Genomic DNA, 953,000 nt, shown 5'->3' with positions numbered 1-953,000 from the left:
GGGATTCCATCCATGAATGGACTCGTGCAGAGTTTGGCCAGGACACCTTAAGCATGTAGTGCATGAAAGTTAGCATGCCCCTCTGGAGGCTGCTGCTGCCTCAGCATATGCCTTGGAAGAACACTGGGTGGCGGAAGTGTTCTTGGGGCCCTGCGCCTCTGTCCACTCTAAAAGTGCCCCGGTTCATCTCTGTGAATGCAGAGTGAGCCGCAACAGCCTGTTCTCTTTGCCGGATAACTTCCTGACCAAAACATTCAAAAGTGCCCCTGAGCAGAGCTGTAACAGTTCGTACGTGGATCGTCAGGGCTCTCAGTGCTGAGGCTGAGGAGCAATAGGAAACAAGGTGCGCAGTGTCCCTTCTGGGTGTTCTTCACCTGTCGGCACTTTCTGGCAAGCCGTGACTCGACTTTAGAGGCAGGCTTGCAAACCCACAGTTTGCCCCTGAACACTGCTAGGCTTCTGGCAGGTTCAGGGCACCGCACACTGATCACGAAGTACAAAGAACCAAGGTCCGGGGAGAGCATCCACAATGCTTGGCGCCAGGCAGCCTTTGCCCAGAAGCCTCAGGCAAAGCAGTGGCTTGACGCGAGTGTGCTGTTCAGGACTCCTAGGACTCCTGGGGGCTCACCACGTCGCATGGAAAAACACTGTGTTCCCAATGTGTCTTCTTGGGCGACCTCACCAAAAAGAGATACCTTAGGCAATTGGGACTGGTTCCCTGCATGAAGGAGGAAAGGCAACACTCTGCTCTCTTCGCTGCCCACCTATTTGGCCAAGCGTTCCAAAGTCCTCCCGGACTCCGGCCTAGCAGCTCCTAGGTGGAATGCAGACGGTCCGCACTGCTGAACCACTGCTGCGATGAGGAAACACTGTGTTTACGGTTCCTACTGGGAACCCTTACCTGCCGTGTCTCTGTGGGAGCAGAAGGTCGACTTCAGAGGCAGCCAGACAAACGTACAGTTTGCCCTTTCAACGCTACCTGGGGTTTTGTAAGACACGCGGACACTGTTGCCTATCCCCAGAAATTATATCCTCGAAGCCCTTCAGCCCATGCAGGAGCACCTGGGTGCCCAAATTTTCTCCGGGAAGCGCCAGGGTGCTGGTTGCGTCTCTTTCTCGTGGTCCAAAACTACAGAGACATGTGCTGGGTTCCATGTTGATATTGGTTCCCTAAAGCCAGGAGCATTACCTTCCCAGTGGGAGAGCTGAAAGTGCGGCCTCAAAGTGTGCTGAGAACCAGTGCGGTTGCTCGTGCTCTCTTCACCGTTAGAACGGCTTGGCGAAGGGCAAGGCAGTGTGACTGGAGAAACCCTCTCTCTTCTCCTCCGTGCAGGAGGCTTTCCTGGCGCCCCATGTCCCTAAAGGGAACACTCTACTGTTCCACAAGGACCAAAGTAAGGTTAGGGATTCCGTCCATGAATGGACTCGTGCAGAGTTTGGCCAGGACACCTTAAGCATGTAGTGCATGAAAGTTAGCATGCCCCTCTGGAGGCTGCTGCTGCCTCAGCATATGCCTTGGAAGAACACTGGGTGGCGGAAGTGTTCTTGGGGCCCTGCGCCTCTGTCCACTCTAAAAGTGCCCCGGTTCATCTCTGTGAATGCAGAGTGAGCCGCAACAGCCTGTTCTCTTTGCCGGATAACTTCCTGACCAAAACATTCAAAAGTGCCCCTGAGCAGAGCTGTAACAGTTCGTACGTGGATCGTCAGGGCTCTCAGTGCTGAGGCTGAGGAGCAATAGGAAACAAGGTGCGCAGTGTCCCTTCTGGGTGTTCTTCACCTGTCGGCACTTTCTGGCAAGCCGTGACTCGACTTTAGAGGCAGGCTTGCAAACCCACAGTTTGCCCCTGAACACTGCTAGGCTTCTGGCAGGTTCAGGGCACCGCACACTGATCACGAAGTACAAAGAATCAAGGTCCGGGGAGAGCATCCACAATGCTTGGCGCCAGGCAGCCTTTGCCCAGAAGCCTCAGGCAAAGCAGTGGCTTGACGCGAGTGTGCTGTTCAGGACTCCTAGGACTCCTGGGGGCTCACCACGTCGCATGGAAAAACACTGTGTTCCCAATGTGTCTTCTTGGGCGACCTCACCAAAAAGAGATACCTTAGGCAATTGGGACTGGTTCCCTGCATGAAGGAGGAAAGGCAACACTCTGCTCTCTTCGCTGCCCACCTATTTGGCCAAGCGTTCCAAAGTCCTCCCGGACTCCGGCCTAGCAGCTCCTAGGTGGAATGCAGACGGTCCGCACTGCTGAACCACTGCTGCGATGAGGAAACACTGTGTTTACGGTTCCTACTGGGAACCCTTACCTGCCGTGTCTCTGTGGGAGCAGAAGGTCGACTTCAGAGGCAGCCAGACAAACGTACAGTTTGCCCTTTCAACGCTACCTGGGGTTTTGTAAGACACGCGGACACTGTTGCCTATCCCCAGAAATTATATCCTCGAAGCCCTTCAGCCCATGCAGGAGCACCTGGGTGCCCAAATTTTCTCCGGGAAGCGCCAGGGTGCTGGTTGCGTCTCTTTCTCGTGGTCCAAAACTACAGACACATGTGCTGGGATCCATGTTGATATTGGTTCCCTAAAGCCAGGAGCATTACTTTCCCAGTGGGAGAGCTGAAAGGGCGGCCTCAAAGTGTGCTGAGAACCAGTGCGATTGCTCGTGCTCTCTTCACCGTTAGAACGGCTTGGCGAAGGGCAAGGCAGTGTGACTGGAGAAACCCTCTCTCTTCTCCTCCGTGCAGGAGGCTTTCCTGGCGCCCCATGTCCCTAAAGGGAACACTCTACTGTTCCACAAGGACCAAAGTAAGGTTAGGGATTCCGTCCATGAATGGACTCGTGCAGAGTTTGGCCAGGACACCTTAAGCATGTAGTGCATGAAAGTTAGCATGCCCCTCTGGAGGCTGCTGCTGCCTCAGCATATGCCTTGGAAGAACACTGGGTGGCGGAAGTGTTCTTGGGGCCCTGCGCCTCTGTCCACTATAAAAGTGCCCGGGTTCATCTCAGTGAATGCAGAGTGAGCCACAACAGCCAGTTCTCTTTGCCGGAAAACTTCCTGACCAAAACATTCAAAAGTGCCCCTGAGCAGAGCTGTAAAATTTCGTACGTGGACCGTCAGGGCTCTCAGTGCTGAGGCTGAGGAGCAATAGGAAACAAGGTGCGCAGTGTCCCTTCTGGGTGTTCTTCACCTGTCGGCACTTTCTGGCAAGCCGTGACTCGACTTTAGAGGCAGGCTTGCAAACCCACAGTTTGCCCCTGAACACTGCTAGGCTTCTGGCAGGTTCAGGGCACCGCACACTGATCACGAAGTACAAAGAACCAAGGTCCGGGGAGAGCATCCACAATGCTTGGCGCCAGGCAGCCTTTGCCCAGAAGCCTCAGGCAAAGCAGTGGCTTGACGCGAGTGTGCTGTTCAGGACTCCTAGGACTCCTGGGGGCTCACCACGTCGCATGGAAAAACACTGTGTTCCCAATGTGTCTTCTTGGGCGACCTCACCAAAAAGAGATACCTTAGGCAATTGGGACTGGTTCCCTGCATGAAGGAGGAAAGGCAACACTCTGCTCTCTTCGCTGCCCACCTATTTGGCCAAGCGTTCCAAAGTCCTCCCGGACTCCGGCCTAGCAGCTCCTAGGTGGAATGCAGACGGTCCGCACTGCTGAACCACTGCTGCGATGAGGAAACACTGTGTTTACGGTTCCTACTGGGAACCCTTACCTGCCGTGTCTCTGTGGGAGCAGAAGGTCGACTTCAGAGGCAGCCAGACAAACGTACAGTTTGCCCTTTCAACGCTACCTGGGGTTTTGTAAGACACGCGGACACTGTTGCCTATCCCCAGAAATTATATCCTCGAAGCCCTTCAGCCCATGCAGGAGCACCTGGGTGCCCAAATTTTCTCCGGGAAGCGCCAGGGTGCTGGTTGCGTCTCTTTCTCGTGGTCCAAAACTACAGACACATGTGCTGGGTTCCATGTTGATATTGGTTCCCTAAAGCCAGGAGCATTACCTTCCCAGTGGGAGAGCTGAAAGGGCGGCCTCAAAGTGTGCTGAGAACCAGTGCGGTTGCTCGTGCTCTCTTCACCGTTAGAACGGCTTGGCGAAGGGCAAGGCAGTGTGACTGGAGAAACCCTTTCTCTTCTCCTCCGTGCAGGAGGCTTTCCTGGCGCGCCATGTCCCTAAAGGGAACACTCTACTGTTCCACAAGGACCAAAGTAAGGTTAGGGATTCCATCCATGAATGGACTCGTGCAGAGTTTGGCCAGGACACCTTAAGCATGTAGTGCATGAAAGTTAGCATGCCCCTCTGGAGGCTGCTGCTGCCTCAGCATATGCCTTGGAAGAACACTGGGTGGCGGAAGTGTTCTTGGGGCCCTGCGCCTCTGTCCACTCTAAAAGTGCCCCGGTTCATCTCTGTGAATGCAGAGTGAGCCGCAACAGCCTGTTCTCTTTGCCGGATAACTTCCTGACCAAAACATTCAAAAGTGCCCCTGAGCAGAGCTGTAACAGTTCGTACGTGGATCGTCAGGGCTCTCAGTGCTGAGGCTGAGGAGCAATAGGAAACAAGGTGCGCAGTGTCCCTTCTGGGTGTTCTTCACCTGTCGGCACTTTCTGGCAAGCCGTGACTCGACTTTAGAGGCAGGCTTGCAAACCCACAGTTTGCCCCTGAACACTGCTAGGCTTCTGGCAGGTTCAGGGCACCGCACACTGATCACGAAGTACAAAGAATCAAGGTCCGGGGAGAGCATCCACAATGCTTGGCGCCAGGCAGCCTTTGCCCAGAAGCCTCAGGCAAAGCAGTGGCTTGACGCGAGTGTGCTGTTCAGGACTCCTAGGACTCCTGGGGGCTCACCACGTCGCATGGAAAAACACTGTGTTCCCAATGTGTCTTCTTGGGCGACCTCACCAAAAAGAGATACCTTAGGCAATTGGGACTGGTTCCCTGCATGAAGGAGGAAAGGCAACACTCTGCTCTCTTCGCTGCCCACCTATTTGGCCAAGCGTTCCAAAGTCCTCCCGGACTCCGGCCTAGCAGCTCCTAGGTGGAATGCAGACGGTCCGCACTGCTGAACCACTGCTGCGATGAGGAAACACTGTGTTTACGGTTCCTACTGGGAACCCTTACCTGCCGTGTCTCTGTGGGAGCAGAAGGTCGACTTCAGAGGCAGCCAGACAAACGTACAGTTTGCCCTTTCAACGCTACCTGGGGTTTTGTAAGACACGCGGACACTGTTGCCTATCCCCAGAAATTATATCCTCGAAGCCCTTCAGCCCATGCAGGAGCACCTGGGTGCCCAAATTTTCTCCGGGAAGCGCCAGGGTGCTGGTTGCGTCTCTTTCTCGTGGTCCAAAACTACAGACACATGTGCTGGGTTCCATGTTGATATTGGTTCCCTAAAGCCAGGAGCATTACCTTCCCAGTGGGAGAGCTGAAAGTGCGGCCTCAAAGTGTGCTGAGAACCAGTGCGGTTGCTCGTGCTCTCTTCACCGTTAGAACGGCTTGGCGAAGGGCAAGGCAGTGTGACTGGAGAAACCCTCTCTCTTCTCCTCCGTGCAGGAGGCTTTCCTGGCGCCCCATGTCCCTAAAGGGAACACTCTACTGTTCCACAAGGACCAAAGTAAGGTTAGGGATTCCGTCCATGAATGGACTCGTGCAGAGTTTGGCCAGGACACCTTAAGCATGTAGTGCATGAAAGTTAGCATGCCCCTCTGGAGGCTGCTGCTGCCTCAGCATATGCCTTGGAAGAACACTGGGTGGCGGAAGTGTTCTTGGGGCCCTGCGCCTCTGTCCACTCTAAAAGTGCCCGGGTTCATCTCTGTGAATGCAGAGTGAGCCGCAACAGCCAGTTCTCTTTGCCGGAAAACTTCCTGACCAAAACATTCAAAAGTGCCCCTGAGCAGAGCTGTAAAAGTTCGTACGTGGACCGTCAGGGCTCTCAGTGCGGAAGCTGAGGAGCAATAGGAAACAAGGTGCGCAGTGTCCCTTCTGAGTGTTCTTCACCTGTCGGCACTTTCTGGCAAGCCGTGACTCGACTTTAGAGGCAGTCTTGCAAACCGACAGTTTGCCCCTGAACCCTGCTAGGCTTCTGGCAGGTTCAGGGCACCGCACACTGATCACGAAGTACAAAGAACCAAGGTCCGGGGAGAGCATCCACAATGCTTGGCGCCAGGCAGCCTTTGCCCAGAAGCCTCAGGCAAAGCAGTGGCTTGACGCGAGTGTGCTGTTCAGGACTCCTAGGACTCCTGGGGGCTCACCACGTCGCATGGAAAAACACTGTGTTCCCAATGTGTCTTCCTGGGCGACCTCACCAAAAAGAGATACCTTAGGCAATTGGGACTGGTTCCCTGCATGAAGGAGGAAAGGCAACACTCTGCTCTCTTCGCTGCCCACCTATTTGGCCAAGCGTTCCAAAGTCCTCCCGGACTCCGGCCTAGCAGCTCCTAGGTGGAATGCAGACGGTCCGCACTGCTGAACCACTGCTGCGATGAGGAAACACTGTGTTTACGGTTCCTACTGGGAACCCTTACCTGCCGTGTCTCTGTGGGAGCAGAAGGTCGACTTCAGAGGCAGCCAGACAAACGTACAGTTTGCCCTTTCAACGCTACCTGGGGTTTTGTAAGACACGCGGACACTGTTGCCTATCCCCAGAAATTATATCCTCGAAGCCCTTCAGCCCATGCAGGGGCACCTGGGTGCCCAAATTTTCTCCGGGAAGCGCCAGGGTGCTGGTTGCGTCTCTTTCTCGTGGTCCAAAACTACAGAGACATGTGCTGGGTTCCAGGTTGATATTGGTTCCCTAAAGCCAGGAGCATTACTTTCCCAGTGGGCGAGCTGAAAGGGCGGCCTCAAAGTGTGCTGGGAACCAGTGCGGTTGCTCGTGCTCTCTTCGCCGTTAGAACGGCTTTGCGAAGGGCAAGGCAGTGTGACTGGAGAAACCCTCTCTCTTCTCCTCCGTGCAGGAGGCTTTCCTGGCGCCCCATGTCCCTAAAGGGCACACTCTACTGTTCCACAGGGACCAAAGTAAGGGTCCGGGATGCCATCCATGAATGGACTCGTGCAGAGTTTGGCCAGGACACCTTAAGCATGTAGTGCATGAAAGTTAGCATGCCCCTCTGGAGGCTGCTGCTGCTTCAGCATATGCCTTGGAAGAACACTGGGTGGCGGAAGTGTTCTTGGGGCCCTGTGCCTCTGTCCACTCTAAAAGTGCCCCGGTTCATCTCTGTGAATGCAGAGTGAGCCGCAACAGCCTGTTCTCTTTGCCGGATAACTTCCTGACCAAAACATTCAAAAGTGCCCCTGAGCAGAGCTGTAACAGTTCGTACGTGGATCGTCAGGGCTCTCAGTGCTGAGGCTGAGGAGCAATAGGAAACAAGGTGCGCAGTGTCCCTTCTGGGTGTTCTTCACCTGTCGGCACTTTCTGGCAAGCCGTGACTCGACTTTAGAGGCAGGCTTGCAAACCCACAGTTTGCCCCTGAACACTGCTAGGCTTCTGGCAGGTTCAGGGCACCGCACACTGATCACGAAGTACAAAGAATCAAGGTCCGGGGAGAGCATCCACAATGCTTGGCGCCAGGCAGCCTTTGCCCAGAAGCCTCAGGCAAAGCAGTGGCTTGACGCGAGTGTGCTGTTCAGGACTCCTAGGACTCCTGGGGGCTCACCACGTCGCATGGAAAAACACTGTGTTCCCAATGTGTCTTCTTGGGCGACCTCACCAAAAAGAGATACCTTAGGCAATTGGGACTGGTTCCCTGCATGAAGGAGGAAAGGCAACACTCTGCTCTCTTCGCTGCCCACCTATTTGGCCAAGCGTTCCAAAGTCCTCCCGGACTCCGGCCTAGCAGCTCCTAGGTGGAATGCAGACGGTCCGCACTGCTGAACCACTGCTGCGATGAGGAAACACTGTGTTTACGGTTCCTACTGGGAACCCTTACCTGCCGTGTCTCTGTGGGAGCAGAAGGTCGACTTCAGAGGCAGCCAGACAAACGTACAGTTTGCCCTTTCAACGCTACCTGGGGTTTTGTAAGACACGCGGACACTGTTGCCTATCCCCAGAAATTATATCCTCGAAGCCCTTCAGCCCATGCAGGAGCACCTGGGTGCCCAAATTTTCTCCGGGAAGCGCCAGGGTGCTGGTTGCGTCTCTTTCTCGTGGTCCAAAACTACAGACACATGTGCTGGGATCCATGTTGATATTGGTTCCCTAAAGCCAGGAGCATTACTTTCCCAGTGGGAGAGCTGAAAGGGCGGCCTCAAAGTGTGCTGAGAACCAGTGCGGTTGCTCGTGCTCTCTTCACCGTTAGAACGGCTTGGCGAAGGGCAAGGCAGTGTGACTGGAGAAACCCTCTCTCTTCTCCTCCGTGCAGGAGGCTTTCCTGGCGCCCCATGTCCCTAAAGGGAACACTCTACTGTTCCACAAGGACCAAAGTAAGGTTAGGGATTCCGTCCATGAATGGACTCGTGCAGAGTTTGGCCAGGACACCTTAAGCATGTAGTGCATGAAAGTTAGCATGCCCCTCTGGAGGCTGCTGCTGCCTCAGCATATGCCTTGGAAGAACACTGGGTGGCGGAAGTGTTCTTGGGGCCCTGCGCCTCTGTCCACTCTAAAAGTGCCCGGGTTCATCTCTGTGAATGCAGAGTGAGCCGCAACAGCCAGTTCTCTTTGCCGGAAAACTTCCTGACCAAAACATTCAAAAGTGCCCCTGAGCAGAGCTGTAAAAGTTCGTACGTGGACCGTCAGGGCTCTCAGTGCGGAAGCTGAGGAGCAATAGGAAACAAGGTGCGCAGTGTCCCTTCTGAGTGTTCTTCACCTGTCGGCACTTTCTGGCAAGCCGTGACTCGACTTTAGAGGCAGTCTTGCAAACCGACAGTTTGCCCCTGAACACTGCTAGGCTTCTGGCAGGTTCAGGGCACCGCACACTGATCACGAAGTACAAAGAACCAAGGTCCGGGGAGAGCATCCACAATGCTTGGCGCCAGGCAGCCTTTGCCCAGAAGCCTCAGGCAAAGCAGTGGCTTGACGCGAGTGTGCTGTTCAGGACTCCTAGGACTCCTGGGGGCTCACCACGTCGCATGGAAAAACACTGTGTTCCCAATGTGTCTTCTTGGGCGACCTCATCAAAAAGAGATACCTTAGGCAATTGGGACTGGTTCCCTGCATGAAGGAGGAAAGGCAACACTCTGCTCTCTTCGCTGCCCACCTATTTGGCCAAGCGTTCCAAAGTCCTCCCGGACTCCGGCCTAGCAGCTCCTAGGTGGAATGCAGACGGTCCGCACTGCTGAACCACTGCTGCGATGAGGAAACACTGTGTTTACGGTTCCTACTGGGAACCCTTACCTGCCGTGTCTCTGTGGGAGCAGAAGGTCGACTTCAGAGGCAGCCAGACAAACGTACAGTTTGCCCTTTCAACGCTACCTGGGGTTTTGTAAGACACGCGGACACTGTTGCCTATCCCCAGAAATTATATCCTCGAAGCCCTTCAGCCCATGCAGGAGCACCTGGGTGCCCAAATTTTCTCCGGGAAGCGCCAGGGTGCTGGTTGCGTCTCTTTCTCGTGGTCCAAAACTACAGACACATGTGCTGGGTTCCAGGTTGATATTGGTTCCCTAAAGCCAGGAGCATTACTTTCCCAGTGGGCGAGCTGAAAGGGCGGCCTCAAAGTGTGCTGGGAACCAGTGCGGTTGCTCGTGCTCTCTTCGCCGTTAGAACGGCTTTGCGAAGGGCAAGGCAGTGTGACTGGAGAAACCCTCTCTCTTCTCCTCCGTGCAGGAGGCTTTCCTGGCGCCCCATGTCCCTAAAGGGCACACTCTACTGTTCCACAGGGACCAAAGTAAGGGTCCGGGATGCCATCCATGAATGGACTCGTGCAGAGTTTGGCCAGGACACCTTAAGCATGTAGTGCATGAAAGTTAGCATGCCCCTCTGGAGGCTGCTGCTGCTTCAGCATATGCCTTGGAAGAACACTGGGTGGCGGAAGTGTTCTTGGGGCCCTGTGCCTCTGTCCACTCTAAAAGTGCCCCGGTTCATCTCTGTGAATGCAGAGTGAGCCGCAACAGCCTGTTCTCTTTGCCGGATAACTTCCTGACCAAAACATTCAAAAGTGCCCCTGAGCAGAGCTGTAACAGTTCGTACGTGGATCGTCAGGGCTCTCAGTGCTGAGGCTGAGGAGCAATAGGAAACAAGGTGCGCAGTGTCCCTTCTGGGTGTTCTTCACCTGTCGGCACTTTCTGGCAAGCCGTGACTCGACTTTAGAGGCAGGCTTGCAAACCCACAGTTTGCCCCTGAACACTGCTAGGCTTCTGGCAGGTTCAGGGCACCGCACACTGATCACGAAGTACAAAGAATCAAGGTCCGGGGAGAGCATCCACAATGCTTGGCGCCAGGCAGCCTTTGCCCAGAAGCCTCAGGCAAAGCAGTGGCTTGACGCGAGTGTGCTGTTCAGGACTCCTAGGACTCCTGGGGGCTCACCACGTCGCATGGAAAAACACTGTGTTCCCAATGTGTCTTCTTGGGCGACCTCACCAAAAAGAGATACCTTAGGCAATTGGGACTGGTTCCCTGCATGAAGGAGGAAAGGCAACACTCTGCTCTCTTCGCTGCCCACCTATTTGGCCAAGCGTTCCAAAGTCCTCCCGGACTCCGGCCTAGCAGCTCCTAGGTGGAATGCAGACGGTCCGCACTGCTGAACCACTGCTGCGATGAGGAAACACTGTGTTTACGGTTCCTACTGGGAACCCTTACCTGCCGTGTCTCTGTGGGAGCAGAAGGTCGACTTCAGAGGCAGCCAGACAAACGTACAGTTTGCCCTTTCAACGCTACCTGGGGTTCTGTAAGACACGCGGACACTGTTGCCTATCCCCAGAAATTATATCCTCGAAGCCCTTCAGCCCATGCAGGAGCACCTGGGTGCCCAAATTTTCTCCGGGAAGCGCCAGGGTGCTGGTTGCGTCTCTTTCTCGTGGTCCAAAACTACAGACACATGTGCTGGGATCCATGTTGATATTGGTTCCCTAAAGCCAGGAGCATTACTTTCCCAGTGGGAGAGCTGAAAGGGCGGCCTCAAAGTGTGCTGAGAACCAGTGCGGTTGCTCGTGCTCTCTTCACCGTTAGAACGGCTTGGCGAAGGGCAAGGCAGTGTGACTGGAGAAACCCTCTCTCTTCTCCTCCGTGCAGGAGGCTTTCCTGGCGCCCCATGTCCCTAAAGGGAACACTCTACTGTTCCACAAGGACCAAAGTAAGGTTAGGGATTCCATCCATGAATGGACTCGTGCAGAGTTTGGCCAGGACACCTTAAGCATGTAGTGCATGAAAGTTAGCATGCCCCTCTGGAGGCTGCTGCTGCCTCAGCATATGCCTTGGAAGAACACTGGGTGGCGGAAGTGTTCTTGGGGCCCTGCGCCTCTGTCCACTCTAAAAGTGCCCCGGTTCATCTCTGTGAATGCAGAGTGAGCCGCAACAGCCTGTTCTCTTTGCCGGATAACTTCCTGACCAAAACATTCAAAAGTGCCCCTGAGCAGAGCTGTAACAGTTCGTACGTGGATCGTCAGGGCTCTCAGTGCTGAGGCTGAGGAGCAATAGGAAACAAGGTGCGCAGTGTCCCTTCTGGGTGTTCTTCACCTGTCGGCACTTTCTGGCAAGCCGTGACTCGACTTTAGAGGCAGGCTTGCAAACCCACAGTTTGCCCCTGAACACTGCTAGGCTTCTGGCAGGTTCAGGGCACCGCACACTGATCACGAAGTACAAAGAATCAAGGTCCGGGGAGAGCATCCACAATGCTTGGCGCCAGGCAGCCTTTGCCCAGAAGCCTCAGGCAAAGCAGTGGCTTGACGCGAGTGTGCTGTTCAGGACTCCTAGGACTCCTGGGGGCTCACCACGTCGCATGGAAAAACACTGTGTTCCCAAAGTGTCTTCTTGGGCGACCTCACCAAAAAGAGATACCTTAGGCAATTGGGACTGGTTCCCTGCATGAAGGAGGAAAGGCAACACTCTGCTCTCTTCGCTGCCCACCTATTTGGCCAAGCGTTCCAAAGTCCTCCCGGACTCCGGCCTAGCAGCTCCTAGGTGGAATGCAGACGGTCCGCACTGCTGAACCACTGCTGCGATGAGGAAACACTGTGTTTACGGTTCCTACTGGGAACCCTTACCTGCCGTGTCTCTGTGGGAGCAGAAGGTCGACTTCAGAGGCAGCCAGACAAACGTACAGTTTGCCCTTTCAACGCTACCTGGGGTTCTGTAAGACACGCGGACACTGTTGCCTATCCCCAGAAATTATATCCTCGAAGCCCTTCAGCCCATGCAGGAGCACCTGGGTGCCCAAATTTTCTCCGGGAAGCGCCAGGGTGCTGGTTGCGTCTCTTTCTCGTGGTCCAAAACTACAGACACATGTGCTGGGATCCATGTTGATATTGGTTCCCTAAAGCCAGGAGCATTACTTTCCCAGTGGGAGAGCTCAAAGGGCGGCCTCAAAGTGTGCTGAGAACCAGTGCGGTTGCTCGTGCTCTCTTCACCGTTAGAACGGCTTGGCGAAGGGCAAGGCAGTGTGACTGGAGAAACCCTCTCTCTTCTCCTCCGTGCAGGAGGCTTTCCTGGCGCCCCATGTCCCTAAAGGGAACACTCTACTGTTCCACAAGGACCAAAGTAAGGTTAGGGATTCCGTCCATGAATGGACTCGTGCAGAGTTTGGCCAGGACACCTTAAGCATGTAGTGCATGAAAGTTAGCATGCCCCTCTGGAGGCTGCTGCTGCCTCAGCATATGCCTTGGAAGAACACTGGGTGGCGGAAGTGTTCTTGGGGCCCTGCGCCTCTGTCCACTCTAAAAGTGCCCCGGTTCATCTCTGTGAATGCAGAGTGAGCCGCAACAGCCAGTTCTCTTTGCCGGAAAACTTCCTGACCAAAACATTCAAAAGTGCCCCTGAGCAGAGCTGTAAAAGTTCGTACGTGGACCGTCAGGGCTCTCAGTGCGGAAGCTGAGGAGCAATAGGAAACAAGGTGCGCAGTGTCCCTTCTGAGTGTTCTTCACCTGTCGGCACTATCTGGCAAGCCGTGACTCGACTTTAGAGGCAGGCTTGCAAACCGACAGTTTGCCCCTGAACACTGCTAGGCTTCTGGCAGGTTCAGGGCACCGCACACTGATCACGAAGTACAAAGAACCAAGGTCCGGGGAGAGCATCCACAATGCTTGGCGCCAGGCAGCCTTTGCCCAGAAGCCTCAGGCAAAGCAGTGGCTTGACGCGAGTGTGCTGTTCAGGACTCCTAGGACTCCTGGGGGCTCACCACGTCGCATGGAAAAACACTGTGTTCCCAATGTGTCTTCTTGGGCGACCTCACCAAAAAGAGATACCTTAGGCAATTGGGACTGGCTCCCTGCATGAAGGAGGAAAGGCAACACTCTGCTCTCTTCGCTGCCCACCTATTTGGCCAAGCGTTCCAAAGTCCTCCCGGACTCCGGCCTAGCAGCTCCTAGGTGGAATGCAGACGGTCCGCACTGCTGAACCACTGCTGCGATGAGGAAACACTGTGTTTACGGTTCCTACTGGGAACCCTTACCTGCCGTGTCTCTGTGGGAGCAGAAGGTCGACTTCAGAGGCAGCCAGACAAACGTACAGTTTGCCCTTTCAACGCTACCTGGGGTTTTGTAAGACACGCGGACACTGTTGCCTATCCCCAGAAATTATATCCTCGAAGCCCTTCAGCCCATGCAGGAGCACCTGGGTGCCCAAATTTTCTCCGGGAAGCGCCAGGGTGCTGGTTGCGTCTCTTTCTCGTGGTCCAAAACTACAGACACATGTGCTGGGTTCCATGTTGATATTGGTTCCCTAAAGCCAGGAGCATTACTTTCCCAGTGGGAGAGCTGAAAGGGCGGCCTCAAAGTGTGCTGAGAACCAGTGCGGTTGCTCGTGCTCTCTTCACCGTTAGAACGGCTTGGCGAAGGGCAAGGCAGTGTGACTGGAGAAACCCTCTCTCTTCTCCTCCGTGCAGGAGGCTTTCCTGGCGCCCCATGTCCCTAAAGGGAACACTCTACTGTTCCACAAGGACCAAAGTAAGGTTAGGGATTCCGTCCATGAATGGACTCGTGCAGAGTTTGGCCAGGACACCTTAAGCATGTAGTGCATGAAAGTTAGCATGCCCCTCTGGAGGCTGCTGCTGCCTCAGCATATGCCTTGGAAGAACACTGGGTGGCGGAAGTGTTCTTGGGGCCCTGCGCCTCTGTCCACTCTAAAAGTGCCCCGGTTCATCTCTGTGAATGCAGAGTGAGCCGCAACAGCCTGTTCTCTTTGCCGGATAACTTCCTGACCAAAACATTCAAAAGTGCCCCTGAGCAGAGCTGTAACAGTTCGTACGTGGATCGTCAGGGCTCTCAGTGCTGAGGCTGAGGAGCAATAGGAAACAAGGTGCGCAGTGTCCCTTCTGGGTGTTCTTCACCTGTCGGCACTTTCTGGCAAGCCGTGACTCGACTTTAGAGGCAGGCTTGCAAACCCACAGTTTGCCCCTGAACACTGCTAGGCTTCTGGCAGGTTCAGGGCACCGCACACTGATCACGAAGTACAAAGAATCAAGGTCCGGGGAGAGCATCCACAATGCTTGGCGCCAGGCAGCCTTTGCCCAGAAGCCTCAGGCAAAGCAGTGGCTTGACGCGAGTGTGCTGTTCAGGACTCCTAGGACTCCTGGGGGCTCACCACGTCGCATGGAAAAACACTGTGTTCCCAATGTGTCTTCTTGGGCGACCTCACCAAAAAGAGATACCTTAGGCAATTGGGACTGGTTCCCTGCATGAAGGAGGAAAGGCAACACTCTGCTCTCTTCGCTGCCCACCTATTTGGCCAAGCGTTCCAAAGTCCTCCCGGACTCCGGCCTAGCAGCTCCTAGGTGGAATGCAGACGGTCCGCACTGCTGAACCACTGCTGCGATGAGGAAACACTGTGTTTACGGTTCCTACTGGGAACCCTTACCTGCCGTGTCTCTGTGGGAGCAGAAGGTCGACTTCAGAGGCAGCCAGACAAACGTACAGTTTGCCCTTTCAACGCTACCTGGGGTTTTGTAAGACACGCGGACACTGTTGCCTATCCCCAGAAATTATATCCTCGAAGCCCTTCAGCCCATGCAGGAGCACCTGGGTGCCCAAATTTTCTCCGGGAAGCGCCAGGGTGCTGGTTGCGTCTCTTTCTCGTGGTCCAAAACTACAGAGACATGTGCTGGGTTCCATGTTGATATTGGTTCCCTAAAGCCAGGAGCATTACCTTCCCAGTGGGAGAGCTGAAAGTGCGGCCTCAAAGTGTGCTGAGAACCAGTGCGGTTGCTCGTGCTCTCTTCACCGTTAGAACGGCTTGGCGAAGGGCAAGGCAGTGTGACTGGAGAAACCCTCTCTCTTCTCCTCCGTGCAGGAGGCTTTCCTGGCGCCCCATGTCCCTAAAGGGAACACTCTACTGTTCCACAAGGACCAAAGTAAGGTTAGGGATTCCATCCATGAATGGACTCGTGCAGAGTTTGGCCAGGACACCTTAAGCATGTAGTGCATGAAAGTTAGCATGCCCCTCTGGAGGCTGCTGCTGCCTCAGCATATGCCTTGGAAGAACACTGGGTGGCGGAAGTGTTCTTGGGGCCCTGCGCCTCTGTCCACTCTAAAAGTGCCCCGGTTCATCTCTGTGAATGCAGAGTGAGCCGCAACAGCCTGTTCTCTTTGCCGGAAAACTTCCTGACCAAAACATTCAAAAGTGCCCCTGAGCAGAGCTGTAACAGTTCGTACGTGGATCGTCAGGGCTCTCAGTGCTGAGGCTGAGGAGCAATAGGAAACAAGGTGCGCAGTGTCCCTTCTGGGTGTTCTTCACCTGTCGGCACTTTCTGGCAAGCCGTGACTCGACTTTAGAGGCAGGCTTGCAAACCCACAGTTTGCCCCTGAACACTGCTAGGCTTCTGGCAGGTTCAGGGCACCGCACACTGATCACGAAGTACAAAGAATCAAGGTCCGGGGAGAGCATCCACAATGCTTGGCGCCAGGCAGCCTTTGCCCAGAAGCCTCAGGCAAAGCAGTGGCTTGACGCGAGTGTGCTGTTCAGGACTCCTAGGACTCCTGGGGGCTCACCACGTCGCATGGAAAAACACTGTGTTCCCAATGTGTCTTCTTGGGCGACCTCACCAAAAAGAGATACCTTAGGCAATTGGGACTGGTTCCCTGCATGAAGGAGGAAAGGCAACACTCTGCTCTCTTCGCTGCCCACCTATTTGGCCAAGCGTTCCAAAGTCCTCCCGGACTCCGGCCTAGCAGCTCCTAGGTGGAATGCAGACGGTCCGCACTGCTGAACCACTGCTGCGATGAGGAAACACTGTGTTTACGGTTCCTACTGGGAACCCTTACCTGCCGTGTCTCTGTGGGAGCAGAAGGTCGACTTCAGAGGCAGCCAGACAAACGTACAGTTTGCCCTTTCAACGCTACCTGGGGTTTTGTAAGACACGCGGACACTGTTGCCTATCCCCAGAAATTATATCCTCGAAGCCCTTCAGCCCATGCAGGAGCACCTGGGTGCCCAAATTTTCTCCGGGAAGCGCCAGGGTGCTGGTTGCGTCTCTTTCTCGTGGTCCAAAACTACAGAGACATGTGCTGGGTTCCATGTTGATATTGGTTCCCTAAAGCCAGGAGCATTACCTTCCCAGTGGGAGAGCTGAAAGTGCGGCCTCAAAGTGTGCTGAGAACCAGTGCGGTTGCTCGTGCTCTCTTCACCGTTAGAACGGCTTGGCGAAGGGCAAGGCAGTGTGACTGGAGAAACCCTCTCTCTTCTCCTCCGTGCAGGAGGCTTTCCTGGCGCCCCATGTCCCTAAAGGGAACACTCTACTGTTCCACAAGGACCAAAGTAAGGTTAGGGATTCCATCCATGAATGGACTCGTGCAGAGTTTGGCCAGGACACCTTAAGCATGTAGTGCATGAAAGTTAGCATGCCCCTCTGGAGGCTGCTGCTGCCTCAGCATATGCCTTGGAAGAACACTGGGTGGCGGAAGTGTTCTTGGGGCCCTGCGCCTCTGTCCACTCTAAAAGTGCCCCGGTTCATCTCTGTGAATGCAGAGTGAGCCGCAACAGCCTGTTCTCTTTGCCGGATAACTTCCTGACCAAAACATTCAAAAGTGCCCCTGAGCAGAGCTGTAACAGTTCGTACGTGGATCGTCAGGGCTCTCAGTGCTGAGGCTGAGGAGCAATAGGAAACAAGGTGCGCAGTGTCCCTTCTGGGTGTTCTTCACCTGTCGGCACTTTCTGGCAAGCCGTGACTCGACTTTAGAGGCAGGCTTGCAAACCCACAGTTTGCCCCTGAACACTGCTAGGCTTCTGGCAGGTTCAGGGCACCGCACACTGATCACGAAGTACAAAGAATCAAGGTCCGGGGAGAGCATCCACAATGCTTGGCGCCAGGCAGCCTTTGCCCAGAAGCCTCAGGCAAAGCAGTGGCTTGACGCGAGTGTGCTGTTCAGGACTCCTAGGACTCCTGGGGGCTCACCACGTCGCATGGAAAAACACTGTGTTCCCAATGTGTCTTCTTGGGCGACCTCACCAAAAAGAGATACCTTAGGCAATTGGGACTGGTTCCCTGCATGAAGGAGGAAAGGCAACACTCTGCTCTCTTCGCTGCCCACCTATTTGGCCAAGCGTTCCAAAGTCCTCCCGGACTCCGGCCTAGCAGCTCCTAGGTGGAATGCAGACGGTCCGCACTGCTGAACCACTGCTGCGATGAGGAAACACTGTGTTTACGGTTCCTACTGGGAACCCTTACCTGCCGTGTCTCTGTGGGAGCAGAAGGTCGACTTCAGAGGCAGCCAGACAAACGTACAGTTTGCCCTTTCAACGCTACCTGGGGTTTTGTAAGACACGCGGACACTGTTGCCTATCCCCAGAAATTATATCCTCGAAGCCCTTCAGCCCATGCAGGAGCACCTGGGTGCCCAAATTTTCTCCGGGAAGCGCCAGGGTGCTGGTTGCGTCTCTTTCTCGTGGTCCAAAACTACAGACACATGTGCTGGGATCCATGTTGATATTGGTTCCCTAAAGCCAGGAGCATTACTTTCCCAGTGGGAGAGCTCAAAGGGCGGCCTCAAAGTGTGCTGAGAACCAGTGCGGTTGCTCGTGCTCTCTTCACCGTTAGAACGGCTTGGCGAAGGGCAAGGCAGTGTGACTAGAGAAACCCTCTCTCTTCTCCTCCGTGCAGGAGGCTTTCCTGGCGCCCCATGTCCCTAAAGGGAACACTCTACTGTTCCACAAGGACCAAAGTAAGGTTAGGGATTCCGTCCATGAATGGACTCGTGCAGAGTTTGGCCAGGACACCTTAAGCATGTAGTGCATGAAAGTTAGCATGCCCCTGTGGAGGCTGCTGCTGCCTCAGCATATGCCTTGGAAGAACACTGGGTGGCGGAAGTGTTCTTGGGGCCCTGCGCCTCTGTCCACTATAAAAGTGCCCGGGTTCATCTCAGTGAATGCAGAGTGAGCCACAAAAGCCAGTTCTCTTTGCCGGAAAACTTCCTGACCAAAACATTCAAAAGTGCCCCTGAGCAGAGCTGTAAAAGTTCGTACGTGGACCGTCAGGGCTCTCAGTGCTGAGGCTGAGGAGCAATAGGAAACAAGGTGCGCAGTGTCCCTTCTGGGTGTTCTTCACCTGTCGGCACTTTCTGGCAAGCCGTGACTCGACTTTAGAGGCAGGCTTGCAAACCCACAGTTTGCCCCTGAACACTGCTAGGCTTCTGGCAGGTTCAGGGCACCGCACACTGATCACGAAGTACAAAGAATCAAGGTCCGGGGAGAGCATCCACAATGCTTGGCGCCAGGCAGCCTTTGCCCAGAAGCCTCAGGCAAAGCAGTGGCTTGACGCGAGTGTGCTGTTCAGGACTCCTAGGACTCCTGGGGGCTCACCACGTCGCATGGAAAAACACTGTGTTCCCAAAGTGTCTTCTTGGGCGACCTCACCAAAAAGAGATACCTTAGGCAATTGGGACTGGTTCCCTGCATGAAGGAGGAAAGGCAACACTCTGCTCTCTTCGCTGCCCACCTATTTGGCCAAGCGTTCCAAAGCCCTCCCGGACTCCGGCCTAGCAGCTCCTAGGTGGAATGCAGACGGTCCGCACTGCTGAACCACTGCTGCGATGAGGAAACACTGTGTTTACGGTTCCTACTGGGAACCCTTACCTGCCGTGTCTGTGTGGGAGCAGAGGTCGACTTCAGAGGCAGCCAGACAAACGTACAGTTTGCCCTTTCAACGCTACCTGTGGTTTTGTAAGACACGCGGACACTGTTGCCTATCCCCAGAAATTAAATCCTCGAAGCCCTTCAGCCCATGCAGGAGCACCTGGGTGCCCAAATTTTCTCCGGGAAGCGCCAGGGTGCTGGTTGCGTCTCTTTCTCGTGGTCCAAAACTACAGAGACATGTGCTGGGTTCCATGTTGATATTGGTTTCCTAAAGCCAGGAGCATTACTTTCCCAGTGGGAGAGCTGAAAGGGCGGCCTCAAAGTGTGCTGAGAACCAGTGCGGTTGCTCGTGCTCTCTTCACCATTAGAACGGCTTGGCGAAGGGCAAGGCAGTGTGACTGGAGAAACCCTCTCTCTTCTCCTCCGTGCAGGAGGCTTTCCTGGCGCCCCATGTCCCTAAAGGGAACACTCTACTGTTCCACAAGGACCAAAGTAAGGGTCAGGGATTCCATCCATGAATGGACTCGTGCAGAGTTTGGCCAGGACACCTTAAGCATGTAGTGCATGAAAGTTAGCATGCCCCTCTGGAGGCTGCTGCTGCCTCAGCATATGCCTTGGAAGAACACTGGGTGGCGGAAGTGTTCTTGGGGCCCTGCGCCTCTGTCCACTCTAAAAGTGCCCCGGTTCATCTCTGTGAATGCAGAGTGAGCCGCAACAGCCTGTTCTCTTTGCCGGATAACTTCCTGACCAAAACATTCAAAAGTGCCCCTGAGCAGAGCTGTAAAAGTTCGTACGTGGACTGTCAGGGCTCTCAGTGCTGAAGCTGAGGAGCAATAGGAAACAAGGTGCGCAGTGTCCCTTCTGAGTGTTCTTCACCTGTCGGCACTTTCTGGCAAGCCGTGACTCGACTTTAGAGGCAGTCTTGCAAACCGACAGTTTGCCCCTGAACACTGCTAGGGTTCTGGCAGGTTCAGGGCACCGCACACTGATCACGAAGTACAAACAACCAAGGTCCGTGGAGCGCATCCACAATGCTTGGCGCCAGGCAGCCTTTGCCCAGAAGCCTCAGGCAAAGCAGTGGCTTGACGCGAGTGTGCTGTTCAGGACTCCTAGGACTCCTGGGGGCTCACCACGTCGCATGGCAAAACACTGTGTACCCAATGTGTCTTCTTGGGCGACCTCACCAAAAAGAGATACCTTAGGCAATTGGGACTGGTTCCCTGCATGAAGGAAGAAAGGCAACACTCTGCTCTCTTCGCTGCCCACCTATTTGGCCAAGCGTTCCAAAGTCCTCCCGGACTCCGGCCTAGCAGCTCCTAGGTGGAATGCAGACGGTCCCCACTGCTGAACCACTGCTGCGATGAGGAAACACTGTGTTTACGGTTCATACTGGGAACCGTTACCTGCCGTGTCTGTGTGGGAGCAGAAGGTCGACTTCAGAGGCAGCCAGACAAACGTACAGTTTGCCCTTTCAACGCTACCTGTGGTTTTGTAAGACACGCGGACACTGTTGCCTATCCCCAGAAATTATATCCTCGAAGCCCTTCAGCCCATGCAGGAGCACCTGGGTGCCCAAATTTTCTCCAGGAAACGCCAGGGTGCTGGTTGCGTCTCTTTCTCGTGGTCCAAAACTACAGAGACATGTGCTGGGTTCCATGTTGATACTGGTTCCCTAAAGCCAGGAGCATTACTTTCCCAGTGGGAGAGCTGAAAGGGCGGCCTCAAAGTGTGCTGAGAACCAGTGCGGTTGCTCGTGCTCTCTTCACCATTAGAACGGCTTGGCGAAGGGCAAGGCAGTGTGACTGGAGAAACCCTCTCTCTTCTCCTCCGTGCAGGAGGCTTTCCTGGCGCCCCATGTCCCTAAAGGGAACACTCTACTGTTCCACAAGGACCAAAGTAAGGGTCAGGGATTCCATCCATGAATGGACTCGTGCAGAGTTTGGCCAGGACACCTTAAGCATGTAGTGCATGAAAGTTAGCATGCCCCTCTGGAGGCTGCTGCTGCCTCAGCATATGCCTTGGAAGAACACTGGGTGGCGGAAGTGTTCTTGGGGCCCTGCGCCTCTGTCCACTCTAAAAGTGCCCCGGTTCATCTCTGTGAATGCAGAGTGAGCCGCAACAGCCTGTTCTCTTTGCCGGATAACTTCCTGACCAAAACATTCAAAAGTGCCCCTGAGCAGAGCTGTAAAAGTTCGTACGTGGACCGTCAGGGCTCTCAGTGCTGAAGCTGAGGAGCAATAGGAAACAAGGTGCGCAGTGTCCCTTCTGAGTGTTCTTCACCTGTCGGCACTTTCTGGCAAGCCGTGACTCGACTTTAGAGGCAGTCTTGCAAACCGACAGTTTGCCCCTGAACACTGCTAGGCTTCTGGCAGGTTCAGGGCACCGCACACTGATCACGAAGTACAAAGAACCAAGGTCCGGGGAGCGCATCCACAATGCTTGGCGCCAGGCAGCCTTTGCCCAGAAGCCTCAGGCAAAGCAGTGGCTTGACGCGAGTGTGCTGTTCAGGACTCCTAGGACTCCTGGGGGCTCACCACGTCGCATGGAAAAACACTGTGTTCCCAATGTGTCTTCTTGGGCGACCTCACCAAAAAGAGATACCTTAGGCAATTGGGACCTGTTCCCTGCATGAAGGAGGAAAGGCAACACTCTGCTCTCTTCGCTGCCCACCTATTTGGCCAAGCGTTCCAAAGTCCTCCCGGACTCTGGCCTAGCAGCTCCTAGGTGGAATGCAGACGGTCCCCACTGCTGAACCACTGCTGCGATGAGGAAACACTGTGTTTACGGTTCCTACTGGGAACCCTTACCTGCCGTGTCTCTGTGGGAGCAGAAGGTCGACTTCAGAGGCAGCCAGACAAACGTACAGTTTGCCCTTTCAACGCTACCTGGGGTTTTGTAAGACACGCGGACACTGTTGCCTATCCCCAGAAATTATATCCTCGAAGCCCTTCAGCCCATGCAGGAGCACCTGGGTGCCCAAATTTTCTCCGGGAAGCGCCAGGGTGCTGGTTGCGTCTCTTTCTCGTGGTCCAAAACTACAGAGACATGTGCTGGGTTCCATGTTTATATTGGTTCCCTAAAGCCAGGAGCATTACTTTCCCAGTGGGAGAGCTGAAAGGGCGGCCTCAAAGTGTGCTGAGAACCAGTGCGGTTGCTCGTGCTCTCTTCGCCATTAGAACGGCTTTGCGAAGGGCAAGGCAGTGTGACTAGAGAAACACTCTCTTTTCTCCTCCGTGCAGGAGGCCTCCCGGCGCCCAATGTCCATAAAGGGAACACTCTACTGTTCCACAAGGACCAAAGTAAGGGTCAGGGATTCCATCCACGAATGGACTCGTGCAGAGTTTGGCCAGGACAGCTTAAGCATATAGTGCATGAAAGTTAGCAGGCCTTTCTGGAGGCTGCTGCTGCCTCAGCATGTGTCTTGGAAAAACGCTAGGTGGCGATCATCTTCTTGGGCCCCTGTGCACTTTTCCGCTATGAAAGTCCCCCGGATCAACTCTGTGAATGCAGAGTGAGCCGCAACACCTCTTCTCTTTACCAGATAACTAGATGGCCAAGACATTCAAAAGCGCCCCTGAGCCGAGTTGTAAAAGTCCTTACATGGACCGTCAGGGCTCTCAGTGCTGAAGCTGAGGAGCAATAGGAAACACGGTGTGCAGTGTCCCTTCTGGGTGTGCTTAACCTATCGGCACTTTCTGGCAAGCCATGACTCGACTTTAGAGGCAGTCTTGAAAATGGACAGTTTCCCCCTGAACACTGCTAGGCTTCTGGCAGGTTCAGGGCACCGCACACTGATCACGAAGTACAAACATCCAAGGTCCAAGAATAGCATCCACAATGCTTGGCGCCAGGCAGCCTTTGCCCAGAAGCCTCAGGCAAAGCAGTGGCTTGTCGTGAGTGTGCTCTTCAGGACTCCTAGGACTCCTGGGGGCTCACCACGTCGCATGGCCAAACACTGTGTACCCAATGTGTCTTCTTGGGCGACCTCACCAAAAAGAGATACCTTAGGCGCTTGGGACTGGTTCCCTGCAAGAAGATTGAAAGCCAACACTCTGCTCTCTTCACTGCCCACTTATTTGGCCAAGCGTTCCAAAGTGCTCCTGGACACAGGCCTAGCAGCTCCTAGGTGTGATGCGTACGGTCCCCACTGCTGAACCACTGCTGGGATGAGAAAACACTGTGTTAACTGTTCATACTGGAAGACCCCAGGATTCCTAGGTGTCCTGAACATCACACTCGCGTCAATCCGCTGCTTTGACTGAGACTTCTGGGCAAAGGCTGCCTGCCGTCAAGCATTGTGGATGCTATTCCTGGACCTTGGTTGTTTGTACTTCGTGATCAGTGTGGTGTGCCCTGTACCTGCCAGAAGCCTAGCAGTGTTCAGGGGGAAACTGTCCATTTTAAAGACTGCCTCTAAAGTCGATTCATGTCTTCCCATATAGTGCCGATATGTTAAGAACACCCAGAAGGCACACTGCCCACCGTGTTTCCTATTGCTCCTTAGCTTCAGCACTGAGAGCCCTGATGTTCCACGTACGAACTTTTACACTTCTGTTCAGGCGCACTTTTGAATGTCTTGCCGTCTAGTTATCCGGCATAGTGAAGAGGTTGTTGCGGCTCACTCTGCATGCACAGAGATGATCCGGGGGACTTTCGTAGCGGGCTGGTTCGCAGGGGCCCAAGAAGAGTTTCGCCACCCAGTGGTCTTCCAAGGCACATGCTGAGGCAGCGGCAGCCTCACGAAAATCATCGTAACTTTCATGCACTACTTGCCTAAGTTGTCCTCGTCAACCTCGACACGAGTCCATTCGTGCATGAAATCCCTGACCCTTACTTTGGTCCTTGTGGAACACTAGAGTGTTCCCTTTATGGAAATGGGGCGCCGGGAGGCCTCCTGCACGGAGGAGAATAGAGAATGTTTCTCTAGTCACACTGCCTTTCCCTTTGCATAGCCGTTCTACTGGCGAAGAGAGCACGAGCAACCGCACTGTTTCTCAGCACACTTTGTGGCTGCACTTTCAGCTCTCCTAATGGGAAAATAATGCTCTTGACTTTTTGTAACCAATATCAAAATGGACCACAGCACATGTCCCTGTAGTTTTTGACCAAGAGAAAAAACCAAGCAGCACCCTTGCGCTTCCCTTAGAAAACTTTGGCACCCTGGTGCTCCTGCGTAGGCTGAATGACTTCAATGATATAATTCTCGGGGATAGGCCGAATTGTCCTTGTGTCTTACAAAACAGCCTTAGGGTTTAGGGGCAAATTCTACGTTTGTCATGCTGCCTCTGAATTCGACCTTCTGCTCGGCAGAGAGAGACGGCAGGTAAGTGTTCCCAGTACGAGCCGTAAACACAGTGTTTCCTCATCGCAGCAGTGGTTCAGCAGTGCGGACCGTCTGCATTCCACCTAGGAGCTGCTAGGCCGGTGTCCGGGAGGACTTTGGAACTCTTGGCCATCTAGGTGGTCATCGAAAAGAGTGGTTGAGAGTCCACTTGCCCATGCAGGGGACACGGGTTCGTCCCCTGTTCCAAGAAGAGCCCACCTGTGCTCTGCAACGGGAGAGGGCACAAAAGTGAGAGGCCCGCATACTACAAAAAAAAAAAAAAAAAAAAAAAAAAACATAAACACACTTCTCTCCTTCACCTGAACTCTATGAGGAACCAGAGGCTTGGTACCAGTAGAGGACTCTTAAGCCCATCCACCTCCTCAGAGATTTCAGAGGAATTTGGGTTAGTTTCTCCTGGTTCTCAAATCTCCTGTATTGGCTGATGACCCTGAGTATTATTTGGTGGTGTGTAACAGCCCCCCGCCCCCCCACCCCGCAGTTGAAAGATACTGGGGAGGGTGGGCTGGTTGAAAGATATCAGGGAAATACCCACCCAAGTGAAAGATACTAGTTGAGAGCTTGTTGAAAGGTACTGGGGTCGGCTCAGTTGAAAAAGGCTGCATAGTCTGGGCTGAGTGATTAGGTAAGAGGTTTATCTGATGCTTTCCCTCAATTCAGCTGTCTTAATAGGGTTTATGGGGATAAAAGTGAGGATATTACATGAGAGCATTTGCTCAAAAGAAAAGGAACAACCCTTCCTGGTCGGTTGCAGCTTTCTCAGGCAACTGAGAAATTTATGGAAGTAGTGGAGGCAGAGTCCTCATACAGTGCAATGGTCTCATAGGGAATCCCACTAATTAATTAAAAGGCTTACTCACATAAGAACTGACCATTCAGTGATCTGAGCACCCACGGTGATCTTAGACCACCGAAGAGAGAAACCAAGCTATGTAGAAAGAGTTGAAACAACTCTGGCCCACCACACAAATTCACTAGTAAATTTTATCCCTGACAAATTCAACTTTAAAATGGGAAACCGAGCCTCTCAAACACAGAAACAATGGGCATTGGGAAGCTAGCCTCCAACTAACACCCCTGCCAGGTATATAAACATCTAATACTTATACTTGCAAGTACCTACTTAATTGCAAATTAAAGGAAATTTTGCTCTAAAAAATAGCCAAAAATGGACTCTTTTATTGTGTATGCAGTTGTTAGAGAAAGCTAGCCTGAGAGAGAGAAACAATATTTTCAGAATTCTGACCCTGAGGGAATAAGTCATACTAGGAAAATTTGATTTTCTCCCTGTGCCTTGAGACCAGGCTCTCAGGGCCACTTATCTTATTTAGGTCATCTCTAATTCCCGAATTTGAGGGGGAGAAAAATCGAGGAAAGAAGCCATTTTAAATTTAACTTCTTACAATGGTTATTCATAAATTACTGAGTTTTATATTGTAATACCTGATTCATGACTAAGTTTAGAAAACAGAGCTATGAGATCTCTGTTTGTGTCCATCTATATGTATTCACATCTTTACATTTGGATGGTATTATAAAAATTAATTTGTAAGTGATTTCTACTTAATTGGTTTAAAGGAAATTAAGCACTTATATAAGTTCTCAGAAATACAGAAGGTAACTGGCCAGAATTAATTTCAGGTTCATGTGAACTAGAAATATTCAGTATTAAATTAATACCTGGTGTCAATGTTTGTTTGTCAATCTAATTAATATAGATATGACTTGGCATGGGTTCAAGAAGGTGGAGTAGAAGGACGTTCCCTCACTCCCTCTTGTGAGAGCACCAGAATCACAACTAACTGCTGAACAATCATTGACAGGAAGACACTGGAACTCACCAAAAAACATACCCCACATCCAAAGACAAAGGAGAAGCCACAATGAGATGGTAGGAGGGGTGTCATCACAATAAAATCAAATCCCATAACAGCTGGGTGGGTGACTCACAGACTGGAGAACAATTATACCACAGAAGTCCACCCACTGGAGTGAAGGTTCTGATCCCCACATCAGGCTTCCCATCCTGGGGGTCCAGCAATGGGAGGAGGAATTCCTAGAGAATCAGACTTTGAAGGCTAGTGGGATTTGATTACAGGACTGGGGGAAACAGAGACTCCACTCTTGGAGGGCACACAGAAACTAGTGTGTACATCGGGATCCAGGGGAAGGAGCAGTGACCCCATAGGAGACTGAATCAGACCTACCAGCTAGTGTTGGAGGGTCTCCTGCAGAGGCAGGGGGTGGCTGTGTCTCACCGTGAGGACAAGGACACTGGCAGCAGAAGTTCTGGGAAGCACTCTTTGGCATGAGCCCTCCCAGAGTCTGTCATTAGCCTCACCAATGAGGCCATGTAGGCTCCAGTGTTGGGTCACCTCAGGCCAAACAACCAACAGGGAGGGAACACAACCCTACAGATCAGCAGACAAGTGGATTAAAGTTTCACTGAGCTCTGCCCACCAGAGCAACAGTCATCTCTACCCACCACCAGTCCCTCTCATCAGGAAACTTACACCAAGCCTCTTAGATAGCCTCATCCACCAGAGTGCAGACAGCAGAAGCAAGAAGAACTACAATCCTACAGCCAGTGGAACTAAAACCACATTCACAGAAAGATAAACGTGATGAAAAGGCAGAGGGCTATGCATCAGATAAAGGAACAAGATAAAAGCCCAGAAAAACAACTAAATGAAGTGGAGATAGGCAAACTTTCAGAAAAAGAATTCAGAATAATGATAGTGAAGATGATCCAGGACCTCGGAAAAAGAATGGAGGCAAAGATTGAGAAGATGCAAGAAATTTTTAACAAAGACCTAGAAGAGTTAAAGAACAAAGAAACAGAGATGGACAATACAATATCTGAAATGAAAACTACACTAGAATGAATCAATAGCAGAATAACTGAGGCAGAAGAACGGATACCTTACCTGGAAGAAAGAATGGTGGAATTCACTGCTGTGGAACAGAATGAAGAAAAAAGAATGGAAAGAAATGAAGACATCCTAAGAGACCAGTGGGACAACATTAAATGCAAGAACATTCACATTATAGGGGTCCCAGATGGAGAAGAGAGAGAGAAAAGACCTGAGAAAATATTTGAAGAGATTATAGTTAAAAACTTCCCTAACATGGGAAAGGAAATAGCCACCCAAGTCCAGGAAGCACAGAGAGTCCAATACAGGATAAACCCATGAAGAAACATGCTGAGACACATAGTAATCAAACTGCCAAAAAATAAAGACAAAGAAAAATTATTGAAAGCAGCAAGGGAAAAACGACAAATAACATACAAGGGAAATCCCATAATGTTAACAGCTGACTTCTCAGCAGAAACTCTACAAGCCAGAAGGGAGTGGCAAGACATATTTAAAGTGATGAAAGGGAAGAACCTACACCCAAGGTTACCCTACACAGCAAAGATCTCATTCAGATTTGATGGAGAAATCAAAAGCTTTACAGACAAGCAAAAGCTAAGAGAACTCAGCACCACCAAACCAGCTCTACAACAAATGCTAAAGGAACTTCTCTAAGTGGGAAACACAAGAGAAGAAAACGACCTACAAAAAACGAACCCAAGGGCTTCCCTGGTGGCGCAGTGGTTGGGAGTCTGCCTGCTAATGCAGGGGGCACAGGTTCGAGCCCTGGTCTGGGAGGATGCCACGTGCCGTGGAGCAGCTGGGCCCGTGAGCCACGGCTACTGAGCCTGCGCGTCTAGAGCCTGTGCTCTGCAACGGGAGAGGCCGCCATAGTGGGAGGCCCGCACACCGTGATGAAGAGTGGCCCCCACTTGCCACAACTGGAGAAAGCCCTCGCACAGAAACGAAGACACAACACAGCAAAAATAAATTAATTAATTAATAAACTCCTACCCCCAACATCTAAAAAAAAAAAAAAAAAAAAAACCCAAAACAATTAAGAAGATGGTAATAGGAACATAAATATCAATAATTATCTTAAATGTGAATGGATTAAATGCTCCAACCAAAAGGCACAGGCTCGCTGTATGGACACAAAAACAAGACCTGTATATAGGCTGTCTACAAGAGACCCACTTCAGACCTGGGGACACATACAAACTAAGGGTGAGAGGATGGAAAAAGATATTCTATGCAAAAGGAAATCAAAATAAAGTTGGAGTAGCAATACTTATATCAGATAAAATAGACTTTAAAATAAAGAATGTTACAAGAGACAAGGAAGGACACTACATAATGAACATGGGATCAATCCAAGAAGAAGATATAACAATTATAAATATATCTGCACCCAACATAGGAGCACCTCAATACATAAGGCAACTGCTAACAGCTATAAAAGAGGAATTTGACAGTAATACAATAATAGTGTGGGACTTTAACACCTCACTGACACCAAGGAACAGATCATCCAAACAGAAAATTAATAAGGAAACACAGTCTTTAAATGACACAATAGACCAGATAGATTTAACTTATAGGACATTCCAACCAAAAACAGCAGATTACACTTTCTTCTCAAGTGTGCAAGGAACATTCTCCAGGATAGATCACACGTTGGGTAACAAATGAAGCCTAAGTAAATTTAAGAAAATTGAAATCAAAACAAGCATCTTTTCTGACCACATGCTATGAGATTAGAAATGAATTACAGGGGAAAAAACGTTAAAAACACAAACACATGGAGACTAAACAATATGTTGCTAAATAACCAAGAGATCACTGAAGATATTCAAAGAGGAAATCAAAAAATACCTAGAGACAAATGACAATGAAAACACGATAATCCAAAGCCTATGGGATGCAGCAAAAGCAGTTCTAAGAGGGAAGTTTATAGCTATAAAATAGTACCTCAAGAAACAAGCAAAATCTCAAATAAACAATCTAACCTTACACCTAAAGGAACTAGAGAAAGAAGAACAAACAGAAATCAAAGTTAGCAGAAGGAAAGATCATAACGATCAGAGCAGAAATAAATGAAATAGAAACAAAGAAAACAATAGCAAAGATCAATAAAACTAAAAGCCGATTTTTTGAGAAGATAAACAAAATTGATAAACCATTAGCCAGACTCATCAAGAAAAAGAGGGAGGGGACTCAAATCAACAAAATTAGAAATGAAAAACGAGAAGTTACAACAGACAATGCAGAAATACAAATCATCCTAAGAGACTACTACAAGCAACTCTTGCCAATAAAATGGACAACCTGGAAGAAATGGACAAATTCTCAGAAAGGTATAACCTTCCACAAATGAACCAAGAGAAATAGAAAGTATGAACAGACCAATCACAAGTAATGAAATTGAAACTGTGATTAAAAATCTTCCAACAAACAAAAGTCCAGGACCAGATGGTTCCACAGTTGAATTCTATCAAACATTTAGAGAAGAGCTAACACCCATCCTTCTCAAACTCTTCCCAAAAATTGCAGAGGGAGTAACACTCCCAAACTCATTCTATGAGGCCACCATCACCCTGATACCAAAACCAGACAAAGATACTACAAAAAAAAAAATTACAGACCAATATCACTCGTGAATATAGATGCAAAAATCCTCAACAAAACACTAGCAAGCAGAATCCAACGACATATTAAAAGGATCTTACACCATGATCAAGTGGGGTTTATCCCACAGATGTAAGGATTCTTTAATATATGCAAATCAATCAATGTGATACACCACATTAATAAATTGAAGAGTAAAAACAATATGATCATCTCTATAGATGCAGAAAAAGCTTTTGACAAACTTCAACACCAATTTATGATAAAAACTCTCCAGAAATTGGACATAGAGTGAACCTACCTCAACATAATAAAGGCCATATATGACAAACCCACAGCAAATATCATTCTCAATGGTGAAAAACTGAATGCATTTCCTCTAAGATCAGGAAAAAGACAAGGATGTCCACTCTCACCACTATTATGCAACATAGTTTGGGAAGTCTTAACCATGGCAATCAGAGAACAAAAAGAAATAAAAGGAATACAAATTGGAAAGGAAGAAGGAAAACTATCACTGTTTGCAGATGACATGATACTATACATAGAGTACCCTAAAGATACCACCAGAAAACTACTAGAGCTAATCAACGAATTTGGTAAATTTGCAGCAAACAAAGTTAATGCACAGAAATCTCTTGCATTCCTATACACTAATGATGAAAAATCTGAAAGAGAAATTAAGGAAACACTCCCATTTACCACTGCAACAAAAATAATAAAATACCTAGGAATAAACCTACCTAGGGAGACAAAAACCTGTATGCAGAAAACTATAAAACACTCCTGAAAGAAATGAAAGATTATACAAAAAGATGGAGAGATATACCATGTTCTTGGATTGGAAGAATCAACATTGTGAAAATGACTCTACTACCCAGAGCAATCTACAGATTCAATGCAATCACAATCAAATTACCAATAGCATTTTTTACAGAACTAGAACAAAAAATCTTAAAATTTGTATGGAGACACAAAGACCCCAAATAGCCAAAGTGATCTTCGGGGAAAAAAACGGAGCTGGAGGAATCAGACTCCCTGACTTTAGACTATACTGCAAAGTTACAGTAATCAATATAATATGGTACAGGAACAAAAACAGAAATATAAATCAATGGAACAGAATAGAAAGCCCAGAGATAAACCTACTCACCTATGGTCAACTAGTCTATGACAAAGGAGGCAAGGATATACAATGGAGAAAGACAGTCTCTTCGATACGTGGTGCTGGGAAAACTGGACAGCTACATGTAAAAGAATGAAATTAGAACACTCCCTAACACCATACACAAAAATAAACTCAAAATGGATTAAAGACCTAAATGTAAGACCGGACAGTATAAAACTCTTAGAGGAAAACATAGGATGAACACTCTTTGACCTAAATCACAGCAAGATCTTTTTTAGATCTACCTCCTAGAGTAATGGAAATAAAAACAAAAATAAATGAGTGGGACCTAATGAAACTTAAAAGCTTTTGCACAGCAAAGGAAACAAGATGAAAAGACAACACTCAAAATGGGAGAAAATCTTTGCAGATGAATCAATGGACAATGGGCAAAATATATAAACAGCTCATGCAGCTCAATATTAAAAAAACAAACAACCCAATCCAAAAATGGGCAGAAGACTTAAATAGACATTTCTGCAAAGAAGACATACAGATGGCCAAGAAGCACACGAAAAACTTAACATCACTAATCATTAGAGAAATGCAAATCAAAACTACAATGAAGTATCACCTCACACTAGTTAGATTGAGCATCATCAGAAAATCTACAAACAACAAATGCTGGAGAGGGTGTGGAGAAAAGGGAACCCTCTTGTACTGGTCGTGAGAATGTAAATTGTTACAGCCACTATGGAGAACACTATGGAGTTTCCTTTAAAAACTAAAAATAAGGGCTTCCCTTGTGGCGCAGTGGTTGAGAGGCCGCCTGCCGATGCAGGGGACATGGGTTTGTGCTCCAGTCTGGGAAGATCCCACGTGCCATGGAGTGGCTGGGCAAATGAGCCATGGCCGCTGAGCTTGCGCGTCCGGAGCCTGTGCTCCACAATGGAAGAGGCCACAACAGTGAGAGGCCGGCGTAGCAAAAAAAAAAAAAAAAAAAAATCTAAAAATAGAATTACCATATGACCCCACAATTCCACTGCTAGGCCTATACCCAGAGAAAACCATAATTCAAAAAGACACATGCACCCCAATGTTCATTGCAGCACTATTTACAATAGCAACCTAATGCCTACTGACAGATGAATGGATAAAGAAGAAGTGGTACATATATACAATGGAATATTGCTCAGCCATAAAAAGGAACTAAATTGGGTCATTTGTAGAGATGTGGATGGATCTAGAGACTGTCATACAGAGGGAAGTAAGTCAGAAAGGGAAAAACCAATATTGTATATTAATGCATATATGTAGAACCTAGAAAAATGGTACAGATGAACTGGTTTGCTGGGCAGAAATTGAGACACAGATGTAGAGAACGAACATATGGACACCAAGGGGGGAAAGTGGTGGTGGGTGGTGGTGGTGGTGTGATGAATTGGGAGATTGGGGTTGACCTATATACACTAATATATATAACATGGATAACTAATGAGAACCTGCTGTATAAAAGAATAAATAAAATAAAATTAAAAAGAAACATATAGATATATCTTAGAGTCATCAACATTAAGTATAATACCTTTATTGTAGCTGGGTTTAATTGAAGTCAAATAAGATCTTATGTAACTTTAAGTCATCTGTTCTGTGTTAGCCTTTGAAATCTTTTACAGTATAGTTACTTTGGCTAAGTGAATAACTTGTTTCACAGTGACCTATGATCCTCTTCTATCTGTTGCAAATTTGTCAGCAAATAAATGAATAAATAAATACCATGGTATGATGAAACTTTTTATAAGTAAGTTAAATGTAAATGAGATGAGAGCTTTGGGTGAACACTTTAGGAATAATTGTTTTAGGAATACCTACTTAAAAATAATCTGTCTATATATTTGGTAACTTGAAATTTTAGAGTTTTGTTAAATGAAGTTACATGATGAAGATTTATTGAATATCTAGGTCATTTCCAAATAAAATAAGCTACTGAAACATTAATTACTGACATTGGCTTCCTTTCTTTTTTTCTTTTTTTTTTTGCAGTACGCAGGCCTCTCACTGCCACGGCCTCTCATGCCATGGAGCACAGGCTCCGGATGTGCAGGCCCAGCAGCCACAGCCCACGGGCCCAGCTGCTCTGTGGCACACAGGATCCCCCCGGACCGGGGCACGAACCCGTGCCTCCCGCATTGGCAGGCGGGCTCCCAACCGCTGTGCCACCAGGGAAGCCCTGACATTGGCTTCCTTTTACAGAGAAAGTAAAGATTTAGAACTATTAATATATATGTTTGGTGCCACACTGAGATATTTTCTATAAAAAAGCCCATTTTAAAAGAAATTATTACTGGTATTTATGTTCACCAATCTACAGAATGCTAATGTAAAAGACAGTTCATAATTGCTTACTTCTTAGTTTTCACTAGAAATTAAGGTTTTTAAGAATTGAGGATTCTAATTTAAATATGTAATTAAAGCTACTTGAAATAATAAGGGAAATATTTCAGTATCCAGTAGGAAAGTAAGATGTTTGTTTTCAGTAAAGAAGGTATGAGGAATGGAATTGCATCTTATTAAGGGAAAAGAAAGTAAGTTGTCTTAGAGCTGGTTGTTTCTGGATGGAAAAAAAATAAGGGAGAAACTCACATGGATACAGAAAGTGATGGAAGTCTTGCAGGAAGTGGACACTGAGAAAAGAGATTGTGCATGGTCAGGACTGACTAAGTTTAGAATAAATTTAATTGAGTAAATAAAATTTAAAAGTAAGCTGGTGCAAAAATTGAATTGGACTTTTCTCTCTGTTAAAGAGGACAAGTTTTCTTAAAATGTTGAACTGCCTTTGTTAACAGTTTTTAAGTTTATTTACATTTTAAGTGATCTGTTCTGTATTTGTCTTTGAAATTTTTTATTGTCACTTTGGCTAAGTGAATAACTACTGTTTCACGTGACCTGTGATCCTATCTGACTGTTTTAAATGCTTTTTGATATTTTGTTGACAAAATTTCCCAAATCAAATTAAATTGTAATGATATTTCTTTGACCTCTAGCTAACTTTGGGGTGCTTCAAAGGGCCCCTGATACACCCCAAAGAGAGATATTAGACTAACTAGGTTCATTTGGTATGTTAAATTACATGGGAAGTATTGTCAAATGAGTAATAAATCTTCTTAGGTTATATTGTATGGTAAATGTTATTAATTAGATATTCTAGAAATTATATGGAATTCCTAAAATTCTGATATATCCTGGGAAAATGTTATCAGTCATAATTCTAGTTATTATCTTAAAGTGTTGTATGTCACAGCAGTAATGAAGTTTCTTTGTCAATTGTGTTTAATCAGGTTTTTTAAACCATGCCTTCTTAAGTTTTTTGTCATAATAGACGGTTATGGTTTTACTCTGATGCCTTTGCAAAGATGCTTCCTCTTCAAGAAGACTTATACAAAGAACTTTTGGATAAATATGTTTCTGACTTTCAGATCATAATGCTGAACTGGGTAAGAAATTAAAGAATTCTAATGGGAAATCTGATGGCTTCATAAACTGTTACCAAAATGGATTAGTTACATAGGACTGAGTGAACTGGTGAATATGATTATAATTTTCTGGCTTCTATCTGAAATATTACTGTCTTTTAATCTGTGTTTTCCAGGTATAAAGTAACCCTTCTTCTCAAGATAATTATGACTTACAGTAATTTGCTAAATTATACATTTGTAAACAGAATTGAAACATTTATCTTTTTTCTTTATCTGATCCCTTCAGAGATTGGAAACCCTTAGGTTCCCAGAAAGTTTATCAGATAATTTAGGAAGGCCAACTCTTAACAGATAAAGGAATCTCAAGGTACTTGGGGGACTTTGAAAAGGGAGAAATTCACTTAAATCTGTTAGGCCAAATCTGTGACAAGCCATTGGTGTGACTTTCCTAGCCCTGAGAGGTCTTTTAAAAGTTCAGCCTGAGACTCATAAAAGTTTTAGCAAAACCAAAAAGAAAATCGTATATTATCAATTACACTTATATAAGCCATCAGGCCAAGTTTATTGAGACCAGACTTATTTTGCAAACAAATTAGTTTTAATTTGGCTATATTTGGTAGACATGAGGGTAATTTTAGAGAGAAAAAGATTATGTTTCAATGAATATTAAATTTCAGTTTTGTTAGCTGAGTTCTGTATTTACTAAGACTCACTTCCCAGATAGTTCCTTGTTGTTATGTTATATTAATGTAAAGTTTAATTGAATTATTAAAAGAACACTTGAAGTTTGTTTCTTAAGCTTATCTCAGTAAGCTGTCTTAGGATGGAGATCAGCTGCCCCATGACCTGCAACCAGGGGATTATGCATACTGGAAAAAATGTAATTTAAAGGACTATCTCCAACCTAGGTGAAAGGACCCTTGTCAGGTACTCTTAACTAGCTTATGCACAGTGAAACTGAAGGGAATTGACTCTTGGATTAATCTCCACTTACAAAGGGCCCCTGCACCAGACTGGTCTATAGGGAGTACTGCTGACCTCAAACTCACCTTAAAACAACACTCAAACAAAGGAGAAACTACACTCATACCAGGACAAGAAGACAACATCAGAAGCAGACAGCTGGACCAAGATCCTTGACCTGATCCGCACAATCATTTATAATGTTTTCTTTACTTCCAGGACCTTTGCATATGAACCAAATGTTTTTCTATCATAGGCACAATCCTATGCTAGTTTTAAAAATCAATCCAATTGTTGAGTTTGTGGCCACCTACCTGTGTTTAGTACTTCTAGGTTACCTTGGTGGATTTCTCCACTCCAAGGCCCTTAGGAAATTTTTTCTAGAAGAAAGATATTATAGTCCTGTTCAGGCCACTATTGATATTACTAGGTGGGATCCCCTCACCTAACCAATTAATAATACATGTTCTGACCCTGGCCATAAATATAAATTTTCCTCTAAATTTACTCAAGCTCAATCTGAGCAACAGCAAAATTTCAGCCAAGGAATAAAACGTCCCACAATTATGGGATGGATTTATGTGGTTAACACTAAGCTATGATCATTTAAGTTTTAAGACACCCCTTATGTTGGAAACAAATTATACTAACATAACCAGCTTAGTAACACTAGAAAATTGGGCTGGGAGACTTATGGATAGTGCCAATATATAATTTCCCTTAAAGATAAGGACTGGTACAGAACAGACTAAGTCAGATGACCTGGGGATACACTGGGCTGCACCTAATGGAAGTTCTTAGCTTAAATTCTTACTTATGACTTTACTAATACAGCTAGCTATGTTATTTGTATTTTGCTTATTTTATAAGATTGCTGTTTCTTGCATTACTAAATGTGTTACTGAGCCTCTGACAAAAATATATAGTTCTATATGAGATCAATGATTGTAATAGTATAACTCTAGATATGGGAAGAAGCAACGAAAGAATTTTTCCTGGACCATAACAGACTAGTAACACAGGTGGTCCAGAGGCTTTTGGCTACTCTTAATAAGGCCTAGTCCAGTAATAGCACATTGAGTGACCTATCAATAAAATCTTTGCCAAACCTGGGAATAAGCATTCCTAACACCATGAGATGAAACAGTCATGAAATGCCTCCCAAACAATGGTCAAATTTATGACCATGAGGGGACCCTGCCAACTACAAAATTGGCACTTATGATCTACCTCTACAAAGATTAAACCAGGAGCCACAGCAGCTGCTGACCTTCAACACTCCCTGAAAGGAGTTCAGGGTGGAGATCAGGAATGAGGCACTCTGTGCTCTGGGAAAAACTGGCAGAACAGGTCTTCAGATAGTTAGATATTTTGAGAAGATTTTATGAGCCCAGCTCTTGCCTCTCCCCATATCTAGAAAAGCACTAAAATCATTAACTGTGACATTTGCTCCTCGTGACTAGCAGCAAGCCTCTGCCAAAAAGTGTGCTTGACTGCACGTACCTGCCTTACATAAAATCATATATAACACTGACCTCTCCTCTTACCTCTTTGGAGCAGTTTCTCAGAGTTATCTGAAATGCTGTCTCCTGGGCTACAGTCCTCATTTTGCCCCAAATAAAACTCAACTCACAACTCTCACGTTGTGCCTTTTTTTTTTCAGTCCACAAAACGAATAACTAACACGTGGTGTGTATGAAGTGCTCAGAAAAGAGAGGAATTAACTCCCTGTGTGTGCAACAATTTTCCCTTATTCTCTAAAAATCCATGGTCATTCTTAAGCAAACCTACCCCAGAACTTGGAGTTGCCTTCTTCCAGTGGCCACAAGGTTTTGTATGGCCCCAGCTATGTGCTTCTTATATTCACTTGGATGATTGTTTGCTACCCATTCCCTCTGTTCTCAATACCAACTACTTTCCTGCTGTGTGTCTTTGAACAGGAACAGAACAGGTGGTTTGGAGTAGAGGACATTTCTTGTGTTCCCAAAAGGACCTTTATAAGGTCAATCTGTGCTGGTTCCAATAGTACAGTTAAAGAACACTGTCCTTTGTAGAATATGTTCTTTGCTTCTCCCACTACTTGACTTACTTGAGTTACATATCCAGTTCCTACTGAGAGGGATGGACACATTTACTTCCTGGTAGTTAAATGTTTTACTTTTTGACAACACTGTATAGACTTCTGAGTGTTTTCCCATTGTCACAGACTTGGGACTGAATTTAAAGGTCCATTAATCTAATCACTTGTCCACTCTCCAACTCTCCAGAGAGCCATGAGGTGTAGGAATTAAAGACATAGGTGTAGATTTGACTCCACAAGCAATCTGTGTGTCTCCTCAAGCTCCTTGAGCTTGTTAAAACTTAGTTTCTTCCCCTACAAAATGGGGATAATAATAATAGTGCTTAACTAATAGAATTCGGGGGGACCTGACAATAAATAATATAAATAGTATGTAGTATTATCTTAGCAACAGATCTTTTGACATTCAGTTAACAAATATTTATTTAGCATCTGCTATGTGCCCAGATACGTTTTTTAAATTTATTTTATTGAAGTATATAGCTGATTTACAATGTTGTGTTAATTTCTGCTGTACAGCAAAGTGATTCAGTTATACATATATATACATTCTTTTTCATATTTTGTTCTATTATGGCTTATCACACGATATTGAATATAGTTATCTGTGCTACACAATAGGATCTTGTTGTTTATCTTTTCTATATATAATAGTTTGCATCTGCTAATTGCAAACTCCCAATCCACCCCTCTCCCACTCCCATCCCCCTTGGCAACCACAAGTCTGTTCTCTATGTCTGTGAGTCTGTTTCTGTTTCATAGATAAGTTCATTTGTGTCATGTTTTAGATTCCACATATAAACGATGTCTTATGGTATTTGTTTTTCTCTGACTTACTTCACTTAGTTGGATAATCTCTAGGTCCATCCATGTTGCTGCAAATCAGATAAGTTTTAAGTGCTAGGGATACAGCAGTGAATTATAATAACAAGGAGAGAAAGACCTGGTCTTCCTCGAGCTTACATGGGAGTGGAAGAAGCAGATAGTACTCAGATAAACATTAACCTATGACATGACTTCAGATAGTAATAAGTTCTATGAAAAAAAATTAAGCAGGATAAAGGGAAAGAAACAGTTGATGCTACCAGATGAAAACATGAGGGAGGTCTCTTTGAAGAGGTGACACTGAGCAGAGACTGAATAAAGTAAGGGAGTGAACATGTGGCTTCTGAGAGCAGAAGCTGAGTTCCTGAGTGTGGCTTGTGAGTAGTTGTGGAGGGGACATGATCAAGAGAAGAGAGGGAAATATTCGATTCTTCCATTTTATGTTTCTTGCTGAACTTTATTTCTTTGAGTACAGCTGCAGTTTTAGATTGTGTGTCAGGTGGACTTGTTTCACATGACTTGTTGATGAGCTGACTGGTTTGAGTGACCACAGAAGAGGGGAAATTTGATCTCAACTCTCCTGGTGTTAGTGTAGCTGTCACTCACTACAGAGGTCTCTGACAAGCTTGGGAGCCCAGAACTTGTGTAATAAATCAGCTGAGCTATGTGGTGGATGACAGAGATCTCCATTTTACATGGCAAGTAGTTGCCAAGACTGAACCACATCTTAGAGGTGATAAAAATGTGCTGCATAAAAACAACTTCCAAACAGTAGGTAATGATGTATAATAGGCAGACATTTTTTATTTCTTTTTATCATGGGTCTTTCAGATTTTAAGTTAATATTGTTAAGTTCCTTTCATGTTTTAGGTACTTTGTTTATGTGTCTCATTGAATCCTGACAGTAATCCCAGGAGATAGGGTTTATATCCTCATTTTACAAATGAGGAAAGAAGGCTCAGAGAGGTTAAGTAGTTTGTTCAAGATCACAAGGATAGTAAGCAGCAGAACCAGAACTTGAAACCCAGGTCATTGTTATTCCAAAGCCTATGAATTTCCACTCACAAATTGGCAGAGAGTTTCAGTCATATTAGCCAGGAGGACATTTTCCTCTGAAATTTAAATAAAGTTCTCCCAGAAGAGTTTCCGCAAATCTTCATATTGTGTTGTGGATTGAAGCAGAGGGAATTAAGAATGATAGGCATTTTAACACACCAACTTTTAAAATATATTATCCTTTTTATTATTGAAAAATCATTTGAATGTTTATTGCCAGAAGGACTTTATTCAGAATAAAGACTCAACTAAAAATAAACATAAAATTCTGCCTTTAGAAAGGTATTCAGTTAAGTCATTTGGAAGGCAAGCCAACAGCCAATTACACTTTGAACTAAGGGTATAGGTTTCTCCTTCTCCCCCCTCCCCTCCCCTTCCCTTCTCTCCCCCCTCCCCTCCCTCCCTTCCTTCCTCAAATATTTATTGAACACTTACATTTTGACAGGTCCTGTTTTAGGCATAGGGGATACAAAGCCACAGCCCCTACCCCCAGTGCTTTTCTTTCTAGAAGAAATTTGTAAAAATTATAATGTGTAATTTGTAAAAATCAGTTGAGGGGAAGAGTTGGCAGCTGGTGATTAGTTTTGTGCCTGTTGAAAGGAAAGTATTTAGAATGGTGAAAGTTCCCCTCAGGTAGTAAATTCATTATTTAATTTCCATAAATGCAGATTGTATTAATTCATCCTTACTATCTTCATATTGTATCAAATGAATATACAGTATTGAGATAGGCTGGGACCTGGGACCCTTTACTGTGGTGCTTGCACCTGGACAAATGCCTCCTTAAGCAACAGAAACAAAGAAGCTATAAGGGATTAAAAATAACTGTGTGATGCACAGGTAGGGGCAAAGTATGAACAAGAAGATACAAAAAGGCAAAAACCCAACTGCTACTTCTCAGGTGCCAGAGCAAAAGCAGGATACCACGCATGATCGCTGCACACAGCACCACCAAGTGTTGGGCAGATCACGTAAGCCACCTGAGGCCCAACCCACTGACTTGCCCACCTTCACCCCATTTAAGGAACCAGCTTGCTCCTTGGGGAGCGAGCAAGGGCACCTGTTACTTGTTCTTGCTCGCTAATGCTGCAGCACAAGTCTTCATAAAGCTTTGCCTGAATTTCTGTTTGCCTCTTATCAATTTCTAATGATTAAAGAGTCCAAGAACCCAGATAGTTAAAAATTTCATATGTGTTTCTGATTGAAGACACCTTATTTAATATACATTGTTGATTAACATTGAATTCGTGGCCAATAACATTATAATTGTTTCCCGAAGGAAACTTATCTAACACAGTATTTTCTCTTTAAGGCACATCACTGCCTCTGCACTTAGGAGCCCTAGATAGCACTTCAGCACTTGGGGCCATTTTAAAGAGTGGAGACACCAACAAAAAGCATTTAAAAATGCAAAAGATGTGCCACTAAATAAACTGTGAAAAGGACAGTTTATAGTATGAGAGCTGAAATAAGAAGGTAGAGCATGATTTTGGTCAACATCAGCAGGTAATCCACATGCCCAGAAGGTTGTATTTCCACGACTTTGCACACATCCACCAATAACTGCTAAAGCACCATGAGTATTGATGTGGGGTTACAAATATACTTTAGCAAGTAAACATATTAACAAATGTAGACTCTTTGAACAGTGACGTTTGAGTGTATCTAACAACTGGTAAGGTAGGAGCACTAACAAATCAGAAGAGATTCAAATCACATCATTTAAGGCCCTGGGAGCTCTGGATGTGCCAGGAAGGAATACTTGGATTGTTGGGTGCTGGATCATGGAGTGTAGGGAGAGCCCAAAGGAAGAGCTGGGAGGCCAGGGATGACATGGGGACAACAGCCACTTACTAACCTTTTACAGAAGAATTCCAGTATCTTACTAATGTTTGGCTGTTCTGGCCCTTCCTGATACCAGGGTAATACCAGGCTGAGAAATCCCAAATTTTCCCCATTACTCACTATTTTTTAAGTCAGTTTGACCCACCTACACTGGAAATTTTATTACCCTTGCTTCAGATAAAAGAACTTAATTGTATTGATATTTGAAGAAGGGGGAAATCTCCTGCCAAACAATTTTAATAACAATCTGTTGGCTACTGGAAAAATGATTATGTTTAAAGTGGCACCACCCTCAATCTTTGTGGCCAGGAGCTGAGCCTGCTTTGCAAGGAATCTTAGTACTGTTCAATTTGCAAAATGCCAGTTCATAAGAGTATCACACAAGTGCATAGGGCAGTGGAAAGGAGCAGCCCTTCAGGGTGCTTCAGAGATTTGTTGTCAGAGATAAAAGGAGTCATAGCCTGGCCCTGGCTCCAAGCCCTCCAAGGTACAATCTGTCTTGACAGTGCTTCACAAATGTTATTTGCATGCAGATCACCTGAGAATCTTGCTAAATTGTCAATCCAGATTCAATAGGTCTTAAGTGGAGCCCAACACTCTACATGTCAAATAAGTCCCAAGGGACGCTGATGCTGCTGGTCCATGAAGCACACTGAATATCAAGGGTCTGTCCTGGAGCAGTGATTCTCAATCACACCTGAGCATGCATCAGAATAACATAAAGAGTCTGTTAAAACTTGTATTGGTGCCCCACCCTCACCCTCAGAGTTTCAGACTCAGCAGCCTGGGATGAGGGCTTAAATTTTTGCCTTTTTAACAAGTTCCTAAATGACAATAATGTTGCTAATCTGGAGATCACACTTCGAGAATTACTGGTCTAGATTAAGCAAGTCAGACTCTTGAATCTTTTTTCCTCCAGCTTTTTTATAGACATAATATTACTAGCCTTTCATCATGCTGGCAAAGAGCTTAAGATTCCCATGAAAGATATCACTCTAAAGATAAAGTTCCTGGGGTCAGGGCCCATATTGTTACCAATCTGGGTTCTTGGACTCTTTAATCGATAGAAATTGATGAGGACAAATTCAGGCAAGGCTTTATTGTGGCTAATGCTGCGGCATGAGGGAGCAAGAACAAGTAACAGGTACCCTGGCTTGCTCCCCAAGGGTGGGGAGCAAGCTGGTTCCTTAAATGGGGTGAAGGTGGGCAGATCAGTGGGTTGGGCCTGAGGTGGCTTAGGTGATCTGCTCAACTCTTGCTGGTGCTGTGCAGGGATCATGCGTGGTATCCTGCTTTTGCTCTGGCACCTGAGAAGTAGCAGTTGGGTTTTTGCCCTTTTTGTATCATACGTTGCCTTAACTGTGCATGCGCAGTTATTTTTAGTCCCTTATAGCTTCTTTGTATCTGTTGCTCAAGAAGACACTTGTCCAGCTGCAAGCACTGCAGCAAAGGGTCCTAGGTCCTAGGTCTCAGCCTGTCTCAAAACAAGGTTATGTATTGACCAGGTGATGAAAATGTTGTGATCATCAGCTCCCAGGAACCTAACCCTATGTTTCTCCTAGAAGCAGTGGTTCAGGATTCAGTAATTCAGTGTTTGTGGTAAATGTATACAACATGACTGCTGTGAGCATGAGAATCAACTGGATTTAGAATATCACCTCAGGAGTGTGGCTTATGTTTAATCTAACTCTTGACTCTTGCTAGCTTTTCTGAACATGTAAAGAGTGCCATCACTTTACCTTCTCTCTGGATTGTGAGTTTCAAAGTATTATACTAGCTGGGTGGGAATGGAGGATGGAATAGTAAGTGCTGCAGAGGGAAATTTTCTGAAAGGCGGTGCGTATGTCTGCATCTTTGCATATGATTCCTGCACACAGCACCACCAAGGGGTGGGCAGACACCCTAAGCCCTCCCTCTGGCCTGATCCAAGGCAGCATTTACTGTTTCCTGCATAGGGTGAATCGATTGTGAGTATTAAGGGGAAACCCCATGAGCCAGTGAAGGAACTGTCAGGAGGGATAGAGAGACAGACTTCGGGCCAATGGTCCTTGCAAAACTCAAAGTTCCTTCAGCAACAGCATGGATGTGAGAAGCCATGGTCTCTGCCCTTGAGAGCACTAACACATGAGCAAGACAGACAGGTAAACAATTCCCACCCTGTAATCATGGCAGACAAGGGAGGATAGAATGTTGGGAATGGGGAGGACTGGTGAGTGGACCCCATAATCAGGGGTTTGGACCTTGCACTGTAGGCCATAGTGTAACAGGGAAGAGCCAATTTTGACTCCATGCTGGATCTGTTTCTTTGACTTTAACCTTTGCTTTTTGGAACTTTTGTTATAATCATACATAATGGTCTGCCTCAGGGAAACCTGCCCCTCTGCCAAAATGTTAAACTAAAGTGCCTTTGTTCAGCTCACTGGGAGAAAATCTAACCCTGCCCACCTGTGAGTGGCTGCAGAAAAGAAGAAATTAACACATCCCCTCCCCAACGCTGGCCAAGCCAGGCAAAACTAATGGCCTTTTTACTTTATTTCCTCAAATCCTCCCCCTCTTTGTTCTATAAAAGAAACTGGCATCCAGCCCCCGATAAGATGCTTCCTTTGAGACACTAGTCTGCCATCTTCTCGGTCTGCCAGCTTTCCAAATAAAGTCGCTATCTTGACTCAAAATGTCATATCCTGATTTATTGGCCTATTGTGCGGTGAGCAGGACTCAGTAACAACGGGAGAGCAGTATGAGATCTGAGCTTAGGAAAGGTCACTCTGGCAGCCATGGGAACGGTAGAGGGGAGGAGGGAGGTTTTGTGCTATGGTTGGTGCTGGTGATTTACACCCAGCTCACTCTGCCCCTCCAGAGACATCTCCATGTCCTGGGAAATTCACAGGGGTTTCTTCCTGTGGTCTGTATCTCTAATTTTAACCTTTTCAGGCTTGAATGGGCATGCAAAGCGCATTGAAATGCTAATTCTGATTCAGTGGTTCTGAGTGGAGTCCAAGTTTCTGCAGTTCTAAAGAGTTCCCCAGTGATTCCAATGCCACCAGTCCATAGACACACTTTGGGGAGAAAACTCCAACTTGCCTCCACACTGGAACAACCTGGGTTTAAAAAAAAAACACAAAAACTTATGTCTGGCACCACCCATGAGATTCTGGTTTAATAGATGTAGGGTGTAGCCTGAGCAATGAGAATTTTAAAAGTGTCCCAGGTGAAGGACCAGGTTTGTTTGTTTACTAGAGGATTCAGAAATCTGGAACCGGGCTTCCCTGGTGGCGCAGTGGTTGAGAGTCCGCCTGCCGATGCAGGGGACATGGGTTCGTGCCCCGGTCTGGGAGGATCCCACATGCCGTGGAGCGGCTGGTCCCGTGAGTCATGGCCGCTGAGCCTGCGCGTCCGGAGCCTGTGCTCCGCAACGGGAGAGGCCACAACAGTGAGAGGCCCGTGTACCGCAAAAAAAAAAAAAAAAAAAAAAAAAGAAATCTGGAACCACTGACCATGCGGGATTGGCAGTGAGTGGATTCAGTGTCCTGGGAGGGAAGGAGTGATTGCTTCACCTGGGCTTGTGCTGGCTGCTGTAGGCTGGAGTGGGCTGTAACGGGACGCTACTTCCCTGCTCATTGTGCTTCCCGAAACCGTGGTCCCTGGGAGGGTAGGGAGATCCCAGGGATCCATAATCATTGCCTGGTAGTGGTGGTTTCACTGGTCAGCTAAATTGTTTCGTAAGAGCAAGGGGGGAAACTGTTTTCCTAGCTTCTTGGCTCTTCCCTTTAACTCTTCTCTCCCCATCTTCATGGCTTGTTGTGATAGATACCGACTTTAAACCTCCTCCTCGAGAGCCACACCAGCTACCTACTCCCACGCTCTGTACCACAACAAGCCTTGTTATTCCACGCAGGTTAGTTCTTTCCCATGCCTTAAAGTGCTAGCAAGGAGTCCCAGTACAATGTTGCATAGAAGTGGTAAAAATGATTGATCACCCTTGAGTTTTTCCTGACTTTATAAGAAATTATTTCAATGTGTTACCACATTTCCTCTTATTTCTGGTGGGGAGGAGGAAATTTCTTTATTAGGTTAAAGAAATTTCCTTCTATTCTTGATGAGTTAGGAATTTTTCTTTTCTTAAAATTATGAATATTATTGACGTTCATCAAAAGTTCTTTTTTATCTATTGAGAGGTGACACACTTTTCTCATTAAGTTTATTAAGGTGGAAAATTACATTAAAGGATTTTCTAATGTTAAACTACTCTTGCATTCCTGGGAAAAATCAATTTTGTATATATTATCTTTATTATACATCACTGGATTTGCTTTGCTAGAATTTTGTTTACCATTTTTACAAAAATAATATTTTTATATAGTAATTAGTGAGATTGTCCTATGACTTCTTATTTGTACTTTGTCAGTTGGACATCCAGATTTTTTTTTTTTTTTTTTTTTTTTTTGCGGTATGCGGACCTCTCACTGTTGTGGCCTCTCCCGTTGCGGAGCACAGGCTCCGGACGCACAGGCTCAGGCGGCCATGGCTCACGGGCCTCTTCCCAGACCGGGGCACGAACCCGCGTCCCCTGCATCGGCAGGCGGACTCTCAACCACTGCGCCACAAGGGAAGCCCTGGACATCCAGATTTTGCTAAATTCATTAAATAATTCTCTATTCCCTAAAAGAGTTTCTATAAGACTAGAATTATTTGTTTCTTGAGTGTTTGATAAGCTCGATGGCTAAGCCATTGAAGCCTGGGTTTTTGGTTTTTGGTTTTTGGTTTTTGTAGATTTTTAATTAATGACTTAAATTATCTAACAATTATAATGTTCACTGATTTTGGCTGTGTAAATTCTCCCACTGTGGCTGTTATCAAGTTATCAACAGTTAACAATCACCTCACAAAATTCCTTAATACTTATTAATTGGCTCCTGGATTTTTTTTTTTCTTGCGGTACGCGGGCCCCCCACCGCTGTGGCCTCTCCCGCTGCGGAGCACAGGCTCTGGACGCGCAGGCCCAGCGGCCATGGCCCACGGGCCCAGCCGCCCCGCGGCATGTGGGATCCTCCCGGACCGGGGCACGAACCCGTGCCCCCCGCACCGGCAGGCGGACCCCCAACCACTGCGCCACCAGGGAAGCCCCGGCTCCTGGATTTAAGTGTGAGATGACTCCAGGACACTCATTTATAGGGCTATTATCTTTGGGGATTTTTGTTGGAATTGCATTATATTTTTTCTAGAAATTTGTCCATTTCATCTATTTTCAAGTATCTTGGCTTAAAATTGCTCATAATATTCTCTGGGTATCTTTTAAATCTCTACCTTATATTTAACTATGTATTTTTTATTCTTAATGGTATGTTGGGGGCTTTTTTTCTTGATCAATCATGCTAATGTTTGTCAACTTTTGTTTTTGTCCTCTATATTTGCTTTATGTTATATTAATTTCTAACTTATCTTTATTTTTCCTTCCATCTACTTTCTTTGGATTTATTCTGTTACTTTTTTGTTAACTTCTTGTTGGATGCTCTGTCAGCCAGGGTCCTGACAGGGAATAGATGGCATACTCAAAGAAAGAGGTAATTGAAGAAAGTTCAGTGGAGAGAGTACATAGATTTGACAATGACAAGGAAACCAACTAGAGATGAAGCAGCCAGAATTCACAGCAGTAGGAAGCCAGTATTACTCCTCAGCCTGAGGGGAAGATGGAGTGCTTTCAGACCCCCTGATGAAACCTGTAGTCTTGGGAGAGGGGCTGCCCAAAGAGAGCTATGACCTTAGGCAGAGCAATGTAGCTTCTGCCAAAACCATGGTTCAGTAAGGAGGGAGCAGAGAATAAATAACCTGATCTCTCTCGTCCTTAAGGATGAGCCTCTTGGGGGCACAGGATAAGGAAGAGAAGGGCAACCGATGGATCTGTAACAGGGAAGAGCAAATTTTGACTCCATGTTTGATCTTCTTCTTTGATTTTAGCCTTTGCTTTTCATTGCTTTTGTTATTATAATCATACATAATGACCTGCCTCAGGGAACCCTACACTCCTGTGAATGGCTACAAGAAAGAAGAAATTAACACATCCCCTCCCCAAGGCTGACCATTCCAGATGTTTTGCAAGACTGATGGCCCTTTTTTACTTTATTTCCTCCTCACCTCTCCTTCTCTATTCTGCCTTTTTACTTTACTTCCCTCTCTGATTCTATAAAAGAAACTGGCATCCAGACCCCAATAAGATGGGTTTTGGGGGACCCTAGTGTGCCTTCTTCTCAGTCTGCTGGTTTTCCAAATAGTCATTATTCCTTGCCTCAATACCTCATCTCCTGATTTATTGGCCTGCTGTGTGGCGAGCAGAGTGGGCTTGGACTCGATAACACATTCATAGATTTTGGTATGCTTGAGGGTCCTGGAACCAATCCCCCACAGATACCAAGGGACAACTGTATGCCTATTAGTCCTCATTAGATCAAGTGTCTTTTTTATTGAAATCTTTTATGTCCTTACTGATTTTTGTCTCCTTGGTCTATCAATTACTGAGAGCAGTGTATTAAAATCTGTCATTATTATGGTAGATTTTTTCCTATTTCTCTTTTCTTTCTGTCAGTTTTAATACATTTGAAAAACATTATATTAGAAAGATAGAATTTAGACTCATTATTTCTTCCTGGAGAATCCCACTCTTTGTAATATGTACTGACCATCTTCAGCATCTGTTGTTCCTTTTTGTCTAAAAGTCTTGTTTTGTATGTGTTGCTCCCTCTGGTGGGAACAGCTTTTATATCCTCCTTTCACCTTTCCTGCGCATCCTTCAAGTCTCAGCTTCTCTGTCATTTCCTCAAGAAAACTTTCTCCACACCCCAGACTAGGTCAGCCTTCTGTTTATGTGAAGAATTTAGCATCTTCTTTGTCTCTGTTCAGTTATTTTCATGGTTTGTAATTCTATATTTGACTATTTGATTTCACACCTGTGTCCCTCAGTAGACTGTAAGGTCTATGATGGCAGGGATGGTGTCTGCCTTTGTTCACCAGGTGTTTCCAGCACCTACAACAGTTTTGGAACTCAGTAAGTTCTCACTAAGAATGTGATGAATAAGTATGTGGAGTGAAAGCTGATTGTAAAAGTAGTGTAATTGTTTGTTAAGGCTGCTGTAACAAAGTACCACAAACCAGGTGGCTTAAACAATAGACATTTATTCCCTCACAGTTCTGGAGGCTGTAAGTCCAAGGTCATGGTGTCAGCAGGGTTGGTTCCTTTGAGGGCTGTGAGGGAAGGTTCTGTTTCAGGCCTCACTCCTTGGCTTGTAGATGGTCATCTTCTCTGTATGTCTCTTCACATGGTCTTTCCTCCATGCATATATCTATGTCCCAATTTCCCCTTTTTATAAGAACATTGGTCATGGGCTCCCCTAATGACTTCATTTCAACTTGATTACCTCTGAAAGACCCTATCTCCAAATAAAGCCACATTCTGAGGTGTTTGGGATTAGGATTCCAACACGTGAACTTGGTGTGGAGTGGGGACGCAATTCAACCCATAACACATGCTTATAGGCTACTTCCTTTCCTGGACAATGGAGTTTGAGGCTGAGAGGTATAGCAAGTTCGTGATGTATGTATGTATATATATATAGGGAATATGTTTTAAAGGAACAGAGTAGGGAGAGACCCAGTGAGCAAGAGGTAGGTCCAGAATACAAACTCTTCCACCTAAAAGTGGTGTGCTTCTTTTTATATCTGGATATTTATTTATTTTTGCGGTACGCAGGCCTCTCACTGCTGTGGCCTCTCCCATTGCGGAGCACAGGCTCCGTACGCGCAGACTCAGCGGCCATGGCTCACGGGCCCAGCCGCTCTGCGGCATGTGGGATCCTCCCGGACCAGGGCACGAACCTGTGTCCCCTGCATCGGCAGGCGGACTCTCAACCACTGCGCCACCAGGGAAGCCCTGGATATTTATTTTTGCTTTTGTGGGATAACACTTGGAACACATGGGATTTAAAAATGAAATATAAGGACTTCCCTGGTGGTCCAATGGTTAAGACTTTGCCTTACAATGCAGTGGGTGCAGATTCAAACCCTGGTCAGGGAGCTAGGATCCCACGTTCCTCGCAGCCAAAATAAACAAAACATAAAACAGAAGCAATATTGTAACAATATTGCAATATTGTAATAATAAAGACTTCAAAAACGGTCCACATCAAAAAAAATCTTTAAAAAATAAAATAAAATAAAAATGAAATATAGATCTAGGGAAGTTTTTCCCAATTTCTTATATAATGTATGAACAAAAGATTTCATGGTAAAATACGTTTGGGAAATGCTGTAGACACTCTTCACCCTCTTAGAGTTACAAGCCACAGGGACATGTTAAAGACCCTGAGAAATCTTGGGGTGATGTGACCAATCATTTTATTGAATTCAGTATTTCTTGAAATTATTTTAACCAAGGAATCCCTTAATTTTGCATAATAATTTACTAATGTACTGTATCATTTGATCAGATAGGTTTGGTAAATTCTGGCCTGGGTTGATTCCGTGTGTGGGAGAGAGATGCTCTCCCTGGTGACTTCCTTTCTGTCTTTCTTCTCCTTATAATAGGGCTCCCTCTTCCCATTTACATTTCATCAGTGCTTAGACCTGTCACATTTAAGTTTTCTATGAATGGCAAACACCTGGCTGTGGTTCATAGTTTCGGCTGCTGTCATTAGAGATGGTGTTTGTATTTATTGGTATAAGTTTGTTTACAAGGAACATCACAGGAAATTTGTAAAGAAAGCCTCCTTCACTCCACTTTTCTTAGAAAGTGTGAGCCCAACACACAAGATCTTTTCTGGGTCTTTATGTGTCTCAGCGATGATGTGCATGGTAGTCATGCATCTTTTGCAGGCTTTTCTTTGTTAAGATCCCAATTTTAAGAGCAACAACAGTATAAAATTTTACTCCTGAGTGGGTGGTTGATTTTAAAATGACAGATGAGAGAATAAAGTTTGATTGCTATTACTTCCCTTTAGGCTAATGTCACAGGTTTTGTGAGAAATGAGAGCAGACATTCTATAGCATCTGCTACTTCTTACATTCCTCCCACTTAAGCGTAATGAGATGAGTTGCTTGGGGAAACCCCCAGTCAGGCAACTATAGTCTTCTTGGAGATGGAAGATCAACATTTTGGTGAGTACAATTAGGGAACAAGGGAATCATTGCATATTGACATCAACTCATCACCATCTGTGACACACCAGAAATACTCACTCCCCTTAAGCAATACCTGGACATGATTGCTTGAGATGATCCATGGGATAAAAAGAAGGCTGAGGAAAAAAATGTGAATTCCCTGGCCTTCAGCCTGGGAGCTCAGTTTTCTTTTGTTTTAGGTCCAGAATTATGGTTCTGACCGTATATCCCTCTGAGGAGATGAGGCTTGGTCTAAAGGACCCTGGGAAAGCCAGGATTCAAGGGGCCAGCTGAGAGGTTTAGGGAATCTCTGGGGTGAATTTGGTCCAGGAAAGAGATGTAAGCTTGTGTGGACACCCCTAAATGTTTCTTTTAGGAAGGATTCTCTGGAGGCCACTTGGTTTCTGCAATTCTAGGGTCCTTCAGCTTAGAAATGAAGTGATAAGTGTAGGAAAACTGCCATAGATTGACTGCCTACTATGTGTCAAGCACCCAGCTAAGTGCTTTACACTCACTGCCTTTTAAGCTGTTAAATCACCTTATGATGTGGGTTCTGTAATTATCTTTATTTTGTAGATGTTGAAACTGAGGATCAGAAAGGTAAAGCCGCCTGCTCTAAGTCACACATAACTCGGACTCACACCCAGATCTGTCTGACACCAGAACCCCTGCTCTGAACCACTATGCATGCTGCCTAACTGCGTGTGCATACAGTGTTTTGTGAGTGGAAATACTTTTTCCCTTTCATCTCCTAATTGCTGCTGTGATGGTGAGGGGCAGGGTACAAGGTCCTATGACTCTCCTGCTACAGAGGAGGAAACTGAGGCACAGAGAGGCTGAGTGACTTGCTCAAGGTCCCAAGGACAAGTGACAAGATCAAGGCTGGGACCCATGTGTCTCCAAGTCTGGATTCTCTCCACCACTGCTTCTCTTAGAAATCTGCTGTTTTCCAGCCTCTGCTGCTTCTCTAGGCTGAAGGTGTGGTCAGGGGGAGCATGAAATTGAGTCAGAACCCAATTAATTAGGAAGAGTACATGGTAAGTCCCTTAGAATGTAAAACTTCCCATAAACAAAAGCTAGAGTTTTAGTCTGAAATGCAACTGTATTACTGACCTGCTCCTTAGTGCTCCTCCTTCTGTTAACAAACTTGATGTGATAAAACTGTAACAAAACCGAAAGAAGCCTAACAGAAGCAGTCAGTTTTTACTTTATGGTCAGAGAGTGAACACATATGTAGAAGTGAGAGAAAAGGGGGGGAGGGCAGCGTGCAGTGAGGAAGAGAAAGCAATGAGCTGCGAGTCTCTGAAATGGAGCAGTAGTCTGAATGACTGCATTAAAAAAAAAAAAACTCTTTGTGAATTAAACTTTAGAGGTTTAAAAAACAAAAACAAAATCCTGATAGATTGCAGTCAAGGTGCTCATCTCACCTTTACCTTTTATTGATACATACTAAAACATTTATAGATGAAATTATATGTCTGAGATTTCATTCTGAATCATCCAGTAGGTGGGGTAAATGGATGAGGTAGGTAAATAAGATTGGCCACTTGTTGAATTGTTGACATTGGGTGATGGGTACATGGGAGTTCATTATATCATCTCTACTTTTGTGTGTGTTTAACAAATTCCATGGTAAAAAGTTTTTAATTTTTAAGAAACTGTTTCACCATAGCCAGCTAGTGCCATCTATGGGTGATCCATGGAAACTGTCCTATAGGGAAGGAAAACCGGAAAGGCTAAAATCTACAGAGTGACTTAAGAAATGAAACACTTGACCACTCAGTTACTTCAAAGAACTAAGCAGTGGGCAGCTGATTAGCCTGCTTCTAATTTTGTAGTCAGAGCGTTGGGAAGAGAATGAAATATAAACTTTCCATGCCTAAATCACAGGTACAGAACTTAACACAAGAACTGGTCAGCTGTTAGTACTCACTGAATGTTCATGGATAAATGAATGTGTGATTCATTTATTGACAACAAAGCAATTTTTGAAGAAATGGAATGGGTCATATTGAGAAATTCATGGGATTGGGGGTCCAGACTGTTGATTCAGACACACCAGTTAATTTGAAAGTTATGATTTCTTCATCTGCAGGAAAAAAAATAGCATATTTGCACATTTTCTTTTCTTGTCTTTCTTTCTTCCCTCCCTTCCTCCTTCCCTCCTTCCTTCTTTCCTTTTTTGACAGACCGTAGCAAATCAACAGATTGGAGGGTCACACAAATTCTATTATAAATAATTTTGACATTAGAAAGTAATTTTTCTGAAATCATCTCCACACTACTTTTTCTTAATCTTTCTTAGGTTATTCAAGATTTGTAACAGCAATATTTTTCCATAGTTCAGTGTGTATACTTTCCTCTCATTGAATTGATTCTCTTCTGCCCAAATAGCCTACTTGCAGGTTAAGCATCATTTCTAATCAGGAAAGGAATGGGAAGACAACCATTTAGATATCTATTTTTTCCTGTCTCTTTACTTTTCTCATTCAGTCCTCACAAACACACTGTCATGTTGGTATTTGTATTAGTTTGCCAGACCAATACCACAGACTGGGTGGCTTAACCAACAGACATTTATTTCCTCACAGGCCTGGAGGCTGGAAGTCCAAGATCAACTTGTCTGCAGAGTTAGTTTCTTCTGAGGCCTCTCTCATTGGGGTGCAGATGGCTGCCTCCATGCTGTGTCCTCACATAAGGAGTCAGATCAACTATAACCACAATAAGTAGTTAAGAGATACACAAAATTAAAAGTTTTAAAATATGATGTCAAAAAAGTGAAACAGGGAGTGAGGTGGCATGGTAAAAATGTAGTGTTTTTCGAATGCATTCAAATTTAACTGACCATAAACTTAAAATAGAATGCTATATGAATAGGTTGTTATAAATGAACCTCATGGTAACCACAAATCAAAACATATAATAGATACAAAAAAAATAAAGAGAAAGGAACCTAAAAATAGCACTAAAGAAAATCATCAGACCACATGGGGAGAAACCAAGAGATGAAGAAAGGAACAGGGAAGAACTACGAAAGCATCCAGAAAGTAATTAACAAGATGGTAATAAGTACATACCTATCTTGTAGTTCATACCCTACAAGATGTACCCAATACTTGAAGGCTAGGAATATGCTGACATTTAAAAACAATGATTTTTCTTATTTAGTGTGTGATTTTTGTGTAAAATTTATTTGCTTAAAGTTCTTATAGAATTGGTGAATAACACTACCTGTGATTTTACATATGGACATAATCACTGCTACTTATTTTTTTTGTGTGTGTGGTACTGTGGCCTCTCCTGTTGTGGAGCACAGGTCCTGGATGCGCAGGCTCAGTGTCCATGGCTCACAGGCCCAGCCGCTCTGTGGCATGTAGGATCTTCCCAGACCGGGGCACAAACCCATGTCTCCTGCATCAGCAGGTGGACTCTCAACCACTGCGCCACCAGAGAAGCCCACTGCTACTTTCTAATCACTTTCTGTACCATTCTATTTCTCTTCTTTTCAATGTGTATAGACATACACATACTTACAAACATGTACTGTGTGTATGACATGTGCATACACACACATGCAAGCACACACACTGTAGCTAGTGGCTGTGTCATTAAACTCAAGTTCATGCGCCCAAAGCACAGTGAGGCCAAACAAACCAAAACATTGGAGTTTGGATCAGAGAAAGGTCTATGGAAGGACCAAGCAAAGCAAACAGGAGGCTCATGCTCAAAATACCTGAAGTCCCTGATGATTTTCAGGGAATTATATTTTTTGAATTTTTGAATTTTATTTTATTTATTTTTTTATACAGCAGGTTCTTATTAGCCAAAGCAATCTTGGGAAATAAAATTGGAGCTGGAGGAATCAGATTCCCTGACTTCAGACTATACTACAAAGCTACAGTAATCAAGACAGTATAGTACTGGTGCAAAAACAGAAATATAGATCAATGGAACAGAATAGAAAGCCCAGAGGTAAACCCACACACATATGGTCACCTTAATTTTGATAAAGGAGGCAAGAATATAAAATGGAAAAAAGACAGTCTCTTCAATAAGTGGTGTTGGGAAAACTGGACAGGTACATGTAAAAGAATGAAATTAGAACACTCCCTAACACCATACACAAAAATAAACTCAAAATGGATTAGAGACCTAAACGTAAGACTGGACATTATAAAACTCTTAGGGGAAAACATAGGAAGAACACTCAACATAAATCACAGCAAGATCTTTTTTGATCCACCTCCTAGAGTAATGGAAATAAAAACAAAAATAAACAAATGGGACCTAATGAAACTTAAAAGCTTTTGCACGGCAAAGGAAACCATAAACAAGACGAAAAGACAACCATCAGAATGGGAGAAAATATTTGCAAACGAATCAATGGACAAAGGATTAATCTCCAAAATATATAAACAGTTCATGCAGCTCAATATTAAAAAAACAAACAACCCAATCCAAAAATGAGCAGAAGACCTAAATAGACATTTCTCCAAAGAAGACATACAGATGGCCAAGAAGCACATGAAAAGCTGCTCAACGTCACTAATTATTAGAGAAATGCAAGTCAAAACTACAATGAGGTATCACCTCGCACCAGTTAGAATGGGCATCATCAGAAAATCTACAAACAACAAATGCTGGAGAGGGTGTGGAAAAAAGGGAACCCTCTTGCACTGTTGGTGAGAATGTAAATTGATACAGCCACTATGGAGAACAGTATGGAGGTTCCTTAAAAAACTAAAAATAGAACTACCACATGACCCAAATCCCACTACTGGGTATATACCCAGAGAAAACCATAATTCAAAAAGACACATGCACCCCAGTGTTCATTGCAGCACTATTTACAATAGCCAGGTCATGGAAGCAACCCACATGCACGTCGACAGATGACTGGATGAAGAAGGTGTGGTACATATATACAATGGATTATTACTCAGCCATAAAAAGGAATGAAACTGAGTTGTTTGTAGAGATGTGGATGGATGTAGAGACTGTCATACAGAGTGAAGTAAGTCAGAAAGAGAAAAACAAATATTGTATATTAACGCATATATGTGGAACCTAGAAAAATGGTACAGATGAACTGGTTTACAGGGCAGAAATTTAGACACAGATGTAGAGAACAAACATATGGACACCAAGGGGGGAAAGCGGTGGGGGGTGAGGGTGGGGGTGTGTTGAATTGGGAGATTGGGACTCAAATGTGTACACTAATCAGGGAAGAATTTTTAAAAGCAACTTTTACAGTGAGGGCTACAGGGTGTGTGACTTTCTTCTGATTGGTTGGTAGTGAGGCAACAGGGTAGTGTTCTAGGAATCTGGAATCCAGGACAATATAGACATAGAATATTTCCATCATTATAGAAACTCCTACTAGACAGTTTTGCTCTAGACTCCAGCAGCTGTCTGACCAAATGAAAACAGAAATTAACTGCATACTATTCATACATATTATATATATATATATATATATATATAATATTTCTGAAATGAACTGTGGCATAACAAATCAGCATTTTATGGGGAAGCATTAAATGAGATATGTCTCTACCTATAAAAGTTTGAGACTAGTTGAGTTCCATGTAAACATTACTGAGTGCCCACTATGTGTCAGAACTGTGTTAAGCACTAGAGATAGAAAAGTCATGAATCAGATTCCTGCCCAGGACTTCATCTTCTAAAAGGGGAAACATACAGGTAAACAAATATTATATTGCAGTATGATATGTGTTACCATTGAAGTGTGTTTGAAGTATAGAGTCAGCACAAAGGAAGGTTTAATAAACTATCTGTACCTTGAAGGTGGGAGAAAATTGGTATTTGAAGTACGTGAGGGAACAGGCAATATGTTAATCTAATTGGAGAAATAAAGATCTAGGATGATTTTCAGATCATCCCAGGCCATTGTAAAAAGGAATAAACAAACTGGTTTCTGGTCTAAAGGGCAAATGGTGAGCTGTGTCCCTAAGTATCAATAATTCAAGCTTTGCTATTGCTAAACTGGAAGATGGGTTAGGTTGGTGGGATTAGGAACATCAGCTGAGTTAATGTCACAGACTCTGTGTATTAACTGGGAAGGAATCGTTTAGAGAAGATGTAAGTTTGGTAACAAGAAAATAGTAACATGACTACTGAATCCAGGCGTGAAAGAGAATGAGATGTTGAATGAATTGGGGATAATGGCACACTAAGCTAGGGAAGTGGGGAAGAGGGAGGACAGGGTAAACTGTATTGGGAAAATACAAAAGGGTCTTCTCTGACCCATCGTTGAATCCAATCTAGATAAAGTTGTGCTTTTCACCATAATTACACCAGCAGAGGAAGTGGAGCCCCAGAGGTCGGGTAGTTTTGTCACACATCCCCTGCCCCCCAGCTGCCGTCCATGTACATTGGTGCCTATTAAATACCTGCAGGATAAATATAATCTGTACCTATTGTGGTGGATCTCAAAATTCAGCAAGCAGAAGAATCTTCTAAGAAGCTTATTAGAAATAAAGATTCCCTGGGCAAGTCCCTTCCCCATCCCTGTAGGTTTGGCATGAGGTAAAGAGTTTGCATTTTTACTGAAAGTCCCAGTTATTATTATTTTTTTCATCCCACTTATTTCTGATGCAGGTGATCCCATTGACCACAGTTTGAGAAATATGTACTAGTTTATCAGAACAGTGAAATAGAGGAAGAAGAGGTCAGCTCACAAAGTATTTCCCTTTCAAAAGAAGAAAAAGGATATGCAAAGATAATATTAGTTTTGATTTTCTATATCCAGAGAAAATTACATCTAAAGTGAATGGCAAAAGGATTCCAGAAATTAGTCATTACATGTGGAAATGGGCTGACCTCATGAAGAATACTGGCTGAGAGGAAAATAACTGCTTGCACTTTAAGATTTTTTTTTTATTGCAACACATATTTATTAGCAATTTTTTTTTAGTTCTATAATTGGGCACAAGTATAGGGTTTGTCTAGCCACAGCTTTGGGCAAAACGCCAAGCAGAGACTGAGTGGAAAATTAAGACCTCTGTGGAAGCTGCTCTCCATGGCTCTCAAAGACCCCTTTTAGGTTCCCCTGAGGAATGTTCCCACTTGAGATAAGAAGGAAGCTCACTGTCACTGTAGTTCACCATTATTGGTCTGCTCTAGGCTTCCTTTCTGATCAAAATGAAGGGCTCTGCATCAAGTGATTTTCATGGAAGACTGGCTCCTCTAGACAAGGGAAGGGCATGACATGGCTGGTGTGGTTTGATGTTCTGTGTCCCTGGGGATTAAAAGATCAGAGAGGGTACCTTTGTTCCTTGGAACAGAACAGGAACAAAGACTGGGAGAGTGTGGTGAGGTGTTTTGAACCTCTGTGTCTTCTTTTTGTTTGATCCTGGACATCCCTTATAACTCCATTTAATTTAGTTATTAAGTTCTTAAATGAAAAGTGCTTGTTCCTTTTGGGAGGAAGGGCAAGGGGGACCTGGGTAGACAGGACATCTTGGAGAGAGTTCTGAGGGGATGAAGTTGCTGGAGAAGAATGGAGCATAGGCTGGCCTCCCAGAAGCCTGCTGGGTGGATGTGGATAAGCTGATGGAGAAAAAGGTATATCCTCAGGAGAGGTTAGAAAATGGAAATGCCTTTTTTCAGTGCTGAAGAATCTCACCCAGCCTTACTGTTATTGCCCTTATGCAGAGTTCCATCTTCCTCAATTGTCTGGGGTGGATATGAGTGATGCTCTTTCCTTCTGGACAGGAATGTAACTACTTAGCCCAGGGAACAGAAGATATCACTACCAAGTGGGTCTCCCCACCACCATGCTCAGGAAAGAGCATGAAAGGCTTCCTACATCTGAATGTGAATTTTTGGATGCCAATTATTTAGAGGAAGGCTAGGGAAAATACCCCTTCTGTGACACAGACTAGGATTGGGTGTAAGCTGAGGCAGAGGGACAGATTAGGGAATTTAAGGGCTGATTAGAAGGAAGCACAATGGATGATGGAGAGTGGAAGGGGCAGTATTGAAGCAAGAAGTGACAAATGTCTAGCTCGGGATATCTGTTCTCAAAGAATGACCTTTGAGACACTTCCTCCTCCAACCTCCAGAGCTCCAAATAAACTATCTGACTCATGATGTGAAAACACACATCATTCAATAGTACCATTAACAGAGGCCACTGGCTCTGTAGGACCACTGCTGATGCAGTTTATATTCTCTGGGTTTCCAATTTGAGGAAACTGTAACTATAGAACAGAATAAAAAGTCTCAACAGGGGCTGTTTAAATCTCCATGGGAACTCTCTCATTGTCTAAGGCAGTGGTTCTCAAAGTGTGGTCTCTGGACCAGCAGTGTTAGCATCACCTGGGAAATGGTTAAAAATGCAGATTCTCAAGTCCCACCCTGACCTACTGTATCAGACACGCTGGATCTTACCTTTGAGCCTTACAGCTCTCCAACACGTAGCCAACTGAAAAGACATCTCCCCCAAAGTTCTGTAATCCCCATGTCCCTTAGTTTTAACCAGGTTACTGCTTTGGAAGTGTTAGGAATTTTAAAAATTGGGGGGCACGTTTCATTCTTCTCACTTGGAACACACAAAGGAATATCGAATAAATTGAAAAAAACTCAATGCTTCTCTCTCCTCACCCATTGTGAGTACTCTTAGCACATAAAATAAAAAGACAACTTTATTAGTAAAGGAAATCCATAGCAAATTGGAAAGCTGCAGATGCCACATTAAGATCAAGATCTTGCAAAATGCTTATTCTTATGGGATATACAGATATTTTGTAAAATTCATGGAAAGGGGAGAAGAAAGCAGGGTGGAGAGGAGTGGGCTGCAGAGACATCGGTGACCCCTGCTGCTCAGCCTGTGCACCTTCCTGCAGGTGCCCTCATTACCCATCCTTGAAAAGGGTGTTTCTCATCCTGAAAGCAATGATCCCCCAGCAGGCCTGCTCTGACTACCTGGGGCATCTTCACCTTCTGCTGCCTCAAGTACCAGCCATATTTTCTCCCTGTGCCTCCATTTCCTCCTTCTTTCTTTTGTGAGATTGCCAGTACATTCCTGTCTATGCTGGGCCAAGGTAGAACACATCTTGGCCCTTCCTACTTCTACTGGCCACCTGATGACATATGCCCCTTCTATTACCTTAATTGTGGCCTTGATGGGAGAGAGCTATGTTTTTTCAACACGTACATACTCCCTTTTAGCTAAAGAAGGACTCAATTCTAATAATGCTTTACAGGTTGCTAGATTTACCAAATAGAAATGCAGATAAGTATGTCCTATGCCCTGCTGTATAGCATGGGGAAATCTACTCTGTGGTGACCTGGATGGGAGGTCAATGCAAATGGGAGGGGATATGTGTATACATATGGCTGGTTCACTTCGCTGTGCAGCAGGAGCTAGTACAACATTGTAAAGCAACTATACCACAATTTAAAAAAAAAGTATGTCCTATGCAATATTTGGGATGCAGTTATACTAAAAAATTAGTTGTTGTTTATCTGAAATTCAAATTTAACTAAGTGTCTTGTATTTTACCTGGCAAGCTCACTTCCAGGGAACTTCCATTTTCAGTTCCCGTTTCAGCAGCCTAACCCAGGACAGGCAATTTCTCTTAGAAAGGAGCATATTTAGTCATAAAAATAAGGACAAGCTTATCTGTATACCAGCCACGTGTTGCTACATACTGAGTACACATTGAAATGATAATATCTTCATATATCAGATTAAAATGTATTATGAAAATTAATTTCACCTGTTTCTTTTTACTTTTTAAATGTGGCTACTAGAAATTAAAAATTTTGCTTGCATTTGCAGCCTGAATTACATTTCCAATGGACAACTCTGGCTTAGAGTGGAAGCCAAGTCAGGGAGACCTGATGACCATCAGGCCAGGTGCCAGCCTGCACAGAAGGAGTTAGATTCTCCTCATTAGAAGCTTGTGTGGCTGAAATGGTTGGGGGTGTACAGAATCCTTGAGTGTAGTGTGTGTTCACAAAGTTTTCATTGTTTTTCTTTTCTATACTGACCAAACCTCTGTGGTTTTTGAGTGATTACAGAACAAATAGGATTGGGACTGATGTTTCCTATTAAGTATATTTGCAGTTTAATTATGACATTAGATTGAGACACAGTGGGAGGAGGCAGGATGGGGCTGATGCAAGACGGTTAGTTGGGAAAGGTTCTGGTTCCTGGAAGCTGTGCTGAGTTGTTCTTGTTTACTCCTTCCTTTTCTTTCTTTGGTTTTATGATTGCACATTGTTGGTGGCAGGACAGCTCTGACTATATTTGCTAGAAGCAGATGTCCACATTAATTTAGAATTTTACAGATTGGAAACCATAGAGGGTGGCACTATGAAATATGGAAGAGGCAAGTGAAACTTTTGTCAGCCAAGTTCAATCTCTGTGAGTCTCCTAACTTCTGAAAACTATTTACAGAACTGGGTTCTTGGAAGTGGGACATCTTTTTATAACGGACAATATTTTAGGGTTTCAAAGTTTAGATCTAGGACTTAAATTCTCCTTGATCTCCCACTCTCTTCCTCCCCCAACTGCCTAAGCTTCTTTTGAAGTTCTTGGGAAGTAAGGGAACATTAGTGAGAGCAAAGAAACGAAAACCCAAGACCGTGTGGAGGCCAAGGGCTCAGTCTATGGTCAAATAACCTGGCCTTTACCAAGTTTCATTTAAAATCTCTATGCCAACCATGTCAACCTGAAGAGTCAGCTCTCGGCTGCAGGATCCACTATCTTGCCATTTCCACTTTTCCCCCCCTGGTCTCATTACTCTCTGTCTGGGTTGCCACATTGCCTGCCACAGATGCCTTCTAGTATACGATGTCCAAGATGTCAGGCCAGCGGGAAGGAGTTGCGCCACATGCCTTATCAGCTGGCAATCTAGTGAATCTAGTGGTTATTTCATTAATCCACAGCTTTCCCCCAACCTTAGGTCTTCTGTTTGGCATTGTTGTTATTAATTTGAGGACTACCGTAGTACACGTGTGACACATGGTTTTTCAGTAAGAAGAGCTGATTCAGTAATAGACTAGCATAATGAGACACAGGGCTGTGTGCCAGATTCCATTTTGGGAGAAGGAGAACATCTCACTTTCCTTGAAGCCTTGAGATCTCAGACCCAAAGGAGACTGAGACTGAGTGTGTAGAAGGGGTGGTGGGGGCTGACCAGGAAATTTGAAAGTGTGAGAAAGTATTGCTACTAGCTGCACTCTTTCCCTCATGGGGAATCCCGGCTTGTCTAGAGGAGTCTGAGGCAATGGTATCTGGCATGGAATTCTGCCAAGTGAAGCTGGAGATTTGCCAGAAGCTCATCATCTACTGGCCACTGGTCCTTGTCCTGGATGAAATGGAAACTGGAGATGTAGTGTAACTTTCTAGATATAGGTGCCATGGCAAATGAAAACAAAACAAAAAATTCAGAAGTCTCAGGCTCAGCCCATCATACCGTATTGCCAAATGTCAACTATTAGACTCTGTCTCCCTTTGCCTTATTTACTGCCTACTCATAATCATGTTACTCACCACTGTGTTTGTGCTATCTTGGGTTTCATCCATAAGGCAGTGCAGTTTAACATGTCAAATCAGAGCCAGTAAGGGGAGGGACAGGGTCTGGATCTTAGCTTATGTTGTGATGGTGGTTGGAGATAGTAAGTAAGACAGGAAAGGAACAAGACCCAAGGGCACTGCAAACTCCAGTCCTGGTTGAAGCATGAAGTGGTGGAATGCCCCAGCAGCTACAACAGTGATGGTGAATATAGATAGGTGGTTCCAGTTATGTACTACAGAAAAATAAACCATCCCAAAGTTAATGGTGTAAAACAAAAGCTATTATTATGCTCATGAATTCTGTGTGAGATGGCTTGTCTCTGGTCCACATTGTCTGGGGTCTCAGCTGAGAGGATTTGAAGGCTGAAGATGACTTGACAGCTAGGGCTAGAATGACATAAGTATTTGTTCACTCACCTATCTTGTTGGACTTTAGCTCCGGCTGCTGGCCTGAATTCCTACACATGACCTTTCAATATGGCAGCTTGGGCTTCCTCCTTGCATGGTGGCTGGGATCCAAGTGCAAGAATCCCAAGAGAAGCAGGTGGAAACTACATATCTCTTTCTGACCTAACCTTGGGTGTAACACAGCATTACCTCTGCCATACTCTCCTAGTTGTAGAAGTCCAAGCCCCTGATTAGAATCAAGTGAAGGGGACATAGACACCACTTTTCAATGGGAGAAGTGATAAAGAAATTTGGGGTCATGTTTTGAAACAAAATCTATCCTCTGACCACAATTGTTTGCATTCCTCCCATATGCAAAAAACATTTAATCCTTGCCAGCCCCTACAAAAGTCTCACTCCATTATGAAATCAGGTTCAGTCTCAATGTCTAGGTGCAAATGAGGCTCCCTGAGTTCCTCAAATCCGGGTCCTTGGGTACCATTTTTCTCAATCTGAAGACCTGTGAACAGAAGAGATTATCTGTCCCACTGTGGTGGGACAGGCATGGGGTAACTGCAACAGACAGTCCCATTCAAAAAAGATGGAAAACAGGATGAACACAGCAGCCACTGAGCCTTCACAATTCTGAAATCCAGCAAGGCACATGTGACTAATTTTTTATTAGGGCTCAGTGCTACTATCTGGGAATATTAATTCCATGGCTCTTGACTCTGCTCTCCAGGATCTTAGTTTTATGCTCAGAGTTACTCTTCCGTGTCCACAAGAAATAGACTCACAGGTAATGCAAGGAGTTTGGGGAAGGGAGGCAGGCAACAACTGGGCTACCTGTCCATAAGGAGCAGAGCTTTGACCCCTGGGTTTGGTTTTGGAGCAGAGATCTGGCCGTTCCCGGGCATAGAGACTGGTGATACAGTGAGACATACGGCCCTGGTCCTTGTTGAGGGGACTAGACAGAAATTAGTGTCCAATATCCCTCACACAAAGTGAGGTAGAGTGGAGGATCCAGATAGATGAGGGAATTTTATTATATACAAAGAGTGAAGCTATTTCACTCCCTGTGAAGTTGGTCAAATCAGCAAAAACTTCATACTTGTTTTTTTCCCCAAGCTTAATTCACTTCCTGGAAATTAATCAGAGCCATTTGAGAGCTGTATTCTTCACAGCAATTATTAAAATATGTACTAACGTGCTGTTTCCAGGTGGCACAGTAAAGTAATTTAACCTGAATTAGTTTTCCTTCAGAGCTACTAGGACATTTTAATTATCTCCTTACAGTTTATATGTCACGTACTTCCAAATTGGATTGAGGCAGTATACGTTAAAAAAAAAAAAAGACTATCAACATAAAAATAAATGATCAAAAACTGTGTAAATAGTATGCTAAAAATGAGGTTACTTTAGTAACAGTAATTGGTATTAAATTTGCTCTGAACTTCATTCCACAAAAAGCTTTCATGCAGCTTTGTGTGTTCGACATATCTTTGACAGTGTACAAAAGTCTAAGTATTTGCTTCTGGAAATATTTACTTCCAGCTTCTTTAAAGATGAAGCTTCTCTTCGTGTATTTAGAGCATTGTTTAGAAGTTTATTTTGAATGGAATGTTTGAAGTTGGAGGGGTCTTGAGAGGTCATTAATTCCAGTTCTTTTTTTATGCAGATGAAGGTTGGAGGATTTAAAGAGATTCAGGGGTTTGCTCAAAGGTCAGACGGATTGAGCAGAGCTAGGGTTGACTGCTAGCCCCATATTCTGCTTATACCATAAAGGAGAGATTCTCAGGTCTTAAGTTTTCAGAGTTATTGCTAACTAAATCTTAGTGAAAATAAAAAACTATAAATATTTGAAGTAAGGAATTATGATTTGATATACACTGGTCTTATTTCAGATATAAAGGGACTCTAAAAAGACATGAACCAGCATGGCTGGACAGTGGTGAGTACCAGGGGACTGAGGAAGCAGAATAGAGAGAGAGAGATAAGGGTGAGATTGTAGACAGAGACGCCAATGAAGCCAGAAGTCGTTCTTCCGGTCGCTGCCTTACAGGGAGGCTCCAGAGAAAATGAGAGATTAAGTCTGGATGTCACTACCCTCCATTGAGGTGAAGGGCTTTACAAAGCAGGATTTGAGCAGATCAAAGAATTTCAGCCTCCACATGTTGTTTGCTGGCTTACCTCCTCCAGTAACTAGTTAAGATTCAAGCAGAAAAGTAGGACCATGTAAGCGGTATAAAGGATTTATTACAGGGATGAGACGTCATGCAATTTTGGGAGCTGGTTGAGCAGTGTATGTGAGTTTGCTACCCTGTGTCTGTGCTGGGCCTGAGGTCACTTAGGTCAGCAGTCCAGAAGGGAAGATGAATGTGAAGCAGGGGCAAGACAGGACAAAATAGAACCACAAGGACAGACTGGAACCTACAACACTCTCTCAATGCCTCCAAACTTCCAACCTCAACGATATGGATGACCTGCTGGCACACTTCACTCCAACGCTGCTCATGAACCTGGCTGAGGATTCAGAGAGCTAAGGAGGAGGTCCAGTGGGAAGTGGACAGAGCTGTGAGCCTGAAGCTGCCCAAAGCCAAGGTGGGCCATGAGATTGGTGAGTGTGAATGGACTGCAGCTGCACCTTCCCTGAAACACATCACTTCCACACTCATGTCTCCTGCACACTTTCCTGTGGGTGCAGCCCTAACCCAGAACCATTCAGGGAAAGGAATTCTGGGAAATGTAGTTCCATTTTAGCTAAAGACACTTCATACCCACTGCCACATCTATGAATTAAATTATTCTCCTTTTCCTCCCAATAACCACATATTCAGTGTGCTAGCCAAGGGGTTGGCGGGTTAGATGTTTTTTTGGAGATTTTTAGGAAAGCTTAGAAAGGAGGTGTGTATGTCAGGAAGGACAATATTTTATGAAGCAAATTAGCAGAGGCATTCATGGAAGGGCACACTGATGAGGGCGTTACACAGTAACTTTTAAGGAACAAACTTTTCCATAAATGAGGCACATCTTTACCTGAAATTATAACTTCTAAACTAGAACAGTGCAGTCAGAATAGCTTGAATGCACTTTGTAAAAGAGCTTTTGTTTCATTTAGAGAACAAATTGAACCCTGGGAGAACCTTGATTTATTTGAGAGACAGAAAGAGGAAAGAGAAGAGAGACAGAGAGAAAGAGAGAGTGAGTTTGAGATTAAAAAACAGCAGTCATGGGGCTTCCCTGGTGACGCAGTGGTTGAGAGTCCACCTGCCGATGCAGGGGACGCGGGTTCATGCCCCGGTCCGGGAAGATCCTACATGCCGCGGAGCGGCTGGGCCCGTGAGCCATGGCTGCTGAGCCTGCGTGCTTGGAGCCTGTGCTCCGCAGAGGGAGAGGCCACAACAGTGAGAGGCCCGCGTACCGAAAAAAAAAAAAAAAAAACAGCAGTCATCATGACCTCAGGGCAAAATAAAGCAGATGGTTTTCCCTTGAAGTTTCTTTGTTATGGAATGCAAGTTCATGTGCCCAATGCACAATGAGGCCAAACAAACCGAAACATTGGGGTTTGGAGCAGAGAAATGTTTATTGCCGGGCCATGCAAGAAGAACAGGTGGCTTGTGCCCCCAAAACCCCAAACTCCCTGAAGGGCTTCAGCAAAACATTTTTTTTATTGAAGTATAATTTGCTTACAATGTTGTGTTAATTACTGCCGTAAAACAAAGTGATTCAGTTATACATTTTTAAAAATATTCTCTCCCATTATGGTTTATCATAGGATATTGAATATAGTTCCCTGTGCTATACCATAGGACCTTGTTGTGTATCGATTTTATATATGAAAGCTTACATCTGCTAACACCAACCTCCCACTCCATGCCTCCCGCAATGCCCTCCCTCTTGGCAACCACCATCAATGTCTGTGATTCTGTTTCTGTTTCATAGATATGTTCATTTGTGTCCTATTTCAGATTCCACATATAAGTGATATCATATGGTATTTGTCTTTCTCGTTCTGACTTAACTTCACTTAGTGTGATAATCTCTAGTTGCATTCATGTTGCTGCAAATGGCATTATTTCATTCCTTTTTATGGCTGAGTAGTATCCCATTGTATATTTGTACCACATCTTCTTTATCCATTCATCTGTCAATGGACATTTAGGTTGTTTCCATGTCTTGGCTATTGTGAATACTATTGTTTTGAACATAGGGGTACATGTATCTTTTTTTATTGGAGTATAATTGCTTTACAATGTTGTGTTAGTTTCTGCTGTACAATGAAGTGAATCAGCTATATGTATACCTATATCCCCACCCTCTTGGACTTCCCTCCCACCCTAACCCCCATCCCACCCATCTAGGTCATCACAGAGCACCGAGCTGAGCTTCCTGTTCTTTATAGCATGTTCCCGCTAGCCATCTATTTTACACAAGTAGTATATATATGTCAATCCTAATCTCCCAATTTGTCCCATCCTCTCCTTCACCTTCTGTGTCCACATGTCCATTCTCTATAGCTACATCTCTATTCCTGTCCTGTTAATAGGTTTGTCTGTACCATTTTTCTAGATTCCACATATATGTGTTAATATATGCTGTTTTTCTGGCTTACTTCACTGTGCATGACAGACACTAGGTCCATCCACATCTCTACAAATGACCAAATTTCGTTCCTTTTTATGGCTGAGTTACATTTCATTGTATATATGTACCTCATCTTGTTTGTCCATTCATCTGTCTTTGGACATTTAGGTTGTTTCCATGTCCTGGTTATTGTAAATAGTGCTGCAATGAATATAGGGGTTCATGTGTCCTTTTGAATTATGGTTTTCTCTGGCTATATGCCCAGTAGTGGGATCGCTGGGTCATATGGCAGTTCTATTTTTAGTTTTTTAAGGAACCTCCATACTGTTCTCCACAGTGGCTGTATCAATTTACATTCCTACCAACAGTGTAAGTAAGAGAGTTCCCTTTTCTCCACATCCTCTCCAGCATTTATTGTTTGTAAATTTTTTGATGATGGCTATTCTTACCAGTGTGAGGTGATACCTCATTGTAGATTTGATTTGCATTTCTCTAATAATTAGTGATGTTGAGCATCCTTTCATGTGCCCCTTGGCCATCTGTATGTCCTCCTTGGAGAAATGTCTATTTAGGTCTTCTGCCCATTTATTGATTGGCTTGTTTGCTTTTTTGATATTGAGCTCCATGTGCTGTTTGTATATTTTTGCAGGTTAATCCTTTGTCTGTTGCTTCATTTGCAAATATTTTCTCCCATTCTGAGGGTTGTCTTTTACGTTTGTTTATGGTTTCCTTTGCTGTGCAAAAGCTTGTACGTTTAATTAGGTCCCATTTGTTTATTTTTATTTTCATTACTCTAGAAGGTGGGTCAAAAAAGATCTTGCTGTGGTTTATGTCAAAGAGTGCTTTTCCTATGTTTTCCTCTAAGAGTTTTATAGTGTCCAGTCTTACATTTAGGTATTTAGTCCATTTTGAGTTTATTTTGTGTATGGTGTTAGGGAGTGTTATAATTTCATTGCATCTGGATATATGCCCAGCAGTGGGATTGCTGGATCATATGGTAGTTTTATTTTTATTTTTTTGAGGAACCTCCATACTGTTTTCCACAGTGGCTGCACCAACTTACATTCTCACCAACAGAGTAGGAGGATTCCCTTTTCTCCACACCTTCTCCATCATTTGTTAGTTGTAGACAGAAAACCATTTTTAAAGGCAAGGTGAGGGAGGGATGTGTTTGGTTGTTGCAAACTTTTTGGTGTAGGAATCCTTTGTTCTTGCAGCTGTCCACATAGGTCAGGTCACCATGTTCCTGTAAATCTCCAATAAGACAAATGTTATTCTCTATTCTGCAACTTTTTACCTCTATATGAGTAGAAAAGTGTTATACCCTTAAATGTCAGAGCCTTGAGAATGGGCTATCCTGTATATTTCAGGCTATAGGCAACATTCTTAACTTGAAGCAAAAGTAATAGAATACCAAGGTTAAAGTAAAAGAAACACATCTAATATCAAGTCAAATTTGTTCTTCCTTATTACATCTTGAGATATAAACTACAAGGCAATTATTAAACATATCTTTTGGCCAATCTTCCCCTTGACAATTCATTTGGGTGCACTTTGATTGGGACGTTCTTTCTCCCTCCCCTTTAATAAAACTACATGCACACTCCCCAACCTTCTTATCTGTCTGCAGGCTTAACAGAACTTGCAAGGCTTTCCTGGGCCACATGCCAACAGAAGAGGAAACCTGGACACAGGACAGATGTATTTTCAGGTTTGCACACAGGGCTCAATCCAGAGCCTGCATCTCCAAGAGCAGAAAAATAGAGGATAATATTAGCTTTATTTTGCTTTGTTGTTAAGTGAGTACAACAAAAAGGGGCTAAAATCAATGACACAGCGACCATGTAGGGAATGACTAGCGTCACATGGTGCTGTGCCCTGTTGGGAGCAGTGAGAGGCATTGGATTTGCTATAAATTTTGAGGAAGAGTTTGTCTCGGTCTGTGAATCAGTCAAAGTCTGTTCGCTAACAGACTAGGAGCTTACAATCCAGTGAGACAAGTGCTTACATATTCCTGCCGTTTCTGCAGTGCACATGTGTTTGGTTTTTTGAGGTGAGGTGCTTTATTACTCTAGTTCTTTCTAATACGAGAGCATAGATTTTTTTTTTTTGGTAAAAAGTACATAACATTATATTTATCATGGTAATCATTTTTAAGTATACAGTTCATTAGTGTTAAGTATAATCATATTGTTGTGTAACGGATGTGTAGAACTTTTTTCTTGCAATGTAAATCTTTGGAACTCAAGCCAGATTATTTGGCTCCTGTAACTTATAGTTTAAAAACATATGAACTTTTACTTTTGTTTATGTTTTGACAATGAGAGCAAATTCACATGTGTGTGAGGGGAGCAGGTAGTTAGGAATACAACAGCAGGTCAGCTTAACCATCGTTACTGTACCCCCATCTAGTGGCAGGTGCTGCTCTGGGCCTCATGAAATCTCAACAATATGGACAGGAACCTCAAGGCCAGTACAGGCCCAACAATTCTTCCCAGAGCATGTCCTGTGTATTAGGGGTCTCCTGAGAAAAAGAACCAATAAGATGTATATATGTATATAAAAATACCTATGATAAGTAATTGACTCACATGATTATGGAGGATGAAAAGTCCCAAGATCTGTAGTCAGCAAGCTGGAGATCCAGATGAGCTGATGTTTCAGTTTGATTCTAAAGGCAGGAAAAGAGTGATGTCTCAGCTCAAAGTAGTCAGGCAGGAGGAGGTCCCTCTTGTTCTTTTTTATTTATTATTATTGAAGTATAGTTGATTTACAATGTTACATTTTTTTCTGGTGTACAACATAGTGATTCAAAATTTTTATAGATTATATTCCATTTAAAGTTATTATAAAATATTGTCTATATTCCTTGTGCTGTACATTATATCTTTGTAGCTTATTTAGTAGTAGTAATTTGTGCCTCTTTATCCTCTTCCTCTCTCTTGCCCCTCCCCCTTCCCTCTCCCCACTGGTAACCACTGGTTTGTTCTCTGTATCTGAGTCAGTTTCTGTTTTGTTATATTCCTTCATTTGTTTTACTTTTTAGATTCCACTTATAAGTGATAACTTATAGCTTTTGTCTTTGTCTGACTTATTTTACTTAGCATAATACCTTCCAGGTCATCCATGTTATTACAAATGGCATAATTTCATTCTTTTTTATGGCTGAGTAGTATTCCATTGTGCACACGCACATGTGTGTGTGTGTATCATATCTTCTTTATCCATTCATCTGTTGATTGACACTTAGGTTGTTTCCATGTCTTGGCTATTGTGAATAGTGCTGCTATGAACATAGGGGTGCATGTATCTTTTTGAATTATAGTTTTGTCCAGATATATGCCCAGGAGTGGGATTGCAGGATCATGTGGTAGTTCTATTTTTAGTTTTTTGAGGAACCTCCATACTCTTCCACAAATTTACATCACCACCAACGGTGCATAAGGGTTCCCTTTCCTCCACATCATTTCTAACACTTGTTATTTGCGGTCTTTTTTTTTTTTACTTGATCTTTCTATTCAGTTCTTTAGTGGATTGGAAGAGGTCCACCTAAAAAGAGAGGATCCATCTGCTTTACTCCTTTACCAATTCACATGTTGATCTCATCCAGTAACACCCACATAGACACATCCTGAATAATGATGCCACATGTCTGGACACCTTGTGGCTCATTCAGATGGACACATAAAATTAATCATCACACTGTGGTTATCACTGAGTGTTTCCAAGATGACTTTGGGGACCGTGGACAAATTTAACAGCTGTGTGACCTTAGACAAGTTATTTAACCTCTCTGTGCCTCAGTTTCCTCATCATAAAGTAAAGATGATAATTATTCCTCTCTCATTGAGTTGTCTTAAGGATTAAATGAATCAGTATTTGTAAAACACTTAGAAGGGTGCATGGCAAGTTGTAAGTGTAACATGTGCTAAATGCAATTTTAACAGATACCCAAAGCTCTGTATTTGCTTTGATGTGCAGTACAATTATAACTACAGTTTGGTATTTATCCCACAAACATTTATTGAGCACCTGCATCGTTCCAGGCACTGGGGGCTTCCAAAGAGCCTCTAAGGAGTTGGCAGTGGAATGGACCCTTGGTTCTGCTCTTGCTACTATTATGTCTAACTTTAAGCAGAGCTCTTCATTTTTACTCCATCTGTTTCTTAGTCTGCAAAGGAAGTGGTTGGAATAAATGATCTCTAAATCCCTTCCAACACTGGGGTTCTTCAATATGAAGCACACAGGACATCTGTTACTGCTAAAATCTCTACTCCCACTAATGTCCAGGGTGAGAAAAGAACAATGAGCAAATAATGCATGTGATTCTTTTCTTAGCTCTCAATTCCAGCCTGAGGTAGGGGAGAAAATGAATGTAATTGAGACTCTCCCCTCTCCTGGGGTCCCAACCAACCACCACCATGACACACTAGGATCCTTTGAAAAGATCTCAGTAATGCACGTTGTCAGGAAATTGGCAGAAGAGAGCCTTCCTTACAGGTTTAAGCAAGTAACTTTGCATGAGAAGCACCTGAAGAGTTCATCGGGGGAGAAGAGATGTTTATGATGCTCAGAGATACAGGGTGCTCCAACAGTGGTTGTCTTTGGAAGTGAAAAGGAATCTTTGGTGGTAGGAATAGGATAGGTGATTTAATCAGTTAAGAGGCTCTTGTTTGGAGCCTTACTTCTCTTCATCAAATGACCTTTTGGAGTTGGCAGTATTCCAAGTTTCAGGCAAGTTATGTTTCATAAGAGTGTATCTCCTTGACCATCTGACTTTGTATAAAATCATCTTACAGTTATGTCTTGGAAAAGCTATCTCACACAAATCATTATTTATACAAATTTTTTCCAGAATCAGTTTAATGTAACAAATGTCTATTGAGTGCCAGTTATGAGCTCAGTTCTGTGAAGTCAGGAGAGCAATGAGGATCTCAGTTGCTGGGAGCCGTGGCTAAGGAACCATGACAGGGATCCAATCATCACATTATACTGATGATGCTATTTGTGGAAAACCTGAGGATTTTTATCTGGAACCAAGGTTCACTTTGTATGAGATATGGCAGACAGCAGAGGCTTTGGGTATGGAAAGTCTAAGTTTCTAGGCTCAGAGAACTTAATTCTTAGGAGTCAGGTCTTTTTCATAATGAAATTCTAAGACTTGTTATGCCCAGACTTCTTCCAGGCAGCATTGTCTCTAATTATAGTTCCCCTGAGTTACTGCAGGTGTTTAGAACCATAATGTTGAGAGAGAGAGAGATTATGAAAACAAGTCCTTGTCAGTGGGGGTATAGCTCAGGGGTAGAGCATTTGACTGCAGATCAAGAGGTCCCTGGTTCAAATCCAGGTGCCCCCTGCATATTCTTCATGCTTTAGAAAAATACGTATTGATTTTGACTTTTATCTTCTGTGGCTCATGGCTCTTTGAATAATCACTAATTTTCCTTTTGTATATGCCAGGTGGCAGACTATGTTCTTTATGTTAATTACCTCCTTCATTTCTCATCAAAATTTTACAAGACACATTATCTCCATTTTGCATGAGGAGTCTGAGACTTGGAGATGCTACAAAGCTCAGGTCCAGGATTTGAACTTAGAGCATGGTTCTCAATGACTTCATTATACTACTCATTCTGTTTTCCTTCTGTTAAAATCTTTGTCACAAAATTCCACTTAGCAATGCTCCCAAGGTGCTAGAACTGTCCATAGAGTTTTAGAACATTTGGCTGCAGGGCAAACCCAGTAACTTAGTGATGGTGCCCACACTTTATAGTGTCCTGGGGGAAGTCAGGGAATAGAGTCCTTGTTCACAGAACACTGCTGTGGATAAACATGAACTGGCCTAAAGTTTAGGGAACTGCACTCCTTTACTGCTCTAAAGCTTGAGGACTTTCTATTACCTTTCCACCCCCAGTTCATTGCCTGTAGCGAGAACCCCACCTTGGGTGCCTGCATTCTGAACCCAGGCTGGGGCCAGAGGTCAGACCTTAGTCTAGGCTTAACTCCTGCCTGCAGCTCAGGCACTGCTGCATTTTAAAATCAGCTTGAATGACATACACTGAGCCCCTACTACATGCCAGAATTGTGCAAAGTGTGAACCCAGAAGTGAATAAGACACAGCCCTTGGACTCAGTGTGCTCTCAGCCAAGAAGCAGGGCCTGTAAAATAAGAAGTCAGACAGCTGTGATCTGGACCGAGCTGGGCCAGCTTCAGGAATGCCTCTGAGGAGGCAGCTATTACCTCTGTCGAGAGGAGGGAGGTTACAGGAGGCTTCCAAGGGGAGCTGATGGCAAGTCAGGGTCTCACAGAAGAACAGTATCGCACCAGAGGGAGGGTGGAGGAGAGGCAGGGGTGTGGTGAGTGAGGGTTGGGTCCCAGGCAGAGAGAACTGCATGGACAGAGGCTGGAGCCAGATGGATGCAGTTGGAAGCAGCTGGAGCACAAAATGTGCTATGGGGAGTGTCAGCAGCGGAGGCTGAAGCTGAGGAGACAGACAGGGATCAAAACGTAAGAACTCTTGTTGTGCTGAGAGACTTGCAGTTTATCATGATGGCTTTTTTTTTTTTTTACAAACTATTATGTATATATATATATATATATTTTACATCTTTATTGGAGTATAATTGCTTTACAATGGTGTGTTTGTTAGTTTCTGCTTTATAACAAAGTGAATCAGTTATTCATATACATACGTGCCCATATCTCTTCCCTCTTGCATCTCCCTCCCTCCCACCCTCCCTATCCCACCCCTCTAGGTGGTCACAAAGCACCGAGCTGATCTCCCTGTGCTATGCAGCTGCTTCCCACTAGCTATCTATTTTATGTTTGGTAGTGTATATATGTTCATGCCACTCTCTCACTTTGTCACAGCTTACACTTCCCCCTCCCCATATCCTCAAGTCCATTCTCTAGTAGGTCTGTGTCTTTATTCCTGTCTTACCCCTAGGTTCTTCGTGACATTTTTTTTCTTAAATTCCATATATATGTGTTAGCATATGGTATTTGTCTTTCTCTTTCTGACTTACTTCACTCTGTATGACAGACTCTAGGTCCATCCACCTCATTACAAATAGCTCAATTTCATTTCTTTTTATGGCTGAGTAATATTCCATTGAATATATGTGCCACATCTTCTTTAACCATTCATCCAATGATGAACATTTTGGTTGTTTCCATCTCCCGGCTATTGTAAATAAAGCTGCAATGAACATTTTGGTACATGACTCTTTTTGAATTATGGTTTTCTCAGGGTATATGCCCAGTAGTGGGATTGCTGGGTCATATGGTAGTTCTATTTGTAGTTTTTTAAGGAACCTCCATACTGGTCTCCTTAGTGGCTGTACCAATTCACATTCCCACCAGCAGTGCAAGAGTGTTCCCTTTTTTTTTCCCACACCCTCTCCAGCATTTATTGTTTCTAGATTTTTTGATGATGGCCATTCTGACTAGCGTGAGATGATATCTCATTGTATTTTTGATTTGCATTTCTCTAATGATTAATGATGTTGAGCATTCTTTCATGTGTTTGTTGGCAGTCTGTATATCTTCTTTGTAGAAATGTCTATTTAGGTCTTCTGCCCATTTTTGGATTGGGTTGTTTGTTTTTTTGCTATTGAGCTGCATGAGCTGCTTATAAATTTTGGAGATTATTCCTTTGTCAGTTGATTCATTTGCCAATATTTTCTCTCATTCTGAGGGTTGTCTTTTGATCTTGTTTATGGTTTCCTTTGCTGTGCAAAAGCTTTGAAGTTTCATTAGGTCCCATTTGTTTATCTTTGTTTTTATTTCCATTTCTCTAGGAGGTGAGTCCAAAAGGATCTTGCTGTGATTTATGTCATAGAGAGTTCTGCCTATGTTTTCCTCTAAGAGTTTGATAGTTTCTGGCCTTACATTTAGGTCTTTAATCCATTTTGAGTTTATTTTTGTGTATGGTGTTAGGGAGTGATCTAATCTCATACTTTTACATATACCTGTCCAGTTTTCCCAGCACCACTTATTGAAGGGGCTGTTCTTTCTCCACTGTACATTCCTGCCTCCTTTATCAAAGGTAAGGTGACCATATGTGCGTGGGTTTATCTTTGGGCTTTCTATCCTGTTCCATTGGTCTATCTTTCTGTTTATGTGCCAGTACCATACCGTCTTGATTACTGTAGGTTTGTAGTATAGTCTGAAGTCAGGGAGCCTGATTCCTCCACCTCTGTTTGTCCACTCTCACCACTCTTATTCAACATAGTTTTGGAAGTTTTAGCCACAGCAATCAGAGAAGAAAAGGAAATAAAAGGAATCCAAATTGGAAAAGAAGAAGTCACTGTCACTGTTTGCAGATGACATGATACTATACATAGAGAATCCTAAAGATGTTACCAGAAAACTACTAGAGCTAATCAATGAATTTGGTAAAGTAGCAGGATACAAAATTAATGCACAGAAATCTCTGGCATTCCTCTACACTAATGATGAAAAATCTGAAAGTGAAATCAAGAAAACACTCCCATTTACCATTGCAACAAAAAGAATAAAATATCTAGGAATAAACCTACCTCAGGAGACAAAAGACCTGTATGCAGAAAATTATAAGACACTGATGAAAGAAATTAAAGATGATACAAATAGATGGAGAGATATACCATGTTCTTGGATTGGAAGAATCAACATTGTGAAAATGACTCTATACCCAAAGCAATCTACAGATTCAATGCAATCCCTTTCAAACTACAACTGGCATCTTTCACAGAACTAGCACAAAAAATTTCACAATTTGTATGGAAACACAAAAGACCCCGAATAGCCAAAGTAATCATGAAGGCTTTTAAGAGGAGTGACCTAGATGCACTTGGTTTTAAAATGACTGCTGTGGGAGCAGTAAGGGATGGATGTCAGGAGTGGAGGCTGGGAGGCCATTTAGGAGGTGGTGGCACTGTGGTGCAGGGGTGGGAGTGGGCTTAAATGATGTCAAAGCTAAAATCAGCAGTACCCAGTGATTAACTTGCACTGGGGAGGAGAGGTTGGAAGAAGCCCAGAGTTATGTTACATGCTTTGGCCAAATGACTGAGTACACAGTGGTGTCACCAACCAGGACAGGGACAAGGCTGATCAGATGGTTAAATAGGCAGGCCTGGCACCCAGCTCTGAGCCCACAATGAAATCCTGGTCCCACCACCTCCCAGCTGCATGGCCACTCTGTGCCTCAGTTTGCTTACTTGCAAAATCAGTATGCTAACTATAATACCTGTCCTGTGGGATTTTTTGGTGATGATTCAGCAGGAAGTTATGGCTAGAACTTTTAGTACTGAGCCTGGCACATCGCAAATGTTTAGTAAATATGGACTATTATTATTAGAACAAAGCAAAATAAGAGGAGATGCTGGTTTGAGCAGGAAGACAGCAAGTGTAGTTTGGGGCACACTGGGTTTGCAATCTGAAGTTTCTGTAGAACCTCAGAGTGGAGCGGCTGGGAAGGGTCATCTACAGCCATCAGAGAGCTGTGAGCTGGAGCTCTGGGGACTGTGGGCTCCTTAGCTTCACAGCAGCTGCCAGGCTTCATCAGGGAGAACTTACTGCAGTGACAGAGATTTCCTTGACCTTTCTTCTCCATCTTGGAGATACATAAGATTGAAAGTTCTCAGACTGGAACTCAAGGAACTAGGAATCTGTGGTGTTCAAAGGTGAATTTTGGCCTTCTTAACTGTTTTTTTTTCCCCAGCTTTAAAATGAGACAGTTCACCTGGATGAGATCCCCTTGAAAATCTGATGAAATCATGTACAATAAACAATCCATGCACACATACAGTATTTGCCTGTAATTCAGAGTTGAACATGAACCTCTGTAGTCCAGTTGTGGATTCCCAGTTAAGACCCCCTCCATGTCCAATACTTGATGGCAGCCCATGATATTTACAACATTCACTTCTGTGCCTGGAGATTTATGGGCAGTTGGTGAGTATTTTAAACACTGGAGAGTTAGACTGAGAATAGAGCACTGAGCTTTAAGTTCTGAGAAGAGAATGAACATACATGCTCTGGGAAAAGTAGGAGGTAATGTGGCTAGAAGGGAATCAGGGATGAAATTAAATCTAGGAAGAATCTCAGCCACACAGATATTTATGAAGTATGATGAAACTCATAAAATGGAATAAGTGATTATAGGGGGCATAATAACATCAGGGGGTATAGCTCAGTAGTAGAACATTTGACTGCAGATCAAGAGGTCCCTGATTCAAATCCAAGTGCCCCCTGTTTTTTTTCTTTTGTTCTTCCTGGCAGCTTCATTAAAAGATTGGATCTACGGTGAGGTAAGCAAGGTGCCTAGGGCTCAGAATTTAAGGAGGCACTCACTCTCAGGTTCATGGAGGTGCCTTGGCTTATTAATTCCCTCACAGTAGAACTATGTGCTCATGTAAACCCACCCTGCCTGCACCAGACACACACAAACACAGCCACACACAAACACAGCTACACACCCAGAGACACCCAAAGACACCCCCACACCAGATGTCCCCCAACCACACACACACACAGATCCATACACAGTCACACACAGACACACCAATAGACAAAAATACACACACACATGCACTTTCTCACATGTACCTTTATTTCTCTGGTCCTGTATATTCAGGTCTATCAACCAGAAATTTCCAGCTTCCTTTCTACAGACTTTTTATCTTTTAGTAATTTTAGAGTTACAGAAGAGTTGTAATGGTAGTACAGAGAGGTCCCCTATAACTTTCACTCAGCTTCCCCTAATGTTGACAAGCTTACATAACTGTGGCATATTTCTCAAAACTATGAAACATCAGTGCAGCACTATTAACCAAACCAAAGACTTCATTCAGATTTCACCAGTTTTTCCACCAGTGTCTTTTTTCTGTTCCAGGATTCAATACAGGGTACCATGTTGCATTTAGTCATAATGTCTTCTTAGTGTCCATCAACTTCTGACAGTTGCTCAGCCTTTCCTTGTGGGTTTTAAAAAATTGAAATGCAGTTGATTTACAATGTTGTGTTAATTTCTGATGTATATCAAAGTGATTCAGTTATACATATATGTATAATTATTTTTCATATTCTTTTTTTTTTTTTTTTTTGCTGTATGCGGGCCTCTCACTGTTGTGGCCTCTCCCGTTGTGGAGCACAGGCTCTGGACGTGCAGGCTCAGCTGCCATGGCTCACGGGCCTAGCCGCTCCGTGGCACGTGTGATCTTTCCGGACTGGGGCACGAACCTGTGTCCCCTGCATTGGCAGGCGGACTCTCAACCATGTGCCACCAGGGAAGCCCATATATTCTTTTCTATTATGGTTTATCTCAGGATATTGAATATAGTTCCCTGTGCTATATAGTAGGACCTTGTTGTTTATCCATTCTCTCTCTCTATATATATCTATTCTATATATCTATTCTATATAATAGTTTGCATTTGCTAACCCCAAACTCCCAGTGCATCATTCTCCTAACCCAAGGGGGCTTGGCAACCACAAGTCTGTTCTCTATATCTGTAAATCTGTTTCTGTTTTGTAGATAAGTTCATTTGTGTCATATTTTAGATTCCACATATAAATGATATCATACGATATTTGTCTTTGGCTTACTTCACTTATGTCTAGTTCCATCCATGTTGCTGCATTATTTTGTTCTTTTTATTCCATTATATATATGTACTACATCCTCTTTATCCATTCATCTGTCGATGGATATTTAGGTTGTTTCCATGTCTTGGCTATTGTGAATAGTGCTGCTGTGAACAGAGGGGTGCATGTACCTTTTTGAATTAGAGTTTTGTCTGGATATATGTCCAGGAGTGAGATTGCTGGATCATAGGTAATTCTTTTTTTTTATTGCACATATATTTTAATGCTCAATTTTAAAATTAAAAATATAAGAAATAAACTTTTGAAAACCTGTTTTTGGTAACTTTTAACAGATTGTACAATCAATTAAATTCCCATAAAATTATATCTGAATTACAAATTTGTTCATAATTTGGTTTTTGATCACTTCAGACACATTAAAGAATAGACAAAACATCTAAATACAATTTTTTAAACAAAATTCACTGTTACCTGCCTACTTAACATACTCTGAAACTCATCATCATGAATTTAATTCACTTTCTTGTTCTCTTGACATCTACTTAGATTTAGAGTTACCCCTGCTTTTTATATTCCCTAATGGTTTCCTAATGTTATTTTGATAACTTCCCAGGGTTTCAGTAGACTTACAAGAATGTGGGGCTCTAAATAATGGGTCTGGATTTCTACCTGACTAATTTTTAAAAATGTTTGAAATATATATAATATGCATACATAAGCACAAACAAAACCTACCCATCTAATCAGTCCCCAGAGCAAGAATGATAACATTACTAGTGAGCAGAGGGAGTTGATGAAGCAGATATGTTTTACTCAGTTCTTGTTTAAATCTATAGCCATCGTAATGACCCTTGGTCAACTCTGAGAACTAAACTACTGGAATGTTCACATAGTGGCTGGGTAAAGGTATTAGTCTATATGCCCAAAGTAGTGAGTCAAGATGAGCAAGCATGTTAAAGTAAACATCAAGTTTCATGATGTGTACCCAGGGCCTGGTTTGGGGTTCACACCCACGGCTAGGAAGTGATCAATTCCATTTAGGAACTTAGGACCCCAAGACTCAAGCCAACTTCCCTGAGCATGGTCATCTCACACATATTCTTGTACTTCCCAGCTGGAGAAGAAGATGCATTCCCTGCATAGGGAGGACAAGAAAGCCTGCTTTTGACCCCTCTAACATTTGCCTGTATATATATATTTTCTATTATTTCTGCCCTGTATCCTTTGCAGTAATAAATCTTAGCCATGACTAAAACTACGTTGGGCCATGTTAGACCTTCCAGTGAATCCCAAATCTAGCGGGTGATCATGGGATGGCTGAGACAACTAGCACCTCAGAAGATCCTTTCTTCCTCCTTTAAAATCAGTATGTCTCCTAAGAATAATTACTGTCTTGACTTCTAACAGCATAGAGTAGTTCTGCTCATTTTTGAATAATATATATTTGGAATCATACAGTCTGACAGTCTGTGCTCTTTTGTACCTAGCTTCTTTCACTCAAAATTTTTTGTGTGAGTCAATATGTTATGTGTGTAGTTGTAGTTTTTTCATTTTCATAGCTGAATTGAGTATTTTCATTGCCTATATTACAATTTATGTTTCCATGCTTCTGTAGATGAACATCAGGGTTGTTCTAAGTTTTGGATGATTATCAGTGTTTTTGCTGTGTATATTTTGATTCATGTATTTTGGTGAACATGTGTATACTCTTTACAATAATTCTATTTTTAGCTTTTTGAGGAACATCTCTAGTGTTTTCCATAGTGGCTGCACCAGCTTACATTCTCACCAACAATATAAGAGTGTTCCCTTTTCTCTCTTTGTGGTTTTTTTTTTTTTTTTTTTGTATACTTAACACTTTTTAAAACTCTGGGTCAGGTATTTTGTAGAGCACTCCTCACTTTGGGTTTGTCTGGTGTTTTCTCATGATTAGCCTGGGATTATGTACTTTGTGGAAGAAGATCACAAATGTGCTGTGTCCTTTTTAGTCACATCTTATTAGGGGCAGAAGAAAAACACAGTAGCAATTTACTGCTACATTGGTAAAATGTTTAGGTGTCCAGTGTCTGAGGCACATCAGGATATGCTTTCTACAGTGAGAGACACAATACAGAACAAGGCGCATCACTCAGTGAGCCTCTTTGGGTTTTGGTGGTAATGTGTTTCTCTGGTATGTTTACTAGATAACAATAACCCATAAGATTGTCAGTTTTTTTGTGTGTGGATCCCAAGGCAAGAAAAGGGTCTGCACACAGGCTGTGGTGAACAGTAAAGATTGGTATCCTTTTCCTGCAAGGTCTGATGCAGGTATGGTGGCTTCTGTCCCTCTTGTAGCTATGTCATCTAGCAAAATGTGGCCCTAGGGTCACCATTCCAGTTCATAGCTACCTTAGCCCAGGAGTGACATACATCACTTCTGCTTACAGTTTGCAGGAAAGAACTAGTCATATGGCCCCAACTTCATGCACTGGAGGTTAAGAAAGGTAAGAAAGCATTTGGGTACTTTGTGAGTATGAATTTTCTTTGCCATAACCCATCTTACCCATTCCAATATGGATACTTAGTTGGTGACAATTCTTTCTGATACTTCTTGTCAAGTGACTGGCAAGGTCCTTGCACACAGTAGGGGCTCAGAAAGTAATTGGTGAATAAGAGCTACTGGCTAATTCAGTGAATGAATAAATAAATGAAGCAAGATATACAAAGAAATTATATTTCTAAATTATTCAGAAACTAATTTTATTATAAGGCAAGAGTTATACTTCTCACATTAAAAAACTACTTATTGCTGCTTTTCTAAACAATTTCTTAAAAGAGTCAACATTTTATTGAAGAAGACAATGTTGTCTGTGCCCATTATGTAAAATACAGAATAATAATTGTTTTTAACAGTTTGTTTTACTCTGAGAAATGTTTCCTATTCGGCCTCCCTTTCTAAAAGTGTCCACATGACCTTCAGCCATTGTAAAATCAAAGCACCTTTATTATATAAAATTTTAAACATATATCAAAGAATATAGGAGGGAATAAAAATTGGTTGGCTCTTCACCACCGTCTTTAAAACTGTTGTCTTTTTTTTTTTTTTTTTTTTTTTTTTTTTTGCGGTATGCGGGCCTCTCACTGTTGTGGCCTTCCCCGTTGCGGAGCACAGGCTCCGGATGCGCAGGCCCAGCGGCCATGGCTCACGGGCCCAGCCGCTCCGCGGCATATGGGATCCTCCCAGACCGGGGCACGAACCCGTATCCCCTGCATCGGCAGGCGGACTCTCAACCACTGCGCCACCAGGGAGGCCCAACTGTTGTCTTTTTTATATGTGATTGTGTTTGTACATGTGTGTGTTTTTTTGTGTGAATGTATGTAAATATTTATTAAGCAAAAATGTATCAGGCATATCTTAGGCAGCATCTCAGATCCTCTTGGCCTTGACCATTTCTGAGGCCCTTGACCACCTTTTCTGCCCTGGCTGCCACAGGGGTAACTGAGTATGTAAGGACCTGTCAGCTCCACCCAGGCATGCCCTGCAGCCTTCCCTCCTGTCCACGCTGTATGCCCCAGCCTCCAACTCTTGGCTTCCTTCATGCTTTTGAGGTGTGAGAGGTCACGAGCCCAGTTGGTGCCCCCAAATACAGAACCTGGAAGTGTTAAGGAGCTCATGCACCACGGGGAAACCTTTCACCAATGAGATGCAGAAACTGAGGCTAAAATCTTCTCCTCATTTCTTAGGACAGATTGTTTGGGGATGCAGTTGCTCACACATCCTCTCAAGAGAGAGTTTTATAAGAACAAACAACTAGTGCATTTGTTACCACGTGGAGGCCAGCTTGGAAATTCACCTTTGAACTTATTGAAGCTTCTTTCTCTTCCTCCCTTCCTTTTCCCTCACTCCTGCTCCCTGGGATGACACTTTCTGAAAAACTAATAGAACACAAGCTTTTCTCAAGCTCAAGGTTCTGGGGTACACGGGTACAGCAGACACTCTGGATGCTTTGCCAATTTTCCCTTCAGCCCTTCCCATACAGTTCACCCTGGCCTGATTCCAACTGCCAGCATCTGCATCTCTTCTCCTGGTTTTTTTTTTTTTTTTTTTTTTTTTTTACCAAGAGCCTACTTTGCATATGTTCATGGTAAGTTAGAAGTGCCAGAGAATTAATGGCCCTTGGGAACGGCCCTCAAACAATGACTGACAGAAGCTGTTGTTTAAATAACCCTGATTTCTTACACCTTCCACAAGATCACTCTGAGCCATGACACCTTCCGCCTGGGCTCCAGAGTTCCCAGTGGAATTGAGTTGGGTTGTCCACGGTGGTAACTTGCATGATGGTACAGTCTTTACAGGCTTTCCCTTTCCTGTCCCACTCCCCCTCTCCTCACCAGTGTGCCCTGTGGTCATCTCTCAAATAAGTTACTAGAACTTGAATTCTTGACTCAAGAGTCTGCTGCTGTGGGAGCCCAAACCAAAATATCAGCCTAAGATATATTTTTTAATTAATTAATTAATTTGGCTGCATCAGGTCTTAGTTTCAGCATGTGGGATCTTTGTTGTGGTATGTGGAATCTTCCTCTTAGTTGTGTCATGCAGGCTTCTCTAGTTGCTGTGTGCAGGCTTCTCTCAAGTTGTGGCACATGGGCTCCAGAGCATGTGGGCTCTGTAGTTGCAGCATGGCACACAGGCTTAGTTGTCCTGCAGCATGTGGGATCTTAGTTCCCCAACCAGGGACAGAACCTGAATCCCCTGCATTGGAAGGCAGATTCTTAACCACTGGACCACCAGGGAAGTCCCTAAGACATATTTTGTTAAGTTGATATAACTGATTTTTTCCATTTAATAATATATCCTGTACATGATGTTAGATATTCTAAAACTTTTCTAAAATATATGAGTTTTAAGTGTCACATGGTGTTTAACATATGGATTACACAAATAATATGTTGGGCATTTCAGTTGTTTCCAAGTTTCCTATACAACTGTAATTAACCAGCACTAAATGGAGCTGGACAGGCTTTGTCTCTAGGGCAGAGTTACAAATACACAAGCCACAGACAGGTCATTTGTGCATGTGATGGGAAAGAAATAATCAACGTAGAGATTTCCCTTGACTTCTATTTGTCGCTTTGTGAAGGTTGCCATATAACAGGGGTTCTTTAGAGAAAAATCAAAGGAACCTCAATTATATTCTATAATACCTTAAAAGGAAATGAGTTGCATCCAAACTTTCATCAAACAAGGTACCATCTCTCTCTCATTTCTCTCTGAAAAGAAATGACAGCTAAAAGCTGATCATGTGGTACTTTGCTACCTGAGGGATTTTGTTTTTCTGTGGGGAAACTTTGGCTCCCTTCTTCCAAAGGGACATATATCTCTGTCACTGTTTTACAGATAGGATAACTTCTAATGGTTTATTCTGGTTTCCTGAATGATTTGGGGCCAGTTAACCACCCACTGTAAGCTCTGGATTCTTTTCCTTTGTACATTGGGGATAATAATAATATTCCCCTTACTAAGTTTGATGTCAGAATTGTATAATATAATGTCAATAGAGTACATAGTAACTGCTCAATAAATGAGAGTAATTATTTTCCAGTTACTTCCTTTTCAATGGTGAAGGGAATAGTGTAGAACAGAGGTTGGGGCTTAAGAAATATGAAGGGGCCTAAGGGTGGGACAGACATGCAGATGTCTAATTAGATTCAGGGAACATGAACGGTTCTCTGCTCAAAGCGATCTTCTGTACAGATTCTTCCTGCTGTGACAGACCAGGTCCCATAGCCCTGCATAATCCCAGCCTTCTTACCTTGCTCAGTGCTTCTCAAAGTGCCCCAGGAGCATCAGCAACACCTGGGAACTGATTAGAAATGCAGATTGCCAGGCTCCCCTTTGATTTTTAGGCTCAGAATCTCTGGGGGAGGACAGCAATCTCTGTTTAAAAACCTGCTGATGAACGTTAAGGGCTTGGACCTTTGTATCTGGCCTGCCCTGGGGTTCCTGCCTGATTCAGGTCCCCCCTCTTACAGCCTTCATCCTGAGATGTTACTATTTTCTCTGTCTCAATTATGTATTCCTTTCCAGCTCTAATTTTGACTCCTCAACTTTTGAGTTGTACTAAGACCTTTGATCTGCCATAGGATGTGATTTCTACTTGTTTGTTGGTCCCTGTATCTGGTGGCTCCAGACAATTCATCCTTTGGCCATTTAGCCACTGGGACCTCAGTCTGCCTGGAGCCAGACCAGGAAGCCAATATTTCTACCAGGTTTTGGCCCCTGTGGGAGGACTGGTCCATTACTAGCCCAACTTCCAAGCTCAGTCCTGTCCGAGGCTCTGCAGCAAGGGGACACCACATCAGGGAAATAAAAGAACCTCTGGATTCATAGCCCTGTCTCCAGGGCTCAGTCCAACATGTGGCTCCTGTTGCTTTGACTGCCCCCAATTTCCACCTGAGTCCCTGTCTTCGTTCCCAGCTCAGTGTCCCCTTTCCTTTTGGGCTGGGGCCCTGCTTCCCTCTCATTAGTCTTAGTGGCTGGAGTCTTATTGCTCTCAGTATATTAGTTACCTACTGCTGCATAAAAATTTACCCCATCACTTACTGACTTAAAACAATGATGAACATTTGTTACCTTACACAGTTTCTGTCGGGCAAGAATTCAGAGGCAGTGTTACTAGGTGATTGTGGCTCAGGGTCGTTTATGAGGTTGCCATCAATCTATTCATGAAGGAAGTCTTGGCTGTCACTGGCCGTGCTGCTTTCTAAGGGGCTCACTCACTCACACAGTCAGCAAACTAGTGCTGGCTGTTGGCAAGAGGCCTAAGCTCTTTGCCATCCAGACTTCTCCACAGGAGTGCCTGAATATTCTTAGGATGTGTCAGCTACCTTCCCCTGCATAAACCAACATGTCTGTCATATTTTATTTGTTAGAAGCCAGTCATTAAGGGCACTCCACACTCAGGGGAGGAGAATGAGTCTGTACTTTCTGAAAAGAGAAGTGTCAAAAAATCTGTGGGCTTATTTTAAAACCACTGGAGTCAGTCTTTGGGGAAAAACTTCCTTCCACATACCACCCAATTTTTAAGATGCTCTGCTCTGCTGGCCTATTCTGGCAGATTCTAGACACTGACTTTTATTTTGGGCCAGGTAACTGCACCTCCCACCAGACGGAGAGCCCCTCTTACCTATTTTCGGTATTCAACCCAGGTTGGTATTGATATCCAAGGGGTCTTATCTCTTTATAATAAGATTCAGTCATAATTGAGCACCTGTGTGTGAATTGATAACTGGTTTATTGTTGTCTTTTTCTAGCTTGGTGCATCAGACATGGCCTAACACAATCAAAGCCTTTGTCAATAAGAGATTGAGTTAATAATTATTTTGTATGTTAACCAGGCTCAGGGCTGCCACATAAATATATGCAGTTAGAACATCATGCAAAGCTGCCCATCTGAGCAGGGGAGTAGTAGCTGAAATCCAGGCCACACTCCATTAGCTGAGCTAGTCTGGGCTGCATGTGCCTACAGGGAAGGGAGACATTTTCTTTGTTTTTATTTATTTAGTTTTAAATGTATTTTATTGAAGTATAGTTGATTTACAATGTTGTGTTAATTTCTGCTGTATAGCAAAATGATTCACTTATATATAAATATACATTCTTTTACATATTATTTTCCATTATGTTTTATCAAAGGATTTTGAATATATTTCCCTGTGCTATACAGTAAGACTTTGTTGTTTATCCATTTTATATATAAAAGCTTACATCAGCTAACCCCAACCTCCCACTCCATCCCTCTCCCGTCCCCCTCCCCCTTGGCAACCACAAGTCTGTTCTCTATGCCTGTGAGTCTATTTTGTAGATAAGTTCATTTGTGTCCTATTTTAGATACCACATATAAGTGATATCATATGGTATTTGTCTTTTTCTGACTTACTTCACTTAGTATGATCATATCTAGGTCCATCCATGTTTCTGCAAGTGGCATTATTTTTCTTTTTTATGGCTGAGTAATATTCCATCTATATATATTTATCTTACATCTTCTTTATCCATTCATCTGTCAATGGACAATTACCTTGTTTCCATGTCTTGGGTATTGTAAATAGTGCCACTGTGAACATAGAGATGCATGTATCTTTTTGAATTATAGTTTCATCTGGATATATGCCCACCGTGGGATTGCTGGATCATATGGTAATTATATTTTTAGTTTTTTGAGGAACCTCCATACTGTTTTCCATAGTAGCTGCACCAATTTACATTCCCACCAATAGTGTAGAACAGTTTGAAGGGAGTCTTCTTCTAATGTGCATGAATGTGCCATTAATTTGCTGAGCATTAAACCCTCAGGGCTGTGCCCATCCAGTGTGGATATCTTTTCTAATTCTCACAAAGGTGTGTATGAGCTAGGAGTGGCCCTGGTTGGGTCTCTTTTTGTTGCACACAACAGAAGCCCAACTCAAATTGGTGTTTGCAAAACAGGAATTTAAGTGAAAAATCTAGGTTTCATATTTGGCTTCAAACATGGCTGTACTCAAGTCATGTTACCAGGAATCTGTTTCTCTCCCTTTCTTGGATCTGCTTTTCTCTGTGTTTACATTATTCTCAGGAAGATTCTCTCCAAGTTGTGGCCAGTTGACCAAGTTGAACTCCTTTCCTCTTAGCCATCCAAGGACAAAAGGAAATTTGTCTTCTGGATACTTCCAGCACAAGTCCTGTGATTAAGTCTCACTGGCCTGTTTCTGAACCAGTCATGTAGTGATGGCCATGGAATTTTGTGATTTCACTGTGTCTTCATTCTTTGCCTATTTCTAGAGCTGGGGAGTTTGTTCTGCCCATTCAGACCACATTAAGATTGGGAGTGGGTGGTTATCTAAAGAAAAAGTTAGATGCCTTTATCAGAAAAGGGAGGGTAGATTGAGAACAGGGCATTGCAGCTGCATCTATTCACCAAAGTGTCATCACGGGGTGGAGCAGCAGAAGGCGGCTGAGAAGGTGATGAAGCTTGGGTTTTGCCAATTACCCTGTGGTGGCCACAGGTTCCCTGCAGGCTCCCTCTCACAGCTCAGTGTGGCCTCCTCGTGTCAGCAGTGTAAATGGCTCTCTCACATAGCTTCTGCATCTTATCTCATTCCATTTCATTTCCCATTCAGTTCTTGCACCGGGTTCCTTGATGTCACCAGCCTTTTCCTTTCTTGCTCTCATGCTGTCTCACTTCTGAGCTTGTACTCTGAGGAGCAGGAGCTGATATTCACAAACCTGCAGCTGCAAAAAGGAGACCCCAAACACAGTAAGTTAAGCCAAATTAGAAGACAGAAAAACACACAGCAGATAAAGGAGCAGGTAAACACCCACCAGACCAAAGAAATGAAGAGGAAATAGGCAGTCTCCCTGAAAAAAATTCAGAGTACTGTTAGTAAAGATGATCCAAGATCTTAGAAATAGAAAGGAGAAAATACAAGAAATATTTAACAAGGACCTAGAAGAAATACAAACCAATCAAACAATGATGAACAACACAATAAATGAAATTAAGAATTCTCTAGAAGGAATCAATAGCAGAATAACTGAGGCAAAAGAACAGATAAGTGACCTGGAAGATAAAATAGTGGAAATAACTACTGCAGAGCAGAATAACAAAAAAGAATGAAAAGAATTAAGGACAGTCAGAGACCTCTGGGACAATATTAAATGCACCAACATTACAGTTATAGGGGTCCCAGAAGAAGAAGAAAAAAAGAAAGGGATTGAGAAAAAATTTGAAGAGACTATAGTTTAAAAATTCCCTAACATGGGAAAGGAAGTAGTCCTCCAAGTCTAAGAAGTGCAGAGAGTCCCATACAGGATAAATCCAAGGAGAAACATGCCAAGACACATATTAATCAAACTATCAAAAATTAAATACAAAGAAAAAATATGAAAAGCAGCAAGGGAAAAACAACAAATAACATATAAGGGAATCCCCATAAGGTTAAGAGCTGATCTTTCAGCAGAAACTCTGTAAGCCAGAAGGGAGGGGCAGGACATATTTAAAGTGATGAAAGGGAAGAACCTACAATCAACATTATTCTACCCAGCAAGAATCTCATTCAGATCTGATGGAGAAATTAAAACATTTACAGACAAGCAAAAGCTAAGAAAATTCAGCACCACCAAATCAGCTTTACAACAAATGCTAAAGGAACTTCTCTAGGTAAGAAACACAAGAGAAGGAAAAGACCTACAGTAACAAACCCAAAACAATTAAGAAAATGGTAATAGGAACATACATAATGATAACTACCTTAAATGTAAATGGATTAAATGCTCCCACCAAAAGACATAGACTGACTGAATGGATAAAAAAAACAAGACCCATATATATGCTGTCTACAACAGACCCACTTCAGACTTAGGGACACATACCGACTGAAAGTGAGGGAATGGAAAAAGATATTCCATGCAAGTGGAAATCAAAAGAAAGCTGGAGTAGCAATTCTCATATCACACAAAATAAACTTTAAAATAAAGACTATTACAAGAGACAAAGAAGGACACCACATAATGATCAAGGGATCAATCCAAGAAGTTATTAACAATTGTAAATATTTTTGCACTCAATATAGGAGCACCTCAATACATAAGGCAAATGCTAACAGCCATAAAAGGGGGAATCAACAGTAACACAATCATAGTAAGGGAGTTTAACACCCCACTTTTACCAATGGACAGAGCATCCAAAATGCAAATAAATAAGGAAATACGAGCTTTAAATGATACATTAAAAAAGACGGACTTAATTGATATTTATAGGACATTCCATCCAAAAACAACAGAATACACGTTCTTCTCCAGTGCTCATGGAACATTCTCCAGGATAGATCATATATCTTGGGTAACAAATCAAGCCTTGGTAAATTTAAGAAAATTGAAATCATATCAACTATCTTTTCTGACCACAACGCTATGAGACTAGATATCAATTACAGGAAAAAATCTGTAAAAAATATAAACACATGGAGGCTAAATAATACACTACTAAATAACCAAAGAATCACTGAAGAAATCAGAGGAAATCGAAAAATACCTAGAAACAAATGACAATGAAAACATGATGACCCAAAACCTATGGGATGCAGCAAAAGCAGCTCTAAGTGGGAAGTTTATAGCAATACAATCCTACCTCAAGAAACAAGAAACATTTCAAATAAACAACCTAACCTTACACCTAAAGCAATTAGAGAAAGAAGATAAAAAAAACCCTCCAAAGTTAGCAGAAGGAAAGAAATCATAAAGATCAGGTCAGAAAGAAATGAAGGAAATGATAGCAAAGATCAATAAAACTAAAACCTGGTTCTTTGGGAAGATAAACAAAATTGGCAAACGATTAGCCAGACTCATCAAGAAAAAAAGGGAGAAGACTCTAATCAACAGAATTAGAAATGAAAAAGGAGAAGTAACAACTGACACTGCAGAAATACAAGGGATCATGAGAGATTACTACAAGCAACTATATGTCAATCAAATGGATAACCTGGAAGAAATGGACAAGTTCTTAGAAAAGCACAATCTTTTGAGACTGAACCAGGAAGAAATAGAAAATATAAACAGACCAATCACAAGCACTGAAATTAAGACTGTGATTTAAAATCTTCCAACATACAAAAGCCCAGGACAAGATGGCTTCACAGGAGAATTCTATCAAACATTTAGAGAAGAGCTAACACCTATCCTTCTCAAACTCTTCCAAAACATAGCAGAGAAAGGAACACTCCCAAACTCATTCTACGAGGCCACCATCACCCTGATACCAAAACAGGCAAAGATGTCACAAAGAAAGAAAACTACAGGCCAATATAACTGATGAGCACAGATGCAAAAATCCTCAACAAAATACTAGCAAACAGAATTCAACAGCACATTAAAAGGATCATACACCATGATCAAGTGGGGTTTATCCCAGCAATGCAAGGATTCTTCAATATATGCAAATCATTCAATTTGATAAACCATATTAACAAACTGGAGGATAAAAACCATATGATCGTCTCAATAGATGCAGAAAAAGCTTTCCACAAAATTCAACACCTGTTTATGATAAAAGCTCTCCAGAAAGTGGCATAGCAGGAAACTACCTCAACATAATAAATAATATAATAAATAAAAACAAACCCACAGCCAACATTATTCTCAATGGTGAAAAAATGAACCCATCTCCACTAAGATGAGGAAAAAGACAAGTTTGTCCACTCTCACCACTATTATTCAACATAGTTTTGGAAGTTTTAGCCACAGAAATCAGAGAAGAAATAGAAATAAAAGGAATCCAAATCAGAAAAGAAGAAGTAAAGCTGTCACCGTTTGCAGATGACATGATACTATATATAGAGAATCCTAAAGATGCTACCAGAAAAGTACTAGAGCTAATCAATGAATTTGGTAAAGTAGCAGGATACAAAATTAATGCACAGAAATCTCTTGCATTCCTATACACTAATGATCGAAAATCTAAAAGAGAAATTAAGGAAACACTCCCTTTTACCATTGCAACAGAAAGAATAAAATACCTAGGAATTAACCTACCCAAGGAGACAAAAGACCTGTATGCACAAAACTATAAGACACTGATGAAATAAATAAAAGATGATATGAACCGATGGAGAGATATACCATGTTCTTGGATTGGAAGAATGAACATTGTGAAAATGACTCTATTACCCAAAGCAATTTACAGATTCAATGCAATCCCTATTAAACTACCAATGCAATTCTTCACAGAACTAGAACAAAAGATTTCACAATTTGTATGGAAACACAAAGGCCCCGAATAACCAAAGCAATCTTGAGAAAGAAAAATGGGGCTGGAGGAATCAGCCTCCCTGTTTCAGACTATACTACAAAGCTACAGTAATCAAGACAGCATGGTACAGGCAGAAAAACAGAAATAAAGGTCAATAGAACAGGATAGAAAGTCCAGAGATAAACCCACACACACATGGACACTTTAGTTTTGACAGAGGAGGCAAGAATATACAATGGAGAAAAGACAGCCTGTTCAATAAGTGGTGCTCAGAAAACTGGACAGCTACATGTAAAAGAATGAAATTAGAACACTCCCTAATACCATATACAAAAATAAACTCAAAATGGATTAAAGACATAAATGTAAGGCCAGACACTATCAAACTCTTAGAGGAAAACATAGGCAGAACATTCTATGACGTAAATCACAGCAAGATCCTTTTTGACCTATCTCCTAGAGAAATGGAAAAAGAAACAAACAAACAAAATGTGACCTAATGAAACTTAAAAGCTTTTGCACAGCAAAGGAAACCATAAACAAGACAAAAATACAACCCTCAGAATGGGAGAAAATACTTGCAAACGAAGCTACTGACAAAAGATTAATCTTCAAAATATACGAGCAGCTCATGCAGCTCAATATCAAAAAAAACATATAACCCAATCCAAAAATGGGCAGAAAACCTAAGTAGACATTTCTCCAAAGAAGATATACAGATTGCCAAAACACATGAAAGCATGCTCAACATCACTAATCATTGGAGAAAATCACATCAAAACTACAATGAGGTATCACCTCACACTGGTCAGAATGGCTATCATCAGAAAAATCTGCATGGTTTCCCTGGTGGTGCTGTGGTTAAGAATCTGCCTGCCATTGCAGGGGACACGGGTTTGAGCCCTGGTCCCAGAAGATCCCACATGCCGTGGAGAAACTAAGCCCATGCACAACAACTACTGAGCCTGCACACTAGAGCTCACAAGCCACAGCTACTGAAGCCTTCTTGCCTAGAACCCATGCTCAGCACAAGAGAATCCTCCACAATGAGAGACCTGCACACTGTAATGAAGGGTAGCTCCTGCTCGCTGCAACTAGAGAAAACTCGTGCACAGCAATGAATACCCAACGCAACCAAAAATTAAATAAATAAATAAATAGATGATAGATAGATAGATAGATAGATAAATAAATCTACAAACTGTAAATGCTGCAGAGGGTGTGGAGAAACGGGAGCCCTGTTGCACTGTTGGTGGGAATGTAAATTGATACAGCCACTATGGAGAACAGTATGGAGGTTCCTTAAAAAACTACAAATAGAACTACCATATGACCCAGCAATCCCACTACTGGGCACATACTCTGAGAAAACCATAATTCAAAAAGAGTCATGTACCACAATGTTCATTGCAGCTCTATTGACAATAGCCAGGACATGGAAGCAACCTAAATGTCCATTGACAGATGAATGGTAAAGAAGATGTGGCAAATATATACAATGGAATATTAGCCATAAAAAGAAACAAAATTGAGTTATTTTTAGTGAGGTGGATGGACCTAGATACTGTCTTACAGAGTGAATTAAGTCAGAAAGAGAAAAACAAATACCTTATGCTAATGCAGATATATGGAATAAAAAACAAATGGTTCTGAAGAACCTAGGGGCAGGACAGGAATAAAGAATCAGACATAGAGAATGGACTTGAGGACACGGGGTGGGGGGAGGGTAAGCTGGGACGAAGTGAGAGAGGGGCATGGACATATATACGCTACCAAATGTAAAATAGATAACTAGTGGGAAGCAACCACATAGCACAGGAAGATCAGCTTGGTGCTTTGCGACCACCTAGAGGGGAGGGATAGAGAGGGTGGGAGGTAGACGAAAGAGGGAGGAGATATGGGTATATAGGTATACCTATATACCTTATAGGTATAGCTGATTCACTTTGTTATAAAGCAGAAACTCACACACCATTGTAAAGCAATTATACTCCAATAAAGATGTTAAAAAAAAAGGTAGGAAATAGTCACTTGAGGAGGTTATCCTGTTTCAGGTCATATGTTTGGGGTGGCCCATTCTTGGTTTGGGGTCCTAAGACTATCAGACAATTACATTTCTCTCTCTAGAGTAACAGGTTAAGGAATGGAGTCATAATCCAGGCACAGCCAATGAGATTTTAACTTGACTTTGTTTTAAATCTAGGTTTATCTTCAACTGGTCTCATTTTGCATTGATTTGTGTTAGTAAAATAGATTTAATAAGGAGGAAATTAACCACATGATACAGACTGGGAAAGAGAAGGCACCTGAAAAATATTGGGAAGGAGGAGGAAAGACAGAGGATGAGCAGAAAGCAGAGGAAGGCAACATGGATTGAGGTAGAAAATATACTTGGATCAAACTTTGATCATGGTGTCAAATTTTGGTTAGATAGTAGAATATTGGTAGGTTTGCCAGATTTAGCAAATAGAAATATAGGACACTTGGTTGAATTTGAATTTTAGATAAGTAAGATTTTTTTAGTATAATTATGTCACATTTAAATATTGCGTGGTCATCCTTAAATGTAAGAATATGGAGATTTTTCTTTTCTAAGGTGAATGTGTTATCTTGTGGTATCTGGGTCCTACAGGTGACACTGACTCTAGCTCATACCTTGAGACGAAACTATGGAGGAGCTGTACTTTAAGTTCCTGGAACTTCTGGCCTCTTCCTTGTTTCAACAGATGCTTCAGCAGCCTGAAATATTCACATATTCTTTCATACCTCTCCTCTGAGCACTATGACAAAACCTTTTTATTTTGGAAATTCTTCCAATACAAACGTGGAGAGAATCGTCATGAACTTCCATGTCCCTATTTGAAGACTTATTGATACTGTCAATCTTCTTTCATCTATTCTCTTCCACTCCTTGTATTTTGCCTGAGTGTTTTTTAAGACATCCCAATCTGGGACTTCCCTGGTGGTCCAGTGGCTAAGACTCTGCGCTCCCAATGCAGGGGGCCTGGGTTTGATCTGTAGTCAGGGAACTAGATTCCCTATGCTGCAACTAAAGATCCCACATGCCACAACTAAAAAAGGATCCCACAGCAACAATGCAGCCAAATAGATAAATAAATATTAAATGTCATCCTTAAATACTACATTTTTTTAAAAAATGTTTCCTTTCCTGTCCTTAAGTATGTCTAATTGGTTTAATATGGCCAAGATCCCACTTTTCACCTGTCTCCCTTCATATAAAATGGCAAATATGAAATAATGTCTCTCCCTTCACAAGGTGATATTCCTTTGTTTTCTCCCTCAAAGCACCCTTATAGTTCATGACTTTCCCTTAACTCTGTAGCCTGTTCAAGACTCAAGGGATCTGTTCCACTCTGTGCTGAGGGGTCCTTGGACTGTGGGGAGTGGGAGGAGGGGTGGGGTGAGGGTGGGATTGGAATGATCATCTTTCTCTCAAACATCCTTCCTGTGAGAAATACTAATCTTTTCTCTCTTTACTCCTAGCTTTATGCACCATGCAAGTCTATAATTTTAAGCATAACTGTTGGATCCTCTGATTTAACATTTAAATATTCCTAGGAGTGGGTTTTCTTTTTTTTAATGTGTCTAGGATAGGAGTGGGTTGGAAGATGCTGAGGGCAGCATGGCAGAGGACAATTGTTCTCAAACTTCCATGTGCACAGACCTCCCCCCACCCTGAGGGCTTGTTCAAGCACAGGTCCTGGGCCCCACCTATGCTTCAGTAGGTCTGGGGTGGGGCCTGAGAATGTGTATTTATTCAAGTTCCCAGAGAATGAGCTGCTGGTAGCCCTGTGAGCATGGTGAGAACCACTTGTATAGTAAAACCTGAAATTATACTATATCTGAAGTTTGGTTAAATAAACCTGAAGAAGAATCCTTACCCTGTGACCTTGGGCAAGTTACTTAGCCTCTCAGGTTTACTTTCCTCATCTGTAATCAACAAATGTTCATTTCTTTTCTTTTTCCAATAGTGACTTGCTGCTTTTTAAGAGCAAGAGCTCACTTTCCTTCATGTTGTTTTGTCAGTTGCAGATTGGAGGAGACTTGGCCTGTATTCACCTCTCAGAATCCAAGTGCATCTCAAGTGGAGAGCTGTGGGTAAACAAGAATGATGCTGAGCTCAGGGGATTGTACCCAGGCTCCTGCAGAGAGACAGTGATGAGGCGATGGCCATAACACATTCATTCATTCAGGAAATATTTATCGAGCACCCACCGTGTGCCAGTCACTGTTCTAGTTGCTAGAGATACAGTTAGATGGGATCATGTCCTTAGGGAATGTGCATTCTAGTGGGATGAGTGAAAGGGAACAATCTTGGTGGGGCCCTAATGAAATAGGAAAAATACAGTGATGAGTCAACCCCAAACTAATTTGTATTATTCTCTCACAGTTCTGAAGGCCAGAAGTTCAGATTCGGTTTCACTGGGCGAAAGGTAAGTTGCTGGCAGGGCCGTGCCCTCTCTGAAGGCTCTAGGGGAGAAATCTGCCTCCTTGGAATTTCCAACTTCTAGACCTGCTTTTATTGGCTCATGGCCCCTTCCCAATTTCAAATCCAGCAGCGTAGTGTTTTCAAACCGCTCTGCTCCGACACATCATCTTCTTGTTTTCCTTGTGGATCAACTGAATATAGTATGAGGTTGACAGGAAGACTGCAGGGTGAAGGATGATCCAGGAAGGATGGGAACAAGGTCTGAAAGCTGTGATTACAACCTGCCACAGGTGTTGCATGAAGTTGCCTGGTCCTGCGGTGATGATGATAAACATTTCTTGGAAGGTTTCCATGTGCCAGGTGTTAACAGGTATTCCCGCTTTAATTCATACTAAACCTTTGTCCTGTTTTACACATGAAAAAACTAGACTCCAAGTTCAACTTGCCCAGAGATGCACAGTTAGTGAGTGGTAACACCAGGATTACTAGGCAGGCAGCCTGCCTTCAGAAAAGAACCCTAACGAAAGCCTTGCTACTCTGTGTGGTCTGAGGACCAGTAGCATTAGAATAACCCAGGAACTTTTTTAAAATGCAGAATTTCAGGCTCTACCCTAGACCTGCTGAATCAGCATCTGCATTTTAACAAGAGCCCAAGTGATTCCAATGCAGGGTATGGTCTGTGAGAAACTACTACCAACCATGGAACTTAAAATGCAGTAAAACTACATTTTCAGCTGCTGTGGAAGCTGGAAGAGATATCTTTCTCTTTGGTGTTTGTTTTCACAGTATGAGGAAGCCCAGTTAGTCTGATGAGCCTTCATCTGAGTAATCAAATAACAATTAAAAAAAACTCTCTCAAGTTCGTGTCTCCAAGCCTAAGGAAGGACACCACAATGCATTCTAAATAGCAGTCACTTGTGTCCTGGAGGCTAAAATATTTGCTGACTTAGTTATTTACCATCTCTGCATGCTTCAGGTCCAGGGTGATAAATTATGGAAGAGAGTTATTAAATTACAACACTTTTTTTAAACATCTTCATTGGAGTATAATTGCTTTACAATGGTGTGTTAGTTTCTGCTTTATAACCAAGTGAATCAGTTATACATATACATATATCCCCATATATCTTCCCTCTTGCATCTCCCTTCCTCCCACCCTCCCTATCCCACCCCTCTAGGTGGTCACAAAACACTGAACTCTCCATGTGCTATGCGGCTGCTTCCCACTAGCTATCTATTTTACATTTGGTAGTGTATATATGTCCATGCCGCTCTCACTTCGTCCCAGCTTACCCTTACCCCTCCCCGTATCCTCAAGTCCATTCTGTAGTAAGTCTGCGTCTTTATTCCAGTCTTGCTCCTAGGTTCTTCATGACCATTTTTTGTTTGTTTGTTTTATAGGTTCCATGTATATGTGTTAGCATAAGGTATTTGTTTTTCTCTTTCTGACTTACTTCACTCTGTATAACAGACTCTAGGTCCATCCACCTCACTACAAATAACTCAGTTTCATTTCTTTTTATGGCTGAGTAGTATTCCATTGTGTATATGTGCCACAACTTATTTATCCATTCATCTGTTGATGAACACTTAGGTTGCTCCCATGTCCTGGCTATTGTAAATAGAGCTGCAATGAACATTGTGGTACATGACTCTTTTTGAATTATGGTTTTCTCAGGGTATATGCCTACTACTGGGATTGCTGGGTCGTATGGTAGTTGTATTTTTAGTTTTTTTAAGGAACCTCTATGCTGTTCTCCATATTGGCTGTATCAATTTAAATTCCCACCAGTGGTGCAAGAGTGTTCCCTTTTCTCCACACCATCTCCAGCATTTATTGTTTCTAGATTTTTTAATGATGGCCATTCTGACTAGCGTGAGATGATATCTCATTGTAGTTTTGATTTGCATTTCTCTAATGATTAATGATGTTGAACATTCTTTCATGTGTTTTTGGCAATCTGTATATCTTCTTTGGAGAAATGTCTATTTAGGTCTTCTGCCCATTTTTGGATTGGGTTGTTTGTTTTTTTAATATTGAGCTGCATGAGCTGCTTGTATAATTTGGAGATTAATCCTTTGTCAGTTGCTTCATTTGCAAATATTTTCTCCCATTCTGAGGGTTGTCTTTTGATCTTGTTTATGGTTTCCTTTGTTGTGCAAAAGCTTTTAAGTTTCATTAGGTTCCATTTGTTTATCTTTGTTTTCATTTCCTTTTCTCTAGGAGATGAGTCAAAAAGGATCTTGCTGTGATTTATGTCATAGAGTGTTCTGCCTATGTTTTCCTCTAAGAGTTTGATAGTGTCTGGCCTTACATTAAGGTCTTTAATTGACTTTGAGTTTATTTTTGTGTATGGTGTTAGGGAGTGTTCTAATTTCATTATTTTACATGTAGCTGTCCAGTTTTCCCAGCACCACTTGTTGAAGAGCCTGTCTTTTCTCCACTGTATATTCTTGCCTCCTTTATCAAAGATAAGGTGACCATATGTGCATGGGTTTATCTCTGGACTTTCCATCCTGTTCCATTGATCTCTATTTCTGTTTTTGTGCCAGTACCATACTGTGTTGATTACTGTAGGTTTGTAGTATAGTCTGAAATCAGGGAGCCTGTTTCCTCCAGCTCCATTTTTCTTTTTTGGGGATTGCTTTGGCTATTCGGGGTCTTTTATGTTTCCATACAAATTGTGAAATTTTTTGTTCTAGTTCTGTGAAAAATGCCAGTGGTACTTTGATAGGGATTGCATTGAATCTCTAGAATGCTTTGGGGAGAAGAGTCCTTTTCACAATGTTGATTCTTCCAATCTAAGAACATGGTATATCTCTCCATCTGTTTGTATCATCTTTAATTTCTTTCATCAGTGTCTTATAATTTCCTGCATACAGGTCTTTGTCTCCTTAGGTAGGCTCATTCCTAGATATTTTATTCTTTTTTTTTTGCAATTGTAAAAGGGAGGGTTTTCTTAATAACACTTACAAATTTTTCATCATTAGTGTATAGGAATCCTAGAGATTTCTGTGCATTTATTTTGTATCCTGCTCCTTTACCAAATTCATTGATTAGCTCTAGTAGTTTTCTGGTAGCATCTTTAGGGTTCTATGTATAGTATCATATCATTTGCAAATAGTAACAGGTTTACTTCTTCTTTTCTGATTTGGATTCCTTTTATTTCTTTTTCTTTTCTGATTGCTGTGGATAAAACTTCCAAAACCATTTTGAATAATAATGGTGAGAGTGGGCCACCTTGTTTTGTTCCTGATTTTAGTGGAAATTGTTTCAGTTTTTCACCATTGAGGATGATGTTGGCTGTGGGTTTGTCATATATGGCCTTCATTAAGTTGAGGTTAGTTCCCTCTATGCCTACTTTCTGGAGGGACTTTATCATAAATGTGTGTTGAATTTCATTGAAAGCTTTCTCTTCATCTATTGAGATGATCATTTGGTTTTTATCATCCAATTGGTTAATATGGTGTATCACATTGATTGATTTGCGTATATTGAAGAAGCCTTGCATTGCTGGGATAAACCCCACTGGATCATGGTGTATGATCCTTTTAATGTGCTGCTGGATTCTGTTTACTAGTTTTGTTGAGGATTTTTGCATCTATGTTCATTAGTGGTATTGGCCTGTAATTTTCTTTCTTTGTGACATCTTTGTCTGGTTTTGGTATCAGGGTGATGGTGGCCTCATAGAATGAGTTTGGGAGTGTTCCTCCCTCTGCTATATTTTGGAAGAGTTTGAGAAGGATAGGTTTTAGCTCTTCTTTAAATGTTTGTTAGAATTTGCCTGTGAAGCCACATGGTCCTGGGCTTTTGTTTGTTGGAAGATTTTTAATCACAGTTTCAATTTCATTGCTTGTGATTGGTCTGTTCATATTTTCTATTTCTCCCTGGTTCAGTCTCAGAACATTGTGCATTTCCAAGAATTTGTCCATTTCTTCCAGGTTGTTCAATTTATTGGCGTATAGTTGCTTGTAGTAATCTCTCATGATCGTTTGTATTTCTGCAGTGTCAGTTGTTACTTCTCCGTTTTCATTTCTAATTATATTGATTTGAGTCTTCTCCCATTTTTCCTTGATGAGTCTGGCTAATGGTTTATCAATTTTGTTTATCTTCTCAAAGAAAGAGCTTTTAGTTTTATTGATCTTTGCTATCGTTTCCTTCATTTCTTTTTCATTTATTTCTGATCTGATTTTTATGATTTCTTTCCTTCTGGTAACTTTGGAGATTTTTTGCTCTTCTTTCTGTAATTGCTTTAGGTGTAAGGTTAGGTTGTTTATTTGAGATGTTTCTTGTTTCTTAAGATAAGATTGTATTGCTATAGACTTCCCACTTACAACTGCTTTTGCTGCATCCCATAGGTTTTGGGTTGTCATGTTTTCATTGCCATTTGTTTCTACGTATTTTTTTTTATTTAATCTTTGACTTCTTCAGTGAACTCTTGGTTGTTAAGTAGTGTATTGTTTAGTCTCCATGTGTTTGTATTTTTTACAGATTTTTTCCTGTAACTGATATCTAGTCTCATAGTGTTGTGGTCGGAAAAGATAATTGATAAGATTTCAATTTTCTTAAATTTACCAAAGCTTGATTTGTGACCCAAGATACGATCTATCCTGGAGAATGTTCCATGAACGATTGAGAAGAAAGTGTATTCTGTTGTTTTTGGAAGGAATGTCCTATAAATATCAATTAAGTCCATCTTGTTTAATGTATCATTTAAAACTTGTGTTTCCTTATTTATTTTCATTTTGGATGATCTGTCCTTTGGAGAAAGTGGGGTGTTAAAATCCCCTACTATGACTGTGTTATTTTTGATTTCCCCTTTATGGCTGTTAGTATTTGCCTTATGTATTGAGGTGCTCCTATGTTGGGTGCATAAATATTTATAATTGTTATATCTTCTTCTTGGATCGATCCCTTGATCATCATGTAATGTCCTTCTTTGTCTCTTGTAATAGTCTTTGTTTTAAAGTTTATTTTGTCTAATATGAGAATTGCTACTCTAGCTTTCTTTTGATTTCCAAAAGATGGAATATCTTTTTCCATCCCCTCACTTTCAGTCTGTATGTGTCCCTAGGTCTGAAGCGGGTCTCTTGTAGACAGCATATATACAGATTTTGTTTTTGTATCCATTCAGCCAGTCTATGTCCTTTGGTTGGAGCATTTAATCCATTTACATTTAAGGTAGTTATCATTATGTATGTTCCTATTACCATTCTCTTAATTGTTTTGTGTGTGTTATTGTAGGTCTTTTCCTTCTCTTGTGTTTCCTGCCTAGAGTAGTTCCTTTAGCATTTGTTGTAAAGCTGGTTTGGTGGTGCTGAATATTCTTAGCTTTTGCTTGTCTCTAGAGGTTTTAATTTCTCCATCAAATCTGAATGAGATCCATGCTGAGTAAAGTAATCTTTGTTGTAGGTTTTTCTGCTTCATCACTTTAAATATGCCCTGCCCCTCCCTTCTGGCTTGCAGAGTTTCTGCTGAAAGATCAGCTCTTAACCTTATGGGGATTCCCTTGTGTGTTATTTGTTATTTTTCCCTTGCTGCTTTTAATATTTTTTCTTTGTATTTAATTTTTGATAGTTTGATTAATATGTGTCCTGGCTTGTTTCTTCTTGGATTTAACCTGTATGGCACTCTCTGTGCTTCCTGGACTTGATTAGTTATTTCCTTTCCCATATTAGGGAAGTTTTCAACTGTAATCTCTTAAAATATTTTTTCAGTCTCTTTCTTTTTCTCTTCTTCTTCTGGGACCCTTATAATTCAAATATAGGTGTGTTTAATGTTGTCTCAGAGGTCTCTGAGACTGTTCTCAATTCTTTTCATTCTTTTTTCTTTATTCTGCTCTGCAGTAGTTATTTCCACTATTTTATCTTCCAGATCACTTATCCGTTCTTCTGCCTCAGTTATTCTGCTATTTATCTCTTCTGGAGAATTTTCGATTTCATTTATTGTGTTGTTCATCACTGTTTTGTTTGCTCTTTAGTTCTTCTAGGTCCTTGTTAAGTGTTTCTTGTATTTTCTCCATTGTATTTCTAATATTTTGGATGATCTTACTGTCATTATTCTGAATTGATTTTCAAGTAGACTGCCTTTTTCCTCTTCATTTGTTAGGCTTGGTGGGTTTTTACCTTGCTCCCTCATCTTCTGTGTTTTTCCCTGTCTTCTCATTTAGCTGAACTTACTGTGTTTGGCTTCTCCTTTTTGCAGGCTACATGTTCATAGTTCTCGTTGTTTTTGGTGTCTACCCCCAGTGACTAAGGTTGGTTCAGTGGGTTGTGTAGGCTTCCTGTTGGAGGGGACTAGTACCTGTGTTCTGGTGGATGTGGCTGGATCTTGTCTTTCTGGTGGGCAGGTCCACATCTGGTGGTGTGTTTTGGGGTGTCTGTGGCCTTATTATGATTTTAGGCAGCCTCTCTGCTAATGGGTGGTGTTTTGTTACTGTCTTGCTAGTTGTTAGGCATAGGGTGTCTAGCACTGTGGCTTGCTGGTTGTTGAGTGGAGCTGGGTCTTGGTGTTGAGATGGAGATCTCCGGGCGATTTTTGTCATTTGATATTATGTGGAGCTGGGAGGTCTCTTCTGGACCAATGTCCTGAACTTGGCTGTTCCACCTCAGAGGCACAGTTCTGACACCTGCCTGTAGTACCAAGAGCCTGTCACCACATGGCTAAGAATAAAAGGGAGAAAAAAGAAATAAAGAAGAAGATAAAATAAAATAAGATACTAAAATAAAAAATAATTATTAAAACATTTTAAAGTAATAAAATAAAGAAAGAAAAAAAGAAGAGAGCAACAAAGCCAAAAAACAAATCCACCAAAATAACAAGTGTGAAAAATTATATGAAAAAACAAACTAACAAACAACAACAAAAGAAAAACAGACAGACAGAACCCTAGGACAAATGGTAAAAGCAAAGCTATACTGACAAAATCTCACATAGAAGCATTCACATACACACTCACAAAAAGAGAAAAAAGGGAAAAAATATATATATTGTTGCTCCCAAAGTCTACCTCCTCAATTTGGGATGACACGTTGTCTATTCAGGTATTCCACAGATGCAGGGTACATCAAGTTGATTGTGGAAATTTGATCCACTGCTCCTGAGGCTGCTGGGAGAAATTTCCCTTTCTCTTCTTTATTCACACAACCCCTGGGGTTCAGCTTTGGATTTGGCCCTGCCTCTGCATGTAGGCCACCTGAGGGCGTCTGTTGTTTGCTCAGACAGGACGGGGTTAAAGGATCAGCTCATTCAGGGGCTCTGGCTCCCTCAGGCCTTGGGGAGGGAGGGGTACGGAGTGTGGGGTGAGCCTGTGGTGGCAGAGGCCAGTGTGACGTTGCACCAGCCTGGAGCGCACCATGTGTTCTCCCGGGGAAGTTGTCCCTGGATCACAGGACCCTGGCAGTGATGGGCTGCACCAGCTCCTGGGAGGGCAGGTGTGGATAGTGACCTGTGCTTGCACACAGGCTTCTTGGTGGCTGCTGCAGTAGCCTCAGTGTCTCATGCCCTGCTCTGGGGTATCCGCTGATAGCCACGGCTCTTGCCAGTCTCTGGAGCTCCCTTAAACGGCACTCTTAATCCCCTCTCCTTGTGCACCAGGAAACAAAGAGCAAGAAAAAGCCTCTTGCCTCTTTGGCAGTTTCAGGCTTTTTCGCGGACTCCCTCATGGCTACCTGTGGTGCACTAACTCCCTTCAGGCTATGTTCACACACCCAACACCAGTCCTCTCTCTGGGATCCAAATGAAGCCCGAGCCTCAGTTCCCAGCCCCAACCTGCCCTGGCGGGTGAGCAGACAAGCCTCTCGGGCTGATGAATGCTGGTCGGCACTGATCCTCTGTGTGGAAATCTCTCCACTTTGCCCTCCGCACCCCTGTTGCTGTGCTCTCCTCCATGGCTCTGATGCTTCCCCCCTCCCCCACCCACAGTCTCTGCCCGTGAAGGGTCTTCCTAGTGTGTGGAAACATTTCCTCTTTCACAGCTCTCTCCCACTGGTGCAGGTCCTGTCCCTATTCTTTTGTCTTGGTTTTTTTCTTTAGGCCTACCCAGGTATGTGGGGTTTTTTGCCTTTTGGGAGGTCTGAGGTCTTCTACCAGTGTTCAGTAGGTGTTCTGTAGGAGTTGTTCCACATGTAGCTACATTTCTGATGTGTTTGTGGGGAGGAAGGTGATCTCCACGTCTTACTCTTCTGACAACTAGAAGCTCCCCCTCAATACTGTGCTGATTACTGTCGCTCTGTAGTATAGTTTGAATCTAGGAGACTTATTCCTCCAGCTCCATTTTTCTTTTTCTTTTTTTTTTTTACATCTTTATTGGAGTATAATTGCTTTACAGTGGTGTGTTAGTTTCTGCTTTATAACAAAGTAAATCAGTTATACATATACATATGTGCCCATATCTCTTCCCTCTTGCATCTCCCTCCCTCCCACCCTCCCTATCCCACTCCTCTAGGTGGTCAAAAAGCACCGAGCTGATCTCCCTGTGTTATGCGGTTGCTTCCCACTAGCTATCTATTTTGCGTTTGGTAGTGTATATATGTCCATGCCACTCGCTCACTTTGTCAAAGCTTACCCTTCCCTCTCCCCATATCCTCAAGTCCATTCTCTAGTAGGTTTGTGTCTTTATTCCTGTCTTACCCCTAGGTTCTTCATGACATTTTTTTCTTAAATTCCATATATATGTGTTAGCATACAGTATTTGTCTTTCTCTTTCTGACTTACTTCACTCTGTATGACAGACTCTAGGTCCATCCACCTCATTACAAATAGCTCAATTTCATTTCTTTTTATGGCTGAGTAATATTCCATTGTATATATGTGCCACATCTTCTTTAGCCATTCATCCAATGATGGACACTTAGGTTGTTTCCATCTCCTGGCTATTGTAAATAGAACTGCAATGAACATTTTGGTACATGACTCTTTTTGAATTATGGTTTTCTCAGGATATATGCCCAGTAGTGGGATTGCTGGGTCATATGGTAGTTCTATTTGTAGTTTTTTAAGGAACCTCCATAGTGTTCTCCATAGTGGTTGTACCAATTCACATTCCCACCAGCAGTGCAAGAGTGTTCCCTTTTCTCCAGCATTTATTGTTTCTAGATTTCTTGATGATGGCCATTCTGACTGGTGTGAGATGATATCTCATTGTAGTTTTGATTTGCATTTCTCTAATGATTAATGATGTTGAGCATTCTTTCATGTGTTTGTTGGCAGTCTGTATATCTTCTTTGTAGAAATGTCTATTTAGGTCTTCTGCCCATTTTTGGATTGGGTTGTTTGCTTTATTGTTATTGAGCTGCATGAGCTGCTTGTAAATTTTGGAGATTAATCCTTTGTCAGTTGCTTCATTTGCAAATATTTTCTCTCATGCTGAGGGTTGTCTTTTGGTCTTGTTTATGGTTTCCTTTGCTGTGCAAAAGCTTTGAAGTTTCATTAGGTCCCATGTGTTTATTTTTGTTTTTATTTCCATTTCTCTAGGAGGTGGGTCCAAAAGGATCTTGCTGTGATTTATGTCATAGAGTGTTCTGCCTATGTTTTCCTCTAAGAGTTTGATAGTTTCTGGCCTTACATTTAGGTCTTTACTCCATTTTGAGCTTATTTTTGTGTATGGTGTTAGGGAGTGATCTAATCTCATACTTTTACATGTATCTGTCCAGTTTTCCCAGCACCACTTATTGAAGAGGCTGTCCTTTCTCCACTGTACATTCCTGCCTCCTTTATCAAAGATGAGGTGATCATATGTGTGTGGGTTTATCTCTGGGCTTTCTATCCTGTTCCATTGATCTATACTTCTGTATTTGTGCCAGTACCATACTGTCTTGTTTAATGCAGCTTTGTAGTATAGTCAGGGAGCCTGATTCTTCCAGCTCTGTTTTTTGTTCTCAAGATTGCTTTGGCTATTCAGGGTCTTTTGTGTCTCCACACGAATTGTGAAATGTTTTGTTCTAGTTCTGTGAAAAATGCCAGTGGCAGTTTGATAGGGATTGCACTGAATCTGTAGATTGCTTTGAGTAGTAGAGTCATTTTCACAATATTGATTCTTCCAACCCAAGAACATGGTATATCTCTCCATCTATTTGTATCATCTTTAATTTCTTTCATCAGTGTCATATTTTTCTGAATACAGGCCTTTGGTTTCCTAAGGTAGGTTTATTCCTAGGTATTTTATTCTTTTTGTTGCAATGGTAAATGGGAGTGTTCCTAAGTTTCTCTTTCAGATTTTTCATTATTAGTATATAGGAATGCAAGAGACTTCTGTGCATTAATTTTGTATCCTGCTACTTTACCAAATTCATTGATTAGCTCTAGTACTTTTCTGGTAGCATCTTTAGGATTCTCTATGTATAGTATCATGCCATCTTCAAACAGTGACCACTTTACTTCTTTTCTGATTTGGATTCCTTTTGTTTCTTTTTCTTCTCTGATTGCTGTGGCTAAAACTTCCAAAACAATGTTGAATAATAGTGCTGAGAGTGTGAAACCTTGTCTTCTTCCTGATCTTGGTGGAAATGGTTTCAGTTTTTCACTATTGAGGACGATGTTGGCTGTGAGTTTGTCATATATGGTCTTCATTATGTTGAGGTAAGTTCCCTCTATGCTTACTTTCTGGAGGGTTTTTATCATAAATCGGTGTTTAATTTTGTCAAAAGCTTTTTCTGCATCTATTGAGATGATCATATGGATTTTATTCTTCAATTTGTTAATATGGTGTATCACATTGATTGATTTGCATATATTGAAGAATCCTTGCATTCTGGGATAAACCCCAGTTGATCATGGTTTATGATCCTTTTAATATACTGTTGGATTCTGTTTGCTAGTATTTTGTTGAGGATTTTTGCATCTATGTTCATCAGTGATATTGGCCTGTAGTTTTCTTTCTTTGTGACATCTTTGTCTGGTTTTGGTATCAGGGTGATGGTGGCCAAATTACAACACTCTTATATCAGATGCTGGTGTTAGGCATATTCTGGGCACTGCAATTATCACACAGCATGATGTATCATGATTTTTGTGTTTATAAAAATGCTTATTCATAGAAGCCTGATTTTACCTTAGGTCCTTGTTGGTCTGGTACTCTATCTAAGCCTCAGAATGTGTAGTTTTTCCTAAATAAGGAATAAATAGAAAATAGAAATAGAAATAGAAAATGACTTGTAGAGTAGTGTTTCTCATGGACCACTTGCATTAAAATTATTGGGTGCTATTTAAAAATACAGGTCTTCAGGCACCTCCTGGAAAATTAGAGTCTCCAGGGGTGATATTCAGGTATTTAAATTTATAACAAGCTGGACAGGCAATTCTTACATAAACTAATAGTTGAGAATTACCATTGTTTCCCATCAGACTAACCCTGTTATTGTATGGAGAGGGGTCAGAAAAAGAGAGCAATATAATAATTTGCCTAAAATTTCACTGTCCCACATAATAACATTTTTCATTTCCATGTATATATATGATTATTTTTACAATGGAAATGAATATATATGAATATATATAAATATACAAAAATATATATATTTATGAATATATATATATTTTTTTTTCAGAAGAAAACCTGATAACTGGCTTTTTAGGATAGACTTTTAGATCCATAGTATCTAATAACAGCTGGGCTAGCTGATTTTGAGTGGCTGCATAAGAGGTAGGCAACTAAGTGCTAGGAAACAGTAGTTAAATTAAGAACATCTCTCATGTGATGTGACCGTTTGTAATCAGGCCTGCCCAATCCGTAGGATTTTACTAGAATTTAAAAAGTTAAGCACCTGGCTGAGTTCCTTGAAAGACCTGACATAATGCCACTAACTGCCGGAAGGGAGCAGCAGAGAGCTGCTGGAGGGCCTGTAGAGGCCATGTGAACCAATGTTAACCAGAGGAAGTTGTTAGCACAGCAGCCCAAAGCTGGCTCCTCCAGCAGAGTCTGCCGAGGATGCATCTAGTCTGGACAGGCTGAAGCTTCGCTCCTAACAAAGAGATCCGAGTCCAAGCGGAGCAGTTACGTCTCATGAAAAGAGACAATGCCCAGGCTACTGGGTGGAGGAGCGGAGATGAAGTCAGAAAGGCAAGTGGGGCTGAGTCAGGAGTGGGGTGAGTGGTGGGTGTGTCACAGTGAGATGGTCAGGAAGCCCCAGCTTGTCCTGAGGTAGTTATCCGGATTCCCAGTATATTAGGGGCCACTGCCCTAGTAAGATCCGGAAACAAAAGGGCTCCCGATGGAAAACATCTCCTAACCAGATTGCTAAAAAAACCTGGAACCTAATCCCTTCTTCAGGAAACCCTTTGGTAGTGAGATCATCAAATTCTTTTTTGGAAAATGCCCTATATTTGAAAAGACTTAAGGAATATAAGACAGTGCATGATTAAATACTGCAAGTATGGTACAATCAATTCTTGCTCAAGAAGCTTCAGTGAAAGGGGAAATCAGTGAAGGTTTGAGTGGCCAAGGAAGCTTCATTAAGGAAGTAAAAGTTGATCTGAGCCTTAATGTATTTAGAAGGTAAGCCAAGGGAGAAAACTTCAGTCTGTTCGCAGACCTGGGGGAGGCCACCCATCTGTATCAGGGTCCCTGGAGCTCGCAGTGTGCTGGGGCATAAAGATGCCTGTTTGATCTTTGTTAAACTTCGTTTTGTTTAATGGTGTCCAGTATGTTCCGAAAGAATAGGGTCCAGCTTCTTTAAGCAATGGGAGTGTATCATTTACCAAGAGGAAATAAACATTGATGTCACGGGTATCTGAAACAGGGAGCTCATGATGAGAGTTTGCTCAGGAGGACATGCTGCCTGATTTCTCCCAGTTGGGGCACCACGATCACGACTCTGTGAATAGGTAGGATATGCTCAGTACATGTCTGGATATAGAAGATTATGCCCAGAATTTTATAAAGATGATAAAAGGTTTTACTGAGAATTCCATATTCTGTGCTGAGAACCAGGTACAGTTAACTATACACTTACACAGTAAGGGACGCAGAGGTCCATCTTTCACCCGCTAACAGGCTGGGAATTACACCTTACAATTGTAGTCCAGACAGTAATTACAATGTAATTGGGTATGCATCCCACCACTGCCAGGGTCCCGTGATCCAGGGACAACTTCCCCGGGAGTTGTGGTGCACTTCAGGCTGGTGCAACATCACACCAGCCTCTGCCACCGCAGGCTCGCCCCGCACTCTGTACCCCTCCCTCCCCAGGGCCTGAGGGAGCCAGAGCCCCCGAATGAGCTGCTCCTTTAACCCCGTCCTGTCTGAGCAAACAACAGACGCCCTCAGGCGACCTACATGCAGAGGCGGGGCCCAGTCCAAAGCTGAACCCCAGGAGCTGTGGGAACAAAGAAAAGAAAGTTAAATTTCTCCCAGCAGCCTCAGGAGCAGCGGATTAAATCTCCACAATCAACTTGATGTACCCTGCATCTGTGGAATACATGAATAGACAACGAATCATCCCAAATTCAGGAGGTGGACTTTGGGAGCAACGATCTATACATATTTCTCCTTTTTTCTCTCTGTGTGAGTGTGTATGTGTATGCTTCTGTGTGTGATTTTGTCTGTATAGCTTTACTTTTACCATTTGTCCTAGGGTTTTGTCTGTTCACTTTTGTTTTTGTTTTTAGTATAGTTTTTAGCACTTATCATTGGTAGATTTGTTTTTTGGTTTGGTTGCGTTCTTCTTTTTTATTTTATTACTTAAAATTTTTTTTTAATAATTATTTTTTATTTTAATAACTTTATTTTATTTTGTTTTATTTTATCTTCTTTTTTCTTTCTTTCTTTTTCTTCTTCCTTTTATCCTGAGCCGTGTGGATGATAGGCTCTTGGTGCTCCAGCCAGGCATCAGGGCTGTGCCTCTGAAGTGGGAGAGCCAAGTTCAGGACACTGGTCCATGGGAGACCACCCAGCTCCACATAATATCAAAGAGTGAAAATCTCCCAGAGATCTCCATCTCAACGCCAAGACCCAGCTCCACTCAACGACCAGAAAGCTACAGTGCTGGACACCCTATGCCAAACAACTAGCAAGACAGGAACACAACCCCATCCATTAGCAGAGAGGGTGCCTAAAATCATAATAGGGCCACAGACCCCCCAAAACACACCATCAGATGTGGACCTGCCCACCAGAAAGACAAGATCCAGCCTCCTCCACCAGAACTCAGGCACTAGTCCCCTACCAGTGTAATTGGGTACACTTTCTTTGTATGTCCCCTCTCTCCTGGGATGTTAGTGTCTTTCTTTTTATTACTAATCACTGACAGGTCTTTATGTCTTTGCTTATACACATTTAAAATACTCTCTCCTTTTCAATTAATTTTTCTACAGGGCTTCTTGTCCCTCCAACACATTCTGGAAAGGACTACTCTGTATTTGAACTGTTGACACAGCAGCTCTTGTTTCTCTGATACAGATTGTTGTTTCTCAACTTCTTTTTATTTATATATCTGAGCAAGTTGGAAGATAAAACACTTTCCCATCAGTTACAGTAACTTGCTTGGGCAGCGATTCTTATGGGAATGGAGATGGGTTAGGGGTGAAATAGAAAACATGTCCCCCATCACCAAGAGGGACATCACAGAGATCCAGAGAAATCCTCTTCTTCACCCCTTGCAGGGCTTTTAACTAAGGGGCATTGTTATAGCTTCAAGATCGGGGCACTGTGGGTTGTGTGTGTATGTGTGCAGAAATCAGTGTTCTCCATCTGCTGTTGGTTTGGGAGGGGCACTTAAGTTCTTTGGGTGAATCCCTTTGGTGGGTCAAATCACTCCCTACTCAGGATCTGAAGGAAAGCACATCCTCATTGGGCAGCACCAAGGATGCTGGAACGGTTCTTGGACAGCACCTCTGCATTTCTCCCTGGCAGTGTAAGTTTAGAGGGAGCTCAGAGACAGTACTATTTAATCATTTACTGCCCAATGTCAGGATAAGCATTCTTTCAAGAAGGCATTTCCCTTTAGGACATCCCTCAAGGTGTCAAGCAATTCATAAAAAAATTATTTGAGGAAAAGAGATAAAGTTGAAGTCATTTGTTTGACGTTCCACATAACAAGAAGGATGATTTTTTTTTTCAGATTCTTTATAGGTTGTTACAGAATATTAAGTAGAGTTCCCTGTGCTATACAGTAGGTCCTTGTCGGTTATCTATTTTATATATAGTTGTGTATACGTGTTAATCCCAAACTCCTAATTTATCCCTCCTCCCCTTTCCCCTTTGGTAATGATAAGTTTGTTTTCTATGTCTGTGGGTCTATTTCTGTTTTGTAAATAAGTTCATTTGTATCATTTTTTTTAGATTCTACATATAAGCAATATCATATGATATTTGTCTTTTACTGCCTGGCTTACTTCGCTTAGGATGATAATCTCTAGGTCTATCCATGTTGCTGCAAATGGCATTTTTCATTCTTTTTTATGGCTGAGCAATATTCCATTGTGTATATATGTACCATATCTTCTTTATCTATTCATCTGTCGATAGACACAAGTTGCTTCCATGCCTTGGCTATTGTGAATAGTGCTGCTATGAACAATGGGGTGCATGTGCCTTTTCGAATTATGGTTTTCTCCAGATATATGCCCAGGAGTGAGATTGCAGGATCATATGGTAGTTCTAGTTTTAGTTTCTTAAGGAGTCTCTATACTGTTCCCCATAGTGGCTACACAAATTTACATTCCCACCAACAGTGTAGAAGCATTCCTTTTTAAGAAAGATGTTTTAGATGAGAGAAAATTAGCCACTTGGAGGCACTTAATACCTCTCAGTGATTAAGAGTTTTTAGAAATAACTAACAAATCTGAAATCACAGTTGAACTCAGATTTAGTGTATCCAGGCCATATGAAAACAGACTAGAGTTGCCTATGTCTATAGCTGGGACTATATGTGCGGAGAATGTGTACTTTATTTCCTAATTCACTGATCTGATCCACCCTTCTGGATCCTAAAGTTTAGTCCAATGGAATTATTTTAGTCCAACCGAGTAATGTAAGCCAGCTCTATGAGTTTATGCTTATTTTCTTTCCATAAACACCCTCTTCCTATCTCTACTCTTTGTGCCTCTTCAAAGTCATAATGGGGACGTTAGGGTTTTGGCTTATGTAACTGGGTGGTGGGGTTGGCATGGGCTTCTTTTTTTTTTCTTCTTTTTTTAATTGAAGTACAGTTGATTTACAATGTTGTGTTAATTGTTGCTGTACAGCAAAGTGATTCAGTTATACATCCTTTTTCGTATTCTTTTCCATTATGGTTTATCTCAGGATATTGAATATTGTTCCCTGTGCTATACAGTAGGACCTTGTTTTTTATCCATTGTATATATAATAGTTTGCATTTGCTAATCCCAAACTCCCAATCCATCCCTCCCGTTTGGCAACCACAAGTCTGTTCTCTCGGTCTGTGAGTCTGTTTCTGTTTTGAAGATAAACTGATTTGTGTCCTATTTTAGAGTCCACATGTAAGTGATGTCATATGGTATTTGTATTTCTCTTTCTGACTTACTTCACTTAGTATGATAATCTCTAGGTCCATCCATGTTGCTGCAAACGGCATTATTTCATTCTTTTTTATGGCTGAATAATATTCCATTGTGATATATCTATATCTATATCTATCTATCTATCTATCTATCTATCTATCTATCTATCTATCTACCTATATATATATCACATTGTATCTATTCTTGTGTGGACATTTAGGTTGCTTCCATGTCCTGCCTATTGTGAACATAGGGATGCATGTATATTTCTGAATTAGAGTTTTGTCCAGATTATAGGGCATGGGATTCTTGACCATATTGTTTTCTGGCTCTGCTCTGATCTCTGTGGTAAAGGCTGAATTGGGCTTCTCCCGGGCTTGGAAAACCCCATGGTCAGCCAGCATCATCAGAGGGGTGTTCAGTTGATGTCTGCTGAGGAATCCCAATGGTCTGGCCTCTCTCATTGCACCTGGTTTCCCTGTTAACTTAGCCCTTGCTCTGTTTTTTACTGTGCTGTGGGTACCCCAGAAGTCTGGCTGGGACTCCCTATTGTGATTACCTCTGTGAAACTCCCCAGACTAATTCTCAGGGGCTTTGGGGAGTTTAGGGTACCATCCATGGGACCAGAAGGCAGCTTTGAAGAGTTAACTGAGGTCTTTCCTCTGTTTAGTCATTTCTCATCATGAAATTTTGCTTGAGACAGGGGGCCCACACTTGGATATTTTCATGTCAGAATTGGAAACTACAAGATGGAAAGGAATCTTTTCCTTTTGGGAAATTACCTTAACCCCTTCCTAATATACCTCTGTTCTCTGGGACTCGGGTACAAATAGGGTAGATTAAGGTACATCTTACCTTCCTCTGCCTCCTGTGTTCCTTCCACCATCCCTCAGGTTGGAAAGGAGATCTTTGGGCTTCCTACTTCCTCTACACCTTGTCTTCTTTCTCCCTGAGGGCAGAAAGCCTCATGGTGGCCATCAGACATGCACAGAGTCTCCACCCTGTGGTGGAGAGTGTGTTGTAGTCCATGGAACTGCAGCAGCATCACAAGGAGCTTATTAAAATGCAGAATCTTACACCCCACTCAGACCTAATAGCTCAGATTCTGCATTTTTAACAAGATTCCCTGGTGACTTATGTGCACAGTAAGGTTTGAGAAGCACAAGTGTATACTGATCACTAACCTACTCAAGGGAAATAGATGTTTCTGATATGGGAACTTCAGTATGAGGAAATGCAGAAGAGAAAGCTATTTAATCAAATTAAAATATTAGCCCTTATAGATTTTGAAAAAAGAAAAGAAAATCATGAGAGATGAGGTGAGTAAAGCAGTTAAGTTGGTGACAATATAATTTGTTATACTTAAGTTTTTCTCTTATAACCTTACTCTGGTAGTATGCGGTTTGTAAGTAGAACACAAATTTAATTCATCACTATATCCATGTTTCCTAAAGTGTGTTTTGACAAAATACTCTAAAAAGGTGGGTTTCATAATCAATCAGTTTGCCAAATACTATGAACTATATATATATATTCTTCTTGAGACTTCCGATAAACATTATTATTATAAAGGTGCTGCAAAGTCTTGCCAAGAAATCCCTCTGACTTTATCTAATGGAGATTTCTAAAACACAGTTGTCCACAGAACTCTGTTTCATGTAATATCCATTAGCAAACCACAAAATTTGTGTTCTCTGCACCACGTTTTAGACTCTTCTAATCTAAAACAAACCCTTTATATTAAATATGCAATGATTGCTAAATCTAATTTTTGGTGTCCCAAAGCTCCACCTGGTGACTCATAATGGGTCCAAACTGAGGCAGATTCTTTTCACTCACCAGCAAGGTCAAGGGTCCCAGAATCTACAGGATTCTCTCAGCAGTGCCCCTGTCCCCTCTTTCCTGGACCCAGCTGCTCTGCTCCAGATGCCTGTTTTTTTTCTAGTCCTTGTTTTCAGCCTTTCTAATCAGCCAATTCAGTTGGCACCACGGATTGTCTACTTGCCTCTCAATTCAGTTTTCCCTCAGATGTTATACCCCTTAGATCTTCCTGAAATTGAGAACAAAGCAGATGCTAAAGAAGCTGACATTGACCTCTCACATCCCAGCTCAGACTCCTGGGCCAGATTCCCAAGACTCTTGCTGATGTGGAGGAGAGCTAGACAATTACTGCAGCAATTACTGCAGTAAATCTACTCAAAGAGTCAGCACTGATCACCTGACAACAGCTGCAAGAGGCAAATACATGGCTTTGCGAACCCAAAGGGAAGACACATAATTTGTAAAGGATTTTTGTGTCATTTCCTTGCATAGTCTTAGAAAATTTTAAAATTCTGTGTGAGGCTAGCCTTGAAGTTTCAGATTCTTTCTAGTAACTTTGTGTAGATACAGCACATGCGTGTTTATAAAGAATGGGGTTTCCAAGAGCCTCTCCTCTCACTGGTGTGCACTGTGCTTGAAAATCAAGCCACGTTCTGTGGTCATGCATCTAGTCAACTGTGTATAGATTAGCATTAAATGTCCTCCATGGAACTAATTTTGGTAGATATGAGTCTGAAGAGAGTTCTGTGCTCAAAACAAAGTTGGGAACTTCTGGGATGGTAGCAGAAAGGTTGGTGGGGTGAGAACAGGGTGGAAGGAACTCCAGAAAGCTAATGGAGTGTAGGAAGGAGTAGAATTGCACGCCCATGCTCAAGCTGTGGCCTTATAGTTGGCGCCCCTTGACTTGCATTTGTCCATGTGTCTTGCTTTGGCCAATGGGATGTTTGCAGACCTGATATGAGCAGAAGCTTGAAATATGCTTGTGCAAGAGTGTCCCCTAGGCAGCTACTGCTCCTTCAGTCTGGGTCTCAGAGTGAGCACTCCAGAGGCTGGTCTGAACCCAACAGTATTGCCCAGAGCCACACCAGCCAATCTTCAGCCTGAAGCAGAGGTACCCAACTGAGCCCAACATAGATCAGCCAAGTTATTGTCAACCTGCCGACTTGTGAGTGTCAGAATAATTGTTTGCTGTAAGCCAGGGTTTTGGGGGTTTTTGTTATGCAGGACTATTGTGGCACTATTATGTTTTTAAGTCAGCCATAGAATGAGTGGCATTTTCCACTGGACCTTTATTTTTCAGAACAACTTATGATGCCAAGGCAGGTAGAGACCAGAGCTGACCTCTAGGGAGAGGATAATGAACCCTCCTCTTCTCTACCCCCTGGCGCAACACACACACAGAAGTCCACGCCCATAAGAAGGATTGCTAATATGATGAGTTACAGACACATAGTTATTGGTTCATGGTTTATGAAGAACAGTTTTGGGTGTGCAGAGGGCAAAGGAGAAATTTTTGAGATTGCTCCATACCTTATCTTTAGGTACACAGCTGCTAATATATCTATAGCAAATATTCATGCTTTGGGAGATGGATACAAAAGAGAATATGAAAAGGGGAAAATACGTCCTCTGTTTGAGGGAAGGAAGATACCCAGCTATGAGGAATTAAGAAGGGAAATATGAGGTGTGACAGTAAAAGAATCCAACTAGTTACCTACACCCACTAGTTCACTGGGAGTAGGTTTCCTTCCCAAGTTTACCTAGTGCATCCTATTCTCTTGTGAGGGCTGATTGCAGCTGTGCCTTCATTGGGAGGAGCCTCCTGCCTTGAGAAAGCCTAGGCTGGGAAAAAAGCTCAACAGCAAAATAAATTACAGCAAATTAAATTTTACAACTTGATTATTTGCAAAGAGGCAAGTGAAATTTACAAGATAGCCATCATGAGACATAAGGCTCTTGTGTATTTCTTGTGGGTTAGAAGGGTGGTTGGCACATTTAGCATTGTGGTAAGTCAGTAGAGATAACTGTGAATTCAGCTCCACACTAATGAGGACCCATACTATCTGTACGGTAGCTTTCCTGCATTTCTGTGTACTTGAAACTTTAGTGACACACATGACCTAGATTTCTTCCCTTTTATGAATTGCCTAAGTTTTGTACCATCACTATGTCTTACAGAATACCTGCAGGTAGTTCATTTAAGCAAGCTGGAATAGAGTTCCATAAGCAGTGTTTCTTGCTGTTTGTGATCCATTTAATTACTAGATCACCCATCATGTCACCCCAAAACTTTTCCAAAGAAACAGAGCCAAAATCAAGGAGAGAGATTTAATGGTTGCCAGCATGTAGCTGCATTTGGAGGCCAATGAATTCATCTTCAGGCTGCAAAGGCAAATGGGTCTTACCTTCCCTTAGTTTCATAGAGGGCAGATTCATTAGACACTCTGGGAGTACAGAGAATGCAAGCAGAGAATTCTAGCTGTTAATTTATAAATCTCTATCTTAAATTCTGTCCTATTGGCTGTCCTGAACTCTGTAAAATCTAATTAGACTATTTTCCATCTGATATTCTCCCCAAACCTTATGTGCCTTTGTATCTTCTCATTTTGATGCCTAATGAGTGGGATTGGGCTCATGCTTATCAGCTGGTATTCTTGAGGTCTACAAAGCCATCACCAGGGTGAAAAATCGCAGGTAATAGTTCCAGTTAGGAGAATGTGAGTAACTTTCTTCTAAAAGAACCAAAAACAGTACCTAGGGGCAGCACAGGAATAAAGATGCAGATGTAGAGAATGGACTTGAGGACACAGGGAGGGGGAAGGGGAAGGTGGGATGAAGTGAAAGAGTAGAATGGACTTATATATACTACCAAATGTAAAATAGATAGCTAGTGGGAAGAAGCCACACAGCACAGGGAGATAAGCTCGGTGCTTTATAACCACCTAGAGGGGTAGGAGGGAGACAAAAGAAGGAGGAGATATGGGGATATATGTATATGTATCCATATCCATATGTATATGTATAGCTGATTCACTTTGTTATAAAGCAGAAACTAACACACCATTGTAAAGCAATTATACTCCAATAAAGATGTTTTAAAAACAAAAACAAAACAAAAAAACAGTAGCCTGGGTTACATTTGCTTTGGACTAGTTCTTGCTTTCAGTACCTAAGACAGGGATGCCTTCTGATAAACAACAAAAACAACAGCAATTAAAAAAAAATCTGAAAAACCAAGATGTAGTCTGGTAGTCTGTCCAGCATGCTAAAAGCTTTGGAAATGACCAAAACACCAGCACAAAGTAGATTATTATAATTACTTCTTCTCTTGCATTTTTATGAGCATGACCCAATGAGCCTATTAGAAGGGATGCATTTGAAAAGACAGTTTGAGTAACGCAGATGACATGTAATGAAATCACAAGGTCAGATTACGTTTGCCTTTGTTTTGACATCCATAGTCTGTCTATCTCAGTTTTACTACCGACTCCTTGGAGGGGGGGGCCCACCTTCCTCTTTTCACTGGTAAAATTCCACTCTCCAACTCCAAAGTTACCCAATTCCATGTTACCTAAGCCAATCAAATCATTGCATGCCTTCTGGCAATGAAGATGAGTTTTACCTGGGTCAGAGTTTCATTATTAAGCCCATGAGACATCTTTAGATGCTTGCTGAGGCATATAGGATAGGGGCAAATGTTCTTTCCACTGGATTAGAACAAAAAAACAATGTAGTTTTCTGTGCTGTTGTAGCCATGTTACTCTCATGTGAGTGCTAATCATGGGTTCAACATCTAGACAATAGAGCCAAGAAATAAAGAGGAAGAAAGACTTCTGGGAACATCATTGGAGCCCTGATCAATTCACGTCTGATTTCCCTATGGATTTTTCAATTGTATAAGATAATAAACCTTTTCTTGCTTAAGCCTCTTTGGGTTATGTTTTCTGTTACTTGTAAGCCAACAAGGCCTAAATATTTAGATCGAGATGACCACCATTTATGCTGAAAGGGACTGAGGGATGATGCTCTCCACACCTTATTTCTAGAACACATAAACCAGGGAGGTGGGGCACTGACTTGGCACCGAGTCCACTGGTGGTAGAATTATGTCTAGCATCTGGGTCTCTTTCCTTTCCTGCCTTTAAATTAAGAACTATATCCAAGATAAGACACATTCAAGAAACTTGCTTAATCTTTTGAATTTATTCTCATTCAAATATGCCAGTTCTGATGTCAGTTCTTTTGTCTTCTAAAATAAAACCACAACTGGCTTTCCAACTAAAACAAACAAACAAAGAAAACTAAGAGTTGTTGTAACATGTTCTTGGCTTCTCAATCTGAGTTGAAACTATAACATCCCCTGTGGCTTTGTGGTGGGCCTGGGCCTCTGTTACCTGGTAAGTGGGTGCATCCTACCCATCATCATGAGATAACTTGACTTTGACCCCAATTCCTGCATGAGTTCTAACCTGCCCAACCTCTGTGATCTGGGGACAGAGCCCCATCCTGTCTCTCCTGGAGCCAGACTCTGTTCAGGCAGGCTTCTTCCCCACATGGCCGAGCCACTGCTCCTCCCCGGGGTTGATGCTAAGTGTACCTCCAGTCGCCCATCCCATCTGCCCCTCACTGAACTCTCTTCCTGGGACTTTTTACATGTGGCCTGGACTCTGTGTATCTCATAACCTCAACTTCTGGTCCCTTCTGCCTCATTAAAGAACATCTGTGGTGTTTTTCTACTCAGATGGTCCCTGGGACTCCTCTGACTATGCTCCTTGGGAACATAGGAATATTTCTTTTTCAGAAATAGAGCAAACACCCTATTTGTTACTCTGAGAAGATTTCAGCTAGTACTGAGGTCCTGAGGGCCTAACTGAATTTACAGACAAGAAAAAGTCATTATGAGCCTGTATTTAAAAACCTGTAGGTTTTATGTCAGCAGTATGTAGTTCTAGACTATTCTTAAAAAAATTAGATGATCTGGCAACAACATTTCCCCATTTTCACATTTCACAACTATTGGAGAGGGTATGCCACAGTCCCTAGCATCCCTATTATACTGCTTCCAGCTCTATCATGACCTTAGCTTTCCTGCCTGTCCAGTATTCCTATTTGAGTTTGGAACCTCTTCCCAAGTTCAACCCTTCTAACTCTGCTCTCATCTCAATTATATATAATGAGTGTCTCTTATTCTCAAGGAAGATATGCTTTTTTAACGAAGTATAGTTGATTTACAATGTTGTGTTAGTTTCAGGTGTACAGCACAGTGAATCAGTTATACATATACACACACATATATATAAATATATATTCTTTTTATTATTTTTCAGATTCTTTTCCCTTATAAGGTTATTATAAAATATTAAGTATAATTCCCTGTACTATACAGTATAGGTCCTTCTTGGTTATCTATTTTATATATAGTAGTGTATATTTGTTAATACTAAACTCCTAATTTATCCCTCCCCCCCCTTTCCTCTTTGGTGACCATAAGTTTGTTTTCTATGTCTGTGGGTCTATTTCTGTTTTGTAAATAAATTCATTTGTATCTTTTTTGTTTGTTTTTGCTAGATTCCATATATAAACAATATCATATGTTATTTGTCTTTTTCTGTCCGGCTTATAAGGAAGATATGCTTTTGAAGTTCTATATGCAATTCTGATTGTGAATATATTCATTTGGTTGTTCTTAGCCTGTTGTTTGCATATCCTGTACATATGTACAATATGTCTTGGATTATAACTCTCAGCACAGGAGGTGCTTAGAAATGTGTCTTGAATCAATATTTGTGAAGCAGCTACTATGCACAAGTATAGTATAGTTTTAGTGAATGGTTCATAAACCACAAAGTTTAGAATCACCTTGGTGCTTTGTTTATGCTGGTTAAGTATATCAATTCCTAAGCTCCACCTCAGATCTACTGTAACATTATCCAGGTGTGGGGATCTGTAATTTGCATTCTACAAGGCACAGTTTGAGACTCACTTGTGAGCAGCTGTCCTGAGTGGGTGGCGGTGGTGGTGGCCTGAGCAGAGGGATGAGATGTGTTCCCAAAGTTCTCTTGGTCAACGGTGTGCACAGGAGCGCAGTCAGCATGATGTGGTCAGTCAGGAGGTACGTAAGCCCACCAGTGTGGGCTAGGGATGGAGAGTGAGGACAGAAGGAGAGGCCCAGTGCTTGTATCCAGTTGGGTTTTCTGGGAGGCTGACTCTGCTTTGGAGATTTGAGAGCATAAAGTTTATTGGGTGGTGCTCTCAGGGCTGACTCCTATTGGGAGTGAGGTAAACAAGATTGGGGAGAGACAGAAGCTGAACTGCGATGCATTCACACAAAGGGCCTCAGTCAATGCTACAGGCACTCTGGAGCTGGGAGGGCCTTTCAGAGCTGTGACTTGGATTGGGCCACGTGGATGCCACCTCTGCATTCCCCATCACCAACCATGGGATGTGGGCCGCTCCTGAGGAGACAGACTGTACATTTTGTAAGGTGAGAACAGGTCCCATGCAGGGACTCAGCTGGGGACTTTCAGCTGCTACAATTCCCAACATCTAGAACTGTGAGTACTTTAGTCCTGGAGGGGGCAATGCAGGCAGCACACGACAGCATCTACTACATCTGGGCTTGGCAATCTGTGGCCCATGGGCCAAATGCAGCCTGCCACGTGTTTTAGTAAATAAGCTTTTATAGGAACACAGCTGTGCTCATTCACCTACATATTGTCTATGGCTGGTTCCCTGCTGCAATGGCAGAGTTGAAGAGTTCTGCCTAAAATATTTTCTATCTGGCCCTTTCAGAAGGAGTTTGATGCAAATACTGAGGTGGAAGCAGCCCAGTTCAAAGTGTCTTCTTCAACAGAAGGTCTTTGTGACACTTTCCAAGTACTGGGATAGTAGGGGGCAGGGTGGAAGGAGGGGAAGACAGCAGAGGGGGAACCTTCTGGCTTAGGCAGGAGGCCTCATTTAAAAATTTGCCTAAGGCCATTTAGGTACAAGGAGGTAACCTCCCTAGGATCCCACTGAGCTGACCTGCAGCCTGGTTCAAGGTTTTCTCTCTCCTTTACACGATGGGGTCAAAGAAGGAGGTCCACAATTGTTTTCACCAAGGTGATGATGAAATTCACCAGAGAATTATATATTTTATATTTTAAAACTCATTTGCTACAGGAAAAGAGGGTGGTCAAATCAATCTCTCTTGTGTTTAAGTAGGGTCTGTGATTTAAAAAAATCTGGGGTATTCTGGAGCCCTATGGCCTTTGTTTGAAGGGAGGGGAGAACTCCAGAGGAACCACGAACACATCTGAATATCCGGTCAGTCAGCCAAGATGTGCATTTAGAACAAATAAGGCCTCCCAAGCTCTAGTAGGAGCTTGTTCATTTCAATGGAGTGTGTTCTTTATCATTCACTTAAAATAGGTAGTTTCTATAACAACGGTCCTAATTTAAATAGATGCATGTTCATCTCTTTGTTATGGAGGAAAACAATGTTTCAAAAACTCTGTTCTGCTTTGCTAATCACTTTCAAGACAGAAAAGGATGTTCTGACTCATAACTTCCTAGGGGACTGAGCCTGTCTAAGTAAGTCGTAGCCATGAGCTCTGAATTACTGTTTGGAGGCAGAACCCAGCTACCTGCAGAGGACAGATACCCATTTCTCTCTGTGTGGCAGAGAGTTAGATGCATTTGAAGTCTTGGGTCTGAGCTGAGAGGGTTAAAAATGCAAGGCCCTCAGTGTGTGGATGACATCCTTCAGCAGGGCAGGTATGAGGGAAGGTTCAGGATGAAATGTAAGCTTTTGAAGGGTGAGGGCAGTGTTTCTCAAATTGTGACTAAAGACCATTGGCATCAGGATCACTTGGAGAGCTTGATTTTAAAAAAAGTCTCCTAATAAAGAGAGAGACACAGAGAATTGACTTGATGACATGAGGTGGGAGGGCAAAGCTGGGGCAAAGTGAGAGTAACATCGACATATATCCACTACCAAATGTAAAATAGTTGGCTGGTGGGAAGCAACAGCATAGCACAGGGTGATTGGCTTGGTGCTTTGTGATGACCTAGAGGGGTGGGAGAGGGAGGGTGGGAGGGAGGCTCAAGAGGGAGGGGATATGGGGACATATGTATGCATATGGCTGATTTGCTTTGCTGTGCAACAGAAACTGACACAGTATTGTGAAGCAATTATACTCCAATAAAGATCTATTTAAAAAAGTCTCCTGGGCCCCAACTAATATTTCCAAATCAGATTCTATGAGCATGGAACCCTGGAATATGGACTTTGAAAAATAAGCTTTTCAGGTGACTCTGACTTTGGTTCATTGTTTGCACCGTTGCTGTCTCCCACATTCAGGGGGAATCAAGACCAGATAAGATAAGATCAAGGTAAGATCACAATAGGGGACTTGTATGCTGGCAGTTTGGGCATTTAGGGATGTGGTGATGATATCATTAGAGTTTATAATTTTATGTATATAAACTACAGGTCTTTCATTCTTTCTTTCAAAATTCAGTCAGTAAACATTTAAACATGTATTGACCATCTACTATGTTGCAGGCATTGTGCTAGGCTCTGTGGGTACCAAGAAGTATAAAAAGAATCCTTACCCTCAAGGAGTGCACGATCTGATAATATAGATGTCATTCAAAGATATTAAGCAACTTACAAAGATGGACTTATGCTAAGTGCAGAACTGAGACTCATTTCTGAACCCCTGAATCCTAGTTTAGTGTTCTTTTGATTCTACCTTCTATCCTTTTAGATGTAATCATGCCCTTTAAAAAATTAGACTTGGCTTGAAACATGCTAAGAACATGAAGAGTCACACAGCATGTCTTTACCACCCTTTAAATTATTTATTTATTTTTTAAAAATTTATTTTAACAAAGTATAGCTGATTTACAGTGTTGCATTAATTTCTGCTGTACAGCAAAGTGATTCAGTTATACATATACATATATATACTTTTTCATATTGTTTTCCATTATGGTTTATCACAGGATATTGACTATAGTTCCCTGTGCTATATAATAGGAACTTGTTGTTTACCCATTCTACAAATAAGAGTTTGCATCTGCTAATCCCAAACTCCCAATCCGTCCCTCCTCCAGCCCCCTCCACCTTGGCAACTACAAGTCTGTTATTTATACCTATACCACCTTTTTAATGTCACAGTCTTCCCTTTGGAGTCAGAAATACTGCTATCATTTGGAAAGGATTCTGACTAGGCGAGTCTCTCACTATAATCATGTTCAAGCCTTAAGCCTTTCTTGAATGAAAGGATTCTTTAACACAATGTTTTTGGAAACTATCCTAAGTCAGCTCTCTTGAAAGGAGGCCACAGAAAACAAGGTCAATTACTGCAGTGATGTTGAATAAGAAGGAAATGGAGACAAAGCCATTAGGAGGCCATTAATGACATTGGGATGAGCAGTTCCTGTCTAGTGGTGTGGACAGAAGCCAGAAATTGTGAATGAGGGAGGAGCAGAAGAATCATACTGAGCTCAATCAGGTTATCAGGATAAATGGGAGAAGGTGGGTGGTGGGGACTGAGGTAGGGAGAAAAATTTGGTCAAAGAAAGAGGGAAATTGAGCACAAGGAGTGGTGGGTCACAGCTGGAGCTGGGCTATTTCGGGACATGCAGAGCAGCACCCAGAGGCTGGTGCTTACACACACCCAGGTGGGTAGACCAAGCCTTGTGACAGGGAGTGGGGCTCCATAGATGGCTCAGATGTGGAATCTCATTCTAGAACTGACACTTGACTAGCATTTGCACCTGTCTCTCAGAAACCATCTGCTTTTGTTTCTCTGGCATCATCTTGCCCAGAGCAATTGCCACCAGGATGGGCTATGTATGGAATACATTTCACTATGGAGCTTTTATTGTACAGCAAACTACCCTGAAATTTTGTGTTTAAAAGAGCCACTATTTATTTAGCTTGCAATTCTATGGGTTGGATGGGTACAGTCAGGCTCACGTGTGTGCCTGTGATCAGTTGCTGGTCAACTAGGATGCTCTGCTTCTGGGGTTTGCTGGCTGTTGGCTGGGCCATGGGTCTCTCATTATCCAGAAGGCTGGCCTGAGTTTGTTCACTTGGTGGCTTGGCAGGGTTCCACAAAAACGTGTGTAAGGTCAACTGAGACGTAAGCTCAAAACTGGCACAATGTCAATTCTTCTGTGTATCCTTGGCCGAAACAAGTACAAGTCCAGCTCAGACTCAAAAGGTTACGAAATAGATAATTGATGGGAAGAACTGCAAAATCACCTTGCAAACAGATGTGGATGCAGGGAGGGGAATAACTGGGGACGCATTGCAAACAATCTACCCAATATCCTTCTGTGAGCAGGCAGAGCCTACCATATTTGAATTTAAGTCACACTTTATAGTTTGCACAGAAAACCAGCTCCTCTTCTTGAGAGCAAGGTCTGTCCAGGCTCCCACTGAGTGAATCAGTGACAGCACAGCGATGACACCCCCATGGCTTGGTCTTTGGTCTACAGAGCAGGCTTCTTGGTCCTGATTACCTTCAACATACTCTGTATTTCTTTGAATTTGAAATGCTTTTGGTAATGGCTTTCTACCCAAGGGAACCAGTTCTGCGAGGAATGCATAACATTAGCAGAAATGAACAATACAAAAGTGGCAATCGAGACCCATGACTTCTGGGAATGTCCAACACAAAAATGTCATCTTAACACAATCCCTGATCTCCATCTCAGGAGATGACCAACAGTACCACAAAACTGATATAATTAAGCAGTAAACTCCCTAGGTGATGACCTTGGCCAACCTTACTCTGTAAAGAAACGTTCGTTCCTTCTCCACCCTCACTGTGCCAATGGGAGCTGCCTTTAGGACTTTGTAGTTGAACAAAGCTGGTGACAGTTCCAATGTATGCAGTGAACCGCTTCCATGGAATGGCTCTTGAATATCAAATATGCTGCACCATCTCCACACAGCACCCACCCACCATTAACATTCCTCATGTGCCTTTTGTAAGAATTACAAACTAATACAGAATGCATAATTAAATGCTTCATCTTTCAAATGCTGAAAAAAATTACCAAGCAATTCGCCCTTTGAATTTGATTTTACTATTTGTGATTAGTAACATGGTTCATTCTGAAATGGGAGGGGTATGCTTTGAAGCATACTTTTAAAAAAATTTTTAAATTAAATTAAATTTATTTATTTATACAGCAGGTTCTTATTAGTTATCAATTTTATACACATCAGTGTATACATGTCAATCCCAATTGCCTAATTCATCACAAGACCATCCACACCCGTTTGCTGCTTTAACCCCTTGGTGTCCATATGTTTGTTCTCTACATCAGTGTCTCAACTTCTGCCCTGCAAACTGGTTCATCTGTACCATTTTTCTAGGTTCCACATACATGCATTAATATACGGTATTTGTTTTTCTCTTTCTGACTTACTTCACTCTGTATGACAGTCTCTAGATCCATCCATGTCTCAACAAATGACCCAATTTCGTTCCTTTTTATGGCTGAGTAATATTCCATTGTATATATGTACCACAACTTCTTTATCCATTCATCTGTCGAGGGGCATTTAGGTTGCTTCCATGACCGGGATATTCTAAACAGTTCTGTAATGAACACTGGGGTGCATGTGTCTTCTTGAATTATGGTTTTCTCTGGGTATATGCCCAGTAGTGGGATTGCTGGATCATATGGTAATTCAATTTTTAGTTTTTTAATGAACCTCCATACTGTTCTCCATAGTGGCTGTATCAATTTACATTCCCACCAACAGTGCAAGTGAATTCTCTTTTCTCCACACCCTCTCCAGCATTTGTTGTTCGTAGATTTTCTGATGATGCCCATTCTAACTGGTGTGAGGTGATACCTCATTGTAGTTTTGATTTGCATTTATCTAATAATTAGTGATGTTGGGCAGCTTTTCATGTGCTTCTTGCCCATCTGTATGTCTTCTTTGGAGAAATGTCTATTTAGCTGTTCTCCCCATTTTTGGATTGGGTTGTTTGTTTTGTTAATGTTGAGCTGCATGAGCTATTATATATTTTGGAGATTAATCCTTTGTCCGTTGATTTGTTTGCAAATATTTTCTCCCATTCTGAGGGTTGTCTTTTCATCTTGTTTATGGTTTCCTTTGCTGTGCAAAAGCTTTGAAGTTTCATTAGGTCCCATTTGTTTATTTATGTTTTTTATTTCCATTACTCTAGAAGGTGGATCAAAAAGGATTTGCTGTGATTTATATCAAAGAGTGTTCTTCCTATATTTTCCTCTAAGAGCTTTATAGTGTCTGGTCTTACATTTAGGTCTCCAATGCATTTTGAGTTTATTTTGTGTATGGTATTAGGGAGTGTTCTAATTTCATTCTTTTACATATAGCTGTCCAGTTTTCCCAGCATCACCTATTGAAGAGGCTGTCTTTTCTCCATTGTATATCCTTGCCTCCTTTGTCATAGATTAGTTGACCATAGGTGCATGGGTTTATCTCTGGGCTTTCTATCTTGTTCCATTGATCTATGTTTCTGTTTTTGTGCCAGTACCATATTGTCTTGATTACTGTGGCTTTGTAGTATAGTCTGAAGTCAAGGAGACTGATTCCTCCAGCTCCATTTTTTTTTCCCTCAAGACTGCTTTGGCTATTCAGGGTCTTTTGTGTCTCCATACAAATTTTAAGATTTTTTGTTCTAGTTCTGTAAAAAATGCCATTGTTTATTTGATAGGGATTGCATTAAATCTGTAGATTGCTTTGGGTAGTATAGTCATTTTCACATTATTGATTTTTCCAATCCAAGAACATGGTATATCTCTCCATTTGTTGGTATCATTTTTAATTTCTTTCATCAGTGTCTTATACTTTTCTGCATACAGGTCTTTTGTCTCCCTAGGTAGGTTTATTCCTAGGTATTTTGTTCTTTTTGTTGTAATGGTAAATGGGAGTGTTTCCTTAATTTCTCTTTCAGGATTTTCATCATTAGTGTACAGAAATGCAAGAGATGTCTGTGCATTAATTTTGTATCCTGCAACTTTACCAAATTCATTGTTTAGCTCTAGTAGTTTTCTGGTAGCATCTTTAGGATTCTCTATGTATAGTATCATGTCATCTGCAGTGACAGTTTTACTTCTTCTTTTCCAATTTGTATTCCTCTTATTTCATTTTCTTCTCTGATTGCCATGGGTAAGACTTCCAAAATTATGTTGAATGATAGTGGTGAGAGTGGACATCCTTGTCTTGTTCCTGATTTTAGAGGAAATGCTTTCAGTTTTTCACCATTGAGAATGATGTTTGCTGTGTGTTTGTGGTGTATGGCCTTTATTTTGTTGAGGTAGGTACCCTCTATGCCCACTTTCTGGAGAGTTTTTGTCATAAATCGGTGCTGAATTTTGTCAAAATCTTTTTCTGCATCTATTGAGATGATATATGGTTTTTCTTCTTCATTTTGTCAATATGGTGTATTACACTGATTGATTTGCATATACTGAAGAATCCTTGCATTGCTGGGATAAATCCCACTTGATCATAGTGTATGATCCTTTTAATGTATTGTTGGATTCTGTTTGTTAGTATTTTGTTGAGGATTTTTGCATCTATATACATCACTGATATTGGTTTGTAATTTTCTTATTTTGTAGTATCATTGTCTGGTTTCAGTATCAGGGTGATGGTGGCCTCATAGAATGAGTTTGGGATTGTTCTTTCCTCTGCAATTTTTTGGAAGAGTTTGAGAAGGATGAGTGTTAACTCTACTCTAAATGTTTGATAGAATTCACCTGTGAAGGCATTTGGTCCTGGACTTCTGTTTGTTGGAAGATTTTTAATCACAGTTTCAATTTCATTACTTGTGATTGGTCTGTTCATATTTTCTATTTCTTCCTGGTTCAGTCTTGGAAGGTTTTATCTTTCTAAGAATTTGTTCATTTCTTCCAGGTTGTCCATTTTATTGGCATAGAGTTGCTTGTAGTAGTCTCTTAGGATGATTTGTATTTCTGTGTTGTCTGTTGTAACTTCTCGTTTTTCATTTCAATTTTATTGATTTGAGTCCTCTCCCTTTTTTTCTTGATGAGTCTGGCTAACGGTTTATCAATTTTATTCATCTTCTCAAAGAACCAGCTTTTAGTTTTATTGACCTTTGTTATTGTTTTCTTTGTTTGTATTTCATTTATTTCTGCTCTGATCTTTATGATTTCTTTTCTTCTACTAACTTTGGGTTTTGTTTGTTCTTATTTCTTTATTCCCTTTAGATGTAAGGTTAGATTGTTTATTTGAGATTTTTCTTGTTTCTTGAGGTAGGCTTGTATAGCTATCAACTTCCCTCTTACAACTGCTTTTGCTGCATCTCATAGGTTTTGGATCATTGTGTTTCACTGTCGTTTGTCTCTAGGTATTTTTTGATTTCCTCTTTTATTTCTTCAGTGATCTCTTTGTTATTTAGTAACGTATTGTTTAGCCTCCACGTGTTTGTGTTTTTTACCTTTTTCCCCCTGTAATTCATTTCTAATCTCATAACATTGTGGTCAGGAAAGTTGCTTGATATGATTTCAATTTTCTTAAATTTAATGAGGCTTGATTTGTGACCTAAGGTGTGATCTATCCTAGAGAGTGTTCTGTGCACACTTGAGAAGAAAGTGTAATCCGCTCTTTGGGGATGCAATGTCCTATAAATATCAATTAAATCTATCTGGTCTATTGTGTCATTTAAAGCTTGTTTTTCCTTATTAATTTTCTGTTTGGATTTTCTGTCCATTGGTGTAAGTGAGATGTTATAGTCCCCCACTATTTTTGTGTTGCTGTCGATTTCCTCTTTTGTAGCTGTTAGCAGTTGCCTTATGTATTGAGGTGCTCCTATGTTGGGTGCAGATATATTTATAAATGTTATATCTTCTTGGATTGATCCCTTGATCATTATGTAGTGTTCTTCCTTGTCTCTTGTAACATTCTTTATTTTAAAGTCTATTTTATCTGATATGAGTATTGTTACTCCAGCTTTCTTTTGATTTCCATTTGCATGGAATATCTTTTTCCATCCCCTCACTTTCAGTCTGTATTTGTCTCTAGGTCTGACGTGAGTCTCTTGTAGACAGCATATATATGGGTCTTGTTCTTGTATCCATTCAGCAAGGCTGTGTCTTTTGGTTGGAGCATTTTATCCATTCACGTTTAAGGTAATTATCGATATGTATGTTCCTATGTCAATTTTCTTAATTGTTTTGAGTTTGTTTTTGTAGGTTCTTTTCTTCTCTTGTGTTTCCCACTTACAGAAGTTCTTTTAGCACTTGTTGTTGAGCTGGTTTGGTGGTGCTGAATTCTCTTAGCTTTTGCTTGTCTGTAAAGCTTTCGATTTCTCCATCAAATCTGAATGAGATCCTTGCCGGGTAGAGTAATCTTGGCTGTAGGTTCTTCCCTTTCATCACTTTAAGTATATCATGCCACTCCCTTCTGGCTTGTAGAATTTCTGCTGAGAAATCAGCTCTTAACCTTTTGGGAGTTCCCTTGTATATTATTTGTCATTTTTCCCTTGCTGCTTTCAATAATTTTTCTTTTTCTTTAATTTTGCCAATTTGATTACTATGTGTCTCAGCATGTTTGTCCTTGGGTTTATCCTGTATGGGCCTCGCTGCGCTTCCTGGACTTGGGTGGCTAGTTCCTGTCCCATGCTAGGGAAGTTTTCAACTATAATCTCTTCAAATATTTTCTGCGGTCTTTTCTCTCTCTCTTCTCCTTCTGGGACCTCTGTAATGCTAATGTTATTGTGTTTAATGTTGTCCTAGTGGTCTCTTAGGCTGTTTTCATTTCTTTTCATTTTTTTTTCTTTATTCTGTTCTGCAACAGTGAATTCCACCATTCTGTCTTCCAGGTCAGTTATCCATTCTTCTGACTCAGTTTTTCTGCTATTGATTCCTTCTAGTGTAGTTTTCATTTCAGTTATTGTATTGTTCATCTCTGTTTGTTTGTTCTTTAATTCTTCTAGGTCTTTGTTAAACATTTCTTGCATCTTCTCGGTCTTTACCTCCATTCTTTTTCCAAGGTCCTGGATCATCTTCACTATCATTATTCTCAATTCTCTTTCTGGAAGGTTGCCATCTCCACTTCATTTGGTTGTTTTTTTGGGGTTTTATCTTGTTTTTTTCATCTGGTACATAGCTCTCTGCCTTTTCATCCTATCTATCTTTCTGTGAATGTGATTTTTGTTCTACAGGCTGCAGGATTGTAGTTATTCTTGTTTCTGCTGTCTGCCCTCTGGTGTATGAGGCTATCTAAGAGGCTTGTGCAAGTTTCCTGATGGCAGGTACTGGTGGAGGGCAGAGCTGACTGTTGCTCTGGTGGGCAGGGCTCAGTAAAACTTTAATCTTCTTGACTGCTGCTGGGTGGGGCTGGGTTACCTCTCTGTTGGTTGTTTGGCCTTAGGCAACCCAACACTGCAGCCTACCTGTGCTCTTTGGTGGAGGTAATGGCAGACTCTGGGAAGGCTCACACCAAGGAGTACTTCCCAGAAGTTCTGCTGCCAGTTTCCTTGTCCCCACAGTGAGCCACAGCCACCCCCTGCCTCTGCAGGAGACCCTCCAACACTAGCAGGTACGTCTGGTTCAATCTCCTTTGGGGTCACTGCTCTTTCCCGTGGGTCCCGATGCACACAGTACTTTGTGTGTGTCCTCCAAGGGTGGAGTCTCTGTTTCCCCCAGTCCTGTCTAAGTCCTGCAGTCAAATCTCGCTAGCCTTCATAGTCTGATTCTCTAGGAATTTCTCCTCCCATTGCCGGGTCCCCAGGTTGGGAAGCCTGATGTGGGGCTCAGAACCTTCACTCCAGTTGGTGGACTTCTGTGGTATAAGTGTTCTCCAGTTTGTGAGTCACCCTCCCAGTAGTTATGGGATTTGATTTTATTGTGATGATGCCCCTCCTACCATCTCATTGTGGCTTCTCCTTTGCCTTTGGATGTGGGGTATCTTTTTTGTGAGTTCCAATGTCTTCCTGTCAATGATTGTCCAGAGCTAGTTGTGATTCTGGTGTTCTCACAAGAGGGAGTGAGAGCACGTCCTTCTACTCCGCCATCTTGGTTCAGGGCCTTCTGAAGCATACTTTTTACTTTTCGAACATGATAAGAAGTTAGAATCTTGGGACAGGTTTGATTTATTTTTTTTCCCCATAGAAGTAGAGTTGATTGGAAAACCTTTTCTTCTCACTCTTTGTGAATTATTGTTTAGTCTCAAGTGGAGTGTAGGCTCTCCTCACTGGCTGAGGTCAAGGTAGGAGATCTGTGAGGCATAAGACAACAGCTATTAACATTAACACATCATTTTACTGTTATCGAAGCTTGTTTGTACCCATATCTCATTCAGTGCTCACAACAAGCCTATAATGAAGGTGTTTTTATCTCCATTTTACAGTTGAGCATCATGAAATTCCAGGAGTTAATGTGGTTGAAAGTCATACTATCAATACAATTAAAGGATGATTGGGGTCTTTGGCCGGGGTCAGCAGGATTCTAGAATTCCATGAATTTCCTCCTATGATGTTATGGAAGGGATGGGGGTCAGCTGGATAAATGCTGTTTGGAGTCTGCCTTGGGGTACCCCATTTCATCCCTAGAACTCCCTTGTGTCTGATATAACCCAGCCCTGCTCTTGTGGTATTTGGTGGTTGTCAGGTGGGATTGGAGTGGGAATAGTTATGGCAGCATAAAGTAAATAGACAAATTCATCCATTGAATGATGTAGATGTACCACTGTTACTGTAGATGTAACACTCGAGATTTGATTTGGGGGTTGAATCTTTTTATAACATGATTTCCCCTGAATGTAGCTTAGAAAGTGTGGACATGAGGATGCTTCCAAGTAATTACATATATGGAAAGGGAAAAACTCTTCTGTTATTTTTCCACCCACACTCACAACACTTCTGATACCAGATGTGTGGGGTTTTCCCACACTGACCAATCCTCTGAGTGTCCTATAATTCAATTCAGTTCTGACACTCTTCCTGAAGTTAGTATTAGATTTCACAAGTTAAGGGTGAAGTCCCACAAGATTGCCCCCACCTCAGATGCAAATTACAAGTCCCAAGTTGCCACCTGTTCTTCTGACCAAGCAGCATATATCAGTGTTCCCCCAACCCTTTGCTAGATCAGTTCCCAGGACTCAAGAAAACACTTACATATCTTGGTTTATTATATAGTAAATGATACAATAAGGGATACAGATCAATAACCCAATGAGGAGATACACAGGTCAAGGTCTGGAAGGGTCCTGAGCACAAATACTTCTGTGGCAATAGGGTGAGTCACCCTCCTGGCATGTGAATGTATTCTCCAACCCAGAAGTTCTCCAAACCATACAGTCTAGAGATTTTTACAAAGACTTTGTCATATAGGGCATGACTGATTATTAATTCAATTTCCAATTCTTCTCTTCCTGGAAAATGGCAGGTAGGGCTGAAAGTTCCAAGCTGCTAATTATGGCTTGGTCTTTCTGGTGACCAGCCCCTACTCAGGAACCCATCAAGAGTTGCCTTATTAGAATGCAAGATGTTCCTACCACCCAGGAAAGTACAAGGGATTCAGGAGCTCTGTGTCAGGAACTGGGGTAAAAGACTAAATATTAGCAGGAACCCATATCTATTTATCTATCTATCTATCTATCTATCTATCTATCTATCTAATTTACAAAGGAAGACCTACAATGACACATCATAATCCCCCAAAGTCCATAGATTACCTTAGAATTCACTCTTGGTGTTGTACATTCTGTGGGTTTGGACAAATATATAATGACCTGTATCCATCATTTTAGCATCATGCAGACTATTTTCACTGCCCTAAAAATCCTCTGAGCTTTGCCTATTCATCTGGATTTTGGCCATTCTAATAGGTATATAGTGGTATCTCATTGTCATTTTAAGTTGCATTTCCCTGATGACATTTGAAGTGAAACATCTTTTCATATGCTTATTTGCCATCTGTATATCTTCTGTGGTGAGGTGTCTGTTATGGTCTTTGACCCCTTTTATAGTTGGGTTGTTTGTTTTCTTATTGTTGAATTTTAAGTATTCTTTGTACATTTTGGATAACAGTCTTTTATCAGATATGTCTTTTGCAAATATTTTATCCCGGTCTGTGGGATAAAATTCCAATTCTCTTGATATTGTCTTTCACAGAGCAGAAGTTTTTAATTTTAATGAAGTCCAGATTAACAATGATTTCTTTCAGGGATTGTCTCTTTGGTATTGTATCTAAAAATGGTTTTACCATACCCAAGAACATCTAGATTTTCTCCTATGTTATTTTCTAGGAGTTTTATATTTTTGAATTTTACATTCAGGTTTGAGATCCACTTTTAGTTGCTTTTTATGAAGGATCTAAGATCTTGTGTAAATCCATTTTTTTGTATGTAGATGTCCAGCTGTTTCAGCACCATTTATAAAGAGACTACCTTTACTCATTGTATTGCATTTGCTCCATTGTCAAAGATCAGTTGACTGTATTTATGGGAGTCTATCTCTGGGCTCTTTATTCTGTTCATTAATCTATTTGTCTATTCTTTTGCCAATACCACACTGACTTGATTGCTGTATCTTTATAGTAAGTTTTGAAGTTGGATAGTGTCAGTCATCCAACTTTGTTCTCTCCTTCAATATTATGTTGGCTATTCTGAGTCTTTGCCTCTCTATATAAACTTTGAAATTAGTTTGTTGATGTGCATAAAATAACTTGGTAGGATTTTGATCAGGATTGCATTGAATCTACAGATCAAGTTGGGAAAACTGACATGTTGATAATGTTATCTTTCTACTCATGAACATAGAACACATCCCCAGTTATAGCTTTTCTTTGATTCTGTTCATCAGAGTTTTGTAGTTTTCTTCATATGGATCTTGTACATGTTAGACTTATACCTACTTCATTTTGGGGGGTGCTAATGATATTGTGTTTTTAATTTCAAATTCCTCTTGTTCATTATTGATATATAGGAAAGCAGTCAACTTTTGTAAAATACAAAATTAAAATTAATTTTGTACAAAATATGTTCTTGATCACAATGGAATTAAATTGGAAATAATAACAGAAAGAAGTATGGGAAGCTCACAAACATGTGGAAATTGAGCAGTGTACCTAAGTAACCAATGAGTCAAAGAAGAAGTCACAGGGAAAATTTTTTAAAAGTTTGAGATGAATGAAAATGAAGATGTAAATACCAAAAATTGAGATGCAGCTAAAGTAGTACTTAGAGGGAAATGTATAGCTGTAAAAATGCCTGTATTAGAAAAGAATAAAGATCTAAATTCAACAGTTTAACTTTTCATTTTAAGGCACTGAGAAAAAAAGAGCAAACTAAACCTAAACAAGCAGAAGAAAGAGAGTAATAATTATTAGAGTGGAAATTAATGAAATGAAAAACTGAAATACAGTAGAGAAAAATAGACAAAACCAAAAGCTATTTTTTTGAAAATATCAACAAAATTGACAACCCATTAACTAGATTGACCAAGAAAAAAAGGGGAAGACTCAAATTAATACTAATATCAGAAATGAAAGAGGGGACATTATTACTGACTTTCTTAGTCCACTTAGGCTGCTATAATAACAAAATTCCATGCACTGGATGGCTTATCAAAAATCATAATTTATTTTTCACTGTTCTAGAGGCTGGAAAGTCTGAGGTCAGGGACCAGTGTAACAGGTTCTCCTGAGAGCTCTCTTCTGGTCTGCAGACAGCTGACTTCTTATATCCTCACATGATGGAAAGAGAGTGTGCTAGAGCTCTGGCCTTTCTTATAAGGACACTAATCCTATTCATGAGAGTGCTACCCTCCTCACCTAATTACCAAAGACCCTACTTCCAAATACCATCACACTGAGGATTGGATTTCAACACGAATTTTGGTGGGACACAACATTCATCTTTTACTACCAACCTTACAGAAATTTTTTTAGAAAATGTTAATGGATGGGCTTCCCTGGTGGTGCAGTGGTTGAGAGTCTGCCTATCGATGCAAGGGACATGGGTTCGTGCCCCAGTGTGGGAAGATCCCACATGCCATGTAGCGGCTGGGCCCGTGAGCCATGGCCGCTGAGCCTGCGCGTCTGGAGCCTGTGCTCCGCAACAGGAGAGGCCACAACAGTGAGAGGCCCGCATACCGCAGAAAACTCTAGAAAGACACAAATTATCAAAACTAAGTCAAGAAGTAGAATGTCTGAATAGGCCTATAATAAGTAAAGAGATGGAATTAGTAGTTTAAAAAAATACAAAGAAAAATCTCAGGTCCATATGGCTTTACTGGTGAATTCTACTGAACATTTAAATTAATACTAATTTTTTGTAAACTATTCAAAGAAATAGAAGAGGAGGGAACATGATTAGTACAATCTGCGTTTTCTGTTCCCAGCCCCACACTTCAGTCCCTGGTTTACAAGACATCCCTTTCATCCTGGCTTGCTACCTCACTTCAGTTTTGCCTTGGAATGTGTGTGTGAACTGCCCCTGGAGAAGCCTAATGAGATGAAGCCCAAAATTCTAGAGCTACTCCTGCCTCTTCTTGGCTTGGGCCTCAGGGGACAGACCTGGTCCAACTTGGATGCTGTCTCTCTTTATCACTTCTATGGGTTAAGAAATGATTTAGCCACCCAAGAGACATGGGGGCTAGGTTCTACTCCATCATGCCTCTGGTTATATTTAAGTCAATCAACAGCCATACAGACTCCATTAGAACATGTGACAACTGGTTCTGGGTCAGTTTCCAGCCAAGATCTGTCTAGTCGCACCAGGTCAAGGGATGGGGTACCAGAGGGCTGTGCAACACGTGGCTAAGTTTAGCCTTTTCCAGGAAAATGCCCCATCTTTAAGAGTTTCTCAACCCAATAAGCAGGATACCTCAGTGGCTATGTCTGGCTTTACAGTGTTTATAGGAAGTTTCTTCAAGTAAATTAATTCATAGGAAAAGCTTATATCAATGTCTGGGATGTAAAAACCCTCAGCAAATGTTAACCATTATTATTCGTTGCTTTTATGATGCCTGACACTTAATGGAGACTCAGTCAATGATAATTTACCACTACTACTAATTCATGTTACCCTGCACAAACCCACAGAATTTGTATGAAATCAAAACAGATAATAATTCTGTGGGCTCTTGGTAATCTGCAAGGCATGAAACAAATGCAAGGGGAAAAATTCCTGGGAATAGCTGCATGCATGATTTTCAAAGAAGTATGAGAAAAAATAGAAGACATGCATGAAACTATTTTGACTAAATGATTGCTACAAAATGTTATGAAATTCTTAGCAGGGTTAGATAACAGAATCCCCTTAGTGGAAGCTGACCTTAACCCTGCTGTGATATTAAGGATTTTTAATGACAAGGAAAACTTAACATGTCTATATAAGCACAGATTTATCGTATGTTGATAGACATTCTAGGATGTACGTTTTGAGACAATTCACACTCATTATTCCTTACGTTTTCTTTCTCATTATCTTGTTAGAATTTAGAAGACTATGTTTGAACTTGAAAGCCATATAAAAAGAGTGAGGTTCCCATTGTTTGTAATGTACCCTAATTACTCCAGGGAGAATCAGCCAGGGGTGAAGAATATTTTATAAAAATAACCCCAAATCAGTTTGTTCTCTCTCACCTCTGCCCCCACCTGTCTGGTGGGATGTTGGTTTCCTCTCAAGTGTTCTTGAAATCTCTGGCTCAAGTCTCACACGTGATCTCAGGCCCCCCACCAAATCTGCCTTTAGTCTTTCCCTCTCCTGCTCTGATCTGGTGTGGTGATTGCCTCCAAGCCCTGCCCTTCTCCCCAGGAGCTATTGCTGCCTCAGTGGTGCCAATCCCCATCCAAAGCCACTGACACTAACTCAGTGTGTCCTGTCACCACAGAAACTGCTGCTACTCATGTCCTCTTAATGACCCAAGGAGACCACAAACAAAAAAATCTGCACTTACTTGTTTATTGCAGCCCTCCCTCCCATTATTCAGATATGAGTCTACAGAGGTTCTGGAACAATCCCAGGAATGACTTGCTCTTCTCAGGAGTGGGACTCCTCCACTGCTCACAGCCTGAGCCCTGCCCTTGAACAACACTACCCCTCCTCCTGGCCTCTCTCCCCTAGGTCATAGCACACTTCAGATGCCCCAGCAGCCCAAATCCCATGGCAAACACAGCTTGGGACAATTCTTAGACTGGCTACCACTAATGAAATCCAATAATTAAAAAAATCAAGCAGATCTTTTTATTTGAAGTGGGAAGCACCTTACAAAGAAGGCGATTTAGATCCTATTTCCAGAAGATCCTTACAGTTTGCTAACAGAAAGGCTGTCAAACTACTCCGTGGGTTGGTGTTACACCAGACATGGGTCCTGAAGTCACCTGTGGGTTTGAATCATATCTCTGACATTTGATTAGCTGTATGACCTGGACAAGATGCTTAAGTTTTATGAAATTTTATTTATTCATCTTTAAAAATAAGGATAAAAATAACTTCCTTTAGAGTTAATTTCCTTATTTAAAAAAATTAAAGTATAGTTAATCTACAATGTTTTGTTAGTTTCAGGTATACAGCAAAATGATTCAGTTACATACATACATACATACACACACACACACACACACACACACACACACACATATATATATATATATATTTTTTTTTTTTGGTGTTTTGTTTTGTTTGTTTTTCAGATTCTTCCCCTTACAGGTTATTACAAAATATTGAGTATAGTTCTCTGTGCTATATATTTTATATATAGTAGTGTTTTATGTTAATCCAAACTCCTAATTTATCCCTACACCCCTTTCCCCCTTGGTAACCATAAGTTTGTTTTCTATGTCCGTGGGTCCATTTCTGTTTTATAAGTAAGTTCATTTGTATCTTTTTTTTTTTTAGATTCCACATATAAGTGATATCATAAGACATTTGTCTTTCTCTATCTGGCTTACTTCACTTACTCACTTACTGTGATAATCTCTAAGTGTACCCATGTTGCTGGAAATAGCATTATTTCATTCTTTTTTATGGCTGAGTAATATTCCACGATATATATATATACATATATATATATATATATATATATGTATATATATATATCTCACATCTTCTTTATCCATTCATCTGTCGATGGACATTTAGGTTGCTTCCATGCCTTGGCTATTGTAAATTGTGCTGCAATGAACATAGGAGTGCATGTATCTTTTAGAATTAAGTTTTTTTCCAGATATATGCCCAGGAGTGGGGTTGCAGGATCATATGGTAGCTCTGCTTTTAGTTTTTTATGGAACCTCCATACTGTTCTCCACAGTGGCTGTACCAATTTACATTCCCACAAACAGTGTAGGAGGGTTCCTTTTTCTTCACATCCTCTCCAACACTTATTATTTTTTATGAGCTGCTTATGAGCATAAATTGGTATTTATAAGGTTTTTAATAGAGAATGTGGCCCATAGTGAACATTATAGTGCCAAGACCAATCTGTAGTCATCATGGACCTTGGGTCTTGAAATAACTTGAAAGAAGACAAAGATTATTTTGACTTATAGTAACAAGGGAGATTTTTAATATTTTTGTGAATTCAAAGGAAAGACAAAATGAGATACCTCAGGCTTGTCTCAAAGTGTAAAATTTTGCCCTGAAATTAACATTCAATAATAAGAATATTAATATTTATAACAAGAAATCTCTCTTCCTTGTGCAAAGGATGACAGAAGGGAGACATCACTAGTTGAGGTGGGACAAATTAGCTAACTTCTGCCCCTTTTCTCTGGGAGGTGCTCTTAGGGTTGCCAGATGTAGAAATGAAAAATACAGGACACCAAGTGAAGTTTACATTTCAATTAAACAACAAATAATTTGTTAATGTAAGTAGTCCCCAAATGTTGCACGGGCATCCTGTATTGTGTCTGCCAATCCTAACCCTTCTACCTCTTCTCTTGAGATCCTGGCACCATAGGGCTTTCTGCCCTTGACGTTTTACCAGATATCTTGGTGATGTGATTGTCTCCCATGTCTGTGTCAGAAGATCAGCAGTTACCCTGAATTACAGAGTTCATACATCAAGACAAGAAAGCAAAATCTCCTAATACTAAAGTCTGGAGTGTGGGTTATAACAGGGCTGCTCTGTTTAATCAGCAAGGAGATGCTGGATGGAGGGTTTCTGCCTGGCTCAGACCTTGAACATTATCCTAATCCATCATCCTTAAATAGGCAGCTCAGGATATACCTGCCTTTGTGGCTGAAGCTAGCCCCCCAAAATATTTGATAAATAATGGTGGTTATTGATATTTGTCCCCATATCACTGGATTTGCTGATCACCTGGAACCATCTGCTCTAGCTCCACTGTGTGAGGAGTCTTGATGGAAATGCCTGTCAATAACAGCTGGGGCTTTGGGGAGTAGGATTGATGGCAATTTGTTGACAATATTTATTTGAGAAGCTGCATTACTCTGTGATAATTACAGAACCATGAGTAAATCATGCTTCCTCCCCTCCTTTGCATTAGTAATTAGAGCCACAAGGACATGTAGAAATTGCAATGGTAATTTTTAATGATCTCTCTAGGAAGCTCCTTTTCCCAGGCAGCTGGAATGTGTTTGGGGACTCTGCAGGCTCAGTGATGGCAGCTGCTCCTCATTTTTCCAGAATGAACACAATGGTCTGGAGCTTCCTTAGGGCCTTTTAGTGGCCACCTGCCTTCCTTCCCTTAGTAACAGTCTCTCCTGACTTAGTGGGGAAGCTAGAATTATTAATAAAAACTCATTGAAGTTTGCAAAATCAATAATAAAACTTGACATTTGTAGGGATTCTTGAAAGACTCCTTCATGCATTTTATCCCTTTGTTCTTTCATAGCAATCGTTGTAATCCCCATTTCACAGATGAACAAGTACTAGGGCTTCCTTAAGGTAGTTAAATTTCTAGGATTAGAATCCAGGTCACCTGACCATTGATGAGGGCACATTCTATCTGACTTCCTTTTGTGGTCACCTTCTAGGAGAGGAAAGTTTATTTCATTAGCACTTGAAGAAAAAATTCATGGTCCCAGAAGAAGGTATCATTCCCATTTGGCCCAAAATTTCATTTAAAACACCATGGAACTCAGAAAATATTACAAATTGTCCACCTCTCCCTAATCAGTTATTAAACAATTACCAGTATACCATTGCTAACCCTACAAGACACGGCTTCTCTCCTCTGTCAATTCATATAGTCATTATTTTCTAAAATAACTGTTTTCTCTACTACACCTGCATTGTCTAGCATGGAAGCACTAGGCATGTGTGTTTACTGAGCACCTGAAGTGTGGCTAGTTTTTTTTTTAATATTTTTATTTATTTATTTGGCTGTGCTGGGTCTTAGTTGCCATATGCAGGATCTTCATTGCCATGTGCAGGATCTTTACTTGCAGTGTACGGGATCTTTAGTTGTGGCATGCGGTATTTTTTAGTTGTGGTATGTGAGCTCTTAGCTGTGGCATGCAGGATCTAGTTCCCTGACCAGGGATCGAACCCAGGCCCCCTGCATTGGGAGCACGGGGTCTTAACCCCTGGACCACCAGGGAAGTCCCGAAGTGTGACTAGTTTGAAGTGAGATGTCCTGTAAGTGTAAAATATACACTAGACTTTCAAGATTTAATATGAAAAATATATAAGATATCTCATTAGTAATTTTAAAAATATTGACTACATGTTGAAATGTTTGGTTTAATAGAATATATTATCAACATGAGGTTCACCCTTTATGTTTTGCTTCTGTTACTGTGGCTACTAGAAAATGTAACAGGACATGCATGGCTCACAATATACATCTGCTGGGCAGCATTGCCAGACTGTAAGCCCCTTGAGGATGGAAGCCATGTTTCCTCATAAATAGTAGTGTCTGCTATACAGCAGGTGCTTAATAAATGTATGTTGACTGAATGTGTGGAAGAAGGTAAGCAAAGAGGATAGCTCTACAGGATGATCGAGGGGGATCTTATCATCTATAGACCTGCACAACCGTTAGAGCTGGAAGGGATGAGAAGTCATATACATAGACCCAGTTCTCTGCTAGGGACAGAACACCCTCTTGGGATTCCTGGTGGAGGGCTCCTCCATCTTTAGGAAACTGTTTGGTGACTGAGAACCTAGTGCCTCAAGAGGGTGTCTGCCCCTTGCGGGGTCTTTATTTGCTCCAAGGATCCCTACTGCATAGCCTTGGACACACACACCCACAAGTTCCAGCAACTGCCTCATTGGTGAGAGTGACTCCACGTTCTAATTCTCTCCCTCTTCCTTGTTGGCTCCACTGTTGGCCTCTTTCTGGGGTCCTTCCTCTTTGTCAAGCTCTGGTTGGTTTGGTGATGTATTTGCATGTCTTCTGGGATTTTGAATAAATACTTTCCCAGGCAGCACTGCCTCCTTAGTTTCTCCCTCAGCTTCACACATCCCAGCTCTCAAACAAAGAAAAGGCTCAGCTTCACCCTCGAATGACTTTTGTAGGTAAAGATCACTGGCTTAAGGCACAATCCAGATCTCGTCCTGCTGGGACAGGGGAACTAGGACAGTAGCCGTTCCATTGCTGGAGACGTTTTTCCAGGGGAAATCTTCCCTCTTAGGGAATTGACTCTGTCTCCTAGAAGTTTCCACCCATTAGTCTATCTTTCTCTTCCTCCTCTTCCACCTCTTCATCATTTAATAAAAATAGCTAATATTTATAGAAAAATTCCATAAGCCATTGGCTCTGCTAAGTGTTTTACACCCCTTATCTTTAATTCTCACAATTGCCCTATGAGACAGGTGGTATTTTTTTTTTTTTTTTTGCTGATTTACAATGTTGTGTTAATTTCTGCTGTACAGCAAAGTGATTCAGTTATGCATGCATATATATATATATATATATATATATATATATATATATATATATATATACAGTGCTATACAGTAGGACCTTGTTGTTCAGGTAGTATTATTAATTCCATCTATACTGATGAAAGAACTAAACCTTAGAGAAGTTAAATAACCTGCCAAAGGTCATCCATAAAGAATGGCAGGACTGGAATTTGACTCAAGTTTAGTCAAATTCCAAAGCCTAAACTACTAAGCACATTGCTATGGTGTTTTGCAATTAGGTAATTCTGCATTCTGAACTTCACATTCTCTTCCTGCTTTCCTTCACAAACCTCTTCCTGCTTTCATCGGGTAGTCTTTCAAGAGTCTGAAGAAAGCAGTTGCCTCATCCATGGCCTAATTCAATTATTTTTCAGAGTGATCACTTTTATTTTCTTCTACTTTTCCTCCTCTGTTTTTGGCTGTTGAACTAGTCCTGTCCCTCACACCTTAGCCAGGTGTTGGTCATGCTTACATTTTAGAATTAGAAGAAGGATATATGATAAAATAACAACATATAGCTCTTTAAAAAAGAATATTTAATGTACTCATCTTGAGTTTCACAACAACCTTGAGAGGTAGCTTTAATGTTTTCAGATATTGCGACAATTGCAGACAAGAAATTAAGCGACTTATCCAAGGTTGTATGTATGATGAATAAAATAATTAGAACTTTAAACCTAGACCGTCCTGCAAAGTCCATCTTTTCCCCACTTTAAGTGCACTAATACATGATGTTGGGGTCTTTATATTTATTGGCACATTAGCCCTGGGGGCTTGGTTTCATGAGTTTCTGTACCAGAGCTCCTTGGAAAGTCTGACACAACTTTGACAGCCAGATTCACTCTTTCAGAAATATTACGAAAAGATTGCCATTTATTTATAAAGATGCAAAGTTTTGAGAGAGTAACTGCATCTTTCTAAAAAGCCTTAACTTTGGTTGAGAAACCTACTTGGATAGATGAGAAGAGAGACAAGAGACTGAAGGAAACCATTGCAAACACCTTGGAGAACCAAAACTCACAGCCCTATGGACCCCTGATAGAGCATTTAGTAAAGTCCCTGGCATGCAGTAGGCCTTCAGTAAGTGTTCATTTCAATGAGTGAGCTCACATAGCCTTACAAAGGTGGAATAGAGCAGACTAACCTTCGTTCTCTGTGTGCAGAGCAATCAGAACCTGAAAAACTGAGGTCACTTCTCAATGTTTAGGAATATTGAATATTTAATGACATAGCTGAGGCCAGAGCTCAGATTTACGTATCTGGGCCAGCCCTGGCTTTGGTAACCACCTCATATCCCAGCAGAGTCCCTTAGAACAGGGGTCCCCAACCCCCAGGCTTCGGACCAGTACCTGTCCAGGGCCTGTTAGGAACCGGGCAGCACAGCAGGAGGTGAGCAGCGGGCGAGCGAGCGAAGCTTCATCTGCCGCTCCCCATCATTCCCCATTGCTCGCATTACTGCCTAAACCATCCCCCTCCTCCCGTCTGTAGAAAATTTGTCTTCCATGAAACTGGTCCCTGGTGCCAAAAAGGTTGGGGATCGCTGCCTTAGAAGGGTCCTTCTGGAGGATGTGTGAACAGTTGCCATGGTAACTAGGTTCCATGGTAACCAGACACAATTACGATGGTGGTGAAGCTGTAGCCATTATATTTCATCATTGCTTCCAATAACAAGTCTGCCCCGCTGTTCCCGGGGAGAGGACTAGGGCATGCCCAGCAGCAAACAGGTTTCCAATGGAAATGAAATAGCTTCATGAAGTTTCCTATAAGATCACCACTGAATTACATTGATTAGCCCACTAATAAGTGTTCAGTGCTCTGTTTAACAGCTCTCAGCCATATAGTCACAGTGCAGTTAAATGAAGTAGCATTATTCTGGCTCTCAGGTGAGTTTTCACAACTTAAGCTAGTTTACTTCACCTTTTGCCTCCACTCATTCGCTGGGAAACAGTAGCACCATTTTTTTTCTGGATGGCATATAAATGCAGGTTGCTCTGTGTTTATATCCAGCTTAATAATAATACGTGCATAATGGTAAAAATAATCATGGATGTCAGTGTACTGCTTTGCAGTTCACTGAGTACTTATTATAATCATTATATTTCCTCCACACATGAATCCTGGGATGTATTTATTATCCCATTTTACAGATAAGGAAGAGAAGGAGCCTCCGAATATGGAAACATCTTATTCAAATCAGGAAACTGGTGGTGAAGGGGCTGGGAAAAAAGACAGGTCTTTTCAGCCTCAAAACTGTATGCTTGCTACTCCACTCCTAGCCTTTTTTCTTGCTACTCCTCCAGAGTCATCCTAACCTGCTCTGTTACATTTGTGGGGAACTGTGTGCCTAGTCTCTGAAGACCATTCTGCTTCTCCAATCGCTGCCTTTGTTTCTCCTTCAGGAATCTTCTTTAGCTTCTGACCCCCCTGGAAATTGTCTACTCATCTTTAGAACTCAGATAAAGCATCACCTCCTCCGTGAGGTACTCCTTGAACTTCTCTTCTTTGTTGAAAAAGACCTGTTATTCTAAGGAACAGCCTTTATCACTTTTCCCATTTGTCTCCACTATGCTCTCAACTGACTGAAGGTAGAGCCTGGTGCTCTTTGTTTCTGTATTGCCAGGACTTACCTCAGTGTCCAAAACTGGATACAAACGTAATAAATCCCTTTTGAAATGATAGGCCCACATGTATTCCTTCTTTTTAAATTTTAAATTTTTTATTTTTTTATTTTACTGAAGTATAGTTGATTTATAATGTGTTAACCTCTGCTGTACAGAAAAGTGATTCATATATATATATATATATATATATATTCTTTTTCATATCTCTTCTATTAAAGTTTATCTTTGTCTTAACAGTTACTGAGGTCCAATTTACAACCCTCATTACTTGGGGAAATTTGAAAAATGACTTGTTCTAAGGAAGGCTGGACACTTTGCAGTTTTCTCATCTCTTTAGAGCAGTGCTAAAAACAATTAATTTTCTCAGTAAGCACAATTTCTCAGTTGTTGTGAAGCCCATACTTGTCCTTCTCACTGAAGATAATGGTCTGAGATGGCGCTACTTTTCCTAAATGAGAATAAGGGAATTGTAGGCAGGTTCCCATCGGGTTCTGACAGCTTTGTTTTGCCCGGAGCTTTCATAGCTCTATCCCCTCACATACGGTGATAAAAATTTCCTGTGTTTTCAATTAAAGGAGTATCTTTTAGAAAATTAGCTGCTAAGAATTAGACTATGGGGTACTTACATATCATCAGACAAGTATCATTATTGGTATATGTGGGAGACACTATGAGTTACTTTCCCTTAGTCCCGGCTAATAGAACCCCAATTTTTTAAATATATACATTCTTTTTCATATTCTTTTCCATTATGGTTTATCACAGGATATTGAATAGTCCCTCTGTGCTATACAGTAGGACCTTGTTGTTTATCCATTCTGTATATAATACTTAGCATCTGCTAATCCCAAACTCACAATCCATACCTTTCTTAATCCCCCTCCCCCTTGGCAACCACAAGTCTGTCCTCTATGTCTGTGAGTCTGTTTATGTTTTGTAGATAAGTTCATTTGTGTCCTATTTTAGATTCCACATATAAGTGATATCATATGGTATTTGCCTTTCTGACTTACTTCTCTTAGTATGATCATCTCTAGGTCCAGCCATGTTGCTGCAAATGGCATTATTTCTTTCTTTTTTATGGCTGAGTAGTATTCCATAGTAGACATATACCACATCTTTATCCATTCATCTGTTGGTGGACAATTAGGTTGTTTCCATGTCTTGACTATTGTAAATAGTGTTGCCATGAACACAAGGGTGTATCTGTCTTTTCCTATTATTGTTTTGCCCAGATATATGCCCAGGAGTGGGATTGCTGGATCATATGGTAGCTCTATTTTTAGTTTTTTGAGGAACTTCCATACTGTTTTCCATAGAGGCTGCACCAATCTACATTCCCACCAACAGTGTAGGAGGGTTAACAGAACGTCAATTTAATTTCTGGCCTCGACAGGACCCTTGTGATTAGTGTAAGTGTATCATGGCTTTCTGGCTCTCCTTTGCCAGATAATTCCTTTCTCTGCCTCCTTGGAATCTAAGGGTAGGATTTTAAGTGTCAGTAAGCTAAAGGGAAGGTTATTTAATGAGGCTGCTTCCATTCCCATCACTTGTTGCCTTGAGACCTTGAGGTGACAAGCCTAAGGTTAAGAACCAAATACCTAGGGGGATGGAGGAAAGCATAGCAGTTGCTGAATCTTTGAGGACACTTTCGAGCTTCTGAACCAACCATGCGCTCCTCACCGCTGGGTGTATAAAGTAAACTGCAAATATCTTGAAAGTTTAAGCCACTGTGAGACTTTTCATTACTTGCAATCTAATGCCAATGACAGATGGAGTACAGTGAGTATTGTATTTCCACATCTGTAGCAGTCAGGGACTCTACCCCCTTGCAGGGACCTTGTCTCTGCCCAGATTATAAGGTGCTCCTCTAAAACATGTTGCTTTATTTCCCCTCTGTCTAAGTATGTGCCACACGTTTCTTTATAAATTCAGCTTGCATTAATTTGCATTTAATCTGTATTCTTTTCTCTGCCATCTAGGATCTTCTCAGCATTTTTCTTAATATTTCCAGGCAACGGCAGGTAGTAAGTAAACCTATCCCAGCAATATAATGAATACTTTGCTTTATTTTTCTGATTGTATAACACTTTTTCATCTCAGCCAAGTACTACCCAATAGAAATATAACAAGAGCCCCATTTGCAATTCAAAATTTTCTGAAAGGAGAAAGCACATGCAGATTACAGTACAATAATATCCTATAAATTGCAATGGTTAGAGTGAAATGTAATCCTACCAAAACAATACAGTGTGTTGAACAGAAAAAAATATTTTGCATTGCTTCAGTTTTAAAATTGAAATTAGTTAAAATTAGTTTATTGCACTGGCCACATTTCAAGTGCTCAAGTAGCCATGTGTGATTACTCTATTGGATAGCTCAGGACCAGGCTTAAAACTTCTTGAAGGCAGGAACTGTGCTCTATGCAGATCACCCCTTAGTTGTTGTTTTTTCCTGGAACCCTTCTCAGGTCCCCCAAGACTGGGTTAAATGCCTCTCTTATGTGCTCCTACAGCCCTCTGCACTAACTTCTCAGGCAGTGCTTGCCTCCTGCATTGCAATTACTTATTTAACTGTCTGTAGGTTCCTTATAGGCAAGGACTGTTTCTTTCTTTTTTTCTTTCCTTCCTCCTTTCTTTTTTTCCTTTTTCTTTCTCTCTCTCTCTCTCTTTCTTTCTTCCTTCCTATCTTTCCTTTAATATTCAAGACTCCTTTTAAAAATTCTTTTCCATCATGGTTTACTACAGGATATTGAATACTGTGCTATACAATAGAACCTTGTTGCTTACCCATTGTGTATACAATAGTTTGCATCTGCTAGTCCCAAACTCCCAATCCATCCCTCTCCCACCCCCTCCCCCTTTGCAACCACAAGTCTATTCTCTATGTCTGTGAGTCTGTTTATATTTCATAGGTAAGTACATTTGTGTCATACTTTAGATTCCATATATAAGTGTTATCATACAGTATTTGTCTTTCTGACTTACTTCTCTTAGTATGATCATCTCTAGGCCCATGCATGTTGCTGTAAATGGCATTATTTCTTTTTTCTTTTAGACTAAGTAATATTCCATTGTATATTTGTACCACATCTTCTTTATCCATTCATCTGTTGGTGGACATTTAGGTTGCTTCCATGACCTGGCTATTGTAAATAGTGCTGCTATGAATATAAGGGTGCATGTATCTATCTGAATTACAGTTTCATCCAGATATACGCCCAGGAGTGGGATTGCTGGATCATATGGTAGCTCTATTTTTAGTTTTTTGAGGGACCTCCACACTGTTCTCCATAGTGGCTGCAGCAATTTACATTCCCACCAACAGTGTAGGAAGGTTCCCTTTTCTCCACACTCTCTAGGCAAGGACTGTTTCTAGGTTACAGTTATATGTCCTGTGCTTAGTACAGGGCCAGGCATATCATAGACACTCATCATATATTTACTGCTTTTATTGATGAATTGTTAAATTCACTAAAAATTTGTTTTGGGAGCTCTTTAAAGATAGGAATCATGACATTCATCTCTGTAGTCTCTTTACCTAGCATAAAACTTAGCACATAGTAGGCACTCAATAAATGTTTGTTGAATGACTACTGAACCCTGCCACAACCCCAGGCTTTGCAGCCCTTCTGTCCTTACAGCTGTGGCTGGCTGGTTCTGCCTGCAGCCTCAGCTTCTCCCTCAGGCTTTGAGACTTTGAATCACGTTATGAAGACTTGTGTCTGACCCTCTGAGTTGGAGTCTGCCCTGCTTCCTCAGTCTGGTTGGTGCTGGGACCTGTCTTGGGCTTGTCAGGCTCCCTCTGCCTCCATCATCCTCTGCATGATTAAAGTCAACGGCCCTCCTGGCTTTCTAAGCCCAGTCTCCCTTTGGAGTGCTTTGTCTTGGATTATGCTTTCCTTTGGTTTACATGCTGTGGTGTCTTGGTGTAGACTGATTTCTGGCCCATAACCATGCTTACATGTCTTGAGATTTCCTGTTCCACTACCAGACTAGATTTCCTCCAAAGTCCACCTCACTTTAGTTGTTTGGGTTGTGCAGTGGCAGGGCACACCTCCAGGGGGCAACATTCATTCACCCTAGATATAAAGTTATTTTGACAACATTCCAGCAGATGGCAGTAAAGCGTTTTGAGCAAGGGGGTGCCTTTTTTCTAGTTTGTACAAGGCCCTCAAACAAGCCAGGATCTGGGCTGTCAGTGGGGTCTGTCTGCACGTCTAGCAGGAGCTTCTAGTTGTGGTTTCCTGTCTCTCTCCTCTTCCTCTTATACTGGTAATTAATTGTACTTGGCCAGGTATAAAGAAGATGTAATAAATAGGAAAAGCCTCATGCTTGGAGAATGAGACATTTCCTTAGGACGATTTCCTGTTACCATGTGTCACAGGGTAGCACAGCACGGACCCTGCCTAGCCCTGCCTTGATCCTGGCACTCTTGTCTCATTCCCTCACCTCCTATAATTCATTTGTAGATAACACGTGTTCTATCACAAGTCTGATTAAGGGTCCTTATATGGAACATCAGTATGGGTACCAGTGGAACATGGCCCTGGAGATGTCGGAACATTCTATGCAGAATTGTTTTTAAGAGAAAGCTTTTTAAAACCATCAATAAGAAAGAATGTCATTTGCAGCAACATGGATGGACCTAGAGATTATCATACTAAGAAAGACAAATATTGTATGATATCACTTATATGTGGAAATATAATGATACAAATGAACTTATATATAAAACAGAAATAGACTTACAGACATAGAAAACAAACTTATAATTACCAAAGGGGAAAGAGGGGGTTGGGATAAATTAGGAGTTTGGGATTAACACACACACACTACCATATATAAAATAGATAACCAACAAGGACCTACTGTATAGCACAGGGAGCTCTACTCAATATTTTGTAATAATTTATAATAGAAAAAAATCTGAAAAAGAATATAGATAGATGATAGATAGATAGATAGATAGATAGATACACACATACATATAACTGAATCCCTTCATTGTACACCTGAAACTAACACAACATTGTAAATCACCTATACTTCAATTAAAAAAATAAATAAAACCATCAAAAAGAAAATACAAAGAAATGAAAGGGAAATATTTAATGGTTCCAAGAGAAGGAAGGTGTCCAAATGCTTGTGATGCTACTTTTCCTTTTAGGTCCAATCCTCGGGACTGTGGAGTCACATTTAACTGTAAGCGATCCATAAAGCTGTGAGCATCTCTCTGTGTGAGTCCATCAGGAGGAACTCAGCCCTCCGATTATTGACTCTCATGATGCATTTCAGAGTGCATTCAGGGAGGAGAATCTAGCCCCTGCAAGGGTAGACTCCATGTCTCCACCCAATGAGCTCCAGGGAGGAGAACACATCACAACATGAAGCATGTGATCAGTTCTGTCCTGTTTCAGGAGCCAACTTCATCCCTTTGAATCGCTTTGTCCCCAACTCCCCTGGGAATGTATTCCTGCTTAGGAGAGCAGAACCAGTCATTATCTGGTTTGGTTCTTCTAGGGTTGGACTATTCCTGATTATTTCTTGGTGGTTTGTAGGCCAATTTGATATTGGTGACAAAAGGTCAACACCCACTGCTTGGGACAACTGCCCACTGACCTGACGTAGTGGAGATTTTCTCAGCTTTCTTTCTAGAAGCCATGTAACAGATATGGCTAAGATTAAAGACGTTTCATTGTGAAACATCGTTGAGGGTAATAAAGAGAATTAGATGGGCAGAAAAGAAAACTGAGGTCTAACTTTGGTCCTGTCTCAAGTAGATATTTAGCTTCAGGACATTCATCCTTTCTGAATACTGATTCTCTTACATTAAATGCAAATTTGAAAGAGGAGAAGTTTCCAGAATTCTCTGACTTTGGGTATTGTAAACCTGGCAGGCATTTACAGTGGAAATATTGAATCATTAAAGGCAAGAATGGCAAGTGCCTGGCACGGTTGCCACATTGCCCCAAATCAATTACACTATCCTTTCCTCTTGAGCCAGAGTGTGGTCTCAGAATCTCTCACTACACAGTGCCCAGGAGACCACTACCAATTAACTGAAGTTGGCTTTCAAGATAGAATCTTCTTGCCATCCCAGACTGTGAGAGTTCAAGGTTCTGCCTCTCTCATCACGCTGGAATTTCCATTTCCCTAACAGCTCCTAAAGCTGGTTAGTTGCTCATGACAACAGGGGTCTCAACTGACTCACCAAGATAAACTCACATTCCCAATCTTTGGCATACATCAAGGAAAGAATGTCTGAATGTGAAAATAAATGAAATGAACAGCAACAGTAAAGACAGAGGCTATATATATCAATATAAGTGAATAACATTTGATTTGTGCTATATTAAGTAGGAGCAATAGAGAATTAAAAAAAAAAAGATTCCAAATCTGGTTTGGCAAAGTATACTCACATCTCCAAATGGGGGGAAATCCCTTTGGCTGATGATATTTAACAATTCTGTGCTGCTGACTTGAACACTGAAGGCTTTTTCTCTGCCTTAGTATAAACTAATGGACAGTAGAGCCTATTGTGTATGTTCTCCAGGGACAAGAACCACCACATCCAAGGCCTTACATCCTCTGTTCTTTAATGTTAATCCTTTGCATCTCATTTAGATGCAGTATTGTACAGCTGGAACAGAATTTATTTCATGATATCAGTTTTTACTAGTGGTTCTCAGACTTTATGGTTAACAGAATTTCATAGGGAGTTTGCACACAATGCAATTTCTTGGGCCCCATCTCCAGAGTCTGGCTTAACAGGTCTGAAGAATATGGTTTTTATCAAGTCACAGATAGTCCTTAGATCACAGTTTGCTAAAAAGTTGTCTATTGTATAGTGAAGGAGTTCTTTCCTGAGTTTAAAACTGGATATTGATGTTTCCCATTTTTCATGTCAATGAGCCACATGGTACCATCATTTAAGTCTGTGGTGCCCAGTTTACATCATATCTTGAAGAATAAATTCCAGAAGCTATATGGAGAACAGAGTAGTTCTTGAGTATGAAAACCCTGAATGACAAAAATACTCATATATCCATGTGATAATATTGTACTTTTAGTATCTACTGATGGAAAACATATGCAATAATAAGAAGATGCTATGAGCTCATTAACATTTTTAATGGCATTTATATTTCATCACCTGCATCTATGCACATCCAATGGCATTTTTTACGGACTAGAATAAAAAATCTTAAAATTTGTATGGAGACAAAAAAGACCCCGAATAGACAAAGTGCTCTGGAGGGAAAAAAACGGAGCTGGAGGAATCAGACTCCCTGACTTCAGACTATACTACAAAGCTACAGTAATCAAGATAATATGGTACTGACACAAAAACAGAAACATAGATCAATGGAACAAGATAGAAAACCCAGAGATAAACCCACACACCTATGGTCAACTAATCTATGACAGAGGCAAGGATATACAATGAAGGAAAGACAGCCTCTTCAATAAGTGGTGCTGGGCAAACTGGACAGGTACATGTAAAAGAATAAAATTAGAACACTCCCTAACACCATACACAAAAATAAACTCAAAATGGATTACAGACCTAAATGTAAGACCGGACACTATAAAACTCTTAGAGGAAAACATAGGAAGAACACACTTTGACACAAATCACAGCAAGATCTTTTTTGATCCACTTCATAGAGTAATGGAAATAAAAACAAAAATAAACAGATGGGACCTAATGAAACTTAAAAGCTTTTGCACAACAAAGGAAACCATAAACAAGACAAAAAGACAACCCTCAGAAGGGGAGAAAATATTTGCAAACAAATCAATGGACAAAGGTTTAATCTTTAAAATATATAAACAGCTCATGCAGCTCAATATTAAAAAAGCAAACAACCCAATCCAAAAATGGACAGAAGACCTAAATAGACATTTCTCCAAAGAAGACATACAGATGACCAAGAAGCACATGAAAATCTGCTCAAAATCACTGATTATTAGAAACATTCAAGCCAAAACTACAGTGAGGTATCACCTCATAACAGTTAGAATGGGCATCCTCAGAATATCTACAAACAACAAATGCTGGAGAGGGTGTGGAGGAAAGGGAACCCTCTTGCACTACTGGTGGGAATGTAAATTGATACAGCCACTATGGAGAACAGTATGGAGATTCCTTAAAAAACTAAAAATTGAATTACCATATGATCCAGCAATCCCACTACTGGGCATATACCCAGAGAAAACCACAATTCAAAAAGACACATGCACCCCAATGTTCATTGCAGCACTATTTACAATAGCCAGGTCATGGAAGCAACCTACATGCCCATCGACAGATGAATGGATAAAGAAGTTGTGGTACATATATACAATGGAATAATACTCAGCCATAAAAAGGAACAAAATTGGGTCATTTATTGAGACATGGATGGATCTAGAGACTGTCATACAGAGTGAAGTAAGTCAGAAAGAGAAAAATATTGTATATTAACGCATATATGTAGAATCTAGAAAAATGGACAGATGAACTGGTTTGCAGGGCAGAAATTGAGACACAGATGTAGAGAACAAACGTATTGACACCAAAGGGGGAAAGCCACGGGGTGGTGGTGGTGGTGGTGTGATGAATTGGGCGATTGGGATTGACATGTATACACTGATGTGTATAAAATTGATGACTAATAAGAACCTGCTGTATATTAAAAAAAAAACAAAAAAAACAGCCAAGACAATTTTGAAGAGGAAGAAGAAGATGTGAGAGTGATAAGGTGTGGAGACTTATTTATGCAATAACAAGACTTTTAAAATAAAACTAGTGTAATGTTGGCATGGGAGTGGGCAAGTACTGTATTTCAATATAACAGTTCAGAGTACTCAAGAAATGACCCACATATAATGAGAACTTGGTGTTATTATAAATTGGCATTATATTGATTAATCAATATACTGTGCTAGATAATTTTGTATGAAAAAAATCAACTTAATTCTATATCTGGGACTCTTCTTGGAGTTTCAGACTCATACTCAAACAATGTATCCCAAACTGAACTGATTGTAACTTGTCAAACTATTCCTTTTGTATTCTGTGTATCACTAACAAAGAAATTTGAGAGCCAGTATTTATACTTCTGCCTCTTAAATTTATCTCTCACATCCAAGCAATAAAATATTTTGTAGAGTTTATCTTCTAAAAAAAAAAGTATCAGTTGCATATGTGTGAAAGATATGGTTTATTTATTTATTTTATTTTATTGAAGTATAGTTGCTTTATCGTGTTGTGATAATTTCTTCTGTACAGCAACGTGATTCAGTTATACATATATATATATATACATATATATACTTTTTCATATTATTTTCCATTATGGTTTATCACAGGATATTGAATATAGTTACCTGTGCTATACAGTAGGACTTTGTTGTTTATCCATTCTGTATATAGTAGTTTGCATTTGCTAATCCCAAACTCACAGTCCATCTCTCCCCACTCCCCTCCCCCTTGGCAACCACGAATTTGTTCTCTATGTCAGTGAGTCTGTCTCTTTTGTACACATGTTCATTTGTGTCATACTTTGTCTTCCACATATAAGTGATACCATGGTATTTGTCTTTCTCTGTCTGCCTTACTTCACTTAGTATGATCATCTCTAGCTTTGTCCATTTTTCTGCAAATGGCATTATTTCCTTCTTTTTATATGGCTGAGTAATATTCCACCATATATATAATATATATACATTATATATATACTATATATATATATATATATATATATATATATATATATATACACCAGATCTTCTTTATCCATTTCATCTGTAGATCGTTATTTAGGTTGCTTCCATGTCTTGGCTACTGTGAATAGTGCTCCTATGAAAATTGGGGTGCATGAAGATACTGTTTATTTAATCTACATACAACAGATTAGGAAACCCTGTGAAAGAATTCCATCGCTAACCCATATGTCCCCCATTCTGTGTTCCTTGACACAGAAGCTTGAGTCATTTGGGATATGGAGAAGACCAGGGTACTTGAGTTTGAACTCCACAAAGGACACACACTGCCTTAGTTATGTAGAGACTTTACCCATAAGCCTTAGTTTCCTCATCTGTAAAATAATGATGGTTAATATATTCCTAATGGGTTTAATGTAAAGATTGAACTATGTAATGTATGTACACTTCTTGGCCTGAAATGGACAATTAACATTGGTTTTCTTTCTCTCTTCATAAGAATTAATGAAGTGACTCTTTAGGACATAGCCACAGGAGAATCTGAGGCTTTATGCTTTTCCCTTAGACTCAGCTTGAATGACCCAGAAGCTGTCCTTCTCTACAGGAGACAGTTTAAGGGACTTTCCACTTGGTGCTATACTGATGCTGTATTGTCCTGTGCTTATTTTGTGCCTGTCAGTTGACCACAAGTCTATAAACCACAGTAATCCTGGGAAAATAAGGAGCAGAATTGAAGTGGGCTCCTGCAAGTTACATGTATCTGACACTATTGTTTTTCATTAAAAATATTCTCGCCACTTGAGGAATGATACAGAACAAACAACTACTCCATCTCCTTTCACTTGGAGAGGAACACAGGAGCATCACCCATAATTAGTGTGTTTTTGTCTTAATGTTCCCAAGTCAAGCCTACAGATGGAGCCAAGGTTATTACATCCACTTGGAACCTCCTTTTCTGCCCCTCCTCAGGAGATAACAGGAAGAAGCTTGTGTTTCTCTATTCCTCTGTGACTATTCTACAATTTGACACTAAAAACACTCAGGCTCGAGGTTTAATTTGAATATCTATGGTATAAAATTACCAGTGTTCACATTCCCTAGCATTTTCCTGCCAAATTAATTGCCAATACAATTTTCTACAGTGGGGGTGTGTGGAGGGTGATGGGGTTGCTGGTTCAGTTTATGGAGGTAATTATGGGTGCCTTTGGCCAGGAAAGAGCAGAGATGATACTAAGGGGGCCAATTTTGAGGGTAAGCAGGACGTGCTCCTTTGTCGGCTCCATAGATCCATGGGAAACATGTGTAATGTGTAGGATTTAGTACCTTTGGTGCATGTAATTCAATCTGTTCAACATGTTATGATCTGTGGCTGTCACGAGCTCTCTGAAATTACACCCTGTGTCACCATTACCTGGTTCTTAGGTCTTTGCTCTATTTTCTCAGCATTCAGAGTCCTGAAAACTTCAGGATAAGGGTGTAAACAGTGAAACCGGCTAAAGCACAGGGTAAATAAGGCTAAAAAGAAATTCTTCATTTTGCCTGGGTCCGAGGGAAGGAGCACTTTTGTTGACATATCTATAAGTAACTGGTCTCCTCTGAAAGACATGAGAAAACATTCTGTTCAGATAAAGCATCTGACCTTTTAAGAAATAATCTCTGCTAATTTCAAAGCCTGCGTTGAAAAACCATCTCCCTGAAAGATACACCTTTGGAGGAGATGCATACATTCCTTTTTCAGCCTAAGCTTCTCACAGCAGTCATAATTCTCTTGTGTCAGAGGGATTTCCTGCTGGAGTTTTAATTTTTATCATGCCTAATTGTAAAAACAAAAAAAACAAAAAAGAACAAGCAGAGAAATTTTAAAAAGCCAATAAAAATCTCAAACTCGGGTGAGGAAGGCGTGGAGGTAGTGAATACCAGAATAGATAGAAACCTTTAAGCATCTTCCTTACATTTTTTTCAAGTGTTTCAAATACTAGTACTTTTAGAGATTTCTTTTCATCTCAAAGATATTTTTAGAAATAAAGTGTTATAACATTATTGTGTGACAAGAAAAAAAAAAAAACCCAAAAGCAGAGAAGTGCATACATATGACTTCATTAAATCTAGTTCTAGAGTCTTCCCTGTGATGTCAGTTGCTTTCAAAAATATTAAAGATATAATGAAGATGAGATAACACTTCTGGCACTTTAGTTCCTGGAATAATGGGATTGGAGAAAAAAGAGTGAGGTTCTTTGTTGGCCAAGGATAATGAACAAGGGTTTCACTTGTCTTTTTGATTAATTTGGGTCCCATCACCCAAACATCTCAGCTCCAAGGCTTTGGCCAAACATGCCTTGGGAGGCAAGGTCACTCCCTCAGAACTTTCACCAGGGTAATTGATCAGAATATGACAGAGTAGGGGGAACATCTGCTTCAGTCTTACATTTCACAGAGGCCCACGGATGGTCAAGGGATTTCCCAAAGATCATCAGGTAAGTTAGTAATAGAATGCACACCTGATTCTCTTCAAAGCAGCAATAAGCAAATGTTATGGGACCATAATCAGTTACTTTACATGGGTGTGGGCCTTGAGTACTAAATTTGTAAATCAGCTTTGCTCTACAAAATTTGCTTTGATACAAATACCATGGTATTGACTTTCAAGTGGAGTTGGGGAAGAAGAGAATGAATGTGTATTGAGCATGTACTATCACAAGGCATTCCCAATTTACTATTGCTAGTAAATTTCGTGTCTCTCCAGTGAAATGGATATTATTCCTAGTTTACAAATGAGAAAATCTGGGCTCAGAGAAGTTGAGCATTTTTCCCAAGATCTTTCAGCTGTTAGTGTAGGAGTTGAACACATAAATATACAATTCCAAGTCCATTTATAATTTTTCTATTCACTATCATTGTTTCACCCATTCCAACATTATTTTTGTTACTCTTTCTAGCACCAGGTAAAAAGCCAGGTCAAGATAATCAGCCTTATCATTTAACACAGGCATTTATAGGACATCTACCAAATACCAGATTTGTGTTGGGTGGGAGGAAAATACCAAGGGATATGAGACTTTTGTGTAGCTTAGTGTTTCATCCCCAGCAACTGGAACATTGCCTGGGTCACATTAGGTATTCGAGAAGTATTTTACAAATTAATAAGTGAATGAACAATGGAAGGTATTTCATTGCTATTGTAATTTCAACATTTTGATATTAAAAGCTAATATAACTTGCAAAAGCTTATCTAACCAAACTACCAATCTATATGACAACAGCACTTTTTGTGTATTTGATGGTTTGAGATAAAGTTCTTTGGGGCTGCAATTCATGAATCAAGGAAAGGAATGGTGTGGTAGGACAAAAATCTTTCTTTTAACATTTGTCAGTTTCATATAAATTGATTGAGTTAGGGTGGCATTTGGGGATTTTTGACTTAACTGCATAGGTTAGTTTTTCTCTAAATATTTCTTCAGCAATTCCCTAGAGAAATGCAGATATGTACCTTTGACACATGCAAAAATGTGATTAGAAAGCTTCCCTTTTAATTTATGGGCACCTATCGTGAAGCAGTTTATTTCTTGGTTAAAAACACCCATTTGGAGAGAGTTCATGCATACTTTATGAGCTGACTCTGCAAGAATCCACTGCAGATCTTCTTGGAATGAAAAGGAAAGGTAGCTGCTCTGAATTCTGATGAGACATCCTGGAAAGAGCTCTCACAACTACAATCTACAAAGGCCCTATAAAAAGGAAAATAAGAAAGAAAAATCATTTGATAATATATGTCAGGCAACTTAGAAAACATGATCTCATTTTAATTCTCATTGCAGTTTTATGAAGTAGTATAGCCCCATGTTACAGAGTGAGAAGCCAAGATTGAGGTTAAGATTTAATCCAAGTCATCCAGCTGGTAAACAAGGAATTCAAATCCAAGTTCCTTCTACTGTATTACTGTCCCATTATTCTTATTGAAACTCATCCTCCACCATCTACTGTCCTTGCTAGGGTGACTCTATTGCTGCCCTTTTATATGAAAACTTTTTTTATTGGAGCCAAATTGTCTACTTACTACAGAAGAACACCCCAGGGATCAATCACATTATAAAGGTTTTATGAGGAAAACAGAAGTGATAGTGCAAACTCTTAGGTACCACACAGACAGAAGATGCTCTCGTTCTGGAAACCCAGAGATGGAATTTTGTTTATTTCACAGGACTGTGGCGTGTTTAGTCAGCAGATCCAAACAGAATGTAATTGATTAAGAATTTGAGAGTTCAGCCATTGTGGGTTCCCATACACACGTGTGTATTATTTTATTAGCCAGACAGTGATAGTCATTGGCAAGTGAAGGACCTAATTCAGACTTCATATTCTGATCCTGTATTGTCAACAGAGGAGAAAAGAATTTCAAGGGCAATCTGATATTCAGAGGACTGAATTTTTCTTTCTAGACACCTGAGGGCAGTGAGAGGTGGGGTTGGGTTGCTTGGCCAGTTTCCCCTCCCTGTTAGATTCTAGCTCTAAACACTAGCCCCCTTATAGAGATGTTCTGGGGCCTTTATTTCCTAAGGGCTCATTTTGCATCTTCCCCCTCCCCGGGAATTAACCCCTCACTCTATCCCACAGCATAGGCAAAGGTCCAACACAAGATTTCCAAGTGAACCCAGAAGGCCGTCTGGGTTCCCACGAGTTTTCTTTTATATGCCAAGAGGGTCTTGTGCAAAGTGAGTCCTGAAAGTGCATTGAAATTTTTTCACAACAGTTTGGAAAATTCCCAGTAGATTGCACTCATCAGCAACTTTCCAGCAAAGGCACAGTGAACTTTTTACAAAAGTACTGCAAAAAGGTTTTATCTAAGTTTAGAATCTTTTGCAGGACTAGAGCTTTGTAAAAGATACATTTTCCCTCATTTCCTGATTCATAGTCTGTTCTTTCAGATATCAGAATTCAAAGGGCAGTAGGGAATGTTGCCCTTAGTTTATTAAGTTAATTTCTTTAGTTTATGAAATTTTTGTTAACTTCAATATCTTCCATGGCTCAGAGGAAAAAATAAATATAAAAACTATTAGAGAATGATACTTCTCCATCTATTCCCATTTTGTCTTCTTTCCCGCTTAGAGGATCTGAATGTTCCTGCTCCCCTCTCTGAACACATTGTGCCCCAGAGATTTGGTTTTTTGTTTTTTGTTTTTTTAATTTATTTTATTGAAGTAGAGTTGATTTACCGTGCTGTGTTAATTTAGGCTGTACAGCAAAGCGACTCAATAATCTATCTATCTATCTATCTATCTATCTATCTATTGTTTTTCTTATTCTTTTCCATTACGTTTTATCACAGGATGTTGAATATAGTTCCCTGTGCTATACAATAAGACCTTGTTGTTTATCTATCCTATATGTACTAGTTTGCATCTGCTAACCCCAAACTCCCTATCTATCCCTCCCCCACGTCTCCCCTCCCCCTTGGCAACCACATGTCTGTTCTCTATGCCTGTGAGTCTGTTTTGTAGATAAGTTCATTTGTGTCATACTTTAGGTTCCACATATAAGTGGTATCATATGGTATTTGCCTTTCTCTTTCTTAGTATGATAATCTCAAGATCCAGCCCCAGAGCATTTTTTGTTTGTTTGTTTTTTGTTTTGTTTGTTTGTTTTTTGGTACCACCATGCAGCTTGTGGGATCTTAGTTCCCTAACCAGGGGTTGAACCCCAAGCCACAGCAGTGAAAGCATCAAGTCCTAATCACTGGACTGCCAGAGAACTCACCCCAGAGGTTTTTATTTAGAGATCATTTGCTTACAACTCAAAGTGTCCTTCTTCTTGAAACAGGTATTTTTAGAAATGGTGGTGAGGTGCTTATAAATGCCTTCTCAACTTTCTTGTGCCTGGAGGTCAGAGTCTCATTATGATTTCAATAAAATCTAGGCAGTGTGTGTCCCATTGTTTTTGAAAATGGATTCTGAAATACTTTCCATTGAGTGGAGCCTCAGGGGCTGAAAGAGTTCTTCTGGCACCAGTAGTTTGCTGATTTTTTATCTGAGATTACAGAGGGGAACCTTAGGAGCTCTTACATTGTTCTGTTAATCTTAAATGGGCAAAGATGGGCAGTTCCCCTTTTAGGGGCAGACCTGAGCTTCTTCAGCATCCGGGGCTGTGGGAATCTATTATTCTTCCAACCAGAAGATGCTTTTCCCTCAAAATCAAGTCTCCAATCGTTTTCAGTAACTGAATAATTCTGTCTTTGGCAGGTACTTCCCCACAATACATTAATCCATTATAAAGGATAGCTGAGGAAAAAATTGAAGTAGAAAATGCTTAAAATGCAGCTCAGGGTGTAGCAGAATCAAAGGAAAACTTTGATGTTGAGTAATTCACTAAAAATCTCCTTTTAGAAACTGTGGTCACTTTTATCATTGCTAATGGGACACCACTTCCTTCTATATTCAGGCCCTGTCTGGTCTGAGAAGAGATGGGGTCCATAGGTTGAGTATTAAGTGTTTCACAAGATTTTATGGTCCAGCTGATCAGTCTGCTCTTAATACAAAGTATATTCTCAGCTCTTTGCTAAGTCTCAGAGGGACAGAAATATTAAATTTTAGTGTTAAGTACATGAGACAATAAGGCTCTGTTAATAATATGCTATTGTATGCTCAACATTGTTAATTATTTGAGAAATGCAAATCAAAACTACAATGAGGTATCATCTCACTCCGGTCAGAATGGCCATCATCAAAAAGTCTACAAATAATAAATTCTGGAGAGGGTGTGGAGAAAAGGGAACACTCCTGCACTGTTGGTGGGAATGTAAATTGGTGCAGCCACTATGGAGAACAGTGTGGAGGTTCCTCAAAAAACTAAACATAGAGCCACCATATGATCCAACAATCCCACTCCTGGGACAAAACTATAATTCAAAAAGAGACATGCACCCCAGTGTTCATTGCAGCACTATTTACAATAGCCAAGACATGAAAACAACCTAAATGTCCATCAACAGATGAATGGATAAGGAAGATATGGTACATATATACAGTGGAATATTAGCCATAAAACAAATGAAATAATGTTATTTGCAGCAACATAGATGGGCCTAGAGATTATCATACTAAGTGAAGTAGACCAGACAAAGACAAATATCACATGGTATGGCTTATAAAGTAAGTCTTCCACATACAAACCTTCAAGGTGCAAACGTTCAAAGATGCGAAGGTGTGTTCCATCAAAATCAGGTGTGAGTGAAATTGCACCTTGCCCTCTGTCTCCTATTGCTGATGACACTTCAGCTCTACCATCTCCCACCTCCTCTCCCTCCTCCAGTCAGTAACTATTCTTACCTCATCACTCAATGCCAGCCCCTGTATGCCAGCTGTTGTACTGTACTACTGTACTTTTCAAAGTACTGTACTGTAAGATTTTAAATGTTTTCTTCATTTTTTTGGTGTTTTTTAATGTATTATTTGTATGAAAAGTATTATAAACCTATTACAGTACAGTACTATATAGCCGAATCTGTTAGTTGGGTACCTAAGATAATATTGTTAGACTTATGAACAAATTGGACTTATGAAGGTGCTCTTGGAACTGAACTTATTCATATGTAGGAGACTTACTGTATGTGGAATCTAAAAAAAAAAAAAAAGGTACAAATGAACTTATATACAAAACAGAAATAGACCCATAGACATAGAAAACAAATTTATGTTTACCAAAGAGGAAGCAGGGGGGAATTAGAAGTTTGGGATTGACATATACACACTACTATATGTAAAAGAGATAACCAATAAGGACCTAATATATAGCACAGGGAGATACACCATATATATATATATATATATATATATATATATGCGGTACACGGGCCTCCCACTGTTGTGGCCTCTCCTGCTGAAGAGCACAGGCTCCAGACGCGCAGACCCAGTGGCCATGGCTCATGGGACCAGCCGCTCCATGGCATGTGGGATCCTCCCGGACTGGGCCATGAACCCATGTCCCCTGCATCGGCAGGCCGACCCTCAACCACTGTGCCACCAGGGAAGCCCCCACTCAATATTTTATAATAACCTATAAGGGAAAAAAAACCTGAAAAAGAACATATATGTATAACTGAATCACTGTGCTGTACACCTGAAACTAACACAACAGTGTAAATCAACTATACTTCAATAAAATTAAAAAAAATAATAGTACTTAATATGTTATTGCCAGATGTATACAGAATCATCCTGCTTAGTGTTATTTTCTCTTTGTTTAGCGTTTCCTCCCAGAGAGTGTTCCGTTTAGATCTCTCATTCATTTATGTATCTGATAAATATTGACTGAACATCATCTACATGCCAAGTGCTCACTACTTAAGAAGTCGGCACACTACGGTCCTTGGGCGAAATCCAGTCCACCACCAGTTTTTGTAAATGAAGTTTTACTGGAACACAGCCATGCTTGTCTGTTAACATTATCATCTCCGGCTGCTTTTGTGCTACTATGGCAGATCTGAGTAGTTGCAACAGAGACTCTTTGACCTGCAAAGCCTTTTGAAGGAAGAGGATGGGGCCTGTTCTCAATGATGATACAGGGCTCATGAGCTTAAAGAGTTAACATTGTGGGGAGGAGCGTGGTACTGGAAAGAGACCCTAAGCAAGTGAAAAGATAAAAAATATACTGCTGTTACCAAGCAGATAAAGTAGAGAGATGTGTTGGAGAACAGGCAGGGGAGGCCTTCCTGAGGGGGATCCACATGATCAGATGTGAGTGATGGAGGGGGAATAAGGAGATCTGAGGAAGAGTCCTGAGTGAGGGAAAGGCACAAGCAAAGGCCTTATCTGGAACTAGGTTGGCATGTTCAAGGTGCAAGAGAAAAGGAGTAATAGGAGGTGAAGTCAAATAGCAGTCAGGGGCTGGGTTAGTGGGGCCTCCTAGGCTGTGCTTAGTCATTGGATTTGTTCAAAAACCCTGGGGTACTTTTGGACGCTTTGAATCAGAGTGGGGACCTGAACTGACATGTGTGTTCAGAGATCATTCTGGGTGTTAGGAAATGGATTGGAGGGGACAAGAGTGGAAGCCAGGAGACTGATTGGGGGAAATCTAAGCAAGAGAGGATGGAGGCAATAGTGATGAGAAGTGGATTGATCTGGGACACCTTCTGGAATTATGGCCAGTGGGACACACTAATAGATGATTGGATGTGGGTATGAGGGAAAATGAGGATTCGAGGTAAGTTAAGTGTTTGGATAGAGTAACTAAGGGAAGGGTGGTATTTTTATCTACCTGGAGAAGACTAAAAAGGTGGAACAAATTTGGGTAGAGATGTGGATGAAAAGTTTTGTTTTGGGAAAATTAAGATGCCTGTTAGGTATCCAAATGGAGATGTCAGATCAGCTATTAGATGTATACTCTTGATATGCTATCAAAATTTCAGTGATATCAGAATTGGAAATAAGAATTTTAGAGTCGTGTCATATGGATGCTTGCCATAGCCATGGGAATGAAAGAGATCTCTTAGGGGTAAAATACTGATAGAAAAGAGATGGCTACCAATTAGGTATAAACATTGCAAAGATATGCTCACAGAATGGGAAACATATGAATTAGATCCAGATTCTAATTCTTCTCAGCCATGTAGCCTTGGCCCTTTTACATCTTTGGTCCTCAGTTTTCTTGTGTTAAATTTTTAAAATCTATGACTTTTAGCTTCTGATTTAAATGATGATCACTTACCAAATCATGCTTCTTATCAAATCATGAGTCAGTTCTACTCAGAGGAACAAAGTTCCTTGATCTTCATGGGTTCTCACTTGAAATCATTTCCCAGATTGGTGTATCAAGGGGCAAAAATATTGGGGATCCAATGTTTGGAAACTCTTGTTTGATCAAATATGATCACAAAGCACTGTTAGAGGCTTTAACTTCCTCACACCCTACCCACCTTGTGCTGACCACATTGAAACAGCGATAAAACTCACTTTGTATAGCCATCTGAGTTGGTATTGTAAGGGCAGCCATATCTCCATGCAGGGGAAAGATATCTGCAGTCTTGAGTCCAGACTTTCAAGACCCCAGGACTCTGAACTTGGCTGAAATCTGTCCAGGAGGCTTAGAACTTTGTAGTTCTCCAGTAACTCCTGCCAGCATTTTCAAAGATGCTCAGACAATGGACCTCTGTCCCAACACCATTACCCTAAATTGCAGAAATGGAGATTGCTGGCCTCACTGACTATTCCCCAACCGAGCCAGCCAAGGAGGGTTTGATCTCGGAGAGACAGCATTGAGCGGTGGCTTGAAGTGAGATCTTAGTTCCCTGCCCAGGAATTGAACCAGGGTAGCCTGGATAAAAACCAGGAATCCTAGCCACTGGTCCACCAGGGGCTAGAGGTTAAAAGTGAAATCCCCCTGGCCCTTGCCCCTGTTGAAAAATGCATTTCTCAAGAGGCAAAAACTGTAAAAACAGGTACAAAGTTTATTATTAGAGACACAGCACAACAAGCGGAGAGCACACAGAGAAACTATTAAGATAGAAGGAAGGCAGAAATACACACCCGGAGAGAGAAAGGGTGTGGGCATCCTCCCTAATGAGGAGGAACACAGTAAAGAGGTTGTTGAATCATTTATATAGGTCTATTCTTCCGGGTCTTTGTTTACCTTTGGTCAATTATCTGTTTTCTTTTTCTGCAGGCGACCTGCCTTAGGACCCTACACAACATGCTTGTGCAACTTTTTTCCAAGATGGATTCCAGCCCAGAGGCCTATGGGGGTGCTTGGAATTACCTATTCTGGGGTGGTGCCCCCTCCTTTTTGACCCCCATGGAGACTTTCTGCACATGTGTAGTGTCTCTCTTCCCCAAGGATGGGAAATATGTGACCTCTTGATCCTTTACTCCAGCAGGGTTTAGCCCCTCTCTGTTCCTGCCGTGACAGTTATCTTAAAGTGCCCTCAGGAAACAAAGCCTGGTTATTTACCCTGTTTTTATTGTTATTTCTATTTCAAAGTGCAAACACGAGTTTGTAAATGCCTAACCTGGAGCCCATCTATCTCCTGCCTCAGGTTGATCTCAGGCCACCTTAGACTCTGTGACCAAAGGTTCTGTGTTTATAGAGTCACTGAAGCAAGTTACTTACCTTCTTTGAGCTTAGTTTCCCCTCTCTGTGAAATGCATGTAATATCAGCTTTACTGGGTAGAATTTAGGTTAATAGAGATCACCTCTGTGAGAATTCTAGGAGAGTCAGTGTTGATTCTCTTCTCCTGTGGAGTACACTCCTGGGCTGTCCTTAGCATGCTCTGCCCTGACCATTTCATGCAGTGATGGTGAGATTTGAGAACTAGGGCCAGACTTGGGATGGACATCTCGGAGGATGAAAGGGGACACTAGAGCTGGGAGAAAGGAAGATTCACCTGAACACTGCAGCACTGCTTCCTGCATGCCACTCAATATCCTCTGTTTTCTAAATTTTCTACAAGTATAATGTACTACAGTTGACCTTGAGCAACGCAGGGGTTGGGGTGCCAATCCCCGAATAGTTGAAAGTCTGCATATAACTTTACAGTCAGCCTTCAGTAAACATGGTTCCACACCCACAAATTCAACCAGCCAAGGATTGTAGTACTGTATTTAGTGAAAAGTATCCTTGTATAAGTGAAGCCGTGTAGTTCAAACCCATGCTGTTCAAGGGTCAACTGTGGTTGTATCATTTGTGATACTGTGATTTATAATAAATATATGTTTGGGTTTTGTTCATTTCTTTCACAGAACTCCTAAAACCCTTGGAATTTTTCCTGTGAGGAGGGCAATAAATGTGTCTTTTATTATGTTAATGAAGCTGCATTTGGAAGACATCTGAAGAGGGGGACTGGTTGCCTTGGGAACCAACCCCTTAAAGGGTTGAAACTTTCAGTCCCTGCCCCTCCCCAACCTCCAGAAGGAGAGAGGGTTGGAGACTGAGTTCAGTCACCAATGGCCAATGATTTGATCAATCATGACTATGTAATGAAACCCCTGTAAAAACTCAAGAGGGGGTGTGGAGAGCTCCCAGGTTGGTGAACCAGAACTCATCCACATGCTGCTGTGCTGGGCTCCAAACTCCAGGGGCATAAAACTCCTTTGTTCAGGATCTTGCCCCATGTATCTCTTCATCTGGCTGTTGCTTGGTGTCCTTTAATATCCTTTGTAATAAACTGGCAATCTAGTGAGTAGTTTCCCAAGTACTATGAGCTGCTCTAGCAATTAACCAAACCCAAGGAGGGGGTCATGGGAACCTCTGATTTGTAGCCAGTCAGTCAGAAGCACAGGTAACAACCTGGACTTGAGATTGGCATGTGAAGTGGGGGCAGTCTTGTGGGACTGAGACCTTACCTGTGATATCTGATGCATCTCTGTGTAGACGGTTCCAGAATTGAGTTGGATTGTAGGACACCCAGCCAATGTTGGAGAATTGCTTGGTGAGGGGGGAAAAAATCCACATATTGGAACTGGTGTTAGAATCATATTATTAGGGGGTGGCGTCAAGATGGTGGTGTGGGAAAAGGCAGAGTTCGTGTCTCCCCACAACCAGGGTGCCTGCTGGATGCTGGTAGGGGACCTCGACACACAAGGAGACAAGAGGAACCCCCAAGTGATGGAGTAGGATGTGGGGGGACTGAGGGATGTGGAGAAGTGGAGGCCACAAAGGACCTGATGGGTGGCTGGGTGGGGAGGGGGGAGGGGTTACCATGTTTGGAGGGACCCTTGGGGGCTCTGATCAGGGTGAGAGTGAGCATGCCTAGTGTTTCCCCTGCCCAATCAGCTTGGGAAGCCTGCCCAGCTCTCAGACCAGGTCCTACGCCCTCAGAGTCCCCCTCTGGGCTGTGTGGGTCCTAGGGGCTTAGGAGTGAGGTTGGGGGAGAACAGAGCAGGCAGGAAGGAGGGTCCCTCCAGGACCAGAGGAGCAGGAGAGGAGCAGTTGGCATTTTCCCAACCCACTTGGGCCCAGAAAGCCTGCTGAGCTCCCAGGCCAGATCCCCCACCCTCCAAGACCAGAGGCATGCCTGGGCCCTTTCTGTTATGTTGAGCCTAAGCACCACCCCCAAACCCCCCCAGGGGATTTTCCAGTCCTAAGCATAGGCCCCACTCACAGCCTAAGCCCTGCCTTTGCCTAAGCTCCGCTCCCACAGCCAAGGCCTTTACCACTTTTTTTTTTCCACCTCTTTTTTGCAATTGTGGTTCTGTTTTACCTTCTGGTTCTTGTTTCATCTATGTTTTTATTTTTGTATTCTTTCTAACATATCTCTTAGTTTCCTAGTCTAATTTTATTTAATTTATTAATTTATTTATTTTTTGTGGTACGTGGGCCTCTCACTGTTGTGGCCTCTCCCTCTGTGGAGCAGAGGCTCTGGACATGCAGGCTCAGTGGCCATGGCTCACAGGCCCAGCCACTCCATGGCATGTGGGATCCTCCCAGACTGAGGCACAAACCTGTGTCCCCTGCATCAGCAGGTGGACTCTCAACCACTGTGCCACCAGGGAAGCCCTAATTTTATTTTTTAATCTTTGTTAATGTTCTCCTTTCTTTTCTTTTTTTCTTCTTTTTCTTTTTCTTTTACTTTTTTTTTTTTTTTTTGCCACCCTGCATGGCTTGTGGGATTTTGGTTCACAAGCCAGGGGTTGGGCTAAAGCTCCTGTGGTGGGAGCTCTGAGTCCGAACCACTGGACTAACAGAGAACCTCAGACCCCTGGGAATATTCATCGGAGTGAGGTCTCCCAGAGGTCTTCATCTCTGCACCAAGACACAGCTCTACCCCACAGCCTACAAACTCCAGTGTTGGAAGCCTCAGATGAAACAACCAGTAGGACAGGAACACAATCCCATTCATAAAAAAAAAGAGATGGCAAAAAAATATGTCACACACGAAGGAGAAAGGCAAAAAACCTGCAAGACCAAATAAATGAAGAGGAAACAGGCAATCTACCTGAAAAATAATTCAGAGTAATGATACTAAATATGATCCAGACTCTTGGAAATAGAATGGAGGCACAGATTGAGAAAATACAAGAAATGCTTAACAAAGATCTAGAAGAATTAAAGAAAAAACAGAGATAACAACACAATAACTGAAATGAAAAATACACCAGAAGGAATCAATAACAGAATAACAGACACAGAAGAACAAATAAGTGAGCTGGAAGACAGAATCATGGAAATAATTGCTGAGGAGCAGAATAAAGAAAAAGAATGAAAAGAATTGAAGACAGTCTCACAGACCTCTGGGACACTAAATGCACCAACATTTGAATTATGGGGTCCCAGAAGAAGAAGAGGTAAAAAAAGGGTCTGAGAAAGTATTTGAAAAGATTATAGTGGAAAACTTCCCTAACATGGGAAAGGAAGTAGTCATCCAAGTCTAGGAAGAGCAGAGAGTCCCATACAGGATAAACCCAAGGAGAAACACACCAAGCCATATATTAATCAAACTATGAAAAATTAAATACAAAGAAAAGAAAATTAAAAGCAGCAAGGGAAAAGCAAAAATTAACATACAAAGGAATCTCCATAAGGTTATCAGCTGATTTTTTTAGCAGAAACTCTGCAGGCCAGAAGGGAGTGGCAGGATATACTTAAGGTGATGAAAGAGAAAAACCTACAACTAAGATGACTCTATTCAGCAAGGATCTCATTCAGATTTGATGGAGAAATTAAAAACTTTACAGACAAGCAAAAGTTAAGAGAATTCACCACCACCAAACCAGCTTTATAACAAATGCTAAAGAAAATTCTCTAGGCAGGAAACACGAGAGAAGGAAAACACCTACAATAACAAACCCAAGACAATTAAGGAAATGGTAATAGGACATACATATCGATAATTACCTTAAATGTACAGCCACGAATAAATGGACAAGTTCTTGGAAAGGTACAATTTTCCAAGATTGAGCCAAGAAGAAATAGAAAGTATAAACAGACCAATCACAAGTAATGAAATTGAAACTGTAATTAAAAATCTTCCAACAGGGCTTTCCTGGTGGCACAGTGGTTGAGAGTCTGCCTGCCAATGCAGGGGACACGGGTTCTAGCCCTGGTCTGGGAAAATCTCACATACCGCGGAGCAACTAGGCCTGTGAGCCACAACTACTTAGCCTGCGCATCTGGAGCCTGTGCTCCACAACAAGAGAGGCTGTGACAGTGAGAGGCCCGTGCACTGCGATGAAGAGTGGCCCCCGCTCGCCGCAACTAGAGAAAACCCTCGCACAGAAACGAAGACCCAACACAACCATAAATAAATAAATAAATTGATTAATTAAAAAAAAAAATCTTCCAACAAACAAAAGTCCAGGACCAGATGACCTCACAGGTGAATTCTATCAAATATTTAGAGAAGAGGTAATAAAAATCCTTCGCAAACTCTTCCAAAAAATTGCAAGAGAAGAACACTCTCAAATTTGTTCCACAAAGCCACCATCACCCTGATACCAAAACCAGAAAAAGATATCACAAAATAGAGAATTATAGACCAATATCAAGAATGAACATAGATGTAAAAATCCTGAACAAAATACTAGCAAACAGAATCCAACAACATATTAAAAGTATCGTACACCATGGTGAAGTGGGATTTATGCCAGGAATACAAGGATTCTTCAATATATGCAAATCAATCAGTGTGATACACCATATTAAAAAATTAAGGAATAAAACCCATATGATCATCTCAATAGATGCAGAAAAAGCTTTTGACAAAATTCAACACCCATTTATGAAAAAAACTCTCCAGAAAATGGGCAGAGGGAACCTACCTCAATATAATAAAGACCATATATGACAAACCCACGGCAAACATCATACTCAATGGTGAAAAACTGAAAGCATTTCACTAAGATCAGAAACAAGGATGTCCAATCTTGCTACTCTTACTCAACATAGTTTTGGAAGTGTTAGCCATGGCAATCAGGAAGAAAAAGAAATAAAAGGAATACAAACTGGAAAAGTTGTAAAACTGTCACTGTTTGCAGATGACATGATACTATACATACAAAATCCTACAGATGCCAACAGAAAACTACTAGAGCAGGGTACAAAATTAATGCATAGAAATATCTGGCATTCCTATACACTAACAATGAAAAATCAGAATGAGAAATTAAGGAAACAATCCCACTTACCATCACAACAAAAAGAATAAAATACCTAGGAATAAACCTACCTAAAGAGACAAAAGAATTGTACTCAGAAAAGTGTAAAACACTGATGAAAGAAATCAAATATGACATAAACAGATGGAGAACTATACCATGTTCTTGGATTGGAAAACTCAATATTGTGAAAATGACTATGCTACCCAAAGCAATCTACAGCTTCAGTGAAATCCCTATCAAACTACCAATGACATTCTTCACAGAATTAGAACAAAAAATTTTACAATTGGTATGGAAACACAAAAGACCCCGAATAGCCAAAACAATCTTGAGAAAGAAAAACAGAGCTGGAGAAATCAGGCTCCCCAACTTCAGACTATCCTACAAAGCTACAGCAATCAAGACAGTATGGTACTGGCACAAAAACAGAAATATAGATCAATTGTAGAGCATAGAGAGCCTAGGGATAAACCCATGCAACTATGGTTACTTAATCTATGATGAAGGAGGCAAGAATATACAATTGAGAAAAAGTCTCTTCAATAAGTGGTGCTGGGAACACTGGACAGCTACATGTAAAAGAATGAAATCAGAACACTACTAAACACCATACAGAAAAATAAAGTCCAAATGTATTAAAGACCTCAATGTAAGACCTCAATGTAAGACCAGACACTATGAAACTCTTAGAGGAAAACATAGGAAAAACACTCTTTGACATAAACCACAGCAAGATCTTTTTTACACACGTCCTAGAGTAATGGAAATAAAAACAAAAATAAACAAATGGGAACTAATGAAACTTAAAAGCTTTTGCACAGCAAGGGAAACCATAAACAAAATGAAAAGACAGCCCTCAAAATGGGAGAAAATATTTGCAAATGAAACAACAGACAAAGAATTAATCTCTAAAATATACAAACAGCTCATGGAGCTCAATTTCAAAAAAACAAACAACCCCATTAAAAACTGGGCAGAAGACTTAAATAGGCATTTCACAAAAGAAGACATGCAGATGGCCAAGGGGCACATGAAATGATGCTCAACATCACTAATTATTAGGGAAATGCAAATCAAAAGTACAATGAGGTTATCACCTCACACTGATCAGAATGGCCATTACCAAAAACTCTAGAAATAATAAATGCCGGAGAGGGTGTTGTCAAAATGGAACCCTCCTGCAATGTTGGTGGGAATGTATATTGATACAGCCACTATGGAGAACAGTATGGAGGTTCCTTAAAAAACTAAAAATAGAACTACCCTATTACCCAGAAATCCTACTACTGGGCCTATACCCTGAGAAAACCATAATTCAAAAAGAGACATGTACCCCAATGTTCACTGCAACACTATTTACAATAGCCTGGACATGGAAACAACCTAAATGTGCATCGACAGATGAATAGATAAAGAAGATGTGGTACATATATACAATGGAATATTCCTCAGGCATAAAAAGAAACGAAATTGCATTATTTGTAATGAGATGGATGGACCTAGAGCCTGTTATACAGAATGAAGTAAGTCAGAAAGAGAAAAACAAATACCATATGCTAACACATATATATATGGAATCTAAAAAAAAAAAAAAGATAGTTCTGGAGAACCTAGGGGCAGGACAGGAGTAAAGACACAGACATAGAAAATGGACTTGAGGACACGGGGTGGGGGGGTAAGGGGAAGGGTAAGCTGGGAGGATGTGAGACTAGCACTTACATACGTAAAATAGATAGCCAGTGGGAAGCAGCCGCATAGCACAGGGAGATTATCTCAGTGCTTTGTGATGACCTAGAGGGGTGGGATAGCGAGGGAGGGAGGGAGGGATTCTCAAGAGGGAGGGGATATGGGGATATATGTATGCATATGGCTGATTGACTTTGTTGTACAACAGAAACTAACACAGCACTGTGAAGCAATTATACTCCAATAAAGATGTATAAGAAAAAAATAATCATATTATTAAAGATCACCTTACCTCCGGCAACCCCGCCTAGGCACTAAATGTATTGAATTTAAACAAACCCTGTTTATCGTGCATTTATTTTGAGAAGAGTGTATAGTGTTAAAAGCATCAAATCAATGAGGTCAGAGGGGTGAGACTGTACTTCCAGCTTGGCTTTATGCCTGAGGTTTGGGGACCTGCAGAATTTCTCTATCTAAACAACAGAAATGCTTACTCAAGTCCAGTGCATTTGAGTTAACTCAAACTTTGTTTTTTTGTTTGTTTATTTCAATTTATTTTATTGAAGTAGAGTTGATTGACCATGTTGTGTCAGTTTCTGCTGTACAGCAAAATGATTCAGTTATACATATATATACATTGTTTTTCATATTCTTTTCCATTATGGCTTATCCCAGGATATTGAATATAGTTCCCTGAGCTTGTTGTTTATCCATTCTATATATAATAGTTTGCATCTGCTAACCCCAAACTCCCAAACTTTCCCTCCCCCACCAGTCCTCCCCCTTGGCAAGAACAAGTTTGAGTTAACTCAAACTTTAAAGTATTTATGATTCATCTTGAGATGTTGTTAACATGAAAGTTCTGTTTCAGTACATCTGGAGTGGGGTCTCAGATTCCTTGTTTCTAACAAGTTCCCAGCATCCTGATGTTGCTGTTTCAGGGACTGCATTTGAGGAACCAGGGTCTAGATTTCTTCAAGGTTGAAAATGCTATGATTTTATGGTAGGGGATATAGAAGGTGTATCTTTGTCACCATTCATTCATTCCTTCAATAAATATTTGTCTGGTGCTCATGATGCATCAAGACCTGTGCCAGACATTGTGATTGTAGAGGTGGATGTGGCCCAATCCCATTTAGAAAGTCACACTCTAGTCAAGGAGATAGATGTGCAAACAAAGATTTTTCAGAATCACTCTGACCCAGATTCCTGAAACAGCTATTTCTTTCATTTCCTTAGAATCCTTATTTGTTCTCTGGCTAAGTTTCTTTTATTCATCCATCCTGAGGCCATCTTAAAAGAGATGATGTAGGGCGGACGCTGATTGTCATGTCTCTAATGAAAGGATGAACTCACAGAGTTCATCCTTTCATTACAGCCACGAGACCTTGGTCAACATTCTCGAGGTCTCAATTTTCCTCTTGGAAAATGAGGGGCATTGTACCTCACTCTCTTATCATGTGGGGTTTTCATGTAAGTTAGACTGAGATAATGGATGTGAAATGTGTTTGAAACTGTAAAGTGATGTCTAAGTTGAAAGGGATTTTCAGCTTATCACATGCACATGGAGGATGGTGTTATCTATCCATAACGATAAAAATAATATAAATTCAAAAGTCTCAAAAGTGGGACTGCAGTAAGGTTAAGGCCATATGACTACTTCCAGCCAATGAAACTAGTTGTCAGTTCTAGGCCATGGTGGTTAAGAGCCAGTGTGCCTCCCTGCTCCCTCCCTTCCCCTGGTACAGACACCCTGAAGGCCACATGTACAAGATTATGTAACTACATGATGGAAGCAGCTCTGATTTCCAAGTCACCATTTGGAGGAGAACCACATAGGAGGGCCACTTTAATCTTGGAGTTATTTATTATCACAGACTAGCCTATCTTATCCTGACTAAGAGTACAGTTAACTCCTTCAGGCTTTCTATGCATTTTGATATATAGGCAATTACAAATATATAGTATTTACCTTGCATATTTTTGTCATAAATGTTGTCTTACTGTATATGTTGTAGTGCAACTTATTTTTCACTCAATAATATATTGGAGATATGTTTTAAGTTGTTTCGTAATGTTCTACCTTATTCTTTCAGCAGATACAAAATATTTGTATTAGACATATAGCCTTTCCTACATTGATGGATATTCTATTTTTCACTCATTTTGTTCTCAAACAATATTGAAATAACTATATTTGTTCCTTGCAGTACATGTGGGTGATTTTTTAGAATAGATCCTGAGTTATAGTGCCTGTGTTAATAAATGTTAATAAATATTGCCAAATTGCCCTCCAAATTAACTGTTTTTGTGTAAAGTATTTGTGTACTTTTTTTGCTTTTGCATTCAGTATAAACTGAATTCATATTCCCACCAGCAGTTATGTGAGAGTGTCCATTCCTCATATCTTCCTATTATTTCTTAAGTAAGAATATCTAAAAATCATTGTTTAATTTATCTATTGCTATGTAACAAACCACCCCCAAACTTAGTAGCTTGAAACAACAGCCATTTTATTATTTCTCATGACTCTGTACCTTTACTGGATTCCTTTGGGCAGTTCTGCTGCTGCCTATGTCACAGGCAGGGGCTGCAGTTATCTGGGGACTCAGCTGCCCTAGAATGTCTGAGATGGCTCATTCTTATGGCTGCTGTTTTTTGTCTTCTCCGTGTGGCTTGGACATCTCATAGAAAAGCAGCTGGATTTCTGGAAAGGAAGCAGAAGCTGCCAGTTCTCTTAAGGCCTGGGCTCTGAAGTCCTGAGCATCATTTCCCTTACATTGATCAAAGCACTCATGGGCCAGCCCAGGTTCAAGGGCAAAAGAACTCAGAAATTTTTGGTGGCCATATTTAGAGGCTATTTACATAGTTATTGTACTATCAAAACAATATTTGTTTCTTTGAGCTTGAACAAAGTTGAAGAAATGGTATCTGCAAAACTTCCAATAAACTAGTGGAAATTAAAGTGTTGGATTCTTGATTACGAAGTGAATGTGCTTTGTGCTGATCAAGCTGGAGAAATATGTAGTTTTGCTAGGAATTCTCTCAGCTTGAAGGTCAGTCACCTGACCAGTGACTCTGTAAGCCAAAGTGTGAACAAGCAGTAATTTCTTCACCTTCTAACACTGTCTAAATATACCAGTAGAAAATAAAATGAAGACACAGGTTCAGGCTCTTTTCCAGCTATCTATCATGTATTTGGGAGCTTCAAGGTTAGATATGATGGAAAGAATTCAAAATAAGTGATTCAGATGTGTGCAAGTCTACATCATTCAGAGTGACAGCTCATTAATTAATGTCCTGCTCCAGAGATGGATTAGGAGGTGAGACAGATGAAGGGGCTGTTGACAGTAGGGTGGTGCAGAGGCTTAGAGGCAAGTCCACTGATGCCCCAAGTATAACACATTGATCAGGAAGGCTTTCCTGACTTGTGGCATTGATTTAGCTCCACCATTGCAGTGTGGTCCCTGGAAGGATGGGAAGAAATAGGAACCAGAATCAAGGAATCAGAGTTTGGTCTAAAGGGAGAAGAAGGAGGTATTTATCATCTCCATCTGCTCATGGTTCTGAGAAAGGACCCTTTCTTTCTGCCTATTCTAGAGAAGATGTCTATGAAAATATTCATGTCTTGGTTGTATTACCTTAAATTTGCTGGAGGAAGGCCATTAAGCACCAAATTGATGGCTTCCTAAAATGTGAGACACTGAGTTTAGAAATACAGAAAGTTTATTAAGGAGTAACATCTTTGAAAGGGAAAAGGAGAGAGTGGGATTGGGCAAAGAGAGTTTAGACTGTGATGCTGAATTGGCAGTGTCTGCTAGCCCAATGGGGAGTTTGGGGTGTGGTGGAAATAGTCCACTAGAGAAGTCCTGCATTGGTTGGAAATGGCTAGTTCTTATACCACGTGTCTTGCTTAGTTACTAGCTGGGGGCTACCCCCAGGATAGCAAGACCTCCACTACCATTGCTTTAGTCAGTCATTGGCTGGGGACTGTCCCCAGAATAGTATGTCCTTGGCTTGAAAGTGTAGGTAGCCCATGAGAGTACTTATAGCTGGAAGGTGTCAGCCAATCATAATCCTTCCAGATGGGCCGTGAGTTCTATCTTGAAGGAGAATCTGAGTAGTGCTTCTCTGTGTCTGACACAAGTAACTTATCTTTCTCCATTAAAAAAAAAAATTCTTCAAAGCGGCGTTGCAAAATCAAGATGTTCTCTGCTGTTGATTTTATCATCAGGCTCTTGGTTGCAAGTGTTTAAGAGCAACTTGAACTTGCATAGGTGAAAAGGGAGTTTATTGCTCATGTCATCAAACCATGGCAAAGCCACAAATGCCTGAAACCAGAAACTCAGATGCTCCCAAGGTGGTCACTGCCTCTTATTTCAACTTCTCTTAGTATAGTGAATTTTTCTTTGAAAGTGCTAGAAAATATATCTGCCTGCCATTCTCCATTCTCATTCCTGCCAACAGAGAGGAAGGGTCTATTCCTCTTGGTTCTAGTTTTAAAAATCTCAATAAAGGGGACTTCCCTGTGGTCCAGTGGGTAAGACTCCGTGTTCCCAATGCAGGGGGCCCAGGTTTGATCTCTGGTCAGGGAACTAGATCCCGTATGCATGCCGCAACTGAGAGTCTGCATGCCACAACAAAGAGCCAACATGCCGCAACTAAAGATCCCACAGGCCACAACTAAGACCCGACAGAGCCAAAATAAATAAATAAACAAATAATTTTTAAAAATTTCAAGAAAGTATTCTATGGGGCCTGCTGGGGTTGTGTGTCTATTTCTGGATCAACCAGTGATGCCAAGGAGGCAAGGTAGAAAGCTGGCAACTACCTGATCCAAAGGAACACATCCTAGAAGTAGGAATGGGGTTGAGAAGGTGATGCAAATAGTTGCCTACATTAACCCCTCCACACACTTTTCCCTAGTCCCAGCTTCATTTTCTAATTATTTCCAACAGACAGTCAGCTTAAAGGTGGATGAATGTTCAGTGTTAATCAGGCTCTTTGAACAGCGTTTAGGCCGCATGAGGCTTCATATCTTGAGATCAGTGTTTCTCAGCCTGTTTTAGTTGGTGTCCCCTTGGAAAGAAAATAGAATGTCAAAACCTCATTCCTCCAGCCAGAAGAGATGCAGACACTCTTACCTCATCCACTGCTTTGAGAAACTCCACGGCTAAGATTTGCTCAGTTTTATTTTCTGTAGTTTTTGTATCAGGGGCATTGTAGCAAAACAAACACCTCAATACTCAGTGGCTTCAAGTAACAGCATTTATTTTTGCTCACAGGTCTATGGGCTGGTTGGTGTTTCAGCAGGACTCACACATGCATCTGTGTTCAGCTGTGGGTGGCCACTTTGATCAAAACTAGGTTTGCTCAGATGTCTGGGTGGTGGCTGGTTATGGGCTGGTCTATGTTGGCCTCATCTGAGACAGCTAAGCCCTGCTCCTCTGGGTGGGCTCTTGTCCTCCAGCAGGGTAGCCCAGGCTCGTTCATATGGTGGTGACAACATTCCAAGAGAATGGAAAGAAGTGTGCAAAGCCTCTTGACCTGGACCTGGAACTGGAAAAACATCAAAACAGTCCAGATTCAAGGAGTGAGAAAATAAACTCCACCTCTTGATGGAAGGAGCTGCAAAGCCACGTTGCAAAAGATGCAGATGCAGGGAAACATGAAGAATTATGGCCAATTTTGCAAGAAATGTACCACAGGAATAAAAACAACAACAACAACAACTAAACACACCTTACATTTTTTCCAAAATATTGTCTTTTATTATAAAATTTAAAAATTACACTATACCTGCATTCTCCCTTTATTTATAACTGCTTCACCTCCTACTACCCTCCCTCCCTTGACGCATCATCCACCTATACATCCCACATGAGAAGGGCTCAGAAGTTGGAGAGATTTCAGAGAAGAGAAATTCTCCACTTGACTAAAAAAGCAACACAGATGCTGGATTTACTGTGAGTGGGAGGAGGACTCTTAGATATATCAATGAAAGGGAAAAGGAGATGAAGTTATCTTTGCAAAATGAGGGGGTATGGCTGGATGACTCTTCACATGTTGCCAGAATGGCAACTCTACCATTTCTCCTTTTCACAGATTCCCTCCAAATAAGAGAGGGGGGCAGTCACAGGAATGGGGTCTAAAAAGCACTCAAATTGTAAAACAAAATAGATTTGTGAAATAGTAGCATAGAGTTAGAGAGAGCAGAAGAGAAAAACAGCATTTATTAAGTTCTTCTGATATGCTAGACTTTGAACTCTGCATCTGCTGATGTATTTCACCTTTCCCACAACCCGTGTACCAAGCTGTATCACCCCTATTTTGCAGATGAAATGGAGACTCGGGATTATTAAGAAATATGCCCAAGTCTCACAGTTAGTTAGTGGCAACTCTGCTGTTATTTACTGAAGGGTGTGGAATAGCATGGGGTTGGCAACAGAGTTTTGCAGGCACTGGTCAGGGAGGAGTTGCCAAGTTCTGTGGTGATGATTGTGAGCTTCTTGAAGACCTTCCCTGCATCACCTTCACCTTCGTATCCCACTGCTCAACACAGTTCCTAGAGGTATAATCATGTATTGTTCTGCAAATAATAACATGAGGGCTCCGTTGATGTGTAATGGTCAGAGCACAATTGAAGTGTTGGGGAACAGACATGAATGTGAGGCATGGTGAGGACCACGGGAAAATAGAAATGAAAGCCAGAGCCAGGAGCCCACAGCTGCAGAAGGGGGCCAGGCCTCAGTGAGGAGGGAAGCTACTGGAGTCCAACTCTCTCCACCCAATGGAATTGGACACTAAAGCCCCCTGTAGTTGTTAGAACCAGTACCAAAGCTTCTCTCATGGCCCAAGAGAAGGAAACATCAGCTTTGCCACAGCTGAGGGGGAACAGTCAGTAATAATAGAAAAAAGGATATTCTAAGAGTAGAATGAAATACAGGAAATCGAGACTAGCTTTGGACTGCTTCTGTGGGTCATGAGGGAATCCTGTCTTGCCACAAACCGACAGGCACCCAGCACTAATCAGTTACTGCAGCAGGGGATGGAGCAAGTGTCCACAGACTCCAGACTTGGGTTTAATTTGTGTGTCTTATTTTTAAATTAAGCAACCAGTAGTAGCACAATGGAAAACTTTCTTCTAAAAATGATGGAAAGTATAAAAATACCCAGGAAAAATTGTCTGTAAGACCTGAAGTTTTGCTAGTAGATGATTTACCAGTGTGATTCCAGTTATCATAACAAACCAGCCCAAGACTCAATGGCATAAAATAACTTTCTTCTCATACTCACAGATTCTGTGGGTCAGGAATACAAACAGGGCACAGCATTTTCTGATGCTCCTTGAGGTCTGGGTCCTCAGATTCAAACTCTGGGGTCTCTCAATGGCTTGGGGGGCTTGAATCACCTGGAGGCTTCTTGACTCCATGGTGACAGTCGATCCTGGCTGTTAGCTGGAACTTCAGCTGGGCTCTCAGCTTGAACACCTACATGTGGCCTCTCCATGTGGTCTAGTTTGGGCTTCCCTATATATGGTGCCTAGATTCCAAGAGAAGTGTCCCCGAAGAGCATGGTAAATGTGAATGTCATTTTTATAATGTAGCCTCAGGAGCTGCATAGCATCCTCCTGCCCTATTGGTTGAGGAAGCCATAAGGATTTGCCAGAGTTTAAGCCAAGGGAACACAGACCTCACCACTCACTGGAGGAGTATCAAGGCCAGCGTAAGAAAGGCATGAAGGTTAAGGGAGAATGTTGTGGTCATTTTTGGAAAACACAGTCCTTCTCAAATGCCCATTCCCTTTTTATGATTTAATGGCAGTGTTTGTCATAACCAACATCCTTCCTGGCACTTAATACATCAGCACCATCCTGGACATGAGGAGAGCTTCTGAAAGAACTAATCCTAAAAGAGCACCTTCGGTTGGAAATCAAGTGGTCAGAATTCCAGATCCAGCTCTGCCATGACTAGCTGGATCTTGGCCCCTCATCTGTAAAGTTCAAGAGGTCTAAGAAATTAAGAACTCTGTTCTTATTAGGGAAGGAAACTTGATCCCTGGGCATTAAGTTGAATTCTCAAACCTCATCAAAGGTGGTTTTTATACCAATTATCTCATACCTCCTTTTAAAAGAACCTTGCCCTATCCCAAAGACATGACCCAGGTCCACACCCCCAACCAGGTCAGCAGTTTGTACCTGGGTACCACCTCCCTTAAGTTGGCTCCACTGGAGTTCCCCTCTTGGAAATCTGGAATTCCCAAGACTAGTTAGGTGGTGCTGGGCATTGGAGTAAGAAGTCATGCTGAACTGTTATTAACCATTTCCCACCATAGGCCACTGAAGCACAGAATATTGTTTTGCAGAAAGCAATATTTTGTGGAGGTAGAGTCAGAAGAGAGAGAGAGTGAGTGATGGGGTGAGTAACACTGTTTGTGGTTTTATGGGCCCTGGTTTCAATCTCTCATAATATCTAGCTGTGCTTTATCCATTTCAGTTCTAAGAAATCACTGCAGTTTCTAGGAAATTACCCATTTGCTTGAGAAGTACAAATGGGATTCTATTCTTTTCAACAAACTGTGCCTGACCAAGATGCATATTCCAACTTCAGTGTAACGAACTTGACAGTATAACCCAGATGAGATCCATCCATTTCAGACACTCTTCCTTCCCAGCTCTCACCATTCACATCTAGGGTGGGTCTCACCCTGCAGTTTATTATTCAGTGAAGATATAGAACAGAGAAGGAGAACATTTGTAAGTATCAGTCCTGGAAGAGACCTTGGAGACAGTCTAGACACCAAACCTCTCACATTGGAGGGAACCGAGTGCAGAGAGGGGAAGTGACTTGCCCAAGGTTGTGGATTATTATCAGTGGTAGTGGCATTGAAAAACCACGTCTGATTGTTATTTCAGCACCTGTCTGACTTTAAATCAGACAGAGCTACCTAGGAGAGAGAGAGAGCCGCAGACTGAATATTCTGCATCGCTTTTCTCTGCTCCTCTGTTTCCTGGGAGTCAGGCTCTGTAGGGAAATCTTTACTGCTCGAAATGACAGATGTTTCGTTATTACCCTGATGGAGGGGCAGTGAGGGTAGGGGGGAATAAATGAGGCTCATTTAGGGGTCAAACTAAATTTGTGCAAGCCCAGCATGTTTCTGAAAACTCTAGCCACATAACTGAGGCTATAACATGCATAAGCACTGAAAGCGCTTGTTGACCTCCCAGAGGGGGAGGGGAATCGATATGCTGTCATTTCAAGGCCACTTCTAGTTCTGTGACTCTCACTATGTTGTACCAAAAAGACAAAGGTGCTTCTTTTAAAATTTTTATTCTGGACTATTTTAAACATATACAAATAGTGAAATGGATCTCCAGACAACAAAGGTTTTTTAAAAAAGCTTTATTGATGTAATTAGCATAAAATAACTTGCATATATTTTAGGTGTACAATTTGAAAAGTTTTGATATAATACACAGAGTTGTGAACCCATCAACACAATCCAAGGTAATGAACATATTTTTAACATCCCCCCCCCAAGTTTTCTCAAGTCTCTTTGTAATCTCTCCCTGTGGCAACTCCCCACGATTTCTTCCCTATCTCTCTTTTCCCTGTCCACAGGCAGCCACTGTCTGCTTTCCATCACTATAAATTTGCTTACGTTTTCTAGAGGTTTATATAAATACATTCATTATGTACTCTTTTTAGCATCTAATTTCTTTGACTCAGCATAATTATTTTGAGATTCATCTATGCTGTGTGTCTCAATGGTTCATTCCTTTTTCATTGATGAGTAGTATTCCCTGTATGGTTATGTTCCTGGTGAATTTAAGGTTCTTTCTTCATCACGAAAGAATTCGGAAATGAAGCAAGGAGGCTAAGAAAGTAAAGTAAGAATTTAAGCAAGAATATGCTCTCAGAGGGAGAGCAGGCAGACAGGTGAGGAGCTGCTGCCCTGGGTTTCTTTGGCAAGCCAGTTATGAGGGACATATAAATGAAGGGGCAGAATATTCACTGGGGAAGGAGGAGTTTGGGGGTCGTATTCCCTGATTTTCATCCCAGCTCCATCTTCCCAAGGGGAGGAAGGATTTTTGTCTTATTTAGCTTAAATCAGAAGTGTCATGGCATCAGTGCATGATGGGAACTTCTTATCTGTAAGGTTAATTTTATTGTAATGAGAGCATAATGAGCAATAGGTTACATTTGGATGGAGGAGATTCCCACCTTCCCCCACATTTCTTTGTCTGCTTCCAGGACACATATCACCCAAAATGTGTGGTTTCCTGTCAGTCTGGAGGTTCCTGCTTTTCTTTGTCTGCTCATGGACCCCCGCTGTTTACAAGATACATGATTTCTTGCCACCTGGCCCCTGGCCCATTTCTCTGCTTGTACCTAGCTATCTGCCTGCTGTAACATATACACCAAAGTTTGTTTATCTATTCACCTGTTGACGAACATTTGCATTATTTCTACCTTTTGGCTATTACAAATAATGGTGAACATTTGTGTACAAACCTCGGTGGGGACATAGGTTTTCTTTTCTTTTGAGTAAATCCTGGAGAAAAATGACTAGATCATATCTTAGGTGCATGTTTAACCTGTTAAGAAATTGCCAAACTATCTTCCAAAATATTTGTTGCATTTTGCATTCCCACTTGCACTACAAAAGTATTCCTCTATTTCCTTTCCAACATTTGCTATGGGCAGTTTTAAAAGTTTCAGCCACTCTAATAGATATTAGTGGTATCTGATTGAGATTTTTTTTTTTTTTTTTCTTTTTGCTGTATGCGGGCCTCTCACTGCTGTGGCCTCTCCCGTTGCGGAGCACAGGCTCCGGATGCGCAGGCCCAGCGGCCATGGCTCACGGGCCCAGCCGCTCCGCGGCATATGGGATCCTCCCAGACCGGGGCACGAACCCGTATCCCCTGCATCGGCAGGCGGACTCTCAACCACTGCGCCACCAGGGAGGCCCGAGATTTTATTTTTTAATTTTCTAATTGAAATGTAATTATGTTGAGCATCTTTTTATGTGTTTATTTGACATCTACATATCTTCCTTGATGAGTTGTATATTCAAACCTCACCCTCAAGTTGGGTGGTTTTTCTTCTTGGTATTTAATTTTTGTAAGTCTTTATATACTTGGATTTATGTTCTTTATCACATATATACTTTGCAAATGTTTCTCCCAATCTGTGGTTTGTCTTTTCATTCTCTTAACAGTGGTTTTAGAAGAGCAAACATTTTTAATTTTAGTAAAATCTAATTTATCAATTGTTTTTTTTATGGATCATGCTTTCAGTATCCTAAGACATCTTTGCCTAATTCAAGATCACAACGATTTTCTCCTATGTCTTCTTTTAGAATTTTTAGCTTCAAGTTTTATATTTAAGTCTGTGATCCATTTCAATTAATTTTTATGTATGATGCAAGATTGGATCAAAGTTTATTTTCTTTGCATATCCAATAATTCTGGTACCATTTGTTGGCAAGACTATCATTTCTCCAGTAAATTGCCTTTGCACTTGTTAAAATGATCCTGGAAGAGTCAAGGAGGAGATGGCATTTGATCTGGATTTTGAAGGATAGATAGCTTTGAGGAAGACAGTCCTTTCAACTCCCACTCAGACCCATAAGAATGGGCCTTGGGCTTTTGCAAGGGTTAAAAGAGCCCACACAGCCTTTGCTGGGCTTATCCCCTTATCTTTCCTGGTTTCAGGTGCAATGAATAGTCTTGTCTCTGCCTAAAATGTGAGTCACATGACACCTGGCCAGACCTACTGTTATATCTGTCCTCCATGAGGAAGGATAGGTTTCCTTCCAATGCAGCACAAGAGGGGCAAACTGTCCTGTACTGGCTGCTAGGAGAGACCCGTTGGCCATGAAGAAATGACACCCACTACTGAGGCTGATCTTGCTTTGTCTCTTATCTATGTAAGGAAGGTGTTGTTCCACCCAGTGCTTGACTGTGTTGTGTTTTCCTTGGCAACTCTAATACCAAAATGCCATAGCTTAGAGTCCTCCCCTGGGACTGGTAACTAGTGCCTCGCATTCTGTTCCCTTGGGATTGAGAACTGGTACATGGTACTGTGCTTGACAACTAGGACTGTAATGTTTGGGTGAAAGGAAAGTCAATGCCAGGAGGTTACACAGTGTAGAACTCACAGGGGAACAACAGCACAGTGCTCTGTGCATCAGACCCTTAGAATCAAACGTGGTCCTAAAGATCTTTCTAAATGAATCTCCTCTTGTAACACTGTTTAAGGACCCTCCATTGGCTTCCCATCACCTACATACCAGCACCCTCATCATCTGGCCTGATTCACTTCTTGCCAGATCTTGCAAACTTACTGTCCCAACTCAAGATTCAGATAAACCAAATGGTTTCCAGTTTTCTGCAGAAGCCAAGCTCTCTCTACACTATAGGACTTAGTACATCCTATTCCTTCTGCCTGGAACCTCTTCCTCCTTTTCCCTCAACTCTCTTTCCCCAACTATTTCCAATAGTCTTTGAGGATTCAGCTTTTGAGCTTTACTCAAACCCCAACTCTTTGCACCTATAAGTGATGTTGCTAATCAGTGCTGGTTACATGATTTGCAGAGCCTAGTAGAAAACAAAAATATGGGGTCCCTTGTTAAAAATGTAGAGGCCATTAAAAGTACGACAATATAAAGCTTTTTCTTTTCTTTCACAGTCTCTTTCTATTTGTTTGCTATTTGCTATTGATGTGCTATTTAATGTCATTCTAAGTAAAGGAAATTTAAATTTTACAGTGTTAATTAACATGAATTTTATCATTCATCTCTATAGTGTGCAATGCCAGTAAGAACTTTTACATCATATGTAGGATCACCAAAATCACAGAATACATGTTTCAGCGTGTACATGCATACATATTTTGTTCCTATCAGACAGTGGAAAATATGCACAAAACTAACTCAACACTTTAAATTTCATTTATTGATAAACACACATTTATCGATAAACACACATTTATCAGCACTCTCTACTTTCAGCTACTGATGTATAAGAAAGGACTAAGGATAAATGGTTGGCTGATACACGGAAGTAATATGGATAAAAAAGAATATAATAGTGTTTCTTGGCCATACATGTTTGTTAGAATGCCACTGCCTTCTTTCTGTTGTTTGCTGTGACTTTTGGTTAGAAGTGTAAGTGTGGCCTCTTGGAGCTGTCAGCTGTCCTTCCTCACCTAATCATGTAATCAAAGACGTAACAACCTTATCCTGCACTCATTCTGAGTCTCACTGAACTCCCATACATTGTGAGTCCACTGGGATTAGTGGGTCAGAGTATATGCTGTATATGAATGAGTACATATACAGAGTGGATGCTGTATGTGAATGAGGCGGCAAGGAGCAGTGAACATGCATATTACACGTCTCCTTCTGCTTATACATGCTCTATTGTTCCACAAAATTTCACTTACAAAATACAAATTTGAAGATAAATCTACCAAGATTTTCAAGATGGTGTTAGTAGAGCTTAATTCTTCTGAGTGTGAGGCCCTGTGTGGCTGCACAAGTCATCCGCTTGTGAAGACAGCTCTAATGCTAATGATCATTAATCATTGTATCATAAATGCCTGATATTGTAGTAGAGTTCCAGGAAGGGTTCTCCAGAGAAACAGAATTTATCTATCTATCTATCTATGTATCTATGTATGTATGTATGTATGTATCTATCTATCTATCTATCTATCATCTACCTACCTACCTATCTGTCTATCTATCTGCTAGGGACCCAGGAAGAGTTGATGTTGCAACTTGAGTCTTAAGGCAGTCTGGAAGCAGAATTCCTTCTTCCTTGAGGGACCTCAGTCTTAAGGTCTTCAAATGATTAGATGAGGCCAACCCATATTATGGAAGACTCAAAGTCTACTGATTTTGTTAAGCACATCTCAAAAATACCTTCATAGCAACATTTCATCTGTGTTTGAGCAAAAGCTGGTGCCATTAACCTAGCCAAGTTGACACAGACAACCAATTGCCACAGAAGTAGAGCCTGATCAATCAGAGTGCAGGAGGTTTTATTAAGGAACTCTCTGGGATCAATACTTGTGGAAAGGAAGGGAAGGAAGCAGGATTGGTCAGAGGAAGGAGGTGAGCTGTAATACAGTCCAAATGTCAGCCAACCCATGGGAAAATCCGAAGAGGAGCGACCCTTCGGAAGTGACACAGTTTGGAGCGAGGGGACTGCGACTTTAGATATTTAAGCTGATCATATTGGTTGTGAACTCTCAGGAAGAGGGCATGACATTGGACGAGGGGATTCTCTTTGGTCTTGGCGTTCCCTCTAAGGGACTGCCCGTACTTCTGGCAGCTGGGGGATAGGTCTTTTGACACCAAAGGGGGATCTGGGTGCCACATCACAAATCTACTATGCTTAACCTCCTTTTCCTGTTGTCTCCTCACCCCCACGCTCCCCACCCCACCCCACAGACTATATAGTCTTTGAGAATCAGGATCTCCTTCTATTTCTTCTGTATTTCCAACACAGAGCCCATTGTCTGGTACATATCAGGCACTCAACAAATATTTATTAAATGAATCAACAAAGATCTTGAGCAAAAAATAATTTCCTCTAATAAAGAGTATATAGCTAGGAGAGAATGACTGAACATCTATACTGCTTTTCCCAATTTCCACAGCTCTTTCACATTTGTCTCATTTAAACTTCACCTCAACTTGGTGATGTAGGGATTGATTGTTCTCATTTTCTAGATGAAGAAACTGAAGCTCAGAGAAACAAAATGGTTTGCCTATGATCACAGAGTTAATGAGTGGCTTTTGCAAGATTTCTTTTGCTGCAGCTTGTAGGGATTGTGTTATGTGAACTAAATGCATGCCAACTTTCTTATCTCCTGAGACCTGGCTCTCATAGTCATGCTCTAAGAACTGAGTGAACAATCAATGCGCTACTTTCTTTTAGCTGCTCAAAAGATGCTACTGACATGTGTTTCCAGAAGCAGCAGGAGTTAAGGGAGCTCTACCTTTCTGGACTTTACTGTGACTACTGGTGTCAACAGTGATTTAGGTGGCCTCCTCAGGGATGGAACTAGTACCTCGTCCTCTTTATATCACCACACTCTAACTACCAAGGTAACTGGCTACTGATAAGACAAGGTCAGGCTTGAGGCTATTAGGAGGAGAGAGGTTTGTGAGAGCTCTTTCAAAACAGTTTCTCCTTTTACTTCCATAGTGCTGACCTTTAAAAATCCTGCAGACCATCAGATGAAAATAAAAATATCCTTTCTTGGCATTGAATAATCTGATTTCTCTTGACAAAGAGGTCATAGATTTCCCTCTTTGGTATCTTCTTTTTTTATTAACTAGCTAAATCTGTTGAGGAAAAAGCATTCAACTCTTTGAAGGAAGAAAAATGGAAGTATTTAGGAAAGGACATCCTTTTTTTAAAGCTCTTAAAAGGTGACTTCCATTTGATCTTATAGAACTCATAAAGTATAGATCTGTGAGTTGGAATGATATCAACAGAACTAAACTTTATTTTTTGAAAGCAAATAACTTGTACCAAATATGTCTTCTAGTCCTTGCTAACAAGGAAATTAAAACCAAAAGTCAAGAGCCCATTACTCATGCTCTTAAAGCCATCTGTGATGTAATGGGAAAACAATAGATCCAGATACAAGTGGATTTTAGTCCATTTACTAGCTCTGTGACTCTAAACCTTAGTTCCTCTACTGTAAATGATGAATAAAAATATATGCTTTATTGAACTATTACTCAGGTCAGATAAAATGTAAGTGAAAGTTCTCTTCAAAGAGTAAAGTGATCTTTACTAAAGAAATCCATTGATTTTAATATAAGGATGAAAACAGACTTCTAAAGGCCTGTACTAATTGGAATTATTGAGTACCAGGTCTTATGTTTAATTGTACACCATGTTTAATCTAATCATGAGTAGCATGAGAGCCTCCTGGATTATTTTACCAATCATTTGGATTCTAGAAAGTATTTTGATATTATTTGAGTCTTAAAAATTTCAGTAATAAAGGTGTGATATTCCAAAATTAACTTACTCATTTTGAATGTACAGTTCCATAAGTTTTGACAAATGTAGATGCCCATGTAACCACCACCATGAACAAGCTATAGAATATTTCCATCATCCCCTGAAATTCCCTTGTGCCCCTTGGTGGTCAGTCTTCTCTAGATCCCAGACACCACTGGTATATATATATAAATATATATATATATATATATATATTTATATATATATTTGTCATTAAGAACAGAATTATATAGAATTTTACATAAACAGAATAATACAGTATATATATATATTTTTGTTTTGTTTTTGAAATTTATTTTTACATCTGTATTGGAGTATAATTGCTTTACAATGGTGTGTTAGTTTCTGCTTTATAACAAAGTGAATCAGTTATACATATACATATGTTCCCATATCTCTAACCTCTTGCATATCCCTCCCTCCCACCCTCCCTATCCCGCCCCTCTAATTGGTCACAAAGCACCGAGCTGATCTCCTTGTGCTAAGCGGCTGCTTTCCACTAGCTATCTATTTTACATTTGGTAGTGTATATATGTCCATGCCACTCTCTCACTTTGTCACAGCTTACAATTCCCCCTCCCCATATCCTCAAGTCCATTCTCCAGTAGGTCTGTGTCTTTATTCCTGTCTTACCCCTAGGTTCTTCATGACATTTATTTCTTCTTGGATTCCATAAAAATGTGTTAGCATAAGGTATTTGTCTTTCACTTTCTGACTTACATCACTCTGTATGACAGACTCTAGGTCCATCCACCTCACTACAAATAACTCAATTTCGTTTCTTTTTATGGCTGAGTAATATTCCATTGTATATATGTGCTTCATCTTCTTTATCCATTCATCCGATGATGGACACTTAGGTTGCTTCCATCTCCTGGCTATTGTAAATAGAGCTGAAATGAATATTTTGGTACATGACTCTTTTTGAATTATGATTTTTTCAGGGTATATGCCCAGTAGTGGGATTGCTGGGTCGTATGATAGCTCTATTTGTACTTTTCTAAGGAACCTCCATACTGTTCTCCATAATGGCTCTACCAATTCACATTCCCACCAGCAGTGCAAGAGGGTTCCCTTTTCTCCACACCCTCTCCAGCATTTATTGTTTCTAGATTTTTTGATGAGGACCATTCTGAGCAGTGTGAGATGATATCTCATTGTAGTTTTGATTTGCATTTCTCTAATGATTAATGATGTTGAGCATTCTTTCATGTGTTTGTTGCCCAACTGTATATCTTCTTTGGATAAATGTCTATTTACGACTTCTGTCCATTTTTGGATTGGGTTGTTTGTTTTTTTTGTTATTGAGCTGCATGAGCTGCTTGTAAATTTTGGAGATTAATCATTTGTCAGTTGCTTCATTTGCAAATATTTTCTCCCAATCTGAGGGTTGTCTTTTAGTCTTGTTTATGGTTTCCTTTGCTGTACAAAACCTTTGAAGTTTCATTAGGTCCCATTTGTTTATTTTTGTTTTTATTTCCATTTCTCTAGGAGGTGAGTCAAAAAGGATCTTGCCGTGATTTATGTCATAGAGTGTTCTGTCTATGTTTTCCTCTAAGAGTTTGATAGTTTCTGGCCTTACATTTAGGTCTTTAATCCATTTTGAGCCTATTTTTATGTATGGTGTTAGGGAGTGATCTATTCTCATACTTTTACATGTACCTGTTCAGTTTCCCCAGAACCACTTATTGAAGAGGCTGTCCTTTCTCCACTGTACATTCCTGCCTCCTTCATCAAAGATAAGGTGACCATATGTTTGTGGGTTTATATCTAGGCGTTCTATCCTTTGCCATTTATCTATATTTCTGCATTTGTGCCAGTACCATACTGTCTTGATTACTGTAGCTTTGTAGTATAGTCTGAAGTCAGGGAGCCTGATTTCTCCAGCTCCATGTTTCGTTCTCAAGACTGATTTGGCTATTCAGGGTCTTTTGTGTTTCCATACAAATTGTGAAATTTTTTGTTCTAGTTCTGTGAAAAATGCCAGTTGTAGTTTGATATGGATTGCATTGAATCTGTAGATTGCTTTGGGTAGTAGAGTCATTTTCAAAATGTTGATTCTTCCAATCCAAGAACATGGTATATCTCTCCATCTATTTATATTATTTTTAATTTCTTTCATCAGTGTCCTAATTTTTCTGCATACAGGTCTTTTGTCTCCTTAGGTAGGTTTATTCCTAGATATTTTATTCTTTTTGTTGCAGTGGTAAATGGGAGTGTTTTCTTTATTTCACTTTCAGATTTTCCATCAGTAGTGTATAGTAATGCCAGAGATTTCTGTGCATTAAATTTGCATCCTGATACTTTACCAAATTCATTGATTAGCTCTAGTAGTTTTCTGGTAGCATCTTTAGGATTCTCTATGTATAGTATTATGTCATCTGCAAACAGTGACAGCTTTACTTCTTCTTTTCCAATTTGGATTCCTTTTATTTCCTTTTCTTCTCTGATTGCTGTGGCTAAAACTTCCAAAATTATGTTGAATAAGAGTGGTGAGAGTGGGCAGCCTTGTCTTATTCCTGATCTTAGTGGAAATGGTTTCAGTTTTTCACCATTGAGGATGATGTTGGCTGTGGGTTTGTCGTATATGGCCTTTATTATGTTGAGGAAAGTTCCCTCTATGCCTACTTTCTGCAGGGTTTTTATCATAAATGGGTGTTGAATTTTGTCAAAAGATTTCTCTGCATGTATTGAAATGATCATATGATTTTTTTCCTTCAGTTTGTTAATATGGTGTATCACATACATTGTTTTGCGTATATTGAAATATCCTTGCATTCCTGGAATAAACCCCACTTGATCATGGTGTATGATCCTTTTAATGTGCTGTTGGATTCTGTTTGCTAGTATTTTGTTGAGGATTTTTGCATCTAGATTCATCAGTGATATTGGCCTGTACATTTCTTTCTTTGTGACATCCTTGTCTGGTTTTGGTATCAGGGTGATGGTGGCCTCGTAGAATGAGTTTGGGAGTGTTCCTCCCTCTGCTATATTTTGGAAGAGTTTGAGAAGGATAGGTGTTAGCTCTTCTTTAAATGTTTGATAGAATTTGCCTGTGAAGCCGTCTGGTCCTGAGCTTTTGTTTGTTGGAAGATTTTTAATCCCAGTTTCAATTTCAGTGCTTGTGATTGGCCTATTCATATTTTCTATTTCTTTCTGGTTCAGTCTTGGCAGGTTGTGCGTTTCCAAGAATTTGCCCATTTCTTCCAGGTTGTCCATTTTATTGGCATAGAGTTGCTTGTAGTTATCTCTCATGATCGTTTGTATTTCTGCAGTGTCAGTTGTTACTTCTCCTTTTTCATTTCTAATTCTACTGATTTGAGTCTTCTCCCCTTTTTCCTTGATGGGTCTGGCTAATGGTTTATCAATTTTGTTTAACTTCTCAAAGAACCAGCTTTTAGTTTTATTGATCTTTGCTATCATTTCCTCCATTTCTTTTTCATTATTTCTGAACTGATCTTTATGATTTCTTTATTTCTGCTAACATTGGGGTTTTTTTTTTCTTCTTCTTTCTCTAATTGCTTTAGGTGCAATATTAGGTTGTTTATTCGAGATGTTTCCTGTTTCTTAAGGTAGGATTGTATTGCTATAAACTTCCCTTTTAGAACTGCTTTTGCTACATCCCATAGGTTTTGGGAGGTCATGCCTCCAGTGTCATTTGTTTGTAGGTATTTTTTGATTTCCTCTTTGATTTCTTCAGTGATCACTTCGTTATTAAGTAGTGTATTGTTTAGCCTCCATGTGTTTGTATTTTTTTTGTTTTTGTTTGTTTTTGTTTTTCTTTTGCTGTACGCGGGCCTGTCACTGTTGTGGTCTCTCTCGTTGCGGAGCATAGGCTCCAGATGTGCAGGCTCAGTGGCCATGGCTCACGGGCCCAGCCGCTCAGCGGCATGTGGGATCTTCCCGGACCGGGGCACGAACCCGTGTCCCCTGCATCGGCAGGCAGACTCTCAACCACTGCGCCACCAGGGAAGCCTGTGTTTGTATTTTTTACAGATCTTTTCCTGTAATAGTTATCTAGTCCCATAGTGATGTGGTCGGAAAAGATACTTGATACAATTTCAATTTTCTTAAATTTACCAAAGCTTGATTTTTGACCCAAGATATGACCTATCCTGGAGAATGTTCCATGAGCATTTGAGAAAAATGTGTATTCTGTTATTTTGGGATGGAATGTCCTATAAATATCAATTAAGTCCATCTTATTTAATGTATCATTTAAAGCTTGTGTTTCCTTATTTATTTTCATTTTGGATGATCTGTCCATTAGTGAAAGTGGGGTGTTAAAGTCCCCTACTATGAATGTGTTAATGTCGATTTCCCCTTTTATGGCTGTTAGTATTTGCCTTATGTATTGAGGTGCTCCTACATTGGGTGCATAAATATTTACAATTGTTATATCATCTTCTTGGATCAATCTCTTGATCGTTCTGTAGTGTCCTTTTTTTTCTCTTGTAATAGTCTTCATTTTAAAGTCTATTTTGTCTGATATGAGAATTGCTACTCCAGCTTTCTTTTGATTTCCATTTGCATGGAATATCTTTTTCCATCCCCTCTCTTTCAGTCTGTATGTGTCCCTAGGTCTGAAGTGGGTCTCTTGTAGACAGCATATATATGGGTCTTGTTTTTGTATCCATTCAGCCAGTCTGTGTCTTTTCGTGAGAGCATTTAATCCATTTACATTTAAGGTAATTATCAATATGTATGTTCCTATTCCCATTTTCTTAATTGTTTTGGGTTTGTTATCGTAGGCCTTTCTCTTCTCTTGTGTTTCTTCCCTAGAGAAGTTCCTTTAGCATTTGTTGTAAAGCTGGTTTGGTGGTGCTGAACTCTCTCAGCTTTTGCTTGTCTGTAAAGCTTTTAATTTCTCCATCAAATCTGAATGAGATCCTTGTTGGGTAGAGTAATCTTGGTTGCAGGTTTTTCACTTTCATCACTTTAAATATGTCCTGCCAGTCCCTTCTGGCTTGCAGAGTTTCTGCTGAAAGATCAGCTATTAATCTTATGAGGATTCCCTTGTGTGTTATTTGTTGTTTTTCCCTTGCTGCTTTTAATATGTTTTCTTTGTATTTAATTTTTGACAGTTTGATTAATATGTGTCTTGGCGTGTTTCTCCTTGGATTTATCCTGTATGGGACTCTGTGCTTCCTGGACTTGATTCACTATTTCCTTTCCCATATTAGGGAAGTTTTCAACTATAGTATCTTCAAATATTTTCTCAGTCCCTTTCTTTTTCTCTTCTTTTCTGGAACCCCTATAATTTGAATGTTGGTACGTTTAGTGTTGTCCCAGATGTCTCTGAGACTGTCCTCAATTCTTTTCATTCTTTTTTCTTTATTCTGCTCTGCAGTAGTTATTTCCTCTATTTTATCTTCCAGGTCACTTATCCGTTCTTCTGCCTCAGTTATTCTTCTTTTGATCCCTTCTAGAGTATTTTTAATTTCATTTATTGTGTTGTTCATCATTGCTTGTTTCCTCTTTAGTTCTTCTAAGTCCTTGTTAAATGCTTTTTGCATTTTCTCTATTCTATTTCCAAGATTTTGGATCATCTTTACTATTATTATTCTGAATTCTTTTTCAGGTAGACTGCCTATTTCCTCTTCATTTGTTAGGTCTGGCAGGTTTTTATCTTGCTCCTTCATCTTCTGTGTGTCTTTCTGTCTTCTCATTTAGCTTATCTTACTGCGTTTGGAGTCTCCTTTTCGCAGGCTTCAGGTTCATAGTTACCGTTGTTTTTGGTGTCTGTCCCCAGTGGCCAATGTTGGTTCAGTGGGTTGTGTAGGCTTCCTGGTGGAGGGGACTAGTGCCTGTGTTCTGGTGGATGAGGCTGGATCTTGTCTTTCTGGCATGCAGGTCCACGTCTGGTGGTGAGTTTTGGGGTGTCTGTGGCCTTATTATGATATTAGGCAGCCTCTCTGCTAATGGGTGGGTTTGTGTTCCTGTCTTGCTAGTTTTTTGGCATAGGGTGTCCAGCACTGTAGCTTGCTGGTCGTTGAGTGAAGCTGGGTGTTGGTGTTGTGATAGAGATCTCTGGGAGATTTTCACCATTTGATATTACATGGAACTGGGAGGTCTCTTGTGGACCAGTGTCCTGAATTTGGCTCTCCCACCTCAGAGGCACAGCACTGACCTGTGGCTGAAGCACCAAGAGCCTTTCATCCACACGGCTCAGAATAAAAGGGAGAAAAGTAGAAAGAAAGAAAGAAAGAGGATAAATAAAGTAAAATAAAATAAAGTAAGATAAAGTTATTAAAATAAAAGATAATTATTAAGAAAAAAAATTTTTTTAAGTAAAAAAAAAATATGGGCAGACAGAACCCTTGGACAAATGGTGAAAGCAAAGCTATACAGACAAAATCTCACACAGAAGCATACACATACACACTCACAAAAAGAGGAAAAGGGGAAAAAATAATAAATCTTGCCCTCAAAGTCCACCTCCTAAATTTGGGGTGATTCATTGTCTATTTGGGTTTTCCACCAATGCAGGGTACATTAAGTTGATTGTGGAGATTTAGTCCGCTGCTCCGGAGGCTGCTGGGAGAGATTTCCCTTTCTCTTCTTCGTTCGCACAGCTCCCGGGGCTCAGCTTTGGATTTGGCCCCGCCTCTGCGTGTAGGTCGCCGGAGGGCATCTGATTCTCGCTCAGACAGGACGGGATTAAAGGAGCAGCTGGTTCTGGGGCTCTGTCTCACTCAGGCCTGGGGGAGGGAGGGGCACGGAATGTGGGGCGAGCCTGCGGTGGCAGAGGCCAGCAGGACGTTGCACCAGCCTGAGTCACGCCATGTGTTCTCATGGGGAAATTGTTCCTGGATCACGGGACCCTGGCAGTGGCTGGCTGCACAGGCTCCCGGGAGGGTAGGTGTGGACAGTGACCTGTGCTCGCACACAGACTTCTTGGTGGCAGCAGCAGCCTTAACGTCTCATGCCCGTCTCTGTGGTCTGCACTGATAGCCTCGGCTCGCCCCCTACTCTGGAGCTCCTTTAAGCAGCGCTCTTAATCCCCTCTCCTCGCGCACCAGGAAACAAATTGGGAAGAAAACGTCTCTTGCCTCTTCGGCAGGTCCAGACATTTTTCTGGACTCTCTCCCGCCCAGGCGTGGTGCACTAACCCCCTGTAGGCTGTGTTCAAACCGCCAGTCCTCTCCCTGTGATCCCACAGAAGCCCGAGCCTCAGCTCCCAGCCCCGACCTGCCCTAGTGGGTGAGCAGACAAGCCCCTCGTGTTGGTGAGTGCTGATCGGCACCGATCTTCTGTGCTGGAATCTCTCCGCTTTGCCCTCCGCACCCCTGTTGCTGCACTCTCCTCCATGGCTCCGAAGCTTCCCCCGCTCCACCACCCGCAGTCTCCGCCCGCTAAGGGGCATCCTAGTGTGTGGAAACCTTTCCTCCTTCACAGGTCCCTCCCACTGGTACAGGTCCCGTCCCTATTCTTTTGTCTCTGTTTTTTCTTTTTTCTTTTGCCCTACCCAGGTACGTGGGGAGTTTCTTGCCTTTTGGGAGGTCTGAGGTCTTCTGCCAGCCTTCAGTGGGTGTTCTGTAGGAGTTGTTCCACGTGTAGATGTATTTCTGGTGTGTCTGTGGGGAGGAAGGTGATCTCCACGTCTTACTCTTCCGCCATCTTCCCCCTCTCCTCATACAATATATATTATTTCCTTCACTCAGAATAGTCTGTGAGGTTCATCCACATTGTGTGTATCAACTGTTCTTTTTGTTGTGGAGTAGTATTCCTTTGTCAGGATATACCACAATTTGTTTACCCATTCATTTGTTGCTGGTGATTATTGTTTCCTTTTTTGAGGGGCATTATGAATAAAGTTGCTATAAATATTCATGTGCAAGTATTTGTGAGAAAATGTGTTTTTATTTCTCTTTGATGTATGCTATGAATTGTTGGGTCTTATTGTAAGTGATTATTTAACTTAAGGAAAAGCTGAAAAACTGTTTTCCAAAGTGTACTATTTTACATCCTCATTAGCAACATGATCATGAGTCCCAATTACTTCACCTTTTCTCCAACTCTTAACATTGTCAGTCTTTTAAATTTTAGGCATTCTGGTGTGTGTTCGTGGTGTCTTACTGCTGATTTTATTTGCATTTCTCTGATGACTATCTTCTGAAGAGTATCTTTTCATGTGCTTATTGGCCATCTGTGTATCTTCTGTTGTAAAGTGTCTGTTCAAATATTTCGCCTATTTTTTAAATTGAGTTGTTTGTCATGATAGCTTTGTGACAAGCTATCAGTGACAAACAACTAAATAAAACTAAATAAAACAGAATAGAAGGTATCAGAGTACATTGCATGTATGTTTTATTTCATTAAAATTTTACTTCAGAATATATACACATAACCACATGCATGTGTGTATATACACACATACATATACACAGTATTGCAATGTTAAATGCATCTATTATCACTTAATACAAGATTTCTAATCAAGTGACAAAAATATCCTCCTTGATATTTTCAGCCCATTGAAAGTTGCGTTTTCTGTTTCTTGCAGTTGATAGCATGTCTGTCTGGCTTATACTTCAACAGTTCTCCCCTAGGATAACCCCTTTACAACCCATTTCTTACATTATGCATGGATTTGGAGTTGTGCATTTGAATAAATATACAGGAGATTGTTCATTTTGCTTGGTTGATTGCTAAATGTGTGATTGCTGAAAAGTGTAAGTCATTGCTAGCTATTGACTTTTGGATTCATACGCTTAGATGGAAAAGTTTGGTAAGAAAAACTGAGGATGCACGTGACATAAAATACCTTAGGGCAGGAATGTAGGTGATTTTATGCACTTTTCAAATAATGTTTTGTGCCCTTCAATTGATTTGTAACCAGTTAATGTTCAATTTGGTAGTAGTGGTGGTAGTTTTCCAGAAGTTTTGGAGTTTCTTAACTATACCACATTCGTTTTTAGAAATCTTTGTTGTTCTGGGATTTTCTTCTTTGATTGGTTACAGTGTTAAAATGTTCACAAAATAAATTCTCTACATGATATTTTGAAAAGAGAGAGAGCTTTCCTGCTCATTTTCAGTATATTCTCCACATCAAAAGTTTAAGGCTAAAACTATCCCTTTTATGATTCTGAGTTGTCCAGGAGTTTGCTGTTCCCTGAATATTCCACAGCTGCCTAATCAGGCTGGAGAATGTTTTACTTTTTTGCACTATATGGTTGGCCAGGGGAAATGTGTCTTCTCTATTGAGAGACAGCTGTTTCCCAATATGTTGCTTCTATTTTTTAGGATAATGCAAACTTCTGTAACATACTTCCAAATTTCAGGGCTTAACACAATAGAAGTTTACTTGTGTGCTCTGTAACAGTCCATTGTGGCTGTTCCTGACAGGAAGGCTGGTGGGTGAATGGCTGTCTGCTTCATGCAGTTCCTGCAAACACTGAAGGACTTAGACCAATAGAGGAGCTGCCGTCTTCAGTATGTTCTTCCCATAATCACCCTTGACACTGACAACTCACCCAGAGGAGAGAGATAGGCAAGGAAGATCATGCATGGTGGTATCTTATAGGCAGGACTTAGAAGTAGCACCCACCACTTCTGCTCACATCCCATTGGCCAGAGCTCAGCTGTATGGGCATACCTACTGCTGGGGAGGCTGGCTGCTATGGTCTGAATGTTTGTGTACCCCCAAAACTCATGTTGAAATCCTAACCTCCAAGGTGATGGTATTAGGAGGTGGGGTCTTTGGGATTAGTTCCCTCATAAAAGAAGCCCCAAAGAGCTCTTTCACCTCTCCTGCCATGTGAGGTTACAAGAAAAAGAGAGCCATCTCTGTGAAAAGGACACAACCTCTCACCAGATACGTGGTATGCTAGGGCCTTGATCTTGGACTTCCAGCCTCCAAAAGTGAGAGACAAAAATTTCTGTTGTTTATAAGCCACCCAGTCTATGGTATTTTGTTATAGCAGCTCAAATCGACTAGGACACAGGTACGTTTAGTTTGGCTGTTTGCTCAGGAAGAAGAGGACTTGGATGTGGATGTGGACACTGCCCCTTCAGCTTCATACTCTGTAATTCCTTGCTGTTGAGATGGTGAAGAACAGAGGCTAAGCAAAGACAAGAATGGATGTTTGCAGATGGCAAGTGAGTGGAGCCACAGCAGAACCCAAGGTGCCTTTTTTTTCCTTTAACATCTTTATTAGAGTATAATTGCTTTACAATGTTGTGTTAGTTCCTGCTGTATAACAAAGTGAATCAGCTATATGCATACGTATATCCCCATAGCACCTTCCTCTTGTGTCTCCCTCCCACCCTCCTTATCCCACCCCTCTAGGTAGCAAAGCACCGAGCTAATCTCCCTGTGCTGTGCAGCTTCTTCCCACTAGCTATCTATTTTACATTTGGTAGTGTATATATGTCAGTGTTACTCCCTCACTTCGTCCCAGCTTACCCTTCCCCCTCCCCATGTCCTCAAGTTCGTTCTCTACGTCTGTGTCTTCTTTATTCCTGTCTTGCCCTTAGGTTCATCAGAACTTTTTTTTTTTTTTTTTTTTAGATTCCATATATACGCGTTACATATGGTATTTATTTTTCTCTTTCTGACTTGCTTCACTCTGTATGACAGACTCTAGGTCCATACACCTCACTACAAATAACTCAATTTCATTTCTTTTTATGGCTGAGTAATATTCCGTTGTATATATGGGTCACATCTTCTTTATCCATTCATCTGTAGATGGACACTTAGGTTGCTTCCATGTCCTGGCTATTGTAAATAGAGCTGCAATGAACATTGTGATACATGACTCTTTTTGAATTATGGTTTTCTCAGGGTATATGCCCAGTAGTGGGATTGCTTGGTCATATGGTAGTTCTATTTTTAATTTTTTGAAGAACCGCTATACTGTTCTCCATAGTGGCTGTATCAATTTACATTACCACCAAGAGTGCAAGAGGGTTCCCTTTTCACCACATCCTCTCCAGCATTTATTTTTTGTAGAATTTTTTATTAGTTTCTGCTTTATAACAAAGTGAATCAGTCATACATATACATCTGTTCCCACATCCCTTCCCTCATGCATCTCCCTCCCTCCCACCCTCCCCATCCCACCCCTCCAGGTGGTCACAAAGCACCGAGCTGATCTCCCTGTGCTCTGCGGCTGCTTCCCACTATCTATCTACCTTACGTTTGGTAGTGTATATATGTCCATGCCTCTCTTTTGCTTTTTCACAGCTTACCCTTCCCATTCCCCATATCCTCAAGTCCATTCTCAAGTAGGTCTGTGTCTTTATTCCCGTTTTACCCCTCGGTTCTTCATGACATTTTTTTTTAATTCCATATATATGTGTTAGCATACGGTATTTGTTTGTCTCTTTCTGACTTACTTCACTCTGTATGACAGACTCTAGGTCTATCCACCTCATTACAAATAGCTCAGTTTCGTTTCTTTTTATGGCTGAGTAATATTCCATTGCATATATGTGCCACATCTTCTTTATCCATTCATCCGATGATGGACACTTAGGTTGTTTCCAGCTCCTGGCTATTGTGAATAGAGCTGCAATGAACATTTTGGCACATGACTCTTTTTGAATTATGGTTTTCTCAGGGTATATGCCTAGTAGTGGGATTGCTGGGTCATATGGTAGTTCTATTTGTAGTTTTTTAAGAAACCTCCATACTGTTCTCCATAGTGGCTGTACCAATTCACATTCCCACCAGCAGTGCAAGAGTGTTCCCTTTTCTCCACACCCTCTCCAGCATTTATTGTTTCTAGATTTCTTGATGATGGCCATTCTGACTGGTGTGAGATGATATCTCATTGTAGTTTTGATTTGCATTTCTCTAATGATTAATGATGTTGAGCATTCTTTCATGTGTTTGTTGGCAGTCTGTATATCTTCTTTGGAGAAATGCCTATTTAAGTCTTCTGCCCATTTTTGGATTGGGTTGTTTGTTTTTTTGCTATTGAGCTGCATGAGTTGTTTATAAATTTTGGCAATTAATCCTTTGTCAGTCGCTTCATTTGCAAATATTTTCTCCCATTCTGAGGGTTGTCTTTTGGTCTTGTTTATGGTTTCCTTTGCTGTACAAAACCTTTGAAGTTTCATTAGGTCCAATTTGTTTATCTTTGTTTTTATTTCCATTTCTCTAGGAGGTGGGTCCAAAAGGATCTTGATGTGATTTATGTCATAGAGTGTTCTACCTATGTTTTCCTCTAAGAGTTTGATAGTTTCTGGCCTTACATTTAGGTCTTTGATCCATTTTGAGCTTATTTTTGTGTATGCTGTTAGGGAATGATCTAATCTCATACTTTTACATGTATCTGTCCAGTTTTCCCAGCACCACTTATTGAAGAGACTGTCCTTTCTCCACTGTACATTCCTGCCTCCTTTATCAAAGATAAGTTGACCATATGTGCGTGGGTTTATCTCTGGGCTTTCTATCCTGTTGCATTGATCTATCTTTCTGTTTTTGTGCCAGTACCACACTGTCTTAATTACTGTAGCTTTGTAGTATAGTCTGAAGTCAGGGAGCCTGATTCCTCCAGCTCCGTTTTTCGTTCTCAAGATTGCTTTGGCTATTCGGGGTCTTTTGTTTTTCCACACAAATTTTGAAATTTTTTGTTCTAGTTCTGTGAAAAATGCCAGTGGTAGTTTGATAGGGATTCATTGAATCTGTAGATTGCTTTGGGTAGTAGAGTCATTTTCACAATATTGATTCTTCCAATCCAGGAGCATGGTATATCTCTCCATCTATTTGTATCATCTTTAATTTCTTTCATCAGTGTCTTATAATTTTCTGCATACAGGTCTTTTGTCTCCTTAGGTAGGTTTATTCCTAGATATTTTATTCTTTTTGTTCCAATGGTAAATGAGAGTGTTTTCTTGATTTCACTTTCAGATTTTTCATCATTAGTGTAGAGGAATGCCAGAGATTTCTGTGCATTAATTTTGTATCCTGCTACTTTACCAAATTCATTGATTAGCTCTAGTAGTTTTCTGGTAGCATCTTTAGGATTCTCTATGTATAGTATCATGTCATCTGCAAACAGTGACAGCTTTACTTCTTCTTTTCCAATTTGGATTCCTTTTATTTCTTTTTCTTCTCTGATTGCTGTGGCTAAAACTTCCAAAACTAGGTTGAATGTGAGTTGTAGATTTTTTTGATGATGGTCATTCTGACTGGTGTGAGGTGATACCTCATTGTAGTTTTGATTTGCATTTCTCCAATGATTAGTGATGTTGAGTATCTTTTCAGGTGTTTGTTGGCAATCTGTATATCTTCTTTGGAGAAATGTCTATTTAGGTCTTCTGCCCATTTTTGTATTGTTTTTTTTGTTTGTTTGTTTTTGATTTTGAGCTGCATGAGCTGTTGTATATTTTGGAAATTACTCCTTTGTCTGTTGCTTCATGTGCAAGTGTTTTCTCCCATTCTGAGGGTTGCCTTTTTGTCTTGTTTATGTTTTCCTTTGCTGTGCAAAAGTACGTTTCCTTAGGTCACATTTGGGTTTTGTTTTTTGTTTGGTTTTGTTTTGTTTTCCATTTCTCTAGGAGGTGGGTCAAAAAGGACCTTGTTGTGGTTTATGTCACAGAGTAGAACCCAGGTGTCTTAACAGTTCTCCTATTTTACAGACCCTAGGAATGGCCTTTCTTCTCCCACCTCATTCCTACACTGTGCTCCAGCCACACTGGACTTCTGTTTCCTATTAACTCCAAGCTCAGGGCTATTACACGGGCTCTGACTGGCCTTAACATGCCTCCTCCCTTATTGCCAAGGTACATCCTGACCACTTTGGGGTCTCAGGTTCAGGACTCTCTCCCCAAACAGGCTTTTTCTTAATTTGTGACCAAAATTTTTTCCCCTTATCCAGCTGTCTCAGAGAATCCTATTCTTTGTTTTCCTTTTCCTTTATAGCAGAGGCTTTCAATGTGGAGTGGAGAGGGGGAATTCCACCCCCCCGGAGACATTTGGCAATGTCTAGAGATGTCTTTGGTTGTCACAGCTTAAGCGGATGGGGTGCTCCTGGCTTCTAGTGGGTAGAGGCAAGAGATGCTGCTAAACATCCTCCAATGCCCAAGACGGTTCCTTAAAAAATTATCCCATTATAAAGGTCAATGTTGCCAACATTTGGAAACCCTCCTCCATCAATTATCACTACTTGTAAATATAGTTTATTTTGTATGTTTGTTTAATATCTATCTCCTTCACTAGACTGAAAAGGATGGTAGCTGGTTTATCACTATGCTCTCGGGTTGTAAAATACGGCATGCCATGTAGAAACTGCTCACAAAGTTTTGTTCAGTGAATAAAATAATTCCAAATGTAATTTGCTCACATTTATTCATTTAAAAATAGTTTTTAGATGTTTACTAAGTGTCAGGCATGGAAAATCAAGAAGAATAAACTTTAGACCTAGCTTCTATATGTCTTTTTTTGCCATATTCATTGTATTTACTATGCACAGGTATTTAACTGTTTCTTACATAATTCTCTCATTTATGCTTCACAAGGACCCTCTGAGGTGGGTATACTATATGATCATTGTTTTCCTATAGATAACACTCAGAGAGTTTAGTCAATTTGCCCATATCACACAGTAAGCACATGGAAGAGCCAGAATGCTACTTCAGCTGCACTGAATTAGATCTTTCCAAGCTACATCTCACTGTTCATTGTTTTTGAATTTGCTTTCAACCAAACTTGGCGTTTTTGTTTTATCAGTTGCTGTTATTGGCACCAAAATGCAAAAACCCTGAGAGGTAAGAGGTATAGGGTTTATTGTAACCATTTTAAAAATGAGGAAAAGTGTGTGCAATAAAGGCAATTGACCTGCCCCAGGACACATGTCCAGTAAGTGGCAGAACCAAGAGAGGAAATGAGATGTTGATGTTCACAAGCCAAAAAGCAGAAGGAATAAACGTGTGTGTGATGGAACAAGTTGGGCTTACTGGTATTCGTTTCAGCAAGGGAGAGCATACACCCTGGGGAACAAGGAGCATTTCTGTATGAGAAGCTTGTTATAGAATTAAGCTTGGATTAGGAGCATTGGTGGAGGCTTCAAGGAAGCATGGCTTTATTCTGGACTGAGTGTTGTTAGGAAGAAATTTTTGATAGCTACAACTGGATATCCTAATAACTTTTGTTCAGGAGGTGAGAGTAGTGGAGTAGGGATAAAACTGTAATTGATAAAGAGGCAGCAGTCACTCATTTTAGCCACTATATCAGGATATCTTTGTGGTTTGCACACTATTCTAGAGACATTTTATTTTTGTCTTTGACAAGAGTCATCTTGTAGAGTGTTAATGTCTTGTGAAATTGTTAACTGGAGAATACCAGGCTCTTCTTGTGAGTGCCGGCCAGCTAGCACGTGGCAGCTGTGAGCAGCTGCTTTTTTTCTTTCTGAAAAGTCTTGGTACTTCTAATTCAGTGATTTCAGTACACTACACTACCTGCTTATAAGCAGTCTTCTCAATACTGTGTCCAGGTTTACAGGTTTCTGAGAAGGAGCAATATGAGTGAGGGCAGGAAGTGATGTGTTATGATTCCCCCCACACACACTTCACTTCACTTCACTTCAGGCCAACTCCTACTTTCCTCCCTACACTCAACACTCAGTGCTGTAAGTCTTCCCTCCTCCCAGTCAACACTTGCTCCCCTAGAAGATTTGAAACTGACAGTCCTTGGAGTATAATGATTGATGACATTCCCAGAGACCCTATGCAAAAACAAGATATCAAAGTTCTATCTTCTCTAGAAGATTGCAGAATTTTCACCAGTTTGTTTTTTAAAGTCTTTATTTTCATCAGAAAAGTAACATATGCTCACTAAATGAGAAATAGAACTGTAGAAATTAAAAAAGAGTCGCCTAGAATCTCACCACCTGAAGGAAAACACTGTCAATATTTTTGAGCCTTTTCTATCAGAATTTTCTCTATGCATAATATAGTGTGTGATGTGTGTGATGTGTATTGTTTTGATCAGACTCACTCTAATTTTTGTCTTGTTATTTTTATTAACTGTTAGTAAATACATTGCAATCATGATTTTTAATGTTTTCTTGATACCCTATCATATGGCTATGCCAAATTTGTTTCATATTTTAATTTGAAGGCATTTGCTTTGGTTTCATTTTTTTTTAAATATACAGTTGTTCTTCAGTAACCATGGGGAATTGGCTCCAGGAAACCCCCCCCCAAATCTGCAGATACTCAAGTCCCTTATATAAAGTAGTGTAGTATTTGCATATACATCCTCCCACGCACTTTTAATCATCTCTAGATAACTTATGATACCTAGTGTAATGTAAATGTTATGTAAATAGTTGTAAATACAATGTAAATATTATGTAAATTGTTGCCAGCATGGCAGATTCAAGTTTTGCTTTTTGGAAATTTCTGGATTTTTCTCCACAAATTTTTTTTTTAATTTCGTTTATTTGTTTTTTTGGCTGCATTGGATCTTCGTTGCTGTGCACGGGCTTTCTGTAGTTGTGACGAGTGGGGGTTACTCTTTGTTGGGGTGCACGGGCTTCTCATTACAGAGGCTTCTCATTGCAGAGTGTGGGCTCTAGCCATGAGGGTTCAGTAGTTGTGGCTCTCAGGCTCTAGAGTTCAGGGTCAGTAGTTGTGGAGCTTAGTTGTTCCATGGTATGTGAGATCTTCCTGGACCAGGGATCAAACTCATGTCCCCTGCATTGGCAGGCAGATTCCCAACAACTGCACCACAAGGGAAATCCCTTTCCACATATTTTTGATCTGCTGTTGGTTGAATCCCTGAATGCAGATACAGAGAGCTGTCTGTATTAAGCAATCCCGTGATAAACATCCCTTGCAGAAATCTTGCTTCATGTCTCTGTTTTGTTTGACTAAATTCCTATACTGGGGTTGATAAATTGAAGGATATAAACATTTAAAAGACTATTAACATATATTATTAAATGTGGACACTAATATTTTGAGAATGAAAGCCTTGGCTAAAGGAATGACAATTTTCAGTGGAATTCCGGGTGTTAGTAGCTGGTTGGTGGGGGGATAATTGATGTGAGATGTGAGTTTTTCTGAAAAGCACATCATTCTTTCTCTTGCACATGAGGTTGACCCAGGTGTTCGGAAGTTCGCTGGAAGAAACCTAACAGACCAAGAGGGCAAGGGGACTGCAGACCTAGAAGGTAAAACAGAAGAAACCCGAAATTTATCCTGAAAGTAGTGGCCTTGCCTTAATTTAACCCCCCTCCCCCGCCCCCAGGGAGCGTGGCTTTGAGCTGCTCACAGAGCTGAGGGCTGCAGAGAGGATCCCAGGCCTTCACCAAATGCTGTAGAGATGAAGAGAGTGACTGGTACTCATTAGCATTTGCCCCAAATGAGTCATGGGAGAAGAGAAACACACATTGGCATGTCAGATCTAAGCTGCAAGTGGCATCAGGGCCAAAGCTTCCCATTCTCAGCTGCTTCTCATTCAAGATGTCTTAATTCCCCCTTGTTCCCTGGTGAGGCATTAACTATGCAGCCCAAGGGAGCCGGTGAACTCTGCGTGCCAGCAGAGGAGTAGCACATTAACTGATTCTTTCTTTTCTGGGTGGCAATTCTCTCTCTCTCGTGACCTCACTGTTAAGAATCCTGGAAGCTCTTTTGAAAGCCTGCTGTTGCTTGGTATAAGCTTTAGTATCTTAAATGAAAGGTGCAAACCAAGAAGTTATCACTTTCAGAAGGCCACTGGCAAGGGGGAAAGCTGGCAAGACTTGGCACTTCCCCAGAGTTGGGAGCCAAAGGGTAGGCAGGTTATAGACTGGAGAGGTGGAGGCATGCATTCTGAAGAAACTGTGGGGAAAAGTCACTGCTGTGGAATCCTAATAGCTTCTTCGGCAGGGATACAAATCCCCTGGTAGAAGGGGTGTCAGAGTTGCAATGTGCAAATTAGTTACCAAGTGTTATACTTCAAGAAAGAGAAGGAAGAAAACTAATATTTATGAAGCTTCTATTAATTATTAGAACACTGATTGGCACTGATCTTGTAATTTCTCATTTATTCCCCATCATGTTCTATGAGACAGGTGTGTAAATAATACTAAAATTCACACTTAATGTGAGAAAATTGAGTTCCAGAGGGGTTTACTGCTTGCTGAGTTCACAGAGCTGGTTCAGGTGGGAACCAGGATGCAGAAGTAAGGCTGATGCTGTTATAACATAAATAATGCATGTAGAAATTCATAAAAAATGCATTGAAAGATGCATTAATTAATATATAAGTTCTAAAAGTTTGACATTTAGGGGGCTTTACTGAGTTATAACTTACACTCTTTAAAAATTACTGATTGTAAGGGTAAATACAATGGTTTTAGTAAATTTATGGAATTGTGCAACTACCATCACAACTCAGGTTTTGAATATTTCTATCCAGGTGTACTTCTTTTTATGCAATAAGGCTATGTCAAAGATGTGGGTAGAGAAAAATACTATAATTTCTATTGATTGCCTACATTATCTTTTCTAGATTCCAGAAGGGAAAAGAGGATGTTGACCCAGGGTTCAAGGAACCACAACAGCTTCTTAGAGCAAACCAAAGATGGGTAAGATTTCCAGAATGATGACTCTAAAAATCAGTGATGCCCCACATGGCATCACTTGATGTGTTATAAAATAAACTGTGTAGAGCTATCCTGGTATTAGTTAAATAGACATTCAACATTAGCACTTTTAAGTTATTGGCCTGTTGTTATAAAGTTCCATTTATATTCCATGTTGATCTTAAACATCCTAAGCTATTAAAGCATGTGGAAATAGAAAGCTGAGATGATGACTCAGTCTGTATTGTTCTTTCCTCACCCCTCTGATCTGTTTTGCTGGTTTTTGCTTGGTCATCACATCCTCTGGGCATCTAGCTCTGATCTTCTTTTTCCCCTTCCCAAGTACGGTTTATATTCCCCCATAAAATCCTGTAATTATTGCTACCATATTATTTATCACACTGTATGCTTTTATCCCTCTACTTTTATATCTTCCCCATTAGTTTCTAAGCTACCTGAAGATACAGGAATGATTTTTTTCCCTTTCAGTAGTAAAAAATTCACTTAGATTTCATTTTAATTCTAGTTCACCTTGAGAATTGAAAAGATATAAGGACCATATATGGTTTGAAATTTTTCTAGAAGGGGGCTAGAGAAGACTGATTGAAAAGTGTTAGGGGGGAATTCCCTGGCAGTCCAGTGTTTAGGACTTGGCTTTCACTGCCAGGACTGGGGTTCAATTCCTGGTTGGGGAACTAAGATCTGGCAAGCCCCTCGGTGTGGCCAAAGAAAAAGTGTTAGGGACCATTGCTATCTGAAGGATGAAAGTTCATTGGAAAAGAATATAAAATACCTCTAAATTTTTATTTTTATTTTATTTTATTTTTAAATAAATAAATAAATTTATTTATTTATTTATTTTTGGCTGTGTTGGGTCATGGGCTTTCTCTAGTTGCTGCGAGCAGGGGCTACTCTTCGTTGCAGTGCATGGTCTTCTCATTGTGGCACGGGCTTCAGTAGTTGTGGCTCGCAGGCTCCAGAGCATGGGCTCAGTAGTTGTGGCGCACGGGCTTAGTTGCTCCGTGGCATGTGTGATCTTCCCGGACCAGGACTCGGACTTGTGTCCCCTGCATTGGCAGGTGGATTCTCAGCCACTGCGCCACCAGGGAAGCCTCCCTAAATTTTCTTTTTTTTCTTGCGGTACACGGGCCTCTCACTGTTGTGACCTCTCCCATTGCGGAGCACAGGCTCCGGACGCGCCGGCCCAGCGGCCATGGCTCACGGGCCCAGCCGCTCCGCGGCATGTGGGATCCTCCCGGACCAGGGCACGAACCCGTGTCCCCTGCATCAGCAGGCGGACTCTGAACCACTGTGCCACCAGGGAAGCCCCCCCCCAAATTTTAATGTGATTAAATGGGATCAGATGACGGTGTTTGGGAATAAGAATTGTTTAAGAACAAGATTTCCAGTTATTAAAAAATGTATTTCATGAAGTCACATATGGAATAAAGTGTCCCCTAAACTTCTAAATTATTTAGAAATTATTTCTTTCCCCATCCCCTTAATCCCATAAATCTCGAAATTTCCCTAGAATTGTTTAACATTTGACAACTTTAAAAACAGATCTGAATTTTCGTTTGATTCAGTTTTGTGTAACTCCAGTCCTCACTTTTAAAAAATATTTAAGAATGTATAATATGTTTCCTGAAAAATGACTTTTCACGTGATATTTGCAAATGTTCTATCCACAGCAATTTGATTTTCTTTTCGTTAACATATGACTGTATGCATTAACTAGATGAATGTCTGGGACTTTATCTTAAGCATAAACTTGGATGCTAGTAATTATTCAATCTGTGAAGTTGTTGTTGGAATGTGTTTTTTTGTTTGTTTGTTCGTTTTTGCGGTACGCGGGCCTCTCACTGTTGTGGCCTCTCCCGTTGCGGAGCACAGGCTCCGGATGCGCAGGCTCAGCGGCCATGGCTCACGGGCCCAGCCGCTCTGCGGCATGTGGGATCTTCCCAGACCGGGGCACGAAACCGTGTCCCCTGCATTGGCAGGCAGACTCTCAACCACTGCGCCACCAGGGAAGCCCCCAGAATATATTTTTTAACTTCCTTGTACTCTCTATACTCGATATGACAGACTCTTCCACTGATTCATATTTAACCAACTGTTTGCTCACCTCAACAGAGTTCCTCCCATTTTTGTTTTGCCTTGTGCTGCATGCTCTAGAAAATATTGCTTACTTGTTGAGGCTATTTTTTCCTTATTGCTCCCTGGCAGCAAATGTAACAGCTTATTTGCTTTATTTGCTTGCTTATTTGCTTGTTTATTAAGAGCAAGGGAGCCTGCAGTCTAGATGGCAATTTAGGAAGTTAATTGTCTCCAATTATCTTTCTGAGGACTGCCAACTATCTTTTCCTGATTTGGCATTTCCTGGAATTTCTTCACCTAATGAGGGATAACTGGGAAGTCACAGCAGAGCCATTGCTAAACAGGTTTCAACTTTGGTAACAAAGGTAGAAGAATGGGTTAGCATTGGTGGCCAATGAGAGATGCTGTGTTTTTCTCCCAAGCTACTGTTTACCTTTCTCCTTTCTGTCTATGGCAAAGCCGTTTATGTTATACTAAGCTAGCTCAGATGTACCCACAACAGATATTTGTGTTGATCTTTCCTCCTGGGAGCTAGAGATGGGGCTGGGCTTTTACTGGACAGCTTGTGTGCCTTAGAGCTCTTCGGAATCACAGAGGAATAATTGGAACTGAATGATAGAAACTGTCAATCTTCCCTGTGATCCTGAGGATTTCATCCAATGATTAATGGCAGAATCTCGACTGAAAAAGCCTGACAATCATTATCAATCTCAGTGTTTTCCCATTACCCTATTTACTATGCTCACTGCCCCTCTTCATGCAGTCCATACTTTGTTTGGACCTCAGATGCATGGACTTAAGATTGGCATTCTTTTCAGTTCATGGCACACTATTACCAGAGTTCCCGCTCTCCTTTTATTTTCTCTTTTATGCCTTAGCTTCCCTCCATTCTTTATTCATGGCCTGCTGTTCACTAGGCACCTTCTTTAATGTGTCAGATGCATATCCTTAAGTATATGTGGATTCTTAGAAAATATAATGTGTGTGTGCTTTTGGATGGTATTACGCTGTAGACTTTGTTCTGAGTTTTACTTTTGTCACTTGACACTAAGTTTCTGAGACTTAGTCATTTTTTTGTTTGCTTTGCAGTTGGTTTTAATATTTATTTATTTATGTATGTATTTTGGCATGCTGCCTCTTAGTTGCAGCATGTGGGCTCTTCGTTGTGGTATGTTTAGTTGTGGACTTCTTAGTGGCGGCTTGCAGACTTCTTAGTTGCAGCATGCGAATTTCTAGTTGCAGCATGCATGCGGGATCTAGTTCCCCTACCAGGGATTGAACCTGGGCCCCCAGCCTTGGGAACATGAAGTCTTACCCACTGGACCACCAGGGAAGTCCCAAGTCATGTTGTTTTATCATGTTGAGCATCTAGTTAGTTTCTTCTAATTCCAACAGAGTACTCCACAGTTTGGGTCTTCATTTCCCTAATGAATAAACCAAGCAACCTCCAATTTCCTGCTTCCACAAACAGGACTCAAATGAACATCCTTGACTCCTTGTGGACTTAGACAAGGATTTCTTTAGGGAATATGCCTTGAATTGGGGGTGCTGGGATTTCAAGGACACACATACTTATCTTCACAATCTACAACCAGATTATTAATATTTCCAAAATGGCTGCACAGGCTTATAATTCCAGTAGCAGTGTATGAAGTTTCCCATTTCTTCATGTTCTTGCCAACAGTTGGCATCATCTAACTTTTTTTTTTTTTTTGGCTGCGTTGAGTCTTCTTTGCTGCGCACAGGCTTTCTCTAATTGTGAGGGAGTGGGGGCTACTCTTCGTTGCGGCACGTGGGCCTCTCATTGCAGTGGTTCTCTCTTGTTGTGGAGCAGGGGCTCTGGGCATGCAGGCCTCAGCAGTTGCAGCATGCAGGCTCAGCAGTTGCACCACATGGGCCCTACAGTGTGCGGGCTTCAGCAGTTGTGGCACACAGGCTCAGTAGTTGTGGCACACAGGCTTAGTTGCTCCGTGACATGTGGGATCCTCCCAGACCGGGGATTGAACCCGTGTCCTCTGCACTGGCAGGCAAATTCCTAACCACTGAGCCATGAGGGAAGTCCCTAACTTTCTTACTTTTACTAATGTGATGAGCAAAAAGTAGCATCTTATTTTGATTTGCATTTCTTTGATGATTAGTAATGTTAGCTTTAGGGGTTTCTCTTTCTGTGAATTATCTACTCTTATTTTTTTTGCTCAAGTTTTGTTTTTATTAGTAGTTATCTTTTATTTCAAACTGTATTTTGTTGGAAATTTTATAGTTGTTGGAAATTAATGAGTAATAATGAATCATTCTCCGATTTCATTGTGCTTACATCTCTACCTATCTTTTCATCTGCTGACCATGACTTCCTACCAGCACTTTTAATCAATGAATTGATATAATTCCAGCTAAAATAAGCCTGGTTTATCTGTTGGTCTATAAGGCCATATGCTAGTATAAACAAAGCATTTCCACTAACCTTTTTGAATGCTTGTGGATAGAACGTTGATGACACACCTCTGAGAACTCCTAGGAATCTCCTAGAAACCCATCTGGTAATCCTGGATCTAACTCCTTAAAAGGAATTAAAACAAAATCTTCCTAAATCCTAGAGTATTTTTTTTTCTGGGTTTAGGGATCTTTAGGGCTGACCATTTGACTAATCAGTGAAGTGGTATTGCTCCATAAAGGAAAGCCATTATAAATCCACACTGGGTGCCTATAAAGTAAGTGATGCTGTTAGAATCAGATGTGTAAGCCCTGGTTTGAGTTTCTTTCAAGAAGCATTCATTTAAGAATATTTATTAAGAGTCAGATGTGAATTCTGCCCTCATGTACAGTCTAGTTATCATTCAAGTTTCCACCTTTGGAGGTAGCATCTTTTTTTCCAGTGATGCTATACTTGTTCAAATATTGTGGGATTCTTACTATTTTATAATTATTGAAAAAACCAAGTGATTACAAACAGGCCACCACTGTTTGTACCTAGGAGTTCTGAACTACTCTTCAAGAGAGCTGAGTTGACATGAAGATTTATTGCTCTTAGTTGTGAGGCACTGTGCATGGTATGTACGTAACATGAGTGGATCTCAGTTTTCTCAGGCAATAGAGTTTCCTCACTCACAGGGCTGGTGAGGAAGATAGACAAAACAACCCAGGTGAAAGTCCTAGCACAGTGATGGGCACATAATTAATACTTGCAAATATTACTTACATTGGAATCTGAATTTGTGTCAAAATCATAATGAGCTTCATAGCTTGGCCCTTGTCTAAGTTCTGAAATGTACCGAGGCAGATGAATATCTCAAAATGTTGTTCTTGGTGTTCAGATGTGTCTTGGTGAGACTCTCCATTTGCCATCCTTTTTCTGTGATGGAAGCGGTTCTGTCCTGTTTACCCTCAAAGTATCCTGACAGTGCCATCTGCTATGAGGTAGAAATAGTACTAAGTTTGGGTTGTTATAGAGTGATCTTAGGGTGTCCAGAAACCTACCAGAGAGAGGACTCTCTGTGTCTACCTGAAGTGAGTTCATCTAATACAACATTCTCTGACAATGGCTGATGGAGACTGAAAGTCCTGCTTGGATTCTAGGGGCAGATATCTATCCTGTCATTCAGATAAGGCAGTTGTAGACTTTCAAAAAATACTTGTTATTGGTAGTTTTCTTATTGAAGTTCTTCTGTGGCCACATTTATCATTTGGGTTCTAAGAACACAGTGGAATAGAGCCAGGTTCCAATTTCCATTCTCATTTTTACCAGCCACATGACTTGAATGAGCCTAATCTCTTTGAGCCCCAATTTTTTCATGTACAAAAGGAAAAAACAGACCTTTCAGGGTTGTTATGAGGATTAAATAAGATAATGCATGCAAAGCCTAAGCACTTTACCAGGCCTATTGTAGGTCTTTAGTAAATTTTACTTCCTTTCTGATTTACTTAGTCACAAGAAAAAGTCGGTTGCTTTGTGAGTGGAAAGGCACGCGCCCTGCTACCTCATGTCTGATTCCATATTGGGCCTCTTTCTCAGATCCCTACCAGGTGCTCTAAACGCCATTCTTATTCTGACAGAGGCTGGATTTAGTCTCATTCTGCGACCTGCTGAGTATGCAAATGAAGCCTCCTCATGAGCTGCTGAATGTCAGGAAGACAACACTTCTGCCAAAGACTATTGATGTGCTCTCTTTTGCCTTCACTGATCAAGCTCTCAGGAGTGCCTTTTAAAAGTTTAAAACCAATGAACTTCAAGGGCTTGCCAAGACAGGACTCACTCTTTCTCGCTGCATCTTGAGAGGAATGGCTGGAGATAAGGACTGGTGAGAGGCTCAGGGACATACAGGCTCTGGGATGGAGACCTGAGCTGGGGTTCCAGTACCATGTGATCAGAGCACATAGTTTTGATTGCTAATAAATAGCAATCTGGGGTGAGGAAGGTGCTAACTCTCTCATTAGGCATGATGGGGAAAAGTGGCCTCCTTTGCTAGTAGGGAAGGGCTTTTGCCAAGCCAGAGCATCCACAGCAAGGACATGACTCAAAGGTGAAGATGAGGAATGTGAAGCCCATTTCAAGTAATATGGTCCATAAGGCTTCACTAGACAGTAGAAGTCTTTACTCAGGACAGCAGAAGGCAGAAATTTGTAAATAGACCACAAAGCCAGAAGCTAAGAAAGTCAGGAACTCTATGGTCTATTTACAAATTGCTTTTTCATCTCTTACCTGACATCCAACACTGTTCTCTAGCTTTGACCTGGGCTTGCCCTTGGCTACTCTAAAACTGTAAAATATGAATGAATGTCAGAAGCCTGACATCATCATCATCATCATTATCACCACTACCACAACAACAATAATGATAACATTTCAAGATTTGGTACAGGCTATGTTGTGTGTGAGTAGGTCTTATGGCTTCAAGGAATCAGACAGAATTTTACAACATGCTTCAATCACATATTTCTGGCTCTTGGCTAGTATAGTGGTTAGCTACTGCTGTGTAACAAACAACTACAAATATCTCAGTTGCTTATGATAAGCATTTACTTAGCTCACATGTCTGCTGGTTTGTTGGGCTGCTGCAAGTTGAGGCTCCAGCTATCTCAGGTTTGATGCATGTGTTTCATTCTGAGGTTCAGGATAGAGGGACAGCAATTTTTCAAGGCAATGGCAGAGACACAAAAGAGGAAATAGAAATACATGAGGCCTCTGAAGGTTGAGCATTGGAACTGGTACTCCTGCCCATTTATAATTGACTAAAGAAAATCACATGATCAAACCCAAAGGCAAAGGTTAAAGAAATGTACACCATCAATGGAGACAGGAGGAAATTTCTTTTTTCAAAAGCTCATAACATAGTGCATGGATACAGGGAAGAGTGATGAATGGGGCCAGCAATCCCAACCAGGAATTAACAGGAAGAGCTTCTATTTACTTTGCAGATCACTTTGTGATTTGTGGTACTGCATTGAGGGCTAATGTTTCCCTCAAACACACACATGCCAGCTACAGTGGTATATGCAGTATATGTGTTATTTCTCTGTTCCAACTTACATTCATGAAGATAAATCAAGAACTGAAATTAAAGTGTGAGGTTCCTAGAGTTTTTCTTTTTAAAATGTTTTGTTGTTCAAGATTAATATACATTCCTGGGACTTCACTGGTAGTACAGTGGTAAAGAATCTGACTATCAATGCAGGGGACAGGAGTTCAATCACTGGTCTGGGAAAATCCCACGTGCCACAGAGCAACAAAGCCCATGTGCCAAAACTACTAAAGCCCATGTGCCCTAGAGCCTGCGTGCTGCAACTACTGAAGTACATGTGATCTGCAACAAGAGAAGCCACCGCAATGAGAAGCCCGCACACCACAACGAAGAGTAACCCCAGCACATCACAACTAGACAAAGCCCACACTCAGCAACAGAGACCAACACAGCCAAAAATAAATAAAATTAAGACCTAAATATAAGGCCAGACACTATAAAACTCTTAGAGGAAAACATAGGAAGAACTCTCTTTGACATAAATCACAGCAAGCTCTTTTTTGACCTACCTCCTAAAGTAATGGAAATAAAAACAAAAATTAACTAATGGGACCTAATGAAACCTAAAAGCTTTTGCACAGCAAAGGAAACTACAAACAAGACAAAAAGACAACCCTCAGAATGGGAGAAAATATTTGCAAATGAATCAATAGACAAAGGATTAATCTCCAAAATTTATAAACAGCTCATGTAGCTCAAAAAACAAACAATCCAATCAAAAACTCGGCAGAAGACCTAAATAGACATCTCTCCAAAGAAGATATATAGATGGCCAAGAAGCACATGAAAAGCTGCTCAATATCACTAATTATTAGAGCAATGCAAATCAAAACTACAATGAGTTATCACCTCACACTGGTTAGAATGGGCATCATCAGAAAATCTACAAACAACAAATGCTGGAGAGGGTGTGGAGAAAAGAGAACCCACTTGCACTGTTGGTGGGAATATAAATTGATATAGACACTATGGAGCTTCCTTAGAAAACTAAAAATAGAATCACCATATGACCCAGCAATCCCACTACTGGGCATATACCCAGAGAAAACCATAATTCAAAAACACACATGCACCCCAATGTTCATTGCAGCTCTATTTACAATAGCCAGGTCATGGAAGCACCCTAAATGCCCATCGACAGATGACTGGACAAAGAAGATGTGGTACTTATATACAATGGAATATTACTCAGCCATAAAAAGAAACGAAATTGGGTCATTTGTAGAGACATGGATGGATCTAGAGACTGTCATACAGAGCGAAGTAAGTCAGAAAGAGAAAAACAAATATCGTATATTAATGGATATGTGTGGAATCTAGGAAAAATGGTACAGGTGAACTGGTTTACAAGGCAGAAATAGAGACAGAGATGTAGAGAGCAAGCATATGGACACCAAGGGGGGAATGTGGTGGAGGGGGTGGTGGTGATGGGATGAATTGGGAGATAGGGATTCACATATATACACTAATATGTATAAAATAGATAACTAATAAGAACCTGCTCTATAAAAAATAAATAAATTAAATTAAATTAAAAAATATTTAACAAAACTAAAAAAAAAAGATGAATAGCGTACATATCATGAGGGTATAGCTTAAGGAGGTTTTACAAATTAAACACAGCAGTGTAACCAGCTTGTAGATCAATTGACAAAATCTAATGAGTATCTTGGGAGTCCACTTTATATCATCCTCCAGTTACTATGTCCCAAGAGTAACCATTATCTTGACTTCTAACATCATGGAGGAAATTTAGCACTATACATAAATGGATTGAATCATAGCCACATTCTGTCTTTTGAGCTTCCAGGCACTCCTTTATGTGGCTTTTCATAAGTTCCCCCTTTATATGCCTTTTCAAGTTTCAAGAGCCCTTTGCTTTTCATATCCTCCTTGTTAAGGGATTCTATAGTTCATTGGCACTTAGCTTTATTGACAGTATCACCAGAGTGCTAATATTTAAAATTATTATATTTTATCTCTAAATACCAATAAAAGATGTGTCCCCTGATACAGATATTGTTGGTAATGGTGTGAAGACAGGGGCAATTGTTCAGATTTTCTACGTTTTTATTGATATTTTATCTAGTTATCCTACCATTTTTGAGAGAGGTATGTTAAAATCTTTGGTTAGAATGGGCTTTGTCTATATATCTCTTTAGTTTTGTCAATTTTTTATTTCATACAGTTTGAACTTTTGCTATTAGATGTGTAACGTTTATAATTGCTGTATCTTCCTGACATATTGACCCTTTTATTATTTAAAAAAACTCTCTTTGTCTATTAACCTATTTTGAAAAACTGAGATGATCCTAGGGATATGGAGCCAAGTGTCACACAAGTGCATACCATCCCGAGACCAAGAAGGGGCCTCTGTCATAGGAAACTTTGTATAGGTCAGGTCATGGAGTAAAATGGATGACATGATTGAAAATTTTAGTTGAAGAGAGGTTAACAAATGTGGACAGAGATAAGGCAAACCCGGAAAGATGGGGAAACACCCAGAGATTGGCAACAAAGAAGGGCTGTGAACTACCCCGGGTCTAGAGAGGGGAGGGAGTGGACATAATGACCAGAGTTGCTGCCCAGCAGGAGCTGCTGAGGAAGTAGCCTTGGCTGACACTGTGAAGAGGAAGAGGGAAGGAGTGGAATGGGGAATAAATATCCTCTTCCCTTCCTCGCATCTCCTGTCAGCCCTTCATACTGGCCAAATACAAGTGGAAGGCAGAGGCCGAGGGAGCCTGGGTAATGCAGGCAGGGTTCAGTTTGCAGGACACAGAGGAAGGCAGAGAAGGGTGCAAACTGGATCAGAGGTTGAGGGGAGATAGAGGATAACCAGTAAAGTCCTCAATCTGAGGTCCAACAGGGTTCCTACCATGCCCTGGGAGGGAGAGTGTAGAGCAAAGCATTTAGGAGCCCAGATTCTGGAGCCAGACTGCCTATGTTCAATCCATGCCTCTGCCACTTGTCCTATACTATAACATACTTATCCTATCACTTCCTTATCCTATACTATCATGTACTATACTATAGTATAGTATCCTATATTATAACATATTTTATTTGTCCTCTACCATAATGTCCTTGTCATGTCTTAGAATGTACTATATTCTAGAGAGACCTTCAAGATGGTGAAGAAGTAAGACATAAAGATCACCTTTCTCCCCACAAATACATCAGAAATACATCCACATGTGGAATAACTCCTGCAGAACCCCTACTGAACACTGGCAAAAGACCACAGACTTCCTCAAAGGCAAGAAGCTCCCCACATACATGGAAAGGGCAAAAGAAAAAAAACAAACAAAAAAACAGAGACAAAAGAATAGGGACAGGAACTGCACCTCTGGGAGGGAGCTGTGAAGGAGGAAAAGTTTCCACACACTAGGAAACTCCTTCACTGGCGGAGACTGCAGGTGGCGGAGGGGGGAAGATTCAGGGCCACGGAGGAAAGTGCAGCAACAGGGGTGCGGAGGGCAAAGCAGAGAGATTCCCGCACAAAGGATCGGTGCCGACCAGCACTCACCAGCCTGCGAGGTTTTTCTGCTCACCCTCCATGACTGGAGGGGCCTGGGAGCTGAGGCTGGGGCTTCGGAGGTCAGATCCCAGGGAGAGGACTGGGGTTGGCTGTGTGAACATAGCCTGAAGGGGGCTAGTGTGCTACAGCTAGCCGGGAGAGAGTCCAGGAAAAATTCTGGAACTGCCTAAGAGGTAAGAGACCATTGTTTCGGGGTGCACGAGGGGAGGGGATTCAGAGAAATGCCTAAACGAGCTCCAGAGACAGTCATGAGCCACGGCTATCAGTGCAGACCCCAGAGACAGGCATGAAATGCTAAGGCTGCTGCTGTAGCTACCAAGAAGCCTGTGTGCAATCACAGGTCAGTAACCATACCTCCCCTCTAGGGAGCCTGTGCAGTCCGCCACTGCCAGTGTCCCTTGATCCAGGGACAACTTCCCTGGGAGAACACACGGCATGCCTCAGGCTGTTGCAATGTCACGCTAGCCTCCACCACCGCAGGCTCGCCCCGCATTTGGTACGCCCCCTCCCCCCGGCCTGAGTAAACCAGACCCCCCTAATCAGCAGCTATATTAACCCTGTCCTTTATGGGGGGAGGAAGAGATGACCTCAGGTGACCTACACACAGAAGCTGGCCAAATACAAAGCTGAAGCCCAGAAGCTGAGCGAACAAAGAGGAGAAAGGGAAATTTCTCCCAGCAGCCTCAGGAACAGTGGATTAAATCTCCACAATCAACTTGATGCACACTGCATCTCTGGAATACCTGAATAGACAGTGAATCATCCCAAAATTGAGGCAGTGGACTTTGGGAGCAACTGTAGGCTTGGGGTTTACCTTCTGCATCTAATTTGTTTCTGGTTTTATGTTTACCTTAGTCTAGTATTTAGAGTTTATTATCATTAGTAGATTTGTTTATTGATTTGGTTGCTCTCTTCTTTTTTTTGTTATATATATATATATATATATATATATATATATATATATATATATATATATATATCCTTTTTCTCTTTCTGTGAGTGTGTATATGTATGCTTCTTTGTGTGATTTTGTCTGTATAGCTTTGCTTTTACCTTTTGTCCTAGGGTTTGGTCTGTCTGTTTTTTTTGTTGTTTGTTTTTTTGTATAGTTTTTAGCACTTGTTATCTTTGGTGGATTTGGTTTTTGGTTGGTTGCTCTCCTCTTTCTTTCTTTTAAAATTATTTTAAATTTATTTTTATATAATTTTTTTATTTTAATAACTTTTAAATTTTATTTTGTTTCTTCTTTCTTTCTTTCTTTCTTTTTTTCTCCCTTTCCTTCTGACCCATGAGGATGACAGGGTCTTGGTGCTCTGGCGGAGTGTCAGGCCTGTGTTGTTGAGGTGGGAGAACCAAGTTCAGGACATTGGTCCACAAGAGACCTCCCGGCTCCACATAATCTCAAACGGTGAAAGGTCTCCAAGAGATTGCCATTTCAATGTGAAGATCCAGCTCCACTCAATGACCAGCAAGCTACAGTGCTGGACACCCTATGCCAAACAACTAGCAAGACACAACACCACCCATTAGAAGAGAGGCTGCCTAAAATCATAATAAGGTCACAGACACACCAAAACACACCACTGGACGTGGTCCTGCTGACCAAAAAGACAATATCCAGCCTCATACACCAGAACACAGGCACCAGTCCCCTCCAATAGGAAGACTACACAACCCACTGAAGCAACCTTAGCCACTGTGGGCAGACACCAAAAACAACAGGAACTATGAAACTGCAGTCTGCAGAAAGGAGACCCCAAAGACAGTAAGATAAGCAAAATGAGAAGACAGAGAAACACACTGCAGTTGAAGGACCAAGGCAAAAACCCACCAGACCAAACAAATGAAGAGGAAATAGGAAGCCTACCTGAAAAAGAATTCAGAGTAATGACAGTAAAAATGATCCAAAATTTTGGAAATAGAATGCAGAAAATACAAGAAACGTTTATCAAAAACCTAGAAGAACTAAAGTGCAAACAACCAATGATGAACAACAAAATAAATGAAATTTAAAATTCTATAGAAAGGAGGCTTCCCTGGTGGTGCAGTGGTTGAGAGTCTGCCTGCCGATGCAGGGGACACGGGTTCGTGTCCCAGTCTGGGAAGATCCCACATGCCGTGGAGCGGCTAGGCCCGTGAGCCATGGCCACTGAGCCTGTGCATCCAGAGCCTATGCTCTGCAACGGAAGAGGCCCATGTACCGTAAAAAAAAAAAAAAAAAAAAAAAAAATTCTATAGAAGGAATCAATAGCAGAATAACTGAGACAGAAGAATGGATAAATGGAAGATAAAAGAGTGGAAATAACTACCGCAGAGCAGAATAAAGAAAAAACAATGAAAATGATTGAGGACAGCCTCAGAGACCTCTGGGACAACATTAAATGCACTAACATACGAATTATAGGGGTCACAGAAGAGGAGGAGATACAGAAAGGGACAGATAAAATATTTTAAGAGATTATAGTTGAAAACTTCCCTAATATAGAAAAGGAAATAGTTAATCAAATCCAGGAAGTGCAGAGTCCCATATAGGAAAAATCCAAGGACAAACACGCCAAGACACATATTAATCAAACTATCAAAAATTAAATACAAAGAAAAAACATTAAAAGCAGCAAGGGAAAAACAACAAATAACATACAAGGCAATCCCCATAAGATTAACAGCTGATCTTTTAGCAGAAACTCTGCAAGCCGGAAGGGAGTGGCAGGACATATTTAAAGTGTGGAAAAGGAAAAACCTACAACCAAGGTTACTCTACCCAGCAAGGATCTCATTCAGATATGACAGAGAAAATAAAGACTTTACAGACAAGCAAAAGTTAAGAGAATTCAGCACCACCAAACCAGCTTTACAACAAATGCTAAAGGAACTTCTCTAGGCATGAAACACAACAGAAGGAAAAGACCTACAATAACAACCCCAAACAATTAAGAAAATGGTAATAGGAACATACATAATGATAACTACCTTAAATATAAATGGATTAAATGCTCCAACCAAAAGACTCAGACTGGCTGAATGGATACAAAAACAAGACCTGTATATATGCTGTTTACAAGAGACCCACTTCAGACTTAGGGACACATACAGACTGAAAGTGAGGGGATGGAAAAAAGATAGTCCATGCAAATGAAAATCAAAAGACAGCTGGAGTAGCAATTCTTATATCAGACAAAATAGATTTTAAAATAAAGACTATTACAAGAGAAAAAGACACTACATAATGAGCAAGGGATCAACCCAAGAAGAAGATACAACAATTGTAAATATTTATGCACCCAACATAGGAGCACATCAATACATAAGGCAAATGCTACAAACCATAAAATGGGATATCGACAGTAACACAATTATAGTAGGGAACTTTAACACCCCACTTTCACCAATGGACAGATCATCCAAAAGGAAAACAAATATGGAAACACAAGCTTTAGATGATACAGTAAACAAGATGGACTTAATTGATATTTATAGGACATTCCATTAAAAACAACAAAATACCCATTCTTCTCAGGTGCTCATGGAACATTGTCCAGGATAGATGATATCATGGGTCACAAATCAAGCCTTGGTAAATTTAAGAAAATTGAAATCATATCAAGTATCTTTTCCAACCACAACCCAGTAGACTAGATATCAATTAGAGGGAAAAATACAAACACATGGAGGCTAAACAATACACTACTAAATAACAAATAGATCACTGAAGAAATCAAAGAGGAAATAAAACAGTACCTGGAAACAAATGACAATGAAAAGACGACAATCCAAAACCTACAGGATGCAGCAAAAGCAGTTCTAAGAGGGAAGTTTATAGCAATGCAATCCTTCCTCAAGAAACAAGAAAAACCTCAAATAAAAAACTAAACTTATACCTAAAGTTATTAGAGAAAGAAGGACAAAAAAAACCAAAGTTAGCAGAAGGAAAGAAATCATAAAGATCAGATCAGAAATAAATGAAAAAGAAATGAAGGAAACAATAGTAAAGATCAATAAAACTAAAAGCTGGTTCTTTGAGAAGATAAACAAAATTGATAAAACATTAGCCAGCCTCATCATCAAGAAAAAAAGGGTGAAGACTCAAATCAATAGAACTAGAAATGAAAAAGGAGAAGTAATAACTGACACTGCAGAAATACAAAGGATCATGAGAGATTACTACAAGCAACTGTATGCCAGTAAAATGGACAACCTGGAAGAAATGGACAAATTCTTAGAAAAGCACAGCCTTCTGAAACCGAACCAGGAAGAAATAGAAAATATGAACAGACCAATCACAAGCACTGAAATTGAAACTGTGATTAAAAATCTTCCAACAAAACAAAAGCCAGGACCAGATGGCTTCACAGGCGAATTCTATCAAACATTTAGAGAAGAGCTAACACCTATCCTTCTCAAGCTCTTCCAAAATATAGCAGAGGGAGGAACACTTCCAAACTCATTCTACGAGGCCACAGTCACCCTGATACCAAAACCAGAAAAAAAGATGTCACAAAAAAAAAAAACTACCAGCCAATATCACTGATGAACATAGATGCAAAAATCCTCAGCAAAATACTAGCAAACAGAATCCAACAGCACATTAAAAGGACCACACACCATGATCAAGTGGGGTTTACCCCAAGAATGCAAGGATTCTTCAATATATGCAAATCAATCAATGTGATACACCATATTAACAAATTGAAGGATAAAAACCATGATCATCTCAATAGATGCAGAGAAAGCTTTCAACAAAATTCAACACCAATTTACGATAAAAACCCTCCATAATGTAGGCATAGAAAGAACTTAACCTCAACATAATAAAAGCCATATATGACAAATCCACAGCCAACATCATTCTCAATGGTGAAAAACTGAAATCATTTCCTCTAAGATCAGGAAGAAGACAAGGGTGTCCACTCTCACCACTATTATTTAACATAGTTTTGGAAGTCTTGGCCACAGCAATCAGAGAAGAAAAAGAAATGAAAGGAATCCAAACTAGAAAAGAAGAAGTAAAGATGTCACTGTTTGCAGATAAGATGGTACTATACATAGAGAATCCTAAAGATGCTACCAGAAAACTACTAGAGCTAATCAATGAATTTGGTAATGTAGCAGGATACAAAATTAATGCACAGAAATCTCTTGCATTCCTTTACATTAATGATGAAAAATCTGAAAGAGAAATTAAGGAAACACTCCTATTTACCATTGCAACAAAAAGGATAAAATACTTAGGAATAAACCTACCTAGGGACACAAAAGACCTGTATGCAGAAAACTATAAGACACTGATGAAAGAAATTAAAGATGATACAAATAGATGGAGAGATATACCATGTTCTTGGATTGGAAGAGTCAGCATTGTGGAAATGACTATACTACTCAAGCAATTTACAGATTCAATGCAATCCTTATCAAACTACCAATGGCATTTTTCACAGAACTAGAACAAATAATTATCACAATTTGTATGGAAACACAGATGCCCCTGAATAGCTAAAGCAATCTTGAGAAAGAAAAATGGAGTTTAAGGGATCAGGCTCCCAGACTTCAGACTATACTACAAAGCTACATTAATCAAGACAATATGGTACTGTTACAAAATCAGAAACATAGATTAATGGAACAGGATAGAAAGCCCAGAGATAAACCCACACACATATGGTCACCTTATTTTTGATAAATGAGGTAAGAATATACAATGAAAAAATGACAGCCTCTTCAATAAGTGGTGCTGGGAATACTGGACAGCTACATGTAAAAGAATGAAATTAAAACACTCCCGTACACCATACAAAAAAAAAAAAACTCAAAATGGATTAAAGACCTAAACGTAAGACCAGACACTATAAAACTCTTAGAGGAAAACATAGGCAGAACACTGTAAGACATAAATCACAGTAAGATCTTTTTTGACCCACTCCTAGAGAAATGGAAATAAAAACAAAAATAAACAAATGGGACCTAAGGAAACTTATAAGCTTTTGCACAGAAAAGGAAAACATAAATAAGACAAAAAGACAACTCTCAGAATGGGAGAAAATATTTGCAAATAAAGTAACTGACAAAAGATTAATCTCCAAAACTTACAAGCAGTTCATGCAGCTCATTAACAAAAAAACAAACAAACCAATCCAAAAATGGGCAGAAGAACTAAAGAGATATTTCTCCAAAGAACATATACAGATTGCCAACAAACAAATGAAAGGATGCTCAACATCATTAATCATTAGAGAAATGCACATCAAAACTACAATGAGGTATCACCTCACATCATTCAGAATGGCCATCATCAAAAGTCTACAAACAGTAAATGCTGGAGCGGGTGTGGAGAAAAGGGATCCCTCTTTCACTGTTGGTGTGAATGTAAATTGATACAACCACTATGGAGAACAGTATGGTGGTTCCTTAAAAAACTGAAAATAGAACTACCATACGACCCAGCAATTTCACTACTGGGCATGTACCCTGAGAAAACCATAATTCAAAAAGAGTCATGTACCACGATGTTCATTGCAGCTCTATTTACAATAGCCAGGACTTGAAATCAACATAAATGTCCATCAGCAGATGAATGGATAAGAAGATGTGGCACATATATACAATGGAATATTACTCAGCCATACAAAGAAATGCAAATGACTTATTTGTATGGAGGTGGATGGACCTAGAGTCTGTCATACACAGTGAAGTAAGGCAGAAAGCAAAAAACAAATACTGTATTCTAACACATATGTATGGAATCTTAAAAAAAAATGGTTCTGAAAAACCTAGGGGCAACAGAGGAATAAAGATGCAGATGTAGACAGTGGACTTGAGGACATGGGGAGGGGGAAGTGTATGCTGGGATGAAGTGAGAGAGTGTCATGGACATATATACACTACCAAATGTAAAATAGATAGCTAGTGGGAAGCAGCCGCATAGCACAGGGAGATCAGCTCAGTGCTTTGTGACCACCTAGAGGCGTGGGATAGGCAGTGTGGGAGGAAGACGCAAGAGGGAGGAGATATGGGGATATATGTTTATGTATAGCTGATTCACTTTGTCATAAAGCAGAAACTAACACACCTTTGTAAACAATTATACTCCATTAAAGATGGTTAAAAAAAAAAGAAAAAAGAGGGTGTGCAGGTATATGAACATCATGTAGAGTTTTCAGGAATTCCTCACCAAAATTCAAATCGTAGATTTTTGTAAAAGTGGTATGTTTAATTAAAAAATGCATTTCAAAATAAAAGTTTTCATAAACAATATGTCACTGTGGAAGAAAAAGAAAAGTATGTATTACATTCTATACTATAATGTCCTTATCCTATACTATAATACATTATGTTATACTATAACATACTTGTCCTATACTATAATGTCCTTTTCCTATACTATAATGTACTATATGTTATACTATAATGTCCTTATTCTATACTATAATGTACTTGTCCTATACTATCACATACTATATCCTAACGTACTTAACCTCTCTTCACTTCCCTTCCACTACTCCTCCCCTGTAAGATGAGTATAATAATAGTATCTGCCTCATGGCATTGTTTTGTGAATATTAAATGAGGGAATGTATTAAAGCACTTAGAAGAGTCCTGGACACATAACATTACAGAGACAGTGCTTTTATTTTTATAGCCCAATGGCTGGGATGTCTTGCTTGTTTAAGTTTCCTTGCCTCTGGGACATAGTGCTTTGGTTTGTCAGTAATTTTGAAGTGAGGATAGAGGGGAGCATGGTTTGATAGGATTCTCCTGAAGAAGATGTTGTATGCAGAACAGAGATCAGTAAATTTTCATAGGTTAATAGATTGAGTAACACTGCAAGAGCCATGTCCACAGTTTGCTGCCTTTAAAATGCTGTTATTTTTTTCTACTTATGTCAAAATGATGATGTATCAGTAAACCCTGTTCCCTGTGTGTCATCTCTCCAGAATTTCCTTATCATTCTTACTTGCCTTCACTATCTTCCCATTAAATGTCTCAGATGAAGTGATGTGGCACATAGTCCCAATATCCCTCAGAAATCTTCTCTTTTTAATTAGGAATATGTTCATCTGAAAATAAAAGAAAGACCAGCTGAGAGAAGTTTAAACAAAGGATTTGTTTTTCTCACTTAATAAAAAGCACCAAGGCAGTGGTACAGCTGCCCAGTCCCAGAGATGGCCCTGGGGATTCACGCTATGTCTCCACCCTTCCTGGGTCAGCCTCCATCCTCCTGCTTGTCACCTCCTGGTTGAAGATGGCGAGGCAGCTATGTCTCCAGGCCTCACGACTGAAGGAAGTAAAGTGAATGGTGGAGGGGTGTCTTTTTAGCAAGGCTTAGCTATTTTATCCAGAGATGTTTGCCTGTATTTCATTGGCCAGACACATGCCATAGGATTACTATTACCTACAAAGAAGGCTGGGAAGTTACAAATTTTAGATGGCCACATTGCTACCCTGAACAAATCAGGTTAGTGAGGAGGAAGCATGTGTGTGAGTTGAGGGGGAAGATGGAAGGAGTGGGTGATGTGAGGGGGGAATGGCCATTGGATAGATAATTAGCAGTGTCTGTGCCAATAATTCACCGGTCACATGGTTTTGGTGATAGGTTCTCTATTCTGGCTTATGCAAACCCTGGAGACTGCCCTACTTTGTGCTCATACAGACATGGGTAAGGCAGTGGATAGGTTCAGCAGAGGGTCCTGGAGGTAAGCTGGACTCTCTGGATTGCTTTTATATGTATTAAAGAATAACAGAGTCCCTGAGTATGAGATAGTCACTCATTTTGTAGTAAGTTTCAGAGACAGTAATTGGAGTGCACACTACACCTGGCAAGTGAAAAAATCAACCCTCCTATTATTGCAGTGGGAAACAATAAAGAGAAGCACTAGTCTAACAGCTGGGGGGTTTTTTAAATGGGAGTGTAAATCCCCACCAGATAAAGGAACTTCCACTGCACTGTTTGCTTGGACTTACCTTCTGTCTTAAGAGTATCATTCTTGAGTTTTTCTCCCTGCAGCCTAACAGCTCACAAACAGACCACCCCTCTCTCTGAACCAAGAAGCCAGAGTCCCTTAGAGAAATGATGACATCATTTGCATTTAAAGAGCCCCTTGCATTTCATAGCCTTTTCTGTATACATCACTTTTAATTAGATTTTCACAATCACTTGGTATGAGTTGGGGTATGGTAGTAGGAAAGGAAAAACTCTCAATCATTCTCTTTGTAGATAAGCAGACTGAGGCTGAAAGAGAACTTAGTTAAATCCACCTAACTGGTACTTGCCCAACTTCTGACCCTCACCCCACTGAACCAGGAGCTCACTTATGGAACCAGCCCTTGCTTAATTTAAAAAGCCAAAAATGCTAGCTGACATTTTTGATGATTTGATCCTCACCTTCTGCTTTATTATCCTTTCTTCCTGAATCTCTATTTTTGACTCTGTACATCTTCTTAACTTGATTTCTGTACATCTTCAATTCTCTTCTTGATCTTGAACCTGGGTTCCAACACAGTTGCTGGTTTGATGTGCCCCCAGTCCTTGTCTTAGTGAGCCAAGGCCTCCTTGGGCCCCCCCTTATGGGGGAGCAAACCATGCTGGGTCCTTTGTATCAACTTGCAAACTCATCTTTATACCATCTTACAAGTCACAATGAAGCTGTGTGGAATAAAACCATAACCAGAATAATACTACTCTTCAAACTTTTAATTATCTATAACAAACACTAGCTTTTCAGACTGGCATTGCATTTTTTTTTAAAGTTTTCTTTATTATTTATTTATTTATGGCTGCATTGGGTCTTCGTTGCTGTGCAAGGGCTTCTCATTGCAGTGGCTTCTCTTGTTGTGGAGCATGGGCTTTAGACGTGCGGGTTTCAGTAGTTGTGTCTCATGGGCTCTATAGTGCAGGCTCAGTAGTTGTGGCGCATGGGCTTAGCTGCTCCGTGGCATGCGGGATCCTCCTGGACCTGGGCTTGAACCCGTGTCCCCTGCATTGGCAGGCGGATTCTCAACCACTGCGCCCCAGACTGGCATTGCATTCTACGTTCTGCTTATCACTGGTCCCCCTGCAGCACCTCTCTCAACCCCAGATCAGGAAGTCTAATCATTCTCTTACTTTTACTTGGCAGCGGCCCAAACAGTTTTCTCCCCTTTTCACATCCACCTTGTAGTTCTCAGGATTTGCATGGGTTCTGTTCCCTGTTCTCCATATCTTTCTTATCTGGAAAACCTGTGTAGCAATTTGAATTCTGTTCTTCCACCCTCCTCTGCCAGGGGCTTACCCAACCAGGGTTTTAGTAAATTCTTTCCTGCTACCTTGAACCTATTTTCTATCCCTGACCTCTATTTTCTTGTCACTGGCAGCAGTGTTCCTGGTGCTTCATATCTAATCTTCAATTTCCCCATCGTGCATCTTCCAACAAAGCGCACTTACAGCGCAGTGGGAAACCTAGGAAGGAAACAAGATCTAGATGACAGCAGGCATTTGCTGTGTCTTCATTCTTGATTACATCTCTGCTTTCCAGCTGTCCCCACAATTTCCTTGCCAACTGCAGCTTCCTTAGCAGGGGGCCCTGTGCCCCATTTCTGGATGAAGTTACTGCTGGCATTTCTCCCTCAGTTATTCTCCAGCTGATAAAAATGGATTAAGAACTGGTGGCCAGCTTCCTTGGCCCAGAGCTAGGAAGTAGAAGGGTTGAACAAAAAATTGAAATTCTTTTCAGAATCTGGAAGTTAAAATCATCTCAGATTCCTCATCTTGGCTTGGAAGAAGACAGCAGTTCTATATCTAATGGTTCATGTGAAGTGCAGAAAAGGAATTCGAGGCCAATAGAATGAGCAAAACTAGATATTGGGGAACCTGTTAATTGCAGGCTCTGTGCTAACCAACTAGTTGTGTGACTTGGAGGAAATCGGTTCACCTTTCTGAGTCTTATAAATGGACTACTTATCAGTACGTTTCCAGCTTTAAAATGCTAACAAAGGAAGAGCTAAATGAGTTTATCTCCCTTTATGGCGTTAGCTATTCCTGCTTATTCCTCTAAGTTTCATGATCAAAATGTATATATCAATAGAAGTAGGAACCGGGGTCTGAGCTAGAGGCCATCCAGGATCTGCACTCTTTTTATGAAGAGTCTGCCCCACTCAACACCTTTTTCATTTTACACAGTAGGCCTGTGTCCTCCCTTGTTGTGAATCAGTCTGGCACAGGGCAGGGGTTCTCAAATTTGAGTATGCATCAGATTTACCCAGAAACCTATTAAAATATAAATTGTATGTCCCACTCCCAGAGTTGCTTTTCAGAAGGTCTGGGATGAGGCCTCCAAATTTGCATTTGTGACAAGTTCCCAGGTAATGCTGATACTGATGGTGTGAGGCTCACACTTCCAGAACTTGACAGTGGAGTGAGCCGAGGTTTTGCACACAGATAGGAGTTCAAATGTTGACTCTGTCATTTACTGTTTATGTGACTTTGGGCAAGTTATTTCATCTGTCTAAGCCTTGGTTTCCTCACCCATAAGTAGGACAAAAAGTATTTTCTAGGTTGCTGTAAGAGTTAACTGTTGCTGTATTCTAGTGTCTGGTATTTTTCCAAAATTCATTTCCTATTCCCTTGTTCTTTTTCTCTTCCATTTGAAATCTTCTAGGAAAATAATCAAATCATGGATTATTTTTGTAGTGACCATAATCTCACAAGCAGAATTAAGGGAAATAAACTTCTGTTCTAAAAGTCTTCTGAAAGGACATAATTTTAGCTAGTTTAATAAAAAAAACTTTTGGACACTCAAGAAAGTATTTCACGGGAATCTTCCCATCTAAAACTCTCAAATATTTTTCAGTTACAGCATATACAACCAATACATTAGCCTTTGTTATCCATCCAGAGTCTTAAGAGATCCAGACCAGGACATAAAATCTTGAAGAAATAGGTAATTGTCATTCATTTTCATTTTCTCTTAACCTAAACATGTGGGACTTATGTATCTGAGTGGAAGACTAAGAATGTTTGGTACTTATTAGATAAATTACCTGTTGTCTTACCCCAGTCATAAAATGAGTCATAGTAGGGATGAGAGAGCAGGGAGTTCTGGATTAGGCAAATACAGAAATCATTAGTAAAGAGAGTTGAAAATTATTATAGATATAATAATAGGGGAAAGTGTTCAAATATTCCTTTAATCCAGAGTCACAAACTCAAATATCTGAAGTTGTTCAGATATGAATCCTTGTTATGATTTGTTTCATTAGACCACCTTAACTTACATTTATTTAACTCAGATTCACTTTTATTATTTTTAAAATATTGAACCCAGAGGGAGAGAAACGACTCTAACACAGAAATAAGTTTTCTCTTAATCTCTTAAAAGGCATGGCCTTCTAGGTTTTTTTTGTTTTTGTTTTGTTTTGTTTTTTTCTCTTCCAACTTATTTTAGACATGTGAAGACAAATTTGATCTTACATTTAACTTCTCTAATAAAAATGGCAGCACAGGTATGGTGATAAATGGAAACTGTTGCTCAGTCTCTGGGTAAAGGAGATGAAAGGAAAGGGGAGGAATGGCGAGTAACTAAAATCTCATGCCCTGCCTTTAGGGGCAGCTGCTACATGCCCAGAGTAGATCTCTGCCAGATGAGAAGTTAGGCCCAGTGTTGTCATATTTTGATATTTTTAAAGAGATGTAGGAAATGAAGGTTTTTATGTGAAGATGATTAATTTTTAATGTTAATAACAAATTAAGAGAAAAATACCAGGCATGTTCTTACTGTTTATGAAACAGAATCTGCGGGCTGGCTCTGCTGCATGCTGCCAGGTATCACCCTCTACTTAACCCACTTGTTGGTCTTCTGAAAAGGCAAGTGATCCTCCAGGACCACCATAGTTCAGGAGGCTAGAAGCGGGCCTAGGCTGAGAGGATATGCGTTTCAGTCTTGGCTTTAGTAGTTAGACCTCCTGCAGCTACTCCCAGGCTGGGAAGTAATGTTGAAATATTTCCAATGAAAGGAAAACCATGTGGATGAAATGAATTGATGTCACCTTTTAACATCTTGAGCTCACATGATGTAATAAAGAGACTTTTGTGACAGGGGATGACGTGACATTCCTCTCCTTCCCTTTAAAAAAGTTAAATAAAAACATTAACATGTAATTACAAAACTAAAAATAAAGTGGTACATAAAATTATTAGGGAGAGTCGACCTCCACCTTGTCCCACTCCCTAAACTTAGCTACTCTGAATACTATAATAGATCCTTCCAAACTTCCTCTATGCTTTTCTCTGTTAACTATATAAATGTAAATATTTATTGTATATGTTAAATGTAGGACTATGCTATATGTAATTGTCTGTCCCTTGTTTTGCTTTTGTCGGCTACAAATTGGCACTTTCCATTGGGACTTGCCATCTACCTCTACAAGGATTAAATCATATGCCGCTGCCGCTGCTGACTTTCAACATCCCCTGAAAGGAGTTCAGGGTGGAGAGCTGAAATGAGGCACTCTGTGCTCTGGGAAAAACTGGCAGAACAAGTCTTCAAATAGTTATATATTTTCAAGAACCAATTTTATGAGCCCAATTCTTAGATCTCCTCATATCTAGAAAAGCACTAAAATCCTTCATGGTGACGTCTGCTCCCCGTGACTAGCAGTAACCTGCACGAGACTAACAAAAACCTTCTGTAAAAAATATGTGCTTGATTGCATGTGTTCCCCCATCACCAAAATTACATATATACTGACCTTCCCCCCTGCCTCTTTGGAGCAGTTTCTCAGAGCTATCAAAAATGCTGTCTCCTGGGCTGCAGTCCTCATTTTGTCCCCAAATAAAATTTAACTTGCAACTCTCACATTGTGCATTTTTTAAATTCGACAGTTATGGAGACCAGGAATAAGGGACCCAGAGTGGACTTCTCTCTTTCTCCCAAACTCTGTGAGGAACTGGAGCTTTGGTACCAGCAGAGGCCCCTTGCACCCATCCATCTCCTCGGAGAGTCCAGACAAATTTGGATAAGTCTCTCCTGGTTCTCAGATCTCCCGTATTTGTTGATGATCCTGAGTTTTATTTCGTGGTGTAGCAAGTACCTGCCTCCTTCCAGTTGAAAGATACTGGGGGTGGGGGGAGCACCCGGTTGAAAGATACCAGAGAAATACCCACCCAGTGGAAAGACACTGGGTGGGGCTCGGTTGAAAGATACCAGGGTTTGCTCAGTTGAGGAGACTGAGTGGTCTGCATTGAGTGGTTAGGAAAGAGCCTGATAGGACGCTTTTCTTCAATTCAGCTGCATTAGTAGAATTTGTGAATAAAAGTGAAGATATTACATGAGAGCTTTGCTCTGAAGAAAAGGGACAAGACTGCTTCTGGCTGGTTAACAGCTTTCTCAGGCGACTGAGAAATTTACAGGAGTGGTGGAGGCAGAGTCCTCATACTGCGCAGTGGTCCCATAGGGAAGCCCACTCATTAATTAAAACACTTGCTTATCCAGGGGTCACGGATAAGAATTGGCCATTCAGAGATCCAAGCACCAGCGGTGGTCTTAGACTGCCGAAGGGAGAAAACGAGACAAGTAAGAGGGCTGAAAGGACTCCAGGGTGATTCCTAGAGGAGTTAAGCTCACAGGCAGCACACTGGCCACCATACAATTTCATTAGTGTTTTATATCCCTGAAAAATTCAACTTTAAAATGGGAAATAGAGCCTCTCACACACAGAAACAAGGGGCGTCAGAAAGCTAACCTCTGACTAATACTCCAGCCAGATTTATGTATGTACAAAAACTCATACTTGCAACTATCTACTTAATTGGGGAACTCATACTAAAGGAGATCTCAACCTAAAATGACCAAATTGGGGTCCTTTTGATATTCCAAAATTAATATTTTTGCAAGCACAGTTAGAAAAAAGACAGACTGAATAGAATGCTTACTTTGATTGGTATCTAGAAGCTTCTAAAAGAAGAAATGATAGAGTAACTTATTTGCAGGAAACCAACAATTAACTACTTGAAACTCTATCAGACCAACTTTTCAAAACAATTAAAAAGAAAGAAAAGACGGTATCTATAAAAATTATAAAACTTCAATTGCACCAATTAAGTACACAATGCCAGTCGAAGGTTAACCAACTGCCATTCAATTCCCAACCAGTAGAGAAACCTAGCTTGAAGGGAAAAAAATTCTCTTCAGAATTCTGGCCCTAAAGGAATAAGTCCTACTAGGAGAACCTGATTTTTCTCTCCTTGAGAAAAGAGTTTGAGATCAGAGCTCTCAGTAACACTTATCTTATCTAGACCACCTCTAATTCCTGAGATTAAGAATTTAAAAAAACTGGAAAAAGACTTTTAAAATTGCTTCTTATTCCAACTGTTATTTATAAACTAGTGAGTTTATATTATGATATCTGATTCATGACTAAGTTTAGAAAATGCAGCTAGATCTCTTGTTGTGTCTCTGGATATATGTATGTCTCAGTATGTGTCTTTGTCTTTCGATAATATTGCTGTGGTTAATTTATAAATGAGCTCTATTTAATTGGCTTAAAGAAAAGTAAGCACTTACAAATTAAACAATTCTAAATACAAGAGCAATTAAGCTAAATAAAGTTCAAGTTCATGTGAACTGGGAAATATTCAATATTAAATTAATATCTGGTGTTAATGTTTAAGTTTGTTGATCTTATTAATATAGACATGTCTTTAGAGTCATCAACATTAAGTATAATACTTTATTGTTCCTAGGTTTAATATAAGCTACATAAAATCTTTTTATATCTGCTACAAATTTGTCAACAAGGAAAGTAACTTGACGTGAAGAAACTTTTAAGGAGAGAAAATGTAAATGAGATAAGAGCTTTCAGATAAATTCTATTAAGAAAAAGTATGCTCTAGGAATGTCTATCTAAAATAGTCTCTCCAGATTCTGGTAACTTGAGATTCTAGAGTGGTGCTAAATTAAGCTAAGTAATGGAAGCTTGTTGAATAGCTAAGTCATTCCCAAATAAAATAAGATACTGAAACGTTAATTACTGAACATTGGCTTCCTTTTACAGAGAAACAAAAGGTATTTAGGCTATTAATGAATATGTTTGGTGCCACATTCTCTAAACAAAGCAAATGTTTTAAAAAAATATATCTGATATTTATGGTCACCAATCTACAGAATGCTAATATGAAGGGCAGTTCATAATTGCTTATTTCTTAGTTTCCACAGAAAAAAAATAAGGTTTTAAGAGCTGAGGATTTTAACAAACACGTAACTAAAGCTAATAGAAATAGTAAAGGAAACATTTCAGTATACAGTAGGAAAATAGGATGTATGTTTTCAGTAAAAAAGCATGAGGAATGGAATTACATTTTATTAAGAGAAAAGGAAGTAGGTCTGACTTATAGCTGGCTGCTTCTGGATGGGAAAATAAAGTAATGGATAAAGAAAGTGATAAAAAGCTGTGTGGAAAGTGGACCCTGAGAAAAGAGTTTTGTGCATGGTTAGGATTGACTAAGTTTAGAATAAATTTAGTTGAGTAAATAAATTTCAAAAGTAAGCTGGTGCAAAATTTGAATTTGGCTTCTCTCTCTCAAGAGGACAAGATTTCTTAAAACGTTGAATTGCCTTTGATAACAGATTTCAAGTTTCTTTACCTTTTAAGTGATCTGTTCTGTATTCACCTTTGAAATCTTTTACTGTTACTTTGGCTAAATGAATAACTGTTGTTTCACAGTAACCTGTGATCCTATCTGACTGACTGTTCTAAACCCTTTTGATATTTTTTGACAAAACTTCCTAAATCAAATTCTAATGAAGTCCTTTTGACCTCTAGCTAACTTTGGGATGCTTCATCCTTCAAAGGGTCCCTGAAATATCCCAAAGAGAGATATAAACTAGGTTCATTTGGTACATTAAGTTACATGGGAAGTATTGTCAAATGAGTAATAAATCTTCTTAGGTTTTAGTGTATGGTAAATGTTATTAGTATAAATATTCTAGAAATTATATGGAGTTCCTAAAATTCTGATATGTCCTGGTAAAATGTTATCAGTCATAATTCTAGTTATTATCTTAAAGTGTTGTATGTCACAGCAGTAACCAAACTTCTTTGTTGATTGCACTGTAATAAGACTTTGAATGTGCCTTCTTAAGTTTTTGTCATTATAGACACGGTTTCATTCTAATGTCTTTGCAAAAATGCTTCCTCTTCAAGAAGATTTATAAAAAGCATTTTTGGATAAAGGCAGGTTTCTGACTTTCAGACCATAATGCTGAATTGGGTAAGAAATTAAAGAATCCTAATGAGAAAGCTGATGGCTTCATAAACTGTTAACAAAAAGAGTTAGTTACATAAGACTGAGTGAACTGGTGAATATGGTTATACATTTTATGGTTTCTACCTGAAAAATTACTGGTTTAAATCTGTGTTTTCCAGGTTTAAGGAAAACCTTCCCCTCAAACTAATTATGACTTACAGTAATTTGGTAAATTATACCTTTGTAAGCAGGATTGAAACATTTGTCTTTTCTCTCTATCTGCTCCCCCAAGAGACTGGAAACTCTTTGATTCCCAAAAGATTTATCAGATAAATTAGGAAGGCCACTCACTAACAGGTACAGAAATCTCAAGGTATTTTGGGAACCCTGAAAATGGAAGAATTCACTTAGATCTGTTAAGTGAAATCTGTGATAAGCCCTTTGTTTGACTTTCCTAGCCCTGAGAGGTCTTTTAAAAGTCCAGTCTGAGGCTCCTTATAAAAGTTTCAGCAAGCAAGAAGCCTATATGATCAATTATAGTTATATAAATAATCAGGCCAAGTTTATTGAGGCCAGACTTATTTTGCAAACAAATTAGTCTTAATTTGGTTATACTTGGTAGAAATCAGGGTAAATTTAGAGAGAAAAAGATGCTTCAATGAATGTTTTGTTAATGGAGGTCTGTATTTACTAATTTCCTAGGTAGTTCCTTGCTGCTACATTATATTAATGTCAAGTTAAGTTGAATTATTAAAGGGACACTCTAAGTTTGTTCTCGAAGCTTATCTCAATAATCTATCTTTGGATGAAGATCAGATGCCCCACGACCTGTAACCAGGGGACTATGTATATTGGAAAAGATATCATTTAAAGGATTCACTACAACCCAGATGGGAAGGCCCACAGCAGGTACTCTTAACTAGCTCATGTGTAGCAAAACTAAAGGGAATTCACCCTTGGATTCATATTTCCCAATTAAAAAGGTCCCCTGCACCATACTGGTCTATAGAGAGGACTGCTGAGCTCAAACTCACCTTAAAATGACACTCAAACAGAGGAAACTACACTCACACCAGGATGAGAAGAAGATGACATCACAAGTAGACAGCTGACCCAAGATGCTGGACCTGACTTGTATGATCCTTTCTAATGTTTTCTTGACTTCTTGGACCTTTTCATATCAGTCAAATGTTTTCCTATTATGGACATGATCCTACGCTAGTTTAAAAAATCAATCCAATTGTTGGGTTTGTGGCCAGTTACCTGTGTCTAGTACTTCTGGATTACCTTGGTGGATTTCTCCACTCCAAGGCTTTAATTAGATAGCCCTTAAGAAATTTATTTTAGAAGAAAGAAATTATAGTCCTGTTCAGGGGATCCCCTCACCTAGCCAATTAATAATACCTGCTCTGGCCTTAGCCATAAAAAATGAATTTTCCTCTAAAGTGGAGCAGGCTCCTGAAAGGCAGTGGAGGGTACACTGGAACAAGCACAGAATCTGGGCAGAAGGTCTGGGTTACAGTTCTGGTTCTACCATTTTCTGTCCAAATGACCTTAAGCAAGGTACACAACCTCTCAGTTTCCTCATCTATTCAACGAAATGCTATTGCCTAACTATTTCATAATAACTATCTCATATCTCTGGCATAAGAATGAAATGACATATAAACATAAAAGAAATAAAGTTACTCAAGCTTAATCAGAGCAACAAGCAAAATTTCAGCCAAGGAATAAAACCTCCCACAACACCAGGCTATGGTCATTTAAGTTTTAAGGCACCCCTTTATCTTAGGAACAATTAAATTATACTAAGGATAACCAACCTAGTAACTAGGAAGTTGGGCTGGGAGCCTTATGGACAATGCCAATATACCCTTTCCCTGAAAGATAAGGATTGGTACAGAACAGACTAAGATAACATGGGGATATATGGGATGGTACCTAATGGAAGTTTTGGCTTAAATATTTACTTATAACTCTATTGATGTTATTAGCTATATTATTTATATTTTGCCTGTTTTACAAGATTATTGTTTCTTGTATTACCAGATGTGTGACTGAGCTGCCAACAAAAATAGTGATGACTAGGCAACTTGAAGCAATTGATCAAATACATAGTTTTATATGAGATCTATGATTGTAATAGTGTAACTCTGGATATGGGAAGATACAACAAGAGGGAATTTTTCCTGGACCATAACAGATTAGTAAGACAGGTGATCCACAGCTACCTTTAATTGTTGTTTTTAAGACCTAGTCCAGTAATAACACATTGAATGGCCTATCAGTGAAATCTTTGCCAGACCTAGGAGTAAGACTTCCTAGAACCATGGGACGGAGTTGTTATGAAATGCCTCCCAAAGCATGGTCGAGTTTATGACCATGAGGGGGCCCTGTCAACTACAAATTGGAGTTTTCAATTGACACTTGCCATCTACCTCTACAAGGACTAAATCACATGCTGCTGCCGCTGCTGACTTTCAACATCCCCTGAAAGGAGTTCAGGGTGGAGAGCTGAAATGAGGCACTCTGTGCTCTGAGAAAAACTGGCAGAACAAGTCTCAAATAGTTATATATTTTCAAGAACCAATTTTATGAGCCCAATTCTTAGATCTCCTCATATCTAGAAAAGCACTAAAATCCTTCATGGTGACGTCTGCTCCCCGTGACTAGCAGTAACCTGCACGAGACTAGCAGAAACCTTCTGTGAAAAATATGAGCTTGATTTCATGTATGCCCCCTTCACTGAAATCACATATATACTGACCTTCCCCCCTGCCTCTTTGGAGCAGTTTCTCAGAGCTATCAAAAATGCTGTCTCCTGGGCTGCAGTCCTCATTTTGTCCCCAAATAAAACTTAACTCACAACTCTCACATTGTGCATTTTTTTAAGCCTACACTTTTATATACTATTCCTTACAGATATTTTCATATCAGATATATAGAATCTATCTAATTAAGATATTTACATAATATTTGATAAATAAAAACATGGAACATATATGTAATTAGTGAGCATAGTAAAAAATTTGGTGAATCTACCACCAAAGTTGAGAAATAAAATATTACCAGTACCATGAAGTGTCCTGTGTGGCCCTCCTTCATTGCATCCCCCTGTATTTATCCTAAATAGAGAGAATTACTATCCTATCTTTTATGATTTCCCTCCCTTTTCACAAAATAGTTTTCTAATATACATGTATGTTTTTATAAATGATACATAGTTTAGCTTTGTGCTTCATAAAAATGGGTTCTGCTCTATGTAGGTTTTGTGAATTGCTTTTTTTCACTCAACAATGTGTATATGTGTGTGTATGTGCATAAACATAGTTCATTTGGTTTTAATACTGTATAATGTTCTATTAGGCAGTTCCACCTGAAAATTTATCCATTTTCCTAGTCAAGAATATTTTGTTTGTTTCTAGTGTTTGCTATTATGACCAATGCAATTCTGAAGAAAAGAGGTATTCCTGGCTCCCCACCCACCCCCTACACAAAATCAGGTGCTGTGGAGAAGGGGAGCTGGATCCCTGCTGACCATCATTGCTCTATATTAAGCAAATGACAGCAAAGAGGTGACACTCCTTTTCTTCTCAATTAGAGTGGGGGAAAGAGTAAAGACAGGAGGAAGCAGGAGAAAGGGACTCTTTAAATCTGTTATGAAGTCCTGGGCACACTGCTGAGTGACCCATGTGTGGAACTGACCACAGTCTACTCAGCAAGAACATTGAGAATCTGAACTGTGGCATAGAGTACTCTCAGGTTTCAAATTGACCTCTGGGTATCACACAAAAAGGACAGGCCAGATTACCACTGCGAAGGCTTTAAATCTAAATGGATACACAAGTTACAGCTCACAAAAAAAGGCTAGAATTGCATTCTAAATTCAACTGCTAAATAGAAGATGTAAACATGGACAAGAGTTTTCTAACGTAATACTCAAAGGTTCAGGATATGGTCCAAAATTAGTAGTCAAACAACATGCAAGAAAATATCAACTTGGATTAGAAAAAACAGTCAACAGGTGCCAACACTGAGTTGACATAGCTGTTAGAATAATTGGATAAGAAGTTAAAGCACTTATCAAAAAATTACATTTGAAAGTACAAGTGTTCTTGAAACACATGGAAAAATTGAAAGTCTGAGAACAGAAATAGAAGATGTAAAGAAGAACCAAACTGAAATTTAGAAATGAAAAATATAATAACTGGAATTTTTAAGAAGCTAGATGGGCTCACTAACAGAAAAGAGGTGATGAGGAAAGAATCAGTGGACTTAAAGATAGATCAGCAGAGGGGGAATTTAACACCCCACTTTCATCAATGGACAGATCATCCAGACACAAAATCAATAAGGAAATACAGGCCTTAAATGGCACATTAGACCAGATGGACATAATTGATATTTACAGAACATTCCATCCAAAAGCAGCAGGATACACATTCTTCTCATGTGCACGTGGAACATTCTCCAGGATTGATCACAAGCTGGGCCACAAAGTGAGCCACAGTAAATTTAAGATAATTGAAATCATATCAAGCTTTTTTTTCTGACCACAACACTATGAGATTAGAAATAAACCACAAGAAAAAAATGTAAAAATCACAAACACATGGAGGATAAACAACATGCTATTAAACAATCAATGGATCACTGAGGAAATCAATGAGGAAATGAAAAAATACCTAGAAATATACTATACATAGAAAATCCTAAAGGTACCACCAAAAAACTACAAGAGCTAATCAATGGATTTGGTAAATTTGCAGATTACAAAATTAATTCACAGAAATCTCTTCCATTCCTATACACTAAAAATAAAAGATCAGAAAGAGAACTTCAGGAAACACTCCCATTTACCATGACAACAAAAAGAATAAAATACCAAGGAATAAGCCTACCTAAGGAGGCAAAAGACCTGGACTCAGAAAACTATAAGATACGGATGGAAGAAATCAAAGCCAACACAAAGAGATGGAAACATATACCATGTTCTTGGATTGGAAGAATCAATATTGTCAAAATGATTATACTACCCAAAGCAATTTACAGATTCATTGCAATCCCTATCAAACTACCAAAGGCATATTTTACAGAATTAAAAGAAAAAAATTTACAATTTGTATAGAAACAACAAAAGACCCTGAATAGCCAATCTTAAGAAAGAAAAATGGAGTTGGAGAAATCAGGCTCCCTGACTTCATACTATACTAGGAAGCTACAGTAATCAAGACAGTATGGTACTGGCACAAAACCAGAAAAATAGATCAATGGAACACGATATAAAGCCCAGAGGTAAACCCACGCACATATGGTCACCTTATTTTTGATAAAAGAGGCAAGAATATACAATGGAGAAAAGAGAGTCTATTCAATAAGTGGTGCTGGGAAAACAGGACAGGTACATTTAAAAGAATGAAACTAGAACACTCCCTAACACCATACACAAAAATAAACTCAAAATGGATTAAAGACCTGAATGTAAAACGAGACACTATAAAACTCTTAGAGGAAAACTTAGGCAGAACACTCTCTGACATAAATTGCAGCAATATCTTTTTCAATCTATCTCCCACAGTAATAGAAATAAAAACAAAAATAAACAGTGGGACCTAACTAAACTCAAAAGTTTTGCACAGCAAAGGAAACCATAAACAAAATGAAAAGACAACCCACAGAATGGGAGAAAATATTTGCAAATGATGTGACCAACAAGGGATTAGTCTCCAAAATTTACAAACAACTCACACGGCTTAATATCATCAAAACAAACAACCCAATCAAAAAATGGGCAGAAGACTAAATAGGCATTTCTCTAAAGAAGACATACGGATGGCCAAAAGACACATGAAAAGATGTTCAACATCACTAATTATTAGATAAATGCAAATCAAAACTACAATGAGATATCACTTCACACCAGTCAGAATGGCTATCTTTTAAAAAATCCACGAAAAATAAATGCTGGAGAGGCTGTGGGGAGAAGGGAACTCTTTTACACTGTTAGTGGGAAGGTAAAATGGTACAGCCACTATGGAGAACAGTATGGAGTTTTGTTAAAAAACTTAAAAAAAGAACTACCATATGATCCAGCAACCCCACTGCTGTGCATATATCAGGAGAAAAACATGGTCTGAAAGCATACATGCTCCCCAATGTTCATTGCAGCACTGTTTACAATAGCCAAGACATAGAAGCATTCCATCAACAGAGGAATGGATGAGGATGGTACATATATGCAATGGAATATTACTCGGCCATTAAAAAGAATGAAATAATGCCATTTGCAGCAACATGAATGGGCCTAGAAATTTTCACACTGAGTGAAGTAAGTCAGACAGAGAAAGAGAAATATCATATGTCATTGCTTATATGCAGAATCTTAAAAAAACATACAAATGAACTTATTTACAAAACAGAAACAGACTCACAGACTTACGGAATGAACTCATGGTTCCCAAGGCAGGAGGTGGGGGAAGGGATAGTTAAAGAGTCTGGCATTGACTTGTACACACTGCTATATTTAAAATGACTAACCAACAGGGAACTACTGTATAGCAGAGGGAACTCTGCTCAATATTATGTAACAACCTAAATGGGAAAAGAATTTGTAAAAGAACAGATACATGTATATGTATAAGTGAATCACTTTGCTGTACACATGAAATTAACACAACTTTGTTAATCATCTATACTCTAATATAAAATTAAATTTTTTTAAAGACAGATCAACATAAAGGTTCAAATATGGACATCAGATAGAAATTGAATTGAAAAAAATTAAACAGAGCCTTGAGGACCTCTGAGACAATAACAAAAGATACTCGACTTTTGTCATAAGTGTTCCAAAGGGAAAGGTAAAAGAGTTCAGGGCTGAAAAGTTATTTGAAGAAATAATGCTGAAATCTTCCAAAATTTTGCAGAAGATGTAAACCCAGAGATTAAAAAAGGTAAGCTAACTCCAAACAAAATGAACCTAAAGAAATCCATGTCCAGACACATCATAATCAAATTTCTCAAAACTAAAGACAAGGAAAAAATTCTTAAAAGCAGTCAGAGAAAATGATACAACAGTTATAAGGAATCAATGATTTAACTGATAATAGATTTCTCTTCAGAAACTATGGAGGCCAGTCAAAAGCGAACCAGCATTTTTCAAGAACTGAAAGAAAAGAAATGTAAACCCAGAATACTTTATCTAGTGTTAAGTATCCTCCAGGAATGAAGGTAATTGATGAGATTAAGCGAATCTGTCTGTAGCAGGACTGCTCTGAAAGAATTGCTAAAGGGAGTTCTTCAGGTAAAAAGTAGTGCTAACAGAAGGAAACCTGGAACATCAGGATGAAGTAAGAGCAATGTAAAGCGTGAATATAATGGATTATTCTTCTCTTCTTGACGTATAAAAACAATGTTTGATGGCTGAAAGTAAAATGAAAACATTTTCTGAAGCAGTTTTCAATGTATATAGAAGTAATACTTAAGGCAGCTGCATCATAATGGAAGGAGGATAAAGGGACATAAAGGTGTAAAGTTTCTAGATTCCACAGGGAGTGATAAAATGTCCATATTAGTAGACTGATAAATTAAGAATAGATATTGTATAGAGAAATGCAAATGCAAATCAAAACATTCTAACCACCTAACACTGGTCAGAATGGCCATCATTAAAAAATCTACAAATAATAAATGCTGGAGAGAGTGCAGAAAAAAAGGAACCATCCTACACTGTTGGTAGGAATGTAAATTGGTGCAGCCACTATGAAGAACAGTATAGAAGTTTCTCAAAAAACTAAAAATAGAGCTGCCATATGATCCAGCAATCCCACTCCTGGGCATATATCTAGACAAAACTTTAATTCAAAAAGGTACATGCACCCCTATGTTCATGGCAGCACTATTTACAATAGCCAAGACAAGGAAACAACCTAAATGTCCATCGACAGATGAATGAAAGAAGATATGGTACATATATACAATAGGATAGTATTCAGCCATAAAAAAGAATGAAATAATGCCATTTGCAGCAACATGGATGGACCTAGAGATTATCATACTAAGTCAGAACATGAAAGACAAATACCATATGACATCACTTATATGTGGAATCTAAAGTATGACACAAATGAACTTATCTACCAAACAGAAACGGACTCACAGACATAGAGAACAGACTTGTAGTTGCCAAGAAGGAGGGAAGGACTGGGAGTTTGGGATTAGCAGATGCAAACTATTATATACAGAATGGATAAACAACAAGGTCCTACTATATAGCACAAGGAATTATGTTCAATATCCTGTGATAAACCATAATGGAAAAGAATATGAAAAAGTACATATGTATATACCTGAATCACTTTGTTGTACAGTAGAAATTAACACAACATTGTAAATCCACTATACTTGAATAAACTAAATTTTTAAAAAATGTAATGCAAATCTACCAGGAAAAAAGATAGATATTGTAATCCCTATAGCAATCAGTAAATTTAATACACCAGACACACATACATATACCCCAAATTACAAAAATACATTACAAGTGGAATATTAAAAATGTTCCTCCTGCCACAGGAAGACAGGAAAGGGGAAACATTAATGGAAAACAGAGACAAACAGAAAACAACAAAATGTCAGACAAATCCTAACATAACAATAATTACATTAAATGTAATTATAGCTTATGGGTCAAATCTGGACCTCAGACCATTTTTGTATGGCCCAGGAGTAAAAATTTTTTAAAATATATTTTAAAACCTTTTTCTTTTGAGATAATTGTAGATTTACATGCAGTTGTAAAGAATAATACAGCAAGATCCCACCACATTCCCTTAGGTACATTCTCCCAATGGTGATCATGCAAAGGTAGAGTATATCACAAGCAGGATATTGGCATTAATATAACCCGCTGACCTTAATTAGATGTACGAATTTCACAAGCCCTCGTGTGTGTGTGTGTGTGTGTGTGTGTGTGTTGTGTGTGTGGGGGGGATATTTAGCTCATGTTACCACCACAATGAAGCTAAGATTCCATCAAAGCTACCCTTTTATGACGGTAACTACCTTCCTTCTTGCCTTCCCCTCCCCACCCCACCAGTTACCACTAATCTGTTTCCTAGGTCTATAACTTTGTTGTTTCAATAATGTTGTATACAAATGGTTTACAAATATCTTCTCCCAACCTAGAGCTTGTATTTTCATCTTCACAGTATTTCACAAAGCCAAAGTTTTTAATATTGATGAGTTACAGTTTATCAAATTTCCATTTCATGGACTATGCTTGTGATGTCCTGTCTAAAATACTTCACTTAGCCCTTAGACCTGAATATTTTCCCCTATTTCTAAAAAAGTTGTATAGTTTTACATTTCACAGTTAAGTCCATGATCCATTTGAGTTAATTTTTTGTAGGAGGTGTGGTTTAGGTCAAGGTTCATTTTTTGCTTACTCATGTCCAATTGCTCCAGGACCATTAGTTGAAAAGCTATTCTTCCTCCATTGAATTGCTTCCCTTCCATTGTTATTGAGATATAATTGACATATAATTGTATTAGTTTAAGGTGTATGGAATGATGATTTAATATTTGTATATATTGTGAAATGATTATCCCAATGTTTAGTTGACACCCATCACCTAAAATGTTTACAATTTTTTGTGTCATGAGAACTATTAAGGGGCTTCCCTGGTGGCGCAGTGGTTGAGAGTCCGCCTGCCGATGCAGGGGACACGGGTTCGTGCCCCGGTCTGGGAAGATCCCACATGCCATGGAGCGGCTGGGCCCGTGAGCCATGGCCACTGAGCCTGCGCGTCCGGAGCCTGTGCTCCGCAATGGGAGAGGCCACAACAGTGAGAGGCCCACGTACTGCAAAAAAAAGAACTATTAAGTTACTCTTTTAGCAACTTTCATATATATGATAAAATATTGTTAACTATAATCACCATGCTGTATACTATATCCTCACAACTTATAACTGAAAATTTGTAACTTTTGAACAATTTACCCATTTTTCCCATCCCCACTTGCCCCATCTCTGGTAACCACCAATTTGTTCTGTTTCTATGAGTTTAGAGTTTTAGATTTCACATACAAGTGAGATCATACAACGTTTGTCTTTGTCTGACTTATTTCACTTAGACTAATTCCCTCAAGTTTCATTCATGTTATTGCAGATGGTAGAATTTCCTTATTTTTTATGGCTGAATAATATTACATTATATATATAATGTAATTATATATAATTACATTATATATAATTTCTTTATCCATTAATTGATGGACGTTAGGTTGTTTCCATATCTTGGCAATAAAAAACATGGCAGTGAGGATGTCTCTTCAAGATCCTATTTCAATTTCCTTTGGATAAATACCCAGAAGTGGGATTGCAGGATCATATGGTAACACTATTTTTAATTTTTTGAGGAACTTCCATACTGTTTTCCTTAGTGGCTGTACCAATTTACATTCTCATCAACAGAGGATTCCTTTTTCTCCTCATCCTTACCATTACTTCTTGCCTCTTGTCTTTTTGGTGATAGCCATTCTAATAGGTGTGAGGTGATATCTCATTGTGTTTTTAATTTTCATTTCCCTGATGATTAGTGATGTTGAGCTCATTTTATGTACCTGATGGCCATTTGTATGCCTTCTTTGTAAAACTGTCTATTCAGTTCCTCTGCTCATTTTTAAATTGGATTGTTTGCTTTTTTGCTATTTGGTTCTGTGTTCCTTGTATATTTTTTATATTAGCTGTTTATCAATATATGATTTGCAAATACTTTCTCTCTTACATAGGTGGCCTTTTCATTTTGTTGATGATTTCCTTTGCTATGCAGATGCTTTTAAGTTTGGTGTAGTCCCACTTGTTTATTTTTGTTTTTGTTGCCTTTGTTTTTGGTGTTAAATCCAAAATATCATTGCCAAAACCAATGTCAAGTTGCTTACTCCCTATGTTTTCTTCTGTGAATTTTATGGTTTCAGGTCTTACATTTAGGTCTTTAGTCATTTTGAGTTGATTTTTGTGTATGGTGTAAGATAGGGGTCCAGTTTCATTCTTTTACATGTGTTTATCCAATTTTCCCAACACCATTTATCAAAGAGACTATCCTTTCTCTACTGTGTATTCTTGTCTCTTCTGTGGCAAATTAATCTATATGCATAGATTTATTTCTAGGCTCTCTATTCTGTTTATTTGGTTTTTGTGTGTTTTGCTGCCAATACCATAATGTTTTTTGTTTTTTGTTTTTTTTTATTAGTTTCTGCTTTATAACAAAGTGAATCAGTCATACATATACATCTGTTCCCACATCCCTTCCCTCATGCATCTCCCTCCCTCCCACCCTCCCCATCCCACCCCTCCAGGCGGTCACAAAGCACCAAGCTGATCTCCCTGTGCTCTGCGGCTGCTTCCCACTATCTATCTACCTTACGTTTGGTAGTGTATATATGTCCATGCCTCTCTTTCGCTTTGTCACAGCTTACCCTTCCCCCTCCCCATATCCTCAAGTCCATTCTCAAGTAGGTCTGTGTCTTTATTCCCGTTTTACCCCTAGGTTCTTCATGACTTTTTTTTTTTTTTAATTCCGTATATATGTGTTAGCATACGATATTTGTCTTTCTCTTTCTGACTTACTTCACTCTGTATGACAGACTCTAGGTCTATCCACCTCATTACAAATAGCTCAGTTTCGTTTCTTTTTATGGCTGAGTAATATTCCATTGCATATATGTGCCACATCTTCTTTATCCATTCATCCGATGATGGACACTTAGGTTGTTTCCAGCTCCTGGCTATTGTGAATAGAGCTGCAATGAACATTTTGGCACATGACTCTTTTTGAATTATGGTTTTCTCAGGGTATATGCCTAGTAGTGGGATTGCTGGGTCATATGGTAGTTCTATTTGTAGTTTTTTAAGAAACCTCCATACTGTTCTCCATAGTGGCTGTACCAATTCACATTCCCACCAGCAGTGCAAGAGTGTTCCCTTTTCTCCACACCCTCTCCAGCATTTTTTGTTTCTAGATTTCTTGATGATGGCCATTCTGACTGGTGTGAGATGATATCTCATTGTAGTTTTGATTTGCATTTCTCTAATGATTAATGATGTTGAGCATTCTTTCATGTGTTTGTTGGCAGTCTGTATATCTGCTTTGGAGAAATGCCTATTTAAGTCTTCTGCCCATTTTTGGATTGGGTTGTTTGTTTTTTTGCTATTGAGCTGCATGAGTTGTTTATAAATTTTGGCGATTAATCCTTTGTCAGTCGCTTCATTAGCAAATATTTTCTCCTATTCTGAGGGTTGTCTTTTGGTCTTGTTTATGGTTTCCTTTGCTGTGCAAAAGCTTTGAAGTTTCATTAGGTCCCATTTGTTTATCTTTGTTTTTCTTTCCATTTCTCTAGGAGGTGGGTCCAAAAGGATCTTGCTGTGATTTATGTCATAGAGTGTTCTACCTATGTTTTCCTCTAAGAGTTTGATAGTTTCTGGCCTTACATTTAAGTCTTTAATCCATTTTGAGCTTATTTTTGTGTATGGTGTTAGGGAATGATCTAATCTCAAACTTTTACATGTCCCTGTCCAGTTTTCCCAGCACCACTTATTGAAGAGGCTGTCCTTTCTCCACTGTACATTCCTGCCTCCTTTATCAAAGATAAGTTGGCCATATGTGCGTGGGTTTATCCCTGGGCTTTCTATCCTGTTGCATTGATCTATCTTTATGTTTTTGTGCCAGTACCACACTGTCTTAATTACTGTAGCTTTGTAGTATAGTCTGAAGTCAGGGAGCCTGATTCCTCCAGCTCCGTTTTTCGTTCTCAAGATTGCTTTGGCTATTCAGGGTCTTTTGTTTTTCCAAACAAATTTTGAAATGTTTTGTTCTAGTTCTGTGAAAGATGCCAGTGGTAGTTTGATAGGGATTGCATTGAATCTGTAGATTGCTTTGGGTAGTAGAGTCATTTTCACAATATTGATTCTTCCAATCCAGGAGCATGGTATATCTCTCCATCTATTTGTATCATCTTTAATTTCTTTCATCAGTGTCTTATAATTTTCTGCATACAGGTCTTTTGTCTCCTTAGGTAGGTTTATTCCTAGATATTTTATTCTTTTTGTTGCAATGGTAAATGGGAGTGTTTTCTTGATTTCATTTTCAGATTTTTCATCATTGGTGTAGAGGAATGCCAGAGATTTCTGTGCATTAATTTTGTATCCTGCTACTTTACCAAATTCATTGATTAGCTCTAGTAGTTTTTCGGTAGCATCTTTAGGATTCTCTATGTATAGTATCATGTCATCTGCAAACAGTGACAGCTTTACTTCTTCTTTTCCAATTACCATATTGTTTTGATCACTATAGCTTTGATATATAGTTGAAATCAGGAAGTGTGATGTCTCCAGCTTAGTTCTTCTTTCTCAAGATTGGTTTGGCTATTCAGGGTCTTTGTGAATCCATACACATTTTAGGATTATTTGTTCAGTTTCTGTGAAAGAAGTCATTTGAATTTTGATAGAGATTGCATTAAACCTGCAGATTGCTTTGGGTTGTATGGGCATTTTAACTATTAATTCTTCCAATCCATGAGCATGGAATATCTTTTTTTTTTAATTTTTTTTTTAATATATTTTTTTAAATATTTTTTTTTTGCCTTATAACAAATTTAATCAGTTATACATATACATATGTTTCCATATCCCCTCCCTTTTGCGTCTCCCTCCCACCCTCCCTATCCCACCCCTCCAGGCGGTCACAAAGCACCGAGCTGATCTCCCTGTGCTATGCGGCTGCTTCCCACTAGCTATCTACCTTACGTTTGGTAGTGTATATATGTCCATGCCGCTCTTTCACTTTGTCACAGCTTACCCTTCCCCCTCCCCATATCCTCAAGTCCATTCTCTTGTAGGTCTGTGTCTTTATTCCTGTCTTACCCCTATGTTCTTCATGACATTTTTTTTTCTTAAATTCCATATATATGTGTTAGCATACAGTATCTTTCCATTTATTTGTGTCTTCTTCAACTGATTTCATCAAAGTCTTAAACTTTTCAGTGTACATTCGCCTTCTTGGTTAAATTTATTCCTAGGTATTTTATTCTTTTTGATGTAATTGTATATGTGATTATTTTCTTAATTGTTCTTTCTGATAGTTTGTTATTAATGTAGAGAAATGTAACTAATTTTTGTATATAGATTTTGTATCCTGCAACTTTACTGAATTTATTAGTTCTAACAGTTTTTATATATATTATATATATATATGTCATCTGCAAATAGAAGTTTTCTTCTTCTTTTCAGAAAATTTGTTTTTCTTGCCTAATAGCTCTGGCTAGAACTTCCAGTACTATGTTGAATAAAAGCTGTGAGAGTGGACATTCTTTTCTTTCCTGATGTTAGAGGAAAAGCTTTCAGCTTTTCACTGTTATGATATTACCTGTGGGTCTGTCATATGTGGCCTTTATTATGTTGAGGTAAATTCCCTCTAGTTGCAGTTTGTGGAGAGATTTTATAATTAAAAGACACTGAATTCTGTCAGATGCTTTTTCTGCATCTAATGCCATGATTATATAATTTTTATTCTTCATTTTGTTAATGTGGTGTGTCACATTGATTGATTTGCAGATGTTGAACCACTCTTGCACCCCTGGAATAAATACAACTTGATTATGGTTTATGACTATTTCTACATACTGTTGAATTTTTTGGCTAATATTTCATTGAGGATTTTTGCATCTATGTTCTTCAGTGATACTGGCCTGCAATTTTCTTTTTTGATAGTATCCTTATTTGGTTTTGGTATCAGGATAATGCTGGTCTCATAAAATGAATTTGGAAGTGTTCTGTCTGCTTCTGTGTTTTGGAAGATTTGAGGATTCGTATTAATTCTTCTTTAAATGTTTGGTAGAATTCACCAGTGAAGCCATCTGGTCCCTGACTTTTGTGTTTTGGGAAGTTTTTGATTCAGTCTCCTTACTAGTAATTGGTCTATTGTTTATTTCTTCATGATTCAATCTTGGTAGGTTGTGTTACTAGAAATTTATAAGTTTCTTTTAGGTTGTCCAATTTGTCAGTATATAATTGTTCATAGAAGTCTCTTATGATCCTTTGTATTTGTGTGGTATCGGTTGTAATGTCTCTTCTTTCACTTGTAATTTTATTTGACTCCTCTCTCTCTCTCTCTTTCTCTCTCTCTCTCAGTAAGTCTAGCTAGAGGTTTGTCTTGTTTGTTTTCAAAAAAACAGCTCTTAGTTTCATTGATCTTTACTATTAATTTTTTAGTCTCTATTTCATTTATTTCCCCTGTGATCTTGTTTTTTCTTTCCTTCAGTTAACTTGGGCTTAGTTTGTTCTTGCTTTCTAGTTCCTTGAGGTGTAAAATTAGGCTGTTTATTGGAGATCTTTCTTGTTTCTTAATGTAAGCATTTATCACATAAACTTCCACTTCAGAATTGCTTTTGCTGCATCTCATCAGTTTTGATATGTTGTATTTCCATTTTCTTTTGTCTCAAAAATGTTTCTTCTTTGATTCATTGGTTTTTCAGTAGCATGTTGGTTAATCCCCACATATTTGTGAATTTTCCATTTTTTTTCTTGTAATTCATTTATAGTTTCATAGCATTGTGGTCAGAAAAGATGCCTGATATGATTTTAATCCTCTTAAATTTATTAAAGCTTGTTTTATGGCCCAACATATGACCTATCCTGAAGAATGTTCCATGTGTGCTTCAGAAAAATGTGTATTCTGCTGCTGTTTGAAAGGGATGGTCTGTAAGTCTGCTAAAGTCCATCTGGTTTATCACGTAAAGTTTGATGTTTCCATAAGTCTTTCTGTCTGGATGCTGGGCCAATTTATTTTTGACAAAGGTGCGAGAAAATTTCAATGGAGAAAGTATAGTCTTTTAAATAAATGGTGCATAATGCATTTGGAATCCATCCACACTGTTGTGTACTCACTAGTTCTTTCTTTTATATTTTTGACTATTATTCCATTGAATGGATGTACCACATTTTATTTATTCAGTTATCACCTGAAGGACATCTGGGTTGTTTTTGATGGTAATAAATAGATCTGTATAAACAGTTATGTTTTGGCTTTGTGTAAATGTAAATTTTCATTTCTTTAGGTAAATACCTAGGAGTGGGGTTGTTGGATCATGTGGTAAGTGTATGTTTAGCTTTGTAAGAGACTGCTAAACAGTTTCCCAAAATGGTTGTATCATGTTGAATTCCCATAAGCAATGTCTGATTCTTCTAATTGCTCTGCATTATCATCCGCACTTGGTATTGCTAATATTTTTTATTTTATCCATTTTACTGTGTGTAAAGTAGTATTTCATTGTACTTTTGTCTATTTTATAATGGCTAACAACTTAGACTAATGATTTCTAATGACTATCTATATCTTCTTTGGTGAAGTATGTTCAGGTCTTTTGATCATTTTGGGGGGAGAAGGTTGTTTGTGTTCTTATTATTGTGTTTTGAGAATTATTTATGTATTTGAAATATAATTCTTATATCAGAAATGTAAATTGCAAACATTTTTTCCAAATGTATGGCTTATCTTTTCATTCTTTTAACAGAGTCTTTCAAAAGATAGAGCAGAAGCTATAAATGTTGATGAAGTCCAATTTGTCATTTTTTCTCTTATCTTTTGGTGTTGTATTTAAGAAACCTTTGCCTAACTCAATGCCACAAAATTGTTTCTTTTATATTTTTTTCTAGAAGTTTTGTAAGGTTAGGTTTTACCTTTAGGAATTATCCATTTTGAGTTCATTTTTGTAAGATATGTGAGATATGGGTCAAGTTCTTTTCTTTTTTAATATGAATATCCAATTTTTCCAACATCATCTATTGTTCAGTTCACTAATATCTCTTCAGTTATAGTAAGCAATTTTCTCTTTAACACCTCCATTGAGTTTCCATTTTCAGCTATTATATTTTTCATTCCTAAAACTTCTATTTGCTTATTTTAAATTCCACTAGGTCGTTTTGATATGCTCTTTTTTTAAAACTCATTTTTAGTTTTAACTTTCTTTTAAACATTTCATTCATATTTTATATTCTACATCTGATAATGCAGTGTTTTTTTCTGTAACTTTTATTCATGGTGATTTGTTTCCCTGTGTATTGATAATTTTGTTTGTGAAATCATATTTAATTGCTCTTATTCTATGAGATTACTAAGAGCCTAAGTTGGAGTTGCTGTCACCAAAGAAGATTTGTTTGTTTCTACTGGGAGCCTGTTGGGCTACTAGTCTGGGACCACTTTAACTTCCTCCAAAGGAATTTAAGCCACATACAGAGGATTTAGCTTAGGTTCCCACTTTGCCCTATGTCTAGTATCCCTTTTCTAATGCTGGTTTTAGTGTTTGCGTTCAAGGAAACTCTGAGTTTTGCACTTCCTCATTGTTCATTTTTTTATTATAATTATTGTCTCTTTTGCCACCCTCCCTCCACCTAACATGACTTATTTCTTACTTTCTTGCAAGCTCAGAACTACTTTGAAAAGATTGATTTTGTAATTCATGCAAAATCTAGTTATATGTTAATGAGTGTATTTTTCAGAATATTTATTATCCATACTCCAGGAGGCATGGATCTATTTTATTCCTTTTTTTTTTAATACTGTGCCTGAAAATGGTCACATAAACCACTCTGAATATTTTTGTTATGGTTAAGACAAGAAACTCACTATTTCAGGATCACAATCCAAGTAGGTTCTAGAGCAGCCTTTCCCCCCTCTTTTTCAAAGCCATCTTGTTTTGACAACTGAGTGTAGACACACATTTAGCCATTCATCTTCAGAAAACCTGTAAGAGAAACATCTTAGAAAGCAAGCCAATTCAGAGTATCACTGGTTCTTTAGACTCCCTTGGGATGGAGAAAAATATTTTTTTTTCTTTTTCTTTTTTTTTTTTTTGCGGTATGCAGGCCTCTCACTGTTGTGGCCTCTCCCGTTGTGGAGCACAGGCTCTGGACGTGAAGGCTCAGCCGCCATGGCTCACGGGCCTAGCTGCTCCATGGCATGTGGGATCTTCCCAGACCGGGGCACGAACCCGTGTCCCCTGCATCGGCAGGCAGACTCTCAACCACTGCGCCACCAGGGAAGCCGGAGAACAATAATTTTTGCTCAGTCATCTTGAGAAAAAGAAAAACATGCTGTAAAGCACCAACTTCACTGACCCATGCTGTCCCATAGTTAGAAGCACTTATGACGTCCATGGTCATAGCTTCACTAAGAGATGAGCATGGGTGTCAGCCTGAAAATGGATGGGATATTTCATATGCCTCCCAGACTTTAATCTCATCCCTCTTATACTAAAATAACTCTGCCTCATCTTAAATAAGCCACAGAAGTCTATCAAGAACTGGATTCAAATGTGGACTCAATGCAAAATTTCAAGGAAATTGCAATCAGGAGATATAGCTATATTTCATTCCCTGAGGCTACTTTTCTAATAAGACCTTTTCTTCTCAGTTTACTTGCTCTTTTCCAAAATCCATTTTGTTTAACACAGAGTTGGCCTTTCCCTCCTCTTTCTATATCTAAAATAAAGTTTCTGTTTCTGAGAAAAGAAATAAGTTAATTACATGCCCACTGCAAGACATGTTCTTATTTTTCCTAAACTGACACCATGAAGAGACAGAAGGTCACATGTTTTCAATAAAGATAATTTCTAAAATGTATTGCAAGTGTACGCTGTGCCAGATTAGACTTGCCAGATAAAATACAGATGGCCTCTATATTTATTTGCTAAATCTAGCAAGCCTAGTCAGAAACCATTTTAAAGACTTTACATAGTTATCTTGAATATTTATCACAATTCTACAAAGTAGGACGAAAAATGGCCAAGCTGGGCTTGAATTCATCTGTGTCTTTTTCCTGTGTCTAGACTTCTGTTCTGCTTATTCCTGTTCCACAAAATAAAGGCTGATGAGAAGACACAGTGGGATTGATGCCTATGCTTAGCTGATTTTCTCTTCTAGGAAGAAGGTGACTCATCTCACCTGGGAATTAAGTCTCTATTCAGAAGTCAAAGGGGACTTGTGAGTAAATTGTGTCAAAAGGCTTCACTATCAGAAGAGAAGTGAGAAAAATCTTACATTCTTTGTCCTTTTAATTTTTATTCTCTATAGTTTGAGACATATAATGTTCTGAAACATGATTTTCATAGGAGCTAAAAATATAAACAAAAAGCTATTCCTGAATCCCCACCCCATCCCCACAAATCCCTCAGTAGATTACATAATAATCTCTGATTTCCCTTTCAGCAAAGGTTCTTTTATTAATAAAGTGAATAATTTTTTCTTTTCAAATTACAAAAAAAGAATGAATGTCTATTTTTCTTTAACTTTAAAAACGTCAAAAATTTATTCCAAAGAAAATTATAGGTATGGTCATACAATAGTTGAAAGACTTTAAGACAAACCATAATTCACCTCTGTGAACAAATCTGTGAGTAGTATTCATTTCCCAGAGGAGAAATCCAGTCCAGAAGTCTGAAGTGGCCTCTTAGGGGACCTTCCATGGACCCATTATAATAATAATAGTGATCATACAGATGAAGTGAGATCATAGTGTCCCAGTGGGGAGGTGAAGCTTAAAGCAGTGTTTGAAGGCTTTGGCCATTCATAGATCACCTCCAAGATTTTTTCAATTTCAGTATCCTCCTGTTACTAACGTATTATTTTTTTTAATTAACTTTTTTTTTTGAGAAGCATACCATTTTAATAGATGAAATAAATCTTCCAGTACATGCAAGGTAAAAACTTTACATTGGTGGTGGTGGTGGTGGAATCACTCTATAGTGTAAATTAAAAAATAAAACATACCCTCACAGTAGCTTTTCCCCCTATTTGCAAATCACATGGCAAAGTCATACTCTTTCCAAACCAAGTATATGCCTAATCTATCATGACTGCTTAAAAAAATAACAACATACAAAAAAGGTAGCTACATCTGATCTTGGGTGGCCTAAGCCTGCAGTGGCTTGAAGCAGAGTTTCGGTTCCCGGCCAGAGATTGAGATCAGGCCGCAGCAGTGAGAGTGCTGAATCCTAGCCACTAGACCATCAGGGACCAGTGGCCAGTGACAAGGCCTTGGCCCATCAGCTGTGTAGAAGTGAATTTCCACATAGAGATGGAAAGTAGTGAAGAAAGTAAAGTGTTTATTAGGAGGGAAAAAGTACTTGTGTGTAGACACACAGGCCGACTCAGAGAGAGAGTCGTGCCCTTTTGGTAGTTTGAATCACTTTTATGGGACATTTCTTCCAGGTTTCCTTTGACCAATCATCTTGCTTTGCCTGGTTCTGAGTCCGTATTTGGTATACCTGGTATATCTAAGGGTCCTCCCCTGTGTGCGTGCGCATCTCTTAGCCAAGATGGATTCTAGTGAAGAGGCCTAAGGGTAGTTGATATCACTTACTGTGGGGTGGTGCCCCCTCCCTTTTTGACCTCCAAGGAGCCTTTCTATGTAGTCGGGAGGGTCTCCTTGACTTCGAGTGTGAGGAATATGTGGTTTTTTATCTCTTATGTGGGCAGGGCCCAGCCTCCTCTCTCACTCCTGTTGTTATGGAGTTTCTGTCCACAGGGAAGAAACTTCAGCTGTTCAGCCTGGGTCCCATCTACCTTCTGCCTCACAACCATGTCTAAGGAGTGGAAAGTGAGGTAACCTTTCTTTTAATTGGAAAAATAAAGACCAAAAAAGAAATGAACCCATGACCTCCTTCCTGCCCAAGTAATAATAAAATTTAGTTGAGGAATTCCAAAAAAGGAGCTGGGGTCAACCAGCAGATGACACATCTTCTATCTCCTGTCCCTACTGTGTATGGGCTGGTGGGCACCGGGGGCCCTCTGAGTGTGTGTGTAAATGGTATGCATTGTCCTGCCTTCTGGAAGATTTCTCTCGAGCACTTAACATGGGTTGGGGGGTGGGGGGGAGTTTCACCTTTGATTTCTTTGGTATAAATGGAGAGGGAAAGATAATAAGTATCTTCTTTTAGCCTGAGAGTGGAAGAAGGAGATGGAGGGGGAGGTGGAGAATGCTAATTCACAGAATTGGAATTCACTGGTAGTAAGGTCCTGGTGAGGACCTCTCCCTTAAGGTCTGATATAGCAGGGTGCAGGCTTCAGACATTGCACAGCCCAAGTTCCTCAGCATCTCCCTGTGGTCCCACATCTTGGAGTCCTCAGCAGGGTGCTGAGCCAGATCCCTGAGGCACTGGGTTAGGAGTACGCAGGCCAACACCACACTCATGACACTGCCCAGGATGGCAGTCTGAACCTCCTTGCCCTCAGTGCTCACAGCCGCTGTGTGACCCAGGAACTGCGGCTCAGTGGCTAAACCCACCAGGACGCTGACCTCTTGTACTAGAGGCCCACTGAAGAGTGCTCGCTGGGTGCCCGCCACCTTCACCTCGAGCACGCAGGCCAGCAGCGCCAGGGTGCTCCTGCTCATGCACTTGACGTCGAGCTTGAACTGCTCCCATGAAAAGTGGTCCTGGGACTTTTCACTAATCAACTGTTTTTTTAAACTTAAAAATACATTTAACCTTATCCTAAGCAATAATATCCTTGAAATTGAGAGTTTGATAATTATGTATATGTTTCTAGTAAACCGTAAATCACAAACATAATGTAAAATTTAAAATATTTCTTTGAGAGCTACCTAAAATCACTCAGTATACCCATGTTCCACAGTGGTATGTATACAATACTTTGGGAAATACTGGTCTAGAGCAGGGGTCAAAAACCTTTGGCTAGTTGCCTGCTTGTGAAAATAAAATTTTATTGGAACACAGTTTTGTATTTTCTATGGCGGCTGTTGTGCTACAATGGCAGAGTTGAGTACTTGCTACAGAGAACACATGTCTTGAAAAACTGAAAATATTTAGTATACGGCTCTTGGCAGAAGAGTTTGCTAGCCCTTGGCTGAGAGGAACACTCCCCAGTTGGGTTTTGCCCATTCCCATGGTTGCCCTGGGTCCCAGTCATAATCCAATTCCCTTATCTGTAGACGTGTCTTTCATGACAGTGTTACCAAAGTTGTGTGTCCAATGCACAATGAGGCCAAATAAATTGTAAGGTCAGAGTTTGGAGCAAAGAAAAGTTTACTGAAGGACCAAGAAAGGAGAATGTGTGGTTCATGCTAAAACACTTCGAACTCCCTGATGGTTTGGGGGGAAAACTTTTCATAGGCAAAATTTGGGGTGAGGGTTGCAGGGTGTGTCACTTTCTTCTGATTGGTTGGTGGTGAGGTACCAGGGTGGTTTTCCAGGGATCTTGTGCTCAGCCTGAAGTTGCCATCTTCCACCTGGGTGGGGGTTTTATTTCCTGCAGAAGAATTCAAAGTTATTGTTATGTATATTCCTTGAGGGGGAACCAGGACACTGACCCAAGGCTGCATTATTGTTTCTTGACTGCTCCTCCCCTGTTTCTGCATCCCCCTCCCTTCCCTGATTAGCAACTGTTTGAATCTGCCCTTTGGAACTCAGAAAAGGTCAAGGAGGTTGAATGAAGCCTATGTCCTGCAAAGGAGAAATGGGAGACACAGAAAGGATTTGTACCCAGGAGCCCCACAGGGTCCTGCTCGGTTTCAAGAGGAGTCTGTTCCACATTCTGGGAGGATCAGGCTAGAGAAAATTCACTTAAGCATAGGCTGAACCCATAGTGTCTAATGAAGGTCTATTGATAGATCTCCACAAAATGTCAATTTGCTACAGGAACTAGCTGTCTCATTATCCGCCAACCAGCTGGGATGAACCTTCCTGCACTTTTTTTCTCTCCAATCTTCAAAATGGCAGCGACATAAGATGGGATTTCAAGCTGGAAAACTGACTTTGAATAAGAATTCACCATGGATGGAACTGTCATCTCTAGCTCTGATACCTACATTCCTAGCAAGTGTGGGCAGCTTCTGTTTGAGGTTAAGCAGGAAAGTAATCTTCATCAGGTAAAATAGAAAGAAGATTGTGAGGCTGTGTCACTTTACATTACACTGCATTTTTTTTCTTGGTTGTTTCTTGGGGAAGGGACCAAAAATTCTTACATGAAAGAAAAAGAGAATTGCTGATTTTGAGGATCAAAGAGAAATGGTCATGTGTATGTATATTAGCTATTGCTTGCTCTGAAATATGTTTTTATTACTCTTATTACTATAGTTCATCATTGGATAATAGCATTAAAATATATAATATATATCCAATTAATGAAATGAGAGGGTGTCACAATTAAGCATTTTTGGTATAGGCTTATTTCTTCAAGGTGTTTGTGGATTGGCTAACCAAATTATAAACAAAGTGTTGAGATACTACAGAGAAGACAGTGATTTATTGTGTGTGTGTGCGTGTGTGTGTGTATGTGTGTGTGTGTGTTTGGGATGGGGAAGAATTGGCAAAGTTTTCAGGAGGACATATCATTTGCATCTGGAAGGATGAGTAGGCGTTTTCTAGATGGAGAAGCAGGTGGAAGACATTTCAGGGAGAAGGATCAGCCCACCTCTTATAGGAGTTAGTGGTGGTGACTTTATAAGAAGATGCATTATCGCATCTTCATTGTCCACTGCAAGTTTGACCATTGACAAGCCTTTAGGAACAGGCCATTTTCTGGGTTGGCTTCATGGGTCTTTTGTGAATAAGCCACTTGTTCTCAGGAAAAAGATGCTTCCTTGTCTTTGGGTAGAGAATCCCTGAGTTCTTGATGCTCTGGCCTGGCTTGGCAAACCACATGGACTCTGGGGGTTCAGGTTTGAGAAGAGAGCTGAGACCCAACCCCCAGCCTTACTGTTGGTGAAAGATTTCTTTCTCAGGGTGACTCTGGAGTGACACTAAGAAGCCTCCCTAATCCATCTGGCCCTCACACCATGACCCAGTATCTTGCTGACTTCTCCTTGGAGTGGGCTCTCCCTGCCAGTTCTCCACTGACCCCTGCAGTGGGAATGGAATCAGACAGCAGTTGCTGATCTTGTCTTTCTGCATCAGCCAGTGTCCCTCAGGGCCAGGATCCCATGTTTCCTACAGCTCAGGCTTTATCCTTCTGTTAGGAAACAACATTTATCCTGTGGGTGAAAAGCAAGTGTGGCAGCTTCTATTCCAGGAGCTCTGTGCTCTAGAGCAGGAGGATTCATAGGGCCCTTTGCTGATGGAGGCCCTGGAGCAGTCTATGGTCCATGGAGAGGGCAGGGACTTTGCTCACAGCATCTCTGACGTGCTGCTACAAACCAAGGGGTAACAGGGACCAGTCAAAGGCAGAAGTGTAGCTTTCACAATCTTGATGTCTAATCTAACATCAAGTGATAATTTCTGGTGACTGAAATTTGACAGAGACATGTTGGGATCTCATAAAGAAGGCTTTGGTTGTATAGCCTGTACACCAGGGGTGGCGTGGGTTAGACATCCCAGCTTCTCCAGAATCAGTATCATCTGGAGGAAGGCTGAAGTGACTCAGCCAGGGAAGCCTCGTGGCAGCCTGGGAATAAGAGGAAAGGAGGCTCAGCCCAGTCCTCCTGCTTGTCCTGAGATTCTGCATCATAACAAGGTCTAAATGCTCTTTATATCTTTTGTGAAACCCCTTGGATTCACAAAGATCATAGAATTATTGGCTCGTTGGATATAGAAATGGAAGGTGTCTTATAGTTCACCTGCTTCAGCTCCTTTGTTTTATTTCAAGATGAAAGCTGAAGGCTATAGAGGGCAGCTGAACTGAATTGCCCAGGAAAGGCCCAAATCCTGCTCTCTCCTTCCCTCCTTCCCTTCCTCCCTTTCTACCTTCCTTTCTTAAATATGTATTAAACACACACTATGTTCCAGGTCCTCTTCTAGGCAGTTTTGACATGTCAGTGAACAAAACAGTAAAGAATCTCCTTTTTCTTTCTTTCTTTCTTTTTTTTTTTTTTTTGAGGTACGCAGGCCTCTCATTGTTGTGGCCTCTCCCGTTGCGGAGCACAGGCTCTGGACGTGCAGGCCCAGCAGCCATGGCCCACGGGACCAGCCGCTCCATGGCACGCAGGATCCTCCCGGACCAGGGCACGAACCCGCCCCCCCCCACATTGGCAGGCGGACCCCCAACCACTGCGCCACCAGGGAAGCCCATGAATCTCCTTTTTCATATGTCCTACTTGCTATTGAGGAGACAGACATTTAATAACATACATAATAAGTAAGTTACACAATATAAGAACAATGAAAAAAAAAACTACGGCAGGATTACTGGGGGTGGGAAGAGGGGAAATGCAGTTTCAAATAGAATGGTCAGAACAGAATTTGTTGAGAAGGTGATGAGCAAAGGCTTAAAGACAGTGAGAGTCTGCTGTGTGGATATTGGGGGGCGGGCGAGTATTCTAGAGTATCCTCTAGAATATTCTCTACCTGCAAATCCCCAATGCAGGACTATGTCTGGTGTGCTCAAGGAATGACACAGGGTCCAGAGAGACTGGAGTGGAGTAAATGAAGACTCGATAGTAGGAAATGAGATCAGAAGAGCTGGCAGGTTTCTAATTATTTTGTAAATGATTATAAAGGACTTTGGCTTTTAATTCTGAATAGGAGAAGAAATCGTTGGAAGATTTTAAAACAGAGAAGTCACATTATTTGATTTCTATTTACAAAGGATAATTCTGTCTGTTGTTTAGTATAGACTGGAAGAAGGCCAGGGGAGAAGCAGGGAACCCAGTTAGGGCTCTTTGTTCAGACAAAGAGATGATGAGATATTATGGGTATATTTTTCAGGTAGAGCTAACAGTGTTTGCTGTTGGATTGAAAAGTGGTGTGAGAGAAAGAAAGTCATGGTTAACTCCAGAGTTTTTACCTGAATGATGAGAAAGATGCAGAAGCCATCAATTGAGATGATTAAGTCTCAGGTGGAGCAAGTTTGAGAAGGAAAGTCAGGAGTTTAGTTTTGGACATGTTGAATCTGAAAAGCCTATTAGAATCCAAGCGTTGTTGTTAGATGGTGGCTAGACATTAGAATTTAGATGAAAGCTCTGGACTGAAGATGAGCATTTGGAAGTAGCCATTGTATATGTGGTATTAAACAATTAGATGAAATTGTCAGGATAGTGTGTATATAGAGAGAAGAAGAGATGACCAAGGACTCAACCTCGAGGCACCTCAACATTAAGAAGTCAGAGAAAAGAGAAACCAGGAGACTAAGAAGGTGCAGCCAGGGAGGTAGAATGAAAACCAGGAGCATGTGGTGTCCTGGGATCCTAGTGAAGAAAGTGTAATTAAGAAGGAGGGAGTGAGGAACCATGTTAAATGCTGCTGATAGATCAAGAAAGATGAGGACTGGACACTGCCAGTTGGACTTGGACACAGAGGACACCTTCATGAGAGCAGTCCTGGTGGAGTAGCCATAGAAACAGTGAAGTTGGAGTGGATTTAAGTGAAAATAGAAGAATTTTGGATACTGTGTATGAACAACACTTTCAAAGTGTTTTGGTGCAAGGAAAGGCAGCTAGAGGGAAAGTGGGAACTAGTGGACAGGATTTTTTTATTGAAGTATAGTTGATGTACAGTGTTGTGTTAATTTCTGCTTTCTGCTGTACAGCAAAGTGATTCATATATATATATTCTTTTTCATATACTTTTTCATCATGTTTTATCACAGGATATTGAATATAGTTCTCAGTGCTATATAGGACCTTGTTGTCTATCCATTCTATATATAATTGTTTGCATCTGCTAATTCCAAACTCCCAATCCATCCCCTACCCTTTGGCAACCACAAGTCTTTTCTCTGTGTCTGTGAGTCTGTTTCTCTTTTGTAGATAAGTTCATTTGTGTCCTATTTTATATTCCACATATACGTGATATCATATGGTATTTGTCTTTCTCTTTCTGACTTACTTCACTTTTTTTTTGTTTGTTTTGTTTTGCGGTACGCGGACCTCTCACTGTTGCGGCCTCTCCCGTTGTGGAGCACAGGCTCCGGACGCGCAGGCTCAGCGGCCATGGCTCACAGGACCGGCCGCTCCGCGGCATGTGGGATTTTCCCGGATCGGGGCATGAACCCGTATCCCCTGCATCGGCAGGCGTACTCTCAACCAGTGCGCCACCAGGGAAGCCCATTACTTCACTTTTGATAATCTCTAGGTCTATCCAGAGAGCATTTTGTAAGATGGAAGAAATAAAATGTTTGTAAGCTGACATAGATGATTTCATAGAAGGTGAAAATTTGCTGATGTAGGAGAGATGATGGAGAATTGCTAGGAAAATATCTTTCAGTATAAGAGGGGATGTGACCAAGTGCAGAGAGGAGGGTTTGTTTTTTTTTAAAATAAATAAATAAATAAACAAATAAATAAATAAATAAATAACTTTATTTATTTATTTTTGGCTGTGTTGGGTCTTCGTCGCTGCTCACAGGATTTCTCTGGTTGCGGAGAGCGGGAGCTACTCTTCGTTTTGGTGCGTGGGCTTCTCATTGCGGTGGCTTCTCTTGTTGTGGAACATGGGCTCTAGGTACATGGGCTTCAGTAGCTGTGGCATGCAGGCTCAGTAGTTGTGACATGTGGGCTCTAGAGTGCAGGCTCAGTAGTTGTGGTGCACGGGCTTAATTGCTCCACAGCATGTGGCATCTTCCAGGACCAGGGATCAAACCCACCTCCCCTGCACTGGCAGGGGGGTTCCCAACCACTGCACCACCAGGGAAGTCCTGAGGAGGGTTTTTAGACGGGAGTGTGGTTAGTTCACATGTTAGCAGATGAGAAGATGGGTAATGTGGCCTTGGAGATGGTAGATGGGTAGAAATGGTGGCAGAGTTTGCCCAACTTCTATTTTTTCAAATTTCTCCAGGAAGAAGCAAGTGAGAATTGGTTAAGAGTAAGAATGTGGGAGGGGTCTTGGGGGTTTGAGGAGATGATGTGTGATAAAGTCCTTTCAAAGAGTAGGAAGTGAATGGACTAGAAAAGTAGAGCACAATCTCTTTCTCCTTCCCTCCTTTCTCCCCCTTCCTGCTTTCTCCCCTTCCTCCCTCCCTTCCTTCCTTGTTTCCTTCCTTCCTTTAAGCCAGCTTTCTCTTTTGTGTCTATAACACACCAAACACTGGATATTCTGGATATTTGTAAGCGGAGAGACAAACATTTTTCTCAGTGAATTCTAGACGGAGAGGCAGCCCTGTTCCAAGTCAGTATCGTAAATGAAATAGCCAGGTGTCAGGCCCATCCTACAGTCTTCAGAGCTGTTCCTGGCAGGCAACAATGGATGGTTAGAAATGGGCAGTCAAAATGCCAGCTGAGTTTTACAAGAGAGTGGAAATCCAAACTCCAGCAGTGAAACTAAGTTTGCCTCCCTCCCACACACAGGTTTTCAAATTTCATTTTTGAAGGAGGCTGTTCTCATAAGTCAGTTGACTAGAAATTTGATTTGGGTTATTTCTCAGAGCTAAATGAAAAACATTTTGTTATAATGTAGTGTCTTCAGAATATATCCAAGCCAAGGAAATCCATCATTTGAATCAGCTAAGATTATTGGTCAATATTTCTTTTTCAAGGACCATAAGGATTCTCAACATCTGATGGGTGCTTGGAGCCTGTAAGGGATTGGACATTGTCTTTATTCATTGGGACCTATGACAGAACAATATAGTATTTATAGATTGTTTGAATTTCAAGTAGGAAGTTAAAGTCTTCATAGGAAAACAGAAGGCTAGGCATTCCATTCTAAATAGCTTTTCTCCTTTCTCAAAATTCTGAAAGTTATTTCCAACAATACGAGCTTGGTTGTTTTTAAGCTTTCCCGGCACATCAGTTTGACTCTTATTTTCATTCTGTTGGCCTCCGCCTTGTCTCTTCTGTTAGTGTGTTAACATACTTCCAATGACTGAGTGGTCTGAAGTTGGTCAGGATAGTTAAGTTTGACTGACATGATTCATGGTTCTAACTAGAAATGCATTTTAGAGGTTCAATTAGGAAGTGATTGTATTTCTTTCTTTTTTCCCCCCACATTTCAATTACAATGTATTTTTTTAAATTGAAGTATAGTTTATTTACAATGTTGTGTTAGTTTCAGGTGTACAGAAAAGTGATTCAGTTATATATACATATATATATATATTCTTATATAAGAATATACATAATTCTTTTTCAGATTATTTTCCCTTATAGGTTATTACAGAATATTGAGCATAGTAGGTCCTTGTTGGTTATCTATTTTATATATAGTAGTGTGTATATGTTAATCCCCCAAATCCTAATTTATCCATCCCTCCCTTTCCTCTTTGGTAACCATAACTTTGTTTTCTATGTCTGTGGGTCTATTTCTGTTTCGTGTATAAGTTCATTTATATCATTTTTTTTAGATTTCACTTGTAAGCAATATATGATATTGGTCTTTCTTTGTCTGGCTTACTTCACTTAGTAGGATCATCTCTAGGTCCATCTGTTTTGCTGCAAATGGCATTATTTCATTCTTTTTTATGGCTGAGTAGTATTCCATGTTATATATTTACCACATCTTCTTTATCCATTCATCTGTCAATGGACATTTAGGTTGCTTCCATGTCTTGGCTATTGTGAATATTGCTGCTATGAACATTGGGGTGCATGTATATTTTGAATTAGAATTTTCTCCAGATGTATGCCCAGAAGTGGGACTGTTGGATCATATGGTAGCTCTACTTTTAGTTTTTCAAGGAACCTCCACACTTTTCTCCATATTGTCTGGGAAGTACTTGTATTTCTAGGGGAGATAATTTTTTATTTTAATGAGCTAAGATCATATCTACAATAGAGATGATGCCATGGCATCATCACCCCATTTGACAGCAAATCATAGAGCGGCTTGTGGTTATGTTCACTGTTAAATCTGTACTGATTTCAAGTCTGGGTTCCTCCACATTCTAGCCACCCATCTGACACAGCATCATGATTAACTGGTGAGTCCTCTCTTGCTTTGCTGTTGGTCACTTGTAGTACTCCCTGGGACAGTCCTCTTGGAGGGACAAGGCTTCCTCACTGTGGGTCCATCCGAAGGGTGGATGTGGGACAGGCAACATATCATTCCTGCCCATCCCCAATTATGCTATCCCCAACATATTCTACTCCAAGTGGCATGAGGATGCTGCCCTTTACTGAAAAGTTCAGAGAGGGAGATTTTTAAAATATTATTTTAATGAAGTATAGTTGATTTACAAAGTTGTGTTAATTTCTGCTGTACAGCAAAGTGATTCAGTTATACATATATATACATTCTTTTTCATATTCTTTTCCATTATGGTTTATCATAGGATATTGAATAGAGTTCCCTGTTCTATACAGTAGGACCTTGTTGTTTATCCATTCTGTATATAGTAGTTTGCATTTGCTAATCCTAAACTTCCAATCCACCCCTCCCTCAGCCCCTCCGACTGGGCAACCACAAGTCTGTCCTCTATGTCTGTGAGTTTGTTTTTGTTTTGTAGGTAAGCTCATTTGTGTCCTATTTTAGATTCTATATATAAGTGATGTCATATGGTATTTGTCTTTCTCTTTCTGACTTACTCCACTTAGAATGATAATCTCTAGATCCATCCATGTTGCTGCAAATGGCATTATTTCATTCTTTTTTACAGCTGAGTAATAGTCTATTGTATATATATATATATGTATATATATATATATGTATATATATATGTATATATATATATATATATATATATATATATATACATATATATATATATATATACACCACATCTTTTTCATCGGTAGATGAGCATTTAGGTTGCTTCCATGTCTTAGCTATTGTAAATAGTGCTGCAATGAACTGGGTGCATGTACCTTTTTGAATTAGAGTTTTGTCCAGATATATGCCCAGGATTAGCATTGCAGGATCATATGGTAGCTCTATTTTTGTTTTTTAAAGAACCTTCATACTATTTTCCATAGTGGCTGCACCAATTTACATTCCTACCCACAGTGTAAGAAGGTTCCCTTTTCAAAGAGGGAATGTTAAACTGTAGGTTAATTTTGACTTTTGGCAATGTTCAAGAGAAAAACACAGGAGAATCAGATCTTTCTAGGGGTTCTCTGGCAGAGCCACCTCTCGTTACTGATCCAACTCTGGCAGATGCTTGCCTCTCCCTGGCACAGCTGATCCCTCAAGGCCTTCCCTGAGAATAGTTCTAGTGTCCTGCATTTTGGGGTCTTGACATCCTCCACCCCCTTCTCACCTGAGACAAACTCTTTCTTTCAGGGCCTTCAAGGGGATTCTCTCTCTTCTTTCTTCCTTCTCCTCTGAGACATATAACTTAACTTCAAGGAGTTTGGGCTTTCACAGTGACAGGAATATGGGTCATAATATGCATCACCAGAAACTTCAGCTTTCTGCCCTATAAACCCTCTACCCCCCCCCCCACCATTTACAAGGAATTACAAAGAGCTTGGCTACTTTCTTGAAATAGAAATAGGAGAGGAGGTAAAAATTCAGAGACAACAGTAAAATAATATGCTAATCATTGTGCCATGTGTATTTTTGTTAACATCTGTATGTGTAACTTCTCTTTACACTTGAAGAAAATAATGACCACTATTATGGTGTGAAATTTCCTTAAAGGCTTCTTTTGAAAAACCTCCAAAATATCTTAAGATGGAGTGGTATGTGTCTTACGTAGGCTTTTCCTAGGGTCTTCCAAGAAGGAGATTCTGGGATGAGGATTTATGTGGAAGTATTTTGAGGAAGAGTCATTGGAGTAGTGGGGAACTGGGATCAGGTAGGAAGTGTCCAAGAAAGAGGTTTGTGTTGAGGAAAGTCTCCCAAAGAGATCTTTGGCTTTACCCATAGAGGAAATCCAGAGACAGTGGAGTTCAAAGTTCCCCCAATTAGGAGGCAAGCCAGGTGGAATATATGTGCCCCTGCACCTGTCAGTAATTGGTTAAGGGCTATGGGGGAATGTCGTTTCCAGGCACTGGGAGGTCTCTCCAGGAACATAGGCGAAATTATTTCCTGCAGCCTGAGGGGAGCTCTCTGACAAATGGACAAATGTATGAGATCTTGTGAGTGTGCCAGATTGAATTTTCCAGAAATGGCACAACACTCTCTTCCATTCCACATGCTCTCCTCACAGTATAACTGTGACAGTGTTCCCATTGAGAGATGGGACTACAGTTCTTTCCCTTGAACGTGCACACGTCCCTGCTACTGCCGCTGCAGGTAAAATGCAGCAGGAATAATGTTGGGAAGGCTAGCTGACAAGGAAAGACAATGCATATTCTGCCTTGTTCTCTTGTGTGATTGCCTTTGGAGTCTTGAATGGCCATGTAAAACCTCTGAGACCAGAGTGCTGTGAGGAAGCCTATTTTCCCCATTAAAAGGTCAATGTGGAGAGGAACTGGCAGCCAGTATCCAACTGACAGCCATGTGAGTGAGCCAGCTTGGAAGTGGATCCTCCAACCCAGCCTCGCCTCCCCGTCTGATGCCATTCCTCTTGGAGTCAAGGTGTGTTGTTCCATTGAACCCTGTTCACATTGTAGATGCATGTGCAAAATGATTAGTTTTGTTTTAAACTAGTGAGGTGTGTGTGTGTGTTTACATATAGAAGGCGTGTCACCTTTACAAGCTGGCTTTGGAAGTCATACAGAAACACTTTCACTAAACTTACAGACCCACCTGAGAAGGGAACACAGACCCAAACTCCTATGGCAGGAATGTCAATGTCGTGTTGTAAGAAGAGCTTGTAGGATGAGAGAGCTTCTTGTGGTCATCTTGGCAAAAATAAACTGCCCCACTTGGAAACTTAAAAACCATGGACAATGTTAGAAAGGGATGCTTCTGAATGCTGGTGTAGGTCATGACTAACCTCCACCAGAGCTGAGCCTCTGAACATCATAGACCATGGCTATCTGTTTTTGGATATTTTGCACAGAGAAGAGTGTTGGATTCATATTAGTTGCTCAATAAATATTTATTGTATAAAAAAATGGTGTCATTTAAATTCCATCTGACCCAACCCTCAAGAACAGTTTTTCCAAGTTCATGAAGACAGGGGACCAAAAAAACTAAGAAGCATGTGACTTTACAAGAAGCATTATAAAACTGCTGGTGACTGTGGTTACAGACCCTGACCGCAGCTGGCAGAAATGACATGCATAACCCTGATGGCCTCAGCAAGGTCAGAGTTCATGGAGAAGGAACCAAAGGAAGCAGCAGCTGCTGTGTAAAGTCACTGTGCAGTGGATTGGATATAACACCATTGGCAACAGCAGCAGTAATAATAATGGTTATTATTGTTATAATTATAACAGTGACAATAATTATACATTAGCTAAATTTACTAGAGAACCATCTATGTGTCAAGGGTTTTAGAAAAATAATCTCTGTGATCTTGAAAACCATCGAGCAAAGTAGGCACTCTTATTCTTGTATTTTTAGATGTCAAAGCTGTGATTAAGAAAGATTAAGTGATTGTACCAAGAACACACTTATTAAGAGCAGAAGTGAGATTCAAACCAAAGTAGAGCTGATCCAAAAGTCTGTGCTCACTCTGCTGCAACGTGTGTCCTTCTTAAGAAACTTTCAGTGGCCACCGGGGAATCTCAGACACCTCCTTGAGAAAATAAAGGATTTCTGGGTTTGGAGTGCCAGGAATTCTCAGGGTTGAGATAACTGAAATAATTACCAAGTTCTTGATGGTTCTCCTTCTGATTGGCCTGACCTAGAAAGCAAGGGTTATATTAAAATACAGAAAGTGAGTGAATATCTCACTGGGAAGAACTTTCTTCTCGAGCAATTTAATTTCCCTGTACTTCAGTGCTCTGGATCTTGAAGACACATCCCTTATAAAATATTTACTTGAATGGAATGACATGAGTTGACTGCCATTTCATTTCATCCCTGGAGCATCTCAGAGCACTCATTACTTATTTGCAAGTGGTCATTCAGGAAAATTTGCATTCGATCTGGGTTTATAAACATGCCAACCTATTTCCTATTCATTTTCCTTCAAGCACTGCTTACAGATTCATCTGCATCATAAGTAACTCTTTTTAGATCAGTTTTTAAATTATTCATTTTCATCAAAGGTTTACATGCACATGATTTAATGAGTCAAACTGGGTTATAAGGTTTGATATGAAAAACAGTAACATTTATGTACCCCCATTTCTCCCTCTTAAGAGGGAGCCATTTCATTACTTTAGTGAATTGTTTTGATATTTACCGCCATATTTTAAAATAACATTTTTCTATTAGGTATTATCTATTGACTTCTGAATGAGGATTTAACTCTCTCTCAATCCCTGTAAACCCCACCCTTACACTTCCCATTCTCCTGTCATACTATAGTTATATCATAATATAAATTAGATCAATACTCAGGGTTTACACTATGGCAGTATAAAGTGTTTACGTCTGAATAATGGTAGTGTACTATTTTGCACTGCTTTTTGTTTTCCAATGTGAAATTGTCCTTTGCTTGCTTGCTTTCTATGTACCTTTCCCTAAATTCAGTTCAAAGTTTCACAGGCTATCCAATTCACCTCTCAATATATATTCATATAATCAGGCATTGTATTGATTTCATTTTATTGAAGAAATTCATTCAGGAACTGTCTTACTTGCTCCAATATGGACCAATTGCTTTCTAACCTGGGCAGCAGCTGCTCTTCTGAGATTACCCTTCCCTATCATCTTGGGGATTCTGGTGTTGTTTTCCCTGTTTCCTGAACCCAGATTTTTTTCTTTTTGGTTTACTCTTTTAAAAAATAGCACATATCCACCAGAAAATACTGAGAAATGTTGCATGAAAACTCAACTATAACTTTAGAGATACATGTTTAGGTAGTAAAACTATAAGGTAGGACAAGAAAGTTTAGGATAATTGTTACCTTGGGGGGAAAGCAGTGGTAGAGATTGAGAAGAGGTCCAATGAAAGCTTCTAAATATGGTAATCTTCTTCTTTTTTTCCTAACCTGGCTGGATATTTCCTATTTGTTAAACTATTATACTATACATTTTTGTTTTGTGCACTACTATGTGTGGATAATATATTTGACCATAAAAAGTATGAAAATAAGAGTTTAAACCAATACTTAATCTGCAGTACACCTTCAGTAAATGTTAGCCATTAGTATTACTGTTAAATCAGCAGTTTTCAACTAGTGGAAACCTCCCTATTCAGGGGACATTTGGCAATGTCTAGAGATATTTTTGGTTGTTTCAGCTGGGAAAGAGGAATGGTGCTACTGCATCTATTGGGTCGAGGCCAGGGATCCTGTTAACATCCTACAGTGTACAGGACAGCTCCCTATAGCAAAGAATTATCTGACCCAAAATGTCAATAAATAATGCTGAGATTCCATAAAAAGAAACAAAATTGAGTTATTTGTAATGAGGTGGGTGGACCTAGAGTCTGTCATACAGAGTGAAGTAAGGCAGAAAGAGAAAAACAAATAACTTATGCTAACATATATATATATAGAGAGAGAGAATCTAAAAAAAAAAAAAAAAGGGTTCTGAAGAACCTAGGGGCAGGACAAGAATAAAGATGCAGACCTACTAGAGGATGGACTTGAGGACACCGGGAGGGGGAAGGGTAAGCTGGGACCAAGTGAGAGAGTAGAATGGACATATATACACTACCAAATATAAAATAGATAGCTAGTGGGAAGTAGCCACATAGCAAAGGGAGATCAGCTCAGTGCTTTGTGTCCACCTAGAGGGGTGGGATAGGGAGGGTGGGAGGGAGATGCAAGAGGGAGGAGATATGGGGATATATGTATACGTATAGCTGATTCACTTTGTTTTACAGCAGAAACTAACAGACCATTGTAAAGCAATTATACTCCAATAAAGATGTTTTTTAAAAAAATAATAATGATGCTGAGGTTGAGGAACTCTGTTGTAAAGCCTCTTACGTGATATGCGTTACCCAGAAGGCCTCAATTAGTGGTCATCCCCTCCCCCACCACAAATTATTTTCTTTACTTATATCTGTTTACAGCTTTCTTGTAAATTACATCACAGTTTCAATATGATAACAATGCATGGCTTCTGATTCCTTCAAGTTCAAACATTGGATAAACACTAAATAGGTGAAAATATGGAATGGCCAGGATTTCCTCTTACATCACTTAGCTAGGATAATGTCCTGTTTGCTAGCAATAAACTCTGCACTCCTGAGAGTTATCAGATTTACTAGGCATATGCTACATCTGTCTTTTCTTCTGAATGACAAGGGTCATCTTTTGTTTTGTTGAAGCCTTCTTCTTGTAAATTCAGTCTGTAGCATTGCAGGCCTGACTTCTGAGGCAGTAGTGTCAGAGGGTCCGTGGATGTACTTACATTATCCTTGCTTAAGCTCCAGAGACTTGGGCCAACGGGTACAACTGAAAGGCCATTGGCACACTGAGCATTTCTTTCTCTGGACACCTTTCTTTCAATAGATCTAAAGATCTATTGGGCCACAGTAGCTGGCTTTTTCTAGCCACAATGATCAGATTATTAGATCAAGATAATCTTAAATTGTAATAATTTTTAAAAACTAACTTAGAGAAGATTACAGATAATCAAAAATTAGCATGGCAATGTTCTTCCTGTTATAGGAAAAACCTCAAAAAGGGAAGAAAGAAGCTGAATCAATAATTATCTATATTAATTTGATGGAACAATTGTGAGGCAATGATTAATTTGATTGTTCTCTAAGGTTTTATCTACCTTCATAATAATAAGTAAAATAGTACATTTGAACCTTATTAAGTCAAATACTTTTCTTATAAATTATTTCATCCCTTCTCTAAACCACTCTGTCCCTCAAAAACTAATGCTTTGTAAGCTTAGGAATTCCACAAGCTGAGCTAGTTATGATTTAACAAGCCTCACTAACAGTTTGGACCAGTTTCTGATATCACACCCATGATTTTATATTTTCTCCTTGTGTGCTTCAGGATCTGCAGTCATCCTGTCTGAAGCTATCCCTATATACAAAGTTTAAACACCTATTAACAAGGGATTCTGGTTATTTTGGCTTGGCTCTTTTGTGCCAGGATAAATGAAATTTCTCTCAAATATTAGCCTTTCACCACAGTTTGAGACAATTTTTCATGGTACAATTAAAATAGCAAAGATCTTGGCTTAGTTGGATCCCACTTTTGCCACTTACTGACTGTGTGGAAACATTCATCTAACCTCTCTGTGTCTAAATTTCCTCATCTGTAAAAGGAACAGATACTAATATTCTGAACAGATATGAAAATGGGGAGGGCGATGTCATGGGCGTTTAGAAGGGCAGTTTTAAAAAGTGGTGTGGGAGAAATTATACAGGCAGTTATAAACAACACTAAATAGCTAGGGAATTATGCTCTGAGGAAAATTCAAAGACTTAAAATTTAATTTGGCTGACTATAGAAATAGGAAAAGGGAATATATAGCATCTTTTTGAGTGTCTATATGCCCAACGTGTGTGTGTGTGTGTGTGTGTGTGTGTGTATGCTAGGTACATTTATTCATTTTCACCTTGTTTAAATCCTTACAATTATCCTATAAAGTAGATACTAGTTTGTTCCTTTTTCAGTTGAACCATAGGTTTGCCAGAAACCTGTATGTAATATGGCCTTGACTTCAAAGATGAGCTGGACCCATCCTTGTTCCTAGGAATCAGGAAAGAGAGAGGGAGAGGGAAAGTGAAATAGGGAGAGAAAGGGAAGGAACAGAGAGAGAGAGAGAGAGAAAGTGAGAGAGGAAGAGGGAGGGGAGAGGGAGAATACAGCTCATGAGAATTGGAGGGTACATACCCAGTCTCCATAGCTGCCCAAAGTCCTGTCAATCCTGCATTTTCAAGTCAAATGTATCTTCACCTAATCCTCAACCTTGTGTACACTCATTCAAAGATGAATCATTTGGGCTGTTCTCCGAGTTCCTAGTTAACATCATCATATCATGAAAACACACACAATCCCCAGCAAGCCTCTCCTGAGTGTTGCCCATGAGCCAGGCATTGTGCACACAAACCAAGGAAGCCATCGTGGCCACAGAGATAAACTTGGGTCATTCTTCAGAGTTTCTATCTGCATATTTTCTCACTTCTTCGCAGCTGGCTCTTCACTTCAGGGCTTTGCCTGGCCAATGAGAATGAATGAATGAATGAAGGAAGGAAGGAATGGGGTTCCTAATCACATGGAACTATACACTGTATCCAGGACCACAGCAGGGAGTTATTAGGACCTGATCACCTCCTCCCCCATTGTGTATGGTTCTCTCTGCCTCTTGCCCTTTACACCAGGCCAGTTTCCCCAAATACTTAAAAAGCAGAATAAAACAACTGTGTGTGCTTGTAGCCACCACCTGGAACTTCTTCCCACTCCTTCCCCTGACCATTTGTCTATTCCTGGTCTTGTCTAATCTCTGATCCTCATCCTCTGATCTCCCAGTTCATCTCCAACCATGAACTTGTCCTCATTTCTGGTCTTCAGATCTAGGGCTCCATAGCAGGGCTATCTAGGGTTTAAAACTTAACTTTCCCCTTCAGAATTTGTTGTAATACCCCTACTGTTCATCATGCTGGCTGAAGGTCCCTGGCTAGCATCTGGGCCATTCATTGTCCCTTGCAAGAAGAAGTGGGAGCATTCAGGCATCCTCCCAAAGTACATTTTTCAACATGTGCTCTGGTGGGTTTAAGTCACCCACTGAGTAGTCTGTATGTGAGTCCATGTCTGAAAGGGCTGGGATGGAAGGCAGGGGGCAGAATTGAGATGAAGTCAGGATCCTGAGGTTCTTGATGGCTGGTGTATTCTCGTCTGTCACTGGAGACTTCAACAGGATAAAGGAGAGGAATCTGGCAAGTGTCAGGTTATTCCTGGTGCCCTGAATAACTGAAGTATATGGGAAGAATCCAGCATTGTTGATAAATTGATTGATGGCTTGGTTTGGCCATTCATTCTCTTGTTTATCACACATTTATTAAGTATCTGCCATGTACCCGGAACCCAGCCTAACAACAAATCTCTTCTGCTTCCATGAAATACTTTGGCCACTGGATTTCCAAAAATTAGCATTGTAAACTTGGCCAGATGTGAGACCAAGGGTGTGAACAGGAGGGCTCCATTTTCAAGCTGTGCTGTGACTAGGAAATTACCAGGACAATTGCATTTGCTTTCTTTTCACAACAGCCAGCTGTATGGTGCAATCTGAGCTCCTATGAAAGGAGCAAAAACCCTTTGCTGTAGAGTCCGTGTGGAAGGAGTGCCCTGCTGAATGGACAAGACAGTTACGGAGCATGGACTCTAATTCTGGACTTGGCCAGTGCATGAGTCGCTCTCTGGATACAGAAAACAGAGAAATGTCTACATAAGAATTTTTATTGTCTATAACCTTAACCTTCCAGACACAATCTTGTGTACAAATAAGATTACAAGATATATGCTGCTTCTATCAGGCTTTTACCACTAACATTATGTCTTGAAAAATTCCCACATCATTAAATATTTTTAGGATATAAATTTTAAAATTTATTTTATTGAAGTATTGTTGTATTGTAGTATTGAAGTATTGAACATTTACAATGTTGTGTTAATTTCTACTGTACAAAAAAGTGCTTCAATTACAAATATATATATACATTCTTCTTTATATTCTTTTTCATTATAGTTTTTTACAGGATATTGAATATAGTTCCCTGTGCTGTACATTAGGACCATGTTGTTTATCCATTCTATATATAGTAATTTGCATTTGCTAATCCCAAACTCCCAATTCACCACTCCTTCAGCCCCTCTCTCTGGGCAACTACAAGTCTGTTCTCTATGTCTGTGAGTCTGTTTTTGTTTTGTAGATAAGTTCATTTTTGTCCTATTTTAGATTCCACATATAAGTGATATCATATGGTATTTGTCTTTCTCTTTCTGACTAACTTCACTTAGTATGATAATTTCTAGGTCTATCCATTTTGCTGCAAATTGCATTATTTCATTCTTTTTTATGGCTGAGTAATACTCAGTTCCCTGAGTAATATTCCATTGTCTATACATACCACATCTTCTTTATCCATTCATCTGTCTATGGACATTTAAGTTGCTTCCATGTCCTGGCTATTAAATAGTGCTGCTGTGAACATTGGAATGCACATATCTTTTTGAATTATGGTTCTGTCCAGGTATGTGCCTATGGGTGGGATTGCAGGATCATATGGTAGTTTTATTTTTAGTTTTTAAAGGAACCTCCATACTGTTCTCCATAGTGGCTGCCACAATTTACATTAGGATATAATGGCAACATACATCCATTATTTGAGTGTGTCTTAATTTATTTAACCATATTATTGATTTTTCTTTATTATAAATAGTGCTTTTATGAATGTTTTTTGTCTGCATCTCTAATTATTCTTTTAGATAGATTCTTAGAAGTACTGAGTTTAGGGATTTTAACTTCTAAAGGCTTTTGAGCCTTTAGAAAGGCTCAAAAGTAAGGCTTTCTTTTCTTCAGACTGAAAGTCCCCATATGCATCCCATCAGCAATGTATGAGTGATTGAAACACTACACTCTCTCTAATATTGTGTATTATTTAAAAATTTCTTCTATGATGGAATTCGTTGTTGAATTGTCTGTTGAAGGCTAAAAAGGGTCTTTTGTTATATTCAGTGTTTATTACCCTTTTCTGACTCTTTCCCTGAGAAGGATGAAGAAAGTGAACAGAAGTCCAGAAAGCCATCATTAATTTCTGCGTTCTCTGATGTGCCTTCATCCTGCTGCCAAGATACATTGTAAATGGTTCATGTTCTTCTTCACCCCCTCCCCCTCAGAAAACTTGTCTCAATGATATGATGATGTCTCTCATTCTGGCTGATAAAGAAGCCAGAATGTACTTGGGGTATGATATAACTTGGAGCTGCTGATTGGGATCTGAGAAAGGAAAGGTTATTAAGACCTTTTTACCCACTCAGCATTTTGACCCTGACTTAAAATTTTACTTCAAGGACACAGTCTTAGTTTTGGTTTTGTAATACCTCCAAATGTTTTCAGTTTTACCCAGGATTGCCCCCAAGATCTCTTTTTCCCAAAGGTAATTAAATATATTTAATCTGAAAATTAACTCAAAAAAAAACTTTTTAGGAGGAAAAGAAAATATAGTAAAACCAAACCAATAACGTAGGGTTTCTCAGCTCCCTGAAGATTGGCAAACACTTTCCTAACAGCAAAGGACCTTCTTATGTGTGAGATATTTTTACACAGGCAGGCATGTGGTGTTTTTTGTTTGTTTGTTTTTGAGGGGTTTTTTGTCATTGTAGTTTTTTTCCTGAAAACAATGAGGTAAGTTTGACTGGGATGAGACCATAGTTGTGATTACCAGCTTACTGGGATCAACTAACAGTTTAGGGAACAGAGCTAACTGTGGAAGCTGGAAAAAAATGTAGCCTAGGTATATAAAATGGTATCTAAATAATATGGTAACAAACACTAGATAATATGGTAATGGGTGATACAAGAGGTGGGTTTCAACAGGAAGTAATGAGAATGTCCCAAGAGGTGGGTGCAACACAGTGTGAAAATAGATGGCTGTTGATTCAGCCACTGTGGTCAGCATTTCCAGGAAGACTTTCAGAAGATTGTCTGTGTCTGGACATTATGAATATAGGGCCTGGACAGTAGTTCCCATCTACCAGGAAGAGTAAGATGGTTGAAGGACCTGCAGAGATTGGGACCCCAGGCAGAAGGTCAGGTAACCAGACTAGGGCATAATGTTATCAACTTGATTTAGAAAAGAAGGAGTTCTAAACCCTGAACAGAGTTTAAGGCCAGAGCTACTTCACAATCCAGGTGCAAAGCTGAATGGTGGAGTGTTGGGCAAGAGCTTTCGATAACCTCTCAGCCTGAAACTGGCTTGGCCTTAGTACAGGCTGCCAATGGAGGACTATGGGGGCCCTGTTGCCAGGGTGAAGCAGTTGTGCTGGGATTGAGAGCCAGGCGGGCCTGACTCTAGACCAGAATACAGCACGGATAATGCATTTCATACCAAACACACCTGCTTGGCATCTGCACAGTGTCCTCTTTTGAATGTATAGATGGATTATGAAGACAGTTTTACATCCATCCCTCTTATCTTCCCTTTTCTCATTTATCTGCCAGAAGCCAATCATCGATGTCCTGTTGAAGAGGATGAAAAGAGAGGCCTGAGAAGAAAGTGCATCAAAAGCCCCTTGCCAATATTGCACCTGTCAGAAGGTAGATGAGAGCTGCGGGGATAGCACATCCATCTTCTCTCACTGGAGTGTTCTTAAAATAGTGATTCATGGGGCCAGAGCAGTCCTCCATCATAGGACACTTAGCCCTTACCACGACTGTGACAAAGTTAGAAAAGTTTTGTACAAGCAGAATTTGGAGGAAAATGCTCTGAGTTTAAGGGGAACATGGATACTGTTATTTTTCTCCCCACCTGAGTCAAACCATCTGTCTACTCTTCAAAGCACCTGCAGTGTCATACGGTGGATAGAGCATGAACTTAGGGGTCAAATAAACTTTAAAACACCACTTATTAGCTGAAACTGATCCTCAGTTTCCTCATTTATAAACCATTCTCTTCTTTGACTGCCTTCTAGGATTATTTTGCATTTCAGTTGGAAGAAATGCTCTGCATAGTGAAAAGTGCTATACAAATAAAAATTACAGTTACTAAGTGAAAAGAACAATTGAAATAATGAATAATCTGTCCTCCAAGTTGTCTCTTCACCTCCCATTCTAACCCTGACCAGAACCTGGAGACAAGTAGGGCAGTGTTTTCAGCTTCCAAATCAGCAGAGCTAAGGTCAGCCTGCAGGACCACACAGGGCCATCCTACACACAGTCCTATCCCAGGAAGGGAAGGGCCAGCAGGAGGAGGCCTGCTGTCCACTCTCTCTTTATTGGGGGTGATATTCTTGGAAAAGAAAGAAGGCAAGAGATGCAGTCAAATTTTCCAATCAACAAGCTAGTGACAGACTTCCTAGAAAATAATATCAGTCCTTGTCTATAGAATGCTTTTGGAGGGATTCGAGGATCTTATCCTAAACCAACCTGAATCTATGGGTTTATAGGTCATGGCTCCTGGAGAAATGGGAGGTAAGCTGTGTTCCTCACTGTTCTAAGTGATGTAAATTGTACACGTCACTCAGAGACTCATAGGTTAGTCTACGCCAAGAGTGAGGTGGATGGGAGGTGAGTGTTAGAAGTCCCCAGGCCTCTCCTTGCTTTGTATGTACCTTGTGGTTACCTGTATCTTTGAAATTATTAGAAAAGTTTGATTGTTTTGCACTGAAATGCCAAAAAAATCCTAGAAGGCAGGCAAAGAAGAGAATGGTTTATAAATGAGGAAACTGAGGATCAGTTTCAGCTAATAACTGGTGATTTAAGGTATATTTCATCCCTAAGTTCATGCTCTATCCACTGCACAACACTGCAGGTGCTTTTGTTGACAATCTGACCTTTTGTGTTGTCTCAAATACCTTCCATAAAAATGAGCTGAAGCCCTCCAACAGGAATTACCTGCTCGTTATTCCATTCAGAATGTTTGTTTTCATGGACACAAAGATAGGTGTAACCTGTTCATGACTCAGTGACCCAGTAGGGAATTTTGTGTCCAAAAAAACTGATATTGATCAATTTGGTCATGCTGATTCCTTTTTCCCTTGGCCTTTCTCTGCTTTTGTCTCCTCCCCGACATCTCCCTCCCAGAACCACAACTCTCAGGTCCTGATCTGTCTCAGTTTACTATTACTTCTATGGGCCTCATTAGCACTGAGGTTATTAGGGTCCTCTAGCTATCCTGAGAGAGACTTGAGGCACTGTCTAATCAACCATATTGCAGTTTCCATCTGGGTCTATTGAATATGTGACCCTCATGTAGATTCTTCATTTTCTTCTGGGAATGGCCGCTCAAAGGCCACAGGAATTCTGAGGCTCCTGTCTCTCCCTCCTTTCACTACATGGGTTGAGAACCGTACAGCTGAAGTTCATTCACAGACACTATAGACCCAATAATACACTCTACACATCCACACAGTTTCCCGAACTTCATTGCTCACATGAAAGTGTCAGAATAAAATTTCGGCCAGCATCCTGCGCTAGCCTCACAGGCTTCCTCCCTGCATAACCTGTGAGCAGCAGCACTTCCCTTGCACCTGACTAGGCCTCTAGGGTGAGGAGGTGCTGCACGAAAGTAAATCTGAGGCACAGAGAAGTTAACTACCTGGTCCAAGATCAGAGAACTACTGTTTGGCTGACAGGGTCTTGGTAATCCGGCCAGGTGTCAGACCGGAACATTTCAGACAGAGAGCCAAGTTCAGGACATTGGTCCACAAGAGACCTCCTGGCTCCACATAATATCAAATGGTGAAAGGTCTCACAGAGATCTCCATCTCAAAGCTAAGACCCAGCTCCACTCAACGACCAGCAAGCAACAGTGCTGGACACCCTATGCCAAACAACTAGCAAGACAGGAACACAACCTGACCCATTAGCAGAGAGGCTGCCTAAAATCATACTAAGGCCACGGACACACTAAATCATATCACTGGATGTGGTCCTGCAGCCAGAAAGAAAAGACCCAAGCTTATCCACCAGAACACAAGCACCAGTCACCTCCACCACGAAGCCTACACAACCCACTGAACCAACCTTACCCCATGGAACTATGGGAAATAGGAACCTGCAGCCTGTGAAAAGGAGACTCCAAACACAGTAAGTTAACCAAAATGACAAGACAGAGAAATACACAGCAGATGAAGGCGCAAGGTAAAAACCCACCAGACCAAACAAATGAAGAGGAAGTGGGCAGTATACCTGAAAAATAATTCAAAGTAATGATAGTAAAGATGATCCAAAATCTCAGAAATAGAATGGAGAAAATACAAGAAATGTTTAACAAGGACATAGAAGAACTAAAGAGCAAACAAACAATGATGAACAAAACAATAAATGAAATTTAAAATTCTCTAGAAGGAATCAATAACAGAATAACTGAGGCAGAAGAACAGATAAGTGACCTGGAAGATAAAATAGAGGAAATGACTACTGCAGAGCAGAATAAAGAAAAAAGATGAAAAGAATTGAAGACATTCTCAGAGACCTCTGGGACAACATTAAATGCACCCACATTCGAATTATAGGTGTCCAAGAAGAAGAAGAGAAAAAAAAAGGGACTGAGAAAATATTTGAAGAGATTATAGTTGAAAACTTCCTTAATATGGGAAAGGAAATACTCAAGCAAGTGCAGGGAGAACAGAGTCCCATACAGGATAAATCCAAAGAGAAACAGGCCAAGACACATATTAATCAAACTATCAAAAAATTAAATACAAAGAAAAAATATTAGAAGCAAGGGAAAAGCAACAAGTAACATACAAGGGAATCCCCATCAGGTTAACAGCAGATCTTCCAGCAGAAATTCTGCAAACCAGAAGGGAGTGGTAGGACATATTTAAAGTGATGAAAAGGAAAAACCTACAACCAAGATTACTCTACCCAGCAAGGATATAATTCAGATTCAATGGAGAACTTAAAACCTTTACAGACAAGCAAAGCTAAGAGAATCCAGCACCATCAAACCAGATTTACAACAAATGCTAAATGAACGCCTCTAGGCAGGAAACACAAGAGAAGGAAAAGACTTACAATAACAAACACAAACCAATTAAGAAATGGTGATAGGAACATACATATCGATAACTACCTTAAATGTAAATGAATTAAATGCTCCAACCAAAAGACATAGACTGGCTGAATGGATACAAAAACAAGACCCATATATATGTTGTCTACAAGAGACCCACTTCACACCTGAAAGTGAGGGGATGGAAAAAGATATTCCATGCAAATGGAAATCATAAGAAAGCTGGAGTAGCAATTCTCATATCAGAGAAAATAGACTTTAAAATAAATACTATTACAAGAGACAAAGAATGACACTACATAATGATCAAGGGATCAATCCAAGGAGAAGATATAACAATTGTAAATATTTATGCACCCAACAAATTAGCAACTCAATCATAAGGCAAATGCTAACAGCTAAAAAAGGGGAGTTCAACAGTAATAAAAAAAATAGTAGGGGACTTTAACACCCCACTTTCACCAAAGGACAGATCATCCAAAATGAAAGTAAATAAGGAAATGCAAGCATTAAATGATACATAAAATGATGCACTTAATTGATATTTATAGAACATTCCATTCAAAAACAACAGAATATACTTTCTTCTCAAGTGCTCATGGAACATCCTCCAGGATAGATCCTATCATGGGTTACAAATCAAGCCTTGGTAAATTTAAGAAAATTGAAATCATATCAAGTATCTTTTCCGACCACAACACTATTTGACTAGATATCAATTACAAGAAAAAATCTGTAGAATATACAAACACATGGAGGCTAAACAACACACTACTAAGTAACCAAGAGATCACTGAAGAAATCAAAGAGGAAATCAATAAAATACCTAGAAAAAAATGACAATGAAAACACAATGACCCAAAACCTACAGAATGCAGCAAAAGCAGTTCTAAGAGGGAAGTTTATAGCAATATAATACTCCCTCAAGAAACAAGAAAAATCTCAAATAAACAACCTAATCTTACACCTAAAGCAATTAGAGAAAGAAGAAAAACCCAAAGTTAGCAGAAGAAAAGAAATTATAAAGATAAGAAATAAATGAAAAAGAAATGAAGGAAACAATAGCAAGATCAATAAAACTAAAAGCTTTTTCTTTGAGAAGATAAATAAAATTGTAAATCATTAGTCAGACTCATCAAGAAAAAAAGGGAGAAGACTCAAATCAACAGAATTAGAAATGAAAGAGAAGTGAGAACTGACACTGCAGAAATACAAAGGATCATGAGAGATTACTACAAGCAACTGTATGCCAAAAAAATGGGCAATGTGGAAGAAATGGACAAATTCTTAGAAAAGCACAACCTTCCGAGGCTGAACCAGGAAAAACAGAAAATATAAACTGACCAATGACAAGCACTGAAATTAAGACTGTGATTAAAAATCTTCCAACAAACAAAAGCCCAGGACCAGATGGCTTCACAGGTGAATTCTAACAAACATTTACAGAAGAGCTAACACCTATCCTTCTCAAACTCTTCCAAAATATAGCAGAGGGAATCACACTCCCAAACTCATTCTATGAGGCCACCATCACCCTGACACCAAAACCAGACAAAGATGTCACAAAAAAAGAAATCTTCAGGCCAATATCACTGATGAACATAGATGCAAAAATCATCAACATAATACTAGCAAACAGAATCCAATGGCACATTACAAGGACCATACACCATGATCAAGTGGAGTTTATCCCAGGAATGCAAAGATTCTTCAATATATGCAAATCAATCCATGTGATACATGACATTAGCAAACTGAAGGATAAAAACTATATGATCATCTCAATAGGTGCAGAAAAAGTTTTGACAAATTCAACACTGATTTATGATAAAAACTCTCCAGAAGGTAGGCATAGAGGAAACCTACCTCAACATAATAAAGGTCATATATGGCATACCCACAGCCAACATCATTCTCAATGGTGAAAAACTGAAACCACTTCCTCTAAGATCAGGAAGAAGACAAGGTTGCCTACTCTCACCACTATTATGCAACATAGTTTTGGAAGTTTTAGCCAGAGCAATCAGAGAAGAAAAGAAAGAAAAGGAATGCAAATTGGAAAAGAAGTAAAACTGTCACTGTTTGCTGATGAAATGATACTACACAGAGTTCCTAAAGATGTTGCCAGAAAACTACTAGAGCTAATCAATGAATCTGGTAAAGTAGCAGGATACAAAATTAATGCACAAAAATCTTTTGCATTCCTATGCACTAATGATGAAAACTCTGAAGGAGAAATTAAAGAAACACTCCCATTTACCATTGCAACCAAAAAAAAAAAAAAAAAAAAAAACCCACGGGTAAACCTACCTAAGTAGAAAGTAGACAAAACCCTGTATGCAGAAAACTATAAAACACTGATAAAAGAAATTAAATGATACAAACAGATGGAGAGATATACCATGTTATTGGATTGGAAGAATTAATATTGTGAAAATGATTATACTACCCAAAGCAATCTACAGATTCAATGCAATCCCTATCAAACTACCAATGGCATTTTTCACAGAAGTAGAGCAAAAAATTTCACAATTTGTATGGAAACACAAAGGACCCCAAATAGCCAAAGAAATCTTGAGAAAGAAAAATGGAGCTGGAGGAATCAGACTCCCTGACTTCGGACCATATTACAAAGCTACAGTAATCAAGACAGTATGGTACTGGCACAAAAACAGAAATACAGATCAATGGAACAGGATAGAAAGCCCAGAGATAAACCCACACACATATGGTCACCTTATCTTTGATAAACGAGGCAAGTATATACAATGGAGAAAGCACAGCCTCTTCAATAAGTGGTACTGGGAAAACTGGACAGCTCCATGTAAAAGAATGAAATTAGAACACTCCCTAACACCATACACAAAAATAAACTCAAAATGGATTAACGACCTAAGTGTAAGGCCAGACACTATAAAATTCTTAGAGGAGAACATAGGCAGAACACTCTAAAACACATAAATCACAGCAAGATCCTTTTTGACCCACTTCCTAGACAAATGGAAATAAAAACAAAAATAAACAAATGGGACATAAGGAAACTTAAAAGCTTTTACACAACAAAGGAAAAGAGAAACAAGACCAAAAGACAACCCTCAGAATGGGAGAAAATATTTGCAAATGAAGCAACTGACAACAGATTAATCTTCAAAATTTATAAGCAGTTCATGCAGCTCAATATCAAAAAAACAAAAAACCCAATCCACAAATGGGCAGAAGAACTAAAGAGACATTTATCCAAAGAAGATATACAGATAGGCAGCAAACACATGAAAGAATGCTGAACATCGCTAATCATTCGAGAAATGCAAATCAAAACTACAAGGAGGTATCACCTCACACCCGTCAGAATGGCCACCATCAAAAAATCTACAAACAATAAATGCTGGAGAGGGTGAGGAGGAAAAGGAACCCTCTTGCACTGCTGGTGGGAATGTGAATTGGTACAGCCACTATGGAGAACAGTATGGTGGTTCCTTAAGAAACTAAAAATAGAACTACTGTATGACCCTGCAACCCCACTGCTGGGCATATACCCTGAGAAAACCATAATTCAAAAAGAGTCATGTATCACAATGTTCATTGCAGCTCTATTTACAATAGCCAGGACATGGAAGCAACCTAAGTGTCCATTGACAGATGAATGGATAAAGAAGATGTGGCACATGTATACAATGGAATATTACTCAGCCATAAAAAGAAACAAAATTGAGTTTTTTGTAGTGAGGTGGATGGACCTAGAGACTGTCATACAGAGTGAAGTAAGGCAGAAAGAGAAAAATAAATACCGTATGCTAGCACATATATATAGAATCTAAAAAAAAGAAAAAATGGTTCTGAATAACATAGGGGTAGGATAGGAATAAAGACACAGATGTAGAGAATGGACTTGAGGACACGGGAAGGGGAAGGGTAAGCTGGCACGAAGTGAGAGAGTGGCATGGACACATATACACTACCTAATGTAAAATAGTTAGCTAGTGAGAAGCAGCCACATAATACAGGGAGATCAGCTTGGTGCTTTGTGTCCACCTAGAGGGATGGGATAGGGAGGGTGGGAGGGAGAAGCAACAGGGAGGAGATGTGGGGATATATGTATATGTATATGTATATGTATATGTATATGTATATGTATATGTATAGCTGATTCACTTTGTTATACAGTAGAAAGTAACACACCATTTTAAAGCAATTATATTCCAATAAAAATGTTAAAAAAAATAAAGTTTCATGCATTGGTAGAAGAACTGCCTTAGAGCTTCTCACCCACAAATAATTAACTTCCTGCTGTACCCTGATTGGGGAGAGATGGTTTTCCTATAATCTTTGACAAATGAGCATGTTCTGTACTTTTCTGCCTCTATGGATTCGTCCTATTAGACTAGGAGTCCTTTGTATTTAAAAATCAGTTTGAGAGGGGAAAAAATGTTGCTTCATGGGAAGAACACCATCTGATTCTAATTTTTTTAAGTGTGTATTGAAAGCTTTGGAGGATGAGGAGTCCTATCTGGGATGACTCTGTGTCCTTTTCATCTTTCTCCTTGTGCCTCTTGGAGGATGGGGCTAGGCAGTGTAGTGAGATGGTAAAAGGATAGGGAGCATAAAGCCACCAGGTTGTGAAGTGAACCTGTGAAGTTACTGTGTGGCCTCGGACCCATCCTTTCTCCTTTCTGAGTCTCATTTGCCTTATGTATAAAAATTGAAATCAACATATACATCAAAGGGTGGTTGAGATGGTCAAATGTGATGGTGAGTGTGAAGGCATTTTGTAAACTACAAAGAAATATTCTGATTTGGTATTTTAAATAAAAGGGCTTGATTGTTTTCTGGGGCTTCCTGAGTTATCTTTATTACCCCTCCTCCCACCCCTGATCGGCAATTCCATAAACATTTAACGTGGGAGGTTAGGCTCTATCAGCCTCTGGGCAGACCATCTGCTAAATGAATCCAGAGATCTGTTCAAAAGGGAGCAGAAATTCAAGGGACTAAAGTACACATACACATAGATGAGCACGCACCCCCCCCCACACACACACACACATACACACAGACACCACTTCCCCCCGAATCTCAGAGCTATAATTTCTTTAAATCATGTGATGAAAAAAAATCTGATTGTTTCTCCCACAGCTATTTATAATGCCAGCAGGGAAAGCAGCATCAGTGCGTTTTGAGCTGGAGCCTCCATGCCGGGTTGGGAATTCATGGTGACTGTGAGGTCTGGAGTGGGGGAGAAACAGGACACCCCCACAGGAAGGGTCACCTTGGGATCAGAAACCAGGGTTATAACTCAAAATGCCAAGGCTCTGTTGTCATCCTGGCATAGACTTTCTAGGGATTTGGCCCTTAGCTCCATCTGCACCTCTGGGACCTCCTGCTGTTATCTCATGGGGATGGTTGGGAAGAGAGTGAGGCCTGCCCCATCCACTGAGATCTTAGGATGGAACCAGAGAGCAGGACAGGCTCTGGTGATCAAGGATATTGGAGTCAGGTTACTCTGAGTTACAAAGTCATGACCAGGATATTTATTCGTTATTCTAGATCTTTGTAGTTTAAACCAGGTATGTGCATCTGGAGTAGCTGCATAATTCTTTCAATTTTCATCAGGCAAATCTTCCTTCTTTGTCCAAAATAGTACTTTGAAAAACTAGCTGTTGAATTATGGTTGCCCTTCGGCTTTTCCTAGTTATTTGGTACAATGGAATTAAACAGACTTGGGTTCAAATCCCACTAACTAGCTTTGAGACCATGGGAAGAAGGTTAAGCTCTCTGCAGGCAGTTTTGTAAAATGTGGATAATAATAGAATCACACAACTGTTGCCGGATTTGGAGTAGATACTCACTAAATGTTAGTCTTCCTCCAGGACCCCCTTCCTACTTCAGGACCCCTTGTTGGGTTTCCCGTGGACAACTCCCTCCACCCACAACAGCTCTTTAGATTTAGATTGTTTAAAACTCATTTGGTTATTTGTCCAATTGTTTTCAAGCTAATAGAGATAATAAAAGGACCTAAGAGTACCTATCTCATAGGTCCGTTTAAAGGATAAATGATATATTACAAATAAAAGCACTGAGCTTGGCAAATAGTAGGTAGATACAGATTAGCAAAATGTATTATCCTTCTGATGAGGGGGGAAGAGGGGAAAAGACAGTCCTTGAGCCCCCAGTCAACCCCCTCTTTAATTGTTCCCTTAGTGACATCTCCACACGTCAATAATCCTGAGTTTGAATTGGGAAGTCCTCAAAATATTGTACCTATTTCCAGTGACCTGACACTAAAGAAAATTCTCAAATTAACTACAGCCTTGTCTCTGTTCTATTTTTACTGTACACCTTCATTGTTTGGTTATTGCAACTGGAGTTTTTGAGATCATTCCCAAAGAGTGGACAATGAAATGTTCCCAAAAATTCTGTGCAGGGCTTTTTTCTGTTTTGCCAGACTTACAGAGTGAGGGTGAGATGGCAGGGTCTGGAAATCTTCCATTTTACAATGGAGGAAACACTTCTTAATTTTATCATTTTCTGGTTCTAGCTTCAGATCGCCATGCAAAGCCAAATCCACCTCCCCCAACATACATACAACAATCTAGGGATGGCACCTAGTTCCAAATTTTAGCTTCTGGGTGCCAATTTCTCAAAAACCCTGCTTTCTTTAGATACTGACATTATTGGGATTCAGTTTTTTCTAATCTTAATAGAATACATAACAACACTGATAAAGAAAGGTATAGGGCTTCCCTGGTGGAGCAGTGGTTGAGAGTCCGCCTGCCGATGCAGGGGACATGGGTTCGTGCCCCGGTCCGGGAAGATCCCACATGCCGCGGAGCAGCTGGGCCCGTGAGCCATGGCTGCTGAGCCTGCGCGTCCGCAACGGGAGAGGCCACAACAGTGAGAGGCCCGCATACCGCAAAAAAAAAAAAAAAGAAAGGTATAAAAAGATTCCTACCTAGAAATGCATATTTGTGGCGTCAGAAAAGTGCAGCTATTTTCAGGTATGTATAGAACTGGTCCACTGGACTACAGGATTTAAAAAAAAAAATGCTTCTCTAAATCTCAATGTGTAGAGAATGGCAGGTACCCTATTAACCATGAAACAAAAAGAAAAATTACCATTTTAAACAGCAGAAAAATTGAAAGTAGCCACTTCTGCTGAGGAGGGTTTTATTTTACATCAAAAGAGGTGGAGAATTAAGAATCTACCTTGATTGTTTCTTTGAGGGCGACACTTGAGAGCACTTCCTCTAAAGGCATCAACTTAAGGGAGAGGGGGATAGCAGGATTGCTCTGCACAACAAACCTAATAAATCTGGAGTGGGGGATTTTGGATTTGTAAGGGCCACCCAGGAATGGATAAGCTATGTGAGAGGCAAGGGAACTAGGAGAGGCGGGGACAGGCAAAAGAACGTTCAGGCAACCAGAGGTCCCTAAGTTGGCAGGAAGCCTAAAGGAAGAAACACAGCCAGGAAGAGATTGTGAGAGGGAAGGATGCATTTTGCAGTAAAATGCTGTACTTTTCAATTTTAAGACAATGTTTTAAATTATTGTAGTCCCCATTCCGTTACTTTAGATCTTGAATGATGCTTGGTTATACCGACCTGCACTAGGTCTTCAGTGCTTTATGTGGAATGAAGGACCAGCATGGATTCCCAAGAGGCTTATGATGTACAGGAAGGACAGAGCAGTTGCAGGAGGAGGGATGCAGAAGCAAGACACTGGCTATAAGATGAGAAGACCAAGGGACAGGTTAAGCCCTATGGGAATCCACAGAAACATTGAAGGGGGTGGGGGCGGTGAGAAGGGAAGAGTGTGGGTGCTGGACTTTCTAAAGGTAGCAGAGGCACTCTAGCAGTTCTCTTGGAAAATTAAAGGGCAGGTGATTCCCTGAAACCTTGAAGATGGGGGTCCCCCAGAGGCAGCTGATTTGTGTGTATGTGGTGGGGATGGGGAAATCCTTGGGTAAGGCAATGAACAAATGCTGATATCTTTTACAGACATCACTTTGTACCTAGAAAGCTACTTTGTGTAAATCATGGGGCTAAAAAAAGGAGCCTGAAAGCCTTGATATGTGGTTCTTGTTCTTGGCAGCAAACTATCCCACCTTGGCGCACCACAGGCAATCTAGGTGAGCTACACAGATAGGTCAGATCAGGGGTAAACTCATTTTATAGATAAACTTAGTATCCTTTTAATAAAAGAGGGTAAATTACATCATGCTTTTTCATCCTACAACTGTGCTATAGTTCCCTTGGCAGGGCTGCTGTGTAGACAGGTGCTTTTTGTGTATGACAAAAATGCACCTGGCCTAAGTGGGAGGGGGAAGCTAACACCAGCCTTCACTCATCTTGAGTTGTGTGTCTATCAGCTAGTGGGGCCCAGAGGCTTGAAGGTAAAAAACATGAGCTCATTGTCATCATCCTTTTTATTTTTCGTCTTTTGTGTCTTTTTGTAATTCTTAGTTCAATAGTTCTTTGTACAATGTGCCTTAAGACTATTCTTATTGATGGGCCAAATCTTTAAACTCAATCATTTTGTCCTCTCTGAGGTGACATGTTTCAATCTTCTCAACTTCTAAAAAAAGAGACCATGAAATATTACACAATGTATCCACTTGACAAATTCTTGTGTTTTCTTAAGAGAAATAAAACCATTGTTTCATGGGAGACTTGGAAAATGAAAATTTCCAATAAGGACTCATCATATCTTTGGCTTGCATGGCTTATCATAGTCAGACGTTAGAATTTTATATATTGCAACTTGACCTTCCCAGCTGGGGTATGAGTTTTGGTGGAAAGAAGCCATGCTTGCACTCTAAGTTTGGGATAACAAGGAGATTGCATTTTGGTATGATTGGTAGTAACTGCCTTGAGCAGTGTGTTGAAAAGATGATGGGGCTGTATTCAAGCTGGTTCAGGATGGGACAGCTACAAGCCATTAGTGGTGACTGCTGTGGATATGAAAGAGTGGGGCTCTAGGTCTTTCTTATAACATTGAACAGAATAGGTACTCAATAAAACTTTGCTTTATTTCATAAATTAAAACAAAATGTATTACTATGAAAGGAATGCTGGAATTCTCACACTACCCAACTTCTCTCTGTATAAGACAAGAAGGTGTATATCCACAACCATATGGTTCATTATTCAAATGGGTACACTCTTATAAAAATTTCTTTTAACATCTTTATTGAAGTATAATTGCTTTACAATGGAGTGTTAGTTTCTGCTTTATAACAAAGTGAATCAGCTATACATATACATATATCCCCACATCTCCTCCCTCGTGTGTCTCCCCCCCACCCTCCCTATCCCACCCCTCTAGGTGGTCACAAAGCACCGAGCTGATCTCCCTGTGTGGCTGCTTCCCACTAACTATCTATTTTACATTTGGTAGTGTATATATGTCCATGCCACTCTCTCACTTCGTCCCAGCTTACCCTTCTCCCTCCCCGTGTCCTCAAGTGCATTTCTACGTCTGCATCTTTATTCCTGTCCTGCCCCTAGGTTCTTCAGAACCGTTTTTTATTTTATTTTATTTTATTTTTTTAGATTCCATATATACATGTTAGCATACGGGATTTGTTTTTATCATTCTGACTTACTTCCCTCTAAAAGACAGACTCTAGGTCCATCCACCTCACTACAAATAACTCAGTTTCATTTCTTTTTATGGCTGAGTAATAGTCATATATGTGCCACTTCTTCTTTACCCATTCATCTGTCGATGGACACTTAAGTTGCTTCCATGTCCTGGCTATTGTAAATAGTGCTGCAATTAACATTATGGCACATGACTTTTTTGAATTATGGTTTTCTCAGAGTATATGCTCAGCAGTGGGATTGTTGGGTCATATGGTAGTTCTATTTTTAGATTTTAAGGAACTACCATACTGTTCTCCATAGTGGCTGTATCAATTTACATTCCCACCAACAGTGCAAGATGGTTCCCTTTTCTCCACACCCTTTGCAGCATTTACTGATTATAGATTTATTTATTATTTTACTTTATTTTTAAAAAAAAAATTTGGCTGCATTGGGTCTTTGTTGTTGTGTGCAGGTTTTCCCTAGTTGCAGTGAGCAGGAGCTACTCTTCATTGAAGTGTGTGGGCCTCTCATTGTGGTGGCTTCTCTTGTGCAGAGCATGGGCTCTAGGCAAGAGGGCTTCAGTAGTTGTAGCTTGCAAGCTCTAGAGCACAGGCTCAGTCATTGTGGCGCACGGGCTTAGTTGGGATCTTCCAGGACTAGGCTTAACCCGTGTCCCCTGCATTGGCAGGAGGATTCTTAACCACTGCGGCACCAGGGAAGACCTGTAGATTCTTTTGATGATGGCCATTCTGACTGCTGTGAGGTGATACCTCATTGTAGTTTTGTTTTGTATTTCTCCAATGATTAGTGATGTTGAGCATCCTCTCATGGGTTTCTTGGCAATCTGTATATCTTCTATGGAGAAATGTCTATTTAGGTGTTCTGCCCATTTTTGGATTGGGTTGTTTGCTTTTTTAGATATTGAGCTGCATGAGCTGCATGTAAATTTTGGAGATTAATTCTTTGTCAGTAGCTTCATTTGCAAATATTTTTGCCCATTCTGAGGGTTGTATTTTCGTCTTGTTTATGGTTTCCTTTGCTGTGCAAAACATTTTAAGTTTCATTAGGTACTATTTGTTTATTTTTCTTTTAATTTCCATTCCTCTAGGAGGTGGGTAAAAAAGAATCTTGCCGTGATTTATGTCATAGAGTGTTCTGCCTATGTTTTCCTCTAAGAGTTTGATAGTTTCTGGTCTTACATTTAGGTCTTTACTCCATTTTCAGTTTATTTTTGTGTATGATGTTAGGGAATGTTCTAATTTCATTCTTTTACATGGATCTGTCCAGTTTTCCCAGTACCACTTATTGAAGAGGCTGTCTTTTCTCCATTGTATATTCTTGCCTCCTTTATCAAAGATAAGGTGACCATATGTGTGTGGGTTTATCTCTGGGCTTTGGATCCTGTTCCATTGATCTATATTTCTGTTTTTGTGCCAGTACCATACTATTTTGATTACTGTAGCTTTGTGGTATAGTGTGAAGTCAGGGAGCCTGATTCCTCCAGCTCCGATTTTCTTTCTGAAGATTGCTTTGGCTATTCAGGGTCTTTTCTGTTTCCAAAGAAATTGTGAAATTTTTTGTTCTACTTCTGTGAAAAATGCCAGTGGTAGTTTGATAGAGATTGCATTGAATCTGTAGATTGCTTTGGGTAGTATAGTAATTTTCACAATATTGATTTTTCCATTTCAAGAACATGGTATATCTCTCCATCTGTTTGTGTCATCTTTAATTTCTTTCATCACTGTCTTATAGTTTTCTGAATGCAGGTCTTTGGTCTCCTAAGGCAGGTTTATTCCTAGGTATTTTATTCTTTTTGTTGCATTGGTAAATGGGAGTGTTTGAAAGTTTCTCTTTCAGATTTTTCATCATTAATGTATAGGAATGCAAGAGATTTCTGTGCATTAATTTTGTATCCTGGTACTTTACCAAATTCATTGATTAGCTGTAGCAGTTTTTGGTAACATCTGTAGGATTCTCTATGTATTGTATCATGTCATCTGCAAACAGTGACAGTTTTACTTCTTCTTTTCCAATTTGGATTCCTTTTATTTCTTCTTCTTCTCTGATTGCTGTGGCTAAAACTTCCAAAACTATGTTGAATAATAGTGGTGAGAGTGGGCAACCTTGTCTTTTTCCTTATCTTAGAGGAAATGCTTTCAGTTTTTCATCATTGAGAATGACATTGGCTGTGGGTTGGTCTCACAAACCCACAGCCAACATGGCCTTTATTATGTTGAGTTAGGTTCCCTCTATGCCTACTTTCTGGAGAGTTTTTATCATAAATCAGTGTTGAATTTTGTTGAAAGCTTTTTCTGCATCTATTGAGAAGATCATATGGTTTTTATCTTTCAGTTTGTTAATATGGTGTATCCATGGATTGATTTGCATATATTGAAGAATCTTTGCATTCCTGGGATAAACCCCATTTAATCATGGTGTATGGTCCTTTTAATATGCTGTTGGATTCTGTTTGCTAGTATTTTGTTGAGGATTTTTGCAACTATGCTCATCAGTGTTATTGGCCTTAGTTTTCTTTTTTTCTGACATCTTTTTCTGGTTTTGGTATCAGGGTGATGGTGGTCTCATAGAATGAGTTTGTGAGTTTGCCTCCCTCTGCTATATTTTGGAAGAGTTTGAGAAGGATAGGTTTTAACTCTTCTCTAAATAGTATAGAATTCTCCTGTGAAGCCATCTGGTCCTGGGCTTTTGTTTGTTGGAAGATTTTTAATCACAGTTTCCATTTCAGTGCTTGTGATTGGTCTGTTTATATTTTCTATTTCTTCCTGGTTCAGTCTTGGAAGGTTGTGCTTTTCTAAGAATTTGTCCATTTCTTCCAGGTTGTCCATTTTAGTGTCATGTAATAGCTTGTAGTAATCTCTCATGATCCTTTCTATTTCTGAAGTGTCAGTTGTTACTTCTTTTTCATTTCTGTTTATTTGAGTCTTCACCCTTTTTTCTTGATGATGAGGCTGGCTAATGGTTTATCAATTTTGTTTATCTTCTCAAAGAACCAGCTTTAATTTTATTGATCTTTGCTGTTGTTTCCTTTGTTTCTATTTCATTATTTCTGCTCTTATCTTTATGATTTCTTTCCTTCTGTTAACTCTGGGGTGTTTTTGTTTTGCTTTCTCTAATTGCTTTAGGTGTAAGATTAGGTTGTTTATTTGAGATTTTTCCTGTTTCTTGAGATAGTGTTCTATTGCTATAAACTTCCCTCTTAGAACTGCTTTTGCTGCATCCCATAGGTTTTGGGTTGTCATGTTTTCATTTCCTTTTTCTCTAGCTATTTTTTTATTTCCTCTTTGATGTATTCAGTGATCTCTTGGTTATTTAGTAGTGTATTTTTTACCCTCCATGTGCTTGTATCTTTTACATATTTTTTCCTCTAATTGATATCTAGTCTCATAGTGTTGTTGTCAGAAAAGATACTTGTTACTATTTCAATTTTCTTAAATTTACCAAGGCTTGATTTGTGACCCAAGATATGATCTATCCTGGATAATGTTCCATGAGCATTTAAGAAAGTATATTCTATTGTTTTTGGATGGAATGACCTATATATATCAGTTAATTCCATCTTGTCTGATGTGTCATTTGAAGCTTGTGGTTCCTCATTTATTTTCATTTTGGATGATTTGTCCACTGGTGAAAGTGGGGTGTTAAAGCCCCTACTCTTTTTGTGCTACTGTCAATTTCCCTTTTTATGGCTGTTAACATTTGCCTTATATATTGAACTGCTCCTATGTTTGGTGCATAAATATTTACAATGGTTATATCTTCTTCTTGGATTGATCCCTTGATCATTATGTAGTGTCCTTCTTTATATCCTGTTATCTGATATGAGTATTGCTACTCCAACTTTCTTTTGATTTCCTTTTGCATGGAATATCTTTTTCCATTCCCTCATTTTCAGTCTGTATGTGTCCCTAGATCTGAAGTGGGTCTCTTATAGTCAGCATATATACGGGTCTCATTTTTGTATCCTTTCAGCCAGTCTGTGTCTTTTGGTTGGAGCATTTAATCCATTTACATTTAAGGTAATTATTGATATGTATGTTACTATTACCATTTTCTTAATTTTTTTTTTTTTTTTTTTTGTGGCACGTGGACCTCTCACTGTTGTGGCCTCTCCCATTGCGGAACACAGGCTCCGGACACACAGGCTCAGTGGCCATGGCTCACAGGCCCAGCCACTCCGCGGCATGTGGGATCCTCCAGTACCGGGGCACGAACCCATGTCCGCTGCATCGGCAGGCGGACTCTCAACCACTGTGCCTCCAGGGAAGCCCGGGTTTTTTCTTTTTTTTTTTTTATTGTAGGTCTTTTCCTTCTCTTGTGTTTCCTGCATAAAGAAATTCTTTTAGCATTTGTTGTAAAACTAGTTTGGTGGTGCTGAATTCTCTTAACTTTTGCCTTTAAAGTTTTTATTTTCTCTCTAGAATCTGAATGAGATTCTTGCTGGGTAGAGTAACTTTGGTTGTAGGTTTTTCCTTTTTATCACTTTAAATATGTCCTGCCACTCCCTTCTGGCTTGCAGAGGTCCTGCTGAAAGATCAGCTGTTAACCTTATGGGGATTCCCTTGTACCGTATTTGTTGCTTTTCCCTTCTGCTTTTAATATTTTTTCTTTGTATTTAATTTTTATTAGTTTGATTAATATGTGTCTTGGCATATTTCTCCTTGGATTTATCCTGTGTTGGACTCTGTGCAGTTCCTGGACTTGATTGACTATTTGCTTTCCCATATAGGGAAATTTTCAACTATAATCTTTTCAAATATTTTCTCAGTCCCTTTCTTTTTCTCTTCTTCTTCTGGGACCCCTAGAATTTGCATGTTGGTGCATTTAATGTTGTCCCAGAAGTCCCTGAGACTTTCCTCAGTTGTTTTCATTCTTTTTTCTTTATTGTGTTCTGTGGTACTTATTTCCTCTATTTTATCTTCCAGGTCTCTTATCTATTCTTCTGCCTCAGTTATTCTGCTATTGATTCCTTCTAGAGAATTTTAAATTTCATTTATTGTATTGTTCATCACTGTTTCTTTGCTCTTTAGTTCGTCTAGGCCTTTGTTGTCCCTGGATCACGGGACCCTGACAATGGTCCTCAGGGCAGGGGGTTTGTGGATAGTGACCTGCACTTGCTCACAGTATTTTTGGTGGCTGCAGCCACAGTGTTAGTGTTTCATGCCTGTCTCTGTGTTCTGAGCTGATAGCCATGTCTCATTCCCATCTCTGGAGCTCGTCTCGGTAGACCTCTGCCTTCTGTGGGCAGATAGGGAAGGAATCCCCTCTCCTCACACACCACAAAACAATAGACTCTTGCCTCTTCAGCAGGTCTAGACTTTTTCCCAGACTCCCTCCCTGCTAGCTGTGGCACACTAGCCCCTTCAGGCTGTGTTCATGCAGCAAACCCCAGTCCTCTCCCTGGGGTCTGACCTCTGAGGCCCAATCTTCATGTCCCAGCCCCCACCCACCCCAGCATGTGAGCAGACAAGCCTCTCGGGCTGATTATTGCTGGTCAGTACCAATCCTCTTTGTCTGAATTTCTCCACTTTGCCCTCTTCACCCCTTTTGCTGCACTCTCCTCCTTGCCTCTGAAACTCCCCCCACCCACACCCAGCCCCCTGTCCCCATCTGTGAGGGGCTTCATAGTGTGTGGAAACTTTTCCTCCTTCACAGCTCCCTCCCAGAGGGGCAGATCCCATCCCTATTCTTTTGTCTCTGTTTTTTTCTTTTTTCTTTTGCCCTACCCAGGTACATGGGGATTTTCTTGCTTTTTGGGAAGTCTGAGGTCTTCTTCCAGCATTCAGTAGGTGTTCTGTAGGAGTTGTTCCACATGTAGATGTATTTTTGATGTGTTTGTGGGAAGGAAGTTGATCTCCACATCTTACTCCTCCGTAATCTTGAAAGTTGCCTTTAAAAAAATATTTTTTTAATTCTTTTTTTTCATGATTTATCACAGGATATTTATTGAATATAGTGCCCCATGCTATAGAGTAGGATCTTGTTGTTTATCCATTCTATGAATAATAGTTTGCATCTGCTAATGCCAAACTCTGAATCCATCTCTTCCCCACACCCCCCAAACTTGGCAATCAGAAGTATGTTCTGTATATCTGTGAGTCTGTCAAACTGGTGCTCTCTTGACCGTGAAATAATTAGTATTAATAATTATGCTGGGACAGTAGATGTATATTGGGATTGCTGCTGATAAACAAGACATATGGGTCACTCTCTATATATGTCTAAATAACCCTGTAGAATAGATGAATATTTCCTCTAATCCAAGGATTAGCAACCTATGACCCATAGGCCAAATACAACCAGCCATCTGTCTTTGTAAATAAAGTTTTATTGGAACATAGCAGTGCCTATGTATTTATGTTTTGTGTCTCTGGCTGCTTTTGCTATGACAGAGTTGAGTAGTCATGACATAGACCATATGGCCTACAAAGCCAAAAATATTTACTACATATCTGGCTCTTTACAGGAAAAGTGCTGACTGTTGCTAGTCAATAGAGCCCTTCTTGTCAGAAGGGTCTATGCTCTGGCTTCTTGAAGAAGAAAATGAACGTACCAGGACCTACTATGTGCTGAGCCTCATGCTACACATTTCGTGTATGTGATCTCAGTTAATCTCAGATGGCATTGCAATACAGGCATAATCTCCAATGAACCTAGAATTTTCCAGGCTGCCAAGGACAGAAGAAATGCTGCCAAGGACAGCAGTGCTCAGAATATTTTCCTGTAAACCCTCTGACAACCTATGAGGCATTCATATCATCCCACATTCAACTGGCAGCAAATCCCATGGGTTCCACCTTCAAATTATATCTAAAATTTGACCACTTCTCATCATCTCCACTACTGCCTACCCCCTCACCCCCCAATCTGGAGTCTCATGCAGAGTCCACTGTCACCTCTCACCTGGATTAAGTCAGCTTTCTCCAAGCTTACTCTTGACCCTATGTCTGTTTTCACTGGATTATCTAGAGCAATCCTTTAAAACCCAAGTCACATCAAGTCACTCATCTGCTCTGACCCAGTTTCTTATCCTCTTATTCAGAGTAAAAGCCAAAATCTTGACAAAGGCTCACCTTCACTGTCCAATATGGCGGCCACATGTGGTTCTTTAAATTTATGATAATTAAATAAAATTAAGAATTGAGTTTTTCAGTCACACTAGCCCCATCTCAAGTGCTCAGTAGCCACACATGACTGGTGGCTATCATACTGGACAGCCCAGATATGGAACACTTTTATCATCACAGAAAGTTCTGTTGAATGGCACTGGGATCTGCTCCCTCCTTGTCTCTCACTGCTTTCCCTGCTGCCTGCTCCATCCCAGACACAAGCTCTCCTAGCTGTCTCAAACATCTGTGCCTCAGGGCCCTCAAACACATTTTATCCTCTGCTGGGAATGCTCCACCCCTAGGCTATGACATGTCTGGATTGCATAAAAACTTCAGGCCTTTGTTCAAATGGCACTTCTTTGACACCCTGTTTAATCTCCAACTCCCTCCCCTCCATCTCCCCTGCATATCATTCACCACCACCTGACATATATATATGTGAGTATGTGTATATACATTCCCCCCATTTCCAATCACTAGAACATGACTTCCAATGAGGCAATTTTTAAGATTTTTGGTTTTGATTGTCTTTTACTTCATGATTTTCCCCAGTCACAGCAATGCCAGACCCAGTGAGCTGAAAGTATCTGATGAATGAATGAATGTTAATATCAACTTAGAAACTTACCTAACTTTCTCCACACTGCGCCACACTTTTTTTCACCCACAAGTCTATTGCTGTGTCCTGTAGTTAACTGTTGCCCTGTCTCCCTCCCACCACAGGTGCTCATATTCAGGAGTCCACAGTCCCTGTCTGTAATTCTTCTGCCTCCTCTTTCAGTGCTCAGAGTGACTTCAGCTCTATGTTTGCTGACTCACTAGTGTCCATCAAACCAGGAACCTTTAAGTTCTCTCCTAACCCAAAGTAGTAGGAATATATTAAGTTGCCAATATTTCTTCTTCATTGCTGCTTCTAAAATTTATTTTCCCATTGCCTTGATAAAACTGATGTGCATTCGTGGCATTATGCAAGTGATGGAGTGTTTTTATTATTTTAATTAATCAAATTTCCATATGTACAGAAAAGAAAATATCCAAAAAGAGATCATTTCCATTTCAATATGTAATTGTAGTATGCCGGTGGAGGAAGCTTTGCTCATCAGAAGTTATGTCTTCCTTGAGAATGGACTTGAGGATATGGGGAGGAGGAAGGGTAAGCTGTGACAAAGCGAGAGAGAGGCATGGACATATATACACTACCAAACTTAAGGCAGATAGCTAGTGGGAAGCAGCCACATAGCAGAGGGAGATCAGCTCGGTGCCTTGTGACCGCCTGGAGGGGTGGGATAGGGAGGGTGGGAGGGAGGGAGACGCAAGGGGGAAGGGATATGGGAACAGATGTATATCTATAACTGATTCACTTGGTTATAAAGCAGAAACTAATACACCATTGTGAAGCAATTATACTCCAATAAAGTTGTAAAAAAAAAAGTTATGTCTTCCTGTCTTTTGACAGGAATTTGAGTCAAATGGAGCTGTGTCTCAACTACTGTTACTGTGGAAAATTGTGAGGAGTTTTTACCTGGTTTGATGATACGTTCTAGAGAATAAAGTATGACTGAGACTAGGATAAAAAATAGCCCATGTAAGTAAATTCAGCATCTGGAAAGGTGCAGGCTGTGTTTCAAGTACTGAGTTGGACAATTTGGGGCCCTGTGAGCTTTTGCATCTTCTAACCTTTGGAGAGACATAAAACAGCAGAGTGCAGCAAAATAAATACAGATATTTGGGGGAAGCCAAACCAATACTGAAATCTCTGACTACTGGCTCTGTGAGTCAAGGTAAGTTAATTTCTCTGAGCTACGGATTCTCAGTTAGGATGGGATAACTTGTGGGAATCAGAAATGAAGGGTCTGGCACAGACCAGGCACTCAGTAAAAATGGTGGCTTTATTTGTTGATGCTTCCAACTCTGCTACTAACTAAATGTGAGACTGTGGACAGGTCACTTCATATTTTTAAAATGTATTTTATTGAATTATAGTTGATTTACAATGTTGTGTTAGTTTCTGCTGTACAGCAAAGTGATTCAGTTATACATATATATATTCTTTTTCATATTCTTTTCCATTATGGTTTATTACAGGATATTGAATATAGTTCCCTGTGCTATATAGTAGGACCTTGTTGTTTATCCATTCTTTTTTTTATTAAATTTTTTAATTGAAGTATAGCTGACTTACAATATTGTGTTAATTTCTGCTGTACAGCAAAGTGATTCAGTTATACACAAATATACATTTTTACATTCTTTTCCATTAGGGTTTATCATAGGATATATATATATGTATGTATATATTTAGATTTCTTTAAAACATCTTTATTGGAGCATAGTTTCTTTACAATGTTGTGTTTGTTTCTGCTGTATAACAAAGTGAGTCAGCTATATGTATAAATATATCCCCATATCCCCTCTCTCTTGCATATCCTTCCCACCCTCCCTGTCCCACCCCTCTAGGTGGTCACAAAGCACTGAGCAATCATAAGATACTGAATATAGTTCTCTGTGCTATACAGTAGGACCTTGTTGTTTATTCATTCTATATATAATAGCTTAAATCTGCTAAACCCAAACTCTCATTCCATCCCTCCCCCAACCTCCTCTCCCTTGGCAACCATAAGTCTGTTCTCTATTGGACAGGTCACTTCAGATTTCCATTTTGTTTTCTCATCTATAAAATACAGAGTTGGGCAACTTGAATGCACTTTTTACATCCCTTCCATCCTTAACATTTGATAATTCAACTGTATTTACACTCTATAATGCTGTGTCTTCAACTTAGGCTCCTGTGGGTTTTGTTCATCTTCCTCTGGGTGTTCATGTTATCATCCATGCAAACAGATTTTATAAACAAACTTTTTCTTTCTGCTTCCCCAGGATCTGCTTCTTGACATCCCCAAGAAAGCCCATATGGAGTCAGCCTGACAGTGAATGCTTCATTCTTGCTTCTCTCCCTCCACATCATAACACCCTTCAGACAAGCTTACATCCTTCAGAACCTTCCTTGGCTTTTCACCTTTATGCATTTGGAGTTTATGGTTTGCTCCTGGGCTGCCTACATTTTAGGTGACTCACTGGATGCTCATTTGGATGGCCACTGAGCATTGCTGCTAGTATTTACCCACTTGGATGATGCTTTGCCAGCCTAGATTTAAGACACAGAGCCTAGTGCTCAGCTCAGGCTGTAACTAGGCTGTACCTGTATTCCTAAGGTTATACAACTAGTTAGAGTTGGAAAACAGTACTGGGGTCCAGGCCTTCCAGTTACAAACACAGTATGTATCTTGCTGCTTTGACTTAGAACATCTGGGTATACCATATAGAAACACTCTTTATACATCTTTTCATTCATCAAGGTTGGCAGATTTTGTAGAAAATGGACTTAGAAAGGAAAACTACAAAATGGTGACATTACCAAGATTTCAAAGAAGAGAGTTGGGAATTACAGGCTGCATTTACTCAGGCCTCCATTTGTAACTTGTCTGAGGGTAGCAGACCAAACTTGACCCAGGTATCAGATAAACAGATCAGATAGGAAAAGCCATGGTGAAGCTTCCAGAATCAAACAAGAATAGGAGGAAGGGTCAATGGGTGAGGCTGAGATGCTGGAGGTACATGCAAAAACAAAGTCAACTCTTCCTGCTCAGAGTAGCATAAGGAAAAGTTAAAGATGATTTTGGAAGATTGGCTGCCTTGTGAAGTTCAGAAAGTCCAGGGCTGGGAGAAAACTGAATATAAGAAATACCATATCACCTTTCAGTAAAACGTACTACAAAAGCATTCTTCATTCTCAGATATAGTTGTCTTCTCTTCCCGTTCCTTGGCTGGAACTTGTGCCCAGGAGAGAGCAGCTTGAGGTGAGGAGGCTGGGTGATGGACGTGGCCAAGCAGACTAGTTGCAGCTCCTGGTACAGAATGTCCTCTGACACCCTGTTTTCCAGGGAGAGGGAGGGAGTGTTTGTAGAATCAAACACTCAGAAAACATCCGACTTGGGAAGATCCACAAAATATGGATTGGTATCATGGATATTGATGATGGGGTCACAGCCAATTCGGATTCACACCTGAGGGGTCAAACTGGAACCATCTCATGATCAAATTATAAGTCATTTTTTAGCTTCTCTAATGGGGCATTGGCTTTATTAATCCTTACTTAATAACGCCAGTGGCTCATCCATTCACTTATCCATTTCTCTCTCTTTTTTTCCCTCACACATACTCAAAGGAGTTCCATCCCAGTCCTCAGACTCTATTGTAATCTTTAACCACTGAGGCTGGACTCACGGCAGTAGATGCTTTTCCTTACTCTCACTTCAGTGGTGGATATATCACCTGTGTTTCCTTCACTGATGGGAAGTTATTCTGAAGTTGAGATATAATTTGGCAGCTCATAATTGGTAATATTTTTGTTTCTTTCTCATTTCCAACTCTGGAACTCATCAACCAAGTGGGAAAAGACTTCTCTTTATTTAACAGCTAAGTGTGCCCAACAATATAAGTTAGGTGTTTGTAAAACATATCTAAAGAAGGTGAGTTAATATGGGTCAGGGAGAATTTGTGGTCTCAGGACAAGGAGTGAAAAAAAAACATGAATCATCTTTTGTGACACTGGATCAGGATGAGAAGGGAGATTGTAAAATATCAAAGGTTATGGAAAGTCTTAACGTGAGTTTGTTCAAAAAAATCCCTAAGAAATTGGAAGAGCCAGTTCTAGGATCCCTAAAGAAAGGTATGATTTAATGCAGCAGACATCAGACATATAAGATTTGTAACAAAACGTAGCAGAGCTGAAAATGCTGTTTCTCTGCAAGGATATAGATATATGCAGGGTGAAAGCTCCATTCAAAGTAATTAGTGGAAATGAGAGGTGTTTGTCTGAGCAGAATCGTTAACCTCATATGGCTGATACCATTGGAGACCATCATGACCTTCAAAACACATTTCTTGGGGTCACTCTGAAAAACTGAATTCTAGGTCAAATGAATTGTGCTTCTAAACATGAAGTTTATTGCCATTATTAATGACCTTACTATGTTGTAAAAATGTTTCATAGGCTCAACTGAAGAGATTCAAAGAATATAAAAAGTACAAATAACTACCATTAACATCAAGTGAACATTATTCTAAACATCCCTCTCTCCTCTTCTTCCCTCTTTCTCTCCAGATATATACAAAAATAGAAAAGTGAACAGGAATAAAGACTCAGATGTAGAAAATGGACTTTAGGACACTAGGAGAGGGAAGGGTAAGCTGGGACAAAGTGAGAGAGTGACATGGACATATATACACTACCAAATGTAAAATAGCTAGCTAGTGGGAAGCAGCCGCACAGCACAAGGAGATCAGCTTGGTGATTTGTGACCATCTAGAGGAGTGGGATAGGAAGTATGGGAGGGAGACACAAGAGGGAGGAGATAAGGGAATCTATGTATATGTATAGCTGATTCACTTTTTTATAAAGCAGAAACTAACACATCATTGTAAAGCAATTATACGCCAATAAAGATGTTAAAAAATAAAAATAAAAAAAAGAAAAGTGGGTGGTTTAGATGGAAATAATGATTACATTAAAAGATCACACTATATATATGTCAGTTTAAAAAATTATTAAATCCCCTTAAATTTAAACTAAAATAATGATTTCCCCAGAGAATCTATTTCCTAAAGTCTCCTACTGAAAGCAGTGGTCTCTGGAATGGCAGCATCAGCAATCCCCTGAGAACTTGTTAGAAATATAGCTTCTTAGGCTTCAGCTGACACCTGCTGAACCGGAAGATCATGTGTGTGGGCCCAGTAAGCTGTATTGTAACAAACCCTCCAGGTGATTTTGTGCATGGTTAAGATTTGAGACCACTGTTCTACTGATGAGAAAACAGTTGGTAGAAACATTAACAAGCACAAGTCCTACAAATATATTTTTAACATCTTTATTGGAGTATAATTGCTTTACAATGGTGTGTTAGTTTTGCTTTTTAACAAAGTGAATCAGCTATACATATACATATATCCCCATATCTCTTCCCTCTTGCATCTCCCTCCCTCCCACACTCTCCATCCCATTGCTCTAGGTGGTCACAAAGCACCGAGCTGATCTCCCTGTGCTATGCAGCTGCTTCTTACTAGCTAGCTATTTTACATTTTGTAGTGTATATATGTCCATGCCACTCTCTCACTTCATCCCAGCTTACCCTTCCCCCTCCCCGTATCCTCAAGTCCATTCTCTAGGAGGTCTGCGTCTTTATTACCGTCCTGCCCCTAGGTTCTTCATAACTTTTTTTTTTTTAAGATTCCATATATATATGTGTTAGCATACGGAATTTGTTTTTCTCTTTCTGACTGACTTCACTCTGTATGAAAGACTCTAGGTCCATCCACCTCATTACAAATAACTCAAATTCGTTTCTTTTTATACTGAATAATATTCCATTGTATATATGTGCCACATCTTTTGTATCCATTCATCTGTCGATGGACACTTAGGTTGCTTCCATGTCCTTGCTATTGCAAACAGAGCTGCAGTGAACATTGCGGTACATGACTCTTTTTAAATTATCTTTTTCTTAGGGTATATGCCCAGCAGTGGGATTGCTGGGTTGTATGGTAGTTCTATTTTTAGTTTTTTAAGGAACCTCCATACTGTTCTCCATAGTGGCTTTATCAATTTACATTCCACCAACAGGCCAAGAGGGTTCCCTTTTCTCTACACCTCTCCAGCATTTACTGTTTGTGGATTTTTTGATGATGGCCATTCTGACCAGTCGGATGTGATATCTCATTTTAATTTTGATTTGCAGTTCTCTAATGATTAGTGATGTTCAGCATTCTTTCATGTGTTTGTTGGCAATCTGTATATCTTCTTTGGAGAAATGTCTATTTAGGTCTTCTGCCCATATTTGGATTGGGTTGTTTGTTTTGTTTTGATATTGAGCTGCATGTAAATTTTGGAGATTAATCCTTTGTCAGTTGCTTCATTTGCAAATATTTTCCTCCATTCTGAGGGTTGTTTTTTCATCTTGTTTATGGTTTCCTTTGCTTTGCAAAAGATTTTAAGTTTCATTAGGTCCCATTTGTTAATTTTTGGTTTTATTTCCATTCCTCTAGGAGGTGGGTCAAAAAGGATTTTGCTGTAATTTATGTCATAGAGTGTTCTGCCTATGTTTTCCTCTAAGATTTTTATAGTGTCTGACCTTACATTTAGGTCTTTAATCCATTTTGAGTTTATTTTTGTGTATGGTGTTAGGGAGTGTTCTAATTTCATTCTTTTACATGTAGCTGTCCAGTTTTCCCAGCACCACTTATTGATGAGGCTGTCATTTCTCTATTGTATATTCTTGCCTCCTTTATCAAAAATAAGTTGACCATAGGTTCATGGGTTTATCTCTGGGCTTTCTATCCTCTTCCATTGATCTATATTCCTGTTTTATGTGCCAGTACCATACTGTCTTGTTTACTGTAGCTCTGTAGTATAATTTGAAGTCTGGGAGCCTGATTCCTCCAGCTCCGTTTTTATTTCTCAAGATTGCTTTGGCTATTTGGGGTCCTTTGTGTTTCCATACAAATTATGAAATTTTTGTTGTATTTCTGTGAAAAATGCCAGTGGTAGTTTGATAGTGATTGCATTGAATCTGTAGATTGCTTTGGGTAATATAGTCATTTTCACAATGTTGATTCTTCCAATCCAAGAACATGGTATATCTCTCCATCTGTTTGTATCATCATTAATTTCTTGCATCAGTGTCTTAGAGTTTTCTGCATATAGGTCTTTGTCTCCTTAGGTAAGTTTATTCCTAGGTAGTTTATTCTTTTTGTTGCAATGGTAAATGGGACTGTTTCCTTAACTTCTCTTTCAGATTTTTCATCATTAGTGTAGGGGAATGTAAGAGATTTCTGTGCATTAATTTTGTATCCTGCTACTTTAACAAATTCATTGATTAGCTCTAGCAGTTTTCTGGTAACATCTTTAGGACTCTCTATGTATAGTATCATGTCATCTGCAAGCAGTGACAGCTTTAATTCTCCTTCCCCATTTGGATTCCTTTTATTTCTTTTTCTTCTCTAATTGATGTGGCTAAATTTACAAAACTATGTTGAATAATAATGGTGAGAGTGGGCAACCTTGTCTTGTTCCTGATTTTAGTGGAAATGGTTTCAGTTTTTCACCATTGAGTATGATATTGGCTGTGGATTTGTCATTTATGGCCTTTATTACATTGAGGTAAGTTCCCTCTATGCCTACTTTCTGCAGGGTTTTTATCATAAATGGTGTTGAATATTCTTGAAAGCTTTTTCTGCATCTATTGAGATGATCATATGCTTTTTCTCCTTCAGGTTGTTAATATATGGTGTATCACATTGACTGATTTCCGTATATTGAAGAATCCTTGAATTCCTGGGATAAAACCCACTTAATCATGGTGTATGATCTTTTTAATGTGCTGTTGCATTCTGTTTGCTAATATTTAGTTGAGGATTTTTGCATCTAGGTTCATCAGTGATATTGGCCTGTAGTTCTCTTTTTTTCATGACATCTTTGTCTGGTTTTGCTATCAGGGTGATGGGGGTCTCTTACAATGAGTTTGGGAGTGTTCCTCCCTCTGCTACATTTTGGAAGAGTTTGAGAAGGAGAGGTGTTAGCTCTTCTCTAAATGTTTGATAGACTTTACCTGTGAGGCCATCTGGTCCTTGGCTTTTGTTTGTTGGAAGATTTTTAATCACAGTTTCAATTTCAGTGCTTGTGATTGGTCTGTTTATATTTTCTATTTCTTCCTTGTTCACTCTCACAAGGTTGTGCTTTTCTAAGAATTTGTCCATTTCTTCCAGTTTGTCCATTTTATTGGCATACGGTTGCTTGTAGTAATCTCTCATGATCCTTGTTTTTCTGTAGTGTCAGTTGTTAATTCTCCTTTTTCATTTCTAATTCTATTGTTTGGAGTCTTCTCCATTTTTTTCTTGATGAGTCTGGCTAATGGTTTATCAGTTTTGTTTATCTGCTCAGAGAACCAGCTTTTAGTTTTATTGACCTTTAATATTGTTTTCTTCATTTGTTTTTCATTTATTCCTAATCTGATTTCTTTCCTTCAGTGAATTTTGGGTTTTTTTATTCTTCTTTCTCTAATTGCTTTAGGTGTGAGATTAGGTTGTTTGTTTCAGATGTTCCTTGTTTCTTAAGGTAGGATTGTATTGCTGTAAACTTCCGTCTTAGAACTGCATTTGCTGCATCCCATAGGTTTTGGGTCATTGTGTTTTCATTGTCATTTGTTTCTAGGTATTTTTCAATTTCCTTTTTGATTTCTTCAGTGATCTCTTGGTTATTAAGTAGTGTATTGTTTAGCCTCCATTTATTGTATTTTTTTACAGATTTTTCCTGTAATTTATATCTAGTCTCACAGCATTGTGGTCAGAAAGGATACTTGATATGACTTCAATTTTCTTAAATTTACCAAGGCTTGATTTGTGACCCAAGATAAGATCTATCCTGGCGAATGTTCCATGAGCATTTGAGAAGAAAGTGTATTCTTTTGTTTTTGGATGGAATGTCCTATAAATGTCAATTAATTCCATCTTACTTAATGTATCATTTGAAGCTTGTGTCTCCTTATTTATTTTCATTTTGGATGATCTGTCCATTGGTGAAAGTGGAGTGCCAAAATCCACTACTATGATTGTATTACTGTCAATTTCCCCTTTTATGGCTCTTAGCATTTGCCTTACGTATTGTGTTGCTCCTATGTTGGGTGCATAAATATTTACAATTGCTATATCTTCTTCTTGGATTGATCCCTTGATCATTATGTAGTGTCCTTCTTTATCACTTGTAATAGTTTATTTTAAAGTCTATTTTATCTGATAAGGTCATTGTTATTCCAACTTTCTTTTGATTTCCATTTGCATGGACTATCTTTTTCCATCCCCTTACTTTCAGTATGTATGTGTCCCTAGGTCTGAAGTGCATCTCTTGTAGACAGTGTATATATGGGTCTTGTTTCTCTATCCATTCAGCCTGTCTATGTCTTTTGGTTGAAGCATTTAATCCATTTACATTTAAGGTAATTATCAATATGTATGTTCCTATTACCATTTTTTTAATTGTTCTGAGTTTGTTATGGTAGGTCTTTTCCTTTTCTTGTGTTTCATGCCTAGAGAAATTCCTTTAGCATTTGTTGTAATGCTGGTTTGGTGGTACTGAATTCTCTTAGCTCTTGCTTTTCTGTAAAGGTTTTAATTTCTCTGTTGAATCTGAATGTGATCTTTGGTGGGTAGAGTAATCTTCATTGTAGGTTTTTCCCTTTCATCACTTTAAATATGTCCTGCCAGTCCCTTCTGGCTTGCAGAGTTTCTGCTGAGAGATCAGCTGTTAACCTTATGGGGATTTGCTTGTATGTTATTTGTTGTTTTCCCCTTGCTGCTTTTAATATTTTTTCTTTGTATTTAATTTTGATAGTTTGATTATGTGTCTTGGTGTGTTTCTCCTTGGATTTATCCTGTATGGGACTCTCTGCACTTCCTGGAGTTGATTGACTATTTTCTTTACCATATTAAGGAACTTTTCAACTATAATCTCCTCAAATATTTTTTTCAGTCCCTTTCTTTTTCTCTTCTTCTTCGGGACCCCTATAATTCGAATGTTGGTGTGTTTAATGTTGTCCCAGAGGTCTCCGAGGCTGTCCTAAATTCTCTTCATTCTTTTTTCCCTATTCTGCTCTACAGTCATTATTTCCACTATTTTATTTTCCAGGTCACTTCTCTGTTTTTCTTCAGTTATTCTGCTATTGATTCCTTCTAGAGAATTTTTAACTTCATTTATTCTGTTGCTCATCATTGTTTCTTTGCTCTTTAGTTCTTCTAGGTCCTTGTTAAACGTTTCTTGTATTTTCTCCATTCTATTTCCAAGGTTTTTGATCATCTTTACTATCATTACTCTGAATTCTTTTTCAGTAGACTGCCTATTTCCTTTTCATTTGTTTGGTCTGGTGGGGTTTTGCCTTGCTCCTTCATCTGCTGTGTGTTTCTCTGTCTTCTCATTTTGCTTAACTTACTGTGTTTGTGTTCTCCGTTTTGCAGGCTGCAGGTTCATAGTTCCTGTTGTTTTTGATGCATGCCCCCTTGGCTAACGTTGGTTTATTTGGTTGTGTAGGCTTCCTGGTGGAGGGGAGTAGTGCCTGTTTTCTGGTGGATGAGGCTGGATCTTGTCTTTATGGTGGGCAGGTCTGCATCTGGTGGTGTGTTTTGGGGTGTCTGCTGATCTTTTTATGATTTCAGGAAGCCTTTCTGCCAGTGGGTGGGCTTGTGTTTCTGTTTTGCTAGCTGTTTGGTTTGGGGTGTCCAGAACTGTAGCTTGCTGGTCATTGAGTGGAGCTGCATCTTGGCATTGAGATAGAGATCTCTGGGAGATTTTTGCCATTTAATATTACTTGGAGCTGGGAGGTCTCTGGTGGACCAATATCCTGAACTTGGCTCTCTCACATCAGAGGCATAGGCCTGACACCTGGCCGGAGCACCAAGACCCTTTGGGGAAGTCTGAGGTCTTTTGCCATCGTTCAGCAAGTCTTCTGTAGGAGTTGTTCCACATGTAGATGTATTTCTGATGTATTAGTGGGGAGGAAGGTGATCTCCATGTCTTACTCTTCTGTCATCTTGAAGGTCTCCCCTCCCCATATGTTTTTAAACTTTGTTCCATGTTTGTGAAATACTGATTGTTTCTCTATTATGAAAAATGAAAAACTTGCACATTTACATTTTATCCCATTTTCCTTTCCCTTATATCCTAATTTCCTTTAGCTATATTTTACTTTTAGCTTGTCAAGATCTATAACCTTTACTTCTACTTTGTACAATTCCCATAATTGTTTAATCCTATTTTATTGAAAAAAATAGTCACTTTTATACAGTTTCTATATTCTTGGATTTTGTATTTCAGTTTAACTCTTTGTTGGTTTGATTTAACCATCTGGGAGTTTTCTTTTTTCCCCAAGTTTTCTCAGGCATTTTAATCCCTTAACTCTTTCACGGTAAAAGCAATTTTTTGTTTCCTCTATATTAGAAAGATATCTTGATTTTTCAAGATAGTTTTGGGTCAGAATTTCTTGAACTCAGAACTTTGTAGCCATTGGTCATTGACTTCTGTCATTAAATTTTGCTGTGGAGATTCTAATGTCAGACTCTACATTTTCTCCTTGTGACTTGTTTTTTTTTTCCTACTAAATACCTGAAGAATTTTCTTTTAGACTTAGAGTTCAATAACTTAATGAGGATTTCAGTAATCCTCTCACAATCATTAATTTTTCCTGGAACATTTTGTGTCCTTTCAGTCTATAGATTAATTTTAACCTAATTTCAAGGAAAATCTGTTCAATAACTTTTAAATATATTTTTGTCCCTTTTATTTGAACTTTCTATTTCTGGAACAGTATTATGTCTTTTGGGAGGCAATGTTTTTTTTTTCCCCCTTCTCTGTTTTCTGCATCTATTATCTTTTTTCTTATTGTCTTAGGTTCTTGGGTTTTCTGCTTTGTTTTCTTTTCTTTTCTTTTATTTATTTTTTTATACAGCAGGTCCTTATTAGTCATCAATTTTATACACGTCAGTGTATGCATGTCAATCCCAATTGCCCAGTTCATCAACCCCCCACACACACACCCCTTTCCCACTTGGATGTCCATACATTTGTTCCCTATATCTGTGTCTCAATTTCTGCCCTGCAAACCGGTTCATCTGTACCATTTTTCTAGGTTTCACATATATGCGTTAATATATGATATTTGATTTTCTCTTTCTGACTTCTCTCTGTGTGACAGTGCCTGGATCCATCCACATCTCAACAAATGACCCAATTTCATTCCTTTTTATGGCTGAGTAATATTCCATTGTATATATGTACCACATCTTCTTTATCCATTCATCTGTTGATGGGCATGTAGGTTGCGTCCATGACTTGGCTATTGTAAATAGTGCTACGATGAACATTGGGGTACATGTGTCTTTTTGACTTATGGTTTTCTCTGGGTATATGCCCAGTGGGATTGCTAGATCATATGGTAATTCAATTTTTAGTTTTTTAAGGAACCTCTATACTGTTCTCCATAGTGGCTGTATCAATTTACATTCCTACCAGTAGTGCAAGAGGGTTCCCTTTTCTCTACACCCTCTCCAGCATTTGTTGTTTGTAGATTTTCTGATGATGTTCACTCTAACTGGTGTGAGGTGATATCTCATTGTAGTTTTGATTTGCATTTCTCTAATAATTAGTGATGTTGAGCAGCTTTTCATGTGTTTCTTGGCCATCTGTATGTCTTCTTTGAGAAATGTCTATTTAGGTCTCTGCCCATTTTTGGATTGGGTTGTATGTTTTTTTAATATTGAGCTACATGAGCTGTTTATATATTTTGGAGATTAATCCTTTGTCCATTGATTCATTTGCAAATATTTTCTCCCTTTCTGAGGGTTGTTTTTTCGTCTTGTTTATGGTTTCCTTTGCTGTGCAAAAGCTTTGAAGTTTCATTAGGTCTGATTTGTTTATTTTCGTTTTTATTTCCATTACTCTAGGAGGTGGATCAAAAAAAGATCTTTCTGTAATTTATGTCAAAGAGTTTCTTCCTATGTTTTCCTGTAAGAGATTTATAGTGTTCAGTCTTAAATTTAGGTCTCTAATCCATTTTGAGTTTATTTTAGTGTATGGTGTTAGGGAGGGTTCTAAATTCATTCTTGTACATGTAGCTGTCCATTTTTCCTTATTGAAGAGACTGCCTTTTCTCCATTGCATATCCTTGCCTCCTTTGTCATAGATTAGTTGACCATAGGTGCATGGGTTTATCTCTGGGCTTTCTATCTTGTTCCATTGACCTATGTTTCTGTTTTTGTGCCAGTACCATATTGTCTTGACTACTGTAGCTTTGTAGTATAGTCTGAAGTCAGGGAGTCTGATTCCTCCAGCTCCAGTTTTTTTCCCTCAAGACTGCTTTGGCTATTCGGAGTCTTTTGTGTCTCCATACAAATTTTAAGAATTTTTGTTCTAGTTCCACAAAAAATGCCATTGGTAATTTGATAGGGATTGCATTGAATCTGTAGATTGCTTTGGGTAGTATAGTCATTTTCACATTATTGATTTTTCCAATCCAAGAACATGGTATATCTCTCTATCTGTTGGTATCATCTTTAATTTCTTTCATTAGTGTCTTATAGTTTTGTGCATACAGGTCTTTTGTCTCCTTAGGTAAGTTTATTCCTAGGTATTTTATTCTTTTTGTTGCAGTGGTAAATGGGAGTGTTTCCTTAATTTCTCTTTCAGATTTTTCATGATTAGTGTATAGGAATGCAAGAGATTTCTGTGCATTAATTTTGTATCCTGCAACTTTACCAAATTCATTGATTAGTCCTAGTAGTTTTCTGGTTGCATCTTTAGGACTCTCTATGTATAGTATCATGTAATCTTCAAACAGTGACAGTTTTACTTCTTCTTTTCCAATTTGGATTCCTTTTCTTTCTTTTTCTTCTCTGATTGCCATGGATAGGACTTCCACAACTATGTTGAATAATAGTGGTGAGAGTGGACATCCTTGTCTTGTTCCTGATTTAGAGGAAATGCTTTCAGATTTTCACCATTGAGAATGATGTTTGCTGTGGGTTTTTCATATATGGCCTTTATTATTTTGAGTTAGGTTCCCTCTATGCCCATTTTTTGGAGAGTTTTTTTTATCATAAATGGGTGTTGAATTTTGTCAAAAGCTTTTTCTGCATCTATTGAGATGATCATAGGTTTTTTATTCTTCAGTTTGTTAATATGGTGTATCACATTGATTGATTTGTGTATATTGAAGAATCCTTGCATCCCTGGGATAAACCCCACTTAATCATGGTGTATGATCCTTTTAATGTGTTGTTGGATTCTGTTTGCCAGTATTCTGTTGAGGACTTTTGCATTTATATTCATCAGTGGTATTGGTCCATCATTTTCTTTTTTTTGTAGTATCTTTTTCTGTTTTTGGTATCAGGGTGATGATGGCCTCATAGAATGAGTTTGTGAGTGTTCCTTCTTCTGCAATATTTTGGAAGAGTTTGAGAAGGATGGGTGTTAGCTCTTCTCTAAATGTTTGATAGAATTCACCTGTGAAGCCATCAGGTCTTGGACTTTTATTTGTTGGAAGATTTTTAATGACAGTTTCGATTTCATTACTTGTGATTGGTCTGTTCATACTTTTTATTTCTTCCTGTTTCAGTCTTAGAAGGTTATATCATTCTAAGAATTTGTCCATTTCTTCCAGGTTGTCCATTTTATTGGCATAGAGTTGCTTGTAGTAGTCTCTTAGGATGCTTTGTTTTTCTGCAGTGTCTGTTGTAAGTTCTTTTTCATTTCTAATTTTATTGATTTGAGTCCTCACCCTCTTTTTCTTGATGAGTCTGGCTAATAGTTTATCCATTTTGTTTATCTTCTCAAAGACCCAGTTTTTAGTTTTATTGATCCTTGCTATTGTTTTCCTTGTTTCTATTTAATTTATTTCTGCTCTGATCTTTATGATTTCTTTACTTCTGCTAACTTTGGGTTTTGTTTGTTCTTCCTTCTCTAGTTCCTTTAGGTGTAAGGTTAGATTGTTTACTTGGGACTTTTCTTGTTTCTTGAAGTAGGCTTGTATAGCTATAAACTTCCCTCTTAGAACTGCTTTTGCTGCATCCCATAGGTTTTGGATCATCATGTTTTCATTGTCACTTTTCTCTTGGTATTTTTTTATTTCCTCCTTCATTTCTTCAGTGATCTCTTGGTTATTTAGTAACATATTTTTTAGCCTTCATGTGTTTGTGTTTTTTACCTTTTTTTCCCCATAATTCATTTCTAATCTCATAGCGTTGTGGTCAGAAAAGATGCTTGATATGATTTCAGTTTTCTTAAATTTACCAAGGCTTGATTTGTGACCCAAGATATGATCTATCCTGGAGAAAGTTCCATGTGCACTTGAGAAGAAAGTGTAATCTGCTGTCTCTATATGGAATGTCCTATAAATATCAGGTAAATCTGTCTGGTCTATTGTGTCATTTAAAGCTTCTGTTTCCTTATTTATTTTCATTTTGGATGATTTGTCCATTGTTGTAAGTGAGATGTTAATGTCCCCCACAATTATTGTGTTACTATCGATTTCCTGTTTTATAGCTGTTAGCAGTTGCCTTATTTGTTGAGGTGCTCTTATGTTGGGTGCATATATATTTATAATTGTTATATCTTCTTCTTGGATTGATCCCTTGATCATTATGCAGTGTCTTTCCTTGTCTCTTGTAACATTCTTTATTTTAACATCTATTTTATCTGATATAAGTATTGCTACTCCAGCTTTCTTTTGATTTCCATTGGCATGGAATATCTTTTTCCATCTCCCACTTTCAGTCTGTATGTTTCCCTAGGTCTGACGTGGGTCTCTTATAGACAGCATATAGATGGGTCTTGTTTTTGTATCCATTCAGCAAGCCTGTGTCTTTTAGTTGGAGCATTTAATCTATTCACGTTTAAGGTAATTATCAATACTTATGTTCCTATGACCATTTTCTTAATTGTTTTGGGTTTGTTTTTGTAGGTCCTTTTCTTCTCTTGTGTTTCCCACTTAGAGAAGTTCCTTTAGCATTTGTTGTAGAGCTGGTTTTGTTGTGCTGAATTCTCTTAGCTCTTGCTTGTCTGTAAAGCTTTTGATTTCTCCATTGAATCTGAATGAGATCCTTGCTGGGTAGAGTAATCTTGGTGTAGGATCTTCCCTTTCATCACTTTAGATATATCATGCCACTCCCTTCTGGCTTGTAGAGTTTCTGCTAAGAAATCAGCTGTTTTCCTTATGGGAGTTCCCTTGTATGTTATTTGTCATTTTTCCTTTGCTGTTTTCAATAATTTTTCTTTGTCTTTAATTTTTGCCAATTTGATTACTATGTGTCTTGGCTTGTTTCTCTTTGGGTTTATCCTGTGTGGGACTCTCTGCACTTCCTTGACTTGGGTGGCTATTTCCTTTCCCATGTTAAGGAAGTTTTCAACTATAATCTCTTTAAATATTTTCTCAGGCCCTTTCTCTCTCTCTTCTCCTTCTGGGACCCCTATAATGCGAATGTTATTGCATTTAATGTTGTTCCAGAGTTCTCTTAGGCTGTCTTCATTTCGTTTCATTTTCTTTTCTTTAGTCTGTTCTGCAGCAGTGAATTGTACCATTCTGTCTTCCAGGTCACTTATCCATTCTTCTGCCTCATTATTGTGCTATTGATTCCTTCTAGTGTAGTTTTCATTTCAGTTATTTTATTGTTCATCTCTGTTTGTTCGTTCTTTAATTCTTCTAGGTCTTTGTTAAACATTTCTTCCATCTTCTTGATCTTTGCCTCCATTTTTTTTTCTGAGGTCCTGGATCATCTTCACTATCATTATTCTGAATTCTTTTTCTGGAATGTTGCCTATCTCCACTTCATTTCGTTGTTTTTCTCGGGTTTTATCTTGTTCCTTCATCTGGTACATAGCCCTCTGCCTTTTCATCTTGTCTATCTTTCTGTGAATGTGGTTTTTGTTCCACAGACTGCAGGATTGTAGTTCTTCTAGCTTCTGCTGTCTGCCCTCTGGTGGATGAGGCTATCTATGAGGCTTGTCACTTTGTTTTGTTTTTTGTTGTTCTTGTTATTTCCTCTCTATGTTCACTGTGATTAAGTCTTCCTTACATGTTAGTAATTGTTTTCAGCTGCGTCTATTATATTCCTTGTTCCATAATGTTTTGTTTTGGTTTTGCCTTGTTTCCTTGTCTTTACAGTCTCAATTTTCATGTCATCCTGTTGTTTTATTATCTTTGGTTTGTGGTCTTATTTTATTGATTTCATTTTCTATAAAACCCACAGAAAGAGTGTAGTAGCACGAAGTACTGCTAAAGAATTTCTCCCATGTTAGCTTTGGGAACAGTTTTGGCATATTCTGTCTCGTCTCTCTCTCTCTCTCTCTCTCTCTCTCTCTCTCCTTCTCCCTCCCCCTCCCCCCTTGCTCTGTCATCTGCCTGTAGTGCAGTCTCTTAAGGCCACACCATTTCTTTTCCCCTTCAGTTCTTGATGTTGACAACCTTACCTAGACTTTCTATTGGTTCTAATAATGTGGATATATTCTCCTTGACCCTTTTCTCACTCTATCAGTGGCTTGTTTGTCTTCCTCTTCTGAGCTACTTTGAAGTCTGCACCTTGTGAGTGCTTCCCATTTTCAAAAATAACCTGGAGCATTGAGCGGGATATTGGAGAAAGAAGCTTGTGTGCAGCCTTCAGAGGATCTGGGACTTTTCTTCCTTCCAAAACTTTGTCAATTGTCCTGTTTCATGACTCTTTGCACCTGGTTGGGGTTAGTGTCTATTTGTGTGGAGGGGAGAGAGGACATGTATGGCATCCTTCTTTGGTCTTTCCTCCAAGTCTATTTGGACCACTGCTTACATCAGAGAGATCATCTTGGTTGTTTCACATCTCTATTTCCACTCACCTTCTTTTCTCAATATTTATTTCCATTCCTGCCAATAGAAGAAGAAATACAAAACGTCAAGTTTCTTGATGAATACCAGATGATATCACTTTTATGTGGAATCTGAAATATGATACAAGTGAACTTATGTACAAAGCAGCAAGAGTCTAACAGACATAGAGAGCAGACCTGTGGTTGCCAAGGGGCAGGAGGGGTGGGGGAGGAAGGATTGGGAGTTTGAGATTGGCAGAAGGAAACTAGTATATATAGGATGGATAAACAACAAGGTCCTACTGCATATATAGCACAAGGAACTATATTCAATATCCTATGATAAACCGTAATGGAAAAGAATATGAAAAAAGAGTATGTATATATGTAACTGAATCACTTTGCTGTACAGCAGAAATTAACACAACATTGTAAATCAATTATACATCAATAAAATAAATTTATAATAAAAAACAAATCTTCTTGAGATTTGGGTCCTCCTTCATAGTTCTGAGCAGAGAATTGAGTCTTCATCAGGGGCTCTCAGAGCACCCTTTCTGCATCCTAAGAGCACACTTTTTGTCTTCTGTTAATTCTCTGTTGTTGGTGGAGATGGTTACATCTGGGTAATCCTTACCATTTTCCCTTCCTTCTTATTTCTCTCAGCCAGGGGATGCCCAAATGAATTGCTAGGAATTCCTCCATTCCTGGGAGTTCCTGTGGTGATAATCATAAGGGTTGGGAGAGTTTTTACAACCTCCCCCAACTGCTGACTGTACCAATTTGTTAGTGATTATTCCCAGATCCACTGATTCATTTTCTTTATCCAGCTCTGGTTCTGCCAAGCTGCACCAGAATCTTCTCCCTGATACCTCTGTCTCAGCTGCCTTTTTTATAAGTTCATATCATAATGTTGGTTGTGGTGGTTCTTTTTACTTTTTGAATAATGTGTCATTGTTGTTATAATTATTGTTATGTATTGGGGGGAGGGAGATTCTATTACCTGCTATCTTCATCTGCCAGAGCACTTTTTAATTATAGATTATTAGGATTTTATTAAACTTAGAGGTGCACCGAGCTGGCTGTTTACAGCAACAGTGATCATTTATTGATACATTGCATAAGTCTGAGGTTGGAGAAATTCAAGGGATTAACACTAGTGCACTTGAAATAGTCCCATGTGGCATTGCCAAGATGCTAGGAAATACTCTTACTGAAGGTTCCACCAGGAAAACTTTCTCTGCCTTTGGGGAATATCCACATGAAACAGTAAAAATGGCTTGAAGTCAAATGGTGTAGTGAAGAAATATGAGCTCTGAAGCCAAACAAGCTTAGGTTAAATCCAGCTTTACCACACACACGTATGTGACATTTAACTACCTTAACTTCAGATTCTTCATTTTTAAATGGGAATAATGTCCCTTGTTGTGTAGACTTATGGGGAGGATTCAAGGGGATGGCACTTTCAAAGCATTGGGTCTGCACCTGACACAACCCTGGTACTGGGAAATGTGGTTCCCGCTTCTCCCCTGTCCCTGCTGCCCTCTTCTATTCTTTCTGATCTGCAGACACGGCCAACAGGAAATGAGGAGGGAAGACAGGGAGCCTGACAGGGAGATGATTTTCTTGCCTTATATCATGATCTCATTTAACATAAAGAGTATGAGGTGAGATCAAGTTGTGTGCAGGTGGGAAGGTATTTGCTTTCCGATCTATCCTTAGATAGTATGTATATTTTCCTTTAAAATTCAATTTGTGTAAAATCTAGAAAGTCATTAAAAATGTGATTATATAATAAACTACTTGTTCTCCCAGCTCTTGACAAGGCTCCATCACTGTTTAATACATATTAATATAACATAGGTGCAAAAGGCCGAGGTATTTGATTTTAGATGATTTGCAGTGGGCATAATCCTCTCTGCTTGCCCCTAGTCACTGGTTTAGAAAAGGGAATCTCAGGCAGAGAACTGGCTGATAGAGGTCCTGGCAAGGAAGGGAGGAATGTGACTTGATTAGAATCTAATATTCTACTCATCTGCCCTCCAGAGGAGTCATCCTGAGTGGGATCTGGCCATTTTCCTCTGTTGCGTGAGAAGGATGATTTGAAAGGCTCGAAGAAGTACAGATGAGCTTTTTAAAAGTCTCTTTCAGTTAATAAATCTAACAGCAATGTAACACTTAATTTGAGTTTCCCCAGGAGCTAGCCCTGAGACAAGGATTTTGGTGCATGCAGTTTATTTGGGAGGTGATCCTAGGAAGCAGAAGTGAGGGCAGTAGATTTAGAGAGTCAGAAAGCCGATAAAGATGCATTTATGAAGGGTCACCACTGTGGGCCACTGGGGCTCAGTTTCAGTGAGGTCCCCTAAGAGACAATGGAGAAGATACCAAGAATCATCTCACACAAAGATAAGGAAACTGTGATATTTATCTACAAATTTCCATCCCTCTTTGGTAGAGAGTCACTCTTGGAGCATTGACTTACTTATATTCTGGCCACCCCATGCCAGTGGCTGGAGTATCCCAGACATAAATGCAGGCAGCCCTCTGTGTGTATGAACTGTCTGCAGATGATCTCAGATGTGAGCAGAGGTATTGTGGATCCACACTAAATTGACCCAAGTCACATGAATTTTTGTCTTATGGATATCTCTGGAATCACACAGCCCTTCCATCCTCACTGTCACCACCTGTGTTTAGATCACCATCATCTTTCACCGAGATCACTGCCACCATTGTAAGTAAATAGTCTCCCTACTTCCTGTCTCCTCACCTTTAATCAGTTCTTGGCCCAACTCCTAGAAGGAGCTTTCTAAGATAGAAATAAAATCATGCTAGTCCTCTTTTAAAATTTTCAATGATTCCTTACAGTCCACTCTTCAATGGCCTTATAAGATCTTCCATTATCAGCCCCTTCCCCCTCTTGATTCTCACTGAACCCTATGCCATCTCTCTTTTCCACCTCTTGCCCCTCCCTCACCCTGCCCTCTGTCTCTCTCTTCCAACTCTCCCAGTCACTTTTATCTCCTGATATTTCCTCCTCCCTCACTTCCATTTTCCTGGCCAACGTGTACTGACCCTTCAAGTCTGAGCCTAAATATTACCTCTTCAGGAAACTTTTCCATTTCTGTTTCTTTAGACCATGTTAACTCCTCCAGCCTGATGCTTTCATACAACCCTGCAAATTCTCTTTCATAATCTCACCATGCTTTATTAGAGCAATCTGACCTTGACCATCACACCCTTACCATATCAAGCCTATTTTCTTCCCCCCTTATCTCTCCAGTGACAGGAAGAGTACCTGGCATATAGCAAGTGCTCAGCAAATATTGAATGAATGAATGACGATTAACACTTGCCTTTGATTCTGTGCTTCTGTATTCCCTGAAGGAAGGATTCAGAAAAAAAAAAATGAATCATGAATAGATCGCCATGCTCTTGTGGTGACTCTAATAAGAGGCTGTGAAACGTAGTGTCTGTGCCATCTTTGTTCTCATTTCTGATGGGTGGAAAAATATTTACAAAATAAAGGTGGGTTTGAAGTCTAGTTGACTTGATATCTATAAAAAGCAGAGATATGATGATGGGTTGAATCACTTTCTACAAATTTGATGGCCTGAATCACCCCCTTAAATGATCTGACTGACATCTTTCTTTATCCTACTTGCACTGATTTTCATTGTAAAACTGGTTAATATTGGCAGAACAGAGCTGAACAGTAAAATCTCTGACATGCTAAATCCAGAAAGAATGTTTTGTTTCAGTACAGAAAAAATGATGTTTCTGCTTGAGGTTTTCAGTTTGGGCCTCATTTGAAAGCTACTCTTTTTGTCCCCAAAGAGCAGAATATCAAATGCTTTTCCACTGATGCAGAATAAGTGAAATACAGAGGTTTCCAGTGAGAATAATACAGAAGCGAAAAACAAGACCAAAGAGAGAGAAGCCATCCCCAAGGCCAGGAGCAACCAGCAGCTGGAACTGGTAGAACACGTTTGAAGAACTGCTCTTTAGAAATAGTTGATGAAGCCTCTGCATTTAAAATGTTAACTTTGAGTGATTATTCATCAAAAGGCTGCAAAGTTTCTGTCAGTCATGTTAAAGTAACCCTACTCTGAGGGCTGTTCCATCACAGAATGATGTTGAGAAGAGGCTCATCAGAATCTGTATAATGTGAGAAGACTACATATTGAGAGCAGACCACACAGAGAACGTATGTCCTCCTGTGAATCATCATGAATTCCATCATGGAAAATGATGTGGTGACAAATGCAGAGTCATTGTTAGCTGTAGCTGGTACCCATAACTCTCTCTTTTTTTTAAGACTTGTTCTAAGTGAAGACTTTCTTTTTTAAACAATTTATTTTATTGAGTATACTTGATTTACAGTGTTGTGTTAATTTCTGCTGTACAGCAAAGTGATTCAGTTATACATGTATATAAATTTATTTTCATATTCTTTTCCATCATGGTTTATCACAGGATATTGAATACAGTTCCTTGCACTATACAGTAGGACCTTGTTGTTTATCCATTCTATATATAATAGTTTGCACCTGCAGATCTCCAATTCCCAATCCATCTGCCCCCTACACCGCTCCCCCTTTTTACCACAAGTCTGTTCTCTATGTCTGTGAGCACATGACTCTCTTCTCAATGGTACCCCGATGTTCATTTAATTGGCCACTACTTCCCCACACAACCCACTTATTTGGGGAGTGGGAAGCTTAAGCCATCATCATGTCACATTACCCTGGCCCCAGTATTGACTCTTTGATGGCCATATGGCCTAAGTGATCCAATCAGAACAAACCTTGTAAATTTTGCTTAGGGTTTCTGGACAAAAGTGTTTTCTCCCATCCTCCGGATCTGTGAATGTGTAGTCTGAGCAGCTACAACTACCTTACTGTGTCTTACAGCAGTAAGACATAGCCAGAATTTCTGGATAAAACCCACCTGATTATTATCCTGCTTCTGGAGTCTTCCAAATACATGAGCCAATCAATTCATGACTATTTACCCTAGTTTATGTTCATTTTTCTGTTACTTATTACCAAAAATATTCCAACTTTGTTTCCTTGTATACTGAGTCTTAAAAACTATGAAAATTCTTTTGAGGCTAAACCATACATAAGAAAGAATAACAACATATGATTCGTGTATTCAGTAAATATTTACTGAGAGTCTACTATGTAAAAAGCTCCATGACAGTCTTGAGTATACAACGGCAGATGATTAGACAGTATGTTAAGGGATACAGGTAGTTAAACCAGCAAATACAGTATTGAGTGGTAAATGTTATAGTAGGGTAAGTACAGGCTACTTGTGGGCACATAATAAGACCATGTTATCTGGTTTAGGACATTCAGGGCAGGATTCTCAGGAGGAGGGAAATTTTTTCTAAAACGTGTGTGTGTGTATGTGTGCGCTTGTACATGTGTGCATGCATATGTGCTCATGCACCTCAAGGGCATTCCAAGCAGAGAAAATAGCATGTGGGAGGGCTCAGAAATAGGAGCGAAAAGTGAAAGAAATTCAGTTTGGCTAAAGCACAACGCCAGGAGCTGGACAGGGTCATAGTGTGAGACAAGCCAGAAAAGTAGAAAAAACTGGGCCATGTAGGAACTACTTGGCCATGTTAAGGAGTTCAGACTCTCCTGAGAGCAATAGAAAAGGGCTGCAGGGTGTTAAACAGAGGAATGTCATGATCTAATTCACTGTCTTGTGGATCCAAAGAAAGAAATAATGAACTAGAGGAGTGACACATTCAAGGCCAGACAAGGAAGTTGTCAAAAATGCAGGAGTTAGGGGAATGGGGCTATTAAGGATTAATTAAACCACTTTTATACAGGTTGTGACAGAGAAAGTTAGAGGATATGAACAGGAGACAAAAGGAGAAAGGTTTGGAGAGAGACATGGCACTGTTGCCAAAGTATTGGCCCTCTGTGCAATGATGTCAAAAAGAAATACAGAGACAGAGTTTTGGAGGAAAGAGAAAGAGTAACTTTATTTCTTTGCCAGGCAAAGAGGGAACTCAGCAGGCTAGTACCTCAGAAACTGTGCCCATCCTTGAGGGGGTAGTGAGGAGTTTTATAGTGCTTAAGGAGCAGGGCATGATCAGTTCGTGGACAATTCTTGGATTGGTTGACACTAAGGTGAAGTTTTAAGCATAATTAACCTTCTGGTTTCAATCAGTCTAGGGTCTATGTTCTTGTGGTCAGCAGTTTTCATCTGGTGGGGGTCTACTTCTTGAAAAAACAACTTAGAAATGTGTGTCGGGCATTTATCTGTATCTTTCAGAGAACTGAGAATTCAGTGCTTCTGTGATGTGGCAGAATTACAGTCTAAATTGTTACTAGTTTCCCAACCAAACAGTTATTCTGTTTCTCCATCTTCATGTTTCCCAATCATTAATTCTTGAGTCAGCATTTTACTTCAAAACACAAGGACACAGGGGCTTGTACATGGTTTCAGCACAAGGAGGGATGGAAGAGCGGGCAGAGCCCCACAGGGAGGAAGAAAAGGAGTGCTGAATGGTTATGCCCAGAGTGGCCTTGCTTTTAAGGGAGGAACAAGTCAGTTTGTCAAAAGCAAGTCGTTTGTCAACCTGAGGTGATTACACATTTACACCAAGGTGAATGCATTTGTTTTAGACTATGTCATTGAAGTTAAAAAATAGCTGTTTCTCACCATTCTCTCCACTGAATAGGTCATTTTCTACAAAGGTACATACATGCACCCATGCTGCTCACTACCTGGGAGACAGCTAGGAAAGGAACTCTAGTTTTACCACATTTAAGTAACTGTGACACTCGGTTATGTTGGTTTTATTCTTTTTTTCATTCTATGGGCAGGGGTTCAGTGGAAGCAGTAGAGGCCTTGGATTTATTTAGTCTTCGGGTTGACTCCTGACTCTCTCCACTTACTAACCGTGTGACCTTGGGACCTTATTTAATCTCTCTATGCCTCAGTTTTCTTATATCTTAAAAAGAAATATGACTATCTACTTGTATCAATTCGCTTTTGATATATAACGAACCACCTCCAAAACTCAGCAGCTTAAAGTGTGAAGCATTTATGAGCGCATACTTTTGTGCAGGCTTGGCTGTTTTGGGCATAGCTCATTCACGTGTCTATGGCCAATAGAGGGCTGGCTGGGGGCTGGTATGCTAATCTTGCCCAGGTTGTCTCACATATCTGGGTTTCAACTGCAGCAGCTCATCTCCACTCATCTCTTACTCACCTTCCAACAGGATGGCCTGGACTTCTCCTGGTGACTGGGTGAAAATGTGCCAGTCCTCTTAGAAGTCTAGGCTTAGAGCTGGCACAAACTTTTGCTGCTTTCTATTGGCCAAAGCAAGCCACAAGGCTGGCCTAGACTTAAGAGGATGGACAAACAGATTCCTCTACTCCATGGGAGGAGTTGTAGAGGCACACAGCAAGGGATACATCCACATATATCCATATATATATTTTCATATATATATGAAGGAGAAGAATAGTGATCAATTTTTTGGAATTTCCCACACTCTTACCTTACACTGTTGGGAAAAATCAATGAGAACACACCTGAAGAGGCCTAGTACAGCGCCTGGTACACAGATGCTCAGTACCTGTTAATGTCTTCCTTCCTATAAATACCAACAGCAAGATCAGACAAAATGGAGATCACCCCCTGCACGGTGCTGCAGGAGGAGGTGACAGAAGCAAAACAGATAAACTTTTTATACATGCCTCAGCATTACTTATGCCTTTGACAATAGGCAAGTGTTTTTTTGTTTTTTTTTGTTTTTTTTTTTTAACATAAACGTGTCACATTTTATTTATTTATTTATTATCTTTGGCTGTGTTGGGTCTTCATTTCTGCGCGAGGACTTTCTCTAGTTGCGGCGAGTGGGGTCCACTCTTCATCATGGTGCGCAGGCCTCTCACTGTTGCAGCCTCTTTTGTTGTGGAGCACAGGCTCCAGACGCGCAGGCTCAGTAGTTGTGGCTCACGGGTCCAGTTGATCCGTGGCATGTGGGATCTTCCCAGACCAGGGCTCAAACCCGTGTCCCCTGCATTGGCAGGCAGATTCTCAACCACTGCGCCACCAGGGAAGCCCCTAGGCAAGTGTTTTTAAAAAAGATTTTTAAAAGCAAAATTACAGGTTTTACTTTTAGAAAAAGGAGGCAATGTGGTCTTTCTCTGGCTCATCTTTCCTTTTCCCCTCAAGAATACCCACAGAATGATAGGACTTTATCTTCTCTTCTCTGGAGGAACAATGTGTTATTTTGGTCTGCCTTTGATCACCGGTGATTCACTTTAAAAGCAGCACTGATGGAAAAATGCAGAAAGCAGCCTTGCAATCAGAAAAATGACTATGTACAAACGGCATCCTCTGACTTTCTGTCCTTGTTTCACAGGAGTTTTTTGGTTTTTTCTTAATTCCTTTGCCCTATGATAACCAATCAGGCTGGGAAATGTGGGCTGGGTCCTAATTCTTTGGCTGTTCACATCAATATTGTCTCTGACTTCTGTGGAGTTAACTGGGGAATGTCTTCCTGTGGAATTTGCCCAGGAGACATTTGATTTAAAGATGTCAAGCACATAAAATGAGGCTTTTGCTGACAAAATAGTCAAAAATGATGCGTTAAGTTAAATTACTATTAATTTCACGAAATGTACCCAGAGCCTGAAAATTTTGCAGAGGCTTCATTTCAACTAGTATTACTTTATCTTAAGGAAACAAGTGGAAAAGTTGTGTGTTATTTATTTTTTTTATTTTATTATTTTTTAAACATCTTTATTGGAGTATAATTACTTTATAATGGTGTGTTAGTTTCTGCTTTATAACAAAGTGAATCAGTTATACATATACATATATCTCCATATCTCTTCCCTCTTGCATCTCCCTCCCTCCCACACTCTCCATCCCATTGCTCTAGGTGGTCACAAAGCACCGAGCTGATCTCCCTGTGCTATGCAGCTGCTTCCCACTAGCTATCTACTTTACGTTTGGTAGTGTATATATGTCCATGCCACTCTCTCACTTTGTGCCACCTTACACTTCCCCCTCCCCATATCCTCAAGTCCATTCTCTAGTGGTCTGTGTCTTTATTCCCGTCTTTCCCCTAGGTTCTTCATGATCATTTTGTTTTGTTTTGTTTTAGATTCCATATATATGTGTCAGCATACAGTATTTGTTTTTCTCTTTCTGACTTACTTCACTCTGTGTGACAGTCTCTTGGTCCATCCACCTCACTACAAATAACTCGTTTTCGTTTCTTTTTATGGCTGAGTAATATTCCATTGTATATATGTGCCACATCTTCTTTATCCATTCATCTGTCAATGGACACTTAGGTTGCTTCCAGACCTGGCTATTATAAATAGAGCTGCAATGAACATTGTGGTACATGACTCTTTATGAATTATGGTTTTCTCAGGGTATATGCCCAGTAGTGGGATTGCTGGGTCGTATGGTAGTTCTATTTTTAGTTTTTTAAGGAACCTCCATACTGTTCTCCATAGTGGCTGTATCAATTTACATGACCACCAACAGTACAGGAGGGTTCCCTTTTCTCCACACCCTCTCCAGCATTTATTGTTTCTAGATTTTTTAATGATGGCCATTCTGACCAGTGTGAGATGATATCTCATTGTAGTTTTGATTTGCATTTCTCCAATGATTAATGATGTTGGGCATTCTTTCATGTGTTTGTTGGCAATCTGTATATCTGCTTTGGAGAAATGTCTATTTAGGTCTTCTACCCATTTTTGGATTGGGTTGTTTGTTTTTATGATATTGAGTTGCATGAGCTGCTTGTAAATTTTGGAGACTTATCCTTTGTCAGTTGCTTCATTTGCAAATATTTTCTCCCATTCTGAGGGTTGTCTTTTGGTCTTGTTTATGGTTTCCTTTGCTGTGCAAAAGCTTTGAAGTTCAGAGAATTTCCATATACTTCTCATCCATTTTCCCCTAATGTTAAGAGATTACGTATATTCCCATGGGACATTTGTCATAAGTAAGCAATCAACATTGGTGTATTACTATTAAGTAGACTCCAGGTTTATTTGGATTTCACCAGCTTTTCCATTAGTGTCCTCTTTCTGTCCCAGGTTCCAGTCTAGGATTCCATATTGCACTTATTGTTGTCTCAATATCTTCTGGTCTGTGACAGTTTCTCAGTCTTTCCTTTTTTTCCCTTTTTTTATGATATTGATAGTTTTGAGCTGTACTGGTGAAATATTTTATAGAACTTCCCTCCATTGTGTTGGTTTAATGTTTTTCTCATGATTAGACTGGGGTTATAAATTTTTGGAAAGAATACCACAGAGGTGACCGTCTTGGTATTCCTGTCACATCATCTCAGGGGTATGTGATATAAAAGCATGCTGTGGAAGCATTGTGTACAATAGTGAGAAACTGGAAAAAAAATGCTCAAAACAGGGAATTCAGTTATTATCTTTTGTCATGTCCATATATAAGGATATCTCATAGTTCTTATAAATTATGATGTAGGTTAATATTTTTAGACATAAAAAGCAGGTTGCAAAGCAGGAGATACAGTAAGATTTCATTTAGTAATTAAAAAATATCTTTATATATATGTGTTTTAAAAACTCTGCACACTGCCTCACAACAACCTTACAGGGAAGACACTGTCAAACCAGAATATGCCCTTGAGGGCCCTGAGGTCTGCCCATGACTATAATAGCAGTGTACTTTCCTCCCCAGGAGCCAGTGTCCCTGGCCACATGGAGGTTGATCCTGTGACCTGGGAAGCAGAAAGACATCTTCCACCAGAAGGAGTAGGTGTTTTTCAAAGGTATGAACTACATGATGGGGCTAATGATGTCTCCTAGATTTATTGCAAAGAGTAAACAACGTAACATGTATGAAAGTATTTGACCCAAAAGGTAATTATGGATGTTGGCCATGGGAAGAGCGGGTCGTATGGGGGAGGGAATTCTGCCAAGGCAATTCCTGTTCTTCCTTTAAATCTCTTTTGGGGACACATGGACTCATTTTTTCAGAAAGAACCCTCTGTATGTTGGTTGCCTGAGCCCACAGCCCAGAGGCCTTCCTTTCCACTGGTGTCAATGGGGGTTGATGATGTCATTAGTCCAGGAGGTGGAAGTAAACTCCTGACCAGGGGGTCCTGTGGATGACCCTTCTGGGGTTCCTTTTCTGTTCTATGCTTTGCACTTTACTATACAGTTCTGAAGAACAAGGGCAATGTTTTGTCAACCCCAGTGCCTCAGATGGTGTTTGGTACAGACTAGATGCTCAAAATGTGTTTAATTAATAAAACTAGCAAGACAAGTCTTCTGTAATATTGAAGCCTCCTCACATCTTTTTCACCTTCTTTCCTCTTTTCCCCTTTAGGAAGTTTAGTGTGATCTAACTGCCTCATCCTCTCTTGTGAAAACTCTTTAAACTGACCATTAGGAACTCAAAGAACTTTTCCCACCTCTGGGCCTTCATACTTGCTGTTCCCCATGCCTGGAATGCTTTTCCCCCTGGTCGCGGCATTCCAGCTCCTTCTGACCTTCAGTCCTCAGCTCATAAGCTTCTTCCCTAGAGAGGCCTTGTTGGCCATGCCTGCACTTGACTTGGAGCCTTTTTTTATGTTGTTTTCTTGTTTGGAAAGCTTTTTGCTCTAAACTGCCTGGTCAATTTCTACAGCTTATGAAGATGAAGATAAATGTTATCATCTTTTCTATGGTAGAAAAGAATCAAGGCCATCAAAAAAGTGGTCCAGAGGATGGAAGGAGAGTCTTGAAGTAAGCATGTATGGAGAAGAATCTGATGGCACTCACTCACTAGGGGAATTTCATTATGCAGTTGTGTCAAGCCAAGCAGACCTGGATTCAAAACTCATTCTATAATTAACTAGCTATGTGGATTTTGACAAGATACTTAATATCTCTCAGCCTCAATTTGTTATCCACAAAAAATGGAGAGCTATACATATTACTTTATTGGATTGTCATGAGACTTAATTATGATTATGTTGTAAAATCATTCAGCCAAGTTTCTAGCAGATAGAATAGGCTCAAATATTATTTTCCTTTTCTCTCCCTACACACCAACGTTTCCTCTAGGATAATGCAAAGGTACTCTTCAGCCAAACTATAAAATAAGGGATAATTATTTGGGGCACCATTAATGCCCCATCTCCCCCATTTTGGCCCATTTGTCATATTGAAAGGAATGATTAATAATTATCTCTTTGTGGGTATATACATTGTTTTGTTTCTTTTAGCCAGGATCTTGTTCTCAACTCTGTCTGAAGTAAAGAAAACTGGAAAGAAGCTTACTTATCCAAAGCTATTAATAGAAAATTGTCCAGGTAACTTTCTGAGGGTATATCAGTTTATCAGTATATCAGTATATACTATTTGGTTGTTAGTAATAAAAAGCTGAAAATAGTGGCTTGTATCAACCAGTGGTTTTATTTTTCTCATAATAAAATTGGTGACAATGTGGTTGCCTTCATGATATCCAAGACCCAGTTTCCTTTTATCTTTCTGCTTAGCCTGCCTTGGCAAATGCTTGCTTCTTTCTAGTCACATGATGGCTGATTCACCTTCAACTTCAGGTAGAAAAAGTGATGGCTATAGGGGTTAGGAGATAAAGGTACAGGCTAGTACCCAAAGGTATCTCCCTCCTTTCTAAGACTATCACAGAAACTGCTCTGTAACTTCCACTGACATCTCAACAGCTAGACTAGCATTGCAAAGCAAAACTATCTGCAATGATGGAAATGTTCTGTATCTGAACTGCCCAAGATGGTAGCTACTAGCTACTGTGACTATTAGCATTTAAAATGTGGCTCCTGTAACTGAGGAAATGAATTTATTTATTTATTTATTTATTTATTTATTTATTTTTGCGGTACGCAGGCCTCTCACTGTTGTGGCCTCTCCCGTTGCGGAGCACAGGCTCCTGACGCGCAGGCTCAGGGTCCAGCCACTCTGTGGCATGTGGGATCTTCCTGGACTGGGGCATGAACCCGTGTCCCCTGCATGGGCAGGCGGACTCTCAACCACTGCGCCACCAGGGAAGCCCCTGAATTTTTAATTTTACTTAATTTTAATAAATTTGAATTTAAGCAGCTAAATGTGCTAGTGGCTATCATATTTGACAGTGCAGGGCTAGACCTTTGGCACATGACTATTCCATCTGTAAGAAAGGCTGGGAAATGTGGGTTTGGGGCTGACACATGGCCACCTCCCTCAAATTGTGCTTTTCTTAATAAGGAAAAACAAACAAATAAAAACAATTACAGGCTAGGCAAATAGCTGTCTCTACAACAGTGATAGTTGCATGCTGACACTCCTTAAACCCAAAGGAATGGAGTCTTGATTGGTTCATCACAAACATGAGGAATGGTGTAGCAGAGCAGACATGATGTATCTGAAAAACAGAATCCCAGACCTGAAGTTCAATTCAAAGATCTTCTTTTCACAATGAAGAAACTGAGGGGTGACTGAGAGGCCTAATTAAGAGGTAAATGGCAAATGCAAAGTATCATATATAGAATGGATAAACAACAAGGTCTTACTGTATAGCACAGGGAACTAAAGTCAATATCCTGTGATAAACCAAATGGAAGAGAATATGAAAAAGAACATATATATATGAATCACTTTGCTGTACAGCAGAAACTAACATAACATTGTAAATCAACTAAACTTCAATAAAATAAATTTTTTAAAAAGAGGTAAATGGGATAATCTGCTCTGAAATAATAGAGAGATGATTTAGTGTTTTTTAAAGCATCACCCATGGTAAAATATAAAATCTCAGAAAGAAAATGTTCTCTGCCAATGGTTTTTTAAATGCGATGAAGAGCTAAAGAGATTTTGATGCCACCTATTGGTAGACAAAAGAATAGGGCACCCCTTCATGGCTGGCTTGTGACGTTAGAGGTGCCAGAGGTCACACAGGGTCTTCACATAGAAGAATGACAGACAGTAGAAGATGACATCCCTACATCAGGTTAGAATGTGTGTATCAGCTCTCTCTTGACTCTTAGCATCTTAGAAGGGCTTTCTCAGAGCATTCCTCTCTGCTTTCCAGTAATACAACTCATCTCAGGCATATATAGAAACAGCAGAGGAGATGTATCAGTCAATTCTCAAAATCACATGAAACAGATAAAAAAAAAGAACACATTTTAATCTATAAATAAGTGTGTTGGGGGGGAGGGAAATGCAAGGTTCTTTTTACATCTGAAGCCTCAAAAATAAGTTCTGTTATTTACAGCAGTCCCCTCGAGTAGTTGAGGATGTAACCATCCTACAGCCCAAAAGGAAAAAAAAAAAAAAAAAAAGCCCAAAAGGAGAAAAAAAAAAAAAAAGGAAAACAGAAATTCAATTACAAAACAAAATGCTCACCCTGACTCATTCAGGGAAGGATCCAAGGTTTTCAATGCAGGGCACTGATTCTCTGCCTGTTTTTCCCCTTCATCATCTGTCACCCTTAAAAAATGGTATCAACTGCATTGGTAAGAATCCACATTTCTTCCCTTTCGTTCCCTGGCTCCACTCCAGTATTGCACTTGTCACACTGATGGGAGGGGTGCCTTTCATATTGGCATAGGACAGTGAGCGGATGCCTCCCCTTATGTTATCAAACAGACACCCGGCAAGTGGATCTGCCCAGAGCTGGAGGCTCCTTTGCGGCTTGGGAATGCCAGTGGTGCCGTGACCCTGTAGCTTGGCTTTAGATCATTTTGACCATGGCTGTAGAGCCCAGCGGCTCAGAATCCATGAAGAGGAGAGTTGGAAGGAGGTAAGTGATACAGATCAGGGGGTTCTGAGGTCACAGTTGTTAAAAGGACTCTGGCTGGTGAGCAACTTGCTGTGGGGGCAGCATCTGCTACCAGAGTTCATGAGCTGGTTATAGATCTTCATTTGTAGAGATGGGCTGTTGGTTCCATGGGAGAGGTGGGAGGAAATTCTGCTTTCTGTGCCTGGCGGAGAGCATCTTTGAATTTACCTTCAGTGTCATACCTTGAAGAAAAAATTCCAAGTTTCTGGCATAAGGCTGCACGTGTGTTCTGCACACTGGCTTGCAGGCGACTGTTTGTTTCTAATTAGGGAGCGGAAGCCTGCTGACAGAGGAAACCATATTTGTCACAAGTTGTGGTGCTCTCTTCAGTTTGTGTGTCTGTGTCTTTTTTTTTTTTTTTTTTTTGCGGTACGCGGGCCTCTCACTGTTGTGGCCTCTCCCGTTGTGGAGCACAGGCTCCGGACGCGCAGGCTCAGCGGCCATGGCTTACGGGCCCAGCCGCTCCACGGCACGTGTGATCCTCCCGGACCGGGGCATGAACCCGTGTCCCCTGCATCGGCAGGCGGACTCTCAACCACTACGCCACCAGGGAAGCCCTGTGTGTCTGTGTCTTTAACACAGGGAGCTAACGATGGTTGTATTGGACTCTCCCTGTGGTTCTGACTCCATTATCTGCTCTGTGGTTCCTGGTTATGTCATTTTAATTGTGCTTTCAGAGCCTGCTTCCATCAACACTCCTGTCCTCCCATTAACTATGTTCCCTGGTCTGGGTATTCTGACGACCCAAACCCTGGGCTTTTTGTAGAGATAATAAAACCTATGTTGGCAGTTGTTGGTGGTCAATAGAATAGCTTACAGATTGTCTGGAAATAGTACATGATCAGCATACCTTAATTCTTTTTCTCTCACCCATAAAATAAGAGGCTTGCGTTCAATAAGCTCTAAGGTATTTTTGAAAATTTAATAAATGTTTATTGACTGCCTGCTAAGTGACACTGCAATGGCATAAGGGTTAAAATCACAAGACAAAAAAACAGACTACCACGTGCCTTCATGGGACCTACATTTCAGAGGACACAATCAACATGCAAAGAAATTCATGATCATTTTCCTTTTTCTTCCCTTCATCTTTGCAAGTTCCATCCAGCTCAAACTTCAAGTTCATCTCCAAGGCTACTTCTTAATTAAACTGGAAAGGAACATTTTCTGACTTAATATGTCCATATTCAGTAAACATATGCTGACTTCGCCTGCCCAGCATCTATCTCCTCTTTTCTTGTAGGAAGACACTGAATTTCCTTTGGGGGAACATCCTGTGTCTCACGCTCAGTTGCTCTGGATCAGGTGGGCCTCCACTTGGGCTCCAAAAGTGCTGCAGAGCACAGTGAATGCTCCCAAACTCTGTGGAAGGCCTGGAGCATTAGGGGAATCCTGCATCCTAAGGCTACAATGATTGGCTTGTGCTTAACCACGTGACCCAAATTTCTCCAATCAAAGTGAACCAAAGGAGCTTCACTGCCTAAGCTGCCTAAGATTCTCTCTAGGGTCCACATTTCATGTTATCCTACTTCAGAAGGTCTTGAGAGGAAAGCTGGGGGAAGAAAAGTGTTAGTAAGTATTTTTTTTTCTTTCTGAAGGCTCTTCCTCTGCCTCTCAAAGATCTTCCTAATTGCCTCTACAGAACCATTAGTGGTGTACCTGTTCCTCATCCTATTACTTCTTCTCTGGCCTTTGAAATTGAGAACTCTGGTTGGAGAAAAGCCCTTGGCTGATAACCTCTTTACACGAAGAGAGGTCTTGTTAGATGTGCCTTAAGAAGATGGGGAGGAAGACCCGCCTATGTCCCTGTCTCCCTGTCCACACTGTAGGTAATATCCTCCATGTCATTCCAATGTCAGAGACTGTCTTTTCTGAACCTTATGAATTCTGAAGTCCAATTTGTGGTTCTGACAAATGTGTGGTTCTATGCTGAGAGAATGCAGCTGCCTAGTTTATCTACTGTTGGAGAAGCAATCAGGAGCAATTCACAGTACACACCTACAGCGCTCATTTGTTTGAATTCGACTTTTAATAAGTTTGGTAGAGTAAAGCCACACTTCCTTTCTAAAGTGCTTCATAACATGGGGCCGTGGTTACCCCTTACATAAGACAGTGTGTTTGTATTTATTTTTAAACATTGATGCTCCCCAAGCATTTCTTTATCTTATATTTATTTGTGAAGTGGATGTATTCGGGAAGATATTATGGGATGAAAAAAGCCACAGTGTCCATTCATTTATTCATGCACTTATTTACTAAAAAAATAATTACCAGGCTCCTTATGACAGGCTCTTTTGTAGACACAGAGGATGCAGATATGAGCAATCTCGTCACCGTTTTTTGGTGGCAGTTGAGCACAGATCCAATAAGTTTCCTGGAATGTGTGCAAAAAGTAGCATCACTCCCACCCCTTTCCAGATATTCTCGCTTTCCCCTGAAGAGGAGGTCCCCAGGTGACGTATCCCCAGGAGCCCGGGGTGAGCGACCGGGCCGGGCGGGGAGCCTGGGCTGAGGCCGCCGCCCGCGGGACCCCGCATCCGGGACTCACCCCTGTCCAGGACTCCCTCCCGGCGGGGCGGGGCGGCGCGCTCCGCTCCCCGCCGCCTCCTCCACCGGGGCCCCCAGGGGGCGCTCGCGCCCAAGCCTCGGAGCCGGCAGCGCGCGGTCGGCAGGGCGCGCGGGTTTCGTCAGAAGGTGGAGGCTCTCGGCGGAGCCGCGGTCTTCAGCTGCCCGGTCGCGCCCCGTTTCCTCCCTCCCGCTCCGCCCCTCTCTCCGGCGCCCCCACTTCTCTCCCCGAGTGACTGAGGGACGAGCGGCCCCGCCCTCACCATCCGGCATGGAGTCCGGGTCTCCGCGCAGCCCTCACTCCCCGCTCGGCGTCTCTTCCCTCCACGGTCGCTGAGCTGCCCCGGAGCCCGTGCGGAGGTCGGCACGACCCCCTAGGCCGACCGCGGCCCCGCCCACGGCCGCACCGCCGCTGCGCTCTGGTTGGACCCCGACGGCCGAAGCCCAGTCCGCCCTCAGGTCCCCGCGCCAGGTAAGTTGGTCCAGACCCTGCTCCGCGTTCCCGGGCTGCGGCCGAAGACCAACTTTTGAGGTGCAGGGGCTCGCTCCCACCCGGCGCTGCTGTTTAGGAAGAGCTGCGCGTAGCGTCTTAGTCCAGGGGAACTTTGTTCCCTCCTCTCGCCCCTGCCCTCCGCCCGGCTAGCTCGGGCTGGCGGGGGTGGAGAGGGGGCCGACCTGCCAGTCCTGAGCTGAATGGGGAGGGGAGGCGCAGAGTCCCGGCTGGGGTCGCAGCATCCCTCCTCCTGACGGCGGGGAAGCGAGGAGGGAGCGGGAGCTGTGCGGGGTCCCGGGGCTGGACCGCCGCGGTGAGACTCAACCTCTAAGCTTCCTAACCTCCCCTCCCCCCCTCCCCCCCCAATAGGTTCCAATACTATTTAACTGCATCTTGGGCTGTCTAGCTTAAAACTCATCCATAGGCTCGTAGGTTCCTTGATTCAGCCAAGTCCCTCTGCGCTCCTTCCTCTATTAGATAAAGTACCACGGGGAGGGGACGGGGATGGGACTGGAGGGACCCCTGAAGCGCTGGCCACAGCCGACTAAAGTGGTCAGGACCGCGCTATCACAGATGCCCAAGGACCCTTAGGGTGGAATTGAGGGGGACAGTTAGGAGGTGGTCCTTGCGGCGTCTAGTGAGTATTGACCACCGTCGGGTGGGGAGCAAGCTGACCCCTGAGAGGTACTGTTAGGAAGATCCGTTTATCCTTCGCCTTGAAGGACGTGGGTGGGCTTTAAGGCTCCGGTCCCCCCTGCCCTCCCCCCCCCCCCGCAGGTCCCACCGCGCCTCCGGCGGCCTTGCAATCCTGGCTTCCAGTCCCAGAACTTGCCAGGCTCTGGGAAGAATCCTGGCTGCAGAGATGGTCCCTGGGGGCTCGAGCTTAAGACGAGCTGCCCCTGGGGCTCCGGAGGTGGAGAGAGGAAGGGTGAATGGAGTAGTGGGGTGGGGTAGGGAGATTTTGAGTGAGAAACACCCTCCATCCCCACTCCCTGCCCCCTGCAACTGACCCACTGATGCCATAGGATTTCAGTGCCTTTGGGAGGAGCTGCCTCTGCTTCTTTACTCCTGTGTTCAAAACTATGCAAAACCAACTCTTCCTCTGGCTGCTTTGCCAGGATTTTTAAAGCACTACTGTGGTTGTTCTTGGCTCACTTGGTTTTAGGTTCCCTAAACAGCAGTTTTGAGCTGTCCAAGTATTTAAAAGTGCTCTCCTTAAACTGCTACTGAACACTACTCTTTTGGAAAAGCTGCTTTCACTTCAGAGGAGATATTCTCTTCTCCCCATTCCTTCCTTCTACTGCCCTCTTAACAATCCCTGTTCTCAAAGACGTTTGTGTTTTATTTTTTGCTTTATGTCAAAATGCACTCCCCCCCAAAAAAACTTTCCTAGTACACAGGTGTTTCAAATCCATGCCAATGTTTTGTAGTTAGTATACACTGGTTAAGCTGCATAGCAATCCCCCCAAAAGCCAGAGACAAGCAACAACTTCACTTACTTCATTTGATGCCCTTCAAGTTTAGGAAGGTCCCATTTTTATTACCCAGCAGATAAGACAGAGCTCTGGATGGCTGTGGCTGTGATTAGATAACTTCTGATGTTTTCATTTCCCTTACTGAGCTCCTGCTTCTAGGTTAAATTCATTTTATTGCCGGTCCATTTTTAAAGAAAGACTGACAAAGTCACTCTAACAGATCAGGGGTCTGAGCTCAGAGTAGGTCAAAAGTACTCACATGTAGGGAGGTGGATAAAAATAGAAGGAGGGTTGGCGAGTACAGCCAGGACACCTGTGTTAATCCTGTGTACTAATGAAGGCCAGAATCTTCTCATTTATCTCTGGTGGGAAGTTCTGATAGTTTCACAGGATCAAACTCAAACCACATCAAAACTAGGTGATTTCCCCTGAGTGTTACATAAAAGGAAGTATCCCTCCATAGTAGGAGTGGCTGTTGAATCCTGGGCTGTTTTTAATGGTTCAGTGAGAAGAGCTTGCCTATGATAGAACCAAAGGTCTCCTAACATGTTACCGTGTGAAAATGCTCATGGACATCAAACCTATACCATTCCTGTGAGTGCTCATCCCAGCATAATTTATTGGGAGCAGTGACCTTCCCAGCATGAGACAAGCACTTTGCTACAGCTTCTGAATATTTCTTTAAAAATAGCTGCTCTGAGATTTGTGAGTTGTTTTTTTAATTGTACTTAGAAGACTTCTGTTTATCTTCAGGTCTCTGGTAGCAGCATGGCATTTTGCTTGAATCCATGGTTTGTCTTAAGGAGACCCTGCTTGTGGAGGTTTTGATTAAAAAGTGCCTTGTACTACAGGGTTTCTTGATCTGCACGTGGACTTCTGATTTTAAAATACTGCATTTCAGTTAGTAGGAAGCAAAGATGTTATCTGTTTCCAGAGAAGTTTTATGTAGTATTCCAGAAAATAAAGGCTTTGATTCTTCGCTTCATCAGATGATTTGAGTCCACCATCATGACTGAAAACCTTTAGATTATACTAACCAGAAGGAATAATCCCAAAGGGAAAAAATGGGTTAATGGTGGAATCTTTATTCTCATCTGCATTTGAATCTTTTGGAACCCAGCTGAATGTATTTATATGGTTTGTACCATGCATTTATCTGTCTTCTCTTTACAAATTTTCTGAAATATGATAAAGGCCTGGACCTCTATGGCCACCCTTATTCACGTAAAGAAAGGATTTTTCCATGGAGGGTAAACATGTTGGAGGTGAGTAGTTAGTATTGTGTATAATCAACGGCTCCCACTGTCAGAGGGGTCTCAACCCAGAACAAAGAAGGAGAAGAGTACTCTGATGGTACCAGACCCAGTGATTGGGAGAAAGTCTATACCAGTTGGGAAAGTCACTTCATGAATCTTTGTATTTTTTCATCAGAGATGTGACCAGAGAATCTGTATTTCATGCATTTTGAAGGGGCTGAATTTATTCTCTATATTTACTTTTTTTGGTCATGTTAATATTTTAAAAAACAAGCAAACAAAAGCCCCTTTGGATCCCTGCAGTAACTGAAAGTCATATTTCCTTGGCAACAGGAGCTAGTACACTGGAATCACAAAATATCAAGCCAGAAAATTTTAAATGCACTTAAAATAAAATGTCAAATGGTTCAAGACCATCCTATAGTGCATTAGAACTGACCTGCCAGCATATGATAATAAAGTTCCCTTTAACTTTTCCTTTCTCTTGATTGAATGTAGATGGTAAAGGCAGATTACAGAACTTTAGTTTTAGGATGTCCTAAAAATTCTAGAATGGTTTTTCTTTTGAGGGAAGCATGTTATTAAAATCAAGGGTGTTGGAGTGACACATCCTTTCTTTGAGTGAGGTGTTCTTGTGGAGGTTGGCGATAAGTCCAAAATCAAGCTCAATCAATGAGTCAGGCAAGATGTGCTGTCTTTTCTATGCTATTTGAAATGGACAATATAGAGTAGAACCTCAATCGGCATTAAATGCAGCAGCCAGTCTACTAAAACTTGTGACTGCAGTGTAAAAACATAGTAATGCCTACATATACTTTCAGTCTTTTCTGTACTAGAAATCTCATTTATGTGGGAGCTTTCTGTTTAGTCTATGAACTACTAAATAGTCAATATATATGACATATAGTATATGTTTTCCCTAAGTTAGCAAATGCTGGGAAGTCCTTTCTTTGGCTGCTGTATTCTTGGGAAAGCATCTTGAGAACCACTAGCTTTTAACTCAGTAAACATTGAAGGCCTGAAGGCAAGTCTTGGAAAGTGGAAGGCGATAAGGATGACTTATTTGGGAAGGTTTATCCTTGTCCTATGATTTTGGTGCACTCCTAGGTGTGGGGGAACCCATCTAAGCTGGGCTGTGGTGGGCTCATGTCTAAACTGTGAACAACAATTTTATCACTTTGACTCTTAGACGCTCAGAACCACAGCCCTCTTGATTACTCCTCTCACTAAGAAACTCAGGTTCCATGGAGATAATTACTGTGGTGGCACCATGGGCACTGATGATCTTGAGTGAGTTGGGGATGATGGTGAGGAGGGGGGCTCCCACCTTCACTGGGAGGAGCAGGCTTGAGTCTTATTATTTTGCTCTCTCGGAGCCAGTGCAATATTTACCCGATAGATGTGATTAAATTTGTACAAAGTCATTGTCTGCAGCCATCCCTGTTAATGTGCATGTTTTGTGAAGAAGAACTCATGCACAGTCCTAGCTTTCTATTTTAAATGTCACAATTGAGTCAATAAAGTAAACAGATTTTATGTGTATCCAGTTAAGGAATCCACAGGGGAATTCCTTTATTCTGTCTTAAATTAAGGGTCCATTCAAAAAGCACAAACTTTCTAAAATGTTTCTTTTCCATCTCTGGCTCAAAATATCATATTGATAACTTTCTTCTGACTTTGAAAACTAGAACTGCTTCTCCTTGGAAACATCAGGAGAGAAATACAGTATTTCAGGTTAATTCTAGAAGCAGCCTTATCAGGTTTAAGGTGTATTGACTAAAAGACGTTCCTTATGCAGGAGATCCTAAACCTCTGTAGGGCACTTAAAGGAGGAACAAAATCAGGCTGGCGGGTGCCCAAGGCAAGTGCAGCCCCCCGCCCCACCTCCCCGAACTGGGTAGGGAGGCAGGAAGGGCTGAGAGTTGGCGTTAGAGCGGACAGCCGCTAGAGGGCGCCGGAGCACCAGCGGAGTCCTCGTGCAGCTCCCAGGCCAGTCCTCCAGGCTTGGAGCTGGGGTTGGCAGAACCCCAAGGAGGTGCCCAGAGAGGAGGGGCTGGTTACCGAGCGCCTCTGACTCAAACTGCCTTGCTTCAGAGAGGGGACAGAGATCCGCCTTCAGCATCGGATGGGGCACTTCCAACCTTGTCGGGTGGCCCCGTGACTGGACACCTGACATGCTGTCTGCAGTCTCACAGCCCTTTGATTCTCCGGAGGCAGGACTCTGGACCCAGAAATACCTGGCTTGAATCTTGGGCTTGCAGTTTGAAAGGTGCAGGCCTGTGTGAGTGTTGGCCTCTGGAAGACGAGGCTTGAGGTGGTGAATGGGGGGAGTGTAAAAGTGGTATTTTGGTGGGCAGGCTGTGCTTATCCCTGTGCCCCTTCTCTCAAGAGTTCTACCTAAACTTCCTTCTTCCCTTCCCATTTGAGCCTCTTCCTCCTGGCCCCACACCCTTCCCCTCAGCAGAAGGGCCTCACTTATCCATTTGTTGAACAATCACTGATCACAGCCTTTATGCCCAAAGCTGAGTTAGGCACTGGGATCAGTGTGGAGTTCTCATGTTTCAAAGTTGCAGCTTGAGGGGCAGATGGAGAATATGAGAGAGAGATGAACAAACCATGTGGGTTGAGAGATACCGAGATACTGGCTTTGTCTAAGAGACCCTGGGAAATGATCTCTCAAGTTTTTTAGACTCAATTTTTTCATCACCCTGTATTTCAAGGAATCGGGTCTGTGGAGGGAGGAAAAAGGGGAGGGGTCTCACTCAGCATGTACTTTGGCTTATATGTATATTTAACTGTGCTATTGGAGGTTCTGAAGTCCAATCAACTTGTACTACTGCCCTCTGTGTTAATTTCATCAATATCATAAGATAAATGCCTATATAGTTGACTTAATTCCATTTTAACAGGAAAATGATTTTTAAAGGAAATATAATAGAAATATAACAACAAAACCCTTACCTCTAAAGGTTGGGTCTGGAAGAACCTAAGTCAAGAGTCTGTTTTTAAAATATTGAAAGATGTAGTCAATACAAATATCAACAAAAATGAAAAATAATAAGGGCAGCAGAATGGTTAAAAGAAATGCTTTATCTTTATCAATAAAGTGGCAAAAAAGTGCTTAATTTATTTATTTTTATTTATTTTTTTATTAGTTTCTGCTTTATAACAAAGTGAATCAGTCATACATATACATCTGTTCCCACATCCCTCCCCTCTTGCGTCTCCCACCCTCCCTATCCCACCCCTCCAGGCGGTCACAAAGCACTGAGCTGATCTCGCTGTGCTATGCAGCTGCTTCCCACTATCTATCTACCTTACATTTGGTAGTGTATATATGTCCATGCCTCTCTTTCGCTTTGTCACAGCTTACCCTTCCCCCTCCCCATATCCTCAAGTCCATTCTCAAGTAGGTCTGTGTCTTTATTCCCGTTTTACCCCTAGGTTCTTCATGACATTTTTTTTTTAATTCCATATATATGTGTTAGCATACGGTATTTGTCTTTCTCTTTCTGACTTACTTCACTCTGTATGACAGACTCTAGGTCTATCCACCTCATTACAAATAGCTCAGTTTCGTTTCTTTTTATGGCTGAGTAATATTCCATTGTATATATGTGCCACATCTTCTTTATCCATTCATCCGATGATGGGCACTTAGGTTGTTTCCAGCTCCGGGCTATTGTGAATAGAGCTGCAATGAACATTTTGGTACATGTCTCTTTTTGAATTATGGTTTTCTCAGGATATATGCCTAGTAGTGGGATTGCTGGGTCATATGGTAGTTCTATTTGTAGTTTTTTAAGGAACCTCCATACTGTTCTCCATAGTGGCTGTACCAATTCACATTCCCACCAGCAGTGCAAGAGTGTTCCCTTTTCTCCACACCCTCTCCAGCATTTATTGTTTCTAGATTTCTTGATGATGGCCATTCTGACTGGTGTGAGATGATATCTCATTGTAGTTTTGATTTGCATTTCTCTAATGATTAATGATGTTGAGCATTCTTTCATGTGTTTGTTGGCAGTCTGTATATCTTCTTTGGAGAAATGCCTATTTAAGTCTTCTGCCCATTTTTGGATTGGGTTGTTTGTTTTTTTGCTATTGAGCTGCATGAGCTGTTTATAAATTTTGGAGATTAATCCTTTGTCAGTTGCTTCATTGGCAAATATTTTCTCCCATTCTGAGGGTTGTCTTTTGGTCTTGTTTATGGTTTCCTTTGCTGTGCAAAAGCTTTGAAGTTTCATTAGGTCCCATTTGTTTATCTTTGTTTTTCTTTCCATTCCTCTAGGAGGTGGGTCCAAAAGGATCTTGCTGTGGTTTATGTCATAGAGTGTTCTGCCTTTGTTTTCCTCCAAGAGTTTGATAGTTTCTGGCCTTACATTTAGGTCTTTAATCCATTTTGAGCTTATTTTTGTGTATGGTGTTAGGGAATGATCTAATCTCATACTTTTACATGTCCCTGTCCAGTTTTCCCAGCACCACTTATTGAAGAGGCTGTCCTTTCTCCACTGTACATTCCTGCCTCCTTTATCAAAGATAAGTTGGCCATATGTGCGTGGGTTTATCTCTGGGCTTTCTATCCTGTTGCATTGATCTATCTTTCTGTTTTTGTGCCAGTACCACACTGTCTTGATTACTGTAGCTTTGTAGTATAGTCTGAAGTCAGGGAGCCTGTTTCCTACAGCTCCGTTTTTCGTTCTCAAGATTGCTTTGGCTATTCGGGGTCTTCTGTTTTTCCAAACAAATGTTGAAATGTTTTGTTCTAGTTCTGTGAAAAATGCCAGTGGTAGTTTGATAGGGATTGCATTGAATCTGTAGATTGCTTTGGGTAGTAGAGTCATTTTCACAATGTTGATTCTTCCAATCCAAGAACATGGTATATCTCTCCATCTATTTGTATCATCTTTAATTTCTTTCATCAGTGTCTTATAATTTTCTGCATACAGGTCTTTTGTGTCCTTAGGTAGGTTTATTCCTAGATATTTTATTCTTTTTGTTGCAATGGTAAATGGGAGTGTTTTCTTGATTTCACTTTCAGATTTTTCATCATTAGTGTAGAGGAATGCCAGAGATTTCTGTGCATTAATTTTGTATCCTGCTACTTTACCAAATTCATTGATTAGCTCTAGTAGTTTTCTGGTAGCATCTTTAGGATTCTCTATGTATAGTATTATGTCATCTGCAAACAGTGACAGCTTTACTTCTTCTTTTCCAATTTGGATTCCTTTTATTTCCTTTTCTTCTCTGATTGCTGTGGCTAAAACTTCCAAAACTAAGTTGAATAAGAGTGGTGAGAGTGGGCAGCCTTGTCTTGTTCCTGATCTTAGTGGAAATGGTTTCAGTTTTTCACCATTGAGGACGATGTTGGCTGTGGGTTTGTCATATATGGCCTTTATTATGTTGAGGAAAGTTCCCTCTATGCCTACTTTCTGCAGGGTTTTTATCATAAATGGGTGTTGAATTTTGTCGAAAGCTTTCTCTGCATCTATTGAGATGATCATATGGTTTTTCTCCTTCAATTTGTTAATATGGTGTATCACATTGATTGATTTGCATATATTGAAGAATGCTTGCATTCCTGGCATAAACCCCACTTGATCATGGTGCATGATCCTTTTAATGTGCTGTTGGATTCTGTTTGCTAGTTTTTTGTTGAGGATTTTTGCATCTATGTTCATCAGTGATATTGGCCTGTAGTTTTCTTTCTTTGTGACATCCTTGCCTGGTTTTGGTATCAAGGTGATGGTGGCCTCGTAGAATGAGTTTGGGAGTGCTCCTCTCTCTGCTATATTTTGGCAGAGTTTGAGAAGGATTGGTGTTAGCTCTTCTCTAAATGTTTGATAGAATTCGCCTGTGAAGCCATCTGGTCCTGGGCTTTTGTTTGTTGGAAGATTTTTAATCACAGTTTCCATTTCAGTGCTTGTGATTGGTCTATTCATATTTTCTATTTCTTCCTGATTCAGTCTTGGCAGGTTGTGCATTTCTAAGAATTTGTCCATTTCTTCCAGGTTGTCCATTTTATTGGCATAGAGTTGCTTGTAGTAATCTCTCATGATCTTTTGTATTTCTGCAGTGTCAGTTGTTACTTCTCCTTTTTCATCTCTAATTCTATTGATTTGAGTCTTCTCCCTTTTTTTCTTGATGAGTCTGGCTAATGGTTTATCAATTTTGTTTATCTTCTCAAAGAACCAGCTTTTAGTTTCGTTGATCTTTGCTATCGTTTCCTTCATTTCTTTTTCATTTATTTCTGATCTGATCTTTATGATTTCTTTCCTTCTGCTAACTTTGGGGGTTTTTTGTTCTTCTTTCTCTAATTGCTTTAGGTGCAGGGTCAAGTTGTTTACTCGAGATGTTTCCTGTTTCCTAAGGTGGGATTGTATTGCTATAAACCTCCCCCTTAGAACTGCTTTTGCTGCATCCCATAGGTTGTGGGTCGTCGTGTCTCCATTGTCATTTGTTTCTAGGTAAGTTTTTATTTCCTCTTTGATTTCTTCAGTGATCACTTCGTTATTGAGTAGTGTATTATTTAGCCTCCATGTGTTTGTATTTTTTACAGATCTTTTCCTGTAATTGATATCTAGTCTCATAGCATTGTGGTCGGAAAAGATACTTGTTACAATTTCAATTTTCTTAAATTTACCAAGGCTTGATTTGTGACCCAAGATATGATCTATCCTGGAGAATGTTCCATGAGCACTTGAGAAAAATGTGTATTCTGTTGTTTTTGGATGGAATGTCCTATAAATATCAATTAAGTCCATCTTGTTTAATGTATCATTTAAAGCTTGTGTTTCCTTATTTATTTTCATTTTGGATGATCTGTCCATTGGTGAAAGTGGGGTGTTAAAGTCTCCTACTATGAGTGTGTTACTGTCAATTTCCCCTTTTATGGCTGTTAGTATTTGCCTTATGTATTGAGGTGCACCTATGTTGGGTGCATAAATATTTACAATTGTTATATCTTCTTCTTGGATCGATCCCTTTATCATTATGTAGTGTCCTTCTTTGTCTCTTCTACTAGTCTTTTTTTTAAAGTCTATTTTGTCTGATATGAGAATTGCTACTCCAGCATTCTTTTGATTTACATTTGCTTGAAATATCTTTTTCCATCCCCTCACTTTCAATCTGTATGTGTCTCTGGGTCTGAAGTGGGTCTCTTGTAGACAGCATATATATGGGTCTTGTTTTTGTATGCATTCAGCCACTCTGTGTCTTTTGGTGGGAGCATTTAGTCCATTTACATTTAAGGTAATTATTGATATGTATGTTCCTATTCCCATTTCCTTAATTGCTTTGGGTTCGTTATTGTAGGTATATTCCTTCTGTTGTGTTTCTTGCCTAGAGAAGTTCCTTTAGCATTTGTTGTAAGTCTGGTTTGGTGGTGCTGAACTCTCTCAGCTTTTGCTTGTCTGTAAACGTTTTAATTTCTCCATCAAATCTGAATGAGGGCTTCCCTGGTGGCGCAGTGGTTGAGAGTCCGCCTGCCGATGCAGGGGACACGGGTTCGTGCCCCGGTCCCGGAGGATCCCACATGCCGCGGAGCGGCTGGGCCCGCGAGCCATGGCTGCGGAGCCTGTGTGTCCGGAGCCTGTGCTCCGCAACGGGAGAGGTCGCAGCAGTGAGAGGCCCGCGTACAGCAAAAAAAAAAAAAAAAAAAATCTGAATGAGATCCTTGCTGGGTAGAGTAATCTTGGTTGCAGGTTTTTCTCCTTCATCACTTTAATTATGTCCTGCCAATCACTTCTGGCTTGTAGAGTTTCTGCTGAGAGATCAGCTGTTAACCTGATGGGGATTCCCTTGTGTGTCATTTGTTGTTTTTACCTTGCTGCTTTTTTTTTTTTAAATTTTTTTTTATTAGTTTCTGCTTTATAACAAAGTGAATCAGTCATACATATACATCTGTTCCCACATACCTTCCCTCATGCATCTCCCTCCCTCCCAACCTCCCCATCCCACCCCTCCAGGCGGTCACAAAGCACCGAGCTGATCTCCCTGTGCTCTGCGGCTGCTTCCCACTATCTATCTACCTTACGTTTGGTAGTGTATATATGTCCATGCCTCTTTTTCGCTTTGTCACAGCTTACCCTTCCCCCTCCCCATATCCTCAAGTCCATTCTCAAGTAGGTCTGTGTCTTTATTCCCGTTTTACCCCTAGGTTCTTCATGACTTTTTTAAAATTCCATATATATGTGTTAGGATACGGTATTTGTCTTTCTCTTTCTGACTTACTTCACTCTGTATGACAGACTCTAGGTCTATCCACCTCATTGTAAATAGCTCAGTTTCGTTTCTTTTTATGGCTGAGTAATATTCCATTGTATATATGTGCCACATCTTCTTTATCCATTCATCCGATGATGGGCACTTAGGTTGTTTCCAGCTCCGGGCTATTGTGAATAGAGCTGCAATGAACATTTTGGTACATGTCTCTTTTTGAATTATGGTTTTCTCAGGGTATATGCCTAGTAGTGGGATTGCTGGGTCATATGGTAGTTCTATTTTTAGTTTTTTAAGGAACCTCCATACTGTTCTCCATAGTGGCTGTACCAATTCACATTCCCACCAGCAGTGCAAGAGTGTTCCCTTTTCTCCACACCCTCTCCAGCATTTATTGTTTCTAGATTTCTTGATGACGGCCATTCTGACTGGTGTGAGATGATATCTCATTGTAGTTTTGATTTGCATTTCTCTAATGATTAATGATGTTGAGCATTCTTTCATGTGTTTGTTGGCAGTGTGTATATCTGCTTTGGAGAAATGCCTATTTAAGTCTTCTGCCCATTTTTGGATTGGGTTTTTTGTTTTTTTGCTATTGAGCTGCATGAGCTGTTTATAAATTTTGGAGATTAATCCTTTGCCAGTTGCTTCATTTGCAAATATTTTCTCCCATTCTGAGGGTTGTCTTTTGGTCTTGTTTATGGTTTCCTTTGCTGTGCAAAAGCTTTGAAGTTTCATTAGGTCCCATTTGTTTATCTTTGTTTTTATTTCCATTTCTCTAGGAGGTGGGTCCAAAAGGATCTTGCTGTGGTTTATGTCATAGAGTGTTCTGCCTTTGTTTTCCTCCAAGAGTTTGATCGTTTCTGGCCTTACATTTAAGTCTTTAATCCATTTTGAACTTATTTTTGTGTATGGTGTTGGGGAATGATCTAATCTCAAACTTTTACATGTCCCTGTCCAGTTTTCCCAGCACCACTTATTGAAGAGGCTGTCCTTTCTCCACTGTACATTCCTGCCTCCTTTATCAAAGATAAGTTGGCCATATGTGCGTGGGTTTATCTCTGGGCTTTCTATCCTGATCCACTGATCTATCTTTCTGTTTTTTATGCCAGTAGCACACTGTCTTAATTACTGTAGCTTTGTAGTATAGTCTGAAGTCAGGGAGCCTGATTCCTCCAGCTCCGTTTTTCATTCTCAAGATTGCTTTGGCTATTCGGGGTCTTTTGTTTTTCCACACAAATTTTGAAATTTTTTGTTCTAGTTCTGTGAAAAATGCCAGTGGTAGTTTGATAGGGATTGCATTGAATCTGTAGATTACTTTGGGTAGTAGAGTCATTTTCACAATATTGATTCTTCCAATCCAGGAGCATGGTATATCTCTCCATCTATTTGTATCATCTTTAATTTCTTTCATCAGTGCCTTATAATTTTCTGCATACAGGTCTTTTGTCTCCTTAGGTAGGTTTATTCCTAGATATTTTATTCTTTTTGTTCCAATGGTAAATGGGAGTGTTTTCTTGATTTCATTTTCAGATTTTTCATCATTAGTGTACAGGAATGCCAGAGATTTCTGTGAATTAATTTTGTATCCTGCTACTTTACCAAATCCATTGATTAGCTCTAGTAGTTTTTCGGTAGCATCTTTAGGATTCTCTATGTATAGTATCATGTCATCTGCAAACAGTGACAGCTTTACTTCTTCTTTTCCAATTTGGATTCCTTTTATTTCCTTTTCTTCTCTGATTGCTGTGGCTAAAACTTCGAAAACTAGGTTGAATAAGAGTGGTGAGAGTGGGCAGCCTTGTCTTGTTCCTGATCTTAGTGGAAATGGTTTCAGTTTTTCACCATTGAGGACGATGTTGGCTGTGGGTTTGTCATATGTGGCCTTTATTATGTTGAGGAAAGTTCCCTCTATGCCTACTTTCTGCAGGGTTTTTATCATAAATGGGTGTTGAATTTTGTCGAAAGCTTTCTCTGCATCTATTGAGATGATCATATGGTTTTTCTTCTTCAATTTGTTAATATGGTGTATCACATTGATTGATTTGCATATATTGAAGAATGCTTGCATTCCTGGAATAAACCCCACTTGATCATGGTGCATGATCCTTTTAATGTGCTGTTGGATTCTGTTTGCTAGTTTTTTGTTGAGGATTTTTGCATCTATGTTCATCAGTGATATTGGCCTGTAGTTTTCTTTCTTTGTGACATCCTTGCCTGGTTTTGGTATCAAGGTGATGGTGGCCTCGTAGAATGAGTTTGGGAGTGTTCCTTCTTCTGATATTGTTTGGAAGAGTTTGAGAAGGATGGGTGTTAGCTCTTCTCTAAATGTTTGATAGAATTCGCCTGTGAAGCCATCTGGTCCTGGGCTTTTGTTTGTTGGAAGATTTTTAATCACAGTTTCCATTTCAGTGCTTGTGATTGGTCTATTCATATTTTCTATTTCTTCCTGATTCAGTCTTGGCAGGTTGTGCATTTCTAAGAATTTGTCCATTTCTTCCAGGTTGTCCATTTTATTGGCATAGAGTTGCTTGTAGTAATCTCTCATGATCTTTTGTATTTCTGCAGTGTCAGTTGTTACTTCTCCTTTTTCATCTCTAATTCTATTGATTTGAGTCTTCTCCCTTTTTTTCTTGATGAGTCTGGCTAATGGTTTATCAATTTTGTTTATCTTCTCAAAGAACCAGCTTTTAGTTTCGTTGATCTTTGCTATCGTTTCCTTCATTTCTTTTTCATTTATTTCTGATCTGATCTTTATGATTTCTTTCCTTCTGCTAACTTTGGGGGTTTTTTGTTCTTCTTTCTCTAATTGCTTTAGGTGCAGGGTCAAGTTGTTTACTCGAGATGTTTCCTGTTTCTTAAGGTGGGATTGTATTGCTATAAACCTCCCCCTTAGAACTGCTTTTGCTGCATCCCATAGGTTGTGGGTCGTCGTGTCTCCATTGTCATTTGTTTCTAGGTAAGTTTTTATTTCCTCTTTGATTTCTTCAGTGATCACTTCGTTATTGAGTAGTGTATTATTTAGCCTCCATGTGTTTGTATTTTTTACAGATCTTTTCCTGTAATTGATATCTAGTCTCATAGCATTGTGGTCGGAAAAGATACTTGTTACAATTTCAATTTTCTTAAATTTACCAAGGCTTGATTTGTGACCCAAGATATGATCTATCCTGGAGAATGTTCCATGAGCACTTGAGAAAAATGTGTATTCTGTTGTTTTTGGATGGAATGTCCTATAAATATCAATTAAGTCCATCTTGTTTAATGTATCATTTAAAGCTTGTGTTTCCTTATTTATTTTCATTTTGGATGATCTGTCCATTGGTGAAAGTGGGGTGTTAAAGTCCCCTACTATGAGTGTGTTACTGTCAATTTCCCCTTTTATGGCTGTTAGTATTTGCCTTATGTATTGAGGTGCACGTATGTTGGGTGCATAAATATTTACAATTGTTATATCTTCTTCTTGGATCGATCCCTTTATCATTACGTAGTGTCCTTCTTTGTCTCTTCTAGTAGTCTTTTTTTTAAAGTCTATTTTGTCTGATATGAGAATTGCTACTCCAGCATTCTTTTGATTTCCATTTGCTTGAAATATCTTTTTCCATCCCTTTACTTTCAATCTGTATGTGTCTCTGGGTCTGAAGTGGGTCTCTTGTAGACAGCATATATATGGGTCTTGTTTTTGTATGCATTCAGCCACTCTGTGTCTTTTGGTGGGAGCATTTAGTCCATTTACATTTAAGGTAATTATTGATATGTATGTTCCTATTCCCATTTCCTTAATTGCTTTGGGTTCGTTATTGTAGGTATATTCCTTCTGTTGTGTTTCTTGCCTAGAGAAGTTCCTTTAGCATTTGTTGTAAAGCTGGTTTGGTGGTGCTGAACTCTCTCAGCTTTTGCTTGTCTGTAAATGTTTTAATTTCTCCATCAAATCTGAATGAGATCCTTGCTGGGTAGAGTAATCTTGGTTGCAGGTTTTTCTCCTTCATCACTTTAATTATGTCCTGCCACTCCCTTCTGGCTTGTAGAGTTTCTGCTGAGAGATCAGCTGTTAACCTGATGGGGATTCCCTTGTGTGTCATTTGTTGTTTTTCCCTTGCTGCTTTTAATATGATTTCTTTGTGTTTAATTTTTGACAGTTTGATTAATATGTGTCTTGACATATTTCTCCTTGGATTTATTCTGTATGGGACTCTCTGTGCCTCCTGGACTTAATTAACTGTTTCCTTTCCTATATTAGGGAAATTTTCAACTGTAATCTCTTCAAATATTTTCTCAGTCCCTTTCTTTTTCTCTTCGTCTTCTGGATCCCCTATAATTCGAATGTTGGTGCGTTTAATGTTGTCCCAGAGTTCTCTGAGACTGTCCTCTGTTCTTTTCATTCTTTTTTCTTTATTTTGCTCTGCATCAGTTATTTCCACTATTTTATCTTCCACCTCACTTATCCGTTCTTCTGCCTCAGTTATTCTGCTATTGATCCCATCTAGAGTATTTTTCGTTTCATTTATTGTGTTTTTAATCGATGCTTGATTCATCTTTCGTTCTTCTAAGTCCTTGTTAAGTGTTTCTTGCATTTTGTCTATTCTATTTCCAAGATTTTGGATCTTGGAAATAGAATCTTGGATCATCTTTACTATCATTATTCTGAATTCTTTTTCAGGTAGACTGCCTATTACCTCTTCATTTGTTAGGTCTGGTAGGTTTTTATCTTGCTCCTTCACCTGCTGTGTATTTTTCTGTCTTCTCATTTTGCTTATGTTACTGTGTTTGGGGTCTCCTTTTTGCAGGCTGCAGATTCGTAGTTCCCGTTGTTTTTGGTGTCTGTTCCCAGTGGCTAAGGTTGTTTCAGTAGGTTGTGTAGGCTTCCTGGTGGGGGGGACTAGTGCCTGTGTTCTGGTGGTTGAGGCTCGATCTTGTCTTTCTGGTGGACAGGTCCACGTCTGGTGGTGTGTTTTGGGGTGTCTGTGGACTTATTATGATTTTAGGCAGCCTCTCTGCTAATGGGTGGGGTTGTGTTCCTGTCCTGCTAGTTGCTTGGCATAGGGTGACCAGTACTGTAGCTTGCTGGTTGTTGACTGAAGCTGGGTGCTGGTGTTGAGATGGATATCTCTGGGAGATTTTCACTGCTTGATATTATGTGGAGCTGGGAGGTCTCTTGTGGACCCGTGTCCTGAAGTTGGCTCTCCCACTTCAGAGGCACAGCACTGACTCCTGGCTGCAGCACCAAGAGCCTTTCATCTACCCGGCTCAGAATAAAAGGGAGAAAACATAGAAAGAAAGAATTAGTAGAAGAAAGAAAGAGAGAGAGAAAGAAAGGAAGAAGGAAAGAAAGGAAGGAAGGAAGGAAGAAAGAAAGAAAGGAGAGAGGGAGGGAGGGAGGAAGGACGGAAAGAAAGAAAGGAAGGAGGGAGGGAGGAAGGACAGAAAGAAAGAAAGAAAGAAAGACAGGAGGGAGGGAGGAAGGAAAGAAAGAGAGAAAGAAAGAAAGGGGCGGAGGGAGGGAGGGAGGAAGGGAAGGTAGGAAAAAAAGAAAGAGAGAATATAAAGTAAAATAGAATAAAGTATAAAATATAGTAGCGTTATTAAAAATAAAAAAGTAATTATTAAAAAAAAACAGATGGATAGAACCCTGGGACCTATGGTGGAAGCAAAGCTATACAGCGAAAATCTCACACAGAAACATACACATACACATTCACAAAAATAGAACAGGGGGAAAAAATCGAAAATCTTGCTCTCAAAGTCCACCTCCTCAATTTGGGATAATTCGTTATAAAAAGAGGAAAAGGGGAAAAAGTCTGAAATCTTGCTCTCAAAGCCCACCTCCTTAATTTGGGATAATTCGTTGTAAAAAGAGGAAAAGGGGAAAAAATCTTAAATCTTGTCCTCAAAGTCCACTTCCTCAATTTGGGGTGATTCGCTGACCATTCATGCACTCCACAGACACAGGGCACATCAAGCGGACCGTGGAGCTTTAATCCGCTGCCTCCGAGGCTCCACAGAGAGATTCCCCTGTCTCTTCTCTGCTCTCACAGCTCCCGGGTCTCAGCCTTGCACCTGGCCCCGCCTCTGCGCGTAGGTCGCCGGAGGGCGTCCGTTCTTCGCTCAGACAGGACGGGTTTAAAGGAGCCGCTGATTCGGGGGCTCTGGCTCACTCAGGCCGAGGGGAGGGAGGGGCACGCAGTGTGGGGCGGGCCTGCGGTGGCTGAGGCCGCCGTGACATTGCACCAGCCTGAGGCACTCCGTGCGCTTTCCCGGGGAAGCCGTCCCTGGGTCCCGGGACCCTGGCAGTGGCGGGCTGCACAGGCTCCCCGGAAGGCGGGGTGGACAGTGACCTGCACTCGCACACAGCCCTCGTGGCGGCGGCAGCAGCAGCCCCAGCGTCCCATACCCGTTTCCGGGGTCCGTGCCTTTAGCCGCGGCTGGCGCCCATCTCTGGAGCTTCTTTAATCAGCGTTCTTAATGCCCTCTCCTCGCGCACCAGGAAACAAAAGGGAAGAAAAAGTCTCCTGCCCCTTCGGCAGCTCCAGACTTTTTCCCCTGACTCCCTCCGGTCTAGCCGTGGTGCACTAACCTCTTCAGGCTCTCTTCCTGCCGCCAGCCCCAGTCCTCTCCCTGTGCTCTGACTGAAACCCGATACCCGAGCCTCAGCTCCCAGCCCCGCCCGCCCCGGCGGCAGAGCAGACAAGCCTCTCGGGCTGGTGTGTGCCTGAGGGCACAGATCCTCTGTGCGGGAATCTCTCCGGTTTGCCCTCCACACCCCTGTTGCTGTGCTCTCCTCCGCTACTCCAAAGCTTCCCCCTCCGCCACCCGCAGTCTCTGCCCGCGAAGGGGCTTGTAGTGTGTGGAAACCTTTCCTCCTTCACGGCTCCCTCCCACTGGTGCAGGTCCCGTCCCTATCCTTTTGTCTCTGTTTATTCTTTTTTCTTTTGCCCTACCCAGGTATGTGGGGAGTTTCTTGCCTTTTGCGGGGTCTGAGGTCTTCTGTCAGCGTTCAGTAGGTGTTCTGTAGGAGTTGTTCCACGTGTAGATGAATTTCTGATGTATCTGTGGGGAGGAAGGTGATCTCCGCGTCTTACTCTTCTGCCATCTTCCTCCGTCCAGTGCTTAATTTATTAGTAGGCACTGGGGGCAGAGGATGCCTAATTTGATGTCTTTGTTATATTTGTGCAGTTATTTCAACAAGTAACTTAAAGACAAAGTGGAAACACAAGGATGTTAGTGCCTGAGATGGCCACCCTGGGCCAAGTGAGTTAAGTTTACCTGGCCAGGTAGACCACAGAGCTCCTGAGGAGCCAATGTTGTAATTCTTCTGCTGTGTACCCCCTTAGGTTCTGTGACTTGATTGATTGTGAATCATGTTGGGGGAAAGGCCTGAACAGAGGAAAAGGGTGGAAACAGTTGATTTGGGGAGGAGCTAACAACATTCATCACAGCTCATGGCCTGATTGAATTTAAAGAGATAGGAAAACAAATGCTTCCTATGGAATCAGATAATGTGAGGGCTGAACAATCCCATAAAATTAGGAACACCCCTTCCCATTTTCCAGATGAGTAAACAGAGGCCCAGCAAGCTGAAATCCCTCACCCAAGCTGCACCCATCTCCACTCCCCACTATGTGCTTTACAAGAGCAGGACTCTTCCCGTCTTGTTCACTGCTGAACCCCAAACAGGGCCAGGCATCTGGCAGCTGCTCCAGAAATTTTGGTTGACTCCATGAACAATGCTATTTCTTTTTCTCACTCTTACTCAGGATTGTGCCAATAAACCACTAGGCTGCAATATAATTTGATAAAGGTAAGTATTTATTGAGTTTTGTTATGATAAGGGCTTAGCCTTTGAAGGTAAACAGACTAGGATTACATCCTGGTTCTGCCACTCAATAGCTGTTTGGCTTTGGGAAAATTACTGAAACTCTCTGAGTTTTATTTCCTCGTTTGTAAAAATGGGGATAAAACTGTATAAGGCGGATACCTTCAAGATGGTGGAGGAGTAAGACGTGGAGATCACATTCCTCCCCCCAAATACATCAGAAATATATCTACATGTGGAACAACTCCTACAGAACACCTACTGAGCACTGGCAGAAGACCTCAGACTTCTCAAAAGGCAAGAAACTCCCCACGTACCTGGGTAGGGCAAAAGAAAAAAGAAAAAACAGAGACAAAAGGATAGGGACAGGACCTGCACCTCTGGGAGGGAGCTGTGAAGGAGGAAATGTTGCCACACACTAGGAAGCCCCTTCACTAGCAGAGACGGGGTGTGGACGAGGGGGAAGCTTCGGAGCCACGGAGGAAAGTGCAGCAACAGGGGTGCAGAGGGCAAAGCGGAGAGATTCCCACGCAGAGGATCGGTGCCAACCAGCACTCACCAGCCCAAGAGGCTTGTCTGCCCACCCACTGGGGTTGGTGGGGGCTGTGAGCTGGGGCTCTGGCTTCGGAGGTCAGATCCCAGGGAGAGGACTGGGGTTGGCTGCATGAACACAGCCTGAAGGGGGCTAGTGCACCACAGCTAACAAGGAGGGAGTCTGGGAAAAAGTCTGGAACTGCCTAAGAGGCAAGAGACCATTGTTTCAGGGTGCAGGAGGAGAACGGATTCAGAGCACTGCCTAAACGAGCTCCAGAGATGGGTGTGAGCCGTGGCTATCAGCACAGACACCAGAGATGGGCATGAAATGCTAAGGCTGCTGCTGCAGCCACCAAGGAGCCTGTTGTTAAGTACAGGTCATTATCCCCTCCAAGAAGCCTATGCAGCCCACCACTGCCAGGGTCCCGTGATCCAGGGACAACTTCCCTGGGAGAACACACGGCATGCCTCAGGCTGTTGCAACATCACGCTGGCCTCTGCCACAGAAGAATAACCCTGCATTCCTTACCCCTCTGTACCCCCTGCCTGAGTGAGCCAGAGCCCCCTAATCAGCTGCTTCTTTAACCCTGTCCTGTCTGAACAAAGAAGAGATGCCCTCAGGTGACCTACACGCAGAGGCAAGGCCAAATCCAAAGCTGAACCCTAGGAGCTGTAAGAACAAAGAAGAGAAAGGGACATTTCTCCCAGCAGCCTCAGGAGCAGTGGATTAAATCTCCACAACCAACTTGATGTACCCTGCATCTGTGGAATACCTGAATAGACAATGAATCATTGCAAAATTGAGACGGTGGACTTTGGGAGCAACTGTAGACTTGGGGTTTAGATGCTTTCTGCATCTAATTTGTTTCTGGTTCTGTGTTTATCTTAGTTTAGTATTTAGAGTTTATTGTCATTGGTAGATTTGTTTATTGATTTGATTACTCTCTTCCTTTTTTAAATATATATATATATATTTTAACTTTTTGCGAGTGTGTTTGTGTATGTTTCTTTGTGTGATTTTGTCTGTATAGCTTTGCTTTTACCATTTGTCCTACAGTGCAGTCTGTCCTTTTTTTTGTTTGTTTTTAGTATAGTTTTTAGCTCTTGTTATCATTGGTGGATTTGTTTTTTGGTTTGGTTGCTCTCTTCTTTCTTTCTTTTTTATTACTTTTTAATTCTTTTTTATTTTTAATAATTATTTTTTATTTTAATAATTTTATTTTATTCTTTCTTTTTTTTCCTCCCTTTTCTTCTGAGCTGTGTGGCTGACAGGGTTTTGGTGCTCCGGCCGGGTGTCAGGCCGGTGCTTCTGAGGTGGGAGAGCTGAGTTCATGACATTGGTCCACCAGAGACCTCCCGGCTCCATGTAATATCAAACAGGGAAAGCTCTCCCAGAGATCTCCATCTCAACATGAAGACCCAGCTCCACTCAATGACCAGCAAGTTGGAGTGCTGGACACCCTATGCCAAACAACTAGCAAGACAGGAACACAAACCCATCCATTACCAGAGAGGCTGCCTAAAATCATACTGAGTTCAAAGACACCCCAAAACACACCACTGGACACGGTCCTGCCCACCAGAAAGACAAGATCCAACCTCATCCACCAAAACACAGGCACCAGTCTCCTCCACCAGGAAACCTTCACAGCCTTAGCCTGTGGGCAGACACCAAAAATAACTGGTACTACGAAGCTGCAGCTTGCAAAAAGGAGACCCCAAACACAGTAAATTAAGCAAACTGAGAAGACAGAGAAACACACAGCAGGTGATGGAGCAAGGCAAAAACCCACCAGACCAAAGAAATGAAGAGGAAATAGGCAGTCTACCTGAAAAACAATTCAGAGTAATTATTGTAAACATGATGCAAAATCTTGGAAATAGAATGGAGAAAATACAAGAAACACTTAACAAGGACCTAGAAGAACTAAAGAGTAAACAAACAGTGATGGACAACACAATAAATGAAATTAAAAATTCCCTACAAGGAATCAATAGCAGAATAACTGAGGCAGAAGAACGGATAAGTGACATGGAAGATAAAATAGTAGAAATAATTACCTCAGGGCAGAATAAAGAAAAAAGAATGAAAAGAATTGAGGACAGTCTCAGAGACCTCTGGGGCAACATCAAATGCAGCAATATTCAAATTATGGAGGTCCCAGAAGAAGAAGAGTAAAAGAAAGAGACTGAGAAAATATTTGAAGAGATTATAGTTGAACACTATAGTGGAAAACTTCCTTAATATGGGAAAGGAAATAGTCAATCAAGTCCCAGGAGGTGCAGAGAGTCCCATACAGGATAAATCGCAGGAGAAACACGCCAAGACACATATTAATCAAACTACCAAAAATTAAATACAAAGAAAATTATTAAAATCAGCAAGGGCAAAACAACAAATAACATATAAGGGAATCCCCATAAGGTTAACATCTGATCTTTCAGCAGAAACTCTGCAAGCCAGAAGGGAGTAGCAGGTTATATTTAAAGTGATTTAAATATTTAAAGGATACAACCAAGATTACCCAGCAAGGATCTCATTCAGATTCGATGGAGAAATTAAAATCTTTACAGACAAGCAGAAGCCAAAAGAATTTAGCACCACCAAACCAGCTTTACAACAAATGCTAAAGGAACTTCTCTAGGCAGGAAACACAAGAGAAGGAAAAGACCTATAATAACAAACCCCCCCAAATTAAGAAAATGGTAATAAGAACATACATATCAATAACTACCTTGAATGTAACTGGATTAAATGCTCCAACCAAAAGACATAGACTGGCTGAGTGGATACAAAAAGAAGCCTCGTATATATGCTGTCTACAAGAGACCCACTTCAGACCTAGGGACACATACAGACTGAAAGCGAGAGGATGGAAAAAGATATTCCAGGAAAATGGAAATCCAAAGAAAGCTGGAGTAGCAATTCTCACATCAGACAAAATAGACTTTAAAATGAAGACTATTAAAAGAGACAAGGACAGTACATAATGATCATGGGATCAATCCAAGAAGATATAACAATTGTAAATATTTATGCACCCAGCATAGGAGCACCTCAATACATAAGGCAAATGGTAACAGCCATAAAAGGGGAAATCGACAGTAACACAATAATAGTAGGGGACTTTAACACCTCACTTTCACCAATGGACAGATCATCCAAAATGAATATAAATAAGGAAACACAAGCTTTAAATGATACATTAAACAAGATAGACTTAATTGATATTTATAGGACATTCCATCCAGAAACAACAGAATACACTTTCTTCTCAAGTGCTCATGGAACATTCTCCAGGATAGATCCTATCTTGGGTCACAAATCAAGCCTTGGTAAATTTAAGAAAATTGAAATCATATCAAGCATCTTTTCAGAGCACAATGCTATGAGACTAGATATCAATTACAGGAAGAAATCTGTAAAAACTACAAGCACATGGAGGCTAAACAATACACTACTTAATAACCAAGAGATCACTGAAGAAATCAAAGAGGGAACCAAAAAACACCTAGAAACAAATGACAATGATAACATGACAACCCAAATCCCATGGGATGCAGCAAAAGCAGTTCTAAGGGGAAAGTTTATAACAATGCAATCCTACCTCAAGAAACAAGAAACATCTCAAATAAACAACCTAACCTTACACTTAAAACAGTTAGAGAAAGAAGAACAAAAAACCCCCAAAGTTAGCAGAAGGAAAGTAATCATAAAGATCAGACGAGAAATAAATGAAAAAGAAATGAAGGAAGTGATAGCAAAGATCAATAAAACTAAAAACTGGTTCTTTGAGAAGATAAACAAAGTTGATAAACCATTATAGCCAGAGTCATCAACAAAAAAAGGGAGAAGACTCAAATCAGTAGAATTAGAAATGAAAAAGGAGAAGTAACAACTGACACTGCAGAAATACAAAGGATCATGAGAGATTACTACAAGCAACTCTATGCCAATAAAATGGACAACCTGGAAGAAATGGACAAATTCTTAGAAAAGCACAACCTTCTGAGACTGAACAAGGAAGAAATAGAAAATATAAGCAGACCAATCACAAGCACTGAAATGGAAACTGTGATTAAAAATCTTCCAACAAACAAAAGCCCAGGACCTGATGGCTTCACAGGTGAATTCTATCAAACATTTAGAGAAGAGCTAACATCTGTCCTTCTCAAACTCTTCCAAAATGTAGCAGAGGGAGGCACACTCCCAAATTCATTCTATGAGGCCACAATCACCCTGACACCAAAACCAGACAAAAATGTCACAAAGAAAGAAAACTACAGACCAATATCACTGATGAACATAGACGCAAAAATCCTCAACAAAATACTAGCAAACAGAATCGAACAGCACATTGAAAGGATCATACACCATGATCAAGTGGGGCTTATCCCTGGAATGCAAGGATTCTTCAATATATGCAAATCAATTAATGTGGGAAACCATATTACCAAATTGAAGGAGAAAAACCATATGATCATCTCAGTAGATGAATAGATGCAGAAAAAGCTTTCAACAAAATTCAACACAGATTTTTGATAAAAATCCTCCAGAAAGTAGGCATAGAGGAAACTTACCTCAACATAATAAAGGCCATATATGAGAAGCCCACAGCCAGCATCATCCTCAATGGTGAAAAACAAATCATTTCTTGAACAATCAGGAAGAAGACAAGTTTGCCCAATCTCACCACTATTATTCAACATAGTTTTGGAAGCTTTAGCCACAGCAATCAGAGAAGAAAAAGAAATAAAAGGAATAGAAATTGGAAAACAAGAAGTAAAGCAGTCACTGTTTGCAGATGACATGATACTATGCATAGAGAATCCTAAACATGCTACCAGAAAACTACTAGAGCTAATCAATGAGCTTGGTAAAGTAGCAGGATAAAAATTTAATGCACAGAAATGTCTTTCATTCTTATACACTAATTATGAAAAATCTGAAAGAGAAATTAAGGAAACACTCCTATTTACCACTGCAACAAAAGGAACAAAATACCTAGAAATAAACTACCTAAGTAGACAAAAGACCTGTATGCAGAAAACTATAAGACACTGATGAAAGAAACTGAAGATGATGCAAACAGATGGAGAGATATACCATGTTCTTGGATTGGAAGAATCAACATTGTGAAAATGACTATATTACCCAAAGCAATCTACAGATTCAGTGCAGTCCCTATCAAACTACCACTAGCATTTTTCATAGAACTAGAACAAAAAACTTTTATTGAAATACAAAGGACCCCATATAGCCAAGCAGTCTTGAGAAAGAAAAACTGCACTGTGGAATCAGCCTCCCAGACTTCAGACTATACTACAAAGCTACAGTAATCAAGGCAGTATGGTACTGGTACAAAAACAGAAATATAGGTCAATGGAACAGGATAGAAAGCCCATAGATAAACCCATGCACGTATGGTCACCTTACACTGTTAGTGAAAATGTAAATTGATACAGCCACTATGGAGAACAGTATGGAGGTTTCTTAAAAAACTAAAAATAGAACTACCATACAACCCTGCAACCTCACTGCTCAGCATACCTGGAGAAAACCATAATTCAAAAAGAGTCATGTACCACAATGTTCATTGCAGCACTATTCCAGGACATGGAATCAACCTAAGTGTCCATTGACAGATGAATGGATAAAGAAGATGTGGCACATATATACAATGGAATATTACTCAGCTATAAAAAGAAATGAAATTGAATTATTTGTAGTGAGGTGGATGGACTTAGAGACTGTCATACAGAGTGAAGTAAGTCAGAAAGAGAAAAACAAATACCATATGCTAACACATATATATGGAATCTAAAAAAAAAAAAAAAAGTTCTGAACAACCTAGGGGCAGGACAGGAATAAAGACGCAGACATAGAGAATGGACTTGAGGGCCCGGGGAGCAGGAAGGGTAAGCTGGGACGAAGTGAGAGAGTGGCATTTACATATATACACTACCAAATTTAAAATAGTGGGAAGCAGCCACATAGCACAGGGAGATCAGCTCGGTGCTTTGTGACCACCTAGAGGGATGGGATAGGGAGAGTGGGAGGGAGACGCAAGAGGGAGGAGATATGGAGATATATGTGTATGTATAGCTGATTCATTTTGTTTAAAGCACAAACTAACACAAGCACTGAAATTGTTTTGTAAATCAATTATACTCCAACAAAGATGTTGAAAAAAAAAAAACTATAAGACCGCAGAGAGCCTGTATTAAGTGTTGGTCTTTCTCACTCTTCCACTTCTGCTCTCCGTTCTTCCTAGAGAAGATGTTAAAGGGGGTATATTACTTTTTAAATAGGGGGTTTAATTTATTTCAGATAATACACATCCTGCAGAAAAGATTATTCCACTATAGAAATGTAAACACATGAAATCACTACAAATACATATTTTATGGGTTAGATATTATTAGTTCCACTTTATAAATAATTGAGCATGCCAAAGTACTGGCAACTGGATAGGAAGAGGACTCAAACCTAGGGTGCTCCCACCCCAGTTTCAAGACCACGGAATTTATTTTCTTTTTATAATATTCTTTTTCATTATGGTTTATCATAGGATATTGAATATATTACCCTGTGCTATACAGTAGGACCTTGTTGTCTATCCATCCTATATATAATTGTTTCCATCTGCTAATCCCAAACTCTCAATCTATCCTTCCACACCCCCTCCCCCTTGGCAACCACAAGTCTGTTCTCTATGTTTGTGAGTCTGTTTCTGTCTCATAGATAAGCTCACTTGTATCGTATTTCAGGTTCCACATATAAGTGATATCATATGATATTTGTCTTTCTTACTTCACTTCATATGATAATCTCTAGGTCCATTCATGTTGCTGCAAATGGCATTATTTCTATCTTTTTCACATCTTCTTTATCCATTCATCTGTCGATGGACATTTAGGTTGTTTCCATGTCTTGACTATTGTGAATAGTGCTGCTATGAACATTGGGGTGCATGTATCTTTTCAAATTAGAGTTTTCTCTGGATATATACCCAGGAGTGGGATTGCTGGATCATATGTCAACTCTATTTTTAGTTTTTTAAGGAATCTCCATACTGCTCTCCATAGTGGCTGAACCAATTTACATTCCCACCAACAGTGTAGGAGGGTTCAGCCTGGGCGTTTTTTTAAAATCCGTGTTTCATATGGTCTTTGTTTCTCATCCATCCTTCCGTGTCTGCCTCTCTCAAGAAGGCTCAGATCCTCCGTTTTCACACCCTCCTGGCTGACTGTGCTTTAGCTCCTGCTGTGTAAAATTGGTGTGCATGGGTGTTCCTGATTCCCCAGTGGATCACAAGTTTTTCCAGGTAGTGGCTGTATGATACTCTGCTTGCTGTAACCCCAGAGTGATTAGAACTTTCTGGTACATAGGGTGCTCCTTTTGTCCCCCGTGTGTGTACCCGTCCCCTTATCTTACATCCTGCATCTGAGTCAGGTTTGTGGGTGACTACAGTGTACATTTAAGTTCCTCAAAATCAACTCTGCACCCTTGATCACTTGTTAGAAATACTCATATTACATTTTGTTGGTTTGCTTTCTATTATATAATCTAAATTAATGTGTGATGTACAGATATATTACTGTACAATGTTGTATATGTAATGTAATATGTATTGCACTTGGCGAACAATTTATGGGATTTTTTTCAAAGATCATTTTGACTATGTGTGAGTTTTACTCTATGCATTAACTTTGAATCATAGCCCTTACCTATAATGTGCTACATTATAATTGTAAGGCCATGCTTTGTATTGTGTGTGGTTAGGTAGAATTATTAGTGAGAGGCATACATTCTGAGTCAGGCGTTCCTGGGTCTGAATACCAGCTCTGCTTAATCTCTTGAAGCTCAATTTCCGCAGATGTAAAATGAGAATAACTTGAGAGCCTCTGCCTGGGGATGGCTGTGAGCCTCAGAAGATACATGCACCCTAAGTGCCCATCGTATTGTGGGCACATGGAAAGTCCTCAGGTTGTCACTGTTGTTGGCTGGTGGCATCCCTCAAAGGTTAGCGCTTAGGAGTAATTACCTTAATGGTAGTAGTTTGCTGTGTTGCAAGGGAGTTGTGAAAACTAGAAGGAGTGTGTTTATGAAGGTATGATAAAGACTAGCAATAAATCATTTACCGTCCTTCCCCCTCTCCCCTGTTCCCACCCACAAATTTTATGCCTAGTTGCAAAGAAGACTCAAGGGTTATGCTGGGGTTTCTCTAAGATAAAATTTCCTCTGTTCCTGCTGATTCCAGATTTATTTCAGATGCAAAGTATGTTTAGCACTGGCCCCCAGATACACAGCCAGAATACAAAATCAATCACTCTGCTCTGCAAGTGGAGCAACAGACATTTATTGTATTTATATATCTCCTATCTTTGTCCGAAAAAGATTCTGGGTAGCCAGCAATAGACAACATATTGGGTACATTCTACTGTCAAAGTCCAAAATGCTACTAGCACAAAATATTCTTTTTTTCAGGGAGACCCCCATTCATATTGTAAAGCCATGGTTCTCACACTGGAGCACAAATCAGAAATCTCCTGGAGGTCTTTTGTTACAGTACAGATCAATGGCCCTCACAACCAGAGTTTCTGATTCGGTGGGTCTAGTGTTAGAGTCAAATAATATGTATCTTTGACAGCTTCCCAGGTGATGTTGATGCTGCTGGTTTGGGAACCACACTTTGAGAACTAATGCCTTAGATACTCACTTTATTTAGACAAACTGTCCATTTTCTCTCCTGTGGGGTATGACTGAGAACAGCATTGGTGGTGAGGAAAGGGACCTGACATTTACTGAGCACATGTGACATTTGCCGTGTGCCAGTTACCTCAGCAGCACTTTACACGTATTATCCTATTTAATCCTCACAACTGCCCCACCAATCAATTCATAATTATTTATGGAGACCCTGTCGTGTATCATGCCATGTGCTGTGCTAGGTTCTTGGGATGTGGAACCAACACCACAGACATAATCAGGGAAACATGCTTGAGCAGATAATTATAAGGGCGATTAGTGTGATCCATAGAAAATAGAAGACCAGAGAGGGTAAGTAACTGGGCTAAGGTTACACAGCTAGTGGGAGACAAAGGGGACAAAACAAACTTAAAAACCATTTTACTCCAAACTGTACCATCCTTCCACTAAAGCAGAGGTTCTTAGATTTTTGGTCTCAGGGTGTCTTTACACTCTCAAAAATTATTAAAGACCTCAAAGATTTTTTGTTTATTTGGGTTAAATCTATCAACATTTACTGTATTAGAAAATAAAACAAAGTGGTTCACAGTTTGAGAACTGCTGCACTAAACCAGGCTGCAAATAGTACCATATTTCTTAGGTTCTGAACCCTGACTTTTTTTAAATTAATTTTTTTAATTTTGTTTTTGGCTGTGTTGGGTCTTCGTTGCTGAGAGCAGGCTTTCTCTAGCTGCAGTGAGCATAGTCTACTCTCAGTTGCGGTGCTTGGGCTTCTCATTGCGGTGGCTTCTCTTCTTGCAGAGCATAGGCTCTAGGTGCACGGGCTTCAGTAGTTGCGGCACGCAGGCTCAGTAGTTGTGGCACTTAGGCTCAGTAGTTGTGGCATGCGAGTTTTAGAGCACGGGCTCAGTAGTTGTGGCACACAGGCTTGGTTGCTCCACGGCATATGGGATCTTCCCGGACCAGGGCTTGAACCTGTGTCCCCTGCATTGGCAAGCAGATTTTTTTTTTTTTTTTTTTTTTTTTTTTTTTTGCGGTATGCAGGCCTCTCACTGCTGTGGCCTCTCCCGTTGAGGAGCACAGGCTTCGGATGTGCAGGCTCAGCAGCCATGGCTCACGGGCCCAGCCGCTCTGCGACATGTGGGATCCTCCTGGACCGGGGCACGAACCCGTGTCCCCTGCATCGGCGGGCAGACTCTCAACCACTGTGCCACCAGGGAAGCCCGGCAAGCAGATTCTTAACATTGCACCACCAGGGAAGCCCCCCTGACTCGTTTTAATGACTTCTGTAAGCCATCAGAGATGAGAAACTTCTCCTAAACTATTTTTTTTTTAAACATGAGGGCCTCTTTTGATCCTTAGCCTATATTTCTAGTGCTGATGGCTTCCTAAAGACAAGGCTGACCTGCTTTGGAATCACCCTTTTAAATATGTGTGTGTGTGTGTGTGTGTGTGTGTGTTTATGATAAGGAAAAGCCAATTAGACGGCCAATTGCAGAACAAACTAAGATATGGTAACTTTATTATTCACTGAAGTGTCTCTAACCCAGCCGAAGGCATTTAAAAAGATACAGTTCACAAAAGTTAGTGATGTGCATTGTCTTCAGGGCTCCTCAGGGCAAACGCCATGGCTAGGGAAGCCGAGGGATCCCTCTTGCTGTCTCGTTAACAGTAAGAGAAGTAGATGGATGACAGGACTCAAGTCAGGCGGTTTTTATGTAATGTTGGCAGCTGAATCATGCTTAATCGTGGGCTAACAACCGACATACTGCCCTTTCCTATCATTTGTATTCATTACCTAATGAGCATGAGACAGCCCAGTAGATACTTTCCTGGTGTGTAATGGTCCATGGTTGTTCAGACATGGATGCTCTGGCTGACTCTGAACGCCTTATGGCCTCATTAAGTTTTACTGAGTAAAGTCACCAAATGAGAGTTGCCATAACTTAATGTGATTACCAGTGAACTGGGTGGGGGGGGGGTGCTGCAGCAAGGTTTGAGCAGTTATTTAGATGTAGCAGACCCTTGGATGAGAAGTAGGAAAGAGAGAAGCCTCCAGTTAGCTGACAGTGTGGTCTTCTTGACACCAAACATCTGGGTCACTGGTTCATGGGGAAACTTTTTTTTTAAACATCTTTATTGGAGTATAATTGCTTTACAGTATTGTGTTAGTTTCTGCTCTATAACAAAGTGAATCAGCTATACGTATACTTATATTCCCATATCCCCTCCCTCTTGTGTCTCCCTCCCACCCTCCTTATCCCACTCCTCTAGGTGGTCACAAAGCACTGAGCTGATCTCCATGGGGAAACTTTTAAAATGTTTATCCAGATGTTTCATTCACATATGCATATCCCATAGCCAAAACAAACAAATCAGAAATGTGTGATGAGAGATGATCATTTGTCATCTTCCTTACAAGCTGAATTTTGACACCAAGCATCTCTGTTGGTTGACCTGAGGCAGCACGGAGTCCTTCACACAGCATCTCTGCACAGGGCACATTTTGCCAAGTGATTATAACATTTTAGAGAAATGTTTTTTTCTGGAAATAAACACTTGTATGAAGGTCTAAGGCATAAGGAATTATACTGGCAAGTTGAATCTCCTTTTCACTGTCACATCAAATGGGAAACTGTGATACATGCCCTGAGGGGCCATCTCCTGGGAATCCTTTTAAGCCAAGTTTCTTGTGCTGTTTGTATGTCAAGTCGTGAGCTTCTTGCCCAGAATTCTCATTTTCTGATTCCATGGGCTCATATGAGCAACTCTCAGTGATGAACCCTGTTGGTTTTGCAGATTGCTATGGCTGCTTTCAAGAACCTGTTTTTCTAAAGCAGGCACAGGGAATGCCCTGGCAGTCCAGTGGTTAGGACTCTGCACTTTCACTGCTGAGGGCGTGGTTTCGATCCCTGGTTAGGGAACTAAGATCCTGCAAGACATGCGGCCAAAAAAATTTAAAAAAATAAATAAATAAAGCAGGCACAAACATGGAAGGTAGCTAGGCCCCTGCTCCTTGCCCACCCTCCCTGTCCAGGGATGGGGCTCAGGGAAGACCAGACCTGCTCACTGACCCTTCGTGTCTGCCCTGTGTCTGCCTTGCCAACAGTCAACCTCAGCTTTAGCCCAGCTTAGACTTGCCTCTGGAAGAAAGGGATGGGAGTTATTTTTCACAGGGATGGGATGATGGGAATCTGCCTGACGTCATGGGGACATCGTCTTCCCTAAGCTGGGGAGAAAAGACAACATTCAATTAGGGAGGTACAATGTGGTTACTTAGGTGGAAACCCTGTCCCTCTTTGCTTGGGTGGGCAGGAAACGTTCTATTTAAGATTTCCATTCCTTCCCTGTGTTTTATGAGTACTTATATAAGTTTACTCTCTAAGCATCTTGTTCTGTGATTTTCCTTTTATAGGTATGTATTTTAACATTTAAGGGAGGTTTGAGGTGAAATAAGACATGATTAAGGCCAGCTTGAGATCTGCAGGTCAAAAAGGTCAGTGTGAAATTGAGATCCGCTAAGGCAGGGGTCAGCCAAATAGAGCCCATGGGCCAAATCCAGCATGCATATTTTTTGTAAATGAAGCTTAGTTGGAAACCAGTCACACCTGTTGTTACCTATGCTGTTCTCACATGACAATGGCAGGGATGGGTAGCTGTGGCCCTCAAAGTCTGCTGTCTTGCTCTTTGTGGAAGAAGTTTGCCGACTCCTACACTTGGGGACATATTTCTCTTTGGCCATCTCCTGATAGGAAACATACATAGATTTCAGAAAAATCTAAGGGAATATTATTCTGGTATATGGACTCTGAGCCATAAATGATAGAATTTTGTTGCTATGCCTTGTGAGGATCTTGTACATAGTAGGTGCTTGTGGGATGAATCATTGTGTATTTCTAGATGAGTGATTTATGGCCTGGGTTACATTCCCCCATGTATAAAATCAAAGTATCTCGTGTGATCTCTGAGAATCTTTCTTGGACGACTGAACGTTCATGCCTTGTACCGCAGTCTGCCAAGCCTCTTGAGTTCCCATCATTCATATTCATTTAGCATCAGCTGGAGTTATTAGGCAGGGTCAAAAAGCATGACTGTCCACTGCTACTGTGTATTGTGTGTCTTACATGGAGAGAAACAAGGAGGGTTAAGAGTTGAGAGCATCTAAATTATGCTTAATGCCTGTTCTGAGTTGCTTTGTGGGACGTTTGTTGTTCGTGGTGTGATCTTGGACACACCAAGGCTAGATGTGCCTGAGGTCCCAAATCACAGTCCAGGGGGTGGTGAGCAGTAGATGGATGATGTCGTTGGGGACTGAGGGAAGGAGAGGTGATGGCATTACTGTCTTCCACCCAGGGAGAAATATGAGCTGTGCCATTGTGAAGGAAGACTCGTGCTCTGTGGTGTGATCTGGTAGCCAACTACTGATTCAAAGCTTATGCTGTACCTCCCTTTAGGACCTGGAGTTCTCATGGTCACCTTTCCCAAGGAGATAGCTAGGGTTTCCATCTGCTCAACTCCACAGATTTGACATGGGGTTATCATTTATTCATTCATTTGGGAGGGTGACACACTGCCTCTGCTGAGATGTAAGCAGAGCCTCAGACTCTGCATTTGCATCCCAGGCTTCACCCAGACTTTTCTTTCAGGAATTCCAGCCCCCAGAGTGTTGGGGTTCAGCTGAGCAGCCCTGCCTCCTCACATCCTGGTAAGTGACTGACCGTGGCAGGTCGGAAGGCTAAGGCCAAGCAGGATGTGAGCAGCCCGGGACTAAGGAAGGTGAGGCCTGCTCACTAACTCTTGGCTTCTATGTGCAGGATCCAGGCCACCCTCTCCCCTTTGGGAAGAGAAGTACAGAAAGGACAGGACCAGGATGGGGCCGAGTGGCGTGATGCAGTTTGTGCTGTGTTCTGACTCTTGTACCTTTAAGCTCCATGGCTAGAAGGCATGTTGCAGGGACAGACTGCCTGTCCTGCTGGAGAAGCAGAATTTGTTCCTTTCTAGACATTTTGTTTCTGAGAGCTCCTAGTTCTTAGAACTTCTGAAGGCCTTAGTCTTAGGACTGGAGGTAGAGGGATGCTTTTTGATCTGCTGAAGCGTGGCTAATGTTGCAGTTCAGTAAAGTGCATCATTATGTGAAGTGAGGGCATTAAAGCACATTCTCCTGGACATCTTATATTGGTTGCCTCTATCGTTCGTTTTTAAAAATAAGTGGATAAATCATATGCATCTGATCACAAACTTTCCTTATTCCTTTATATGTGTATCTTCATATGTCCCATTGAATGTATATTTACCTTTATTCATCAAACCTATTTTTCAGATGTATCGTATTACAGACTGATGCAATGCCATGCCTATTACTTTGAATCAAGTATTTATTTATTTATTTATTTATTTATTTATTATTATTATTTTTTTAAAATCCTTCCTGAGAACATTTTTATTGAATTTCCAAATGTTATAACACTAGAACAGATCACAGAAGTAAAAATTTATTAATATAACAATTTTCTGTATTATAGAACTAAAAAAATTTTATTGTGATCCAATTTATTTCCAAACTAATATAAATGTGTAAAGATGCTAAGTAAAAGTGTTTGGGAGAAGTACCCAAGATTAAATGAATCTTTAACTATCTGTATTTGTATCATATGCAATGTGTCACTTACAGTCTTTCATTGTTTTTTTGTTTTTTTTTTACTTTGCAGTGAAAAATTTTTTTTTTAAGATTTTTTTTTTATTAGTTTTTGCTTTATAACAAAGTGAATCAGTCATACATATACATCTGTTCCCACATCCCTTCCCTCATGCATCTCCCTCCCTCCCACCCTCCCCATCCCACCCCTCCAGGCAGTCACAAAGCACCGAGCTGATCTCCCTGTGCTCTGCGGCTGCTTCCCACTATCTATCTACCTTACGTTTGGTAGTGTATATATGTCCATGCCTCTCTTTTGCTTTGTCACAGCTTACCTTTCCCCCTCCCCATATCCTCAAGTCCATTCTCAAGTAGGTCTGTGTCTTTATTCCCGTTTTACCCCTAGGTTCTTCATGACGTTTTTTTTTAATTCCGTATATATGTGTTAGCATACGGTATTTGTCTTTCTCTTTCTGACTTACTTCACTCTGTATGACAGACTCTAGGTCTATCCACCTCATTACAAATAGCTCAGTTTCATTTCTTTTTATGGCTGAGTAATATTCCATTGTATATATGTGCCACATCTTCTTTATCCATTCATCCGATGATGGACACTTAGGTTGTTTCCAGCTCCTGGCTATTGTGAATAGAGCTGCAATGAACATTTTGGTACATGTCTCTTCTTGAATTATGGTTTTCTCAGGGTATATGCCCAGTAGTGGGATTGCTGGGTCATATGGTAGTTCTATTTGTAGTTTTTTAAGGAACCTCCATACTGTTCTCCATAGTGGCTGTACCAATTCACATTCCCACCAGCAGTGCAAGAGTGTTCCCTTTTCTCCACACCCTCTCCAGCATTTATTGTTTCTAGATTTCTTGATGACGGCCATTCTGACTGGTGTGAGATGATATCTCATTGTAGTTTTGATTTGCATTTCTCTAATGATTAATGATGTTGAGCATTCTTTCATGTGTTTGTTGGCAGTGTGTATATCTGCTTTGGAGAAATGCCTATTTAAGTCTTCTGCCCATTTTTGGATTGGGTTTTTTGTTTTTTTGCTATTGAGCTGCATGAGCTGTTTATAAATTTTGGAGATTAATCCTTTGCCAGTTGCTTCATTTGCAAATATTTTCTCCCATTCTGAGGGTTGTCTTTTGGTCTTGTTTATGGTTTCCTTTGCTGTGCAAAAGCTTTGAAGTTTCATTAGGTCCCATTTGTTTATCTTTGTTTTTATTTCCATTTCTCTAGGAGGTGGGTCCAAAAGGATCTTGCTGTGATTTATGTCATAGAGTGTTCTGCCTATGTTTTCCTCTAAGAGTTTGATAGTTTCTGGCCTTACACTTAAGTCTTTAATCCATTTTGAGCTTATTTTTGTGTATGGTGTTAGGGAATGATCTAATCTCAAACTTTTACATGTCCCTGTCCAGTTTTCCCAGCACCACTTATTGAAGAGGCTATCCTTTCTCCACTGACATTCCTGCCTCCTTTATCAAAGATAAGTTGGCCATATGTGCGTGGGTTTATCTCTGGGCTTTCTATCCTGATCCACTGATCTATCTTTCTGTTTTTATGCCAGTACCACACTGTCTTAATTACTGTAGCTTTGTAGTATAGTCTGAAGTCAGGGAGCCTGATTCCTCCAGCTCCGTTTTTCGTTCTCAAGATTGCTTTGGCTATTCGGGGTCTTTTGTTTTTCCAAACCAATTTTGAAATGTTTTGTTCTAGTTCTGTGAAAAATGCCAGTGGTAGTTTGATAGGGATTGCATTGAATCTGTAGATTGCTTTGGGTAGTAGAGTCATTTTCACAATATTGATTCTTCCAATCCAGGAGCATGGTATATCTCTCCATCTATTTGTATCATCTTTAATTTCTTTCATCAGTGTCTTATAATTTTCTGCATACAGGTCTTTTGTCTCCTTAGGTAGGTTTATTCCTAGATATTTTATTCTTTTTGTTGCAATGGTAAATGGGAGTGTTTTCTTGATTTCATTTTCAGATTTTTCATCATTAGTGTACAGGAATGCCAGAGATTTCTGTACATTAATTTTGTATCCTGCTACTTTACCAAATTCATTGATTAGCTCTAGTAGTTTTTCGGTAGCATCTTTAGGATTCTCTATGTATAGTATCATGTCATCTGCAAACAGTGACAGCTTTACTTCTTCTTTTCCAATTTGGATTCCTTTTATTTCCTTTTCTTCTCTGATTGCTGTGGCTAAAACTTCCAAAACTAGGTTGAATAAGAGTGGTGAGAGTGGGCAGCCTTGTCTTGTTCCTGATCTTAGTGGAAATGGTTTCAGTTTTTCACCATTGAGGACAATGTTGGCTGTGGGTTTGTCATATATGGCCTTTATTATGTTGAGGAAAGATCCCTCTATGCCTACTTTCTGCAGGGTTTTTATCATAAATGGGTGTTGAATTTTGTCAAAAGCTTTCTGTGCATCTATTGAGATGATCATATGGTTTTTCTCCTTCAACTTGTTAATATGGTGTATCACATTGATTGATTTGCATATATTGAAGAATGCTTGCATTCCTGGAATAAACCCCACTTGATCATGGTGTACGATCCTTTTAATGTGCTGTTGGATTCTGTTTGCTAGTATTTTGTTGAGGATTTTTGCATCTATGTTCATCAGTGATATTGGCCTGTAGTTTTCTTTCTTTGTGACATCCTTGCCTGGTTTTGGTATCAAGGTGATGGTGGCCTCGTAGAATGAGTTTGGGAGTGTTCCTTCTTCTGATATTGTTTGGAAGAGTTTGAGAAGGATGGGTGTTAGCTCTTCTCTAAATGTTTGATAGAATTCGCCTGTGAAGCCATCTGGTCCTGGGCTTTTGTTTGATGGAAGATTTTTAATCACAGTTTCCATTTCAGTGCTTGTGATTGGTCTATTCATATTTTCTATTTCTTCCTGATTCAGTCTTGGCAGGTTGTGCATTTGTAAGAATTTGTCCATTTCTTCCAGGTTGTCCATTTTATTGGCATAGAGTTGCTTATAGTAATCTCTCATGATCTTTTGTATTTCTGCAGTGTCAGTTGTTACTTCTCCTTTTTCATTTCTAATTCTATTGATTTGAGCCTTCTCCCTTCTTTTCTTGATGAGTCTGGCTAATGGTTTGTCAATTTTGTTTATCTTCTCAAAGAACCAGCTTTTAGTTTTATTGATCTTTGCTATCGTTTCCTTCATTTCTTTTTCATTTATTTCTGATCTGATCTTTATGATTTCTTTCCTTCTGCTAGCTTTGGGGGTTTTTTGTTCTTCTTTCTCTAATTGCTTTAGGTGCAGGGTCAGGTTGTTTACTCGAAATGTTTCCTGTTTCTTAAGGTGGGATTGTATTGCTATAAACTTCCCCCTTAGAACTGCTGTTGCTGCGTCCCATAGGTTTTGGGTCGTCGTGTCTCCATTGTCATTTGTTTCTAGGTATTTTTTAATTTCCTCTTTGATTTCTTCAGTGATCACTTCGTTATTGAGTAGTGTATTGTTTAGCCTCCATGTGTTTGTATTTTTTACAGATCTTTTCCTGTAATTGATGTCTAGTCTCATAGCATTGTGGTCAGAAAAGATACTTGATACAATTTCAATTTTCTTAAATTTACCAAGGCTTGATTTGTGACCCAAGATATGATCTATCCTGGAGAATGTTCCATGAGTACTTGATAAAAATGTGTATTCTGTTGTTTTTGGATGGAATGTCCTATAAATATCAATTAAGTCCATCTTGTTTAATGTATCATTTAAAGCTTGTGTTTCCTTATTTATTTTCATTTTGGATGATCTGTCCATTGGTGAAAGTGGGGTGTTAAAGTCCCCTACTATGATTGTGTTACTGTCGATTTCCCCTTTTATGGCTGTTAGTATTTGCCTTATGTATTGAGGTGCACGTATGTTGGGTGCATAAATATTTACAATTGTTATATCTTCTTCTTGGATCGATCCCTTTATCGTTATGTAGTGTCCTTCTTTGTCTCTTCTAATAGTCTTTATTTTAAAGTGTATTTTGTCTGATATAAGAATTGCTACTCCAGCTTTCTTTTGATTTCCATTTGAATGGAATATCTTTTTCCATCCCCTTACTTTCAATCTGTATGTGTCTCTAGGTCTGAAGTGGGTCTCTTGTAGACAGCATATATATGGGTCTTGTTTTTGTATGCATTCAGCCACTCTGTGTCTTTTGGTGGGAGCATTTAGTCCATTTACATTTAAGGTAATTATTGATATGTATGTTCCTATTCCCATTTCCTTAATTGCTTTGGGTTCGTTATTGTAGGTATATTCCTTCTGTTGTGTTTCTTGCCTAGAGAAGTTCCTTTAGCATTTGTTGTAAGTCTGGTTTGGTGGTGCTGAACTCTCTCAGCTTTTGCTTGTCTGTAAATGTTTTAATTTCTCCATCAAATCTGAATGAGATCCTTGCTGGGTAGAGTAATCTTGATTGCAGGTTTCTCTCCTTCATCACTTTAATTATGTCCTGCCACTCCCTTCTGGCTTGTAGAGTTTCTGCTGAGAGATCAGCTGTTAACCTGATGGGGATTCCCTTGTGTGTCATTTGTTGTTTTTCCCTTGCTGCTTTTAATATGATTTCTTTGTGTTTAATTTTTGACAGTTTGATTAATATGTGTCTTGACATATTTCTCCTTGGATTTATTCTGTATGGGACTCTCTGTGCCTCCTGGACTTAATTAACTCTTTCCTTTCCTATATTAGGGAAGTTTTCAACTGTAATCTCTTCAAATATTTTCTCAGTCCCTTTCTTTTTCTCTTCGTCTTCTGGATCCCCTATAATTCGAATGTTGGTGCGTTTAATGTTGTCCCAGAGTTCTCTGAGACTGTCCTCTGTTCTTTTCATTCTTTTTTCTTTATTTTGCTCTGCATCAGTTATTTCCACTATTTTATCTTCCACCTCACTTATCCGTTCTTCTGCCTCAGTTATTCTGCTATTGATCCCATCTAGAGTATTTTTCGTTTCATTTATTGTGTTTTTAATCGATGCTTGATTCATCTTTCGTTCTTCTAAGTCCTTGTTAAGTGTTTCTTGCATTTTGTCTATTCTATTTCCAAGATTTTGGATCTTGGAAATAGAATCTTGGATCATCTTTACTATCATTATTCTGAATTCTTTTTCAGGTAGACTGCCTATTACCTCTTCATTTGTTAGGTCTGGTAGGTTTTTATCTTGCTCCTTCACCTGCTGTGTATTTTTCTGTCTTCTCATTTTGCTTATGTTACTGTGTTTGGGGTCTCCTTTTTGCAGGCTGCAGCTTCGTAGTTCCCATTGTTTTTGGTGTCTGACCCCAGTGGCTAAGGTTGTCAAGTATTTATTTAAGTCCTTCATCTAAAACAGCAGCTATCTGAGTATTTCTGCTACTCACTACCTAGGGCTTAGAAGATTTCATGTGCAATCAAGACAAAGTCTTACAGTAGAAGTTCCTTTCAGTAAGAGAGGACACCCTTTCTGCAATCTTAGAAATGAAGATGTTAATACTTGACTTCACACAATTGGACATAATTTAAAACTGTAACGTACTTTTCTGCTTGCTTTATTTGTAAATGTTGATCCTAGCACTGAGAATCTCAAAGCTTTTCCTATTTTCTTATTTCACAACTCCTAAGGCATGTGCAAAAGGAAAGGTAATAAAGGACAATATTTTCAAGATAAAACATGATTCATAAAGGTGACAGCTATGCCATATGTGAGCAGTGATTAACAGCTGCAGAGTCTGCTAACGGCTTTTTAAAAACAAAGTGATAAAGCAGATTTTCCTATTATTGATATTTTGTGTTTTGGTGCTTGCTCAAGTGCATGCCCTGAGTTTTCTAGGCTTCATTTTATTCTGTAGAAATTGAATCACTGTTCATGCCCCAGCAGGGCTGTGTTGGGGCTTACTTAACTATTTCACACAGCTCCCTGGTTATTCTTCCGGTGATATTTTAAGTTTCAAGACAATGATATGGTGTATTAAAACCATAACCTACACTTCTTATTTCTGGAGACTGCAATTGGATGGACAGAGGGCAGAGTATTTCCGAGGCTTGCTCATTTGGAATTGGTTTAATTTAGAGCAATGATGAGAGTGGGCATGTGCTTATTGAAGTATCACACGTTTCGATGGTCTTCCCCTGCCATCCCCAGCAGATCCACTGCAGGCCTGGTGGGGACAGACAGACACACAGGCCCAAAGACCGATTGCCTTTGAGATGAGGGGGTGGAAGGGGAAGAAAGCTCCTGTTTCAAAATTGAGTTGTCATCTTAGCGAGATCGGTTAATTCTAGGAAATGCATCTTCATGAAATTCTGTTGTCTTTGGCAAATAACCAAGCCCATTTTCTCTGATTGAGAAGCCCCTGATCACTTGCCTTGTATAGGTGGTAGTTTTCCTCTCGTTTGGATCACAGTTCCCTTGGAGAATGTACTGAAAGCTATGGATTCTCTCACCTGAAAATTGAACACACCTATTTGTACACAGAAGTCTGCAACAAACTTCAGGAATTTATGGACCTCCCTGAAGCAGAGACCTTCTCCTTTTCCCATCAAGAACCCCTTCATTGTTTCTTCAATGGATGTGTTCTCGATGGTAAATTTCTTTAAAAAAATACCTACATTAAACTCATGACATGGTAGCATTTCTATTAGAGGGAAAGGGAGCAGTAGAGCTGGGGATATTTTGTTACCATAAGGAGCTGTGCCTTGTGCTGTCTGGGGGACGCTCTGAATTGAGTGTCTGGCTCCTTGGGGGTGCTTAGAGGAAGGGAGTGCAGGAGGGGCGAGGGTAGTGCCTGGGGGTTGGCAGTGTGGGAGGCATGGCTGCATGCCAGTGAATGTCCTCAGGGGCACTTCCCACCCCCACCCTGTGGAGCCCAGGAGCCCCGATTCCCTGATGGGCTACCCAGGAAGCTGGTGGGCAGGGTGTGTCATGTGATGCCTTGGCACAAATAAGAGGAGAAGGCCTCCTGTCGCACTCCTGGCGGAGGGCCAGTAGTGCTCAGGCTTTTGCCCAGAAGTCCTCCAGAGCTCCAAGCCCTGGGCCATGAGACACAGCCTTTCTTGGGCTGGCTTCCCTGGACTAGGGTTGTGTGCTCACAGGAGATGGTGGGTGCTGACCAGTAAAGCAAATTGGTCTTGGAAGTGGTTCACACACACGTTTATGCAGGTGCATCAGGCAACCTGGAACTCGGTGCTTGGTGCTCTGTAAGGTCCCAAGAGATATTTTGGAAATAGAGAGGTAACAAGAATAAACATGGAAGACCCGGAAGGTCAAGGCTAAGACTTGTCCTCCATCCCTTTCTTTCCCTCTTTTTTCACCCTCCCTCCCCTTCCTCCTGCTCCTTCCTCCATCCATCTTTCTTTCCTTCCTTTCTTCCATTCTTCTCTCCTCCTTCCCTCCTTTTTTCCTTCATCCTTCCCTATTTTTCTCTCCACTCCTCACTTTCTTCCCTTTATCATTTCCTTTAATCTTTTCTTCCTTTCCTAACCTTCCTTCCATTCAACAGACGAGTTCAGGTGTCTGCTGGGTGCTGTTGGTTCTTAGCTGGTGTGGAATTTTGGTGCCCTTTATGTCATGACGGGTCCACCCTCATGCTACCAGGGAACATTTTTTTACTTTGTTAACTTCCTCTGCTCCTTCCTTCCTTCATCAGCTAGCATATATCAAACAGCTGCCTTAGAGAAAAAAGCTAAAATGATAATGGACTTCACTTTCAGGAAGGAAGGTTAAAATCAAATTTAGGAATCAAGGTACAAGTATGTGAAAAGCCAAATAATAGTGGAATAATTACATGATGTCTTGAAACAAGAAGGTGAGATGCCGGAAGACAGCCTGAACATTTTTTTTTTTTCTCCCACCCTCCCCATCCCACCCCTCCAGGCGGTCACAAAACAACAAGCTGATCTCCCTGTGCTCTGCGGCTGCTTCCCACTATCTATCTACCTTACGTTTGGTAGTGTATATATGTCCATGCCTCTCTTTCTCTTTGTCACAGCTTACCCTTCCCCCTCCCCATATCCTCAAGTCCATTCTCAAGTAGGTCTGTGTCTTTATTCCCGTTTTACCCCTAGGTTCTTCATGACATTTTTTTTTAAATTCCATATATATGTGTTGGCATATAGTACCTGTCTTTCTCTTTCTGACTTACTTCACTCTGTATGACAGACTCTAGGTCTATCCACCTCATTACAAATAGCTCAGTTTCGTTTCTTTTTATGGCTGAGTAATATTCCATTGCATATATGTGCCACATCTTCTTTATCCATTCATCCGATGATGGACACTTAGGTTGTTTCCAGCTCCGGGCTATTGTGAATAGAGCTGCAATGAACATTTTGGTACATGTTTCTTTTTGAATTATGGTTTTCTCAGGGTATATGCCCAGTATATGCCAGTATATGCCCAGTAGTGGGATTGCTGGGTCATAGTTCTATTTTTAGTTTTTTAAGGAGCCTCCATACTGTTCTCCATAGTGGCTGTACCAATTCACATTCCCACCAGCAGTGCAAGAGTGTTCCCTTTTCTCCACACCCTCTCCAGCATTTATTGTTTCTAGATTTCTTGATGACGGCCATTCTGACTGGTGTGAGATGATATCTCATTGTAGTTTTGATTTGCATTTCTCTAATGATTAATGATGTTGAGCATTCTTTCATGTGTTTGTTGGCAGTGTGTATATCTGCTTTGGAGAAATGCCTATTTAAGTCTTCTGCCCATTTTTGGATTGGGTTTTTTGTTTTTTTGCTATTGAGCTGCATGAGCTGTTTATAAATTTTGGAGATTAATCCTTTGCCAGTTGCTTCATTTGCAAATATTTTCTCCCATTCTGAGGGTTGTCTTTTGGTCTTGTTTATGGTTTCCTTTGCTGTGCAAAAGCTTTGAAGTTTCATTAGGTCCCATGTGTTTATCTTTGTTTTTATTTCCATTTCTCTAGGAGGTGGGTCCAAAAGGATCTTGCTGTGATTTATGTCATAGAGTGTTCTGCCTATGTTTTCCTCTAAGAGTTTGATAGTTTCTGGCCTTACATTTAGGTCTTTAATCCATTTTGAGCTTATTTTTGTGTATGGTGTTAGGGAATGATCTAATCTCATACTTTTACATGTCCCTGTCCAGTTTTCCCAGCACCACTTATTGAAGAGGCTGTCCTTTCTCCACTGTACATTCCTGCCTCCTTTATCAAAGATAAGTTGGCCATATGTGCGTGGGTTTATCTCTGGGCTTTCTATCCTGTTGCATTGATCTATCTTTCTGTTTTTGTGCCAGTACCACACTGTCTTGATTACTGTAGCTTTGTAGTATAGTCTGAAGTCAGGGAGCCTGATTCCTCCAGCTCCGTTTTTCGTTCTCAAGATTGCTTTGGCTATTCGGGGTCTTTTGTTTTTCCAAACCAATTTTGAAATGTTTTGTTCTAGTTCTGTGAAAGATGCCAGTGGTTGTTTGATAGGGATTGCATTGAATCTGTAGATTGCTTTGGGTAGTAGAGTCATTTTCACAATATTGATTCTTCCAATCCAGGAGCATGGTATATCTCTCCATCTATTTGTATCATCTTTAATTTCTTTCATCAGTGCCTTATAATTTTCTGCATACAGGTCTTTTGTCTCCTTAGGTAGGTTTATTCCTAGATATTTTATTCTTTTTTTTGCAGTGGTAAATGGGAGTATTTTCTTGATTTCATTTTCAGATTTTTCATCATTAGTGTAGAGTAATGCCAGAGATTTCTGTGAATTAATTTTGTATCCTGCTACTTTACCAAATTCATTGATTAGCTCTAGTAGTTTTCTGGTAGCATCTTTAGGATTCTTTATGTATAGTATCATGTCATCTGCAAACAGTGACAGCTTTACTTCTTCTTTTCCAATTTGGATTCCTTTTATTTCCTTTTCTTCTCTGATTGCTGTGGCTAAAACTTCCAAAACTAGGTTGAATAAGAGTGGTGAGAGTGGGCAGCCTTGTCTTGTTCCTGATCTTAGTGGAAATGGTTTCAGTTTTTCACCATTGAGGACGATGTTGGCTGTGGGTTTGTCATATATGGCCTTTATTATGTTGAGGAAAGTTCCCTCTATGCCTACTTTCTGCAGGGTTTTTATCATAAATGGGTGTTGAATTTTGTCAAAAGCTTTCTCTGCATCTATTGAGATGATCATATGGTTTTTCTTCTTTAATTTGTTAATATGGTGTATCACATTGATTGATTTGCATATATTGAAGAATCCTTGCATTCCTGGAATAAACCCCACTTGATCATGGTGTATGATCCTTTTAATGTGCTGTTGGATTCTGTTTGCTAGTATTTTGTTGAGGATTTTTGCATCTATGTTCATCAGTGATATTGGCCTGTAGTTTTCTTTCTTTGTGACATCCTTGCCTGGTTTTGGTATCAAGGTGATGGTGGCCTCGTAGAATGAGTTTGGGAGTGTTCCTTCCTCTGATATTGTTTGGAAGAGTTTGAGAAGGATGGGTGTTAGCTCTTCTCTAAATGTTTGATAGAATTCGCCTGTGAAGCCATCTGGTCCTGGGCTTTTGTTTGTTGGAAGATTTTTAATCACAGTTTCCATTTCAGTGCTTGTGATTGGTCTATTCATATTTTCTATTTCTTCCTGAGTCAGTCTTGGCAGGTTGTGCATTTGTAAGAATTTGTCCATTTCTTCCAGGTTGTCCATTTTATTGGCATAGAGTTGCTTGTAGTAATCTCTTATGATCTTTTGTATTTCTGCAGTGTCAGTTGTTACTTCTCCCTTTTCATTTCTAATTCTATTGATTTGAGTCTTCTCCCTTCTTTTCTTGATGAGTCTGGCTAATGGTTTGTCAATTTTGTTTATCTTCTCAAAGAACCAGCTTTTAGTTTGGTTGATCTTTGCTATCGTTTCCTTCATTTCTTTTTCATTTATTTCTGATCTGATCTTTATGATTTCTTTCCTTCTGCTAACTTTGGGGTTTTTTTGTTCTTCCTTCTCTAATTGCTTTAGGTGCAGGGTCAGGTTGTTTACTCGAAATGTTTCCTGTTTCTTAAGGTGGGATTGTATTGCTATAAACTTCCCCCTTAGAACTGCTTTTCCTGCGTCCCATAGGTTTTGGGTCGTCGTGTCTCCATTGTCATTTGTTTCTAGGTATTTTTTAATTTCCTCTTTGATTTCTTCAGTGATCACTTCGTTATTGAGTAGTGTATTGTTTAGCCTCCATGTGTTTGTATTTTTTACAGATCTTTTCCTGTAATTGATGTCTAGTCTCATAGCATTGTGGTCAGAAAAGATACTTGATAAAATTTCAATTTTCTTAAATTTACCAAGGCTTGATTTGTGACCCAAGGTATGATCTATCCTGGAGAATGTTCCATGAGCACTTGAGAAAAATGTGTATTCTGTTGTTTTTGGATGGAATGTCCTATAAATATCAATTAAGTCCATCTTGTTTAATGTATCATTTAAAGCTTGTGTTTCCTTATTTATTTTCATTTTGGATGATCTGTCCATTGGTGAAAGTGGGGTGTTGAAGTCCCCTACTATGATTGTGTTACTGTCGATTTCCCCTTTTATGGCTGTTAGTATTTGCCTTATGTATTGAGGTGCTCCTATGTTGGGTGCATAAATATTTACAATTGTTATATCTTCTTCTTGGATCGATCCCTTTATCATTATGTAGTGTCCTTCTTTGTCTCTTCTAATAGTCTTTATTTTAAAGTCTATTTTGTCTGATATAAGAATTGCTACTCCAGCTTTCTTTTGATTTCCATTTGAATGGAATATCTTTTTCCATCCCCTTACTTTCAATCTGTATGTGTCTCTAGGTCTGAAGTGGGTCTCTTGTAGACAGCATATATATGGGTCTTGTTTTTGTATGCATTCAGCCACTCTGTGTCTTTTGGTGGGAGCATTTAGTCCATTTACATTTAAGGTAATTATTGATATGTATGTTCCTATTCCCATTTCCTTAATTGCTTTGGGTTCGTTATTGTAGGTATATTCCTTCTGTTGTGTTTCTTGCCTAGAGAAGTTCCTTTAGCATTTGTTGTAAAGCTGGTTTGGTGGTGCTGAACTCTCTCAGCTTTTGCTTGTCTGTAAACGTTTTAATTTCTCCATCAAATCTGAATGAGATCCTTGCTGGGTAGAGTAATCTTGATTGCAGGTTTCTCTCCTTCATCACTTTAATTATGTCCTGCCACTCCCTTCTGGCTTGTAGAGTTTCTGCTGAGGGATCAGCTGTTAACCTGATGGGGATTCCCTTGTGTGTTATTTGTTGTTTTTCCCTTGCTGCTTTTAATATGATTTCTTTGTGTTTAATTTTTGACAGTTTGATTAATATGTGTCTTGGTGTATTTCTCCTTGGATTTATTCTGTATGGGACTCTCTGTGCCTCCTGGACTTGATTAACTATTTCCTTTCCCATGTTGGGGAAGTTTTCAACTATAATCTCTTCAAATATTTTCTCAGTCCCTTTCTTTTTTTCTTCTTCTTCTGGAACCCCTATAATTCGAATGTTGGTGCGTTTAATGTTGTCCCAGAGGTCTCTGAGACTGTCCTCTGTTCTTTTCATTCTTTTTTCTTTAGTTTGCTCTGCATCAGTTATTTCCACTATTTTATCTTCCACTTCACTTATCCGTTCTTCTGCCTCAGTTATTCTGCTATTGATCCCATCTAGAGTATTTTTCATTTCATTTATTGTGTTTTTAATCGATGCTTGATTCATCTTTAGCTCTTCTTGGTCCTTGTTAACTGTTTCTTGCATTTTGTCTATTCTGTTTCCAAGATTTTGGATCTTGGAAATAGAATCTTGGATCATCTTTACTATCATTATTCTGAATTCTTTTTCAGGTAGACTGCCTATTACCTCTTCATTTGTTAGGTCTGGTAGGTTTTTATCTTGCTCCTTCACCTGCTGTGTGTTTTTCTGTCTTCTCATTTTGTTTATCTTACTGTGTTTGGGGTCTCCTTTTTGCAGGCTGCAGATTCTTAGTTCCCGTTGTTTTTGGTGTCTGTTCCCAGTGGCTAAGGTTGTTTCAGTAGGTTGTGTAGGCTTCCTGGTGGGGGGGACTAATGCTTATGTTCTGGTGGTTGAGGCTCGATCTTGTCTTTCTGGTGGACAGGTCGACGTCTGGTGGTGTGTTTTGGGGTGCCTGTGGCCTTATTATGTTTTTAGGTAGCCTCTCTGCTAATGGGTGGGGTTGTGTTCCTTCCTTGCTAGTTGCTTGGCATAGGGTGACCAGCACTGTAGCTTGCTGGTTGTTGACTGAAGCTGGGTGCTGGTGTTGAGTTGGAGATCTCTGGGAGATTTTCGCTGCTTGATATTATGTGGAGCTGGGAGGTCTCTTGTGGACCCGTGTCCTGAAGTTGGCTCTCCCACTTCAGAGGCACAGCACTGACTCCTGGCTGCAGCACCAAGAGCCTTTCATCCACCCGGGTCAGAATAACAGGGAGAAAAAGTAGAAAGAAAGAATTAGTAGAAGAAAGAAAGAGAGAGGGAAAGAAAGGAAGAAGGGAAGAAAGGAAGGAAGGAAGGAGGGAGGGAGGGAGGAATGAAAGCAAAAGGAAGAGTGAATGGAAGAAGGGAGGGAGGGAGGGAGGAAAGAAAGAAAGAAAGAAAGACAGGAGGGAGGGAGGGAGGAAGGAAAGAAAAAGAAAGTGGAAAGAAGAAGTGTGGGAGGGAGGGAGGGAGGGAGGAAAGAAAAAGAAAGAAGGAAAGGAGGAGCGGAGGGAGGGAGGGAGGAAGGGAAGGTAGGAAAAAAAGAAAGAGCAGGTAAAGTAAAATAGAATAAAGTATGAAATATAGTAGCGTTATTAAAATTAAAAAGTAATTATTGAAAAAAAAACCGGACAGATAGAACCCTGGGACATATGGTGGAAGCAAAGCTATACAGAGAGAATCTTAAACAGAAGATTACATATACACATTCACAAAAAGAGAGCAGGGGGAAAAATCAAAAATCTTGCTCTCCAAGTCCACCTCCTCTATTTGGGATAATTCGTTGTAAAAAGAGGAAAAGGGCGAGAAGTCTGAAATCTTGCTCTCTAAGTCCACCTCCTTAATTTGGGATAATTCGTTGTAAAAAGAGGAAAAGGGGGGAAAGTCTTAAATCTTGTCCTCAAAGTCCACTTCCTCAATTTGGGATGATTCGCTGTCCATTTATGCACTCCACAGACGCAGGGCACATCAAATGGACCGTGGAGCTTTAGTCCGCTGCCTCCGAGGCTGCACAGAGATTTCCCTGTCTCTTCTCTGCTCTCACAGCTCCCGGGTGTCAGCCTTGGACCTGGCCCCACCTCTGCGCGTAGGTCGCCGGAGGGCGTCCATTCTTCGCTCAGACAGGACGGGTTTAAAGGAGCCGCTGATTCGGGAGCTCTGGCTCACTCAGGCAGAGGGGAGGGAGGGGCGCGTAGTGTGGGGCGGGCCTGCGGCGGCAGAGGCCGGCGTGACGTTGCAGCAGCCCAAGGCGCTCCGTGCGCTTTCCCGGGAAAGCTGTCCCCGGGTCCCGGTACCCCGGCAGTGGCGGGGTGCACAGGCCCCCCGGAAGGCGGGGCGGACAGTGTCCCGCGCTCGCACACAGGCCCCGCGGCGGCGGCGGCAGCAGCAGCCCCAGCGTCCCACGCCCGTCTCCGAGGTCCGCGCCTTTAACCGCGGCTCGCGCCTGTCTCCGGCGCTTCCCCAAGCAGCCCTCTTAATGCCCTCTCCTCGCGCACCAGGAAACAGAAGGGGAAAAAGTCTCTTGCCTCTTCGGCAGCTCCAGACCCTTTCCCCGGACTCCCTCCGGGCTAGCCGTGGTGCACTAACCCCTTCAGGCTCTCTTCCTGCCGCCAGCCCCAGTCCTCTCCCTGTGCTCCGACCCAGCCTGAACATTATTGTTAGATGAGTGAATTGAGACATGTTTGAGTTTAGAGAATGGAGCAGTTTTTATGGGGTGGATGAGTTTGGGAGAGTCTTATAGAGAAGGAGCATAAACTGGGGTTCCAAATAGGATTTTCATATTTGGAAAAGAGAGAAAATTTCAGTCCAGGAAAGGGGAATGATGTGGGTAAAAGCTCAGTAGTGTTGGTCTTTTTCTTTTGTCGCCTACATTTTCCAAGGGAAAGTTCCAGTCCAGGGAACCTCTCTTCCTCTCCTGGTCATGGCCATCTCATCTCCAGGTCTTTATCTTTCCCCACATTTTAAATTCAGCTGTTGATGGGCTCAAGGGAAACACCCAGTTTCTCTCAACCCCTGCCACGATCAGCAGACTGGTCACTTTCTGTTGCACATAAAGAGCTCCTCAGAGGGGATGTTTAAACTGAAGAGAGGGCTTTGAAATGTCATTTCCAGCTTCGTGGCTGAAATTCCAACAATAATTTTTGTCAGCCCTTGGGTGAGCCAGAGCACTGCTTTTAGGGCTCATGGTCTGACATGCTGGAGGTCTCAGAGTGACTGAAGTCAAGGTTTTGGGCTGGAATTCCTGATGCGGCTGGTCCAGTGTGACTGAGTCCAATTCAGGAAACACTCCCATTTTTCTTGCACATTATATGTACATTTAGCTGTTGTTCTTGGATGTTTTCATAGTAGATGGGTGTTATAAGCTGAAGCCAATCCATATTATTTGTTTCCAGTATCCTCAGTCCATGAAGAAATCGTTGATTTTCAGATACCTGATGAGCCTTGATCCTAGCCAGGTGTCTGGGTCTTTCCTGGCAGTGACTTGAGTCAAATATGACCGACATACTGTGGTGACAGCTGGGCTATGGAAGTTGAAGATTCTAAGTTTTTTTCCCTATGAGGCTGGCATTTCTCTGCGATTGTTCCATTGGATCCTTTCCAAGGCTTAGCCTCTTCAGCAACATTGCTAGGGAGATACAGGGTTACTGGGGTACCCCTAGGCTTGTGGACTTTTGATATTTGCCCTTAAGTAAAAGAAATAATCTCTTTACTGAATACTTGCTGGTTGCTCAGAATAGAAATTTTCTCACTGGTATGTTACACTTGATTATTGAAAAGTTCACATTCAGGCATCGTATATGTCGTGTGTGTGTGTATGTGTGTGTATGTGTGTAAAAATAATTCCTTTTCCTTCCAAGGACATTGTGATGATTCTCAGGATATAGTTGATCTTCCCTTCTTTCATCAGATGAAATTGGTTTAAAAGGGTTACCTTGGAGCAGAAAGGAAGGGGGATGATGGTTCTGGTGGTAAACGTAAGCCTCACTGAAAGCTGTCCTAGAATGATATTGTCAAAGGACAATTTTGAAAGTTTTAATTCAGCTTCCCATGTTATAAAAAAGGGAAACCTAGGTCCAGAGATGTGAAGTGATTTGGGCCAAAGTGATGCAATAGATTAAAGATAAACCAGGATCTGAGTACAGGTTCTCTGACTCTGGGAAATAATTACATGTCTGGAATCTTTGCACCCTGTTATCAAAATATGTTAGGCAAAGAAAGCAATGAAAAATAAATATTTGATCAGCAGAATAAAGGAAACAGCTTTGTTCCACTTTTCATTAAGAGTGGTTTGACAGAATTTTTAAGAAAAAATTTTAAAATGGATGATAAAATATATTTCAAGAATACAGAGATCTTTTACAAAGATATATAGGGTTTGTTCAAAAAATATTCTCAGTACAAAAAGCAATCAGACTTATTGCCCACGACATTCTCATAACACAGTATAATGACTTTTGAAGTGTAGAATACTAAGCTAATTAAAAGCTACTCAGTTGCTTGAAAACTATTAAATAACTGTTTTGTGAAAGACAGAAGCCAAGTACACAATATATTAAAAGACAATGGAAGTGCAGTCTTCTCCATATACCATGGGATGCAATCAAAACTGTAATTAGACTACATTTCCTACTCCCAAATGCCAATGTAAGACAAGAAAAAAAAAAGATTAAAATAGTTTCTGAATCAAAAACATTTTAAGAAAAAAAAGAAAGAAAAAGGAAAGAAAAATCAAAATAATCTGGGTGTCATCGAGGAAGGAAAAACCAAGTGGTCTAATGAACAAAGTTAACATTTCAAGCCCCAGCTTGATAGTGCCTCCTCTTCCTCCTCCTTCTCAGATGCCGCTCGTCCTTACCCCAGTCACTGAGAAATTTGGAATGCCTGACCCCTGCACTCACCAGAGTCAGGATCTTGGGGAGATGTAGAGAGGGGTTAGGGGCTGCCCTGGAGCCATTTTCTCTACCCTGTCCCCTTAGGGAAGGCTCTGGGAGGATCAGAGAGAGCATTGTTCTCAGCTGTAGGCACATTTCCAGAGCAGGGAGGCGGTTGGAGAAGGACCTTCTTTACGAGCTGCAGACATGCCTTCTTGCAGCTCCTCCAGTAGCAGCCGCCCTCTTAGAGCCGAGCTCCAGTGCGGAACCCTCAAGTAGGTTCTGTGTTCCCCACTCAGGAGAATGTGCAGAGAGAGCTCACTGGCAGTCGTACACAGTTTGGCTTAGCTTCAACCCAGATCTCCTCCTTTGCCCTCCACCTCTGAGTCACTACTGTCATCCACCCCAAACATTTACTGATCACCTATATTGGTTGCATTATTAGAAGCTATGATATAAATAGAAGTGAAGAGCACTGCCTCTGGAGCTGGGATACCTGGGTCCAAATAGGGACTCCACACTTGTAGCTGCATGATTTTGGGCAAGTTTTTCAATCTCTTGGTGCCCCAATTCCATTGTCTGTCAATGGAATAATAATGATAATGGGTCCCAAGGCATGGGTTGTGAGGTTGTTACATGAGAAGGGCCTTAAAACACTTTGATAGTTCCTGGCACAGAATAATGATTCCTCAAATGTTAGCAATGATTATTACTTTAACCTGTAGGGACACTGGGTAAGGGTGTAAAATTACTGTACCTGCCCCAGAGGGATTATGCTGTAATCTGGGAAGCTTCAGTCATGAAGAAGGGAATTGGTTTTGTAAAGCTGGTTTGGTGATGTTGAATTCTCTGAGATTTTGCTTGACTGTAAAGCTTTTGATTTCTCCATCGAATCTGAATGAGACCCTTGCTGGGTAGAGTATTCTTAGTTGTAGGTTTTTCCCTTTCACCACTTTAAATATATCTTGACACTCCCTTCTGGCCTGCAGAGTTTCTGCTGAAAAATCAGCTGATAACCTTATGGGGATTCCCTTGTAGGATATTTGTTGATTTTCCCTTGCTGCTTTTAATATTTTTTCTTTGTATTTAATTTCTGTTAGTCTGGCTAATATGTGTCTCAGTGTGTTTCTCCTTGGGTTTATCCTGTATGGGACTCTTTGTGCTTCCTGGATGTGGATGACTGTTTCCTTTCCCATGTTAGGGAAGTTTTGGACTATAATCCCTTCAAATATTTTCTCAGATGCTTTCTCTTTCTCTTCTTCTTCTGGGACCCCTATAATTCGAATATTGGTGCGTTGGAAGTTGGTCTTGTGATCTTGTGCATCTAGCAAAGGATCAGTTGTTATGTCTGAAGATGGATCATCATCCCTCCCCCTGCCATCTAGCATGGATGGAGCAGAGCCTCCTTGTTTACCAAGAAGAGCTAAGCCCTCTAGTAATGTTAGTTTTTCCAGATCTTAGGCTTCTGAGAAGTCCTGTCTGGGTTTCATTCACTCTTAAAAAAAAAAAAAAAAAAAGCTCCTGGTTACATAGGCATAACTACATGTAATTGTATAAAGAAATAGAATACACATGAATTCTTAAATATGCAAATACTCTCGAGGCTAACTTTTTGGTTGTGTCCCTTTGGTATCCTGGGAAAATGCAGAGGAGAGACCAGTCTGATTTTCGGAATCTTATATGAATTTATTAATCTCATCATGCCCAGGAAGATGCATCTCTTAGAATGAAGCCTCCATGCTCTGAGTAAGTCCCTCCTCTTACTGTGTGATGCCAGTCTTCTCAGTTTAACCCTCTCCCCAACCTGATGACAATCAAAAGTAAGATGGAAGGAAGGATTTTGCACCATTGCCATCTTGGCTACTAACTTCTATTTGTCTAGGAGTGTCAACTCTTGGTGGCTTGCATGGCTCATGTCAGTGAACTGGGGCTCAGGTTCTGCCCACTTCATGCCCAGCACCACCTCAAGCAGAGGTCAGCAAACTGTAGACAAGGAGCCCAATCTAGCCTGCCACCAGTCTTTATAAATAAAACTTTATTGGGATGCATCAACACCCATGAATTGACATATTGCCTATCGCTGCTTTTGTGCTGCAGATGCAGAGTTGAGTAGTATTTGTGAGAGACCATATGGTCCACAAAACCTAGAAAATGTCCTGTTCAGCCCATAATAGAAAAATTCTGCTGATCCTTGACCTAAAGGTTAGACGTAGAGAGAGGGAGTCCTCCCAAGGCCACATAGGGAGCCAGAGATCACAACTGTTCTACAGGTAGGGAAATTCAGGACAAGAAAGGATAAGATGAGAGTAAGAAAGTTGCCTGTAGAACCAAGGGGATGAAGTAGTAGCTGAACTGTTTGGATACAGGCTCCTGCTGTTGCCTAGGCTGTAGTGTATAACAACTTGTCTAATTCCAATGGAAGTTGCCCCTAATCATATGCTGTGTTTTCCTCATCACAGGAGTCATGTGAAATCCTCCAGTGATGGAAAATGTCATGGATTCTGTGAAATGCTACCCTGTCCTCCCACAGCTCTGCCGCGATGGCTTGTTACAACTTCCAAACAAAACTGTCCTTTGAGGTTTGACCTTACATTTCTGTGTTGACCCTGAGCTGGGTAACGAGGTTCCCATTTTTCAGCCACCATAGCCCCCTCACTCCTTTGAAATTACTGAGTTTTTCTGGGCCACTAGCTATGTGTGAAGTATCCCCGAGGTACCCACACCACCCCAAGTGTCTGCCTTTCCCCTTTCTGTCATTAAAGGGGACACAAGGAAGACAGAGTGTGAAATCCAGGCTTGTTGCCCAGCATATCTTGCTTTGCAAGGACAACAAATAGCTCAGGAGCCAGTATTTTCCATGTATAAATGACTCCGTCTCTAAGAGGTCGTCAGTCTGATCTCTGCTCTGTGACAACCCCTTCCCAGAGCTTCTGCACAGGGCTGTCTGCTGGCCTGAGATCTGGCTGCTTGCTGGCTGTTCACCCTGGCCCAGCACTGCCTCCATCCAGAAGGACACCATTTCTAACTTGCACAAAGGTGCCCTGTGGGCTGGCAGCAGTCCTGTCCCTTCCTGTCTGAGCTTCAGTCTTGCCTGCTCGGGGAAACTGAGCTAGATAGTTTCTAAGGCATCTCTTAGCTCTTTGATTTGAAGGCCTTTTGAGGCAATCTGCGTGGCTGGCTAAGTCCCCTTCGTGCTCTGTGCTGCTTCCCTGCCTGGAGTGCCTTTGAAGCCAGTGGGGAAAGCTGTGTGCCAGTAAATCCAAGGGCATGAGAAGAGAAGGGCTCCTGGGTTGCTCTGAAGACAGGGCTCTGAAGACTGGACTTGACAGTGTCGAGGCAAGTATCGATTCTGAGAGGCCATGGCAGGGGGGCGGGGTGTCAGACCAAAGGCAGGTGTCGCCAAGTCTGGCCGGATTTTCTCAGCATCAGAGCAGTGGAGAGAAGCTGGAGTCCCTCTGGCTCCATGCAAAGGGAGAACAGCGACGTGCACCCATGTATCTTCTCTCCCTGACCAGACCATTGTGGGGTCATGCTTGGCCTCTTACAGTAGAGACCTGGACACCGGAGTGACCAGATGCCTGGGCTGAGCCAAGGGATAGTAATAGGGAGGAAAATGAGGAACACTGTGGGTGTGAGTACACAGGCTCGTTGGGGCCATGGACCCTCTAGGGAAGAGGCACCTTGTGAGCTTCCTTGAGATCTTGTCAAACCCACACTCCAGTTCCCTCAGGTTACTAAAATTCTTGGTGTATTTCTCTTAAAAACCTTGTTTTGTTCTGTTTTGCCCCCACTTTGTTGGGCCTTGATAATGCTGGGTGTGGACATGGTGCTGAATGCTTTCGTATCACCTCATGTAATTTAAACGTCACAAGGCTAGCTGTGGCCAGTTCTCTTTACATTTGGCAGAAGAGAAAACCAAGGCTCGCTGGAGTTAGATCACCTGCTCAAAGACACAGAGCTAGAAAGTTCTGCAGCTAAAATTCTAACCCAGCCCCTACCCCCAGATGATACTGCCTTTACATGCTGTGTCCCAGGGCCTGTCCCTGCTGCCTCAAACGTGGCTAATGGTGTTGCTAGTGCAATGAGGTTGCGGGGGCAGGGGGAGCTTTCTTACCTGTGCAGACAACACAACTCAGGATTTCTCAGCCTTGGCACTACTGACATTGGAGCCAGAGAATTCTTTGTTGGGGGGAGCTTCCTGTGTATTGTAGGATGTTTAGCATCGTCCCTGGTCTCTACCCACTCGATGCCAGTAAGTTCTTTATCTCTGCCCAGTTGTGACAACTCCAGACTTTGCTAAATATCCCCTGGGAGACAAAATTGACTTTGGTCAAGTGAGAATCACTGACATGAACTAGTGTTAATTTGACAAAAAAGAAAAAAAAAATCTCTGCACATGTAATTTCTTTATTGTCTACTTTTCTTTCTTTTGCACCAAAATTCTGCTATTAAAGGCTTGAGCCCTCCTTCCTGCCTGGCTCACATCCTGAACTGTGTCACTGGGAACGCTTTACCTTGCTGGCATCTTTCCACACGTCCCAGACACTCTCTCTTTGAGCCTGGAGCCTCCTGGGGGAAGTATTAAGAACCAACCAGCTATGAAAACAATGTGTTCTTCCTTGTGCTAAGTGCCTCTGCTCTGGCGGTAAAATGCTTCAGTGGTGTGAGCATATGGCATCAACAGGGCCTCTAAAAACCACACAGGGCATCCAGCAAGCATGGAGGGAAGGGGACAGGCTGTATGAGCTCCAGAAGTTTTTGGATGGGACCTCCCCTCCCCCGGGAGCAGCTGGGCTGGGGTTCCTCGGGGATCTTGAAACTCCACACAGGCCAAGGCTTAGCAGGCCTTGAAGCCATTGCATTTTGCTCCTTTAATTAAACACCCTGCAGACCTTGACATCTGCCACAGAGAAAGGCCTAGAGCAGCCCAGTGGCCCAGCGCCAGCCCTCACTTCTGGTTCCAGGCAGGCGTCTATTAGGTGAGGGGTCTGGGCATCTCAGCAGGGACCCGCTGCTTTCTGCCCACACAGCCTCCAGAGGGCAGGACATCACTTGGAGACTTCTAGGCCAATAAACAGCCTGGAGTATTGGTCTCAGAGCAGGGGTTCTGAGCTGCTCAGTCACCCAGTTTAATATAGCCAGGTGTAAAAGCTTAACGAGGTCAGGGGCTTAGTGTGCTGGAAAATGATGCCTGTGAGTTTTCATCATCCTGCCTCCTGGGTGATGTCATTATGGGATCTGACAGTGGGTTTTAAAATAGTCTCCTTTTTTCAGAACATAAATTTTTGGAGCTAAATAAAATCATCAGGAAAAATCTTTAGAAGTTTAGTCCACAGGGTTTATGGGTATATCCTGAACCATGGCTGACGGTGTCGGGTGTAGACGTGCCTATACCATTATGCCCATGTACACGCATTCAGGCATACTCTTGTCTCCAGGTGAAGGGTGAGGGGCTTAAAGCGAGGTGAGCCTGTTTCAAATTCCAGGTCAAGTCACTTCCTGCATGTACAGCATGGATGACTTACTTATGATCTCTGAGCCTGTTTCCTTATCCTTAAAATAGGAATAATCATACTGACATCCATGGCATTGTTGTGAAGGTCAGAGATAATGTGTTTGAAGTTACAAAGAATAGAAGACACTTGATAAGTGATGTTGTTGTTATTATCACAATATTCTCTTGTGAATAGTTACAAAAAGATACCAAATCTGGGATAGAGCTGATTTTCTTAGATTATTCTTCAATAATTTGGTTGTTATACCTCATACTTCCTCCATTTCACTCTTGGGACTGGATGTGGATGTTTTCCATTTCAATATACTCTCTCTTAATCTTCACTCAATAAGGAATAATACGTGATCTTTCAGGAATCTAATTATTTTCACATAAGGGCTCCTGTTTTCCATTCACTCCTATAAACATTTATGAAGCATGTACTGTGTGCCAGACACAGATCCAAGGGCTGGGGATCCAGCAATGAAAACAGACGAAGCTGCTTGCTGATTGTCTACATGCCAAGTCTGCTGCAGCCTTGCCTCCGGGAAAGATGTTCCATCCTGTGGCAGAGATACCCACTGTGAACTGACTTCGTGTCACGCTCTGTGTTGTGTGATTAGGTGAGCAGCATGTAGTGATGAAAAGAAACAGTGAAATATGGCAACGTGATGGGTTTGTTGGGTAACTGACGCATGAGCAATTGACTGAGACAAAATACAAAACCATGACAAGTGTCATGGAAATCCAAGAATTGATTTAGAATAAATTTATGGATGAATAATTCATTAAGGCTTATTAAGGGAAGTTGAGAGCATAGTGCCTGGAACATAGTATATGAATGTTTGAATGGATGAATTGTTGCATGAACGGAGGGTCTGCCATGTACAGTTGTGCAGGTTTCGTACTGCACTCCAAGGCATGCCATTCAAACTCTGGCAATGATGTTCAGCCTCTGTGCTCATGTGCCAAGAATTTCACATGTAACCTCATTCAATCCTCCCAACACTCCACCATTTAAGTGGTGTTTTCTCCATTATGCAGACGTGGACTTGGGGACTCAGTGAGGTTATTACCTGCCCAGGTTCACAGAGGGAGTCAGTGGAAGTGGAGGGGACTCACAATTGGAATGCAGACCCCTCTGACTCCAGAGTTCCTGCTTGGAGAATAGAAGAAAACAGTAGCTTGAAATGAAACTTGATGGTTTATGTCTTGTCTTTTCTTTGAACCAAATGCTTAGGTCTCTGGGGTCAAAAGGAGAAATGGAGATGCTGAAATGATTGCTTTTCCAGATTTTGAGCCTCAAGTCACATGCTCGGTGAGACCCTTGCCCTGTCTCACGTCACACTCTTAGCTCTCCATTCTCCTCAAGAGAAGCTTGGATCCAAGATACCAGAAAAACCCATCTGGTAGAGGTGGTGAATACACCATATGTATTATTTACAAAATTAATAACAAGAAAAGAAAACAGCAGTGGAGTGAGGAACTGTTATTGTAACAGACAGTCAGCCTCTTGGCCGGGAGATGACATCCAGCTCAGATGTGCTGTTTCTTTCATAACTAAGTTTAATCTCTCTCCATTCCTGACCCAGCAATTAGCTGGATAATGCAATGCCATGTTGGTGTCATGTCACGACTGTGAACTAACAGGGCCTTCCGCACACTGCCCCCTGAAGTCTTGGCACTTCTCCTGTGTGATCCAGGAAATCAGCAGGAGAGGGGGTCGACTGACTGCTCCTGATTGCTGGTTGCTCTTAAAGGCAGTTGATTTCTTGTTTGTTGTTGTTGTTGTTGTAATGGTTTTTTTTGCTTGTTAGGATGTATTTATTTATTTTTTATTAGTTTCTGCTTTATAACAAAGTGAATCAGTTATACATATACATCTGTTCCCATATCCCTTCCCTCTTGCGTCTCCCTCCCTCCCACCCTCCCTATCCCACCCCTCCCAGCGGTCACAAAGCACCGAGCTGATCTCCCTGTGCTATGTGGCTGCTTCCCACTATCTATCTACCTTACGTTTGGTAGTGTATATATGTCCATGCCTCTCTTTCGCTTTGTCACAGCTTACCCTTCCCCCTCCCCATATCCTCAAGTCCATTCTCAAGTAGGTCTGTGTCTTTATTCCCGTTTTACCCCTAGGTTCTTCATGACGTTTTCTTTTCTTAAATTCCATATATATGTGTTAGCATACGGTATTTGTCTTTCTCTTTCTGACTTACTTCACTCTGTATGACAGACTCTAGGTCTATCCACCTCATTACAAATAGCTCAATTTCGTTTCTTTTTATGGCTGAGTAATATTCCATTGTATATATGTGCCACATCTTCTTTATCCATTCAGCGGATGATGGGCACTTAGGTTGTTTCCATCTCCGGGCTATTGTGAATAGAGCTGCAATGAACATTTTGGTACATGTCTCTCTTTGAATTATGGTTTTCTCAGGGTATATGCCTAGTAGTGGGATTGCTGGGTCATCTGGTAGTTCTATTTGTAGTTTTTTAAAGAACCTCCATACTGTTCTCCATAGTGGCTCTACCAATTCACATTCCCACCAGCAGTGCAAGAGTGTTCCCTTTTCTCCACACCCTCTCCAGCAATTTATTGTTTCTAGACTTTTAGATGATGGCCATTCTGACTGGTGTGAGATGATATCTCATTGCAGTTTTGACTTGCATTTCTCTAATGATTAATGATGTTGAGCATTCTTTCATGTGTTTGTTGGCAATCTGTATATCTTCTTTGGAGAAATGTCTATTTAGGTCTTCTGCCCATTTTTGGATTGGGTTGTTTGTTTTTTTTGCTATTGAGCTGCGTGAGCTGCTTATAAATTTTGGAGATTAATCCTTTGTCAGTTGCTTCATTTGCAAATATTTTCTCCCACTCTGAGTGTTGTCTTTTGGTCTTGTTTATGGTTTCCTTTGCTGTGCAAAAGCTTTGAAGTTTCATTAGGTTCCATTTGTTTATCATTGTTTTTATTTCCATTTCTCTAGGAGGTGGGTCCAAAAGGATCTTGCTGTGATTTATGTCATAGAGTGTTCTGCCTATGTTTTCCTCTAAGAGTTTGATAGTTTCTGGCCTTACATTTAGGTCTTTAATCCATTTTGAGCTTATTTTTGTGTATGGTGTTAGGGAGTGATCTAATCTCATACTTCTACATGTCCCTGTCCAGTTTTCCCAGCACCAGTTATTGAAGAGGCTGTCCTTTCTCCACTGTACATTCCTGCCTCCTTTATCAAAGATAAGGTGACAATATGTGCATGGGTTTATCTCTGGGCTTTCTATCCTGTTCCATTGATCTACCTTTCTGTTTTTGTGCCAGTACCATACTGTCTTGATTACTGTAGCTTTGTAGTATAGTCTGAACTCAGGGAGCCTGATTCCTCCAGCTCCGTTTTTCGTTCTCAAGATTGCTTTGGCTATTCGGGGTCTTTTGTTTTTCCAAACCAATTTTGAAATTTTTTGTTCTAGTTCTGTGAAAAATGGCATTGGTAGTTCGATAGGGATTGCATTGAATCTGTAGATTGCTTTGGGTAGTAGAGTCATTTTCACAATATTGATTCTTCCAATCCAGGAGCATGGTATATCTCTCCATCTATTTGTATCATCTTTAATTTCTTTCATCAGTGTCTTATAATTTTCTGCATACAGGTCTTTTGTCTCCTTAGGTAGGTTTATTCCTAGATATTTTATTCTTTTTGTTGCAATGGTAAATGGGAGTGTTTTCTTGATTTCACTTTCAGGTTTTTCATCATTAGTGTAGAGGAATGCCAGAGATTTCTGTGCATTAATTTTGTATCCTGCTACTTTACCGAATTCATTGATTAGCTCTAGTAGTTTCCTGGTAGCATCTTTAGGATTCTCTATGTATAGTATCATGTCATCTGCAAACAGTGACAGCTTTACTTCTTCTTTTCCAATTTGGATTCCTTTTATTTCCTTTTCTTCTCTGATTGCTGTGGCTAAAACTTCCAAAATTATGTTGAATAAGAGTGGTGACAGTGGCCAACCTTGTCTTGTTCCTGATCTTAGTGGAAATGGTTTCAGTTTTTCACCATTGAGGATGATGTTGGCTGTGGGTTTGTCGTATATGGCCTTTATTATGTTGAGGAAAGTTCCCTCTATGCCTACTTTCTGCAGGGTTTTTATCATAAATGGGTGTTGAATTTTGTCAAAAGCTTTCTCTGCATCTATTGAGATGATCATATGGTTTTTCTCCTTCAATTTGTTAATATGGTGTATCACGTTGATTGATTTGCATATATTGAAGAATCCTTGCATTCCTGGAATAAACCCCACTTGATCATGGTGTATGATCCTTTTAATGTGCTGTTGGATTCTGTTTGCTAGTATTTTGTTGAGGACTTTTGCATCTATGTTCATCAGTGATATTGGCCTGTAGTTTTCTTTCTTTGTGACATCCTTGCCTGGTTTTGGTATCAAGGTGATGGTGGCCTCGTAGAATGAGTTTGGGAGTGCTCCTTCCTCTGCTATATTTTGGCAGAGTTTGAGAAGGATAGGTGTTAGCTCTTCTCTAAATGTTTGATACAATTCGCCTGTGAAGCCGTCTGGTCCTGGGCTTTTGTTTTGTTGGAAGATTTTTAATCACAGTTTCCATTTCAGTGCTTGTGATTGGTCTATTCATATTTTCTATTTCTTCCTGATTCAATCTTGGCAGGTTGTGCATTTCTAAGAATTTGTCCATTTCTTCCAGATTGTCCATTTTATTGGCATAGAGTTGCTTGTAGTAATCTCTCATGATCTTTTGTATTTCTGCAGTGTCAGTTGTTACTTCTCCTTTTTCATCTCTAATTCTATTGATTTGAGTCTTCTCCCTTTTTTTTCTTGATGAGTCTGGCTAATGGTTTATCAATTTTGTTTATCTTCTCAAAGAACCAGCTTTTAGTTTTATTGATCTTTGCTATCGTTTCCTTCATTTCTTTTTCATTTATTTCTGATCTGATCTTTATGATTTCTTTCCTTCTGCTAACTTTGGGGGGTTTTTGTTCTTCTTTCTCTGATTGCTTTAGGTGCAGGGTCAGGTTGTTTATTCGAGGTGTTTCCTGTTTCTTAAGGTGGGATTGTATTGCTAGAAACTTCCCCCTTAGAACTGCTTTTGCTGCATTCCATAGGTTTTGGGTCGTCGTGTCTCCATTGTCATTTGTTTCTAGGTATGTTTTTATTTCCTCTTTCACTTCTTCACTGATCACTTCGTTATTAAGTAGTGTATTGTTTAGCCTCCGTGTGTTTGTATTTTTTACAGATCTTTTCCTGTAATTGATATCTAGTCTCATAGCATTGTGGTCGGAAAAAATACTTGATACAATTTCAATTTTCTTAAATTTACCAAGGCTTGATTTGTGACCCGAGATATGATCTATCCTGGAAAATGTTCCATGAGCACTTGAGAAAAATGTGTATTCTGTTGTTTTTGGATGGAATGTCCTATAAATATCAATTAAGTCCATCTTATTTAATGTATCATTTAAAGCTTGTGTTTCCTTATTTATTTTCATTTTGGATGATCTGTCCATTGGTGAAAGTGGGGTGTTGAAGTCCCCTACTATGATTGTGTTACTGTCGATTTCCCCTTTTATGGCTGTTAGTATTTGCCTTATGTATTGAGGTGCTCCTATGTTGGGTGCATAAATATTTACAATTGTTATATCTTCTTCTTGGATCGATCCCTTTATCATTATGTAGTGTCCTTCTTTGTCTCTTCTAATAGTCTTTATTTTAAAGTCTATTTTGTCTGATATGAGAATTGGTACTCCAGCTTTCTTTTGATTTCCATTTGCATGGAATATCTTTTTCCATCCCCTTACTTTCAATTTGTATGTGTCTCTAGGTCTGAAGTGGGTTTCTTGTCGACAGCATATATATGGGTCTTGTTTTTGTATCCGTTCAGCCAATCTGAGGCAGTTTATTTCTCAGTCAAGTTTTTAATATAACAGTTCAATCTAGAGAACTACAAAAGGTGAAAGAAAACTTTATGTCAGGGTAAAAAGAATTGTGGCTAACAGTGAATACAATTTTAAAGTTTCAGGAAACGGAGGATTACAAATTGTATGGCTTTGGAAGGATTACGAGTTGTATGGCTTTGGAAGGGGAATACAGTCTCCCTGCTTTGGAAACATCCCGCTTCTTATGCTGTACTTCTCTCTGAATTCCAGAGCCTGATGGAGTCTTAGAGATTATCTACTTACAGTTGTAAACAGGCTTTACATCTTTTGTTCTGGTTATCTTAAGGAAAGAAGGGGAGGGGTGAGGAAGAGAATTATATTTATGAGTTATGTGCTTGATTTCCTTAATTCCTTCCAAGGGTCCTGAAAATAAGATATTATTATCTCAATTTTATTGTTGATGAAACTGAGGTCTTCAGAAGTCCCAGGACCCAGGGTATTTGTTCAATCTTTTCACCTCTGGACTGCTGTGTAGCCCACACTCTGTGTTTAATAACATATATTTTGACACTCAGGGAGGGACAACTTTTCTTAAATAGAAGGAGGAAAAATTCTGTGTTAAATAATATCTCCTACAGATAAATAAAAACAACAATAATAAGTATTTAATGAGTGATTACTGTGTTAAGTGCTGTGCTAGGTGTTCTGTTCTCTTAGCGCTCTGGTGAGGAAGGCACTGTCTTCTGCCCATTTGACAGATGATGGGGCTGAGGCTTAGAGGCAAATGATTCTCCAGAGTAACACAGCTGTTATAAGTGCTCTGTCTTTGTACTCATGGCTTTCTTCTTTGTTAGGCTTTAAACTTCTAGAAGGCAGGGACTGTCCCTAATCAATTTCTTTCTTCCTAGAAGCCCCTGCAAAGTGGTTTCCCATAGCAAGTGCCTACTAGATATTCGAATGTCAGAGAATGTAACTGATCCTGGAGTCTGTCCTCTCTGATCTCATCACACATTCTGACTGTTCTAACAAGTGGGCAGATGGGGGAAAGGGTGTGTTAGCAGAGTGTTTCCTTCCTTCTGTGAAGCACAGAGGCCTAAAGCTGTTATGTACATATGATAGGAATGGAACATTCATTCATTTTATTGTTTTGTTTTGGTGACTGTATTAGTCAGGATAATACAGGTTGTGCTAACTTGACAAATAACCCAATGGCTTTGAACCTCCAAGCAGCTCTCTAGGGCCGCTGTCCCCCATTACCAGTGGTGCAAGAAATGCCTTGACCTTTGGCTCTGCCATTTCAATACAAGGTCCTTTAATAGTCACCACAGTGGGGGCATCTGGGTGCTGGGACTGTCCTGCCCTGGTCATTGAAGAGACACACATCATACTGGTCACACCCTACCAGCTGGAATTAGTCATATGCTCCCAGACAGCAAAGAATGTGGAGAAGAGGAATTCTGCCCTGTGCATAGGAGAGAAAATTTAGATGTAATTGATCTTGAAGACTCTAGTCCACTGGTGGTCCTTTGTTTTACTTCGTCTACTGAGTCACAGAAAAGGTTAAAGGTAACAGTTATAATACTATGATATTTCTTCAGAACACTTTCATGGACTTGCAGTTCCATTTGGCAAATTATACTGATTTCAATTCCATATGTTTAACCACAGTGACTCATGTCCAACTCTGGCTATTTTAAGTTTCTATATGTTGGCTATACCAGTAACTGCATTTTTTTTTTAAAGGATAAAGTATTTCTTCTAAACCATCAAGGATGCTTTAGCTAAGGAAATTGTTCTATTTTCTTGATACTGTCTCAAAGGATGCCTTAACTGGAGTTCTCAATTTTTTTAAATGTCAGTGTAAAAATATTTTCCAACAGATTGTTAAAATCCTTCACAAAACAATGCTAAGTGAACCTAACAAAATATAAAACTATATATATTATTATTCCAAATTTCTCTGTCTCTCTGATAATTGCTGTCTGTGTCACCCTGTCTCTGTTCTACACACACACACACACACACACACACACAGACACACACTCCATATTGCAAATCAATACATCAAAATATTGACAGCCATAGTCTCTGAGCCTAATAATTATTTTGATTTTTCTTCTCTATACTTTTTTGAATTTTACAAAAAAATTTTTTACCAAACTATCTTTTTAAAGATTAACATAATTTTTTGCTCAGATATATTATAATCAGAAAAAATACATTTTAGATGTAGATATAAATATAGGATGCATATTTAAAAGTGCTTATGTGTTTCTTGTAATTCTGTCTCACAGCACAGAATTAAATGGTACTTATTATAGATTATTCCCTCTGTTTCCTTTTTCAAGTCATTTAGAACTTGGAGGCAATGTTGAGAAGAGGGTTTGGAGAGCAGGAATGGAGAGAGATTCCATCCAGAGATGAGGGAACCATCATTTCCATTGTGAAATCCAGTTTAATTAGGGTCAGCCAGTCCCTGTATCACTGTCCCCGTCTGCTCTTCCTGGATAGTTAATTTGGTATCTTCTGATGAATGTCATCTTGCAGTTAAAATGCTGGTGCTGGTGAGTTTCAGCATCTCAGCTGCCATGGCCCCTAGCTGTCAGCAGCCTTGTCTTTTTAATCAGGACCTCTATGGCTCTTTTTATTAAAGTAACTTTTTACTTTCCCAGATCCCAGTGAATTTGGATGGAAAAGAGAGACATTAGTTGAATTTTAATTTAATCACTTGCCTCTCGGGAAATGTGCTAAAAAGGATGGTTCACACAAGGACAGGGTAATACACCTGCTGGTGTCTGATTCCTACTGACTCATCACCTGGGTACAGAGTGCTGAGGGTGAGCAGAAGGCCTGCCACCTGGGAGCAGGAGCTGAGGATGGCTTCCCTTGGAAGCAGGAGAGAAAGGGAGCCCATGTCTGTCAAGGTCATCATAATCCCAGCTGTCTGAGTCATGAAAGGAAGGAGATCTGGGCTCCACTTGCTTGAACCCCAGGAACAAATGACCTAGGCAAGGTGCGGGGTCAGCAGAGGATGAGCTGACTGATGAGGGCTTCCTGAAGAGGCTGATCAGACTGACAGCTCAAAGCCTTCTGACCAGAGACAGTCATCACAAGTAGACTGAGGAGTTGCTCTCTGTGACAGATGCCCCCCACCCCATCCTTCTTTATCTCCTTAACTGCATGGAGTCCCTCAAGGGGCACCTGTGATGTCATCTGCACAACCTGTGTGGCTGTGTGGCTTACAGCGAGGTGTGCGTGTTTACCAGTGCTGGGCAGACCAGCAGGGCGAGTTGGTGATGATGAGTTCCACTAAAAACCCAAGAACTCTCTCACTGAACTCAGAGCTTCTTGGACCCCATAGTGCATACAGATCACCTGGGAATCTTGAAAAAAATGCAGATTCTGTCTTGGTAGGTCTGGAGTGGGGCCTGAGAGTCTGCATTTCAGCAAGTTTTCAGTAGATGCTGAGACTGCAGATTGCAGGACCTCACTTTTGAGTTGTCTTCACTGGGGTCATCAGGCTATCAAAAGGATATTGGAAAAAAAAAGAAGGATATTGACAAAGCTTGGCTTCTTGATACATTCTTCTATTGATATTTAAATTTTTATCTATTGCAAAGGATGTTTTTTTTAATATAGCCTTTGATGTACAAATAACAAAGAGATTGATTCATGGTTGAGTTTCTTTCTGTTTCTTTGTTTAAGTCAGGAACAGAAGTGCCCAAATGGGCACTGTGGGCTCATTTTCTGCAGGCTTATCAGAAACACACATCCTCACCTAAATGCTGCAGCCCTAATTTCCTAAGTTGTAAGCTTCTGCAGGACAAAGGCCAATACTTCATGAAGACTGGTGCTTAATAAAGATTTTCTTGCAATAGTCTACGTACAGTGTATGATGTGATCTAACTTGGCAAAAAATTAAAAGAATAAAAAAGGCTTAGGCATTTGAGTTAAATGTGGCAAGAAAAATTGAAGCAGTTTCTCTGGAATGTCATACCTTATCTTCCTGCTTAAATCAGAGTCCAACTCCTTGCAAGACTCCCCCATGAAAGTGACAAGTCAGCTACATATTAATGAGATCTTTGGTCCCTGTCACTAACCTCTTCTTCCTGCGTCCCTCTGAGATTTTCTGCTGAGGTATGGGTTTAATTTAATATCCCCATCTCTACAGCAATTGGTCTTTGGCCCGTTCAGATTCTGTTCTGAACACCATGGTGTGTTATTGAGGTGATGAATGGGGCAAATAAAGGAAGTTGAGAAAGCAGCTCTGGGAGGCTGTTGCCACGGGGGGGGTGGGTGGCAGAGGTGATGACGAGATTGGCAACCTAACGGGTTTTATTAGCTAGTGCTGCCGTGTCTGCAGTGATATCATTCCTTTTGAAAGGAGCCCAGGACTCACTGGAAAAAACATAACCTGTTTAAAGAAAATAAAAGTGTTTGGAAAGGATCACACATGAGAAAAACTATTCAGCAGAGGCTGACCTAGGGAAGTTAGAAGAATGAATTCAGTTGCACATGGGTTACCAGAGTTAACATACAATAATTTCTTGCACTGGGCAAGCCTTAAATAATGTCTGTGACTTGGAGGGCAGTGGTGTGACTGATGGATATGGGTTTTAGCCTTGATGTAGCCCCCAAGTCTCTGGATGACCGCCTCATTTGTGGAGTGCATGGAAGGAGGAAGGTGTGAACTGGTCTTCCATCCACTTCATCCAGGTGTGGAACTGTTTTTAGGAATTGTTGCTTTGTGTCCATACTCAGTATGGATGGAATTTTTTCTAAATGCTGAGAACTACAGGGCACCAGGTATTTCATATGGTCCAGGCCAGCAGTCTTGGAATTTCTGTTTGTTAACAGTTGCTCCATTGTATTTGTGATGTATTTATAGTTTTTATTTGCAGACAGGTTGCCTTTATCATGTCATCTGTGGTCTGTTGATTAAAGCAACCAACCACATTGCTGACATTATCTATTCACAGTACTTGGGTGCGATTCCCCCTCTGCCCCTTCATGGAAGTGTCTTATGCTGCTTTTTCTGAATCAAGATCAATCAAAATCTTCATCTGGTCAAATTGAGTAATCTTTTGGTTGACTTAGTTAACTGTCTTGTTCTCTAGCCAGCAAAATAAATCATTTGGTATCAGTATTTCGTTGAATTTGCTTTGCTTTCTTGATCAGGTTATAATATTTGGAAGCTTAGACTTTTTTCTCCCTGTAACGCTTGCATCTACAAAGTGAAGAACAGATACTGTAATTGTACATGAAAGCAACTTTGTTCTTTTTTTTTTTAACTTTTTATTTTATGTTGGAGTATAGCTGATTAACAATGTTGTGCTAGTTTCAGGTGCACAGCAAAGGGACTCAGCCCTACATATACATATATCAATTCTCCCCCAAATTCCCATCCCATCCAGCCTGCCACATAACATTGAGCAGAGTTTTCTGTGCTATATCGTAGGTCCTTTTTTATTATCCATTTAACATATACCAGTGTGTACATGTCGATCCCAAACTCTCCCTTCCCCCTATCCTTCCCCCGCCCCCGGTAACCATAAGTTCCTTCTCTAAGTCTGTGAGTCTGTTTCTGTTTTGTAAATAAGATCATTTGTATCATTTCTTTTTAGAGTCGGCATATAAGGGATATCATATGAAATTTCTCTTTCTCTGCCTGACTGACTTCACTCAGTATGACAATCTCTAGGTCCATCTGTGTTGCTGCAAATGACATTATTTCATTCTTTTAAATGGCTGAGTAATATTCAATTGTATATATATACCACATCTTCTTTATCCATTCCTCTGTCAATGGACATTTAGGTTGCTTCTATGTCTTGGCTATTGTAAACAGTGCTGCAATGAACATTGGGGTGCATGTATCCTTTCGGATCATGTTTTTCTCCAGATATATGCCCAGGATTGAGATTGCAGGGTTGTATAGTAGCTCTATTTTTAGTTTTTTAAGGGACCTCCATACTGTTCTTCATAGTGGCTGCACCAATTTACATTCCCACCAACAGTGTTGGAGGGTTCCCTTCTCTCCACACCCACTCCAGCATTTATTGTTTGTGGATTTTTTGATGATGGCCATTCTGACTGGAGGTAATATCTCATTGTAGATTTACATTTATCTAATAATTAGCGATGTTAAACATCTTTTCAGGTGCCTCTTGGCCATCTGTATGTCTTCTTTGAGAAATGTCTACTTTGGTCTTCTGCCCTTTTTTGATTGGGTTGTTTGTTTTGATGATATTAAACCTCATGAGCTGTTTGTAAATTTTGGAGACTAATCCCTTGTTGATCACATCATTTGCAAATATTTTCTCCCAATCTGTGGGTTGTCTTTTTGTTTTGTTTATGGTTTCCTTTGCTGCACAAAAGCTTTTGAGTTTAATTAGGTCCCATTTGTTTATTTTTGTTTTTATTTCCATTATTCTCGGAGATGCATTGAAAAAGATATTGCTGTGATTTATATCAGAGAGCGTTCTGCCTATGTTTTCCTCTAGGAGTTTTATAGTGTCCAGTTTCACATTTAGGTCTCTAATCCATTTTGAGCCTATTTTTGTGTATGGCGCTAAAGAATGATTTAATTTCACTTTCTTACATGTAGCTGTCCAGTTTTCCCAGCACTATTTGTTGAAGAGACTACCTCCACCATTATGTAGTCTTGCCTCTTTTGTTGTAGATTAATTGACCATAGGTGCCTGGTTTTATTTCTGGGCTTTCTATACTGTTGCATTGATATATATTTATTTTTTGTGCCAGTACCATACTGTTTTGATGACTATAGCTTTGTAGTATAGTCTGAAGTTGGGGAGTCTGATTCCTCCAGCACCATTTTTCTTTCTCAAGTTTGCTTTGGCTATTTGGGGTCTTTTGTGTCTCCATACAAATTTTAAGATTTTTTTGTTCTAGTTCTGTGAAAAATGCCATTGGTAATTTGACGGGGATTGCATTCAATCTGTAGATTGCCTTGGATAGTATAGTCATTTTGAAAATATTGATTCTTCCAATCCATGAACATGGTATATCTTTCCATCTGTTAGTGTCTTCTTTGATTTCTTTCATCAGCATCTTATAGTTTTCAGAGTACAGGTCTTTTGTCTCCTTAGGTAGGTTTATTACTAGGTATTTTATTCTTTTTGATGCAATGGTAAATGGAATTTTTTCTCAAATTTCTCTTTCTGATCTTTCATTGTTAGTGTATAGAAATGCAACAGATTTCTGTGTATTAATTTTGTAACATGCGGCATTACCAAATTCATTGATGAGCTCTAGTAGTTTTCTGGTAACATCTTTAGGATCTTCTATGTATAGTATCATGTCATCTGCAAACAGTGACAGTTTAACTTCTTCTTTTCCAATTTGGATTCCTTTTATTTCTTTTTCTTCTCTGATTGCCATAGCTAGGACTTCCAAAACTATGTTGAATAAAACTGGTGAGAGTGGACATCCCTGTCTTGTTCCTGATCTTAGAAGAAATGCTTGTAGCTTTTCATCATTGAGTGTGATGTTAGCCATAGGTTTGTTGTATACGACATTTATTATGTTGAGGTATGTTCCCTCTATGCCCACTTTCTGGAGAGTTTTTACCATAAATGGGTGCTGAATTTTGTCAAAAAAGTTTTTTGGCATCTATTGGATGATCATATTGGTTTTATCCTTCAATTTGTTGATGTGGTGTATCACACTGATTGATTTGCGGATACTGAAAAATCCTTGCGTCCCTGGAATAAATCCCACTTGATCATGTTGTATGATCCTTTTAATGTATTGTTGGATTCGGATTGCTGGTATTTTGTTGAGGAATTTTGCGTCTATGTTCATCAGTGATATCGACCTATAATTTTCTTTTTTGTGGGTGGTATCTTTGTCTGGTTTTTGTATCAGGGTTATAGTGACCTCATAAAATGAATTTGGGAGTTTTCCTTCCTCTGCAATTTTTAGGAACAGTTTCAGAAGGACAGGTGTTAGCTGTTCTTTAAATGTTTGATGTGAATCAATCAACTGTGTGAATCACAATCAATGTGTGAATCCATCAGGTCCTGGACTTTTGTTTGTTGGGAGTTTTAAAATCACATTTTCAATTTCAGTGCTTGTGATTGGTCAGTTCATATTTTCTATTTCTTCCTGGTTCAGTCGTGGGAGACTGTACCTTTCTAAGAATTTGTCCATTTCTTCCAGGTTGTCCATTTTATTGGCATAGGGTTGCTTGTAGTAGTCTCTTATGATCCTTTGTATTTCTGTAGTGTCATTTGTAACTTCTCCTTTTTCATTTCTAATTTTAGTGATATGAGACCCTCCCTCTTTTTCTTGATGATTCTGGATAAAGGTTTATCAATTTTGTTTACCTCTTCAAATAACCAGCTTTTAGTTTCATTGACCTTTGCTATTGTTTTCTTTGTCTCTATTTAATTTATTTCTGCTCCTATCTTTATGATTTCTTTCCTTCTACTAACTTTAGGTTTTGTTTGTTCTTTTTTCTCTAGTTGATTGAGGCGTAAGGTTAGGTTGTTTATTTGAGATTTTTCTTTCTTCCTGAGGTAAGATTGTATTGCTATAAACTTCTCCCTTAGAACTGGTTTTGCAGCTTCCCACAGGTTTTGGGTCATTGTGCTTTCATTTTCATTTGTCTCTAGGTATTTTTTGATTTCCTCTCTAATTTCTTCAGCAATCCATTGGTTGTTTAGTAGCCTATTATTTAACCTCCACATGTTTGTGGTTTTTATAGTTTTTTCCTTCTAGTTTATTTCCAGTATCATAGCATTATGATTGGAAAGTTGCTTGATATGGTTTTAGTTTTCTTAAATTTACTGAGGCTTGCCTTGTGTCCCAGCATGTATCAATCCTGGAGAATGTTCCGTGTGCCCCTGAGAAGAATGTGTATTCTCCTGCTTTTGGATGGAATGTTCTATAAATATCAATTAATTCTATCTGATCTAATATGTCATTTAAGGCCTGTGTTTCCTTATTGATTTTCTGTCTGGATTATCTGTCCACTGATGAAAGTGGGGTGTTAAAATTTGCCGGTATTATTGTGTTACTGTCAATTTCTCCCTTTATGGCTGATAGTACTTGCCTTATATATTGAGGTGATCCTTTGTTTGTGCATATATATTTACAATTGTTATATCTTCTTTTTGGATTGATCCCTTGTTCATTGTGTAGTGTCCTTCTTTGTCTCTTGCAACAGTCTTTATTTTGAAGTCTATTTTCTCTGATGTGTGTATTGCTACTCCAGCTTTCTTTTGGTTCCCATTTCCATGGAATACCTTCTTCCTTCCCCTCACTTTCAGTCTGTATGTGTCCCTAGGTCTGAGGTGGGTCTCTTGCAGACAGCATATATACCAATCTTGTTTTTGTATTCACTCAGCCAGTCTCTGTATTTTGGTTGGCACATTTAATCCATTTACATTTAAGGTAATTATCAATATCTGTATTCCTATTGCCATTTTCTTAATTGTTTTGGGTTTGTTTTGTAGGTCTTTTTTCTTTCCTTCCTCTTTTGTTTTCTTCTCTTGTGGTTTGATGAACATCTTTAGTTTTGTGTTTGGGTTGCTTTTTCTTTTTGTGTATCTATTGTATTTTTTGGGTTTGCTGTTCCCATGAGGTTTTGATATAACAGTCTATGTATGTACAAGTTCTGTGTGTGTGTGTGTGTGTGTGTGTGTGCATTTAAGTTGCTAGTCTCGTTCCTGCCTAGAGGAGTTCCTTTAGCATTTGGTGCAAAGCTGCTCTGGTGGTGCTGAATTCTCTTAGCTTTTGCTTGTCTATAAAGCTTTTGATCTCTCCATCAAATCTGAATGAGATCCTTGCTGGTTAGAGTATTCTTGTTTGTATGTTCTTCCCTTTCATCACTTTAAATATATTGTGCCACTCCCTTCTGGCTTGCAGAGTTCCTGCTGAGAAATCAGCTGATAACCTTATTGGAGTTCCCTTGTATGTTATTTGTCATTTTTCTCTTGTTGCTTTTAATATTTTTTCTTTGTCTTTAATTTTTGTCAGTTTGATTACTATGTGTCTTGGTGTGTTCCTCCTTGGGTTTATCCTGCCTGGGACTCTCTGTGCTTCCTGGACTCAGTTGACTGTTTCCTTTCCCATGTCAGGGAATTTTTCAGCTATTGTCCCTTCAAATATTTTCTCAGGTCCTTACACTTTCTCCTCTCTTTCTGGGACCCCTATAATGCGAATGTTGGTGCATTTAGTGTTGTCCCAAAGATCTCTTAGGCTGTCTTCATTTCTCTTCATTCTTTTTTCTTTATTCTGTTCCATGGCAGTGATTTCCACCATTCTGTCTTCCAGGTCACTTATCCATTCTTCTGCCTCATTATTCTGCTATTGATTCCTTCTAGTGTATTTTTCATTTCAGTTATTTTATCATTCATCTCTGTTTGTTTGTTCTTTAGTTCTTCTGGGTCTTTGGTAACATTTCTTACATCTTCTCAATCTTTGCCTCTATTCTTTTTCTGAGGTCCGGGATCATCTTCATTATCATTGTTCTGAATTATTTTTCTGGAAGGTTGACTATCTCCACTTCATTTAGTTGTTTTTCTGGGGGTTTATCTTGTTCCTTCATCTGGGACATAATCCTTTACCTTTTCATTTTATCTAACTTTCTGTGATTGTGGTTTTCTTTCTGCAGGCTGCAGGATTGTAGTTCTTCTTGCTTCTGCTGTCCGCCCTCTGGTGGACGAGACTATCCAAGAGGCTTGTGCAAGCTTCCTGATGGGAGGGACTGGTGGTGGGTAGAACTAGATATTGCTCTGGTTGCTGGGCAAGCTTCCTGATTGGAGGGACTGGTGGTGGGTAGAACTAGATATTGCTCTGGTTGCTGGGCTGTGCTCAGTAAAACTTTAATCTGCCTGTCTGCTGATGGGTGGGGTTGTGTTCCCTCCCTGTTAGTTGTTTGGCCTGAGGTGACCCAGCACTGGAGTCTACAGTCTATATGGGTGGGGCTTAGTGGTGGCCTCCAGGAGGGCGCTCCAATGGGTACTTCCCAGAACTGCTGCTGCCAGTGCCTTTGTCCCTGCAGTGAGCCACAGCCACCCCCCCACCTCTGCAGAAGACCCTCTACACTAGCAAGTAGGTTTGGTTCAGTCTTCTATGAGGTCACGGCTCCTTTTCTCCAGTCCTGGTGCAGACAAGACTTTGTGTGTGCCCTCCAAGAATGGAATCTCTGTGTTCCCCAGTCCTGTGGAAGTCCTGCAATCAAACCCCACTGGCCTTCAAATTCAGATTCCCTGGGGATTCCTAGTCCCATTGCCAGACCCCCAGGCTGGGAAGCCTGAGGTGGGGCTCAGAACCTTTACTACAGTGAGAGAACTTCTGTGGTATAATTGTTCTCCAGTTTGTGGGTCACCCACCCGGTGGGTATGGGATTTGATTTTATTGTGATTGCATCCCTGTTACCATCTCATTGTGCCTTCTCCTTTGTCTTTGGATGTGCAGTATTTTTTTTGTGGGTTCCAGCATCTTCCTATCAATGGTTGTTCCTCAGTTAGTTGTGTAAAGCAACTTTGTTCTGACATGGTCATGACTAATTCTACTGAGAGTTTGTTTTGAGTGGATTGAGGCTATCTTAACATTTCTGTGCCTTAGTTTTCTCATCTGTCAAATGTGGATGATTATAGAACACAACTAGCTCATAGGGTTGATGGCTGTGGGACTAAGTGAGATAATAATGTCTTCTCCTTTTTCTGACATTTGTATAAGATATTTGAAATGCTCCTACCTTAGGGCTTTTGCCCTTGTGTGTTCTGTCTGCCTGGACTTGTTTTCCTCCCAAAACCCTAATCATCAGCTCTCTAATTCTTTTATGTTTTTACTCAAGAATTCCCTTCTCAATGAGTTTATCATATCTAAAATGTTACTGCTCCCCTTAACACTTTGCATCCTTCTTTCCTGTTTATTCTTTGTCTTAGCTCTTATCACTGCCATTAAACTGGACATTTATTTATCTTGTTTATTGACTGTCACTCCTTCTTTCCCAACCCATTAGAATGTAAGATCTATTAAGTCAAGAAAAAATTGTGCCCTGTTTTACTTCTAGCACTTGAGGATAAAGTAAATATTTGTTAAATTAATGTAATGTACTATGCTGTAAGCATAGTGGGTACTTAATAAACATCACATTGTGACCAGGACACCTCACACTGCCTTATCTCCACTGATTATCTAGATTCTACAGCTGAACCAAATTTCATCATCTTTCTTTCTGGTCCACTCAGCTACCCCCTCTCGCCAGCTGCCTTCTTCTTTAAATCCTATTTTTTTATGGTAGCATTATCTTTTTATCTGCCTTATCTTGTTCTCTGATTATTTCATATGAGTTTGTCCAACCATCCCAACTATCTCTACAAATTTCTTGTTGGGAATAAATAACTCATACTTCTGCCCTATTTCCTTCAGCATAGTGCCCAAGGTGTAGTGAGTGTTCACTGTATATTGTTTCTGTATCAATCTGCATTGAGCAAATGATATGTGACTACAGAATTTATTGTTTACTAACTAGAAACCATGAAACCATTTGAATAGAGGGAGAGAAGTATCATTTTCAAGCAAAAATCACGTTAGTGAAATACATTTATTTGTGTGAATTATTTGATCAATACTTGTCTCCATCACATTAGGGTACTCTAGCTGCACTAGCCTTCTTTTCTCTCCCAAGCTTTTATTATGAAAAATTTTAAATATCAGCAAAATTGAAAGAATTTTACAGTAAATACCTGTGTACCCACCAATTTGGTTCTACTGTTAAAACATTTAGTTTAATTGCATTATCACATAATCTATTCATTTGTTCACTCTTCTGTTAATCCATCTTATATTTTGGTGCATTTAAAAGTAAAATGAAGGGACTTCCCTGGTGGTCCAGTGGTTAAGACTCCGTGCTTCCACTGCAGGGGCATGGGTTTGATCCCTGGTTGGGGAACTAGGATCCTGCATGCCATGCAACATGACTAAATAAATAAGTAAATAAATAAAACAGTGATAGGGAACTCCGTGGTGGTCCAACGGTTAGAACTCCATGCTTTTGCTGCCGAGGGCCCGGGGAACTAAGATCCCACAAGCTGCATGGCAGCCAAAAAAAAAAAAAAATAAATAAAATGAAGACATCAGTACATTTCTACCTAATTACTCAAAATGTATTGAACTAGAGTTCATCATATAAATGGAATGCTGCATGTACTGTCTTTTGCATAAGGCTTGCTCACTAAACACAGTGTTCCTAAGGTTTATCCGTGTTCTTACAAACTCATTCCTTTTCATGGCTGAGTAGAATTCCACACTTTGTCTTGCCCTAGCTGCTGGATGTTGTGACATATGTGGCTGCTATCCACGTATGTTTGTGTACAAAGCTATCTTCTTCACCTTGGACAGACACCTCGGATGAGATTTCTGGGTCATAGAAATCCTTTTTCGTCCTCAGACATAACAAGCTTTTCCCTGCCTTATGGCCTGGCACCAGCTCTTTCCTGTGTTTGGAATGCTGTTCTCTGTGTATGAAATACTTTTGCCCCTTATTATATGTAACTGCCTCTTTTGTATCATTCAAATCATAGCCTTCCCTGACCTCCTGTTCTAAAGTAATCACCTAGTCCCTCTTCAGCACATGACTCTTTCATAATAATCTGCATAGAATTTCTTGCCCTCTGATAATTTTGTTTTCGCCTAATGTAGGCTACGGATAGGATCTCTCTGCTTTACTTTTTTCATTCTATAAAGTGCTCAATGACAGTTTAATCTTTGATAGTTTTAGATAATTCTGCAGTCAGAAATGGCATTGTATGTAGTAGATAGTCAATAAACATTTGATGAAGAAGTGAATACAGGAATGAACACATTAAATTCCTAACTTCTAGGCCCATCCAGCTTACTCATTGTTTTATCCTCGGTACTCAACATATAACAAGTGCACACTATCTATTTGAGGGATGAGCAGATGATAACAGTTCTTTGGTAGATCAGAAACTCTTAAGAAAATGCCACTCTGGAAAATGTCTTCTTTCCTGCCTTGTCATATGAAGGCAGTTAATTCAATTCCTTAAGCGTGTTCAAAACCTGGGTAAAAATGTGTCACAGCTGCAAATATGAGGCATCTGCCTTCTGCCTTGATATTCAGGGGGAAGTTGCTGGTGGCAAAATGGAAAACACACTTGTAAACTGTTGTGAACAGATTGGCTCATTAACCTGGTGTTTAATGGTGCTAAAATGTATTTCTCCAAATTTAGTTACTAGCAGTTATCCTGATTCAGGGGGTAAGGGTGAAAGAGGAAGCACTTACCTTACCAGGGCAGTTAGTCGGGTAGGGTTGGCAACTGGACATGGATTTCTTGTCTGGCTCAGGAATTGTCATCTTGGATACCTGCAGCCACAGAAATAGATCTTTGAATTTCAAAGGAAGGAAAAGTCAGCATTTTATGCTCTTAGAGTCCTGGAGTGGTAGAGAGGGACAAGAAAGGAAGAATTCCTGATGACATCTACCTCCAGGTTCTTCCTTTCTCAGGTCAGCTGACCTTGTACTATCTGGAAGCAAAGGACCTGCCCATCCTGTGAGTTGAGAAGGGGTCCTCATATCTTCCAAAAGAAATGGACAACAAGTGCGGACATTGGAGGAGAATCCTCCCAGCATCAGCTTCTCTCTGCCTTGGCCACTGGTGTACTTGTGTCCTGAGTAGTATAGGCAGAGGTATGAAAAGAGGTGAGGCGGAAGTTATGGTTGAAGTTGTGCATAGTCCACACAACAATGCCACCCCCTCAGCCCTGGCCCTATCACAGTGCCCAGCAAAGAATCTGCTTATTTGGAGACCAAACTCAAGCAGCCAACTTCCACTGTGCCTTTCACTGTTTATTCCTCTCTCAGAAAGAACTGGATCCATATATTAAGGCCTTGCTCAGTGCCCAAATTGAACCTAACCATTTCTGGTAAATTCCTTGGTTTGAGGGAAAGGAAAATGATAGCATCAAGACAATCTAGAGCAGCTTGATGAAGGAAGAGGGGAATCATATGTGGGCTTCTCTTTCTGCACTAGGCATAACCACGAAAGACCAAGCATTCATCAGCTTATTTTTTTTTAAAACATCAAACTATTGTAATTCTAAGGAGGTGCTAGCTACTCTGTAATGTAACATTTTGCAAAACTGAGTTTTTCTGTAATATGAAAATACAGAAAATATAACACCCTATGTTATATGCTTTAGAAACTTGGACTTTGATCTTTTTAGTTGCACTTAAACAGCATTTGAGTTCAAGGGACACTTTGAGGTAGGGGATTCTGGGAAGATGCAGCCTGAAGGTGTATCCTTCATGTCAATCCCTCTTGACTCCAAATTATCTACTACTGTGCCAAGTTGCAGATGGGATTGACACTGGAGGTATTATTGAGGCCACTTTTCCTGGGATTTCTGGATAAGAGAGCAAGCTCTGGACTTTATTCCCCTTTGGGCCAGATAGGTTCTAGGAAATACAGAGGCTGAGAGGCCAGGGGAAAAAAGTGGTTAGGGATGGGCATAGGAGAGATGACAGGATCTCCTTAAGGAGGGAGTCCAAGTGTAGTCTTTGATGATGGGCCTGATGGATCCTCCTGGACCCTGAGTAACTGCCAGGGAGTTAATTGGATGGGATGAAATCCTCAAATCCTCAAGTCGAGGAGACAACCAAGTCTTGCAACTCAGGAGGTCTGTATGCAGAGGCTTCCTCAGGGAGAAGGAATAGAAAATGGACCAGTGTTTCACTGGCCCCCAGTGACAGCTGCACTTCCCACTATTTGCAAGTCTCCTACCACCTAGGGTGACGCTTACTTGATTGCTGGAAGGTGGAAGGAATGTGGAAAGATTGTAAGTCATGATTTGCCAGAGGAAATAATAGTGCAACCATAGGGAGGGGGACAGCAGATGTTGCCTAGTGAAACTGAGCCACTAGAGATACAAGCTGACCAATGATAATGATAATAATAAGAGTATTTAAGATTTTCTTACTGCATAAAAAAGTTATTGGGTTTAAAATTATTATTTTTTAATTAAAAATGTAGTAGTTCAACTGAAAGAGTGAATAATTGCTGTTAAGAACTAAAAGAGTGGCTTGGAAGATGATTGAGAAGAAATATTTCAACGTAGAGGGTAAGGATATACAAATATGAAAATAAGGAGGGATGCCAAAAGACCCAGAGGTCTGAGATCCTCACTAGGCATTCCAGAAGGTCCACAAAAGAACAGGTGGTAGAAAGGCAGTTATTTTTAAAAATGATAAAAGAAAATTTCCTTACTTTGAAAAAAAACGAGTCTATAAATTGAAGGCCCTCACTGAGTTCTGAGCAGGATTAATTAAAAAAGAAACATATCTGGATTTCTAAAATCAAAACGTTTCAAACAGCAAGACTAGCATCAGACTTGTCATCTGCAACTCTAGAATCTAGAACATGGTAGAAATAACATCTATGGAAAATCTGGATTTTTATATCTGATGTTGAATTCTCTGAAAAGAGATTATTCCTAGCTTGAGACTACATGATATAGAAATGCTAACTGATCTATTGAGTCAGAAGACTAGTGGGCACTCCCACTGATATTCTCACTATAGAAAAAGTCATTTTGATTGCATTTTCTCCCAAACCTTACCATTCCTTCCTGGGAAATTCTTTCCCAGTATCACTGAAGACAATTCTTGAAAATAGAAAGATTTGAGAATTCCATACTGAAAATGGCTCTTCTGTATCATCCGGTCCTACCTACTACTTTACAGAGACCAGGAAACTAAGGAGTATCAAGAAAGTTAACCAAGGCTTCATAGGGAATGAGTGCAAAAGTCAGGACAAGAACACAGGTCTGGTTTCCAGTCTAATCATCCTTCCAGTTTAGTTGAGGAGAGGAAGTCCTTTACTTCTGTGATCTATTTCATATCCTTGTAATACATTTCTTTTTTAAATAGCCTTGAATGGGTTCCTGTTGCTTGCAACTGAAGGTCCTGAACTGATGAAAAGTCTAGCTATTCTCTCAGTTTCAATAATGACATATACTCATGTGATTACTAAATTGATATTTCTAGGCATGACCTTTTCCTGTATTTTCAATATCTCAAATTTCCAAAAAGAAGTTTCCCTATGTAGGGCTTACTCATTTTTCAGATTCAAAAGGCAACAAATGAAATTCAAAATGTCATTTCAAAAATGGCTGTTTTCTTAATGTTCCTACTTCTGTCACTGATATCACTGTTACTCTAGAAATTTAAATCGCTTTTCATGAAACACATTCTCATTAAGTCACTCTCTTCCTCAGAAACTTCTGCCCTTCTCTGCTGCTTGAAAGATCATGTATGTTAACACCCTGGCTTAGCATTCAAGTTCCTGTCAAGTCTCACCACTTTATTGTCATTAACCTAATTTTTTTTTTATATTCATACCTGTGACCATACTGGACATTCCACCTAGAAAGGACTTCCCTATCTGTAGAAATGTTCTCCATATTGCATGTAATAAAAGAAGCTCTGGCTAATATTGTACAGCAACTATACTTCAATTAAAAAAATAAGCTCTGGCTCTGTGCTTAAAATCAAAGATATTGGGCTGTATGTTAGTTCCACTAATCCTGGCTATGGGTCCTTGAAGCTTTGGTTATTTTTATCTATAAATATGCACATTTTCTCTCTTCTAGGCCAGATCTTTCATTTTTATTCATATAAATAAAGAAAAATAAGGCACAGAGAATTTTAGGGACTTTATCAAGGTCACATCGCTTCCAGATAAGGGAAGACTAAATGAATATGAGATGCTACACCCTCAAGTGGACCGTTTCTCATGAGTCCCCTGCTGGCTCCTGCTTGTAGCCTTAAGCATATTCAGATGTGAAGACCCCTTTGTGCATTGGAGACTGGGTCGGGGAGGGGAACTGTTTGGGCAGAATCTGATCTGTAAAATTTGTTTCAGTCTTTAGGCTAACAGTAGCTGTTAGAATTTCTGAAAATTTTATTCCTGAGTGTCCTGCCCTTTCCACTGTTGGTTAAAAACAGACTTAATATCCAGGGAAATTTTTTTCAGGCAGGCAAATTAGATAGTTGGAGGCATGCTAGAATCCAGAGACCTTGATGTGAAAATAGGTTGCATTGGAACCAGGGTGGAGAGAGGGACTCTTAACCATACTTGAGTTGCAGGCGTTTCCGGTCATAATGCCAGTGTCTACACTGATGGTGACCCCCCTTACCCCAGAGTTCTCCCTGTATTATTATTTCCATTTAAGAGTTCTTGGTGTAACCCAGTCAATCTCATCACCAACGTGTAGGTCCCCATCATTCTTGAAGCAGGTGCTTTGTACATTTTAGAATATTTCAAGAATGCTAGTGCAAACTCTCCAGGTCTCCTGAAATTCAGGCTGTTCTATTTCTGGACAAGAAGACACTTTTCCGAAGAGATGTGGCCTTGGCTTCATTATCCCGCCTTCTAACTCAGAAACCAGATCACACCTTGTACAGCTGTGAGAGTGAACTCCCAGGAGGCTGGGGATGCCCCAGTCATTATGAACTGATGAGATCTTCTTTCATAACCCACCTGACAGATCTGATCAGATCACACCTGGGCTCTGCAGGCAGGTGCTGGCTGAGCTGAGAGGTGATGACTGAAGCCTTCTAGTTCATCTTCTTCTGCCTTCACCTCGTGCACCAATTCCTTTCCCTCCTGCTTGTTGACTTTCTCGTCTCAAGCCCTCCTGCGTTCCTGCCTGAGTTCACTTTATTTTTAATGGAATTTCTCCTCTGGTTCTCTTCTCTCTCCTCCTACTCTGTGTTCTTCCACAGTCGCCCAGCTATAAATAACCCGAGGCGTCCAACCTTTTGCTCTCATGGAGAAATGAATAATTAAAACTCCAGAGGAAGTCACGTGGATTAAATCAGGCACTTAATTCCTTCAAAACACAGAGAGCACTTTGTGGTGTCCTGTACAAATGGATGAGTAACAGTCAGTTTCTTTCAGTGGGGAGAAAGCTGTTTGATTTGGTCAACAGTGTATTAAAAAATGGAGCATGCTAATGAATGTCAGATGTTGGACGGGAACGACACTTCTCCCACATTCAGCGGCATGAGCCCTGGAGTCCCAACTATAACACATGTGGAAGTGACAGAGTTTACTGACCAGTGGTTCGTAGAATGTTTCTCTGTAATATTTCATTTACATTATCAAATAGCACAAATTTTGAGTCCTTGCTTATTAAATATGGTGAAGTGGGGAATTGCGATTCTCTTAGAGATATTGTTGAGGTGATGGCTTGTGGGACTATTTAATAGTAAGTGCTCAGAAAGCTCAGTTGATGTCTCAGGAATGGGTCCACAAAGGAGGTTGGCAGTCGCTGAGCTGAATGGTTCTCACTGGCTCCCTTCATTGTACAAGTTCTCTTCAGCTTTCCAGAGACTTGGGCTCCTTCCAGAATGGTCTAATTTTATGGTATCTTCTCTTACCCTGAAACATCTTGCTGATGTCGTCAAGAAAGCGTGGGCATCAGGATCCATTATGCCACACCCTGCTCTGCTGCTTTGTAAATAGACTTTCTGAAGGAAAGTCAAGGAGCATTTTCAACCTGGATGAAGTCTACAGAGCCTTTTATGGGAGGCCAAGGGCCTCTACAGAACCTTGAAGGGAGAGGTATCATTCAGAGACCCGTGAGGAGAAAAGGCCTGGGTACTGGATTTACAAATAAAACACACACACAAACCTAAGGAAACTATTGGTAATTTTACAGAAATATCTCAGACCTGGCTCAACCTGGAAAATAGTCATGTGTTGGAACTCTCTCAAAAGAACAGCTGTGTGTGTGTGTGTGTGTGTGTGTGTGTGTAAGTGTAAATTCTGCTTTGAGAACAGATAAAAAATTAAAAACTAACTTAGAGGAAATTACTCAGTGAGGTAGGAGGGAAGGGTGAGTGGCATCTTAAAAGCTGAACAGCAAGGAGGGCAGTAGACTTACATTTTTATTAAAAAAATCATTTGGCAGCATGTGTTTTTGGTTAAATCCCTTCTTCTCTTTTAACATTGATTAGCTGCTTTTCTCTAAAATGAGTTTCATTATAGAAAAAATGTTTTCATCTGTTTATCTCCCCGCTCCCATATGCTACTCTCTCAAAGTTTAGGTCCTTTGGGAGGAGTAGGTGTTAATTAAGCTAATTACTTGCTTTAGTTTATTCAGACCTTAGAGATGGCTTTAGGGCCCATTACACAGGGCTCTCCCAAAGAAATAAACACATCTTTGAAATAATTTAATTGTTTCCTTTGCATGCACTTTGCTGCTAAATAAGGGAAAAGACTTTGGATAAGGGTGATTTGTTTGGGGAAGCGCTGAAGGTGAAAGTCACACAAACGCAGTGCTTCTTAAACTTTAGTGTGTACGTGGATTGAATTGCCAGCGCGTGTTGTTAATGCAGGTTCTGGTTGGACAGGGCTACCAGATAGTGCCACTGCTGCTGGTCTGAAACTACACTTTGAGAAGCAAGGAGTTAGATTTAAATTTCATGTTTTTGGTGCCACTGTAAATAGTACTTTTTAAAAAATGTTAATCTTCCATTCCATGGCTAGTATATAGACATGCTATTGTTTTTTGTATATTGTCTTTGTATCTGCAATTTGCTAAGCTCACTATTAGTACCAATAGCGTTTTTGCAGACATTTGGGATTTCCTACGTAGATAGTCACTTTGCCCAAGGATAGAGACAGCATTATTTCTTTCATTCTAATCTGTATGCCTTTTATTTCTCCTTTCTGGAATTTTTGCACTAGCAAAGATCGCTAGTATGATTGTTGAATGAGAGTGCCTTACTGGTTCTTTTAAAGCTAGGAATGTTATTTCAAGCAATAATTAAAGCAGATCTAAGAGTGGTGTCTTAAATTGAGGGCGCATTGCCTATTAACATATCTTCAGGTGATTTTTTTCAGTTACTGCAAAAAAGAGACTCTCCTCTGTGGATTAGAAACTTTCTAGGGCTCATCCTCTACCCAAAGGGTTTTGTTTCTGCTTCTGAGGTACTTGAGATGTCAGCATCTACCCAGGCACGCCCACTTCAGACAAAGTCATGCCAATGACGGCCAGACCTCTGGCTCACCACTCTCTGAACTACGCCGTCTCTTACCATTCCTGCCACAAAACAGGGGTGTCTTCTGCCCAGGCAACCCATGCTTGAATAGCTCTAATTAACAGCATTTCTTGTGACTGTCTTTTGCCTTTTCAAAAGGTTGCTGAACATGAAATAAAAATCACAGGTTTCCTGGGCCCTAATTTTAAAAAGGTACTGAACCTGGGTGTTGTGTGTCAACCTACTTAGCTTCACATAACAAAGGAAACAGCAAATGTATTCCCCCTTCAGAACTGTAGCACCACCTGTGATACTTTCACATCACTGAGGTGGAAGAGAGCAGACATTTTTGTGTGGACACACCACCTCTTAATACACGGCCATGCAGTCCCTTACAGCTCTGCAGAGCCATTGTCGGGAACTTTTTCCAGCCCTGCCATGTGCTTTATCCTCCATCAGCTTTTCAGCCTCCCATATACTCCTTTTCTATCTTTTATCAATGAATAGCCCAGACAAATAAATTACACTAGGAGCAAAAGAGAAAGGGTCACTAGTGATTTTTTGAATCCATTTTTGAAATATAAGTTTCCAAATCAGATATTTATTATAAGAGATCAAAGAAAATAAGAAGCTCAACTCTTTTCATATTTCATTCTGTATTGGCATCATGTTATAAAGTCAAGTAATATTTCTGTTACATATTTCATTGGATATGTCTTTGAAAAGCTTTGAATAATTGTTATTGTATTTGCTGGGGGATTTTAAAGGGAAAAAGAACTTAAAACAACATTTGCTCCACATGTATAACATTTATTCTCCCTCTGTTCAATAATGGCGATTTGGACTTTGTCACTAAAAAATTGGGTAAAACTCAAAACTCACCTTAACCCTCAAACTGAGAAGTATTTAGGGAAAAAAAAACCCCAAAACAGAAAAAAAAAAACCTGTCTATGGCATGTACCATCACAATTTAGATATTGAAATTCTTCTTTTACAAAATAAAATCTATGGATGCTTGTCTTTTCTTTAAGAAACCTGAATATAGATAATTTTTTTCTCTTGGAGATGTAGTCATATGTCTCTAGAGGCTTGATGATAAGCAGAAAATGATAAATGAAGATGTGTGATTTTTAAATGTCTCTTTCGTATACAAAGTTATCAGTGAAACCATGAGCATCACAGTTCAACTGGAGAGAATATGGACTTTGACTAAAAATTCACAATAATTCAATATTTGTGTTATTCCCATTATCCGACAGCCCTTGTGCTCCAGAACCTTCAATGTCTTCCTAGAGCCCCATGCATTACATGTCAGCCTCTTTTGCCCAGGATTCTGCACCTTCCATGCTTAGTCTAATCCTACCTGCTCCAGGGCAACCGAACTTCACAACAGACTACCACCTGTTTCCCAAAATCTAAGTGCAGTTTTGCTTCTCGATGCTTTTGACATGGTATTATCTTAGGCTGGACAGGCTTTCTCTGCCTGTTGTTTTGTTTCTCAGCCACCACTACGTCAAATTTCATTGTCTTCATAATACTTTTCCTATAAGAGAAAATATATCATTCCTCTGTCTTTCACAAAAATTGCCTCCCTCTCTTCTTAGCACTAATTTCATTCTGTTTGGATTATCTGTTCTTCTTACCGTGTCTGTCTACCTGGAAAATTATATTTCCAATGAGGATAGGACTCTTGGTTTATGGGTCCCCAAATTTGCACTGTGTTTTGGCCATTGTTGGTGCTCAAGAAGTATTTTTAAGATAAGTATATTTGTAGCCAAAGCCTCTGGTGCTGCACCCACAATGATTGATGGAAACAACATTTTATATTCCAGAGCAGTATTTTGTGCCTGAAACAAGCCTGTGTGCTTTTAGGGCCATTTAGTTGACCTATAGGGACCACAGTCAACTCTAAACTCCCATGTTTTTGTGTTGAATCTGATCTCAATAGTCACCAAAAGTGGGTGCACAGTAATGTACTCAGGTCTGCAGCTTGTCTCCTAGAAGTCATGGTCATTATGACCTTTGCAAGGTACCTGCTGTCATCCAGGAAGTGGGCTCCGAATGTACTTTAAAAATGCATGCTGTATGCTTTAAATATGTACAATTTTTATTTGTCATGTGTACCTCAATGAAGCTGGAGAAAAACTGCACTGTTTTACATGTAAAAAAATACATTACTCTGGGAAGTAAATTTAACACATTGCAAGCCAGCAGAGCACACAATTATAAACAATTTCCTAAGCATGTGTCTCCATATACAGTAGTCAGCTATTGGTTTATGAGTGCTAAAGAGAAGAAGGAAGGGAGACACAAAGAGAAGGATTATTTGGATCAAGTTTTTAAGTTTTGGGGGCTTTATATTCACAATGAAACATAAGTGGACCTGGCATTACAGTGATCCATGATTGTGTGAGGCCAGTCACATAGGGAAAGAGCTATGCTGACCAATGGAAAAGAGATGCCATTGTTGTCAAGCTCTTTTTTAATTTTGTGGACTTATTTCTCGGAAAAGTCTTATATTGGTAAACTATGTTTACTGGAAAAGAATAAATTTGCATGAATTTGGGATTATCCTGGAAAGCCTTGAATATATGAAAATAATAGGGACAGTGTTCCCCACCTTTTCAAATGACACCCCAATTTTTAGAGTTGTGCAAGCGAGAAGACTCAGACTCATCTTTGACACCCTCATAGTCAATCTATCATGAAGACCTACTCATGTTCCAACATAAATATCTGTAAACCATCTCTGTTTCAACAGCTGTCACCCTTGTCCAAGTTAAAATCACCTCTCCTTTGGTCTACTAGACTAGCCTTCTCTCTGGCTCCCCTCTAACGGTTCTCCACACTGGAGTTAGAGTGATCTTTTTAAAAATGCAAATCTGATTATGCCGTCCCCCAGCTTAAAACCTTTCAAAGGCTTCCCGTTGCTCCTCAGATAAAGACCAGAATCCTTATGGCTCACAAGCCCTGTTTTCTCTGGCCTCTGCTTGCGTCAGCAAACCCATTGCTTACTGCTGACCATCACTCCTCACTCTACAACCGCACTGGCCTTCTTTCTGCAACTCAGTTTCACCCTGGTCTTATAACACTTTTGCCAGTTAGGATGAGTAAATATTTAGGATGAGCATTTTCTGGTCTAATATCTGTAAACTCTGGGGAGGGGGAACAGGTACCTGCTTATAGCATATGGCAGAGACTCACTGAGATATTTTTTTCAGTGAGTGAATTTTTTGTATGAATTGTTGGACCTCAGTAGACTGTGATGTCTTCAAGGACAGCATATGCCAGAGAGACATCCATGGGCCTGTCATTCATAACAACTGGGCCCAGCTCTATGCCTGGCACACATGGGCACTGGGTAAACATTTGTAGCACATTGACTTTAAGTCACTCTGACTCTAGCTGAGAGCCTTGAGAGTCAGACAAGTAGCATCAACATTGCTTGGGAGCTTATTAGATCTAGAATCTCAAGACTCACCCAGACTTACTAAATCAGGTTCTGCATTTCCCCCCCAGGCCCACTGTTTAATTGTTGAGGTATAGCATATATACAGTAAAATATGTAAAGTGTACTAAACTTAACTGCACAACCTAATGTATTAACTGTGTTACCACTTCTGATCAGAGGTAGAACATTCCCAGCACCCAAGAGGGTTTCTTTCTTCCTGTTTTCAGTCAGTACTCTCTCAGAAGTAACCACTAGTCTTACTTCTTTCTATTAATTAGCTTATTAGCTTTTTACATTCTTGGACTTGTAAAGTACCACTCTTTTTCACTTAACATTTTCAGAATCTGCATTTTCACAAAACACCCACCCACAAAACTTGCATGTTCAAGTTTGAGAAGCATTTCTAGGGAGCCTTTGTTCTCACTCCTGATGGCACATTGATGTCCACTGGTGCCTGGGTACCACCCCCACGGATGCTGATTTAATTGGCCTTGGGTGAGGCCTAGGCAGCAGAATTTTTTAAAAAACCCTCAAGGGATTCTAACTTGCAGCCAAAATTGAACACTTCTCTGTATGTCCTTAAATCCTATATCAACCAGAGCTCCCTGCCTCTTTAATCCATGCTGGGAAAGAACAGTCATTACCTCTCAGAATGAAGCAGATCTCACCCAGAGCAGATTTTGTCTGCTTTCTCAGTTAACTGCTTTTCTCATCTCCCACCTTCTCTAGAACCTAGAGAAGACACACTTAAGCCTTTGGCTTGTTTTTTCATCATCCCACGGGAGCGGTAGTATGCTGGAGCTGGCTCATACTGGCTTGTGAAGGCAGACTTTGTGCTTCTCTTTCCAATTATGCACTCAAGGATGACATGTTGGTAATTTGAAATTGGCCATGATGGGAGTCTTTACACCACAGAAATGGGCAAACACTACCAGTCAGTTTCTGTTTCCTCCCCAGTCTCCTCCTGGAGAGTTGGTTTGCATCACATATTCCCTTAATATAGGCAAAGTAGTTAGAAAGTGGTTACCGTCATCCACTCAAGCTTTCACTTCTGCCAACACCTAAATTACCATTTGGCAATTAATCATATGTTTAAGTAATATTGGCAGTGCATCCACTGCTTTGGGAGTATAAGAAGATGGGCATGATTATCGTGTTTCTTCCATCCAGCTTAGTTGGAAATCCTTAGATGCATGCTTCCAGGGTCACTACTGTCTGGTCTTATTTAGGCCATCAGTACATGAATAACAGAGCAGAGGTCAGTGAGAACATTCATTACTGTACCTCACTTAAGGTTTTTCATTGCATCTAGTATTCTCTTAGGGTTGTCCAGCATTTGACTTATCTGGTTTCTATTGATCATTGAATGCCACTGATTACAAAGTGATTCAAGATATTTTGCAGACATTTTGTAAGTAAACCTGTGGGGTAACACTGATAAAGGATTTATGATTCTTAGTGGTTAAAAACAAGACTTTTTAAGTCAGATAGATCTGTGCTTTAATCATGGCTCTTCTACTCCTAACTGGGTGACTGTGGGCCAGTTATAACATCTCTAAGTTTCGTGTTCTTCATCTGTAAAATGAATGAAAAATCCTTTGTGGAATTGTTGTGAGGACTAATTAAGGAAAAACAGGCAATGCACTAGGCTTCAAATCTGACACATAGTCAAACTTTACTCATTGTCATAGGCTGGGTCCCCAGGAACGGACCCCGAGACAAGGATTTGGCTGGAAGTAGTTTGAGAGGTGATCTTGGGAAATATTGGTGGGTGAGGAGTGGGAAAGGGAGACAGGGAAGAGGTGGAAACCAATAAAGGGTGCATTTGTCAAGCAAATTTACATGTTAGCAATTGGAACTTAATTTTACTGGGGAATCTGAGAAACAATGTAGAAGATATAACTCAGGTTTGTCCCATTAGAAGGTAGAGGAAGCTGTGGTATTAATCCATCAATCCAATAGTAGTAGCTGTGTATGGGAAAGCTTCCTATACCAGAAGGTTGTTTTTCTGATCCATTACTCTGAGAAAGGCAGGATAGTATAGTCAGAGAAGCATTGGTTCATCTCCTAAGGTTTGTTTTAGCTGTATTAGTCACAAATAGTCTCATGGCTTAATTTCTTTTTGTAGGCACAAACATTACTGCTGGTGTGAATTAAAATCACACTCACATACACATACACACAGAAAACCCTTGTACAGTTTTACTTTTCATCCTCTAGTGATGGGAAACAGTACTATATAGCCGTTCAGCTCTAATATGCTGAAGCATAGATTTGTCTAGGGGCAGCATGGCTCAGTAGAAAGACCATAGGATGAGGAGTTAGGAGACTTTTGTGGAGTCTTGACTCAGTCACTTAAACTATTTTTGTAGCCTTGAAAGGAGCAAAATTTCCCTGAGTCTCTGCTGAAGGGGAAGAATTACCTGCCTAGTTAATTCCTTGTGGTGAGGAGCACAGGGAATAGTGCTTTGAAAAGGGGTTGTCTCAGATGCTGAGGTCTCTGTATTGGAGGGGCCAAGTTTCCATCAACCACCAGAGCAAGGTGCTTCTGGTTTCTTTTGGCAGGATTCCTGAATTCCCTGTAGGGCTTTGGAGTTACCTTGTATTTTTCCTGTATCCACAGCATTGCAGTAGTTTGTGACCTGAAGACCTAGTGACTCTCTGGAGGCACGTTAGACACATTGATGTAAATCAGATGGTTCCAAGGATTCTGTGCAGTTCTTGTCTTCAGTGAAAAATGTGGCTGCAACTGCTTTGTTCAATTTCTCCTAGAAAACAGTGTTGATATCTGTCTCTCTGACATCCTGGAATATTTCCTTGGCTCCTCAAACATGAAGGAGAAGAAACCAGGGCAAATGCTTATATAACTTTATTCCCCTTTGTTCTCAAATCCAAAGAATGATCATTTTGGATTTGGATGGAATCTTCTTTGCCCTCAACATGTCCATCACTTTACGAATTAAGTTCTACAGGTATATAAGGTATTGGTTTTCAATTACTGAACAAATTTCAACCAGGTAAATATTTAGATGGAAGACTTTGGAATTGCAAGAACTTACTACATGCTTTGAACTTTAAAGAGCTCCTTTTCTATAAATTCAGTTGTCCAATGTAAATTTTTTCTTGCAGCTCCACATAGGAGCAAGGAACTTATAATATGTATATATTTTAAAGATGCAGTGTGGCATTCTAGCAATTAAACAATCTCAGTATGATATAAATGTAATCACATCAGATTCTGTGTTTTGAATTGCAGTGCAAAACTATATACATTTTAAGGATGGACTTAACTGTTAGAGGAAAAAAATACTATATCTCTTTATTTTTAAAAAAATAAATTTAGACAAATTTGGAGTAAGCTAGAGTTAACTAGAGTTAATTCCCAAGACTCTCAACTTAAGTACCTGAAAATTTAGATATTTATAGGTTAGTGGTTTTTAATTAGAAAATCTAATGCTCACCAAAAATATTATTCAATATTAATGTGGTTACAATATTTTTAGTTTCAATTTAAAAAAAAATTTTGGTGAGATTCTTTAGAAAGCAAAAATGATGACACAAATTAAAGATACTAGGAAATAATTATATCATCGTTTTCTTTTTTAAGATGGTTTGCTCAAATCAGCATTATCTATAACTTTAGCATAAGCATAAATTTCAGAGTATCCATAAAGATAACGTATGCAGAATATTTCTAGATAGTTTCATATATAGTACATATATAATAGTTTTATTATAAGCCAATTTGAAGTTTATTGAATATTGCATATATATATATATAAATAAATCTGGGTCTTTCCTCTTTTTTCTATCAATAGAATTTTTTATACATAAACAAAACAAACAAACAACTCACATGAGCAAATACTAATAATAGACCACCAATGATCCTGACAACAAAGTACACAAAGTGGAAGTTACAATCTTCCTTTAACCATAAACTCTAATCATGGCAAAGGGGATAAAAAGTTATTTATAATAACTGTAATAATTATATTTGATAAACTAATTACTCCTTTTATGTGACTTCACTTTCTAAACCTGACACTTGATTTTTCTGAGTAGAAGGACCTGCATATGTTTGCATCCAGTACATAGAATATGTGCAATGAGTAACTGCAGATTGATTGGACTCCTTTGACTTTTTTAGCATTTTAAAGATATTGAAGTATAGTTGATTTACATTGTTGTGTTAGGCTTTGGTGTACAGCACAGTGATTTAGACATATATATATATATATATATATATATATATATATATATTCTTTTTTTAACATCTTTATTGGAGTATAATTGCTTTACATATATATATTCTTTTTCAGATAATTTTCCATAATGTTATTATAAGATATTAAATATCTTGTGCTATACAGTAGGACCTTGTTGTTTATCTGTTTTATGTATAGTAGTATAGTAGTTTGTATTTGCTAATCCCCAATTCCTAATTTATCCTTACCCCCGCTTTCCCCTTTGGTAACTATAAATTTGTTTTCTATGTCTGTCAGTCTGTTTCTGTTTTGTATATAAGTTCATTTGTATCATTTTTTCAGATTCCAGTTACAAGTGATATCATATGATATTTGTCTTACTCTGTCTGACTTCACTTAGTATGATAATCTCTAGGTCCATCCATGTTGCTGCAAATGATATTATTTCATTCTTTTTTATGGCTGAGTAATATTCCAGGGTGTGTGTGTGTGTATGTGTGTGTGTGTGTGTATATCTATATCTATATCTATATATATCTCTCTATATATATACCACATCTTCTTTATTTATGGACGGTTAGGTTGCTTCTGTGTCTTGGCTATTGTAAATAGTGCTGCTATGAACATGAAGTGCATGCATCTTTTTGAATTAGAGTTTTCTCTGGGTACATGCCCAGGAGTGGGATTGTTGGACCATATGGCAACTCTATTTTTAGTTTTTTAAGGAACCTCCATAATGTTTTCCATTGTGGCTGCACCAATTTACATTCCCACCAGCAATGTAGGAAGGTTCCCTTTTCTGATTGGACCCTTTTGAATTCTGGTATTTTCACTCTTATCTCTGTGACACTTTATTTATATCTTTGCAAGTGTTTTTATTAAATCACGTTATATATGTAAGACTTTTCACTCGTTTAAAATGGCTAATTGTTAAGAGATCTGAATGGATGTCTTAGTGATAAGAGAATTTATCTCATAAGTTCCATTGGTAAATGAAGCATAGGGATGTTTATGTAGAAAGTTTCTAGGGCTTTCAATGATCAAACGATGGACATTTTAAAGAACCACCTAGAGGAGATGCCTGAAATTAAATGGCATCTCTGTGGTTTCCGTGTGGCAGATCAGGGAGGAGGTAAAAGTTTTCTTCCTTGGGTGATTTATTGCTAAATATGGATTGACTGGCTATTCAGCACAGGATGTCACCTTAATTGCAGGTCCTCACTGAGGTGTGAGCTTCTCTTAACTTGTGCTACTTTTCACAGCCCTGAAAGGAGAAGGTGTTGTTGTAGCTAATTATTACTCTGTCTAGTTATTGCTGTTACAACAAAATGGTATCTTGCTTGAATTAATCATCAGCCCATGTGGTGAAGATTACTTCCCAGGACTTATCAACTTATTAAACAATTAAACTAAAATTCTGGGAACAGTGGAGCTTATCAGTGGAGTCTCTGCTGCTGTCATGCTCTTGTAAGTAACAGGAGACTGTTGTCTCTATACTCCTCTCACTGTGGTTCCTTCACTTGAAATCCAGGATCCTTGAATACTGGATAGAATTAGTTCATAGCTGATTTTTAACTTTACAAAGACTTTTGTGGAAAAGAACGAAATAAGTTTCACCTAAGGTAGGTTTATCAGAAATTATAATATTTTTCCTTTATTACCTATTAATTTTTTAGTGTTGGATGTTTATTCCTTTCAGACATTTAGAAGCCAATTGCCAAATCCTTCACCAGCCATTACACAACCAGGTCATTTCCTTTGGCTCTAACTCAGAAATAATTTCCTTGATCATTTATATGACTTTTTTCCCCCTTGAGCTTCCCTTAATTACTCTTTCTCTTGGATATTGTACAGCCTGGGATACGGATACAATTGTGATGTTCATTTCAGGAGACTACTTCAGGGGGACAGGTTTCTTTTTTCTTTTTTCTTCTCCTACTCTCCTCCTGCACTTTCTTTAAAAAACAAAACAAGGGCCTCCCTGGTGGCGCAGTGGTTGAGAGTCTGCCTGCCGATGCAGGGGATACGGGTTCGTGCCCCGGTCTGGGAGGATCCCATATGCCGCGGAGCGGCTGGGCCCGTGAGCCATGGCCGCTGAGCCTGTGCGTCCGGAGCCTGTGCTCCGCAACGGGAGAGGCCACAACAGTGAGAGGCCCGCGTACAGCAAACAAAACAAAACAAAACAAAACAAAACAAAAAACAAAACAAAACAAAAAAACAAAGAACCAAAAAAATTCTTTTTCTTAAAGTGTCTCAGACCCCAATGGCCACACATAGGCTGATCTCTAAAAATAAAAATAGCTTAGGTGAACTTTATCAAAGTTTTTGTTGTCAATGTTGGGTTTTCATTTGTTTGATTGTTTTTATATGAATCATTTTTAATTGGAAAAGTAACCATAGTCATAGTATAAAAAAATTAAACCCTATAACAGTAAATCTCCCTTCCAACCCAGACTCCTGACCCCAGATGCTTCTGTTGAAGTGATAGATATGCTGATTTCAACAAACAAGGACAGAAAGATGAAACAGTTATTTTGTAATATCTTTAACTGCATCATTGGTTTCATCTTCCAAATCAGTGATTTTCCAAATTCAGTGATTTGTGTCCTGAATACATGGTTACTCTCGGGCGACACGTAAGACACGTTGATGTAAATCAGCTGGTTCCGACGATTCTGTGCAGCTCTTGGCTTCAGTGGAGAGTGTGTCTGCAACTACTTTGTTCAGTTTCCTCCTGGAAGACAGTGTTGATATCAGTCTCTCAGACATACTGGAATATTTCCTTGGCTCATCAGACATGAAGGAGAAGAATCCAGGGCAAATACTTAATTAACTTTTTTCTTCCTTGTTTTCAACTCGGAGGAATGATCATGTTGGATTTGGATGGAAGCTTCTTTGCCCTCAACATGTCCACCACTTTATGAATTAAATTCTACATGTATACAGGGTATTGTTTTTCACTTACCGAACAAATTGTAACTAGGTAAATATTTAGGTGGTAGACTTAGCAAGAATTTACTGCATATTTTGAACTTTTAAGAGTCCCCCCCCTACACAAATTAGGATTACTTGTGATCCTTCTACAAATACTTCAAAGATTGAATGTTACATAGGAAAGGGAAAGGGAAGAGTGAAAGGAAGAGAGAGCATTCTCTTTTTTAAAAAGACTAATAGTGACAGCTTATTAAGCTTTTTCCACCCAACAATATATTTTAGAGGTCTTTCTATATCAACATCCATAAGTCTACTTTATCCTTTGTCACAGATGCATAGTATGGATAAGTTATAATCTATTTTTTATTTTTTTAATTAATTAATTAATTAATTAATTTGTCTGCGTCGGGTCTTAGTTTTGGCATGCAGTGTCTTCGTTGTCACCTGCGGGATCTTTTGGTTGTGGCATGTAAGATCTAGTTCCCTGACCAGGGATCGAACCTGAGCCCCCTGCATTGGGAGCACAGAGCCTTAGCCACTGGGCCACTAGGGAAGTCCCTGTAATTTACTTTGCCTGTCTTTTGTCAGTGGCCATTTCAGTTATTTCATTCATTCATTCATTTTGACTGTTAAAGTCATGCTGTAGTGATTGTCCCTATTTGTATGCCTCATAACCATGTATATACTTGTCAGATAAAATTCTATGCATACTAGACATAAATGTCTTCGCATGCAGATATGTGTATAACTATTTGTATATTCAAACAGAATCATTAAGAAATACAGCTCTCTACCACCCTGATTTCCTCACTTTGCAAAGTAATTTGGGATGGCGACAGGTACAGAGCCGTCTCATTCTTCAGTTTTCCTTGCCTTTCCCTTCATAGATGTAGATGTCAGGGTGTTATTTCTACAGTGAAGACATTCAGGGCCCACAGAAATAGTGTGAGTAGATGCCCCTGGATGTGAGACAAATGGAATGAAGAGGTTGGAGCCAGCGGCAGGCAGGCTTGTTATAGTTTAGAAGCCTGGGCTTTTGGCCGTGGGAGAGACGATGGGGCAATGGAGCCCAAGCCCTCATTCTCTGTGTGGAGGGACTGGACATCCAGGCAAAGTCAGTCTCATGCCTGAGTCACTTATCCAGTGAGGGGCAGCACCTCCCAGCTCACCACCCAGGGCTTTTTCTACTACCCCATGGAAACGCCCATGTTTGTCTCTCTGTTTCTTGTAGGCTGACTCTCCTATTGTTTATTATTTCTCTTCATGACCTTGACTGGGTTCTCTTGACCCAGTTGAAAGGGGCATTTAAACACCATCCCACTCAACCTCTGGAACCTAGTTAAAATTTGGCAGGCAGTTCTGTCTTGCAGGAGAGATTTTTGCCAACTTCTCTGAGGCCCACATCTCAATTTGATGATGATTTCAAAATCATTGCTAAAAAATAATGATATAACTTTGGGGGAAAAACGATGGTTCTCTGTCTTTCTCTCTCCTGTATTGCTTTTGAAGATGCTTAGGTGATAGGGGAATAGTGGGCAGCCAGGCCTGGTACTATTGACATAGTGTGGGGGAGGGGAAGAGCCAGTGGTGACCTTAATGAATCAGATCACATCCACGTGGTCCTTCTCTCATGGTGGTCAGGGAAGAGAAAATGCTGCTTGGTGTCCTTTCTCAGCTGAGTCTGCCTCCAGGTGGACAGGCATCTGTCAGAATCATGAGCTGAGAGTGCTGTGGTGAAAGGGAGGTGGGAAGTCATGCTATATGCGTCTGCACTTGAATGTGCATGTTATGAATGTATATACATATGCATTTACTGTATATGTATATGCACACCATGTACATATATGTATATGTGTGTACAAATGGGGGAATATACACACCTATATATGCACACACATAGATTTTACAATGTATGGTTGTGAAGGGAAGCAGAAGATAAGGACTCTCTCAAACCTCTTTCATGCAGGAAAAAAAGAAACAACTATATTAAGAAGATTTGAGAACATGACTCTTTTTGAATTATGGTTTTCTCAGGGTATATGCCCAGTAGTGGGATTCCTGGGTCATATAGTAGTTCTATTTGTAGTTTTTTAAGGAACCTCCATACTGTTCTCCATAGTGGCTGTACCAATTCACATTCCCACCAGCAGTGCAAGAGTGTTCCCTTTTCTCCACACCCTCTCCAGCGTTTATTGTTTCTAGATTTTTTGATGATGGCCATTCTGACTGGTGTGAGATGATATCTCATTGTAGTTTTGATTTGCATTTCTCTAATGATTAATGATGTTGAGAACAGAAAGTTCTGACAAAAGCAAGGATGTTTTTCTTCCTAAAGTGAAGATCTCCCACAGGACAGATTATCTCCAACTACCCACTTTCTATCACAAGCAGTATTTATCCTTCTTCTGTCTGTTTACATGGGGACATCTCCACTGACACTGGTTGCCATGGTAATTCAAAGCAACTGGTCTGGCCCTGTAGTTTAGGATAATATATTTCAAATAGGCAGGGTAAAGAGCCCAGAGAATGCACATTTGTGGCCTGGCACCCTGCTAATCTGTGCTGAATTCTTAGGGTAAAAAGAAAAAAATCAGTGCTGTGCTCTGTCAACCAATTTCTTTTGACAAGATAAGTGCTTGTGACATGTCTACTCTCCCCAGGTAATTGTTAAATAGATCTGCAGATTAAATTGACCTTAGAAATAAACAGTCACACTCATTCCTCCATGGTGATAACTGTTCAAAACACACACCTTCTAGATTTCTCTAGACTAGATTCCCATGTGGGGAGAAGTAGTTTGTTGGGTTGCAAGCATTGACTCTGGTGTCCAATTACCTGGGTTTGAATCCCAGCTCTGCCACTTACTGGCTGGGAGACCTTGAGAAAATTGCTTAAACTTTTTGATCCTCAGCTTTCTTATCTGCCATTTGGGATGATAATAGTCTCTACCATCTAGGGTTGTACTGAAGAAGAAATTTATTGATATATGTACAGCACTTAGAATTGTGCCTGGTCCATACTAAGGGCTACATAAACGTCAGATGTCATTGCCACCGCATCACCACCGCCACCATCATCATCATCATCATATTTCTGTTATTACATTTAATTCTTATTGGGAAGAATTGACATTTTTTTCCATCCTACATTTAGATGGGCTCTGGGGAGAAGAAAAAAGATAATAAAGTCCATAGAACAGAGTCTGAGTGGAAGCTTGAAGTCACAGGAATTCTTTGAGATAACCTGAAAATCTTCCTGAACACATTTGAGAACTTCCAGCCTTTCTTGCTTCTCCTAAATTCAGCTTTTGGTAGCTTTTGAAGTGGCCATCATACCACTAATCAGTTACATGAAGTGGCTTTTCTCCAAGCCACTGGATGTGCTGAGAGTTTGTGCTCAGTCACACTCTGCTACTACAACTAGCTGGAGTTTTGGAGCCAGGAGATGAGTCAAGGAGGGTATGTACACGTGAGAGGGAGAAGATGGGACCAAACCTGAGTTGAGTTGTGGATGTTTGTTATTTTCTAACTCCCCCTTTTTTAAAAGTATATGAGAAAAAAAATAAAATATATTAGAAAGCTGAGTTCAGGGAAAGTTTAAGAGTAAAATTCATTGTATTAGTGCTTTTTGCCAGGCTTTCTTTGGAACCTGTGATCTAGTAATGGCAGAGCTGGAACGAGTCCATTGGGAATATTTGCTTCCACACTCCCCTTTATGGAGGAGGAAGTGGAACCCTAGAAATGATGGCCTGGGCAGTGAGGGACAGAGGCAGGGCGAGAACCCAGAGCACCACTGGCTGAATCCAGAGCTACCTTCAGAAGTAGGACTGTTAATGGTTTGAGTCCTCAGTACCATCTGGACTCCTCCTCACTGTCACCTCTTCTACATCCTGGTCCTTTGACACTGTTAGAGAATTCTTCTCAGAGGCCTGGGACATCCTTTGTTCCATGATGGCAGCAGCCTCCTGTGGGGTGCAGTGCTTCTCTTGTGGAATTCCCACAGGGAAGCCTAGTCTTCTTTGTCCCCAGTAATGCCATCTATTTATTTAAAAGGGAATCAGATGTCACTGGGGACTGGCATCTATTCTAGCTCCGTGCACTTACTTGACCTCAGACAAAGAAACTGTGGTTCTGAATGCTCTGATGAGGTTCTGAGTGGACTAGCTGAACTTGGGGGATTCACCAGGCAGAGAGCTGTAGACTTTTCTATCCTACTGGAGTGTGTACTTGTTAGTGGCAGCAAGACATTTGTTTGCTATGGGAGTGTTGATGTATGGCCCTTAGTCTTTTTATTGACTTCAGAGTCTCTGAGAACAGTGTTTACTGTCCTCTGATAGGATAGGCATTTCTTTTTGTACTTTCATTTTTTATCTCCCTAGGATAGAAAAATAAGAAACTTCATTACTCCCAATTCTGACTTTGGTTGTCATGTGCATTTTCTTCTCTTAAGTAAATGTGTTTTGCTGACCTCTCATCCCTTTCACTCCACAAACATCTGTCCATTCACTCCACAATATTCATTAAACATCTACAGAGTGGCAGGCATGGAGCTGAATGAAGGGGGCACTAAGACAAACAAGAGCCCATCCTGGGCCATGAGGAGTCCACAGGCTAGTGGGAGACAGGCAAGTAAGTGATTCCATTGTGTGCTCAGAAAATACTGCTTCATAAATATTTGGTAAGTTAAATTGATTCCAACAGTCAAAACTGAAATTTGGGATTACTTGGCAAGATATTTCAGGTCTGTCGTCTGAGGGAATATTTCGTATCATCTAGTCCAAGTGAGAAAATATTTCCAATCTTCTAGTCTGTCGTTCAACTTTTTGTTGCCATTGCTTTGGGACATAGGGTCAATTCAAGAAGCAAATTCAACAGTAATTATCTCATTGATATTTCATTAGAAATATTTTAATGTTCAATTAAAAAGATTAATCTAAGAATATACTTTTTACTCAATACTACCCCAAAGAGACCTCAAATAGATTTAGTTTTGAGTTGCATATATTTTTATTGATCTTGAAGCTGTTGTCACTCTGAGGCCTGAAGGAATGAGGAATGGGGTGGGGGGTATTGGGACTAGAGAAACTACCTGTCATTCTAGAGGGGACACTTATAGGAGCTATGACTTTAGCTCAGCTAGAGAACAGGACCAACCGCAATGCTCCAGAAGGGAGGAAGCTAGGAATAACACCCTTGCTCTCTCTCCCCTGCCAGTGTCTCCTGTTGACTGTATCTGATGTGAAACCAGAGGGCCAGGGAGCTGCTCATGTAGCCCACACAGGTCAGACTCCCAGGAAAAATGGCAGCGTGTAAAGCATGGAGATGCATCTTCAGGGACAAGGACAAATCTAGCATAGTAGGACTTTTGTAAGTGAATCCAGATGACCCTCTGGGGCCAAAAGGAAAGCATTTAAACTCATATAAGGAAATTACTATTTGCTCATCAAAGCTTAATGTCGTTACTGGGGGTTTTGAATCTAATGATATCTTAGGGAATCAGAGAAACCGTCAAGAGGTTGCTGTTTCATGGTATAATAAGTATAATTACAAATGCTTTGTTTGTCCTTCCACTGAGTCACAGAATCTAATTCCATATCATCTGGACATGGTCTTTTTTCACCAGTAAATCTCAGCAGAAGTGAAGTTCTGGGACTCCTAAGGCTAGGTCCTAAGAAGCCTTGCAGATTCTGCCTTGTAATGCTCTGAGAACTTTGATTCACCACCTAAGAAGTCCAGCTACCTTGATATGACCATATGGGACTAGGCCCTGCATTTAACATATCCAGATGAGCCTCCCTCTTCCAGCCATCCCTACCAAGGTGCCAGACATGTAAGGGAAGTCACCTTGGACTCTCTAGATCAGCTTCTTCACCAGATAAACACCAGTGAGTGGTCTCATCTATGCCACGTGGAACAGAAGAATCACCGAGCAGAGCCCTTCCCAAATTCCCAACTCACAAAACCAGTGGTATACAATGAAATGGTTATTGTTTTAACCCACTGAGTTTTGAGGCAGTTTGTTAAGCTGGAATAGATATTTAGGAAATACCCTTACCCTCTATGTCCACATTACTAATGGGAGGTAGCAACAACCCTCCATCAAACACCATACACACATATACTAACACATACCACTTTAAATTTACAGTTCTGTTCTAAGTGATCTAGCCAGATAATTGAATCTAATGTGAAACTGTTGATTCTGGATGAATTTTGAATTCTGGAAATGGAGAAAGCAGTAAAGAGCAGCATCACCAGTTAACCTGTGCAGCCTGGGGAAAGATGCAGTCTGGGGAAAGGTGCAGCTTGGGGACAGTGTAGCCTGGGGAAAGGTGCAGCTTGGGGAAGGTTCAGCCTGGGGAAACATGATCATCTTCATCACCTCAAGTTGTTTTTAAATAAAAATTTAATTTAAAGAAAGTGTAGTAAATTATATGCTCCTTGCCCAGATGTTCCATTAGGAAAACAAACATAAACATTTTATTCATGTCAGAATGATTACACTAATTTCTAAGGAAAAAAAATGTAGCAAGGAAAAGTGCAGGTAATGAGACAATCAGAAAAGGAACAAATATTAGTAAACATAGTACTGGTCAGAATACACTGGATTATGCAGCTGTAGCAAACCCCAAATCTCAGTGACTTCACATAGCAAAAACTTTTTCTCCTGCTATTCTATGTGTGTGTGGGGTGTCTCCACTCACTGAAGTTACTCAGAGACACACAATAGCTGGGGCTTTACACAGCTTGTGCTCCCACCATCTCCAGAGCTTCAGGAAAGAGAAATGGCAGCTCACATCTGGTTCTTAAAGCTTCATTCAGTGTGAAAGAGAGGCCTTCCATTCCCACTTCACTAGCCAAAGCAAGTTACGTGGCCACACCAAGTTTGAAGAGGGCAGGGAGTCCTCCTGGGAGAAAGAAGAATGGGTAACCCTTGCTGAGGAGCACTGGTTATGACCACAAGCATGTGTTTTGGGGCAGGCACTCTGCCAGGCATGTCTCACTGAAATCTAACAAAAATCCATTTTATAGGTTGAAAACAGGCTTATGGAGGTGAAGTAAGTTGCCCATGGTGACAGCTGTTACTTGTAGAGGAGGACCTAGGACCCAGGTCCTTGGGTCAGATTCCAAAGGGCAGACTCTTTTTGACACGGTGCTTACCAAGCATATTCATATCATTGAGTAACAAGAACAGACAAAAGGAAGTGAGGAGAATTTGATAACTATTTGTATTTTGCAGCAACTTTCATCTTAATAAGGTACTTTGCTTCTCTTTTGACCTGTGCTCTGAAGTGCATTGATATGAATGGTAGGTTATGGAGGCCTCATCATGTTCAGGGCACTGTTCTTGGTCTGTAGGAGAAAGAAAAAAATCAGAACACAGTATCCTTGTAGAGTTTATTATACTCTAGTAAAAGGAAACATCTTTAAAAGAATAAGCATTCTTTTTACATACAAATAGCAAAGTCTTGGAATTTGTTCAGATATACGTATATATTGTTCCAAGCAGATTTTAGAATAGTGGTTCTTAAATTTTTTGAATCTACTGAAAGCTATTCTCTCTCCTAGGAAAGTGTATTTACACACTAGAACTGTACCTTCCCCATATTACGTGCTCAATAAATATTGTTTTTTTAAATTGAAGTATAATTGACTTACAGTGTTTCAGGTGTACAGCAAAGTGAATGAATGGAAAGAGAAGGAGGGACTATTTGGGATGTAGTTCTAATATATGTTCATCCTTATGTGGCTGTCACTCAGAAAGATGGTCTGTATTTTGCTCTGGGGCGTCTTAGCACATTTTTGTTGTTGTTGTTCATAGCATAAGAATTGGGCCCCGAAGAACTGAGCGAAGATCAAATACTGAATGGAAAATAAAGCAATGGATTGATTGTAACGCTCAGAGAGTTGGCTGTTAGAGTAGTTGTTGAAACATGTAACAAATTCTGAGGGAAAGGGAAATATATCTCATCATCTACCCTTGACTGAGCATCTGCTAAGCACCAAGCACTTGTTGGATGGGCACTGGGGAAATAAAATTAAAGGTCAAATTCTGATCTTGAGAGACCCTTAGTCTAATGGATGAAACAGAAGGAAATAAATACCCGCAATGAATTGTGAGAACAGTCATAATGGAAGCGTGAACAACTTGCTATGGGAGCTAAGACTAAGGCAGGGCCTTGAGGAGTGACTTGAAGTAAATGGTGTTCCTGGGTCCAGTTCCCATGTGTGTGTGTGGCAGTGGGGGGGATGTGTGGGGCGGGGCAGGGGCCTTCCCCATACCAACAAGGACACCTGGCTGGTGTCTGATAATTCAACTCAATTTTGACACTCTCTGCCTGGAGATGACATCAAATTCCAGAGGTTGAGGGCTCAATTCTACAAGACTGCCCCCTCTCCCCACTTCAGATACCACTCGCAAGCCCAGGTTATCACCTGTGCTTCTCACCAACTAGGTATAGACTGGAGGTTCCAACAACCCCCTCCTTGGACTTCAGATGCCAGACACAAGTCCAGGTTGTTTACCTGTACTTTTAGCTGCCTGGCTGTAAATCAGAGGTTTCCATGACCCCCTCCTTCCTTGAGTTTCATTAATTTGCTAGAGCAGCTCACAGAACTCAGAGAAAAATGTTACTTACTGGATCACCAGTTTATTATGAAAGGATATAACTCAGGAACAGCCACATGGAAGAGATGCATTGGGCAAGGTATAGCAAAAGTGCTCGAGGCCACTCTCCCATAGATATCCTCATGTTCACCAGCCCAGAAACTCTCCAAACCCTGTCCTTTTGGGGTTTTATGGAGACTTCATTACATAGACACGATTGATTAAACCATTGACCGTTGGTGACTAAACTCCACTCCAGCCCCTCTCCCCTCCCTGGAAATCCCAGGTGGAACTGAGAGTTCCAAACCTCTAATCACAGGGTTGACTCTACTGGCAACCAGCCCCCACGCTTAGGTGCTTCCCAAAATTCAACTCATTAACATAAAAAATACCTTTATCACTCTTAACACTGAGGGTGTTCCAAGGGTTTGGTGAGCTGTGACACTGAAAACTTGGAGGAAGACCAAACATATATGAGAAATATACTTTGGTCATCTGAATGACCAAATCTATCTATCTATCTATCTATCTATCTATCTATCATCTATCTATCTATTTTTTTTAAATCTCAAGTTTTCTAGGTTAGAAGGGGAGTCTAATCAAGGAAGAACAGCAAAGGCATGGATATTTGCATATGCATGGAATTCTGAGAACTTCAAGAATCCAGTGCTTTTTTGTATTATTATTTGAGTAGGAAGATAATAATCTTTCATAGAAGATGGTTTAAAGTGGTGAGAAGGGAAGCCAGGAGACCTGTTAGGTGGTGGTGATCAAAGTGAGGTTGTCCCCAGGGGTCGAGGACCTTCTTTAATGAACTATCTCCCCCCAGGTTAATACCCCCTACCATGCTTAGCATGTAAGAAATGTATTTGCTGGGCAAATGAATGAATAGCTAATGAATGAGAATCTATATTTGGCCAGTTGGATGAGATAGGTTAATGGAGTAAGAAACATTTTGGAAGTAGAGTGTGTAGCAGGACTTGGTGAGGTGTGTGCTTGGAGAGGTGTGTGCCGTGGCAGACATGGGTTTGGGAAGGGAAAAGGGAGAAGGGAGAAAGAGAAATGGAAAATTGTTTTGAGATATTTAGTCTGTGTGACTCTTGGTGACGCTACTCCTTCACCTCCTGGTTTTTCTTTCTTTCTTTCTTTTGTTTTTAATTGAAGTATAGTTGATTTACAATGGTGTGTTAGTTTTGCTACTTAAGTTCACATGCCAGAAGCACAGTAAGGCCAAACACTACCAAAACGTCAGAGTTTGGAGCAGAGAAAGGTTTATTGCAGGGGCTAGCAAGTAGATAGGAGGCTCATGTCCCCCAAACTGAGCTCCCTGAATGGTTTCTGCAAAACATTTTTAAGGGCCAGATGAGGAGGCGGGGGGCAGGGATATGGGATCAGCTCGTGCACAATTCTCGGATTGGCTGATGGTGATCAATCCTTAAGACACCAGAAGGTTTGGGGGCTATGTGCTCATGATCATCTAGTAGTTCATTTCTTCCATTTGGTGGTAGTTTTCAGCATCTGAAAAACTCAGGAAATATGCATCAGATACCATTATCTAGGTACTTCAGAGAGGAGTTAAAGCAGAGGATATGAGGGAGAGGTCCATCCCAGGAAGGCTCCATAGGGTCCTGCTCAGTTACAGTTTCTGGTGTACAGCAAAGTGATTCAGTTGTACACACATACATATTCTTTTTCTTTTCTTTTCTTTTCTTTTTGGCCTTTCTTTAAGGCCATGTTTTGTGGATTGTGATTAGGGACCATAAGCTCCCTTCAGTCCTACATTATCTGCCTTCAGTCTACTAGGTTTGGATCTTGAGAGTCAGGAATAGACAACAGAGAAAGGAGAGGAGGATACTTTTGGAGAAGCATGACCTGTTTGCTTGTAATGGGGTAATGCAGTGAATGCATATTCCAAAGACTGTTTCCTTTCAGCCAGAGGTCCTAGCTGACCACTCAGGTCATTGGAAAGGCTATAACTTAGCCCACTCAGTGTGTAAGTGGCCCAACTTCATTTCTTTTGGCCTTATGATAATGCATATTGGCTGAGTGCTACTTTGGATGGATTCCTGGGTCAGGCAATATCACACATGTTTGTTCCTCGCAGCAACACTGGGAGTTAACCAGAATTACTGATTTTTCACCAGTGATGAAACTAAGGCTCAGAGTGATGAAGTTACCTGCCTAGAGTCACAGAGAAGCTACTGAAGCTCAATCCTTTAGGATATAAGTATGTTCAGGTTATAATACAGTACTGTGAAATGATTCCTTAAGGAAAATAATCATTCTATGAGTCATAATTACTCTAAAGAGTTTTTTTTGTAGTTCTCTCTCTCTGCAAAAGCGTGTTCACTTGGAACAAAGTGTCCCTGATGAAGATCCAGGTGATCAAGATATTAGTCCTAGCTCTGCTTCTAACCACCCACCCCTGTGGCCTTAGAGCAGCCATTGAACATTTCTGGGCCTTTGTGTCTTGTGAGATCTCTGAGTTTGTCTTGTTCATCTCTAAAGTTTTGACTAGCTATAATCAACATTTCTTGTTCTGATAAAAATTATGGTAATGGATATTTCCAATCCACAGAGTTGATTTCAAGGTAAACCCAATATCACATGAAAACATTGTCAGAAGATATTATCAGCATTTTTTCAAAGCAATAATGTTTTCTAAACTAATATGATTATATATTGTGCTATTTAGCATGGACAGTGAGTGTTGCAGTAAGGGGGACCCCTTCCAGGGCCCGAGAGTAGGCTCTTGTCTAACACTCGGAAATGAATTGTCTGAGGAGACACACGTGCAAACAAAGCAAGAGACATTATTGGGAAGGGGCACGTGGGTAGAGAGCAGCAGGGTAAGGGAACCCAGGAGAACTGCTCTGCCTTGTAGCTCACAGTCTTGGGTTTTACGGTAGTGGGGTTAGTTTCCAGGTTGTCTCTGGCCAATCATTCTGACTCAGGGTCATTCCTGATGGCGCGAGCATCACTAAGCCGAGATGGATTCCAGCAAAAAAAGATTCTGGGAGGCTGGTAGGACACATGGACTGGAGTCTCTTCTCTCCGTTTGACCTTTCCCGAATTCTTCCAGTTGATGGTAGCTTATTAGTTCCAAGTTCCTTACCAGGACCTCCTGTTGTAAGATAACCCGTGTAAGTGGCTACTATCTTGCCTGGCCAGGGTGGGCGGTTTCAGTCAGTGTTTCCCCTAACAATAGTGTGTTCTCTCTCTCCATCTCTCTCTCTCTCTCTCTCTCTTCTCACACAGTATATAGTCAGACTCACAATTCTTTTCTTTTCAAGAAAAGAATCATTTGAATGACCTGAATCTTTAGAAGCACCACATAGTTTGACATATTACTTGAATTTGCTATTGGGTTTTAGTATTCAGAAGATATATTTCTTAAAATAATGGAGTTAGTCATTCAAAAGAAGAAGTTTCTTTTAGGCATTTATATTCATAGCTCACTGTCACTGTAATTCAGGGCACTGTATGACATTTTAATTTAGGTGGTTTTATACGAGAGTAGGTGGGGCGATGAAGGGGCGCAAAAGGATTTTGCCCTAAATTGCATCTGAGAGTGGAAAACATTCTTTGCGCCTTCCACTGTTTTTGAGAGGCGCCATCACACTTCGGTGTTACAGGCAGTTACACAAGCAAGTTAGACTGGGTAGAGGAGAGACTTTTTTTTTAATTGGGAATTTCACTTTCCCCCTTTCATAGTGGTCCTTGGATGAGAATGTTGTCGACCGAAAAAAAAAAGGCACAACAACATGAGAATTGTGAGTTAAGTTTTATCTGGGGCAAAATGAGGACTATAGCGTGGGAGACAGCATTTCAGATATCTCTGAGAAACTGCTCCAGAGAGGTGGGGGGAAGATCAGTGTTATATATGATTTTAGTGAAGGGGGACGTGCAGTGGAACACACATTTTGGCAGAGGCTTGCTGCTAGTCATGAGGAGCAGGTGTCACTGTTAATTCTTTCACTGCTTTTCTAGATACGAGGAGATGCAAGAATTGGGCTCATAAAATCTCCTGAGAATATCTAACTATCTGAAGACCTGTTCTGCCAGTTTTTCCTAGAGCACAGAGTGCCTCATTCCTGATCTCCACCTTGAACTCCTTTCAGGGGGTGTTGAAATAATGAGCTGCAGATGAGGTAGATGGCAAGTGCCAGTTTGTAGTTGGAAATGTTTAGGAAGCTGCTGGCTGTGACTGGTAGTCTGTTCTGAAAGGGAAGTGTTTGAGTTTGTGATTTTTCTTTCATGGGTTTTGATTAGAAACAGCCTGCGTTTTCTCTCTCACCCTTCTGGTCCCCCTGCTGCCTAGACGTTGAAATATTGCACTGAATAATTTCCCTATTGTTGGATGTTTTTGATCTTTGGTGCCCAGGGATGACTAGCTCCTATGGACCTATGGATGTGTTAACCCCAGTCTCTCCAGTCTTCTTTGCTAACTCATTGGTTTAAGTCAGAGAACTGTTGCCTGATTCACAGCTTATGGCCAGTTTGCATCCAGGTATCATTTATGGAGCCTCACTGCTCTAGATACTTGCATTTATCTCATTTCATTCATTATAAAACCCACCAGGATTGGGGAATGCAGGAATACTTATTATTAACTCTATTTTTTATACAGAAGAATTGAAGCTTAGGAAGGTACGTAGATTGTCAAAGGTCACACAGCTGGCACATAGGAGACCTAGAATTTCATTCCAAATATCTGACTTCAAAGAGTTTAGGATAGAGCAGTGGTTCTTAAGCATCACATGTGTCAGAACCCCTGAAGGGCTTGCTAAAAATAGCGTCCTGGACCGTAGCCCCGGTTCTTAATCAGCGGGTCTGAGGAGGAGACACAGAATATACAGTAGAATCACTTGATTTCAGAACTCTTCTGCTAGAATAAGCTCCTGGAGAACAGGGGTTGTGTGCAACAAATCTTTGATCCTCTGCAATGTCTCCCACCATTAGCAGGGCCCTAACAAATATCTGGTGAGTGAATAACTAAGTGAGGGAGTTGGAAGGCATGAAGTCAAAAAGAGCTTTGCTACCTGGGGCGAATTATTTTCCCATTATAAGTTTTGCTTTCCTCAATGAAAGGCTTGAATTAGAATTTTAAAAAATTTAAATACATGCCTTTTCTATTACAGCTGCATACCTACCAGGTCAAATGATTTTCTGTTCAGTAGTTTGATAATAATGCTGATAACCAAAGGCTCTGTGCATGCTCCTCTTAGCTTATTTTACTGTAAGAGTCTTCTTGTGTACCTGGTGCTGAATGGAAGCCAGGACACGCTAGTGACCACTGTGGTGACTTTTCTTTTTCAAAATCCCCATGATTCAATTCAAGAAGCTATTATATTTGTCCCAGGATCAAGCTGACAGGCATGGGGACATCATTTTCCTTTGGTAAGGTTTGTTTTGTTTCAGTTTAGAGGATGCCCTAGATGTATTCTGACAAGATCATTTTCCTTTGGTAAGGTTTGTTTTGTTTCAGTTTAGAGGATGCCCTAGATGTATCCTGACAAGATTAAGGCTCTAGTGAGGATGTACTCTGCTAACAATTATAAGTGTCAGCAGTTTTCTCACCGAGTTCCAGTGTTGGATTATTTTGTATCCCAACTCAGTAAGTAGGATATGGCATTGAACTAGGAGAGAATGCCTTTCATGCAGGATGAGCTAACACCCCATCCTAGATCAGTGTGGCTATAGAAAACAGGAATGAACTTTAAAAAAATATTTTATAACATGTTTTCTTCCTGATGACAAAAGTATCATCATGTTCATGATAAAATATATATGTAAAATTTTAATGAAAAATATAGCAAGGTTAAAACTTTGGTATACATACTATGAGTCTTTTTTTCTCTCTCTCTCCCCCTTCCTTCCTCCCTCCCTCTCTCTTACCATTTGCAAACAAAATTAAGTGATAGAATATATAATTTTTTCTCACCTTCCAACCCACAGTATTTTCTTACACTCTCTAAATATTCTTCAAGAATATAACTTTTCTTGGCTATATGGTATTCAACTGAGTGGATATAAATACCTTGCTAAAAACAATCTGTTTTTTTTGGTTTTTTTTTTGTGTGTGTGGTACGCAGGCCTCTCACTGTTGTGGCCTCTCCCGTTGTGGATCACAGGCTCCGGATGCGCAGGCTCAGTGGCCATGGCTCACGGGCCCAGCCGCTCTGCAGCATGTGGTATCCTCCCAGACCGGGGCACAAACCCGTGTCCCCTGCATCGGCAGGCGGACTCTCAACCACTGCGCCACCAGGGAAGCCCCAATCTCAGTTTTTTAATATTTATATTGTTTCCAAAATTATTGGTATTATAATAAATGCTCTATTGAACTTCCATCCCTATGTATAAATTTTGTGTATATTTATGATAATTTCAGTCAAAAAACTACATTGAAGTGGAATTTTACTGGATCATAGGGCATGGATCTGCTTTGCTGGTCTGTAGATTTCAAACTGCAGTTTTTATGCAAGCCATTTTAATACTTAAGATTTTATTGGCTGAAGGTGACATAGTAAACCACAGTGAGCCAATATCCATTAAAGAAATAGACTTGGTAGTTAAAAATATGCCTCCATCAATTCTGTACCTCTCAAGTATAAGAAATACATCAGGCCAATAAAATTTGAACACAAGTTTCATCAAACATCAGTGAACTGGTAATCCCTGTCTTATGCATATTTCAGAGAACACAAAAAGAAAGAAAAGCTATAGACTTTTTTTAGCTATATTACCTTGATACCACAACCAATACTCAGAGTTTAAAGAAAAGGCTACTATAGACTAATCTCACTTAGAATCATAAATGAATAATTCCTGAATGAAATACTAACATATGAAATCCAGTATTTTAAAAATATATCATGTCCAAGAAGAATTTATCCTGAGGGTGAAGGATGGGTTGATATCAGTCTATATATCAGTATATATCACTGTATTAATACCAGAGATTAAAAGAGAAAAATGTTACCATTGTTTTAGTAAATGTGATAACTTTTAGCCTGAGTACCCTAGGCTGGATCTGCTAGAAAGCAGAGCCTGGGGTGCAGATTACAAAGTTGACACTTTGAGAGGTACAGATGTCAGCAAGGAGAGTGAGGAAAATAGGTAATATCAGGCAAGGAAGATGTGAAGCAGTTGTGTTGTCCTATTAGCCACAACTTCCAAATACATTACAAAGGCATCAAGCATGTTACCTCAGCTTATGGGGATTTACACAAAAAGTTTACAAGAGAAAAGTGCCCTGTTGAGTAGTTCTATAGAGGGGCAAAAGGAGGGTAAGTTTATCTGCCTGTTTCCCTCTTCACTTTTGTTTCGTATTGGTCATGGTCTATCCCACAGAGACCTGATACTTTTGTACACCTGGTAAGATGGTGACTGCTAAAGAAGTCAGTTCTAAGCCCCATCATGTGGCATTTCATCCAAGTCCAGAAGCAGAGAGGAGATTCAGTTGGTTGGAGCACCAACCAAGAGAGAAAAGAAGGAAGTAGCTGAGGGAAACAGGAGGCACACAAAAATTTAGATGCAATACAATTCAGAAAAAGCACTGGATGTGATGTAACACTTATGATAAAAATAAATAAAACAAAAGGAAAATCTCATAATCAACATGGTCAGTATATCTATCCAAAAACTCTGGTAAATTTCATATTTTAAAAGTTCAGAGATAGTTCCACTAAGTCAGATACAAAACAAGGATGCCCACTTTTCTGCTACTATTCCACTTTTTACTGGATATTCTAGACTTACCACTTAAAAAACCAAAATCAAAAACAAAAACAGAAAACCCAGAACTTAATCACATACTTGCAAGGGAAACTAAAATATTTAATTTCTAGCTGCTGGCCATGTGCTTAGCTAAAACAGGTGTGTGTACTGGGGAAAGGTCTTTTACCATAATGAAAATATGGTGAATGGGTGCTGGGAGCATAATTAGTCATTTCTGCCACATCTATATGGGAAAAAACCCAACAGTACCTACAGACAATAATAAAAAATAAAAAAGAGAGCTCAATGTTTCCAGATAAACATTAACATAAAAACTTTAGTAGTATGGGAATGTAAATTGGTGCAGTCATGAAAAACAGTATGGAGGTTCCTCAATAAACTAAAGTTAAAGCTACTATATAGTCCAGCAATTCCACTTCTGGGTACATTACATATCCAAAGGAAACAAAATCATTATCTTGAGATATCTGCACCCCCCATGTTCATTGTAGAATTATTTACAGTAGCTAAGACGTGGAAAACAAACCATGGTCTGTGTCCATCAGCAGATGATTGGATAAAGAAAATGTGATATATATATTATATATATATATATATATATATATATATATATATATATATATATATATATATATATAATGGACTATTATTCAGCCACAAAAAAAGAAGGAAATCCTGCATGTATGATAATATGGATGTACCCTGAGGGCATTATGCCAAGTGAACTGAGAAAGATACTGTATAATCTCAGTTATATGTGGAGTCTTAAAAAAAAAACTCTTAGAAGCAGAGAACAGATTTCCAGAGGTGGGGGTTGGGGGTGGGGTGGGGGAACCAGTGAAAGTGGTCAAAAGTTACAGACTTCCAGTTATAAGATAAATAAGTTCTGGGATGTAATGTACAGCATGGTGACTATAGTTAACAATACTAATAGTATATTTGAAAGTTGCTAAGAGAGTAGATCTTAAAAGTTCTCATCACAAGAAAAAATTATAACTATGTGAAGTGATGAATATTAACTAAATTTATTGTAGTAATCATTTGGCAGTATATACATATATCGAATCATTATGTTGTACACTTTAAATGAATACAATATGTCAATTATATCTCAATAAAACTGGAAAAATTTTCAGTAATGAGCCCTATAGCAACAGTAATCAATTAGAAAATTGTATGGATAGATATATAAATTATAATAACAAAAACCACATAATGAGTAGAAATAAATTTAATCCCCAAATATACAATATTCTAACAGAGAAAAATCACAAAACATCTCTGAAACACATAAAAGAATATAATATTAAATCTTTTAATCATGTTAATTCTCCTCAAATTGACCTAAAAGATCGATGCCATTCTAATAAATTTTCCGACAGAATTTTTTATAAAACTGGGCAAACTTATTCTAAAATTTATATGTTGAGATAGGTACCCAAGGATAGCCAAAACCAACCAATTGGCAAACAATAGGAAAATGGGAAAAGAGCATCTGGGCAGTTCATAAAGGACAAAACATACAAAGGGGTTCTCAGTCTCACTAGTAATCTGATAAATCCAAATTGAAGTAACCAACCACAAATTGCCCTTTTATGTGCCTTGGATTGACAGAAGTTAAAAATAATAACAATACCAAGGGTTGGAAATGATGTGGGGACATTTGATGGAGTGAAATTTAGGAATGAAGTGAAATAGGTACAACCATTTTGAGCAATAATATGCCAACACCTAATAAATCTGAAGATGGCTATAAGTTAATATCTAGGAATACTACTTTTAAGTGTAGTTGATCCTCACTACTCACAGATCCCATATTTGCAAATTTGCCTACTTGCTAAAATTTATATGTAATCCTCAAATCAGTATCCACAGTGCTTTCACAGTCACTTGTAGACAGAGAGTGGCAAAAGTTTGCATCCCTTGATGTACACAGTCCTAGCTGAGGTCAAACAAGGTGACACTCTGCCTTCTTGTTTTGTTTGCAAACAAGCGTCCTTTTCATGGTCAATTTAGTGCCATTTTGTTCAATTTGCATTTTGTGCTTTTTGTTGCTGATTTCATTGTTTAAAATGGCCCCCAAGTATATGCTGAAGTGCTGTCTTCTGTTCCTAAATTCAAGAAGGCTGTGATGTGCCTTATGGAGAAAGTGTATGTTAGATACACTTTGTTCAGGCATGAGTCATAGTACTGTTGGCTGTGAGTTCAATGTTAGTGAATCAACAACATATATATTAAATAAGGTGCCCTTAAGCAGAAACACACATAAAACAAGGTTATTAATTGATTGGTTGACCAAAATATTGTGACGAGAGGCTTGCAGGGACCTAACCCTGTGTTTCCTCTAGGAACAATGGTACAGTATCTGCTAATTCAGTGTTCACAGTGATATAAAATACAACTACTGCAAATAACAAAAATCAAATATAAACCACAGAGAAACTTGCACATGTTCACAAAAAGACATAGTGTTCACTGTTTGTAATGTGTTTGTAATGTGTTATATCCATACAAGGGAACACTTTCATAGTGCTAGCATTTTGGTTGAGACTGGTACAATAAGCAAAATAACTAAGTAAAGTATATAATATGTAAAAAGGTAGTGAGTGCTCTGGAGGAAAATTAAGTAGAGAAGGGTAATATCAAGTCCTGGGGTGTGGGGTGTGTTTTTTTTTTTTATTCGAGTACAGCTGCTTTACAATGTTGTGTTGTTTTCTGCTGCACAACAAAGTGGATCAGCTATATGTATGCATATATCCCCTTCCTCCTGGGCCTCCCTTCCACTCCCACCCACCATCCCACCCATCTAGGTCATCACAGAGCACCAAGCTGAGCTCCCTGTTCTATACAGCAGGTTTCCACTAGCTATCTGTTTTACACATGGTAGTGTATATATGTCAATCCTAATCTCCCATTTCATCCCACCCTCCCCTTCCCCACCTCATGTCCACATATCCATTCTCTATGCCTGTGTCTCTATTCCTGCCCTGCAAATAGGTTCATCTGTACCATTTTTCTAGATTCCACATATATGCATTAATATATTTGTTTTTCTCTTTCTGACTTACTTCACTCTGTATGACAGACTCTAGGTCCATCCAAATCTTTACAGATTACTCAATTTCATTCCTTTTTATAGCTGAGTAATATTCCATTGTATATATGTACCACATTGTCTTTATCCGTTCTTCTGTTGATGGACATTTAGGTTGTTTCCATGTCCTAGCTATTGTAAATAGTGTGGCAATGAATATTTGGGTGCAGGTTTCTTTTAGAATTATGGTTTTCTCTGGGTATATGCCTAGTAGTGGGAATGCTGGGTCGTATGGTAGTTTTACTTTTAGTTTTTTAATGAATGTCCATAGTGTTTTCCATAGTGGCTGTATCAATTTACATACTCACCAACAATGCAAGAGGGTTTTCTTTTCTCTGCATCCTCTCCAGCATTATTGTTTCTAGATTTTTTGATAATGGCCATGCTGACTAGTGTGAGATGATACCTCATTGTAGTTTTGATTTGTATTTCTCTAATAATTAGTGCTGTTGAGTAGCTTTTCATATGCCTCTTGGCCAACTGTATGTCTTCTTTAGAGAAATGTCTATTTAGGTTTTTCTGCCCATTTTTTAAATTTTTTTTGATATTGAACAGCATGAGCTCATGTATATTTTGGAGATTAATCATTTGTCCATTGCTTCATTTGCAAATATTTTCTCCCATTCTGAGGGTTGTCTTTTCATCTTGTTTATGGTTTCCTTTGCTGTGCAAAATGTTTTAAGTTTCATTAAGTCCCATTTGTTTATTATTGTTCTTATTTTCATTATTCTAGGAGGTGGGTCAGAGAAGATCTTGCTGTGATTTATGTCAAAAGTGTTTTTGCTAATCTTTCCTCTAAGGGTTTTATAGTGTCCGGTCTGGCATTTAGGTCTTTGATCCATTTTGAGTTTATTTTTGTGTATGGTGTTAGGGAGTATTCTAATTTCATTCTTTTACATGTAGCTGTCCAGTTTTCCCAGCACCACTTATTGAAGAGGCTGTCTTTTCTCCATTGGATATCCTTGCCTCCATTGTCATAGACTAGTTGACCAGAGGTGTGTGGGTTTACCTCTGGGCTTTCTATGTTGTTCCATTGATCTATGTTTCTGTTTTTGTGCCAGTACCATATTGTCTTGATTTCTGTAGCTTTGTAGTATAGTTTGAAGTCAGGGAGTCTGATTCCTGCAGCTCCGTTTTTCTCCATCAAGACTGCTTTGGCTATTTGGGGTCTTTTGTGTCTCCATATAAATTTTAAGATTTTTTGTTGTAGTTCCGTAAAAAATGCCATTGGTAATTTAATAGGGATTGCATGAATCAGTAGATCGCTTTGGGTAGTATAGTCATTTTCACAATGTTGATTCTTCCAATACAAGAACATGGTATATCTCTCCATCTGTTTGTATCATCTCTAATTTATTTCATCAGTGTCTTATAGTTTTCTGCATACAGGTCTTTTGTCTCCCTTGGTAGGTTTATTCCTAGGTATTTTTTTCTTTATGTTGCAATGGTAAATGGGAGTGTTTCCTTAAATTCTCTTTCAGATTTTTTCATCATTAGTGTATAGGAATGCAAGAAATTACTGTGCATTAATTTTGTATCCTGCAAATTTACCAAATTCATTGATTAGCTCTAGTAGTTTTCTGGTGGCATCTTTAGAATTCTCTATGTATAGTATCATGTCATCTGCAAACAGTGACCGTTTTACTTCTTTTCCAATTTGTATTCCTTTTATTTCTTTTTCTTCTCTGATTGCCATGGCTAGGACTTCCAAAATTATGTTGAATAATAGTGTTGAGAGTGGACATCCTTTTCTTGTTCCTGATCTTAGAGGAAATGCTTTCAGGTTTTCAACATTGAGAATGATGTTTGCTGTGGGTTTGTCGTATATGGCCTTTATTATGTTAAGGTATGTTCCCTCTATACACACTTTCTGTATTGCTTTTATCATAAATCGGTGTTGAATTTTGTCAAAAGTTTTTTTCTGCATCTATTGAGATGATCATATGGTCTTTATTCTTCTGTTTGTTTATTTGGTGTATCACATTCATTGATTTGCATATATTGAAGAATCCTTGCATCCCTGGGATAAATCCCACTTGATCATGGTGTATGATACTTTTAATGTGATTTTTGGATTCTGTTTGCTAGAATTTTGTTGAGGAGTTTTGCATCTATATTCATCAGTGATATTGGTCTGTAATTTTCTTTTTTGTAGTGTCTTTGTCTGGTTTTGGTATCAGGGTGATGGTGGCCTCATAGAATGAGTTTGGGAGTGTTCCTTCCTCTGCAATTTTTTGGAAGAGTTTGAGAAGGATGGGTGTTAGCTCTTCTCTAAATGTTTGAGAGAATTCACCTGTGAAGCCATCTGGTCCTGGACTTTTGTTTGTTGGAAGATTTTTAATCACCGTTTCAATTTCATTACTTGTGATTGGTCTGTTCATATTTTCTATTTCTTCCTGGTTCAGTCTTGGAAGTTTATACCTTTCTAAGAATTTGTCCCTTTCTTTGTGGTTGTCCATTTTATTGGCATAGAGTTGCTTGTAGTAGTCTCCAAGTATGCTTGGTGTTTCTGCAGTGTCTGTTGTAACTTCTTTTTCATTTCTAATTTTATTGATTTGAGTCCTCTCCCTCTGTTTGTTGATGAGTCTGCCTGATGGTTTATCAATTTTGTTTATCTTCTCAAAGAACCAGCTTTTAGTTTTGTTGACCTTTGCTATTGTTTTCTTTGTTTCTATTTCATTTATTTCTGCTCTGATCTTTATGATTTCTTTCCTTCTGCTAACTTTGGGTTCTGTTTATTCTTCTTTCTCTAGTTCCTTTAGGTGTAAGGTTAGCTTGTTTATTTGAGATTTTTCTTGTTTCTTCACGTAGGCTTATATAGATACAAACTTCTCTCTTAGAACTCCTTTTGCTGCATTCTGTAGGTTTTGGATCATCGTGTTTTCATTGTCATTTGTCTATAGGTATTTTTTTATTTCTTCAGTGATCTCTTGCTTATTTAGTAACGTATTGTTTAGCCTCCACATGTTTGTGTTTTTTACTTTTTTTTCCCCTGTAATTCATTTCTAATCTCATAGCATTGTGGTCAGAAAAGATTCTTGATATGATTTCAGTTTTCTTAAATTTACTGAGACTTGATTTGTGACCCAGATGTGATCTATCCTGCCAAATGTTTCATCCGCACTCGAGAAGAATGTGTAGTCTGCTGTTTTTGGATGCAATTTCCGATAAATATCAATTAAATCTCTCTGGTGTATTGTGTCATTTAAAGCTCCTGTCTCCTTATTTATTTTCATTTTGGATGATGTGTCCATTGGTGTAATTGAGGTGTTAAAGTCCCCCACTATTATTTTGTTACTGTCGATTTCCTCTTTTATAGCTGTTAGCAGTTGTCTTATGTATTGAGGTGCTCCTATGTTGGGTGCATATATATTTATAATTGTTTTATCTTCTTGGATTGATCCCTTGATCATTATGTAGTGTCCTTCCTTGTCTTTTGTAACATTCTTTATTTTAAAGTCTATTTTATCTGATACGAGTATTGCTACTCCAGCTTTCTTTTGATTTCCATTTGTATGGAATATCTTTTTCCATCCCCTCACTTTCAGTCTGTTTGTTTCCCTAGGTCTGAAGTGGGTCTCTTGTAGACAGCATATATATGCGTCTTGTTTTTGTATCCATTCATCAACCTGTGTCTCTTGGTTGGAGCATTTAGTCCATTCACGTTTAAGGTAATTATTGATATGTATGTTCCTATGACCATTTTCTTAAGGGTTTTGGATTTGTTTTTGTAGGTCCTTTTCTTCTCTTGTGTTTCCCACTTAGAGAAGTTTCTTTAGCATCTGTTGTAGAGCTGGTGTGGCGTTGCTGAATTCTCTTAGCTTTTGCTTGTCCATAAAGCTTTTTTTTTTTTTTTTTTTTTTTTTGGTGGTAGGCGGGCCTCTCACTGTTGTGGCCTCTCCCGTTGCAGAGCACAGGCTCGGGATGCGCAGGCTCAGTGGCCATGGATCACTGGCCTAGCCGCTCTGCTGCATGTGGGATCTTCCCAGACCGGGGCGTGAACCCATGTCCCCTGCATCTGCAGGCAGACTCTCAACCACTGTGCCACCAGGGAAACCCAAAGCTTTTGATTTCTCCATCGAATCTGAATGAGATCCTTGCCAGCTAGTGGAATCTTGGTTGTCGGTTCTTACGTTTCATCACTTTAAGTGTATCATGCCACTCCCTTGTGGCTTGTAGAGTTTCTGCTGAGAAATCAGCTGTTAACCTTATGGGAGTTCCGTTGTATGTTATTTGTCATTTTTCCCTTGCTACATTCAATAATTTTTTTTTGTCTTTAATTTTTGCCAATTTGAATACTATGTGTCTCGGCATGTTTCTCCTTGGGTTTATCCTGCATGAGACTCTCTTTGCTTCCTGGACTTGGGTGACTATTTCCTTTCCCATGTTAGGGGGGTTTTCAACTATAATCTCTTCAAATATTTTCTCCTGTCCTTTCTCTCTCTCTCCTCCTTCTTGGACCCCTATAGTGTGAATGTTGTTGCATTTAATGTTGTCCCAGAGGTCCCTTAAGCTGTTTTCATTTATTTTCATTCTTTTTTTCTTTATTCTGTTCTGCAGCAGTGAATTCCACCATTCTGTCTTCCAGGTCACTTATCCGTTTTTCTGCCTCAGTTATTCTGCTATTCATTCCTTCTTGGGTATTTTTCATTTCAGTTATTGTATTGTTAATCTCTGTTTTTTTGTTCTTTAATTCTTCTAGGTCTTTGTTAAACATTTCTTGCATCTTCTTGATCTTTGCCTCCATTCATTTTCCGAGGTCCTGGATCATCTTCACTATCATTCTCAATTCTTTTTCTGGAAGATTGTCTATCCACTTCATTTAGTTGTTTTTCTATGGTTTTATCTTGTTCCTTCCACAGGTTGTTCCACAGGTTGCAGGATTGTAGTCCTTCTTGCTTCTGCTCTCTGTCCTCTGGTGGATGAGGCTATCTAAGAGGCCTGTGCAAGTTTCCTGATGGGGGGGACTGTTGGAGGGTAGAGCTGACTGTTGCTCTGGTGGGCAGAGCTCAGTGAAACTTTAATCTGCTTGACTGCTGATGGGTGTGGCTGGGTTCCCTCCCTGTTGGTTGTTTGGCCCGAGGCAACCCAACACTGAAGCATACCTGGGCTCTTTGGTGGGGCTAATGGCAGACTCTGGGAGGGCTCATCCCAAGGTGTACTTCCCAGAACTTCTGCTGCCAGTGTCCTTGACCCCATGGTGAGCCACAACCACCCCCTGCCTCTTCAGGAGACCCTCCAACACTAGCAGGTAGGTGTGGCTCAGTCTCCCCTGGGGTCACTGCTCCTTCCCCTGGATCCCGATGTGCACACTACTTTGTGTGTGCCCTCCATGAGTGGAGTCTCTGTTTCCCCCAGTCCTGTTGAAGTCCTGCCATCAAATCCCACTAGACTTCAAAATCTGATTGTCTATGAATTCCTCCTCCAGTTGCCGGACCCCCAAGTTGGGAAGCCTGACGTGGGGCTCAGAACTTTCACTCCAGTGGGTGGACTTCTGTGGTATAAGTGTTCTCCAGTCTGTGAGTCACCCACCCATCAGTTATGGGATTTGATTTTACTGTCATTGTGACCCTTCTACTGTCTCATTGTGGCTTCTCCTCTGTCTTTGGATGTGGGGTATCTTTTTTGGTGAGTTCCAGTGTCTTCCTTTTTGATGATTGCCCAGCAGCTAGTTGTAATTTTGGTGTTCTCACAAGAGGGAGTGAGAGCATGTCCTTCTACTGTGCCATCTTGGTTCAGGGCGTATCACATTGATTGATTTGCATATGTTGAAGAATCCTTGCATACCTGGGATAAATCCTACTTGATTATGGTGTATGATCCTTTTAATGTGTTGTTGGATTCTGTTTGCTAGAATTTTGTTGAGAATTTTTGCTTCTATATTCATAAGTGATATTGGCCTGTAATTTTTTTCTTGTTATATCTTTGTCTGATTTTGGTATCAGGGTAATGGTGACCCCGTAGAATGTGTTTGGGAGTGTTCCTCCATCTGCAATTTTTTGATAGAGTTTGAGAAGGATAGGTGTTAGCTGTTTTCTAAATGTTTGATAGAATTCGCCTGTGAAGCTATCTGATTATGGACCTTTACTTGCTGGAAGAGTTTTAATTACAGTTTCAATTTCGTTACTTCCGATTGGTCTCTTTATAGTTTCTAATTCTTCCTGTTTCAGTCTTGGGAAGTTGTACCTTTCCAAGAATTTGTCCGTTTCTTCCAGGTTGTCCATTTTATTGGCATATAGTTTCTTTTAGTAGTTATAGTAACCATAGTAACTATAGTAGTAGTTAAGTAGTTCTTATGATCCTTTGTATTTCTGTGGTGTCACTTGTAACTTCATCTTTTTCATTTCTAATTTTATTGATTTTAATGCTCTTCCTTATTTTTCTTGAGTCTGGCTAAAGGATTATTAATTTTGTTTGTCTTCACGAGGAACCAACTTTTAGTTTTATTGACCTTTACTATTGTTTTCTTCATTTCTATTTCATTTATTTCTGCTCTGATCTTTATGATTTCTTTCTAGTAACTTTGGTTTTTGTTTTTTGTTGTTGTTGTTGTTGCTGTTCTTTTTCTTTTCTCTAGTTGTTTGAGGTGTAAGGTTACGTTGTTTATTTGAGATTTTTTCTTGTTTCCTGAGGTGAGATTGAATTGCTTTTAACTTCCCTCTTGGAACTGCTTTTGCTGCATCCCATAGGTTTTGGGTTGTCATGTTTTCATTGTCATTTGTTTCTATGTATTTTTAAAATTTCTTCTTTGATTTTTCAGTGATTTCTTGGTTATTTAGTAGTGTATGTTTAGCTTCCATGTGTTTGTGTTTTTTTCTTGTAATTGATTTCTTCTTTTTTTTTTTTTTTTTGAGATTGGACTGGCCTCCAAATGTCATACTAAGGGAGTTACACACTAGGGACAACTAATATTTGTTATTGATTTCTAATCTCATAGCATTGTTGTCAGAAAAGATGCTTGATGCAATTTCAGATTTCTTAAATTTTTCAAGCCTTGATTTGTGACCCAAGATGTGATCTATCTTGGAGTGTTCTATGTGCACTTGAGAAGAAAGTGTATTCTGCTGCTCTCGGATGGAATGTCCTATAAATATGAATTAAATCTATCTGTTCTGTTGTGTCATTTAAAGCTTGTGTTTCCTTTTTTATTTTCTGTCTGTCGACTGGTGTAAGTGGGGTGTTAAAGTCCCCCACTATTATTGTGTGATGTCGATTTCCCCTTTTATGGCTGTTAGCATTTGTCTTATGTATTGAAGTCCTCCTATGTTGGGTGCATAAATATTTATAAATTGTTATATCTTCTTCTTGAATTGATCACTTGATCATTCCTTATCTCTTGTAACAGTCTTTATTTTAAAGTCTATTTTATCTGATATGAGTATTGCTACCCTAGCTTTCTTTTGATTTCCGTTTGCATGGAATATCTTTTTCCATCCCTTCACTTTCAGTCTGTATGTGTCCGTAGGTCTCAAGTGGGTCTCTTGTAGACAGCATATATATGGGGCTTGTTTTTGTTTCCATTCAGCCAGTCTGTGTCTTTTGGTTGGAACATTTAATTCATCTACATTCAAGGTAATGATTGATATGTATGTTCCTATTATGATTTTCTTAATTGTTTTGGGTTTGTTTTTGTGGGACTTTTTCTTCCCCTGTGTTTCCCTCCTAGAGAAGTTGCTTTACAATTTGCTGTAAAGCTGGTCTCCTGTTGCTGAATTCTCTTAGCTTTTGCTTGTCTGTAAAGCTTTCGATTTCTCCATCGAATCTGAATGAGATCCTTGCTGGGTAGCGTAATGTTGGTTGTAGGTTTTTCCCTTTTATCACTTTAAATATATCCTGCCACTCCCTTCTGGCCTGCAGAGTTTCTGAAAAATCAGTTGATAACCTTTTGGTGATTCGCTTGTATGTTATTTGTTGCTTTTCCCTTGCTGCTTTTAATATTTTCTCTTTGAATTTAATTTTTGTTAGTTTGATTAATATGTGTCTTGGCATGTTTCTCCTTGAGTTTATCCTGTATGGGACTCTCTGCATTTCTTGGACTTAGGTGGCTATTTCCTTTCCCACGTTTTCAACTGTGATCTCTTCAAATATGTTCCCAGACACTTTCTCTTTCTTTTCTTCTTCTGGGACCTCTATAATGTGAGTGTTGGTGCATTTAATGTCCCAGAGGTCTCTGAAGCTGTCCTCATTTCTTTTCCTTCTTTTTTCTTTATTCTGCCCCTTGGCAGTTATTTCCACCATTCTGTCTTCCAGTTCAATTATTCGCTCTTTTGATTCAATTATTCTGCTATTGATGATCCCTCCTAGTGTATTTTTCATTTCATATATTGTGTTATCCATCACTATTTGTTTGTTCTTTAGTTCTTCTAGTTCCTTGTTAAACATTTCTTTTATTTTCTTGATCCCTGCCTCCATTCTATTTCTGCAATTTTGGGTCATCTTTACTATCATTATTCTGAATTCTTTTTCAGGTTGGTTGCCTATTTCCTTTCCATTTTTTTGGTCTTATATGTTTTTACCTTGCTCGTTCATTTGTACCATATTTTTCTGTCATCTCCTTTTTATTTTTGATGGATGGGCCTGTTGTCCTGTCTTACTGGTCGTTTGGCCTGAGATATCAAGTACTGGAGTTTGCAGGCAGTTGGGTGGAGCCATCTTGGTGCCGAGAAGAGGACCTCCAGTAGACCTCACACCAATTAATATTCCCTGGGGTCTAAGGTTCTCTGTTAGTCCAGTGGTTTGCACTTGGTGCTCCCACCACAGGAGCTCAGACCCAGCCCGTGACCTGGGAATCAAGATCCTGCAAGCTGAGCATGTGGTTAAAAAAAAAAAAAAAAAAGCAGAACAATAACAAAGAATAAAAAATAAGATAAAATTAGAAAAATAAAAAATATATTAGAAAAAATAAAAATATAAATGAAACAACAAGGTAAAACAGAAACACAACAGCAAAAATAAAGGGGGGAAAAGGCCTTGGGGGTGTGGGCTCAGGCAGGGTGGGGATTAGTTGGGGGCTGGGCCTTGTGTTAGGACCCGCTTGTCCAGAAAAGGCCCTGGGGGAGGCATGGCAAGGCTATGGGGGGTGGGGCTTAGGCTCAGCGCAGATGCTGGGGGCCCCGGAGGCCTGGGACCCCAGCAGACTCACTGGAGGTTGAGTGGGCAGGGAAGACACTAGGCTTGTTTCCCTCCAATCCCATGATACCTAGAAGCCTCTTCCCATTGCTGCTGATCTCTGCTCTGCGGGTGGGCCCCTCCAAGTGTGGGAACCTCTTTCCTAACCCCCCTGCCCCAGACGGGTGCCAGTGCCCTCCCACCTCCCCTTTTCCTTCCCCCTCCCTCTTTCCCATGCTTCCAGTTCCTGCTCGGCCAAAGGGGTCCCTGAAGGGCTGAGCTTTAGGCCCAGGACCCCAGCAGGCTCCCTGGGGCCTGAGTTGTTGGGGGAGACGCTAGCCATATTCCCCTCTGATCCCCCCCCCGATCCCTCCAAGGTCTTTCCCCATCCTTGCTGATCCCTGCTCAGTGGGTGGGCCCCTCTGATCATGCGAACCTCTTGCCTCCCCCAGCCACCCATCAGGGGTGTCAGTCTCATCCCACCTCTTTTCCTCCCCTCATCCTTCCCCCACAGTGTCCTTCCCACTCTCGTCCTACACAGTTGCTTGGGGATTCCTCCCATCCCTTTAGGTGTCTGAGGTCCCCCATCAGCGCCTGGTAGGCGCCCTAGTTGTGAGGAGATGCGAACTCTGCATCTTCCTACTCTGTCATCTTGACTCTGCCCTGTAGGGTGCTTTTAAATTTTAAATAATGTGGCCAAAGAATGCCTCCCTGCAAAGGTGTAAATAATTAAAATTTGATATTCTCTTCTTATTTCATAAGGTAGAACTTCTAGAATTTATTAAATAATAATTGTAATAGGAAATTTTTTAAAATTCCTGACTCAGAATCTAGCAAATAGCGGGGGATGAATAAATGTTTACATAATGAATGCCTCTGATGTTTCACCTGTAAATATGATTTTGGCTAATGTCCAATACATCCACATTTCAGTGCTCTAGGAAATTTGCATATTTTTTTGTGTTTTATTATTTCATTTGGAAGATTGGAAGAAGTGTTTTAGATTTTCCTGGCCTTCCTCCATTGTGAGCTGGAGTTCCATGACTGACATTTTAATATAGGTGAAGCACTGAGCCTGGCATGAATTATCACTCAATCAATGTTTTTAAGTGAATTAATGAAGAAACTGAGAAGGGGAAGGAGATACAATGTTTACCTTGATTTGTAATTTTCAAATAATCATATATTTGGTAAGTAGTCCTCTTTTTCTTCTTTTGCCATTGGCCCTGCAAATGGTAGGGATGGGCTTAGCCAAGGGAACTAGTGTTTGTTCAGCAACGATTATGTTCTAGGTACAGAGTGCAGAGTTCAGTCCTTTGCATGTAATCATTGCAAAACCCAGCAAGGCTGATATTATCTCTACTTTACAGAAAAGAAAATAGTTTCAAATTTCTCATTCCAACCTAGTTCGCATTCCAACCTAGTTGGTCTGACACCAAAACCTGTGCTCTTTTCTTCACATACTGGTGCTAGTTCCCAGAATCATAATCAGCGTGTTCTGTCTATGTATTTTTGTTTGCTTTTTCCTCCATTGCATTTTATACTCAACATAATCATGTCAAAGCATATCAGCACATAGGGAAAAACCACTTCTGGTTTTCAATTTAATAAACACTTATTGAGTTCCTACATTGGTTCCTTTCAATACTTTACAGAAAATATGACCTTCTCAACATGATAAAAGGCATTTATAAAAAACCCACAGCTAGAAAGTTTTCCCCTTAAGGTCAAGAAAAGAACAAGTAGGTCTACTTTTACCACTGATATCTAACGTTGTACTGGAAGTTCTAGCCAGGAAAATTAGGCAAGAAAAATAAAAATAAAAGGCATTGAAATTGGAAAGGAAGAAGTAAAATTGTCTCCATTTGCAGATGCCATGATCCTGTATATGGAGAATCTCAAAGAATCTATAAAAATGCTATTATAGCTAATAAACAAATTCAGCAAAGTTGCAGTATATAAGATCAACACACAAAAATCAGTGGCTTTTTTTTTTTTTTTTTTTTTTTGCGGTATGCGGGCCTCTCACTGTTGTGGCCACTCCGGTTGCAGAGCACAGGCTCCGTATGCGCAGGCTCAGCGGCCATGGCTCACGGGCCCAGCCGCTCCGCGGCATGTGGGATCTTCCCAGACCGGGGCACGAACCCGTATCCCCTGCATCGGCAGGCGGACTCTCAACCACTGCACCACCAGGGAAGCCCGAGTGGCATTTTTAAATACTAACAATGAACAATTTGAAAAGAAAATTAAGAAAACAACTTCATTTAAATTTCACCCAAAAGAGTAAAATACCCAGGAATAAATTTAAGCAAAAATGTTAAGGACTTGTGCACTACAAAACATTGCTGAAAGTAATTAAAGAACATCTATATAAATGGAAAGACATCCTATGTTTATGGATTGGAAGACTTATTAATATGTCAATACTATTCACAGTAATCTACAGATTCAGTGTAGTCCCTATCAAAACTCCAATGGTCATTTTTGCAGAAATGGAAAAGCTGATCCTCAAATTCACATGGAATTGTAATGTCCCTCGAATAGCCCCCAAAACCTTGAAAAAGATGAATAACTTCTTGGTTTCAAAATTTACTACAAAAGCTTCAGTAATTAAAACGGTGTGGTACTGGCACAAAGATAAACTTGTAGGCCAGTGGAATAGAATTGAGAGTTCAGATATATGCATATATACATCTATGGCCAGTTGATTTTTGATAAGGATGCCAAGACCTTTCAACAGGGGAAAGAATAATCTTTTCAACAAATGGTACTGAGACAACTGGATATCTATATGCAAAACAGTGAAGTTGGACCCCTACCTCACATCATATGCAAACATTAACTTAAAATGGATCAAATACCTAAATATAAGAGCTAAAGCCTTAAAACTCTTAGGAGAGAACATAAGGGTAAGTCTTCATGACTTTAGCCATGGATTCTTAGACATGATACCAAAAGCTGACCAACTTAAAAAAATTAGGCTTTATCAAAATTAAAAACTTTTGTTTATCATAGGACATTATCAAGAAAGTGAAAAAGAACCTACAGAATGGAAGAAAATATTTGTAAATCATTTATCTGGTAATGGTCAGAATATGTAAAGAACTCTTACAACTCAACAACAAAAATATAAATCACCAAATTTTAAAATGTACAAAGGACTTGAATATGTATTTCTCCAAAGATTATATACAAAGAGTCAATAAGCACACAAAAAGGTGCTCAACATCATTAGTCATTAAGAAAATGCAAATCAAAGCCACAATGAGGTACCACTTCATGCCCAGTAGGATGGCTATAATTAAAAAAATGGAAAATAGGTTTTGATGAGACTATGGAGAAATTAGAGAGTTTGTACATTGCTGGTGGGAATGTAAAATGGTTCAGCCACCATGGAAGAAGTTTGGCAGTTCCTCAAAAAGTTAAAAATTGAATTACCATATGACCCTTCAATTCTATTTCTAGGTATATATCCAGAATAATTGAAAACAGTCACTCAAACAAGTATGTGTACACACATTTTCACAGCTGCACTATTTATAATAGCCAAAAGGTGGAAAGAGCTCAAAGGTCTATCAAGAGATAAATGGATAACCAAATTATGGTATATTCATGCAGTGGAATATTATTCAGTCAAAAAAAGGAATGAAGTACTGAAACATGCTACAAAATGGATGAACCTCCAAAACATCAAGCTGAGTGCAAGAAAGCAGACACAAAATGACAAATATTGTATGATTCCATTAATATGAAATATCTAGAATTGAGAAACCTATAGAGATAGAATGCAGATTGGTGGTTGCCAGGAGAGTTGGGGTTAGGGAGAAACCATTTAATGGATAAGAGGTTTTACTTATAAGTGATGGAAATGTTTTGGAGCTAGATAGAGAAGGTGATTTCAACAACACTCTGAAGATACTAAATGACACTAAATTATTCTCTTTAAAATGGTTAATTTCATTGAATGTGACTTTCACCCCAATAAATTACTTTCAAAATATTATGACCAATCTTGGAGATTCCAGTAGGTCTCAGATGAGTACCAACTCTGTCTGTTTTGAAAAGATAACAGTAATGGTTCAGATGTGTACCAAGGGTTGTGAACTGTTGACCTCCATGCCATCAGTGTCTTGGGAACTTTCACAGCATTATCTCATTCTCCCATTCCTGTCCTCATTTAACCATCCTAGGTCCTGACTCTGTGGGTCATATTCACTATATGTGTGTCAGTTTTGGTCCTCTAATAAGAAGCTGCCAAGATGGAATTAGATATGGAAGAGAATTATTTGTGGAAAATAACTGCAAAGAATAAAGGGGGAATAAAACATTTGGTGGGAAAGGCTTTCAGAGTGTGATGCAAGTCTGATACCTGTGAAAGGGGAACGAGAAGGAAGGAGGCTTGGGGAGGAAAAGCCTCAGACTTCAGTGCAGCCCTGAGAAAAGCTTATCCAGGCAATGAGATCGCCAGATCAGATTGCCCATCAGAGGAGTCCTCCTTTGGGCTGGAATGGCCCATCTCTTGTACCTGAATCATTCCCTCTCATTGGCCAGGAACAGCCCTGGAAGGGTGTGGCCTCAGGGATGGATGCTGCTGAGGATTTGAGTATATGGCACCTGGAGGATGTTCACCAACCAGCCTTCTTGCAGCAGGTTCTCTTGAAAGATCTGAGCACAGCATCTCAACCTCCACCAACAGTGTGATACTAGGCAAGTCCTGTAATCTGTCTGAAATTTATTTGCAAAATGGAGTTCATGTCATCTCCATCAAGTGGTTATAGGAAGACAAAATTAGATAAGTAAAAGTACCAGGCATGGTATCTGGAATGAATATAAGTGATTGACCATTATTCTTTTTCCCAGCATACATGTAAGCAAACTGTGGCTCAGAGAGAGAAAACGACATTCCTGAAGGCCATATAGCTAGTAAGTAGCAGATGCAAGTTTAAAACCCAGCCTAACTTCATGTCCTACACGTATTCCATTTAGTCACATACTTATCTGAGATTTTCTTCCCAGTATCTGGAACTGGGGACTTCATGAACACTCTCTGTGTTCTGTAAAGTTGTCTGTGGAGACACATCTGCCAGCTCTACGTGTGCAACATGTACTTTTACTTAATTTCCTTGTGCCTTATTTTCCATTGGCACATCACAGAGAAGTGCCAAGTATCTTCTTCTCTTATCATTAGTTGTGTATTGACATTTGGAGCTTTTGGAAAGATGATAATATTTCCAGCACTGAAATATTCATCTTTGATAAACACTATCTTAGGATAAAAAAATTAAGATGTAAGTTGGTTTCATTTAAATCTCACCACTTCCACCGCACAACACCAAGTTGACACAGGCTGGCCTGGCTGTGGCTTCTCCTGTCATCTGTTGAGAAGTGGACGATAACAGCAGCTCCTCCTCTGGAGCTCTGGAGTCATGGGAGGTGGCCAGCTGAGGGCCTGAGGTGAGCCCCGGCCATTGCATTTCCCCTGCTGCTACTGCTGCTGTGAAAAGTGGAATATTGACAACACTAACAGCCAGAAGCAGCCTGTGGGCAGGGCAGACACACGCAGCCCTGCTGTCTCTCACTTCACATACTTTTATGGACATTATTCAAGAGCATAGCAGCCCCTCCCCACCTCAAATTGCCCCCATCATAAAGTCATTTGTCAGCTTTCATTTCAGAAGGGATGACACCAAATGGTATCTTCTGGGCTTTCCCTGCACAGATTATTTGCTGGCAAAAAGAGAGAAAGGGGTTTGGCTTTGCTGTTTAAGAGATAAATATTTGATGCCCGGTTAACCTTATAATACAGTGTCAGATCCAGGATTCAGTTCTGTGGACATTTTTAGTGCTCACCGTGGCTAAGTACTAGAAATTTGGAGTTGAAAAAGATAGTCAAAGCAGAAACCGGGGGTGTGGTGAGAGGTGAAAGCAGGAACCAGGGGTGTGGGTCAGAACAAGACTAGGTCTTATAGATCCTACTAAACAATTAGACCTAACGGAGTCAGTGACAGGAAGCCAGAGAGGAGAGTAAATCGGGGAGATACGAGGTCACATTGGTGTGTACAGGGGACAGTGGATGTACTGGGAGAGACTGGAGGCTGGGAGATCAGTTAGGAGGCTGATAGAGGAGTCCAGGTGAGAAAGGGTGAAGATCAGAATTTATGCAAATGGAAGAGGCAGTGGAGAGAAGGGGGTGGACGTGAGAGAATATTCTTATTCTGAATAAGAATTAATAAAGGTAAACGCAGTAACAATAGTAGTAATAACAATTAGTTGTTGCTGTAATAACACTTAATAAATATTCATCTCTGCACCAGGCCCTATGATAGATCAGCACTCTCTTCATTGACAACAACCCTATGAGATATTAAAAGGCTATCATCCCTTATCCAGGATTCTAAAATTCCTAAAATCCTTCAATCAAAAAGTTTTTCCAGATTCATTTGCAGTAAAACTTCAGTAGACTTTTGAACTCGCTTGGTGGAAAAATTTGACTGGAAATGATGGCAGGCTACTTACAGGTTTTATTTATTTAGTGTGGACACCCACACGTTTTGCTGCAGGACTATAAATGTGTTTGATTATGGAGCATGGGCCCCAGACCCTTCTGGGGACATTACCAATTAGACTATAGATGGTGTAATGCCCTCTGCCTGTGTTACAAATTATACTTCACATCCACTTTATACCCTTCAACCTTTCCCCAAGGGTTTCAGATAAGGGACTGTGGGCCTACCTATATTTTAGCTGTGGAAACAGAGGCACAGGGAGGTTAAGTAATTTGCCCAGAAGTATGCAACTAGGTGGTGGCAGAGCTGGGATGGGAACCCAGCTTCTCTGGACTCCAGAGCCTGCACTCTGAAACCTGTTGCTACACTGTCTGCTTAGGTTGGCAGGAAAAGATCATTTTACAGATGAGGCAACCTATGTTTCTTTTCAACTAGCTTCTGTGAATGGTAATATCTTGCTTTCTAGGGCTTAGAAGAATGGAAGCATTTCCTTACCAGGGTTACTCAAATGAATCTTTTGGACAGAAAAAAGGACTCCAGGGTGATGAAGGAGGTTTCTGGGGATGGGGACTGGTTGCCAGTTTGGGAAGATTCATCAGGTGGAGGTGAAAGATAATAGCTGCCTAATATCATGGGCTCCAGATTGAAGGAAAACAGTGGTGAATCTTTGTCAAGATTATAGATATTTTGGTTTTGATTCTTAAAGCTTTCCAAGTTTTTCACAACTGTCAAAATTTACTTTTATAGTTAGAAAATTGGCTTTTAATTTCTTTGTGACAAATGACTTATTTTGGGGAGAGTTAAAGCAATAAGTGCCTTATAAATAAGAGGCATTCAGTAACTATTTGCTGATATGTTCACTCAACAGATTACTTTCTTATCCCACTTGCTGACTGCCCACGAATACTGAAAAGTTTAAAGTAGAAATTTTATTAATTATTATTCATGTTTTACAAAATGTTTTTCTTTCTCTTAAATTGAACTAATGTATTGCTGTACAATATTATATGTTACAGGTGTACGATATAGTGATTCACAATTTTTAAAGGTTATTCTCCATTTATAGTTGTTATAAAATATTAGCTGTATTCCCCATGTTGTACAATATAACCTTGTAGCTAATTTTATACCTAATATTTTGTACCTCTTTATCCCCTGCCCCTATATTGCCCCTCTCCCCCTCCCCTCTCCCCACTGGTAACCACTAGTATGTTCTCTATATCTATGAATCTACTTCTTTTTTTGTTATATTCACTAACTTATTGTATTTTTTAGAGTCCACATATAAGTGATGTTTCTCAATTTTTTTTTAAAAAAACTATCCAAGTCCACTTAATTACAATAACAAATTTTTAAAGGAATAAAAAGATTTTGAGGTCATAATGAATTTTTTGGTAAAAAAATAAAGCAATACCTAATGTGATAAACACTCCAGTAACATTAGAGAATTTAGGCAGTCTTTTGAAGCTTAATAAAACCTAATTTTACTAATACTAAGTTGTAATAAGAGGACGGTCTTTCCTGTCAAACAAGGTATTATTATGATATTTTATACATATTAGGAATAAACAATGAAATGTTGGTAAACCACAGGAGGCCATTTTTTATTGAGCACCTGATTTGTGCCAAGATCAGGAGAGTCTAAGAAAGGTAGTCCCCATCTTGTGTTTTAAAATGTGTATCTTCTGAACCAGGAGTTTTAACTTTCTTTAAGGTTTTGTCAACTTGCCTTTATAATATTTTGCCATAAAGGAACAGAAAATAGCATCAGATATAATGCATGATTATTTTCAAAAATAGCCTCTCTTTGGGCCTTAGTTTTCTTATCTGTCAATGGGGATAAACAAGATCTGTTTCATAGAGGTGTGGCTAGTGATGTGCTGATAAATGTTTAACAAACAGCCTTCAAAAACAAGAAAGAAAAGGGGGATAAATCTCTGATTTGTCGTGTTTCCTAATTACTGTGGTGTAAATATTCCAATCACATCTGATTTCAGGCCACTATGGTAACATCAAAGCACCATTATACAGTATTTCCTTCCTTACTACTACATAGATAATAGGTGTAAACCACCTTAAGAGCATAGAAAATAGTAAAATGTGCTAAAAATAATGAGGAAGTGATGAGTTTTGAGTATTTATTACCTTTGTTTTAAGTATAATTTAAAGTTTTTATAATGTAATGTCTAAAATGGCTATGTTTGACAGCCAGCTTGCAAAAATTCCTGAAAATTTAACAGTTGACTCTTTTTTTTTTTTTTTTTGCGGTATGCGTGCCTCTCACTGTTGTGGTCTCTCCCGTTGCGGAGCACAGGCTCCGAACGCGCAGGCTCAGCGGGCATGGCTCATGGGCCCAGCCGCTCCGCCGCATGATGGGATCCTCCCGGACTGGGGCACGAACCCGTGTCCCCTGCATCAGCAGGCGGACTCTCAACCACTGCGCCACCAGGGAAGCCCCGACATTTGACTCTTGAAGCCAGTGCAAGCCAGCTCCAGCATACCACTCACTAGGTGTTATGAAGATTAAAAGGAAATCATAAATTTTAAAACTGCCTAATAGTTCCTCCATAAATCTCCATTTTCTTCTCTGTTCTCTTGTGTTTTATTAAGCCCCATCCTCCTCCTCAGAGTCCATGACATCTCTAGTTTTAATACCATCTTCAAAGACAAATTAGCTTGATGAATTATTCAGAATACTCAGGAAAACTTGGTGAGCACGATTCACTTGCTCTCAGTCTTGTGAGAAGGGTCAGCTTGAATATGAGGAAATAGGGCCTTGGTGTCTTCATCTCTCCTTGCAAACACTTGTTCTGCACGCCTGGAATTCACTGCCCCCTTTCCCTGGATCAGTAGTTCCTCATGCTTTCTTATCCTAGAGCTGACCAAGAAAAGAGCATTATCTCATTAGAGAATCAAATCTGTGGCTTTATTTAACTTCAGATGAGAGTTCTGGGAGATGTTTCCACTGTATATTGGAAAAATATACACCCCACTGATTCTGATATAGTCATTTTTTGTTTTATTTATTTTCAACTAAGTCACATGATTAGAAATCCATGTGTATCTGAGCCCGTATATTTTCCTTATAAAGGAAATATAAATTTTATTGTGCTTTCAAAATATAAAGATTAACCATGCTCAGTGTAAAAACCATGAAATAATACTGAGAAATATAAAAAGATGAAAACAAAATTACTCATAGTTCTACAACTCAGAGAGCCACTATTATCTTTTAGTGGATTTCTTATTTTTTCCTTATTTTTTTGTTTGTGTAAGTTACATAATTGGGATCATACAGTATATGAAGTTTAGTATTTAGCATGGATACTTTTTGATGTATGAATCTAGAAGATTCATACATTATGTATGAGCATTGTTGGAAACAGTTTCATTAAAAACATAAACTTACCTGTTTTCCTTTCATCTGTAAACCATCATAATGCCTTAATTTCATGATTCAGTTATGAGGAATTAAGCTTGCCAATCAAAACAATATGATTACTTATATTAAACTTCAAGGATGGGGTTAGAACACATACCCACAAACACACACACACAGGCACACAAGTATAACATATACATACATGTCTTAGGGAACAGGCAAACCTGGGTGAAAACTCCAGCCGTGTTACTGTCTTGCTGTGTGACTTTGGGCAGATTACTCAGTTTCTTCCCATGTAAAATGGGAGCAATGTTAATACCTACCTGGAAGGGATATTAACCAGATTTGATGATGAGGTGGTACATATAAAGTGCTTACTTAGGATTCAGTAAGTCTGTATGAAAGACAGCTACTGTTATTGTCATTACTCACTGGCCCAGCCCTGCCAGCTAGAGACTAGGATAGAATGAGCCACTGACTATGGTAGCAGTGGGCAGAGGATAGGCTGTGGAATTAAGTATATTAAGTATACTTAAGTCTACCTAAGTATATAAAGTGTTTAGACCTGTGCCTGGTACAGGAAGTGCCACATGAATGTTTACTGCCAGTGTGCATTAATGATTAACCTATAACTTACCATCTAGGTTGAGACAGTTTTGAGAGTGAAAGCGTGCATTAGTAATAATTAGACTGGAACAATAGGTGTAAACCAGGACTGTCTGAGGCAAATTGGGACAATCCCAGGCAAATGAAGTCATATCCACCCAGCTCTCTCAAATCCTTACCTAAACTTATACACTGTTAATAGTTTCTCTAAAATTCTTCTAGAGTTCCTTTATAATATACAAGCAAATGTACATATATAATTTTTCTTATTTTCCTCCTTTTTACACAAAAGACAGCATTTTCTACACACTGTTTGCAGCTTCATTTTTCACCTAAAAATAATATATCCTGAGATCACTCTGTATCCACAAAAACAGCCATTCCTATTTTTTTTTTAAACAGCTATATGGTATTCCATTGTTTGGATATACCAACAACTTATTTAACCAATTCTCTATTGTTGAACTTTTAGATTATTTACAATATTTAGCTATTTCAAATAATGCTGCAATAAATAACTTTGTATATAAGTATGGAAAAGTGTAGTGGCTGGGTCAAAGGACGTATGACTTTATAATTTTGAACAGTATTGTTAAGTCTCCCAGGATAAGCTGTGTACCAATTTGCATTACTGTATGAAAGCACCCATTTCCCCAAGGTGTTGACTGCAGAGTATAGTGGTAACCTTTCATTTTTGCCTTTGGCAATTTGATAGGTATTTTAGTGTAGTTTGAATTTAGTAATATGCTGAGCAGTAGTCATGATAATGAATATCCCTGTCTTATTCCAGACTTCAGTGAGATGCCTTTTGAGCTTGCCCATTAAACCTAATTCTTTTGAGTTGAATTTTTTTAATGTTAAGTATCCACATACTTATATCATGCTTTATCAAGTTTTTAAAAATCTTTTACAATGTCACATTTTCCTTTCTTTTCCTATAGTTTGGTATTTAGGAAGATCTGTGTTTCTATTCTAATATTACCTTGGTAATTATAAATTTATGTATTATGCTCAGTCCTTCATTTCTTCTTTTCCTTTCCTTTTTTTTTTTGATTCCACATATAAGTGAAATCATGCAGTATTTACCTTTTTCTATACAGCTTACTCCACTTAGCATAATGCCTTCCAAGTTTATTCATGCTGTTGTAAATGGCAGGATTTCTGTCTTTTTAAAAGTTGAATAATGATCCATGATATATCTATCTATCTATCTATCTATCTATATATCTATATATATATATGGGATGTGGTGATATAAATATATCATTCCATCAACACTCATCTGTCAACACACTCTTAAGTTGTTTCCATACCTTGGCTCTTGTGAATTATTCTGCAATGAACATGGGAGTACAGATATCTCTTCAAGATAGTTATTTTATTTCCCTTGGATATATACCAAGAAGTAGGATTGTTGGATCATATATTAGTTCTATTTTCAATTTTTAGTGTGGAGGAACCTCCAAATTGTTTTCCGTAGTGATTTTCCAGCTTCCATTCCCACCAACAGTGTAGAAGTGTTCCCTTTTCTTCACATCCTTACCAGCATTTGTTATCTCTTGTCTTTATGATAATAGATATCCAAGCAGGTATGAGGTGATATCTCCCTGTGGTTTTGATGTGCATTTCCCTGATGTTGAACACCCTTTCATGTACCTGTAGGCCATTTGTATGTCTTCTTTGGAAAACTGTCTATCCAGGTCCTTTGCCCATTTTAAAACTGGATTATTTTTTTTCTATTGTATGAGTTTCTTATATATTTTTTTAATATTAACCCCTCATCAGATGTGTGGCTTGCAAATATTTTCTCCTGCCCCATAGGTTGCCTTTTAATTTTGTTGATGGGTTTCTTGCTGTGCAGAAGTTTTTCAGTTTGATGTAGTTCCACATGTTTATTTTTGCTTTCATTGCCTGTACTTTTGGTGTTAATTCTGAAAAAAACATTGCGAAGACCAATGTCAAGGAGCTTACCTCCTGTGTTTTCTTTTAGGAGTTTATGGTGTTCAAGTGTTTAATCCATTTTGAGTTGATTTTTATGTATGGTGTAAGATAGTCCAGTTTTAACTTTCACATGTGGAAATCCAGTGTTCTCAACAAAATTTATTGAAGAGACTATCCTTGTATTCTTGGCATCTTTGTCGAAAATTAATTGACCATAAATGCATGGGTTTATAGCTGGGATCTCTATTTTTGTCCATTGATTTATGTGTGTCTTTATGACAATACCATACTGTTTTGATTACCATAGCTTTGTAAAATAGTTTGAAATCAGTAAGTGTGATGCTTCTAACTTTGCTCTTCTCTCTCAAGTTTGCTTTTTCTCTCTGGGGTCTTTTGCAGTTCCATGCTAATTTCAGGATTGTTTTTTTCTATTTCTGTGAAAAATGTCATTGGAATTTTGATAGGGATTGCATTGAATCTGTAGATGTGTTGAGTAGTGTGGTCACGTAAACAATAATGATTTTTCCATTCAATGAACACTGAATATCTTTCATTTCTGTCTTCAATTTCTTTCTTCAGTGTCTTACAGTTTTTCAGTATACAGGTCTTTCACCTCCTTGGTTAAATTTATTCCTAAAATTTATTTATTTATAAATTCCTAATAATTTATTTTATTTCTTTTTTGATCCTATTGTAGATGGATTGTTTTCTTAATTTCGTTCTGACAGTTCATTTTTAGTGTCTAGAAACACAACTGAGTTTTGTATATTTTTTTTATTTTGCAACTTTACTGAATTTGTTTATTAGTTCTAACAGGTTTTTTTGGTGGAGTCTCTAGGGACTTTTATATATAAGATTATGTCATCTGCAAATAGACAGTTTTCCTTGTTCCTTTCTGACTTAGATGGCTTTTATTTGTTTTTCTGGACTAATTGCTCTGGCTAGGAATTCTAGTAGTATGTGGAATAGAAGTTCTGAGAGTAGACAGCCTTGTCTTATTCCTGGTCCTAGAGGAAAAGCTTTCAGCTTTTCATTGTTGAGTATGATGCTAGCTGTGGGCTTTTCATATATGGCGTTTATTATATTGTGGTACATTCCTCCTATTTCTATTGTTGAGAGTTTTTTTTAATAAAAGGATATCAGATTTCATCAAATTTGAGATGATCATATGATTCTATCCTTCACTTTGTTAACATGGTGTATCACATTGATTTGCTGTTGTTGAACCATCCTTACATCTCAGGAATAGATCCCGCTTGATCATGATGTATGATTCTTTTAATGTACTGTTGAACTCACTTTGCTAATATTTTGTTGAGGATTTTTGCCTCTATGTTCCTCAGGGATATTGGCCTTTAATTTTTTTTTTTTTTTTCTTGTAGTGCCCTGGTTTGGCTTTGGTAGTAGGATAATGGCCTTGTAAAATGAGTTTGGAAGTGTTTCCTCTTCACTTTTGGGGAAGATTTGGAGAAGGATTTGTATTAATTCTTCTTTAAATGTTTGGTAGAATTCAACAATGAAGCCATCTGGTCCTAGACTTTTCTTTATTGGGAAGTTTGTTACTACTGATGAAATCTCCTTACTAGTAATTAATATATTGAGATTTTCTATTTCATGATTCAGTCTTGGTAAGTTGTATGTTTCTGGAAATCCATTTCTTCTAGGTTATCTAATTTATTTGTGTTTAGTTTTTCATAGTGGTTTCTTGTGTTCCTTAGTATTTCTGTTATCAATGGTAATGTCTTCTCTTTCATTTCTGATTATATTTATTTGAATCTTTGAGTCTTCTACTTTTCTTAGTCAGTCTATCTAAAGGTTTGTCAATTTTGTTTATCTTTTAAAACAGTTCTTAGTTTTATTGACCTTTTCTTCTGTCTTTCTAATCTGTTTCATTTATTTTCATTCTGATTTCTGTTATTTTCTTTCTTTTAGTAACTTTAAGCTTAGTTTTTTCTTCTTTCTCTAGTTTCTTGAGTGTAAAATTAGGTTGTTTATTTGAGATCTTTCTTTTTTCATAATGTAGGCATTTATCATTGTAAACTTCCATCTTAGTACTGCTTTTGTTGCATCATATAAGTTTTGGTGTATTGTGTTGCCATTTTCATTGTCTCAAGAGTTTTTCATTTCCTTTTTGATTTCTTTTTGATCCATTGCTTGTTCACAAGCATGTTGTTTAAATTCCACATACTGGTGAATTTTTTGAGTTTTCTTCTTGTAATTGATTTCTAGTTTCATATCACTGTGGTCTGAAAAGATATTTGTCATGATTTTATCCTTCTAAATTTAGTTAAGACTTGTGGTCTGACATATGATCTGTCCTTGAGAATATGTGCTTTTGAGAAGAATGTGTATTCTTCTGCTGTTGGATGGAATGGTCTATAAATATCTGTTAGGTCCATTTGTTATAACATGTAGTTAAATCCAATGTTTCTTTACTGATTTCTGTCTGGATAATCTACCTGTTTTTCAAAGTAGGGTATTGAAGTCCCTTACGGTTATTGTATTGCTATCTATTTCTCTCTTCAAATCTGTTAGTATTTGCTTTATATACTTAAGTACTCCAGTGTTGGGTGCATAAATATTTAGAGTTAGATTCTCTTGATGAATTGACCTCTTTATCATTATATAATAGCCATCTTTGTCTCTTATTAGAGTTTTTGGCTTAAAGTCTATTTTGTCTGAAATAAGTATATCTATCGCAGCTTTCTTTTGGTTTCCACTTGCATGGAATATCTTTTTCCATCTCTTTACATTCAGTCTATATGTATCATTAAAGCTGAAGGAAGTCTCTTGTAGGCAACATAGAGTTCAGTTGTTTCTTCATCCATTCAGCCACTCTGTGTCCTTTGATTGGAGAACTTAGTCCATTTACATTTAAAGTAATTATTGATAGGTGTGACCCTACTATTGCCATTTTGTTCATTGTTTTCTGGCTGTTTTGTAGTTCCTTTCTTCCTCTTTTGGTTTCTTGATGATTTTCTGTAGTTGTATACTTTGATTCATTTCTCTTTATCTTTTGTGTATACTATAGGTTTTTGTTTCTTAGTTACCATGAAACTTACATTAACATCTTTTAGTAATAACAGTCTATTTTAAGCTGATAACAACTTCAGATACATACAAAAGCTCTACATTTTTACACTCCCTCCTTATATATTTATATATATATATATATATATATATATATATATATATATATATATTTTTTTTTTTTTTTTTTGTGGTACGTGGGCCTCTCACTGTTGTGGCCTCCCCCGTTGTGGAGCACAGGCTCTGTACGTGCAGGCTCAATGGCCATGGATCACGGGCCCAGCCACTCTGCGGCATGTGGGATCCTCCCGGACCGGGGCACGAACCCGCGTCCCCTGCATCGGCAGGCGGACTCTCAACCACTGCGCCACCAGGGAAGCCCCCTCCTTTTATATTTTTGATGTCACAATTTACATATTTTTATATTGTGTAGCCATTGACAAGTTATTGTAGTTACCATTATTTTTTAATTATTTTTACCTTTTAACCTTAATACTAGAGTTATAAGTGATTTACCCATGACTATTACAATATTGAGTATTTTGCCAGCAACTTTATACTTTCATATGTTTTTCTATTACTAATTATGTACTTTTATTTCAGCTTGAAGAACTCTCATTTTGTTTCTTGTAAGGCCAGTCTAGTAGTAATGATTAACTTCTTTGGCTTTTGTTTGTCTTGGAAACTCTATCTCTCCTTCAATTCTGAAGGACAGCTTTGCTCTGTACAGTATTCTTTGTTGATAGTAGTTTTTTTCCTTTCAGCCCTTTGAATGTATCACCCCACTCCCTTCTGTCATGCAAGATTTCTGCTGAAAAATCTGCTTACAGATTTACAGGGGTTCCCTTGTATGTAACAAGTTGCTTTTCTCTTGTTGCTTTTAAGAGTCACTCTTTGTCCTTAACTTTTGATAATTTGATTATGATGTGTCTCCCTGGGTGTCTTTCTGGATTCATATTATTTGATATTTTCTTTACACTTCCTGGATCTGTATATCTGTTTCTTTCCCCAGGTTAGGGAAGTTTTCAGCTAGGATTTCAAATAAACTTCCTGCCCCTTTCTCTCTCTTTCTCTCTTCTTCTTCTGGGACTTCTATAATGCATGTACTGGTTCTTCTGATGATGTTCCATAAATCCCTTAAGCTATCTTCACTCTTTTTCATTCCTTTTTTCTTTTTGCTCCTCTGATTGAATGATTTCCCCTGCCCTGTTTTCGAGTTCACTGATCCTTTCTTCTGCTTGATTTCATCTGATGTTGAAACCCTCCATTGGATTTTCAGTTCAGTTATTGTATTCTTCAGCTCTGCGATTTCTGTTTGGTACTTTTAAATATTTTCTACCTCTTTGTTGAAGTTTTTACTTTGTTCATGAATTGCTCTCCTAGACTTGGTGGGCATCTTTATGACAGTTAATTTGACCTCTCTATCAGGTAAATCACTTATTTCCACTTCATTAAGATTGGTTTCTGGAGATTTATCTTGTTCTTTTGTTTGGGACATATTCCCTGTTTCTTCATTTTTCTTAACACTCTGAGTTGGTTTCTGTTCATTAGATAAAACAACCACCTTTTCCAATCTCGACAACCTGCCCTTGTGCAGGAGATGAACTTTGTCAATCAGCCCAGTCTGAGCTCCTGGCTTCCTCTTAAACCTTGTGATTGTTTAAGCTGTGGACTTTTTTTTTTTTTAGTGGCTCCCAATAAATGATGGTGTGGCAAGACCTATCAGTGTCCTAAAGGTGTAGGAAATGTCCATACCCCTCTTCAGGCTCCTGGAGAGCTATTAATTACCTGCCTCTTGAGCCCCTGATTCAGGTTAATTGAAAGCCTGATGTTCAGGCAGCAGCTGGGAAAGCCAGGATGTTATATATGCAGTCTAGCCCCTTTCAGGGAGAAACTGAAAGCTGAGTGTTTTGCCTACTCTCTCTGTGTTGAGCCAGGGAAAACAGTCACTGAGAGTGCTTATGTACCCCAACAGAATTCCCTCCTTGTTTTATGTGGTGAGTAGCTCATGAATTCTGAGGCCTATCAGCTCCCAGAGCTAGGTGATTTGGGAGCCAGTCCCTCAGAGGCAACCATAACAGTTGGGGTGCTAGAAGTATGGACAGGCTCCTTCCAGGGAGAAGCTCAAGATGATTTTAGTTGCCGTGAACCAGGAGAGTTAGTGGGAGTTGTGCCCAAGAGCTCTTTCAGGCTCCTGGGAGGATCCAGTCTGTTCCCACATTCAGACTGATTAGAAGCCAGAACCTCTGGCAGCAGCTGGGAAAGCATGCAGTAAATCCATTCCAGGGAGAGACTGGAAGATGGGTATTTTTGCTTTCTCCCTCTGCAGTGAACCTGGAGGGGGTAGCTTCAGGAAGTGCTCGTTCAGCTGTTTGAAAACTAGGTGGCTGTTTTCTCTGTTTAATATGTTTCTATGGGACTCATGAATGCCGAGCTCATTGGTTATCAGAGCCAGATGATTTGAAGGTCCATCTCTTGTGTGGCAGTTGCAAAAGTATAGACAAGCTCCTTGGAGATTTGGTTTTGCTGTTGAAACTAGGTGGAGGTAGAAGGTGGAGGAAGTGCTCACTAACTCTTTCAGGCTCTCAGGAGAATCCAAGTCAGCCCTAAAATTCAGGCTGATTAGAAACTGAACCTACAGACAGCAACTGAGAGAGTACTGCAATTAAATCCCTTCCAAGAAAAAAAACTGGGAGATGGGTTTTTTGTTTGCTCCTTCTGCACTGAGTCTGGAGGGGATTTCCACAGGGAGTGCTTGTGAACCCATTTAAGAGCTGCTTCTTTGTTCACTATAGTCCTGTGAGACTTTTGAATTCAAACCTCACTGGCTTTCAGAACTAGGTGATTTGGTGGTCCGTTCCTCAAGTGACAGCTTTAAAAGTTAGGACACTACATGTGTGGCCCAAACCCTTTGGTCCTCAGGGAGAAGCTGGCAGCTAGGGCTTCCCTCTGAAGTGTAAGGTGCTGTGGTTAGGGCAGGGATCATGGTGAGAATGTGTCTCAGCCTTTCCTATTCATTTTGATATGGGCATTTTCTCAGTTGCCTGATGTACAGGAGTCACTCAACTAATTTCTGGATTTTTCTCAGAGGGAATTGATCCATGCATAGCTGTATGTTTAGTGCATCTGTGGGAGCAGGGTAAGTCAGGAGGCTCCTAGGTCACCATCTTGGTCAGTCCTTCATTTCCTTTACCAGAAGCAATTAGTAGTGATGAGTAAACATATTGACTCTTTTCCCTCTTTCTGGCTTCTCTCTTTTATCCCTTAATTTTAAACAATAATATTATCTTTATTATTGATTAACTTTTTACTATTAATTATGCACTTATTTTTATTATTTGTTATATTGGTTTTAAACGATATGTTTATTTCTGTCAGATGCTCCATAGAGTGGACACCACTTTTTCTTTATCTCCCAATTTCTTTCCTCTTTTTCCCTCATATTTCTGTTATTTGCCTACATCCATGTGGTCAAGATGTTAATATATACATTTTGTGTTGGCATCTTAATTTTCACATTGCTTTTGTCTTAGTTGTAGAGTTAAATACATTCAGTGCACTTTCTTTGTCATAGTTTCCTTAGTCATTTTGTAATTTGTTTAAGTTTGTCTTCTAGTATTTTCTCAAGAAAGTCTCATAAGTACAGCATACCCTTAAAACCTATAAGTTCAAAAATGCTAGTCAATGGCCTTTATATCTGAAGTATAGTTTGTCTGTATTTGAAATCCTTGGCTTAACATTTCATTCTTTGAAAACCTTGTAAGTGCTACTGCATTGTGTTTGGTGTAGAATTTCTCTGTAGAGAAATCTTATGCCAGTTTGATTTATCCTCCATGGTTTTGCATAGTTGCCCAAATAGTTATTCAAAGTGTGATAAATTTACTGGGATATGTCTTAGTATTATCTATTTTTGTATAAATTTCCTGGTGCATGTAATACCCTTTTAATAATATATTCAAACCTTTTACTTCAGGTAAGTCTTCTTGATCATATTTTAATTAGTTTTTCTGTTTCATTGTTTTGTTTAGTTTTCATTTAGTTTTATAAATGGGGAACTGAATATTCACAGTTGGTTCTTTTTTGCTTTTCACATAACTTTCATTGTCTGTCTAATCCCTAACTTATTTCTCTGTCTTTTTTTTTCTTTTTTGATCCTTGTTTTCTTGTTTCTGGTGTCTGTTCCCTTAATGTGCTATCTGCGATGTCTGCTTTTCTCATGTCCTTTCAGATTTCATCTTTATGTCTGTGACTATTTTTTCTTCTGCTTATTTCCTAGGTTCTGCCAACTCATTTCTTCTCTTCTTGTTTTTCCATCTCTTTTCTGAGTTCTTATGTTTCTATTCTGTGCTATTCCTTCATAGAGGGGATTATTTCATTAAATTTGTATGATTTGTAGTAAAATAGTTTAATCACAATTTTCATGTGCTCTTGTCATTTTCTAATGTCTGTTCTCTAAGAGTAAGTTTTTTCTGCTCTTCTCCACATTTTCTTATATTTTCTTTGCATCATGTCTGTGCCAATTCACTTTTAAAAAATTGAAGTATAGTTGATTTACAATATTGTGTTAGTTTCAAATATACAACATAGTGATTCAGTATTTTTATAGATTATACTCCATTTAAAGTTATTGCAGAATGATGACTATATTTCCCTGTGCTCTACAATATATCCTCATTTTTCATTTATTTTATAAATAGTAGTTTGTGTCTCTTAATCCTCTAACCCTATCTTGCTCCTCCCTCCTTACTTTCCCCCTCTGGTAACCACTAGTTTATTCTCTATATCTTTGGAGTCTGTTTCTGTTTTGCTATATACATTCTTTTGTTTTATTTTTTAGATTCCACATATAAGTAATACTATACAGTATTTGTTTCTTTGTGTGACTTATTTCATTAAGCTCTAGGTTCATCAATGTTGTTGCAAATGGCAAAATTTCATTCTTTTTATGGCTGAATAGTATTCCATTGTATATTTATGCAATCTTTATCCATTCATCTGTTGATGGACACTTAGGTTACTTCCCTTTCTTGGCTATTGTAAATAATGCTCCTATGAACATTGGAGTACATGTAATCTTTTCACATTTGTGTTTTCATTTTCTCTGGATATATATCCAGCAGTGGAATTACTGGATCATATGGTAGTTCTATTTTTAATTTTTTTGAGGAACCTCCATACTGTTCTCCATGGTGGCTGCACCAATTTACATTCCCACCAATAGTGTACTAGGGTTCCCTTTTCTCCACATCTTTACCAACATTTGTTTGTTGTGGTCTTTTTGATGATAGCCATTTTGAGAGATGTGAGGTGATATCTCATTGTGTTTTTGATTTGTTTTTCTCTGATAATTAGTGATAAGCATTTTTTTTCATATGCCTGTTGGCCATCTGTATATCTTCTTTGGAAAAATATGTATTTAGGTCTTCTGCCCATTTTTAAAATGTGTTTTTTTTATATTGAATTGTATGAGCTATTTATATATTAACCCCTTTTTAGTCACATTTGCAAATATTTTCTCCCATTCTGTAGGTTGTCTTTTCATTTTGTTTATGGTTTCTTTTGCTGTGTAAAAGCTTTTAAATTTAATTAGGTCCCATTTGTCTATTTTTGCTTTTACTTCTTTTGTCTTAGGAGACAGATCCAAAAAAATATATTGCTGTGATTTATGTCAAAGAGTGTTCTGTGTTCTCTTCTAGGAGTTTTATGGCTTCTAGTCTTACATTAAGTCTTTAATCTATTTTGAGTTTATTTTTGTATATGGTGTGAGGAACTGTTCTAATTTCATTCTTTACATGTAACTGTCCAGTTTTCCCAGCACTACTTACTGAAGGGACTGTCATTTCTCCATTTGTATATTCTTGCCTCCTTTGTCATAGATTATTTGACCATAAATGAGTGGATTTATTTCTGGGCTCTCTACTCTGTTACATTGATCTATGTGTCTGTTTTTGTGCCAGTACCATGCTGTTTTGATTACTGTAGGTTTGTAGTATAATCTGAAGGCAGAGAGCGTGATACCTCCAGCTTTCTTCTTTTTTCTCAAGAGTGCTTTGGCCCAGTTAACCTTTCATTGCTCTTCAGTGAGCAGGTTGGATTTTTATGAACTATTTATATGTAGGAAGTTTCTCTTTGAGGTAGTAAGGGTCCAGGGTAAATTTATAAGCATCCCAGCCCAAAGATTCTCTCCTTTTCTGCTGCTACACAGACCCATCCTAGTGTTTCTTGTGTAATATCCTCTTATTTTCTCTGAACCAGATAGTAGGGCTTCTACTATCAGCCCTACTCACCCAACCCACATTGATTATTGCAGAACCAAGACACAACTTGTACACTTCAGGTGAAGCCCTCACCTTCAAGTGAATGTTGCTTATCCTTTCAAAGCTGAGTTCTCTCTTCTGTTTATTCATTTTTCACCTCCCAGAATGTTTCTGCTTCTTCTCAGATGCTTCTTGCGGCCCTTTAATGTGTTTTGAGTCTCTGTGGATTAAATCTATCTCTTGATCTCACTAAAAATGGAGTTTGAAAGTTTTATTTTTATTGTTTATCACTTTTTTTTTTTTTTTTTTTTTTTTGCGGTACACAGGCCTCTCACTGTTGTGGCCTCTCCCATTGCGGAGCACAGGCTCCGGACGTGCAGGCTCAGCAGTCATGGCTCACGGGCCCAGCCGCTCCGCAGCATGTGGGGTCTTCCCGGACTGGGGCACGAACCCGTGTCCCCTGCATCGGCAGGCAGACTCTCAACCACTGCGCCACCAGGGAAGCCCTGTTTATCACTTTTATATGATTTTCATGAGGAAAAGTGTAAGTGTTGAGTTAATAGCTATTATCATACCAGAAGTCCTGAATAATGTTTCTGCCAAAACAAAAGAAATATAAAACACAGTAGGAGGCCCATAATCCTGGACTGTATGTTGGCTGTCCCAGCCTTTAATTTATCCTTGGTTTTCTTAATGTATAAAAGGAAATTCATACCCCTCCACCAATCCATACAGACCCCAAACACTACCCCTCCTCTCCCAAACCCACTTCTAGTTGGTGTTTCCTAGAATTCTCCAAATAATGAAGTTCTCTGAATTTTAAACTTTCAATGCAGACCCTCCATCCTCTACTTTGCCTAGCTTCATATATGTTTGAACCCTAGGACACCACTTTTTCTGTGGCCTTTTCAAGCAAAGTCTATTCTTGAAAGCCATGCTGTCATCTCCTCCTACCTTGTCATGCCCATTCTATCACTGAAGGCTTAGCTCAATCTTCCTGAGCTGCTTGCCTTCTGCTATTATCCTAGAAAATTGACATCTGCCTGAACATCCCCCAAAGGACTCAGACCTCTCATTTCCTTGATTTCTTTCTATCTCCAATGATCGTTTGCTCTCCTCTACTGCATTTATCCCATCTGTCCTTTATGCTGTTGACTTTGGACATTAATTCACAGTGCCCCACCTCCAGTATTGCTAATTCAACCATCCCACTTTCCAGCTTATTTGTTCAATTATCTCTGCACAATGATTTTATGACCTTGTCAAGATGTCCAGTCTATTGATGTATCCAATTTTTCTGTTGACCTCTTCCTGTTTCATTTCCATCCTATCCAGATTATATTTTATTGGCTTTCATTTAATGTCTCTTTTGAAAATACTCTCAACTTCCTTGACCTCTCCATCATTATAACTGCTTGATCTCAGTCCAGGTAAACCAAACTATCTGCCAACACCCAAAGAGCTAGCTCAAGGCCTCTTGAGAATATCACACATTGGGAAAGGCTGGTATCATTGGAAATCCATGATCATCAACCTCCAACTGGGCCCTCAGTAATGCCAAAATAGCTTATTTACATTTCCTTATTGAGTTTTTTCTTTATCATTAAACTCATTTTACATCTCCTCCATACCTCTTGTAACTCTAAAGTCCTTTCCCACAACCTTAATCAAACGACATATTTCTGTTCACGGAAAAAATATAGAAGCCATGAAATGGGAACTCTTTCTTGTCCCCCCACCATCCCCACAGACTTACCTGCATTTCCCTCCTTTCTGTTCAATAGAAGAAGCACAGATATTCTAGACCGCATCCCTTCTCACTTTCTCACAGGACTTACATTACTGGGTATCCCCTCTAGTGGCTAAAACCCTACTATCTGCTCTCTAACTGGATTTTCCCCAGCAGCCTGCATCTATGTCATGGTACATAGTTCATCTTTAAAACACTTTCACTAGATATTGCATCTCTCTCTATGACATTTTACAATAAACTTCTTGAAAAACCTTTGTACACATGCTGCTTTCTCTTCCTTTTCTTTCATTCATTTTTTGATTCATCCCAATCTGGATTCTCCACCTGTTAAAGCCAACAATGGTCTTCCTAAATCCAAGGATCACTTTAAGTTCTTATTTTCAGTGACTTCACATTTAAAACAGCATTTAACATAGTGCTATGAAAATATGACTCAATTTCCATCTCTGGCCCCTATATTTCTTCCTTTCTGGTGTCTCTCTTCTCAGGAAATGGTAAGACCTCTATATATCAGTTGTTCACACCATGAATATGGACAGCTGTCATTTTGTCATTCCCTTCATCTTCCATTTACATATTCACTTTGCATAGGGCCTGTCACTTTTTCTCCCAAGATGCTCCTCAAATCTGTCTGTTTCTTTCTGTCTCCTCTATTACTGCTTGAGTCCGAGCCTCCATCCTTTCCTGACTTCATGGCCGTAATGACCATCTCACTACTCTACTCCCTTTTGTTCTTGATCTTCCCCAGTCCATTCTTCACATTGCTCCAGAGTGGTCCTTAAGGAGCTTACAAGTGTCATGTCACTCACCACTGCATTTAAAATCTGAAATCTTCAGTGCCATCTATAAAGCATGAGCTAACCCTTAACTGCCTCTCAACCCTCAGTTTCCTCCTACCCTCAATGTCTCAGCCAGAGGACTGACTTTAAATTTGGGCAAACTCGGAGACTTTGCATATGCTGGAATGTTCTTCCATCAACTCTTTACTTGGCCAAGTCTTACTCATGCACCAGTCACAAAATTAAATGTCCCTTCCTCAGAAAATCCTTCTCTGACCCCAATAGGTACCCCTTTCATATCTCATCACACTGTTTGCTCTTTCTTCATGGCCTTTATCCAATTGTGTATGTATATATTTGTACAGTTATTTGTTTAATGTCTGTCTCTTCCATAAGGGTGGGGTCCACATCAATCTCATTCTCCATTTAATCACTAGCACCCAACCCAGAACATGAAACAAAGCAGGAGCTCAATAGATATTTATTTACCCAATGATTGAAAGGGAATCTGGGCTAGGCTTTGCTTTGAGACAGAGGTATTTGACGGTCTGATCTGTCATATATCAGATAGCCAGGTTTCTGTCAGGGTTCTATACAGTGACCTGGTAACTGAACCAGCAGTTTTATGGTAATAACGCCTTTCAAAATGCCACATGTATTACCAGTACTGCTACTGCTACTGCTGTTGCTATTACTACCATATACCTTTCAGGTTTGCTGTGAGAATTAAAGTGCTTAGCACAATTCCTGGCACACACTAAGGGCTCATGCTATGTTAGCCATCATAGTTACTGTTACTGTTATGCATAAAGGGAAGGAAGGAGGACTATTAACAGTTGGTGAGAGGTTGCCAGAAAAACCTTCCCAACTTGAGTTTGGCTGGAATTAGTCCATGTTGTGTAACTCAGAACCACCTTTTGGATCCCATTTGTGATTCATTCACCCATTCAAAAAATATTTCTTGGGTGTCTACAACATGCCAGACACCGAATGAGGGATTGGCTCCACAATGGAGAACGTTCATAGTCTCTCATGCAGCTCAATTGAGAGTGAAGGAGAGCTTGGAGAAGAGATTATTACATACAGGAGCGCATGTGCTGTGTTAGGGATAGAGGCAACATGTTAAGTGTATGGAGAAGGAAGACAGGAGAAGGGGGTGGGCAATTTAAGTTGGCTTGGAATTGTGTCCAAGTTGGCTTCCCACTCAACTAAACCCTTAGTTGAAGAAAACAGATACAGGCAGACCTTGTTTTATTAGGCTTCAGTTTATTAAGCTCCACAGATGGTGCATTTTTTACAAACTGAGGGTTTGTGGCAACCCCATGGCAAGCAAGTCTATTGGCATCATTTTTCCAACAGCATTTGTTTACTTGGTGTCTCTGTGTCACATTTTGGTAATTCTCACAATATTTCAAACTTTTATATTATTATTATACTTGTTATGGTGATCTGTGATTAGCATATTTGATGTTACTATTGTAATTGTTTGGAGGCATCACAAATTGTGCCTATATAAATGGTGAACTTAATAAATGTTGTGTGTTCTGATCACTCTTTCTCCCTTTCCTCGGGCCTCCTTCTTCCCTGAGACACAAGAATGTTGAAAGTATACCAATTAACAATTCTAAAATGGCCTCTAAGTGTTCAAGTGAAAGAAAGAGTTGCATGTCTTCCACTTTAAATCAAAAGCTAGAAATGATTAAGCTTAGTGAGCAAGTCATGTTGAAAGCCCAGATAGGCTGAAAGCTATGCCTCTTGCTGTAAACAGCCAAGTTGTGAATGCAAAGGAAAAGTTCTTGAAGGAAATTAAAAGTGCTGCCCCAGTGAACCCACCAATGATAAGAAAGTGAAAGAGACTTACTGCAGATATGGAGAAAGTCTGAGTGGTCTGGATAGAATATCAATCCAGCCATCACATTCCCTTAAGCTAAAGCCTGATCTAGAGCAAGGACCTATCTCTCTTCAAGTCTATGAAGACTGAGAGAGATGAGGAAGCTCCAGAAGAAACGTTTGAAGCTTAGCAAAGGTTGATTCATGAGGTTTAAGGAAAGAAGCTGTCTCCATACATAAAAGTGCAAGGTGAAGCAGCAAGTGCTGATGAAGAAGCTGCAGCAGGTTATCCAGAAGCTCTAGCTAAGATCATTAATGAAGGCAGCCACATTAAACAACAGATTTTCAATGTAGAAGAAACAGCCTTCTATTGGAAGAAGATGCCATCTAGGACTTTCATAGCTGGAGAGGAGAAGTCAGTGCCTGTCTTCCAAGCTTCAGAGTACAGGCTGACTCTTGTTAGGGTCTAACACATCTGGTGACTAAGTTGAAGCCAGTGCTCATTTATCATTTCTAAAATCCTAGGGCCCATAAGAATTATGCTAAATCTCCTCTGCCTGTGCTCTGTAAGTGGAAAAACAAAGCCCGGATGACAGCACATCTATTTACAACATGGTTTACTGCATATTTTAAGCCCACTGTTGAGACCTATTGCTCAAAAAAGAAAAAAAAAAAAAGATTCCTTTTGAAATATGACTGCTCATTGACAATGCACCTGGCACCCAAGAGCTCTGATGGAGATGTACAATAAGATTAATGTTGTTTTCATGCCTGCTAACACAACATCCATTCTGCAGACCATGGGTCCAGGAATCATTTTGACTTTCAAGTCTTATTACTTAAGAAATTTCATAAGGCCATAGCTGTCATAGATGATGATTCCTCTGATGGATCTTGGAAAAATAAATTAAAAACCTTCTGGGAAGTATTCACAAATGTGACTCATGAGAAGAGGTCAGAATATCAACATTATCAGGAATTTGGAAGAAGTTGATTCCAACCCCATGGTTGAATTTGAGGGGTTCAAGATTTCAGTAGAGGAAGTAAGTGCAGATGCAGAAATAGCAAGAAAACTAGAATTAGAAGTGGAGCCTGAAGATGGGACTGAATTGCTGTACTTTCATGATAGAACTTTAATGGATGAGGAATTGCTTCTTATGGATGAGGCAAAGTGGTTTCTTTCTCTTGGTGAAGGTGCTATGAAGATTGTTGAAATGACAAAGGGTTTAGAAAATTAAACGTAGTTGATAGAGCAGTCACAGGATTTGAGAGGATTGACTCTCCTTTGAAGGAAGTTCTGCTGTGGGTAAAATGCTACCAAACAGCATTTCATGCTACAGATAAATCATTCCTGAAAGGAAGAGGCAATTAATGTAGCAAACTTCATTGTCTTAGCTTTAAAAATTGCCACAGCAACTCCACCCTGGTCAGTCAGCAGCCATCAACATCAAGGTCAGACCCTCCACCAGCAAAAAGATTACGATTTGCTGAAGACTCAGATGATTATTAGCCTTTTTTAGCAATAAAGTACTTTTAAGTTAAAGTGTGTACTTTTTTTTAATACATAATGCTATTGCATGTTTAATGAACTACAGTATAGTGTAAACATAGCTTTTATATGTACTGGGAAACCAAAAACTTCATGTGAATCACTGTATTATGATACCCACTTTATTGCGGTGGTCTGTATCGAACCCAAAATATCTCTGAGGTCTGCCTGTGTTATGCACTGAACAACATTCTTGTGGTCCAAGTTACTTTACTGATTAATTCAATAAGGGTTTATTGAACACACCTCCCTGGCAGCCATTGAACAAGGTGCTTTAAAACTCCATGAAGGCAGAAAATTTATCTCTTTTACTCACTTCTCAGTCAGTGTCTGTGGACTGAGAAACTCAAGAGACCCAAATGGTACCAAAGATCATTTGAATCTTGGTCCTTCCTCGGGGTCTCTGGTCCCTGTAGGCTTGGTGTTTATAATAAGGTGATATCTGGGCTTCTTTTCTGGCACAAATGAATACGCAGCAAGTAAATGCAGCCTTTCAACTCAATGGTGTCATCCAAACACAGCATGTCTTTCTTTGTGGGGACAAGTTGGGGACTGGTGATTGGTGAAGAAAGAAGAAGGTGGCAGAATGTGTGACATATAAATCTGGCTGAACTTAAAAATCTTAACCATCCAGAGGCAAAGGCTTATTTGATGGACACTAGAAATCAGAGTGATCATCACTGCAGCCATTGTTTGGAAGATGCTTCAGCTCTGCTTCACCTCAGCTGATCCTGGGACTGTGTCCTCTCCATCCTCTCCACTGGACTGTGTCCAGAGCCTCGTCACTCACTGTCAATACCAGAAGCTGGGCTTCGATGCAGTAGCAGCCAGCTGCTGAAAGTTTCCTTCAGTTTTTCTGTATCTTGACAAAGGTGTCAAGAAACACAACTTCTCACAGGACAGCCTCCTCTGACTTAGGTCTGGGAGGCCTGACACTCTTCCATCCATTCCGATCAGGCCTGGAGGGAGTGTGGACAGCAGGTGGTCCCTCCAGGATGTTGCCTTAACAAGCGTGGCCAGGTGCAGGTGTGAAAGGACACAGGCTCTGTTTCCTTGTGGTGATCACACCTCAGGCATGACCAGTTGGACACAGCTTCAAGTCTTGAGGTGGGCTTTGGAACAGGCTGTAAGCAATCACTGCCAGGGTAGTGTTGCCCTCTTGGACCCCTCTCTGTAACAGATGGTCACCTTCTGTTGCTGAGTGGCAAAGGAGAAGGGTCAGTGGGGGTCACCGGCTTGAAAGGCTTATTCCTTTGGATAGGTTTGGGTTGTTTTCACAACGAAATTCCCTTAGGATTTCATAGCCGGCTAGATTTAAAGCATGAATTACAAAGCTTTTGTGTTAAATACAATCCTGACTTTATGTGCAAACTATTTTTTTAAGAAAAGCAGACTTTTAAACTTTGAATTATTTATACTTTAATTCACTGATATGTATAATTAATACATCTACAGAATTTGCTTAATGCTTTAAAACATAATTCTTATTGTATTTCTGTTACAAAAGTAATATATGCATGTTTATTACCTACAATTTAGAAAATACCAAAATGCACAACACTGAAAATTTAAATCACCTATAATCCTGTGACTCTGAAATAAATTAATATTAACATTGTAGGGTATTTTCTTCTGGGCTTTTATCCTACACATGCATCTAATATGTTTTTGAATGATTTTTACACGTAATGCTTGCATCAAGAATGCAGACAGAAAAGAAAGCAGAATTGCTTTTCTTGCCTCTTTGCAAGATTGTCCTTGAATGAGTATTCTTTCAAACATAACCCAGCCCCCTGTACCTCCTGCTACAAAGACAAAGGCAGAAAACCATGGTCAGGAGTGGAGTGTGAGGACAGGCAGAGAAAAATGAAACTCTGGTTAATATCCAAAGCAGAGGGTAAACTATCCTGCAGAATGTATTTGGAGAATTGTTTTACATAGGAACCAAAAATGATTTGATTGACTGACTCATTCATTCATCCATTCAACTTTGATTGAGCCCTCATTTTGAACCAGACATTGTACTTGGCAATAGAGTAAAAATACAAATAGGACACAGCCTTGACCTCTGAGAGCACCCAGGCTGGGGTGGGTCCAGATGAATAATTCAGCAATGACAATGAAATGCTTGAGTTTTGAATGTATAGAAAATAACAAGCCATTTGCAGTGGATTGGGAAAGGTACTTGAGGAGATGAGGTGGGAGAAGGGCTCTGTGTACATACTGGGCAGTTTGTTCTTAATTGTGAAAACACCTGGAGTCCACTGAAGGACTGTAGAGGAGAGTTAAATTATCACTTTTGTATTTTGGCCATCACATTGGGAAACAAACAAGATTTTGACATCAGACAGCTCTATGATTCTCTGAAAAGCAAACAAAACAAAACAACTGAAACACAAGAAAACGAACAAACAAGATTCTCCAAGACTCAGTCTGCCCATCTGTAAAATGGGAATAAAAATGGCCTGTAAGGTTGTTGTGAGACAGGAGACAATATGGCAGAGCAGAAGGAGGTGACCTCACCTCTTCTTATGGAAACACCAAAATTACAACTAACTGCTGAACAACCATTGACAAAAACCCTCTGGAACCTATAAAAAGAGATACCCTATATCCAAAGACAAAGAAGAAACCACAATCAGACAGTAAGAGGGACACAATCATGATAAAATCAAATTCCATACACACTGGATGGGTGACCCACAAACTGGAAAATAATTTTACCACAGAAGTTGACCCACAGGAGTGAAAGTTCTGAGCCCCATGTCAGACTCCCCAGCATGGGGGGCCTGGAAATGGGAGGAGGAGCCCCCAGAGAATGTGGCTTTGAAGGCCAGTGGAATTTGATTTGAGGAATCCCACAGGACTGGGGGAAACAGAAACTCCACTCTTGGAGGGGGCACACAAGGTCTCGTGTACACCAGGACACAGAGAAAAAAGTGGTGACCTCATAAGAGGTTGGGTCAGACCCATCTGCTGGTATTGGAGGGTCTCCTGTGGAGGCTGGGGAAAGCTGTGGCTCACTGTGGGGACAAGGACACTGGTGGCAGTAATTCTGTGGAGAACTCATCTGTGTGAGCTCTCCTGGAGACCCCCATTTTCTCACTGAGACCTGGCCCAACCCAACAGCCAGTAGGCTCCAGTGCTGGGTCTCCTCAGACCAAACAACCAATGTGGCAGGAACACAGCCTCACCCATCAGCAGACAGGTTGCTTAAAGTCTTCCTCAGCACACAGCTGGTTGATAAACACACCCCCTGACATGGCCCTGCCCACCAGAGGGACAAGACACACATACACCCACCAGTGTGCAGGCATCAGTCCTTCCCACCAGGAAGCCTGCACAAGCTCTTAGACAGTCTCACCCAAAAGAGAGCAGAGAGCAGAAGCAAGAAGAAGTTCAACACTGCAGCCTGCAGAACAGAAACTGCAATCACAAAAGGTTAGACAAATGAGACAGCAGAGGAATATGTCCCAGCTGAAGGAACAAGAAAAAACCCCAGAAGAACAACTAAGTGAAGTAGAGATAGATAATCTACCTGAAAAAGAATTCAGAGTAATGATAGTAAAGATGATTTTCAAGATCTCAGAAAAAGAATGGAGGCACAGATAAAGATACAAGAAATGTTCAAAAAGACCTTGAAGAACTAAAGAACAAACAAAGAGAGATTATACAGTAACTGAAATGAAAAATATACTAGACGGAAGCAATAGCAGAATAACTGAGGCAGAAGAATGGATAAGTGAGCTGAAAGACAGAATGATAGCTATCATGCAACAGAACAGAATAAAAAAAAAAGAAAACAATGAAAAGAAATGAGGACAGTCTAAGAGGCCTCTGGGACAACATTAAACACACCAACATTCACATTATAGTGATCCCAGAAGGAGAAGAGAAAGAGAAAGGACCTGGGAAAATATTTGAAGAGATAATAGCTGAAAAATGCCCTATCATGGGAAAGGAAACAGCCACGTAAGTCCAGGAAGTGCAGAGAATCCCAGGCAGGATAACGCAATGAGGAACATACTGAGATACATAGTAATCAAATTGACAAAAATTAAAGAAAAAGAAAAATTATTAAAAACAACAGGGAAAAGCAACGTATAACGTACAAGGGAACTCCCATAAGTTTTTTTCTCAGCAAAAACTCTGCAAGCCACAATGGAGAGGCACAATATATTTAAAGTAATGAAAGGGAAGAACCTACAAACAAGAATACACAGCAAGGCTCTCATTCAGGTTTGACAGAGGAATCAAAAGCTTTACAGACAAGCAAAAGCTAAGAGAATTCAGTACCACCAGACGAGCTTTGCAACAAATGCTAAAGGAACTTCTCTAGGCAAAAAGAAAAGCCTAAACTGAAAGAAGAAAATTACAAATGGAAAGCTCACTGGTAAAGGTAAACATACAGTAAAGGTAGGAAATCATCTATACACAAATATGATATCAAAACCAGCAATCATGAGAAGAGGAGGGTACAAATGCAGCATATTGGAAATACATTTGAAATTAAAAGACCAGCAACTTACAACAATATTGTTTATATGTAGACTGCTATATCAAAACCTCATGTTAACCATAAACTGAACATCTACAAAAGATACACACAAAAAAAGAAAAGGAATCTAAACACAGCACTAAGGTTAGTCATCAAATCACAAGAGGAGACAACAAAAGAGGAAGGGAAGAAAAAGACACCTACAAAAACAAATCCAACACAATTAACAAAATGGCAGTTAGAACATGCATATCGACAATTACCTTAAATTGAAACAGATTAAATGCTCCAACCAAAAGACATAGACTGGCTGAATGGATACAAAAACAAGACCCTTATATATGTTGTCTACAAGAGACCCATTTCAGATCTACAGACACATACAGATTGAAAGTGAGGGGATGGAAAAAGATATTCCATGCAAATGGAAATCAAAAGGAAGCTGGAGTAGCAATACTCACATCAGAGAAAATAGACTTTAAAATAAAGACTGTTGCAAGAGACAAAGAAGACACTACACAATGATCAAGGGATCAATCCAAGAAGAAGATATAACAATTGTAAATATATATGTATCCAACATAGGAGCACCTCAATATATAAGGCAAATACTACATCCTAACACCCATGAAGGGAGAAATCAACAGTAACACAATAATAGTGGGGGACTTTAACACTCCATTTTCATCAACGGAAAGATATTCAGACAGAAAATCAATAAGGAAAAACAGGTCTTAAATGACACATTAGACCAGATTACGTGATATTTATAGAGCATTCCATCCAAAAGCAGCAGGATAAATATCCTTCTCAAGTGCACATGGAACATTTTCCAGGATTGACCACATGCTGAGCCACAAGCAAAACTCAGTAAATTTAAGAAAATTGAAATCATACGAAGCATCTTTTTTGACCACAACCTATGAGATTAGAAATCAACTACAAGAAAATAAAAAAAGCTGAAAAAAACACAAATATGTGGAGGCTAAACAATATGCTACTAAATAATGAATAGATCTCTGAAGAAACCAAAGAAATACTGCCTAACTGCAGGAGTGCTAGGGGAACAGACAATGTTTGCTGAGAAGATTTCACACACACACACACACACACACACACAATTTTACCTCTGCATCTTTGGTCCTACTATTGGCATGAAAGAGGAAAATGATAAAGCAAAAGTTATTTATAGCAAGCTTTTTTTTTTTTTACATCTTTATTGGAGTATAATTGCTTTACAATGGTGTGTTAGTTTCTGCTTTATAACAAAGTGAATCAGTTATACATATACATATGTTCCCATATCTCTTCCCTCTTGCATCTCCCTTCCTCCCACCCTCCCTATCCCACCCCTCTAGGTGGTCACAAAGCACCGAGCTGATCTCCCTGTGCTATGCGGCTGCTTCCCACTAGCTATCTATTTTACGTTTGGTTGTGTATATATGTCCATGCCACTCTCTTGCTTTGTCACAGCTTACCCTTCCCCCTCCCCATATAATCAAGTCCATTCTCTAGTAGGTCTGTGTCTTTATTCCTGTCTTACCCCTAGGTTCTTCATGACATTTTTTTTTCTTAAATTCCATATATGTGTGTTAGCATATGGTACTTGTCTTTCTCTTTCTGACTTACTTCACTCTGTATGACAGACTCTAGGTCCATCCACCTCATTACAAATAGCTCAATTTCGTTTCTTTTTATGGCTGAGTAATATTCCATTGTATATATGTGCCACATCTTCTTTATCCATTCATCCGATGATGGACACTTAGGTTGTTTCCATCTCTGGGCCACTGTAAATACAGCTGCAATGATCATTTTGGTACATGACTCTTTTTGAATTATGATTTTCTCAGGGTATATGCCCAGTAGTGGGATTGCTGGGTCATATGGTAGTTCTATTTGTAGTTTTTTAAGGAACCTCCATACTGTTTTCCATAGTAGCTGTACCAATTCACATTCCCACCAGCAGTGCAAGAGTGTTCCCTTTTCTCCACACCCTCTCCAGCATTTATTGTTTATAGATTTTTTGATGATGGCCATTCTGACTGGTGTGAGATGATATCTCATTGTAGTTTTTATTTTATTTTATTTTTTTTTATTTTTTTTTTTCTTTTTGCGGTATGCGGGCCTCTCACTGTTGTGGCCTCTCCCGTTGCGGAGCACAGGCTCCGGACGCGCAGGCCCAGCGGCCATGGCTCACGGGCCCAGCCGCTCCGCGGCATATGGGATCCTCCCAGACCGGGGCACGAACCCGTATCCCCTGCATCGGCAGGCGGACTCTCAACCACTGCGCCACCAGGGAGGCCCCTCATTGTAGTTTTGATTTGCATTTCTCTAATGATTAATGATGTTGAGCATTCTTTCATGTGTTTGTTGGCAGTCTGTATATCTTCTTTGGAGAAATGTCTATTTAGGTCTTCTGCCCATTTTTGGATTCGGTTGTTTGTTTTTTTGTTATTGAGCTGCATGAGCTGTTTATAAATTTTGGAGATTAATCCTTTGTTAGTTGCTTCATTTGCAAATATTTTCTCCCATTCTGAGGGTTGTCTTTTGGTCTTGTTTATGGTTTCTTTTGCTGTGCAAAATTGAACTAAACTCTGACTTTCCAGTAAGAATGAAGTTAACTAAGTTTTTAAACCCACCCAAAAGCTAATTTCTTTACAGAACTAGCCCCAAAATTCCATGTGTCCAATGAACCAGTCTAAATTAGAATTGAACATATTTGTTCTAAAATTGTTGATCCAAACCAAAATATATGAATAACCTAACATGAATTGATTTTTAATTTGGAGCATTGTTATTTAATAATGATTTACCTTAAATCAGAGTTCTCTCAAATGATCTGAAATTTGAGTGTGGGAACATTTGGGCATTTGCTATATTATAGACCATAGGACAGGAGAAATAGAAATAACATTTTTTAGAGACTCTATTGTATTGATTATTATGTTTGGTTCTTTTATGTCTGTGATCTCTCTAATCCTCACAATAGCCCTGGAAGATAGCTTTTTTTTTTTTTTTTTTTTTTTCTCAGAATGAGACCACTAAGGCTCTCTGTGTTCTCTAACTTCTGTAAGTTATGTCACAACTAGGAAATGTCAGAGTCAGGACACGAATTCAAGTCCTTGTGTCTCCAACACACTTTTGCCTCTGTCATGCACCACCTGGGTGATACTCTCATCCATCCAAGCATCTCATGACCTCCAGAAACAGAATGCTGCCTCTGTGTTTTTGCCTTTTTTTGATGATGGGACATACAGATTGGCATATCCTTTCTTCTTTTCCTAGTCTCTTCCATTCAGACCAGTGTTGTGAGCTTAGCTTAAAACCTTTCTCTTCTATTTTACAAATAATATAGCAATGGTTCATTTTAAAGCACCTAATACCAATTCTAGCATAAAGAAGTCTTTGTGACAAATATTGCATTTCTTCTCTCTTCACTACACTTCAGTTTTTTCTCCAAAAATTACCATTGCTTTCATTTTTTAAATTCATGATACTAATTTTGAAATTTCTTTTAAAAAATCAGTTATTTTATATTGAAATATAGTTGACACAATATTCTATTAGTTTCATTTGTACAACATAGTGGTTTGAAAGTTATGTAATATTACAAAATGATCACCATGATAAATCTAGTATTCCCTATGCTGTACATTATATCCCCATGACCTACTTATTTTATGACTGGAAGTTTGTACCTCTTAATCCCCTTCACCTATTTCATCCATTTCCCCACTCCCCTCCCCTCTGCCAGCCACCAGTTTGTTCTCTGTATCTATGAGTCTGTGTCTGTTTTGTTTGTTCATTTGTTTTTTTTCTTAAATTACACATATAAATGAAATCATATAGTATTTGTCTTTCTCTGTCTGACTTACTTCACTTAGCATAATTTGCTCTAGGTTCATCCCTGCTGTCACAACTGGGAAGATTGTATTCTTTTTTATGGCTAATATTCTAACATATATATATATATATTCCATTAATCTATTAATGGACACTTAGCTTGCTTCCACATCTTAGCTATTGTAAATAGTGCTGCAATGAACATAGGGGTGCACATATTTCTTTGAATTAGTGTTTTAGTTTTCTTCAGATAGATATCCAGAAGTGGAATTGCTGGAGCATATGGTAGTTTTATTATTAATTTTATGTTTTCCATAGTGACTGCACCAATTTACACTCCCAAGAATGGTGCACAAGTGTTCCTTTTCCTCCACAACCTCACCAATATTTGTTATTGGTTATCTTTTTGATAACAGCCATTCTGATGTGTGTGAGATGGTATCTCTATGTGCTTTTGATTTGCATTTCCTTAATAATTAGTGAGGTTGAGCATCTTTTCATGTGTATGTTGTCATCTGTATGTCTTTTTTGGAAAAATGTCTCTGCCCATTTTTAAATTGGATTGCTTATTTTTTGGATATGGGGTTGTAGGAGTTCTTTGTATATGTTGGATATCAACCAGTTATCAGATATATCATTTGCAAATAGATTTTCCCACTCAATAGGTTGCCTTTTCATTTTGGGATTCTTTTTTCACTGTGAAAAAGCTTTTTAATTTGATGTATTTCCATTTGTTTATTTTTGCTTTAGTTGCCCTTGCCTGAGGAGACATACCCAAAATGATATTGCTAAGACTGATGTTAAAGAATATACTGCCAATGTTTTCTCCAAGGACTTTTATTGTTTCAGGTTTTACATTTAAGTCCTGAATACATTTAGAGTTTATTTTTGTATATGGTATGAGAAAGTGGTTCAGTTTGATTCTTTTCATGTATCTGTCCAGTTTTTCCAACACCATTTATTGAAGAGGCTGTCTTTTCCCCATTGTGTATTCTTTAGTCCTTTGTCATAGATTAGTTGATCTTAGAGTGTGGGTTTATTTCTTGGCTCTCTATTCTGTTCCATTGATCTCTTTGCTTTTTGTACCATACTGTTTTTATTACTGTAGCTTTGTAGTATAGTTTGAAATCAGGCTGCATGATCCCTCCAGCTTTGTTCTTTTTATCAAGATTGCTTTTGCTATGTGGGGTCTTTTGTGTTTCCATACAAATTTTAGCATTGCTTTTCTAGTCTGTGAAGAATGTCACTAGTATTTTGAAAGGGATTGCATTGAATCTGCTTTGGGGAGTATGGACATTTTAACAATATTAATTCTTCCAATTCATCTTTTCCCTTCACTTTGGACCAAAGCATCTTTATCTTTTCTGGGCTTTATCATTACTTAGCTTGTCTTTGTTAATTACTTTAGCAATTCATCATATACCTTCTTGCAGATATCATTTTCACATGAGCACTGGTTAACATAGCGATTATTTGGCACTTACTCTATGCTCTATATCTGCCTTGTTACTCCCTGAATCCTCACAACAATGCTAAGTTAGATCCTACTGTTAGTTCCTTTTGCAGGTGAGGAAACCAAAGTACATCTTGCCTACAGTTATGACAGTAAATTATGGATCCAGGGTGTGAACCTGGCTATCTGACTCAAAAGCGTATACATTTAACTATAATGCTATATTGCCTTCTATGAATAAAATATTTCATCTACTTCATCCCACTGAAAGTGCTTGAAAGGCAGTGACCACAACTTAATATTTTGGTGCCCCTCCTAGCATGTGATAGAGTATTAGGCACTGGGTAGTTGCTCAATAATCATTTGTCAAGTTGAATTTTAGGGATCTTAGGCGTGAAAGGAAAGTACCCATGACCATGAGCATCTCTTGCCAGTGGTCTGTGATTATGAGAATTATCCACGTTTGCTTCCTAGAATTTTAGCCTCCAGTGAAATAGACAGACACAGAGTAAGAGGGACTTGAGGGTTAAGGAATATGGCCAAATATTCTACACCAGCTAGTGACAGAGATAGGAATGAATTGGTGCTCTATACCCATAAGTAACATAATTTCTTCTGGGAGAATTGGATTTCTGAGACACAGAGGCAAATCATTGCCCTTTGTTTCAGCCAGTCAGTGCCAAGTGGGTGGGAGCAGTGCTGTCAGCCCAACAGGGATGAGCAGGAAGCCTGTGTTCTGACTGTTGTGTTAACTCCTGGTTATCCATCCCCGCAGTGAGAATTCCAGACCCTGTTCTTTTCCTTTAGCCATTTACCATGGACATACTCTGTGTTTGAGGCAGTATCAGTTTGAAGCTTAATGCAGGGAAAGGGAAGGAAGAAGATTGGAGAGAAATGCTCTCTGGGATAGAATGCTTGGAGTCTCACACTGATGTAGTGTTTGGTTCTAAGGTGATGGCATAGATCATAATCGTCATATTTCTAGGTCACCTGGCATTTTGAGGGTCTGGCTGGCCACCCCAGTCCCTGTTTCTGGTTCTGGAGATCTATTTTGTATCAGCAGTTAGAGCCACAGATTTTTCCAGGACCCCACACCATGGGGTTCTGACCTGTCATCCTGCAGTTTAGGAGGCTCCATGCCCAGTCTGTCCTGCTTTGAAACTTTGTTGAACAGTCCCTGGTCCCTACCCACCAGGATTTTGTAGACATGGAAGCTGATAGTTATAACATGTGTGTGATCATTGACGTCAGGGGACCATAGGAACACAAACTAAGGAGTGACTAATGGGTATGGGGTGGTCATGGAAACTTGTTCAGTGTATTAAAATGGGGTCGTGAAGGATGCATAAATGCGGAGGAACTTTTCATGTGAAAAAAAATTATATAATTCCATGGGAATTCCAGTGGAGGGACAAGAAAGACTTGAAAGTGAGAAAAAGAGTAATACGAATGAAGCAGTTTAAAGTGGCTGGACCTACTGTATAGCAGAGAGAAATATGCTCAATATTTTGTAATAACCAATGAGGGAAAAGAATCTGAAGAAAAAGATAGATATGTATGTATAATTGAATCACGTTGCTGTACACCTAAAATTAACACAACATTGTGAATCAATTATACTTCAATTTAACTAAGTAACTAACTAGCTAAATAAATAAATAAATGCATAAATAAATAAATAAATAAAGTAGATGGCTGGAGACTAGTATGCTCAGTGGACAAAGGTCGGAAAAGTTAGCTAGTGATTCTAGCCTGGGAAGTGTGGACTTTGGCCTGTAGAATTTAGGTACAACAGAAGGCCGTGGGGCAGGGAGTGACCTGATAAAATTTGAGTTGAAAAATTTGGCAAACACCCCTTGAGCACCTTGTACCTACTGATTGCAATGAGGAATAATTTATAATGGATCCAAGTTGGGGGAAACGAGAGAAATGATTCTCTTTGTCTCATTTAAAGTTTGTTTCCTGAGATTCTACTTTGCCTCATATTACTATTATCATCTCTTTTAAGAATTAAAAATTAAACTTTCTTTTAATTTAAAAGTTTAAAATTAAACTTTCTTTTAATTTAAACTTTCTTTTAATTTAATTTTAATTAAAATTAAACTTTTTTTTAATTGGAGTCTCTTTTTATTTATCCAGATATTCACTCATTCATTGGCTCATCCATTTATTTACTTATTACAGTTTGCTTTGTAAGTATCCCATAGTTAGATTTTAAAGACCTAAGGTTCTTGGTCCTTTGGGGGGGAATTTTAACATTTTTATGATTACTAATAAATTAGATATGTTGGTCTTATATATGCCATCTATTATTTATTTTTAAGTAAAATTTTATCCAAGTGCAACAAACCTACAGAAGAGTTTACATCATAAGTGTATAGCTTCACAAATTTTTATGAAACAAACACTCCAAATCAAGATATAGAATATTCCTGCACTCCAAAGCCTCTTTTGTATCCCTCCCATCATTGCCTCCACAAAAGGTTATCATTATTCTGACTTCCATCATTGTAGTTAATTTTGGCTTGTTTTTGAACTTGATATAATTGGAATCACATGACAAGTACTCTTTTATATCTGGCATGGTTCAGATATAAAAGAACCTCCATGTCTAGGAGGTTTATTCATGCTTGTGTGTGTATCAGGAGGCCCTTTATGCTCATTGTTGTATGACATCTATCATGTGACTAGATAACACTGTCGTTATCCCCGTCCATTTCTTAGGTCACGTGTTACAGCTCTTGTTGTTATTTTCTATTTACTCATTCAAGGATGGGAAGACTCTATTCAGCCTGGCATTTACCAGTGTACAGGCTAAGTGGAGTGTCGTTAATCTTCCCCACTATCCGCTGGATGCTAGCTTCTCAAGCCTCTCAGCTGAGTGTTTGAGGGTCACCAAGGCATCTAGTACCTGGCCCAAACTGGTAAGGCCCACATGTATTCATCTAGAGTAGTTTGGCCAAACTGTGACTGGAGCTCCGACTCAGTCAGAAGCTCTGAACACATTCCTCTATGCCGTGTGATACCTGAGAGACAGTGCTTCCCACACCGCACTGCTTCCTAGTGTAGTCCTGTCTCAGCCCCCAATTACAGTATTTTCAAAGGAAAACAAAATATTCCCAACTGCAGTATGCTTCTGCTTGGTGTCCAAACTCCGCCATTTTCCCAGAGTTTGTTTTTGCTTTTCCTTTTTGCTAATCATTTATCTTCTGTTGTGTCCCATGACATTTTTTTTTTATTGAAGTATAGTCGATTTATGGTATTGTGATAATTTCAGGTGTACAGCAAAGTGATTCAGTTATATACGTATATATTTCTTCAGATTCTTTTCCAGTATAGGTTATATAAGGTATTGAATATAGTTTTTTGTGCTATACAGTAACTCCTTGTTGTTTATTTATTTTATGTATAGTAGTTTGTATCTGTTAATCCCATATGCCTGTCCCCCCCCCACACACACACACTTTCTTCTTTGGTAACCACAAGTTTGTTTTCTATGTTTATAAATCTGTTTCTGTTTTACATATAGATTCATTTGTATTATTTTTTAGATTCCACATATAAGTGATATCATATAATATTTATCTTACTCTGTCTTACTTTTTTCACATCTTCTTAAACCAAATGTCTGTTGATGGGCACTTGGGTTGTTTCCATGTCTTGGCTATTATAAATAGTGCTGCATTGAACATAGGAATGCATGTATTTTTTCAAATTAGAGTTTTAATCTTTTCCAGATATATGCCCAGGAGTGGATTCCTGGGTCATATGGTACCTATATTTTTAGTTTTTTAAGGAATAACCATACTGTTTTCCATAGTGGCTGCACCAACATACAGATGGCCAACATGCATATGGAAAGATATTCAACATCACTAACTATTAGAGAAATGCAAATCAAAACTACAATGGGGTATCACCTTACACCAGTCAGAATGGCTATCATCAAAAAATCTACAAATAATAAATTCTGGAGAGGGTGTGAAGAAAAGGGAACCCTCCTACACTGTTGGTGGGAATGTAAGTTGGTGCAGCCATGAAATTTTTCTGTGAGTAAATAAGTTTAGAAAACTTTATATTCCATATCTCCTTTTTGGTTTACAGAGAATATTCACATACAGCAGAAACTCTCTACTGTAAAGGAACCTGCTTTATGTTATAAAATCTACCATTTTCTACTTTTGAGAGTATCTGTTAGTACCTCACAAAATAGAACAATGGTTCCATAGCACATTGCTATGTAGAAAACAGTCAGTGGGATTTCCACTTGGATGTTTTTTCCTTTTAGTGCTATTGCTAGTTTCTGAGGTTCTCCATGGCTATTTTAATGTGAATGTGGCAGAAGGAATAACAGGCAAAATTAATCTATTATAAATACTTCTCTGTGAGAGTCAAGGTGGTGGAGGAGTAGAAGGATGTGGAGTTCATCTCTCCCCACAAATCTACAAATGGAACGATTCTCACAGAGCACCTGCTGAACACTAGCAGAGGACCTTGGACACCTAAAATGACAAGAAATATCCTTGCATAACCGAGCAGGATGAAAGAAAGAAGGGAGAAGGAAGAGGAAAGGAAGTGGGAGAGATCTGTGCCCCTGGAGGGGAGCTGAAGGAGAGGAGGGGTTCCTGCATCCGGGGAAGCCCCCTCACCAGCGGGAAGATCAGTTGGTAGAGAAAGGGGGCTTTAGGGGTTATCGGAGGAGAGTGCAGCTTATTGGAAGAGAGTGCAGCAACTGGTGTGGCAGGCAGGACAGGGCAAGACTTACACAGATGGTCCATGCCACAACGCTGTATGCCCCAGCCTGAGATGTGTGTCTGCCAGTGTGGACAGGGGCTGGGTGCTGGAACGTGGGGTTTAGAGAGCAGATCTGGGGAGAGGACTGCTATTGCTGTGAGGAGACAGCCTGAGGTGATGGAAATGAGGAAATATGCAACCATAATGCTTGTGGCAGAAACCTGGACTGCCATTGAAGCGAAGTGGCATTGTTGAGTGATGCACAAGGGGTGGGGCCACCATTGTGGCCTCTCTCCTCACACGCTGACTCCTGCCTCCCTGGAAAGTAGGAAGGGCTCCCACCAGGGCCAGGACTCCTGCAACCCCAGTGGCTGCCGCCTCTTCCTCTGCACCCCATCCCTACTGCGATGGGCACTCTTGTGACCCTGGCCACTGCTACCTCTATGCCTCCTCTTTCCTGGAGCACTCTTGTGTGCTCCAGAGCAATCTCAGGAGCAGACAACTGTGGGTGGCCCACATTCAGAAGTGGGGCTGAAACCACAGCCGAACCCCAGGGGCCATGCAACTAAGGAAGAAAAGCTGAAGTCTCTCCTTCCAGCTGCACAGACTGTGGATTGACACCCCTATGACCAGCTTTGTAAACTCAGCTCCTGCAGAACATCTAAACAGACAGCAAGTCCTCCTGCAGCCAATACGGGTCTATATTTAGCAGCTGTAGACTCTGTGGGCACATACATGTGGGTGTTGGACCAGGCCAGAGTTTGAGCTGCCCCCATAGTGCCCACAGTGGGTCCAGATCCATAATTACTGCAATCTTGGGACCTGACTTCAGTGGATCTATGCTGGTGGCCTGGTGAAAACAATTTCAGAGAACCACCAGGGCCAATTGCCAGCATACCTATAGTTAAGATGGGGCCAAGAACAGTGCCAAGAATGTTGTAATCTGAGAGCTCACACAACAGGTGAAAGGTGACACAACAGAGCACACCCACAGGTGAACAGCTCCAGAGGAGGAATACTCAGTGGCTTCTCTCCCAGTGGAAATGCTCCAATCCCACCTACCTTGTACCACAAATCAGAAACACAGCTAAGAAACAGCTTTGGAGACCTCTACTCCAACAACTAGGGAGTAGACCCCAACTCTGACAGGGCAGTGACAACCACAGAGCAAAGGGGGAGCCGCATTCGGTATCCAGTGCAGACTCTGGTCACCACAACATCAGTCACACCTCTTATCAAGGGGATAATGAGCAGCATACACTGAAGAAAGAGGTGGCAGACATCTATATTAAAAAGAACGCTCACACCAAAAATTATTAAACCCATGCACGTTACACAGGGATGTTCCCATGTAAAAATAGCCCTCCAAGGCAGTCTGAGGGTCTGGTATCTGGAGGAAGAACCCTGAGAGAATTTAGCCTTGAAGTCCAGTGAAGCTTGAGTGAGTGCAGGAGCTCCACAGGGCTGGGGGAAACAGAGACTCCACTCTTGGAGGGTGCACACAAGGTCTCACATGCAGGAACTACAGTCCTGCAGGCTGCAGAAAGGAGACCACAAAACCAGAACAAAATGAGACAACAGAGGAATATGTTAGAGATGAAGCAATGAGATAAAAACCTACAAGAACAACTAAATGAAGAAGAGATAGGTAATCTTTTGAAAAAAGAATTCAGAGTAATGATAGTACAGATGATCCAAAATCTTGAAAAAGAATGGAGGCACAGATCGAGAAGATACAAGAAATGTTTAACAAGGAACTAGATGATTTAAAGAACAAACAGAGGTGAACAATACAATAACTGCAATGAAAAAAACACTAAGAGGACTCAAGAGAAGAATAACTGAGAAAGAAGAACGAATAAGTGAGCTAGAAGACAGAGTGGTGGATATTGCTGTCACAAAACATAAAGAAAAAAGAAAGAAAAGAAATTAGGACGGTCTCAGGGACCTCTTGGACAATATTAAACATACCAATATTCACATTATATTGGTCCCAGAAGGAGAAGAGAAATAGAAAGGGCCTGAGAAAATATTTGAAGATATTATAGCAAAAAACTTGCTAACATAAGAAAGGAAACACTTACTCAAGTCCAGGAAGTGCAGAGTCCCATGTACCAAGGAGGAACATGCCAAGACACATATTAATCAAACTGACAAAAATTGAAGACAAAGAAAAAACATTAAAAGCAACAATGGTAAAGCAACAAGTAACATACAAGAGAATCCCCATGAGGTTATCAGCCAATTTTTCAGCAGAAACTCTGCAGGCCAGAAGGGAGTGGCATGACATGTTTAAAGTGATGAAAGGGAAAAACCTACAACCAAGAATACTCTACCCAGCAAAGCTCTCATTCAGATTCAACAGAGAAATCAAAAGCTTTACAGACAAGCAAAAGCTAAGAGAATTTATCACCACCAAGCCAGCTTTAAAACAAATGGAGCTTCTGTAGGTGGGAAACAGAGCAGCAATTTAAAACAACCTTATACATATAAAGCCTGCTATATTGAAACCTAATGGTAACCACAAGCCAAAAATCTACAATAGATACACACACAAAAAAGAAAAACCAACCAAAAACAACACTAAAGATGGTCATCAAACCACAAGAGAAGAGAAGAAAAGAGTAAGGGAAGAAAAAATACCTACAAAAACAAACCCAAAACAATTGAGACAGTGGCAATAGGAACATACATATTGTTAAGTACCTTAAATGCAAATGTATTAAATGCTGCAACCAAAAGACATAGAGTGGTTGAATGGATACAAAAACAAGACCTGTATACATGCTGTCTACAAGAGACTCACTTCGGACCTAGGGAAACATAGAGACTGAAAGTGAGGGGATAGAAAAAGATATTCCATGCAAATGGAAATCAAAAGAAAGCTGAAGTAGCAATACTCATATCAGACAGAATAGACTTTAAAATAAAGACTGTTACAAGGTACAAGGAAGGACACTACATAATGATCAAGGGATCAATCCAAGAAAAAGCTATAACAATTGTAAATATATGTGCACCCAACATAGGAGCACCTCAATATATAAGGCAAATACTAATAGTCATAAAAGGGGAAAGTGTCAGTAACACAATAATAGTGGGAGACTTTAACACCCCAATTACAACAATGGACAGATCATCCAGACAGAAAATTAATAAATGAAATATTAGACCAGATAGACTTAAATGATATCTATAGGACATTCTATCCAAAAGCAGCAGAATACACTTTCTTCTCAAGTGCACATGGAACATTCTCCAGGACAGATCACATCTTGGGCCACAACTCAAGCCTCAGTAAATCTAGGAAAATTGAAATCATATCAAGCATCTTTTTAACCACAATGCTATAAGATTAGAAATCAAGTACAGGAAAAAAAAAAACTGTAAAAGATACAAACACATGGAGGCTAAACAATATGTTACTAAACAACCAATGGATCACTGAAGAAATCAAAAAATACCCAGAGACAAATGACAACAAAAACATGACAATCTGAAACCTATGGGATGCAGCAAAAGCAGTTCTAAGAGGGAAGTTTATAGCAATTCAGTCCTAACTCAGGAAACAAGAAAAATCTCAAATAAACTGTCTAAACTTACAGCTAAAGCAACTAGAGAAAGAAGAACCAAAAAACCCCAAAGTTAGTAGAAGGAAAGAAATCATAAAAATCAGAGCAGAGATAAATGAAATAGAAATGAAGAAAATAGCAAGGATCAATGAAACTAAGAGCTGGTTCTTTGAGAACATAACAAAATTGATAAACCTTTAGCCAGACTCATCAAGAAAAAGAGGGTGATTACTCAAATCAATAAAATTAGAAATGAAAAAGGAGAAGTTACAGCTGACATCACAGATCATAAGAGACTACTAAAAGCAACTATATGCCAAAAAAATGGACAACCTAGAAGAAATGGACAAATTCTTCTAAAGCTACAACCTTCCAAGACTGAACCAGGAAGAAATAGAAAATATGAACAGTCGAATCACAAGTACTAAAATTGAAACTGTGATTTTAAAACTTCCAAAACAAACAAAAGTCTGACCAGATGGCTTCACAGGTGAATTCTATCAAACATTTAGGGAAGAGTTAACACTTAAGCTTCTCAAACTATTCCAAAAAATTGCAGAGGAAGGAATACTGCCAAGCTCATTCTATAAAGCTACCATCACCTTGATACCAAAACCAAAGATACCACAATAAATGAAAATTACAGGGCAATATCACTGATGACCATAGACACAAAAGTCCTCAACAAGTTACTAGCAAAGAAAATCTAACATCACATTAAAAGGATCATACACCATGATCAAGTGGGCCTTATCCCAGTGATGATAAGAAAGAATGAAAGATCAGAAAGAGAAATTAAGGAAACAATTCCATTTACCATCACATCAAAAAGAGTAAAATGCCTAGGAATAAACCTACCTAAGAAGGCAAAAGACCTCTACTCAGAAAACTATAAGATACTGATGAAACAAATCAAAGGTGACACAAACAGATGGAGAGATATACCATGTTCTTGGTTTGGAAGAATAAATATTGTCAAAATGACTCTACTACCCAAAGCAATCTACAGATTCAGTGCAATCCCCTATCAAATTACCAATAGCATTTTTCACAGAATTAGAGCAAAAAATTTTACAATTTGTTTGGAAACACAAAAGACCCCAAATAGCAAAAGCAATCTTGAGAAAGCAAATGGTCTGGAGGAATCAGGTTCCCTGGCTTCAGATTATACTACAAAGCTACAGTAATCAAAACAGTATGGTACTGGCATAAAAACAGAAATAGATAAATGGAATAGGATAGGAAGTCCATAGTGCCACGCACCTATGGTCACCTAATCTATGACAAGGGAGGCAAGAATATACAATGGAGAAAAGGCAGCCTCTTCAATAAGTGGTGCTGGGAAAGCTGGACAGCTACATTTAAAAGAATGAAATTAGAACACTCCCTAACTCATACACAAAAATAAACCCAAAATGGATTAAAGACCTAAATGTAAGACTGGATACTGTAAAACTCTTAGAGGAAAACATTGGCAGAATACTCTCTGTCATATATCACAGCAAGATCTTTTTTGATCCCCACCTCCTAGAGTAATGAAAATAAAAACAAAAAGAAAGAAATGGGACCTAATTAAACTTTAAAGCATTTGCATAGCAAAGGAAACCATAAACAAAGCAAAAAGACTACACACAGTATGGAGAAAATATTTGCAAATGAAGTGACAGACAAGGGATTAATCTCCAAAATATACAAACAGCTCATGCAGCTCAATATCAAAAACCAAACAACCCAATTGAAAAATGGGCAGGAGACCTAAATAGACATTTCTCCAAAGAAGACACACAGATGGCTAAAAAGTACATGGAAATATGCTCAACATCACTAATTATTAGAGAAATGCAAATCAAAACTACAATGCAGTATCCACCTCAACACCAGTCAGAATGGCCATCATCAAAAAAACTAGAAACAATAAATGCTAGAGTGGGTGTGGAGAAAAGGAAACCCTCCTACACTGTTGGTGGGAATGTAAATTGGTACAGCCACTCTGGAAAGAGTATGGAGGTTCCTTAAAACAACTAAAAGTAGAACTATCATATGATCCAGCAATCCCACTCCTGGGCTTATATCTGAAGAAAACCTTAATTCCAAAGATACATGCAGCCCAGTGTTCACTGCAGCACTATTTACAGTAGCCAAGACATGGACGCAACCTAAATGTCCATCAACAGAAGAATGGATAAAGAAGATGTGGTACATAAATACAATGGAATATTATTCAGCCATTAAAAAGAATGAAATAATGCCATTTGCAGCAACATGGATGGACCTAGATATTGTCATACCGAGTGAAGTAAATCAGACAGAGAAAGAGAAATATGGTATGATATTGCTTATATGTAGGATCAAAAAAATGATAGAAATGAACTTATTTACAAAACAGAAACAGACTCACAGACTTAGAGAATGAAGTTATGGTTATGGGGGAAGGGTGGGGGGAGGGATCATTAGGGAGTTTAGGATTGACATGTACACACAGCTATATTTAAAATAACGAACAAGGACCTACTGTATATGACAGGGAACTCTGCTTAACATTATGTGACAACCTAATTGGGAAAAGGATTTGAAAAAGAATAAATACATGTATATGTATAACTGAATCACTTTGTTGTACACCTGATACTAACACAACATTGTTAATCAACTATACTCCAATACAAAATTAAAAAGTTAAAAAAAAATGTTCTAAGGAGAGCCTCACTCCAGTATCTTCCTTAGGCTGCCACGTTCCCCCACCCCAAGCATGTGGATGGCAGACATTGTTAATTAATCACACTCTTTCTTGTGCAGTCTGTCTCTGTGCAGTACTGCAAGCATTCACCACTGAGCAACTGGCCCTGGCAAACGAGGAAAAGCCTATGGGCCAAACCTGGACTTGCTAAGTCCTTTTAGCACCTCTGTGTCAAGTCTCCACTAAAGAGTGGGAAATAGATTTCTCTTATAAAAGAGTCCTGGGCTTCCCTGGTGGTGCAGTGGTTAGGAATCTGCCTGCCAATGCAGGGGACACAGGATCGAGCCCTGGCCGGGGAAGATCCCACATGCCACGGAGCAACTAAGCTCGTGCTCCACAACTACTGAGCCTGAGCTCTAGAGCCCGCAAGCCACAACTACTGAGCCCACGTGCCACAGCTACAGAGGCCTGCACGCCTAGAGCCTGTGCTCCGCAACAAGAGAAGCCATGACAATGAGAAGCCCGCTCACTTCGCTCAACGAAGAGTAGCCCCCGCTCATTGCAACTAGAGAAAGCCTGAACACAGCAACAAAGACCTAACAGAGCCAAAAATAAATAAATTTATTATAAATAAATAAATAAATTTATTATAAATAAATAAATAAATAAAAATAAAAATAGAGTCCTGTTTCCATGACTTGCTTTGAGATGAGGTCCTTGATATCACATTCATGTTGGAAGGTTCTTTTGAGCAACAGCATTCAGTTTTAGTCTTCAGGAGAAACAAAGGAAAATAAAAGAACGTTATGAACAGTAGTTTAATACAATATGTCCAGCACATGTCAGTTATGGTAGCCACCAGCCACAGGTGGCTATTTAAATTTAAGTTAAAACTAAATAAAGTTAAACATTCATTTCCTCAATTGCACTAGCCCCAGCTCAAGTGCTTTTGGCCACTGTATTGGACAGCGTAGGTAAAGAAAATGTCCATTAACACACGTATTTCTACTTGGCAGCACTGAACTAGATGTTGTGTTCTGTATCCTAAGAGGTAGTTCCTTTTCACTTTGTCATTTACTTAACCCCCCTCTTCTTTCCCAAAACACACGATTCTGTCCTATGCCAACTAAACAAAAGCCTGTTAATGCTAGGATGTCATTCAAAGCAGAAGCAAGTCTTAAACGAGGTGTAGGAGAAGACCAAGACCCATCAGTAGATCCATTACCATGCTTTTTCAAGGAAATTGGCTTCTGGCTTCATATACTGTCTATAGTTTCTCCTGTTGAACATAAAAATAACGTTGCTCCTGTTTGCTTTTAAATTTAGCCACATATATGAGACCAGAAGCACGAAATCCACTTTATGAGCCCCCAGCTTCCTGTTAGCATGACATTAATGGAAGAATCCACCCTGTGATTATATTAAAAAGGGAAAATAACTGAACAAAAGAAGACTGGGATTTGATCTTTTACTGGGTAAATTTAGTTGCCTGAGAAACAGGAGGAAATTATTTCAGTGCCAAAATAATAAAACGTCATCTGAATTTGCTTTTTCTCTCTCAGGATCTTTAGTTGCCTTTGGTGTGGTAGGAAAAGGAGTGGCTGTTACAGGGAGGAGACAGTTATTCATACAATTTTCTTTGACATTTTGTTCATGTTTCGCTTTTAAAGTTTTGTCAGCCTTTGTAATCGTCCAGTTAAATTTGTATATCCAGTTCTTCTCCTAAAAATGGGTGACATTTGAGTGCTATAAAATTAATAGGAATGTGATGCAATGGACATAATTCTTTCTAGAAAAATCTCATGTTTATGACTCATTGTCAGAGACACAAATGTGAGCCCGGAAGTTCCTAGAACATCGATATATCTGATTCCTTATGTACATTTTCCCAAGAAAGCTCTTTTTCAGTAAATAGGATCTCTGCTGGATTTTTTTCTTTTGACCTCTCGGTTGTCTCAAATTAGAAAGTCAGGAAATGACTAAAATAATAATTTACTGCACTTGAGTGATTTGGCATAATATATTTCAAGAAAAACATTCAAGTCCACATATTGTCAATTTTGAATCTTATTCATTAGCACCATGGCCTTTTGCGGTTCATGTGGTTTTATTTCTGGGTTTTCTGGTGGTGTAGCCCCACCAATGATAAATCATTGATGCTCACTGATGAAATCATCCGGGTAGGGGCACTGACCCCAGACCCCTCAACTTGTTGGTGAGGCTACCGTTACAAAGAGTTCCAAAAGTGACTTGGGCTGCTTTGAGAGTACGGGGAAGACAGAAAAGTGAATTTTTAAAGGCTACTAGAGCACAATCTCATTAATGTACATAGTACACCTTAGAGATTTTATTAAGATTGGAATGGGTTTTAAGTTTGCCTTTGCGTGATCTAGAAGGAAAATAATTGTTAATCTAATTAAGAGTGTAAATCATTTTATAAGAAATGGTCAAAAACACAGATTGTGGAGCCCATTAGACCCAGGCTTGATTCCTGACTCTGTTACTTAGCAGCTGTGATTTAACCACCATGAATCTTACTTTTACATCTATGAAGTGGGACTGGCAACACTTCTCTCAAGAGACTGTCTCAAGAATTCAGTGAAACACTGTCTGTGCAGTTTGTTATTGGTGTCGTTAGTATTAGTGGCTAGGAAAACAAGCTATTTTAAAAAGAGATTTATAGAGCATTATAGGCTTTTCTCCCTTTTCGGCCCTTGTGGGAAGATTCAGTGTTTGTGCTGCCAAACCGGGAGCTGAGGGGGCCTGAGCAGGATGCATCATGATTAAAGCTGTGAGAGGAAGGGAACTTAGAGGGCAGGTTAATTTATAAAATAAATGGTTCTCTATGAAGGAAAAAATAATAAGGAATCTAAAAGTTTCAAGGACTGAAAGAGAAGGGCGCTGGAATTTTGGGGGGATAGACAGAAAGAGGGAGGGGCAGTACAGTGTGACACTCAGGGGAGCCAGGTAAGTCAGGAACATTTGGGTAAGTGTTGTGTGGTGTAAGTCCCCAGTTGCCCCTTTTATTGAGTCTTCTTTTTTAAAAAAAGTTTTAAAATTGAAGTATAGTTGATTTACAATGTTGTCTTAATTTCTACTATACAGCAGAGTGATTCAGTTATACATGTATACTTTTTCATATCCTTTTCCATAATGGTTTATCACAGGATATTGAATACAGTTCCTTGTGCTATATATAGTAGGACCTTGTTGTCTATCCATCCTATATATAAGAGTTTGCATCTGCTAATCCCAAACTCCCAATCCATCTCTCCCCCAGCCCTCCCCCTTGGCAACCACAAGTTGGTTCTCTGTGTCTGTGAGTCTGTTTCTCTTTTGTAGGTAAGTTCATTTGTGTTATACTTTAGATTCTACATATAAGTGATATCATATGGTATTTGTCTTTCACATTCTGACTTACTTCACTTAGTATGATAATCTCTAGGTCCATCCATTTTGCTGCAAATGGCATTATTTCATTCTTTTTTATGGCTGAGTAGTATTCCATTGTGTGTGTGTGAACACACACACACACACACACACATCACATCTTCTTTATCCATTCATCTGCTGATGGATTTCCACATCTTGGCTATTGTGAATAGTGCTGCTATGAACATTGGGGTGCATGTATATTTTTGAATTATCGGTTTGTCCAGATATATGCCCAGGAGTGGGACTGCTGGATCGTATAGCAGCTCTATTTTTAGTTTTTTGAGGAACCTCCATACTGTTCTTCATAATGGCTGCACCAATTTACATTCCCACCAACAATGTAGAAGGTTCCCTTTTCTATTGAGAGTCTTCTTAAGTAGCTATCCCACAGGGAGGAGAGTGGAGCAGAGTGGTTAAGAGCCTAAATTCTGGACCTGCTGTTCTAGGTTCAAATCCTTATTCATCACACTTGGCTGAATAGTTGTTTTACTTCTCTAAGCTGCAGTTTCCTTCCTGTGAAACGATTCTCCTGGGATCTCATGACTTCATGTTGAGTGCTTGGCAGATACGTAAGAGCTTGATAAATATTACATGAACTCAGTGGTATCCTTTTTAAAAAGGACAATAATCGTTTTCATTATTCTTCTGAAGACATTATGAGGCTTAATTCATTTAATTCTCAGGAAAACTCTACAAGGCAGGAGCTATTATTATTCCCATTTCACACGTGATAAAACTGAGGCACAGAGGAGTCAAGTAACTCGCCCAAACTCATACACAGGGAGTAGCAGAGTTTGGGTTAGCATCAAATATTCTGATTCTGGATCCATACTCTTGTCTTCTATACCATCTACACCCCATATGTGAGCATCTGGTCTTCAGAAGAACAACTTCTAGGGCAGTTTGCCTTGTTTTATAAATGCTTGGTTTGTACTCAACAACCTTGCCTCTCAAAGTGTGGTCCATAGGCAGCAGGATCAGTGACACCTGGGAGCAGAGTCTCAGGCTCCACTCCAGACTCTTGTAACAGGAACTCTTAACAAGCTCCCCGTGTGATCCATGATCGTGCACAGCCCGAGAAGCTGCTCCAGGATGTGAACATGTAGGAGATGGGCTGTCTCGTCAGTGTCCAGCGCCGCACTTGCCGCCTAAGAATAAATTTACTTTTGATCTAACAGTAGATCAGGAAACGTTGAATAGGAAACAAATTCAGAAGTCAAGGGAACAATACCTGGTTTCTCCTCAGCTGAGTGAATGATGCTCGGGGCCTCTGGATCCACTGCAGCACCAGGCACATAGCAGATGCCCTGTCATATTTCTTGCATTGATATGGAAATGTGTGATAGAGACATCCAGCATAGCAGCCTTCCCGGATGTGCAGTGATGTTTAAAAAGGCCAAATAATGACGGAGCAAGCAGAACAGAGATTATGCAGTTATTCTCTTTTTACATCTTTATTGAAGTACAGTCGCTTCACACTGTCACGCCAGCTTCCGCTGCACAACAAAGCGAATCAGCCTTACGCACACACATATCCCCACATCCCCTCCCTCTCCCACCCTTCTAGGTGGTCACAAGGCACCGAGCTGATCTCCCTGTATGCGCTTATTCTTAACATAGCTTTAAGACAAGCTGGTCCCCTATGAATCCAGAGCTGATTCTCTTTCCTCTTGAGCTCTCTATTGTCTTGGCATTGTTTTCAACTCATTCAGAAACTAATTAAGTTTCAGGATCAGTTTGTCCTGTTAGAGAGTGTGGATATGCTAAAGGAGTGTTTTTTTATAACTTAAATTATCCAAGTGAAAGGACAATTATAATTTGCTTCTAAAATTGGCCAAAAATCAGCTTTCATCAAAATAATTCTCAGCAGACATTAGTCTCTGTAAAACCAGGCTACTGTATGAAAGGCAGCAAAAGGATTTAAATAGGCCATGGAAAATGTATTGATAATCTGGTCATATTAATCCTGTCCTCTAACAGAGTGTGAAATTACTTGTTTACTCCACTTATCTGGGGCCGGAGGTAGCTGATCACTAGTTGACAGAGCCGTAGTTTGTGATCACCTTTCAGCAGTGAGCTTCAGCTGGGCCAAGGCCAAACAGTCTGAATTCACTGGCCTATATACCACCTCCAAAGTCAAGGTCAGGACTGCTTCTACCCATGGCCAGCCAGAGGAACTCATGATCTCCAATATGTCCATCTAGGTGTGCCTTTCATTTGTGCATGGACATGACCTATATCCTGTCCCCACAAAAGTGAGGATTTGTAGTGGTTTCATCACCAGTCTACAAATATTATCAAGGCGAACACTATTGGGGTAAAGTATAAGAAGTAGTCCCTGATCTAAAGGAGACTAACCACTGTGGTGAAATAGACCTTGTTGATGCTCTGCCCAGTTCCGCTTTATCAAGTTAGTGTATCCATCCCCCAGTGCCCAGTGGATGTGAGTGTTGGCTGTGAATGTTTCACAGCTGCCCTTTTTCTGGAGACTTGACTGATTGCTCTTAGCCAGTGGGTGGCAGGGACCAAACCTAAGGGCTTATGCCTGCCCAACCCTAGAATGAGTGTAAGCCTGAAGGAGCCAAAGGAAGAAACAGTACTAGAAAAGTGCAGTGAGAACCTTGGAGATGGAGTTGCCTTTCAGGACCTGGGTCATATAGGGGTTTGGCTCACAGTTCTGGAGGCTGGACATCCCAATCAGAGTGACAGCATGGTTGGGTGAGGGCTCTCTTCTCACTGTGTTCTCACATGGCAGAAGGGCCCGGGGAGCTCTGTGTTCTCTCCTGTAAGAGCACTAATGCCATTCGTGAGGGTTCCACCCTCAGACCTAATCGCTTCCCTAAGTCTCCACCTCCTAATCTCACCACCTTCAGGGGTTAAGATTTCAACATATGAATTTTGTGGGGGGACACAGACATTCAGACCATAGCAACAGGAGGCTAGCCAACAGTGAGCTGTCATTCAGTGGAGGTCAGCCTCTTAGGTCCTTGAGCAGAAGAAGAAGGGGGGGTGAAATTAATGAAAAAAGGAGGAATAAATAATGACCACCCTTTGACAATCATAAACTTTCTTCTCTCCTCTAGTCCAACCATCGTATTGGCACTAGATTAATTTTTATCAAATGATTATTTCATCATGTCTATTTTCCCAGCTCTAAATCCTCCAAGTGTTTGCCTAAAAGAATGATTCATAAAATTTTTTAGATCATATACCCCACTGGTTAAAAAAAAGTCTCTGAACATGTGCCCCAATTTCATTTGTTTATTCATTTATAAACGATTTAAATATACTACCAACTAATATCTCAGAGTACTATGTACACTTACAGTTTAGTATATATCATTCATGGATATGGCATAAATCCATATTTAGAGAAGCTTTCCTAATAGTTTTAAATTATTTTAGACAGCTTTTGGCCTATGTGATCAGATTGTCACTTATATTTTACTATCTGCCTTCTGATCAGCTAATGTGTATGAATCCTCAGAAAAACTACTGATTTGAGAGGTGGTTGTGTGCTCTTAGGTGCACAGTGTTATGCCCAGACTGTGTGGGCTGCAAAGAGAGAATGTATTTAAGGGGTACAGTAGAATCTTAATCCTGGAGTAATAGCAAGAAAATCTAAGAGAGTTCCAGTTGGCAGTGGGAGAATGAGTGATTTAATCTTGAGAGCAGTCAGATTACAATAATAATAGCTCTACCTTTGAAGCATCTACTGTGTACCTGGCATTGTGCTAGTCACTTTACATGTATTATTTCATCTGCTCTTCATAGCACCTCTTCAAGGTAGGTATTACTACAAGAGAGGTTAAGAACCCTGCTCAAGGTTACATAGGAGTGAAGGAGCCAGGATTTGACCCTGGAAGGAACTGTGTGTCTCCTTGACAGTCTTTTTTCCATCACATCTCACAATTAATACTTGGCATTAGAGCAGGTGTTCCATTCTGTAGGCAAGCTTGTGTTATATAGAAAGGAGTCAGTGGGCCCTGGATGGAAGGAGCAGGCCTGAAAAGCCTCCCATCTCTGTGACATTCTGGAAGAGGCTATGCAGACAGTAAAAAGATCAGTGGTTGCCAGGAGTTAGGGAGGGATGAATAAGTGGAGCATAGAGGATTGTTAGGATGGTGAAACTACTCTGTATGGTACTGTAATGGGGGGTACACGTTATTACACATTTGTCCAAATACATAGAATGTACAACCCCAAGAGTGAACCCTGATGTGAACTATGGACTTTGGGTGATTATGATGAGTCAGTGGAGGTTCACCAATTGTAACGAAGGTAATGGAGGAGGAAGGTGGCATATGGGATATCTCTGAACATTCCTCTGAATTTTGCTATGAACCTAAAATAGAAAATAGTCCTTAAGAAAAAGAGAGAGAGAGAAAGGGGATGTACATGGCCATGAGCCTGTAAGTATAGTGCCAGTTAGAAGGGGTAGCAATGCCTCCCAGAGGTAGGAGAGGCCACTCAGAACTCAGAAGAGCAGTGTGGATCCAAGGAGCCAGCTAATGCTTTGGGAAAACAGAACTCAGGAAGGATAAGTTGTTCTTATCAAAAAGTTGATAGAGGGGCTTCCCTGGTGGCTCAGTGGTTGAGAGTTCGCCTGCCAATGCAGGGGACACGGGTTCGTGCCCCAGTCCAGGAAGATCCCACATGCCGCGGAGTGGCTGGGCCCGTGAGCCATGGCCACTGAGCCTGCGCATCCGGAGCCTGTGCTCCGCAACGGGAGGGGCCACAACAGTGAGAGGCCCGCGTACCGAAAAAAAAAAAAAAAGAAAAAAGTTGATAGAGAGTTCACAACATTTTTTCCAGCACTGCCTGATACAAAACCATCCTCTCTGTGCACTTTTTATAAACTGAAGTTCACATATGCTCTGCCTTCTATGTTGCTCTAATGATTGGTCTGCTCACAGTATGTAAAAATAGAGGAACCATCATTTATTAAGCTGTACACTTACAATTTGTGCATTTTCTATGTATGAATAAAATTTGTTTAAAAATAGAAAGAATGATTCTGTATGGAGGTTGAAATAAATCAAGGATATTGTCATATCCGCTGTTACTTTGTAGATTCAAACAATTCTCCAGCCAACGTTTTACATATGGTAAAAATTAGCATGGGCTAAAAGATAGAAAACTGGCATTTCAGTATTAGCTCTTCCATTAGAATAACTGTGTGACACGGGCAAGGTTCCAATCCCCTCTGAGCTTGGATTTTCTTGTATGTAAAAAAACAAATGTCCCAAAATCCCTATTAATATTCAGTATGATAGAGGATAGAGCAACTCTCACCCTCAGACTAATCCCACAGCACATATTGAAAGAGAATCCCAACTCCTTCCAACTGCAAACTCCCCTTACCTGATATTTTAGAGCAGAGACTGGGAAACATTTTCTGAAGAGGCCAGAGAGTAGGTATTTCAGGTTTTGCAGGCCATTCAGCCTCTGTTGCAAATACGCTGAGCTGCAGTCTATTAAGGCAACCACACACAATATGTAAATGCATGACCAGGCCTGCGTTCCAACAAAACTTTATGTATCAAAGCAGGTGGCAAGCCAGATTGGGCATACAGGCCATAGTTTGTCCACTTCTGTTCTAGGACATAACTTTCTGGCATTCAGTGCAACTTCCCTTCAACATATATAGGGAAAAACATGTGTTCATAATAATTAGATAAATAGGGAACTAGAGAGTTGGCATGTGGAAGGGAGGGAGGGCAGAGAGCCTTGTGATAGAGCATTGGGAGAGAAAATTCCAGTGACATCTGCCCTGGCGGGGGGGCATTGTCAGGTTGGAAAATGTTGGCTTTGGCATGGAGCTAGCTGCTAAGTTTGGAGACACCAGCTGGTGTGTGTGTGTGTGTGTGTGTGTGTGTGTGTGTGTGTGTGTGTGTGTGTGTGTGTGTGTGTGTGTGTGTGTGTGTGAGAGAGGTTATGGTGTACTCAAACCTAGCATGGTGCCAGGTACCAAGGGGACTCACTGAATATTTGTGGAAGAAGGGAAGGAAGAAGGATGGATTATCCTCATTTTATAGATGAAGAAATTCCACTGTGGGACACCAATGCCGTTTCTCATAGGGAATCTACAGGGAAACAGAATTTCATGAGAAGGATATTGATTTTGCCCCTGAGAGGCTCTGTCGATGTCCTTACAGGCCCAGCCCTCCTCTGAGAAGGAGAGTGTTGGAGGGTTCTGGGGGTTCCCTGTAGCCCTGGGCCTTGGTGATGCAAAGTGTCATTGAAAGGTGACCATGTGAGGACAGGAAGGAGGCCTGCAGTACTTACTTGTGGCTGCTGTTTCCATGGGTTAGACTTTGTGCTCTCCTTCAAATGGTCACAGTCACATTTCTGACATGGTAGCAGGAGCAGGGAAGGGAAAGGAGAGAATGGACTAATGCACTTGAGGCAGGAGATCAGATGCTGGGTCTCTCTTGGACTTGGTTTACTGAAGGCATCTTGAGAAAGGGAGCCAGGTTTTGGGGAAGGGAAATTTGGACTGTTTCTTCAGGTCAGACAATGTCCTTCTCTGTGCCATCACACAGAAGGAAAAGAAGAGCTGGATTTGGGAGGAATCTGAACAACTTGGAATGTGACTAAACTGATTAACCAACAACTCTGTAAGATTTCACACAAGCCATGCACTTAATATAGAACTGGAGGGCTTCCCTGGTGGCGCAGTGGTTGAGAGTCTGCCTGCCAATGCAGAGGACACAGGTTCGAGCCCTGGTCTGGGAAGATCCCACGTGCCGCGGAGCAGCTGGGCCCGTGAGCCACAGCTACTGAGCCTGCGCTCCGCAACAAGAGAGGCCGCAGCAGTGAGAGGCCCGCGCACCACGATGAAGAGTGGCACCCGCTCGCCGCAACTAGAGAAAGCCCTTGCACAGAAATGAAGACCCAACACAGCCAAATAAATAAATTAAAAAAAAATATATAGAACTGGATTACAGTTTGCAGTCTGTTGCACTAATTTGTTAATATTATTTCACAGACTAAAAATTTTACTATGCAAATATATGCAAATCATATAAGAAAATAGTGTTCTTAGCCAAGTACATTAGCACCTATTGGGTATTTTGGTTGTTTTTTCTTTTGGTTTTTTTTTGTTTGTTTGTTTCACTGGAACTCTGACCCTGCTGTGGAAAGCTAGATAATTAATATATTCAATACTCGATAGTGTGTGTTGAACATTTTCCTGAAGGGTGACTGGGAGGCTTTCTCCTTTGACAAATACTGTGGTGATTGGCATGTATTTTTCCCTCTTTTTCTTGCCTAAAACAGAATGAAGAAGATGAGCAACATTTATGAGTCAGCTGCCAATACACTGGGAATCTTTAACAGCCCCTGCCTGACCAAAGTTGAGCTGCGTGTGGCATGCAAAGGCATTTCCGACAGAGATGCCCTTTCCAAACCAGACCCCTGTGTCATCCTCAAGATGCAGTCCCATGGGCAGTGGTTTGAGGTAGGCATGTCCAGTGAAATGGACAGAAGCATGGCGGGAGGAGTGATTTGAAAATATTCTGGCATTTCCTGTCTTCAGGTCGTTTATTTCAGTGAGATGGAAAATTCTAGAAATGAATATAATCACATTTCTGCTTATTTATTTTAAAAATGTTTTATATTATATTGGAGTAGATTAACAATGTTGTGATAGTTTCAGGTGTACAGCAAAGTGATTCAGTTATACATATACATGTATCTATTCTTTTCCAAATTCTTTTCCCATTTATGTTATTACAGAATATTGAGCAGAGGTCCCTGTGCTATACAGTAGGTCCTTGTTGGTTATCTGTTTTAAATATAGCAGTTTGTACATATCAATCTCAAACTACCAGTCTATCCTGCCCCCGTACCTTTCTCCCATGGTAATCATAAGTTTATTCTCTAAGTCTATGAGTCTGTTTCTGTTTGTAAGTAAGTTAATTTATATAATTTCTTTTTGATTCCACATATGAGTGATATCATGTGATATTTCTCTTTCTCTGTCTGACTTACTTCACTTAGTATAATAATCTCCAGGTCCATCCACATTGCTGCAAATGGCATTAATTGATTCTTTTTAATGGCTGAGTAATATTCCATTGTATATATGTACCACATCTTCTTTATCCATTCATCTGTCGATGGACATCGACATCCATATCGTGATGTTTTAATATTGTGGATATTTTGACATCTACCCATAATTTGTGTGCTCATTTTAGACATAGTAGCCCCTGGGGATGGGCAACAGGGACTGCTTCACAGGGGCCACATCACACATTTATTTTTTGGAGTGAGAACTTAATATTAGCTGAACTTTATTGGGTGCTTATCAAGTGTCAGTGCTGTTCTAAGTGCTTTATGTAAAATAACTAATTTTGTCCATACAACAATCCTATGAGGAAACAGACAGGTGAGGAAACAGAAAGATTAGGTAAGTGGAAAATCTAATATCTCCCAGTCAAGCTCCAGGGCCTGAGCTCTTTATTGCTATTTTATACTTACGGTGGCCATTGGTGTAGTCTTTGGTGGTTTGTGTGGCAATATTGCATGTTGAATTCTGCAGTTGGGTTTTGTTTGTTTATTTAAAAGTTGAAACAAATTGGATGAGGACTGTTTTTAAGTTTTGGGTTTTTTTGTTGTTGTGTTGTTATTGTTTTTAATTTTTGTTCTTGGTACGTGGTCTAAGTTAGCAATGTTTTTAAAGATCTGGTCTCAGGTAGAAGGCAGGAGAGGGAGGAACAGGCGGTGCAGCCAAGGAAGCAGTTGTTATTGTCTCTAAGGGAACCATATGCCCAGTGGAATTTGGGTGAGGGGTTTGAATCCATACTGAGTAGATCAAGTGTAGACAAATACCTTGTTTGGATCCCTGAGGACAGACTTCAGTCTTTCTTCCATCTGTTTGCAAGGAGCTGACAGGTGCTCCTCTAGGGGCCAAGGTCTTCACTCTACAGCAGGAAGAAGGCTCAGAAGACCTCACAGGTAGCATGTTTACTTACCTGTATGTATGTGATAAAAGCCACTTCTTTGAAAGGGTGGTTTGATAGAAGTTGGTAAGCAGATGAAATTCAGGTGAGAAGGCAACATAACACGCATGAAGGGATGAAAGACAGATGGCAGATAGGGAATCTTCATTTAACTTCCAGCTCATCCAGGTCTTATATTATAAATATAAAACAGCATTCACAGACATCTTAATGTGTAATGTCTTTTTTTTTTTCCCTTCTAAATATTCTCCATGACTTTGTTGGTGGGCTTTACTGTCTTTTATTTTTTGTTTAACAAAACTAAATGGAATATCTACATTAGGATATTAGGACCCTCTCGGATAATTAGAGGAAAAGACTTCGTCTCCTAAGGACCCCCCCTTACATAATTTATTTATTGTTTGTATATATTTCTTTTCAGTCATTTCCTTCTGGCATTCATATTCTTACATGATACTTATCATGCACATAAATTTTTCTTTCCTGATTTTATTACTTAGTAGTTTATGTTTTTTACATATTGTTATAATTTTCATAATTATAATTTTAAGACTGCATAATATCCCACCAAGTAGATTTATTTAATCATTTCCCTATTTTTTTCACTTTGAAGTTGCTTTCAAAACTACCCTATTTTGGGCTTCCCTGGTGGCGCAGTGGTTGAGAGTCCACCTGCCGATGCAGGGGACACGGGTTAGTGCCCCAGTCCAGGAAGATCCCACATGCCGCGGAGCGGCTGGGCCTGTGAGCCATGGCCGCTAAGTCTGCGTGTCCGGAGCCTGTGCTCTGCAACAGGAGAGGCCACGACAGTGAGAGGCCTGCGTACCGCAAAAAACAAAAAACAAAAACAACTACCCTATTGTAAATAATGCTGCAGTAAACATCTTTGAGCATAAGGCTTTTCACTTCTTTTTGGATGAGTTCCTAAGAGATAGTCTGTCAAAGTGGAACTAGTGGAACAAAGGATAGGACACTTTGGGGGCTTTTGATACATTTGCCAAATTGCTTTTCCAAAGTGCTTTTCTACAGAGTTACATAAAGTGTGTTTGCCCACAGCTACCAGCCTGCAAACATTTTGTTACCAGTACACAATGAGATAAGAAGCTTGTGCCACATTGTAAACTGATTCACTGCTTCCTTCATCTAGAAAGTCTTACTCTTTAAAAGTAGTGTCAGCTGAACTTCCAGCATGCTTAGTGATATGACTGATTTATTCTGTGGAACTTTGAGAAGCACTTCTCTAATAAATTTTAGTCTTAAGAATATATATTTAGGATATAGTTGGGAAAACAGAGCCCACACCATGTAGCTAATAGAAAAGATTTAATTCAATAACTAATAACAAAGGAGTTGGGAATCTTGAGAAATTAAGTAGGAACTGTGAGGAAACCCAGAGATTAACAACGGGAAGCTGCTACTTGACTTAGGGTAGAGAAGTGATGTACTGAAGCTAGCTTGTAGAGGCTTGAGAGAGTCAATTGTTAAATCTTCAGGAATTTTGCTAGCCTGGGTACAAGTATTTACACCACAGACATTGGCAAACATTTCAAATCAGAACTTTCTCCCCACCAAGAGAACAGGTTGCTAAGCATTTACCAGCACACCACTGGGAGAGAGGGACAAAAGGAGGTGTTAGTACCAGCTGGACCATCGAGCAGAAGCTGGATCTGAGGAAGGAGGGCCTATCTAATGGTAGCCAGCAAGGTAAAGGAGATGCAGGTAATGCTGGAAACGTTGCCTGAAAGGGAGATGAGGAAAGGGTGTTATCTCAGGTCTCCCATCCATGCCTTCCAGTGACCACACCCCTGGTGGAAGCCAGTTGGCAAGGTTCCAGGGAAGAGTCCAGAACACACTTGAAAGCACAGAGGTAACCGACTAGCACATAGACCTTCTGACAACTCACAGTAACTGGGAGAATCATGTACTCAGTCATGAAGTAGTGCATATTTATTTAGTGCTAACACCCACTTTTTGGTGCAAGTTCATTGCGTGGTCTTGTGCTCAAAGTGAGAAGCACCTGACAGTCTATTTAAACCACACACCTACTACCTTCTATGTTTAGTGAAAGCTGGCAAACATGACCATTGCCCTGGGACATAACTGATGCACATTTTCCTGTATCTGTCCCTTAGAACATGTCTGGAATTACAGAGAGATTTCTGTGTGCAGAATTACAGAATTCAGAGAAAGCAATGCAGAAGAGGATTCATGCCTGCTGTGTCTGTTCCTGAGTGTCTTTGTTATGTGAAATCTGGTAAATGACTAAGTGAAGAAAAAAGAAAAACCTGAGAGGCTAAACTGATTTGCATAATAAAGAGATTGTTGAGGGGTGTAAGGATGAGAGAGAAAAACAATGTGAGCTTCTTTTTCAGAGTTTTGAAGTTTGGCAAAAGAGCCTCTCTGGAGATCAGCACTGTCCACTAGAACTCCCTACAGTGATGGGCATGTTCTCTGCCTGTGCTGGCCAGTAGGTAGTCAACAGCCACAGGTGGCCACTGAGCAGTTGAAAGGTGGACTGTATAACTGAGGAATGGAAAAGTTTAATTATTTAATTTTAATTAATTAGAGGGTAAATAAGTAGCTGGTGTGATTTCGGAGTCTCCTTGGGTGGTAGAGAATTTGGCTGGGTGGGGAGAAGAGGAAAGGGAGTTTGTTAACACATTACTACCATAGGCTGTTTTTTTTTAAAGCTGAACCTCTTTTGGGGAAGACATACCTAGAGATTGATATTTCTTTGTTATTACTTGTGATTTCTGGCCTGTGCATTTTATTTTTGTTGTTGTTCTTGTTGTTTGTTTTTTTGTTCGTTTTTATCTGTTTCATCTTTTTTTAACATCTTTATCGGGTATAATAGCTTTACAATGGTGTGTTCGTTTCTGCTGTATAACAAAGTGAATCAGCTATATGTATACCTATGTCCCCATATCCCCTCCCTCTTGCGTCTCCCTCCCACCATCCCTATCCCACCCCTCTAAGTGGTCACAAAGCATTGAGCTAATCTCCCTGTGCTATGCAGCTGCTTCCCACTAGCTAGCTATTTTACATTTGGTAGTGTATATATGTCAATGCTACTCTCTCACTTCGTCCCAGCTTACCCTTCCCCCACCCCATGTCCTCAAGTCCATTCTCTACATTGGAGTCTTTATTCCTGTCCTGGCCCTAGGTTCTTCAGAAACTTTTTTTTTTTTTAGATTCCATATACATGCGTTAGGATACGGTATTTGTTTTACTCTTTCTGATTAACTTCACTCTGTATGACAGTCTCTAAGTCCATCCACCTCACTGTAAATAACTCAGTTTCATTTTCTTTTAAGGCTGAGTAATATTCCATTGTATATATGTGCCACCTCTTCTTTATCCATTCACCTGTCGATGGACACTTAGGTTGCTTCCGTGTCCTGGACATTGTAAATAGAGCTGCAATGAACATTGTGGTACATGACAATTTTTGAATTATGGTTTTCTCAGGGTATATGCCCAGTAGTGGGATTGCTGGGTCATATGTTAGTTCTATTTTTAGGTTTTTTTTTTTTTTTTCCCGCGGTATGCGGGCCTCTCACTGCTGTGGCCTCTCCCGTTGCGGAGCACAGGCTCCGGACGCGCAGGCCCAGCGGCCACGGCTCACGGGCCCAGCCGCTCCGCGGCATATGGGACCCTCCCAGACCGGGGCTCGAACCCGCATCCCCTGCATTGGCAGGCGGACTCTCAACCACTGCGCCACCAGGGAGGCCCTATTTTTAGTTTTTTAAAGAACCTCCATACTGTTCTCCATAGGCACTGTATCAATGTACATCCCCACCAACAGTGCAAGAGGGTTCCCTTTTCTCCACACCTTCTCCAGCATTTATTGTTTGTATAATTTTTCATGATGGCCAATCTGACTGGTGTGAAGTGATACCTCATGGTAGTTTTGATTTGCATGTCTCTAATGATTAGAGATACCGAGCATGCTTTCATGTGTTTGTTGGCAATCTGTATATCTTCTTTGGAGAAATGTCGGTTTAGGTCTTCTGCCCATTTTTGGATTGGGTTGTTTGTTTTTTTGATATTGAGCTTCATGAGCTGCTTGTATATTTTGGAGATTAATCATCTGTTAGTTGCTTCATTTGTAAATATTTTCTCCCATTCTGAGGGTTGTCTTTTCGTCTTGTTTATGTTTCCTTTGCTGTGCAAAAGCTTTTAAGTTTCATTAGGTCCTATTTGTTTATTTTTGTTTTTATTTCCATTCCTCTAGGAGGTGGGTCAAAAAGGATCTTGCTGTGATTTATGTCATAGAGTGTTCTGCCTATGTTTTCCACTATGAGTTTTATAGTGTCTGGCCTTACATTTAGGTCTTTAATCCATTTTGAATTTATTTTTGTGTATGGTGTTAAGGAGTGTTCTAATTTCATTCTTTTACATGTAGCTGTCCAATTTTCCCAACACCACTTATTGAAGAGGCTGTCATTTTCTCCATTGTATATTCTTCCCTCCTTCATCAAAGATAAGGTGACCATATGTGCATGGACTTATTTCTGGGCTTTCTATCCTGTTCCATTGATCTATATTTCTGTTTTTGTGCCAGTACCATACTGTCTTGATTACTGTAGCTTTGTAATATAGTCTGAAGTCAGGGAGCCTGATTCCTCCAGCTTTGTTTTTCTTTCTCAAGATTGCTTTGGCTCTTTGAGGTCTTTTGTGTTTCCATACAAATTGTGAACTTTTTTGTTCTAGTTCTGTGGTAAATGCCATTGGTAGTTTGATAGGGATTGCGTTGAATCTGTAGATTGCTTTGGAGAGTATAGTCATTTGCATGTTGTTGATTCTTCTAATGTATGAACATGGTATAACTCTCCATCTGTTTGTATCATCTTTAATTTTTTTCATCAGTGTCTTATAGTTTTCTGCATACAGGTCTTTTGTCTCCTTGGGTAGGTTTGTTCCTAGGTATTTTATTATTTTTGTTGCAATGGTAAATGAGAGTGTTCCCTTAATTTCTCCTTCAGATTTTTCATCATTAGTGTATAGGAATGCAAGAGATTTCTATACATTAATTTTGTATCCTGCTACTTTACCAAATTCATTGCTTAGTTCTAGTAGTTTTCTGGTAGCATCTTTAGGATTCTCTATGCATTGTATCATGTTGTCTGCAAGCAGTAATGCAGTTTTACATCTTCTTTTCCAATTTGGATTCCTTTTATTTCTTTTCCTTCTCTGACTGCTGTGGCTAAAACTTCCAAAACTATGTTGAATAATAGTGGTGAGAGTGGGCAAGCTTGTCTTGTTCCTGCTCTTAGTGGAAATGGTTTCAGGTTTTCACCTTGTGAATGATGGTGGGTGTAGGTTTTTCATATCTGACCTTTATTATGTTGAGGTAAGTTCCCTCTATGCCTACTTTCTGGAGGGTTTTTATCATAAATGGGTGTTGAACTTTGTCAAGTATTTTTCTGCATCTATTGAGGTAATCATATGGTTTTTATCCTTCAGGTTGTTAATATGGTATAGCACATTGATTGATTTGCATATATTGAAGAATCCTTGCATTCCTGGGATAAACCCCACTTGATACTGGTGTATGATCCCTTTAATGTGCTGTTGGATTCTGTTTGCTAGTATTTAGTTGAGGATTTTTGCATCTATGTTCATCACTGATATTGGCCTGTAGTTTGCTTTTCTTGTGCCATTTTGGTCTGGTTTTGGTATAAGGGTGATGGTGGCCTCGTAGAATTAGTTTGGGAGTGTTCCTCCCTCTGCTATATTTTGGAAGAGTTTGAGAAGGATGGGTGTTAGCTCTTCTCTAAATGTTTGATAGAATTCGCCTGTGAAGCCATCTTGTCCTGGACTTTGTTTGTTGGAAGATTTTAATCACAGTTTCAATTTCATTGCTTGTAATTTGTCCGTTTATGTTTTCTATTTCTTCCTGGTGCAGTCTTGGAAGGTTGTGCTTTTCTAAGAATTTGTCCATTTCTTCCAGGTTGTCCATTTTATTGGCATATAGTTGCTTTTAGTAATCTGTCATAATCCTTTGTATTTCTGCAGTGTCAGCTGTTACTTCTCCTTTTTCATTCTAATTCTTTTGATTTGCGTCTTCTCCCTTTTTTTCTTGATGGATCGGGCTGATGTTATATCAATTTTGCTTATCTTCTCAAAGAACCAGGTTTTAGTTTTATTGATCTTTGTTATCGTTTCCTTCATTGCTTTTTCAGTTATTTCTGATCTGATCTTTATGATTTCTTTTCTTCTGCTAATGTTGTTTTTTTTTGTTGTTGTTGTTGTTGTTCTTTTTTCTCTAATTGCTTTAGGTTTAAAGTTAGATTGTTTATTTGAGATATTTGTTGTTTATTGAGGTAGGATTTTATTGCTATAAACTTCCCTCTTAGAACTGCTTTGCTGCATCCCATAGGTTCTGGGTCATCATGTTTTCATTGTCTTTTGTTTCTAGGTATTTTTTGGTTTCCTCTTTGATTTCTTCAGTGATCTCTTGGTTGGTTATTAAGTAGTGTATTGTTTAGCCTCCATGTGTTTGGGTTTTTTACAGATTTTTTCCCATAATTGATGTCTAGTCTGATAGCATTGTGGTCAGAAAAGATACTTGATATGATTTCAATTTTCTTAAATTTACCAAGGCTTGGTTTGTGACCCAAGATATGATCTATGCTGGAAAATATTCCATGAGCACTTGTGAAAAAAGTATATTCTGTTGTTTTTGGATGCAATGTCCTATAAATATTAATTAAGTCCACCTTGTTTAATGTATCATTTAAAGCTTGTGTTTCCTTTTTTATTTTCATTTTGGATGATCTGTCCATTGGTGATAGTGAGGTGTTAAAGTCCCCTACTATGATTGTGTTACTGTTGATTTCCCCTTTTATGGTCGTTAGCATTTGCCTTATGTATTGAGGTGCTCCTATGTTGTGTGCATCAATATTTACAATTATTATATCTTCTTCTTGGAGCGATCCGTTGATCATTATGTAGTGTCCTTCTTTGTCTCTTCTAATAGTCTTTATTTTAAAGTCTATTTTGTCTGATATGGGAATTGTTACTCCAGCTTTCTTTTGATTTCCATTTGCATGTAATATCTTTTTCCATCGCCTCACTTTCAGTCTCTGTGTGTCCCTAGGTCTGAAGTGGGTCTCTTGTAGACAGCATATATACAGGTCTTGTTTTTGTATCCATTCAACTATGTTTTTGTATCCATTCAACTATGTCTTCTGGTTGGAGCATTTAATCCCTTTACATTTAAGGTAGTTATTGATATGTATGTTCCTATTACCATTTTCTTAATTGTTTTGGGTTTGTTATTGTATGTCTTTTCCTTCTCTTGAGTTTCCTGCCTAGACAAGTTCTTTTAGCATTTGTTGTAGAGCTGGTTTTTTGGTGCTGAATTCTCTTGCTTTTGCTTGTCTGTAAAGGTTTTAATTTCTCCATTGAATCTGAATGAGATCCTTGCTGGGTAGAGTAATCTTGGTTGTAGATTTTTCCTTTTCATCACTTTAAATATGTCCTGCCACTCGCTTCTGGCTTGCAGAGTTTCTGCTGAAAGATCAGCTGTTAACCTTATAGGGATTCCCTTGTATGTTATTTGTTGCTTTTCCCTTGCTGCTTTTAATATTTTTCCTTTGTATTTCTTTTTTGATAGTTTTTTAATATGTGTGTTGGCGTGTTTCTTTGGATTTATCCTGTGTGGGACTCTCTGTACTTCCTGGACTTGGGTGGCTATTTCCTTTCCCATGTTAGGGAAGTTTTCAACTATAATCTCTTCAAATATTTTTTCATTCCCCCCTTTTTTTTTTCTCTTCTTGTTCTGGGACCCTTATAATTCAAACGTTGGTATGTTTAATGTTGTCCCAGAGATCTCTGAGAGTGTCCTAAATTCTTTTCATTCTTTTTTCTTTGTTCTGCTCTGTGGTAGTTATTTCTACTATTTTATCTTCCAGGCCACTTATCCGTTCTTCTGCCTCAGTTATTCTGCTATTGACTCCTTCTAGGGAATTTTTAATTTCTTTTATTGTATTGTTCATCATTGCTTGTTTGCTCTTTAGTTCTTCTAGATCCTTGTTAAACATATCTTCTATTTTCTTCATTCTGTTTCCAAGATTTTGGATCATGTTTACTATCATTACTCTGAATTCCCTCTTCATTTGTTTTGTCTGGTGTGTTTTTACCTTGCTCCTTCATCTGCTGTGTATTTCTCTGTGTCCTCATTTTGCTTAACTTACTGTGTTTGGGGTCTGCTTTTCGCAGGCTGCAGGTTCTTAGTTCCCATTGTTTTTGGTGTCTGCCCCGAGTGGCTAAGGTTGGTTTAGTGTGTTTGTAGGCTTCCTGGTGGAGGGGACTTGTGCCTGTGTTGTGGTGGTTGAAACTGGATCGTGTCTTTCTGTTGGGCAGGACCGCATTCGGTGGTGTGTTTTGGGATGTCTGTGAGCTTATTATGATTTTAGGCAGCCTCTCTGCTAATGGGTGGGCTTGTGTTCCTGTCTTGGTAGTTGTTGGCAAAGGGTGTCCAGCACTGTACTTGCTGGTTGTTGAGTGGAGCTAGGTCTTAGTGTTGAGATGGAGATCTCTGTGAGAGCTTTCGCTGTTTGCTATTACGTGGGGCCAGGGGGTCTCTCATGGACCAATGTCCTGAACTCGACTCTCCCATCTCAGAGGCTCAGGCCTGACACCCAGCAGGAGGACCAAGCCTCTTCTGGGAAGTCTGAGGCCTTCTGGTAGTGTTCAGTAGGTGTTCTGTAGGAGTTGTTCCACCTGTAGATGTATTTTTGATGTATGTGTTGGAAGGAAGGTGATCTCCACATCTTACTCCTCCACCATCTTGAAGGTCCCTGCCAAAGCAATCTTTGTGGAAGTCCAGGAGTCCAGCAGAGAAGTTCCAGTACAGCCCTTTTGGGAAGTCTGAGGTCTTCTGCCAGTATTCACTGTGTGTTCTGTAGGAGTTGTTCCATATGTACATGTATTTCTGATGTATTTTTGAGGGGGAAGGTGATCTCCTTCTTACTTCTGCCATCTTGAAGGTCCCCCTGTGCTTTTTGTAATAGCGTTATGCCCCTGTTATGCCCTAGTTTACAGCTCAGGTTACTACTGCAATAATTATAACTACCTTCTGATGCCCAGCTCATATGCAGGGGCACTGCTTGCTTTTTTAAATGAGTTGTAGCCTGTTTGCTGTGGAAGAGAACATTTTATTCCTAAAGTGTATCATAAAATGTAAGCCTGATAGTTAGACTCAAAAGGACCTACAATCCGACCTTCTGTGCTGTTAATGGTATTAAGAGTCAATAAGAATACATAGTAGTTTGTGTCTCTTAATCCCCTTCCCTTATGTTTCCCCTCCCACCTTCCATCTTCCCTCTGGTAACCACTAGCTTGTTCTCTGTATCTGTGAGTCTGTTTTTATTTTGGTATATACATTCCTTTGTTTTATTTTTTAGACTCCACATGTAAATGATAACATGCAGTATTTGTCTTTCTCTGACTTATTTCACTAAGCATAATTCTCTCTAGGTCCATCCATGTTATTGTAAATGGCAGAATTTCATTGTTTTCTATGGTAGGATAGTATTTCTTTGTATATATATACACCACATCTTTTTTATCCATTAAGGATATATGTACAGCACAGGGAGTTATAGTTATTATTTTTTAGTAACTTTAAATGGAGTATAACCTATCAAAATACTCAATCTCTTTACTATAACCCTGAAACTAATCTAATATTGTAAATCAACTGTACTTCAAAAAAAGAGTCGATGAGGATAAATCTGTGTCTCTGAAATACTGGGAATCAATTGTTCCGGAATGTAGAACAGATTGTTGCTCTTTGCAGACCAGCAGGGTTTGGAGTGTATGTTTGAGGGCTGAGGAGATGGAGAGGATGCTTTTTGTTTCCTCTCAGAGTATAAAGATGAGATGGTAAACCTTCTGGTAAATCTTTAATGACCATGATTGTAACTGTCAAAAAGGAAGGAAAGGAAAACTTGTAGCTTGGAAATACATTCCCAGTGGAGAATTTCAGACCTGTCATTTAATTTCCCTAATTTAATTCATACCCATTTTTAAAATCCCCCTGTACCTGCTCCTGGCCATTTAATGGTGACATTATGTGATACAGTTCAGTGTGCTGATAATTTAAAACACATTTTGTCTTCCAGTGAAGCCTGGAAATATTTCCCCCTGGCTTCCAGTGAGTGCTGATATTCACTCCCAGGCACTAAACTTCATATGCAAGTGGAATAAATTAACACTTCTCAGGGATTAACTAGGCAAGAACCCTTATGAACTGGAGCCTTTTATTCAGTTCCCTGAGCACCTGGATGCTCTCCATGAAGCAGAGCTACACTCCTGATACTGTGGCCCTTGGAAGAGATCTTGTAGATGGCAGAGTAATTGTTCTCATTGGAAAAAGCCAAATGATTGCCCACACTGCTAGGATGTTGCCAAACACCTTTAATTCCAGTTTTCCATTTAATCTTAATACATAGTTATTGAGTTCCTCCATAGGAAGCTCTAAGTAATTCTCAGGATGAATTACCCTTGGATCAATTCCATATGAAAACATGTTATGATGAATCACATGCTTTGGTGGATTGTTGGTAATAATAATTGTTAGTAATAATTAGTGTGGTTATATCTAACACATTAATTATCAGTGGATGTTAATGCAAGATTATTATTGTTTATAATAATAATGTATCCATATAATACTTTACATTCACAAAGCCCATCTACTTAAATTATTTCATTTACTTCTCATAATAGCCCTATAAAAAGGTGGCACAGACATTGAAATTAACCCTAGCACATACTGAGTACTATGAAAAAGACATCTTTTGTGTCCTCAAAGACTTCAGAGTCTAGTAGAACGCAGCCCATCTCAGAGCCAGAGGCCTGGAGCCATAGATTGTCATGTGAACTTGAGAAAGGGGGCTCAAAACAAGGTCCTAACTTAAACCTTTTCCTTTCCTTCAATGTGTGGTGGATAGACCATTTCAAGTGTGCCTTGGCTACCTATATATGGGGTGGAACTAAAAATCAATCATTCCTCCATCCCTCCACTATTCCCCATCTTCTCTCCCCACTCCCCATCTACCCAGATGTAGCGTCTGAATACCATCTGATCCAGCATCCCTACTAGCAGTACAGAGGAGAAATATGGGTCCATGGCTGTGGCCTTGACCACTCCCAGATAAGTGGGCTATGAACTTTTTTCAGCAATTCTTTGTTGACTAGCGGGCTCATGGAGGAGTTCTGTGGAACAAGTTTCTTTCATGCTTTGGTAAATAGTGAGCCAGCATCCTTTTGTGTATGGAGCCAGGAGGATAGAGTCCAAAATAGCAGTTTCACCTATACCTGAGATTTTCAATTTCCTATTGTTCCAAAATGCTAGAATTTTATGAAAATTGTTCAGACAATATGAACATTTAGGTGATAACAAAATAATCATCTCTAATTGTTGATACCAGCTATGTATTCATCATTTTACATATTTTCCTTCTAATCCTCACAACTACCCTGCAATGCAGACTTTATTAACCAGGTAAGGAAACTGAGGCTTGGGCAGAATTAATAAATCACCAGGTCATACAACTAGTCAATAGTAAAGCTGGAATCTGGTTGATTAACCCATATTATCTCTATTTTACCAGAGGTCACGAATTTAAAGCTAAAGGCCTCTATCTAATCTCCAGACATAGTTTATCTGGGCTTCATGTGTTTAAACAAGTTTTGTACTGGTTGACAAAACTTAAAGATCAGGGGATTTTTCTTAAAACTCCAGATTTTTTCTTTTGCCGGGAAATCTGGCAACATGGAGCCTTTAGTTCTTGTACAGTGATGGTCAGCAGCTGCCCCTACCCAGAATCCAAGGGTGTCCTTGTGCTCACTCCTAGGCAGCCTCCTTCACTCACTGGGATGGCTCCAATGGCCCCTGGAGGTGTTTGAGTTCAGATCACGCTCCTGCAGTCCCTGGGCTGGGCCTCTGAAACATAGCTAACCTCTCAGTTGTGGACTCAGACAAGAGCTGAAAAATGAAAAATAAGTCAATTAAAGCATTCCCTCTGGATATCACAAACAAGCTCCTTTCTCGAAAGATTTTCTGTTCACACTTTGCTGACTGGCAGTGTTTGAGTGACTAACACCAAGAATGACGGATGATAAAAAACAACAGTTTTCTTCAGTTGTTCACAACGTTTCCACTGTGGTTTCACATCAAACTCCCATTTGGGAAAACTTTGATGTTGCTTTCCACCTCCCCCTTAACATGTCCTAATGAGAATGATTTCTTTTCTTAAAGAAAAAAAAAGGAAGTTGATTTTGATGATATTAGAAATCTTATCCTGAGCACTGAATAGAAAAGAAAACAAAATGAAATATTAGAACCAGAAAATGTTTTCTTCCTGCTGCTGGAAGTTACATCCCTGTGACCAGAAACTGTGGTGCTATGATGCTCACTCCAAAAATGATGCACTTGGATGAAAGGAAATATTACTGGATTGTGTAATATGTGACTAAGTAGCTTTCTTATTATTGAAATCTCCAAGTTGTCATTGTTATAATGTCTGAGAGCAGAATCACACAAGATGGGAAATTTGGGGCTACAAATGAGAAAAAGAAACAATTTGAACTGAAATCCTGTTTTCACTGCTTATTCTCTTGGGGGCCCAGAAGATGATTTATCAGCTGGAAGGATAATGTCAGGCCTCCTACAAAGAGGAGAGCACTGTGATGTGGGCTTCACTGCCTCCTTAGCTTGAAGAACTGGCAAGACACACTCTGGACACTCAGACTCAACAGTGGTTGCCATGGGTTTTTGTAATGTGTCTTGAGTCCCATGCTGAGTGTTTGGAAGATGGAATACAGGCCAAGGAAAGAACGTGAGGAGGCATCTATGATTTAGAGCCCTCTGCCTCTAGCTCAAACCACCTGCAACATTTCAAAGGAGATATTTTCAACACCTTTTCTGGGCCCCACTTTTTAATGTTTTTCTAGTTACTATTGATAATCATCATCTTAAAATTACCTTTCCTTTGTAAGTTCAATCAATTTTATCTTTTTTTATTAAGTGTGTTGTGGTTTATTAATAATGATACCTTAAATATATTGAGAGTAGGCATGCAGTGTATCAGGCACTCCTTAAGCACTTTACGTGTGTCATCATATGTAATTATCAAAACAGCCCTAAAAATTGTCCTATGTAGATATTTTATAAAGAAGCACAGAAGAATTAAGCAACTTGCTCAAGGGTCACACAAGTCAGTCGTAAGTGAAAGAGCTGTGACAAATTGAACCCAGTCTGTCTGATTGCAGATGGTGCTGCCAGGATCCATCACTGCCCGTCTCTGAGAATAATGTGTCCCAGTCCCTGAGTGCTGTGTGCCGTGTGCTGAGTTTTTACATGCATATTCATAGAATTCTCATGATAGTGTTAGCAGATAGGAACTGTGATTACCCATTTTATAGGTGAGAAAACTGACACTCACATAGGAAAGGTACATGTTGAAGCTCACAAGATTAGTAAGAAGTGGTATTGGGACTTGAACTCAGATCTTCATGTCTCCAGTGCCCATGGAGGTAGAGTAACACCCATAACGCCACTAGTCTTTTAAATGAACACGTTTTTCCTCCTTAGAAAAGGCAAGAATTCATTTAAAACTGATTGCATTTATTTTTAATAGAAATTAAATTTGTTTGGGGGGTAATACTTAAAACATCCACCTCAACCCCAGTTTATATGGTTTCAGCCTGACCTCCTAGTGGTTCATGACGGTGCGTGGCAGAGTGGTTCAGATCTCAGACTGTGGAGCCAGACTGCCCAGATTTAAGTCCTAACCCAGTCATTATTAGCTGTGCTATTAGGCAAATTACCCAGCCCTTTCTGTGCCTCAGTTTCCTCATCTGTAAGATGGGTATCATATTGGTACCTTTCATATGGGGATGATTATGAGATTAAATGAATCAGCTCAGGTAGAGTGGTTAGGACAGTCATGGGGTGCACCACACGTCAATGGTGTGACCTCGGAAAGCCTCCTAACCCCTCCAAGCCTCTCATACCACCTCCTTTCTAAACGGTTGTCGTTAGGATTGAATGATTGGCTAGCAGGATAGTGAGCATGCTGATGCTATAGACTCTGGAATTGGACCACTTGGGTCATCTATGACCTTACACAGAAGCCTCACCTTCCCTGGCCCTGCATTCTCTCCATCTGCTACATGGGGGTATCAATGAAACCTGCTCCATGGATTTACTATAAGGATAAAATGAGATGATACCTAAGAATTCCTTAACAGAGTACCTGGGGCATAGTGAGTGCTTAATAGACATTAAATGTTATTATGCTTAAAGGATATAATGTGTGCAAAACTAATGTGGTTAGCATATTACCTAGGACCCCGTATGCAGAAGATGTTATCAGGTAATACCTACATGAGGTGTGTTTAATGCCAGCAATAAGCTTTTGGTCTGCTGCCCAGCCCAAGTATTCTTGGTCCCATTTGTCTGTGTTAAAATAAGAGAACTTTCAGTCAAAAATTTTGGCAGGTCTCTAAGTTTCCCCCAAGCCTCTGACTAGCTACTTTGATTGATCTGTTTTGGCTCTCCTGGTAGGGAATTATCCAAGCCTCTTCCTCCCCTGCACTCCCTGCATTTTGAAGAAGACGAATAGGCTTGGAGCAATTTCATTTCACTTGTCCATGTTCTCTAATCTGTTGATGGGAATCAGAGAGGCCGTGCTGATAACCTTGCCTTTCCATCTTTGCTTCTGTACCAACATCACCCAGCACTGTTTGGCAGTCTTAAGTGAAGTGACAAGAAAATTCTTCCTTCTGGAAACTCCAGATGTTCTTGGGGTCAGTTTATAGGCTAATTAAATATTTTATCTTGATTCAAGCTCAGAAAAGTTCAACTGCCTATCTTGGCTAGTCTGTTTTCAAATACTTGATATTTCAAGAACTTCTTCCCATCTGAGAATTTAGTCTTAGATTTTCTTCTTGAGTGTGAAGACTAGTTCTTCTTGTTAAAAGATTACAGTTTGGGAACTGTGTGTGGAAGCAAGAAAATTTGTTACCTTTTAAACACCCCCTTTGAATTCCAACCTTTTCAGAACAACTTCTGAGGAACTGGGATTTTTGGTAGGATAGCCTATGTAAGCCTGTCCATCTTGAAGATTTGCTTTTCCAGCTCCAGTTACTACCATTGCATAACAATCACCCTAAAATTTAGCAGCTTAAAACAACCACTTTATTAATCTCATGTACTCTGTGACCTCAGACAGTGGGTATGGCTTACCCCTGATTCACAGGGTCCAGGGCCTCAGCTAGACTAGAGGGCTGGCAGGATTTGAGGCTGGGGTTCAAATCATCTGAAGGTCCTTCACTCTCATGTCAGGCTGGGACTTCCGACTAGAGCATCTGCATGTGGCCTTCCATGCATGGTGGTCTCAGGGCAATAAGAAGAGTGTCAAATGTTTGCCATCCAGTTAAGCCATGGACGATAAAAGTTGAAGTCGCTCTTCTGGTTCTAGACACCGTTTTAAGAATAATGCATAAATGCTACCACAACTAGATAAGAAGAAGAAGAAAAGGAATAAATAAGAGCAACTTGCATCTGCATAGCCCTTCCACAGTTCTTTTCATGGCTTCCTCACAACAACTTATGAAAGTCAGTACTATTATTTTTACTGCCAATCTGCAGATGAGAACCTGAGATTCAGGGATGTCATAATAACATTTCCAAGGTCATATAGTCAATATATGTGGTACTTGCTCTCTAAAATCCTCTGACTTCCAAGTTTGGGATCCTTTGGTTGCATCATGAATCCTCTCCCACTGATGTTCATGATTCTAACCCTGCCCCTTTCTGAGAAACAAGTATACCCATGGCTGTGGGAACCACTTGAGCCCACACACAACTCTCTCTATCCCTTTGCTACTTGATCCCTTTCTTGCCCACTCCCTACCTCCTGCCTTGAAATTTGCCCAACCACATTTGCCAATCCTAATAAGTATTTTCCACAATAATTTGCTGTCAAGAGACCCATAGGTGAGTTTATTCCATGGGTGAGCCATGATTCACCTACCAGCCCACTAATGGTGCACATGTAAGTGGTTCATTTAGCAAACACTTATTGAGTTCCTACTATGTGCAAGGCACTGTGCCTTCCATGGGCTGAGAGAATGTCAAGGAGTAACACATGGTTACTTTTGTGCAAGTGAACAGAATAGAAAATGAACAATGAATGTATAAGCTATTGTCAGGTAGTGGTGAGTGCTTTGAAGAAGAATGAAGCAGGGAAGAGGGTGGAGAATGCTGAGGGCACCAGTTTAAAAATTATGGTTAGGGAAGGCTTCTCTGAGCTATCAACATTTGCACAGAAAATTGAGCCAGTAACGGAGTGAGCCATCTGGTTACAGGGAAAGAGTGTTCTAAAGAAGGATGAGCAGAGGCCATGACACAATGACACAGGTTTGCTGGCCTATTTAAGGAATAGCAGGGAAGCAGGATGGATAGAAAACAGTGGGGTTGAAAGGTATGGGTGAGAGGAAATGATGTGGGGAGGCAGCTAGGGGCCAGGTTGTGTAGGGACTTACAGGCCGCAATAGAAATCCTGGGGGCTTCTAGATTTTATTCCAAATGTGGAGGGCAATGGAATTCTTGGAGCAGGGAAGTGATTGGCATTTTAAGAGATAACACTGTTTGTTGTTATGCCAGACCGTGTACAGAGACTACGTTTGTCCAAGGGAGAGATATGATAGGTTGGAGCAGGTGGTAACCATGGAGAAGAGGAGAAGTGGTTGGAAATGAGCTGTATTTAAAAAATAGACTATAAAATTTGCTGATGTAGGGTATGAGAAAAAGGGAAGAATCAAGCCTGATTCCAGAGGTCTAAGCACCTAAGTCAATGATGACAATACTCGGGGAAGAGCGGGCGTGATAATAATTCTATAGTGAACATGCTTCTAGCAGTGAGAGGCAGGGACAGTGTGGCTAAGGACCATCTGTGTTCGAATCCCAGCTCTATTATTTATCAGCTGTAAGGTCTTACCCAAGTCAGTTACTTCCATTTTCTTACCTGTATAATGGAGATGATAAAATTACCTACATTGTAGGGTTGTTTGGAGGATTTAATACACAGCAGTACCTAGCACTTAACTGCCAGCCATCAGTGTCATTATAAACATAATTCTGTTAACACTTAGATTGTTTTCTTAGGGGAAGCGTTGGATCAAATGATACACACACATGTAAAGCTTTTTAAATTACCTAATTCCCTATCTGGAATGATCATACCCATATGTTCCTACCAGCAAACTGTGAAATGAAAAGGAAGCAATTATTTAACAAAAATGTTTTAGATATTTAGCATTTAATATATAGACTCCCCAGACCTTTGTTGTCGCCTCCTGCCCCAGTCACAGAGGGAGGCTTTCTTTGGTTTGGCGTGACTCAAAGTCACTTAAGGGATTCTATTCACGCTCTGTCCTTCTTCTCCCAAAATTATCTTTATATTAATATGTGTATTAATTGTTAATATAATATGTCTGATATAATAATAAAATACTAATAAATTGAAACATAACTGTTAATATGTTTTTACTATTAAACAGTGTGTGTGTGGGGGGGGGGGTTTGTGAGAATGAGAGGTTGAACAAGGGAGATGTGGGTTGTGTGTGTGTGTTAGGACTGGAGACTGAATCCAAACATCTCTAGGTTGTCATCTCTAATTCTGAACGATCACTGTGCTTGATGCTGTGCTTTATTTAAAGAGAGAGAGAGAAATTGATTTAATAACCTGTCACATTATACGACACAAGAAGAAAACTAGGGAAGAAAAAGCACTCTGGTATTCTTAGTGGGAAGAAAAATATTGTGACAGCTCCATGGAGGAATCTTTGTGCAGAGAAAACTGGTAGAAATTATGGTGGTGAATTGAGGATCTTAGGAAAATATACTGCTTCCATGGAATAAATGTGACCACTACACCACAGAGCTTTACATTATAGAAGACTATTCCCTTCTCTTATGTAAAGGGAATAAGAAAATAGAAACTTCGATTGTTCCTTCTCTTTTTCTAATTCCTTAAAATAATTTATTCCATCATCATTTCCTCTGGGGTTTCTAAAATATTCTATTTAACTGAGGTGGTACAGAATAACAACAAATTATGATAACAATAGGATAAAATTGTAAAATTTAATCAAGAGAAATTAATATCTTAGTGTAAACGCTGGCATTTGGGAGAAGTCAGTTTGTATGTTAGTGAACAGATATATGTGCGGGAATAATACCTTCCAGCTACCAGGAAGACACCTATAGTTGAATAAGTTGGGTTTGTTGCTCTTTGTCACAAGGGAGAACACTGTCCTTGGGGAAATCAGAGGCCTCTTAGTAAGAGAGTTTAAGAAAGGACTTATTGAATTTGGGCTATCGTTAGGTGATTTGGGGAGAATTTAAGGAAGGACAACTTTACTCTGGATTGGATGGAAGCCAGGACAATTCTGTAATTGAGTACCCTAATAGATCTTATCTAGGAGGGAAGAATAGAGCAAGGCTGAACCTATCATTGATAAAGAAGCATCAGTCGATCATTTAACCAGGATGGGAGATGTTTGGTCATTTTTGTGGTTTGGACAGTGTTTATGTTTTTGTCTGGCTCCAGCATGATTATAGAGCAGTCTAGTTTTTGTCTTGCTCCATCATGGCCTTGTGTTATATTGGTGTTCTGTGAAAGTGTTTTGTTCCACAGGATACTAAAGTCTATCTGTACGTGCCAGGCCAGCTCCTAGCAACACCAAGGTCAAGCTGATAGCACCAAGTCTGCTCACCAAGCCAGCTCCCAGATGTCAGGGCATGCTTTCCTCTGGCTCAGAGTGAAACCCAGGAGTTAAGCTGTTCTATTTAAAAAATATATTCTTAACTATGGACCAACTTGTTGACTAAGCAAAGTATCAATCATAACATGTCTTGAATCCAAACAAAATGACCTTTTATTTCTCAGCTGTCCTTATTATCCAAATAATGATAATTAGGATATTTATAATTCTTAAATGATAATTAAGAATGATAATGATTATTATCCAAAGAATCATGTCCAATGTATGTAGATTTTATAAGTTAATTTTACTTCTTCAATTTAACCCCAAATCTCCCTTATATATATTTTTCTCTATTTCCCTTATTAGAGGTAAAATTCCCAGGAGCTCTTTTGAAAACATTGAAGTTTCTGCTCATCCTTTCTATAGAAATCTCTTTAAGAAATATCCTAAGTCCATCACACAAGGCATGCATTTTCACAAGAGATCTGGGTAGGAGAATTATTTTTTTTTGAACATGAGATAGATGGCTTAATTTCTGTCCCATTTATTAAGCCAGCTCTAGGGGGAATGTTATTTTCCAAAAGCTCCATTTTATAAACATCACCTGGTCACTGACATTCATTCAACAAATGGCTAATGAATATCTGCCATGTGCCATGCACCCTCCTTGCCACTGGATAGCAGAATTGACAATTATGGTCCCTGTCTTCATAAAACTCATATTTCTCAAAGGACAGGAAAATGTGTGAACCAAAATATTCTTTCAAAGCTTAGAAGAGTCAGAGGAAAGTATATTTGACTCTAGATTGGGAAAAGGAGCCAGGGAGGGTTTTATAAAGGAGATGTGACTTAGCTAGATCTTAGGTGATGAGTCTGCCAGGTAGATAAAATAAGGAATAACATTACTTAAAAAGGGAAGAATTATGCTATGTGCAAAAGACTGACTTCAATAGGATCAGGCAACCCCTACCAATCACCAACCCTGGATAATTCTGATAAATCATCCTTGATAGGACTTTATGAAAGGACCATCATCTTCTTGGCTAGAGCTCTTCCTAAGCCATACTCCAAGAAGAGAATATCTCTTCTATTTTTAAAGGCCTTTTGAGAAGGGAGTCCACAGTCACCCTGGGAGGTCCATGGCTTTGAGTCACAGAACCTTATTAGCACAGATGGTATTCAACAGCTCTCAGTGGGGGGGAGGAAGGGATGTTCCAGGAGGGATCAGGGACTAGTTTTGAGGGTTTAATACTTTGAACAGAGAATAACCCTGATGCAGCCGTGAGCTGGAGTTTAGATTGCTTATGTGCCAGGCTTTTCCCATGTATATAACACAGGAGACTGGATATGGTAATGTCAGATGAAACAGCTAACTTCTTTTACATCATGAGATCCTGGGGAACGATGGGGGAGCTTAAGAAAAAAACTCATTAATGGAAGTAGATTTCTGTTAGTCACAAGATTTCAGCCTGAGTTACATGCACTCTTATTCATGTATTCTCCTGTAGTGTTCCACACTCCCTTCCTTCACTTCACTTAATCATATTTTTGTCTCTTAGACAATCTCACATACTTTGTGTGGTTTGCACTCACTGACAAACTCAAACTCTCTGAGTCTGTCTGTGTTTTTTACAAACACACACACATACCCTTACACACTTTTAGACCCAATTCATAGTTAACTCTTGTTAGTGAGCTTATTACCAAATGAAACTGAGCCAAAAAGTCAAACAGTAGGAGACAGTCTTGGTCGTACTTTTCATGGAATCTTCCAGAATAAACAAATGAATTTTTTAGGTGTTCTTTATTCTGGAACCTAGGGTGAGGCAAGGTAAGATCCATAAGGGCGAGACTTTGATCTATCTTACTCATCACTGAATTTCCAGCTCCTAAAATAATGTCTGGTACTTAGTAGGCACTAAATGGATGTTTGAATGTATAGTTGAATGAGATTTCCTCTTGTTTGTAGAGATTGTTGGTGTTTCATCACTGCTGAATTTGATCATTTAGAAGTTCTTCTGTAGAGATCAGTGTACCCTATCTAGTTGTGGCATGTTTGTTCTTAATGGGAATATCTTATTTCTTGATAGCATATGGGTTGAGTTGTTTGAATCATCTAGCTGGTGTGAAATTTTGTTTCAGTCTGTTTTTGGGGGAACAGCCTCTGATAATTATTTTAGGTAAACTTTTAATTTTACAAGTCATAAGTGTACAGATCAAGATATTTTCAGAAAATGAATCCAACTGTAGAACCAGCACTTAGATTAATAAACAGAACACCAGCAGAACCCCAGAGCCCCTCTTGTGCCTTCTTCTATTTACTATCCCTCCACCTGTGTCAGGAGTAACCACTATGCTGACTTCTAACAGCACTGATAGCTTTTGCCGATCTTCAACTTTTATACAAATAGAGGGTGCAGTGTATATTTTTCAGTGTTGAGCTTCTTCCATTGAGCATTATATTGGTGAGATTCTTGATATTGCATGTAGTCTGGTTCATTCTCATTGCTGTATACCATTCTGTTGTATGGATATACCCCAATCGATTTATCCATTCAGCTGCTGATAGACATTTGGGTTATTTCCAGTTTAGGGCTCTTATGAATAATGCTGCTGTGAACATTCTTAGGGATGATTTTTGATGAGTATATTGATGTGTTGCTTTTGGATAAATACCTAGGAGTATGATTACTGGGTTATAAGGTGAGTAAACGATTAGCTTTAGTAGATATTTCCAAACAATTTTGCAAAATGGTTGTACAAAAGTACGCTCCCATCATTAGTGTATGAGAGTTCTAATTGCTCCACATCTTCTTCAGCATTTGATATTATTTCTTATCTTTTTCATCTTAGCTATTCAGGTAATGTGTAGTCCTAGATCACTGGGATTTTAATTGAATAAGATTAAATGAATAAGAAGATGAGCACTTTCATATATTTGTTGGGCATAAACATTTTAATTAAAGGTTTGTTTTTTTTAGTTGTATCTCTATTGTGCAAATACATTCCCAGACCCAAGAGTCACTCTCTTTTCAACCTATTTTTATTTCACTCCTACAGTAGTTGTTACAATAATAAACAGGGTAATTCTTAGCTATCACAGTCATTTTTGCCATCACTCTTATTGTGGAGCTTCACACTCTTAAAATTATTGCTTATATTATTGATTACTATTTATATTATTGATATATCTTTCTATTCAAAATGCTATTCCTGATTCATAATTGTTGTAATCATCAGCCATATTACATCATTAGGCTTTATAGTAAACCACATTACATCTCTGTACCAGCTAAGAATGCTTTCAGCTGTGAGAAAAGGAGGCTAGAGGGTTTTGAACAAATAGGGGTTCATTTTTCTCATATAATAAGAAGTTTTTGGTGTTGGGACAGCTACTCCACATCACTGTCAGGGGTTGAGATTTTTCTGCATTTTCTTTGTGCCACTCTTAGTAAGTTTATTGGGTATTCTTTCCTGTAGTTGTTGCCTCCTGCACACAAGACAGTTGTTGAATTGCCAAATATGATGCCTACATTCTAGACAGGAAAAATGGGGGTGGACGGAAGGCTATGCCTTCCACGTCTAAAACCCTTTTCTAGTGGGCAGAATTTTGTCCCCAGAATCCTGATCTGCATACATTTTAGGGATCACTTGATGGTAACGATGTCACTTGTTACTACTAGATGCAAGGGAAGCTGGGAGATTAGTGGTTGGCTTTGTAGCCCGTAAAGCAGAAGGCAAGAGAGAAGTGTGTTGGTTTGGTGTCAAGGAAACAAAATACAGTGTCTGCTGTAGACTGTTAGAAAAAAGAAGGCACAAACAGAGGCTAAAGAGGAGTTGATACGATCAACTCCTCTTTAGCCTTGAAGAAAATATCACTAGAATGGCTTTTAACAAGGTAGATAATGTCCTTTGCTGATGCTCGTGCACTTTATACCTGGTGCTCAGAGCTTGATTTAGGGAGCACTTGCCATGTTGTACCTAGCTGTTCCTTCTGATTAGTGATGTCCCACACATGGTTCAGTAGACTCTGCCACCTTCTGCCAGTTACTACACAGATTAACCATTAATAAAATTGATGATAGAACACAGACACACACTTTCTATGAAAAGGGGGAAAAGAACACCTCATAGCAGTAAACAGCTCTCACAAAAAAATGAAACTCTTGCCTTCCACTTGGTGGTAGTTGGAATTTTGTATAAATTAGATAAATATTATTTGCTTTTGCCTTTTACTGGTAAATATGGGACCTTGTTTGTCTGTGGAAAAGTAGATCATTTTTTTAAAACTGTATTAGTGAGAAAATAAAATGAAAATACCAACCAACAAAAATCCAACAGGCTGTTTAAAGTTTTTAAAAGCACAGTGAAATTTCTCATGATGAGGCAAAATGGTTACTATTTTTAAATTATTTTCCACCTTTATTGAGGTATGATTGACAAATAAAAGTTATATATATTTATATTGTACAATGTAATTTTTTAAAGTGTACAATATGATGATTTAATACATGTATATATACATTGTGAAATGATACCACAATCAAGTCAATTAACACATCCATCACCTCATGTAGTTACTTTAATGCATGTGTTTGGTGAGAACACTTAAGATATATTCTTTTAGCAAATTTCAAGTATACAATAAAGTATTATTAACTATGATCACCATGCTGTACATTAGATCCCCAGAAATTATTCATCTTATAACTGAAAGTTTGCACCCATTGACCAATATGTCCACTGTTGGTCTACTCTCTGGTTCTATGAGTTTGACTCTTTTAGATTCCACATATAAGTGAGATCATATAGTATTTATTTTTCTGTGTCTGGCTTATTTCACTGAGCATAATGTCCTCCGGGTTTATCCATGTTGTCATAATAGCAGGATTTCCTTCTTTTCCATGACTCGTGTGTGTGAGTCCACATATATATGCGTATATAAATGTTCATATATATGTATATATACACATACATACATACACACAGTGACATACATATCAATCTTCTTTAATCATTCATTCATTCATTTATAGAGACTTAGGTTGCTTCCATATCTTGGATACTGTGAATAATGCTGCAGTAAACATAAGAGTGCAGATATCTCTTCAAGATACTGATTTCATTCTTCTGGATGTATACCCAGAAGCGGACTCGCACGACCGTATATAGTAGTTCTATTTTTAATTTTTTGAGAAACCTCCATACTGTTTTCCATAGTGGCTGTACAAGTTTACATTCCTACCAATATGCATCAGGGTTCCTTTTTCTCCACTTCCTTGCCAACACTTACTATTTCCTGTCTTTTTGATAATAGCTGTTCTAACAGGTGTGAGGTGATATCGTACTGTTTTCACTATTATAGCTTTGTATCAATTTGAAATCAGGAAGTATGTCTCCAGCTTTGTTCTTCCTCCTCAAGATTGCTTTAGCTACTTGGTGTCTTCTGTGGTTCCACACAAAATTTAGGATTATTTTCTGTTTTTGTGAAAAATGCCATTGGAATTTTGTTAGGCATTACATTGAATCTGTAGATTGCTTTGGATAGTATGGGCATTTTAACAATATTAATTCTTCCAATCCATTAACATGAGATCTTTTTCTATTTATTTGTGTCTTCCTCAATTTCTTTCTTAAATGTCTTATAGTTTTTAGTTTACTGGTCTTTCACCCCCTGGGTTAAATTTTTCCTAAGTATTTTTTTCATTTTGATGCTATTGTAAATGGGATTTTTTTTCTTAATTTCCTTTTTGGATAGTTTGTTGTTAGTATATAGAAATACAGGATCTTATATTCTGTAGAGAGTTTGGGTCTGACAGTAGAGATAGGTATGTGGGAAATATTCATCAATAGTATATATGTAATTTCCTTTTTTTGCTTGATTTGGTTTAAGCCAGAATCTTTCCAACTTTCTCCATTGTTACAAGGAACTACAGATGTGAATTTTTAAGTTTAATTCTTTACCATAAAGTTGTAGTTAACTGTTTTCAATGAAACATCTTTGCAAATGAAATGAACATTTTAAATATAACAAGAAAAGGAAGTAGTATCATTTCCTTTTAGATTAAATCCAATATGTATATAGTACTTTCATATATATCAGTACATTTAATTTCTACAACAACTCTGCCAAGTCAGTGGTGTTACGTTCATTTGTAACTGAAGAAATCAAAACTCAGAGACCTTGTGATTTTGCCAAGGTCACACAGCCAACAAAAGGGGGCTTCTTACGTCCAACTCTGCAGCAGCCTCTGAGCACTTTAAGAATTTAGGAGAGGAAAGGAAGTGGAATTTCTCAAAATAATCCATTTATAAATGTACCATAATATCTTGAGGCCTGGGACTCTGTCCATTCCCATTCCTCAGTGTTTGGGCCAGTGCCTGGAATGCTGTAGGTGCTCAACAAACATTCATCAAATGAACAATGGAATGAATAAATGGTTTTAAAACTAAAGTAGTTTTAAAATTAAGGTGAAGTGGTCAAATGGTGTATTCTACACTGGACAGCTACTGTCCTATGGAGGTCAAGGCCTAGCTAGACAGAGATTATGGGGATGAGCATCATTCCCCACTCTTTCCATAGTCTTATGGGCCAGCTATTTCCTCAAGGTGGCCTTGGTGGGGGAGAGGAGGGGGAAGCGAGAGACAAGCAACAAACAAGGAAGCTGAGGAGTCAGAGAGAAGGTACAGAGCTCTCCCCCTACCTTCCACCTGCCCCCAGTGTCCAATACATACCTTACCCATAGCTCCCACTTGCTGAATTGAGAGGTCCATTTAGGGGTAGTCCCCCTTCTAGAGTGTGAGCTCCTCAGGGACAGAGATTGGGCATTTGCCATTACTGAATTCCCAGCACTGCTGCAAAAGTCAGTGTTGCTTTTCGCCCCCAGCTTTATTAAGGTCTGATTAACAAATAAGAACTGTGTATATTTAGGTTTGACAACATGATGTTTTAAAAGTCAGTGTTTCATAGATATTTGTGAACACAAATGAGGCACACCAATGTACTAAAAGAAACGTTTCTCTGCAAAAAAATTTTTATCCTGTGTAAGTGAAGTTCCTTGACTACCAGGTGCCTCAGAGTGGTCTAAAGGTCTAGTTACATAGTCAGGGAAGTAGAGCTTGATCTACAAGATCAGGATATCAAGAAGAGGGGTAGAAGTATTAGTGTGTTGTAAAGGCAGGTTTCTCTGGCCAAATCTCAGAACTCAGCTTTGCCAGAGTCATTATTTTCATCCCCCATTGTGTCGATCAGGGTCCACTCAGAAGAAAGAAACTACATGTTATTTTAAGAGATAGAATTTAATATAAGGAATGGTTTAGTAGGAATTGAAGATATGAAAGGGCAAATAGGAGACACTACGCATCAAAGCAATAGCAACTGAAGGAAGCAGACTTCGCCTTTAGGGTTGGGAGAATGGAGAGGAAAAATGGACTAAAACCCAGATCTCTGAGGAGATGGTGTCATGTCCCTGAAGGGTGTGACAAGCTGGTTCTGTGTGTGTTGGAAAAACTGCAAAGCAGATTCAGCAGCTCCCAAGGGAAGAAGTGCCTTTGTTGGAGTGAGAAGTGTTGGTCGGGGAAGATTACTGATGCTCCTGGGTTGTGGGAGCCAGTCCCTTCCTCTTCCTCCTCCAGCCTCCTTGTTACCTTTAGGGACCCCGTTTGGCAGAGATTAACAGAGATCCAGCTGCCAAAGCAGACGGTGGTTTTCAGAGTTCCCAGCTTCAACATCACAAAGTCATGTAGAAGGGTGTGTTTGAAACTGGGAGGCAAGAGTTTAATAATCGGCAAACCCACCTACCTTCCCCAAGCTGTCAGTCACAGAGTATGAGTGTCTGCAATTATTCCACAAGACAGCTAAGTTCCTACACTGGCCACTGCTAATACCTAATCAAGTTTCATCCTAGTGGTCCTAGGTAGTTTCCAGGGATGGATAGAACAAAATGAGATGGGTCTTCTGAAAATTCATCTGCCCAACAAATATTTATTTATTGCCCTGCTCTAGGTCTTGGAGACATACAAGTGAAAAGACGTAGTTCCAGACATCTGAGAGTTCCCAATCTTGTGACAGATAAAGTAAACGAATTATACCATAGTGTGATAAGAGCAATGATTTCATTAAACTGAGTACTGTAGAGTCATGAAAGATGGCATCTCTATTCATTTTTTATTGCTGTGCAAGACTTTACCCTAAGCCTTAGTGGCTTAAAGCAACAAAAATAATTTATTATCTCTCACATTTTCTGTGGGTAAAGGATTAAGGCAGGGCACCTCAGGGGTAGTTTGTCCCTACTCCACAATGTTTGGAGTCTTTGCTTAGAAAATTTGAAGGCTAAGGGCTGAAATCATTTGAAACCTCTTTCACTCACATGTGTTGGTTGGGGACCTATCTAGGGCTGTTGCTCAGAACATCTACATGTGTACTCTACATATGGTCTGAGCTTCCTCAAAACATGGTGTCTGGGTTCCCAAGGTAATTATCCCAAGAGAGAGCCAGACAGACACTACATTGCCTTTTATGACCTAGTCTCAGGTGCCATGCTCTTCCATCACAATGTTTTTTCTGAGGTATTACAAAGGTCTCCCCAGGTCAAGGTAGGGGAACCAATTTCTCACCTCTCTATGGGGAAATGTCAATGTCATGATATAACGAAGGGCATGTGGGGCAGGATATATATCAGTGCAGTCATCTTTGGAAAATATCATCTCCCACAGATCTAACTCAGCCCATGGTTAGAATACAAGGTAGTCAGAAAACATTCTTAGAGGTGATGGAATTCCTGCTGGATTCTGAAGGCCCAGAGGGATTTTGCCAATGAAGAAGAGAAGATGGTTATTTTAGATAAAAGGTAAAGTCCCAGAGGTATGAGGTAAATTTATGTCTAGAAAATTACCTGTAGTTCATTGTGTTTAGTTTTCTTTGAATGGTAGGGCCTGAGCTTACCAAGTCTTTCTCTCTCAGAAGAAAGACCTGGTTTCAACTGTCAGGCTGATGATGTTACTCCTGAGAGGAATGCAGTCTGGCATTGTGAGGCTAGTCTCCCAATTCTCCTCCTCACTTTTTCTCTGTCTGGACCCACAGAAATTGTTAAGATGCTCTGGGTAGTCAGTTTCCTATTGCCACAGGACCGCACATGTTTCCAGGGTCTGAGAGTGAAATGGTAGGAAAGGAAATGTTAGTATATCAGCAGCCCTGCTCCAGACCTGCTCACCTGGCCGTTTGCAGCATTCTGAAGAATGTTCTTGAAGCTGACAACCAAGAATATAGTCCTCTTCTGAAGATCTCTTCAGTCCTTATTAGTATATCTTATTGCAATCCCCTCAACTCTTCTGATTAGGAAATATCCCAACTTTTCCTTATTTTCTAACCAAGATCACCTCCTGGGAGCACACCCTCCTGTTCTGTCTTAACTCGGCAAAGTTATACAGCAGTTAGCCACCATCAGCTTGAAAGTGCCCCTTACAAATATCTTCATGTTACTGGTTCTTTCCCCCTTATCCTCCTTACTTTATCCAGGGACCAGTTTCAATCTCTGCAATATTTCTTTCTTCTTTCGTTCCTTTACATCTCCTTTGCCCTCACTCTAGACATTTAGAATTTTCTTCCTGGACTATTGAAGTGGTTTAATAATTGGTCTCCCAACTTCTTGTCTTTTCCCACTCCCAACCACACTTAGCATCACTAGAACCTCTTCACAGAGGTCGTTAAGCTTGGCTGGTTTTTCCTAGGCAGCATTTATTGAATTGCCCCTCCACCTTCTCTCCTTCAGGCTGGATGACTCCACGTCCCCAGAGATGCTCCCCTGTGCATCTCTAACATGGCTCAGTGTGATGTCGGCTGCTGAGTCAAATGATTTCTAAATAGAAACCTTCTGGTTTCTGGCACCATCATTAATTAGCATCCATTCTCAGAACATTTAAAAGAAATTAGTTGGGAGAACAATGTGCTCCCAACAAAACTAATGAAACTTGGAAATTGGCTACATTAAAAAATAAATAAGTAAGTTCAGCCCTTGCTGGTTAACTGCTTATGCAGAGTTTATCAAACGTCCCTCTTCTTGCCTTCCCTTTTTTGTCCCTTGATCCTCTCACCCACTGCCTTCTTGTCCTCTCCCCTCAGAATTATGACTACTTGTCTTTTAAAGATCACACTGTGTCCTATTCATGTCTGATTGATTATTAGCAGATGCAGCCCTCATACCATCAATTTAAGCCCAGACTGCCTCTGTTGACAAAGCTGGTTTCTCCTCAAAGGTAGTGACCATGTCTTATGTGTCCCTCTAAAGTCTATAATTATAGCACAATGTGTGACACATAGTTGAATATTTAATGACTAAATGAACAAATTACTAGTAATAAGTGTTATTTTGCCCACTTTAGGTAAGACAGCCAAATGGGACCTAGGATAGTATCTTGTCCTGATCCCACTGAGATACTCCTGGACAGTTGCCCGTGCTGTTCATTCTGCTGAGGACACTCTTCTCGTCGTCCAGGTCATCTCCTACTCATCGTGGGCAGATCTTAGCTTAGCTGTCATTTCCTTACAAAACCTTCCCTAACACCCTCCTGCCAAACTTCACTCCCCCTTCCTTCCTTACCAAGTGAGGGATTCCTGTATATTCTTCCTTATACTTTTCATGTTATAGGAAATGCATATTTTACTGTTTGCCTATTAATTATCTACATTCACCTTCAAACTGTGTGCCCCACAAGACAAAGATACATATGTATTTTTTATTCACCATATTCCCGACACCAAAGAGAGGGTCTGGCATACTGCAGGCTCTTGATGAATAAGAATACAAGTATGTAGGAATGATTAATAAAATCAGGACCCTTTTGGGGGTCTTGGAATAATGTTCTCTCCCCTTTCCTTCTCCCAATATAGAACTGTACCATCTATATAGCTAAAATTGTGCTATGGAAAAAATAAAACCACAATAAGATATATACAACGCCTTGTACAAAGAAACAGCAACGTCTTTTATTTATGCTTTTGTCTAAACATATTCCATTACTATAAAATATGCAGAAGTGGAGGATACATGACCCACAAGTTTTCCTTAAATTGAAAAGCTGAGCTCACAGTGAGCTTTGGCATCTCTTCTGCTCCTTGTGAACAGGATGTTCCAGCTGCTGTGAGCATCAGAGGTGCCATCCATCTACGTCTTAGAGGAGAATGTGATTTCTGCAAGAAACATGGTGGATTTTATCTTAAAAAATGACAAAAATTAATAGTCATAATATAATCTGCTCTGGAATGGTATCCTATTCCTCACTTGGATACTTTGACAAGAGTCAGAGTCCTTCATAGAGGGGGTATCCAACGTTTCCTCAATTTTAGAGAGGTGATTGTCCCCCTTAACTTCTCATGGGAAAGTTTTCCACGTTGAGGGCAACATGAGTTTCTTCTAAGATGCTCTGGTCTTGGATGAATTCCATTTTTAAAGAGTGTATTTCAGCTTACATCTACTAATGGTTGCTTGTATCTATTTAGAGAGAAGTAGGAAGTTCACTGGGCTTAGGTGTCAAAATTGTCCTGTATTCAAATGTTAACCCTATTGAAATTTTCAGTAACTTATTAAATCTGTAAAATAAAACTAATAATTCCTGTACTTGTATCAGTTAGGAATTATTTGGGCTGCAAGTGAAGTAAATAGAGGTATAGTTATTTACATAAAGCACAAGTTTATTTTGCTCATGCATTAAAGACATACAAAGCCTGCTAAAGCAAATTCATGGGGTCATTAGGAATCAAGGCATTTTATCCTGTTGCTTTGCCATCTTCCACCTGGAGCTTCTACCTTGTGGTCCAAGATGTTGCTTGAATTCTACCCATCAGTCTGCATCTCAGCCAACTAGAAGGAGACAGGGGGAAAGAAGAACATGGGCACCTCTTTTTAAGGATGTTTTCTGGAAATTATAATGCTGCTTCTGCCAGAACTTAGAAGGGTATCATGCCTAGCTTTGTGGGGAGGCTGGGAAAGGAATATTTTTTCCATGTGGTCATGGTTTACAACAAAAACGAGCTGATTCCTCTGAAGACAAGAAGAATGGATATGCGGGGCAATTACAAGCCTTTTCCACCTCCTCCTCACCTGAATATTGTAAGGATAAGGTGATACAAATGCATTTCATAAACTGTTAAATACTGTATCCTTGACAGATTTTATTTTTAAGATATTATTAGGCTATTCTTATGGGTAGGAATTCAGAAAACTAAAGAGAAGTTAAAGGAAGTTCTTAAACGGGCAATTGCTAAGTAAAATTTTATTCTGGACAGTGATTATTGAGATCTGTTTTTGAAGGATTATTATAAGGAAAACACTTATCATTCATTACCCAGCTACATAGATGATAGAGGGAACTGGAAGCTAGATGGTGTATCTCTTTCATTTTACAGATGAAGAAACGACGTCCAGAGAGGAGATGTTATTTTTCCAAGGTTACAAAGCTAGAAGTTAGTGGTAGAGCCAGAATTAAAACCCAAGATCCCTGGAAGAATATTTAATATCTTATCCACTGAACGTTCCTACCTTCCCAAATTGACAATCAACTGTAAAATGAGGGTTGATTAAGCTGTCAAGGGAAGTTGTGAGGAGTTGCTAGAATTTTCTGAGACTGGCAGGGACCTGCATTTCCACAGAGGCTGGCTGAGGGCACCTCTTCAGGTGACCTCAGCCCCAGGCTTTCCTTGTAATTGGAGTTAAAATTCAGAGTGGCTCATTCAACATTGTCTCTGTGTCCTTTTGTTTCTTAGTTGCAGAGTTGATTTTGGCCCCCCTATGGCTACACTACGGGGTCCATTCTTTTCTCCTTCTTGAAATTCGTTTAATGTTTTGCTTGTCCTTTAGTTCCTACATTCTGAGTTCAAGGATTCTCAGTTTATCAGCTCCTGATGCTTTTTTGTCTTTACAGCTTTTTTTTTACCCAATCCTCCAGCAGCCATTCCCCAAGGGCTCTGGGGGGCAGAGGGTGTCAGTTCCTCCTGAGCATCACAGCCCTTTTTCCATCTCTTTCCTCACATCGGGGAAACCTATTTCTATCTCAAAAGGTGACCTTTAGCTTCTTGTATGAACACTGGCAACAAACTCTTACCACTCCCCCAGCAGCACCAGCTGCCTCTCTGAATTCTCACCTGAGTTTCTAAGGAGTGTTGCTGACTAGTTGCTGAGATGTCTGTGCTTTGTGTTTTATGCTTGCTGTTTTGTTTTAATGCTTGGTGGTGTTTTGTTCCTGTTTTGCCCTTTTCTTTGTATTCTCTTCTTTGCCCTCTCTCATTGAAGATGACTTTGATTCTCTGTCCCAGCCATCTGTTATCTGCTGTGTCAGGAGCTGGATGCCACTCTTCCCCTAATCTCCTCTGGCAGGCTTAATTAATTCATATAATTTTGTATGCTAAGTGGGAAACAGTCACTTTACAAAACAACAATTACCTTATGAATCTACCCTCTCTCCATGTTATCCAATCTTATTACATGTCACTTGTTTCTCCTTTGAACCTGGGTTTTTAAATCCAAGTCTATATGGCAGAAATTCTTATTTGCCTAATATCCATGATTCTTTTATCACTCAAAGAACGCTGCTTTGGGGGTGTGTGAGAAAGGGACAATTGCTCCCAAGTATAAAAATTATGGTTTCCATGTTACACATTTTTTACCTCAGTAAAAGATACAACTTACATTAGCTTACATTTCTTTTGTTCTGAAATTATTATTTTGTGTCAGTGTTTTGCTTCCTCACCAAGACTCTAAACCTAGGAAGTATGTCCCTTACTTATAAATCTCATTATACTCTTAAATGTAATGTCTTACATGCAGTGTCCATTGTGTAGTGACCAATATGGTAGTAAAAATTGGAAAAGATTAATAAATACAAATATGATGAAAAAATATAATTTCCAGCCTCCCTTTCATCCAAGAGGGGCCATATGATAGTGTTCCCACAAATAAAATATTAATAGAAGTCTAGCTGGAGATTCTGAGAAAGCTTGGCTCCCCATCGATGCCACCTCTTTCTTCTTTATCCGTTTTCATTCCTGCTTCCTGCATGTACATGGCTGCCACAGCCATTCCCTCGACTGTGAGAGACAGGCCCAGAGGGTTGAGGCAACCTCAGCTCTAGTACTCTGCACCACTAAACAAAAGTCAGTAGTTCCTACCTCCAGAGTTTTTGTTAAAAGAAAAATAAAGCCTCTGCTGGGTTGATATCACTGCTGTGGGGGACTCTTTTACTCTCCGCTAAATGCAGTTTCTAAGTGAGCCATTTATAACCAATAGATTGAGTCTCTGGTGAACACTGTGATGTGCCACCCAGATCCCATGCAAGGAAGAACTTGTCGCCTGGTCACTGTCAGTGCTTTCAGCCCTTTTGGGGGATTATTCAGTTTCAGGCAACCTCTACATCCAATGTTACTCCCTTTCTGGAGTGGCTCACATTCGATAAATGATCAGTTGGGCACATAAAGTCCTGGCCATTTGATCCAACTTGGGACAATTCCACAGGGCCATTTAGAGCTCCTGTAGGGGTGTCAGTAGCTGTCATTGAGTCCACATGACTTTGACTTCTCCCTCTGTTCACCCCTGCTTTCCTTCCCTTCCTTTCACGGGTACTGGTCCCAAGAGTGCTCCTAATGCATACCTCTGTGCTAGGCTCTGTCTCTGGGTCTGTTGCTTAGAGCGAGGGTCCCCAACTCCCAACCCGTGGACCAGTAGCGGTCTGTTAGGAACAGAGATACACAGCAGGAGGTGAGTGGTGGGCGAGCAAGTGAAGCTTCATCTGCTGCTCCCCATCACTCACATTACCACCTGAACCATCCCCCACACCCCACCGTCTGTGGAAAAATTGTCTTCCATGAAACTGGTCCCTGGTGCCAAAAAGGTTGGGGACCACTGGGAGGACCCAACCTGTGACACCTACAATTGATTTTCAGTCTACAGATGTGTATTGGCATCCTACCCAGTACCACGCTCTGTGCTATGCCTTACTTGGTGGTGAGGGGTGGGGGTGGTGGGTCAGGAACACAAAGATGAGTAAGATACAGTCCTTATTCAGAAGTAGCCCTAGTCTAGTTAAGGAGTCAGATATGTAAACGAATGCTTTTCATTTGGGGCAATGAGTCCAATTATAGGATGATTATATGGGAATATATGGGACAGATTGAACAACTGCCTTAAAGCCAGAGAAGGCCTCACAGAGAATGTGAGGTTTGAGAGGAGACTTGAAGGATATGGAGGTGTTACCATATAAAGTGGAGGTAAAGGGCATCAAAAAGCGAATAGTATCCATTAAAAATGCAAGAGCTTTAAAGGGCATGATGTGATTGAAAAAGAAAAATGATTTTCTGGCAGGTGGGGAGACAGGTGAATTGAAGCCAGATAGTGGAAGACATCATATAAGTCTTTGGGAATTCATTGGTATTCGTTTGTATCAGAGTCAAAGTTATATGAAAATTTGAGGGTTAACGAAAGACCAAGTATTGGCCATGTGAAAGGCAGATTAAGTAGGAAGAGATGAGAGGTAAGCAAACCAGTAAGTGCTCTTTGGTAGGGTATCCAGGCAACAGATGATGGGAGACTGAACTAAGACAGGGACTGTGGGTACAGAGAGGGTGTGATAGATTTAGGAAATTTTGGTGGAGGAATTAAGAGGGCTTGGAGTCTAAATTGAAGCAGGTAGTAAGCAAGTCAAAGATGACAGAATTTTGGCTAATGAGATGTAGTCATGGTGCTCTCAAGAGCCAGAAGAGAGATTATAAGAGACTTGAGGTCTCGAAGATATCTAGAAAAACAACTTGAAATAGATTTCTAGCACACAGAACCTTCCCTGGGTAGCAAATATAGTTTTCTAATACACCGAAATATTTGTGTTACTTGAAGCCATACATTTGAGTGATATTGTTCAAAAAGAGGATGTAGAATAAAAGAAAAAATTGCAAAGAACAGAGCCCCTGGGAAACAGCTGTTTTGTCTAGTATGACCTGAATAAGTACTGCTGAATCCTGAGCAGAGTGATGATGACTAAACATTTGTGTCCCCACTTCCCCTCATTAACCTGCAGTATAACTCCTTTCACTGTTCTAGAAAACTCTAGGTTACTGCTAAGGCTTTTTATCCCTTTGTGTACTCATTGGCCAAATCTTGCCCATTTTCAATGCCCTTGAACTCTCTTTATCATTCTGTTAACATACATTTTTTAAAAAAATTTTTTGGCCACACCGTGTGGCATGTAGGATCTTAGTTCCCTGATGAGGGATCGAATCCAGGCCCCCTGCATTGGAAGCAGAGAGTCTTAACCACTGGACCACCAGAGAAGTCCCTCTTTATCATTCTGAAGGGAAAGTATCATTCTTCTCAGTTCTAACATCTTCTTACATCCCTTTTTACAAGATGGGATATCCCAAACCCAGAATTATAAGATGACTGGCTTTCACAGAAAGCAGGGAGAATCTTGCAGTGTGAAATACTGCATCATTCAATCAGGAGAATGTTCTGTAGTGAAATCAAACTCAGTCCTGAGCACTTATTCTAAAGTCTTTGAAAACAAGAACTGTCTTGTTTGTCTTTGAAAGGCTTGGTAGGGAATAAACATTAACCTGTGTTGAACTGAGTCAAATGGAACTGAGCCAAGTCTTTCAGAATCTTTCCGATAAGTGATATTTTACACTCATTACCTGACTCCAAATGAAAAGTTTTCTGCAAAGATGGAAATATATGTCTGGTTTCAGAAAGACTAAAATAGAGGTAAATGTACAAAGTGATCACCATGATGAGTCTAGTTCCCATCTAACAACATACAAAATTATTGATATTACATTATTATAGACTATGTTCCCTATGCTATACATTACATCCTCATGGCTTGTTTTATAACTGGAAGTTTATACCATTTAATCTCCCTCACCTTTTTACACTTATACCCCTCCCCACCCTTCCTCTGGCAACCACTAGTTTTTTTCCTTGTATCTATGAGCCTTTCTGTTTTGTTCTGTTTGTTCATTTGTTTTGCGCTTTAGAGATCACATTTAAGTGAAATCATAGGGTATTTGTCTTTCTATGACTTATTTCACTTAGCATAATACCTTGAGGTTCATCTATGTTGTCACAAATGGCAAGATTTCACTCTTTGTTTTATAGCTGAGTAATATCTTGGCTACTGTGAATAAAGCTACAGTGAATGTAGGGATGCTTATATCTTTCCAAATTAGTGTTTTTGTTTTCTTTGGAAAAATACCCAGAAGTGTAATTTCTGGATCCTATGGTAGTTCTGTCTAATTTTGGGGAGAACCTTCATACTATTTCCCATAGTGGCTGCACCAATTTATATTCCCAATAGTGCATAAGGGTTCTTTTCTCCACATCCTCATCAACACTTGTTATTTGGTGTCTTTTTGATAATAGCCATTCTGACAGGTCTGAGGTAATGTCTCATTGTGGTTTTGACTTGCATTTCCCTAATGCTTAGTGATGTTAAGCACCTTTTCATTTGTCTGTTGGCCATCTGTATGTCTTCTTTGAAAAAATGTCTATTCAGGTCCCCTGCCTATCTTTTAATTGGGTTGTTTTTTTGATGTTGTGCTGTATGAGTTCTTTGTATATTTTATCTAGTAACCCCTTATCAGATATATCATTTGCAAATATCTTCTCCCTTTCAATAGGATGACTTTTCATTTTGTTGATAGTTTCCTTTGCTGTGCAAACACTTTTAAGTTTGATGAAGTACTACCAGTTTGTCTTTGCTATTGTTTCTCCTCCCTAAGGAGACATATCCAAAAAAAAATTTGCTAAGACTGATGTGAAAGAGCATACTGTGTATGTTTTCTTCTAGAAGTTTTATAGTTTCAGGTTGTATAATTAAGTCTTTAATACATTTGGAGCTTATTTTTATATACAGTGTGAGAAAGTAGTACAGTTTGATTCCTTTGTGTGTAGCTGCCCAGTTTTCCCAGCACTACTTATTGAGGAGGCTGTCTTTTCTCCATTGTATATCCTTGTATCCTTGTTGTAGATTAATTGACCATATAAACATGGGTTTATTCCTGGGCTCTCTATTCCATTCTACGGATTTATGTGTCAGTTTTTGTGTTAGAACCAATCTGGTTTGATTACTATAGTTTTGTTATAATTTGAAATCAGGGAGCATGATACTTCACTCTTTGTTATTCTTTCTCAAGACTGTTTTGGCTATGTGGGATCTTTTGTGTTTCCATACAAATTTTGATTTATTTGTTCTAGTTCTGTTTAAAATGCTACTGGTAATTTCATAGGGATTGCACTGAATTTCTATAGATTGCCCTGGGGAATACAGTCATTTTAACAATATTAATTATTGCAATCCATGAGCATCGTATGTCTTTCCATTTGTTTCTGTTGTCTTCAATTTCTTTCATATATATATATATATATATATATAGTTTTCCTAGAACAGAGCTTTTATCTCCTTACTTAGATTTATTCTTAGGTATTTTATTCTTTTTGATACAGTTGTAAATGGGTTGTTTTCTTAATTTCTTTTCTGATAGTTTATTGTTAGTGTATAGAAACACAACAGATTTCTGTATGTTACTTTTGTATCCTGCAACTTACTGGATTCATTTATTAGTTCTAACAATTTTTTCATAGTGTCCTTAAGATTTTCTATATGTAGTATTATGTCATCTGCAAACAATGACACTTTTATGTTTTCCTTTACAATTTGAATTCTTTTTATTTATTTAATTTTTCTTCTCTGATTGCTGTGGCTAGGACATCCAATACTATAATGAATAAAAGTGGTAAGACTGGGCATCAGTGTCTTTTTATTTTTTTAACATCTTTATTGGGAGAATAATTGCTTTACATTGTTATGTTAGTTGCTGCTGTGTAACAAAGTGAATCAGCTATACGTATACATATATCCCCATATCCACTCCCTCTTGTGTCTCCCTCCTACCTTCCCTATCCCACCCCTCTAGGTGGTCACAAAGCACCAAGCTGATTCCCCTATGCTATGTGGCTGCTTCCCACTAGCTATCTATTTTACATTTGGTAGCGTATATATGTCAATGACACTCTCTCACTTCGTCCCAGCTTACACTTTCTCTTCCCCATATCCTCAAGTCCATTCTCTATGTCTGTGTCTTTATTCCTGTCCTGCCCTTAGGTTCCTCAGAACCTTTTTTTTTTTTTTTTTAGATTCCATATATATGTGTTAGCATAAGGTATTTGCTTTTCTGTTTCTGACATACTTCACTCAGTAAGACAGACTCTATTTCCATCCACCTCACTACAAATAACTCAATTTCGTTTCTGTTTATAGCTGAGTAATATTCCATTGTATATATGTGCTATATCTTCTTTATCCATTTATCTGTTGATGGACACTTAGGTTGCTTCCATGTCCTGGCTATTGTAAATAGAGATGCAATGAACATTGTGGTACATGACTCTTTTTGAATTATGGTTTCCTCAGGGTATATGCCCAGTAGTGAGATTGCTGGGAAGTATGGTAGTTCTATTTTTAGTTTTTTAAAGAACCTCCATACTATTTTCCATAGGGGCTGTATCAATTTACATTACCACCAACAGTTCAAGAGGGTTCCCTTTTCTCCACACCTTCTCCAGCATTTATTGTTTGTAGAATTTTTCATGATGGCCAATTTCAGTGGTGAGAGGTGATACCTCATTGTAGTTTTGATTTTCCTTTCTCTAATGATTAGTGATGTTGAGCATGCTTTCATGTGTTTGTTGGCAATCTGTATATCTTCTTTGGAGAAATGTCTATTTAGTTCTTCTGCCCATTTTTGGATTGGGTTGTTTGTTTTTTTTTTTGATATTGAGCTGCATGTGTTGCTTGTAAATTTTGGAGATTAATCCTTTGTCAGTTGCTTCATTTGCAAATATTTTCTCCAATTCTGAGGGTTGTCTTTTCATCTTGTTTATGTTTTCCTTTGCTGTACAAAAGCTTTTAACTTTCCTTAAGTCCCATTTGTTTATTTTTGTTTTTATTTCCATTTTCCTAGGAAGTGGGTCAAAAAGGATCTTGCTGTGATTTATGTCATAGAGTGTTCTGCCTATGTTTTCCTCTAAGAGTTTGATGGTGTCTGGCCTTATATTTAGGTCTTTAATCCATTTTGAGTTTATTTTTGTGTATGGTGTTAGGGAGTGTTCTAATTTCATTCTTTTACATGTAGCTGTCCAGTTTTCCCAACACCACTTATTAAAGAGGCTGTCTTTTCTCCATTGTATACTCTTGCCTCCTTTATCAAAGATAAGGTGACCATATGTGCATGGGTTTATCTCTGGGCTTTCTATCCTGTTCCATTGATCTATATCTCCGTTTTTGTGCCAATACCATACTATCTTGATTACTATAGCTTTGTAATATAGTCTGAAGTCAGGGAGCCTGATTCCTCCAGCTCCATTTTTCTTTCTCAAGATTGCTTTGGCTATTTGGGGTCTTTTGTGTTCCCATACAAATTGTGAAATTTTTTGTTCTAGTTCTGTGAAAAATGCCATTGGTAGTTTGATTGGGATTGCATTGAATATGTAGATTGCTTTCAGTAGCATATTCATTTTCACAATATTGATTCTTCCAATCCAAGAACATGGTATATCTCTCTATCTGTTTGTATCATCTTTAATTTTCATTCTTCTAGGTCTTTGTTAAGTGTTTCTTGTATTTTCTCCATTCTGTTTCCAAGATTTTGGATCATCTTTACTATCATTGAATTCTTTTTCAGGTAGGCTGCCTATATCCTCTTCATTTGTTTGGTCTGGTGGGGTTTTACCTTGCTCCTTCAACTGCTGAGAATTGCCCTGTCTTCTCATTTTGCTTAACTTACTGTGTTTGGGGTCTCCTTTTCGCAGGCTGCAAGTTCGTAGTTCCCATTTATTTTGGTGTCTGCCCCCAGTGGGTAAAGTTGGTTCAGTGGGTTTTGTAGGCTCCCCAGTGAAGGGGACTGGTGCCTGTTTTCTGGTGAATGAGGCTGGATCTTTTCTTCTTGGTGAGCAAGACCATGTCCAGTCATGCATTTTGGGGTGTCTGTGAACTTATTGTGATTTTGAGCAGCCTCTCTGCTAATGGGTGGGGTATGTTCCTGTCTTGCTAGTTGTTTGGGATGGGGTGTCCAGTACTGTAGCTTGCTGGTCCTTGAGTGGAGCTGGGTCTTAGCGTTGAGACGGAGATCTCTAGGAGAGCTCTTGCCGATTGATATTACATGGGGCCATGAGGTCTCTGGTAGTCCAGTGTCCTGAACTCGGCTCTCCCACCTCAGAGGCTCAGACTTGACATCTGGCTGGAACACCAATAGCCTTGTCAGCCACAAGGCTGAGAAGAAAATGGAGGGGAAAAAAGAAAGAAAGAAAGAAAATAATATAAAGTTATTAAAATAAAAATATTAGTAAAATTTAAAAAAAGAAAAGTAATAAAAAAAAGAAAAAGAGAAACCAAACCAATAACCAAATCCACCAATAGTAGCAAGTGCTAAAAACTAAACTAAGACAGACATATAAATCTGAATCTAGTCAGTCAATTACAGCAACCCCCAAGTCTGCAGTTGCTCCCAAAGTCCAACACCTCAATTTTGGGATGATTCGTTGTCTATTCAGGCATTCCATGAATGCAGGGTACATCAAGTTGATTATGGAGATTTAATACGCTGCTTCTAAGGCTGTATGGAGAAATTTCCCTTTCTCTTCTTTGTCCACACAGCTCCTGGGGTTCAGCTTTGGTTTTGCCCCCGCCTCTACATGTAGGTCGCCCTCTGACGTTGTTCTTCACCCAGACAGGAAGGGATTAAAGAAGCGGCTGATTAGGTGGCTCTGGCTCACTCAGGCTGTGGGGAGAGAGGGGTATGGAATGTGGGGTGAGCCTGCGGTGGCAGAGACCGACGTGACATTGCAACAGCCTGAGGCATGCTGTGTGTTCTCCTGGGGAAGTTGTTCCTGGATCACGGGACACTTGCAGTGGCAGGCTGCACTGGCTCCTGGGAGGGAAGGTGTGAATAGTGACCTGTGCTTGCACAGAGGATTCTTGTTGGCTATAGCAGCAGCCTTAAAGTTTCATGCCCATCTCTGGGCTCCGCGCTGATGGCTGCAGCTTGTACCCATCTCTGGAGCTCGTTTAGGCAGTGCTCTGAATCTCCTCTCTTCGTGCACCCCAAAACAATGGTCTCTTAACTCTTAGGCATGTCCAGACTTTTTCCCAGGTTCCCTCCCAGCTAGCTGTGGGACACTAGCCCCCTTCAGGCTGTCTTCACGCAGCCAACCCCCATCCTCTCCCTGGGATCTGACCTCCAAAGCCTGAGCTCCCAGTTCCCACCCGCCCCAGGGGGTGAGCAGACAAGCCTCTCAGGCTGGTGAGTGCTGGTTAGCAGTGATCTTCTGTGCAGGAATTTCTCCTTTTGCCCTCTGCACCCCTGTTGCTGCACTCTCCTCCATGACTCTGAAGCTTCCCCCACTCCCCCACCCCACCCCCGTCTCTGCCAGTGAAGGAGTTTCCTAGTGTGTGGAAACTTTTCCTCCTTCACAGCTCCTTCTCAGAGGTGCAGGTCCTGTCCCTATTCTTCTGTCTCTGTTTTTTTCTTTTTTCTTTGGCCCTACCCAGGTACATGGGGAGTTTCTTGCCTTTTGGGAAGTTTGAGGTCTTCTGCCAGCATTCAGTAGGTGTTCTGTAGGAGTTGTTCCACATGTAGATGTAATTTTGATGTATTTGTGGGGAGGAAGGTGATCTCCATATCTTACACCTCCGCCATCTTGAATGTCCTCTCCTGTGCATCCACGTCTTGTTCCTGATCTTAGAAGAAATGCTTTCAGCTTTTCACTGTTGACTATGATGTTGGCTCCAGGTTTGTCATATGTGGCCTTTACTTTGTTGAGTTATATTTCTTCTATACCCACTTTCTGAAGAGGTTTTTATCATAAATGGATGCTGAATTTTGTCAAAAGTTTTTTCTGCATCTGTTGAGATGATTATATAATTTTGATTCTTCATTTGTTAATGTGGTCCATCACATTGATTAATTTGCAGATATTAAACACATTCTTTCATCCCTGGGATAAATCATGGTGTATTATCCTTTTAGTGTATTGTTGAATTCAGTTTGCTAATATTTTGTTGAGGATTTTTTAATCTATGTTCATCAGTAATATTGGCCTGTAACTTTCTTTTTTTATGGTGTCTTTGGTTTTGTGGTGTCAGGGTGATGCTGACCTTGTGGAAGGAGTTCAGAAGTACTCCTTCCTCTTAAATGTTGTTGTTATTTTGTTTTGTTTTGTTTAATTACTGATTCAATTTCATACTGGTAATCAGTCTGTTCATATTTTCTATTTCTTTCTGATTCAGTCTTGGCAGATTGTATATTTCTAGGGATTTATCCATTTCTTCTAGGTTATACATTTTATTGGTGTATAATTGTTCATAGTAATCTCTTATGATCCTTTGTATTTCTTTGGTGTCAGATGTAACTTCTCTTTCATTTCTGATTCTATTTATTTGGGCCCTTTCCCCTTTTTCCTGTTGAGTCTGACTAAAGGTTTAACAATTTTGTTTATGTTTTCAAAGAACCAGCTTAGTTTCATTGATCTTTTCATTTATTTATATTTTAGTCTCTATTTCATTTATTTCTGGTCTGATATTTATGACTTCTTTCTTTCTACTAACTTTGAGTTTTCTTTGTTTTTCTTTTTTCTAGTTCCTCTAGGTGTAAGGTTAGATTGAGATTTTACTTATTTCCTGGTGTAGGCTTGTGTCACTGTACACTTTCCTCTTAGAACTTGTTTTACTGCATCTCAGAGATTTTGGATCATTTTATTTCCATTTTCATTTGTTTCAAGGTATTTTTTGATTTGCTCTTTTATATCTTCAGTGACAATTGGTTATTTAGTAATATATTGTTTAGCCTCCATGTATTTGTATTTTTTGCTGTTTTTTTTTCTTATAGTTTACTTCTAGTATCATAATATTGCAGTCAGAAAAGATGCTTGATATGATTTCAGTCTTCTTAATTTTATTGAGACTTGTTTTGTGGCCCAGGATGTGATCTATCCTGGAGAATGTTCCATATGCACTTGAAAAGAATGTGTATTCTGCTGTTTTTGGATGGCTGTTCTCTATATATTTATTAAGTACATCTTAATAAATGTACTTAATAAAAAAGTGTCTTTTAAGGCAAGTGTTTTCTTTTTTATTTTATGTTTGGATATATGTCCATTGATATAAGTGGGGTGTTAAAGTCATCTAGTATTATTGTGTTACTGTCAATTTCTTTCTTTATGTTTGTTAATATTTGCTTTATGTATTTATACACCCAATCATATTTAGGCTGCATATATATTTACAATTGCTATATTTTCTTATTGGATTGATCTCATTATGTAATGTCCTTCTTTGTCTTTCTTTTAAAGTCTATTTTGTCTGATATAAGTATTGCTGCCCCAGCTTTCTGTCTGATATAAGTATTATTACCCCAGCTTTCTTTTCATTTCCATTTGAATTGAATACCTTTTTCCAGCCCATCATTTTCAGTCTTTATGTGTCTCTAGATCTGAAGTGGGTCTCTTGTTGACAGCATATATATGGGTCTTATTTTTTTTTAATGCATTTACCATCCTATGTTTTTTGATTGGAGCATTTAGTCCATTTACATTTAAAGTAATTATTGATGCATATATACTTATTTCCATTTTTGTTGTTTTCTGGTTGTTTTTATGGTTCTTTTTTGTTCCTTTCTCCTTGTTTTCCTCTCTTCCCTTGTGATTTGATGCCTGTCTTTAGTGCTGTGTTTGGATATCTTTCTCTTTTTTTGTGTGTATCTATTATGGGTTTTTGGTTTGTAGTTACCATGGGGTTTATATATAACAATGTTTGTTTGCATGTATATATGATTATTTAAAATTGATAGTCTCTTTAGTTAAAATGCATTCTAACAACCCTATATTTTTACTCCCCTCACCCACGTTTAATGTTTTTGATTTTGTGTTATATACCTTTTTGTTTTGTGTATCCCTTAACTACTTACTGTGGATATAGATGATTTTACTACTGTTATCTTTTTGTCTTTCTAACTAGCTTTATAAGTAATTGATCCACCACCTTTACACCTTGTTTGCCTTTACCAGTGAGATTTTTTCTTTCATAATTTTCATATTTCTACTTGTGACCTTTCTGCTTAGAGAAATTCCTTTAACATTTCTTGCAAGACCTATTTAATGGTGCTGAATTATTTTATCTTTTACTTGTTTGTAAAACTCTTGATCTCTCCTTCAGATTTGAATAATAACCTTACTAGGTAGAACATTCTCAGTTGTAGGCTTTTTTCCTTTCATCACTTTGAATATATCATGCCATTCTCTTCTGGCCTGAAAAGTTTCTGCTGAAAATTCAGGTGATAACCTTATGGGAGTTTCCTTGTATGTAACTACTTGCTTTTTTCTTGCTGCCTTTAAGATCTTCTATCTTTAATTTTTGCTATTTTATTTGCAATGTGTCTTGGTGTGGACCTCTTTGGGTTCATCTTGTTTGGGACTCTCTGTGATTCCTGGACCTAGATTTCTGTTTTCTTCCCCAGTTTAGGGAACTTTTCAGCTATTATTTCTTCAAATAAATTCTCTACCCCCTTCTTTATTCTTCTTCTTGGATCCCTCTAATGCAGATGCTAGTATGCTTGGCATTGTCCCAGAAGTCAATAGTTTAAGAAAACTATCCTCATTCTTAAAAATTCTTTTTTCTTTTCAGCTGGGGTGATTTCCACTCCTTTGTCTTCTACTTCACTGAGTCATTCATCTGTATCATCTAACCTAGTATTGATTCTTTGTAGTGTATTTTTAATTTCCATTATTGTATTATTTTGCTGTTTCTGCTTTATATTTTCTTAGCTCCTTTTTAAGCTCCTCACTGTGTTTATCCATTCTTTTCCTGAGTTTGTTGAGCATCTTTGAACTCTTTATTGAGTAGATTGCTTATCTCCCCTTCACTAAGTTCTTCTCCTGGGGTTTTTCTTGTTTCTTCATTTGGAACATATTCCTCTGTCTCCTCATTTTACCTAATTTCTCTCTGTGTTTTTTTCTCCTATGTATTAGATAGGTCTGTTATGTTTCCCAATCTGGAGAAGTGGTCTTATGTAGGAGACGTCCTCTGGGGCCCAGCAACACACTCACCTCTGGTCACATGAGCTATATGCTCTAGTGGTGCCCCCTATGTAGGCTACCCAGGCCCTTCTCTTGTGATGGGACTGATTACTGTGGGTGTGTTGGTAAGCAGGGCTGGCCCCTAGCCTGGTTGGTTGCCAGGCCCTGCCTCATGTGGCAGCTGTCAGCCTGCTTTTGGGTATGGCTGGGTCTTCACATGGCTGGCTGCTTAGCTCTGGAGTCCCAGGTTGGTGCCAGCCTACTGTTGGGTGGGGCTGAGTCACTGAACTGCTGGCTGTGCAGCCCTGGGGCCTGGTGCTGATGCTTGCCAACTGGTGGGCAGATAAGCCCCTGCTTCTAATAGGCTGGGGGAAGGACTCCAAAATGGTGCATGCCAGCATAGTGTCCTCATGGTAGAATGAACTCCCCCAAATGTCCACCACCAGTATGTATGTCCCTGGGGGAGTCCCAGTTGCCTCTTGCCTTTCCAGGAGGCTTTCCAAGATCAGCAGGTGGTCTGACCCAGTGTCCTTTCAAACTACTGCCTCTGTGTTGGGACTGGGAGTATGTAAGATTTTTTTTGTGTCCTTTAAGAGCAGAGTCTCTGTTTCCTTCAGCCCTCTGGCTCTCCCATAGGGGTGTCCTGCTGCCCTTCAAAGCTAAATGTTCTGGGGGCTCATCTTCCTGGTGAAGGACCCTTGGGCTGCAGAGTCTCATGTGGAGCTTGGACCCCTCACTGCTTGGGGAGAACCTCTCTGATTATCTTTCTGTTTGTAGGTTGCCCACCCAGAATTGTGAGTTCTGACTGTACTGTGTCTCTGCCCCTCCTAATCATCTCACTGCAGCTTCTTCCTTATATCTTTAGTTGTAGAAAATCTTTTCTGCTGGTCTCCAGGTCATTCCCATAGATAGTTGCTCTGTAAATAGTTGTAGTTTTAGTGTGTCTGTGGGAGCAGGTAAGCTCAGTGTTTTCCTACTCTACCATCTTGGCCACACCAATGTCAATATATTTATGACTGTACTCAACAATGACACCCAAACACACTTTTATAGAGATGGTGCCTGAGTCTCTTTGGGCTGACATAACAATATCATAGACTGGATGCGTTACAAACAACATAAATGTGTTTCTCACAGTCCTGGAGGCTGGGAAGTCCAAGGTTAAGGCACCAGCAGATTTGGTGTCTGGTGAGGGTTTGCTTCCCAGTTCATAGATAGCTGTCTTCTCTCTGTGTCCTTACACAGCAGAAGGGACATAGTAGTTCTTTGGGGTCTCCTTGATAAAGGCACTAATCCCATTCATGGGGCCTCCACCCTCATGATCTAATCACGTCTGAAAGCCCTCACCTCCTGATACATTCACACTGGGGATTAGGTTTCAATATAAGGACTTGGCGGGGGCTGGGGTGGGGGTGGGGGTGGGGGTGGACACAAACATTCAGTTAATAGCAGATAAGTAGAAATTCTAAGTCAGTGATGACAGAGGCAGCCGGACATACTGGACATGGGAGTCATATACTGAAACTAACTGCTTAGGAAAGTAACATTTGCACTGATGTCCAGAAATCATACGGGGTACTTTTTCCTCAGTTATTAAAGACATACTCATGAAACAGGTGTTATTCATTCAAAGACAGACTCACCTGTCACTTGTGAGTATATTCTGTGTGCTAAGCACTGTGGTTTATTTTTGTTGTTGTTTTGCATTGCTTAGCACACAGAATATACAAGTTACCTTATTTTATCCTTTCAACATCTTCTGTGACATAAGCAGTATAACCTCCATTTACAAATGAGGGAACCAAGACTCTGAGTTTGACTGAATTAGTCATTACAATCTAGATCTCAGATTCACACTTAGGTCTAACTGACTCAAATTCCTATACTCTTTAAAACATGTCCACACTGTTTCCATTAAATCCTTCATTAAAAATGTATGCAGAGCCTCAATAAAGGGAAGTAAACACAATTTTCAGATGTCTTTATTACCTTAGTCTATCATCCATCCCAGGGACAGGAACTGCTGGGGAATGTGCAGACTTTGTCTCGACTGTTTCCCATTATATATTCTGCCATTTCTTTTAGTGTTTTATAGCAGTCATTTAAATGAACTCAGTCCATTTTTGACTATTTTATATCTTAACCCTCCTCTCCTTATATTCTGTACACCCAGTAATCCTCAGTTAATATCTAATCTGCTTTCAAATGTTATCATTGTAACTTAGTAACATCTTTACTTTTGTAAGTCTTTAGCCTTAGAAACATCTAACTCTGGTGGACTGGGTCTTTATTATGGCTATCTTTATCTCCCAAACATAACTTCTGAGGCATTCGTTGTCATGCTTTTTTGGATGATGTGACAACATAACTATATAGACAAAGGATGACTGATAACAAACAGTTAAAGACCCAAGTACCTTAGCTTGTCTAAATAATGATTTTGGGGTTGTTATAATTTTGTGTATGTGAGAGTTGGAACCCAGGAAAAGGTGACTTGTTTGAGAAAGGAAAGGAATGAGGAAATAATTGCTGAGTGAGAAAGTATGAAATGGTGGGTCATTCTGTGGATGGATTTGCATTGATGTTTTCTATTTTAGTTAGTTTATAGCTTAGATTCTGTTGAATCAGAATCATTATAATTTCTTTTAGCAGTACCAGTGCTTCTCTGTGCATCTTTTCCCATCTGACACAAGTTTTGCCATTCTATGCAAGGCTCTTTAGAAACAAAAGAAGTTTGGGCATCAGCAGAATCACAGAAAGTAATCTGAATTGCACAGAGTTCACTAGTTGGCAACACCATCTCCTTATTGTAATCACTTAGACAGTACTGGGTCTCAGTCTTGGCTACATATTCAAATCACCTTTAAAAAATACTGATGCCTGAGTTTAACCCTCAGAGATTCTACTTTTATATGCCTGGGATATGGCCTAGGTGTTTGAAAATTTAATCTAAATGCAGCTTGAGAGCCACTCAGATAGAGGTTGAGAACCACTAAGATCAATGCTAAATTTGGGGGAAAATAGTATGGAAGAGGGTCAAAAGCAAAGATGGGCTTGAGTTGCAAAATTACCCAAAAAGAGGTCAACTGCAAGTGGTTTCCAGTTATGGGTGTTAGGTAGAGAAGAGCGTGTTGAAGACCACTGAGGTGCCAGCCAGTGATGGGCAGACAAGGTAAGGAGACAAGCTGAGATTTGTGACTGGCTTACTTGGAGTTCTTCAGGGATAGGTTAACAGCTAAATTATCATCCAAACCACACATTTTTGAAAATTAAAAGGAGTGACATTAATTATTATACTGAAACAATAGGCATAAACCAACAAGATTATCTTGGGCAAATTGGGATGTATGGTCACACCTAGCGTGTGTCTCATTTGTGACTTCTGATGCTAAGATCATGTGAGCAGTATAAACTTCTCCTTTATAAGTACAGTTGAAAGTGGTTAATGCTTTTGATCTTTGATGGTATCATCCCCACAGCTCCACCAGCTTCTTTAGACAGTGGTTTTCAACCTGAGCTGCACATTAGAGTCACCTATGACTTCAGAAAACAAATGCTAATACCTGTTCCCCATCCTTAAGGAATTCGTATTTTGGTGGGTAGAGTCCAGACATTACTATTATTCTTTTAAAGCTTTCTAAGTGATTCTAATTTGTTGCCATGGTTGAGAAGCACTGCTTAAGAAGGAAGGGGTTTCTCAACCTCAAAATGTTTGCATTCATTTGTGGAGGGCTGGCTGGTGACAACTGACACTGTTATAAAGCTTGATTGTGGTAGTTTGTGTAATGATTTTTGTTGCTCTATAGCTACCCATCCTAGATGTGATTTGTCTCATTTGCTTTTGAAATTATGAGAGCATTATGTGGTGGTTTTGGGACTCATGGTCTTCAAGTTGCTGTGGGCTTGTGAAGACTTTGCAAGTGATTTTTTTCCAAATGTTTCACTGTTGTGATGGCATTCAAAGGATAATATGTCTAAAATTCCTTTCATAAAACTTTTAGAATATCATGATATTACCCTAGGATGTCCACTTGTAAAAAGGTCTCTGTGGATGACAAAGGGAATAAAGGGAATAAAACCATCTCTCATTGTGTTTTCAGCAAATATGAAATACTGCCTCTTTATGAACATAGCCAACTCTGCTATCTAAGGCTCTGTGTAGAAAATCAGTGCTTCTCTCTTCTCTTATCGCTTACCATTGGGCTGCTCATTTCTTGATCAGTAGCTCATTAGAGTCCATCAAAGGTGAGAACACAAGAGCCTTGGCCGACTTCCGGGGAAGATGGCGGAAGAGTAAGATGCGGAGATCACCTTCCTCCCCACAGATACACCAGAAATACAGCTACACGTGGAACAACTCCTACAGAACACCTACTGAACGCTGGCAGAAGACCTCAGACCTCCTAAAAGGCAAGAAACTCCCCATGTACCTGGGTACGGCAAAGCGGAGAGATTCCCGCACAGAGGATCGGTGCCAACCGGCACTCACCAGCCCGAGAGGCTTGTCTGCTCGCCTGCCGGGGAGGGCGGCGCTGGAAGCTGAGGCTCGGACTTCAGTCGGAGCGCAGAGAGAGGACTGGGGCTGGCAGTGTGAACACAGCCTGAAGGGGCTAATGCGCCACAGCTAGCTGGGAGGGAGTCTGGGAAAAAGTCTGGACATGCCGAAGAGGCAAGAGACTTTTCCTTCCCTCTTTATTTCCTGGTGCGCGAGGAGAGGGGATTAAGAGCACTGCTTAAAGAAGCTCCAGAAACGGGCGCAAGCCGCGGCTGAAAGCGCGTACCCCAGAGACGGGTGTGGGACGCTGGGGCTGCTGCCACTGCCAAGAGGCCTATGTGTGAGCGCAGGTCACTGTCCATGCCCCCCTTCTGGAGAGCCTGTGCAGCCCGTCACTGCTGGGGTCTCAGGATCCAGGGACGGTTTCCCTGGGAGAACGCACGGCGCGCCTCGGACTGGTGCAACGTCACGCCGGTCTCTGCCGCTGCAGGCTCGCCCCGCACACCGTGCCCCTCCCTCCCCCCGCAGCATGAGTGAGCCAGAGTCCCCGAAGTGGCTGCTCCTTTAACCCTGTCCTGTCTGAGTGAAAAACAGACACCCTACGGTGACATACATGGAGAGGCGGGGCCAAATCCAAAGCTGTGCCCCGGGAGCTGTGAGAACAAAGAAGAGAAAGGGATATCTCTCCCAGCAGCCTCAGAAGCAGCAGATTAAAGCTCCTCAATCAACTTGATGTACCCTGCATCTGTGGAATACATGAATAGACAACAAATCATCCCAAATTGAGGAGCCAGAAGTCACTGCTGTGCCTCTGAGGTGGGAGAGCCAACTTCAGGACACTGGTCCACAAGAGACCTCCCAGCTCCACATAATATCAAGCGGCGAAAATCTTCCAGAGATCTCCATCTCAACACCAGCATCCAGCTTCACTCAACGACCAGCAAGCTACAGTGCTGGACACCCTATGCCAAACAACTAGCAAGACAGGAACACAACGCCACCCATTAGCAGAGAGGCTGCCTAAAATCATAAAAAGTCCACAGACACCCCAAAACACACCACCAGACGTGGACCTGCCCACCAGAAAGACAAGATCCAGCCTCATCCACCAGAACACAGGCACTAGTCCCCTTCACCAGGAAGCCTACACAACCCACTGAATCAACCTTAGCCACTGGGGACAGACACCAAAAATAATGGGAACTACGAACCTGCAGCCTGCAAAAATCATTAGAGAAATGCAAATCAAATCTACAATGAGATATCATCTCACACCAGTCAGAATGGCCATCATCAAAAAATCTAGAAACAATAATTGCTGGAGAGGTTGTGTGAAAAAGGGAACACTCTTGCACTGCTGGTGGGAATGTGAATTGGTACAGCCACTATGGAGAACAGTATGGAGGTTCCTTAAAAAACTACAAATAGAACTACCATATGACCCAGCAATCCCACTACTGGGCATATACCCTGAGAAAACCATAATTCAAAAAGAGTCATATACCAAAATGTTCACACAGCCCTATTTACAGTAGCCCAGAGATGGAAGCAACCTAAATGTCCATCATCGGATGAATGGATAAAGATGATGTGGCACATATATACAATGGAATATTACTCAGCCATAAAAAGAAACGAAATTGAGCTATTTGTAATGAGGTGGATAGACCTAGAGTCTGTCATACAGAGTGAAGTAAGTCAGAAAGAGAAAGACAAATACTGTATGCTGACACATATATGGAATTTAAGGGAAAAAAATATCCTGAAGAACATAGGGGTAAGACAAGAATAAAGACACAGACCTACTAGAGAATGGACTTGAGGATATGGGGAGGGGGAAGGGTAAGCTGTGACAAAGCGAAAGAGAGGCATGGACATATATACACTACCAAACATAAGGTAGATAGCTAGTGGGAAGCAGCCGCATAGCACAGGGAGATCAGCTCAGTGCTTTGTGACCGCCTGGAGGGGTGGCATAGGGAGGGTGTGAGGGAGACACAAGAGGGAGGGGATATGGGAACATATGTATATGTATAACTGATTCATTTTGTTATAAAGCAGAAACTAACACACCATTGTTTAGCAATTATACCCCAATTAAAAAAAATGTGAGAACATCATAAAGAAGGAGAAACCAGACTCACCTGTTATTGTCATTAATGGATCTGGTGATAGGATTGAATGAGAAGAGTCTGAAGCTAGGGTTGAAATGATGCTCTTACACTGTGTGATGAAATTAATTCATCCTTTTTCACTCCTTTTGTTCTTGGAGGAAAAATCATGGTCAAACCTTTAATTCTCTTGGCTTTAAGAAATTAAGTGTGAAGATATATCAATAATTGTGTGAATTAACTCACAAATGTGAACAGTGGATATTTTAAAATTAATTTAAAAATCCCTGAAGAAATTTGTATAGCTGTTTTATTTTTTTTATTATTATTATTTTTTTTAATTAATTAATTTATTTATTTATTTTTGCCTGTGTTGGGTCTTCGTTTCTGCGCGAGGGCTTTCTCTAGTTGTGGCGAGCGGGGGCCACTCTTCATCGCGGTGTGCGGGCCTCTCACTATCGCGGCCCCTCCCTCTGCAGAGCAAGGCTCCAGACGCACAGGCTCAGTAGTCGTGGCTCACGGGCCCAGCTGCTCCGCGGCATGTGGGATCCTCCCGGACCGGGGCACGAACCCCTGTCCCCTGCATTGGCAGGCGGACTCCCAACCACCGCGCCACCAGGGAAGCCCTGTATAGCTGTTTTAAAAAGTTGAGTTGTCAAGAAAAGAGACTTATTTGCAAAATTTGGAGAACTTATTCTCCACGAAACACCTGCGTGTTAGTATTTATGTGGAAGAACTTATTCCCCTCCAAACACCTGCGTGGTAATATTTGTATGGACTACATCTGGTGTGAGTTTTTTCACTCTTCCCTTTTTTTAACCACCTAGAACCTGCTTGAAATTGCTGTGTCATTAGGAGAAATGAAGGCTGTATCAGCTTCCTCAGTGGATTCTGCAACATAATTAGTTCAGGAGTGTAACTGATTGAGCAGCAGAGAGTTTGGGAGATGGAGAGGCATCGAGGGCTGCAACAGGGTTCCCTCTGCCAGCCCAGAGAGGATTTTTTCCACTTACCCTTTCCCCAGAAAGTAAGGACCAGAAAGAACATTCTGTCCTGAAGCCAAACAGCCCCAAATCTATACAACTGTAGAATGTTATATCTAAAGGCCTTAGAGAATTTCTAGTCACCCAACTCTTTTCTGGAAAATGAAGAAAGTAAGGTTCAGGGAAACAGAAATGTTCCAAAAGTCAAGCTAATTTACTTTTCTAGTTCCTAGTTCACTCTTCTTTTCACTGCATCCAGTGAAAAGTCCAGCCAGATGTTCACCAAACCTAGAGCTTCCCTGCTTGTTTGGGGAACTCTGCAAACAAGGGAACACTTCCTGTCAAACAGGGAGTGATTGACTGCAGCTGGAAGTCCCGTTCCTCACTTTAACCTGATTTGTGTTGCAAGTTCTATGTCAGATTTTTAGGGGAGGAAAAGAAACCAGTCAGTTTTGCTACTATATATATAAAATTCCCATGGGCCTAAAGGGTAGGTTCTTTGAATACAGTTTTGAAACACTATAATCTGGCACTGAGATTGAAACAAAATATTTTTTAGTAACTTCTTGTTGAAAGAGTATGGAAGGAAGAAGATATACAGATGACCAACAGACACATGAAAAGATGTTCGACATCACTAATTATTAGAGAAATGCAAATTGGAACTACAATACAATGAGGTGTCATCTCACACAGGTCAGAATGGCCATCATAAAAAGGTCTACAAATGATAAATGCTGAGAGGGTGTGGTGAAAAGGGAACCCTCCTACACTATTGGTGGGAATGTAAATTGGTGCAGCCGCTATGGATTAACAGTATGGAGTTTCCTTTAAAAAACTAAAAATAGAATTACCATATGATGCAGCGATTCCATTCCAGGGCATATATACGGAGAATACTGTAACTTGAAAAGATACACGTGCCCTAGTGTTCATAGCAGCACTATTTACAATAGCCAGGACATGGAAGCAACCTAAATGTCCATCAACAGAATGGACAAAGAATATATATATATATATATATATATATATATATATATATATACACACACACACACACACACACACATACATACAATGGAATATTACTAATCCAAAAAAAGAATGAAATAGTGCCATTTGCAGCAACATGAATGGACCTAGAGATGATCATATTAAGTGAAGTAAGTCAGACAGAGAAAGACAAATACCATATGTACCATATGATATCACTTATGTGTGGAATCTAAAATATTATACAAATGAATTTATTTACAAAGCAGAAATAGACTTGGAGACATAGAAAACTAATTTATGGTTACCAAAGGGGAAAGGGTGGGGAGGGATAACTCAGAAGTTTGGGATTAGCAGATTAAAACTACTATATATAAAATAGATAAACAGCAAGGTCTGACTGTATAGTACAGGGAACTGTATTCAACATCTTGTAATAACCTATAATGGAAAAGAGTTTGAAAAAGAATATTTTATATACGTATGTATAAATGAATCACTTTTCAATATATTTGAAACTATCACAACATTGTACATCAGCTATACTTCTTTCTTTTTAAAAATAAAAACAAACCAAAAAACAAAATAAGGAGTATGTAAGGGACACAAAAATGAAGGAAAATGACTTGTGAACTTTGTTTTTTTTCATTATATAATCCTTGAGGCAAAGGTTTGACATATGCTTCCAGGTAGAATGTACACATGACCTAAGTTAGGTGAAGCCACCATGTCTTGTAAACAGAAATAATTGACAAAAAGCATACCCTCTTATTCCACTGAGTGACTGAAATCAGGTACCATTGTGAGGGAGAGTATGGGCTCTGGAACCTGACTGTGTTTAAATCCCAACTTTACCATTTATTAGCTGTGTGAAATTGTGGACGTTTTCTGTGCTTTATTTTGCTCATCTCTAAAATGGGGACAATAACATCTACCTCATGGGAAGGTGAAATGTTTTAAGGCATGTAAAGCTTTAGAACATTACCTGACACATATAAGCATTGTTGTTATTAATTATTAAAATTAATATTAAAAATGTTGTTATTAGCCAAGAAAAATAATGCCAGGAAATTCTTTTGTGGACAACTTCTCCAAGGGTCCATCATTTCTCAGTAGGTTTTCCTTTCCACCCCCCATGTTTCTCATTCACATCTGTGTTATTTTCCTCTTCCAGTACCTTAGTGCAGAAACTACATGTGAACATCCCATCTTGCTATTGCCTGGATTTGTCATATTCTCTACAACTATAGAGTGTTAGAGCTGATAAAACTCCATAGAATGTTTAGAATGTATAAAGACTTTGATTTCCTGGCTCATTTTAATAGCATTTTGGAATAGTTTGCCTTTCGTAAAACATCTTAACCTGGTTAGAATGGGTGCCTGATCATCATGAGAGATAAAATTATATGGAAACAGTGTAAAGGGTACTATTTATGTCTTCCAAGATTCTGCATATAGTGAGTGCCCCAGAGATATTTACTGACTTGAATACACTTTATAGATAGAACCACATGGTTGGTCATTTTCCTTTTCTCTATGTCAGATTATGTTATCCAAGTTCCCTGGCCTATGTTGGAGGAAAGCACACTGTATTGGCAAATAGAAGGACTAGTCTCAACAAATTATCTCTTGGCTTGAATCTCAAACATATTTCTGGTTTCAGTGGCTTTTCAACCAGAGGAAGACTCAGAGAAGGGCAGATATATGAGATCAAGTGCAGGAAGAAACATACGATAAATTTTATTTTACATGAACTCAATATTTGTGTATTAGAAAGGATCAGGATTGGCTGCAGGGATAATGATGACAAATATTGCTAGATATATGATGATACATTCAACTAAGCAGAGTCTGTAAGTGGAGGACTTTATAAACAGAGGCCCAAAGAAATTCTTCAATACTAAATGGTTTCAATATTTGTCACACACATTCTCTCCCTATTTCTCTCTTTCTCTCTCTGTCTTGGCACAAATGGGAAAACAAATGACTACTCAGATCAAAACAGATACTCAGGAACTAATGCTTTACCTAATTATGCTACTGACAGTTGTAAGATGGACAGTGAAACTGATGATTTTGAAACCAATCTAAGCCTTGAAAAAGGACATAGAGCTGCAGGAGGGAGAAGATCCTTTTCACAGACCTGAAGAAACCTTCCTGAAATGGAGGCAGAATCAACTTTACAATCAGAGAGCTATCAAAGATGATGCAATTACTGGCAAGTTAAGAGTCAAAAATATCTGCTTGTGCCTAGAAGCTGCAGATGGGGAGTCTTTGGTGTTTGTCCTCTTTATGTCAGCTCATTGGGTCCAGCCTCAGTGGACACAAACCCATTACTGCTGTGGAGATAGAGGACCAGTTCCAGGACCATGTCTCCTTGTCTTCATACAGGTCAATCTCTGCCCAGCTAGGAAACCATGGGACCTTGTCCAAAAACACAGGAGTTTGTATCTTAGGGACCAGGGAAGAAAAAGGCACCACTGAAAAAAAATCAAGGTGAGGTCAGGCCCACAAAAGACCCCTCTTGAACATTGGAAATTCAACTCAGAAAGAGGTTTATAAGAAATACACTGACATAAAACAAAATCTCTTGAACCTGCCCTTTCCTTGGATTCCTGATCTAAGGGAACAGTAAGAATACCTGACCCTTGTAGTTGGCTTGTCCAGACCTGTGGAGAAAGCTTGAGAGACAGCATTTGTGTATGTTGGTCAGGCTTTGGGCTCACAAAATTTAAATTCTTGGGTTGAGTGAAATTATATTCTGCGTATAAATCTTTTCCCAGTTTTCTAGGGACCCTCAAAAGAAGAAGAAGAAAACCAAGAGGGGGAGGAGGAGATCCAGAAGGAGCAAGAGAGGGAGGGAGAGTAGGAGGGAGAGAGGAATAGAGAGAGAAGAAGAAAAGAAAGAAACACACAGAGTCTCTCTTTAATGGTGTTGAGTGTTTCTTATTTTGGTATTGGAATGGAAAATATTGATGTTTTAGCTTGGATTGGAGTGTAGAGCTTAGTTCTTCATCCTGAAATGGAATACACAAATATCTTTCCCCAGTGGGATTTGGGGAACCAATTTTTGCCCTTTTTCTTAAAATTGAAGTATAAAATTGTGAATAAAATTCCCAGGTCTATTCAGTTCCATTTAAGTGCATATCATTTTGATGATCAAATACACTTATGTAACAACCACCCATATTCCACACAATGTGTAGAATGTAGAAAGTCATCTCATGCCCCTCCCCTCCCAAGCTCTTGCCTCCCAAGAAGACAGCCACTATTCAGATTTCTATTCCCATAGATTTGTTTTAGTCTGTATAAATGTACTCTTTTGTGTCTGGCTTTTCTGTTTCAACATAATGTTTTGGAGATTCATCTGTGTTGTTTTATGTATCAGTAGTTTATCCATTATTTAAATATACCAAAATATTTTTTTATTCATTCCCCTTTTTATGGACATTTGGACTAGTTTCAGTTTTCAGCTATTATGAATAAAACTTCTATGAAGATTCTTATACAGTGTTTTAGTGGACATATGTTTTTGTTTAACTTTATATGGAACTCTGAACTGTCCTTCAAAGTGGTCACACCATTTTACACTCCTAGAGAGGACTGATGAAAGTTCCAATCACTCCACATCCATGGCAACATTTGATATTGTAGGTCTTTGTTATTTTAGCCATTCCAGTGATCATGAAATATTATCTTTAAGTTGTATTCCCTAATAACTAAATTATGTGGGGCATCTTTTCATGTGCATATTGGCCATTGTGTATTTTCTTTTGTGAAGTGTCTGTACATATCTTTACCCATATTTTTATAAATTAGTTGTTTGTATTTTTATTGTTGATTTATAGGACTTCTTTGTATACTCCAAATAGTCATATTGCAAATATCATCCTCTATGACCTGCCTTTTCATTTTCTACTGGTGTATTTTTTAAGTATTTTTTAAAAAATTTAATAAAATCCAATCCTTTTTTTCTTTTATACTTATTGCATTTTGTGTCTTAACTAAGTAATATTTGGCTTTTTCAAAGCCACGGAAATATCCCACTGTATTTTCTTCTAGAAGTTTTATAGTCATGGCTTTTGAGATCCCCTTTACAGACAAGCAAAAGTTAAGAGAATTCAGCACCACCAAACGAGCTTTACAGCAAATGCTAAAGGAACTTCTCTGGCAGGAAACACAAGAGAAGGAAAAGACCTACAAAAACAAACCCAAAACAATTAAGAATATGGTAATAGGAACATACATATCGATAACTACCTTAAATGTAATGGATTAAATGCTCCAACCAAAAGACACAGACTGGCTGAATGGATACAAAAACAAGACCTGTATATATGCTGTCTACAAGAGACCCACCTTAGACCTAGGGACATATACAGACTGACAGTGAGGGGATGGAAAAAGATATTCCATGCAAATGGGAATCAAAAGAAAGCTGGAGTAGCAATTCTCATATCAGACAAGATAGACTTTAAAATAAAGACTATTACAAGAGAAAGGAAAGACACTACATAATGATCAAGGGATCAATCCAAGAAGAAGATATAACAATTGTAAATATTTATGCACCCATCTCAGATTAATTTTTGTTTATAGACTGACAGAGGATTTGAAACTATATTTTATACAGATATCCAGTTGTTTCTGTGCCACTTGTTAAGATTTTTTTAAACTCTTTTTGTTCCACACTGAATTACGTTTGTTGAAAAAAAGAAAAAGAAAATCAGTTGAAAGTGTTTGTGTAGGTTCATTTCTAGACTCTGTTCTGTTTACCACTTTTCTATCCTTACAACAGTGTCAGACTTTCTTGGTTAGTATATCTTTATAGTATATCTTGAATTCAGATACTGGGAGTCCTCTAAAATTCTTAGTTTTCAAGATTGTTTTGGCTATTCTAGATCATGTGCATTTTCAGAAGAATTTAAGATCAGCTTGACAATTTACTCAAAAGATTTTGCTTGTATTTGGTTGAGATTGCTTTGAATTTTACATCAATTTGGTGATAATTGACATCCCAACATGTATATCTTAACATGATATGTCTCTCTTTAAATTTAAAAAAAAAATTTCTCAAAAAACTTTAATAATTTTTACTGTATAGTCTGTACATGTTTTGCTCATTTTATTTCTATGTACTTTATTTTCATGCTATTTTAAATTATATTATCTTATTTTCTAATTACTTATTATTAGTAAATGGAAATACAGTTGATTTTTGTACATGACTTTGTATCCTGTGACTTTCCTAATTTGTTTATTAGTTTTATTCGTTTATTTTTTAGATTCCATAGGACTTTCTGAGTATACAATAATATTGTCTGTGAGTAATGTTCATTCTCCTTTTTAATCTTTTTTCTTCTTGTCTAGAACTGTCTAGAACTTCTAGTACACTGTTGAATACATGTAGGGAAAGTGGAAATCTTTGCCTTATTCCTAATCTTGGGTAAAAATGTTTAGTATTTCACCATTAAATATGTTAGCTGTAGGTTTTTCATAGGTGCCCTTTATCACACTCAGGAAAACGCCATCCTATTTCTAGTTTTCTGAGAGGTTTTAACATCAATAGGCTTCTGAATTTTGTCAAATACTTTTTCTGCATCTCTTGTTATGATATGTTTTTTTCTCTTTTTTTCTGTTAATGTGGTGAATTATAATGATTCACTTTCAAATGTTAAACCAACCTTATATTCCTGGGATGAATCCCACATGATCTTCTTATACATTGCTGGATTTTATATATTGTTTATATATTGCTAAATATTGCAGGGGACACACAGTCATCATACTCTCCTACTAGATTTAATTCTTGAGAAGGGAATTTATTTCTAATCTGTGAAAGTGTCCCTTACTGTATCATACAGTGTTGTACATCAATTATATCTCAATAAAATGGGAAGGAAAAAAGAAATCTCGTGCTTAACACCTTCCCCTTTGCACAGGTCCGAGTGCCTCATACATATTTGAACGCTGTAGCTGTCCATGGTGCGGACAGGCATAGCAGTGGCTCTGTTCTCACCTGTGAGTGGAGGCTCAACCATGAGCGTATGGTGATAGGGGAGGGTTCTGCTGGGTTTCCAGCCTGGGCTCCACTGCTACCAGGAGAGTTTGAGCAACTCACCTCCTGCCTTTGTCTTCAGTTCCTCATCTGTAAAGTGAGAAGGATCTAAGGTCTCTAAGACCTCCTCTGGGTGTAAAATGTCCTGTGTCTGGAGATAGCAATTGAATTACAAGAAGACCAGGAATAGGATCCAGGTCTCCTCAGGCCAAGCCAGCTGTCTTCTCCACTGGAATATTCTATCTTCCTCTTCTAATACTTACTGTTTCATGCTGTTTGTTTGAAGGCTTATACTAAAAAATTTCAGCACAGGGAATGGTTACTCTTCTCTCTTCCGTCACCGATTCCCAGGAAATGACTGTGTAAAATTTTTTTATGTCCACTCTCTATTAATATGAGGGCAGTAGTCAAACCCTTATTTTTTCAGCTTTATTGAGGTATAATTGGCAAATAAAATTATAAGATATTGAAAGAGTCCTCAAACCCTTACTCACTGCCATGTTAATCCCTCAGTACCTTGGAGCCTTTCTGTATGTATGATTCATTTGGGGAGTAATGATCCTATCTACGTTTTATGATATTCTAGTTCTAATTTTTTCAGCTTGTTATATTTCCTACATCCAACTGTTACACAGCTGGTGCTAAGCTCATAGAATACTCTTCCAGTCAGCCTTTGGAGTTTCTCAGTGAGTTTTTTGTTAAGGAGGGATTAAAAATATTAATTTTTAATTGAATGAGTAATATACAAATACTGTCTCATTTTAAAACCACCCACTTTCTTTCCTGGTCACTTCCCAAGAGGTTATCCATGTGGTGACTTTTCTCATATATTTACATGCATACGTACATGTACCTAAAAAATCTAAAATTGTAACATAAATGGCATCATGCAAGACCCATTTTCCAGTACCTTCCCTCATTGTGTTGTTTCAGTTTATCAATATTGTAAATGGTTCGACAGTGAAGGTTCTTATATACATTGTCTTGCACACAGGTGCAAGGAGAGCTGGCAGGAAGAAGGATTTCTGTGTCATGGAGCTTGTGCATATTTAACTTTAATTGATACCATCATAGCAGCGGGGTTACGAGCGTGGGCCCTGGACCCAGACTACCCAGGTTTGAGTCCCTGCTCTGCTGCTTCCTAGCTGTATGATTTGAGGCTGCTCTGCAAAAAGGGGATAAGATCTCACAGGATTGTTAAGGCAATTAAATGAGATAATAGAGAAAATAGTACCCACCCCAGAGTGTCGTCAGCTACACTCTAGTTCACTAAAGCTGGGGACCATGTCTTACTCATGTGGTATCCTCAGTAAAGCACTGTATTTGGCACATATTAGGAACTCAGGAAATCCTATTGAACAATCGTAGTTCAACACCAAAATGGATATTTTTTTCATGTAGCCATAGTAGCTCCTTGCATAAGATGAGAGGGGAGTCAGATTGAGAAAGAAGTGAATACTTATTCTGCTACTGGCATATGTCAGGTGTCAGGCTGGGTGTTCTACATTTCTTACCTAATTTAATGCCCCATGAGATTTCATTTTATAGATCAAATAATTGAGGCTCAGAGAGATTAAGTAACTTGTTCAAGGCCACACAGCCAACAATTTTGAATTCAAATTCAGTATTGTCTGCTTCCTTATCTAATGAGTATCGTTCCAGGACAAACAGTGGGATGCCTTCAGTTCCTACAGGCACAGCCCCATTGGGGGAAGGTACACTTTTCCTGGAAGTGTTATAACCCTATACCAAGAACCCTTAGAAAGCATTTTTTTCAAAAGCAGACCCTGTTTTAAGATACAGTTAACATTAAGCTCCAGAGGAGCTCTGGACCTTAGCCAAAAACTAAAAAGTGTTTTAAAATTCAGAAAAATGGAAGTGATGAATTGTGCATACTGCTGCAACCAAGAGATACTCTCAATATTAAGGAGATGCCAGTCATGAATATTGTACTCACACTGAAAGATAGATTTACAGCACCAGACCAAGAATAGGGTACTCCTAGCTCTCAGTGCTACCTGATAGTACTATACTAGTCTTCTATTGCTATGATCATTCTGTGGAACAAATAACCACAGAAACTCAGTGGCACAGAAATGACTTAGGTGTGTCTGTGGCTTGGCTGAGAGCCAGATGGTTTGGGCTGGGCTCCTTCACATTCTTTTTGTTTGGGACACCTCTGTTCCATGAATTTTTCATCCTCCTCCTGGGACCAGAGGGTTAGACAAGGAATGTTCTTTTGTGGTGATGGTAAAAGTCCCAAAGAGCAAGAAGCATTACACAAGGCCTCTTAAGTCCTGGGCTCAGAGCTAACACACTGTTCCTGCTGCTTCATTCTATGGCCAGAGAAAGTAACATGGACAAACCAAAGTCGAGGTGTGGAGAAACATACTCCGCACCTTTAGGGGGAGGAACTTCAAAATCACTTGGCAAAGGGCATGGATTCAGGCAGAGTGAAAAATTGAGACCAGTGATGCAATTTACCATGAGGATTAGTCAAAAAGTCCCCTTGAGGCTATGTATTTGCTCCTGCCTTGGTTGGGCAGCTAAGACAGAAAGAGGAGGTTTGTTTCTTTTCTTTTCTTTTTTTTTGAATCACCACTGTCATTCCACTAGTGATGGAAAATGCCGTCTTCAATCCTCCCTCCCCTGTGGGCATATGGAGTGAAGAGTAATTTTAAATGAACAGGCTGCTTTAGATTTTTCAGAACACCTATATCTTATTTTAGAAGCAATTGATGCTCTTGGCCTGGTTTATGCTTGGGCAATTCAGAGTGATTAAAGAATTTTACATTTCTCAAGTGCTTCTGTGTTCAGATGAGCCAAATACATGTTGGATGCAAATCTTCTTCAGTGCTATTTTTTTGAGACACTTTTAATTACTAATCACCTAATAAAGTAGTGAAGATATGAAGTTCCCAGTGTTCCAGTTTGAATTCACAACAGAACAAATTTAGAAGCCTTCATTGGCTTGGTATTTTCTCCCCTTTCCTTTTTTTATTTTTATCAACAAGAAGTCCTTGCCTCTCTCTGTGTTTATCAGTTTTGCCCACATGGTGCAGGCTTGAAGGAAGTCAGCTTAAAAGTATTGCTCTCTTAAATGAGATTATTCTGAGATAGGGAAAAGTGGGGTGAGATGAAGTAAGCAGAGAAGAGTGGGGGTGTGAATGAGGTGGGAGCCACAAACAAGATTAGCCACTGGTGATATCTGCTTAACGATAGACAGATAACCTAGAGATTACGGCTATGGTGCAGAGGAAACAACAACATCTGAGTTTTTAAAAGGAAGCTGTCTTCCAAAGAGGGTGGGCTGTACCAGATACTAGTTCCATTTGTTGTGCAAAACATTGGGTTTGGAAAGGCAAAATGGTGGGTGTGGAAATGTAGCGTGGCAATGGGAGCCTGGAAGAGCAGAACTGATTTGTATAAAAGAAAAATGTAGAATTCCCCAAAGTCTTCTACTCAAAGTATAGTCCTGGGACCATGATGGACCACACCCAGGAGCTTCTTAGAAATGGAGAATCTTGGGCCCAACCAACCTATTGGATCAGAATCTACATTGCACCAAGATCCCCACGTGTTTTGTATTGGAGCTGGAGAAGAACTGCCTTAGAACAGCAAGGGTGGAACAGGTTAAGAGGGAAGACAGGAGGAGGAAAGGGAGGTAGGAAGGAAGTGGTTTGGGCTAAGGAGTAAGAAGCTGCCAGTGAAAAATCACCAGTGGTGAGCAGGCCAATGGACTTTTAAGAACAAAATTGTCCAATTTTAGTACTTTGCTTTTCTGAAATATAAATCCTTCATCTGTATCCTTCCTATCCTTTAATAATTCTGTTCTATGTATCCTAACAGCTTGTGGCGGTGTCTGCTTTCTGCTTCTGCATGTATATAAATCCCAGGACTATCTGAGTTTCTACCTGAGTCTAGGTGGGAAGGACTAGAGCCAGCAGGTGCAATGAGGCAGAGTAATTCAGGACCTGAGTGGATCTATTGGAATTGGGAGTCTGGGATAAGAGACCACGAAGGTGATGGTGATATGATAAGAATGTTTTAGAATTTAATCTATTTTCCCCTTTTGCATTTGCTTGTGACCTCCACATTCAACTAAAGGAAACCTTTGCCTCAAGGAATGTTGGGATTATTAAAGCTGCAGGGCAATCAGAGAGGGTCAGTATGCAACTTCTGGGTGTCTTAAAGGCTCCAAGAATTTCCTAAATTACAGGTGCTCCCCATTATATATCAAGACTCAGACTTATTTGACTCTAATCATAGCATTTTATTCTAAACTCTAGTGTAGAGAAGATCCAGACTATGATCCTGAAGGGACCATGTGACAAGAAGTGGACATGGAAGTTCTTCTGCAGGGTGAGGAAAGAAAGGGTTTAGGAAATGCGTCTCAGGTGGGGACTCTGGCCTCCACAGGAATACAGTTTCTCCATTGCATTGGCTTTGCTTGAGGGAGCTGAGATGTAAGAAACTCTAGTTAGGTTGAAGAAAAAGCCAAAAGTGAGAGGGCTTATACCTTCCTCCTCTTTATGACTCTGGGAAGAGACGTGGCTGCAGTGCCTCATGGTGACATATGGTAACCACAACAGGATTGACATGGCATTGTAAAACATAGAGTGAGGACTCGACACTATTTCTCCCTAACACCCACCACACTGTTCTCATAGACTGTGGATAACAAGGAAAGGACCAGACTGTACCTCCATGCCCAGTGAAAATATGGTATATATCTGAAGGGCACTTTGGCAAGCTCTGGACAAAGTGACACTGTGGCCAAGGGCTTCAAGGAGGGCTGGCCAAGCTGGCAATTAAATTGGAGTCATGGTCAGAGCTTAGGAGATTTGCTGAGCCTGCAAGAGCTGCTGAAGGTGGGAGGAGACCCCAGCTATAGAGAGCAGTGGTTACACTGAGGACAGAGGCCGCTGCCTAAATCCTGGGTGAGGTGAGCTGTCCTCAGCCTTGAGTTTATCAGGGGCTACAAGGAAGGAAAACACAGGACCAGACACCCCCTCCCCTGCTCCCAGGTAGACTTATAGAAAGGTGGGAGGGTTGGGGAGATCCTTTAAGAAAAGAGAGGAACACCCTTGATGATGGGGAATTTGACACTTAAATTGACAGAGTACTTACCCAAAGAAGTGGAAATAACTAGAAATATATTTTAATGTGAAGAGTGTTACTTTTAATTCATATGTGCATATTTTCTTCCAAAATTGAGAAAAAGATGAGATGAATTAATAGAAAATAGAGGAAGCTACATTTTCATAATCTGACATGTTGAGTTAAATCTCCTCCCTGCCCATTTACCCCAAAACACAGACACACAAACACACATACAAAAACGCACACACAAGTGTAGCATGCACATTCCTGAGAGTTTTAAAAGGTATGGAGGGATCCACAGTATATGAAGTTGGAGCCTTCAATCTTCATGGGCACTGAGACCCCAGCTGATATCCGAGTGACAGTAAGTGTCAAGTATATGAGCATCTTTCATGTGCCAGGCATTGTCTTGATACTTAATATGCTATTTAAAATAACTTTTACAGAAAAGCCTGTGATTTAGGTAGTGGTATTCCGGTTTACAGATGGGAAACCAGAGGCTCAGAAAGGCTGGCTTATAGGTAACTTGCCCAATGTAACATGGCCAATCAGTGACAATATTGGGACCCCAACCCACACTTAAATCCAGAGTTTATGTGATCTCACATTCTATATTTGACACTCTCCCAAATGTCTGCTTGCATCATAAGACCCTTCCCTATTCCACCCTCCTTCTAGGTTCTGCATTTGTATTTTCCCTCCCTTTGCTTGCTCCTTTTGTAGTCGCATGGTGACTATTTCTCTCTGGGCATTAGCACGAACACTAGCATTTGCTGTCACATGTACTCCCCTGGGCTGAGTCCTGTGGTCTGCCTGGACCTTTCTTAGTGGTCCTCAGCCATGAAGAGGAGAGACGCATGTATCCCAGTGTCCATGCAGATCACCCTGGACACACACAGTGTGGCCCAACATCTGTCATAGTTCCTGCACCAGGGCCTCCCGTTTACATTCTGGAAAATGGCCATGGTGCCTCAGCCAGGTAGCCACCCTCGTGTTAGCTGATATTAACTTTGGTAGGGCGTGTTCTTTCTAAGCGCCAGGAGCTCCAAATCCCTGCTGGACTGTTGTTGCTGTCCTTTATGACGGCAGTGGTCTGGCAAGTTCTGCTATTACAGGAAAGCTGTAGAACTTCCCCACTCACTGGGTCACTTAATCCCTGAACATACTTGCCCCTGCCCCACTTCTTTCCCAGAATCTCACACAGAATTAAAATTAAATTAAAATCTAAGGATTCAGGGATTCAGTAAAATATTGTGTACAATTATTATGAAGCCCCCCTAGAGTGATGAGACCTGGGTTAATTTGAAAATGCTGCTTCCTCAGTCTGTAAAGTCAGAAGTTTTAAAGAAGAACAGACAAATCAAGAGGCAGCTTTGTTGTTGTTTCTCTCAAAATCTCTTTATTTTAGGAAGTTGCTCTACAAAGCAGTCCTGTACCACTGTTTTGTAAGGTCATACTGCTACCTGCATTCTGACTCTTCATGAGTTATCCTTTTTTACTGTCCACTTTCCACTTTTCTCTCAGATTAGCAATGGATGTCACAACAGATGTCAAAATATATGTGATTGTCTTGATTTGCAAAAGGACATTGAGAGGGGATGGCATGGCACTGCCTGTGAACCGAGAAGCTATGTAAGACATAAAAACAGATTGGCCACAGGACAGGGATAAGCTGTGCAAATGAAACTACAGTGCTAGTTATCCTCACTATAAATCAGTCAAGAGAGCCAAGATGCATAAACATTTTCATACTTTTTGAACTAGTCATTCCATTTTTGGGAATCTTTCCTAAAGAAGTAATGAGGGTCTTTCCTGGTGGAGCAGTGGTTGAGAGTTCGCCTGCCGATGCAGGGGACACGGGTTCATGCCCTGGTCTGGGAAGATCCCACATGCCACGGAGCGGCTGGGCCCATGAGCCATGGCCGCTGACCTGCATGTCCAGAGCCTGTGCTCCGCAATGGGAGAGGCCACAACAGTGAGATGCCCGCGTACCACAAAAAAAATAAATAAATAAAAGAAAGAAAGAATGAGAAATGCAGACAAAAACTGCACTGATTAGATAGTATGGGATTTATTAATTCCTTGAATACTTTATAGAACTTACCTGTAAGACCATAATGACCTAGCATGCTTTAGGCAGAAAGAACTTTTCCAATTTCTTTTATAGTTATTAGACAATTCCAATTGTTTTTTCTTGTGTCGATCTTGGTAGTTCAGATTTTCTCACCAATAGTCCATTTCATCAAACTTATCACATTCCTTTATAGTTTCTTGTCTTCTCCATGTCTGTGGTGATAGGATTTCCCCCAACATTTTCTTGTGAAATTTTTCAAACATTCAGAAATGTTGGAAAGAGTATGCAATGAGCACCCATACACTCACCACCAAGATTCTACCGCTAACATTTTACTATATTTGCTTTATCACATTTCTGTCCATCACTGCATCTTTTTTTAATGAACTCCAAAGTACATTGCAGACATAGTGATAGGATTTTAAAATGAAAAAAAATGTTTTAATCTCTTTGAGCAGTGTAATAGTCTTAGTATTATTAGTTGACATATCTGGGGTTCGTGACAGGAAAGAGATGGCATGTCAAATTGGGCAATTTGAGGACTGTTCACAAAGATGGGAATGGTGCCATCCTGGGGCAGTGGGGCACCAATGCCACCCTGGGGCCTGGAGGGGCAGGTAAAGAGGGCACTCACTAGAACTAGGGACAGAGCTGTGTGGAGGGGGCTGCCTAACAGGCGAAATGCAGGGGCTGGAGGCCTGGGAGAATAGCCACCCTCCTCTCTCCCTTTAGTCTCCTGCTGGTGCTCCCATTACCCAAACCCAGCCAGAAGCCAGAGGGCAAGGTTAGCCTTCGGAGCAGAGAGCAGAGTGGAGAAAGGTAGAGAGTGGATCAGGAGAGGACTATCTAAGTGACATAAATTCTAGGTAGAACATAGCACGTTCAGCAATGACCTGGATTTTGAAATCCTTGGTGTAGCTCAAGTGGATACATACATGGTAGGTGTCCAGGAAATGTCAGTTCAATTAATATCAGAGTTGTGAAAAGCTTAATTTAAGGTGATAAAATCCTGGAAAACCCATCAGTATAGTAGCAGAAAGGCTTTTGGGTGGTAGAGGCAACTGTGAGGGAAGGAGAGGGCAAGAAAACCATGTGGTTGATTGATCACGCTATAGGCTTTTTGTTTCCAGTGGGTCTCCTGCCTCACTAGATGCTCCCAGCCTTTCACATCTGCCCTCCTGCTGACTCACTTAGCCAGGCCAGCTGGCTGCATGACCAAAAAAGTTAATACCCTTTCTAAAGGAAGTGTTCAGATGTCGTGTCTTCCTTTGGACTTGGGAGTCTTCACACATGGTGCAAGGAGTGCATGCAAGGCACCATCCTAGGCGCTGTGGGGAATACCGGCAGGGAGAGCTGCCCACAAGGTGCTTCTCATCAGTTAATGAGCTATAAGGAGGCATAACTGACATCCTCTTTGAACATGTCATTGAGAAGTGATTTTATCTTAGGGTGATCCCCGGGTGTGCTCATGTCATCACTGTTTTCTCTTTCGTCTTAACACTGCAGGTCAGGCCAAGGACAAAGAGAGAAGAGGCCCCCACTATAAAGTATAACAGATGCTTCACATTTCTTTCAGCTGCCCACCTACCACCTCTTTCTACATTTGGGAAATCTCCATCTCAGGAGTGTGGGTAGCGCATGCAAACCTTCTCCCTCCTGTGGAGTCTCAGGCTCAGTAAATTGGCCATGCCCGTTGCCAGACTTCGACTCAAAAGCTAGTGAAATGAGACACAAGGGACAAGGAGTTCTCTCTCTCTGGTGGGCTTTGCATAGGGACAGTAGTTTCTTCTCCAGAATCAGTTGAAAAGGGAGGTGTTAGTCATATTTCCTGGCTGCTTAGCCTTAAGGTTAGTTTTCAAGCTTTCCTAAAGACACTATGAACTACCTCAAATCCTTTTAACATAGCCTTTTTTCTTCTTTCCTTCCTACCTGCCTGCCTTCATTCTTTCTTTCCTTCCTCTCCTTCTTCTCTCTCTCTCTCTCTCCCAATAGACATGTGCATAGACTATGGGCAGAATTCTTAAAGCAGACTCTTAAACAGCTAATAAACATATAAAAATATTCTACTCTGTTAATAATCAAATAAGTGTGAATATAAAATAAGATACAATTTTTCAATTATTATAATTCCTTAGGTTTTTTAAAATGGTAATATCCAGCATTGTTGAGGGTACGGGGGAGATATTCTAAACCCCCTATGATTGCTGGTGGAAATAGAATCTAATAAATATGTAAACCTTATATACATAAGAGAAGGTTTCTCCTCACAGTGGTGGTTATAATAGTGGAAACATGAAAACAGCTTATATGTGCAAAAATAGGAAAGTGATTACATATATTATGTTAATATAAGTCAATAGTGTTCCGCTATTAACAATGAGATTTTGACACAAACATAAGCTCAAAATGGATTAAACACCTAAATGTAAGGCCAGACACTATCAAACTCTTAGAGGAAAACATAGGCAGAACACTCTATGACATAAATCACAGCAAGATCCTTTTTGACCCACCTCCTAGAGAAATGGAAATAAAGACAAAAATAAACACATGGGACCTAATGAAACTTAAAAGCTTTTGCACAGCAAAGGAAACCATAAACAAGACCAAAAGACAACCCTCAGAATGGGAGAAAATATTTGCCAATGAAGCAACTGACAAAGGATTAATCTCCAAAATTTATAAGCAGCTCATGCAGCTCAATAACAAAAAAACAAACAACCCGATCCAAAAACGGGCAGAAGACCTAAATAGACATTTCTCTACAGAAGATATACGGACTGCCAACAAACACATGAAAGGATGCTCAACATCTTTACTCATTAGAGAAATGCAAATCAAAACTACAATGAGATATCATCTCACACCAGTCAGAATGGCCATCATCAAAAAATCTAGAAACAATAAATGCTGGAGAGGGTGTAGAAAAAAGGGAACACTCTTGCACTGCTGGTGGGAATGTGAATTGGTACAGCCACTATGGAGAACAGTATGGAGGCTCCTTAAAAAACTACAAATAGAACTACCATATGACCCAGCAATCCCACTACTGGGCATATACCCTGAGAAAACCATAATTCAAAAAGAGTCATGTACCAAAATGTTCATAGCAGCCCTATTTACAATAGCCCAGAGATGGAAACAACCTAAGTGTCCATCATCAGATGAATGGATAAAGAAGATGTGGCACATATATACAATGGAATATTACTCAGCCATAAAAAGAAACAAAATTGAACTATTTGTAATGAGGTGGATGGACCTAGAGTCTGTCATACAGAGTGAAGTAAGTCAGAAAGAGAAAGACAAATACTGTATGCTGACACATATATGGAATTTAAGGAAAAAAAATGTCCTGAAGAACATAAGGGTAAGACAAGAATAAAGACACAGACCTACTAGAGAATGGACTTGAGGATATGGGGAGGGGGAAGGGTAAGCTGTGACAAAGCAAAAGAGAGGCATGGACATATATACACTACCAAACGTAAAGTAGATAGCTAGTGGGAAGCAGCCGCATAGCACAGGGAGATCAGCTCGGTGCTTTGTGACCGCCTGGAGGGGTGGGATAGGGAGGATGGGAGGGAGACGCAAGAGGGAGGGGATATGGGAACATATGTATATGTATAACTGATTCATTTTGTTATAAAGCAGAAACTAACACACCATTGTTAAACAATTATACTCCAATAAAGATGTAAAAAAAAATGAGATTTTGAAGCAATATCTAATGCTGTAGATAATGAAATAACACTTTAAAAAGAAGGATAATTATATATATGGGTAATAAGATCCCATATCTTTTAAAATTATGAAAGAATATGTGTTATCATATACACAAAATGACAAGGAAAAAAATTCACCAAAATGTACATACTTTTATCTCTGAGTTATGAACGAATAGGAGGTTTTAATTTTTTTTCTCTATTGTCTATTCCACATAGTCTTCAATAATCAAGTAAAAACATTTAAAATCATAGTTATCATTTTCTCCCTTACCACTTATCTAATAGGCCATCTGCTGCAGTTAACTTCTGTTTTCTCCATTTGAATTTTTGGTACACAATTGAAATAGTGGATTTTTTAAACAATTGGGTCCTGAAAGTGGATGTGTAATCTCCATATTTCTGTTCTGGCTCTTAACACTCACTGTACTCCCCTGGACAAACCCCAGTATGTGGGATTTGAGTGAAATCCTATTGCTGTGGCATTTTAACACAATTAACAGTAGGCTTGAATTCAACCTCAGCTCATCTACGATTCTATTCCAGTTCTGCCCCAAGACAGAAAATAACCAGATTTTCTCTCTGAATATACAGGTCAGCAATGCATTCAGTTGTACTTAATCCTATACACTCAGGATTGTGAGAAAATTAATCATTAAGAACGTTGGTTTCTGGAACTAATAATACTAGTTATGACTAATGATGAAATAAATGGAATTTGCTTCTTTGTTAGAAGAGAGACAGAGAGGTGAAGGGCATATACATAAAGTTTACATCAGACAAAATTGACCCTGAGTGGATATAGTGGTGATGAGCAAAACCAAGCCCAGGTGGGCACCAGGACCTAGGGCACAGCCATGAGGGGAAGTACCAGGGTCCAGAAGAGGAGTGGCAGGAACACACCTGTGAGGGGCCAGTGATGAGATGACATCATGCCTGAGAGGAAACACTATACCATATTGGCTAGAGTCTTGGCGGGCAGGGAGGGAGGGCTGGTTAGCAGATTGTGTCTTCCAAAGGTGGCCACAAAAATAGGACCCTTCCTCGTGCTCTTCCTAATAAGACTTTAGCATCCTCCCTTCAAAGTGTGAGATCTGGGTAGACTTGTGACTACTGCAAATTTGGTATAACTCTGAGGCTGGATCATAGGAGGAAATACAACTTCTGCCTGGTTTGGGGCAACACTTGCTCTTGAAACCCAACTGCCATGCTGTGAGGAACTCACACAATCCATGAGCATGTTGAAGTGGTTGCTCTACACCACTGGGTTTGGGATGTTTGTTACACAGCATAGTAACTAGAGTAGGGGAGATGTGAACATAAATGGGTCACAATCTTGGGATTTGGTACAGAGGTAAGGCTGGACCCCAAAGGCTAGAAGCAAGTTGCTAAAGAAGGGTAAAAGCAAAGTAAGTCATCTAAAATAAAAACACATTTAGTTTGTAGTAACTCTATGCTGCAGTGTCACTAAAAACACAGAAGAAAATCTACAGCACCTCCAAATATGGAGAAGGAATATTGCTGCTGGAGTTTTCACACACTTCAAATCTCTTGGAGCCGAACTGAGAATCTCAATAGGCAGCCTACCATCTGAAGCCATTCCCTTGTGTGAAAGAAGCAAGGAAATATAATACTTTCTCACTTCCTTACCAGAGTCTGAACCAGGCAGAAAACTGAACAACTTTTTACTGTGTGGGTGAGTTCAGGAAGCAGCCAGTTTATTCTGTCCTTGCCACACCTTCTATAAATGTACCTAGTAAATTCCAATCTGATTCATTACTTCTACCCATCTCCTGAATAAGGCCAAGCCCTTAGACCTCTTTTACTACATCTATTCTTAGACAGGTTTTCCCTGTCAACAAAGAATACAGGTAAGGGGAAGTGGGCTGTGCTGGGGAAACTGGAGAGTGACACAAAGGACTTTTAGAGGTAGAGTTCTGACAATAAAACATAGTAACTAGAAGGTAAAAGAAGAACTCAGGTAGCTGGACATGAGGAGTGAATTTTTGTTATTTTATTCCATCAAGAGAGTTGGAAGTCTAGGCAGTAAGGAGGGAAGACATCAGCTCATTCCAGAGGATCTGTGCTAAACAAATGCCCCTTGGATCCTGGAAATTATATTAGATGTTCTTGAAGAATATATACTTACTTAATGGCAAGCACTTCTAAGTGATTTACATGTGTTAACTCATAATAACTCCATTAGTTAAGTATATTATTTACCCCATTTTACATGTAGGAAATGGGCACAAAATGGTTAAGTGCCTTGCCCAAAATTGCATGGCTTGTGAAAATGAAAATTTAGGCAGTCTGGCTCTAATCCCTGTGCTGTTGACCTCTGTGCTATCAGGCTTCAAATGCTTGATTTAATCCCAGTTAACTTTCCAGAACTGAGAATAGAATCAAGGATGCAAACTGAAAAGGTTTATCCCATTTCAATAAAAAATAATGGAGGAAGACTCAGTCCTGTGCTCAATATTCTATAATAACCTAAATGGGAAAATAATTTGAAAAAGAATATATATATATATATATATATATATATATATATATATATATAAACTCAATCACTTTGCTGTATACCTGAAACTAATACAACATTGTAAATCAACTATAGCCCGATATAAAATAAAAATTTTTTAAAAAGACTCAGCTCTCAACTCACTGTGGCTAAATTTTCTCACAAAGCAAAAATACAAAGCCTATAAACATCCAGGAATTTTTTAAATATCCCAAAGGGAACCCAAATCAAGCTAGTTTCCAATTTCTGCTGCATTAAATACCAGAAGAAAAACCTAATAATATCTACATAGTCATTGAGCAGGAAAGATATGGACCAACAATTTCATGCCTAGTTACTATTTCATCAATCATTCTTCATTCATTTATTCATTCAATCAACATACTTATTCAGCATGTATTATATTAAAGGGATTACATGAAAGTAACAGAAAAATATTCTTAGACATATTTTAACTACACATGACCTATGTTCCATCTTTGTACCTCTTGTTGCATGGATTCTTAAAGGTATAGCATGTTTCCTGTGACAAAGTTAAGTAGATTAATGGAATCGTGTTACAGTTAACTTTAGCTTTCAGTAGACTTAACTACAGTTAAGTGGGTAGGCAGTATAACCTTGGAAGGCAGATTGCATGGTAAACAGCAAAAACGGTGATGTCAGAGAATGCTGGGTTTGAGTGCTGTGTCTGCTACTTGGATGTGACCTCAAGTAAGATAATTATCTCTTTTAAACCTCAGTTTCCTCATTGTGAAATGGAGTTAATATGTCATAGGGTTGTGAAAATTAAGTGGGGTAATATATTTCAATGGTTGAGCCTGGTACTTGGCATAGAATTAATATTCAATATAAGTTAATGATGATGGTGATGGTTATGAGGATGTCATATTTGTATACAGTGAGGAGTCAGTATTTAAGTCAATCTGCTAAAGCTTTTCAACAAGTCTTTTTTTGAGATTTTTTAAACTGAAATATAGTTGATTTACAATGTTGTATTAGGTTCAGGTGTACAGCAAAGTGAAGCATATATATATATATATATATATACACATATATATATGCATATATATATATATACATGATGCATATATATATATATATGCATCATACACACACACACACATATATACAACATCTTCTTTATCCATTTATCTGTCAATGGACGCTTAGGTTGCTTCCATGCCTTAGCTATTGTAAATAGGCAGCATTTTTCCCCAATTATATTTATTTATTTATTTTTGGCTGCATTGGGTCTTCGTTGCTGCATGTGGGCTTTCTCTATTTGCATCAAGCAGGGGCTACTCTTTGTTGCATTGTGCGGGCTTCCCATTGAGGTGTTTTCCCTTGTTGCAGAGCATGGGCTCTAGGCACATAGGCTTCAGTAGTTGTGGCACACGGGCTCAGTAGTTGTGCTTCATGGACTCTAGAGTGCAGGCTCAGCAGTTGTGGCGCGTGGGATTTGTTGCTTCGCAGCATGTGGGATCTTCCCAGACCAGGGATCCAACCCGTGTCCCCTGCATTGGTAGGCGGATTCTTAACCACTGTGCCACCAGGGAAGTCCCAGCAGCAAGTCTCAAATCCAGTAAAAATACATAAATGGAATCAAAACATTGAATGAGTCTCTTTTTCTGTTAGCTGTTACCCCAAATCATCTTCTTATCTCACTTTATGTTGAAATGTAGTATGAAAGAACTAATAAGAAAAGTGATTTTTCCTAAATAATAAAGGTATAAACTGGGAGTAGCAGATGCAATAAAACTTATAGCTCATAGTAATTTAACTTTGCCAAGTGTGGTGGTTTGTATAGTGTACAGAATATGCATTAGTGTCATGTGAGAGCCATTCTGAAGAACTTTAAAATAGAAAGAGCAAGTTTGTGGCCAGAGAAAATGCAACATGGTTATTTATGTAAGTTCTTCAATCAAAAGCTTAAAAATGGGAGAGGAAGTGATGTATTTTCCACATTCTATCTTGTTCCACAATCCCAAGGTTGAAATCAGACCACAAACATGAATTGAGTATCTCTTCTATGCCAGGCGTCATGAGGGATTCTGGTGTAGAAGAGCCGTGAGGTGTGGACATCACAACTTAGTTCCCAAGAGCTTGCCTCCTAAGCTGACAGCCTGGATGCAAATAACCATTATATTGTTTCATGGATCTCTGACCTTCAATCCACTATCCTCCTCGAGCCTCCCCTGAGTTATTGGTAAAAAGAGGATAATAATTGTTAGTACCTAAACCAATCACTGTTGTGAATATTTCATGAAATCATATCTATTAAAATTATTTGCCTGACATAGAATAAACAATAATAACATGTTAATAATTATTTTTGTTACAATAACAACTTCAAGGAGCAACAGTTTGGTGGCTACAATGGATTTAAAATAAGTAATGAAAACATAGCTTATACGGAACATACAGAAATTCTTGGGATCATTTATTGATGAAAGGGCTGCTTTTATCTAAGAGACTCAAGTTAAAAACAGAGATCTTAGGGTGCGAGCAGACATTTGTATATGTTGTAACTAGAACACAGCCTGGAGCCAAGATAGGGGGTGAAGATGGGTGTATGTGTGCAGAGATGGTAACCAAAGATAAACTTAATTTTAATTAATTTTCTGCCTACATTTCTATATTGCATCCTTGCTGCTCCCTTCTCCTTGCTTTGCATGTCTTCCCACTGCTCTATTCAAGGGACATTTATCTGTGCGTGTGTTAAGGCCATACTCAGACCAGGTCAGGGAAAGAGAGCCCATGCTATTGTAAAGGCTACATGGCAAAACTTCCTCCCAGTCTTACTGAACAATACAGGGCTGGGGAAACCAGGACAGAGGGTGACCCAAGCCCATCTAGGGTTTCATCCTATCTATTCCTGAAGGGAGGGGCAGGGAGCAGGCTCCTCTCTCTCTCTCTTCCCCCACACCCTCTCAATCTCCATTGCTTACTACCCACATCTCTGTCTCTGTCTCTATTTCTATCTCTCAATCTCCCTCTAGGTTTCTCTAATACAGGGAGAGTTTTTATTTCCTCCCAGTGTAGCAGGAAACCACCTTCAAGTTTATATCATGATGTCCTGTACTCCACGATAGCTGGCTGCGCAGCTGAGGTGATCCCCAAGGAAGCTGGTACTGAGGCTGGGGCAGCAACTCCTCCCATGGAGGAGGATCTGGGTGGTGCATCTCCACCTCCGTCACATTGATGGTGACTTCTCTGCTTGCTAAGTGATGTAATGTTGCCTTTCTTTCTGTGCTCATCTGAATACCTTAAGTTCTTTTCTCATGTAGGAATATCTTTGCCTCATGGCAGTGAAAGGAAGAGCAGTTTATGCTCCTTTGGGAGGCCTAGTCACGTTCTAATGGGAATATGAACCAAAAGTTGATTTCCTGTACTCTCTTCTCCCCTTGTACTTCCTTATGTAACACCATTTAATTTCTCCTCTGGCTGCAGAAGCTCAATGTTCCTTTTTAGCCATTCCAGGCTTACTGTGTTGGAGGCGCTGCACTTTCGGGAACTGGAAGGACGGCATTTCTCCTCCTTTGGAGGTGGTAATGGGTTGGGAAAGAACTCTATTCAGAAGCAGGGACTGAGTGCAGGCAGGAGGGAGACAGCAGAAAGGTTGAAAGGAAGCCACCTCACTCCTGGAGAAGTTCCCCCAAGGGGATAACACAGTAGGTGGCCTCACCCAGATGAATGGTCATACCCAGGCTCTCACCCCCTATGGTGTGAATGCCTGTTTGTATCATTACTACTGGAAAAACTACTCCAAGAGCGTTTCCTACCAAGGTCAGGTCATTGACAAGCCAGAATCTGTGTTCTACAAGCCCACTCTGGTGATGCGGGGACATTCAGCTGGCACGACGTAAAAAGCCAGATAATGAACACCCTAAAGGACTTCTTAAAAGGTTGCCTAGGACTCAGAGTGGTGTCTGAATGTGTTAAAAGCCATACCGTCTGAGGTTGGCAACGAGATGCTCACACAAATATTTGTCTTGCTGCTTTGAAAGTCCTTTGATTAGAATTCTAGAGTGAACCAGCTATATATACCACACACTCAACTGAGCAGAAATTTAAATCAAACTCTAGAATGAAAATCCTGTTGATAAGTATTTTGGCTGACTCTTTCCTAGTGAGCCTGGCATTTGGCCAACATATTTGTTAACTGAGCTTTGATTTGTTCTTTTGGAATCCAGTTCACTAGTTGTGTGTCACTGGTTGGCTCTTTGGGGTTCACTGCAGAGGAAATTGAAATAAAAACTAATGGAATAAAATTGGAAACCAATTGAGAAACTTATAGAGGCGAACATCAGCTGATCTGGGAGAGGAAGGGATAAGGCTGATTTTACGAACTCCTTCATGAAAATATTTCTGCTCACCCGGCCATGTGTGGCTTCTCCTCTGCTAACCTCTCATGGCTCCCAGCAAATTCTCCCTCATGATGGATGGATTTATACGTGTACATGATTGTTTCCCCTAACTAGATATTAAGGTCTATGCGGTTCCGTTCACCTTTTCCATCTTGCATTACTTTGTGTAGTGCCTCATATATTCTAGGTAATTGAGCTGTAAAATAATAGAGCTACCAGGAACTCTGAGATGACATACTCACTCCTCCTTAAACAGGACTGGGATGTTTTAACAACCTGCCTGTGGTTACCTGGTTAGTGGCAACACAGCAACTAGACACCAGGTTTCCTCACCCTCAAGTCATGTATTTTTCTGATTATAATATTATTACATGTTTACATATGTGGCACAAAAGCATGCTTCCATTTCCATATGTGAGAAAAATATAAAGTACAAAATAAACCCCACCACTCAGAATAGTGACTATCAATATCATATTAAATATATGTGTAAATAAATATATAAATGTATAAAATAGACAATATATTGACAAAATAAAATGTATAAGATAATATATAATCTATATGTAAATTGAGTAAATGTATGTTTATCAACATTTTATTAAATATATATTAAATAGCAAATAAAAATATGAATATATCTATGCATTTATATATATATAATTTTATACCCTGATTTTTATTTTATTTTATTAAAAAAATGTTTTTAACATCTTTTTTGGAGTATAATTGCTTTACAATGGTGTGTTAGTTTCTGCTTTATAACAAAGTGAATCAGTTATACATATACATATGTCCCCATATCTCTTCCCTCTTGTGTCTCACTCCTCCAACTCTCCCTATCCCACCCCGCTAGATGGTCACAAAGCACTGAGCTGATCACCCTGTGCTATGCGGCTGCTTCCCACTAGCTATCTACTTTACATTTGGTAGTGTATATATGTCCATGCCACTCTCTCACTTCATCCCAGCTTCCCCTTCTCCTTCCCCGTGTCCTCAAGTCCATTCTCTTGTAGGTCTGCGTCTTTATTCCCATCTTGCCCCTAAGTTCTTCATGACCTTTTTTTTTTTTTTTTTTTTAGATTCCATATATATGTGTTAGCATACGGTACTTGTTATTCTCTTTCTGATGTACTTCACTCTGTATGACAGACTCTAGGTCCATCCACCTCATTACAAATAACTCAATTTCAGTTCTTTTTATGGCTGAGTAATATTCTATTCTATATATGTACACATCTTCTTTATCCATTCATCTGTCAGTGGACACTTAGGTTGCTTCCATGTCCTGGCTATTGTAAACAGAGCTGCAATGAACATTTTTGTACCTGACTCTTTTCGAATTATGGTTTTCTCAGAGTATATGCCCAGTAGTGGGATTGCTGGGTCGTATGGTAGTTCTATTTTTAGCTTTTTAAGGAACCTCCATACTGTTCTCCATAGTGGCTGTACCAATTCACGTTCCCACCAGCAGTGCAAGAGTGTTCCCTTTTCTCCACACCCTCTCCAGCATTTATTGTTTCTAGATTTTTTGATGATGGCCATTCTGACCGGTGTGAGATGATATCTCATTGTAGTTTTGATTTGCATTTCTCTAATGATTAACGATGTTGAGCATTCTTTCATGTGTTTGTTGGCAATCTGTATATCTGCTTTGGAGAAATGTCTATTTGGGTCTTCTGCCCATTTTTGGATTGGGTTTTTTTGCTTTTTGATATTGAGCTGCATGAGTTGCTTGTATGTTTTGGAGATAAATCCTTTGTCAGTTGCTTCATTTGCAAATACTTTCTCCCATTCTGAGGGTTGTCTTTTGGTCTTGTTTATGGTTTCCTTTGCTGTGCAAAAGCTTTGAAGTTTCATTAGGTCCCATTTGTTTATTTTTGTTTTTATTTCCATTTCTCTAGGAGGTGGGTCATAAGGATCTTGCTGTGATTTATGTCATAGCGTGTTCAGCCTATGTTTTCATCTATGAGTTTGATAGTGTCTGGCCTTACATTTAGGTCTTTAATCCATTTTGAGTTTATTTTTGTGTATGGTGTTAGGGAGTGTTCGAATTTCATTCTTTTACATGTAGCTGTTCAGTTTTCCCAGCACCACTTATTGAAGAGCCTGTCTTTTCTCCACTGTATATTCTTGCCTCCTTTATCAAAGTTAAGGTGACCATATGTGCATGGGTTTATCTCTGGGCTTTCTATCCTGTTCCATTGATCTATCTTTCTGTTTCTGTGCCAGTACCATACTGTCTTGATTACTGTAGCTTTGTAGTATAGTCTGAAGTCAGGGAGCCTGATTCTTCCAGCTCCATTTTTCATTCTCAAGATTGCTTTGGCTATGTGGGGTCTTTTGTGTTTCCATACAAATTGTGAAATTTTTTGTTCTAATTCTGTGAAAAATGCCATTGGTAGTTTGATAGGGATTGCACTGAACCTGTAGATTTCTTTGGGTAGTAGAGTCATTTTCACAGTGTTGATTCTTCCAATCCAAGAACATGGTATATCTCTCCATCTATTTGTATCATCTTTATTTTCTTTCATCAGTGTCTTATGATTTTCTGCATACAGGTCTTTTGTCTCCTTTGGTAGATTTATTCCTAGATATTGTATTTTTTTTGTTGCAATGGTAAATGAGAGTGTTTTCTTAATTTCACTTTTAGATTTTTCATCATTAGTGTAGAGGAATGCCAGAGATTTCTGTGCATTAATTTTGTACCCTGCTACTTTACCAAATTCATTGATTAGCTCTAGTAGTTTTCTGGTAGCACCTTTAGGATTCTCTATGTATAATATCATGTCATCTGTAAACAGTGACAGCTTTACTTCTTCTTTTCTGATCTAGATTCCTTTTATTCATTTTTCTTCTCTGATTGCTATGGCTAAAACTTCCAAAACTGTGTTGAATAATAGTAGTGAGAGTGGGCAACCTTGTCTTTTTCCTGATCTTAGTGGAAATGTCTTCAGTTTTTCACCATTGAGGATGATGTTGGCTGTGGGTTTCTCATATATGGCCTTTATTATGTTACCCTGATTTTTAAATTAATTTTACATTATATTATAAGCATCTTGCCATGGTATTATATTGTCTCCATAAATATGTTCTTTAAAGACTACCTTTAAAATCCTATTATTATTTAATTCATCTTCTATAATGTAGATTTAGAAATTTTAAAAAATTTTCACCATTACAATGCAAATATTTTCTTTCAAAAAATCTTTCACCGTTAAAATGGAAAGATATGGAGGTCATCTCTGCACATTATTCTTGTCCACACCTCACATTTCTTCACAAGGGTAATTTGTGAAACTAAGTAATGAACTATTTTAAGGCTTATGATAAATGTTACAAGACTGTTTTCTAAAAAAATTGTACCAATGCATAGTGGTGTATCATTATTTGACTTTCTTGATTAAGGTACTAAGTTAAAATTGCTTTATTTTAAAAGGCATTATTTTTTATTACCTGAAAACTAAGAATATTTTGTATTTATTTGGTCTAAGTAAAATAATAACTCAGAATTTTGATATTTTGAATCACATTCATTGTCACTGCAAATCATATATATTTACTAAATATATACAAAGACATATGTTTATGTATATTATACTTATATGTACACATATGCATACATTTAAACATATATATAGTAATTTTAGAATTTACAGAAAATTTTGAAGTATACTTTCATAGTAATATCCTGTCACTTGAGTTTATTTTTTCTGTTCTATGAAATTCTTATATTGTTTTTTTCTCTGATGAAAATGTTATTTTGGTAAAAGACTTTAAGAAATACTTTAATGTTCATCAACATGCTTATTCTTATAATTTTAATCTAAAATTGTAATGTTTCTTTAATTCACCATTGACTTTTCAAAACTCATAAGAGGTATTTTTAAATGTCATATTATATCACCTACAGAAATAAGTTTGTTAAATGCCTTACAAGACCTGTTTACTTTTTACTGGTCCCTGTGGAATGAGTTTGTCTCCAATAATAGCTGAATTTTCCCTGTCCTATGTGGAATTATCTTAGGTATGCTAATGAGGCTACTGCTTCTAAACATGGATAACAGAACTACACCGTAATGTTGTCATTTGTATTTTTTCTGACTTACATTATACTACAGTAAGTCCCCTACATATGAACCTTCGAGTTGCAGACTTTTAAAGCTGTGAACGTGCATTCACATGTCCAATCATGTAAGTTCATGTGTCTGGCATACATTGTCATGTGTGTGCATCCTTTACAAGTGGTAGTGCTTTTGTGTACTTTACTGTACAGCACTGTATACAGGTACAGTAGTACAGTATCTTTATTTCAAGACCAGATGTCTGGAAGCAAACGTAAAAGCAGCAAAGATATAGCTGGTACTGCTTAAGATGTATCAGTGCTGATGTAGCTGGTATCTCCTATCGCTGACGATCCTTCAGCTCTACCATCTCCCACTTCCTCTCCCTCCTCTAGCCAGTAACTCTTCTTGCCTGTTCTCTTGATGCCAGCCCCTGTATGCCAGCTGTTGTACTGTACTATGGTACTTTTCAAGGTACTGTACTGTAAGATTAAAAATGTTTTCTTTATTTTTTATGTTTGTTTTTAATGTATTATTTGTGTAAAAAGTATTATAAACCTATTGCAATAAAATACTATATGGCCGATTGTGTTAGTTGGGTACCTAGGCTCACTTTGTTGGACTTACGAACAAATTGGACTTACGAACGCACTCTCAAAATGGAACTCGTTCGTATGTAGGGAACTTAGTGTATATGAAATCATTAAAAATCCATGTGCCTAGAGAGATTTAATATGAAAATCTGATAATTTTGCCAGAATTTCAGGAAAACAAATCTGAAGGTCATAGGGTTTTCAAATTATTTTTAACATTTTATTTTGAAATAATTTTAGACTAACACATGTGTTGCAAAACTAGCATGTAGACCAGAAAAGTCATGTCCATGGAGACAGAAAGTAGCCTGGAGCCAGGGCAGGGAGTGAGTGGAGATAAGCGTGAGGTTTATTTTAGGGTGATGAAAATGTTCTAAAAATAGTTAGTGGTGATGGTTTTACAACTCCATAGATTTGCTAAAAAACATTTAATTGTATACTTAAAATGAATGAATTTTATGGTGTGTATATGATACCTCAAAAAACTCTTAAATATCAAATCATCACATTATACACCTGAAACTAATATAATGTTATATATCAATTATAACTCAATAAAATATATATAAAATTACATTTCTTTTAAAAGACCCTCTTAAAAACATAGTACAGGGTTCCCATGTACCTTTTACCCAACTTCCTTCAAAGATAACATAATGTATAAATAACCTTAGTGCAATTGTCAAGACCAGAGGTTTTACACTGATACAACAGTATTACCTAAATGCCAGGTATTATGTGGGTTTCATCAGGTTTTTTAATGAACTTTCCCTTTATTATTTTTTGGTGGGGTGCAGAGAGTTCTATTAATTTTATTACACGTGTAGATTTGTATCACCACCGCTGCAGTTAGAATACAGAGCTGTTCCATCACCTCCCACAAACACTGCATTGTTCTGTCCCTTCAAGTCACTCCCTCCTCATCCATAACCCAATGGCAATCACTAATCTGCTCTCCATCACTATGATCTTGTCATTTGGCAATTTTATATTAAGTAAAATCACACACTATATAATCATTTAAGATTTACCTTTTTCCCTCAGGATAATGCTCTTGAAAGCCATCCAAGTTGTTGTGTGTAGCTATAGTGTGTCCTTCTTTAGTGCTGTGTAGTATTTCATGGTATGAATAACCAACAGTTTGTTTATCCATTCACCTCATGCAGGACATTTGTGTTGTTTCCAATTTTAGGCTCTGAACATTTTGTACAAGTGTTTGTGTAAATTTAAGTTTTCATTCTGTAGGGTAAACACTCAGGAAACTACCAAACTGTTTCCTAGAATGGTGGCACCATTTTATATTCCCACCAGCAATGTATGAGTGATCCAGTTGCTCTGTCCTCCAGTGAACGCCTGTTACTTCCAGCATTTTGTTATTTTAACCATTCTAGTAGGTGTGTAGTGGTATCTCATTATGGCTTTAATTTGCATATTCCTAATGCCTAGTGATGTTGAACATCTTTTCATTTATTTGCTTGCCATCAGTATATCTGTGGTGAAGTTGTATATTCAAATATATTATCCATTTTTAAACTGGATTGCTTAATTTCTTACTGTTGAGTTTAGAGAGTTTTTTATATATTCCAGATACCAGTCCTTTGTTAGACAAGTGATATACAAATTTTTCTTCCACTTTATAGCATGTCTTTTCATTCTCTTAAGAGTGCCTTTAGCCTAGCAAGAGTGGTTTTGTTTTGTTTTGTTTTTTATGGTTTGTTTTTATAAAGTCTAATTGATCAGCCCTATAATGGATTATGCTTTTGATGTCATATCTAAGAACTCTTTGCCTAACCCCTGGTCATGAAGGGAAATTATGTATTTTCTTTTCCAAACTCTATTTCTTTTGCTTGACCAATTGTACAAACTGGAACACCTTGTGTTGTATAAGACTGGTGAAAGTAGACACACTTGCCTTAATCTTATGGAGAAGCATTCAGTCTGCTACATTGAATATGAGCTATTGAATGTGAGCTATTGGTTGTTTTGTAGATGCTTTTTATCATGTTGAAGTTTCCTTCTATTCCTACTTTGCTGAAAGTTTTTAGCATGAGTGGTTGTTAAATTTTATCAAAAGACTTTTATGCTTCAATCAATATGATCATGTGTGTTTTCTCCTTTAGACTGTAAACATGGAAGGTTACATGAATTCATTTTTGAGTTTTGAACCAACTTTGTATCCACTTGGTCATGATGTATTATTCCTTTTACATATTTACTAATATTTTGTTAAAATTTTTTGTATCTATGAAGAGGAGAGCTGTGGTTCAAATGCCAATTATATTTTAGAGCCTTTGAAGTGCTATTCTGGTCTGCCCCACTTGTTGTGTACTACCCAGAGGCCAACCTGAAACCTGGGTGATATTTTATATCGTAATTCTGTTCTCAAAGCATTTGCTGTGTTCATTCTTGATTAGTTTTACGCATGGGCCTCTTCAGGGTGAGCCTGGGACTGCAGACACAGATGTAAAGGGTACCTTTCTCTGGCTTGTCTTCTCAGCGATCCCCACTCTCTAGTTAGGGGGAATGCTGACTCTCCTGCATTTGCTTAGTGAAAGGTGTGGGTAACCCTTTAGAGCTCCACTCCACTGTATATGCAGCATTAATGCCAGGTGGGGTCGGGGTCGGGGAAGGGGTTCATGTCACCACCTCTTTGCTCTCATTTGCTCAGTGTAGGAAGGAGTGAATTGATGGGGCTCCACTCCAAGACTTTTTAAGGAGAGGCCAAGAAAGGGACTCTGCCCAGAGCTGCCACTTCTGTGGTGTTAGTAGGGCAGGGTGGGGTAACAGGGATCCAGTCTAAAGGACTTCCTCCTTTCAGTCCTCTGGATAGAAGGAGCAGGCTTTTCCTGGGAATAATTTATTTTTATTGTGCCCTGTGGTGATTCTGAGTTGCAGGCAGCTCTAGCACCCAGACTAAGATATATATGAAAAATAAATAAATAAAGCTCAGGGAACTCACTGCCAAGTCTTCCTTCTTTCTTAGCCTGATTATCCTCTTAATTTCACCCTTTAAAATCTTCTGATACTTGCTTTGTGCGGGTCCAGGGTTTTGGTTATAATTAACAGAAATAGGGTGAAGTGTATTTATTCCATCTTGACCAGAACCAGAAGCTATCATTTTATTTTCATTAGTAGTGAGATTGAATTTGTTTTCTAAATTTATTATTAATTTTTATTTATCCTTCTTTGAATTACTTGTTCATTTCTTGGCCAATTTCAAATGAGATTTAAATGTTTTTCTAATTATTTAATATGAATACTTTATATGTATTACTTGTTTATAATAATTTTATTTGCTATAAAATTTCTCCAATTTTTTTTGCCTTTTTATATGTATTATTTTTGACAAATCTATAGATTTTTTCCATTGTGATTTCTTCTTTTTACATTCTAAGATCAGATAAACAGCAGTAATATTTTCTTGTTTCATTTATTTTCACATTTAAATAGTCCATCTTTATTTTTTTGTCTTTTAAGCCTTTTTATTTAAAATTTTTTATTTAAGTATAGTTGATTTACAATGTTGTTAATTTCTGCTGTACAGAAAAGTGATTCAGTTATACATATATACATTCTTTTTTAATATTCTTTTCCATCATGGTTTATCATATGATATTGAATATAGTTCTCTGTGCTATATAGTAGGACCTTGTTGTTTATCCATTCTATATAATAGCTTACATCTTCTAACCCCAACCTCCCACTCCATCCCTTCTCCATCCCCCTCCCCTTTGGCAACCATAAGTCTATTCTCTATGTCCCTGAGTCTGTTTCTGTTTCATAGATAGGTTCATTTGTGAACCTATATTTTAGATTCTACATAAGTGATATCATATGATATTTGTCTTTTTCTTTCTGACTTCACTTAGTATGATAATCTCTAGTTGCATCCATGTTGCTGCAAATAACCTTATTCTATTCTTTTCATGGCTGAGTAGTATGGGTTATTTGTTTTTTTTGTTGTTGAGTTGTATGGCTGTTTGTATATTTTGGAAGTTAAGCCTTTGTTCATCACATCATGTGCAAATGTTTTCTCCCAGTCTTTAGGTTGTCTTTTTGTTTTGTTTATGGCTTCTTTTGCTGTGCAAAAGCTTGTAAGTTTGATTAGATCCCATTTGTTTATTTTTGTTTGTATTTCTCTTGCCTTGGGAGACTGATCCAAGAAAATATTGGTACGATTTATGTCAAAGAATGTTTTTCCTGTGACCTCTTTTAGGAGTTTTATGGTGTCATGTCTTATGTTTAAGTCTTTAAGCCATTTTCAGGTTTTTATGTGTGTGTATGGTGAGAGGGTGTGTTCTAACTTCATTGACTTATATGAGGCTGTCCAACTTTCCCAACACCACTTGCTGAAAAAACTGTCTTTTTCCCATTGTATATGCTTGCCTCCTTTGTTGAAAATAAACTGACAGTAGGTGTATGGGTTATTTCTGGGCTCTCTGTTCTGTTCCATTGATCCGTATGTCCGTTTTTGTGCCAATACCACACTGTTTTGATTACTGTTGCTTTGTAGTATTGACTGAAGTCTGGGAGGGTTATGCCTCCTACTTTGTTCTTTTTCTTCAGGATTGCTTTGGCAATTCGGGTCTTTTATGGTTTCATATAAATTTTAGGACTATTCTAGTTCTGTGAAAAATGTCATTGGTAATTTGATAGGGATCTCAATCTGTAGATTGCTTTGGGTAGTATGGCCATTTTAACAATATTAATTCTTCCAACCCAAGACCATGGGATATCTTTCCATTTTTTCTGCTGAAAAAAATTCAAATTTCCTTTATTAATGTTTTATAGTTCTCAGTGTAAAAGCCTTTCACCTCTTTGGTCAGGTTTATTCCTTAGTATTTTATTTTGGGGAATGTGATTTTAAAAGGCATTTTTTTTTACATTCCCTTATGATATTTCATTGTTAGCCTAAAGAAATGCAACTTATTTCTGTATGTTAGTCTTATATCCTGCTACCTTGCTGAATTTGTTTATCAGTTCTAGTAGTTTTTGTGTGGAGTCTTTAGGATTTTCTATATATAGTATTATGGCATCTGCATATAACGACACTTTTACCTCTTCCTTTCCAAATTGGTCTGATTGCTGTGGCTGGGACTTCCAGTACTATGTTGAATAGAAGAGTTGAGAGTGGGCATCCTTGTCTTGTTCCAGATTTTAGCAGGAAGTCTTCCAACTTTTCACCATCGAGTATTATATTGGCTATGGGTTTGTCATAAATAGCTTTTATCATGTTGAGATATGTTCCCTCTATACCCATTTTGGTAAGAGTTTTTATCATGAATGGATGTTGAACTTTGTCAAATGCTTTTTCTGCATGTAGTTTTGTCTCTTCTTTTGTTTATGTGGTATATCACATTGATCGATTTGCATATGTTGAACCATCCCTGTGAACTTGGAATGAATCCCACTTGGTCATGGTGTATGATCTTTTTTATGGGTTGTTGGATTTGGTTTGCTAATACTTGGTTGATAATTTTTGCATCTGTATTCATCAAAGATATTGGCGTATAATTTTCTTTTTGGGGGGTGTCTTTATCTGGTTTTGGTATCAGGGTGATGTTGGCTTCATAGAATCTCTTTGGGACTCTACCCTTCTTTCAATTTTTTGGAAGAGTTTGAGAAGGATCAGTTTACGTTCTTCTTTGTATATTTGGTAGAATTCACCTGTGAAGCCAGCTGGTCCAGGACTTTTTTTTTGTAGGGAGTTATTAAATCACAGATTCTATTTCACTTCAAGTGATTGATCTGTTCTAATTATCTATTCTTCTTGATTGAATTTTGCTGGGCTGTATGTTTCTAGAATCTTGTCTGTTTCTTCTAGGTATTTGAATTTGTTGGCATACAGTGTTCATAGTATTCCCTTATGATTTTTTGTATTTCTGTGGTATCAGTTGTTATGTCTCCTTTTTCATTTCTTATTTTGTTTATTTGGGTTCTCTCTCTTTTCTTCTTGGGGAACCTGGCCAGAGGTTTGTCAAAGAACCAGCTCTTGGTTTTATTGATTTTTTTCTATTGTTTTTTAAATCTCTATTTTATTTATTTCCTCTCTGATCGTTATTATTTCCATCCTTATGCTGATTTTAGGTTTTGTTTGTTCTTCTTTTTCTAATTCTTTTAAGTGGTAGGTTAGGTTGTTTATTTGAGATTTTTCTTGTTTTTTGAGAAAGGCCTGTATCTCTATGAACTTCCAAGAACTGCTTATGCTGCATTCCATAGCTTTTATATGGTTGTGTTTTCATTGTCATTTGCCTCCAGGTATTTTTTAAAATTTTCTCTTTGATTTCATTGTTGAACAATTTGTTTTTTAGCAGCATGTTGTTTAGTCTCCATGTAATTGTTTTTTTCTCATTTCTTTTTCTGTGGTTGATTTCTACTTTCATGCTGTTGTGGTCAGAAAAGATGCTTGAGATAATTTCTATACTTTTAAATTTGCTGAGGCTTGTTTTGTGCTCTAGTATGTGGTCAAGCCTAGAGAATGTTCCATTATGTGCACTTGAAAAGAATGTGTATTCTGGGGATTTTTTTTGGATATACAGTAAGTCCCCTACATACATATGAGTTCTGTTCCAAGAGTGCATTTGTAAGTCCAGTTTGTTCATAAGTCCAACAAAGTTAGCCTAGGTACACAACTCACACAATCAACTATATAGTACTGTACTGTAATAGGTTTATAATACTTTTCACACAAATAATACATATAAACAAACACAAAAAATAAAGAAAACATTTTTAATCTTACAGTACAGTACCTTGAAAAGTACAGTACAACAGCTGGCATACAGGGTCTGGCACTGAGTGAACAGGCAAGAAGAGTTACTGACTGGAGGAGGGAGAGGAGATGGGAGATGGTAGAGCTGAAGGATCATCAGCAATAAGAGATGGAGGGCAAGCTGCAATTTTACTCATGCCTGACGTTGATGGTACAGGTTCTGGTTCCTTGCTGGATTCAATTCTATCTACCCTCTTGAAAAAACAATCCTGTGATGTCTGGGTAGTAGCTCTTTTTTTCTCATTATAGATGACACGGTAGCACTGTATTGCATTCTGAATGGCTGCTGCAACCATCAAGTACCATTGTACATTCAGGTCCTGTGCCTCAAAAACTAATTGTGCCTCCTCAAATAAAGAAAATCCCCTTGCCATTTCCTGCATCATGAATCTCTTTGGTTCTTTTCAGTTTCTTCTTCAACCTCTTGTCTCTCTTTGTCCTTTCTCTTGTTTCCGGAAATCCTGGGCTTGAAATAAAGATACTGTACTACTGTACTCTATACAGTACTGTACAGTAAAGTACACAAAAGCACAACCACTTGTAGAGAATGCATGCACGTGACAATGTATGCCAGACACGTGAACTAACTTACATAATTGGACATGCGAATGCCCATTCGCAACTTTGAAATTTCACAACTTGAATGTTTGTGTGTAGGGGACTGAAAATATCAATTAGGTCTAACTGCTCAATTGTATCATTTAGGATCTCTGTTGCTTATTGATTTTCTGTCTCAAAGATCTGTCCATTGATGTGAGTGGGGTGTTTTAAAATCTCCTACTATTATTGTATTTCTGTGAATTCCTCCCTTTATGTCTGTTAGTATTTGTTTTATGTATTTGGGTGTTCCTATATTAGGTGCATATATGTTGATGAGTATAAAATCCTCTTCTTGTATTGATCCTATTATCATTATATCCTTTTTTATCTTTCTTTATGGCCTCTGTTTTGAAGTCATACTGTGATATGAGTATTTTGACCCCTGCTTTCATGTCATTTCTGTTTGAATGAGATATTTTTTTCCATCCCCTCATTTTCAATCTATGTGTATCCTTTGCCCCACCGTGGATCTCTTGTAGGCAGCATATTGTAGGCTCTTGTTTTTTTTCTTTTTAATCCAATCTTCCACTCTGTGTCTTTTGATTGGAGCATTTATCCCATTGACATGTAAGGTAATTATTGATAGATATGTATTTATTGGCATTTTAAACCTTGTTTTCCCATTGATTTTATATTTCTTCTTTGTCCCTTTCTTTTTCTTTTTGTTTTTCCTTTTGTGCTTTGATTTTTTTTTTTTTTTGTATTATACTTATGTTCTCTTCTTTTTTGGCTTTTGTGGTTCTATTGTATGTTTTTGATTTGCACTTACCCTGTTTTTCCAGTATGTTAACCCATACTTATATCTAATTGCCTTAGACAGGTAATCATATATGCCCAAACACATTCTAGGGAAAAAAAATATCTACATTTTCTTACTACTCTCCTCCCCCCACATTTCATGATTTTGATGTCCTCTTTTATGTCTTCATGTTCATCCTTTTGCTGTTCATTCTGGTTATCATCACTTTCACAGATATTCTTTGAATATTATTATTTTTTTAATCTGTGTACTGGCTTATTTAAGTGATAACTTTCCAACTGTGATTTTCTCTTTCCTACAGATTCTTACTTCTTTTCTATTTAGAGAATACCTTTCAATATTTCCTTTAGGATAGGTTTAGTATTGCTGTATTCTTTAGTTTTTGCTTGTCTGAGAAATTCATTCTTCTTCTATTCTAAAGGATAATCTTTTGTTTGTTTGTTTGTTTGTTTGTTTTACACATAACTGCAACATTAACATCTTAAAACATCACTCATTTTTTTTTTCTAACATCTTTATTGGAGTATAATTGCTTTACAATGGTGTGTGAGTTTCTGCTTTATAACAAAGTGAAGCAGATATATATACATATATCTCCATATCTCCTCCCTCTTTTGTCTCCCTCCCATCCTCCCTATCCCACCCCTCTAGGTGGTCACAAAGCACCAAGCTGATCTCCCTGTGCTATGCGGCTGCTTCCCACTAGCTATCTATTTTACATTTGGTAGTATTTATAAGTACATGTCACTCTCTCACTTCGTCCCAGCTTACCCTTCCACCTCCCTGTGTCCTCAAGTCCATTCTCTGTGTCTGCATCTTTATTCCCATCCTGCCCGTAGGTTCTTCAGAACCTTTTTTTTTTTTTTAGATTCCATATATATGTGTTAGCATACTGTATTTGTTTTTCTCTTTCTGACTTACTTCACTCTGTATGACAGACTCTAGGTCCATCCACATCACTACAAATAACTCGATTTTGTTTCTTTTTATGGCTAAGTAATATTCCATTGTATATATGTGCCACATCTTTTTTATCCATTCATCTGTCAGTGGACACTTAGGTTGCTTCCATGTCCTCGCTATTGTAAATAGAGCTTCAGTGAACATTGTGGTACATGACTCTTTTTGAATTATGGTTTTCTCAGGATATATGCCCAGTAGTGGGATTTCTGGGTCATATGGTATCTAAAGGATACTCTTGCTGGGTAGAGTATCCTAGGTTGCAGATTTTTCCCTTTCAGGACTTTGAATTTATTTTGCCACTCCCTTCTGGCCTACAGTGCTTAGGTAGAGAAATCAGCTGATAGCCTTATAGGGGTTCCCTTGTAATTAACTCCTTGTTTTTCTCTTTCTGCCTTTAGTATCCTCTGTTCATCTTTAAGTTTTGCTATTTTTACTATAATATGTCTTGGTGTAGGTCTGTTTGTGTTTATCTTGTTTGGGACCCTCTATGCTTCCTGTACCTGGATATCTATTTTTTTCTTTAGATTTAGGAAGTTTTCTGCATAATTTCTTCAAATACATTTTGAATCCCCTTTTCTCTTTCTTCCCCTCCTAGAATCCTTATTATGTGTAGATTGGCACACTTTATATTATCCCATAGGTCTCTTATATTGCTTTCATGTTTTTAATTTGGCTTTCTGTCTGCTGTTCTGATTGAGTGATTTCATTATTCTATCTACCAGGTCACTTATTTGTTCTTCTGAGTTATTCATTCTGCTGTTCATTGCCTTTAGCTCAGCTTTTGTCTCAGCAAATGAGTTTTCTCATTTTTCTTGGTTCCCCTGTATAGTTTCTAGTTCCTTTTACAGTATTCTGCATTTCTGTCAATAGCCTTTCTTAATTCCTTCAGTATTTTCATTATCTCCTTTTTCAAATTGGTGTCATTAGACTGAAGAGATCTGTTTCGTTGTTTATTCTTTCAGAGGAATTCTTTTGGTCTTTTAACTGGGAGTAGTTCCTCTGCTTCTTCATTTTATATATATTTTCCTTACTCTGAGAGTTTAGGAGAAACAATTATCTACTGTGGTCTTGGAGGGCTATTTATATGTGAGAATATCCCTGTGTAGCTTCTTCGGTTTTAATATTTTTGGTGGAAGGGCCATTTTTAGTATGGTTGTCTGTTTCCTCTTTCCTAAGCGTGTGCTGGCCATTATACCCTTGATAGGGGATGTGCAGATGTGGTGTCTGGTGCCTGGTCCTGGAGTTCTCAGTGGTGGTGGCAGCTCACATGCACCCCTAAAGCACACAATGGGAGCAGAAGCAGCTCTTGACCACTTCTGAATTCCAGGAGGATGGCAGCAGCAGCTTGTGACCACTCCTGGAGCTCCTATAGGTGGTGTCCTGCCACCTGAGAGCACACATCAGGAAAAAGTCTGCAGTGGCAGGTCCCAGATCTCCCCTGACACACCTGCCAGACAATGGTGCCTGGCTTCTAAGGAGGCCCAGGCTTCCTCCACGTACACCCTCAGTTGCTATCACACCACACTCCAGCCCCTTCAGTCTCTTTCTGCACAGCCAACCCCAGTCCTCTCCCCCAGGTCTGATCTCCGAAGCCTGAGTGCCCCCAGCCCCTACCTGCCCCAGTGGATGCACATCTCAGGATGGAGAGTGTGGGGTGGTGCCACTAACCATCTGTGCAGTTCACTTTCCATTCTGGCTGCCACAAACCAGTTGCTGTTTTCTCCTCTGAGGTTCTGAAGCTCCTCTCTGTACCAGCTGATCTCCCCGCTGGTGAGGGGACTTCCCAGGGTTTGGAAACCTTTCCTCTTTCACAGCTCCTTCCCAGGGGCACAGGTCTAGTACTGATTACCTTCTCACTTCCTTCTTTTATTTTCTTTTGTCCTACCAGTTACATGGAGATTTTCTTGCCTTTTCAGAAGTCTGAGGTCTTCTGCCAGTGTTCAGTAGATATTCTTTGAGAATCGTTCCACATGTAGATGTATTTTTGATGTATTTGTGGGAGGAGGTGAGCTTCACGTCTTGCTACTCCACCATCTTGATCACCAACGAATTTATTTTTATTCTTTTGTGAGAAGTGATGTAACTTGATCTTTTTTCTTCCAAATAGTTAATTGTCTCAGCATCTTTGTTTATGTAGTGATCCTTTCTTTCTCTACTAACAGATATAATTATTGAATGAATAAGCCCTTTTTCCTTCAAAGAAGAATTTCTTTGCCACCCACACCTTCAAGCCCAACAAACACTCTCTTTGAATCAAAATAAGAAAATAAAATCTAACTTCTATCATAAAAGGTGACAAAAAATCTCCTTGTCTTCACTTTTCTACTCCCCACTCGTCAGTCCACATCTAAAGGGATAAAAAAGTAAATGAGCCAAACAAAGAAATAAGAGAAATTTAAAAGGAGATAATTAAATTTGGCTGTCCTATGAAACTAATAAAGGGAGAAAATGCAGAAGATAAAGGTTATTATAAAATCTAAAAAGGGAATTTAAGCCACAGGCTTTCACTGTAGTCTGCACTTTTCTCCCTAGCTTTTGTCTTTTAAAAAATGAAAAACATATGAATATTTATTGTCATCTTATCTTTCAAAATGTGGAATTAAAATTAGTGTTTCATAGAGAAGTAAAATAATTGTATCTTAGTTCGCAGACATTTATGCTTTTCCTGCTTAATGCTTAATTCTTTGGATTATTCAAATAATTTTAATTGGCCATTTTAATAGCTATATGAATTTAAAGATATACCACAGACCTCAATTGCCTCCACTTTTATACAGATGGGGAAAATATACCCTAAATGCCAGTTTCCTCTTGCTGGTATGTACGTGACTCAGTAGAGGGAGGAATCATGATGAAATGTAGGGTAAAGGAAAGGAAATGGTGGATATTCTTGATGAGTCAGTGGTAACCTTTGCAAATTTTCCCAATTTCAATGAATTATTCTTGAGCAAGTCAGCCCAGCCAAGTTTTATATCTTGATACTCTTCTGGCACAGATAGAATTTTTAACTGTAGGGGCTGAGAGATCATCTTTGTTCCCAAAGCAGCCTCACTTGACCTAGAATTTACTGTCACTCTCCACTCAAACCACCAACATATTGATATAAATGTCAATTATACAATATAAAATATACCAATAAAATAGAACCTTGAGCCCTTGGCAGTGAGGACCCAGGGTGACCTGAACAGAAAGGATTTTAGTCATTGAAATTAAAGGCCCAGAATCTTTTTTTGACCAGAAGAGAACTAATATTTAAAAGCACCTGCTCATATTTTGGGTATAGTCTGGTTTCCCTGTAACTCTCTTCACACTTGATACCAAGGCAGCAAATCCAGTGGTTAAGAGAGTATAGGTTTGAAAACAGGCTTGAGTTCAAGTCCTGATTTATTACTTCCTAATTAATTTAAATAGTTTAATTTCAATAAGCCTCAGTTTCCTCATTTATAAATGGGGTTAATAATACCTCCCCCTCAGGATTGTTGGTAGATTAAGGGAGATATATGTGAAGTGCTGTGCCTGAAACAGTGACTGTAAATAAATTGTAACTGATAAGAATGGGAAAAAAAAGTAAAAGCACCTGCTTGGTGGTTTCAAACATTCTCCCATCTAATTGTCACCTCAGTCTGCAAAACAGGCACTATTGGCCCCATTTCACAGATGAGGGAAAATGAAACTTGGAGAGATTATGTCTCTAGCTCAAGGCTTCAGACTTGGTAAGTGATGGAGTTGGCATTTAAATCTGGATTTTGAACTCCAGAGTCCATGCTAATCACTCTAAGGCTCTAGGGACACAGAGATTATTTTAGGAGAAATCTGGACACAGAGTTAAGTAATCTTGAATCACACAGTGAGGCAGTTAGACCTTCTAAATTCTCTTTCTATTCTGATGATGATGGCAAAAAGAAAGTTTTGTTTTGGTGTTGTATACTTTCATATCTTTTTAATATTTTATGTCGTCCATTTTCAATAAAGAGGACAAAGATCTCAGACTCAAAGTATAGGGCCAGCAAAAGTATCTACCTAGAATTTATTTATTTATTTGTTTTCATTATGTATATTTTTATGTCTCTATTTATGGCAAGTTATACTAATTCTCCATTTATGATAGTGATGTAAAGCTTCAGTTGTTTAGCTAGATATACTTCACTTTTTAATGTGTCGATTTAAAGAAAAATTAGTATCTAAATGCAGTTATTAGTAGTATACGAAAGGCATATGTGAGAAGCACATATTTTGTTTTAGATATGAAGCTATAAATTCTCAGAACAATTTCAGTGCTTGAACAATATGATGTATGCTCCCTTCCCCTAGGAGCCACAGTTATCTCATGTGCCATGGACCACTGGATATGAGATATATCAGTATCAGAACATGACAGCATTTTTCTTGCAGGGTAAAGAAGAACTTATTCTCAACTTTGAGAAATTTCTAACAATGTTATATACTAGACGAACTGCATAGAAAAATATAGATTTTTCTTCCTATAGATTCTACCCTCTAGTTCTGGGTAGAATAACTTTTACCTGAGATTCTACATATAATTTAAAATTTGACCTACAACAGGGCTTCCCTGGTGGCGCAGTGGTTAAGAATCCGCCTGCCAATGCAAGGGACACAGGTTCGAGCCCTGATCTGGGCAGATCCCACATGCCACAGAGTAACTAAGCCTGTGTGCCAAAACTACTGAGCCTGAGCTCTAGAGCCTGCAAGCCACAACTACTGAGCCCATGTGCCACAACTACTGAAGACTGTGTGCCTAGACCCCGTGCTCTGCAACAAGAGAAGCCACGACAATGAGAAGCCTGCGCACTGCAATGAAGAATAGCCCCTGCTAGCTGCAACTAGAGAAAGCCCACGTGCAGCAATGAAGACCCAACGCACCCAAAAATAAAAAAATAAATAAATTTATTTTAAAAAATTTGACCTACAACAATGATTCTAACAGTATCTTTCAATATATTTTCTAAATTTTCCATAGTGAAGTCAACTTCAAGGGAGATCTTCATTACCAGAGGCATCTAATGCAAAGTTTTTCATTTGTTCAACAAATGTTTATTGAATACCTACTGTGCACTAAGCATATACCTGGGATATATCAGTGAATAAAATAGGTAAGAATTTGTGGATCCTACCTTTGTGAAGATAGGGAAGAGAGACAATAGATAACGTATATAAGAAGAACGTGGTAAGTGCTATGGTGTAAGGATTGGGAAGGCAGCACAGTGTTGGAATTTGTTTAGAGGGATCTGAGCAGGCTTTAGTGGACATTTGAGCAAAGACTTGAAGGTGGTAAATAAGAGTAAGGAGGAGGAAATATCATCACAGTTATAGAGAACAAGTACACCCCAGGAATGTTTAAGGAATATTAAGGATGCCTGAGTAACAATAGTGGGGGATGTAAAGAAGTGGAATGAAAGGAGGTGAACAGTATGGAGGGAAACAGAGTAACAATGACCTGGTTTATCTTTTAGAAGAATCATGCTGTCAGCTGGGTTGAGAATAATCTGTTGAAGAACAAGAATGAAATCAGGGACCCAGACAGAAGAATATTGTAGTCATGCAGGTGAGAGATTATGGTAACTTGGACCAGGGCAGAGGTGGAGAAAACTAGTCATATTCTGGATATATGTTGAAGGTAGATGGAGTTAGATGTAGAGTGTGAAAGAACTTGTCAACAACAGGGCAGCACGGGATGGAATATCTGGGAAGGAATCTCTGTAGCAAAGGCATATATTTGGAGGAGAATATGGTCTTTGAGGAGCCAGATTGTAATGGAATTTTATAAGCTCCAAACCTTTAGTTAATTTAAGAGAAGAGATCCATAAAATACTTGGGTTTTGCCTGTATAGCTATGTAAATCTAAATGATGACCACCACTTGTTGCCAGAATCTTCCAGTGTTGACTTTTAGAGATGTGTTTGCATGCACATAAGATCTTGCTAATTTCCACCTAAAAACTATCACCTAGTGGCTTGACTGAAATGCAACATCATGTTCTACTTGTGAATAGTCCTGGTGGAAGTAATGTGAATATTTATTTCAGCAACAGATGACATATAAATCCAACCAATTTCTCCCTATCCTCTTGTGAAGCGGTGTCACTTCTGATTTAGTCACGCTTAGCATCTTCAACATTTGTCAAGCAATGTTTCATTTGGGCTCTTTATTCCTTAATTTGTTATTTTTTATAGTGTAGTTACAGTATTGTTTTATAGGATCATTTGGTTAATGTTCTGGGCACCCTTTTTGTATATACTGCGTCATCAGCTCCATCTGGGATTTGAATGTTAATTTCTTGCTCTTGTAACTTTTCACCTTGTGCTGATGAGGTTGGGTTGTGGAGAAGAGGGCATAACTAAACTGTACCAGTGAAATTAAGTTTGAGTGACTCAAAAGAAGCATGCATTTCATGTGAAAAATACTAACTTCTGGCCATGTGCCAGGCACTGGGATCATAATGATGAAAAGTACTGTCCCTACCTCAGGTGGATGATGATAAGGCCTGGTTTAGAGCAATGACATTGATAGTAGATGAGAGAGGAGATGGATTTCAAAAGTGTGTCATCTATGTACATAAAAAACAAAGATATTTTATATAAGTTCTCAAGAAATACACCATTTCTTAAGAAACATAACGCTTACCAAACTTTTAAGCAAAAAGCATTCAAATATGTGATCCAGATTACAAAGAGATTAATCAAAACAAAAGTGCAAGAATAAAATGTGTGAATTCAGTGATCCCCACTACCACCTTCGTATTCACCCAAGAAGAAAGGTATATACATGCAAAGACTTATATAAGAATGTTCAGGGGCTTCTCTGGTGGAGCAGTGGTTGAGAGTCCTCCTGCCGATGCAGGGGACACGGGTTCGTGCCCCGGTCTGGGAAGATTCCACATGCCGTGGAGCGGCTGGGCCCGTGATCCATGGCCGCTGAGCCTGCGCGTCCGGAGCCTGTGCTCTGCAACGGGAGAGGCCACAACAGTGAGAGGCCTGCGTACCACAAAAAAAAAAAAAAAAAAAAAAAAAAAAAATGTTCATAGCAGCTTTAGTTATAATAGTCAAATTTCCTTCAATCTGAGAATGAATAAATAAATTGTGATATAGCCATACAATGGAACACTACTCAACAATAAAAAGAAAAAACTGCAATGCCTATGATAACATGGATAAATCTCACAGACTTTTTTTATACTGAAGGCAACCAAATGTAAAAGAGTGCATACTGTATGATTCCATATATATGAACCGAAAATAAGCAAATATTAGCTAGGATGATAGAAATCAGTACAGGAAGAAACTTGCTTGGATTATGGAAATATCTTGATTATGGTACTGGTTACATTAGTATACACAGTTGCCAAAACTCATTGAGCTGTGCTCTTAAAATCTGTGTGTTTTAATGCTGGCAAATTATACCCCAATAAAAAAAAGACTAGGGGGGATAATATTTGAACATGAAACAATTAAAAAATTATATCAAGCAAATTTAGAATCTGAGCAATACAGTGTTATATTGGCTTGTCCTAGACTTACAGGGATACTGTCACCATACATATGACTTACTATACTGGGCTATTTTAACTGTGGCTTCTACTTCTTTCTCCCTCATTGAACTATGAGGTCATTAGTCTCTAATTTATTGTGATAGAGAGCATGATGCATGTCACAAAGTATTTTCTTGGAATCTTTCATGTCCTCAGCCGAGGAAAACCATACAAGATACCAGGGTTTGTTCTGGTAAAACTACTATGTACTTGTGCTTTGCCTCATCCAGATCAGCTCCACGTTTAATCCTCTCGTTTTATCTCATTAACTTCCTGTTTGTTTCTACTACAAATACAACCTAAAGAGCTACTACTCTCCTACACTTCAGTCCCAACTCAACACTCTTCCTTATGATATAATTAAATATGGGTAAAAACTGAAATTAAATACTCTAAAACATGACATTTATTCTGGCAAAAATGTGGGAATACACTAGTAGATTTGATTCACTCTTCTTTATTTTACATTTTTTAATTTATGGCTATTTTGTTTAAATCATAAAATGTTTTATGTCTTGCTATCAGTTGTATCCTATTTGTCCATTGCTTCTGTTTCCTACAAATATAATAAGGCTAGAGACTGCTGCTGTGATGAGCCCATAAGACTGTCACAGCAGTCACAAATTACTGGGTCTTGCTTCACCCTTGAGTATATGCACATTAAAGTCATGTGTGTAGTAAAGCAGGTTTCCATTACTGGCAAAGCTAAGAAGCCTTGGAATAAATAGATAATTTTCACAATGCAAAGTTTGATTTCTTCCTAGAACACATTTTAAGTAATTCAGTATCTGTGGTTGGGCATAGAAGCAATTGGGAGCTGGGTTGACCAGGCTTGATGGTATTTTTTTCTTAAGTGGTGATCCTGAGACACTTTCCTTTTCCTCCCAAATATATATCTTTGAGGCTAAAGTTTTAGATGCATCTTTTTTGAATCCCATAAGAATTCCTCAAGATAATTCAAATTCTTCCCTTTGAAAGTGAGATATAATGTACTTTGTAACTTCAATTGTCTCTATGGAGACACAGAGCTCATTGGATTTTGGTGACTAAGAAAAAGACACCTAATGTGGTAGAGTGTATAGTACATCTGTGTGTTTACATTCACAGGGTAGGGTGGCTGTGCAGACCTCAGTGGATGGCCCTGCTGAATAAAAGTAGTGTTTAGGATGAGGTTTAGGGAAGGATGTTAGCTTAAAGACTGAGTGACGTAAATTTGTCCATTTACTTTGTCTCCCTCAGTCTGAGTGACCGGGTACAAGGGAGCCCATCCCACAGGGGAGCTAGAAGAACCGAGATACATTGAACACAAAACATGGATGGGAATTTTCCCTGAGAAATTATTTTTCTCCTCCCAGGTCCATCTTGCTGTTTTCCTTTTGTTCTGACCTTTATGGTGTAAGAGATTGTATGAAGAGTGGCCTTTGTAAAGCTCTTCAGTGGGGAGGACACTTAAGGTGGTAAAAGTCACAGAACAGAGTCAGAAGAACTGGACTCAATCCCACAGGGTCTTGGGCAAGTACGTCTTAGTCCCCAAGCCCTTATCTGTAATAGAAAAAATAAGGATTCTCTAAATTTCCTTTTAGTCCACTCTGACTTTCTGTGACTCTGGCTCAAACCATTCTCAGGTATGAAATGATCCTTCAACCTTCTCTTTTCCAATCCACCCAACTGTCCTCATGTGGTTTAGTTTGCATTCTTTAACCATTTGCATTACTCTTAATCAGAAGATCCCTAGATCCACGAGAATACCCTTAGACCATGAAGAGCCCGAATATACTTTTTGACTGTGTACTATAGGCCACTCTACCAGGCACATGTGTGTGCACACACATGTACACACACATACACACACATACACACAATTTTACCTTTTCCTCACACACAACCCTGTTAAATAGGCATTATTTACCCCATTTTGGGGTGGGTGAGGGAATGGAGATGTACAGCAATTAAACAATTTACCCAAGATTTAGCTTATGTAAGTCAGGACTGGACTCCAGGAAGCATAATCTCCCCTCTATCTTGCTCCAAATCCTGAAAATACTCACTAATTTCACTAACTTATTCATGCAAATCCAGAACGTTATTGAACGCTTACTATATGGTTGTCTAGAATACTGGGATTTGAGATGCCCCTAGTGTCTACAAAAATATTAATTCAGGTTTTTTTTTTTTTCCTTCAGGGGTGAAAATAATCCAATATAGATTCCACCAAAACTTTTCTAGAGTTCTCTGTTTTTATCACAAGCTTTTCTGTGCCCTTTTCTCTTTTATTTTGTTTATTTCTGGCTTCACACAATGACCATCTAAGACCAGAGCATAGGGTCTGGGCTCTGGGTCATGCTTTGGTTATCAACTGCCATGCTAGGAACAGATGGCCTGTGCCATTGGATCTGCTGTTGGAGACAGCAATGCTGAATGAGATGACCGAGAGTTCATCATGTGTTCTAGGCTTTATGAAGCCTAGGGACCTTGGTTGGACCTCTTTCTAGTGACCTCAATCACAGTCATCAGCCTGGGGAAGGATTTTATGACCACTCTCAATCTAAACCTGCACAGAGTAGATGTATTCTTGCCTACCTGAACTTTGTGCAAATACCCAATTTACTATATTCAGGGTGCATCAGGACATGACCAAGAAGCAGCTGACACTGGTAGGAAAAGAATGACTTCTTGTATGTTTCTTCATTCTGACATCCTTCTTAGGACACAACTCTATCTTAGAAATGACTACTCAGAAAAATTACCACATTTTTATTTGTTGATTGGGCCTCAAAACAGTGAAAATGGTTTTGCCAAATTTTAACTGCCATTTCTGAGGATTACTTTTAAGTATATGCTACAAGAACCACTCACGTGGTTCCTATTTCTCAGTAGAAATTACATTTGAAATAAATCATTACTATGACACCAAAAGCTGCCAAGGAATCTCATGACAGATCCCTGTGGTTCCTGAAACTCTTGGGTCCCTCACAGGGTACTGCTTCAACTATTCCATTGACGGTGGAAGTTCAGGTCACATCCCATGAGAAGAAGACTAAAGGTCCACTTGTGTGGTCCCTCTAAGACTGCAAGGTTCTGTGCTGCTATGAAGAATTTTCAGGAATATCAGCCTGTCTTACTTCCTGCTCCCTAATGTGCTGTCCTCTCCAGGCCCCTCACCAAAGATGCTCTTCAAATCCAAGGTGCCCTAGAAATGAGAACAAGGACACGTTGTCTCCGTCTCTAGTTATCTCTTCTCTTGTTCTGCTCCAAAGGAGAAGGAGGCAGACACACCAAAAAACTGGGGAATGTTTTCCTTCTGAGGAGGTCCCTATGCTTAATCTGCTTTCACTCAAACAAGCTGTTGTTTTTTTTCCAGTGGGAGAAGTTTACACAGGCTTACCTATTTAAGTACTGATAAAACTGGGACCCAGGGACATTGAAAGACCTGAGCAGACCCCTGACCAGTATTATTAACTTCAGCAGTTCTGCCCTCTTCCCCACCATCCCAACTAAAGGATAAGGCTGGGTACTAGGTCACATTGCATTTACAAAGGTTGCTGGCATCCAATATCTTTTGACAGCATACTCAGGAACCCTCAGAGTAAGCTGCCTCCTGAGAGATGGGTAGTTCTTTTTCTAAACTCTGAGTTCTACATTTCTTTCTAAGCCACATTTATGTCAAATTCCTATGTTACTGGATAACCAGAAAGATATCAGAGTATGTATGATATGAATAACTGGGTTTTGATTTATAGAATCATAGAGTCACAGTGTTAGCTGGGGCCTTTCAAATGTCTCATTTGACAAAGTACTAAAGAGAGTTTAAATGACTTACCCAAGTAGTTAGCTGTAGAAGTCAGGCTTTCTGTCTTCCAGACTAGTGTTTTTAATTCTCTGAGAGTTCAGCATATTAAAGATTCTTAGTCTTAAGAATAAGGAACCAGACTCTCATTCATTTATTCATTCATTCATTCAACAAGACTTTGTTGTAGATCCTCTCTGTGCTAGGTAATAAAAGGGTTCCTAGGGCCTCCCTGGTGGCGCAGTGGTTGAGAGTCCGCCTGCCAATGCAGGGGATGCGGGTTCGTGCCCCGGTCTGGGAGGATCCCATATGCCGCAGAGCGGCTGGGCCCGTGAGCCACGGCCGCTGGGCCTGCGCATCCGGAGCCTGTGCTCCACAACGGGAGAGACCACAGCAGTGAGAGGCCTGCACACCGCAAAAAGAAAAAAAAAAAAAAAAAAAAAAAAAGGGTTCCTAAGAATCATGGAACAATTCCTATATATCTTACAATCTCGTTCTAAGTTCCAGTATGTACACCAGTGCCTCTATTTCTTTTTTCATTTAAATTATTGAAGAGAAGAAATATCTGGCTTGCTACCTTTGATATCAGACTGGAAACAAAATATAGATTTGATGTATGGTTTTATTTAAATCCCACAACATGTACTTATCTTTACATAATATGCAATGTGGCTGATGAAAGTAACTTGGCCTTCATGCCTAACTTTTATGGAGGGTGTGATTGCAACATGATTTTGCAACTCTGGTTATTTTTGCATTCACTAGAAAGTGCTTCAGTGGTGCTCCAAAGCTCACCCTCCATTTGCTTTCAGGAAGGTATTTAATTGCCATGTGCTCAGTGAAAATGAAAGTCTAGACCCTATATTCAGAGCACGTGGTACATTTCAGTTCCAACAACTCACTCGTGGTGGTGTCTGTACTGATGTGACAGTCTCCAAGAGGATGGTTTCTGAACTGTGGCACCATCACTCTTATGTCTTGCTGGCAGTGCCATAGTGGAAAGCTCACAAGCGCTGGTGTTAGAGTCAAATGCAGACCTGCCAGTTACGGGCTGTAGGACCTCGAACAAGTTGCTAATATTTCCAAACGTCCATTCGGTGAATGTAACCCAGCATCCTGCAGGGTTGTGGTGACGACAGAGTGATATGAGAGGCATCTAACAATACCTGGCATGTAGAAAGCTTTCAATAAATGTTAGTTTCCTTTCCTCTTTTTTCCTGTGCGCAGGTGCACGCACGCACACACGCACACACATACACACAAGACTCGCGATGATGTGTGAGTTGCCACTTATTTCTGCCTCCTTGCTGAGAAGTGGGGAAATTATTTTAGAGATCCAATACTGGATGAAAATAACAAGTTGAAGCATATGAAACAGGAATACTTCCCAAATGATCGTTTAGGTTGATAGATTGTTCTGGGGCCGCAGGAGTGAGGCGATGACCTGGATATGTGTTATATTTATATGAACAAGGTATTTCCTGACTCTGTAAGACTATGTCTGGGCAGGCATTTGGTTCCCAGTGCAGATAGAAAAGCCAGTTCACTCCCCAAGGCAAACAAGGGCATTGACTTTGATGGATGAACAACAAACTCATGGCCAAATTCTCGCCACATGTTAATTTAGTGAATCCTGAATTACATGGGGATATAGGAGTAGGGTGGATATTTAAGGAGAAAAAGAATACATTGATTATTTTCTAACCCTTGTTAGTTCATTCTTTCGGAAAATGATCCATTTGTGCTAAGGCTGGAATTACAGTCATTGGTCTGTGCTGGTCTAAGGATCAGGGCAGCCAGTATATGGAACACATAAAAATCCCTCTTTGAGATTTCAGGACAAAGAACTGAATTCCACATATTCCTACAGAGGTATGACCAACTATGTTTTGTTGTAGGCTGACTGGAGGTTAAAATTTTAAGTAGTTCACTTACAACCTGGAAAAAAAAAAAGTTCTATTCACATAATCAGCTGGTTCGTGAGCTCCATTGGCTTTTACTTTTTTTTGTAAATCCAATTTCACTGAATTTACAGAATTTGGGAATTAAATGGCTTCATTCTACCTCAGTTATCAGGAGTATATATAAAATAGCAATTTCCCCAGATAATTGGTATGTTTACCAAGTCCTTCTTACTTCTGGAAATGTTATTTAACATCACATTTATCTTGGTAATGAGAGAATAAGCAGTCCCTTGAAGAACTACTCAGGGTTGATATGTCAAGTTTTCTTATTTTCCAAAGGAGTCTATCAGATATAAATGGAAGGCATAAGAACCCCTGGAGTGACCTAGGGGCCTGGGGGGCAGGATCCTGAAAGGATTTGGACAGCATCAGAATACAAAGAAAAAGTTGATTTGCTTCCTGGACATAAGGCTGAGTGAGCAAACTTGTACTAAGTGTGGGGATTTGTATTGCAGTGCACGGCTACATTCCCCCTTCCAAATATACCCTGGTTTTCTTTTGTGAAGTGAAATCTCCCCCAGTTCATAAAGCCTTGGTGGGAGAAAAATTCCATGTGTCCTCACCTACTATGGAAACCAAAGGGCTCACGCCCTCTCTGTCCTCTCCTGATATAGCCATGGGGCAGCCAAGCAGATGGTTTCTCTCCAGACCTTCCATCTTGGATGAGTGATAAAGGGTGGAAGCAGTGCTTGGGAGTCATTCATCACAGTGGCTACACCAGCACCATGGACAGCATCTGTCCAGTCTTCTTACAATGAGGAGACAGCTGGCTTCCTAGTTGTTAGACCCCCAGGGGCTGTGTAGTCCTGCCAATTCCACTGACTCCCTAAACTCCTAGTATTCTCCAAAAAAATGTTCTTTTGGGTAAATTAGCCAAATCTAGTTTTTATAGCGTGCAACCAAGGAACCATAACTGATCTAGACCTGTATTCTAAGCTTGTCTCAAACTACATTACACTCCACCAATTAATATGCTGGCTTATCAGTGGAGAATTCTCAAGCTGAAAGGGGCTCTAGAGGTCCTGTAATCCAACCACCGTCTTCAGGCGCGGTGGAGAGCTGAGACATAGGCTGATTACCCTTTACAATATGGGAACATTATGGCATAAAGGTTAAGTGAGTTCGCAAGATACATGAGTCACATTTCTCAACAAATGGGAAGAAAGGGAACACAGCTCCCTTGACATCTCTGTTGTTCAGTTGTTGATGGGTTGAGTTGATGTTGGGCAGGCACATCAGTGGTGTAGCAAGAAGTGCCATTAAAAACCTGTCCAATATCATGTCATTTCACTCTGAGCCACTCGTCAGAATTATTTCTACTCACTGTCTGCACTTGTTTATTCAACTGTAAGATGGAGATAAACATTATCTCATAGAGTTATTGAGAAGTTTAAATGAGATGAGTGTGGGCTTCAGAGTGCCAAATCCCAGGACATAACAAAGTACTAAAAGCTATTTTTAAAACAGAAAACAGAAATTGATAGGATGTTAATCATAATAGGGTCTTTCTGGACACCAGAATCTCTATTAGTAAGAGATGTTTATAAGGATTACATAAGCAAAGGAAGTGAAGCAAACATGACTTGCATAGTATGTGTTGGATGCAGAGATGTAGCACCCAGATCCCCCATTAAAGGATTTGTTGCCAGCTGCCAAAAATGCTGTCTGCCCCTTCAGGGACTGACTCAGCTGCAAAGAACCCCCTCACCCAAGGTCATGTCCTTCCCTGAGCTGCCCAGCTCTATTGACTGATGGGTGTGGGGAAAATGTCTGGCCATTTCAGCCCACTGTCAGACAGCTCTGTCAGGCCATGTAAGCTCCAGAGCTCTCATGAGCCAAGTCTATTATTGGGGTTCATTGCAGCATCTCCTTCTGCCCATTCTGCTCCCTTCCCTTTCCTTCCACAGATGTTATGGCCCCAAGGGCATTCCCTAACACACAGACTGGAAGCTAAACTCAGAACCTGCTTCTGAAGGAACTCAATGTACAACATCCTGTGTTGGGCATTTTACACTGAATTCTTGCAAGAAACCTTATGAAACATCTTTAATTTTCCCACTGTAACAGATGAAGGAATTGAAGCTCGGTGAACTCAGCAGCTTGTCTCAGGAAACACGTTATGTGACAAAGCTGGTATTCAAATCTAGTTCAGTTTGATTCCAAGAACTGTGTTTCGAGAAATTATTAACGTATCTTTTCTTGGACTGAAAGAACAACTTTCTCTCCCGGAGTGAGCAGCTGGGCTCAGTGCTTGGTCAGAATCATTCTGTCCACATAACTGTCTAGGTTGGTTCTGATGAGATTCCCTTTCCTTTTGCCTTTATCCATTTGCATCCTTCTTTATTCACTGAGTTAATGATTATTGTTTTAGCCTAAAACTAGCAAGTGTCAGCTTCTACACACTTTCAAAAATTTCAATGTCATCGTTTAAAAATAGGCTCTGAAATTTTGTTTTCTCTCTGTTGGCAACCACAGTTGCTATGGAGTTCAAGTAATAGATTGTGATGTTTAACACTGAATTAATTACTACTTCTCACTCGCAGGGAACATCTAATTATACATATTCATGCCAAGCAAGATTTGGTTTTCTTAAGGAAACTGTGGTGTGGTGTGGGGTGTGTGTGTGTGTGTGTGTGTGTGTGTGTCCTTTTACCCTACAAGGTACATGGGGAAAGGGTCTTGGTTTGTGGTCTTCTAGAAGACTTCTCTTCCTTCTTAATTACAGTTTTTCCTACTAGATCTGACCTGTATTGAGATCATATTTCTCTCTTACACATCTGAATGGATTTTCCTACATGCAAATGGTGGGCTTTTTCTTTTGTTTTAAACATCATGGTGAGGTAAAGCATGAAGATTTCCTCTCATTTCCTCCCCCAGTCTTGTTCTCTTGGACACATGTATCATGAGGTGGTGAAGTATCACAGGAGACAGCATGCCATCTGTTAGGATCAGATATACCTGAGTCTGAATCCTGGTTTTGTAACTTAATTAACTTGGAGCCAAGTCATGTCAGGAGTAAACTTCAACTCCTTAATTGATAAAATGGAAACGATTTTATCTACCACTTGGAGCTGTTGCAAAGATTAAATTACGTTTTAAACAAACTTAGCACCATACTTCTCAAACTTTAATGTGCAAGAGGGAGCTCTTGTTAAAATGCAGATTCCGATTCAGCTGGTTAGGCCTGGGGCCCGAGCTTCTGCGTTTCTAACTAGCTTCCATTTGATGCTGATGCTTCTGGTCCATGGACCACACTGTGAGTAGTAAGAACGTACATGAAGTCAGTGCATTTGTAGCTATTAGTACAAACCCTTAATTTGTTACCCTACACATTTTGGATAGAAAAGCACAAAATTCACACCCACTGGCCAGATGGAGAAACAGAGGCACGAGCAAGCAGATCATGCACTGTCACCAAGAGGACGCCATGGAGTGTCTCTGCCACGTGTTGCCTTCCCCTGCGCAGCTTCTATTTTTCCCTTGTGCGGGCTGTTGCAACTCCTACTGCTACTAATGGGAGTTACCCAGGTATGTGTGGAGGAAAGAACATAAATCCTGTGGCGTTCTTATGTACTCACCTAATAAAGCAATTTTGTATTTTGCTGAAAAGAAACCAGTTTCTTGACACTGACAGTAAGATGTTTAGAAATTTACTCCTTTCAATTGGCTCATTAGATAACTAGTTTTTTAAATTGGATTTGGGGTGTTCATTTGAAAATGGGATTGTGGCTCAAAGGCTTAGGGGACCTAAGTGGTTGAGATTGTGCAACACAGCACCAAGCATATTAAGATTTGAAGGCAGCCCCTTGCTGAAAAGATCCTTGGATTCTTACAAAACAGGAGTTGGCAACCTTTCAGATGTGGGTAGGCGGCATTTCTTTTATTTATACTCTTCATTTAGGGGAGGTGGTAAAATGCTTCTTATTTGGGAAGATTGGGAAAGGACTTTTCTGCATGCTTCCTGACTTACTTCCTAGAATTTCTGTGTCTTTCTGGCCTGCCCTTTTGAATCACGCATACCTTGCTGGCCTTTGTTGCTCCATCCTTTTGGATCTTGGACCAAGACTAAAACATACGTACCACTATTCCCTTGGCTGATGACCCTGCTGGCCCCAGGCTGCCCTTCCACACCACCATACCACATGGTAAAATGACAGTAATAACCAGAGTCCTCCAGTGGCCACCTGGAGCCAATGTGTTTTGATTCCTCCACAACCTCTCTGACCGTCTAGCCTCCTAATCACTCCTCATTTCTCACACTCCAGCCATGTCGGCCTCCTTGGTGTTCTCTGACTGTACGAGGTATATTCCAACATTAGGTCCTGTGCCATAGCTGCCCCCTTTGCCCGGAACTCTTTTCCCCCTGAGAGTAGCCCAGTTAACTCTCTCCCCTCCTTCAAGGCTTACCTTCTCAATGAAGCCTTGCCCCACTACTCCTTTAGATTACAAACTGCAAATCCAGGCCACCCCCACTCCACCATTCCTGATCCCCCTCACCCTGCCCTACTTTTTCCTTTTTCCATAGGCCTTATAACCTTCTGATCCTATGCAATGAACTACAGTTCCAGTAGAAAGCATTCCTCACTGCCTCTCCTCCTCCCAATATTACTGATTTGGATTGAAAATTCCTTTCCTCCCACAGGAGGCAAATCTAAGTCTTCAGAAACAACAGAAATAATTTTTCCTAAGGAAAAGTTCAGGCTGTTATGTATCTTGATTTTGGTGGTGGCTACACAGGTGTACACATTTGTCAAAGCTCATCCAACTGTACAGTTTAAATGGGTATAGTTTACTGAAACTGAACCATACCTCAATAAAATTGATTTAAATAACAGAGGATGTAACTGTTCCTCTGGGTGCATGGGGTGGGTGTGAGGTGGGCTGATATTATAGGGTGAGGTAGTAGTTGGCATTTAGGAAGGTAAATTTCTTCCTCGGAAATAATGTGGATAAAGAAATCAGTACAGATTTGTACCCTGGGAGTCACTCCCTCTGGCTTTGAACGATGAGAGCAAATATTCGGTGTTAATGATTCACATTGTCCCTGCTGGCTCTTCTTTCATTTGCAGAGTGACTCTCAGAAACCCAAAGATTAGAAAATTTCGGGTTGGTTTAGTTTTATGGTTTTCTAAAGTGAGTTGATCCCTATTTAAATCCTATAAAGGGGTGTGGATTAGAATCTCTTCACTCTGAAAACATTGTTTTCATTTGGATAAACAAAACCAGAAACAAACAAACCCCCTCATCTTTCCTTGAACTCTTCTCATGTAAATATAGGAAACAACGAACAGGAAAACAGCTAGCAAACTCCTAGAATGTACACACTCAGATATCTAGAAGTGTCCACTCCTCCTCCTCAGCCCAATTTCAGTTTTCAACTTTTCAAAATGAATCAGACAAATCTCTGATGTGAGGATGCAAGGAAGTAAAGGGAAGATATAAATCTAAATTCTGCCACTTCTGAAACACCTGCCGTTACAACATGGAAGGTTTGAAAAAAACTATCAGAACCTGAGTATCAATGTTAGTCCTGGGCATATTAAAAACTATGCTTCTAGACTTGGAAAAGTATTAAAATACTTACAGATGCATCTTAAGTAACTATAATTAAAGTGGATATTAGGACTTTTTTCCAAATATGCTCCAAGTATTATATATAGGCAGGTTCTGGAATCTTCACATACTGGAGTAGAGGGAGGGTTCTTTGTGCATCGTAGTTTACTTAAACCTCAGTTGAACTCTCAGAAGTGTTACCAAGAGAATGTATCTGCTTCCCTCCCGCCCCCTCAAGCTGGAATCTGGCTAGCAGTCAGGAACCTCTCACATGAATTGGGGAGGTCAGCTTACCCCAGGGGCCCTCCATCTTCATCCTGGATGGCTCTCACCCTCTCCAGTTCTTATCCATTGAATTTTCTTTTTCCTGTCTTCTCAAGGAAAAAGTATTCAAGATGCTTCTGTCTCTTTCACTTTATTTATACTGTTAGCATTGTCCACTTTCATGATCCCAGAGCCTATTTCTTTATATATCTCTCTAGAATGTCTAGTGATACTTTCTGATTTCCATGCTCAGTAATTCTCCCTCTGGTCCTTTACATCTGGTGGATATTTTTAGATTTTTACCCGTCCACCTCCACTACCCACTGTTGCTCCCCACTGAGGCTGTTCAGTCAAACTATACATATTTAATTCTTCTAATCTTCCTTTATCCACCAGACCCACCAGTCTCTTAAAATCGTTTTGTTCGTTTTGAGACCACCTCCTGATTGTAGCTGCCCTGTGACCCCACGGACTTTCTCTCAGACACGGTGTGTGAAGGCACATCTCAGCATCTCCCGCCTCCGTGAAAAATAAACAGTGGAGACACTGCTTTGGGAAAGCAAGTGTTCTCCTTACTTACTGCAAGTAATAAATACTTCTTTCTCTAAAAAAAATAAAAATAAAAAAATAATAATAAATAAACAGTGGAGAAAGGAGGATTCTTGTAGCAGTCATTATCAATGTTTGTCCAGTTCTCTGCCTTCTGAACATACAGTAGGACTGCACTTCCTAGGCCCTTGTCGTTGGTAGAAATTTGTGACCAATTCTGCAAGTGAATTATGAGTAACGAAACACTTCCAGACCAGTGAGACCCTCGAGTGCTTTTTTCTCTCAGGAACAGTGGCTGCCAATGTTCAGGATAGTGGCTGCTCAATGAAAACCATTATATATAGACTGGATAAGCAATAAGGTCCTACTGTGTAGCACAGCAAACTATATTCAATATCCTGTGATAAACCATAATGGAAAAGAATATGAAAAAGCATGTATATTGTGTATAAATGAATCAATTTGCTGTACAGCAGCAATTAACACAATATTGTAAATCAACTATGCTTCGATTAAAAAAAAAATAGTGGCTGCTCTGCTAGCCTGATCCCTTGAGTTACTACAATGAGCTGAGACCCCCCTGCCAAGCTACGCTGTCCATGCAATGAGAACAAAGAGTACACTTTTGTTGTTTTAAGTCTCTGAGGTGGGAGGGCTATTTGTCACTGTAGAATAACCTAGCCTCTGCTGACTAATACAACTCTAATAGATGCCCTGAGGTGCTCCACATATACAGGGGTCTGTGTCACACCAAGCAGCATGTTACAGTCTGGGACACTCAGCAGACTAAGAACTTTTATATAAGGGTTCATTTGAATAACATTCTCAGAGAAAGAATTAGAGGCAAGGGTGGGGCAGAAAAGAAACATGGAGGGGTGGACTCTCATGAGGGAGCTTTGAATGTACAGCAGAGACTCCACTTCGTACCAGGCAACTGTCCTCCTGGTCGTAAAAGCCAGTCACCAAACTGTCTTTCCATCATTTCTCTCTCCAGGCTCCAGTTCCAACACATATTTAGGTTATTTCCAAGATTAACGTCTTTATACTTTTATGTCTCTTCTACTTCTTTCTTCTCCTCCTTCCCCTTTTCCTCCTCTTCCTTTGACTCCTTTTTATTGTTTTTCCTCTCATTTATCCCCATGCAGGGATGTCACCTGCTTACTTGAACCAGCCAAAGATATTCAATGACTCTTAAGAAGCACTGCTTACATTTTATAGTCTACTTGAAGATATTTACTCCCTCTTTGTATTAAATTTGCAAATTTCTACAAAAATCTATCAGATAATTATGACCTATTCACGCTCTTATAAGTGAATGTTGTAGCTTATGATGCATTTGTCCACATTTGGTTACTTGTTTGCACACGTTCCACTGGTTTCTCATTAACCTTGGCATATTTATTGTCAATCTTATCCGACTTTTATTACCACACAGTTATGGGCTGACCCTGCACATTTTCCTAGGTATTTATTGAGGCTTTGTGGATGAGGGGAGTGTGAATATTCATTTGCTATTGTAACAAATTACCCCAAACTTTGTGGCTTGAAACAACACAAATTTATTATCTTACAGTCTATATAAGTCTGACATGAATCTTAATGATTAAAACCAAGATGAGGGGAGAGCTGTGTTCCCTTCTGGAGGCCTTAAAGGAGATTCCATTTCCTTTCTTCTTCGGCTTCTAGAGGCCACCTGCATTTAATGACTTGTGACTCCTTCCTCCATCTTCAAACTGGTAATGACAGGTTGAATTATTCTCATATTGCATCACTCTGACCTGCTGTTTGGCCTCCCTCTTCTGCTTTTAAAGACCCTTGTGATTACATTGGGCCCACCAGAATACTCCAGGGTAATCTGCCTATTTTTGTCTCCACATACTCACCAACACTTGTTATTTTTTGTTTTTATTTTGTTAACAGCCTTTCTAACATGTATGAGGTGATATCTCATTGTTTTAATTTGAATTTTCCTGATGATTAATGATTTTGAGCAACTTTTCATGTACCTGTTGGTCATGCATGTGTCTTCTTTTGGAAAAATGGCTATTCAGATTCTCTGCCCATTTCTTAATTGGCCTGTTTGGTTTTTTGTTATCCATTGCATGGGTTCTTTATATATTTTGGATATTAGCCCCTTTTCAGATATATGATTTGAAAATATTTTCTTCCGTTTGGTAGGTTGCCTTTTTATTTTGTTGCTGATTTCCTTAGCTGTGCAGAAACTTTTTAGTTTGATTTAGTCCCATTTGTTTATTTTTGCTTTTGCTGCCTTTGCTTTTGGAGTCAGATCCAAAAAATTATTGCCAAGACTGATGTCAAGGAGCTTATCACCTATGTTATCTTCTAAGAATTTTATGGTTTCAGGTCTTACAGTTAAGTCTTTAATTCATTTTCCGTTAATTTTTGTGTATAGTGTAAGATAGTGGTCTAATCTCATTCTTTTGCATGTGGCTGTCCAATTTTCCAGAACCATTTATTGATGAGATGGTCCTTTCTCCATTGTACGTTCTTGGCTTCTTTGTCGTAAATCAATTAGCCATATATGTGTCAATTTATTTCTGTGCTCTTGGTTCTGTTCCATTGATCTGTTTTTTACACTCATACCATGCTAGATGAATTCTTTTTACCCACATTTATGGTGGCCTTGTCTTCCTCCCATGCTCTGTACACCATTTCCCTTCACAGACACTTTCCTTAGATTTCAGGCTGGCTTGTACCCTGTGGCCTCAATTCTCTGATTGGTTTAAGAAAAGTTGTGAATATTTAGATTATTGTGGCTTTTTCTGATTGTTAGAATAGAAGTAATGCTCTTTCCAGCTTTCAACATTGTAGGCAGAAATCCCCATGTCTTCTATCATGTCCTAATTTCTACATATATAAAATTAAAGACAGGCAGTGTTCTTGCTTTCATGGAGGATACATTTGGACATTTTCTACTATTTCTTTTGCTGTTAAAATTCATCATAAATTTTAAAATATTTGTAAAATAATATATATAAGTGAAAATGTGGGGAAACAAGTCATTTCATATTTTGCAGATTAAGATATAAATTACTATATCCACTTTAGAAGATAAGTAGTCAAGACTTAAATTATATACCTTAAAAAAAATGCATCCCCTATGACCCAGGGATTTCTTTTTATCTACCCTAGGGAGATACATGAACTTGTTCACAAAGACATTGTCATAAGGGCATTCACTGCCACATTGTTTTAGAGAAAAATTGGGGAAGAAAATAAATATCTGTCAATAGGAGAATGTATTCTATTTTGTGTCCATACCATGAAATAATATGGAAACAGATACGATAGGGTAGATCTATAGGTAGTGACCTAAGTATCTCCCAGACAAAATATTTTTTAAAAGGTATGAAATGATATATGTAATATACCTTTTAAGAAACAATTTTTAAAAACCCAAGCTTGTTAAATGATGATGAGTGATGAATAGTTGAAATAACTACTTAGAGACATAACAGATAAATTTTAATAATGCTGGGAGGAGGAGGAGGAGGAGTTCCTCATAAACCCACTATTCAGATATTCACTAAGAAACTGGATGTCCACATGAATTTCTAAATTGAGCAGATAGATAATTATACCACATAACTTGAAGTTCTTTTCCAAATCTGGAGTTATACAAGCCTATCAAAAGACAAAAGTGAAAGCAAACTTGAACTTGTATTTCTAACCTTAATACTCAAGTAAGCAAATGTGCCACGGAGCCGCGATACATGAGTACAACTTAAGCTCTAGCAGGAAATGTTATGGCTGAAGGGAAATGACTGAGAAAAATATAATATGGGCTGTGAGGTGGACAAATGGTTTCATGGAGCTTTATTTTAGCAGCTTATCCCAAAACTTAGCGGCATAAAACAATAAGGGTTTTTGGTCTCGTACTGTTTCAGTAGGTCAGGAATTTGAGAGCGGTGTTGCTAGGTGGTTCTGGCTCAAGGTCTCTCATGGGATTACAGTCAGATATTGGCCAGAGCTGCAGCCTTCTGGAAGCTTGACCAGGTTTGAAGCAATTGCTTCTAAGATGGTCCATTTATGTGGATGGTGAGTTGGTGCTGGTTGTAGGCAGGAGACCTCAGTTTCTCACCACAGGGACCTTCCCATAGGAATATCTGGTTGCCTCATGCTTAGCAGGTGGTTTCCTCTAGAGCAAGTGACCCAAGTGAGAGCAAGGTGGAATCTGCAACATCCTTTATGACCTAGCCTCAGAAGCCACACTTCCTATTGATTGTGCAGGTTGGCCCTCTTCAGTGTGGGAGGGAGCTGTACAGGAGCTGGGAATCACTGGAAACTATCTTGGATGTCGACTGTCACAGGGTTATGTTCCAACCCAGTGCTTTTTAACCACATTTCTAAAGCAAGTGATGGGCAAACTAGTCCAGACAATGAAAATGATTTCTAATTCCATCACTTTTTAATGACAAATTCAGTAAATAAGAATGGGATTTTTCCATTATTTTTACTTCAAGTTAATTATATTCAAATCAACTATTTCATGATTGCCTATAATATGCAGAGATAGGAGGTGAAGACTAACACATCTGGAATCATGTCCGCTACTTCACAGCAGGCTTTGCACATGTTTGTCATATTTAAGCTATTCAAGAATCCTGTACATAAGTATAATTTGTTTCATATCATGGATGACAAAATTGAGGATAAATGAAATGCTCATAATTACACACCCAGTCAGTAGTATCATCAGGATTTGAACCTCAGACTACCTGTCTCCAGGTATTCTTTCCGCTAAACTGGGATGAAAACTATTTCCTCCTTATTTCTCTAATTTTTGATCCACTAATGTGAAATTAATTTTCTTGAACTTAAGAAAATAATGACTCAAAAATATTTATTTCTCTGGAAGCAATGCAATGGTTATGAAGCTAAGTCTACAAGTTGCTGAGTAAGATATATAACTTGCTTTATTTTCTGTAATACAAGTTAATATTTATGACCATAGGAAGCTAATAGGAAGCTTTAACATCTATCTTTTCTGTGGCTCCTGAACCCTCCTTATTCCCTTTCCATATGGTGTCAGAGTTGGGCAAGGAACAGGGACCATATGACCGAGAAAGGTCCCTGAAATGTCCTTTGCCTCATGTCCTTGAGGTCTTGTGATTGTATGAGTCTTCCATGTCTGGTGTGGGGAAAGGGGACTTTTGTTCAAATGGCACCTCCCCCTACCTATGCCTACCATAGCCATTTCTCCTCTATGGATTTGTGTGCCCCTCTCCCTCCAGCACCCCAAAAGCACTGGCAGCTTAGATGACATATTCCTGATCTCTAAGCTTCCCTACACCTCTCTGAATTTGCTGACAGTCCATGGCCCTGCCAGGATGCATGTCCCTATGCTCTCCTGTTATGCATACCTTTCTTTTTCTCTTCTCTTTTCCTCCTAACCTTGGGAAATCCATGATTGTAAGGAGAGCCCATTCACCTCCTGCTTCATTTAAGAATTTTTGTGAAAACTGCAAACTTCCTCCCTCCTTATCCATTCCCCTGGATAGACATTAGGTTTTGAAAACAAATCCAGGAAGACTTGAAAAACCATTCACTCTCCTTTACCCTGACCACATCCTCCTTCAGAGGTAGGGAACCTGGAGTAGACCACCTACAAGAAACCAGAGCAAGAAAATGCAGGAATAACTGTTGTAGTTTGTAGCTTCATAAAGTGTCTAAGAGATTTTTTTTTGAATTTTCACCTTTTCCCAGCACCTGGGACTTAACATCAGCTGACAAAGTTGGCTGTGGTTTGATTTCTAGGGTTTTTTTTGTTTTTCTTTTTGTTTCTGTTTTGCTCCACACAGAGGCTGACAACTGTAAAATTACTGTGTTCTGAAATTAATACTTTAAAGCGAAGTTCATATTTTAAATTAAATATCATTTAGTTGTACGTGGAAGGATAGTACCCAGCCAACAGAAAGGTTTTCATTAACTTTCAAGATGCTTTTAGGAAGACTCAGATAGGGAAAGTTTCAAGTGCTAATCAAGATCTGGCTGAATATGGCCACATAGTATTTAATGTCTAAGTCATTAGTTAGTACGATTCTAACTGCCTGTTAACAAAATGTCTGGCTTGGGGCAAAGAAAAGTGACTCAGGAATTTCCTGATTTCCTATTATTTATCCACACATCTGGGAAGTTTTATTTTCCATCAAAGGCTGTAATAATATCTTCCACCCTACATGCTTTTCTTTAAATGTGACCCTTCCAAATCCATGGGTATTAGAGGTAGAATCTATGTCCCTTTTTCTTGCATCTAAGCATACCTTTTTTCAGGGTATATATCCAGTAGTGGGATTGTTGGGTCCTATGGTAGTACTATTTTTAGTTTTTTAAGGAAATTCCATACTGTTCTCCATAATGGCTGTATCAATTTGCATTACCACCAACAGTGCAAGAAGGTTCCCTTTTCTCCACACCCTCTCCAGCATTTATTGTTTGTAGATTTTTTAATGATGGCCATTCTGACTGGTGTGAGGTGATACCTCATTGTAGTTTTGATTGGCATTTCTCTAATGATTAGTGATGTTGAGCATTCTTTCATGTGTTTGTTAGCAATCTATATATCTTCTTTGGAGAAATGTCTATTCAGATCTTCTGCCCATTTTTGGATTGGGTTGTTTGGTTTTTTGATATTGAGCTGCATGGGCTGCCTGTAAATTTTGGAAATTAATCCCTTGTCAGTTGCTTCATTTGCAAATACTTTCCCCCATTCTGAGGGTTGTATTTTCATCTTGTTTATGGTTTCCTTTGCTGTGCAAAAGCTTTTAAGTTTCATTAGGTGCCATTTGTTTATTTATTTATTTTTTTTACTTCCATGACTCTAGGAGGTAGGTTAAAAGGATCTTGCTGTAATTTATACCATAGAGTGTTCTGCCTAAGTTTTCCTCTAAGAGTTTTATAGTGTCTGGCCTTACATTTAGGTCTTTGAGTTTATTTTTGTGCATGGTATTAGGGAGTGTTCTAATTTCATTCTTTTACACGTAGCTGTCCAGTTTTCCCAACGCCACTTACTGAAGAGGCTGTCTCTCCCCATTGTATATTCTTGCTTCCTTTATCAAAAATAAGGTGACCGTAAGTGTGTGGGTTTATCTCTGGGCTTTCTGTCCTGTTCCATTGATCTATATTTCTGTTTTTGTGCCAGTACCATACTGTCTTGATTACTGTAGCTTTGTAGTATAGTTTGAAGTCAGGGAGTCTGATTCCTCCAGCTCTATTTTTCTTTCTCAAGATTGCTTTGGCTATTTGGGGTCTTTTGTGTTTCCATATAAATTGTGAAAATTTTTATTCTAATTCTGTTAAAAATGCCGTTGGTAGTTTGATAGGGATTGCATTGAATCTGTAGATTGCATTGGGTAGTATAGTCATTTGCACAATGTTGATTCTTTCCATCCAAGAACATGTTATATCTCTCCATCTGTTTGCATCCCCTTTAATTACTTTCATCAGTGTCTTATAGTTTTCTGCATACAGGTCTTCTGTCTTGTTAGGTAGGTTTAGTCCTAGGCATTTTATTCTTATTTTTGCAGTGGTAAATGGGAGTGTTTCCTTAATTGCTCTTTCAGATTTTTCATCATTAGTGTATAGGAATGCAAGTGATTTCTGTGCATTAATTTTGTATCCTGCTACTTTACCAAATTCATTGATTAGCTCTAGTAGTTTTCTGGTAGAGTCTTTTTGATTCTCTATGTATAGTATCATGTCATCTGCAAACAGTGACAGCTTTACTTCTTCTTTTCCAATTTGAAATCCTTTTATTTCTTTTTCTTCTCTGATTGCTGTGGCTAAAACTTCCAAAACTATGTTGAATAATAGTGCTGAGAGTGGGCAACCTTGTCTTGTTCCTGATCTAAGGGGAAATGGTTTCAATTTTTCACCATTGAGAACGATGCTGGCTGTGGGTTTGTCATATATGGCCTTTATTATGTTGAGGTAAATTCCCTCTATGCCTACTTTCTGGAGGGTTTTTTATCATAAATTGCTGTTGATTTTTGTTGAATGTTTTTTTCTGCATCTATTGAGATGATCCCATTGTTGTTGGTTTTTTTTTTCTTTGCCGTACGCGGGCCTCTCACCACTGTGGACCCTCCCGCTGTGAAGCACAGGCTCCGGATGCACAGGCCCAGTGGCCATGGCCCATGGGCCCAGCTGCTCCATGGTACATGGGATCCTCCCGGACCGGGGCATGAACGCATGCCCCCCGCATCGGCAGGCAGACTCCCAACCACTGCACCACCAGGGAAGCCCAAGATGATCATATTGTTTTTATCCTTCAATTTGCTAATATGGTGTATCACATTTATTGATTTGTGTATATTGAAGAATCCTTGCATTCCTGGGATAAACCCCATTTGATACTGGTGTATGATCCATTTAAGGTGCTGTTGGAATCTGCTTGCTAGTATTTTGTTGAGGATTTTTGCATCTATGTTCATCAGTGATATTGACTGGTAGTTTTCTTTCTTTGTGACATCTTTCTCTGCTTTTGGTATCAGGGAGATGGTGGTCTCGAAGAAGGAGTTTGGGAGTGTTCCTCCCTCTGCTATATTTTGGAAGAGTTTGAGAAGGATAGGTGTTAGCTCTTCTCTAAATGTTTGATAGAATTCGCCTGTGAAGCCATCTGGTCCTGGGCTTTGTTCGTTGGAAGATTTTAATCACAGTTTCAATTTCATTGCTTGTAATTTGTCCGTTTATGTTTTCTATTTCTTCCTGGTGCAGTCTTGGAAGGTTGTGCTTTTCTAAGAATTTGTCCATTTCTTCCAGGTTGTCCATTTTATTGGCATAGAGTTGCTTTTAGTAATCTCTCGTAATCCTTTGTATTTCTGCAGTGTCAGTTTTTACTTCTTTTTCATTTCTAATTCTTTTGATTTGAGTCTTCTCCCTTTATTTTCTTGATGGATTGGGCTAATGTTTTATCAATTTTCCTTATCTTCTCAAAGAACCATGTTTTAGTTTTATTGATCTTTGTTATCGTTTCCTTCATTGCTTTTTCAGTTATTTCTGATCTGATCTTTATGATTTCTTTTCTTCTGCTAACGTTGGTTTTTGTTGTTGTTGTTGTTGTTGTTCTTTTTTCTCTAATTGCTTTAGGTTTAAAGTTTAGTTGTTTATTTGAGATGTTTCTTGTTTCTTGCAGTAGGATTGCATTGCTATAAACTTCCCTCTTAGGACTGCTTTTGCTGCATCCCGTAGGTTTTGGGCCATCATGTTTTCATTGTTATTTGTTTCTAGATATTTTTGAGTTCCTCTTTCATTTCTTCAGTGATGTCTTGGTTATTAAGTAGTGTATTGTTTAGCCTCAATGTGGTTTTTTTTTACAGATTTTTTCCTGTAATTGATATCTAGTCTCATAGCGTTGTGGTTGGAAAAGATACTTGATACGATTTCAATTTTCTTAAATTAACCAAGGCTTGATTTGTGACCCAAGATATGATCTATCCTGAAGGATGTTGCATGAGCACTTGAGAAGAAAGTGTATTCTGTTGTTTTTGGATGGAATGTCCTATAAATATCAGTTAAGTCCATCTTGATTAATGTATCATTTAAAGATTGTGCTTCCTTATTTATTTTCATTTTGGATGATCTGTCCATTGGTGAAAGTGGGATGTTAAAGTCCCCACTATGATTGTGTTACTGTTAGTTTCCCCTTTTATGGCTGTTAGCGTTTGCCTTATGTATTGAGGTGCTCCTTTGTTCGGTGCATAAATATTTACAATTATTGTATCTCCTTCTTGGATTGATCCCTTGATCATTATGTAGTGTCCCTCTTTGTCTCTTCTAAAAGTCTTTATTTTAAAGTCTATTTTGTCTGATATGAGAATTGCTACTTCAGCTTTCTTTTGATTTCCATTTGCATGGAATATCTTTTTACATTCCCTCACTTTCAGTCTGTATGTGTCCCTAGGTCTGAAGTGGGTCTCTTGTAGACAGCATATATATGCGTCTTGTTTTTGTATCCATTCAGCCAGTCTTTGTCTTCTGGTTGGAGCATTTAATCCATTTACATTTAAGGTAATTATCAATACATATATTCCTATTACCATTTTCTTAATTGTTTTGGGTTTGTTATTGTATGTGTTTTCCTTCTCTTGTGCTTCCTTTCTAGAGAAGTTCCTTTAGCATTTGTTGTAGAGCTGGTTTGGTGGTGCTGAATTCTCTTAGTTTTTGCTTGTCTGTAAAGGTTTTAATTTCTCTGTCAGATCTGAATGAAAACCTTGCTGGATAGAGTAATCTTGGTTGTAGCTTTTTCCCTTTCATCACTTTTAATAAATCCTGCCTCTCCCTTCTGACTTGCAGAGTTCCTGCTGAAAGAACAGCTCTTAACCTTATGGGGATTCCCTTGTTTGTTATTTGTTGTTTTCCCCCTGCTACTTTTAATATTTTTTCTTTGTACTGAATTCTGGTAGTTTAATTAATATGTGTCTTGGCGTGTTTCTCCTTGGATTTATCCTGTATGGGACTCTCTGCACGCTTCCTTGACTTAACTATTTCATTTCCTATATCAAGGAAGTTTTCAACTATAATCTCTTCAAATATTTTCTCAGCCCTAAACTATTTCATTTCCTATATTAGGGAAGTTTTCAACTATAATCTCTTCAAATATTTTCTCAGTCCCTTTCTATTTGTCTTCTTCATCTGGGATATCTATGATTGAAATGTTGGTTCGTTTAATGTTGTCCCAGAAGTCTCTGAGACTGTCCTCAATTCTTTTCATTCTTTTATTTTAATTCTGCTCTGCAGTAATTATTTCCACTATTTTATCTTCCAGGTCACTTATCCATTCTTCTGCCTCAGTTATTCAGCTATTGATTCCTTCTAGAGAATTTTTAATTTCATTTATTGTGTTGTTTTTCATTGTTTGTTTGCTCTTTAGTTCTTCTGGGTTCTTGTTAAATGTTTCTTGTAGTTTCTCCATTTTATTTCCAAGATTTTGGATCATCTTTGCTATCATTACTCTGAATTCTTTATCAGGTAGACTGCCTATTTCCTCTTCATTCATTTGGTCTGATGGGTTTTAACCTTTCTCCTTCATCTGCTGTGTGTTTCTCTGTCTTCTCATTTTGCTTGACTTACTGTGTTTGGGGTCTCCTTTTCATGGGCTGCAGGTTCGTAGTTCCCATTGTTTTTGGTGTCTGTCCCCAGTGGCTAAGGTTGGTTCAGTGGGTTGTGTAGACTTCCTGGTGGAGGAGACTAGTGCTGTGTTCTGGTGGATGAGGCTGAATCTTGTCTTTCTGGTGGGCAGGACCACGTCCGGTGGTGTGTTTTTGTGTGTCTGTGACGTTAGTATGATTTTAGGCAGCCTCTCTGCTAATGGGTGTGGTTGTGTTCCTGTCTTGCTAGTTGTTTTACATAGGGTGTCCAGCACTGTAGCTTGCTGGTCGTTGAGTGGAGCTGAGAATTAGCGTTGAGATGGATATCTCTGACAGAGCTTTCGCTATTTGATATTACATGGAGCTGGGAAGTCTCTGGTCGACCAATGTCCTGAACTCAGCTCTCCCACCTCAGAGGCACAGGCCTGACACCCGGTCAGAGCACCAAGACCCTGTTAGCCACACGGCTCAGAAAAAAAGGGAGAAAAAGATAAATCAATCAATCAATCAATCATCAATAAAATAATGTTATTAAAATAAAAAAATTATTAATAATTTTTTTAAATTAAAAAGTAATAAAAAATGGAAGGAAAGAAGAGAGCAACCAAACCAAAATACAAATCTACCAATGATAACAAGTGCTAAAAACTAAAGTAAAAAAAAAAAATAGGACAGACAGAACCCTAGGACAAACATTAAAAGCAAAGCTATACAGACAAAATCACACAGAGAAGCAAACACATACACACTCACGAAAAGAGAAAAAAGGAAAATATATATATATATATAATTGCTCCCAAAATCCACTGCCTCAATGTGGGATGATTTATTGTCTATTCAGGTTTTCCACAGATTCAGGGTACATCAAGTTGATTGTGGAGACTTAATCCGCTGCTCCTGAGACTGGTGGGAGAGATTTCCCTTTCTTTTCTTTGTTTGCACAGCTCCTGGGGCTCAGCTTTGGATTTGGCCTCGCCTTTGTGTGTAGGTCTCCTGTGGGTGTCTGTTCTTTGCTGAGACAGGGCGGGGTTAAAGTAGCATCTGATTAGGGGTCTCTGGCTCACTCAGGCTGCGGGGAGGGAGGGTTACGCAATGTGGGGTGAGCCTTCAGCGGCAGAGGCCAGCGTGATGTTGCACCAGCCTGAGGTGCATTGTGTGTTCTTCCGGGGAAGTTGTCCCTGGATCACAGGACCCTGGCAGTGGCAGGCTGCACATGCTCCCGGGAAGGGAGGTGTGGATAGTGACCTGTGCTTGCACACAGGCTTCTTGGTGGCTGCAGCAGCAGCCTTAGAGTTTCATGTCTGTCTCTGGGGTCTGCCCTGATAGCCGTGGCTCACATCCATCTCTGGAGCTCATTTAGGTGGTGCTCTGAAACCCCTGTCTTCGTGCATCTGAAACAATGGTCTCTTGACTCTTAGGCAGGTCCAGACTATTTCCTGGACTCCCTCCTGGCTAGTTGTGGTACACTAGCCCCCTTCAGGCTGTGTTCATGCAGACAACCCCCATCCTCTCCCTGGGATCTGACCTCCAAAGCCCAAGCCTCAGCTCCCAGTGCCCACCTACCCCAGCGGTTGAGCAGACAAGCCTCTCTGGATGGTGAGTCCTGGTCAGCACCAATCCTCTGTGTGGGAATCTCTCCACTTTGCCCTCTGCACCCCTGTTGCTGTGCTCTCCTCCATGGCTCTGAAGCTTCCCCCTCCCACCCCCCATCTCCACCAGTGAAGGGACTCTGTACTGGTTTTGAAACTTTTCTTCCATCATGCTCCCTCCCCAAGGAGCAGGTCCCATCCCTGTTCTTTTGTCTCTGTTTTTTCTTTTTTCTGTTGCCCTACCCAGGTACGTGGGGAGTTTCTTGCCTTTTGGGAAGGAAGTCTGAGGTCTTCTGCCAGCTTTCAGTAGGTGCTCTATAGGAGTTGTTCCACATGTAGATGTATTTCTGATGTATTTGTGAGGAGGAAGGTGATCTCCACTTCTTACTCCTCTGCCAGCTTGAAGGTCTCCTCCAGCATACCTTTTTTGACTGAGTACAGTAGAACAGATCATATAGTCAGTTTTACAGTGGAAGTGACTCTCTGTGACTCCTTAGGCATTAAAGGAGCTGCAACTCCTGCCGAACTCTCCTCAGGACACTTGTTCTTGGTACCCAGTCATCCTGCTGTGAAGAATTCCAAGCCATGTAAAGAGAACAGTTGTAAGTGGTCCAGCTGACAGCTGGCACCAACCACCAGCCAGGCGAGTAAAGAATCTTCAAGGTGACTTCATCTCCACTTATAATTGGGCTGCACCTTCATGAGAGATCCTGAGTGAGAATCACATAGTTGAACCCAGAACTGTGAGAGATAACAATAATAAATGATGATTTTTTCCCTATACTATTAAATTTAGGTTGTTTTTTTTTTTCAGATAGTCACAGGAAACTAGAACAGCACACTGGCCCAGGGACAAAAACAGCCTAAACAAAAGGTGTCAAAGTTGCTGGAATCACCTGCTTGTGGTTTCACTGTAGTTCTAGATGCTAATCTTCCGTTCAGCTCTTTATCTTACCATAAATACTTGGAAAGCATGAGCGTGCCCTGTCATATACATCTCTGAAAAACTATTCTTCAGATCCTGTATCCAGAATAATGTATCTCCCCAAGGGACAAGGAAAGTAAGAGAATGCATATCTCTCAGTTTTGCAGCAGGTACTGTGTGATTCATTCATGGGCTGATGAGATGGGAATGAGGAGAGAGTTGCCCACAAATGGGCAACTAGAATTCTGGCGGGACTCAAGGCACATGAATATGGGAAGTGCTCAGAATTCTGCTCATTTTGGAATCTAGTTTGCTTCTATTTTCCTTAAGTAATAAACCGTCCAAAATATAGTGATTTAAAACAACCACCATTTATTTAACTCAGTCTGTGGGCAGCAGTTTGTGCTGTGCTTAGCTGAGCATTCTTCTGGTCTCAGATGAACTTTCTCATATGTCTGTCTTCAACTGCAGTAAGACCTGGCTAATGGCAAGGGTAATGGCGGGTGGTTGGGCCACATGTTCCCTTGCTCTTCTGCAGCATAGCCTGGGGTCAGTCACATGGCAGTGGTATAGCCCCAAGAGAAAGAGCAGAAGCATGCAAGCTTCTTACAGCCTTGCCTTAGAATTGGCACACAGCCACTTCTGCCACATTTCTAAAGCAAGTCACAAGGCCAGGCCAGATGCAGTGGGTGGGGAAATACACTGTATATTTTGAGAGAGAGTTGAAAAGTCACATTGTAAAGGATGTGGGACACGGGGAGGGGTAAAAAAAATCAGTTTCACGTTCACTGAGTCCTGGCCTTGGTTAACCAGTAGTACAAACCTTTGTGATAGTTCTGTGGATCAGGGTATGGAGGGAAGTCTAAAGATTAAAAAGGGCCAGTTGCTAGCCATTTATTCCCAAGGCTGTAGTCATACTCAGGAAAGATATACCTCCCTGTTTGAAAGGAGTTTTCAAATCACATATTTAACAGATATTTACAATTTGTGTTTTGGTAATACTTGCCCACTCCCTGACATTAACATTCACCTGATTGCATTTGGCTAAATCATGTGGCTTCTTCTTAGGGCTAACAACTGGGTTCCACAGAGGTGTAAATACTGATGATGATAAAATGTGAATGGATAGGGAAAGCAGAAGTAATAACAACTCTCAGAACTTCTACCTGATGGTTGAATCACAAGAGTCTCAAACTGTCAGTGCTAGGAGGAAATTTCAACCAACATCTTCAACCCTGTTTGGATAGATTAATTAATAATGATGTGTGTGTGTGTGTGTGAGAGAGAGAGAGAGACAGACAGACAGACAGAGAGACAGAGATAGACGTTGACTCTAGGTACTTCAAAAGATAAAACAAGGTAAGAAAAAGGAACTAAGGTGTATTGTGTCAGGAAGTCTATCTTACAAACTCAGATGCTCAGAGATGGAGTCCAACCTTAATCAGAACCTGAATTTCTTTTCTTATTTTTTTGAATATTTGAATTTTATTTTATTTATTTTCTTATACAGCATGTTCTTATTAGTTATCCATTTTATACATATTAGTGTATACATGTCAATCCCAATCTCCCAGTTCATACCACCGCCACCCCTGCCGCCACTTTCCTCTTTGGTGTCCATACGTTTGAAGAACCTGAATTTCTTATTCAGTAAGAAGATGGTTCTTATTCATAGTTGTCCATTCTTTTCACAACTATCATTTGATCACTGCATAATGCTCCAGCAATTAGAAGTACATAATTTACTTAGCCATTTCCCTGTTGTTAAACATTTATATTGTGTCTAGTTTCTTATCATTACAAATAGTGCTGCAATAAACATTTCTGAGCAGAGTATGTTCTCCCCAACTTGTGTATGTGTCAGGAGGCCTGAGAGGTGTTCATCTTTGTGCCTTCAGTGGCTAGAACAGTGCCTGGCACAAAATAGGTACCTAACAATATATTTTTTTAATATCTTTCCTCACATTTTAAATTCTTTATTTGGGAAAGATTATCAGATGCCTGTGCTTTCAAAGTGTTCTTATCCAAATATTTCCTTTTAGGAGAAGAACAAATCACATGCACAGTTTTTCTTTCGTTGAAAATCTTTATAGAAGCAATTATCAGCCAAACCTCCTTGTACTTTTGTTTTCTGGAAAAAAGGGACTAAATTTGAGTGGGGCTGAGTGGACAGAGATCAGGGGAGAGAATTTATGTTTCCTGTCACCTGCCACATGCCAGGCACTGTGCTAAGCATGGTGCTGCATCATCTCAGGTTATCTTCACGACACCCAAGACATGGGTAAAGTCATACCCATATCCAAACCTCTAGGAGATTATGCAACTTGCCAAATTCCAAGGCCACCCAGTTGGCTAACAGCAGAACCAGGATTTGAATTCAAATTTGTCTGACTTAAAAATACTGTCGAATTTTACCTTTCACTACCCCTCTGGAAACCAAGTTTGATATATAAGGTAGAAAATGCTCCAAGTCAATCTCAGAAACTTCTAATTTCAGTCCTGTGTTCATTGAAGTTTTCAGGCTGAGGCCAGGATGCTAAGACCCAAGGCTTGAAGTACTCTTTCAGGGATGGTTTTCTCTGTGGGTTGCTGACCTGTTCTGCTGTGGGTCTGTGTTATCATAACCTGGTCTCTTTGCAGATCATCAGGGGCAAAGCAGGAACATCTTTTTCAGCGTCTATAAAGCCGAATATTCTGTCTTGACTGTTGGTTTAGTTCTGAGGTTTCAGATACGTTAGCAGGGTTGGGGGAGATTCCAGGGTTTCCCTCTGTGAACGCTGATCTTTGGAGACCCTGCTATGAGTCTCTGTTAAATGTCTGTCCTTTGACATCATTCGCAGGCTTGCTGTAACATCAGTGCAGTGTGATTTAGGTGTCTCTGTTTACTAGTGCTGTCAGCACTGTCCTGGCCACATCCCAGCTACATTCAGTGCATCTATTCACTGCCTCTCCCGACTTCAATTCTGGAACCCAGAAGGAGCAGCTGGGCAGTTTGTCAACATTTTTTGCTGTGCACACCAGAAGAGTTTGTAATAGTCTCCTGTTCTACACCTGAGACTAGAGGTCTGAGGCACTTGAATAATAATCCTTAATATTCTTGGTTGTTCTCTGCCCTGGGACTTGATGTTTCCATGGCCCTGAGTCTCTGTTACCTGTTGGAAAGGAAGATTTGCACTCTACTTAGACTGGGTGGGTGGAATCTGATTCTCACCCAAGTCCTTCTGGAACATTTTCTATGTTACTCTTTTCCTTTCTCACTTTGGATGCATAGTCTGACTTGGCGTGAAAGTGACCCTCCTTCTATGATTTCCTGGAACTTACCCTCCCTATTCCTTGACCTGGCAGGTAGGCCCAACTGACTATTGCTGTCTCATCTGGGGATCCTAGCAATGGGGCTCTTTCACTTTCTCTGCAGTCCTGTTGGCTTTTGGTTTGGTTTCTTTTGAATCCTAGCATGGCTTGAGCTCGGGGCCACTAGTCAATGTACCCAGACTAGGTCCTGACACTGAACATCTACTAAGCTCCTATCAGCCCTCCCAAGCCTGAGAAAACACTCATGAAGTATACTACATTTTATACCCCAGAATTTTTTTGCACAGTGATGCCCTCTATTTGAAGACAGAGCCCATGGTTGAGTCCTGTCTTTGGTAAGAAGTAATAGCCTAGTCTCCCTCGTTTGTCCCCTGTTGGCATATAACTTTGGCAGGCACCTGAGCAGATGGAGCATCTGGGTTTTATTCCACTTCTGTCTCTGTTTAGGGTCACAAGGCAACTTTTTTTGCCTGAATTGTATAGATTTATCTCTTTTGCAGTGGTATACATGGTTTGGGGTGATTGGACAGGAAGTTATTGTGAAATGCAGTAAAGTACAAAAATAAACCTGACCCCATTTCAATCAGGAAAGCAGCATGAGCTCTTTAGAAAACTCCAGACACCACCTGCATACTGACTGATTGGCCTGCTGTGGGCATTGCTGATAGAAGCAGGTCACTTCTCTCAGGCCCCCAGGACAAATGATGGAGGCTCCCTGCAGGTACCACTGGGGAAACACATGTCCATGCACCACACTGTGATGTCTGGTTACTGACTCCACTTGATATATAAGCCTCTCTGTCCTTTTTCTTATCTCTACTTCCTTCTTTATAATCAGTGTGAGCCCCTTGGAAATCTTTCTAGATGATCCCTTTCTGTGGTGATATTGTGAGTTCACCCCTAAAGTAGCTCTCAATTCCCACTCCTTTTCTTCCACCCTCACGGATGCCTTCTTCACTTCTCTCGTAGAAGATGGGCTAGCTGCCTGCTAGGTATGTCCATCTTTGTGCTTGGCCTTCTCCTGTTGCCAGAGTGGTTTCCCTAATATATATCAATTGTGTCACTTATTCCAAACATACATCCAATCATGCCTCTCATTTCTTCAGAACCTTTATCATGAAATTAAGGCCCCACCCTTAGGCTAACATCCAAAGTCTCACCAACTGTAACGCCAGTATTTCTTTTTTGGATTATCTTCACCCAGGCCTTCCCAACTCACACATGGGCCACACTAGTGAGAGGCACATGGTGGGAGGGCCTCAACAGAATTGAAAGAAGCCCTCCTTTTCTTACCCATCAAATATTTCCGCAAATAACATCTCATGCATTCTAACCCTGACATTTTAAGTGTCCATAAAATTAAAATATTGGTACATTTAGGATCAAACTCCTAAATATTTTTTGCCAGTAATGAATCGATGGAATGTGACCAAACTAGCAAGATTTGTGCAAAACCATTTCTTCTGTCATTTTTATCATGAGGCTACAACCCCAAAGCCATTCCACCATTTATCTACCCATATAGTAACCACTAGGTGCTCGGCACTTGCCAGGAGTTGAGAATATAATTTTTAAGATAAATGGACCCTGTCTTCAAGCAGCTTGCCATGTAATAGTGGTAGAGACCTGTAAGCAGAGCTGTATTATTAGGTGTTATGAGAGCTGCAAAAGCACTCTTAGTGGTTACAGATGGAGCACAAACTCCTGGGGAGGTTAGGAAAGGCTTCTGGAAGGAGATGTTTGAAATACACACACACACACACACACACACACACACAAACACAAACACACACACACAAAATGAACAATCCATATGAAGACTGAGACCTGAAGTCTAAGGCTCTTGGAGACAAAAGCCTGCTCCATTCCTAGACTTCACATTTGTTCTTCAAGAATAGAGAGAAGGCAGTAACCCCAGCTGTTAGCACTGACCACTTTTTCACTAACCCTAGGATGATCTGCAGGCCACTGAATTATTATTCTGGTGTGTTTCACCAGTGGTTACATTAGGGAAAGGGGGTCTAGTCTGCCACTGAAAATGGTGATTGTATGTGACCCTTGTGTCAGTGCTGGAGCATCATTCGTAGGAACTGAGAGATGGGGAAAAGGGAGGGGATTGTGGAAGAAGATTATTCCAATTTTCTTCATAACTCAATTTGGAGACTGAGGAGTCGCAGCAAAATATCAGAAAATAAAAACAAAAACAAAACAAAACCCGAGAGCAGATAGAAAATAATGATCTATTTTCAGGATACATAACAATTCTGTGACTCACTCTTGCCTGTAGAGTGGATTCAGTGAGATGGTGGGTCTGAATATACCCCTGAAGCCTCTTGTGTGAGAATTCTGAGCCCAGCTCAGCACCTCAGATGAGATTATTATGATGGTCCCATGTGGTATTGCAGCTCCACTTCATGCCTTGGTCTTAAACACACTGCACAGAGTTTAACCTTTAATGAGTTTATGTTTACCTCAGGAACAAGTCCTGGCCCAGCTGTCTGTGTCTTTTCTAACTCAATTATGTCCAGTCTCTCATGGGATAACTCTAAAAGTTAGAAACATATCCACAGTAGTGTTCATAATATTTTTTCTCTTTCAGAGCCAGGTTTTAAAACTCCACAAAGTGAATAAATGCATCTTAAGCTCTTTGGAAATGTCTTGTCAGGAGATTTTGGAGAAAAGTGTTTTTAACTGACTATGGGGCATACAAGTTCAATTTAAATTCCAAAGTGTGGGCTTCCCTGGTGGCACAATGGTTAAGAATTTGCCTGCCAATGCAGGGGACATGGGTTCGAACCCTGGTCAGGGAAGATCCCACATGCTGTGGAGAAACTAAGTCCATGAGCCACAACTACTGAGCCTGTGTGCTACAACTACTGAAGCCGTCATGCCTAGAGGCCGTGCTCCACAACAAGAGAAGCTACTGCAAAGAGGAGCCTGTGCACCTCAATGAAGAGTAGCCCCTGCTCTCTGCAACTAGAGAAAGCCCACACACAGCAATGAAGACCCAACACAGCCATAAATAAATAAATAAATAAATAAATAAATAAATAAGTTTATAAAAATAAAGATAAATATAAATAAATTCCAAAGTGTGATGGAGTTAAACTTTGCACAATTTTATCTTATTGATTTTCTTTGGGTTTTTAGTTAAAAGAGAAGAAGAAGAAATAAAAACTTCCAAGCAATCACTTTTCTTTTGTGAAAGTCAAGCTATGATGTCAGTAGTATCAATGCCATATTAACAAAGTATTACCAGTTTTCTACCATCTAATGCATATTTACATGTCCCAATTCTGGGATTTCCCTGGTGGTCCAGTGGGTAGGACTACGTGCTCCCAATGCAGAGTACCCAGGTTTTATCTCTGCTCAGGGAACTAGATCCTACATGCACACTGCAACTATGAGTTTGCATGCCACAACCAGGAAGCCTTCGTGCAACGTCCACGGGCTGCAAATAAAAGATCCTGCAAGCTGCAGCGAAGATCCCACATGCCACAACTAAGACCCAGCACAGCCTAAATAAATAAATAAATAAATAAATCTTTAAAAAAATAAAAAGTAAATAAATGTCCCAATTCAGCTAATTATTTGATCAGGCTGAGAAGAGAGTAAGAGGTAACTGCTTTCTTTCTTCCAAACTCTTGCCTAGTTGAAAGAAAATTGGAAGGTTAAAAAACTTCTTCCTTGGACTCCCAACTACCTCACAAAACTCCCACCTCACACTCAGCTCCAGGGTCATCTCTTCTAGGAGGGATCTTCCTACCACCCTTCATAGGTCACGTTAGATGATGCTATTAGGTGTGAATTTTTATATCACTCTGTGGATATCCTTAACTTCATACTTAGACTATTTAATCTGTATCTGTTTACTGTATTTATTAAGTATCTGTTTATGTGTCTAATTCTCTTACATTGTGAAGTTCCTGAGGGTGGAAACTGTACCCTAGTTATCATCCCAATTTCTTACACAATTCATGGAACAGAGTAGGTCTTTGGTGGTGATTCAGTGAATTATTGTGTACATGTCCATAGATCCATCTTAGTTGGCAGAAGCCTGTGACTGAGGCCTTTGAGGAGCACTCTTCTCATAATTATGTCATTGGTTCAATGGCAGAACATCTGAGGTCTCATGTCCATTCACTGGGCAGTTTTGCTCAACCAGTGCACTTCTGGGTAAGCCTTGACATGGCTCATTTAGGGAGTTTTCATGTAAGAGGCATTGATGTGCTGTATCTGAACAGGGCAGTCAATCTATCTCAGAACATCACTGACACAAGTATTGCCATTCCTAATGCAAGTAAAATACTTACCCCACTTTCTATAGCCATTGACTCTGAGGTATTAATAAGGTTTGTAATAGAGCCCACTCGTTTCCATGTTCCTGGTTCCTACAGAATAGAACAAAAACATAATAATTGTCCTGAGAGTTGGACCCTTCTAGGGTGATCATTTGCCAAGTTTGTAATACAGTCTAACCTTTGGCTGCACTTTGGGAGGAATCTCTGTGACGGAATAAACCAGTAGTTTTGATTAGCCACTGGCATGAAGCCAGCCACATCATGATTCATTCATGCTCAGGAAATCATGGGCAGATAGATCCCCAGTGAGTTGGATGTGTTCTGTGCTGCCTTCCTCAGAACCCTCCCCTTGCCAGTTTGGGGACACTTGCTCAGGAAATACTAAATCCAAGAAAACAGGTCATTGCAAATGATGAGGGCTATAAAGTGTCCTGTTTTCAGCCCAACTCTCCTTGACAAATGAGAATGATGAGAAGATGGCATTGATGTGGGCAGCGTTTCAATCCAGAATTCAGATTTCTGTAGCTTAAGAAAACCAGAGCCACTGTGACCTGCAGAGTGTGATCATACAGTGTGGAGTGAATGAAGCTTAAATAAATACCTGTCAGAGGCTAGAGCTGACCAGTGCCATCTGGAGTGAATAGGAACCATCCGGCCCCGTTCCAAAGAAAGACTGGTGAGTCTTCTGGTTGGAAGAACAGAGCTGTTACATTCACAAAGAAAGTAAAACTTGCCCATCACCATTAGAGGAAAAGAATATATGTGTATTATTCTAACAACAAAGCAGTGGCATGGAGAGGAAGGCTCCTGTGGTCTGCTTCTGTGAACTGCAGTGGCACTGATGCTCTTTGAGTGGGAGGTTTCTGTTCATTTGCAAATGCGATGACATTCAGCTTTTTGTGCCAGGAAGCACCTTGGGAAGCTTGTGGGTGAATGCATTCTCCCTAGAGAGCAGCAAATGAGGTTAAATCCATGTACTGATGGAGTGTCTGGAGAGAAGGGTGGGGGAGCGGGGGAGGAAGGGGCGGACAGATGTGTGGCAATGAGTTACTCTAGTTTGAACTGACTTAGAGAAAATGTATTTTGCATCCTTCCTTCAAAGACTGCAGGGACGAAGCTTGGGAAACATGTGTCTCAGCAGAAAGCTATAGGGTGGTTTGTACTCTTGATCTGAGGGAGCAGATCCAGAATAGATGAATGTGTCTGAATAGTCAGGGATGGGACACCTGACTTCATCCGAGTTAGGGATTCAATTAAACAAGTTTGATAAACAGGGAGATTGAAGGTGACCAAACTATCCCCCTTAAATAGTTAATGAGGCTGAAGATGATTCCAAAATGGCTTAATGTGGCAGAAATTTTCTCACAAAACGGCTTTGATTCAAGTAACCTTGGACAGCTGTGGTGCAAGAATAAAGAAAATTCTCTAGATAGAAAAAGCTCTGCTGCTTCCTCAAGCCAAAGTTGTGAGAGCCCAAATGAACTTAATTTGGTACTGAGTTCACCCCCTCAATCTCCTAGGGAGGAGAAGGAACCCTGAGAATTTAAATGATTCCCGTGGAATTGGAGGCTATCATCAGTGTACTGCTTTGAGCTTTGATGATTATGCCTCTCACTCTGGAAACTTGGACCCTGCTGCTTCCCTTTAGGCATTGGCTACAAACCAGGGACCATCCCAAAGTAATAGTAAACACATTTCCAAGTGATCCTGGAAAGAGCTCTAGACTTTTTGGCAACTCACTAGCAGATTTTTGATTCACTGAATTAACACTGGGACAGGGTACTTCACCGCTGAATAATAGAGTTGCCATATGCAAAATAAAATAATAAGCAGCAAGCAAAAATAATAGTACTGCCAGGTCTACTTCTGCCACGTATGGCACCTTTGCAGATATGAGAAAGATGCCCCCTACCCCCGGTGGTTGAATTTGAGAAAAACACCCTTTCGCCTGCACTGACTTTCCAGGATGGGCTTGGAGAGGGGCTGGATTTCATTCCCTATTCACCCCCTTGACCATGCATGCCTTAGCAGAGTGCAGACTACACATTTGGATGCAGAAACTCTGGTACCAGACTTACTCTAAGGTTTTTGTGATACCATAAGGAAGAACATCTGTATAAGTTCTTTGAAAGATGTCGTGCTCTTTATCAGTGTAAGTCCTATTAAGATACTGAAATTGGTGGACTACAGAGAGATCCCTTTATAGCCAAATTGTGCTTGGGAATCTAAGTTGAAACTCATTCTACTCCTGAGAGCTTTACACCCAAGTCAGCTGCATCTCTGAAAAAGTAGTTTCCGAAATTGAACTGGATTTTCCATAAGTATTTTCTTGGGAAAGGTCACTAAAGGATGATTATAAGGGTCTGTGTGTCAGGATACATTCCCGGTGAGAAGTGTCATTCCTCAGAGGCAATCAGAGGTGGCCCCTGCTTGCTTGGCATGTTGAGAGCCTGATAATCCTTGGCATGTTGACAGCCATCTCAGGGTGGCTGTGCACCACAGGCAAGGAAACGGGAGGGCAGCCAGTGGCAATGAGCTCATAGAAACAGGACACACGATATGGGAGTGACGGGGGAATGCATGGTGGTAACTCCTGATATGAAGGCTTTGATCTCAGGTACACAGACACGGAGGTACACAATCTGTTGCCCAGTTCTCTGTGACTCTCTCCTTTTGAAGAGGTGATATTTGAGCAGATTTCTGAATGGTGAGAGGGAGCCAGCCAATGTGAAAATCTTGGAGTAAAGCCTTCCAGAGAGAGGAAACAGCAAGTGCAAAGATCCTGGGGCAGGCACAAATTTGATGTGTTCAAAAAGAGAACTAGATCGGTATGTTCAGATTTTAGTGAGTGAGGGAGATCACAATGGAAGAAATGGTCAGAGCAGTAGACAGAAGTCGTATCATGTTGGGCAATTGTTGTCAACTCCTACCGCGTATCAAAAATGCAGGTGCTCTGCCTGCAGCAATTCGTATTCAGTTAGTCTAGGGTGGGGCATTGGTGTTTGATTTTTGTTGTCGTTGTTGTGGCTGTTGCTGCTCCTGTTGTTATTTTAGGTCTCCAGGTGGTTCCAGTCAGAGGTGAAAAGTCTCTGATGTGGAGCCTTATAGGGTCTTCTAGAAATTTGGATTTTATTTTAAGAACAGTAAAAAACCACAAAGGATTTAAAGCAGGGAAATGATATGATATGATTTCCATGTTTAACTGTCAGTCTTGCTCCTGTGTAGAGAATGAATTAAAAAGGGGTAAGTATGAGGGAAAGTCTCGGAAGTCCATGGCCAATATCCGTGGAGCCTTGGTCTACTGGAGGGAAAAGTGGATGGAGAGGGGAAGCGTGGAGCTGTAATCCTGCACATTTCCTAAAGTATTTATTTTCTGATGGATTGGATTTGGGGGCATGGGAAAAGATGAATGACCGACAGATTTTTTATTTGAGGAATTCAGTGTATTGTGGTGTCATTTATAGAAATAGGGCACCCTGAGGAGAAGCTTTTTTTTTTTTTTTTTTTTTTGAGGATGAGGGAGTGGAATAAAAACTTCCATCCTGGCAAGTTGTGTTGAGGCTACATGTTGATTTCCAAGTATAGATGTCTGGTTAGCAGCCGTTTATTCACAACAGGAATTTAGGGGTGAGATACAGGCCATGCATAGAAAATTATGAGTTTGTATGGTATATCGATGGTGTTTCTAATCTCATATGAGATGGTATGAGGGTGCGGGCAGGAATAAACTTTGCAGTGACAACAACCTTGGTCCAGAGGCAACTCTGAATATGAATCACTGTGTCCTGTTCCTATCCTGCCCCTCATCCCAGGCTGGTTCTCCTGCCAAGAGAGGGGGGTACTTTCAGTTCCTAGTTCCCTTTAATTCTGATTCAAGAAGAAAGCTGCCAGTTTTGTGACTATAGTGCAATATCTTAAATAACTTAATGATGCCTTCTGACAACCTTAACACCAGTGAAGTGGTTCACTTAATGGTGACAATCAGTCCTTTTGTTAGAGAAAACAACTGAAATCACTGGGGAAACTTGGCTTGGTGATGGCAGGCAGCCCTGGAGGGGTGAAACCTGCCTCCATCATGGTTCCAGAGCACCCAGTGGCCATGGGGGATGGGGCATGGTACCTTCCCAGACACTCTTGATGAATTTCTCCATTCCACAAGCACATCAGTAACTCGCCTCCTTTCCCAATCTTGTATGGTCTGTTGATTGGTTGACTTAGAGCAACATTCTTCATACCTGGAGAGGCACACCCCCTAAGGGAAACATGAAGATTTTCCAAAGAGTATAAGGGCTTAATTACAGATCCTCCAGTTCCATCTGTACTGTTTCTTAAGAACTGAACTGCCTAGGAACTCACCCTTCTCCTACTCTATCAAATAAAGAAAATTGCTGCTGGTCTCTGTCTATGGTACATTGCCCTGTGGTTTACAAAAGCCTCCTACGTTCTAAACAAGGGGCCATTTGAATATTAGTGTAGGTATTGAGAAAACGGATGACCGTCCTGACTGGGTAATCAACAAATCTTTCTGCAAGTCAGGTTTTCCGATTCTTTGCTTTCTACAAAATTGAAGGTGGACTAATTGACATGTCAGTTGCTAGATCATTAAAAATAACTTTGATGATAAATCACTACGATTTTGACATACAACTTGGAAGAGGTACAAAAATTGAATGGCACCTCTATTACAAAACTTCCATTAATGTCTATTTATTTACAAGAAAAAGTTTCTCAGTTCTAAGCATTTATAAAAATGAAAAATAGGAATGCAATGGAAGCTGAGTCTGATTTTTCTAGAGATTGATTATATTTATTCATTAATACATGAAGTAATTATAGGAAAAATAGCCATTTATCTCATTAAGAGATACATTTTGAATTATAATTTTAACTCTAATAATTATCAAAATTTAGAGAATATTTCATTGTTTTGATCAATCCTATACTCATAACTGTAATGATAACTCAATCCAAATTAAAATCTTTAACAGCATTACAGAAAACTTTTAAAAAAGATTTACATTTATAGACATATTTTTGTCACGAAGAGGTATGAGAGACCAATGAATAAAACATTTTAAAGTATAAAATTATATTCCTTTGGGATAAAACTCTATGAGGAAAATAAAATGGAAATCCAGTTTGAAGGGAGAAAAGGAAGTTTCTAAAATTTATTAATGAAGAGTTTGTCTAAGTATTTTTTTGATAGATAATAGCATTAAATCACTATGGCATCAAATTTCCACTCTTTAGAGTTCAAGTAGTTTTAAGATGGCAGAATTAAAATATGCTGAATGTTATGTGCTATTAAAGCCGGGGATGAAATATTTCAGATGCCAGCTTAGAAGTGTTTAAATGGATTCACAGCTTTTCAAAATTCTTTCAGGGGGCATCTAAGCACAATGCTAGAAGATGACTTTTAGAGTGTGTGATGGATCTTCTTATGGGCTGTTTAGGTTCCTCTTAGGCCAAGGACACAAATCCTCATTCTAAATGGCCACTCTCGGGCCATTGAGCCCTGGTGTTGCAGTCTTAGTTCAGGATAATTTCAAAGTGACCATTGGGAGGATATATATAGATAGGTAGGTAGGTAGGTAGTTAGATAGATAGATGTACATAACGTAAAATTTACATTTCAACTGTCTTCAAGTGTACGATTCTGTGACATTAAGTACATTCACACTTGTGTGTCCATCACCACCATGAAAATATGTATTTTAAAAAACCTCTGGCACCTCAAATTTTACCATCAGTGAGTTGTATTTTATTGGTGTTTGCTGAGAGAGAACTAGGCATGTGAACAATTATACCTTATTTTCTGTATAATTCTGATTGAGAATTTTGTTTCCTCTGTGCTGCCATATAAGTCCCACGAGAAATACCTCCTAGCATTCTGGTCTTGGAAAGAATTTCATTTAAAAAATATTGTCAGTGGCTGGGCTCTTTATTTATCTGCATTTAAAAACCTGTGACAATTATGTATTCCTTATGTGGTAGAAATATGAAACAAGAAGAGAGTTTGGGAGTCTTTTACTGAAGGCAGTGAGCTGTATGCTCAGCTTTACATGACTAAAGTGGTCCTCTGTGAAGCCCTGGGAGACACAGTCCAAGAGGGGGTCTGAAAGGATGTATTTCTGCCCAGGATTTGCTCTATTATCTTTACATTAAGTTATATACATGATTTGTCTGGGAAGTTCATTTTTTCATTCACTCATTCATTATTCACTCATCAAATATTGATTGGACACCTATTATATGCCAGGTCACCACCATGCTGGCACTGGGCTATAGGTAAAATGTATAATAACCCTCAGAACAATACATGGTTTAAAGTGGGAAAGAGAATTATTCTAAATGTTACTGGTGGGGTTGGTGCTGTTGCTGACGGCACCTAACTGAGCCAGAAGCAGAGTCAGAGAATAGGTTTCAGAAGGGGTGATGCCATAGCTGAGCCCCAGAAGACAAGCAGGAATCAGCAAGGTGGAGAGAAGAAGGACAGAATTTCTAGCCAGATGTAGCAGCTGGTCTTCCCAACTAGCTCTCCCCAGACTTGGCCCATTCGTGACCTGCATTGGAGAGATTTGAACTTCTAAATTAGATTCCTAAGAAAGGTGCCAATTAGAAGAAAGCATGGAGTGACTGGCAAACAGAATCAGCTGTGTTGGGGTAGGGGGTATCCAGACAGGTACCATTTGACCTGCAGAACAAAGAAGTACCCCTGGGGAGGGTGGGTGTTAGCTAAGAGGCTTAGTTAATTTTCAGATGTCCTGGGTTCTTAAAACTCTGTGACAGCAAGACATGGGTATTTACTGTTTTGTGAGCAGAGGGGTTAGCATAGCCTTTCATTGAAGGTCAAACCAACCCATGGAAGGGAAGTACAGAACTCCCACATCTGACAAGGGTAGGAGAAAGGACCTGGAAATGGCAAAAGCATGTCAGACATGAGTGCAATTTCATAGTGTACTGCTGGCTGCCTGCAGTGGGCATGGGCATAGGAAACTAAGCTGGAAGAAAAGCAAGCATGGCTCTCCCTTATTCCCCCTCCTGTTTCTTGTCACCCAGTCTCCCCTTAAGGATTTGACAAGGGGAGGTGATTAGAAGGAGAATGGAATAGAGGAAGAAATGGACATGAGTTGGGTGTCTACTGTGTGCATCAAGCTTCAGCTCAGTATCACCTCCTTCTTTGAACTCCTGGACTAGACAGATGAAAGGCCCCTTTTTGTGCTCCTAGGGTGCCCTATTCAGAACTCCAACCTGATTTACTTTGGTTTTTTTTTTTTTTTTACATTTTTTGTCGGATTATAATTGTTTTACAATGTGTTAGTTTCTGCTGTACAACAAAGTGAATCAGTTACATGTATACATATATCCCCATATCCCCTCCCTCTTGAGCATCCCTCCCACCCTCCCCAACCCAGGTCATCACAAAGCACCAAGCTGTTCTCCCTGTGCTATACAGCAGCTTCCCACTAGCTATCTACTGTACACATGGTAGTGTATATATGTCAGTGCTACTCCCTCAGTTTATCCCAGTCTCCCCTTCCCCGCCATGTCCACAAGTCCATTCTCTACACCTGTGTCTCTATTCCTGCCCTACCACTAGGTTCATCAGTACCATTTTTCTAGATTCCATATATATGTGTTAATATACAGTATTTGTTTTTCTCTTTCTGACTTAACCTCACTCTGTATGACAGACCAATTTAATTTATTCTATTGGGAATTTTTTTTTCTTTCTGTACATGCCTCCTTCTCAAAATCATGATTTTCCCAAAAGCAAAGATTATATATTCTGATATCATAGATTCCTTAGAAGGACTTGGCACATAGTAGATACTCAATTTCTGAATTAAGTGAATTGCATATCTTTAATGGAGTTTTATGTTCGATGCCTCATTGAATAATTGTGGAAAGCACTGGCTTAGTGTGCGCCATGTACCAGGAAGGCTCTAACCCATATTCTTCTCCTAAAACCCTGTAAAGTGGACACTCATTATCTCCCATTAAATAGGCAGTCACACATCTCATAAAGGTTAAATAACTTGGCCTGGTCCCACAGCTAGCAGGTAACAGAGCTGGGATTTGAAGCAAGGCAGTCTGACTCCTGGGTTTGCACTTTGAACCATTATTCCCATCCTGTTCTTGCCACATTAATATTGGGTGGATATTTATAACCATGTAACCCAGTTTTGCAAAGAAGGTAAGTAAGTCTCAGAGAGTATAAGGGAGTTGCCCAAGACACACAGCTGGTAATTGGCTGGCCTGAGATTCAGATTCAAACATGTGCAACTCCAAAGCTCATGTCTATTACACTCCACAGCAATTTGCACACTCTCAGAACTGGACAATCATCTCAAGTGTTTTGACTGAGGATGCTGAGAGAGTTAAGGTTTTATTTCTTCAAGAATGTAGGGTGACTAGCTGAAGATGGGTGGCTGGTGAAAGGGCAGAAGCAGACCGAACTTCCTCTGTTATTAGCTTCTTATTTAAAAGTATATGTGTGTGCGTGTGTGCATTTGGTTGAGTTCTCTGAAATGTGCACCGTGTAAAAATTTTGAAAACAGAGGAAAAAATGAATAAGAAATCATCATCATCAGTCTACCTTCCTGACATAATCAATGCTAATTTCTGTGCATCTAGTATGTATGTGTATGTGTATAAATAAATATATTTATAAGGAAATTTAGACCCACATTGTTGTCTGTGACTGTTTTCAGCTTAACATTATAACCTAAGCACTTTCTAATTTCATTAAATATTCTTCAATTATGTGCTTTTTAATAACTTCACAGTAAGTGGATAAACCATAATTTATTTAATCCTGATTCCTCTATTGTTCGATATTTATCAGTGTTTACATCTTAGATAATTTTACAGAAAATTCTTAAAAATAGAATGTTTGGATCACAGATTTTTATGCACATGGAGAAAATGTCCTCAACAAAGGTGGTATAAATTTATTCTTCCTCCAAATCTATATGTAAATCTCATCTCCCCAATCTTTGTCTACAGTATTATCTTTCCAAAATTTGTCAGTTGGATAGATGAAAAACTTTCTCTTCAGTTTTAAAATTGCAATCGTTTGATTATTAAAGTGGCTAGATGTTTTCTATATATTTCTTGGTCATTTGTTTTTCTTCTTTTTGGAAAAGTACTTTCATATCATTTGCTTTTTCCATTAGGATATATTTAATATTCTAATCAACTTGTCTGAACTATTTACTTACTAAAAAGAAGGCTTCATCTGTTACAGATATTTTCCAAATTGTTAATTTGTCTTTATTTATTTATTTATTTATTTTTAGCTGTGTTGTGTCTTTGTTGCTGTGTGTGGGCTTTCTCTAGTTGCAGAGAGCGGAGGTTACTCTTCGTTGTGGTGTGCGGGCTTCTCATTGCGGTGGCTTCTCTTGTTACTGAGCACAGGCTCTAGGCGTGCAGCCTTCAGTAGTTGTTGCATGCGGGCTCAGTAGTTGTGGCACACGGGCTTAGTTGCTCTGTGGCATGTGGGATCTTCCCGGACCAGTGCTTGAACCCGTGTCCCCTGCATTGGCAGGCAGATTCTTAACCACTGCACCACCAGGGAAGTCCTGTTAATTTGTCTTTAAAATGTTTTTGCTTTTTTTTACATATGGAAGTTTAAAAATTATATAAGCAAACTCTGAATTTACTTTGTGATTTCTTTGCTTCTAAAATTTGAATACCTCAAAATCAGATTCATATTTATCTATGTTTTCTTACACTTATGGTTTCAGTTTTTATAGTTAAGACTTTAATACATTTGCCATTCATTTGAGTACATGGTATGATGTAGGTGTTAATTAATCTTTTCTTTTTCTCAATTAAACAATTGTTCAAAAGTGATCTACTGAGCAGTCCTGTTTCTGGTGGTCCTTGGTACAATCCTCCCCTAGTTTTTTATTTAACAACATCTGCTCTCCCCTCATTATATAAAAGGGGGAGTCTATGCACTGTGGGGTCTTCAAATGCAAAATTCCCAGCTTCTGCTCTCCAGGAACTTGTAACTAAGTGGGGAAGTTCAAGCTGTTGAATTAACTCCTGCACAAGACAGAAGGAAGAATATGGGTGACCATTTTGGTCAAGGCCTCAAGGTTTTCTTTAGGATATTGGTGAAATCTCAGGTCTAGTTTCAATATCCCCTGTGGAAGATGCAGAGATTCACCACCCACATCCCCTTCAAGGAAGCTTCATGCCCAGTGGTGGGGACGGATGGTCATCAGAGAACCTCCAACTGTCAAAGCCTTCAGGGTCGCCTGGGTGCAGAAGAACACCTCATCCAAGGACATGACCTTTCCAAGGCATCTGGTGCCCGAGTGAGGCCGGGTGTAAATGCCTCACCATGTGGGCCTAATGCAGGGAGATGCTGACAAGGAGTATTTGCTCCAAGGCTCCCCACGAGTTGGTCAAGGCTTTATCAGCCCTGCATTGCCATTCATCTTCTCCCTCTGCCAAATCCTGCTTTCTCCCTTTCCACTCACAGGTATTAATCCCTAATAAACCTCTTGTACCCCCAAACCCACTTCAACATCTGCTTCTGGAGAACCTAACCTGAGATGCACCCTCCTTCCCTCGAGTATTGCCCTGGACCAAGGGGGGCTAATCAACCCTTCCAAGGCACCCACAGAAACTTAGTTCTGGAGATGCAGGAGAAACCTTACAAATGAATTCAGTGTGCCAGGAAATTAGTGCATCAGTTAGCAAGTAATATAAACTTAAAATGTATGAAGATACAAAGAGAGAGGCAGAAGTTCGAGCTGGTAATAACTGATGTGTTCACAGAAGGTGTACAGGGAACCGCCTGGCAATCAGAAGCGTGTGCTTGTGCTAACTTCTTAGGATCTGATGAAAGAAGCATAGCATCATCACCTCATGTCCACAGAGAGGATATTCACTTTCCCTGCACAATACAAATATGATTTCTAAATGGGCACTGTGTGATAGCACTAACATTTACAGAGTATCCCATGTGCCAGGCAGTGCAATAGGCAATTTCTAAGGATAGGCTCACTTAATCTTCACATCAAACATTATTATCACCCTCATTTTCCTTAGAAAGTGTAAGTACCTGCCCAAAGTCATGCACATTTTAAGCGGTGGACTCAGTGCAGGAACCTGAGCAGCCTAAGCACTACTTTGTTGTAGGCATGTCAGCCACTAATGAGCTGTGTGATATTCTTGGAAAGTTACTCTAACCTCAGTTTCTCCTTCTCTAAAATGGGCATAATGGTGTTTATCTCATAGAGTTGTTTGGATGACTCAATGAGGTACTGCAGTATAAAGTCCCAGGCATTGTATGTCACAAAGTAAAAACTTTACACATGTAAGTTTTTACTATCAGTGTTGTTATCTTCTAGGTTTCTGACATGAATTTCCACATTGTCTGAAGGATGTTTTATTTTTGATAAGGGACTACATATGGGAAGACTTCTGGTCACCCTGGCAAACTGACCTGACATAGAAACACAAAGAAATACTAGGCGAAATTACAGAAGTTTAAAATAAACACATCTAAGCTTGAAAGTAAGACAAGGCAATCCCAGGTGGTAGAAAGGAAGGGGAACAAAACCAGAGCATTTGGCACAATTGTTGATGACCTGCTCATAAAGCTGTAAGACCTGACCATCAGCCCTAAGTCCTGGAGAGCTGGTGTTTAATCTCCCATATGTGCCCTGGGGCCTTGCACCTAAGCCCCTGTATAGACATGGGAATTACTCAGATTGGAGAATGGATAAAAGAAACTTGGAGAAGCATCAAGAAAGCTTGTCCTTTACCTTAAGTTACAGATAGACATAGAATCACCTGGGAGTATTACCACAGTTCTGAATATGTAAAAATCCATCAGTGCACAAGGAGTCTATACCTTGTGGCTCTCTTAGGGTCTTGGCAGATGCAAGCATAAAATCCAACCCTTAAGGACGACTCTAAACACAGAGAACCCAGACTCTCAAGGAACACACTCCTGGGAAGATGAGCTCACAATAAAAATTACAAATCACATGCAAGGAAATAAACCACCATGAGAGAGAGTTGGCAGATGTAACAAGCTGTCAATTCTGTACTCAAAGAACTGGAGATAATAGCGTAGTCTGAAAGAAACTTTAAAAGTAGTTTTAAAATATGCAGGGAGCTAAAAGGAGAGAAGAAATAAGGCAAAAATAAGAGTGGAAACAAAAGCCCTGGAGACTGAAGGAGCTATGGGCAGGAGGACTGGGATAAATAGTGTAACTAGGGAGGCCTGGGAGTGGGGATGGTGAAAAGTAATCAGAGACATAAAAGAGGTGAGGGAGTTAGCCAAGCAGTATCAGAGAAAAGAAGTTCTAGGTTGTGAGAACAAAGAAAGCCTTGGAGACAGAACTGCAGCTGGTATGTCTAAGGCCAGCAAAGAGGTGTGTAGACCTGGAAGGGAGTGTCTGAGGGGGAGAGTTAAGTTAGTTAATCTACCTGAGCCTCAGTTTACTCTACTGTAAAATGAGGAATATCTACTTCCCAGAGTTGGAAAGTTTAAATAACTTAAGCAAAGGAGCCGGGTTTATGGAACAAGGCCACTTTAGATCCTTTATATCCGCTATTTAATCCTCAAAGAAGCCTCTTATTATCTCCATTTTACACATGCAAGCACTCAGACTGCAAGAGAGCGCAAAGACGTGAGAGATACAACCAGGATTTACACACAGGTCATTTTGTCTCCAAAGCCCAAGCTCTTTACATAATCTTCATGTGGAATGGCCAGATGCAGTGATGGGTATAGAGTAGGTGATTAGTAACTATAGTTTCATGTTTTTATTACCCTGGACCAGATACATCAGTAATTAATTCCGTCTTAGTGTGGGTTCCCCCCCAAAATAAAGCCTAAGACAGAGATTCGAACATAGATATTTTATTTGGAAAGAGATGCCAGGAAGCAGGCATGAAGGAATGGGGAGAAGGAGACAGGGAAGAAATAAAAGACAATAAAGGTGCTTCTAGGATGGGCAGCTGGGGCCCATTCATACTAAGGATTTTTTGAGGAATTGTGTAGCATGCACCTCAGAATTGTCCCTCCAAAGGGTGGGAGGCTGGTTAAAGTCACCCTAGGGAGTGATAACTCACCACATCTCCAGACTTCCTTCAGGTGGGCCCACACGGCTTCAGATAAAATCCAGAGGCTTTACTCTTTCTTTCTAGAGGAAATGTCAGCAGTGCATGAAATACTAAGAGATCTACATTTCCACTCATCATTCCCTACCAAGGAGACTTAGAATCTCTGGTTCCCCAGCTGCCAGCTCTTTCACAATATATCATATGCTCTTTTGAAATATCTTAAATCTAGTTGCCTAATTTCAAAAACCACGTATGGCCTTTTTGGAGTAAAATTAATCTTTTCAAAATAACTAGGAACCATGAACTGTGTGTGTGCGTGTATGTGTGTATTTTAACTAAATGAGATAAACCAAACTGAAATTATTCAGATGTGTTCAAAGTGCATCAAATGTTGGGAGGGTGTAGATTAAATTATTAAATGTTTCAATATAATTATAAAGTATTTGCAAGATATGACATGTTAGGAAACATTAAATCTGTTTGAAAAGAGTGAGACAGTAATAGTGTATGAAAATCTTTTGTGTTGGATGTCTCTTTTCACTAAGATATTATATTTTTATTATGAATTTTAGAAACTGTTATCTTCAGAATTGACCTAATTGATACTTCCCTTTATGTACTACAAAGTTTGATCTTCTTGGTTTGATGTACTCATCTATTAACGATTTTGAAGATGCTTAAGAGCATAATAGAGTAATCAGAGGAGGCCTGATTACTGAAGGGGAGAAATGAAGAATTGCAGAAACAGTGTCCTTTTTTTAACATCTTTATTGGAGTATAATTGCTTTAAAATGGTGTGTTAGTTTCTGCTGTGTAACAAAGTGAATCAGCTATATGCATACTTATATCCCCATATCCCCTCCCTCTTGCATCTCCCTCCCACTGTCCCTATCCCGGAGAGAAACAGGGTATTTTTAATTCATTTAACTATTTCAAAGTATTTCCATATCAATTATCTCATATCCTCATTTATTCATTTACTCAGTCATTTAACAGACAGTAACTACTGACACCCTCTCTGTGCCAGTATCAGTGGCAGGCACTTGGAGGTAAAGATTCAAAAAACCTTCTCTGAAATTGCTTGTGGGAGGAGTCAAGATGGTGGAATAGGAGGATGTGGAATTCATCACTCCTCACAAGTACATCAAGAATACATCTACAAATGGAAGAATTCTCCTAGAGCACCTGCTGAAAATTAGCAGAAGACTTCGGACACCTAAAAGGACAAGAAAAATCCCTTCACAACCGGGTAGGACAAAAGAAAGAAGAAAAAAAGAAAAGAGGAGTCAAAAAAAAGACCAGCAACGCTGGCAGGAAGCTGAAGGTGAGGGGAGGTCCCTGCACTCAGAAAAACTCCCTCACAAGGGGGAAATCAACTGGGACAGAAAAGGACCTTTGGAGAATCAAAGGAGAATGCAACACGTGGTCTGTGGAAGGCAAGACAATGTAAGAACTGTTTGCATGGTCTACATCACAGCCCTGTGCATTCCAGCCTGAGTTGTGAGTCGCCTGTTGCAAAGGGGGGTTGGGTGCTGGAAAGTGGGGTTTGGAACACGGACCCAGGGAGGGGACAATTGTTGGCTGTGAAAAGACAACCTGAAGGGACAGGGGTAAGGAGCTCCACAACCAGGAAGGTCTACAGAAGAAGCCCTGGACACCATAAGAAGCAAGGTGTCATTGTTGAGTGGTGTGCAAGGGGTGGAGCTGCCATTAGAACCCCTTTCTCCAACCTCCAGCTTCTTCAGCCTCTGCAGGCACTGAGAGGGGCTCCCATCTGAGTGGGCCCACCCACCCCTTGGGCTGGGGTCTGCTCTGCCCACATGGGCTCCAGGGCACCGCCCATCCCAAAACCTCCTTGAGAATCAGCGCTGGGTGCCCCTGACTGGGACAAGAGCCCACCAATGCTGGCAGGGGCTGAGTGCTAAAACGTGTGGTTCGGAGAACAGATCAGGGGAGACAAGCACGGTTGGCTGTGCAGATACAGCAGAGGGGATGGGAGTGAGGGGATGCATGGCTGGGAATGCCCCTAGAGGAAGTGTGGTCCACCTGGAAAGCAAAGCACCATTGTTGAGAGGCACACAGCGGGTGGGGCCGCCACTGCCCCCACATGCCAACTCCTGCCTCTGTGGGCACTGGGAGGGAAGCCCACCAAAGCAAGCGCATCACAGTCCATTCCAGCTGCCTGCCAGTCCCGCCACCACAGGCAACTTGCACACACCCCAGTTGTGGCCGCCCTACCACCCCCCCGGCCTGTATGAGTAAGTGTGCCCCAAGCAGCTGCTGCTTTCACTCCCTCTTGCCTGGGCAAGGAACAGATGCCTGAGGGTGATACACACACACAGATGGAGTCAAAACCAAAGCTGAGCCCCAGGGACAGTGCGACTATGGAAAAGGAATGGAAATCTTTCCTTGCAGCTGCATAAGCTGTGGATTAAATCTCCAAGATCAGCTTGGTAAACCCTGCATCTGTGGAATACCTGAATAGGTAATAAATGTTCCCACAATTGAGACCAGTCTAGACTTTGCAGCAGTAGACTTTGGGGGCAAGTGTGTACAAGAGTTGGGCCAGATCAGAGTCTGAGCTGCTCCCACAGTGCCTGCAGCAGGTCCAGAGGCCTAACTAGAGGTATTGGAGGGCTTCCTGGGGAGTCAGGAATTGGCTCTGGCTCACTGTGGGGGCAAGGACACTGTGACAGAGGAGACCACAGAAAAATATTCTTATTACTGTTGTTCTTTCTTTGTTTCATTTTGTTCAGTTGTTGGTGTTGTTGCTTTTATTTTTTATCTTTTATTTTTAATTTTAATTTTTAAATTTTTTTAATATATATTTTTATCTTTTTATTTTTACTTTATGTTTTTGTTGTTTTGTGTTTTTTTCTTGTTTTTGTTCTTTGTTTTTTATTTTCTTTTTTGTGATTGTTTTTATGTATATTTTATGTTTCTTTGCATTTTTTGTTGTTTGTTTTCTGTTTTTGTTTTATTTTTCATTTTTTTGTTTCTGTTAGTTTAGTCCTTATTGACTGTTCTTATTTTTTAAATTATTTTGTTTATTCTCTTGTTTTATTTTTTCCTTTGTGTGTGTGTGTTGTGTTGTTGTTGCTGCTGTTTGTTTGCTATGGCTTTTACTATTTGTCTTGGGTTTTGTTTGTCTGTTCCTTTTCTTTCTTTATTCTCTGGTACACTGTGTCACTTGTGGGCACTTGGTTCCCTGACCAGGGGTCAGGCCTGGGCCTCCGGGGTGGGCGTGCCAAGTCCAGGATGCTGGACCACCAGAGAATTCCCTGGCCCAGGGAATATCAATTGGCATGCATATTCCCGGAAGTATCCATATCACCAAGACTGGGCCCCACACAACTGCCTGCAGGCCCCAGTGCTGTACACCTCATGCCAAACTAGCAGCAAGACAGGAACACAGCCCCACCCATCAGCAGACAGGCTGCCTAGAGTCATACTAAACTCACAGACACCCCAAAACACACCATCTGACATGGCCCTGCCCTTCAGAGGGAAAAGACTCAACTTCACCCACCAGAGTGCAGGCACCAGTCCCTCCCACTAGGAAGCCTGCACAAGCCCCTGGACCAACCTCATTCACCAGGGGGCAGACAACGGAAGCAAGAGGAACTACGACCCTGCAGCCTGTGGAAAGGAGACCATAAACACAGTAGGATAGACAAAATGATACAACAGAGAAATATGTTGCAGAAAAAGGTAAAACCCCACAAGACCAAATACATGAAGAGGAAATAGACAAGCTACCTCACAAAGAATTCAGAATAATGATAATAAAGGTGATCCAAGATCTCAGAAATAGAATGGAGGCAGGGATTGAGAAGATACAAGAATATTTAACAAGGACCTAGAAGAACAAAAGAATGAACAATCAGTAAGGACCAACACAATAACCAAAATGAAAAATACACTAGAAGGAATCAATAGCAGAAGAATAGATAAGTGACCTGGAAGATAGACTGTTGGACATAAAGAAAAAAGAATGAAAAGAAATGAGGACGGTCTTAGAGACCTCTGGGACAACATTAAATGCACCAACTTTCAAATTATATGGGTCCCAGAAGAAGAAGAGAAAGGGAAAGGGCCTGAGAAAATATTTGAAGAGATTATAGTTGAAAGATTCCCTAACATGGGAAAGGAAATAGTCAATCAATCAAGTCCAGGAAGCACAGAGAGTCCCATACAGGATAAACCCAAGGAGAAACACACCAAGACACATATTAATCAAACTAACAAAAAGTAAATACATAGAAAAAATATTAAAAGCAGCAAGGGAAAAGCAGCAAATAACGTACAAGGGAACTCTCATAAGGTTATCAGCTGATTCTTCAGCAGAAACTCTGAGGCCAGAAAGGAGTGGCAGGATATATTTAAAGTGATGAAAGGGAAAACCATAAAACCAAGATTACTGTACACAGCAAGGATCTCATTCAGATTCAATGGAGAAATCGAAAGCTTTACAGACAAGCAAAAGCTAAGAGAATTCAGCACCACCAAAACAGCTTTACAACAAATGCTAAAGGAACTTCTCTATGCAGGAAACACAAGAGAAGGAAAAGACCTACAAGAACAAATGCAAAACAATTAAGAAAATGGTAACAGGAACATACATATTGATAATTACCTTAAATATAAATGGATTAAATGCTCCAATCAAAAGACACAGACTAGCTGAATGGATACAAAAAGAAGACCCATATATACTGTCTACAAGAGACCCACTTCAGACCTAGGGACATATACAGACTGAAATTGAGGGGATGGAAAAAGATATTCCATGCAAATGGAAATCAAAAGAAACCTGGAGTAGCAATACTCATATCAGACAAGATAGACTTTAAAATAAAGACTATTACAAGAGAAAGGAAGGACACTACATAATGATCAAGGGATCAATCCAAGAAGAAGATATAACAATTATAAATATTTATGCACCCAACATAGGAGCACCTCAGTACGTAAGTCAAATGCTAACAGCCATAAAAGGGGAAATCGACAGTAACATTATAATAGTGGGAGACTTTTTTTTTTTTAAGAAGATGTTGGGGGTAGGAGTTTATTTATTTATTTATTTATTTTTGCTGTGTTGGGTCTTCATTTCTGTGCATGGGCTTTCTCTAGTTGTGGCAAGCAGGGGCCACTCTTCATCGTAGTGTGCGGGCCTCTCCCTATCATGTCCTCTCTTGTTGCAGAGTAGTGGGGGACTTTTAACAACCCACTTTCACCAATGAACAGATTATCCAGACAGAAAATAAATAAGGAAATGCAAGCTTAAAATGACACCATAGACCAAATAGACTTATTTGATATTTATAGGACATTCCACCCCAAAGTGGCAGAATACATTTTTTCTCCAGTGCTCATAGAACATTCTCCAGGATGGATCTCATCTTGTATCACAAATCAAGCCTGAGTAAATTTAAGAAAATTAAAATCGTATCAAGCATTTTTTCCAACCACAACACTATGAGATTAGAAATCAATTACAGGGAAAAAAACTGTAAAAAATACAAACACATGAAGGCTAAACAATATGCTACTAAATAACCATGAGATCACTGAAGAAATTAAAGAGGAAATCAAAAAATACCTAGAAACAAATGACAACAAAAACACAATGACACAAACCTTTGGGATTCAGCAAAAGCAGTTCTAAGAGGGAAGTTTATAGCAATACAATCCTACCTCAAGAAACAAGAAGAATCTCAAACAACCTAACCTTACACCTAAAGTAACTAGAGAAAGAAGAATAAACAAAACTCAAATTTAGTAGAAGGAAATAAATCATAAAGATCAGAGCAAGAATAAATGAAATAGAAATGAAGAGAACAATAGCAAAGATCAATGAAACTAAAATCTGGTTCTCTGAGAAGGTAAATAAAATTGATAAACCTTTAGCCAGACTCATCAAGAAAAAAAGGAAGAGGACTCAATAAAATTAGAAATGAAAGAGGAGAAGTTACAACTGACACCACAGAAATACAAAGGATCATAAGAGACTACGACAAGCAACTGTATGCCAATAAAATGGACAACCACGAAGAAATGGACAGTATCTTAGAAAAGTACAACCTTCCAAGACTGAACCAGGAATAAATGGAAAATATGAACAGACCAATCACAAATAATGAAATTGAAACTATGATTAAATATCTTCCAACAAAAGTCCAGGACCAGATGGCTTCACAGGCGAATTCTATCAAACATTTAGAGAAGTGCTAACACCTATCCTTCTCAAACTCTTCCAAAATGTTGCAGAGGGTGGAACACTTCCAAACTCATTCTATGAAGCCACCATCACCCTGACACCAAAATCAGACAACGCCATCACAAAAAAGAAAATTACAGGCCAATATCACTGATGAACATAGATGCAAAAATCCTCAACAAAATACTAACAAACAGAATCCAACAACACATTAAAAGGATCATACACCATGATTAAGTGGGATTTATCCCAGGGATGCAAGGATTCTTCAATATGCACAAGTCAATATGATACACCATATTAACAAATTGAAGAATAAAAATCATACGATCATCTCAATAGGTGCAGAAAAAGCTTTCGACAAAATAGATGAAGGAAAAGCTTTCAACGAAATTCAACACCCATTTATTCAACACTCTCCAGAAAGTGGGCATAGAGGGAACCTACTTCAACATAATAAAGACCATATATGACAAATCCACAGCAAACATTATTCTCAGTGGTGAAAAACTGAAAGCATTTCCTCTAAGATCAGGAATAAGGCAAGGTTGCCCACTCTTGCCACTACTATTAAACATAGTTTTGGAAGTCCTTGCCATGGCAGTCAGAGAAGAAAAAGAAATAAAAGGAATCCAAATCGGAAAAGAAGGAGTAAAACTGTCACTGTTTGCAGATGACATGATACTATACATAGAAAGCCCTAATGATGCTACCAGAAAACTACTAGAGTGAATCAGTGAATTTAGTATAGTTGCAGGATACAAAATTAATACACAGAAATCTCTTGCATTCCTATACACTAACAACGAAAGATCAGAAAGAGAAATTAAGGAAACAATCCTATTTATCATTGCAAGAGAAAACATAAAATGCCTAGGAATAAACCTACCTAAGGAGGCAAAAGACCTGTATGCAGAAACGTATAAGATACTGATGAAAGACATCAAAGACAATACAAACAGATGGAAAAATGTACCATGTTCTTGGATTGGAAGAATCAACATTGTGAAAATAACTGTACTACTCAAAGCAATCTACAGATTCAGTGCAATCCCTATCAAATTACCAATGGCATTTTTTCACAGAATTAGAACAAAAAAAATTTACAATTTGTATAGAAACACAAAAGACCCCGAATAGCCAAAGCAATCTTGAGAAAGAAAAACGGAGCTGGAGGAGTCAGGCTCCCTGACTTCACACTATACTACAAAACTACAGTAATTGACAGTATGGCCCTGGCTCAAAAATACAAATATAGATCAATGGAATAGGATGGAAAGCCCAGAGATAAACCCATATGCCTATGGTCACCTAATCTTTGACAAAGGAGGCAGGAATATATCAATACAATGGAGGAAAAACAGTCTCTTTAATAAGTGGTGTTGGGAAAACTGGACAGCTACCCATAAAAGAATGAAACTAAGAACACTCCCTAGCACCATACACGAAAATAAACTCAAAATGAATTAAAGACCTGAATGTCAGGCCAGACACTATAACACTCTTAGAGGAAAACATAGGCAGAACACTCTTTGACATAAATTGCAGCAAGACCTTCTTTGACACACCTCCTAATCAAAATAAAAACAAAAATAAACAAATGGGACTTAATTAAACTTAAAAGATTTTTCACAGCCAAGGAAACCATAAAGAAGACAAAAAGACAACCCTCAGAATGGGAGAAAATATTTGCAAATGAAGCAACTGCCAAAGGATTAATCTCCAAAATATACAAGCAGCTCATGCAGCTCAATATCAAAAAAACAAACCAATCAAAAAATGGACGGAAGACCTAAATAGACATTCCTCCAAAGAAGACATACATATGGCCAACAGGCACATGAAAGGCTGCTCAACATCACTAATTATTAGAGAAATGCAAATCAAAACTATGATAAGTAGAGCCCACGAGACATAACTACTGAGCCCACTTGCCACAACTACTGAAGCCCACGCACCTAGAGCCCACGCTCTGCAATAAGAGAAGCCACCACAGTGAGAAGCCCACGCACTGCAACGAAGAGTAGCCCCTGCTTGCCACAACTAGAGAAAGGTTGCGCACAGGAATGAAGACCCAACTCAGCCAAAAATAAAATTAATTAATTAAATGGCCTGGCACTTAGTAAGCTTTAGCTGTTTTTATTCATGCTGCTATTGTTGTTATTTGGCTTGAAATAAACATAGTTAAGAGCCAAAAAAAAAAAATACGATGAGGTAGTACCTCACACTGGGCTGAATGGCCATTGTCAAAAAATCTAGAAACAATAAATGCTGGAGAGGGTTTGGTGAAAAAGGAACCCTCCAGCACTGTTAGTAGGAATGTAAATTGATACAGCCACTATGGAGAACAGTATGGAGGTTCCTTAAAAATTTTTAAACAGAACTACCCTATGACCCTGCAATCCCACTACTGGGCATATACCCTGAGAAAACCATAATTCCAAAAGACACATGTACCCCAATGTTCATTGCAGCACTATTTACTATAGCCAGGTCATGGAAGCAACCTAAATGTCCATTGACAGATGAATGGATGAAGAAAATGTGGCACATATATACAATGGAATATTACTCGGCCATAAAAAGAAATGAAACTGAGTTATTTTTAGTGAGGTGGATGAACCTAGAGTCTGTTATACAGAGTTAAGTGAGTCAGAAAGAGAAAAACAAATATTGTATATTAACGCATATATGTGGAATCTAGAAAATGATATAGATGATCTTCTTTGCAAAGCAGAAATAGAGACACAGATGTAGAGAACAAACATATGGATACTAAGCTGGGGGAGGGGGGAATTGGGATATTGGGATTGACACATACACTATTGACACTGTATAAAATAGAAAACAAATTAGAACATACTGTATAGCACAGGGAACTCTACTCAATGCTCTGTGGTAGCCTAAATGGGAGGGAAATCCAAAAATGTTGGAATATATGTATAGCTGATTCATTTTGCTGTACAGTAGAAACTAACACAACGTTGTAAAGCAACTATACTCCAATAAAAATTAATTAAAAAAAAAAGAAAACCCTATCTCTGCTTCACGAAACTCTGGGATCTGTGTTCTGGCATGCATGGTCAGGTCCTTCTGTGTGATGAGAGAATGAGACTAAAAAGATGAAGCCATTTACCCAATGGAACAGGTTGTTAACGTTTGAAAGGGCTCAATTTTTAACCAGGTCTCCTGGCTTAAGTAGGAAGCCTGGACATTTTTTTAAGATGGTGCATTTAATATCAGTTTCACTTGGCATATAGACCTAGAAAGTTGATTTTTGAGCCAGTTGTGACCCAGTGGGGAAATATTAGAAGAGAACATGCATGAATTTCCACTTGTGTGTCCTCACTTCAGGAAGTGTTCTTTTTGACTTCAACTTGACTTTGTACTCCTCTGCATATCTTAGCTACATACATTTTAAATTTAATTTTTCAGTCTTTTATTTAGAAGGACACTGTACTTTGCTCTGCCATTAAGATTCTGAATGGCCCCTGCATATTTATTATGCATTGCTTTCTTCATTTTAGATATTCAGATGACTAGGATACAGCTGGAAGCTTTAACTCCAATAAACAAAAGATGGGGTCCAGATTTATGATGTCTCATCTTTATGGAAGGTAGGACAGAAATGTCTCTTCCAACAGGTTTTCTGCTCTTTTAGCCTGTTTGTTCCTGAAAATTGTCTGCTTCCAGCCTTATCCAGGCAATTGATGTAACAACTGGGGGAAATGTTCCTTGTCTTTTCTGCTTACTCAGGAACTTTGTTTGACTTCTTGGTAGGAGTGGGGCCAAAGTTAGACCCAATTTCATTTTATCCCCACCTGAGTTTACCAACAGGCAAGGACAGATTGATTCAGAGGGATATTTGTTCCCTCCTGTCCCCTGCCTCAGAGAAACATTCAGTTGGTCTCACTCATGCAACTGTCACGGGGTCCCTGAGCAAACTGGTTCTCACCATGGCAAAAGTCATGGCCTCTCCTCTCCCACTCTCCCAGCCTCTGTTCATCTGTTTGACCTCAGGTTGTGCCTCTCAATCCGGGTTCACACACCCCCCTTTGACCTGATGGCAGGCTTATCTTCTCTCCTTGGTGCTCATCCCTGGGCCCTGGTTTTGTATGCCCCTCCAGGTCAATAAGCTGCCAGCCCATCCTCCTCAACTCCCAAGAGGGGTGATAAGACAGGTGGGGAAACTATCTGTAGTTGCTATCCATAAGGTCTGGCCATGCTGAGGATTTTCCCAGCATGCTGTGTCACAGGTGCCTTCTGATCCATCACACTTGGAATTGGAACAGGGAGGCTGACTGTGGAGGGAGAAGGTATATCTGCCATTTATGTATCCTCTATTCTGTATTCTCTATTACGCCCGCAAACTGCACTTTATATGTACTTCCTGGTGGCAGTGATTATAATCCCCACTTTCCAGGTAAAGAAACTGAGTTTCAAGGAGGTTATATGACTTGCCTAATATCACATTGTTGTAAGTGACAGGATTTGAGCCTTACTCCAAACCCATACTCTGTATAGAACAGGCTGCATCTCACAAGATCTGAACTAGACATGTGCCTCTGGGAGGGGTGTGTGATGGGGAGTGGGGCAGTGGGTGTTCAGGCAGTGCATCAGGCAAGCAGCTGTCCTCAGGGAGCTCTAGCACAAAGCAGTGCATATTCCCTAAAGGAAGGGTGTAGGAGTAGAGGGAGCCTTGTGAGATCTGTCTTTGGTCCCCAGGATAAGCCTGATGTTGGAGGTCAGCCACACTCTAATCCGGAGGGCAAGGCAGGACCCTGTGCATGAAGGAACGCAGTCACTGGAGAGCAAAACCCAGTCCTGCTGGAAGACTTGGTTTTGACACTGGGCCAGAGTCATAGAGAACCAGTGTGAATCCCCTTCCTGAAGGCAGAGCTATGAAATTCCCCCAACACATTGTCATTACATAGCAGCCTTAATAAAGGGGTGCATTTTGCCTCCAGGCCTGCTCAGGAGAAGGTCTCTGCATGGTTCCTTCAATCTTGCCCAAGGATGGATGCCAGGTGCTTTCCATTCTATACCCTCACCTCCTCTCTACATGCCCATCCACCACTCTTGGTCTTGGGGGAGCTTAAGATTCTCCAGGAATGTGGAAGAGTATTGCCCATAAAGGGTGGGACCAATGGGATTGCATAAAGTCCTGGGGTGCATATTGAGTCTTGATGGCTACTATCAGTAAGACAGCCAGGTAGGGCAGTCCCCGTGCCTCCTGATGAGCAGTGAGCCCAGGAGTCTGCTCCTGCGTCCCTCTCGACCTCTGTCTCCAGTGTGATCCATCCTCCCATGAAACAGTCCTCATCTACCCTCTGGGGAGGTCTTCCTGCTCTTCAGCTGTTTCTTCCAATTCTACTATTTATAATGAGATTTGCTTTTGTTATTTGAAATTATTGGGCTCTTGAAACTAAAAAAAAAAAAAAAAAAAATCTTGAAGTGCCGTCATCTCTGGTCCAAACTGTGGTTACAAACTCAAAGGTGAACACACCTCATATTTTTTTCTGTCTTCATTTCTACAGTTTTGGATGTACCCGAGAGCAGGGTATGCTGAAAGCTCCTCCTGCTTTGTGAGTACTGAGAAAGGTCAGGCTCAAATTCTTGCAAGGGAAAGCACCTAACCACACAACCTCCCAGGGGATAAAAAGGAGCACTTCCTCATTAAAGAGACACGTTTATTGTAAGATGAGTACCTCTTTCAGGAAGATTAATGTATATATTTTAGAACACATGTTGGACGGGGCAAGTCTGTAGGCGAGGTGTGGTCCAGTGGCTGTGCTCTGAGGATGGGGGAACATGACCTTTCCAGCTAGAAAGTATAAAAACTCAGCAGCCTCTGACCAATGTTCCTGTGTGCCAGGGGACAGGTGTATCAGTAACTGATATAAAACTCAAAGAATTACCCTGTCACTCTTTAATTAAATCTATGCACTTACTTCAATGTACTTCTATTAAGTGCAATGTACTTCTCCTTAAATCTGTGTGTAGCAGGTGGAGGATGAGGAGGGGAGTTGCTTTCTCCCTAAAGATAGTCCTTTAATCAGCTGTCAGCTCCTGATAAATGAAAGGCCATTGTCCGGCAAGATGCGATAAAGCAGTGTGTTAGGCGAGGTGGCCCCATTTTCAGAGTTTTGTGTAAACTGAGTTGGCTTTTGGAGATGCTGATTGCTTCCAGTCTGAGTGCTTTTGTGCAGTGCTTTCCCTAAATTGGCATCTGCTTTATCTCTGGGGCTATCTCCCTTGCTTGGCTTCAGTGCCTCAATTTGAAGCTGACTGGAATGGTTTTGTCTGAAAGAAAGTTCCCAGCATTACACTCTCTCCTCGTCTCTGGTGGAAGGCAGCAGGATGCTAAGTTGAAAAATGTTCGGCCATGAGCTATCAGCCTCCTCCCTCTCCTTTTGCAGGCTCTGGTTTCTGGAATCCTCTGACCAGTGCTTTGGAAGGTCCTGAGGCAGTGAAAAGAACTGAGTCCCCCAGTTGGAATACTGGCCTGCCACTTGCTATAAGTGAAAATAGGAAAATGTCTTAAAATCTCTGAGCCTTGCCTTCCTGACTCATGAGAAGGGAAACAGTTTTATTGGAGGAGGTGGAATCACCTACATTGGTATCTGGCCATGACAAATACATGAAGAGGCTGACATCTGATCACCTAAGATGCTTGGTTGGTTTGGGAAGCTTATTGCAAAGCTAGTGAGAAGTTGGGTTGGGACTGAGGCAGTGACCAGGTCAGAAATGCTCCAGAGTAAGCTAAGGAGGAGAGAAAGGTCAAGCAGGAAGAGGGATACTCCACCCTGTAGGAGGCTGCTGGGACCAGAGCCGAGAAGTGTGGCCAGCATTTGTCTGCTCCCTCACAGTTATCTACTCCTGGGTCACATTGTGTGTGGAGGACGAGGGAGCCCCGCAGCCGGTCTGGGCTGCTGCATTTATTACACACTTACTTTCACGATGCAGGGTGCCCACAAAGGCCCCTCATCGACACATTCTGATCTTCTCCCAAGCACAGTGAAGCCATGACATTTGCACTGTTTCTCTTACCTTATAGTTCTGAAATCTGAGATTATGGATTGAGACAGATAAAGAAGAAAAAGAAAATGGAGAGCCCTGAACTCTCATTGTTTTCCACCTGGAACATTTTTAGATTTTTTTCCAAACTGCTCTCTGGCCCTGTGCAAGTTGCCATCAGGAACCCTGATCCAGAGAAAACAGAACCTGGAGGGTCAGGGCTTTAGGCACCATGCCCATCTCTCACTTGTACCTGCATCTAGGCCCAAACCTAGAGAATTCAGGTTCGAGCCTTCCAAAGAAGGGTGTATCCAGTGGCATTTAAACTGATGGAAGAGGTGATTGGAACACTGCCTCACTTTGCCCCTCCCCCCACCCATCTCTTTCTCTAGCATTCTTTAGATATTTATTGTGTATGAACTAAAATTCTCCCCCACCAAAGATGGTTAACCTTCTGGAACAAAAGAAAATGATCACTAAAATCTGTCTCAGGAGCGACCAGAGGTTGTAAAGAACTTGTGCTCTGAGCTGTTTCCACAGTACAGAAAGAATTTACTGCCTCACGACCCTGAGTATCTTCCCCTCTCTCTTCTCTCTCCTGTAGGACCCATGGCCTTTTCACTCCTCATCGGGGCATTCCCTAACAGGTGAAAAATAAAAATGGGAAAAGAAAAAGGGGGGACAGCTAGAATAGAAAACAAGCTAAATTTAGCTATTAAATAGCCCAGAGGAAGAGAGATCTAGATAAGAAAGAAGAAGTTAGACCAATTCAGTTAAGGGGTGATTTCTGAATTGCCTTTGGATTTCATCTTTCCTTCCTTTCTGCCCCATCCCTTCTCAGCCAAAATCACTGAAGCAAACTTTAGACTGTGATTTTAAGAGCAGTCCTCTTAATCAATCAAAAGAAACCCACCAGTTTAGAGTTGGCTTAAAGAAAAAAATCCGTCTTCAAAGAGGCCGCATAGGGTTGTGCCATGGTTTTCCATTATTTTTAATCAGGAGAAACTTTTAAGAACAATGTCTAACTCTGAACCTCTAGGTGTTAAAGGGTGAGGTGGGAGGAGGGGCAGCGGGGGATCTCTCGTGTGTAGCCCCCCTCGTTCTTGCCAGCAGCCCCTGAGGCACAAGGAGAAGCATTCCCAGGGGCCTCCAGATCCCACTCCTCAGTGATTTTGAGCTTTGTGCTCAGTCCGGCCTGAATTTAAATCTCATCTCTGTCACTCTTCCAGCTAGAATACTCTTTGACTACAACAGAATACTCAGCTATTTATTAATTATTATTAATAATTAATGTCCTACAAACCCAGGATCTTTCCTTCTTTTTCTGCTCCATGCAGAACATGTTGGGTTCACATTCAGGCTGGTTCTGCATGATGGTAAGATGGTGGCCATAGCTCAGACATTATGCCCTCACTCTTCTGTGTCCACAAGAAGAAAAGAGGTTCTTTCTCTCTGCTTCTTTCTCTTTTTTTAGGGGTAAAAGCATAGAGAAGAGGCTACTCAGCAGACTTCTCTTGCTGTATTTTTGGCTGAAACTAGATAGAGACTCACCTCTAGATTAATCACTGATCAAAGAAAATGAAGTTACCATTTGGGCTTTTGACCAATCATGTTCCACCTCAGGGTGGCCGTCTGTCTCCCAGGTGTGTCTGTTAGTGGTGTATAAGATAGCACAGGCGAGGGGCGGCCGGCCTTCAGTAGGCAGAGCTCACTGGTGCCCCCAAACGTATTCACAATGAGCCTACAAATCACATGTTCTCAAAAGGAGCAAAATTCCACAGGAATACAGTGGAAGAACTGTGCTGATATTGAATCACACGTAGTAAGGTCTAGGGTTGTTCAGCATCCCTTCCCACTGAGCTCATTCCTTTCCACTGACAGGGCGTTACCAAGCCATCTGTTTCACAAATCTGAATAGAAAGACTAGGTGACTTCACATCAATAATTTGTTTCAAGGGAGAAATTATGGCTTCTTGCATCTGCGACTGTCTGATAAGCCTGATAGGGGAGGAGATGCATGTAGTGATTCTGATGCTGTCAGGGAATTCCCTTGCATGTGAATAGCATGGTGATGCCACCTCATAGCTCACACACCCTGTGGACACTCTCCAACAGAGCTTCTGTAACCACACTTAGTGGTAAGACTCTTTTTTTTTCTTTTTTCTTTTTTTAAGAAATTTTGTTTTAATTGAAGTATAGTTGATTTACAATGTTATGTTAGTTTCTGCTGTACAGCAAAGTGATTCAGTTATACATATATATGTTATTTTTTAGATTCTTTTCCATTACTCCAAATGTTGAATTTAGTTCCCTGTGCTATACAATAGGACTTTGTTGTTTATCCATTCTATATATAACAGTTTATATCTGCTAATCCCAAACTGCTAATTTATTCCTCCTCCCCTTTCCCCATTGGTAAACATAAGTCTATTTTCTATGTCTGTGAGTCTGTTTCTGTTTTGTAAATAAGTTCATTTGTGTCATATTTTAGATTCTACATATAAGTGATATTATATGATATTTGTCTTTCTCCTTCTGACTTACTCCACTTAGTATGAGTGGTCTTGGCTATTGTGAATAGTGCTGCTATGAACATAGGGGTGCATGTAGAGTTTTGTCAGGATATATACCTAGTAGTGGGAGTGTGGCAAAACTCTTGAGGTCTCACTCTGTAGTTCCTTGCAAATGCCAATTAGCACTTATCCCATCTGTTCATGTAACATACCTTTGTTGGGTACCTGCTCTGCACCAGGCACTGTTCTTAGTGTGTTGTAGGTACGGGCCACCCAGCCTTGTTTTCTCCATCAATCCCTTCCTCTACATTACAGCGAAGATGGTTCCACCAGTCCTGTGATGTTGCCACCCCTCGTGGCCCAACTCCTGTGGTAGAATGAGGAGCCTGCTCTGGGACAAGAAATGTGCTAAACTCCTGGGACACCTCCTTTCAGGAGCTTCCTTGTGGTCTCGCTCCTTCTGTTTTTCGGTCATTTGCTTACTGATTGTGAGGGATGCTGATGACAGTTCAGGAAAGGATCATAACACCCTTAAAACTAGTTGAACTAAATGTAGACTCAGGGGCAGGAATGACTGTATCTGGAAATGTGTGTGCTGGAAAAAAAGTTAAACCTGACGCTAACCCCGAACTGTGCAGCAGGCATCTGAGATGGAGTCAGGAGCACATGAAACCATTTTCAGATAGCATCAACCTCTTCAGAATGGGAATTTTGAAAAATCAATATGGATTCCAAACCCAGAAGTCTTTATGGTATAAATAAATAAATAAATGCCTTATAACTTGGATATGTTCATTTGTGACATTTTAAAAGTCTATTGTTTCTTCAACAAATATTTATTGAACATCTATTATGTGGCAGATTCTGCACTAGACACTGAGGACATAGCATTAAAGGATCAGAAATGCTTCTTGTTTTCATGGGGCTTAAAACTTGGTAGGGGCAAAACTTTAACAAAAAAACATATAGAAATAAGGAATTGTAGTCAAGATGAAGACTATGATGGTCACCAGACATTACATTTAGGCATTACTTTCACCTTTTTTTTTTTTTTGAATTGATTTACAGTGTTGTGCCAATCTCTGCTGTATAGCAAAGTGACTCAGTTATACACAGACAGACATTCTTTTTTATATTCTTTTCTGTTATGGTTTATCACAGGATATTGTGTATAGTTCCCTGTGTTCTACATTAGGACCTTGTTGTTTATCCATTTTAAATGTAATAGTTTGCATCTACCAACACCAAACTCCCAGTCCATCCCTCTCCTGTGATGACCACAAGTCTGTTCTCTATGTCTGTTTCTGTTTTGTAGATAGTTCATTTGTGCCATATTTTAGATTCCACATGTAAGTGATATCATATGGTATTTGTCTTTCTCTTCCGGACTTAATTCACTTAGTATGATAATCTCTAGTTGCATCCATGTTGCTACAAATAGCATCATTTCATTCTTTATTATGGCTGAGGAGTATTCCATTGTATATATATACTACATCTTCTTTATCCATTCATCTATCATTGGACATTTCAGTTGTTTCCACGTTTTGGCTATTTTGAACAGTGCTGCTCTGAACATAGGGGTGCATGTATCTTTTTGAATTATAGTTTTGTCTGGGTATATGCTCAGGAATGGGATTGCTGGATCATATGGTAATTGTATTTTTAGTTTTCTGAAGAACCTCCATACTGTTTTTCACAGTGGCTCTACTAACTTACATTCCTACCAACAGTGTAGGAGGGCTCCCTTTTCTCCACACCCTCTCCAGGATTTTTATTTGTAGACATTTTAATGATGGCCATTCTGACCAGTATGAGGTGATACCTCATTGTAGTTTTGATTTGCATTTCTCTAATAATTAGTGATGTTGAGCATCTTTTCATGTGCCTACTGGCCATCTGTATGTCTTCTTTGGAGAAATGTCTATTAAGGTCTTCTGTCCATTTATTTGATTGGGTTGTTTGTTTTTTTGTTGTTGAGTTGAATGAGCTGTTTGTATATTTCAGAGATTAAGCCTTTGTCTGTCATATCATTTGCAAATATTTTCTCCCATTCCATAGTTTTTTTCATTTTTTATGGTTTCCTTTGCTGTGCAAAAGCTTGTAAGTTTGATTAGGTCCCATTTGTTTATTTTTGTTTTTATTTCTATTGCCTTAGGAGACTCACCTAAGAAAACATTGGTACGATTTATGTCAGAGAATGTTTTGCCTATGCTCTCTTCTAGGAGTTTCACGACATCATGTCTGATGTTTAAGTCTTTAAGCCATTTTGAGTTTACTTTTGTGCATGGTGTGAGGGTGTGTTCTAACTTCACTGATTTACATGAAGCTGCCCAACTTTCCCAGCAGCACTTGCTGAAGAGACTGTGTTTTTCCCATTCTTGCCTCTTTTGTTGAAGATTAATTGACCATAGGTGTGTGGGTTAGCCATTACCTTCATAAATAGATTTTCATGTGTTCCGATTTGGTGAATAAAATGAAATATCCCATTTCTGAAAAAAATATGTGATTTCTCCATATTTTGCGAGCATACAACTCCAGTAAATGGCTTGTGAGTGGTGTGAAGTCTTCAGCAGTTTAGATTCAGGGGTCCGATCATGACATATAACTCAGATAAGTAGGTCAGGGAGGTTTTCCAAAGTGAGAACTTTGGCAAAAGGGACACAGCCTAAGCTGGTTCCAAGGTGGCAGAAATCTCAGGATATCAGCTTCATAAATTGCTCTTCTAGGCCTAAATACCAGCAGGTGGTCACAGCACTGGGCAGAGGACCCCATCTCTCTTCACTCTTGCATCTAGAGTGTTATCCCATAGTTTTCTGGGACTCCTGGAGCCTCCTCCAAGTGTTGGCCCTCAAGAGTGGGATACATCCTGCTTTCCAGGATGGTCACTTGACCAATAGAAAGATCACCCATCTTTGCCACACCAAATGGTAGATTCATTAATGGTCTTGCCTTCCTTGCCAACTCTCTTCTTTTACTGCTCAGGTAGACACCAAGGAAATATTAGCAAGCCCACTGCATAAGCAGGTGCCCAACCAAGGATCCCCTTCTTGCCAGCCCTACCAGTCTCTGAGGAGAGCTCTCCTGCAAGGACTCTGCTCCCATGAATTTGCAGAATGAAGCTTTACCTTCTCTTGAGGTGGAAGAGGGCAGTCATCACACACCCCATCAGCCAATCAGAACAAAGCCAACCCTTCTTGGCCCTCCCTTCCTTCCTCTCTAATCATAAGCTTCGATTGGAGGCACTGATGGTTATGGGTTTGGTCATCTCAGAGGGGTGTTTGGCCTTCAATTTATTCCTCACTTTAAAATATGAGATATTTGACATTTGTGTCCTTAGATGAAAGTAATTCCAGGGTAACAGGAGAAGCCCCATTTAAAATCCCTTCATACGTGTAATACACTAACACAAACCTAAAACCCAACAACAGCTTGCGAATCCACATGGTAGCTGGGTCAGTACTCAGAACATGTTTTATGCTATGAAAATAAATAAACAAAAAACCCCACATACATTTAGAAATGAAGTATCTTTTTTTTTTAACATCTTTAGAAATGAGTATCTTGAAATCATTCAAAGGCTTGAGGTTCATGCTTTGTTGTTAAGAGTAAATGCATCATGAACTATGCAAACTGATTGTTTTGGGGCCCAGGCCAAGAATAATTAACCTCTGAGAATAAATTGAAGGTTATCTTTGGCCCTATTTGGAAAAAAAATGTAGGTAAGGGGAAATAAGCAAAGCTCACCTCATAATTCAGTTTTAATTATTCAACTTTTACAGAGGTCTGTTTAAAAGATAAGGAACAAAAATCATTATTCATAGTTCAGTTACTAGAGAAGGGGGAGAACTCCCTTCCTCCCATTATTTGTGCCCAATTGACGGCCCCTGCTGACTCTAAATCCTAGACAAGCCAGACTGGTCATTGAGGAAGGAACAGCAGGAGGAAGGGAGCAGATAAGAATGAAGAAAAAGGCTTCTTAAACAGACTTGTCTGCCCTGTGTTTCCTGCCAGCTGTCTCATAGCCACTTGTTGACAGCAGGCTATTATCACCCACTCCCAAACAGGGGTCATCATCATTGTGGCTTGGGGAGGCGGGGGGGCTGGTGGTCTCAGGTAACCATTTCTTTCTGGACATAATTCACATCTAGGCTTCTTACTAATTTATTGTAAGAAAAACTTGAATGTTTCTTTTTCAGCACAGACCAATCAACTGTCATCTACAAAAGTAAATGTTAGATTTAATATATGTATATTCTTCACACAAGTGTGCATCCTCATCTACAGACACCCACGTCTTGTGGTTTGTCAGACAAAGGGAACCTGGCACTTAAGTTTTCTTCACATCTTCCCACAACCCTGAGGGAGACACCCACCAGTCATATTTCTCTGTTTTCACTGTGTAGCAAATTGATTGTAGAGCACCCCGAAACCTATCCCTCAGTTTGCCACCTTCCAGAAGAGGGTCACTGAGCCAAACTTCACCTCATCTAACTCTAGGGATTGCATGAGCACTGGAAAATTCCGTGGGCAACAGAATGTGGGAATCTCTACCAACACCAATGGGTGAACACAGATTGGGTGAGGTCAAGCTTTGTAGGTATTTGATGAAAATCCACACACTCACACCAGTATATACCTAAATATAATAACGATTTGCTGTGCCAGTCCTCTGGGCTATGAAATATTCAGAATGTCTTTTGGTAGCATATTCAAGCTATAAGGAACTTAGAATTTCCCTCGAATAAGCAAATTGCTTTGAGACGGGTACAGGTAAACTTTTTTTTCTTACTGGTCTAGTTTGGGGCTCTAGTTTCTTTCCAGGAGATTCATTCAGTATTCATGTCCAATCTAGCTACACTACAGGGAAGTGTGACATTGAATTCATGATGCAGAGGATAAAAAACAAGGCAAAATCATCCTCGACAGCAGAAGGAAAGCAACTCTGTTTTTCCCAGGCCTTTCAACAGCTGATCAGAGAGAGCTATTCCCCACTCTGCATAAGACGAAATTGTTCAGCTAACTTCCCTCTGGACCCTTCTGATTAAAGTGGGTTTTGCACATAATGTTAGCTGAGTCTCAGCCAGTTCAAGGTCCTAAAAGTGCTTCAGTTTCTTAAAATTGAGAGATTCTATTGAGAGATTCCACAGCACTGAGTGGAAACTACAGATCACCAGAAAGGGCATTTACACAAAGGAAGATTTCTGAGTCAATTTCTATCCCGATAGATGGACTCATTCTGGGCTCAGGATATTACATTTGTGGTAGTATTTTTTTTTTCAACTCTCTCCTGAATCCAGCTTAGCATATCTAGTGGTCTGTCTTCATTTCCACCTCTCCTTGCAAAACTAGGAATTGAAACTCCTGGGTTCTTACAAATCTCTCTTTCTGGGCATCCTTAGTGACCTGTACAAGCCACCAGAAGACAGGATTGGGTTCTAGAATAAGTGGGTACAAACATCCTCAAAGCCAGCCTTTGGTTTTCTGCAGAAACACTGAAATTTCCAATACATGCAAACTGGCTTAAGCTTGATGACAATCACAAGTCATAGCCTCCTCTTCCACCGAGCTTTGGAATTCCAGATATCCTGGCCAATAGCTGTAGTGAACAACCTCTCTTTCCCTGTCTTTCCCTTAAGCAGACCTGGTAGGACAAATAAAGCAAGAGAACAGAAAAGCCTAAGACCCAAAACATCCACAAACTGGAGACTTGGTTTCCAAATAAAATAATAGGGTGTAGGCTCGGTTTGATAAGCGTACGTGACTTTCTGGATACAAACACTCAAAACATGTTTCTCCTAAAACCTGTGAAATCTGAGTGTGGGTGTTCGAGAGAGGGGATTTGGGTAATTGAAAAGAAATCCTTCTAGCTCAAAGTTATCCTTTTGATAGGCAGATTGGATCTGAAGCTCTTGTTCTGAAGAAATATTCACTGAAGTAGCAGAGGGAAAAATTGTAGCTGTGATTTTTTTTTTTTCCTCTCAAGTCTGACAGAGTATGAACAGTGTTCTCTTCTTGCCTAAAGGAGAAAGGGGTCATGGATACTCCTCAGCCCCCATTAGTGCCCCAGCCAAGCTGAAGGGAGCCAACTGGGCTCTTTGTTAAAAAAAAAAAAAAAAAAAAAAAAGCCACTCACTGGACTCAGATGGGTCCAACCCTTCATTACTGAGTCCTGTTTTGTTTTGTTTTGTTTTGTTTAAACAATCTGAACCGGTTTTCTTCAACTTTCTTTAAAGAGCCAGCTCTAAATATATGTCTCAATGTGGTTTATCACTCCTGGGTAGAGGGTAAACCATGCTGAGAAGTGATGGAGGTTTTTTAATAAATATCTAAATACAATACACATGCACACCACACACACACACACACATACATACACACCTAGCACTTTCCACATTTTGTGCCTTTATTATCCCATAATCAGATGTCTTAGATAAGCTACAGACCAAAGATGGGAGGAAGGAAGGGAGGGAGGGAGGGAGGGAGGGAAGATGGGCTTTTCCCCTTCCTTGCACACATGTGTTTATGCCCAGGTTCAGACTCTATTTTAAAGTTTTGTTATGATTTATTATGTATACAATATTAACACTCATCCAAATGAAAGGAAAAATTCCCTTATAGCATTGCTTCAACAACAAATCAAACCGTGTTCACTTTGCTTTACTCATTTCCTGTCCCCATGCCAATGTTGGCATCAATTTATCTGCCATTTACTGTTGATTCTAGAGCAACATAGCTTATAAAGTGCATCATTGATGTATTAACTGCATTTCAGAACAACACCAAATAGATGAAACAACATTAAATGGGGATTGTAAGATGTGTCGTGAGCACAGAAAATCAGCAAAACTCTGAAAACTGTGCATCTTAGAATCAAGGAAGCCTGTGAGGTACCATTTCATTACAGATATGATTTTGAATCTAGACTTTTTATAATAAGCATTTTGTAGGGCTGTATCTAGGCATCATAATTCTAATTTTTACAGCATTATATTATGTTATCAAGGGACAGCCTTCTGACCATTCTTCTTTGGCAGATGTTTAAGTCTCTCTCCAGTGGTGAGGTGTGCTTGAGCCAGCCCTTGGGGGCCCATTCTGCATATCTCATCTCTACCCTGGGTTCAGAGACTTCAAATTGGTGGCTTGGAATTGGCCATGGTGGGAATCTTAACACCATGAAAATTGGCAGATATGGCCAATTTACCAGCACCCCATTACTTATTTCTAAAATTGTTCCTATTATATATAATACCTTAACGATTGACTAAGTGTCCCAATTTTTTCTTATTCCAAATTTGGAAGAATTTCACTAAGGGGATAATGATAATGAAGAACTAATAAGTAAATGCTAACACTTCTCCAGTGCTTACCAAATAAGATACTGTGCCAACCCCCTTACTTATCCTCAAAGCAACCCCATCAAGTTAGGTATTATTTGTCATTTCACTTTACAGATGAGAAGATTGAGGCTTAGAACAATTGGGTGACAGTCAAGCAACTAACCCAACATCACACAACTGGCAAGTGGCAGGGCCAGGGTCTGGATGCAGGCAGTCTGGAGCCAGAGGTCACCCCCCAAACCACAGTGAGATCAGTAGCATTCCTGGGAGTCTAACTCTGATCCCCAACAAACTAACTCTGAAGCCCAAGCCTGCCAGGTCCCTCCCTCCCCTGTCACAAGCCCACACAAGGGTTCACACTGTCTGTGGCTGCCCCGAAGCTGCTGGTGCCAGGTCTGCTCCATTCTCTTCTCTCTTCCTTGCACCATTTTGTTCCAGCAGTCTGTGAGTTGATGCAGGTTCTCCATCCTAGGGTCTTCAATGCTTTTCCGCGTTGTTCCTCTTCTTTTTCTGCCTTCCTGATGCTGTAGCTCATCCTTCTCAGGGCTCCAGGGTTTGCCCCCATCTCATCCATCCCTCTTGCTTCCAGTTTCTCCTCCTGTTCCTTGACCTGAGTGGACCTGAGAGGAGTCTGCAAACAACCCTGAAAACCTGCTGGTCAGGAAAGCGGAGTTTGTTAGACTTCCTGCAGTGAAGGACAAGGCCACCTGGATAGTCTTAGGAGTTTCTCAGGTTGGGGGAGGTGAGGGGAGGAGGTTTAAAAGGTTTTAGGGTCTCAGCTCCCTGATTCAAGGCAGGTCCTGAAAGACGGGGAACTGGTCAGGGTTGGAGAGACTTTATGGGCTTCTGGTTGGTGGGCACAGTCAGGGGATCACCTAAAACAACTCCGAATAAGCCAGCTGCTAATCTTCATCAACAAGCTCTCGTATTGTTCATGTTGTCATCTTCCCAATGCAAGTACTTCCTACATCAATTAACCAAGTCACTTGTGTGGGTTCCCAGTACTGTGTTTAGCACAGAAAAAGGAAAAACACTTGCTCCCAGTATTGTTTATCAGAGAGAGAAAAGTGTGAGATCTTAGTTCTCAAGCAGAAGAGACCCTTTCTGCATCAGTGCTTTTGGGATCCCAAATGGGCCCTCCTGGCAGAAACCTGACCGTGTCCCTGAAACCCAGACTGGTGATAGCACAGGGCACCATACTCCAAAGGCCATCTCTCCCACAACCCAGTGGCATTCCTGGATTTAAGTCTAGTCTGTGCTTTTTCCATCCCCGTTGCGGAGCACAGGCTCCGGACGCGCAGGCTCAGCGGCCATGGCTCACGGGCCCAGCCACTCCGCGGCACATGGGATCCTCCCGGACCAGGGCACGAACCCGTGTCCCCTGCATCGGCAGGCGGACTCTCAACCACTGCGCCACCAAGGAAGCCCCACCAGGACTTTTTGACAGGAGATTTTGTTCAACCACACAGAGCCCTTCAATATGTCTGTTCAATGTCCTCCCTCATAAGCCCACTGGGAAGATGTGCAAATAGGAACCCTGGTAGCTTGCCAGCCTCGCAGGGTTCTATCAGTGGACTTAAATCAAATATTTCAGTTTTGTATTTCTTACTATGTGCATATGGCAGTTTTCTTCTTCTGAATTGTGATCATAAGATAATTCCACAAATGGGACCACAGGGTTAACAGGAGATGAACATTTTCATGGCTCTTGATTTTCATTGCCGGCTTACTTTCTATAGAGGTTGTAACAATTTATATTGCGAACAGCAATATGACTGTACTCTTTTCACCACAATATGGCTGAAATTGTTTTATGATTCAAAATATATATACTATAATTTAATTATACTATTATTTCTTGTACTTACATTTCAATTTCTAAGGAGGCTTAACATTTAAATACATGGTCTGTGTAACAATAATTAGAACTAAGAGATAGGCAAAAGGAAAATTTCAGAAGCATCTAAAGATGCCACACCAAAGTAACCACTGTCAATAAAAGACCTTTAGGTTTCTTTCTTTCTATAAATATACTCTTCTTTTTTTCTGTGAAAACTGGGTCACACCGTTCAACATATTTTGTAACCTGTTTTTTTTTTTCACTCACTCACATAATCTAACACTTTTCCATGAAATAATTTCTCCGTAACACCAGTTGTGCTGATGGAACATTATCTCATTGTTGTGAGGCAGTGTAAATGGAGATTAAGGATGTAGACCATGGTGCCTAGATGCTGGGTTCAAGTGCCAGGTTAGCCACTTAGGATCCATGTAACCTTGGGTAGGTTATTTACATCCTTGTGAGTCATTTTACTCACTTGTGAAAAAGAGATCATGATACTACTGCCTTATAGGGTTGTTTTAGAAATTAAATTAAAACGTAATACTTAAAGAGTCTGGCACACTATGTGTTTGTTTGCTGGAAACAATGTTGGGTGTGCCATAATTAATTCACCAAACTATATCATTGGACATTTCAGTTGTTTTCTTTTTTCTTCTGATACAGAAAATGCTGTGATGAACATTTCTTAAGATAAACTCCTGAATATTACATTGCTTGATCGAAGAACACATACCTAGTTAAGGCTTTTGTTATGTATTGCTAACTTTTCCTCCAAAAAGTATATCCCATGAACAGTATAGGAGAGTGTGATTTCTTCTCTGATGTTAGCAACCAATGTCCTTTAGATTCTTCGCCTGCCTGAGACAGGTGAAATATGGAAGGTAAACATGAGCTGCCCAGAGAGCCAGGGGCACAGTCTCCTGTGGCCTCTCTGTTCTGCCCATCATAATCTCCTCATTAGCTGGCCTAGGACTCTATCTAAAGCAGGGAACATTCACCATTTAGGTGCTGTTTTAAAGTGAGAAATGATAACTGGTAATATTGCATTTAGGATTATCATTAACTTGAGCTAAATTACAAAGAGACAGCTCCAGAAATAAGTGGAAGAATTGGAGGAATAACAACCCAATTTATTACATCTCCGTACGCCCACAGTGAGCACTGGGCAGGCTTATCACAATGGGGACTTCAGAGCGTGGGCTTCGGATTCGCTGAGTCCGACAAAGCCTGCTTGACATGGCAGCTGTGGTTTGTGTTATCTCAGGTATTAAGTCAGTTGTTAAATCAAGTTTACCATGATACTTTATTACTTGTCCAGATTAAAGAGGAAAAATTCACTGTGCAAGAGAATCAAACACTGGCTGCTTTATCATAATTAAGGACACATGCACAACTGAGAATTTCTTTAGGGAACATACATTATTGAATTTAAGGAGATTCTAGGTGGTCATGTCCTGGGTAGAAAAGATAGTTATATTTTCTGAAAACAACAACAACAACAACAACAACATTTTGTGGTGTATACATTCTTTCCTGCCTTACCTCCTTCTCCATTGGAATTTCAATGAGACTTGTCCAGTCACTTCTGTGTGTGACTTTTTTTCCTGTCTTAACATGTACAAGTTGAATTGTAATATCAAAAAGACCATAAGCTTTTTCCCACTGTAACTTGGTCAAGGAAAAAAATAATGTATACCTAAAATAGGGGGAAAACAGTTGATATTTTTTATGTTATTACTTGAGTTTTCCCACCAAAAGGAATTAAACTATGCTTATCACATTTTGTATTCCAAGGAGTGGTTATCTAGTTCTTGTTTAAAATTGTTTGGATGTCAGCTCTCTTCATTTCTGCTTACCCGTTTCAGGTCACATGCCTGACTATTAACTTAATCCATGAGAAAAAAAGTTAGAACATGCATGTCATCATACTGTCCTTCTTAAGTTGCTCTGGAAAGAAGTTTGAAGAGGGGGGTTGAAGCTCTTGGGCATATGAGGTGATTGACTAATCTCCATACTTGACACACTTCTTCCCCCAAACCACACAGATAGAGTGACTGTTAATGAGTGCCTGTCATTTACAGTGTTCAGAGCATGTATTATTCACTCTTGTTTGTATTCAAGAAGCAAAGACCTAGAAAATTGTGTGTTTTAAATAAGATCAGAAAGAGAAGGGATGAGACAAGACTGTAACTGACATACATCGAACATCAATTACAGACTAGACATGCTAATACATGATGAATGATTTAACCTCAGCCCACAGCAGTGAGATAAGGTAGGTACATATCCTAGCCTGGCAGATGTGAAATGCATCATCCAGGGCCATAAAGGCCACAGTTGATTTAGTTAATTGCAGTCAGTCCCCAGCTATACTGCAGAACTTATCAGGGTCTTCAATTTGCTGGTTAGTATTGTGGATCTTCAAGAAGGGGATATAATATACAGAATTTTCCAGCTGACTTGGCACACCCTCCCACCCACACACACATACACACAGATAACACACAAACAGGCAGAATTTCTTTTTAAAAATATCTTTTCAGCTAATGTTTCATAAAGCACATTTAGAAAATACTTCTCATTGTACTGGTGAGATATGAGAGACCCAGAGTAGGTAAGCAACTCTCTCAAGCTCACACAGAGATTTTGAGGTAGAATTGGCACTCAGCCCCAGCCATTACAAATCTTAACCTTGAGCAGTCGTAGCTTTAACAATGATGCCTCACATGGTGGTAAAAACTGGTTGAACACTAGCTGATAAATAGTTTCTCCTCTGATTTCCTTTTCCTACATATTAATATTATTCAATATTAATTCTCAACTTGAGTAACAAAAGTAAGTCATTCCTTGTTTGTCCTAAGCAAAAAATCCTAAGATACTGAAACTTAGCTGAGAATGAAATATGGTGAAGCTTATCAGTCTTTGATTTGACCAGACATGGTACAGTGATGAAAGATACAGCCTTTGGTTGAGACATGCAGCACTTATCATATCTGGCTCTGTCACTTGACTGCTGGGATTTTTAAGTCAACGAGGACAGTGTCTATGTTGGTTTTGCTCAATAGTGTATACCCACTTTTGGCTTCCAGACTATTAAGGAATAATAGTTAAGCATGTGTATATATATATATATGTGTGTGTGTGTGTGTGTGTGTGTGTGTGTGTGTGTGTGTGTGTGTGTGTGTGTGTATATATCTTTGCCCCATTCCAACCCTCCAACGTCTCTGCCCATCTCACTCAGAGTCAAAGTGTTTACAGTGACTGGCCTGCAGAGTCATACATCTCTCTAACTTGATGTAATTTTACTCTCCCCTCACTCAGTCTGCTGCAGCCACAATGGCCTCCTTGCCATTTGTTGAGCCCTCCAGGTCCACTCAGGGCCTTTGAAAGTCTGTTCCTTCTGCCTAGAATGCTCTTTCTAAAAGAGCTTGCTCCCTTACCCTCTTTGTGTCATTACCCAAAAGTCACTTCGTTCTGGTTATCAATCACATGTAAGAAACATCCCCCCAAATTAGTGGTTTAAATAACAAGGATTAATTACTGTTACATATTACGATTCTGTGGGTCAGGAAACAAAACAGAACACAGAGAGGAAACTTGTTTCTGAACCCCAGAGTCTGAGGTCTCAGGTGGGATGACTTGTACAGGAGAAGATAGGAACAGCTTGGGGATGGTTGGCTCTCTCTCTTCTCACTGTCTCTCTCCCACGACATGTTTCTTGCTGTGCATAGCTTGGGCTTCCTTACAGCATGGCACCCTTAAAGTAGTAGAAGATCTTGCATAGCAGCTCAGAGCAAGAAAGGGACCAAAGTGGAGGTTGCCAGTCCTCTTGAAGCTGATCCAGCAACTAGGCACAGCATAACTTCTAGCAAATGCTGTTAAAGTAGACACTGAACAGCCCAGATTCTAGAGGAAGGTTGTAAATAGCATAGCTTCCTTCTTTTAATAAGAGGAGCAGCGGGCGTCCCTGGTGGCACAGTGGTTGAGAGTCCACCTGCCGATGCAGGGGACACAGGTTCGTGCCCCAGTCCGGGAAGATCCCACATGCCGCGGAGCGGCTGGGCCCATGAGCCATGGCCGCTGAGCCTGTGCGTCCGGAGCCTGTGCTCCGCAACGGGAGAGGCCACAGCAGTGAGAGGCCCATGTACCACAAATAAATAAATAAATAAATAAATAAATAAATAAATAAATAAATAAAATAAGAGGAGCAGCAAAGAATCCGTGCCCTCTTTAACCACCACATCTCAGTAAGTTCTTCTCAGTGTATCTTATTTAAAACTGCAATCCCCCAATGCTTTCTACACCCATTCTTGCTTTATTTTTCTCTATGACAGCATAATCACTTAATATATTTTATATCATGTATTTAACTTGTTGTCTGTAACCCTGACTTGTGTATAAATTCCATGTGTCCAAGGACTTTTTCTGTTGTGTTTCCTGTTGTACCTTCATCAACTAGAATAGTGTGTGACACATAGTAGGGGCTCTATAAATAGTTATAGAAAGGAAGGAAGGGAGGGAGGAAGGAAGGAAGGAAGGAAGGAAGGAGGGAAGGAAGAAGGAAGTAGGTGGGGGGAGGGAGGAGGATAAACCTGAGGTAAGTTAACTACTGTGACCCTAGGTTTCCTCATCTACAAAATGGGAATAACACTACCTTCATTCTGGAGCTCTTTTAAGGATTAAATGAGTTCAGGTATATAAAGTATTTAGTAGAGAGCCTGGTGAATAATTAGTAGATATTAATTTGAGTGACCACTGGGTACACTTAAATAGATTTCAGAAAGACCATAAAATAGATTTAGACACTGTCTTCTTGGGCACCACTTAATCTTCTGACATATGGAAGAAACAGGCAACTTCAAGCCAACCATAAGCTTCGCTCTGATAATTGAGCTTAACCACAAAGGGAAAGTGAGGATTTAATGGAAGGGACAGGAGTCATTTATTTTAAAAATGGGGCTCCTTTTGAAGTGAACATCAAAGTTGCTAGAAAGACCCTTAACAAAATTGGCATTAGGATGGGTCACTATGTATATTTCACAGAGGAGGGAAACCTCATTTGAGTGCTATCATTTTCTCCCTAATTGATTGTCTATAAATAGTAATTCAGTCATTTATTTCCACTCAAAAAAGGCCTCCTAATTTGTTCATTTGAGCATTAAAGCAATGCTAATGCAGAGTTTCATCTCCTCTCAGCTGGAGAATCATGGTTTGGTGGGTTTTGTCTTTTTGTTTTTTTCGTTTGTTTTTTTGCTTTGTTTTGTTTTTTGAGAAATGTCCAGACATCCTACCTGCTTCCATTTCTACATCTCTTTTTGCTTCCTCTTCTTCAGAGTGACTAAAGTTAACTCAAGACCTCATCGTGGGGTGGTGAGAGTCCCAGGGTCCTCAGAGAGGCAAATGGAATGAGAAAGTAAGAACACAGAGTTGTACAGGTGCTAATGCAGCTGTTAGCTGCCTTGGGCATCTGGTTGAACTTGACCTGAGATTTTCATGGCCTGTGGAAGCCACCTACTGCCCCCACCAGTGGATAATCCTCTCAGAAGCCTACTTCTTCGTGGACTCTGCCTCCATGACCACCAGTTTTTTTCCTGTAGCACCAATCTGTCACTAGAGACAATATGCCCAGGCATTTCATGATTTTTTATTCCTTTTTTCAAGTGTTTTGTGACTTTGGTAACCTGATTAGAAATGAGGCTGGGAAATGATGTGGAAAATGAGTCCCTGCCTCGTTTTCTTAGCCCTACACCCTTTTCCCTGTCTCCCTCTCCCTTACTGGCTCTTCCCTCTTTGGAGGAAAAAGCAAATCCTACCCCAAGTCTCAGACTAAACAGTTTTATCCTCATTCTGGTCCTGAAGGCTCAGATTCTACCCCAAAATGGACTTACCTGGGCACCTACTCAACAAGGAAAGTGTATCTCTTCCCACAGGGAGTCTTGGCTAACTTCCAAGAAAATTAAGTAGTCACCCTGAATCTCCTTCTTTTGCTTTGACCAAGCTTGTACCCCCATATGATTTGCTGTCCCTTTGGCCCAGTCACCACCCAAAAACATGAGAATGGACAGGACTGGTAGCCTCGCTTGATGAAGAAGGGCTGCTGTTAACTACATTTCCAAATTGCCCTTTTTAAAATAAAAATTCTCACAGAGTTAAAGTTCCCTGGGAGTGAAGTATCTGGTTGCTCATGGAGTATAAATGTGAGCTTTCAAAGCTTTGGTTGGTAAGTCATCCTCAAGGGCAAAAGGATTTGTCCCATCCCATGAAATATGCAAATGGGCATGCACCCTGCACCTCAAGGGTGACTCAGTGATTTGGGGGATGGAAATGGGGAAAAGTGTGGGCTTTCTGCTACATTTGGGGCTAGATTTAGGCCACCTAAAGTGAAATTTTATATATCATAAAATTTTATATATCATATCACATGGGAACCTGGGTTTGATTAGTGAAAAGGAATAGACAACAGTTTTTTGGTTTTTGTTTGTGTTTTTTAACAAACAATTCACTTTAAGAAAGGGTTAGATTCAAATCTGCAACTTAACAGCTAGGCATCCTTGAGCCAGTTATAAACCCTCCCTGAGCCTCTTTTCCCTCATTTGTACAATAGTGGAGAGGATTCCCACTTTACAGGGAAGTTATGAAGATTAAGTTCTATAAACACACAAAAATGTCTGAAAAAATGTCAGGCTCATAATTTCCTCCCTTAAGTCAGACAAAATCCTACAGTCATAACTTAGATGGGCTTCATTGTCATACATTTCATTCATGGGTATTGTAGCAGGTCACAGTGACCAGGGCGTGTTCTTTGTAATGAAGGAAGTACTATTTCAGAAGTGGCAAAACTGCTTGAGGTCGTTCCTGTAAAATGGACACCTGACAAAGCCATAATATTGACAACTATCTGCAAGCCACAGCAGCTAAGGTACATTGGAGTGCAGCCTTCAGAATACCTAGCAAGGTGCCTTATAGATTTATTCCCATTTGTCGGAGGGATGGTGCCAAAGTTTTCTCATTTCTCACTAATGCTAATCATTCCTTAAAGAAGAGCCCTGCAGATGTCTTTAAAAACCTATAAACATTCCTTAAGCCCTTATGCAATCTTCTATCCTTTATTTTAGCAATGATGAAGCAGCTAACATAGCCCGTCAGTACCTGATCATAGCTCTGTATTTTTCTCCCCCACCTCTCTTATTTTTTTCTTGTAAGATGACTTCTTTGCATTCGAATCCAGTTTCTTTCTCACTTGGGCCAGTAGCCCTCTGTCCAATCACTAGTTTGAATGGCAGGTTGGTGCTACCATTAGATAAATATTAGGACCCTCACTTTATAAATTACAGGTTGAGCTTTGGGGAAAGAGAAGGAATTGGTAAACCTTGGCTTGGCCACAGTAAATAAGATAATGGAAGAAGTTTTCAAGAACTCAGATTTCTTGGCTTTTGGTGACAAGCTCCCTTAAATCAGCTGTCTTTCTAGTGAGGATTCTGGTGAGAGCCCACCCTGACAGAGGAATATGGGATGTCACACCTTCCCTGATCTAGAAATGGGAGCCTCAGCCTGTGGCTCCAAAGCCAACTTGTTGCTCCATGCCCTGCCAAGCTCAGCAGTTTTTAACATCCATCTGAGCTGTTGCTTACCGCCCAGTGACCTGCACTGACTCTGTTTCCAGACTTGTTCCTTCCTTCTTGTTTGGCTCCATCCACTTTCTGCTGTTCCTGTCATCTGACTATAATCCCACTGGTGTCCCAACCTGCTTGGTTCTCTCTCTGAGTCAGACACACTTCAGCCCTCAATTCTGGGCCTCCAACTTAAGCCCTTGCTATTAAATTGCTAAATCCCCCAAAACTGTAACTGATGGCCCAGTCCCAAAAGGGGCCCCTTACGGATCTGCCTTTTCCCTAAGATGACCCTCTCCTGCCACCTTCTGGTCAAAGGTGAGCCGGCCAGCTGCCATCCTCCACTCATCATTTCCACCCCAAGGCACAGCATGGATGGATGATAATGGAATTTAACCTTCTAGGTGAAGGCACTTTGGGATAACAGGGTAGAAGCACAGTAGCATAAGCTCTGCCCTATAATGGTACTCCCAGTGTTTGGCTCTGGATAGTGAAATATTCATCCTGAGCTCCTGTGTGGGTCTGGTGGACATGAAGGTTTAGAATTTATGAGGTGAAAATTGAAGCCTTAGCTAAGAAGAAATACCCTTGAGAAAAACCTGGCTTTTTTTCCAGCATCTGATAAGGGAAGACCAAGCAGGGGAAATATACAGCTGTTAATTTTATGAGGTCATTTTAACTTTAACACTAATGAATATATGAGAGTCTGATTACCAATATGTGGCAACACTTCTTGTGTTTGGCCAAAGAGATATCAAAATGTTTTGGACACCAAAGCTTCTTGGCATTTTTTGGCCACTGTCTCTATAAAGAGAGAAAGCCTTAGCATGACAGAAAACCCTAGCATGACACTTGGCACATACTTGGTCCTTGGATGTGTTCTTGGTGGTAGGATGATTACTGAATCAGGAGGACTTAGATGAGTTTACTCAGCTTCTCTCAGGAGGGAATAGAGAATTTATGGAAGCACACTGTCAAGATTCCTCTGGGCCGTGCCAGGGAAGTTTTGCTTTTCGAAATTGGTTTGCAGAGTCTCTCAGAAAATGCTTCACAATACTAACAAGCTGACAATCTCCAAAGTAAGAATGCCTAATGTAAGGGGACAGATGATCCTAGTATGATTTATTTAATAATGATATATAATAAGGTAGACATGCAACCTTTGTATTTAACAAATCCCATTACAAAACACACAAAGGAAGTAATCAAACACTAGAATGTGCAAACTCAGAAGAGATCTGACACCTGGTTTCTGAATATTAAGAAACTTGTCAAACTTACTGTGTCTCCTAGCAAGGCAGTGCTCAGATTTATGGCTGTGAAAACCCAATGTAACAGTAATCAATTTGTAATTGTTTTGTATTCTTTCCTCCCTGCAGGTTGTGATGGAGGCAGTGGATGGAATAGCAATTAACTCTTTGGGGTAAATATGAGTAAAGTCAGTGGCAGCACATTTAGCATTAAATTTTTTTTTTTTGCAAACTTACAAAAGGAGGAAAGGCTTTATTGCATTCATGTAATGGTCATCCGTCCCAGGCCCATAGAGTGATTTCCGTAGTAGTTGCAACCATTATCCCCTCCCTGTGGCGGTTTTAGTTGCCGTAGCTTCATCTGTATCATCCCGTAGCAGGTGATGCTCTCAACAGCTCTTTTAGTGGCTCAGTAATTTTCTTACAGTGTATGTAGGCTGAAAGAAATACCAGTTCCATTTATTAAGTAGTTAGGTCCAAACAACAGAACAAGGCATTTGAAAAATAATACACATGAATCGAAAGAAAAAATATTCAAATTTGTACCCTTTAGTAATCATAGTTACTCGATAATGGAATATATGTACCTGTTGCACACTGCACATATTTTCAGAACTTGAAATGCTATTGGACCAAGCCACTCTAATTTCCTGTTCCACATTTTGGCAACTGCCAAAAACCTGGTTTCACAAGGATATCATGATCTAATGTTGAAAATGTAAACTACTTCAAGTGTGCAAGATATCCAACAGATATCAAATATCCCTGTACTTCTCTTGAAAATATCCAGTGTTGCCCATGAGCTCACTGTAATGCCCTGGGTGACATGGTGTACACAGTTTATAGCCAGAGGTCATGGCTTCATGTCACAGGAGCCTAGCTTATACAAATTCAACTATAGTAGCCCCCTCTTATCCATGGGGCATATGTTCCAGGACCCCCAGTGGATGTCTGAAACCACAGATAGTACTGAACCCAATATATACTATTTTTTCCTATACATACATACCTATGGTAAAATTTAATTTATAAATTAGAGATTTATAGAGATTTAAAAGATTAACAACAGTAACTGATAATAAAATAGAGGTTATAACAATATACTATAATCAGTTATATGAATGTGTTCTTTCTCTTTCTCAAAATATCTTACTGTACTGTACTCACCCTTCCTCTTGTGATGATGTGAGATGATAAAATGCCCACTTCATGAGCTGAAGTAAGGTGAATGACATAGGCATTCTGACATAGCTTTAGACTACTATTGAAATTCTGCCAGTATGTCACAAGGAGAATCACAAGCTTAGGGTGATCCTACATTATGGAGCCATGAGTTGATGGCTAGATGTCAGGAGCAGATGATGTCAATGATTGGGGATCCCAAGTGGGATGGAGCAGGATGGCATGAGATTTCATCACCCTGCTCAGAATGGCATAAAGTATGCAACTTAAAACTTATGAATTGTTTATTTCTGGAATTTTCCATTTAATATTTTTGGACCACAGTTGACAGTGGGTAACTGAAATTGTGGAAAGCAAAGCCACATATAAGAGGGGACTACTGTACACCCTCTTGCTGCTAAAAGCTATTCTTGTGTTCAAAGTTCCATATTTTTTAAATTTTATTTATTTTATTATTTATTTGGTTGTGCCGGGTATAAGCTGTGGCTGGCAGGCTCCTCAGTTGCAGCTCGCCAGCAAACTCTCAGTTGCAGCGTGCATATGGGATCCAGTACCCTGACCAGGGATTGAACCTGGGCCCACTGCACTGGGAGCACGGAGTCCCAACCACTGCACCACCAGGGAAGTCCCAACGTTCCATATTTTTAACACAACATGGCCTGCAAATGTAAGTCAACTAATACGACTTACCCTCATACAAAGAATCAGAATCTATTCCAACATAGGCAGAAAAGTTAATCGTTTTGGACATACTGAAAGATATTACATCTGTATTTTGCAGGTGATTTAGGTATTTTTAAAATTTCTATACTTTTTTCAAATACAGAATACTCATACACAAAAATGTATATATAATTTTATATAAATACATGAGCCTATCTTCACCTTTTAAGAGCAGTCTCTCTTTTTCTTGTACTTTTTTCCTTGATTTCACCATCATCTTCTTCAGTCTTTCAATGTATATTCTCACGCTAATATAAACAACTTAAAATATAACCTTTTAGTTTTTTCTCTTTGTTCATGTAATCTTAAACGCCATATTGATAAACACACTGATATGGGTACTAGTCATCGATTTACCTGATGGAGACACATTATATATTGTTTCTTGTGTCTTGCATTTTTAAATAAAAAGTACCAAGTCAGTTGACAATTCATTCTTTCAAATGGCTGCATGATATCCCATGGTGTGGATGAACCACAGTTTATCCACCCATGCTCTTGTTAATGGGCATTCATCATGTTTCCAGTTTATCCGGCCCCAAAACAGCTCTACAATCCACAATTCTATTCATATTTTCTCACATAGCCTGTGGTTTTATTTCTAAGGGTTACATTCTCAGGTATAGAATTGCTGTGCTGAAGGGCATATTCAAATTAAATTTTTTAAAAAATAGATGTTGCTAAATAGCTTTTATTATTTATTCTATCTAGATTCGATTTGCTTCTGGTTTTTTAAGTAGTTTCCAGCCATTCCTGTTTCACTTAGTAGCATTGTTTTCAGCGTCTATAGATCTGATAACATGGTTTCCCCCTTTAATGTATTGATATAATTGATTATATTGATAAAATTCTCGATACTTCATTTGCATCACAGGAATAAACTATATGGTCATAATGTATTTTTGTATACACTGCTGGATTCTTTTGCCAATGTTTTATTTAGAATTTTCGTATCTATATTCCAAATGAGGTTGGTATATACTTTTCTATTTTTCTACTATTCCTTACCAGGATTTGGCATGAAATTTATGCTTGTTCCATGAAATTAATTGGGGAGCTGTCTAGCTTTTTCTATGGCCTGGAAAAATTGAAGTAACATCGTAATTATTCTGTAAAATTAGCTAAATCTCAGCTGTGAACCCATCTGGTCCTAGCGCCCTTTTCAATGTCAGATCTCTAATTACCCTCTTGAGCTTGTCTACAGTTGGTCTATTCAAGTTTTCCATATCTTCTTGGATAGGTTTGGGTAATTTATATTTTGCTGTAAAATAATTTCCCCTTGGAAATATTTAATATTAAATATTCTTGTAGTCCTTCCTGCATCTGTGATTGTTCTTTCTTTTTTATCTATAATCAGACTGCTAGGTGTTGGTCTGTTTTATTTTACATTATTTTTCAAAGAACCACCTCCCAAATTTGTTTATCCTTTCTAATATCTGTATTTCCTTATCTTTTATTTTGTTGTTATAAGCTCCTATCTTTATTAATTCCTTCTCCTAGTTTCTTCCGATTTATTTTATTGTTCTTCTAGTTTCTTAAGATGAGTACCAAGTGTCTGTTTTATTGTACCAACCAATACCTCTATGGCCTTATTTATTGTTTATCTAATAAGGCAGTCTTTCTGAGATATGTGTATTGAAATGTCCAATAGTAATTACATTTTTGAAGCATTCTCTTGCATAGGTTTTGTTTCATATATAGATGATCTTTATGTGTGTGTGTGCATTCAGGTTTATGACACATACATTTTTCACAAATTGTGCAACTTATAATTACACAGCACCTGTTTACCTTGTCCATCTTATTTGTTATTAATAGCACCAATCCTGCTTTCTTTAGATTTTTATTTTACTGAATTCATTCCTTGTGTTTAATCTTTATTATTTTCTCTAGCTGTGCTTCTTGTAAACTGCATTCAACTGGATTTCTTTTTAAGCCAGTAAGATGGTCTTTGTATTTTAATGGGAGAAATCAGTCTATTTACATTTATTCATTGACTATTGTGCTGTATTTTGTTTCTTCCACCTTATTTTGTTTATTATTTGTTTTACATTTTTATTTCCTTTTGTTCACTTTCCTTATTTTTGCTCACATTTTATGATAAGGTTGCTATTCTTTTCCCCTCATCAATTTGGTAAAATTGTTTTTACCAAAATACCAAAAATTTTTAAAAATAAAAATTTTTTATTTTTCTTAGAAAAATCAGGAGTTGTTATCAGGAACTCAGTTTTGACATGCAAAGTTTGAGATGCCTGCGAAATGTTAAGTGGGCCTTGGAGACTGTCCATAGAGTTCAAGAAGCTTCAGTTTTGCCTCCTATTCAACCACAGGGTAGTAGCTCTGAGGCCATCTCTCCAGTGTGTCCTGAAAGGGCTCAGCCTTGGGTATACACAGTTTCTCAGACCACCAGGGGTAAATGTGATTTTATTTTGAAAGCCTGGCTTCCTCAGAGTCATCCTGGGTCAGAGGAGCTTAACATTCAGCTAACGTTGGTCTAAATTTGTGCTTAATCCCTGGAGCTACTAAGGGCCCTGTGTTTTGCTGATGGATCAGGTGTGGCTGGGGAGATGCTTTAGAGTCTGCCCTGTGTTCTGCTCTGACTGTTCCTGAGTAGGTGCAACCTAGGGAATGCCCATAGCCTTCCTGACTCCCAGAAGGATTTTTCTTGTCTGTCCTTTTCCCTGGTTCTCGCTGTTAAATTTATGGCTGTTCTGCCAGGTAGCTTGTTGCTACTAGTGTGACTACTAGCCCTCTCGTAATTGCCCTCTACCAAGATCTCCATGGTTTTTGCCATCAAGGCATTTAGACAGAACTTCTCCAGGCTTTGTTTCCAGTAAAGTCAGCCCCCTCAGGCAGAGCTCTCTTCCTTAAGGCTTGCTTCCTCACTTGGGCAGAACCTCTGTGCCACTGTGCCGAGGCAGACTGGGGACAACTCAATTCAATGTGTGATGGTCAGGGAAGAAGGACATCTAGGCTTGAGATACCAATTTGGGAGTCATCAGTCTACCAATTTTATTTAAAACCATGAGGTTAGATTAGATGATCTAGAGACCTATGTAGAGGGAAAATAAAAGCAATCAAAGACTTAAGCCACTTGTAGGGCTGAGCTAAGGCATTTAGCTATGAATAGATGAGGAGTTTCTGCCTGAGACCAGGGCCAGGAAACACTTGGTCCATCAGTCACAGGCCAGCTCCATCTCAAGCCACAGGGGACAGACTGAGTTTCATACCTTGTATGTCTCATCCTGTACCCATATCACTTGGTTATAAACATGTTTTTCCATCCACCAAGTCTAGCATAAGCTGTTGTCTCAAAATCCAACTGGCTCTAGAGGTGGGAGATGAGCAGAATCCTTTCCCATTCTGTGTCTGCGACCTTAAAAAGAATCAGGGCAGGCTGCTGTGACATTCATATTTGGTGTAGTAAAAGGTAACTGGAATATGATAAAAATAAATAAGTAAAATCTGGAGTAGAAAGCCTGGTTTCACACTCATCACGGACAGGAACTAAGGGTAAGACCACCATGGGCAAGTTACTTAACTTCCTCAGGTGTCAGTTTCCCCAATATTCATCTTCTCTTCCTTGCAATGATATCATATTCTGAGACCTAAGTAATACAATGTAAGTACAGTAACATGCAGTAGGTGCTCAATAAATGTCAGCTTGTTTCCTTTATTGAACACAGAGGCCAGAGAAAAGCTACTTAAATCCATGAAGTAATCTCTAAATTTCTATTTTAGTTGTTCCTTCTTTATCAAACTGTCTACCTTCCTATAGCCACATTGTTTTAAGGGTACCTGAAGGGTACTTTAAGGAATTGTTTCAATCATGCATGGTAAGACATGCAGATACAAAATGATTGCTATAAAGGAGAGAGTCGGTGCTCACATTTTCCTAGAAACAGGAGACACCCTGTGACACACAGGGGCACACGGGGCAGCACAGGGGTCAGTCAGGAGGCAGAGGGAGCAAAGGAAACACGGGTGGCAGCCTTTATTGTGGTTTTCATGGGAAAGAATGGGCTAGGCAGGGTAAGCAGGTTTAAGATTGGCTGGTTTGGATAATTTCAGTGAGCTCCAGTGAATAAAGGATGTCCCTAGTTGTCTGATACCTGGCTCTGGGATGATCAGGGCAGGAGAGTCATGGTAGAGAGTGAAAGAGCTGGCTAAAGGAGGTGATGGGGTTAGGTGGGTAGGCTCTGGCTTGGTTGGTTTGCATATGAAAGGGAACCCTCCAGGTTTCTTACTCTCTCAGAACTGGCCAGCCCTGACAAGGACGGGTCCCTCCAGGGTCAGCAAGGACCAAGATGTCAAAGCATAAAATATATAGAAAACAAAAAGTCATGATTAATACACACATTCTGTTTTATGTTTGTGCATATTTGCTAGACCAAGAAAAAGAGGGCTCACATTGGATCAAGCAAAATCAGGGAGCTGGAAATGAGCCATGGAGAACCCATAACCACTAAATTATCCACTAGGTAATTAAAACTATCCATTCTCTGGCTGTCAAAGCCAGTTTTTTAAAAATCCATATTGGGATTCAGGGATAGACTTAGAATTCCAGAACTGGGGGCTTCCCTGGTGGCACAGTAGTTGAGAATCCATCTGCCAAGGCAGGGGGCACGGGTTCGAGCCCTGGTCCGGGAAGATCCCACATGCCACGGAGCAACTAAGCCCATGAGCCACAGCTACTGAGCCTGCACTCCAGAGCCCACGAGCCACAATTACTGAGCCTGCGTGCCACAACTACAGAAGCCCGCACACCTAGAGCCCGTGCTCTGCAACAAGCGAAACCACGGCAATGAGTAGCCCACGCACTGCAACGAAGAGTATCCCCCACTCGCCACAACTAGAGAAAGCCCATGCACAGCAACAAAGTCCCAATGCAGCCATAAATAAATAAATTTATTAAAAAACAAAAAAGAACTACAGAGCTGGAAGAAACCTTCAGAATTAGTCTATTCCTCCCCCCCCACCCCTCACATCTGTTGCTTAAATCTCTTCCTTATTCCTGCTAAGGTGGCGTCTTACTCCTTCTTCAGGTTTTTCTGATTGTAAGTAAATGTCCTTTCTTTATGGAGCCAAGATCTGCTTCATTTTGTCCTTGGCCTGTTAATTCCTGAAAGCCTGCTGTCTTAATGTACAAATACAAAAAACACTCAGCCAAGCTCCCAGAATAACTGCCAGATCAGATAAACTATGTAAAATGAGCCTACAGAACTGACAAAGAGACACTTGTATTTGTCACACCTATTGCACATTTAAAGATGTCACTTATGAGAATTTGTTTTCTGTCTCTTTCTCCTAGCTGGGGTAGGAAAGCCTCCACTTCAGGGCACCCCAGAGTGTTGCCAATAGCCACTGCCACACAAAATGTCCTTCCCACAGAATGGATGGGGCTATGAGTAGGACATCTGTATTATAAATTGAAGTCTTGACTTTGGGAGGTATGGTATGTAACTCGTCTAATGCTGAATCCCTAGGGCCTAGCTCCGTGCTGAAAAAATCACAGGCACTCATTAAATCTTCACGGAGTGAATGAGAGGATGCATGGAAATGAATACAAAGTGCTAAGTGGAAGCGTCTGCAAATAAGTAAGACACAAGAAAAGAAGGTTTGGGTTGCCAGTAGAAGAAACAAGCAGTCCTCCAGGGGACCAAGGTTAGGCACTGAAATCACTGATGCTGTTACAAGAAAACAATATATTCTGAATTAGGTTTTCTCACCTGTTGAGCAAGGGGCCGACATAGAAGGGTGTTGTGTAGCTTTAAAGAGAGAATGAGCATTAGGAACTTAACACAGAACTCATGATGAACAGTCAAAGCACTCCAGCTATTGTTGATTTGCTGCTTCTTTATACAGTTGACCCTTGAACAACTTGGGGGTTAGGTGTGCCGACCCCCTCATGCAGTCAAAAATTCACATATAACTTTTGACCAAAACTTAACTGCTAATAGCCTACTGTTGACCAAAAGCCTTACCAATAACAGAAACAGTCAATTAACACTGTTTGTATTGTATTATATACTGTATTGTTATAATAAAGCAAGCTAGAGAAAAGAAAATGTTATTAAGAAAATTATAAATAAGAGAAAATACATTTAAAGTACTGTATTTATCAATACTGTAAGCTTATGTCATCTGTTTGCAAGATGAATCATCTGTCAGTACCTATATCTATATTGTCTTATACAATATAAGACTGTAGCTGTTGTATGTATTACTAACACTAGACACCAAAAATTAAAAGATAACGTGAAAAAGAAAGTCATATTTTTTTACAGGTATAACGAATCATTCATTGATAACAGAGAAGCAGCAGTATGATTGCTTCATGGTAACCTAGCCTATACACTAAGGAATGAATTGTTGTAAAACGTCTGTGGCATAAAGTATTGCAGTCATATTCATAATACAGTCCTGGAAACATTATTACTTTTTTAAAAATTGCCTACCTGTGATGATATGCAGTTTCTCCAACTATGAGAGAGGAAGAGAGAGAGAGAGACAGGCATACTGCACAGTAATGTAATTCTTTGAAAGCAAAGTTATAAAACAGTAAAAAAAACTAATACATTATTAACTTTATATTCCGTATTACTCACCTTATGCCTATGTAAAGATAGGCTATCCACTTCAATACAAGTCTTGCATACGATGTTCTACACAGTAAACACTTAGGCAATGATGATGATACAAAAATGTTTACACAGTTCTTACTGTACAGTTATTAGATTTTCACACGAATACACATACCTACTCCCAGAAGATAAGTTTATTAACCATATGGCATGATGATTATTTAGTATTCATTAAGTGGAAGTGGATCATCATAAAGCTCTTCAACTCATGTCTCCACACTGAGTGAACTGAGGAAGAGGAGGAGGATTGGTCTTGCTTTCTTGGGTGGCAGAGGTGGAGGGGAGGCAGGAGAAGTAGTCACACTGAGTGTAAACTTATGGAAATACATCATAGTTTCTGACTTTTCTACTTTTTCATTTCTCTCAAAATGTTTGTATACCATAATCCTTCCATCATGTGCTTCAGTTTCAGCACCCGTATTATAGAAGGATGCATGTTGTAAAGGTAATCAAAAGCATTCTTGAATGATTGGAACCCTTCTGCTGGATAGTCTGATGTCATCTTGTTTCCTGGCACTGTTTCTTCTATGTCTTCCTCATCCTCTGGCCCTGGCTTGGAAGCACTCATCTCCAACAAGTTGTCTTCTGTTGATCCCTCTGGTGTGGTGTCCATTAGCCCTTGAAGATCTGTAACTTGAAACCCTTCACCCGCCCCTCTTTTTTTTTTTTTTTTTTTTTTTTCTTTTTGCGGTATGCGGGCCTCTCACTGTTGTGGCCTCTCCCGTTGCGGAGCACAGGCTCCGGACGCGCCAGCCCAGCGGCCGTGGCTCACGGGCCCAGCCGCTCCGCGGCATATGGGATCCTCCCAGACCGGGGCACGAACCCGTATCCCCTGCATCGGCAGGCGGACTCTCAACCACTGCGCCACCAGGGAGGCCCCCCCCCTCTTTTTTTGCCATATCCACATTCTCTTTCCTGATTTCCTTTGATTGGCTCTGTCATAAATCTTTTGAAGTCATGCACAACATCTGGACACGGTTTTCTCCAGAAGGAATTTACTGTTTTGGGCCTGATGGCTTTCATGGCTTTTTAATAACAATGATGGCATCTTCAGATATCTTTCTCCTCAGTGATTTTCTTAGTGGTGTCTGGGAACTCATCTGCTGCTTCTTGGTCGGCAGAATCTCCTCCTGTCATGTTGACATTTTTTAAGCCAAGCCTCTTTCTAAAATTATCAAACCATCGTTTGCTGGCTTTAAATTCTCCAGCTGTAGATCCTTCACCTTCCTTTTGCTTTAAGTTGTCATATAATGATTTTTCTTTATCTCAAATCATATTAGAGTCTATAGATATGCCTTTCTTAAAGCAGTCCTGCACCAACACAAAAGCTGCTTTTCCAAGTCAAAATAAAAGGCATTTCACAAAAAGTGCAAGGTTTTTGCAGCTGCTGGTATAGCTGAAGCGATGGCTTCACAAATTTCCTTTTCTTTTTTTACAATAGTCCTTATGCTGGATTCTTTCATCTTGAAGTGGTGGTAACCACAGCTGCAGAACTCAATCTAGGGTACATATCAAGCAACTGAACTTTTTCTTGTAACATCATGACTTTCTCTGCCTCTTGGGAGCACTGCAAGCATCACCAGTAGCACTTCGTGTGGGTCCCATAGGTGCCAAGGTTTATGGCATTGAACTTAAACGTGATGAAAAATACTCAAGAACTGCAAGAGATCACTGTTTACTGCCATATGCTACTTACTTGAAAGAAACTGATCACTTAGAGATGATTAGCATAACATGGCATCTTAAGGGGATACTCACAACACTTGAGCTCATCACAATAGCAACAGGAGATTACTACAAATTATTACAGTAGTACAGTATGTACTACAGTTAATTTTCTGCAGGTGTGATTTAATACTGCATCTTTACAGTTGTTTACATTTCTCTCAACTGCAAATGGCACCATGTATGGTCTGTAAGTGTTTATGTGCTTGTTTTGATAAATTTTAACTTTTTAGACTAGATTTGTGTATGTTTTATGGTGGTAAATGATAAAATAGACTAGAATCTACATATATTTTATGCATTAATGACATACCCAACTTTTACTTATATTTGTCGATATTTCTAGGCTATACAGTTTGCAAGTTTTTCAAATTGTCACAAATCTCCAAGACATTTTCCAACATATTTTTTGAAAAAATCCACATATAAGTGGACCCATGCAGTTCAAACCTGTGTTGTTCAAGGGCCAACTGTAATCATGAGAGTATCTAACCCTATGCGTATAAGTAGGCCTTCAATAAATTGTAATCACTGATGATCATTTGAATGATGCTGATGATGATGAGAGTGTGGTGGGAAATTTCACCACTTAGAAATATGGCCCCAGTCCTAATAATGTTTGTACCTAATGAAGGACCCGGCAATGTAAGTGTCAACAGAATTACTGACAAATGAGTAAGAGGAGCATCACAGCACCAGTGGGAGATGCCTCTAAAAGAGACATAAGCTTCGTAAAGAAGCCTTGTGTGCTGTATGTACATGCTTATTTAAAGTCAGAAGAAGTGAGGACACAGGGAGGGGGAAGGGTAAGCTGGGACAAAGTGAGAGAGTGGCATGGACATATATACACTACCAAATGTAAAATAGATAGCTAGTGGGAAGCAGCCGCATAGCACAGGGAGATCAGCTCAGTGCTTTGTGACCACCTAGAGAGGTGGGATAGGGAGGGTGGGAGGGAGGGAGACACAAGAGGGAAGAGATATGGGGACATATGTATATGTATAGCTGATTCACTGTGTTATAAAGCAGAAACTAACACACCATTGTAAAGCAATTATACTCCAATAAAGATGTAAAAAAAAAAATCCCTAAAAAAAAAAAAAAGACAAAGGAAGTAGAAGTTTGAGAATAGGAAAGATAAAAAGAAAGACAGAGAAGGATTTTTACCTCTTCTAATATAGGCATTATCTTGTGACAGTCTTTGGGTAATTGCCATAAAGAATCCATCTTCCCAAGTGGTTGGAAGTAAATTGAAAAATCTGTTGAGATTACTTTTCTGATTACTAGTCCTTCTCACTTATCAGAAACTGTCTCTGTTGTTTACAAGGAAATAAAGAGGAATGGGGGGGGAAAATGTATATACATTTGGAGAGCTTTTTGGTATGTGGAGTAGCTGGAAACTTTTGGGGTGATGCCAGAGTGGCCATCATCTACAGTAGCCTAGAACATTCCAGAGCTCAGCCTGCTGCGGGCTAGACTTGGGCCTAGACAATCAGGGCCCGGTGAGGAGAATGGGCTTCCTACACTCGGAGTGTCCATCCACTGTGTTCTCTCTCAGCCCTGTGTAAGCAGCTTCAACTTTTTAATTAACAAATATAGTGAAAAGTTTTCAATTCCTTGGTTTCTAAAGGAAGTCTTTCAGGGAGTGGTAAAATGAAAAGTGAAATATGTGGACATGGGGCAAAAGTAAAGGGTGCTGGTTGTTGGCCCCCAGTGGAAGGAGAACCCAGGTGTGTGGCTGGACTGACAGACAGGCATCCCCCAGACTTGTCACCAGGCGAGGCCTGTGGTCTGTGGCTAAACAAAGCTGCTTGGTCTAAATTGACTGTGGCAAGAAGGCAGGGGGCCTGTGGCACATGTCTTGATCCGCCCCAGGCTGAGAAGAAACTCAGCTCTCTCTCTCTCTCTCCCACTGTCTTCTAGCTTCTGAGCTAGAGTTTCATGGTGATAAGAATTTATGGTAACTTGGGTTTGGCTTCAGGTAGAAGCTCAACATTTTAATGAGGAGATCAGGGAGAAAAGCTGGTCAAGAGAAAAGTCAGGGAAGATGAGAGGGAGGGCCCATGGAAATTGTGCAAAACATTGAACACACTCAGAGGCGTATCATGTGTCATTAATTTAGTAAATAAACACTGAACAAGCAGTTTGTGTTTGGCACTGTGCCAGGTGTGGAGTACGTAAATCAACGCATCCCACTTGTGTTTTAACTTCTTTGCTCTTAGAGAAAATAAAAGATATCTATTTTCTTAACACTTTAGTGCAAACTCCTTCAAGTGTGTTTTGTTGGATATTAATATATGTACTTTGTGAGGGGGGAAAAGGAGACTTAAATACATCTGGAAAATTTTAGACAAGCTAACACACTTATTGCTGCAGAACCCCTCAGAGGTCTGTAATGTACTATACTATGCATGAGAGCTTTCTAAGAAAAGGGTACAGTGGGCAGGGCTTCCAAAACGCCTTTGACTGCATATGCTTTATTTCCAGGAGCTGCTTGTTGAGCTAGCATGTTGCAGAGCGTGCTTCAGGGATGCTGCTGTAAAGCGCTGATCATCCCTTTCGGGGGACAGGCAGGATGCCTGACTGTGCACTGCTCTGTTATCCGAGCATCCTGATCTGCCTGGCTGTGAGGTCCCCTATGACTGATGCTTGTGTTAGGAGGCATGTGGGCTAGCCCATTTCCTAAGGTCCCATTTCCTGGCATGGCCTGATTCCAAAGTATTGCCCCCTTTAGGGAACTTGGTTTTTAGAATTTTGTTTCCAGTGTTGTGGGGGATTAGCCCTCATTAACAAAACCACACACACACACACACACACACACAAAAGGCTGAATATGTGGATGTTTGTTTTGAACTTTGAAGCTGAAATGCTGGGCCCTGAGTCCTGTAAGCACCTGTGTAGCTATGTAGGCGGTTGTGGAATAAGCAGTTTGGTGTGGGGAGTCCGAGCACTAAACCAGAAGGCAGAGAACCTAGCTTATCCACATCTCTACTGTCAGTCTGTAGCTTCAGGAGTTTGAGAATGCTATTTTAATATCTATGGGTCTCAGTTTCCTCTGTTACGAGTTGAATCACCAGAGGAGAAGAAGAATGACACAAGTGACACCTGAGCCAATCCTACCCCTCCTACACCCAGGGCAGACATTGCTAAGTGGTCATTTTCCCCATAATACAGAGATGGCGTCAGGCACCTTTGCAATACTCTGTTCCCACCAACCACTCTTAACCAAGAGGCAGCATGGAGGCTGCCGCCATTCCCAGACTGGCTGAACGCTAAGATCTGAGCTTATCGCCACAACCAACATCTACTTTCTGGGAAAAGCCAAGTGTCAAGGAGAGGTGAGCACCCCCACTGAATGAGGGAGCACTGTGGGGAAGAGCCCCAGGCATAGGCTGTTGTGCTCCTCCCTGTCCAATGGCATTTGGAGAAGATCCACTTGGATCATGTGACTAATTCACAATCTGGGCAGTTGCGAATTGACTTATAAGCAGTCTGGATGTTGGTTATTCTAAAGGAGTCAGGGGAGGGGGAACTGGAAGCTGGGAGGTTGACCCCAAGCTACAGGACCATCCTCATGGCTTCATCCATGCACGTGGGCACCTGTTGTGAGGAGGGTGAGGCAGCCTCGCGAGCCCACCTTCACACTCAGCAGGCTGGTTCGTTGGGTTGGACTTGGGATGTGTATGGAGCATCCTGCAGAAGAGTTTCTTTTCGCTATTTCAAACATCAACTAATAAGAAAACTAAGATTCTCCAGTCTTTTTCTTTTTAATTTTATTTTACTTATTTTTTTTTATACAGCAGGTTCTTATTAGTTATCTGTTTTAAACATATTAGTGTATATATGTCAATCCCAATCTCCCAATTCATCCCACCACCACCACCACCACCACATTCCCCCCTTGGTGTCCATACTTTTGTTCTCTACATCCGTGTCTCTATTTCTGCCTTGTAAACCAGTTCGTCTGTACCATTTTTCTAGATTCCACATATATGCATTAATGTCCAATATTTGTTTTTCTCTTTCTGGCTTGCTTCACTCTGTATGACAGTCTCTGGGTCCATCCACATCTCTACAAATGACCCAGTTTCGTTCCTTTTTACTGCTGAGTAATAATCCATTGTATATATGTACCACATCTTTATCCATTGGTCTGTCGATGGGCATTTATGTTGCTATTGTAACATAGCATTTATGACCTAGCTATTGTAAGTAGTGTTGCAATGGATATTGGGGTACATGTGTCTTTTTGAATTATGCTTTTCTCTCAGTATATGCCCAGTAGTGGGATTTCTGGGTCATATGGTAGTTGTATTTTTAGTCTTCTAAGGAACATCCATACTGTTCTCCATAGTAGCTGTATCAATTTACATTCCCACCAATGGTGCAAGAGGGTTCCCTTTTCACCCTCACCAGCATTTGTTGTTTGTAGATTTTCTGATGATGCTCATTCTAACCAGTGTGAGGTGATACCTCATTGTATTTTTGATTTGCATTTCTCTAATTATTAGTGATGTTGAGCAGCTTTTCATGTGCCTGTTGGCCACCTGTATGTCTTCTTTGGAGAAATGTCTATTTAGATCTTCTGCCCATTTTTTGATTTTTTTTTAATATTGAGCTGCATGAGCTGTTTATATATTGTGGAGATTAATCCTTTGTCCATTGATTCTTTTGCAAATATTTTGTCCCATTCTGAGGGTTGTCTTTTCATCTTTATAGTTTCCTTTGCTGTGCAAAAGCTTTTAAGTTTCATTAGGTCCCGTTTGTTCATTTTTGTTTTTATATCCATTACTCTAGGAGGTGGGTCAAAGAAGATCTTGCTGTGCTTTATGTCAAAGAGTTTTCTTCCTATGCTTTCCTCTAATACTTTTATACTGTCCAGTCTTACATTTAGGTCTTTAATCCATTTTAAGTTTATTTTTGTGTATGGTGTTAGGGAGTGTTCTAATTTCATTCTTTTACATAGAGCTGTCCAGTTTTCCCAGCACCATTTATTAAAGACACTGTCTTTTCTCCATTGTATATCCTTGCCTCCTTTGTCATAAATTAGTTGACAATAGGTGCTTGGGTTTACCTCTGGGCTTTCTATCCCACTCCATTGATCTATATTTCTGTTTTTGTACCAGTACCATATTTTCTTGATTACTGTAGCTTTGTAGTATAGTCTGAAGTCAGGAAGTATGATTCCTCTATCTGCGTTTTTTCCCCTCAAGATTGCTTTGGCTATTTGGGGTCTATTGTGTTTCCATACAAATTGTGAAATTTTTTGTTCTAGTACTGTAAAAAATGCCATTGGTAATTTGATAGGGATTACATTGAATCTGTAGATTGCTTTGGGTAGAATAGTCATTTTACAATATTGATTCTTCCAAGAACATGGTATATCTCTCCATCTGTTTGTGTCATCTTTGATTTCTTTCATAATTGTCATAGTTTTCTGAGTACAGATCTTTTACGTCCTTAGGTAGGTTTATTCCTAGGTGTTTAATTCTTTTTATTGCAATGGTGAATGGGATTGTTTCCTTAATTTCTCTTTCTGATCTTTTGTTGTTAGTGTATGGGGATGCAAGAAATTTCTTTGCATTAATTTTGTATCCTGCAACTTTACCAAATTCATTAATTATTAGCTCTAGTAGTTTTCTGGTGGCATCTTTAGCATTATCTATGTCATCTGCGAACATTGAGAGTTTTACTTCTTCTTTTCCAATTTGGATTCCTTTTATTTCTTTTTCTTCTCTGATTGCTGTGGCTAGGACTTCCAAAACTATGTTGAATAATAGTGGTGAGAGTGGGCAACCTTGTCTTGTTCCTGATCTTAGAGGAAATGCTTTCAGTTTTTCACCATTGGGGATGATGTTGGCTGTGGGTTTGTCATATATGGCCTTTATTATGTTGAGGTAAATTCCCTCTATGCCTACTTTCTGGAGGGTTTTTTTCATCAATGAGTGTTGAATTTTGTCAAAAGCTATTTCTGCATCTATTGAGATGATCATATGGTTTTTGTTCTTCAATTTGTTAATAGGGTGTATCACATTGATTGATTTGTGTATATTGAAGAATCCTTGCATCCCTGGAATAAATCCCACTTGATCATGGTGCATGATCCTTTTAATGTGTTGTTGGATTCGGATTGCTAGTATTTTGTTGAGGACTTTTGCATCTATATTCATCAGTGATATTGGTCTGTAATTTTTTTTTTTGTAGTATCTTTGTCTGGTTTTGGTATCAGGGTGATGGTGGTCTCATAGAATTACTTTGGGAGTGTTCCTTCCTCTGCAAATTTTTGGAAGAGTTAGAGAAGGATGAGTGTTAGCTCTTCTCTAAATATTTGATAGAATTCACCTGTGAAGCCATCTGATCCTGGACTTTTGTTTGTTGGAAGATTTTTATCACAGTTTCAATTTCAGTACTTGTGATTGGTCTGTTCATAATTTCTATTTCTTCCTAGTTCAGTCTTGGAAGGTTATACCTTTCTAAGAATTTGTCCATTTCTTCCAGGTTGTCCATTTTACTGGCATAGAGTTGCTTGTAGTCGTCTCTTTGTATTTCTGTGGTATCTGTTGTAACTTCTCCTTTTTCACTTCTAATTTTATTGATTTCAGTCCTCTCCCTTTTTTTCTTGGTGAGTCTGGCTAACGGTTTATCAATTTTGTTTATCTTCTCAAAGAACAAGCTTTTAGTTTTATTGATCTCTGCTATTATTTTCTTTGTTTCTATTTCATTTATTTCTGCTCTGATCTTTATGATGTCTTTCCTTCTACTAACTTTGGGTTTTGTTTGTTCTTCTTTCTCTATTTCTTTTAGGTGTAAGGTTAAATTGTTTATTTGAGATTGAGATGTTTCTTGTTTCTTGAGGTACGATTGTATTGCTATAAACTTCCCTCTTAGAACTGATTTTGCTAAATCCCATAGCTTTTGGATTGTGGTGTTTTCATTGTCAATTTTCTCTATGTATTTTTTGATTTCTTCTTTCGTTTCTTCAGTGATCTCTTGGTTATTTAGTAACATATTGTTTAGCCTCCATGTGTTTGTATTTTTTACGTTTTTTCCCCTGTAATTGATTTCTAATCTCATAGCATTGTGGTCAGATAAGATGCTTGATATGATTTCAACTTTCTTAAATTTACCATGGCTTGATTTGTGACCCAAGATGTGATCTACCCTGGAGAATGTTCCATGTGCACTTGAGAAGAAAGTGTAATCTTCTGTTTTTGGATGGAATGTCCTATAAATATCAATTAAATCTATCTGGTCTATTGTGTCATTTAAATCTTGTGTTTCCTTATTAATTTTCTGTCTGGATGATCTGCTCATTGGTATAAGTTAGGTGTTAAATTCCCCTACTATTATTGTGTTACTGTCATCTTCCTCTTTTATGACTGTTAGCATTTGCCTTATGTATTGAGGTGCTCCTATGTTGGGTGCATATATATTTATGATTGTTATATCTTCTTCTTGGATTGATCCCTTGATCATTATGTAGTGTCTTTCCTTGTCTCTTGTAACATTCTTTATTTTGAAGTCTATTTTACCTTATATGTGTATTGCTGCTCCAGCTTTGATTTCCATTTGCATGAAATATATTTTTCCATCCCGTCACTCTCAGTCTGTATGTGTCCCTATGTCTGAAGTGGGTCTCTTGTAGATAGCATATATATGGTCTTGTTTCTATATCCATTCAGCGAGCCTGCGTCTTTTGGTTGGAGCATTTAATACTTTCACATTTAAGGTAATTCTTGACATGTATGCTCCTGTTACCATTTTCTTAATTGTTTTGGGTTTGTTTTTATAGGTCCTCTTGTATTTCCCACTTAGTGAAGTGCCTTTTTCATTTGTTGTAGAGCTGGTTTGATGGTGCTGAATTCTCTTAGCTTTTGCTTGTCTGTAAATCTTTTGACTTCTCAATCGAGTCTGAATGAGATCCTTGCTTGGTTCAGTAATCTTGGTTGTAGGTTCTTCCCTTTCATCACTTTAGATATATTGTGCCACTCCCTTCTGGCTTGTAGAGTTTCTGCTGAGAAATCAGCTGTTAACCTTATGGGAATTCCCTTATATGTTATTTGTCATTATTCCCTTGTTGCTTTTAGTAAATTTTCTTTGTCTTTAATTTTTTTCAATTTGATTAGTCTGTGTCTTGGCATGTTTCTCCTTGGGTTTATCCTGCCTGGAACTCTCTGTGCTTCCTAGACTTGGGTGGCTATTTCCTTTCCCATATTAGGGAAGTTTTCAACTATAATCTCTTCAAATATTTTCTTGGGTCCTTTCTCTCTCTCTTCTCCTTCTGGAAGTCCTATAATGTGAATGTTGGTGTGTTTAATGTTGTCCCAGAGGTCTCTTAGGCTGTCTTCATTTCTTTTCATTTTTTTCTCTTTATTCTGCTCTGCGACAGTGAATTCCAGCATTCTGTCTTCCAGGTCACTTATCCGTTCTTCTGCCTCAGTTTTTCTGGTATTGATTCCTTCTAGTGTATTTTTGATTTCCATTATTGTATTCATCTCTGTTTGTTTGTTCTTTAATTTGTCTAGGTGTTTGTTCTTTAATTCTTCTAGGTCTTTGTTAAACATTTCTTGCATCTTCTTGATCTTTGCCTCCATTCTTTTTCCATGGTTCTGGATCATCTTCACTATCATTATTCCAAATTATTTTTCTGTAAGGTTGCCTATCTCCACTTCATTTAATTGTTTTTCTGGGATTTTATTCTGTTCCTTCATCTAGTACATAGTCCTATGCCTTTTCATTTTGTCTATCTTTCTGTGAATGTGGTTTTTGTTCCACAGGCTGCAGGATTGTAGTTCTTCTTGCTTCTGTTTTCTGTCCTCTGGTGGGTGAGGCTATCTAAGAGGCTTGTGTAAGCTTCCTGATGGGAGGGACTGGTGGTGGGTAGAGCTGGGTGTTCCTCTGGTGGGCAGAGCTCAGTTAAACTTTAATCTGCTTGTCTGCTGATGAGTGTGGCTGGGTTCCCTCCCTGTTGGTTGTTTGGCCTGAGGCAACCCAACACTGGAGGCTACAGGCTCTTTGGTGGGGCTAATGGTGGACTTCTGGAGGGCTCATTCCAAGGAGTACTTCCCAGAACTTCTGCTGCCAGTGTCCTTGCCCCTGCAGTGAACCACAGCCACCCCTTCCTTTGCAGGACACCCTCCAACACTAGCTGGTATGTCTGGTTCAGTCTCCTATGGGGTTACTGCTCCTTTCCCCTGAGTCCTGTGCACACTACTTTGTGTGTGCCCTCCAAGAGTGGTGTCTCTGTTTCCCCCAGTCCTGTCGAATTCCTGCAATCAAATCCTGATAGCCTGCAAAGTCTGATTCTTTAGGAATTCCTCCTCCCGTTGCCAGACCCCCTGGTTGTGAAGACTGACATGGGGCTCAGAACCTTCACTCCAGTGGGTGGTCTTCTGTGGTATATGTGTTCTCCAGTTTGTGAGTCACCCACGCAGCCTTTATGGTATTTGGTTTTATTGTGTTTGTGCCCCTCCTACTCTCTCATTGCAGCTTCTCCTTTGTCTTTGAATGTGTGGCATCTTTTTTTGGTGAGTTCCAGTGTCTTCTTGTCGATGATTATTCAGCAGTTAGTTGTGCTTCCAGTGCTCTCACAAGAGGGAGTGAAATTGTCAAGGCTCTCCAGTCTTGGACTACCTTTTCCGAGGACTCTACAACTGTGACAGAGAGATGAGGTGGTGGGACCATCCTGTTAATAACCAGCATCTGAGTGAAGTGCAAACTGCTTTACACTTGTGTGGGATTAGCCTCCAAGCTCCCTCATGAGGAGGATCTGACAGGAGCTACAACTCGGAGTGACCTGTCATTCAGTCCCTTCCCACCCCCACCTTGGCAGGCTCTGACTTCCTTCAGCAGATAGGCATGAGTTTTGTCAGGCAGTTTCTGATCATTTGATGTTCATGTGCCAGCTTACAGCTGGAGTCTGGTAGAAGGAAGTTGATTTAGTATTGAAAACACCATTTATGTTTTAGACTCTTCTTATGTCCTCTCTGCTTAGAGCATCCATATTTCTCCTGATCTATCCCAAAAGGGAACGAGCTAACTGGAAGAAATTTGAAGAGAAAAATATAAAGGAGGGGTGAAAGAAGGTGTGAAGACAGGGAGAGGCATGCTGGACCCTCACAGTCACATCAAAAAGCCTTTTCAGGATCTGTCACCCAGCTGAAGACGTTAAAGATTGTTTCCTGTCAAAGAACATTTGGAGTCTTGAGTGTTGAGAAGGGCTCTGCTTGAAACCATTATATTCAGAAGGTACCTGAAGAGATGTGTCCTCTTCAAGAGAGATGGTCATGTCCCAGGAAAGAGCTTTAAGGGCAATCCCAAGTGGCCCCATCACTACAGCTGAGTGACCTTGGGCACATTAACCCCCTTGACCCTATGTTTTCTCATGTATAAAATAGTGATAATGGGATGGTTTGTTGGGATGATTGAGTGGGACAGTACATGTGAAGTGGTTAGAACAATGCCTGGGGCATTTTAAGTGTTCAATAAATGTTCCTTATGATCTATTACTGAACATGGTTGATGAATAGAGGCTAAGAGGAAGTTACCACATGAATAATATATGGATCACCAGTTTTCAGACTCTTAAAAGACCATATAATTCATTCATCATGAGCCACCAGACTGGACACAATTTTGCCTGCCCTTGGGATTCTGAAGTCTCTTCCAGAAGAAATGTTAATGACACACGTAATGATGTGTGGGCAAAATTCAAGGGATCAGCAAGGGATGATGAGATGCTCTGGGAGTAGCAACAGTGGGAAGGTACCACTGGACTTGATGGAAAGGTAGAGATGGCAGTGTTACTGGAGCCCAGTGAGAGCTGGAGGCTTGCAGGAAGGGTTACTAGGAGGGGACTGTGGGGGTGAGGGGACATAGTCACTACCTAAAACTGCAGCATGGGGCAGGAAGGGGGCAAGCAAAACATACTGAGCTCTCTTTCTTCCCACTTTCTGATCTCCTACTGATGCCTCCTATTGGCTGAAGAGGCAAGTTGGCAAAGAAACCCTAATAAAGCAATTCATGCAGCCAGTCTCCTGGGGAACAGAGCAGAACAGAAAGATCTGCAGATGCAAAAGAGACTAATCACCACATTCACTAACTCTCATTTCACATATTGGGAATGTGGCAGTTAATGGAGTGCTCGGTTGGATAATCCATCAAGTAAATCAGCTCACAACTTCCTTATTTCCTTTAGTCTTCCTATCCTGTAACAAGATGAGCAGCAGTCAAAATGGCAGCTACCAAGGAAGAAGAAACTTTCCAACACACAGTCTGACCAGGAGGTGGGGGTGCTCAGAGTAGATCACATGGTCCTTCTGGTCGCCATGCACCTTGGGGCTGAGCCATAGCAGCTGGTAACATAATATTATTGGTCCTCAAACTGAACTGTGCATTCATTAAGATTTCTAAACCACATAGTTTAAAAATCTTAGTCTGTTAAGGCTGCTATAACAAAATACTATAGACTGGGTGGTTTATAAACAGAAGAAATGTATTCCTCACAGTTCTGGAGGCTGGAAGTCCAAGATCAAGGCATCAGCAGATTCAGTGTCTGGTGAGAGCCTGCTTCCTTGTTAATAAACACTTAGCCATCTTCTTGCTGTGTCCTCACATGGCAGAAGGGGCAAGAGGGCTCTCTGGGGTCTCTTTTATAAGGGCACTAATCCCATTCGTGAGTACTCAACCCTCATGACTTAATCACCTTCCCAAAGCCCCACCTCCTAATACCATCACACTGGGGCTTAGGTTTCAACATAAGAATTCTGGACCATGGGAACTAAGCCACACATGGACAGTCATGTTGGGGAAGAGGAACACCTGAGGAGGATGCAGAGGTGCATACTTGAGACCCGTGCCAACAGGGGCTGAGGAGGGCAACAAAGGAAGAAGAAGACCCAGGACCCATCCCTGTGGCCCTTGAGAACTCTGAAGGTACCTCTAGGTGATGCTCATTTCATTCACTTCTGAGCCCCACTCTTGGGCAAGGTGATGTGGCTCTGCTGTTTACTCTGAACAGCACAAGCCTGGGATGAGTCCAGTGGTTAAAGGACTGTCTCACTCCAGGTCCTCCAGCAGGTTAATCCCCAGGGCTCTGTAAACAGAACCCAGCTCGCACAAGAGGCCCTGTTCCTTGACAGACAGTTGAAGTGTATAGCAGAAAGATAAGGCAGGGGGGTGGGGGTGGTCAATGGATTGACTTTTGTAACCCTGGATCACTCGTTCAATTTAGTCTATAGAGCATTTGAAGATTTTTCCATGGGGTGGGTAAGGAGTGCCTTTTGAGAGATGAATCTGGATGTTTCTTGATAGAGGTAGAATGATGTGTAGTTTACTAGGACTGCCGTAAGAAACTACCACAGACTGGTGGATTAGATGACAGAAATTTATTGTCTCACAGTTCTGGAGGCTAGAAGTCCAAGATCAAGGTGTTGCCAGGTTTTGCTCCTTCTGAGGGCACTAGGGAGAATCTGTTCCACACCTCTCTTCTGGCTTCTGGTGGTTTTCTGGTCATCTTTGGTGTCTCATGGGTTGTAGGTGCATCATTCCAATCTCTTCCTTCATGTCCAAATGGCATCTCCCTGTGTGCATGTCTGTGTCCAATATCCCCTATTTCCAGGACACTGGTCATATCAGATCAGGGATCCACCTCACTCTAGTATGACTTCATCCTTACTTCTAACTTCTGTAACAGCTGTATCTCCAAATAATATCACATTCTGATATACTCAACATACGAACTTTGAGGGACATAATTCAACCCATAATAAATCATAAAGTAGAAAGAGCATATATTTTGAAATTGGAGAGACTGAGTTTGATCCTTTCTTTTGCCACTGCTTTTCTGATGCAGTTTTATTTTATCATCTGCGAAATAAAGATGGTATATTTAATAGACTTATTAGTAAAATATGTCATTGGTAAATTGAAGTACTATTTTATGTATCACCAGTTAACAAAAATATACTTTCAGTTAAACAATGGCATGTCATTGATTATAACACGCATCCCAATTTTAAAAATGTTACATTGTGAAAGAAAGTTTGTTTTAAAGTTAATGAAGATAAGGACTGAAAATAACATGTAAAATACCTTCTACAGGAATGTAAGAAGGTGAATGATAAAGGTACATCATTTTTCCTCTCACCCCTTTCCAGGAGAAATTTAAATAATTTACTAGGCAAGGGTAAAAATTCCTAAGGAGGTGAGTTCTGTGAAGTGTGTTATTCATAACACAACTATTATGATTGCTTCAAGTAGGGATGTCTTTTGGAGTTTCTCTCTTAAGGCTCCCACTCTTTATTCATATCTTGGCTAGTAAGTCCACTCATATGCATGGTCTAAGACCCAAAGACCCTTGGAGAAGTTTCTCTATTTTTTAGCTGGGATTGAATGTGGATTAGACAAATAGGAGACACCACTAGCTTTGAAGAGTGTTCAGTTCTGTGTTGATAAGGACTAACCTCCACATTGTAGGATATTTAGCATCTAGGGATGTCACCCCATTGTTGTGACAAACCCAGACACCCCTACACATTTCCACATATCCCCTGGGAAAGTGAGTATTGCCCCCATTGAGGACCACATGTGTCCAGGTGAGAGATCAGCTTCAGCCCAGGATGTTATGATAAGAGAAGGAGAAGCAAAGGTTGCTGAATACTCAGGCATATTTTCACTCTTAGGACCTGGTGAGCAGGAACCGACTGTGAGTCACACTAGTCAGGCAGCCAGAAATGATGCAAGCATGAAGACATAGCACAAAAATGGCATCAGGAAACTCAGGTTCCCACAGGTCACTTCTTTTTACATAACCAGCAAAATGTTACAGTGTTAGTCCTATTCAAGTAGAGAATCCACTTACTATGAAAATAAAAGCCATATTTCACTAGCACCAACCTCTCTATCCCTGTTGAGTGATTTTAAGACCAGCGACTTGTTTGTTGCAGCTGTAGGGCAAACCTGCCAACCCCATGGCCAGGCACTTGAAATCAGCAGTCACAAGCAGCTGAAATTGAATAATGCTAATTCTGGTGACTCAGTGACTTATTATGTAAATTTTATGTGGTTTAATATGTCCCTTTGGAAGTTACATGGTTTGAAAAATTGTCTGTAATCAATCCTTTATTTTTCATCATAACATTATCCATTATTTATTCAGAGAAAATTAGTTTCTCCTCACCCTCACTAAATAAATATTGAGGAAATATTTAAAGAATATCAGTTTGAAATAATATCTAATTATACACCCACCCTGGGGGCCTTCACGTCTCTCTCTGGTACATGATGTCACTCTTCGCCAGCCCTGTTATCCTTGGGATAGGGGCCTGTACTTCTCTAGGAAACCTTAGACCATTCAGTGACTGACATCAGTTTTGGCTCCTGACTTTACCTTCTCCCCACTTCTCCATCACATTGTTTAGCGCTCACCTCCCAATCACCTCACCTCCTTTGCCTATGTCAGTCCCAGCCCTTGGGAGCCTCTGGGAACAGGTGGCCATTCTGTGCATAGTCTTGAACTCTTTTTGATGACACACTGACCTTGTCCCCTACACAGTTCAATCTCCGTGGGCAGTGTTCAAGGCCCCCATTGTATCTCCGGTATGCCCAGTGGACAAACCAGATCTCCAGAGACACAACTACAGCCACAACTACTGACTTTCCCCAACAGTTCCATATCTTATGCCTGTTGTCTGGTTTGTGCATTACTTTGAGCAAACCAGATCTCCAGAGACACAACTACAGACACAACTACTGACTTTCCCCAACAGTTCCATATCTTATGCCTGTTGTCTGGTTTGTGCATTACTTTGAGCAAGAGGATTTAGGTGAAAAAGCTTCAAATTTGCATGACTATATAACATAAAGATGAAAAATCCTACCTCTTGCAAGCTGTATGATATTGGGAAAGTTATAGGGTCTCTCTACCTCCCAGTAAAGGGAATAATAACAGTACCTACCTCACAGTGTTGTCATAAGGATGAAAAGAGAGTGCCTGTCAGAAGATTTGCCCATACACTTCACCAAAGAAGACAGGTGACAAATAAGCACATAAAAAGATGCTCTACATCATTAGTTATTAGGAAAACACAAATTAAAACCACAATGAGATACCACTACACACCTATTAGAATTTTAAAAGTTAAACATATACCTGTTTCACTCCTGGAGAGAAGAAATATATGTCCATACAAATGCTTGTACATGAATATTCATGGCAGCTTTATGTGTAACAGCCAAACTGGAAACAGTCCATCAATGAAATATTACTCAGAAATAAAAAAGATAAACTGTTAATGCACAAACAATGAATAAATCTCAAAATAATTACACTGAGTGAAAGAATAAAGACAAAAAGACTACATAGTGTGTACAATTAATTTATATGTCATTATAGAGGATACAAACTGATTATGGTGACAGAGAACAGTCCAGTAGCTGCTTGGGAACAAGGGCAGGAAGGGGTGAGAGGAAGAATTAAAAGGGGGCATAAGGAAACCGTAGGCGGTAATGTGTGCCTTTACTTGATTGTGGGGATGGTTTCACAAGTCTATACACATACCAAAACTTACTGAATGGTACATTTTAAATAGATGTGGTTTATTTTATGTAAATTATACTTCAATAATGCATTTTTAAAAGTGAGTGCCTGTGACACACCAGGCCTTCCATAAGCATTAACTATTATAAACTTTACTGTTCAACTGAAAAATGTTTTAGATGAAATTCTTTAAAAGAGCATCTCATCCAAAGCAATATTCAATGATTGATTCTATCATCATCATATCATAACCCAGCTGCATTTTTTCCTTCTGTCTAGGGATGCTCATGAAGAAATATGAATTAAGAAAAATAGTCCAGACTTTGAGGTCAAAAAGCCTGAGCTCACTGCCCACTCTGTCATCCAGTACTTTGTACTGACATCTGACCTTGATTTTACTCATATATAAAATAGTATAAAGCTACACCACATGATTGCTATAAGAACCAAATAAAAAAATGTGTGTGAGTATGTTCTGTAAACCATAAGCAACACTGGGGTATCAGTCATTACAACTGCAGAGGAGAGAAGTGTTGACAGTTTTGCAGACTGGGTAACAGAAAGAAAGCAAGATTTTTTAAAACCTTGACAAAAAAAAAAAACTCACACAAGAGCAAGAGCTAGACCCTCCATCTCTTCAGTTCCTTTACTCTGATATTCCCACATTCGAATTGCCTAGAACACCTTTAAAAATACAGATTTTGGGGATTCCCTTACTCCTATTGAATCAGGACCTGGAGTATAGGGATCAGGAATATCAGTGTTAAGGAAAGCTGCCCCATTGATTCTTTTTTATTATTATTAATTTTTATTGGAGTATGGTTGCTTTACAATGTTGTGTTAGCCTCCACTGCACAACAAAATGAATCAGCCATACACATACAGATAATCCCCTCCCTTTTAGACTTCCCTCCCATTTAGGTTACCACAATGCATTAAATAGAGTTCCCTGTGCTATACAATATGTTCCCATCAGTTGTCTATTTTATACATAGTATCAATAATGTATACGTGTCAATGGAATATTACTGAGCCATAAAAAGAAATGAAATTGAGTTATTTGTAGTGAGGTGGATGGACCTACAGTCTGTCATACAGAGTGAAGTCAGTCAGAAAGAGAAAAACAAATACCGTATGCTAACACATACATATATATGGAATCTAAAAAAAAAAAAAAAAAAGGTTCTGAAGAACCTAGGGGCAGGACAGGAATAAAGACGCAGACGTAGAGAATGGGCTTGAGGACATAGGGAGAGGGAAGGGTAAGCTGGGACGAAGTGAGAGAGTGGCATGGACTTATATATACTACCAAATGTAAAATAGATAGCTAGTGAGAAGCAGCCGCATAGCACAGGGAGATCAGCTCGGTGCTTTGTGACCACCTAGAGGGGTGGCATAGGGAAGGTGGGAGCGAGGGACACGCAAGAGGGAAGAGATATGGGAACATATGTGTATGTATAACTGATTCACTTCGTTATAAAGCAGAAACTAACACACCATTGTAAAGCAATTATACTCCAATAAAGATGTTTTTTAAAAATGCAAAAAAAAAGAATTAAAAAAATGGCTACACAAAGAAAGAAAGAAAGAAAGAATGTACATGTGTCAATCCTAGTCTCCCAGTTCTTCACACCCCACCCCTTTCTGCCTTGGTATCCATACATTTGCTGTCTACATCTGTGTCTCTATTTCTGCTTTGCAAATAAGATCACCTATACCATTTTCTAGATTCCACATATATGCGTTATTAAACTATATTTGATTTTCTGTTTCTGACTTACTTCACTCTGTATGACACTCTCTAGGTCCATCCATGTCTCTACAAATGACCCAATTTCATTCCTTTTTATGGCTGTGAGCCAACAATCCCACTACTGGACATATACCCAGAGAAAACCATAATTCAAAAAAACACATGCACCCCAATCTTCATAACAGCACTATTTACAGTAGCCAAGTCATGGAAGCAACCTAAATGCCCATCAACAGATGAATGGATAAAGAAGATGTGGTACATATATACAGTGGAATATTACTGTTGCCCATGATTCTGATGCAACCAGCAGCACCAGTCAATGGCTGGTCCTTTGGAAACAACTGCCTTGACCTTGACACCTTTCAATGAGAAACACCAGCCATCCTAGGCTCTATTGCTCAGGTTAAACCTGTCTTCAGTCTCCAGAAAAGAATGCATCTTCCATACTGACTGGGAATGCAGAATGTTTTGAAACATCTGCGAGTGTTATGAGCATTTCCCCATCACCATTCTCCTCCTAGTCCTGAGCATCCATACTCAAGGGTCTCAATGGCCCTGAGATTATCCTTGGAATTATCTATCTTGGTAATGCAAATGTTTGTTACTTAACTTCTTTCCAAGCCAATCCTCTCCCTCACAAAACCAAGTCATTCAATGTTGCCTTGGATGGTCCACCTGAGGTGTGGTGTGAGGTCTATGTGGGATGAGCATTTGAAAATCAAGAAGTGAGAAGAAAATCAGCAGGATTGATGCACATCAGCTATTTGCGCCTTTAGGGTGGTTAAAGCAGAGAAACAAAGACTAGGGTTTCCATCTTCTGTCTCTTATCATCTAAACCTGGCTAGGACTCTGTTCTTCTAGCCCTGAGGAAAGAACCTTTTCTGTGTCTTGAGAATCCACCTATAAGTTACTTCTTGGGGATTACTTCAAAATCTTCTACCAAAAGGCACCACATGAATATCATTAAATCTCTTATCATATGGCTCATGATGTTATGAATTTGGACCAAGTGTTGCAAAAATGCCTCTAGACGTCAGGCGGGGGAATTCATTGCGGGTGAAGAGCTTGGAGAATGGAGAATGAATGCCCATCTGAATGGTGCAGCCCCCAATGGTTGCCATGTATGAATGTAGCCCCAGGTTGCCAGATAATCTGATTTTTTTCCAAAGGGAGGGAAATAGAAATAATGCCTCTTTTCTGTTGGCAAATTAAGAGAACACTACATTTAAGTAGGACGAATAAAACACCTCTTGGTCAGTGTGAACTGCAGACTACCAGTTTGTGACCTCTGATTTTTACTATTACTCAAAACCTCTTAATAAACTGAAAAAAACTATGCCAATACAGTAAATCCTTGTACCCACACAGTTAACCAATAACATATGCAATCCTGCCCCCCCGCCAGAATGAACATTTTAAAGGATATAAAATTCAGCTCAAATAGAAGCTGAGTCTTCACTGGAAGAGTCAAATAACCATTGGTCTGTACAGTAGCTTGTTGTCAACTGCTAATCAGCAGTGGGTTGGGGTTTGGTTTTTCTGTCTCTTGCACAGGGACATAAAAGTACCATACTCTCCTCCTCACAACCTGGATCATTCATCCCACCAGGAATAGCAGATGGAGTTCCTTACAGGGTAACCTTCTCTCACACAGGGCCTTGCATAGGAAGGGACAGGGACAGGGACCAAGTCCTGAGCTCAAGAGTGTATCCAATTTTCTTTGCTGGATAACATGTACACACATGATATGGTCAAAAATGGTTTCCCTCATTTTACTGAGAAATTTTCCTTGTACTCTAATGAAAGTGGGGAGATGTTTTTCACAGTTTGTGCTAATGAATGACTCTTGGGAAGTATCCAATAAACTGTCGACTGAAAAAAATTGCACAGCCTAAAAGTTGAGAATTATGTTTTATTCAGAGGACATTCTGAGCACTTCAAGCCTGGGAGATAGCATCTCAAATAACCCTGAGAGACTGCTCCCAAGAAGCAAGGTGGGGAGCCAGGATATATAGGAGTTTTGGCAACAAAGACCAGGTAGTGGGAACATCAAATGATTACTCTTAATTAAAGAAAACCATATATCTCAAGTTAATGAAATTTAGCGCTTTTCTATGTATGGGAAGATGCAAGAGTCTGGGCTCACTGAAATCATTCCTTTGATATGCACCTCAGCTACCTGGGGCCAGTATCCTGCTTCTCTCCATCCTGAGTCCCCTCAGGGTGCCCCGTGGGGGTGGCTGCAGTGGCTGAGGGCTTGACAGCCGGCAGTCCATTTGTCTCCATCCTGAGTTCCCTCAGGGCTCACCATCAGGGTGGCTATAATGTGATGGCTTGGTGACTGCAGCATCCTTTGTTTACTGATATGGCAGGCAATATTTTTCATTCACAAAATGATGTATCTATTTGAAACCTGACAGTTCATGTATGCTCCAACTGACTTATAAAATATGAGTGATGGATATCTCCCATTGAGAGATACTGTAGGACCTTGGGTTATCTGTAACTTGGTCCTCTAAGGCTTCACAGAATATAAATGGTGTTGAGTATTCTTACTTGGGACAGATGTGGAAGAGAAGAACTTTCGTGGTGGGGGTACGAGCAGAAAGCAGATGGCATACACAAAGTTTCACTCAAAGAGCTAAATTCTTCACAGAGGGACTCTTTGCATGTGCCTGGGCAGGCGTAAGGGAGCTGACAAAGAACGGCGTGGCACCAGCAGAAAGCCATTACCATCAGGGTCAGGACTGTGTCACCAGATCCTGGCAGCATCTCCCTCTTGGATGGGAGTCCCTAGCAGACTTGTGTGTGTAGAGGGGCGGAGACACTGCCCATGTCCTTCTGATCTCCTGCCAAGTCTCCCCTCTGGCTGCCTCTGCCCAGAACCCAGAGGTCAAGGGGGCCCAGGAAAGTCAGTCCATAAAAGTCAGCCTCCAGGGGCACAGAGTGTGGCAGAAAGTGAGAGAGAAATGGAGAGTTATTACCACAGAAGGCCTGGGAAATCTTCGCTCCTGGAACATTAGAGCACAAAGGGACTTTTCATCCTCTAATCCTCTAACCCTCACTGGTTGATGAGGAAACTGAGGCCCTGGGGACTGAAATGACTGAGTCAACATGTGTAAACCCAACAAAAGGCACACTTGAGACCACAGGCAGTTATCTTCATATCCCTTCTCATGCCTTTCCCCTTCAATATGCTGGGATTCATGAACTATGACACTCATACTAGAGTAGGGTTGGCTAAAATGGGGCTTCTACATGGTCATTTGCCCTGACTGTGCCCCTCAGACTTCAGGAATTGAATACAGATTTATTTTCTCCTGAACCCAAATGTGCCCTCAGACTCTTTCTCATCCTGAGGCTCCAGGCAGCCCCTAATAATCAATCCATCTTGTTGCCCTGTTACTTAACAATACAAGGTGCTCTAAACCCTTAAATACAAAGCTCAGATTATTCTATGATTTTCCTCCTTGAAACATGGCTTATTCTCTGAAGATGCATCCTTGAAGACATCCAAACTGCTCACCCTGTTGACTTGGTGGAGGGCGTTGACAGTTTGGAAGGAGACAGCACCGTAAGATGAATCCTTGTGAAGGATAATGGTACGAAGCTCTGATCGCTGATGGGTTTCCTCTTTCTTTCTCCTGCAGGTTGACAGAACAGAGGTGATTCGCACCTGCATCAACCCAGTGTATTCAAAACTGTTTACCGTGGACTTTTATTTTGAGGAGGTGCAGCGCCTGCGGTTTGAGGTCCACGACATCAGCAGCAACCATGATGAGCTGAAGGAGGCTGACTTCTTGGGTGGTATGGAGTGCACACTTGGCCAGGTGAGCCATGGTGCCCTTCCTCCCTTTTTGCCTTCTGAGGGCCTTTCTCCCTCCTTTTGTCCTCTCTCCTCTCATTCAACCCTTGCTTTCTTTCTGCTGTTGATTTTATTTTCTTTAACATGCAGCATTTCGTGATGTTCCATGCACTGCCGTGTCCATTATATTCAACATTATACTTACATCTGGATGATGCTGCAAATATATCGTGTTACTTATCTTGTAAAGTTAATCATTTTTGCTTTCTGAATTCCTTCATTCTGTCAGTCATTTATTTAACAACTATTTATGGAGCACCTGCTCTGCTCCGGTTGAGTGTCTGCTATAGCCTTATCCTGATACATCATAACCGTCCATCTCCCAACTCAACTATGGGAACAGCCACACAGGGAGTATCCCTGAGTCACGTGTATTCCAAGCCTCTGGTGCCAAAAATAGCCCAAGAGAGGGCTAAATAGATATTTGGTGAATGAATAAATAAATGCTTTACTTAATCCTCACAACAATGATGGTAAATAAACATCATTATGATATCCATTTGTCAGTGAGAAACGAAGACTTAGAGAGGTAAGCGACTTGCCTGAGGTCCTGCACTAACGAGGGCAGAGTTACAACCAGGTGAGCCTCACTCCACACCCCATCATCTTGCCTTTATTACACCTTTCCTTTTTCCCTTCCCTTACTGCTGTACCCAGAACTTGAGTAGGTGCTGAGGAGAAATCTAAATGAAGAAATAGTCCCTGTGCCCAAGACTAATTGGAGAAGGCACAGTATATGCCCCTCAGATAGAGCCATTCATGATGCCCTCTAAGCCATCATGAGACAACATATCCTGGGCTCTGTACATAAGGTTGTGGGCCTGCAGGGAAGGAAGAGCCTTCTGCTGGGGAGAATCAGAGAAAGCATTGTGGAGCCAAACTTTGAAAAAATATGGTCAAGGGATTGAAGGAGAAGGAGGAGGGAAGTCTTTCAGGCAAAAAAGCAACATGAAGCATAGAGGTCAGAGTAACCATGCAGGGCTAAGGGGCGGGAGGACCAGCCAGTCTTAATCAGGGTCAGATGCTGATTTACTAGGAAACCAGTACAGCTTAAAATTCAGAGCCCCTCACTTGTGTGGACACTTCCAAAGCTCTGTGTCACATTTTTATTTGTAGTTTTGTACTTTTTTCACAAAGAAGGATTCCAAATTATATAAACCTCACAAAACCTGAATTAATCCCACGCAGAGGTAAGGGTCTTGTTTAGGGATTAGTAAGAAAGAGTCTGCCTGGCAGAGAGATGGCAAGGATGCATGTTTGTTTGCTGTTTTCACCCTGCCTCATGCCACTTGTCACTAAAGGAAATTTCTCCCATGTGAGCACTGACAAAATAGACGAGCCCTCAGTTATCCTTTTCCGGCAAATATAGTGATTGGTTTCATAAGATTGTTCCTTGCTCCTTCAGTAAAAGCCAAAAGGCTACTGCAGAAGTAGAGCTGAGGGGAGGCAGACAGAGAACCTGGGATGTTCTCCCTCATATATTATATGATGGTCATTATATGTCTCTCTCATGGCTTTTGGAAAGAGTCGAGAGCAGATAGTTCTAGAGTCTTGCCAGGTACAGTGTCCTATAAGTAAGCATTGAATGAATGAATGAATGAATGAAAGGGTAGTGGATTTGCGATGGAATTCTGCAATGTATAAATAAAATTAAAAGGTGACTAAAATGGCAGTTTTATAGATATAAAGGAACCATTCTAAGATTCTCCCTTAGACAATGGGCGTCCCTTCTATGTATAAAAGTTATATTCTGTCCCAAGAAATAAATGTAGATCCATTAAGAGTCATGTAAATAAAATATCTTTTATCTAAAGCTTTCATAATTTTTTTCTGTGTGAATGACCCTCAAACTTTCATAATGTTCATCTTCCCATATTCAGCCAGTCCTTGACCCTCTACTTTGTGCCAGGCAGTGTGCCAGGAGCCAATGATAGAGTGGGAGGCCAGAAGCATTGTCCTTGCCCTCAAGCAGCTCACAATCTAGTTTGGGATAAAGATGTAAAAAAAATAATTAAACAAACAAGTAATTAAATCACAACCATTCTTAAGGAGAAATACAGAAGAGGAGCGCAAACAATGAGAGGATGGTCTCAGGTGGACAAGGGCTCAAACAAGGCTTCCAGAGGGAAGTGACATTTCCACTGAAACTGGAAGGGAGCGTGAGCTGAGCAGGGAGAGGAAACACATTCTGAGCAGATGGGAATGCTGTGTACAGAGTCTCTGGATTCAGGAAGGAGTTTGGCATATGGTATCTTCATTTGGACTTCCCAAGAAGCCGACTCTGAGATAGGAAGTCAAAGGAGGTGTAGGAAGCACCATGGTGGAGTGGAGAAGTGAGGCAGGAACAGGAGGGCAGCCTGGGAGGGTGTGTTGTCCAGCCAGCTACTGGACATGGGTAGCTGGAATGTAACTGGGCTACGACATTCTGGAGGCCAGTGCAGAGCAAACACCACAGAGTGATCCCACCCTTGGGATGAGGGAACTGGAGCTTTTATACATGTGGGAGTGTATATACTCTCAACAGTCATTGAGGGCTGTTCCCAGCATGGAAATAGTAATCCCCTAGCATTTTTGGCTTATTGCATGGGTGGGAAAGACCAGAAGAAGTTTTCAAGCAAAGAGACACAAGTGCTAGTGGTCAGAAGTCAGTGCTGTGCACTCAGGTCATAGGGCCTGGGGATAAGAGCAGGTCACTGAGAGCATCTGCTATATAGACTCTGGTTGTCCCCCACCCAGTAGCCAATCTCCTCCCTCTTTCAGCTGCCAGACCCTGATCATTTTCAGACCATTTTCCACCATGTGGCCATGTAGAAAATAGCTCTATCCCTAGCTCAAAAAGTGAATCCTGAGGAATCTCCACCAGTCATATGAATCCCATCCCCCTTTGCCAGACATTGGTTTAGGGGTGGGCTTGTGAGCTGTTTTAACCAATAAGACATAAGAAATTTTCTTGGAAAGGTTTCCTAGCCTTAGAAAAAGAGACACACATGAAGATTCCTGGAACCACCGCAGTTGTCTTGCAGGAGACTGTGGATGAGAGCAGCCCTTGGGGAGGTCAGAGCCAAGAGATATGGCAGGACAGTCCTGACACCCCATACCTGGAGCACACCTACCTGTGCACTCCTCATTAGGAGGGAGTAAGGTGTCCTGCTGTCAAAGCCCTTTGGGGTGAGGTTTCCCATTACTCAAGTGTGAAGCATCAGGGTTGATATGGAGTAATGAGGAACTGAGAGATGGCCAGACGGCCTGGAGTGGAGGGAACAGAGAAACTGAGGGGTGCATTGGCATAATCGTCTTAATCTCTCAAGATGAGGAATATGTAGATGTGAGCACTGAGGGTGAATTACCAATAGTCCTTCCTAAGTATATTTTGATGCTTTTGAAAGGGCTTTCAAACTGATCATTTCACCTGGCTTTTTTTTTAATTTATTTTTTTGAAGTATAGTTGATTTATAATGTGTTAATTTCTGCTGTACAGCAAAATGACTCAGTTATACATATATACATTTTTTTCATATTCTTTTCCATTATAGTTTATCACAGGATATTGACTATAGTTCCCTGTGATATACAGTAGGACCTTGTTGTTTATCCATCTCACATGTGCTAGTTTGCATCTGTTAATTTCAAACTCCCATTTCACTTGACTTTCCTGATGACACTGGGAGGACAGGTGTCATTATCCACATTTCATAGTAAAAAAACCTGAGAAACAGAAAGATTCAATGCCTTGACAGAGCCAAGACAGAAGTCAAGAGTTCTTGATCTTTAATTCAGAACTCTTTCTTCTGCCATTATTTAGGAAAAGATAATGTGGGGAGGCCCCCTGTTGTGAGAAATTTTTTTGACATTGTGGCTTGGGGGGGTAAAGACATGAGCAGCAAGTCAGCAATGCTTCCCAAGCCACACTACTTCACCCCCGGGTGACTTGCTGGTATTACTGGGTATCCTGCATATACTTAGACAACTACCCTCTCATAGTATAGGCCATGTGACTGCTGCCATTGACCTTTCCCACACTTTGGGGCACCACTCATTGGCTTAAATCAATCAGGATGTCTTAATTTTGTGGCAACAGTGATTGATTCAAGGAAGGTATGTAACTATTCAGGTATAATGAGATGTAAATATATGTTTGCTGGAGCCTTCTGGGAAAGAAAGGTTAGGGCTGTGAGGTGGAAATGGATCCTGCAAGAGAAGAATGTGGAGCTACTGGGGAAAAAGAGAGAAATTGAGTGATGTTCTTTACACTCTAGATAGACTCTTGTCTGAAGCCAGCCTGTCCTGGGAATTTCAGCCAATAGCTTCCCTTTGGACTTCCCTGGTGGTCCAGTGGTTAAGAATCTGTCTTGCAATATAGGGGATGCCAGTTTGATCCCTGGTCAGGGAACTAAGATCCCACATGCCTTGGGGCAACTAAGCCTGTGTGCCACAACTACTGAGCCCGCATGCCACAACTAAGACATGACACAGCCAAAAATAAATTAATTAATTAATTTTAAGAAATAGCTTCCTTTTGTTGTTTAAACCACTATAGGCTAATTTTTTTTTTCGTTACACGGGCCTCTCACTGCTGTGGCCTCTCCCGTTGCGGAGCACAGGCTCCAGACGTGAAGGCTCAGCGGCCATGGCTCATGGGCCCAGCTGCTCCATGGCATGTGGGATCTTCCCAGACCAGGACATGAACCTGTGTCCCCTGCATCGGCAGACAGACTCTCAACCATTGCGCCACCAGGGAAGCCCTAGGCCAATTCTTTTTGCTACTTGTAACATGAAGTCTAACTGACTGAATCATACTCCATAGAACCCCTTTTCCAGACCATAGAGACTTCTTTAAATTCCAAGCTCCTGTAACCCATCTCCATTTCATTCATGCAGCTACATTGCCTTGAGAAGTTCCTTTTTATCAGTTCATTAAAATAATTTCTCTCTATAGTTAGCACTTATTTTTATATTTATCTGGTTCCCAGATTACAAGTTTCTGAAACCAGAGGCCACATTCAGCACTTCTTTGTGTCTAAGGCAACGTCATCCTTTATATATCACACATGCTCAAGTCAAATTTATTGATTAGTTAATTTTGAAAATTTCAGATCAGTATGGACTTTTATTTTGACATTATAAGTTTCATTCTTTCATTTATTCGTTTTTTCAACAAGCATTTAGCGAGTGCCCTGGGTACACCAAATACTGTGCTAGGTGCTAGAGGCACAAAGATGAAAAAGAAAGGAGCCCTGCACCAGAAGAGCTTATAATTAGCCAAGAGACACAGACCAGTAAATAAATCATCAAAATGCATATTACTATGTGCTATAATGAGTTGTGTTCCAAGGGCTATGGTGGAAAGACTTGCCTCTGCCTAGAGTTAAGCATTGAGGAGGTCTCATAAGAAAAGTGTCTCACTCTGGACCTGAATCTCAAAGAGTGGATAGGGATTCACAAGCAGAGAAAATAAATGACTCTCCAAGCAAAATGACTGGTACACACCAAGGCACAGCAGCATGAGAACGTTAGAGAACTCCAAGTAACCCAGCATGGAGGGATGGGCAAGTGAGTGGGGAAAGGGATAAATGAGGCTAGGCAGGAGAGGGGGAGCTGACCATGTGGTTTTATGAGCCTTTCACTAAGGTTTGGAGAGCTCGGACTTGATGCACTGAAGGCCCTGAGGGGCTTTAACAAGGGCAGGGCCAAGACTGGATGTGTGTATTAGAAAGATCACTTGGGCATTCCTGTAAATGGTGGATGGGTGAGGACGGATGTGGAGGCAGGGAAACCAGTTAGGAGGTTGTCAAAATAATAGAAAACAGCTGAGGAGAGCAGTGGTGATGAAAGTTGAGAAGAGGAGATGCAGAGGGAAGTTTGTTCAAGAGAACAACCAGCAAGTCTTAGAGACTGGGTGTGAGATGAGAGGTCCACTGGCATCTGGCTTAGGTTACTGGAGGAGTGACTTGGCTGTCTTGAGGGGAATTGGACTGAGGTGTGGGATGGGGAGTAGGATGTAATGCTGATGCCTTAAGCTCAGGATGTCTGGGAAGAGCCCAGAGGAGATTGCCACTTGGTGGCTTGACCACGTGGATCTGACGATGACACAGATTCGGGAGCTGACTCCCTATAGATGGTAGTTGGTAGCAGGAAAGTGATGAGATCTCTCACAGTGACTGTTTTATTTTTACTTTTGGAAGAAAATTCTTTGAACATGCCACATATGAACAACTCATAAAGGGTTTTTTTTTAAAAATCGCTGAGTATGTAAGAACATTTCATTTTCTTAGGTGAAAGTGTGAACTTAATGTCTTGAAATCAAAATCCTTTTCTATGTGTAGAGTAACACACAGACAAATGCGGTTGTCATGAGAGCTCTGTGAAGGGGGGCAGACTTCTTCACTCCATAGTTTGACAAGTTGTTACCCTTTGGCGAGGATGGAAGTTTTTCTTGTTTTTTTCAAATTTTTCTCTCTACTATGATCAAGCAAAAAAAAATCATTTTTCTTCTTCATAACTTCAGCAATGAAAGAAGATTCCTTTTCCTTGCACTGTTCAGTTGGGCAGGGGATGGTGGACGTGGGAGCTGTAGGAATGTCATGATCGGGTCCGAGGCGCTGTTTCATGATGCTACACCATGAAGCTGGGTAGATTAGGGTCATATCCCAGCTCAGCTGTGCTCAGGTATATGTCCGGAGGCAAATTCCTGCAGCTACTTAAACCTCAGTCTCTTCATTTGCAAAATGGATATAATAATGCTGCACTCAAGAAATAGTGTGACGGGGGAGGAGCTTCAAGATGGCGGAAGAGTAAGACACGGAGATGACCTTCCTCCCCAGAAATACATCTACATGTGAAACAACTCCTACAGAACACCTACTGAACGCTGGCAGAAGAACTTAGACCTCCCAAAAGGCAAGAAACTCCCCCACGTACCTGGGTAGGGAAAAAAAAAGAAAAAAACAGAGGCAAAAGAATAGGGACGGGACCTGCACCAGTGGGAGGGAGCCGTGAAGGAGGAGAGGTTTCCACACACTAGGAAGGGCCTTCGTGGGCGGAGACTGTGGGTGCCGGAGGGGGGAAGCTTTGGAGCCACGGAAGAAAGCGCAGCAACAGGGGCGCGACGGGCAAAGCAGAGAGATTCCGGCACAGATGATCAGAGCCGACCGGCACTCACCAGCCCAAGAGGCTTGTCTGCTCACCTGCCGGGGCGGGCGGGGCTGGGAGCTGAGGCTCGGGCTTCGGTCGGAGCGCAGGGAGAGCACTGGGGTTGGTGGCGTGAACACAGCCTGAAGGGGTTAGTGCACCACAGGTAGCTGGGAGGGAGTCCGGGAAAATGTCTGGAGCTGCCAAAGAGACAAGAGACTTTTTCTTGCCTCTTTGTTTCCTGGTGCGCAAGGAGAGGGGATTAAGAGCGCTGCTTAAAAGGAGCTCCAGAGACGGGCGCGAGCCGTGGCTATCAGCACGGACCCCAGAGATGAGCATGAGAATCTAAGGCTGCGGCTGCAGCCGCCAAGAAGCCTGTGTGCAAGCACAGGTCACTGTTCACACCTCCTCTCCTGGGAGCCTGTGCAGCCGGCCACTGCCAGGGTCCCGTGATCCAGGGACAACTTCCCCGGGAGAACGCATGGCGCCCCTCAGGCTGGTGCAACATCACGCCAGTCTCTGCTGCCACAGGCTCGCCCCGCATCCATACCCCTCCCTCCCCCGTGGCCTGAGTGAGTCAGAGCCCCCGAATCAGCTGCTCCTTTAACCCTTTCCTGTCTGAGCGAAGAACAGACGCCCTCAGGCGACCTATATGCAGAGTGAGTCCAAATCCAAAGCTGAACCCCGGGAGCTGTGTGAAGAAAAAAAAGAAAGGGAAATTTCTCCCAGCAGCCTCCGGAGCAGCGGATTAAATCTCCACAATCAACTTCATGTACCCTGCATCTGTGGAATACCTGAATAGACAAAGAATCATCCCAAATTGAGGAGGTGGACTTTGGGAGCAAAAATATGTATTTTTTTCCCCCTTTTCTCTTTTTGTGAGTGTGTATGTGTATGCTTCTGTGTGTGATTTTGTCTGTATAGCTTTGCTTTTAACATTTGTCCTAGGGTCCTATCTCTCCATTTTTTGTTTTTTGTTTTTTGTATTACTTAAAAATATTTTTTTCTTAATAATTATCTTTTATTTTAATAACTTTATTTTATTTTACTTTATTTTATTTTATTTTAGCTTCTTTCTCTCTTTCTTTCTTTCTTTCATTCTTTATTTCTTCTTTCTTTCTTTCTTCTTTTCTCCCTTTCATTATGAGCCGGGTGGAAGAGAGTCTCTTGGTGCTTCAGCAAGGCATCAGGATGGTGCCACTGAGGTGGGAGAGCGAAGTTCAGGACACTGGTCCACAAGAGACCTCCCAGCTCCACGTAATATCAAATGGAGAAAATCTCCCAGAGATCTCCATCTCAACGCCAAGACCCAGCTCCACTAAATGACCAGAAAGCTACAGTGCAGGACACCCTATGCCAAACAACTAGCAAGACAGGAACACAACCCCATCCATTAGCACAGAGGCTGCCTAAAATCATAATAAGGCCACAGACACCTCAAAACACACCACCAGACGTGCACCTGCCCACCAGAAAGACAAGATTGAGTCTCATCCACTGACACTAGTCCCCTCCACCAGGAAGCCTACACAACCCACTGAAGCAAACTTAGCCATTGGGGACAGACACCAAAAACAATGGAAACTATGAACTGGCAGCCTGCAAAAAGGAGACCCAAAACACAGTAAGTTAAGCAAAATGAGAAGACAGAGAGACACACAGCAGATGAAGGAGCAAGGCAAAAACCCACCAGACCTAAAAAATGAAGGGGAAACAGGCAGTCTACCTGAAAAAGAATTCAGAATAATGATAGTAAAGATGATCCAAAAACGTGGAAATAGAATGGAGAAAATGCAAGAAATGTTTAACAAGGACCTAGAAGAACTAAAGAGCAAGCAAACAATGATGAACAACACAAGAAATGAAATTTAAAATTCTCTCGAGGGGATGAATAGCAGAATAACTGATGCAGAAGGACGGATAAGTGACCTGGAAGATAAAATAGTGGAAATAACTACTGCAGAGCAGAAGAAAGAAAAAAGAATGTAAAAAATTGAGGACAGTCTCAGAGACCCCTGGGACAACATTAAATGCACCAACATTTGAATTATAGGGGTTGGAGAAGAAGAAGAGAAAAACAAAGGGACTGAGACAATATTTGAAGAGATTATAGTTGAAAACTTTGCTAATATGGGAAAGGAAATAGATAATCAAGTCCAGGAAGCAGAGAGAGTCCCATACAGGACAAATCCAAGGAGACACACACGAAGACACATATTAATCAAACTATCAAAAATTAAATACAAAGAACAAATATTAAAAGCAGCGAGGGTAAAACAAAAAGTAACACATAAGGCAATCCCCATAAGGTTAACAGCTGATCTTCCAGCAGAAACTCTGCAAGCCAGAAGGGAGTGGCAGGACATAATTAAAGTGATGAAGGAGAAAAACCTACAACAAAGATTACTCTACCCAGCAAGGATCTCATTCAGATTTCACAGAAAAATTAAAAGTTTACAGACAAGCAAAAGCTGAGAGAATTCAGCACCACCAAACCAGCTTTACAACAAATTCTAAAGGAACTTCTCTAGGCAAGAAACACAACAGAAGGAAAACACGTACAATAACGAACCCAAAACAATTAAGGAAATGGGAATAGGAACATACATATTGATAGTTACCTTAAATGTAAATGGATTAAATGCTCCAACCAAAAGACATAGACTGGCTGAATGGGTACAAAAACAAGACCCGTATATATGCTGTCTACAAGAGACCCACTTCAGACCTAAAGACACATACAGACTGAAAGTGAGGGGATGGAAAAAGATATTCCATGCAAATGGAAATCAAAAGAAAGCTGGAGTAGCAATTCTCATATCAGCCAAAATGGACTTTGAAACAAAGACTAGTACAAGAGACAAAGGAGGACACTACATAATGATCAAGGGATCGATCCAAGAAGAAGATATAACAATTGTAAACATTTATGCATCCAACATAGGAGCACCTCAATACATAAGGCAAATACTAACAGCCATAAAAGGGGAAATTGACAGTAACACAATCAGAGTAGGGGACTTTAACACCCCACTCTCACAAATGGACTGATCATCCAAAATGTAAATAAATAAGGAAACACAAGCTTTAAATGATACATTAAACAATATGGACTTAATTGATATTTATAGGACATTCCATCCAAAAACAACAGAACACACATTCTTCTCAAGTGCTCATGGAACATTCTGCAGGATAGATCCTATCTTGGGTCACAAATCAAGCCTTGGTAAATGTAAAAAAATTGAAATTGTATCAAGTATCTTTTCCAACCACAACGCTATGAGACTACATATCAATTACAGGAAAAGATCTGTAAGAAATACAAACACATGGAGGCTAAACAACACAGTATTTAATAACCAAGAGATGACTGAAGAAATCAAAGAGGAAATTAAAAAAATACCTAGAAACAAATGACAATGAAAACACAATGACCCAAATCCTATGGGATGCAGCAAAAGCAGTTCTAAGAGGGAAGTTTATAGCAATACAATCCTACCTCAAGAAACAAAAGGGGCTTCCCTGGAGGTGCGGTGGTTAAGAATCTGCCTGCCAATGAAGGGGACCGGGTTCTAGCCCGGGACCAGGAAGTTCCACATGCTGTGGAGCCACTAGGCCCGTGAGCCACAACTACTGAGCCTGTGCATCTGGAGCCTGTGCTCCGCAGCGGGAGAGTCTGTGACAGTGAGAGGCCCGTGCACCGCGATGAAGACTTGCTCCCTACTCGCCACAACTGGAGAAAGCCCTTGCACAGAAACGAAGACCTAACACAGCCAAAAATAAATAAATAAATAAATATATAAATTTATTTTAAAAAAACCCAAGAAACAAGAAACATCTCAAATAAACAACCTAACCTTACACCTAGAGCAACTAGAGAAAGAAAAACCCAAAGTTAGCAGAAGGAAAGAAATCATAAAGATCAGATCAGAAATAAATGAAAAAGAAAGGAAGGAAATGACAGCAAATATCAATTAAACTTAAAGCTGGTTCTTGAGAAGATAAACAAAATTAATAAGCCATTAGCCAGACTTATCAAGAAAAAAGAGGAGAAGACTCAAATCAATAGAATTAGAAATGAAAAAGGAAAAGTAACAACTGACACTGCAGATATACAAAGGTTCATGAGAGATTACTACAAGCAATTCTATGCCAATAAAATGGACAACCTGGAAGAAATGGACAAAATCTTAGAAACACACAACCTTCCAAGGCAGAACCAGGAAGAAATAGAAAAAGTGAACAGACCAATCACAAGCACTGAAATTGAAACTGTGATTAAAAATCATCTAACAAACAAAAGCTCAGGATCAGATGACTTCACAGGTGAATTCTATCAAATATTTAGAGAAGAGCTAACACCTATCTTTCTCAAACTATTCCAAAACAGAGCAGAGGGAGAAAACTCCCTAACTCATTCTACGAGGCCACCATCACCCTGATACCAAAACCAGACAAAGGTGTCACAAAGAAAGAAAACTACAGGCCAATATCACTGATGAACATAGATGCAAAACTCCTCAACCAAATAGTAGCAAACAGAATCCAACAGCACATTAAAAGGATCATACACTATGATGAAGTGGGGTTTATCCCAGGAATGCAAGGATTCTTCAGCATACATAAATCAATCAACGTGATACACCATATTAACAAATTGAAGGAGAAAAACCATATGATCATCTCAGTAGATGCAGAGAAAGCTTTTGACAAAATTCAACACATATTTATGATAAAAACCCTCCAGAACGTAGGCATAGAAGAACGTTACTCAACAGAATAAAGGTCATATATGACAAACCCACAGCCAACATCGTCCTCAATGGTGAAAAACTGAAACCATTTCCACTAAGATCAGGAATAAGACAAGGTTGCCCATTCTAACCACTATTATTCAACATAGTCTTGCAAGTTTTAGCTACAGCAATCAGAGAAGAAAATGAAATAAAAGGAATCCAATTTGGAAAAGAAGAAGTAAAGCTGTCACTGTTTGCAGATGACATGATACTATACATACAGAATCCTGAAGGTGCTACCAGAAAACTACTAGAGCTAATCAATGAATTTGATATAGTAGCAGGATACAAAATTAATGCACAGAAATCTCTTGCATTACTATACACTAATGATGATAAATCTGAAAGTGAAATTAAGAAAATGGTCCCATTTACCATTGCAACAAAAAGAATAAAATACCTAGGAATAAAGCTACCTAAGGAGACAAAAGACCTGTATGCAGAAAATTATAAGACACTGATGAAAGAAATTAAAGATGATACAAATAGATGGAGAGATATACCATGTTTTGTATTGGAAGAACAGACATTGTGAAAATGACTCTACTACCCAAAGCAATCTACAGAGTCAGTGCAATCCCTATCAAACTACCACTGGCAGTTTTCACAGAACTAGAAAAAAAATTCACAATTTATATGGAAACACAAAAGACCCCTAATAGCCAAAGCAATCTTGAGAAGGAAAAATGGAGCTGGAGGAATCAGGCTCCCTGACTTCAGACTATACTACAAAGCTACAGTAATCAAGACAGTGTGGTACTGGCACAAAAACAGAAATATAGATCAATGGAGCAGGATAGAAAGCCCAGAGATAAACCCACGCACATATGATCACCTTATTTTTGATAAAGAAGGCAAGAATATACAGTGGAGAAACCACAGCCTCCTCAATAAGTGGTGCTGAGAAAACTGGAAAGCTACATGTAAAAGAATGAATTTAAAGCACTCCCTAACACCATACCCAAAAATAAACTCAAAATGGATTAACGACCTAAATGTAAGGCCAGACACCATCAAACTCTTAGAGGAAAACATAGGCAGAACACTCTATGGCATAAATCACAGCAAGATCCCTTTTGACCCACCTCCTAGAGAAATGGAAATAAAAACAAAAATAAACAAATGGGACCTAATGAAACTTAAAAGCTTTTGCACAGCAAAGGAAACCATAAACAACACCAAAAGACAACCCTCAGAATGGGAGAAAATATTTGCAAATGAAGCAACTGACAAAGGATTAATCTCCAAATCATACAAGCCACACATGCAGCTCAATATCAAAAAAACAAACAACCTAATCCAAAAATGGGCAGAAGACCTAAATAGACATTTCTCCAAAGAAGATATACAGATTGCCAACAAACACATGAAAGAATGCTCAACACCATTAATCATTAGAGAAATGCAAATCAAAACTACAATGAGATATCATCTCACACCAGTCAGAATGGCCATCATCAAAAAATCTACAAACAATAAATGCTGGAGAGGGTGTGGAGAAAAGTCAACCCTCTTGCACTATTGGTGGGAATGTAAATTGATACATCCACTATGGAGAAGAGTATGGATGTTCCTTAAAAAACTAAAAATAGAACTACCATACGACCCAGCAATCCCACTACTGGGCATATACCCTGAGAAAACCATAATTCATAAAGAATCATGTACCTGAATGTTCACTGCAGCTCTATTTACAATAGCCAGGACATGGAAGCAACGTAAGTTTCTGTCAACAGATGAATGGATAAAGAAGATGTGGCACATATATACAATGGAATATTAGCCATAAAAAGGAACAAAACTGAATTATTTGTAGTGAGGTGGATGGACCTAGAGACTGTCATACAGAGTGAAGTAAGTCAGAAAGTGAAAAACAAATACCGTATGCTAATGCAAATATATGGAATCTAAAAAAAAAAGAAAAAGAAAAAAAATTGGTCAGAAGAACCCAGGGGCAAGATGGGAATAAAGATGCAGACCTACTAGGGAATGGGCTTGAGGACATGGGGAGGGGGAAGGATAAGCTGGGACAAAGTGAGAGAGTGGCATGGACATATATACACTACCAAATGTAAAATAGATTGTGGGAAGCAGCCGCATAGTACAGGGAGATCAGCTCAGTGCTTTGTGACCACCTGGAGGGGTAGGATAGGGACGGTGGTAGGGAGGGAGATGCAAGAGGGAAGAGATATGGGGACGTATGTATAACTTATTCACTTTGTTATAAAGCAGAAACTAACACACCATTTTAAAGCAATTATACTCCAATAAAGATGTTTGTTAAAAAAAGAAAGAAAGAAAGAAATAATGTGACGATCAAGTGAGAAAATACTTACAAGGTGCTTAGCAGGTCTCTGGCACAGAAAGAACACTCAGGGTCTAGAACCTGTTGTTGAGGAGATACCACTATAGACACTTGTAGGGACCAACATTGTTTCAGAAGTGAATGTGGAAGGAAAACGGGTGAAAACCTTATGATAGAACCCATGTCCTGGGCAATTAGTAAAACTGAACTTACAATTTTGCCTTAGGATTTTTGCATGCTTTATACAGTCAAAGATTCAGTTTGTGTATAATATTTACTCTTATGGGGCTATTTTTAGTAAAAATAGTTTCAAGTAAGATCTCTGAAATAATTTGGGACAGATGTTCCGATTCTTATCTTCCACAACTGAAGCCCAAAGGGAAAGATAAAATGACTTCCCAAAACCCATCCAGAAAGTCACACATTCAGAGCCTCTCTCCTCAAGGCTGTCTACAGGTACTTGCTCTACCCGTCTGAGTTTGTCACATTCTCATTCTGCCATGTGAACCAGCAGGACTCATGGCCTTTCGGAAGGGAAAATAGCAGCCCTCAGCATGCTAGAAACTGTCATTGCCCATGACGTTGGGTACCAGCACAGCAAGTGACTTACCACTGAGTGGTGATGCCAGATGAAGGCTCACATCCTCCAAGAGCACTCAAGGCAGAACTGTGTGTTCTCGGCAGATGGATGAGGGGGGCGAATCACAGAGATTCAGGGTGCTCGGAAAGCTGTGTAAGCCTTCTCGGTGACTGTGGAGACCATCCTTGGGTTTCTGTTGGCTGAAAGAAGACCAGGAACTAAACCCCATTCCTGCTGCACCCAACAGAGGGCATGCCAGGGAGAAATGCGACCCCTTACTATCTTGAACAGCAAGCAGACCTTCTTTAATGTGATGCCTTCATTTTCTGTCACTGCTTATTAACTCATTCATTCATCCCCATATTTTTCCACTCCTTCATGCACCAATCTAGTGGACAGTGAGTCCGAAATAATAAAAATAATAAATATAACATCTACTTTTCGCTAGGCACTTTTATTTACCAGCCACTGGGCTGGGCACTCACTAGATCTCAACTCATTTAATAAGCACAGCATCCCTGCAAGCCAAGCACTACCATTATCTTTACTTCCTTTTGAGAAAACTGAGACTGAATAAGGCTAGGTAGCTTCCTCAAGGTCACGTAGCTGGTGAGGGGTCGAGCTGGATCTTCAGTACAGAGCTCTTAGGCTCCTAAGCCTCTCATGCTCTTTTCCTTTTGCTCTAATAGTTTATCACTAACTAGTGTAAATTATGATGTAGCAGCTATTAATGCAAATCCGGGTTGTAGTTTACCTTGCTAGTTGGTTTTTTCTTAAGTTTGTCTTGTACAAAGCTGATAGAGGCAACATAGGAATTCTCTTGGGGAAAAAAAATAGCTTTGGTTATCTCTCCTTAAGGTTTGCACACTGAATTCACTTGAAATATAACACAGCTTCTTAAATAGTGTGTTAACCTCCCCAAACAAGAACCTTACAAATTCACCATCCAGAAGGTGTTCTCTCCTGGTCTTTTCACCATAAACCATGCTGCATAAACCCATTATCCAAATTCATGGTTACCCTGGCTTTCATCATTGCTTTTCTTGCAGGCATTTTCTCTCCTCCGTGGCTTGGAGGACTGTTACACTGTGTGAAGTCCTCTCCTCTCTGTCATGTGGCTGCTCTTCAGTGTATTTCTTCCCCCAAAAGTCAGAAGATATGTGTATAACCAAGAACTTCCTGCTTCCTGTCATCATAAGTGATCAGGGAAATCTTTAACACCTCAAAGGATTTCAAGGCTCTCTGGGGGGCTCTGACTCTCATTCATGAGAGAAGAATCATGTGCCATCTTCCCACAGAGAAGAGGTTCTCAAACTTGAACTTAACAAAGCCAGGTGGAGGCTTATTAAAACATGTAGTACAGACCCCACCCCCAGAGTTTCTGATTCAGAAGATTTAGTGAGAACACAGATAATTTGCATTTCTGAGTTCCCAGGTGATGGAGATGCTGCTGGACACACTTTGAGAACCACTGTCACAGAGTCTTGGGGGAGGAATGCCAATGAATCTTAGACAGTGTATCACTAGTTTTAATAACAAAAGAACAAATGTTTGGGGGTAATTATCTAGAGAAATTAAGGAGGACAACAAAAACATCTGGAGATCAGGAAAAATAAATTGCTTCATAAAGTTTACAGTCCCACAAAGGACCATGCACATGGCTTTGAGTTTATATTCTCAGTGAGGATCTTGACTTCCAAAGTTTGTTTCTCCTATCCACTCAATATAGTTGAATGGACCTATTACCTAGACTGTTGGTTCTTCTGCTGACACAGGTGAATGTTAGTGTTAGATAAGCCACAGTGACCCCTGAAAGGATGGCTGACCACAAGCTTTCAGTGACCTATGTGCATTTGGTCTCAGGCTGGGATGGACCCAATCAGTGGGGACTGGGGCTTTGATGGTGCAGAGGGTGCTATCCAAACTCAGTATAAAGCCCACAGTGAGATTCCCAAGGTTGGTTTTTTGTTGCATAACGTCCAGTATCCTCATGGATAAAATTGATGGCCCAGGGGAGTCAAATTTACACATTATAGCAAGCAACTCATTTTCCTCTTGCTACTCACATGAAAAACTTTCCCTAACTTTGCAGAATTACTGCAGGCAGAAGCCACATGAGTGATGAATGATGTCATCAATAAATGTCATCATCTCAGCTGCCATGGACTGGCTGAGAAATCCTGGGAAGCAGTGCTGCTTCCATGTTGACTGTTCTGCTCATAGGCAGGTGGGATTCACACAGGGCAATTGTGGGTGAGCACACCTCAACTCTCCAAGGAGAAGAAAATTAATTATTGCCTTTTTCTTTGCTATCTTTGTCCAGCAAGTAATCTTCTTACATTTGGGTACTAGGGGAACCCCTCTGCTTCCTCTAGAGTCTCCTTTTGTACCTTTAACTCTCCTCTATGATGTCCTAGACTGACGTCAAGAGCCCTGAGGCCTGGATCTGCCACCAAGTCCCTGTGGGATCTTGGTGATGTAGTGACCTCATCTGTAGAGGGAAAGTTTTGTATTGATTAATCTCCAAGTTCCTTCCAAATCTAATAGTCAATGATTCTCACTCATCTCTTTCCTTCCCCTTGTCTCTGAAAGTAAAGCATCCCTCCCCTCATCCTCATCCCTTTGCAGGATGTTCTCTGCCCACCTCCCCTCAACTCCCCCACCCCACCCCTTCTCTTCTTATCCAAGAGTGAGCCTACCAATCATAAATGTCATTCAGCCACAGATTGTACCTCCCGCCTGAGGTGCCCCCTGGGAAAGCAGCTCCTCGTGTCTACTTAATTTCAAAGATAGTTTTCAAAAGATATATTTAGTGGCAATTAAAATGGGCCTGTTTTTACAGGCCCTGTTCCACATACATTCACAGGAATATGGTACCTCTCCTAGCTCCATATGTGTACAAGGGAGGAGGGCAAGTGACCTGAAACTGGGTGAGAATTTGCAAGGACTGACATGTCACTACTGAAAAACAGCTCTAGGTGTTTGACCTGGTCAACTCTTTAAGGCAGGCTGGTGCAGGCACTCAGCCTTCAGCCTACCTGGCCAGGGCACCCTGGACCTGTCTACCCATATGGAGAGACACATGTGCCAGCTGGGTTTGAAGGCAGCTACTGGTACCTCTACCAGATCTACCACTTTTGCTTGTTGTCAGCCAGCCTTCATTCCAATCACTCTTCCACCCAACAAAGAACTACTGGCTGTAAAAACGCACCCTAATCCTGTCTTCTTGGGGTTCACAAAGGCTCTCTCCACCATCTGGTCCTGGCCTATTCTCAGCCTCATCTGGTTATACCTTCTCAATTATCAGCATTCTGAGTGCCTTAAACAAAAATGTCCTAGGCTTGTCTCAGCCCTTAAGCGTGAGACACTACAACACCGTGAACCAAATCCTCACTATGTCAAATGGCCGATTTGCTGAAGTCAAATGACCAGAAAGTCAATTCACCAAATAATATAGTAGCCCCAAATTAATTCTCTACCAAATATTTTTATTTACCAAAAATAATTTTTTAAATGTATTTATGTTTTACTGCCATTATTTTAAAACCTGAGAAGATTACTGCATTTTTTTAGCTTGGCAACTTATGAAATTTAGTTACCAATTACCATACAATTTTCTGAATATCAATGTAACCATCAGAAACTAACCTCTTCTTGGTCTTCTCTCCCAAAGTTGGGGAAAAAAATATTACTAGCTCTTCAAGTACTCATTTCTTAGTAGGCCAAAGGACTAGGAGGAAATATTTTTAAATGACAAGAATGAAGACATGTAGAGTGTGGGGTTATGGGTGATTTTTTGTGTCACCTCCATGTTTTTCTATATTTTCTAAAAGGAATATATATCACCTCTATAATCAGGAAAAAGTTACTATGAATGTTAGTAAAAACATCATATTTTTTTTGAAAAAATCAGGCCTGTATCCTGACTTAGAAGAACTCATATTCACATAGAAGAGTATGATACCTAGTATTGTACAGATCTTAAACTTTTGTAGAACTTTAAAACATGTAAAGATGTCTAATTTGGGGAATTAGTGAGAAATGCTTTTGAGTGAGGTATCTGCTGTGGCTGTGCTTTCTTTATATATATCTATATATAGATATGTAGATATATACAGGTATATATTTTTTATTGAAGTATAGTTGGTTTACAATGTTGTGTTAACTTCAGGTATATAGCACGATTCAGTGTATATACACACACACGTATATATATAATCTTTTTCATATTCTTTTCCCTTATAAGTTATTATAAAATATTGAGTATAGTGCCCTGTGCTATGCATAGGTCTTTGTTGGTTATCTATTTTATATATAGTAGTGTGTATATATTAATCCCAATCTCCTGATTTGTCCTTCCCTCACCCCTTTCCCCTTTGGTAACCATAAGTTTGTTTTCTATGTCTGAGGGTCTATTTCTGTTTTTATATATATATAAATTTATTTATTTTGTTTATTTTTATTTTTGGCTGTGTTGGGTCTTCATTGCTGCCCGCGGGCTTTCTCTAGTTACAGTGAGTGGGAGCTACTCTTCGTTGTGGTGCACAGGCTTCTCATCATGGTGGCTTCTCTTCTTGTGGAGCACAGGCTCTAGGTGCGTGGGCTTCAGTAGTTGTGGCTCACGGGCTCTAGAGCACAGGCTCAATAGTTGTGGCACACAGGCTTAGTTGCTCCACGGCATGTGTGATCTTCCCAGACCAGGGCTCAAACCTGTGTCCCCTGCATTGGCAGGTGGATACTTAACCACTGCACCACCAGGGAAGCCCTCTATTTCTGTTTTGCAATTAAGTTCATTTGTACCTTTTTAATTTAGATTCCACATATAAGCAATATCATATGATATTTGTCTTTCTCTGGTTTACTTCACTTAGTATGATAATCTTTAGGTCCATCCATGTTGCTGCAAATGGCATTATTTCATTCTTTTTTTACAGCCGAGTAGTATTCCATTTGTATATATGTACCACATCTTCTTTATCCATCCATCTCTCAATGGACATTTAGGTTGCTTCCATGTCTTGGCTATTGTAAATAGTGCTGCTATGAACATTTAAGTGCGTGTATCTTTTCAAATTAGAGTTTTCTCCAGATATATACCCAGGAGTGTGATTGCAGGATCATATGGTAATTCTATTTTTAGTTTTTTAGGGGACTTCCATACAGTTCTCCATAGTGACTGCACCAATTTACATTCCCACCAACAGTGTAAGAGGGTTCCTTTTTCTCCACACCCTCTCCAGCATTTATTATTTGTGAACTTTTTGATGATGAGGCTGTGCTTTCTGTTAGGTTTTTGAGAAAGAACTTTGCAGATGCTGCAGGTAAAGCCTTGATTCCCACCTCACTGCCCACAGGAAGGAGGTTTTCCTTGGGTAATCCTATTCTGATCTTTTGTTATACTGTTTTGATTACAGAAGATACCCTGGAGATCTTGGAGCACTAATATGAATAAGTTAAGGAAACTTCACTGGAACAGCAAAGAGGTTCTGACATTCCTCCAAAGTCCAGAATCTCCAGTTCAAGTCTAATTTGAGAAAGAGAATATTTTTATTTTGAATTAAACTAATGAAGTTTAAAAGGAGAAAAAACAATAACTGCTTGGGTTACAAAATCATTCCCAAGAGTCTTGGTTTCAGATTCAAGGGCAAAATGAGGCCAAGTGTGAATTCATTAACTTTGTTTTGGATGGAAGGTGAGCCTTTGAGGCTCCTCTGTCCACCTGGGCAGGTCGGGCAAGGCCCAGAGTGAGCTGATTATAGTGCTCACCCACTCTTCCCTGGTGTCTGCCCACCAGGGGGCTGAGGTCAGCACACACTCCCAATGCAGTTATCAGCAACAAAGGAATGGAAATCCTCCAGACCTCTCTCCCCACAATGAGACTCGAACCAGGAAAACTAATATTACAGTGAACTTGCAGACAGGGTTCCAGTGGAATCAGAAAAGCTTGAAATGGGGAGGAAGACAAAAGTCCAGCTGAGTTCAGCCAGCACAGTTCAGGAGTCAGCTTTCTGTGCTCCCAGCCCCTGCTTAAATACTTCCAAGGAGGGAGAATTCATCCTTGCATGTGAGGTACCCTCCTAAAGATACTGTAACCTAGACTCCATTTGCCCCAGTTCACACATGTTGTCATGGTTTAATTATTAACACTGTTCCCTTTCATTTTCAAGTGTCCCAATTAGGACAATATTTTTTACAGTCCCTTTATGATAATAAATCATTTTCATAGCTGACATTTACCAAGTGCTGATCATATGCCAGACATTTGTGAGCTTGGTGCTATCAATATCATCATCACAATTATCATAATCATCAACACCAGACCAAGATCCACGCCTCCTAAGTGGCAGAGCCAAGATGCAACAATAGGCATTTGAATTCAGAGTCAGAGTACTAAGCTCTTCCTCCCTCACCCCCAAGCTGCACTATCTCTGGACTTCTGTTTCATATACCTAATAAGAAAAAGATCCATATCCGTTTACAAATCTCCCCCTACTGACTTTCTTATAAGTGCTCAGTTGAAGGGAGGAGACTAATATTTGGGGGCCTTTTTGTATCCCAGGTGCTGAGTTACCCAAGGCCAGTATCACCCCCACTTCTACAACGCTTTACAGATTGGAAAAATTGGAGAGTAATTCTCCCTAAGTGCTATCACTGTAAACTGCTCAATGAGGTCAAGAAGGAAGTGACCTTTTCCACACGTTGATAAATTGACTTCTGTATCTTTCTCCCAGCTCAGGAAGACCTGTGGCAGCCATCTTCAAATAGACAACTCATTTGTGAATGTTTATCTGCAATACTCCTGGACAACAGAGTCTGAACAGCTTACAGTATTCAGGCCTCATCCTTCGATGGGCACGGACCTATTGCTTATGTACCAGTTAAGGATAACAATCAGATAAAAATAACTGACATGTACTCATTCATTTATTCATTCATTCAGTGAAAAACACATCAATGCCAACAATGATAATAAAAAGCTAATATACATTTATTCACTCATTCAAATAAATATGTATGTACTCATTCATTTATTGAGCACTTACTGTATGCCAGACACTCTTCTAGACCCTGGGGCATCAGCTGTGAAAAAAGGGGACAAAGCCCTGTTATCATGGAGCTTACCTGTTCCTACATAAAATAATGACAGTGATAGTCCTGTGAAGGAAAATCCCAATGGGGTAAGGGATAGAGAGTGATAGGAAGCGAGTAAGTGCTCATTTAGATAGGAGTGTCTGGGAGGCCCTTTCTGAGCAGAGACCAGAAAAAAAGTGTGGGCATGAGCCATGCAGAGAAATCCAGGAAAGCAGTCTAGACAGAGGGCAGAGTGACTGCTTTTATATACTGCCAGACCTTATGCTGAAAACTGCACCAAACGTCTCATCTCATTCTCACAGAACCCCTGAGGGGAAAGTACCATATTTCCACATTTCCTGCGAAGCACCTGAACCTTGAAGTGACTTGCTTAAGTGCAAGCCATTTTCAAGTCGGGGAGTTAAACCCAGGCCTCCCGACTCCCAGATGATGTCTCCACTGCAGCTCCTGTGCACTTCTGTGCCTTGGCCTGTGGGTAACAAGCACCAGCACTTTCAACACAAGATTTAGAGGACGACTAGGAAACGACCTCTATAAAGCCTTCATCACCCATCCTGTTCTGCATCTGGTTCTGACATTTTGTAACATTATTTTTGATTACAGAAGAGACCTGAGAGGGCTTGGAGCACTAATAATCAATAAGTTAAGAACCCTCACGGGCCCATGAGGATGGGAAGTTTAAATCTCTGTGTCCCAGAGTTCACCAATCAAGCCACAGGCAAGCAGGGATCCTCGATCTGGGCCCAGGCCTGGAGTAAGTGGGATAGGAAGGAGCACACCACAATCGGGTGAGTGGGTTCTGAGACAGTACATGTGCAGAACAAGACAACAGCCCCAGTGGAAATGGGACCACTCAGCGGATATTGGTCTGTGACAACTGCTGGAGGTCTTTGACCCCCAGACCCTCCCTCTGCTCTGCTGGAGGACCATGAGGCCCACATCCCAATATTGACAGATAGCTTTTAAATATTCTAGTGCATGTTATTCTAGATTTTTTTTGATGTATGCATATACATACAGTTCTTTTTTAAAAAAACAACCATCTGGTGACTTATACATGCTTTTTGTAACTTGCTTTTTTCACATAAAAATATTTCTTCCCATGTTAATGCAACCCTCTCCAACATTTATTTGTAGACTTTTTAATGATTGCCATTCTGACTGGTGTGAGGTGATACCTCACTGTAGTTTTGATTTGCATTTCTCTAGTAATTAGCGATGTTGAGCATCTTTTCATGTACCTGTTAGCCATCTGTATGTCTTCTTTGGAGAAATATCTATTTGTTTAAGTCTTCTGCCCATTTATTCTATTGGGTTGTTTAGTGCTGTATTTTGTTTTTGGATATTGAGCAGTATGAGCTGTTTGTATATTTTGGAAATTAATCTCTTGTTGCTTGCATCATTTGTAAATATTCTCTTCCATTCCATAGGTTGTCTTTTCATTTTGCTTATGGTTTCTTTTTTTTTTTAACTTCTTTATTGGAGCATAATTGCTTTACAATGATGTGTTAGTTTCTGCTTTATAACAAGGTGAATCAGCTATACATATACATATATCCCCATATCCCCTCCCTCTTGTGTCTCCCTCCCATCCTACCTATTCCACCCCTCTAGGTGGTCACAAAGCACTGAGCTGATCTCCCTGTGCTATGCGGCTGCTTCCCACTAGCTATCTATTTTACATTTGGTAGTGTATATATGTCCATGTCACTCTCTCACTTCATCCCAGCTTACCCTTTCCCCTCCCCACGTCCTCAAGTCCATTCTCTACTTCTGTGTCTTTATTCCTGTCCTGCCCCTAGGTTCTTCAGAACCTTTTTTTTTTTTTAGATTCCATATATATGTGTTAGCATACGGTATTTCTTTTTCTCTTTCTGACTTACTTCACTTGTTTATGGTTTCTTTTGCTGTGCAAAAGTTTTTAAGTTTAATTAGGTCCCATTTGTTTATTTTTACTTTTGTTTCCATTACTCTGGGAGACGGATTCAAAAAAGTATTGCTGCGAGTTATGTCAACAAGTGTCCTGCCTATGTTTTCCTCTAGGAGTTGTATTGTATCCTGTCTTACATTTAGATCTTTAGTCCACTTTGAGCTTATTTTTGTATATGGTGTTAGAGAATGTTCTAATTTCATTCTTTTACATGTAGCTGTCCAGTTTTCCCAGCACCACTTATTGAAGAGACTATCTTTTCTCCACTGTATATTTTCACCTCCCTGATTGTAGATTAATTGACCATAAGTGCATGGGTTTATCTCTGGGCTTTCTATCCTGTTCCATTGATCTATGTGTCTGTTTCCATGCCAGTACCATAGTGTTTTGATTACTGTAATTTTGTAGTATAGTCTGAAGTCAAGGAGAGTGACTCCTCAAGCTCCATTCTTTTTTCTCAAGGTTGTTTTGGTTATTCAGTGTTTTTTGTATTTCCATAAATATTTAAATTTTTTTCCAGATCTGGGAAAAAATGTGATTGGTAATTTGATAGGGAATGCACTGAATCTGTAGATTGCCTTGGGTAGTATAGTCATTTTAACAATATTGATTCTTCCAATCCAAGAACATGGTATATCTTTCCAACTGTGTCCTGTTCAATTTCTTTCATCAGCATCTTATAATTTACAGATTACAGGTCTTTTGCCCCGTTAGATAAGTTTATTCCTAGATATTTTCTTCTTTTTATGCAATGGTAAATGGGATTGTTTCCTTAATTTCTCTTTCTGATATTTCACTGTTAGTGTATGCTTTGCACTTTTAATATTCTTCCTTTTGAAGCCTCCATCAGCACACAGAAAAGAAGACAGCCCCTGCCCTGAATTGGCTGCCCCCCACAGAGCATAGCCCCAGCCTGAGCAGGGAGGACACAGCCTGTGATCCCTCAGGCCCTCACCCATGGGATGGAGGAGGCTGGGCCCCTACAGGGTGTGTTCAGAGGCTGCAGGTAGTGAGAAGACATTGCTGTGGTTCTCAGTCTGGGAAGGTTGCCTCACTCTCAGACCGCTCCTTTCTTTCCTTCATATATTTCCTCCTCAGCTCCTGCCCTTCCATTCATCATCCACATGTTGGAGGCTCCCAGCTCAGGCCTCTCCTCCATGCCCCAGATTCATGTATCCAACAGTATCTAGATACTGACTCCACTCAGATGACCACAGGCACCTCAGACTCAACAGCCCCACATCAAGCTCACCATGTCCTCTTGCTCTCCCTGCCCACAGCCTCCATCTGCCCCATTCAGGGAATGACACCTCTGTCCTCCCAGATGCAGAGACCCAAAACCGAGGAGCCTTCCCTTGTACCACTCACTCACTCCCTCTGCCCCACAGCCCACCCATCAGCCTTTCCCAAAGCCCCATCAACTCAGTGTCTTAAATATCTTTACTCTCTACCTCTCTTTCCACTCCACTGCCAGAACCCCAGTCCAAGCCAATCAATGACTATGATCATCTCTTTGTGGGAATTGACTAGACAAGAGAGAAGAGAAGAGGAAGGAGCATTTCCTAAGCATCTCTATGGGCCTGATACTGGGATTTTGTTGCTACTCATTATGCACATGATAAACCAGTGGGATGGATAGTATCATCACCATTTCAGAGAAGACAAAACTGAGGCTTGGAGAGGTTACCCTGCCTGGTCCCACACCATGCTCAGCATTTGGACCCTCATGTATGACCTTTTTCTTTCTATTAATTTATTTATTTTTATTTTTAATTGAAATATAGTTGATTAAGAGTGTTGTGTTAGCTTCAGTTATACAGCAAAGTGATACATTATGTATCTATTCTTTTTCAGATTCTTTTCCCTTATAGATTATTGCAAGATATTGAATATAGTTCCCTGTGCTATACAGTAGGATCTTGTTGGTTATCTATTTTATATATAGTAGTGTGTATATGTTAATCTCAAACTCCTAATTTATCCCTGCCCTCCCTTTCCCCTTTGGTAACCATAAGTTTTTTGTTTTGTTTTGTTTTGTTTTAATTTATTTGGCTGTGTCAGGTCTTAGTTGCGGCACACAGGATCTTCATTGCGGCATGTGAGATCTTTCATTGAGGTGAGCGGGCTCTTCATTGCAGTGCGTGGGCTCCTCTCTAGTTGTGGCATGCAGGCTCCAGAGCACGTGGGCTTAGTTGCCCCATGGCATGTGTGATCTTAGTTCCCAACCAGGGATCAAATCTGCATCCCCTGCATTGGAAGGCAGATTCTTAACCACTGGACCACCAGAGATGTCTCCCATAAGTTTGTTTTTTTATGTCTGTAAGTCTATTTCTGTTTTGTAAATAAGTTCATTTGTATCATTTTTTTAGATTCCACATATAAGTGATGTCATATGGTATTTGTCTTTCTCTGTCTGACTTGCTTCAGTTAGTATGATAATCTCTAGGTCCCTCCATGTTGTTGCAAATTACATTATTTCATTTTTTTCATGGCTGAGTGATATTCCATTATACACACACACACACACCACGTCTTCTTTATCATCATGTGTGGCTCTTACTCTACATTATGTAGCAAGAGTGAATCTAGGGGACCAGTTAAGTGGCCCCTGCAGTGGTCTGAGGGAGAGGGAATGACCCTCTGAGGTCAGCTCCCCCAGGGCGAGGAGTGAGTGTGAATCACTGCACACATCTGGCAGGGTTTAGCACAGGATGAAGTCCAGCCTCTGTCATTTATGGGAGGCAGCAGAGAGAGGATGGATTCTGGGCTGGACTGACTGGGTTCAAATCTCAACTCTGCTACTTCCTGGCTGTGGAACCTTGAGCAAGTCACCTAGCCTCTTTGTAGTGTACCTAATGGTGGCCCCACAAAACATGTCTACATCCTCAGCCCCACAATCTGTGAATGTGACCTTATTTGGACAAAAAGTCTCTGCAGATCTAATTAAGGATCTCAAGATGAAGAGCTCATCCTGGATTATCCATGTGGGGTAAATCCAGCGACAACTGTCCTTATAAAGGAACCACAGAGGAGGGATGCAGACAGGAGAAGGCCTTGTGAAGGAGGCCGAGTGATGCAGCCACAGGCCAGGGGACAGTGGCAGGCACCAGACACTGAAAAGACTAGATATGGAAATCGCCCTTAGAGCCTCCAGAGGGAGCACGACCCCCACAGATGCCTTGATTTCAAACTCTGCCCTCTGCAGCCATGAAAGAATATGGTTCTGTTGTTTTATGTAAATTTGTGGTAATTTGTTATGGCAGCCCTAGCAAACCAATACACTCTCTATACTTCGTTCTCTTATCTGTAAGTGGGCATAATACTTACTCCATAGGGCTGTCATGAGAATTAAATTAATCAGTACACATAAGGCACTTCAGAGCAGTAGCTGGCACACAGTAAGTGCTCTTCCTGCAGTAGTATCATGACTCTTCAGTAGCTTTATTACCTTAGTTATCTTCGAGCTTCTGGTCTCTTCACCTGTTAACAACCTGAAAGCTGGAATTTGCATACTTGGCTTAAAAATGGTCAAGGGCTTTCTCCCATCCTCCTCTGTCCTGTGGACTACAAGTGTTTGGTTGCCAGCCTCACTGAAGACGAGTCACCGCCTGCCAAGGCAATGGTTGAAAAGCTGCCTTGTGCCCTTGACCTGACACAGTGCCCTACCCTAGGCAGCAGCTGCTTGGAGACGCAGCTCTTTCTCTTTCTCCTGATCGCCATGTGGTGCAGCTTAGGTGAGGGTGGGGAGGTGGTCTCTGGACCAGGTCATTTGTGATGAGGAGGCAAAGGTGCATAATTAATACACAAGTAGTCCTTAAATCTCTCTCCGAAACTCTCCCTCCCTTACTAATGAAGTCAGAGAAAGGGTAAAAGCCTGTAATTACACTTGAAGTAATTAGAACCCTGCTTAATAGAAATCTCAAGACAGGAAGCCCAAGCAAGCAGATTACCCATCACTCCTGTCACTTGGAATCATTCTCTCTAGGCTGGTCCTTCTGTAGGTCTCCACTGGGGATCTGAGGGCCAGACTGAGCTTACATAAAACATACGTACACACGCGTGTCACCGTTCTCTCCCCCGAATGACTGAGAAAGCTTCTTAGCTCCTACAGCTTTACCTTTAATGAAAGTCTGAATCAGCAGAACAGATTCATTTTAAAGCCCTTTTCTAGAAATCCTTTAAATCTGATCATATTGTACTGAAATTGTCAATGTGCAGTTCTTTTTAGCTCAGTGCTTCTCACTTTTAATGTACATGCAGGTCACCTGGGGACCTCATTAAAATGCAGATTCTGATTCAGCAGGTCTGCAGCGGGCCCTGAAAGCCTGCATTTCTAGAAACCCAGGCCATGCTGCTGCTGCGGCTGCTGCTGCTGCTGAAGGGAACCAGCTAGGATGAGAAGGGGAGGACACGCGTGAGGGGAGAAGAAATAGTTCTCCATCCCACAGGTGACTTCACATCCCTTCTACCACAGCAACCATCCCAAACTTCTAATGAAGGTCTTAAAAATGAATAAATTTTCCAATTGAAGGGAGAAGGTATGAGTCATCCTAGGCAGAGGGAACAGCATAAGAAAAAGCATAGCTCTTAAAGGCTATTTTTTAATGATGTTTAAAACCATTTTAAGGCTTCCATTTATTGGTAGTGCACACAAGATGCCAAGGTTCCTAGCGGTTATTCTGTGCTCAGATAGGATTGTGGCTCCTTTGGGTCAGTGGTGGGAGCAAGATGACCAGGAGAGGGAGGAAGAGTGTCAAGGCCAGGGTCTTCAGGCATATTTATCTTGAGAGGGTCTGACTTCTATCAGGTGAAGTAATATTGCCCAGCAGTCTTGGGAGGGAAATGGGAAGGTAGGGATTTCCCTAAAATCAGTCATCACTGAAGCCATCATGACATCTTTTCCTGGAACTTTGAACCTGGTCATGGGCTAAGTCAGTCTATTAGTTTCCTGTATTAACTGTTACAAATTATCACAAACTTGGTGGCTTGAAACAACACAGATTTATTCTCTCATAGTTCTGGGGGCAGAAGTCTGAGATCAAGATGTCAGCAGGGCCATGCTCCCTCTGGAGGCTCTAGGGGAGAATCCATTCCTTGCCATGTCCAACATCTTCAAGTATTTCTCTGCTCTGTCTTCATATTTTCATCCTTTCTGAGTGTATGTCATAAATTATATCTCCCTCTGATTCCCTCTTTTTTTTTTTACATCTTTATTGGAGTATAATTGCTTTACAATGGTGTGTTAGCTTCTGCTTTATAACAAAGTGAATCAGCTATACATATACATATGTTCCCATATCTCTTCCCTCTTGCATCTCCCTCCCTCCCACCCTCCCTATCCCACCCCTCTAAGTGGTTGATTCCCTCTTATAAGGACACTTGAGATTACATTTAGGGTCTACCCAAATAGTCCAGGACAAATTCCCTATTTTAAGATCCTTAGCTTAATTATACTGTGAAGACTTTTTTTTTCTTTTTGCCATATAAGGTAATACACACAGATTCAAGCGATTTAGGGTATGGATATCTTTAGGGAGTCATTTTTTACCTACCATAGCCAATGTTGCTAAAGTACCTAGTGTCAATCAGAGGACAACATGGCCAAGAACCTGGTCTCTGGGGATAAATTAAAAGTCTTCTTTTCTGTCCCTCATATTCAGCCTGCTCCTCATACTCATATATACCCTTGGTACCTACTATACCCTCTCCTCTTTGACTACTCAGTTATCATCCATGAGCCTTCAGGTCAGGGGCAGTTTCTTCAGAAATGCCTTACCTGACCTCTTGGATCTGGTGAGCCCCCCTCTCATGGCAAGACATTACTTCTCCTTGCAGAGTTAGAATTTGACATGGGTTTTGTGTAGCTACCTCTGAAAGGGCAATTGTGTGCCTGTCTTGTGCCATCATTTTATTCTCAATACCCAGCACATAATAGATGCTCAATAAATATGATACTCAGTGAAGGAATGAATCCTGGCTTCAACTCTTATAAGCTATGTGTATTAACCTGTTAGGGCCGCCATAACAAAATATCACACACTAGTGTCTTAAACAATGGCAATTTTATCATAGTTCTGGAAGCTGGAATTCCAAGATCAAGGTGACAGTGGGGTTAGTTTGTGGTGAGACCTCTCCTGCTGGCTTGCAGACAGCTACCTTCTCATGGTGTCCTCACATACCCTTTCCTCGGTGTACATATGCAGAGAGAGAGAGAGAGAGAGAGAGAGACTTCTGATGGATCTTCCTTTTTTTTATAAGAATACTAGTCCTGTTGGATTAGGGTCCCACCCTTATGACTTCATTTAACTTCAGTTATCTCCATTATAGACCCTGTCTCCAAATACAGTCACATTGTGGGTCAGAGCTTCAAGATATGAAGGGGAGGAGGGGTGGGAAGGTTCACAATTCAGTCCATAATGCTATGTGACCTTGGATAAACTCAATTTCTCAAAGCCTTGCTTCTCTCATCCCAGTTGCTTGGGGCAAGAGAGAGTTTTGCTCGTTAAATGACAGTAAATGAGATAATATATGTGAAATGCTCAATACATTATCTGACACAGAGTTGAATTTTGGTAGTGTCTCCTGGAAAGTAGATTATTTGGAAAGTGAAGGAAACACTAGAAAGGGTGTGGAGAAGTGGCAGGAAAGGGGGAGTGGCCAATAAAGCAAAGGCTGTGATGTCTAAGGAATCACCACTGGAAGTAACTGGAGCTCCATCCACTGGGAACACTCAGCTTCTGTGCAGAACAAACACCGCAGAGTTACCCCCATCCCTGGGCCAAAGGAGCTGGGAGATTTCTGTGCCAAAGCCCATCGGTTGGTTGACTCCGCTCCCAAGGGTGTTAATCCCCCCCACTTTCAGTTTACTGTTCCTGTGGACAGTGGGCACAGACTCCAGAAGAACCTGTAGGCAAAGAAATGCCAATGCTTGCTGTTGGGAGCCCAGCCAGCTCTGCAAGAGTCAGGCCTGAGAGGACCTGGGCCGGTCCCCCCCTGTTGCTACAGGAGTCATCAGGAGCCCTTGGTTGTACCCTGTAGTGATGGGAGTAGTAATTGCTAGTTTGCAGAACACCAGGGATGCTCCTTGACAAAAGGTTCTGGGGTCAAAAAAGTGTAAAGAGGGCTTCCCAGGTGGTGCAGTGGTTGAGAGTCTGCCTGCCAATGCAGGGGACGCGGGTTCGTGCCCTGGTCCAGGAAGATCCCACATGCCGTGGAGCGGCTGGGCCCGTGAGCCATGGCCACTGAGCCTGTGCGTCCAGAGCCTGTGCTCCGCAACAGGAGAGGCCACCAACAGTGAGAGGCCCACGTACCACAAAAAAAGTGTAAAGAATGCTCCTTCCATGGCTGTGCTCAGGGTGATTCACAACTAAAGCTCTGTTAATATCCTGCAGTTAAAGATGTCAAACTTTTTCTAATTGTGTGATTTCCAGACTTATCTACACAAAGACTTTTTCATACAATATTTACTTACCTTTTAAGAAATGAAAGTTCTCTGACACATGTTTTGGGAATTATCAATTCTGGCTAACAGAGGTACGAATGTCAAGTATTGTAATTATGTTTTCACCTGTCCACCACTGTTATCTCAGAACAGTGCCTGGCACAGAAAAGATGTTCAATAAATGTTTGTTTTTGCAATAGAGTCTTAAAGCAATTTCCAGAAATAATCTGAAGATATTTTCAGTAAAAGAGATCTCATGAAACACGACTGTCTAGTTCCCAAAATGACTGCTTTGAAAGTCTTTGTAAGCAAATCCAGACGAAAAAACACTTGTTGAAATATTGACCAAAATGTTTTTTATTCTCCTGGTTTTGTTCCCATTTATCTAAATGAAACAGTGGTCTTCCCTGAAAATGAGGATCCCTGCTGTTAGAATACCGCCCACTTCACAGGGAGAGAAGCACTTCCTCCCCAGATCCATGTGTGAATGCAGATCAGGGACTTGATGGTACTAATGTCCCTCTGATTCGACTTTGCTAGTAAGAGTGTTTCCTCCCCCTATATTTCATCCTTCTGTTGAAGTCTAAGGATTGAAACTGTGACCCCACTATAGGGTGAGAAGAATCAAATTAGAGGACTTCTGACAAGTGCATCCCCTTTAGCCCAGTGCTAAATGCTGCCTATTTGTTGGCCTCAGTATCAGCTGGGACAAGTGTAAGTCCTTGTCACTCTAAACCCCTCATCCTCTGACATGACCTAAGGCTGTTTTTGAGTATGATGCAGTTGCTTCAGCTGCAACAAAGCCTGAGTGAAAAGGGAATTGGCAACAAATAGACTTTTCTCTAGAGATCGCTGTTTCAGCTGGGCATCCTATTTTTGCCCGAAGTCCTAAGAATGGCAATGCCAATGGCAACTCATTGTCAATCATTATTACAATTAAAGGTTTGAAGCCTTAATTATTACTCATTCTTTGGAGCTGAGTTGGAGGCCTGGGGCTGTAGAAAGTTTGTTTTAATCCCTGCTTGATTAGCCACTTGTTTACCCATATGACCATTTCTTAAGAAGGAATATTTCCTGGGAAATTGCTTGTCTTCCTATCATTTGTAAAAGGCAGGAGGTGGTAGTGGTAGCATTCTCTTCAGACCCTACAAATGGAAATGTTGGCATTTCTAAAAAAGAGTGAGAAAGACCTGGTACCATCCTTGGTCTTCCTTGAAGAAAGAGAATGTGGATCTTGGAAGACACAGTGTGTAAAGACAGTCTACCAATACCTGGTAATCCAACACATGGATCATCTCAGGGCTGACAAGTTTGTTGGGGTCACTTGGAGTTATTGGGGTAGGTAACCAATGTGGATGAAACGCAGTGACAGTGGACCAAAGTATTTCTGATACCAGATTTATTTGGGAACAGGGTATAATGTTCCCAAATAAATCTGTTACCTTTCTTTAGAGAGATACTGACCTGGCTACTGCTTATCAGTGACCCTTGTTTTGTCATCTATTCATGTGTCTTCCCTTCCACTTCCCACTGAAAAACCCTTGGAGAGAAACCACAAAGTCTTCTGTGTTTGTTTGTCTTCTGTGTTTCCTGTGTTTTGGTTTATCTCAAGTTAAAAAATAATGTCTACATTATTCTAGGAAATGGTAGCTTTTCTAGAACAAGTGACAATCTGAGAATTGGGGGGGGGGGAAATAATGATTTTGCTGATAGGACTAAAAGCACTGGAACATTCTTAATGAGTAGGGTGGGAAAGGTGAGTTTGAATTCAGAATTAACTATGGAAAGGAAAGCCAATTCCTTTATCACCTGAATTTTTTCATGTCATTTTATTGATAGTCAACTATAAATAAAAAACCTATGTTCTTAATCATTATGCTACACTGCACTTAACCAAAGCCAGTGTCTCCAGATTACTTCATTCTTAAGCTTTAACTTGATTATTTCTTTACCATCATTTACCATGCTTACACATTGAGGCTTAAGCACTAACATGAGATCTAGGGCTTAAAAGCAAACACATGTAGTACAAATCCAGCTGTGCACATTTTCTGAACCTGTTTTAGGAGTTCACTTACCAGTCATAATGTAACTGGAGATCAGTTTCTGGAGTCAGACCTATGTTCAAATCCCAGCCATACTCCCTTCTAGCTCTATGGCCTTAGGAAAGTTACTTAAACTCTCTGTGTCCAACTTTGCTCCTCTATAAAAGGAAATTAATAATACCAAATTTGTGGGGCTGTAAATTTAGCAACAAAATGACCACTAAGACAAAAACCTTACTGAATTTCTCCTTCCCCTCAGCGTCTATTCTCTCTTCCCCACTACATAGCCAAACTCATTGAAAGAATTTTCTTCTTGTCCATTTACTTCCTCTTTCTCTCCTCTTCAACCCACTCCAGTCTGTTTTCTGCCCCAAACTTTGTTCTTTGCCTTCCAATTTAATGTCTCCTTCTTGTGACTCTTAACTCACTGAAGGGCATAATTCTCTGATCCAGTGATACATTTAAGATGCCGCCCACTCTCTTCGTATTCAATCCATTTCCAAATCTGACTATTTTACACCTAACTATCTCATAAATCTGGTCTTTTCTCTCCATCTCCATAGCCACTATTACCTCTCACCTGTACTGCTGCCAGAGATTCATAAGTGGTCCACTCTCAGTCACCCCATTCATCATCCCCACCATGGCCAGCACATCTCTCCTTTGTGATGAGTTATATTTGTTTGACCATTTGGTTTATTACTATCTCCCCCACTAAAATGTAAGCTCCATGAGGTCAGCTATTGCTTCTGACTTTGCTTACCACTCTATTCTTAGTACCAGCACCAAGTTTGTCATATTTTGGGGACTAGATAATTATTTTTGGAATGAATAAGGCATCTCCCACATAATCTGTATACTTACATGGGAGTTCCCATTGCTCTCACTGATGTCATCAACATCATCATCATCACCTGGTGATTCTTTATAGAAACACTCCTTCTTCAGATGACAGCAGACTGAACATTAGGATCTTTAATCTGCTTGGCCTAGGGAAGGTCTCTGAACTTTTTGCATTTGATATTAACACACTCCTAATATTTTTATTGCTCTAACACAGAGACAAAATATATAAGGATTTCAGAGAATGGGTTTATGTCCCCACTCGTCACAGTGATCTCCTTCCCTTTCTTATGTGTACTTTTACCGATTGCTGCATTAAAAATTACTGCAAAAGTTGAAAGCTTAAAAACACTTATTATCTCACAACTTCTGTGTGTCAGGAGTTGCGGCAATGTGGCTGGGTCTTCTGGACCAGGGTCTCTCACAAGGCTGCTGTTGAGGTGCAGTTATCTCAAGGCTCACCTTGTGCGAGGACCTGCTCCAGGCTGTTGTGTGGCTGCTGGATAGCCTCTGGTTCTCACTGGCTGTTGAGTGGGGACATCAATTCCTGGCCATGTGGGCTGCTCCTACAGGACTGTTCACAACCTAGCAGCCTGCTTCCCCCAGAGCAAAGGCTCTAAGAGAGACAATGAGAGATGATGAGCAAGAAGGAAGCCAGTGATTTTGGAACCTAATCCCTGAAGTGATATCCCATCACTTTTGTAGTATTCTGTTCATTGGAAGCAAATCACTGGATCCACCCAACACTCAAGGGGAGGGATTTACACAATGGCAAGAATATCAGGAAGTGGGGATCACTGGGGCCATCCAGATAGAAGCTGCCACCCACGGCAGAGGACTATGCTCTCCCTCTGCCGAGAGCAGAGAACAGCTTTCACTCGAGTCTTTTAAGTCTTGTCTCCTCTGGGAATCCTGGGGGATCATGGGGTGCAGGCCCATCAGGGCCTCACTGCCTTGCCACCTTTCCCTTTCAGAAAAGAAAACAAGAGATGATGGGGTAGGTTCTGCTGAGAATAGCTCCCAGTGGAGATGACCCCAGTTACTCCTTTTGGCTTGTCTGAGCATCAGTCTCCTCATGACTTACTTTATTGCTTCCTACTGAATATATTAAAAATAGAACTCTAGAGGTTATCGATACAGGAAGTGTATATTTATACCTTGAGTTTCTTTCCTCCCTTCACCCCATCCTCCACTCTGCACAGAGGTTTTAGTGCTAATTTGAGATCATTCTGAAACTTCATCTCCTTTATGTTAATGTACATATCCAACATGTTTTGTCTAATTTTAATATAAATGTCTCAGCAACGATTAAGCCACCTCCATTAGTACTGAATTGTCTGTAATCCCTTACACACTCACACTTACAGCACAGGAAAGAAGGGAATGACCTGTATTTAGGAGAGGTTTGTGGAAGAACCTTGGAAAATAAATGAACATTGTTGTCATAATTTCAAGGAGAGCTGTAAGTGCAAAATTTTGTAAGGGAAATACTAAAGAGTATACCTGCAAGTATATGACTAGTATGTCCACCTTGTGTTTCCTTTTGTACAGATTGTTTCCCAGAGAAAGCTGTCCAAATCCTTGTTGAAGCACGGGAACACGGCAGGGAAATCCTCCATCACGGTGAGCCCTCCCTAAGCAGCCACCTGCCCAGGTGCCCAAAATGGAGCTGGCTGGTCCGACCCAGCCACGTGGGAAGCTGACCCTCTGGATGTTGGGAGTTGAACCCATAACTGCTCAACTGTCCCAGTCGCCCTTTCTTTTTTCCATCTTTCTCCTTCCTGACAATACAATTTTGACCTTTCCATTGTAGGAAAAAGGATTTGAAAGTGAGGCCATTCACTTCAAATAAGCACTTCTGTAATTAAATGTAGGTTTTAGCAGGGGACAAAGATGGAGTTATTGAGCACAGTAAGAATACAGAATTGCCTGGAGTTTTCAAATCATCAGAGCTACCTATCCCCCTCACCCCCCGCCAAAAAAATCTACCTGTCCCTGTTTCTCAGTTTCTTAAGAAAAAAAAAATGTTCTAATAGCATTTAGTCCAAGGTTTGGTCTGTTGCCTAAGGATGAGAGAGCCCAGCATTTAACTCTCCTCTTTAATATAATAGTTTGGAACCACACTGTTCTGTTTGGTAGCCATGTGATTATTTGAACTTAAAATTATTTAAAATTAAATAAAAGCAAATAGTCATTCCTTCCACTATCCACGTATCAAGTGCTCAGTAGTTCCATGCGGCTGGCCACTGCTATATTGAACGGTGCAGATTACAGAACATTTCTGTTCTGTAACATTGCAGAATGTTCTATAAGGCAATACTGGAAGTATTTCTAAATAAAATATTAAATGTTCAAGTAGAACTCCAGTATTTGAAACTTTGGCATCTTGTATTAGTGCCCTTAAGAAAGATAGTCTAACCATTTAGCTGTGTGGACAAAAAATAATAGTAATAGGTAGAAAAAAGTACCAGGAGAATCTGAATTGATTGCAAGGCAGATTGTCTTGGGAGGAAAACCTTTTAAGTTCCTCTGAACATGCCTTTTTAACTTGAAAGTGACTGATTCATTTTTAAAAATTTAAGCCATTTTTAAAGGAAAAATTCAAAAATATTTTATTTCCACTGGTGAAAGTTAGGACCATTCTCACAAGCACTTAGCTGGGTTTGTTGGCTTGAATATTAAATATTAAAATGACGCAGTCATGTCAGAGTTTATTCTTGACTGCCAGGTTCAATCATGAACAAATGGTTCAAACGGTCTTTAAAGAAGCCATTGGTACTCTAAAATTCCATGGACCCATGGGCTCCCTACCAAAGCCCACAATCCTAGATAAGACTTGGGAGGGTGAACCCAGGTGTGAGATCTACCACGGTTCTTTCCCAGGTGAACAAAAGCTCATCTTGTCACTTTTCTCTAAGACTCCTTGGGAATTTCCTTTCTCTACACAGCCCAGAAAAACTTAACCTCCTTCCTAATTTTAAATATTTAAATACTCCTCTTAATCCTATGTCCTTGGATCAGAACAATGGCTTCCATAGCTTCTGGAAAACACTTGAAAGTATGTGCAAAATTTTCTAGGCTTTGCAAATGGAGGTCATAACTTTCATCATCTTTCCAAAGGTGTCTGTAACCACAAAATAGTTAAAGACCACAGCTCAAGTGGAGTGTAAGAGGCATTAAGATGACATGGGACAAAAGAGAATTGAATGAAAAATGTAAATATGATGATTTCTGGTTTATCAAGTAGTTCTTCAGTTTTCACTATGTATCTGGACCCATGTTCCCTACTCTTCAGGTGCTCACACATTTGGAGGGATCCTTCCTTCTTTAGACAACTCTTTTAGCTTTAATATTATGGATAAAATAAATATTTCCAGAGGCTACCAATGTGTACTCAGAACAGATGAACCCAACTCATAATGGAAAATTTGATCTCAGATAGAATGGAGATGAAATTGAATTAAAGCTCAGTGTCTCCACATAACAAATTTGATAAGGGTGTCCACACATTATGGCCTCCGAATGCATGGTGAAGTCCTAACATGATTTAGAGGTGGTTTAACCTATATGCAGCTACATTGGTCCCTATATTTTTGTTGTTGTTATTGTTGTTTTTCTACTGACTTTTTTTTTAACATCTTTATTGGAGCATAATTGCTTTACAATGGTGTGTCAGTTTCTGCTCTATAACAAAGTGAATCAGCTATACATACATATACGTCCCCATATCTACTCCCTCTTGCATATCTGTCCCTCCCACCTTCCCTATCCCACCCCTCTAGGTGGTCACAAAGCACCAAGCTGATCTCTCTGTGCTATGCGGCTGCTTCCCACCAGCCATCCATCATATGCTTGGTAGTGCACATATGTCCATGCAACTCTCCCACTCCTTCCCAACTTACCCCTCCCCCTCCCCATATCCTCAAGTCCATCCTCTAGTAGGTCTGCATCTTTATGCCCGTCTGGCCCCTAGGTTCTTATGACCATTTTTCTTCATTTTCTTTTTAGATCCTATATATATGTGTTAGCATATGGTATTTGTTTCTCTCTTTCTGACTTACTTCACTCTGTATGACAGTCTCCAGGTCCATCCACCTCACTACAAATAACTCAGTTTCGTTCCTTTTTAAGGATGAGTAATATTCCATTGTATATATGTGCCACATCTTCTTTATCCATTCATCTGTTGATGGACACTTATGTTGCTTCCATGTCATGGCTATTGTAAATAGAGCTGCAGTGAACATTTTGGTACATGAATCTTTTTGAATTCTGGTTTTCTCAAGGTATATGCCCAGTAGTGGGATTGCTGGGTCGTATGGTAGTTCTATTTTTCATTTTTTAAAGAATCTCCATACTGTTCTCCATAGTGGCTGTATCAATTTACTTTCCCAGCAACAGTGCAAGAGGGTTGCCTTTTCTCCACACCCACTCCAGCATTTATTGTTTGTAGATTTTTTGATGATGGCCATTCTGAGCGGTGTGAGATGATATCACATTGTAATTTTGATTTTCATTTCTCTAATGATTAATGATGTTGAGCGTTCTTTCATGTGTTTGTTGGCAATCTGTATATCTTCTTTGGAGAAATGTCTATTTAGGTCTTCTGCCCATTTTTGGATTGGGTTGTTTGGTTTTTTTGATATTGAGCTGCATACGTTACTTGTATGTTTTGGTGATTAATCCTTTGTCAGTTGCTTCATTTGCAAATACTTTCTCCCATTCTGAGAGTTGTCTTTTCGTCTTGTTTACGGTTTCCTTTGCTGTGCAAAAGCTTTTAACTTTCATTAGGTCCCATTTGTATATTTTTGTTTTTATTTCCATTTCTCTAGGAGGTGGGTCAAAAAGGATCTTGCTGTGATTTATGTCATAAAGTGTTCTGCCTGTTTTCCTCTATGAGTTTGATAGTGTCTGGCCTTACATTTAGGTCTTTAATCCATTTTGAGTTTATTTTTGTGTATGGTGTTAGGGAGTGTTCGAATTTCATTCTTTTACATGTAGCTGTTCAGTTTTCCCAGCACCACTTACTGAAGAGACTGTCTTTTCTCCACTGTATATTCTTGCCTCCTTTATCAAAGGTAAGGTGACCATATGTGCGTGGGTTTATCTCTGGGCTTTCTATCCTGTTCCATTGATCTCTGTTTCTGTCTTTGTGCCAGTATCATACTGTCTTGATTACTGTGGCTTTGTAATATAATCTGAAGTCAGGGAGCCTGATTCCTCCAGCCCTGTTTTTCTTTCTCAGGATTACTTTGGCTATTCAGGGTCTTTTGTGTTTCCATACAAACTGTGAAATTTTTTGTTCTAGTTCTGTGAAAAATGCCATTGCTAATTTGATAGGGATTGCATTGAATCTGTAGATTGCTTTGGGTAATAGAGTTATTTCACAATGCTGATTCTTCCAATCCAAGAACATGGTCTATCTCTCCATCTATTTGTATCACCTTTAATTTCTTTCATCAGTGTCTTATAATTTTCTGCATATAGGTCTTTTGTCTTCTTAGGTAGGTTTATTCCTAGATATTTTATTCTTTTTGTTGCAATGGTAAATAAGAGTGTTTTCCTAATTTCAATTTCAGATTTTTCATCATTAGTGTATATGAATGCAACAGATTTCTGTGCATTAATTTTGTATCCTGCTACTATATCAAATTCATTGATTAGCTCTAGTAGTTTTCTGGTAGCACCTTCAGGATTCTGTATGTATAGTATCATGTCATCTGCAAACAGTGACAGCTTTACTTCTTCTTTTCCAAATTGGATTCCTTTTATTTCATTTTCTTCTCTGATTGCTGTGGCTAAAACTTCCAAAACAATGTTGAATAATAGTGGTGAGAGTGTGCAACATTGTCTTGTTCCTGATCTTAGTGGAAATGATTTTGGTTTTTCACCATTGAGGACAATGTTGGCTGTGGGTTTGTCATATATGGCCTTTATTATGTTGAGGAAAGTTCCCTCTATGCCTACTTTCTGGCAGGTTTTCATTATAAGTTGGTGTTGAATTTTGTCAAAAGCTTTCTCTGCATCTATTTAGATGAGCATATGGTTTTTCTCCTTCAATTTTTTAGTATGGTGTATCATGTTGATTGATTTCCATATACTGAAGAATGCTTGCATTCCTGGGATAAACCCCACTTGATCATAGTGTATGATCCTTGTAATGCGCTGTTGGATTCTGTTTGCTACTATTTTGTTGAGGATTTTTGTATCTATGTTCATCAGTAATATTGGCCTGTAGTTTTCTTTCTTTTTGATATCTTTGTCTGGTTTTGGTATCAGAGTGATGGTGACCTCGTAGCATGAGTTTGGGAGTGTTCCTCCCTCTGCTATATTTTGGAAGAGTTTGAGAAAGACAGGTGTTAACCCTTTTCTAAATGTTTGATAGAATTGGCCTGTGAAGCCACCTGGTCCTGGGCTTTTGTTTGTTGGAAGATTTTTAATCACAGTTTCAATTTCAGTGCTTGTGATTGGTATGTTTAGGTTTTCTATTTCTCCTTGGTTCAGTCTCAGAAGGTTGTGTATTTCTAAGAATTTGTCGATTTCTTCCAGGCTGTCCATTTTATTGGCATACAGTTGCTTGTAGTAATCTCTCATGATCCTTTGTATTTCTGCAGTGTCAGTTGTTACTTCTCCTTTTTCATTTCTAATTCTATTGATTTGAGTGTTCTTCCTTTTTTCTTGATGACTCTGGCTAATGGTGTATCCATTTTGTTTATCTTCTCAAAGAACCAGCTTTTCATTTTATTGATCTTTGCTATCATTTCCATCATTTCCTTTTCATTTATTTCTGATCTGATCTTTATGGTTTCTTTCCTTCTGCGAACTCTAGGGTATTTTTGTTCTTCTTTCTCTAATGGCTTTAGGTGTAAAGTTACATTGTTTATTTGAGTTGTTTCTTGTTTCTTAAGGTAGGATTGTATTGCTGTAAACTTCCCTCTTAGAACTGCTTTTGCTGCATCCCATAGGTTTTGGGTCATTGTGTTTTAATTTTCATTTGTTTCTAGGTATTTTTTGATTTCCTCTTTGATTTCTTCAGTCATCTCTTGGTTATTTAAGCATATTGTTTAGCCTCCGTGTTCTTGTATTTTTTACAGATTTTTTCCTATAATTGATATCTAGTCTCATCGCATTGCGGTCGTAAAACATACTTGATACAATTTCAATTTTGTTAAGTTTACCAAAGCTTGATTTGTAACCCAAGATATGATCTATCCTGGAGAATGTTCCATGGGCACTTGAGACGAATGTGTACTCTGTTGTTTTTGGATCAATGTCCTATAAATATCAATTAAGTCCATCTTGTTTAATGTATCATTTAAAGCTTGTGTTTCCTTATTTATTTTCATTTTGGATGATCTGTCCATTGGTGAAAGTGGGGTGTTAATGTTCCCTACAATGATTGTGTTACTGTCAATTTCCCCTTTTATGGCTGTTAGTATTTGCCTTATGTATTGAGGTGCTCCTATGTTGGGTGCATAAATATTTACAATTGCGCTATCTTTTTGGATTGATCCCTTGATCATTATGTAGTGTCCTTCTTTGTCTCTTGTACTAGGCTTTGTTTTAAAGTCTATTTTGTGTGATATGAGAATTGCTACTCCAGCTTTCTTTTGATTTCCATTTGCATGGAATATCTTTTTCCATCCCCTCACTTTCAGTCTGTATGTATCCCTAGGTCTGAAATGGGTCTCTTGTAGACAGCATATGTACGGGTCTTGTTTTTGTATCCCCTCAGCTAGTCTATGTGTTTTGGTTGGAGCATTTAATCCAGTTACATTCAAGGTAGTTATTGATATGTATGTTCCCATTACCATTTTCTTAATTTTGGGGGGTTTGTTATTATAGGTCTTTTCCTTGTCTTGTGTTTCCTGCCTATAGAAGTTCCTTTAGCATTTGTTGTAAAGCTGCTTTGGTGGTGCTGAATTCTCTTACTTTTGCTTGTCTGTAAATGTTTTAATTTCTCCATCAAATCTGAATGAGATCCTTGCTGGGTAGAGTAATCTTGGTTGCAGGTTTTTCTCCTTCATCACTTTAAATATGTCCTGCCAGTCCCTTCTAGCTTTCAGAGTTTCTGCTGAAAGATCAGCTGTTAACCTTATGGGGATTCCCTTATGTGTTACTTATTGTTTTTCCCTTGCTGCTTTTAATATGTGTTCTTTGTATTTAATTTTTGATAGTTTGATTTATATGTTTCTTTGTGTGTTTCTCCTTGGACTTATCCTGTATGAGACTCTTTGTGCTTCCTGGACTTGATTAACTATTTCCTTTCTCATATTAGGGAAGTTTTCAACTATAATCTCTTCAAATATGTTCTCAGTCCCTTTTTTTTCTCTCTTCTTCTTCTGGGACCCCTATATTTCGAATGTTGGTGTGTTTAATGTTGTCCCAGTGGTCTCTGAGACTGTCCTCAATTCTTTTCATTCTTTTTTCTTTATTCTGTTTTGCAGTAGTTATTTCCACTATTCTATCTTCCAGGTCACTTTTCCGTTCTTCTGCCTCAGTTATTCTGCTCTTGATCCCTTCTAGAAAATTTTTAATTTCATTTATTGTGTTGTTCATCACTGTTTGTTTGCTCTTTAGTTCTTCTGGGTCCTTGTTAAAGGTTTCTTGTATATTCTCTATTCTATTTCCAAGATTTTGGATCACCTTTGCTATCATTATTCTGAATTCTTTTTCAGGTAGACTGCCTATTTCCTCTTCATTTGTTAAGTCTGGTGGGTTTTTGCCTTGCTCCTTCATCTGCTGTGTGTTTCTCTGTCTTCTCATTTTGCTTAACCTAATGTTTTTTGGATTTCCTTTTCGCAGGCTTCAGGTTTGTAGTTTCCATTGTTTTTGGTGTCTGTGCCCAGTGGCTAAAGTTCGTTCAGTGGGTTGTATAGGCTTCCTCGTGGAGGGGACTAGTGCCTGTGTTCTGGTGGATGATGCTGGTTCTTGTCTTTCTAGTGGGCAAGTCCACGTGTGGTAGTGTGTTTTGGGGTGTCTCTGGCCTTATTATAATTTTAGGCAGTCTCTGTGTTAATGGAGGGGTTGTGTTCCTGTCTTGCTAGTTTCTTGGCATAGGGTGTCCAGCTCTGTAACTTGCTGGTCATTGAGTGGAGCTGGGTCTTGGCATTGAGATGGAGATCTCTGGGAGATTTTTGCCATTTGATATTACATGGAGCTGGTAGGTTTCTTGTGGGCCAGTGTCCTGAACTTGGCTCTTCCACCTCAGTGGCACAGCCCTGACACCTGGCTAGAGCCCAAGGAGCCTGTCCTCCACATGGCTCTCATGCCACCTTAGTCTTGATGCTCCCACCCCTGCTCCTCAGGCCTGTGTCCTCACTTCTTTTCCACCAGTTTCTGTTCCAAGGTTTTGAGAGTTGGTATTCAATATTGGGAAGTGATCTTTTATGAAAAAGGGTTTTAGGTTATTATCTCTTCACTTTTGTCAAAGTCTTTGTCAGGAATTCTCTGTTCTTGAGATTTAAATGTTTAGCTCCTTATTCTCTCTCTCTCTCTCTCTCTCTCTCTCTCTCTCTCAAAGCCCAAGGACAGTCTTTTTTGAAACACTGGAATTAGAACATTTATTTGATAACCTGGTAATCATTGGTCTGGAAGGGATGTAGAGACCAGTTTATTCCCCACCCGTTATTGGTGTGATTCAAAACAGTGAAGAAATATTGGCCTGCTCCTCCTTTTTTGTCACTTCCCAAAGAAGAAAATGTATATAATTATATGGACGTGCCATTCAGTGCTGTGTGACCTTTGAAGGAAAAGCTCTTCCTAATTGCTCCTCCAAAACCTCTTCCCTTAGCTTTCCCCCCATATCTCATGTTCTCATGCTCAGCACAGATGAGATCTAGTTATCTTCAGTGGTCTGTTCTAGGGAGTTCCCTGTACACCTGAAGATGCTGTGCCATCTTTACTGTGTTGTGGGAAACTCCATGCCAAATGTCAGTCTTTGTTGATTTTTGGATCAAACGTGAGCTAAATTGTTCATGAATTCCTGGGCTTAGTTGTCCAACTGCCACTGCACCTGATGTGTCCTTTTTCCTTTAGGTGATTGCTGAGGAATTATCTGGCAATGATGACTACGTTGAACTTGCCTTCAACGCACGGAAACTGGATGACAAGGTAAAGTGTTTGGCATCAGCTTTATTGAAGGTAGTAATAAAACTAGCACACAAAGCTTAATAAGGTTCTCCCTCACAGCTATTTTTTCCCTTTCAACTCACATTATTAAACACATCAAAGATTTCAGAGAGGTCTGCAAAGTTAGGCTTCCCCCAAATTAAGAAGCAGTTAATGAGAAGTGGGAGGGACTATAATTAAAACAGGACCACTTTATTACACTAAGACTTCATTTCTTCCCAAATGCCACAGGTCATATGTGCATAAGTAAATGCAATTTAACCCCAGTGCTAGGAACTTTTCAAAGGAAAAGAGGAGATGTGAAAGGGAAGAAAAGTGACATTTATTAAGCATCTATATTTGCCAGGTACCTGGTTAAGAGCCTTTCAAGTATGATCACAGTTAGTCATTCTTATAGCACCCATGTAACAGGTATTATTAACCCTGTTTAGACCTTGGTGAAGAAACAGATTCAAAGATGAAGTAATTGTCTAAGGTCACTCCATGTGTTATCCAGATAGTCCCAGAAAGAGACAACAAGACAGAGTTAACAATGCAAGGATTTTATTAGAAGAAATGCCTGTGTAGGGAACATTGGGAGGAAATCTGGGAGAGCTGACAGACCACAATATAAGTCTGAATATAAGTAAAGGAGAGCAGGAGAGAAGTGGCAGCTCCTGCAACGCCATGTAGTCTAAGGAAGTTTCCACAAGGCCATCAAGGAGCCTTAGAGCAAAAATTAGCCAGCAAGAGAATCCTGTGCCTCCCAAGAGTGCCTTTATATCCCCTACACACACAGCGCTGGCTGGGAGCAGCCCACAGGGAGCCTGGCCTCGGAGTGAGGGCAGGGCTGGATTTCGGAGCACAGCAGCTGGGGTCCATGGTAGGTTACACACCCTGGAGTGCGAGGTCTGCAAAGCATGTGCTCATGGCCACCATACCCTGCTAGTTGGTGGTAAAGCTGAGGACTCAGTCCCATGTCAATCTGACTCCCATCTGTACTCTTTCTGTTGTATCTCACAACTTCCACACTATCACAGGCCTTATTAGTCTTGTATATACAGAAAAAGTTCTACAGTCTCCACCCCTTTAAAAAAAAGTTTCCTTTCCAACCTCACCATATATTTATTATTTCCCTCCAATCATATCCTTGAGTCAAAAAGCACATCATATCCATAAATGTATTCACAAAGTACTCCATTTTCCAAGCGTACAACTAAGGAAGAGGCGATAAGGGGATGTGGGACTGCTTTTTCAAACAATTGCTTACAGGCATTAGGCTGAAAAAGGTAAAGCACTCAAGCAATTCCCCATAGCCTTAAGCAGCAGTTTATATCCTGGCATAGTTCATTTTCACCTACAAAAAGTACTCAGTCAATTTATGCATTCATTAATTCACTCTCTTATTTGTTCATTTATCCACTCATTCATCATTCATTTACCAAACCTTTGTTGTATGCTTGTTATGCATCAGTTGGCAGGAAAAGGGCACACTTTGAACAACTCTTACACCCACAACCTGGAATTCACCATCTAAGTGACATATCGATTTAAACAACAAGTGATATAATGATACTAGAGCCATAAGAGGATGATACACAATCAGAGAATCCTGAAAAGGGTAGTCCATTCTGCCTGGGGACATTAGGAAATACTTTGCTCTTAAAAGAGAATTATATTTGGATTTTTTTTGTCCTGAGGGGATTGTGTGACACTTTCACAAATTGCTACCTTTTGACATTAGGTGAGCGAGGTGCTGGGAGCTGTAGAGTACGTTGATGTCTGTGGGGTGTAAGCTCTTATCCCTCACTTCCTGTGATCATCGTGCTCTTTCTCTCCCGTCATCTTCAAGTTTCAGAATAACTCACCAGACTGCTTTGTGGCATCTTTCCTGGTGACAATTATAAGCCATTGGGTCAGTGTGTTTCAGTTTTAAGCTACTCACTTAATGGCTTATAATGGCTTCTTTCCACTTAGTCATGTCCTCTAGCTGACTTATTTTATAATGCAAGGGGCTATGGGGGTTTGTTAGTGGGTCCATTGGCTCTAAGATGTTTGAGCAGTTTCCCTTCATCCAAGTGAGTGATTGCTTGCTCACAGAACTGAAAGAGCCCCATGCAGCACTTACCATGGTTCTCAATGGCCATTCCCACCCTCGGCTGTGCTGATTGCCCAGGGTCCTCAATTGCTCATTGCTGAGACCAGTGGACTGGGGGATGAACGGTCTCAAGTGGAGAGAGGGCAAAGTTGTAGAGTTGAGGAGCAAGATGGTACTATGAAGATCATCTCACACAACCTCTTCAGGAAACAGAGGCTCAGTAAGGCCGGATGACTTACACAAGGACACTGCTGCCCGGTTATCTATTGCTGCATCACAAACCACCTCAAAACCGGGCAAATTATACTAACAACTACTTTATTATATGTCATAATTTTGAGGTTAGAAATTCAGGCAGGTTTCAACTGGGCAATTCTTCAGTTATACTCAGCTGGTGGAGGAGCTTTACTCACATGCCTGGCACATGGGATAGCTGGAAGGCTGGGCTCCACCAGCTCGGTCAGCTAGACTGCCTTCATGGTGGTCTTAGGTTTGTCACACTTTCTACATTGTGGCTGGCTTTTCCCAAAGAGAACATCCCAAGAGAAGCAGAGAAAAGCTGCGTGGCCTTTTCTGACCTAGGCTTCAAATTCATGCAAGTGAGTCATAAGGCAGCCCAGAGTCGAGGGGAGGAGAGCCACTCCATGCCTTGATGGGGGAGTCATAATGTAGAAAAGTGTGTGGACAGTGGACATTGTAGGGGAAAGTCAACCTGCCACAGTATTTTTGTGATAGAATCAGAATAATAGAGGACAATTATTTCATGTCACAACTGGAAAAAGCATTCCCAAAGGTTCTCAAGGAGGACCTCCTTCTAGCCTTTAGCACTAAATGAGGATGTAGCTACCTGCATGTTAACAGTTAATCTTATATTAATTGAGAAAATAGACCATGACTAAAAGCCACTGAAATAAAACAATCTCTTAATTTAAAACATTTTGCCAATTAGTATCATGAAAGCAACTAATTTCTATATACATTTGAAAAATTGCAGTATGGATATGTAGGGAAAATACACTATATCCAATTCAGACATTAGTTATGGAGATCTTGAACCCCACTCCCCTTGAAGTAACTCTGGTAACCTCCAGGTATACACATACCTCTGGTAGAAAGCTCTGCCTAATACAATTGCCTTCTTTTACATATGAGAACATCGAGGTTCAGAGATGTCAAATGACTTACCAAAGGCCACACACACACACACACACACACACACTCACAGATAATCAGTAACAGAGAGGGACTCAATCAGGTTGCCTAACTACAATCTAAATATTCTTCAGGGCAGAGGGTTAATGAATACAAGTTGGACTGGTCTTGGTCTGTGGAGAACTTGGTTATGTTCCCGTGTATTTTGGGGAAGTGGGGAGCCAGAGAAGAGGAAGGTGAGGGTGCATATGCTACAAGGCAGCAGTCCTCAAGGTGTGGTCCCAGGTCCCAAGACCCTTTCAGAAGAATGCATGAGGTCAAAACCATTTTCATAGTAATACTAGGACATTATTTTCTTTCTTCACTCTCATTCTGTCACATGTGTACAGTGGTTTTCCAGAAGCTACATGATGCCTAGTATCACAACAGATTGAATGCAACAAGAGATAAGAGAATCCGGCTGCTTCTATTGATTCAGTCATTAAACTGATTTATAAAGATGTAAAATGATATCATTCTCCTGACAATTTTATACATTTTGAAAATATAATTATTTTCCATTAAAATGTTATTTTTTATTATGATGTCATAGGTTTATCTTTACTACTTTTAAAATGATGTAGCAAATGAATATTTTTTAAATTTCTCAGTTTTAATTTATAATATGGTAAAATATTGACAGATATAATCCACATAAACAAAAGTTCCTTGGTGTCCTTAATAATTTTTAAGTGTAAAAGTGTCCTGAGACCAAAAAGTTTGAGAACTGCTATTGTGGAGTATAATAGTACTTTTGCAAACCACAATGACAGATAATGTCACTTTTTGGTCATTTTCTGTCATTTTAAACTCCCCTTTCCAATGCTGTCCAGGAAACCAGCAGCTATCTATTCAGGATGGAAACCCAGAGTCTTTGAAATCTGAGAAGTAGGCTTCATGAGAGCCGCATATAAAATAGACGAGGCTTGCAAGAAATAACTTATTTGTCTACTGTTAATGCAATTCATTTTGTGGAGAGATAGGCTTTTTAACTCCTAAATCACATTTATTACATTAGCAGCTAGTTGGTGATTAATCTAACAAGTAGAGATATGAATGTAATCCCTTTGGAACATTCAAGCTGACAAAGTGTTCTCTCTCCTCCCTTTCCTGAGAAAGTATTCACGATGGTGTGTTGGAACTGATTCTCACACTGGTGCTCTTCATATATGTAATCATGATCATTATAAGCTGTATTTTTTAATATTGCCATGATGCTAGTTCGATGGGGTGCTGTATAAGCAGTTGAATCTGTCTCTGAAGGAGAGGTTGGCAAACATTTCCTATAAAGGTCAGATGGTGAATAGTTTAGACTTGCAGGTTGTATGGTCTCTGTCCCAACTATGCATCTTTGCCTTTGCAGCATGAAAACAGCCATAGACAATACGTAAATGAATGAGCATAGCAATGTTCCAATAAAACTTTATTCACAAAAACAGGCAGTGGGGGACTTCCCTGCTAGTGCAGTGGTTAAGAATCTGCCTGCTAATGCAGGGGACATGGGTTCAAGCCCTGGTCCAGGAAGATCCCACATGCCACAGAGCAAAAAAACCCATGCACTACAACTACCGAGCCTGTGCTCTAGAGCCTGCAAGCCACAACTACTGAGCCCACACACCGCAACTACTGAACTCTGCATGCTCTAGGGCCCATGCTTTGCAACAAGAGAAACCACCACAATGAGAAGCCCATGCACTGCAATAAAGAGTAACTCTCACTCCCTGCAACTAGAGAAAGCCCACATGCAACAACAAAGACCCAACACAGCCAAAAAGTAAATAAATAAATTTTAAAAAAAGAAAAAAAACTAAAAAATAACCCGAAATGAACAGGCAGTGGGCTGAATTTGGGCCACCTACCATACTTTGCTGACCCCTGTTCTACAGCAACATTAACTCTCTCATGCTGTGCTGTGATTTTACTATGTTCAAGTATGCCTGCCTGAAAACTAATCCAGCCTGCATTAATGAAAGCAAATTATCACTCATGAGCATCTACAATGTACCAGGTGTCAGGTGTCTAACTACATTACCCCCACAAACTCACCATATTCTTAAAAATGGGTCTTATTATTTCCAGTCTACAGATGATGCATAGTGAGATCAAAGAATTTGCCCAAAGTCGCAAGGCGAGGAAGCTATAGAGTCTGGATATGACCCCATATCATTCAAACAATCTTTTCTAGTTCCAATATTCTGTTTCCATGATCACTGTCATGGCTATGCACTGCTTCCTTTTCTCTTTCAAACCTCAGCTGATTGCTTACTGACCTCTCACTTGACTAAATTTCTTTCATATTGGACTAAAAGAGCAGGGACATAGCCTCCAAGTTATTAAAACATTTTACCATAGCAAAACTTCAGTAAAATGCCTATATCATTAATTTTCATTGTACTGAACTGTCCCAAGGGCCATCTTAATGCTGATGGTCAAGCAAAGGAAGCTGAAAATTCCAGATTGTGGTCAAGTAACCGTACAATTAGACACAGATTTGTTGTTTTTAACTATGAATCTCTGAGTGTACATTTTAGATGTATTTGAGCTGCTTATGAGTTGTTTTATTTTCAGAAATCAGATGCCTTCTTAATATTAATCATCCCTGGGGCTTCCCTGGTGGCACAGTGGTTAAGAATCCACTTGCCAATGCAGGGGACACAGATTCAAGCCCTGGTCCAGGAAGATCTCACATGCCGTGGACCAAATAAACCCGTGCACCACAACTCCTGAGCCTGTGCTCTAGAGCCCACGGGCCACAACTACTGAGCCCACATGCCACAACTACTGAAACCCACGTGCCTAGAGCCTGTGCTCCACAACAAGAGAAGCCACTGCAATGAGAAGCCTGTGCACCACAACGAAGAGTAGCCCCTGCTTTCTCTGAGTAGCCCCAGAGAAAGCCCACATGCAGCAATGAAGACCCAATGCAGCCAAAAATAAATAAATTTATTTAAAAAAAAGAGCTCTTGCTAACATTAAAAAAAAATAGTAATCATCCCTGATATTTGTATAGTGCTTTACTAAGTGTCCTCAAGCATTCTCTCTTTTATTGGTAATAATTAATAGCAGTAGTGCTTTCTGAGTGCTGACCATGTGCCAGGCACTGGACTCAACACTTAGGTGTATCAGCAACTATAATCCTTCTGCATTGCTATGAGAAAAGGGTGATACCCTCTCCATTTATGGATAAAGAAGCTGAGACGTGGAAAAATTAAATATCCTGTCCCAGATCACCCAGACTGTATATGGTGGAATCAGGATTTAAAAGCCAGTGTGCTACATGTTCGATTTTTTATTTACTTGAAGATGAAGATTATATCCTGATCTTTCTTTTTTTGATTTATAGTACTGTTACCAAGTCCAAGCTTACTCTGCTCACCACACAACAGACCAATAAATTGGGAGATGAGATGTTGAGGCAAGGAATAGCGACTTTATTCAGAAAGCTGGAAGACCAAGAAGATGGCAGACTAGTGTCCCCAAAACCATCTTACCGGGGTCTGGATGCCAGTTTCTTTTACAGAACAGAGAGGGGGAGGAGGTGAGGAAGTAAAGTAAAAGGGCTGTTAGTTTTGCCTGGCTTGGCCAGCATCGAGGAGGGTATGTGAGAATTTCTTCCTTTCTACAGCCATTCATAGGTGGGCAGGGTCAGATTGTCTCCCTGTGAGCTGAACAAAAGCCCATTAGTTTAACATTCAGGCAGAGGGGCAGGGTTCCCTGAGGCAGACCATTATGTATGATTATAGTAACAAAAGCAATGAAAAGCAAAGGTTAAAGTCAAAGAAACAGATCCAACATGGAGTCAGATTTTGCTCTTCCCTGTTACAGTACATCCTCCTGACAACAACTCCATGCCAATCCTAAAAATCATGTGAAATAAAACAGAAAAAACATTGTAATATACTTCCAAGAGAAAAAAAAATAGGGTACCAAAGTGTATATAGTGTACTATTACAAATTTTTTTTTTTTTTTTTTTTTTTTTTGTGGTACGCAGGCCTCTCACTGTTGTGGTCTCTCCCGTTGCAGAGCACAGGCTCTAGATGTGCAGGCTCAGCGGCCATGGCTCATGGGCCTAGCCGCTCTGCAGCATGTGGGATCTTCCCAGACCGGGGCACGAACCCATGTCGCCTGCATCGGCAGGTGGACTCTCAACCACTGCGCCACCCGGGAAGCCCCACAAATATTTTTTAAAAGAAAGAAAGAAAATTATGTCTAGATTCTAGAAAAAAATTATCAAAATGTTATTGATAGTTGTGGTATTATGGGTGGGATTATGGGCTATTTTTTCCTTCTTTCTGTATTTTCTATTTTTTGAAAAAACAATAGCAAACATTTAAAATTATCAATAAAAGGAAAAAGAAAAATAACTGATAGTGTTCCTCCAGTGTGTTGAGCAATTCTTAAGTACAATTGACATATACATTCCCTGAGGGACCAACAATCTATCTCAGGGGTCAAAGCCTGCGGCTCCTGGAGAAGGGCCCCAAGGGCATGCAGAACAAGCTAAAGTGCCCACACTAGGAATTGGGGAGGGAGGTTCTGGTTCATTTAAGGCCCTTCACCTCATGGAGCCACTTCCACCAGTACTGCCTCAGATTCCTCCCCTACACATCCTGAGGCTGCAGGGTAATTCAGCTACTTGGTGTGTCCTTTCTATGGTTACTTTTTTACACCTTCACTCACTCCATTCCCTCCCTAGAAACATCCTCCTCACAACCATATTTTGCAGTCAAAATCCATTGACTTTCCCTCTTCTCTGTTATTCATTCATTCATTCATTCATTAATACTTAGCCCTTTGTTATGTTTATGGCCCTTTGGAGGGATGAGAAAAGGTTTTATCCTTCCTTGTATCTTAATATCAAGCACAAGGGCTCCATGATCAGCATATCCCCTGAGAGTATTTTGTCTAGCTAAAGACTAGGATGGCTGTAGGCTTTATTCTGCTTTGCTGCTGTCTAGATTTCTGGGGCGGGGAATTACCTAGTGAAATACATAGTAAGAATGTGATGACCAGAGCTGTTGCTCAGATAACCTCCTATTCTGTACCTGGTTTTCTTGTCACTCGCTCATTCATTTATGTATTCATTCATACATTCAGTAAACACTGTGCTATGTGCTATGGAAGATGCTATGGTAGAAATATAAAGGAAAATAAGACATAATTGCTCCTGTCTGAGAGTTTATAATCTATCAGTGTAAAAAGCCAAGTTTAAAAGAAGGATATGGACAGGTCTGCTTCCAGTATTAAAGTGCCTGTTTGTTTTACATTACTCTACTACTGAAAACAACTATAAACACTGGAGAAGATACAAGAGACATCTGTTTGAGGGTCTTAAGGCAGTCAAGATTCAGGGTCAGAGAAGTTGGAGAGAAGAGAAATCCATTGAGGTGATTCAGACATTCTATGCAGATTTTCCACTCAAGGCAATTCCATAAGGCTGATTCATAAAACCCAGGGATAGAGAAGCTGGGAAGCCTAGCAGAAAATAACTACTAAGAAACAGAGAAACTGAGCAGTGATATTAATAGCCTCATGGAATTGGGGAAGTAAAACTGGAGTTCAGGACTTTAGGGAAAGCTTAGGTTACTTGTAGAGGCTTCAGAGAAGGGAAGCAGCCCAACCGTTGGAGTGACTTATCCCCTCAAGGCATTCACTAATTAGCAAATAGCAGCATAGAGAGAAACTGAACCAATAACTATAGAACCAAGAGATTATGGAAGTAAACAGAGTCTTTCAGAGTCTCACAAACAGAAATGAGCCTTGAGGGCTTGTCAAGAAGGAACAGCCCTCATAAACAGTGAGTTTTTGAGTGAGAGCCCTTTAAGGATTATACCTAAGGAATAAAGGAATCAGAAATAGGTCCGGCCTTTAAAGACTTTTGAAGAAACCAGTCTCTAAAGAGCTCAATCCTAATTGGATTCAGGTGACTGCTCCCATTTTAATTGCTTGCCAGAAGCTGAAGACTCATCTATAGCCTTTATAATTTTTTTTACACAGTGTCTAGTATTTAATCAACAATTAAAAAGCATAACAAGAGGCAGAATGTAGAAACAGATAATAAAAACAGACCCACAGAATTCCAGATACTGTAGTCATCAGACATAGGCTTTACAATAACTAGAATTAACATGTTTAAGACAGCAGATGTTAAGACTGCTTCTTAGAGAACCAGCATTTGGGTGGATCTTTGAAGACTACTTGGGATTTCAGTCAACCAATCCTTACTTCTCAAAGGACTCGGCGTTAAGATACAGCTCATTCTAGCCAAAGGTGGGTCTCAGGGATGAAGAATAAAGCAAGGAAGGGTCAAATTCAGGGGTATTTTATCCAGGGCTGGATCAAATGTGTTTGTGCAGGGGGCAGGGAAACAACTCATTTCTGCTTATTTATTGTAGGATTTCTTCAGTAAGTCTGACCCATTTCTGGAAATTTTTCGAATGAATGATGATGCAACTCAGCAACTTGTGCACCGAACTGAGGTGAGAAGAACCGTCTACAGCTGTGCCATCTCGTCTCTTTAAGATGAAACACTGACCTGTTTTGAGAAACCCCTTCCCTTTCTTAATGTCTGTAGCTATCCCTCAATACCTGAAGTCTTCCCAGTCTTTAAGAGGGCTCTTTATTCTCAGTGTGGGTGTTATAAGAGGAGACCCTTTCTCACCCAGATTTTCCATTATTGACCTTTAATGCAGAAAGCCAGCAACTTATTAATAATAAAAAGATGAATACTAGCTAATATTTAATAAACATGACTAGGTACCAAGCATTTGACTGACTGATCTCATATGCATCATTTTATTTACTTCTGACAACTATGCATTGACATGATTATTATTACCCCATTTTACAGTTGAAGAAACGGAACTTTGAGGAGGTCAAGTCACCTTCCCAGTGAGCAAGAGGTAGAGCTGAGGTTTGAATTGAGTTTGACCCTGAGTTTTGCTGCGATTTCAGAAGCCAATCTGCCTCCCCAGGGAAAGTCCATACACGGGACTGATGTCAGATCTGTCGTACGAACGGCTGTCCTGTATCAGCAGGCACTTGGTCTTGCTGCATCTCCCTCTCACCCTCCTACATTCTCTCCACGTGACTCCGAACCCTATCCTTCACTACCCCACCCCCCACTACCCACCACCACACACCCACTTAACAATCAACCCTAGTCTCCACTTTTAATTTTATTTTATATACAAGCCAGTTAAAGAGAGACTGTGTGGGGGTGAGAAGTGCATTGATGAGGAGGAATGGCTTGGAGCTGGGAGAAAAATGTGCTTCCAGTGTGGGGTAAAGGACGAAGGAACTCTCATGACTCTCTCAGGATGATAGTGGGGTGCTGTGTTCCCATACCCCACACTGGAAATCCATTTCCTTTTTCCTGAAGTAGCAGAGTTGCAGGTAGCATTAGGGGAACTTTTCATGTCATATTTAAGGTAAACAAGAATCGAGTAGTCTTGGACGGGCTAGTTCTGTGGATGTCATCTGGTACATGGTTAGCATTTAATAAAGTGTGTCTACTAAAGAATGAATACATGAATGGAGTTGAATATTGATAGTATGTCCACTCCCTGTGATAGTATAATGTGATTCTTTGGACAGTCACAAACTATTCCCTGGGGAATAGTTTCAAATGCAACTGCGATGGTTTCCCTGAGTGGCACCCCATCACCATCACCAAATAGAACTTTTCCCACATAAAGATTCCTTTGGTAGAACAAAGTTCTCTCAGGAGAAGTAACTAAATGTTGGGGAGAATCAGAAGTGGTACCCATTCATGCCTTTGCTCCAGCCAGTGCACAGGGACTTGAATGCGCAGGTAGAAAGAAGAGGGGTGGCATATTGTTAGAGCTCTTATTCACTCCTGACGGCATCCCTCCCTCTTCTTGGTAAATTTCCCTGTTCCCCTCTAACTCTTCCCCATACCCCATTGTGAGGGGCTCCTGGAATCTCATAAGAATTGTGATTGTAAAGTTTTCCAATGAGTCAATCAACATAGCATTGATTTTTCCTCTTTCTCACTCAATAGATACAAAATAAATACCAGGCAATACCTTTCTCTCTGGGTAAGCACATGTGTGTGTGCATACACACACATACACACACAGATTTTAATTTCAGAGGAAATTTCTAGTTGAAATTTTGACCTGCTATTGAGTTTTATGAAGCTGTTATAATGAAACATATTCACTTTTTAGTATTTCTATACAAAGGTGAGAAATTTAAATTAACCAAAACAATTTTATCTAACTTTTCTTCTCACTATCACTTTGCTCATTCAGGGAATGAGAGCAAAAAGCAGTCACACAGGAACATTATTTTTCTACTTTTTAATGCATTAAAGGAAATTTAATAATGAGCCTACAGTATACTCAATAATTCATCATTATATTAAGGAATTCAGGAGAAGAAGGAATCACTTATAAAATAATTATGTTATGTAGATAGAGAATTATTTTTTTTTTACAATTCTAAGGCTCTGCTAACTAAAAACTTCATAGAAAGAAAAGTCAATATGACAGAACTCCATTTAACTTCGTTTGTATGTCCCCTAGAGCAGTGGTTCTCAAATATCATGCATCAGAATCACATAGTGGCCCACCTCAAGAGTTTCTGTCAGTAGGTCTCGGTGGAATCTAGACATTTGCATTTTTAACAAGTTCCTGCTGGTCCAGGAACCACACTTTGGGAGCCCCTGCCCTAGAGTACACAGTACAACCTTAGGCACAGAGCAAATACTCATAAGCTAAACCAAATTGAATTACTGAATCATCTGATGGGCAGAATAAGACTTGACTTGAATAGACTCTCAGGCAGGATTTAGCCAAGTTCATGATTAGTAAACTGCTTTTAAAAGGGTTTCACGATATTGCAGTCTTAGTTTGTGATCCTGAAGTTCTGAAGATCTGCCCTCTTATGCCTCCCGCGCATACCTAGTATAAATGTATTCCTGAGATTTTTCTTCTAGAAACTTTTCTTCTGACTTGCAATCTGATCTAACCAAGGTCACAAGTCACCAAAGACCGCTCAGTTCTTCAGCAGCAGAATTGTCCTGCCACATACACACACACACACACACACACACACACACCAATAGGCTTTACGTATGCTGACCTCAGTAGAAGAGAATTTATGCCATAGGACTGACAGTCCTACAGAATTGGGGATACTTTATCAGAGGCAGAGGTAGCCCATCTCCTTAATCCCAATCTCTTTTGATGTAGAAGGGGTCATCTCCAGCATCCACATACTGGACAATATTATTGTCATTATTCATGAAATAACAGCCAGGCCAGTGACCGCAAGAGTTCTGCCTATAACGATCCACCTAGTGGGCACCCTTGAAAGGTTTACTACTCCAAGTTTTCATTAAGGCACCTGTTCCAGACAATTGTCCTTTTCATAAGCACCGCAGTGTTTCTCAAGCAGTTTTTATGTTGAAATGTGAAAATGTCAAGCACTTCCTCTCCCACCCACCACTCCTCTCTTTTTTTCCTCAGGTTGTGATGAATAACTTAAGCCCAGCCTGGAAATCATTCAAAGTATCAGTAAATTCTCTATGCAGTGGAGATCCCGACCGCCGGCTGAAGGTCAGAACTCTGTCTATGTCTGAGAAATGTAATTTTACATATTTACCCCTCCTCTTTCTCTTCAAGTGAATGTTGGCAAACCCAAAATTTTCTTTATCATTTACCCAAATCTCTTAGCATCTTGATGGAAGAAACAAGGGCTCTCCTTTCTGCTGGAGCCATTGAGACTCCTGAGATAACATGAGATAAATCTCAATCATGTTACATTAAGTGGCAAATCCCATGGCCTCTAGGAGAGAAACTGTGGCAATAAGTTCAGGGTATATTTGGGAGTTATTAAAAACACAAATACTGTTGTTATCAGTTATCTACTGCTGCATGACAGACTACTCCAAAATTTAATACTTAAAACAATAGCCATTTATTTAGCTTATGATTCTGTACATTGTCAAGTTGAGTTCACCTAGGAGGCTCTTTTCTTGGTCTTGCATGAACTTCCTTATGTATTTGCTGTCAGCTGTACCTGAGCAGGACACCTCTGCTTCTGGGGTTTGTCTGGCTGTCATCTGGAATGATCAGGGTGGCGGGGCCATTTGTCTCTCATCGATCAGCAGGCTAGCTTGACTTACACACTCAGCAACCTTAGGGTCCAAAAGAGCCAGGGCAAAACATGCACATCTCGAGGCCCAGTCTCAGACTCACATGAGGTCATTTCCTTTGCATTCTATTGGCCAGTCACACAGCCATCCCAGATTCAGGGATGAGGAAATAGGACATGGACTCTACCTCTTGGCAGGAGGAGCTGCAGAGTATGGTGGCCACTTTTTTCAGTCTACCACACATGCGTTTTGAGTATCATGGGAATGTAGAAGTTGGAAGAAAAGACTCATTATAAGAGTCAGGACAACCAAAGGAGGACAATAGGCTAAGTGCCCGAAGCAGACTCCCAGAGTCATTCCTTATGGTCCCTGGTCTGGCCCTCTCTCTACCTTGGAAGTCCAGAAGCTCCATGTTGTCAGTGTCCCAGAGGTGACTCTACCAACTCAGGACGACTGAGTAAATTCAACAGAGGCCAGAGCTATAAATCAAAAGGCCGACAGGTTCATGTTCAGTGAGAAACATGACCCTCAAGCCGACTCAACATTCATATCAGCTTTACCAGAGCATTTTCTCCATGTGGGCAAACCATGGGGAGGACACTTGTCAGAAGGTTGTGTGACAGCCTAAAAGCAGAGCCAGGGAAGCTGGATAATGGAGGTGGTTAATAGCTTGAGACTTTAAAAGCCTGGGACACCTACCACCCCAATGGGATTATAGGTCTGTTAGGCAGACTAAACATTCATGTTGGGGGCACTGACTCCCCTGGAAAGTATTAAATGGGCACTGCCAATATTTGTCTTTGTAACTTTACACTTTCCTCACTCTTTTTGCCCTGTAAACCTTCTTCTAATGGATATAATTATTTGCATTTGTCAATGTCATCCATCAGTTTAGAATCCTATCCATTGGTTAGTCCCAAACTCTTAACGTGACTTTACATCTTTGTTTAAAACCATTTTGTTTGGACTTTGTACTATCTGTGGATATGCTTACTTCTGTGGTCTGGAGGAACTGCTCAGAGTTGTCCCTAATATCTCCTGTGGGAGGCTCCACTTCCACTGGAATTGTCTTTCATGCCAAAATCAGGACTCCTGGCTGTTTGGGTCTCGTGTATAAGCTCATATGCACAGTGGCCAAGACCTACAGCTTCAGGTCTGGGTTGGGGATTGTCACCTATACTCTGAGCCACCCCATCCCACTCCCAGGGAGATAAATGGACACTTTGGGGCAGAAAAAAACATAATGCCTACATTAACCATAGGCCAACTTAGTCATGGGGAGTTATCAGATAAAAGGGGAGGGTTATCTGTAATTGAATAAATAAAAATGCAGAAAGGGAGCATTTTGTGGCCTTTTGAGTGCTCTGCTGTCTGTAGAGGACAAGTGGGAATAAAGGAGAGAGAGAGAGACAGAGAGAGAGGGAGAGAGGGAGGAAGGAAAAGGAAAGGAATGAAGGAAGGAAGGAGAGAGAGACAGAGAAAGGGAGGATAAGGATTTCTCAACAGCTGAACCATTGACATTTGGACTTTGTTGTGGGGGCCTGTCCTGTGCATTGCAGGATGTTTAGCAGCATCCCAGGCTACTAAACACTCGTAGTGATACTTCACCCCCATCAGTCTTACAGCCAAAAGTGTATTCAGACATAAAATGTTCCCTAGAGGGTAAAATCATTTAGACCAATGCATCAGAATCACCTAGAAGGCTTGTTAAAACACAGATTGTTAGGTGTTATCCCCAGGGTTTCTGATTAGGTGGGTCTGGAGTGAGCTTGAGAATTTACATTCTACAATTCCTGAGTGACGCTAATGCTGCTGGTCCCAGCCCACACTGAGAACCCCTGGTACAGACATTTGCTTCTTCATTACAGTCCTTCCGCGGCTCAGTGCCCCCCACCACTTTCCACCACCCAACCTCCCCTCCACCACCTTTTCTCTGTCCAGCACTCATACCCACCCTGCCCTCTCCAAGCCTTCAGGGCTTGGCACATGCCTCTCTCTGCCTGATGCCTTCTTCATCTGCTTTTCTTGGATTATCATCATCTGCTACTTTCCTCCGGGTCTCTCCAATATCCCTCCACTTCCGGAAACCTTCCCTGATCTCTTTAGCTTCTATGGGTGCCCTCTAGCCCTCTGTACCCACCTCATAGAGATACCTCTCCACTTGTTTGGAACATTTCCATTTCCATCTCTTTCCCCAGCAGGTGACTCTTTCTTCCCAGTTTGCCCCTTCAGGGTGAGAACCATGTTTTTTCCCCTGTGTATCCAGGCATCCAGCCCAGCGCGCAGCACAGAGCAGATACTCAGTAACTGTTTCTGGAGTGAATGGACAGAAGAGCAGGGAGGTGCTAAGAGGTCAGCAGTGCATCACTGGCGGGGGGGGGGGGGGAATCGGCCCACACAGGTGTGCTGAGCTCACTAGGTGACAAACCCAATATCATCACTCACCTGCTCACAATCACCAAATGCAGCTTTTCTGAAAAGCTGGAGAGACTTCCTGTATTGCCCTTTATTTGTATTGATTATTTCATCACAAAGGCCACTGAGAAATGCTCATAATGTTGTTCCCATTCAGCTTTCTCTGAAATAAAATGGTACCATACTGGCAGGCAGCATCTCCTCACCACCAAAAAAAAAAAAAAAAACCCAGAAAGTGAACTTTTAAATTAAAAACTTTGGGGACTTCCCTGGTGGTCCAGTGGTTAAGAATCTGCCTTCCAATGCAGGGGGTATGGGTTTGATCCCTGCTCAAGGAGCTAAGATCCCACATGGCTCGTGGCCAAAAAACAAAAACATAAAACAAAAACAATATTGTAACAAATTCAATAAAGACTTTAAAAATGGTCCACATCAAAAAAAAGACCAAAAAAGAAAACATTTTAAAACCCTCTGTCCATTTAGATTCTCAGTCTTGGCAAAACTCTAATAATGAGGTCTTTGTCCCAAATGAGACTTGATATCTTTAAATCTCATTTATTCAGGGTCCACACTAACACCAAGTTTAAATAAAACCAGATTTTTCTTTTGGTTTTATTTATTTTTTCCCTCCTCTATGGGAAAAATTTTTTAAAGCATTCAAATAAGTATTTTTCAGAAATTGATACTTTAATTTATTTATTATGAAAAATTTTAAACATCCATAAAAGTAGTGGGTTATGATAACCCACCCCTCTCCCCACACCCATCACACAGCCTCAACCCTTATTAACTTGTGGCCAATTTTATTTCATCCATACTCCCAATACCCATTTTCTGTCACCCCGCCCCCAACCACCACTAGATCGTTTTGAAGCCAATCTCGGACCAGGGCTCACTCATTCATTAGGGAAAGCAAGCATAGTGCCAGAACACATGATACTTTTAAGAACCTACAAGAACGTTTTAATTTATTTTAAAGTGAGAAGGAAAAATGAACTTATAAGATTGAATAAACTGTTTCCGTTTTTTTTTCTCACATCAGAAAACAATAACATTTTTAGGATCCCCAAAATCTATTATGGTGAGAGGGGGTCCATGAAGGCAAAAGGGCCTGGGGTCAGTGTAAGTCACTATGGGGTCCTCTCCCAAACACCATACCATTTCATCTGAAAATACTGCAATATGTATCTCTAAAGGACAAGGAATCTTTCTATAAACATAACCATGAACCTATTTTTATACCTAGAATATTATCTAAGCTGCCTTAATACCAGCAAGTGTTCTGCCACTATTCATATGTGACCATCTAATTTATTTAATAGTTTTTTTTTTCAAATTGGAATCTAAACAAGGTCCAAGCATTGCATTTGACTGAAATGTCTCTGAAGTCTCTTTCAATCTGTTAGTTCTCTCTCCCTCTTTTTTTTTTTTTTCCCTTGCAATTTAATTAAAGAAACTTCTTTTACTTGAAGAAACCAGGCTGGTTTGTTCTGTCACATTTCCCCCACTCTGTGTTCTCTATAAACAGCTAGCTGGCACTTGATCAGATTCAGCGGCTGTTTTGTAGCAAGAACGTTTTACAAGGGTGGTGTTCTTTTATGGTCTTAACAGTTATTGAGGAGCATTGCCTAGATTCATTATTTCATTAGAATTTCCAAAATGGTAATTTTCTAATTCTATTACTCCTTCTTTATCTATTATTTAGAGTTCTTCTATAAAGAAGAGCTCCCTTTAACAGCTGTTTGGTTCCCTGAGGTGTGATTTGTACAAGAAAGGCCGGAAAATGCTTTATTCTTTCTTTTTTTCAAACAATTTTCAGAATAACAAGTTACTTCTCTAGCATCCTTCATAGGTGACTAATGGGGTCCCTCACTATTATTAAGAATTCATGGATTTTTTAATATATCCCAGTGTTTCAATCTATTTCAGTTATAATTATTCCTTTGAAATCTTGTATCGTCCCTTGTTTAACCAGTTAAAACCCCTTCAAGTTGGCTCTTGAGTTCTTAATAGTTTCCTTGCTTTCTGGTATGAATTTTTTTAATTCATGAATTTTGAAATTTTGAAATTATTTTTTTCTGTAAGATATGTATCTCTCTATAGATGCTAACTCATATTTTAAAGTCTAGAGACAATTCCTCTCTATAGTTGAAACTTTAACCCATAGAACGGTTGGGTTCCTTTGTTTCATTTTGCTTTCAGCATTTAGAATTTATTTTTTCAAGTTTAATTTTGTCTTATAATTATATAAAATGTTTACATGATTCTAAAATCAAAACTACAAAACAAAGTACATTCAGAAAAGTTTAACTCCCATTCCTGTTTCTCTAGTTTTTACTCTCTTCCCTTACAGGTAATCATTTTGTAGCACATTTTAATACCTGATAGAACCAGCCTCTCTCACTTCTGTATTCTTTGTATTTTTAAGGGTCTTCAGGTCTGCTTGGATATTTTGCTTGTTCTTTCCATTAAGCTTTATAAGCAACTAGTACCAGAATAAAAAAAAAAAAGTGATAGTATTTTTATTGAGATTGCAAAGGAAATCTCTTCTTTTTTTTAACATCTTTATTGGAGTATAATTGCTTTACAATGGTGTGTTAGTTTCTGCTTTATAACAAAGTGAATCAGTTATACATATACATATGTTCCCATATCCCTTCCCTCTTGCGGAAATCTCTTCTAATGTTGTCTTCCCAGCCCAGAACATGGTTCGTCTTTCAGTTCATTCAAGTCTCCTTTTGTGTTTGCAGGAGCACTTACTGTTCCTCTTAGAGGTTTGGAATGTTTTTTAAGTTTATGCCTAGTTTGTTTGTTTCTGTCTTTCTCTTCCATTACACCTTCTAAGTGACTATTGTTTGTATACATAAAAGCTATTGAATTGTTTTCTTAAATAACTATTTTATTAAGTTTTATTGTTGTTTATACTAATTTTCTGTTAATTTTTTGGAGTTTTTAAAATATAGATCATATGGAAATAGAGACAGTTTTGCCCCTCCTTACTTAACTAGTCGTTCTCCTTATTTCTTTTCTTTATTTGTGTGTACCAGTGCTCCCAACACAATGTTAAATAGTAGCAGAGTTGGAGGGCATCCTCTGGTCTTATTCACCAGTATGGTGGAAAATGCTCTGGTGTTTCCCCATTAATTCTGACAGAGGTTAATTTTTTAAAGTAATTGTGAAGGTGTCAGAGGCTTAGAGTTTTCTCAGCCACATCTACTGAGCCTTAAATACCTACAGTCGGACTCAGAGAGGATTCTCTCTCAGTAACTCAAGAGAAAACCCTGCGACAAGCTGAAATGTCTTCTGAACTATGTAAAAGACATTGCACTACTTCCTAAGTAGATTTAGGGTTACATTTAATATTAACTATTTAAAAAAATATATGTATTTAATATTTAATACTAGCTGTTTAATGACATATTTAATATTTAATGTTAGCTATTTAATGAAATATATATTTAATATTTAATACTAGCTACTTAATGAAATATATTTAATATTTAGCTATTGAATGAAATTATCCATGATTTCTATGGCATATTAGAGTCCTTATCAAAATCACAACTTCATTTACTTCTAGCCATACTGTGAGGTAGATTCCATTGTGTTCATTTTACAGATGAAGAAACTGAGGCTCAAAACGCCATGCAGTCAAATGCCAAATTTCATGCTTTTTGTTGAATTGTGCTGCCTCTATTTTGTTGTATTCTTAGAAAATAAATCATCCTGATAAAGGATGATTTATCCCATTACTCTCACTCAACTAAAATGCTTATCATCATTCAAACATTTAACAGAAAGAAGACTTGTCTCTATGTAGCGTATTTCATAAAGTCTGAGAAACTATCAACTATTCACCATACCACTAAAGGGGAAAAAACACTCTCAATGAAACTATAACACAGTGCTTTTCTATCAATTTGTGGTTGTTGAGAAAATAAATATGTGCCTCTTTGATTCTATGAAATATGATATTAATCATTTCCTTTGATTTTATCAACACATTATTAATACCTAGTATGTATTTGTTAGGAGACAGTGCTGATATTCAGAATAGATTCTTCCAGATGGTGGTCTTAGAAAGAGAAGGGACCACCAGCAAGTATTATTAACACCCTAACTGTGCCTAGTACTGGGGTAAAGGTCATGCCAGAACAATTGAGACAAATACCATGTAAGCACCCTGAGGTCATTTCCTGTCCCTCTCTCTGGTGCTCAAACTGCACAGGTAACTTGGAGACTTTCCCCTAGAGTTTATCGGACATCCTCTGAGGATAATTGATAGAAGCCACTTGCTTTGAAGAGGGCTTTAGGGTGAGGAGGACCAGTTGTTTCTGTATCAACTGCCCCCAGGCCTTATTCTGGAGAGAGGCCCAGGTTATTAACTGAGGTCTTAGTGGGGTGGACACAAGCAAGACAGAACCAGGAGAAGGAAGTAGCAGAAAAGAAGGAGAAGCAAGTCCCCAAAATCAAAGCAGAGGTGATGAAACTCAGGAGGCCATGAGGGTTGAGAGGAGGCCCAGACACAAGTCTAAAGCAACCATAAATGGCATTTTTACCCACCTAATATCTTGCTCATTCTTCATGCCCTCCCTTCCTCTGTAGCGGTGCCTGGGTGATTTAAAACAGCATGTTCACAAGCTCCCTCCTGACACCCCAAAGCTGGATTCCTGGCAGGTCAGAAAAGTGCTCTGTTGAATCAGAATCCCAGTGGTCCTGGCATCTTCAGTTTAATGGTTTTCCTAAACAATTCTTGTGCAGGCCATTTGCCAAGAGCACATGGAGAAGCAGTGTCTTCCCACTGATTCTGCAAACCTAGCTGACTTCTTGGCACCTCTCTTAGGTAGCTCAGTGTTTTTCCTGCCACCTCACTGCAAATCTAATGTGTGTATATATTTGCTCTTCCTTCTCTATGAAATCCTGACATTCGTTCGTCCTTGGCTTCTATCCAGCTATTCCCATCCTCCCTTCTCAGGTGTGACCAAGCCATCTTCTCCACAAATTCACTCTTTGCTTATTCTCTGAGCCAGATTGGCTCACAACTGCCAAACGGATTGGACTCCTGGAGTGTGTTCTTGGAATTTGCCCTGGACATTCCCCCTTTATTCCCAACCCCATATGACTCCTAAATCCTGGACCCCTAAGTACCTCTTATTTGGCCTCTGATCCTTTGGACTTAGTTCCATACTTGTTTCATGCTGATTTTCTCTAACAAACCTCTGGCTCTTACTGCTTAGAAAGGAAGAAACCCCACCCTAGTTCCAACCCCCAGATCTCAATCCTTGACAGCGGCCCCAATTCAGCCCCATAGTTCCCCCAAATTCATAGAAGGGGCTTCAATCATTAGATAGCCCATGGCTTACACCAGCATTTCCCTATTCTTGCTACAAAACATGGGAATTTGGAATTTAGGGGTTCATTGCTATGTTCAGTGTGGCTGGAAACACCTGTAGTAAAGAATCTGACATTCCCAGGTGGGTGGAAGCAAGTTTACTTCCTTCTCTACCTACCTTATAATGGAAAGGGAAAATTTGGGGGTGGCTCATGGTCCTATGAAGCTTTCTTGAGATCTGTTAAAATGTAAGTGCTTTCTTGATGGCCTCTGGACTCGAGGGTTGCTGGTTTTATGCCTGTCGATAGCCCACTCAGCCTAGATGCCCTGCAATTACCAGAGGACTGCAGACTCACCAAGGTGTCTCTGTGTTAGATCAGCCCTGACACAGGAATTCTCAATGCCACTTAAGTAAATGGCACCTGAGCCCAGCAGGCTGCCTCTACTGAGATCTGTAATCTATACAGTACTGCAGCAAGGAAAAGCAACATCCAGCTTAAATACTGTTAAATCGTGCAGGAATAGAGAAACTTCTGAATGAGAGAAAAACTACATATTCTCTTAATTTTAATAATATTTTTCCTTTTCATTAATATTATCCCCCTTTTTACAGACGAGGAATTCAAAACTCTTTGTTTAAGGAAATTGCTGAAGTTTACACAGTGAAATAGTGCAGCCTTAGTTTAAACCCAGCTCTCTCATGCTCCATCGTTCTTGTCCTTAACTATTGAAGGACAGCTAACGTTCACCGAACATTCACCCACCAGCTCCCAGTTGCTTCGCTGGACACTGCTTAAGTGACTTCATTTAACCCTATAATTACCCTAGGTTATACAATGCTGTGGTAACAAAGTGCCCCCATGAAATATAAGTTTGTCACTCACATAACAATCAGAACTAAAGCTTTCTAATCAGTGTCTGCCTCTCCTGCGTGCAGTGATTCAGAACCCAAGTTGCTTCTATCTTGTGGCTCCTCCATACCTTAGAGCCTCACTGTTATTTGTATCCACAGGAAGAAGGGTAAAAAATGTGGAGAGGGATGCGAGGCCCATGAAGAAGCCAGTAGCTTAGTTGTGCCTGTGCAGAACTAGGAGTGCCTCAGCTTTTTCTTATCTCCAATCACCTTTCCCCACTTTCCCCACACCCAAGCTTTATCCCATAAACATCCCAAGCCCTTCAACTTTGCTAACAGGGATTTGAGATTCGCTCACCCGTCTCCTCACTTGGCTGCCTCATGAATAAAGCATTTCTCTGATGCGAACTTTGGCATCACAAGTTCTGGCTTGCTGCACCCTGGCCAATCACGGCTTGTCCTTCAAGATTCCACCTGGTTCTTACCTCTCTAAGAAGGCTCGTTTGATGCCTCGACCTAGGGTACATAGGAGGTGTATTTGCTGAGGCCCTGTATAATCAAAGAAAATCTACTGAAGGCTCTACAGGTAAAAGGCAATGGATTTAACTGTAGAATTTTTTCAACGTTGTCTGACATCCAATATTACATAGAAGTTTGAGTGAGGCTAATGACAGACTCTGGGAGGGCTCAGGCCAAGGAGTCCTTCCCAGACTTCCACTGCCAGTGTCCTTATCCCTGTGGTGAGTCACAGCCACCCCCCACTTTTGCAGGAGACCCTCCAACACTAGCAGCCATATGACTGACAGGGTCTTACTGCTCCAGCTGGGTGTCAGACCTGAACCTCTAAGGTGGGAGAGCCGAGCTCAGGACATTGGATCACCAGAGACCTCCTGTCCACATAATACCAATCAGCGAGAGCTCTCCGAGATATCTCCGTCTCAACACTAAGACCCAGCTCCACTCAACGACCAGGAAGCTCCAGAGCTAGAAACCCCATGCCAAATAACTAGCAAGACAGGAACACAACCCCATCCATTAGCAGAGAGGCTGCCTAAAATCATACTGAATTCACAGACACCCCAAAACACACCACCAGATGTGGTCCTGCCCACACAAAGACAAGATCCAGCCTCAGAGACCAGAACACAGGCACCAGTCTCCTCAACCAGGAAGCCTACACAACCCACTGAACTAACCTTACCCACTGGGGGTAGACACAAAAAACAATGGGAACTATGAACCTGCAGCCTGCAAAAAGGAGACCTCAAACACAGTAAGTTAAGCAAAATGAGAAGACAGAAATATGCAGCAGATGAAGGAGCACAGTAAAAACCCACCAGACCAAACAAATGAAGAGGAAATAGACAGTCTACCTGGAAAAGACTTCAGAGTAATGATAGTAAAGATGATACAAAATCTTGGAAATAGAATGGAGAAAGTACAAGAAACGTTTAGCAAGGAACTAGAAGAGCTAAACAGCAAACAAAAAATGATGAAAAAAATAAATGAAATTAAAAATTCTCTAGAAGGAATTAGAAGCACAATAACTGAGGTAGAAGAAAGGATAAGAGACCTGGAGGATAAAACACTGGAAATAACTACCACAGAGCAGAATAAAGAAAAAAAGAATGAAAATAATTGAGGGCAGTCTCAGAGACCTCTGGGACAACATTAAATGCACTAACATGTGAATCATAGGGGTCCCAGAAGAAGAAGAGAAAAACAAAGGGACTGAGAAAATATTTGAAGAGGTTATAGTTGAACACATCCCTAATATGGGAAAGGAAATAGTCCATCAACTCCAGAAGTGCAGAGAATCCCATACAGGATAAATCCAAGGAGAAACATGCCAAAACATATATAAGTCTAACTATCAAAAATTAAATACAGAGATGCCCTCATCCACCAGAGGGCAGACAGCAGAAACAAGAAGAACTACAATCCTGCAGCCTGTGGAACACAAACAACATTCACAGAAAGATAGACAAAATGAAAAGGCAGAGGGCTATATACCAGATGAAGGAACAAGATGAAACCCCAGAAAAACAACTAAATGAAATGGAGATAGGCAACCTCCCAGAAAAAGAATTCAGAATAATGATAGTGAAGAGGATCCAGGACCTCGGAAAAAGAATGGAGGCAAAGATTGAGAACATGCAAGAAATGCTTAACAAAGACCTAGAAGAATTAAAGAAGACACAAACAGAGATGAACAATACAATAACTGAAATGAAAACTACACTAGAAGGAATCAATAGCAGAATAATCGAGGCAGAAAAACGGATAAGTGACCTGGAAGACAGAATGGTGGAATTCACTGCTGCAGAACAGACTAAAGAAAAAAAGAATGAAAAGAAATGAAGAGAGCCTAACAGACCTATGGGACAACATTAAATGCAACAACATTCGCATTATAGGGGTCCCAGAAGGAGTACAGAGAGAGAAAGGACCAGAGAAAATATTTGAAGAGATTATAGTCAAAAACTTCCCTAATATGGGAAAGGAAATAGCCACCCAAGTCCAGGAAGTGTAGCGAGTGCCATACAGGATAAACCCAAGGAGAAACACACCGAGACACATAGTAATCAAATTGTCAAAAATTAAAGACAAAGAAAAATTATTGAAAGCAACAAGGGAAAAATGACAGATAACATACAAGGGAACTCCCATAATTTAACAGCTGATTTCTCAGAAAAAACTCTACAAGCCAGAAGGGAGCGGCATGATATAATTAAAGTGATGAAAGGGAACAACCTACAACCAAGATTACTCTACCCAGCAAGGATCTCATTCAGATTCGATGGAAAAATCAAAAGCTTTACAGACAAGCAAAAGCTAAGAGAATTCAGCACCACCAACCAGCTCTACAAGAAATGCTAAAGGAACTTCTCTAAGTAAGAAACACTTAGAGAAAGAAAAGGACGTACAAAAACAAACCCAAAACAATTAAGAAAATGGTCATAGGAACATACATATTGATAATTACATTAAACGTGAATGGATTAAGTGCTCCAACTAAAAGACAAAGGCTTGCTGAATGGATACAAAAACAAGACCCATATATATGCTGTCTACAAGAGACCCACTGCAGACGTAGGGACACATACAGACTGAAAGTGAGGGGATGGAAAAAGATATTCCATGCAAATGGAAATCAAAAGAAAGCTGTAGTAGCTATACTCATATCAGATAAAATAGACTTTAAAATAAAGAATGTTACAAGAGACAAGGAAGTACACTACATAATGATAAAGGGACCAATCCAAGAAGAAGATATAACAATTATAAATATATATGCACCCAACATAGAAGCACCTCAATACATAAGGCAACTACTAACAGCTATAAAAGAGGAAATGGACAGTAACACAGTGGGGGATTTTAACACCTCACTTACAACAATGGACAGATCATCCAAAATGAAAATAAAGGAGGAAACAGAAGCTTTAAATGACACAATAGACCAGATAGATTTAATTGATATTTATAGGACATTCCATCCAAAAACAGCAGATTACACTTTCTTCTAAAGTACTCACAGAACATTCTCCAGGATACATCACACCTTGGGTCACAAATCAAGCCATGGTAAATTTAAGAAAATTGAAATCATATCAAGCATCTTTTCTGACCACAATGCTATGAGGTTAGAAATGAATTACAGGGAAAAAAATGTAAAAAATACAAACACATGGAAGCTAAACAATACGTTGCTAAATAAGCAAGAGATCACTGAAGAAATCAAAGAGGAAATAAAAAAATACCTAGAGACAAATGACAATGAAAACACGATGATCCAAAACCTATGGGATACAGCAAAAGCAGTTCTAAGAGGGAGGTTTATAGCTATACAAGCCTACCTCAAGAAACAAGAAAAATCTCAAGTAAACAATCTAACTTTACACCTAAAGGAACTAGAGAAAGAAGAACAAACAAAACCCAAAGTTAGTATAAGGAAAGAAATCATAAAGATCAGAGCAGAAATAAATGAAATAGAAACAAAGAAAACAATAGCAAAGATCAATAAAACTAAAAGCTGGTTCTTTGAGAAGATAAACAAAATGGATAAACCATTAGCCAGACTCATCAAGAAAAAGAGGGAGAGGACTCAAATCAATTAAATTAGAAATGAAAAAGGAGAAGTTACAACAGACACTGCAGAAATACAAAGCATCCTAAGAGACATTGACAAGCAACTCTAGGCCAATAAAATGAACAACGTGGAAGAAATGGACAAATTCTTAGAAAGGTATAACCTTACAAGACTGAACCAAGAAGAAACAGAAAATATGAACAGACCAATCACAAGCAATGAAATTGAAACTGTGATTTAAAATCTTCCAACAAACAAAAGTCCAGGACCAGATGGCTTCACAGGTGAATTTTATCAAACATTTAGAGAAGAGCTAACACCCATCCTACTCAAACACTTCCAAAAAATTGCAGAGGAAGGAACACTCCCAAACTCATTCTATGAGGCCACAATCTCCCTGATACCAAAAGCAGACAAAGATACTACAAAAAAAAGAAAATTACAAACCAATATCACTGATGAATATGGGTGCAAAAATACTAGCAAACAGAATCCATTAAACACACATTAAACACATTAAAAGGATCATACACCATGATCAAGAGGGATTTATCACAGGGATGCAAGGATTCTTCAATATATGCAAATCAATCAATGTGATACACCATATTAACAAATTGAAGAATAAAACCATATGATCATATCAATAGATGGAACAAAAAGCTTTTGATAAAATTCAACACCCATTTATGATAAAAACTCTCCAGAAAGTGGGCATAGAGTGAACCTACCTCAACATAATAAAGGCCATGTAACACAAAGCCACAGGAAACATCATTCTCAAAGGTGGAAAACTGAAAGCATTTCCTCAAACATCAGGAACGAGACAAGGATGTCCACTCTCACTACTATTATTCAACATAGTTTTGGAAGTCCTAGCCATGGCAATCAGAGAGGAAAAAGAAATAAAAGGAATAGAATTTGGAAAAGAAGCAGTAAAACTGTCACTGTTTGCAGATGACATGATACTATACATAGAGATCCTAAAATGCCACCAGAAAACTACAAGAGCTAATCAATGAATTTGGTAAAGTTGCAGGACACAAAATTAATGCACAGAAATCTCTTGCATTCCTATACACTAATGATGAAAAGTCTGAAAGAGAAATTATGGAAACACTCCCATTTACCATTGCAACAAAAAGAATAAAATACCTAGGAATAAACCTACTTAGGGTGACAAAAGACTTCTATGCAGAAAACTATAAGACACTAATGAAAGAATTAAAGATGATACCAACAGATGGAGAGATATACCATGTTCTTGGACTGGAAGAATCAATATTGTGAAAATGAGTATACTACCCAAAGATATCTACAGATTCAATGCAATCCCTATCAAATTAGCAATGGCATTTTTCACAGAACTAGATTAAAAAATTTCACAATTTGTATGGAAACACAAAAGACCTTGAGTAGCCAAAGCAATCTTGAGAAAGAAAAATGGAGCTGGAGGAATCAGGCTCCTGGACTTCAGACTATAGTACAAAGCTACAGTAATCAAGACAGTATGGTACTGGCACAAAAACAGAAAGATAGATCAATGGAGCAGGATAGAAAGCCCAGAGTTAAACCCACGCACATATGGTCAGCTTATCTGTGATAAAGGAGGCATGAATATACAATGGAGAAAAGACAGTCTCTTCAATAAGTGGTGCTGGGAAAACTGGACAGCTACATGTAAAAGAATGAAATTAGAACACTCCCTAACACCATACACAAAAATAAAATCAAAATGGATTAAAGACTTAAATGTAAGGTCAGACACTATAAAACTCTTAGAGGAAAACATAGGCAGAACACTCTTTGACATAAATCACAGCAAGATCCTTTTTGACCCACCTCCTAGAGAAATGGAAATAAAAATAAACAAATGGGACCTAATGAAACTTAAAAGCTTTTGCACAGCAAAGGAAACCATAAACAAGACAAAAAGACAACCCTCAGAATGGGAGAAAATATTTGCCAATTAATCAATGGACAAAGGATTAATCTCCAAAATATACAAGGAGCTCATGCATCTCCATATCAAAAAAACAGACAACCCAATCCAAAAATGGGCAGAAGATCTAAATAGACATTTCTCCAAAGAAGATATACAGATTGCCAACAAACACATGAAAGGATGCTCAACATCACTAATCATTAGAGAAATGCAAATCAAAACTACAATGTGGTATCACCTCACACTGGTCAGAGTGTCCATCATCCAAAAATCTACAAACAATAAATGCTGGAGAAGGTGTGGAGAAAACAGAACCTTCTTGCACTGTTGTTGGGATTGTAAATTGATACAGCCACTATGGAGGACAGTATGGACGTTCCTTAAGAAACTAAAAATAGAACTACTATACAACCCAGTAATCCCACCACTGGGCATATACCCTGAGAAAACCATAATTCAAAAAGAGTCATGTACCACAATGTTCTTTGCAGCACTGTTTACAATAGCTAGAACATGGAAAAACCTAAGTGTCCATCAACAGATGAACAGATAAAGAAGATGTGGCACATATATACAATGGATTATTACTCAGCCATAAAAGGAAACAAAATTGAGGTTTTTGTAGTGAGGTGGATGGACTTAGAGTCTGTCATACAGAGTGAAGTAAGTCAGAAAGAGAAAAACAAATAGTGTATGCTAACACATGTATATGCTATCTAAAAGAAAATGGTTCTGAAGAATCTAGGGGCAGGGCAAGAATAAAGACACAGACTTAGAGAATGGACTTGAGGACATGGTGTTGGGAAAGGATAAGCTGAGATGAAGTGAGAGAGTGGCATGGACATATATACACTACCAAATATAAAATAGCTAGTGGGAAGCAGCCGCATAGCACAGGTAAGTCAGCTCTGTGCTTTGTGACCACCGAGAGGAGTGGGATAGGGAGAGTGGGAGGGAGACACAAGAGGGAGGGTATATGGGGATATATGTATATGAGTAGCTGATTCACTTTGTTTTACAACGGCAAGTAACACAACAATGTAAAATAATTATACTCCAATAAAGACGTCAAAAAAGAATGTGAAGAGTGTTCTCTCTAGAAGTTTCAGCTGGAAACAGCACTTGACATTGCTGCCTATATTACAATGACTAGAACTCAGTCATACAGCCACACTGAACTGCAAGAGCGGCTGAGAAATGTGGTCTAGTTGGATTTGGGGTGGTTTTTGGTGACTATTGAGCTGGCTTTTCCATGGGGAGACACTGTTAATATCCCATTTTGCAGATGAGAAAACTGAAATCACTTGACTAAATTCATGGAACTTGCATGTGACATAACCAGATTCAGGTCTGTCTGACTCTATCCAGTAAAACTCTCTGTGATGGTGGAATATTCTGTACCTGTGATGTTCAAGAGAGTAACTCACTGCCCATATGTGGCCAAAGTCATCCTTGCCCACACTCTCCTCTCTTTCTCTTCAGGAAGCCTTCCTATTTTCATTCATCCCATGCTGGGAACACATTCCTTCTTCTCCAATAAACACCATCCCAGGAGAAAATTTCACCCCGTCATGTGTCAAGCCTCCACAGCTCATGGGAGCCCTCCTCTGCTAAGTTCCAAAGGGGGAGGAATGGGTGTCCTGAAAATGAGGTCAAAAGTAGGTACTGCCATGCAGAGATAATCTTTTCATCAGTGAGAATCAAGTCTGATTTCCTCAATACCTAAGAAGAGAGAACACCCTGTCAAAGCAAGTGCTATGTTTTTTTCTCCCCAGGAAACTATATAATCGGGTCTTACATAAAAAAAAAAAAGAACTTTGCAAGTTAGTGCTTGATGGGTATACATTTTCAGTGGGGAAGATGAGAAAGTTCCAGATATGGATGGTGGTGATGTGTGCACAGTAATGTGAATGCACTTAATACCACAGAGCTGTGCACTTAAAATTGTTAAAAGTAGATTTTATGTTATGTATCTTTTTCCACAAAAAAAAAAGTGTGTGAAAAAAGAATCTTCTTCCTGTTGATGTGACTTTGAACTTGCCCCTCGTGGAACACCTGCTTGGCGTTACTGTACTAAGGAGCATTCGAGTGCTGCTCGTACCTGGCAAACCTCACCTAGGATGGCTCCTGCTCTCACTGCAGCCTGGGATGAGGGTGTGGCAGCTCTGCAGATGCCCAGGCTCCTCCCTCTCCCTCTCAGAAACCCTTGTGTGGTACAGGGGGGGTCGTTCATTGCACCATTATGAGTGAAAAGCATAGAAGAGTTGGCATGATCTGGTACAACTGTTTTGTGGAGAAAACGGTCACTCTCTGTCTGGTCAAGCTCTGTCTGATTAACTCAAAAAAGATTTTTGAAGAAATTACCTTTGGAAAATACTTTGAAATTCTGAACTAAGAGAACCAAATAAACACTAATCCGTGTCCTGGTGAGATCTCTCGTGTAAAGTGAAGAGGGAGCCGTGTTGTCTTCCAAGGTGGACATTTTCCTGCTAGAGAGAACATCTATTCCAATAAATCGTGATTTATTGCTGTGAGGAGAAGCAATTGCCTCACATTATTTAACCCTTGTATGCCTGCATCTGCACTGAAAATTAAGATAGCTAACCAGCTTCTGGGAAGATGCTTGGGGAGAACTAGGCAGCTGGACCAAGTTGCTGAATGATGATGGGGAGGGAATGTTCTAAGGAAAGTATGAGGTTGCTCTGTGCATCCTTGAGGCATAATTCAACCCGATGAGGCTCCCTGTCCCGTCTGAATAATGCTGTGTGTGGGCAACATGGACATTATCTTATGCCGGTTGCTCTTGTTTGCTTGTGTGTTTGTGTTTATTTAGGCCACTTTTCATCATTCATTGCACCACTTTGTTAATGTTGAAGCTGCAAATGTTGCCTCAAGATCTCAATTTTCATTTTTGCCCTTTTGGAAATGTTTTGAAATGTAGCCTTGTCAATAGGAAGGTTTTCACAAATTGGGTTGACATCCCGAGAGGCCATTGTACTGAGTCCGTTTCTATAGGGAATTCAGCTACTCTCCCACATTTTAAACATTAAAGAGGAATGTAGGTTTTTTGAAAAAAGTATTGCAATCTGCAGCCATCCTGGGCATTTCTTGTGGAAAGTCTTTTCAATAGACTTTCTTTTCAATAGAATTTTCAAATAAAGCATTAAGAGAGCTCTCTCTTAGGAAGAAGGACAGCTTTTATAGAGTTCTTGAGGCCAAGAGAAATGACCCTTTCTTAGGTGCTGGGCAGAACAGTCCCACAGGCCCTCCTCCTCAGGAGGAGGCCACGGTGCTCATGAAACCCCAGCTGCTATAAGGTGCTCAGACTTCCAAAATGGGTTTGGAAAGGCCAAGATTTTGTCTCTGGGGACCACATGAAACCACTGTCAGAGGAGAACAGACTGACTGACATTATAAGAAATAAAGTATTTGTCCCCTGGGAGCATGTGAGGACCTTCCTTCCTGTGACCTTAAACTCACGACAGAGGATACAGATGCCTTTGAGCCATCCCAATAAGGAGAAGAAAGCTAGAATGATCATTACCCTGGCCTCTGCCCAATGAGTTAGAAACAAGTGAGATGCCTTCTTGTGCTGCCTAGCGTGGCTGCTCAGCTAGACAGATCCAGCCCAGGCCCTGTCCACCAGCTGTGGTCTCCAGCTTCTTTGCTTAGACACTTGATGGGTCCTGGAAAAAGTGACTCATGTAAGAGTCAGATGCATACATCAGGAGGACAATATATGAATTTATAAAATTTTTAATATAATTTATTATTTATTTAATAAAAACTATAAGCATGCTCCACCATACTCCTTCCCTGATGTCTAAACTTTTGTGAAGCAGAGTTAGCCATCAGAACATTGCTTGGTGAGCATGGAAAAATCAAGGCCAGGGCATACGAGGAGTCTTGAGAGACTGTACTGTGGTCAGCAGTTAGACACAAAGACCCTTTGGAGAGTTTGATTAAGTTAATAGGATATTTGCCTTTTAAAAGGCAGAATACATGAACTCATTAAGGCTGATCTCTGGACTCCAGAGCCCTGGGATGAGCCATGGTGAGTCCTGTCAAAATATAATTTCCAAAAAGTTAAAAGCATAACCAATCCAACTATCAATGATCATGTGTCAAAGATTTTAATCAGCTCATTCATGAATGAGGAAACCAATACGAGGATAAACTATTTTCCAAGAGGGATAGGTTTTACACAGTCTTTTTCTTTAAACATGACTAAGATTTCTAACACAAAATTGATCAGTGTCCTTCACAGCAATAAATCATAAACTTCAGGGTTATCTTTGCTACTAGATAGAAATCATTGCATCGTATGTAATTTTAACATATATAACTTCACAGAGTCTGAGCTCTTAATTAATAAATAATAAAGAGCAAAATCATGCAATGGTACATTCTTGTAGGGAAATCAATCATCCTTGGCCTGTTAACCAAAGCTTCAGTATGCCATTGAAAGGACTTGCAGTCACATGCTTGACTTGTTTCCAGGTTATGGATAATTTTTCTTAAACTCATTGGCCCCCTAGTTCATATTTCTAGAAAGTGATACATGCCTGAAATTCCTATCTGTCCTCCTTTGCTCCCTCTCCATCTCTGAATGGCTGGCACATTGTTAAATTTCAGATGTCAGCTCAGAACTCAACTGCTCAGAGATGCCTTCCCAGAGCTCATGGTTCATGCATACCTTCCTCCAAGTACTCTCCAACTCATCACCCCATTAATCTCTCTGATGGCACTTACCATCATCTGTCATCATCATGTTTATTTCTTTACATGTTTATTGTCTGTCTGCTATACTGAAATGCAAGTACCAAGGTCCAAGGGAAAGGAATTAGCCTATCTAATTCACCTCTATATCCTCAGCTCCTAAAACAGTGCTGGGCATATAGTGAATGCTTGATAAATATCTGCCTAATGGATGGATGCATGCATGGGTACATGGATGGATGGATGCATGCATGCATGCATGGGTGCATGGATGGATGGTATGTATGCATGCCTAGTTACATTAGTGACATCTTTTGGAAGACTTCCTGCCAGATTTTTGCTATTTGGTCTGCCCTTTTAAAGTCTCCAAGAAAAACACTCCTCTCATCTACTTATTCTTACCCTCACATATATTGACACTGCTGATTAACTTATTATTGCCACCTCATCACTTTTGACCTAGGGTACTACCTTTATGTAAGGCAAAGGTAAATGCTTTATAGAAATGTTCCTTCCTCATTGTCAGTGTCTTGGAGAACACCCCACTACAGCCCATTTACAATCATACTCTCTCCTAATAGTTTTCTCCCTCGAATTAAAGCACATCTTTCCTTCCACCAGCCCTGTAGGGTTGCAAGAAGGAAAGAAAGGAAGGGAGGAGTCTGGATGAGGGAGAAAACAATAGGGAAAGACACTTCTTCAGAATGAGGGCCTGGAATGAAAGCTACAAAGACAATAAACAAGATCTTGGCCTCACCTGGATCTCACATCATACTTTTTGGAGGCCAAAGGGGCCTAAATTCCTCTCAGAAAAGGGAAGGAAAGCAGCCTTAAGGATTTTCCAAATGTCAGGGATCTCATTTCACAGCATATTTCCTGGTCAGGTATTTACCTCCTTCAGACAATCTCTGAAATAGCTAGAACCAAGGCTAGGACTAAGAATGATAAATTCTAGCTCACCTGTAAGCTGTGAGATTTTCAATGGAAAAAATCAGGAGACGGAGGTAGGGTGAGTAAGACAAGCAGGATTCAATTAAGTCCCAGAGTGGGTGAGAAAAGAAAGGACTATTTTCTATATTCTGATCCTCAGAACGTTTTCTATAATTTCCTTGTCTTTTTGTTCTGTCTTTCCCTTGGCAATTAAACATCTACCCAAATTTTATTGTTGTTGACCGTCCAGCATGCCTGGTTGCACTCTCATTTAAAATATGTTATGACAGCTATCTCACGAAGGAGTAAAACCACTAAATGGACTTGTCAGGAAGTATTACCTCCAGCTCATCTCCCCTGGAGACCAGCTGGCCCTCTTCCTACACTCTCTTAAAATTCACTCATCCCTGCTGCTCCCAATAATGAAACCAACTCTTGGAGGTGTACAACGTACCATACCTCAACAGACCTTTTCACATATCAACATATGTGATATGTGATAGATAGGTCAACATATCTAGAACAATGTTGTCAAACTTGAGCATGCATCAGAATCTCCTGGAGGGATTGTTAAAACACACATATATGGGCTCTAACCCCAGAGTTTCTGATTCAGTCGGTACAGGGTAGAGCCGGAGAATTTCCATTTCTCACAGTTGCCACGGGATGCTGATGCTGCTGGTCCAGAGTTCACATGCAGAGAATCACTGATACCGAAGAAGCAGTCAAGAGACGACCTCAACAACATCTTTCCTTCAATTCACCCATCTCCACCTTAAAATATCTCAGTATCTGCATACATTGTTTCCTTCTTGCCAAAACTAAGTAACTCATTCATTCACTCCAGTTCCTTATAATACTCAGACTCTTCCATGGCTAGTCACTGATACAAGTACTTTTTTTTTTAACATCTTTATTGGAGTATAATTGCTTTACAATGGTGTGTTAGTTTCTGCTTTATAACAAAGTGTATCAGCTATACATATACATATATCCCCATATCTCTTCCCTCCCTCCCACCCTCCCTATCCCACCCCTCTAGGTGGTCACAAAGCACCAAGCTGATCTCCCTGCGCTATGCAGCTGCTTCCCACTAGCTATCTATTTTACGTTTGGTAGTGTATATATGTGCATGCCACTCGCTCACTTCGTCCCAGCTTACCCTTCTCCCTCCCTGTGTCCTCAAGTCGATTCTATGGCAGGTCTGCATCTTTATTCCCATCTTGCCCCTAGGTTCTTCATGACCATTTTTTTTTTTTTAGATTCCACATATGTGTTAGCATACAGTATTTGTTTTTCTTCTTTCTGACTTACATCACTCTGTATGACAGACTCTAGGTCCATCCACCTCAATAAAAATAACTCAATTTCATTTTTTATGGCTAAGTAATATTCCATTGAATATATGTGCCACATCTTCTTTTTCCATTCATCTGTCAATGGACATTAGATTGCTTCCATGTCCTGGTTATTGAAAATAGAGCTGCAATGAACATTGTGCTACATGATTCTTTTTGAATTATGGTTTTCTCAGGATATATGCCCAGTGGTGGGATTGCTGGGTGGTATGGTAGTTCTATTTTTAGTTTTTTAAGGAACCTCCATACTGTTCTCCATAGTGGCTGTATCAATTTATATTCCCACTGAAAGTGCAAGAGAGTTCCCTTTTCTCCACACCCTCTCCAGCATTTATTTTTTGTAGATTTTTTTGATGGCCATTCTGACTGGTGTGAGATGATATCTCATTGTAGTTTTGATTTGCATTTCTCTAATGATTAGTGACGTTGAGCATTCTTTCATGTCTTTGTTGGCAATCTGTATATCTTCTTGGAGAAATGTCTATTTAGATCTTCTGCCCATTTTTGGATTGGGTTCTTTGTTTTTTTGATATTGAGCTGCATTAGTTGTTTTTAGGTTTTGGAGATTAATCCTTTGTCAGTTGCTTCATTTGCAAATAATTTCTCCCATTCTTAGGGTTATCTTTTCATCTTCTTTATGGTTTCCTGTGCTGCACAAAAGCTTCGAAGTTTCATTAAGTCCCATTTTTTAATTTTTGTTTTTATTTCCATTACTCCAGGAGGTGGATAAAAAAAAGATCTTGCTGTGATTTATGTCAAAGAGTGTTCTGCCTATGTTTTCCTCTAAGAGTTTTATATTGTCTGGCCTTAAATTTAGGTCTTTAATCCATTTTGAGTTTACTTACGTGTAGGGTGTGAGGGAATGTTCTAATTTTATTCTTTTACAGGTACCTGTCCAGTTTTCCCAGCACCACTTATTGAAGAGGCTGTCTTTTCTCCATTGTATATTAATACCTCCTTTATCAAAGATAAGGTGACCATATGTACGTGGGTTTATCTCTGGGCTTTCTATCCTGCTCCATTGATCTATATTTCTGTGTTTGTGACAATACCATACTGTCTTGATTACTGTAGCTTTGTAGTATAATCTGAAGTCAGGGAGCCTGATTCCTCCAGCTCCGTTTTTCGTTCTCAAGATTGCTTTGGCTAATCGGGTCTTTTGTGTTTCCAAACAAATTGTGAAATATTTTGATCTAGTTCTGTGAAAAATGCCAGTGGTAGTTTGATAAGGATTGCATTGAATCTGTAGATGGCTTTGGGTAGTATACTCATTTTCACAATATTGATTCTTCCAATCCAAAAACATGGTATATCTCTCCATCTATTTGTATCACCTTTAATTTCTTTCATCAGTGTCTTATACTTTTCTGCGTACAGGTCTTTTGTCTCTTTAGGTAGTTTTATTCCTAGGTATTTTATTCTTTTTGTTGCAATGGTAAATGGGAGTGTTTCCTTAATTTCACTTTCAGATTTTTTAACATGAGTGTATAGGAATGCAAGAGATTTCTGTGCATTAATTTTGTATCCTGCTACTTTACCAAATGCATTGATTAGCTCTAGTAGTTTTCTGGTAGCATCTTTAGGATTCTCTATGTATAGTATCATGTCATCTGCAAACAGTGACAGCTTTACTTCTTCTTTCTGATTTGGATTACTTTTATCTCTTTTTCTTCTCTGATTGCTGTGGCTAAAACTTCCAAAACAATGTTGAATAAGAGTGGTGAGAGTGGGCAACCTTGTCGTCTTCCAGTTCTTAGTGGAAAGGGTTTCAGTTTTTCACTATTGAGGGCAATGTTGGCTGAGAGTTTGTCATATATGGCCTTTATTATGTTGAGGTAAGTTCCCACTATGCCTAGTTTCTGGAGGGTTTTTATCATAAATAGGTGATGAATTTCTCGAAAGCTTTTTCTGCATCTGTTGAAATGATCATATAGTTTTTATTCTTCAATTTGCTAGTATGGTGTATCACATTGATTGATTGGTGTATATTGAAGAATCCTTGCATTCCTGGGATAAACCCCACTTGATCATAGTGTATGATCCTTTTAATGTGTTGTTGGATTCTGTTTGCTAGTATTTTGTTGAGGATTTTTGCATCTATGTTCATCAGTGATATTGGCCTGTAGTTTTCTTTCTTTGTAACATCTTTGTCTGCTTTTGGTATCAGGGTGATGGTGATCTCGTAGAATGAGTTTGGGAGTGTTCCTCCCTCTGCTATATTTTGAAAGAATTTTAGAAGGATAGCTGTTAGCTCTTCTCTAAATGTTTGTTATAATTCTCCTGTGAAGCCATCTGGTCCTGAGCTTTTGTTTGTTGGAAGATTTTTAATCACAATTTCAATTGCAGTGCTTATGATTCGTCTGTTTATATTTTCTATTTCTTTCTGGTTCAGTCTCAGAAGGTTGTGCTTTTCTAAGAATGTGTCAATTTCTTCCAGGTTGTCCATTTTATTGGCATATAGTTATATGTAGTAATCTTTCATGATCCTTTGTATTTCTGCAGTGTCAGTTGTTACTTCTTATTCATTTCTAATTCTATTGATTTGAGTCTTCTCCCTTTTTTTCATGGTAAGTCTGCCTAATGGTTTATCAATTTTGTTTATCTTCTCAAAGAAACAGCTTTTAGTTTTATTGATCTTTGCTCTGGCTTCCTTCATTTCTTTTTCATTTATTTCTGATGTGATCTTTATGATTTCTTTCCATCTGCTAATTTTGAGGGGTTTTTTGTTTTCCTTTCTCTAATTGCTTTAGGTGTAAGGTTAGGCTGTTTATTTGAGATGTTTCTTGTTTCTTAATATAGGATTGTATTGCTGTAAAGTTCCCTCTTAGAACTGCTTTTGCTCCATCACATAGGTTTTGGGTCATCATGTTTTCATTGCCATTTTTTTCTAGGTATTTTTTTGATCTCCTCTTTGATTTCCTCAGTTATCTCTTGGTTATTAAGTAGTGTATTGTTTAGCCTCTGTATGTTTGTATTTTTACAGATATTTTCCTGTAATTGATATCTAGTCTCATAGCATTGTGGTTGGAAAAGATACTTGATACGATTTCAATTTTCTTAAATTTACCAAGCCTGATTTGTGCCTGAAGATATGATCTATCCTGGAGAATGTTCCATGAGCACTTGAAAAGATATTGTATTCTGTTGTTTTTGGATCAATGTCCTATAAATATCAATCAAGTCTATCTTGTTTAATGTATCATTTAAAGCTCGTGCTTTCTTATTTTTTTTCAGTTTGGATGATCTGTCCATTGGTGAGAGTGGGGTATTAAAGTCCCCTACTATGGTTGTGTTACTGTCAATTTCCCCTTTTATGGCTGTTAGTATTTGCCTTATGTATTGAGGTGCTCCTCTGTTGGGTGCATAAATATTTACAATTGTTATATCCTCTTCTTGGATTGATCCCCTAATCATTATGTAGTGTCCTTCTTTGTCTCTTGTAATAGTCTTTGTTTTACAGTCTATTTTGTGTGATATGAGAATTAATACTCCAGCTTTATTTTGATTTCCATTTGCATGGAATATCTTTTTCCATCCCCTCACTTTCAGTCTGTATGTGTCCCTAGGTCTGAAGTGGGTCTCTTGTAGCCAGCATATATACAGGTCTTGTTTTTGTATCCATTCAGCCAGTCTGTGTCTTTTGGTGGGAGCATTTAATCCATTTACATTTAAGGTAATTATCGATATGTATGTTCCTATTCCCATTTTCTTAATTGTTTTGCATTTGTTATTGTAGATCTTTTCCTTCTCTGGTGTTTCCTGCCTAGAGAAGTTCCTTTAGCATTTGTTGTAATGCTGGTTTGGTGGTGCTGAACTCTCTTAGCTTTTGCTTGTCTGTAAAGGTTTTAATTCCTCCATCAAATCTGAATGAGATCCTTGCTGGGTAGAGTAATCTTGGTTGTAGGTTTTTCTCCATCATCACTTTAAATATGTCCTGCCATTCCCTTCTGGCTTGCAGAGCTTCTGCTGAAAAATCAGGTGTTAACCTTATGGGGATTCCCCTGTATGTTATTTTTTGGTTTTCCCTTGCTGCTTTTTATATTTTTTCTTTGTATTTAATTTTTGACATTTTGATTAAATGTATCTTGGCATATTTCTCCTTGGACTTATTCTGTATGGGACTCTCTGCACTTCCTGGCCTTGATTAACTACTTAGGGAAGTTTTCAACTATAAACTCTTCACATATTTTCTCAGTCCATTTCTTTTTCTCTTCTTTTTCTTGGACCCCTATAATTCGAATGTTGGTGTGTTTAATGTTCTCCCAGAGGTCTCTGAGACTGTCCTCATTTGTTTTTATTCTTTTTTCTTTATTCAGCTCTGCAGTAGTTATTTCCACTATTGTATCTTCCAGGTCATTTATCCATTCTTCTGCTTCAGTTATTCTGCTATTGATTCCTTCTAGAGAATTTTTAATTTCATTTATTGTGTTTTCCATCACTGTTTGTTTCCTCTTTAGTTCTTCTAGGTCTTTGTTAAAGGTTTCTTGTATATTCTCTTTTCTATTTCCAAGATTTTGGATCATCTTTCCTATCATTATCCTGAATTCTTTTTAGGTAGACTGCCTATTTCCTCTTCATTAGTTAGGTCCGGTGGGTTTTTACCTTGCTCCTTCATCTGTTGAATGTTTCTCTGTCTTCTCATTTAGCTTAACTTACTGTGTTTTGGGTCTCCTTTTTGTAGGCTGCATGTTCATAGTTCCCGTTGTTTTTGGTGTCTGCCTCCAGTGGTTAAGGTTGGTTCAGTGGGTTGTGTAGGCTTCCTGGTGGAGGGGACTAGTGCCTGTGTTCTTGTGCATGATGCTGGATCTTGTCTTTCTGGTGGGCAGGTCCACATCTGGTGTTGTGGTTTGGGGCATCTGTAACCTTATTATGATTTTAGGCAGTCTCTCTGCTAATGGATGGGGTTGTGTTCCTGTTTTTCTAATTCTTTGGCATAGGGTGTCCAGCACTGTACTTTGCTGGTCGTTGAGTGGAGCTGGGTCTTAGCACTGACATGGAGATCTCTGGGAGATTTTCGCCGTTTGATATTACATGGAGCTGGGAGGTCTCTGGTGGACCAATATGCTGAACTTGGCTCTCCCACCTCAGAGGCACAGCCCTGACGCCCAGCTGGAGCACCAAGACCCTGTCATCCACATGGCTCAGAATAAAAGGGAGATAAAAAGAAAGAAAGAAAGAAAAATAAATAAATAAAATAAAATAAACTTATTAAAATAAAAAATAATTATTAAAATAAGATAAAATATTTAAAAAGTAATAAAAAATGAAAGAAGGAAAGAAAGAAAGCAGAGAGTAACCAAACCAAAAAACAAACCCACCCCTTATAACAACCACTGAAAACTACCCTAAAAAAAATATATATATGGACAAACAGAACCCTAGAACAAATGATAAAAGCAAAGCTATACAGACAAAATCACACACTGAATCATCCACATACACATTCACAAAATGATAAAAAGGGAAAAATATATATGTATCGTTGATCCCAAAGTCCACTGCCTCAATTTGGGATGATTCCTTGTCTATTCAGGTATTCCACAGATGCAGGATACATCAAGTTGATTGTGGAGATTTAATCCGCTGTCCCTGAGGCTGCTGGGAGAGATTTCTCTTTCTCTACTTTGTTTGAACAGCTCCTGGCATTCAGCTTTGGATTTGGCCCCACCTCTGAGTGTAGGTCGCCTGAGGGCATCCAGGCACGTGGGGAGTTTCTTGCCTTTTGGGAGGTCTGACGTCTTCTGCCAGCCTTCAGTAGGTGTTCTGTAGGGGTTGTGCCACATGTAGATGTATTTCTGATGTATTTGTGTGGAGGAAAGTGATCTCCGCTTCTCAGTCTCCCACCATCTTGAAGCTCCTCCACAAGTACTTTTTAAATTTATTTTATTGAAGTACAGTTGATTTACAATGTTCTGTTAATTTCTGGTGTACAGTGAAGTGATTCAGTTATACAAATATATACATTCTTTTTCATATTCTTTTCCACTATGGTTTATCACAGGATACTGAATATAATTCCCTGTGCTCTACAGTAGGACCTTGTTGTTTATCCATTCTATATACAGTAGTTTGCATCTGCTAACCCCAAGCTCCCAATCCACCCCTCCCCCACCCCCTCCCCTTTGGCAACCACAAGTCTGTTCTCTATGTCTGTAAGTCTGTTCCTGTTTCATAGATAAGTCCATTTGTATTATATTTTAGATTCACATATAAGTGATATCATATGGTCTTTCTGTCTGACTTCACTTAGTATGATAATCTCTAGGTCCATTCATGTTGCTGCAAATGGCATTATTTCATTCTTTTCTATGGCTGAGTAATATTCTATCATATATATATATATATATATATATATATATATATATATATAATATCACATCTTTTTCATCCATTCATCTGTTGATGGACATTTAGGTTGATTCCATGTCTTGGCTATATTAAATAGTTTTGCTGTGAACATAGGGGTGCATGTATTTTTTTTAACATCTTTATTGGAGTATAATTGTTTTACAATTGTGTGTTAGTTTCTGCTTTATAACAAAGTGATTCAGCTATACATATACATAAATCCCCATGTCTCCTCCCTCTTGTGTCTCCCTTCCACCTTCCCCATCCCACCCCTCTATGTGGTCACAAAGCCCAGAGCTGATCTTTTTAAATTATAGTTTTGTCTATATATATGCCCAGTAATGGGATTACTGGATCATATGGCAACTTTATTTTCAGTTTTTTGAGGGACCTGCATACGGTTTTACATAGTGGCTTCACCAATTTGATGCAAGTATTTGAAAACTAGAAAGAAGCTTTGGAGTCATCTCATCTATCAATCAGGGGTTCTCAACTTTAACACTACTGACATTTGGAGCCAAATAAATCTTCACTGTAGGGGGCTGACCTGTGCATTGTATATTTAGCAGTATCCTTAGCCTGTATCAACTAGATGCCAGTAATATACTCCCCATTGTGACAACCAAAACCATCTCCAGACATTGCCAAATGTCCCCTGAGGGACAAAATTATCCCAGTTGAGAACCACTCCTCTAGTCAATTGTATCTTTACTATCTTCCTCTCTGTTGGGGTTTAAGGGTGAAAATGCATTGCATCCCTTCCTGAGTTTGTCCCAATTGAGCAATTAGGACAGATTTCAGAAGGATGGAGATCAAAATATCACTTCATTGTTGCTAAAACTGACTCCTGCTAGAGAGGTTTGTAAGTAACAATAGGCAAGGAAGCCCATAGTTAAACTCAGGATGAGCAGAAAATAATTGTATGGCTACACCAGGGGACACTGCAGTGGCATGACTAAGGCAGTGGTTCTCAACCTTGGATACATACTGGAATCACCTGGAGACCTTTAAAAAGTATTGATCCCACTTCAGACCAATTAAAAAATTTCTGGGTATGAGCCCAAAACATCAGAAGTTTTGAAAAGCTGCCAAAGTGATTCTAATGTGCACCCAAGGTGGAGAACCTCTACTTTAACCAAATAGACAAAGGAAAATTAGTCCCTGGTTGGATATTTCTTAAGGGTACTGAGGAGACAACAGTCTGATACAAGATCTCTCAGGAAGTTTTGTAAGTCTTTTTCAGTCAACTCCTTTTCAAAATTCTGCTGACATGTAACTTAAATTAATTATAAAGAATATAAAATATTTACAGCCTTCAGAGCAGGCTTCCTGTGAAAATAGAGCATCTAAGTGGAGATATGTAAAAAGGCCCAGAAGTTCATGATTAATAGGCCCAGTGCTGCAGGCTTTTAATGTGTTGGGGAAGAGGCCCCAGGGGTGGATTAAAGGTGGGTAAACAGAACCCTGTGGGCCACTTTAAGGAATTTGGATTTTTATCCTGAGAACAATGGGAGGCACTGGAGTTTCTATGCAGGAGAGTGACATGGTCATACTTGAATTTTTGGGATCAATACTCTGCCTATTTGTGGAAGTTGGATTGAAGGAGGGCAAGGCTTGAAGTGGGAGATATGATTAGAAGTCAGGGCAGTCATCCAGGTAAGGGTTACTTACCAGACAGGGATGATGAGACTTGTTACCAGATTGACTGTTGGATGGAGAGACAGGAAGAGAAATGCCTCAAGCATCAGTCCCTAACTCGTGACTTGGTCACATGGGTGGAAAATGGTACCATTCCTTAACACCAGACCATCAAAGGGGCAGGAGTTTTGGGGCGAGAATGATGAGTTCAGTTTTGTACCTGCTAAGTTGAATGTGTGTGGGTCATCCAGTGGCAGTTGGCCCAGGGTTGTCTCAGTTTTAGCACAGAAAGTCCTGCATCCCAGGAAACCATCAGTCTTGGGCAAACCAGGACACTAGTCTGACTCTCAGAAGAGAGAGCTGGGCTGGAGCATGAATGTAAGTGTTGTCAATGAATAGATGGCATGTGTGTGTGTGTGTTTGAACATGTGTGCAAGTGCATATATGCATGAGATTAGAAGGAAACACACCAAAATGATGTTAACAGTACACATTTCTCAGTGGCTAAGCAATAAAACTATTTTTTAAGAATTTAAAAAAATGTTCTACCTTAAGAATGTGTTACTTTTGCAAAAAGGAAAAAGAAAAGACCAGTTTAAAATACACATACAATTTTTAGTATCCATGCCAACAGTCTCTATTTGCTTAGTCCTTTTTAGTTCCTATTGAAAAAGTAAAAATTGAAGTAATTATTTTTAAAAGTCCCTGTGGGTTTTCCTGGTGATAGGCAAACATACCTTATTTTTGTATCCAAAAAAATTTTTGTATACAAAAATTATTTTTGGATACATACCTTATTTTGTTATAATTTTGTATACCTTATACAAAATTAGGAAATAGACTATAGATCAATTTGGCTTACCTCCTCTTAAATTCCAGTGTCTTAAAGGCTTAAAGTAACTTTAGGCTTAAAGTAACCTGGCAATAGAGTGATTGTCTGGTGATAACAAACTTACACAAGTAGAAGTACTGTCCTATACTTGTGTTAGTTTTCTGAAATGGATTTGTCTTTTACCCCATTTCTGCATTGTCCATTCTTGATCACAACCTATTATACACAGAGCTGTGTGTATATTTGAGACTGTAGCTGCAGCATCTAACTTCTTTACAAAACTGTGACCACAGATTTAATCAACTGTTCTTTAAAATCAGTGCGCTGAGAATGACGACACTGGAATGAGGAGGACAACATGGAGGACACTTCTGTGACTTGTCCCAGGTCCCGTGGGATCTTGTGCAGCAGTGCTGGGGTTTGAACCTAGGGGTCCTTAGAATCATGGAATAGACACCCAGAGAGAAGAAAGGACTGGCTCTGGACCACATGGCTCATTAGAAACCAAATCATGACTTGAACCTGGACTTACAGAAGGGAAAAGAGTATTAAGCCCCTACTGTTCACCTACGGTATGCCAGGTACTTTGCCATCTTCCGTCCCCTCTAATCCACACAGCAAAGTTGCAGGGCTAACAAAGAAGGAAACTGAAGCTTAGAGAGTTGAATAAACCCCTAAAAATTCACAGACCTCTTAAGGACAGAACCTGAGCCTAGGTCTGGTTGACTCCGAAGTCCATCTGATACCTCCTGAAGGTTTCTGGAGGCCCTTCTTTATATCTCGAATTCTGATGCCTGGGGGAAATGGGAGAATGGGTTCAATTGCTGTCTCCAAGGTAGGAGAAAAAACAAAATAGCAGGTTTGTTTATCCATCATTGTCAATGATTGAAGGATGAGGGAAGAGGAGAAATACCAAGGACTTTCCTGAAACTTAATATCACCCATCATATTTCAGGTGAAGTGCCCTTAGCAGTGAACAGCCAGGAAATAAGAACCTCAAGCGTTATTGTAAGTTTGTAAAATCCCAGAGAGCCCTATAGTATTTTAAATCTCTTGGGAGGATCTTGCATATATGTTGGAGAAATCAAGTATAGGCAGAAAGGAGATGGCACCTTGAACAATTCTTTATCACTTTTCTTAGTGTAAAATCAGAGATGATAATATCTCCTTTGATTTTCTGCCTACTTTGTATGTATTGTGTCTATTTCCAAATGCTTCCCAACATTTTCTCTTTAGAACCTCATCTAGGAGGTAGACAGGGCAGGAATTATTATTCCCATTTTTGCAGATAAAAAAGCTGAGTCATAGATTAAATCATTTGCACAAGATATCACAGATAATTAGCAAAAGTGAGAAGAGAAAGTAGGGGAAAGAGCTGTTGCTTGAAATCACAATTTTTTATGATGCATTTCTATCAATAAAAGCACTTTCAACATATACATATTTTATGAATTATACACCTTTAATCTTGTACTAATACAGTATGTATATTTTAAATTTTATACAATAATAAAATTTTCAGGGCTGTGATAAAAATAAATATAAATGCAAGTGCTAATATTCCCCTTTCACTCCAGTTGTTCACACACCCAGGGTGTGGTGATTCCCACCTCCTAGTATCCATGTCTTTGTGTATTTTCCTCCCCTTTAGTGTGGGCAGGACCTGTGACCTTTTAACCAGTAGATACATGAAAAGTGGTGGCACATATTCTTGTGGTTATGTTACATTATATGGCAAAGGTGAAGAAGTCATTAAGAGCCCTAATCAGTTGACATTTAATTGCTCAAAGGGAGATTATCCTGGTGGACCTGACCTAACTATAGGCCCTTTAAGAGAGGACCTATGCCTTCCCTGAAGTCAGAGACTTCAAGGAGCAGAGACCCTGTCTCTCTGTTTCTGGCTTTCAAGGAAAAAGCTGCCATGAATTCTACAGCCACAAATTCTGCCAACAACCTGAGGGAGGTTGGAAGCAGATCCTTCCTTAATCCAGCATCCAGATGATAATGCAGCCCAGCCCACACCTAGATCTCAGCCTGTGAGAGCCTGAGCAAGGATGCAGCTAAGGTGTGTCTGGATTCCTGACTCATGGAAATTGTGAGATAACAAGTGTGTGTTCTTCTAAGCCACTCTGTTGTAGTAACTTTTTACACAACAACATAAAATGAATACACCAGGGACTTCCCTGGTTTCACAGTGGTTAAGAACCCACCTGCCAATGCAGGGGACATGAGATTAAACCCTGGTCCTGGAAGATCCCACAGGCTGTGGAGCAAGTAAGCCCGTGTGCCACAACTACTGAATCTGTGCTCTAGAGCCCACAAGCCACAACTACTGAGCCCACATGCCACAACTATTGAAGCCTGCATGCCTAGAGCCCGTGCTCTGCAACAAGAGAAGCCACCACAATAAGCTTACACACCACAATGAAGAGTAATCCCCACTCATCACAACTAGAGAAAACCCTCGTGCAGCAAAGAAGACCCAATGCAGCCAAAAATAAATAAATAAATTTATAAATAAATAAAATAAAATGAATACACCAGAGGGTGGTCTCTGCACCCCTTTGGTTTTGCAGACCTTATTTTCTAGTCAAAAATCTGAGCACTAAGCACTAGGCACTCTGCTCAGCACTTTACCTGTAAGATGTCATTTAGTCATCCCTACTTTATGGTGTTGGTATTTTTGTACCTATTTGGAGGTAATAAAACTGAGATCAGCAAGATTAAGCAACTTTCCACAGGCCCCACAGTCAGAAATGAAAGGCAAGGGTCTTGACCCTCAGCTTGGAGCTGAGAATAAAGCCAGTTACTTTCTTCACTTCCTCTGTTGGATCCAGATGACCTTATAGAATACAACAGGAAACATTCCCTATGCCTTTGTCTACTCGTGAAATGCTTACTGACTATGTACAATGTATTCTGATAAGTCTTAAAAAGTAACACATATCAGGCTGCCCTACTCTTGCAAGCAATTTGGCTAAGAGAATGACAACAAATATCCTCTGCTTAAGGTAATCTAGTCCACACTATGTTTTAATACCAAGTCTCTGGCAGTGTGTTTTCTTCCCACATTTTTCTAGGACAGCTAACAACCTGCTCTCTTAAGGAGAAAGTTGATAAATTATTTTCTCCTCTATACCAGTCAGGATCCTGGCAGGGCATTTAATGAAGGACCGTTTTACAGATGTAAAATGAGAGATGGTTAAGAGCCCAGGAATAACAATAGCAGGAAGCTTTTACCACCCATGTCGAAAGGAACAAGACAAGGAATTATGTTACCAGAGAGTAAAGCTGTAGAACCCATCTCTTTCCCCCAGGAGCTGTGGTGACAAAGGAACACAGGTACTGCCAGAACCTCAGCATGGCAGGGAGGGAGCAGAGGTAGATAACCTGATGCTCCCCTCTCCTTCTGGTTCTTCCTATAATAGGAAGGAAGTCAGCCCTTAACTAGTCTTTCTACTGAGTTTCCATTTATGCTATTCACACTGTCCTGAATGCATTTACTTTAGCGCTGATGCATCTTATGGCCTGTATCTCTTAAGTGACAACAGTGGGTTCTGTAGTTACACATGAGAAGTAGTCTATGTGAGAACCATCTATCAGGGCCAAAAAATATATTGTGTATTGGGCTGGAGAGTTCAAACAGTTTAATGATTCAGTATCAGTGGAGCTTGGAGCTCTTGGAAGCAATTTGATATGACCTTCCTTTCATTCTACTGTGATGTGCTAATAAAGTAGAACAATGTGCCCCCAACTGCTGCTTTTTGTAAATCAGCTTTTCACCTGGCAACAGCTATTCTAGCAGCTGCTGTTCCTGCATTTCCATGTTCCCGGCCTTGCAAATCCATCACTAATCGACCCTAAGAAAATAGAGCAAAGTAGGAAAAATTCTTGGTTTCCACACTTGCCCAGCTGGTTGCATTGTGTTCTGGTGAGGAAGGACTTTTGCAGAACCGACATGGCAGGCAAACCACCAGCACTTACTTCTGGCCCTGCCACCTACTTCCAGGTGATTGGACCTCCTTGGGCATGTCCCAGAGCTTAGTAGCAACTTCTCTAAGCCTTATTTTCTTCCTTAGTCAAATGGAGATAATAGTACCTGCCTTATTCTATAGGATTCATTCATTCATCCATTCATTCATTTGGTCAACAAATCTTGGATCACCTACTATATACCAAGACAGCCGTAACAATCCACACCAAAAAACATGTCATCAAGGAATAAAACCAGAATTTTCAGAACCATCTCAATTTCAAATATTTAAACCATTTATTCCTTGAAACTGATAATCATTTGCTGAATATCTTTTAAGTGCCAGCTTCCTTATTACATTAAATATGTAATCATTCACTCAATTATATATAAATCTCCATTCAAGACCTATAAAGAGGTTTTGACTTCACTGGAATCAAGCCTCAGCTGTGAATATGGCGGCTCCTGCTCCCACCAGCTCTCCTTCAGCTTCTTCCAGTTCAGGGCAATTCGGAAGATGGCGGAAGAGTAAGACGCGGAGATAACCTTCCAACCGGCACTCAGCAGCCCGAGAGGCTTGTCTGCTCGTCCGCCAGGGCAGGCGGCACTGGGAGCTGAGGCTCGGGCTTCAGTTGGAGCACAGGGAGAGGACTGGGGCTGGTGGCGTGAACACAGCCTGAAGGGGCTAATGCACCACAGCTAGCCGGGAGGGAGTCCGGGAAAAAGTCTGGAGCTGCCGAAAAGGCAAGAGACTTTTTCGTCCCTCTTTGTTTCCTGGTGTGCGAGGAGAGGGGATTAAGAGCACTGCTTAAAGGAGCTCCAGAGATGGGCGCAAGCCGCGGATGAAAGCGCGGACCCCAGAGACGGGAGTGGGATGCTGGGGCTGCTGCCGCCGCCTCGAGGTCTGTGAGCGAGCACAGGTCACTGTCCACGCCCCCCTTCCGGGAGCCTGTGCAGCCCGTCACTGCCGGGGTCCCGGGATCCAGGGACGGCTTCCCTGGGAGAACGCACGGCACGCCGCGGGCTGGTGCAACGTCACGCCGGCCTCTGCTGCTGCAGGCTGGCCCCGCACTCCATGCCCCTCCCTCCCCCACCGGCCTGAGTGAGCCAGAGTCCCCAAAGCGACTGCTCCTTTAACCATGTCCTGTCTGAGCAAAGAACAGACGCCCTCCAGCAACCTACATGGAGAGGCGGGGCCAAATCCAAAGCTGAGACGCGGGAGCTGTGAGAACAAAGAAGAGAAAGGGAAATCTCTCCCAGAAGCCTCAGAAGCAGTGGATTAAAGCTCCACAATCAACTTGATGTACCCTGCATCTGTGGAATACATGAATAGACAACGAATCATCCCAAATTGAGGAGCCAGGAGTCAGTGCTGGGCCTCTGAGGTGGGAGAGCCAACTTCAGGACACTGGTCCACAAGAGACCTCCCAGCTCAACATAATATCAAATGGCAAAAATCTTTCAGAGATCTCCATCTCAACACCAGCACCCAGCTTCACTCAACGACCAGCAAGCTACAATGCTGGACACCCTATGCCAAACAACTAGCAAGACAGGAACACAACGCCACCCATTAACAGAGAGGCTGCCTAAAATCATAATAAGGACATAGACAACCCAAAACACACCACCAGACGTGGACCTGCCCACCAGAAAGACAAGATCCAGCCTCATCCACCAGAACAAAGGCACCAGTCCCCTCCACCAGGAAGCCTACACAACCCACTGAACCAAACTTAGCCACTGGGGACAGACACCAAAAACAACGGGAACTACAAACCTGCAACCTGCAAAAAGGAGACCCCAAACACAGTAAGATAAGCAAAATGAGAAGACAGAAAAACACACAGCAGGAGAAGGAGCAAGATAAAAACCCACCAGACCTAACAAATGAAGAGGTAATAGGCAGTCTACCTGAAAAAGAATTCAGAATAATGATAATAAAGATGATCCAAAATCTTGGAAATAGAATAGACAAAATGCAAGAAACAGTTAACAAGGACCTAGAAGAACTAAAGATGAATCAAGCAATGATTAAAAACACAATAAATGAAATGAAAAATACTCTAGATGTGATCAATAGCAGAATAACTGAGGCATAAGAACGGATAAGTGACGTGGAAGATAAAATAGTGGAAATAACTACCGCAGAGCAGAAGAAAGAGAAAAGAATGAAAAGAACTGAGGACAGTCTCAGAGACCTCTGGGACAACATTAAATGCACCAACATTTGAATTATAGGGGTTCCAGAAGAAGAAGAGAAAAAGAAAGGGACTGAGAAAATATTTAAAGAGATTATAGTTGAAAACTTCCCTAATATGGGAAAGGAAATAGTCAAGTCTAGGAGGCACAAAGAGTCCCATACAGGATAAATCCAAGGAGAAATACGCCAAGACACATATTAATCAAACTCTCAAAAATTAAATACAAAGAAAACATATTAAAAGCAGCAAGGGAAAAACAACAAATAACACACAAGGGAATCCCCATCAGGTTAACAGCTGATCTTTCAGCAGAAACTCTGCAAGCCAGAAGGGACTGGCAGGGCATATTTAAAGAGATGAAGGAGAAAAACCTGCAACTAAGATTACTCTACCAGCAAGGATCTCATTCAGATTTGATAGAGAAATTAAAATGTTTACAGACAAGCAAAAGCTGAGAGGGTTCAGCACTACCAAACCAGCTTTACAACAAATGCTAAAGGAACTTCTCTAGGCAAGAAACACAACAGAAGGAAAACACCTACAATAACTAACCCAAAACAATTAAGAAAATGGGAATAGGAACATACATATCGATAATTACCTTAAATGTAAATGGATTACATGCTCCCACCAAAAGCCACAGATTGGCTGAATGGATACAAAAACAAAACCCATATATATGCTGTCTACAAGAGACCCACTTCAGACCTAGAGACACATACAGACTGAAAGTAAAGGGACGGAAAAAGATATTCCATGCAAATGGAAACCAAAAGAAAGCTGGAGTAGCAATTCTCATATCAGACAAAATAGACTTTAAAATAAAGACTATTAGAAGAGACGAAGAAGGACACTACATAATGATCAAGGGATCGATCCAAGAAGAAGATATAACAATTGTAAATATTTATGCACCCAACATAGGAGCACCTCAATACATAAGGCAAATACTAACAGCCATAAAAGGGGAAATCGACAGTAACACAATCAAAGTAGGGGACTTTAACACCCCACTTTCACCAATGGACAGATCATCCAAAATGAAAATAAATAAGGAAACACAAGCTTTAAATGATACATTAAACAAGATGGACTTAATTGATATTTATAGGACATTCCATCCAAAAACAACAGAATACACATTTTTCTCAAGTGCTCATGGAACATTCTCCAGGATAGATCATACCTTGGGTCACAAATCAAGCCTTGGTAAATTTAAGAAAATTGAAATTGTATCAAGTATCTTTTCTGACCACAATGCTATGAGACTAGATATCAATTACAGGAAAAGAGCTGTAAAAAATACAAACACATGGAGGCTAAACAATACACTACGTAATAACGAAGTGAACGCTGAAGAAATCAAAGAGGAAATTTTAAAATACCTAGAAACAAATGATAATGGAGACACGACGACCCAAAACCTATGGGATGCAGCAAAAGCAGTTCTAAGAGGGAAGTTTATAGCAATACAATCCCACCTTAAGGAACAGGAAACATCTCGAATAAACAACCTAACCTTGCACCTAAAGCAATTAGAGAAAGAAGAACAAAAACATCCCAAAGTTAGCAGAAGGAAAGAAATCATAAAAATCAGATCAGAAATAAATGAAAAAGAAATGAAGGAAAGGATAGCAAAGATCAATAAAACTAAAAGCTGGTTCTTTGAGAAGATAAACAAAATTGATAAACCATTAGCCAGACTCATCAACAAAAAAAGGGAGAAGACTCAAATCAATAGAATTAGAAATGAAAAAGGAGAAGTAACAATGGACACTGCAGAAATACAAAAGATCATGAGAGATTACTACAAGAAACTCTATGCCAATAAAATGGACAACCTGGAAGAAATGGACAAATTCTTAGAAATGCACAACCTGCCAAGACTGAATCAGGAAGAAATAGAAAATATGAACAGACCAATCACAAGCACTGAAATTGAAACTGTGATAAAAAATCTTCCAACAAACAAAAGCCCAGGACCAGATGGCTTCACAGGCGAATTCTATGAAACATTTAGAGAAGAGCTAACACCTATCCTTCTCAAACTCTTCCAAAATATAGCAGAGGGAGGAACACTCCCAAACTCATTCTACGAGGCCACCATCACCTTGACACTAAAACCAGACAAGGATGTCACAAAGAAAGAAAACGACAGGCCAATATCACTGATGAACATAGATGCAAAAATCCTCAACAAAATACTAGCAAACAGAATCCAACAGCACATTAAAAGGATCATACACCATGATCAAGTGGGGTTTATTACAGGAATGCAAGCATTCTTCAATATACGCAAATCAATCAACGTGATACACCATATTAACAAATTGAAGGAGAAAAACCATACGATCATCTCAATAGATGCAGAGAAAGCTTTTGACAAAATTCAACACCGATTTATGATAAAAACCCTGCAGAAAGTAGGCATAGAGGGAACTTTCCTCAACATAATAAAGGCCATATATGACAAACCCACAGCCAACATCGTCCTCAATGGTGAAAAACTGAAACCATTTCCTCTAAGATCAGGAACAAGACAAGGTTGCCCACTGTCACCACTCTTATTCAACATAGTTTTGGAAGTTTTAGCCACAGCAATCAGAGAAGAGAAGGAAATAAAAAGAATCCAAATCAGAAAAGAAGAAGGAAAGCTGTCACTGTTTGCAGATGACATGATACTATACATAGAGAATCCTAAAGACACTACCAGAAAACTACTAGAGCTAATCAATGAATTTGGTAAAGTAGCAGGACACAAAATTAATGCACAGAAATCTCTGGCATTCCTATATACTAATGATGAAAAATCTGAAGGTGAAATCAATAAAACACTCCCATTTACCATTGCAACAAAAAGAATACAGTATCTAGGAATAAACCTACCTAAGGAGACAAAAGACCTGTATGCAGAAAATTATAAGACACTGATGAAAGAAATTAAAGATGATACAAATAGATGGAGTGGTAGACCATGTTCTTGGATTGGAAGAATCAACATTGTGAAAATGACTCTACTACCCAAAGCAATCTACAGATTCAATGCAATCCCTATCAAACTACCACTGGCATTTTTCACAGAACTAGAACAAAAAATTTCACAATTTGTATGGAAACACAAAAGACCCCGAATAGCCAAAGCACTCTTGATAAAGACAAATGGAGCTGGAAGAATCAGGCTCCCTGACTTCAGACTATACTACAAAGCTACAGTAATCAAGACAGTATGGTACTGGCACAAAAACAGAAATATAGATCAATGGAACAGGATAGAAAGCCCAGAGTTAAACCCACGCACATATGGTCACCTTATCTTTGATAAAGGAGGCAGGAATGTACAGTGGAGAAAGGACAGTCTCTTCAATAAGTGGTGCTGGGAAAACTGGACAGGGACATGTAAAAGTATGAGAGTAGATCACTCCCTAACACCACACACAAAAATAAGCTCAAAATGGATTACAGACCTAAATGTAAGGCCAGACACTATCAAACTCTTAGAGGAAAACGTAGGCAGAACACTCTATAACATAAATCACAGCAAGATCCTTTTTGACCCACCTCCTAGAGAAATGGAAATAAAGACAAAAATAAACACATGGGACCTAATGAAACTTAAAAGCTTTTGCACAGCAAAGGAAACCATAAACAAGACCAAAATACAACCCTCAGGATGGGAGAAAGTATTTTCAAATGAAGCAACTGACAAAGGATTAATCTCCAAAATTTATAAGCAGCTCATGCAGCTCAATAACAAAAAAACAAACAGCAGAATCCAAAAATGGGCAGATGACCTAAATAGACATTTCTCCACAGAAGATATACAGACTCCCAACAAACACATGAAAGGATGCTCAACATCTTTAATCATTAGAGAAATGCAAATCAAAACTACAATGAGATATCATCTCACACCAGTCAGAATGGCCATCATCAAAAAATCTAGAAACAATAAATGCTGGAGAGGGTGTGGAAAAAAGGGAACCCTCTTTCACTGCTGGTGGGAATGTGAATTGGTACAGCCACTATGGAGAACAGTATGGAGGTTCCTTATAAAACTAAAAATAGAACTACCATATGACCCAGCAATCCCACTACTGGGCATATACCCTGAGAAAACCATAATTCAAAAAGAGTCATGTACCAAAATGTTCATAACAGGCCTAGTTACAATAGCCCGGAGATGGAAACAACATAAGTGTCCATCATCGGATGAATGGATAAAGAAGATGTGGCACATATATACAATGGAATATTACTCAGCCATAAAAAGAAACAAAATTGAGCTATTTGTAATGAGGTGGATAGACCTAGAGTCTGTCATACAGAGTGAAGTAAGTCAGAAAGAGAAAGACAAATACTGTATGCTGACACATATATATGGAATTTAAGAAAAAAAATGTCATGAGGAACCTAGGGATAAGACAGGAATAAAGACACAGACCTACTAGAGAATGGACTTGAGGATATGGGGAGGGGGAAGGGTAAGCTGTGACAAAGCGAAAGAGAGGCATGGACATATATACACTACCAAACGTAAGGTAGATAGCTAGTGGGAAGCAGCCGCATAGCACAGGGAGATCAGCTCGGTGCTTTGTGACCGCCTGGAGGGGTGGGATAGGGAGGGTGGGAGGGAGACACAAGAGGGAGGGGATATGGGAGCATATGTGTATGTATAACTGATTCATTTTGTTATAAAGCAGAAACTAACACACCATTGTTAAGCAATTATACTCCAATAAATATGTAAAAAAATAAATAAAATAAAATAAAGGGCAATTCCTCCCTTTCAAAAAAAAAATAGACCTATAAAGAAGATGTGGTGTATATGTACACCACACACACACACACACACACACACACACAATGGAATATTACTCAGCCATAAAAGGAATGAAATATTGCCATTTTCAGCATCATGGATGGACCTAGAGATTATCGTAGGTGTAGTAAACCTAATAAAGACAAATATCATATGATATTACTTATATGTGGAATCTTAAAAAAATGATACAAATGAACTTATATACAAAAGAGAAATAGACCCAGAGGCACAGAAAACAAACTTATGGTTACCAAAGGGAAAGGATGGAGGGATGGATAAATTAGGGGTTTGGGATTAACATATACACACTACTATATATAAAATAGATAACCAACAAGGACCAACTGTATAGCACAGGGAACTATACTCAATATTTTGTAATAACCTATAATGGAAAATAATCTGAAAAAGAATATATATATGTACTATAACTGAATCACTTCACTGTAAACCTGAAACTAACACAACATTGCAAATTAATTATACTTCAATTAAAAATATAAGGCCTACTGTCTGTGAAGCACCATGCTAGTTTGTGGCGGTACAGAGATGAATGTCTCCACCATCAGGACATTAAAAGTGTGATGAGGAAACCTGATCTCAATGTGTAAGCAGACAGATATTTTTTAAAGTGCAGAAATACCAGGGAAAGAAAAATCTATAGGACACCCATCCTGGGCTATGAGACATGAAAGCTATGGTCAGACTTGCATTTCTGAGAGTTAATCTGACTCCCTGAACTTGAACAAGAAAAAAAGCAATTAAGGTGCTTCTGTGGTCCAGAAAAGAGATAATAATGTCCTGAAGTGCAGTGACATTGAGTGTAAGAGAGCAAAGGAGTCGTACGGAGACTATTTAGGCAGTACGTTTTACAGGAAATAGTGACGGCCTAGAAATCAGATGGAGAAGAGGAGAAAGGAACGGGGGATTAATATTCCTCTCCAATTTCTCGCTTAAGTAATCTTAATTCCCCTGGTCAGTCCTGCAGGGTAGGTATTGTTATTGACATTTTACTCAGAGCCTCAAGATCAAGTAGCTAGTAAGGTCAAGGCCAAGATTCACACCCACAGCCTGATTCCAAAGCCCATGCTTTTCTACTACAAACCCAGCCCCCTCCAGGATCTTCATATTAGTCTTTCTATGGACCCCTCTTCTTTTTTTTTTTTTTCTTTTTTTTCTTTTTGGCTGCATTGGGTCTTTGATGCTGCGCGTGGGCTTTCTCTAGTTGCCGTGAGCGGGGGCTACTCTTCGTTTCAGTGCACGGCCTTCTCACTGTGGTGGTTTCTCTTGTTGCAGAGCATGGGCTCTAGGTGCACGGGTTTCAGTAGTTGCAGCCCGCGGGCTCAGTAGTTACATAACACGGGCCCTAGACTACGCAGGCTTCAATAGTTGTGGCCCATGGGCTTAGTAGTTGTGGTGCATGGGCTCTAGGGCACACAGATTTCAGTGGTTGTGGCACACGGCCTGTACAGTGCAGGCTCGGTAGTTGTGGTGCACGGGCTTAGTTGCTCTGCGGCATGTGGGGTCTTCCTGGACCAGGGATTGAACCCGTGTCCCCTGCATTGGCAGGCGGATTCTTAACCACTGTGCCACCAGGGAAGTCCTAAACCCCTCTTCTTAGATTCAAAAATCTGTTTCCTGGACCATTAGATGGGACAAGGGAAAAGAAAGGGTACGCAGGATTGGAGATGATGGAGGGCAGGAAAAGGGTGAGTCTGCTAAACAGTATTCTCTCTCTTCCATCATCTGCATCCCTTCCCCACCTCTCTTCTCCACCATCAGGTGCACGGTTCTAGGGGCTCAGGGCCCTCCTCATAACCTGGTCCTGTCTATAGGAATTAGCACAGGCAGTCTCTGCAGTGGCTCCTGGCAGTCACATTTTCTGGGATTTCTCACAGCATCTCCAGGTTTGGGGATATATCCAATGTGCTCCAAAGGGAATCGTTTAACAGATGAGAATCAGGAAACTCTAATTTGCTGTTTGCTTACCAGCATTCTCAGGCTGCATCCTCATTCCAGCTGTCATTTGCAAGGCAGAACTTTCTTTCTGGCCAAAGCAGTATCTTGACAGTGGGGGGAGCTATTTTACCATTCAGAGTTTCCTCTGGATCTGCACAGCAGTCTTAAGACAGCTGGGGGTAGAGTAGAAAGCCCCTCTTCCCCCGTCTTTTCCTTGAGGCTCTGCTCCCAAAGACTGGCGGTTAGTGGTTCCGATGACAGAATGGTGCCATCTGTGGACCAAAGTTCTGTATCAGTAATGATCTCCAAGGTAGCAAAGATGTTACCTAGCAGCAGTGGAGCCCAGAGATGATACCTAGCTGTCATCACTGGCTCCCCAGCCCTTTTCCTCATCCTGATGTGCTTGCATTTCTCTTCTTCTTCAACTTGACTATTTACTGCTGCTCCAGATTGCCAAAGAAAATGTCAAAGAATGCTAATAGCCCAGAGTTGAGATGGTTTCTTAATACTACACACTGTAGCTGTCCTCAGCAGGACTCACTCTCCGAATTTACCCTGTGACATTTGTGGGCCTTGGAGACCTGGGAGAGGTTTTATGACGAGATTTCCTGAATACAGAATTCTGCCTCGTGAGTTCTGCTATCATAATATGTAGGGGAAGAATTTTCCTTGTTTCACAGAAGAGGTGATTTCAGTGAAAGTTATCAATAAAATTATCTAAAGCATTTAGATAATTTCATTTCATTTTATAATAAGAAATATGTTGCTGTGGATGGGGGAAAAACACTTTGACCTGACTCAATTCTTGGGGCATTGTATGTTTTAAGAGAAATATAACCCGAACTCTTCAGTATCTTAGCCTGATATGCAATGAACGATTTTCTGTTATCTTCCTTCTATCTGTGTATACTTCGTCACCTTTTTGCAGCAGAGTTTGTGTTCTTAGTCAATCACAAAGAATGAGATTCTGACTGCTTTCTGCACAAAGTAACCTCCTACGTTAGAAGTTGGATATTCTGCAGCTGTTGAAAAGAGAGGTCTTTTATGGGCTGGTTCTTCAGCTTCCTGATTCCTCTCTAAGCTCAAGGTCTGAGTTCCACTCATGATTCTGAAACTCTCCTTACTGACTTCAGATAAATAACCTTCTTGTTTTTAAATTGCATCACCTACAAAATAAAGATGGTAATGTCTGCCCCCACCCACTTCCCAGTGACATGTTTTGAGTCAATGAGAATGTCTGAAAAGCACTTGGATTGCTCTACAGGACCTGTTATTTTAGAAATGCCTTCTTAGCAGTCAGGGCAACCAGACAGATGCCACAAAGGCTTTGAATGCTGAGACTTCAAAGAATGAAAACCCAGCTCATAGTTCACTTTATCCAAACTCTATACTTGAAACTTTGGACTTTTTAAATTTATGATTAGGTGAGATACTTCGCTCGACCTCCATCGTGGGCATAAATAGTACCTACTTTGTAGAGCTGTTGTTAGGATTAAAGGAAGAAGTGCAAACAACTCGTTCAGCATATAATAAGTGCTCAGAAAGCATGGGCTACGTTACCTTTCTTAGAGGTTATAATAGATCATTCATTAAGATGTTTTATTGGCCAGGGACCAAATGAAATCAAATGTACATGTGTTCCCTGAGACACCAGCCACCACGATATACAGTGTCAGGATTTCCAGAAAAAAATGGCTAAACCTGAAAGATGTGGAGATACTATCTGTAATTGGTAACCAAGAGGGTGTCTGCGTAGATAACTCCAGGTTTTAGTGGTGAAGGCCTCATTTCATCTCAAGGTATGTGCAGTATTAGTTTGGACATCATAGATGGACAGTGGATGGATAGCAACACAGCAGTGTGATTTAAGACATCTGTGTCCTTTTGGTTTGGAGAACTTTTCCCCAAGGTGATTTCAGCCTTCCAGCTTTTACCTGTTTCCTCTTCCAGGCAGTGATGATGGTTTGGTATCTCGAGCATCTCTCTTGGCAATAGATTCCCAGTCCTGGTTCATCAGAGGCGAATTGTTAGTGCAATATCACTCTCCATCTCTTCCCTCCTTATCTGAAACCTGTTTTTTTATTGAGCTGCTGTTGGATTATCTAAAGCTAGAATAAATTGTTTGCTGTTTTTTTTGCTTCTGTCCACTACTAGAAAGCCATTTAAACTTTAAATTGTGCCCTTTTCTTGACTTTCCTTGATTATGCCCCTCTTATATTCCTGCTAATTTTATGTGGAGTCCATATCATCCTTAGACCTTTCCCATTCTCCTAAGGCCCAGAGGGTTGTATGACTTGCTTGAAGTTGCAGATTCAATCCACAGGCTGAGACAAGAAGCAAGGTCTCCTAACTCTTCATTATAGAATTGTTTTACTTTCTATATGGATGAGCTCTTCTCCCATAAACATAAATGTGACTCAGAGCTACAAACTGGACGTGGAAAATGGCCTAAGCTTAAAAGAATGATTAGCAAATACTTAAACTAGTATTTCTCAAAGTGTGATCCTCTAACCAGTAGCACCAGCATCACTGGGGGAACTTGTTAGAAATTCAGAATCTCAGGCTCCACTCAACACCTACAGAAGCAGAAATTCAGGCCCTGCAGGTGATTCTGATGCATGCTAAAGTTTGAGAACCTATGGTACAAGCTGTGTCAAAATCATATACCTTGATCACATAAGGCCATTAAATGGCCACTGATGCATGAAAATTGTGTTTGGATTTCAGAGGTATGTTTGAATTTCAAGTCTGTAATTTTACCTGAAAGACAAGATAAACGAATACATTTCAAGGTCCAAAGTTTTACTGAAATTAGCGGAAGTGTTTTCAGGGCCCTGTGGGATCACAGATGTGGCTGAAAAAAATCAGGATCCAGGGTAGACACTGCTAGATGCAAGCAGTTATTTCTCTGAATAGAACATGTACTCTGCACTGTCCAATTCAACAGAGATATTAAATCTCTCTCTAGTCTTACACTATGTTGCTCTACCCACATATTTTACCTTCCTGGTCTCTGAAGACATTTGAGTTTACTACTCAGCCTAAGCGCTATTTACTCTTTTTTTAAAAAATTGAAGTATAGTTGATTTAAAATATCCTGTTAGTTTCAGATGTACAGCACAGCGATTCAGTTTTACATACACACAGGTATATATTCTTCAGATTCTTTTCCCTTATAGGTTATTACAAAATATCGAGTATATTTCCCTGTGCTACACTGTAGGTCCTTGTTGGTTGTCTATTTTATATATAGTAGTATGTATATGTTAATCCCAACCTCCTAATTTTTCCCTCCCACCACCCACTTTTCCCCTTGGTAACGATAAGTTTGTTTTCATGTCTGTGCATCTTTTTCTGTTTTGGAAATAAGTTCATTGTATCATTTTTTTTAGATTCCACATGTAAAAAATATCATATGATATTTATCTTTCTCTGTCTGGCTTACTTCACTTATTATGATAATCTCTAGGTCCATCCATGTTGCTGCAAATGGCATTGTTTCATTCTTTTTATGGCTGAGTAATATTCCATTATATTATATCTTCTTTATCCATTCATCTGTCAATGGACATTTAGGTTGCTTCCATGTCTTGGCTATTGTAAATAGTGCTGCAATGAACATTGGAACACATGTATCTTTTCAAATTATGGTTTTCCTATTTACTCTTTATGCAGGATATCAGATAAATGTGTCTCAGCTAGCACTGTCCAGTAGGACTTTCTGGGCTGTTCTATTCTGTGTTCAGTATCAGTGTTGTCCAGTAGGGTAGCGAGTAGACATGTATAATTAGATTATTTAGAAAACTGACAAATTGATAATCTAAGACAGTCTTTTCTTAAATAAGTGGACAGCTTTTAGGGTCAATCCAAAAGTGATTATGTCTAATCGTTTATTAGTATAGTTAGACAAAGTTAGGAGCCTTCCATTCATGATGGGTTTTAATAATTCTAGGACCAGTGGGTTTTCTGAGAATTTTTATAACTTCACTTATTTGATGTCTATTTTAAATGACAAAAGGTTGCTGGATCCAACTTTGAAAGAAATCATAGAATGTGCAATAACAGTTCTTCAACAGAAACCATACAAAAATTGTTCCAAAAATGTGAATTCACTTTTTATCCTGAGTGATGTCACCCATTAAAAGGTTGTGATTATCAGATTTTGCAAAAGAATAAGCTCTCAATAAAAGAATTTGAAGTTTAGAAGTTCATATGTGACTGTATCTGAGTAATATTTGATGTATTGTCAAGTTGATGGTGCCAGATGTTTTTAAGTGTCCAGTAATTTTCTTGGCCAAGAGGAAAAATGCCCACTCCCTTCATTTTACACTTAGGACGATTTCAATTTACAAAATAATGATAAAAAACCAAGGAATAGTCTCTCTTAAAACATAGCTAGAGATTCTTTAGACTTAAGTTTCTCACATCTGTTCAGAAAGGACATTGCTTCCACATAATCTTCCTATCCTCTCATCTCCCTTCCAGTTATAACATATTGTCAGGCTCAAGAACAACAATCCTGAAGGCCAGAGTAGGTTTCAGGTAGAAGTAATCATATTTACCCAATCTGAAACATTCACCTCAAGAATGGAGATGAGCAAAAAAAGGCTGACTATGAAATAATTGACTATAATTATTGACCTGGCCCCTTCATTGGAGACCCAGGTTTAATTGTCCCTAGAATTGCTTTGCTGGCTGAAGTTCAGCCAAATTGGATTGTGATAATATGTGAGTTTGATTATTTACTTTCTTCATTGGTTCTGATAGCTCTACCTGGGGAAATGATCCAAAGTGAATCACTCTTTCTAATCTACATTTCCTACGGATAAGGCTTTGGCAAAACATTTGCTAACCTTGGCATTCATGTCTTCTAAACATATTGAGTTAATGGATGTTCAGAGTATGTAAAGTTCAGGAGACTATTGGATGTGTTTCCAGTATCTGAGGGATAAACATACCTGTTGGTAGGGAGGATGCATTGGTTTTTGTTTGTTTGTTTGTTTTTTCTTTTTTGTTACCACTCCCAACCCCCACCACTTTCCCCTCTTGGTGTCCATACATTTGTTCTCTACATCTGTGTCTCAATTTCTGCCCTGAAAACAGGTTCATCTGTACCATTTTTCTAGGTTTCACATATATGCATTTATATACGATATTTCTTTTTCTCTTTCTGACTTACTTCACTCTGTATGACAGTCTGTAGAGCCATCCACGTCTCTACAAATGACCCAATTTCGTTCCTTTTTTTTTTGTGGTACGCGGGCCTCTTCAGTGTTGTGGCCTCTCCTGTTGCGGAGCACAGGCTCCGGATGCGCAGGCTCAGCAGTCATGGCTCACAGGCCCAGCCAATTCGCGGCATGCGGGATCTTCCCAGACAGGGGCACGAACCCGTGTCCCCCGCATCGGCAGGCGGACTCTCAACAACTGCGCAACTAGGGAAGCCCCTCATTCCTTTTTATGGTTGTATAATATTCCATTGTATATATGTAACACAACTTCTTTATCCAATCATCTGTCGATGAGCATTTAGGTTGCTTCCATGACCTGGCTATTGTAAATAGTGCTGCAATGAACATTGGGGTACATGTATCTTTTTGAATTATGGTTTTCTCAGGGTATATGCCCAGTAGTGGGACTGCTGGGTCATATGGTAATTCTATTTTTAGTTTTTGAAGGAACCTCCATACTGTTCTCCATAGTGGCTGTATCAAATTACATTCCCACCAACAGTGTAAGAGGGTTCCCTTTTCTCCACACCCCCTCCAGCACTTGTTGTTTGTAGATTTTCTGATGATGCCCATTCTAACTGGTGTGAGGTGATACCTCATTGTAGTTTTGATTTGCATTTCTCTAATAATTAGTGATGTTGAGTTTCATGTGCTTCTTGGCCATCTGTGTGTCTTCTTTGAAGAAATGTCTATTTAGTTCTTCCCATTTTTGGATTGGGTTGTTTATTTTTTTAATATTGAGCTGCATGAACTGTTTATATATTTTGGAGATTAATCTTTTGTCCTTTGATTTGTTTGCAAATATTTTCTCCCATTTTGAAGGTTGTCTTTTCGTCTTGTTTATGGTTTCCTTTGCTGTGCACAAGCTTTTAAGTTTCATTAGGTGCCATTTGTTTATTTTTATTTCCATTACTCTAGGAGGTGGATCAAAAAAGATGTTGCTGTGATTTATGTCAAAGTGTGTTCTTCCTATATTTTCCTCTAAGAGCTTTATAGTGTCTGGTCTTATATTTAGGTCTTTAATCCATTTTGAGTTTATTTTTGTGTATGGTGTTAGGGAGTGTTCTGATTTCATTCTTTTACATGTAGCTGTCCAGTTTTCCCAGCACCTCTTATTGAAGAGACTGTCTTTTCTCCATTGTATATCCTTGCCTCCTTTGTCATAGATTAGTTAATCATAGGTGTGTGGGTTTATCTCTGGGCTTTCTATCTTGCTCCATTGATCTATATTTCTGTTTTTGTGCCAGTACCATATTGTCTTGATTACTGTGGCTTTGTAGTATAGTCTGAAGTCAGGGAGTCTGATTCCTGCAACTCCATTTTTTTCCCTCAGGACAGCTTTGGCTATTCGGGGTCTTTTGTGTTTCCAAAAAATTTTTAATATTTTTTGTTCTAGTTCCGCAAAAAATGTCATTGGCAATTTGATAGGGATTGCATTGAATCTGTAGATTGCTTTGGGTAGTAGAGTCATTTTCACAATATTGATTCTTCCAATCCTAGAACATGGTACATCTCTCCATCTGTTGGTATCATCTTTAATTTCTTTCTTCAGTGTCTTATAGTTTTCTGCATACAGGTCTTTGTATCCTTAGGTAGGTTTATTCCTAGGTAGTTTATTCTTTTTGTTCCAATCATAAATGGGAGTGTTTCCTTAATTTCTCTTTCATATTTTTCATGATTAGTGTATAGGAATGCAAGAGATTTCTGTGCATTAATTTTGTATCCTGCAACTTTACCACATTCACTGATTAGCTCTAGTAGTTTTCTGGAAGCATCTTTAGGATTCTCTATGTAGAGTATCATGTCATCTGCAAACAGTGACAGTTTTACGTCTTCTTTTCTAATTTGTATTCCTTTTATTTCTTTTTCTTCTCTGATTGCCATGGCTAGGACTTCCAAAACTATGTTGACTAATAGTGGCGAGAGTGGATATCCTTGTCTTGTTCCTGATCTTAGACGAAATGCTTTCAGTTTTTCACCGTTGAGAATGATGTTTGCTGTGGTTTTGTCGTATATGTCCTTTATTGTGTTGAGGTAGTTTCCCTCTATGCCCACTTTCTGGAGAGTTTTTATCATAAATCGGTGTTGTATTTTGTGAAAAGCTTTTTCTGCATCTGTTGAGATGATCATATGGTTTTTATCCTTCAATTTGTTAAAATGGTGTATCACATTGATTGATTTGTGTATACTGAAGAATCTTTGTATCCCTGGGATAAATCCCACTTGATCATGGTGTATGATCCTTTTAATGTGTTGTTGGATTCTGTTTGCTAGTGTTTTGTTGAGGATTTTTGCATCTGTATTCATCAGTGATATTGGTCTGTAATTTTCTTTTTTTGTAGTATCTTTCTCTGGTTTTGGCATCAGGGTGATGGTAGCCTCATAGAATGAGTTTGGGAGTATTCCTTCCTCTGAAATTTTCAGGAAGATTTTGAGAAGGGTCGGTGTTAGCTCTTCTCTAAATGTTTGATAGAATTCACCTGTGAAGCCATCTGGTCCTAGACTTTTGTTTGTTGGAAGATTTTTAATCACAGGTTCAATTTCATTACTTGTGATCAGTGTGTTCATATTTTCTATTTCTTCCTGGTTCAGTCTTAGAAGGTTATACCTTTCTAAGAATTTGTCCATTTCTTCCAGTTTGACCATTTTTTTGGTATACAGTTGCTTGCAGTAGTCTCTTAGGATGCTTTGTATTTCTGAGGTGTCCTTTGTAACTTCTCCTTTTTCATTTCTAATTTTATTGATTTGAGTCCTCTCCCTCTTTTTCTTGATGAGTCTGGCTAATGGTTTATCAATTTTGTTTATTTTCTCAAAGAACCAGCTTTTAGTTTTATTGCTCTATGCTGTTGTTTTCATTGTTTCTATTTCATTTATTTTTGCTTTAATCTTTATTTCTTTCCTTATGCTAACTTTGGGTTTTGTTTGTTCTTCTTTCTCTAGTTCCTTTAGGTGTAAGGTTATATTGTTTATTTGAGTTTTTCTTGTTTCTTGACGTAGGGTTGTATAGCTATAATCTTCCCTCTTAGAACTGCTTTTGCCATATCCTGTAGGTTTTGGATCGTTGTGTTTTCATTGTCATTTGTCTCTAGGTATTTTTTTATTTCCTCTTTGATTTCTTCAGTGAACTCTTGGTTATTTAATAACATAATGTTTAGCCTCCATGTGTTTGTGCTTTTTACGTTTTTTTCCCTGTAATTGCTTTCTAGTCTCATAGCATTGTTTTCAGAAAAGATGCTTGATATGATTTCAATTTTCTTAAATTTGCTGAGGCTTGATTTGTGACCCAAGATGTGATGTATCCTGGAGAATGTTCTGTGTGCACTTGAGAAGAAAGTGTAATCTGCTATTTTTGGATGGACTGTCCTATAAATATCAATTAAATCTATCTGGTCTATTGTGTCATTTAAAGCTTGTGTTTCCTTATTAAGTATCTGTTTCAGTGATCTGTCCATTGGCATAAGTGAGGTGTTAAAGTCTCCCACTATTATTGAGTTGCTGTCATTTTCCCCTTTTATAGCTGTTAGCAGTTGCCTTATGTATTGAGGTGCTCCTATGTTGGGTGCATATATATATTTGTAATTGTTATATCTTCTTCTTGGATTGATCCCTTGATCATTATGTAGTGTCCTTCCTTGTCTCTTAAACATTCTTTATTTTAATGTCCATTTTATCTGATATCAGTATTGCTACTCGAGCTTCCTTTTGATTTCCATATGCATGGAATATCTTTTTCCATCCCCTCACTTTCAGTCTGTATGTGTCCCTAGGTCTGATGTGGGTCTCTTTTAGGGAGCGGATATATGGGTCTTGTTTTTGTATCCATTCAGCAAGCCTGTGTCTTTTGGTTAGAGCATTTAATCCATTCACATTTAAGGTAATTATCGATATGAATGTTCCTATTACCATTTTCTTAATTGTTTTGGGTTTGTTTTGTAGGTCCTTTTCTTCTCTTGTGTTTCCCACTTAGGAAAATTCCTTTAGCATTTGTTGTAGAGCTGGTTTGGTGGTGTTGAATTCTCTTAGTTTGGCTTGTCTATAAAGCATTTGATTTCTCCATCGAATCTGAATGAGATCCTTGCCAGGTACAGTAATCTTGGTTCTTTCCTTTCATCACTTTAAGTATATCATGCCACTCCCTTCTGGCTTGTAGAGTTTCTGCTAAGAAATCAGCTGTTAACCTTATTGGAGTTCCCTTGTATGTTATTTGTTGTTTTTCCCTTACTTCTTTCAATAATGTTTCTTTGTCTTTAATTTTTGCCAGTTTAATACTGTCTGTCTCAGCATGTTTCTCCTTGGGTTTATCCTGTATGGGACTCTCTGCACTTCCTATACTTGGGTGGCTATTTCGTTTCCCATGTTAGGGAAGTTTTCAACTATAATCTCTTCAATATTTTCTTGAGTCCTTTACTTCTCTCTTCTCCTTCTGGGACCCCTATAATGCAAATTCTGTTGCCTTTAATGTTGTCCCAGAGGTCTCTTAGGCTGTCTTCATTTCTTTCCATTATTTTCTCTTTATTCTGTTCCACAGCAGTGAATCCCACCATTCTGTCTTCCAGGTCACTTATCCATTGTTCTGCCTCAGTTATTGTGCTATTGATTCCTTCTAGTGTATTGTTCACTTCAGTTATTGTATTGTTCATCTCTGTTTGTTTGTTCTTTAATTCTTCTAGATCTTTGTTAAACATTTCTTGCATCTGCTTGATCTTTGCCTCCATTCTTTTTCCAAGGTCTTGGATCATCTTCACTATCAGTATTCTGAATTCTTTTTCTTGAAGGTTGCCTATCTCCACTTCATTTAGTTTTTTTTCTGGTGTTTTATCTTTTTCCTTCTTCCCGTACATAGCCATCTGCTTTTCATCTTGTCTATCTTTCTATGAGTGTTTTTTTTTGTTCCACAGGCTGCAGGATTGTAGTTCTTCTTACTTCTGCTGTCTGCCCTCTGGGGATGCATTGTTACATCACACAAGGTGCAAGATTAATAACAGGGGAAGTAGGTTGTTATTAAATGTACCAAGGTTGTGGTATAATCTCCAACATTAATTGAGGTGAATATGGCTAACCATAACATCTCCAAATATATGTAGTATGTTAAGCATATACACATCTGTTAGCCTCACAGTTCTATTTTTAAAAGTTTATTCTATGGAAATCATTATGGATTTTATATTTTAAAATGAAATGCTCAGCATAAGATGAAAGGTAATATTTACAATAGAACAATCTGCATAATAGAATTTTATGCATCCTTTAAAAATAATGTTACCAAAAAAATATGACATGTGGTGGGGTAGAGTTTAAGCTAAAATCATCTGCAAATTTTTTTCCTTCTTTCTAATGATTTTTGGTTTATTCTGTTCTTTTTTTAATTTATTTAATTTGAACATTTGGCTCATCAATTTTTAACCTTTCTTCATCACTATTGTAAATATATAAGGCTTTAAATTTTAATTGAAGGATCACTTTAACCACATTATACAAAACCTGATATTTTGTATCTTCACTGTTATCTAGTTTCAAGTTATTTTCAGTTTCCATTATTACTTCTTTTTTCATGAGTTATTTTTTTATTGGAGTATCATTGCTTTACAATATTGTGTTAGTTTATACTGTACAGCAAAGTGAATCAGCTATACATATACATATATCCCCTCTTTTTTGGATTTCCTTCTCATTTAGGGCACCACAGAGCACTGAGTAGGGTTCCCTGTGCTATACAGTAGGTTCTCATTAGTTATCTATTTTATACATAGTATCAATAGTGTATATATGTCAGTCACAATCTCCCAATTCATCCCACCCACCCCTTTCTCCCTTAGTATCCATACGTTTGTTCTCTATGTCTGTGTCTCTGTTTCTGCTTTGTAAATGAGATCGTCTATACCAATTTTTTCAGATTCCACATATATACATTAATATACAATGTTTGTTTTTCTCTTTCTGACTTAGTTCACTCTTTTTGACAGTCTCTAGTTCCCTCCATGTCTCTACAAATGACCCAATTTCATCCCTTTTTATGGCTGAGTAATATTCCATTGTGTTTTTTTTAAATTAGATATATGGAGATGTAGTTGTGTTTTAAAATCGATTTTTAACTTAGTAGTAATCACAGAACATGGTCTGTCTTATACTGATTCTTTGACTTTTTTGAGCCAGAGGTTAATTTCATAAAGATTTCATGTATGCTTGAGAAAAGTATGTTTCCTCTACATGGAAGGGACTCCTATGGCAGGGTGGGAATGAGGGTGGGGAGGTGAATGGAATTAGAAAGGGGCAAGGGTCGGGGCAAAGAGACCAGTTAGGAAGCTATTGTGATGATTTAGGCAAGAGATGGTGTCTGGGATCAGGAAGGTAGTAGTGGAAGTGATGAGATACAATTGGGTTATGGATGTATTTTCAAAGTAAAACCAACAGGATTTCCTAAAGGATTGAATGTAGGAGAGAGAGAAGTCTTGCCTAAGCAGCTGAGATGGGTGGGACTATAGGTGGAGCAGGCTTGGGGGCAAAGACTCAAATGGAGAATTTGTGTTAGACACCCAAATGGAGAGGTCAAGGAGGCAGAGGAAAAGTCTGAACTGAAGATACAAACTTGGGACATAAACTTGGGTATTTTTGGCTTGCTGATGGTTTTTAAAGCCATAAAAGTAGATGAGAATACCTAGGGTAATTGTTCTCAACTGGGAGTGACTGGGGTGGTTGCTACTGGAATGTAATGATTAGAGGTCAGAGATGCTGCTAAACATCCTGTAATGCAGAGGATCATCTTATCGTAACAAGGAATTATCTGGCCCAGATATCAACAGTGCCAAGGTTGATAAAATCTGACCCTGGGGCATGAGGGCATGAGAGAGGCTGGAGAAGAGAAGCTACTCAGAGACTCAGCTCTGGGCACTCCTTCCTAGGAGTTCAAGGAGATGATAAACAATCAAAGGAATTGGAGGGTGTAAGGAATTGGAGGGTGTATGTCCAGTGACACTGGAAGGAAACCAAGAGAGTATCATACACTAGAAGTCATGCCTAGAAAGTCTATTAAGGAGCAGAAGTGATCAGCTATGTCAAATACTGAAGATAGGTCAAGAAATATGAGGACTGAAAATTGACCATTGGATTTTTCATCATGGAATCATTGAAAAGACCCCCACTTTGACAAGAGCAGTTTTAACAGAGTGGTGTTGGCAAAAGGTCATTGAGTGACCTTAGGCAAGCTACTTAGCCTCTCTGAGTTTTAGTTTCCTCACTCATAAGATGAAGATAATAACCTATATCATAGAGTTGCATGAGATAATGAAAACAAGGTATGTAGAGCACCAGATCAGAACTGGCACGTAGTAGGCACTCAATAAATGTAAGATCTCCTTCCACAACTATTCCATCATTTCCAACTTCTCTCCTTCTGCACACCCTACACTCACATACAAACCTGCTGCTTCAGTGCCTTATCACACTGTAGGTACTATTTAGTATCAGATGAGGCAGTTCTTTCATTTAAACACACTTTAAGATGGGAACCATATTTGAATTATCCCTTATTATGAACTGAAGAAAAAGAAATGTGTTAATAACTTGAGTTTTTCTGTATGAGGTGATAAATTATACTGGGAGAGAACCAGGTAACAATTTAAAAATATACAGAATCACAAAGTAATTTCTCATTAATTTAAGTATCTCTTGTTAAGCTGCATTATGTATGAAGTCTTTCTACAGTTTTGGAATTGTGCAAGCCTGAAACAGTTGTCCCATGTACTAGATCTACTGTAGCTCTACATATTTTCTTCACATAAAACTCCTCTATTTCAACCTCTCAATCAAAATCAAAAATCCTCAAAGGGATGTCAAAGGATGGAGATTGGGAAAAATCTAGAAAGGTGGACATTCATTCCTTAAAACCTTTTACTCTGGAGTCTCCCACTGATGTCTTCTCTTGAGACTCATAAAATGATTATATTACTATAATGATTGCACAGTAACTTTATAAAATTAATTGAGTTTCAAAAGGTCAAAGGTAGCTATATTGTGGGGGAAAAGCTACCTGAAAATATGTCATTTGGCATTCAATTCTAATTTTCACAGAACTAAGGGCCCTGGAAGGTCATCCAAGTAATGAGATTTTGTGCTAATTCCCGTCAGTCACACACTATGAGCTCTCAGCCCAAGTGGCTCCTGACTGCTCTAGAAACTCAGAAGGCTGAAGAGGAATTCTCCATGATTTGGAACTTCATGTCATGACTCAGTTCCAAGTGGTTCTGAGGCAACCTGATTTTCACATCTTCCAATTCCTCAAAGCAAAGCTTTCATTCATCTCTCTACTTCTGCATCTACTATATTTCACTGAGTCTTAAGACACACATTTTTCTCAAATTCTTATCTCAGAAATCAGACCACATCATACAATCAATGGTTTGTTACTGTTGCTGTTGGTCAGTGCCATTCAAAAGAACACTTTGTTATGTTGGAAATGTTGAAATGCTGTTGGTATGTTCTGTCCAATATGGTCTCCACTAGCCACCTATGGCTTTGAACACTTGAAATGCAGCTCATGCAATAGAATAACTGAATTTTTAATTTTATTTAATTTTCATTGTTTTAAATTTAAATAGCCACATGTGGCTAGTGGCCACCATATTGGACAACACAAGTACCAGTTGAATTCTTTCAGAAAGTATTTTCATTTGTTCCTTCCACACACTTGAGGAATGATCAACTTGAGACTCCTTTAAATTCTCTGTTTGAGGCTTTTTTGCACTGCTCTGGTAGTGTGATTTCAGATCATGGCCCTGAATGAATACCAGCTTTGGCTCAAATTCTCACAAGAGATTTTTCTTTTCCTCCCTTTAACCAGTGTCAATATTGAGATATGTAAATTTTCCTGCCATCCCTTCCTGCATGTAGACTTTTTTTTTCCTCACCTGCTCTTACTCTCAGAGGGTGGCCCTTGAGTTCCAACATGCAGAAATAATTTCCTATTAATCTCCTCTTCATGGATGTTTTTTAGTTTCATATTGAAACCAAAAATAATGATGCTTCCTTCAACCAGTAATAACTAAGATGGGTGGGACAGCATCACCCTGGTCTGGCTTCTTTTTTTTTTTTTTTAACATCTTTATTGGAGTATAATTGCTTTACAATGGTGTGTTAGTTTCTGCTTTATAACAAAGTGAATCAGCTATATATATACATATATCCCCATATCTCCTCCCTCTTGCTTCTCCCTCCCACCCTCCCTATCCCACCCCTCTAGGTGGTCACAAAGCACTGAGCTGATCTCCCTATGCTATGCGGCTGCTTCCCACTAGCTATCTATTTTACATTTGGTAGTATATATAAGGCCATGCCACTCTCCCTCTTCGTCCCAGCTTACTCTTCCCCCTCTCTGTATTCTCAAGTCCATTCTCCAGTAGGTCTGTGTCTTTATTCCTGTCTTGCCCCTAGGTTCTTCAGAACCTTTTTCTTTCTTTTCTTTTTTTTTAGATTCCATATATATGTGTTAGCATACAGTATTTGTTTTTCTCTTTCTGACTTACTTCACTCTGTATGACAGAATTTAGGTCCATCCAGCTCACTACAAATAACTCAATTTCGTTTCTTTTTATGGCTAGGATGTAGCCCTGTTTGCACAGTGGGAGACTAAAAGCTAAAGACACTGTTTAATGAGCATCTTTATGAGCTTCCGTGTACAAGAAGTGCAGGTTTAGGGTCCAGGTAATGATGCAGGGTGCAAGCAGAGGGTCTCTCTCTTCACTTCTGTAAAACCCAGCCCTCTGGGTGCTGGGCCTCCCACATCTTGGAGCTTTGAGAACTTTGAGGGCCACTTTCCTTGATGGAGGCATCATTCTGGATGCCAATGGCAGCTGCAGTCATAAGGCAACCCTAAGAGGCTAAGCAAGAGGCTGAGCAGGAAAGGAAGAAACATGACCATGCCCCATGGGGATGCAGCTAGACAGGTTGGTTTCTGGGTCTAACTGGAGACTGCTTAAGATACTTGGGGTAAGAGGGTGACTATGAAACTCTGCAAATGACCATCATTTCTGCTTGAACACGTGTGGCTCATTGCTAGAAAGATTTTAATTAATAGCATTTCTGGGACCTTACTTCAGTTGAGGACAGGGTGAGAATTGAGATAGTCAGATCATGAGAGAAGAAGAAAAATAAAGGAAGAAGAGTATTTAGTTATTCCTGAGACTGAAACTGAAATTGCAGAGGAAATATTTTTTATATTCCTTTCTGTCTGATCCATTCAGATTTTATCCAGAAGATGCAAAAACTGGGAAACCCATTTGAGGATTTCTGGAAAGGCGTAAGCCTATTGGGCCCAAGGCACAGGCTGGGATTTGTGCAGAGTCCACTTTTGGCCTCTGGGTTGTTGGGCATCAAAATGGCCATCCTCTGTCCCCCCTAGGGGCGCATTAGGCACTGTAGACAGAGAGCACCAGCCTTGGGTCGACTTGTGTTTGAGTCAGTTCTGCCAAAAGTACAGTGAATTCACTTAACCTGCTAACTATGAGATCCTTATCTGAAAATAGGATATGATACACCCCCATGAGACCTCACAGAGTTTTTGTATCATCAAATGAGATAAAAGAAACCCAGTAAAGTGCTATATGAATGTAGAAGGAAAGAGCATGTTTAAATAGGGCCAATCTACAGTGAAATGTTATTCCGTTGAAGAGAGTAAAAAGCACAAATCATGCTCACCTAAAAATATTACTCCAAATTAAGATCTGTAGGTACCAGTCCAGCTCTCTCAACTTAATTGAATCTACTTGTATTTGGGGTTGAATTGAATGTATAGTAAGTTCTGTCAGCAATAAAAGGGGATGAAAAGAATACAGAAAGTTAACAGGCTGTCTAAAAACTAGACCCATTTGCTATTCTGACTGTGGCTTATTACTCTGATATTACTCATTACTCTGATATTGAAAAGAAACACTTAAATTGGGGAAGGGACAAAAAGGAGCTTCTAGAGGAAGTATCTACCTTGTGTAGTTGGAAAATAAGGCCTTTTGTTTTCCTGTCAAGGGCAGGTTACTTCTCCCTATGGTATGTTGCTGGAAGTCTCTAGGGACAGCCAAATTTCCTAGAACCTGTACACAGATCTCAGCAACAGCTAGGATAGTATGTGTTCCATAGTTAAAATGAGAAAGCTATGTTCCAAAGGCAGATGTAACAAGGGGACATGGCCACAGGGAAAAGAGTCTCAGGAAACTTGGTAAATAAGCCAGAAATTGATGGTCAGAAAGATGTCCCAAATTATAATCAGAAAATACAGATGGATTCATGGCAGCACAAAAGAAAACAGCCAAATTATCAGGAAAAGTTTAGAAAAATACATGTAGCAAAGAATAGAGCCAAGTCAGGCATTCAAAGTTAAGAAGAATGGTGAGAAAGGGGAAGACCTGTCAGAGCTAAATGGCATGGCAACGTGGTGAACAAATGCCATGACAAATAGAAAGAAAAGGAACTGTATCTTCTTTACCTTTTATCCACAGAACCTAAGGACATGCCTAATATAAAGTAACTATTGAATGAATACATAAACCCAGCAAACAGATTTAGGATATTGAAAACTGACTCTTCTAATTCAGCCAACAGATAACCTAAACCAAACCTAAACCAATGCTTCTCAAACTTTAATGTGCATACAAATCACTCGGGGATCTTGTTTAAATGCAGGTTCTAGTTCAGTAGGTCTGGGATGGGACCTGAGAGTGTGTATTTCTAACGTGCCTGTGACTACCACAGATACACTGATTCACCCCTTAATTTGAGTAATAAGGGCCTTGACTCAACTCAGCATCTTGTATTAGCTTTTTGTTAAGGCAGAAATCTATTACAAGAAGAAGGACTGAGAGTGGGAATAAAGAAAGTATCTTTCAAGAGTAAGGAAGTCAAGCTTGGGCAAATTGACAGTTCTTGAGAAGAATGATTTGGGGAACTTTCCTGGGACAGTGGCTGCCAACAGCCCTGTGCCCAGAAAGAGGAGACCACAGTGGCCCAGAATTATACATGCAGAACTGGGGGAGAGCAACATGTGTAAAATGGTTTATCCACCGGAGCCGTTACAATTTTTCATAACCTGAACAAAACTCATCCAATGATGGACTTCATTTCAGCATGCCCCATCTATCTTATTGAATAAAAATAAAACTTCAGGCTTATTTTTTTAGTTTGGGTATATCACTACAGTGGAGCTTAGTGACATAGAAAGCTGATATAAAAATAGAGTTGTGTGTCACAAAAGGGTAGAAATAGGAAACTGTAGACATTGCAGACAGATAATTATCACATGAACACTTTGTAGCCTCCCATTAACTGACCCCTCCTTTACCTTGTACCTATTGTCCTCTATGAACTATAGTATGTGGTCTGGGTTTAAAGAGAACTTGGAAAATACCTTCATCTCTTATAGATGACCCTAGATATGGCTTCCAAGCAACAGTCCCAAGCAGTGATGCAGAATCAACCCCACATTTACCGTAATGACATTCTGTGTTCTGAGATCAGCAACTTCAGCACCGGGGACAGAGGTAAATCCCTGTGGACACACAACTCTGGTTTCAGTATGAGCCTTGCAGGGCATCTCCCCCCCTCTCACCACTGTGCAGAGGACAGTCATTTGTGACATGCCCTATCAAGTGCCCACCTTTCCTGCCAATTATGCCCCCATCCTTTATATTACAAGACTGTTTCCTGCTGTGCTTATGCATACAGGACAACATACTCCTTTTCCCATGGGCAGGCTTTGTCATTTTCATTACTGGAACTAGGCACCCATATATCAAACAAGTTCTCCAGGATGCATTGTTAGCTCCTAGACTGTTTCATACTGATTTTCTACTCTGCTTTGGTGTGTATCTCTCAGCTAATGGCTGTCAGATGACATCTCCTCATGCACATTGGAGTAGGAGGTGATCTTCAAAACTTCTACATGAGGCACACTTTATGACAAGAATCAGTGATACATGTCATAGCACAACAATCTTAAGGTCATGTGTGGGGTACTCAGATATTCTAAGTTATTGACAAGCTGAACAAAATCAAGCTGCTGCTCTTCCTAGTATAGTATAGCATGTGACATCCCCTTTGCAGTAGGGGATTAACTGCACACCCTAAGACCAAAACTGTAGTAAGGAAGTGAAGTTAAAGAAGGTTCCTGAGGGGCTTCCCTGGTGGTGCAGTGGTTGAGAGTCCGCCTGCCAATGCAGGGGACACGGGTTCGAGCCCTGGTCTGGGAAGATCCCACATGCCATGAAGCAGCTGGCCCCATGAGCCACAATTACTGAGCCTGCGTGTCTGGAGCCTGTGCTCCACAACAAGAGAGGCCGTGATAGTGAGAGGCCCGCTCACCATGATGAGGAGTGGCCCCCACTTGCCACAACTAGAGAAAGCCCTCGCACAGAAATGAAGACCCAACACAGCCATAAATAAATAAATAAAATTAAAAAAAAAAAAGAAGGTTCCTGAGAGGGGTGAAACCAGGCAGAAGACAAAAACTAAAATCAGGGCTGATGACTACATATAAGAAACTTTCTCTGAGTTACAGAGAGTCATGAAGCATAGGTCTCAGCCAAGAGAGCCAGTTGTTTATAATTAGGAAAGGACACATTGGAATGAGATACCCAGAAACAAATGGCCTCGTTTCTAGCAAACATTTATTTTAATTTCCTCAGAATGAGATTTGCAGGATGAAATGGTCAAAGGGGAAGATTCTCTGAAGCTGGCCATGAGCACTACAATTCTAAGGGATAATGGCCTAGGGGACACCTGAAGTGGCAGCATCAGGAGAAGTAAGAGCAGATGGCCATAGGAAAAACATTGAGATGGGGCCCTGTTACTAGTATCCATAAAGAATAAATACTCCATGGATCTTGTAGTCAAGGGAGGAAATTAGGGCTTTTTGCCCAATGGTGGTTCCAAGTCAGAGTCAACACCATAGACTTTGAACTCAGGTCTTAATTTGACCCCATATGCTGGCTTTTCCTAAGTGTCCCTCTTGGCTTCAAGAGCCTTCCTAGTCAACATGGAAATAACAGACAGAAGTCACTCAATGATGGTGTATTAATTTCCTATTTCTTCTGTAACAAATTACTACAAACTTGGTGGCTTAACACAACACAAATTTATTATCTTACAGTTCTGGGGATCTGAAATCCAAAATGAGTCTCTCTCCAGCCTAAAATAAGTGTCAGGAGAGCTACATTCCTTACGGATGCTCAAGGGGAGAATCAACTTCCTTGTGTTTTCAAGCTTCTGGAGGCTGCCTGCATTCCTTGACTCATGACCTCTTTCCAGCAATCAATCACTCTGACCTCTGCTTCCATCACCACTTCTTCTTTGGTTCTGACCTTGTTGCCTCCCTTTTATAAGGACCCTTTAGGTTACATTGGTCCCACCTGGATAATCCAGGGTGATCTTCCTATCTCAAGATTCTTATTTTAATCACATCTGCAAAGTCCCTATTGCCTTATAAAGTAACATATTCACAGGTTCTAGAGATTAGGATGTGGACATCTTTGAAGAACCATTTTTTTGCCTATCATAGGTGGTATTTTCACTGAAGGCCAAAAAATTAACAAATGTTAATCTGACCTTCAGGTAGCCGGTAACTCTGGACCCAAGGGCTCAGGGAAAATGGCCTGCTGTACTAAAAAGAAAAGGATTTATCCTGGTACAATTTGGTCAATTTAAAACCTTTTAAAACTAACATAACTTCTTGCTCCAAGAAACTCTCTCTTTAAGTCATCTCATTACAATACATCATCATCATTATTTTTTAAATCAACCAATTACAGTAATTTTTGTGTTCTGAAAACAGAGACATGATAGTTGGCTGCTCTCCCAGAAACCCTTTTACATTTCTTTCCACATATGAGTATTATGAAAATCATCTCCAGATGAGTAGAGCTGCATATTGATATGCTCTGGCTGAAGCTCTCTTGGGGGGCTCACACCCAAGGGAATGTGGCCACAGGGCCAATCGCTGCTTTTGTCCTGGTTAGAGGAGGATGTGATTGTGAGGCAGGGGTTTAGAGCCACAGAACTCTGGACAGAAAGTGCTGATCAGGGACTGGAGACTTTATTTTCCTGTAGTCACTGTCAAGTCGGACAATTCTACCTCCTTAATCTCTCTCTACGCCACCCCCTTCCTCTCCAATCTCATGCTACTCGTCAAGACAGGGTGATATTTACATTGCAAGACTTCCCCAAAATGACCTGATCCTACTAACTGCCTAGGATGTGTATAAAACATCCCAGGCACCCCACTTAGAAATTCTGATTCTAAGTCTTGCAGGGGCCTTGGAATTTGAAGGGGCCAAGCAATTCTATTATCTGGCAAGGATGGGCAAGACATATTTCCAAGCCAGGCCGAGAAATCATGCACACTTTTTCACACTTCTTCAATATTTTTCAAGCTGGTGAACTTGGACAAGTTACTTAGCTTCCCGGAACCTGTACAATGAAGAGTTCATAGGTTGTTTGGAGAACTTAATAGGATTGTCTGCACTTTTCACTGTACACAGATTGTGAATTATCTTCTCTCCCTGCCCTTCATGCCTCTCCCCATAGTACCTGCCGTATTGTGGTTTTCATACCTGGCGGGTACTGACTGACTGCACATGCCATAAAATGACAACCAGCAACACTTGGTTAATCTTTCTGCCAGGACCTTCCTTACCTACCCAGTCATCAACTTTATTGTGTAATTACATGGGCTTTCAGAGGCCTCCCTGCCACACAGCTTCCTCTCGTATGCAAGGAACTGTCCACACAGGTTCTCCTTTCTTCACAGCACCCAAAGTAATCTAATCTTCCCCCGCAGCTGTGTCAACCAACTTCATAGTTCTAGGAAGTGCCTCCAGGAAGTGCTTGACTTTTATTATACAAGAGAAAGAATCATGGCAGTTTTACTACCCTAGACAGGGGCCCCTGCTGGCTAGAGAGTTTCTTCACCAGTCTCAAAGTCTCATGTCTCCCTGCAGCAGGAATATGTGTCACATGCTACAGGCTACATGCTATTATGATATATACGTTTAGCATGTGCTGTGGAATCAGCTCGATTTTAATTACCATCCCCATTTTATTTTTGGCAATTTTAGGCTTGACATTTTAGTTTTCCAAAGAATCTTGGGAATATATTATGACTGATGCCCTATTTTATTCTCTCTCTTTACCACTTGTCTCAAGTCTCAATCCTCTTTTTCTTCTTAAGATGATGGCAGTGAGTGCAGAGTGATGATCATGCTCTTATAGTAGTTTATACCTATTAATTCCCTACCCCTATGTTGCCCCTCCCTTCTCCCCACTGATAACTACTAGTTTGTTCTCTGTAACTGTGAGTCTGCTTCTTTTTTGTTATATTCACTAGTTTGTTGTATTTTTTAGATTCCACATATAAGTGATATCATACAGTATTTCTCTTTCTCTGTCTGACTTATTTCAGTTAACATAATACACTCCAAGTCCATCCATGTTGTTGCAAATGGCAAAATTTAATTCTTTTGTATGGCTGAGTAGGATTCCATTGTATATATATACCATATCTTCTTTATCCATTCATCTGTTGATGAACACTTAGGTTGCTTCCATACCTTGGCTATTGTACATTGAGGTGCATGTATGTTTTTGAATTAGTGTTTTTGTTTTTTCTCAATATATACCCAGGAGTGGAATTGCTGGGTCATATGGTAGTTCTGTTTTTAGTTTTTTGAGGAATTCTTGCCCAAACCATTTACATCTCTTTCTCTCTATACTTCCCACTACTGACACTATAGCAAAGTGTCAAAGTGAGACCTCTAGAGCAGCAGCATCACCTGAGCACTTGTAAGAAATGGAAATTCTTGGGCTCCACCCCAGATCTGCTGAGTCAGAAATTCTGAGAATGAGGTCCAGAGATCTGTGCTTTAAAAGCCTTAGGTGATTCAGATGTACTTTATTTTGAGGTTCATCGCACTATAGCAACTTCCTCTCTATCAGCCATCTCCTGAAAGCACACTCACAATTTAATTGTTAGTAGCTTGGAATACCACCAAGCTGTCCATAGAATGCTTAGGAGTCCTCCCCACCATCCCAACTGACCTCATTTTAATTCTCTTTTCCCTCAGATTTTCTTCCCCCACTCCATGAACATGGAGCCACTATCTCATTCTCCACAGCCCCCTTTCCAAAATTTAAAGCATAATAAGCTAAACTGGAAATCACCTGAGAGATAGTCTAAGCCAAATGTGGTAGTGGTGTTATTTCAGTTGTGAGACCTGGACTGTCATGTTGAGTGGTATTCTGAGGTCATGTTCAAGTTCAATGAGTAAAAGCTGACAGGTGCTGAAATGGAAAGTAGCAGCAAAGTGCCCTGCACAAGTTTTACCATGAGGCCCGGGGAAAGGAAGTAACTTGTGTAAAGTCACACAGCTAGTGAGTGGTGGAGATGCCTCTTGAAATCATGAATTATATTCAGTACTCTTCTCACAAGACTCATGTTCTTTCCCTTTGCTCTCCCTCCTTTTCTACATTTCTCCTTCTCTTGGCTCTCCATCACCCTTGTAGACTTTCTGCTCATCATTAACATGACTACCACAAATGAGTAAAGGAAATGGGAGGAGGGGGCAAATCAACAAACTGAGCTCCTTTTTACTGAGGAGTCTTGGAGAGAGGGCAGGTGGAAACCAATTGCTCCATAAAATGTGCTGCAGGTCTCCCTCATCAAACTCTCTTACCACGTGAAAGTGAACATGCCTTTCTTCCTTTTTCTTTCCTTCTTTCTCTCCTTCTTGCTTCCTTCCATCAACATCTTTTTGTTGGGCACATACTAAATCCAGGCACTTTTATAAGCTCTGAGGATACAGCAGTTAACAGACCCAAAAAATCCTGCCCTCATGGTCTTTGAATTCTAGTAAGGAAGATAGACAGAAAACAAATAATATATGGCAGAATATATGGCATGTCAGACGGTGATAAGTCTTACGGAGAAAAATTAAATAGGCAAGAGAAATATGAGGAGCAGAGAAGAAAACTGTTGTCATTAGGATGGTCAGAGAAGACCTCAAAGGAGGTGACAGGTTAACACAAACCAGGAGGGAAGGGAACACACCATGTCACAATCTGTGAGAAATGTGTGTTAGGGCAAGCAAACACGAGCACAAAGTCCATGAGACAAGCACATTCCAGACAAATTTGAGGAGGGATAGGAGGACACCATATATGGGGCAGAATGAACAAGGGGGAAGGTGCTGGGAGATTTAACTAAGGAATTGATGGTGGGACACGTTGTGTAGGGTCCTGTATGCCATTGCGGGGACTTGGGACTATACCCAACTCCAAAGTGATGTCTCAGTTCCCTCACAGATTTGTGGTGACAAAGCTGCTCATAGTTGATAAAGTAATGAACTCTAAGGTTGCAATGATAGACTGTGCTTTCTTCCCAGAAGGCTCTGACATCCAGCTTTGCCCCACTTATGATGGACACTCTGGCCCCTGAAAGATAAATATTTTAGGGGCAGAAGGATCTTTGGGGCATGCTCCTTCAAATCCTATTAGACAGGCCTTCTCTATATTTATGTAAGACAATAAATATCCTTATCCTCTCAAATTATTGTGAAACTAAACAGCTCAGGACTGTACGAAGCCCAGCCTTATTCCTTTTGGCCTGTCAGTGCACACAGAAAACAAAGACAAAAGAGCCTATTTCTAATTTAAAGGGAAACGTATTGAGGGAGGGGGCAGCTGTGCTCAGGAGACTTGGGTTTCAGTTATCCCAAGCAATGACTACCTGTCTTTGGAATACTCACTTAATTTCACTGAGTCTCTGCTTATTTATAAAGTGGATCCTTGGATAAGATACTTTTAAGAAACGCTGTGCCCTAGCTTAATATAAGTTTAGGCTTAGATGTTAGCAAGGTTTCATTATTATTCCTTCTTGATATTTCCTTTTTGCCATAGAAGTTCCACTGATTTGGGATAGCAGAATATAGAAAGAGAAAGAAGCATTCTCTGCAATCTGTAGCCATCTTTTTTTTTTTGAATTTTAGAATTTTATTTTATTTATTTTTTATACTGCAGGCTCTTATTATTTATCCATCTTATACATGTTAGTGTATATATGTCAATCCCAACCTCCCAATTCATCACACCACCACCACCACCCCACCACTTTCCCCCCTTGGTGTCCATACGTTTGTTCTCTATATCTGTGTCTATTTCTGCCCTGCAAACTGGTTCATCTGTACTATTTCTCTAGGTTTCACATATATGTGTTAATATACGATATTTGTTTTTCTCTTTCTGACTTACCTCACTCTGTATGACAGTCTCTAGATCCATCCACGTCTCTACAAATGACCCAATTTCGTTCCTTTTGATGGCTGAGTAATATTCCACTGTATATATGTACCACACCTTCTTTATCCCTTGGTCTATCGATGGGCATTTAAGTGGCTTGCATGAGCTGGCTACTGTAAATAGTGCTGCAGTGAACATTGGGGTGCATGTGTCTTTTTTTTTTAACATCTTTATTAGAGTATAATGCTTTACAATGGTGTGTTAGTTTCTGCTTTATAACAAAGTGAATCAGTTATACATATACATATGTCCCCATATCTCTTCCATCTTGCATCTCCCTCCCTCCCACCCTCCCTATCCCAACCCCCTGGGTGGTCACAGAGCACCAAGCTAATCTCCCTGTGCTATACGGCTGATTCCCACTAGCTATCTATTTTACGTTTGGTACTGCATATATGTCCATGCCACTCTCTCACTTTGTCTCAGCTTACCCTTCTCCCTCCCTGTATCCTCAAGTCCATTCTCTAGAAGGTCTCAATCTTTATTCCCGTCTTGCCCCTAGGTTCTTCTGACCATTTTATTTCCTTTTTTTAGATTCCATATATATGTGTTAGCATACGGTATTTGTTTTTCTCTTTCTGACTTACTTCACTCTGTATGACAGTCTCTAGGTCCATCCACCTCACTACAAATAACTCAGTTTCATTCTTTTTTCTGGTTCAATAATATTCCATTGTATATATGTGCCACATCTTCTTAAGCCATTCATCTGTTGATGGACACTTAGGTTGCTCCCATGTCCTGGCTATTGAAAATAGAACTACAATGAACATTTTGGTACATGACTCTTTTTCAATTATGGTTTTCTCAGGATATATGCCCAGTAGTGGGATTGCTGGGTCGTATGGCAGTTATATTTTTAGTTGTCTAAGGAAACTCCATATTGTTCTCCATAGTGGCTGTACCAATTCACATTCCCACCAGCAGTGCAAGAGTGTTCCCTTTTCTCCACACCCTCTCCAGCATTTAATGTTTGTAGATTTTTTGATGATGGCCATTCTGACCGGTGTGAGATGATATCTCATTGTAGTTTTGACTTGCATTTCTCTAATGATCAATGATATTGGGCATTCTTTCATGTGTTTGTTGGCAATCTGTATATCTTCTTTGGAGAAATGTCTATTTAGGTCTTCTGCCCATTTTTGGATTGGGTTGTTTGCTTTTGGATATTGAGCTGCATGAGTTGCTAGTATGTTTTGGAGATTAATCCTTTGTCAGTTGCTTCATTTGCAAATATTTTCTCCCATTCTGAGAGTTGTCTTTTGGTCTTGTTTATGGTTTCCATTGCTGTGCAAAAGCTTTTAAGTTTCATTAAGTACCCTTTGTTTATTTTTGTTTTTATTTCCATTTCTCTAGGAGGTGGGTCAAAAAGGATCTTGCTGTGATTTGTGTCATATAATGTTCAGCCTATATTTTACTCTAAGAGTTTGATGGCGTCTGGCCTTACATTTAGGTCTTTAATTCGTTTTGAGTTTATTTTTGTGTATGATGTTAGGGAGTGTTCTAATTTCATTCTTTTACATGTAGCTGTCAAGTTTTCTCAGCACCACTTATTAAAGAGGCTGTCTTTTCTCCACTGTATATTCTTGCCTCCTTTATCAAAGATAAGCTGACCATATGTGCGTGGGTTTATCTCTGGGCTTTCTATCCTGTTCCATTGATCTATATTTCTGTTTTTGTGCCAGTACCATACTGTCTTGATTACTGTAGCTTTGTAGTATAATCTGAAGTCAGGGAGCCTGATTCCTCCAGCTCCGTTTTTCGTTCTCAAGATTGCTTTGGCTATGTGGGGTCTTTTGTGTTTCCATACAAATTGTGAAACTTTTTGTTGTAATTCTGTGAAAAATGCCAGTGATAGTTTGATAGGGATTGCATTGACTCTGTAGATTGCTTTGGGTAGTAGAGTCATTTTCACAGTGTTGATTCTTCCAATCCAAGAACATGGTATATCTCTCCAACTATCTGTATCATCTTTAATTTCTTTCATCAGTGTCTTATAATTTTCTGCATACAGGTCTTTTGTCTCCTTAGGTAGGTTTATTCCTAGATATTTTATTCTTTTTGTTGCAATGGTAAGTGGAAGTGTTTTCTTAATTTCACTTTCTGATTTTTCATCATTAATTTATAGGAACACAAGAGATTTCTGTGCATTAATTTGGTGTCCTGCTTCTTTATCAAATTCATTGATTAGCTCTAGTAGTTTTCTGGTAGCATCTTTTGGAGTCTCTATGTATAGTATCATGTCATCTGCAAACAGTGACAGCTCTGCTTCTTCTTTTCCAATTTATATTCCTTTTATTTCTTTTTCTTCTCTGATTGCTATGGCTAAAAATTCCAAAACTATGTTGAATAATAGTGATGAGAGTGGACAACCTTTTCTTGTTCCTGATCTTAGTGGAAATAGTTTCAGTTTTTCACCATTGAGGGCAATGTTGGCTGTGGGTTTGTCATATGTGGCCTTTATTATGTGGAGGATATTTCCCTCTATGCCTACTTTCTGGTGGATTTTTATCATAAGTGAGTGTTGAATTTTGTCACAAGCTTTCTCTGAATATATTGAGATGATCATATGGTTTTTCTCCTTCAGTTTGTTAATATGGTGTGTCACATTGATTGATTTGCATATATTGAAGAATCCTTGCATTCCTGGGATAAGCCCCACTTGATCATGCTGTATGATCCATTTAATGTGCTCTTGGATTCTGTTTGCTAGTGTTTTGTTGAGGATTTTTGCATCTATGTTCATCAGTGATATTGGCCTGTAGTTTTCTGTCTTTGTGACATCTTTGTCTGGTTTTGGTATCAGAGTGATAGTGGCCTCATAGAATGAGTTTGGGATTGTTCCTCCCTCTGCTATACTTTGTAAGAGTTTGAGAAGTATAAGTGTTAGCTCTTCTCTAAATGTTTGAGAGAATTCTCCTGTGAAGCCATCTGGTCCTGGGCTTTTGTTTGTTGGAAGATTTTAAATCACACTTTCATTTTCAGGGCTTGTGATTGGTCTGCTCATATATTATATGTCTTCTTGGTTCAGTTTCAGAAGGTTGTGCATTCTAAGAATTTGTCCATTTCTTCCAGGTTGTCCATTTTATTGGCATACAGTTGTTTGTAGTAATCTCTCATGGTCCTTTGTATTTTTGCAGTGTCAGTTGTTACTTCTCCTTTTTCATTTCTAATTCTATTGATTTGAGTCTTCTTCCTTTTTTTCTCCCTTTTTTCTAAGTCTGGCTAATGGTTTATCAGTTTTGTTTATCTTCTCAAAGAACCAGCTTTTAGTTTTATTGATCTTTGCTATCGTTTCCTTCATTTCTTTTTCATTTATTTCTGATCTGATCTTTATGATTTCTTTCCTTCTGTTAACTTTGGGGGGTTTTGTTGTTGTTGTTGTTCTTCTTTCTCTAATTGCTTTAGGTGTAAGTTTAGGTGGTTTATTTGAGATGTTTCTTCTTTCTTAAGGTAGAATTGTATTGCTATAAACTTCCCTTTTAGAACTGCTTTTGCTGCATCCCATAGGTTTTGGGTCATTGTGTTTTCATTGTCATTTGTTTCTAGGTATTTTTTGATTTTCTCTTTGATTCCTTCAGTGATCTCTTTGTTATTAAGTAGTGTATTGTTTAGCCTCCATGTGTTTGTATTTCTTACAGATTTTTTCCTTTAATTGATATCTAGTCTCATAGCATTGTGGTCAGAAAAGATACTTGATACGATTTCAACTTTCTTAAATTTACCAAGGCTTAATTTTTGACCCAAGATATGAGCTATCCTGGAGAATGTCCCATGAGCACTTGAGAAGAATGTGTATTCTGTTGTTTTCAGATAGAATATCCTATACATATCAATTAAGTCCATCTTGTTTAATGTATCATTTAAAGCTTGTGTTTCCTTATTTATTTTCATTTTGGATGATCTGTCCATTGGTGAAAGTGGGGTTTTAAAGTCACCTACTATGATTGTGGTACTCTTGATTTCCCCTTTTATGGCTGTTAGTATTTGCCTTATGTATTGGGGTGCTCCTATGTTGGATGCATAAATATTTACAATTGTTATATATTCTTCTTGGATTGATCCCTTGATCATTATGTAGTGTCCTTCTTTGTCTCTTGTAATGATCCTTGTTTTAAAGTGTGTTTTGTCTGATATGAGAATTGCTATTCCAGCTTTCTTTTCATTTCCATTTGCATGGAATATCTTTTTCTATCCCCTCACTTTCACTCTGTATATGTCCCTAGGTCTGAAGTGCATCTCTTGTAGACAGCCTATATACCAGTCTTGTTTTTGTATACATTCAGTCAGTCTAAGTCTCTTGGTTGGAGCATTTAATCCATTCATGTTTAAGGTAATTATCGAAATGTATATTCTTATTCCCATTTTCTTAATTGTTTTGGGTTTATTATTGTAGGTCTTTTCTTTCTCTTGTGTTTCCTGCCCATAGAAGTTCCTGTAGCATTTGTTGTAAAGCTGGTTTGGTACTGCTAAATTCTCTCAGCTTTTGCTTGTCTCTAAAGCTTTTAATTTCTCAATCAAATCTGAATGAGATCCTTGCTGGGGAGAGTAATCTTTGTTGTATGTTTTCCTCCTTCATCACTTTAAATATGTCCTGCCACTCCCTTCTGACTTACAGAGTTTCTGCTGAAAGTTCAGCTGTTAACCTTATGGGGATTCACTTATGTATTATTTGTTGTTTTTCCCCTGCTGCTTTTAATATTTGTTCTTTGTATTTAATTTTTGATAGTTTGATTAATATGTGTCTTGGCATGTTTCTCCTTGGATTTATCCTGTATGGGACTCTCTGTGCTTCCTGGACTTGATTAACTATTTCCTTTCCCATATTAAGGAAATTTTCTATTATAATCTCTTCAAATATTTTCTCAGTCCCTTTGTTTTTCTCTTCTTCTGGGACCCCTATAATTCGAATGTTGGTGTGTTTAATGTTGCCCCAGAGGTCTCTGAGACTGTCCTCAATTCCTTTCATTCTTTTTTCTTTATTCTGCTCTGCAGTAGTTATTTCCACTATTTTATCTTCCAGGTCACTTATCCGTTCTTCTGCCTCAGTTATTCTGCTATTGGTCCCTTCTAGAGAATTTTTAATTTCATTTATTGTGTTCTTCATCATAGTCTGTTTGCTCTTTAGTTCTTCTAGGTCCTTGTTAAACATTTCTTGTATTTTTTCCATTCTATTTCAAAGTTTTTGAATCATCTTTACTATCATTATTCTGAATTCTTTTTCAGGTAGAGTGCCTATTTCCTCCTCATTTTTTAGGTCTGGTGAGTTTTTATCTTGCTCCTTCATCTGCTGTGTGTTCCTCTGCCTTCTCATTTTGCTTAACTTACTGTGTTTGGGGTCTCATTTTTGCAGGCTGCAAGTTCATAGTTTCTATTGTTTTTGGTGTCTGTCCCCAGTGGCTAAGGTTGGTTCAGTGGGTTGGTAGGCTTCCTGGTGCAGGGGACTAGTGCCTGTGTTCTGGTGGATGAGCCTGGATCTTGTCTTTCTGTTGGGAAGGTCCACATCTGGTGGTGTGTTTTGAGGTGTCTGTGGCCTTATTATGATTTTAGCCAGCCTCTGTGCTAATGAATGCTGTTGTGTCCCTGTCTTGCTAGTTGTTTGGCATAGGGTGTCCTGCACTGTAGCTTGCTGGTCATTGAGTGGAGCTGGGTTTTGGCATTGAGATGCAGATCTCTGGGAGATTTTCGCCATTTGATATTACATGGAGTTGGGAGGTCTCTTGTGGACCAGTGTCCTGAAATTTGCTCTCCCACCTCAGTGGCACAGCCCTGATGCCTTTCTGGAGCACCAAGAGCCAGTCCTCCACATGGCTCACAAAAAAAAAGGGAGAAAAACAAAGAAAGAGGAAGATAAAATAAAATATAATAAAGTCAAATAGAATAATATAAATTAAATTTATAAAAACAAAAAATAAAAAAATAATTATGAAGGAAAAAAAAATTTAAGTAAAAAAAAAAAAAAAAAAGGACAGACAGAACCCTAGGACAAATGGTAAAAGTAAAGCTATACAGACAAAATCACACACAGAAGCATACACCTACACACTCACAAAAAGAGAAAAAGGGATAAAATATATATATATATATCGTTGCTCCCAAAATCCTCCTCCTCAGTTTGGGATGATTTGTTGTCTATTCAGGTATTCCACAGATGCAGGGTACATCAAGTTGAATATGGAGATTTAATCCACTGCCCCTGTGGCTGATGGGAGAAATTTCCTTTTCCCTTCTTTGCTTGCACAGCTCCCGGGGTTCAGCTTTGGATTTGGACCCACCTCTGTGTGTAGGCCTCCTGAGGGCATCTGTTCTTCACTCAGACAGGATGGTGTTAAAGGAGCAGCTGATTCAGGGGCTCTGGCTCTTTCAGGCCAGGGCAAGGAAGGGGTACTGATGAGGGGCAAACCTGCGGCTGCAGAGTCCGGCATGACTTTGCACCAGCCTGAGGCGCTCCCTGCATTCTCCCAGGGAAATTGTCCCTGGATCACCAGACCCTGGCAGTAGCGGGCTGCACAGGCTCCCAGAAGGGGAGGTGTGGATAGTCACCTGTGCTTGCACACAGGCTACTTGGTGCCTGTCTCTGGGGACCATGCTGATAGCCCCAGCTCACACCCATATCTGGAACTCCTTTAAGTGGTGCCCTTAATCCCCTCTCCTCGCACACCAGGAAACAAAGAGGCAAGAAAATGTCTGTTGCCTCTTTGGCAGCTCCAGACTTTCCCAGACTCCCTCCCGGCTAGCTGTAATGCACTAGTCGCTTCAGGCTGTGTTCACGCAGCCAACCGCAGTCCTCTCCCTGGGATCCGACCGAAGCCCGAGCCTCACTCCCAGCCCCCACCCGTCATGGTGGGTGAGCAGAGAAGCCTCTCGGGCTGGTGAGTGCTGGTAGGCACCAATCCTCTATGCGGAAATCTCTCTGCTTTGCCCTCCGTACCCCTGTTGCTGCACTCTCCTCCATGGCTCTGAAGCTTCCCCCCTCCGCCACCCGCAGTCTTCACCCATGAAGGGCCTTCCTAGTGTGTGGAAACCTTTCCTCCTTCACAGCGACCTCCCACTGGTGCAGGTCCCGTCCCTATTCTTTTGTCTCTGTTTTTTCTTTTTTCTTTTTCCCTACCCAGGTATGTGGGTTGTTTCTTGTCTTTTGGGAGGTCTGAGGTCTTCTGCCAGCTTTCAGTAGGTGTTCTGTAGGAGTTGTTCCACATGTAGATGTATTTCTGATATATTTGTGGGGAGGAAGGTGATCTCTACATCTTACTCCTCCGACATCTTGAAGCTCCTCCCTGCATGTGTCTTTTTGAATTATGGTTTTCTCTGGGTATATGCCCAGCAGTGGGATTGCTAGGTGATATGGTAATTCTATTTTTAGTTTTTTAAGAAACCTCCATACTGTTCTCCATAGTGGCTCTATCAATTTACATTCCCACCAAAAGTGCAAGAGGGTTCCCTTTTTGCCACACCCCCTCCAGCATTTGTTGTTTGTAGATTTTCTGATGATACCCATTCTCACTGGTGTGAGGTGATACCTCATTGTAGTTTTGATTTGCATTTCTCTAATAATTAGTGATGTTGAGCAGCTTTTCATGTTCTTCTTATCCATCTTTATGACTTCTTTGGAGAAATGTCTATTTAGGTCTTCTGCCCATTTTTGGATTGGGTTGTTTATTTTTTTAATATTGAGCTGCATGAACTGTTTATATATTTTGGAGATTAATCTTTTGTCCTTTGATTTGTTTGCAAATATTTTCTCCCATTTTGAAGGTTGTCTTTTCATCTTGTTTATGGTTTCCTTTGCTGTGCAAAAGCTTTTAAGTTTCATTAGGTGCCATTTGTTTATTTTTATTTCCATTACTCTAGGAGGTGGATCAAAAAAGATGTTGCTGTGATTTATGTCAAAGTGTGTTCTTCCTATATTTTCCTCTAAGAGTTTTATAGTGTCTGGTCTTACATTTAGGTCTTTAATCCATTTTGAGTTTATTTTTGTGTATGGTGTAAGGGAGTGTTCTAATTTCATTCTTTTACATGTAGCTATCCAGTTTTCCCAGCACCTCTTATTGAAGAGACTGTCTTTTCTCCATTGTATATCCTTGCCTCCTTTGTCATATATTAGTTCACCACAGGTGCACGGACTTATCTCTAGGCTTTCTATTCTGATCCATTGATCTATATATCTGTTTTTGTGCCACTATCATACTGTCTTAATTACTGTAGCTTTGTAGTTTAGTCTGAAGTCAGGGAGCCTGATTCCTCCAGCTCCGTTTTTCTCCCTCAAGACTGCTTTGGCTATTTGGAGTCTTTTGTGTCTCCATACAAATTTTAATATTTTTGGTTCTAGTTCTGTTAAATATGCCATTGGTAATTTGATAGGGCTTGCATTGAATCTGTAGATTGCTTTGGGTAATATAGTCATTTTCACAATATTGTTAATTCCAATCCAAGAACATGGTACATCTCTCCATCTGTTGGTATCATCTTTAATTCCTTTCATCAGTGTCTTATAGTTTTTTGCATACAGGTCTTTTGTCTCCCTATGTAGGTTTATTCCTAGGTATTTTATTCTTTTTGTTGCAGTGGTAAATGGGAGTGTTTCCTTAATTTCACTTTCAGAGTTTTCATCATTAGTGTATAGGAATGCAAGAGATTTCTGTGCATTAATTTTGTATCCTGGAACTTTACCAAATTCATTGATTAGCTCTAATAGTTTTCTGTCAGCATCTTTATGATTCTCTATGTAGAGTATCATGTCATCTGCAAACAGTGACAGTTTTACTTCTTTTCCAATTTGGATTCCTTTTATTTCTTTTTCTTCTCTGATTGCCATGGTTAGGACTTTCAAAACTACATTGAAAAATAGTGGTGAGAGTGGATATCTTTGTCTTGTTCCTGATCTTAGAGGAATTGCTTTCAGTTTTTCACCATCGAGAATGATGTTTGCTGTGGGTTTGTCATATACGGCCTTTATTATGTTCAGGTACGTTCCCTCTATGCCCGCTTTCTGGAGAGTTTTATCATAAATTGGTGTTGAATATTGTGAAAAGCTTTTTCTGCATCTGTTGAGATGATCATATGGTTTTTATTCTTCAACTTGTTAGTAGGGTGTATCACATTGATTGATTTGCATATATTGAAGAATCCTTGCATCCCTGGGATAAATCCCACTTGATCATGGTGTATGATCCTTTTAATGTGTTGTTGGATTCTGTTTGCTAGTATTTTGTTCAGGATTTATGCATCTGTATTCATCAGTGATATTTGTTTGTAATTTTCTTTTTTTTGTAGTATCTTTGCCTGGTTTTGGCATCAGGGTGATGGTGGCCTCATAGAATGTGTTTGAGAGTGTTCCTTCTTCTGCAAGTTTTTGGAAGAGTTTCAGAAGGATGGGTGTGAGCTCTTCTCTAAAAGTTTGATAGAATTCACCTGGAAACCATCTGGTCCTGGGATTTTGTTTGTTGGAAGATTTTTAATCACAGTTTCAAATTCATTACTTGTGATTGGTCTGTTCATATTTTCTATGTCTTCCTGGTTCAGTCTTGGAAGATTATACTTTTCTAAGAATTTGAACATTTCTTCCAGGTTGTCCATTTTATTGGCATAGAGTTGCTTGTAGTAGTCTCTTTTGATGCTTTGTATTTCTGCGGTGTCTGTTGTAACTTCTCCTTTTTCATTTCTAATTTTATTGATTTGAGTCCTGTCCTTCTTTTTCATGATGAGTCTGGCTAATTGTTTATCAATTTCGTTTATCTTCTCAAAGAACCAGCTTTTAGTTTTATTGATTTTTGCTATTGTTTTCTTTTTTTCTATTTCATTTATTTCTGCTCCGATCTTTATGATTTCTTTCTTTCTACCAACTTTGGGTTTTGTTTGTCCTTCTCTCTCTAGTTCCTTTAGGTGTAATATTAGATTGTTTATTTGAGATTTTTCTTGTTTCTTAAGGTAGGCTTGTATTGCGATAAACATCCTTCTTAGAACTGCTTTTGATGCATCCCATAGCTTTTGTGTCATGGTGTTTTCATTGTCATTTGTCTCTAGGTATTTTTGTATTTCGTCTTTGATTTCTTCAATGATCTCTTGGTTATTTAGTAATGTATTGTTTAGCTTTCATGTCTTTGTGTTTTTTACGTTTTTTCCCCTGTAATTGATTTCTAATCTCATAGCATTGTCTTCAGAAAAGATGCCTGATATGATTTCAATTTTCTTAAATTTCCTGATGCTTGATTTTTGACCCAAAAAGTGATCTATCCTGGAGCATGTTCCGTGCACATTTGAGAAGAAAGTGTAATCTGCTGTTTTTGGATGGAACGTCCTATAAATATCAATTAAATCTTTCTGGTCTATTGTGTCATTTAAAGCTTGTGTTTCCTTATTAAGTATCTGTTTCAGTGATCTGTCCATTGGCGTAAGTGAGGTTTTAAAGTCCCCCACTATTATTGTGTTACTGTCTATTTCCTGTTTTATAGCTGTTAGCAGTTGCCTTATGTATTGAGGTGTTCCTATGTTAGGTGCATATATATTTATAATTGTTAAATCTTCTTCTTGGATTGATCCCTTCATCATTATTTAGTGTCCTTCCTTGTCTCTGGTAACATTCTTTATTTTAAAGTCTATTTTATCTGGTATGAGTATTGCTACTCCAGCTTTCTTTTGATTTCCATTTGCATGGAATATCTTTTTCCATCCCCTCACTTCCATTCTGTATGTGTCCCTAGGTTTGAAGTGGGTCTCTTGTAGAAAGCATATATATGTGTTTTGTTTTTGTATCCATTCAGCGAGTCTGTGTCTTTTGGTTGGAACATTTAATTCATTCACATTTAAGGTAATTATCAATATGTATGTTCCTATTACCATTTTCTTAATTGCTATGGGTTTGGTTTTTTTTTTTTTTTTTTGTAGGTCTTTTCTTCTCTTGTGTTTCCCACTTAGAGAAGTTCCTTTAGCATTTGTTGTAGAGCTGGTTTGGTGGTGCTGAATTCTCTTAGCTTTTGCTTGTCTGTAAAGCTTTTGATTTCTCCATCGAATCTGAAAGAGATCCTTGCTTGGTAGAGTAATCTTGGTTGTAGGTTCTTCTCTTTCATCACTTTAAATATATCATGCCACTCCCTTCTGGCTTGTAGAATTTCCACTGAGAAATCAGCTGTTAACCTTATGGGAGTTCCCTTTAATGTTATTTGTCATTTTTCCCTTGTTGCTTTCAATAATTTTTCTTTGTCTTTAATTTTTATCAATTTGATTACTATGTGTCTTGACGTGTTTCTCCTTGGGTTTATCCTGCCTGGGACTCTCTTTGCTTCCTGGACTTGGGTGGCTATTTCCGTTCCCATGTTAGGGAAGTTTTTGACTATAATCTCTTCAAATATTTTTGGGTCCTTTCTCTCTATCTTCTCCTTCTGGGACCCCTATAATGCGAATGTTGTTGCATTTAATGTTGTCCCAGAAGTCTCTTAGGCTGTCTTCACTTCTTTTCATTATTTTCTCTTTATTCTGTTCCATGGCAGTGAACTCCACCATTCTGTCTTCCAGGTCAGTTATCCATCCTTCTGCCTCAGAATATGCTTATCCGTATTCTGCTATTGATTCCTTCTAGTGTCTTTTTCATTTCAGTTATTGTATTGTTCATCTCTGTTTTTTGTTCTTTAATACTTTTAGGTGTTTGTTCTTTAATTCTTCTAGGTCTTTGTTAAACATTTCTTACATCTTCTCCATTTTTGCCTTCATTCTTTTTCCGAGGTCCTTGATCATCTTCACTATCATTATTCTGAATTCTTTTTCTGGAAGGTTGCCTACCTACACTTCATTTAGTTGTTTTTCTGGGGTTTTATCTTGTTCTTTCATCTGGTACTTAGCCCTCTCCCTTTTCATTTGGCTTACTTTCTGTGAATGTGGATTTTGTTCCACAGGCTGCAGGATTATAGTTCTTCTTGCTTCTCTTTTCTGTCCTCTGGTTTATGAGGCTATCTAAGAGACTTGTGCAAGTTTCCTGATGGTGGGGACTGGTGGTGTGTAGAGCGACTGTTGCTCTGGTGGGTAGAGCTCAGTGAAACTTTAATCCACTTGACTGCTGATTGATGGAGCTGGATTCCCTCCTTGTTGTTTGTTTGGCCTGTGGTGACCCAACACTGGAGCCTACCTTGCTCTTTGTTGGGGCTAATGGTGGACTCTATGAGGCCTCACACCAAGGAGTACTTCCCAGAACTTCTGCTGCCAGTGTTTCTGTCCTCACGGTGAGACACACCCACCACCTGTCTCTGCAGGAGACCCTCCAATACTAGCAGGTACGTCTGCTTCAGTCTCCTATGGGGTCACTGCTCCTTCCCGTGGATCCCGATGCACACACTACTTTGTGTGTGCCCTCGAGAGTGGAATCTCTGTTTCCCCCAGTCATGTCGAAGTCCTGCAATCAAATCCCGCTAGGCTTCAAAGTCTGATTCTCTAGGAATTTGTCCTCCCATTGCCAGGTCCCCATATTGGGAAGCCTGATGTTGGACTCAGAACCTTCACTCCAGTGGGTGGACTTCTGTGGTGTAAGTGTTCTCCAGTTTGTGAGTCACCCACCCAGCAGTTAAGCGATTTGGTTTTCTTGTGATGACGCCCCTCCTACTGTCTCATTGTGGCTTCTCCTTTGTCTTTGGATGTGGGGTATCTTTTTTTTTTTTTTTTTTTGTGGTACACAGGCCTCTCACTGTTGTGACCTCTCCTGTTGCAGAGCATGGGCTCTGGACGCGCAGGTTCAGTGGCCATGGCTCACAGGCCCAGCCGCTCCGCGGCATGTGGGTTCTTCCCAGACAAGGGCACGAACCCGCGTCCCCTGCATTGGCAGGCGGACTCTCAACCACTGCACCACCAGGGACGCCCAAGGATGTGGAGTATCTTTTTGGTGAATTCCAGTGTCTTCCTGCCAATGATTGTTCAGCAGTTAGTTGTGATTCTGGTGTTCTCGCAAGAGGGAGTGAGATCACGTCTTTCCACTCTGCCATCTTGAACCAATCTCCATCTGTAGCCATCTTGACTGGCACCAAGAGCTCTCCTGTAGATTCAGAAGGGCACGTGGTCCTTACAGAGGGAGGGTTCCTGAGATGCATATCATCTCCTCCAAAATGCCTTCCCTGACCCCTCCTTCTGACTTAGAACCTTCTTCTGTGGTTTTACAGTATCCTGTCCTCATCTCTAATATAACAAAGATATGTCATTTGTTGGTGCGTTTGCCTGTCTTTCCTATTTCCCCCTTCTCTGCCTAGTACCTCACCTCCCTACACACACTAAATTATAAGCTCCTGGGAAAACAGGTACCCGCCTTTTCATCTGTATATCTTTAGCCTTTAACACAGTGTCTGGCACATAGTAGCTGCCCAAAAAATGGTGAATGAATGAATTAATGGTTTGGGTGGTGGTAGATTAATGTTGGTCAAACAGAAGCCTCTGAAGAAAATGGTCAGAATGTTTTTTGGGGGGAATTTTTTAAAGTTACCAGCATTCTAAAGGATCCTGTTTATAATCCAGTGGAGATTCTGATTTAATTTGGGGAAAATTGCTGCAATTGCAATGTGTTCAGAGAACCAAAGGTACGAAGAAGACACTGTCCTCAAGGATGGACCTTTGCTATATTCCAGGGAATATGGCATGGAAATTAAGGTGAGGGTTATGATGAGGACTAGTGCTTCTATTTCAAATTTTAGTTTACAAATTGTTTTCAAATATGTTATTCACTGGAAAGACATCTGGATTAGACATCAGAGAATTTGGGTTTCCAAAAAGTGGCCTAACCTTTCTGAGCTTTAGCCTCTTCATTTGCAAAATGGAAATGATACATATATGCCCATCTCAAAGGATTGTTGAGAGGATCAAATGAGATAAGATATGTGATGGCTATTTTAAAACTTACAGGCATAGCTGCTGGTGTGGGAAAGTGAGTCTGGGGATCTGTTTTAAATGATTCCACAAAATAAGTGACTGAATAGGTCAGTAAGATGAAGTTTTTACTGCCTCTGAGCTAAGAGCAAGTAGAGCAAGACTTTAAAAGCAATAGTATCATGAATAAATTTTGTGAAGTTCGCCCTCAGTTTTCTTATCCTTAAAATTAGAGAGTCCTACTGGAATGATCCCCAAATTACTATTGAACTAAGATATTAAGATGTCAGTGACATGCTTGAGACAAGGCATGGTGAATAAGTTCCCATTTAATGAATCTAAGAATACCAGCACTCCTCAGAACAGTGCTTAGACCCTATAAATCTACATCACATGAGTGCAGCGTGAGTATCTGAAGCACATTGTCCTCTGGCTCGTGTTATAGCTGAGCTTGTTGGAAGCATTTCTAGCCCTTATTATCCCTAGTGGGCCTGTACCAATTGGCCAAAGCCTCATAGAGAGTGGCAGAGCTAATTATTTATAGATGCAGCTCATCAAAGACTTTGCACCTTCGTTTGTCAACACAAATGAAGGGCTGATCTGCTGACTCCCATTCTTCCTTTCTCTTTTATGTACTGTCTGTTCCTTAATTCCTTGCATTTTGATGTGCCTTCAGTTCTAATGAATTCAAAGCTATGAGGATTTTAACTTCCTAATCCATCAGTTGGGAGTGATCAGGAGGGAGAGGAGAGAAATACTATCCCAATTCTTCAGCTAATCTGTCGCTAGGGGATTTCCATAGGAGTTTATTTTGGTTAGGCTATTTTTGTTAAAAGGAATTTTGATGGCCTTTAGTTTGGGTGAGTTAAGTAAGAACTCACCTGAAAAAAAGGAAGAAGATATGGGGGTTTTGCTACGGCCTCAGGATTCTGGGAACTGCTAAACCACCAGGTCTCACAGAGCTTACTAAGTAGTTTGACTCAATAAATCATACAGAATTCAGAGCAGCACAAGTGACTGGGTCATCTGGTCAACCTCCTAAGCAACAGGAGTTTACAAATATCTATTCTCATGCTCTACCATTGTGGCAACTTGGCTAGTCTCCCTGTGTCCTTCAACTACTCTTCCCAAAACCAGCTGCTTCATTCTTTCTCTCTGTCTCAAGTTCTGATTGGTCTAATTAGTTCCCGTTGTCCATGATGAACAAAACTTCCACACCAGGTCATCTCATAGACTCCTGGCCAACCTACAGGTGGGCTGTCCTTAGACAAAGTGCCCACTTCAGGGGAGCACAGGCAAAAGTCACCATTGTGGCAGCTTGTGTGGACAGAAACCCTCAGAAGAGGGATGTGCGAGGAGCAGATGTTCTGAAGCCCAGCCTCCAGTAACACATTCAAAGTCAGTGCCATAATGGGCTGAGATGCCTATCTGAACCAGATCTTCTTTCCTACAAGTAACTGTGGTATATTAAAAGAAAATCCAACTTAAAAAGCACAAAGGTTTTAAGAACTCCTTTATGCACCATTTCATTATTTTTATTCCATGCTCCTCTGCTATTCTTTGGTTAAAGATCATTCAATTAGTGAAGTTCCTAATGTACTAAATAAACTTATCAAAATACAGTTGTCATATAACTTCTAAGTATCATCTGTTGGACAGAGTGAAGCACACATGTTCAAGGTTGTGTTTGATTTAACTAGTGGTATGGCCGTGGTGTTATTTTCTGTGATTATCTATTGCAGAATTGAGTGCATTAGATATATTTCAGGTGACCTGGGCTTTTGTGGTGAACTGGAGACCTAAACACTATTTACAACTTTGTTGTTCTGAGTTCTCAACATCCAGTTAACAGTAAGAACTTCCAGAGTTATAGTCATTTATAAATTGGAAATTAATGCAGAAATCTTATATCACCTGAAACCAAGCATCTTTGAAACAGCCACCTTCAGCAGACATTTTTAAAATCTCTGATCATCACAGCCATCTTATGGCATTTGATTCTCTCCATGTCTTGGGAAATGGTGTAAATGTGAGGGAAGGTAACTGTATATTTATCTAAGACAGTGGTTCTCAAACTGTGATCACAGAACTAGCATATCAGCATCACCAGAGGACTTGTTAGAAGTACAAATCCTCACGCCTTACCCCAAATCTCCTGAATCAGAAAGTTTGCTGATGGGGCCCAGAAATCTGTATTTTAACAAGCCTTCCAAAAGAATCTTGTGTATACTAAAGTTTAAGAATGCTGAACTAAGACTTTTGTGAGCTTCAGAAGACCCCAGGAAGACTCTATTTCCATAAGAACAATGCAGTATCCCCATCACTTGGTTAGGAACAAGAGCGTGTATTATTTCTCTAAGTATTTCTGACTGGGGTCAGATCTGGGAGGAAGCCCAGACTAAGGATGAATGTCATCAATGTACATTTGTTCTCTTTCTCTATTCTCTGTCCTTCCCTTCTGCTCCAGCAGGCTGTCCCTCACCATGTCTTAGTTCCTTCTGTTTCCTACATAGTATTTCCTCCTCCTTCCTCTTTGTTAACCTAAACTCCATGTTTCCTTCCAGTTCTGCTTCAAAAGGGACTTCTTCCAAGAATTTTCCATGTTTTCTCTCAGCTGCATTCATCAAGCATTTATTGAACACCTACTTTTTCCCTGGCACAAGTTACAAAGACAAATAAGACTCTGTCCCTGTTCTCCCGTGCAATGAGGACACACAACAGATGATGCTCCTTTTTTGCTTTCACTCAAACCTTTCTCTACAGTTCCTAATAAATTGCCAGACAACTTTGCTCTGGTTTTAGGTTACTTCCAATATATGTTTATCTTCCCTACTAGATGGCAAGCTCCTTGAGGGCAGTGACCACATTTTTAAACTCATTTTGTATATTGCGTGTTTCCTGGCAGCCTGCAGAGGATGTTGGGGGAATGTTGTTGGGTTGAATGAATGAGGTAATGGTTGAAAACAGTAGTATAGATGTGCACAGAATGGATTCAGTACCTTCATGGTAAGCCTCTCTGTGTTTTCTTCCTCTGCCCTTTGAGTCACTCTTACCCACTTACCTGGGTTATGAAACCAATAAAATCACAAAGACAACTTGCTTGAAAAAAAAGTGGATTCATGTTTCTCCATGCTGGGCCAGGGGAATCACAACAAATGCCAGGCCAGCCACCAGGTCAAATGCCAATTAAAAGTTTAAAAATAAATCTTAAATCTGTACCTTATTTCTACCCCTTGCTTTTGGTTGGGATGATGTTTGGGTTTTGAAGAAAAATTTTGTAGAATCCTGACTTAGGACCAAAAAGACCAATAGTTTTCCCTTAATTAGTGGAATTACAAAGAACCTGCCAAATGAATGATTTGTACATGACCAGAGAGACACAGAGGAGGATGATGGTCTGTGTAGTAGCTGTTATATGTCCACGTCTTTCAGCTGAATTAGATTACATGCCAAGCTGAATCCTCCAAGAGCAGCTGCCTGCAGGTTGCTTACAAACTCTCTTTTGATCCACATGTCAAGTCAGTACTTAGGTTTATAGAGCACATACCTGCTTGCCAAGGTAACTGTTGGCAATATGAAAAATAAGATATTACAAAGTCCATGTTTGCCAATTTGTTCAGCTCTTCATAGATCAAAGCTCCAGAGAGCATCTTAAAGGTTAAGCTTCTCAGCTGCATAGCACAGGGAGATCAGCTAGGTGCTTTGTGGCCACCTAGAGGAGTGGGATAGGGAGGGTGGAAGGGAGACACAAGAGGGAGGGGATATGGGGATATATATGTATATGTATATGTATAGCTGATTCACTTTGTTATACAGCAGAAACTAACACAACATTGTAAAGCAATTGTACTCCAATAAAGATCTTTAAAAGAAAATTTAAGCTTCTAAGTAAGGACAGAAGGAGAAGAAGACAAGTTTCCTGTGGCTCTCTTAGAAACTCATACCAGGGAAATCATCATCATCATGGGATGTTGGGGCTTGAGTCATCAGGAAACTTTCAGATTTGCTACCTGAATATGTGGCTTTAGTGACATAAAATTAGAAGGACTCGTCATGGAAAACACATGACTTTGTGAATAGGAGAGGTGGGAAGAAAACGGATGGGATGGTAATTTCTGTGAATGAAATAATTTTTTGCTGCCTAATTATGATTCTTGACAGTCTTGGCAAGGTGGCAAAAATGAAAGCTACTGTTTTAAGTAAAATAGAGCACTCAGGATCACTAAAGTTGTCAGTAGGAGGAAGAATCTCAGAGTAAGAAAAGGCAGCTGAACTATGGGACCTAGGCTTCCTAGGAGTGTTTATTAATTAGCAGTCTCAAGGTAACCCGCTTCCCACTTAACTCTGACCCAAACATGGGCATATGGTTCTCCTCTGAGTGCTGTGAGGTCTAGCTATGACAAAGCCAAATTACTCAAACCAAATGTTGCTAACAGACAGGTAAGAGCAAATAGAAAGTAAACCCAGGGAGTAGTCTTAAGTGAAAATATGTGGTTTATAAGATAATGCTCACCTTCAGGGCTTATATCCCTTCCCTTCCCCAATGGGTAAGGCAATGACATTCAGGTAGTTCTTTTCCTCCTAGCACTCACCCTACAAACATGCATCCTGACTCATCAGACTTGAGACTGACAGTAGGAAACAGGTTTTAATCTTATATTCCAACTCTGAACAATAAGTAATGACTGCCTGGGATGCTGGATTGAGGAGGAGTCTAAGTGAGGAAAGTATGATTGACTGGTGATGTCTGCAATGGACAAGGATAAGAGGATGGACAGGAAGTAGTGGGGAAATGACTATGCCTGTGCCAGGTATTTGGCATCCTGGTCTAGACCTAAGAAAGAGATACCAAGACAGAGGTACAGAATTCTCTCTTTCTCTATCCTAAGGAACTTACTCTTCCTCTATGATTAATACTTGAAATAATGCCTCCCCATTTCAGGGAAGACCCCACCTAAGAACAACATCCAATTTCTACAGGCAGCCGTGTTAGACTCTCGCATATTAGCCTCAGTATTCACACAGAAGAAACTCATGCTGATGGGGGAGGCATATCTTTCCATCAGCCATTTTTCTCTCTGGAATGAATCTCCATAACAGTCTCAGTCTTCCTTTTGGCCACACGGGACCTGGAGTTTCTGAAGTTACAAGTAGCTGTCACAGGCAAAAGGCTAACCCTGTGGGGTGACAGTAAACTTTACAAAACAGTCCCTGCATGAGAGGGAAAATCTGACTGTGCCTCATCTCTGCTTGCTTGTGGTGAAGTCATCCCTGATCGGCTCAAAGAGGAAGACAAGTTAACAAAATAGCTGTAGTGAGGGGAAACCTGAAGAAGAGGGGAAATTGATTGCTTTAAAGGCAAGTGGCAGTAGGAAAACTTAGTGAAAGCAGGGACTAGGCAAAGGAAAAAATCATGAGTCTGGGGGGACCTAAAAAGAGGAAGCCATTCTAGATAAAGAGGAACTGACAGATTCTTCATACTGGTCACCCTCCCAAAGATCAAGCTAGATGGCAAGATGAGGCTGAATATCAAGGTACAGCCACCAACTTTAAATCTGGATCTGAGAATAAAGTCCCCATCAGTGGTGGGCCTCACACCAGCCCAGAGCAACAGTCTAGACAGGGTAGCACTGAAACATCACAAGTCAACCTTTTCATCCCACATGTAGCCTGGTGACAAGTGTTTACACAATATGATTGATCACCCTGCAGTTTGCTTTGTCAGTCAGTCATGTAGTTAATTACATGTTACTCTTGGGCACTATTATAAATAATGGTATGGCAAACAGTGCTAGGTTTAATGGTCCTTAGTGTTCAGCTATTAAATTGATGACACAGCTACATCAGTATTGATGAACAGGGATCTTCTCCATCAAAGATAATTTATATCCCTTAGCATAATGGGCTATTCTGCTCCCATTTTTGCCAAGGCATCATTCATACTGATACAGGCAATGAATACATCAATAAAGGAGGAACAAACATTTTGTTTTGTAGTTTTTTTTTTAATCCCCTGATAAATGCTGATCATAAGGAAACAGGGATTTTTGTATCGCTGACACAGAGCTTAAGGAAAATGTGAGCTCACCATAAAACTTGCCAAAACAGAAAAATAAGATGGATTCAGGAGAAAGAATTTGCATCCAAGCACAGCTTCTCCAGAATGTACTGTCCACCTGCCTAGGGCATCCTGCTTTTCCACTCACTCTACAAATACACAGCCAAGTTCCTTGACCAAGTAAGCTGTGTATTATATACTGTGTATTATGCCCTAATCTTGGAAATTATTCACAATACACATTAGCAGGACCTGGAGTAGGGGAAGGCAAAAGGAGTATTGGCACAAAATTTAAGGAAGCTGTCACTCTCAGCTTTATGCAAGTGGCAACCCTGTGCTTGTGGTGCCCTAAGAACAAATGCCTCCTTAAATTTTGTGCCCTTGATGGCTGGTTGGCCTCACGTTGGCATTTCAAAGTCTGCAATAGAGAAAACTGTTTAACTTCTATTATCTCAGCGTAACCCAAGCTTATTTGAGAATTCAGCCCTTTTTTATTTTTTATTAATACCCTATTAACCTCCCATAAACCTGGTGCTCTATGAAATGAACTTTTAAAATGCCTTGCTACCATATGGATTTTGATTTCTGCCCTTTAAAATGATAACCTTGATGTGGAGAATGCAATTTAGATGGAAACTTGGGTCCATTTATCATAAACCACCATTGAAAATACATTGACTATTATGAAAGCCAGAAAAAAAATTTTAATTTTTTTCCACTACTTTTGCTGCCTTTTAAAATAGTTATTGATGAGTCCGTTACTAGGAGGGCCTTCCTATCAGTGAATGGATGGGTTTACACCCACCCATCCATGGGTAAAGAAGATCTGTGTCATCTCCCCAGAGACAAATAAAGCTATTGCTCTGTACAGTGATAAAAATGGAATGAGAAGAAAGGTTCAATTACTTGGGTAATAAGTCTGATAAGCTAGGTCAGTGCCCCTGCTTTATACTTTCAAAATCTCAGCTCTCTGCTTGTGCATCTTGCAAATGTGTGTCTGACTCCATCCGGATGTAAAGAATAAGGTATCTTCCTGGATGACTCATAACCAAGCCCTCCTATCTCGCACGAAAGTGTTCGACTCAAAAGTCTGTCTATAATAATTATTGCTTAGAAGAGGAGAAATGATTCTCTCTGACAAGGAGAGTTTCACCAGTAGCAATTTTAGGGTAATAACTTAGTACTATTGTTGGGTTTTCTTGTTTCATGTAGGAACTGTGTAGACTCTTCCTCACACTCACTAAGTAAGCAGCATAGCTCAGGGAGGTATAGATTGACCAGGAAGGGCTGGTTCTATGTAGAAAGGCTAAGTGACAGAGGGACCCCATCACAAGGAACTAAATGAAATTAATAAAAAGTATTGGACTACCGGAAGCTTGGTTTCAAGTGTGGCTGGGGTAAATCTACACAAGACTTCAGTCAGAAGCCAGTTCCTGGATGAAGACTCAGGATCCAGACCAGGGTCAGAAGTGATGTCAGCCCACAAGAGACATGGGTGAGAGGGTCCCAAGGAGTAGCCAGGCCCTGAAGAGCATGAGCATGCAAGGTCCCCTCGTGCCCAAAGGATAAGCTGGATGCCCCAGCAAGCCAAAGAAACATTGTAAACACGGGAACAGAGCAGGGACCAGTCAGTGGTGGTGATGAGGCAGGAGGATCCAGAACAATGTTTGTGACTGGAATGCTTCAGTTATTTTATACTGTCTATTGATAGAGGGTTAGTCCAGTTTAAACTCCCAGAATTGGCTTGGGCGTGGCAGCAACAAATCTGTTTTCCATAAATCATTTCATGAGATTGGTTAGGAATGGCTCGTTTCTCCATGCTTTTAGGATCTGTTTTGTTCCCTTGTTTTAAAACCTCCAAGTCTTGAACACCTACGATGGTTCCATGGGCAATAATTAAACAAGAGAAGCAAGTAAATGAGCTTATGTCAGAAACACACTGTAATCAAGCTGCCTGGCTGCACCGGGGCTCCCTCCTGGCTGCCGCGAGCGCCACGTTGCCAGTTTGTGGTTTTCAGACTGATTAAGCCATACGAATCGAGTCATCTGTTCTTTTCTGGTCTTCAAGCGCCTTTTCCTCCTCAGGGACCAATGGAGGTTGCCTCCAGGCATCAAAGTACAGCAATCAATAAACCACGAGCAGCATGGCTCATTTAGGAATAAAGACACAGGCATTCTTCTAGAAGAAACAGTGATTACCTGTCATGAGTCTGGAGATTCACGGTGTTTATTAGAGGTCAGGAATGTGGGATTCAACATTTGACATGACCAAATACTAAACTATCCCTTGGGCCTCAAGCCTATTCTTCCTGTGATTCCTACCCAGGTGAATGGTACACTGACTGCATCACCCAAGCCAGAAGCTTGTGGGTAACATCATGAAATTTTATTGTGTATATGATTTATACTTCAACAGTTGATTAAATGAAAAAAAATATTATTAGGCATATAGGAACAAACGTTCAATAAACTTCAGTTTGCCTTTTACAATAAAAAGTCCCCATCATTTAGAAAAAAAAAAAAAAAGATGTAAGGAGCAGAGTGAGGTAAATGGCGCTGATCCAAGTCTGCAAGGGGAACTCGTGCTTCGAGATGCTTCTCCCACTGAGCACCTGGTTTGAGTTTCAGGATTAGAAGGAGCCCCATCAGTCTGGACATAGGGTGCTGATGATGAAGGTGGTGCACCCCCAGGATGAGCACAGAGCACCCACCCCTCACTGCCGCTGGACTGCATGTCCCAGATGCTCAGTGTTTCCTCTTGAGGTGGAGTCAGTGAGTGAGGGCAGGCCAGGCAGGGAAAACAGGTGGTGGATGACTATGCACAGACTCAGGTAGGGGTCTGCACCTGGAGTTAAGGCAAGCTGTTGTACCCAATGTTTAGTATGGATTTGAAAATAAAGACTGATGGTAGAGCCTACATTTCACTTGGTCTTGCTCCATCAACTAAAGCAGGACCTCTGACCTCCCCTCCACTTTAAAGTTCACTTTTCAATTATTTCTTTGAAAATATCAAGCAGGTTCTTGCACATGCTCACCCACATGTCATTTCAGCTACCTCTGGCATGGGCCATGCCCCCATCCTCTTCCTGTGCATCGCCTCCCGTTTCTGCCTCCCCTGAAGTTCACTGAGGGCCCTTCCCCACTCTCATTGTATCAGAAGCTCATGTGAAGTATTAACCCCCAGGCCAAGGGGAGTCACCTTCCACAGATACGAAAGATTTCAGCACCATTTTCTCTCCATTGCTGCTGCTGCCTTGGTACATGTGTGCTTGAGTGTATGGATGTCAAGGCTGCGCCCTCTAAGAGGCTGCCAGACATGCCTGCTGCTGCTGATGCTGCTGCTACCGCTGCCATCCTTCTGCCCTCAGCCCCCAGCAACACCCTCCCCTGCATGAAGAAACACTGAGCCCTCAGGATGCTCAAATCTGGTCCTCTTAGTACATCTAACCCCTCTGTTCTCCTGACCTACATAAGACCCTGCTATTTTGTGAAAACTTTTCTTTCAAGCTACTTTTCTACTTACAGCTCCCTCCCCAGAACTCAGACATGAATCCATAGGGGTTAGACCTGTGGAAAATTCTGAGCGACTGTCACCAGACTCTACTCAGCGTTGCCCCCCTCCTCTAAGATGCGGTTCTTTATTCTTGGGCCCATCTTGTTGCCCCACTCTCTCCTCACCTTAGGTTCAGTCCCCAGAAGATACTCAGGCTCTCATACAGACAGACGTCTGCTAGTCCTGCCCACCAGCCCAGCAAAGATGACTGCCAGGGATGCACATGGCTGAGGCCCCAGCCCTGCCCACCATTTCTGGAGCTGTACCCAGCTTCATCCCTGCTCTACTGTGAAGATTTCTGTCTTCGCTCCCTGTGGCATCCTGCTCTGCCAAACCTCAGAGGTCCAAATCAGAGTGTTCATGTTACAAATCGGGGAGCTACTTTAAATTCCCATCCAACTAGCTGAGTTGATGTTCGAAGGTTATTGCCAAGTCTGCAGTGAGTAAAAGCAATCAAGTGATGAGAAAATAATCAAAGGGACGTGGATCCTCTTCCCATGGACACACACAAGCACCAGAATAGCAAATATACATTTAATACTTTTTTTTAGATGTTTACAGTCCTGTGTAAACCATTAAACCAATTTGTGTTAAGGGTTGTCATTAAATTTTAACAAAAAAGAAGCCATTCCGAGTACTAAATTATGAATGAAATTGTCCCAAATCCCTAATCATAGCCATCCTGAAATATAATTTTATGTATTTGCCTAAAACTCCTTAAAATGATAGAAATCAGATTGCCTGATTTCCCAAAAGCTGCAGTTAGGAGACTGGTCTAGACTAAGTGATGTGAGGACACAGTTTGGTTCCTATGTTACTTATTCTGTTAGCATTTAATTTTGATGGTCTCAGTTTAAAATTCCACCTTTAAATGAGCTCAGTAAGGCCCCACCTAGATTAATCATTCTGGGCAGTCTTAGAGTGCTTATTATCAAAAAGAACATTAAAGATGTATATAAGTATATTCTTCCCTGAGAGAGGTCAGATATCCATGATTTAGTTGGTTAGTTAAAAAAAAGGAAAAGAAAAAAGGCCTACCATTGAAAAGGCACATGGCATGAGTATGTTATGAAGCTATGTGGTATAATGAAAAGGGTCCTGAGTATGGAGAAATAAATCCAGGTCCACAGCCTAATTCAACTCTTGCTATCTCTGTGCTTGGGAATAAGCCACCTTCAGTTGCTCTATTGAATTTTAAGATCACCATCTATGAAAATGGACCTGCCATCTCATGGTGCTGTTGTGAGAATCACCATGAGAAGATGAACAACTGACTTTCAGTTGTCCAAGGGGTATAAATATATCTAGTGAAAGAAAACAAAGGAAATTGTCTTTTTGTCTTGTTTATGGTTTCCTTTGCTGTGCAATAGCCTTTAAGCTTAATTAAGTCCCATTTGTTTATTTGCTTTTATTTTTGTTACTCTAGGAGGTGGGTCAAAAAAGATCTCGCGTTTTATGTCAAAGAATGTTCTGCCTATATTTCTTCTAAGAGTTTTATAGTGTCTGGCCTGACATTCAGGTCTTTAATCCATTTTGAGTTTATTTTTTGTGTGTAGTGTTAGGGAGTGTTCTAATTTCATTCTTTTACATGTAGCTGAACAGGTTTCCCAGCACCACTTATTGAAGAGGCTATTTTTCTCCATTGTATAGTCTTGCCTCCTTTGTCATAGATTAGGTGACCATAGAAAAGACAACCCTCATAATGGGAGAAAATATTTGCAAATGAAGCAACTGACAAAGAATTAATCTCCAAAATATACAAACAGCTCATGCAGCTCCATATCAAAAAACAAACAACCCAATCAAAAAATCGGTAGAAGGCCTAAATAGACATTTCTCCAAAGAAGACATACAGATGGCCAACAAACACATGAAAAGATTAAACAACATCACTAATTGTTAGAGAAATGCAAATCACTATCATTATCTCCTTTAACAGGGAGAGTAGTGAATAGAAATACAAAACATCATTAATTATTAGAGAAATGCAAATCAAAACTACAATGAGGTATCACCTCACACCAGTCAAAATGGCCATCGTTAAAAAATCTACAAACAGGGCCTCCCTGGTGGCGCAGTGGTTGAGAGTCCGCCTGCCGATGCAGGGGATACGGGTTCGTGCCCCGGTCTGGGAGGATCCCATGTGCCGCGGAGCGGCTGGGCCCGTGAGCCATGGCCGCTGGGCCTGTGCGTCCGGAGCCTGTGCTCCGCAGCGGGAGAGGCCACAACAGTGAGAGGCCCGCGTACAGCAAAAAAAAAAAAAAAAAAAAAAAAAAAAAAAATCTACAAACAATAAATGCTGGAGAGGGTGTAGAGAAAAGGGAGCCCTCTTGCACTGTTGGTGGGAATGTAAATTGATACAGCCACTATGGAGAACAGTATGGAGGTTCCTTAAAAAACTAAAAATACAACTACCATATGACCCAACAATCTCCCTACTGGGCATATACCCAGAGAAAACCATAATTCAAAAAGACACATGCATCCCAATGTTCATTGCAGCACTATTTACAATAGCCAGGACATAGAAGCAACCTAAATGTCCATCAACAGAGGAATGGATAAAGAGGATATGGTACATATACACAATGGAATATTACTCAACCATAAAAAGGAATGAAATTGGGTCATTTGTAGAGACATGGATGGACCTAGAGACTGTCATACAGGGTGAAGTAAGTCAGAAAGAGAAAAACAAATATCATATATTAACACATATATGTGGAATCTAGAAAAATGGTATAGGTGATCTTATTGGCAAAGCAGAAATAGAGACACAGACATAGAAAACAAATGTATGGACACCAAGGAGGGAAGGGGTGGGTGGGATGAATTGGGATATTGGGATTGACATATATACATTATTGATACTATGTATAAAATAAATAACTAATTAGAACCTATGTATAACTCAGGGAACTCTACTCAATGCTCTGTGATGATCTAAATGGGAAGGAAATCCAAAAAAAGAGGAGATACATGTATATGTATAGCTGATTCACTTTGCTATACAGTAGAAACTAACACAACATTGTAAAGCAACTATACTCCAATAGAAATTAATTTAAAAAAAGAAAATAAAGGGAGTAGTGTTATATTAATCAGTTATTGATAAATAATTAAGAATTTTATGACTTTAATATAATTATCTCAGACTTTGGAACAGAAAGTTGAAAAAGGAATAAAGATGAAATGCCATGTAACTAGGGAATTCTGGATCTGAAAGGACCTCAGAGAACACACTCCAGCTCCCATTCCCCAGACACCCATTTCATAGAGAAGGAAACTGAAACACAGAGATACTGAGAAGACACCCTAAGGTCTCACAGTGCTATCTGCAGAGCGAGGACAGAACTTGGCCTGCTGCTTCCCAGGCCCTGGCCCCTGTGTCTACAAAAATTAAACTGTGTCCACAATCCCATGCAGACAATCCTTTGCCTGTGCCTATGTCTACCACCACCAAACATATTACCGAGTTTGATCATCTCCTTTAATAAAAATTAACCAGTTGATTGCAGTACCTTCCCTTTGCAGTGTGGAAACAGGGCCAATCTGAGGACTGCCATCCACTCAACTCAAGGAGAAAGACCTTTTTCATGAACTCATCACAGATTTGTCTGAGTTCTTACTTGTGCCCAAGAACTGTGCTAAACCCGATAGAAAGCTGAGTACTCAGAAGTTTCCTTCAAGTAGTTGATAGAGACCAGTGGTGACCACATAGCTGGAGACACATTAAAGCAAATGTAAACAGATTGCAATGGAAACTTTGGGGGTGGTGTTACACCCCCAAACCAAGGTGTAACCTTGGTTACCAAGGAGCCAAGAGAAAGTGGACAGTGAACCCTACTTCACCTGGACAAATGACAGGTTACAATGTTAAAACATATATAAAAATTTAAAAGTCAAGGGAAGAACAGATTTCCTTTAAACATGAGAATTCTGCAGTGATGAGCTGCAGTTATGTAATTTTATAACCACAGTTTGGGTAGCTCACCCTGGCCTTCCAGAACCTGGATCACATTCAGATCCCAAGAACTCTGATGTTAAAGTCCAATTGTACTTTAAAACCCAAAATATTCCATAATAGCAGGAGATCATTCACTTCTCTGTGTCTCAGTTTCCTCATCTGTAAAGTGGAGATGACAATAATAGTGTCCCACTGATGGGGTTGCTGTGAAGATTAACTATCAGAGCATGTCAAGGGCTTAGAACAACGCCCGGGACAAAGTAAATGTTCAATAAACTTTGGCATATCAGTATGAGAAGACCGATTGTCACTGAAAACTCACTTCTTAATATGAAGGTATGAATGCCAAGGGAGAAGATGAGGGAAGGTGCGTCAGCCAGGGTTAACCAGAGAAACAGAACCAGTGGAAGATAGACATTAAGAGATTTATTGCAAGGAATTGGCTTATGCTAGTGTGCGGGCTTGCTGGACAAGTCTGAAATCCCTAGAGCATACCCTCAGGAAAGGCAGGCTGGAACTCTCAGGCTAACTGAAGTTAAGTTATGGTCCAAAGGCAAAATTTCTCCTTCCTCAGGGAAGCCTCATTCTGCTCTTAAGGCTTTCAGTGGATTGTATCAGACCTACCCAGATTATTAAGGAAATCTCCTTTACTTTGAGATTTCTTAACAGCTTTATTTAATTGATTACATAAAGAACTGTACGTATTTAATGCATATAATTTGATGAGTTTGGACATATGCAAACTCATATGCATATGAGTTTGCACCTGTGAAACTGTCACCAGAATCAAGGTAACAGACAGATCCCACATGTCCCAACATTTTCTTATGTCCTTTTGACTTGTTTTGTGATAAAAACACATAACTTGAGATCTACACTCTTAACAAGTTTTGAAGTGCACAACACCATATTACAAACTATAGGCACAATGTTGTACAGCAGGTCTCTAGAACTTACACATCTTGCATGACTGAAACCTTACACCCATTGAACAAAAAGACCCCAATGGCCCCACCCCTCAGCAACCTCTATTATATTCTCTGCCTCTATGAGTTTGACTGTTATAGATGCCTCATAAAAGTGGAATCAGGCACTAGTTGTCCGTCAGTGACTGGCTTATTTCAGTTAGCATAATGTCCATCCAAGTCACAAATGGCAAGATTTTCTTCTTTAAGGCTCAATAATATTCTATTGTATGTATATACCACATGTTTTTTAGTCATACACTTGGGTTATTTTCATATCTTGGCTATCGTGAATAATGCTGCTGAAGTTAACATGGGAATGAAGATATCTCTTCGATATCCTGACTTCAGTTCTTTGGATGTATACTCAAAAATGAGATTGCTGGATCATATAGTAGTTCTATTTTTAATTTTTTGAGAAACCACTATACTGTTTTCCATAGCTGCTGCACTGTTTTATATTCCCACCAACGGTTACAAGGGCTCCAATTTCTCCATATCTTTGCCAACAATTTTTATCTTTTGTGTTTTTTTTAATAATTGTCATCCTAATAGATATGAGGTGATATCTCATTGTCATTTTGATTTGCATTTCCTGATAATTAATGATGTTGAGTACCTTTTCATATACCTGTTTGCCATTTGTATATCTTTTTTGGAGAGACATCTGTTCAAATCCTTTTACCATTTTTTAATCAGGTTATTGGGGTTTTTTTTTTTTTTGCTATTGAGTTGTAAGAGTTCCTTATACATTTTGGAAATTAATCCCTTATCAGATATACAGTTTGCAAATATTTTCTCCCATTCTGTAGGATGCCTTTTCATTTTATTGATGGTTTCCTTTGCTGTGCAGCAGATTTTTATAGCTCCTGTAGGAGTTTGATATAGTCCCACTTGTCTGTTTTTGCTTTTGTTGCTTGTGCTTTTAGTATCATATCCAAGAAATCATTGCCAAGATGAATGTCAAGAATATTTTCCTCTGTGTTTTTTTTTTCTAACAGTTTTACAGTTTCAAGTCTTATGTTTAAGTCTTCTATCCATTTTGAGTTGATTTTTGTGTATGGTGTAAGGTAGGGATCCAATTTCATTTTTTTGCTTGTGGATATTCAATTTTCCCAACATCATTTGTTGAAGAGACTCCCTTTTCCCCATGATGTATTCTTGGCACCCTTGTCAAGTATCAATTGACCATATGTGTATGGTTATTTCTGGGCTATCTGTTCTGTTCCATTGGCCTATAGATCTGTCTTTATGGGAGTACCATGATGTTTTAATTCCTATGGCTTTGTAATATATTTTGAAGTGATGTCTTCAGCTTTGTTCTTTTTCTCAAGATTGCTTTAGCAATTCTGTGTTGACAAAATTCAACACTTTGTCATGATAAAAATGCTCAACAAACTAGGAATTACCTCAACATAATAAAGGCCATATATGACAAGTCCGCAGCTAATATATTACTCAATGGTAAAACTGTTAAAGCTTTTTCATTAAGAATAAGACAAGAATGCCCTCTCTTGCCACTTCTTTTCAACATAGTGCTGAAAGTCCTAGTCAGAGCAATTAGACAAGAAAAAGAAATAAAATCCATCTTTGTCACTTTCTAGATGTCTAGTCAAGTCACTTGACCTCTCTAAGCCTGTGACTGATACCTATGAATGGCAATAATAATATTGTCATTTCAGGGTTATCATACAGGATTAGAGACCATAAACACAAATGGCCTGGGTTCATAAGAGATGATCATTTAGGACAAGCTCCAAAATTTAACTTCTTTTAGTTCAAAGATTACCTATTGTTAACTGTGTGGTGTTGGAAAACTTACTTCACCTCTCTGTGTCTCAGTTTCCTCATCTGTAAAATGAGCATAATGAAAAATTGTTCTGGGTATTAAGTGAATTTACATATGTAAAGTGTTCAGAACAGTTTCTGGTACATAGTAAGCACTATATATGTTGTAATTATTATAATTTGCTGTTTTGTGGTTGGCAGAGGGAATTAAGTAGGCAGGAAACCTGGACTTTCGTCTGCACTGGGTGAACTTGCAGGAGTCACTTCCTTTCTCTTCCATTAATTTCCTTCTCTGTAAAATGAGGGAGTTGACAAGACCATCTGTCGAGCTCAGACATTTTAAGATGATATACCTAAACTACACTGTGAGCTGTGGGAATGTGGAAGGCCTCCTGACTTGTAGATGGTTTTGAGCTGCCGCTCTGTCACCAATCTGTCAAAGTTTCCTTATTGATTCACACCAAGAACCTGCCTCGGTCTCAGCTTTTCTGCAGGGCAGTTGATCTGTTTACTTTTCACCATGACATGTTCCTCTGTCAGCTGTATCAGAGCTATCATAAGCCAGCTTCATGGCAGGGAGAGAAAGACCGTGGTTTTATTTTTCTGCCTCACCGTGTCTTCTTTCCTCTGGGACCCTTCTGAGAAAGGTCCAAACAGAATTCTGCAACTGCCATGATGAGAAATGCCACCAATTTAAGAAGCAGGGCCCGTGTAAACAGCGGTGCCTGCCCCCCAGGAGGCCAGGCCTGGAGCCCTGTTGGGCCTGACTCATCATCCAGCCCAGGGGGATTCTGCCCCAGAGAGAACAAACGTCCTGAGTGTTATGGTGGCAGGTGGAAGGAGGGCAGTAACTAACCAAAGCATGACGGGAAATCTAAGAGAAGGCAGAGATGACAGATAGGTGGTTTTGCTTGAGATTTGGTGACAAACCAAAGTACTACATACATTCCCTCTAGCTTTTCCTATATTCTAATGAAGAGATTAAAAGAAACACAAGGGAGTGTTGAAAAGACTGTTTTGGCCCCTTTGCCTTTTTATCTGCTTCCCCCCAAGATAGAAGACTGAGTATCTAAGTGTCACACTCAGATATCCCAGGGCTGTGTTCACTACTGGGCACAGTTAAGAGCCTGAGAGGCAAGGTCCCAGAAACACACTTCCTTCTCTTTCTGTGCCCAGGCCGGGCAAGCTTTCTTTTGCTTCTGGCTCCAGGTAATGACTGTGTGAGTGTCAGGGTCAGTAAGGAGAGGCTGGCAAATAGAGAGAAAAACCCCTGTTGTGAGTAACTGAGATCAGTAGACAAGTGTTTGACAGTGTGATGTTCACAGTGCACATCCTGAGTGATGTTTCCCACTGGGTGGATGTTGATACAATCCACTGTGACAGAAAATAAATGAGTAGGAATAAGTTTGGGGGGGGTGGATTATGTTTCATTTGGGGCATATTTCATTTTAGGTCTGTGTGGTATCCCACAGGTCAGAAAATAGATTTACAAACCAGGTTTTCCAGGCCGGACTGGCCAGTGGGGTCTTCATCCCAAGAAAGAACTAGGCTGCCCCTTGAACCCCAATATTCTAGGGAAAACCTCTGAGTAAATGTCTCCTTGCTGCCTCGATCTTATCTGACTTCTGGGGTTCCTGGCTGCAGATCCCTGGTTTTAGATGTAGAAGTGATATCTGAAGTGCTTGAAACCTTAGTCTAACCTCCACCCTAGAAAAAATGGGGACTCCCTCTTCATCTAAAGATGTGTGACCAAGCAGAGGGATGGCTACTGATTTAATCTGCATCACACTGCAAAGTGTTACTTGCAAGCCCAGAAGTTAGCCTTAGCGGTGTTAGATGGAGCCCTCTTGTTGGAAGGTCGCATCTTACGTGTGATGGACACCTGCTTTTTACCAGTGTAACTCACCTCTCACTGTTCTTCGCCGATTTTTCCTGTGGGTACAATTAAAGATCTCACTTTTTGCTCTCTTACTTGTTTTTCTTAGCATCGCTCTTTTGCCTTCAGAAAAAAAGAAAAGAAAATGTGATTCATATGGTCAAATCATTAAACATAAGCTGCCACTGTGGAAGCTACAGGCATGGACTCAGGCACCTGATTCCAGCTGTAAACCACAGAGGCTCTCTGCTGCGGGAGAAACAGCACTGGAATTAGAGTCAGGATACCTGCCTTCAAATCCCAGGTTTTTCATTCACTGGATGATCCCTTTGTCAAGTGACTTATCTCCTTTTGGTCTTACTGGCCTTACCCGAAAAATGGGCAAATTATTAGTCACTGCTGCATCACAGGGCTGCTTGAAGATTATGACAAAAAGTCTAAGTAAAACCAATATAAACCAGAGGGATACCTCTTCCCACATGCTGTCATCCTAGAATTTTGATCCAGACCAACTGTCGTTCATCAAGTCTTCCTCATAAAGTTTGCATTGCCTTCAGCTGCTGTGGATGAATTCTTAAGTTTAAAAAAAAATACTTATTTTCTCTTGCAGTGCATAGTATGGGACTGGGACTCCAATGGCAAACATGACTTCATTGGAGAATTTACCTCAACATTCAAGGAGATGAGAGGAGTAATGGAAGGAAAACAGGTACGTGGTAAGCCCTTCATGGCAGTTCCCCCAGACTCGCCTCTCACAATGCCTCCTTAGCACCCAGCTATACACCGAGCAGCTAGAGGTGAGACATTAATACATGATTAAACGTGGCCAGGAGGGAGCATGGTGGGAACTGAAATCTGGGTTCTACTGCCAACCCAGCTCATAGCAATTGGTTGTGACTTTGGACAGGACCCTGCTCCAAGGTGGTACAGTTTCTCCACTGGCAAAATGGAGAAGTCAGATGAGAAAGTTTCTAATTTCCTTTAGCTGTGTAGCCTTGGACAAGTGACTTAATCTCTGTGTGCCTCAGCTTTCTCACCTAAAAAAAAATGAAGGTGATAATGGTACCTACCCAGTAGCATTCAGTGAAGATTAAATGAGATAATTCATGATACGCACTTGGCAGGGTGTCTGGAACTTCCAAAATATGTGCTGGTGTTATTATCATGTTACAGTATTCTTTCTAGATCTACATTTCCTTGACCTTGTGGCATTAATTACACATTTAATGCTTTGGGCAAATTATTTGATTACTCCAAATTTTTATTTTGGGCACCAGATTTTCATCTAGTCTCACCATTTCACTCTTACACTCTTGATACCAGACATAAACCCAAACACTACCACATACCACAGGGGTACATAATGGATTTCATTGCATCACACAGAAGCCTACACCTCCTCTGTGTATCTCTCAGACACCCATACTCTGATGGATACATACATACATCTATTGGTCAGTTGCTGTCGTCTGGACCCTGATCACGTAACTTCTTCTCTGATCTGTTCAGGATTCACCCTCCCAGTGTCAGCCGCAGAACCTGAATCTCTTTGGCTGAGGGATTTCTGTGGCTGCTGGAGCCTGCTCTACCCACGCCTACTGCAGGCTGGACATGTCGGGGGATTCATACACATTTCAGGGACCAGCCCTCAACAAACTGCTAGTGGGAGATGGGATATAAATACCCCAGCTCTCTTGCCCTTCAGGCGGCAAAACTCTGAGGCATGCTCTGTGAAGTTGCCCAGAGTTCCCCAGCAGGAAGCAGCCCTGGTTGCCCATAGGGTTACCTGAATGGATCACGTACCCCTTTTTGGCTGCTTCCCTATTTCAATTCCCCACTCTTTTATTGTTCCTTCCTGGTATTACCTCTCAGATGAATTACTTGGACTTAAATCCTTGCCTCGGCTTTAGCTTCTGGAGGAAGTCAAACCAAGCTACCTGCCATCCTTACTCTGGGAGCCACTGTCCCCATAGAACAAAAAGGAGTGACAGCAGAGAAAGACTTTTTCCCCTAAAGACCCTGTGCCTGGCCTGCTCAGAAGTGCTGTTTGGGGAAGATTGTCCCAACTCACTGTTCAAGTTTCTCCTTTCACATGAAGTCAAGATGTAACCAGACTGGATGGAAATAAACTAATATTCTTTAGAACCAGAGGCTTAATCTGAATCAGACCATTTGTTGAATACCTCCCTTTGGCCTGAAAAGTCAAGGGCAGCTTTCTGCATAGCTCCCACAACCTGCTATATACACTGTTACATACCCAGCATTTCAGGAAACTTGTCAGACACACAGAGACCTTCACCCACGAGCAGGCTTGCAGAGTTTCAGGGGTACAATGAAAACGAACACTAAACTATAAATAAAGTCACTACCCAAATAACTAGGAATTTATCCAGAGACGTTGTTGCTTCTTTGAAAGTACAAGACCAGGCTCTGTTGAGCTAATAAATCAATGACAGTTATCCATACCACCCAGTAGAGTTCTAAAGAGTTTTACGAAGTTTTGCCTTGTTCTGCTTTACAAATAGAAATAGCCAAACCAGTAAACATGGGAAACACTTCATCTTTAGCATCCTAGGAGGATATCACAATTGAAGCATACATACATCACAACTGAAGCATGCTGAAGTCTGATGCTTTCAAACAAACAGAAGTGAATCTTGAAGTCCCTCTGAGGAAATGGATGATATGTTACTGTACTTTTCTGTATCACTGAGACACCAGAAAGATTTTGGTACAACCACTCGGTCCCTATTCTGGCACGTTTGCACCCAGGGAACTGTTCTATTATTTATTGACTCCACTAACATTTACTGAGGAGCACCTGCTAAGCGTCAGGCTCTAGGTGTGACATGAGTGTGCATCAGAGTAAAATATAAATATGAATCAAGTAAACAAAATATGTAATTATACATTGTGACAAATGCTATAAAAAAACTGAAACAGTTTAGTTATAAAGGTATAACATAGAAGAGATCAGCTGAAAAGGTGACATTTAACTTGAGGGCCCTTAAAGATGAAGTGAAGCCAACCATGTAACAAGCAAGGGAACAGTATTTCAGGCTGAGGGAACAACATTGCAAAGTACTGAGTCAGGAAAGACCTTGGTGTGATTAAGGATCTGGAAAGAGACCAGTGTACCTGGATCAGAGAAGGTGAGGGAGCCATGCATGAGATGTGGTTAAGGACAGAGGCCGAGGCCAGGAAAAGCAGATTCTGATAGCTCGGAGAAAAGAGTTTCAATTTTCCTATAAATGTACTGAGAGCACACTGAATCCACAGTCTCCAATTTAGTAGCTACTGGCTACATACACCTATTTCAGTTTCAATTTTAGTAAGTTTAAGTTACATTAAGTTAAAATTTCAATTCCTCCACCTCTTTCTCTCTCTCTCTCTCTCTCTCTCTCTCTCTCTCTCACACACACACACACACACACACACACCCCAAGTGCTCGTGTGGCTAGTGTCTTCCACATTGATCGGTGCAGACATGAAATGTTCCCATCATTGTAGAAAGTTCTATTGGGCAGTGCTGCAAAGGGGTCTAGGCTGGAGAATGACATTACTTTTTTAAAGATTACTCTGGCTACTGTGTAGATAATCAATTACAGAGAGAGACAAGAGAGTGAGGCAGGGAGATCTGTTAGGAGGCTACTACCATAGGCAGGACAGGAGGTCGGCAATCTGGGCTGAGTTCCCCTGGGAAACTTCTCTCTGTTCCAAATGAGACTCACTCTTGCACTTGTGCCTACACATCTGAGGTAGCTGAGATGTTTCTCCACGTGCTCTTTCATCCTCCAGGACACAAGCTTAAGCTAATACATGGTGAAAATGTCCCAGCAGCAAGAGGAGGGCAAGCCCCAGTGCACAGGGGCTTGTCAAGTCTCTGCTCATATCACTTTTGCTAACGTCCCATCAGTCAAAACAAGTCACCTGACTAAGCTCAGAGTCATTGTGCACTGGGAGGAATGGGTCATTGGCACCAATGCTCTATCAGTCTACCCACTCACATCTGCCTCAGAAATTGCTTCATTTTCAGATACTTCCAATTGTCAGAGAGTGAAAATTTGTCTTCTGAGTAGAAATCCAAGGATCTACTCCCATAGGATAGTGGGCAGGAGCATTCCATGACTTTTGGATGTTTGACTTTGTCAGTGGTCAAGATGCAGTTGGCTTTGTTCCCTGAAACCTTCTGTAGGCTGGAAGGGTTGAGATCTGTTCACCCTTTAGCTCCCAGCTACCTCCTCAGTTCTGATTCTACCCCTCACAGAAGCCTCTCTGGCAATCTAATGTGCCACCGTTGTGACTGTGTCAATCCATTATTTTAGTTCTCTGTGAAGTTAAGCAAACTTATCATCATCCCCACCAGCTGCCTGTAGCCAGTATTCAATGTCCCTCAGTTTTCCTACCTCTTAAGTCAATTCCCAGACACTAAGACTCAGCATTTGGGCTACTCAGCTGTGTGTCCCCAGATCTCTCCTTCCCTCTGCTGCTTAATTTGATCCCATTAATAGCAAGCATTTATAAGTGTCAGGCACTGTCCTAAATGTATTACAGGGGTTAATCATTCAATCCTCACAGTAACCCTATGACATAACTACAATTATAAGCTCCATTTTACAGAGGAGACATGCAAGGGATAGAGGAATCAAGTAATTTGCCTAAAATCACACAGCTGGAAAATGGAGGAGCTGGGATTCAAACCAGGCAGAGTAATGTCAGAGTCTCCCACTGCACCACTCCTCCTTACTGCCCCTCCAGATGTGAGGGGATCAGCTAGAGACCATGGGTCAGCCCTCAAGTCCATCTGCAACAGTGCCCAGGGGCCTCGTCACAAATGACTCCACTTCTTCCTGAGCTGGCAATCATGCTATAACCTTTCTTGTTTCAGGTGCAGTGGGAGTGCATCAACCCCAAGTACAAAGCCAAGAAGAAGAATTATAAGAACTCGGGCATTGTGATTTTGAATCAGTGCAAGGTATATACATAGTCCTTGTCTTCCAGGGGTATGAAGCTAAGGCTGTCTGGGAGGAAGGTTGTGTGGACAGAAGGAGAGAGTGTCAAAGAGATATGATCTTTTTTAAACAAAAATCAGAAAGTCAAGGTATTAATGGACATACATTGTAAGCATGGATTGTCTTGGAGCTGTGGTAGGCCAATGTCACCATCCCCTCCACAAGGACAGTCCTGCCCCCAAAGATAGGAGAGTTCTGGTCTGCCCAGGGCAGCACCAGAGGGAGGTCCCCAGAGCGGGTCACCAACATTTCTAAAGCACCTACTCTGTGCCTATCCCAGAGTTTGGTGCTTTATATGTGGCACCTCCCCCATGCCGAGAGGGTACCATGAAAATAAGACAGTGGGGGAAGGTTAAAGGGCCTAAAAATTCCTCCCAGAGGGGCTCTAACTTCGCAGAAAATCCCATCTGGGAATAATTTTGCCACTGGTTGAGTACTTACTATGTGAAAATAACTATAATGCGTTCTGTTTACTCTTACCACAACCCTGAGATTTCTACTTTCAAATGAGATTGTATAACCAGTTCGTCACACACATGGTAAGTTTAAGAGCTGAGATTTTAGTCTCCGTCTGTCTGACTCCATAACATAAGACTTATGTGCCATCCAGTTTCTCTCTCTATATATCAGGTTCCTTCACTCAGAGTTGGCCTTTCCTGGCTGCCAGGAGCTGCAGGAGCTCATCCTTACATAACAAGAGAGTAAAGGAAAAGACTGATGGGTCTGGCTTAGGTCACATGCCCACCCCTTGAAACAATCACTGGAACTAGGAGATAAGGCTTATGATTGGCCGTCTGGGGTCACTGTTTTAATAATGGCTTTTTTTCTGTATTTTATGATGCTTTGACATCTTGGGGCCTTGCATACTGGGGAGGAACTGCCCCTCCCAGGGTTACCTAATTCCTAAAGGTAGCAATCAACTTGCCTGTGAGCCTGTCTTTGACATGCAGACCAATCCATCCAGAGCCTATACCCCCAGCCACCCCCTTTCCTGAACTCTCACACACCAAGCCAATATTCTGCCTACCCTGTATCACCCCAGAGCCAGGTTTCAGACAATTAGAGACCATCCCTATCACCCAGAGCCTCGTAAGTTACTCAAACTTTTGAATCCTAAACCTGCTTAACTGCTTACCTTGCTTCATGCATTCCTTCCCACAAAAACCATGATAAAGATTTTTGCCTGTGATTTCCCCTCATTCCTCTTGCCTCCTGACTGACCCTAGTGCTTCCCCGTGTGGCCCCCTTGTGTGGCAGGACATGCCTCCTGTCCCTTGGGGAGCTGTGAGTAATAAACTCTTCCTTCAAAGGCAGTTGTCTCTGGTCATCTTACCTACCTGTACAGACCAAATCCTGGTACATTCAGAATAGACCTGTGACCATCTCCGTGCCCATAGCAGCAGGAGAAAAGAAGATCTAGATGAGCCAGGTCAACTGTCCATCTCTGTAAGGTGATTGTGTACATATCTGTTTTGATCTAAGAGTCTGGCACTCAGAGGCCATGGTGATCGAACTCATTTTTTTGGTGTACAGACAGTAATAGGGTATCCCAACTATCAGGCAAAGCATCGCCATAAGGAAGCCAGGAGCAGGCACTATTCTGGGAGCCCAGTAAATATCAGCCCTGAGACAAGTCTGCCAATAGATGTGTGCCACCTGGAGGTGGTGCCTGGAAACACTACCGTGGGGTTTTATGGGTCAGTCTCTGAGAAGCTGCCCTGAGCGTCAAATGGAGTCTGAGAAGTGAGGGTCAAAAATCAGCTAGTAGTTGTCCTGGTAAAAGTATCCAGATTGTGAGCTCAGTGGCTGCAGGTACCATGCCTGTTTCTCACATCCCTGTATCCCTAGCATCCAGTGCATGGTGGGGGCTTAATAAATCCTTGTTGAATAAATAAGTAGATGAATGTCACCAAGACTCAAGCATCAGAATCATAATGAAGCAGAAATTAAGACTAGAAATCAGTAAGGTGTGTGAGAACACAGATGCCAGGGGTTGGGAAAAAAGCAGGGACCCTGCTGATTTCCAGCCTAGATTTTATAAAGATGGACTGTGCAGTCAAGACCGCCATCATTTGAGTTCCACCTCCATCATCTTAGCCTCAGTTTCCTCATCTATAAAATGGGCACAATAATAACAATAGCATCACATTCACAGGCTTGTTCTAAGAATTAAATGAGGTAATGTATGTTAAGTGGTTGGCATACAGTAAGTGCTCAATAAATGTTAATCCTTGTTGCTCATGGCATGGAAGGAATCTCACTAGCTGGCAGCTAACAGTAAAGACCTTCTCAGGTAATTGTGATCTTGAAGCTGCCCATCTTGATTACTGTGGTGTTAGGAATGTTACCAGAACTGGGACTTAGACATGGGCAGCAAGACTGAAGCCAAGTGTGAGACTTCATTCATTTCAAACCAGTGGTGACCCTTGAAAACACAGTATTAGTCTCACCCCAGAGGCAGAGGCTGATTAAAATCATGTGTAAACGAAAAGAGAGGGTAGCAGGGGATGGATGGCTGCAGCCCTTACAGGCCCATCTAAATTCAGCATTACTTTCTTTCTCTCCTTTCATGGAACAAAATCAGCTGACCCATCTTTTTCCCACAGATCTTTCTCTGCTTTTTCCTCTACATCAGCATAACCCCAAAGTCTAGGCCTCTAATCTATAGGTACACAGATCATACTGTTTCTAATACAGTTTCCTCTCTTCCTCCCGTGCAGATCCACAAGATGCATTCTTTCTTGGACTACATCATGGGTGGCTGCCAAATCCAGTTTACAGTGAGTTGTTTCCATATTTGTCCTTGTTCAGGAATAAGGTTGGGGAGTGGTGCTGGGTGTGGGGCACAAGGAAACAAAAGTCTGTTAAGACCCTGGGTCAGCTTTGCTCACGTCTCACCACTGAAATATCATACAGTAACATACAAGGAGGTCATACTTCTGTTTTCCTCAGTGAGTATGGTTTTCAGCGTCATGTCAGGAAATTCCTGCCATTCAACCTCAAGTGGTTCGGGCAACCAGCCTAATGCTTTCCGTTCTTTCCATGACTATGTGAGGCAGGAGGCAGTGGGTGGGTTGCCAGGTGCCATCACTGCTTGAAAAGGGTGGGGGAAGTGAGCCACGCTTGCTCATCCCACTGGACAACTGCAGACGTCTTGGTTGTTTTCGTGTGGCCAGACCACCAGCATCCATGTCATGCCCAATGGTCAGTGCCAAGAGTAAACCATCCAAATGGTTCATCGGTCAATGAGAAAGCGAATTCCAAAAGATTGGGGAACCAGTCTCGCAAGGTTGAAAAATAGAATGAGTGAGTGGATTGAGGATCATCTCCTACATGGAATCTGTAAGCCCATGGGATTTGCACACTCCTAATACATATTGGCGGGTCGGGGTGGACTGGGTCTTTCTTAAGTGCCTGGGTAGGCCAAGGTTGTGAGTCCATCCTGCCCTGGAACAATTTGCTTTCAGTGGCTTCATATTCAAAATCCTACTAGGTTTAGGCAGACATGACCTGCAGAAAGAGAATACCCAGATGACAAGGAATAGATCTGCTAAAACCTATGGAAAATCAACGTGGATGTAAACAAGAGGAGCCCAATTTGTGCAGCACTTTTTCCTCATCTTGCAAAAGTGTACTCGTGAAATTCAGCCCTGTTTAACTCCCTAGACAGGCTCAGTCATGTGAGGAAGGCAAAGAAATTGATTTGAGCCCAAGAAAGTAGACAGGAGCAATGTATTCCTGAGACTAGGGATAGTGGTACCCAAAGGACTAGAAGGGGGTTCCCCGAGGGGTTGAGATAAGGCATCTCCCTAGATAGAGGCTGTCCTCTGCTATAACCTCAGAGGAGTCTATCTATGTCCTGCCTAAGCTCAGGCCATTGTTCATTTGCCCCTGAATACTTACAGGAGTTAATTATAGATTTTGGTCATTTCTTTGAAGTCTAAGTTTCTCTAAAGACACACCCACACAACACCCACACAGCACCCACCCCTTCCTCCCCCCCCCCACCATATACACACTGGCATGTTTAGAAGGTAGCAAACATGTGCATTGTGGGCACACACCCCTGCCTCCAGCTGTCCAGGGCAAATGGAGGTGGAGGAGCCAGCAGTGTCACAGAGGAGAAAGTGTCCCATGATCTTAGGCAAAGGAATGATGCAGAAAACTATTTATAGATTCTTCAAGGGAAAGCTCTATCAATTTGGGTCTGTTTTAGATTCTATAGATCCCATGCTTTTGAACAACTCTTTATTCAACCTTCAGGGACTTGCTTTGCCCTTGGAGTTGGGCTACAAAGAATTGGCCCCAGGGAAAACTGAAGTTTGACCCCAGAATGTTTCCAGCTCTACACCCTGGCTCATGAAGGGGAGGGGAGGGGAGATCGTGTGGCTCACCTGACAGGAGGATTGCTCTCCTGGCTTTGTTTTCCCCTCCTTCTCACTTTTGCTGACGCTCCCCAGCTGGAAGGGACCACCTCAGTGGTTCTCACTACCACTTTCCCAGCCCCAGCTTCTCAGCCATCCAGGGTCCATGGACCGACCTACGGGAGGTCTGGAGCAAGTCTGGAGTAAGACACGTGAACAGGGGGAGCATGTGCAGATAAATGCCGAGGAGACCAGACCATCAGCAGTGCCTGCAACAAAGCCCTTCCTCCTGGAGGGCTCCAGGCCGAGGACGCAGGAGAAGGTTGCTAGGTGTTCTATTATGAGCTTTCTATTAAAGAAAACATACCAGCCACCTCATTGTCATGTTCCTCTAAAATTAAGTCAGCTTTCCCATTATTAGTTTCTTATTACTCAAGCAGTGCCATCTAATGTAAATGGTAAGCTGTAATACAAACTATTAATAATTAACATGTCTTAATAAATTTGGTATTTATTATATGCTCAATCATTTTATTGAGGCCATCTGGAAAAATGAAGGGAATGTGGCAGAGGGATGAGAAATGAGAAGAGGGCTTCCTGGCGTAGAGACAGGCAGAGCAGAGGGAGGGAGGAACGAGGTTCCGTTGCAGTCACCCCACCCCTGAGCTCTCCAGAGTTGAAATCTCCCACTGGTGCAGAGGATGGCCTGAGATTCCTAAGCAGGCCCAGGAGCTTCATCCAGGATAAGCCTCCATCTCCCTGGAGACAGACCTTCAGGAGCCAGCAGTGGAATACACTTCTGCATGTTTCCTCCCCTCCTCAGGCTTCTCGGCCCTGCCCCTGTGCCCAGGAGGACTTCCTCTTCGGGTGCATCGGCCGGACTCCCCTGCTCATGGATTTTGGTTGGATTTGACCAATGGTAGGCAGCAGCCAGAGGTCAAACAATAGGAGGAGAATGAAGTTGGGGCACTTCTTCCCCACTCTCTACCCACCAGGCTGCTGTTTGGCAGTGACCACGTTCCTCTACAGAAGGACACAGTTCCCTTCAGGTGGCCTGCCCTGCAAACACTACTCTTACTCGGTTCTACTAGCTGCCCCTCTTGACCCTTTCTACTCAGCCTCCCTTAATATTTTAGAATTGTCCTTTTATTAAATTCTTCTCAATCATCCCTTTTGAGTGGACCATTTTCTTCCTGTCAAGACTCTGACCAATACACACTACAAACAGTGGTGAGAAGAAAGCTTTTGCACCTTCCACTGACGCCTGGACCTCCTGGTTCCACCTTAAGAATATCAAGAGCAGAGCATCTTTCCCTTCAGGCAGTAGGCTGATATAAGTTGCTCAGAATACTTCTGTTGAATGGTGGTGGATCAAAGCGTAAATCTTCAAGAAGAGATAAGGCTTAGGGAAAAGAAGAAATTGGATAAATAAATGTGATACTATGTTTTTGCTTTAAAAAGCACCCCTGTGAACTTAAATATTTATGCATCCATATATTCTGATGATAAATACTGAAAGCTTACATGGGTTAATGTGAATATGCAGGATATATTTAGGGGATTGTTGGGGAAATGGTTTAGATTGAGAATTTGAAGGGCTTTGAAGTTTGAGGTAATTAGGTGGATGTGGGAATGTCCAGAAGACTCTTGGGCAGGACTCGGGAGCAATCAGGCACAGGCTTTAGGGAAGTAAATCTGGGAGGGCTTCATGAAAGGGACTCTGAAAGAACACATTAAAACCCACTGTAGCCGTCCTGGTGATGGGTAGTAAGAGGTAACTAGAGGGGCAGCAGTAGGAAGGGGCACTGTGGAAAGAGCGTCTACTAGCCTTGACTTATGATACAGGAGGAGACAGAAGGCACAGGAGAATGATGAGTCCAGGATGAATCAAATCTTTTGTGCCTGAAGACAAAGCATGGCAGTCCCATTCACAGAAATATGGAAATCAAGAGGAGCTGCCAGACAACAAGATGAACTTCCTCATGGATGCGGTGGAAGTATTTTCAAGTATCCCAATGGAGATAGCATTTATAAGTACGGACCTCAGTTTCAGGAGAGAGGTGGAAACTGCACATACATGTGTCTGGAGGAGATGGCTAAAGAGAAAAATACAGAAAGACAGGGGGCCTGGTGACAGAATATTGTGGAAGATCTGCATTTGTCAGCAGGGGAAAGAGGGGCAAACAGTAAAGAGATGCCAGAGGGGGAGGTCCCAGAGGAGACAGTAACTCAGATGATCAGGAGGAAGTGTTACAGGATCAGGGGCAATAATCTCATATGCTAAAGAGAAGATAGAAGGTGAAGAATGAAAAACGGTGACTGGGCCACGTGATGAGTAGGCACAAATCATCTTCAGGAGAGCAACGTCAGCAGAATGAGACAGGAGACCCAGGAGGTGGGGTGTAACATACGGTGAGGAGGTGAACACAGTGGGTGTAACTACTCGTTCAAGAAGGCCGACAGTGAGGGGAAGACGAGGTGGAAAGGAGAGTGGCAACCTGAGGATGAGAAGAGGGGAGTTTTAGGCTATAAAATAAGCAGAGAAGGCCCCGGGGAGGGAAGGACATAAAGGATGCTTAAAAAAACCCAGTCAATGATTCTTCCTCTTTTTTGGTCACATGGACCATTTGAAATCTGATACAAGATCTATATCCTCTCACTGGAAAGTGCACACACCCAATTCTGCACACCATTTCAGGATGTCAAGGGCACCCCTGTGGACAACTTTTTTTCCTCGTGTGAATCTTTGAGTCGTAAGGACTCCGGGGCAACAGTCGTGTTGTGGTCTTGGAGGACCTGAGCAGAGGTGAAGCAGAGACTTGAGGGAGAGAGATTGGGTTCCATGTGTTTGGCACATGGCACAGCAGCTGAAAGGAAAACCAGATACCAGAATTCCATATACAAAGTACACAACTCCAGACAACATAGACGAGGCCCACTCCATAAGACATTTGAAGAGAAAATGGTAGAATTCAACGTTTCTTTTGAAAGTTATTGCCTTTCCAGATGCAAAAAAATATTCATTGTAAAATGAATTTTCACAGAGACAGGTTGTAAGCAACACAAATGTCCAACAATAAGGTAATAGCTATATAAATCGCAGTTCCTCATTTAGGTGGACTATGATAAAGCCATTTTAAGGGTAATTATAATGATTGGTAATAACATGAGGATATGTTTATGTCATAGTGTTAAGTGAAGAAAAAAAGAACATAAAGCAAAGCTACCCTATGATTACAACTATGTTAAATGTTTATATATAATTATATTGTATGTTTTATATATAAATTTAAAAAATATTTTGGATATATATATATTGTATATAACTAAAAAGAAAAAATATGATTTATCAGACTAGCAGAATCCTGAGTCGTCATTTCTTTCTTATTATATTCAGGCGGCCCTTTTTATTATCTGTAATTTTTTTTAAAATTAAAGAGGGTATTGGGCTTCCCTGGTGGCGCAGTGGTTGGGAATCCACCTGCCAATGCAGGGGACACGGGTTTGAGCCCTGGTCCAGGAAGATCCCACATGCCAAGGAGCAACTGGGCCCGTGCACCACAACTACTGAGCCTGCACTCTAGAGCCCACAAGCCAGAGCTGCTGAGCCCTCATGCCACAACTGCTGAAGCCCGCGCGCCTGGAGCCTGTGCTCTGCAGCAAGAGAGACCACCGCAATGAGAAGCCCGCACACCGCAAGGAAGAGTAGCCCCTGCTCGCGGCAATTAGAGAAAGCCCACACACAGCAACAAAGACCAAACACAGCCCAAAATAAATAAGTAAATAAATAAATAAATAAATAAAATTTAAAAAATTTAGAGGGTATTGCTTTCCTTTATCTCTGATTTTATAGTCTACATTTTAATAATATAATATGATATAATAAGCTGAATGTGGCTTCTCCCAGCTTAACCTTGAAGCCTAAGAAAAGAGCACCTCTTAAAGGTCCTCTCATGTCATCTTTTCTGACCCTAACGCACTTGAGACATCCTATGCCCAAGCTGTGTCTCAGTTTAAGTTTTAAATCCTGATTTATATCCCAGACTAAACACTGACGGATTCTGGCGTAGAACCCTGAGAAATGAGGATGAATCCTGGGATGAAGAGGAGAATGCTTCTCACTTTCCAGGAAATGAACCAGGCAACCTCTGGGGTTTTTCCCATCTGGCCTAGGTTCTTCTTTCTTTGCCTGCTATAGGGTTTTGAGGAAACAGCACAATAATTAAACCTATTACTTAAGAAATAGTCCAGACTAAAGAGTATCTCCACCTACAAGTCTTGTTTTATAGGTCCAAATTGTCTACAAATCTAAAAAACAAACAAACAAACAAACAAAGCTGCCCTATAGCAGGTGATATCACAAAGGTTGCAGAGAGATCAGGCAGCTAACCAGAGATGGGTTCACAGCAGCTTTCCCCAGAAAACATCTGGGAGGTTCTCAAAGGGCGCATGTTTTCACCGTCAGGGAAGGGATATGAGGCCTGGGCTCGTTTCAGGTAAGAAGCTAAAAATGTCCAAGGAAGGATACTCACCTTTAGCGTCCAGCCTTTTCTGGAAGCAGTTCCCCACACTGGGGATTTGGCAGCGTGGAGGAAGCAAGGATTTTGCTTTCTTACTTTACAAGGTTTTGCAAAACTGCTCCATGGCTCTGCTTAATGAAGAGCGAGACCTCCTGGGCAGAAGGGGAAACAAAGGAGGCCTGTTCCTGGGCTGCCCGCTGGGAAGATGGGAGCGCACATCGGAACCGCAGGCTTTCCTGAATGCTTCATAGCAGAAGATGAAAACGGCAGCTCTGCAAGCCCGCCACATTAAGGAAGCCAGGAGCCGGGAGCCTCCTCCGCAAACTGGCATTTTTCGGTCATTTTCCTGCTTTTATTTCTCAACTTAATTCCATCTTTCACAGCCTCCCTGTTGCTTTTTAAAATAAACTTAACCTTTCTCTCTGTTCTCTTTGCACTCATGCTAACTTAAAGAGTGCAGAGAATTCTTGGTAGAAGGCCACCTCCTGAAGACAGAGATTTTATCTCCAGCCTCATCAAGGAGACCAGAAACCATCAGTTGCCAGGAAAAAAAAAAATCTTTTAGCTGCCTTGTACCTGAGACTGTCCATTTACTGTCTAGTCAAACGATAAAATATTTTTATGAGCTGTGGGAATTACAGAAAGTAGTAGGTGATAAAGGTCATTGGTTTATTTCCTTTTTCATCAGGTAATTTTTAAGTTCACACCCTTCCCCAGAGTTACATCAGCATCTCCTGAGCTGGAATAGCCTCTGTGGTTGTCACAAACATGGGAGCCATCCCCATGGGAAGAGTGGAAACCCTAGAGGCCTGCCTGCAGAAAAAAAGCAGTTTCCATTGGGCATGTTTGTATGTCCCTACAGGACCACCAGGAACAGGCAGCACAATACCTCCTTCTAACCTTGAAATTCAGGTTGCCCCACTACATAATCTCCTCCATCCCCAAGGAGATCTGGCCGCTCCCTTTCCCTAACTGGCATCCAACTTCACATTCAGTCACTGAATTCTATTTGTTTTCTATGCTTAATATCTTCAATCACAATCCTCTTCTCACCACCATCTCTGCCCCACCCTAGTTTGTTAAGTGTAGGGGAATTATTCCAAGCCTGAGGATGAAGAGTTGATAGAAATGAAAAGATATAGCAGCACTGGGACCAGAGTAAAGAAAGAGAGGCACCTAGGATGCAGAATTTAAGGAGGCATCACTCTCAGATCAGGCAAGTGTAGGGTCAGCTCAGATGAGTGCCTTCCTGAGCTTATGCCCTAGTCACCTCTCTTATTTTACCCTAATCCCGGCCCTATGATTTTTTTTTTTAATTTTAGTATAGATTGTTGCCAAAATCTGTTAAGCTCATCCAGATGTTACGTCCACTTCTCCCCATACTACAGGTACTCATCCAGGTGATACACCTGGGCTCAGATGCTGCCACTTCGTGCCTGCATGCTTGGAGGATCTTGCCTATGCCTGGGAAGATAAGATGTTCAATTATGTTTCTTGAGTTGCCATTTTTCTTTATGGAATTTTTTCCCTCTGTTCTTTATATTATCTGATTTCATTCTCTGGTTTTACATCAAGACACCAGCGTATTTTTTGTCATCACAGGATACCCTTGACAATCAGGTAATCAACACATGGTACAGGTTGTCAGTTGCAGTATTAAGAAACACAGGTAGGGCTTCCCTGGTGGCGCAGTGGTTGAAAGTCTGCCTGCTGATGCAGGGGAGACAGGTTCGTGCCCTGGTCCGGGAGGATCCCACATGCCGCGGAGCAGCTGGGCCCGTGAGCCATGGCCGCTGGGCCTGCGCATCCGGGGCCTGCGCGTCCGGAGCCTGTGCTCCACAACGGGATAGGCCACAACAGTGAAAGGCCCGCATACCGCAAAAAAAGAAAAAAAAAGAAACACAGGTAGATTGGGATGCTCCATGAAGAGGGGCATCATAAACACAAGTGAGGGGAGCCACAGGTACTCATTATTAATAATAAAATATCAAACCTCCCAGTGATTTGCAATACTTGCAATGATATTAATAAATCAGAGCAGAATCAAGGTTGTCTCCATAATAACATCCTTGCATCCTCTAGAATTTTCTACAGCTCTAAAGTGCTTTCCTCAGTAGAAGAGAAAGAGGTGGCTTTACTTCTAGCCTTCCCAGCACTATTTTTACCTTCTAAACACTATGTACACATGTGAGGTTCCATGGTCTCTTAAGTGTGTTTCATCAGGACAAAAAGGCAGAGAATGGTGAGTGTGCTGGAGCTTAGTACATCCAAGAGTCCCTGAGATGTTTGATTTCTCCAAACACTGTCTCTCAGGTACCTCTCGAGTGTCCTCCTTGGAGAAGTTTTCCAGGGATTGTCTGCATGTATCTGGACCTCTGTCTGGTTGGGGCCCCATGGGTGAGACCTGGAATGCTTTACACCTCCTTCTCGTTCACAAAATGCATGTAGGCTCCCCAACACCACTCCTGCTGCTTCAACTAGCTTTTCACCACAGTTCGTGTTGTCTTCCTCTCTTTTCTTCAGTGGCTTGGGTTTCACCTTCAGGATGAAATCTATCTCAGAAGATACTGGATTTCACTGGTCCTTTTAGGTCACCCCCAGTTGTCCTCAGTAACCCATTCTCCCACTGGTTTTTTTTTTCTTTTTAAATTTTTTTTTAATGTTTTTAGTGAAGTGTAGTTGATTTGCAATGTTGTATTAATTTTTGCTGTATAGCAGAGTGATTCAGTTATACATACTTTCTTTTTCGTATTTTTTTCCATTATGGTTTATCACAGGATATTGAATATAGTTCCCTGTGCTCTACAGTAGGACTTTGTTGTTTATCCATTCTGTTTTTTTATTTTATTGAAGTATACTTGATTATACTGTATGATATCACTTATATGTGGAATCTAAAATATGATACAAATCAACATATCTGCAAAACAAAAACTCACAGACATAGGTGGAGGGGTAAAGGAGGGGAGGAATGGGAGTCTGGGATTAGCAGAGGCAAACTATTATTATATATAGAATGGATAAATAACAAGGTCCTACTGTATAGCACAGAGAACTATATTTTCAATATCCTGTGACAAACCATAATGGAAAATATATGAAAATATATATATATGTATAACTGAGTCACTTTGCTGTACAGAAGAAATTAACTCCCACTGTTCTTCATACACGCACACACACACACACACATATACACACACTTTAGTTGCCGTTTTCCTACCTTTTACAGTTGCTTTGGTCATAAAGTGTTGTTCATTCAAGGTATTTCTTCTCTTCTACATTAATGTAGTTGCCTCCTGGTTAATATCCCTACCTCCAGGCCAAACCTCCTCATCCTTCGTAAGAATAAAACATGCCCACGAGATGTCTGCACATGCGGGTCACAGACTTACTCATTCTCTTGGGTATATAATGATATGATGAAGGAGCAGAGTCTTTGGGTTTAAACCCAGCTCCATCCCCTATGACTTTGTGACCTTCATCACCTTTAGGCATCAGATTCATCAATAAAAAGGAATAATAATCTCTACCTCCCAGAGTTTCTTTGAGAATGAAATAACACAATGCCTGTAAAGCTGCCAGTGTAGGTGTCTGACACATAGTAGGGTTTCAACAGAGGTTACCCCTCCCTTCTTCCCTTTGTTGTCCAAAGTAAGGGCATCTAAGCGTTGGGGGAATACTCATATGACCTTTTCTTTTGAAACACTTAGTATTATATTAGTGTTTTAACAGTTTGTACTCCCTTATTGAAAACATCTGGAGGTTCTGAAAATAGAATTTGAATCCTGCTTAAATTTATTTTCAACATAGTCCTGTGGAGGGGTGAGGGAGAAAAGGGGAAAATTCAGTGATGAAAGAATAACTCTATAAAGGAAAATGAGAGAGGTTTTTAGTGAATTACTGTTAGTCAATGCTTTTTCTCTTCTAGTTACTTTGATTTGATTGCAGGCTTACAATATAAGATGAGGTGACATTTTTTTCCATCAATGTTACTCTGAGTCTGGTCTTTCAGAAGCAGACACAGAGCACATAGCCCCTTTCCTCTGTCCTTCCAGAACTGACATCCCACCTTAAATCCAATGAGATATTCCAGTGGTTTGTTATAATGCAATTTTGCCAAATGTTATGCAAATAGCATTTGTCTTTCACAAGATCATAAGAGAAAATAGAGCCTTTCTATCATCAGTCAGCCAGTGAATGGATTCTGCTGAGCTGGATGCACCATGAACATTCCTTTATTTCCCTACAACTCCTTTCATTTTAATCCCTCTCTCCCCACTCTCCACCTCCAAGATTAAGCATTTCTTTGGAGAGGTGTTTGCTAGGTTAACTTCCATTGAATTGGTGATGATATTAGAAATCAGAACACCTTCCCGTTTTAGCACCACCCCAGGTTAAAGAATTTTGTTGTTGTTGTTGTTAAGAAGTGTCCTGTGTGGGACTTCCCTGGTGGTCCAGTGGTTAAGAATCCACCTTCCAATGCAGGGGATACAGGTTCCATCCCTGATGGGGAACTAAGATCCCACATGCCTCTGGGCAACCAAGCCTGCGCACCACAGCTACTAGCTCACGCGCTCTGGAGCCCACACGCCACAACTAGAGAGAAGCCCATGCACTGCAATGAAGACCCAACACAGCCAAAATTAAAAAAAAAAAAAATGTCCTGTGAGTCAACTTTTATTTAGATGATGATGATGATGTAGGGTGTCAGAAAAAACTTAAGTTCAAAGATAATGCCAACTAGGTAGCCAGACAGAGGTTTCTCTTCTCCACTTGCCACTGACAACGCTGTAGACTTCAGGCATCTTCTCTGTTGTGGGTGGGAGTTTTTACATGAATGAGCCTTACACAGAGCTGCTTCTGGCAGAAATTTTATTATAACCACTTCAGCATCTCTCTCTGCAACTGGTCACTCATGAAAATAACAGTGGCTTTGTTATACAGACCACATCTTTAACACAGAATTTAGTTTTGAGGGAGTTCAGCTAGGCCTCAGAGATGGAATCATCCTGCCCAGAGAGCACTAAGGACTCTTTTTAGTGAATTACAATATTCCACCCTTACACTTGCTGTCTGGTGATGTCATGGATCAGATGCTGGGTTTTCTGACCTGAACTTTAATCTCAAGTTCCGTTTTGGACAAGGAGAAGGGAGGGCATAGGGGAGAGGGAGGTTGAAGACTATAGAAATGGCCTCAACCAAATTAATAACTAGTTTTTTTACTGAAGTATAATTGATTCACAATGTTGTGTTAATTTCTGCTGTACAGCAAAGTGACTGAGTTATACATATATATACATTATTTTTTATATTCTTTTCCATTATGATTTATCACAAGATATTAAATATAGTTCCCTGTGCTATACAGTAGGACCTTGTTGTTGATCCACCCTATAAATAATAGTTTACATCTGCTAATCCCAAACTCCCACTCCATCCCTCCCCAATACCCCTTCACCCTTGGCAACCACAGGTCTGTTCTCTATGTCTGTGAGTCTGTTTCGTAGATAAGTTCATTTGTGTCATATTTTAGATTCCACATGTAAGTGATATCCTATGGTATTTGTGTTTCTCTTTCTGACTTACTTCACTTAGTATGATCATGTCTAGTTGCATCCATGTTGCTGCAAATGGCATTATTTCATTCATTTTTATGGCTGAATAGTATTCCATTGTATAAATGTACCACATCTTCTTTATCCATTCATCTGTGGATGGACATTTAGGTTGTTTCCACGTCTTGGCTATGATGAATAGTGCTGCTATGAACATAGGGGTGCATGTATCTTTTTAGAATAGAGTTTGTCTGGATATATGTCCAAAAGTGGGACTGCTAGGTTATATGGTAATTCAATTTTTAGTTTTTTGAGGAACCTCCATACTGTTTTCCATACTGGCTGCACCAATTTACATTCCCACCAACAGTGCAGGAGGGTTCCCTTTTCTCCACATCCTCTCCATTATTTGAATAACTAGTTTTTAAAGCTGATGAATTTCTTCTCTAACTCTGCTTATTGGCAGGTGTGTAACATACTGCTTTCCCCCACCCCCACCCCACCCTCTGGCTGTGTCTCTCTCAGGGCTAATCACAATTCCTACGAAATGTGTTCATTTTAAATCCACCCATTTGCCTATCTTCTCTTCCAGGTAGCTATAGATTTCACGGCCTCGAATGGGGACCCCAGGAACAGCTGTTCCCTGCACTACATCCACCCCTACCAGCCCAATGAGTACCTGAAGGCCTTGGTGGCTGTGGGGGAGATTTGCCAAGACTATGACAGGTATGAGACTCCTCATCTCTGTGGGTTCCTGTGGCCCTTGCCTGACCCTGGGCCAAAGAATGGAAATGAAGTTATGCTGAGGCTCATGAGGGGACAGAATAAAGCTTTGTCCCAAATGTGTTATCCTCTCCACACCTAGAGAAACTGAGTTCATGCCAAGCTCACATTGACCACCAAAACAATCCTTTCTTAGCTTTCTTCTCTTACTTGGCTGGCAGGACCACTGGATAGCAATTTTGGTTTCCCTTTTGTAATTTCAGTATGTGCCTTGCTACTGAAAGTTTGGTTCATGGACCAGCAGCATAGCGTCACCTAGGAACTTCATCAAGTCCCACTTGAGAATCTGAATCAGCACCTGCATTGTAACAAGATTCCCAGAGGATTCGTGTGCACTTTGGAGTTTGAGAAGCACTGGTTTATTGGGCACTGTTCTATCTGATCCTCACATTAAACATCCTGTCACGGGTGTTGTTTAACAGAAGAGGAAAACTGTGCAGGGAGGTGAAGTGACCTGTGCTCTGCTCCACGCCCAGGGGCAGGAGTTAAACCCAGATCCAGCTCATTCCACAGCATAAGCTCGTAAGAGTGGGGTTTCATGGACCTCAAAAGCTGTTGGTAACTTTAACAGAAGGTGTGTGTGTGCCCACAACAATGTGTGTATGTGTTTGTAAGTCTGTATAGAAAACACGATTTTGAGATCAGATCAGTATTACATTTATTTTTACTTGATAATAAATATTGACCTTGCCCACCAAGAGAATTCCCTGTAAGACGTGATTTACATAAATTACATTGAACTGAATTTATTCTGCCTTTCTATTATTTCCAGATTGAGGTGAAGTTGTTCACATGTTTGATCAAGAAGGCTCTTTGAAGTAGAACCAGTGTAAATATAAATATGGGTAAATCTCAGTTGACAGCCTGGTCTGATTGTAATATAGGACTAGTTAGTAATGAGCAGCAACTAATTGACCTATTAAACCAGGAAAATAAAGAAAGTGACTCTGTCCTCCGGTTTCAGGGAGATTTCATGGAATAGCCTGATTTCTGTTCTTTCTAGTCTCATAATTGGTTATAAACCATGATAACCTGATACCCAGACACCACAGGGAGTGACACAACCTAGTGACCAGAAAGGGCAGAGAAACGAAAAGGACAGGTAATAGGAAAGCTTCCAGCAGTGGACTTCCCACTGGCGAGTCTCTGGATTCATATTGTTCATCACCAATAACTCAGATGGGTGTGAAGCCAGTTGGGGATGAATGAACATGTACAGTCAAATCTGACATTTCTAAACACAAGGCCCCTGCTAACGCTTCCTCTTTTCTATGTTTGGAACAGAGGGCAATAATAACATTTTTAATTACCTTGTTGAAATGATACTTGTACTTAACCTTGAAATATTGTCTGTGAAGACAACTTGAATCTCAGCTCTGATTTCTTTAGGCCCCAATTCGGGGAGGTTCTTAGAGAGGCTCGTGTCATATGGAGATTTCTACCAAGGAGGGAAAAGATGGACATATATTGCATCCTCACTGTCAGAAACTTCTCCAAACATCCCCAAAACAACAACACAGTAATTCTCTCCTTTCTCTCTCTCTCACTCTCACATACACTCACACACACACACACACACACACACACACACACAAGTGTGTCCATATGAGAGAAGAAGGAAGAGAGGGAACATCTGGATTCTTAATAACTTTTAAATGTTGAAATTCTCATAAAAGAGATAAAGTAGGTAAAAGCACTTAATACAACACAATAGCTGCTTAGTAATAAAGTTGACTCTGACCGACTCTGCAAGGCACAAGGCAGTGTAATAATGAATTCCAAAGAGGAGATTTGGTGGCCTGGCCAGAAATTAAGATGCTGACACCCAGAGTCCTTGCTGCGGTTCTGCAGCAGATTTACTGGACAAGCGGCAGAACTTCTGTTTCCTGATTACCTTGCATGAAAGATGCAGATACAACAGTCAGAGGGACCTGCACATCTTTTAGAGCTGTTATCCCTTTATAACGTGAGCCAGACAAAGCCTGGGGAGGATTTTGTATTCCCTCAAAAATACCGATTCATTCTAAAAGTAAGAGATGACACTTTTGGGGTTACATGAAGAATCATTGCAAATGATTCTTTTAAAAATTTAAAAATAAAATACCAAAGTTGTCAGCCCCAACTGGCCAAGAAAATCAGGTTTCTTCAGCTCAGTGGAGCTTTTTTATTTTTCATATAAAGAAGGCACCTCAGCATTGAAATGGGCACACTAATCGCTTCTTGAAAACTGACAAGGTTCCACCGCTTCTCCTCTGTGTGGGTGGAAAGACAATAGACAGGAATTCAGGACGTTTCAAGTCGGGGTTTTGCAATTAATTTATTCTTGCATCAAAGTCAGTGAGGTTGTTGCTCAAAAAGAAACACTTCAATAAAAACTGACAGAAGGCGCCTTTCCCCCTCCTGCAGCGACACGGAGGTTTTTAATCCCCAGGAGGCTTGGAAATTCCTCCCAGCCTCTGACAGCCAAGGGTTTTCTTCCTGCCTTGTACAGTCACTATTCACGGGACATGATGAGCTGATCCGTGAAGCTGAACAGCTTGAGAGACGCGTGAAGCTCGGAGTTCTCAGGGTGGCCTTGAGGGGAGGCCAGACTCAGGTCCTGAGCCCGGAAGGCAGCCCTACCAGCTAATTTTCTCTGCACCTCTGAGAGAGAGACCCCTGCCCTCTCTCCCCTCCAGCTCCCCAAGAACGTGCGCTCACAAACGAACTCATCTGTTCCCGGTTGGTTATAGCCCTTCCCCAGCTCCTACGAACAACCTGGTCTCTTTAGGCTGCTCAAGGCCAAGATGGTATCCATTCCTTGGGCTCAGCAGAGATGTGAGTCTCTGACCACCTGCCATGTCCCTCACAGAAAGGCTGGTCTAACTGCTACCAAGAGAGTATAAATACGGTACATTTCTCGCAAATACATGCTGACGTTTGATAGGCTTGGCCACCCCAGAATAAGGCAGGGGTACTGGAAACCACTGAGGCAGGCATCTCCTCTGAGGTGTGCTCAGAGCAGTGCGGAGGCAAGGTTAGAACTGACACAGTGCAGTTCGAGTGCCGAGGGTTGGGTTAGAAGTCGGAAGGCAGGGTCACATCACAGTGCTACCTTTTCCACTCTGCTGACACCAGTCCATTGTTCTCAACCTTGGCTCCACATTGGAACCACTCAGGAAGCCTTAAAACAAGCTGGTACCTGGGCCCTACCCCCAGACACCCTGATTTAATTAGTCTGGTGCACATCCTGAGGATCAGAGTTTTTTAATTCCAGTGGGCATCCAGGGTTGAGACCCAGAGTCAAATTGGGAGAGATAGGTGAGATGGAGCGGCTGAGGACCTACTGGGTGCCAGGCCCTTCACGCAGTGCTGTAAAGGCACAGAGAGATTAATAAGTACGGTTTCCCCTCAAGTGGCTCACAGTCTCATGGGAGAGAAAGGCACATAAATGAATCACAGCCCTACATGGCCTAGGTAAGGATGGGGACGCATAAGGAAGGAAGGATTAACTCTATCCTTTGTGGGAAGAGAGATTGACAGTTGAGGAGGGCCTCCTGGGGGTGGCGAGTTCTGCTAATTCTCTTCTTTGTTGTTATTAGCACACTATTCTGAATCATTAGACCAGACCAACCTCCTATGAAGGGCAGAGTCAACAGGGTCCTGGTGACAGGAGGGCTGGGGTTCAGATCCCAGCTCTGCTCCCTTTATTCTCCTGAGGTTATACTGGGCTTTGGTTTCCTTGACTGCAAATGAGAGGTTTATCTAACTTCCCCTGCAGAGTGGTTGTAAGGATCAGATACAAAAGTTTTGCCTTTTGTACATACTTGATAAGTGATAGAGGCTATTTTCTTTAATACTCTTACACAAAAGGGAAAAGGACCATAGTGTCAGACTTAAAAGTTATTTTGGACCAATGACCTTTAAAATGTTTTGGCTCACATACTCCTAAAAATAGTGTTAAAACATATAGCCCTCACACACTTTTGCATTGCAATCTAACATGTTCCATCAAGAGTTTAAATAGTGACAAAGAATGAAAATTCTAGTGTAATGTAAATATGGACATTTAAAAATAAAACTCTTACCTAACTCTTGCAAATGCATCCAGCAGAATCTAAATGCCATAGCTATTTGATACCCACCATCGTCCATTTAAAAAATGCGCGAACACTTTCATCAGTTTGAGCTGAGAATTTTGTTTCTTCTTTTTCTTGAACTCATATTTACATTCCCTTCCCCCATAGAACTTCATTCCAATGTATCTTTAAAAATTTGGTTTGAGGGGCCTCCCTGGTGGCGCAGTGGTTGGGGGTCCGCCTGCCGATGCGGGGGATGCGGGTTCGTGCCCCGGTCTGGGAGGATCCCGTATGCCGCGGAGCGGCTGGGCCCGTGAGCCATGGCCGCTGGGCCTGCGCATCCGGAGCCTGTGCTCCGCAACGGGAGAGGCCACAACAGTGAGAGGCCCGCATACCGCAAAAAAAAAAAAAAAAAAAAAAATTTGGTTTGAAATTCCTTTATTGATCACTGTATCACACATGTCTCTAATTAAAATATGAATATAAATTTTTAAGTTTCCAATCTCTAAAATTCACTGTAATGAAAAGATTCAAAGTATTTAAAAAATATCTTCTGGTTTAGTTTTTATTATAATCCTTATTAGTGTGTAATTGATCATAAATATTTGTGAAATTTCAACACCTGATTATTGTCTATAAAAAATAGAAATGAAAAAATCTTAATGAAACAGATAGTAGGTTATTTTCCCAATTAGTTTACATATCTGTAGATGACTGCTACCTATGACCAGAATGGGAAAATCTAGCATCAATTCTAATCCAATTTTTTGTTTTTATCAATGTAAATACTAAGAAAGCTTGTTTTTATAAGTCCATGGTAATGGAAAGATTTTGCCTATGAGCATTATGTAATTATTTCAATTCTAAGTTTTATACCAAAAAATTACATATCTATCATCAAAAGGTATTTTTAATGATCTACCGCCTGACATCAGCACTTCCTACAATTTTTTTAAAGCAAAAATGAGCAAGTACCTGACTTACAAAAGGATTTGTTTGCTAGTGAGTCATTCACATCAGGAAGTATCTCTTTATTTTCTTCTGTGGAGCTTTTCCACTCGGGAGCAACGCACCATGGTGGCTGAAATTCCTAGTGGGTGAGCGGAGGTTAATTGGGAGAGGGGAGGTGTGAATGAGGAGCAGGTATTTCCATCAGAGATGTTCCCAGAAGATGAATTTCAGTAATTTCAGTGGGGAGGTAGAGGAACTGAATACTGATTTCCTTTAAAAACAAAGAAGCCATGCTCTCATATCCCTCGAAGAGCTTTGCATTTCCATGTACCCTAGCTTTAAGACCACTGCTTTAGAGAACAGCCTTTATTAAATGTCTAGTTGTTCTGAAATGCTATTTTGCTCTGAGTTCATCTCCATTTCCTTATGGATGCAGTCGTTTGTCTTTTCTTTTATTAATCTCTTGCTTTAGCCCACTTTTCCTTACCAGGGAGGGTAAAAATGCATCTTCCATCTGCAGATCATCTGATCAAGGTCTTTCCCTAAGAAGTTCAAGACAGCAAGCTCATTGCCACTGAAGACCCTGGGCTCTTAGATAGTATTTTATATTATTTTATTCCAATAGTAAGAAATACTGCCTTCAGCAATGTGGTGATCTGCCCTGAACTTTCCAGGTTGGAAGTTTCTACCAATCAAGTCCTCAATAATTTCTAAATGACCCCTTTACTCAGTGCTGCTGGATCCTATCTTAAGTTCCCTGATGTTTTGGCATGCTGATGCTTGCTTGTGTGCTCAGCTTGCCTTCCCCTGACTCTTGCATAATAAGACTCCTCTCTTCCTAGTTTTATTTCTAATCAGGGAAAATGAATGCTTAAATCTATTGTGCTTAGGCTTGAATATTTTTCTTTAGTATGTTTATTAGAGTCTTTGTGACTACAGAGAACTGATGCTCTCCTGACTCATTAATTTTTCCCCTTGTAGGTGAAGCATTTTCCCTACCTCCCTACTCTTGAAACTCAGTTATATAACAGTGCATCATGCTCAGCAAGCTTAAATTCGCAAGGGTGGCTTGAAGGGTTAAAAGGAATATCATTATGTCTGGAACACTGGTTTTGTGATTAGAAATGGGTGGAATATTAAATCTCACCCCTCCTAAACTTATCAAAGAAATTAAAAAGTGTAGAGCCTTCTAGGTTTCTCTGCTTTGACTTCTGAGCCATCCAAGTTGGAAGAAGCAAGACCCATCCTCCACCCAGAACAGTTTTCTTCCAGACTTAACTAGAAAGCACCTCTAAAATCTCCCTTGCTGATTCCTCCCCACATTTGCTCACCTTTGTCTTGGCTAAGAAGGAATTTCTGAGACAAAGTATTTCAGTATTTCCAAGGACCAGAAGTATTTTTTTTTCTCAGAGCTGTGGCTAATCCTTTATAAGATTTTATGATTTCTTAGTTACCATCATTAATACCTTTTCTAATACCTGCTAGATGCAATGCCCCACGAAGCCCATATTCACACAACAGAAAGGGAAAGAGGGAACTGGTGATTTTCTGGCAAATTTAGACATTGATTTCAGAGAATTCTGGTTTCCCTGTACCTCTCAACCCCTACCCCAAATTTGGTCAAATGGGCTGTATTTTGGTGAAGTTCTATCAAAGCCATCATTGGCTACTGATGACCTCTAAATCAGTTAGATAGTGACGGGTGACAGTCTGGCTTTGATCCTTTGACTTCTCAGCTTGGGGCTCCCCTTTTGCATCCAGAGACATTCTGGGACAGTGAGCCCTTATCTGAGTTTCCTTTTCTCCTTGGCTGGCTCTGCAAGAACTGCGAAATGGAGGAACTGTTCCAAGAACAAATCTCAGTTGTGTTTTTAATGGGAGAGAAAGTAAAAGGTAGATAGCCTGAGGGGGGCATGTCTTCTTCCAATAGCAATACTCCAGAGCCCCACTGCAACAATCCCCTGACAGCACAAATTTTGCTTAAGAAGAGTCTTATTTGTGATCTGGTCAAGAGGCCCAGTTATGGGACGTGCATGAGGAAATCACATTTAATGCTGTACATAATCAGTAAGTTATGATGGTATAATAGAAAAGGCATGGGCTTTGGAATCACACAGTGCTTGCTGGTAAACATCTTAGGTCATTTTCTTAGCCTTTCTGAGACTCAGTTTATTCATCAGTAAAACAAGAATAATAAGTAGGTGGACCTTCAAACATTGTGTGAAAATTAACTAAGTATGTACATGGCCTAGCATCATATCTGGCATATTGTAGTGCCAATCAGTGTTTATTCTTCTCCTGCCCATCGTCTCACCTATAGTATAGGAAAGCAGTAAAATGATGAACTTTGGGGATTATTTCTTGATTTTAGTTGCTCACACTATTGCTATCCCCTGTTACCACAGGTAATCAAGAAGCACGAGTCATTATTTGGCAAAATGACCTATTCTAGCAAGGTAATGCAAGTTCGTGTTTTTCTTCCTCATTAAATGGACAAATGTAGCAACTTCTTTTTTTTAATTTCAGTGACAAAATGTTCCCAGCCTTTGGGTTCGGTGCCAGGATACCCCCAGAGTACACGGTGAGTGAGTGTTTTGCTATAAACAAAGGATGAGTTGGGTTTCCCTCACAGGAGTCTCACTCTTTCGACCTTTGAAATAATTATGTAAGGGCCCAAAGAGGCAGAAGTGGTCTTCAGAACCAGTGAGATTAGCTCCTCGGAGCCTCTGTTTTGATGACAGCCAATCTCCTGGTATTCTGTATTGGCCTTCTCAGAGTCATTTCCAAATGAAGTGTTCCATTGTTTAGCTTCTTATAGACATAGTCAGAGACTGTGGAAACACTCAGAAGTTGATCTCCAGTGGCTCAGAACCCATGTATTCAGATCTCCCCTGGAGAAAGACCCTATTGACCATGTTGACAGTGAAAGTCTATGACAGTGAGGTCTACAGACTCTTTCATCCCAAGTCCCTAAGCACCAGTCTTTTGTGGGAGACAGAGAAAAATCCTGAAGAAAGCACTGCTCGAGCTCAGAGAATCTGGAGCTGAAAGGCTCATGTAAAGACACTGGAATCCTATTTGGTCTCGATGCCGATTTCTCACAAAGAAGGCAGAGACTGTACGTGGAGAGATTTGTGCTGCAGTGGAACTGAGGCATTCTCCCATGGTATACCAGATGGCCCTGTGGGACACTCCACAGGGGACTCAGCCTCCCAGGTGGGAGAACCTTGGAGAGGAGCAGGGCTCCTGCTGCAGCCTCAGGAAGCCTCTGAGGTCCCAGCTAAGTGCAAGCAATACCACCCAGTCATCAATTTCTCTTTTACTGACCTTGTCTGAGCTGCACAGCAGGAGGCAGGTGCCAACTTTTGCTTCCACCCCAGAGCCATCAGACCAAGGGCCTTCAGTGAAAGAGGGAGTTCACCTCCCTTTTCCTGCTGGAGTGAGAGATGATGGAGTAGCCTATCTCCCTGACCTGTCCTCCTCCTTGTTTGCTTTGCAGCCCACACTGGCCTTCCTGCCGACCATGCTACAGAATTCTAGAAGCATTTGTCAGAAATGAGTACATTGTGGGGGAAGAATATAGAACAAGAGCTGTCGACTGGTTGCCTATAGACATTAGTCAGGCCATATTCTATTTGACACACAGTTTTTTTTTTTTTTTTAAGAATTAGACAATTTCATACAAAATGTCAGATTTCTGGTTTCTCTGGAAAAACTGAAAGGCCTGATAACACTATAATTAAAAGATTACACATAAAAGTATTAGCCAGAGCTCAGGAGATTCAGTCCCCTTCAGATGGGATATCAGTTCCAGAATGTGGGCGGGTGGGTGCCCACCTTCCTCACAGAGGTGCTGAGTCTCGAGCCTGGAATGCACCTGGACAACCACCAGTCCAGCTGCCCTGAGATGCTTGAGTGTCCTCCTCACATCCCCCCAGACAGCCTTCCGGTCTCAGCTTGACCCAGTGGGGCTGAGGACAAAGGTGTGCAGCATACCTGGCTCCAGGCCTTCCTGTCCTCATGCCTGACATCTGCCTGGTCACCCTCCTGAAGCAACTTCTTCTTCTTGCTGTTTGCTAAAGTCCTGATCCCCTGGCTCCACTCTGACTGGCAGCTAACTTATTACTGCTGCCCTAACAGTCACCCCTTACGTATTCTCACTCTGCTCCCCCAAAGCCATTCAGATACCCTTTTCCATGCCTCATCTCCCCTCTGCCCTAGACAGGCCCTGATGGTCTCAGCAACTCAGGTGCCCCCTAGAGTGTTTACAAAATTACCATGACTTACTTCTTGAGGATAAAATCTCAGTTTGCATTGAAACTGAGCCACAAGCACCTCCGCCTTAGTTTGTGCTCTCCTGGGACCTTGCGACAAGGATTTGGAGGCAAGCAGTTTATTTGAGAGGTGGAGGAAACCTCAGTAGGGAGTGGGGAAATGGAGAGAAGTCAACATAGGGTTTACTAACAAGCCATTACCAGCATGGACAGCCAGAGCTGAATCCCGGGAGACAATGCAGAGCACACACAGACCCCAAGGGGTAAGAGACCTGGGATATTGACACACCACCTCCCATCAGCCCATGATGAAGAGCTACTCCCTGGGGACATTACTCCCAGGGGACATTAATTCCCCACCATGTTTGGCCTGTCACTTGGGCAGGCAAAGCAGGCTCTGGAAGCCCAAGAAAAACTTAAGGTAAATAAAGCACGCAGGATGGTTGGCAGTCAGTTGAGTTGCCTGGAAAAGCCAAGGGCAAGGGAGTGTGAGCGAGGCACGAACAGCATCAGCTCTGACCCCCACTGAGAAAAGAGGGGTCTTTTAACACAATGACCTATTTTCTAGGCCCCAGAGAGTCAGTCCTGTGGGAAACAGCCTTTGAAATGGAAGTCTCAGTAAAATTCCAAGTGACCCAATAAAAATGTCTAGATGCCAGGACACCCCTCTTATTTTATCAGGTTTTAGAAAGAAAAAAATAAACCACATATTATTTGACCTTGTACATATGTCCTGCCAGGTAGAGGAATTTGTGTTGTAATTATTACTTTATTACTTTTCCAAAAGCAAGAGTCTATTTTTACCTGTATGTATGTGAAAATCCTCCTGCCTGGCAGCTCTGTATATTATGTTAGAATGAGTCTTAAATGTCAACAGCTTTGCTGGAGCCTTTGTAACCATGGCCATGTCAAGCAGACAGCTTAGGTTATTGAGTTATCATTTTTTAATCACTGGGTCCAAATAGAACTCAACCAAATCTAAGTCTCTGGTCTGTGGCCACTTCTATCAGGAAGCTATTTGGAGTTACATTTTTATGGAATATTTTCTTGGATTTTTTTTTCATATGCCTTATTCTCCCCCTCCTGCCAGCATTTATCTGATTCTAGAAAAATCTCCCTGTCACCTCAACTCCACAGGGAGCTTAGAATCCACCCTCCATCTCAGAGTGATTGTGTAAAGGCTTAAAATGGTTCCCGCTGCTTGACACATAATGAATGTAATGAGCATCTGTTGGCAAACTCTAAGCCCTAGTGCCTCCTTACTGGATTAATGTTCTCATTCTCCTTTTTTCCTTTTGTAAATTTTAATTGGTGTCCAGGTATCTCACGACTTCGCAATCAACTTTAATGAAGACAACCCAGAATGTGCAGGTAAATCACAACGTGAAAGGAAGTCAGTGTTTCACAGCCCTTCCCTTCGTACTTTTCCCATTTTAGTTTCTCTCTCTTGATGCAGTATGTCAGTGATGATTGTCCACAGAGGAGAAGTAGGCTGGCTGGACCCAAATAAACACACTACTCTGAAGGCCACAACAGAGCAGAGATGTAAGAGCTGGAAAAGACAGAATGCAGAAGAGACCTTGAGCTTACAGCAAGAATATTGATTCCAATTCTGGATTCTTCTGGCCAAAAAAAAAAAAAAATTTGAGGGAAGGGTCACCTGATGGGCAGTGATGAGGTACCCCTCTTTCTGCTTTCCAAGTTGTCATCAAATATTTATTTTGCACAACTTCCTCTCTGTGGAGTAATAAGGAAAGGGGGAAGCGTGGAGATCATGTGACACTTTCAGCATGTTGGCAAAGGATATGCCCGCAGCAACTTCAAACAAGTCACTTAATGGTATTGTGCCAGAAAGAGCCTTCTCAAAGGCTTTGGTCTGTATTATGTTATTTCCAGCTAGAAATTCCCCAAGACATTCCACAAAATAATGATGATGACTATGATGATAAATTGTATCCTAGAATCATTTTTCCTGATTTCTAAATAATAAATAGAGCCAAGTACACCTGTTGCTATGAAAATGGTAAGACATTTTTGCAGTGGGCTGATGGAAATGTCTGTGTCTCTCCTCCTTCCTGTAGAGGAGGAAGGGGCTGAACAGGGTTAATTCAGATCCTGTGGGTGATGTAACACATCCCGCAGTTTCTTTCACAAATTTGGCACTAACTGTCCAAGAACATGACATCAATATCCCCGGGTCTGCACGCAACAACCTATGAGACCAGATCTCCATTCTGCCCTTATTCCCTCTCACCATCCCTCACGCCAAGTTTATTACAGTTTAGGCTTCCCTCATCTCAAACCATTCCCACTCTTCAACTGTAAGAATGGTTTTCCATCAAAGCAGAATGAAGGACATATCCAGTGTTAACCCATTTCACATCTTAGAATTCACCTGCCTGGTATTTTTGGAAGAGAACTCAGACTTGCTTATCTTAGGCAAAACCTCAAAAACCAAAACAGATAAAGAGCTTCTGTTCCACATCACTTAACTTCAAAACCAGGCTATGTAATGATTTTTGGCACCTGTCTTTAGAATGGCAGACTTTGGGGCAGGACAAAGAGAATGAAGCATTTTCAGTCATTTTCATACACATTTTGTTACATGCATGTGTATAAAGGCAGAACAGAACACAACTTGCTCATCCAAGATGCCCAAAATCTGGTTGGCCGGATGTGACAGGAAAACAATCACAGGAGGGGCTTTGTGGGTCTCTCTGGCTTAAAACAGGACCAGTGTGCTGTTTCAGGGTAGAAAGGGGTGCAGGAGGATGAGATGAAACGGGAAGAGAGAGGTAACACAGGCACAGACACAGAGGGGACCATTTGAACAAAACTCATTGGTAATGGGACTGTCTCTGTGGGATCACAGTTAGAACATTCAGTGTGCAGCCAAGACTTATGCTGGGAGGAGCTACACTAGCAGGGCTGCCTCTTCCAGCAGAGCCCACCCGTCATGATCTCTTGGATGGAAGCCCCCCTTAAATGAGGGGTGCCCGTGCTGATGGACGTCACTCACTTGTACTACAGTCCCTGTCAGATGACTGTGACCGTCATTTTGCTCATTCATCACACATTTGGGGAGCAGCTACCATGTGCCCGACCTGCCTCAAGCTCATGAGAAAGAAAGTCACAATTCCTACCCACAAGGACTTTAACATCTGGAGAGACGGTTGTGGGTACACATCACTCACATAGGTGGCCCGGGGTGGTTATACTGGAGTCAACAGGATGGTGTGAAATGGTGTGAAAATGAGAGGGATGTTAAAGCTGTGAGCATGGCCCTTAGAGCCAGACACACCTGGGTGTGAATCCTGAGTCTGCAGCAAACCTCTCTGGGTCTCAGTTTCTTAACTGTAAAATGGGTACAATGTTGGCTTCATTACAATAGGAGGATCTAATGAAACCTACTGTGTATGAGACATAAGGGAGACATTGGTGGAAATGATCGCTTTTGATTTGAACCTTTAAAGAAAATGATTTTAGAGCAAAATGATTTCTCTCTGAGTTTTAAGTTGTAGGGTTGCAAAATATTCCCAATATGAATCCCTTATTTTTGAAAGTGTAGAAAAAGATTTGGGAATACACAGGTTTGTAACTGACATTTTTTAATGGGTCTAGAATATTCTCTTTGTCACAAAAAGCTTGTTTGTATCCTGTCGCAAACACAATTATTCATTAATAAATTCTTCCCATATCAATTTCAAAAAAAAATAAGTAAAATGAATAAAGAAAATGATTTTAGTGGGAGTGGAGGCAGAAATACCAGCCCAGATGTGGTATTTTCTTTTTTATCTTAAGAACATAAATGTGCTATTGATAAGGACTATTTGGGGGAAGTTAATGCTTCATTTGTGTGTGTGTGTTTGATTATAAATATATTTAGGGGGACTATTTAGCTATTGATCTTTGTCAATTCCTCAGGGATTCAAGGAGTTGTGGAAGCCTACCAGAGCTGCCTTCCCAAACTCCAGCTCTATGGCCCCACCAACATCGCTCCCATCATCCAGAAGGTCGCCAAGTCAGCATCAGAGGAGACCAACACTAAGGAGGCATCGGTAAGGAGAGGGGTGGTCTGCCTGCTAATGGGCATTTACCTATCCTCACCTGGATACTGGCCATAGCACCCATCCCAATCTGACAATAAATTTTCATTTCTACCTGTGTGAGTTTGAAGAAGTGACTTAACCTTCCCCCATCCTCAGTCTCCTCACCTGAAAAATGGGGATAATCATGCCTATCTCTGCTGGATTAATATGAGGTTTAGAGATGACACAATTCAAATGTCTGCAATGTTACCTGAACACAGAAGGCTTTCAACAGGGAAAGCCACTATATTCACTGGAGTGTAGGTCATCCTCATAATACTCATACTCTCCTTCAGTTCCTAGGAAGGAAAAAAAAAACAACTGTCCAAAGCTAAGCTTGCTTTCCAGTGTACCCAGACTACAGATGGAAGTGAAGTAAAACAATGGGTTATTCTTCCGCCTGGTGGTCAAGTGAAGTAACACACAACATCACAGTGAAGGTTTATTTCAGGTCCTATTAGTGGTTTTCTTAAGAAAAATGCAAACCAAGGTTACAAGGCCAAATAGAGTTTGTTTTTTTCCCCGAATATATTAGACTTAAATATATTGCTGTAATAGATTTTCTATGCATCATTTTTCAATACCGTCATTTTGTCCTATATCCTTTTTTAGCTTTATGACCTTTTCTCGGATTTAGCAGAATATTGCTATGTCTGAAATTTTCTCTGTGACTTTATCCTGGGTTCCAAGACACTGAATTTGCATGAAGAACATGATATGCTGCTCCCTCACCTTCTTATGTGATCTCATCTAACCCCCTTGCCCTGTGCCTGTGTTCTCAGCTTCTCTCATGTTAGGATGGGCTGGACCACACTCCTGTCTCATGGCGACCTCTGCTCTGTGCACTGCAGCACACACCTCCCAACTATTAGGGACACTGACCTCATACTTATATTCCCTTTCTCTCCTCATCACCTATTTTTCCCTTTCTACTGAAGACTCATTCCTATTAGCAAATAAAGCATGTTACAATATCTCTTGTTTAGGTTCAAAACTCTCTCTCAACACCACTTTACCCTTTAGGTACTGTCCCTTATTTTACTCTCTTTTACAGCAAAATTCATTGAAAGAACTGCCCATATTCACTGCCTCCATCTCTCCTCCCATTGGCCCTTCCACCTGTACCACCCAAACTTTGCTCCCCAACACCCCTGTGAAGACCACATCTGTAAAAGTCAATAGCATCTCCATCTTGCCAAACCCACAGAGGCCTTGAAGCAAATCTGAATCCTCTCAGATGCAAGATTTAGGCATAGGGTTGGACAGGATCAGTATTTCATTTTATTTTTAACCTTTTTTTTTTTTCATCACCAGGGCTTCAAGTTCAAATACTTCAAATAATACCTTGCTCAGAAACCAAAGGCATAAAATAGATTTTAAGAAAACAGACTATTTTTGCTAAATATGGGCTGAAGGATGGGGTCCAAACTTGTCTATTCTCCTTGACTCCCTTTATCCCCAAGAGCATCCAAGACATCCCTAGGGCTCCCCGGAGCCCAATTTGAATCATCTGGGGTACCAGGACTCATAGGAGTAAAGAGAATCTGACATAGGTCTGAGTTCTGGACTAATACAACCAGCATGAGGTTTTGGCTATTACTCACTCCTCCAGGGACAGATGGGTCTGCTCTGAAAGGACGGGTCAGGAAACAGTACCGGAAGCATCTAATCCACATCTCCCCAAATAAACTCACTCCTATAGGCCAGGAGCACTGATGCTTTCCCCCAGCAGTTTCCATTATCTTTTTTTTTTTTTTCTTTTTGCGGTATGCGGGCCTCTCACTGTTGTGGCCTCTCCTGTTGCGGAGCACAGGCTCCGGATGCGCAGGCCCAGCGGCCATGGCTCACGGGCCCAGCCGCTCCGCGGCATATGGGATCCTCCCAGACCGGGGCACGAACCCGTATCCCCTGCATCGGCAGGCGGACTCTCAACCACTGCGCCACCAGGGAGGCCCTCCATTATCTTTTGAACAGTGTGTGGTCCAGGGCCCCTTGTTATCACTGATTGCTAAGGGTCCTAACCTTGAACCTTGAACGCAAGTGGTGCCAGGAAGTCTGTGGCTGTAGGATTTTCTCCTCAGTTTTGTGGAACTCTTCTAGAAAGAAAAAAAGTCCTCTCCTTATGTAAGCAGGACCTCAAGTACATTCAAAGACTATAATATTTCACCCATGAGCACTTTCCTAGCCTGACTTTGGAAGCAACTGTTACTGCGACCTTTATTGGAAATTTCCATCAGGGTTTTGATCCAACAGTCTGAAGCCTATTACCTTTAGCTAGATTACACCTGGAAGGATCAGGTTCTAGAATCTTGACAGTCTCTTCAGACCAGAGCTTCTTAACCATTTTTGTTCCATGGACACCATTAGCAGCTGGTGAAGCCCATGGACACCTCCTCAGAAGGACCTTTAAATGCACAAAATAAAATATATGTTATAAAATAAACCAATTATATTGAAATGCAGTTAGCAAAATATCTTTAAATGTGACATAGAAGCATCATAAATATAGTAATAAAATTAAATTATGAGAATTTGTGGCTGGCCTAATAATTCTGTAATTTCTAAGCAGTGTTGAATGTAAATGACACATTGAGATATTTGCAAACACTGTAAGATAACAAGAAAGTATTCTGTGATTTCTATTAGTGACACAGTCACAAGTACAGTTAAAACTAATTTTATTTGTTGATTATGTTTAGAATTGAAAAAAATGGTAAGTTTTAGATAGAGGTTAGTGAAAATAAAACTTTAATTTACCCCAGCTGCACAGACTGCCTGAATTCTTTCAACTCAACAGTCCACAAGCCTAGGTTAAGAACCCCTGCTCTAAATGAAAAGCCAGCCACATTCTGCAACCTGTTTTTCAGTGGCTTGCTAGGTGAGAATGGCTTTTTCATTTTTAAATGGTTGGAAAAAATCAAAAGGAGAATAATATTTCATAGCACACAAAAATTATATGACATTCAGGGCTTCCCTGGTGGCGCAGTGGTTGAGAGTCCGCCTGCCGATGCAGGGGACACGGGTTCGTGCCCCGGTCCGAGAAGATCCCACATGCCGCAGAGCGGCTGGGCCTGTGGGCCATGGCCGCTGAGCCTGCGCGTCCGGAGCCTGTGCTCCGCAACGGGAGAGGCCACAGCAGTGAGAGGCCCGCATACCGCAAAAAAAAAAAAAAAAAAAAAAAATTATATGACATTCAAACTTGTGTCCATCAATAAAGTTTTATCCGAACACAGCCATGCACATTCCTATCAAGCACTGTCTATGGCTGTTTTCATTCTAACAGGCAGAGTTTTGTCATTGCCACAGACATCATTATGGCCCGCAGAGCCTAAAGTATTTATTATAGCCCCTTTACAGAAAATATTTTGCCAACGCCCAATCTAGACCACAACAACTCTAAACTTTCTTGATGTGGTCGTGTGACTGTCAGGTTGTTTGCTCCTGGGGTATTGTAGGGGGCAGGTAGGGGAGATCCGTGCCCTGGACCATGAAGATTGGATCAGACAGGAGTTAGGGGAGGGTGGGGAGTGGACGATGAGAGCACAGAAGGGTGATTCACTCATGAGCCCACCTGCTCAGGAATCAGGATGAGTCTCCATCCAGGTGTGGCATCTGCCATGGCCTCCAAGGCACACCCTGGGAGGAGTCATTTCTGGTTTCCTACACTGCTTCCCTCCATCCCCAGGCCACCAAGCTGCCTCCTTCTGCCTTCTCCAAGCTGCCTTCTCCTTGCAACTCCCTAGCTCCTCCATCACTTCACCCAACTGAAACCTTCCTTCAAACTCCCAGGTCACCTTCTCTGTGAATGTATAAGACTTAAAAAGCATAGGTATGGATGAAAATTGACAACTCGAATGAATTTGAAAATTGATCAACTAGAACTAGGGTTGGGTAGTTAGTGGACATGGAACAGAATTAGTCATATATATATATATATATATATATATATATATATATATATGTTTGTTTATTTATTTATTTATTTTTGTCTGCATTGGGTCTTTGTTGCTGTGCACGGGCTTTCTCTAGTTGCAGTGAGTGGGGGCTACTCTTCGTTGAGGTGCACAGGCTTCTTGTTGTCGTGGCTTCTCTTGTTGCAGAGCACAGGCTTTAGGCACATAGGCTTCAGTAGTTGTGGCATGTGGGCTCAGTAGTTGTGGCTTGTGGGCTCTAGAGCTCAAGCTCAGTAGTTGTGGTCCACAGGCTTTGTTGCTCCACGGCATGTGGGATCTTCCCGGGCCAGGGCTCGAACCTGTGTCCCCTGCATTGGCAGGCAAATTCTTAACCACTGCGCCACCAGGGAAGCCCCAGAATTAATCTTTATATTAAACTGTATGGAAAGCATTCAGGACATGTGACTGTCTTCATCATAGTGTGAATTTCTCTTCTCTCTAATTGTATGTTTGACTGAGTTGTTTTGTTTAAAAACATTTTTTTCAAACTCACAGAGAAAAATGGGAACTCTTTAGCACTGCCAGCCTATATGCAGCTTTCTAAGTGTGATTCTCAAAACCAGATGTTTTCAACATGTGATTATTCTACCTAGCGTTTCTCCTTTGAAATGTGGCAACTTGGAATGGTTTCATCATCCCACATTTATTCCCTGTAGATGTAGAACATATTGCAAAGATTACATTAGAAATTCTTTTGGGTTTGGCATAAGCAGCATCTCAGTGACCTCCTTCCCTCCCCTCTCACCTGAGAGGCTGTCATGATGCCTCTAACGACTAAGGACAGTGATGTCCTCCACTGGGCCTTCCCTCTCCAGACCCCGTAGCCCTTCCCAAGCCCTTCCTGTGCTGATGAGCATGGAGCCTTCTCTCCAATCTCCATCTCAGATGAGTCACCCACCAGCCTGTCCAACCAGGACTTAGAGCAGGAAGAGTCTTCTGCCCACATCCTTGGAGAAGGGCAGCCACCTGCAGGCCACTCACTAGTCCAGGGCACACAGCCTTCAGAGGGAGAGACTGTGACCCTTGCCTTTTCTAGCAGGGCTTTAGTGCAGCGCCATCCACTAGAAATACAGTGGGAGGCATGCAGAGATTTTAAATTCTCCAGTAACCACATTTTAAAAGGTGAATAGAAGCAGGGAAATTAATGTTAATAATATATTTTATTTAACCCAGTATAACTAAAACATTATCATCTTAAGAGGTATTCCAAATAAAAAATTATTAATAAAATATTATACATTCTTTTTTTTTGTACTAAGTCTTCAAAATCCAGTGTGTATTTTATACTCACATCATCTCAATTTGGATGCTAAACTACCATAGAAAATACTTGATCCTTATATAGGTTTTATAAATTGATAATTGAGAAAGTGGATTCACATATTTATAGTTGCTCCAAACGTACTTAAAAAATTTCCAATAACTCAATCGGGTATCCACTTTTTAAAGTTAAATTTAAATTCATTCAAATGAAATAAAATGAAAAATTCTGTTTCTCCATTGCTTTCTCCACATTTCAAGGGCACCATAGTTACATGGAGCTAGTGGCTATTGTAAATATTAGGCAGCTCATCTTTAGACTCTTGCAAATCTCCAAGCTGAAGAGGACCCTACGAATGATCTAGCCCCACCCTTCATTTGAGAGATGAAGAGGCTGAGACCCAGAAGTGTTAAGGGAAAATTCCCAGCATCTTTGGGCTTCCCTGATGGCGCAGTGGTTGAGAGTCCACCTGCCGATGCATGGGACACGGGTTCGTGCCCCAGTCCGGGAAGATCCTACATGCTGCGGAGCGGCTGGGCCCGTGAGCCATGGCCTCTGAGCCTGCGCGTCCGGAGCCTGTGCTCCACAATGGGAGAGGCCACAGCAGTGAGAGGCCCATGTACCGCAAAAAAAAAAAAAAATGCCCAGCATCTCAGAGCTAGAGCCTTCAAAGCCAGCCCCCCTGACTCTTCTGCTGCTCTGTCTACACCCTGTGCCTTGTAACCATCACTAAGGTGATTATTAGAATTAACCTGCAATTACTGTGCCTGCGTTTAAGCTCCATTCAACCTAAGTCTTCAGTGTTCAGGGTTGTCAACACGGGCACTCAGGAAAAGTCAGTTGTCACTTGCTGTGGTCATTATGCACCGGAACCGCCGGAGTGTGTAACTGGCTTTGTCCTTGTCTCTCCCACCTCTCCATCCCCATCGTCTGCTGGTATCCCACCGATGGCAGCAATACTTCATCCTGCTGATCCTGACTGACGGGGTCATCACAGACATGGCCGACACGAGGGAGGCCATCGTCCATGCCTCCCACCTCCCCATGTCGGTCATCATCGTGGGAGTGGGCAACGCAGACTTCAGTGACATGCAGATGCTGGACGGCGACGACGGGATTCTGAGGTCGCCCAAGGGAGAGCCTGTCCTTCGCGACATCGTCCAGTTCGTGCCCTTCAGGAACTTCAAACACGTACGTATATCTCGAGGGCTTCCCCTGGGAGAGCAGAAGCCCCCCCCCCATTTTTCCACCAGTGTTCATAGTGAAGCAATGCCAGCTGTCCCTGCCTGGGCCAGGCCGACTCCCACCCAGGACATGTAGAGCTTGACTTGCTGGAGAAAGAAGTGTAACCTGAGTCATTGATGAGGAGTCATGCTAACTATGTAGCCAACATTTCATTGGAGCTTGGCCTCATCCACAGAATTTAGGGTCTCCAGTGTACCCAGGACTGCCATGTACAGTTGGGCAGGTTGTTCCCTGCTCAAGGTTGCCTGGCTGAAGTAGCAAAGAGGAGCTGAAATTCGTCCTTCGTTCTCCTTGTCAAGCCATGTGCCCTGGCAGAGGTCTGTGTTTGCCTTGGCAAAGTATATTTTCAAAATTATAGGAACTTAAATCCTGTATAAATGTACAGTAAGTAGCATCAAAGATTTATTCAATTCATTAATGAGGGAACCAGCAAGATAACAAAGTTAGTTTAAAGGATGATTTTAAACAGTTGTTTGTGGTCAGTAGGAGAAAATGCTGGAATAAGTTTGCTAAGGCAGAATCAAAACTGGTTCATGACCCACAGGGTTTAAAAAAAAAAATCTTTTCTGATTCATACAAAGTTTCCCTCTGGGTTGGTGGTGGCCCTGAAGAGCCCTGCAGAGCCTCCCCCACTGTGTCACAGACAGCCTCCTGTATTCTTTCATTCCATGCCCCAGTGAAAGCTCCCAGAAGTATGTGGGCAGTGAGCCTGGGTGACTCACAGCAGGCAACTCTGCTACCATAACCCATCTTCAACTTGTCCAAGGAGAGGTTTCCAAGCCCCCAAGTTGTCTGCACAGGACAGCAAGGTGGGGCATCCTCTTCAAGTTGGGGTGCTCTGGAGCTGAATCGCCCACAGTTGTGTTCATCAGTGAAACCACTTGCTCACATGGTGCCCAAGGTGGGGGGAGGGTGTTCTTCCAGACTGTGATGTCGCGCCCCGTCTTGTCAGCTGGACAGAAGTACCACAGGACTGACCACCACCCACAGCATTGCCTGAGTGAAGAGGGGTCCAAGAGCTTCTCCAAACCACCCTCTCCCCGCCCCCTACACACACACACACACACACATGCCATGGGGCCATGCACTGTTGCAGCCTCCACCCAGCCCCTGCTCTCCCTCACACACCCACAGAGTGCCTGCTGTGTGCTATAGCACTTGCACCACAGTGAGAGGAGGAGCCATGGGGCCCAGCCTCCAGGAATTTACTGGAGAACTGCCCGGTTGGGACACAGGTGTCCGCAGAGAACTCTCACACCAAGCGATCTGTGGGCGATTGAGGTAGGCCACCCTGTGGCTACAAAACTTCAGAGAAGCGGCTGGAGCTGGGACATGAGGAGGACAGACCTTGGGGTGTGGGCAGGGAGGTGAGGGGCGCCCGCAACAAAGAAGTGCCTGATCAGGGCGAGGAAGGGGGCGCACTCACTGCCTCTCTGCTCTAGGCTCCCGGCTCCCTGTGGTTTAGCACCCGCCTCAGCTTCCTGAACCTCAAATTAGATACTGAGAACCGTTTCATTCTCCAAACTAATCTATTCTGAATTCAATAAACCATAAACAAAACTCAAGGTGAGGCACTGATATCATTTCATACAGCCAGGAACCCATGAATCGCCTCTCTTTTTCTGCTCTGCATGGTAACTCAGAGCTTCGGACAGGGCAGAGGCTCTGAACTGTGTGGCTTGGGGCAAGTTACTTAACCTCTCTGTGTCACAGACTTTCATCTGTAAAACGGGGCAAATAACACACACATTGGAAGATTAGAGGTGGGGCTTATATAACGCTCAGCACAGCGCCTGGGGCATGTAGGTAGTTAATAAATGTGACTTTTATTACTGTTCTTGCCAGCTACTTTCATATTTTTTCCTGCCTTATTCCAAGTTAATGGAACTCCAGGCCCTCTCTGCTCCCCAGAACCACCAGCACAGATATGCAAAGGGCGGGAGCATCATTGGGAACTGTGCTGTCCAACACAGTAACAAAGAGCCACATGTTGTTATTTAAATTTAAAGTCATTAAAATTAAATTTAAAAATCAGTTTTTAGTCACACTAACCACATTGCAAGGGCTCAGTGACAGCAAGTGTCTGGTGACTACCACATTGGACAGTGTAAATACAGAATACTTTTATCATCCGAGCAAGTTCTGCTTGACATACTGTTCAGGAATATTTTTATCTTCGAATAACAGCAAATCCATCTCACAGTGGATTACATGAGTGGTTCTTAACCAAGGATGATTTTTCTCCCCAGGGGACATTTGGCAATGTCTAGAGACATTTTTGATGGCTACTTGCATCCAGTGGGTAAAGGCCAGGGATGCTAGTAAGCATCCTATGATGCAGAGGGCAGTCCCCACACAAAGAATTATCAAATATATCCAATATATCAAAATAGCAATAGTGCCAAAATTGAGAAACCCTGGATTATATAAGTACAAATATACTTTTCTCGTGTAGCTAGATGTTAGGGGCTGGTGGCTGCTGACATTAGTTTTTTCAATGATTCAATAGTGTCAGGACCAGCACTTAGAGATTCTTTTTGTTATTCCCTCACAATGATAAAATGGTTGCCATAGCCCTAGGAATCATATTCTAGTTAAAGGAAAAAAAGAAGAAGAAAGAGAAACAGAGCCAGTGATGTCCGTTAAAGAGCTCCAAGAAACACCCCTCAGGAAACTCCCACTTGGGTCTCATACAATGAAATTGGATCACATGGCCATCCCTAGTTGCCAGGGAGACTGGGAAGTCAAGTCTTTATCTTTCTAAACTTTGTGTGAGCAATGACCAGAGAGAAGAGGGAGGAAATGACTATTGTGTCTTCCCCAGTGTAAAAGTGGACCGTGATCTAACACATGACCCTGAGCAGTTATTTATAAATTAAAAGAGCATTCATGGATACCAATGTCCAACATACTATGGCACCTTCAAAATGTGAGCAGTCGCTTTAGAAACACTCCTCACAGTGTTTTCAGATTGTTTTTAAGGTACGTGTCTCTTACATTTTGAGCCTCCAAAAAACTCTGAGATAGAATGAATTCCTGTTCTTTCCTTTCTTGTCTCAGAATATCGGGGCTTAGCAAAGTTGAATGGCTGAGTGACAAGCCACATAGGAAAGAAAGAGCTAGAAACCTGGTCATCTGGCATGTAGACCAGCCCCCTTTCCTTCAGGACTTCTCCAGAGGGACCTCAAACATTTCTCTCTGCTTCAAATTTTCAACCTCTTCAGTAATTGCTAACAATGAGGTTCAGGCAATCTTACTTGCCCAGTGGCTGGGGAGTTAGTAGTGAGTGCCAGGGTCAGAGGTCAGGCCCAGCTCTGCATGAGTCCAGAGTCCATGCAGAATATCAACCTCTACCTTCCTCTGCCCCAAGGCCCGCAGTGAGTCCATAATGCTGATACAAGAAAGGCTACATAAATTAGCACAGTATTCAAGACTCTCCGTCACCTGGCCACAAGCTCATTTTCCAACTGAATGCCCCACCAATCCTGCATCCCCCCCCCCCCCACACACACACACACACATGCACTTCCTTTAGAGCCCCATCAGATGAATCACTGTCCCTAGAATGATCAAATGCCAATCCTCTCCTTCTCCCTGTTTTAAAATATGCCCAATGTAAATGCCATCTCTTCTTGGAAGCCTGCTGTGATTTCCTCCAAGATGGCTTAGTCTTGGTTTTTTGTGCTCTGGTCACACAGTGTCTGTGACTCCCTAAAGCAGTGTTTCTCAAATTTCAATATGCACAGGAATCACCTAGGCATCAAGTTAAAATACAGATTCTGATTCATTAGCTCTGGGATAGGTCTAAGATTTTACATTTCTAACAAGCTCCCATTGATGTGATCTGCTGGTCTGTGGGACGTATCATGTTCTGCCTCATAGGAGGGTTAATTTCGGCCCCACCAGGCTCCCCTCACATGACTGTAACTTCCTAATGGCAAGAATCATAGACCCTATAAACGCTAGCATAGTACCTGGAACATAAATAGGTGTGTGGATTTGAATGTAAATCAGACACAAAACTGCAAGGCAATTCTTTCTGCCATCCAGTGTTCACCCATCCTCAGGTGTGAATAGTTTTATATTTTGAGACAGACATGAAAAAATGTAATTATGAAATTAAAGGTTCATTTTCCAACAATCTGACAACTCTTGCTTGGAGTAGACGCTGACAAGTACAGAATGAATGATGAATGAATGAATGAATGAATGGGACCAGCTGCTTAGAGCAGGACTCAAGTCTTTTGGGCTGATTTGGGTCAGATTCCCTTGGCCAAAGTCACTGTGATTTCTTCTTCCCTATAGGCATCTCCAGCTGCCCTGGCAAAGAGCGTGTTGGCTGAAGTCCCAAACCAAGTCGTGGACTATTACAATGGCAAAGGGATTAAGCCAAAATGTTCATCAGAAATGTATGACTCTTCCCGGACACTGGCTCCATGAAGTCTACACACTTTTACAGAGTCCTCAAATACTATTCCTGCTGATACTTAATACTTCTATTATCCTGTACCTAAAAAGACACAAAGGTACACATTTAAAAATAGCACGTTTTGGTGATTTTTAACTAACAATTTTTTTTGCATGTGTAGCCCTGAGGCCTGGATCTGCTAAGCCCTTGTATTGTTAAAGACTTTTTACAAAGAAACACAGATAATTATAACTTACTCTTTACGTTACAGCATGTCGCCTTGATATAAAATGTTATCTGTATCTGTTTTTTATACAGGTTTGTTGAAATTTTGCTAAATTTCTTATTATCTTTACACTGTAAAGCATTTTGAAACATTTCTTGAACGTTGATAGCCAAAACATATTTGGTTTTATCTGCTACAGGATGAGAGACTTTTTAAAATGGCAGATGCATGGACTGTATTTTGCATGTTTAAAATAAAAAAAAAAAAAAACCATGCTGTTTTTGCAGTTGTCATCCATAATTCCTCCCTGCTGAGAATGGTCCCTCCACTGAAAAAGGGATTTATCCACCTAGAGGTGGTCTTCCTGAAGCGGGTCTGGGGCACCCAATCCAACACCTCTCAGACTTCCCTGTGTATACAAATCACCAGAGAATCTTGTTTAAATTTTTACTGTGATGCAATAGGTCTGCATGGGCCCAAGATCCGACAGCTCTGAGTCCCAGATGATGCCACTTCAGGCCCCATGTTTATGTCACTCCCTAGGAATGACCTCAAAGAGTCTTCAATAGACCCATGACAGTGGAAACTTGTCCACAGCAAATAACCATGTATTTTATGAATAAATTTGGTACTTAATGGGATTTTTTCTAAGGCTTAGAGTCTTATTTCTCTTTTCAAGGCAATTTCTGAACAGTGTTCATGTAAGTGACTTGGCCTCAGGTTAGGAATAGCTCTTTCACAGTCCCATAGAAACATGTGGACCATGGTTTTTAACAGACAAGGAATTAAAATACTTAGACCCTGTTCACCAGAAATAGCTGGTGGTTTTTTCTAACCCAAAACAAGGACATGAGCTTCAATGTCTGTGTGCCAGGGCCATAGTAAGCAATATGTGTAATGAATAGATAACTATTCAATAGATAGTTAGTTAATGAATAAATGGAATACTACTCAAATGAGTGAATGCATGAAAGAATGAATGAATGGACTTCTTAATGGGCTTCATGATCAACATCAAATCCACTGTAGATATTTTTTTTTACATTTTTATTGAAGTATAGTTGATTTACAATGTTGTACTATTAGATGTACAACAAAGTGTTTGAGCTATATATATATATTTATATATATATATATATATATATAAAAATATATATATATATAAATATATATATATATACACACACATATCCTTTTTCATGTTCTTTTCCATTATGGTTTATTACAGGAAATTGAATATGGTCCCCTGTGCTGTACAGTAGGTACTTGTTGTTTATCTATTTTATTTTTTTATTTTATTTTTTTACATATTTATTGGAGTATAATTGCTTTACAATGGTATGTTAGTTTCTGTTTTATAACAAAGTGACTCAGTTATACATATACATATGTTTCCATATCTCTTTCCTCTTGCATCTCCCTCCTTCCCACCCTCTCTATCCCACCCCTCTAGGTGGTCACAAAGCACCGAGCTGATATCCCTGTGCTATGTGGCTGCTTCCCACTAGCTATTTTGCATTTGGTAGTGTATATATGTCCATGCCACTCTCTCACTTTGTCACAGCTTACCCTTCCCCCTCCCCATATCCTCAAGTCCATTCTCTAGTAGGTCTGTGTCTTTATTCCCATCTTACCCCTAGGTTCTTCATGACATTTTTTTCCCTTAGATTCCATATATATGTGTTAGCATACAGTATTTGTCTTTCTCTTTCTGACTTACTTCACTCTGTATGACAGACTCTAGGTCCATCCAACTCACTACAAATAACTCAATTTCATTTCTTTTGATGGCTGAGTAATATTCCATTGTATATATGTGCCACATCTTCTTTATCCATTCATCCGATGATGGACACTTAGGTTGCTTCCATGTCCTGGCTATTGTAAATAGAGCTGCAATGAACATTTTGGTACATGACTCTTTTTGAATTATGGTTTTCTCAGAGTATACGCCCAGTAGTGGTCATATGGTAGTTCTATTTGTGTTTTTTTAAGGAACCTCCATACTGTTCTCCATAGTGGCTGTAGCAATTCACATTCCCACCAGCAGTGCAAGAGGGTTCCCTTTTCTCTACACCCTCTCCAGCATTTATTGTTTCTAGAATTTTTGATGATGGCCATTCTGACCGGTGTGAGATGATATCTCATTGTAGTTTTGATTTGCATTTCTCTAATGATTAATGATGTTGAGCATTCTTTCATGTGTTTGTTGGCAATCTGTTTATCTTCTTTGGAGAAATGTCTATTTAGCTCTTCTGCCCATTTTTGGATTGGGTTGTTTGTTTTTTTGTTATTGAGCTTCATGAGCTGCTTGTAAATTTTGGAGATTAATCCTTTGTCAGTTGCTTCATTTGCAAATATTTTCTCCCATTCTGAGGGTTGTCTTTTGGTGTTGTTTGTGGTTTCCTTTGCTGTGCAAAAGCTTTGAAGTTTCATTAGGTCCCATTTGTTTATTTTTGTTTTTATTTCCATTTCTCTAGGAGGTGGGTCAAAAAGGATCTTGCTGTGATTTATGTCATAGAGTGTTCTGCCTATGTTTTCCTCTAAGAGTTTGATAGTTTCTGGCCTTACATTTAGGTCTTTAATCCATTTTGAGCTTATTTTTTGTATGGTTTTAGGGAGTGTTCTAATCTCATACTTTTACATATACCTGTCCAGTTTTCCCAGCACCACTTATTGAAGAGGCTGTTCTTTCTCCACTGTACATTCCTGACTCCTTTATCAAAGATAAGATGACCATATGTGCATGGGTTTATCTCTGGGCTTTCTATCCTGTTCCATTGATCTATGTTTCTGTCTTTGTGCCAGTACCATACTGTCTTGATTACTGTAGCTTTGTAGTATAGTCTGAAGTCAGGGAACCTGATTCCTCCAGCTCCGTTTTTCATTCTCAAGATTGCTTTGGCTATTCGAGGTCTTCTGTGTTTCCATACAAATTGTGAAATTTTTTGTTCTAGTTCTGTGAAAAATGCCAGTGGTAGTTTGATAGGGATTGCATTGAATCTGTAGATTGCTTTGGGTAGTAGAGTCATTTTCACATGTTGATTCTTCCAATCCAAGAACATGGTTATTTTATATATAATAGTGTGTATCTGTTAATCCCAACCTCCTAATTTATCCCTCCATGCCCCCCTTTCCCCTTTGGTGACCAGAAATTTTCTTTCTATGTCTGTGGGTCTATTTGTGTTTTGTAAATAAGTTCATTTGTATCATATTTTAGATTCCACATATAAGCGATATCATATGATATTTCTCTTTGTCTGGCTTACTTTACTTAGTATGATAATCTCTAGGTGCATCCATGTTGCTGCAAATGGCATTATTTCATTCCTTTCTATGGCTGAGTAATATTCCATTGTGTATATATGCACCACATCTTCTTTATGCATTCGTCTGTTGATGGACACTTAGGTTGCTTCCATGACTTGGCTATCGTAAATAGTGCTGCAATGAAATTCGTGTGGATGTATCTTTTAATGGTTTTAATGGTTTTCTCTGGATATATGCCCAGGAGTGGGATTGTTGGATCATATGGTAATTCTGTTTTTAGTTTATTGAGGAACCTCCACACTGTTCTCCATAGTGGCTGCACCAATTTTCATTCCCACCAACAGTGTAGGAGGGTTCGTCTTTTCTCCACACCCTCTCCAGCATTTATTGTTTGTAGACTTTTTGGTGATGGCCATTCTGACCAGAGTGAGGTAATACCTCATTGTAGTTTTGATTTGCATTTCTCTAATGATTAGTGATGTTGTACATTTTTTCATGTGCCTGTTGGCGATCTGCTTGTCTTCCTTGGAGAAATGTCTATTTAGGTCTCCTGCCAAATCGATTGTAGATTTAACAGGTGTGGATTGAATGGCTGTAGCTGTCAATCAAAATGAGACACCATGTCATTCTCAAATATCTGTTGGGATCCACTACATTCATGCCAGGATGCCTGGGGTCTGGATGATAGGGTGCTAAGGACAGAGTCCAGCTCAAAAGAATAATAAAAATAATAACTAACAGTCATTGTACCAGCCACTGTTCTAAATGCTTGTCACAGGCTACCTCATTTAATTCTCTCAACAGCCCCAGAAGTTAGATAGTATTATGAGTCTCATTTTGCAGATAAGGAACTTAAACACACAGAGTTTGGGTGACTAACCCAAGGTCATACAGCTATCAAAAGACATAGCCAGGGGCTTCCCTGGTGGCGCAGTGGTTGAGAGTCCGCCTGCCGATGCAGGGGACACGGGTTCGTGCCCCTATCCCGGAAGATCCCACATGCCGCGGAGCGGCTGGGCCCGCGAGCCATGGCCGCGGAGCCCGTGTGTCCGGAGCCTGTGCTCCGCAACGGGAGAGGCCACAGCAGTGAGAGGCCCGCGTACCGCAAAAAAAAAAAAAAAAAAAAGACATAGCCAGGATTTGAACCAGATACTCTAGCTCTTGAGCACAAACTCATTTTATTCCCATTTCAGCTACCCTCCTGGCACCTTACCCATCTACTTGCCATATTCAGCAGCAGATTATTAAGATATTTGAGAGAATGAGCCTTAAAATATGGCCTTTGCCTCCGTTTCAGAAATCTCTGTCACATCTGGTGATCTCATCTTCTTTTCTTGGGCTTTTGGCATCTCGTGATGTATAATATCCCGCTGGGAGCAGCGGAAGAGTCTCGAGACACACCCAGGTCTTCCCAGCTTCTTGCTACCAAGGAGGTCATGTAGATGAGGCATTTCAAACACAGATGCTTCCAGGAGCCCATATGAACAACTGAGGAGGAACAGGTTTAAAGGGAGGGATGTAAAGTAAGGGGTGTGGTGAGGATGGAGGAAAACTGGAAGGCAAGTGTGCAGAGGAGGGCTGCTCCGCCCAGCTCCAGGGGTCAGGCAGAACCATGGCCCCAGTGCAGCCAGGCCGTTCAGTTTTTCAAGACCATTGAAAAATATGATATTTCACATAAAACCTGCCAATTTGTAAATAGAAAAAACTCATTCAAAATTCAACAATCGTTTTAAACACTAAAAGGGCTAAAGTGCCTGCATCAAATGAAAAATACTTCTGGGTTCCCGTTGGCGCTGGAGTGCAAATTCGGAACCACTGAGTTATATGCATGTGTGGCCTGCCCTCCAACAGGCCTCAGTAGATAATTCCTGAGGACCCCAAAGAGATATTATTTCTGTGGTTTACATCTATTGATATTTGCTGTATTTTAAATTGAAACTGAAGCTATAATATATTTATTAATTCATTTATGTCAAATTACATATTAACATAAGAATATTTTTAGAAAAACCTATATTTTCAAAACCATAAAACAGTCAGTGAGACAAGCTGCATTGTGCCTTGCTTAACAAAAGCCAGCTGGATTCTTATATCTGCTTCTGCATTCAACCTGTTGTGAAATGGTGTCTTGGTTGAAGTACAATGAAGAAAATCTAGTCTTACGTGGCTATGTAATTGGTAAGGGGAGGAATATTTTTAAGATAATTGTGCTAATTCTTCTTTTTACCACGACAAAATTCAACCAATGGTAGTTTCTTGAAGGTTAGTTGCAATTTGGAATATGGAAGCATATCAATAAATACTTCCTGGCATTTTCCATAGTTCCTTTACCCATGCATGATTCTGCAACATCATGCATTGGTCATTCAGAAAATGATGACCCACTCAGTTATTCACATGTTCCAAATACTTCCACAGTTTACAGCATAAATAAAATCACATTCTTCTGCTGTATAATATCACAGCTGATCTCATCAGACAGTCTAAGTATTGAGAATCTGTCAAATTCCAGTGGCAGACTCATGTTTTCCAAAATTCTATTCTTTGCTAGAAAGCTCAAATGCTATCATTGGAAACATGTACTGTCAGTTGTTTTTCTTGAAGTGGCAGGCTCACTTCATTCATTTTCAAGAGAATATCTCCCAAATACCCATGTGTGAATAACTCCAATTTCTGTATCAGCCTTTTGTTGAGTAAAAATGGTGTTCCATGAGGGGAAAGGGCACACGTGCTTTTCTTCGAGGTAGAAGGGCTTTCTGGTGCTTTGATTTGATCACCCAGCGTATGAAAAAGACATGGGCTCAAGGGTCGAGATTTAATAAAACTAATAATTTTTCTCTCCTTAAGACCATCTTTAAGTGAAACTGCATGTTCTTTCCTGCAAGGTTGTGCTGGTGAAAATAGAATGACCACTGGTAAAGGGATGCCACCTTGATGGGAGCCAAGACACGAGCAGTTTTCCCCACTGATGTTTTTGCACTATTGGTGCAAATGTCGACAACGTGGAAAAGGCAAATAACATCTTAGTGTTATTGTAAAAAAAAGTTTTCACCTCACAGTCTTCCTGAAAGGGTCTGAGGGACCTTCGGGAACCACACTTTGAGAACTGCTTGCTCTAGACCTCCTGACAATAGGTCTATTGTTTCGTTATTTCTCTGTAATAAATTACCACAAGCTCCGTGGCTTAAAACAGCACACTTTTATTACTGCACAGTTCCCTGAAGTCAGAAGTCTAGGGAGACTCAGCTGGGTCCTCTCAGCCTCATAAGGCTGAAATCAAGATGTCATTGGGACTGCATTCCTTGAGGAATGCCCTGGGAAAGAATCTGCTTCCCAGCTCCTTCAGGCTGAGGTCCTGTTTCCTCATTGGCTGTCAGCTGGGAGGTCGGGAGGGAGTGGTCTTTACTCCTAGAGGCCTCCAGCCTCCCTTCCCTGCTTTCCATATGGCCCCTCCAGCACTGCTGGGTCAAGCACCTCTCAGACATTGACTCTCCCTTACTGCTTCTGCAGCATCTCTCTGACTCCAGCAAGAGAAAGTTCTCTGCCTTCAAGGTTCATGTGACCACATTGAACCACCCAGGTGATCCAGGACTTACTATCCAAAGATCTGTAACCTTAATGACATCTGCAACATCCCTGATGTCATGGAATATAACATGTTTATAGCTTCCAGGGATTAGGGCTTGGACATGTTTGAGTGGCCATTCTGCCTACCCCAGAGGGAATGCAGGATATTGCCAGATGATTCTAAAAGGAAACATGGAGTATTCAAGAAGTGTAAAAAGGTTGCCCATGGAGACAGAAGGAGAATACAGACAAGGCCAAGGAGTGATGGTAAAAATACCTGCTGATTCCAAATCGCTGCCCAGGAGAGCATCCTCTAAATCTGTTTGAATATCTTGTTTCTTCAGTCTTTCCATCACTTGCTAAATACCAACCTGCACTAAGCTTGAGGGTGGGGATGAGGATGTAGGGGGGAGTTAGGAGTGAAGGAAGAAGAGGACACATGGTCTCTGAGTCCAGAGGAGCTCCCAGCCCAGAGCTGCTCTCTGATTCTAGGACTTTGGAATCCTGTTAGACATACCATGCATGCCTTAACATTAAGACACACAAGATTTAAGGACTTTCTCATGAAGATGCTCTTACATATTGAAAGAAGCGTGGTGCAGGGAAAGAGGTGGGGACACATGAGAAGAAACAGCAAGCCTGCCAACCATTCTCATCCTCCTCCTCCTCGCTGCCCCCTACATGAGACTGACCTTCAAATCAGTCCTGAAAAAATTCTACTTTCTCAATATATCTAGACACTCTGCCCTCCTACTGAGCACAGTTCAGTGGAAATACCTAGTATTTTTCAGCCAGAACAACCTGGATACAAATCCAATCTTTGCTACTTCAGAGTTGTATGATATCCCTGATCCTCAACTTTCCCATCTGTGGAATGGGGAGAATAATTTCTACTTTGACAGGTTTCCTTGAGGATGTGAGATAATTATGTGTAACCCTGTCTAGGGTTGCAGGTTGGGTTTCCCAAGAAGCAAACTCTAAGACTGAGATCATTGTGCAGGTAGATTATTAAGAGAACATTATTAAGGGAATATTCTTGGGATTATGAGCTGTGGAAGGAGAGGGAAGGAGGTACTACTGGGCAGAGGAGATGTTGGGTTGCAGCATAGTCCTTCCAAGTTACTCCGAGTTGGGGCAAGGTGGCCATGCCTTTATACTCCCTCATAGACCAGCCAGTGATGTAAGCTGCCTCAAGAAGAGGGGTGACTACTGGGCATATACCCTGAGAAAACCATAATTGAAAAAGAGTCATGTACCAAAATGTTCATTGCAGCTCTATTTACAATAGCCAGGACATGGAAGCAACCTAAGTGTCCATCATCGGATGAATGGATAAAGAAGATGTGGCACATATATACAATGGAATATTACTCAGCCATCAAAAGAAATGAAATTGAGTTATTTGTAGTGAGGTGGATGGACCTAGAGTCTGTCATACAGAGTGAAGTAAGTCAGAAAGAGAAAAATAAATACCGTATGCTAACACATATATATGGAATCTAAGAAAAAAAAAAAAAAGGTCATGAAGAACCTAGGGGTAAGACGGGAATAAAGACACAGACCTACTAGAGAATGGACTTGAGGATATGGGGAGGGGGAAGGGTAAGCTGTGACAAAGTGAGAGAGTGGCATGGACATATATACACTACCAAATGCAAAATAGCTAGTGGGAAGCAGCCACATAGCACAGGGATATCAGCTCGGTGCTTTGTGACCACCTAGAGGGGTGGGATAGGGAGGATGGGAGGGAGGGAGATGCAAGAGGGAAGAGATATGGGAACATATGTATATGTATAACTCATTTACTTTGTTATAAAGCAGAAACTTAACACACCATTGTAAAGCAATTATACTCCAATAAGGATGTTAAAAAAAAAAAGAAAAGGGGTGGTTTGGAGTGAGTAAGTCCTTCAGTCCTGAAGGGGAGATCTGGATTTCACAGCACAACACGCATGACACCTGGCATATGGCAAGTACTTAACACATTGTAACACTTTCTATTATAATTGTCAGCATCATTTTTATCCTTCTTTTTATAGCCACTGCCCTGTCTTAGTTTAAGCCTTCATCATCTCTTGTCTGGGATATAAAAGAGCCTCCTAACTGGTTTTCCTAATCTACATTGTCTTCCTCAGATCTGTTCTCCATACCGTTGCCAGAGTGATGGTTAAAATCTAAGCCTCTCACTGCCCTGCTTAAAATCCTCCAGTGGCTCCCCACAAACTTCAGAATAAAAAAAAGTTCACTTTAAAGTGACCTTGAACATAACATATACCTGACTTTCCCATCTGATCCTTGCCCACTTTCACCGCCCCCCACCCCAGCCACCCCACTGCTATTTGACAACCTCTTCACACTGCATTTGTTGAAGTTTCCCCCAACCCACCTCTTCACTCTGTTGGTTTCTGCTTATCTTTGAGGTCTCAGCTCAGGTGGTAACTGCTCTCAGAAGCCCCCACCCCCCCAAACCAAGACATGGCCAAGTATTGGTATTCTTCTTATCATTTCCCTTTTCATCTGGGCATACTTATGTCAGAAGTCCTTCCAACTAGGACCTGAGTTTCTCCCAGAGAGCAGAGTCCTCAGGTCCTATTGTACAATCAGCACAGATACAATATCAGAGCATGCAGGGCTAAACCAGTAAGAGGAGGTGCCCTTCTGGTCAGTGACAGACCTCCCCACAGTCTTCTGAGAAATGCAGCTGCCACACACAAATCAGATTCTGGTGCATTAACTTCCATTCCACCACAAGTCACTGTTTAACACAAAGATTTCCAGACCAACAGGATGAAGTATAACAAACTTATAAGAGAATGTGACCAGTATCTTAAGGTTGATGTGATACAATTACATAATCCAGATGTTTCCAAAACTTCTCCTGCCTTTCATTAAAAACACCAACAGAATAGAGGGATGAAAATGTTTGGGAACTAGAAACAGAGGTTCAAAACACTGTGAATGTATGAACTGTCATTGAATTGCTCACTTCAAAATGACTAATTTTATCTTATGTATGTTATCTTACATGAATTTCACCTCAATTTTAGAAAAAAAAAAATACATACCCCAGCTTATTTGATGAGCAGACAGTCCAGTCATTCACCAGGTTTCCTCCCGGACCCACCCTCACTTCTCACCTTGGATGTGGCTCCAGGTTCTTCTGCTAATCACCCTCCTTCCACATTAGCACATTTCTGGGCTGCTGCATCTTCTCTCAATCATACTCCACCCCACCTCCCCCCCACCCATCACCACCACCACCATGGACACAGTCCCCATGCTTAATTCCCCAAAGTACAGCCAAGAACAGACAGTAGAGCTCAACAAAGCTTTCCTGAAAGTTTGAACTGAACAAAGAACATTTTTAATGTGATGGAGATGCATGTAAAAGGGGATGCCGTATTTGCTCTAAGAACTTGTGGATTATAAGATGCACCATTCATATCATAACTCCTAAGAGAAAAAGAAACACCATAAAATATTTACAAGAATTTCACATTTGCCAATAAAGCACACATTTATCCCCCAAATCCCATTCTTCTTTCTTCTTTAGAGTCAAAATTCATCTAAGCCTTCTTCATGTTGTGACTTTAAATGTTCTTCTACCATTTACACATAAGCAGAGCATCACATATAAATGTTGGGATTTGTAACTGCTTGGGACCTTGACCTTTTGGGATTTTTAGGGCAGATAATATAATTCTGACATTTACCCAAGAACACTGAGGTTTTGTATGTGTTTCCAATTTGATGAAACTTACAGTGGTTTCTAATTTTAAAAGCCCAGTGTGGATTCACAAAGGAACACCAGTCGGCCATTCCATTCCTGCATGTTTCTGTGGCTCCTGAGAACATAAAAGGATCCTAAAACTGCAGCCTTGCTAATGGAACAAAGAATACTTTTCTCCAGAACATAAACACAGCTTCAAGTTCTGGCATCATGAATCATTTCTCTAGTCTTGCCCAGAAACTTCTGAAAGAAAAATAAAATAGATTCAAACATACATTGGTTTCTTATAGTATATGGAGTGCCCTGTTCTTTTATACATCTATGTACATATATGCACATATATTCATTAGCTTTCACTTTGTAAAACTGAAAGCAGAGCTGAAGGTTGGCAGGGTTCCCTCTAAGGTGAACAGACAGGATTTCCCTCATTATTGCCCCATCCTGATGGCCAGGTGAGATTTCTAAGAAAGGAATTTCTTTCACAGGTGATTAAAAGGCATAGTGTATTTCAAAAGAAAGATCTTTTCTTCCCTCTTGCATATTGAATGATTTTTCTAAATGACACAAAATGCTAAGGAGTACCACCTGCCTTCATTAACAATCCACAGGTAAATCGTTGGCAACCAGCTGGGATCCGCTGGGACCACAATCCCTGCATTATGGAAAACGATCAGAGCACCAAATGTCAAACCCAGGTGGACTGGAGTGTGGGATATGAAAAATATGTACACCCACAGGGACTGGATTAGGCTAAGAAAATAATTTCATAATCTAATTCATTTAGAGTTAAATATGAATTGAAAGTGATTAAAAATACCATTAAATATAGCCACAGTCGAGAAATTACCATCATGTTCTGTTTGTGTCTTTTTATTTAATAGCCTCAGGATCAGAATGAACTTAGCTGAGCTGCCATCCTGCACGTCTCAGTTCATTCTAGAATGTGCATTTATCCATTCTAGCAAGAGTAGTTAACAAGCTGGTCCTACACTCTTGAAGAAGGCTGACTCAACATGGTTATAAGCAAGAGTTTTGGTGTCAGGCACAAATATGTTTCCTAGAGAACATAAATTTAGTTACCTTCTCTGACCCTCAGATTTCTCATCTGCAAAATGGAAATGATACTATCTGCCTCTTAGAGTCCTTGTGAGGACTTCAGGAGATAATATCTTTAAAATGTTGAGCTTAATTGTGTGGCATATAATAAGCAGTCTCTAAGTCTTTATTTGTAGCATAATGGGCAAGGTGTATAGCCTGGAAGAAAAAAAAAGATGGCTAAAAAAATAATAAGTACGATGAAAAATGCACAAAACTGTAGCATTTGATGACCCTTGTCACAGTGGCTGGCTCACAGATAAACATGTGACCTCAGCCAGGCCAGAAAATCCAAACTCAGGACTTTGGCTGGAGCTCCCAGGAGAGAGTAACTGTGCCCTGACATTGCTGCCCTGTGAGGACATGAACCTGCAGGTGGGGGAAGACTTCGCTGGCGCCTCATGGGAATGAGGCCAGTGCAGAATGAAGAGGTAAAAAGGGAAAAGGGAAGGCAGCATCCTGATGACCTTAGCCAGGCTCTGGATCCAGCCTCACCCCTGGAATTCACCACCACCAAAGCCTGTAGTTATCCTTTCGCTTAATCCAGTTGAAGTTGGACTTCTGTTGCTCACAGCCAGAGGTTTTTGACTAATGTAGCTTGACCTTGGGCAGAGAAGAAAGATGGCAGGGCAGGGGTGGAGAGAGGTGGTGCTGCATGGCTGTTCCTTCTCTCACCAGCTATGAAGGGAACCCATTCCCCTCACTTCTTTCTGGTTACTGAACCCTTGTGGGGCTGAGAACTATCTAAATTAATATAAATTACTCATCTATTAATATTTGGTTGTAAGTCTTCCACATTAAGACTTTGGAGAACAGGCTCATCTTTGATTTCCCTGTAGGATTTAGGGTAGAGATAGCAGGTGGGATTTGGAACGTAGAAAGTCTTTGCATATTCATTGAATGAAACAAACATGTTGCCCATTCACCAATTTTTCCTTGTGTGAGATAGAAAAGAGACAGAGGAGATACAGGCAATTTATTTCTGGAATGGATCAAATCATATGAGTTGCCATTGCAGGTAAAGGGCAAAAGGAAAGTTCTCCTCTCTTCTGCCTGAGGGAAACCCACCCTATTCCTTCTTGATATTCTATATCTACCACTTCTTACTATTTCCCATATGATGACCCATTACATTTTTCATTTCAGGATTTGGAATAATTCAGAAACAAAGGAGAGATTAAAATCAAATCTTTCTCACATTCTTGGAAGCAGGAAGGACATTCTAATTAAGGTGTTCTCCAAACTTGCTAGAAGTTTAAGGGGAAAAACTGAGAGAAGTTTCAGAGAGAATGGCTCCTTGTCCATGGGCTAGTGTCTTTTTCCTCCTTGGACTCTGCTTTAGAGTCCAAGAAAGCATCTATCAGGACCAGCATCTTTCTGCTGCCTGAGACCTCCAATTTCCAGTCCTGGGATGCTTCCCTGTGCTCATGGGAGGAAGAGCCAGATTTCAGTGGCAAAGTCAATTTCCCCAAGAATCAATTTCTGATATATTTTATTTTGTTGTTTGATCAAGTCCCAAACTCCCTTTCGCAGAAGGCCTTGCCTCAGAATGACATTTTACACTTAGACAGTTCCAATCTAGCTGATATTTCACTTTAAAGATCATTCCCCACCTTTTCTACTGGTCATAACTTAAGCAAGGAGCTGTTTTATAAATAACTTCTACTTTCAGTCACCCAAAACAGCAAACCCAAGGGCTCAGCATCATGTAAAGTGGAAAAATAGAACGGGAATTAGGAGACCTGGGTTCTAAAGCAGGCTGGACTAGGTACATGGCTTTCCTACGGATGTTTACTAAATATCCATCTTGTAAAATTTATCTAACCTCTCCAGCCACAATACTTTCCTCATAGATTGTTGTGGGGATTAAATAATAATATTTGCAAAACATTGACCATTACACCCAACACTATATAAGTGGCTCAAAAAATTATTATGAGTCTTTTCATTACTACTATTGCTACTGCTATGATATAGCAGCGGTTCTTTTTCCAGAAAACTCATATTCTCTCAGACAAATTACTCTTCCCATAATGACTATTCACTTGAAGGAAACTTTAAGGCAAAGTTTGCCTACCCACACCTGGCATTCTCTGCACTGCTCCTGGACTGGAGAGTGTGGATTCCAAGGGTAAAGAAAGAAACAGAAGGAAGAGAGAAGAGTAGGCTTAGCATATTATACCTTGTCCAGAAAGGAGCCCAGTCTCCTTGATGTTAGTGTGATGATGATGATGATAAAGATGATGATGGTGATGATGGTGATGGTGATGATAAAGCTGATGATGAAGGTGGTGGTGATGGTGATGATAAAATGATGGTGACGATGATGATGATGGTGATGATAATGGTGATGTTTTTAAACAATGAAAACACTATTCTTTCATATTCTGTATTTCTGTAGTATTGGAAGGAGATCAGAAGACATGGAGATAAAGGACACTAGAGGCAAAACAATGACAAACAGATGTCCTAACGCCTGTTAGGAAACTTGCATGAGTGCATCAAGATGAACTTGTTCATGTACAAAATACCAGTGAGAAAGTTAGAAAAGGATAAGTCAAGATTTTTCACAATTACTGCAATATCTAACAGAAAGTGAACGTAAATATTATTAATAGTGATAGTAGTCGACACTTTTTTTAGTTCTTACTATGTGCCAACTACTGTGTTAAGCACTTTGTATGCATCATTTCATTTCCTCTGTACTGTTGCCTTAAGAGGGTTTATTTTAATGACTTTTATAGATGAGGAAGCTCAGAGAAACTAAGTGATTCCCCCCAGGTGCATGGAAATAGTAGCAGACACAGGATCTGAACCTAGACTTTCCCACTTCTAAAAAAATTCTGCTCCTAGCTATTATATGAGTAGATCAAGTCATTTGTTCCTGATGTTGGTGGATGAGGCAAAAGGAGCATGTTGGTGAGCAAAACAGAGTCTTTTGTTCTTGTTAGTCATTTGGTAACCCAAGTTCAGGCCCTTTCACCCAAGCTATGGTTCTGGGGTTGCCTTGACTCCTGTTGGTGTGATAATTCTGACTACTCTTGATATTTCACATCAGATTCATATATTTTTTACTGAGGTATAATTCACTTACCTCAAATCCTCCCTTTCAAAATGTACATCTCAGTGGTTTTTAGTATATTCACAAAGTTGTGCCACCATCACCACTAAAATTTTCAAGTATTTCTGGAGCTCTTATTATATATATATATATATATATATATATATATATATATATATATATATATATATATATATATATATATATATATAATATTTTTTTTTCATGGGGGTGGGTAACACATGGTTTGCAGGATCCTTAGTTCCCTGACCAGGGATTGAACCCACGCCCTTGGCAGTGGAAGTGTGGAGTCCTAACCACTGGACCACCAGGGAATTCCCCTGGAGCTCTTATTATAAATGTAGGATTTCTGGGAGAACTGAAGAAATACATTAATATTACCCTGCCTTGAAAGAGTTTGCAGTCTTGTCAGGAACACATGGCTTATAAACTTAAGGCTCCTCACTACTTATAATAAAAGAGAATAATACCATACAAGAATGTAATATATGCAGTAAATGCTAAGAGAGAGGAATTAACAGGCAGGTCTAGTGATGATGAGGGAGTCCTCAGTGGGGAGGTAGGCCTTGGAGATGAGGAAAAATAGGAGAGGTGGTGTGAGTGGGGAGGGCTTCAGATGCAAGAAGCTGTCAGGCTAAACGGCCCAAGTGTTAAACTCTTGCCAAACATAACTATTTGCCCTACTGAGAGACTTGTTGGGACTTCAATAGGAAATACAAAACAGATCAGATGAAGCCCAGTGATTTCAGCCAGAGATGGCCTGCCTTATTTGAAGGTAATTTATATAATAGTGACCAGTGTCTCCTCTCAGTAACTTGGGTGTGATGCTCATTGGTTTCAGCAGGATGCATGCTTTGCTGAGCAAAGACAGCATTTGGCCCATGGTGGAAATTCCTGCTTTTAAAAGCCATTTTGTTCCATTTTGAAATAAAGTGGAAGTGAAAGTCATGCCTCATGATGTTTCATGGTTAAAACTGCAAAGGCATTTCTGCCTGGGCATAAAAGATTATTTTAAGCCTCATCTTCTGGGCTCCTTGGTTACTAAGGGAATCCTGTTTCAGCTCAGCGGTGCAGACAGGCGAGTTGCCATGACAATCCTGCTAGGCCTGGTTGGAGTCTAAATACCACAGAGGGAGGAACCACTGTCACTACCTGACCCCTGAGCAGCTTGGCAGTGCCCTCCCTGCCCCTGCAGCTGGCCACCCCTCCTGGACCCACCTCAGCTGCCCAGTCCTTGCAACTAGGGGGCACAGGCACCACTTGAAGGGCATTTAGGGTCAGTGGCTCAACCGTTTGATGGTCAATCTCCTCTTCTGTCCCAGAATGTGCTGTTCATGCTGGGTCATATTCAACTCTTCCTGGACACCCACAGTCCTTCAAGCCTGGCCTTTGTCTCTCCGAATAGAGGAAATACTAGATATTTACCAAAAAGTTGTACTAGGAAGCAGAATAAAATCTGGAATAAATCTTATTTCCTTTCCAGCCAGACATAATCTGAAACATTTTCACAAGGGAGACCTGTCACAGTATTGGTCAATCAGCAATTGATCAATCCCTGCAACTGCCTAGATGCAATTCTATCCTTTCACATGGACACACTCATGGTGTTTGTGGCAGACTATACTTTCTAAAGATGGTGGTAACCATGTCTCCCATCCCATGTGACAATGTGACTCAATGCTCACATTGAGGCATGGGTTTCTATTCCTTGAACCTGGGCCAGCTGTGTCTGAAGCGAAGTAATGGCATGTGATTTCTGAGGTTAGGTCATAAAAGGTAACACAGCTTATATCTGGTTCTCTTGGGATGCTTGCTCTTGGGATCCAACCCTCATGTTGTGAGGAACCCCAAGCAGCCACATGGAGGGACCACATATAGGTGTTCCAGAGAACAGCCTAGCTGAGGTCCTGACTGACAGGCAGCATCGAACACCAGACATGAAGTGAAGGCACCTTCAAATGATTTCAGCCCCACAGCTGACATCACACCTGGTCTTTGAGACATCTCATGGAACATGAAGCAGAAACAAGCTGTCTCCACAGTGCCCTTTCTGAATTCTCAACCAACAGGAGGCATACAAAAAATTAAATAGTGGTTGTTCTATGCCAAAAAGTTTGTGGTGATTTATTACCCAGCAACAGTAACTGGAACTACATTTTCTTCCTAGGCTGTCCTTTCTCTATTCTGCTCCTGGGGACTCTTACCCTCCCCTCAAGGAATAATTCAACTGTTACCCTTCAGATGCACATTTTTCTTCTCTTGGGTGAGAGGCAGTGCAACAGAGCAGTAAAGCACTGGACTCTGGAGTCAGCCTGCCTGGGTTCAACTCCTGGCTCCAACTCCTGGCTCCATGACTTACTTGATAAACTTATGGTTTGTGACCTTGGATGAGCTGCTTATCTTCCCTGTGCCTCAATTTCCATATCTGTAAATGAGGATGAGAATAGTAGTACATACTTCATAGGTGAGGAGTGAGTTGAAAAGCACTTAGAGCAGTGCTTTCCACTTAGCACAATTTAAGTGTTGGTTATGTCTCATTCTTATGGGACCCTTTCCAACTATAATCAAAATCCCAAATGAACTCATTCTCTAGAATTTCTCAAGACTCTGTATCTTCTGGGCTCAGACAGGACCACGACCATGGCTCCAGATAACAAGAGTATTCATTGGTCTAGAGCTACATTTCAGCCATCAGAACTACACAGCATCTGGAGAAGACCAGGGGGAAGGGGACGCCCTTGACTGAAAGCATCTGGTCCTTGGGTGTGTGATGCTCCACTGTCTGCCACCAACATTTTTGTTCAGCCATCAGAGAACTGTAAAGAAATGTATATGGGTTTAATTACATTAAGTTTCAGAACCATTCTGAGTATAAGGACAGACTGCTGGGAAACTGTAACCCACATCACCACATGGTCACACTGATGCTGGTGCTGCTTCTTCTTCCCCCTCCTCCTCCTCCTCTTTTTCTTCTTCCTTTTTAGGTTTCAAGACAAATGTGCTTCCGTGCTGATCAGCTCTTGGAACCCTAAAATCTGTGGGAGAATTAGGATTTATAAATAAAAAACTATGTTTTTAAAAGCTTTATACTGAAATTGAAAATTGTAATTTAGTCTTACTGGAGGACATTGAGGCAGAATTCGTCTTCTTACTGATTCTTCAATATGGCCATTTAAATTTTCTATTCTAATTAGCAATGGGATTTCAAAGTTCAAAATTTCCTAAAGTTCATTTAATCTATTCCCCATCTAATGCTCAACGAACTTTCATAAAATCTCTACCAATTTTAAAATATGCTAAATTCTCACAACTTTAGAAAAATGGAAGAAAGCCAAGGATAATTTAATTAGAAGTTTAAACTCAAAACAATTTTTAATTTCAAATATAAGGCATGTTATGAGCTAAGAGATAGCATAAAGGAATGTAAAATATAAACTAATCAGCAATGAAAAATGTATCATTCTGCAAGCAGCCAACCAAACAGGACATATCACAAACAGTGTAAGAACTAATTGAAGGGCCTAAAGGCAGGAACACATGAAAAAGATACTTTCCAATAAATCCTTGGTTTGAAACCTACTCCTTCTAAGATGGTTCTCTTTTGTTGGCCGTGGCTTTAGAAATTCAGAAGTGAACATTTATTACATCAGCTTTGGTCTGAATTAGAGGAGCAAGGATTACAGAATGGTAGCACTAAAGGGAGATAATGGGGGCTATCTTTGCTCCAGTGAGAAACGGAAGTCCCAGAGAGGCTAATATCAGGGTCCCAGGGTCCAGGGTGGTCTCTGAAGGATGACATTAGAAATGCTGGGAAGCTTGAGCTCAGCTCCCTGAAGGAGACCTGGCTGGGTCGCTTGAGAACTGGACTGGTCCTTGTGAATTAGCAGCACTCCGTAGTGACTAAATCAAGTAAGATGATACCTCCCAGACCCAGCTGGCAATCAGGAGATGTGTGCTGTGTGACAGCAGACAAAGCATGTTTTGCTTTGATTCGGTTCAGCAGTAGCGTCTGCTAAGGATTTCATTGACTCAAGGTTGCCATTATGGACCAGGAGAGTTTTGGCACTAGGGGCAAAGTTAGACTGAATGGCTGACTCCTCAGGCCTCACAGACCACAGTGTGTGATAGGATCACTTACCAATTTTCCTCTTAGTGATAGAGGAATTCCAACAGAAGAGTAATAACACATTTGTCTTACAGAATCAAAGAAACAGAATGGCTGAGAGCACAGGCTCTGTGGGCACACTGCTGAGATTTAAATCTTGGCCCTTACTAGTTGAGTGAACTTGTGTTGTGTAAACTCTCTGTGTTTATTTTCTCAATTGTAAAATGGAGATAATTATAGTATTATCACATGGGGTTATCATAAAGATCAAGTGAGGAAATACACTGAAAGAGTGAACATGAATCCCGTTAGGAATCATACTTCGGTGTTTAATTTATAATGGAATGTCAACACAATACTTCTAACAGAACACACCCAAGGTCACACCCCAGCTACAAAATGACGGACAGTTCCTTCATCTGAGTGATTTCTGCTCCCTCATCATCATCATCCCTAGTCTCACTTTGTCCTTCGTTCCTCCAGAACAAAATTATTGAGACGCCCAAATGCTCAATTGTCCTTGATAGCATCCATTCCAAAACAAGTCCCTGTTTTCCTGATGCCACCCAGCATAAGTCCAAATCTTATAACTCGTTTGTATAGAGACATCCTCAGGTGTATGCTCTCTCTTGCTGCAGCAAGCTAACTAAACTTAACCTTGTTTGAGTTTGGGCATGCCCCTGGTGGTCTCTGACTAATGGGCTTCCACAATACTCAGCACATATAAGAGCATACTATATGCACAAGAAATGCTAGCCACTGGCAGTAGTAGGCACGTCTTTTTATTCCCAGCTTCTTGCATACAGCACACCTCAAGACATGCTTGTTAAATAAAGGGCTATTCTCAAATAACTGGAAAGCCAGGCTAAGATGAGAAAACAAAGCAAACATTTAGAGACTGTGCTTTGTTTTCTAATTTTTATTTTTAGAGAACAGCCCAAGTAGTTACCAGGAATTGACCATTGCCTGGACTTTTTAAGCTAGGGTAGCCAGATCTTGAATAAAAGAGGGTCTTGAAATAGCTAAACTTTTAAGTTTTTATTTCTGAATTTCTACAAACACACATTTGACAAAGAAGGAAACAAACTTTTGGAGTAATAGAATGAATGCCCAAGATACATCCATGGTGATTAGGTTTATTTGCACCTAAAGTGTATTAGGTATCTATTTAGTGCCTCAAAATGAGAGTAATCATTTATTCTCTGTGACAGTTTCTTCTGGTCAGGAACCCATGAGTTCCTTGGCTGGGTGGTTCAGGCTCAAAGTCTTTCATGAATTGCAATCATCTGAAAGGTTGCCTGGGACCAGAGGATCCCCTTCCTAGGTGGTTCACTCCTAGCTGGAAAATTGGTTCCTTTTCACATGGGCCTCTCCACAGGGCTGTTTGAGTGTCTGCAGGACATGACCGCTGGATTTCCCCATAGGGAGCCGTCCAAGAGCCCAAGACACAGTAGCAATACCTTTTATGATCCACCCCTGGAAGTCACACATCATTAACTTGGCCATATTCTACTAGTACATGCCAACCCTGTTTCAGTGCTGACTCTGCCCATCTGCCGGATGTGCTATTTTGGACCAGCACCAAAACTCTAAGTCTGTGTGCCCTCATTTATAATATAAAAATAACAACCTCCCTTCAGGGCTGTTTTGAACGTTAAGTCAATATAAGATTATCAAGCACTGCTTAGTACAATGAGCTGCCCCACAACAGGCATTACTTAGAAGTGATTTCGTTTCCTTTGGAACCCTGTCCCTAGTTCGCCTCATTCTCCTAAAGTTTAAACTCCGAGCACCCTTTTTTTTTCCACCCCTGGAGAGCCGAGTCAGTCAGACCCCACCCTCCGTAGCCGACTCGATCCCGACGTAGGACTATTCAGGAGGCGGAACTCTAGTTCTCGGGGCTCACCTCGGCACCGGTGCGCTTTGCGAACGGACCGGAAGTGGCTCCTCCAGCTCTTCTTCGTCCGGAAGGGCAGTGGGGGGCGGCCGGCTGGACGGTTCGGGAGGGCTCTGCGGACTGGGTTGCCGCCGCTGGGACGCCCTGATAGCGGAGCGGCGGGGCGCCCGGAGGTGAAGGGGTTGCGCCCTCCCGGCCTAGTCATGCCCGGTTGGAGGCTGCTGGCTTGGACCGGCGCCCGGGTGCTGGACCGCGGCGCGGGCGGCCTGAGCGCTGCCCGGGGCTCGGAGAACAGGTGGGTGCGGAGGAGAGACGAGGGTGTGGGGTGGTCCCTGCACCTGTGGCCTGGCCCGGCGCGGGGTAGGAGGGGGTTCCGTCCAGGCCTGAAGAGTAAGAATCATTGCTCTAAGGACGTGTCCTTTGAAGGATTGGAGGGGTGGGGTTTTTTGCTTTTTAATGATGATGAGCATTAAAACAAGCATTACCAATAGCAATAATATCATCTGCCAATTAGTGAGCGTTTACTCTGTAATAAATGTTCTTTTAGGAACATTAGGCTCCTTAGGTCATGTAGCCTCACGTTAGAGCTGCTATCATCCGTTTTACAGATACCATCATTTTCCCGTCCTATCATTATTCCGTTTTGCAGGTAAAAGGGAAGCTTAGAGAAAAGTGATTTGCCCAAGGTCACTTAACTAATAAGTGAAAAATTGGGACTCTAGCCTGGATGTATCTACCTGCCTACAAAAGAGATAGATCGCAGGAAGATTTACTTCTTTTCTGACCCTCCTGGCAAGAATTACACATCTCTTTCCTGACCTCCGTCCCGTAAGGTCTATCTTGGTGTGTTCAGCTAGTCACAGGTCATGTCTTTTATGGATTTTAGAATTTGCACACCCAGTTTCTTCACCACTCAGAGCCAAGGCCATGTCATTACAGGGGTTTATCAGAGAAAGATCAGTAACACCACATGTTGTCACCTCTACTGGATGTAAACTGTCAACGTACGTGTTCTAGTGGACCTGCGGCTTCTTTTGTCTACATAGGACTACTCTGTTAGAAATCTGTTTATCCCAGAGGAGAAGAGGAAGAACTTTTCCTCCAGGGTAACTATTAACAGTTGAAATATGAGCCCCATTATTATCATGAGGAATGTCAGGGAAAAAACTAGAACAGAATCCAGACCCTTTCCAAAGGCCCTGACTACACTTTCCAACTCATGTGACCTCCCTTCTGTACATTAAGTGGGGAACCTTTTGAATTGTGCTTTGTTTTCTAATTTTTATTTTTACAGAACAGACATCTGGCTTTTGGTTAGAAGTCTCCATGGCAAAAGTGGTACTTGGTGGGATGAGCATCTTTCTGAAGAAAATGTTCCCTTTGTTAAGCAGTTGGTCTCTGATGAAAATAAAGCCCAATTAGCAAGTAAACTCTGTCCTCTGAAAGATGAGCCGTGGCCTATACATCCTTGGGAACCAGGTGGTTATTTTGTATATGTTGTGTTCTCATCGCCTAATTACTGTCTGGCTGGCACGTTTAAAATCGTAGTGACTTCTGAATCAATTTATCATCTCTTTAATTTATTTTTCATGTCTTAAGTGTGTCTGTTTCATTGTGGTTTGCTTTGCAAGTATATTTCCAGCATCCTAGTCTACTGTTAGTAAATGTCTGATGATCATCAAGACTTCCTCAAGAAACTGCTTTGTAGGTGAAAAGAGAATTGTTCTGCAAACGTTTTCTTGTTTTCTTCAGATGAAAAATAATATAAAATAAATCAGGGAAGAAAAGCTGGAATAGTGTGATCTAAACTGTGATGTATCACACAGACGTTTGTAGCTGGGGTATTCTGCCACTCCACGCCTGCTAAGCATAACCCCTCTATGTGCCTGGTAGAGTGCTAAATCCATGTGCGGCCAGACCAAAAAGCATAACGCCTTTCCTGTTCATGGAGTTGTCGTTGGTTGGGGGTTATTGTGGCTGTTGAATTGTTTAATGGCTATCTTAGTGGAGCAACTTTATCAATTTATGCAACCAATCTAAGTGTCATGGTGGATGCTGACATATTTTAGCAACATGACCACTTGTGTCATCTCAGTAACTCCAGCTAACTTCTTAGAATTTGAGTAGTACTTGTTTCCTAATTAATGAGGTTGGATATGAATTGATATTAGGAAAGCAAAGCATAATGATGAATTTATCATGCCCTCTATTAATACCACTATTTTAAATACCAGAATATATCAGTGTAACTATTTTCTTTATTTTGTCTGGTTTTCTTATATTTTTTTATTTTACAGAGATTTATTGAGTACCAGTATATCATGTCAGGCATGGCTGAAGGCATTTATATCTGTAAGGAACAGTTGTATTTTACTGTATGAATATATCAGCATGTTTCTTATCTGCTTGCTCCTTATATGAAAGCAAAATTTAGGAAATACCGTTGTATCGTGTTGACAAATGTTGAAAAGTCTGTGTGAATATTGATTTGTTTTTAATTGCCAGGTTCCTCTAGAGTAGGCCTTATTGCACTGAAGTTAGGCATGATGCCCTTATGGACCAAAGATGGTCAGAAGCATGTGGTCACATTACTTCAGGTAAGAAACAGAAGATGTAACAAATCTATGTGTGTGCTGAGATCTATTTGTGCAAACCTAAATGGGCAATATTTGTATCCTGAAACATTTGACTGTGTGGTGAGGAAGAGGTAAAGTCGAGCATAGATACTGTAAAAGAGCTTTACTTCTGATGGTGTCAGTGAATGTTCTCTCTCATGCCTGCGTGGTGGCTTTCTTTATACTGGCATTGGGATAACTGGGGCAATTAATTTAAAAAAAAATTGTAACCTAGCTTCTTACAGATCTACTAGTTAAATTCATAATCAGAAGAAAATCTCAGTCGCATCTTATTTTCATTTATGGAGTTCTTTCAATTCAAAATTGTAATTTTGATCTCTTCACTAACTCAGAATGTAAC

At 40.4% G+C, this 953,000-nt stretch overlaps 2 protein-coding genes across 2 annotated transcripts in view; both read left to right on the top strand.

Moving 5' to 3' along the window:
* Window positions 1-333,138: 333,138 nt before the first annotated feature.
* On the top strand, window positions 333,139-929,084 carry CPNE4 (copine 4; the record flags this gene model as incomplete). The annotated part of the gene is made up of 16 exons (XM_082625196.1): window positions 333,139-333,476; window positions 514,888-515,068; window positions 726,659-726,838; window positions 762,588-762,659; window positions 771,075-771,149; window positions 780,832-780,915; window positions 783,931-784,020; window positions 885,188-885,286; window positions 889,466-889,552; window positions 892,310-892,369; window positions 904,624-904,757; window positions 912,350-912,404; window positions 915,417-915,468; window positions 918,022-918,155; window positions 924,354-924,590; window positions 928,950-929,084. Exons 2-16 carry the CDS (start codon window positions 514,889-514,891, stop codon window positions 929,082-929,084), a joined length of 1,674 nt encoding a protein of 557 aa, XP_082481322.1. The 5' UTR covers window positions 333,139-333,476; window position 514,888.
* Window positions 929,085-950,070: 20,986 nt separating this feature from the next.
* MRPL3 (mitochondrial ribosomal protein L3) overlaps window positions 950,071-953,000 on the top strand; it is a 43,820-nt gene continuing 40,890 nt past the window's right edge. Inside the window, exons 1-3 of the mRNA XM_082625037.1 lie at window positions 950,071-950,319; window positions 951,319-951,503; window positions 952,530-952,621. Coding sequence (XP_082481163.1) covers window positions 950,228-950,319; window positions 951,319-951,503; window positions 952,530-952,621 — 369 coding nt within the window. The 5' untranslated portion in view covers window positions 950,071-950,227. The remainder of the gene's footprint in view (window positions 950,320-951,318; window positions 951,504-952,529; window positions 952,622-953,000) is intronic.

Source organism: Mesoplodon mirus (genome assembly GCF_964341445.2).
Source record: "Mesoplodon mirus genome assembly, chromosome: 6".
In the NCBI taxonomy this organism is placed as follows: Eukaryota; Metazoa; Chordata; class Mammalia; order Artiodactyla; family Ziphiidae; genus Mesoplodon; species Mesoplodon mirus.
The sequence above is the reverse complement of the archived record's forward strand: the minus strand, read 5'-3'. Positions and strand labels throughout refer to the sequence as shown.